The sequence below is a fragment of the Equus przewalskii genome, chromosome 15, assembly GCF_037783145.1.
Source record: "Equus przewalskii isolate Varuska chromosome 15, EquPr2, whole genome shotgun sequence".
Lineage (NCBI taxonomy): Eukaryota > Metazoa > Chordata > Mammalia > Perissodactyla > Equidae > Equus > Equus przewalskii.
In genome coordinates, this window is record NC_091845.1 from 58,808,809 (window position 1) to 59,931,196 (window position 1,122,388).

At 39.5% G+C, this 1,122,388-nt stretch overlaps 4 protein-coding genes and 5 long non-coding RNA genes across 16 annotated transcripts; 4 read left to right on the top strand and 5 right to left on the bottom strand.

Annotated features, from left to right (window-relative positions):
* Positions 1-106,035: 106,035 nt before the first annotated feature.
* OXSM (3-oxoacyl-ACP synthase, mitochondrial) lies at positions 106,036-119,791 on the bottom strand. Of its 3 annotated transcripts, none has more exons than XM_070577435.1 (3): positions 119,664-119,791; positions 111,081-112,194; positions 106,036-109,379 (listed from the first exon to the last, which is right to left on the bottom strand). In XM_070577435.1, exons 2-3 carry the CDS (start codon positions 112,070-112,072, stop codon positions 108,977-108,979), a joined length of 1,395 nt encoding a protein of 464 aa, XP_070433536.1. In that variant the 5' UTR covers positions 112,073-112,194; positions 119,664-119,791; the 3' UTR covers positions 106,036-108,976. The 3 variants fall into 3 exon arrangements, with proteins under 3 accessions (XP_070433536.1, XP_008524520.1, XP_070433535.1); XM_008526298.2 differs by lacking the exon at positions 119,664-119,791 and adding an exon at positions 112,755-112,874; XM_070577434.1 differs by lacking the exon at positions 119,664-119,791 and adding an exon at positions 112,673-112,807.
* Positions 119,792-120,501: 710 nt separating this feature from the next.
* On the top strand, positions 120,502-177,083 carry NGLY1 (N-glycanase 1). Of its 3 annotated transcripts, XM_070577438.1 has the most exons (12): positions 120,502-120,895; positions 127,678-127,792; positions 132,284-132,529; positions 142,777-142,942; positions 157,928-158,150; positions 160,468-160,589; positions 161,555-161,700; positions 163,556-163,666; positions 164,924-165,088; positions 168,470-168,655; positions 175,840-176,017; positions 176,380-177,083. In XM_070577438.1, exons 1-12 carry the CDS (start codon positions 120,765-120,767, stop codon positions 176,553-176,555), a joined length of 1,965 nt encoding a protein of 654 aa, XP_070433539.1. In that variant the 5' UTR covers positions 120,502-120,764; the 3' UTR covers positions 176,556-177,083. The 3 variants fall into 3 exon arrangements, with proteins under 3 accessions (XP_070433539.1, XP_070433541.1, XP_070433540.1); XM_070577440.1 differs by lacking the exon at positions 175,840-176,017 and having other exon boundaries at positions 120,548-120,895; XM_070577439.1 differs by lacking the exon at positions 164,924-165,088 and having other exon boundaries at positions 120,623-120,895.
* A 5,973-nt stretch (positions 177,084-183,056) lies between these two features.
* On the bottom strand, positions 183,057-194,132 carry LOC103549777 (uncharacterized). Its single transcript, XR_544613.2, has 4 exons — positions 193,969-194,132; positions 189,367-189,591; positions 188,254-188,467; positions 183,057-186,602 (listed from the first exon to the last, which is right to left on the bottom strand). It is a non-coding gene; the product is annotated as an uncharacterized lncRNA (long non-coding RNA).
* Positions 194,133-205,523: 11,391 nt separating this feature from the next.
* LOC103549776 (uncharacterized) lies at positions 205,524-220,915 on the bottom strand. Its single transcript, XR_544612.2, has 3 exons — positions 220,662-220,915; positions 215,958-216,083; positions 205,524-208,718 (listed from the first exon to the last, which is right to left on the bottom strand). It is a non-coding gene; the product is annotated as an uncharacterized lncRNA (long non-coding RNA).
* TOP2B (DNA topoisomerase II beta) lies at positions 219,734-279,925 on the top strand. Of its 2 annotated transcripts, none has more exons than XM_070577436.1 (36): positions 219,734-220,017; positions 229,683-229,853; positions 230,707-230,797; positions 232,144-232,207; positions 238,688-238,833; positions 239,708-239,805; positions 240,781-240,993; positions 242,396-242,569; positions 244,550-244,651; positions 244,735-244,872; positions 246,662-246,800; positions 247,130-247,287; positions 247,423-247,548; positions 248,734-248,844; positions 248,932-249,037; positions 250,312-250,421; positions 250,750-250,842; positions 250,940-251,054; positions 252,418-252,539; positions 252,742-252,890; positions 253,436-253,667; positions 255,805-255,939; positions 256,602-256,802; positions 257,835-258,030; positions 258,175-258,266; positions 261,135-261,290; positions 261,436-261,519; positions 266,658-266,852; positions 269,178-269,322; positions 269,764-269,925; positions 271,468-271,669; positions 272,844-272,923; positions 274,110-274,220; positions 276,739-276,861; positions 278,441-278,535; positions 279,429-279,925. In XM_070577436.1, exons 1-36 carry the CDS (start codon positions 219,958-219,960, stop codon positions 279,594-279,596), a joined length of 4,863 nt encoding a protein of 1,620 aa, XP_070433537.1. In that variant the 5' UTR covers positions 219,734-219,957; the 3' UTR covers positions 279,597-279,925. The 2 variants fall into 2 exon arrangements, with proteins under 2 accessions (XP_070433537.1, XP_070433538.1); XM_070577437.1 differs by having other exon boundaries at positions 219,784-220,017; positions 229,698-229,853.
* A 51-nt stretch (positions 279,926-279,976) lies between these two features.
* Positions 279,977-974,586, bottom strand: RARB (retinoic acid receptor beta). Of its 3 annotated transcripts, XM_008518324.2 has the most exons (11): positions 974,458-974,586; positions 944,942-945,020; positions 760,122-760,173; positions 648,771-649,226; positions 416,955-417,103; positions 378,798-378,939; positions 310,591-310,751; positions 297,018-297,194; positions 284,047-284,251; positions 283,064-283,222; positions 279,977-281,478 (listed from the first exon to the last, which is right to left on the bottom strand). In XM_008518324.2, the coding sequence occupies exons 4-11, from the start codon at positions 648,946-648,948 to the stop codon at positions 281,282-281,284; spliced, it is 1,368 nt and encodes a 455-aa protein (XP_008516546.1). In that variant the 5' UTR covers positions 648,949-649,226; positions 760,122-760,173; positions 944,942-945,020; positions 974,458-974,586; the 3' UTR covers positions 279,977-281,281. The 3 variants fall into 3 exon arrangements, with proteins under 3 accessions (XP_008516546.1, XP_008516547.1, XP_070433543.1); XM_008518325.2 differs by lacking the exons at positions 648,771-649,226; positions 760,122-760,173; positions 944,942-945,020; positions 974,458-974,586 and adding an exon at positions 446,017-447,045; XM_070577442.1 differs by lacking the exons at positions 648,771-649,226; positions 760,122-760,173; positions 944,942-945,020; positions 974,458-974,586 and adding an exon at positions 446,374-446,679.
* Positions 289,617-291,172, top strand: LOC139076188 (uncharacterized). The gene is made up of 2 exons (XR_011527539.1): positions 289,617-289,769; positions 290,708-291,172. It is a non-coding gene; the product is annotated as an uncharacterized lncRNA (long non-coding RNA).
* LOC139076189 (uncharacterized) lies at positions 314,858-320,357 on the top strand. Its single transcript, XR_011527540.1, has 2 exons — positions 314,858-315,370; positions 319,902-320,357. It is a non-coding gene; the product is annotated as an uncharacterized lncRNA (long non-coding RNA).
* Positions 974,587-1,092,845: 118,259 nt separating the features above from the next.
* On the bottom strand, positions 1,092,846-1,099,144 carry LOC139076191 (uncharacterized). The gene is made up of 3 exons (XR_011527542.1): positions 1,099,047-1,099,144; positions 1,094,117-1,094,214; positions 1,092,846-1,092,980 (listed from the first exon to the last, which is right to left on the bottom strand). It is a non-coding gene; the product is annotated as an uncharacterized lncRNA (long non-coding RNA).
* Positions 1,099,145-1,122,388: the final 23,244 nt, after the last annotated feature.

Consider the following 1,122,388-nt stretch of genomic DNA (forward strand, 5'->3'; position numbering starts at 1 on the left):
GAAGACAGATGGCCTTGCCTCTCACCCTCTGCTTGTCCACTCCTCTCTGGACTCAACTCAACACAAATAATCCTAATTACCATTGCTGTTTTCAGCTTGAGGACAGATATTCCTTGACTGAGCAGGGTATCCTTGCTGCAAAAAGAAAAGAAAGAAAGAAAACACTTGAAAAATCCCCAAACTTTAAGTCCTTGGCAGTGAGTGCTTCAATTTCATGTCAGGGAGTCTGGACTTGGCCTGAAGGGGAAATGCAACAGAGCATGCCATCAAAATAACTAGGTCAATTTTCAGCTTCGTCTTGGAAGGCTTTCTGCTCCTTCTCTCTCCTCCCTGCTGGGCCCTCAGCCTGTCTGTGCCAGCCACTTTCATTTCAAATAACTGCCTCTCTCAGCCTACATCTCAAAGTCCAAAGGCCCCTGGGATTGAACAAATCGCCCACCCACTTTGAATCAAAGAATGTAGTCCTGCTCCTTCAATTTGGGCATCTGGAATTGGCGACACCTACACTGTGCAAGCACTAGACCACCTGGCGGAGAATGAAATTTTATGTGATGCCTGCTGGCATTCTGGGCTTCGTCCACTGGCTCCATCAGAGCATGCCATTGGACCCCAGGAATTGCTAAGTTTCATGCTGGACCTAGGGACATAGTTTCAGGCTTATGTCAGTAGAAAAGACATGATTTATCAGGCTTGTAAAAAAATCAAATGATAAAACCAAAAATAAGCCCTAAGTGTCAGGTTTAAGGAATCCAAAAGCCCCAGAAAACAAACAGATGTCAGGAAAGATTTTTTTTCAACCAAACCTTCCCAGAACATGGCATCCAGCTTTTAGATAAAATTGTAGGATGAATAAAGACATCTACTACGAAAGTTCCCACAGTTCTTCAACTGTTTGTTTACATATCTCCTTCTACCTCTAACCACCAAACTGTCCAAGAAAAGGAGTTTATTTTATTTTCTTCATCTTACGTACTTAACATGCAGCACCATGCCTCACTCGTAGTAGGTGCTTAGTAAATTCATTGACTCCTCAACCTTTTCTCGCACACTTTTTCTCCAGTACCACCCTCGAACATTCTTCCAAAGTCAGCCATCTCCCACTGTTCAGCACTCTCTGACCCCATAACCTTAGCTACTACATCTAAACCCAGTGCATGTTAAGAGTTGGCTCTTCCTCACTTGGGAATTATTTGTTCCATATCAGCTGGCTACCACTCAGACACTCAGTTGGCTAGTATTACAAACCACGTGGGATTTGTGTCCTAATGAATAAAAAATCCCTCCTTTACTTCTAACTATGACTTTTGGAAGACAATATCTGTCCTTATTGTCTACTCATTGGTTAACATTGCAAGCTGTTGAATTCAACTCTTTCTACCATATTGTCCTATATGTGGTAGATGCTTATAAACACTTGTTGAAAAAATCTTGGCTTCATTAAAGAAACAACCCTCTCTCAACATGATAGAAAGGAGTCACTAATTAAAGGTAACTTTGTGTTATATTTATATATCAAATGAGCACATGATGATTCCCACACAAATTCTTCCCAAGGAGAAAAATAAATAGGTAAAAATAAGGGATACACCATATTGAAAAATCATAACCCCACCATCAACAACAACCTCCAAAAGACAGATGTTTTTGGACTGTAGTAAAATAAATATTTGCTCCTAGTTAAGGGACTTGGCTGTCACTTTCTTACAATAGGGTAAAAATGAAAAAAATAATTCTAACGATGTGCAGTCTGTCAGGGATGACTTCTTGAGTAAATGAGGTTTTAGAGTTTCTTTGTTAGAAGTGAAAGTTCAGCAAAGACTTAAGAAGGTAATTCAAAAGCCTGGAGGATGAGAGAATGGCATGGAATCAAGACAGCAAGGCAGCACAGTGGCTGAACCATTGAAGAAGGTAATGGAGGCAAGATGGAGCAGTGAGTACAGAGAGAGAACAAAGGAATGTCAGAGACAAAGAAGCTGGAGCATGATAAGTAATGTCTATAAAATGGGAAAGTTAGGTAAGGTGGTCTTGAATAGTTTTATCATTCCACAAACACATGGACACTGCTGCCAGCTTCTGCTCTATGCTCTTCTAGTAGGACATGCATCTCTGTTTGCTTGCTACAGAAACATTTGCCAGAAAGTCAAGCTATAATACGGTAGAATATGATCAGGAGTTAGACAACAATCCTTTTGGAGTAAACCTAAAGTTGTCAGAATATACGTTATCAGAAAATTGCTGCTAGAAACCCACAGTAAAAGCTTTAAGACCTAATTTTTAACAGACATGATTATAGTGAAAGATATTATAGAAATGATAAAAACATCATTTTCCTCGAGACAGCTCTACCTAATGAAATTTTTTAATGACTATATGGTACTAAGTAACAACAAAAAGGGATAGAGGATGGAACCAACATTTATTGATTTGTAAGTTATCTCCCACAATCAATGACCAAACCATGACTGTCTTCTTTCATGCCCTTACTTCGTAGCAGGTATACCTGGAGGAAACTGTGCCAGCCATTTTTCTGGATGTTTTATGAGAATATTTAATCTTCCTGAGAGAAGTGTTACCTTCTCTAGTTTACAGCTAAAGAAAGGGAAACCCAAAGAAATTAAGAAATTTCTCAAAGTGTATGGCAGCACCAGGATACGAACTCTATGATTCTTCTAATCCCAAAATCTCATGTCTGGTACTACGTCAGTAGGTCCCAGACTTTGAAATTCCTCAGACCAGTAAAATTTCAGAAACATTTCAGAGATCAACACAAGATTGCCAACTTATTTTTCCAAGTAAGGACATTAAACACACACACACAGACATATACACCTGTCACCGTCATTTCATAAAAATCATTTTAACACCAAAAGAGTGAATAAATTTAGCTTTATAAATAACTTACTATATATCCTTACTTTTATTACCTTGCCTCAAATGGGGAAATTGTAATCAGATGGTGAAAACTTGAGCTCAGCACAGAACTTCGGAGGACCTGCACCTGGGAATCACTATAGAAAACCAGGGATCCTCTTTGTAGTAGGATGGAGGCAAAGTCCCTCTGCCTGGAAATGGGTTAGATCCGCCGGTGAAAACCTAACAGCTCTCAGGGCCTGCTTTGTTGACTTCCAGCCAACCACACGGATCAAGATGTCCAGGAGAACATGGGAAAAGGAAAATCTGTGTGGAGGAGGAGAACATACAGACAACTTCAAACCAAGCTGCGTAGGCTGTTTGTGGCCACTTCCAAGAGCAGATACTGCTATTTGTTTGCCCCTGTCCTCTGTAAATTGTGACTTTGGTGAAAGACATTTCTGGTATTATAAGTAAACATTTCCTGAAGCTGAGGATGAATCAGGAAGCTCCTATGCCTTGCATGGCATTAGGTATTTACATTAAACTATGTAGATTTTGCACAAAATTTGCACCAATTGAGGGGGCACGTAATTTAGTAGAAAAACCACACGGATGGCTCTGGGTTCTCCACCTGGTTCTTTCGCTCACTCACTCTGTGACTGCCAGCAAATCACTAAATGCTTCTTGGCCTCACTTCCTCACTGGGGAAAGGAAGGGACTGAGCACATTGCTCTCCAAGCTTCCCTTCAGCTCCATTAAACTCTACTTGCCGACACCTGAGCTAATGACTTCTTTCCGAAAGACTTACTTTATGTTTATTACTTCACTTTTCTCTTTCGAGTTTTATTAGTGTTTCCTGAGTACTGTCGAAAAGTTGGAACAACGGACACAAAGTCTGAAGAAGAAAAAATAATTAAGAATCTTACCACCCAGAAAGAACAATGCTAACAACATTGTTAATATTTTTCCAAGTATATTTTACATGGTCACATGGTTTGCATCTGTTTTCTCTTGATATTATATTAAGAGTTTTTCCCAGTGTAATCAGACGTTTTTCAGAAATACACCTCTTAAAATGCAACATGTTTTCATTGATTTAAAAGCAATATGTGTTTATTATAGAATGTTTGGAAACTATCAGAAAAACATAACAAAATTTTATATTTCCCGAGGTTTAATTCCTATTACTACTTGGATATAAATATTATAAAATGTTTCCATATTGACTGTTTTTTATCATGTAATCGCTGTGTAGCACTTGATATAGGAAAGTACAAACGTATTTATTCAATTGCTTACTGTTGTTGCATGCTTAGGTTTTTTATCCTGATATTTTAAAATATTGCTATTGCTCTTTTATTAATAAGGCTAGTTTTATTAATGCACATTTTAACATTGTGGATTTAAAGCTTCCAGTTTGCTTAATAATTATAGCAAATATAACTGAGCTATGTGTACCACGCATTGTCCCAAGTATTTTACACATGTTATTCTCTTTAATCCTCATGATAATCCTATGAGGTAGGTACTATTTTATCCCCATTTTATAGATGAGTAAACTCAGGCTTGAGTTAACTTGCCTCAACTTTGGTAAGATTGGTCAGTAACAGAGCCAGGATTAAAAGCTATCAGACATCAGAATCCAGGCTCTGAACCTGGAGACTGTGCCATTTACGCAGTATGCCAGACAGAGGGTAATATTTATTAATTTGTTTATATAAAGTCTCACTTAATCTTCTGAACAACCCTGAGAAGTAGATCTTATTATCTTCATGTAGCGCGTTAAAAAACTGAAGTTTAGTGGAGTTAAATAGTGATGCTAAGAAACTGAAGCTAGCAAATGACAGAAACAGGATGGAATCCCATGCTAGTAACTCAACACGTTTTTTGCACAGAGACTTTAGTACACTTTATTTATTGGTTTAACTGATACATTTGGTTTCTCTTGGTGTGTTTTTCGCTTAACTTTTTAAGCTTTTTTTTTTTTTTTTTTTGCTAAGGAAGATTGGCCCTGAGCTAACCTCTGTTGCCAATCTTCCTCTTTTTTTTCTCACCAAAGCCCCAGTACATAGTTGTATATCCTAGTTGTATGTCATTCTAGTTCTTCTATACAAATGCTGACACAGCATGGCTTGATTAGTGAGTGTAGGTCCATGCCCTGGATCTGAACCTATGAACCCTGGGCAGCCAAAGCAGAACACGCAAATTTAACCACTCGGCCACAGGGCAGGCCCCTTAAGCTCTCCTTATTTCCTTTTTTCTAGTTTGTTATGTTTTCTTTGCTTTTCTATACTCTAGTATAGACAAGGCGTGTGTCCTATTTTTAATTTTGTTAATAGTTATCTTAATTTTTTTTCCAAAATCATCTTTAGACCTACATTCTTCAACTTCTCTGAATCAAGAGTAAAGGGTATCTTTTTAATTTCATCTTTTATAAGGCATGGGGTACTCTTTTACCCCTTGCCAACCACCTGCTCCTTCAGCACTCACTTCTCAATCTTCATTGCTATAATTTAAAAATAAACTCTAATCTATATTGTTATTGCGCTATTTATTAATCTGTGGTTAAATGTATTACTTACTAATAATAAATATACAAATATTAAGTTTATTAGACTAAATTTTAATTTCCATACTACATGTCTTTTCAAACAAGTAATTTAACACAAGTATTCAGTTACATAGAAGATTTACAGTGATGATTTAGATGTGTCTTGTTAAGCTACTTCCAGCTACACACCAGTCATGTTTTGGATAACATCTTCATTCTTGAGCTCTAAGCTTCATCTTTTGAGCAGTCCTATTGCAAATCCAGTTCTAGAGCCATCTAAGTTTTTTACCCTTGTAAATTTCTTTCCTCCTTGGCTGGATGCTTATAAGATTGTTTTCCCTTGTCATTCAGTTCAATATTTTTTTCTGGATAAGTTTGAATATGTATCTCTTTTCCATTATATTTCCGGGATCTTACTGGAATCTTTCAATATGCCTGAACTAGCCTTTTTAACTTATCTATTGCATTTACATTTATTTCCTTTGTTCCAATACTCCTCTCATGAGCACAAATTATCCATCTGTTGAATCTTTCTTCTGTCTTCCATTTATATTATCTTCTTTCTCCTCATTTTTATCAAATTTATCTTTTATTTCTACATTCTGGCAGAGTGTGTCTTCATTGATTTGATTTTCCATAATGATAAATCATTACCTTTTTTTGCCTCTAATGTAGATTTTAATTCTACTATTTAATTTTTAATGTATTTGAAATCCTCTTTAATATTATTCATCTGCCTTTTCATTTCACCCTTCCATCTTTTCATTGGGGCTTTCTTCCCCTTTAAAATTTTTGGCTGCTATTCCATAGAAGCAGTGCCTCCTTTCGCCTGTTAAGAATATCTATTTCTTCATCGCTTATTCTAAATCTACAGTAGATCATTTGCAAACAAGTGTGGTCTTCTTCAAAGACTTCATGAGTCTGTTCTCTTCGCTTATTCTATGTCATTATCCCATTAGCTTCATGTTGGTTGAGGGTTTGATTCTCGCTCTTTCTTCATCCTGGGTGAGGATATATTTCTTGCCCTTGACCCAGCTCTTTGACCACTGAGGTAGAAGTCAAATTCCAGTCCCATTGCAAGTTTCTTGCTCCCACTTGCCTGGAGTAGCCCTTTCTGTTCTAATGAGGTAACGTCTCCTTTCATACCACCTTCCTGGTTCTCTGGTTCTCTAAATCAATGAAGACAAGTTACCATTTACAGAATGCACTGCCAAGTCCTTTCACCTTTCTTCTATCTTGAGCATTTTCTTCCTGGAGTCCATATCTCCCTAGACGCCATTGCCCACTACCAGATACCCGAAACTTCTTTGCAATTAGCTTCTAAGAGTGGCAGTCTCTGACCTTTCAAATAAAGTTGATGCGGGAAGAGGGAGGGCAAAGAGTGATCTGGCTACCCCAAAAATCATTTACCAAGGGGCTGGCTCCATGGCCCAGTGGTTGGGTTCACACGCTCTGCTTCTGTGGCCAGGGGTTCACTGGTTCAGATCCTGGGCACGGACCTACACACCCCTCATCAAGCCAGGCTGTGGTGGCGTCCCCTGTAGAAGAACTAGAATGACTTACAACTATGTACTGGGGCTTTGGAGAGAAAACACAAAAAAATCATTACTAAGGCAGTAGAGCCATGGCTCTGAAATTTTAGGGGCATCAGAATCACCTGCAGTTGATTCTGCCCCCCCCAACCCCCACCCTGAGTTTCTGATTTAATAGATCTGAGACATGAGGCTCAAGAATTTGCATTTCTAACAAGTTCTCAAGTAATGCTAATGGAACCGCACACAGAGACCTACTGCAATAGAGAAAAGTATACCATTTTCTCCTATTGGTAAGATCCCTATGAGTCAAAGCAGACAGTAAGTGAAGAGTGTCTTTTTTTTCACAGGGGGGCTCTATATCACACAGCCAAACAGACTTTCTCTGCTTATAAAAGATTGAAAACTTCTAGCATCAATTTATCGGTTGGTTTCGGCTTTCAGGAGTGGTCATTATGGATATTTTAGTGAGAAAGTGTGTTTTAAGGGCTACTAGTCAGACACCATTTTAAATCAGAAGTTTGTAAACATCATTTTTAAAAACAACATAATACTCCTTCGGGTGGATGTTCCATAATTGCTTCATCATTCTCCTAATGTTGTACTCTTAAGCTATTATAAATTTTTCAGGATTTAAGTAGGTAAAGCCACATTGAACGCCTTTATAAATGAAGTCATTTCTGCACTTTTAGATTATGCCCCTTGAAAAGTTGTGAAAATAATTATATGGGCCCTTTCACGGCTGCAGATACAAATTGCCGAAGTCTCTCCTCAAAAGTATATCAGAGCAACCAACATTGGGTATTTCCACAGGGGGAAGAAACTCCACTATTTTGTTAATTTAATATAGGAAAAGGAATAGTATCTCATTATTGTTTTAGTTTGCTTTTTCTTAGATTTTCTTTTTTGTCAAGGAATGCATCTCTGCATACTCAAACCTTTCCTGGGACCAGGCAAACACCAAAGCTGGGATAACAGAAGGAGTCTTCAGTACATTCTGGCACTGCTTAACAACAGGGATATATTCTGAGAAATGTGTACTTAGGTGATTTTGTCATTGTGTGAACATCGTAAAGTGTGCTCCCACAAACCTAGACGATATAGCCTATTACGCTCCTAAGCTATATGGTACTAACCTTATGGGACCACCACGTATATAGGATCTGTTGTTGACAGAAATGTTGTTACATGGTACATCACTATAATGAAATTCTAGTAGGAAAAGAGACCAGAACCTTCTTCATCATAGTAGTATGCAGAAGACACATTGGCAATAAGCCAATTTTGGCAGTGTGAAAGGCCTTTTTAATACTCGATCTTAAGAGTGGGTCATGCTGAAGGCCTGAGCTTCCCTACCCACTCCAGTCACCCTCAGTATCCAAAGCCCTGTGACACTTCCAGCAGCAGAACCAGATCTGGAGTAATAACCAAAAACTTTCACAAGAGGCTTGACACAAAGAAAAAAGGTAGATCCCTGGGACAGGAGACACAGAATGGGGAGGAGGGGAAGGAAGCAAAGACCTTTTAAGACTGGGAGGAAAGGGGAAGAATCAGAGAGGCCGAGAAGTGGCGAGATCCTCAGGTAACTTTGAAAGGTGAACAGTAGCGTGTCCTCAGAATAGGAAACTCAAACCTCACATCAACCCTTTGGAGGAGCCAGGGATGGGCAAACAGATTATAGACTCTCTGGATTCTTTCCCAAACACACAATCAACCACACTGGATACCATAGACCAGTGATTCTCAACCCTGCCTGCAATTAGAACCATCTAGAGAGTTAAAAAAAAACAAAACAAAAAACTGATTCCAAGAACCACAGTTGGACACCAATATTGTTTAGAAATTCCTCAGGTAATTTTATTGTGAAGTCATGGTTTAAAACTAGTGATAAGAAGTTTGGGAAAGACATTCAAATCCAAAGTCAAGCACTATTTGATTGTTCTTCTGTATAAGTCGCTGACCAGCACATGAAGTTCGTTTGGGAATGACTGTACTACTGCCTTCCACAATAAAGACTGTCGTGTTGTGTTAGGAAGTTAGTTTGAACATTTCTGCATAAGCCATCCCTCAGTCATTTGGATGGTGGATTCATGTCTATCAATCTGGGCAGTCTCTGCTTATGCTCTGAGACCAACAGCTCAGGACTGATTGTTGGTCATTTGTAAAGTGCAATGGAGCATGGCTCCTGGATGAGTTCTAAGTACACTGTTATTGTCTCTCCTGTTCCACCACATGCTGGAGTGTACACTTAATGGTGTGTGTAAACAGAGCAGCTGAAATGTGAATGCAACCTTACAGAAGAAAAATTTCTTTTGTTTTTCTCCTCTCAACACTTATACTTCCACATCTATGATAATAGCAAAGGTTACGCTGATGGATTTAAGATTAGATACTGTACTAATAAAGCTCCTTTGCCATTTTAATTTTTAAATAATCATGATTGCAGAATGCTAGAAGGATTCTCTAAAGGACCCTTAATAATGTCCTAAAACTATCAAAAGACATACATGTAGGATATACAAATAACTTCTTCAAATCAATAAGAAAAAAGAGACAACCCAACAGAAAAAAAATGTACAAATGGTTTGTACATGTAATTTACAGATGTGGTCATCCAAATAACACATGAATAGATACTCAACTTCACTCGTCAGCAGGGAAAGGGAAATTCAAAACACAATGAGATACCTATACACGTCAACAAGAATGACTAACATTGAATATATAGACAATATCAAGTGTTGAGAACCAGACTCATAAACTGCTGCTGGGGATATAAATTGATGCAACCACTTTGGAAAACTGTTAGAAAGCTATATAACGCAGCAATAAGCACCCTTGTGACATAGCAATATGTGACCCCTATACCCCACCAATTTCACTGCTAAGAATTGCTCCAACAGAAAGTTTTGTCCCGACATGAACAAGAATGTTCATAGTAGCACTTTTCATAATCACCAAAATCTGGAAATGACTCAAATATCTATCAAGAGGAAGATAGATGAATGTATTACGTATATTCCTACAATGAAATACTAGCAAGAACAGTAAAGAACTACTTATGAACTACACACAACCACAGAGGTAAATCTTACAAACAGAATAATGAGTGAAAGAAGTCAGATACAGTATCATACTTATTGTGCAATTTCAGTTATATGAAGTTCAAAAACAGGTCAAACTAGTCTACAGTGTTAGAAGCCAGGATAGTTCTTGTCCTTGGGTAACAGGTTGGAAATGGTGACCGCGAGGGAGTAAGGGGCATTTCTGAGAGATGGCAATGTTCAATTTCTTGACCTGAGGGTGGTTGCATTAATGGACTCATTTTGTAATAAATTAGCTGTATACTAATGAGTAATATACTTTATTCTACACATATTATTCTGCAGTGAAAAAGTTTATTTTAAAAAGTAAACTAGGGGCCCGACTGGTGGTGCAGCAGTTAAGTTTGCATGCTCTGCTTCAGCAGCCCAGGGTTCACCGGTTCAGATCCCAGCACGGACCTACACACCGCTCATCAAGCCATGCTGTGGCGGGCATCCCACATATAAGATAGAGGAAGATGGACACAGATGTTAGCTCAGGGCCAATCTTCCTCAGCAAAAAGAGGAGGATTTGTGGTGGTTGGTAGCTCAGGGCTAATCTTCCTCAAAAAGAAAAATAAATAAATAAAAAGTAAACTAAAATTTAGGACAATTTTTTCCCTACGATTGTGAATTATAAAAAGCTGATTTATTTACAGCCAAAGGGTGGGGAAGGGAGGAGATTGCTCCTGATAAATTGAATACTGTGTCAAAGCTTCTTAAACTGAAGTCCTTATTAATTTATTTAACAAAAATTTGTCGATATTAAATATCAATATATTTAGACAAGTCTATAAAGTGGGGACCAGTATTGCCTTTATGTCAGAAATGAGAAACCAAGGACTGGATAGGTAAAATAACTTGCCGAAGGGAATGAGTGGTAGAGTTGGGTTTTAAATCCGGGAGGTCTGGCGTGGGAAGCTCAGTGTGGGACATTATCTTAATCACTTCAGCAATCCTTTTCAAGTGCTTTGGTGAAAACCTCTTTATACTCTTAAAAATTATTAAACACTCTAGGTATGGCCATAGACGAACACTCTAAAGAGTTTTGTTTATGCGGGTTATGTTTATCGATACTTACAATATTAAAATTAAAACAGAAAAAAATTTAATCTCCAAGCACACAATCACACGTTTCATTAGTACTCAAAAGGATGATATTATCACAAATCATTAGCCTCCAGAAAACTCCACTGAGAACATAAGAGAATGAAAAAGTCAAATAACGTTCTGGTACTACTATGAAAATAGTTTTGCTATTACGTACCCTAGGAGAGGGTCCACACTTTGAGAACCACTGCACCGCACTATGCTGCCTCTCTGTAAGAAGAAAGCCAACACCTAAGGATCAGAAAGATTGCATGTGCTGTTTATCATCCCCACAGTTCAGATATTATAATGTAAGAGTAGGCCCAGATTTTTAGGGATGCAAGATAGAATCCGAAAATCTGTATTTGAATTCTGACACCACCACTTGCTAGTCGGGTAGCCGTGGGAAAATTACTTCATCCCTCTGACCCTCTGTTCCTCCAGCTGTACATGTTTAATTCTGACAACAGCTACAGGAGCTAGAATTAAATGGCATACAAATTAAGTGAAAATGCCCGACATGGCATCCAACATACAACAGGAGGTCCATAAATGTTTGTGGAATTTCTACGCGTCATTTTACTCCCATGTGGAATGAACAAAGAAAAATAAAACTGTAAGAAATAAAAAATAAAACTACTTTCCATGACAGCTTAACAATGTTAAATGACTCAAATCTATCTGATTGCAGTTCTGTCAACTTTTATGCCTGGCTTTATGTTCCCTAGAAAATAATAGCTCTGAAAACCTATTTTTTTTTGTTCATCCACCTTTGCTGAAATTTATCCAATACTCTTACTAGAAAACTTAAGTTGCCATCACAGTGTTGGGAACCGCAGGCGTCTCCAGTTCTCTCAAGGGGATCATGGTATTTCCTAAACAAGTTTACTTTATTTTTTCATACATAACTACATGTTTTAAGCATAATTCAAAAGATATATGTATAAGGCAAGGAGATAATACATGATATCACAAAACCAAATAAGCAATGGAAAATCTTGGAAATCACTTATTTAAATCAGGGGTTGGCAAACTTTTTCTATAAAGGACCAGGTAATAAATTTTGTAGGCTTTGCAGGCCATCTCATCGCAACTACTCAACTCTGCCAAAGTACAGAGGTAGCCATAGACAATTTGAAAATAAATGGACAGAGCTGTCTTCTAATAAACTTTTATTTACAGAAAACTATGGTGGCCCACGTTTGGCCCACAAGTTCTAGTTTGCTAACCCCTGATTTAAATGACGAAGCCAAAAGTGAAATGATTTTTTAAAAGAATGATCTGGGTGCCGGCCGGTGGCGCAGCGGTTAGGTTCGCACGTTTTGCTTCTCAGCGGCTCCGGGTTCGCCAGTTTGGATCCCGCGTGGGGACATGGCATTGCTTGGCAAAAGCCATGCTGTGGTAGGCGTCCCACGTATAAAGTAGAGGAAGATGGTCACAGATGTTAGCTCAGGGCCAGGCTTCCTCAGCAAAAAGAGGAGGATCACCAGTAGCTGGCTCAGGGCTAATCTTCCTCCAAAAAAAATAATAATTAAAATTAAATAAAATAAAATAATGATCTGGGGCCAGCCCCGTGGCCAAGTGGTTAAGTTCGCAAGCTCCACTGCAGCAGCCCAGGGTTTCACCAGTTTGGATCCTGGTCAGGGACATGGCACCATTCGTCAGGCCACACTGAGGCGGCATCCCACATGCCACAACTAGAAGGACCCACAACTAAAATATACAACTATGTACTGCGGGGATTTGGGGAGAAAAAGTAGACAGAAAAAAAAAACAGATTGGGAACAGTTGTTGGCTTAGGTGCCAATTTTAAAAAAATAAATAAAAAATAAAATAATGATCTATCTCTCAACTCTTTGGGGCTTGTTTTAAAATGGTCTGGAAAAATAGCCAGACAATTGAATTGAAGCCAACTTGGTCCTCAGATGTTGGAGGGCCTTTCTCCCAGTCCTGAATTAGTTAAGGACTTGTTTCTCTTTGACCTAAACTCATGACAACTCCACAAGGATGAGACACCGTATTTCCATTCATCTTCTAGTTTTGTCACAGCTGTGCCATTCCTGTCAGCAAAACTCTGGGGCTGTCAGCATTTTCATTATAATGCTAGCATCTCAGGAGGTTATAAATCTGCCTAAGATAGGCTGAGCTAAAACTTGGCTTGACAACTTCTCGACCAAGAATTTTCTCAAGGATGAGCAAGCTGGCTCAACAAAAAATAAGTTCATGCTGAAAGCCAGGCCAAAAACTGATCTTTGTAAAGTTCAGAACAAGTTTTGGTTGTGAAAATTCTCACCCAATTCAATTTAACAAGCATTTATTGAGTTTCTGTCTGCGGTAGCCTCTGTTATTTTATCTGCCCACTTCACTTCCCTCAGGGCACTGCCTCTCTCCTTATTCGCATCAGCCTCTAATGAAGCTGTCAATCAAGGGGGCCTGCCTCGCCTTCCCCCAGAGTAGTTCACATGACCCGAGTGAGCCAATTAGATTATTCTACTTCCCCAGGCATAGAATTGAACCAAGGACAGTTTGGGACTGTTTCCCTTTTCAAGGTTGTTATAGCTTCCGGGAAACAAGAGAATCTCTCTGCCTCTTTGCTATTTGTAATATGGCCACATGAACCTGGAGCTTCCATGTGGAATGAATTTGAGGGACCATGGGACATCCTGATGGTGCTATCCAGTAGGTAGTTCGGTCCAGGATGCAGCTTTGGATTTGGGAGTCAATAGCGTGCTTCAAAAAATAGTTTGAAGAAACTTCTGGGATCCTACAGTTCTCTGGAACATAGTTTATGAGTATAAGAACACAACTAGAAAGTAAAAAGTGAAAACAACTACTCAACAGGTACACTGTGCTCCTACTATGTGCTTCATTCTGGGCTAGGTGCTAAGGAGATAAATGTGAGTGAGAATGATGTATAATACTCATAAGGAGATACTAATTCCATGCACTTATCAGCTGGGGACTCCTGGTCCCTTAAGATTTAGGTAATATGGCATTCAGTCCCTATATCACATCCTATGGAAGTCCAAAACGCTCATGAAAGTTTCTGTGACGTCCCAGGGCCTGACATTCTCTAGTTACCAATCTCTCCAGGTTCCTGCTTCAACATAATCCATTTCCATTGAGTAGCAGCCTAGATTACGAATACATTTATGAACAGTAAGAGCACTTATTATTTAGCATGTGCTTGTAGTCTATTAATTTACTTTGCACTTGTGAATATCATGTTTTTTCAATTACACAATGAACTTATTGCAAACAAAGATTACATCAGTAGACCTCAAGCTCTCCAATAGTGATACCAATGTCTTTGTTGATTAAGCTTTATTCCACTCATTCTACCTATACTATACTTGAGAGGACTCACCCTTATTTGTTTGTACACATAACACAGCAGTAGTCTGACCCAATCATTACCCAAGCCTACCCAAGCCAACCCAAGGAAGCAACCATTGAAAATCATGGGATTTTCTCTTGTGGCAGTGCCAATAGAAAAGACAGACAAGCTTGTGTCAGTTCAGAAACATTTGGTGTGTTAGGTTAGGCTAAATTGCTGTGACAAACAGATCCAAAAATGTGAAGTGGTACAAACAAGATTGAAGTTTATTTTTCGTTCACAAAACAGTCCAAGGTAGGTGTTCCCAACTGGCTGTGACTCTCTTCCACATAGTGATTCAGGGACCCAGGCTCCTACTATCTTGTGGCTCTAGAACACCTTAGGACCTCATCATCATCTACATCCAGCTGTAATAAAGAAAAAGAGAGTGTGGAAGAGGCACACACACTTTCTTCAAAGCCCTGGCCCGGAGGTGGCACACATCACATGCATCCCATGGACACATTTACTACAAGGGCAGTTGGGAAATGTAGTCCATCCAATGCCTTGACAAATTCCAATTGCTATATAAGGAGAGAACGGATGTAGGTGGACAGCTAGTAGACTCTACCAAACTTGGTTTATCTACTTTGGTTAAGATCATCCCAGATAAAATAACAGGCAAGAGGCTCCAGGTGTTCTCTTTTATCCCTTTGTATCCATTACTCAGCCCTTTCTCTCATTGTCTCAGGTTTTTCCTCCACATAACCTGCTCCCAAACTCCCCTAATTCTACACTCTCTCCTGTGGTTACAGGAAGGTAAAAATTCAATAATCTCTTCATGTTGATCGTAGCTTTATCCCTAAGAAGTTTACAGTCCAAGTCATGAATGTCCAATTTATTCACTATCTCTACAAACAAAACACAACATGTAGATTATTCCCAATCTTGCACGCCCATACCTAGAAACTCTTAGCAGGCAAATTTTCCAAATATATTCTTTATTCTAACAATTTCTCCCTTTTTCAATACAGCAAACTTCTCTCCTGATGTGAATTGCCAGTCTCATATACATTTCTACATTCCCAGCATCTAGCACTGCAGATGTCACTTTATTAACTGAATTGTCTTCCATGATCCTGGTTATGCTAACCTGAAAAAATATTGTGCACATATTTAGTCAAGAAATAATTATTAAGAGCCTACTACATGCTCAGCAATGGGAAAGATACTGGAGATTTGAGGATGAAGAGAATATACTTGTGGATCTTCAAGGATTTGTTGTCTAATATGGGAGACAGGTTATAAACAAGTGTTTATAGCCCACTCCTCTAATAGAGCTCTGAACTGGTCTTCACAGGACAAGGAAAAAGAAAGCACTGAACTGTGCTCGAAGATGTCCTGGCAGTATTATTCACCGGCACGTATTGAGTCCCCAGTCTGTCCTCAGAGCTGTGATGGGCAGTGCGAAGGCTACAAAAGAAATAAAATGGTCTATCCTTGTCCTTGATGAGAATATGATCTCCATTAATAAAGCAAAAGTGTTCTCTACAAGGCTGTAGAGAGTGTTGTAACTCAATGAAAAGGGATATTAATGATGCCGAAGACGAGGTAAGCTTCCTTGGGGAGGGTAAGTCTTCAGTTAGGCCTTGAAAATTTGTTTTGATTTGGATAGGAGTTTCATGTAAAACAATTGGCTTTTCACACAATGGAAAGAAATAGAGTGAGATAAAACAGGGAAAACTACAGCCAGGGTATGCCGGAAACAGTAAAGAAACTCATCTTTCTGGAGCAAAAGGAGTTAGTGGACAATAACGGAGGAGAGTGTGGGAGCAGCTGCTAGAGTCAAACTTTCTGAGTTGAGAAGATGAGATGAGTTTTAATGCATACAAATTTTTAAATGAAATATTCCATGCAACAACATCACTTGGGAGACAGCCATAATTCCAATTTGATGTGAAACATTGATATTAAGTAATCACAGCACTTCCTCAGGTGGCACAACGTTGGAAATTCCTGATTTTTAGTTTATGGAAGACACAAATAGTTCAGCACTGTTCTTCTTTCCCCAGAAAAGGCAGATTATTTGTATCTGTTAAGAGATATTTTAAACAACTTTGGGAGATATTTTTACTTTTCTCTAGCAACGTTAAAGAAAATCAGAATCCTAGAATTCTAAAAGACATCTTGGAGACTACATATATTAGTTATTCTCTTGTATACTTAAAATTACCAGTCCAAAGCCTCATATCTTCAAATGGCCTTCTTTCAATTAGTTGGCACCCCAAGATCTGTAATTTTATATTTCACTGGAGGCTGGCTTATTTCCCATTCCATTTAGTGATTTTTGAAATATATTGTTCAGATGGTCCCTGAGTAATTATGTTTAAACAAGCATTTTTAAATCAAATGAATTAAATAAAACCTGATGTAATAATACAAAAAAATTTAATGTGTATAAATTAGGGAATTATTGGAGCCTTAGGAAGAGAGAGACTATTTTATAGAAGCAGAGATCCTTGTGTCTGCAGTGGCCTGATACATAAATCCTTGTGAGTTTTTAGCCCGTGCATGTTCTTCACTTTAAGAGTTAGAAAGCGCTGGTGCTGCCATGGCATTCTGTATTGAGTGACACAGTTTTGATGCTCTGGATTCCTGAAGTCAATTCATAAATGAAAATCAGTTGGAGACATCCTAAGAATGGTGCAAGGAAAATCTCCCCACCTTCACGATGCTGTTTTCCCAACTCTTTAATGAGATTTTCATACGAGAATCCATGACAGTCCTCCTGAAATCACTGTGTGTCGCCATTTCCCCTTACTGTTCTCATACGAACAAGCTTGCTAACTCTTTTTTAAAGGAAATTTGACTGGGTTTTATTTTGTTTCAAAAGCTATGTTATTTTTACTCGAAGTTTGATCATCTACTAGATAGATGCAAATTGATTTCTCGGTCCTCTTTAACCTTTCTTGCTGCACATGACAAACTGACACCTCCAGTCAAACGCACTACTTTCACAGGATCTACAACCCTTAAGACTCTAAATGATCTGTTGACAAATTAGATTTTTCTTTTTTACAAGCAAAACTTTACATATAGACTGGAGCCCAAAAAACAAATCCCTCTGGGATGCTGTTTTTTTCTTAGTCTTACCATTTAAGGTAATTCAAGTGAAATGCCTATAGAGGTAAACCAAGTAACACGAACAAATGGAAGATTCTTCATAACATAAAACCAACAAGGCAAACACAATGAGGAATGGCAAATAACTGAGTCCAGTGATGGGAAGAAACTAGGGAACAATGAGGCCTGTGGCAAAATCAATTCACATGCCCCATCCTAATGGAGCAGCTGCTACTGAGAGCAGGCTTATTGTTTCCACGCAAGCATGTCCAGCATTTCCAGAGTTTCTCATTTTTCAAAAGATGATATAATTCAAACTTTTATGTGAAATCTCTCAATGTTTTTAATTTGGCAACCACATCAGGGACACTATTATTGAGGCCCAATAACCGTTCTTGACCCATTTAACCATCTCCTACTTTCCATTGCAAAGGCTGAAAAAGCAAGGTACTACTCACTTTCCTAGACTCCCTGCTTCTAGAAATGGTCATGGGACCCAGTTCTGGCCTTTGAGATATAAAGAAAGATTTTCCAGGGAGACTGTAAAGAAAATTTTTCTAGGAAGATTTAGATTTTTTTCCTTGCCTGATAAAAAAAAGAAGGTTTGAGGAAAAATCATTTTCACTGTCCTGGCTAGCACCCAGATTTTTGCCCTTAGTTAAAGTCACTTATGTGATGTGATGCCTAGAGGTGCAGCAGCTGTTTTGCAACCATGAGGAGAAGGACAAGGGAATCACAGAGATACCAACCTACAGCTGTCTATTAGTCTGCTCGGGCTGTTATTTTGCCATAGCAAAATAATAGACTGAGTAGCTTAGTAGAAATTTATTTCTCACAGTTCTGGAAGCTAGAAAGTCCAAGATCAATGTGCCAGCAAGGTAGGCCTCTTCTCTTGGCTTGAAGGCAGCCGTCATCTTGCTGTGTACTCACATAACTGATTGTTTGTACACATGCTGAGAGGGAGCAAGAACAAGCTCTCTGATGTCTCTTCTTATATGGACACTAATCCCATTATTAGGGCCCCACCCTCATGACCTCATCTAATTCTAATTTCCCCCCAAAAGCCCCATTTCCAAATACCGTCATATTGAGGGTTAGGGCTTCATCATACGAATTTTGGGGAGACACAAACATTCAGTCCAAAACAAGTTCTGACATTGAGCCACTGACAGAACTCTAGAAACACCTACCTCCACTCTTTATGTTACGTAAAACAATAAAATGCATTTATTACTTAAGCCACTATTAAGTAGGTATTTGGTAAACACAGTCAAAAAATATTTCTAACAGACATAAAAAAAAATTTTAGTTAAACATTGTGTAGAATTTGTTTACAATTTATTGTCAACAACAATTGTGAATTCCTAGCTATTAACTAAGATTGTTATAGACTCAAAATCTGACCTCCTGATAAAGCTCTGCCACAGATCACATGAGTCTCTCTTTGTGTCCACCCTTCCATTAAACTTAAGGTCAGTACCATCTGATTAGAACTTTTTTGGTAATTGTGTTATGGGTGGTAATTATAAACTGTTACACAGTGAGTTCCTTTTTGCCAGCTCCCCTGGGAAGGAGCCATGAGTCATAGTGAGTGGAGACTCTTTAATCACAACGTCCAGTTTAAGTGATGGTGCTCTAACTTTGAAGGAGAAGAGAGCATCTCTGTGAGAATCTGATGAAAGATTTGGAATTCCTCTTCAGAAAAACACACTTACATGCACCACACTGTGCTCTGACTATATTTCCATAAGTTTCACAGACCTAAATCATTCCTTAGATGCCCAAATTAAGAACCAATGACTTCAAGGCTGATTTAGAAGGAGATTTGTTGAAGTCAGACCTGGAAAACTGTGGCTGGGGACTGATAACAGAATCAGAAAGGACCAGGGTGGAAATGGAGGATAACCATCTTCTATAAAGAAATGGCCCTGTGGCCACTTGAGATGCGCTCCATGCTAGGTGCTGCTTGCTTGTGGTCTGGAAACGTCAGATCTCCCGTGAGGAGCTGTTCTCTGTCTCTGGGTACAAATGCAGCCTCCAAAAGGCAAACCCTATATGGAGTTATCCTCTTCTCCTTGATTATGAGTATATTACATAGCACAACTGGGCAGAAATAAGCCAACAGGAGATGGCATTCAGCAAGGAGGTGGGGAGAGGGGAGCTCTTGGTCCTACCCACACTGGGCACCAGACTCCTGACATACAATCATCACTGGGCAACAGGTCTAAATGCCTCTATCTGGAAGGAGTCATTAACATGGACTTCTAAGTAAAGTTTTAGTGTTACCAATATGTCAGGACTAGTTTTCTCTCTGATTCTCCAGGCCAAAAATGTGCACTTCTATTTTGATTTGTGTCTTAAGTAAATAGCCAAGAGTTTTACTGCAGCATCAGTACAAGCGAGACGCTGCTCAGTGAAGCCAAGGAATCTGATGGGCAAAGTTCCAAACTCATCTTGGCACAGCTGACCAGCCAAACAGTATGCAACTCTGTGATAATTTGAACGTTTTCCTTTTTGAAACCACATGATTCACAACAGTATTCTTCTCTATCTAGCTTTTATCGCTCTTGAATCTCAAATATCTTTATAAGTAAGGAATATTTTGCAGTCCTATTAATAAATGGGAAAGCGGCTCACCTTAGATCAAAAAATATTAATTTATATTAGTCTTAAAATTTCCTGAAGGAAAAACATATAAATGCAACAATATTTTCAAATATCTGGAGACCACTTCTGCTTGAGTATACCAAATTTTACTCTGAGTATTTTGAGTCTGGCTAGTGATGAGAAATTGTCTTTTTCAGATAAAGCCAATAAAATCTGGATGATGTCACCCGATGAAGGAAAAAGCTTCCTTCAAATTTTTTAAATAGGAAAGAGCCTTGGTTACAGCATTCGCTTTCTGTAGAGAGAAAATAATTTGCTAAGTAAAACAATAAATTTCAAGAAAGAAATTACTACATCAAATTTGCTTAAATCGTTTTTAGACTTGGTATTAAAGACCTTTTGGTGTCACAGATGGGCCAACAAGCACAAGATTAAAAGCTGAGTGAACGAGAGCTAAACTATGCATTTTCATCTTTTACTGATGCCTTTCAGTTGTTTGGAAGCAAAAGATGACTTTTTGAACAATAATTTATTGACATACAATTAATGGGGTATATAAGACATAACAGAAGATTTCCAATAAACTTGTCATAGACCTTGGCCATCCAACAGTAGTGCCCCAAGACTAGTTCAGTCCTCATCTGATTTGCCCTGTGTGTCCATATTTCACAATACCCCAGGACCCACAGAAGTCCTAGAAAAGGAGAGTGGAATCCTGGAGTTTGAGACCCACTGAGCTGGAACAGTAGTTGATGACATTACAAGAGCTTTAACTATGAAAATCACTAAAGAACATGAATCCTCAAAGATTTACCTGTCAATGGATCAGGTAAAGACAACATTGAGAAAAACATCCTTGCAGGGGCTGGCCCCGTGGCCGAGTGGTTAAGTTTGCGCGCTCCGCTGCTGGCAGCCTAGTGTTTCGTGGGTTCGAATCCTGGGCACGGACATGGCGCTGCTCATCAAACCACGCTGAGGCAGCGTCCCACATGCCACAACTAGAAGGACCCACAATGAAGAATATACAACTATGTACCGGGGGGCTTTAGGGAGAAAAAGGAAAAAAATAAAAATCTTAAAAAAAAAAAAAATCCTTGCATACTGGAATTTTGCCCTCTATTCTCATCTCTACTCTGCTAATCATTATTATCCATGCTTGTCATTGTCTCCTAGAACCTAAACAATCAATTTAACATACTGAGTATTGATGGGTTTCTGAAACCCAAAATCAGTTAGATTTTGCTACATAACAAACCACCCAAAATTTAGTGGTTTACAGCAACCCCTTATTATGACTCATGAGTCTACAGTCATCTAGGTGGTTCTACTGATCTGGGCCAGCCTTGACTGGTCTTGGCTAAGCTCTCTCCCAAGTCTAGGCTTTGCTTGGGAAGCTGGGATGACTCCACCCCGGTCTGCATAGGCTCTCATCCTCCATCTGGCTGTCAGGCTTGTTCCCATGATGACTGGCAGTGTTCCAAGCGAAAGAATAGAAGCACACAGGGTCTCTGGCAGCAGGCTCTTAACTCACACACAGCCACTTTGCTACATTCTATTTGCCTAGGAAAATCACAAGGGTTAAGGACTAGGGAAATGGACTTTACCTCTTATGGGAGAAGTTGGAGAGTCTCCCATTGCAAAGGGAAGGGATATAGAGAGGAGTGAAGAATGGTAGCTATTTTTGCAGTCTGACACAAAAACAAGTAACCCTTCTAACTAAAAACGTTTCTTTGTGAGAAGTTTAATTTGGAATGAAGAGAAGAATTCTTGCCAACACCAAAGAGTCTTCATAAGTCTAAGCACATTAACCAGGTAAAGCTAGGCTTCTAGTTTACCGAAATCACCAGTTTTTTCCTCTGAGTTCTGTTTCCAGACACTCCCATTCACATCTTACAATCTTTCAGTTCACACACCACGAAGGAGGGCAGTGTTTGTGGAAAAGTAATTTAGGCAGCCTCTGGCCTGAGATGCATCCACTCAACTGGAAGATTCAGGAGCTACAAAAATAAAACTCTTGATGGACAAATGAATGCTTGGCTCCTTCTAATGGAGGGGGCTGGAGAGCAGAGGAAGTCACAGGAAAGGTCAGTACAAGAGCAAATGCACCAGAGTGCTCACCAAGGTGCCACCAACTCCCAGGGAGGCTCAAATCCCTCGGGGCAAAAGGAGGAGAGGGAAGGGTCCAGACAGAAGGAAGGAAAATAGCCCTGAAAACCAAGATAGAAAACACGAAAAAAAAAAACAAAACAAAAAACCCAGAGGCAATAGAAACCTGGAAGACCAAAAATTAAATGCCTTGAGTTTCAACAAAGTTCAAAACTACCAGACTTTCTGAAAAATGAATCACTAGCTTGCACGCCAATTTCCTGATGGCACGTCTTTAATATTTGGATATACAGCCACAATTATAAATACCTCGTTGATATTTGAAGAGTTTATTCCCAAGCTGTGGATTGTCCAGTCCTCTTGTTTTTCCTCTTTCTATTTCCTTCGGCCTAGGGTACTTTGTCAGGTAAATGGAGATTTACAAAAACACACTAAAGGAAGAAGATAGCTGGAGATAATAAAAATTGACTACTATTTACCAGAAACTTTATAAATGTGGAATGTTTGCATCTTAAAACCCAGAGACGAAGGTATCATTATATCCTTTTGGCAAATTCAAAACTTTAGGATTAGAACAGTAAGCCAACTTTCACAAGCTCTCATGTCTTAGATATCCCACCCACTTCTGCCTGACTTCAAAGCCCAGGCCCTTCACATGGTCCCTTAGAACTCTGAGACCAATTAAAGGCCTTTGTTTGAGCCTTTGGCACCCAACACCAGCATGCTCGCTTGAGTTGCCAGGATTATGTCCTGAGCTAATGACAGATCCTAGGCTTGAACCAGTTCTGCCACCTTCTGGTCCAAGACTCTCCCTCACATCACACTCCTAAGGGGAAAAATCCCATCAGTTAATTTATTCATTCATTCCAAAATTGCGTACGGAGCAGCTGCTATGTTCCAGGTGCTGTGCAGGAGAACACAGCATGAACAATACACAGAGTTCCCAGGCCTCACGGAGTTTAAACCCAACAGCCACAAGACAAATGCTGGATTGGGAAGAAGACTGCAACACAGGGAAAGGAAAATTTGGGGATTCAATTATCTACATCATTCCTCCTTTTGGGGCCTCTCTCCTTCCTTTGATGTTTTGTTCTTCCTTCCCTTAGTCACCCCACTCACAGAGCTTCACAACAGCAGTGCCTCACCCAGGATTACTCAGTGACTCCAAAAGAACCCAGTGAGCCCCTGCGCCCCACATTTGGGACTTTCTTCTATAATTAAAGGATAGGAAAACACTGAAAACAACAGCTCTGAAGCTTTAGAAGTTCTGAGTACATTGACTATCACCACAGCAGTCTCTTAATCCCTCCTGTGTGGTAGTAAAGCCCACTACCAGGAATTGTCCCCATAGGGTGCTTACTGAAATATCTCCTTTTGCAGTAGGTTGGTGTGGTTTTTTTCTTTAGCACTATGCTAAAACGTCTAGAGGAAGTTAGACGAGGGTAATACCTCCAGAAAGCAAACCTTGAGACAAGGGCTGGGGTGCAGATGGTTTTATGGGAGGTGGTCCTGGAAAGCAGAAATGAGGGAGTAGGAAAAGCAAGACAAGAGAAGTGAGAAAAGACAATGAAATTGTGTGTTTATTGGCTGTTACTTCCTTCTGTGGGCTGTTTATTTCTGAGGGCAGCTAGAGCTCACTCCTGCTGAGGAGCCTCTGCTGAACCATGTGGACCGTACCTCAGACTTGTCTCATCAGAGGACAAGAAGCCTCAGACATTTATACACTGACTCCCATCAGCTTTGGGGGCAGGACTTCTCCCATAGGGATTAACCTTCCAGGTCCTGTCTGTATGTGGCTCATCAGCCTTCTGTGGCTTCAGAAAACCCCTCTAAGGCAGCAAAGTAGAGAAACACCACTTCCTACACTTGAGGGATGCTGGTAACTCACAAGGAATTGTCCACCTCAGCGGCACCAAAATCGGGCGGGCCAACAGGATGCAGCTCAGTGCATCATAAGTGTCTGCCAGAAGTAATGTTACTGGTTTCGAAATAGAAATAATTATAGATACTACTTGGTGCCTTGTGATTTACCACATGCTCTTCACATACGTAATTTTATTTAGTTCTCATAGTAGCCATACTATGAGATTGGTGTTATTATTATCACATTTTCCTCATGACGTTCTGAGGATCAGAGAAGTTGAAAACGGTAAGAATATCCCATCTTACTGAGAGTTCTAGTCTGCTTCTTCCAGTTAGAATTGACTTCATCAGAATACACTCATTTAAATAATCAATACACCCTACACCCTTCTGACTCAGAAATGCTAAAGAAGATTTTTAATTTTCAAATTATTTCAGAACCACAAACACCTGGCCTAATAATGCTCCAGAGGACAGCTGAGAACAATTTATATTTTTCTTATCCTCCAATACATAAATCAGAACTATAAAGTCCAAGAAATAATTAACAGGTTCCTAAAAATATCCCCCAGTATAACTCACATGGCAATTCCAGCAATATGAATGCTTATCCTTCATGCGAAAAATCCTCCACGGAAATCTGTTGCAGAAAACATTATATGGCCATGGTCCCATCTGTAGAAATGCTTGTTTTTCTCTGTTCTGTGCCAGAGTACTTAATCCAGTCATCATAATAAATTGCTGTTTTCTCTGCCCTCTTTATAAATTATTAGTGTACATATGTGAAAGAATCTTGAGATCTTAAGAACAGAGAAAACTACCAGAAAAATTATAGAATCTCTCCCACATTTCACTCCTCTGATCTTTGCTTTTTCAAAAAGTAGGCAGCTAAGTATACTTTTTATGAAATGTCATTGTGTATAAAAAAAGATTTCAAATGATATTTATTTTTATCCTTTATCCTATGTGTAGCCAAGTCTTACTCAGCAAATTTTCTGTCTTGGTAACACAACCAACCATAATTTTATTTGCTTTGCCTATGACAGAGAGGCACATTGTATGACACTATGACACATAGAATCATTGCAAATAAAGCAGATGAATTAACCTGTACAATGTGACTTTCTTGCAAAGAACAGTAAAATTACAATAACATTACTGAAAGAAGAGAAACTAGATACAGTCTACAGGTCCACCTACTTGTCATAAAATTAAAAGATAAAATTATTCCTGGTTCTTCTTAATAATAAAACCTATTTGTTCCTATTCCCAACCATTGCTGTCAAATGATACAATTGTGTAAGATCTCCACCAAAAAAGAAATATATCCATACCACAATTTTCAATTTCTTGCTTATAATTATTCTTTTCTATTGCTCCCCTTTGATGTATTTTTCAAACCACATCAGGGCCAAAGAGCCTCCTACCAACTTCCTCTCTCTATTTACAGAAGGGTTCACTGTGTCTCTTTCTTCACCCTTTGATATCGGAAAGGTTCAGTCTATAAAACCAGAAGGATTAAAAGGTTGCTTATTAAGAAATTATTAATAACAAAGTTCTGAGTAACGTCAACACATCAAGTTTGACAGATTTGTACATGTCTCTAATATATTTGCTCAACTACAGGAAATGTTCCACCCAAGCAACCAAGAAAATAACTCATTAAAATGTTCAAAAGGCTAACTGGTTTTCATTTCAGATTAAGCTAATGAGAAACAGTTGTTTTCCCACAGTGTGCATGAAAACTTCAAGCGTCACTTGAAGAAGGCAGATTTGGATCTTCTGGTCTACCTCAAACCCTTCTGGGATAAAGAAGCTTCTAATATCGTTGCTAAGAATCAATTACCTTTCACCAAAAAAAGGTGTGACAAAATTTATTTCTTAATCATTACAAAACAAGGATCTGAAATTGCACTCCAGAAAGTACCGTAATGGGGACACCATACTGTACTCTTCATGTGATCATAAGACATTCTTCTTGACACCGACTATTCCAGTTGGAAATTATATTTTGTACCATCATATTTCTAATACTTTCCAAGACATAAAACTTCCTGTAAAGGGAAAACATATAGAGCTCCATTTATAGTCAAAAATATCCCTATCCAGTGTTTTTGAGTTATCACCCTTCAATAATAGATCACCTCTTATCTCTACTTGCATTCATTTATTCAAATGTAATAAGGACCTACTCTGTACCAGGTGCTCTATGATACACTGGGGATAAGGAAGTGAAGAACACACAGTCTCTGAACTGGGGGTGGGGTGGAGGTAGGATCACTGTCCAACGGTGGAAGATGTAAACAGATGAAGACCAAGTAAAACATGTTCCAATGAAGCTATATAGACTAGATGCTGTGAGAGACCAAAGCATCTATAGCATGCAATAATTCAGCCTCTGCCCAAGGGATTAAGTTTCCCATGGGACGTGATTTTTCTTCTCATTCTTAAATAAAGATGTTCATCAGGACCAGGGTGATGGGGTGGGGTAAGTTGTCATTCAAGGCGTATGTACATGTAAAAACTCATAGAGTCCAATTCAACTGGTTAAAAGAAAAAAAAACCTACAGAAATGTGTTGTCTTACATGGGTAAAATATCCAGGGGTATGTATGTAGATCTAGGCACTCAACAGATTAATATCAGACTAGCATCTCCTCATCTCTCAGCTCCACTTTCCTCTCTGTAGACTCAGCGCTTAGGCAGCCTTCCCCTTCATGGCTCAGGATGACTGGCAGCAGGTCTAGGCTCACATATTAGCTTCTCAATAACCCCAGCAGAAGGAAATGTTGCTTCCTTCCTGGGAGTTCTACAAAATCCCTGAAATTGGTACTCATGTGTCCAACTGAATCACACAATCCTCTGTTACTAGGGTCAAGAGGATGTGACGATCTGATTGGCCAGACTTAGGTTACCAGTCCACTCCTGGAGCCAAAAGTAGAGGCTTCTTCATTCAAACCAAATGGACAGAGAATGGAGAAGGCATGGATCCTAAACAAAAATAAAGATGCAAAAACCAGACCAAAAATGAGTGGGTAAATCTAGAGCATACACAAAACACATGGCCACTCCAAGGGTATTTGGGATCTACAGTGGTTCCACACGGCTAGAGTGAAGCATGCAGGTGGTCCAGGTAGGCAGGAGCTTTGGCTGCAAAGATGGTGGCAGTAGATTGTGAAGAAAGCTTTATGCTACACTGTGTATGTCAGGATACAGAAGATCAGAACTTCTCAGACTATTAATGAGCATCCTAACAGCACGAAAGAATCAACATACTTTCGCCAGAATTTAAGGCTGGAGATTAAAGCAACTTCCTGCTTGGGCCAAATTTTTTTGAAATCTATTGTAACTTTAAAATGCTAATTTATACTCTAGTTTACAAGTTATCCATGTTTGTTTTAACATTTTTTAATGTTTTAATTTCCATTGAGAAATGAATGTTCCAGGAATTGTCAGGGCGGAGGGGCTGGGGAGAGAATGGTTTTCTGCTAGTCATCCTGGGGCTTCACATACCAACAGCGACAAGTATCTACTGAGCCTCTACCATGTGCCAGACACTATTTGGGCTCACACACTACCAGGTGCTCCTATTGAGAAGCTCTATGGGGGTGATGGGCAGCCCTTTAAAGGACTAAGGATGATGTTGCAGGTTGTGTTCTCTGGAAGCAGGTACTGAGACAGAGTTTGGGGTGTAAGATGTTTACGAAGGATCAATACTTGTGAAGCGAAGGGAGAGAGAGGAAGCAAGAATAGATAGAGGGAGAAGTTAACCTAAGATGCAGGCCCAGAAAAGCCTTGGCCAACCAAGTGGGAAGCTCTAGAGCAAGAATAGTCCTTCAGAGTTGTCCTGCCTCGAGCAGAAATTGCCAGGCCTTTATCTCTCCACTTCACTCAGCATTGGATGTAGGCCTCCAAGTGAAGGGTGTGACCTGGGTAGGTTGGAAGGAAGCAGAGGGAAGTGCCGCTCTGCTGAGGCAGATCCTGGTGAGCTGAGTGCTCAGACTGTCTACTGACACACTCCCTGCTGCAGAGGATTAGGTTCTTCCCTGAAGGAGGATCTAGGTGGCATAGCTCCATGGCTACCACAGGTGGAAAATGCTATCAGCAGATTTGCTTTAGAAGGATGACTCCAGGAACTATGGAGGGAAGGGAACTGTTGTAATACTATAGATGAGAGCTGATAAAGTTTGCTATTCCTTCTTTCTTTCTCCTAGGTTTTACTTTTTAGTAGTTGAAATCAGAGAAACTGGGCAGAGGATTATTTTGGAGTGGAGACATGGTATGCCAACTTTGCTCTCAATATTTTGCTCCTGTGTGCCCACACACCCCTTATTAAACTACATTTGCATCATTTTCTATGGTTCGTCTGGCATCGTCATATACATCATCTAATTTGTTTGATCCTCACAGTAAATCTACACAATTAGATTATAATAGAAATAAGCCAAATTGCATTGGCTTACTCCCACCTGCACAAGGCACCCAGAGCACCGTCCAGTCCTCATACATTCACAGTCCCTAAGAGTGGTCTCATGTGTCCTCAGAAATAAGCCCTCCTATCACCTCCTCCACCAGACACCATCTCCCCTTGTAGATCATCACTCCTCTCTTGCTCTTCACTGATCTCTTCCCTTTAAACCTCTAATTCCTATAGCATAAGACAGGTTTGAAGCAAGGAAGTAGACTGGCCCATTTTTCTTGTCTCAAGTACCATTAATGAATATTAATTCATTATCTCCTCGCTAGTCTATTTCTAATACTAGCCAGGAAGATCCAATGACTCTGCAAGAATTGTTTGGATTGACCAGATCTCTTCCAATGTGGAACCACTCTGAACCTCTTCACACCAGGCAACAGTGTCCCCAGAGGGAAATCCTTGGCTTATGAGGCTGTTGTCCCTGAATGTAGCTCTCACCTTGCAGCTTTGAAAGGGCAGGTCTAGGAGACATCACTGGTGGCTACATATAAGTTGACATTCCCTGACAAGATGCTAAGAAGGCCTTCTTTAGACCCTCTGGGAAGTGTCATCAGGCAGGAAATGGGTCCTCTCTCTGTTGTATTAGGACCTCCTACTCCCAAAAGAATCTTTATCTAGATCCAACAAGGTGGTGGGAATGCATAATTGCACCAAGGAATAAGTACCACTAGAGCTATTTAGCACCCAGAACAGAGACCTGTGCCCATCACAGTACAGTATGTTTGACTATTGTCTTAATCAGGATTGTCCAGGGAAACAGAACCAATAGAGCATTGCAGAGAGAAAAAGAGAGATTTATTTTAAGAAATTGGCTCACGTGATTGTGGAAGCTGGCAATTCCAAATTCGACAGGGTAAGCTGGCAGCCTGGAGCCCAGGAGAGAATTGCAGTTCAAGCTCAAAGGCAGTCTGCTGGCAGAATTTCCTCCTCATCAAGGAGGTCAACCTTCTTCTTAAGACCTTCAACCGACCTGGATGAGACCCAATCACACTGTGGAAGGTAATCTGCTTTACTCAAAGTCTACTGATTTAAATATTAAGGAGATTGAAACAGCAATCGAAAACCTCCCAAAAAATAAAAGTCCAGGACCAGATGACTTCCCTGGTGAATTCTACCAAACATTCAAAGAAGACTTAATACCTATCCTTCTCAAACTCTTCCAAAAAATTGAAGAGGAGGAGAGGCTTCCTAACCTATCCTACGAAGCCAAGATTATCCTGATAGCAAAACCAGACAAGGACAAAACAAAAAAAGAAAATTACAGGCCAATATCACTGATGAACATCGATGCAAAAATCCTCAACAAAATACTATCAAATCGAATACAACAATACATTAAAAAGATCATACATCATGATCAAGTGGGTTTCATTCCGGGGATGCAGGGATGGTTCAACATCTGCAAATCTATCAACGTGATACACCACATTAACAAAATGAAGAATAAAAATCACATGATCATCTCAATAGATGCAGAGAAAGCATTTGACAAGATACAGCATCCATTTATGATAAAAACTCTAAATAAAATGGGTATAAAAGGAAAATACCTCAACATAATAAAGACCATATATGACAAACCCACAGCAAATATCATTCTCAGTGGAGAAAAACTGAAAGCTATCCCTCTAAGAACAGGAACCAGACAAGGATGCCCACTGTCACCACTCTTGGAGTGATGGAGGTATCACAAAGCTGGAGGTATCACACTCCCTGATTTCAAAATATACTCCAAACCATAGTAACCAAAATAGCACGGTATTGGCACAAAAACAGACACACAGACCAATAGAACAGAATCAAGAGCCCAGAAATAGACCCACACATTTATGGACAGCTGATATTTGACAAGCGTGCCAAGAGAATATGATGGAGAAAGGAGAGTCTCTTCAACAAACGGTTTTGGGAAAACTGGGCAGCCACATGCAAAAGAATGAAAGTAGACCATTCCCTTACACCATGCACAAAAATCAACTCAAAATGGATTAAAAACTTGAATGTAACACCTGAAACCATGAAACTTCTAGAAGAAAACATAGGCAGTATGCTCTTTGACATCAGTCTGAGCAGCATATTTTCAAGTACTATGTCTGACTGGGCAAGGGAAACAAAAGAAAAAATGAACAAATGGGATCACATCAAACTAAAAAGCTTCTGCACAGCAAAGGAAAGCATCAACAAAACGAAAAGACAACCTCAGAGTTGGGAGAAGATATTTTCAAACCGTATATCAGATAAGGGGTTAATATCCAAAATATACAAAGAACTCATACATCTCAACAACAAAAAAACCAACCAACCAACTAAAAAATGCGCAAACGATCTGAGTAGAGATTTCTCAAAAAAAGATATACGGATGGCCGATAGGGATATGAAAAGATGCTCAACATCATTAGCTATCAGGGAAATGCAAATCAAAACTACAATGAGATATCACCTCACTCTGGTCAGAATGACTGTAATTAACAAGACAGGAAACAACAAGTGTTAGAGAGGATGTGGAGAGAAGGAAACCCTTGTACGCTGCTGGTGGGAGTGCAAACTGGTGCAGCCACTATAGAAGGCAGTATGGAGTACCCTCAGAAAATTAAGAATAGATCTACCATATGATCCAGCTATCCCACTGCTGGGTATTTATCCGAAGAACTTGAAAACGCAAAGGCGTAAAGATACATGCACCCCTATGCTCATTGCAGCATTATTCACAATAGCCAAGACTTGGAAGCAGCCTAGGTACCCATCAAGGGGTGAATGGATAAAGAAGATGTGGTATATATACACAATGGAATACTACTCAGCCATAAGAAATTATGAAATCCAGCCATTTTTGACAACATGGATGGTCCTTGAGGGTATTATGCTGAGTGAAATAAGTCAGAGGGAGAAAGTCAAATACCATATGATCTCACTCATAAGTAGAAGATAAAAACAACAACAAACACATAGCAACGGAGATTGGATTGGTGGTTACCATGTAGGGGGGGAGGGCAAAAGGGGTGATTAGGCTCACACGTGAGGTGATGGACTATAATTAGTTTTTGGGTGGTGAGCATGATGTAATCTACAGAGAATGTAAAATATATCACGATGTACATCTGAAAGCTATATATTGTTGTAATCCAAGGTTACTTCAATTTAAAAAAATTTAAAAGTTAAAAAATTAAATATGAAATAAATAAATAAATATTAATCTTATCTTTAAAAATACTTCCTAGAAACTTCTAGAATAATGTTTGACCAACTATCTGGGTACAGTAGCGTAGTCAACTAGACACATAAAATTAGCCATCACTTCTATTAAGATATGAGGCACTATACCAAAATTGTTCCATTCATACTTTCCATTTTCATAGGATGGAAAGTTAATATAAAAGTTATCATGTTGTTTCCACATGAAGTTTGGTTTTGGTTCTGGTCGTGGTTTTGGTTTTATTTTAGCCATTCATACCAGTTAGAGTTCTTGAACACAAGCAACAGAAATTGACTCTGGTTGTCTTAATCAAAAGATAATTTATTGGAAGAACATGAAAAGACGACAGAATCAACATAAATTTGGAAGACCAGGCCTGCAAAATGGAACAGAAGAAAGATAGCTGCAGAGGTTAGGCCACCGCCACTGTAAGACAGTGCAACTGCCCACCCATAGATGTCACTGCCTCTGTATCACCGGGCACTGTCACCTCTGACAGTTAACATTGAATTATTGAATGTTGATGCCGGTCGTCTTTGTGCTATTCAACAGAGATTTAAAGTCACAGAGGAACGTTAGATTGTCCAAGCCTGAGTCACACGCCTACTCTTCAGCCTCCCCAAGTAGAGAAAATATTGGAACTTTTCGGCTTCCCTGATGTGAGATAATACTCTGCACTCAACAAGATCAACAGCATGATGGATTCCCACAAAAATGAGAAGAATGTTCAGAGTATTGTAGCCAAAGAATAAAAAATAAATATGAAGCCAGAAGTACCAGGTCTACTTAAACAGTCTATTCTCAATTTGTATGTGTCCTCTTTTCTATTCCAAAAAATTTCTGAGGAGAGCACAGGGATTCCAAAGGGCTTCCAGTTGTGTGACTGTGAGCCAGAATGTTTTACTCTCACGTCTGTTCCTTTATCCTTATCCTGAGTCTTGACTATGGTGCAGCCAGAAAATCCACCTAAGAGTATGAGCAGGCTTTGGGCAGCAGCCCTAAAGGAACTAACATGGTCAAACATTTACATCCAGTCTGTATCTCATCTCACAAGGAATTTGGGAGGTATCCCACACAGCTCTGGATACACAAGTTGGTCTCCAAAGGAAGTCATTTGTTTAATACATATTTGTTGAATACCTAGGGTATGCCAGGCACTGTTCTACATGCTGGAAATATAGAGGTGAAAGAAAAAGATAAGATCCCTGCTCTACTAAAATTTACCTTCTAATGGAGGAAGTCAGACAATAAACAAACAAATAAATAAATAAATGTGCCACATGATGCTAAGGGTCATCCAAAAAGCAAAGCAGGAGAGGGGCCGGCCCCGTGGCACAGTGGTTCAGTTTGCATGCTCTGCTTTGGCGGCCTGAGGTTCATAGGTCCAGATCCTGGGGATGGACCTACACACCACTCATCTAGCCATGCGACAGCGGCATCCCACATAAAACAGAGGAATATTGGCACAGATGTTAGCTCAGCGACAATCTGCCTCAAGCAAAAAGAGGAAGATGGGCAATAGACGTTAGCTCAGGGCCAATCTTCCTCACACACACACACAAAAAGCAAGGCCGGAGAAGGTGACAGAAAAGGTAAAAAATGTGCTATTTTACATAGGGTGATAGGGACAAGCTCTCTAAGAAAGTGACAGTTGAACAGATACCTGAATAAAGTGAGCATCTCTTATGTGTAACTGAACATAGAACATTCCAGAAAGCAGATGTGCCAAGTACACAGGCCCTGAGGTGAAAATGTACTTGGCATGTTTAACAAATAACCAGTAGGTATGATCGGAGGACAGTGAAGTATAGGGAGATAGCAGGAGATGAGGTTAGCGGGTAGCAGGGGCAGATCATGCAGGATCTTATAGGTTTTGCTAAGAGGCCAAGAAGTTTGGGTTTTATCCTAAAATGGGAATTTATTAAGGAATTTTTAGCAGATGAGTGGTGAGATATAACTTATTTTTTAAGGGGTTACTTTGGCTGCAATGTTGAGAAGAAAATTCTAGAGACAGAGCAAGAACATAGTGTCCAATTACACTGGTCCAAGTGAGAAATGATGGGCCTTGCCGCAGGCTTTTACAGTAGAAGTAGTGAGAAGTGGTCAAGCTATAGATATGTTTTGAAGGTGGTGCCAACAAGATTTTCCGATAGGATGTGGGACATAAACAAAGATAAAGGACAATGATGACTTCGAGGTTTTTGGCCTGAGCAACAGTAATGATAGAGTTGCCACCAACTGATAGGGGAAGACTGAAAGATAAGGAAATTCAGATAAGGAGTTTTACTTTGGGACGTGTTAAATTTGAGATGTCTCTTAGACATTCAAGTGAAGACGTTAAGATCATAAAGGGAATGGGGATCAGAGAAGTGGGCAAAGAACCAACAGATTGTGGTGTACTGACTGCCAAGAGATGAAAGAGTTTCAAGGAGGAGAGAGTGATGAACCATGTCAAGTAAGATAAGAACCATTGGATTGGACAACATGGAGGTCATTGGTAACCTTGACAGCACAATTTTCGAGGCCAGAGCTTGATTGGACTGGATTCTGGCCAGCGTGGGAGGCAAAGGAGTAGAAAAGGCAATAGACAAGTTTTTGAAGAGTTTGCTCTCAAGGAGAGCAGAGGAATGGAACAATAGCTGAATGAGCAAGTAGAGTTGAAAGTAGGTGAGTTGGTAAATTTGCTGGTGGAAGTATACGAATGTTCTCTTCCGACTGCTTCTAGTTTCTCAGCGAAATAAGTAAGGTCTTAGTGGTAGGCAGAGAGGTGGGGAGGAGATGTTGAAATCTGAGGACAGAAGAAACGTTGGTGGCAAAAATGATTTGCCTAATATCCATTCTCTCCCTCTTCTCTAGGATGAGACTACTACATGTAGCTGGGCCTTTTATTACCCAGAAGAAAGACTGTATTTTCCAAACTTCCTAGCAGGTATTTGTGACCAGTTGACTAAATTCTGAGAAATGAGAAAAGTGTGAAGAAATGTTGCATGAGACTACCAGGAAGACTCCTTCAAGGAAAGTGCCTCAGCTTAGAGGTGCTTCATTTGTTTCTCACCATCCTCCTTTCTGCACTTTGAAACTCAGATGTAATGACTGACATTCCAGCAGCCATCTTGTCACCTTGAGGATGAAAGATGAGCACAAAACATGGCAGAGCAGAAAGAAAGGAGTTTCTTGGGTCCCTGACGACTTTGTGTGACTGTCAAAGAAGCCATGAATGACCTTTTTGTGCTTTATGCAAGAAGATCCATCAGTGGGCAGCTGGATCTAAGCCCAACCGTGCATGAGGTGAAATAGTCATATGAGAGAGTGTCGAAAGGGCAATGCCTTTGGTGTGCCAAGCCAAATAGAGCTGTGAGGTTATATACTTAGAGTAGTCTTAGTCATCATCATTATATTTTTCTCAGTTGCTTGAGTGGAGAGAGAGAGGAGATTTACTAGAGTTGCAGTTTTGCTAAAGATACAACTGGAGAGAGGAACGAAAGCGTTAAGAATGAATGCGGCAGAGTGATTATCATGATGGAAAGTAGGATCTAAACAAAGAAACTACAGACATGGTAGAGCTGAGGGGCAGTGAAACTACCTTAGCATTCTTGCACTGACGGTCCTGATAGGGTTGAAGAATTGTTGAGTATGGGATGCCTGAAATTAAGATTATAAGGACTTGCAGTTGTAGTCAATATCAACATCTATGGTATGCCCATGAAGCTGGGTAGCTGGGATGGGGTGCAGGACAAGAGCACAGTAGTTGAGGAGATAAGATTACACTGAATCCCGTGAAGTGGACCTGGGTCTAGACAAGGGTGCCTTTAGAGATTCACATCTAACTTAGTCACATGAAAATTTTGCTGAGTTTTCTAAATTTCCTTTTGACAGATAGTTGGTTTGATGCTTCATTATTATCACAATCTAATCATAATACTCACCTAGTGCTTACGTGCCTATCTCTTGGGCATGAAGTGATTGTTGGCTTATGATGATCAATTGCTGTTACCACGTCCACTGTGAAAATGGTAAGGATAGATCTTAATACCCTGTTTTTTAAATTAACAACCTGAGACAGAGGATGAATTACTAACTTGGCCAAGAATGCACATGTATAGAGCGAGTAACTTCAATGCTTTCTAAATGGATAAGTCTGGCTTTCTCAGTGGATAAATGCCCCCATCAGAGTAACTTATGAAATAGGAACCCTCTTTCCCTACTAACTTTGTTGCACAGAGTGAAATTCCACCCTCCACTCCAATGGAACTTACACAACCCTGAAACAAAAGAAACGAAAAGAAGTCTCCCCTCTGTTAGCTTGGGGCAGACTCCTGAATCTTTTTAGGCACTTAAGAAAACCTAGAAATACGTCTCTAAACTTGAATCCACACTGGACTCTGACCTGGGGTCCATATAGTACACTGGGTTTTTTGTTCAAAACCTACTTTTTGTGGCCCCTCAGCATAGCAAACATAAAAGTGAGCCTACTTTGCTTAAGGAAAGAATGGGAGCCTGGTTTTCCACTTATTCGTGTGTAGGAGAGGAAAATCTTTCCCTGGACCCTCTTACGGTTCCTGCCTGGGTCTGAAAACAAAACTGACAGAGACAGGTTAACAGGAGAAAAGCATGCAAATTTATTTAATGTTAAATTTTACTTGACACAGGAGCCTTCATAAGGAAATAAAGATCTGAAGAAACAGCTAAACGGGAGGATTTTTATGTTAAGTTGGATGAGGAGTGGACAGTGGTGGAGAAATATGATAGCTCAAGGACTATGAGGCAGGTGTAGTGAACTGGGGCACAAGGTCTGTTTGTTAGGATTCTTCCCAGCATCCCTTTGTCTTCAGAGATAAGGATGCTCCTTTCCCCCGGGTATGTGGAGGGCACCTGTCACATGAGAATCTTATGACCTACTTCAGGGGAAAGCTGGGGTGCGAGGTCAGAGTAACCTTCCTGCTTCTACCATTTTCTCCAACTCCTTCAGCTTAAAATATTCAATATTCCAAAGTGCCATATTTTGGGTAGTGTTTCCTGAACCCCATCACGTTGGTCAGCCATCAAGGACATCCATTCAAGGGACCATAGTTTGAAAATAGGGATCCAGTTCAGTCCCTATTTTGAATGACGACCTGCCTGACAGTTGTGAAGTTTACACATTCAGTTTATGGCATGACAAAAGCCTAAACTAAAACGGTTTTTAAAATACCTATATATTTATATGTATGTATCCATTATGACAAATACTCATTTTGTATTTAATGATGTGCTCAAGAGACAAGGAAATGGAGGAAAGACAGAAAAGTGCAAATCCTCACTGTCCTTGACCTGCTCTTTATCGCTGTTACCTTCTTCTTCATAGAAATCCCTGAAAACCAGAAGGTATTTTAAAAGAAATTAAACTGTAGTTATTAGAGTTTGATGCTGAAAAAAAGATAAGAGTAATTAAAAAGACACTAATAAAATCATACTATAATCTCTGAAATTTTTCACATTCTTCACATTTTTTTTTTCATTTGATTGTACCCACTACTAAAGGCAACCTAGTTAACCAAACCAAGTTTAACCACTGGTGCAAAGGTCTCATGTCACTGATCAGTAGCAGGCCTTAAATTTTAGAATACATAAGAATCATGGTATAATGCAGATTCCTAGGCCATGCTGGCCTGAGAGTCTCATCCACTAGGTTCGAGATAGGGTTCCAGAATCTGCGCTCTTAATAAGCACCTTTGGTAATGGTGGGGCTACGGGAAAGCCACCCCAGAATATCCCATAATAGCATATTGATTATTTTGAATTAAAGTTACTGGAGAAGCAAAAAGGGCTTTCTGACCCTCCTGTCCCTGTTCCCCTGAAAGCAAGGAATAAATCTCCCATGTGAAAGGGCTCTCCCTGCATCCTTATCACCAGAGCCAGAGGGTGCAGGGCCCAGAAGCCTGCAGAAACAAGTCTTGCTCATTTACTCCCTCAAGACTAAACTCTACTTAAATTCCTCACTAACGTTGGTCCTCAAATCTAAGTTTCTTTGTCCTGTCCTCTCTCACAAATTTATGTTTCTTCGTGTAAAAGATACTGGCTGCTTTGTTCACTCACTGAGCATCATTTCTTTATGATCTCCAATACGTACACATTAAACTGGTTTTTTCTCCCGTTAATCTAGTTTTGTGCCAATTTTATTATTAGTCCAGCCATAAGAACACAAGAAGGGAAGACAGGGGATTTCCCCCACCCCGACAGTAAACAAGATGTTTCCCAATATTCTCCTGATGGCCTAATCATGAATATTATCTAAAAGCATATTATCACTACAGGTGGAAATGAAATGACTTTTTCTTTCTGTGTCTAGATAGTCATTTCTATACTATATATACAGAAATAGAAGGATCCATCTTACCAGATGTATTTACTTTTAAAAGTTTTTTTAATTTACAGTATTGAGTGTCCCCCCGTATGCCAGGCATAGTGCTAGAGAGTTTCAAATTCATGGTTTCATAAAAGTGAGTGTCAGTGAACCCGACTTGTTGAGGCTTTTGTAGGACCTCGAGTATTTTCACTGGTTTGAGGCATTATGCCACCATAAAGGGTAACACATCAGCTTTCTAATGGTTTACACAAAATCTCTTCGAATCGTTGCCATCTTGTGGAACATAGAAGGAAACAAGGGATAGATGTGCTTTATTAAAGGGAGGAATAATAGAGCTCACAAAAAATACCAGGAGCTTGGCGCTCCTGAGAAAACCAAAGGAAACGTTCAAGGGAAGCTAAAAAAACGTTGGTCACGTGTTCAGGAATCCCTGGCCTTGAGAGGCCTGACTGGGTGGTTTGCTAATTGATAAAGTTAACAGGATCCCCAGGTTGACCTGACTCCATTCAACCTAGAATCACTCTCTCCCTACACACTTATGACCACTCTATTTCCATTCTCATCTCTCACTCAGAATTTCTATCTATTTTAAGGTCAGAAGAAAAGCAAATTGAATGTATTCTTAATGGAGTCAACTTAATCAAAAGTAAAAGTTTAGAACATGCTTTTATGATATGGTTAGGAAGATGTTCCTTTAGTTTGTGAAAATACAGTGAAAAATATTGCACTTATATCAGCAATATTTTGGATGTTATTCAATTTTTAAATGGGCAAATGTTTGCTTTTGAGATCCAAGAAGAAAAATTTTAAAATGGATTGTTGTTAACATACAAACTGTAGAAATTATGTCACTTCCACTTCTCAAGCAGTTTTCTTTTTAAATTAAGACCAAGGTAAACACATCAGTCTCTAGTCCTTTTTGCTAATGGATTGCTATCATTCAACAAGACCTTATACTCAGTCATGATACAGCTAAGGCTGGCTGTTTTGAATTTTGAATATGATTATTTTATATTCAGAAAACTCAAGATGTAATTAAAAGATTTCTGAGAAAATCTCTCTCTAGATGTGGTGTATTTTAACTTCACTATTTGAACTAATTGGTTTACCTAGAAAAATGTAAGATGATTTATCTAAGCTACAAACTAGCTAAATTGTTGAATAATTTGAGGTTTAAAAGGATCTTATGCCTATTAAATTATGGAGGAAGTTGGGCAAAGCGTGATAATTGCTAACAGTTCTATTTCCTCTGCCATTTAACTGTTTTAAGAAAAAACACTATAATTGCTTTTTGTGTATTGTGTTGCAGAAAAAGTTTTATCCCCAAATCATATGCTTAGCTCCAGGCTAGAGTTAATTGGCAGTGAATGCAGGGATATTGCTTGCTGGAAATTAACTCTCATTTAGATGTTTTTCTGAGTACTCTATGACTTTAGGGACTAAAGGGAGGAACTTCAAAATAGGGCTTCAGAACACTTAACAGTCAAGGAGATTATTTAAGAGCCCACCTGCTTGTACAGCCAAGTGAGAGAAAATCAGAATTTCACTGTTTGCCATGGGGGGACAATGGAGTCCCATAAAATAATCATCAAGATGTTTAAATATTTACTAAGCACAAACAGTATGAAAGAAAGAAAGGAGAAAAGGAGGGAAGGAAGGAAGGAAAGAAAGAGGGGAGGGAGGGAGAGAAGAAGGAAGGAAGAAAGGAAAAAAAGAAAGAAGGAAAAAAATACAGAATTTTCTGAGGAATCTACTAGATTATCTTCAGAGTATTACCTTTGTGCTCCAGTACCCCATCATCAACAAGCATTAGAGCTACAGATGACATGAGCTGAAATACTATAACCACTTGGAAGTCACCTCTTCTTTTAGTATCCCACTTGATTCCAACTGATCTAAGCCAATTTGTCCATTCAACAACTATTCAATACTTCATGGGTAAATACCAATAGCTTTCACATATTAAAGATGGGTGAGGACTTTTTGTTTGCTCTCCCCTAACCTCTCTGCCAGGTAGGAGTTTAAAGTGAAAGTAAGTCTTAGGCTAAATTCTGCCACTCATACGAACATGTGTTAACAAGTAGTAACAACAACAACAAACAAGGGCATGCAACTTGTGGTAGTCATAGCACAATTATGTAAATATTTCCAACTATCTGCCTTCTGGTCACAAGGGAGCATTGCATTGCCAAAACAAGACCCTCCAGAGGGAGCTCCCTTTTTCCTTCCTTGAAGACAATGAACAGTGTCCCAGCTAGTGGCCGCTCTGTCAGACAGTGTCTCAGAGGGATAACAATGCAGAGCAGACTCTCAATGGACATATAGAGTGAGTAAGAAATAACACTTTGTTGCTTTAAGCTACTGAGATTCCATGGGTTATTTGTTACTGCAGCATAAACTAACTATCCTGACTGATACACAGTTGTCATTGTATGCTCAGTGAAGTCTGTACTTTTTTGTCCTTTTTTCATTCCCACAAGTATTTTGAATGAAAGTTTCACTCTGAAGTAATAGTATTATTATAGTAGGATCAACTGGTCTTCTAAACTTGTAGAAGAGTGAATTCTCTATATTCAGTGTGGGGGAGGGTCAGAAGTGAGGATGGGAAAATGCTGTATCTAGGGAACTATTCTGAAGTTAAGCAGCTAAGCAGCTAAGCTCACCACATTTTGACCCACTCATGCAATGACTAGGTGCCCATACATTTTTGCCAACCACGTGTCTCAAAAACCATTCCTCTAATCCATGAAAAATTATTTCTAATATCCCTTATGCTACATAGTGAGCCCTGTTGTGCAGACTCAAATAGCGATCACCTATTGTGAGATTTGGATTTCTGATGAGGGTATCTTCAAATATTAGTTAATTTCCCTTAGGTATAAATTAATCTACATGTACATATATATCACAACCTATACTGAAGCATTATAGTTAAAGATAATTACACACAATAAAATATCAGTAAAATAGCTCAATCCTTCATCTCACTTATTTACAAGAAAATGGCCTCTTCTCTTCTCCAGGGACGTATCTCCCATCATGAGTCTTAAAACTGTCTAGAATGCTTACTCATAACTAAAGGGTTAATTCAGTTGTTCTACCACCTTTTTGGAGGCACTGGAACTCCGGGTGTGCCATCTTGATACTGGAGGATAGGACACCTGCCATAAGAAACAAGTTGCTTTAGAAACAGCTACAAATCTGCCAAACTGTAAAACATGTTGATGAATATGACACCCAGGGCATCTAACGAAAGCCTCCACCTTGTGTTCTAGTCACTGCCACTGTCATTAGCTGACATCCCTTCCAGGTCTCACTGGATCTTCTAGATGGTTCTTTCCTTGACATCCTCCCGCCCCTACCCTAGTCAGCGCTATAATCAGTCATGCTTAATCCTTGCCCAAATTGGCCTGTGCTTCTAGTTTTGCACGCTTAAATTTATTCACCTTATTTTTCAAGGTCCCAACAGATATTTTAAAACAGATAGTTATTGTTTAAAAGAGACTATTTTCAAAAGTATGGGCATGATGCAGGGAAATTTAAGGGGTAATAACAATACTCTAGAGCTAGTAACAGTGGCGAGCTGGTACCACCCCTAGACCTGAATGGCTGGGGAAGGGAGAGGATATGGAAAACCAGGGACAGAACTCTGTGACAGGGTACTTGACAAGAGCTGTGATCTTTGGTTGAAGAATCCAACCAGCCCACAGCAACTCCACAGGGAGGGATCTGGGGGTAGGGAGATACCCCACTTTACCCTTCATTATCCTACTGGTGTGTCCCATCGGCAAACCCAATCGGAAACAAGGGGCAGGGGAGCCCAATGATGTAATCCAGACAGGTCAGCATCCCAAAGCAGGGAAGGGGGACAAGTGCATCCGAAGAGGCAAATGGAAAATATCCAGCACTCACATAGCTACCACACGGGGTACAAACTTGTCCTAGGAGGCTGGGCTAGAACCCACCACCTCATAGATGTAGAGCCACCTTTCCCACTGGCCCTATCTTGTTCTACCTTCATAATAATTTTAGTTCAGGGACTTCCCTCACTTCCCCTATGTTGAGTCCTTAGTCAGGGAGACCCACATTCTCCCCAAAAGGAGTAATTGCATTTCAATAGAAAACTGTACATTGTCTGCATATAGCGCATCCTTTCAGGTTATCAGATGCTAGCCTTTCATTGCTTTGAGCAATTTTGTGACTCTGTAAATTAGTAGACATGCAAACTCTGCCTCCTCCGGTAGTGTTTCTATTGACTTCTCTCCCTTCTGTAGAAAACCAGATTTACCTCCATTTGCAATTCAATTCTTTACTCCATAAATAAATTTGTGCTTTTTGACTTTTTCTTTGAATTGAATATAAGATCTGCCTGGTTCTCTCATATACGAGTAAAATAAAATTTTTAACATATGTTAATTTTTATGTCTGTAGGAGAGTCAGGATTTTACCTTTCTCTGAAAATTATCTTTTAACAGGAGTCTCAGCCCTTTCCCTATCAGAAAACACTTTCTCAAGCAAATAGGCCCTAGCAAACTGTAAATTTAGCATATCAATGATTTACCTCAAAAGATTAAAAAATAGATACCTTGTGATACAATGTTTATAGAAAATAAGCAAGTTGATGGCATGCTAAGGAAATAAAGACTGTGGCTAATTTGTGAAATGTTGAAGTGTTAATCCCTTAATAGTATTTTATAATCTTATCCTTTTGATTCATTTTGTTGATGTGACCATGATTCACAACAATGAGACGCTAAATTTGATAGCAATGGTGTTTGGTTTCACAGTATAATTACTGCGTTATTTTCACCTCTTCTCAAATTTCTGCTGGAGACAGCAGTAAATCAGCTTTACTGGGTACAAAAGCCATTGGGTGGGCATCAGATGGAAAGGTCTGAGTACTTCTAAGAGAATTATAAGTCCATTGGTGTGTTGTGGGAGGAGGTGTGTGCATGTGTCCTACCTTTGGTGAGCAACCAGAGAAAACAAACAAAGTAATCTAAGATGCCAGAAATTGTTGTTTTTAAATTGCCTCCTAGTTGCAGGTTTGAGAAATTATTTACAATTTTATTAATCAATATGTTATCCTTTCAAAATTATGCCTTTCATTATAAAAATGCTGACACCAGCTAAATCTAGTTCCCACCCACTCTTCCTCCCTTAACTCCCACCACATCCAAAGAAAAACTTTCCACAGTGTGAGACATGACTCTTTCTTGGGGCTGAACATTCCTGGGCTCCTCCAGAGACTCACTGTCACTCCCATCAGGCCCCTCCTAAACTGCCAATTCTGAATACTTTTATACTTTTCTACCAACATAAAGGAACTGTTCCTTTAGAGTTAACTCAAATGTCATGAAGTTTTTTCTGACCATTCCAGCTGGAAGTGACTTAACATCTGCACGTCTTTTGACAGTTACAGCTTGTCTGTGCCATCCATTTGGGGGCGCAAGGTGGGCTAACTTAGAGAGAATAAGTGTTGCAGGCACGCTGGATCTGCTGTGAGAAAAAATAACAAGACTACCGATCACATCTCTCCCTTCTGTAGATTCTAAACAATTAAGAAACAGATATAGGCGTTAGGCAGGGATCAAAATCTCAGCTTTATTGTTGGCAAAGCTGGATTAGAAGGCACCGTTTGGACCCGAAGATGAAACGAAGCTTCCTATTACCTCCCCCTGAGCGGGGTCAATTTACCCAGCCAGTATTGGGGTGAAAAAGCCCTACCAGGGCTTGTATACCCACCAATCAGCAGCAGAAATGGAGAGAACAATTCATCTCTTCAACAGGGTGAGCTATACAGCCCAGTAATCTTTCCACCCATGAGGGTAGGAAGCCAAGGGGATAGACCATGGGACAAAAACTATTCATGAATGAGTGGAAATGTCTAATTGATAAGCCTGTAGGAACACGGGATGAACGAGAAAGTCATGAATGCAGGCAACAGGTATAAGTATGTAATTTATGTCTGGGAATAACCGGTTCAACATCTCATCCCCTCTGTAGAATGTTGGCTCCCTCAATAAAACCTGCACAGCCTGCTGATAAGATAAAGCTGAATTTACTGTTCACCATGGTAAAGACAAGAACCGCTTCCGCAGAGGTTTGACATTTTCAAGGTTGGGGCTTGTCAGGGGGAAACAATGTCAGAATTGATTGAGAATTGAAAGTTTGGTTTAAGGAAGATCTTTCACTGTGGAGACTTGATTAGGGTTGGTAAAGATTACACTGCAACAGTCTAGGATTGTTAGAAACAGCAACGGAGGATTTTGAAGTGAGGGATTCAAAGAATCTTAGGCTGCAGACTATCCATTGATGCTTTCCACTGAAGGGCTGATGGGACGTTGGGGAGGGTACTGTAATGAACAATCAAGCCATTTGCTTGGAAAGAAGCTCCCAGTAAAATAAAGTCTTGCTTATTAAGACAGTGGAATAACAAAATCACGTTAATATAGACATTAAGTGGTGGTTTTGGTTCTCAACGTCCAGGCTGAGTGTGGCAGCAAATTATTTGGGTTCTCATTTCATTCTGAGAAGAAAGCTGAGCCTTTCTGGAGCAGGACTTTAGAGACTCAGACCTCAAAACTTTCTTCTTGAAATTTAAAGCATGAAGGTCATCATATACAAAAGAAACTCAAATCTGACTATGGAGTCTTGATATTCCCAAGATAGGTAGGAAGGTAGATAGATAGATAGATAGATAGATAGATAGATAGATAGATAGATAGACAGACAGATAGAGATAGAGATACTGAGAGACAGATTTATTTTAAGGAATTGGCTCACACAATTATGGAGCTGGCAAGTTCAAAATTTGTAGGACAAGATAGCAAGCTGGAAACTCAGGTAGTTTTAAACATGATGCTACAGTCTTGAGGCAGAATATCTTCAGGACACCTTAGTTTTTGCTCTTAAACCCTTCAACTGATTGGATGAGGCCCACCCACATTATTGAGGGTTATCACCTTTACTTAAAGTCAACTGATTGTAGATGATAATCACATCCTTAAAATACCTTCACAGTAATACCTAGATTAGCATTTGATTAAATAACTAGGTGCTATAGCCTAGCCAAATTGACACATACGACTAACCATCACAGCAACTACTTAAAAATTTCTCTTCCTTCTCCTCTGAAGTTCTCTATAAAAATTTTTAGCTGCACTAGCTTGCATCTCTTCTCATTCTTTCTCTCTCTCTCTCCCCTCCCTCTTCCTTCTGCCCTTTCGAACTACATTTCTCTTTCAGAAGCAGCTATATACCTTTTCTGTCTAATTTCTTTAATTACAATTTAACAGTTTTTCTTAGTCCTGTCACAGAGATAAATGGAAGATAAATGACTTGCCAAGCTCGCACAGGCAGACCATTTGCCAGACCTCAGCCTTGACCTTCCTTTATCTTCTGACTTGCATTTGCCTACCTCAGGTGCCTCTGCCTCCACATTTTATGTGTTGTAATGACTCTGATAACACATTTTACAGCAATGGTGTTGTTTTGCATGGCTCTTCTCTACAGAAAATAAACCCAAAATACCTTAGCATCTCCATGCTAAGTAATGCACTGCAATGCACTCTGCAAAAAAATTTCTCATTCTAAAATGGTGATGATGTACATGCCACCCATCTAGTTCTGACAAAAACAGTGAAAAATATATTTAAGCACTAGGAATGTGGTACAGGGTGTCCTTCTTTCCCTTTCTTTTTAAATCTTGTTCAAGGCATTAAATAGACCCATCCTGTAGTCTGGGTTACTGTTCAGGAAGTGTGGAGACTGGAGTGGAGCAATTAAAGCAAAGAACTCTATGGTAGGCAGAATAAGGAACCCGTAAAGATGGCCACCTCCCAACCCCTAGAATCTTATGAATATGTTATTTTACCCGGCAAAAGGGACTTTGCAGATGTGATTAAGTTAAGGATCTTGAGATTGGGAGATTATCTTGGATTATCTGGGTGGGCCCAATGTAATCACAAAGTTCCTTTAAGTGAAAGAGGGAAGTAGAAGGAAAATCAGTGTCAGAGTGACCCAGTTGTGAAAAATATTCGACTTATCATCGCTGGCTTTGAAGATGGAAGAGGCCATAAGCAATGAATGTGGGCAGCATCTAGAACCTGGAGAAGGCAAGAAAATAGATTCTCTCCTACAGCCTCCAGAATGAACGTGGCTCTGCCATCACCTTGATTTTAGCCCCTTGAGACCTGTTTCAGAACTGTAAGATAATAAATTTGTGTGGTTTCAGGCCACCAAGTTTGTGGTAATTTGTTACAACAGCAATAGGAAACTAATACAAGCTCTCACTTCGAAGTCACACAGCTGAGAAGGCCTATGGTAGTTGCTTCAACAACTTCCAAGGAACTTTTGCTGCCTTTTCAGTTAGAATAATTCAAGTCTTTCTGCTTACACCATCCGATATGGCCAGTTCCTTTAGATTGGGGGTAAGACATTCAAACATTGGGACAGTAGGTAATATAAATGAGAGAACTGGATGAGTACAAGAAACGGAGAATTGGTGAAGACTGAGGCGAACCTGATAATGCACGCACCATCTAAAGCTGTGCTGTCCAAGGGATGTTTCTCCAGTGATGGGAGCCTTCTATGTCTGCAATGTCCAATATGATAGCCACACACGTGTTACTAAATACTTGAAAACTGTTGGTGTGAACGAGAAGCTGAATTTTTAGTTATATTTAATATTCATTAATTTAAATATAAACATAAAGTATTCACACATGGTTAGTGGCTATTAGACAACACAGATCTAAAGCATGCAGAAATAAAGGTCCTAATGTGTTCAGATCTGATTTTTCAAGAGGAACCAAAAAAATTTACGTTTCTACGTGAAATATCAGAATTTTACAAAGTGGCTCAAATTTTAACTTTTTTAAAAACAGCTTTATTGAGGTATAACTGATTCAAAAGAATTGCACATATTTACTGTATACAATTTGATGAGTTTAGACATATGCATACACCTGTGAAACCATCACCACGATCAAGGTAATAGACATATCCATCACCTCCAAAAGTTTCCTTGTGTCCCTTTGTTTTTTGTTTTGTAGTAGTAACACTTAACGAAAGATCTACACTCTTCACAAATTTTTAAGCGCATGATACAGTACTGTTGACTGGCGGCAGCTCAAATTTTCTTTTAAGCAATATATAGGCAGAAGATATTGACAGACTGTATCCCACCAGCAGACCAGTGTTCTCTCTGCTCCAGATTTAAACAATCTTTCGTAGTCTCAGACCAGGCTCCATATTCTGCAATTACCTCTGCGAGGCACATTCCCCAGAGAGGGAGAGACCAGAGAGACCATACGGGGGATACAGATGTCCTGTAAGCTCAAGACACAGGCTTCTAACCTTCTTCTCACTGTCATCATCTTCGAAGTTCTTTCATGGTCTCTGATCACAGGATCTACCACAAACCAAGATTTTGAACTCCATGAGACTAGAGACCAAATCTTATACTTTTTTGAAGCTCTCATTAATACCTGGAGTAGTGATTCCATTTTCAAAGACTCTCGATATTTGTTGTTACTGTTTCAGAGAAGGAAATCTTATCATAGGCATGTTCTATTTAGAGCAAAATTAGTGCATAAAATTCCAGATTTACAACAGATAAATCAGTAGGTGATTTTATGTCTACCTAGAGAATTCTTTTAATGGCGGCTTTCTCTACCATATTTAAGATATAATCCTAAAAACAAAAAGTAATACTGTATGCAATTATTTGTGGACATGTCAATTGCACCAAGCAGTGATGCTGTCTGACATAAATTGGTATTCTCAAAACGAGTATCAATGAGACAGAAACATATCTGACAATCAAGCCTTCTATCAGAACCAAAAAAATTTTTCAAATTTTAGGTAAAAAATTAAACTTATTTAACATAACACCATTATTTCCAGACATATTGATCATTTAGTAGCAACATAATTCTACAGAAAGGGAATCCCAAAATACAGTCCAAATCAAGTTAATTAAATCAAGTTAATCAAAAAGTAATAGCCCATTTTAAAAATGGGCAAAGGACTTGAATAGATATTTCTTCAAAGAAGAGATACCACTGGCCAATAAGCACACAAAAGATGCTCAACATCATTAGCCATTAGGGAAATAAAATTAAAACTACAATGAGATACCACTTCACATCCATTAGGAAAATAACAAGTGTTGGCAAAGATGCGGAGAAATGGAACCCTTGTGCATTGCTAGTGCGAATGTGAAACAGTGCAGCCTCTGTGGAAAACAGTTTGGCCGTTCCTCAAAAAGTTAAACATGGAATTACCATACGACCCAGCAATGCCACTGCTAGGTATATGCCCAAAAGAATTAAAAGCAGAGTCTCAAACAGATGTGTACGACAACGTTCGTTGCAGCATATTCACAATAGCCAAAAGGTGGAAACAACCCACGTGTCCATCAACAGATGAATAAATAAACAAAATGTGGTATATACATCCAATAGAATATTATTCAGCCTTAAAAAGGAGTGAAATTCTGATACATGCTACAACATAGATGAACCTTGAAAACATTATGCTAAGTGAAATTAACCAGACACAGAAGAATAAGTATTATGTGATTCCACTTATATGCATATCTTAGTTCAGGCTACTTTAACAAAATACCATAGACTGAGTGACTTTAACACTAATTTATTTCCCATAGTTCTGGAGGTTGGGAACACCGAGATCAGAGTGGCAACATGGTCAGGTTCTGGTGAGAACCCTCTTCCTGGTTGGCAGATTGCTGTTTTCTTGCTTCTTACCATGTCTTCACATGGTGGAAAGAGAGATCGTCTCTCTCGTGTCTCTTCTCATAAGAGCATTAATCCCATTCATGAAGGCTTCATCCTCATGACTGGACTACCTCCTAAAGGCCCCATATCCCAATACTAGCACACTGGGGATCAGGGCTTCAACATATGAATGGGAGGAAGACACAAACATTCAGTCCATAGCACTGTGGTACCTAGAATAATCAAATTCATCAAGACAGAAAGTAGAATAGAGGTTACCAAGAGCTAGGGAGAGAAGGGAGTGAGGAGTTATTGTTAAATGGGTATAGAGTTTCTGATGGGGATAATAAAAAAGTTCTAGAAATGGATAGTAGTGATGGCTGTACACATTGTGAATGTATTTAATGCCACTGAATTGAACACATAAGAATGGTTAAAATGGTAAATTTTGTGTTATGTATATTTTACTATAACAAAAAAAAAACTAACTGCTTCTTTAATTCTCTCGACCACTGTTGCCCATCCACTCCCAATTAATGCTAATAACTGAGAGGTATTGGACACATACAATTAAACAGATTTCTGAGTTCTGAAGTAGCATACAAAGTTGTCATCACAGTAATTACATTATGTTGTCACTGGCATTATAGTGTATGAAAACACAGGATTTAAATAACAAGACAAGTCATGGAAAACTACATTATTCCTTGCATTGGTAAGAGACAGTCAAAATTTTACAAGTCTAAGAAGTAGGAAAGAACGTTATTTAATCATTTAAAGAAAGTCTGCAAATTTGGCCCCAGGAAAACTCATAGGGATTTGAAGCCTGCTTTAAATCTCAGCACAAACCTCAAATATATGACTGAGGTCATGCAACAGTTCATGAATACAATAGCACTTATAGAAACCATGTCCATATTGAAGTCCAACAGAAAAAAAGGTAAATCTTAATCATGCACCACAATTTTGCTTCAAAAAGAGCTCTAAGGAGCAGATGTTTTCATTAAGTTGGTCTATCACAGACCTCTTCCAGAAAACCCTAGCTAAAGAAATGCCAGAAGACCCTCGTTACAAGGCAGTTTCAATACCCAAGGTGGTTCCCCTCTATTGACTGCAAGAGCAGAAGTGTTCTCACAAAGTTCTGGAAGGCTCTACCTGAGTTATGCTGGGTCTAAAAAAACAAAGACAAAAGTCACAATTTCTTTGGATTTATTCCAGCAACTTAAATTTTGATGGGAATAGCCACTTGTTGGATTGGCCTGATCAGAGGAAAACTGATTTTAGTGGGTCAGTGTTCACCCTGCAAGGTCCCTCCCAGTTCTGGCATATTTTAATTCTATTATTGCAAAAATTGCTGAAATAGCCAGCTCTTCCTATCTAAAGACTATTAATTTGGGGACCACAAGTACCCACAGTCTTGAGTTCATGATTATTGCCTACCTTACTGCTTAATAAGACTTTAGCAATTGTCAATTAAGCTTTAATGATAGTATTAAAATGCAAACCAAGATAGTTCATATACTTTTCTATGACTTGGAAACAGAATTTTTGTTCCACAGAACCAAATCTATTAAAACAGACTTCAAGCATTAATGGACTATGGAACAAAATCTATTAAAGCAGTCTTTATGCATAAATCAAAACAGAATAATTTGCATGAAACTGATAATAATTAACTGATACTTGCATAGGGCTTTAAAATTTACAAAGTGTTTGAACAGATATTTCCTTGTTTAATCCTCATTAATCTGTTGTTTTGTGCACTGGAAGCTGAATATTCAAATTTCCCATTATACAATCTAAAACCAAAACATAATGCAAATAGTGGTGGCTCTAAGAGCAAGCTGGAAACTACCTTAAATTTATGAAAGAAACCTTCTCACAATTATTTTTCTTGATAAAACCAGCGACAATTTTCTTGGGACTACAACTATAATGTTTAAAAGCTTCTCGAGTCTAAATTACGTGTCTGAGCCATTCAACACATTACATCATGTGGGCAAGTGAAGTTCAAGCACAAAGATAAAAATTAATAAGTAGCTATAAGACTAGTCAACCCCTTAATCGTCACAGAAAGACAAACAAGACAGCAAGGCTGAAATCTGCTATTCAAAATAAGTGTGAGTTAACCTTAAACTATTTTTAGAAGAATTTTAATTTTTAACATTAGTTTGTTCTTATGTTTACATTTTGAGGACTTCGTGCATTTCAAACATTTGACAGTGATAAATAAAATATTTTAAAGGAATGTTTCAAAATATGGCACATTCAAAAATGAGATAAGCAGCTCCAAGGAGTAAATGGTACAGAAACATTCAATAATGAGCAGGACATCAGAAGGGCCTGTGGTTCTCTGCATACATAAGTAGACAGAAGATTCCAGAAATTTGGCTCCTGTTGGGGAACAGATTGATGTTAGACCCCCACACTCTTGAAAGAAGGGAGAACAGATGCTGCCAACCATTGCCTGTGACTGCTACTGATATGGGTCTCATACCTAAAGATGCAGGTGAACATACATACCCTCTTGCAACAAGAGGCGGAGCTAAACCACCCCCTGACTTGGTGACTCAGTCTATAATAGGCCCATCATCCTGAGGGACAAGAGTCAGGAACCATCAATTTGAGACATGGTTCTGGATCAAAGGTCCAAGGGGTGCCAAGTAGGAGGCAGGTGGGTACAAGCTCAAAACAGCTAAACAGGGAGAAATGAGTACAGAGAAAGAGAGAACCTTCAATACATGATGAGCCTACAAATCCTTAAGACCAAAAGACACAAAAGAAACTATAGTAAGAAAGACAGTCCATAAATCAGAATACGGATTTGTGCTAATCAAATTGCTTGGTACATTCAAAGAGATAAATAAAGGAATAATACCTATAAAAATAAACTAGAAATTCTAAAGCCAAAGCAGTAATAAAATAAGAACAGACAATGGTAAACAAAATTTAGTAAAATTAAACTTAAAAGCATTGAAATTAAAGAACAATAAATTGACAAGATGAAGCCCTAGCTGGACCCAAAGAGAAAAAGGAATTAGTAAATTGGAAGGCAGTCTAAAGAATTCACTCAGAAAGCAGCACAGAGAGACAAAGGAATTTAAAGATATGTATATCTATATAGACAGAATAAGAGAAAGAAACATATAGACAGAATAAGAGAAAGAAACACAGAGAGACAGGGAGAGGCACAAACAAATGCCTAATCCTAGTGCCATAAGAACAGAATAAAGGCAACGATGGTGGGGAAGTAATGTTCTCAAAGAGAACTGCTCAGATTTCTCAGAATTGCAAGGATATAAACAAGAATATGGCAATAAATTTTTAAAGTTAGATAAAAGGGATAATTTTCTAGAACAGTATAAAAATATCAAAATTGGCTCAAGAAAAAATGAAATTCCTAAATAAACAGCCATTAAAAAAAATTGAATTAGGGCCGGCCTGTTGGCGTGGTGTTTAAGTTCATGTACTCCACTTCAGCAGCCCAGGGTTTGGATCCTGGGCAGGGACCCATGTACCACTTATCAAGCTATGCTGTGGCAGGCATCCCACCTATAAAGTAGAAGAAGATGGGCACAGATGGTAGCTCAGGGCCAATCTTCCCCAGCAAAAAGAGGAGGATTGGCAGCAGATGTTAGCTCAGGGCTAATCTTTCTCAAAAAGAAAAAAAAATTGAATTAACTTTTTAAAATCTTACCAAAAGAGGACCCTAATCCTCCACAATTTTACCAACACATTTAGCTCATCTTCAAAGAACAGATAACTTCTCTTATACAAAATGATAAGTTAATATAAAGACTGTTATTAAGCTTTAGTAATTAAAATGGTTTAGTATTCATGTCGGAATGGAAAAATGTACCAATGAAACAAAAAGACCTCAAAAATAGATACATCTGCATATTGAAACTTGGTATACGACACAGATGTCCCTATAAATCAGTAGAGAAAGGGTAGGCTAATTAATAAATGTTCTGGGGTAATAACTATGGAAACAACTAGTTACCCATATGGGGAAAAAAATGAGATCTCTACCTTATATCATACACAACAATACATTTCAGGTGTATTAAACAGCAAAATGGAAAAATAATTTTAAAATCAAAACTTTCAGAAGTGAATACAGGAAAATATTTTTATGATGTTGGATAGAGTACAAATCGTTAGAGGTAAAATTGATTTTAAAAATCCACCAAGTTATAACTTACAGTATCTGTCTCAAACAGCATCATAAAAAAAGTTAAAACATGAGTCATAGACTGGGAGAAGATAACATGTAACCAAAAAGTGATCAATATCCAAAATATCATAGGAAGTCCTCTAAATCAATAAGAAAAAGACAAACGACCCAGCAAAAAAGGATATGAACAGACAACTTACAGAGAATCACATATTTGAAAGGATGCTCAGGCTCACTAGTAGGGAAGGCAATACAAATTAAGACATCAAGGTAAAACCATTTCACACCAACAAACCAGCAGAGAGTAACAAGTCTGAAAATACTAGGTGTTGGAGAGCAAGAAGAACAGGAATTCTCATGCACACTGCTGGTAGAAGGGGAAATAGCAAAATGACTTGACAAGTCATTTGGCAACATCCAGTAAAACTAAAGATGTGATTACCCTTATCAAACATCCCTAGATATATGCACTGAAACTCTAGTACATATGCACAAGAAGAGACAGAAAGATGAGTGAGTAAGCATGCACACACATTTGTACACACACTTTCCAACCCATTCCACACTCGGTCCCTGAAGTTCAGTTGTTCTATACATAGATACATCGACGTTCATTGCAATGTGGCTTGTAAAAGCAAAAAAAATTTAAAGCAAAAAAAAATTTGAGATAGAAACCATCTAAATATCCATACTTGGGGGCCAGCCCCATGGCGGAGTGGTTAAGTTCGTGCACTCTGCTTTGGCGGCCCTGGGTTTCACCAGTTAGGATCCTGGGCACAGACATGGCACCACTCGTTACGTTAGGCCACGCTGAGGCGGCATCCCACATGCCACAACTAGAAGGACCCACAACTAAATATACAACTATGTACTGGGGGATTTAGGGAGAAAAAGCAGAAGTGAAAAAAAAGAAGATTGGCAACAGTAGTTAGTTCAGGTGCCAATCTAAAAAATAAATAAATATCCATACTTCGAAAATGGACAAACGAGTCATTGTTCAGTAATAATGCAGAATACTACAGAGCAGTTTAAATGAATGAGCAAGAACTAAGAGTGTTGTAATACACAAATCTGGAAAATAAAGTTGAGAGAGAAATCTAGTTTCAGAATTTCACATACAGTTTGATTTCATATGTTTAAAAACAGAGAAAACAATAATATTTTGTATGGATACATATATTAGTAATGAAAGTTGCCCAAAAGCAAACAATCAGCTTAAGCAGTGTCTATCTCTGGGAAGTGGGCAGAGAGTAATGAGATTAAGTGGGGGCACAACATCTATTTCTTAAAAGAAAAGAACTAAAGTAAATGTGGAAGATATTGATTAGAATTGAGCTGTTGATACAAGCCTATTTGTTATGTACTTGTAAACGTATTTGAATATTTTCTAATAAAAATCTATTTTCCAATAATTTTTATCAGAAAACTCCAAAAGAAAGCTAATTGACTAAAAGTCACTTGATTGAAAGAAAAGAAAACTCTTAGATTCACAAGTTGTAGCAATAAAAATTGTTAGAACTTTCTGGGCAAGTGCCATTTTTTAAATAAAAATAATAAGATTTTATAATAGATTAATAGAGTCTGTGTTAGTGAAAAATGACTATGGATGACCCTGAGCATCAAACTAGAAAATGCTGAGGTGAGGCACAAAAGAAGATACTATTTTCTTAGAAATGTAATCAATAAATTTGTGCAGCCAGCTATAAAAACTGACAAGTGTCACTACATAATTTCCAGGTTGTATTTTATATTCCTTCAATAGAAATCATTCTTCGTCTTTGAAATGTGTTCCAACATTTATGGGACCACAGAAAGAACACATAACTGGTCCTCCCCAAGCCTAAGCCCTGGATCTGCTGAGTGTCAGTCCCGGTCTTACCTAGTCCCATCCAGGCACAGGGGCTCTTCAAGAGCTGCCCAGTCCTGAGTCAGTTCAAACCAAGGTTTCCAGGGTATTGATAGGCTAAAAACCATCTTCCGATGGGCTCTAAGTTTTATCTTACTGTCCTAAACAATCTGGCTTCCCAGTTCACTCCACACTTTGTCCCTAAAGTTCAGCTCTTCCATATGCACATCCCAACCCCACTCAGTCCAGGAGCAGGAGCTTCACGTGCATGCCGGCACTGGTGGCTATTTTTCCAGCCCTACTCTCCTAACGGCAAAGGCTCCCAGCCTTCTTACTCCAATGGTGATGTTTCTGATTCTCATCCCAATGTTGACACTTACACGGAGGCGCCTCCAGGATTTGCCACTCCTCCCTCTGCATTCCAGTTCTTACTTTTTTGCCTTAGCCTGGTCCTCTGTTTCAGAGACTTCCCATGGTCTTAAGTAAACTTTCCTCTCTTGCCTCCCACCCTTTGGACACTCCTACTCCAATCCTTCCCATGCTGTAGCCCCTCAGCAATACCTCAAGCTGTGGTTACAGTTCATATGGTGCCTGGCAGAGGGCAGCATTGAGGACCTCCCTGTCCACCAAAATTTAGGTGACAGGGACCTGTGACTAACCTCCATTCTGGTTTCCTAATTACCTCTCCAATTTCCTTCTCTGCAGTAAAAGCCCTACACTGCAATAATAATAATAATAGCTACTTATATCTGGCAAGGCTGAGTCAGGAAAACAGAAGCTACTCTCTGTATTCCAGGTAAAAGTATTTTAATACAGGGATTTAGAGGCTTACACGCCTGTTGGAAGAGCCAGGGGAGAGAAGGGTGGGGAAGCCACCACCAACCATCTTGGCCTGAAGCATTGATGTGGTTGATTCTTTAGGGCTCACTGGAAAGCTCTGGGAATCTCTCTGTCCATGATTCCAGCTACAACTGCCTCCAAAGAACAGGTTCTCCTTCTCTTACCTTCCAAATCTCATACAAGTGTTTCTGCAGGAAACACCCTAACCCAGATCTAGAAAGAGAAGGTGAGTGTGGGCAGTCCAGTCCCCAGCTTCTCCTCTGACATGCAGAGACCTTGAAAGGGGGTAGTATCAATGCCGATTTGACAGCAGACAAACCAGCACACTAACCATTTACCGAATGATTGGAATGTACCAGACACTGTGCTAAATTATACCATCTAATTCTCACAGTAAATCTATGACATGTGCACTTTTTCTATTAATAGAAGTAGAAGCAAAATTCAGAAAGGTGAAGGAACGTGCCCAAGGTTACATAGCTAAAAATGGCTCAATTAAGATTTGAACCTGGGTCACCTGACTACAAAATCCCATCACTTAACCACCATGTTATATTTCCCTGAACCCTATCCTTTTGGTTAGAACCCTTCAAATGAACTAATCCTTGTTAGAATCGTCCACCCCTAGTTGGAGACTGACCCTATATCTTCAGCCTCTGGTTGGGATCTGATTTCAAACTGGATAAATCTTCCAGAAACAAGGTGGTACCTCCCAATTGATCCGGTTTTCCTGCTGCCTTAAGTTTTCTAGAACTAAGGCTTTCTGGGACCAAGACATGCAAACCAAGACATGCATTGGCTACCTTCCTTTGGCCACTGAGATCCAGACCATGGGCCCCTTCTCTCAAGGCCAACTCTATTTCCACACTAGCTCCCCTAGACTTGGGCTTTCTCCTTTTCTCACTTCCTACCCTTTCCTCCTAGCCCAAGCTCCCAGCATCCTTCAAGGCCAAACAATACATATTAAAACACTGCAAGATTCCAGTGAGCCAATCCTGTTGCTATACTCTGTCTCTAATTGGAACTCCTGACGCTCCCTACCACAAATGTAGCAATAAACACCCTTCCCAATTGGAGTTAGAAAACAGGCCTAACATGAAACAAAAATTTTCAGTAGCCATTATTGTCTGCAGGAAAATATAGACACTCTCAATTAAGGCATTCAGAGCCATTCCCAAATGCTTCAAACCTATTTCTCTAGTCTTACAGACCATTATTTCCCTAAATATATCTTTTATCCTGTCAAAACTCATCTAGTTACCATTTCTCTAAAAGAAGCTGTGTGGACCTGCCTCTATACCTTTATTCAAGCTGTTCTTCCATTTGGAATGCCCTTTTTACTCCCCAGTCACCCCTGGCAAATTACAGCCTATTTCTCAAGGCACATTTCAGTAGGTACCTAACAAAAATTATACTTCTCAATAACAAACATCACACAGTGCTTGGATCCTGGCTATTTGGGTGAGCATACTGAATCTTCTATTGAACTGAAAATCATTGAGTACAAGGATTATTCATCTTAATGACGTCCCTCGCCCACCTATTTACAGACACCTACAGTGGTCTAAGACATGATAGACAATCAATAAAAAAACTTTCAAATTTTTGACAGTTTTCTCCATGTTCTCAAAACTACAATTCTACCAGTCAGTGTATCCTGACTTTTATTTGGAAAACATGGCTACCTTCTGTATAAAGAGGAAAAGTAGCCCAAGAATAACAGCACTGACTATTAGGGGTTATTTGGTGGCACTGATTAAAGCACGCATGCTGTCAGTACAGCCTTTTGCCAGATATGGGCCTTTAACATGGCTACACAGATCCCTGCCAACACTGCTTCATATTTTACATGCAACACAGGATGGAAATATAAATGGCCTGCAACGCAACTTGCAATTTCTACCTACTAAGAAACTTTGCAGTGGTTACTTCTCCATTAACTAAGATTCCTTAACTCCAGGCAGATGGTTCTAATTCTCTTTCAGTAGAATGTTCCTTGCCTGGTTCTCAACTGACAGCTGGAATTAAACAAAGAATTGAGTTTCATTCCACAGTATGACAATCTTATGGGAACACTAAGAGGTAAATAAAAACTAGTCTACAATCTCTCATATAATGAAATCATAAAAGCATTTGCCAGAATCACATAAGATCCAACAATAGAATACAGAGTGTTGTAAATCAGGGAGCACACAGACTATGCTGAAGATTAAGTAATGCACAAATTAACGTCAGCAGTAATCCTTAAGGAAGACATTTTACTGGGGTAATATCGATCTTAGCAGACACAAGGAGGAGGAGAAGAAACTAAGGCAAAGATCAAGCCAGAATCTCTAGCAAATATTTACAATTTCTAAAATGTAAGGTAAAGGAACACAATATTAGACCTAACCTCTTTTAATTAAATGAAAGTGTGAAGAAATTAAAATTGTCTGTAACTGATAACTAATCAGCTAGAATTGTATGTCAACCCACAAAGACAAATAAAAAACCAAGTGAAGACAGCAGATTATTTGATTTTGACAATAAAGTAAATATAAAATGTTTGAAAAACCTGGAAAAGCCATTTAGAAAATAAGATCCACTGAGGAAAAATTATCAGGAAAATGTCTAGATACATGGTAGATTGAGCTGATATGGGCTACCTTTCCATTACAAACTGTGCAAGTTTGAGACATGGGTGAAAATAATTAGCTCTACCTGACAGTCCAACAGCCTGGGGTGGTATTGGACCCACATATAGGCTCTAGGAGCTGAGTGGCCTAAATGGAGTTCAAGTTGGGGGCAGTGATGCTAGAAGTGGGAACCCTACTGGGAACCAGAAACTAGTCCCAGGCACCGAGTCCATGAAATAGAACCTAGAAAGACTGTCCCCATGGAAGGAAAAATGTCAAGGAAATTTGCCTTCTGGATGGGAAAAAAGAAAGTCTCCTGAAAAAAATTTAAAACTCAGGCTTGCCCTACTTGCAGGGGTAGAGTCCAGAAATAATACCATATGAGAGATAATAATAAATTGTTGTTTTAAGCCACAGCTTTTGGAGTAGCTTGTTATATAGCAATAGATAATCAGTACCTGGAGTTATGGGGATGATTTTGCACTCCCTTCATGGGGTAGGAATTTTGAGCAAAGAAATTATCACAAGAAAACTTGTCTGGAACAGATGAAAGAGCTGAAGCATTGACAGAAGAAAACAAAATACCTTCGGAAGGATGCTGCCGACTCATTGCAACTCATACACTTCAGTGCCTGACACTAAAAAAAAAATCAATCTCTTCTCTTTCAGGGTATCTACAGACAGAAAACAGAACAAAATACACATTTTCATTCAGACAAAAAGAATTTTTGCAAAGATTCACCAAGAAATAAACTCACCCAAACAAGCAAAGTCAAGCAAAAGAAAGGGACTCAAATCCTATTACGGGTTCATTTATTTGAGCCAGTTAAGACTTACCAGAGCACCAGGCTCCAAAAACAGACGTGGATGAGGCAGCCTCACGTGGGAAGCAGCTTCCCTGATAAGATTTTGTGTTAACTCATGGCCACATCCATTTTTTTAAAATTTGTAACAGAAACTCACATTCATTTATAGCAGTGGAAAAATAATAACTAAATCCTTAGTAAACAGGTTTATCACTGAAAAGAGAGAATAAACTTATTGTATTAGAAAATAGGAAATTATTCAAATCTGGACTCTGCCAGGAATAAGTAATATGATATTGAGCCAGACGTTTCACTTCTCTGCTCCTTGGAGTCTTTGTTTGTGATAATAAAAGGAGGCAACCAGATGGTCCCTCGGGTCCATTCCTGCATTCATATTCTAAGAGTTTATGACAATTTGGACTTAAGACAAGGAGCCACTAAAACTTCAAAGTCAAGAAACTAAATTGGAGAAAAACTAGAGACCTATAAAGTCTACCTGCCATGGTAGACTGAAGTTACACAATTTCAGAGAATAGCAAAATCATGCTTGCCTCAAAAATCTCCACTTGAGGGGTTTTGTTGTGGGAACTAATTTCTCACAGATGTAAACAAAAGGAAAATGTTAATTACAGTATTTATATGACGTTTAAGAAAAATTAGCAAATAGCAGCTTCATACATCACACCCCATTCCTTCAAAGTTCTATTTTAACTCTTTGTAAGAGATTATTGAAACAGTAGCCCCCTCCAACCAGTTCAAGTAAAATTTGCAATCTATTAGAAAAACACCTGCAGATCACGTGAAACCCAAGAGCAAGAAATAGAGCCAAGTCTCAGAAGGTGCTGGAACTGGAACATCATGACTTGAGGTTCTTCTTCTTGATCCTCTGGGGCTGTATTAGAGATTATTCTGGAAGTGACTGGTAGACTGCAATTTAATTCTGGCACTAACTTTCTGGAATTAGCACAGACTCCACAAGTTAAGGGCTCAGTCTTTCAGAAGACTACCCTCACCTCAATGCCAGCCAGACATCATGGGTCCCCAGGCCACTTGCACCTCTGACTAGCTAGCTCTAAATTTAGGGGTTCCCACAAATCTCTCAGGCTTGATAACTTGCTAGACTGAATCACAGACCTCAGGAAAGTGCTATACTTATGATTACAATCTTATTGCAAAGTATACAGATCAGGATGAGTCAAATGAAGAGACACAAAGGCCAAGGTCTGGGAGGGTTCTGAATGCAGAGCTTCCATGCCCTCTTCCCGTGGAATCAGGACAGGTGATCCACCTGGCACATTGATGTATTCATCTACCAGGAGGCTCCACTGAGTTTCAGGGTCCAGAGTGTTTTTGGGGTTCCATTACATAGGCATTATTGTGTAAATCATTGGCCATGTGATTGAACTCAATCTCCAACCCTTCTCCTCTTCCTAGAGGTCAGACTGGCTCAAAGTCCCAACTCTCTAAAATTGTAGTTGGTCTTTCTGGTGGCCAGCCCTCATGCTGAAGCTATTTAGAGGCTGACCTTGAGTCATCTCATAGCATAAATTCAGGTGTGATCCACGGGGCTCATGAGTAGCAAAGACACTTCTGTCACTTGGGAAGTCCAAGAGTTTTAGAAGCTTTGTGCCAGGAACCTGGAACAAAGAACAGACAAATCCTTTATTATACAACATAGCTCATTTCAGATTCTCTCTGTGTAGTCTTTTTTAATCTTCTTTCTCTGCACACAGGCATTCCTGGCTTCAAGATGCTGGTAGATCACAGCTGTCCCAGCTGCAGAGCTCCAGTTTGATACGAACATTCAGCTTTAACATCCAACTCCAACTAACTAACACCCCTGGGTTACCATTTTAAATCTCTAGGGGAGAAAAATCCAAATGCACCGGCTTGAGTCAAGAGTCCATTGGTCTAAAAAGCTGTGATCAGAGGGGGGCGAAGTCATAGGCTGCTGCTTCAAGGTAGGCCTGACAATTCTCAGAGAAAAGAACATCGACTTGGAAGGCATCAGATAATATATCTAAATACAAGTTCTATGATTATGAAAAGCACAGGTGTGCAAAGCAAGGGCCTAGGAAATGTGAACAAAGATCTGCACAAAGAGAACCAAATGTAATCAAGCTCCAAGATTGTTGCCTGCCTTCCTACGCTCCCTTTGTAAAACAGGTATAGAAATAGTTCAGTTCAAGTGTATACATGTAGGATGTCATTAAGATGAATATTCACGGGACACAAACCCACATTGGATGTGTTCTTTCTTGTGTACAAATGGTTCTTTTTGGTTTAGAGAATCGTTGTAAATAGAGAGAGTAGTTTGCAGGGAATGGGAGAAAGAGAAATTCCATGTGGGAAGACTTTCAGGAATGAAAAAACGAAAAGCTAATAGAAGACTTATGTATAGGCTAACCAAACAGTACATATCTGAGCTAAAAGACAGAAAGATAAAGGCCTCTTTAGCTGCATGTGGGAAGCTAATTAAAGCTAGATTAAGAAAAATGAGAATGTGTCATAATGATGAAGGGATAACTCATGAACTCAAGTGCAGAAATGCAGTCTGGCCTCCAGATTGAAGGAACTGAGCCCGAGGCCTCAAAAGCCCTCACCGATTCTCTTTGTATGTTTTGCTTTCTCTCTCTCTCCCTATCTCTCTCTCCCACTGTCTCTCCCTCTCTCTCTCTCCCCTTCTCTGGCTTTCTCTCCAGCAATCCCATTTTGCTATTTCTCAGGCCACATAACTGTGCATGATGGCCAACTCACAACCCTAAATTGACTTTCCCTCCATCTGAAAGGCCAGATTAGAGAAAGTTAAACTCCCTTAGTTCTAGTTCTTTGGCTCCAGGAGACATTGTCTGATTGACCCACTCTGGTGGAGTCAGCAATGACTCAGAAGGCAAGGATCATGTAGCACAAACATGGTGCTGGGGCCATCTTTGTTGGTCAAGAAGACAGTTAAGGAGCCATTTGTGAGTTGAGAAGATGCCCCAGAAAGTGGCTCTGATATTACTCCATTTATTTAGTTTAGAGAAAAACAATAACTGCCTGAATAAATGACAACGTCTAAGCAGCATCTCTCCAGGCTACAGGATAGTTTCTCTGTTTAATATTTTTATAAATTATGTGAAGAGTGAATGCTCAAGATAAAAAAAAAAACCTCACATTTGCAGATAAGCAAAGATCTTTGGGGTATAAATAAGCCACTGAGATAGGGATAAAATGCCAACAGATGGACTTTGGTGAGTGTACGGGAAGGTAATAAACTCAGAGCAAAGGAAATACAAATTCTCTAGATCCATTGGTTCCAAGAAATTGAAGGAACATAATCTTGGATGCACTGAAGAGAATTTCCAATAAAGACCTGCAATATTCTTATGACCTAAAAGATTAATGGGAACTTTAACTTACTGAATAACTTCTAGGTCTCAAGTATTATTTACTCATTTACTAATGCAACAGAAGTAGAGAGAGAAAGGAAGGGAAAAGATGAGAGGGAAGGGTGGGGAGGAAGAGAAGGAAAGGAGAGAAAGAGAAAGGAAGACAGAAAGGGAGGAAGGAAAAACACACCTGAATATGTCACGAGTACCTTGTGAGGCAAGTATAAGCAATTTCATTTTTCAGATAAAGAAAGTGTGAGTGAAGATTACATAAATTACCCAAGATCACTAGTTAGTAAGTGGAAGAATTAGGATTCCAGTTCAGATATGTCTATCTGACTCCAAAGTATACGTTCTCTCCACCACATGATTACTCCACATTTTTGAGATTTGGCATGAGATTCTTAACAAAAACGTTAGACAGCATTAAGAAACTTAATGAAAAACCATGGGGTGCTGAATTTTTTTAATACTACATAAAAGTCTGAAGATGAAACAATAATCCATTTGGAATCAGAGTATGATACAAAAAAAGGGCAAGTTTCTCTACCTACCTACATTTGTACCCCCAAAACGCGGCCCTCTTTACTGACTAGGACCTAAAATTTCTAAGAGAAAACTTTGGTCTCGGGCAATATGAAAATATTCAAACCTAAAAATAAAGAAGAAACAATGAAGAAAAGAATGATACACAACATTACAGACAAATTAAAAGCTACTTACAGGCAAATGATACCAAAAATAAAGTTAAACTGGAAACCATGTTTGTAATATACATGACAGTTACTATTCTTAATAGCTACAGTGCTCATACTATAAGAAAAAACTAAATGTCTCAATAGAAAAGGGCAAAGGACAAGAATAAAGGTGCATTTGGCAAATAAACTTAGGAAAAAATGTCCAGCCTTATTAGTAGCCCTACTTTTTGTCTATCCAACTGCAAGTTTTCTCTCTTTTTTAATGAGAATATCCAGGTTTGTGGAAGATACTGTGAAATGTGCTTTCTTAAATAATGCCAGTGAATGTATAGAATGTTAAGCATTGTCTCTAACATAATTAATCAGTACTATCAAAAAATTCCAACATCGGTCTACCCTTGACACTTGCACTTCTAGGAATGTATTCTAAGGCAAAAATTAGACCTCAAAGACTATAAACAGTAACATTTGTATACAAAAGAATCGATAAAAACTGAAAACAACCTAATGTCCAAAAACAGCAATTGCTTCAAGAAAGTTCATCCATCCACAGGTTAAAATTCTTTGCAACTACTACAAAGTATGCTGTAACAGAATAGTAATGTTTTGAACAATTAAGTGAAAAGGCAAATGATGAGATTATTTATTATCTACACAATTTTACAAAAACAAACACTATATATTAAATATAATACGTAATATGCATAAAAACAATTATTATATATAAATTATAGATACACATAATTTTTAAAATACTCATCAGATATACACCAAAATATTAACAGTGGCTCTTTCTGGGTAGTAGGGTTATAGGAGATTTTTATTTTGTATATGTATCTTGTTCTATTTTTCAGTTTCCATAATAAATTAAGTTGCATTATTTTTATCAGAAAACAATATTTTTAAATTAAAATGCAAATTCTTCAAAGAGGGAAGCATGATCTCTGCTCATCTTTTCCATGTGAAGGATGGACTGAAATAGCTTTTAATCCTGTTAGAGGAGGCCACAGAGCTGGCAGCAATCTTGGGTGGCTGCAAGTAGTCTGTTTTGCAAATTTGCAGAGCTTTTTAAAATATTCCTTCCCAAAGCAAAGCACAACAGTACATTTCTAATATGAGCAATTTGCTTTTGATGATGAGTTCCTACCAAAATCATTAAGACATTTTTCAGAATCTTCAAAAGCAATAATACAAACAACAGCGTAAAACTATAAAGTAAAAAGGATAAAATACAAAATCAACAAGGTCATCTCATTAAAAACAAGGAATTAGCGTTGAAAGTGTCTAGGTTCTCATGGGAAGGAACTTATCTTCTGTTATAATAGGTTTGCTTTCAGTAATACCAACACCAAAGTGACTTTATTTTCCTCTCTTAATGGTGCTTTATAATCATGTTTGGATATCTCTGAGAGTGTTCGTGTGGTTGTCTGCTAAGACGAGTGTGATGAGAGAGGAAATATGTTACTTGCAATAGTCAAAAGAAACAAAACAGACTATATGGTTAGCATTAATAAAAATGTATTATTTTTTTTTCTTTCCTAGAATCATGGTATAAGATGAGTTAGGTTTAAGCGAATCTGGCCCCTCTCTCCCTGCTCTTCTCTCCTTTCCAAATATTTCTCCCACTTCATGCCAAAGTGGCCAAAATACGCCAGTATAGAGTCATTCCCTGGGGTCCTGAAGGGGTCCTCTTGTCAAGAGACTTTCACGATTTAAAAGTAAACACTCCCTGAGCTAAATTCAGCTCAGTCCTTGATTACTTGCAGTCATCTGATAGTAAGAAAGTGACCAGAAAGAACATACCAGGTGAGGGGGCTGTGTATCAAGGACATAAGCGAAGATACATGGGAAGTGAAGGGATCATAAAAGCAAGCACTGCTGCTATCCATATACAGATGATGGATGTAATCATCAAGGTCCAGGGGGAAAAAAATTGATGTACATTTAAAATCAAGGAAGCATCCACTTTATCCCATCCTATTAAGGAATAGATGAGCTGCTTCCTCTTCTAACCACTAGGTGGGGCTCTTTTTAGGCTCTCCAAGCTCAGATTCCAGGCTCAGAATCAGAAACAGTGGAGAGCGTGCATTAGAAATCCCATATAAACTATGTTCCTCCAGTCATCAGCTTTAAGTAGAATTTGCTGCTCATGAGCCACTCTGCCCAAGTATAGACTCTGTCCAATGAGAACCCCTCGTCACTGATGCGGCATCTACGTGGTCAAAGTCACCGCCAAATTTCAGCATCGAAAGCCACCGCTTTCTTTCCTGAAGCTGAGCTTTCTGTTCTTGTTGTTCCTCTCCGACTTTCTTCTTTTTATTTCTTAGATCTTGTTATTTTATTTTTGCCTTATGACAAGTAAAGTGAAATATCATGCGACAGCAGGTATGGAGGTATGCCGCCCAGATCATTCTTCAAGAAGGAACTTGCTGCCCAGCTGTGGGGAGCCCAATGACCAGGTAGCATGCAGCTGGCAGCTCCTTTACAGTCTTAGTTACAGAGAGCCACCTGCCTCGAGTTCATGCCCTTCCCAGAGCAGCCTGCATCAGGTGACTGGGGCGTGGGGAGTGGGGGGCAGTAGAGATATGGAGACCCAGCCATTTCAACACAATGTAAGACAACTCTAACAGGCAAGGCTTGTTCTAGAGCCAACTACAGAGGACTCCTTGGACCTGCACTGTTTGTCAGCTTTTTCCTCTGGTTAATGCTGCTTCCAACCCTTTTCCTTTCACAGGTACTAATCGATAATAAATATCTTGCACACCAAACTACATCTCTGTGTCTATTTCTGTAGAACACAACCTGCAACAATGCAAAAATACACTGCTCAGATCATCTGACAATGATTGGCCCTTGCACAATTTGGAACACTTAGCTTTTGCTTTTGTACACTTTTGTACTTCAGGTGTTTTCACTGAATTGCCATTTATTCAATAAATATTTGAGTGCCTCCCATGAGCTAGACACTGTGCTTGGTGAAGGATACATGAAAAATGTTTGGAATGCAGACACAGTACTGGAGGTGAAGTAGCCACCTGGCAACCATGAAAATGAAAGCAACACTCTAAGGGATGGCAGAATGGAGAGTCAGAAAGAGCCTTCATGGAGCAGCAATTACTGCCCTGGATTGCCTACGCCTGGCCTTCTCATTGTGTGAGAAAAGTAACCTCTACTTGAGTTTTCTATTACCTGCCGTGAAACACAAACCCCAGCTGATGGAATCGCTCTACTTGGCACTTACTACCCCTGATGCCTCAGCAATTGTTTGTGAATTTATTGATTGAATAAGTGAGCAAATGAATGATAGCTCCCCTATTATTTTGCCCCACGTTCCTTGGTCAAATCCAGAAAGTCAACCAGTAGGAAGAAAAAAGAGCTGAGGATAGTCTGATCCCTGGCTGCCCAGCCCTTGGCTCAAATCTGCTCACCTTAGTCCTCCTTTTTCATTTCAAAAGCACGTTCATGTTATTCCTTTTATGGCATTGCCACGTGAAAATGAACAGCAAGCACAGCATTTCTCCAGTGAGATAATTTTTGACACTTTTTTCTTCTCTATCTCATATCCAAAGGAGAGGAAAATTTGACACATGGAATGTGCGGCTGTATAAACACACAGCATATTATTTAAATGCTTCAGTTTCAGAGGAGCTGAGAGATAAATGGCATGTCTATAATTATCCCTCCACCATCAATAAGCTTCAAATTACTATCTACTCTCAAAGGTAGAGAAAACTTAGAAGTATTTTTATGAAATTTCAGAAGTTGCATATTTAGTAGTTTGCTATATCATGGAGTCCTAGATGCAGAAAGTGTCTTGAGATTCTATTTACCTGAAGGGAAGTTTTCCATTAATCTAGTTGATTGGGATAGAAGAAGACCACCAAGAAAAGCCTGACCACCAAGCAAATCCAGGCTGTTTGAGGTTCACAAAACTTTCCACCCAAATTGCAAAACACTGATGGTATGACACTCCATTCGGCTTATCTTCCTATCAGTTTCCTTCTTCCCAACATTTCCTATTAGTTTATTGATTAATATATCTTATTCAACAGATACTCATTAAATAGAATTTTGTGCATGCATAGGTGCCAGACACTAGAAAGAAATAAGTCAATGGATCTCAAAAAAAGAATTCACAGACAGAAAAATAAAGACACATGATAAAGCATTTCAATAAAATATCGTGAAGTCCAACAGAGGTGAACATGGGTTGCTTGGGGCAATCACAGAAGAGGGAAACCCAACCTAGCATGGGAAGAAGAGTTCAAGAAGTATTCCCCAGAGAAAACGGCTTCTATGCTATCTTTTTTTTTCTGCTTTTTCTCCCCAAATCCCCCCAGTACATAGCTGCATATTTTACTTGCAGGTCCTTCTATTTGTGGCATGTGGGACGCCGCCTCGGAATGGCCTGATGAGCAGTGCCAGGTCCGCACCTAGGATCTGAACCAGTGAAACCCTGGGTATGCTGAAGCAGAGCGCAGGAACTTAACCACTCGGCCAGGGGGCCAGCCCTAGGTTATCTCAAACAATGAACAGAAGTTACCTCTATTCACTGTAAATAAATTCAAATCCAACTGCTTCTCAGCACATCTATCTTTGCCAGCCTAGTCCATCATCCGTCCATCTAGATCATTCAATAGCCTCCTAACAGGTCTCCCTGCTGCAAACTCTTGCCCCTACAGCAGCCAGAGTGAACCTCTTAAGAGGTAAATCAGACGGTGTTACCCCTCTAATGGTTTGCCTACATTCTTCAAATAAAAGTCTTCGCCATGTCTATAAGAACCTATATGATCTGGTGTAAGGCTCCCTATTGGATCTCATTTCCTATTACTCTTCCCTGGCTGACTGTTTTCCATCTGCACTTGCATCCCTGACATTCCTCAAACACACCAAGAAACCTACTTCAGGGCCTTTGTACTTGCTGTTCTCTCTGCCTAGAAATATTCTAATGGTTTATTCACTTCATTTGGGGCTCTGTTCAAATGTCACCTCCTCAGAGAGGCCCTCCACAACTACACCATTGATAATAATACTCTCTCTTCCCTTATTTGGCTTCATTTTTCTTCCCATCATTTGTCACTATCTAACATGTATTGATCCACTGTCTATTTCCCCCTCTAGAATTTAAATCCTACAAGAGCAAGATTTTATTTAGTTCACGCTGTGTCCCCAGCACCTGCAGCAGTTCCTACACATAGTAGTCACCCAGTAGATATCTGTTGAATAGATAAATCCATCGCATGTCCCCACAAACCAGGAAAAAAGAAGAAATAAAAGGAGAGAGTATTCACAAGTTGTTTACATGGCAGGCCCAGGCTCTTCATTCCCATTCTAATTTAGCTAAATAGTCTGTTCTGGCTAACAACATGAAATCAAACAAAGAAAAGATCAGCTCAAAGTGAGTACAAAGAGAGATTGGCGGGGTGGGGGCGAGGAGTCAGGGTTACTCGTCTGAAAAGCTTGGGAAATAGTATCGTCAAGAATCAGAGCCACGAACTAAAAGCCTTTTTAGATCTTGCAAGTTCTGAGTAACTGCAAGGCCTAGTCCGTTTGAAGACACATGTTCAGCCACCTCAGCTTGACGTCACACTCTGAAGAAAGGATTTTCTGATGGACAAGTGTTCCTGGAGAAACTTTGCTATCCATCCTCAGTGGGAAGCTATGTAAGAATTTCCTACACACAGAGCTAAGAGTTCTTAAAATGGCCACCCAGAGGCCCATTCTGTATTCAGGGATGGGTGGCAGGGGGTGCAGGGCACTACATTGCATTCTTTAAAATTTTAATTAGTTACCTGCATTCAAACATTAGAAGATCTCACATCAAAATCCATATTTTTCTCTTATCTCTTGAAAAGATGAAATATCTAGCAACACACAGTAGTCAGCTGGAGCCTAGTTACAGCCACTCCCTCCCAATGGGGCAAGTACTCTGCAGCTTGCCACCATGCTTACCGTGACCTCTTTATTCCCTCAGGTGGGTTCTCTCATTTATTTGACCTGTCTAGGCCATGTAGGCATTTAAGTTTTGATTTCTGAACTTAAACTTGATTAGTCATTTGTCTCAGAGTCAAGAATATCATAAAAGGAGCAAAAAACACTCATAATGCCACAAAGAATCAACTACTATTAAAATGGCACAAGTCACTGTAGAAATGTAGGGCTGGAAGGGGCCTCAGCAATCATCCATTTGGCTTCCTTATTACAGATGAGAGTACAGAGGTCCATGTGGGTCAAACTTTGAATGGATCTGATTGGATCTTCTGATACCTGCCTTGATTGGCTACCAGAACATGTATTTGCAGGTTAGCAAACATTGCATATCATCCTGGTCAGCATGAGGGCCACTCAGTGGTCCCCATCCCTAATGTTCGGAAACATTTTTTCAAAGTCTGAATGTTAAGAAAAGGTAGCATTTCTAACTATTTAAGGTCAATTGAGAAAAATCTATGGAATAATCTCATGAGCCAGGACAAAATTTGGAGAACTGAGTTGACCTAGATCAAAGGTGAGTAAATCCTCTTTCTAAAAGATCAGATAGTAAATATATTAAGCTTTGTGGACCCTACAGTAACTATGGCAACAACTCAACTCTGCTCTTGTAGCAGAAAAGTGGCCACAGATGATATGTAAATAAACAGGTATCACTGTGTTCCAATAAAACTTTACTTAAGGACGCTGAAAGGGGAATTTCATATAATTTTCACGTGTCGTGAAATAATATTCTTCTTTTTTTTTGAACCACTTAAAAATGTAGAAAGCGGGGCTGGCCCCGTGGCTGAGTGGTTAAGTTTGCGCGCTCCGCTGCAGGCGGCCCAGTGTTTCGTCGGTTCGAATCCTGGGCGCGGACATGGCACTGCTCGTCAGACCACGCTGAGGCAGCGTCCCACATGCCACAACTAGAGGAACCCACAACGAAGAATACACAACTATGTACCGGGGGGCTTTGGGGAGAAAAAGGAAAAAATAAAATCTTTAAAAAAAAAAAAATGTAGAAAGCATTCTTAGCTCATGGACCATACAAGAACAGGTGGCAGGCAGGATTGGCCCCAGGAACCAGAGCCATAGTGTGCTGATCCCTGGGCTAGACAGTGAGAGTGGATAGGAAGAGCATCCAAACCTGCTTGTCCTGGTTTCCCACAGCTTCTTTCAATGTGAATACAAGAGCTCTCCTCCTAACCAGACCAGCCTGATTCTTTAATAGCAGTATTTGAATTGTCTTACAGTTTATCAAGTTCATGCAGTTCACTCATATTCTCTTGTTTGATATTCACAATGATCCTGTGAAGTACCTAGGACAGGTATATATACATGTATATACACATATACATGTGTATATACATGTATATATATGTTGTATTTCAAATTTATTTTTTTGTACAGATTATAATGACAATGATAGAAGAAAAATTCACCCAAAATAACACCACCTCAGGAAAAAATATTTGACATTTCTCTATTCTGTTTTCACACGTATGCAAAATTTTCCTGAATTGGCATCATAATGTGGATAAATGTTATATTCCAGTTTTTCATATAATGGATCTAAGCCTTACACTATATTACTAAATAGACTTCATAATGAATTTTAAGATTCAGGGTAATATATTATTATTTATTTACTCTTCTCTCATTTGTTGGACATTTAGGAAGTTTCCAATTATTTACCATGATAGATAATGCTGCAATGAATGTCTTTATTCACTTTACTTTTATAGGAGTATTTCCTTATGATATTCCCAGAAGTGAGATTACCAGAGTAATGCTCTCTGATTATTAATATGCTTTGGAAAATCTTTCAAAAAAGTTATATCAAAGCAACCAGTAATGTATGGATATACCAAAGCAGAATTTTCATTAATACAGTGTTAAAAGAATGGGACATAGAGCAACTCAGTTCTGTCACTGACTCCTGTGCCATCTTGGGAAAGTCACTTCTACTTTAAGCTTCGATTTCCCCATCTGTCAAGAGAGGAAAATAATCTCTGCTTTCTGTGAAGATTAAAAGAGATAATCTAGGTAAAGGTGACCCATAATAAGCAACTTCCAAATACTAGTGAAGATGCAATGATAGTGACGATGACGATGACAGTGATAGTGATGATGAAGGTAATAATGATGATGATGGTGATGGTCAGCTTCAGTTTATTTACAAAGAACTGAGGTCCAGATTTGTGTCTTGCAAAATGCCACACAATTGGGGAATAGCACTTCAGACTCTAATTCACGCCTTTTGCTGTTTCTCTTTGATGGCACCCAAGGGTCTCCTGGGACTTTGAATACATAAATAGTTCTGATTTCTTGCCTACTTTTAGGGGCATTTCATTTGCAGATGGACTTATAAGTCCCAGAGATCAGCCAATCTGTTCCTTCCAGATCTGAGGACCCTCTTGGTCCATCTCTAACCTGCTACACAAATCCATAGGTGACAATTTCTTCCTTTTTATTTTTTAAATTAAACAAGTAACAAATGAGCATTAGATGACATAATATTTGTGTCTTCCAGCCCTCACATCATTCTAGTCACCAAACTTGCCACAACAGCCTTTCCCTCTGACAGGATTTAGATTGCTATTTAAAGTCGATGTCGACAAGTTCTAACTCTGAGTTCATTTATATTCATAATCTTTTACCCACACTCTGATATTTCAAGGTTAATGAAATCAGTACTCCTGAAACTGAGAATTAATATTCAAGAAGAATTCACATATGAAAAAATTTATTACTTCCTCCTCTTTATTTCTTCTTTTACAAAAACAATATCGCCGAGAAAGATCAAAATTTCAGAGTCAATAACAGTTAACATGAGAATCTTGACAAAACCTATCATCTTTGTCATATTCCATAATCTTATTCTAAATGAAATGCAAAAGTAGAGTCACAAACTTTCTTGGTAGCTTTTGCCAGTCCTTTATCACTCCTCCCAAGATGCTTTTCTGTAAGTCTACTCATTGACACAGTTGCGTTTCTAGGTGTTGGTTGCAGTTGGTAGCAGCTTTGACTTAAAGGATTTGAGGCAAATCTGGTTCTAGGAATTAATGACGCTTGTGGTTGTAGATCGGGGGCATTCGTTGGTCTAGAGCAGGTGTCAGCAAACTTCTTCCTTAAACAGTCAGATAGTAAAGCTTTTAGGCCTTGCAGGCTAAAGGTCTCTGTTGCAACTATTCAGCTCCCCTCCTAGAGCACAAACGCAGCCACGGACAATGTGTAAATGAATAGGTGTGGTTACATTCCAATAAAACTTCATTTACCAAAGCAGATGGTAAGCTTCCAGGCCACAGTTTGCTGACCTCTGGTCTAGAAGCTGATAGAACTTGCACTTCCAGATGTCAGTGACACTAGCAGTATCTTGGCACTTTGTGGCACTTGATAACACTGTAATGTACATATGATTTTGGTGTTTTCTGGCACTTCATGGAACCAGCACATGGTGAAGGCTTCTTGGGACTCAGTGGCACTTATGATTCTAGACCTTGATAGCACTTGAGGTTTTATGTTTAGTGATCCTTGTGGCTGTGAGTGCTGGTGGTATTTACATTTCTAGAAGATGGTCATTTAGTGGCATTAAGGGTCATCTATCAATCCTAATTTCATAGCCCCAAACCCACAGTAAACACTCAGAGAATGTTTGTTGAGTGAATAAATGACCATTTCTTAGGTCTCCAAGGTGCACTAAAAATTACGTATCTAATATTTACAAATTTCTATGGTCCATACTTTGTATTCAACAAAGACTGCCTACTTAATTTGAAAAAAGTGGCAGACTTTAACCAACAGGTGGTTTGGGTCTTCATTAATCCATACTTGTCAGCAAATATTAATTAAGAATCTACTATGTATAGGGTACAGAGCTTCCTCTAATTAATCATTTCAAATGTTGTGTCGAAGTATGTGGGTTCACCAGCTTTGTAAATATCTTTTATTGAAGCTTGGTATATCTTCCAAAGTATTATGGATAAATTTCTGCACTCCCAAAGCAATAGAATGCTACTATATACAGATCTCATTCTAAAATGAATACAGAAGTATATCCCTCTTCTGTACCACTCTGAGAATATGCTACTCTAAATTAGAAAATCCCAAGTTTATAAGTGTAAAATAAGGAGAACTAAGGTCTACCTGTTGACTTAAGAACATGATTAGAAATAAAACATTACTTTAAAAATACAAAAAAAAAAAATCATTTATGCCCAATGAATTTGCTTTTTAAAATAAAGTAACTAAGCCAAGGTGGCAACATTTCTGTAGAAGGAATTTGCAAGCTGGTCTGAAAAGCCGTATTAACTACCAAGGTTTTGGCACCATCATGTGGCCATTCAGATTTATCCATTACAAACTAAAGTTCTGCCATAACCAATGTATTGCTGCAACCCGACACAAATCATAACCAATACCTGGAAATAAAGGGCAAACTCTTTAAAACAATGTTTCAATCAAACCTGTTCTCTGTCTTAGGACAAAAGATTATTTTAATCAAATTATTATCTGACATAAATTTAGCTTTCCTATTTTGGATCCGATTATTGTCAAGCCTCGTGGAACTTACTGGCTAAATGTCTCCTGAATCTTCTCTTCTGTCTTCCCCCACGGCCACCACCCTAGTCCAGGCACTGACACCTGTCTCTCAGCTGATCTATCTCATAGCCTCTTAAACCAGTTTCCCTACACACGCTCTCAATTGCCTCCAATTCATTCTCCACTCTGCTGCCACAGTGATTTGTGTTAATACAAAACTGATCGTGCCACTCCTAAATCCTACCTAAACCCTTCATAACATCCCATTTCTCCTAAGAAAAATGTCCCAATCCTAACATAGCCTGCAAGCCACAAAGCACTCTCCAACATAGTAGCCTCTAGCCACACGTGGTTATTGAGCACTTGAAATGTGGCTTGTGCAAATTAAAGGTGCTGATAGGATAAAATATACCCCAGACTTTGAAGACTTAAAACATAAGAGAGAATGGAAACTATCTCATTAATCATTTTTATAGAGATTACATGTTAAAATGATAATACTTTGGATATGATGGGTTAAATACAGGATATTATTAAAATTATTTTCATCTATTTCTTCTCACTTTTATAATGTGTACTTGGAACCTGGGGATATAGAGAAGCGAATAAGAAAATTTCCTTTCCCCATGAAGCTCACAATCCCACGGTAGAAATGGGAGATAAACAACACATATTGGATAGAGTACATGTAAGACAGTGACACATGCTAAGACGAAGCGGGATATGAGGTACCAGGACAGGCGGTTGAATTTAGGTAAGCAATTTTAGGCAAGGCATCACTAAGTAGGTACTTTTGAGTCCTAGAGAAAGTGAGGGAAGGCACCAGGAGGAAGAGCATCACAGGCAGAGGAAACAACACGGCCAACCGCTGTGAGGCAGGAGCGGACCTTGTTTATTTAAGATAGCAGAGTGTGGCTTAAGCTCAGTGAACACAGGGGAGAAGGGGAGAGGTGGGGTTCAGGGAAATAAGAGCCAGATCACTTAGATCCTTACAAGATGCAGTCAGGACTTAGCAGAGGCAGACAGGAAACTGCTAGAGACTTCACCACATTTATGCTGACTCGGAAATTTTAATCTCCAGCCCCAACTCTCTCCCTGACTCAAACCTGTACTATATCCAACCACTGGGTATCTTCCCTTGGCTGTCCGAAAGCTCTTTCAGATGTTACATATCCAAAACCGATTCCTGATATGCCTCCCCCCACCAAGATCTGCTCCTCCTCCGGAATTCCTTGTCTTACTAAATTGTGTCTACATAAACCTATTCAGCACTTCAATAAAAGTAATTTACAGAAAAGGCTTCTGGCTTCAGCTTTAATATGTAAAAAGATGGGACTGGGTCACCTCCATCTTACAACGAGAAAAAGCTGAACAAACTGAAAATCAATGACTTTTCTTGGACCCATCAGAGAACTGAGCTAGCAGAGCAAATAACACCCTGACATCTAGAGCGACAGGTGCATCCAGACAGTCACGGCCAAGATCTGCTCCCTGGGGCAGAAGCCACTGGAGTCCTAACCTGGAAGCCACAGGTTCCACGTGTTTGCTACAATTAGATCGAGAACTTGACTCAGGCACCTGGCAGATGTCAAAGGCTTTTCTAAGTTAGAAATGAAACCCAGAAGTAAAATGTTTACACAAGCCATGAAACCTAAAAGACAGGTTTGACTACATAAAAATGAAGAACTTTTGTATGAAAAAGAAAAAAGTTAAAAGATAACTAGGAGACTGGAGGAAATTATTTGCAGCATAGATAACAAAAGGTCAACGTCCATAATATATAAATAGCACTTATGAATCATTTTTTAAAGTAAAAAAGACAACCCAACATATTGAAGGGTAAGCAGGCATTTTGGAAAAAAACTACCTTTGAGGGGAGTCTAGCAGATCGAGAAAAAAAATTAAGAGACAGATAATATTCAGCGTTAATGGGGATGTAGAGAAAAAAGCACTGTAAAAGAGCATTGTAGGAGTATATCCTGGTAAACTTTTCTTAGAGGGCAATTTGAGAGTATTTGCCAAAACGTTAAATATGCAGACTTTTTTTTTGAGGAAGATTACCCCTGAGCTAACATCTGCTGCGAATCTCCCTCTTTTTGCTGAGGAAGACTGGCCCTGAGCTAACATCCATGCCCATCTTCCTCTACTTTAATGTAGGACACCTGCCACAGCATGGCTGGACAAGCAGTGCCTAGGTCCACACCGGCAAACCCCAGGCCACCGAAGCAGAACGTGTGAACTTAACCCCTGCACCACCAGGCCAGCCCCTAAATATGCAAACTTTTTGAGCCAGGAATTCCACTTCTAGAAATGTATTAGGTAGATATATAAAAATACATGTATGAGCCAGTTCGTGTAACATTGCTTCCAATACAGAAAAATTGAAAACAATCTAATATTGACCATTAGAAACAGGTACCGGTAGGGTATACCCATTCAGTAATGTTCTAGGCAACTAACAAAAGATTGTTATAACTCTCTACTGTTTTAGAAAAATCTCCATGATTTGTGTTTAAATGACAAAGGTATGATAAATATTGAGAGTCTTATCTCAAAACAAAGTATTTAATTTATTCAAGACTTCTTTTATGGTCTCACAATGGAGTTTCACAGTTTTCTTCCAAAACTTTTTGGAAGTTTTTCATTAAGTTTATTTCTGTATATTTTATGTTTGTGATGCCAATATGAATGGAATATAGTCTTCCATTCTATTTCCTATATAAATTTCTATACAGCTTATATAAAGCTTAATATTTTTATATGAGAAATCTGCTGGTCTAGTATATTCATTTATATTTGGACTCCTTAATGAATTATCTTATTGTTTCTAGAATTTGCTAACTGTACCTACCCATTCTATTTCTTATATTTCCTTCTCTGCACCCAAAGAGGAGCTGTTAAATATGATTGCAGTTCAGGGGAATTTTATTGCTAAACACCTGGGACAAGAAAGTAGGCAACCATAGAATTACATATATTTCAAAATAAAATAGTTTGGAAAAAACAAGCAATTCTGTGGTCCCCACACTAAGGTTCCTAAAGTCATTCTTAGTAGACTAAGGCAGTGGTGTTCATACGCTTTTTAAGCAAGCAGCTTTCTTCAAATGAAACCTTGTGCAAGAGCACAATATCTAAAAATAAGCTTGTTTGATTGACACTACCATAAAAAAATTACTCTTTTTCACAGCATGGGGGCCTTAAGGTAACTTTTGGATACAAACAGATAGGGCATTTGCTCACAGTCCCAATGGAATGTTCCATGATCATCATATTTTGGAATTTGATTTGGCTTTAAGGAAGCAGAAAACAAAATACTGTGCATGGTGACACTTTGCTTTAAAACTTCCTCAACCAATTCTTAAGAATTCCTATCTGTTGACCTTAAAAACAACACAGTGAGTGATTAAAATTCCACTGTTTCCACTGATTTTATGTCTTTGTGAAGGTTATCAGTTTAACACAGGTCTTACTCTGTATGCCCACAGCTGCTTGAGGAAGGAGAGCTTCTCCACAAGTCAGGAAAATCAAATCAAATCAAAAGCAGAAAGGAAGCAAAAACCCTTTAAAACAGTCTAGCCCAAGATAGGGCTTTCAACAGCAGAGCCTTCACCCGAAACTGTGCCTGATACAAACCGTTCTTCAAGTTCATTTACATAATTAGCTAAACTGAGAGGTCTGCTGTCTGGCAAGCGCTCCCTTGTAAATTTGCTTCTCCCAGCCCTATGCTAGGCAGAGCTGGCAGCTGTGCCTGGGGACTTCTCTTACTATCCTGGCACACATCTACGTGCGCTTGCATAAAATTCCACCTGGTAGTATATAGAGTGGTTTTAATTGCAAAACTGTATTTGGCGAGTAGATGAGATAATGCATCAAAAGTTTTCCACGTGATGAAATTGCATCTCCTAGCACTAGACTTTTTGATTAACTGACTAGGCTAGACTACAATGTTTTTGAGCAAAAGCCTTTCTATTGAAATCATGTATTGCGGCAGAAGGTGCTGTCATGCTCTGTGCAATCACACTGACCCGAAAGCTTTCTTTAAAGTAAACTCTGCCAGCTCTTAGAGCCTCTACGGAAAGTACAGTATGGTGCAAGGGCTAAATGAATATTTTTGATAACTGCTCTGCCACAATTAGTATAAAGAGAATAAATACACAGTTGAGAAAAATTGTAGGTATCCAGACTCACATTACTTAATTAGCTTAGCCAAGACTGAATGCACTGATCATTTTCCCCTTAACATGCCCTGTTTTCACTTCTCTTTCTTACAAGTTTATTCCACTCTGAAGCCCAGCCTTAGGCTGAACTCTAGTTTTCTGTCTAGTTTTAAATCTAGACTTATAAGCTGCAGGATGCAATACCTCCTCCCATAGCCCAGTGACGAATACATAAGTTCTTTCCCATTGATTCTAAAATACACTGCACATTTGTGTTATGCATCAAGTATTGCTGATGAAAAGTCTGATATCATTCTGGTTTCCTTTCCTTTGTAGATAATCTGTTTCTTTATCACTGGTATTTTTTAGGATTTCCTTTTTATCCCTAGCGTTTTGAAGTTTCACTACAACGTGCTAATCTTTGCGAAAGGTGTAACATCTGTGTCTAGGTTCATTATTTTGCATATGGTCTTCCACTTGTTCCAGCACCATTTATTCACAGGACTATCCTATTAAATTAAATTGCCTTTGCTCTTTTGTTAAAGATCTGTGAGGGTATATTTCTGAGCTCCTTATTCCATTCCACTGATCTACATCAATGTGTCTATTCCTTCACCAATACCATGTTATCCATTTGCTCTACAAGAAAGGTTTGCCAATATACGCTCTCACCAACCACTGTTTTACATTGACTTTTTCTCCACATCTCCACCAACACTGAATGTTATGTCTTTTTAAAATTTTTTCCAATCTACTAGACTCTCCTCTGCCCCCCAAAAATCTTTCTGTTTTCAAAATGCCTGCTTACCCCTCAATACTGTGTTAATATTTTAATTTGTCGATACTGTTTACATATTATGGACATTGATCTTTTGTTACCGATGTTGCAAATAGTTCCCTGCAGTTTCCTAGTTATCTTTTAACTTGTTTTCCTCTTGTTGTGCAGAAGTTCTTCATTTGTATGCAGCCAAACCTATTTTTTAGGTTTCATAGCTTATGTAAACATTTTACTTCTGGGTTTCATTTCTAACTTAGAAAAGCCTTTGACATCTGCCAGCTGCCTAGGAGTCAGATTCTCAATCTAATTCTAGCAACCATGTGGAACCTGTGGCTTACATATTTTCATTTGAAATTTTTGCTTTCTCATCTCAACATTCTAATTTTCTTAATGTTATCTAATATCTGATTTGGCTAATATATCTAACACTACCTCAATAAATGTTTGTGTCTTACAGGAAATATACTCCCAGAATGAAGTGGGTAAAAATAAAAGTACATCCCAATCCTAGGTGTATACTCAAAAGAATGGAAACCAGGTGTTCAAACACAAACTTGTACACAAATGCTCATAGCAGCACTATTCACAATAGCCAAAGGGTAACAACAACCCAAATGCACATCAAATGAATGGATGAACAAAATGGGATCTATCACTGGAGGGTATTCGGTCATTACTAGGAAGAAAATACTGATACACGCCACAAACCTCATGAACCTCGAAAACATTATGCTGAGTAACAGAAGCTGGCCACAAAGTTCACATATTGTATGATTCCATTTATATAAAATACCAAGAATAGGTAAATCCATAAAGACAGAAAGCAGAGCAGTGGTTGCCAGGAATTGCGGTGAGAGGGTGGTGGAGACTGTAGAATGAGGACGGGGTTTCCTTATGGGATGATGGAAATGTTTTGGAACTAGACAGAGGCAGTAGCTGTACATTTGTTACCATACTAAGTGCCACAGAATTGTACATTTTAAATGGTTACGTTTATGTTATGTGAGTTTTACCTCAGTTTTTTTTTTTTTAAAGATTTTATTTTTTCCTTTTTCTCCCCAAAGCCCCTCCAGTACATAGTTGTATATTCTTCGTTGTGGGTCCTTCTAGTTGTGGCATGTGGGACGCTGCCTCAGCGTGGTTTGACGAGCAGTGCCATGTCCGCGCCCAGGATTCGAATCAACGAAAACACTGGGCCGCCTGCAGCGGAGCGCGCGAACTTAACCACTCGGCCACGGGGCCAGTCCCACAGTTTTTTTTTTAAAGTTCAAATATATCAAGAAACCTTTCTTTCTAAGGTGAGGATCTTAATCCCTACCTACCACAAATGATTGTTACAATGCTTAGCTGATATACAGTAAGTTAAAGCATCGTATAGATAGATCATGATCAAATATATCACCATCATGATTATTTTCCTCTCTGGGACAGGTTTTGCCTTCCTTTCAAAGCCTCTCAGCTGTAGTTCGTCATTTGTAAATCTGTTTGAATGACAAATTGTTCGGTTGTCACCACGGCTCTGTTTGAATTTCAATCTAAGGAAGGTCATGGTTAAAATTCTAGCCCATCTCTGCCCCTGCTCCAATTAGGAGCAGGCAGCTGGTGTTCCTATTAACTGGATTACAAACCGTGGGCCCAAAATAGCACAAAAGGGAGTAACTGTGAGCCCCTTCCCTAAGGGCAGAGTTCACTTCAGTGTTCCCTCCCATCACATAGTGCTGCTATTTCATTTTCTTATTCAAAAATTAAACATTTTTTGAGTATATACTGTGTGCCAGTCACTGTCTCAGGTACTTGGGATGCATCTATCAATAAACCAGTCAAAGACACCAGCCCTTGTGGAGCTTGCTCTGTGTAGAGGAAGAGAGAAAAGTTAATAATAAACAGGGGCCGGCCCCATGGCAGAGTGGTTAAGTTTATGCACTCCACTTCAGCAGCCCAGGGTTTCACCGTTTCAGATCCTGGATGCAGACATGGCACCACTCATCAGGCCACGCTGAGGTGGCGTCCCATGTACCACAACCAGAAGGACCTCCAACTAGAATATACAACTATGTACTGGGGGGCTTTGGGGAGAAGAAGAAAAAAAAAACATTGGCAATAGATGTTAGCTCAGGTGCCACTCTTTAAAAACAAACAAATAAATAAATAAACTTAATAAGGAAGTATACTTTACAATGTGTTAGAAGGTGATGAAGTGCTGTGGGGAAAAGGAAGGGTAAGGAGCATTAGGAGTGGAAGAGGATGACATTTTTAATAGCTGACCAGGCTAAGCCTCTTTGGAAGAGTGGCTCGTGAACAAAGATGATAAGGAAGAAAGAGGTAGACCTCCAAGAATCTAATACTCATCATGGAAGAGTGCGTCAGGCAGAGCCCAGGCAAATATCCGAAGGCAGGAGCATATCAGATCCTCGGCAAGGAGACCAGTGTAGTAGTGGGAAAGGAGTGAGTGATGGGAGAGAAGACAGACATGAGATCAGAGAAGTAAAGAGGGGAACAGATTGCATCACGCCCTTGTGGGCAACTGTAAGGACTTTGGTTCTTACAATGAGTGTAACGGGGGCCAGGGCAAGGTTTTGAACAGAGGTCTTGACCGTGTTCCACTTAACTTATTGTCTCAGGTGGCTTTCCCTCAATGACTGGTTCAGCATGTCACCTCCTGAATCAGATGCTTCTTGTGCACATTTCAGAATCTTCTTAACTCCACCTCTTATTTTAGCCACTGCTGCAGTTACTAATTCTATGTAGGCTTTGACCTCCTTTGTCCCAGGGCAAGTGGATCATAACTTGCCTTAAACTGCACTGCATACCTCTTGCTTTCTGTCCAGGACTTCCTTTGGGGCTAACTCAAGATATCTTGCAATCACTTAGAATTCATGCATTCTTAATCCAGACGTACAGGGGAGTTAACATCAGTGAGCACACCCTCGACCATAGGGGACAGAAATCGATGTGTAAATGCTCCCTTCTTGCATCCCCCACAAGAAAACAGTTTTTACATGCACTTCATAAGGCTCCTCCCAAAGTTTCACTGGATCCAATATGAGATGCCTCTAGCACTGGGCCGACTCAATAATGCACCCTTGTGCCGGCTTCCCCTCCTTTCCTGTTTCATTCCTCCATCTTACACCCCTGCTCCCTGGGATCATATTTACAAACAAACTTATCTCTCAAGTTCTGCTTTAGGAGAAATCCAGCCTAAGTCAGCTCTCTGCACTTTCAAACTGTGCCCTTATTGCTCCAGTGGGGAGCCCCCTAGAACATGGTGCCTGCCTGCAATCTCACAAACGGCCACACTTACCCAGCCTTGATTGACAGCCAGTTCTAACCTGGCTGCCCTGTCAGCTCCTCTAGTTTCCAGTTACTTTCCACTCCTTCCTGGGCTCCTCTGTTCCCCACAGCCAGAAGCAGAACATGAACCTGGAAAATAGGTGGACAACAGATTTTGAAAGGCTGTGGATGCCATGCCCAGAATTTATAAGCAGAAGAGATTCATTGAGTGCTTTTAATCAGGAGAGCAATGTGATCATATTTTAGAAAAATAACCAAAAGCAGCATAGAGGGTAGATGGGAGAAAGGAAGTCTGGAGCCACGAAGATTAGGAATGAAGAAAGTTGAGAAATATCCACTCTGATGATCGCCATTTTCTCTTCAACACTTGTCATCTGCCAATAATGCTGGGCATAAGAATGGAGCCAGGGCCTGAGGGGAGTGGTAGATGTGCCCCTCAATGAGGTCCTCCTGTGTAGGGTTGGGTTGCCCTGGGTTGAGGGCTGACATGGTAGGTACAACGGAAGGATAAATAGATGAGGGAACTTGGTGATGTGAGGAATGTGGTTAAAGGGATGGATCATGGGGCTCAGATTGGATAGGGAAGGAAAGAAGCCAGAAGGCAGAACCGATGGTCTGAAAGATTCAAGACAGTCAAAAAGTGGTGGGTTTGAGAAGGGGGCAGGGGGTAAAACTTTAAAATGTCCATCTTACTCCTTTATTACAATTCCAAGTGGAAGGCTTTGTGTAGAATACATGGATGTTAATCACTCAAATGAGGTTTGGGGATTATCTGTGGATTTCAAGGATAATTGGACTGAATATGCAATGAAATTCAATCTTGCTTAACTTATGGGAACTAATTATCTCATTTCAAAGTCTAAAGTGAGAACACGCAAAAACTTTCTATTAGTTCAGCATAAATATTAATATGGACCCATAGGTGCAGGGCTGGAAAAATGAGGCCAGAGTCAAGGCCCTAAATTTATTTAGAATAACGCTCACTGTGGTCAGAAGCTAAATCGCAGAGCATTCTAAGGGTTGAGGAGACTGATAAAAATATAAGTAAATTAACAATCTTTTAACCCAAGTTTAAAAATAAATTTGGTTTATCAATTTGCTAATTTTCCTTTTTCTTAGTAATTTAACTTTTCCATTTTCTTCCTGTAATTGAACAACTAATTACTCACCCTTTTTTACTACTGAAAAGATTTTCACATATATATGAAAATGAAGCAGCAAAGATACATGCAAAAGGCTAAAATAAGAATGAGATCTAGAAACTACAAAGGAGGTTTTTACTTGTTTGTTTTGTTCTTTTACTCTCATCTAATTATAATGGATGTATATTATCACTTCAGCTAAATTCCATTTATTACCTTGAAAAAATCCAGAAAAATAAATCAAGGCTTTAAAAACTACTAATCAATATATGTATCAATAAAAAAATAAATAGCTAAATTCCACTGTATCTGTTGTCTGCTGCCACGTTAATGCTGTGTAGCAAACAAACACAAATCCTCACTGGCATACAAAAAGAAGCGTTTAGGCTTCACGTATCCATGGGCTGGCTCTGTGGTTCCGCTGATCTTGCTGGGCTCACTCCAGTGCATGTGCGTTGGGTGGGTGGCTCTGATTTAGTCAGAGCTTTATTGAAAGTTTAACTGGGGCAGCTCTGCTTTCCCTGTCCTTCTGGAATCAGCAGGCTAGCTAAGAATGTCCTTCTCATGGCAAGGGCAGAAGTACAATTGCAAAAACGCTTTTCAAGACTGCCTGTATCACTTTTCTCACATCCCATTGGCCAAAGCAAGTCATGTGAGCCTAAGGGTGGGACAGTACATCCTGCTCACAGTGAGACAGTGCTGAAGAGCTACGTGGCAAAGGGCGGGAATACAATGAGGAGGGAAAACATGAGGCCATTGGCACCACTCATCACACCCAATTTTAAGAATTTACCCAAGGAAATATTTTAACAGATAAAAAGCAAAATTATGCACAAGAATGTTCTTCAAAGTACTGATTACAATATGGAAAAATTAGAAACTTAAAGATCCATAAGTAGGGGCCTTTTCAAGTACAACGTGATATAAGAAAATGAAAATGTTTGCAGCTATTCAAATGGATGCAGCTCCTTTTTTTCCTTTAAATGAAAAGCTATCCACTACATATTATAGTGAGGGAAAAAAAGAACTTACAGAGTAGAATAAATGGTCTGAATCCATCCATGTAAAATGTGTTCATATTTCCACATATGCTGCATGCATGAGAAATATCTGAAACATTGTCATCTACAGTTTTCTCTGAATTGTAGAGTTTTAGGTGCTTGTTTCTTTCTCTGTATTTCTTGAATTTTTTATAATGTACGAGTATCTTACAGAAGAAATAAAGTGCTTGAAAAACTAAGTAAATAACTCATCTTTAAGATTAAATATAGGAGAAAATGGGGCCTTTCTTCTTAATTTAATTCTTGATTCACTGCCAAGATTTAGACTGAAAGTCCTAGTTTTTATCCACAGTAGTGACAATAAATATTCATTTAAAAACAAATATCAGGGGCCGGCCTGGTGGCATAGTGATTAAGTTCACATGCTCTGCTTCAGCAGCCCAGGGTTCAGAGGTTCAGATCCCAGGTGCAGACCCACACATTACTCATCAAGCCATGCTGTGGTGGTATCCCACATACAAAACAGAGGAAGATTGGTACAGGTGGTAGCTCAGGGACAATCTTCCTCACTAAAAGAAACCCCACAAATTTCATTTTTTATTAAACTGAATGGGAAGTACAAATGTGTTTATGTTACGGTTTATACACTTTTGTATGTCTTAATTATTTCATAATAAATATTTTTGAAATTTTTTTAAACCAAACTTGTTTTGCTACACAAAATATTTGTATTACAAAAGCAATTTTTTATTAGTTCTGAGTCTCTTAATGTCCAATAATAAAAATTTCAAATTTGACTATTTTTTTTTCCTTTTTCTCCCCAAAGCCCCCCGGTACATAGTTGTGTAGTTTTAGTTGTGGGTTCTTCTAGTTGTGGCATGCAGGACGCCGCCTCAGCATGGCTTGATGAGCGGCGCCATGTCCGCGCCCAGGGTCTGAACCGGCGAAACCCTGGGCTGCCTAAGCGAGTACGTGAACTTAATCACTCGGCCATGCGGCCGGCCCCAAACTTGACTATTTTTAACAATTTGCTGGAAGCCTCTAAAGATAATCATTCATTTAATAAAACAATCATTTACTGAGCTCTTATTAGACACACTGCACTATATATATCAAGGGCTATGGGAGGTTTTTTTTAATGTCGTGACAAAGAGTCTACCCTCAAAGAACCAAAAGCTTTATATTTTGAAGAATATTCTGTAAGTAGAAAATGACATGAAGAATTTCTGCCTCTAAAATTATCTAAATGTCAAAGCTAGATTTCATGGAGAAGATCCATCACATCCATGGGACTCTCATGTTTGACATCAATGGTTTGAAATGACCACATAGTTGTTTGGGGCCTATGTTTGTATTGGCTTGAAACTTGGCTCCAAAAACTGTGGATAATCAATATCCAACTTTAATTATGCCCAATTACAAACATCCTGGTCACAGAGTGTCAAAAGGAATATGTATTAAAGAAAAAGAACAAAAATAGTGATATTAACCAGCAAACCCAGCACAGTGATCCAAAACTGGCCGATGTCCCAAGACTACTTAAAGTTCTTGAGAACAGTCTATTATCAAGAGTCCAGACTATATGTCAGTCTTGGCTTAGCATGACTGTACACAAATTTAGCTGCCACATTTTCAACTCTTTGTCCTACACTTTTTACCGAAAATGGGGATTCCAGTTATCTGTATGTCAACATACACTGCAACAGCTTTGCGTCATTACCAAACAACAGATTGCAGCCAGACTTCCTAGTAGAATACTGAGTTGGTGATACATTCATTTTAGTTCTTGAATACCAAATACCAGCTGGAAGTAATATTTGTTTCTTTACTCTAAACTCCTGTCGTTCATTTTTCTAGTACAATCACACTTATATACTCATTGACATTTAAAGTATTTTCTTTTGGGTCCTGCTTTCCTTCATTGATCGTATATTCCTTAAAGGCAAGAACAGCATCTATGAATCACCAAGGCCCTGGAACACCTACTGCAGCATATGGTAAAGAGCAGGCTCTCAATAAATGGTTTCTAAATAAATGAATAAATTCTAATTCTATTTCTATTCCTGAGCGATAAAAATAAAGCTGATGAGATAAAATTAAAAGAGCACCGGACTTTCAGTGCAGGGATGAGGTAGACACTGTTGGCTACCAACCCCACGTTCACTACCCAAAATTATCATCTTTTATAGCAAAACTTGCCTCCAATGATAGAGACTAAAAATGCTAAACATTTACTTTTCTAGCCTTCCTTGCAACTACGGGTAAAAAATGTAATCAAGTTCTGGCCCATGAGATATATGGAGAAATCTTTGGAGAATTATTTCTTTGAAAGATATACCTCCTTGTTAAAGACAGAGGAGAAGGAAAGAGCATAACAGAGAGGGGAAGAGAGAGAGAGGAAGAGGGAAGTAAAGAGAGGAAGAGGAAGTCAGGGAAGAAAGAGGGACGAGAGGGGAGAGAGAGAGAGAGAGTAAGAGAGACAGGCAGGGAAAGAGGAAAGGAGAGGAAGGGCAAGGGAGAGGGAGAGAGAAAATAAAAGAGAGAGGGAAAGGAGGAAAGGAGAAAAAGAGAGAGGTCTCTTATGTCTCTTCCTGCTTTGGACTGATTCTGTAATGTGAAGATATGATGTTTGGAGCTGCTGAAATCATCCTGTGGCCTTGAGGGGAAAGTCAAGAGAATCAAAGAGACACACCAATCTAGCTCCTTGAACTAACCTGCAACCACTTGCTTCCAGTCTTCTTTTCATGTGAGATTACTAAATGTCTTTCTTGTTTAAGCTAGTCTTAACCAGGTATCCTGCCATATGCAGCCACGAGCATCCATCTGATATAGAAGACATAGGTTTAAGTCCCAGCTCTGCCTTACTCCTGTACGACCTTATAAAAACTTCTTAATATCTCTGATTCTCCCATTTCTCTACTGATCATGGCCTTCCTCACTGGGCTGGTTTATTGAATGGGGAAACATTGAGGACAGTAAATAGCTATGAAAACTAATTTAATTACAAGTTGAAGCTAAAGATATCCTCACATTTTTCAATGATTTTTGACAGGTCATGTCCTCAAATCCCAAAATCAACAAGTAAAGAAAATCATACCATAAAAACAAAATCAAAATCTGCTGATAAACAGAAGCAATTAAATTTCTCATATCTCCAGATTATCTTCCTTTCAAAGAGAACTCCCAGAGCCTCATTTGATCAACTCCAAGAATACTATAACATGATTTTAAATAATGTGGATTTTATTCTTCTTAAAATATGTTGAAAGTCGGCCAAGAAACATTTTTCTGGAACATAGTACAGCAAATATGGACTAATTACAGGATAATCCAAAGGCTATTTTTCTGACAGGTTGCATACTAACTTACTATGGGAAATGGCTTCATCACTTACAGTAGCATGTAATGACTCAGCATTTACAGCTAAGTACTTTCTATGCCAAATGAAACCATGCAAATACTATAGAATAGCCTTTAAGTAGAGCCAATGAGTCAAGAAAAGCATAAGTGTTTTACTTTCAGGTCGCCTGGTCTACGATTCAGGATCATTTGGTCCTCTGAGTTGCATACATTTGTGTGGGCGAACTCCAGCTTGCTTAAACTCAAAGAAGCAGAGGCACAGCTCAACCTGCCCTTCCAGTAAGAAGCTTAGGCTTGAAGACTTCTTTACAGACTTCTTCAGAAGACTTCTTCCTCTGATTATAGTAGACCAGAGTAACTACTATTTTGTCTGCTCAGCATATATACTTTCCTCTTTTCTTTCTTCTGGTAGCAAACTCTTCCCACTAGTCACAGACTTGGGCATGTGACCCAAACAGAACTACCCAAGTGCAACATCCTGCTGATTCCAGTGACTGGTTCAGGAATGTGCATGTGACCCAAGTAGGGTCAATGGGAATCATTCTCTGGGCTTACCATATGAATGTTAAGAAAAATTCCTCTCCAATAAGAGAAAATCAGCTCAGTACATAGAAAGAACTAGTTTCCTTGCTTGGGTTAGGCTTTTAGCTTCTGCCTAACTGGCAGGTTGCCAATCCAAAAGACTTCTGGCAAATATTCACTGGTTAATCCAAGGAAGTGATTCAATTGTTCCTCCAAATAGTAGAAAGGAAAAAGTGGGTGATAAAGTCAGTTGTCATCTGAATTCAGGTAAAATTCAGCAAAGATTGGATTAGCTATGCCACTGGAACGCTGATTAACACAAGAAGCAGAAATAGAGAGTAATCGAGAGTAAAGAATAACATCCAGGGGGCTGGCCCTGTGGCTGAATGGTTAAGTTCCCGCGGTCCGCTTTGGCAGCCCGGGGCTTCACCTGTTCGGATCCTGGGTCAGACATGGCACCACTCGTGAGGCCAAGCTAAGGTGGCGTCCCACATGCTACAACTAAAAGGACCCACAACTAAAACATACAAGTATGTAGTGAGGGGATCTGGGGAGAGAAAAGCAGGGGAAAAAAAGATTGGCAACAGCTGTTAGCTCAGGGGCCAAGCTTAAAAAAAAAAAAAACTGATCCAAAGAAAAGAAGAATCTAGGGCAGCATAATCCAGCAGAAATATCATGTGAGCCACATATGTGATTTAAATTCTCTAGTAGCTACATTTCAAACAGTAAGATAAAAGATGAAAATAATTTTAACAATATATTTTATTTAAACTAATATAGCCAAAATTTTATCACTTCAACATGTAATTGATATATTTAAGTTATTGAGATACTTCACTTTTTTCAGTAGTAAGTCTTGAAATATCATGCTTATTTTATACTGACAGCTCATCTCAATTCAGACTAGCCACATTTCAAGTGCTCAATAGCCACATGTGGCTAGTGGCTACCATATTGGACAGCAAAGGTCTAGAGAATAAAATATCCTGGTTTTTAATTTTTGCTGGAAGCTCCCTAATATCTCCTTGAACTGGGAATCAGAGTGATTCCCTTCGATCCAAAGCCTCTGTTACCAGTACAATAAATCAAACTTCCATCTTGGGTGTTTTAAATGGCAAATTCCAAGATTACATGTGGGTTCACCTAAGCATGTGTGCCAGGAATCTGAAACACCTCTTGTGGACTATTACACCTCCCCAGCAGAAACACAACCATGAATCATCTGTTCTGCACTTGCACCCAGATTGTTGAGCTCTCTGTTGGAGAAAAGTCACATAACGCTGGGCACTGGTACCATTACAAATTCAGGACTTCAAACCTCAACTAGAAACTCAGTATGACTCAGAAATCCTGTCCCTGATCAACTCTCATTGTCCTCAATAGCTATTTCCTTATGCCTCTGTTCACCATTTTCCTTAAGCCCACCTTTGGATACCACCATCATCTGCCATTTTTCCAGGGACAACTCTAATCTTTCTTCATAGAGAAATGGAAACCTTACATAAGAACTCCATTTCCCTAAAGATGTTTCCTCCTTCAAATTCAGACTTCAGCCTTTATCCATCTTTTTTTGCCTCTTGTCTAATTCTAGTCACCTCTCACCTTTTTCAGGGCTTTTCCATCAATTACACCAACCCCTGCATATTCAACCTTTCTTATATGCTTCCTCTTTCTCTTCAGCATATAAATACGTTCAAATGTCTATTATATTGAAAATCATATCTATCCAGTTATTGCTACCGCTTGCTTTCTCTGCATTCTATTGAAGCAATCTACCTTTCTTACTACATTAAAACTGCCCTAAGATTATCAGATACCTCTTCCTGAAAAATCCAACAGAAGCTGTTCTATTTGTATGTTATCATTTCTCAGCAATATTTGACAGAGTTGAACATGCCCCCTGTCTTGGAAATCTTTCCACCGTTCATTCTGTGATCCCAATAACTCTGATTTCCTCCGTTTGGCTACTTTTAGCCAAATTTAGTCATTGGCTACTTTTCACAATCTTTTTGTAGCTTTTTTTTCTTTGCCGGTTATTTATATGTTGTCGTTCCTTAAGTTTCAATCATCGACCTCTTTGGTTATCTAAGTGTAGTCCACAGATCAGCAGCATCACCAACATCTGGGAGTTTGATGGAAATTCAGAATCTTGGGCCTCATCCCAGAAATTGAGTCAGATTCTGCATTTTAGCAAGATTCCCAGGTGACTTATGTGCACATTCAAGTTTGAGAAGGGCTGCTTTACACTTACCTCTTCTCATTCTACACATTCTCCCTGCGTGATTTCATTCATTCTTATGACTTTTATTACCATCCATATACCAAGGACTCGCAAATGTGCACCTCCAGACCAGCTCTCTTGCCAGAGCTCTATCCACATATACAAAATTGCCCCCCAGACATCTCCGCTTGTTTGCACAACAGGCATATCAAATTTAGTATGATCCCACAGGTATATCTGATCCCACATGTTCAGATAAGGAGGAGATCACGAGAGAGGAGTAATTATAAAAAATCTCATGTTGGAGTTGGGGTTGAAATTGACCTGAGCCTACAAGGATTAGGATGTCCAGGATTCGGGTGAAGGGAAGCACAAAGCACATTTATCTTCATAACTGACACGCCACCCTTTCTCCCAAGGCAGTAGTCTCCTGCCAGGGAATCTAGGGAAGAGGTAACTGTCCAGAGTTTCTCCAGCTGGTGTGAGAATGCACCTAGATCTCTTGATCTGTATCCTCTTGTGATTTCTTTTCACTCGTTCAACAAATATTTTTTTTAAGATTTTATTTTTCCTTTTTCTCCCCAAAGACCCCTGGTACATAGTTGTATATATTTTTTAGTTGTGGGTCCTTCTAGTTGTGGCATGTGGGACGCCGCCTCAGAATGGCTTGATGAGCAGTGCCATGTCCATGCCCAGGATCTGAACCACCAGCGAAACCCTGGGCTGCCAAAGTGGAGAGCGCTAACTTAACCACTCATCCACCGGGCTGGCCCCTGAACAAATATTTATTGAATTCCTGCTATGTGTCAGGTGCTACTCTAGATGCCAGAGATAGAACAAAGTACAAAAGTTACTGCACTCAAATTCTTGGTAAAAATGTTTACTTTCTCCCTTTAATGAGTCATTTAAAAAGAGATCCTTAAAGAAATCTAGTCTTTTTGTGATCAACTCTCTGTCAAGCTCCAGGGGTCAGGAAGCATTCCAAAACAACACATGAAATACTTCAAGGCAAAGCCTTGTATTGGTGAAACTTACAAGTAAGGGTCAGTAAGCAAAGAAGGCCTGCAGTCTTCATGTTCCCATTGACCCTACAAAGAGGCTTGCTGGAAGCTGACCCCAGGGAATCCCAAAAGGACTGACGCATTTATTCAGTGTCTATAAATACTAGACCCTGATATCACAAAAAAGAATAACATCTCTGCCCTCTAGCAGGCGCATGAGGTGAAGTGTGACTGGAACAACGCAAATGCACCACCACGTCTGAGAAACTTTTTCCAAGTAGATTAATAGGATTATGAGCGCATAAAGAAACAATACGAAACATTCTGTTATATCTCTTATTTTACACAGATTTCACTTGTGATACATTCCCCATCGCTTTGACAGGCTAATTAAAATGAGAGTTCAACTACAATAGTGCTCCATAAAAAATAAAGTAGTAACACAAGCCCACAAATGTGAAAGTTAGTCTATCAGAGTTCAGTTACGAGCAGAAAAATGTTGATAACAAAACACTAAACCACAGAACATTTACAGTGGAATTATAGATTAACTGCAAAAATGGAGAATTCCCCTGATACTTTCCTAAAGTGATATTTTCCTCAAATCGCAAAGATCATGCCCTTGAATATGTTCAATAATTGTAAAAATTTGAACTGTTAGTCACCATACCTATCTCCTTCCATTTCTCTTTTTACATTGCATATTAGTGCTGATAAAGCAAAATACGAGAGAAGAAAGTAGAGCTTTGATATCAGGCCTCTTATCTTTTTATTTGATTTCAACCCCATTATCACATATTTCCAGAAATACACAACAGTGCCAAATAGCTCTCTATCTTGGGTTGGTTTTCATGTATATTAGCTGTCATTGTAAAATTATTGTACCTCTTACATGGAAACTAAAATTCCAAACAATGATTACTGACAAATTTCTCTATAGTTCACTGATTCCTCAGAGAAAATGGATTTTCTACCCAGCTAAAATTAATTACCATTGTTATAGACATTGGAATGCATCTAACAGCTTGAACAGAAAATACTGTGCTTTGCTTTCCCTTTTATGGTATCAGTAATCACATTCTCCGAAATCAATTTGTATTCTGTAATCTTCCTAAAAAATAGCTACTCACTATATGCTTACTGTGGAAAATTCACAAAAATCTCATGAACTGTGGGGATGCAGATTGGAGGAATGAGAGAGGCATCAAGGGATATTTTATCAGGTGTAGCCTGACCCCAAAATATGCAGGATGTGGGAAAGCGACACTATGGTACAAGGCAGCCCAAGATGAGAAGATGTTTAAGTTAGTACTTCTGCCTAACAAGCTGCTCAAAACAGCAACCATGTATTATTTCTCATACATCTACGGGTCAGCCAGGCAATTTGTTGATCTGAACCCATTTCCGTGTCTGCAGTCAGCTGGCAGGTTGGTTGTGCACTGGCTGATCAGCAATGGCTTCAGCAGGGACACCTCGGAGGTCTCAGCTCTCCTCTGTATGATCTTCTCACCTTTCAGCAAGCTAGGCCAGGCTTATTCTCATGGCAGTGGTAAGGAGAGAACAGAAGCATGCAAAGCCCTTTGATGACTAGGCTTGGAAGTGGCATCCCGTCAATACTGCATGCTATTAGCCAAGGCAAGTCACCAGTCAGCCCAGATTCAAGGGGCAGGGAAATGAACTCTACCTCTTGATAAGAAGATCTTCAAAGTCACCTTGCAAAGGGCTTAAATGTAAGGGTAGAAAATTATTAAAGTGTTATAGCTGTAATTCTAACATCCATGGGAAATTCCTGGATAGCCTCCTTGGGTATTACATTTCTACCTGGCACATCTTTGGGGATTGTGTTCTTGCTGAGTCTTTATCTTACTGTGGCCTATCTTGCAGATGCTGTTACACTCCACAGGGCAAGTCAGAGAAGAGATGGGGCAAGAGGAAAAGAGGAATATATGCCTGTGTCTGCAGGACTTTATTATCTCTCAACTCCCACCAATAATACATCTAAAACCCTTACTATGGCCTCTTGGTGGGAGGAGTAAGCTTTCTGCCCCTCAGCTTTGGGAGAGCCATGTACCTTGCTTTGGCCAATGAGACATGCCACCACCAAAGATTTCAAATCTGCATATGCATTAAACTTATGCTATTGCACTTAGGCTTTTGCCACGAGAAAAACATATCTGGTGTAGATATTGCCCTTTCAGTATGCAGCAAACCAGCCCAGACAACTCACAGGTGCGTGAGTCAAAAACAAATGCTTATAGTTATATGCAACTGAAATTGTGCGGTTGCTACACACAGCAAACGTTGACTAAATTATTGATAAACTGAATTAAAAGAGTAGAAGAAGGCAAGGAGGGGAATGGGAATTCTGAAGACAGGAAACCATCAAAGAGGTGATGGAATCACCATTTTTAACCAGGGTTTATTCAGCCCATGAATTTTCTGGAGAGAAATCATGCAGAGAGTGTTTTTTCTTCACGTAGCATTATAAGCATTGATCCACGAGCACCTTTTCTCTTGTGTGTGTGTGTGTGTGTGTGTGTGTGTGTGTGTGTATTTCTTGTTTAATAGTAGGTGCTGGCTGTGGCCAATGATTAGGGGAGAACTTTGCATTATTTTTGTAAGCGTAACAGGACACATTGGTATTTGATCAAGAACTGTCCCATATTCCCCCATCTGTGAAACGGAGATTAACACGCTAATAAGATGCATCAAAAAGTTTTGTTTTCTTTTTTACAAAGAAAAGCTGTGCTTTTTTTTACAAAAATTAATGGAAAAAATAATTGAAAACATTTAAGAAATACAAAGTGATATCAACACTAAATAATAATTACTTGTGAGAATTGCTTTGCCAAGAATCCTGAGTTAGATTATAGCTCCATTATTTGTGAGGAAAAGCTAATGAGAATCTTCATTAAATTTTCTAATTTTCTACTGACTGACTCTTTACCAGATCAAAATTATTAGCAAATCCATATCAATCACCGTGAAACAGAATGATATTCAGGACAACCAGCTTAGTTCCCTTTTGGGATATAGTTGACCAGGGTTGTCACAAGTCACATAGCCATTGCATAAAGACAAGCCACCTCCAGTTAGAGAGGAAAGCAGTCGGTTCCCCTGGCAGACAAAGCTTCACAAGGATACTAGGCTGGGGCCTCTTGTTGATTAGTTGGAAGGCTAACTGATGTGAAATTTGTACTACTACCATTCCAAAACTTACTGCAGATTTATTTATGCACACTAGTAATAATAATAACAAAAATAATAGCCACTACTTATTGAACAACTGCTATGTGCCAGGCACTTTATATATTTTTATCTTACCCCAACACTTGCTATGTACAGTTCTTTATACATAATAGATGCCAATAAATGCTTAATGAATGATGAATATTTATAAGGTAAGTATTGTTAACTCCTTCTTACAGATAAGAAGAATGGGGCTCAGAGGACTTAAATAACTTGGGTAGTAAATGACAGAGCCAGAGTTAAAGAAACCTTTTCTGAATCCAAAGCCTAATCTCTTCCTGCTATGTCTCTCCAGTGTAAACACAAAGAACAGAATGTAAACTAACAGATTCCTTGCTCTTTAGACACTTCTGGTCTAATCCAGGGTGGAGAAGTTACCTGCTATATCCTGAGTTCAGCTGGGTCCAGCCATTCCATGCAAGGTAAGGTGGAGGGCCAGGGACCAGATCAGGGTGACTTTCTCTATACTCCTCTCTGATTCCCCCGAGGCTATGATCTCTGAAAATCAGTTTGAAGTGAGGTATCCCAGTGCTTCCAAGCAGAGTTCATCCAGGCAGGCTCCCAGCTTCACCCCTTCCCCGGTTCTTCTAGTCGGTTTACGCCCTGCAAAAGTACTGACCTGCCCTTGTACCTCCTGTTCTACAAATATGTCCCTGTTCCCCAGCTCCGGAAAAACACATGGGCACATCAGGGCTTCAGGATCCCTTAATCTTCCTGTCTAATTTTCCTCTTACCTACTTGGCTGCCTCAGAACACTACCCCATCCCACTTAGCTCACCATGTTCCTCTCTACCGTTTGCCGTAGCATCATGAGCATAAAATTTGGAGCCAGAAACCCCAGCTCTGCCACTTACTAACTGACTGTGAAGACGTCTCAAAATCATCCTAACCCCTGGATTTCTCATCTATAAAGTGGGGACGAATCTAAACAGAAAAAAAAAAAGTACTTTAATGCAAGCCTTTCAAATCTCACCAAAAGTATCTTTAATCCAAGTACTTCAAATAGACTATCATGACAAGTTGGGATGGAGGAGAGTGATTTTATATGACGGAGCTTTCTCTATGACCATAAGATCACACCCCGAGGAGACTGCCTGATCCCCCTTTTACATTCGCCCTGAATCACAGCTCTTAAAAGAGGTAGATGCAGTGAAAGCTCAGTGAGGGCAAGGATGTTCTTAGGATTGTTTGAAGGATTAAATGAGATAATAGACGGAAACACTTGGCACAGTGCCTGCCACACAGACTGACTGCTGGAGGAAGACAAGAAAAAAGTATTGAGAGGGGGTGGTCATGTGAGTCAGACGCCTTTTGGTTCATGGAATGCATCTGTGACAGCAATTCAGTCGTTCATTCAGCAAGTATGTTTTAGGCACTTCCTAAATTGATTTAGGCACATGGGATGCTTCAGTGAACAAAACAAAGAATCCTACCATCAGGAAACTTACTTTCTGGTAGGAATAAATAAGCCACAGACAAAATAAATAAATAAGTTAGTTTATGTCAGTTGTCATACTGTGGCGGTGGTTCACATAGAGAACTAAAACTAACAAACTAGGATACACAACCATGCACCAAAGCTTAAAATAAAAAAATAAAAACAGATTAGAAAGAGAAAAGACAGATTTATATTCAGGTACATATACGAGAGTTCCCGGAAAAACATGACTCAAGGAGGTGGTTAGAATTAGAGACTTACATACCATCTTAGTAGGTGAAGAGGAGGGAGGAAAAGGGCACTTATGGGAAAACAAATTACTTTTAGGAAAAATAAATGGACGCTTAGGAGAATAGATGACAGATATAACAGTTTTGTGACAATGTCTGTTTGGAGGTGGTGCCAAATTCTCATCTCTGTGTAAGAGTCAGTCTTCCCTAGTTGTGAAATTACTGGAGAGGAGATTTATGACAACTGAGTTCTTTTTGGAATTCAGATAAAAAGCCTATTCTCAAATGCCTTCAGCTCAAAATAATGTTTATGCCACAGTGGCACATTCTGGACCCCTTCACTGTTTTCCAATAAAACTTTATTTGTAAAACAGACATTGAGCTGTAATTTGCCACCTCTACTTTAGAGATACATACTGGGATATTTATAAATGAAATAATATGCTGTCTGAGATCTGTTTCAAAATAATCAAGTAGGAGTAGGGGAAGTGAATGAGCATTTAGGTAAAACAAGATTGCCCATGAATGGATAATAGGGGTTTATTATACTTCTCTATTTTTGAATATGTTTGCAATTTTTCATCACAAAAAGTAAAGAGGCAAAACAAAATGCAATAATACTTAAGATTTTGAATTACTTGCTATTATTGACATATTATATTCCAGGTACCATGCTAACCACTTAATGTGTATTAACTTTTTAAATCTTCGCAACAGCCCCAAGAGATACTACTACTACTATCCTCATTTTATAGATGAGGAACATGAGGTACAAAGAGGTTAAATAAATCACCAAGACCACAGAGCTCACAAGAGGTCAGAAGCAGTATGTGAACCCAGGCAGGCCGGCTCCAGAGCCCATTCTCCTAAAGTGCTGTATAAGCTGTTCATTAGATACAAGACGCTTATGAATCTTGAGAATTCTGTCTCTGTTCTTTGCTAACAATGACTTTTTTCTAGTTAATATGCTGCTCCAGTAACATCTTGTCTGGGGGGATTACCTCCTGGATCTTTGCATTCTACATTATTATTCATTCATCTTTCTGAACTGCAATATGATAACTAAGCTTAGTTATTAAAATACAATCTAAATCCTTCTGTATCTGAATGCATTTTTTATCAATCTTCTCCCACTTGCTTCAGTCCAAAATGCAACAACAAAAAATCTTCTTGAGGAGAAAAAAGACCCAATGGTTTGTATAAAACATGAGCATTTGAGTCCTGTTAATCTGAAGTATACAATTTTAACCAGGCAGGCACAGATTCAGGTCAGGAGCCAGTATGTTCAACCATCACTGTGTACAAAGGATTTCACATCAGCAGTATTAGCATAATCTTTAAATAGACATCAAAAAACAAAACCACAGGCGACTCAGACCTTGAGAGGTCATCTAATCTCCCCACCTGCTGCTAGGAAGGGGTGGGCCTGAGCCAGTGAGAGAGCTAGCTTTCTAACTTTTCAGCTCTTCAGGAGGAATTTCATAAGCTTCTTTGTTAACCTTTCTATGCCTCACACCGCTTATTTTAGGGGAAATTCCTAAAGTCTAGATATGGTGCTTTTCACCTTGACAAAGCTTTTCTCCATGTAATAATAGGTCACAAGGATGACATAAGAAGAAGAAGAAATACATATACAAATATGAAAATAATAATAAAATCCAAAACCAATCAAATTTTCTGGACTTAGAAACCAAGCTCCTAGAGAATTCATTTATATGGAAAAGACCACACACACCACTTAACATAATAGCCACCCTTTGTACAGAGGATTACACTTAGTGTATTTTTTTTGAAGAAGAAGATTAGCCCTGAGCTAATATCTGCTGCCAATCCTCCTCCTTTTGCCGAGGAAGACTGGCCCTGAGCTAACATCTGTGCCCATCTTCCTCTGCTTTATAAATGGGATGCCTGCCACAGCATGGCTTGTCAAGGGGTGCCATGTCCGCACCCGGGATCCGAACCGGTGAACCCCGGGCCACCAAAGCAGAACGTGCGCACTTAACCGATGCACCCCCAGGCCAGTGCCTACACTTAGTGTATTGATCAACCTTATTTGAGGTTCAAAACCATTGTTACACAGTAGTATTATTGACTCCATTTTCAGAGAAGAAAACTGAGGCCCAGTGACGGTGATTTAAATCTAGAACTATTGAGTCCAAATCTCCCACTTTTCCCACCACATCACTCTGGAAAGCACGGAGATCTCCAGGTGACATTCACCAGGCTATCTTTAACAGAGCTTGGCTGGGGTGGAATCAAGCAGTGAAAAGATAAAGGAAATTTTCATGTGCTGTTTTCTGAAGTTAGGCCAGACCAAAATGGCAACACATACTTCAGTTGCTTTGAAGTTATAAAATGTTATTAGCTAGTGGTGAGGGGTGTGGAGAATGTGGTGACTTTTATTCTTCCGTACTGCTTTAACTTTTAAAAATGAGCACATATCACATACCATCTGATGGTGTGTGGAAAATATACCATCAGTGTTTTTACCTATAAATTAATAAATCCTTCCCTTAAGATGCTCCAATGAATTTTTTTTATTATAAATAAAGATGCACATATATTAAACTTGGAAATAATACAATACTTAGAGAAGGATCGTTTTGGTTTTCAAATTAGGGTTTGGCTTTCAGATTTTTTTTTTCTTTTTTAAGATTGGCACCTGAGCTAACATCTGTTGCCAATCTTCTTTTTTCTTCTTCTTCTTCTTCTTCTTCTCCCCAAAGCCCCTCAGGTACATAGTTGTATATTCTAGTTGTGAGTGTCTCTGGCTGTGCTATGTGGGATGCTGCCTCAGCATGACCTGAGGAGCGGTGCCATGTCTGCGCCCAGGATCCGAACCAGCAAAACCCTGGGCTGCTAAAGCGGAGTGCATGAACTTAACCACTCGGGCAGTGGGCCGGCCCCAAGGCTCTCAGATTTTATACATTCTAATTTAATGTGTCATTGCCTGCAAAAACAAAACAGGTCACATGTTTGTAACCAAGAGTTTTTTCCCAAAGAAACAAAAGGAGATGTTCAATAAACTTCACGTCATTCCTTCTCCCAACTCAGAACAGTGTCCAAAAGAGTAAGCTCTGCCCCTCCCCATAAGATCTCCCTCGGTAGGGAGCCTCATCCCTCGCTCGATGGGCAGGTGGTACAGTAGTCCCCTCTTATCCACCGGGGATACGTTCCAAGACCCCCAGGGGATGCCTAAAACTGCAGATGGTACTGAATCTTATATATGCTATGTTTTTTCCTATACATACAGACCTATGATAAAGTTTAATATATAAATTAGGCATAGTAAGGGATTAACGACAATAATAATAAAATAGAACAATTAGAACAATATACTGTCATAAAAGTTATGTGAATGTGGTCTCTCTCTCTCTCAAAATATCCTATTGTACTGCACTCACCCTTCTTGTGATGATGAGAGATGATACAATGCCTACATGACGAGATGAAGAGAGGTGAATGATGGTGGCATTGTGACATAAAGTTAAGTTACTGTTGATCTGATGACAGGTCAGTAGGAGGATCATCAAGCTATGACAATGTCAATGTTTGGATTTCAGGAGCAGACAATGTTGATAGCTAATTGAACACAAGTACTGTAATCCCATGACAGCCAATCTGATAATCAAGAGGGCTTACTAAGTGACTAACCGGTGGGTAGCATATTCAGACAAAGGGATGAATCACGGCCTGGGCAGGACCACACGAGACTCCATCACACTACTGAGAATGGTGTGCAATTTAAAACTTATAAAATGTTTATTTCTGGAATTTTCCATTTAATACTTTCAGACCATGGTTTACTGTGGGTAACTGAAACCATGGAAAGCGAAACTGCAGATAAGGCAGGACTACTGTATGTTAATGGGGTTATGAGCCTACTCTTTGTAGTCAGAAGACACTCTTAAGTCCCTGCTCTGCCACTTTTTGACTGTGTGACTTTGGACCAGCTTCTTAACTTCACCAAATTTCAGATTTCTTATCCATAAAATGAGGATATCAATATTACCCAAATTACATAGTTGTTGTAAAGATTAAATGAGAAGATATTAAGAAAGGTACTTGAAACAATCCCTGACATATAAGCACTACATAAACATCAGTTGTTGTTATTATAAGTATTGTTATTATTCCAGTACTGAAATCCAGCTTTCTAATCTTATACTGCAAAATTTCTGGATACTCCACTGGCACATAAAAATTAGCCAGCTAAACATTCCAGAGAACGTGCTTCCCTGAAGAGTTAGAGCAGGAGTTGCGAACTACAGCCCATTGGCCAAATCTGCTCCCCGCACCCCCAGCCAAATCCTGCCATGCCCATCTGTTTGTGTATTGTCTATGGCTGCCTTTGCACTACAAGGGCAGAGTTGAGAAGTTGCAGCTGAGACCATATGGCCCACAAAGCCAAAAATATTTACTATCCAGCCCTTTATAGAGAAAATTGGCTGAACCCTGAGTAAAAGGCATTTTTGTTAAAGACAACATATTTAGTCTATTATAATTCAAGATACATTGCTTACAAGCAGTTCTAAAGAAACTACCAAGATAACCATGACCCTTCCTCCTTGGTCTCAAAGATCACAGCTGTCTCAAGTAACTAGACGGAGAAAAAGCATTACAGCCTCCACTAATTATGGCTATGAGGTTCATCCCCAGTACTCACTCTTGACAGTAGTGACAACTCTTGGTTTTCTAAGACCATGGATGAACTGGTCTTCCTTGCTGTATTCCTGAAACAGAGATATTTTCAGTCACTGTTTGGACTAAAATTTTTCTGTTGGTGTTTTTCTGTTTGTGTGTGTACATGTACGTACATCCATGTCAGGATTCTGGGATATGATTTTTATTCTCAAGATCAATAATGTTTCTCTTCCTATAAAGCTGATATTCTAACAGAGGGATTTAAAGAAGCCTAGAAAATATATTTTTAAAAGGAAATCATTTCTGATAGTGATAAGAGATACAAAGAAACAAAACAGGGCTCTGGAGTAGAGAGGGTTTAGTAAGGAAGAGAGGAGCTACCTTAATGGGGTGGCTAGGGAGGGCCTCTCCCAAGAAGAGGCATTTGTGCTGAAACTTTAACAACAAGAGGAAGCCAAGTTGCACATTAACAAAAATTAGTGCTTCAGGACAAGAGAAAAGCAAAGACAAAGGCAGTAGTAAGCTTAGTGTATCTGAGGAAGAGAAAGAATACTAGAAGGGCTTGACTGCGAGTGATATGAGGTGAGACTGCAGATGGACAGTTAGGACCAGACCATGTAGGGACTCACAGGCTTTGGTAAGGTGTTTGAATTCCATCCTATGCCAAATGTGAAGCCATTGGAAGCTATTCAGCAGAGACATGACATGATCTGATTCATTTCATAAAAAGATCAACTTGGCAGCTAAGACAATGCTTCCCGGTGTTTGGGAAACATTGGAGAGTAGAAGCAAGAAGACCAAAAACTTGGCTTTTGTAGTCGTTCAGGGGAGACATGACAATAGAGGTGGAGGTGAAGAGCAGTGACTACTCAGGGCATATTTTGGATATATAATCAGCTGGAATTGCTGAAGGATTGGGTGTGGAAAAGGGAAAAGGGGAGAAATCAAGAATGAGGCTTACTAGTCTTGTGGTCTGAGCTGCCAGGTGGTCGGTGGAGCAATTTTCTGAGATTCACACCTTTGCTCATTCAAAAAATTGAGGACCTACTTTGGGCCAGGTACTACTCTAGGCACCAGGAACTATAGCAGTGAAATAAGCTGCAAAAATCCCTGCTCTGGTGGAATTTATATTCTAGGAGGGGACAGAGAATAGGGAAGATTAAGAGAGAAGCAAAGAATGTGGGGAGAAAGTGGAGGGAATCGTTTACCAGATCCAGCTGATTCTGTCTCCTAAATATTTCTTGTACTAGTTCAAGTTGAAAATGAATGACAGCTGCAGTAAAGCCATACTCAGGGTGCTAAATTAATTAAACAAGGAGGCTATTAGACTGAAGTGGCTCCAATGTCATGGTGGCCTACATAAGCAAAACAAAATCTAAGCCTGCAAATACCTCAAGGTTATTAAATCAAAACCTAAGGACAACTAATCACAAACAGCCAACTAGGTTTTAAGCCATAGCCAGTCAATCATTTCTTGCTTGGTTTCTGCCTTTTCTCTACAAAAGTCTATCCCTGAACGCCTGTCAGTAGAGTGCTCCTAACCACTTCCAGTATGGCACTGGCCAATCTGAATCAATAAATGTTCAAATAAACTCTTAAAATTTTTAATATGCTTCAGTTTATCTGAACAAAGAGTAGACTTGAAAGACACTGATGAGTAAAAATCTTCCCAACAGGCAGCACTGCAAACAATATATCTGTTCATCTACTTTGTACAGAAGAAGTAGCCCAAGAAGTGAGATTCCTGGACAGTGGCCAAAGGTCTGGCCTTTAGTGAGGGTTTTGGAAAGAAAAAGACTGGAAGGTCAGGGATAATATCTGGAGTAGAGGCACGTAGATGAACATACAGACACTTCATGAAGAGTAAAAATTTTTGTATCACACATTTATACCCAGAAAACATCCACCACGGTGGAGGGACTGAACGACAAAGTAGACAAAATGACTCTGCCATTAGCCAACCCAGAACCTGCACAAAAGGCTCATAAATGAAGTAGTCACAATGGCAGAAATGGAGGCTACATATGGGCCCAACATTATGTTCTCCCACTTACCAAGATGGATCTAGCTACTGCTGCCTCTGAATGTCTAACCTAGCTCAAAAAGAAGTACCTGTGAATCATCCTCACAGGTATAGATACCTATTTCAGGTGTGGGTTTGCCTCTCCTGCCCGTAGAGCCTCAGGCAGCATCATCTGCAGGCTTAGGGAATACATGATCCACAGACATGGAATCCCTTACAACACAGCATCTGAGTATTGGCTTGCAAACTAAGGAGCTTCCGAGGTGAAATCTCAAACTGGCTCCCATCCATGAGGGCAAGAAGAGACCAAAGAAAGAAGCAGACCACTCCAGCTTAGTAGGTGGCAGATTTGATAAGCAAGGGAACTTACATACGAGGCTGGTCTTAGGCAGCTGCCGGATGAGTAGATCTCCTCACCCGTCTGCCAGAATCTTAAAAAGTTTGCATAGAGGCCTTAACTGGGTTCAGTCACGTATTCAGTCCAGGTGGTCTCAACAACACATTATTTTCAAGGCTACATCCTTGAAAACAGCTCCCAATGTGGGAATGGTGGGCAAAGCGTACATTCCAAGGGCATGAGAAGGGTGAGGAGCCTCCGATTGTCCAGGTCCGGCTCTGGGGTCAACTGGCAGTCATGTCCTCTTGAAGACCTCCTCCAATACTCTACCCCTCCTGCCTGGCTTTTACAATCTTGCACACTATCATATTCCATAGCGTGCCCTGAGCGGTCAGTGAAGGGTTTCATTAGCACGGAGATGGCGCGTTTGGTGGCTGTCTGGCTGCACTGGAGGCAGATGCCACAGCAACAATATAGGCACATGCAAGAGAAAACACAGACTAAGATAATGATTCCCAAAATAAGAAACAACTTTTTCTACCTAAAGCCCCATGATCCAAACCACTGATTTATTAAGTCCCCTAAGCTAGGGGCCAGATGACTTAGGGTACTCACTTGTGTCCCTGTTTGATTTAATAAAGATGATATATTAGCAGACTCATCAGGTTGGAACTCACAACATCCCATTTGGATCATGCACAGGTGCCTCCTTGCTAGGCAATAATAATGTCCAAGGCCATCCTGTTTTGGAGGACTGCTTTACTTATTAGAGACATTTCAGTGTTCAGTAAAGACAGGCTGTGTTGGCTAACATTTTAAACCTTGTTGGGTGAATTTAGTAAGGGATTCTACATGAGCCATAACGTCCTCCAGGCCAATAGAGGGAATAAAGATGGTTGCCAAATGATTGTACCATTGGAAAACACATCTGGCCTTGAGGAGAGGGAGGTTGGCAGCTTTAGAAACTTGATCTGGTTATATATACCATACATTTTGGCAGGGGTAGGCAGCACTGTCAGGAGTGAGGAGATGGACTTGGGACAGAATATGCCAGACCAGGACTCCCATCTTCTTCTCCTTCAATGGTAAGTGTTCCATTCCAGGTACAGTATGTTTCAACAGGTCCAGCTAGTGTAGCAGGACAATGGGATCCCAATAGAGATTGAGTAGTTCCCCCTCACCCAAGAGTACAAAGTTGCTCACCCAGCACAGTGGGTCGTCCCACTGCAAATTCCAGTAGATACATGCCTTTCCCGGGTGGGATAGGGCTTGGTGTTCTCAGCAGCATAGCATATCAATCCATGGTGAGAGTTGGGGCAATGGCTGTCTCCCATGATTTCCATAACTTTACGATGTTGGGTGTCTTGGCAGGGGTCCCCAATATGGCTTATGGGGCAAGAGGCATTACTGGCTGATCATTTGAATGTCCAAAAGCCTACGATAGTCCCTTAGTACACCTGGCCAAGGTGGTTTTACCTGTTTGTAATTTAATCAGCCACTTTCGCATTTAGGGGAGATGGAACCTCCATTCAACATCATGTTCTTTGCCTAGTCTTGCACATCATGACCTTTGAAATGTGACTCCCAATCACTATTCGATGCAGGTACCCATATGGTACTCAGCTTCTCTAATCCCTTAACGGAAGCTTGGTTTGCACAGTGACAGGAAAAAGCTTGGATTAGGCCAGACACAGTGTCCATACAAACCAAGGTATATTTAAAACTCTTACTAGGAGAGAGGGGCCAGTATAATCAACTTGCCAATCCCTCACCAGTTGGGAACTACGGTGGATGGCCCAGATTCCTTTGGCAGGGGCTTTGGGGGCTGTTTAGAACATACAAGACATGCTATTACTACTGCATTAACCACGTCACTGTATTTCAAGGGATTTCAAGGGCAATCCAGCATCCTTGGTAATACACCATCCCACCTGGGTGCTACAGTGACTGCTCTTCCTATGCATCTAATCTGCTGTATCTAATGAAGGGTCAGTTTCGAGAGCTCGTACTCAAGCCAGGAGGTGTCAGTACCCTATGAGCCAGGACTAAAAGACAGTGAGGACTGCCTCAGGCTCTTGTGGGTAAACCCAAAGGTCCTTCCACATATCCTAACCCCACAAGGGCTTATTCATGATCACCCACCCCTCAGACTTCCCATTGTATGACTCATAGGGTTAATCCCTTCAGAACAGCCCAACTCTCAGTGCAAAAGGTTAATGGTCAGGGGTCAAGAGTGATCACCAGCCAAACCCTCTGAGTTCAGCCTACTGGCTGCTGGTTTGTTTTTGTTACAAGGAGAACATATTCATATTAAACTTACACAAATAACTATATTGCTATGAAAATAAGCATACTCACAAATGGGGCCAGCCCCATGGCCTAGTGGTTAAGTTTGGCATGCTTTACTTCAGCAGCCTGGGTTCAGTTCCTGGGTGTGGCCCTACACCACTCATCAGTGGCTATGCTGTGGTGGCAACTCACATACAAAATAGAGGAAGACAGATATAAAGATCCACACATATACAAACAGACACATATATCCATATATATACCCACCAATATACTATATATCCTTTGAACAAATGTATCCTTGTACATTTGTGATTTTCAGAGGAAGGATTCCTCGCTTTAGAAGCTGTCACAGTTCTAGTAAATTTTTTACATCCTTGTCTGCTGTTCAAAAGGCAGTACATACTCATTTAAAAAATAATAGTGAGACAAAGTAAAATGTTATAAAATAAGAAGAGTAGGGATTAGGGAAAGAGTAAATGACAAGGTTATCTATTCTGATTAAAGAATCTTTAAAAATTGACAATAAAAGAGGAATGAATTACTGAGACAGTCAATAATATGGATAAATCTCAAAAACATTGAGTGAAAGAAGCCAGACACCAAAGAGTATATTCTGTATGACTCCATTTATATAAAATTCTAGAAAAGTCAAATCCTATCCATAGTGACGGAAAGCTCTTCAATGATTGTTTGGGGCTGGGGAAATTGACTGCAAAGGGCATGAGGGAATTCCCACGGTGATGGAAATGTTCTACACTTTGATTGAGGTAGTGGTTTCACGAGGGTATGTATAACTTTTTCAAAGCCCATTTGACTGTACACTTAAAATGGGTGCATTTCATTGTATAGAAATTATGCCTTGGTAAAGTTGATTTAAAAGAAAACAAAACAAAAACATGATTTTCAACTTTGGAAGAACCCTGGGTCAAAATACCCTGCTTCACCCAGGCCACCATCTTTTCTTACCTGGATTTTGCAATACCCTTCACACTAGATTCCCTTATAGGAATCAAGGATCCCTTCAATCTGTTCTTGACTCTGCAGCCAGTGATGTTTCAAAAGAAAATGTGATTCTGTTACTCCCAATAACTCCCATTCTTCTTCACATGTATCAGTGTGGGTTCCATCAGAGAAACAGAACCACCAAGACAGATAGATAGATACAGATGTGGGTACTTGTTCTAGGGATTTGCTCTTAGACTATCATGAGAACTGGTTAAACGGGCTCTGTAAGGCTGTTATGTCAAGCTATTATCTTCTGCTGCTGGATTTTGAAGTCCATAGGGCAGATACTTAGGAACTGAAGATGGATGTAAAGTTCCAATAACAAACTGGAACCCACAACTACAAGAATGTACGGAAACCTGTCAGTTCTTATTGGCCCTGACCTAGCTAGTGGGGGGCAGAAGCTGGGGCCCTTCATTATCACGGAACTAAACACATACCTGGCCCAGGAGTCAGGGAAACTGAAAGAAGAGGCAGGGGAAGATGAAGCACTTGCAGGCTCAGCCACTGCCTCACGTTGAGGCGGTGGTCCCGCAAAGCCACATGCATGAGCTACAGAATGGCTGCTGCTTCACTTCCACCCTCCAAATCTCCCACAAGAATTTCTTACTGCCAGGCCTAACCAAAAACATACAGCAAGAGAATTCTGGGAAATGTAGTTCAGCCTAGACAAGTTGACCCATTACAAAACCATCATAACACCCCAAACCTTAAATGGCTTCCCATTACTCTCACTGCCTTAACAAAACTTACACAGTTCTTTGTCACCTGACTTCCACCAGATTTTCTGGCTTTATCTCCTACCTGCCCCACCTCCACCCCCATCTCAGGCTATGTGTATTTATGTTTAGTACAAACGTTCTAGTTTTTCTAACCTGTTCACACTATTCCTCCTGGCTAAAATACTCTTCCTTGCTTCCCTTTTCCCCCCTTAACCTGGCTGAGAAGTATTCACTCTTATGGCCTCAGCTTCTTTAAGGAAACCTTCCCCGAGCCGTCACTTTATCATTGGTGGCCAGTACAAAACCAGGTCCACAGTTACACCCAGCCAATTTCAATTCAACAAATCAACGTGTGCCAACGAGAATTAAAACCGGCTATAGCTGAAAGAACACGGCAGGAGTCCTAGGCATATAGGGGGTAAAGTGCTATAGTCAAGGTCAGTTTGCAGGCAATATATTCAACCTATTAAAATGTAGGGAACACTACTCACTACTGCAGAAATACACACATCCGTTTATCTACTTATTCACTTTTGATAGACAAAGCCCAATTACAACACAAACTTTCTGTCTTAGTTTGAGTCTCCCAGAAAGGAGAGTACTTTGTTTGGGAGGTGGTTCCTGGGAGCAGAATTAAAAATCAGGGAGGGAGGACAGGGAAGGAAAAGAAGCCAGTAAAGGGGGTCTCATTGAGCTGGTTAAAGCTGTGAGCACTGAAGTTTCCTCTGACTGGAAACCCTCTGAGGAACCAAGGGAACCTGAGATACCGCTCTGAAAGGAGGCTGAGGTGCTCGCCCATCAACTCCCATCCTTCACTGGTTGAGTTTTGCCCTTGGGAACCTGTCCTGCTCCCCCGCCAACGCTTTCAGCTGATGGGGATGAACAAAATCCCTTGGCTTTACAGAAAGCCCCAAGGGGGAAAAGTAGAGGCACCACAAGCACTTCTGATGGGATGTTGGAAGCAAACACAAAACCTATCTACCGCAGCCACAACAATGTTAGAGGGGGGCCCAGGGGATGTGGCTTGAGTCACCAAGAAGTTCTGCTCTACTTCCTAAGACCTTTATCTCCATTAACCACTAAGTGTCACCATACATACAAAAAGAATAAAGTGCCAAACCAATTTCACGTCCTTCCTTCAGAGAACTGATGGCTTGGAAGTTTAGGGAAATTCCACTAATTTACTGAATTTCAGTATAAATAAAATGAAGAAAAGAGAGCTAGATGGGTAAGCGGTAAATAGATCATTGCTGGATGACTGCTTTTTCAATGAATGTTGATCAATGATGCAAACTTCCAGTTATATTTGTATTCCTTCTCTACATATTGTATGGGAATGGTGTGCCTAGAGTTGTACAGGGCAGCAAACCTGCCTACCACACAGGAGTTATTCACCAAATGTTTGTGGAAGGGACAGGAGCAGGCGAAATGTCATAAAGAGTTGTTTGACCTAGAGTGTTAGGAAAACAGATCAGTGGGTTCTCACATGGGGGCTATTTTGTCCCCCAGGAAACATCTGGCAATGTCTAGAGACATTTTTGGTTGTCACAACTGCAGAAAGGGGTGCTATCTGAATTTAGTGGGTAGAGACTAGGATGCCGTTAAGCATCCTACAATGTATAGGACAGGTCCCCTTTCTCCAAAAAAGACTTATCCTGTCCAAAATATCAGCAGTGCCAAGGCTGACAAACTCTGACATAGATAAAGCATATCTGGATATTGATATATAAGAATATACATTTATATAAACATAACATTTCTCCACTTAATATAGTTTGTTTATAACATTAAAAAAAATCTGTTTGATTACACTAATTTGTCCTACATGCCAGCAATACAAAGTGTTGCATTAGTACCACCAAAACCAAAGGAATTGGTGAGTCCAATACATCTTTTCTGAGTTTTCCATTCCTGTGCCTTGAGTGGAACATAATTGAGATCAAATTCTGGTTCAGTACAGTCAAGGTTTAAAGTAGGTGGCAGTTTTCGATAATAACAAGCCAGAGCAGTAAAAGCTGCCTCAAGCGCCCCTGCAGCTCCCAGCAGGTGTCCCGTGGCCCCCTTCGTAGAGGAAACTGCAAGGGCGTGTGCATGGTCTTTGAAAAGATGCTTGATAGCTCTGTTTTCAGCAGCATCTCCCAATGGTGTGGAGGTAGCGTGTGCATTGACATAGGATATCTCCTCAGGTTGCACACTTGCATCTTTCACAGCAGCAGTCATACATCTAATAAAATAAGAAAAGAAACTTATCAGAACGTGGGATTCATAATTTCTATGGCTTATATGAAAGAAATATCCAAGTATACTGGATGAAAAGAATTCTTTGCTTTAATAACAACCCCCTTTTGGATTACCATGTGAATTAGAGTGCCATCTGCACGGGAATAATGAGTCACCCCCGGTATCATGGACTGGTTCATCACCATGAGGTAAACACACAAGCCTATGGATTTCATAATCTCCAATAAAATATATTTCCATTTATCTGAGTTGATTTTTTTCCTTAGGGGAAAAAACCACATTGATTCAAGCCTAAAATAACTTTTCCTTGAGGAATTTTTTATCAGTAGGGTGTATGTGTGTGTAGAGATTTAAAATGTGGAGAAAAATTTTATAACCATGTTTTAATTTTTTCTTTCACATTTAAATATAAAACTTGGCATATTTCCCAATAATCTAAAAATGTCTGAACCATTACTTCCGTGCTTCAAATAACCTTTCAAAATCCTGTTTATTTAGGATGTAAGAATTCTAAATAAATGAAGAAGTACAAATCCAAGCCAAAAAAAAAAAAGCAACAATAAAACATTTCTCTGGCAGAACCTTTAAAAAATCTCATGGATGTCAACAATGTCTTTTTTAGTTACTGATCTCTAGGCTGCATATATTTCCTTAAAAGGCAGCTCAGAGTATAATTTGAAGTGCACTGAAAGGTTTCACCTAAACATAACTATTTCTTCATCTAGCTAGCTACTATGCTTGACATTTCTAGCACAGCAACTACTCACTAAATTCAAAAATGTACTTCAGGGGTTGGTAAACTACGGCCCTGGCCAGATGCCTGTTTTTGTAAATAGTTTCATTAGAACGCAGCCATTTGTTTATGTATTGTTTATGGCTGCTTTCGCACTAGAAGGCAGAGTTGAGCAGTAGTGACAAAGATCCTATGGCCCATAAAGCCGAAAATATTTACTATTTGTCCCTTTACAGAAAAGATTTGCCAACCCCTGGTTAATTTAACTGGTTAAAACATAATACGATCTAAGCAGGCTAAACTATTAGCTAACACATTAACAGAGTTTTTTTGTTTTTTTTTTTTTTTACTTAGCTCACTATCTCTTCTACAATAATAGCAATTTGCTTTTCAAAGTGTGGTCCTCAGACCAGCAGCATCAACATGTCCTGGGAGCTTGTTAGAAATGCAGAATCTCAAGGACCACCCTACACCCACAGAGTCAGAATATGAATTTTAATAAGATTTCTGGGCGATTAAAAGTTGGGAAGTGCTGATTTCATAACAGCAGAACCCTGCTGAAATGGAGCAGAGACTAGACACATCCAGAAAAGAGGGTTGACTTTACTGTCTAAGTCTGATGAAGGGCCAAAGAGGAGGATTACAGGAGGGAGCACTCTGACAGCTGTTAAGCACAATTGGAGGTATGGAAAGTTGGCAAAGACACATATGGTTTTCTTCACAACTTTACTGTCCTTAACTAAAATCCAGTTTTTGTAAAGATGTTCAAATACTTTCAAATATGTCAAACCTGTTGAAGCAAAGAATTCAAAAACAATTTGTTTAGTCTAAAATGGAAAAACAACAGAGATATCGTACACCAGGGCCAGATACTACAGTTTTCCCTAATTTGAGACTCCAATAAAATGTCTTGTTTGAATAAACATTTTGAACGAAACAACCAGTCTTTACCTTAAGGCACCTTCTCCTTCAGGATCGGGGGCGGTTATATGACCAGCATCACCTGAGAGTCCATAGCCCAAAACTTCAGCATAGATCCGGGCCCCTCTTTGAACAGCATGTTCGTGTTCTTCCAGCACCAGCACAGCTGCACCTTCTCCCATGACAAAACCGTCTCTCTTTGGATGAAACGGTCGACATGCCAACTTAGGATCAGAGTTTGTGCTCAGAGCACGGGCTCTGGAAAACCCAGCAAGAGATAAAGGGCTAATGCAAGAATCTGTACCTCCAGCCACCATCACATCAGCATCCCCATGGGCTATAAATCTAAAAGAGTCTCCCACAGCATGAGCTCCTGTGGTACAGGCTGTAGATACTGCATGATTGGGGCCCTTGAGTTTATATCGAATGCTGACCTGGCCTGCTGCCATATTGACCAGAATCTTAGGGACAAAGAATGGGCTGACTTTACTGTAACCTTTCGTCTGAAACATCAAAGCAGTTTCGGAAACAACTTCAAGAGGAATCATTCCCATGCCGATTGCAACACCAGTAGCCACTTGATCAGCTTCTGACTGAGGGTGCCAGCCGGAATCTTTCATGGCTAACTCTGCAGCCCCAATGGCCATAATGGTGGGAGAAGACATGGACTTGACATCTGATTTGGACACAAACTTTTGTTCATTGAACTGACCTTCGTCACAACCTCTTGGCACATAAGCAGCAACACTGCAAGGGATACTCTTATACTCTTCACCAACCAGTGAAACAATTCCACTCTCTCCTCGTATAAGACGATCCCATACTAGCTGAGTTCCAACACCAAGAGGAGTCACCAAGCCAATGCCTGTAATGACAACCCGCCTACGCAATCTGGATGTTGGTACAGTTCCGAAAAACCTCCTTTTACTTCTTATTAATCGCTGGCATGATCTTGAATATAGAAGGTGAGGGTTGGTAATTTTTAGGAAATTTTGCAAGCAGTTTGACAACATGGTTGACATTCAGACGATCAGAAACACATTCCTGTAATAGATCACAACACGGCCAGGAGGTACTCACTGTTGCTTAAACAGCTTAAAGCTCTAAGAAATAGCGAGGTGTTCTTTCATGTGCTTGGTGTCAGCTGTTAATGAGCACAGGGAAAGTAATGTTACACCATTTTAATTTATACTTATCATCAAAACATCTGTTTGGACTTAACTCCCTTTTTAAACCGTAAGTACCCTCAGACATTCCAAGACAAAGAGGTGAAATGATTCATTCAATTTACCAAAACAGAATTATACAATGAAAAATACAAAGGCTTTCCTAGCCCAATATGGGCTGCAGAAAGCATCGTTTTTCAGGATTACCAAGGTCTTATTCTAAATAGTATTTCTAGTGTCAGTGGCACAAAACACATTTCAGGGCCTATTCTTTGAGATGGGGTTAGTGGCCTTTATTGATCTTCGAAGCGCAGAAATAACCACGGTTTCAGAAAAGACGAAGGTCAGGGGCGGGGAGTAAGGGGGTGTGGCCAATTTCCGCACCGCCTCTCAAGCACCACCACACACAAGCGAAGAAAGTAGGGCGAGAGGAAAAGAAACCCGGCCTCAGGTTACCAGAGTCCCGTCTCCCCGATCCAATCCCGACCCGATCAGGCGGCAGAGGGGCGGAAGAAGAAGTGCAGAAAGCACGGTATACCTTTAACCAGCCTCGTGCAGGCTGCGCAGCCGCCGTCCAGGACGACTATGCTCGCGTGCGCACGCGCAGACGCTACTCTGCAATGCGCACGCACACGCACGCGTTGCGTCCGAGCCGGCTTCAGCCGGTTGCCCCTGGTGCGCGTCACCTTAGCAGAGGTCAGGCCGTAAGAGGCGGTAGGGGTCTCGGGTGCGCTTGGAGAAACTTGTTTCCCTATTGCAGTGACCCGAAGGTAATCAAGAACGTGCACATAACGCGATGAGAGGGCATTTTTGCCCATCAAAAAGGGATTTTTTTTTTTGGTAATGATAATGCCCATTCTTCTGTTGTGGGAGAACGGACACCATCATGTGCCACTGGAATCCTGGGAAAGAATTAAGGAAATTACGGCAGCCTCAAAGTTATTACTGTACCTCCCAAAGTTACTTATAACAGTGAAGTAGAACTAACCAAAATGCCCATCAGGAAATGGGTGTGTATTTTGTGGTATATCTAAATGCTGTGCGACCGTTTAAAATAGTTTTATACGTGAAGATTAATGTGGAAAGATGTTGAAACTGTTAGGAGATACAAGTTACAAAACAGTATATTTTTTTAAAAAAAGGTTTTTTGATAAGCTCTGCAAGGAGGTACAGTAATGGTGATGTTCCCACCCCTTATTTTTGCTTAGCTTTATTTGCTGTCTTTTCTACAATAAATAATGCTTTTGTAATAAAGTTATTTTTACTTTTAAAAAATTGTTGCTGGATCTGAGGCAGTGCTTAAAATATCATACCCAATGTGTGAGAAGAATGGAGACATTTATTTCTAAGGGTCTGGAAAATTCAGCAACTTTATTTGCTTAGAACTGGCTGTGAATCTGTTTAAAAAGTAAGAAATCAGCAAGGTGGGTTTATTTAGATGACCATCTAGTGCTCATGTTAGCCCAGCTCTTGACCGTCTGTTGCTCACGTGCAGTGCATCCTTTTTCTTTTCTCATATAAAGGATTTACCATGTAATCTGCGTCTGAACCTCCCAGACATATTTGTTTCTTTCTGAGCAATGTCTTTTAATCAGATTGGTTCCAGGTAGAGTGCTTTGTGTTCTTTGCCAGCTCTAGAGAAGAATTTGAGTCAAGCTTAGTTTTTTCTGGTTAGCACTAGATTTAAATGAGTTTGGAAAAACTGTCTTCAGGGAAGCCCAGTATGCCCTTGAGTCATCCTTGATCCAAGGCATATTCAGTCACTTCTTAGCATGACCTTCATTCAGTGACAATAGTTGCTTTAAGAGGAATTAAATCAAACACGTGGTTATAAAATAACAAACTTGATAAGTGAGAAGTACCCAAACTTGCTCTCTGTTTTCATTGCTATACAATATTTTTAAATAATATGAAAAGACCTACATTTTCTTTGAAGCCAAATTCATGTGCCGTTTTGTTTTTCTTTTGTAATATCACAAAAGAAGTGATAAATCAGTTAAAATCTTGTAGAAAAATAAAACCACCAAAAAGTCATTTCATTTTTATTTCTACCTCTTATCTCCTTTCCTTTGGTTTGGAAGGGGTGGGGAATTTTATGATATTCTAATAGCTGCATGTGATTTAGTACCATATTCCTTGCTACAATACCATGATGTTTCTTGCACCAAAATCTGCAAACGGGCTCAACTTACTGTAGCCGCCTGTTCAGACTTCTTAGGTTTACTTAAATTTTTTCTAATCCGATTCAAAACTGTCCTTCCAGTTATATCTCCTATTCTCTATCAAATAGATTTCTACCCAGCAAAACTGATCTTCTTGCTATCTCTGGATTGACTTTAGCTTTTCTTTTTGCATCTCTCTATCTTTGCTTGTACTTCAGTTTGTTCAGCATTCATTTTCCTCCTACCTTCTGCTAGAAGCTGGCATACAGAAATGAATAGGGCATGGTTCTTGCTTTCAAGAAGTTCATAGTCTAGTCTAGTATGGAAACATAATGTGCAAACTACTGAAACAGGTACTATAATGGAATATACTAGAATTATTATAATAAGACAAAAGGGACAACTAGGTCAATGCTACCTTCCAAAGTTAGGATAGGATTAAAAAAAGTGATCCTTGAACTGCATCCTGAAAGATGAGTAAATGTTAGTCTAGTAACTTGGGTGGGGAAGGGCATCCTGACAGGTGGAGTAGAACAGACCCCTGAGGACGGTATCTTCCACAAACTGCTAGTAGTTCAATATGGTCCATGTTGAATTTGAGGTATGGGACAAAGCAACAGTAAAAGCATGCGAGTGAAGCAGGGGCCAAGCCCCAAAAGTCTGGGTATCATGCTGCAGATTTTGGATTTGACCCTGTAGAGATGGTATGCTGGCAGTCCTGGTCTAATTTGGGGTGCACATTCTTTTACTGAGTCTAAATTCCTCTAGGACAGATACGGTAAAGTCTCATTCCCTTCAGCAGGGTCTCTGCTACTTCTTTTAGTGTTGAACAAAGCCACTTTGTACACTGCAGTTACTTGCGTGGCTCCTCCCACCGTTTGACTTTAGAGTGTGGGCAAGGGGTGGCCAGAGAAAACTTTTTACGGGAAGAATAACATGATCAGATGTGTGCTTTAGAAAGATGACTGTTGCAGCAGCAAGCAAGGATTGGGGGCATGTTGAGGTGGACACGCGAAGAGAGTTAAGACTGGAAAAAGATGATGAGGCCCTGAACTAAGTTATTGGCAGGGTGGAGAGATGCAAGAGATGCGGAGGAGGAAACATTGCTAGGTTGTTGTCCCTGGTTAAATGGGGGGCGTTCTGCCACAGCTTGGAAGTCCTCCCCTTCCTCACCTCCTTAACCTCCAAATTTAAGGGCTCTATTCAAACTCTTCCTCTTCCATGAAACTGCAACCCATAGTGAAATTTTCCTTCCTCTAAATTAGTTCTCAAACTTGAGTGTGCATTAAATCACCTGAAGAGTTGTTATTACATTGCTGGGCCTCACCTTTAAAGATGGGGCTTGAGACTATCTTTCCGACAAGTTCCCTGGTGCTGCTCCTGAGGCTGCTGGCCTAACCCCTGCTGTGAACTCATTGTGACCTCCTTGAAAGTAGGGCCTGTGCTTATCTCCTTCCCTGCTTCATAGTGCCTAGCACAGTGCATGGCATTTAGTAGCCACTTCATAAATATGCGGTGAATGGATGGATTATGAATGAATAAACACATACCCTTTATATTGGCTAGTGTACATGCACTGGTCTGTGCATTTCTTACCAAATGACTTTTGTTGTTCTTTTCACAATACCTTTTTTGTTTCATCAACTACAGGGCTATCTGTATGTAAGTTATTGTTAGTTTTCTCTTTCTTCCTAGATTAAGAGCCTCATGTCATCTAACTCAGACTGCTTTGCACACAACAGGTGCTCAATAAATAGTTGTTGGTTAATCACTTAATGCAATCACACAATAATGAATTCCTGAAGGACTGCAACTGCTCTCCTTGCTGATGGTCTTTATTGAGGTCAACATTTTCTTTTTTACGACAAAATTGATCCTGGGGAAAGTTTAATAGATTAGTTCTTTCTTTCTTTCTTTCTTTTTATTTTTTTTTAAAGATTTTATTTTTTCCTTTTTCTCCCCAAAGCCCCCCGGTACATAGTTGTATATTCTTCGTTGTGGGTCCTTCTAGTTGTGGCATGTGGGACGCTGCCTCAGTGTGGTTTGATGAGCAGTGCCATGTCCGCGCCCAGGATTCGAACCAATGAAACACTGGGCCGCCTGCAGCGGAGCACGCGAACTTAACCACTCGGCCACAGGGCCAGCCCCAAGTTCTTTTTTCAATATTACTTTTAAGAATAGTGCCACCATGTGTCACCCCTAAATATGGTGTGCTTTATACAGCTAGAATTCTGAAAAAAATTCATTGTTTTGGAGCAAAAAAAATCAAGTAAAAGAACAGGAAGTTCAAAGCTGATTTAATACTAGAACATCCTTTTGTTGTTTGAAGAAATGGTTGGGATAAAGAGATTAAGGGTAGCTTAATATCTTCAACTCTTCTAAAGGAAGCAAATATCAAAATATTTTCAAGTTGACTCAAGTGGAAGAAGCAGACAGGGAAAAGAATGAGTCAAAGTCCCTTATTATAATAAATTCCCTTAATAGTTTCATCAATGGTAGTATACAAAAGAGATTGTAGTTACTCAAGAACTTTAACAGAAGTATTGGTAAATTATGATTTGGAAGGATTTAAATTTTAGGTGATTTAAAATAATAACTTACTGAATTACCTGTGAAGTGATGACTTCTTTGATTTATGGACTGTACACTCTATGGAGCTGGTTTTCAAACTGTGGTTGCATGTTCCCCACAAAGGTACCCGAAGGCTATTGTAGGGGAGTAAGACTTTTCCTCTACCTAAGTGTGGGTTTGTGTGGCTGGAGAACAAATTAAATTCACATGAGACAGAATAGCAAGAGAAAATTAAACAAAGCTTTATAAGGAACCATGGCCTGGGGCCTTTCTTCTCGAAGGGAGAAAGGACACTGAAGAAGTGGGGTGCACAGAGTGGTTATTTCACATATGATTGAAATGTCCCTCCCACAATAGTCACAAGATTGCCCTGTCGGCACAGTGCTTGATGGACACAGCAGATAGTGGGTCTGCTATCTCTGTGGGCGTAGCAGGAGGCAAGTCTATTGTCTGGAGCTAGGCAGTCACAGGTGAGTGCAGCAATCAGTTCCTAGCCTAAGGAAAGATGCTTAATCCTTAAAGAAATGCCAATGTTGGGAGGGGGAGGGAAGTCAGTTACCGGTGGTTACCAGACAAGCACAATAAACAAATGCAGATTTAAGTCCTTGCCTTCCCCATTGATTAAGAGTTTCTAGAGACAAGGTCATCTCCTTTCTTCTTCCTGGTACAGAGAGGGAGGCACCTTTTACAGATAGAGATTTACCTTACAAAGGTAAATGTCTCCTAACAAAGGCCAAGCAAGTTCCACTCCTGTCCCAGTTTATCAAAAGCAATCAGCCTCAAATAATCCTCATGCCAAAGAGACATATCTTGGGGTGGCCACTTCCAGTCCCCACACTATTATCTCTGTCAAAGGGAAGGCTGTGCTGATGGCATTCTCTTCCTCCCCTCCCCCCTTCTGCTTCAATTCTAGAGCACCTCCACTTTGGTGTTTTGTATATACCAGGTTTCCTCCTAAGATTTTACTGGGAAAAAAGTTTTCTCTTGCTTTCAAAAAAAATCATAAATACTATATAATATATAATAACCTTAACAATTATTATAAGGATAAATAAACGTGGTAATGGAAAAAAGAAACTCAAATTAAGGGGAATGACAAACAGAAATGGCAAGCAATAGGATATATTGGAGTATATGAGGTAGCCGTTTGGTGAGAACCTAATTCGGCCTGACCTTGTTTTTCCAAAAGGGCCTGACCGTGGCCGTTGAGCATGCATTGTATATCTGCTTTAGACATTCCCTATGGCAAGAACAAAGGCCCTTGAGATAAAGGTGCAACTTCCCTCCCCCTCCCAATGTTGGCATTTCCTTAAAGATTAAGCATCTTTCCTCAGGCTAGGAACTGATTGCTGCACTCACCTGTGACTGCCCAGCTCAAGACAATAGACTTCCTGCTACTCCCACCGAGATAGCAGACCCACTACCTGCTGTGTCCATCAAACACTGTGCCAACAGGGCAATCTTGTGACTATTCTAAGAGGGACATTTCAATCATATGTGAAACATCCTCTTTGAGGGTATATAACCACCCTGTGTACCCCTGCTTCTTTGGAGTGCTCCCTTCCTTTGTGGAAGGACTCTCCCGGGCCATGGTCCTCACATTCTAGCTCAGACTAAACTCCCCCAAATTTTCATTTATAGATAGGTTATGGATTATTTTCATCGACAGGAATATAGTTTGTGGTAGAGACAGCTAGTTATAATAACCCCAGCCCCCTAACCTTCCATCCTTTAGAGTTGTGGGGCCTGTCCAGCTAGGGACTACATTTCCCAGCCTCCCTACCCCCTCCCCCATTTTATCTGGATGGGGCTTCATTTTTGCCAACAATATGACAGAGAAAATGCTGTATGTTATTTCTGGGCCCATGTGGTTAAGAAGCAGGTATGCCTGCTTTCGGCCCAACCGCTAACTAAATGCAGAAGTCTCTGAGGCTCCATAGCAGGAGTTAACAAACTACAGGCGAAATCCAGCAGGCTCTCTGTCTCTGTAAATAAAGTTTCATTGGAACATAGCCATGCCCGTTCATTTTAAAGTATTGTCTATGCACTAAAACTGCGGATGCAGAGTTAAATATTTTAAACAGAGACCTGATGGCTACAAAGCCTTAAACATTTACTATTTGGCTCTTTACAGAAAATGTTTGTTGACCTTTCTCCAGGATGCAAGGATACTGGGTCCCTGAATCATTACATGGAGGCAAGCTGCCCGCTGACTAATGACACCTGCATTATTAAACTGTTAGGTGAACAAGAAAGAAATTTCTCTGTGTTAGGTCAGTGAAAATTCTAGTTACAGCAGCTAGCAGCTGTTGATTAAACACACTATTCTTGGAAGCTGATCCAAAAACCTACATATTAAAAACTTTTCACTTATATCTGGCAGATGAATGGTAATTGAAGTGGATGGCACAGCCCAGGGTCTTGCTAGGAGACACTGAAAGAAAATTTCAAATTTTAAAAGCAAATAAAAGAGAAAGCATTAAGAAAATTTAAAGAAGCTACTTAGGCAAGTAAGTTAGCTTAAAAACATAAGGTCAAGAAAAATATTTGTTGAGAGTTAGAAAGGAATTCAAAGAAGGGAGCCATTGGTAAACTACAAACTTTCAAGGGTGAGGCAGAGTAGATTAAAGAGGTTAGGACTCATGGTCTAAGAGGAATAAAAGACACTGATCACATGATCTGCCTGCAAAACGGAGTCACAAAATAATACTTACCCTTAAGTGGGATGTGTATGTTTACATTCTTTCCTCTCCTTCCCATTCTATTCTAGTTTGTCCTTATTGTGAACGTGTTTTATGCCGGTCACAAGGTAAACTGAGGCCACAACCCACTATGTTGCAACCTGCGGTTTGAAAAACACTTCTTTCAGAGGCATCATTGAGCTCAAGAGATTTTCAATCATTCACCTAATTCTAAAAAGAATCCAACGCAGCAGAGTTTACAGCCACGCGTTTGTTTTTGAACGTTTGTTGCACCTTCCCCTGGGGTGTTTCATCCACACCTATATCCACACCTATCTAGGAAGGCCAGACAATCTGCGAGGAGAAGCTGTAGGACTGTTTTATTTAGGAGAAAGGGGGTGGTTGGTTGGACTTATACGGGTTTTCCCCACCTTCCTGGCTGGATCAATCGAGGCTGGCTCTGGGGCGCGGAGGAACTCGGCTTTCTAAGACGCGTCGGCCCGCACAGGCCAGCACCGGCTGGCCCACCCCTCCTGGCGGGACCCCCAGCTCCTCCCGACCAGCCCTCCCACCCTACTCCCAACCCTGCTCCCGGCCCTGATCACCAGACGCCCCACCAGTCCTGGCCAAACTTCCCCCGACCCAGATAACCTAGCACCTTGCCCCTTCTGGCCGAAGCCCCCGGGCCTTGACAACCAAGCCCCTGACCCTCCTGGTCGAAACACCCGACCTTCCCATCAGCCCCAGACCGCCCAGACGAGGCTCCTGCCCCTCCCCAATGAGCTCCCGCCCCTCCGCCCCTCCCTGCCACCTCCCCCCTCACCCCCGCCGTCCCTCCCGGCCGAGCCCCCCGCCCCTCCCTGCCGAGGCCCCAGCCCCTTTCTGCCGAGCGCCTCCGCTCACTATCCCCCGCCCCTCCCGAACAAGCTCCCTCCCGGCAGAGCCTCCGACCCCTCTCTGCCCAGTGCCCCCCACCCCTCCCGAACAGGGCCCCTCCCAGCCGAGCCCGCCGCCCCTGGCGCAGAACCCCCCCGCCCTCGCGGCCCACGGCGGCGGCGGCGGCGGCGCGCTGAGGCGCCTGCTCAGTGCGGGACGCGGCGCGCTGGGGGCGGCGACGGCGGCGGGCGCTCAAGCATGGCGGCAGCGGCGCTCGGCAGCTCTTCGGGCTCCGCGTCGCCCGCCGTGGCCGAGCTCTGCCAGAACACCCCGGAGACCTTCCTGGAGGCCTCCAAGCTGTTGCTCACCTACGCGGACAACATCCTCAGGTACGGGGCTGCAGGGTGGCGCGGGGGTCCCGGGGCGCGGCGCCGGCTCGGCCGGGGTTGGGGGCGCCCGACCCGAGCCCCTGAGGGCGGTGAGGCCAGGAGGGACGGGGCCCTGGGCCTGGCTCCGGCTCAGTATCCGAGCCCGCCGGCCAGGCCCCACACCCGCCCGAGAAGAGGAAGTTTCTTTGCACTTGGGCCTCGGCACCTGATGGGGTGCTCAGGCGTGAGCTGGAGGTCCCGGGATGGGGCAGGGCGGTGGGGGGGCGTGCCCCAGGGCCTGGCCTCTGAGCCTGGTCTTTAACTGTCCTGCTTGTCGGGACATAGACGGTCACAGCCCGCTGTTCCCACGGCGTGGATTTTACCCTACAGGGTGCTTTCAGTTTCTACATGCTTGTCAGAAGTTAGTCCCTGACAAAGTGTTTACTTCCCAACCGGTTTGTGAACACCTTAATACTAAGTATATTACTGAAGTGATGGGTTTTTACATGTTTATGATATTTTTCTGCCCATTTTTGTTGATTGAAACATTGTTAACCATATTAAAGTTGAAATTTTCATATTAATATCTAGATTCTACTTTGCAAAATGACCCTTTAAGGATTAGTGCAGATCACCTTGGATAAGAGTAATTTATTTTATTCTGTGAGCAACAGTACGCTACTAGATCTCTAAGGGGCCATACAGATTTTGGGAATAAGGAGACAAGTTTGATTATTCATTTTGAATCATTACCACTTCAACTTTGGGTCAAATGATGTGGTGTCGGAAGGAGGGACATGATGTGTGGGGGAGGGAAATGGAACCGAGGTTAAAGGAGCTCCAGGTGCCAGGTACTTTATTGGTGTTACCTCATTTATCAGGTCACCGTGACAGTCTAGGCTCTCTGTTCCCCCTCAGCCCCTTGGTATACTTGTCATGTAAGCGGTCTGGATATTGGCTTGAAGTCTAAAAGGAAACTCCTCTCAGTTTCAGGTTCCAGATTTCATGTGACCTAATTTTAGAGGCATTAGTTACCAGTGCAGTGTTTTAACCTATGGCGGTTATAATGTCTTCATATAGGTAACGTTAATGATTTTACAAGTAAATTGAAGGAAAAACATTGAGCCCTTATTATGCACCAGATGTTATGAAGGATGCAGCATGTGCACTGTACACAGCTACACAATTGTGACCTATGTGGGACCGCCTTCCTCCTCTGTGACACCTCAACTCACCCTCTCTACTCTGAGAGGTCTGACAGCTCTTTAGAGCACAAGGATGCCAGTGGACTCTGCAGGAGTGAATGAACTTGTAGGCTGGGACGTCACACCTGGAAAGCAGCCAAACTATTTAAACCCCACTTCAGAAAAGGGAAGTCATCTTGTAATAAGGATTCACTTTTGCTTTCAATCCGGTGAGACCAAAAATGCTAAGATCAAGGTGTTTTGAGGAAGCAAATCATTTGCGTGCAAGTATTGACTTGGCATCATAATCATCATTATGAATGTTTGCCAAACTCATAGAAGAAGCTTGACATGCTGTCAGTTCATGTTATGTTTGTGGTCTTAAAAAGTTTTTATCTAAAAAGGGATTTAGGAGTCTGGAGCTCATATAATTGGAGGTGGTATGAAAAACTACCTTTTTTAGTTTGTTTTACTAATAGTATTAGTCCTTGCCCTCATATTAGAATTCAAACTCCTTCAGGCTAAAGGGGGAAATAAAACTACCTTTTCTTTACTTTCCAAGTTCAGCCACATGTTAACCTCTTAGCAGAAAAGCTCCAGGTCTCATCTTGCCACGCTACATTACAGATATGCTAATCTAACTTATTTGAGAGTAGAGGAAACCGAGATTTTCAGTTCCTTTTGCTGTTTTGGGAAATCCATTAGCATTAGAGATAAGGGACTATGTAAGGGATGTTGTCTTGATAGCCCTTGCTCCTACCTCAGGCTCTGATAATAGTATTTTATAGAATGAATGCTGAAATGAAAATTTCAATAGCAGTTTTTTGGGTTTTTTTCACAGCAACTCTTGTCACTACACACAAGTGAAAATACTACTTCGGGTTAAGTTTTAAATTTATGCTTCGGATGATGTTTATCCTATTACCCAACTAAGAGTCATAAAGCTAATGAAATTACAGAATAAAATATATGCTAATTTGCATGCACAATATGCTATGCGTTTGAACTTTTTACCTTTTTTTTTAGTTCACTGAGTTCTAGATAAAGATGTGCTGTCCTCAATATTATCTACTTTCTCAAAAATCGGTAATAGTTTCACTGGCATTCCACTTGGATTCCTTAAATAATTTGCTCCATTCGTTCTTACAAAACATACTTGATTTTCCACTAATTTCCTTTGGAAACTATGCACAGTTATTGGTTACGAACCGTCCTGGGTATGATTGGGAAGAACCAAGAATGGAAAGTGGTTTCTTCCTTCAAAGAAAATAAATATGTCTGGGAGAAAGAAACAGGTACAGAAAATAGCCAGAGCATAAAATCTGGAGAACAATTCAGACACTGTTTAAGCACTTATACATTTATGTGAGCGGATAGCAGAGGGACCTAACGTGGAACAGTTTTGAGAACAGAGATTTGATGAGATAGGACCAGTTGATGGAGTAGCAGAGAACATATATTTGATGTGATAGGCAAAGGAAAGTGATTGTACTTTCTTACTTTCTAGACTCAAAGAGAAGCGTAATGAAAGAGTTTCATGTAGAATAATGGTGTAAGAAGACACAAGGCATGGATTTCATTTGTGAAGCTATTGTAGTAATCATAAGCATAACTGCGGATAGAATGGAGAGAGAAGTATTATAGGCAGGGATTGGCAATTCTAGATGACTAAATGCAAGGAATAGAATTGGTAATGGGAGGAGACAAAATAACCGAAATAACTTCAGATTTCTAGTCTAGGTTACTGTTGACACTTGAAGAAATTGAGAGAGCATAGTTAATTGAGGATCGGTGGGTTTGTTGGCATCTTGTATGGTGGATAGTAGGTAAGCTTTGTAATCAGACCAGTGGGTTTAAACCCCAGTCAACTGTCTCCTAAGAGTGTGATGATAGGCAACTTCTGTAAACTCTCTGGGCTTCAGTCTCCTCTTTTTAAGAGGAAAGAAAAATATCTTGTTATAGGATTGTTGCAAAAGATAGGAACAAATAAAGGATCTGGCACCTACGTTAATCTATTGTGTCTGTCACCCGGAATACGTGTACATTACCCTTATCGTCAGCTACAGAGCATGGTAGGGCCAGAGATGGTTCTAAAGGCAGAGAGATGTTTTTGAAAAATTTACGTGTATCTCAGAATAACAGATTTTTCAGAAGGACAAGAAATAATTTTAAAAATGAGCCACAGACCAACTTTTGTGATTAGTAATAAAAATACAAGAGTATTTGATGTACTCATGCACTGCGTTTCCATTTATGTGAACCCTTTCTGAGATTATGCATTCTAAAGAGGAGGAGGGCTAGTAAATGGTCAGATATATTTAATTCTCAGCGTTTCTGAAATTCTTTTTTTCTTAAAGATTGCCACCTGAGCTAACGTCTGTTGCCAGTCTTTTTTTCTTCTTCTCCCCAGAGCTGCCCCGTACATAGTTGTATAGTCTAGTTGTAAGTCCTTGTGGTTGTGCTCTGAAATTCTGAAATAAAAACATTTTAGTTTTTTTTTTTTTCTGAGATGCTATGACCTCAGTCGGAGGCCTATGGTTAACGTGTTTTAAAATCTTAGAAATATGGTAGATTATGACTTTTTAGGTGAAAAGCATGACTTTTTCCTACCATTCAATTGTAAAAACAAAGACTAATTTCCCGTAAGTTAAACATTTTGGTAGATACCTGGGGTTAAGAGAACTCAGAAGACACCAAAACATCTTCAAAGTGATGGTTGCAGGAAATTTTACTGCCCTTTCAAGACCTCATTTGTTCAACATCATCAGTCAAAACCAAAAAAAAAAACCTCAAGTGAAGGTGCAAAATAATTGCTAACAAACAAGATAAATATTACAAGTTGCAGAAATAGTTACTGGTCAGCAGAGGTAGGAGAAAACACATCAAAGAGTTATAGCAAAAAATATTTGAGGAAAGTCTGCAGAGAAAAATAGATTAATGGAAGAAGAAGGTCAAGCAAAAATAAGGCTGGTCCTTAGGGATACTTTAGACACTGCAGGCTAAGGAGGGTGGTAATAAACTCAAGGATCGTGGACACACTGGAATGATGCTGTAATCCTGAAGATGGAGAAGGGGTTTGTATGGCACTTTTCCAAGGGTAGGAAATGGGATCTGATGGATTTGAGGTCTGATGGCCCAGTGGCCAAGTTCTCTAAGCCTTTGAGGGTTTCAGGGCCTGACTTTTGGCATCAGTTTACACTCAAGACTGGCTCGTCTGCTCAGCATATTTAAAAAGAGGAAGATAGGATTTGGGTAACTGGACATTACTGTCATTTTTTGGTTTTTGTTTGCAATATGCTTTTAGTGAGCGAAACAGATAAATGATATGTGAGGTCTATAAATGTTGTAAAAAGAAAATTGGTCACTAGAAACTAAAAAGGAAAATCTAAACTATACAAAGCCTATAGCAAAGGTTTATATCAAGTTACTTTGAAACATATATCAAAATAATAAGCTATATCAGTACAACTAATGTAAATTTTATAAGAATTTTTAAACAGTGGTGAAAGAGAAAAGAAAAACTAGAAAATTAAACCCGGTGAAAGACTTTGGTAATATACAAATCTGGAAGCTGTTGGGAAAAAATAGATTAAAATAGCTCAAGCAGTTTTGCACCGGTAGGATAGATCATTGTGGTGGTATTAATGTGTTTGTTACTCTGTGGAATGTAAGTGTCATGAAAAGATGCCTCATTTATCTATACTTAGCTTGGATAGATGTAGGATTATTTTGTAGTTTAATATTTTTTTGTTTAAGTGGTAAGAAGGGGAGGCACTCTTATGATATAGTGTAGTGTGGAAGCCAGGGATGCTAAACGTTTTGCTGTGCCTAGGGCAGCCCCCCACAACAAAGGCCTGTAATGTCGGTAATGCCGGGGTTGAGAAACCCTGATCTGACACACAGAATAAAAGAGTAGAGCATATATTTTTCTTTGTGTTTCTCAACTATCTGTGATTCTCAAATGACCTTTGGTAAAGAATAGTGTTTTTGTTTTTAATTTCCAATTCTTTGTGGACCTATAACTTTTGTAAAATACAATGAAAATTTGGTTGCAATATCAAATTGCTATAAAAATTACTGAATACTTTCAATTTCTGCAGTTTTTGTGAATAGGTAGCAAAGAGTATGTAGATTGGCACAAATCTCTGGACATTTTGAGTAACGCTTGTAAAGCTTTTGTCTCAGAATATTCCGTAAGAAACTTTTATAATTTTTGAAATTAAGGAAAGGAGTTTTAAATAGACTCATTTATGACAGTTTGGCAACAGAGTTGATTGATGGAAAAAGAAATGTGAAATTTGTTTAAACTTCCACAGTTAAAAGCCTTTTTTTGTTTTGTTTTGTTTTTGTATCACAATGTCTAGAGAACATGTATAGTTAGGACAAAGTTGGTTAATCACTTGCTAGCATTTGCTCCCTGCCCCATTCCATACCCCAGGCAGATGGCCTCAGCACTTCTTCCTATGGGTCCCTGACACAGCCTCAGAATTCTTCTTAGTGCTAATGGAAGCCACTGCCATTTCAAGGGAGTTGGTATCAGATACGAAACCTTCTACTTATCATCCTAAATTATGTTCTGAAGGTCTTTTGAGTATACTATTGTGTTTATCTTACTTAACCTTGTATTTTCTTTCTGATTTTTTTTTTTTTTTTTCCTTTTTCTCCCCAAAGCCCCCCGGTACATAGTTGTGTATTCTTCGTTGTGGGTCCTTCTAGTTGTGGCATGTGGGACGCTGCCTCAGCGTGGTCTGATGAGCAGTGCCATGTCCACGCCCAGGATTCGAACTAACGAAACACTGGGCCGCCTGCAGCGGAGCGCGCGAACTTAACCACTCGGTCACGGGGCCAGCCCCTCTTTCTGATTTTTTTTAACAGCTTTTCTGATTGATCAAGGTTATTAAAAATCTGAAATCAAAGGTTTTCATGTACTGGTCATCCCATGAATACTATTCAAAATCTTAATCACGGTAAAAAAAATTCATGTCTTCATTTTATTTTGGTACCATACTTGCGGTGACAAAAATATATCTTGAACTGAAGCAGAAGTTACAGTAAAAACAAGTGTTTGTCTAGGGAAGAAAGAAAATCAAGTGACTATAAAGGTGTGCCTAGCTTCATGTTTGTCAGGAGTAAAGTCTTTGAGGAACTGTGATCCATTTTAATATAGCTTCTTAGTTTCTTTTATTCATTCACTTCACAAATATTTGTTAACCACCATCTATGCATCAGGCACCATTCTTGATGATTGAGATCCATCAGAACAAAACAGGCCAAACCTTCTGCACCCTTTCTGGAGCTTACATGGATTTTTTTCTTAGCAACCTAAAAACTCATACAGGTATTTGGCTTTAACAGCACAGAATTAAAATGTCACATGGATTTCCCTCTGGCAGCATTAATAATATCAGCTGCAAAGTTAAACAGTGAGGTTGTGGTAAATGTATACTGAGGTAAGCATCACAGAATCAGGCTGCTTCACAGACTGTGCTTCCTGTTACTTTACGGTTGGGATCCATACTACCTTGTAGAGTACAGCCAGTGTAAGATGTGAAAAGGAATGCAAAAACATTGTGAAAAATATAAATTGTTATATATAACCAAACCTCTTTTTTTAATCAGAAACCCTAATGATGAAAAATATAGATCTATCCGGATTGGAAACACAGCATTTTCTACTAGACTCTTGCCCGTCAGAGGAGCTGTTGAATGTTTATTTGAAATGGGCTTTGAAGAGGTAAGTATGTTCAAGGGTTTCTTCTTCCCAATTCATGTACAAAGTATACAAAATTATGGTGTTAATGGATAATTATCTAAATATGATAATTTTTTAATTAATCGATCATTTTGGAAAACTGTGGAACTAATTATTTCTTCACATATTAGACATTTAAAAGTCATAGTAAATATACTTTAAAACCACAGTAAAATACTACTCTCCCACTGGGTAACTTCTTTCTAACAAGTAAGACATGCAACCCAAGGACCAAATTGTGACTCACTTTAGCAAAAATCTGATTTGTGAGCACACCTGAATAGGGTCCAGCCACCTGTCTCCAGTAAGAAATGAAAAGAGTAAACACAGAAAAGCTGAGTTTAGTTGCCACATATAAGGGTTTTCTTCTGTGGCAGGGGAGAATGATCTCAGTGGGTCTTTTTGTTTTTTGGTTAAAAGAAAAGGTTGGTATTTCCATCTTCTGGAGTCTCGTGGCATAGTTTAATTTTATGACACAATGAAAGTAGTTATCAATATTGTGAATTTTCTTTATGGGTATAAGCTTAACCATTTTTAGTGTATAGAATATTGAAAGAAGTTGGACCAGGTTGTGGAGACTCGATAGGCAGTAGCGGTCAGAATTGGCAAGGCTGTAGAAGTTGTTAAAGAGATAGGCTAAGTTGCTCTAGGACTTATTTTCCTTCCTGCCTCTCTGCTTCTCTCCCCAGATTCTGTTCCAGGCCCTGGGGATATAGTAGTGAACTAGGTAGATATAGATCCCGTGTCACATGGAGCTTGCATCCTAATAGGTTACACAGACAGTAGACATGAAAACAAAGACGAGTGCAAAGAAGAAAATAAAGCATGGTAATACAATAAAAAGCAACTGTAGTGACGGGCAGCTGTGTAAGAATGAGTGGTCAAGGAATGCCTCTGAGGAGATAATATTTGAGCTGGAACCTGAGTAACAAGAAGCAGTTCAGGTACCTGAAAGCTCTCAGGTAAGAGTTTTCATGTAGAAGGATTCGCATGTGCAAAGGACATCTAGCAGGAGTAGCACAGAAAGTAGCTACAGAGGCAGGCAGAGGCAAGGGCATGAGTTTTTGAGGACTGTGATAAAGACTTGGATCTTATTCTAAGTGAGATGGGAAGCCATTGGAAGGGGAATGGAAGAATATTTTTAAAGATTACTCTAGCAGTTGTAAAGAGGATATTCTGGATGTTCTGGGATGGGGCAAGGGAAAGCAGGGAGACCTGTTGGAAAGCTTATTATATTAGTCTCAATGAGAAAGGGTAGCGGTTTGTGTAAGTTCCATGAGGGCAGGGATTTTTGCCTATTGTTCTCAGCTTCTGGAATTGTGCTGGTGCATTTAGGCATTAAATACAAACGTGTTGAATTAAAGTCTGTTTGCAGTGGAGACGGAGGAGAAGTTCAGGGATCCAAAATTTCTTTTTGAAGCAGTATACTGGACTTGCTGATGAGTTGGTTGTGGAGTATAAAGGAAAGAAAAGAATCAGGGGTGACTTCTAGTTTTGATTTGAGCAACTAAGTGGATGGGAGTCCTATTAATTGAGAATGAGAACTCTTGGAGAGTAACAAGTGTCAAGATAAATCACTACCTGTCTTTTGGATAATTTTCACTGGTATACTGTTAAATATTCAAGTAGAGGTGTCAGGTAGGCAGTTGGATATATGAGTCTATATCTCAAAAGGAGAGGTCAGGCTGAAGGTATAAATTATGGTGTTGTCTGCTTGTAGTCATGGACATCTGATATAGAGACTTTAAACTATAGAGGGGAAAAATTGAGAGCATTGCTGATTTTGTTCAAGGAAATGCAGATGTTTGAGAGTCAAATGGCAGGAAAATTGAGTAAATGACAACTGGAGACTGTACTAATTTCTCATTGTTGAAGTGTCACAGATTCAGTGGAATCAGATTTGTCTTTCAGTCAGCAAATATTCGAGTGCCAGATAGGGTGACCAACCATGCCAGTTTGCCTGGGATTGGCCTGGTTTTAGCATGGAAAGTCCCACGTCCCAGAAAACCCCTCAGTCTCAGGCAGACCTGAAAGTAACAAGAAAACAAGCCAGATTGAGACTTGCGGTAGTATATGACACAAATGGAGTCACAATTTCAGAAAAAATTAACATGTTTTGATAAGAGTAATTTATACTTAAAGTTCTGGTTGGCTTTGAATGTCACACCTCAGGACCTGTCTGAAGTAAAGGTTTTATCATTGTGGCTAAGTTGCAGGAGACACTAATGGAGCTGAAACTAAACTCTGCCGCCAAAAGGAAACTTGGTAGCCTTTGAGATGAAGTAGGAATCTAAGACCTATCCCAAAATTTTCAACTGTGTATTAAACTCCTGGATGCTTTTGGGCCCACTTGTCTCTGAGGCTGTATTCTCTTTTATCAAAATTCTGAGAAGGAGGTTGAGAAAGACTGGGATCCAAGTAGATATGTCACCCATCAGGCTAGTTTAGTAGAGTGGTTCTCACCAGGAGCCATACCCACCCTCCATCTATACCCCCACCCCCGTCCTGAGGGTGGGGCATTGGAGAAGGGCAGTTTTGATTATCTTGGTGACTGGAAGATATAACCAGCATTAGTGGGCAGGGGCCAGGTTTGCTTAATGTCGCAATGAGAATTGCCTCAGCAAAAATCCATTGAGAAACATAGGTTTGTTAAATACTAGATTTCTCATCGAGTTCTGAAATGTTACTGTATCTAGTACATTAAGCCTGTAACTTTGTCCTTTTATGAAAATACAGTGCTGTTGATTAAAATTTTGGTACAGACTCTTTGACCATAGTCGTATTCTTTTAGGACTGGTCCTGAAAAGGTGGAAGGGAGCAAGGCATGAGCAGCATCTCTGTCTTACCAGGGCCCTCTCTGAGGGGTGGACTGAGGCATAGATCCAGATACCTGTCATGCTATTTTTCCTTCTCTGTCCATGGTGTCATCTACCTTTCTCAGTGCTCCACTAGCAGTATGAGATCAGAAGCTTCCATAGTTGATTTTAAACCAGATGTCTGGTTTTTCTTCCCAGACTCATCCTAGATATAAGGTGGTTCCTTCTAATGTTGGAAAAGTCATCGTGTTCTGATTTGTGCCAATCATCATAACTGTAGAAATGTTCTGGTTTTGCCCAACCCGTCCAACTATTTGCACAAGCTTGTGGTCTTGGGTCTCTGTTCAGTGTAAGATGGAGTCAATGATAGCCTAACAGTTAAGGTCATGCAGTTTGAATCCTTGCTCTGGCAATTCTGTAGCATCAGGCAAGTTATTTAACTTCTCCGAGCCTTATTTTCATATAAAAAGTGAAGATAAACCTAATACGTACCTTTGAGGATGGTTGTGAGAGTTACATAAGATACTGTATGTAAAATGCTTAGCACAGTACCTAGAACACATATAAACATAATAAGTAGTAGTAGTCTTTTTTTGCAGCTATTATGGGTAATATATGGAGCTTGCTGGCTTCTTCCAGCTTTTTTAAAAAGATTCATATGGAATTGATTTTCATGCTATTAATGAGTAATGTTTTGGTCAGTTGATGCCTGTAGGTCTGCCGTCACCAGGAAGTAAGGTCATTCTCAATTGTGGAGTTTAATTTAAATAGTCACAATCTACAAGTCTGTCTGCTGCACATTGTAACAACTGTTTTATCTCATTTGCAGTTAGTGGAATTTACTGTTTTAACATTCTTGCTTCTCAACATCTTGAAACTTGGTTGAATATATTTTCATTTCACTTTTTTCTTGCTTTGTACTTGGCTCCCTATTTTACATGGTGAGCCTTATTGTAATGTTTATTGTATCTCAAAGCACTCTGATTATATTATTGGTATTCATTAAATGAATCACTACATAAAGAATTGGATTTTTACTGTTTGATTTTTTGTTTTGTTTGGATCACCTTTGTATTACTGTTAACAAGACGTAGTTTTCAATTGACCATCAAGGTACACTTTTATTATCTTGGGGGAGAAGTGGTGGATCCCATATATAGACTTCTAATCATGTAACTATTCTTTACAGACTTGTGTTGAGAAAATTCAAAGGTTGTTATATAACTTCTTATCGTTTTTATGTGACCAGTGATCATTTTGTATGGCTGTATCTCTAGTTTCGTTATTATTTCATAGGGAATTTCATAGAGAATAGTAGTATCGTATACTATTGCAGAGAAGATAGGAATATCATTTGTGCAATTCTTATATGGCTTTCTATCTTATTATTCCTAAAAGATAAAATATTTTATTAAAGGTCCTTTGAAATAGGGTAGGCATTATATGCTAACAGGAGACGAATTTTCTTTAATTTTCTGGTTTATGTTAGGCATTACTTTTGACTGTATAAAAAAAGTGCCATAGTGGTAAGAAAACAGAATGATTGTAAAGATACGGTGTATTCTATAGTGTTGGCTTCCTTTTATATATATATATATAAGAATGACTGTCAGTATAAAGCAAAGGTTAAAATTTTTTCTGATTTTATAAATTCCAGGGAGAAACACATCTTATCTTTCCTAAAAAAGCTTCAGTGGAGCAGCTGCAAAAAATCCGTGACCTGATTGCCATAGAGAGAAGTAGCAGATTAGATGGATCAAATAAGAGCCACAAAGTAGAATTACCTCAGCAGCCTGCAGCCAGTATCCAGCTTCCTACAACGCAGTCTTCAAATCCTAATGGGTTAACCCAGCGTGCAGGGAACGGTGAAGGGCAGTCAGCAAATCCACCGTCTGCTCCCATGGTAATGTTGGAATTAAACCTTCCTTAACTGTTCCTTTCAACGTATTGAAGGAGCGAAAGCTCTGAAGTATGTTATGGTTTATTCCTGAATTTATGCCCCAGTTATTCTTGGTTCTTATAATTCAAATACATTTAAATTTTCTCAGCTCTTTATAAAATGTCAAATTTGTAACAAAAGGGAAAATGGCTATCTTTTATTTATACTTTTAAATCTTAACTTGCGGCTTATTGCTTCTGAGGCAGCCTAAGTATCTGTTGCATTAGTACTTAGGTCAGTTATACAAATTAGCATATGTCTTTAACCTAAAACAAAGTAGTGGACTTGCGGGGCAAAGGTATGGCCATTAAATAAGATTTCCTCTACTGCATTGACACTTCTGATCTGAATTTTACCTGCTGCCATTAACCATGGGGATTATTAATTCCAACAACCTAACTGTTAACAATACCTCAATTTAATAAAAAATCAGCTTCTTTAAGGTAAATAATGATGCATTAATTTACTGTTAGTGGTGCGAGCAAATTAGTAAAGTTTTGTTATTAGCATATACAGATATATACTTCTGAAGAATTGAAATCAAACTTTTGATGTCTTATAGGCATTCTTGGTACACCTACATGATCTCATTTAATAGGAAATTATCATGTTTACAAAAGTCCCTTTTGATAAAGGTCCTTAAGTATTCTTCTCCTAAATTTTCACTGTCAGAAAAGTTTTTGTAATTTTTCTGTAGTGGTTTTATCAGTAGCCAGCTTAGACGTATGTCTTCGTTTTAATTTTGGTAAAACACCTTGTCACTGCCCTCCGTGCAGCAGAACTTTATATAGAGTCAGTTTTTAAATCTACTCTTAATTTTCTGCAGCTGAGTAATTCCAGAGCCTTGAACCTTACCTCGCTGGTAGTCAAATAATGGGCAGTCATTCCTCTGCGTAGGCTGCGAAGGCCCAAAGCTTGTCTTTAAAAACTTAAGAATAGAGATGATAGGGGCTGTCAGGGGAAGAGTCAGAGAGTTACTGTCCTTTTATATAATTGTTGTTGAGTGGTTTCTAAACGTTTTTCGTGGAGGATTAACTCTTCTAGAATATATTCCTTTGTGCCTCAGATTGACTTAGGTTAACTTTTAAGTCTTTAAAATATTTTTTTCCTCTCATTAGCTTCATAGCTAATGTCTATTTGTAATAATAAATGCAGCTAGTGTTTATGAATGCTTCTGAGAAACTGTTACTGGATACTGTTGGATCAACTAGTAGTGATGCTAAGTAGCTGTGGGCATCAGATGAGATAGCATCTATGAAAGCTTTGGAAGCTGTAAAGGGCTTATTAAGTGTTTACGCTTGGTAATAATAGTTCTTCCTGTAAAGTGTCTGAGCTGCTTCATTCAGTACAAAGTTATCACACATTAACAGAAAAGTGAGACTACTGAATTTTAATGTGACAGAATACTAACCCGAGTCAGTCTGTTCCTTAGAACAGTGGTGTCCACCCTTTTGATGGTACATCTTACCAGTAATAAAATGTTAAGTACGTGACCCAATAAGTGTCTATTAACTTATAAATTATATGCTTTTATACTGATATGTACCTTATACAATAATCATGTGAAAAATCAAAGGGTGAAGTAAAAGGTAGATCTAAGATACACTCCAGTGGATTCTTGTGTGCCCCTCTCTTGAGCATGTGCATTCCATCTTGGAATACCTGAGGTCTTCATCAGTTTTGCAGTTAAGGTTGATACAGAAGCATATTTAATCTCTTCCTTGGTTTTTACCACCTTTTTGTATCCTTTTTCTATTTAAAGTGTTAGAATATATCTTTTGAGATTCCCTACTTTATCGTTTGTTGAATCTCAGTTTTACAGTGTAAAATGCACAGTATTAACCAGCCTTGTAGAAAGACATATAATGCATGAAAACATTTTATTTTACAAAATAGCTCTTTCCTGAACTAAGTAGTATTTTCTTAGTGTTCTGGCTTAGGAAGTCCATTCACATTTTCTGAGTCTTCTTTAACTTCTTTCCTTTTTTTGATTCTTACTCTGGCAATTCCGATATAGTTTAAGGTATTTAAGATTGTTAATCACCAGAAAGCATCTGTATACTACACTAAAAACAAAATATCATTTTATTGCCAAAGCACATTTAGAGTTTAGAAGAAAATAAACTGTCTTTCTCAAAGACATATGCTCTTAGTAGGCTAGTGTATGTCAACTCTTATTTCTGTAGTCCTTGGGACAAAGTATCTTTTCTGTGTTCTTTAGGAGATTCGGGAGAAATTAGAATGAATCTTGTTTTTTATAGCTAACTCTTGGTTATCCATGGATCACTAGAATATACCTTTTTTTTTGGTGAGCAACACTGGCTCTGAGCTAACGTCTGTAGCCAGTCTTCCTCTTCTGTATCCGTCTTTCTCTATTTTGTATGTGGGCTGCTACCGCAGCATGGCTTGATAAGTGGTGCATAGGTCTGCGGCCAGGATCTGAACCCGCAAACCCCAGGCCACCTAAGCGGGGCACACAGACTTAACCCCTATGCCACTGGGCTGGCCCCTGGAATACACATTTTTAAAAAGTATTTTGTGATTTAAGTTTTTATCACCACTAGTTGCTATACTTGAGAATTTGACGGTTATGTCTTCCTGCCTTGTCTGTTTTGAGTGGGTATACTAATTGAGAATTAAAATGGACCAAAGTCAAGCAGCAGGAGAGAGATTAAAAAAGCATTTAACCTTTGTATAAAGTAGACAAATCCTGAGCACTGGTGAGCTTCATAACTATTATAATATTTTTTGGTTAAAACAATCTTAAGGGCCGGCCCCTTGGCTGAGTGGTTAATTCGTGCGCTCTGCTTCAGCAGCCCAGGGTTTTGCTGGTTCAGATCCTGGGCATGGACATGGCACCGCTTATCGGGCCATGCTGAGGCAGCATCCCACATGTCACAACTAGAGGCACTCACAACTAGAATATACAACTGTGTACTGGGGGGCTTTGGGGAGAAGAAGAAGAAAGAAAGAAAAAAAAGAAGATTGGCAACAGATTTTAGCTTAGGTGCCAATCTTTAAAAAAAACAAAAACAAAACTATATCAAGAAAAATTTTGAAATAGACAAGGTGATAGTCACTGATGTTGACGCTTGCCGTTTGCTTTTCCTTCAAGATATAAAGCACTGAAACGTATTGGTTCTCAATAAGTGATCTTTGTTAGAAACTTATTTTGCTGCCTTTTCTGCTTATTTTATCTAAATGGAATTGTACAATATGTAGTCTTTTGCTTCTCGCTTCTTTTATTTTGTGTGTTTTTGAAATTTATCCATATTATAGGATGTATCAGTATTTTACTCCTTTTTATTGCTGAATCGTATTACCTGATAGGCATTTGGGTTGTTTCCCATGTTTGCCTATTCTGAATAATGCTGCTATGAACGTTCACATATACAAGGCTCTGTGTGGACATATGTTTTCATTTCTCTTGAGTAGATTCCTAGGAGTGGAACCACTGGGTTGTATGGTAAGTTTATCTTTAATGTTTTAAGAAATTGCCAAGCTGTTTTCCAAAGTTGCTGCACCATTTGATATTCTCACCAGCCATGTGTGAAGGTTCCAATTTCTTGGTATCCTTACCCACACTCATTATTGTCTCTTATAGTATAGCCATTTTAGTAGATGTTAATTAAGTAGTATCTCATTGTGGCTTTAATTTGTATTTCCCTAATGACCCAACTGATTTTTAAATTTTCTGGTTATACATGCTGAGTTTTTAGTGTTCCTAGAGAAATAACTTCCTGATAACTCTTTATATTTTTTATACCCTTTGCCTTCTGAAAGCAGATTTGAAACAGCAAAGAGAGTTTTTCAAAGACATAGAACCTCAGAATGTAAGATGCATTATATTTCCAATTTTGCAACTTGATCTAGGTGATTCTGAAGTATGATTTGCTTAAAATAAGCAGTCAGCAGTTATTACACAGCTAGTCTAAATGTATGCTTTTATTTGGTACATGACTACTTTTAGAATGTGTATGAAATTGTTAAGAACTTTTCATCAACTTTTTTATCACTCTAGAAATTATTGCCCATTGTGTATCTGGGTATGTATGTATGTATTTAAAAGTGTTATCATTTGAGATTATTTCATTGCAATTATAAAGATAATATAGTAGTGTTAAATAATGATAAATAATAAAATGAGTTACTTACTTTTTAAACTAATTTAATCTCATAAAACAACCTTAGTCTGGATTTATATGTGATGTTTATAAGAGAAAAAATATCCTATATGGATGTAAGATTTAAATGTCTAGTTTCTTGTTCATGAACCTACCATTCTTAAAGATGAAATATACCTACAAACTTTTCAATAGGAGATTACTTAAATATGACACATCCTTAAATCAGCATTCTTAGCATCCATTAAAAATGATGATGTGGTCTGTTTTGACATGAAAAGAATTATTATGTGGGGAAAAAAGATAAACTGAGAATTCTATAATTAAGCAACATATGTTGTGTGTATGATACTTCAATTTTTCTTATACAAAATGCACATACAAAAATATTTTCATTTTAAAAAGGTCTGGAAAGCTATACACAGATGTCTTAGCCAAAATTTCCTCTGAGTAATGAAGTTATAGCTGATTTTATATTATTTTTACCATTCAGTATTTCCTGAAGGTTTTTTTTGCAACAACATTTAGTACTTTTATAAATAGAAAGACAGGTTTCTTGTAAGAAGTGTTTACTGAAGTCACAAATTGATTAAAACTATTATTAAAAATTTATTAAAAAGAACTTGTGTTTTTAATTTTCTAGGTTCTAAATTTAAAAGCCACAAGAGCAAAAGGTTGCATAAAGGTAGAAAGAGGGCTAGTGGGCTTGGGAAGCTTTGGTTCTTTACTAAAGAAGAGAATTTGCTAATCCAGCTTCCACTGATTATATCACATGATTTGACAAAATGTACACATTGTACTTTTTTCTTATAAAGAGTCTTAGATATATCTCACATTAGAAACTAAAATAGGGGCCATCCCCTTGGCCAAGTGGCTAAGTTCATGAGCTCCGCTTTGGCGGCCCAGTATTTCACTGGTTCAGATCCTGGGCGCGGACACGGCACCGCTCATCAGGCTACGTTGAGGCGGCATCCCACGTGCCACACCTGGAAGGACTCGCAACTAAAAACACACAACTATGTACCAGGGGGCTTTGAGGAGAAAAAGGAAAAAATAAAATCTTAAAAAAAACCCCACAAAAAACCAATTTGGAATCCAAGTATGATTAGTGAAGAAAAAAACTATTTTTGATCTAAAACAGATTTCACATTTTAAACTTCCATTTATACTCCAAATAACTTTAAACTCTCTCAAGCAATTAACTGCTGCCTTATGTACGTGGTTACCCAGCTGCTGTAATCGCCATGCAATCAGCAAACTTCTATTTTTATGATTTAGTTTTCTTGGAGTTGTGCCAATGAATATATAAAGAAATAAGGCAAGAAAATAAACTTTATTGTTCAGGATCATTTGAGTTCCATTAAAAACCACAATGAATGAGGTAATTTCCAGATTAGAAAATATTACAGTGAAAATAAAAATTCTCTGGATGAGTTCTTACCCTCTCAGTAAATGAAAATCTGCATTTAAGAACAAAAAGGATACCACTGTAAGTGCCTCATTTTCATAAGAATTCTTTCAAATAAAAATGGAGACATTTCATGTTTTTATGCTTCACTATCAGTTCTGGTAAGGGAGCATGTTCCTCCCTGTTGTGAATACCTGGATTTCTCATCACCAGATCTTCGTCAGGTTTCTTCGCTCATCTGTTGCACTCATCCGTTCTGCTAATGGAGAAGTGTCTGCTCTTAATAAAGGCCTGTTCCTCCTCTGGGCCTCTGTCTCTTCTCCTCTCACCGTGGGATCTCACATGGACTGTGCCCAGTCTTGAACCTCTTCTTTTCTTGGGGATTGTTCTCAATGGCATTTAAACCTTGCTGTAGGCCCGTTTTCATCTAAGCTTCGACCATTGGCATCAGAATAGCCTGGACATGCAGATTCCTGGACATACTCCAGGCTCAACTGGAAAGGGAGGGGGGACCCTGGGAATCTGCATTTTCCACAAGCAGATTAATGTTTAAGATCCTTTCCTGTAGGCTCTCTTACCTTGGAAACAAGCCAGCACACAAATATCCCTGGATCCTGCATATCTTGTATTTCTCACTCCCTCTTTACAGCAAGTTTCAGGAAGAGTCCCCTGTGCGCGTCACCGTGTTTTTACTTCTCATGTATTTGTCTAGCAGACCTCCATACTTTAATTACGTGCCCTATTAGTAAAATATTTTTGAGCATATCCTCTCGATATGTATTTGTTTATAAATTATATACATGTACTATTATGCCAATATACTATGTATGTTATAAAACAATGTAAAGAGAAGGTTAAAAAAGTAAATATTTTTAACTTTAAAAAATATATTAACAATATGTCATTTAATTAATGTGAATATAAATCTGTGTTTTAAAGAGTCATGATAATTTTGAATTTGAGGGGCTAACTTGTCAGATCTCAGTAGACCGATTTTTTTTCATTAAAATATAACTGTTGAAGGGCTTATACTATAAAAGTAGAAGATATGTTAGCCCTGCCTTTTTCTTCTTGGTCACATATACTTACATTATTAGTATTAGCCTCAGTGCTTAGGGGTCTTTGTAATCTTTTATAAGCTAGGTTAAGGGTTAATTTAGGTAAAACTACATAACATAATCTGTAAATCCACTTAACCAGGCACATTTGAACTGCAAAACTTTGTGACATTGTGAGAGTAGAAGTAGGAGTGAGCCATGCCACTCTTAACCCCTCTACTTTGTGATACTTTCTTCCCTCGAGATAGCTTCTCTAGCCTGAGAGGGAGTCTCTGTTAATCCAAATATTAAATGTTACTATAACTTAATCGCTTTTTGAACAAAAAATAATATAAATAGAAGTTCTAATATGTTCTGTCCACATTCCAGTGGACCATTTTGTACAACTCCTTTGGTGCACTTAGCCCACTTTGGGACACCACTTATACAACTAAGTCTCGTGGGATTTGTTTTCCTTTTTAACACTATTGGAAAACTTCTTACTAAGATCATCAACAATCTCCATGCTGTTAAATTTAATAGACTTTTTTTCAGTTCATTTCTACTTGACCATACATAGTTTTTAGCTCAGTTGATCATTTCCTGGTCTTTTTCCTATAAGTGGTTCAACTATTGACCCGTTTGCTCGTATCAAAAATCTGTGGATCATTCCCACGTATTTTTCTACTTTCCTAAGTGCCCCCTGACTCCACAGTTCAGTCACCAAGACTTGATGATTCTACTTCCTAACTTCTTTTCGGATCCACTCACTTTTCTACAACTACTGTAACCACGCTAGTTCAAGCCACCAGCTTTCTCAGGGTTATGCAGTCGCTGTCGCCCCCCCCCCCCCCCCGCCCCCATTGGGTCTTCTCTGCTTTCTTCACACTATAGCTAGAGTGAGATTCTGAAAACACAAATCTGATCATTTTACTCCCTTGCTTAAGTCTCTTTTAATAGCTTCCCATTACAATGGAAAGAGAGAAGATCTAGCTGCTTACCAAGCCACCGTCATACTTTGCTTTCTGTCTCTACTGTTTTCCCCTTACTTCTCCTTCCTCTAGATACCCTAATCTTCTCTCTCATCCTTCACGGTATACTCAGCATAGCCACATACACACGCACTCCTCAGCTACCTGTATGCTTTTTTGACAGGAATGGTCTTTTTCCTTCCCTGTTTTCTGCCTTCTCATCTTTCGTATTTTACCACAAATACCATTTCTTTTAGGTTCAGAATCCTGTTATACAGTCTTACTATCCTCTATATTTGCTTTATAACTCTTATCATACCGATGAATAGTATAACTTACCACAGTATCCCTAGTACCTAGCAAATAATAAAGGCTCATTAAGTATTCGAGTAAATGAATGTTGTCATATCAGTATTTGTTTCTGTATCAATAGACCACTTACTCTGTGAGGATATTATCCTTGTCTATTTTGGTCTCCATTATTTTTCCAGTATCTAAAACATATACACACACATATAGTCAAGTATCTGTTGACTTAATGTGGTGGTTCTGTCATTCTGTGTTTAAAGCCTTTCCCCCCTTAGAGTGTAAAGTGATCATGTCTCTTGTATCCATCCCTAGTTCTTAATACAGTGCCTGACATTAAAGTATTTGGTAATGGCTCTTATTTTTTTAATTAATTTGACTATCTCTGCCTTTTAATTTACAGTAATTGCTAATATGTTTGAACTTACTTCTGACGTCTTATTTCCTGTGTCTGTGACGTTGCTTTCTTGCTTTTTTCTCTTTTTCCTGTTTTTGGTTTGTGTAGATTGATGAAGTTTTCTTCCATTATTTCCCCTCTAAAAGTTAGGAATTTAAATATCCTCTTTTTAATCTTCTAATTTTTGCCATTAAATTTTTAATGAAAATAATTTCCTTTCATATTTTTCTGCCAGCATCTTATGACAAGGCTGGAATCTCAGATTTTTCTCTTCTTCTGCTCCCTTCCCTGCCACCTTTGTTATGAGAAAATGTTTGAGATTTTGTTTTTCAGTTACGATTATTTATTTATAAGAATAAGAACTTAAGTTTTATTTGTTTGGTGGTTTTTGTTTTTGTGTTTTTTTTAATCTCTCCTCTGCTTCTTTTATCCCAGGTTCTACTCCCTGGTCTTCTGTTTATTTACTTTGCCTGTATTATATTTTGGAGGGACAATAATTTCTCTAATAATTCTTTTAGATTGGATTTGGGAGTGATATACTTTCTGCGTTGTTACATATCAGAAAATGTATTTATTTTGCTCTTTTATGTGATTAGTTTGGCTGGATATGAATGCTGTGTTCCCACTCATTTTCCCTCAGAATTTCAAAGATTTTGCTTTGTTGTTTCCAATGAGATTTCTGGTATTATTGAAGGCTTTTAGAATTTTGTTTTTATCCTTACTGTTATGGAATATCACCCTTGTGTGCAGTTATTTTATTTTTCCATTCATACTGACTCTTAACTCTCAGAAATTTGTTTCCATTATTTCTTTGAGAAGTTTCTTTCTTCCATTTTTTTTTCCTAATCTACTTTCTAGACTTCCTATTAGCTATATTTGGGAACTTTTGCATTTATCCTCAGTGTCTATGTTCTTTTTGTGCTGCATTCTCAGAAAATGTCTTGGCTTAGTCTTCTAATTGGTTGATCACTCTTTAGCTACGTTTACTCTGTTTGACACCATCTGTGCTTTTTTATTTCAGTGTTTAAATTTTTAATTCCCAAGATCCAAAGTTGTCTTTCTGTGAATATAGTATACTCTTGAATCTCTGAAGATAGACTTTTAGTCTTTTTCTGTATTTGCTGCTGTTGCTACAGGATTAGTTCTTCTAATGTTGATTCTAACGCATCTCCTTAACAGTATGGGTTGTTGTAGATAGGTATGAATTTGAGAATTCCTGCTAGCCTATCTGTGGATACTGCATCTGTTTCTAGCATCTGTGGAGAGGGGCAGGACATGCCGTGCCAGAAGCAACCATTCTGAGCTTGGACACTTCTCTTTCCTTTTGAGAATCTAAGTATCCTTCCTCACTGCTCAGAGGCACACTTCTTTGTTGACAATGAGTGGAGGCGGGTAGGGACATGAGGGACACCAAAATGTATAGCTGTTCTGCTGCACAGCCCAGCCAATCTCCCTCATGCCTGCTCCAAGGCCCCTTCCTGCTCTGTGGATCCTGTGGCTCCTCTGCTCTTGGAATTATTTTGAGAACGTTTTTAGTTTTTGTAACCGCTGTCTCCGGAGGGCATAGTGCCATGATTTCTTCCTTTAGTCCATTTGTATCTGCCTTTCCTCTTTAAGAGTACTCTTCCTTTGCTGTATTTACAGGGGTTTGAAGTGGAAAGGGCTGTCAAATGCATTGCTTAGAGCGCTATCTTGATCCAAGTTTGAGGTCAAGAATTCATCATATCCCTGTCTAAATATATTCTCAATAATATGTTATATTTACAGGGAAAAATAGATATATCTTAGACTGTGGCACAGACATGGCTATCTCCTAATAGTAATTTTGTAAAGTTTTTGAGTATAAATTACTATATTTCAGTGAATCCATACATTCCTCTTTATGAAATGAGAACCAGTGTTTTTTTATTATATATTCTTTTTTGTAGCATATGCAGAAAAACTAATTTCAATTTTTTTTTCTATTAGGTTACTGCTGATTCAATCATTCTGAAAGTTCTTCGGTCCAACATTCAGCATGTGCTGGTGTATGAGAACCTTGCTCTCCAGGAGAAAGCATTGGCTTGTATTCCAGTCCAAGAACTAAAAAGGAGATCACAAGAAAAGTTATCTAGAGCTAGAAAATTGGATAAAGGTAGTGGCTTTACATAACCATTCATTACTAAATATACATCATTGCTAAGTAAAGGGAAGGACTAAATGGTGTCTTTTGCTGTATACTTTGTAAATATCTAATTTACTTCTATTTGGATTTTTAAGAAGTACAACGATAGTATAATTTTTTTGCATATACCTCCTGGACACATCTGTTAATTTTTTTAAAAAACTTTTTTTACCTGAAAATGTATTTGCAGTTTAATCATTGGTATGTGAAATTTTTCAGGTATAGTAGAACTTCAGTCCATGGAATATATGATGGCGTTTTTAGTGAATTTTAATGTGAATCTGACAGAAACAGTGTTCAAAGTTAATCGATATGATTAGACAATTGACTCATTTGGTTACTAGAGAGACAGTATTTACTATTTAAGAGTGGATTTTGAAGCCAACTCCCTGGGTATAAATTCAGCTTGCCACTTACTGTGGATCACTGAGCAAGTAATTTAATCTCTATGCCTCAGTTTCTTCATTTGAAAATAGGAATGATAATTTTAACAAATAATGAGATGGTATATGTAAACAGCTTAGAACAATGCCTGCCACATTCATCAACCAAGAATTATATGTTGTTATCATTAATCGTCTTTGGATTTTAAATTATTCCAACTTCATTTTTACTTTGAATTTTTATGTAATTGTTTTTTATCTGTTAAGTCATCTCTTAATACTATGTTTTCTAAGGGATTGTTGAATATTTTTTTGGTGGTTGCCCTAGTTTGCAGTAAACATTTTAAACTAATCTGGATTGTTGAATATCTTTTTGGTGGTTGCCCTAGTTTGCAGTAAACATTTTAAACTAATCTAAGTCCATCTTCAAAAGCACTATACTGCTTCATGTAGTACAGATACCTTTTAACAGAATTGTCCCAATTCTTCCCTCCCATCCCTTATGACACTGCTGTCATTCATTTCATTTATCCATATAGTATAATCACCCGATACATTGCTATTACTTAAACAGTTACTTTTTTGTACCAAGTAAAAATAAGAAAAATAAAACATTTTATTTTACCGTAATTTTCCCTTCTCTGTTGCTCTTCCTTTATGTAGATCCAACTTTCTAACCTATATCATTTTTCTTCTTCCTGAAGAACTTCTTTTAATATTTCTTTTAGGTTAGGTCTCCTAGAGCTAAATTCCCTCAGTTTTTCTTTGCTTGAGAAAGTCTTTGTTTCTCCTTCACTTTTGAAGGATAATATCACTGGGATATAGAATGCTAGGTTGGTGATGTTTTTTCTTTCAAAAACTCTTTAAATGTTTCACTCCACTCTCCTCTTGCCTGCATTATTTGTGGTGAGAAATCTGTTGTAATTTCTCTCCTTATTCCTCTATGGGTAAGGTTTCCTCTACACACAACTCCAGCCCCACCTGCTCTTCCCAGCTTCATTCAAGATTTTCTCTTTTTGTTTTTTTGCAGTTTGAATATAACATGCCTAGGTGTAGGTTTATTTTGTATTCATCCTTGTTGGTGTTTTCTGAGCTTCCTGGATCTGTAGTTTGGTGTCTCATTAATTTTGGAAAATCCTTGGCCGTTATTACTTCAAATATTTCTTCTGTGCCTTTTTCTCTTTCTTTTCCTTCTGGTTTTCCAAAATGAAGGTATGCTTTTTAACCTTCATGTATCTCTGTGCCTCAGTTTTCCACAGTTTTTAAATGTTCTGGTCCATTTTGAAAGTCTCCCCTAGTTCTTAGATTTTTTTTTTTATTCTTTTTTTTTCTCTTTGATTTTTGGTTTGGGAGGTTTCTGTTGACCCATCTTCAAGTTCGCTGATTCTTTCCTTGGCTGTGTCCAGGCTACTGATGAGCCCATGAAAGGCATTCTTCATTTCTGTTACAGTGTTTTTGATTTTTAACATTTCCTTTAAATTTTTTTTAGTTTCCATCACTCTGCTTACATTATCCATCTGTTCTTATGTGTTGTCTACTTTTATCATTAGGGCCCCTAACATATTAATCATAGTTATTTTAAATTCCCTGTCTGTTAATTCCAAAATCTCTGCCATATCTGAGTGGTTTTAATGCTTGTTCTATCTCTTTAGATTGTTTTTTCTTGCCTTTTAGCATGTTGTGTAATTTTTTATTAAAAGTTGGACGTGATGTGTTGGGTAATAGGAACTGAGGTAAACAAGCCTTTTGTGTAAGGTTTTATGTTCCTTAAGTAGGAGTTGGGCGATGTTTAATGTTTGCCATAGGTGTGAGAGGCTTCAGATTCTTCTGGTGTTCTTGTCATCTTCCCTGTTGTCTTTGATCTTCCTTAAGAACTCCTCCTTGGATAGAGTCTGCATCCCCCAAAACTTTGAGTTGTAATCCACAGTTGTTATACTGGAGCCCTGTTGGTATGGTGCTAAGGCATGGAGGAGGGGAAGCAGTTGATAATCTCATGACTAAATCTCAGTGTTTAGAGGGCCTGTATACACTGCAGACCTGTGACCTTCTCAAGTCTTCCTTAGCTGTTTTCCCCCCATAGGTGACATAGGAAGGCTGGAGGGGGCTGGAGTCAGGGAAATGCCCTTTCCCCACTTCAGGTAAGGCTCTGATAAAATCTTTCTCCCTGTGACTAGGCCTTAATTGTGGAGAACATTTTGGGTGTTCTTTACAATTCTTACTCTTCCCCTCTCCTTCCCAGAGCCATGAGGGGATCTTTTTTGGTTCTTCACCATGAGAACCTGGTAGGATTCTTGGAGGCAAAACCCGCAGAAGTGTTAGGGACCCCTCCCAAGATTGCATTTCTCACTCTCAAACTAGTCCATATTCAGCCTCTAGCAGTTTGTCAAAATTACCATTTAAGTGTTTCTACAAGCTTATGGCTCCAGTGGCTTCTGCTCCGTGTAGCAAATCTTGGCTGTGATTCTCTGCATTTGGCTGAAATTCTCTGTATTTGTCTGTTTCTCCTGATTTCAAGGTGGTGTTTTGCCGTGTGAACTCACTTATCTGATGGGTCCAGGAAAAGTCAGTGATTTCTGGTTTGTTCAGCTTTTTATTGTTGGAAGGATGGGAATGACAACTTAAGCTTTTTACATGTCAGAGCTGAAACTGGAAGTCCTTCTGAGGGATTAACTATGTGTCTCTTTTCCTTTTTTAACCATTTAATCAGTTTTCACATGTCATTTAGATATTTTGCTACCCCTTTTGTTTTGGTGGTTTTGTCTTTATTTTAATAATATATGGTGTCATTTCCTCCTATTTGATGACTTATCTGGGCCTGGACTTAATTCAGCTACCGGTTTGTTGTGAGACCTTGAGAGAGTTCTTCATCTTCTTGGATTAACAGGGTTTTTTTATTTGTAAAATAAGAATGCTTGTGAATATGTGTTCACAAAGGCCCTGTCCACTTCAAAGTACTGTGGTCCTTTATATGATGCCTGACGTAAATGCCTGTTCAGCAGGTGCTTACTCAGCGTGTTGTGTGTGTGAGTCATTGGCTGAGCCTGCAGGGGAAACAGTTAGCTATGTCCGCACTGACATTTGCCCTGGCATTTTTTCTCTCTAATTATAAAGGTAATACATGTTTTACATAGAAAGTTTGGAAAATAGGGGAAAGATAAGCTATCCATAACTTCATCACATCAGAAAATGACTTTTAAGATTCATATACACAGTAGTCACCTCTTATCCACAGGGGATGAGTTCCAAGACCCTCAGTGGATGCCTAAAACCACAGATAGTACCAAACCGTATATACATACTATGTTTTTTCCTATATTTACATTCCTATGATAAAGTTTAACTTATAAATTAGGCACAGTAAGAGATTAACAACAGTAACTAATAGTAAGGTTGGCTTTGGGGCCATTAAGTAAAATAGGGGTTACTTGAACACAAGCATGGCAATACCACAACGGTCGATCTAATAACCGAGACTGCTACTAAGTGACTAATGGGCAGGTAGTGTATACAGTGTGGATATGCTGGACAAAGGGATTATGCACGTCCTGGATGGGACGGAGCAGGATGGCGTGAGATTTCATCATGCTACTCAGAATGACGAGCAATTTAAAATTTATGAATTGTTATTTCTGGACTTTTCCATTTAATATTTTCAGACCGCAGTTGAGTGCTGGTAACTGAAACTGTGGAAAGCGAAATTGCAGATAAGGGGAGGACTGCTTTATATGCTTTCACACTTAAAACTCCATTATACTGTTTTTATATTTTTAAGTAGGAAAGAAAGAGCACATCAGGTTGGTAGTATGGTATTGTGAAAATCAGTAAAAGATTGGGCTTTTTTAATGACCATGAAGGATGAGTTGTATTTATAACCTGAGATGCCAAAGGACATATTAAGGCAGAGATCAGGGATTTTCTTCCAAATGTAGTGAACAGCATGTGTGGAGGAAGAAAAATGCAGACTCTATCTGGGGAACAATGAGTAATACAGTCTGGCTATGTGTAGGGTAGCAAGTGGATAAAACAATAGTGAGAGATCAGGTAGGCTGAGACCATATTTTGGTTGATACTGAATTTCAGGCAGAGCAGTGTATACTGAATTTATTTTTATATTTTTAATCTTTCCGAAAAGAATTAGAAGTAAAATGAAACAAAGGATACTTCTAATAAGGTTTTGAAATAGAAAGTAAGGACCAAAGAAATAGAAGGATGCAGATATCTTAGTCATAAGGCTAATGTTATAGTGTTAGTATGATTGAACGTACAGCAAAAATGTTATGTGACCTTATTCATTAGAAAGGAGGAAATAAAATACTCAGGGAAGTCAGCTGTTCTTGATTACTTAATTCAGCAGAGTTAACCATTAACGCTCTAAGTAAGTGAGTAACATCAGAGATGTGCTTAAGGAAGATTAATTTAGCAATAACTGGTAAGATGAACAAGAATCAAGAGAGTGCAAGGAGAGGAGAGTTAAAACACAATGGAAATAGAATTCATGTAAGAGGAATAAGAGGGTGAACAAGGTGTTGTTCTGCAAGGGAGTAGATAGGTGAAAGAGTTGTTGGGGTGATAGAATATATGATATTTGCAGTGATGAGTACAGTTGATATCATGGGGAGTTACATACGCATAAGGAAAATGTCAAAAAAAGACTGCCCAGTTTTGAATCCAGGCAGCTAGAAGATGAGAGGAGTCAATAGGATAGGCTTTGAAGGGAAATGAAGAGTGTGGTTTAAGGTACCTGCTGACATCATCTGGACTGCCAGGTGAAAACGTAGGCCTCGAGCCTCGTTAAGAGGTCAAGCCTTGAAGTACACTTCAGAGTGACAGGTAAAGCTGTGCAAGTAAATGAGATTGCTGAGATTGAAAAGACAAGAGGGAAGGGAGGGATTGCAAAGGTTCTAGAAAACAGGGTAGCGCGAACCACATGTGGGTATTTACATTTAAATTAAATAATTAAAAATTGAGTTCTTTAGTTACACAACACATTTCAAGGACTCAGTCACCACAAGTGGTTAGTGGCAGCCCTATTGGATAGTGGGGATATGAATTATTTCCATATTACTGAAAGTCCTAGCAAAATAGTAGGATAACTGAAAGAGTAGTGTATTAAGTGAAGGAAATTTAAACATAGAGTGAAATAAGTGGCATGGTAGGCATAATCAGTGTATCAGTTAGGGTTAGGTTGGGCTGTGAGTAATGATGATTTGACCCAGTGGCTTAGAGTTTATTTTCTCATGTAAGAAATTATTGAGGTAGGCTGTCTGGTGCTAGTGGTAAATTCTAATACATCAGAGGCCCAGGTGCCTTCTATCCTTGGGCTCTGGCATACATGGTTTCCATCCTCCAGGTTACCTCCTAGTCCAAGATGGCTGTTAGAGCTCCAGCCATTACATCTGCAGACTAGGCATCAGGAAGAAAGAAAGGGAGAAAAAGCAAAAAGGTTTATACCTCTAAGCCAAGCCTGTTCTCTTTCTGAAGCAGCCTTCCTTGGAGTCTCACATAAAGCTTAGTCCTTTGGACTCACTTTGCTGCAAGAGAGGCTGGGACCTGTAGTCTTTTAGCTGGTGCGTTGCCATCCCAAATAAATTGGAATTCTGTAAATAAAGAAATGGCCAATGGATATTTTATGGTAACTAGCAGTCTCCCAGTCACTGTCTGGCACTGAGATAACGACAAGGCATCCTCTGTCCAGGTCAGTGATTTTCTTTCATTCATGCAGTGGAATCTTTTTTCCTCCCCAGACAAAATATTATTCTGGGTTTCTGAACTAGGAAAAGTGTTCTGGTTTGAAGCAGAAGTGGGGACCTTGGAGCCCTCCCCACTGAGACACCTCCAGAATTAGGAATTAGTTGAGGCTCAGAGAAGCATGATTTGATAGCTCTGGCTTGGAAGACTGAAGATTTGTCATGACTCAGTGTTCCAAATACAGATGAAACATCTTCGTGAAAGAAGAGGAACCCTGTCATTTTGGAAAAGTGATAATATTGGCCTACTAAATTGAATATGAAGACCTAGGAAGCAGAATATTGTCTTAAAGGTGTGTCTAAGCATGAGGCTACCTCTACTTAGTTTTTACCGATTTTCTTCTTATTCTGTTTCTTGTACACTGATGCCTGTGGTTTCATAGGGTGGAGTTAAGGCCTGATCCTGTTAATTTTATTTTTGTCACTGAAAAGTTACCAGAAATGTATTTATATGGTTTTTTTGAAGATGCTAAATTTATTAATTTGAAGTCTTGATTATAATTTTAAAATATTCTCCCCATGGTCTAAATATTATCTTCACAGAATTTAGCATTAAGTCAAACCTCCCTTTAACTCCTCATCTCTGAACTTTCTGAGCTCTTATCCTATACAAAGGGGATTCCACTTTCATTTCCCTGAGCCGTAACTAAGGAGATTGCCTAACCAAGGAACTCTTACCCTTAGCTAGGCCTCACTATCTGTGCGATAGTCCTACTTTCAGCTGGAAAGCTGCTGATGTGTACCTGGAATAAATACATATATGTAACACAGAAGTACAAGTGTGCTGTCTTCCTTTCCCTTCTTTTCCCATCTTCATAATGACTATTGGGTGAACAGTATTGAGCCTAAGGAGTAGTATGAGGCTTTCTTGTTTGTTTAGTCCTTCCGTCATCCATTCAAGTATTTACTGAGCACCTGTTGTGCAGCATGCACAGTCCTAGGTCTTGGGGATACAGCAGTGACCAAAACAAAGTCCCTACTATTGTGGGGTTAGACACACACACACAAAACCCAAATACTCAAATGTGGCAGATAGTGATAAGTGCCAGGAAAACACATAAGTTAGGATACCAGAACAGAGAGTGACTAGAAGAATGCTGTTTGCTGTAGGGTTGTCTGGAAAGGCTTCTCTGGAAAGCAGTCATTTTCAGGGAGAGGGCACTGGTACCTGCAGAAGCTCCCTTGGGTGGGAGTGAGCTGGGCATGTTTAAGGGATGGCAGGGAGGGCATTGTGGCTATAGCAGAATGAAGAAAACAGAAAGAGGTCAGAGAGGTAAAGGGGGTATATTAGTTTCTTGTGGCTGCTGTAACAAATTTACACAAACCTAGTGACTTAAAACAACAGAAACTTATTCTCTCACAGTTCTCGAAGCCACAAGTCCATAAGCAGTGTCACTCTGCTGAAATCAAGGTGTCAACTTGGCCACATCCCTCTGGAGACTCTGGGGAGAATCTTTTCCTTGCCTCTTCCAGCTTCTGGTGGCTCTCTGCGGTCTTTGGCTTGTGACGGCATCACTCCAGTTGTCAAGACCGGCATCTGCAAATCTCTTTCTGCTCTGCCTTCACATCACCTTCTCTGTGCATGTAAAATTTCTACTTCCCTCTTTTAAGGATATGTTTGATTGCATTTAGGATCTACCTAGATAATCCAGGATAATCTCCTTGTCTCAAAATCCTTAACTTCATCATGTCTGCAGAGACCCTTTTTTTTTTTTTGGCCACGTATAGTAACATTCAAAGGCTCCAGGGGTTAGAATGTAGGTATCTTGTGGGGGCCCTGTTTCAGCCTTCCATAGGGGGCCAGCTGAAAGAACAAGAGTAGAGACTTTGTACTCTGAGATGGAAACCCATTGGAGGGTTTTGAATGACATAGTCTACCTTGCATGTTTAAAAGGATCCCTCTGGCTGCTCTAGGGACTCAATGGAGAAGAAGGATGGCAGTGCTTGATTTCCAACAGTTCATTTTTAGTCTAGCAGTCATGAATATCTTCTTGATGGAAACTTTCTTGTTAGAAACTTTCTTGTTATACAGAAAAGCTAAATTCCCCCTGCCAATAGTCATCCTCCTCTTCCTTAGGTAACAACTCTTTATTTATTCATTCATTTATTTATTTATTTATTTATTTTGCTTTCTTGAGTTTTTTTTTAACTTTTTATTAAGATTATGATAGTTTACAACCTTGTGAAATTTCTGTTGTACATTATTGTTAGTCATGTTGTAGGTGCACTTCACCTTTGTGCCCTCTCCCCGCCCCCCTTTCCCCTGGTAACCACCAGTCAGTTCTCTTTGTATGTTTAACTTCTACCTATGAGTGGAGTCATACAGAGTTCATCTTCTCTGTCTGGCTTATTTCACTTAACATAATACCCTCAAGGTCCATCCATATTGTTGTGAATGGGACGATTTTATCCTTTTTTTATGGCTGAGTAGTATTCCATTGTATATATATACCATATCTTCTGTATCCATTCATCAGTTGATGGGCACTTAGGTTGCTTCCATGTCTTGGCTATAGTAAATAATGTTGCGATGAACATAGGGGTGCAACGAACTCTTGAGATTTCTGATTTCAGGTTCTTAGGATAGATACCCAGTAATGGGATGGCTGGGTCGTATGGTAGTTCTATTTTTAATGTTTTGAGAAATCTCCATACTGTTTTCCATAGTGGCTGCACCAGTTTGCATTCCCACCAACAGTGCATGAGGGTTCCTTTTTCTCCGCAACCTCTCCAACACTTGTCACTTTTTGTTTTGGTTATTTTTGCCATTCTAACAGATGTAAGGTGATATCTTAGTGTAGTTTTGATTTGCATTTCCCTGATGACTAGTGATGATGAGCATCTTGTCATCTGTCTATTGGCCATTCGTGTATCTTCTTTGGAGAAATGTCTGTTCATGTCCTCTGCCCATTTTTTGATTGTGTTGTTTGATTTTTTGTTGTTGAGCTGTGTGAGTTCTTTATATATTATGGAGGTTAACCCTTTGTCTGTTAAATAACTTGTAAATATTTTTTCCCAACTCATGGGTTGTTTTTTTGTTTCAATCCTGTTTTCCCTTGTCTTGAAGAAGCTCTTTAGTCTGATGAAGTCCCATTTGTTTATTCTTCTTCTGTTTCCCTCGTCTGAGGAGTTATGGTGTCCAAACAGATCCTTTTGATACTGATGTCAAAGAGTGTACTGCCTATATTCTCTTCTAGGAGACTTATTGTTTCAGGTCTAATCTTTAGGTCTTTGATCCATTTTGAGTTTATTTTGGTGAATGGTGAAAAAGAATGGTCAATTTTCATTCTTTTACATGTGGCTGTCCAGTTTTCCCAGCACCATTTGTTGAAGAGACTTTCTTTTCTCCATTGTAGGCCCTCAGCTCCTTTGTCGAAGATTAGCTGTCCATAGATGTGTGGTTTTATTTCTGGGCTTTCAGTTCTGTTCCGTTGATCTGTGCACCTGGTTTTGTACCACTACCATGCTGTTTTGATTACTGTAGCTTTGTAGTATGCTTTGAAGTCAGGGATTGTGATGCCTCCAGCTTTGTTCTTCTTTCTCAGCATTGCTGTAGCAATTTGGGGTCTTTTGTTGCCCCACATGAATTTTAGGATTCTTTGTTCTATTTCTGTAAAGAATGTCATTGGGATTCTGATTGGGATAGTGTTGAATCTGTAGATTGCTTTAGGTAGTATAGACATTTTAACTATGGTTATTCTTCCAATCCATGTGCATGGAATGTCTTTCCATCTCTTTATGTCATCATCAGTTTCTTTCAGGAAAGTCTTGTAGTTTTCCTTGTCTAGGTCTTTCACTTCCTTGGTTAAATTTACCCCAAGGTATTTTATTCTTTTTGTTGTGATTGTGAATGGGATTGAGTTCTTGAGTTCTTTTTTTTTTTTTTTATTAATGTTATGATAGATTACAACCTTGTGAGATTTCAGTTGTACATTTTTGTTAGTCATGTTGTGGGTACACCACTTCCCCCTTTGTGCCCTCCCCCCACCCCCCCTTTTCCCTGGTAACCACCGATCAGATCTCCTTATCAATATACTAACTTCCACCTATGAGTGGAATCATATAGAGTTCGTCTTTCTCTGACTGGCTTATTTCGCTTAACATAATACCCTCGAGGTCCATCCACGTTGCTGTGAATGGGCCAATTTTGTCTTTTTTTATGGCTGAGTAGTATTCCATTGTGTATATATACCACATCTTCTTTATCCAATCATCAGTTTCTGGGCATGTAGGTTGGTTCCACGTCTTGGCTATTGTAAATAATGCTGCGATGAACATAGGGGTGCAACGGACTCTTGAGATTTCTGATTTCAGGTTCTTAGGATAGATACCCAGTAATGGGATGGCTGGGTCATAGGGTATTTCTATTTTTAACTTTTTGAGAAATCTCCATACTGTTTTCCATAGTGGCTGTGCCAGTTTGCATTCCCACCAACAGTGTATGAGGGTTCCTTTTTCTCCACAACCTCTCCAACATTTGTTGCTCTTGGTTTTGGATGTTTTTGCCAATCTAACAGGTATAAGGTGATATCTTAGTGTAGTTTTGATTTGCATTTCCCTGATGATTAGCGATGATGAACATCTTTTCATGTGTCTATTGGCCATATTCATATCTTCTTTTGAGAAATGTCTGTTCATGTCCTCTGCCCATTTTTTGATCGGGTTGTTTGTTTTTTTTGTTGTTAAGCAGTGTGAGTTCTTTGTATATTATGGAGATTAACCCTTTGTCGGATAAGTGGCTTGTAAATATTTTTTCCCAATTAGTGAGCTGTTTTTTTGTTTCAATCCTGTTTTCCCTTGCCTTGAAGAAGCTCTTTAGTCTGATGAAGTCCCATTTGTTTATTCTTCCTATTGTTTCCCTCAACTGAGGAGTTATAGTGTCCGAAAAGATTCTTTTGAAACTGATGTCAAAGAGTGTACTGCCTATATTCTCTTCCAAAAGACTTATTGTCTCAGGCCTAATCTTTAGGTCTTTGATCCATTTTGAGTTTATTTTGGTGTGTGGTGAAAAAGAATGGTCAATTTTCAATCTTTTGCATGTGGCTGTCCAGTTTTCCCAGCACCATTTGTTGAAGAGACTTTCTTTTCTCCATCGTAGGCCCTCTGCTCCTTTGTCGAAGATTAGCTGTCCATAGAAGTGTGGTTTTATTTCTGGGCTTTCACTTCTGTTCCATTGATCTGTGGACCTGTTTTTGTACCAGTACCATGCTGTTTTGATCACTGTAGCTTTGTAGTATGTTTTGAAATCGGGGATTGTGATTCCGCCGGCTTTGTTTTTCTTGCTCAGGATTGCTTTAGCAATTCGCGGTCTTTTGTTGCCCCATATGAATTTTAGGATTGTTTGTTCAATTTCTGTGAAGAATGTTCTTGGGATTCTGATTGGGATAGCATCGAATCTGTAGATTGCTTTAGGTAGTATGGACATTTTAACTATGTTTATTCTTCCAGTCCATGTGCATGGAATGTCTTTCCATCTCTTTATGTCATTGTCAATTTCTTTCAAGAAAGTCTTGTAGTTTTCATTGTATAGATCCTTCACTTCCTTGGTTAAGTTTATCCCAAGGTATTTTATTCTTTTCGTTGCGATTGTGAATGAGATTGAGTTCTTGAGTTCTTTCTCTGTTAGTTCATTGTTAGTGTATAGAAATGCTACTGATTTATGCACGTTAATTTTATACCCTGCTACTTTGCTGTAGTTGTTGATTATTTCTAATAGTTTTTCTATGGATTCTTTGGGGTTTTCTATATATAAGATCATGTCGTCTGCAAACAGCGAGAGTTTTACTTCTTCGTTACCTATTTGGATTCCTTTTATTTCTTTTTCCTGCCGAATTGCTCAGGCCAGCACCTCCAGTACTATGTTGAATAGGAGTGGTGAAAGTGTGCACCCTTGTCTTGTTCCTGTCCTCAGAGGGATGGCTTTCAGTTTTTGTCCATTGAGTATGATGTTGGCTGTGGGTCTGTCATATATGGCCTTTATTATGTTGAGGTACTTTCCTTCTATACCCATTTTATTGAGAGTTTTTATCATAAACGGATGTTGGATCTTGTCGAATGCTTTCTCTGCATCTGTTGAGATGATCATGTGGTTTTTGTTTCTCATTTTGTTAATGTAGTGTATCATGTTGATTGACTTGCAGATGTTGAACCAGTATAAATCCCACTTGATCATGGTGTATAATCTTTTTAATGTATTGCTGTATTCGGTTTGTCAAAATTTTGTTGAGGATTTTTGCATCTATGTTCATCAGTGATATTGGCCTGTAGTTTTCCTTCTTTGTGTTGTCTTTTTTTTTTTTTAAAGAGCACCCAAATATTTCTCCTGCCCTCCCTCAACAGGTAAGTTTTAATTTTTTTTTTTTTTTTTTGTGGGGAAAGATTCACCCTGAGTAATGTCTGTTGTCAGTCTTCCTCCTTTTTTTTCTCCTCCCCAGAGCCCCAGTACCTAATTGTATGTTCTAGTTGTAAGCCCTTCTAGTTCTTCTATGTGAGCCACTGCCACAGCATGGCTACTGACAGATGAGTGGTGTGGTTGGTTCTGCACCTGGGAACCAAACCCAGGCTGCCGAAGTGGTCAGAGTGTTGAACTTTTACCACTAGGCCATTAGGGCTGGCTTCTTAGGTAACAACTTGTATTGTGTGATGTGTTCCTTTTCATATCTTCTCCTCTGTATTTACACCCATAAATAGTTATCTATAAAAATAAATAGTTTAAGTTGTGTGGGTTTACAGAAAATTTAGCATCCCATATATCGTCAGCTCTGGTGGTTTTCATTTATTAATATGTCTTAGCAATCTTAACTCTCCATAGTGCTGTATAGTATACATAGACAACTATTTATACGGTTCCCTAATGAAGGACATTGGGATTGTTTAGCATTTTTCTCTGTTCTACATGCTGCTGCAGTGAAGATTCTTGTAAAGCATGCCTCCTGGTATGCATGCACAGATGTTTCCCTGGGACAGATATACAAGTGTCAAGGTTGTGTGATGCTTTTATGCTGTAATGGATCCTGCCACCAAACAAATTGTCTTCCACTTTATACCAGAAGTGTCTGAGCATATTTGTTTCTGCTGCATGATATTATTGAACTACTTCTATGGACTTTATGAATTTTTCTAATGGGTTTGTTTATATTCTGACTGATTTGTAGAAGTTCTTTATATATTCTGGATACTTTTTCTTTTTAGGATACTTTTTAGGATATAAATTCTGGATACTTTTCTTTTCCTATTTCATTTTTGTTCTCCCAGTATTCTTTGTTTAATTTCATTTAGTGTACCTTTTGAAATTCAAAAGTTAGACATTTTAATAAGAGTATTAAATTTTAAGAAAATTTAATTTTTTCCATTATTGATTTTACAATTTGTGTCTTGCTTAAGAAGTCCTTCCCTACCCCAAAGTCATAAACATTCTCTTGTAACTTCTGTTACTTTCATGGTGTTCCCTCTCTCTATATAATATTTCTTACATACACAAATTTGAATGAATGGAGTAGAGTAGGGATCTGATAGTTTGATGGCTACTTGTCCCAATGTCATTTATTGAACAGTCCATCCTCTTAGAACTACTTTGAAAGGCTAACTTCATTAAGTACTGTGTATCAGTTAGAAATCTGTCTTTCAGGACTCTTTCTTTTGTTTCATTGATTTGTCTATTCTTCACCAATATCACAATATTTTAATTATTAGAATTCTGTAATGTGTTTTGATATGTAGTAAACGAATTTATTTCATGGTTTTTATTCAAAGTTATGTTGACTGTTTTGTGCATTTTCTCTTTCACGTGAATTTTGCAGTTAGGTTATCAAATCTTATAAAGATTATTTTGTAATTTTAATTGGGATTGCATTAAATTACAGATTAATTTGTGGAGAATTAACGTTAGACTATTGAGTTTTTCCATCCAGGAACATAATATGTTTCTGGCCTTTTTATATTCTCTGTAGTTTTTTTCTTCTGTAGTTTTTTTATTTTGAAATATATCAAACATAAATACAAGAGTAGAGTATAATATATCAAACCCTGTGACCAGAATCAAACTTCATTAGATCTTAACATTAAGCCATATATTTCCTTCGATATATATGTTGTATTATCACTTTTTAATAATAAACATTCAAGATAGAGATGAGAGTCCCCTATATATTTCTCCTAGATTATTTTTCCTTCTTTCCAGAGATACCACAGTCTTGAATATGGTCAGGAGAGATCTTTTTATTTGATAAAATGGACATAACATTATATATCATGCTTACTTGCTGGGGTTGTTACATACAATGTAGACATGGTCATGTTTTTATGTCTTTTGTGGTAAGTATCCATGGATGGATTATATTGTATAGTTGAAGCACTGATAGGAAAGCTAATAGGATGATTTTTTAAGTGTCTGGAATTCTGTAATTTCTGTGTGTGATTGTTTCATATTTACTTGTATATGTGCTTGATAATTTAATATAGTATTTTAAAATGTTTTTCAAAATCAGACTTATTTTCTTACCTCCCGTGTGTTTCGGGATCAATTCCAAACTGACCATGGTTCCCTGAGAGCTGATTGTGTTCAGCTCACTTGTTAATGCATCATGTCAGTTAGAGGGTGCAAAGTGGTAAACAGCCTGCTGTCCTCCACGTGTAGTGTGTTGTCATCATACTTCAGCTTGTTCACAGTATACTGACAGTTCTTTCTTGCATCATATTTGTGAAAACCTTTTAGATCATCTAATATTTTCATATATTTCAGCTCCATATTTGAGAATAAAATATGTATGGATATTTTTAGTTTTTGTCAGCTTTAGTTCTTACTTGATTCTCTTTGAACTTCTCAGGTACTAATGTAAGTGAAGAGGATTTTCTTTTGCTCGAGCTTTTACACTGGTTTAAGGAAGAATTTTTTCAATGGGTGAATGACATTTTCTGCAGCAAATGTGGTGGCCAGACTAGGTCTAGAGATGAATCATTATCCCCCAATGATGATGAGCTGAAGTGGGGTGCGAACAGAGTAGAAGATCATTACTGTGATGCATGCCAGCTCAGCAATCGATTCCCAAGGTGGGTATCCACTGGATAATAGAGTCAGAGTAATCTCTTAAAGGACTGGTTAGAATTTTTATTAAACTTTTTATCTTCATTCTAATTATTAGAAATACATTCCTCTAGGACGTGGGTTGGCAAACTATTTTTGTAAATAGTTTTATGGAACACATCCATGCTGATTCATTTACTTATGGTCTATAAATGTTTCCACATTACAATGGCAGAGTTGAATACTGGTGACAGAGACCATATGACCTGCAAAGTCTAAAATATTTACTGTCTTTTTATAGGAAAAGTTAACTCTTGCTTTAGAATATAAATTGAGTGTAGCACTAGCACACTGAACGCTGGAAATCTTGTAGTGTTCTTTTTATACGTGAATTTTAAGGTTTTTTTTGTTTTTTTTTTTTTAAAGATTTTATTATTTCCTTTTTCTCCCCAAAGCCCCCCGGTACATAGTTGTATATTCTTCGCTGTGGGTTCCTCTAGCTGTGGCATGTGGGACGCTGCCTCAGCGTGGTCCGATGAGCAGTGCCATGTCCGCGCCCAGGACTCGAACCAACGAAACACTGGGCTGCCTGCAGCAGAGCGCGCGAACCCAACCACTCGGCCACGGGGCCAGCCCCTGAATTTTAAGTTTTTAACTTTATAATAATACTTGATAGCAAAGAAAAATAATACTAACAACATTAATAATAATACTTATAATTGTGATAGTAAATACAATGCTGTACTTAATCATCAGATGGTAATATGAAAGATAGAAGTATAGTATAGTACCATCATATTGCTTTCTTTTTATAACAATAGAAGTTTGTTTTAATTAGGTGCCTCCTCCACTCAACCTGACCTACCCTCGTATCTCTAAATTTTAAACTAAATAAATTTGAAATTTTTGATTAACTTTTTCCATCTTTTAATTTACAAGCCTCATATTAGGTTTTCTTAATTGGCGATACTTGTAAAGTTTGGTTGTACCATCAGGCAAGAAAAGATACCAAGTTTTTGAAATACCTAATTTTTGGAGCTTAGGGACTCAGCTCTGTCCTAACTAAAAATCAGTCCTATGATATACAGAATATAGGATAAACATATCCAATATCCAATAATTATCTAAAATTAGTGCAAGTTATCTCTTTATTCACTATACATTTGTACAGGCATTTTGCAAAGATTTGAAGATAAGAAATATAAAGTTAAATCCCTCTCCTTTATAAACTCTTTCTAAGCAGTTGGATGTAACTGATAATGCAGAGGGGTATAGGCTAACGATACTTTTTACAAAGTGTTAATCTTTTCCTTTCTAATCGCTTATTTTACTGTTAGCTGTTCTCTGTGTAGGGTTGAGATGATGAACACTTCATTAGAGGCTAAGTTGGTTGTTCAACTTGGCACAAGTAGTATATAGAAGGTGGAGGCATAGGATGCTCTAATTCTGGTGTTATTACTTCTTAATATAAATTTACAAGTTTTTTCAATCATTTAATTACCTGAGTTACAAATTCATTTAACTTAGCTTAAGCAAGAGCATCTGCTTAGGACAAACATGTCATTGCAGAGCCAGTTCATTCATGTAGCTGTTTCCTTCTCAAGCTCATGGCCCACATTTCTGCTCAGCTGGGACACTTTTCCTGCTTAGTTTAGCGTCTCAAATCCTTCGCAGCATGATATGCAAGATTTGGTGTTCTTCAGTTTTATGATGATTTTATAATTGGAATAAGTTTTCAGAAGATTGTTGCAAACATCTTTCAAAAAACTTCCAAAGTAACAAGCACCTTTAAGTAGTTCAGAAGAATAAAATTTCAATCAAAATGACCATTGGGAAGAAAAATAGAATTTTAAGTCAAGTTGAGTTCAACTAAGCTTTAAAATCTTTATTGAGTAATTTAAGTTGTTTACCTTTTAAATACAACGAGCTAATTATACCACTTGTTAGAGTAATATTAATGCTTAAAGCAGATTTCCTAAAGAATCTCTGCTTGTCCAAATCCTGTCTGTCCTTCCAGGCCCACTTCAAACACAAGCTCTCCTCCCCAGCCGCTCTCCCCTAACACTCAATCTGACCTGTCGTGCGGTTTGTATCAGTTCTGCCATGTAGTAAAGTTATTTGTGTTAATTCCTTATCTCTCTTAGGACTGTAAACTCCTTGAAGACTGTACCGCTTTAATCATTTTTCACCCAAGATTCTAACACAATGCCTCATATATTCTAGGCTATTTAAGAATATGAGATTAAGAAATAGCATTTTTTAGCACAGAGGTGATATAAATTCCTTAAAATTCTTTTGATCTTGATAATGAATCAAAGCTTTTTGGTTGTTATTTTAAACCAGGTATAATAACCCCGAGAAGCTTTTGGAAACAAGATGTGGACGGTGTGGCGAGTGGGCCAATTGTTTTACACTGTGCTGCCGAGCCTTAGGGTTCGAAGCCCGCTATATTTGGGATTACACAGGTACAGAACTCAGTGGGAGCAGGGCGTAGTGAGGCTTTGCCGAGGTCAGGATTTGGGTTTACAGTCTGGGCCTTGTCATTTTCTGTTACTTTCTGGCCTTGTCAGTCTGTGCTTCCGTTTGCCATCTGTAAAATAACAGTAATACCAACCTTAAAGATTTTTTGTGGGGATCACAAGATTTTTGTAGTACACCTAGCATTTTGCCTGTTACTTTGTACTATAAATATTCTTTTGTTAATCATTTAACCATGACATTTTTAGTAATGCTGTTTCTGTATATATAAGAACATGTGTAATAATGTGCTGTAGAAATGTTCATTTTTGTATGGATTAGTATGAAAGATTTAATAATTTTAAATCTCAACATAGAAAATATGTCATAAATGTCACGAAATTTATATTGTGCCTATTTAGAAATGACTCATGTTGTTTCCAGGTTAAAAAGTTGTTTTCCTTGTTCTTAGATTTTTACTCATGTTTTTGTTGTTTTTTAAGAATGAAATAAAACCTTCACTTATAAATTATTGCCTTACAATCAAATATAGAACATCAATTGTTAGCCCTCTTGCTGCTTCTGGGTCTCGAAAGTTGAGAGAGACTGCAGTTTCAAAAGTGGCATTAACTCCTTCACATTAGCAACCTAAGCCCTGGTTTTGATGCTGTTGTTCAGTATGTTTACCTTTCTTAGAGTTATAGCTCACATAATTTTTAGTTAAGCCTAAAACTGACTGCATTATAAAGGAGCTAGACCAAAAACATTTTTAAGATTTCAAAGAGAGAAATTAAAACAAGTGTTGTAGAGTATTGTATGCCACAAAATGCTCAATCTTATTAACTAAAATTTAAAATACAATAAATTATTATGTGATTCTTAGGAGTTTGTATATAGTTATTGGAAGTCATTCTGGTTTTATAAACTTAACTTTTCTTTTTTTCTGTTGCTTTCTTGTCTCTCCTTTGAGTAGACCATGTCTGGACAGAAGTCTTTTCTCCTTCTCAGCAGCGGTGGCTGCACTGTGATGCCTGTGAAGATGTCTGTGACAAACCACTCCTTTATGAAATAGGGTGGGGCAAGAAGCTTTCCTATGTCATAGCATTTTCTAAAGATGAGGTAGGACATAAGAAGAAAAAAATTTTTCTAAGGATAATGTATAATTTTTCCCCTTTTTTGACAGCTCTTGAAGGCATAATCGACATGCAATAAGCAGTATGTATTTAAAGTGTACAATTTAATAAATTTTGTCATTTGTATACACCTGTGAAGTCATCTCTGCTCCACTATCCCTGGAAGTTTCCTCATGTCCCCTTGTCATCCCGCCTTCTTGCTCCTCTCCGGGCAACCACGGATCTGCTTTCTGTGACAATAGATTAATCTGTATTTCTGGAGTTTTACATAAATGGAATCATATAATGTGTATTCTTTAGTTTGGGGGGGTCTGGTTTCTTTTACTTAGCATAATTATTTTGAGATTCATCTATTGTTTTCATGTATGAGTAGTTTATTCTTTTTATTTCTGAGTAATATTCCACTGTATGGATGTATCATAGTTTGTTTATCCATTTACCTGTTGATGGACATCTGGGTACTTTCCAGTTTTTTACAGTTTCAAGTAAAGCTGCTATGAACATTCAGGCACAAGTCTTTAAATGGATATGGGTATACGATTTCTCTTCTCTTTGATAAATACCTGAAAGTGGAATGACAGGATCATATGGCAGGTGTATATTTAACTTTTTAAGAAACTGCTAAACTATTTTACATTCTCACCAGCAGTGTATAAGAGTTCCCAGTTTCTCCATATCCTTTTCAATGCGTAGTATGATCTGAGTTTTAAATTTTAGCCCTTTCAATAAATCTATGTGTAGTGGTATCTCATTGTGGTTTTCATTTGCATTTCCCTAATGACAAATAATGCTGAGCGTCGTTTTATGTGTTCGTTTGTTATCCATAGGTCTTTGCCTTTTTTTTTTCAGTTGGGTTGCTCATTTTCTTACTGTTGAGTTTTGAGGGTTCTTTATTGAATATATACTTTACAAAGATTTTCTCCCTGTCTATGGCCTATCTTTTCATTCTCCCTGTGACTTGAAGAGGAGAAATTGATGAAGTCCAGTTTATCAATGTGTTCTTTTACAGATCGTTCTTTTTGATGCTGTACCTAAGAAATTTTTGCCAAGCCCAAGCCACAATGATTTTCTTTTAGAAGTTTTATACTCTTTGTTTTACATTTGGATCTGTGATCCATTTCGAGTGAGTTTTTGTAGATAGTCCAAGGTGTGGATTGAAGTTCATCATATTGCAATGGACTATTATGAATTGTTCTAGCACCATTTATTCAAAAGATTATCCTTTCTCCATTGAATTGTCTTTGCACCTTTGTCAAAAATCAGATCTATAATATAAATTTAATATAATGAAAATCAAAAGAGTTGTTATTTGTTGAATTTTGTGAAATCAGTCTTGTAGATGAGTTTTAAAAAGCTAAATGTGGGGCTGGCCCCGTGGCCGAGTGGTTAAGTTCGCGCACTCTGCTGCCGGCGGCCCAGTGTTTCGTTGGTTCGAATCCTGGGCGCGGACATGGCACTTCTCATCAAACCACGCTGAGGCAGCGTCCCACATGCCACAACTAGAAGGACCCACAACGAAGAGTATACAACTACGTACCGGGGGGCTTTGGGGAGAAAAAGGAAAAAACTGAAATCTTTAAATAAATAAATAAATTAAAATTAAAAAAATAAATAAAAAGCTAAATGTTCTGAAAATTTCATCATCTTATCACAGTCTTTCTTGGAACTATACCTGTTTGAAAATGAATAAAAAGCATATTCTCTTTGATTTTTCCCCACAGTTTTTAAAATTTTAAAGGATAGCATTTTAAAAATACTACTTAAGAATTACGTACATTCTAGTTAGCAAATTAAGGTTGATGGTTGTAATCTTGTTAAATATTTGTATTCTATAATTTGAGGTGGTTGATGTCACTTGGCGATATTCTTGTAAACATGAAGAGGTAATCTCCAGAAGAACTGAGATTAAAGAAGAATTACTTCGAGAAACTATTAATGGACTTAATAAGCAGGTTTGTGATGGGCATTTGTTATTTTTAACAGGACATTTAAATTTTTTATTTAATCAAGAATAGCCAATTTTTAACCCATTGAAATTCTTAAAATAGTAGCATTATTTTGCAAGCAAAAAATATCTTAATATGTTAAATGTCTTTTTGTTCATTGAAAATTTTAAGGACTCATTGTCACGTCCCAAAGTTCAGGTAAATGAAATTTCAATATATGTAATACTTGACATAAAAAGTATGTTATCTTATTTATCAAAGTAATTGTATGTTGACTATAATTACACACACTTGTCTAAGCCTGAAAATTTCTAAAACAATGCACAGGAAATTGTTAACGATGACTACTTCTGACAAGAGGAACTGGAGGTCCAAGAGGGAAGAATCAGTTTTTATTTTATACCCCTTTGGTAGTATTGAAATTTTTTACTATAGGGGGCGTTGCTTTGTTTTTCGTAATTTAAAAAATGGACAACTAATTTTGCTTCTGGCAAGTGATTAGAATAGGATGTATCCCCTTAATCCAGACAGTGATTGAGATTCAAGGTGAGGTTTCAGTCTCTGGAATTTCACCTTACTTCTAACCTGTGGCCCTTCAGAGATCCTGAGCAAGCTGAAAACCTGGAGTATTTACTAGAGCCCCTCACCTTGGGTGGCTCTGAGCTCCAGGTTATTTACACCATACCACTGTGATTCTGCTAAAAATTCCACTTTGTCTGTCAGCACTTTGACATCCATTTCCTACTTGGCTTCTCAGCCTCTCTTCCTCATGCCACTTAATAATTGGCAAATACCTGGAAGGGAGAAGAGGTGCAGTATGTTTGGTTTACCTTAATTCATTTCTTTTCTTGGATCTTACCTGCTTCAGCTCTGGCTACCTTGGTAGCTTTCTGTTGCATTCAAACAGGTGTTTGTATGTGTGTGTGTATTTTCCCCTGCTTTTTTCATCAGGACAGTTGGTCTGACACAAGCTAGTCTATCGTAACCAGAAACAGAAGTTGCTACCTCCATTTTAAATCTAGGACAGTAAAGGTCATGGATAGTTGGGTATGGCTGTTGAATGATTTCTTAACATAAAATTTGTTAAATTATTCTAAGTTTCCAATGTCCTGTTTATTTTCCAAGTAATTATATGTATGAAAAAGGTCGGTTACTTCTTTCAAGATCCCCTTAAAATACAAATGTTTTACTTTTATTCTTACTTAGAGATGGACTTCTACATTCCCCTATTCTTAATGACTTTTTTAAAAATATGAATTACAGAGGCAAATATCTTTGTCAGAAAACAGAAGAAAAGAACTTCTCCAGAGGATAATTGTGGAGCTTGTTGAATTTATATCTCCCAAAACCCCTAAACCTGGAGAATTTGGTGGAAGAATATCTGGGTCAGTGGCTTGGAGAGTAGCCCGAGGTGAAATGGGTCTAGAGGTATTTAATTCATTATAGCATCATCATCTTCTCACTTTCCTGCTTCCTGTACTGTGCTCTTTACTTACAGAAAAATGCATTGGCCATGACCTTTCAATTAACTTTTCAGAGTAATTATTTAAAAATGTAGACATTTGAAGAGAACCAGTGGTTGATTGACATAGTATAATCACATACAAGAGTTAACAAAGGACATTAAAATGGGATTTTTCTATTTTTTACCTTATCTAAATTTTTAGCGCAGTATAACTTTTACTGAAGTACATACAGAAAAATGCACAAATGGTAAGTGTATGGCTTGACAAATTTTTTACAGATTGAGCACCCATGTAGCCACCAACCAGAATAAGAAATAGACTACCAGAACCTCAGAAATAACCATGAGTTCCCTTCCAGTCACTGCCTTCCTCCCCTAAGAGTAACCATTATCCTAGTTTTAACATCATAGATTAGTTTTGCCTGTTATTGTGCTTTATGTAAATGGAATCTCATAATTATACTCTTTTGTAAATGGTTTCTTCCTCTCAACCTTTTTGAAAGTGAGATTCATACTTGTTGCTGCATGTTTATGGTATGTTTATTTTCATTGCTGTATAATATACCATTGAGTGAATATACTGCAATTTATTAGTGTCACTATTGATGGGTATTTGAGTTGTTTCTAGATTTTGGCTGTTAAAAACTGTGCTGCTGTGAACATTCATATACGTGTTTTCGATGAATGTGTTGATGCCTTTCAGATAAGTATATTCCTAGAAGTGAATTGCTAGGTGATACAGTATGAGTATGTTCAGCTTTAGTAGATACTGCCAATTTTCCAAAGTGGTTGGGCCAGTTTACACTTTCACCAACAGTGTATGAGATTTTTTCACATTTTTGCCTACAGTTGGTATTATCTCTCTGTTTCATTTTAGCAGTTCTAATGGTAGATAGTAGTAGTACACTATGATTTTAATTGGCATTTTGGTGATGACTAATGAAGTTGAATGCCTGTTCTTTAAACTTTTGGGTATCCTCTTTTGTGACGTGCCTCTTCATGTCTTTCAAAATAACATTTTAATGCATTTAAAAGAGCTCAGTTGTACCTTTTTTCATTTTTTGTTTTTCCATATTGAACCTTTATAAAGTACAGTGGGAAAAATGATAGAATCTGGGTAATTCAGCTGATGGTATTTATTTCTTGTTATATTCTTGCATACATCTGGTATTGGCTAGAAATTGTTGTTGGTGTGATTACTATTGTCAAACTTATTTTAAGATATTTTCTTTTGATTAACCTCCCAAAATTAAATAATGAACAATGGAAATATAATTTTTATAGTTAGGGGCTGGGTGAAAAGCAATGTGCTCTGTAATGGACGTTAAGAAAGTAGAATAATGGGGCTGGCCCTCTGGCCGAGTGTGTGCGCTCTACTTAAGCGGCCCAGGGTTTCACCGGTTCGGATCCTGGGCCACAGACATAGCACCACTCATCAGGCCGTGCTGAGGTGGCATTCCACATGCCACAACTAGAAGGACCCACCACTAAAAATATACAGCTATGTACCGGGGAGCACTGGGGAGAAAAAGGAAAAATAAAATCTTTAAAAAAAAAACAAACAAAAAAAGAAAGTAAAGTAAACTGTCCCTCGCCCCTCGGGAGTTTACAGTTGACTCACTAGAAAGTATTTGATATAAATGTCTAAGAAGATACGTAATAAAAAATGCTTGAAAGGAAAATAATCCAGCACAGTATCGATATCACACAGTTCCAAATTAAAGTTTTATATCTACTTTTTCTAAATTTCCTGTTGTTGTAACTCATTTCTCTAATAAAGGAATATGTCCAAAAGCAGTGAATTATTCCCAGTAAACTTTATGTTTGCTTTTTAACTTATCTCATCATCTTTAGCAGGCAGTTGGAAGTGTTGGTTCAGCTATAGAGTTACGAGATCTAAATTCAACAAATAATTCAAATCACTGCTGATGCAGTGCAAGTTACAAGTATAAATCTAAATGAAGCCAATTTTAAAGAGCTAATTTAATTCACAGCTGTGTTCAATTTAAAACGTGGATATTATTTAGGTCTTCATTTCTTCTTCTTTATATGGATATATGTGCTTCCTCTTGCATGGCATATAAATTGATTAAACTTTAAAAATATGAATTGGGTCATATGCCCAAATTGTTTTCCCTTGTGAAGATTTTTTAAATTTCTCAATTACTGGAGACCACATTAGGGCCATGGAATTAAAAAAAAATCATTTTTCTCTTTAGAAATACATGTTTGTTTTAAAATTAAATTGAAAAATGTCAGTCCTAAAAAATCACCAAACTGTACCTTAAAAACAGTTGGAAAAAGAAGGTAACATTGGTGGTATCATTCCAGAAAGAAAAGTTTTATCTTAATCTTAGATTAAAAAGATTTTATGAAATATGAATGTTATTCTAGATTGTTCAGTTGCATACATGATATGTTCAGTAGCATATATTTTTTCTTTTCCCTTTGGTAATTAGTTATCTTTTGTAAAATAGTAGATAATGCTACTTTAAAATTTTAATTCCATTTGGTTTATGTCAGTGCTCTGAAATATCTTTGATAAAAAAAGAGAAGAAAAGAATTGAGAAGTACTGTTACATACTTTTTTGAGGTGTAGTATACTGATTCATAACTATAAAATAAATTTCTAAAAATAATAAACTCTGTTCTTACCTTTTTGGCAGTAATGACAGATTCTACTAGGGAATTATCTTCTTGTTTATACATTTATAAATATTTTTCTCTTTCTGTCTCTAAGATGTTTTGCATTCTGCATATTGAGTCTTATACATTATAAGTTTTTACATTGTTTAATATCTAGTACCCAATGTTTAATACACATTGGAGAAGTAGGCAGGGGATAGGCCATATAGAGCCCTGTTAGCCTTGGTAAAGGTTTAGAGCTTAAGTATAGTGGGAAGTCAATGGAGTGAGTTAAACAGGAAAGTGATGTATTCCAGTTTACATTTTTAAAGAATCACTTCCATTACTATCTGGAGCATGGATAGGAGAGGTAAGAGTTAAAGCAGGAGTCAGCTTTGGGAGACAGTTGCAGTAGTCCAATTAGGAGATGGTGCAGGTAGTGGAAATAAAGAAAAATAAATGAATTCAGGTTGAACACAAAATCACAGAAATTTTAGTCAGAGCCATAGTTCATACTTCTTGTTTTCTGTCTAATAATGTTTCGTGCTATATTAGCATCATTCTGATCATATTTAACATATAAAATATTTTTTGAATTTTCCAGTAGCACCAATTTTTCATTTTCAAGTTGAAAGAATGTCTTACCACTAAACTTAACAGTTCCTCTTTGTATTTATATATTTTTTCCCTTGAAAAACTAATTCTGCTTTCTTTTTAAGAGAAAAGAAAACGTATTCATCCCTTCTGAAAATGAGAAGATTTCTAAAGAGCTCCACCTTTGTTATAATATTGTGAAAGATCAATATGTCCGAGTTTCAAATAATAATCAAACCATTTCTGGATGGGAGAGTGGTGTGTGGAAAATGGAATCCATATTCAGAAAAGTTGAAACAGACTGGAACATGGTAACTTAACGCATGAAACTTTAAAACCTTTGTCGTTGTTTAAGCAAATATGGATTGGCTTCATTTTTCAGTTGTGCATAATGTGAACACTGGTAGATCAAAACTGCTTTCAGTAATCCTTAAAGCTATGCAAGAAAATCTTGCTCCCAATGTTTAATCAAAAGTCCATTACAAATTCACGTTTATTTCAAGGAAGTATCCAGTTTCATCAAAGAGGCTGAATTTAATTCTTTTGGGGGGAACAATAGTCAAGTGTATGACCAACCCATGTGACTAGTTTTTGCCTGAATATATAAAATATATTGTTATTTAATTCCTTCACAAGATATGTATTAATTGCCTACTAAATGCAAGGCTGTTGGGAGTATAACAGCTTTAGTCCAAAATCCCAAGAGCTAACCATCTAACATGCTTTCATTTCAAAAGAATGTAGATGATTGAGCAGCGATGCTAATTATTTCTTCTGTGTCCTAAAAAATAAAGAAGGAAATGGATTCTAGGACTATAGTAGTTCACTTGTACCAACTTACACATTGTTGTTACATGTTACCTGTAACAAGCAAGAGCCTTTGCTTTTAAACTGCCATACCCCTTAGACACACACCAAAAATAAACTCAGAGCTGGTCACATGACCTCAACAGATCTAACCATATTATTGATAGATTTTCATAGGAGTCAGTGAACTTCTAGGGAGCTTTTAAAGTTAACTTGCCAAGATGGTTGAGTGGGAAGAGAAATTGTTCACTTGTGAAGTATATAGGATAGATTAAAAACTGAGTCACAGATGAACAGCTGCTAGTGTTTATGAGCATCTTCTACAGCCTTATCACTGTACTAGGCATCAGAGTACAAAAGACTTATAGAGATACGACCTCTGCTTTATTTTTTTTCCCAATCGTTAGTTTTTGTTCTGAACTTACCTTGGCTTGTATCTTGGTGATCTTTTTGTATTAAACCAAGAATAACTTAGAGGATTATTAAAATTGTAGATTTAGGAATTTTCTTTAGTTAAAGAAGGGCATTAAAAATAATTTAAGATGTGTGTATCTATAATTGATTATATAGTTGATGAGAAAGGATGAACTTTTTCTGAAAGTCTGTCCTTAGCCTAAAAATTCCTCTGAACAGAAAGCAGGATAAGACAGACATGTTTTTCATCCAAGGTCTAGTCTTTACTTGCTAAACTGAAGAAGAAAAACATGCCTTTCTTCCTAACTAGCAGTGTTAATGGAGAAAGTAATGACAGAGAAAATAATGATGTGCTGCGAAGATGTGGTGTGCTGAAAAACAGGTCTACTCTAGGGCGCGTTTCTTCTTTGTCTGAGTCACTCGTTTGTTCATCAGCAAACATTTACTGAGTGCCTGTTGTGCCAGGCATTGTTCTCAGCTACATGGATTAAAAAATGAAGACACGGTTTCTGCCCTCCCAGTCTAACAGGGGAAACTGGAGCATAAGCAGCCATCTTAACCACAATGCAGAGTGCTATAATAAGGATATAAACACATTGCTATGGAAACACCAAGGAGGGAGTAATTAGCTCTGGCTGTGGGAGTTGGGCAAAGCTCCACCGAGCAGGCGACATTTGAGCTGACGCTGAAGGGTGAGTAGGTGTTTATAAGGCAAGGGAACAGCAGGGAAAAAGCATGGAGTACATGGCATGTTTTGAGACCTCTAAATAGAACATTGTGGCCAGAGAGGGTCTATTGTATGACAAAGATTTAAATAATGTAAATGAGATGTGAAAGCCATTAAATAAAATCAGGCCCCTACTCAAGTAAAGTGTATACCTTAATATACTTTTACGAAGGGCACTGGTTTTTAAAAGTTGAATGAATCTATTTCCAGTTACAATATTTAGTACCAAATGAAGAAAAACACTAGAATCTTAACTACACTTGTAGAGACTAATAACTCATAAATAATGTATTACCATTAAAACTTGAGTTTTCCACCTAAATCAGTATTTTTAGTTCTGTTAGTACTAGCATGTCCCGAGTTTCTAGATAGTAGAAGCCTATTTCCCCTCACACCTGGAATCGTGACAGATCACATACAGCCTGCTGTCAGATCGTTAGAACAGATTCTTCACCCTCTCGGAGAGGTAGCCTCCCAGGAGCACCGAGACTCACAAAGTTTTACTACTTAGCAAATACATTATCCAGTGATGTCTGGATGGAAAGGAATATGAAAAGCTAAATCAAGAAGACCAGGATGTTTTTTAGGAGGCAAGTGATAACACTTTGACAAAAGTGATATTAATAGCTTCCTAAGTAGTCTCCCTGTGCCTGCCCTGGTCCCTTCAAAGATGTTCTCCGTGCTATAGCCAGGAAAAGGTTTTCAAAACCCCAATCATTACCAAGTGCTCTTAGGATAAGAAACAGTTCAAATCTCTTCCAAGTCTGGGCCTTGCCACCCTCCCTGGCCTTGTCTTGCACCATGCTACTCCCTTCCTCTCTACATTGCAGCTGCACTGCCTTTCTACCCTCTGCACACAACCTCGTTTACTGTCTTGTTTGTTAGATTAACTTATCCATAGAGCTTGGCTTAAGCCTCACTCCCTCCAGTGCTAGTTAACTGGATCCATTTCCCCCTTTATCGACTCTGCACCGTTTACCTCTCCTTTGTGACATTTATTCAACAACTGTGTGTGAGAATAGATTGTCTCTCTCCTACTACATTGTAAACGTTCCCTGGCTGAGACCTTGTCTTTTTCTACCCACTTTTGTACTGTCAGTATTCATTTATCTAGCTTAGTGCCTGATACGTAATAAATGTTTAGTAAAGATCGGTGAATATAAGAAAGAATGAGTGAGTGTATATGACATGAATTCTCCACTCCCCTAGGGCTGTGTAGAGCACCATGGATACTCTGCCTTCGTTCAGACTGTGTCCCTTGGATGTTCTTAAATATTTTTTTATTTTTGAGTAGTTTCATCATTCTCTTTGGCACTGGAGTCATTTTAGCACTTTTTGGTGCATGGCATTATGTCAAGAATTGAATCATTTAAGTCATTCAGTAAACATGCACATTGTCAGACATTGTGCTTTGTACTTAGGATGTAATGGTAAGTGAAGGTGAGCATAGACCAATATAGGAGAAAGACATGTGGCCCAACTATTTAATGAGGTAAGTGCTAGAAGAATATGGGTCTGTAAAGGATACTACGGGAGAGAAGACAGAGGGAAGAGCCACTGTCCCTTCTTGAGTCAGAGGCGGCCTTGCAGAAGTGGTAATATCGGAGCAGGCTTTTGGAGGAGGAGGCAGAGGGAGAGTTTCACAGTGTGGAGACAGGATGTGGAAGGGGAGGGTGTTCTGGGGCATGAGAAATAGCATGTGCAAAAGCTCTGAGATGAGAAACATCGGATATATTCAGGGAAGAGTAAGTAGTAGGGAATGTTGTGGAGGATAATAGTGGGAAGTTTGAAAGGTAAACAGTTGTCAGGTCCCAGGGACTTGCATTACCTTGCAAATATGTAATAGGAAACCATGAAGGAGTTAGGCAAGGGAAGGACAAGATCACACTATGATCCAGAGTAATTCCAGAGGCTGCAAATGGAATAAATCAGCAGCATAGTATAGAAAGATTTAAATTCACTGGGAACTGACAATGATTCATGTTTGATCTCAGTGATAAAAGGGAATAACCAAAAATAAGATTCATGAGCAATACCAGTTTACCAGCATTGAATTAAAATCTCTTGAAATGCAACTACTCTGCTGGATACCTGTAGGAATGCCTGACTGCAAGGTATCTGCTGTATGGTGAACTCAATTAGAGTTAATCTTAGCAGTCTAAGCAGAAGAATAATTTTAAGAATATACTAAAGAATGACTTCAAACAGTGCAGTACAAATTGAACTTCTAAGAAACCACAGCAATGGGCGGACCAGCCTGGCATGTAGTAATCAGAAAATCTTTAAGTGAAGATCTTTTGTAGACTGTGTACATGAAGAAGCTGATATGCTAATTGTTCTCAGTCTTGAAAATAGTGGTTATAGCCACAACCCAAAAGACAAGTTTCAGTGTGTGCATTGTGAATGATATAACTTAGACCTTAAGCCATAGACACTGGTCTTGTTCCCACCCATGGATTGTGGTATGCCTGTGTGTCCTTAGAGATGCCCAAAGAAGGTAAGGGTGGGTCATGACGGGGAGGGTGTGGTGTATAGATTTCAGTCTATAGAAAAAAACTCCATGACTTCTGATTTTACTATCACTAGTGCTAAAGTAGGGTAGCAATACTCATCTCTTAGTAGTCTCACAAATTGCAAAACCAAGCATGTAGGACTGAACAAAATAAATTACAACTATGAATTAAAAAAGCCAACAGGCAAAAATTTGTCTAAGATAACTCAAGAAGTTAGGAACAATCAACAGTTATAAAAGTACTTTTTTCTTTTCATCTAGACCAAACAATTGAATATTTGAGAGGTTATAAAGTATTTTTTTCACTTGAATAAATTATAATTACTGGTTCTGTTGGTACTACACATAGGCAGGACCACAATTGGAGGTTTATATAAATCCTATTGTTTTGGTACATTTCAAATTACCAAAGTGAGTATACATATTCTTGGTAACTTCCTACCACCTTTAAAAATGCTGAGTTAAAGTAAGTTGGTTAAAATAATACAGTCAGAATACATTACGTGGAAAGGATGACATGAATTTTCAATATAAATAGGGTCTGTTTTATTTCCATATATTGTTTCTTTAGCCTAAGAGACCTTTTATTTGCTCACAATATGTTTTTTTTTTAAATATTTGATGTCTAGAAGAAATCCACTTTATTTTATTTATTTTTTTTTTGATGAAGAAGATGATGATTAGCCCTGAGCTAACTACTGCCAATCCTCCTCTTTTTCTGAGCAAGACTGACCATGAGCTAACATCCATGCCCATCGTCCTCTACGTTATATGTGGGACGCCTAACACAGCATGGCTTTTGCCAAGCAGTGCCGTGTCCACACCTGGGATCCGAACCGGCGAACCCTGGGCCACCGAGAAGCGGAACGTGCAAACTTAACCGCTGCACCACCAGGCTGGCCCTCACAATATGTTTGAATGTTTATTTTAAGCATTTAAGAATTCAATGATGAATTCCATCTTATCCTTTAACTTTTTAGACTCTTAAAAGCTGATGTCTTTAGGAATGAAAAATGTGTCTTAAGGACAAGCAGTTCTCTCAGATGGGTTCAACAGCTATTACAAATCTTCTGTGATAGTTAAAACCATGTTCTGTTCCAGACCCATGGTATAATTAAGGCAATTCTTGGGGTAAGCTAGAAATTTGAAGTTAACCTGACTTTAGTCTATCATATTTTATACCCACACTTTTGTGGGGACATTTGAAACTCCTGAGCTCTGAAAATACACAAGACATAGAAGTATGTACAGCAACATAAATTTGAGTGTATTTATTTCTGTCTTAAGATTACTTTTCCCCAGTCCTTTAGTTCTTCCAACCCCCTTTCTTCCAGTAACCCCTCTGTTTGGCTCATCTTTTCCAGATAATCCCTACATGGCTAGTAGTTTAGGATATGTGAAAGTAATGACTCCCGGGGAACACTGGTGCAATCCTGAGCCCCAGGTTCTCCTTACAAATAGCTATAAGAGGAGCATGTGGTGGGAGCACGTGAGCATCAGAGGATGTTATAGTGAGCTTACCCTGAACTTGACTGGAGCAGTCAACAGTCCCATATATCTAGGTTTGTCATCCAGACAACAATAGTTGATTATAGATATCTAGTCTAAGGAATTCAAATCATTTTCCTTGGAGAGTGATTGTTGTTTTATAATCTCCACCGTACTGGTTCTAAAAACTTTCAAATTAAATTAACTGACATATTTAACCTGGAAGAAAAATAACTATAGGTTGCCAAGTAGAACAGAATATCAACAGAATGCCAGCAGTGATTGAGTTTTTCACTTGATGACTAAACACTAGACTAGTACATGGAGTAGAACATTTCCATGGCAGGTGTGTTTTGTACGGTACTTCAACTGTTTGCCACTGAGAAGTAGATGAGATGTTTCTAAAAGAATATGTATGTGTATGTAGATTTTTAATACTTAAATACTATTTATTAAACCCTCCTATGAATCCAGAACATGTGCCTCAGAGAGCTTATGATTTGGTGAAATTAGATCATACAAGTACACTTGATGTTACATTGGGGTAAGGGAGTATTGGCAGTTCACAGTGGGATGAAATTCTGGACGACCGTGAAAGCTAAGAGTTTGGATTTAATTAATGCAAGAGCCAGTTACCTGCTCTACATTCTAGACTAGATACGTAACATGAAGGAAGTGGGATTTTGAAAACATTAATTAGGCAGTTGCAGAAAGATGAGCATAAAGTTATGACTATAGTGTTAAGTGTGGTATAAATGAAGAAAGGGGTTATTTCAAAGAAACACCTGGGTAACTGTGGGAGTTTGGACTTGAGGGATAAATGGTTTAAGAATCAGATTCTTAGGGGTTTGAGCCTAGGTGAATGGAGTTATCTGTGAAAGACCAAGACTAGATGTCAGTTTTCATTCAGCATCTTGAAGAGTGTATGAAACTGTGAGAGGAGATGAGCTGTAAGCAGCCAGCTTGATGCCTTAAATAGTATACATTTAAAGTGGTAAGGGGCATTGATGAAGAAGGAATGGGGAGCGTACTGTTTAGATAGTCAAGCATAGAATTACCTTTTAAGCCATTACTTAGTATTGACTGGGGTATTTTCTCGATTTAGGATATTTGGCCCATCTCATTGTACGAAAGCTTATGTGAAAATCCAGACTTACAAAAGAAGATAAATTAAGGAATAATTGCATTTAAAAGGATTTTTCATTTTTGGCAGGATTCATCATAAAGTTCACTTTAAATAACTAGACTTACTTATTTAAAGAGAGTATGATTTACCAAAATTAGGTTAGCATGCAGCCCTTTAGGGCTGTACTTAATTGAGACACCTGTATTCAAATAATATCTTTCTTCCAGAGCAAAAGTTACTGTAGGAAAAGTTGGCTAATAAAATGAAAAAACATTAGCAGTAAAAATCTTCTCAGTGGGGAAAAATTAGGTTTTTAATACTCATTTGTACATAGTACTCTGTGACAATAAGACTTGGACTATATGTTTTTTATACCATTTTGTTATTTCTGACAAGTCCTTTTTCCCCTCCTACTCTATAGGTGTATTTAGCCCGAAAGGAAGGATCATCTTACGCTTATATTTCCTGGAAGTTTGAGTGTGGGTCAGTTGGCCTCAAAGTAGATGGCATTTCCATTAGAACAAGTAGTCACACCTTTCAGACTGGAACAGTGCAGTGGAAATTGCGATCTGATACAGCACACGTAGAACTCACAGGCGGTAAGCATTTGACTGGAGAATTCATCATGAAGTGTGTATTTAATACTCTGAAGAATAGTATTTATTTGAGATGTGGTTCTGAGTTATTCATTCTATTGCATTAAAAAAATTTTTGAAAATTAAAACCTGTATGACCTCATTGTAATAGAAGGGCTTATGTTTTTAATTGTGAAACACAAATGGAAGGAGAAAAATCATTTCTTTGTTTCAAAGGACACATTTCCTTCATAAAGAATAATTTGTGTTTGTTTTTTAAGAGTTGATTTTTACCTATAAGTCAGGTATATAAAATGAATTCCAAAACTGGCTCTTTATGTTCTTTAAGTTACCAAAAGCAAAGTCTTATTTTTTTTCTCCAACAGATAAAACTCTTCGCTCCTATCATGATTTTTCTGGTGCCAGTGAAGTTATTTTGGAAGCAGAGTTAAGCAGAGGAGATGGTGTTCTTGCTTGGCAACACACCCAACTGTTTAGACAAAGCTTAAATGACCATGAAGATAATTGTTTGGAGATAATTATAAAATTCAGTGACCTTTGAGAACCAAAACAATATGGGAAAGCTGGCGATAATCAAGAACTTACCATGTTCTAAAGTAGTCTGTTGATTCAGTGCATGCTTAGTTGGTAGTTGACTGCCCTCTGCTAGTATTTCTTTTGCTGGCTATCCATCATGTAACCCTCATGACAGTATATCTTTATACTATGGACCATAATGAAACCTGGAATTAAAAGCTCCCTTCCACATGTGACTATAATTTGGAGTAAAGTCTTATTGCCCCAGTATGTGATTTTTGTCTAAGAACAGTAAGTAATAGTTTTAAAAGTAAAATGAAGGTATTCCTGATTAAGTACTATTCATGATTATGATAAAATCTTAACCTAATAATAGTCATTTGACATTTTCTGATCAGCCATTAATTTCTTCATAAGTAATGAATTAGATTTCCTAAGATTTTTAATTTTTAATAAATGTGAAAGTGTAGTATCTATAAGTTATAATGCATGAAAAATTTTATGATTGTAAATATGTAGGCATTTAAGAAATAAAACGAATTATTTTGCCTTATATCTTTTTAGTGGTTACTTAGGCTAAATAAAAATCTTTACTACGTATCCTAAACATTGAAAACCGCTTGAATAGACAAGAGTTATGAAAACATTTAACACTACATAAATTCAAAGATATATTATAAATCCATAATATGTGGATACTTGAGAAAATGCTTTATTTTTGAGTTTACTTTTGAGTATTTTTATCTACCTCTTTGAACAAAGTATCTGTTCTTGTCTTTGAAACTGTAACTATATATTATATAGTATTGATATGCTATATTAAGAGTTTTTATGTCTGTGATAACCTCTCCAATTAAATTTAGTGAACATTTATTAAGTGTTTGTGTACAGAGGCATTGTGATAGCACTGTGAAGGAGGCAATGGTGAAAAAGACACAGCCCCTGTCTTCTAAATGCCTTTGTGATGTTCTGCAAAGTGAGTCTTCAACTCTTCATACAAGAAAAGTACATTCTCAGAGATTCTCACCCTGTGCAATTCAGTAAAACATTTACATGCATTATAAAATATGTACTAAGATCTTGAAACACAGGTCTTATGTTCTCTCTTTAGTTGTAGTCAAACTCTGTTGAGGATCACTTACTTGCTAAAAAGTTAAACTTCAAAAAAAGTAGTTTGTGCGTTTAAAGTTATTAATATGTCTTGAATATTAGAAATTTTTCTGGAATTCTCAGACTCTTGAGTTAATCATAGCATCATATAGAGGCCAAATACATAAAATTGGAGAGACTTGACTCTTAACCTGTCTTGATCTACGTGGTATTGGCACAGTGAGTATTTTGATGATCAAGTGAACCAACCCTCTTAACCTTCATGAGAAAATCTGGAGATCTACAAGAAGTTTCATAAAGATGGTAATAAAAATGAGGGAACTCAACTGGATGCACTTTATCCATGAAAAGGATACATTCTACTCTTTTTTAAGCAGAAAAATGAGTAGAATTGAAATGTCGCATGTTTTTGTAGAGTTGAACTGTTGAAAAGTTAGTTTCACAATTGTCTTAAATGTAGTCCATGAAAGTTTTAGCCCCAAAGGTACTCCATGCATGTTACTAGATATTTTATTATACAGAAAAGTTTGAAGATAGTACAGAAGGTATGGGACAAAACACTTCTCAATAATGTGCAAAGCCTAAGGGACAGTAAACCTATAAGGCAAAAGTAACTTAGGCAAAGAAGGGCTGATAGTGCAGACCCCCTCGGTAAACTGGCGCTAATGTTAGGGTACACTTTGTATAGTAATCCTTTAGGATCTTCTCATTTAGAAGCACGTAGTCTGTTGTGATTAAAGAGTGAATGTGAAATCCCCGAGGGAATAACCAAACCCAGCTCTTCAGACATGCTCGGATTGATTAGCCGTCTACTGCCATTGCTCAAAAATGATTTACATCTTGCTTTCGGGTCAGATCCTGTCATGATGAATTTTATAGTCTGCTTTTTGTTGCAGTGCTTTTTAAAGTAAGTCTTTTCCTGGAAATCACATTCTCAAGATGAACAAGAACTTAATCTGATGCTTTGATCAAATTACAAGCAAAAGAAGCGCTTTAGATGAAGGGAGGTCTAGAGAACACTCTATCATGGACTTTTGGGGTAGGAAGAGTTGTTAGAGATAATTTAACCTAGACTGTTTACTTTTCACTAAGGAAACTCAAACCCAGAGACATTAAATGATCTATAATTCAATGGATTAGTGACATAGGCAAGATTCATTCATATATCTCAATCTTTCCTTCTACCAAGTTGTGGGGTTATAGAATATAGACCTATGTGCGGGTTGCTGTTTTAGTAGGTGTTTCATGAATATAGATATTTTGATAGGAATATTCAAGTTGAGGAGGTATTAAAATTTATATTAGAACCCATGATTTTTCTAACTATAGTTAAGCTTTTCTGGAGAATAAATTTATTGTAATTTGATGATAGATTACTCTAGATATGGTGGGTGCTTTGGTATTTGTGTAATAATTTTTTAAGATTCTTTTTTCCTCTACAACACGATAAATTGTGTTTTGATTTTATAGTCCAAACGAATACATTCTTATATGCCCATCACTCTGATCCAGATGGTACTTTTTCCTTAAATACTCTTGAAGGAATAATAAGAGGAAACCAACACAAGTCATGATTGGGTTTAATCCACTTAGCATGTATCCAGTCACATCCTTTATATTGACCAAAACAGTGCTTTATTTCTGATAAGAGATTTAGAATGGACCTAATCTAAAAATGGCCACATTTGAGTGTTTAACCAGTGCCAATGACTTCAGTGTCTCGTTTGATCCCAGCAGCATTGTATAGTAGGTTGTGTATCTTATCCCCATTTTACAGATGATGAAACAGAGAGGCTCAGTGAGAGCCAGTATTTTAATGCCTGTGTGTCTAACAGCCATTCAGCATCACAAATGAAACAGACTCAGAAGTGGAGACCTTGCTCTCTTTTAATTTTCCAGACTTGCTCTGAGATCACAAAATTGTAGCAGCAACTGGAAATCCATAAGTAAGCCAGAAAGGGCCTCTGAAGAACTAAAATAAAGATAAAGTCTAACCACTAAAGCTCATATTCCTTACTGTAAGAGAGCATTTTGGGTTGTCACTCAAAGTCTGTTACTTACTGATTTTAAATGTTTATTAAAGCCATTTTTGTTAGAAATTCAAACAATATTATAGTGTAAAGTGCTGCCTCCACTGCCCACACTCTTTATCGTTTTCAGAAGTAACTGACAAAATATTTACGTTTGTCTTTCCTGAGCTTTCCTGTAGATTTTCATATTCATACATGTACACACACACACAATCGGTTTTCATGTATTAGATTTTTTTCTTGTTAGGTCAGTAGAAGTATATTTTCTTTCTGCTTGTTTTCTTGGCAGTATATTTTGGAAATCTTGCCATGGTCAGTCACATTCTTTTTAACTGCTCCACAATATTCCTTCATTTATCCATTATTCTCTTCTTTACAGATGTTTAGGTCTTTCCCTTTTTTTATTATTGCAAACACTACTGCAGTGAAAATCCTTATACAGATTTCTTTCACATAGAATATATGCTAAGATATGTACATTTTAACTCTTACTACCTACTGTCATGTCACCCTCTGAATGAGGCACACCAGTTTACACACCCAGCAGTAGTGTTTTAGGCCACTATTTCCTCCCATTCTTGCCAAAACTAAATATTGCAGTTGTGGTAGCCAGCCTCCAATGATCCTCGCCTCTAGCTTTCCTGTCTTTGTGTTGGCCCTTCCACACTGAGTTAGAGCTGGCCTGTGTGTCCAGTATAATATAGTATTTCTGAGGTCAAAACAAGCCTTGTTTTCTTGGACTGCTCTCTCTGGAGGAAGGCAGTTGCATGCCATGAGGCCTCAAGCAGATCTGTGGAGAGGAACACAGGGCTCCCTCTGACCTCCAGCAGCAACGTGCCAGCCATAGAAACGGATCTTCCAGCCCCTGTCAAGCCTTCATTGACTGTGGCTTCATGAGAACGAGACACTCCCAGTTGGAACTGCCCAGCTAAACTGCTGCTAAATTCCTAATGCACAGAAACCATGAAACATAAGAAATGATTTATTTAAAGACACTTTCAGAGTGATTTGATCATACAGCATTAGATTACTCTCAAGGGCTGAGTGTTTCTCCCCAAAATTCCTGTGTTGAAACCCTAACCTCCAATATGATGGTGTTAGGAAGTGGGGCCTTTGGGAGATAATTAGGTCGTGAAGGTGCAGCCCTCATGAGTGGGATTTCTGCCCTTATAAGAAAAGACAAGAAAGATCTTGCTTCTCCTCTCTGCTTTCCGCATTTCAAATACAAGGGCCATCACCAAGAACCCAACCGTGCTGCCATTCTGAGACCAGACTTCCAGCTTCCACAGCTGTGAGAAATAGATGGTTTAAGCCCCCCAGTCTATGGTAATTTGTTGTTGCAGCCCGAACTAAGACAATTACTAAAACAGCAGTGTTATTTTTGCCAATCTGTTGGGTAAAAAATACCTAGTTTTAAATATTTATTTGATTACTTGTGAGATTAAATAATTTCTCATATGTTCATTAGCCATTTTTGTTTTAATTTTCTATGTTTGCCTATTGGGTGAGTTCTTTGTTTTGATAATCATTTTTAATATCCAACCCTTTCTGATTGCTTTCCTTTATATCCGCCTATGCTTGTTTAATGATTGTAATATTCTTTCTAAGATTACTAATGAGAATGTTTCTAGGGATCTCTTTTGTTAAAGAATTATCTCTATTTTCTTCTGGATCATACCACATTGTTCATCTTGGTTTCTCTTTCACGTTACTGGTTTCCCTTAAATGTTTGATTCACTGTATTTGTGATCAAGGACTAGACTGAATACCAGCTAGCTGGCCTGGGTTTTCTCACTCATTGTGTAGGCGTTTCTTCACCAGGCCCCTCCCTTGGTTGGGAGGGCTGACTGCAGAACTGTGAAAGTGGTGGGTGTGGCAGGCCAATAGTGAGCTTCACCATGGGGTGCCTGGACAGCAAGCAGGCAGATGTGCTGGACACTCGCACACCCCATCCCTTCCTGCTCAGTATTCATTTAGATTCATTTGCTTCGGGGATTTTCTTTTTTTCCAGTATGATCTAATTTTATTTTTTCTTAGATAAAACATTTACGGAATTACAAGGTCAAGACTATAGAAAAAGGTGGAGGCACAGAAGTCTTGCTTTGGAAGGCTCCCTCTTCTCTCTCACTTCCCTATTCTCTATTCCCTATTCTTCCACCCACCCCACTTTCACGGGTAACCATATTTATTAGTTTTGGTTTATTCTATTTTTTTCTTTACGAAAATAGAAGCAAAAAAACATTTCTCCCCCTTTCCATCACGATAGACACTAGACTAACCTGCAGACACTGTTTTGCACCTTGTCTTTTTTTACTTAATGTGTCATAGAGATCACTCTGTATCAGTGTTTTAAAAGCTTCCTCAGCCTTTTACAGGTGTGTAATAATCTTTTGAATTCACAGAATTCACGTTTTGGGCTGTCTCCAGTCTTTTGGAGACTGTGGCAACAGTTAAAAATTATGTTAGCAGGTTTAATGTAAAATCTGGATTTCAGCTTATATTGAAACTGGATGATGTGACAGCACTGTGGCCATAATGGCAGCGGTTGACTGAGCCTGACTAGTAACTGTACCTCCTTTAAGAAAGGACCCGTATTCTGCATTATAGGGGTTACAAGGACCTTAAATCCCACACTCCCAGTCCCCAGCTCCCATTCTGAAGCCAGGGGTCAGCCTCCATTTACTGTAATACTTGCACTGCTGTTCTTCTTAGAGAAGGAGTCCTCTGTCCTCATGTCTACCAAGATTAGAAAATCAAAGATAGACTAAAAATGGCATGGTTTTATTTATTATTAATTCATTTTTACCTATAGTCACTTAACTCATAAATGCTATCTGCTTCTACATCTTGGAGTTGGTGACTGCCCCAAGGAATGTACTATTTTATTTGTGCATATTTCAGTCAAGTTTAAAGTAATTGTTTGATGTTACAAGTTGCTTAAAGCAAGACAATTTGACATGTTGAACAGCTTTGGGGCAAGTTGTCTTTGAATTTTTAGCAACTTAGAATCCGTCAATAAGTTAAGATTGTAGGAATCATTTCTGTTATCAAATGCAAAATGTAGGAGACTTAATTTTTATATCTTTTTTTTTTATGATTTGAACCTCTCCCCAACTGCTTTTAATTTTCTGTGAGGCAAATGTACTCGGTTCTTGTAGTTGTCTTGGGATCCTCATACTGAATAATTCTCAGAATGGTTTGTAAATATCACCATTGCACTTTGTGAAACTAGCTCTTCAGAGTGACCAGCCCACCACAGCACTCTCATGGTTTAAAAAGATTGTCACTAGTATGTGTAGTTGTTTTGTTCCAGATATCTCCTGCTATTACTTAACATTTTAGTTTTAAAAATTAAAAAAGTACAAAAAATATGACAAAAACCGGTAAGTGAAATACATTAATGTTTTGTTTTATTTACCTCATTTTCTAATGAAAATCAAAACAGCACTTAGGAAGTTGAAGTCCCCCATGGACCCTCTCTCAGTCCCGTTCCTCCTCCTCCTTTCCCCAGAGGCAACTATAATCAGGAATTTAGAGTTTATTTATTTCATGATTTTTTACTTGTACTATATACACATGTTTAATAATACATAATATTGATTTGTATAGTTTTAAATGTACATAAATAGTATTATAAATAGTGCATAATGTTGTACAATTTGCTTTTCTATCCATGTTGATACATATAGATCTTAGCTATCTGCCTGCTGCATAGAATACATCATTGAACCGTACCACAATTTATTTCTCCCTTACCAGCCTGATGGATATTTGATTTATTCAGTGTTTATTACAAGCACTTATCATTACGCTTACAATCGATGCCGTGTATCTCCTTGTGGATAAGTGCAGTTTCTCTAGGATATATTCCTAGAAATAGGATTGCTGACTCATAGGCTCCGTACATTTTCAAATTCATTGCCGATTGTTCTCCAAGATGTTTAGTGCCGACTTAGTGCTTTTCTACAGCCTGGCCTACATGCAGTATTGTTAAACTTTATGATTTTTGCTACTATCATCTGTGTGAAATTGTATTTTGTTGCTTTACTTTGTATTTTCCTGATTACTGGTGCATATCCTTTCACATTTATTGATCACTTGGGTCGCCTATTCTGTGATTGCCTGTTCAGATATTTTGCCCCCTTTCCTATTGGGTTCTTTATCCTTTTCTTACAGATTTTTAGGTCTTTATGTATTCCAGGTGGTAATCTTTTGCCTGTTATATATTTCTCTCCATATGTGACTGATCTTTTAAATATGTCGATGATCCTTTGTCAGACAGAAATGACACAACACAACAAAAAGCCATCTTCTCTACAACATCTAGTTAGGAAGGTAACGTTTTGACTTAGACCTTTTTATAAGCCCTGAAGTCAGTCTTACTAGGCAGAGGGCTCTGTGGGAAGAAAAGGGACAAAGTGGTATCTGGTGGCAATAAAGAATGTTCTTGAAATATAACACTGAATGAAATTCCATGTGTGATGGCAGCATGCTTATAATTTGGAGAACGTTGCGGCTTAGGGAGAAATAAATGCTTGAAAATGAAGGCATTCTCATGCTGAATTCTTTGGTGGAAAGAAAGACTGTCATCTGAAATGTTATGTCATTCCTTGCAGATGTAAAAGACTAAAAAAAGCAGAGAGAGCCTTTGATCTTCACTTAATAAATGTGGAGCCATCAAAGCTCTTGTACTTCTTGTAAACTTAAATTTGAAACAGATTAAATGGTAAGGGAAAATGGTGGCGGGAGAACTTTGTAAAATGGATCATGAAGTAGTAGAATTGCAAAAAATCCATAGTTGAAGAAATGAGTACTGTAATTTCAATTGTATTCAAATCATCTCACAGAGTAAGGAGTGTTAGCACAGAATGGTCATGCACCCAAGTCACACATCTTTGCCACTAAGGAAAAATACGGTATTTTTATTAATAAAATATTATTAGGCTGGAAATGCCAGGTGACAGAGGAGTTGCCCAGAATATATAGTGCAAACCTAAGTACCGTTTTTTTCTTATCTGGTTGTATGGGGACGTGTGTCTACACTGAGGTGTCGCAAGGTTCCTGTGCTGCCTGAACCACCAGCTGAGGATGGGGTGCTTCACCTCCGGCTCCCCTCACTTCTCTGTAGAGTTCTTCTATCCAGTCCCTGGATGCACACAGGAGCTGCATGAATGCCTTGTTAAGAAATATGCACGTGGGGCCGGCCCCGTGGCTGAGTGGTTAAGTTCGCGCGCTCCGCTTCGGCGGCCCAGGGTTTCCCTGGTTTGGATCCTGGGTGCGGACATGGCATCGCTCATCAAGCCATGTTGAGGCGGCATCCCACATAGCACAACTAGAAGGGGCCACAACTAAAAATATACAACTATGTGACGGGGGCTTTGGGGAGAGAAAGGAAAAATAAAACCTTTAAAAAAATATGCATGCATATTAAATAATCACTACTGCTAAAACATGTTTTCGGGGGAGAATGGAAATATTCTACATTGGATTTCTCAGACTCTACTCTCCACATCAGGATTATGTTATTTTTTGGAAACTTCATTTTGCTTTATAAGTGCGAGTTTATTTTTCTTAGTTTGAATGCAGTGTTGTGTTTAAGCCTCATTTTCTGATAAAAGTATAAATTTTGATTTCACTCACTGCAGGAAGAATTGCATTGGGATTAAATTATACTATTTGTGAAAGATGATACTATTTGTGAAATAATTCCTCCTTTATATGTGAGTGTATTACAATAGGAATACACAAATAGAAACAGGAAGAAAAATTACAAGCTGTGTGTTTAATATTTCTGCTATTCTCCTGTAATGTGATGTCTCACACAGAGCACGGGCTCTTTCAGGCAGTTTTCCCAGAACATGTGACTGTACCACACTGTCGGAGGGGGTCACTTAAAATGCAGATTCCTGAGCCTCATGCAGGAGATTTTACGTCAAAATCTTTAGTTTGAAGCTGGGGAATTCGGTTTATTAACAAGTCCCTGGTTCTTTAATAGACAAACATTTGAGAACTACTGTTCTAACCTAATGCTCTTATTTTCATGATGAGGAAATTGAAGGTCAGAGAGGTTAAGGCACTGTCCCAAGGTCACACAAGTTAGCAATTCCTTGCCCACTGCCTAATTGGAAACCTCTACTATTGCTAAGCTGTCTCCTTGTCATTTTTACCAGGATTTTACCAACGTGTGGTTGTTTTGTTGTTTCCCTTACATCATTACATGCTAGCTGCTTTTTTCCCCCCTTATTTAATGGAAAAGGAGTATAATTTTTTCCTGGTTCTCTCTTCTCAACTCTTAGAGCAGACCAAGCTACCTCCAAAAGGGGAGGAGGAGAGCGGAGAGTGAAAGAAAGAAAAATGGTGTTCTGGATTAACTAAGCCCATTTCTCTGCATCCTAGTTCACTGAGCCCACCACCGTCTGTGTTTTACCTCTCAGTCACTGAAGACACGGGACGGCGAGCCCTTCAATGCCAGGAACCATGGCCTATTCTTTTGTTACTCCTGCTATATGTAGCACAGCAACCAGGAGGGATATAGTGAGAGGCAGCAAAGGATAAGCAGATAAACCACAGAATGAAAGAAACAGAGTGGGCTCCCTGCCTCTCCAGGGCACTACTCCTCTTTTGCGGTGTATTTAGCAGTTTTGCCCCAGGACATAATCTAAAAGTTTTGTACCCACTGTTGTGGATTTTCGTATCAACTTGTGAAGTGTCGGTGAAGGTGACATTCCGAACTCTTCTGTCTGAACTCCTCTGAACTCTCCTTTCTCTTTCTCTTTAAGTAGTAGCCTCAGATTCAGGGGTATCTTTTCATTCTCCTTTAGTCACTGGGACTTGCTCTCTTTCACTCCATATTTGGTTCCTTTTCTGATCTGATCCATCAGCATGATCCCAGTTGGCTCTCTGTTACCCTAATCAGTTCAACACGTGCTTGTCTGTTAAAATTGATATGAATATTAGTTAAAATCTATGGTTAAAATAATCACGGGGATAGTTGGACAGCTGTGCACATACCGCATCTTTTTTAAAACTCTTTTTGTCGTGGTCAGTTCTTACCAATCTTTCAGTTCCCCTTTGCCAAAGCTCCGTTTTGAATCTTCTAATCTTACTATTTCTCTTATGGAACTGAGTGCATCTCATAGTTTCACTGATGAACCTAGGACTAGATGACTCTCGCAGACGGACCTCGTGCTGACGTCTCAGAGATGTCTGAGTTCCGTGTCTCCGGACACTTGAGGTCCCTTTCCACACAGATATCCCATTGCCATTCTCAGAAGCACAGCCCCGTCTCCATGACGGCAAGGTTCTTGTTAACAACTGTGTATGTGCCACCTTGATGTTCATGACATAGCTGATTCAGTCATTCAATATAGATATTGATGAACTAATTTGTGTTAGGAATTCTTTTAGATACAGGGAATACAGCAACAAATAAAATAGACAACACTCCCTGGCCTCATGAAATTTATATTGTACAACAGGAGATGGAGGTTAAGCAAGATACACACATACGTATTTAGATAGTAATAAATTCTGAAGAAAAAATTTTGATTATCGTTTTGCCAAGACACAAAATTAGGCTGATAAGTCAGTAGTGGCTCCCTTAGCTAATGAACCTAGCTGACTGCCCAGCCTCTGAAGCAGGATCACTGGCAATTCACTGTGGCCTTATGGTCTACACTCACCTCTACCTAACAGAGACTGGTTACAAGGAAGACACACTACCTTCCATTACTGTCTCTCACTGTAAGCATTGAATAACTTAGGGTGTGGATTTTGCACAATTCTTTGAGCCTGCTGCAAGCATCCCACTTTCTTTCACACTGGTTGTCTACCACACGTTGTGTCCTCAGGATAAACCCAATGCACGTTTTCTCTATACAAAATACTTCACTCTGCCATCTGTTGTGTTAGGGATGTTAATTGTGGCTCCATCTGTTAGAGGAGGACCAGCCATTGGCCTAGTGTGTTGAACCAAACATTGATTAGGAGGAACAGTGCAGTGACACTCAGTCCTTACCAGCATCTCTCCATCTCTACCTGGACCAAATTTGCTTCCTTGCTTTTGCCTCACAAATATCTTGTCAGCTCTAGTGCAGCCACTTTATTAAATAGTTGTATAGCTTTAAGTAAGTTCCTTCTTAGTCTATGTACGATACATGGGCATAATAATTCCAAGTTTCCAAGAATAGTGAGTATTAGGGATCTGTCATATAACGCATTAGCGTGATGCTTGAATGTAATAGGACACAAGGCATGGTAGTGGTCATTATGATTGATCCCTCACCCTGGAGGGCCCAGACCTGGCCAAACAGTACCTTCTTCCAGAATTTGGCCTTAGCCACTCCTGTTTAGATACCTTTCTCATTCATAATTTTGCTTCACCTTTAGCATCTTTTTGTAAATTTGTAGTACTTATTTTCAAAAATATATCAAGAAAATTGGAGGTGTTGAAATTTAATAGCATGTAGTAATATTTTATTAACTTGCAAGCAATAAAAATTTTGGATTTTTTTCTTATAACTTCTTCTTATACATACACTACAGACAAAATTAAAATACAGATAAGCAAAAATTAAAAATCACCTGTAATCCCATTGCGCAGAAATAACCACTATTCAGGGGCCGGCCTGGTGGCACAGGGGTTAAGTGCACATGTTCCGCTTCCGTGGCCCAGGGGTCGCCGGTCCAGATCCCGGGTGCAGACATGGCACTGCTAGGCACGCCACGCTGTGGTAGGCGTTCCACATATAAAGTAGAGGAAGATGGGCACAGATGTTAGCTCAAGGCCAGTCTTCCTCTGCAAAAAAAGAGGAGGATTGGCAGCAGTTAGCTCAGGGCTAATCTTCCTCAAAAAAAAAAAAGAAAGAACCACTGTTCAGATGTTTGTATTTATCTTTATATAAATAAGGATACTTTTTTTTTTTCTTTTTGGTGAGGAAGATTGTCACTGAGTTAACATCTGTCCCAATCTTCCTCTTTTTTTTATGTGGGATGCTGCCACAGCATGGCTTAATGAGCGGTATATAGGTCCATGCCCAGGATCAGAACCCAGGAATCCCAGGCTGCCAAGGTGGAGCACATGAACTTAACCACTACACCACCAGGCCAGCCCTAGGATATGTATTTTAAAGTTTATATGGCTATTTTTTTTTTTTTTACCAAAAGTAGAATTGCACTATACATAATGTTTTGTAATTATACATGTGAATCATAATCTTCTTTCTTTCTTTCTTCTTTCCTTTTTTTTTTTTCCCCGTGAGGAAGATTGGCCCTGAGCAAACATCTGTTTCCAATCTTCCTCCTTTTGCTCAAGGAAGATTGTTGCTGAGCTAACATCTGTGCCAATCTTCCTCTATTTTGTATGTGGAACACCACCACAGCATGGCTTGATGAGCAGTGTATGAGTCTGCACCTGGGATCTGAACCAGTGAACTCCAGGCCACCAAAGGGGAACATGCACAAACTTTAACCACTATGCCACAGGGCCGGCCCCATAATGTGCTTTTCATTATTTTTTATGATTTTAAAGTAATCAACTATACAGATGCATTGTAATTTGAAGGAAACCAATCTTGTTGGATTTTTAGTGGTCTGATTAGTTTGTTGTTTTGTTTCAGTTTTTGCCAAGTTTTTAATAGGGGTAAATGACAAGAAAAGGTGGCTCTTAGCAAATTTCTTTTTAAAAAATCAAAATACCCATAACATGTTCTGAGATGATAGTGGTTCAATCCAGTTTCCCATACTTGGTTTAGTAACATCTTAGGTCCCCAGTTCATTGTGACCATTGTCAAGGCACTTTGCTCCTTTCTTCCTCCTTCTGTGATTGCCGGATACCTCCTATATGCCAAGGACTGGAGTGGGAACTGAGGATGCCAGTTCAGCCTTCAAAGAGCTACTTGACGACTCAGCACAGGACTCATACTTTAAGGGGAGAAAATATTCAAGTAAGGGTTTTAAAAAGACATTTTTGGTTTACTCTATTATAAATTAAACCTGCCAGATTTTGTGGTACATATATAATTGGTACAGAGATGTTCTTTAAATTTGAATCTCAGATTTATTCACTAGTCTGAACATATAGAACATCAAACATATTTACTAGTCTCCTTTCCTACTTATCACGTGCTTAAAAAAGAATCGAAATCTTACTGCTTATTTTCATGTAACATAAAGATTAACGGACTATGGTGAGAATTGGAAAGGACTTCCGTAATCAGTGGCAGATCTGTTTGGCATTGCAGGATGACAGTAATTTTGAAGAGGAAGTGAGATTAAAATAGAGCCTGATGGCTACGTATAGGCCTGGTGGTCCTGGAGCTGCAGCCTGTTTACCAGAAGGCATAGATGTGGAGGCTCCAATGACTGGAATTCAGAGATCCATGTTATGCTGAATACACTGGGCTCTGTGAGCTGTTTTAAAGATAATGGCAGGCAGTGAATAACTCAGCGTTTTGCAAGACAGGTGCCGCCCCCAGTCTCCTGACAAGTTGCCAACATGGGCAAAGTTTGAACCTGTTGACTGTATATTGATAAGATGTAGACAATGTTCATCATAGAAGAAAGTAAGGTTTCAAAGGTACAGTTAAATCTCAGCTTTCTGCAGTAGATGTTATACCTGACTGTTATTAATTAGCAGAAGGTAAATTAATTAACAAGGGTAAATATACTTATGTAAAAATAGAACTAATAGATTGCTTCTTTCAAAACTAATCACTGCATAAATTATGGTAGGTTTCATTGGGAAGAAATTACACATATTTTTAATTCTTTTAGTTAATTAAATTTATCCAATGACCATTTAGATGAGCCATCATCATCTTAAATTGAAGGTATTCTATCCCAACCCCGAATCGGACTTCTCGTCTCCGAGTGATTCTCTTTCCCATCTTTCCTATTTGTATCAATGATGCCACCTCACGGCAAGAAGCTTTATCAAGTCCTTGTTGATTATTCTTTTAAAATATTTCTGTCTTCCACCTATTCCTTTCCAATCCCACAATATGATCCAAGCCCTTATCCCTTTCTGACTGGTTTCTGTGTCTCTGCTATCTCCCTTTTCCAGATATTCCGCATGTGGTATGTGATCTTCCTAATATGATATGTGATCCTCCTAAAACATTCATTTCATCACTTCAATCCCCAGTTCAAACTCACCCTGGATTCCCCACAAGTTTAATTCCTGGCATATAGTGAATTTTTAGGAAATGTTGAACGCCTGGTGAGCTAACTCACTGATCGGTTTCCAAAATGTGAGGTTTTGGTTTTGTTTTATCCTCAACATGCGATTCACTAAGCTTAAACTCGTAACTGTGTTACCATGTTTCTTTCAGGTTATTTTCACTTACAACTATAAAATGCACTATGGCATTGTAAAATGATTGTTGACAATGAAATAAACTAAGGAGATTAAAGCTTTAAGTACACTTCCATCTTGTGAAATAATTTGGAGTCACAATCTAACTTGTGCTTCATTAAAACTTGAGTCATTCACAATGTGTCTCTTTAAGATGAAGATACTGATTTCCATAATCCTCAATTGCAAATCAGTCTCATTATTTTCTATGTCCCTGTGTATGCTCAACCCTTCTTCCCATTCTTTTATTTTTAGACCCAGCCAACCTGCCAATCATCTGTCTGTGAACTGTCCATGAGCAACACCATTACTAAACAGGATTGTAACATTAGGGATTTTGGCTACTGCATAAATGTTTGTAAATCAGTTGAATATATTAAGCATGTGGAGTTTAATCATTTTATATTCAAGAGAAGTTTTACATGAAATGTTGAATGTTTACATTTGGAGTGGAAGTGCTTTCTCTTCTTCCGCATTCTCCCATTCAGGATTTCCAAAAGTTGTGATAATATAACTTTAAGCAAAGTTTATTAAGAACCTTAGATTAATTGTATGGCCCAGCTCAAAATGATACACATAATCAAAGGACACAAATTGAATAAAACCAGTAAGTTGGTTCAAACAGTTCCTGGGGTGATTCTGGTGTCTCTCAAATATCCCAGTGAATGACCATGGCTATTCTTTACCAGAACTAGGTTTTAGAGCCCTAAATATTAGCTATGAGTTTTCTTTTTCTCTTGGCTTAATTTTTATAAGTACTTTTGAAAGATGTGCAGCTTGCTGATCAGTGACTGAAAATGAGGGAAATGAAGTAGATTAGCCAGATCTATTCTGGCTAATATTTGACAATTCTGGATGATTAACTCCTGAGTAATTGACTGTAATATGCATATTTCTTTGGTTCATAGTTAGAAGCTCTTTTAGCTCTTCTGATTGCATGCTGTAAACTTTCTAATTGTGAACTGACTGTCAAGTTGCTCTTGTTCCAAGCAGACTGGGAAGAAATGTGGGAAGTTCTTATGTCTAAAACTTACTTAACATGTGTACAACTCTTTTAAGCTGGGGTAGACTAATGTAAACTAAGTTTAACATTTCTCTCTGTGTTAGAGTGATGTTGCTACTGTGTGTAAATTGGAGCTTTAGAGAGTAAATATATGTTCAGTGGGCTTCAAGCCAAGTTCTACTAGATGTTTCTCACCAATTTTGCCTCCAGTCAGCATGATAATACTAGCAGGAGTTACTCATTCTTAAACACAAGCAGAATCCGAAAAGACCAAACAGCGACCACTAAACAGGTCATTCCCTGCTGAAGTGGAAATCAGCAGGAACACGTGATGTAATAGATGCAAGATGCAGGGACTTAGTTTGCATGCCTGATGCTGGGCTTTATTTTTTAAATCTTTTAAGGATTATTTTTACGTGGGGAGCATTGTGTTCTGCAGAGGCCTTTTCTAGTTTATTTTAGTTTGATTAAGGTTGTCTGCTTATTTGAACTAGAAAATGTCAAGAACACTTATTGTTGATTTGATGCAATTCGTACCAAACAACGAAGAGTGTTAAATGTGGTAATTTGAGGCATATTTTATAGAGATTTTTGGAAAAGTTACATGTTACAAGGGTTTCTTTTCTTCTCTTTAAAATGAATCTGCTATTCATAAATATAGGCTCTAATTTACCCATAGGTTGTGTTCCAAAAGTCTGTTTTGAAGTCTGTTGTGGAAAGACTAAGGACTTTTAAGTAAGCCAGACCTGGTCAAATCTTGGTTCTATTATTTCTTAGCTGGATTAATCCCTTAACCTTTCAGAGCTTCTTTTTATACGGGCAGAAAAGGAATAATACCTTCCCTACTAAGTTGTTAGAAAGCTTAAAGAGAATGTATATAAACTGCAAAGCATAGGGCTGGGGACACAGTAAGTATTCAACTAACAGCAGTGGTAATAGATTAGCAGTAGCAGACGCAGCTGCACTTGTCAGAATTAACAGCAGGAATGTAAGTTACTACACTATGCATGGAAATGAGTTTTTGTAGAGCAACCTAGAAATACCATCTTATTTAAAAACAAGGTGAATGGGAGTTTTTAAAAAAAAGTTTCAATTCCGAAAAAAAATGTTTCAGACCGAATTTTATAATAAAATTAGCTTTAACCTATGGAGAAGAACATGTAATTTTACAAGCTAAAGAAGCTTTTTGTTTTTGTTTTTGTTTTTTTAAGATTTTTAAATTTTTCCTTTTTCTCCTCAAAGCCCCCCAGGTACATAGTTGTATGTTTTTAGTTGTGAGTCCTTCTAGTTGTGGCATGTGGGATGCCGCCTCAGTGTGGCTTGATGATTGGTGCCATGTCCCCGCCCCGGATCCGAACCTGCAAAACCCTGGGCCGCTGCATCGGAGCGCAAGAACTTAACCACTTGGCGATGGGCACCTCCCCCCCCAAAGAAGCTTTTTGATTAGAGGAAAGTCACTGAGAATACTGGCAGTGATTTTGACACTGTAAATTTAATAATCTGCTGGTATCTAAAGAAGAAAAACAGAGACAACTCTAATTCTTTGTCCTTTCGTGTGCGTAGAGCTTTAGAGTTCATAAATTTATGCATAGGTGTTATCTCAGGAGTCATCCCCACTTTACAGATGGAAAAACTGAAGCTCAAGCAAATTCACTTGCCTGAAGTCACACAATTAGTTAAAGCAAAATGGAAACCAGAATGAGTTCATTTAATTCACAGAAACATTTGCTGAGTGTATGCCAATACTGAGGATATGGAAATCAATACATCTCCCACCCCTCCCCCTCCCGACACCACACAGGATATAGGCCTTCCCTTCCAGGATTTTAACTTTCCTCTCTGCTTGGGCCAAGTATTCCCCCTCCCTGTCTTAGTCCATTCGTTGCTATAACAAAATACCACCAAGTAGATAGCTTATGAACAACAGAAATTTATTGCTCACAGTTCTGGAGGCTGGAAGTCAGTGACGACATGGTCAGATAAGGGCCCTCTTCGGGTTGCACACTTCTCCATCGTACCCTCACATAGCAGAAGTGGTAGGAATCTCTCTGGAGCCTCTTTAATAAGAGCACGATCCCATCCATGAGGGCACCACCCTCTGACTTCACCTCCCAATGGTGCCACCTACTAATACCATCCCATAAGACACTGGGATTTCAACATAGGAATTTTGGGGTGACACAAACATTCAGACTGCAGCACTCCTCCTACCAGTGCACACGTATCCTGGAACATGTCAGAACCAGGGAGATTTCTTGTTACACCAAAGCATAGTGGTGCTGGGAATTCCAGACAGTCTGCATCACTCACATGTGCATACTTCTGTTATTAACTACATGATAGCTGTCCACTGACAACTGTTGGTCTGGTACTTCTCAAAGCGTCAAAAGTTAACATATCTTATTTTCTAGAATTCAGCGACATTTTATGGTTATCATTCTCTTTAAAAAAGCTTTTTAAGTGTTTTAAAAGTTTAAAAAACAAAACAAAACAAGAAAAACTTTGCCTTCCAGTTTTGGAGAGCTCTAGCACAAGGCTGAAACAACATACAGACAGATATCCAGGATGGATGTCTTGGTTAAGAGCAGGAAGTATGGCTTTACTTTTTTCCCCCTTTCTCAGTGTTCACAGCATTTTAAGAACAGAATCCGTGATTAAATAAATTGAGGTTTTGAGGTTTTCAGGATTCAGATCATGAGAGGGTTTTATGGCTTTTCTCCAAAGCATAATATATTACTGGCTTTCTCTTCCCATATCCAGACAGCTAATAGCTTCATCGAACTGTGTTCTTTTCCCCAAAAAGGAAATTCTAATTAACTCAAGCAACTCGATTTAACCTCTGAGCAATTTAAAGACGTGTGTGTGTGCATGTGTGTGCGTCTGTGTTTGTGCTACAGTTGGTCTCAGTTTTTTCTAACGTCCTTTGTTAGCCTCATAAAAACTTCCATGGATATGAATCTTAATAGATTTCAGTTCTGTTCTCTTTTTGCATTCCTGCTTGTCCTGAGGGAGTAGTATAGTTTGGTTATTGTTGGTCTGGCATGCAGCTGGACGAAGAATGCAGAGTTTATGGGAGTAGGGGGCCTCTCTGCAGTTGCTGCTGCCAGAAATGTGTATCTTGCAACTCCCAGGTTTTGTGTAAGATGTGTTATAAAAGGAACCACGCACCTTCATGGGTATAAGTGAGCCAGCAGAGGTTGGACTTCCTTGTGTGTAACCTGTTTTGTCAAGGGAAGGATAGAAAGATTATCCATATTCTGGAATATTTTATCCCCTCTCACCTCCTCCCCTTCTTTTCAAATGGCCTGACTTCCACACTCAGAGAGTTACTTGTTTGGGTTAAGGCACTGTGTTTTGGGGAGTCCTGTTAACGTGTCAATCAGACAGCTTATTTGTCATCTCAAAGAGTAGAGGCTAAAACCTTGGCACAGTTGCACGTGGGATGGACAAATTTTGAGAAGGATGTTAAGTGACAGGTTCAAGGTTACACCGCTAGTAAGTGTTATAACTGCAACCAATCCCTTGACTTCCTTTTCTCCAAGCCTCTCAGCCTGCTCATGGCTTTGCTTCTTTTCCTACTCAGCCTAGACTCTGGGACTGAATCATTTCAGCTTCTGCCTCACTCACTTTAGCAACCCGCATCCCTCAACCGGTCCATTCTCCCCTACAGTATCTGTGATTTGTCAGGCTGCCGGGGAAACCTACGCAGTCAGGCAGATCATCCTGCCTTACAGCTTCTTCCCACTCTGCGTGCTCTTCCCGGGCCAGTGCATTTACCTTCACAGCTTCACCTAGTAGACCTGTGCTGGCATGTTGCAGGCTTTTATCTGCAATTCTGGCCTCTGCCCTGAGTTCCAGGCTCATCTCCTCCCATCAGGGGAGACATTACTTAGATATCCCAGATGGAATTTGTCTACTTCTCTCTCAAATCTGCCTCACCCCCTGTAGTCAGGACCCCAGGACCCTTGGAGGGAAAAAAAAGGCAAGAAATCAAAAGCCAAGAACCTGGAGCCCGTTGCCTCTTCCTCTCATCCAAAGCTAATTAGAGCCTGGTGCATGGAAAGTTAGGGTGGTATTGTCTCACACTCTCATCAGTAACATTATGATCTTAGTCACTGTGTGCAGGAGGAGTTCAGGGTTTCAGGATGGGGCATGTTCATTCATTTATTAGGCGTCATTAGTGATGCCAGATATGGACCTGGGATAAAGAGAGTTATGTAGATAAATAATGCCTGGGTGTGCTATTTTCCTTATATGCACTTGGATATTTTAAACATTTCTTGAATAACCAGTCTCCCTGGGATATGCACATTCCTTCTCAACATCTGTACACTGCCCCCGCCTCCCCCCGCCCCGCACCGTATGAGTAATTTGTATTTAAGGCATTATCCTGAGAGTATATCTTTTGAAAAGGGGGCCACAAAGAGGATGGTTGGATTTCCTTTGGTCTTGACTTGAAATAAACATCATATTGAATAGGGAAAATTCGTCTGCTTCAACCAGGAAAGAGCTATAGGATTAGGTGTGATTACACCTTGCCTGAAGGGCTGAGCTGTTTGACAAGGTTTCCAGTGGCGGGGCAGGCTCCACGTTGTGACTTGACCACCGCGATTGCTGAGACTTATGCTCTTCTTCGAGCAGGGTGCCAGGGGCCTGCGAGCGCGCCTCATCCTCGCCTCCACAATTAACATGTCTTGCCATTCTCTCTGAAAAAGAACAACGTGATGATTTGGTTTTTACTTCTTCAACAAAGATTGTCAAAAAATAAAGGTGCACCTGTTGAGGTTTGGCTTTTCTGTCAGGATGTGTTAAAAGGGAAAAAGCAAGGAGCCAGGAGCCAGTTTAGGTCCCTGCGAGCTGTGTGATCTGAACCCGGTCACCCCCTTTTCCCGCCTGCAGTTTCCTCTTCTGCTAAATGATTTTGTGCTTCATGTCAAAGTCCTCTTGGCTGTGTAAGAGAACACTCAGGAAATTCACTGCTTTGTGATAAATATGTTTTCATAAGACAGAAAGACCAACTATCTTACTTTAAACCTCTGTTATCTTGATTCTAATTCCTGTATGTCTTTTAAAAAAAAAAAAAAACCTTAGATTTGAAGTACTCTTATTTCTTGTGAGATTTGGAAAACAAATTTTTATTTATTTGTTTTTTTAAATAAATTATTCAATTTATTTAAACGAAAACAAAAAAAAGTTCACCCATTTCTCTCACCTCTACCCCCTGCCTCCAGCAACCGCCAGTCTGTGGAAAGTTAATTTTTAAACTATGGGTACGGCCTTACAGTCTGTGAGCTGTTAGCAACCAGGACCCTTATTCAGCAGAGTGGTATAGTTTGAACTGGAGTATTTTATTGGGGGTCCGTGAACCTTAAGAAAGAGAATGGGACTGTAAGAGTCAAGATGATGGGAGGGCCTTTGAGATGGAGGACACGGGGACAGCAGGCTGGGGAGGGTGGAGTCTGGCTGGATGTGAATCAAGTCAGAACATGTCAGTCTCCTCAAAGCTCAAGTGGCTCCTGCTGGACTAGGCGTAAGAGTAAAGTCCTTCCACAGCCTGCTGGACCCTGTACCACCTGGCCCCCTGGTGCCTCTCCAGACTTACGTCCTGCCTCCCTCCCTTTCATCCCTTGCTCCAGCCTGGCTGTTTCTGGGACACCAAGCACTTCTGCCTCTGGGCTTTTGTACTTGCTGTTCCCTCATCCTGGAATTCTCTCCCCTCGTGGCTCATTGCCTCACTCTCTTCAGTTTTCTACTCAAATGCCAGCTTATCAGAGGGGCCTTTCCTGATAAATACAAACAAAAGGACACTCCTTCTCTCACTCCAGCATCCTCTTTCTCCCTTACTTGCCTTTGTTTTTCTCATAGTCTCACTGCAACCCAATGTCTATTTGTTTGTTTCTTGTCTGTATGCACCCCCCTGCCCCACACCATGTAAGCTTCAGATGCTGGGAAGGGGGCATGCGTAATTATTACTGTATCCCCAGCACCTCAAATTGGCTCATGGTAGATGCTGAGTAAACAGTTATAGGATGACCAAATGAAATCAGTTTGGGATATGCTGAATTACAGTTGTCTCAGTGACATCTAAGTGGAGTCACACACAAGCAGTCAAATAATAGTTCCCTTGGATAGGTCTGGGCTATAGGTTGGGAATCATGGGCCTTACATTGTGACAGTGGAAGAGATTAGGCAGTGAAGAATGAGATGAGGGAAAAGCTAAGGATGCATCCCTGGGAACACCAATTGTGAGGTACAGGAAGTAGAATGGATCTATGAAGGAGATTTGGAAGGAGCAGCAAGAGATTGAAAACCAAAACCAGGGGGAGAGGTATCCTGGAAGCAAAATGCAGAGTGGATGCCACTGAGACAATGCCAAACAGTGTCAAATGCTGCAGAGTGAGACTGGGTCCTTTGAGCAGGGTCCCTGGAATGGTGAAACCAGATGGCAATGAGTTGAGGACTGAATCCGAGATGAGATGGTGAGGGTAGAAGCTGGAGATGAAAGAACAGAGTTAGCTAAGGCAGAAACAGAAGCATATTTAAATGAAGACGGCAGACTAAATTTGTTGATGGAGTGAAACTTGGGAGGTGGAGGGAGAAGATGGATTTGAGGATACAGATGAAGACCTAACCACAATCAGTGGGAAAGCCCCCTCTTTTGTTGTTGAGGAGTAGGGGAGAGAGTAAGTGCAGAGGTTAGCAAAACCGTGATGGGATTCAGGCAGTGGGAGCAGCAATGGAGCCTCTCCGCCTGAGGCCTTCTATTTTTTTTTGCAATAAAGGAAGAGGTGATCTATTTGCTGACAAGAGGTGAAAAGTAATGGCTGGATTTCCAAAGAGAGTATCAAGTTTGAAATCAGAGCTTGGGGAATGGGATGACATGCTGCCTAGGGAAACCTGCCTAGAGTGTTCAAAGGTGGCGGAGGCCATGATTCTTGTAGCAACACCAGTGTTTCATGTAGATGCTTGCCTATTTTAATGTGCATAGCAATCACCTGGGGGTCTTATTAAAATGCAGATTCTGATTCAGTGGGCCTGGGGCAGGGCTGAGATTCTGCAGGTCCCATAAACTCCCAGGTGATGTGGATGCTGAGGATCTTTAAGTAGAAGGTGGTTTTTGCAGTTTTCTCCAGCAGCACCCAGCAGCCCTGGAGTCAGAGTGGAGCCAGCGGAGAGTGGGAGCCAGGGCTGGATTTTGCCAGATGTGTTCAATAGAAGGAAAAGGGGGAAAGGGAAGTTGAGGAGGTTCAAAGGAGTCACTGAAGCGAGGGGCTACTGGTCTGATGAGGATGGAGAAGGACTTAGAAGATGGAAGTAGGCATCTGATGGGGTGAAAGTAAAGAACTTACAGAACTGAAGGTAGGTACGAGTTATCAGATGTGGTTGGCAAGACGGATCAAAAACAACTGATGCAGTCTCTAGAGGCTGCGATAGAAATGCAGCTGCCTAATATTGGCATGCATGAAACACTGAAGGAAAAATACCTCCCACAATCTGTTTATAGTACTTTCCACAAACACACAAAGATAAACCGATTGCATTAAAATTCTTAGCCTCTTTCTTTTTAATTAAATGTTACCTTTTTTCGGGTTGTTTTTGCTCTGGATTTTAAATTTCTCCTGGGCAGAGATTTTAGTTTTGGATTATCATTTGTACAGTCCTACATTGCCCAGGCAGCTTGGCTGATCAACATATTCAAACATTTTTCTTCTGGGCAAGTACACGGACACTAATGATCAATGAATCTAATCATTCTTTATCAGGAAAACCTGTTACCATCCTCTTAGGAAAACAGCATAGTACTTCCATTACTTCACCGTTTATTTTCCTTTTCAATAGGGCATCACCCACATTCTTAGAAACACAACTCTGTTCAGTAAAAGACTGGCATGATGTGGCAAGCTCATAGTCTAAGTGTTACACTGTCCAGTTAGACTGTTTTTATAACACACATCTTTTATGGTTGAACGAATCATTAACAATCTTGAGGACATGGTGCTGCGTGATGGCAACACAAAGGGGCATAAGGCTCTGTTCAGAGACCAAGACACATGTGTCTTAGAAAGTCTTACAAACACCAGGCACTGTTCATTAAGTACCAGAATGAGTAAAATGAAGTGTTCGGACTAAAGGCACCTTGAAAGGAAAGGTAAATACAAGTAATTCAAAGCAAAAAGTAGGGACCCGATTTTTTGGCTTTAGATTCAATTTGAAGGCATAATTTCTGATTCGTGTTAATTTGAACTCTGCCTTGAATGCTACATTTCTTTTTCAAAACCTGAAATCAATATTATTAGCAGTTATTACCAACCAATGCTAAAACCGAACAATTTAATTACTGCTTTAAAATCGTTTATCATAGACTATTTCAGGCATAGAAAAAGGCATAAAGAATAATATCACAAATTCAAAATAATTATTCTTTCATGCTCAGCAGTCTTCAGCCTAGTAGGTACTCAGTAAATGTTTGTTGAATGAATAAATGATTCTCATTTATTATTAAATGCCATGTATCCATATTTATAGTATCCTTGGAGCCAAGGACAATGTTTTAAATTTGCCTTCTTTTTTTTTTTTTTTTAAAGATTGGCACCTGGGCTAACATCTGTTGCCAGCTTTTTTTTTTTCTGCTTTATTGCCCCAAATCCCCCCAGCACATAGTTTCATATCTTAGTTGCAGGTCCTTCTAGTTGTGGCACGTGGACGCTGCCTCAACATGGCCTGACGAGCAGTACGATGTTCGCGCCCAGGATCCGAAATAGTGAAACCCTGGGCCGCTGCAGCAGAGCGTGCAAACTTAACGGCTTGGCCACGGGACCGGCCCCTGAATTTGCCTTCTTTTCTGTGTTGCCTGTATAATGATAGTTATGTGGTTGGTGTTCAATAAGGACTTGTGGGTTGGTTGATTATTCAAAGCCTAGCCTTCTTATATTTGTAGCTGCCTTTAAACTTGAACCCTAACACATAATTCTCTTTAACCCAATATTTAGCCTAATTGAAATTATTTTAATAGTAACCCATTATTGATGAAGTACGCCTTTACAACTCTAAATTGAGAAAAATTGAAAATCACTTAAGCTATAGTGTTTACTTAATTTTTATTATTACATCCTAACATCCTTTATTACTACATCCTATTTTTAATGTTTGAATTAAAAATAGGGACTTGTTTAAAGTCCTGATTTCTAATTAGAGTAAGAATAAGTCAAAAGCAGATACTGCAAAAATGGTTAAGCATAGATTTTTCTTTTAAAAAACTGACTAGGCTTCCATTTTAAGAGTCTTCCTGTGACTACTAGCAATTCCATGAAATCCCAGCAATTGTTTCTCCACTGCTGTGTGCATTTGTTTTCGGCTTCTTCCTCTGGTTCACTGTCTTAACATGGAGTTCAGGGACCACTCGCACTGGAATTGTCGGGGGTGCTGGTACAGATTCCTGACCCTCACTTCAGGTCCATCTGTATCCCAACCAGGGTAGTGGAGGTGGCAGCCAGCACCCACATTTTTCAGCTCCCCAGATCCTTCTTAAAGAAGCTAAAGTTGAATAAATTGTTACCTCTGTTGTCTTCTCTCTGATTCTCTCGTTCAACTTTCCCTCTCACATTATCTTTATATTTCTATTCCTGTTCTTTCTCTCCCGCACCGATCCCTTCCAAGTCCATCCCTGCTCCCAATTCTGGCACTTCCCTAATGGGTCTCTTCTCTCTTTCATGCACCCCACGATCAATCAGCCAATCAGGAAACTTTGGAGTAGCCTCTTTTAAAGAATCACTTGCCCTCCTCACTTCAGTCTCGGGAGCCATAGTCACCAAAGACACTGGAAACCATTCTGTTTGATGGCTGAGGTGCTGTAGGTTAGTGCTACTCCAAGGAGCCCGCCTATGAGATAAGAAGCTTGTGCTTGGATAATCAACATGCTACTTCCTTTTTGAGAAAGTCTTGCTACAGTTTGACGTTCTGGTGCAAGATCCTTAACTCTTCATGGACCGACAACGATCAGTTAGTGGCAGGCACTATTCCACTGACCACATTTTGAGTATTTATGCTACCAATTTTTGTTGGGGGGAGCTTTATTGAGATATAATTCATACACCATAAAATTCATTCATTTAAGAACACAAAAAGTATAGCCACAGAGTTGTGCAACCTTGACCATAATCATTTTCATCACCTCCAAAAGAAGCTGAATACTCCTTAGCTGTCACCCACCAGTCCTCCCATTCCACCTTCCCCTAGCCGATCACTACTTTCTGCCACTATATATATTCCTGTTCTGGATATTTCATATAAATGGAATCATAATACATGATCTTTTGTGACTGGCTTCTTTCACTTAGCGTATTATTTTTAAAGTTTATCCATGTTGTAGCATGTATTAGTACTTCATTGCTTTCATGGCCAAATGGTATTCCATTGGATGGATATACCACATTTTGTTTATTCATTCATCAGTTGATGGACACATGGGTAGTTTCCACCTTTTGGATATTATGAATAATGCTGCCACGGAAATTCATGTACAAGCTTCTGTGTGGACATATGTTTTCAGTTCTCTTGGGTATATCCTAGGAGTAGAATTGCCGAGTCAAATGGTAATTCTATGTTTAAATCGTGAGGGACTGTCAGACTGTTTTCCAAAGTAGCTGTCCCATTTTACATTCCTATCAGCAGTGTATGAGGATTCTGATTTCTCCACATTCTGTCAACACTTATTATTATCTGACTTTTGATTATAGCCATCCTAATGGGTGTGAAGTGGTATCTTGTGGTTTTTTTTTTTTTTTGAGGAAGATTAGCCCTGAGCTAACATCCATGACCATCTTCCTCTACTTTATATGTGGGACGCCTACCACAGCATGGCTTTTTGCCAAGTGGTGCCATGCCTGTACCTGGGATCCGAACCAGCAAACCCCAGGTTGCCGAGAAGCGGAATGTGTGAACTTAACTGCTGCACCACTGGGCCAGCCCCTTTGATTTTGATTTGCATTTCTCTGGTGTCTAATGTTGAGCATCTTTTCATATGCTTATTGGTCATTTGCTTACCTTTGGAGAAATGTCAATTCAGATCCTTTGTCCTTTTTAAAATTTTATCCTTTTATTATTAGGAATTGTAAGAGTTCTTTATATATTCTGGAGACAAATCTCTTATTAGATACATGATTTACAAATATTTTCTCCTATACTATGGGTGGTTTTTTCAACTGTCTTGATAGTATCTTTTACAGCACAAAAGTTTTAGATTTTGATGAAGTCCAATTTTTTGATGCTTATGCTTTTGACGTTATATTTATGTTATATTCATTCCAAATCCTAGGACATGAAGATTTATCCCTAAGTTTTTCTCTAAGAGTTTTATAGTTTTGACTCTGCCATTTAGGTCTTTGATCCATTTTTTAGTTAATTTTTGTATGTGGTGTGAAATTAGAGTCCAGTCTTTTGCATGTGCCTGTCCAGTTCCATCACCATTTGTTGACACTATTCTTTCCATATTGAATATTCTTGGTACCCTTGTGGAAAATCAATTGACTATAGATATAAGGATTATTTCTGGACTCTCAACTCTGTTTCATTGATAGTTTTATCCTTTGCCACTTCCACATTATCTTGATTACTGCTACTTTGTAGTAAGTTTTGAAATTTGGGATTTGTGGGTCTTCCAGCTTTGTTCTATTTCAAGATTGTTTTGGCTATTCTGGGTCCCTTGAGCTTCATATGAATTTAGAATCAGCTTGTCAATTTCTACAAAGGAGCCAGCTGGGATCCTGCTAAGGACTGCACTGAATCTATGGATCATTGGGTGTTATTGTTATCTTAACGGTACTACGTCTTCCAGTCCATGAACATGGGATGTCTTTCCATTTATTTAGATCTTGTTTCATTTCTTCAACATTTTATAGTTTTCAGAATATAAGTTTGTGTCTTGTTTGTTAAATTTATTCCAAGTATTTTATTATTTTTTGATGCTACTGTAAATGGAATTGTTTTCATAATTTCATTTTTGGATCATTCATTTATAATTTTGACTCATTAGGGATACATAGAGGAAAATTCAACTATTGCAGTTGCAAGGAAACCTTGGCTAGTAGCCTGTGAGCTAGCATTTCCCAAAGTGAATTCCTTGAGATTCTATGCGGAGAAAAAACTTGTTCTGTGGTCAAATATTTTTGCAAGATGCTCTCCTTCTTAAAGTTCATGATACCTGTAAACATACACAAGGGTCTGAAGAGTCAGGCAGCACCTTAAAGCTTTAAATCCTATAAAAAGTAAAGCCCTGCATTTATTTTGAAGTACTTAATCCTGAATGCAAATGATTTTCAGATCTTTCTTAAGATGTGATAAGATGCAGACTTTATGTTGTTGAAGTCTTGAGAGACAAAGTCAAGCTACTTCATAATTTTGCCTAGAGTAGACGTTAATACTTGGTCATGAGATTTGTTGTAAAATGTACTCCAAGTGTCAGTGGTTCTTTTTGAAGTGATGTTTAAATTTAGTAAAATACTGCCTTTTGAATTTTTTCTTTGGATTAATTATCCTAAATACAGGTTTGCTAACTGTTTATATCAATACTTTATAATGATAAGAGTAGGATATTTAGGACTGGAGAAATGGGGCCTTGGGGAACTATTAGATGAATAAGCATACAGTAACTTTAAGGTTAAGAAGGTAAGGTATAGGGCTGGCCCAGTGGCACAGTGGTTACTGCGCACGTTCCGCTTCGCGGCCTGGGGTTCACTGGTTCAGATCCCCGGTGCGGACATGGCACCGCTTGGCAAGCCATGCTGTGGTAGGCGTCCTACACATAAAGTGGAGGAAGATGGGCATGGATGTTAGCTCAGGGCCAGTCTTCCTCAGCAGAAAGAGGAGGATTGGTAGCAGTTAGTGCAGGGCTAATCTTCCTAAAAAAAAAAAAAAAAAAGGTAAGGTAAGGTATAAAAAAGAAACATGGCCTGAGGTGTTGGACATCCTCATATTTGAATCTTAGCTTTATGTGTATTACTTGAGTGACAGATGACATACCTCATGGCCTCCCAGAATCTCAGTTTCATCACTTTAAAATGGTCTTAATAGCTATATCACTTCATAAAATACATAGCATGGTACATATTTGACTCAAATGTAAAATGGCTTTGTTCCCTAAAGTAAGGATATAGTATTTACTATTCTCCTTTGCGTATGTCTTACCTGTATCCTTCAGATTTGTGTCTGATTGGAAGGAACGATGGAGAGTGAATTCTGGGACCCGTTTAGAGCCTTGCTTAAACAGAGTGGATTCAAGTCTTCCACTCATCTGAACTACGCTCAAAGCTGGCCCCAGGAAAAATTTTGAATCAGGCAATTTATCTTCAGTGTTCCCCCAACTCATCTTCTTTCCCAGTAAGTCATTCCCTTCTTCTCTCTGAAATGGCAGTCTGTCCTGACAAAACCAGCTTTCTGGAAAAATAATGTGTCTTAGTCTGGTTGAGCTGCTATAAGAAAATGCCAGAAACTGAATAACTTAAAAGCAACAGACTTTTATTTATTATAATTTTGGAGGCTGTTAAATCTAGGATGATGGCACCAGCAGATTTGGGCCCTCTTCAGGGTTGCAGAATGCCAGCTTCTTGCTGTGTCCTCACGTGCTGGAAGGGCCTAGGGAGCTCCGTCAGGCCTCTTTGTCTTTTCCATGTTAATTTCCCCCGGCATCTAGTTTATTTCCAAGGAGCATCAGTGCACCTTGGCAAAAACCACCCAATTTCATTGCCTTTGTAGTTATTCTTGTCTTCCATAGTTTGAAATGCTTGATACACTGCACCAATGGATGGCAGGAGGCAATTTGTATGTTGTCTTTCTTTTAACTAATAAACATATCATATTAGTATTATAATTAGTTTTATAGATTGGTCTCTCCAGGTTTGTGATTTCCTCAAGGGCAAGGCCATATCCTATTCAGTTTTTGTCAGGCTTCTTTTATAAGGGCATTAATCTCATTCATGAGGGCTCCACCCTTGGGGTTTAAACAGCTCCCAAAGTCCCCACCTCCTAATACTATCACATTGGCCATTAGGATTTCAACATAAATTTTGAGGGGGACACAAACATTCAAACCATAGCATAGTGTAAAGTAAAATTAAGTCAACAAATTACCTGTAAGAGTGATATTCGTAATTTTTCTGTCTTTTCTAAGTAGGTACTGAAAGGCATTCTTTTTTTTTTAATGCTTTTTTTTTTTTTTTTTTTTGGTGAGGAAGATTGGCCCTGAGCTAACATCAGTTGCCAATCTTCCTCTTTTGTTTTTTCACCCCAAAGCCCCAGTACATATTTGTATATCTTAGTCATAGGTCTTTCCAGCTCTTCTATATGGGATGCTGCCACAGCATGGCTTGATGAGTGGCACATATGTAGGTCTATGCCCAGGATCTGAACTGGTGAACCCGGGCCACCAAAGCAGAGCACAAGAACTTAACCACTCAGCCACAGGGCAGGCTCCTGAAAGGCGTTATTTCTAGTTAAATAAATTTTGGAACTTTGTCATGGAGGGCAAAGAGAAGGTATGGAATTCTATTTTGAATAGATGATCCCTTCCTAATGCTTCTGGTTTTATTACGTTTGCCTGATAATCAATTCCATTACATCTCTTCTACTTGGTTCTAAATCACCAGCTTTCTAGGGGAGGAAAGCATCAATCTTGGGTTTTTGATGCTTTCTTGGCTTCAGGTCTTGTGCTAGGAAATTGGGGTGGGAAGAAGAAAGAGAATAGCTAGCTACAGGGAGACTGAGGAGACAGATGGAAAATACCAATAGAATTCAGGCCCAACAATAAAGCATAACAATGAGGCTGTTAGTCTTTGTTATTACAGTCTCCAAAATGTTTTTTTTTGGTGAGGAACATTGGGCCCGAGTTAACATCTATGCCAGTCTTGCTCTATTTTGTATGTGGGATGCTGTCACAGCATGGCTTGATGAACAGTGCATAGGTCCGCACCCAGGATCTGAACCCATGAACCCAAGGCCGCCAAAGATGAGCACACAAACTTAACCACTACACCACCAGGCTGGCCCCTCCAAAAGGTTTTTATTGTACTAGAGATAATAATTTGCCAAACATATCTGTTGACCTGAACATAGAATTATAGCAAGTTACTGGGGGCTATGACATTTATTTATTTATTCTTGACTTTTCTACAATTTAAGTTTATTAGCAACTGATTTTGTAACTTGTTTTAAGCCAATGATTAAAATTTAGCATAAAAAATCAGTCAAGGTGGGGACCCGCCCCATGGCCAAGTGGTTAAGTTTGCGCTTTCCATGTCGGCAGCCCAGGGTTTCAGTGGTTTGGATCCTGGGCGTGGACATGGCACTGCTTATCAGGCCATGCTGAGGCGGCGTCCCACATAGCACAACCAGAAGGACCTGCAACTAGAATACACAACTATGTACTGGGGGGCTTTGGGGAGAACAAAAAGGAAAAAAAAGAAAGATTGGCAACAGATGTTGGCTCAGGTGCCAATCTTTAAAAAAAAAAAGAAAAATCAGTCAAGGGGTAGAACAAGGGAGCTTCAGAAATGAAAACAAATCAATTCAATAAAAATTCACCCAGTCCATGTGGAGGTCTTTAAGGGATAAGGAAAGTCTAGATGTCTCTTCCTCTGAAGTGAAATGAATGGTAGCTCATTCAGAGCCCCAACAGTCCTAATGGTAAGGCATTTCTTTTGTTGGTACTCAAGCCTCAGCTCTCTCTAGTGGAAAGAGAAGCTGGATGACTGAGATTAGGTGAAACAGCAGTCTTCCAAAAGCATGACTTTTCCCCCCATGATCTTTGAAGAGGACACTCAAATAAAAGGGCAAGATACAAAACACCTTTTTAAACAGCTGCCAATCCTCCTCTTTTTTCTGAGGAAGACTGGCCCTGAGCTAACATCCGTGCCCATCTTCCCCTACCTTATATGTGGGACTCCTACCACAGCATGGCTTGCCAAGCGGTGCCATGTTCACACCTGGGATCTGAATGCCCCAAGGCATTTTTGACATTACCAAAACCAAGCAGAAATGGATCTTGTCACTTGTGTCACTCTCTCCGAATTGTTAAACTAGAATATTTGGTTCTTGAGCCCTGCTGGTAAACAATGGATGCTCTCATTCAGCGCTGTTGAAAGAAGCCTGGCTGTATTCACTCTTTCAAAAGCCAACAGTGTGGGCAAAATATGAAATGTTTGGTATCAAGTTACAGAAAAGAAGGTTCTCTGGAGCTGTGAAGGGGTGAATGCAACTCATTGATCATATTTCTCAAATTACTACTCTTGGATTTGAATAATGAGAAGAGTAAAAATATCATAGAAATATTTAGCTAGAAGGGAGTATCGAAATCCAAATTCCTTACATTTTACAGATGAAGAAACTAGAGACTCGGAGAAATTATACTTTGAAATGAATGACTTAACAAATAAAACCTGTAAAATTGAGGCCAGGGAATTAAACACGGCTTTGAAAAATATCGTTTGAGGTTACTTCCTGGAGACAACTGAACAAACAAGAAATATAATGTGAAAAGTGAAAGTGGGAGGTAGCTTAGTTAAAAGGCAAGAATTGTGCAGTAGGACAAATTCCTGAGAGAAATTCGTGACCAAGGTAATGGCAGAATGGGGTGAGGCAATCATGTGGTTGTCAGAGACCTTATGGGAAGTTTCAGCTCAGCTCTTATGGAGATTACTTCACCTGTAATATAAGAAAGCAGTGAATTTAGGGATAATGTGTTCAAGGAGACAGATTTTAAAATGACAGCCCATAAATGGTCGTTGCTTGGACTTAATATTAGAATCACTGGGAATGTTTTGTTCTGAGAACTCTATTAGCAATCACTATTTATCGTATTATTCTTCATCATTCATCAGAAGAAATATTCTCATTTTACAGGCATGAAAATTAAAGAACAAAATAGAAGCAGCATCAATAGTAACATATCCTCTGTTAAGCTGTTAAGGCCTTGGTTCCTTGTTTAACCAGAGGTCCCATAATCCCCCGTAAGGGGAAATTTTAAGGCCAATGCTATGAAGGAGTCATTACTTGTTAGGAAGACAGAGACAAGAATAACCCTGACTCAACTGATCTTATTTTCTAGTAGCAAAAGAATATATTGTAGTAGGCAAGATAGTTTAATTTCTAAGACTTGGTCTCTGATTTTCTTTCTTTTTTTTTTTCTGGTGAGGAAGAGTGGCCCTGAGCTAACATCTGTTGCCAATCTTCCTCTTTTTTTTCCTCCCCAAAGCCTCAGTACATAGTTGTATATCCTAGTTGTAAGTCCTTCTAGTTCTTCTATGTGGGATGCCATCACAGCATGGCTGATGAGTGGTGTATAAGTCTGTGCCCAGGATCCGAACTGGTGAACCCCGGGCCACCAAAGCAGATCGCACAAGTTTAATCACTCTGCCACTGGGCTGGCCCCCTCTGATTTTCTTTTCTGTAAGGGTGAGATAATAGTAACAATAATAGAGCAAATAGAATAGGAAACTCAAATGTAATCATCACACTCCACTGCTTAAAAATCCTTCAGTGGTTTTCTGTGGATTTTTTAGGAGCATAGATGAAAATCCCTAACATGACCCAATATGCCCTGCGTGATCAGACCCTGGCCATAGTTGTCTTCTCTCACGTCCTCAACTATACCACCGTCTATCCTCAATAGCCTGTGAGTTTCACACACATTATTGCTGGTCTTGAATGTTAATTCATACTCCATCCTCAGAGCTCAACGTAATTTTTTTATGGAAGACTTCCCCATTCCTCTACCTTGTTACATTTTCTCCCATTAATCACAGTTATTTAAACAAATAGTTATTTAATGTCTTTCACATGCTTTTATAGAGGCATGCTCTGTACCTCTAGTTTACTCCTGTATCTCTAGCACCTGGTGCCCCATCTGGCACATAGTAGGGTAGGTGCTTAAATATTTGTGGAATGAAATGAGATAACAGCTGATTTAAATACTTGGTGCATAATAAGTACTCAGTCAATCTTAACAGCCATATCAATTTTGAACTTGTTGCACTTTCCATCTGTTGCTTGATTTGCCTTGTTATCAACTGCTCAGGATTACAAGATGTCTGCTCAACATTGGGGATGAAGTCTGGAGTATGAGGGACTAGTAACGTGCTACTGCACACAATAGGCGCTTGACACAAAGCTGTACTCATTAATGATGATGCTAGCACAGCTGCCTGGCCCATGAAGACCTAGAAGCCTGATTCTGGTCCAGCCTATAAATTAGCTTAGCTCTCAGGGCACTTCAGCATAGTCAAATATATTAATTATGGTGATACTATATTAGCTATCTGTTTTGAAAATTCATAAAGTTGTCTATTTAGTTTAAATGTTTATTATAAATGACTTGTTCTGCTGGGCACCTTTAGAAAGCTGAAAAGCTTTAACTCCTAGTTCTGTCAGAAGAACCTGAAGGATGTTTGTCAGAGCTAAGATATCTTTAATATTTATTTTACTCTCAGCAAGTAGTAATAGTCACTGTTCTGACTGTCTCCTCTAAAGTGGTCTCTAAAACCACCTATTGGGTAGTAAAAGTATAGTAGGATCGGAAAAGATATTAAATTCTGGAGGAAACAGAACTAGGTTCATGTCTCACCTTTACTACTTACAGCAGTGGGACGTTGGGCAGATCAACCTTCCTAGCCTAGTTTTTTCATGTGTAAATGTGATTTGTGGTAAATAATACCAAGACGATCATTGGATCCAGGGGCTAGCCCGGTGGCGCAGTGGTTAAGTGTACACGCTCCACTTCTCAGCGGCCCGGCGTTCGTGGCACTGCTTGGCACGCCATGCTGTGGTAGGTGTCCCACATATAAAAGTAGAGGAAGATGGGGGCTGGCCCCGTGGCCGAGTGGTTAAGTTCGTGGGCTCCGCTGCAGGCGGCCCAGTGTTTCGTTGGTTCGAATCCTGGGCGCGGACATGGCACTGCTCATCAGACCACGCTGAGGCAGCGTCCCACATGCCACAACTAGAAGGACCCACAACGAAGAATATACAACTATGTACCGGGGGGCTTTGGGGAGAAAAAGGAAAAAATAAAATCTTTAAAAAAAAAAAAAAAAGTAGAGGAAGATGGGCACCAATGTTAACTCAGGGCCAGTCTTCCTCAGCAAAAAGAGGAGGACTGGCAGTAGTTAGCTCAGGGCTAATCTTCCTCAAAAAAAATAAATAATAATAATAATACCAAGATGATCATTGAATCCCTTTTACACTGTTGAAAATAACAACAGAAATACCCTTCTACACCATTGGTTCTCCATGCTGGTGGGAGGGAAGGATTTTGTCTCCGAAGGGGCAAAAAGTCTTGAAACATTTTGTTTGTCACAAGGTGGGTTAGTGAGTGGGTGGGTGAGAGGTGGTATGCTACTGGCTTTTAGTGGGTAGTGGCCAGGAATTCTGGTAAACTTCCCACAATGCAAAGGGTCTTTGAAAAACTATACAGTCCAAAAAGTCAGTAGAGCTCCTGGTTGAGTAGCTGTTTATAGTGAAATGGTTAAATACTCACTGAAGTCATTAAAAGAATGAGATAGATCTATGGACTGACATGGGAAAAGATCCAAGAGATACAATTAAAGTAAGTCAAGCAACTCATAGAGTAAGTAAAGCAACTCATAGTATTTATAATATGATCCCAGTAATTACTGACCTCTCTTCTGTGTACATGTGTGTTTCCATATACATTTAAAAGATCAGGAAGGACACATACTATCTTGTTCAGCAGTGACATCTATGGGGAAAAGACATGCCAAGTATTTGCATTTCTTACTGGATGTACTTTTTCTTTTTTTGAGGAAGACTAGCCCTGAGCTAACATCTGCTGCCAATCTTCCTCTTTTTGCTGAGGAAGACTGGCCCTGAGCTCACATCCATGCCCATCTTCTTCCACTTTATATGTGGGACACCTACCACAGCATGGCTTGCCAAGCGGTCCCATGTCCACGCCTGGGATCTGACCTGGTGAACCCCAGGGCGCTGAAGTGGAATGTGCGAACTTAACAGCTGCGCCACTGGGCCGGCCCCTGGACATATGTTTTATTGAGTTTTAACAACCAGAAAGTATCACATTTATAATTTTGAAAGCTTTTGAAAATAAATTCCTAACTCATGCAGTTCCTGTGAGGATTAAAGTAGATAATGCAAGTAAAATGTTAGCACAGTGCCAATATATAATAAGTGCCAATAAATAATAGTTATAATTATTGTTTGTTATTAGAAAAATTCTATACTTTTTCTCCTTGAAAATTGAGGGAGTTCTAGAAGTGAAGGTATGCAGATAAATATGGTAATTAAAAGATTTCATTCATGATTTTTCAGAGCTTCAGATGTGGCAACATTTTTTTTTGCCACGTAAATTTCATTTTGTGCTTATTGAAAGAAATCTTTAATCTTATATCATTTTGTGCACACATAAAAAGGAAAACATCCGTGAAGTAAATTGGTAAGGGTATTCCTACCACTTGACATTCAGAGTACAAATCTTCTAAACCATTGATTAACTCAGAGGCATCAATGATCCCATCTTTCCATATACTCTCATCCTTATTTCTGTCAAGTGTTGGTGATTTTTTATTAAGTAAAGCATAATATTCATATAGAAAAGTAAAAAATTCAAAAGTATACAGCTGGATAAGTTTTGAAAATGAACAAAATCATGTATTCACCATCTAGTTCAAAAAATAGAAATTAAGGGGGCCGGCCCAGGGGCACAGTGGTTAGGTTTGCATGCTCTACTTCGGCGGCCCAGGGTTTACAGGTTTGGATCCCAGGCGCAGACCTGTACACTGCTCATCAAATCATGCTGTAGTGGTGTCCCATATACAAAATAGAGGAAGACTGGCAGAGATGTTAGCTCAGGAACAATTTGCTTTTTCCTCTCAAGCAAAAAGAGGAAGATTGGCAGTGGATGTTAGTTCAGGGCCAATCTTCCTCACAAAAAAAAGAAAGAAAGAAAGAAATTGGGGGCTGGCCCTGTGGCACAGTGATTCCATTCAATGCACTCTGCTTCTGCGGCCCAGGTTAACGGGTTGGATCCTGGATGTAGACCTACACCACTTGGCAGCCATGCTGTGGCAGTGACTCACATATAAGGTGGAGGAAGATTGGCACAGATGTTAGCTCAGGACTAATCTTCCTCATCAAAAAAAAAAAAGGGGGGGAGAAATTACCAGCACCCAGAATCCTCCTCCTACAGTTAACCACATCCTGACTTCTAACATCATAGATTAGTTTTGCCAGTTTCTAAAGTTTATATAAAGGGAATCATATAGTATACGTTCTTTTCTGTTTGACTTCTTTACTTTGACATATTTATGAAATTCATTTATGTTAGGTGTAGCAGAAGACCAGTCATTTTCATTGCTGAACAGTATTCCATTGTATGCATGTACAACATATTCATTCTATCACTGGTACACATTTGGGTTGGTTCTAGTTTGGGGTTACTATGAATAGTGTTGCTATGTACATTTTTGTATGCGTCTTTCGGTACATATAAGCATGCATTTCTATACACCTGGGAGTGGAATTCTTGGTTCCTAGAATATGTGCATGTTCAGTTTTAGTAGATCCTACTAAACAGTTTTCCAAAGTGGTTTTACTAAGCTACATGCTCCCAGGAGTGTATGAGAGTTTCTGTTGTTCCACATCCTCACCAACAGCTGGTATTTTAATTTTAGCCATTCTGGTAGGATAGAACTCACCTTCCCTGTATGACGGAACACTGAATAATTTTTATGTTGTTTTAAGTATCTTCTGTGAATTTGAAGTTATCCAAAATGTGAATCCAAGAGTCCAGTTCCATGGTACTTCTGTATTTTTCTTCCTACAAATTTTCTTCCATTTGAAAGTTAGCTGTTTGAGTATCTTCTATAATTATAACCCAGGATTTAGATTATAAGGTTTAAAGATTGTATAGAGGAGAGATGTCACAGGACCCACAGGATCCTGGGCCTCAGGTTTTCTTCAATCCTTTCTACCTCACAAAGCAAACTATTTTCTGACAAGGTAAGACAAAGCAGACTCAGGCTAGTTTCAAAGACAACTTCTAGCCAGTCATGCAAATTGTAGATACTTGTCACCATAGTTCAGAAATAAAATTTCACAACTAAAGGTTTTTATTGAGGGCCAATGGCCAGAATTATTCACCAGTATTGCCAAGTTCCTAACACATTGCCAAATATACTACATTGCCAAGTGTGTTAGCCAGCTTGGCAGCATGACAAAAGGGTGTGGTTTGGAGTAACAAACTTGGGTTTGCATTTCAGTTCCACCACTTACTCAGCTCTGTGACTTTCTATGACTTTTAATTCCCTTGACTGTGAAATGAGAATGATAATACCTCTCTCTTATGGTTGTTGAAAGTTGATTAAGCTAATATGTATGACAGCACCTGCCCAGTACTATACCAAACAGATAGCAGGGCTCTCAATAAACAACGTTTTCCTTATTAATGAAATGAAGTGTAAGCGTTGGCAAGGCTAGAGCTGATCTGCTTCCATAGCCAGAATGTGTTAACTTTCTCCACTAAGTTTCACACAATTGGATGCTACTGTTATCTATCTGCCCCCTCCCCATTCTTCCTCCTGATACCATAACCTCTCTTCTTTCCATCCTTATACCATTCTGTTTTTCATTCCCAAAGATGAACAAAGCTTTAACCAACTCTTGCTAATCTGTTAACTGATACAGTTTAAGGTACTTTATCCTCTCTCGTATTCAAACAAGAACATTTGAAAAACCAAAAGACTTAAGGATCCCGGCCAAGTTTCACACCATCACACTGGTGGATGAGATGTTTTGCTTGGAGGGACCTCTTGATATGCCTCAAATCCATTCCTGAGCAATTATTTATTGAACACTTACTATGTGCCAGGCACTTTCTAGGATGGGCTAGCACTATCTAATGTACCATTTACCCAACAGGCTGGTCTTGTTCTTTTACTTTTCCCAAACAACATTTAAACCAGAAATATATTCCTTAAAGAGTCAGCATTCTTGGACCTTCTTATGGATCCTTCCACATTCAGACAGCACTCTCAAAGTAAAGAAGAAAGGTGATAGACAAAAATACCAATTATATAAGATATCTGGCTAGTATTATCTAAGATATCCTGTCTAATCTGTGCTTAACTGTTTTGGAAATAGGGAGCAATTGCTTTTTTGTTGTTGTTAATTGGCACACTAAAAGATGGTATGTTTTCCAAGTCCTGATTAATTATCACCTTAGATAACTTACAGGTATCTCTTTTGTTCTATTCTAGAAACCCCTTTAACTTGAAGGCTTTATATCTTAGATTCTTCTGGTGTAGGTATTTCTCATACTTCCTAGGCTCCCTCCCCCATCATTAAATTTTTTAATATAATGCAGAATGAAAGCAACTTGGCAACTCCAGCTTTAGAGTTCCCAGCTCTTCTGAAATGGAAACAGTTGAGTTAGGAAAGCCACTGTTATCGTATTTCTTTAGTTCTCAGTCTTTTAAACTTACTGAGTAATGGAATTAGATGACTCTGGGCAACCAGAAACTTCAAATACAACTTAGCCACACACGCTAGACTTGTATAATATTCTGTTGGTGAAAGTTAGGTGAATAATGGCATCTAATGTCCCCCAAAGCAGGATTTTTCTTAGGACAAAATGCTTTTTCAAAAAGTCCAAACCTAATATTAGGCCCTTTCAAAGGCCAAAAAACAGCTTTTTTAACTAAGGCATATGCTAATTATATTCTCCATATTATATAACTCAGTAGAGTAGGTGAGTCCTGAATTATTGCTGATCAGTATCATCTAAAATAAGTGAAAATGTCCCTTCTGTCTATACAAGTAATTAGAGACATTACCAGAGGATCAACATAGTTTACTTGGCCAAAACCAAAACAAACTCCAAACCAAAATAAGTCAAACAAAACGAACATCCCATACCTACTGTCAGTAGAAATTGAAGACCTTTAGCCTTTGTCTTCCCAGTGGTGATAATACTCAGAAATGTGGTGGCCATTGATGTCTTCAGCCATCCATAGACACTTGTTCCCTCTGGTGCTTAAGTACCTTTTTAAAAGTAAAACCATACTTATAAACTATTTGGAGCTATATTAATTATAGCTAATTATAAAATAATTAGTCTCAAAAATCAGAGTTAGCAATCTATTATAATATCTACTACAGAAATGCTGAAATCCAAAAAGCTACATTGAAAGCAGCTTTCTTCTCCACCGTGAGCTCACTTCTAAAGAAATATAACAAACTAAATTACATTTACAACATTTAATAGTTATTACCTGGACAACCATTTGAATTTACTGTAGGCCAGACATTATGCATTTTTTTTCTTGTTCTTAGCCTAGCAACTTTGTGTATATAAAGGATCCATAAACACTAACATAATGAGAGGGAGAGGTAAAATTGCAGACATTGAATTTTGAATTCAAATATTAATTTATTTAAGTGCTCACTAGATTAAAGATTAGTCCCTGAGTTCCTCAACTGAATCTCAGTGTGAGAAGAATACATGCTGAAGGTAGAAACTCTATTGAAACATTTCCAGGTGCCTAGAAGTACAGTTTTGAGTTACTATCTTCTTACTTAATTTATTTTGTTCTTGGTTAAATTACCTACTGTGTGTAAAGTGTGATGATAGGTATGACTCATCAGGTAAACTGTTTCTCATAGCAAATGAATAAATATAAAATTGCATTTTGATGAAAAGATTAGCTCAAAACTATATAATGCAAGGTGTGAACTCAAGGCAGAGACCACATTGTCATCACCTTTTTGAAGTCCCAGGTCCTGAGTAACTAACACACTGTAGGTATTTAATAGATATTTTTTGATTGCTACAATAGGGAAACATAAGATCTAAAAATAAAAATTCTAAAGTAGTTAGGAAAAGCTCCCATGGAAGCTACTCAAAACACTTGATTAAATAAAGGCCTTTATTTTTACAGTTTATGGAATTTGATTTCTACAATTTTTCATTTTGGCTGGTGTTTGCTAGGGGGTGGAAATTAAGTCTTTAAATGTAATGTACACATATGAATACAGTAGTATTCCAACCAAACAAGACAAACCTGATATAGAAGCTTTTTAATGTGGCAATTATTGCTATAATTACTCTGTAAACGAAAATGATTTCACAAAACCCCAAAAGGGAAAGCTGTGTTAAAGTTGGGTACAATCAACTTTATCATAAAGATTTCTTAAGTCTGTTACACATGGTTAAAAAGACCAACAATTCTTCAGGAGCTGAGATAATTTTGATCTGGATACCTTCTCCCATTCGTCATGAATCTCTGCCTTAGACTGTTGATTTGCATGTATATCCAACAACACTTTTATTTGTGCTCCTTTTAAGTCAGTCAGTATTTTCATAAGAATAAAATAAATTACATTTATTAGAGGGTCTTCATACCGAAGGCTCAAGAACTCAATGCCTCACATATGAGGCAAGTGAAAAGATGAACATGGTTTTCATTAATTAAGCTATTTGACTTCTGAATATATTTCATTTCAAAATTGACCCTGAGGAGCTTTGAAAACTAAAGTTTAAAAAAGGGACGGCTATGTATTTTATAGCTTGGCTTCTACTCAATGCATATACCTTTCTTTAAAAAAGCCCTCACAGCCTTTAAAATTATTTACCCCCTTTCAAATTTATAAACTGTGTACTTTGAGGAAGTAAAGTCACAGTAAGTCCAAGAGCAAAACTCCTGATTTCAACGAGGCGGGAGCAGAGGCTCAGGAAGTTCAATAACAAGGCAGAGACACTTAGTTGGTCAGGTTCAGAGCCCAGATTAGACCTTGGTCTGTCTGACTTACAAGCTTGCACCTCAAGTTCAAGGTAAAGAAAGGCTTCACTGTTCTGAACCAAAGTCCCAAATACGTCAAAATTACATGGCCACTAGGGAGCTAATTAAGAAAAACGGTGTTTAAATTATTTCCATGTTTCAGAGTTCCCCACCTCTCTGGACTGAGAAGGCAGCTGAAAGATGTGACTGGAGACATTTTTGTTTTCCCTTGAGAGGAAATGCACCGTTGGAAGAGAAGCTCACAAAAACACCTTTTCACAAAGCAGCGATACGTTTTTTCATCTTTTTAAAAAGCTCTCTTGTCACAACTATTTGGTAGCATTTCATGCCCTCAGGTACTCATTTTGGTGACAGTGAAGTCCCTTTTTTTAGTCTGTCTCACAAGCCAGATTATAAATGACTTGAAATCAGAGGCCCTGTTTTTATTTTGAACCCACCGCCAAGCCTGGCACAGCGTGGCAGAGCATGTGCCCAATAAATACTTGTTGAATGGAATTACACCGAGGAGCAGGGTGAAGTAAAGCCATATTCCATCTGCCAAAGACTTTGGTGTGGCTCTATGGGTAATTTTCATTCTTAGAAAGCTTTAATGTGTATGAAATTATTCCTTAGTGTGCATTTAAAATTCCACTGAAAGCAGTTTAAAAAATTAAACATGCCCTCTTAGAGGTAGCAGGCATAGTTCTGGACTGATGAGAAAGAAAAGTGACAGTGACATCTCTGCTTTGTTCAGAGAAAAGAGAAAGGTCAACTAACAGTAAAACAGAACCCTCCACCCAACCTGCATTCTTTCTCTGGAACGTTCTCTATGTGTCCCTTATCATTTAAGTTCTTTAAATGCAGCTTTCGTGAAACTGACCGTAACCCTTTTGCGGGTGAGGGGAGGAGAGGGGGGAGGGAGATGGAGGAGGGGAAGGGCTGAGTAGAGGATTCTTTGGAGAGCAGCGTCCACTGGGGGCCTTGGGGAGGCCGGGGTCACGGGGCCCTCCTTGCACCAGTGATCTACAACGTCTTGCCTGTGGTTTACAACCGCTCTTTAAAAATACTTTTCCTTTGGGACGGCCCCCGGCTTCTTCCTGCCCCCCCCCCCCCGCCCCCCCCAGCGGCCCAGGGCAAAGAAATGCCTCGGCTTCGCTGGCACGTCTTGGTGTAAACAGAACGCTCGGAGGATTACAATCGACCCGAGGCCAAGTCGACCCTATCCCTTTGCCGCCCTCAGATGACCCTTGACAGCAGCCCCTGCTCTGCCTTCAAACGGAAAACCCACAGACACACACACAAACAAAAAAGCCCAAGTCTTCCCTTCGGTTGCTACCCGCAATGACGTTTCCCCCTCGGGTCCCGCCCCTCAGGGGGCTTGGAATTTTGGGATTGGCCGAGAGACTGTAGCGACAAGGCCCCGATTGGGCGGCGAGGCGCTGACTGACAGCGGGGGGTGGCCGCCGCGCCCTCGCTCCCCCCTCCCGGGTGTGTGAATGTGTGTGTGCTGTTATGCCGGACAAGAGGGAGGCGACCGCGGCGGCGGCGGCTCTGTGTATTGTCCCTCTCGGTGCTTGGATGTGAGGAAGCCGGGGCTGCAGTGAGGCCGACGAAGGCGGCCTTTGAGGCAGCAGCAGCAGCGGTGACTCCGGCCCCCCGAGCGACCGGCCTTCACGGAGTGTGAGGAAGGACAAGGCGCCTCTGCGTCCCCGCCACGTCCGGACGGTCCGGGCTCCGCGGCCGCGCTCGACGCTCGCGCCTCCGGGCCTCGGCCCCGCTTGAGCGGCGCCCGCGGGCGGGCGAGGAGGCAGCGCCGCCGCCCCGCCGCCCCGCCGCCGCCCCGCCGCCGCCGGCTCCTCCCGCTTCCTCCTCCTCCTCCGCCTTTTCCTCAGCGGCCGCGCTAGGCCCGGGCTCAGCGGCCGCCGCGCCTCGAGTTTGAGGGCGGCGGGCGGCGCGGCCTCCTCGGCAGGCACGGCCGGGCGTCCGCCCCGGGTCTCGGCGATGGGGCGCGGGGGGCGGCGCCGCTAGGAGCACGGCTTGCGGAGCGGTCGGTGCGGAGCAGCGGGGCCCGGCGGCCCGCAGGGAGGCGGGAGCGGCGGCCGCGGCGGGCTCGGGGCCTGTGAGCGGAGGCACCCGCCATGGCCAAGGCGGGCGGCGGCGGCGCGGGAGCCGGCGGCAACGGGGCGCTGACCTGGGTGGTGAGTGGCGGGCGGCTGGGGGCGGGGGTCCCGGCGGCGGCGGCATTGTTCCGGGGCGGCGGGGGAGGAATCCGCGGGCCGACTCGGGTTGGGGTGGGGTGGGGTGGGGGGAAAGGGAAAGCGAGGGAAATCCGGTCCCCCGAGCGGACGCCCCGTCGGGGCTTCTTCCAGCAGAACACCCGCTCCCCGCCCCCTTTTCTTTCTTCTCTTTCCCTCTATGGAGGCTCCAGCTGCAGGAGCCTAACGTGCACTTGGAACTTTGGGGGACAAACCATGAGCATGACATGGAGCCCCCGCTTTTTATTTTCCTCTTCCCCAGACTCCTCCAGGGCGGTCGGGCATGAGATGATGGGGATAGCAATAATGCATGTGCGTCTGTCTGGGTCAGCACTTTCCCCAAATGTGGCTTAAGAAAATCTTGGAGAAAGGGGGGGTGTGTGTCTCTGTGTTGTAAATGAGACCGTTTCCGATGCCCTCATCTCTCAAAGGAGAATGGATTTGGCGGGGAGTATATCTGTAGCAATTGACGCTTCAATTCGCAGAGTCTCATTCGGTTGAAAGCGCGTTCGGGATGGCTGTTTCACCGCAGTTAACATACTGTAGCTCGCCCATCTGTCAGGGTGGGATTATTAAGAGGCGCTTACCTGTGTCAGCATCGCAGGTGAAACGGGGTCGAAGCTGAATGGAGAGTGTTGCAGGGGTGACTGAAGTGATTTGTCCTGGAGTTTAAGGATTTCGGCGCTCAGTTCCTGCTGGGAAGTAGTAGAGAAGGGAAGACCTAGAGAGATCCGATTCCCACGGGGGATCGATAATTCACCGGCATTTCACTGGCTCAGCGTAGAGTTCAGTCCAGGGTCAGTTCCTACACAAGAAAGCCCAGCTCAGCCAACTGGGAATCGAGGAGAAAAATAACAAGTATTACGTTTTCTAAGGACTTTCGGTGGATCCTCCCTTTTTCAAAACACACAAGGAAACTTTCATATTGGCATTTTTATTCCTTAATTCTTCATTTTCTCTCTGCTTGGGTGAGGTTTAGGTGAGTTAAGTAGTTCTGCTCTACTGACAGATTTCCTTGTAAAAAGCACGTTACTGATAGCAGAAATACATTTTAACCGTTTATGTTTGTGTGCCAAGGTGCTTTGCAAAATAACTTGCCAGGCTCTTATTGTTGAATGTCTGCGAATTTCGTATCTTACTCCAATAATGTAGTATGTACAGACCAGAGCTGGAAGAGGTAAAAGGTCAGATGATAACTTAGCGGTCCTTGTGGACATTCTGGGGAGATGCATAAATGCAAAAGAATGATTTTTTAAAATTGATGGCTCTTACCCCTGTTACTAAAATCAAACAACTTCTGAAAATGGAGTTAGTTAGCCAGATGGTTCTCATTCAATATTTGGAAGTGTTGAGGCCTGATCAGTGTTTTCTCTGAGAACCTCTGATTCTATTATGGTAAACATTTTGCTCCAAGATTGAATTGGTTGGCTTTAACATTTGATAGTAATTTTTTAATTTACTGTTACTGAACTTTGTAGATAATTAAATGACCACTTTTTCTTTAAAGCTCAATTGGAAACTTTCATTTACTTAAGAAATTTTTTAAACTTAGAGGGTTTCATTCAATAGCAGAAAAATTTATTTGAAACTAAAGTTGACTTATTGATTAAAGATTTTTTCATTATAAAACTAATGTGGGAAGTATAGTAAAATAAGAAGTAGAAATCACTTAATCTCTTATTTATAGATTATATCCTCATGTTGAATTAGACATTTATTAAAAAGATAATCACCCCGTAAGTCCACTTTAAGATTTGATGGTTGCTTTAAATTTAAGTCACGTTATATGAGGATCTTTATGTCCATAATATACATCATTGATCATAGACTAGTTTAATTTTATGGGAGGTAATATAGTGAGGTGGTTATGAGCATGCACTTTGATGTTAGATTGATGTAGATTCAGATCCTGTCTCCGACACATATAGTCAGTGGGACTTTACACAAGGGACCTAACCTTTCTAAATCCGTTTTCTCATCTGTAGAATAAGGTCGCATTGAGAATTAAATGAGATGATAAATGTTTGTTTTTTATTGGTGAAGTTCAAGAAATGTACGCTCAGAATAATAAAGTTGCTTTTACATAACATTTCTTTAAGCCAGGGTGAAAGCAAATTATTCCTTTGCAAGAAAGGTTCAGGGATTTGTTGCAGTGGTCATCTATTTCTGAAGAGGGGTAACTTTTGAAACTGGTGTTATGTTGCCACCTGCTTGTGGGTAACAGGAAGAAAGAAATGGAATGAGTGAGTCCCTGATGCCATTCTTCTTTTGGAGGTGGAGCGAGGTGGTGGATAGTGCCATGTGTTGCTGGTATTAACTTCTGTTGGGATGCCTGCCAGCATGTAGTGTTAACATTGTCCCTGCAGGAAAGGTTACATTTCAGTATCTGGAACCACAAATCAAATTGGTTTAAGATTGACATGAACTTCTCCTTCTAATAGTATCTGGTTTGTGTTTGGTTTGTAGTATCTTAACTAGATTTTTTAAAATTTAAAAAAAGTGAAAAATATAAATATAGTAAAATTATTTTGACTTAAAATTGATCACAGCTATGAAGTCTTCTCTGAAGCAAGCAGAATTTTTTGAATTAGCTTTCAGTTTGTAAAGCTTTGATTAGTAGACCCTAATAGCCTTTCATTTGGTCAGTCTTTCATCATGTTTAAGTGGTTGTAAAAAATCTGTGGGAATATTAGAATCAGTTAATCACTATGTGAATATTGATCTTTTTTCCCAGTAATGCTCTAATTTGGTAGATAAAAAAATACTGTAATGGAAAGTATTAAACATATAAAAAAGTGGTGGTCAGGCCCAGCCCGTGGCTGAGTGGTTAAGTTCGAGTGCTCCGCTGCAGGCGGCCCAGGGTTTCGTCGGTTCGAATCCTGGGCGCAGACATGGCACTGCTCCTTGAGCCACGCTGCGACGGCGTCCCACATACCACAACTAGAAGGACCCACAACTAAGAATATACAACTATGTGCCTGGGGGCTTTGGGGAGAAAAAGGAAAAAAGTAAAAATCTTTAAAAAAGTGGTGGTCAGAATAGGATAAGTAGCCTCCCTCTATTTATCATCAAGCTTCAGCAATTATCAACTCAAGGTCATCCACCTTTCCCCTTCTCATTATTTTGAAGCAAAGCAAATCCTAGAATTCTGTCACTTCATCTGTAAATATTTCAGTATTCATCTCTAAAACGTGTCTCTTTTTTTTAAACTTTTTATTGAGATCATGATAGTTTACAACCTTGTGAAATATCATTTGTACGTTACTGTTTGTCAGTTGTGTTGTGGGTGCACCACTTCACCCTTCGTGCCCACCCCCCAACTCCCCCTTTCTCCTGGTAACCACTAATCTGTTCTCCTTGTCTACGTGTTTAACTTCCACATGTGAGTGGAGTCATACAGAGATTGTCTTTCTCTATCTGGCTTATTTCACTTAACATAATACCCTCAAGGTCCATCCATGTTGTTGTGAATGGGACGATTTTATCCCGTAAGTCTCTTTTAAAAAATTAAAAAGCCACAATTAACATTGCAGGGTTTTTTTTAAAGATTTTATTTTTCCTTTTTCTCCCAAAGCCCCCTGGTACATAGTTGTGTATTTTTACTTGTGGGTCCTTCTAATTGTGGTATGTGGGATGCTGCCTCAGCCTGGCCTGATGAGTGGTGCCATGTCCGCACCCAGGATTCGAACTGGGGAAACCTTGGGTCACCGAAGCGGAGCTCGAAAACTTAACCACTTGGCCATGGGGCCAGCCCCAACATTGCAGTTTTTTTTTTTTTTAAGTAAACTTCAATGAAATATAAACATACTGTTTTTTGACAGTGAATATTTCTAATTCAGGAAACATGACTATATATTTAAATATTGTGTAAAAATTTGTATTAAGAATCTTGCTTTAGTGGCTCTTTTTTGCAAATCTAAACTTCTCAACCAGAAAGCCAATTCTTTCATAAACCACGTGACTTCCCAATTGAAATTTATTTTGTATAGTCCTCATAGTTAGATTTCTCTCTTTCCTGTCCTCTGCATGTCATGTTTGTTTTTGTCGCTTTGCCTTTGCATGCTTACCTTCCATCAGGAATGCATCTTTCTCTTCTCTTTACCAGTCTAAATCTTAATTACTCCTCAAAGCTAGCTCAGAGTCTAACCAAACTTTTATCCTCCAGTTTATACTCATCTTTTTCTGTTATTCTTGTGGATCATAAAACATAAATGTCTTTCTTTTTGATGTAACTTTCATGAGTGATCCTTTTGTTTTAACAATGATTATAAACTCTTGAAGTCAGAGACCATGTATTTTGCTTGTTTGTATCCTTTGTAATGTTTAGCCAAGAGCTGATACTTAATCCAACCTCAGTTATTGTTAACAAATTGGATAACTGACATACTAACTTCCTGAAAAGTCTTCTACCATTGTTAGGACAAGTGGTCAGAGAGCAATGTTCTTTAGATACATTCTCAAGTAACATAATAGCAGTATTTAGAAACAGTTTTTATAAACTGTGCTAACTTTTCTGAATAGAGGTAAGTGTTCACCTGTAGTTTCAGAGCTGTTAAATACTTAGGTGGTGGCAGCAGTTGCATTTTACTAAGTATGTTTTAAAAAATAAGCCTGTTTTGTGTTTTCAAAAATCTTAATACAAATAGGACCCCATTTTAAAGAAAAGGTGCGATTGGTATAATTATTCCCATTTGCAGAGGAGGAAACAGGGGCTTAGACATTAGGTAAGGCGCATGGCTAAGGCATAGGTGGGATTTAAACCAGGCGTATGTTCTTGACCATCATTTACACCGTCCCCCACTTTAAAAACATTAAAAACCAAGACAACTTGTCTTTTATACACTGATTGGGAGGATAAAAAAGCTGCCTGGGACACCTATGTCTCTTTCTACCAACTATTCTTTTACTTTCACACAAAAAGCTAGAGAATACGTTTCTTTTTTAGGCTGTATGTATTTTGTATAGCAGAATGCTCTTTAAGAGTATGGGGGCTGGGGCTGGCCCTGTGGCCGAGTGGTTGAGTTCGTGTTCTCTGCTTCGGAGGCCCCGGATTTCGCCAGTTTGAATCCTGGGCGCCTACATGGCACTGCTGGTCAAGCCATGCTGAGGCGGCATCCCACATGCCACAACTGGAAGGACCCACAACTAAAAATGCGCAGTTATGTACCGGGGGGCTTTGCGGAGGAAAAGGAAAACTAAAATCTTTTAAGAGTATGGGGGCTGTGAAATCAGATCACCTGGTTTCATAATTCAGCCTCTTCAAGTACTAGCTTTGTTAGTTTGTTAACTTGGAGAGAAAACTTAACTTCTTCAGACCTCAGTTTCCTCGTCTGTAAAAAGGAAATCATAGTAACACTGTCTGCTTCCGGGAGCTCTTATAAGCATTGATTGAGATTATCCATATAATTCCCACAGTACTTGGCACATAGTAAGCTCTCAGATGGCTATACACACACACACACACACTCACACACAGATCTTTCTCTTCTTTTTTAATCCAGTGATAAGTATTTTCATTTCTTTTGTCTTTTGTTTTTATATTGTGAAGTCATCACCACAATAAGTCTGGTTAACATCCATTACCACACACGGTTACATTTTTTTTTTTCTTGTGATGAGAAATTTTAAGATCTATTCTCTTAGCAACTTTCAAATATACGGTGGCAGTATTATTAACTATAGTTACCATGCACTACATTACATCCCCAGGTTTACTTATTTTGTAACTGGAAGTTTGTACCTTTTGACTACCTTCACCCATTTTGCCCCTGCCCACCACCTCTGGCAACCACCAATTTGTTCTCTGTATCTATAAGTTTGGTTTTTTGTTTTGTTTTGTTCTTTTAGATTCCACATATAAGTGAGATCATACAGTATTTGTCTTTCTCTCTGACTTTTTTCACTTAGCATAATGCCCTCAAGGTCTATCCATGTTGTTGCAAATTGCAAGACTTCCTCCTTTTTTATGGCTGAATAATGTTTCATTGTATACATATACCACATTTTCTTTATCCATTCATCCATCAGTGGACGCTTAGGTTGCTTCCGTGTCTTGGCTATTGTAAATAATGCTTTAGTGAACATGGAGGTGCATTTTATCTTTTCAGGTTAGTCTTCATTTTCTTCAGAAGAAGTTGAATTACTAGAACATATGGTAGTTCTGTTTTTAATTTTTTTGAGGAACCTCCATGCTCTTTTCCATAGTGGCTGCACCAATTTACATTCCCATCACCATTACACAAGGGTTCCCTTTTCTCCACATCCTCATCAACACTTACATCCTCATCAACACTTACTTCTTGTCTTTTTTGATAATAGTCATTCTAAAAGGTGTGAGGTGATATCTCATTGTGGTTTTGCTTTGCATTTCCCTGATAATTAGTGATGTCGAGCACCTTTCCATGTGCCTGTTGGCCATCTGCATGTGTTCTTTGGAAAAATGTCTATTCAGATCCTCTGCCCATTTTTTAATTAGACTTTTTGTTTTTTTGCTATTGAATTATACGAGTTCTTTATATATTTTGGATATTAACCCTTTATTAGATGTATGATTTACAGGTATTTTCTCCCATTCTCTAGGTTGCATTTTCATTTTGTTGATGGTTTCCTTTGTTGTGCAGAAGCTTTTAGTTTGGTGTAGTCCCACGTGTTTATTTTTGCTTTTGTTCCCTTTGCTTTTGGTGTCAGATGCAAAAAATCATCACCAAGACCAAGGTTAAGGAGCTTAATGCCCATGTTTCCTAGGAGTTTTGTGGTTTCAGGTCTTACATTCAAGTCTTTAATCCATTTTGAGTTAGTTTTTGTGGATGGTGTAAAATAGGGGTCCAGTTTCATTGTTTTGCATGTGGATGTCCAGTTTTCTCAATACCATTTATTGAAGAGACTGTCCTTTCCCTGTTGTATACTCTTGGCTCCTTTGTTGTAAATTAATTGACCATATATGCGTGGGTTTATTTCTGGGCTCTATTCTGTTCCTTTGATCTATGTGTCTGTTTTTATGCCAGTACTATACTGTTCTGATTACTGTGGGTCTGTAATATAGTTTCAAATTGGGGAGCACGATGCCTCCAGCTTTGTTCTTTTTTCTCATGATTGCTTTGGCTATTGGGAGTATTTTGTGGTTCCATACAAATTTTAAGATTGTTTGTTCTATTCCTGTGAAAAATGCCATTGGAATTTTTATAGGGATTGCATTGAATATGTAGATTGCTTTGGGTAGTATGGACATTTTAACAATATTAATCCTTCCATTCCATGAGCACAGAATATCTTTCTGTTTATTTGTATTGTCTTCAGTTTCTTTCATCACTGTTTTATAATTTTCAGTGTATAGGTCTTTCACCTCCTTCGTTAAATTTATTCCTAGGTATTTTATTATTTTTAATGCAATTGTAAATGGGATTGTTTATTTAATTTCTTTCTGATAGTTTGTTATTAGTGTACTGAAATACAACAGATTTTTATACATTGATTTTGTATCCTGCCAGTTTACTGAATTTATTCTAATAATCTTTTGGTGGAGTCTTTAGGATTTTCTGTATATAATATCATGTCATCTGCAAATAGTGACCATTTTACTTCGTCCTTTCCGATTTGGGTGTGTTTTAGAGAATGTGCATTTTTTATTTTCACAGTGGACATGTAAGTGTTCCTTATGATCATAAGTTCTCTCATCTTCCACTTCTGTCCTTGTCCCTGGGTTTTGGAGGGCACTTCTGGAGGAGCATAGATGAAAGACATATTGTTGGTTTTTCTTTTCATTAATGGTGGATACGTAATATGGCCCTCTGCATTGTTATATAGGTGAAATATGGCTAAAATGAACATTAAAGCATGGTAGCATTGAGGGAGAAAAGAAGGGAGGAGATGTTACAAAGGGTAATGTGAAGTCTGAGAGGGTCGTTTATAGAAGATAGAGGAGGCTTATTGCTAAGCTTTTGCTAGTCCTACTCTTGTTGGCTTCGTGATGGTGAGATTTCTGTGCTGATTATGTGAAGGAGTGGCTCAGTTCCTTTTTAGCACCAACTGGCAAACCATCTCCTTTCCCCTGTTTGGCAGCAATTCATTCTCCCACAGAAAAACAGGAACTCTGGGTGATTGATTGCCACAAGTTGCTATATCTCAGGTGACAACTCTGTGCATGGAAAAATCTTTCTTTTTACAGAATGATCTTGGTACGTACTCATTCTGAAATAAGGAGTTTCTTTTACTGGAATGTTTTTCTTTCTCTTCTGGTAGTTGAGAAGTATTCTTGATAAAGATTGAGTCTTGTATAAGTTTTAAACCTATATTTTATTAGGAGTTAGCAATATTGTAAAAGTACTATAAATTAGATTAATATGTTAAAGTAGATTTTACATATTATTTTGATGTTTTTGTTATAATTAAAAAACCCCAATGATGCATTGTTTAATTTGGCAGCTAGCTTTTGAACTTTAGAAAAAGTCAATTATGGCATCATCAAATTTTAAATGTATAAATCACAAGGAATGGAATTAAAACACCTTTTTTAGATACGTGGAGGAGATTGATCTTAATATAGGATTATTTCACATTTCCATTGTCTTTAGTTTTATGTAGGAATGAAAATGTTGCTCTGATTTCTTAGATACCTGTGTAATTGGGTGCTGGAATTATTTATTAGTATAAATACTTTGGTAAATTATCCACACAAATTAAGACAGTAAAATAAATTACAAATGAACTTAAATCATAAATTTTCAATTTTATCAAACTTTAATGAAAATTTAGTTAGAATGCTTTTGGTGATTGATTATTTTTAAGGGCATATTGTTAATTTTTATTCAATGTAGAATATTTAGTGCAATTACTACAGTACAAGACATCTTATTGCTATGAACATATAAGAATAAGAAAAGGTTACCTTGAGAATTTGAGTTTGGGATTCTTTTATGCAATAGGAATGGTTAGAATTAGGATTACCAACTTCTGCCTCCTTGGAACTGGCAGAGAAACTGGAATCATAGAGTGCCTTAATAGTAAGGCACCTAGTGCTGCTATGTAAGGAATTACTGGCATGATCTGCAAAAGTGTAAACTTTGAGATTTCATAAACAATGCTTAGTATTCTCAGCCATATCAGTGTATACTAACTATGTAGATTACTAGTTTGTGTAGGTTACTCTTGCCCACTTTTTACTATAATCTTCAGTAGCTTAATGGCAGGGAACTTACATCTGGAAGCTTTTGGGAGCCCTGTAGCAAGCCAGGTTCAGTCATTGTGAGCATACAATCTGAACAGAACTCACATTTCTTGGAAAGTTTTGAGGACTACAAAAATTAACTTGATATCTTAAAGAATTGGAAAATGTTTGTATTTCTGGATTGAATAGATATGTAGGCTGTTCTAGCTATTTTGGTGACTATACGTACCTACTTTTTGGGCTCAGTCAGAACTGCAGTTTCACACTATATTATAGAAAGAACTAGACTGTCAATAAATAGACCTGGGTTCTCTTTAGGACTTAGAAATCAGTGAGCCTGAAAGATCATTTTGTTGTTAAAAAGAAAGTCTATGTCATGTGTCCATATACATTTTAGTTTACCCCTTGGTAGGTTATTTAAATTTGATTTTTTGGTTAATTTTAGACTCTTTTTGATCAGAACAATGCTGCAAGAAAAGAAGAGTTAGAAACTGCAAACAAAAATGATCCTTCAAAGAAGTTGTCTGTTGAGAGAGTGTATCAGAAAAAGACACAACTTGAACATATTCTCCTTCGTCCTGATACATACATTGGTTCAGTGGAGCCATTGACACAGGTAATTACTTGTTAAATTTTATTGAAATTAGGAGATGTGTATCTATATCTACTTTTTAATAGAAGTTTTGTGATTATGTGCTTTGTAAGTACATAATTTCATGTCTCTGTCATCATCAGCAAAGTAGGGACAGGGATCTAAGAGAGGTAAAAACCATCAGAGGTAAGAAGTATAGAGTAAAATGGTGCTATGAACTTTTTTAAAGTCCTTATGTTCATGCTGTGGTTTACTTTAAATTCTAGAATTTATACATACACACTAATGACTGTTGTTTAATGCTTACAATGGACTTGGCTTACACACATTATCTTGTTTGATTCTAACAATTTGGGGAAGTAGGTACTGTTATCTGCATGTATAGATGAGGCAACCGAAGTTTAAATAAATTTAAATAACTTGCTTAGATCTCTCAACTTGTAAGAGCTGGGATTCAAATCTAGGTCTCTTTGACTCCAAGTCATGCTGTGTTTATATTATTTTACTCTGTGCTCCTTATACTATAGAAAAATATAAAACATGAAGTAAAAGTAGAAAGCAAATATAAGATATTTTTGGGTTTTTTTCTATTTTAAATACTGTTTTTAACAATTCTTTTGGTGCCTTATATTAAACCTGACTACGTATGAATAAGACTACACATTTGATAAAAAGGAACAATTTCTCAATTTTGAGGCTATGTAAACTGAATGTGAATGCAGAGAGGTTGACTACAACTTAAGTAGTATATGTTTTTTATACTTTGAAGGTCTAATTATTTACAGAGTAAATGACAGATGTGGGTTTATACTATGTAGAACTGATGCTAAACACTTTTTGCTTCCATAAGTCCTTTTGAATTTTTCTCTCAATGCAGCTAATGTGGGTGTATGATGAAGATGTAGGAATGAATTGCAGAGAGGTTACCTTTGTGCCAGGTTTATACAAGATCTTTGATGAGATTTTGGGTGAGTACTTGCTTAAGGTTTAATGTATCTGTTTCTATTGATGTCATTATAATGTCCCTATATATATAAAGGCAGAGTTACAGTATAAATTTTAAAGGCATATCTCTGGCTTTTATACTGAATATAAATGTTCTTCAGAAAATTTATATATCACTTGCTGTAATATTTTCATATCTCTTCACATCCTATCTTTGTGTTTCAGTTTGTTCATCTGTAAAACGAATGTGTTGTATTTGATCAGTAATCCCAAAGTTGGTCTGTGGTCCTGTATGTGCAGTCATCTGAGGTTGCTAGCATCCTAGTCGCCTGGGGGAGGGGGCATGTTAAAAATAGAGATTACAGGATCTGATCCTTGCAGAATTAGTGAGTTTGAGGTGAGACATGTAAAATTGATTTTTCACCAACAAATCAGGTATTTCTGTTGGGCAGCTAAGTTTAACAACCATTGCTCTAAATGATCTCTGTTCTCTTCAAATCACATGATTAATTAAATCACAATGCAGTGCGGATGCCTAATTGGCTCCTAGGGAATGCTTGCACTTGGAAATGTTTTTAGCCAAGGACTTTCTAGAGACTCTGTGCTCTGCCATCTCATCAGTGCCGATTGAGGTTTCCTAGACAGCAGGGTTGTGTGGGTCTCTCTGAGCTTCTTCTGGTTGGTGTTTGGGAAAAGAACAGGAGAATAAAACTGGTTACTTTTACTCTTGCCTCCCAATTATCCACTCAATTTTACTTTTAGGTTACACAGTGTTTATCAGGAACATATTCCTTCTTTGATTAAAGTTCAGTTTGATAGCTAGCTTGTGTTCAAATTTTACTGAAGTAGTGGTTAATGTATGCAAATATATTGTTATCAGTTATAATGCGTAGGATTTAGAATTTTGATTTCTAAGGATTCTAAAGACTTCGCCTTTCTAATTAAAAAATAACTGATTTCAACTCCATCTGTCTATAAAATCACTAGTTTATAAAGGAGATCAAGGGAAAGTAGTTATTTGTTACCAAGATAAAAAATAATTCAACCCAAGTTTTTACTTTTAGATCTGGACTAGGGAGTTGTAAACTGCACGTTTGTTTTGATTTATTTCTTTTTATATATCACAAAATCAACTCCCCCCTCTTGTTTTATGGTAGAAAACATAAAAGTAATTGGTGTAATATAAAATTTAAAAATATTATTTGGAAAATAAGGTTCTGTTTTAGAAGTTAGCAGTAATTCTTTTCATTAACTATTATCATATGTGTAAATGTTGATATTAAGTAGTGATGCACATGCAGTTGTGTCCATGTATTTATTTATATAACTTTATATATTTTATTACTCATTGAAATATTTAATTTTGTAGTTAATGCAGCTGACAATAAACAGAGGGATAAGAACATGACCTGTATTAAAGTTTCTATTGATCCGTAAGTATATTTCAAGTTTAATTTTTTTATGCTAAGTTGTTTTATTATAAGATAGTTCCCAACTTATGAATATTCCTCAAATGAATAATATATACAGTTATTACTCCTTAGTTTCCCTGTTTCTTGAGACCTTGTTATGTTTGCTTCCATTAGCTGGAATACTATACTCTCATAGTTTCTTCTGTCATTCATGATCTTTTTCCCTAAAATATGTCCTTATGGGAGCTCTTGGAGACCATTTTTCTCTTTCTTTGATGCTGTGGACACTGTTTCGGCTGCTCAAGTAATCACTCGATCTTTTCTTTCTTACTTTGTTTTGGGACTCAAAGCTAAGGGCTATTGCTAGTACTATTCCTGTTACGTTGCGGGTTAAATTTACTTTTCATGACCAGCATTTGGACTTTTCCATTATTTACAACATTGTAAATTAGGAATTGCCAGTATTATAGAATATATACCAGCTAATTGAGCTAATTAGATCTCAGTATGGTAATTTTTCTGGAGGACTGAGGGAGAGTGAAAATAATAAAGTTTTAAGTTAGAAATATAGTTGTTACATTTATCATGTTTTTACCAGCATGCCTTTTGTAAAATATTACATTTATCCTTTATAATTTAATAGTAATTTAGCACGAGTTTAAGATTTTTCTCTAACATGAAAATTTAACAATTCAGTCATAGCTTTACTGTCAATAATCTAATTTCAAATGGCATGGTTGAGATTAATGATATAATGAAAATATAATTTATATTTGGTTACATCATGAAGTTAACTGTATCTTATATTAAAATGCTACCACATAAGTATGCTCTTGAAGTTCTGGATTTTTCATTTGGATCCGTTCTATACTGAATACATACTTGAGAATTTATATGGTAAGGTACATAGGACACTTTTAAGTTACCTCTTTTATTTTTTTATTTTATTTTATTTTGTTGCAGTAACATTGCATTATAACATTATATAGCTTTCAGATGTACATCATAATATATTTCAAATTCTGTGTAGATTACATCGTGTTCACCACCCAAAAACTAATTATAGTCCATCACTTCACATCACCCCTTTTGCCCTCCCCCTTTCCCCTCTGGTAACGACCGATCCAACCTCTGTTGCTATGTGTTTGTTTGTTGTTGTTTTTATCTTCTACTTATGAGTGAGATCATATGGTATTTGATTTTCTCCCTCTGACTTATTTCACTTAACATAATACCCTCAACGTCCATCCATGTTGTCACAAATGGTTGGATTTCATAATTTCTTATGGCTGAGTAGTATTCCATCGTGTATATATACCACGTCTTCTTTATCCATTCGTCCCTTGATGGGCACCTAGGTTGCTTCCAAGTCGTGGCTATTGTGAATAATGCTGCAGTGAACATAGGGGTGCATGTATCTTTATGCCTTTGTGTTTTAAAGTTCTTTGGATAAATACCCAGCACTGGGATGGCTGGATCATATGGTAGATCTATTCTTAATTTTCTGAGGGTAGTCCATACTTCTTTCCTTAGTGGCTGCACCAGTTTGCACTCCCACCAGCAGCGTGCAGGGTTCCCTTCTCTCCACATCCTCTCCAACACTTGTTGTTTCCTGTCTTGTAAATTATAGCCATTCTTACCAGAGTGAGATGATACCTCATTGTAGTTTTGATTTGCATTTCCCTCATGGCTGATGATGTTGAGCATCTTTTCGTATGCCTGTTGGCCATCTAAGTTACCTCTTATACAGAAATTTAAGATAGTTTTAAGGAAGTTTTAGCTGTCAAGATTCCTTTTCTTCCCTATTGAGTAAATTTTCAGTTAAAACAATATCATTTATTATGTTTTAGGAGAGCTAGTGAGGAGTAATAGGTGTTGAATGTTTGGTATCTTTAAAATTCAGAATTGAAAGATTCTGATTGAAAATTAAGGAAGAAGGGGCTTTCCTTAAATACTTTTTTTTTTTTAAGATTTTATTTTTCCTTTTTCTCCCCAAAGCCCCCTGGTACATAGTTGTATATTTTAGTTGTGGGTCCTTCTAGTTGTGGCATGTGGGACACCACCTCAACGTAGCCTGACGAGTGGTGCCGTGTCCATGCCCAGGATCTGAACTGGCGAGACCCTGGGCCGCTGTAGCAGAGTGCGTGAACTTAACCACTTGGCCACGAGGCCAGCCCCCATTTTTGATGAACATGATTGCAATTGTTTGATTCTTTTATCCTTATTGTTTTGGTCACGTTAATCCAACAACATGGACTTAAAAAACAGCTTACATAGAATCCCATCATAACAAAATGATTAAGAAGTGAGCTATAAAACAACACTATAGACCAAATAATGGCTCTCGGTGATCTGCTTTACCTTTAAGTTTATTACAGATTCTGGACGAAAAGTCTATGTAACTAGTGCCTTTATTGCTCTCTGACTTTCTTTTCAAAAATCAGCAAAGCTTTTTGTATGGGCATAAGAGTGACATAGAACTACAACTCAGTTTATTTGGTTGTTAGTGACGCTCATATCAGTTGCTTTTTTCTTATTTATCTCTATGTTATTTTAACTACTTCAGCTAGAAAGTTCTTTTATTTCAATATAAAGCAAAAATTCACAGTCATCTACTACAAGGAGGAAAGGGTGAGGGTAGTATATTTTTAACCTCTGTTTCCCTATTTTACTTTTTTTGTTTACAGATCATTGATGAGAGACAATTGAATCTTTCTCTTGCTTTTATTGAAATATGTGTAATGTATATTTAAAATTGACAGTGGATAAGCATTTTGGGAGATGTTGCTGATCCTTATATTTTATTATTTATTTGTATTTTATTTCTGAATTTTAACCGTAGCATTTTATCTTTTGTGAATTTCCTCCCATAAAGTCATTCTTTATTTTTTCTTTAGTACATATATTACAAAATTAATGTTGTTTTTTTAAATGAATTTTATTTCAGATATGTAATTTTTGTGTAAGTTAGATTTCTAATTTAAGAAGCCGTTTTAAAAGCAGAATTCAAATGGGAAAAAGTGCTGTTATGTTGTTTATTCCATTGACCCAGTTTTCTCTCCTGTCCATTTTTGATATCCTTCCAGTTTCATTCTTTTTAACATTTTTGTATAGCAGATTTTTATTTTTCTTTGTGTATATGTGTACACTCTTTGTTTAAAGGGGAGGTTAAGTTTTGATTGTTAATGGGTTAAGGTGTAGAGGATATACAGCATAGCTTAGCTCTTATTCTTTCTTTTTCAAGTGTACTCTGTGATGTGGGGATAAAATATAAGTAAACAGCCATGTTTGTAAAAGGCATAGGAATAGATTAGCAAGGGATGCCATGCAGAATTTGGACAGATTTTTAGAAAGAGAATTTGAAGCAACTTCTTACAGGGGAGCTCAAAACTCATTAAATAATATAATGTTATGGTTAGCATTGAAACAACTTATGCTGTCATCTGTCTGGTTAAAAACAAACAAACGTGGCAAGCACATTGACCAGGGTTCTCACTATTTCTCTGGCTTAAGTATTCTTGCTGATTCAGGGTTGAAACTCTTAAAATTGTAGCTTTCAAAAAATAATACACACATACTAAAATATATATAATATATGTACTATTTAATTAGAGATTATAATATATATACTATTTTATATCTTTCTATTTTTATTCGACATATTATGGACAGTCTTTCTTATTGATTTATATAGATCTACTTAATTCTTTTTAACCATTCCTAAGAATTTTATTATGTCAATATATCATAATTTATGTAACCTCTTTCCAGTTGATGAATATTGGGTATTTAGATTGTTTTCCAGGTTTCTTTTTAGCTTTAATTATTTTGAAACTTTATTTGTAGCTTATTCAAATACAGTATTCTTTTTCCTAATGTTTCTGTGAAGATTATCAATGAAGCAAAAAATAGTTATAGGATTCTGAATCATTGTTTAGAGATTACAGAAATAAATACCAGATCTGGGAAGTGATATAGATTGAAATTTTGTAGTAGAGAGGTGACTTTGATAGAAAGTTCAAATTTCATACTCATATAGGTTTACTGAATGTAGGAGATATCAAGCCTTATTGTTTTTTGAAACTGTGATGAAGATAATGAATTTATAAAATGCCTATCTTAATTATAGTACTATATATGCTAAAAAGAATGAAAAAACTTTTAAAGGTTTTCTCGTGAGTATATTGACTTTTGTGTCATTCTGAGGTGTTTAAGATCTGTAATTTTCCATTCATTGCCTTTCTTTATTTCCTTCAGAATTCTTTTCTATTAGTTTTAAGCTCCATGAAGTTTCTTTAGAAAATATGTACTTAATAAATTATAGGTTTTAAGCCTAAGCTGGGAACTCTTTGGAAGTCTAAAAAAGTAGTGGCCTCTGTTTCTAAGGCCCACTGTTTTTACCTCTAGAGATAAGACACACAAGTGAAAGTACAATAGGCAATTTGAAACTGTTGCATACTTAAATATTCAGCTGTTTATTCTGTAGAGAGTGTTTGCCCACAAGTTAGCTAACCTAATTATCTTCTGAGGTCCCCAGTAAATAATTTAGAATTTTTTGCTAGTCTGAATATAAGGAGGGTTGGAAAACATCATTATAGTCTGGGTAAAAGGCAATGGAGAACTCAAGTCATAAACTGGCCCTTAAAGTTAGAGTAAAATTTGGCTGGACAAAGAGAGGAAAAAGACATCGTAGGCAAGGGAAAGACCAAGAATTGGAAATAAACATGGACAAGTAATGAAACTGACCTGAAGGGAAAATAGGATGCATGTTGCAGAATAGTGGCAATTAAATTTGACTATAAGTAGGAATATGCATAATGGGCCTTAAATATGTAGTAGAGCACTTTTAAGCTTGATTTTATAGAAAATGTGGAACTACTGTGTTCTGGAGCAAGAAATAGTGTTAGGAAAGCTGTAGTAAGTCTCTCATCATCATGCAGGATATATTTAAGGGGAGTGGCTAGCAAGGATACTGTTGCAGTAATCAGTATTTAAAGACATATTAGTCTATCTAGGCTCATATACTGGCATTTGGAATGAAGGAAGGACTGATATTGATATGAAATAAATAGATAGGACAAACTAATAAGTCTTGATGACTGATGACTCTAAAGAATGATCAGTAGATATGAATAAAAACTGATAGCAAAATTTGAGCCTAGGAGATTCGGCGAGTTGAACCTATATTAGAGTGAGGGCAAGAAAAGTTGGTTGCTGATTTGGGAAAAAAAGATGTATCAAAAGTTATTTGCTAGTTTCTCTCTTTTTAGTTTTTTGTTTTAAGTAATTAATTTCCCCCGGGTCTTTGATTTTCATTTTGGCTTTTATAATAGTTTTTTAAGTTCTAGTAACTACTTCTAATAACTCTTAAGAGATTAAGGTATGTATGTCTGAATGAAACAGTGTGTCTAAGAATAATTGTGAATCAGGTTGGCAAATAGTAGCTTTTTAAGCCAATTCTCAGTGTTGGTTATGAAGCTGTGTTTCTTTGCAAATTGATTCTTCAATGGGTAAAGGCATCATAGTATATATTACTCAAAACAGTAGGGTGGGCAAAATTTTCCATCAGGACTGCTGCCTATGTCACGTTGCTATTAGATGTAGGAGCGTATACTCCGTAACATTCAGGGCTGAAATGGATGGTTTTATGATAGAAAAACCTGAGAGACCTAACATAGGTAATATCTACATATTAAAAAACCATTAGGGGCCAGCCCGGTGGTGCAGTGGCGAAGTGCACACGTTCCACTTGGGCGGCCTGGGGTTTGCCGGTTCGGATCCCGGGTGCAGACATGGCACAGCTTGGCAAGCCATGCTGTGGTAGGCGTCCCACATATAAAGTAGAGGAAGATGGGCGCGGATATTAGCTCAGGGCCAGTCTTCCTCAGAAAAAAGAGGAGGATTGGCAGCAGATGTTAGCTCAGGGCTAATCTTAAAAAAAAAAAAAACCAAGAAACCATTAAAATTAGTTTATGACAATGACTGTAACAATACTAACAGCCTCTTAACATTTAGACTGAGAATGGAATACATTTCAGACTGTTTGTCCTTTTCTATCTGTACTGCTGCAGCAGTCATGTAGGAAATGAGAATGGCAACGGCTGCTGCCTCTGCAGAGCTGGTAACTCACAGGTGGTATAGTGATAGAAGGAAGATCATGGCTAATGTATATGAAAAGAAAACAAAGTCTATAGCTGACTTCTTGTAAAAGCTTCACCGTTTTTACTATTTTTCTGAGAGGTTGAGAAGAGTTTCTTTTCCTGAGAAATTTTGCAGTATTACTTGCAGATCTTAATGATCCTAATTTGAGTTATGTCTCGGGGATAGAAAAGTGTGTCCTCAGTAAGTATTTTCTTGAAAGATGAGTGAGTGTCTTCCAGTTGGAAATGGCTGGAGTTTTGCTTATAATCACTCAGGCTTATTCTGGATAACTTTCAACTTTTGGAAATTAATGTATCATTAAACTATTTTAAGCTCTAAACTCTGCTTGTTTGTTTACAGTGAATCTAACATTATAAGCATTTGGAATAATGGGAAAGGCATTCCGGTAGTAGAACACAAAGTAGAGAAAGTTTATGTTCCTGCATTAATTTTTGGACAGCTTTTAACATCCAGTAACTATGACGATGATGAGAAAAAAGTAACAGGTAAAGTCTAAATGGCTGATTAGAATTTTTATTGAAGAATATCGTTCTCCTAAAATAAAGTCTCCTACTATTCCTATATAAAATATTATAGAAAAGGAAAGCTGTGTAGTTTTGTTGTGAGAAAATCCTTTTCAGAATTAATATCTATAAAAAACTGTTGTGTATAAGTATTGTCTTGATTATAGCCTGCAGAGACATTTTAAAAGCTTACCTGTGATAGTACATCTACTTATGCTAGAACTCCTGGAACGCTAACCTGGCTGACAGTGTGAGTGTTGAATTAGAGTACTGGTGAAAGTAAGATGTGTGATTCCTGCATATGAGAATTTGTTCTTACATAAGCACCATGTCTTTTGGTAGCAATTAAATTGCTTTCAACTGTTTTCTTTAAGAAAGTCAAGATTGCAAATCTAGACTGTAAATACAGTTGAAAGTACTTTGACCAAAACCAGGTGTTTTCCTACTTACTTACATTGCCCAAGTAGGTTGATCAGTTTTTTTTGTTTTTTTCCAGAACTGAGGCTCTAGGATTAAGATTTTATAATAGAAAAGTGACTTTGATAGAAAGCTCACATTTCATACTCACATAAACTTACTGGATTATAGGAAATATCAAGCTTAATTCTTTTCAAATTGTGGTGAAGATAATGAATCTACAAAATGTGTATTTTAGTTATGTTACTATATGTGCTAAATCTTAATTGTATTTTTCATTAAATAAAAAAATCTGTACTCTAAAATGTTCAACTGATGATTGTTAAGATTATGCAAATAAGTGGAACTGTGCTGCAAAACCCTGTCCTATGGTAGGTAAGTTAACAAAGTTACCTTAAAATCATTTTCGTTAAACTTTTCATGTTTAATGTTCTTACAGGTGGTCGTAATGGTTATGGTGCAAAACTTTGTAATATTTTCAGTACAAAGTTTACAGTAGAGACTGCTTGCAAAGAATACAAACATAGTTTTAAGCAGGTATGATAGAAATGTCTATTTTTTTTAATCGTATGTTGTTGCTTTGCCAAGATAATAGAACCTTAGGTAAATTGCAATGATACCTATATAACTTTTTCTTTCTAAGCGTTAAGCAAGACATCAGAGTAAAAAGACTTCAGAATGCCTAGGAGATTTTAAATAAGCCTGTCTTTCTCCCATTCCCTTAAAACAAAATGCTTTATTTAACAGATGTTTCCTTTAACCTTGTTAAGCGTTAGTGAAGATGTCCTGAACTTCATAGACTAGTTGAAATGCATCCACTTAACATGTATGAAAAATTCCTCATTGATTCCTCAAATTCATATTTCTTTTTTTTTTTTAAGATTTTTTTTTGAGGAAGATTAGCCCTGAGCTAACTACTGCCAATCCTCCTGTTTTTTCTGAGGAAGACTGGCCCTGAGCTAACATCCATGCTCATCTTCCTCTACTTTATATGTGGGACGCCTACCACAGCATGGCTTGCCAAGCAGTGCCATGTCTGCACCCGGGATCTGAACTGGTGAACCCCGGGCCGCTGAAGCAGAATGTGCGCAGTTAACTGCTGCGCCACTGGGCTGGCCCCTCAAATTCATATTTCAAAATTTTAACTTATTTTACTCTGTAGGCCTTTGAAAATAGTTGGAATTTTACATAAGCTAAAATAATTTTGTCAGGAAGAGCATCATACCTATTTATTTTTGTAAAATTCTGCATGATCATGTTGAAGAATTTGAAAGATATTTTACGAACAGTGCATAAAGTTGTGCAGTTCGTTTTGCTTATTTTCAACGTGAGATTATTATAATAGTATTGAAAATTTTTTCATCTCTAATATTATCAGTTTCAAAGATTTGATTTGTTAAGCTGGAAAATTGATATAGTTGTGGTAAACAAATGTATTTCATGAGCTGAGTCTTTATGTATTATAAAATGTAGAAGCATTATAGAAATATTTGAATATTTTTTCTTTTAAAGACATGGATGAATAATATGATGAAGACTTCTGAAGCCAAAATTAAACATTTTGATGGTGAAGACTACACGTGCATAACATTCCAACCAGATCTGTCCAAATTTAAAATGGAAAAACTTGACAAGGATATTGTAGCCCTTATGACCAGAAGAGCTTATGATTTGGCTGGTTCTTGCAAAGGGGTCAAGGTCATGTTTAATGGAAAGAAATTGCCTGTAAGTGTCTTCTAAAATAGTTAATGCTTTGTTATTTTGTAGACAGTTTATGGTTAGATCTTTCTTTTTAAATCTAATCTCATAATCTCTTTCAACTAGTGTGTTTAGATGATCACATTTAAAGTGACCATTGATATATTTGGATTGAAATTTACCAACTTGCTAGCTATTTTCTATTCATTGTATTTGTTCTTTGTTTCTTTTTTCTCTTATTCTTCCTTCTCTGTTTTTTTTAAGCATTTTTTTATGATTCCATTTTATCTCCTCTGTTTACTTATTATACCTCTTTTTAAGACTTTTTTAGTGGTTGCCCTAAGGTTTATAATATACATTTGTAAATGGTTTGAGTCCACCCTCAAATAATTTATGACTTCATGTGTAGTGAAAAGACTTTATGACAGTATAATCCCCAGGTTGTCCCTCCCATCCCTTGTGTCATTGTCATCATACATTTCACTTTTACATATGCTATAAATACCAGATTCCTGGAGGAAAAGCCTGCAAGAGTAGGAACCCTTTATGATGACAGCCCTCAGGTGCTTCACACACTTACGCTAGTCCACACTTGTCCAATAGCAATTTGTCAACACTTCTGGCTTAGTGTTCCTGCTGGCTTATATGACGTTAGGCAGCTTCTACGCCAGTTAAGCAAAATGCTTAGATTCTATGTCTTCCTACAGGTACCTGTCTCTCTTCAGACTTAGGATGGCCAGCTGTCCTATGATCTCAATTTTTTGAGTGTTCATGAAAAATCAGTTTATTGTCCGAACAGTTGTTTTCTTGTAAGGGCAGAAGCTTCTGGGTTTTTTTCCAGCCTTCCACATGTCTGAACTCAAACTGGAAGTCACTTTGTCATTTTAAAAACTTAAACTTTTGAAAGATTTTCTAATAATTTACCTGTGCAGGTGTCCTTTCATAACCTTTCTTTATCAATACATATGGAAATGAATTCCTTTTTAAAAGGCAAGGATCAAGGAGTAGAATAGGGGAAATCATGAAGGTTTATATCTGCAGAGTAAGAGCTGTTCCTGATACTCTTCTCTTTTACTGGATATGCATGAGAGACCGGAGCAACGCCCTATATCCAGATCTTTCTTTTGTCATTGATGGTGGCTGTCAACATAGACTCTCTGCCTGGGGACCAGCACAATCCTAAGGAACTCAAAAGAACAAAGTTATTGACTTATCACAGCTGGGAGTGGCCATAAAATCTACACAGCATGTATATCTCTTGGAGGGTGCATATCCAGCTTGCAATATGGTTTCTTGTCTACAATATGACTTCCCTTATATCAACCTTGTACTGAGCTGGTATCAGTATGAAAGTACCTGATGGCATTCACCTAGTTGAGCTGCCAATATAAGGTTAATTATTTATTGTTTTTGTTTTTCAAATTAATAGGTAAATGGATTTCGCAGTTATGTAGATCTTTATGTGAAAGATAAATTGGATGAAACTGGAGTGGCCCTGAAAGTTATTCATGAACTTGCAAATGAAAGATGGGATGTTTGTCTCACATTGAGTGAAAAAGGATTCCAGCAAATCAGCTTTGTAAATAGTATTGCAACAACAAAAGTAAGTATGCTAGTTCTTTGTTTCCAACGCAGTGGTGGAACAATGCTTCATTAAAAACAACCAAATAAGGGGCCGGCCCGGTGGCGCAGCGGTTAAGTTCGCACGTTCCGCTTCTCGGCGGCCCGGGGTTCGCTGGTTCGGATCCCGGGTGCGGACATGGCACTGCTTGGCAGCCATGCTGTGGTAGGTGTCCCACGTATGAACTAGAGGAAGATGGGCACGGATGTTAGCTCAGAGCCAGGCTTCCTCAGCAAAAACAGGAGGACTGGCAGTAGTTAGCTGAGGGCTAATCTTCCTCCAAAAAAAAACAAAAACAAAAAACAACCAAATAAACAGCAGTAACAACAAAAAAAACCCAAATCTTGCTTTTGTGAAATCAAAATTGACTTATAAAACTGAAAGCTTATTTTCTATGAAATAGCTGTCTTACAATTTATTTAAATAATCAATTGAGAAATAAGTTTATATGATTAGTGTTTATAGTTGAATATATTTGTATTTATTTTATTATATTTGTTATTTTTTTGGTGAGCAAGATTGGCCCTGAGCTAACATCTTTTGCCAGTCTTCCTCTTTTTGTTTGAGGAAGATTTTCCCTGAGCTAACATCTGTGCCAGTCTTCCTCTATTTTGTATGACTCACCACAGCATGGCTGACAAGTGGTGTAGGTCTGTGCCTAGGATGTGAACCAGTGAACCCAGGCTGCTGAAGCGGAGTGCACCAAACTTAACCACTGGGCCCCACAGTTGTATTTTATGAAATCTAGAATGATAACAAATTCCATATTCTGTGTTCTGAGTTTAAATTGTAAAGTAAAGAATAATAGGATATAAGTCTGTTTGGGGTTCAGATTGTGGAACGTGTTAGCTGTCATTTTAAGGAGTTTGAACCCTCTTTTATAGGCTTTTGGATTTCAAAATCAAATGAAGTTCTTCATATCTAAAAGCATTTATCCATTAATCTTAATAAAGTATTAGACAATATAACATGTATCCTAGAATAATCTAAAGGAGTGATTTGTCACTTTCTCACTCTTGTTCAAGTTTTAACTTATTATTTTTTTTAATGTTCAATGTTTTCTATAACCTGGCATCACTTTCTCTAGTCAACAGAAATCCTACATCAGTTATGATTGCATTTTGTTTTATGTAACAGAAACCTAATATACAGTGGTGTAAACGTGAAGGTTTTATTTTTCATCTTATAATGGGACTGGGGGTTGGCAGTCTTAGTCTGGTTTGTGACTCCACAATGTCATCAGGGACCTATGCTCATTTTGGCTTTCTTTTCTGCCACCCTTAGCATGTGGCTTTCATTCTCATGCCTTTATGATGCCTGCTGCACCTCTTTGCCTCATCTCCAAGTTCTAGGAAGAGAGAATGGGCTTGGGCAAACGCATATGCCAACTAAATCTCTCCCTTTTTGTCAGGAATGCAGTAGTTTTCCTGGAGGCCCCATCCAGGAGACCTCTGCTAACATCTCTGGCTAGAACTGGCTCAAGTGGCTACCTCTGGTTGCAAGGGAGTCTAAATTGGTGAAGCTTTTTAATTGGACATGTTGCCAGTTAAAAATAAATTAATTTTGGATTTATCAATAAAGTAAAAGGGGAGAATGGATATTGGATGGACAACTGGCAATGGCTGCCACAGTCCCTAACTTTAAATTCTGTGAGTGTCATTACCACCACCATATCAATATTCATTTTCACTTCCCTATCTTTTTTATTCCATTGTTTCTACTTTGTATGGAGTTATATGGAGTTGGCTTATTGGCTCTACAGCCAAAAAGACATTATTTTTTAAATGCCAACTCTGCCATTCTGAGACTCATATTACTCCTCTGGAAAATAGGGTTAATAATACTGATTTCACAAAGTTGTTGTGAAGATGAAATGCTCGTTCTAGAAAAAAAAAGAATATGAAAGTATTTTGCTGCCTTAACTATAGAAGATTTTGGATTCTGTTTTTTTTTCCTCTGTAGGGTGGACGACATGTGGATTATGTAGTAGATCAAGTTGTCAGTAAACTGATTGAAGTAGTTAAGAAAAAGAACAAGGCTGGTGTATCCGTGAAACCTTTTCAAGTAAGTGATGCTTTATATATTCTGTTGAATTATTAAGTAATATCAGTTCTGATATTGACCTTCTTTTGCTATGTTTTCAACAGGTGAAAAACCATATATGGGTTTTTATTAACTGCCTTATTGAAAATCCAACTTTTGATTCTCAGACTAAGGAAAACATGACTCTGCAGCCCAAAAGTTTTGGGTCCAAATGCCAACTGTCAGAAAAATTTTTTAAAGCGGTGGGTAAAATTTGTTATTTTTCAGTGTGTTTTTATTGAATTGATAAGTACTTTTCTGGATTTATTCTATTTGTGATTATTTTCTCTCTTATATTAACTTATATAAGGGTATAAGCATACTCATACTACAGGGTAATATGCTTAATTCTGCAAACCTCAAAGGGTGGACTTTGTTTCATAAGACAATTGATTATTTTGCCAAGAATTAAGGTAGGGAATCATGTTACTAATTGTGTTTTGCATTGGGCGTTATAAAGCCAGATTTCCTTCCAACAAATGTACAGGCCCTTATAGAACTCCTGATTGTATCTTTTCTACTCATGTCAACCTCATCTGCTGATTTTTGCCACTATATAGTTTTTTTTGAAATTGCGGTAACATATGTATGATATAAAATCTACCCTATTCTACATATTTTAAAATTTTATATTACTTTGCACATATTATTTAGGCCACCTTAATCTTCCTGAAACAAGCTGAGAGTACAATAAATAATAAATCTTAGATTTATAACTGAGCCGTGCGGCTGCTAGTAGCTTCTCATAATCTGTTGTATAAAAGCAAGATTTGCCTCAGTTCCCTTGTTCAGTAATACCATCAGTAAATATATATTAAATAAGCATATTAGAGTACCTTTAAATATGTTTGCACTGGGAATGTAAAGATTAATAAATCACAGCCCCTCCTCTTTGGAAGGTTATAATTTGGTGGAGGAGTATCGTGTAATTGTGATAAACATATTTATCAAATTCTAGTATTGGAATTTCAAAGGTAGGTTCTCACAAACAAAAACAAAAGTTGTTTTTTAGGTTCTGGCTTAAGGCCTATAGAAATAGTACTTTGAACAGCAAAAAGAGGAGGATTGGCAGTGGTTAGCTCGGGGCTAATCTTCCTCAAAAAAACCCCCAAAAAACTACCTAGAATGATGAAAAATAAATAACTGCAACTTGGAGATGCTTCACTTTTCTTCTTTTTAAAGATTTTATTTTTTCCTTTTTCTCCCCAAAGCCCCCTGGTACATAGTTGTGTATTCTTCGTTGTGGGTTCTTCTAGTTGTGGCATGTGGGACGCTGCCTCAGCGTGGTCTGATGAGCAGTGCCATGTCCGCGCCCAGGATTCGAACTAACGAAACACTGGGCCGCCTGCAGTGGAGCGCGCGAACTTAACCACTCGGCCACGGGGCCAGCCCCCACTTTTCTTCTTTTTGCGTCAGCATCTTGTCAGATGTTGATTCACTGCAGAGTGACACACAATATATAATGTTGAAATCCTCATTACAAACTTTTTAAAGAATAGGATTAGTCTTAAGTTCTTGAGTTTATCCTAATGTTCCCTTCATGTTAAATATTTTTGTCATAGCGAATTCCGGAGTCACATTTTTGTATTGAGAGATAGCAGAAACGTCAGTATCTGGAATTTCCAAGCTAATAAATTCATGGGGGGATCAGCTGTTACTGTGTTATTTTTAATAAAATTAATTTGTGACAAAAGCTATGTATGTTTCTCATGGAGTTTATTATAGTAAAATTTTTTTCATATGTGGGAAAGTTACCCTTTTTTCATGTGTTTATATTTCAGTATAATGGAACATCGTGTATAGCTGCCTGAGTTAGTTTTACTATAGTTAGAGTAAAATTTACCAGCATATATTATTGTTATTATCATCACCATTATTGTTTTGCCTTAAAACTGCACAAGATTCCATTAATACTGCACAAGTATTACATTAATTTTAGCTAAGTGTATGAATTTGTGGCTTGTTTGTACATCATTATTCTTTGATTTTTAGGCCTCTAACTGTGGCATTGTAGAAAGTATCCTGAACTGGGTGAAATTTAAGGCTCAGACTCAGCTGAACAAGAAGTGTTCGTCAGTAAAGTACAGTAAAATCAAAGGTATTCCCAAACTGGATGATGCTAATGATGCTGGTAAGATTCAGATTTCTTTTTTAAGATTTTGATTTAATTTTTTATTTTTCCAGTTATAGAAAATGTTCATTTTTCACATAGAGAGGCTATAGGATTTTACGTTCAGAGTATAATTTTATTTCATTAAAATTGCCACATGCACCACATACTACTAATTTTCAGGGGATAGGAATTCAATAAAATATGCTTAATAATTAAACTGTATTGAGCACAATGTATGATGACTCTAACAGTCTTTCACTATCATCATTGTGATTTTTTCTGGCTTCATTTTTCTCATTGGTAAAATTGAGGAATTTGGAGTATGTATCATTTTTAATTTCTCTTAGGTGGCAAACATTCCCTGGAGTGTACACTGATACTGACGGAGGGAGACTCTGCCAAATCGCTGGCTGTGTCTGGATTAGGTGTGATTGGGCGAGATAGATATGGAGTCTTTCCACTCAGGGGAAAAATTCTTAATGTACGGGAAGCTTCTCATAAACAGGTATATATCTGTCACATGTATATTACATTTTAATACATGACTAAAATTGTTGAATTTTTTTAATGTAAATTCTGACTCACTTTTTGCATATTTCAGCACTTTAAAATACTTTAAATTATTTTCCTTTTTATGCAGATCATGGAAAATGCAGAAATAAACAATATTATTAAAATAGTTGGTCTACAATACAAGAAAAGTTATGATGATGCAGAATCCCTGAAAACTTTACGCTATGGAAAGATTATGATTATGACTGATCAGGTTGGTTTAAAAGTTGCCACAAATTTAAAACTCATCTTTTTAATTTTTTTTTAAAGATTTTATTCTTCCTTTTTCTCCCCAAAGCCCCCCAGTACATAGTTGTATATTCTTCGTTGTGGGTCCTTCTAGTTGTGGCATGTGGGACGCTGCCTCAGCATGGTTTGATGAGCAGTGCCATGTCCACGCCCAGGATTCGAACCAACGAAACACTGGGCCGCCTGCAGTGGAGCGCGCGAACTTAACCACTCGGCCACGGGGCCAGCCCCAAAACTCATCTTTTTTAGAGTGTCCTTTTGATATTTGGTTCATGAGACTTGCTCTAAGATAATACAAATGATTGTACATCAAAGGGGAAAAAAAACAGTGTTTAATGGCACTGCTTGTGTGAAGCACATTTTTACATGATCTAATTTACTGGGTAACCATCTTTTTGGTTAGTTATTTTAAAAATGTTTTTAAGTGCAATAAATATGAGAAGAGGAGAACACACTGTTGTATTACGGGGTTGAAGCTTACCTATAAGTAGGAAGGAAATGATGAAATTTACAAGTGAGAAAGATTAATCAATAGGATAATGGTTAATATTTGTATATGACGGCCTAATTCGGGATGCCCAAAAACTAGGAGGACTTGAATAGTGAAACAGCAGTAATTAGGAAAGAACTTGAAAATTGAAAAGGAAGAATTTCATATGCGTTCAACTGCTAGTCTCTTGTATACTTGAAAAGCATTTGTAGAGAAAATCAACTGAAAAGGCTGCAATTTAGTTTTAAGCAGAAATTTAGCAGTTTTTATGTCGAGAGAAGACTTGTTAATACCTGTACTTCATGGATTTCTTCTTCCATTACCCAGTGAAATGGCATTATAACCATGTTTTATGTATTTCTATCTGTAAATCATTCTCTTGGTGAAATCTGGGTAAACCATAAAACAGATATAATGTTAGTATATTTTGTAGTGACAGGATGATCCAGTCTATCACTAGCCATGTTCTTTATTTGAATTTTAATGAAAAAGTCTTTACTGTGATCATCTAAAGAATAATACCTACTCTTTTGTAAAATGCAGTTGTACAATTTGAGTGGAATTTTGCCTCTTTGCTGCATTCAACATTTTAAAATTTGGTTATATAAGTAATTATATTTCATAAAGTTATTATATCATTCTTTACTAACATTTATTTAGGATCAAGATGGTTCTCACATAAAAGGTCTGCTTATTAATTTCATCCATCACAATTGGCCATCACTTTTGAAGCATGGTTTTCTTGAAGAGTTCATTACTCCTATTGTAAAGGTACTATTTACCTTAATATGTTTTTATACTTTTGTCTTAAAGGATAGCAAAAAAACCTAATTTTTATTTATTTTTTTATTAACTTAGGCTAGCAAAAATAAGCAGGAACTTTCCTTCTACAGTATTCCTGAATTTGATGAGTGGAAGAAACATATAGAAAACCAGAAAGCCTGGAAAATAAAATACTACAAAGGTTTGTATTTTAAAATACTTAAATTTTGTGAAGTTACTGCTGACATAAATTTATTTTTATGAAAGTATTATAAAATATTTTGAAAGTTTGTCACTTTTAGACTTCAAAAACAGCTATTTCTGATATCTAAAGAATTGTCATGGAAAATTTTATAAAAGTAAAGTAGTATAATGGGCTTCCTACCTACTTAAACAATCACCATTTCATGGCCAATCTTGCTTTGTCTAAACTCTTCTCATTGTCACACCATTAGTTTGAAATAACTTCCAGACATTATATATTGCTAAAATAATTTTTTTAAATGTCAATAATACTGTTATAATACCTTTCTTTAATAACCTTAAATATTCAGTCAGTGTTATAATTCTCCTGACTGTATTAAAAGTGTTTATTTTTATAGTGGGGTTTTTTCTTTGAGTCAGGATCCAAACGAGGTCCGCACATTGCATTTGGTTGATGAGTCTCTTAAATCTTAATACATTGTTACCCTTTTCATATTTTTCCCTTGCATTTTATTGAAAAAGTTGATTGTTTGTCCTTTATAATTTCCTACATTCTGGCTTTGCTGATTATAGCTGTAGTTTCATTAAATATGTAGCATGTTTCTCTTATTTTCTGTTAACAGGTAGTTAAATTGGAGGCTCAAACAGATTTGGATTAGATTTATGTGGCAAAAACGTTTAATAGTTGGCATTGTGTACTTATGTCAGGAGGCACGTAATATCTGGTTCTTTCTTTGTCTATTAAAATTGATCAGTTGGTACTGGTCCATCAGCTTTTTACCTAATGATTTTAAACAGCCATTGATGTTCATGATTCACTTAAAAAAATTTTTTTCAGCTGTATTGAAGTATAATTGACAAATAAAATGTATGTATTTGAGGTGTACAACATGAGGATTTGATATACATATACATTGTGAAATGATTACCATAATCAAATTAATTAACACATCTGTCACCTCACATAGTTACCTTTTTTTTTCTGTGGAGAGAGCATTTAAGATCTACTCAGCAATTTTCAAGTATGTAGTATAGTGTTATTAACTGTAGGCACCATGCAGTACATTAGATGCCCAGAACTTATTCATCTTATAACTGAAAGTTTGTACCCTTTGACAGACCCATTTCCCCTACCCCCCAGCCCCTGGCAACCACTGTTCTGCTCTCTCTTTGTGAGTTTGACTTTTTTAGATTCTACATATAGGTGAGATCATCTAGTATTTATCTTTCTCTGGGAGGCTTATTTTCACTTTTATTTTTTAAATTGTGCAGGATTGGGTACCAGTACAGCTAAAGAAGCAAAGGAATACTTTGCTGATATGGAAAGGCACCGCATCTTATTTAGATATGCTGGTCCTGAAGATGATGCTGCCATTACCTTGGTAATAAAATTAATTTTCAAAAATTTTTCCTAATATCCATCCCCTTACCTGCCATACATTTTTTCCTGGTCTTGGTTTTCTGTGATGTCTCTTGAATTCTAATGCCCAAACTAGTTAATCTTAGTGTCTCCCCCAACCCCCTCGATTATGCCCTGCTTTTGTAGTTCTTTAATGAAAGACCTCTGTTCAAGTGTATTTTTAATAAAAGTACATTGGGAAAAACCTTAATTTCCCAGAAATTAATAGTTATTTGCCTTTATAAATTTTAATTTTATAATAAAATTCATTTTATTTTTAATGTATGAAATTGCTACCTGGAATCTTTCAGGCATTCAGTAAGAAGAAGATTGATGACAGAAAAGAATGGTTAACAAATTTTATGGAAGATCGGAGACAGCGTAGGTTACATGGCTTACCAGAGGTTAGTCATAAAGAATGGTGATCTGGGGGAAGAAAGAGAAGGAGACTAAAATTCATGCAGCAATAATGACAGTATTGCTATATAACTTTTTTCTTAGCAATTTTTGTATGGTACAGCAACAAAGCATTTGACTTACAATGATTTCATCAACAAGGAATTGATTCTCTTCTCAAACTCAGACAATGAAAGATCTATACCATCTCTTGTTGATGGTAAGTAGCTTTTCTTTAAAAATCTTTCTCATGTTTGAATGTTATTGAGTATGATTTAATTTCATGTACTTTAAGCCATCCTTATAATAAATTTTAAAATTCTGATGCTGCTTTTGAGATGTTTTGATAGGACTGAAATCTTTTATATTTCTTAATTTGAATCTTTTAAACCCTTTTTGAGTTTTTTAAGGAAAATTAATTTTGGTAAGTTCTAAAATGTTTATCAGAGATTAAATTTTAAAAACACCTTTATACCTCAATACCCAAACCTAATAATTTAATTTATTTAACTTGATGAAAATAATTTAGAAACTGCTATCCAATAGAGCATATTTTGGTCTTCTATCTATAACTTCTTAATTTTCATTTTATAACCTTTAACAAGTTAGTTGATCTTTGTGTTCTTTGGTTTTTCAGCTAATTACAGATGGTTCTACCCATCCATCTAATTCTGGCTTTAAGTTACATCCCTTCTGTGAAATCTTCCCTAACAATTGCAATCTAACTTGGTCTCAGATGCCTAGACTTCTGTGCCAATCATTATGTGCCTCTTATTTTACTTGTGTTAATTTTGCCTCCTCAAATTAGATTATAAAATTCTCAAGGAAAGTGGCCATATTTTATCATCCTCTTGTTTCCACCATGCTCTGGGCCCACAATGATGATGATGATAGCTAGCATATACTGAAAAGTTTATTAGTGTGCTCATTGGCCTAGAGCAAGAAGAGTGATAAGGAAGCAGAGTGCTTTGCTTTCATTATCTAATGTAATCCTTATGATCACCCTATTAGGATTATTAATCACCCTATTGTGATTATTTCTATTACAATGATGAGGACACTGAGACTTACCGGTTTAGTAATTTGTGAAAAGTCACATGGTAAATGGCCGAGTTGAAAAGAGTATCCAGATTGGTGAGATTCTAAAGCCTGCATTCTTAACTGCCATAATATATCTCTTCTTTATAAGGGTTTTTCTGATTTGGAATACTCTTAATAATAGTTTTCAGGCTTGTTGATAGTTTGCTGGTACTTTAGTTACAACTGACGTTTTGGGTATATGAATGTTGGGAAACTCCTGTGAATGGAGTTAGGTGCCACTGAGCAGGTCTTTAAGACCAGAAGGTGGTCTTTCAATTGGTACTTCACTTTTGGAATAGATTGAGATGGTATATAAACTTGTTAGTTTGTACTCATTTTGTTACAGAATCTTAAGTAACAATTTTAGTCATTTATTTTCAAAAGCAAACTATATCTTTGCTTTTTTTCTCTTGACTATATAGAACATTGTTGTTATTAAAAGAAACATTACAACTATATCTTGAGTAATATTTTTAAAGGAGGGATGTTCTTTTTAAAAATAGGCTTTAAACCAGGCCAACGAAAAGTTTTATTTACCTGTTTCAAGAGGAATGATAAACGTGAAGTGAAAGTTGCCCAATTGGCTGGATCTGTTGCGGAGATGTCTGCTTATCATCATGGGGAAGTAAGCATTAAGACTGGAGTCAATTGAGAACTATACTTACTGGCATGAGGAATGATAATTAAGCATAATCATAGTATTTTTCTTTTCATAAGGTCTTTGGATTCATAAGAGAATCCAGAGTTTGGATTTTAATAAAAATTAGGGAATACATATAGAAAATTTAGAATATTAATGTTATATTCTGTCTATTTCTATTCTATAGCAAGCATTGATGATGACTATTGTGAATTTGGCTCAGAACTTTGTGGGAAGTAACAACATTAACTTGCTTCAGCCTATTGGTCAGTTTGGAACTCGGCTTCATGGTGGCAAAGATGCTGCAAGCCCTCGTTATATTTTCACAATGTTAAGGTAACAATTTGCTGGTATAATGGTATAAAGTTCCATTTGAAGTTTATTGAATTAACTAAATGTTTAATAGAATTGTAACTATGGAGAGATATAATTGGACATTCTGTTGAGGGTGAATGATCCATTTATTTGATCACAAATAGAATGAAGTTTGTTGTTCTCAATTTTTATGAATTATTGGTGAAACCAGTCCTAATGAATATAAGGATTTTTTCTGACCCAACTTCACTTTTTACACTGAAGATGGGTTTGTGGTTTAGTCAGGGTAAGAGGAAATCCTTAAAAAGTTACTTGTCAATACTAAGAATTTAGTAAGTACATATGTATATAAGTAAAATAGGGCTGTTTTAGTCTGGCTTTGTGCCTGAGAGAAATATTTTTGGTAGTAAGGTTAGGTAAATTTTATTAAGCACATGTAGTCAAAATTTTAAAAATGCATTCTTCTAAAAAGATTTTTTGAAATGTAAAATCTTTAATTATGTATAAATAAAGTTTTATTTCCGAAAATATGACTTTTTCCATATTTTTATTTTTCCTTTCATTAGCTCTTTAGCAAGACTGCTTTTTCCTGCCGTGGATGACAACCTGCTTAAATTCCTTTATGATGACAATCAACGCGTAGAGCCTGAGTGGTATATTCCCATAATTCCCATGGTTTTAATAAATGGTGCTGAGGGCATTGGTACTGGATGGGCTTGTAAACTACCCAACTATGATGCTAGAGAAATTGTGAACAATGTCAGACGAATGCTAGAAGGCTTGGATCCTCATCCCATGGTAATTATTTAGAACTTATTTCTTGTATTGTTTATTTAACAAGTGATAATGTGTAAACTATAACTTCTAGTCATTTTAGAAAAGTAATAGAACCGTTTTCATTTTAGAACATAGTGTAGGGCCCGCCCTGTGGCCCAGTGGTTAAGTTTGCGCACTCCGCTTCAGGAGCCTGGGGTTCATTGGTTTGGATCACCACTCATCAAGCCATGCTGTGGTAGCATCCCACATAGAAGAGCTAGAATGACCTACAACTAGGATATATAACTATGTACTAGGGCTTTGGGGAGAAAAGAAAAAGGGGGTAAGATCAGCAACAGATGTGCAGGGCCAATCTTACTCAGAAAAAAAAAAGAATATAGTGTAGACAATGAAGCCTTCTTATTAGTGTGTGACTTGATATGTGCCTACAGTAAAGGATATAAGCTTGAGATAAGGTTTATAGGGAGAAACTGTTTATTGAAATTTAAAAAGACTCCTATATTACAGGCTTTGAAATATCTAAATTATATAGAGAATAATGCTTTTATGACAAAATTGTATGTAACTTTGTTTTTGTTCTCAAACTACTAAGTCATATTAGAGTTGTAAGAATCCTTAAAAACTCATTGTATGTATTTTAATGTATCCCCATATTTTTTTATTTTTGCCCTTACATCATTCTCTGTGCTCTGTTCTTCCCCTAAACTCCCTCCAAGAAAAACCTCTCAAAAAAGTGTCCTCCCCTCTTCCGCATTATTTAAAATGATCTGAAAATGTCCCTTTATCATGATACACTTAAATAAAAGTGTAGTTTATTACAAAAATGATAGTAATTATAGAAAATATAAATAAGCAAAGAGAAAACATTATTCATCAACCCACCATGTAGAAATAAACTTAATATTTTTATATGTTGCTCTCCAAGTTTCCATTTTTGTATTTTGTTTTTTTTTAAGTTTTTTTTATTTTTTCCTTGTTCTCCCCAAAGCCCCCCGGTACATAGTTGTATATTCTTTGCTGCGGGTCCTTCCAGTTGTGTCATGTGGGACGCCGCCTCAGCGCGGTTCGATGAGCAGTGCCATGTCCATGCCCAGGATTCGAACCAACGAAACACTGGGCTACCTGCAGCGGAGAGCGCGAACCCAACCACTCGGCCACGGGGCCAGCCCCCTCATTTTTGTATTTTAAAACAGAATATTGCATTATGAATTTTATTTAAAATCTGTTTTCCCCTTAAATACTTCAAAATACTTTAGAATATTTTTAACAGAAGCATCAAATTACCTTTTATGATTATGTTTTAATTCTTTCAGATACGTTTTAGAGTATTAAGTCAATGTATTTGATCAATACATGCTTCTTATGTGATAGATATCTATCTATCTCTCTCTCTCTCTCTCTATCTGATACTATGCTAAGTAGCTAGATAAAGAACTATGATCCTTGTCTTCAAAAAGTTAATCTGTTGTCAAGACAAGACATCAGGGCATGAAGTTTACAGTGACAAAAGATAATAGTTCCTCAGTGTGCCAGAAGAAGTGTCCTATGCTGTATGCCTAACTTCTTAGTGATAATAGCAAATATGAATTTTAGATGAGGGAGAGATTGCTTGTAATTAGGCTGAGAAGGATGAGTAAGATTTATATAGATCAGTGAGGTATGGGGGGCTGAATATATGTCAGGGCTGGTGGGTCGAGTGAGTGAAAGTGAGAATATTCAAAATATCCAATCAAAATATGGAAGAAGAGTAGTAGTCTGGAAGGCAAATCATTGGAGAACAGGTAGAAAGTTAGACTGGGTTCAGACTATGGAAGGCTTTCAATGTACCATCCAAGGAGTTTGAATTTAAAGGATTATTAATTTAGGGGAGAAGGAGGTATGGAGGCAATAGGCTGAAAAAAAAAGTAATGTTCTAGGAAGACTAGGAAAGATGATGCTAAGGTTTTGAGATTGGGGTATGTTGAGATAATATTAACAGAAGCTGTGAATTCAAGATTGAGTTATTATTTGGAGAGGGACTCTTAAAGATGAGGAATTTAGTTTCAGTCATGTTAATCTGTCAGTAGCAGTAGACCATAGACTAAGGGGCACTCAAATGGTGGTACTGGCACTCGAGAGAGAAGTCAGGGCCTTAAGTTATTTTTATTTTTCTCTGCAGCTTCCAAACTACAAAAACTTTAAAGGAACGATCCAAGAACTTGGTCAAAACCAGTATGCAGTCAGTGGTGAAATATTTGTGGTGGATAGAAACACAGTAGAGATTACAGAGCTTCCAGTTAGAACTTGGACACAGGTTAGTTTAAGTATGTGAGCGCCTGTGAGGAGGGCATTGCATTGAGCAATGCTTTCTGGTAAGAATATGATTCCGTCATTGTTTGCCTCAAGTCTGTATAGTGTTTAAAAATTCCTATATACATTTTTGCCCCATTCAGTTGAATTTGGGCTTTGAATATTCAAATAGTAATTAAAACGTTTTTTAACTTATCTAAATGTAGAATGACTTAAGCGTACTTTTTAAGAGACTTATCTTTGTTTATCTTGAAATGAGTAGAATAATATGTAAGAAATAGTGTTTTGAACCCTTATAAATATGGTCAGTTCATGTCAGTGTCAGCTGTTACAAATCTAAAAGTATGAATGTCATCTCTTGTCAGTACTTGTTGATGACATCCTCTCATACTCAGCCTTTTCCTTGCCCTGTGGAGTATGAGCAGATCAGAACCATTACCGTGTGTATCTTCTGTCACCATTGAGATTCCCATATATTGTCTTCTATAGCAACTGGGCAGGAGATGATAGAAATGGAGTTTTCTCCTTTTTTCCCCACTGGAGTTGAAAATTTTTAAAAAATCACATGACTTGTAGTATGAGAACATGAGTATATGTCTTGAAAAGAATTATTTGTTTTTAAATCTTCTATATGAAAAGAATTACTTATTTTTAAATCTTTTATAGGTATATAAAGAACAGGTTTTAGAACCTATGCTAAATGGAACAGATAAAACACCAGCATTAATTTCTGATTATAAAGAATATCATACTGATACAACTGTGAAATTTGTGGTGAAAATGACTGAAGAGAAACTAGCACAAGCAGAAGCTGCTGGACTGCACAAAGTTTTTAAACTTCAAACTACTCTTACTTGTAATTCTATGGTAATTGATTAAATTTACTATTAATTTAACCTTTCTTTTTTTCCATAAGTTGGATTTTTGTAATGGCTTCATGATTGCAGTGGCTGTAGTAAGTCTGAATGCCTTTTCCCCCCCTGTATATTTGCTGAAGAGTCTAGAGGTACATTCCTTTTTCTCTACTATTATCGACTACTCTTAATCCCAACTCTCCATTTGTACATCTCGGCTTGAGCATACAGAATACACATACCCTCACACACACTGACTAAAAGTTATAAGAGTGATTGTTGTAGAATGTTCATGTGCTTTATGCCTGTCTCTATTAGCATTTTAATTGTGGCGTACTTATCTCCTCATAATCTGCTTTATGAAACTTGTATATTTGTGTCTATATATAATTGGAGAGGAAGGTACAAAGTGAATGTGTACGATTATCCTTGTTTCATTTCTTATGAGCTTTTAGATTTAAAAAAGGGTAAAAAGAAAATATCCATTAAAAGCGCAAGGGCTGAGAAAAAGTGCCATAATCTGCCAAGAAGGGCTTATGGGAAAAGGAGAAAAAGGATAGAAAAGAAGTAAAATTTGCCCTCAAATTGAGGAACTTTGTGTGAATTATAGCACAGTTATAAAAAACAAAAAAGAGAGAGGCAAATGCACATCCATTGAGTATATAAGGGAGTGAGAACTTTAACATTTTTAAACTTAGAGATAGAATATGTTTGTTTTTAGTTTGAAAAAAATTTTTCTTAAGTAGTTTTATAGCCTTTTTAAGTAAGAACCTTTTTTTTAAAGGACTTATTTTTATATTTCAAAGTTATTCCTATTTTAAATATTGGCATAGTTTTGAGAATTAAATTTATCAGTTTCTTGGAGTCACCGAAGGACTATTTAATCAGAAATGTGCCCAATAGTTTTGTTCTGTTTAATGGCTTTTAGAGATGATGTGTGTTCATCTAAGTATTATGTTTATTTTAAATACTGTAGATATCATATAAGTTAAAAATACCAATATACAGACTTATGTAATCTTCAAAAACTTTGTGTTTTGCTTAGGTACTCTTTGATCATATGGGATGTCTGAAGAAGTATGAAACTGTGCAAGACATTTTGAAAGAATTCTTTGATTTACGATTAAGTTATTATGGTTTGCGTAAGGAGTGGCTTGTAGGAATGCTGGGAGCAGAATCTACAAAGCTTAACAATCAAGCCCGTTTCATTTTAGAGAAGATACAAGGGAAAATTACTATAGGTAAGACGCAACCTTTAAAAATTTAAACATTAGTTAAAATGGAAAAAAATCTTTATTAATAGAAGACATTTTTATCAGTAGAATATAAACAAATACAAATTGAATCTCTTTTCTTGATCCTAACTTTATTTTTCCCTCACATAGAGAATAGGTCAAAGAAAGATTTGATTCAAATGTTAGTCCAGAGAGGTTATGAATCTGACCCAGTGAAAGCCTGGAAAGAAGCACAAGAAAAGGTAATCATTTGCAGAAAAAGACATTCAGAGAAGCTTATAAAAGCATCTTCCAAAATAAACAAAAACGCAACCCCTAAATTTTAAATTTAGTACTAGTAAAGGTGCTGAGTTGTCTTTGGAGGCTGAAGTCTTCTGTTTATCCACAGAATAGATATAGTACAGGAATTTGCAGTGCACACTCACCACAAAGCACTTTGCTAGTGTGACTCAGCCAGGGCCTGGAGAAATGACTCCAGGTGTGAGAAGGTAGCTCAGTCTCCTTGGCCTTTTTTCTGAGCCCGCCATTATAGAGTGTGAGTTGTGGTGGTGGTTTTTTTTGAGGTACATGTATACTGTCTGGGAACTATAATGTAGCACGTAAATCATTTCACACTGATCAGTGTATGGTCACAATATGATAGCCAGTCACCATTCACTTGAAAGACTAGAGACAAAATGTTCAATATTACAGTATTTATAGAGCACCAAGTATGTGCTTTGCCCTGTGCTTAGATCTTTGGCTGGAGATTTAAATCCTGGAACTTCAGATTAAAAGTCTGATGTTTTATTAATTCAGTTGTCCACTTCAGATCATAAAATACTAAATTAATTCAGTGAATGGAATACTGAAACTTTGATATTCCTCTCAAGAATTAGTTTTTTACTGTTTTGTATAATTAAAAGAAAAATTTTAAAAGGCAATACAATGTTGTGATTGAGAACACAAATGTACAAGGAAGAAAATTGGAAATGATTAATTTTTTGGATACTTAGAATATTGTGTATATGTGCTACTGATAATGTTAGCTTCTTTAAAAAGTACAGTTATGTACAGTTAAAAAGTACAGTTATGATTATGTGACATAACTGAAACTTTGAACTTCCTACATTTATGAGTTCTCAACCATAATCAAACCATATTGAAATGCTGCTTTTGTTTACATTATTTAAGCTTTTTTCAACTTTGAACAATCAATAGAATGCCATATATCAGAGTGATTATAATTAGATTAAATTGTGTGTTTGGCAATTACATATTAAGATAATAGGCTTATTCATCATTTGAGGAAAACGGGGTAGGACAAGAGGGGGAGCGTTCAGAGTGAAGATGATCCAAGCACTTTGCTTTCCTTTCAGTGTGTTTTATTGCATTCTTAAACCCCAAATTATGGTTTATACACTGCTTGCCCTTCCGTATCACTGTAGGTTTAAACTGTATCTTACAAAAAGGAACTAGTAAGCTAATGAATTTAATGCTTAGTTTTAGAAGACAAAGTAGGGTTTGGGAATGCCCTTCTGGTAGAAGTAGACTTCATGGGTAAAATCTAGTGCTTGATTTCAGTAATTTCATTGGCACCATCAAAATTTTCTCAGCATCTTGGCCATATCTTCGCTTTGGGGTTCAGGTAACAAAAGGAGCTGCTCTTACAAGAGTGTCCTATTGTGTAGAGTTGGAGAAAAGAGAATTTATCAAGCAGATAATTGGAAGATTAAAGTTTTTTCAAAAACAGAATTCTGTCTTTGGAACTTGAAAAATTTATTTTTCTTGATTTCTGAAACTATCTAGTCATCTTCATGTTCACAATGGTAGATACACATATTCCTTGAATGCTCATTAACAATACTTTGGGTGTCATCAAAACCTAGAGCAAATAGACTTCTAAAGTGTGAGCCTAACAGGATTTTATGACACCCTAATTTTAATGTGTAACAACCTAAATATTCTATAGCAACACACTGTTTCATGAAGAATTTTTAAAAACTTATAGAATTTATTAATTTGTCAAAAGTTATCTAGGTACTTATTAATCATCTATCAACTCAACAACAGCATTCCTTATTTGGCTAATGTGGCTTAATTGAATTCGTAGTTTTGTTTATGTAATGAAGCACTTTGCTTTGCAATTTTTATTTTTATCCCTTTACTTCTAAAGTAGACTTAAAGTTTACTTCATATGTATACATTATTGTACTGAAAATTTTAAATTAAATTGTAAAGCTATTTTTTTCTTTTTTGATTATCAAAAGTGAACTTTTTTTTTTTATGGAATGTCATGGTTAACTCCATCATTTTTAATTATTTGAGTGCCTTAAACAATTTAGATGCAATTTTATTTAATGGCTGTTGTTATTTTAAAAATTTTAAAGGTGATGTCACCTATAATGACTTCTATTAAATACATTAGATTTTGAATTTTAATATTAGCATAAGAGGACTTTTTATTCCAACTATTTCTAGGGAAAAAGACCTTATGAATAAAATTTTAGAATAGCCCTCACAATTCTTACTCTAACTCACCAGCTCTTAAATTCTTAAGTGAACTTTGTCTAAGTCCTCACATGAATCTTCTTGCTTTAGAGAATTTTTATTAAGAATTCATCCCTAGCAAGTGACTGTAATTTAGCATGTTTATTACAACTATAAAATATTCTTCATAAGTGATATTTATTTTGGGTTTCAAATTGTTCATTCGCTCACTAATATAAAAATCTGACAAGAGACAGTGATAAAACATTATAAAAATCTGACAAGAGACAGTGATAAAACATTAGTTCTACTCTATTAATTTTAAGATGTGGTGTCTTCTCATTTCTTGACTTAGTGCCTGAGCAAAGCAGTTAATTTTTCATCAGATTCCTGCATAAATAGGGACTGAATATACCATTCCTTTTGAAGACTTTATTGAGCATTTTTAGAAAATTTAAACTTTTTATAGGAAATATATTTTTAGAGGCAATGTTGCAGATAATCTAAAATAACCCCATCACCCTGAAGATGTAGCACTAAGAGAATAGCATTTGTGGAATTTTTAACTGAGTATTCAATAAAATTCAATATTGATTTGATACTATACAGGGCGTTAATATAAAGTTTATTATTTTTTACAGGCAGCAGAAGAGGAAGAAACACAAAACCAGCATGATGATAGTTCCTCTGATTCGGGAACTCCTTCAGGCCCTGATTTTAATTATATTTTAAATATGTCTCTGTGGTCTCTTACTAAAGAAAAAGTTGAAGAACTGATTAAACAGAGAGATGCAAAAGTATGAACTTTTGTGGGTTAAATAATTTGAAACTATTTCAGTGTTATTGATATCTTTTTCTTTTTCCAAAAATAAGTATTTTGATTTACCCTTTATACATTTTTAAATTATTGAATGTTTAAATTATACTACTTTCTTATTATAGGGGCGAGAGGTCAATGATCTTAAAAGAAAATCTCCTTCAGATCTTTGGAAAGAAGATTTAGCAGCATTTGTTGAAGAACTGGATGTAGGTTAAGTCTCCATTAAAATATATTTGGAAAAGTAATGTTTATGAAACAAGAATGAAAATTCTTTTTTTTTTTTAATTGAGTTAATGATAGGGTACAATCTTGTGAAATTTCAGTTGTACATTAGTGTTTGTCATTCGTGTTGTAGGTGCACCACTTCGCCCTTTGTGCCCACCCCCCACCCCACCTTTCCCTTGGTATCCACTAAACTGTTCTCTTAGTCCACATTTTTAAATTCCTCATATGGGTGGAGTCATACACAGATTATCCTTCTCTAGCTGGCTTATTTCACTTAACATAATTCCCTCAAGGTTCATCCATGTTATTGCAAATGGAATGATTTTGTTCTGTTTTGCAGCTGAGTAGTATTCCATTGTATATATGTACCACATCTTCTTTATCCATTCATCTGTTGATGGGCACTTAGGTTGCTTCCATGTCTTGGCTATTGTAAATAATGCTGCAATGAACATTGGGGTACATAGGACTTTTGGGATTGCTGACTTCAAGCTCTTTGGATAAATACCCAGTAGTGGGATGACTGGATCGTATGGTAGTTCTATTTTTAATTTTTTGAGGAATCTCCATACTGTTTTCCATAGTGGCTGCACCAGTTTGCATTCCCACCAGCAGTGTATGAGGGTTCCTTTTTCTCCACAACCTCTCCAACATTTGTTACTATTAGTTTTAGATATTTTTGTCATTCTAATGGGTGTAAGGTGATATCTCAGTGTAGTTTTGATTTGCATTTCCCTGATGATCAGTGATGATGAGCATCTTTTCATGTGCCATCCGTATATCTTCTTTGGAGAAATGTCTGTTCATGTCTCCAGCCCATTGTTTGATTGGGTTGTTTGATTTTTTGTTGTTGAGTTGTGAGAGTTCTTTATTTATTTTTTTTTTTTTAAAGATTTTATTTTTTCCTTTTTCTCCCCAAAGCCCCCCGGTACATAGTTGTGTATTCTTCGTTGTCGGTTCTTCTAGTTGTGGCATGTGGGACGCTGCCTCAGCGTGGTCTGATGAGCAGTGCCATGTCCGCGCCCAGGATTCGAACCAACGAAACACTGGGCCGCCTGCAGCAGAGCGCGCGAACTTAACCACTCGGCCACGGGGCCAGCCCCGTGAGAGTTCTTTATATATTATGGATATTAAGCCTTTGTCAGATATATGACTTGCAAATATTTTTTCCCAGTTAGTGGGTTGTTTTTTTGTTTCAATCCTGTTTTTTTCATTTGCCTTGAAGAAGCTCTTTAGTCTGATGAAGTCCCATTTGTTTATTCTTTCTGTTGTTTCCCTTCTCTGAGAAGGCATGGTGTCCGAAAAGATCCTTTTAATACTGATGTCAAAGAGTGTACTGCCTACGTTTTCTTCTAGAAGCCTTATGGTTTCAGGTGTCACCTTTAGGTCTTTGATCCATTTTGAGTTTATTTTGGTGAATGGTGAAAAAGAATGGTCAATTTTCATTCTTTTACATGTGGCTTTCCAGTTTTCCCAGCACCATTTGTTGAAAATACTTTCTTTTCTCCATTGTATGCCCTCAGCTCCTTTGTCGAAGATAAGCTGTCCATAGATGTGTGGTTTTATTTCTGGGCTTTCAATTCTGTTCCATTGATCTGTGCACCTGTTTTTGTACCAGTACCATGCTGTTTTGATTACTGTAGCTTTGTAGTATGTTTTGAAGTCAGGGATTGTGATGCCTCCCGTTTTGTTCTTTTTTCTCAGGATTGCTTTAGAAATTCGGGGTCTTTTGTTGCCCCATATGAATTTTAGGATTCTTTGTTCTAATTCTGTAAAGAATGTCATTGGGATTCTGATTGGGATGGTGTTGAATCTGTAGATTGCTTTAGGTAGAATGGACATTTTAACTATGTTTATTCTTCCAATCCATGTACATGGAATGTCTTTCCATCTCCCTATGTCGTCATCCAATTCTCTCAGAAAGGCCTTGCAATTTTCATTATATAAGTCCTTCACTTCCTTAGTTAAATTTACCCCAAGGTATTTTATTCTTTTTGTTGTGATTGTGAATGGTATTGTGTTCTTGAGTTCTTTTTCTGTTAAATGCTACTGATTTATGCAAATTGATTTTGTACCCTGCAACTTTGCTGTAGTTGTTGATTACTTCTAAGAGTTTTCCAATGGATTCTTTGGGGTTTTCTATATATAAGATCATGTCGTCTGCAAACAGCGAGAGTTTCACTTCTTCCCTCCCTATTTGGATTCCTTTTATTCCTTTTTCTTGCCTGATTGCTCTGGCCAAGACCTCCAGTACTATGTTAAATAAGAGTGGTGATAGAGGGCATCCTTGCCTCATTCCTGTTTTCAGGGGGATGGCATTCAGTTTTTGCCCATTGAGTATGATGTTGGCTATGGGTTTGTCATATATGGCCTTTATTATGTTGAGGTAGTTTCCGTCTATGCCCATTTTGTTCAGAGTTTACAAATTATCTCAGAGTTTATTTTAACTCTGTGAAGGTTAATGTGTTTATAAACTTCATTAGGATTAAGCTGCTAGCTATATGAAATTAGAAAGAAAAGTTAGGTCTTGTGTAGATGAATGTAAAAAGCTATGGAGTTGAAATTTATAATAAATTAAATTCTAATACTTACTATGGGTTAAAATTTCTTAACTGTCTTCAAATTAGCTTGTTGATTCAGCTTAATGCTCCCCAAAGACGTAAGAGCAATATTGGTATGGTTGAATATAGGTACTTTGATTTTTAAAAAGTAGAATGATAGTCTCTTTAGACTTAGAGAAATTTTAATATTTTTTGTTATAACTTAGTTTTCTCCAGGTAGAATGCTAGTTTAAAAATTAAAAGAAAAATATGTAGAGAAAGATAGAAGACGTAAACTTTTTCTAAAATTGCCCAATTTGGAGCTGGCCCCGTGGCCAAGTGGTTAAGTTCATGCCTTCCACTGCAGGCGGCCCAGTGTTTTGTTGGTTCAAATCCTGGGCGCGGACATGGCACTGCTCATCGAGCCATGCTGGGGTGGTGTCCCACGTGCCACAACTAGAAGGACCCACAACTAAGAATATACAACTATGCACCAGGGGGCTTTGGGGAGAAAAAGGAAAAAAATAAAATCTTTAAAATTGCCCAATTTGTTTTTAAGTAATTAACTCACTTAAAATCGTAGAATTAAATTAATAGTAGCAGTATGATCATCTCATTTTGAGTAGCACAAGGTCAGTTACTATTTATTATTACTCATATGATATTATGTAATTTTTTACTTTTTAGTTGTTTTATTGCTTTATTGTCCACATGCTCTAGTTTTATTTTCATGGCCTAAGTCGGAATTAGAACTCTTAAGAATGAGTGTGGTATATTAGTTTCCTAATAGAATTTGTGGAATTCTTTAGTGCTATTGTTCTGGGTTCCCTTAATGATCTTTCAAGTGCCATAGTATAGGTATACCTTGATTTATGCTTTTCTTACATTGTTAATGAATTAGATTTTTTTAAATTTGAGACCTTTTTTCCTGCTGACTTTTACATTTAGAAATTAATATCCATTAAAAATGAAACAAGCGAACATTGAGGAAAATTATTCTTGATTAATGTTAATAATATTCTAATATGGCTTTAAATTTGATCACTGATTATTAACATAGTGAGATAATAGAAAACTTTTTTTGGTTGTGCCTAAAAATTTCCTCCCTATTAAAAAGTCATCACTCAAAACAATTCCAGTGAATGATACTCTTCTTTCACTTTTAATTTATCACCTTTTTCACAAAAATAATTTTATTATTTGATAATTAGCAAAGTAGGTCCAAAAACTTATTTATTCTGGATATAGTGTTTTTTTTTTACATCTAAAAAGATTTAGACTCAAATTTTATCTCTATATCATTTAAAGTCTAATGATACCATTAATTGGATATCTATTGTGTGCTGGCACTGCATTCTTTTTTTTTTTTTGAAGATTTTTTTATTTTTTTCCTTTTTCTCCCCAAAGCCCCCCAGTACATAGTTGTATATTCTTCGTTGTGGGTCCTTCTAGTTGTGGCATGTGGGATGCTGCCTCAGCGTGGTTTGATGAGCAGTGTCATGTCTGCGCCCAGGATTCGAACCAACGAAACACTGGGCTGCCTGCAGCGGAGCACACGAACTTAACCACTCAGCCACGGGGCCAGCCCCCTGGCACTGCATTCTATATAATCCTCAGAATGACTCCCACCACCCCCCTCCCCAAAATGAGAGCGGTTATTGTTAACCTGTTATACAGATGAAGATCCTGAAGCTTGGAGAGAAGTTAAGTAACTTACTCAGAGAGGAATCATATAGTTAACAGCAATTACTCATCCTCTCAGAGTCCCAGTTTCCCATTTCATAAAATGGGGCTCACATGATTTTTAATGCCTAGGACATAGTAGGTGCCCTATAAATTATAATTGTTATTTCCCAAGGATTTATAACTAATAAGTGGAAGTGCTAAGATTGAAATCCATGTGCATCTGATTTTAAAGCTTATGTTTATTAAGCTATTATGCTATAAAGACTTCTTAAATAGCTTTCAAGAGATTAAGATGACATTTTTCCTTCATACTTTTCAAAGCTTGCTAATTATTTGAAGGAATAATTCTGTAAAATGAAGAATCTTTAACATTAATCATGATTATATCCTCATTTATTATTACATAGAACTTCCTAAGTTCAATCTAACTGTATTGTCACTTTTAATTGTCATACTTTCTGAACAATTTTTTTTTCATATTTTCTATTATGGCTAAAGTGATGGTAAAGAATAGCTTCATCCTTGTTAACAGAACTGCCTTTTTGTAGGATTTGCTAGGATTCCAATGATACCGGGTCATCAGAAGTCTTGATTTCATAATACATCGTAGGATTCTAGAAGGGACCATTTAGGTCACTTAGTTACAACCCCGTAGTATTACAAATGAGAAGCTAGTTAGACAGATTTGGGACTATAACTCAGGTCTTCTGACTTAGAATATCTGGGTTTTTTTCCCCATTACTTTATCATAGATTAGATCAGTTGAAAGGAAAGCTTTATTCCTTACTGAGTGAATAAAATTAGTTTTAATTTCTAATGCAGTAGTAATTGTCTTTTCTAATGAGTTATTTACGCACCCACCCTCTCCCCCCTCCTTTATAATTATACTTCAGAAAGTGGAAGCGCAAGAACGAGAAGATATTCTGGCTGGAATGGCTGGGAAAGCAATAAAAGGTAAAGTTGGCAAACCTAAGGTCAAGAAACTTCAATTGGAAGAGACAATGCCCTCACCTTATGGGAGAAGAGTAGTTCCTGAAATTACTGCTATGAAGGCAGATGCCAGCAAAAAGTTGCTGAAGAAGAAAAAGGTATGACATAGCTCTTGTTTTAGCTCATTGGTAGACTCCACCTCCGTAATGATGTATATATGTATTTTAATTTTACTGTGTGCAAATTATGCTTTATTTTGTTTCTAATATATTTCACTGTGATAGCAAATCATTTGTTCTATGAGGGCACTTGGTCCCTAGAAGGAAAATATTAGTCCAGGACCTACTTATATGCAAAGAGCTATTTACTTGATTCCATTTTTAAAATGAGAGATAAAAATAGTCTACATCAGAGCATTCTAAATTGAAATCATAGAACAACAAAAAAAAGTATATCAACTTTAAAATACAAACTTTAGTTCTATATCATGACTGACTAAGGAAGTCTTAAGAGTGAAAAAGGGTCTGTTTAGCTTTCGAGGTAAACTATCATCTTTTATTATTTATTTGTTTTTACCTTTAGTTAAAAAATCATCAGGCACATCCTGTGTCGTTGGCATTGATCGGTGCTATTGAGGATTTAAAAGTCTGAGACTTAACTTTACCATACAGCAGGATGGGCAAGAGTTAGCCAGCAGAAGGAAACACTGAGAAGACTGTTCAGAGCTGAGGAAATGGGAAGCATGATGGTCTGAAAGAGAGAGGCTGATTTTTTTGGGCAGGTTGATTTTAGAACCCAGGGCATGTATAGGTAGATATGTCCAACAGCTAATTAGACCTTAGAAAATGAGCCTAAGAGCTAGAGTAAGAGTTTGGAGTGTTCTCTTTACAGAGCTAATATTTGAAGCATAGGAACATTGTGATACCAGAGAGATCACTCTCTTCTCTTCTGATAAACTGAGGTCTGCTTCCCTCTTACCTGCCTTCCCACCACACACAGGTTCACTTACACATACGTACTTTTTTTCTCCTTAGGAAAATGGCTTCTCTCCTTTTCAGTTGGTGTTTGTCAAGTTCACTTCTCAGCACTCTTCTCTTCACCTTACATAGACTTGAGTAACCTCATTTATGCCCAGAGTTTTTTTTATCGCACTGATGACTCGTAAATCTATGTTCCTAAACTGTAATGTTTTCTGGAGTGCTAGGCTAATATAGCCACCTGAATGCCCAAAGCCCCTCAAACTCAGCATGTCTAAAACTGGACCCATTATCCTGATTTCAAAACCTGCTCTTCTACTTCTGTGCCTTATCTCAGTTACTGTCACTATCAGCCATCACCTAACATAAGCCAAAAACCTGGGAGTTTTCTCATTTAATCAGTAAGTAAATCCTATTGACTGCCTACGAGGCAATTCCAAAATCCACCCCCTTGTCTTGGTCCCCACTGACACTGTCTTAGAATTCCATAAGTTCTCTCTGAGGTAATTTAAAGTGGTCCTCTTAACTAGCCTTCCTGTCTCTAGCTGTCTAATCATGATTTCTGCCTTTCTCCACTTCATTCCTCATAATCTTTTCTCTTACTACCAGAGTGATATTTCCAAAAAGTAAGTGTGATTATTATACAAATGCTTAAAGGTTTTCAGTGACTCCCACTGACTACATACAGATTCCTGGTATACAGTGACTTAGCACCTGCATGCCTCCCTGTGTTTCTACATGGCTACTCTTTCCTCTCACCTTTCCATGAATCTGAGCAGACTATTTGTAATTCTTAACCATAAGGTGACGCTTCATGCCTCTCTCTTTTTTTCTGGGGTGCTCTTCCCTCCTTCCTTCTCCTCACCTGGCAAATGTACATGATTCCTTCAAAACTCAATACGAAAGGCTTCCTCTCTGTGGAGTTTTCCCTGACCCTGTCCTAGGCTGAGTTGCTCACTTCTCCCCATGGGTCACTGTTAGACTTCCCTTTGTATTTATTTGTTTTGTAATGACTTGTCCTGTGTCTTTCTCTCTATCCCACTGCCACCCCATAGTCTTAGGGTCAGGAGACTTTGTCTTATAATGCCTAGCAGTGCCTGACATCTGTTGCTGATTTTCCTTTAATAATCTGAACATTTTTTCTAGCATATAAAGGCCTGAGCTATAGGAACTTACTTTGCAGGTACATTCTGGTGTACTTAGCTGTTGTTCTGGAAGTCCCTTTGATAATCAAAAGCTGCCTTCTATTTTTTAAGTTTGCTTTTAAGTGGCGGTCCCAGAAGATTAGAATGGTAAGCAGTATCATTTGCTACAGATAAATGAAAAAAGTAAAATATGGTCTGTTTAAAGTCATTTGTTAGGATCTCAACAGAATCACATTTTATTTTTTTTTTTACTCATCTGATATGAAGAAGCAATCTATTGGCTGGAAATGTATTTCTAAAATATATGGTGTTATGCGACTTTTATTTTTACTCGTGGTTTGGTTTTCCTTTTAATATGTAGGGTGATCTTGATACCACAGCAGTGAAAGTGGAATTTGATGAAGAATTCAGTGGAACACCAGTAGAAAGTACAGGAGAAGAGGCATTGATCCCACCAACTTCTATAAATAAAGGTCCCAAACCCAAAAGGGAGAAAAAGGAGCCTGGTGAGGAATTGTTACAAAGTTTTTTTGTGAGAAAATCTGTGTGTACAGGGTATTACTATGTTGTTTTGATTGTTTTCTTTTTCTATTAGTTGAAGTGAACATTTGTTATTTTATAATGAACTTTTCTTTTCTTTTCTTTTTTTTTTTTAAAGATTTTTTTTTCCCTTTTTCTCCCCAAAGCCCCTCCAGTACATAGTTGTATATTCTTCGTTGTGGGTCCTTCTAGTTGTGGTATGTGGGATGCTGCCTCAGCGTGGTTTAATGAGCTGTGCCATGTCCGCGCCCAGGATTCGAACCAACGAAACACTGGGCCGCCTGCAGCGGAGCGCGCGAACTTAACCACTCGGCCACGGGGCCAGCCCCTGAACTTTTCATTATAACTTTTATTTTTCCTAATGACATTTGTATAAGTATTGATACATATTTTATTTTCGTTTTTAGGTACCAGGGTGAGAAAAACACCTACATCATCTGGTAAATCCAGCGCAAAGAAAGTGAAGAAACGGAATCCTTGGTCAGATGATGAATCTAAGTCAGAAAGTGACTTGGAGGAAACAGAACCTGTGGTTATTCCGAGAGATTCTTTGCTTAGGAGAGCTGCTGGTATTCTGATACATTTTATATTTCTTTTATTGTATACTATAGTTTGACCATGTTAGTATTACTCATATAAATTGGTGTTATTAGTATTATTTCCTTTGTGAAATAATGTGAATACATTATTAGTATTATCAGTATTATTAAAGTACTAAACCATTAGTATTTCAGAAGTTACAGTTCACAAAGATAAAAAAATTGCTTTACAGAATGATCCTTTCTAGCAAAGTTGGACATAAAACAAATTTCTTTAAAGTGAATCATGTTTTCTTACTGATTTTTATTATAAAATTTGGGTTATATGCCCTCCATAGTTTGAAGATGTTTGGTAAAAAAATGTACCTTGGTAGTATACCAACAGTGATGGATCAATAGATGTGCTTTGTAGTTTTGTTTTCTATCCTTTGTATCATGAAAAATTTCCCCCTACTTTAGGAGTCTGATTCCACGCACAAAGCATAATTTAGATAATTGCAGTGCTAGACTTAGGCTGCAGAATCCCATTTTGCTATTATATACTGCTGTTAAGCATGTGATTTGATCCTTTCTGAATATTTATTAATTTGAAGTCTTCAAATAATTAAAAACTGATGTCCTGTTTTATAGATTCTTCTCAAATTTCGGTAAGTCCTAATTTACGTAAAATGAATGATACATTATGGTTGTTTTACCTCTGGGAGATACTTTTTTAACTATGTGACAGGCCTTAAATTCTTTGGTTCTCTAATCACCAAGTGATTGAATTTCTTTTCCTAATGTGCATAGGTAGTATAATATGGGTGAGTTTTTAACTTGAATATCTTAAGTTATGTGAAAATTGATTAATTAAATTAAATGCTTCAAAATTGTATTTAGCCCTTTTCTATATAGGTAAAATGAAGTGTAAAATTATATAGCATCCAAATGATTTTTAAATTTTATTCCATAGTATATGCTAGGGATTATAATAAAACTTAATTGCATTTACCAATATACCTTTCCCCCTTTTGTGCATTATATTAAATAATTGGTTTGCTAATATATTGAGGTCTTATCTCTATTTTTTCTCATTCATCTGAAAAGTTACTTGCTGTTATTTCATAGTAAAACTACTGTGAAGAAAAGACAGAAGTTTTTATGCAAGAGGTTAAGAGAAAATTTAGCATTTTCTAAAGACCTGTAAAATTTGTCTTTTGTAGTTGCAAAAACAGAAATCTTATATTAGTAGTCACTTTTACAGTGACCATAATGACTACTTTTCTCACTGTTTTTGAGTAATATTTAAGTTGGACAAGCAACATCCTAATAATTAATCTCATCAGTTTATGCTCTCCTAACCTATACAGCATTACCCTATAGCCTCCTGCGATGTACAAGATAGATGTCAACACTAGCAAAATAACTGAGGCCAAAGTTGTTGGCTTTTATTCTGTAAAAGCTTGTCTCTTTTTTTTCCTTTGTGTATTTCTAGAGATAGATGGAATATTTTTCAAATGCATTATTTGTAAGAATATTTCATGTGGCTAAAGCTAGATTGGAGTTTAACTTTCACTTTTATTTTTCTCCTAGCTGAAAGGCCTAAATACACATTTGATTTCTCAGAAGAAGAGGAGGAGGATGCTGATGATGATGACGACAATAATGACTTAGAGGAATTGAAAGTTAAAGCATCTCCCATAACAAATGATGGGGAAGATGAATTTGTTCCTTCAGATGGCCTAGATAAAGATGAATATACATTTTCACCAGGCAAATCAAAAGCCATTCCAGAGTAAGTAATGCAGCAACTGCTGTATGGTGTAGTTAGTTATAGTAAGCTCTAAGAAATTATCCTTCTAGGTAAGGTCCTCCTCATGAAGGAATAAATATTGCAGCTATTTACGTAACTGTTGCTATAGTTTAGAGCATGGTTGGCAAATTTTTTTCCATAAAGTGCTTGATAGTAAATATTTTAGGCTTTGCAGGCCGTATGGTCTCTGTTGCAACTACTCAGTGCTGGCATTCCAGCAAGAAGACAGCTGTAAACAGTATGTAAATGAATGAGTGTAACTGTGTTCCAGTAACTTTGTTTACAAAAGTAGGCAGCAGGCCTATGGGACATAGTTTGACAACCCCTGGTTCAGAGAAAAGTTACTAAATCTTTAGAATTGGGAGGTTTAATTTTCTTCCCCAGCTTTGGCTTTGATTGATTTTTCTTGCCTCTGGTGATTGTGAACACTAACATGTAGGATGTGAATTTTGTGAACTGTTTCAGGTTTTTTTTTTTTTTTTTTTGAGGAAGATTAGCCATGAGCTAACATCTGCTGCCAGTCCTCCTCTTTTTGCTGAGGAAGGCTGGCCCTGAGCTAACATCCCTGCCCATCTTCCTCTACTTTATATGTGGGACGCCTACCACAGCATGGTGTGCCATTCGGTGCCATGTCCGCACCTGGGATCTGAACCGGCGAACCCTGGGCCGCCGAGAAGGAGAAGCAGAACGTGCGAACTTAACCGCTGCGCCACTGGGCCAGCCCATATTTCAGATTTTTTAAGGAAGTATTTTACCACATGCACTCTAGGGATCAGAAATAGGATTATTGCCTACTCTGATGGAGATTCTGACTTTCTCCTTGGATTTTTGCCAGTTATTTACTGATGTTAAATTTTGGAATGGTTCTATCAACCATAAAATTTAATTTAGTGATATTTTGAGTAACTGTAAACCTTCACCCAGTTTCCATTCTCTTATGTTAAATAATTGTTTTGTCTGTCTCTCTGTATGTATGCACACTTGTGCATGAGAGAGAATAAAAGTTTGCTTGCCCTGTCTTTAACAAAGAGAAACAATTGAGACAACTAAAATATTGTTCTGTAGTTATAATCATGCAGTACATATTATATACATTTTATCAAGGTTGGAAACATATTTAAATTATCTTGTGGTGTTTAATTTTTCTTTCTGGTAGAAAATCTTCGCATGACAAAAAAACTCAGGATTTTGGGAATCTCTTCTCATTTCCTTCATATTCTCAGAAGTCAGAAGATGGTATGCTCATTTAGTCTTCATTGGTTGCTTATTGTATTATTGCTATGTATTTTGTTATGAGTAGAAAGCTTACTTTCTTTTTGTATTTCCCTCAATGTAATAAGGTTTATTTACTTTTCCTGAGGTGATTCCCAACTGATTGGTCAAAACAGGTGTTACGGAAGCATTCAGGTGGATAGGCAGATGAAAACCTGTGTGTATGTATGGAGCGTGTGTGGGGGAGTGTGGGTGTAGTGTTTTAAGGAGAGAAAAAAATATAGAAAGAGAAATTTTGGAAGGTCTAAATTTGATTTTCATGGAATGTGAATGTATACGTTACAGTTTTTTTAAAATTCTAAGAGTACCAACAGGCAGATATGTTTTAACTGGACTCTGGTAGCTGAAAGACTAAAACCTTTGTAGAAGCAAATGTAGTCAGGGTGTATATTTTTTATCCCCTATATATTTGTGTGTGGAATTTTTAACGTCAAAACAATTTAGTTAGACTTAACTGATTCACGGTCTTGCATTTTTTTAATACACACACACATATAGACAGACATAGAGCTGGTGCATGTTCTGTCTGTATAGATAGATGTGCATGTTTGACAGCATGTCAGGACAGTTATATAAAACTGTCACTTACATCCAAGCAGCCATTTTAAGAGTCCCTGTTTTTGGTTTGAGGGAGGGAGGAATGGAGGGAGGAATTGATTAATTTAATTTGAATGTAAAAAGGTAAGCCTGCATGACTTTTAAAAGATTAATCTTCAATGCTGTAAAATTGATTTAAAAAGATGAATAGTTACTACTCTTTTAGATTTGAACATTATTACTGATACTCCTGAAATAGTTACTAGCATTAGATGTGTAGATACTAAAATAATCAGTGAGAACTTTTAATATTTTAAAATAAATCAGCATTTATTTTTGAATTGGTCAGTTATGTTTTAAATGATTAGCATTTGGGACTATTAAGAATTGTTACTCTATTCATTTCTATATTGTTTTACAACAGAGTTAACATTTTTGAAATATATTTTTTATTTTGAGTTGTTTGTATGTTGTGGGTTATATGATCACAAAATAGAAACTTACAAGATCAATTATCTAGCTAAAGAGAAATCATCAGTAAAAAGAATCAAAGTTTAACTATTAAGTGGTTCTTATAGAATCTCTCTACTGAAAAAAGCTTTGTAATTTTTAGATTCAGCTAAATTTGACAGTAATGAAGAAGATTCTGCTTCTGTTTTTTCACCATCATTTGGTCTGAAACAAACAGATAAAGTTCCAAGTAAAACAGTAGCTGCTAAAAAGGGTATGTACTTATATTTGATTTTGTTAAGCATTGCATAAGTCAGATAGAGAATGCTGACATTAAAGGAAACAATATAGTTTAAAATTATTTCCACTAGGACTTTACTAGAAAATATTTATAAATGTATATAAGAATCCTTCTTGTTTTCTAACCATGAGGTCATTATTAAAATTTTTGTAAGACCTCATTTTAAACCTGTTGTAGTTATAAAGTAATTCCATGCATTGATGTCTAAAGATAGCTTTCTAGTAAAGCTCTCCTGTAGTTGTTAGATTGTAGATTAAAATTTTTGTCTTGCTAGTAGCCTGATTGTGTTATCAATGTAGGTCATGCCTTAACTCCTCATGTGGGATGATTGCTAAGTTCAGTTGGAGACCTCTTTTTCTTTCTGAGTCATGTAGCTTCTTTCTTTTGTATAGCCTTAGATTGTCCACTAATCTAAGTTGATTTGAGTTGACTCGTGAGTCTGTTACTAGTACTGAGGTACATACCTTGGTGTTTTTGAAGGAGGTCAGTATTAGTGCTTTTTGTTTAAAAGACAATTGCTACTTAACAGCAAATAAACAAACAGTGTGGACCATTCCTTCAAGACCTTACAAATGCACAACAGACAATACCATTGTAGACAAACATGTATTAGATGTAGCAGAACAATAAAAGTCCCTACTTATTCTGAAGGCACTAGGACCATAGTGAGAAATTGGTTGGCTACAGGAGCCTCTCTAGCCAACACATTGCATATTGACCAATGTCTGTTTCTTTGCCTGAGACTTACACTTTGTTGCTATGCTGGAATGTTAACATTTCCCCACCTGCAGCTACCCTTTAGCAGTGATTGAGGAAAGCTGGTCTGTAGATATTTAGTGTCTTGCCCCTCAGATTAGCTAACTCTTGGATATGTGTTGTCCACTGGCTCTCAGATTCCTCATGGGATTAAGCTCCCAGAGTGATGGCAGGCTTGGTACCTTACCCATTACTGGTTGCCCTCACTTCATTGTCTCATCTTTATACTCTCTTTCCTTCACTTCCCAAATGAATACTTGTTCTTGAGTCTTTGTCTTGGGATCAGGTGGGGTCTGCCTCTGGGAAACTCAAACTGAGACAGTCACTGTAATTTCCTTGTAAGCATCTTTTATTTTTATCATCTTCATATGAGAATCTTATAACTAGCCTGAAAATTTTGAACTTATCAACCTCTTTCCCTCATCAAGCTATTCATACCTTTTAACCTAATGAGTTAGAGTTTAGTATTAACTAAAAGGGTAGCATACCACAACCTGTCCTATTTGGTGAGTGGGTGATGCCTGTGTGGTGTGATTTCAGGGGCCCCAGCAAGCCCTCACCTTTCCTCTAGCCTCCTCCAAAAATACAATTCCCACAAAAATATCATTTCATGGAGAGGATGCTGCATGTCCCTCTGTGGGATCATCTATGTTAACTCCAAATTCCATAAATTATTATACAAGGTAAATTCTGTAGCTCCAGTAATTTATAGCAAAAAGGCAGCTCATAATACTCAGATATCTGACCTACATTTGCCCATTAGAGTTAAAAGTGCCACCTACCACTGCAAGCCTGGAAATCCTTCTGAAGCAAAAAGGTGATCCCTAGAGCACCCAGCCATGTCCAGCTTATGCTCCTGCCAGGAGCTGCCCTGTGGCTCTGTGGTCGATTTAGTCATGAGGACTTAGGAGGAAAGCCACAAAATCTGTGGCTGCCACTGCCCTAAGAGCGTGGGCTCCTCCTGCTGTTCTGAGGGGCCTGAGCTCTAGCATCTCAACTCGGACTGGGAATACATTTTCCATAGAATTAGTGTGGGGTTTTATTTAAATAGAAAAGTCTGTAGTTAATTCAATGCATTTTTTTGTTCAAATCAAGTTTTTCTAATCACACAAGTAAAGACTGGTTTATCAATTTTCACGTAGATTGTAAATAAAGCTGAAAAGCAAGGTCTATTTTGAAAACAAAAATCATCAAAACAAAGGCCTTTGGGTCTGTTGTTTACTTATCTAGAATTTTAATATTTCTTTCCACATAAAAATGCCAAGTCTGGATTTCAGCTTTTGAGGGGAGGTGAATCAGTTTGTATTCATGGTGTTTGATGGTCCCATAAATTTTTTTTTTTCCTCCAAAACATTTAAAAGTTAGAACTTAACGTGGTTATACTTGGGTTATAATTAATTTGTCAAATATGTTACTTTTTTGTCATGACTATACTATATTTTTACTACTCCTTTTTAAAAGTTACTGCTTAATTCATTTTAATGGCCCTTGTTTAAAATATCTCACTTGAATTATCAAGAGGCAAATTACACATAATTAAATAAAAAGCATTTTGTCATCTATGAGAAATTATTTGCCTTTGCACTGGCACCAAGTTGAGAGAAACCATTTTATTATTTAAGGCTACTCAATTTCATATCCGCAGTAAGAAATCCCGTTGTTATAGGACTCATTTCAGCTTGGTTTGTTGGTAAGTATATTACATTGATCTATGAAATGGAAATTTGCTTAATAGGAAAACCATCTTCAGATACAACTCCTAAGCCCAAGAGAACCCCCAAAGCGAAGAAAGTAGAGACTGTAAACTCTGACTCAGATTCAGAATTTGGCATTCCAAAGAAGACGACGACACCAAAAGGTGAGGATTATCTTAGTATAACCTTCTAATGTATGCCATGTGGAAAATATTTAGTCTCTTCTACTCACTGAATTTAGAGACTGGGTACCTGTATTATTTTAAATTGCTCTACTCCTCTATAAGCAGTGTGTTTAAGAGTCAGTGCTGAATTAAGAGTCCACAGGAAATACAGCAGTTTAGTCCAGTCACTTTGTTTTACAAATCAAGAAACAGACTCAAAGAGGTTAGGTAAGCAGCTTGCACACTTAAGAATGGTTCAGAGACCCCCTGCAGTGGACTCATGGAAGTCATTATTGAAAAGGCAGATGAGGGCTCCTCACTAACTAAAGGGTGACACTCATTGGAGTAGGCGGAGCTAGGACTGTGAGACCAGGGCTTTTTGCCCATCTAGGAAATGAAATAGGTGTACTCAGGGCCCCACAAGGGCACCAGCACCAGTTCGTCTCCCTGGCACCCCTTCTTTGCCTCCAGAATCTCAAAAGTCCTTAAAGATGCTTTAAAAAAAATGTAATACATGATTTTCTCTAAAGGTAGCTGCTCAATCTTTTATCCAGCTGACAGATATTATCATCGATGTGTTTATTTCTTAAACTGGTGGTTGCAATGAGCAGATGCAGACCTACATAGAAACAAAGAAGAATAGGGGGGTGGAAAAGAAACATAGTGAGTGGGGAGCTCAGTACTTAAGGTGTGCATGGTTTGAAACCTTTATTCAAAAGTGCCATTTCATTGATTCATTTGATCAAATATGACATCCCAAGATCATTTAGGCTATCTTTTCTTACTAGTACAATCTAGTTGGTCATTAGCTCTTAAGGAATTTTTAAAAATTTAGAATTGCAATTTAGTTTCATTTTCTCCTTCACTGGCATCACTGTAGGATGGAGAACATTTGATCACCATTTACCTATTACCTTTTTCCCTTCCTCCTCCAATGATGAGAATAAGAGGTTAGGTAGATGAAAAGAAAGCAAACTAGGCTGCATGTGGTGATTCTAGCTAGGGCTGAGAAGGAATGTGGATTTGACAGATTAATACTGGGGGGTTTATTCTAAGATTATGCTACTTAAATTGGGATCTGCAATTGGTTGTTACTAGTGTGTGATGAGATAAGTAAAATTTAGAGTAAGCATTTAAACCTTTATGATTTGTGTTAAGAAAGTATGTATTACTTTTCTAGTAACTTATTGTATTTTTAAAAGTGTTGTTCTATGACAAATGAGAAACTAAAATTTTTTTCATCACATACAATTTAAAAAGCACTCTTCTAAGAGACTTTCTTTTCATGCCCAAGGACCACATGTGCAAAATGCAAATTCTTTTTTATATATCAGGGGTGTGGTCATTAAAATTTGTCACCAGGACCTTCCAACTAGTTTAAGTGTATTTGTGAAATATTAGTCATGTCAACCCCAGAACTGAGTGATACTGCCAAATCATTTCTACATCATTCATATTAAAAGATTAGGATTGCACTACTGACTGGGGCATGCCAAAGAAGTAAAATATAAAGTTTCGGCATTTATCTTTTTAAATTACACTTAATCCTTTGAGAAAATACCCTTTGTATCATTTTAAGGTAAAGGCCGAGGGGCAAAGAAAAGGAAAGCATCTGGCTCTGAAAATGAAGGTGATTATAACCCTGGCAGGAAAACATCCAAACCAGCAAGCAAGGTAATCAGGAGCATCTTTTTAATGTACAGTTTTGTCTAAGATCATCTGTAACTGGCATGGTTCACTTATTAAGGTGCAGTTTTGTAACGGCTTTAAACCTAGCATCTCTTATCCATAGGGGCCTTGTATATGCTTAAAGAATTACCCAAGTATAAATCCGTATAATCAGGACTATTTCTTGGATAAAAATGTGGCATCAACTAGCCTTCCTAAGAGTATTCCATTTCATCCAATGAGCAGTAGAAGTTATATGCTACCTGTCTGAGATAATATTTTTCAGACCAAATATAGGCTATTTCTTGTTAATTTGGATTTATTTGACCAGGGCTAATTTGATTTTTTTTTATTGTTGTTAACTTGCATTCTTTTGATTGTGGCTAATTTTCCCAATTAGTCTGACCCTTCTCCAGAAGTATACTCTTTTAGGTAAATGAATAACATCAAATATCCCCCTTTTTTCTTTCTTCCTATTAAACTTAAAAGTACAAATATAGGTGATTTTAGCTTTATGCTGCTCTCCACACTGAGCTCCTCCATCTGGTCTTCTTCTACACCTCTGGTCCACCTTGGTAACTCTTCTCTGCATTTTTATAAACACAGTGTGTACTATATAAGTTCAGAAGGAAGGAAGTAATGGTGATAAGTAATGCAAGCTCACCAAGGTGGCAAATTATTACAATCTTGTTTGTTTTTCCCTTCATGAAAATGCTTAGGTAACTGATCTTACACTTAAGTTAGCATTACAGTTCTGATTTTAAAAGCACCATTATTTGTAATATTTCCCAAATATAAGTGAAGAAGTGTAAGGAATAATAATTCTTTTTAACACTAGTCTTTTTTTTTTCTTTTAACTTTGGGGTTTTAAATCTTTTTTTTTTTTTTTAAACATCTAGAAACCGAAGAAAACATCTTTTGATCAGGATTCGGATGTGGATATCTTCCCATCAGACTTCACTTCTGAGCCACCTTCTCTGCCACGGACTGGTCGGGCTAGGAAAGAAGTAAAATATTTTGCGGAGTCTGATGAAGAAGAAGATGTTGATTTTGCAATGTTTAATTAAGTGCCCAAAGAGCACAGAAACATTTTTCAACAGATAACTTGTGTTGTCCTTTTGTCTTTTCTGTCTCAGACTTTTGTACATCTGGCTTATTTTAATGTGATGATGTAATTGATGGTTTTTTATTATTGTGGTAGGCCTTTTAACATTTTGTTCTTACACATACAGTTTTATGCTCTTTTTTACTCATTGAAATGTCATGTACTGTCTGATTGGCTTGTAGAATTGTTATAGACTGCCGTGCGTTAGCACAGATTTTAATTAATTGTCATGGTTGCAGACTACAGACCTGCTTTTTGAAATGAAATTTAAACATTAAAAATGGAACTGTGTTCTTCGTCTCTTTACTGAAGATGAAAGTGTGGTAAAAGCTCCCATACACCTTTAAAATAAATATATTTTATTCTTTGCCAGGAGACTCCATGGAAAAAGGTAAACAGTATATGAACATAGAAAGCATTGTTAAACAATCTCAATGTACAAACAGAGCCAGTGAAAGTACATCACAGACTTGCTAATATATCAAAAAAAAAGAAATTCCACTAGTGCTTAAATGAGAACTAAGAAACTGACACTTGTGTCTGTTAACCACTCTACCACAGCTTTCACTCTGCTTCATAGTGATTGAACAAGGTCAAAGGACGCAGGTTCTCTGCCCATGCCTTTGGGAGTTCATGTTAGCCCCTGGGCATCAAGAAGGCTGGAAAAGACCCCCTATTTCAGGCAGGAATCGGGAAGGACACTAGAGTTACATGGTACAGGTGGTAGACCAGCCTGCTAATTAATTATCCCATGAAATTTCCCTAATGGCTTGTGAATAAGTAAACAAAAACTTATTAACACTGAAAAGTGTTTCTGCCTTGGAGGCTATCATTACTGTAAAAATGTATCTTTTTTTAAAAATTGTGTAGTTATGTCATTAAACAAGTAATAAACCACTTTTAATTTAAAGTGACATTAACAATTGAACAAATGACATTTGATTAACTGAACTGGCAGTTACACTGATACAGAATTCTCTTCTGCTAGTGCAGTGAATTTGTATAACTTTTACTGGGCAACATGAAATAAAATATGCAGTTTGAGAGCATCAAAAAGAGCAAGGACAAGCTTCCATACTAACTAAATTAGAATATCTTTAGCTTTATCTTGTCATACTGTACAATAGTCCCATTTCCTTACCTTGATGTCTTGATTATTCTGTGAAAGCAAGACAGTTATCTTTTTGAACCTTTCTTAGCTGGACTTGTACAGTAGTCTGTTTGATAACCTTGATGTCTTGGTTATTTTGAGTATGCAAGACAAAAGGAAAGCACCAAACATACAGTATAGAAAGAACAGAGCCATACTTCTGTATGTACAAAGTCTTCAGAAACTTAACCAGGGGTAAATCATTTTGACTGGGTCTTTGCCATGCAATCTTGAGTGTTCAAAGAGGAAAATAGAAGCTTTTAACTAGTTTCTGGTTGCATGAAATGGCTGATTTTTAGAATTTAAAAAGTCGTATTTCTAGGTAAGTTAGACAGTGAGGAGTATATATTGATACATATGAAAATTTCTTGGTCCTTCTTGAGTTTTAATATATTTTCAGTCCAAAAACTAAGCAGCAGTAAAAATGTTTTTTTCCTTGCATTTTCAATCCTGGAACTGAAGGTACTGGGGAATGTCTGAAGTAGCTGGAAAGCGTCTCATTGCACCAGTGGTGACTGGCTGACGCCGCTGTTTTCCACTGAACTGGGTGAGATGCTGGGACTGTGCTCTGCTGTGTTCCCACTTGAACTTGGGGTCAAGGGTTCATGTCCTTCAGAATTTTCCAGCATTTCCTGAATGAGAGGTGGCATTGATCCAGGAATTTCCATTTTCAAGGTAATTACACGTTCTGCACCTTTTAAAGAGAGATAATAGAAATATAGTAGAGATAAGGAGTTAAGCTGAATAACTAAGGGTCAACTTTCATCTACTTTCACAAGGGTGAAAACTGCTATCAGTGTCTTCTAGAGGTTATCCTAATTTTACAACATTAAAATATTTTTATTATATCTATAGAAAAGCAGCAGAGATGTGGTGACATGTTTAAATTTGATAATTCCATGCCTCAGTCAGTTTCAGGAAAGAGTATCAGTATATATGTACTTAATTTACAAAGAGAAGTTTCTGATAAAAAATCAGAAATGATATCTTGCAAATGAGACAGTTTAAAGGACCCCCGTTACCACAGATGGAGGAGGTGACGTGAGTAATAAATGTGCGGTGATTATCAACTTGGTGCACCACGCTGTCCGGGGCGGCAGCCACGTGCTACATGTGGTGATTTAAATTTAAATTGGTTAAACTTAATTAGGAAAACAGTGCCTCACCTGCATTAGCCACATGTCACGTGCCTGAGAGCCACAGGTGGCTGGTGGCTACTGTATTGGATAAGGCAGATTACAGACTATTTGCCCATAATCACAGTAAATTTCCTAGCACTGGTCTAGCTAGACATAGGGAATGACTGTCTTAAGTTAAACAGCCTTATTGTTTTAAAGTCAAAGACATCATAATTACAAAGGTCAGCACTGGTATCTGCCGCTTGCTTCTACTCTTAATGCCGTGCTAGGGGTGAACTTGGAATGTCACACTGAAGAAACCCTTAAGAAGGAGCTCAAGAATTGAGACTCCTCGTCAAACAAGTTCACTGGCTTCTAAGCACTTCCTGACATTTCGAGTTTGTTCCTTGGCTTGCCAAGGTTTTCAGGGACAGAGGACGCTAATGGGCAAAGAGCTTGACAAACAAGAGCACGTTTGGTACCAGAGAGAGCTGCTGAGTTTTCTCTCTACACAGAAAACCCTACTCACCCTCAACTGTGATATGGCTCTAGGCACTTCAGTAATTGCTCGAGTTGCCACATAAACTGAAAATCACCAAGCAAAGAATACTTATACTTCTCAGGAAGGCAAGAATTCCTTTGCTTAGAAGTGCGCAGAAGTAAATCTGCCTATACACGAGAGAGCAATGGCTACATTGAGAGAGAAACTTAACCGATAACAATTACCCTAAGTACTATTCATTGTTCTTGAAGCTTGGATGTTCAGGAAAAACGAGTCAAGTTTACATAAACCAGAGCATGTGTGGAAAGCTGGAATGAAATGTATAAAACTCAAAAATTAAAAAGCCTGTCATATAGTACATTCTCTTGAAAACAGTTTTTCTAATTACTGAGTCATATGAATTTTAAAGCTCTCAATCTATTAAGGTCATTGAGTAGGGTAAGATTTGAGCTCTCCTTTTCCTTTTTCTTTTTTTTTTTTAAGGCTGAGTACTATTTAATTTCTTTTGATTTCAATGAGAAATGAATTCCAAAACAACAACAATGAAAAGGCAGCTATTACAAACATCCTGAATTAAAACACAGGGTTTAACAGAGCAATACAACGTGGTAAGGAGCGAAGTCCACTTCATGAATACAGTGTGGACTCGAGAGAATTACCTTTAGCGCTGATGCTGCGGAGATCTGTGATTTTCATTAAGATCTTTGGAAACATGTGAGGCTTGCTGGGTCGTCTCTTTCTGATATAAATTTTTAGTGCTTCCAGCAATGGTTCTTGTAGCTTATCTACTTTTGTTGGTTCCTCAAGATCCTGGCGGTCTAGATACCAGGAATAAAGTATTAAACAATTAGTATCAGGACAGTTACGCACTTTCCAGGAGAGAGGGTTTCTGCCCACTTCCCCTCTTCCTTGTTTCCTTGTTCCTACTATCTTCTGACTTTATTAATACGATGTTTCAATCACATGCAAATTTGAAGATATATGCAACTATTTTAAGCAGTGGTACTTGAAAATTGTCCCTCTTCTTGGTTGAAAACACATCTTGATGGCTGGGTGCTTTTGTCCCAGGGAAAGAATTACTTCTCATGACCAGAAGGTGTCACTACTGAACTGAATTAAAACAAAGCTTGAGCCGGATAGTTATAAAAGCAAGGTAAACTGACCCCCTAATTAAAGCCTTTACTTTTTAACCACTTATGACTCAGCCTCCTTCGAGCCAGGAGGGATCACTACGAAGAAGAAAGCCATATTTTATCCCAGTCGTCCAAGGATTGTAGGGGGGCCAACACAGTTTGTATTCCCAGCCACCAAATTAGCAAACAGCACAAGCAAGTCCCTTGGATAACCATGAAAACGTCCCTAGGCAATTTATTTCACAATAGCCTGATCCCACCTTAAAAAAAATACCTGTGACAACTGGATATGTAGCATTTTGGTATTTCAGAGCAGATGGATCCCAAATACCTTTAATTTATAACAATATGGAAAAATGCAACAAACTCCAAGCATGCATGCCTGGCTTTATTCACATGTCTTTTTCCATGCAAAATAACTCCAAAATGGAGACGAGGAATTTCCCATAAATTACAAGTATAAGTTGTTCTTCATGGAATCTTATGAGGGTTCTCTAGGTAGTTGGTACCTCCACAGATTAAGCAGATGGCACTGAGAAGGCCTGTTTCTGTGTCATCCATTTCCAAAGGCAGGAGCTGGTTGGCAAAGGTGAACACAAGGTCAGTCAGAGGACCAAATCCAGCATTGTGCATCTGAGTTCGATTTAGGGTAAGGCCATCTGAAAAAGTCATGGTGTCTTGTTCTGGGGTATACCTGGTGCAAATTCTAAGAATCTGGAAGAAAAAAAACCATATTTGATGGATCATCAAAGCCAGCCTGTCCTGACAGCATCAATCAGATCTAGGCAGGAAATAACCAGAAGATTTCCAAGGAGCTCTTGCATCGCATCGGGCACCCTGTCCCCATTTTGGATGTTGAATGTCTTCTCCAGCTCTTTCATTAAAAGGCGACAGAAGTCAAAACACAGGCTAAAGTTATTTCGGGAATAATAAATAGGACACAGGAAATTGTGAGAAGTATCTGCTTGTGCTAAAAGTAATTCATTTGACTCAAATAAACATTTACTGAGTACCTACTTATGTCCCAGGCACTGTGCCAGGTGCTGGGGATAAAAAGATGAATAAGATCCTATTTTTTTATTTAAGAGCTTACAGTCTACAAAAAAAAAATCTACCATTTATTAGATGTCTAGTGTATGTCAAGTGTTATGCATGCCCTACATTCAATTTTTCAAACAACTTGGTAAAGTGAATATTACTCTTATTTTACAGATGAGAGACTGAAGGCTCAGAAAGGTTAAGCCGTGTGTCCAACCCAATGTCACAGTTAAAATGTGGCTGAATCTGATTCAAACCCAAGTTAGGGTCCCCCTTCCACGATGCTGATCACACAGTTCCACAAACAACTATAACACAAGGCCCAGGAGTGGAACCAGCAAGGCACTAGGGTGTCAGAAGAAGCCAGGTTCAGACCCAGCAGGAGGAAATCAAGGGCGGATTCATGGAGAAGAGGCAGCATTTCAACTAAGCCCAGAAGTATGGGTGGGATTTCCATAGGCAAGAAGCCTGGTCACGCTGCCACCATCTCCCAATCTCACCTGACATGGCCTTGATAGATACCCCTGCTGGCCACCCTGGGACATTTGCTACCAAAGAATCGCCTGCTCACTGCTCTGGGCCTGGCTCAGAGCATGGTAAACTCCAAAATACCTTGCTTCTGGATGTAGTCAACACCGTCCCGCGTTCCCACTGCCCTACCAATCCTAACGGCTAGTAGGAGCTCCATGTCTTCCCAGCCCTGATCCACCCAGAGCCACATTTCTGCACCAACAACCGCGAAGGGCCTCTCTGCCAACCAGGTGTCTACACTTGACGTTTCCCTCTGAAAAAGCCTCAGAGCTGCTTGCAGCAGAGAGAGAAATTAATCCCGCCTGGACAGAAGTGAAGAGCCCAGCAGGCTGAGGGAGCAGAGAGCTTTTTCCAGATGCTGGTGCTCAGTTTGACTGGGTATGGTTCCCACGCATGTGCACCTTAACGTCAGCCTAGAGGAGGACAGATGTGATCACCATGTTCCTGCTTCATGGCCATGTACAGAGGAGGGTGGTCCTCTGAGAAACGCATAGGACTCCCACCTAAAAGGGAACTCCCCGTATACAGCCCCTTCCTCACTCCCCATATGTCCACCAGGGCTCATAGCACAAGAACGTCTGTCAAACCTTTCATCTTGTCAAAGAAGTGCTGGGGGTTTGGGGTGAGGACACTTCCCGTGGGGAAGACCGTCCTATCTGATTGGCAGTGTGATTGTGAGAGCCTCATATCCACTGGACCACATTTACCGGGCGTGGGGCTATTGCATGGGAGGGTCACATGCTCTTGTGTCCTTGCTTTGGGGTTCTCTGAATCTCTAAGAAGACGGTGAGCTGGAAGCCAGCCCTCCTCCAACATTCTGGACTCCACTGTGGATTTAGACAAAAACATTAGGATACCCTGTAGAATGAAGGTGTGGGATCCCTGTTGATAAAAAAAAAAAAGCCTGGGGGCCGGCCCGGTGGCACAGTGGTTAAGTTTGCACGTTCCACTTCAGTGGCCCAGGGTTTGCTGGTTCGGATCCCGGGTGCGAATATGGCACCGCGTGGCAAGCCATGCTGTGGTAGGCGTCCCACATATAAAGTAGAGGAAGACGGACATGGATGTTAGCTCAGGGCCAGTCTTCCTCAGCAAAAAGAGGAGGATTGGCAGTGGTTAGCTCAGGGCTAATCTTCCTAAAAAAAAATAGTCTGCCTCCAACATCGTCTTGGTTAGAAGAAACCTTTTGGGAGGAGAAGCGTGAGTAATAGCACACCTCACCTCCAGCACAGAATAACAGCTAATTTTTTATTGATCACCGACTACATGCCAGTACCGTGCTAGGTGTTCTAATATTTGGCTTAATTTTTGTATCAACCCATGAGTTAGGTACTAAGGTTACCCTATTTTACAGATGGGAAACAAACTCAAATAGCTTGTTCCAGGTCACGTAACTACTAGGTGGCATGATTTGCTTCAGGCTGTCTCTGAACCTGTGCTCTTAACCTCTGCTCCACAGCCACCTCATTCCTCTTCAGGCCACCATCCGATCCCAGACGCCTCTCTGAGGCAGGATGACCTCGGGCCCAGTGCTGATTTCGACATCAGCCTCACTTGTCTCCTGGGCTAGGTGCCTTGTGACCCACCTGGTATTCAGGAGCACACAGCCTATGGTCTGGAAACAGGAAACTCTACAAACCTTACCTCATACGGGCAGGGGCATGATCTAAATCAGGGCACATCCTCAAATTTTTAATGTTCCTTGCATGATCAAGTGGCACGGTGAGCCGGAAAGCACCCGATGATGAATGCGAGTGGTTAGCAAGACATCACAAAGATTCCTCTTCATTGGATGGGTGGGTATTTTCACCTCTCAGATATTTGCCCAGGGACCTCTCTGAGCCCGGCCATTTCCTCTGAGCCCCTGCTTGGCTGGCCTGTTACCGTTCATCTTGGTAGCTGATGCGATATGAAGCCATTCCCAAAGTCAGAACAACAGAGGAACCCAGAGGTCATGGGGTGTAAGCCTTAGTCCCCCTGAAAGCCCTGGGAGGTGAAGTGCGGCGCCCAAGACCACACAAGTAACGCTGTCTGGGCAGAACACGGGACTCCTGGTCCCGGTGCAATGTTCCTCAACCACCTGGAGAAACACGAGGAAGTGCCGCCTACGCAGGGAGTCATCAGGGGATGGGCAAAGTCAGTGTGCTCAATATTTATGGGCTCGAATTCTCCAGATGCATTTCCAGTTTGGAGTCAAATAGGTACTAAGTCAGTCTTTGCAGCCTGAGTGCGCTGCCAAGATATGAATTCACAAGATCCATCTCTGCAAGAATGAAAGGAACTGGGGATTTGTTGGAAAGGACTAGAAGGCCAGGATTTAGGCGTTTGCAAGCTGTCAACAGCTTACTTAGAAATTCAAGTCCAGGGGCCGGCCCCAAGGCTGAGTGGTTAAGTTCACGTGCTCCACTTGGTGGCCTGGGGTTTCACCATTTCGGATCCTGGGCGTGGACATGGCACCGCTCATCAAGCCATGCTGAGGTGGCATCCCACGTAGCACAACCAGGGGCACTCACAACTAGAACATACAACTATGTACTGGGAGGTTTTGGGGAGAAGAAAAAAAAAAAGATTGGCAACAGTTGTTAGCTCAGGTGCCAATCTTTAAAAAAAAAAAAATTCTAGTCCAAACTACAGTGTACAAACGTCGCTTTTGAACTATCCTATCCTGAAGGGTGTTCCTCCTCAAAAACAGAAAAATTTTGGGGGTGGCCTGGTGGTGTAGTGGTTAAGCTCATGTGCTCCACTTCAGCAGCCTGGGGTTCATGGATTCATATCCTGGGTGTAGACCTACACACCACTCATCAAGCCATCCTGTGGTGGCATCCCATATACAAAATAGAGGAATACTGGCACAGATGTGAGCTCAGGCGAATCTTCCTCAGGAAAAAAAAAAAACCCACAAAAAAAACCAAAACAAAAGTAATACCCATTTTTTTTTTTTTTTTTTTTTTTTTATAAAGATTTTTATTTTTTTCCTTTTTCTCCCCAAAGCCCCCCGGTACACAGCTGTGTATTCTTCGTTGTGGGTTCTTCTAGTTGTGGCATGTGGGACGCTGCCTCAGCGTGGTCTGACGAGCAGTGCCATGTCCGCGCCCAGGATTCGAACTAACGAAACACTGGGCCGCCTGCAGCGGAGCGCGCGAACTTAACCACTCGGCCACGGGGCCAGCCCCAGTAATACCCATTTTTTAAAAAAAGCTGGAAAATTTTTGGATTCTGATGAAGCATTTAGACTATATCCTGCTGCCTCTCTCTCCAGAAAGTTCAAAACCAAAAGCAAGTACAAATGGGCCGTCCAGAGAGAAAGGTGCGTGGCCTCGGATGGAAGAATGGTCAATGTCTTCTTTCATCAGGGGGGCCTCCGCACCCACCCCTGCCCCAGCGGGCCCAGCAGGCAGCAGCGTCCTCCTCATGGCTTCTGGCCAGGCCTGTCTCTCTCGAAAAACATAGGGATTTCATTTTGTCACACTAAAGTCAAATGCCAGTGGCAACCATCAAGAGCTTCTCCAGGATTAAAACACCCTTTGTTTGAAAGGAGGGCATTTTATCTGGGAAGAGGAGCATGCAGGTCCCATGAGATGGGTAAAAATAGCCCAGGCAAGACTGACCCACCGAAGGAGGGCCCTGTGGGATGACACAGAGCTCTGCTGATGGGCGAAGCTGATCTTCTGCAGGGCAGGAAAGATCTCTCTCTCTGCAAGGACAACTGGGTATCTTTCCACTGTGTCCTGGGTGACCTGGGAGCAGATCGCCTGAGGCTGGAACCCTGGAAAGATCTAAGCACATGAGATCCCAGAGGCAGAGCCAGAGACTTGTCCACTTGTCCCTATGACCGCCTAATCCAAGCCAACGCTGCCTTTCCTCCAGTGAGGGCCTCGGAACCCGTCCCTTATTCCCACTCGCACTCCTGCATCCAGAGCACGCTGCTCAAAATGTTCATCAGAGGAGATCTCTCGCTTGCAAAAATCCCTCCAAATGGCTTCTAGTCATCTTCAGATTCATGAAATCCACACTGCTTCCTGCAGCCTCCACGGCCTCCACCTAGCCCGCCACCTTCAACTGCCCCTCCCTTGCTCTCGTCCATCACCTTCTGGCGATACAGGTCTTCTCTCTGAATCTCCAGCAACTCGTCACAGCAAAGCATTTGCACTTGCTGTTCCTTCTGCCTTCGATGCTTTCCCCTGCTCTTCATGCGGCTGATTCTTCCTGTTCAGAGCTTGGCTCAAATGTTACCTCCCCCAAAACCACAGTGAGCACACTGCCTAAAACCCATTATTTTCTATCACATCATCTTACTTTCTTGAAATATGAAAAAAAATTACTTCAAAATTAAGATATAATGTGTGGTGGTTTAAAAACATGCCCACGAATTCTTTGCTTCTACTGCCTTTAAGGAATGAAGCTTCATTCTCCTCCCCTCGAGCGTGGGCCGGACCTAGTGACTTGATTCTAATGGTGGAATACGGTGGAAGAAATGGTGTGTGACTTCGGAGACTAGGTCATAAAGGGCGTCGTGGCCGCCTCCTCTGTTTGCTCTCTTCAGTCTCTTGTTTCCAGAGAAGCCGGGTGACAGGTCATGAGGACGTGCAAGCAGCCCCATGGAGAAGTCCACATGGCAAGGAACTGTGCCCTCCTGTCAGCAACCAGCACCACCTTCCAGGCAAATGTGAGGAGCCACCTTGCAAGCAGCCCTCCAGCCCCTGTCAGCCTTCAGATGGTGCAGCCCCGGCCAACGTCTTGACTGCAACCTCAGGAGAGACACTGAGGCAGCAGCACCCAGCTCAGTCAGTTCCCGACCCCGAGGGACCACGGGAGACAATAACACTTATTGTTTTAAGCTGCTACGTTCTGCGGCAACTTGTTAGGCAGCAGTAGATAATACAACACACTTGCCTCGAGCTGTACGCTCCTATCAAGTGTACAGCTGAATGTATTTCCCTAAGTAGACACCTGTGTAGCCACCACCTAGATCAAGATGCAAACAGTTCTAGCACCTGCAGGCTCCCTTGGCCCCTTCTTGATCAGACTTCCTCCCCAAAGCAACCACTATTTTCATCTCTATTCCTATAGCTTAGTTTTGCCTATTCTTGAACTTTAGATAAATGTAACCACACAGTATATTCTATTATGTGCCTGGTTTTTATTCACCCCATAGCATGTCTGTGAGCTTCCCCATGGTGGTGCATGTAGCAGTAGTTCTTTTTCATTGCTGTGTAGTATTCCACAGTATGATCCATCACTCGGCTTTATTTTCTCCATAGCACTGTCACTCTCTGAGCTTACTGACCCATCACTCCTCTAGAAGATGAGCTTCTAGAAGGAGACTGCTCTTTATCTGTGTTGTTCCCTGCTGTTTCTTTAGCACCTAGGGCAGTGTTGATCACACAAGAAGTGGCTAACAAATATTTGTTCATTTAGTAATGAACTGGATTCTATCATCAGAATTTCTCCCACCTCGTAACCCCCTGAGGGGGGCATTCAGGCATTTCTAAGTTTTTAGGCAAAGGAGAAAGCTCAAATTGCTCACCCATCCCAGTCTCTGCACTAATTGTATTTGGCAACTTGTGGGCAGATCCTGATGTGATTTGACTGTTTCTCCTCCAGTGCTCGTGGGAATGCTGAAGCAGTGATAATCATAACATAATGCAGCCAGAGCTTCGCGCCATCCTCCCCGGCAGTACACAGGACCCACTGCGATGCGCTCATGGGAACAGAATGTTTTCCCCAGTGGACCTGCCACCAGCCCGCCTTTCACGACATGTCAACCAGCTTCCCTCAAAACAAGAGGCTGAAGAGAGCAAACGAGGAGGAGGCCACGATGCCTTTAGTCTCCAAAGTCACACACCATCACTTCCACCTTCTCTTCTTGTCCTTCTCTTCCTGTTACTGCTTCCTAGACCAGCACTCAAGGAGCCATTACTTTAAAATGTGAAGAGAAATATGTGGGCTTAATTTAATAATACATTCTACTTAACCTAACATCCAAAACATTTTCATTTCAATGTGTAATACAAAAAATATCATTAAGGAGATACTTTACATTTTTAAATACTAAGTCTTTGAAATCGACTGTTTATTTTACAATTTATTTTACAATTACAGCATCTCAGTCCAGCCAGACTTCAGGTGCTCAACAGCCACTGATGGCCGGGGCTACTGTATTGAACAGACCAGCTCCAGATAGCATGTGTGTGTGTGTGCATACGTGTGTGTGGGTGTTTGTGTGTGTGTATGTGCATACATACATATAGCAGCTCAGTACTAAACAGATCACAAAGACAATCTGGGCTTTCCCAGTACTGATGATGACGAGACGATGATGCTAATTTAAAGGCACCCTTACTATGTGTCGGGGACCATGCTAAATGTTTCACATGCATTAACTCAATTAATTCTCCCAACAACCTTATTAGGGAAGAGCTACTGATACACCCATGTCACTGATGAGATAACTGAGGCTCAGAGAGGTCTCAGAGCTTCCCTAAGTTCATACAGCTCCTAAAGGCAGGGCTGGGATTTGAACCCGGGGAGTCTGGCTCCAGAGCCCACTCTCTCAGCTACTACACTGCCTGCCTCACAGTGACTTCGGGGACTGCTCGGCTGATGGCTCCACACCCACGGAGGAGTAAGCTGAGACTCGGAGAGTCGCAGGACGTCGTCCTGATGGCACAGATGGCCAGAAGCGATGCTGAGGCCTGAACTCAGGCTGTGGGGCTGGAAGGCCCAAACTCGCTCCTCTCCAGGCTGGGGGCTAGTCCTCTACTGGGTCCCTGGAAGGGGGCAGGCACAGGCTCCTGTGGGAAGGGCCCTCTGTGCCTGTAGAGCTTCATGGTCCCCAAGACCCCAAATCATGTTTTGAAGTCACATGAGGCAGTCCCTTTTGCATCACCAGAAGCAAGGTGCTGCAAGTGGCAGCAAGTGGCAGGGCCCCGGGAAGCCCTGTGGGTGCCACCTCCCACTTGAAGCTTGCTCAGATGCAACACTCAGAATGTAGCACATGTTCTAGAATCCCAATTTTAATCATTAATTCATTTGCTCATCCATCCACCCATCATTCATTCATAAATATTCGTTGACTGTCTCTTTGGTGCCTGGATCTCAGCCACCATGACCAACCCCACTGGAGCCGACAGTCCAGTGCAGAAGGCACTGGTAAACACATTTCCAATTACAACATGTGTTAAGAGCAATGAGACAGACCAGTGGGGACAGAGGGTAAGAATTGAGTGGCCAGTCAGGAAAGACTTTTCTGAGGAGGGGGCATTTAAGCTGAGATGACTAGTTGACCAGGAGGAAAGGGGGGCATGGAGGAAGGGAGGGTATTCCAGATAACAGGAACCTCCTCTCGGGGGAGACCTGTGGGCCTTTGGCTTCCACTTGGGCCTCAGCTGCCTCATCTGCAAAACGTGAATAATAAGAGAATCCCCTGGAGGGTGGAGTGAGGTTTAACAGTAACAATAATAATATGTAAGAGGACCAAGGCCTACAACATTCCATTCTGTTCCAAGCCCTGTACTGCTCATTTCATTCTCTCCAGACCCTGAAAGGAAGCTTCTCCTATCACCTTCATTTTCAGGATGAAGAAACTGAGGCTCAGCAGGGGGAAGTAGTTTTCCTAAGGTCACACAGCAAGTAAACGGCAGAGCCAGATTTTGAAGACAGGCAAGCTGGCTTCAGAGCCCATGTTTACAACCACTATTAACAGCCGGGGCAGCGAGAAGGGGAGCAGGATGGATGTGGAGCCATGCTGGGGCGGGGGTAGGAGACAAGCGCTGTGGTGAAACCGGGGGCAGGCCCAGGCGGGTGGAAGGGCTAGCCTGCTGGTTCCCAGAGGGCGAGGCCTCATCGCCCCTTGCCACCACCGTATCCCGTGTCTGGCACGCACTAGTACTTAAATGTGGGATTTCCCTCTTCAACCGGTATCTATTCATCCCATGTGACTAGACAGAGTAGACATTTAAACAATAGCCAGCCCACGGCTGCCCTGTGGTCAGAACCCATGACTCCTCACGACACCGAGACTGGAAACCCATGTGCCATCGCAAGCCCACTTCCTCTGGTATCTGGCCCTCCTGCCCCCTGCTCCCCTCACTCCTTCCCTTCCAGGTACACTCACTTGCACTGTTCCTCAACTGCCAGGGCCCCCCTTGCCCCGTGGCCTTTGAACTCCACTCTCCTCCTACTTGCACACCTCTCTGACATTTCCTGGTTCCTGATCTTTGCTTGCCTTCCTTCAGGTCTCTGCAAAGGTCACCTGCTTCCCTATCCACGCTACAGACAGGGACCCCTGCACCTCCGCCAGCTCTGTCCCTTGCTTTTGCTTCTGTTTGTCTTTGTGGCACTTAAGATGTTGCCTAATCCATTTGCTGGTTCATTATCTACCTCCTCCCTTGTGATCGTAAAGTAACTCCCCCCACAGCCACCTCGAGCCTGGGCAGCCCATCCTGCATGGACGCTGTGTTCCCACCACGTCACCAGCCCCAGCCAGCGGCCCTGCAGCGAGAGCACATGGCCCAGCTAGTGAGGAGACTACCCACTACATAATGCGCTGGGGGCCATGAATGGGCGGCACTAGGTCGGGGCTGATGACTCTTGGGACAACCTTGACTTTCCTTCCTAGGGGCTGAGAAAAACCGCAGTCCGCGTCCGTCTGTCCATCTTCTGGTCTCTCTGTCTCACTCTCTCCTTACATCAATGGCTTAGATAAGAAGATTCTTCCAAACAGCTCAGCCTGTCGACAGTCTCATCCAAAAGATGCTCTTGGAACTTGTGCATTTTTCAGGATCTTGTGATTGACTGCCTTTGCTACAAATTCCTGGAAAGGAGCTCTTGTCTGGGGCCGCAGAAGTATTCCTTTTGCTTCATCTCATATGACTAGAGGTCTCTGCCCTTCCCCTGCTCGGGCTTTCTCTCCTCTGCCTGTTGCACCCCAGCCCAACCCCTCACCCCCATGAGGCCAGGAATGAGAGGTGAAAGTTTCCTGACTCCTGCCACAGAGGCTAGGATTGCCCCCAGGTGCTTGTGGCAGCTTTGTCCCCACCTTCACCATCACTGACTGAGCACCTACCACACGCTCTGTGTGTAAGCCCATGGAGGAATTACCTAGCCAGCCCTGGTGGCCTCGTGGTTAGGATTCGCTGCCATTGCCTGGGTTCGTTTCCCAGTCAGGGAACCACACCACCTATCTGTCACTTGTCATACTGTGGCAGCTGCGTGTTGCTGCGATGTTGAAAGCTATGCCAGTGGTCTCTCAAATACCAGCAGGGTCACCCATAGTGGACAGGTCAGTGGAGCTTCCAGACTACAACAGACTAGGAAGAAGGACCTGGCCACGCACTTCCGAAAAATTGGCCTTGAAAACCCTATGAATAGCAGTGGAGCATTGTCTGATACAGTGCTGGAAGGCAGGAGGGTGGTGCAAAAAGACCAGGCAGGGTTCCACTCTGCTGTACACAGGGCCGCCAGAGGTCAGAATCCATTTGACTGCACTAACAACAATGGAATTACCTTAGTTAATGCCTTCTTGATTTGTATTCCTATTTTATGGATAGGCAAACGGAGGCTCAGAGAGGTTCAATAGCTTGACTAAGGTCACAGAAATTGTTTCCTGCTCTGGCCGACTCTACCAAGGGGCTCAGGACTGATTCTCAGATCCACAGGCAAACCGGAGTGCTGTGGGGCTCAGTGTAAATCTGAGACGTGGGAAGAGGGCTGCTGGGAGTTGAACAGGGGATGAAGGGGGATCTAGCCCCCTGATCAGTGAGCATGTGGTGTTATGGAAATAGGATGCTTTCCTGGATGATCTCAAAGCATCTCACTCCATCTTTCTCAAAGGGCTGGAGCAGAGGGAATCACAAACTGTCACAACCTGGCAGCTCAACAAAAGGAGGACCAAGAAACAAGCAGAGGGACAAAGTCAGAGCCCAATCATCGGGAAAGCTCTGGGCCCTGCTGGGTGGCTGCATGATGCAGAGGAGCCAGAATTCCACAGCATCCCCTGGAGAAGACACTGACTTGCCTCAAACATCACTCAGCCACTCTAGGCCTTTGGGGCCCCTGTCATCATGTGGCGGTAACTCCACTCTCTACTAACATCCTGGGGGGTTTTGTGAGGCTTAGGTGAAATTCTGTGGAGCACCACACTTGACGCACTGGTGAGGAAAGCATTAAAAAGCTTGGGCTTTGCTGTTCAATATCCTACCAGCTCATTATTAACATCACGATTGATTTGCCCAAGTTGCTTCTATCAATCTCCGGTGGTCTGCCTGGCTCTCCCTGTGGCCCACACCTCTAACACCAGCCCCGTCTATGCTTCTAATCCTCTCATGTCTGCACCGCCTCTCACAGCTTTGGAGTTGAGAGATTTGGGTCTGGAGTTTCGGCCCCAGCACTGGGTGACCCCTCAAGCCTCCAGCTCCTTATCTCGAGGGTTGAATTCCCACCCCCAGGCTCACAGAGTTGTGTGAGGCTCTAAAGAGCTGAGGCTGGAGACTCTGCAGGGTGCAGGTGTGTGACAGGCTATGCTATTCTGGGCTTCAGTTTTTCTGAATGTTCCTAGGTTCATCCCTGACCCTGTGATTTTAGGAGAAGAAAAAATACCATAAATGCTCTCAGGATGCCTCGCGCCTGGCGGTTACTGAGTAACTATGACCACTCCTGCTAAGATCCAACCAGCAAATGGAAAGACACACAGACATTCAAGCTTCTTGCACAACTCCCCTGTCCAGAGTCCTCTCTCCTCTGGGGCAGGATTGCGTGTGTGTGTGTGTGTTTAATTATACTGAGCAACTGTATTTGCTTTGCACAATGGTTTATACCCAAAGCCATGAAGGGTGTAATAAAAAGAAAAATCTATGCTTTTAAATAACCTCAACAGCTAACTTTACTTTCCCTATTTTCTTTTCCTTTTTTTTTTCATGAAGATTAGCCTTGAGCTAACATCTGCTGCCAATCCTCCTCTTTTTGCTGAGGAAGACTGGCCCTAAGCTAACATCCATGCCTATCTTCCTCTACTTTATATGTGGGACGCCTGCCACAGCATGGCTTGACAAGCGGTGCACAGGTCCGCAGCCGGGATCTGAACTGGCAAACCCTGGGGCGGAATGTGTGAACTTAACTGCTGTGCCACTGGGCTGGCCCCTACTTTCCCTATTTTCTGATGCAGGCCCGGGGGACAGCCTTCCCTCCCACTGCCACCAGAGGACTATCAGCATACACACCCCCAGGCAGGACACATCCCTGCTGCCTCTAACAGGAGCTGCTTCTCTGCCTGAGGAAACGGTCCCACTCAGGATTGATCACACCATCCCTGAAGCCTCAATAGGGAGAGAGTAGGTGGATGTCTAGCCAGCAGAGACCCTCCAAGGACAAGGTGTGACAGTGTCCTACCCTCTTTAGGGCTGTAGAAGACACAGTGTGAGAATAGGAGGGAGCAGAGGGGCATCACAGATTCCCTTTTGCACAGTTTGGGAAACTGAGGTCCACAGAAGGAAGGGATTCTCCCAGGGCCACTGATGGAGGTGGTGTGAAGTCAGCGGGTAGAGCAGGGTGCTCTGTGCCACCTCCAGTCGGTTTAGCCTGGAGAATCCTGACGGCCTTTTAAAGTCCTACAGCGCTGGCCCACAGAAGGGGTTAGGGGTCAGCAAGCCATCACCGAAGGCCTGTGACAGACACTGGCTGGGCCCTCCCCCAAGGTCATGTAGAGGGGGTTCCCATACTGGGTAGAGAGGGTAGGAAGGTTCTCTGAGTCTTGGGCAATCAAACTAAGATTCAGGCGGGGAAGATGGGACCCGGGGTGCAGCAGAAACAGCAGGACAAGAGGCTGGTGGAACCGAAGCCTCTGGAGGTCTTCAAGCATCTCAGTCCCCTTGTCCCCACCCCAAGCCCCTGACTGAGAGTTCAGAAGGGCACTTACCAGGATGTCCAGGCAGGCGGCCTTCAGCAGGGTGATTTGGTCTGCGATGGTCAGGCCAGTGAAGCCCGGCAGACGCTTAGCAAACTCCACGATCTTAATAATGCACTTGGTGGCCAGTTCGCTGAATTTGTCCCAGAGGCCCAGGTCCAGTCGGACTCTATGGTCAGCGCTGGAATTCTAAGAGGGAGAGAACACCATCAGGGGCAGTTTCTGAGAAGGCGGGGAACTCAACACGTTTCCTGTTAATGCACTGACACTTCAGTGTGGATCAGTGAGTTTCCTGGTGGGGTGGCTGAGTTTTTAGCTTGAATTTGTCTTTGAAAAATGCTCAAAATTTTATCTGTGTACCACTGAAGGATCAAGTAACAGATGATAAATGAAGGAATGGTGGAAGGAAGAGTCACTGTTTCATAACTGATGAATTAACGGCTCTAGGCATTGTCTATCCGTGGTGGCTAAGATCTTAAAAAGAGGCAGCCTGTCATTTAAGTGTCCTGAGGGAAACCCACACCACCATCTATGAAACAGGCAAACCAGGATCAGAGTGAGCCTTTAGACCTAAGCACAAGAAATCCAGAAGACAGAGGAACACGGTAAACTATACCACGGGGGACCGACTGTCAACATCCAGAACGCGGGAGACCCCATAAAACCAATGAATTGGTTTCTTCCACAAATACATTGAAAGGGGAAAAAAAGAAATGGAAAGAGAAACCTACGGATTAAAAGTGACTCAACCCAGATGCCCATTAAGCGATAAATGGACAAATTGTGCCACAACCAAGCAATGGATGCTGAAGGGCAGTAACAACAAAGGAAACACTGATCGATGACAATGCTGAACAAGGGGGAACCTCGGAAGCATCAGACAACGGGAAAGAAGGCAGACAGACACACAAGCCTACACACAGAACGATGCCATTTACATGACACTCTGGAAACGGCAAATGACAGTGACAGAGAACAGATCAGTGGTGTCCAGGGGCTGGGGGGCGGGGTGGTGGACCACATGGGTGCAGGAGGGGACTTTCTGGAATGATAAAAACATCCTGCATCTCGACTAGGTGGTGGTTACAGGACCGTACACTTTTGTCAAACTCATCAAACTATACCTTTAAAGAAGATAAATTTTATATTACGTAAATTATACCCCAATAAACTTGACTCAGGAAAAAATATTTTTAGGAGACTTATTAACCAATTACAAGGTATAGACCTTATCTGAATTCTGATTCAAATAAATAAACTGAAGAAATTGTGACATATATGAGAAAACTAGAAATTTGAGATACTAAGGGATTTGAGATGTGAATTTTATTTCAGGAGTAACGATAGCATTGCTGTTATGCTTTTGTTTGCAGAAGTTTCTGTCATTGAGAACACATTAAAATATTTAGCGACCAAATGGGATGTTTGTAACTGACTTCCATTTTTCCATATAATACGTGACGGAGAGACCGCGTGTGAGGGCCGATGGATGATGAAACACGACTGGCTGTGGAGTAATCACAGGCGTTCACTACTCCATTCTCTCTGCATTAGCAATTTTTCATAAACATAAAGAAAAGTGACAATGATAGTTAAAAGAAAAAACAAAATGCAACAACAACAAAGTTTAGACTCTCTGGAGGTCCTCAGTGTGGCGGTGGCCACATGCCTGCCTCTCATGACGCCCCTTGTCCCACTGCCAGGCCCAGGCTTTGGCCAGAGAGGCAGGACCAGCCTCCATGGGCATGTCCTGGCAGGAAGCCAAGGGGACCCGTTGTGGGCAGCATGAAGAGGGACTGATCCTGAGGTAACACCTGTTTCTCCTTGTGTTTTCCCAGGAAGGACCAGCCTCCAGTCCCTCAGCAGCTTCTACTCAGGACGCCAAGTCTTGATATTTTTATTTTTTTTGTGAGAAAGATTGGCCCTGAGCTAACATCTGTGCCAATCTTCCTCTGTTTTATATGGGATGCCGTCACAGCATGGCTTGACAATCAGTGCCAGGTTTGTGCCTGGGATCCGAACCTGCAGACCCTGGGCTGCCGAAGCGGAGCGCACAAACTTAACCACTATGCCAGTGGGCCGGTCCCAGGACCCTAAGTCTTTTGACAGCCACAAAATAACTTGAGGGGACCCTTCCTCTCCTCCCTATGAGAAGGTTACCTGATTTCAGTCCAAACCTGGGCCACCTACTGGCTGGGTTCCTCCATCCATTCAAATGAAGAGTCATTTACCTATTCATCTGCCTCCCTCCCTTCGTTCCAGGGATGTTTCCTCACCCACCTCCACGCAGCCAGAGCTGGGTTAACAGCTGAACACACCAGACCCCCCTCCACCCTTAGCAAGCTGCCAGCCTAGCGGGGAAATGGCTGCTGCATTAGGAGACTGCCCACAGCAGGCCTCACCCGCGCCTTCACTCCCCACGTCACTGAACCCCACAGCCACCCAATGAGGAAGGGGCTGTCGGCAGCTTCGCTGTAAGATGTGGAAAGTTCGTCTCAGAGAGGTGAGGTAACTTGCCAAGGAGGGGTGGAAGTGGATCCCAGGTCCATGTGATCCCCAAACCTGGCCTTTTCCCTACTCAGCTGACAGGTTTGACCTCCAGCAAGCGATGGCTTTTCTTCATGCCTCAGTCCCCCTGTCTGTAAAGAGTGATATATATCACCTGCCCTCACAAGCTGCCTGGAGGATTAGCTAGGATCCCAGAGGAAAGGAAGCAAATGGTGCCTGGTGTGTTCGGGGGGTCTGATCAGTGCTGGACCCCTTCTCTCATCACCCCCACTTGCCCACGGACTGCCAGAGGGTTCGGCCCACAGCAGTGGCTGTCCTCCCATGCAGAGGTGACCTGGCCAGCACAGTCCCCATACTGGGCCCCACTCCACTGCCCATGACAAGCCTCCACCCATCTTTCCTCATGTAAGCAGTAAAGAGGATGCTCACAGCACAGACAGGAAATAGAACACCACTAAGAACTTGCCAGAAATTACTGAAGGTCTCAACCTTTGCTAGGCTCACACTCCAACATACCCAAGAAAGTGTTTTTGGATTTTTTTTTCTTTTCTTTCCGTAATCTCTAGAGCAGGATCTCCAGTGTGAAAGGAGTTAAACGGCCACCTTGTGTCTCTGCCTTCCTGCCATCCCCCTCTCCCCTCTGGAGTCATCTGGGGGATGGCTCCTCTCTCCCTCCCGGCTCTTGGGGTTTGAGTGGGGCTCCCTAACTCCCTCAAGAGCAGGGAGGGCACCCGACTCTGGTCTAGTTAATCAGAGCGGTCCCTTCTCCTGGCCACAGTGATTGGTTCGGAGAAGAGCAGGTCACCCAGAGCAGGCCAAGGAGGCTCAGTTCTGAGACTTTGGTTGGAACACTTGGGGAAGCAGAGCTCTCTGTCAGTGAGAGTTGCCAGGAGCGTTCAGGGGCCACCAGGAGAAGAAGGCCTCCCTAAAATTGAAGCCAATGCAGAGGAAAGCTGAGATGAACAACGGAAAGAGAGAGGAAGACGGGTCCTGTCCTGAACATACTGAGCTGCTGGATCCAGCCATGCCTGATCCACAACAGGATTTTTTTTAAATCTAAGTTGATCTCAGTTTGGTTTCTATCACCTGCAACAGGAAGAATTCTGACTATTGTCCAGTTGTAGCTTAAGATGGTTTAGGTCTGAGAGGTTCACACTCTCCCCTCAAAGAACTGTCAAGACTTAAAGGAAAGGTCCTACCTCTACTGCCACCCTCCTGGTCTGAGCCACCATCACCTCCTGCCTGGATTACTGCAACAGCCTCCAGACCGTCTCCCTCATTCCATCCTGGCCTCCTAGCAGTACCTTCTTAGCAAAGGAAAGAGGGATCCTTTTTTTTTTTTTTATTTCCCCAACTGCCCCGATACACAGTTGTATATCTTAGTTGCAGGTCCTTCTAGTTGTGGGATGTGGGACGCCACCTCAACGTGGCCCGACGAGCGGTGCCATGTCCGCGCCCAGGATCCAAACCCTGGGCTGCCGCAGCGGAGCGCACGAACTTAACCACTTGGCCACGGAGCTGGCCCCAAGAGGGATCCTTTTAAAATGCAAGTCAGAGCAAGTCACTGCACCACTCAAAATTTCCGATGCTTTCTCATCTCACTCAGACTAAAGGCCAAAGTCCTTTCATTGGTCTGCAAGGCCCTCCCCGGCCCAGCCCCTGCCCTCTGACCTCGTCTCCTCCCATTCTCCCCTTAGCTCACTCCATCCCAGCTGCACGAGTCTATCTGAACAAGTGGAGCATCCTCTTGCCTCTGGGTCTTTGCCCTGGCTGTTCCCTCCACCCGGATTGCTCTTCCTCCAGAGAGCTACAGGATGGACTCCCTCATTCCTTCGAGAACTGATCAAATGTCACTTTATTTTGAGCCCTCCCTGACTGTTCTATTGAAAATCATGGTCCCCTCCCACCCCGCAGTCCAGCTGCTCCCATCCAGCTCTGTTTACAGCATGACCTCCCCTAAGACCCTCAATCATATCCTCATTTATACAGGGGCTCCTTGTTGGCTTTGTTGTGGCCGTGTTGTCAGCATCCAGAACAGGGCCTGCCACCTAGCAGGGGCTCAGTAAACACTGGCTGAATGAATCAATGAGCGAATGAAGGTCCTGCAAGTCCTTGCTTGTTGAAAATGTCTCGCGACGACTAACATTTTGAGGATGAGTCTCCTGGGCCGTGGCCAAGGCCTGCTCGTGAGGCCTCTGCTGCTTCTGGGGGCAGATCTGAACCATCCAGGCTCCCCAGGCCGCTGACAAATGGAAACAGTTCAGTACCATGTACCACATGTCCCAAACCCAAACCTGTAGTTCCTGGCCTCAGTGAAAACCAGTCCACAGGGTCAATGATATCAAGATTTTGTTTTGAATGTTGGGGAGGAAAACCTGAGAGGAAGTTTAGAAGCCCTAAAAAAAGGTGGTGGCCAACATTGCCTTCTACAACATTCCTTGCGGAAAGCAGGCATGCCTTCTCCAGATTTATTTTATTCCTTCCTCAAGGACCTTGGTGGAATGCAGTACACTCGGGGGGACAAGATCAAGACATGCGGCCGGTTGGGCTGTAATTAAATTTAATGGGCAGTTTATCCAGTTCGGAGGAAGATGACACGGAAGAGGGACAGCGAGGCGAGCGTGTGGCGGGAAGTCGTTTTACAATAGAGTATCCATCTGGAAAAAAAGGCACTGCCCCGACCCAGTGAGTGTGAACGAAATCTTCATCAGCATCTCGGAGGTTACTTCATCATGCACGGGCTGAGGGAGAGAAGCCTGTCGTACCTTCTATTAAAAATAATGCACAGCCGTCTTAACGGCATGTAAATCTCACTCACTATTATGCAAACTGAAGGGAAGAGGCAGTTCATAAAACACAAAATAACCGGGTGTTTTATTATACTGGTGGCCAGATTCAGAGGCAGGAGGTTTAAAATGGCTTATATATTATCTTCCAGCTGTGGCAAATGGAGAGCTCGGCCTGTTTGGGTTGGTAATGAGAGTGGTTATGGGGGGCTCAGGGGGAAGGGTGGGTTTTCAGCAGCCTTTCTGAAGCCAGGGGGAGGGAGGGAGCGGGCAGAGGGAGAACAAGGGGTGGAGGGGAGAGGCCCTTGCCGGCAGCTAGTGGGGAGCACAGGCAAAGCAGAAGGTGAGGGGCAGGGCTTTCTCAAACTCACACACCTTCCTCCTGGCCTCCTCCCTCCATGGCCTCCTCCCAACGTGTGCTCCTCCCTCCATGGCCTCCTCCCTCCATGATCTCCTTCCCCAGCAGCCTCCTCTCGGGTGGAAGCCCATCTCCAGGCAGGAGCCTCAACCTGCCTTCCCAGAATGCTGTGCAGCAGCGGTCCAGATGGAGGGAGACCCGCCTGCGTGGCCCCCGGGCCCATCGTTAGCAGCAAAAAAGCCCAACTCTTCTATGAAATCCAATTAAATGGCCATTTTGGCCACGCAAATGGATCCCTTTCTTTTGCCTACTTTGCTCTCCGCTGCCACGTGCTGCTTTTCTGACTGGCGTTACTTTCAGAGCGAGACCTACAAATGGAGACAGAATCCCAGTATCTTTAAAACCCCATTTGTGGCGGCTCCTGGGTGCTACAATGGTTTAATCAGGGGGTTTGTTGTTCCTTTTCAGCTAAGAAGGAAATGCGAAATTTCTTAAAAGAAATAAAGAGGGGCTGGCCCCGTGGCCGAGTGGTTAAGTTCGCGTGCTCCGGGGCAGGCGGCCCAGTGTTTCATTGGTTCGAATCCTGGGCGCAGACATGGCACTGCTCATCAAACCACGCTGAGGCAGCATCCCCACATGCCACGCTTGCAGTCATCATTCTACTTCCTGGTCTGAATTTTGTCTCCTAAAGCCTGTTCTTGCATTTGTGATCTCCCTTCTGGTTGGAAACTCTGGGTGCTTCCATGAGGTGGCTAAAAGATCCCCAGTACTACTCTGAAGAGAATGTTATGTGCCAGGCCAACATCTCTTCGTAGTCAGCAAACACATATCTAGGCACTAGGGCAACATGGCCTTAGGAACGTCCCAGCTGGCGTATGTTGTCCAGTGGGAGGATGACACATAGAGGCCCTTTAGCACACATGCAGCATTCTCCTCAGAAGTGGAAGCTTCCAACAGGTAGGGAGAAGGCAGCCTGGCAGCCACCCTGAACTACAGGTGGAAAGATAGGCACTGTCTTCATGGCTTGGCACAGCCCATGGGGAGAAAGGGCTCTAAGCAGTGGGCAATGCCAAGGGGGCAGGAGAGAAGGTCTCTACCACTCTACGTGTTTCCTGAAAGTCTAGCTAGAAGCAAGGGTGATGCTGTGTGAGTCCCCTGAAGGCAATGGTTTAGGGGTGCTCCTGACCCCTGCTGGGCTGGGACACCAGCCTGGAGGGGCGCCCTCCTCCCTGGTGGTCTCAGAGATCCAGGGAACTTGGTGGAACGCAGGGGTAGGATGGAGGGTAGAGATCAGAGTTTCAGAGGATGTCCAAGAGAGGCTAGATCGTGGGGCAGTCTCAGCTGCCATGAGGGGCCATTGATGGCTTCTGGAACACAGGGGCATGTCTAAGAAAGAACATAAGCTGTGCCTTCCGGCCAAGCCCAAAGCAGCCAGGGGCCACCCCTCAGAACTGCTTCTCCTGACCGGAAGCCCCCTTGGCTCCCTGTGGCTACTGTTCACACACCTCATTCCAGCATAAGAAGGCCCTGACAGCCAGCCCTCACCTGTCCCCTCACACTTTGCATTCCCCTCCCATCCAGTCCTCTCTACAAAACTCCCGGCCACGCTCACGCTAGTCCCTTGGCTGGGAATGTCTTTTTGTTTTTCTACCACCCAGTAAGATCCTGGGTACTTACTTAGCACAGTGCCTAGAGAAGATTTTTCTTTGAAAGATGAGAACTTAGGATGTGTGTGCCAGAGGTTTCTAAAAGCTCACAAAACACGTGACAACATTTGCTTTTCAGCAGGACTTTACCAAAGAGCCTGTGAGCTTGGGAGGGTAAATGTCTGTGCCTCCGATTCTGGACTCAGTAGGTGTCATGGACTAAATTGTGTCCCCCAAAAAAAATACTGGAGTCCTAACCCCTAGTACTTCAGAACGTGACCTTTTTTTGGAAATAGGGTCTTTACAGAGATAATTGACTTAAAATGAGGTCGTTATGGTGAGCCCTAATTCAATGTGACTGGTGCCCTTATAAAAAGGGGAAATTCGGAGAGAGACATGCACTGAGGGAAGATGGTATGAAGACACACTGGAAGAAGACGGCCACATGAAGACAGGATTGGAGTAATGCACGTACAAGCCAAGGACGCCAAAAGCTGTCTTCCAGCCTCAGAAGCTGTGAGAAGCAAGGAAGATTCGCCGCTAGAGCCATCAGAGGGAGCCTGGCTCTGCCGACACCCTGACTTTGGACTTCTAGCCTCCAGAACGGAGACAACACGGTTCTGTCATCTTATGCCACCCAGTTTGTGGTACTTTGTTACGGCGGCCCTAGGAAACTCACACTGTAGGTATGCAGTGACTGCTGCAAAATGAAAGAAGGGTCTAGGTGGTACAACAGAGCAGGTGTGGCTACTGGCAAGAAACAGGCTCAGAGAAGTCAAGGGCTGGTTCAAGGTCAGACAACTGTGAGGTGGCAGAGCGGGGCTTAGAACTCAGGCCTCTGGACTCCCTGATCTTCCACGCCCGCAGGTGCCTCTCTCCTGGGAGGCTGACCTCCCGAGTTTCAGGTTCTGATTTGCTGGCTGATCACAGTGTTAGCTTTCTACAACAAAAGCCACGTCCACAAATGGCCGCAACTGTCTACAACATCCTTCTTTTTCTAAAGCACCGGTCTCCTGGAAAGTCTTTTGGTGGTTTAATGATCCTGTTGGTGGTCATTTTTCTGAGTAGATTAAGGGCCCCTTAAATCTCCATAGCTCAACTTCATGAGCCCCTCGGAGGGCAGCTTATGTCCCATCAAGCTCTGCAAGGTGATGAAAAGCTGCACGTGGCAGAGCAGCGGGATGCGGGAGCAGACGTGGTGCAGAGCAGACAGCCTAGGCCGGGGCTGTGTCGCCTGGAACCTGCCTCGCCTTCCCACCCACTACATTCCTTTTCCAGAACCTGGGCACGCGGCTCTGAAAAATGACAAGGCACTCCTAACAGGATCAAGAGGAGGAGACTTGCCCATTTTGCACATTTCTGTGCTGGAAAGTGTACAAGGTGCTCTGATATATTTTTCTCATTTAACCTTCTTCCCAGCAACCCCATGAGGTAGGTACTATTCAAATCCCAGGATACAGATGAGGGAGCTGAGGCTCAAAGGATAATTCTAAGGTCACACTTCTAAGTAACAAAGGCAAGATTTGAACCTGGGTCTATGAGGCCCTAAAGCCCAAATGACATAGCCTAGGGTTCGACCTAAGGAAGCAGAGGAAGGATCCTGAGGTCTGGGACGTTTCCTCTGGTTCGCTCCTTCAACCTATTTGGGAGAGCTCATCTATACATAGCCACTCTCCTGCCTTCCACCCTTCCACATGGACCCCCTTGTTTCTTGTGGGGGGTCACTGGAGGGGGGTCATGGGGAGACTAGCTCTGAAGCTCGTAGGTGAGTGTCCTGCCTGGACTTGGGCATGGAGGTGGGTGGGCCATATGTTTCTGCCTCCCTGACCCATTCCTGCTGCCTCCTGGGGCCTGTCCATTTGTTCCAAATGTACCCTAATTAGGGATGAAAAAGAAACCAGTCTTTCAAAGATCTGTAGGTGGGTGGCTAGCTGCCTTTTTAATTCCTCTCTGCCCACTTATTCCAAAGGCATCTGCCAGGGATGCCAGGCTGGTGAAGATGGCAGGAAGTTTCCTTGCAGTGGGAGCAACTGCCTATCTAAAAAAAGCTCTGCATCAAAACGCTCAGCTCGGAATCAAGCGCTTGCAGAGAATGTGTTACGGCTGCTGTTACTTATTTATACCCCACCTACTTCCGGAAAGGACTGGAAGTTGCTTACAACAAAAACAGAGCTAGATTTGTGTACAGAGAGTAGAAATAAAGAGAAGAGCCAGATGAGAGACTCTTAGAGCAGCCTGGACCCCGCGAATGGGCAGTGTGCTCTGGAAGGACGCCTGGTTGCCCCAGAGTTGAGGACCACCCTCTGGAGATGGACCTGTATTTCTATTCTCCCTGCTGGATCAAAAGAGGTGCAGAAAGTCCTCTCAAAGTGCTTAGGACGACAGGCCCCAGTTAGGGACTGATGGTGTCTCGTCCCCAAACAGAGGTGAAGGGAAGGGGCCCCGGAGGCCCTCAGGGAAGCCCCGTTTGGTCCAGAAGCAGACCCTGACACTAGGATTTGAGAGCAAGCAGCTGACTTGGGAAGAGATCCCAGGAAACACGGGAGGAGGAGTGGGGAAGGGGGTCTGGGAAGGGGAGGCTGCCAGTGAAGGTCATCCCGTGGGCACCTGGGGTTCCATCTTGTTGGGGAACTCTGGGAGGTGGTTAGAGACCGCCTAAGAGGTATCCTGCCCCTGGGGCATCACCTATCAGGTTCCACCTGTCACTGGGTGGGGGCTGCTCCCAGGAGTGTCAATGCCCCAGGTGTGAGCCAAGCAGCTCTGGCAGCCACAGAAAGCCTTTGGGCATGGTCACCGGAGCTTGAAGTCTGAGCCATGGGGACAAGGACAGGGTCCTGACAGCCCCCCTTGAATCTTGAAGAGGGCTGGGCAGGCAGCCTCACTGGCCTGGAAGCAGGTGGATTCTGACCTATGGCGTAATGAGAATCCAAAAGGAGAGGCCATCGGATTTCAGAGGGAGCCCGTGGTGAGGCTGACCAGAACCCCTGGCTGGCTTTTGGGGTGGGAAGGAGCTGTGCTGACTGATAGAGGGAGGACTGTCCTGAAGGAGCATTTTGGTTCCCGGCCCTGTAGGAAGCCAGGCCACACCAGGGCGTGTGTTCTAGGAGGGGGCAAATGGTATACTTTGTGTTTGCTCACCCTCTTCCAGACTACAGCGGGCGCCATTCCACCTGGCTGCCATGTAAGTCAGCATCTGGGCGACTGATTAGGCCACACTAAGATACCCCCAGCTGGGGAAGAGGGGAGGGGACCCCTGATGGAGTAGCAAATGATCCCCGGGAGTGTCATATAATGTCTCTCACCTCACGACCCGGCTCAAAAGTTTCCACTTCCAGGAAGCCCTTCCTACTCTGATTGTTCTCTTTTATTCTGTCTTTTTTGGAGCTAAAGGTTTGATTTATTCCTGGATAATAGCCACCTCCTCCTAACGAGATGCCCGATGGCTCCTGCTGCCATTCTACCTTGTCAACCACCCTCTGGATGCATCCTGAGCATGACTTCGTGGTTCAAAGGGCTGCCCCGGAGTCAGAATGTCCAGTCACGGTCCAGTCCCACTTGCTGGCTATGAGACACGGGGAAAGGTATTTAGCACCTCTACACCTCAATTTACTCATAGGAAATATCGGGACAATAATATTCAGCCTCAGTTTACTCATCTATAACATGGGAGCATCAATTCCCACCGCCTAGAGTCCTTGCAAGGAGTGAAAGAACTAACATATTTCGAGTACTTAGCGTGGTCCCCGGTACCTGGTAAATGCTCCATGAATATTAGCTAAAATAATAATGATAACAATAATAAAGACTTCTGATCACAAACTGTTGCGTTCTCTCCATCATTTGCAGACTGAAATGCAAACTCCTCAGTGGGCATTCTCGACTCTGCAAGGCTTTTAAATTCTTACCTCCCACCCGCTCTCAACGCCCCCATTCCAGAGCACCTGTTCCCTCTCCTCTGCTCCTTCTGTCCTTTCCCATGGCCCCTCCTGAGTCCATTTCCTTGTTTCTGGGGTCAGGATGCACTCACCTAGATACTTAACCCGATACAGTGCCTAGAATATCGTTGGCAATCAATCAATATTTCTAAAAGGAGTAAATGATACGCTCCTAGGTTATTAATCATTTTACTTCTCTGCAGTACCAAGAAGTTAAATAACTCGTGCAGAGTCACATGGTTGATCGGTGGCTGAGCAGGATTTAAGCCACATTCATGTAGTTCTAGCGCCCTTGCTCTTGATATGTGGTGTTACTAACCACTGCCTCATGGTTGGTGGGCCTGCTTCACCTTCCAGGTGAAAATGAAGGCTGCCTATGGTGTCCAGCCTGTCCTGCACTGTGTCTGCTCTGGGCTAAGATGGTGCTCCCCAAGCTCAGTGGGTGCTCGCCTGCTAGTTAAGCATCTCCCTCAGCCTGGCAGGCTAGGTCAACAGCTACACAGGTTGGCAGGTGGGGCATGTCAGCATCCCTCCTTCTCCCTGACACCAAGGGCCTGGGTGGGCCCCGGATGGTCGTCCTGGGTCTGGCAACTCAAAGTACAGTTCATGGCCTTTCCTATTCAGAGTGTGTCCTGCAGCCCAGCAGCATCAGCAGCATCTGGGGGCTTGTTGAAATGCCCTGCCCCAGCCCTGCCGAATCAGAACCTGCATTTTAAAAAGATTGCCAGGTGCTTTGTAAGCACATTGAGGTTTGGGAAGCACTGCTCCAGGTTCTCCCTCTGCTTCCTGAGTCAAGGTCTTTGGTTTCGCCCGGGGACCTGCCTGTCCAACTCCAGTGCCAGCCTTCAGAAGCTGGTGCCACCAACCTGTGCAGCCTCAGCAGCCCAGCTGCCTCATGCTCACCTCAGAAGCCACCCTGGCATGTTCCAGTATCAATTTCCACAGCAAACCCTGTGGGCCTACTCCTGGTCACCATTCCTGTTTTACAGATAAAATTGTGACAGCAACACCCAAATGCGTGACAGCGTGCTCCCGAAGAAGTGCTCACCAGCCCTTCATCTCCCTATTCATTTTTCTTTCTGGCATCACCATTTCATCTTTTTATCCTCATGACTTTTCCTACTATTCTGCTTTCTGGCACACCAGTCACCAACCCAGCAAATGCTGCAATATTTGGATTTTTTAAAATGTACATTTACTAGCATCTTAGGCAAGCAACATAAGCCACTGAAAGAGGCCAGAACAACATTCTAGTTATATTCATTTACTCTTCAACAAATATTTATTGAATACCTTATTCTGTGCCACGCACTGGGAATATATATCAGTAAACATAATGCATGCAAAAACCACTTTAAAAAATTAAAATACCTCACGACGTCTCTACTGTCACATCCCAGACCAGCCCCCATATGCTTCCTAGTTTTTGATTCCACTTTTTCTCCCTCCCCTCCTCTCTTTTTTTAGGAAGATTCGCCCTGAGCTAACATCTGCTGCCAATCCTCTTCTTTTTGTTGAGGAAGCCTGGCCCTGAGCTAACATCCGTGCCCATCTTCCTCTACTTTATATGTGGGACGCCTACCACAGCATGGCTTTTGCCAAGTGGTGCCATGTCTGCACCCGGGATCTGAACCGGCGAACCCCAGGCCACCGAAGCCGAATGTGCGCACTTAACCACTGCGCCACCAGGCCGGCCCCATTTATTTCTAACCTCAGTGAAAGCGACGGAGCCGAGGGGGACCACCCACCGACCTAGAGAAGGCTCCCGCCTGCCCTGTGCTTTTCGGGGCCCTGGCTTAGGGGTTTTACACAAACCCTCTCTGAAGCCAGGGGAGGGCCTCCATAATCTTGGTTGGATCTTACAGGTGGATGGGTGTGTTTAAAAGATTGAACACAGGCCCCTCTGGGTTACCTCTGGGTTCCCCCTGGGCTCTGTATGGGGGTCTGTCAAAACCCACGTACCACCTCTCTGTTTTACTTGCCTCCTTCACCCGACCATAAGTCCTGAGAGCAGCAGCCATATCTTGCTCATTCATGTCGCCGGCACCTCACGCGCAGCCTGGCATAGAAGTCTCCCTTGGTGCTTCTTGAGTGAGTGTACGCATGACTGACTCGCAGGAAACACCCACCCTCCTCCGTGACTGTCTGAAGACTGTCACACCTAGGGAGGGGCTGCTCCCGGCCCCACTCAGACCACATGCACGTCCTGGGCTGAGTTTGGGTGGACATCCCTGCCAGGCCCAGGAGAGAGAGAGAATGAGCGCATGAGTGTGAGTGTGGGTATGTGTGAGTGCGTACACGTCAGGGCCTGCACCCATCCTCTCAGCAGCCCCAGGCGGAAGCGTCTCTTACCGTGGTGTATTTACCCAGCTGGCAGAGCGAGGGGAAGGTTTCCTGGTGAGCTTTTCGGATCTTCTCTGTGAGATCATCCAGCTCAGCCGTCATTTCATAGCTTTCCGTGCATTCCTGCTTCGAAGGCTCCTTCTTTTTCTTGTTCCTGTCATTCCTGACAGCTGGAAATGAGAGAGAAGTCAGACCAGGGGTCACTAATGACTGGGCCTGCGCTGCCTGGGCTAGGTGTTTCCATCCCCTGATGCTGCCTTGGACTCAGCTGACACTGGGAACAGAAACAGGGGGAAAAGGTGTTAGAAGCACATCTCCCAAGAAAAGAGGTCTGGCAGCCAGGAGGGCCGGGAAGAGAGGGTGGCTTGTCTTTCTGTGCACGCATGTGCCAACCCACTCTCAAGGAAAGCTTAGGCTCACCCCGAAGGCTGAGAACTTTCTATGTAGTCCGGTTCCTTGAAGAGAGGATTCTTCCAAGCACATTCCCCAATTTCAGGGGGGATGGCCTGAGAGGCGTTACAAGGAAACCACTTTTGCCTGGGAGACACATCCCTGCACAGGGCCCTAGTGGGGTCATAATCAGTGATTCCTAACTAAGCCCTGTTTTTTTGCTTTTTAGTTTTCTGAATGAACTGTCACTTTTGAAGAAATTCATCTTAAAGGTGATGGGATGGGGCAGGCCCCGTGGCCGAGTGGTTAAGTTTGTGCGCTCCGCTTGGTGGTCCAGGGTTTCACTGGTTCGGATCCTGGGGGCGGACACGGCCCTGCTCATCAGGCCATGTTAAGGCCACGTCCCACATAGCACAACCAGAGGCACTCACAACTAGAACACACAACTATGTACTGGGGGGCTTTGGAGAGAAGAAAAAAAAAGAAGACTGGCAACAGTTAGCTCAGGTGCCAATCTTTTTGTTTTTTTTTAAAGATTGGCACCTGAGCTAACAACTGTTGCCAATTTTTTCCTTTTTTTTTCTTTTGCTTTTTCTCCCCAAACCCCCCCAGTACATAGCTGTATATTTTAGTTGCATGTCCTTCTAGTTGTGGCATGTGGGGTGCCGCCTCAGCGTGGCCTGACGAGCGGTACCGTGTCCTCGCCCAGGATCCAAACCAGTGAAACCCTGGGCCACCAAAGTGGAGCGTGCAAACTTAACCACTTGGCCATGGGGCTGGCCCCTCAGGTGCCAATCTTAAAAAAAAAAAGAAAAAAAAAGGTGATGGGATTATGGCTTTTGTCCCTGTTTTTCTCTTCTTAAACTTTCTATATTAATTATGTAGTCTTTTGTTATTTATAAAGTTACTTAAAAATAATAATCCATGCATTATGAATATTCAGCCTGGAACCCAATTCATTCACTCATTTGTTCACTTATTCATCTGCAGCCCTTTGCCCCCACATCTTGTCTGGCCCGCTGGACCCTCAGCAGGTGTGTGTCTGCCCTGGCACCGGGTGATCTGTAAACCCCAGCTTCCTCTCCCGGCACAGACTCCTCAGGTGACTTGCAATCTGAGTGTCACTCAAAGGCCCCGCCTCTGGCTAGGATCTCCTGGGGAAGGAAACTGAAACCCAGGGAGGCCGACAGGTAGAATTAGACCCTGTGCCCTCTTCGGGAGTCCACGTTCCCTGGGGACCCAGGGGCTGCCAGGCTGGACACTCCCTCACTGTGGGTGCCACCACCATGACCTGGGAATCTGTGCTGCAAAATGACCCAGGGCATAATCCGATCCGCCCTAAGAGGATTTGGCCCCCGGAGCCATCTGAGAACTGGCAGTTCCTGGGTCTACAGCGTGAGGCTCTCAAGGCCCTGTCTGGGGCTGGAGCTGAGGGCAGAGTAAAACAGAGGCATGGGGAGAGGAGAAAAGGTGGAAGGAAAGAGATGGGGATGGGAGGGAGGGAGAGAAAAAAAGGCGAGGGAACAATTGGTTCTGAAAAATCCCTGTGTCGGTATAAGCTGCTCCCACCTGACCTGGAGGGAGGGCAGCCGGGTGAAAATTCACGTTTCTTGGGTGTCTTGAGCATTATACTGGGAACTGTGTCCACAGTGGCTCACTTAATCCCCTTATCAGGGAGGCAATTTTAAACCCATTTTACAGATGAAGAAACCGAGACTCAGAGAGGCTAAAGAAGGTACCCAAGGGGCTGGCCCGATGGCACAGTGGTTAAGTGTGCACGTTCCACTTCAGCGGCCTGGGGTTCGCCAGTTCAGATCCCGGGTGTGGACATGGCACCGCTTGGCAAGCCATGCTGTGGTAGGCGTCCCACATATAAAGTAGAGGAAGATGGGCACAGATGTCAGCTCAAGGCCAGTGTTCCTCAACAAAAAGAGGAGAATTGGAGGCAGATGTTAGCTCAGGGCTAATCTTCCTCAAAAAAAAAAAAAAGAATGTGCCCAAGTTTGCACAGCTGACAAGTTCTTTCCTTGCTTGGACTCACTTATTACTAGGGAAGTGGACATGTCTGAGGAGAAATCCTCTCCAGAGGACTTTGAAAGGACACTGTTCTTTGGCTCAGCACGTTTCCAGATCTAGAATGAGTGGGTAAAGGCAGCGTGCGGTAACTCAGCCTCAAACGTGCTCTTTTCCAGGGCAGAGGGCCCAGGCACCCAGACCATCCCAAGAGGTGAGGACGCGGGGGATGGCCGTGTGGTTTCAAGCAGGGAGAATGCCAACGACACGGCCAGCAAAGGAGAGACAAGCAGGGAGGAAGGGGTAGCACAGGGCTGGGACCCCGGGGGGCTGGGAGGGGAGGCTGCGGCCTCTCAGTGCCGGTGGTCAGACCCCTCCTTTCCAGGCCCCTGGCAGGACTCTCTTCTTCAGCTAACATGAAAGTCACGTCTAAGCAACGAGGGTCCTTCCAAATCAGAGCCCTGAGGAAAACAGTCTGGCAGTTCCCCAAAAAGTTAAACATAGAGTTACTGCCCACCCAGCAGCTCCACTCCTAGGTATACACCCAAGAGAATAGGAAATATATGTCCACGCAAAACTTGTCTACCACTGGTTCGTACAATCACCCAAACGTGGAAACGGCTCAATGTCCATCAGCTCGCAAACAGACAAGCAAAATGTGGTAGAGCCATAAATGGAGTACTGTCGGCCATAAAAAGGAATGAAGTACTGACCCATGTGACAACATGGAGAAACCCTGAAAACCTTACTCTCAGTGACAGAAGCCAGTCACAAAAGGCCACAGCATGGACGATTCTATTGATCTGAGATGTTCAGAATAAGCAAATTCATAGACAGAAAGCAGATGAGGGGTGCCAAGGACTGCAGTGGGTGCGGACAGGAAGTGACTGCTCATGGGCACGGGGTTTCCTTCTGGGGAGGTGAGAACGCCCCGGAATTAGACAATGGTAATGGTTGTACAGCCTTATGAATATACTACAAACTACCGAACTGTACACATTTAAATAACGAACATTATGCTACGTGAATTATATCTTAAAACAGTAAGAACAACAACAAAAACCCAGAGCCCTGAGGGAGGCCAGCGTCAGTGAACACTGCAAGCTGCTTTGACTCGAGTCAGACGCCAAGATGGCACCCACGAGCACTAACAGAGCAGTAACAGCCGTACCACTTATTGATTGCCCAGCAAGGGCCAGCCACAGCCTGCAGTAATTTAAGAAGTGTCGCTCCCTAAATCCCACAGTGAACCAGTGAGGTGGGGATTCTGTTCCACTTCTACACCCTAGGAACTTGAGGCCCAAAGTCACCTTGTTTGAAAGGAGTCGAGTCAGGATTTCAGTGGAATATACAGAAAAGCAGAGAGGAAACACACACACAAGAAATTATCCATCATCCCATCCCCAGGCAGGTCTGTGAGACCCGTATCTGTAGTCCTAAGCACTCTGCTTCCTTGTCCCCCACCCACCCAGACCCCTGGAAATTACCTGGAAAACTCAGATGAGTGAACACAGCTCTAGGCAGTTATGGCGGGGGGGCAGCGGGGCAGGAGGGACGCCCTAAGAGCTGCCACCACTAAGCATCTACATGAACCCGGAAAGTGGGAGGTGAGGTCAGGTGGGAAGGGACCCTGGGGAGCTGCAGCAGGACACCACGTTGGGGGCGCTCAGTGGATTGTGCAGTGACAGCACCCACCGTTTGCGAAATGACACTGACAAAGCCAGAGCTCCATCTTCTGTGCTTTGGGGCCCACACTTGGAGCACTCTTAGCAAGTGACCAGTTGCCAGGGGACTAGTGTGCAACCTCATGCTCCCTTCCAGCCTGCTCCTGCCCTCCCAAAGCAAAGCCCCTCCCCCCAATCTCTGTGACTACAGGACTCCCGGCACTATCAGAAACCCCCCAGCAACTGCAAAATGCAATCACCCTCTGGTGATAACGCCCCAATTATGTAAAGGTTCATAAGTTGATAGACAAATCTTCTGCACATGTGGCTTCAGCACTGGCTCTACTCAACGGTTTTAAACTGCTGTGGAATGCAGGCACGGTATCTGGGCCAGGCGTGGGCACGGCTTCCAAGAACCGCCAGAATCAAGGAGATGACGCAGTGCCTGGGACACCACGCAGGCCTTGGGAAGGTGGCTCTGTCCAGCTCCCGGGGAACTCATGGTCAGTAGCTGCTGGGGCGGAGCAGGAGCTCGCCCCCCTGTAGGGCACCAAAGCAGAGCAGGGGGTGACACAGGTGTTGCAGTGGGGCCAGGGGATCCGGTACAAACACCAGCTCCACTGCGTATCAGGCCAGAGGAGTCGGCGCCCCTCAGAGCATCTCACCTCGGACAGAGCAGCACCCTCCTGGAGACGTGTGGATGGTGGGCTAGTTGGGAAAAGGTGAGTCTGTTGTAGGCTAGTCACACAGGAAGAGGAATTTAAGGCTTTTCCATGTGGAAATGGGCAGACCTGAACACCGAGGCCTTGGAGACACGATTGCAGGGTCAGTGGCCACAAGTGGCAATGATGCTTTTGAAGAAGCCGTCTGGCACTGGCACCAAATAGGTGGGTGGACTCACTTGTTCCTTCGTTGTCTGCCCATTCATTCTTCAATAAATATTTTTTGCTCATCTACTATGTGCCATCTGCTGTGGGGATGAAATGGTGAGCCACACAGATGGGTCTTGCTGCCACGGAGCTCACTTATGGTAGAGAGAGACATAAATTATATAATAACAGTGACGGTAATAATAATAATACTGGCATCACTATTATTATATGTATGTGACTCATACTGGAGTGTTATTATAATACTGAAAATGTCAATGACAACCACCACAGTAGCTATGGGGCACTCAGTGAAGCCCTCTATTCATATCAGGTCATTCAGTCTTCACGACAACGTGATAGGGAAGTATCACGATTATGCCCATTTTGCAGATGAGAAAATTGAGGTACAGAAAAGTAACCTGCCCAAGGCCATGCATGCTGTAAGTGATGTAGGGGGGAGTTGAACTCAGAAAACCTGGCTCCAGGGCCCTCCCTCTTAACCACTGTGCTCTGCTGTTTCTGTCACACATGTTAATGATTCTCCGATGTGGTAAGTGCTATGAAGGATACTACAGGAGCTCCGGGTATGTATAACTGGTGTGTGCAGGGGGAGGAGGGCTGGTCCAGGATTGGGAAGCTGATGCTGGGGAAAGGAGAAGGTGAGTTGAGGGCAGGGGTGGGGGGGGTGGGAGGGATGGGATGGTGGGTGGGGCACCCATGATTCTCTTCTCTGACTGACTGTGATGTTTGATGGTTGGTCTCTTCTTTCAGTCCAATTGTCACTGGCTTGCCTGGGCACCAATATACCTGTTACAGACCTGGGGGCTTGACAAAGCGCTTTCGGGCACAGTGTAGGCCTGGGAGGGCATGGGTGACAGGGGGTGGGGCACATATTGTCAGCTCTGCATCAGAGCCCCATCATGGGGTGGGGGACAATTACTGTTGCACATGGCCCTCCCTCCTAGTTTGTGAATATCTGGAAGGCAAGGGCCATGTTTTACTTGTCCCTGTGTCTCCAGGGCTTAATACAGCATCAGCCTAGAGTAGGGGTTCAAACTCGTTTCACGAAGGACCAGCTGAACACGGAAATGTGGAGTTCTGTGAGCTCTAAGGGCTTCTGTGTGGCAGGAGCCTCTTTCTTCCAAAATTTAAAGGTCTCATCACACCTCAGGGCCTGCAGGAGACTCACTAACCGCTGTGCACCCCTCCAGTAGGAGCCAGGAGGTGGATAAAGCAGGTGGGGCATCCAAGTGGTCATGAGCGTGATTTACACACCTGGTAGAACCCAGCCTGATGTCTGCAAAGCGCTTCTTGGATGAAAGGTGCCCCATAAAATATCAAGTATTCTCCTTGTGAGGGCTAAGTGCCACAAATCAGATTTGGTGACATAAAAGTAACATATTTATGATCCACTATCATATTGCAAATGAAATGAATGTAATAAAAGTGTCAGTTATACAAATACCTCTGATGTACGGATCTCGACCTATGAATATGAAAACAGACACCCCAGCACTTTGATTTGAATGTCTAATCATGGAAATAAATGAAGTCATGTTCATTTTAATGTGTGCACTTGTGCATGTATCTGCTATATTGATTTCCATGCACACAATAAAAGTCTAATGCAGGAAATATGCAAAAGATGTGGATTTCACTTGGATTCAGGAAGAGATGAAAACAACGCTTCCCTAAAAATTCTTTCATGGCGAGAAAAAGGAACATATAATTGACAGTGTTTCAGTTTAGTGAAAGGAAGCATAATGGTTTATTAATTTTTATTTATTTATTTGGTGAGGAAGTTTGGCCCTGAGCTAACGTCTGTCCTAACCTTCCTCTATTTTGTATGTGGGATGCCACCACAGCATATCTTGATGAGCGGTGTGTAGGTCCGTGGCCAGGATCTGAACCTGCGAACCCTGGGTGGCCAAAGCAGAACGTGCAAACTTAATCACTATGCCACCAGCCAGGCCCCATAACGGTCTATTTCTTCTTGCTTGAATATTAAAGCCTGGAATTTGCTCATCTTGACTCCTTGCTAACTGTAAGAATAGAGGGCCACAGTTGGGGACTAGATCTATCTGATTGCCTTGAGCAAGAGAGGGTCTATAACATACTGATACACTTAAAAAATACAAAAATATAATTTAATCTTAGTTTAAAAATCATTTTCTGAACTAATTATGTAAAAGAACTACCCACGGTAGGTGGTGGATTGAAGGCAGGTGGATGTGACTAACAGAAACATACTTTTCCAATAATTTCAGGATTTGGGCATTGGTGCTCAAACATTTAACACAGCAGGTCCCACCGTAAAGCTGGGTAGAGTTGGGGTGAGTGAGTGCTCCTTCCAGATTAGAGTCTCCTTGAAGGTGGAAACTGTGTCTTTCTCCTAATACAGCATTGCCATGTAAATGCTAGAAATTTGAACAAATACACAGTGAAAGGAGGTTAGGGAACAAGGCTACAGCTAAGGGTCCCCTGCCACTAATGAGACACTGCCTTTGGAACCAGGCTGAGGGCAGGGCACCCATGAGTGTCTGTTGAATGAATCCAGGCCCATGATTGGACCTTGATTTCAGAGTTCATGAGACAGAAGTCAAAATAGCATCCTCAGAGGACCACTCCAAACCCACAATGTGGCAGCCAGTGCGCAAGGACTTCGAAAGATGACATGATGCCCGACACAAGTGCAAAGTGTGAGGGACGGCCCAGTGTTCATAGTGCCGCGACCAAGCAGGGAGCATACTTAGAATTTTTACAGACTATTAAATATGCAAGTCTTGGGGGAAAGCGTCTGGACATAGCATTCTAAGAGTTTAACAAGGATCTGCCAGCCTAGCTCAGCTTCTTAAAGTTATTCAAAGCACTTATAGAAAATCCCTGAAATATCAGAATGTACAAATGCCAAATACTTCTTTCCAATTAAAGTGGTATATTATACAAACAAAATTTTCAAAACAATTTTAAACACATCTTCCTTTCACTGGTTGCTTTTAGAGATGGAGATTTTACCTTTCCTTGAGTAGACAGTGTTCCCTTTGTCTTACAATTCCAAAGACTATTTTCCTCCCCCATCTGGGCTGGTGTGGGCACCCCTGCTGGGGCTGTTTCTTTCGGGGCAGGCCTGGTGTGGTGGCCATCCTTGCAAGGCAAGAGATTTGGAGTTTGGAGGCTCTGTTATAAGGGACAAATCCTTTTCTTTGGACAAGAGTCTTGTATGAACTATAGGAAATATCCTAAGTTCAACTCCAGAGATGAAGGAAAATAAAATAGTTCTGCCTGACGTATAAAAGCAGGAGCCTGAAAATGAGTAATGGAGAAACTGTGAGTCGCCATCTTCATAATCAGCAGTACTTCTCTGCACATCCCCTCTGGCAGCAATGGGCTACTATCAACGATGGCTTTCCCAACACCTGTCCACAGGAGGCGATGTGTCCTTGGCTTTGTGTTTGTGGCAGAGCTATAGGACAGGATGGGGCTGACATGAAGGTCTTTACTGACGGTATAAAACTGAACCCTAAAAAATGGAAATTTAAGCCACTGAGGCTGGCCCTCTGCTTTTTAATCAGGAGCAAACTCACATACCTATTGGATGATCAGTTCACCTTATTTTTAAAACCTCCAGTTTAGAAAAGGAGAGTTCAGTATCCACTTCCATAAGTCACTTTCAAGGGCAGGAAATTGTTTGTTAAGATCAAGCTGAAGGTCGTTCTGCAGAAGCTCAGCCTGCCCTCGTGTATCTGAAAGACTGTCTAGTGGGTCTTTTTAACTTTGTAAAAACACAGCCAGTCTCAGATTCAGGAAGCAACAGTCTTAAAATAAGGATCCATACATCTAGGGTGAAATAACTGAGCACAGATACAGGCCCATCCCTTTATACTTCTTTCCTGGAGCAGACATGGACCGCCTTTCAAAGCAGTATCTCATTGGGGGAGTGGGGGATGACGAAAATAAATTTCCCAGCAGCAGACTGTTCCAGATAAACCTGTATCCTGCTCTGTGTCACATATATTCTTCACGGCAAGTTAAGGGCTTTCAAATATTAAACAATAATCTCTGTCATGATGAAATCTAATGGCCAAATTTTTCACTCCTACTGTCCTCTAAACCCAATTAATTTTCAGAAAATGAATTGCAGTTCTCCTTGACATTCTTATATTTTCCCTCTTAAAATGCTTTTTAAAATAGAAATGAGGTACTTTACTTTGCTCGGGAAAAGTTCGGAGAGGCAGCCTCGGCGATTCCCCGTGGGAAGTCTGACCCCTTGACAAACCCTGCAGAACTGGAGCAACAGGAGGGGAGCACCAGGAAATGGGGGCTGTGCTCGTGTCGGGGCTCGAGTGCAAAGATGGCCCTAATCCTCCTTGTCTTCCTACAGGCATGCTCTTTGCATTGTGACTTTGCAGCTCTCCCATCAAGAGGTGGAGACTATTCCACAGCCCTGTGTCTGGGTGGACCTGTGACTCCCTTTAACTGATAGAACACAGTGGTAGCAATGGTGCCCCATTTCCCAGTCTAGCCATCCAGAGACCTTACACGCTTCTGCTTGGCCCTCTTGGAATCTTACCACTGTGTGTGAACAAGCCTGGCCAGCCTGCTGGAGAACGAGAGAGCATATGGAGGAGAGTCCACTGAGCTCAGCCAAGACCATCCTAGAGCAACCTAGAGCCAGCCTGGTGCCGAATGTGGGAGAGTGCTCAGGCAAAATCAGCAGAGTTGCCTACCCAATCCACAGCTGCCCACAGGCTCATGAGAGAGCCCAGTGAACCCAGAGGTACCACCCTGCTGATCCATGATTTTGTGAGCGATAATAAATGCCTATTGTTTCAAGCCACTGAGCTTTGGGGCAGTTTGTTATACATCAATAGCTAACTGACACTTACTGTCTGTGTAGAGAGTGGGTTTACACAACAGTAGCACATGCCCACATGCTCTTTTACCCCACAGTTTACACGAATCGACAGTTGCCTTTATTCAGCAAAGGGAAGAATGAAAACAATTTGTCATTCCTTCAACTCAAAGTTAAAGATCCTGCCCACATCTGTTACAACACACAGAAGTGATGGAATTATTCCTCATGGGTCTTAAATAACATGAAAGGTACAGTGGACAAGTAGGATGGACACGGGTAAAATTCCTAAGGCTTGCATTTTAGTCCATCATATACTAACCGTGAAAACTCAGGATAGTCTCATAATGCCTCTGAGCCTCAGTTTGCTCATCTGAAAAATGGGGGCATTAATTTCTTTCCATCACACACAGGATTATTATATATATTTAGATATGTAAATAATTGCAACACAATGTAATATATATTAATATAGTGAGCCCTACACCAATTTCTTATTCACCAAACATTTATTGAATCCTGTAGCTACTGAAGATACTGAGTCACATAAAGCACGGATTCTTCCTCAATAAATGAAATGCACATGATATATAATATAGTCTATAAAGGTTTAATATGCAGGGAATGCTTAGAAATGTGAAATGCTAAGGCAGCGGTGGGGAAAGGAAAGTAGAAAGAAATAAAGTATGGAAGGAAGGAAGGAAGGAAAGGAGGAAGGGAGAGACGGAGCGAGGGAAAAATAAGAAAGGGAGGAAATAATTTTTATCCAAGCAAGATCAGTGCTCCAGCCTGGGGCCATATAACTGGAGATTAAGGGGAAGATGGAACATAGGTAAACTGGACAGTTTTTAAACTTTCAACGGGTTCATCTCTTATGGCAGGACTTTCCAGATGAACTTGGCTTAGTAGACAGATGTGACCATGTTCACCTCCTTGGGATCCAACTTTTTCAGATATTGCTTGACACACTTGATGAATCTCTGCCTGAGCCATCCATGTGTCAATGAGGTGTCCGAGGGAGATAGACAAATGGTCTGCAAGTTTGCCCGATGTTTGCCAAATACTCTATTTAGGATATTACTGTAGAGAAGCTCCTGCATATTGTCAAATCAATTTTGGAAACCCAAATCATCAGAGAAATGGCTGACGTGAATGTGTGGGTATCTATATTACATAGTTTAAATGAAAAACTCTCACTCTCAGGCATTTAAATGATTTACGCCAGCCTGTATACCCCTAAGTGATTCTCATTGGGGTCTTTGAAGCACTAAGGTTTCTAAGGGTTTTCAGAATCACCAAGTAAATATATTGCTCAGTAGAGCTTTTGTTCTAAATGCATTCTATTAATTTTAATTTTTAGAGAATTGACAATCCATGTATGAGATATACGCTAGTCCACTATTCAATATGACTAGTCAATTAAGCATAACCTCCTTTCCCAATAATTACGGATAAATTTAAATTTACTGCTGGTGTTTTTGAAGGATGGCTGAGCTCTCAAAGTTCTTTTAAAAGGAATTCTTACAATGGTTCAGAAGATAACCACTGAAGTCTCTCTTAACTGCAGGGTTTTTTTTCATCCATCCATCCATCCATCTGTCCATCCTTTAATCTATTCATTTGTCCATTCATTCAGCTGTTTATCCATCCATCCATCCATCTCATTTTTTCCTCCACTGATCTGTCTACACATCCATCCATTTGTCCATCTGTTTATCTTTATCCACCCTTCCATCTATTTACCTTTCCATCTACCTGTCCATCCATCCATTCATCCACCCAACCATCTATCCATTCATCCATTTACTTATTTCTCCATCTGTTCAAATAGTTATTGAGTACTTACACTGTGCCTGGCACTGTGATGGATGTTAAAGAAACAAGAGTGAGAGGGTATCATTTCAAGAGATTCACATTCTAGTAAAAGATACAGTCACCTAAACAGATAACTATCATGTAATGAGCTAGATGCCAAAAGGGAGATATTTATTCGCTGATCTAAGCAATAGGAATACAAAATCAAAGAAGTAGGTTGTGAGATGGTACTTAGACCCACAGATGAGGGAGCTGATAGTTCAGTCTATGGGAGTCATGAGAATATCACAGAGGAGAGGAATCTTTAGCTGAGTGCTCTACAGCAGTGTGCTAGGTCTTATTCATTCAGGTACCCCCAGTGCATAGTACATGTCTTTTTCCATAAGGGATAAATGAATAGGGCTTGAGGAGTAGGAAACATCCAGAATGTTTCCTACTCCTCAAGAACAATGTGTGAAAAGGCCTAAGGGTTGGAAACAACATAGATAGCTACAGGAGGGAAGTTAGTTGTAGGATGACCTTTAAAGGACGGATCTAATCGGGGAGGCAGAAAGGGGTGGGAAGAACATTCTGGATGTGGGGGATATGAGGAAATGCTTTCAATAATAATTGCATCATGTTTATAGGGTGGCTGGTGTGATTAGAGGAAAAAGTAGAGACTAGAGATTGGTGGGGAGAAAAGATTAGATTGGTATAACGAGAGAAAGAAAGAGGGATGTATAGGGAGGCACTACAATGAAAAATCTACCCAACCAGGTAATGTGTTGAATATGGGGATGAAGACGACAACTTGGAGGTACAATAAGATTTTAACCCTGGTACTCAGATATTGATGGTATTGCAACAGAGAAGAAAATTGGGAAAGCTAGTGGGGGATAGGGAATTCAGTTTTTGGTAGGAAAATGGTGAGAGCGGCTTGAGGGGAGGTGAGTCGGAAATCCATGTGGAAATTCCAGAGGTTGTTAGAGATACAACATTGTGGATTTGGTGAGAGAACAGACATGAAGTTAGATTATTTAGGAGGCAAAACCTTAGAGATGACTGTTGAAGTCAAGAGAGGGGATGAACAATCTAAGGTGAGAGAGAGGAGAGAAAAAAAGAGGATCAGGAACTGATCCTTGGGAGTTGCCAGTGGTTGGTGGGAAAGGGAAGAGGACACAGTGACGGAAGCAGATGAATAGTGGGAAGGAGAATTGAAATCATAAAAGACCACAGAAACCGATGGAGAAAAGAATTGGAAAAAGCAGCGGCCTGGCCAAGTGTCCAATGTACAGTCAGAAAGAATAAAAAGGGAGCAAAGTTCATTGGTTTTGGCAATGGAGAAAGTGGTGACTTTCTAGAGAACATTTACAGCAGAGCAACGAGGATAGAAGCCAGACTGGGGGTTGGGGAGGGTTAAGAGGAAGCCAGAGAAAGCCCTTCAAAAATCAACCTAGGAAACAAACTGGAGTTCAGGCACTTGAAAACTTGTTTTTCTATAATCAAACCTGTAAGAGAGGCCAGTGAAACCAGCCATGTTTACAAACACAAAAGGCTGTATGAATTTCCCAGAGAATGTGAAACCATTCATTTGAAGAGGCTCACTGGAAGGTCACATGGAGCAGGGAGATCTTGGAAGATGCAGTCACTTAAGATCTGTCTACGCAGAGATCCAAAGCAAGAGGAGGCTTCAGCTCTCCAAAGGCTGGAAGATGGGAGGGCTTTTTGGGCAGAAGACTGAGCGAGTCTGAAGGCCTGGAGCGGAGCAAGAGCAGCTTTGAAGCTTTGCAAGGAATAGGGCTGGGGCTCACGGTTCAGAGTCGAGGCTGGACCACAGCTCTTGTGATCTTGCGAAACTTGCCAAGAAGATTTGGGTTTCAGGTCCATCTGCGGTGGCAGTAGCAGTGATATTATCAGAGTTGCCTTTTAGAAGGGTCGTTTCTGTTGATGGTGAAGAAATGATTGGAGGTAGAGAGATCACTGAGGTGCTTGCTACAAGTTCCAAGTGAGAGAAGAGGGATGTCTGAACTAGGGAGGGAGCGTGAGGCAGGGCCATGGGAGGGATGTGGGTGCCAGGCAGTGGGAAGGGTCAAAGGTGACAAGCTGGCTTCCAGCTTGGACAATGGTGAGGGAACAAAGAAGGAGAAGCAGGATGTATGGAATTCCAGGTGCTGGTGTGCCACCAAGTAGAGTTATCCAGTGTGTGCGGTAGGCAGTCAGCTATCTAGGTCTCAGGCTCAGGAGAAGCGACTGGCTGGAGACAGAGCCTCGGAGAAAGTCCATTATGATGGGAATGGTAGCCATGGAAAGTGATGGCCAAGCCCTTAGCCCCCATGGGTTTTGTTTCTCCCAGCTCTTGACTTCTAGGAATCGACTTAATGTGAAACAGACTCAGCAATTTGAAACTCGATCTACTTATTTATTCATTCTACTGACAGTGACTGAGCTGTACCTATCGGCTCTCGGTATCAGGCACGGATCTAGCACTGGGGGTGCAGCAGGAAACCAATGTGAAGGTCCCCACTTTCATGGAAATAGTTGGGAGGGGGCGCACAATACCACGTGGAAGCAAAGCACACAGGAGGGAAACTTCTTTCAAGTGTACCCTAAAGACCCGCAAACACACAGTGCCGTTGTAAGAAAATGCCTTATGCAAATTCACAGGATGGAGCCATACCACTATTGGCCCACCTTGGATATCCGAAATTGTCTATGAGAAAATATGGACTGCCCCTTGCCCTTGGCTTTGAAATGTAAAGATCGGAGAAATTCCAACCCATCATGGAAATTCAAACTCAAAATATTCCCCTGTCCGAGACCAGCTTCTCAAATCAGGGCTGCAATGTATGACCCGACTTTTTCTTACAGGTCCCTCAGCTGTTTTAAAAGGAAATAGCATAGCCATTGCCAACCCCATCCCTTCATGGGAGGGAGGGCTGCTTCTCTGGGCTGGGCTAAGTGCTCAGCACGTATTACCTCACTTCATTCTCACAGCAACCCTAAGTGGAAATGGTACCATTACTCCTCATATTGCACATGAGGAAACTGAGGCTAAGGGACCTTACATGTCACATAGCCAGTCATCGGCAAGGCCAGAATTTGAACCCAGTTCTAACTCCAAACTGTATAAGGCTCATAAGATAATTCTTAAAACAATTTGCTTTTAAAAAAAGATTAGTGTTAATAACAAAAATGTAACGAGAACTATAATTAAGGAATTTTTCTACTTGGCCTTGGCTACCCTGAATACCATTGAGGGGTCACTTTCAGGCCACAAGTGTGACTCAAAGAAAATGTTAAAAATGAAACAGCAGAAATAAGGCACAGCCCCCAAGTCGGTCTCAGCATGTGAAGTGTTGGCTAGAATTGTAGCCAACTTAGCTTCCCCTGAGTGAACTTATCAGTTTCTCAATATAAATAGATCATCCCAAATTGCCCTCGTCTGTGAAGGATTGCTAAAATCCTATTTAGTTCACAAAAATCCACTTTCTGGCCTACAAGACTTTAATTCTCAGGTATTTATTTCTCCTGAGAGTCATTTGGAAAAGAAATAAAGCCATCTTTACCATTCTCTGCATAGCTCCCAGCCACATACTTGGATGCTTGACACGAACAGAGAACCGAGTTGCTATTCCCGGGAATGCTTCAGCTGAGGGGTCAAAAAGAAGCAAGAAGCCCAAGAAATAACACACAACGTTCCTGCCAGACCTGCACAATTCACTTCCCTCTGCCCTTCCTTTTCCCTTCCTCTGACACCCACACCCACACCCAGAACGTGCTTTTATTTCCTTTTAATCAAAAAGACATCTGCTAATGCCTTCTAAGGCAGAGACAGCCTTCAGGACTCAGGGCAGAGAGGAAAAGCAGTGCCTGGAACAGAAAGCGGTGGAGAATTCTAACCTCCCAGGGGCCACCTATTTATTACCAATCTGTTTCTTGGGCGTGTAAAGTCAGTCCAGACAGAGTTTGGGATCTAGTGGGAAGACAGCTCACGTCCAAGAAACAACGGGATGACAGCCAAGGAAGTCCTGGGCTGCATACAATCAATTCTAAATGTTATCATTAATTAAAAAATATTTACTAGGAGCCCATTATGTTCCAGGCACTGTTCTAGGTGCTGGGGATGTAACAGTGATTAAGCAATGTTCCTGGCTTCTTGGAGTTTATTTTTTCCTTGGGGAAGGCAGGCAATAACAAATACATATGCAATATAGTGTCAGATAATGATAAGTACTATGAAGAAAAATCATGCCGGGGAAGACAGATGGACAGGGGATATTGTGCTATGAAGTATGGGCAGGAAAGGACTCTCTGATGAGGAGGTGTTTGAGAAGACAGGTGAAGGAGCAAGTACTGTGGAGCAAAAAGGACTTCATATACTGTCATGAGTTGCTTAATGATGGAGGACAGGGACACGTTCTGAGAAATTAGTCATTAGGTGATTTTGTCGTTGTGCGAACATCACAAGAGTGTACTTACACAAACCTAAAGGGTATAGCCCACTACAAACCCCAGCCATATGGTACTATCTTATGGGACCACCTTCATATATGCAGTCCATCGTTGACTGAAACGGTGTTATGAGGCCCATGACTGTATTGGGGCAAAAGAGCTTCTCAGAAATTAAAGATACAAGCTAGAGTAGCTATTTGTTAATTTGCTCATTCATTCATTCAATAATTTTACTCAGATATTTATATGGAACCTACACTATGCTGTGCGTGGCACTGTGACAGCTGCTGGCGATGCTACCGGTGAAGGGGGCAGATGTGGCTCCTCATGCAGTCCTAGACTAGGCCAGGGGTGGCAAACTTTTTCCATAAAATGCCAGGTGGGAAATACTAACAGGCTTTGTGGGCCTTACAGTCTCTGTCCAACTACTGTGCCATCATAGGGCAAAAGGAGGCAGGACTACATGGAAACGAAGAGTGTGGCTGGGTTCCAACAGAACTTTCTAGTTCCAAAACAAGCTGCAGGCCATATTTGGTCCACAGGCTGTAGTTTGCCTCTAAAAAATGTCCTTGATTGTTAAGAATCAATAAAGTTAGGGAAAAAAGTGTATTTAACAAAAAAGAAAACACTTAATACCCACTCTTTCCCATGTTTTTTTTTTGGTTTATTTCAGTTATCAGGCAATATAGTAGATGTCAAGTGTTTTCTCTGCCCAGCAACAAAGCCCTGTGCCCACACAGCACCTGCTTCAGGGAAATCCCCCTTCCTCTACTCTAACCATGGCTGCAGGGTTTCCAGACCCCTGCTCGAGAGGTAGACGCAGGCTCTCCACTCCTAACCACACACAGGATAATGGGTTATTACACCCCGAGAGGGGAACAGCAGAACAGAAACAAGGGACATGGGTTTCCTTCCAGAGGCCGAGGGTGGTCAGAGAAAGTCTTCCCAGGAGATGAAACATCTGAGCTGAGCAGCAGTTAACTAGCAAAAGAACATTCTAGGTTGAGAGGAAAGCATGAGCAATATCTTGGGAACATAAAGAGACTAGGGACCTGAGGTGATGGAATTTGAGAGGTGTTCTAGAGATGTGAGGGATGTTTCAACTCTCACAAGACCCCGTAATAAAACTTGGCCTCCAAACCTGCTTGATTACAGTAACATCCGATGACAGTCCTTACAAGTGCATTCAACAAATATGCCTGCCAAATGCCTTTTGAGGGCAGACGCTGTCAGCGCGAGGGAGCATCGACACATAAGGTATTACAAATGGAGTGTACTCCTTGTTCCAAAGGCTTATGAAGCAACACCTCAGATGCTTTTTGGCAGAGGAGATGTGTTCTCCTTCCAAAATTAGAATTCTTCCTTAGTAAGTGCTCGTAGTTTCTCCAAAGTCATTGCATTACCTGCTGTCTTGCGGAAGGCGGCCTAGTCAAAAAGGGAAGCTCACAAATAGCTAAGTCTAATTCACACCACAATGAAGGGAAAAGATGTAAAGATTCTGGGGATTCTCTAAAAAAAAGTTATCCGCTGCCCTGACCATCATTCCTCAGGCAACGTTGAAGAGTGCACCAGGGGGCCAGTGGCAAAGGCCACCCTCCCACAAGCAAGGCTCATCCAGTGAAATGTCAGTTAGAGTCTAAATAGCCAGAAAAGTCTACAGAAAGCAACCAAGAGAGTTCTGTTTTATTGACCCAAGTCTTTCCGGAAAAAAAAATGCAAAAGATGGCAGAAAAATATCATCTCCCCAGAACTAAAATTTAAAAATATTTAAGCTTTTCATGTATTTCATAAAATTCACCAAGTGAATTATACTTTGCACATCTTCCTTTGCAGGGTTTCTGTTTTTCATTTTAGGGCTTCAAAACACAAAATCATGCATTAAAGGGTATGTCATTAATTTTTCCAGTCCTGGCAACTGGTATATGTATTTATAAAACACATCTATTATGGAAAATTTCAAACATACCGAAAACAGAGAAAACGGTATAATGAGGCCCCATTTGCTCAACACCCAGCGTCAATGATCAACTTATGGCCAATCTTATCTCCACTCCCACCTCTCCCTCCAGATTACATTGAATGCTTTCATGCATAAATATTTCAAACTTCTCTCTTTCATAGCTTTTTATCACAACCTTGCTTCATCTTAGAGGGGTGAGATTTTATCTTTTTCATGTAGATTTTAAGTGGGGAGAGAGGTCAAGGGTGAGAACTGATCTTCTAAAAACCTAGGATGGGAAACCAGACTAAAAGAGATGGTGGAGGTGCCCACTTGACCTTGATGTACTCAAAGCAGAGCCAGCTGTCCTAGAAACATCCAGAACATAAGCTGAGAGGTCAAGTTGCCCTAATCAACAACTGAAATGAGGATGCTCCCCCTCTCCTCTTTACCAAGTCTTTTCCATTTAACAGCCAAGTTACTTGCAACAAAAGTTGGCAGCTCCTCCCACCCTCAGCCCTGGCCATCCCCCTACCTCTGCCATTTTCATTATCTTGAGAAACATATGGCATAACTTTGCACACATTTAAGGTTGGCCAGACCTTAAGCTAGAAAGGAATGCTGGACTCTAAAATAATATTTTTCTCATTAATTCCACCGGATCCCCTGCCCAGCCTGTTCCCCCACTTACCCCATAATCTTTTGACTGAATTCAGGAAATTGCACAATGGTTGGTCAGCCCCAGGAACTGCCATTTTCAATCACGTAGACTGTTTTTGCTCCCAGGCACCTTAACTGCAGAGGGGCCCATGGTCTACTCTGATTATCAGCTTCACCTTCTTATCCCAGGGCTCTCACTGATATCCACATTTATTTAAAAACAGGGAAAGGTCAGTCACTGGGTTACGGGACTTTCCTAGGATGCATCCAGACTTTAAAAAATAGCAAGAATTATAAAATATGGTTATTAAAAAGTGCCTTGAGCTAACTAACTTCAAAAAGAGGAATGCTAGTGGATGTGGCCTGGGTTTCCCCTCTCTGAGAACTATTGCTGACTCTTAGATTTATAAAAGGGAGCTTGAGGGCTTGATTGAGAAAGCTAAGAAACACTCAATTTGAGACACCTGCATCCTGGGCTCCCCACAAGGCCCACCTGGCAGCCCACTTAAAGGATTTCCTAAACCCTCACACACTGCTGGTGGGAATGCAAACTGGTGCAGCCAGCATGGAAAACAGTATGGAGATTTCTCAAAAAACTAAAAATAGAAATACCACGTGCCCCAGCTATTCCACCTCCAAGTATTTATCCAAAGAACATGAAAACACTAATTCAAAAAGATATATGCACCCCTATGCTCATTGCAGCATTATTCACAGTAGCCAAGACTTGTAAGCAACCTAAGTGCCCATTGACGGATAAATAGATAAAGAAGATGTGGTACACACACGTACACACACACACACTGGAATACTACTCAGGCATAAAAAAGACAAAATGCTGCCATTTGTGACAACATGGATGGACCTTGAGGGTATTACACTAAGCGAAATAAGTCAGACGGAGAAAGACAAGTGCTCTATGATTTCACTCACATGTGGAAGATAAACAAACAGAGAACAGATTAGCGGTTACCAGAGGGGAAGGGGAAGGGGGTGGGGGGAGGAGGAAAGGGGTAAAGGGGCACATATTTATGGTGATGGATGGAAATTAGACTTTTGGTGGTGAACACGATGCGGTCCATACAGAAGCCGAAATATAATGACGTACGCCTGAAATTTATGTAATGTTATAAACCAATGTGACCTCAATACAATAAAAAAGAAAAGATTCCTTACCTCTGGGAGTATCCTTAGCCTTCTTCTCACTCTTCACGTGTCATGAGATCCATGCCCAAGCCCCCCACTATCAAGCATATGTATCCAGAAGCCTCGACTCCTCATCTCTAGCCTAGACCTTTCCCCTAAGCATCAGATGTGTGTATCCGACCTCCCAGTAGATGTCTCTGGGCCCCTCACACAGATCCTCTCCTAAACGGGACTCTTTAGCGGCCCCAAATGACTCCTTCTCCTTTGGTGCTGCCATCTGAGCAACCAGAACCACAATCCATCCAGGAGCCCAAGTCCCAGTGAGAAAGGCAGACCCATCCTTCTCTCTTCCTCATCCTGTGTATCTACCAAGGTCCACTTGGTCTGCCTGCTACTGCCCAAGTCCATTCTCTCTTTGAATGATGCTTCGCAGACACCAGCTCATCTGTGAGAGGTAGGAAAATACAATATAATGCAACAAAAATAAAAGCAAAAGTAGTATTTTTAGAGCTAAAACAGGCTGTCTGGTTCCACATATGTGTCCTCACTCATTCTCTCTTCTGGGCCCCATATAACATCCTATGCACAGCTCAGATAACCTTAGGTCCTTACCATGAGGACATCATTTAAAGCCTCTCCTTCCCATTCTAAGTACTTTGCTATCAGCCCACCCCTAAAGGCTTCAAAGGTGCTTTTCCTCATTAGTTTTATAGGCCATCTCCTTCTCAACCCCTTTAGATAGACACACACAAACATACACACGCGTGCGTGCACACACACACATTCCCTTTCCTCGAGGCTCCAGGAAATTGCATGGTGGTAAACCAGCCCCAAGAACTGCCATTTTCAACAGTGTAGACAGTCTTCACTGCCAAGTACCTTCACTGCAATGGGGCCTCCACTCTCTCAACCTACATTTATTTAGGCAGTAAACGTTCTCAGACTAACCTCATCCTATTTGGAGTACTATGAGAGTACTTCCCTCCTTAGGCTCAGAATGTTTCCAAGTACCAGGAAATGATTTTGCACACGTGTTCTGGATGGAGACCAATCACCTTTTACAGTTGGAAGGAACCCTAGTGATCATCCAGAATGATCATCCAGAATCAGCCTATGGAGAGTCTCAGTTATGGCATACCACGAGCGATCACAAGTATGATTCTCAGTTATGGGGATTGCAAGAGCTGGGTTTAAATCTCGAGTTTGTGGCTCAGGAGCTGTGTAAATTTGGGCAGTGCACCTGGCCTCTCTCAGTGTCAGCTGCCATGACCATTAAAGCACGGTAATAACCTAATAGAGGTGTTGAAAAGATCCCGCACTCCATAAACGTTAGCAAACTTTGACTTTCTTTTTTGCTTTAGAGCAATTATCTTCTCCAGTATCTGGTTTTCTCCACCCTATGAAGTCCCATTGTGTGCAATTATAACTCATAGATAGCTTGATGATTTCATGCCATCCTGGTCATCCTGCTTTGGATCACGTTCAGTTCTAGATAACTTCTCTCTTAAAGTGAAGTGCTCAGAACAAAAACCAAGAATGTTCCAAGACGTACTCTGACCAGCCACAAGGACAGAGGGTTATCATGGTCTTTTATGATCTGATCAACCAAGGAACTTAGAGGGAAGACATGTGACGACCCTGAGGGGTTCGCAGCAAGCCTGTGGCCATCAGATCCCCAGCTCTGGTCTCCCCCAGCCTGTCCTTCCACTACTGATGTGGCTGGATCTGAATCAGACTTTGATACTCATCTCTATCAAATGGTATGTTGTTTGTACTGGCCCATCAGCTGCTTCTGTTGAGATCTTCCAGAACCTTCAGATGTTCTGAAGTCCTCATTCTATCAGGTTCACAGCTAGGACCAATTTTAGGAGTGAGCCTTCCGCCTAAGGCCCCTCTCTTTAGTCTCTAAATGTTCTGAGCCTGAGAGCTCTATGACCTCCTTTCTTCTGCTTTCTGCACCTTGATGCCCTCACCAAAGGGCACGGCACAAAAGGGGAGGGCCCCCACGGCTCCTGCTCGTGGGCTCACCAGGTCAGCTACCATTGCAGACGCGCCAGGTCAGCAAACCACGCGGCGAGCCGTAAGGGAGGAATTCATAATTACTAACCAGATTTCGACATGACTGGAATTGGTTAGAAGCCACACATATAAAAAGCACAACTTACTTCCCAAAGTGAGTCAGGCCTCTTAAAAACACACACACACACACACAAAGTAAACATAATCAGGTAAGTGTTAGGCTCTAAATATAGAGTCAAACTTCCTCAAAATTAGATAGCCTGTGGCTTACTCTGAAACATCCGTAACGTCAGCTGCTGCTACAATGGACGTTGGAAAAATATTTAGAACTAAAATATGTTATTTCTCCAGGGGACGTATATCAAAAATGGGGAGAAAGCAGCAATTACTACAGAAACTCAATAAATAACTTGGCAACCTGTCACTTTTCTCCAGGTGCACCGATAACATATATTAAAAGGATTCAATCCTTGCTGTTTCCGCCCAAGAAATTTTTTTTAAGTCAAGTTTGGCAAAGTTCCATTCAGATTTACCAGCAAGAAAAAAAAACACCTTATATAATGCAGTCAAAGACTTAGAATGCACCTCACATTTAAAGCAATGGGCACATCTAAGACTTTCCCTTAGCATCGCCTTAAAATCAAGGGAATCTGAATGCAGGTCCTCCTGTATTATTCATTACATAATTGCTGTGTTTTATTAGAAACATGATCTATTATAACCTTGAATAGAGCACATTAAATGACATTGAAAATTAGATTATTCTGATTATTAGAGAAGTGAGAAATGTGCTAAACATTTGTAAGACTGATAATCAATCAGGGTATCCATTTGAGTGTAATAAAAATCAATCTGGAGCCAGTGTGTTTAAATCTAATTTTTTAAGCATGACATTTTCCTGAGAGTTTCTTTCTAAAATGTCACCATCTTCTACAACGGTGATTGATTCTGTCTTTAGGGAGAAGCACTACTCACTTCAATTACTTCACCCACTGCACACAAACCATAGTCCACTTCAAAAAAAAAAAGCCGAATGAATCACAGCCATAATAATGTATTTCGTGGGGTGGGGACACAGATTTACATCGCTCAAGCTAGAAAATCACCCCCACGTTCCTCTCCTGAGCTCAAACAGATAAAACATGCTACTTGGATCATAATGTAGTTCTTTACTTTCTTCCAACAGAAGTAAGGGATTTTCATATTGGGTTTTTATTTCACCTGAGAAAAAAGAGGAAAAGACACTGGCTTATGTAAAAACATTATGCCTCTCTCATCTCTTCAGGGAAAGGAAAAAAAATGTTACAACAACTGTCTTAATTTACCCTTCCCTCCTTCCATCGTCTACCCTCTATCCTTTCTTCCTTTCCTTCCTTCCTTCTACCCATCTGTCCATCTCTTCATCCATTCATTCATCAATAAACAATTGCTGAACTCCAACTGAGGTCACTTAAGAGACTGGCCAGCTTGGGGCAGTTTTTTCTCTTGAGTATATTCAATGTGCACAAGGTAGGAAGGACGGCTAATGAAATTACATCCAAGGGAAATTTACTGAGCTGAGCCTACATTCTGTAGGGGGGTCACCAGGTTGGCACAAATAGGAAGAACTGTCCTTGAGTAATAAGAGCTTGGCCCCTCATATTGGCACATGTGAATACTCACTTTATGGAATTTTGGTGTTTTCTTGGCAATGGTAGGAGAAGAGGGAAGAGGAAATTTATAGAGCATTTCCTATGACCAAGAACTTGACATGCACTTCCCCTTAAATCCTCACTGGTGGGATGGCCCCTCTGCTTCCCCAGCCTTGGGTTTCCATGGGCCGGTCTTTCAGTAGGATGACACTCCTGACCTTTCTCCCTAGCTGTCTGTCTCATTTCCCCAGGGAGGAACAGGGACTTGTGTTGAGGAGTCTGAGGGAAGGCACTTAGAGTTCTGTGTTCAAGACCTTCTGGGCCTTCTCCACATCTGCCCGCCTCCAGGAAAGGGTGCACGGGCCTGTGCCCCAGGATGTGGAGGCTCCTGGGAGTAGGCTGTGCCCTGGGAGGAGGCCTTCAGGCATCAACACTGCTGGTGACAGGGTGGATAAGCTTATCTGATGGGGGGGCGTTTAGGGAGCCCATTAGGGCTGCACATGTAAGCCACATCCCCCAATAAGCAAATGGCTGTGTAAATTAATTCATAATCATAGGAGGGAGCATTATGCTGCCATTAAAAATAATCTTTCAATGGGGGCCAGCCCGGTGGCACAGCAGTTCGGTTCCCATGTTCTACTTCAGTGGCCCAGGGTTCACTGGTTCGGATCCCGGGTGCAGACATGGCACTGCTTGGCACACCATGCTGTGGCAGGCATCCCACATATAAAGTAGAGGAAGATGGGCATGGATGTTAGCTCAGGGCCAGTCTTCCTCAGCAAAAAGAGGAGGATTGGCAGCAGTTAGCGCAGGGCTAATCTTCCTCAAAAAAAAAAAAGATTAAAAAAATAATCTTTCAAAGACTAATAACATGGGGGAATATTCACAGTGTTAAATTTAACTAAAAAATGAGTTCAGAAAAATTGGAATATATGTGCACAGAAAAAAGAGCAGAATAAAATAAATCAAAATATTAATGGGGCTTATATCTGGGACATGGGATTCATTATGATTTATAGTTTCTTCTTTATAAATTTCAGTATTTTCCAAATTATGTGCACTGAGCCTATGTTGCTTCAATTATGTTTAAAAATGCACCTTTTTTGTTTTAAAAGAAAGTAGCTCTTCTGCAGCACTGATGAGCTCTTCAGTTGATAAGGTGACTCTTGGAAACGAGCTGCTGACATCTTGATCTCCTCCTCCACTGGGTCTGAATTGGCGAGGGAAATCCCGCGAGGCCTGAGATGACTGGAAGCGCTCGCCCCACCTCCCTGGTAGCCACCCGGTCAGAAGACAACCTTCACTCACCTGGTGAACTTCTGTGGCGTCCCAACCACTCTCTCTGCTTCTGCTCTTAACTCCCCTGTAGTCTAGTCTCAATATAATAGCCAGCTCGATCCTATTAAAACCCAAATATGTCACCCTTCTTCCCCAAACACCTGACAGCTTCCCATCAAACTTGGAGTAAGAGCCGAAGTCTGTACAAAGCCCCCTGTGGCCTCTTTGATTCCGTCTCCTGTTTGATGCCCATTTGTTTATTCCCCTCTTGACACAACGACTTCCTTGATGGTCCTCAAACATACCAGGGAACATTCCCACCTCAGGACCTTTGCACTGGCTGTTCTCTCTGCCTGGAGTGCTCCCCTCCCAGATATCCCCACGGCTCTCTCCCTCACCCCCTTTAAGTCTTTACTCATACATCCTCTTCTCATGAGGCCTTCCTTAATTACTTCATCAAACACTGCAACCCCTATATCGAAGAATCCCGCTGTCCTTCCCTGTTTTATTTATCTCCTTATTTTATTTGTCTTCTTTATTATCTTTCTCCTCAACTAGAATGTGTAAGCTCCAGGAGGGCAGGAATTTTAGGAATTCTTCATTGGTAACACCAGAGACTTGCCCAGTGCACCGTGGGCCCTGAGAAATCTTTGTTGTTGACAAAGGCTCTGGAAGGGGGGCTGAGCACTGGGCAGGGAGGAGAGAGACCGCTCTTTGTCTGTGGGCCTGTAGCTACCCATGCAGGAGCTGCAGTAGAGGAGCAAGTGGCAGAGAGACATTCTGTCTGATCTTGAGAGCCCTGATCCCAAAGCTGCCTGTTCTCCATCTTCACTAGCTACTCAGAACAACACCAGGTGCGTGCACTGGGCTGTGGAGGCAATGGGGGGGAAGAGCATGCGGAGAATGGTCCCTCCAAGTCACACCGTGTTAACCAATCTTAATCCCGGTTCTTGTGCAGCTTCTGCCTTGGGAGAGGATGACACAAAGGCAAACCACTGCAGGTGAAGAGGCCTGGGCCAGAGAGACACCTGAGCCACTCGGGGCACCTTCACTAGGCGATGGGTACAAAGCAGACAAAAGAAAACTTCATTGTGGTTTAGGAGAGCCCCTCGCTGCCATCTTTCTTAAGAGGAGAGTGCAAAGTGCGCCAGCTGGAAAATGCAGAGAGAATGGAACAAAATTCCCCAGACGCATATCCTATTTCTTGAGACCAACAACTCAGGTGAACTCAGTACAACTATGACAACTACTATAGGTTCTGCCATAGTCTGCTTCTTGGAAAGCTGTCCTCAGTCTAGGACAAAAATCTAAACATTGCAGAGAGAGGCCAAAAAAAGGGCAGCTGGAAATGCTCAGGGAAGGTCGCAACCCCTAGGAGATATTGCCCACAACGTGTACGTGCTGGATCTGCACTTTGGGGATGATCATGCCAATCATCTAACTTCATCTCTTTTCCAAATTCCAGATGGGCAGTTATGCAAGTTACAAGAAGGGGGAGGGGGAGGGGCAGGAGGAGGAGCAGGAGGAAGAGGAGGAAGAGGAGGAGGAGGAGGAGCAGGAGGGTTCTTTGGTATTCAACTAAACATCGGTGTAAGTACGACATAAGGCACGAGATGAATTAACTTAATCTTCCAGGTTAACAACTAGTTTTTGGTGAAGACAGCTACTAAACTAGGCTTTGGGCAGCTAGTTTCCTAGAGTCTCCATACAATATGAGAACCTTATTAGTGCCAGAGAAAAGCAATTTTCTATTGAAAGAAAAAAAAAAGGAACTTTTTAAAAATAGGAACATGGGCTCAGAGCACACGATTTGGAAAACAACAAAATTTGCAAAGAAGAAAATATAAATCATAATTAATCCATGTCCCAGAAAGAAGCCCTGTTAATACTGATTTATTTTATTCTGCCCTTTTTTATGCATTCATATATTTTTTCATTATAGATCACAGAATATCCAAATTTTCTCATCCTGTTTTTCATTTAAACTTAACATTGTGGATATTTCGCCATGTCATGAAAAAATTGCTTTCAACAGCAGCACAATGTTCCTCTCTACAGGTGTGAATTAATTTATATAGCTATTCTTTTCTTGTTAATCCTTTATGTTATTACCTGTTTTATGCTAATATATATAATGCTGTAGTGAACATCTTTGAACGTCATCACTGCATACATTTTTGATTATGTCTTTAAAATAGCTTCCAGGGAGTCCCAGGATTGTAAAGCCTTTTGAAATACAAGGCCAAATCACAGGCAGTTTCTGCTGTCAAGCTTGGGTCTGTCTGCCACAGGCTTGGTTCTTGCCCCTCTTCACAGATCATGGGATACATTTTCTGGACAGAGGTTATTTTCGCTTTTCCAATCTCACTCACCTTTGTGGGGAGCAGCCAAGCTGCACTCCTGTAGAACGGTCCATCTGCTAACCCCCGTTAGCAGGGCTATTACACGGTCTCTCTGGTTAATCCATCGTTCCAAGGAACATTGCTATCGTCCATCTCACTTAGGTCTGCGCTGCTGGCTTAATAGTTCCCCATTGGGCCACAGATGGCCAATGGTCAGATATAGCAACCTAATCTGATTACAGGACAACCGTGACCCCTTTGGCCAGCCTCAGCCTTGCTTTGCAAATAGCCACTGCCCAGAGGGAGTGGATTTGCCAGGCTGCCCCTCCATGCAGAGTTATTGAGACTCTCACAGAGGGCTCATCCCGAAGCATAGGGTTTTACTCAGTTTCACTTCCTGAGCAGACCCATTGGCCTTTTTGTCCTCTTTGCAAGATGTGTGCCAAGGAAGAGTAGAAGATGGAAGGACTTTGGGAAAGATTTCTTTTTGGCAACTCATAGTTAATTAATAGTCGCAGTCAACTCCTACTCACACTGAGCTTCATCTTCGAAGAGCCAATTCATGTGCATATTCAGACTCCAAAGCACTAGTGGCACGTTACGTGGTCACACACCATGTGTCCATGTGTGTACACATCAGAGTTTCTCAACATCGGCATAACTGCCATTTGGGGTCAGATAATTCTTTGCTGAGAGGCCTGTTCTGCACATGGTAGAATGTTTAGCAATATCCCTGGCCTCTACCCACCAGAAGCCAGGAGTACCTCTCCTAGTTGTAATAACCAAAAATGTCTCCAAACATTGCCAGTATTGCTGGGGGCCAAGTCACCCGTGGTTGAGATCCACTGGTGTACACAAACGTTATCAGCTTGAATTAATGAGTGATTAACAGCACAGGTCAGGAATCAGACCTATCACCAGCACTGACTATGTGAGCAAAGCACTTAGCTTTCCTTGCCTCCGATCCTCATCTGCAAACAGGGACAATAATACACACCTCATGGATTATGCAAGAAAATGGATGGAGAGTACCCGGTGGGGCCCTTAGGAAGCACTCCAGAAACGGCAGGTACAAATATAGTGCAGCTTATTTACAGACACAGTCAGGGAAACGCCTATTGTCCATGGGCACAGGTGAGGGCAGAGGGATGATGACCTTTTCAGAAGTGTCCGCACACATAGCTGCAAAGCTCCATTACATCGAATTTTGTAATTTGGCCAGATTTCACCTGTCTTGAGCCATTCTTAGAGGAATCAAGACCGAAGTGAACTGAACAGTGTTTCTCGGTCGTTCAGTAGAAACAGACTCTTGATTGCACCCTGGAGTGGACACGAAGCAGTTGGGGGACAGTTCTTAGTAGTGTCTCCTCCTTGCCATTATCCTAACTTCCTTTGAGGAAATTACCTCTACCCCATCAGGTATAAGTTCGATAGGATGGAAAATCCAGGTACCTGCCCCATTCACTCATTATAGAGGATGAGGAGGCCCAATCATTCCCCCACTCCTCTGTACGGTCAAGGATGCAGGTCCCAATTTCTGCCAATGGGTCATTCTCTTCTGGGACTGAGAACCCTGAAGATGAAATAAGTGATTGGGGGTAACGGTTTTTTTTTTTAAAGATTTTATTTTTTTTCCTTTTTCTCCCCAAAGCCCCCATACATAGTTGTATATTCTTCATTGTGGGTCCTTCTAGTTGTGGTATGTGGGATGCTGCCTCAGCATGGTTTGATGAGCAGTGCCATGTCCGCACCCAGGATTTGAACCAACGAAACACTGGGCCGCCTGCAGCAGAGCTTGCGAACTTAACCACTCGGCCACGGGGCCAGCCCCGGGGGTAACAGTTTTTAATGGTGGCTTTCTGGGCAAACTGTCCACCAGGAGGCCACCTTCCCAGCCTTCCAGAGCCACTGAGTTCCAGATCTTTTCCAAACCTAGTTCTCCAACCTCCAGTCCATTCTGGGAGCCCCCAACAGCCTTCAATTAATTCCTCTTTGCTTACATTGGCCAAGTCAGTTTCTGGTGCTTGCAACCAAACAACCCTGACTGATATATACCCACAGAAAATTCTGGGGTTTACCCAAAAAGCTAGAGAAATAGTCAAGGTGAGAGAGATGTGGACAAACTTTCTGCAGAAACAGGAGAACCCACTCTTAGCTGGTTTAAATGCAAAAAGAATATGAGAGAGGAATAGCGTTAAAAGGAAACTCTTGTTATTGCTATTTTTATATTCCCAAACTCCACACCCATGGAGACAGCCACATGGCCTATTCAGAACAGAGTCACCCCTGTTCTCTCAATGATGATGATGTTTGCTGTCCTTCAAGATCAAGTTCCCAATCAGATGGCAAAAATTTCCAAGATTATATATTTTTTTCTAGGTTCAGTAGCAGAAATATAATGATTTCAGTCGCATCTCTTTGTTCACTCTGTCTTCTCACCATCTCTCTGACTTTCGTCTTGTCCCACCTTCCCTTTGACTCACTCTGTTCCAGCTACACTGGCCTCCTTGCTGTTCCCTGACTACACCAGGGCCTTTGTACTTGCAATTTCTCATGCCTGGAAAGCTCTCCTCTTAGATCTTCATGTGGCTCACTTCCTCACCTCCAGGTCTTTACCCAAATATCACCTGCCCAGGGAGGCCTTCCCTAGCTATCCTATCTAAATAACAAACACTCCTCCTCCAGAGCCAGCTCCTTTTCCCCTTGCTCCTTTTATTTTTCTCATTAGCACTTACCACTAATTAACTTAGTATCTACTCTACTTCTCTAGGTGTTGTCTGTCTCCTCCCACTAGAAGACCAGCTCCAGGAGGGCAGGGATTCTGCCTGTTTTGTTCCTTGCTGTATGCCCAGTGCCTAGAACACTGGGTGGCACACAGTAGGTGTCCAACAAATGCTTGTGGAATGAATGAATGAATGAATGAATCTGGTTGAGTCTGGCTGGAAGTGTTCCTTTTTGTGTTACCTTGCAGAGAGGTAAAGGTAGCATGAGGAAAGCCCTATTCTGACTTCACAGGTACACATTTGGGTTCAGCCCATGTCAAAAGCGAGCATCTACCCTGGCAGCATCAAGGTTCACCCAGCACCAGCTAAAGCTCTCTGGTCTATTTCACTGACCCCAACACGAAACCCCTTCTTCTGGCATTTGATGCCTACATATTCAACGAATGTAGTCTAATTAATAAAGATTATCTGTAACGAGTCAAAGACCACATACATCTTGGGCCATTAGAATATCCTCTATTCCTGTGGCAAAATGCTATTTTGTTACATGCACAAAAGATTAAATTCTGGTAGTTTAGAGGTGAAAGCAGAAGGCTTCAAAAATGCTGCATAAAGGGGGCTGGCCCAGGCACATAGTGGTTAGGTCCTCATGTATGTTTACAGTTGAAGAAAGAGTCAGAATGGAAGATAGAAAAAAGAGTGGTCAGAGACACAAGGAGAGGATAATGAGGCTTCCTTGTCACAGAGAGTGAGGGAAGAAATCATCAAGAAGGGGGATCATGAGAGCCAACGGCAGCCGAGAGGCTAAGGAGAGTGAGAAAGGATTCAGGACAACTGGATGGACCAGACCAATGGATTTATTGACATAGAAGAGTGGTTAGCACACTGATTGTTGTAAAGGACAGAAAGTAAATATTTCAGACTTTGTGGTCCATTCAGTCTCTGTCACAACTAAATTCTGTGGTTGCACTGGGAAAACAGCCGTAGACAATCAGTACAAACAAATAGGCATGGTTGTGCTCCAATAAAACTTTATTTACAAAAACAGGTGACCACCTGGATTTGGCCCACCGGCTGTGGTTTGTTGACCTCTGAATTAGGTTATTAGTAAACTTAAAAAAAGCATTTCTTTGCCCTCTGCAGAGTGGTTGGGGTAGAGGCTAGGATGCAGGGAGCTAGGGAATGAGCGGGTCATGAGTAAGTCAGGCAGCCACTGAGGACGAGGGTCCCACTATGAACTGACCTTGAGCCAACAAGTGAGGACGGGCAATTTCTTTCCTCTCTCTTTAATCTTTTCTATTATTACTTTTCTTAATTACAGAAGTCATACATGCTTATTATAACATGTGAAACGATAATGTTAATGACCTCCCTCCCACTCCTCTTCCATCCCCAGTTCCTTGAGGCAACCCACACAAAATGTCTGGTGTGGTCCGAGGATGCAGTCACCATGCCATCAGAGGCTGGGACGCTGGGTATAATCAGATGTGCCATCTGGATGTTACAGAAACAGATGTCGCAGAGGTCACAGCAAAGAGACCTCTATGATCAGAGATTCTAAAAGGGAAGGAGGATGACGGAGACAGCTAAAACCAGCGGAGGTCTACCTGGAGAGCTCACTGATAAACTCAGATTCTAGACAGTTCAGCAGCTAGTTAACATTTCATTAATTGGCTAACCATACCCTGAAGTATGGACCAAAGAGCTGGTGCCTACCCAGACACTGAGGCTCCGGATCAAATTAAGTGGGAAGATTAAAAGGCTTAAACTGCTTTCCTTCCACTGAGCATGATTTCTTCTGAAAATAAATTATAGGATTAAAGTCCTGAGGCAGATATTACAGAATTCCACTGGTTGGCTGGATGGACAGTTGGCTGGATGGTGGGGAAAGGAAGGAATGGAATCAATCAATGAATAAATTAGTAGGTCAATAAATAGAATAACTAGCCAAATGAAGATGTTCATATTAAAAAGACTTAGCACTTTTATCTTATTATAAGACAGCAATGTGATGTGGCTGCAAAATAAGTAATGCATTATAAGATTGCATTATAAGAAGTAAAGTGTGTGGATTGAGGGAGGTGATCATTTTCCTATAATCTGGACAGACCACCTTTGGAATGTCAGGTTCAGTTCTGAGGGACTCATCCATTTTAAGGTGGACATTGGCTAAAGAGAATGCAGAGAGTGGCTAGGATGGTGAGACTGGGGGTGGGCTACTGAAGCCATGCCACACAAGGAACCACTGAAAAAACTAAAGATATTTGGCTCAGGCTGGAGATAGAAGATTCAGGAGAGGCACCGTGCCTGTGATCAAGTACTCGGCCTTCTTCTCAGTGTCTTGAAAAGGGAGATGTAGGGCCAACAAGTGGGAGTTAGAAAGGCAGGGGTGGGCACGACACGAGCAAGGACTTTGTCCCTGCTGCCCCCGAACAGAATGCTGTCGCCATGGGACACAAGCTGTCCATGTCCAGGTCCGTGCCAGGGGCCTGCATGGGCCCTAGGGTCTCTTCCAAACCTTGAGCTTCTACGCAGTGAGGATCTTTCAACTGCTTTGGAAAACACAGCCAATCTGTTGGGGTCTAAATGGTTTTATAAAGGAGGAGAACTCGAATGTTATCAAAAGGTTTGATCTGTTCATTGGTCCTTCCAGGCCAATAGTACACAGAGATGCCTTCTTAAAAAATCCTTACTCGAGAGTGTCTACTGATGAGCTGGCTTTAACTTGTCTGTGACCAGCAGAGTGACACCTTGGAAAACTGCTGGCTTCAGGTAAGAAGAACTAGATCATGACAACACACATGTGACGGGCCAGCTCTGTTTCCCTCTCTGAGCCTGGGTTTATTTATCTGTAAAATGGGGCTTAAACTGCAATCTCCATCTCCCTCACGAAGCTGTAGGCAGCAGCAAACGAGACGAGGGACGCTGTAAAAACAGTTTTTCTCAAACGACCTGTGGACAAGAACCAGAATTTTTGTTTTTTCGTTTTTAGTTCATTTCTAATCCATATCGACAAATACTTTTACAAAATACAATAAAGATGAATTGCCAGAAAAATGAAATGCTGATGGATGTTGCAGCAATATCAAATCGCTGAAAGTTTCTAAATGCCTATTCTCAATTTCTGCACCTACCTTATGGAGTCTGGTAACAGTTTAGGGACTGGCTCTGATCCACAGACTAGATTTTGAGTAGCTCTGCTTTAAAACATGAAAAGTATTATCATAAAACACCACTACTATAATGTTAAAACATTTAAACATCACAATTATAAGACATCTAAAACCCTATGGAGAAGATAGAATTCCAAATGATGTTTAGCAACCAAAAGAACTCCTTTCGCTTTTGATAACCAGTTTGCGTTTAATGATATTTACTGGGTCAAATTTCAGGAAGAATAAGAAAATTCCATAATTATGAAATGAGTCTAAGCTTCCCGTCTGTCAGGTGCATTCTGATCTGGCTGGACACTGATGTAGTGGCACTGGCAATTTCACTTCAAGTCCTTTTACAATCAAAAAGGCTGAAATGATTTAGTGTCTGACAAAACAGTTAAAAAGACAGTTGGTACCAGGAAACACCATTTCTAAGAAAAGAAGGGTTTTCATTGTTGATTTTAAATCTAAGTGATTACTCAGAGGCCTCTGAAAATTTTCAGAGAAAATGCCCTGGACCCAAGGGACTTTGTTTCTATAAAACAAAGAGGCAGCAGTTTGCACAGAGTTAACTCAATAAAATAACACTTTCTACTTGGATAAACTGACCTAGATTCTCGGACTTCCATGCACAAACAAAATAGGCACGGGCTGAGATCTCGGGCTGAGATCTCGGGAGCCGTCCGTGAGGAGGGCGAAGTGGTAGGAGGAGGTCAGGGTTGGGGGTAGGTCCTGGGTGGAGAGCAGCAAGCTTTTTCCTTTTGGTTTTAGTTAAAACTTTCACCCTCAGCTTTGTGAACCGAAGGGGGTCTGATCCAGGCTTTCAAAAACGGGGTTCATAAGTCAAATGACATCACCATTCAAGGTAAGGTTGAGGGCAGAAATCCTCCTGGTGAAAGAGTTCCGAAATACATACTCAGACGCACATTCTTCTCACGCCACGAGCATCTTCAGGATAGGACAACGTGGGGCTGCCACAGCCAAACAGCCCTGCAAGACCTCAGTGTCTACCTCTGCAATATGGGAACGATATCTGCCATGTTAGATAGTGAGTTGTGAAAACTGAATCAGTCAGTGCATAGTACTGAGAATGTGGACTATAATCAATAAATCACACGTGCACACACACGCACACACACACAAAGAGTTACAGCCCACTCAGAGTCTATTCAAACACACAACTAATCTTGAACCGCAGGGTAAGACATTCTCAGGGGAAGGACTATATACAGTTGAAATAATTTACAAGAACATAAGCTCACATTACTCAATTAGCTTGGCATGAGTTTAAAGCATTCAATGGCCCTTTCCAGATGCTTCTTGTTTTCAGCCACTTTTCTGTTAACAGGCCTCTCTTGACCAACCTCCCTTCTTTTCCACTAGGCCAAACCACACTTTCAACTCTCTCCATCCCTGTGGGTTTGGGGTCTTTTCTCAACCCAGTTCCAAGCCACCCCTTCCAGCCTCCAGCAGCAACAGGCCCCTCCCTCCTCAGCAACCTGCAGCAAGATCCCCTCGGTCAGCGTTTTGATCTGGGTGCTCCCAGGGGGAAGCCTTTGACTAGTTTTTCTTGCGATTCTGGGAATTTAGTCTCTTACTCAATTTCTCTGAACTGGATCCACCATCTTGTTTAGCACATGTGGGTTTCTTTTCTTTCTCAATCCAGAATTTCACTGGAAAACTCCCCAACTTTTTTTTTCTAGGGCTTCCAAAATTCTTGCTTCATGGTACCTCTCCTCCCCTTCCATCAGCTTATAAAACTCCCATGGAGAACTCCCCACCATTTACCTCACAAACCTCACCCTTAGGCTTCCACCAATGGATTTCTGAGATATTATTTCTCAGAAATACCAGCCGCATTTCAGAACAGTAACACACCTGCATTTCATTTTTCACTGCAGTTTAATTTTTTAGCTGTACCAAACTAAATTCCTCATATTCACCAGAGCCCAGAGGAAAAAAATCTTTGATAGTTTGTTTTTGGAATCCACAAATGTTATCTACTTTTACCCTCCATTTTCTGAGGAATGGTTTGACTGGGAAAATTTTTCCCTCCTCTAAGTGTCTCAATTCCATTTTGTCTTTTCTTCCCCCTGTGGGCTTTGCTATAAGCTGGCTGTGCAGTTGAAATGAAATGGTGTAATCTAACTTCCATTTCAGCCTTGAAGGAACTGAACCTGCTAAGTCGGCTCAGGCATTTACACTTTAAAATTCCTTATTCCAGTGGGACTTTGGCAAGGCAGATGTTATTAGCACTAGATTGGAATTTGGCAGACTACAGTTTCTAGGCCTGGCTTTGTCCCTAACTAGCTGCGTGACTTTAGAAAAGTCACTTTACCACTCCTGGCTTGAGATTCCTTAAAATGAGATGAGATGCATTTTCGTGTCTCCATCAACCTCAACACTTGGGTTGTATGGAAGACATTTTCATCGGTGAAACAGCAGATAGGAAATAAAGATAGTCTTGTGCAGTGGGGGGTGAGGGTGGGCGAGGGAGCCTGGTATCACTGCTGTCATCTTCACCAGCCTCCTCACCTTGGCTAACGTTTATTGGATGGCTTCCTGTGTGTCTAGCACTCTCGTAGGCACTTCTATATATTAACTCGTTTCATTTGCACAGCAACATAATGAGGTAGGAATTCCTATTCTCTCTCATTTTAGAGATAAGGACACCGAGGCATGGAGAGATTATTTGCCTGAGGTCACATAGCCAGGAGGTGGTGGATCCAGGAGCCAAAGCTAGGTCATGCTCCTAAATACTGACAATATTGTCCTCTCTGACATGACCCCAACCAAGAGACTTCTGGTTCAGAACTCATCACCACTCATTGATAAGGAGACAAAAAAGGAAATGAGTTCTATAGCTATTGACTCAAAGCCCAGAGAAATTAAGAAACCCACAGAACATTCAGCTGGTCCTGCTAATGGGTGAATTAAAACCAAGCTTGAAATAACCAGGACATAGAAACAGCCTTAGTGTCCTTCAGTGAATGAGTGGCTCAAGAAGAAGTCACACACACACACACAAACACACACACAAAATGGAATACTATTCAGCCATGAGAATAAAGGAAACTCTGCCATTTGCAACATGGAATGGACCTTAAGGACATTATACTATGTGAAATAAGTCGGACATAGAAAGACAAATAATGTATGATATTCCTTATATGTGGAATCTAAAAACATCAAACTAAAAAAACAGAGAGTGGAATGGTAGTTACCAGGGGCTGGGGGTGGGGAGGGGGATGGGAGATGTTGCTCAAGGGTACACACTTGCAACTAGTAGATAAATACATCCTGGAGACCTAAAACACAGTACAGTGACTAGAGACAACAAGACTATACTGTGAACATTAAACTTGCTAAGATTACATCTTACTTGTTCCCACCACTAGAAGAAATGACAATTATGTGACAAGACAGAAGCGTTAGCTCATGCTACAATGGGGATCATACTGCAGTATAAATGTGTCAAATCAGTATGTTGTACACCTTAAACTTACACAATATTATACGCCAAATATATCTCAAAAAACGAAACAAAACAACAACCAAGTTTGCATCCTTGCTTCTTCTCTTCCACTGGGAAACCCAAACCTGATTACTTCCGCCTCCCTCAACTCCATATGGTTAACACGATAACCCAACCTGTTGTTATTTTGTGTCTCCCACAGCCACATCGATATTTTGATCATTTCATTCACATTATTGGCAAGCACACAGAATACAGTTCAGGCTTCAGAGTAACACAGCTGGGCCCTTTTGAAGGAGGAGCGTTTGGAGGGACGGGTTGGGTACGCCCCGACCCCACCCCAGCAGCAGAAGCACAAACTTCTCCAAGTTTTCAGTGCACCGGCAGCCCTGCCTTCATCCGTCCTTTCACTTACAGATGCTCAGCTCTTACGTGCTAATCCCAGAGCCAACACGTAAGGACACTTTACAGAAAACAAAATACAAACTTGGAACGTGGTTAGATGTGGTTATTTATAATGTTTTCTTTGCAAAGAAATAGGGCCTCCGCAAAGAAAAAGTCTGCGTCCAAACAGGTGTGTTCAGCAAACACTGTGCCAGAGGGCCCCGGAAAGCCACTGCTAAGGACACTGGCTGTGGGTTCACACCAGACACTGGATGGAAAGGGGAAAGCGGGAAAAGCACAGGTGACATTCCCATGGGGCCTTCCTCTGCTTTCACTTATGGTATAAAATGAAGTTTAAGAAGCCTGAGTACTCCTCAGATTCAGAAAAGGTAACTGAAGACCCATCATTTAAAAAGTAGTAATATTAGTAATAACTAACATTTATGGAGTACTCACTATGTAACAGGTACATCGCACCTAAGCACTGAATGTGGGTTCTCATCCAACTTTCTCCACCTTTGAGGTAGGTACCATTATTACTCTAATTTTACAAATGCTTTTGGTTATTTGCTCAGGGTTTTATAGCCAGCAAATGGTGAAGCTGGGTTTCCAACTCACATGGATTGATTCCAAAGTCTATACCCCTAATATTCTGGCTTTCCGATGATTGCTTATGAAAGAATAAACTGAATCCTTAACACTGTGAGAAGTTAGAGCTGAGCTGTGCCAAACATAATCTGGGGGTTTGTTCAAGTGGCGCATGGTAAAAGCATTTCTTAAATTTAAATACATGGAAGACAGGAGGAAGGACTTTGCACTCTGAGAAACCCCAGAAGAGTCCTGGGAGATTCAGTGGGAGTCAGTGTCACCGTTCCAAGAGAGAAAACCAGGGATTATTTAAGATTAATTCAGCAGAGTTAAAGTGTTAGGAAATAAGGCATTTAATTTTGCCCAGGTGCTCATATTTCATTAAATCATACTCTCAATTATATAACTCAACAATTTTTTAGTAAGACAGTCCCTGCTTTCAAGTTAAACTTTGTAAATGGCTTTCTTCATTCATTTAGCACTGAGTCCTATGTTACTTTTTTCTCCTTCTATAAGGTCATTTTATGATTTCTGCCAATGATTGAGCAGAATCAAATCAACAAAGTAGAAACCTAGATATACCATTTGCAAAGTAAGTACTTACTTTATTTGCTGCCATATAAAATGCAATCTCCCCTCTCCTTTCTCACCAATAAAACATATCCAAACATTATCCTGCATTCCATATGTCAGTACTGCCTATGGAAAACCAAAAGCACAAGATGTAAAATAATCAACAATTCTATCCTCTTGTGAAATGACAAGCCGCAAGCCAGGCAACTCATTAGACACTAAGTTTGGCCCATTATCTTTATGTTTTAGGTTTAATTTAGTAATGTTTTAGACTTACTTTAGTACTATTATAATAGTTGTATTTTCTATTATTTCCTGATACCAATATATTTATTTTATCTATGGGATTTCTTTTTCAAAGTTAGCAAAACATAACCATATATCCAGAACTTGTTACATCTTTTTGAACTGTCATATAGAGCGTATGTTTACATAAACACAATAACGTTCCCCTCTATAAAACCACATTATAATTATTTTCAATATATTTACTAAACTAGAGTTTTTTGTTAGAGTACATTGACATGGCCTTTACAATGAATGCGTTAGATTTAAAAGTGGAGGTTGCCTCTGTAAGATTTTTAGCAAGCGTTATTCTTTCCTAAAGAATTCTTTTTTGATTCCTCACTACCTTTCAACTTACTAACCGCCCGGAAGGGAACCCTAACTGTGTAAACAGGAATCGGGCATGACGTCCGTATGCCTGCCACCTGGTGTCAGCATCTTGAAATTGCAAGCAGAGGAGGCAGGTTCAGGACCTGTAGGAAAGGCTAGCCTCGAAAGGGAACTTTCAATGTCCTGGAGAGCAATGTCTCTCTTTCCAAAACACTTAATTGCATTCCCTGGGAGGAATTCCCTCATCTTATGGCTCAGTGCCTAGGCCACTCTCCACAAAGAATGAAGTTAAATTCTCACGTTAAAGACAGTTACAGGATGCCTCTTCGGGGCTCCAGCCATTTGGACCATGCTCTTAATTATCAGAGAGCTGGCTCTTCAGCTCCCCTTGCTGGGTCTTAGCCAGAGAACATTTGCTAACCACATCAGTTGGTCAAGCATGTTCACGTAATATATGGCAGATTTCAAACATACGTCGCTCTTGGGAGGCAAAGTGCTACAAAAATAAAATAAATTGTCACCAGAGAAACGACCAAAAGACTCTAAGTACTCTTTCCTCTTTCACTTTGGAAAAACAGTATCATAAATAGAAGACATTTCTTTTAAAATAAAAAATACTATTTGTTTTTTCACATCTCCTCTCTCCTCGTTTCCCCTCCTCTGTTAATAACATCTGATCTTACATTTAAGCAGGAAGAAAATGTAGCCACATGATTTAAAAAGCATGTGTTTATGACTTGCCATGTTTAAGCACTGCTGAATAAATGTATATTGAAAACATATTTCAAGTGAGAAGCCATAATAAGGGGTTTGGAGATATTCAATATTACTCCACTAATTCATAGCACACCATAATTATGGAATATGTAGACTTTCCAGACGTAAATTATAATCCATGACTCAGTGAGAGCCCTTTACAGCTCCCTCCACCCCACAACATTACATTCTTCAGGCAAATTGACACAAAATAGAATAAATTATGTCAAAAGCTATATAGAACCATTATTTCAGCCTTAAACATTTCATTAAAACTAAACAGCTCAAAATCTCCCCTCTCTGCTCCTACCTCCCAGCTGTGTTGAAATGAATAAATCCAAAGATCCTGAACAATGCAGGTTTTTACATTTTTGGGGGTGGAAAGATTATTTTTACCAACAAAACTGAATCCAGATTTCTGTTCTTGTCCCTTCAGCAAAGACCCTGAGGGAAATTGAATCCAACTCTTCTTTACCTCCCTCAAATTCCTACCTGGCAGAAAAGATTCCCGACATACAATTTTTATAATTTGTAGGCCAAGAAAGTGGATTTTTTTTCTTTAAGTGTCTGTATCTTTTCCTTTTCTCAAATAAAATCTATCAACATAGAAAACAGAAAACTGAGGGTTCCTGGTTGAAGTAGGGATGGACTGGGGACTTTCCTGTAAGAAGCCTTGGGACTTCTCTGTAGAATCCTTCAGAAAACAAGTTGGAAAGTTCCTGAACTATCACTACAGGACTCCACTTGGTTAATCAGTACCATGATTTTGCTACATTCAGACTTCCAAATTCCAGTGCAAGCTGTAACAGACAATTGTTGGTGCCCCACATAGACAAGGGTCCCCTTGGCCCTGATTTTTTTCAGTGGATTCTGACCTGATTTCCAACTGCCAACATTTGCATCTCTTGGCTTGAGGGCTTTCTTTGGCCCTGGAGTGCATGTGGTCCACAGGTCCTGGGAATTAAGCTCTCCCAAGAACAGCCCTCAACCAAAAATGAACACTTGTTGGCGGATAACACTGAGGCTCATATTCCCCATTGCCTCTCATCGTTTCCCAGATTAAATTCCACTCGCACACAGGGTTAACTACTTTGATAATACACTCTTTTTTGCTATCCTCTCCCTCTCTCTCTCCACTTCCCATCAGTATTTCTAGGCATTATCTTAAAAAACCCAAAAAACTAAATGAATTCAAATCCTCTTCTCAGGATCTGCTTCTGTGGTGCATGAACTAAGACAGAAGTCTGATGAGATCCTGAAACCAGGAGGAAGCATTTGCTACCTGCTGTCCCACTCTTAAATTTCAGTGAGTAATTTCATCCGTTCTTTACCATATGTGGTAGGCAGAATAGTGCTGCTCTCCATCTCACCCAAACGTGTACATCCTAACCCCCAGAATGTGTGATTATATTAAGTTACCCGGCATGGGGGAATTAAGACTGCCGATGGAATTGAGGTTGCTAATCAGCTGACCTTCAAATGAGATTCGCCTGGATAATCCAGGTGGACCCATGTAATCACAAGAGTCCTTTAAATGTGGAAGAGGAGGGCAGAACAGTTAGAATCAGAGTGATGCGATGTGAGAAAGGCATGGCCAGCCATTGCTGGCTTTGAAGATGGAAAAGAGCCACAAGTCAAGGAACGCAGGCAGCCTCTAGGAGGTGGAAAGACAAGGAAATGGCTTGTCTCCTAGAGCCTCCAGAAAGGAATACCGCCCTGCCGACACCTGGATTTTAGCCCAGGGAGACCCATTTCAGACTTGAGAGCTCCAGAACACTGTTTGAGGGAACTTCATCCCCTACCCATGTCTTTCCATTACTTTTCCTCCAACAGAATCAAAGGGGATGCCTGTATATTGGCAAAATTGCACAAATCTTCGCTGAACTCCTACTATGCAGCAGACCATGTGGGGGAACTGGTGTGATAGGGTAGATGATGCTTAGGTAATTTTCAGTCTAGTGGGAAAGAGAGCAGTGCACAGATGGTTACTGTGCAGCAAGGTCAGCACTGGGACAGGAAAAGGAGAGGCAGTGGGTACAGGGTGGGAGAGCTGAGAGACAGGAGAGACAAGTGGGGATCCAAACCCGAAGGGACCATTGGCCACATTAACGGTTTGATGCTAAATCTGAGGAAATTGGCGAACGACTGAAGGGTTTTAAAAATTGCTTTTTAAAGTAGATCGAGTAGCTATAAAAGAACACAAATTATAGGTAAGGTATAAAAAGCACAATACAATAAACACAACTGTGTGCCTACCATACACTTTTCTTTAACAAGTGTTTTTTCAACTGAGCTATAATTTACATACTACAGAATTCACCCTTTTTGATGTTTAGTTCTATGAGTTTTGACAAAGTGCATATAGTCATGTAAACACTGTCAAGATCAAGACACAGAATAGTTCCTCACCCCAAATTTCCTTCACGTACTTTTAACACAAAGTACACCTTGTCTTTCTTTGAGTCCATTGGGTGCCCCGACCCGTTCCCTTCCCATTTCCTCATCCTTCAGGAAGAACCCTATTCTAAATTTTGTGTTTATCATTTCCTGGGTTTCCTTTTTAATTTTACCACATTTACATCCATTAAAAAAGGTTGTTTTGTTTTGTATGTTTTGAAATTTATATAAATGAAAATATTCATTTTTTTCCTGTGACTTAATCCTATGTTAGGGTGAAACCCAAGATTCATCCACATCCTCTACTATCCAATTTCATTGTTGTATAGTATTTCATTGCTTGAATTTATTGACACACTCACTGCTGTTGAAATTTGAATCGTTTCTAGCATTTTGCTAGTTTGAATAGTGTTGCTAGGAACTTCTTACACACATTTTTCTAAAGAAAAAAAAATATACACACACACACACACACACACACACATCAGGCATATACATACACAGAAAGACAGAATTGCTGGATCACCTGGTATACACACCGTCCACTTTATCAAATAATGCTAAATTTATTTTTCAAATCTGTTGCACTCATTCACCCTCCAACCAGCTGTGAATTAGACTCCGCTTACTCCTCATCTCATTGTCCTCTTAGACAGTTTTCAGCAGTGGAGTCATGATCGGATTTTTTTTGCTCTGAAAGACCACTATGACCAAGAGAAAATATGAGAGAATGACATGAAGGGCGCAAAATTCTAACTTGAAAAAATTAGACCAGATGCATGGAAGGGTTCCTAGTGAGGCAGGTCTTTATGCTTCTATTTTAAAGAAAAAAAGCTGCCTTTTGAAAGGTGGCGGCTCACTCCGGAAGCAGACATGTCGGGCCATTCTCCGTAGAGAGGCTACTGGAACTGTGCAGAAGTGGGAGGAAGAAGCGCCCATGTCCAGCCTCCCTTGCACGGGGAACAGGAAAGCCCCGAGAGAGGAGGTGAGCATTTTCGCCTAGACCTCACAGGCGGGGGAAAGGGAAAGAGACTCTGTGAGGTTCCAGCTTATTGGATCTTATTTCACGGACGGAGGTGGCCGGCACTGAATCACGTGGCAAAAAGCAAGCCCACCCCTCTCCCATTCCTTCTCCAGATAAAACTAGGCCCGAAAGAGGGACACATCTGTGTAGGTGAGCTACCTCAGCTCCACACCGGTGGAGGGCTGGTTCCAGACACAGCATCTGGCTGATGCTGGAATTCCTCCTGACCCATCACCCTGGCTTGGTGCCATTAAAATGCTGTAACAGGGTCTCAGGCTGTTGTGGCATGGAGTTGTCTGGCCTCAAGAGGGCGCACCTGAGACTCCGCTCATATTCCTGCCTCCCCCGTCCTGCAGGCCAACTCCACTGGAACTAACGCTGGAGCCTGGGCACGCTGTCTTTCAGGGGTTTAATTGACCATTTCAAAACTGTTTGACAAACTTCCTTGACCTCCATGTTGCCCAAGCTCTTTCTCCAGAATCCTGATGCTTGGCTTCAAGTCTGTCTGTCTTCCTTCCTGCACATCCACCAGCCTCTTTACTTTCTTTTCTCCTGGTGCCAACTTTCCGGACATTACCAATTAGTCAAACATCAGTGTTTGGCAAGCACTTTCCTAAGGCTTCTGGCACAGCTCGTGGAGCACCTCATCCACAGACCTCCCGCCTGGCTTTGTGAGGGGCCTTGTTGCTGGAGCAAAAGCCCTGCTCATTATGCTTTGAATAGGAGAGACTGAGGTCAAAAATAAACAGCAAGAAATTTGGGGGGAAAGGCTTTTTTTCTGAGGTTTGCAGGGGGAATTGTTTGTTTTTCCTCTTAAGTTCTGTGGAGGCAAAGATAATTACCTACACTTAATTTTTATCTACTCAAGGAGCAATACTTACATTTAGATTTGTTAGCAGAATGCCAAGACCGTCTAGTTTACTGTCAAAAAAACCCTCTTTGCCTTGAGACATAAAGGTATAATAGTTGTCTTTTGTTCCACTTACCCTGTGCTTGGAAGGTTCTAGACTAAATGCTTCATAAACAAGCTAATCCTCTCACAACACACTACTGAGGTCAGCTTAGCCCCATTTCGGTATACTTTTGGGGGTTTTTTGGTGAGGAAGAGTGGCCCTGAGCTAGGATCTGTACCAATCTTCCTCTATTTTTTGTATGTGGGACGCCACCACAGCATGGCTTGATCAGCGGCATGTAGGTCTGTGCCTGGGGTCCCGGCCTGCAAATGTGAACCCCAGGCTGCCAAAGTGGAGTGTGAAAACTTAACCCCTATGCAACCAGGCTGGCCCCGCCATTTTGTACATAAGGAAACTCCAGCTCACAGACAGCTTGGAGTTCTAACTGAACCCACGGCTGACCAACTTCAAAGCCCAGCTTTCTTGACCTCTATCCTAACAGGAATCAGTTTACTTAAAACAGAAAATGACCTTCCACTACCGTTTTCAGTAGTTCTCAATTGAAAGCCCCCGAGCTAGGTCCTCCCTGAGGAGGAAAATGAGTCACAAAGGGCCCACCACTGGGTTTACATTGGCAGGTGTCACTGAGGATTGTCTCACTGAGGATTGATGCTAGAACAGTGAAGATTTAGGGCTGAGGTGCAAAATGGTGGCCACTAAATTACCCAAGAAAACCAGGGCTGGTTAGTTGGAACAGGCATTAGATGTCCTCAACTGCACATCTGGGTCAGGGAAGGAATCATTCCTGCCACTGACCAACTGCGACCTCAAGCAAGTGAGCTGCCTTCTCTAAGCTTTAGGTTCTGCATGTGTACAATGGGCTGGATGGTGTCAACATCACAGGACAGTCCTAAGGATTAATGGAAGCCTATAAAAAACAGGCGGCCCAAGGCAAGCCTCCATAACAGCTGGCTGTCTACACACCCTGTTCCCAAGTAATTACACACACATGACCAACCACCCAGCTGCATGCTTAACCACAAATAAGGTTTTCTGTCAAGATCATTGGTAAAACATGCAATATCTTCACCAGCAGAACTTCATCACTAAAATCATGAGTGAGGAATCATGGGAAACTAGGGACCCACCTGAGGGAGGGGAACACTTCTGGGAACCAGCTTAGATATCACACTGTTCTCTTTAAAGGTGGAGATTGGCCTGCCAGACTTGTATTGAAGGCCAGGGAATTAGTGGCCATCCATCCTTCCACCCACCCACTCATGCATCTATCCATCTGTCTGTCCATCGATCCATCCATTCATCCAAGTCCATCCGATATTCCCCATGTGCCTTTTATGTGCAATGTCATGTTGGTTCTATCTCCAATCTATTTACCAAAATCCATCCACTTCTCCTTATTTTCAAATTGTATTTTTCACTTTTCTTTATCTCCACTGCCACCATCTCAGCCCAAGCCATCATCATCTCTTGCCTGGACTTCTTAGCTGGTTCCCTCACTTTAATTTCATTCCCAGCTCCTTCTCCAACCCATTTCCCAGAGAGTAGACTGAGTAGTTAAAACTGCAAATGTGATCGTGTCACTCAATGGTCATCACTTATTAATGGTGCCACATTACACTGAGAATAAAATCAAACTCCTTCAAGTGGGCTACCAGAGCCTGCTAACCCAGCCTCTGGTTTTTTCTCCAACGGCACATTGGACCACTTCTCCCCTTGCTCACTATGCCCAGCCCCAGTGGTCTTCTTTCATTTGGATTTCTAGAGGACACCAGATTTATTCCAGCCTCAGGATCTTCTCTCATGCTGTTCCCACTGCATGAGATATATATATATATATATATATATATATATATATATATATATATATATATATATTTGCTTCCTAGTTTAAGGTCTACTTGACCTGTAGAATGAAAGCTTCAAGAGCGTGGACCATGATTGTATCTGTTTGATTTACTACTCAATTCTCAGCATATGGCACTGAGCTTTGCCCCTGGTGTTCTCCTGCCTGGAACACTCTTCCCCAGTTATCTACCTGGCTCACTCCTTCACTTCCTTTAGGTCCCTGACCAAATAATACATTTCCAGACAGACCTTCCCTGTCCATCCTTTATAAAATAGCCCCCACTAGCCCTAAATGCTCTACTTTATGTTTTTCTTTATATTTCAAGTGCTCAGCAGCCACATGTATTGGCTACCATATTGTACAGCCCAGTTCTAAGCAGTGATGATCACTTGATGTATTACGTAAAATCACCTATTAATAACATCTGTCTACCCTCTCTCACACCCCAAATAGAAGCTCCATGACATCAGGGACTTTCTTCAGTGTTGACTCTGGCTCCTGGAATAGCATCTGGCATACAGTAGGCACACAATAATTATGTTGTTGTTGAAATAGCCAATACTCAGGAAATACGTGAATAAATGAGTAAACCCATGAAGGCACAGGCCAGAAACTATTTGCTTGGGGGTCTATGAAGACAACGAAGGACCTTGCTCAAGGTCCTCAAGGACCTTCCTATTGAGGACAGGACACGGAGCCAATTTGGTGTCACATAAATATCTCTCCTTAGCCCTCCCATCCACAGCCCTCTGCACTCCTTCCATGCCAGCTCACTCTGCCCCTTCTGTCCTCCGCTCTCCCCTCAGAATGACACCAAGCTTTATATGTATCTTGTTTTTGCCTTCAAGTCAATATTGGGTGTTTACTCCTTGGAATTTTATTTTCATGAAAGAAAGATTTTGGAGTGGGGTTTCCTTTTTTTTTTTTTGGCCATCCGCTTAACACCACAAGCGTGTGGACTTTTTGAACAGCTTTGTGAAAACACTTTATGAGGTTGTGAAATAAACTGAAAGTTGAAAAACTTCTACGTAAAGTCTAATTTCTGGTTGTATTCCCAGAGCCATAAAAGCAAACCTTTTCAAAATGGGGAGGGGGGAGAGGAAGGGTGGGAGAGAGAGAGAGAGAGAAAGAAAAAGAGGGGGAGGGAGAGAGAGTGGGAAGGAGGGAAAAAAGAAAGGAGAGGTAGGGAGGGAGAGGGAGGGAGAGAGAGAGAGAGAGACAGACAGAGAGAGAGAGACAGAGAGAGAGAGAAGCCTTCTTTTGAAAGTGTTTGCTAGTCTGTGGTTTTAATCCTTACCTTCATGAAATGAAAAAGATTTGCACCGAATTACTTAGGAGCCTCATCTTTATTCCAACCAAGATGGAAAGATGGAGAAGACCGTAGTACAGCAGGGCTGCTGGTTTTCAAATCTAACCCTAACTCCTACTGGACAAAGGATCTGAGTAAATTATCCTTTGATCTTCTTTTTCTGGCCAACATCTTGACCAGAGACTTTAGAAGTACTAATGCACTTTACGTTTTGTGCAATCTGATTTTTCAAGGCGTCAGTTTAAAGCGAACTTTTATGCTGGGTGCCGTGGTAACAAAAGTAGGTCACCATGATTTGGTTGCGTGTCTTTCTGACTCCATTAGAACTGTCAGGTGACTATCCAGGCTCGAACTCCTCTGAAAGCAAGTGTTTGCATCAGCCACACAGCGTGCGGAGGGAAAGGCAGCATTCCTTTTAGTCCTGACTTCAAAATGCTTCTTTGCTACCTTCAGAATTCCCTTCACTTTTTAAACAAATTCCCTTCCAGCTGCAATGAGCAACGTATTCTGCATTGAGGGCACAGCAGCAAAACCCCACAGAAAATGAAATGTGCACCAGCCTTAGGCATTGCCCATAGGGTGGAATGCTACAACTTTTTAAGAGACAGTTTTCAAATTGTGCTTTGTATGGGAATGGGAATGAGAGATTTTTTTTTCTTACTTCTATTGCTAAAAATGGCCTATTTAAAAAATGATGCAATGTTACTTATAGGTCCTGTGCAAAAGAAAAAGAGTTTGTAAAAATTACTGCAGGATTTTTATGGCTATTCTTTCCCCCCTTTGATTCTGCAAGTGTGAGTGAGGGCTGTTTCTTTATTACAAAAGCAAAGTGATAGATAAGCTATTTTCTCATCATTCTCAAAAAGCATTTGTTAAGCATTTTTTGAGGGAACTGCATAAAGTGCATGGAGGTGACATGGTCCTTGACTTCTAGATGTTCCTACTATGTAGTTTATTCACCTCAGCTGGTGAAAATGCCCTCCCAAGAACAGGATGCCATTGTAATAAAGGCACTCCCCTCAGAATCAGGACACCACGTTCTATTTCTGGCCCAACTACTATTAGCCATTGACATTGGCCAAGTCACTCATTCTATAAACCTTACACTCCTGAGTCTCTACATAGAATTTTCAGCATCTCCCTCGCTTGCTTCACGTGATACTTGCCAAGATCCATCTACCTGAGGTGATTGCTCATGTTATAAAAGGATCATTCACCTTACAAAAAACGTACCCCACATTTCCTTTAAGCAATGATTGACCCGCCCCCCCCCCCCACCTAGTATCTGAAAAAAAGTCTTCCTATTTATAAGGATTTGATTTATCTTCCAAGAGGCCAGAAATCAAGTAGAAACAAGGGCAGAGAACCATCCCCCAGGGCAGACATCCTTTAATTTCTCATATGTATAGAGATAATGCTTCTGATACATCGATAGAACTTACTGGAAATCTGTGATATTCTCAATACATGCAGGTACATGTTTATTGTTATCCTACTATACACTCAGCACTGGGTTTGTGAGAAAAGTTTTCACCAAATGAAACACTTCCATGTGTAAAATCTGAGTTCTGGTGACCAAGAGAACTTTCTAGACAGCACCATAAAAACGTGGAACATTCAAACCGGATTACAAACATACGTTCATTTGTTCCTTATCCAGTGGCTATTGGGGCCACACCCTGGATGGGAACTTGGAGACCAACCAGCCTGGGTCTCCTGCTCTGTGGACAGAACGTTGAGCCAAGAATCTAAGGCCATAAGCCATAATACCCAAATACACCTCAGAGTCTACCACAGGCATGGTCAAGGAGGGCAAGACAGGGCACCTCAGGCACGGAGATGCCGGGGGCTCTGAGAGGACCCACAGACCCTTCACTCACCCAGGGCTGTGCTTCCAGACTGGAATTTGGGGCCAGACCTTCACAGTGTTCTGTATCTTTGTTTCTCCCCCAAAGCACCCTCAAAACCTTCTTTCTCCTTTCCTCCCTCCTCCAAGTGTGCTTTCAGAAAAGGAGCCAACACTTACGTCCCCTGAAGCGTCAAGAAGGGATTTCGCCTTTCCCTGGGGAACTTCGCTTTTCATGAGACTATAAAGAAAAACCTTACTGCTAAGGGAAGAACCCTTTATTGTTACAGATGGGAAGCCGGCGATGAGTGGGCTTCCCTTGGGACCTGGGGAGTGGGGATGGGTGTATACTGTCACCTCCTCATAAATATGCCCGGCTCCCTGTGCCTACTGCTTATAAACGCCCCATTCTCTTAGTTTCTCCCTTCCCCGCTACAGTCTAGGGACAGTCCAAGGACAGAGCCATTACTAATCTTCTCGGGGATTTTTAAATTACATACTCATGCTAGACCCCCTAGAAACTGTCGAGTGCATAACTACAACTTTATTTCTTTTATTACCAAGCATACAGCTCTTCCTCTCAACCACGTCCCCTTGAAGTATTTAGTTTTATACATTGTCTTGGGCAAGGTAATTAAGCTATTTGCGTCTCAGGTATTTTATCTCTAAAATGGCGATACTCTTGTATAGCACACCAGGACAGGGATGTTTGGAGAGCCTCACCTAAGAAGGTGACATACGAAGAAAAAGCAGTGGGAAAAGTCAATCTTGCCACATCATTATGTTCCAAAACCACTTAACAACTCTGTCTACTTTATTAGGAGCAGAGCACAGTATGAATTAGGTTTCATTGTACTTGCGTCCTGGACGAAAATAAGATTTTCCATGGAGAGGTCTTACGACTCTAATTACAGGGATATTATAGTCTAATGTCTCAGATCGTGTGATGTCTGGAAGAGATCCTACCAATCACTGCATCAATGCCCTTGTTTTACAGACGTGTAGTACCCAGAGAGGTTAAGTGACTTGTGCATGGTCACCCAGCCAGCTAGAGGCATGGCTAGCCTCTAGGTCTCACCTTCAGGATTCTCAGTGTGGTACTTTTTAACAGACTATGACATTAGACTACAGAGAGTATATTCATGCCTATCACACGGATCTCTTCTCCATGTATTAGTGAATTACAGTCCAGCAGAAGCAAAGCTCCAGTGGATCTCAGTTCTTGGTTTTTTTCAGACATCCTAAATACTGTCAGCAGCACCAAGAATAACTTAGAAGCTGTCAGCTCCCTGCAGCAGCAAAGTACACATGTTGATTCACCCTTGAAGCAGGAACCTCTGTGATGAGTTCGCATGCGAGGCAATGTGTGGTGCACCCCCGGTTTTGTATAATTAGATTCTAAGAGGAAACTCTAAGAAAGATGGTTGTATCTTTTAGAGGAGCAAAGTTAGAAAGCTAAGTAGGTCGGGGAAGTTCTACTGAGACACGAGTACGCATGAAGACATTTCTCCACTGGACATGTGCTCTGCTAGGTACGGACAGGAAGTCTTAGGTGATGTGGATTTCAGGAGAAGAGAAATTCCCAGTCCTCGGTCTGATGGGGGTTGGGGGGGGCGTCCCAGACGAAGGTTCCTCTGCAACCTTGGGACAATAAAATTAACCACAACTCTATCTTCTGTTTCTCAAGTATTTTGATTTGTCAAAGCACCTTCACAATTTTTCCAGACTTCTGATATTTTGTTCTCACAATCTCCCATAGCTGTGGAAAGGGTAGGAATGTTTATCTTTATTTTACAAATTACAAAATGGAGGCAGGAGTGGTTCTGCCTTCGAGTCCAACTTTAAAATGGGCCAGGACACCATACTAGTTTACTAACGTGGATTTGTTTTAAGCTCCTCTTTGGTAGTTTATAAAAGACATCAGTGAAGGGTAATAAGTTTGTCACGAGCCGATGTTAATATTAAAGCATTTCACTACATAAATGTATGAGGTTTAATATAACATGTAACCATTCAGACAAAGAGAACTCATCTTGGGATGCTACTTGTTCCACTTCTGGTGCCAATGCTCACAACATTTTTCTCTCTCTTCTAGAACTGCTTTCAGAGCCAATTTCTAGACAAGAAAAGCAGGCACATTTATTTATAGCCACTATTTATTTTATCTAAAAAAGAGTTATCAGTTGGATGTTTAAGTTCTCATCTGTGTGTGTTTTAAAAAGTTACATAGCATTACAGTTAGCTGCATTTCTATACAGAACAAAATCCTTTTACTTTTCCTGCACCTAATATGAAAAGATTTGGGGGTGGTGCTGGGAGAAGATTTGTTTATGAACTTTCAGTCCAAAGTTGAAATTAGATGTGGTCCCTATTGAATTATCAAGACATGACGGTAAGGCACATAACCACTGAGTAGCTGATATGAATTGGATAGAAATGAAGATGCAGTTACAAACGGCACATATGTCTGGCATGGAGCTAAACTCTCATAACCAGGGTTTGAATTAAAACAGGAAATTTAAAGAGAGTGAATGGATTATGGCGGGGGTTGGCAAACTTCTTCTGTAAAAGGCCAGATAGTAAATATTTTAGGCTCTGTGGGCTACACGGTCTCTGTCGCAACGACTCAACTCTGTTATAGCAGGAAAGCAGCCATAGATGATATGTAAATGAATGTAGATGGCTGTGTTCCAATAAAATTTTATTGATAAAAATATGCAGCAGGCCAGATTTGGCTCACGGGCTTAAGTCTGCTGACCCCTGTCTTATGGTCTATTAAATTGAAGTAAATATGGATGTTATCTTTAGATATCAAGATGTCTAAATATATAGAAATGGATTTACTTCTCCCTGGGGAAACCAACAGACAAAGGCAAAAGAATATTGGCATCTACTTTCTCAATAATTTCCTTCTAAAGCATTGTCAATACCCAACGTTACTTAGCCCAAATTTGTTAGACAACAAGGAAAATGGAAGTTCTACCTCGATCAATCTAACAGATAACCTCTTTTTTTAAAATAGCTTTTCTTCTTTTTGTTATCACACAACTAACAAATGAGCGCTAATGTTAAATAAAATAAAAATACAGATAAGCTAAAAAAAGAATGTAACAATAGCTTTGAACATTTTAAGTTGTATCTTCCAAACAAGGTGTTTTTACAAATAGGAGATCAAATTCTGCATAGTTTTGTTTTATATTTTCTAATTAAACAATAGATGGAATTTTGTTAAATTAAAGAGAAATGCAATATCATTAGCCGCCAGGAAAATGCAAAGTAAAACTACAATGAGATATCACTTCATACCCAGTAGGATGTCTAAAATTAAAAAGACTGAAACGGCAAGGTTTGGCAAGGATGTGGAGCAACTGAAATTCTCATACATTGCTGATGGAGTGTGAAATGGTAGGTAAGACCACTTTGGAAAACTGGCCATTTTTTGTAAAATTAAACACACATGTCCTTATGACCTAGCAATTCTAAACTTCAGCATAAACCCAAGAGAAATAAGCATCTATGTCCCCTACAAAGCATGTATAAGGATATTCATAGCAGTTCTATTCATAATAGCCCCAAAATGGAAACAACCCAAACATCCATTAAGGTGAGAATTGCATATCTACAAAATGGAATACTATTTAGCCAAATTAGGAGCAAACAACTGACACATGCAGCAACATGGGAAAATGCTATAAACATAATGATGAATGAAAGACACCAGACGCCAAAGAGTGTAGCCTGTGTGATTCCATGCGCAGGAAGCTCAACAGGCAAAACTAATCTCTGGTGATAGACATCAGAAGAGTTTACCTTAAGTGTAACCACCACCGAAATCAAGATATGGAAGGCTCCAACCCCAGAAGGTTCCTATAGTCTCTTCCTAATATCTTAACTTGGAAGGTGGTTAGGAGGACATATATATTTATCAGAACTTATTAAACAGTACACTTAAGGTCTGTGCCATTAAGACACATAAATTACACCTTAATAAAGAGAAATATGTTCTCAAATATAGTTGAGGTTTGCCTTAAAAGGGAAAATCAAATAGAAACTGAGAAGATATCCAGAAAGGCAGTATTTGAAGGAGAAAGCTTTTAAGTTACAAAACTTGAAATGGAATGAGGAGAGCCAAGCCTTGGTTTGAGGTGACAATCTTTATTGTGCTGTCTTCAATGTCATGGCCATAGTTGTTTCTTTGGGGGATTACGGTCATAAAGATTGTCTTGCTTTCCTATCCCCTTTTTATTCCAATTTAGAAAACAGATGAGATTTAACTACGTGGAGGGATGTCCTAAGGAAGAGCAACGAAAAATGTCAAGGACATCCTAAATGACGACTCCTGGTGCTCCGTTTATAAGGACTCATGGGAGACATTCATCTCCAACATCAGGATCTGGAAAATCTGTGATTCGTCTGACAATGAGGCTGTTTTCATCTCGTGGACTCTGAGAGTCCTGCCACTGACTTGGTCCCTTTTTTGTTCTACCAGGAACACCAGAACCAAATGGGAGCCCTCGTCTAGTGTGTATACACCTCAGTGCGCTAATCTGACTCCCAGGTTTATTTTCCCTTAAGTCAATTAGCCTAACATTTCTTCTCATTCTTTGGTTGTTTTTTTAAAAATTGAGATATAATTCACATACTTTAAAATTCACCTCTTTAACGTGTGTAATTTGGTGGTTTTCAATATATTCACAAAGTTGTAATACCACCACTCCAAGAAGAAACTGATTAGCAGTCCCTCCCCATTCCCCAATCACTCCAGTGTCTGGCAACTACCAATATACTTTCTGTCTCTATGGATTTGCCTGTTCTGGACATTTTATACAGGTGAATTCACACAATGTGTAGCCTTTTGTGTCTAGCTTCTTTCGCTTAGCATAATATTTTCAAGGGTCATCCATGTTTTACCACATATCAGTATTTCATTCCTTTTTATGGCTAAATAATATTCCACTGTACAGATATACCATATTTTATTTGTATCTCCATCAATTAGTGGACATTTGGGTTGTTTACATTTTATAGCTGCTATTAATAATGCTGGTACAAAGATTTCTGTCAAGTTTTTCTGTGAACACGTTTTCATTTCTCCTGGGTACGCACCCAGGAGTAGAATTGATAGGTCATATGGTTAAACTACATGTTTAACTTTTTAAGGAACTACCAAGCTATTTTCCAAAGTGGCTCTTCCATTTTATATTCCCACCAACAGTGTGTGAGGGTTCAAATTTCTGCATATCTTTGCCAACATTTGTTATTGTCTATCTTTTTGATGTGGGTGTAAAGTGGCATCTCATCGTGGTTTTGATTTGCATTTCCCTGATGACTAAAGATGTTGAGCTTCATTTCGTGTGTTTACTGGTCATTTATATAGCTTCTTTGGTGAAATAATGTCTATTCTAATCCATTGCCCAGTTTTTAATTGGGTTGTCTTTTTATTGTAGAGATGTAATCTTTTTAAGAATACTTTTGTAAGCTCTCTTGGATTCTTTGAAGGTAGCATTGAGAGAGAAATATATCTACATAAAAAGGGTCAGAGTTTATTTATATTTACCTTTTTTCAGAAATAAAACTTCCATTAGTTTGATATGTTTAAAGTGATATTCATACCCTATATCAACGTTTTAAAACACCATCCCACCAAACCACAAGTTCTACGTCTTTATGTCTAAATTTCAGACACTGAATAAACTGGTCATATCTTCCTAACTGGTCTTAGAGAAGGATTTGTGCTTTTTACTGCTTTGTCTTCTGCAGTCAATATATATTAAGCACTTTTAACAAGTAATAAAAACGACAAGGAAATTAAAATGATCTTTCTGTAAATCCAGATCTTTTTCTCTAAATGTGAACAGTCTCACAGAGAAATTACTCTGATGGTTGTAAAAAAATGTAGGTTGTCTATTCTACCAGCCAAACTTTCTTGCTAACTTCTCTAAACCAGTGTCAGTTTGGCTACTTACTAATCTAAAGCCCCATGTGCCTTTAACGAATGAATCAAAATGAAAAAATATCTTCTCTCGATGTTTTTTAATTATGGAAAAAAAGGGATAGTCAACTGATTGTTAACCTAGAATCTACACAAGTTCATAAATCACATTTTGATTACATTACATATCTGAGAGGAATTTACTGACACTACTGGTAGCTTCACATTTAAACATAACAATTCTTTTATTATCATTCTTTTTTAAGCTGTTTATTATCTGAGGGCTGAAATAGTTTTCCAAAGCACAACAAGCTGTAAATGGATCCACGGGCTATTAATTTGCAGTGCAGGGCACCACAGGGAAAAGCTCGTTAGGTGGGTTGCTGCAATTACAGGTGTTACATAACCATTCTCAGAGAACTCAGAATAAATCAGGATAACACCCATCTCTGGTACTCCTTCAGCATTCAAAGCTACAAGTGAGAAAAGTCCAAATCAGAGAAAAAGGCAAAAGGCAGAGAGGTCAAAACACCTTCACAGAAATTTAATGTGTTAAAAGGGAGAAGGATTCCTCCAATGAGAGGATATTACACTTCTCATCTGTGATAACGCAATTTCTCTATGCACAGGAAGGAATGGCCATCCATAGCCCTCTCAACACTACTTCCACATTTCAATCTCTTTTTCTTTGTTTGTTTGTTTGTTTGTTTTTGAGGAAGATTAGCCCTGAGCTAACATCTGCTGCCAATCCTCCTCTTTTTTTCTAAGACCGGTTCTGAGCTAACATCGCGCCCATCTTCCTCTACTTTATAGTGTGATGCCTACCATAGCATGGCTTCCCAAGCAGTGCCATGTCCGCATCCGGGATCGGAACCAGCGAATCCCGGGCCACCGAGAAGCGGAACATGCAAACTTAACCGCTGTGCCGCCAGGCCTGCCCCTCTCTTTTTCTTTTTGATTGAGGTGAAACATACATACATAGGTATGTGTCTACCCAACCAAGGTTTACCTTGTCCAGCACTCCTCCTGGCTCCCATGGGCCTCTTCTGAGTCCAGGGGGTACCCACCATGCTCACCTCTATCACACAGATTAGTTTTGCTCATATTCAATCTTTATACAAATGAAACTATATAGAATGTTCTCTTTTCTTCTGAGTTCTTTGATTCAACATTATGTCTATGAGACTCATCCATGCTGTAGTATTTACCAGTAGTTAGTTCCTTTTTTATTGCTATGCATAGTCCATTCTTTGAACATGTCACAATTTACCTACACATTCTACTGCTGATGGACATCTGGGTTGTTTCTAGCTTTTGGCTATAATGATAAAGCTGCTGCAAACATTCTTATAGATATTTTTTGGTAGGCCTATGCACTCATTTCTCTTGAGGATGTTCCCAGGAGCATTACTGGGATACACTGGTATGTTTAGCTTTAGGAAACATTGCCAAACCATTTTCCAAACTTTGGCTCAATTTATATTTCCACCAGCCATGAATGAGAGGCCCCGTCGCTTCACATCTCTTCAATACTTGGTATTGTCAGTCTTTATAATGTCAGTGCTTCTAACGTCAGCCTTTCTGGTAGAGTAAATCACCACATTTCAATTTGATGGGCATAATTCTATTCAGGAACATAAAGTCATGCAAAGGGCACTATTTGTAAAAACAAAATGGGGCTCTGCATTCTGTAGACCTGGATCCCATCATTATCCTGGCAAGTGTGGGGAAGGCCCACATTCCAAGTGCTTGCTCAGTCCCTGGGGCCAGGAGGAAGTCCTGAAGTCTCTCTTCCTGAAAGAACTTCTGGGCCGCATCCATTGGTGGGGTGCCGGGAGTACATTCAGAGCCTGCATATTTTCACATTTCTCAGAGCTCAAAGTCCAAGGGCGCCACAGCCAAGTTTCCATTCAGTTTAAAACTGCTCAAGCGCTTTGTCCCCAGACTTCCAGGACACAAAGCGGGACTCCTTCACTCATTACATTTTGCGTTTGATTCTCTTCCTGTCCTCATTAAATTCCCTGAGTCAACAGAGTTTACTAGAAGCAACTTTTATCTTTCCCTTTGGAAGAGCCATATCACGACTGGCTCCATAAGCAGGTCCACTGTGAAACGCCAGTGAAATTCCTTAGTTCTATTTTAAGATTTAAACAATGTTGCTGAATCAAAATAATGTTTAAAAGTCTGCCCAAGTGATGTTGTAAAACATGCCCCCCCCCCCCAAAAAAAAAACAGGCAGAGAAAAATGGAGGGTTTGCATTCTCCACCATCAAAACGGAAGATTTCTGTCCTAAAACCATTTTGAAAATAAATCAGAAAATTTTTTAAATTGTGAAGATTTTTTATGTTGATGAAATGAAGTGTTGGAACAACCAAGCGTGTCTGTGGGACAAAAACGGTCCTCTTGGGGCTGGCCCCATGGCTGAGTGGTTAAGTTCGCGTGCCCCACTGCAGGCGGCCCAGTGTTTCGTTGGTTCGAATCCTGGGCGCGGACATGGCACTGCTCATCAAACCACGCTGAGGCAGCGTCCCACATGCCCCAACTAGAAGGACCCACAACGAAGAAGATACAACTACGTCCTGGGGGGCTTTGGGGAGAAAAAGGAAAAAAATAAAATCTTTAAAAAAAAAAAAACGGTCCTCTTGAGGAAATAGGGAGGGTATTTACTCTCCTTGGTCCCAGTACTAAAAAGATGCCTGTCTCCATTAATCTAGTTCATCGGATAATTGCTCAACTCTCTGTTCTCCAGCTCTAAAGGGAGAAGGATGAGAGAAATAAGCTAACTGTGATAGTTAATATTTTGCGATGGCAGAGGGAGAAGAGACGGGTTTAAGTGCTCAATGCCACTCCAGGAAGAGCAAATTCCAGACCATCCTCTATGCATGGATTTATTGGGCAATTTAGGTAGCCACCCTCCAGAGAATTGCTGTCACTGGGAGAAGGTACTTAAAGGGCCATGTTCATCGCCCGGGAACACAGGGACCGCGGGAGAATTTCGGGTTGCTATTTTCACGGAGACATTTGTTTCCAAACAAAGGGCTCTCTGCCAGCTATTTTAGAAGCACTTGCATATTTATTCAGCCAACTCTGTGTTGGGGATTGTCTTTGGGCGCTGAGGTTTTATCAATGTCTATTTAAAGCAGAATGAAAAAATAGCTCAAGATGAAAACATAGTGTATTTCCAGGCTAGAACGTGAGATGCTTCCTATTCTTACAGGGCCCATATCTGGTTTCTCCCTCTCTCCCTCTCTGAAACTGCCACCTGTCTCACAATCTTCAGTGTATCTTAGTTTAATTGCTGCTGTTTTCTTTTTAGTGGTGCATAAAATAATAGTGCGCCTTAACAAATTATAGATTTGATGAAATATGGTGTGTCTGTGCGTACAGTTTTGAGAGAAAGCAAATCTCCTCTGTTAGGACCTGTTTATAAGCTCCATCTGGTTACATTCACCACGGAACGAACAACGCTGAGACTTCATGTCATGAAAGGGGTAACGCGCTCCTATTCACATGGTGCAAATTAGGGAAGGAGGCAAAATGGTGACAAAGGTAAAAACAGGCTCATTATATCAATATATTAATTCAAATCTCTAACTCATGGAAAGGTCAGACGAAAGTTCCTGATTCAGAATCTCTACTCCTCAAGTCCTCTTTCCCTCTGGTCCAACTGAGAAATATCTATTAAGTAGAAGGCAATGGGCTTACTGGGTTGAGGACTCAAAAAAGAATGAGATTCCATACCTGCCCTCAAGATGTTCAAAGCCAGTGAGGAGAACATCTCTATGTTCCTCTCTCTCTTTCTCTCTCTCTCTCACACACACACAACCTCCTACCTCCTGGACTCAAAAACAAGTTTGACTTTCAAAGTCATCCAGTAAAGGCGCCACTAACATGTCACACTGGGGTGACCCTCATGTGCTCCCTGCCGTTAGAGAAGTGTGTGTGTGTTTAGGAGGGAGGCAGCTTGAAGCATGAGCAGGAGGGAGAGGAGGGGATGGGCATCACAGGCAGACAGAACAGCATTAGCTCCAAGTGTATCAGCGGGGGCAGAGCCCTGCGCAGCTGGCTCAGCCTGCCCCAACCTGCCCCAGCCTGCCCAGGACACTGACCTCCTGTCATGCTTCCCACAATGCCCCATGCAGTAGCCGCCACTGACCACTGAGCAGGCCCATATCATGTGATGCAGCCTCGGGTGGTGCATGCTGTTCTGTCTGCCTGTGGCAGAGTCAAGTAGCTGCAACAAACACTTGAATGGCCTGCAAAGGGTAAAACATGTACTGTCTGGCTATCTAAGAAACAGTTTGCACACCCCTGAAAATAAATACAATTTAGTCTTAACTAGGTACAGATGCCTGTCCTCTCTCTGTTAAAAAGAGAGACTAGGCACCAGCCCAGTGGTGTAGCAGTTAAGTTCATGTGCTCTGCTTCAGCAGCCTGGGGTTCATAGGTTTGTGTCCCAGGCACAGACCTACACACTGCTCATCAAGCCATGCTGTGGCAGCATCCCACATATAAAAGAGAGGAATATTGGCACAGATGTGAGCTCAGCGACAATCTTCCTCAAGGAAAAAGAGGAAGATTGGCAACAGATGTTAGTTCAGGGCCAATCTTCCTCACCAAAAAGAAAAAGAGGGATTACCAAAGATTCAAGAGCTATTAATTAAGGTCGTTCTGGCATCAAACTGAGATTTTCTCATTGGTAATAAAAAGACTGAATGAATATTGAAAAGGGAATAACTTTATCACTGTATGATTTGATATTATCCCATGCTAAATTCAATACTCCCTAAAATTATGTTTCACACTACTGTGTGCAGAGTTTACACTTGGGGAAAGATTGTATCAAACTAGGACCTATATCAAATCAAATCATACATGTAAATGACAGACTATGTGATTCGGGAGCAAAGATGAGTGAAGATACTGAAAACTCTGTAGCGTTAAATGCACACAGAACTCTACTGTGTCTATATCGAGAATTAGGATCCACAGGTTGAAGCCAGCAGTGTGACTTTAGGCAGGTCTCTTCGCCTCTCTGAACCTCAGGACACTGAGGATCAGAATACTATTCCTGTCCTCCCTGCCCCATGGGATGGTCCGAAGTCTTGGGAGACTCTGTGGTTGATAAAGCACTTTGTGACCATCAGCTCTCGTATTGTCACCACGTCCTCCCAGCCCTCCTCCCCGACGGCTGACCACAAAAGCAGTGCTGGTGAAGAGGCCAAAGGGTGACAAGATTTGGTTAGGATAGGGGAGGAGATGATGGATCCAGGGGAAAGGCAGGTCACAGAGTTCCAAATAAAGGATGAGGAGAGATGGAAGATGCCAAATGGGCAACGAAAGGAGGATGCTGGGAGGGAAGGAGATTTTGCATCCTTGGTGATTCAGCACGGGTTTGGCTCTGCCCAGGAGACCCAGATGGCCTCACCTTGAACTGACTCATGTAGGAGGGAGGCCAGGCATCCTTTCCAACACCCCAGTTCGGTTTTCCCCATGGAGTTGGGTTCCACGATACCAGGATCCTGTCCCATTCTCTGATTACACATGTCCAGTATCTCTGGGCAAATGAGCCATCTGCCTCCTGGTTTACAGTAGCCGAGAAAGGTGGATATTTATTTTGGAAACTATGCCTGCAAGCTTTATTTTGAATGCTGCGACATAATATTTGCGGTTGTACATCTACACTGTGGCGTTATTAACAATTCAGAAGAAACAGAGCCTCTGCCCTTCATATTTCTCCTGAAGAAGGACTAAGGCTGATGTTATTCAAATAAAACCAGCTGTGGCAGCAGCACCAGCAGCACGGAACGGAGCCTGTGTCACCACCCGAGGAAGAACCTGAGAGAACAGCTAGCACTTATTTAGCACCTACTGTGTGCCAAGCACGGTGCTAAATGCATTATCGTTATGAGGTCCAATGCCCAAATCCAGCAAGGTTGCCATGATAATCTCCATGTTGTAGGTCAGCTGGTTCCACCAAAGCGAAATCACACATCTTGCTCAAGATGAGATAGCTAGAGGGTGGGGACGGATCTGAACCCAGCCCAGGCTAATTCCTTTGTTCCTTCCTCTGCCTGGTCCTGCTTGGAATGGAAATTTCTCCTTTTTCTAAGGTGAGAATGTGCTCCAGGAGACAAGCTTTGGGAGAAATGTGTTAGTAAAGCTGAAGGAATTTTAATACTTCCTTTGCAGTCTGAGTGTTAATGGGCTTCAAGTCCCACAGTGGCACTGACGTCACTGGGCAGCCAGTGCCCAAACAGAATTTGTTTTTTATCTCCTGGACAGATGCAGGAAAACATTAACATTTGGCAAGTGGAAAGGGGCAGCAGATTTTATTTTCCAGCTTCCATGACATTTTTAGACAGAAAAATATGAAGTTCCCAGCCTTTCCTTCACTTTTGGGGCGCTCTTTGGGGATTTGTGTGCAGTGGGGTAGCAGGAGAAGGTGGGGGGGGGGTTCATGCTGTATTTCTGTGGAACAGAACAAAATGATCACAGCGAACCCTGGAAACGTGCTAACAGGCGAGGATGTAACATGGGAACAAATGAAGAAATAAACTAAAATTAGAAAGACATTAAGTGCCCTGATGATGATTTTTATGTAATTTTCCAAGTACACAGGGCAACCTACAATATGAATCTCCTCGTTATATTAAGCCAGTAAAATCCAGTCATAGAACCAGTGAGCACATCAATATAATTTGTGCAGCAACAAAAGTGATTTTAACTGAGGTTAAGTGCCTTTAATCCAGAAGGTTTGTTTTAATGTAAGTTTAACACTAAAGGAGAAATGAAAGAAACATAGACTAAAACCTCTCATGGAAGTATCTAAGTGTCTGTACACAACACATTTATTCCATCCAGTCGACCCAGGGGGACGTTCATGTCTAAAGGATAAATCGGAATTTAGAGACTTTATAAAAAGCTGTTTTTAAGCTCAACACGCCCCAAATGAGAAGGTTTCAATGAGTGCTTAGGGACTCTTAAATTCAGAGATTATTCCATTGCTCTATTCTACAAACACACTTATGAAACTGTCATGGAAAAAAATGCTGTGAAATAAACACTAAACAGCATTCTCAAACAAAATCAAAGACATGTTTTGCTTACCACTCAGAAGCACGCACCACATCAACATAAGCTCAAAGAGCAATATAAAGAGGTTCCTTTGTGAATTAATGCCAGTGGTTTTCAGACAGGAAAACAGAATGGGGGTGGTAGCCACAGTACCTTCCCAAGTGTGTTTGTTACAGACACTCAGTGGTGGGGATCCCATCTTGAAGCCCAGAGGCCCACGGGAACCTGGTCAAATGTTAGAAGCATCCAGAGTCCACTACTTTCTCTTCATCACAGCACACATGTCTTGATTCTGGCCTTATTCTCATCTTCTATTTTCCTTTTGGCCTCCTGACCCCAGTGTCTAGCCTATCTGTGGATCCCCTCCTTTTGTCAGTGAGTAACTTGGCAGCCAAGGTTTGGCAAAAGTGAGCCACAAATCCCACCATTTCTCCATTTTAGCCTCTCCAACTTAACTGGGCTTTCGCCATGCACAGCTATAAAAGATGCCTGCTCAGTTCAACCATTTTTGACAGCAAACACATTAGAAGATCTAATGTCTTTCAGGGGAGGGAATTGGTAAGAGGAAGCAGCCGGAAGAAACGCTGTTGTCTAAGCAGAATTAAAAGCATCAGTTCTCACATCATGCCTGGGCTGTCAGTCAATACTAATGATCCTCTTATCCAGGTAGAAAACACAACCCCAAAGAAGTTGAACAACTTGTTCTGGGCAAGCAGCAGATAAGCAAATGACGAACAGTTGAATGGATGCATACCCAGAATTGTTCTGTGTCTGACAACTTTTCAGAAAGTACAGCTAGGGAGATGCTGGATTTGATTGTCTTTGAAGACAGCCACAATTAACCACTTGAGCAATCTAACCTCATTGAGCAGAGCATCACGCTAACTTCTGGGGCTACAAGGTGAGGAAGACAAGATGCTTGCCTTTTAGGAGTTTACAATGAAGCCGGGGAGCCTCACTGGGGTGTGACGAATCACGTTATAATAAAGTTTGTGGTTTATGGAGGTCAGTTCAAAGCACAGGAACACAGGGGGAAGAATGAATAACTGCCTAGAGAGTGGTGTGGCGTTCAAGGGAGGGTTCAAAGAGGAAGTGACATTTCAGCAGGCTCCGCTGAAGGAGAAGAAGGTAGAAACCCAATTCCAGGGCATAGCCACTGCAGAAACATGGAGGTCAGAGGCTGGAGGGTCAGCGTGGTCCAGTATGGCTGGACGCTGGGGTGTCTATTGGTAGGAGATGAGAGTAGGAGCTGGAGATGAGATCACAGAGCAGCCATAAGGGGCATACTTGGCCACTGGGTGAGCCACTGAAACCAGAAGTAGCAAACTATGTCCTTTGGGTCAAACCCAGCCCTTCACTGGTTTTTGTAAATAAAGTTTTATTGGAACACATCCATACTTATTTGTTTGTATATCTCCTATGGTTGCTTTTGTGCTACAGCAGAGTTGAGTGATTGAGACAGAGATCACATGGCCCGTAAAGCCAAAAATACTTTCTATTTGGCTCTTTTAAAAAAGTTTGCTGATCCCTGGCTTAAAGATTTGAACTACTCATTTGAGTTTCCGTAACTGACTCAAAGGCATACGGCCGGGCTTTCTACACTCCTACGGTTTCTCAGCAGCATCGTCTTAAATCTCCTTTCCCATCATGGACAATTAGTTGTTTATCTGCATCATAAGCTTGTCCAGACGTCTCTTTCACAATCCCAAATTTTATGTCTTCATTTATTGTTTCTCTTTTTTATTTCTTGTTTTTATTTTAGGGCTTTGCCGCATACTTTCCTTTGCCGACATTGTTACTAGCCTCCCACCCCACCAGCAGAAGCTCATCACTCAACTTCGAGTCATCTTGCTTCCTTTGCCTCCTTCCCAAGTTCTTCATAAATTTCTCTACCATTTTTAGAATGCTGCTGAAAATCGATTTTTTTCACTCGCTGTTGCTGCTTTCAAATTCCATGCTCTGACAAATAGCTACGCCTCTGCAAAAAGGCTCCCCTACTTGTACAAAGCCCTTGGAAAATATAAGGTATACCCACCAGCATTTACACAACAGAAAAACGAAGAAATAATCTTGCTTTTCTGATGGGCCACACTAAAGGATTTCTTTTACTAGTAAATCTTGTTATACATTGAAAACCAAATTCCATCTATAAAAATTAAATTTGCACATGATTTTCTATGGGGCACATCTCTAATATAGAGCAAGGAGTGTGATCATTGTTTTATTAACCACCGGCAATAAAGTAGAGTGGAAAGGGAACTCAGAGTTTTAAAGCCGCTTTTTATGGCATGCAGTATATTACTAACTACCTGGGTCCAAATCCCAGCAGGTCCCCTTACTGTTACCCTGAGTAAGTTAATCAACCTCTCTGTGCCTCAGCTTCCATATCTGCCCCCTAAAAATGGGGAGACAGAGATTATAACTGACATATCTCATAGGGCTGTTGTGAGGATCAAATGGGATAAAATAGGGGTTAATGTAGTGCCTGGTACGTAGAAAACACCCCGTCTATGATAGCTAATACTATAATATGATTCTTAGGTTTCTTTCTCTCTTTCTTTTCCCCACAGCATGAACAATAAGATGAATGTACTGGAAACAGCACTGTGGGACTTGACCTATCATCGTGGACATAGGTACTTTTGGCCTCCTGTCTTCTGATGCCCTCCTGAGGAACACTTCTTCCCACATTCCTGGTCCATGCAGTTTGGGTGGGGTCAACCTCAATCCTGGCACATGATTCAGACCTAGCCAATCAGAGTGTGCTACCTCCCCTCCAAAAGCAATGTGTTCATAGATGGGGCAAGATCCATGTTAGGCCAGTGTGAATCATTCTCTAGGCACTGATGGAAAGATCGGGGTCTAAGCCTCTCTCTTTTTGCTGGGTAAACTATTGGCCTGGAGCTGTTGGTAGCCATCTTTATTAGCCATAGGGAAAATCTTTCAGGGAACAAAAGCAATGCTTTTGTAAAAAACAGCTGTGAGAGACAAGCAGGAACAATGCCCTGAAAACAAACATGAGTCTTGGATCCAGCTGTGTTCCTCTGGACTGTGCTGATTTTTAGCATATGTCAGTTTGAGCTTCGTTTTCTGTCACTTGCATCCAAAGAGTTGACACATACTAATGAGTTGACATGACCTATGCCTAGAATTGAATGCAAATCTTGCTACCCTTGGTATTACAGAGAAAGCATGGCAAGGAGGGGTGGCAGACTTGAATTGTAATCTTGGTCTTTAGCCAGTTGGGGATTGCTGGGAAGACCGTTTCATCTTTCTGGGTCCTAGTGTACTTGTGTGTCAAATGAGAGAGGTGAGTGAAAATTAATCTCTAAGATCTCTTTTCAGTTCTAACATTCTATGAGTCCCTGTTATTCTTGGGTTCGTTTCAGTTGCGTATACTGGGGTATAATTGGTTACTGATTCTCATATTTTCCTACTTCCTTCTGTTTCAACTTTAAAAATATTCCATTAGACTCCAAGTGTTTATTTCTTCCCCTTCAATTTCCTTCTAAAGAAAATATATTTATTTTTGTATACTTGGGCATAATGATCCTATTTGCTTCCCATTTCTATATTTTTCAATCTAATTAAGGTGATAAGTTCCTTGAGGGTTGAAACTAGAGTTTTCCTGTGGGTGTAAACATTATTTTTTTTAATTGCCAACCAAGCTGCCAGTTTTTACAGAGCAGCAGGATATGGGTTTTAAGTACTGTAAGCAGGAAATGGGTCTCCAGCCCACACAAAATAAATGCAAAAGTACTGATTTTCCCTGAGTCCACATCTGGCTTACTCATTTATAATTCTGGCCTGAACCGAAATTCTCCCTCAGAACTACAGTGTGACATCCACGTCTACGGACTGTCAGCCCAAAAGTGGAGCGTTAGGTGATCACCCTATGAGTCTCACCTATACATCTAAATAATCTGGCTATTTCAGGTCAACATCCTGCTTTTCTCTTCAGTGGTAGGATCTGGGGCCTGAGCTAAGTGAATATTAGCTTCATATCTTCACATTCATTGATTTTAAGTAATTCAATAGGGCTAAAGTTTAGAGGGATCAAAGGGAACTGGCTGAAATGTGGTCAATTGGCCCATCATCTGCAGATATAATGTCCAGAGGAAAAAGACCCTCCCAGAAGGGATGGCACATGCAGGATGCTTCCCTGTCTGATGACCCAGTCCACTCTTGTTCATCAGGACCCTAATTATGAACCAGACCCCAATCCAACTGCCTTAATGGGTACTTCTTGGCAAATATAATAAAAGGATCGGGAGGCAGAGGTTTAGGGTCGGTTGGTTTAGCAATTCAATGATGCCATTCAGGGCCTGATTTCTGTCCATTTTCCACTCTTCTATCCTCAGGGCCTGCTTTGTCCTACAGTTGACTCCCCTTGAGGTTAGAGGCTCACTACCAGGGGTCCTTGGGGCTACTTGCTTCCTGACTCATGTGCATTGGAAGGGAGGGCACTTCTGTCCCAATCGTCTAAGTATGACTCTTTTGTTTTGTTTGGCAATTTTATTTTGATAAAATTTCAAATTTGCTTAAAAGCTGCAAGAAAAGTACAAAGAATTCCTGTATACTCTTCATCAGATTCACAATTCTTAATTTTTTGCCACATTTTCTTTCTCTCTCCCGTTCCACACACACATATATTTTGAACCATGGGGAGCTAGCTGCAGATATAAAGAGCAAGAACGTTCTCTTATATAACAATAGTGCAATGATCAAAGTCAAGAAAGTAAAACTTGATACAATGCTATCTGCTGATCTACAGTCCATAATCAAATTTCACCAACTGTCCCAATAATGTCCTTTATAGCTATTTTCCCTCTGATCCAGGATCCAGTCAGGATTACGCCCTGGATTTAGTTGTCATGTCGCTTTTAATCTGCCGCAGTTCCTCAGCCTACATTTGTCTCTCATAATATTGGCATTTTGGAAGGAGACTGGCTAGTTCTGCTTTTTTTTTTTTTAATTGGGTTATTTGCTTTTTTATTATTGATTTTTCAGAGGTTTTATGCAGTCCAGACACAAGTCCCTTATCAGATATGTGATTTGTAAATATTTTGTCCTAGTCTGTGGCTTGTCTTTTCGTTAACTTCAGTGTCTTTTGAAGAGCAGATGTTTTCAATTTTGATGATGTCTAATTTATCACTTTTTTCTTTTATGGATCATAAGCATGAGTGTTGAATTCATTCTCACTGGACTCGCCTAGGTTACATGTTCACACCATGAACCAACGACTGTGGCTGGGACACTGAATATTCTGATTGGCTTGAGTCAACTGAGTTGATCCCAAACCTGAAGTTCTCCCTGAAGTGTAGAAATCTAAGAGGTGGAAAAGCAAATTAGGCTCTGGGTATAGTTAAGAAAGGAGAAGGCATAGGATGGATGCTGGGCAGGCCACCACAAAACATCCCCGAGTAGTAGCTCCCAGCAGAGAGCCAGTCTGCCAGCTGGATGGCCTCAGACCAATGCTGCTTGGCTATGGGGCTTTCCCTCCTCAGTCTTCCCCACAATGGCCATGTTTCCCAGTTCCAAAACCCAAGAGCCCTTGACCTTAACATAAGTCTTCAAACCCCACTGTAGGATTGTGGTTGAGGTGCCTGGCTTTTCTTAGAGAGCAGTGGCCATGACTCAAGCATCTCCAGAGTCCCTTCATTCACAGCACCTGGCCCAGTGTCCCACTCACAGTTTGACTTCACCAAATCCCGGAGTGATGGGATGAATGAAGAGGTAGCAATCCCATTAAATGCTTCACCTGGCACGCATCCCTACATCTTCCTTAGGCCTGTCTGGGCCAAGCCACTTGCTTGTCACTTTCTCATTCCCAACATTTGAAAGCACCAAAAAGAGAATGTAAGTAAGAAGTTTTTTGTGGTGTATATACTCTGCCTCTATTAAAGCATGTATACTTCGAATCCCCATCAACAGGTGTTAAGGGACCACTAATTTTTAATTCATTAATGTTCTCTTTTGCCTTCATAAAGTGTATAATCGTTTGGAGGAGGGGGTGGCTGGGAGGAAAAAAGCTAAATCAAGTTTGGAAAAAGGCCAACGTACCAAATTTTTAATTGTTTCTTCCACAACAAAAGTTTTATGCTTCCCCTCCTCTAAAAAGGGGCAAATTATCACTACTGTTAATATTCATGTCTCTTGTCTCATTTTATTCTCACCAATATAGGCAAAACTCTTTATTCTCATTGTCAAGATGGGGAAATGGAGTCTCTGAGCAGCTATGCGATATGCTTGAGTTATTCATGTCTCTAAAATACACAGTGAGTTAGTAACTGCTCTGGAATACAAACCCGCCATCCACGACAACCAACTCCTGCCTTTTCACCAAGTGCCACTCAAGTTTTATCTGAAAATCCCACAGTTATTCTATTTTCACGACATCTCTGTTTCCACCTACCCTTGGCAATCTATCATTAGTGTCATGTCTGAATTCCACATGTTGACGTCCTCCACAACTTGATTTTGGAAGCTGAGCAAACCATATTTATAGATAAGGCAAAGGGGAAAAAATTTTTTTCAGACTCCACTTACATTCTTTGGACATTCCCACTTCAAAGCACTTCTGGAGTCGACAGTACTGGCATCGATTCCTGGTGACTTTATTAATAACACAGTTCTTATCTCGGTGACAAGTGTAAATCATGTTCTTCTGAATACTTCTGCGGAAAAACCCCTGCAAGCAAGCAAGAGGATGAGAAAACTAAGTAAAACTACTGAGCTTCATGAGAAATCAAAGCCAACCTTATCAATGCATTGATTGCTCGTTCTGAGTAATGAAGTGACGGCAGCAGCGAAGTTAACTTATTTAAGCCTTAAAAATCCTCGTGAAATATTAATAGTCAGCTCTCCCTTCATGGCAAACCAGAAAGCTCCTGTTAATCAAAACTAGGCATGAGCATTATTATCTTGCTAAAGGAAAATTAATCCCCAGCTGATTCACTTGGAAAACATAATGCAGATTTGGGTTCCCTCCAGATAGGCTTAGCTTCATAAGCAGCTCCCTTGCTGGCCAGACTCTCTGCAGGTGAGTCCACTATCAAGAAACTCATTATAAGAGAAGCCACCTTTGCAAAAGAAATGACTTGATTCATGAAAGAATTAGGTCTTTTCAAAAGAGTCTTCTCTGAATTCTTTTACATATTTAACTCCTGTTACAATAGTTAAAATATGATTTAATTTACCAAGTCTTTAGAAAAAAAAATCCTACCCAGGAAACAAGGCAGAAAAATGACAGGCTGCCCATTTAATGGCATATTCGAGCTGTGCTGTCCAATATAATAGCCACTAATCACATGACTATTTAAATCAAAATTAATTAAAATTAAATAGACGTAAAAATTCAATTCCCCATTTGCACTAACCACATTTCAAACGTTCAATAGCCACATGTGGCCAGTGGCTACCACAATGGACAGCATACATACAGAATATTTTCATCATTCCAGAAAGTTCTACTGGGCAGCGTTGTGCTATAGCATTGACTGACAAGCTTACCTAAGAGTCATCTAACGCTCTTGGGAAACGTAACTTTGAGTTACTATTTACTATTGATTGGACTCAGACTCTGCAAAAATTGTAGAAGACTGGTAAATTACAAATAATATTTGTCTAGTATAGGTGTGCAAAGGATTTCTGCCTGGTTGAAATATAACCCCAAAGATTATTGTTTTATTGCCTTGTAGGACATTAACTAGTTTTGTATTTAACTTTGCAATCTTATTTCAGCATTCTTTTTTCCTTTCACCACATGTATGTACGCATGTGTGTATGTATGTATCTAGCCAGCTACCCACCTACCTACCCACCCACCCATCCATCCTACATACCTACCCATATATTTTTCTCATATCCTCCTTTGAAACAGCTTTGTTACCCTAGTGGTTCCCTCATTAATGAGTTAAATAAGTCTTCAACATGTGCTTACTGAATATTTGAATGAGTTATTGCTTTTTTTAACACTTTGAAAATTATATTTTGACAAAAGAGGCAATTTATCCTGATTTTTGCGAAACACTGGTAAAATAAAGCAGGCTTTAGGTTCCACAAGCACAGTATCCCGACCTTCTCTTTGTCCTCCCCGTTTCTATCACACAGCTTTACAGACAACGGATATTCTAGCGATGCTTGTTAAATACACAGATGAATGAATAGGGAGTGAAGGGTGTACCTGCTGTCTTTTCTCCCTTTTACTGCCCAACAAAAATCTCTATGTTGCTATGAATATTAAAAGCAAGGAGTTTTACATTATCAACTGAGATGTGACTTTTACCTACATTAGAAACAATTCTCTTGAATCTAAGAAACACACGACCAAATGTGTTGAACAGCAAATAAGACTCACCATCTGAGTTCAACTTTCCCTGTAGTACATTAACACTCCAGGAGCCAGAACTAAAAACATGCAAAGCGAAAGCACATTAGCAAAGGAAGCTCATGTAACACACATTGTTTAGGATATTTACGTGGGCACCCTAGGATTTTAATGTCTAAATAAACATATTTTTACTGGCATGATTCAACTGTAAACGCCTGGAAATCTGGTTTAAGGGTGCATCTCCTGTCACATCCCAGACATACACATCTTCTAAGAAAACGCAGTTTATTTTTATACCTCTGGAGCTACAAATATGCTCAGAATCTAAAATAACAGGTTACAAATACTCTTAAGCCCTAACAGAATCTGTGCAGAGTGGTCACCTCAAAATACATCTCTTCCTGCAAAAAACACCTACAGGACACTTTTGGCTGCCAGATGTACAAACTCAATTTACAGAAACTTCATAGCTCTCTTGGCAAAAACCACGGACACGATGGAAGATACAGTCTTTCTCACATGTGTGAAGCAAGGGAGGTATGGACAGAGGTGACCTCCTTGATTTATTAAAAACCGAATATTCAGATCAGCAAATTCTTAGTGAGTGACTGTGGAGGAGAGAAAAACAATCTCATGATGCTCAAATGAAAGAAGAAACCAGAATGACAGAACTTTATATGTCACTAATTATCTAGTCAGTGTGGTTCAGTATCAACGACAGCAGAAACTAAATAGGACTTCTTAGTTTTCCAAATCAGATTTTCAGCTAGATTTCAGGAGAAGGTCTAAGTTTCAGTAAATCATTTCCACCATGGTAGAATACTTGCTGACTAAAACATATGCTGTGAGGTATTTTTATACATGGGTTGGGTAAACAGAAATGCTCTCTGAGGCCAAAGAGAGGTTTATATTGTACAAATCCTCTTTCTCCCCAGTAGATATAGAAAACTTGCTTCCTCATACACCACTGCTTTGAGGACCTAGCGTGTATATGCATGCATGTGCATGTATGTATGTGTGGTGTGTGTGTGTGTGTCTGCGTGTGTGTGTGTGTGAGAGTCTTGCATCATAGGCCCATGCCACCAAAATTTTATTTACTTAATATTTTTATTTAGGTTGACTCTTCCTTTTATTTTTGACATTATTTAAAATGGAAACCTTTCATCTCTGGCTTAATTTGGAAAACTAGCACCACCTGTCAATATTAGAACACATTCACAAAATAAATAAAATGAAAGTCAAACAAAACAATAATCAGATGCTGTTTCACTCTCACTGGATACTGGACCTGCTAAAGGCTTGAAGCCCCAGGCCTCCTCACTCCTTGCTGAAAAGCGAGCTAAGCAAGCGTTGGAGACAGATCAACACTGATTTGAGACTTTCTCTTTGAGGAATTCAGAGAAAAATCAACAAGTTTCTCACTGTGTAATTTAATTGATTTAAAGCCATGAATCTGTCCCACTTAAAATTGGGAGCCTCACACTTTGGGAACAAAACTGTACCCCAAAACTGTCACATGCAAAAATGGGCTTTAGAAGTCCTGAGTTCAAGTGTGACAGTTCCTGAAGCCAGTAGATGGATAGAGACGCATCTGGAGGAGGAAAGACTGAAAAGCTGAGCGCATAGAGGAAGGATTTAGTCCCGTTTGCAGGAGCAAACCCAAGAAGAGGGAGGAGGTAGGAGGCAGTAGAGGAAGAGCCCTGGAGGGGAAGTCAAGGTGCTGAGTGGCAGCGTCTCATTATTACCAAATCACAAACCTAGGAGGCTGCGCTCTCTCAGCTCCTACGTGAGGGGCTGGGTGGCTTATTCCCAAGATCCTTTCCAGCTATAAATTTCCGGGATTCCAAGTGTGTCATCATCGCAGGGAGTGACAGGCTGGGATGGCTTCAGAGTGAGGATGAGGGAGCTTCAGTGAGGAAAGAAAATGGCCTAGGAGGAGGTGGTGTCTGAAGACTGAGGAAGGAGAGACCCTCTGCTTGTAATGGGCAATGACAGTAATTTCTTGGGACGCTCTTGGGGTTTAAATGACACCAACAAGAGGGCTTTCAGATGGCATTTACATTTATCTTGGAACTGAGTCATCACCACCTCTGTGAGGGACCCCAGGCAGATATCTGTGGCTGGATGGAAGCTGGGGTGCTTCAATAACTGGCCCATGGGCTAATGGCTCATGGCTGTACATTTCCTGGTCTGGTTTTCTGACACCAAATCTAGGGTTGCTGACACCATAATTTTACTCTTTCACTTTCCTGGAACATCTTTTTCTCAGTAAACCCAGAAAACTTCCATCAGGTCTTCAAGATGTATGTGACCTCATCAAGAAGCCGCCTTTGACTGACCCAAGCACACATGAATGCTTCCTCTTCTAGGAAACCTGGGTATTTTGCTTTTCCTTCTATATTACACCAATTTAAGTATCATATTTAAAGTATTAAACAATAGCACTGTCCACTCAGAGGTCACATGGGTGACATGGGAATGCCAGCTTGTGGCCAGTGGTCAGAGGCTCAGGGATCTGAATGGGCATGATGGATTTCCAAATTAGGGTGTCACAGTACCACCACCAAGTGTGACATCTTCCTTGCTGGGATCCAGGCCTCTCTGACAAGGGAAAAGGATGGGCATGAGGGCCGGCTCGCCAGAACTAAAGAGGGCAGTTTGGTGGGCTTCAAGGTGGTCTTGAGGCAGTGCTTAACATGGTTTTCCTGGAATCAAGACAGGGGGCTTAGGTAGGGGGAGAGAAAGATTCAAGGCAATGATTACTCAACAGCTGGTAGGAGAGTTTTTCAGTATTCCAACACCTAATAAAACTGTATTGGTACATATCAGCTGAATATCCCCAGGGCTAGGACAGAACCTGGCTCATGGTAGATATTCAATAAATAAATGTTGATTGAATGAATGAATGAATGATGAAGTCCTCAGCTATAGCCAGAGCCAGAGTGATAGTCCTGGATGTTTTAGATCTTAATTCCATAAAATATTCTTCAATAATAAAGTCTTCCTTGAGGATGATATTATTCGTACTTAAGAAACTAAACAACCAGATTTCTCTAAAGTTAGACAATCCACTGATTTGAGCTATAATCAGGTTAGTCGATTAGGACTTCTGTTGGTTAATCATGACTTCTGTTGTTTGTGACAGTCAAAGCCAATAACACAATTAGCACTCTAATTGCCTAGATCGAGAAGATAGATCTGCATCACAAACCAAATCAAGCATTGTCTAACCATGGATTTTTCAACCTTTCTTACCTCATGTTCTTCTATTTTTGCTATCAAAGAACTGGGTTCTTTGGTTGGGGTCCAACCAAAAAGGAAACAAAGCCACTCATATGGTAGAGAAGGCCACACACATCTTAGAGCTGTTTGGTTCCTGTCTTAGCAATAATCATGGAATGCCCGTATCGTCCTCAGATTACTTCTGTTCCCCCTTTGGGATATGAAGTACCATTGTTCTAACTAATCTTCTATTACCTATAGTGCAAAAACAATCCTAAATCAAAAGAAAAGATAACAGTCTCTTTTAAACCATTTTCCTATACCTAAATACCTAAAATTCATAATTCCCTTGGTAGACTAAATCCCAAATCTATAAAGGACATGGAGAACAGTAGCTCATTCCACTCCCTTCTTCAGATTTTGATATGAGAATAAATTGGGCCAATGTCCCACCTTTAATACTCTCCAATCGTTGATGTAATTCTTGTAACTTTTTCCATACATGGATCTTGTTTTACCTTCTAGTTTTTAGAAGTTATCACACATCATATTCTCCACCCTCTCCCAAAGAGGATGATTTTTGTTAGTTGAGATACTGACCTAGTGATTAAGAATTAGGCTTTAGCCTAGGTACATGTGGCTTTGAACTCCATCTCTGACATTTACTATCTAACTATTGAGTGAGTTACGCTAAAGCTTCAGTTTTCTCATCTGTAAAATGGGGATAATAAAAGTATCTACTTCATGGGATTACCAAGTATAGCCAATTAGGAAATCATATGAAGTGTTAGCACAATGCCCAGCACATAGTGAGTGCCCAATGAATGGGAGCTATTGTTATTGACAAAACCTCTTTTTCTCCAAAGCTTCCTTCTGGACAATTTCCAATATACATTTTGTATTTAAAATAAAGATTCCCAAATAGGATACAACACTCTTCTGAATCTCTAAACAATGTAGGCTATTGTGGGTAGACAACGTCATGATTCCAAAGGCCATCTCTATATTCATTCATGTATTGATTCATTCATTCAATGCCAATTAACTAGAGTAGATGTGGCAGGCTCTCTTGGGGCATACAAAGATATACAAGGCATGGTTCCTTTCCTTTCTCAATCTATCAGGAATGGTAAGTCAAATGAACACTATGTAGCAGATGCCACCAAACGGCGTGATGAGAACATTAATGGAAGCAGAAAGCAAAAAAGTGCCCAGTATAGTGCCTGGTAGGTACAGTAGCCACTCATAAAATATTTATTGAGCAAAGGCCGCAGGAACTCAAAGGAGTTGGAAGGGAGTCAGCACTTGATCTCAACTCTAATGACAGGGTAGGATTTGAAATGGCAAGCTTTCCCCCAAGGAATGGCCAGTGGTCCAGGCTGGTAGAGATGGGAGTGATGGGGGTGGACGTGGGGAGGGAGGGTTGTGAGAAAGAGAGAGAGAGAAAGACACAGTTGGAAAAGTGGGTTGATGTTCAGACTGGGGAAGATCTTGAAGGCCGTTCTAGACATTTACTGAGGAGGCACTCACTCTTGGGTGCAGGAGAGGCCTAGAGGGAGAATTATATTCTGCTAAGATTGTTCAGGAAGCTGTGAATCACTGACTTCATCATGCATTTATTTTACACATACTGAAGGAGATAGTGAGCTCTGAGTATCAACACAAATACCTAAAACCCTGAGCCTGCCCTCAGGTCTAGGCAGGAATGCAGCCCAAGAATCCCCGATTTCTGAAATAGCAGTGCAGCCTGCTGACTCATATTTAACCACAAAGTTGCTTGTGAGAATTCACACTGTGGTGTTTTGAATGGAAGTTGCTTTTTAGCCGTAGAGCCTTTTACATCATGTTTAAGATGTGTGGGGTGCATCACGATGGTCTGAAGAAAGGCACTAAGTAAAAACTTTCTTTTTTTTTTTAAAAAGACCACTTGGCACCATATTAGTCATAAGAAGCACCGGATCAGGAGAAATTCACCCAAAAAGTAGTGTGAGAAGCGCATCTGTTTGCACTGGGCTTTTGCAGAGTTAACTTCCATCCCTTGCAAAGTTCAAAAGGGTAATTTCTTCTTCCACAGTAAAGAGAAAGTGAGGTGTGTTACTTAAGTCATTTTTCCTCTGTCATTAGAAGGAAAAGATTTCAACCCCATCTCAATCTAAAAGGAACCAGGTAGTCACTCACCCCAGCCAGCAAGGCTGCGGCATGGCGGAGAGCAGCCCCAGGCCAGCCGAGAGCTGCAATTCCCACTTCCAGCTAGAAGCAACGACGCTGCCAGTGGGAGATGAGTGTGGAATAACTCCATCCCAGCTACTTTGGGAAACATGGTTTTCAGACCAGGAAACACGTTGCCTTAAACAAATAAGAAACAGCCTCCGGAGTAAGTGGAAGTCTATGCGTGACAATGTCTGAAAAGTTATTAATAGCAAGATCTGGGGGGAGAAAGAGAAAAGTGAAGACCTTTTCACCCCACTGAAAGACAATGGGTGAGAGGGAGGGAGAAAGTAGAAAAACAGCCTACTATTTTGATGACAAACAGAGAGTTTCCTCCTAAGCAGGGAGCATGGGTATGAACGAAAGGCAAAGAGCATTGAAGAAGTTAGGGAGGGAGCCACACTCCTGGGCCATGAAAAGGAAAATAGCATGAGATTCATAATCCAAGTGAAAAAGTTCAGCTGTCCCAAGGGGTAGAGCCTTAGAGTTATTTAAAAAAAAAAAAATCCCAGCCAGAATAAGGTCCCAGCGTTGCGCATTTAGTAAAGATGAGTAAATAACAACAGTGAATATAGGAGTGCTCTGATGTTTAAAAGCCATGGCTTCTGGAAGGTCCATTATTCCACAGCACCTCTTGCCTGCTAAGAGGGACCTGACCATGAATTTTAGGCCTTGCTGTCTCCTTTCAACTCCCCAGACCAGAAGCTTCTTTGGCACATCCACTCTTGTCTAGGTTAGAAAGGCAAGCCTATATTTTGAGAGATGCCTAGAAACATGGTTCTAAAGAAGGCAATGACTACAGATTTAGCAAAAACACTGTCTCTGTGAGAACTAATCTTTCTGGAAGAGTGTGATTATGGCATTTTCCTGGATTTTGTCAGGTGAACCCCTGAGAGCTCAACCTCTGTTGGACCCAGAGGCCAATGTTCTCAATCCTTTTAATCCCCAATTAATTAAAACTCCCTGGGAATACAAATGAAACGGCAGCCCATGTTCTTAACTGAGAACCTGAACTCACAACATCAGAGATCAAGGTCTGAACTTCCAAAGTTTTTGATGTCCTAGAAAGGGCAGCAAGCCAATGCATTCCGTTCACAACGTTCTTTATTTTAGAGGAAGATGATCTAGGAAGCAATGCTATTAGGTAATACAAACTGAAAACCAACAACAAGAAAACCAATAGTAAGAAGAGAGTCATCAGTTGGAGAAAACTTTTTTTTTTTTAAGATTTTATTTTTTTTCCCCCCAAAACCCCCAGGTACATAGTTGTATATTCTTCGTTGTGGGTCCTTCTAGTTGTGGCATGTGGGACGCCGCCTCAGCGTGGCCTGATGAGCAGTGCCATGTCCGCGCCCAGGATTCGAACTAACGAAACACTGGGCCGCCTGCAGCGGAGCGCGCGAACCCAACCACTTGGCCACGGGGCCAGCCCCAAGAAAATGTTTTTTAATTTAGGTGAAAAATGTCTTTTTACATTTCCAAAACATGACCTTGGACAAAATGAAAATTTTTTAAAGTGATCAGCTATCATATAGGTCTGATTGATTACTATAACCCCATCCTAATTGGCAGGCAGCTAATCCACCAACTTTTGTGGCCAATAATCTCAAAACAAAATTTTGGGGTAGAAAGTTTCATAAGGCAAGTAAACAACTAGTTAAACTGACTGTTTTCAAAAAATGAAGGGATCTGTTACCAGAAGGGTCAGCTTCACCAGTGTGGGACCTGTGCCACCACACAGGGCCCTGTTCTCAGAAGGGCCTCATGCTTGGTTTATTGCTCCCTGTCACTGTCTTGAAGTTCTGAAACTTTTGAACAAGAGGCATGCATTTTCATTTTGCATTGGCTCCTGCAAATTAAGTAGCCAGTCTTGGCTCCAGAATAGCATCTATAGCAAAGGTTTCCAACCTCTTTCCTTGGTGAGGATGTGGAAGTCTTGGGTAGTCTCTCTTCTTGGGTTGACCTGAAGGCTAGTTTTGAGATTGTAGATCAGACAGAATTAAACAAGTCCACCACAATCACGCTAATCCCCCAGGACTCCCCTGGGATGCTTCTGAGCAATTCCATGACCCCAACAAGTGCCGCAAAGGAAAACCATTCAGGAGCCATTTTATGTTCTACTACTGGGCTTTATTTCTCATATGGATAAGGGACTTTAAAGGGGACTAGGAGGAACAGGAGGAATACAAAGAATTTTTTCAGAACTGGATGATATTTTCTCCCAAATAGCGTAAATATTTAGGTGCAATCTCAGGAGGGTGCCCAGAAGCTCATTCATAAGCCTCCTAGCTATCTCTAACCCCTATTTGGGAGCCACCGAAATAAAGAGCGAATCAGAAAGAAGGTGAAGAATATGAGATCAGGCAGTTAATCTGTTATCCAAAGAATTTCTGTGTAGCAGGTTAAATATTATAAATACAGTATCTTAGGACCACTTCCCCTCTTCTCAAGAATTTGAGTTGAGATATAGTAGGGAGAAAAACTTAAGGCAGGAAAAAACTCTAAAATGGACGATTTCACTGGGCTCCACATAGCTTTCTTGAAATCTGGTCTTGAGAGTTTAAACCAACTAAAGACATCTGTTTTCTAGATTACTCGGGTCAGTTACTTCGTGCCCTTCCACAGTGAAAACCATAGTTACCAATTTATTATCAGGATTACTCTAAATATAACAGGGCAAGAAGCCAATGCATTTTAAGTTTTTTAATTCTCAGTTATTTTACTGAGAAAATGCACCGAAATAGCTCCTAAGTTCCAGCCCAGAAATTAGCAGACTCCAGCTGCTTTGCACATTAATTACTAAATCTCATCTGGACCCAAATTAAAGACCCTCATCTGTACTGAAGAGGGGGAAAAAAAGGTAAGCAGAAGGAGACAAAGCCAAAACATGCTCAAATGCACTCAAATGCTGCAGAGGAGCATGAATTTTGAAATCTCTTTTAAAAGTCTGGTATGTAACATTTCACCAACCACAAAGCCAGGACTTAGCTTTGTCATAACACACTGGTTGATGACAATGTACATCACCATAGCAACTCTGCATATCACATAATTCAAAGGCCTTTCACAGACACCAATAATTATGGTGTACTTCTATTGTTTTATGATGTTAAGAAGGACCTAAATTAGAAAAGAAAAAATGCTTATCCACAATTTGTTGTACTTTTTCCAAGTTCATTTAATTTTCAGGGCCATTCTGGGAAGTTCTCATGGGATTTTTTCTCACTTATTTTGTATGTGGTTACATCCTGAATCTGAAGTGCAGAGGAAGAAATCAGAGGACGTAAGAGGAGGAGAAGAGAAGCCAGTCAGGCACTCGCATTTAAGTCTTCAAGAGTCAGACAACTGTGAAACAATGGGCATTTACTGGATGTAGCCTTCTGCTTCTCCTCACCAAAAACACTGCTCTGACAGCACAAAAATCTCACGAACAGTTTATTGAGAAAATATTGCATAAGGTCCGGCTTTCAAAATGGATTCTGTCCTTGTATGGAAAAGCCATGTGACTCCAGGCTAAGACCTGATACAGAGTGTTATCCCAGAGCCACAACCTCTAAGCACTGAGAGCATCAACAAAATGGTTTAGAGCCCACCCACCCCTCAAAGTTGCACGTGCCTATTGTCCAGTCACACTTATCGAGGCCCCTCAAACCCAGAGTGTTCCCTGTCCTCTGTGCCTTTACACATGCGGTTCCTTGTGACTCAGTAGTCCTTTCCTTGCCTTGTCCTTTGGATCACACCTGCTCATGCTCCAAGATATAGCCCCCCAGAGGGGTCAGGCATCTGCGAATCCCATACTACCATACCAGCATACCCTGTGGTAACATTCATTCTACAACATTGCAATGACTGATCTTTGTGTCTCCTTCCTCTTGAAAACAAGAGTCCTTTGCAGGCAAGGACATATCTTAATCATCTTTGTGATGGCGCATGTGTAAATTTTATAATTAAAAAGTAAATATGCTGTTGTTTTGATTTTTAAATAACACATGGAGATTCTATGTAGAAGGAAAGGGAGGAAACGGAAGATTAGCAACAAAACGTAAATTCAATAAACATGATTACCACCGAAATCCTTTAACCATAAGGAAAAGGAAAAAGGAAGTTCCATTTTCAACAGTAAAACTCCAATATCATAAATTTAGACAGCAATATTAACTTCATGATTTATTCCAATCTCCCTTCTTTCTTATTCCAAATTAGCAAAAAATAAGCTCAAATTTCACCCATAGCTCCTCTTTCTTGATCTTTAAAATTAAAGTTGCTATATTATGTCAGCACAGTGCCAAGATTTGAAATTAAATAGGTCCCTGAGGCAAAAGGTAAAGTTCTTTTAAATAACATGAACTTGACTGCAATTAGCACATGATAGCTTCCACTAAGCTCCAGGCTATATAAAAATACACTCCTGGAGCTACTGTTGTTCTGAGGACCTAAACTTTTATACTTTCTGTACCTATTCTGTACAAAAAAATTTGGCAGGATACACACAATTTTTTGAGTGTTACTTCTCTGTTTTTCCACTTCCTACCTGACTTTAGTTGATAGAAAGAATAGCAGCCTTCGATTACACTGGAGAGAAGGGGGAAATAGTCCCAGTAATAAAAGAGCTACCTGCCAATTAGTTTGATTGTCCTCCAGTTTTCAATTAAAGGCAGCCTAATGGATGTAGGGGGACCTGTTTTATTTTCCCTGACAGAGCCCTTATTTTTAAACTCTTAGCTTCATTTTCCAAAATTGCTGGCTTTAGACAGAAGAAACATATATCTTGAGTGAAAAGCTATGTGCTCTCCTTCTATTTCCTGTATCAAAATTACATTTTTCTCCTCGGTGGCTCTTTCCCATTCGGCTTCACAAACGTCTGCTGCCCAGGACGGGCTTGTAGTAGACGGTGGTCCCTGATGTTATACTCTGTTCTACAAGATGGGGTGTCATCCGGCCCCCTGGCCCAGTAAGGCTCACCTGGGAGCTTTGAGGGTGTTTCACCCTATTTTTGCTCTCTTCAGATGATCATTCTATGAAATGTCATTTACCCTTCTAATTTTCTCCAGAAGGACAAAGCAGATAACTTAGGAGGGTCTGTTTATTTTGAACTCATCTAAAAGAACTTCAGTCTCTCTTAAGCATCTGCCTGTGTATGGAATTTGGGAATTATTTTCCTTAGATCAAACAGGACTGAAAATTTCCTTGGACATGGTTGGTCTCCTACCATGGAACACACACGTTTTCAGGACTGATGCTTTTATCCAGCGTTTTCTCAAATGAGTAATTAGGAGATGTTCAGGGGCAGGTGTAGGAAAAAGAGCTGGGCCCCCACAAATCACAATCAAGCTACATTTAACCACCAAAGGACTGAGCGACTTTTTGTAAACAGTTTAGCAGTTCTGTTTCTGTGGGACAGCACTGTCCCTAGACTTCAGGGATTTGTGGGGGCAATTCCCTTTACCGCCAACATGAGCTCCAGCAGCTGGATAAATCCTTCAGGACTGGACCAACCACCCCCTCAGGGCTGGAAAGGAAGCCGTGAATCACATGATCCTGGTAATCTGAGATTTAACATGTCTATGAGGGGAAGACATAATGCATCACATATTAATTCCCTATTTGTTTTTAATATCACCTAAAGTTTATGTGGTTCAGACCAAAGAGGGCTGCAAGAGACACATGAGGACTGAGCATTACACCTTAGCGACCATTAGAACAGACCTCGTGAAAACACCAGGCAGTGACACAAAAGTAATGCTTTAATCCCGCCAAGAAACGGCAAGGGCTTGAGGAGCCCCTTAGAAGGAGATTCTGAATTAATTTGTAATTTCAGCTTTCCAAACGGCTTTTATGAGCTTGCTTATCCAAAGCATTTCAGAGCATCATTTCTTTTAATTTTTAATTTTTATCTACACTGTGCTCCAAAAGTATACTGATCTGAATCATTGCCCCTCATCTTGTTATCTTAATGGGGGAAGGATAGAGTATCACGCTGGCCACTCTGCATTAGGTGTCCTCATTTACAGATTGAAAAAAAAAGTGCCGGACATAAATTATTTAAAATCTATTGTATCAGCGTGTGTTCTGTAAGCATTCACTACCGGCAAAGCAGACAGATTATTTTTCACTTTTAATTGTGGGGATACCTTATCTGCTTTGTTGAAAGTGGAGAGTGGTATGTGAAACCTCCTCACACGCTGAGGAACAGAGAAGCTATGGGGTCTATTATTTAAAGCCAAAGTAACTCATTTAGTGGACGTACCTTTAACACACCGCTAAGGAAGGGAACACCCGGAGTTGCTATTTACGTTTGTAATGTGTGTCTATTACTGTGTCAAACATGAATGAGGGTAGGACAGAGCCAGGTTCCTTAAAGAAACCCTTAGCCGAGGGCATCAGCGACAGCAGACACTTCACATCCCCCTCCAGGCACAAAGGCAGCCACTGCATGGAAGTGAGAAGGGGGCTCGTCCAGCCTTCCTTCTCCTCTGCCCTCGAAAGCTCGGGTGTGTTGCAAAGCAACAGAAGTCAGATGAGATCATCTCTAGGTATGCTTGAAGACCTTGTCATAATCAAAAGAAAAGATTTAGGGCAATAAAGGTATATTTAGGTAATAAAATTACTAATCTGTGATTGGAATCTGATTGAAATAAAATTATACATAGGATACAGGGATTCATTACTGGAAATTCACAATGAGCCCTAATCACTCTCCTCCCTTTTGACCCCCAAGATCATCATCAAGAAACGCCCACAGGTACTGGATATGTCAGTATGCTGCCCAACATATCTCCCCATTATCGGAACTTAAAGTATCCCTTTCAAACACAGCAACTCAGGAATTCCTTTGGCTGAATTGAGAGATGAGTGGTAGAGTACTGTTCTGATGGTAGAATTGTTCTGATGTAGTTTATCAAGTTGAAGACTGGTCATAAAACTCTTCAACTTTTGTATCCTCAGCACCAAATCCAGCACCTTACTTGGCTTTCAGTAAATATTTGCTCATATGGATGGGTGGAGGGTTGCATGGGGAATGACTCAGTTCGTCATACATCCTCTGCCAGGGCAGTGGGAGAGCTGAAGATAAAAAGCACCAAGTGTAAGTCCAAGAGGCTGTGGGCTAGTTACACTCTGCCTTTCGCTGGTTTTGGGACCCCAGGCAAACTGCTGAACTACTCCTGCAGTTTCATTTCACACTTTTGAGATCATCTCCATGTGCCTTCTAGCACTGATGTTTGAGATTTCCATGCGATTGAACAGGAAACCCGGATTCCCACGTCCCCAGTAAGAGCCTCAGGTCTGCACCTTCTGTGGGACGTGCCTGGCTTGGTAAGATGCAAAGAGACAAAGAGAGCCAAAAGTCTCCCAAATATGGGTCCTCTTCACACTGAGTCAAAATCCAGCAAATGGACAACTCCCACAAAACAGCTTTGTGTCAATACCAAGACACAAAAATGAACTGCATCACATGTGATATTTCTGAGTTTCATTTCCACACTGTGAAATATAATTTGTGGCCACCTACTTCAGTGACAGCCCGAAGTTAGCCAGCACACTATTCTTATTCTCCAAACCCCACCAGCCCAATCCAATGTGAGCTTCGAATTGAACTCCTGACCTTTCCTGCAATTATCCCCGGAATCTAGAGAGCTCCATCATCACCTCAAGTCAGTGTGAGAGAGGAGCAGCAGCCAGGAATGTTCTGCCTCTGTTCCCGAAGGGAGCCAGAGCGAGGGAGAGGCTCCTGCCTTCCTTTCCATCTGGTTTTTCCAATAAAAGGGAAAAAAATAAATGGAAATGAAAAGTATACAATTAAAAAAAATTACATTTAACTTCCTTTTGCTAATGTCTGTAAGATGATTTTTGGCCTGGCAGGAGATTCCAGATGGACCGTATAATGAATATAATTTAATACGAAAAACTGGAGTTCAAAGAAACACATTTTTCCAAGTCAGAAGGTAGTGGGTTGTCTCACACTGTTTAATGCAAAACACTGGGACAAGTCATTGCATTTCTTTTCTTATTGCACATTGGCCTTTAAACCTAATATCAGTGCGGCCAGACCCGAAGCCATCAAAACCAGAAGCTGTCACTCCCTGAGATGGGGCTGGCACCCGTGCAAGCTCACCCAAAGGGGCAGAGACCACTAACCATGCAGTGTGTTTTCCTCTGGGGTCTCAGGATTTATACCACCAATTAAGACCATAATGAGTGCCCCAAGTTGACCTCCTAGGAGCAAGAATTAATTAAGCACAGTATTTCTTTGTAAAGAATGACATTTTTCTAAACGAGTTATAGAAGGTAGCCATATTTCCTGATATTACTGTGCTTCCATGTACGACCCTTAATTGTTAACACAAATAGAACAATCCAGGCTTAGTTTATGTTTTTAATTTGACAATAAAAGAATATCTTTACTTTTATCCTTATTTGGGGGGCAAAGAGAATATTTTGAGCATATTGCATGTGTAAAGCACAAAATTATTTACATTAGTAATATAATATCACTTCTTTTAATGATCAACGTAACTGTAAAAGAAAGAAGCTAGGACTTACACTTAATCTCCTTCCCAGCTTTCGAAAACGAAGAGTTGTGCTTTGAACCTATTTGTTCCCCAACGTTCTTACGGTTCCATAAATTTTGCAATTGAGTTAATAATTAAAAAAAAGGTTAAGGCTTCCTTTTGTAAATTACACCTTGGGGTGTCTAACCCAGGGGTTGGCAGACTCCTTCTGTAAAGGGCCAGATGTAAAGTTTTTAGGCTGTGGACCATACAGGCTCTCTTGCAAATTCTCAACTCTGCCGTGCTAGGGAGACAGCAGCCACCGACAATTCATAAATGAACCGGCATGGCTGTGTTCTGAGAAAACTTTACTCAAAAACACTGAATTGAATTTCATATTAATTTTCATGTGTCATAAAATATTCTATCTTTTGAATATTTTTTCAAGCTTTAAAAACGTGCAAAACAATCCTTAGCTTTCAGATGTACAAAAACAGGTGGCAGACCAGATTTAGCCTGTGGGCCGTAGTTTGGCAACCTCTGGTCTAAAACATGTGTATATTTTTAAGTAATCAGTGAGGTTTGAGAAAACATGATCTCTGACTCTCTCTGTCTCTCGCACACACAGACACACACACAGACAGTCACACACAAATATACCCTAATTATCAACATCGTGATCTCTGAACCCGTCGATGCAGTACAGAAAAAATGTGGCTTCAAGTATGTGCCTTTAGTGCTATGAACCAGAACACGAAGAAAATCTCAGCCTTGAAGAAACATGACGAGGATGGCAGGAAAAAAGGACCTCCTTCCTCCCGCCCTCTCTCGTGAAGAAAATTTCCACTCTAAATTAGAAATCATGTCCTCTCTCCTTTAAGGAGTCCACATAGCCAGCATGGATCTGGAAATCCCTGCAACCTACTTGCCATTAATGTATTTAACTCTTAAGGGCAGGGATTTTTAATTTAGCTCATCCATCACTACCAGAACATTTTGGTAGAAAATATTAGGATTTCCAAATAACTTTATAGCTCTGTAAATTGCCGACATACCATCTGCAATTGAATTAACATTTATAACCAAACTGAAATAATAAATAAAGCAAATTACGCTGCAAATATTCGTGAGTGCCCAATATGCACTTGAGAACGATAATTAGCATTTTATAATCACGCTTCATTTTCTTTATCCAACTCCCTGTCACATTAATGATAAAATATTTTAAACCGTGCTCTATCAGCAAACGGCAGTACAATCTCTAGATTAGCCATTAACTAATACAGAGAATGAAAACAGTTTGTGCTGCTGACATTACGCATCCAGAGAAGTTTTACTCGTAATCACAGCCTCCAGTCTCTCTGGCTCTTATCTCTGTTTTTTTTTTTTTTTTTGCCATGCTTCCAAAACAAAGCCCAGAAAGACAATGCTTCATTTGCACCATCCGAACTTCAAGTTCCATGAGAGCTAAATGCACACATTCTTTCACCAGTTGAAAAAAAAGAAATATGATTTAAAAATTTATTATGCTCCTCTGATCTAGAAAACTGAAAGGGGTCTAGAGGTCAAGAAGCTTAAGTCACTCAAATGGAATAACTCTACTCCTCAAATAATTCTTCGCGAAGTTCTCTCTCATTATGATCTGACATCCTCGACTGTGGTATGTGCAGTTTTTTTTTTCCTAGCTCCAAATAAAGATTAACTTGATTAAATAAATCGGTAAAGAGCAAATATATATATATTTTTTTTCAACTAGACTTTCTACCAATTAGCAAAATTTCCCCAAAGTTTCCCATTATCTTCCTCCAAAAGCACTTCTTTAAAACAATTATATCCAGATGCTTTCTCGCTTCTTTTCTGCCTTGAGCTCCTCCCCCATTTGCACTTGACATTTCAGCCTTTTCTCACTGGGTTGCTTGGCTCCCTGTGTAATTCTCACATCTCTTTGAGCCAGTGCTGTTCTGTCTAATACAGTAGCCACGAGCCATATGTGACACTGGCACTTGAAATGGGGTTGATCCAAACTGAGATGTGTTGTAAAAGTGACTTCAAAGTTTGAACACTAAGTATCAAAAATAATGTTAAGTCTCTCAATAGTTACATAGCAATTAATTGTTGAAATGATAATATTTTGATTGTTGAGTTAGATAAGATACGACTGAAACTTACTTCACTTTTTTCTTTTTACTTTTCAAAAAAATGTGCCTACTAGAAAAATTTAAATTACATATCTAACTTGCATTTGTGGCTAGTATCCTATTTTTATAGGACAGTGCTGGTCTAATGGGTCCTAAATGCAATGATGCCTGAAACTTTTGGTTGAGTACATACTCTGCTATTGACCAAAATGATTATTATTAAAGGTAAAGGGCTGCCCCATGGCCGAGTGGTTAAGTTCGCGTGCTCTGCTTTGGCAGCCCAGGGTTTTGCCAGTTCGGATCCTGGGCGTGAACCTAGCACTCTTCATCAAGCCAAGCTGAGGCAGCATCCCACATAGCACAACCAGAAGGACCTACAACTAGAATACACAACTATGCACTGGGGGGCTTTGGAGAGAAGAAGAAGAAAGAAAAAGAAGATTGGCAACAGATGTTAGCTCAGGGCCAATCTATTAAAAAAAAGTCAAATCAAGTAAAGCTTTGACCAGACAAATCCTGCATGAGTCCCATCAGGCAACAAAATTCTAGACATTTCAAAGAGCAGTGAGCCTTGTCTCACGCTGAGTATAATCATATTTTTATTGAGATAAAGGTTTGATGAGCCAGACATTCACTTGGAGATAGAGGAAGGGTAGAAATGATTCTATGGGCTGCGGTGTACTCAGTCTCCCCACCCATCCAGGTCCTACAGGAAAAATGAGGGGTTTGAAGCCTTACCATAGAGGCAGTCTACATATTGTGAATCTGGGTCCCGCTGCTGGATGGCCTGGGTTCAAGTCCCACCTCTTCCTGTTCTTAACTGTGTGATCTTGGACAAGTCACATAACTTCTCTGTGCCTTATGACCTTATCTTTAAAATGGGGATTGTAGAGGTTGGCCCCGTGGCCGAGTGGTTAAGTTCACATGCTCTGCTTCAGCGGCCCCGGGTTTTACTGGTTTAAATCCTGGGCACGGACCTAGCACTGCTCATCAGGCCATGCTGAGGCAGCGTCCCATGTACCACACCTGGAAGGATCCACAACTGAAAAATATATACAACTATGTACTGGGGGGCTTTGAGGCGAAGAGGGAAAAATAAAATCTTAAAAAAATAATAAAAATATAAAAATAATAAAATGGCGATATTAATAGTTTCCATCTCATGGGGTTGTTATGAAGATTAAATAAACTAATACATGTTAAGTCTAAAATAGCATAAATGCTCAAAAAATATTAGCTCTTATCGTTACTACTAGTTTAGCTTTAAAGATAGACAGTAGCTATCACAATGCAAATGGAAGTGGCAAAAGATGCAAACGACTGGGAAACAAAAAGTAAGACAAGACCAGGAAAGAGAGCAAGCTGGATGCAGGTGAAGAAAAGAGGAAGAAAGTCTGGAAAGTACCAGTGGTACAGTAAGATGGGGATACAAAGAACTGTCGCCCTCAGGGCATCTTTCACACGAGTCATGCCTATCACCAGCCAACAGGCTTCTTCAGCGACCACAACTCACAGGCCGCACATCCCAACCGAGGGAACCGTCTGTTAATTTTAACATTTTATGGACTTCCATTTCAGGTTATAAAAGGAAAGTACATGATGTGGATTTCTAGACTAGTTTTTCTTTCATTCTGCTAAAGTTTTTCATAATATTATTTATTTATTTACTTATTTTGGTGACGAAGATTAGCCCTGAGCTAACATCTGTGCCAGTCTTCTATTTTGTATGTGGGACGCTGCCACAACATGGCTTGACGAGCGTTGTGTAGGTCCGTGGCCAGGATCCGAACCCACGAACCCCGGGCCACCAAAGTAGAGCAGGTGAACTTAACCACTGCGTCACCAGGCCGGCCTCTTTATAATATTTTTAATTGTAGAGAAGATAATCAACAAATTTAGTTCTTTTACTTCCATCCACCACATCTTAGTATCTAGAGCATAGCTTGCAAACTGCTAATCTGCAAGCTGAACTGAGCCAAGAGACATGTTTATTTTGGCTCAGTGGTGGCTGGCACAGTATTTTAAAAAGTTTTAAATTCGTTGCCAGCATCTAAAAAGCAGGAGATTTCAATTACAAAGGAGATTGACTTGATGTTTCTAATATTTTCTTGATTAATCATTGGATGGTCTGAGTGTTTTTTAGTAGTGAAATGTCTGGAGAACCAGAAAAGACCTTGAAAAAGCCGTCGTCCTCAAGTAATAGAGAGATTCACTTGAAATATTGGAAAACCTAGCAATGCTAGTCCCACATTCCCATAGGGCAGTGACTCTCAAAATGTGGTCCCTGGACCAGCACCCTGCATTACCTATGAGCTTGTTAGAAATGCAAATTCTCAGGCTCTACTCCAGAGCCCCTGAATGTGAAACTCTGGGAGTGAGGCCCAGCAGTCTAAGGTTAAACAGCCATCCTGGTGAGTCTGATCCATGCTAAAGCTTGAACTCCATTGATACAGGGTAGCCACCAATGAGAAGATAGCTGCTGTCTTTGTCATACTCCCCACCACTCTCTACTGTCTCAAATTGGTCTGCATCATATACTTACCTCTCGGCCCTCCTGATAAGGCACCCAAATTCTCAACTCCAATAGCAAAACTAACTCCAATAAGAAAAAGTAAATACAACTTTTCAATGGAGCTAATTGTTGCAGAAAATGATCAGGTATCCTTTTCCCCTAAACTCAGTTAAATGGATTGGAATACGAAGCGACTTTTACTTTCCTCACAGAGCTGTGGTGAGGATTAACTCAGTTAAAATATGTGTCCTGCACATAGTAAGTACTAGATAAGTGTTTTTCTCACTAAAGAGACATTGGGTATTCTCTACAGTGTTTATAACACTCAGATGTTATTATCCTCAGTCCACAAAAGATGAAACTAGGTTTCAGTGGTTTGTCCAAGGAAGTGGTGGCGCCAGGATTCGAACCCAGGCCATCAGATTCCCAGTCCAGTGGAAATCACTAGCTCAGGCTGAGGGGATGCAAACCATTAATAGGAAAAGCAGGAACCATACCACGGCAATATTCCATTCGGCCAAGACAGAGCCTGCTATGAAGTATACAAATCTCTCTTTTCCCAAGGAATACAACCAACCTTTTGTTACTCAGGGATAATGGTCAGTTTGTGGGTCATTCAAGTTCTTTTCCAGCTTCCTGGTCACTGCATTGCTGGTAACACATGAAAGGGGGAAGGGAGAGGAAGTCAAATAAGTCTATTTCACTTCCATGTGGCTGTTATCCAAAATATTCAGTAAGGGAGGGGTTGAAACATACAGTGGGATTGACACCACCTGTGGATTCTGTGATCAGTGATATCCAGCCTCCTTGACAAGAGATAGCAGAGGTGTGGGAGGTGGTAAGCTGATGAAATGTGTGAGCCAAGGAAGAGATGTCAAGGAAGAAGACTTCCAAGATCTTCCAATTCTGCCTAACAAGGAACAATCAAAACCACCACCAAAAACACTTCTGTCATTCTACAGATCTCCTTAAAATTCGTGAAATCTCCTTAAAATTCGTGAAATAAGTAAATAATTCATTGCATGAACTTATTTACTCATATGGACTCGAATAAATCAGCACATTTCCCTTGGTTTTGTGCTAAAATTTTAAACAGGAACAAATTAAAAAATAGCCTTTGGGGTTTTATCTAATTTGAAATATAATAAAGAAAAATAAAATTTATAGTCAGAAGGGCATGGATTATATAACACTATGCACACCGAGGTTGAGATTTTTAAAAGGAGCCATTTAAAATATAGTAAAACACTGCTCATCTCATAATATGGCACACCATACTAAAAACCAATGAATGCCCATGATAGAGTCACTGAGTAATTTTTAAGTAAATACCCCTGCATATTTTCTCACTGCCCTTCCCTTGACATGCTGTACTTTACAAAAATTCATGTCCAAGTTCAAAGAGAGGAAAAAAAAAGAAGAAAGACAGACAGCATTTTTTAAACAGGCCAGCCCTGGAAATATGTACAGAATTTATGCATGTTTCAAGTGCTCTTTCTCCTTTGCCAGAGGGTGTAATTAAAGGCCCATAGACAACTTCCAAACTGAGGCCAAAGAGAATTTCGGTGGAAGTCAATGGGAGTTCAGCACCCTGACCATGCACAGGAATAGCTTGCCCAAAAAGGAATAAATAACTATCTTGGCAGGGACATCAGGGAAACACAACGATGAGAGCATCTCACATCAGAACCCACATTTCGTAAAAGTAAAAATTCACTCAGTGGCCTAGAATCAATAAGATAATAACTGTATGATCTGACACAAGCCAGGGGAAGACACGGGGCCTGAACCTGAGGCCCCTGCCTGGGACATCAGCTGGCAGTTTGTTTCTCTGAAGCTGGCAGAGCTGGATCTCACTTTGGCCTGCTGGTTTACCTGCTTCCTCTGTTTCCATAGATACTATACATACCCTAAGTATATTTCAGTTTACTTAGTTACAGTAAAGCCAGATGCCACTCACAGCAGCATAAAAGTAGTGGTAGCCCAATGCCCACCCATTGTTTAACTGGGTGAGTGCACACCCTAAAGCAGGGCAAGATCAGTGGTAGGAACCCATGGTTCCCTGAGTCCCTCTCGGTTCTCACCTGCTTTTCAAAGTGAGCCACAGTCTTCCCAATGCATAAAAATGCATCCTTTTCCTTTAACAGGCTCCTAAGAACAAGCCACCTACTTTTTCTGGCACTAACTGAAGAGCCTCTGGTGCAAAACAAAACCCAGTTTGCAGCAGACTGGATTTTTCAAACATGGCCACAATGATATTGCCCATCCCAGGTGCTCTTCTAAAGTGACCTTGGCTCTAGCCCAGTGAGAGAAGGGTCTGTATCTCCTCTCCTTGAATCTAGGTGAGTTTGTGACAGCTTTAACTAATAGAATTTGACAGAAGGGACACTATGGGACTTCCAAGGCTAGGAAACAAAAGGCCATGTGGCTTCCACCTTGTCTTCTGCCACTCAAGCTTTTGGGCCTCTGAGCCACCACATAATAAATCTGATGACTCTGAAACTGACATTTTGTGAGGAAGCCCAAGCCACATCAAGAAGCTACAAGCAGGAGCTCTCATCAACAGGCAGCATCAACTACCAGATAAGCAAAGACATAAGTGAAGACGTCTCCAAATGACCATACCTCCCAGACATCCAGATACTGCCAGATGTTGAGTCTTCTCAGCTGAGGCATGGAGCATGCCAGACAGCAGGGAGCACGCCAGACAGCAGGGAGCACAGGCAAACCAACCCCACTGTCCTCTGTCTAAATTCTTGACCCACAGCATCTGTTAGTCAAAAGAAGTTGCTTTATGCCTCTAAGGTTATCATGGTTGGTTATGTAGTAAAGGTAACTGGAACACATTGTATGGATTATTAAGGGTCACTTTAACCCTATATAACTTCTACCTCATATACTTATTTTAAATTTAAACACTAAGGAAGAAGGTATTCCATTCTCTCTGTCTTACCTACATAATAAAGTTATTATAAAAAGCAAGGAGATAGTGTATCCGTGAACCCTCAGTAAACTGCAGTATGCCTTGTACTTGTTAGTAATTGTAGGATTTATCATTTCATAATGAAAAGAAGGCATCTGTTATTTCACTGGCGCATATGACGAATGGGGAAAGACCAATATCTGAAATTCAAAACCAGTTCAACTTGAGGCTAAGCAGCGCCTGAATAATTGATAAGAAAATAGTCATCCTTAGCACATACCAACAAGCCATCTCATCAGGTGGCAAACTGAGCCCAAATGTTGTTCTTGCATCATCTATTCCATGCCCAAGAGCAGGGTGGCAAAGGGTAGCAGGGAAGAGATAGCAAGACAGAAGGGGTGGACACCCCTGCACACTTCTGAGTGCTCAGAGGAGAGCTCTCCCACAAATAAGAAAGGAATGGGTCATGATGCCTACTGAAGCTCTCATTCTTCCTCTCCTGTCTGAGAAGACATTCTGAGCCAATATTGTCCTAAACATGTTCTCGTCCACCTGTCCCTTAGCCTTTGCCCTGTGATAACTTGAATCGAACACAATTATTGGGCACAAATGTTCTCTAATGCTATTTGTTTTTTCCCTATTTCTTTCACATATTATTTATTAAAGATTCATTCAACAAACATTTAAGGCGTGCCCACATCATGCCAAGCTTTATTGTAAGTGCTGGAAAGAAAGAAGAGAACAAGACTTACAAAGGCCCTATTCTCATGGTATTTATATACCAGTGGGAGAGAAAACCAGTGAATAAGTAAACAGTGAAATAATTTCAAATAGGAGCAAGGGCTACAAAGGAAGTTCCGTTCCACTACAGGAACCCTGGCACGTCAGGACGGCTGCCGGCACTTCTATTTCAATGAAGACGCGAGAGGCCAGATTGGAGAAAAGATGATTGTACAGAAAAGAACAGCTGTAGGCCCGGCACTGGGTCTCTCACATAAAAACAGGCATAGCAGCTGCCCTTCAACTTCTTGGGGAGTTTACCGAAGAGGTAGGGGAGATGATTGAAAAATAAAATGGGAGAGATGTTATGATCAAATTCAGTTCAGAGGGAGGGAATTTTGGGTGGGACATAATGTTTTTCCTAACTCTATCCTGTGAATTATGCTTAAGGTAAAACTTGTACAAATTTTTGGCAGAGAAAAATGGTATAACAAATAGAAGGCCCAGACAAATAAGAATGTTTTTACCCAAGGGGTTTTACATAAACCCCTTGCTAAGGTCCCAATAGAATTTGATACTAACGGGGAGAGAACTCCTCTTCCACTGCATGTGAATGCAACTGTATGTGCAAGAGGACTGCATCGAGAACCACCCAATTACGGAAAAAGAAACAATCCATGGTGTTTCTTGGAACAGAAGGGGGTAAACATTGGCGATATTGCTCTACTCCATTTGAAGTAGGCAGTGCCACAAGAATTACTTTAGTTAGTGAATTGTTGAGTGGAAGTGACAGAGGCTCCAACAAAAAGAGGGCCTTCATGATAGGGAGAGGAGAAGTGGCTTGTGTTCTGGCAAGGCTTCAAAGCCAAAGATTTACCCATAGCACTTTGCGCTCCCAGACAGCTTGAAGGAAAAGAAGCAAGTGTTACAAAGACATCTAGTTTCAAAAATCGATCTAAATCATTTTTTCTAACCCATTTAAATTCTGTCTTATATGTCATTGTAGGAATTTCAGCTTTATGATTCTAAAGTAAGTTATTAAAATATGAAATACTAACTTAGTATAAATATAAAACTTTAGATAAACTTAAACCTATTTATCTTCAGTTTCCACCTCTGTTACATGAGCATGTCCAGAGTAACTGACAATGGCCCACCCACCCTTCGTAACACAGGCAGAAAGATCAGTTCCGTGGAGGTTGATATCATCAAATCTCGTCCAATGCTCTTATCTCTAACAGTGGACATAGTAGAGAATAGGAATATTATTTCTGAGCCCCAGAGCTCATAAAGGATAAGATGGATGAAACAGAATCAAATAATAAAGGAATACCTGACCTAGACTCACCAGTTAAGAAATATTATTTTAGGTTTCTTAAACCAGGAGCTCCATAACATCAATCCTGTGGACTCTCTCACAGCAAACATCTCACACACAGACACAGCAGAAGAAATGACTTCATTATGAGTTTGGGTTTAAAACCAAGTACAGTTGGTGGTACAATTAGACTCTAGGCTTTTTTATGTAATTCATAATTTTCTGTAGATCCCAGCTGCCACAAATATTGACAGAAATAAATTTGATATCTGTATGTATAATATGAACCTGAGACTCAAATTTTTGGTCAACAGGCAAGAGTTAGCAATAAATATGCACTTAAATACAACATATTTCTCATTTAACTCTTAAAGCAGGAAATGATCCTTTAAGTCCAAAATACATTTGGATAAGGAATTTTCCATTTAATTCCATTTCAGGGAAATAACCAGAATCAGACTCAATTTCTAATACCCTCTCCCATAATTTCTGGCATCGGACTGATAACTTTCATACTTTTTCCATCACAGTTCAACAGAACAAATATAATGAAAGCCATTCAAGCATTTTAGCATAATGTTTTTGATGAAATCATAAACATGATAAATTGTGCATTCAAATGGGATAGATGCCATCCAAAGATATCTTATGGAGTTAGCCATAAATTTGCTAACTTAGGGTACCAACCAGGTGAAGGAGAATCTAATGCAGCAGGACATGTCTCTAGAAACTGATAAATATCAAACATGGTCCCTCTCAAAATTCTATTATTCTGAAACTAATTCCTTATGGCAATGAGGAGTCGTATAAATTAAGACAGCAGCTTTCAAAAGCATTTCTTCGCTAAAAGTATGCTCGCACTTCCAAACTCCCCAGATAGAGTGTAGCTCCTCTACAATTCGAGTATGCCATACAGAAGCAAGATCCAAACAAAAATTCTCATTTCCCTAGGAGCAGTCAGATGATCCCCTCTGGGTTTGACTAATAAGGATAATTTTCATGATTTGGGGGACTTTCCAGGCCCGTATGAATGGTGGTGTTGTGTACTTAGAATGCTGCTATTTTCAGATTCAAAAGCACAGAGGAGAACCAACGTTGCTCGATCGTTCTGGTTTCTACAAATTTAACCATAAAAATCCTTTCTAAAACCAGTGTATTCTCCCCCTCAATGACCCACCTCAGAGTTTTCTACCGCTCATTATTTTAAGGCTCACGGAACCTGAGAAGTACATTTTACATGCTCCAGTTCAGAGCGGTAGCCAATATAAGAGATTTTCATTTCCAGGCACGGAAAAAGCCTCCACAGAAGCAGAACTGAGGGGGTCACTGAAGATTCTGCTTTTCCTTAATGGAATATTTACTTTGCAAATCCACCGATCTCTGTTATAAATGAAGCATTACATGAAATCCTGAGAGAGGAGGGGGCCCACATTAAAACCCGAAGGCTGCCTCAGCAACACTTGAGAACAGGTTAATACGTTAAATTTACTGTCTGTGCCTTCTCGCATTTTGACACTAGTGAATAGGCAGTAGACGCCCTGGCAGACGGGCCACCTTGACTGCCCTGACAAGTTTGATGACAAGCTTTATAAAAACAGTTCTTACCTTGTACACTTATGCAGCCTGCACTCTGCTGCTTTTGAAATAAAACAAAACCAACCCAAACAAAAATGCCCCAGGCGACAGTGCCGGCCACAGAACTGGTGCCAGAAATCCGGGCAGGACGTTGCTAGCAAAGGAATGTCATCTTTTCAATATGGAACAAGGAACAAGGCTCTAATGGAGCAGGCCTGCCAGAACCTCAGCTTTTCCCCCTCACCCCAGACAATGCTGGCATTGTACCGGGGGAGATGCACACAGATTCTTATTCCCTTCTCTAGATTTTTTTCAGGGATGAGTTCTAGGGTCCACAGAACAAAATTTTAGCCCATTCTGGCAATGCTTGTCCCTATGACACATCTAGCTGCCTTTCTGAAGTGGAAAAATACTGAGTCAAAAGAAAAAAAGACAGTCTATAAAGGGCACAAGAGAAATCCCAATCCCAGAGAAACTATTACTGTAAGAGAAGCTCAGAAACAAGGAAATATCTAGAAAGATGTGTGATTTTGATGGCACAAGCACTGTGTTGTGCTAGTATGATTCTTGCACTTGAGGACATGTATTTTTGGTACAACATGAAAATAGAAAACAGCTATTTCATCTGGTGTTCCACAGAAGGGACAGCAATCTGCTTCCAAAGCTGGAAGTAGACCTGGCTTTGTAGGTCTTAATGGGAGACATATGTCAGTCTCCAACAGTTTGCTTCCCAAAGGGGTTTTCTGGGGTCGCTCCAGAGACATGTGATTTTTGCCTTTTGGGCTGACACTGGAATCTACCCCTGATGAAGGTCTATTTCAACTGGGTAAGGCTTTTCCAGCCTCTCAAAATGTCAAAAAAACACATACTAGGAATATGGAGATGTTTAGAATAATAGACTTTGAAGAGATAGTTTGATAAGATTCAAGGACAATTAAGTGCAGAAATGTATTCAAGGAAGTTTGCACAGTAACCATTTCAGTAACAGAATCAGATTATACATAAGTCAAGGAGACAGATGGTAGAACTTGGTCCTGTACGCCATCTTAGTTTCCTCATCTGTGAAACGGAGGAGAAAAAACCGATTCCACCCACTTCTCTGTTATAAGGATCAAATAAAAACCTAAGGCAGAAACTTTGAGCTCCCCACCAAATTCACTATTTCTTTCCACGATAATAGGGCATTCCGTACCTGGGCACGTGGCTGCACTCCATCACTTGCAGTTGATTTTGGTCACGTGACCAGTTGTTGCCAATGATGTATCCAAAAATTCAGGCCCTGGCTTTTAAGAAGCAGGTATGCTGCCTCCTTCATGCTCTCTTTCCCATTCCAGCTGATGCTAAGGACCCAGGGGATGCCCAGCTGTAATAGTGGAGGAAGACTGACTTCCTAAACACGGTGCGGAGGAGAAAAGGCACCAACCAGGAAGACATCCATTGAACTGTTACATGGGAGAGAAAGAAATGCTCTATGAGGCACTGCACACGTTGGAGTTTTGTGGGGTTTTTTCACTGTGGCTAAACTCAGCCTAATTTAATTGCATATGTGAAAGTACTTTAGAAACACTAAGAGGCTATGTAAACCTAAGACATTTTCATTGTTTCTGTGGTTTTATGTAGGTATGCAGGTGGGGAGAGTACCAATCATACAGAGCAATTAGACTAGGGGCTCACGACCTGCCCTCATGAAGAGAAATAAAGGGGCTGATTAAACAGGATGCCCTCCCAGACGACTTCACTTCTTATGACTTCTTTCTGAGAGTTCACCCAGGAGAAGGAAATGTAGAATCGAAAGCTTTCTATTTACCCTCTCTAGTAAAAAGTCCAGAAGGCGAGAAGGCTGCAACACTCACCTCCCAAAAGTAACTAAATTATTACCTATGATGGTATAAATTTTATTTAAACACAAATGATTTTCAGTTATAATTACGTCACTCTCAGGAAACCCCAAAAGTAAACTTTTATTTCTTCGGCAAAAATACATTTTTGTTTTTGTTTGGCGTAACTGTAAAACATTGTTACAATTCATTTTTAGATGGGGTCCCCAGGAACTTTGTAAAGGCAACTTATTTTGCTCCTCACCCCCAATTTGCTTTGAATTAGAAACTAGAGTGTTGATTTGGGGTGATTTTTTTTTAATTGACTGAAACTTCCTGAAACAGACACTTGAGACACCATCGGGATGTAAGCCATCCTCAAATCACCAGCTTCACTAGGAATACTGGGAATTGTCTCCCTACTGGATGACACAGGTGCAACTTTTTACCAAAAATTACAGACCTGTAGCTTGTTTGATTTAACAAAAGCAGCAAATGAACGTATTTGAGATATTTTAAACCAAACACGGAAAGTAAGCATTTAAACAAGCATTCATGAACTTTTAACCACTAAAAAATTTATAGACCACTTAAAACCACCAAATTAAATAAACTATTTTCACCCGGCCAACATGAGAAAAAAAATTCATGGTTGCAGGCTAATTCAGAATTCACCCTCCACTTCCTGTTTATTCATATACTAGAAGGAAATTTTTTAAAAAGACAGATTTTCCTGCTTTTTCAACCCAAAATGACTTCTCAATTTAGAACATTTGTCCAAAAGAGGAAGTGTTTTCTCATTCTATAGGAACTATTACTAGGAAAAGCCGGATTATCATTTCAGCTGTCTCGATGTTTCTAGATATGGAGGCAAATTCTAGACGTTGAGAGTTTTAAAGAGCCCACAGGGTTCTTGGGTTTATCATTCTAGTTGCGAATCCTTAAGAGTTTGCTTAAATACAATATCAAAGAAAACACAGCTTTTGCAGCGAAGGGTTAACCCTGAGGTGGAAGGCAGAAACTACTAAGAAAGTGAGCTGGACTTTGGCCACCAAAGGCCTGTCCTGTTTATAAATTTCACAAGTTTTCATGAACGTATCATCGCAAACCCTACATAATGAGATGCATTTCATTATATAATTAGAACATATAAAATTATACTATGTGCATTATCATATAATTATATCTGCTTTATTACATGTCACTTATCACTCTATTAATTACTATATACCAATTAGATCTAATTTATAATAAAAACACTTACGCATTGAGGTCCTACTACGTGTAGAGCACTGTGCTAGGCATTGGTAAGAAAGCTGCGACCCGCCCCAGCCCTCCTGGAGGCTGACATCCAACAAACAACTCCATAAGTAGTATGTCAATTACAGTTGTGGTAAGTGCTGCCAAGGAGAACAACAGAAAACGTAAAAGAGGGGGACCTAACCTGGGAGTTCCAAAGAAGGCTTCTCTTTTGAGCATCTTTAATGCCTGGCTGATCCCCAGCTGCTTGCACAGGGCTATGCAAAACTAACGTTAACAGAATGGATGCTTCCATTTTTCCACAGGATTCTTCACAGTCTATTCCAAGTTCCCTTGTTCTCAGATTCCTCTTCAAGTTTTGCCTGGAACACTCCCCTCCCCTTCCTCATCTGGAAAATGCTTACATGTCTCTAAAATCGTCTCTTCTACACAGCCTTCCCGGAACGTGTCAGAGGGATGTGAGGCTCCTTCTCTGCACCCATCAAGTCCCCCATCACAAGTGTCCTGGCACATGGCACATGCACTGTCTGTTTCCCTGCCTATTCATTCATCCAGTCACTCAACAAACATGTACTATGCACCCCTTATTTACCAGGCACTGTTCTATGAACTTTCTAAACACTGGGACGCGACACTGGGGACAAAATACATAAAAACCTTTCATTTCTATGCCTAGAGCCCATCTCATAGAAGACGTTTAATGAACATCTGATGAATGAGAGGATAAATAAATTCGCCCTTGTTGGTGGGTTTAATAAGGAGAATAGCTCTTTGGGTCCATGAGGGGACCTGCTAACTCTGTGTGGTTCAAGGACACAATAATGAACTTGATGGCAGGCTTCACAATGCAGTTCTAGCTACTCCAGCATGCAGATATTGTCCTATTTTAGTTTACTGTCTTCAGTAGGTTGTTCTTGGGGCTTGATACTGCAGCAAACTCCTAAACAGAAGCCAGTACCAGGGTGGGCAAAGCCAAAAATGTTCTCCAAACAGAGCATAAAGTTCATGTTTAGCCACGCCAATTAAAAACAAAAACAATGTTGTTTTAATTGGCCTTGCTCAAAATCAGTAAGCACATTTAAAGTATTTAATAGAGGTTCTAAAATTAAGCATACACATCCATCTTCCTGATTGCGAAACTTTTTGTGACTGAACATACGACCTGCTGTCCGCCAGGAAGAAAACAGCCCAGCAGCCCCACACTGTCGTGGAGATGAGGGCCTCCCTTCTTCAGAGACAAGGAAAACAAAGGCAGATGAGAAAATGGACAAAATTAGCCCTGAGGGACCCAGGGAGCTGGTGGAGTTTTAACTCTTAAAGGCTGCTTTAAATAGAAGGCTACCACCACAACCTGGAGCAAGCATTTCCTCTGCGCCCTTGTGGAGAAGGCTCGCCATCATGGCTGCACTGGCCTCACCCTGGGGGCCCTACATGTGGGCTGGACAGTGGCTCCCAAACATGGGCTTCTGGATGGGAAGTTTCCACCCATCCATGGCAAAGCGGAGAGAACAAGGACAAAGCACCATTTGGGAGCATGCCCATGGGTGGGTCCTGTCTGCTAACTGTCCCTTCTTGGGAAAGATTGCCTTGTAAGCTCTTCCTTCTTTTATGTTTTGTTTTAAAAATGTCATTTCTTTTATAAAATGATCAATAGGTTGTTGGGGTTTTTTTGTTTTGTTTTCTTTTTTTGGTGAGGAAAATTGGCCCTGAGCTAACATCTGTTGCCAATCTTCCTCTTTTTGCTAAGGAAGATTAGCCCTGAGCTAACATTGATACCCATCTTCCTCTATTTTGTATATAGGATGCCACCACAGTATGGCTTGATGAGCAATGCATAAGTCTGCATGTGAGATCTGAACATGTGAACCCCAGGTCACCGAAGCAGAGTGCACGAACTTAACCACTATGAAACCAGGCCAGTTCTGCTTGTTTTTCTTTTTAAGTATGCCCCCATCTGTTTTTTGTTTCTTGTTTTTTTTGTGTGTGAGAAAGACTGGCTCTGAGCTAACATCTGCTACCAATCTTTCTCTTTTTGCTTGAGGAAGATTGTTACTGAGCTAACATCTATGCCAATCTTTGTCTATTTTTATGTGGGATACAACCACAGCATGGTTTGATGAGCAGTGCTAGGTCTGCACCCGGGATCCGAACCTCTGAACCCTAAGCCGCCGAAGTGGAAAATGCGAACTTAACCTCTACGCCATGGAGCTGGCCCCAAGCTCCCACCTGCTTTTGTTTTTAATTTGTTGCCCCATGAAACCCCCAAGCTAGACCATAACACACCACTGCTTCCTTTCTTCTGTTTCAATGTGGCTGAAGCAGTGGTGTTTTCCAACAGGCACAGGATTCCAATCCTAGCTCTAGCAAGGCCTAGCTATGTGACCTTGGCCAAGTTCCCTAACCTCTCTGAACTTCAGTTTCCTCATCTGTAAAATGGGGGTCATAAAGCCTACTCTCTACAGGGCTGTCGTGAGAATTAAATGAGATATGGATATAAAATGCCCAAATGCCTGAGGTAGAGAAGGTATCCAACAAGGATAGTCTTTTTCCTTCCCTCTTCTCACCCCTGGACTTGCAAACACCAGGGACTCCCACACCATATGAGCCTTCCCTAACAAGAAATCACTGCAACTGTCAGGTTCACTGTTTTAGTGTTTGTATTTGCCATAGGTGGGTTCAAACTTGTGGATTTGCTTTCATTTTGCAGATTTGCTGAGACTCAGCGAACTTGATGGACACAGCGAAAAGATAAAGAAATGGCCTTAGAATCCAAATCTTCAGTTTCTGACCTGAAATGCCTTCCCCTATTACTGACACGGCTGGTTCCTTGTCAGCCATGAGATCTCACCTGACCCCCTATCAAATCAGGTACCCCTCGGTTATTCTTTCCCAGACCATTCTGTTCACTTTCTTCCAACTTCGAATTATTTACCAGCTGCCCCCTTGTACGAGATAGTAAGTTCCAGAAGGAACTTGTCTGTCGTGTTCATTTTTGTATCTCTAGCACCTGGCACAGGCTGCGAAACTTAGTAGGTCTTCAATAAATACATGCTGAAGGATGATGGAATGGTGAATATAGCTTTCAGAATAGACCCACACATGAAACCAGGAAATAACAGAAGACAGTATATAATCAAATGCCAGCTCTGGTATACTCACCTTTCTGCAAGGTGGCTTTGCCCCCTTCCCCTTAAAAGGTGGAGTCTACTTCTCCACCCATTGAATCTAGTCTTGACCAGGTAACTAGTTTGGTCATTGAGATATTAGCAAGTGTGATGCAACCAGAGGTTTGCACATTGGTTTTTGTCCTCTATTGGATCCGTGGGAACTCATCCACCACAATGTGAACAAGTCCAGGCTAGGCTAATGGATGAGGAGCAACAACACGGGAAGAGGATCAGTCATCCTGCCAAGGTCCCAGTCATGTGAGGTCCCAAGCCAAGCCAGCCCAGACAAGACAAATCTCTCCAAAGCAAGATGCCAAGTGTTTCTGAAAGAGTTCATTTAGAAAGAAATTGTTAATTTCTCTGACTTTGGATAAGGAAGTGAGAGCTGAATGGGAAGGAGGGAGTGGAGGAATACCAGACAGGAAGAGTGGTCTTGAAGCTCCCACCATGGAGTCCTGGGCAAGAGGACATCAACTCTTGTTAAGCAACTCTTCTTGAGCAAGTGGGGGTGGGGAGCAGTAGTCCCAGGCCTGCAGTCCACCAGAACCAGCTGGCCTGCCACCTTTGGCATGAATGCTCTGGGCCATCAGCTTCAGAGTTTCAGAAATGGTAAGAAAGGACATATCAGGTCAGGAGCCTAGGCCCAAGGGCCAAATGAGACCCACTGCTTGTTTTTGTAAATAAAGTTTTATCGGAACACAGTTATGCCCATTCTTTTCTTTTTTCTCATATTGTCTATGACTTCTTTCATGCTACAACGGCAGAATTGCGTAGTTGCAACAGAGACCCTATGACCTTGAAAGCCTAAAATATTTACTATCTGGATCTTGACAGAAACAATTTGCCAACTCCTTTACTAGGGTAATCACGGGAGGTTCCATGGAGTGGTTGGGTCTTAACCTAAGTCTTGAAGGAAAGAGGCAGTGGTTATTTTGGTATAAAGGAATGGGGAATTGCTGAAAGAATACTACAAAAAGGAATACTAAGATTATAACTGATGTTACATCATTGTGTGCAAAAGTCATTATAAGTTAATGAAAATACAAACAATAACTAAGCATATATACCACTTACTATGTCCAGGCGCTATTTTATGTACTTTATAGTAACTCATTTTATCCTCACAACAATATTGTGAGGTAAGTGGTATCATTCCCTCCATTTGTCCAGATGAGAAAAGAGAGACACAAAGAACCAAAGACACTTGCCCAAAGTCACAAAGCTAGCAAGTAGCCTAGCCAGAATTCAGATCCTGCTGTTCTCACTCTAGACTCCATACTCTTTGAAAGCTACAAAAACTGGAAATGTACAATATAATGAAGGCCAAAATTGTGCATAAAGTCTAGCTATGAGCAATGAGACTGTTCCTTAAAGACACATGAAAATCAGTTTTATTACTTTATATTGTCAAACCTTCTTGGCTAACCACACCACATATTCATTTTATGTACTCTTTGTCCCCTGCAAAATATTGCCAGCTGGAAATCCCCTAAACGGGGCATCCCGTGATTACATTGTCATGGTGATGCTGTATAAACACAGCAGCCACTGGCCATTCCCAGAGGTGGACCACAACCTATTCATTAAATTCTGAGGCTGAGACCACCACCTGGTTCCTAGGAGGATAGAAGGTCTCATGAGACCACCACCTGGTTCCTAGGAGGATAGAAGGTTTTCTTCTCCAAACAATAATCAATAAGGTCATCCTCGTCATGACAGGCAGAAGTCACTTCTTTAAGAAGGGGATTACTTCCTAATGATATAAACAGGGTTCTGTTTGGGAGTCCTAATATAGAGCAGAGGCTCCCAGCCCAGAGTAGTGATCTTTGATCTCCAGCCAAAGGATGGGCCAGCCCTCATAGGTCAATCATGGCCCAAGTGCATCTGCTAATGGTGTCATCCACTATAAACAATCAAATTAAATATATGCAGAATTCCAGAAAAGAAGTTGTTTCTTGATTCATTACCTTATTATCACAAGGGAGAGATTGCTAATAGACAGTCTCCAATAAGATTAAGCTTTTATAGACTAACAGAGCTTAAATTGATATACCTCTTCCAGAGGGCATTTTGGCAATTTGTATCAAGAGCCTTAAAAATGTACAAAGCCATTAACCTAGAAATTCTACTTCTACTAATTTATCCTAAGGAAATTATCAGATATATACCTAAAGGCTATACATTAAAGCATTATTTATAATAGAGAAACATTGGAAACATCCTAACGGTACAATAATAGGGGATTAATTAAATAAATTACGATATAATCATAAACCACTACATTAACAGCATAACCATAAAAATTATGCAGTTGTTTAAATTTTGGTTGTGAAAGATTATTAAATTTAAAAAGCAGGTTAAAACCAGTATACAGCATAAAATTCTATTTTTATTAAAAACAAGAAAAGAAAAATAACAATATGCATATACTCATAGAAAAAGAGGTTTAAGAGGAGTTTTCTCCCAGGGTGGAACTATAGTTGTTTTAATTTTCTATTTTTCATACGATAAATTCTGTATTGCACTGATAATTTTGAAAAATGATAAAAGTTATACTGAATTTTTTAAAAGTTACATTTCTTTTTCTTTGGCTCTTACACTATTCTTTTGTCTTCTCATTCTTTTCGTTCTGTGAATCTTGTCACTTTATTTTCCAAGCAAGCCAAAATGCAGATCAGTCTTCCTCAACAACCAGTGAGAAAGGCCATCCACGCTTTCAGAGACCCACCCACAATACAAAAATCCTCAAATTTGACGACTGGCTGGCGAGTTCATCTGACCTTATTGGGCTTATAATTCTATTAAAAAGATATACCGCGGCATGACTCTGAACAGCTTGACCAAGTTTATCAAAGTGGCTTGGGCTGGTGTGGGTTTTGTTTTGTTGGGGTTTTTCCTAAAAAGAGTTAGAATCCCAAATTTAAACAAGAGGTCAGGGAATTAGCTAAGAGCAGATTAAAACAGTTTGTACTGTACAGATTGTGAAACAGCTTAATATGTAGGGCCTGGAATCTGGCACGAGAAGAGACATCCTGGATAATTTCTTTTCCCAGGGCATAACGGGAGCAGGTACGCTGAGATATAACATACCTCATGAAGATTTCTGGACATGAGATGACTTAAAACTTTTTGAAATAAAGGAATGTCTTTTCATTTAACTTTTAAATGAGCACCAGAAAATGATTTGTTTAAATTTTGCACAACAAATGGACAAAGTGAACCGGTATTCCACTGAAGACTTACCAAATCTCAGGATAAATTTAAGTAGGTTCAGCTAGGGGTTACCAATAATAAACTAATAATTAGACACACAAGTGTTTTGCTTTGTATCCAGCTGCCAACTGGCTGCCGTGTTAACTTTCTTGATCACCTTATCTGAAGCTACTGGAGGAAAGGGCATTCCTTTAAAAGAACCAACACAATCCCAGAGGTAGAGAGGTGTTCCTAAGTCTTTAATGAATTTCCTCAAACTGGCCTTACTCTGTAAAATAATACATTTATTCAAATGATTTGAAAAGAAGGGAAAACACACATAATTTCTTTGAGGGGCTGAGTGACATTTATGGGTTTGTTCAACCTACATCGGTAAGCACCCACTGTATGTCAGGCTGTGTGTTAGGTGCTGGGCGATAGAGCTGGGGTCCCTCTCCACTTTGCATTCATAGGCAATTAGACATAAGGCGGCAGACTGAATGCAAAAACGACCCCAATTTTCCTCCCCATGTATTCCTGCCTCTTATAATGTGAGGCAGGAATTTTTTGCAGCTCCTCGCATTAAGAAGTTGAGTGTATGTTTCTACCTCATGAGTATGGACTTGTTCTGGCCAAAAGCATGTATCAGAAGTGACAGTGTGCCACTCTGAGCCTAGGCCTCTGGAGACCTCGTGTGCGCTCCTGTTCTCTATTCGGGAACGCTGCCTGTGCAAACAAGCCAGGGCCAGGCCAAGGGGAATGAGAGACCACATGGACGAGAGCTGAGGGTCCCCCAACAGGCAGCACCCTGAAGCAGAACCAACTAGCTCACCTGCAGCTGACCAGAGACACGCAGCCATTCAGTTTTAGGATGATTTGTTACACAATAGTGCCTAACCAATACACACAGTAATAATAAGTGCTAACTCTGATAAGCCAAATATAAAACGCCATGGAGCACTTGATGGGAGCACCTGTAATATTATTCCAACATGTTTACAGTTACCGATGAATCACACAATTTAGATATATAAACAACAGACCTGAAGAACCATCAGAGAGAACATAAAGGAGCTGTATATCGAAGGAAGGGCTGGCTCAAGACAGCCATAGTTCCTTTGAAAAATTGTCTGTGGACGAGTTGGATTTACCTATGAAGTCATTCTTTGTTTCTTCTCTCTCTTTAAAAAAAATAAGAAGCTCTTTCACTCAATTAAGCCCTGTTGGACTCAATAACGATTGTCTAGCTTGATTCAAAGCAGCCATATCCTCTCTGACACATGTGCAGCCTCCACTACTCTGTAGGCTGGAATTTTAAATCCAGCTCCCCTGAATTTATGACACACACACAGTAGCAAGTCCCTACAGGCTGGAAATCAAACTGTAATTCAAAGGCCACAGGGCTGAGGAAACAGCCAGAAGATAAATCCCAATTTCAACCTTGGATTCTCTGCAAGTTGATTCAGTGGACTGTCAGTCATATTTAAAAATAAAATAAAACTACAAAGACACCAGACAGCATTTTCTAACGAGAAACACGATGATGCTTTTCAGGACTCCTTCAAAAGGCTCTTGTTACCTGAAAAGAACTGTTACGTATTATTTTGAAGGCCCTAGAACATTCGGCCCCAATCAATCATTCGCAGACGTTTCTGAATTTTTAACTAACGAGATATAAGGAAGAAATGAAACTATCAAATACGACGAGCCCACCACACTGATTGCAGGTGATGTCACAGATGTCAAAGCAGCCCATTCCTGGAGCTGGCTGCGTCACCTCCATGGAGCCCGTGGAGAACGAGAGCGCCTGGGCACAGAGGCGTGGGTACTCACCTTACACCCCTCACAGGCGCTGACTCCATAGTGGTACCCCGATGACTTGTCCTGGCAGACGAAGCAGGGTTTGTACACACGAGGGGGAGGAAGTGGAGACGGAGGGCTCGGGACGAGTTCCTCAGAGCTGGTGCTCTGTGTTTCAATAGCTATGATGGAGATGGGGCAGGGGGAGAGAAAAGAGAAAACGCATTTCAGTTCAGTTATTTTTCACCAGTGAATTCATAGGCCTCTGCCCCAGATTCAGCAATAACCCTAGCAGGGACAGACTCACAGAAACAGTTGTCATTGTAGGTACAGCAGAGGGGTATTGACACTGACGTGGGGCTCTACAGTTTACAAAGCACTCCCATCCGTCTCTCTTGTTTGCAGGGCACCACAGCACTGTGAGGGAGAGAAGTTCATCACCACCTTACCCTCAAGAGAAACACAAACTAGGAGGAGGGCAGCCACCTGTCCAAGATCAACAGGGCAGCGGCAGAGTCAAGACACAAAGTCAGATTTTACCCAACCGCAAACCCCAGGCTCCGTCTACTCTTCTATTTCCCCTAGCTTCTGAAGCACTTTGAGTCTCTGAAATGACTTGTTTGATCCTGTTGCTCACTTAACCAGAAGTAAACTTCCTTCAGACAAATGAAGAAAATGCCCAAAGCAACCACTCAACAAGCAGATGCGAGGGCCTTTAGCACGTGGCTGTAACTGATCCTCATTAATAACACCATTGGTAAGACACTTGCTGCCCAAAAACTGCTCTTTGGACCAGCAGCATCAGCATCACTTCAGAGCTTTTTAGAAAACATAGTATCAGGCCCCAGCTCAAGTCTGTGGAAACAGAATCTGCATTTTAACAAAACCCCCAGCTGACCGAATGCACAATTAACGTTTGAGAAGAACTGGGTTACACTAATGATGGCACACAGGCATGTTGCTCTGTATTTTAGAGTTAAAAATACGCGATCCCCCATCTCATTATTTAACCCCTCAAATTCCACAGGAAATAGGAATTCATAGAACTGAAGATCCAAGTCTTCTCCCACCTTTACTCTCCAGATTTATGTTCAAAGTCAAAGCAAGACCCGGCCCAATTCCTATCACAAGCAAAAATGCTCATTAAGGTATGATAGAAATGGGGAAGGGAGTAACTGAAAGTGGTTAAAATAATGTTCTAGAACCTTCCAATCTCCAAACCACTTTACAGTATACAGCATGTTTCCCAGAGTATAAAATTTCCAGTTGTCCCAGATTATAAGTTCTACTGATGGGATTGTCCTATAGCCAAGCTTCCAGCATGTCAGGTCAACTCTACCCCTGAATATGTTGTTAATCCATCCTCATCTCCCAATCCTGCTACCACACAGGCTAGTCATCCACCTCAGTTACAGCCATTGCCTCTTCACTGTGCCTACTCTTCTACCCTAGGTCCATTCTCCAAACAGCAGTCAAGATAATTGTTCGAAAAGTTAAAGTCAATCCCTCTCACTTAGCTGCTTAAAGCCCGCCCACGGTCACCAATTAGCTCAAAGTCCAACTCCTTACTAGGCTCTACAAGGCTATTCATGATATGGACCATTAGCAACATCACCAAATTCAATGATTCTCCTCATTTATTGATTTCTAAACACTTGGCTTTTCTTCTGTCTCTTGAATAGGCCAAGCTCTCATACCAATTTACGGCGATTGCACTAACCATTTCCCCTACCTGGGAATTCTCAGACCTTTACGGGTCTGGTTCCTTTTCATCTCTTAGATCTTAGAGCAAAGGTCACCTCCTCAGAGATGACTTCTCTAAGTAAGATGCCCTTTCCGACTCCTACTCACCCTATCTCATTATTTTATTTTATTTTCTATAAAACCCTAATTAGCGTCTAAATTTAGAAAGTTTGTGCACAATTTTATATTACACCTCTGTTATTCCCCAAGTATGGGTTTCATGAGGCCAAGGAACTTACCTACACTTTTTACAGCTGTGTTCTGGACCTAGACAAGGTCCCGGCACATATGAGGTAGGCGATCAATAACTATTTGTTGAATTAATACGTAAACTTTTTCCTTTTTCTTCTTCATTCCAAGCACTAAATGCCCCTCAAAGTTATTAAGTGATAAAATTGGAAATCAAATGGCTTTAAAGTGCTCATTTGCTTCCTTAAAAAAGTAATTAATTATCCCTTTGGAATAGAATCCACTATAATTACAGCATTTTCATAATTCAGAATAATCTTGGAATGAATGCCTTAAAGTAGTGCAGGTCTACACAGTAGATCAATCTGTTACAGTCTTTACTGGTTAGAACCCAGGTTTCTGGGATGAAGACAGCACTTCCTCTGGATAGCCCGGCACAATCACGGCCAGTGTTCTACAGACAGGTTGGCATCCGCTATCGGATCAGTTCTCAAGCTGTAAATGCAAAAGCATTCTTCCCACTAAGCCAATCAGCTTCTCTGAAAGCAAATGAGTGATGACAACAGCACAGTCATGCGTCGCTTAACGACGGGGACACATTCTGAGAAATGCGTCATTAGGCAATTTCATTGTTGTGCAAACATGATAGAGCGTACTTATACAAACCTAGACAGTATAGCCTACTACACACCTAGGCTATATGGTACTAATCTTATGGGACCACCATCGTATATGCGGTCCATCATTGACTGAAATGTTGTTATGCAGCGCATGACTGTACTTGTTAAAAGTACAAAATTATATATTGCTCTTAGTTAAAATCCAAGAAAACAAACACACTGAATCACCCACAAGCCTTTCACTCAGAGAAAATCACTGTTATCATCTTGGCATATATCCTTGCAGACCATTTTTCTATGCATATAAATGTTTTCGATTTGTTTACTGAAGTGGAATTATAGTGTAGATTCTGTTTGGGACTTTGTTTAACTTGTGTCATGAGTTTATTTCCTTGTCAATAAATATTTTTCCTGCAAAACATTCCATTATGATGAATATCTTTGTAGCTAATCTCAGCACATCTCTGACTATTTCCTTAGGAAAAATTCTCAGAAGTAGAATTATTAGTTCAAAAGGTATGGTTAGCTAAAAGTATCTTGTTAGTTTTTACCTCATATTGATAAACTGCCTTCTGGAAAGGCTGTGTCATTTTACACTCCTAATATCAGTAAATGAGCCCTTTCTTAGATGCCTCCAAGATCTTTTGGATGGCTTTTATTTGTGTGCCTCAACTTCACCCAAGTGTTCCAGCAACGCTGGCAGAGCCCTGCCCCCACCACTGTGATCAATCCTGCACCGTGTTCTCCACAGAAGCAAAGTGTGTGTGTTGGGGGGGTGGGGGTTGTTGTAATGTTCTACTCGCTCATGTAGAACAGCTAATCTGGTTTGTCTAGGAAAGTTGTAAATAGAATTCTGTTAGGGCTGGATTCAGCTGTCACAGCTATGCCCTGAATTTCAAAAGTGGGTGGTAATTTCCATAAATATGCCACTCCAAGTACATGTACTCAAGGCAGTCCAGCCTTTCACCCTTCCGAAGAGAGGAAACAGAACTGTGGGCAATTTAATAGTCGAGAAACTTGGGGCAAAGTACACACAAAGGGGGAGCCCACCAAAATCCCAAAACATTTTACAAAGGTTTTGTAAAAGCCGTTTTCTGTGGATAAGAGTCATTTATAACAAATGAATGAATCCAGAAAGCTTTCCTGAATAGTTGCCATGAATGAAAATATTCTATTGTAAGCAACCACTAGTGCGGGCTCTGGACTTTTATTAAGGCTGTGGTGATTTCACCAGTAATGCTATGAACTCTCTCATGTTTGTACAATGAACATTCATGTGTTCAATCGTTTCTTTTCGCTGAGTGGCTGTAACACGCCAGGCATTATGCTATATGCTCTGGATGATGCATGGTATAATCCCTAAGCCTTGACAAGTTTGGCCTAATAGAGAGGAAACCAACAACTGGAATAAAACACAATAGTTCCCAAACTTGGCTGTACATTAGAACTACCTGGGGAGCTTTCAAACATCCTAATGTGCAGATTATATCCCAGACCCATTACGCCAGAATGTCTGGAAGTGGGAGCCAGGCACCAGTATTTTCTAAAAAATATAGTCCCAGGTGAATCCAAATTGCAGCAGTTTGTGAACTAATGACATAATATAACAACAGAGGTCTACAGACCTCATTCAGCCCAGGAAAAAATCAAGGAAGTCTTCCTGGAGGAAGTGACCAGGCTGTATCTTGAAGGATGAATCGATTCTTTCTATTATAGTTTGTAATTTGAAGCGTACAAATACCATAAATGAATCCCACACAAACAGAAAACCCTTACACACGACAAGAAATAATCATCTTCAGAAAAATTTTCTCACTGGTGGTAAAGAATATTTGACTATCTATATTCAAACATCACCCTCAAAATCAATAACCTATGGTCCTTTGTTTCCTCTGGGTGGCCTATAACATTGAGAACATGCAAAGCAAAAAAAGAAAAAAATCTCGGGGTGTAGTCAGGTTGCCAAAGCTAGCCTTAGGCAAACATATCAAAACAAGTTCTAGAATTACAACCAGGATATGGCATCAATATAAAAGCAGATTCATACTTTAATGCAACCTCTGGCCTTTTTGGTAATGTAGCAAAACACACTTTGGCAAAGTTTATTAGCGGTCCCCTTCGCCTGCTGCCCTCCCTCCCCCAATGAAGACAGTGGGAGATGAGCGAGGGGGACAGCCTGATGGCTCCCCTCTCACTAGTCAGGTTTGGTATTTAAGGCAGCTAGAGTGCCTGGCCATTGATCTGTTCACTGTCATCCTGTTTAAATCAATAATCTATTAGTCCCTCTAAATTAGAGTTAGATTCATCAAATGCCCTTGAGAGGCCTCATTTTGTTCCTTATTCCAGGCAAGCACAATCAGTCTAAGGAATGATAAAATTTTTGCTCGAAAACTCTGCAGGCTCAGCAGACAATGTGTCCCATATTAGCTCATTCAGCGATCTCAAGCAGGCCAAAAAAGCAGTTTTTAGACTTCCCAGGGGAAAAAGAGGCTTGTGTCATTCAATAAAAACTGCACTCCAGCCATCCTGATGCGATTTCAGTTTGGGGAAGCAGTCTTTGTGGAATAATTCGATCTGATTGTTGCCTCCTGCTTTTATTTATTTCCTTGCTTGCTTACTGACTGACTCAGTTCTGTTTCATGGTCCCATCCCCAAAAAGCAGCAGCCTCCAAGGTGGCATCGAAACTGCTAACCCGATAGGCTGCCCTGCTTTGTAAGGGAACGGCCAAGACGAAGTTCTGCTACTCGGGCAAGATGGATGCTTGGCTCCCTGGGTCCCTGCCCAGAGCAGAGTCAGCATGAGGGATGCTGCGGGAGCTTCTCTGGGCTCCACACATGCGAAAGGAGACAGTGAGCCGAACCAAACCTGCAAGAACAGAAGCTTCTAGCCCATAATTTAAACTTCTCCATCCCTGCAACACGGAGATGGCTGTCACTAAGGAAAACACAGCTAGACTCACTTTGTTGTTTAAAAATTCATTGCAAGTCTGGTTTGCCTCTAAATCAGTGCTTCTCAAAGTGTGGTCCTGACCAGACACCAGCAACAGAATTCCTGGTGCTAGGGAGGCTGGCATTTGCTTTAAATTAGTGATTTTTAGACCATCTATGGTAAAGAACCACTTCTTCCTTTTTTCCTCCCCCTAAGCCCTCATGGACTGACAAAATTCAATAAAAAAGAATCCCTAGAAAAAATACATAAATAAAAATGACTCCCTAGAAAAGAGGAAATAAGACAAAAATGTCCAAAACACAAACTACAACTTAGGGGGGAAAAATGATTTAACAGACATGAAATTACTCTGTCAAATTGCTGTAAAAGTTTCTGAATCCTTGCTCTCAGTTTCTGCCCTTATCTCCTCATGGCCAGGCAACAGGCGGCTGAGGAATGGGCACCCGTGGCAGATGGCATTTCGAGATGCGCTGTCTGAAGGACTTCAAACTCAGAGGATGTCTGCAGACACAGCAAAAACAAACTAAGCGAAATCGCCACCGACTGAGATGGTGCCAAAGCAGAAGCCCAGCGCTCTCAAGTGACACAGGTTTCTTAAACACTGCCACAACTCTGGGGGTGAACTCATTCCCAAAATAAAAGCAAAAAAAATTAATGCTGTTGCCTGTTAAGAGGACTTGGCACTTAGGAACTTAACTCTCCTGAGAAAACACAGTATAAATGTCCTTGTTGTTACAACACACCTGAGTGTCATTTAAACACACAGAAAGGCTCCAACAATAGGTCCCTTCACAATTCCTCACATGCTTGGCATTTTTCTAAAGGTTAGATTAGGTAGCAGATAACATTTTTAAGAGAGAGCCCAGTATACTACTTTTTTCTTTGTGAGAACTAATTTACTGCTGGCTAAACCATGTTGACAGATTTCAGGATTTTACGTGGGGCTTGAGTAACGGCAGGCAGGCATCATGCATTATGAAAGCCCTGCCTTTTTACTAGAACCTTCGATGATTAAGACAGTATTTTAACGCACTCTCTGGGCAGCTGAGCCTTAAAAGCAAAAGGAGTTGTAAAGCAAAAGGCATTTCCTGCATGGCCCCAGGAGGATTTGGAGCCCAGAGCTCCGGGACCGGTGGAAGGGAGTAATTTCAGCTAATTAAGGGAGAACAGCAAAGTGTTGCATTTGGTCAAAACGTTCTGTTGGCCTTCATTTGTGTTGGCACCGAAGACAGCCGCTCTGGAGTTTTCCCCCCTTTTTCTGAAGATTCACTGCAGGACTGCAAGGCCCACAGCTCACATACATTCGGGAGAAAGTCAAAGGAAACGCCAAAGTTCAACTAAAGTACAAGTAATTAGAACCAGATCTTCCACTGCGTGCGTGTGCGCATGCGTGTGCGCGGGCGCGTGTAGACATTTTATTAAAATATAATTTACATGCCTCCAAACGTTAGAGTGGGGGAAAAAACCCTCCATCCTGTCGCTCATTTAATTTTCCTGTCGCCTCCTCGGGAGGGGGGTCTGCTTTTAATCATCCTTCAGGAGAAGCGGTTTGTTTCCATACACAAGGGTTTTGCAAATCTGTGAATCGAATTCTGAAATTAGGTAATTGCCAAACAAGAAAAGCTCTGCTTTGAAATGGTCTTGCCTCACTCTGCTGCTGGCTTTGTTATGATTAAGCAGCTCCAAGATTAGTCCCGGGTTTGGGGCAGGCAAGGGAGGGCGGGGGTGGAGAGAGAAGGAAAACATCATCGCGGGGCTGTGGCAGTCTTGACTCAGTAACCTGCCCGTGACCCTGAAGAAGTGTGTGTTTGCCCGGGTCACCCGGGATCCTGGCCGAGGGCTGGAGCTGGGTTATGAGAATCCCCGCTATTCTGACCACACATGCAACAGGTGCTGAACACAGACAGGGGACAAAAGCAGGGGCGCGGGAAGACTTTGATTTTCGAGTCCTTAAAGCAAGCCTAGCTTTTCCAAGCGCGCGCCCTGGCCCGCAGCCTCAGCATCAGCATCACCTGGGAACACGTTTAACGCCAGACTCCAGCTCCACCCCAGGAGTGACTGCCGAATCAAAAGAGGCATTTTAACAAAATCCCCGGATAACTCCTATGCACATTAACAACTTTTGAGACATCCTGACATAAAAATGTCTCGTTACTGTCCTAACCTCCCCAGAATCCCAAACATTTTGCTGAGTCAATTTGGCATTGGAACTCCCTCAGCTTCCCCTTGCACAGGTCCTTGCTAAATCCTCCACCTTGTTAAGTACTTAATATATTAAGATCTTCGGGCTGTGTGTGTGTGTTTATGCTCACCAAATGTCAGAAGCCTTCCTCCTCTCCCACAGAACTTTGGCAGTGGATTTTAGTTGGCAGTGGGTTCAAAGTTGCACCGGAAGAGCCTGAACTAATAGTATCTACTATTTACTGAGCACTTACTGTGTACCAGGGCCTGCACTAAGTGCTTCCTACCATTAACTCATTTACTCCTCCCCAAAACCACGGGAGGAAAGGGACCAGGAACTCTGCACCTTAGAATCAGGAAATTCAAAAACACACCACCAATCGCAGCCTTTACAAGAGATCTAAATGGCTTAATATACATTACTGTTATTTCATGAAAACTCACAGGTTTTTTTTCTCATTTTCCATCTCTCGTTTCCTTTGCTAGAAACATCCCTGGATGTGGTCTGGTCAGATCTATTTACTCGAATCTGAGAACTGCAAAACTGTGTCCCTCCCTTTCTTTTAATTCCTGGCTATAATTTTCCAAACACTGATTTAATTCCAGACGTGGTTAAATTTGACAAGATAGTTTGGGCGCTAAAAAGAGAGAGAGCGAGCTCAGGATCACTAATCACTCTGGGTTGCAGTGACACCTGCCTGGGCTCACGGCCAGCAGCAGAAATTATCCCTGGGACTGACTTTGACCACGGGAAGTGCTGTCATATTTTCATAAGGGACCATGACACGTTCAACACCTACATTTCATTTTTATAATATGCTTTCTTGCTTCAAGGAACATAGTGGAAAATTATCTCATAGGTTGTTTTGGGTGACGTTTTTAACAGACGGTGCTTTATATCACTATTTTCTAGGACATACTAAGATAGCTTATGACAGCGTTCAAATAAATTCTCCCTTAAAATCACTTAACGGGCCGACATATCTAACTACTTATTAATGATCTGAACTGAGAAGAATCAGAAATGGAGCTGCATTAACTGAACAAATGCTACAACCAGTCTCCGGAGTCGTGTGTACATGAAGCTAATTGCATCGCATTAAGGTCCCCCTGAAGAGTTTACCTCGACACCAGCTGATTCACTTCTATGTCCCACTTCTAACCAGGATTCCCATAATTTCTAAAAAGTAATTATTGCACTAATGAATGATATTCTATCGTCTGTTCAAATTTCCTGCACATGAAGTGGATTAAAACAGGAACATTCAAATATATATCATCTCAGATACACAATTCCTCGCTTATGTACTGGAAACATATTTGAAAACCACATTGATACTAGCCTTACAGAAAAGTAAAGGGGGCATCATTTTTGGAATATTTAAGGAAGATGAAATGAGGAGGAAAGTACAATGAAATTGGGCTCTGTCACAGCGGGATCCTTGCCCCTCTTCTGAGATGTGAGAAAGTTCAAGTGAGATTACACCAGAATTTAGCCAAAATCCTCTTTTTCAACAAAATAATGCTCTGCTTACTCGGCCATAAATTTGCTACAAAGATTTTTTGTTTTGTTTTGTTTTGTTTTTTACACGGATACACTCATAACAGTGGCCTCAAAATAACTCTGAAACCAATAGAATCCTCCCTGTGTGGGTTTTCTTGGTTCCTAAAAAGAACTAAAACGCCATGAGCCTGCCGAAAACTGTGTGTAGGAAGCGATGGGAAGGGCCTGGGTTTTGCTGCCAGATGGACCTGGATTTGAATGCCTCTCACTGATTTAATAGCCACACACTTTTCTTTACTCCTCTGAGCCGTGGGATCTGCTTCATGAAAATGCAGACAATCCTAAAATTCCTGTTGGTTAAAGGGACACAATGTTTGCAACCTGCCCGGCACCCAGTAAGTGTGCGATGGCCATCCCACCTCCACCCCCACCACACACACATTTTTCTCTTCTAGCTTCTTTAATCTAGGGCAGCGCTTCTTAACCAACACCGATTTTGCCCCCCTAGAGACACTCTGCAATGTCTGGAGACATTCTGGCCGTCTTAACTCGGGAGTGCTCCTGGCATTGAGTAGGTGGAGGCCAGGGATTCTGCTACACAGCCCACAATGCACAGGAAAGCCCCTTGCCCCCCAAAATGAATTACCTGGTTCAAATTATAAATAGTGGTGAGGATGAAAAACTCTGATCTGGGGTAAGGGTGCTCCTTGTGGGGAGACTTCAGGACAAAGTGGTGGGACTGCAAAGAAAGTAATTTACAGCGGCACCAGAGAAGTAGACATTGCACGGTCCTAGGAGACACAAGGCATAAGCTCAGTTCTTAACTCTGCCTCTTACTAGCAGTCACTGCACCTCCCTGAGCCTCCGTTTCCTAATCTAGAAAATGGAGATGACAAGTAAGCGTACTACATTGCAGGGTTTACACTTTGTAAACTATGAAACTCTATAAAAACACATAAAAATAATAGCTAACGCTTCATTATTAGAGAATTTGGGGAAAGGTGGGTAAGCCATATCTTAATAATGAGACTAATATTGTGACCTTGGAAGATGACAGAAACATCTCTCGAGTCCAGTCATATAATAACATTACAACAATATTAATAGCTCCCATTTACGGAGCATGTACTATGGACGAGCCACGACCCCCATTCTGTTCTAAGCATTTTAGATACATTAATTCATTTGATGCCAATAACGACCCTAGGAGATAGTCTTAGTATTTCTTTTTGACCAGAAGAAACTGGAAGCACAGGGTGGTCAGAACTTGCTCAAGGCCATACAGATGGGAATTGATGAGCAGCGATTTAACCGCAAATGCTCTTTGGTTCAAGAGAATGGGTGTGACCCACTGCTGGGAGAAGACAATGACATCCTCTCTTAGGACTGGGCGGAGCTTTTTGGCAAGAGGCTGGCAAAGTCCCTGGCAGCAAGTTTGAGAGCATACAGACTATAGAGACGTAGGGACCAACAGTAAAAGTGGAAAACTAAAAAAGAAAGAAGCTAAGGGGACAGCAATAATGCCGTTTTTTCTTTCCAGTCAGAGCAATAAAGTAGGAAAGTCCCCCAGAAGCAAACACAGGAATTAGAAGGCACACACACATGCACACACACACCCCCCCACCCACTCCCAAATCTTCCTGCTGAGAAACCACCCCCCAGCAGGCAGAATGGCAGCAACTAAGACCCAGGTTCCAAAGGCCTTTGGCGGTGGTCCAAGGGCGTGTGACTACACACTGTCAGGAGCAGTAACTCAGGCCAAACGTGGCCTGCACACTGCCAGCTTCAGGACTCTGCTGGGGGGATGGGGAGGGCTCTGGGCTCCTCACTCCTAAACTGGTTCTCCTTCTCTTGCCAGTGAGCCATAGACACTCCCTTAACCAAAGTTTATTTGGCACAAGAATGAAACCAACATCCAGAATTCTAAAGTTGTGAGATAGCTCTTCTGTCACCGTCTGCAGATCTGGCTCGCCCCAAATGAGGAGCTAAACTCCTCTTTTCCCAGGAGCAGCGTGTGTGGGAGGCGTGACCAGAAGCAGAGAGAGGGAACATCCTTAGCGAACATTCTAGTTGACTACTATGAAGATTTTATTAGAGCCGGAGATGAGTATAACGTATCAGTTCAAAAGGATAGGCTTAGGGATATTTTATTTTAAAAGATTCTTAAATTTCTATATGGAATTTTTCAGATTATAGAAATGCTGTAACATTATTGATTTTTTTTCAGAACGGTGATTTTTCAATAGTTCTTGATGTGAGAAGTGATGAGGATTTTAGGCTGGTTAAATTTTAAAACTGCAGATGAGAAGCAGGCTCTGAGGACTGAAGTTTGATTGCCCTTTGTTGAGAAACATTTACATTTGTAAGGGAAACCTCCATCTGTAAAGATGCCTCCCTCTCTGTGCCAGCAAGAAGTGGGATGGCCTTATCTCTGGAAACTCTTAATGGGGAAGGCAAGGACTTAAGTTGGTTACTGTCTGGCAACCTCATGTAACTGACCCCCCCAACATCCTCCTTTGTCTTTAGCTGAAGATAGTATTTAGGGTGGTGGCTTCTGGCCTTTACTTAATCCAATTTGATTCTTGTCTAAAAGTTGTGGGACCACCCAATGGCCAGACCCCACCTGCACTGATACCATTTTAACTTTTTTACATGTTCTTTCCTTTGTCTTGTAAAGAGATGGCTCACATACCTATGCCTTAAATTTACCCTTACTCTCCACCCATGTTGGCAGCAGTAGCGGGGGCAGCAGCACCTCCTCCTGCCAGTGGGCCCTGTCCCCACGCAGCAGCTCTGACTGCCCATGGGTCCTGTCCCCATGCTATTCCACACTATTCTCTAAATAAAAGAGCACTACTGCCAGATCTTGAGAGTCCAAGAAATCTTTCTTTCAACTCCTCGGCTCACTGACCCCACATCAAGAAGGATGCGAGTTTCACAGTGTTTTAATTTTAGTTCTTAAAAAAGAAATCGCTAAGGAAAACTTAAAAAAAACAATTCAAAGAAATTTTCACCAATCTTCCAAATGTGAACAGTTTCCAAGGCTCAGGTCTTTTTGGATATTCCTTCCTTCAGGGAATTTTCCATCTTTACAGACAAGTTGAGACATGTGGTTGGAAGTGTGAACTCTGGAACCAGCCTACCTAGGTTCAAATCCTAACCCTCCTACTTACGAGCTGTGTGACTTTGGGCAAGTCACTTAACTTCTCTGAGCCTCAATTTCTCCTTGTATAAAATGATAGTATATCCCTCATTGGATCACTGTGAGCATTAAATGCTAAGTCATTGTAAAGCGCTCGGCTCAACGCCTGTCACAGTGACACAGCAGAGTTATCATCACGAGTGTATCAAGGATCATGCTCACGCTGATGAACCTCAGCATTATTCACCATCTCATCTTTCTCCCACACATCAGCCTCATGGCTTGATTTGCTGGCCTTTACTTCCATTTTCTCTCTCGAAATAGTTGTCCCTCCTGATGTAAGAGATTCTCCACAAGCTAATTTGAGTAAAGCAAGTCATGTCAGCTTTGCCTCCTTACACACTCTCTCAGCTGTCCCTGCCCTCCCAGCCTCTCAAGCATTAATCCAAACCAACACGACGGCCCTCTCACCCCGTGGGTTTTCCTGGCTCATTGCCAATCTACGCACACAGAACCCTTAGAAACAGCCTCCTGACACACCTCCTTACCACAGCCGTCTCTCCTTTGAGAGCCCTCTGTAGCTGCTGAAAACCCAAAGTTACAAACCTCTGGATGGACCACATGGAGAGCCAGGCAGCACAGGGCAGTGATGATCAGCCAACAACATCCAGCTGCTGACCCATATTTATTGAGCACCTGGCAGGGCCAGACACGGTGCTAAATGCTGAGTTATAAAGACGTTAGAAGACACTGTTCTCGGCCCACACAAATGGGCAACTAAAAATACCAGACGGCCAACACAGTCCCAGCTGGAGGAAGGATCCGATGGGTGCCCGAGGCTGCCAGGACGGCGCATATTACTAGCACACACAAAGGCTTCGGCCACCTTGCCTTTAAATACTCACTGCTTATCAGAGTGCCCTGTACACAGCAGGAGCTCCATCAATGTTGGTTGAAAAAAATAAATAAAAGACTGAAATCTGCACAGACATTCTTTTTTTTTTTGAGGAAGATTAGCCCTGAGCTAATATCTGCCACCAATCCTCCTCTTTTTGCTGAGGAAGACTGGCCCTGAGCTAACATCCGTGCCCATCTTCCTCTATTTTATATGTGAGATGCCTACCACAGCGTGGCTTGCCAAGCGGTTCCATGTCCGCGCCTGGGATCTGAACCAGTGAACCCCAGGCCACCGAAGCAGAACGTGCGAACTTAACCACTAGGCCACCAGACCAGCCCCTGCGTAGAAATTCTTATATGCACTATCGGATAAATGATGATCATCTCAGCCAGTTCAGCAGAAGCTGCCAACAGCACACATTACATGGTGGTGGGTAACTGGAGGTGCACCTTCACTCACATTACCCCACTTGCTCCCTCATGGCAAAAGTGTAAAGAAGAGTAGGATTATCATTATCAGGTTTTTAATCTCCATTATTCATAGGAGGAAACAGAAGCTTAGAGAGGTTAAATGACTTGGCCAAGGTCACACAGTTAGGAAACAGCTTGATCCAGAACTGGCCTCCTAAATCTACATACAAGATTATTATAAATGAGAAACAAAGCGCTCATTTCTACTCTAAAAGCCATCTTACTAATTTTTTAATGTTTTAAGACAAGATCAGCACATTTTTCCTGTAAAGGGCCAGATAGTGAGTATTTTAGGCTTCTTGGGCCATATGGTCTCTATCACAGGCATTCAACTCTGCTATTATAGGGGAAAAGCAGCAACAGACAAGATAGAAATGAATAGGTGTGGCATGTTCCAATAAAACTTTATTTACAAAAACAGGCTACAGGCCAGATTTGGCTCAGTTTCCTGACCAGTGTTAAGATAAAGGAAATTAAAACTATTCCTTCTTATAGTGACTGCACATGTTACTATAAAATGCATGCTTTTCTTTGCTTCCAGGGTAAAGACAGCGTATGATAGCCATATGTCATAGAGATGTGGGAAATATTTTAAGGATGCTAACACTACAGTATATATATATTTATACGCACTATAAATGTGTAAGGTCTGCACATTTCCTTCAAAACTAACCTCACGTATACATTTTTATTAGTTAGGGAGGTCAATATGTCTATCATAAATACATTTTAAAATTCCTTCCTACATATTCTGCCTATTGGGATTATTTATCATGCCTTGTTCCCTGGCCTAGAGCCAGGTAGAATATGGGAGTTTTAATACCTTTAATCCATTACATGGATTTTTTTAGAGCTCCATAAGACAAAATAAAATGCACTCTCATGGTCATATATGCAATAAACCTGATATGCCACTTAATATTTCATGTCCCATTTTATATTTCATCTGTGATGGTTTCCAGCTTTCAAAGTGCAAAATGACACAATTTCAGCCATCTTTCTGCTCCAATTTTTTTGTTTAGAGAACTCCTAACAATCCATAAACGATAAATTTCCCTGTGGATCTGGAGGGGTGATTATTATTGCTCCCCGATATTCCGAAGAAGTATTGAAATAATTGTTCACTGACATGCCGCCTAGTTTATGGCAATGTGAATTGATCATGTTTATCCTTATTAGGCCATGTTACCTTGTAGTGAAAAAGGGGCGTACATTTATTTCTACAGCTAGTTAGTATGGTCGGTGGTCTCTGAAGATGGCTGCTCAATGAGCCACACCTCCAGGGTTCCACATGATTGCATAGGTCCTTCTTCCTGAATCTGAACTGCTACTGTGATTTCTTTTTGATCAACAGAATGTGGCAAGAGTAATGCTGTGTTACACACGAGGCTAGATCGTAAGAAGCCTTGCAGCTCACTCCTTGGTTTCTTGGAATGCTTATTCTGAAGGAAGCTGTGGCAAAGAGCCCTGGGACCACCATGCTGTAAGGAAGCCAATGTCACAAGAGGAGGCCATGTGGAGAGAGATGCTCAGGCAGCCTCCAGCTGTTCCAGCAATCTCAGTTGAGGAACTGGACATGTGAACAGAGAAGCTATTTTGAACATGCAGCCTAGTCAAGGCTTTGGCTGAGCCCAGCCCCAGCACCAGCTGATTGCAGCCACATAAAAGACCCCAGGCAAGACAGAACTTTGAAACTTGATTGTGGTTTTGTTTGTTTTTTTTTTTTTTTTTGAGGAAGATTAGCTCTGAGCTAACATCTGCTGCCACTTTTTGCTGAGCAAGGCTGGCCCTGAGCTAACATCCATGCCCATCTTCCTCCAGTTTATATGTGGGATGCCTGCCACAGCATGGCTTGCCAAGCGGTGCCATGTCCGCACCCGGGATCCGAACCGGCGAACCCCGGGCCACCAAAGCGGAATGTACGTACTTAACTGCTGCGCCACCAGGCCAGTCCCTTGATTGTGTTTTAAGCCACCAAGTTTTGGGTTGGTCTGTTACATAGCAACAAACAACTGAAATTAATACTCTAGTTATTATGAATTGAAGACTATTTATGTGGAACCATGAAGAACCTAAGGAAAGGGCCCACCTCAACTCTTTCAGAATCTGGTAGGCAGTCATTTGACATCAGAGGCACTCTCCAAGTTTCGCATGCATTCCTGCCAGTTATTAGAGCAATGGAATAATTCCATCTAAAAATAACTGAGAAATTCTAGATGAAAAGGAGGATGATAACTGCTCAGCTATGAATTCAAAGACTGTAATGATTAAAATATCATAGGATAAAGCTCTTAAAAAATAAAAAAGTCGACCGTAATGCAATGGGTCTCTTTTTTTCTCAGATTGCTTATAAAACTCATTCATATCCACCCGAGCCCACATGTGAACACCACCTGCCTATCACCTGCACACACCCTCTTTTATTTTGAGATGCAGATGTCTGCTTATAGGGTCGTTGTATTTTTATTTGTTCCTCCAGGGGAGAGACTGAATTCTCTTCCTCACACTGGACATTGCAGTTCAAAATAACAGTGAAAGACCTGCAGGTAACAGGCCATAAGACTCACTTGATACCCACTAAAAGAGTTGAGATCACTTGCTCTCTCTTACCTTTCGTGAAACATCTGTTTCACATGAGCCAGCTAAAAGTGCATACATCTGTAAATAATAAGCTTGTGTGTGCACATAATTTAATGAATTAGGACATAAAAAGGAATTGAACAGTAGGGGCACAGCAATTAGAGTAAGTGCCCATTTTGTTAAAAATGTATTGTTTCCAGCTTTCGGTTGGAAACCCTTTTATTATTCTGTGGGTTCTGAGGCTCCCAACCTCCCTCCTTCCCCCTCCCCGCGAAGAAAATAGGAGTTTACTTTGCATAGTTGGCAGAGGGAAGGAAACCCTCATTATGCAAACTAAGATGGGAACTTCCGATTGGCTTTGTCCTACACAAGAGTCCTGAAATGTACCTGACCCCTCTGTGCCTGGGAATTCACTTCTGTAAAACAGAGCAAGAACAGTGCCTTTATCTTCAGGCTGCTTTGACCATTAGGTGACATCATTCGTTTTATGCACTTGGCATAATATGCAGATAACATGCACTTAATAAACATGATGATGATGGTGATTGTTTCATTTTGATAAAAATCAGTCACCAACTTAAAACCATCAGAGAGGGAAGAAAGACAAATCTTGGTTCAAAGGTTTCTCTTGCTTGTTGATTTGGTCGTATTTCTATTTACTTTCTTCACACCGTTTCTAGGGATGGACAGAAAAACAGGGGAGGGAAGAGTGGTAATGTCCTGGTTAACAGGAAGTACCATCAGAAAATTTATTCCTAGGATATCAAAGTCAGTGCCAGAAGCCCAAGGAAATATCCCATTCTCATATTTTCAGGCCAGTTTTCCAGCTAACACATTTAGAAGGGCTTGCCATAACAGCCAACTTGAACCTTTCATTTTCATGGCTCCCTCAAGTTTCTGTCAGGTGTTTTGAGTGACCCAAAAATATACAAATAAATAAAAGCAGAGACCACTTGAGATGCCCTGAATTTCAAGTTCATTTTCACTGAACTAGACTCAGCATATTTCCCGAGCACTCGCTGTGTGCCACGTAGTGAGTTACAAAGCAGAGCACACATATATGAGCAGGAGAAGGCACTCAGGGGAGATAGAGCAAGGCATTTTCTAGAACACACACTGAGGCTTCCAGAGAGTATGGCCTGTTCCTCTCTGCCTCCCTGAAGCTTAAAATGTTTATCTGAGTTGAAAGCAACTCGAAAATGTTGGAAGATACTCTGTGTTTATTTGAAAACCAAATAGACAAAGGTGTGGAGCAAGGGACTAGAAACTGTATTCTACCATGATAGGATTGCTACAATGAATATAATTGAAATCCAGCCACCTGGGATTCTGTGAAAATCTTGGTTGAGCTCGCAAATTAAGTGTTAGCAAAGTAAGCGCTAAGTATTTGCCAGGCCCCAGGAAAAATAGTTCCACCCAGAAGGAAAACAAGTTAACAATGACTGAAATCGCCACCCTACAGTATTCTGTTGACATTCTCCTGCAGTCTATTTACCATCCACATAAAGAGATAATTAGAGCTCCTTAACAGCAATAAGAAAGAAGAATAAAGGCTAAAGGAAAAGGGAAATAAAGAGGATGAACAAATATTGAAAAAATATTAATAGCTAAAGTATTTAGAGCTGTGTTGTTCAAACCATAGCCACTAGCCACATGTGTCTACTGAAAGTTAAATTAACATGAAATAAAATTAAAAATTCAGTTCCTCAGACATATTAGCCACATTTCAAGTGCTACGCATGGCTAGCAACCACCATACTGGACAACACAGAATTACAGATATTTCCATCACTTTAGAAATTCTACTGGAGAGGGCTGATCTCTAGTATAGTAAGGGGTGGTATGCTCGAACATACCCATTGACACCCACAGTTAACTGAATGCTGACTGGGTACTATACTAGCTATACCAACATTGTACTACCACTGGGAAGACAGACGTAAAGGACACAACATCTGATCTCAGGACTTCCCAGGTTAGTAAGGGAACCCAACCAATGAAACCAAGCAAAAACACACACACACTAAGCAGAAATGAGTAGAAACACAGAAAACAAACCCAGTCACTTTAATGGTTAGTGTGATGGTGGGTATCCAGGTGCTTCCTTGTAAAATTCTTTCAACTTTTCTGCATTTAAAAATTTTTCATAATAAAGTATTGAGGGAAACATCTATTTACTGAGTATTATGTGTCAGGTACTTTAAATACACTGTCTTATTTAAGTCTATGATAAGCTTGCAAGGTAAGCATTATGGATCCATTTTACAGATAAAAACAACTGAGGCAGCTTGGAGCTCTAGTTCCCACAGCAGGGGCGGTACACAAAGCGTGCCCAACTCCACTGTATCACACTGCACTGTCCCACACTGTACACACTGTGACACATGGCAGCATCTTATGGACTTCGATCTACTTCCACCTAGAACCCACTACGTGACCTTTAGCAGGTCACTTCAATTCGTCCACCTGCTTCTATTTCCTCAAAATATATCATTCAACAGCAATTAGATTTCAAACAGAAGAAGCAGGTAGAAAGAACATGGCATACAAAAATCCAAAATACAGAACAAGATGTTGCATTTAAAATATATTTGAAATCACTGAAATAAGAGCATTATGCGAGAGGCTAATAACCATTATTACTATTAATGTAAACTTCACTAAAGAGTAACAGTTTTCTTAGGTTTGGGCCCTTCTAAACAAAATGGATACTTAAAATAGGTGGCAAATACTAAAACATCAATTTAACTTCATTATATCTGAGAAAGTTTTCTTCTCTCCCTCCTTTTTTTTAAGCAATGGAAGACACAACAGTGTGGCTTAACGAAGAGGCACCACCAAGTCGAGCCCATCAGTGCCCACATCAGGATGAGGGTTATGAGTGAGCCAGAAAAACATGAAAAACCTTGTTTCTCCTCTGTCACCTTCCTGTGCTTCCTCAGTAAATACAAGACTAATCCTGACCCCAACTCCTGTGAGCTCTAGACTGCGCCTGCGCAGCCTTCAACAAACAGGATGGAAAACAAAAGAACAAAACAGTAAAATAGCCTCAGAGTTTCTTCCATGATTTAAAAGGCTGTGGCTTCTATTAGAAAATAATGTAATCAGAGGAAATTATGTGAGTTCCAGTTCTTTACCCTCTCTTTTCCACATTTCCCCCCAAAACCAAAAGCTTCCATGGTCCTTTCATGTTATTATTAAGACAAAACAATTTTTCAAGAATCCTTCACTCAGCTGGCAGAGATGACAGTCTCACTCCAAAGCGGATGACCTGCAAGTGAGTAACTGCACATGGAGGATGAAAAAAAGAGTTTCCTGGGATTTAAAGCCCTGCTCTACAACGTACTGCCTGTGTGACTTCAGTCGCGTTACTCACCTTCTCTGAGCCTCAATTTCCTCTTCTCTAAAATGAGGATAATCCTGTCTTCCTCACAGAATTATTTGTGAGGATTAACTGATAATAATGTACATACATTCATTAGAGTAGAATTTTGTTAAATATTTAACCAGCCAAAAAAAAGAAGAAAACTAACTAAAATCCCACAATAGTTTCTCAATTTAGCCTCTATTGTCAGAAGACAACATTTGCTTTCTGATTATAGGGCATATCAGTCATGATTGTTATGGTGGACTGACAACGGTTGCACATTCTTTGTCACTTCCCCCTTGAGAGGGAGATTTATTGACACTGGTCTGGCCCTGTGATGCTTAACCAATAAAATATGGTGAAAGTGACTCTCTGCCAGCTCTGGATCCGGCCCTTAAGAAGACTGGGAGCGTGTACTTCCTCCCTCTCAGAATGTTCCCTCTCAGAATATTGCTGCCATGCTGTGAGAAACACGAGACACATGCAGATACTCCAGTCAACTGCCCCAGCTGAGCTCTCTGCCAGCAGCCAACCAACATGGACTGCCCGCCATGTGAGGGAGCCGCCTTGGACTTCCAGCCCCATTGAGCCCTGGATACTGCAGCCTCAGCTGACAGCATGTGGAGCAGAAGATCTGCCCAGCTGAGCCCAGTTCACCCACAGAATAATGAGGTAATAAACTGTTAGGCCACTAGGTTTGGGGGCGGTTTGTTGCACAGCAATCAATCACAGAAACAATCAGAAAGAAATGATTTTTAAAAATCTAATCTAATCAGGCCTAACCCCAAAAGAACATTATTTAACAAACACTCCAGAAACATCCATATGAGAGTCTTCAAGAAGCAATTTTGGAAGGTATCCACTTATTCCATTGCTCAAGATAAGTTTAAAACTCCACTTTGTAAACTACATTTAGAAACTACCTCTGAAGCAGACACATACAAAAACTTCATGCCTACTCCACTGTGACAAAAATGTGTGACCCACTTGATCACCCACCTCATGCGTGAGCTGTGGTTCTCAGTGGTTTCTAGTTCTTTCTATAAGCAATCTCGGATTCAAAGTCCTGAGGAGATCCTTACATTTGTGTTATAAGAGGATTGTGTCACAATGACTTGTGTACACAAGTTTCTCCCATACACTGGGAGTCCAGAGAGAGCAGGGACAGCGTTGGATTCGTCCTGGTGTCCCCACAGAACAGACCAGGGAGCCTGGAACATGGCAGACACCCAAGAGCCATCTGTTGAATGGAATCGGCAAGAGCTAATCCATCAGTGAGTAATAAAAATGAACGGCGCCCCTGACAGCATCTTTGGGCAAAGTGTATTGTGACAACTTTGAAGGTGACAACACTCACTTGTAAAAGTCAATCATCTGTAGTAAATCTGGGGGTTTGGTAAATGGATACAATTGAATCAGGACTACAGTGTTATTCAAACTGTGACAAACAGGAAGAACTGTCACCTAGGTTATGAGCCACAGAGAGAGGAACCGTTTGACTGAGGAAAAGAGATGCCAAATAAAACAAATACCGTTCACTATTAGCAAAGGCATAGAAGCCATAGGTGTCATGTTGAAATCAGAAGGTCTACTCAGTGACTTCTGAATGTTTTCAGGGCAAGAATAGAATCCTCATTTACATTATCTCTAATCTTCCTACAAATCCTGCAATGTAGACATAATTATTCCCATTTCATAGCTGTAGAGATCGATCCTGTGTCAAGTCAGGCTATTTCCATTATCTCAGACCATCAGGCAGTGATGAGGAATGCAGGTGGAAAGATGCATAGGAGGGTAATGGATGTCAGTGGGAGTGTGGACAAGAAGCAGTAAAACTCTCAAAGTGACAACTTTTCACAGCCTCTGCTTTAAAGGCAAGAAAATCATTACACCTTCTTCTCCAGAGAGCTCTCGATGTACTTGCACTGAACTTCTGCCCACTAGAAGCCTGACATGGGCTTCTGGAAACTCTTGCCCAAGTGGCAGACACCTTATTCGTCTGCATCCTCCAACTTTCTCCGCAAATCCAGACCTGTTCATCCTATCTCTGGTTCCTATTGTTTCCTCTGATAAGCAGGGCCCCAGTGAACAATTAAAGCTTTCAATAAATAATCTCTAAGCACATTCATTTGATTGACTGTTATTTGATACAGCAGTTAGTTTCAATGGGGCAGTTAATATTGATCACATAAAGTACTCCAGACAAACATGAAACAGTTCCAGAACTCCATGGATTATTACCCTTTATCTGCCAGTCATCTGGGTTACTTGTAATGGTCACGGAATTTAAAATCAATAATAACAATTAGTGTTCTGTACACCCAAACGGATGAATCATGTGAAATGGGTTTTCATATAAAATCAAAGGTAAAGCGGGCCTATAACATAGAAAAAGGTTCTCTGATTTTCCAGGACACATTTGGCAAAGTACTTTCAGACAAGTCTTCAAAACAGACAGCAAGAGAGAAAGAAAGGTATTTAGAACAGGCAGCCATAAAAACGCATGTGAAACCCCTGACAGTCTTAATCCGGAAAGATGAAGCGTAAAAGATAAAAGTGATCAAAATGCGTGCTAACAAACGTAGTAAAATTAACGGGACTGGCAATTTACTTCCTCTGAGATGCGCTTCTGGCTACCTTTTCGGCTTCCGATTCATAGTGATTTTTTTGTAATAAAATGGCAACAACGGTATTTTAGCTCCACGGCACCACTACTGTAATGTCTGGATAATTAAAATGCAAAGCAACAGAGAAATGTTTCATCATTAAACTGTAACCAGCGCGCTATGTGAAATCATCCATCCCAACGACTTGTTTTTCATCAATTATTTGTTATTTATCTGATGTAAATATAAGAAGAACTAATTAAAATGTATGCCTTTTTATACAGCTTCTTGTCATTAAAGCCAATGAAAGCATTCTGAGGACCATAATGAAATAATTATGTTTGCCTTTAAGAATTCTCTTCAATAACACATGGCAGTACTGAGCTAAATTAAAACATCAGGAACTAAATTTCGCTAGCCTCCATTTCCATTTTAGTTAATTATACCCCCAAGCCTTCCAATAGACCAGACCCTAAAAAATCTTTTGAAGCTGAACCGGCCTTCAGATCATCAGGCTTTTTATAATTATATATAAATTACGTATATATAAATAATTATATATAATTGTATAATTTATAATTTGATGACAAGACAAAGGTACTGTAGCCCTGAATGCTTTCATATTTTTGAGAAAAGGGATTTTCTAGACGAAGTCTTCACTTGCTCTGAAAATCAGAGAAAAATTGGGATAAGCGTGATCCAAATCTTTTTTCCCCAGTTAACTGATGAACTCGTCTTATCTGGTCTTATCTGCATCATTTCTACCATAGTATTTTGAATTCAGCTTTTTTCTTTTTCGATTTGGTAAAATTTTCATCTGTGGCAAACAGTAATTGATCAACAACAACAAAGACAAACATTTCACTAAATCTGAGTCAAACTCGCAGAGTAATTCCCTATTCAATACTAAAACTTAAAAAGAGAAAATAAGGAGCTATCTTTAAGAAAGCAGTAGACTGAGGACACTCTGTGAATTTGAAAAAATAAAATAGGACCCTTCTGAATTTCTCCTCCAAACCTCAAATCAGAGACACTTTCAAAGGCAAAAAAAAAAAATCTGACTTTAAGACAAAAGGAAGACTGAAAGAGGGGAGGAAACACTTCAGGGTTTTTCCTAGGTTTCAGGGCTGGTGGCAAATCAAACAGCTTTAACAATGCTGTCATATGATGCGGATGGGGGTGGGAACTTGGTACTTAGAAAAGTAAATAGGAGTACCAGGGATTAACTCCCACAATGTGAATTCCCTCCCATTTTGTTCTATATGGAGAGTTGGTACGGTTCATGGGTGATAATATTTGGTGACTGCTGGACTGACTTTTATGAGACATCAGAGGGAAACTGTTGACAGCTGGGAAACAAATATCTATTACATGACAACGTAAAATTGCGATTATAATCTCAGAATCTGCTTTTATTAAAATCATTCTCTTCCTCTCCAGTTATTCTTTGTTCTGTTTAGAGAAATCTCCTTTTAGGAATGAGGGACATTATTACCCACTTTCACCCCTGTGAAAATCAGCTTTCTTCTCCCCTCTGAGCTGGTTCATATCATCAGCTGCTGTGGGAGGCCTGGAGACTCCTAGAATCCATGTGCCCTCACTAGAGGAAATGCTTGGCCAGGCTGGGTCGCCTCACTGACGTCAGTTCCTGTTATCCTCGCCTTATCGTGCAGGGGACCAAGAGTCTTATCTGACTGAATGGCCCCTTTTCAGCTCCCCACCCTGCAAGGCCAGAGAAAACGCAAGTCAGCAGTTCCATTGCCTGTTTGAATTCCCATCTAAGAAGCTCTGGAAGCTCAAGATAAATAATATAATACCTGCAGGCTCACCCTCTACGGCTTCCTAGGTAGACAGAACTTCTGTGACTTATTTTTTATTCATTTAAAGGGGTTTGGGGGGCTGGCACGGGACAGGAATCATGCTTCTTAATGATGAAGTAAGGAAGCCGGGAAGGAACAGGGAATTCAATGCAACATACTGACTGATGAGGGTGTGTTATTAGATCTTACAGATGGGGCGGGTTATCTCATCTCCTGTTTAACAAGAGGTTCTTAGGCCAAGCCACTTACAGGATCCTGATAAATCTGAAACCCGAGTTAACTCTGTTCTCCTCTCTCCATCACCCACAATTCCAACTTTTTAAGAAGAAGCTGGCCAAGAACTGATATAGATTTGTGCATAGTAATTCAATTTAATAATTCTACCCCCTCCCCCACTCTCAACACACACACGCACACGTGCTGGAGTCAGAACTACAGTCAGAATACTTAAATCCATTTTGCAAAGGATGCCTTCTATTTACAGATCTACAGTTTGCCACAAAAGGAATTCATGTTCAGCAGAATGACCCAGAAGCACAAGGCGATCTTCAGTCATAATGGAAAAATTAAGCTGTGAGCGCTCTCGTTATATTGACCATAGAATCCAAACAAAGACTTTCTGTGCCCCTCCTGGGTTCAAGGGGCAGCCTAGGAGATGTCGTAATATTGAAATATCTGGCATATTTCAATGATTTATGTGGGAACTGTGGCAGTATATTTGAAAGTGGGTTATTCTAGAAAATCAGAGCTGTATGACTGCCATAACTACCCTGTAATTTGAAAGGCAAGATTCTACATTAATATCTTTTGGAAAGGTTTTCAGCCAAGATTTTTCTGATTAACCTTCATCAAAAACTCCCATTTCTGAAATAATCTCTTTAATTGATAGTTAACTGAATTTACATTAGAACATTTAAAGTATAAAAATGTCATTTAAGGATAAATTTATTGGCACTTATATGTAACTCAAACTTTATAGAAGATTCTTTTTAAGATGGTCTAAAATGAACACTATTATTTATTGTTTAATAAGTCCTGTGCGACTTGAAAAGAGTTTTATGCTTTGCATCTCGATTTTACATGTCCATCTTCCTCCCAGAGAGTAACTTTCTAATTAAAAAATTCCCAGCCTTTTAAAAATAATTTTGATTTTAAAGATTATAAACTCCTTGAGAGCAGAATTTATCATCTTTATCACGTATTTCCCTTCTGAGATAGTTTACTGATGCTTGTGAAACATGTAAAGGAGAAAACGGTAGGGTTTTCTTTCCTTTTCAGTCATCTCAGGGGCTGAACATATGCTGAAGGTAAAGTGTCTGATATTCAGAAGAAATTTCTTTCATGCTTCTGCTTTAAATAAAAGTTCATGACAATACTGACTGGTTATATACGGTCAGGGCCAGGCTTCCAGAAATGAGAAGAAAACTTCTGATTCGGGTCAGCTAGCCTATCAGAAATTGCCATTCTGGTCATTTATCTATTAAGATAAAAAAGGCCTGTTCTAATGCAAGAGCTTTGCATTTGGGCTGGCAAATCAAATTCTAAGCAGAGCTTCCAAGTCATTTCCATAGCTTTAGTTTAAGCAGAGAAATGTCTACCTCTCCTACTGTTTTGTTTTATATTTTGAAATCCACCCTTTTCTGGCAATGCAATTTAAACTCAGGCATTTTTTCTTCTAAGTCGCACATCAGTACCTCCCTACCCAAAGTACCAAGTTATCTGGATATTGACAATATTTTAGTATTTCTTTTTTTCTACAGAGAAGGAAAACTTTGTGAATCTTCCGCTTGTTTTCAAAAAACTCCTGTCCTGCACTCTCTGAGATTTCAGCAAAGTCTCTTTTCTTCTCTTCTTTCTAATGGTATTAGTTACCACCGTCATGTGGCCGAGAAGCAGAAAATTATGTCCTACTTTAGAAAAACAATTGAGCCTTTTCACCGAAATATTTATTCAAAACCCCATTCAATTCATACGGTGGCTGTCAGTCTTTATTTAGTCTCTCTTTCAGAGGGTATCTTTGATTTTGCCACTTTGACCTCAATTTATATCTTACTAGGAGAGGATTTAGATGCTGTTTAATACTTAAAATTCAGGTCCCAGGGCTTTGAGAAGGGGATTTTTCTCTTTCCTTAATCACACGTTGCTCCTGTTTGTTAAAACATTATTTCTCCTCATTACAGGCAAAATACTATTTCAAAAAGAAAATATTTTTTTCTTTTGATGTGTTGAGCAGGGAGAAGACAGGGAAAAAGGGCCAAGAAGTTGTCACCTCATGAATTCACTGAAAGCAACTATATTTAGACCACAAATATTAGGATTTATTCTATGCCCACTGAGCAATTAATGCTGAAAACATCTGGAGCAGCCTAAAACCAAGATAATCCAGAAGGCATCTAAATAGAAACTTGGTGGCTCCGATACCTTCCAGGGGCAGTGTTAAATCGTATTATTTTTACCACATTCCCTTAGTAAACCACTAATCCTGACTTCGCATTTTTATAACAGGCAATTCAAGGCCCTACTCCAACCGGCAGCTGGTGGGCAGATCATTTTTCTGTCTTTAAAATTAAAAAAGAAAACAAAAAGAATATTCTAACACCTTTCAAAGAAAGCTTCTGTTGTGTTTTACGTTCAAACGGTTTACTCTAATGACTGCAAACACGAACACAGACACACACCATACAAAAAATAAGTAGGATCTCAAAGCTGAAAATAGTTTTGGCTGGAATTTAGTACTATTTTTTTTCCCTCCTTGCCCACTGTTTCCTCTGTGTTAAGTGCACAAACAGATCTGCTTCTCGTCAAAACAGTCATTAAGTAGAATGGAAAAGGTTGTGGTTTTTATGTTCTTACACAAACGCAGCCCTCATATGCTTTTATTTCAAAAACCCTAACTAGCGATGCCACCCTGAACCAAACACCGCATGGCAGACATTTGTTAGAATTTTATTTATGCTTAAAACGTAATTGCTTGAACTAAACTGACCAGTTATGAAGTGCTTTATGGAGGATAAAGCAGCTCTGAAGGGGCATAAGCAGTATTTACATTTCTTTCTTTTACCTGAAGTGTGGGATTCAAAGCTTTGTGAAATCGACCACAATAAGCACTAATTGCCCTGCTTACAAAAATAAGACACTGGAATTTCTGAAATCCCTTTGTCAAACGCCTTTATTTACTTTTTCTAATGCAAGTTTCTTTGATTAGCTGAACTTTGCTGTTATCAACACTTCTTGCTTATCGGCTGGCCCTAGGCGAATGACACATTCACCACTCGCTCTCCCTAGATAAGGCGAATTCTTTGTTTAACTTGTTCAAGAACAAACAAAGCTTTTCCCCCTTCTCCTACAACTTAATAGGCATGTTTGGAGGGTTAATTACAAAAGGGAGAATGTCTACTTGTAAAAGCTCTATGAGGTCTAACAGATTTTCGCCAGGGTCCCGAGCATTTTTTTTTCCCTCCGTTAAAAAATATGTTTCATTAGAACTTTCTCTTACCAGAAAAAGTTTTAGAAAGCCCCAGTTCCCTGAGATTCCGAGTGAAATTGTTCAGACTGTTTTAATTGCTACAGAGAGGACAGGTCTTAAAGATCTGTTAGTGAGTTGGAAAATTATTTTGTAACTCTCAATTTCTTTCAGTTCTCTAGAAAGTAAACAGGCAGTAGGGAAAAAAAAGGCATTTGGGGAACAGCTGAAGATTAAGACTTCTTCTAAAAATGATATTCTTTTTGCCGTGGTTATGGCTGTACAAAATATTAGGTCAGACAGCCACACTGTTGGCATCAAATGGTTATTGATTTTTTTTAGCTACAAACCTGTTGATTTCCTGGCCCAAGAAGCAAGTCTTTATCCTGAAGAAAAAGTTTCAGAGAGGGCAATTTAAATCTTGTCATTGTCCCCTCTTTCCTTTTTCTTCTCTCTTTAGATAAGCCACCATGTTATTAGGAAAACTCAATTTCTTCCAGTTAAACTTTGACCTCTTTGAAAACAAAGATTTAAAATGTCATTTTCAGCCTAATGCTCCAATGAATTGTCAAATAAAGTACTAAAAACATTTTGATAGATAGCTGAGCCATTTATCTAAATCACTGTCAGGGCAGCGATGCATCCTGCAGGCTCCCACTACAGCCACCCGAAGGTGGGATTTTCTGGGACTTCTGGTCATTTCTCAAGCCTGCAGCCAGGCTACTGTTGACCAGATGCGTGCCTCGGCACCGTGTCAGCATCAGATAACCAAATAGTCAATATTTTTTTTAAAAACTGGACTACCCCACTTATATTTCCTTTCCTTTAACCAATGTCCAGGTTCCCCGGCTGAATTGCAAGATATGGAAATAATGGATGGCTCAGCCCAAGGGGTGTTCATTGCCAGTAGTTTTCTAGCAAAACAGCAACTTCTTAGAGCAACAAAGTGACTCGGAAAGGTGGCAGCAGGGTCAATGCTAAGAAATATTGCCTTTCCTTAGCAAGGAAAACACTGGAGGCAGCAGCTTTAACTGGTGGTTTATGAACTTCAGGAGCAGCAGCCACCTTAATTAGGCTAAATTCCTTGCAAGGAAGATGTCATATTTTAATTATTTTGGACTGTTGAAACACACAAGGGGGGGATATATACGACTAGTAGCTAACCCAAAGAACAGCAAAGTTAAATTCCCCTCTGCACACACCTTAGTAAAAACTGCACAATGTGTCAAATTGCCTTACTTGAAGAATGTTTCAAAGTCCTGTGGTCACCCTCTACTTTTTTCTCCCTCTCCATGCATATTTTTTAAACTGTTTTCAAGAGACTGTAAGGTTGGTAGAGAGAGGAGCAGGGGTCAGGAGGGGTTGTTTGCGAAGAAAACATCTAACAGGAAATTTTCAGCAGAGGGAATCAATATGCACGCTAGCATATCACACCCTTTCAGCATTAAATCATTAAATCCTTTGTCTTGCTACCAATGCAGTTTGTTTCCATGTCTTTATTGCATGCAAGAGAGACAATTAATTTTTTTTTCTTGGTAGAAGAAGGGAAAAAATAAACCTACATTGAGCAGTGTGCCGATGCTGCCATTCGGTTTGGGTCAATCCACTGAAGCATGCTTTGAGAGCTTTCTCCTGGAGCATGCAGGAAGACGGACTCGCAGTGTAGAAATCCAGGATTTGCCCAGGACTCACTGACAGAACATCCATACAGTCAAACATGATCTCCCCTGCACCAAATGTCTGCAAAAGTGCTTATCCTCTAGGTGTGGAGGCAAATGGCATAGAAAAGTCCACCCAACTCCATCAAACTCTGCCCCTTTTTTGGCACGTAGGCTGTTGGTCTTTTTCCCAGCCCCGAATCATGAATTATGACAGACAAGCCAGCTAAAAGCCTGTAATTGATCCAAATGATCATTTACCATTTTCCAGGCTTGCTCGGCCAATCCAGCCGGGGCGGGGGTTCCCAGAAAGATCCCAAGTTCTCCTTCCAAGGAAAAGCCTGCAAAAAGCCTTCTGAATGCGGTCCGGATCCTACCCCGACGGTGCCCAGACAAACCCTGCCCGGCTCGCTCGCGTCCTCGGCATCCCAGTCCTCAAACAGCTCGCATGGGGGAATTCTGGTCCCCCCTTTGGCAAAGAATAGACCCTCCTGCCTCTGAACAGCTCACTTCCTACTACTTCTGTCACACAGAATGAAAGATTGAATTGCCTAATATATGCGAGTGAACTTTCGGTGAACCCTTCCCGGGCTGCTAACCTTCAAATGACCCAACGAGTCTGACATCACCAACTCCCAGGATTCTCACAGAGCTTAAAAACTCCCAGCAGCCCTGCAAAAGCAGACAGCCAGAGAGGCAGGCAGCGGGCGAGCGCGCAAGCCGGCTCTTTCTTTCCCATTTCTCACCTTAAAAACAATGCAAGAAGTGTTTTTAAAACGAGCAGAGGAGGAGCCAGGACGCCGCTCCCGGCTCACGTTGAGCGCCAACTTCTCTCCCTTTACGCCTTTTTATTTGCAGCGGCTTAGCTTGCAAGCGCGTGTTCCCCCTTGCCCGCTCGCCTCCCGCCCACCGCTCGCCCCCAGCCCACCCTTTAAATTCCTCTGTGCGCCTCTCTGTCTGTTAAATTCCTTGTAACTTATGTATTTTTCCACTCCCGAAAAAGCACCGGCAAGCCCTAAACTGTAGAACAGAGAAGAGTTACCCCTCGGGGAAGCCTTGGGTTGAGAAAGTTTCCATTTCATCGTCTTTTTCTCTTTCTCCCTCTTGAAAGCCCTGGCCGAAGGGATTGCGTTTGCTCTGGAGTAAAAATCCAGCTTTTTGGATTCATTTACTTTTTAAAAATTCTCTCCCGTCTATGTGCAGCATGTGGAGTAGTCGAGAATTCATTACTCCTGCCCCAAACTCACACACACAATCACATAGATATACAGGATTTTAGCTCCTGATCTGAGAGAAAACATAATATAATGAGCAAGAGCATGGATGGGAGAGTCAAACTGAACTAGATTAGAATTCCGCTTCTACCGCTTAGCAGCTGTGTGGTCTGGGACAAGTATGTAACCTTGCTGGACCTCAGTGTCCTCATTTGTAAAATGGGTATGTAAGACTACCCACCTCAGTGGGTTGCAGTGAGGACAAAAAAAAAAAGTAGTGCTTTCAGGGCACTCTACACATCGTGGAGCAAATATTAGCTGTAATGCATCCTCCTATTTTTCAGCTGGGGAGACAGAAGCCCAGGGAGGCTGAGACCTGCCTAAGCTCATGCAGCTCAGAACCATGTCTAGGACCTGCCTCTCTGGAATCTCAGACCCAAGTAAAAGTTACTTTGCTGTTCCCCCAGCCTTGCACCCTGAATAGCATATTGGTGACTTCCCTCATCGCTTTCTCACACACATACTCCACGCGGGCCCTACCGCCCCATCACCACCACCACGTAATTAAACACATATTTTGAGAAACGGTTAAGGGTCAAGGTTTTGTATTTCTAAGGGCCAGTTTTCACCAATACAAGCCCCTGCCCAATCTTGGCTATTTATTAGAATACGGTACTTTTAAGAGAAAGGGGCTGTTTTTCATACCTCCCACACTAACCCAACCTAGATGAAGGAGAAGTGTTTTAGGCAGTCTTAAAACACTCAGAAGGACAGGTGCAATATTGACAAATAAACTCAGGCAGACAGAGAGCTGTAAGAGGGAGACCCCATCCCCCCTGCAGCCATTTTGCACAACTTGCTGAAAGGACCCAACGTGCACCAAAAAGAGTAAACTCTGGGGGGGGAATTCAAACGCCCTACCTCCTCCACTGCCTTACCAGTGTTTACTTGTAATTCTCCCACAAAACAGGGTGCGCTAGAGGTAGGCAGTGAGGGGCAGCTTCCTTGCCCCTTGCAAGGAAGAGCGCTGCTCCAGTCTCTGTTTTGTGAATAGCGTTGGAATGTGCATTGGCATCCAGGCCTTTTAAAAGCCTGTCAGGGGGCACCCCACCCCATGCTGAATGGCTGCTCCGTCTAGCAGAGTTGCTAAGTGGCACTCGTGGTGTAACATGAAAAGTATGCATCACACACACTTACCAAGTCAAAGATCCTTTTATGAAGGTACATTAAAACAATTTTCAGCCCAGCAAGCTCAGTTCTTCCTATTGAAAAGTCCAGGGCGATAAAGGGGTGAGATTTTGCTGAAACTACGCGTTTATTTTCTCTCTCTCTCTTTTTTTATATGGCAATCGTTATGTAACAGAGCTTTATTATAAGAAACCCTTTAACTACAAAGAAAACATACATTTTCAGCAAGGGGCACAGAGGAATTTACAAAACATTTAACACACTGTCATTAAGATAGTTGTAAAGATACACAAAGCACCGCATTATGTGCCAATTTCGACGTGGTCCACGAGACTTACAGCTCCAAATGTTTATTTAAGATCCTCAGAGTTCCTTGGAAACTGGGCTCATTTAAAAGGGAGAAGGGAGGAAGCAGTAATATTTAAAGTACAGCAGGAACTAAGTTAGGTATGAGAAACACGGCACTACTGCCAGGTGTGTGGGTACAGGCATCTGTTACCCAGGGGAGGCTGTAGCACTTCCTTGCTCAACAGCTTTCCAAAGGTAGGGTGCACTGGACACAGGGAAGTGAAGATGGAGATGGTGTCCCCAAAATTCTGTTCGCTCTCATTTCTTCAGCTAAAGAATGAGCTCCATTGAGGAAGGGAAACCACTGCCCCCAAATTTCTTCTCTCAATACTGTGCCATGGCACAAAAACAATAACAAGAAGGTGGGGGGGGGGGGGATAACAGTTGGGAGATTTGGTGTTTTCTTTCTTTGCACATGCAATTTAAAATTTATAATCACCTTGGGGTTCTCTTAACTAAAGAGAAATAAACTGGGGCCTTGAAATGAATGATCAGTATTTTAAATCCTTGTGAACAGAATATCATGGGTTTCTTATAAGGCAACAGTATATTCACCAGTCAATTCATCATTTCTCATTGTGAATTAATTATGCCGATAGCAATTAGAGCTGTTATTTAATCCAAGGATTAATTTATAAAGCAGCCCTCAAATTTAGCCACATGCTTCTTATCATTTCTTCATCAGTAAATCTAATTCTTATACTTCTTGAAAACTTGATTCTTCATCTTAAGTAAAATTAAGTCAAATTATACAAGAATTCTTTAAATACATACCCACACACCATAAAGATTAATGAATAGGTAGAAGGTGACAAATGGTCTAATTAATTAGTTGATAATGAAGTTTAAATTATTGATACCTATTTTAAACATTAGTCAAACAGTTGGAAGAAACCTTTCCCAAATATCCTCTTGGTATGGCATAAAATAACATTCTGATATGTGTCACCTCCTCTATTTTCCTTGTGTTTGATCAATGATAAAAGAAACTCTAATGAAAGTATTTCCAACCACAAACAAAAACCCAAAGTTTGAGACCAAAATCCATTTTGTTTCAGAGTAACTGTGTATTTGTCAGTGTGACACAGCACATTTGAAACCCATAATCATAAAACAAAAATTTATAGCCAGGGTTCAGGGTCTACATCTGTTTCTCTGGTTTTCGTACAGCAATTACCCACTGGACAATCCAGAAAGAAACATCATGAATCACACTCTGCAAACATGTTTGAACTGGAGAGTTTTGTGAAGAAAGAGCAGGCGTCTCTGTGCACCAGTATTGCAGCCGGCTGTGTTCAAAATTGGGCAAATGCCTTGTGATGTCTAAATAAAAGATTCTCACAGGCGCAGACATATCCACCCCAGGCACAAGTCAGGCAAAGTGCAGGCAGACAGGGGGTGGGGCAGAGGGAGGTGGACGTGATTGTTTTTAAAAGACACACCTGCCTCTTTCATGAGTTTTTTTTTGTTTTTATTTTTATTTATTTATTTATTTTTTACTGTTAATCTCATGTAAACCCCTCTTGCCGCAATTCTGCCAGAAAAATAAATGGCTAGTGCTGAGTGATGTCTGTGTTTCAGCAGGCAAGCCAAAGCAGGGATGTGTTGCCAGCATAAGGCAAGAGCTGAGGCTGTTCCCAGGGCTTCCACGTCAGCAGGCAGAGCTGCTTGTGTGTTGGGAGCTGAGAGAAATTCTAACACTAATCAACACAGAGAAACTGCTTCTGGCCCTTCCACCTGAACACCTGCTAAAATACCAGGACTGTCGATGTCCACGGATCTTAGACCAGAAGACACTGAAGCACTTTCCAAATGGAAACTTGCAAGGTGGCTCTACATCTCTGTGGTCTTCTTAGAACCCCGCAAAACATTTGTTCTGCCCCAAAAATGTTTCTCCACCTTGAGTGTTGGCTGCTGTGTCCTTCCTTCTTTTGGCTTCTTTCTCCCCAGATGACGTTTTCCTCCACGAAGTCTTCCCACCGGGTTATTACAAACATCATTTTCCCGGGACAAGGAGCACACTTTTTCCCTTCTATGCTTCTGAGTTGTTTTCTTGAGCACTTCTCTGCTTTTGTGGTGCGTGACTCAGAGAGACACCTCTTCAAGCTCAACAGATTCCACTGGTCCCAACTTGAACTTAAATAAATCCCCTCCTGAATGCCTCAGTGTGGAGCAACGAGCTCCCGACCAGCTCTCAGCTGACTGCCACTGCTGTTGGCATCCTCAAGATCAGCTTGGGGGAGACCTATCTTTGGCAATTTCCTCATGTTTGTTTTTCCCCCTTTTTAATTTAGGGTTTTTTTTAAAAAAAAGTAATACATATTCATAAAAGCTCAGAGAGTCTAGTCTAGAAGATAGAAAGTGAAAAGTCAAAAAACGTGTACATGTATGAGTCCTCCATGCATTCAGTCATCAAATGTTGAGTACCTACCAAATGCCAGGCAGTGGGACAGGGGCTGGGCATGCCTCTGTATGTCCTTTTTGGTGGACTGTTTGTTGCTTTTATACAAATATAATAATAATGCGTGTTGTTCTGCAAAATTTTTCTGTTTAGCAATCCTTCTTTAACATCCCTTTGTAATAAACAGAACTACCTCATTTAAAAAATGAGTACGTGTAGAACTATCTTATTAAAAAAAAAGCTGAATAATATCTCTTTAACATTAATGCACTGTAATTCACTTAACCAGTGCCCAGCTACTGGACATTTAGGTTGTTTCCAGTTTTTTGATGTTATAAGAAGCCCTGTGGGTATGTGTACCCAAACATCTGCTAAAGAAAATTCTATAGCAGAATTGCCAGGTCAAACATGATGTGCATTTTAAAATTCAATGGCCACACAAAATTATATTCTAAAATGGCTGTGCTAATTGTGTTCCCATTTTGTTCTAAAACAGACATCAGTAAACTGTTTTTGTATAGGCCCATAGGAAATATTTTAGGCTCTGCAGGCTATATAGTTTCTGTTGGAACTGTTCAACTCTGCTGTTGTAGTATAAAGGAGCCATAGACCATATATAAATGGATGGACATGGATGTGCTTAATAAAACTTTATTTACAAGTACCAGCAGTGGACTGGGGTTGACCCATGGACAATAGTTTGTCCATCTCTGTTCTAAACCAACACTTAACAAATTCACCAAATTCTGTATTGCCTTGTCTCTATCCCTATAAAACCCAGCTATATACCTTTGGATTTTGTTAACTCTTTAATCTTCCTTCTCCTTGAAAATCTTCACTCAGTTTCAACTTGTGTCCCACGTGAAGAATAATATGGCTCTTTTATTATATTACTTCATCTAGAATCATCTTTCCTTTTCTCTTGGCTCATAATTTCCCACTTTCCTATTTCACTTCTTTCTGTAACAAGGGGTATGAGATTGCCTCTCTCCTTCAGACGAGCCCAGATGCCCCAGGACTTTCATTTCTCCACCACCAAACCCTGCTTTAAAGTCCATTGTTTCCATCAGCCCCCATCCCCAACATATGATGGCAGTATTTGGGAGATGGAAAATTTAACACTAACTCCTGAGAATAAATGCCAATGGCACCACCAAGTTGCAACTTGCCTGTGACGGCCCTGTATTATTCTGCCTGAATTGTTTTTTCTGTCTCGTCTCAGCACATCTTCCAATGAGCTAAGATTAGATGTGCCACCTAGTTGGCAGAGTGCTTAGAAGAACAGCAAGACTCTTTTCAAGGATGGAAAGAAACAAAAAGGATTCTAAGAGTGCTTTGCAATTATTTCATGTTAACATTATTAATAAAGGATAATGTCTATAACTGAGATGCCTACCTTAATTCCTAGTTCAGCACTTCATTCTTTGGAGATCATATGTCTGAACAGAGGCTATTAGTTGGCTCTTAAACTGTGCTGTTTAAATTAATTAAAATTCAATACAATTAAAGACTTAGTTCTTCAGTCACACTAGCCGCATTTCAAGTGCTTAAAAGTGCTCACATGTGTCTAGTGGCTACCGTGTAATGGAACAACAAAGAAATAGAACATTTCCATCATCGCAGAAAGTTCTGTTGGACCATGGTGCTCTAAAAGGTCAGCTTAGTGATCAGAGACGTGGTGTGACATGGTAGGTGGGACTATAGAGTCGGGACATCGAGTGACTGTTTGAAGCCCAGCTTCACCTCTTATTAGCCATGTGACCCTGGGCAAGTTACTCAACCTCTACATACTAATTCTGTCACTTGTCAAATGGAGATATTACCAGTACCTATATTAAAGGGTTGTGAGGTAATATACATAAATAGCACTTTGAACATTGCCTGAGATATAATGTGGTTTAAAAATGTTGTTGGAATGTCTGCAAGGAGAAAAGGAAGTCAAGAACACACAGCTCAAATACTATTCAAACACTACTGCTACCAGGGGCAGAGAATCTTCTGTGAGAGCAGTTATTTTCAACCACGATGCTCATATCAGGCTGTGGGGTCCAGGGATATGCAATTAGGGCAGGTTCCCCAAGAGATTTTGCTGGATATGCCTGATTAGTTACCACTGTATTGAAGCATTTTTATACATGTTGTATAAAGAAGGATAGTTTCTTTTCTTTTACAAAGACACTGAGTCAGAATGGCAATGAAATATTTGATAAGCCTCATCATGCTGCTCCTGTGGGAGGCAGGAAACATATCACATGACTTGCTGTTTTCCGCAGAAATGGTGTTCAGCCTCAGGAGCACAAGACCAATTATGGTTAATTAAGTGGCAAGGATATTATACAAGATGGAAGACATTTTATTTCTCATCTTATCTTTTCTTTCCTTCCTTCCATCCAATCATTCCTCCACCTACTCATTCCTTTATCTCACTCATCCACCCGTTTACCCATCTACCAATCCACCTACCCACTTGTCCCTCTACCCATTTAATTTTATCTATGTATTCATCCATTTACCTGACCCATCTACCCATCTACTCATCCAACTACCCATCTATCCATGCTCTGATCCATCATCTACCCCTGATCTAACTACTAAAGGTAATGAAGAGAGTGTGGCTTTTTGGCAGGTGATATATAGGATAGTGAGGGAGAAAATAAAGCTTCTCAGATTATGCATGTGTCTTTCTTGAGAATCTTTGAAAAGGATTTTCCTGATGAGACGTGGTGGCAGAAATAAGGTCAAAGGCAGTGGCCACTGGAGAGTTCAGTTAAACAGGTTTGATAAATCAGGTTGTGGCTGGGACGCCCCTCAGATCTAAGAGCATCCCAGGATTTGAAATGCTAATGAAGTTGAGTTCTATTAGCAACACAAAAGTTTCTGACTCTGAGGCAAAGCTAAAGGCCCCAAAGGAATTTCCATCAGATTCTATAGGGGAAGGGAATGTAAAAAGTAGTACATACATCAGAGGCTCTTGGAGAGGGAATGGAGTTTAATTTCATCCTGGTGTCTGACAGAGAAAAAGGCAAAAAAAAGCCCAAGGTGACTGAGTGGGAATTGTGAGGGTCACTTAAGGCCAGATAGAAAGCTCTGTGAAATTTCTGTTGGGCAATGTTATGTATAGACATATGTCACATACACACATATACGCATCCTATGAATGCAACATAAATATTTTTGATGAAAGATTGTTTTCTCTCTTCTTTCAAACTGCAGGGTAGAAAGCTCCCTTCTCAACATCTACCTCAGGCCTGGCCCTGTGGTTGAGTGGTTTAAGTTCTGCACTCTGCTTTGGTGACTGGTTTCAGATCCCAGGCATGGACCTACTCCACTCACCAGCCACACTGTGGGGATGTCCCCCATACAAAAAATAAAATAGAGGAGGATGGGCCCGCACAGCTGTTAGCTCCAGGCTAATCTTGCTCAGCAGAAAAAGCGGAGGATTGGCAGGGGATGTTAGCTCATGGTGAATCTTTCTCCACAAAGAAAAACAAAAAAACCATCTACCTCAGTCGTGAGCTTTGAAAACCTCTGTTTGAGAGGATACCCTGATGGCTTCCAAAATTAGTTTTTGACATTTTGTCATTGTTTCCTTTTTGCTTTGAGTTAGAGATGTTTCAAAAAGAGATTAGCAAAGATTTTTCAGAAGGCAATAGTTCCAAAATTTAGTAACATATAAACATGGAAAGGTAAGAAAGCACAAGAATAGACAGAAATACGTAATATCTTCCCTCTCTCTGTTTAGACAAAATGCAATGATAAAATACAAGATGGCCGCAGTGATTCCTAAAGCATGGCAATTCTGTGGCTTCACACTCAGGGCTACATAAGGAAAAGTTCTAGGGTTGGAGCATAGTAATCTGCATTTTAATCAAAGTCCTCAGGTACTTATTCTGCACACTAGTGTCAGACCCTCTGCTCTGAGGGGACATTCCACTTGGTTAACCCCAGGACACAGGCCTTTAGAGGGTACGGTATTGAGAAAGATGAGTCTCTAGGAGTGGAAATGGTAGAGCTCTGAGCGTAGAGTGAAGACTTGGCCCTCTGCTTAGTGGCTGTGTGGCTTTAGGTAATCTCATAATCCTTCTGAGCCTTACTTAGTCTTCATGTACATGAAAATAATATCTACTTCAAATGATAATGTCTACTTCAAAGGGAGAGAATGTTGAAGAATTAAATGAAATACTGTATGAGAAAGATTTTTATAAATCTCTAAAGTATTATGTAATGTTAGGCATTACTATTCACACATTGGGTAACAACAGACAAAAAATACTTTCATCTCTTTTTACAAACTCTGTGGCAAAGTGCTACTCCAGTCTCCCTCATGAGTCATAATCCCCTTTAAAAATCCAAAATAATAGATTTTTAGCTGAGCACACGGCTACCCAGACAGAGACCACATTTCCTAGCCTCCCCTGCAGCCAGGTGTGTCTATGTGACTATGTTCTCACCAACAAAATGTGACCAGAAGTGCTGCGTGCAATTCCACGTCACTTCTTTAAACGGTAATTTCCCATTTTCTACTTGCTCTCTTGCCCACTCTCTGCCAGCTGGCATGCTATGGGGTCCTGCACAGACCGTACAGATGACGGCAGCAGCCCAGGTGAAGGAAGAGCCATAAGCTGGAAGGAACCTGAGTCCCTGAATGTCCAGGGGGAGCAGAGCTGCTCTGCCAGCCTGGACCACTTCTCTCTAGACAATTACACGAGAGAAATAAACGTCCATCTTATTTATGTCATCATAGTTTTGGGTCTCTTTTGAAATCAAGTTTAGTCTATATTCTAATTAATCAACTCTCTTTCGATGTGTTAAACACTCAAAATAAGAAAAAACATAATCTTGGTATTCCTCATGCTATTGCCCAGCCCCGGGGAGGTCCCCTTTGCTCTCTTCCCTAGTTGGGCCAGGGTCTTCTCTCCTTCCTTGCTGGGAGGACTGGTAGGGAAACAAGTGATTTCCACCCCTATCCATGTTCCAGATTCAGAGACAAATGGCAGAGTTTTTCATTTGTTTTTCTATGTAGCATAGACAGAATGTGACAAAGTTCTGTAGAAGCCCTTAGTTCTAACTCCGAACATTACCAGCAACTTCCTAGAAAAGGCTCCCATCCAGGCTTAGGCTGGTTTTAGCCCTGTGGGCCATACTTGAAGAGGAAGGCAGTCCTCAAAGCTCTATTACCATTATATATGTAAAGTAATTTGTGGCAAATCTGGAGAGATAAGGGCAGGCTAGTGTAACAAAACTAAGTTGGGAGGCCAGAGTTCTCACTTTCCACTAACAGCTTGTGAGAACTTGTCTGGTCTACTCAATAACACGAGGAGGCTATGGTGACTCATGGTGGAAAGTACATGGCTGAGTTGCCCCATATGAATCCATGACAGAATTACTAATGTGTATCCCTCTGAAAGATCTGGGGAAGGCTGCCCAACACCATACTAGCCCAGAGGTTGGCAGACTCCAAGGGCCCAATCCAGCCCACCACCTGTCGTTGTAAAATAAAGTTTTATTGGGGCATAGCACACTTGTATTTATTTGTTTACATACTGTCTATGGCTACTTTCACACAATGACAGAGGTGAGTGGTTGCAACAGAAATGATATGTTGTACAAAGCCAAAAATATTTATAATCTAGACCGTTACAGACAAAAATTTGCTGACTGCTGCTGTCGGCATTCATTACCAATCCATTTGAATTGGCTTTCAGGATGAAATCAATCTAACAGCAATCCTGGAACTGGATAACATTGAGGGTTTCTCTTCAGGGTCTAAAATTCTTACTTCAAATACCCTCAAAACTCTCTGCAGCTATTTTTTAAACATGCCAAATACACTTCTTTACTGTATTTGAGTTTATTTTGCTCTGCCTAGAATAGTCTTTGCTTAGATATTAACATGACTTATTCCATTGCTTTCTTCCAGTCTTTTTGAATATGTTGCTTTAATTGAGACACTTCTAAAACCTATTTAAAATAGGACTCCAGTTTACGTCCATCACTGTCTGTTCCTTGGCCCTACATTTTTGAATTTATAAAAAACCCTTATTACTACCTGGCAAACACTTATTTTTTATTGTGTATCTCCCATAATAGAAAGTCATCTCCTCGAGGGCAGCAACTGTATTCACTTCACTGTGATGACCTCAGGCTATATGGTGCTAATCTCATGAGACCACTGTCGTATATGCGGCCTATTGTTGACCAAAATGTCATTATGTGGCAAGTGACTGTATTTTGAAATAATCACTACAATGTCTAGTTAATATCCATCACCATACATAGTTACAAATTTGTTTTTTCTTGTGATGAGAACTTTTAAGATTTATTCTCTTAGCAACTTTCAAATATAGTATTATGATCTATAGTCACCATGCTGTACATTATATCCCCAGGGCTTATTTAGTTTACACTGTAAGTTTGTACCTTTTGATGGCCTTCAGTTATTTCACCCACACATTACCCCCTGCCTCTGGCAACCACCAATCTGTTTTCTTTACCTTTGAGTTCATTTTATTTTTAGATTCCACATATGAGATGATATGGTATTTGTCTTTTATTGTCTGACATCTTTCACTTAGCATAATGCCTTCAAGGTCCATCCATCCTGTCGCAGATAGCAAGATTTCATTTTTTTATGGCTGAATAATATTCCATTGTGTGTGTGTGGATAAATATATTTTCTTTATCCAGTCATCCATCGATGGACACTTAGGTTGTTTCTATGTCTTGCCTATTGTAAATAATGCTTCAGTGAACGTGGAACTGCAGATATCTTTTCAAGTTAGTGTTTTTGTTTCCTTTGGAATAAATACCCAGAAGTGGAATTCTTGAATCATATGGTAGTCCTATTTTTAATTTTTTGAGGAACCTCCGTACTGTTTTCCATAGTGGCTGCACCAATTTACATTCCCACCCACAGCAGCGCACAAGGGTTCCCTTTTCTCCATATCCTCATTAATGCTTGTTATCTGTCTTTCTGATGAGTCATTCTAACTATGTGAGGTCATATCTCATTGTGGTTTTGATTTGCATTTCCCTGATGATTAGTGATGTTGAGCTCCTTTTCATGTACCTGTTGGCCATCTGTTATGTCTTCTTTGGAAAAATGTCTGTTCAGACTTTCTGCCCATTTTTTAACCAGATTGTTTGGTTCTTTTTTGCTATTGAGTTGTATGAGTTATTTATATATTTTGGATATTAATGCCTTATCAGATATATGATGTGCAAATATTTTCTCCCATTTTGTAGGTTGACTTTTCATTTTGTTGACAGTTTCCTTTTCTGTGTATGTTCATTATTTCAATTGTGATGATTTCACAGGTGTATACATATCAGAACATCAGATTTTACACTTTAAATATGTACAGTTTAATGTATGTCAATCATACCTAAATAAACCTGTCATAGAAAATAGTATTTAACAAAATATTTACCAACCGGTATAGTACAGACACTAACCCATGAAGATAACTGCTCCCGATGCCGGTATTTTGCAGCTGAATACCAAGCAGCCTTGGTTGCAAAGGTGCTCAACTTTATCGGTTTTCTGGGAAACCAAATTTAAGACCATATGCAATAGTACTGCATACCCACCAGCATGGCTAAAATTAAAACAAACAAAGAAGCAATGATACCAAGGGTGCATAAAAATATGGAAAAATCTGAATTTTCATACACTGCCAGTGGGAACTGAAATTTGTACAACTATCTTGGAAAACTATTTGTCAATATCTACTGAAATCTGACATACCTCAAACTCTAGGACAAACTCAGAGGACATTGTAATTCTATTCCTATATATATGCTCAAAAGAAATGCATACATATATTCATATAAAAGATACATACAAAAATATGGTCGTGGCAGCACTAATCATAGTAGCCCCAAATGGAAAACTACCCAAATATCCATTAATAATAGAATGAATAAATAAAATTTATATTCACCCAATAGAATACTATCCAGCAATGAGAATGAATGAACTTATATGCAATAGTGTGGATGAATGCATAATATTGAGTGAAAGAAGGCAGAAACACACACAAAAATACAACTCTATGAATTAACCTACATTAAGTTCACAAATAGGCCTAATTAATCTATGCTGTTAGAAGTTAGGATACCTGTTATCCATAGGTCACGATTAGTGACTAGAAGGAGGTACAAAGGGGTTTTTGGTGTTCTAGTTCTTGATTCGGGTGCTGGTTAAATGTGTATGTTCAGTTTTAAAAAAAATCTCAAACTGTATACATATGGTTTGTGTACTTCTTCCTATGTATATTTCAGCAATAGTGTTTACTTAAAAAGAGTGGGTGGGACAGATGATTCACAGATTTTTTTTTTTTTAACTCCTCTCAGTTGGCCCTTGAAAAAGTTTGAGAATGATGACTCCGGTCAATGATCTTGAGAAAGTGAGGCGCTCTTACCTAAGCACATCAAACATTGGGGGGAAGGGCAGATGGGGAGCTTAGGAGTCACTATGGAACTGGCCTTGAATATTTAACTCTAAAGGACAAAGAGCATTTTGATGAAACCTCATGTCAGCATCTACATAACCAGGTCCCTTCTAATGAAGAAACAGCAAAGCCTCAATATATCAGGGTATAATTTCTACCTTCCAAATAAATATTTCAGAAATTAAATGAATGAGAAAGGAGGGAATGAGGGGCAGAGAACAAAAGAAAATAAAATATCCATTTTCCTCTAGATGATTGCCTGGTATCAATTTCCCGTTAAGAAGCACCTTGACCACAAGGGAATAATAGAAGTAAGAGTGGTTAGATAATTTAGAGTCATTTCCAGGGAGTGCCCAGCTCTGTAATGTCCCATAATGACTCTTCTTCATGCCACCTACAATTCCTGGAGGACAATTTATTAAGCAGGATCGGTGATTCCACTTGCAGTTTGCCATTTCTCCAGTGGTAGCTGCTTCCTCACCCAGCCTCCCAGTTCCCAGGCTCCTCCTGCTCTGCCCCTGCTAGAAGGAGTATTTTCTGTACTGTCCCTCTGCCTCAGAGCCCCCAGTTATCCCTGCATCTTGTGGACTTGATGAGAGTTTGGGTAGCTTGGGACCTCCTCTCTGGATGCCCAGGGGTCACTGTCCTTTCAACTAATAAATTCTTCTTTTTGATACCAAGGCATCAAGACAAAGGGGTACAGACCCCCAAGGGCAATTCTTTGGTCTTGATTTAGAGTACTGGTTCTCAACCAAGGCAGTACTGTTCTTAGGCTGCTTTGTGAATCTTTGGGAGAGATTTTTCATTGCCTCTTTGACTGAGGGCACTACTGGCATTCAAGTGGGAGGCATTAGGGTTGTCAGTTGTTCTGTACAATGAAGTACCCACATCCCACATGACTTCAGAATGTCGGTAATACCCACAGGTAAACAACCTGAGCCTAGAAACAAATTCCTTGTTATACATACACACCAACTAGTTTTTGCTTGGTTTTAATATGTATTGGATCTCCCAAGATGCAATTACCTTGTGGGTTGAGGGAAGCGTCTATTTTGTATTGTGTGCAATTTTACCAAGGGTTGTTCATTATTTCAGAAAATCAGGTTGATTCACCAAAGCCTCCCCTGTCAGTCTGCATTGTAGCTGCTGTTTTCATACCGGTTCTATAGAAAAGCATGCACACTTGGCTACTTCGTCTTCTACTGTAGTCATGCTGAAATATTTACATATTAAAATAGAAATTAATGTATTATAACTAACTTTTCTTTCATTTTTCCTTTATATTATCTTTGGGATATTATGCTGATTTTTTAAAAAAAAGTTTTCTGTGGGCAGATCATATTATCTCTGAATTTCATTTCAGAATGGTATAGGATGTTTCATCAACTATTTAGTATGTAAAGGAGATACTGGGTCTCAAAGGGCTGGGATCCACTGATTTAGAGAAACACTCCAATTCCTCTGAAAAATTTTCAAATGCTTTTGTAAGATCTTGACTGTTTACTCCAAATATAGGCTGATCTTTGCCCAGTGGTGTGCTGGTAAATATTTAACAACTGGCTCTCTGTGGGGGAGAAGCCCTGATTTGCAGTGTTTGCTGATTTCCATGGAGTAAATACTCTGACCATGCCAATTTCAAGAATCATCTAAAATGACGTCACTGAACATAAATTTGGGTAAAGATACCAAATATTAGCTTCTGTGAACTTATGCAGGTAAGGGGACCTGAGGACCCATTGATTATCCAATTTTTGCCTAGATACCACCTCAATTTTTTCTAGGTTTTGTCTATCAAGGCTCAGAGGACCAGAGAAGCAAATTAAGAAAAGAATAAATAAATGAAACAAACAAACAAGTCACAACCATATGTGGGTAACACAGATACCACTAGGCTCAGATAGTCCACTGCCCCAAGAGTCAAAGGGAATGAAGACAAGCATGAATTAAATAATTCTTTATAAAGTCAGCTGCTATCAATTAGGATTCCAGGATAAAAAGAACTGCCTTGTTCAGATGAGAACTGAAGAACATGGCAATATGTTTCTAGCATTTACTCTGCTACTGGTTTGAGGGAAAACACTGGAGACACATTTGTGAAACTGCTGAAGGGCAGCACCTGAGAAAGCACCATTTAATTAGCCAGGCCATGGAAACTCAAGGGCGGCAGACTAGTCCTACTTGGTTATATCTTAGCTTGTAAATACCTGTTAAATCAAAGCAAGGGCAGCTATTGTGAGAGACAGGATAACCCACACTCAATTGTTCTGCTATCAGTCATTTTCAGGAGGAGGGGATCGGCACGGTGTGGTTTGGCCAGAGTACAAAAATCTCACCAAGAGAGAATGATGGATGGATTATTGGCTAAGAGAAGGGATGAAAACAAGAACTAGATTGTTGTAAATGGTGCTCAAACATGAAGAAGTGATCAAGATTTACAGCAATGAGAAACTGTCTGATGTAAATATGTGTTGGATTTAGAATCTGTCCAGGACCAAAAATTAGCAATATTTCCATTGTTTCTGCACTCCCTACTAGAAGAATTTCTGGGATGTGAAAGGAAGACCCTATGGTATAAAAGGCATTAAAGTACTTTCTGTACCCAAGGGGACATGAACAGGGAAACTTCTGGAGAGCGGGCATGGGGGAATTGCCCAGCTGGCTTGGACGTGGATCCCAGGTTCTATCGGTTACTTTAAATTCTACATATTCTTAGAGGGGACACCACCACAAAATCCTTTGTAATAAAGGAAGCTAAATTTTGTACAGTATGCATTCTGCAAACATTTTTAGTGCTTTCAATTCTTCAGAAATTTCAAGCATAGTCCCATTTTAGAGATTTAAAAGGGCTAAGATTCTGGGATTTCACATTCTCTATGAATCCTGAATATTCAAGTTGACCAGAGAAGGTCCTCATACCCCATGGCACTAGAGAGTTAACACATTTTTGAATAAAGTCTTGAGTTTATGATGAATGTGTTCCAGACATGCAAAAGTTTACAGTGACTATCAACCAGGAAAATGTGCAACCCCAGCAGATAATGGCATATGGTGTGTGATCTGAAGAGGGAGAAGAAGGTTCGCAGAACCCTCCCTAGCAGATGCTCAATGACAAAAGCAAAGTCAGTTGTGTGGTCTCTCGGGAAAACAAGAAGAAAATGAAGGTGAAACATTTTTCGTTGTGTCAGTAGACGATATTCATGAGCTACACATTTTCCTCTGGTACCAAGGAACAAGGAATAGAAAGCTCATGGCAGTGGGCTTTGGCCATTGTGGCCAGAGACTCCCAGGCCATCAGATAAAATCACAAAGAACCTGCTGCATTCTCTCATTCTTGAGCATTTAATAGCATCATAGTTTTTGTGGTTATATTATATACGCCATAGTGGCATTTACTATGTCATTGTTGCTTTGCCTGCTGCGTGGAGCCAGGCAAGTCTTCCTTTAACAATCTTTTAATGGAAAAATAACTTCTGGTAGCAGTGGGGACACTCCATGAACTGTAACTCCAACTTCCTTGTGGTGACTGTCTGGACTGAGCTCCAGTTGTTTGCAGGAGTTAAGAAGTTACTGAGGAGTCAAGAAGTGAGAGACCGAGCCTGTTCTGTGTAGCTGATGGAAGATGACATGTTATGGTTGTACCTTAGGTTGGGTTCCCCCAGAAACAGATATTGAGAGAAGGTTTTGAGTGCACCCAGTTTATGCGGGGGATCCCAGGAAGCAGTGGTGGGGAAGTGAGATGGTGAAGGGAGAGATAGACACAGGCTGTGTTCTTGAGAAGTTTCCACTGTGGGCAATTGGACTTCAGTCGTGCTGGGGATCTTGGGAGAGAGTGTGGAATACATTTGAGAGTTATCCTCTCAAAAGGGAAAGAAGGCTTGAGGATTTATTCACCAACTTCCCATCTGTCCTTGTGGAAGGTTTTTTAATTTTCTGACACTTCCAGCTTGTACTTCATGAGAACCACGAATGCTCTCATGGCCAGGAAAAAATGCCTTCAGGCAGAGAACTGCAGGTATTCATATAAGCAGGCTTTGGTGTGCAGAGGAGAGAGCGAAAGGATATGAATGGGGCTCAGTTTTCTGCGACAGTGTGCATATGACTGTGTATGCACAGATATAAAAAGAGATGGACCCTGAAGAATGGAACTAAGATAGGCATAACAAGGGGAGCGGTCACAGCCAGCAGGTGGAATAGTGTGTTCAAAGGTGCAGAATCAGGAATGATAATGATTGCACTTTTAACTGAGAACATACCATATTCAAGCAGGCACTTTTTATATATTATGAAGTAATGTCTCCAGCAACAGTCAAGGTAAGTATTATTCTCATATTATAGACGAGGAAACTGAGTTTCAGTTAACATGTCTCAAATGACAATGAGTAATTTGAATTTGAGTCCAAGTCTGTTTCACTCTAAAGACAGTGTTCTTTTGACAACCACACTACCTGGTAAGTCCTCTTGCTCATTTCTAGCGAGGTTTGTAGCAGATATTAGAAAGTTAGGTTCTGTTGAGGAACCCCTTGAATATTGAATGATGGGCAGTGGGGAACCACTGAAGGCATTTTATTTATTTATTTTTGCTGGGAAAGATTCTCCCTGAGCTAACATCTGTTGCCAATCTTCCTCTCTTTTTTTTCTCCCCAAAGACCCAAAGCAAGGCTGTATATTCTAGTTGTAAGTCCTTCTAATTCTTCTATGTGAGCCACCACCACAGCATGGCTACTGACAGATGAGTGGGTGGTTTTACACCTGGGAACCAAACCTGGGTTGCTGAAGTGGAGTGCACCTAACTTTAACTGGTAGGCCATCAGGGCTGGCTCTGAAGGCATTTTAAAGAGCACATGCCAGCACATGATGTGGCTGGTTAAAACAGTCTGAAAAAGATCATAGTGGAGGCAGCCAGTTAGGTAACTGTCAAAAAATGTGGGTGGCAGATCAGTGCACTCTGCTTCAGTGGCCTGGGTTTGGTTCCCAGGTGTGGAACCACACCACTCGTCTGTCAGTAGCCATGCTGTGCTGGCAGCTCACGCAGAAGAACAAGAAGAACTTACAACTATACACAACTATGTACTGGAGCTTTGCGGGGGAAAAAGGAAAAAAAAAGAAGGAAGATTGGGAACAGATGTTAGCTTAGGGTGAAATGTCCCCTGGGGGAAAAAAAAATGGGAGTGGTAGAAATAGAAAAAAGATAGTTGTGAAAGATAGTGTTTACTCCAGAAAAACTTACAGCACTTGATAAATCACTCCACATTAAAGGCAGAGAGAGGGAAGCAAAGATAACTTAGAGGCATCAAAACCAAGAGTTGATGGGGATGATTAGCAACCATCAAGATGCCCTGGCACAAATGCTCGGCAAGATGCCTTGACCAGCTCAGTTTTTATCACCCAGAGTTGAGGCAATGAAAAATATTTGAGCATAAGGGTTTGATGTGATGGTGGTGGCTGTGGCCTCTGTCACCCTTCTTACTGCTGTGGCTCATCTGGCTGCAAGGCAGATGACCCTGTCTTGTTTCATCCCTGTTATGGGCTGAATTGTGCTCTCCCAAAATTCATATGTTGAAATCTAAGCCCTTAGTGCCTCAGAATGTAACCATATTTGGAGACAAGATCTTTAAAGAAGTGACTGGTTCAAATGAAGTTGTTAGGGTGAGGCCCTAATCCAATATGACCAATGTCCTTATAAGAAGAAGAGACACCAGGGGCACATGTACACAGAGGGATGACCACATGAAGCGGCAGCAAGTGGGTGACTGACTGCAAGTCAAGAAGAGAGGCCTCAGAGGAATCCAACCCTGTTGGCACCTTGATCTTGGACTTTTATCCTCAGAACTCCAATAAATTTCTGTTGTTTAAGCCACCCAGTTCATGGTATTGTGTTATAGCAGCCCTAGAAACCAACACACTCCCTGATGAAGGCTGTGTGCTTCCTCAGAGCATATGCCTTCGCACGCAGAGGAGGACAAGTCTTCTGACTCACTGTGATCCCTTTACTGGAACCTCCAAAGAAGGTTTTGGGCACATCCAGCAGGTGGTCATGTGCCTCTGTGACCTGAGTGTGGCAAACCCTGGATATGGAAGGATGCCTAGCCATGTTGGTAAAGGTTAGAGTCAGGGGAATAGATGGCAAACCCATGAAAAAGAGACTATTGAAAAGAAAGAGGGTAGACCAAGGACAGTACTCTTTATGGTTAGGAGGTGAGAGCCAACCAAAGAAGGAAGAGAAGGAATACACCCAGGAGAGTGGCCATGGTATTACTGCTACTAATGCTATCATCAAACATACTTCAACAGTTCCCTTGACTTATGCCATGCCTCTGGAAGGTCTTCCCCTTTCTCATCAATCTCCTGTCCCTCCACCAAGGGCTGTCTCCTACACCACATCTGCCATGAAACCTCCCATGACCAACCTAATGGAAGCGCTTTCTCATCTCGCTCAACTTCTACAGCAGCACTGTCCAGCAGAAGTTTCTACAATGATGGACATAGATCTGTGCTTGTCATACTGTGGCCATTAGCCGCATGTGGATATTGAGTACCTGAAATGCAGCTAATGTGACTGAGGAACAGAATTTTAAATTTTATCTCATTTAATTAAATTGAAATAACCACATGCTGCTAGTAGCTAACATATTTGGCAACACAGATCTAGAGCATTTCCTATGCCACTCCTGGCCTCATTGCCTACTGCCTTGGGTGATATTTCTGCTCAATTCTCAGTTCTACAGCTATACAGTGAGAGCAAGGGTTCTCTCCTAAGTAAGTATGTATTCCCTGTGACACCAAACTCAGTGCCTGATGTATAGCGATGTTTATAACATATTTGTGAGCACATTACTGTTGCCAAAATATGGTGATCATATTTTGTCTTGGATCAATGATATAGTAGATCACTTGTCAATCTAGTCGCTCAAAAGGAAAAACTTTTAGTGAATTTCATAAGTTCCATTAGATGCCAGGTCTCTGCTCCAGTCTCTGAGGATTAAGGGATGGTCTCTAAGGCTCAGGTCTCATGGAGAAATGAATCTAAGTACCCTCTCAGATCTACAAATACCATTTAGCCAGACCGGCAGTCTGCCTTAAGGGAGTTAGGAGTATACTCCTTGTAATTTTTTCTCAGGTCCCATAGAATCAATTTTCTTTTCCAAGGATTGAAAAAATATAGACTAAATGCTGATAGGGTATGAGACTTCTTAAGATCTTTGACACAATGCAGTAAGCAAACTATGTTCTTTGAGAAGCAAACAACGACTGGAAGGTGGGTGTGGAAGAGAAGTGAGGGGTGATCTTTCAGGACAGAAACTTTGAAAAAACTTCACTTGCTTTATGTAACAGTAACATTGATCTACCATCAAAGAAGGTCTTTCTCTTTGTGGGCAAACTTTGAAATATAAAGGCCATGCCTAATTCATCGTGATCCCCTTCCCTCTATTCCATCTTCAGCTCCACCTTCCCACCCCCACTCTGGGGACCTTGCCAATAATAGGTGCTCAAAAAATGTCTGCTAGAGAAGGAAAAGGAGAGAATGTTGAGGAATATTTACGCTTACTTTGTGTACACTGGGTCAATTCTCCACTCCCTAGAACCATATCCTTCATAAAAATGGAGGATATTAAGTCAGCTGTCTGGTCTTCCTTTGCTCTAATAAGCAGTAACTCTTGGAAAAACGAGTGGCTTCAGGGGGTTAAAGGGGGAAAAGCATTAGCAAGTCAACTTTCTACCAGCGAGCATGTTACTGTTGGCTACACAACACTTCAGGCCAGCTAAGCTAACCCTGCTGGAATGTTAAAGGGAGTGCAGCCAACACCTTGTGAATGTGGAAGGAAACCATCAGGGCTTTGCCAGCACTACTCATCAGTGAGAAGAGTCCTCTGGAAAGAATGAAGTAACAAAGATCACCGAAGAAAGTGTAAAACAACCTGAGAATCCAATGACATGTTGACAAATATCACTCCTCCCCACTTTCCTCAAATCAGAATCAAGCCATTTCTAAACAGATAATTTCCATAGTCGAAGAGTGGACTCTTCCTTGCCTTATCAGCAGCCCCTGAAAGGTTCCAGGTGGATGCTGTCCAGGAAAAAAGAAATCCTGAAACATTCAGTAAAAAGTTATTAGGGAGGCTTTGCCCTTCCACTATAAGCTTCTGGAAAACAATCTTTTTTTTTTTAAGGCAAAGATTCACAGCTTGTAAAACTTAGCATCTTTTTTTAAAAAATAAAGATGATGGCTGATTTCATGAAAGAAAAAGAAATGGAAATAAAAGTGCTAAATACCAGCACTCAAATGTCAAAGATGACAAGATTTTCTGGGGAAATATCAGAACTGATGAAAAAAGCTGAAAAAGTTATTAGGATGGCAGTATAGTTTGGGACACAGTCTCTTTTCACTTCAGGGCAAAGTAAAAAATAAAATCATAGAGCTGAAATTTTAATTTTTGCTCTGGTTCTAAAGTTAAGCCAAGGTAACTTTATCCTAGCCAAATCTGCCTAGGTTTACTCTGGTTGAAAGGCAAAGTTGAGGTCAAATTTAACACTAGAGTCTCATCCTCCAGCCTAAATCATGTGAACTTAATGAAGCTTCACATGCTTTTACTTCTAAATCATGAGCAAATCATGTTGGATGAAACTGGCTTTAAGTAATTGGGTTTTATCCAGGATGGGATTCAAATTATGTTCTTTAAGCTGTAGTGATGTTTTCCATTAATTTTGGAAAATTCATAGCCTTTTTCTAAAGGAAAAAAATTGCATCTGTCCCACTCTCTCTTCTCTCCTTCTGAGAATCCAAATATATTTGTTAAAACTTTCCAATGCCTTATGTTTCTTTTCTGTATTTTCCATACATTTAGTTCTATTCTGTGCTTCAGTCTGAATACTTTCTCCTGACGTATCTTATAATTCACTTATCATCTCTTCAGCTGTGTCCAGTCTGATATTAAACTTATCTACTGAGATCTTTGTTTCAGTTTATATATTTCTTATTCCAGAATTTCTACTTGATTCTTTCTTAACAGAATCTAGTTTTCTGGTGAAATTCTCTATCCTACCACTTATTTCTTGAATGTACAAATCACATGTATTTTAAAGAAAAGTACAATATCTGGATCACCTGTGGGTCTGTTTCTATTATCTGTTTCTTCTTGGTCCTATTTTTTAGTATGCCTGGTAAGGTTTGGTAGGATGAGGGACATTGTGTATGAAAATTTTAGAGGCTCTGGATGATGTTATCTTCCTTCAGAGAGGATTTACCCTCTCTGAAGATAATAGTTAAATCTAGATATCTACAGTTGTGGAAGTTTACCTCAATCTAATCAATGGCTCAGCTGACCAGAGAGAAAGTTTCACTTTTCTCAAGCTGGGTCTACTTTGGTTTCATCTATTCCCAGGGTGTTGCCTTCTAGGGGTCCCAAGAGGAGCCTGGGATGTTTATGAGAACATCTTCTCCTGAATTCTAATTTTTGTCTTTCTGGCACCATGAGATTCTAAAGACTCTACTCGGGTTTTTATCAGCTTATCTTTTGCTTGACTTCTTCACCTCTTGCCTTATGCAACTAAGAATGAGAAAACTACTGAGGGGGCAAGAGTTTGGGGCCTTCCTTTCTCAGAGGGCTTGACCCCTCCAGTCTTGGATGCCTTGGCAGGTCTCTGATGCCATCAAACAGATTTTTATTTTAATTTTCTCTGGCTTTTCCAGTTGCTCTTCCTGGGAGCATTGATCTGCTACAAGCTAGTTCATTAGAGCCAGGAGTAGAAGTGTTGAATAACTGTGGTTTTTGCAAAAGCAATATTCCAGAGGCAGAAAACTATCAAAAACCCAACTGGGAAAATTAATTCTATGTGCCAGGAACTGTACTTGTACTGGGATTTTAAAATGAATAAGATAATATCCTTACCCTGGGGGCATTCATGTCCTATCAGACCTCTTCTACAGTATACTTGATTCCATTCTATTCTGATTCTTTTTTTTTGCTCAGTTTTCATATTTAGTTCAAGATCCCCCCAATAAACATTTGTTGAAAGATTCAGGCAAATATTGAGATCTTCTTTCTCTGAAACCTTTTGCTACTTATTATCAGCACCTCACAGAGCAACATGTCACAATTCCTAAGTTGTTTAACACACTGTACCCTACTCCTGCCTCTAACAGATTGTGAGTTATCATGGAGAGAAGAGCTAGGTTTGATACTTATGCTGGAATGTCCAAATAACCCACTATTTATTTTTGGTGCTTTTCTTTCCATCATGATCACTCCCTGGGCAAACTCCCATACTTCTAGTATCTTCTGTATGGGAAAGAATGGGGAGAAAGAAGTAATCTTCTTCATGGGGTCCTGTCTGTGGAAAGGGGAGAATTGCTGGGACTATGTCTCTGGGAGTTAGGTCATTTTGCCTATGCAGAATTAATAATGATGGACCTCTCTTTTTCCAGGTCATAGTAATAATGGGTAGCATTTATATGTGCTTCCAGTATGCCTGGCATTATCCTGAGCACATTACATGTATTATTTCATTAAATCTTTAGAACAATCCTAAGAGGTAAGTTTTATTATCATCCCGATTTTGCAAATAAAGAAACAGAGGCATAGAGTGGCAAAGTTACGAAAACCCAACCATAGGCTTTTCTTCTCTGGAAACATCAGCTGAGATCCTACCTCAAAGCATTCCTGGTGATGAACCCTCATCTCCAGTCAAGGCATTCCTGGTGATGGACCCTCCAGAGGTGAATAGTCGATGACAGGCTTGCTGATTATATAAAATAGCCTCTGCCTGAGAGATAAACCTTCAATTCTCTTCTGGTTCCATCTGATATGTTTGTTATACACTATCAATCAGGACTGAGTTCAGTCATAGCATCTACAATGGCTTAACAAGCGAGGGGCCTATGTTTTCACAGAACAAGAAGTCTGAAGGTAGGCAGTCAGGTCTCAAACAGTGACTCCATAACACCCCAAGGGATCCAGGCTCTACCTTCCTATTCCATTAATTAAATACTTAACTTTCATCCTCATGCTTGCAAGCTGGTTACTACCTCTTCAGCAATGTGTCTGTATTTCAGGCAGGAAGAAAAAGGATAAAGGGGATAAGATAAAGAGTACAGCCATCAGTTCTGTTCCCATTTAAATAGCTTTCCCTGAAGCCCCATGCAGGGACTTTCTTTATATCTAGCTGGCCAGGACTGTGTCAGGCATGGTTACCAAAAGGAGTCTAAGTGACAGAATATTTTAAATGGGTATATTACTACACTGAAGAAAATCAAGATTCTTTTAATAAGGAAGAAAGGACAACAGTAACCCAAAGTATCTGCCATAGTTATTAAAGTCTTAACTGAGTCAGATGAGAGAACTTCCTCAAAGATCAGCAGGCCCAGGAGGCCATAGTTCTCAGGGAGCAGCACAGTGATACCTGGAGCTAGAATAAGAAACCCAAGTCCTTCTGGATCAGGTCTACGCATCTGTCTGTAAGTGATCTGATGTCATATGGCCATGATAATAAGTGAGAAGAGCCCTGAATTTAGAAGCAGAAGAACAGGGATCACATCCTTCTTTTGCCATATATAATCTGAGGGACCTTGGGCAAGATAGTAACTTCACATTCCTTATCAATAAAATGGGCATAAATGGGCATGCTACCCACTTCCCAGAACTGGGGAGATCAAAATAATGAATGTAGAAAAGCTTTGTAATCTACTGACCTGTGCATTTTATTTTTTATGACATATTTAAAAATGGGAAAAAGTATAAATGGAAATCAGCTTATTTTAATAACCTTTTTATAAGTCCATCTAAAATTACATATGTGTATAGTTTATAATATTTTGAATATATAAATTAAATATATATTAATATAGATAATTTTATAGTATTATAGCATGCACACATATATGCGTGTAGTTGTTTGTTTAATGAAATTCTGTGATATCTTTTTATGGGATGCGGCAGAATTTACAACGTTTAATTTTGTACTTAAGCTTCTAGAACCCACCTGGTTGCTTAATCTACTTCTTTGGTTTATCTATATAGGGGGAAAACAGAGGGCTTGGAATTATCAGTGTATCTCAACATTAAAACTGTCATCTCTCCTATTGGAAATATGGCAACTGTGTTGTGTTTTCCAAGATATATGCCAGCAATATTTCAAAATATGATTAACAGTGCCAATACCTTGTAAAGTTGGGCACATCTTTTCTTGTTTTGTCTTAGTGATGCCGTCTATCTTTGTGAAAGCTGATATATTAAATAGCTTTTTAAAAGCCTTATTGTGGCCTTTCTCTCCCCTCGGTGTAGTAGTGTAACTTTTATCGATAATAATGGGAGTTATGTTGGAGCATACAGGGCGGTTATGTGGCTCCTGTAGTTAATGGTGATGGACCAGCCTTGAAACCACGGCCTGGAGTTCAGGAGCCAGTCCCAATTATTTAAACTCTCAGAGGGGAAATGAAGGTGCCTGGCCACATACCTTTTTGCTAGCCCCCAAACTTGGAGCTTTTCTGCCTTTTTATTTTGGCAGAAACTAGTGTGTGGACACATAAATTAAGTGAGATGGGATGACAACAGATTTCATGTAAAACTGTATGATATCCAAAATCCAAAATTAGGTGTTCTTTCACCCAAAAGATTTACTTTGGCAGCAGTCTGAATTTTAGTCAAAGAGTGTATGAAAAGTTATAACCTTCAGTTAAAGTTTATATATATCAGCCCTTGAGACTTATACAAGGAAATGTATTTTTTTCCTAATCAAAAGGGCCCATCCCTTTTCAAAAATCACACAGTTTTTGAGTTGGAAAAGAGCTGTGAAATTAATTCATTTTATAGATGAGGAAAATCAGGCCCCGTGGTTAAATGAATTACCCCAAGTCATACAGTTAATTCTCATCCCTGACCATGGACATAGAAAACATTCTCATAATATGGAACTTGACCACTGAACAAATATATATGCATGCCTGAACAGAAAGGATACTCAATAAATACTTTTTTTTAAAAGATTTTATTTTTTTCCTTTTTCTCCCCAAAGCCCCCCGGTACATAGTTGTATATTCTTGGTTGTGGGTCCTTCTAGTTGTGGCATGTGGGACGCTGCCTCAGCGTGGTTTGATGAGCAGTGTCATGTCCACATCCAGGATTGGAACCAACAAAACACTGGGCCGCCTGCAGCAGAGCGCGCGAAGTTAACCACTTGGCCATGGGGCCAGCCCCGCAGTAAATACTTTTAAATAAAATTCAATATTGGGTTTTTTAAATGCAAAGAACAGAGCTAAACTAACATAAAATTATCAAAATTATTCATGTTTTACTGAAAAGTACTAGGAAAAGTCAAGTTAATATAGTCACACGGGGCTTAGCAGGATGCCCAGCACATAATAAGAGCTGAATAAACATTTGTTGATTGAAGGAAACATGTTAAAATTTACCATACATGTGATAAAACACCCCCAAAGAGTAATTTGTTAGGCTATATTACTTTTTCCTTTGATGACTTTGATTACTGTGAGGCCCAACCTTGATAAATACGATGGGATATGTATTTGGTTACTCTATTTGGAGGAGGTTTCCACTACTTATTTTCAAACCTGTGCTATTTTTTGAAGAGGAACAATGAATTGTGTCTACTAATATTCACACAGGTACCTCTGGCATTTTCACGGCCCTGTCCAAGCCTTCAAACTCATCTCTCATCATCCTTACTTTACCTGTGAGCCACAACCAACTCAGATTTCTAATGGTTCCTTAACAGCTGTCTTGGCACGCTCAGTACCGTCTGCTTCAGTACCTCTGCCCCACCTAGTTTGCCTTTGTTCAAGACTCAAATATCTATTATCTTCTCTTTTAGCCTTTGCAAACTCTCTAAGGGTCTTCTCTCTGTGTCCTCGTGCAAGCCAAACATAAACTATTATTTTAATTATTTCAACGTGTACAATTTTCTTTTCTATTAGATTGTGAATTCTGAGAGGGCACTTGCCCATACGTTCTGTTTAGTTCTGTGTCCATAGCGAATAAGCCCTACTGACAACAGTTGATGGACAACAAATATTTGTAGGATGAATGAATGAAAAAGTCAAGTGCTCCCATAGACCAGACACCAGTTCTCTGCCCTGGTTCTCTCCTCTCCATCCTCAATAGTTCACTTGCTCTCTTCATGTGGAGGGAGCCCTGGCTAGCAGGCATTACCACATTTTATCTTCCCTGCAATACTACCGAGCTGATTCTATTACTGTCTCTCTTTTACTGAAGAGGAAATGTAGACTTAAGAGCTGTTTGGTGACTTTTTTCAAAGTTGCACAGCTAGGCAGAAGGGCTGGCTGTGCTGTGGAAAAACCAGAGAAGAAACGTGAAACAAATAGACCTTGTTGGGTAAAAGCCACAGCAGAAAAGAAAGCAATCCAAACCAATGATGTCACTGAAGAAGCTGCAGAAGAAAAAATCCAAGCTTCTTACCATGTAAAACAAGTAAGGTAGGGGCAGCCAGAGACCTGAGAGGTCTCCCAGTCAACTCCAATACCTGGAATTTGATCAGATGACCAGATTAAGAATTTCTGCCGCTTCCCCCAGGAGCCCCTTCCAGATTCCTTCCATTTGGAAATGTGTCCTTTAGCTAACCTAAATCTGGCATGCTGCACTCTGAGCACAGCTCGCTATGCTGCTTTCACCCTCTTCCCTTTCCTTTCTTCTTGCAGCCTGCCATACATTTCTGTCCCCCAGTGTATTCACAAGGATCCTGTGTTTCTATTCAATGAAACAGATCGGTGGCATTTTCGACCACTAAATCAAAAATCTCTCTAATCCTACAACAAAGAAAAACCTGGCAATATCGAAAACAGTTTCAAGATTTTTTTTAATGCCTAGAAATTCACATGACAAAGGAAATAGGAAAAACCATTCCCCACCTATCCCACACGTTTGCGGATATTTACAACGCCATCATTGTGTATGTTAGTTCTATTCATTTTTGTCAGCAGGCTTCCTCTCTACAGTTTAACTACTTTCTCATGCTAAGCTCTCCGTGAATTGTCACAATGGTTAATGGGAAAGTCGGTATCAAATACTATTTAATTTTAAGGCATTTCTGTCTGTTAATTTATTACCAACTGCAAATTTCATTTGGCCAGGGCAAAAAACAATTTGTTTGTTTCATGTTGAAAATAGTTTTTCAAATAAATTCTGATGGTACACTTATCAAGCCCTCTTATCTATCATTAAACTAATGCTTTCAAGCATAATTAAGAAGAGGCTGGAAAACTGAGTATATTGTAATGCTCTGATATTAAAGAAGACATATCAAAATAAATTTGCAATCATATCATTACATCAATCTCTACTATGACTGCGATAGTATTATAACCATAATTAATTAGCTACAGTACAAATTACTAATAAATCTTTAGAAATTAAATGCCTAATTTTTCAAAACCATATGTCTTTGTAAATTGATTATTTAGAATTTAGGGGCTTTTTAATTAGGAAGAAATTTATGCAATGCTGTATGTAATAATTAGGAATCAGCTTTTCTGCAATACTTTTGAACATCAGCAAAAAATTAAATCTTGGGAAAATAGTCTGGGTTAATTATAGTATTTTACTGTCAAAAATCAACATATAGGTAAAATTTAGAGGTTAATGTGGCCTTTCCATTTCTTTAACTTCCACCTAGCCCTATGTTCTCAGTGCTGGAATCATTAACCGAATCCAAAAATCAATGAGGGGGTGGATAATCTTCGTGGTGATTTATGCCTCTAAGAAAGTTTTTATTTTATCCAATAGTTTCAGCAAACCTCATCAATCCCGGTTAAACATTTAAAACTCTTTTTTTTTCCTATTCCCTGAGGATAAAGCAGGGGTATTTCTGAGTCTAGCCATCATTTTGGGTTAGTGATTATTTTGACATAAGACACAAAAGCTGCTTTGTCAGGAGGGTGGGAACATCATTTGGGATTGAACAAAGGCATTGCTGAAGTGCGACCTCATTATGTGTGTGGTCAAAAGACCCAAAGAGATGGGGAAGAGGACCTGATGGTGAGCCACTTTATACTCACAGGGACCTGCTGTGAGTAGATCTCAAAGCCAAGGCCCTCCTATGTCCAGAAGGCTGGCAGGGAGTTACCCCAGGCTATATCTTGGTCCTGCCTACACTAGGGCCTGCAGGGAAATGCATAGAAGATACCACAAATGAGAGGGGAATTCTATAAAAACCAGAATGATTGCCTACGCAATCCAGAAGCCAATTGTTTTTTTCCTTCTTGCTTCCCCTCCTCCTCACTTCCGTTCTCTTCATATGATCTGGCCAATGTGTTTGCCTCCACAGATGCTATAGGAAGAAGGCCAACCTGGGTGAAGTTCAATTTTGCTCATCTAAGCACTTTCCCTTATGTCTTTCTTTTGAATTTATCTTCCTCGACAGACAGTTGGATGTAGAGTTCTCCCGAAGCCAGTGTCCCCTTGTCTGTCAAGGAAACAGAATTACAGTCATGTGCCACTTAACGATGCTTTGGCCAATGATGGATCACATAGACAGACCATACAGGACAGTGGTCCCATAAGGTTAGTATCATATAGCCTAGGTGCGTGTTAGGCTATACCTTCTAGGTTTGTGTAAGTTCACTCTATCATGTTTGCATCACAATGAAATTGCCTAACGAAGTATTTCTCAGAACATATCCCCTTCATTAAGCGTCGCATGACTGTATTCTTCCCTGCTAGCTCCAAGAGGAGTTAGCCACTGTCTTCTCCTTTTGGGTTTCCGTTGTATATCACCAAGTCATTTCTTCATCTGAAGGTCTTCCGGCAAAACTATTCAAGCTCCTGAGCATATGACTCAAGAGTGACAACTGCTAACAGATACATTTGTACTCTGGCAGAATTGGTCCTTAATTGTTGCTCGTAGGAGAAAGGAAGAGTGACTATAGTACCGCTGTTCACTGTTGCTGGCAGATAACAAACTCGAGATGAAGCCACATTTACAGGGGAAAAATTGCTTACGCCTACAGAATGAAATTTCAGGCTTTGACAGCTGCTAGGTAAGTAAATGAGAATCATTTTATTCTGGGCAAATGCAACACAGCACATCTTGAACAATGAGGAGGAGTTGGTGGCTCGAGGGCAGTGACATCCAGGTTGTACATGTTCAGAAGAGTCTCCTAGAAGGAGAAATACGGAACAAGTGGCCAAACAATTGTCCCCTTATCAAAGCATGGTTCCGTAGAAGGCACAGCTCCCTTTAAAGGGAGCTTCAAGAAAATGGCTTTCATTCCCCAATTTTCAATTCAACAGACAAATATTGCACACCAGCTCAGAGAAAGCGCTATTTGAAAGCCAAAGGCCTCTGTCAGAATTCAGGAGACCTTCATCTCATGCCTGGGTACTTTTGATAGTCTCCACTGGTCTTCTGACTTCAGTCTCCACCCGCCCCCAGAAAAAAAGTCTTCTAAAAGGCTACTACCCCCCTGTTTAAAATCCTTCAAGGGCTTCCACCTGCCATCAGGAAAAGTCCCACTTCTATAGGTTGACTTACAAGGCCCTCCTGCACTGGCCTTCGTTAACTTCCCAAACTCATTTCACACCATGAGCCTCCAGGCCTTTCAGAGGTGGTTCCCTCTTGCCCCCGCCTGTTCCCTTTTCCAGCCAACTCCTACTCATCCTTTAGGTGTCAGCTTAATTGATTCTTTCCCCAGAAGCCTTCTCTGACTCCACCAGTTGGGTTAGGTGCCCTTCTCTCTGTGTTCCCATAGCCCTCTTTGTGCTCCTGGGATAGCTGTATAAGATTGTATTGCCTCTCTACTTTTTGGGTGGCTGGATTTTTCAAGGTTGCAAGGTCCAAAAGCTAAACTCGAATCAGCTTAAGCTAAAAGGGAAATTTATTGGACACTGGCTTAGCTCACAAAATGAGGGAAATGCTGAACAACCAAGCTTGAGGAAAGCCGAAATTGGGGTCCCTCCTAGATCACCAGATTCCACATCAGGGCCTTGAACATTGGTCTTGTTTCTGCTCCCCACCTCTGTCTGCCTCAGTCTCTCTCCCCACTCCTCTGTCAACAATGTGCTGGCTCTCACCAGAAGGGTGGAACCATGTCTGCCAGGGGCTTAGCTTCACATTTTCCTTGGTTTTAACACGAAGGGTCTCAGAGAAGAATTCTGACTACTCCTTCGTGGGTCATGTGTTTGCCCTAGACCAAGAACTGTGGCTCTGGTTTAGGGAGGATATAAGAAGATGGCAATCCCATTCAGACCACAGTTCAAGCTCTTGGGTAGAGGGAATGGCATGGAAGAGGACAGAAGCAGAGTAAGGGTGGGGGCCAGTATATGGATCACCTATCTCTGCAAGACCAACAACCACAAATGTCTCAGTGGCAAAGTACAATAAGCATTTATTTTTTATGCGACTGCAAGTTGGCTGGAGGAAGACTGGTATAGACTGAGTGTGTCTGCTTTAAGCTGCGGGTCTGGCTGAGCCACACTCCTTGTGATGGATTAAACTCAGGCCTGTTCCATTAATGTGCCTCATTCTGGGCCCCAGGCAGAAGGGGAAGCCCTTCTTATGGCAGTAACAGAGGTGCAAGAGAGGAAGTGAAGGCCCATGGTGAATCTTAAGGATCAGGTTTGGAAGTGGAACACTGAATTCTATACTGTTCTCTTGGCTAAAGCAAGTTATGTGGCTGCGCAAGAAGTCAAGGGGTGGGGAAGGATACTGTACGTTAGTGGGCAGGACTGCACAGTCACAAAAAAGCGCACGGATACAGGAGAGATAAAGAGTGGGGGCCAATGATTTCAATTACTGTAGGAAGGATTTTTCAAAGGAAGGGTGATATAATTTCCAGAAGAAGGAACAGATGCTAAGCAGACAAAAACAATAATGCCTATTACATTCTCCCTGGTTACCCTGTAACTTTTGTGCAGCTAGGAAATGTGGCTTATTGACCTGTTTCTGTTGGCTCTATCTAACACAGTGCTTGACACCCAAAAGGCAGTCAAAAATTACATGCTGAATTTAATGTAAGTGATAGAGGGGTTACAGAGAGGACAGACAGCTAAACCATCTCCTCTAAGAACTCAAAATCTAGTTGAGGAGGCCCAAGTTCATGTAAATAACAGTCCCAAACAGAAAGCAGGCTGTGCTCATAGCAGGCAATATGCTATGGGAATGGTGGGGAGGGAGAGATGAATTCCCACTAGGTAAACTTAGGAAGCATCCTTGGAATAGGTGGCATTTAAGCCAAACATTAAAGGGGAAGGAAGCCCCTTTGAGTATGTACTACATGCCAGCCATTCAGCTGAGCGGAGGGCTGTCATCTCACTCTCCTACCGCACAGCTGAGAGGGAGGCAGCATTCTCATGCTTTGCCATGTGAGGTTTATGAAGTTGAATGCCCAAAAAGTTATCCAGCTAAAAGGTGACAGAACCTGATTTGGATCCAGGAACCTAGTCTGTCACCTTTTCGTTGTCTGTGTCTTGCTCAGTGACTGACACTTTGTACAGGTGCTCCAGACATGTGAATTGAATAAATGAGTAAACATATGGAGCCTCTTTCTCTTTCTTCAAAGCTCTGGCAAGTGGAGAAGTCAGGAAAAGGCACTCAAGATAAAGGGAAGAGTCTTGGTCTCCTATAAGAAGAGAGAGGACACATCTGAGAAACACCCAGCAGATGTGAGTGACTAGAATATCAGGTACACGAAGTGTGTGGCAAGCCACGAGTCTAAGGAGGTAAATAGGGGAGTGAAGGATGTATGTTTTATTCTGCCCGTAAGTATCCAGGAGGCCATGGGTACTGCTCAATATATGACCTCATAGGTAAAAGTTTATGACGCCTTAAGGCAAAACATTGTAGATGCGATGCAGTGTATAATAATTTAGAACCACTGCACCTCACAATTTTTTAATATTAGCATGCTGATGTGGGAAAGAAGTACACTTAACCGGGAAAACAATTTATTTCTTATTCCCTTTTAAGTATTCTGAAGGAACATAATTTGACTAGCTGGTCTTCTACCCTTAAAAGCATAAAGAAAGTTGGACTGTCTGAAATTACTCTTTTCTGGAGATTATGTAGACAGCTGAACTAAACTGCAACTCACTGGTGCCGAATATATCACACGTCAGCCCACCTCCTGCCACTGCAAACTCCTAGCAGAGAAAAGAACAGTCTCAGGTGAGGAGGAACATTCCAGAGAAAGGGGAGCCAGTCCTGTGTGTGGGTGTGATTACAGACCTGGGGTTCTGATGCTTTCAAGAAAAAAGAAAAGGGCTGAGGAATAGATGCCTGCCCCAATTTCTAACACTTTGCTATCAAATAATCATGTAGGACCGTCACCATCTATGCTTTTTCACTTTTAAAGGACAAAGTTGAGAGTTTAGTTTATAATTTTTAACACAAGCCCTCTGCCCAACACAGAGAAGTCTTTCATTGTTAGTCTACACTAGCTCTTACCCCACCCTGTTGGCTGATAGGAAATAACAACAATAAATAAAGCTTGCTCTCAGAGAGCCACTGTACTGACTTTTCAGATAACAGCCAGACAATTTAACAACAGCCATGCAGGAATGGGGGCTCTGCTGGGGGCACACGGACCCCAGATCATTCTAAATAGACCGGGTGGATATTTGGGGGAAAAGTGGATTTTGTTTGTTCATTTGCTTGTTTTGAGAAGTTGAGGGGACACAAGTTAAATTATATTTTTGTTTTTTCTTTCTCTAAGTAGAAGCTATCCTACCACCCAACTAAAAAATGATCTTACGTGTGTGGTCTAATATGATAGCAAGCACCTACATGTAGCTATTTAAATTTATATTAATTAAAATGAAATAAAATTAAAAATTTAGTTCCTAATCTAGTGGCTGACATATTACATAGCAAAGATATAAAATGTTACCCTAATCACAACAGTGGTTGGTTCTATTGGACAGCGCTGCTACATGCTAATGGTCGCCATCCTCGCTAACATTGCCAAGCTCCTAGTTCTACCAAGTTGAAGTCTGGGAAAACTATTGGAGGATAGCAGAGGCTATCAATATGGGGGTTGCAAAATCTAGTAAGCAAAACACCTTTTCATTTCTTAGATTCAGAAAGGGGCCTTCCTGTCAAGGACTCATGCTCTTTCCATGCCGAAGGCCTACAGTCTATCTGTGTTGTGCGCAAAGAGAAACCATGTGGCCAAGTGGAAAATGCCCAGGATTGGGATTCAGAGGACATGGGCTCTCATCTCCATTCCATGACTAGTTTTGTGCCTTTGTCATCAAAACCTCTTTGAACCTCAGTTTCTGCATCTATAGAATGGAGATAACCAAACCAACCTGGCTGGTTAAGTGAATAGAAAGGTGTAACCTCCAACCCAAACACAAAAATCTGTACTTGCATAGTGACCACATCAGTAGCACACCTTCAGGAATTACGGCTCTGAGATTGTAGTGCAGACAATGAGCCTTCTAGCCTAGATGATCTTCCTCTGGTTCTTCTGTGAGGGCTTCTGGGAAGTCTGCCTATGGGTGAAGGTTGTGGCCTTTGAGCTACTATTTCTTTGGAGGTGTCTCCAGCAGCAGGTGTCAGCTGTGTTTTCTTGATGCAATTAACAAGAAAGGTGTATGTGACCCTCCCCCATATTCAATAGAGTTTCACAGGTCCTTGTAGATCACCTGGTGCTCACTACGACACAGGCAATGCTACACAGGTCACACTATGGATGGGGCTACATAGTCCACATCCCTGAAAGGCGAAATTCTCCAACCACCAAGGAGCTCTCAAAGGAGAACATGGTGATTTCCTCTAAATAGTATCAACTTTGAAATGTCACAAACATACCACAAAGTGGACAACTTAGAAACTTTAAACAGAGGTCATTGTACATTTATTGTCAGGTGACCTGATTATTTTGCGAGGTGAAAGGCACTAATGTCTACATCTGGACTAACTAGTCTTGTCTACCTATTCCATGAGAATGAAAGGCATCTCTTTGTTTTGATCCACCCTCACGTACTATATGCTCTTGGATTGCTACTCTTTGAACTCAAAGACATAAGCAGTTCACCACTGTGGGCCAAAGAAAGAGACAAGGCTAATATTCCTCTGTTAGAATATTGCTACCCTCACCCATAGCTTGCTACTATTCAAGTTGCTCCAAAGAGTGTGACCATGGACCATCCAAGGCTCACCGTGTTGCTGGCGGTGGTGGGGTGGGGTGGATAGAGTTACATTTTGTGTTCTGGATGCACATTTAAAGTAGAGAGGGCATCCACCACAGGGCCATGGTTTTTAATCTTTAGTATTATCAGAATCACTTGAAGGGCTTGTTAAAACTTGAATTGCCTGGCCCCACTCTCAAAGTCTCTGATTCAGTTTGGCCAGGGGTGGGTCAGGGGTAGGACTTGAGAATTTGCATTTTTAAAAGAGGTTCCTAGAAGCTTCTGCTGCTTCTGGTCCAAGGAGGAAATTTTGAGAATCACTATTTTCAAGCCTTCTCAAACTTGATCCCAGATGGACACATGCAAGAGAAAGGGTATTTCCCCAAATGTGCATTTACTTCTGTCCAATACCAACTCAAGTAATGTAGGCAAATGATGATAATAGTTAATACTTTCATAGCTTTACTTTGTTACAGGCATGGTTCTAATCGCTTGAATTTATTGACTCATTTAATTTTCACAAAAATTGTATAAAAGAGGAATTATCATCTCTATTTGGCAGATGTGGCCTGGAAAAATAACTTTCCTAAGGTTACACAGCTAAAGGGAGAAGTAGAGTTGGGGTGTAAACACAGGAAGTCTGGCACCAGAGGCTATAACCATTACGCACCACTGCCTCCCCCTCTCCTTTCTTTCCCAACTTTGTCCTCATCGCTGGGCAAATGACAACTTTCCTTTAAGAGAACACTCCTTGGGAGCCTCCCCTAAATGGGATGCTAACAGTCTCAAGACTGTCAGATAGCAGCCTTGGTCAAGCTTATTTTTAATATCTCGTAACTATCACAGACCACAGCTTCTCATTTGCCCATACCTTGACATTTCGGGAGTATGCGTGATTCAATAATTATTTTACAAGGGATGTAGAACGACTTGACCAAGAGAAAAACGGAAACCTGAGTGAAGGAAGAGAAATAATAAACAGGAAAGAGAAAATAATAAAGCAATAGGAAAAGGGTAAAAATAACCACATGGAAAGGTCGACGTAGATAAAACGTGGGAAATAAGGATTCTATAGGAGAAAAAAATGCTAAAAACTAAACATGTATGACAGAAAAGTTAAACTCTGGGTAGATGTCACTGAGAAATTAGAAATATAAAATCTAAGAGTAAAACCAGTTAAGAGGAGAGAAAACAGGAAACAAGGAGGAGGGGAAATTAGGAGGGGCAGGGAGACAAATGATGCCATTAATTGGATTTTGAACTCCAGTTATTATAATTGGGCATTTAAGCTATATCAACATTCTTCTTCATCCTTAGAATATTTTGCAATCTTTTAAAATACAGGAAACGCCATTTGATTTTGTCCCAACTCTAGCCACTCAAGTCCTGGTTGCTTGTTTATTTTTTCTTGAGCAAAAGAAGTTTCACTAAAGGTTGGCATGTGGGATAAATCTTTTGTAGAGGAAAGAGAGGAAAATAATTCAACGGGAAGGAAGGATTCATTATGACAAGGGCCGGGTCAGGGAAATGGCCACAGAACTGCATTCCTGAAAGCAAAGGCCTGCGAAAAACTAGACCTGGAGTAAGGCTGTTTGCTCTGCCCTGGGATCGAGTTGGGGTCACTTCAGAGGCCAGTCACAGAGCCCGAGATTCTGAATGTTCTGTTTTAGATTAAGAGTTGGGTTCACCCAAGGGGTACAGCATGGGGAAGAGTATGTATGATATCATCTCTAGTCTGAGGGCCTGCATCCTTCATGGGAGCATCCCATCACTCTGGAAACTTCTAGAAGCTGGTTGTTCCAGTAAATGGGCAACGGATGGTGAGTGGAGAGGAGGGCAGCATTCACTTTTTATTCTACCTCCTCCCATTAGTTGTCAGATTCTTTTCTTTATGTTTCTTTTTTTGATATAATAGGAAGTTCTTGAATTTTAAACTGGAATGCTTGCAAAATTATCTTTGCCCCAAAACTAGTTCCTATCTAGTCCAACATTAGTTTTCCAACCCTTCAGATTACAAAGTTCCTTTTCCTGTGAAGTCTTTCAGAATCTCTCCTCTGGGAATCCATCTCCCTTTTCCCCCAGCTCCCTCAATCCTAGAGGAGAGTTATTTGTGAGGCCATATTACTCTACTTCATCGAGTCTAAGACACCACTGAGTACAACAAAGAGGCATCATTATTTCATGTGCCACTAAGAAGGAAAAAGTCCGCTTATTCAATCATGATATACCACTGGTTATGAGACATATGTCAATTTCAGAGATGTTACAATCTTCAATAAACACCAACTTAGGATTCATGAAATGTGGCTCTCTGCGAGTAGTGACTCTGCCTTAGTCCCTTGCCTCTTAAGCCACCCCCAAGGCAGAATGGCTTTTTGTATTTCCCAAGCTAGTTTGCTAACAACTTGAATTGAGAGAGTCAGACAGAGAGAGAGAGAGAGTTCTTGTGTGTGTGTGTGTGTGTGTGTGTGTGTGTGTTTGGTCACGTGTTTGCATAACACGTTATACGCATTTTGTCCTGAAATTTTCCCAAGACATTCAGGAACCAGGCAGGTATGGAATTTTTTCCGTCTTACAGCTGAGCAGCCTGAGGCCCTGAGATGTGATCTGATATACCCAAGATCACATCACCAGTAAGGGTTGAAACTAGAACCTAAAGCTAGGTCTGAGTCTAGCATTTTTCTATGCTTTCCATGTTCAAGAAATAGTAGGGGCCAGCCAGGCGGTGGTGTGGTTAAGTTCACGCACTCTGCTTCGGTGGCCCAAGGCTCATGGGTTTGATCCTGGGCATGGACCTACCTACCGCTCATCAAGCCATGCTATGGCGGCATCACAGATACAAAGAGTAGAGGAAGATTGGCACAGATATGAGCTCAGGGACAGTCTTCCTCAAGCAAAAAGAGTAAGATTGGTAACAGATGTTTGCTCAGGGCAATCATCCTCACCAAAAAAAAAAAAGAAAAGAAAGAAAGGAAAAAGAAATAGTAGAAAGTAGAAAGATAGAGTTACCTCACTTCCCACTTGAGCTCCTGAGGAAAACCCTTCATTTGATTAGAAGATAAAGAATGTTTCTGTGCCCCTGGATGCTCTGGCATGGGGTACCTTATTTTATCTCTGTGGCAGCTACCTGTCAAAGTATGGCGCCTGGAGCTGATGGCGGGGAGTTTGCACACACCAAGACTATCTAAACAGACCATTAAGTGATAGTAAAGTAACACATGTGAACGACAGGTCAATAAATCCCCAACAACTTATGTTGCCGGTAAGGAGCTGGCTGTTGCTGAGTGTCGTTGTGTTTACATAAAATCAATTTTACAAGCGGTCTTAAATAATTAGGGAAGACACCATCATGCAGGGGACAGTCTACATTTGCAACATTAGCTTTGGCATTCATCTCATTGATCCTTTTTGTTTGATATTATGTGTGGATTTTTTTTTCTCCCAAGTGGCTATCTTCTCTGATAGCTTCTTTATGAGATGCTGAAATGCTACCCTATGAGGAACCAAGACACACATTCTTATCAGTATTTTACAGACTAAAGACCTTGAAGTTACCTATTAGCAGAGTCTTCATGACGTTCAGCTTTATGTGTATTTTCCTTTAATTCTCTAATCTCAGCCGCTTAAAACATTTAAGGGTAGATAAATCAGGGGAGGGGTAGGTACCATACATACTAAACACAAAAGTTGGAGGAAAAATAAAAACTCTGTTGGATTTATGATGATAGCAGAGAACATTTAGACTAATGTGGGTTTCTCTCTTAAACTTCTGGCTTTCTGGTTGATGCTTATTTTTCCTGTATAAAGTTTAAATAAAATGGATCTTTCATTGACATCAAACACCCATTAATGGTCATTGCAGGGGTACAGGATGAAGCAATGGTACCACTGGGGACAAAATTTCCTTTAGGAACGCCTATGCCAATGACTCCCAGGTGAAAGGCATCGCATCATTTTAGCTGCTCCCTCAGGTAGAAGGGAGCCACTCTGGCTTGTGATGGTGGTGCTATAAATTCACATTTACCATGGGATGCCACGGGTTCCATCTGTTCCCTAAAGTGCCTACATAAACTAAGTCTCTGTAAGCCATCTGCAAAGTGCCCTCACGCAGGCATGCCGATGTCTTGTGCTAATACAATGTGGTGATTTTGCAACTTCAAATAAGGTTCATTTTAATTGTCATTGTTAAGTTCAAATGCTTTGCAGCTGTCTCTCTTCTGCAGATGAAAAACATAACTTTGATGGCTGACGTGATGAACTTTCACGTTCTATTTTCTCATTGAAATTGCCACACTTGAGTGCCTATGTCTACTATGCTTAATGAATATTTCTGATTATAAAAAATTGGGAGTTGGAAGAGGTGGTGGGCAACAATGTGGGAAAAATACAAGACTCTCAGGTGAAAAAATACGTTCTGGCTGTTGCTCGGCTACTGATAAACCACATGACCTTGGTCGTGTGACTGACTCCTCTGGGCCTCATTTTCCCCATTTGTAAAATGGGTTTGTTGGATTAAGTGACTCAAAGCTCCCTGCTAGCTCTAAAATGCAGCTTCTGAATTTTCAGCATGTTGCTCTCATGGGTAACTCCAGCCTTGTTCGAATTTTCTGATCTGGGGAACATGACTCAATTTGGAAATTACGTCTCCTCCCTTTCCTTTATTCTACGATCCCACTAAACCTTTCTATAAACCAGCCCAGAGATTTTCAGTTATCATTAATCACCTATTTTAAATGAAACTACATACTATAAAAGATGACTTAATTAACTCTGGCTGGTAATTTTTATCTGCTTAAGAAACCCTATTTCCTATTACCATACTTCAAGTAAAAATAAAAAGGCAATTTATATAAAGAAATATCTGCCCTCCACAGTGCCATGTCTAGCACCTGGGAAGGCTCCTATTCTGTTAGGACTGTTTATATGACCCCCAGATATGCCTCTCTGCACATTCCTCTCTGTTTGCCTTGCAGGGGACAAAAGCAATACACAGCTTAGAGCACTGCTCTGTTCAGTCCTCTTTTCAATATGGTCGGTATTGAGTCTAACAAGAAGAGCAAAGAAAGGACATTAGACAGAGTTCAATAATATCTGTTCTTTTAGTGCTGATAAGCTTCATTGCGTGGGGCATGTCTGAGCGGAATCTGTCATTAACACAGTGTACGATTTGTCCAAACATCTGTAGGTCACATTATTTCTCTACAAGCCAGTGAAAGCAAAAGCAAAACCAACATGGGTTATTAATCACTTACTCAGTATTTCTTAAGCAACACTGAAAAAAAAATGAACTAACATAATGCATTGAAAGAAGATTACACAGAAGAAAAACAAGGCATTTTTCATTATTGTGAAATGAGCCCACCCAGGTCCCACCAAGACCATGTTTTACACATGGTGTACTGGGTAGGCTCTGGGGGCCATGAGGGGTTGAAAATGGGACCGACGTCTAACTAAGGACACCCTGGTAGTTCTCATTTCCTCCAGAAGGAAAAGGAAGTTCAGATTTGCACGTCTTCACTATTTGTGTTGGAATTGCTTCCACCAGGGGTGTGGGAAACCCAAATGGACGCAATGAGCCAAACAATCCTTGGGACAGCCTGATACCATCAAAAACAGGTAGACCTGGGGAGAATAATCAGGTGTCCATTAATGCCAAATGAAAAGGAACAGTGTGGTTTCCTGGCTATCCCCAGCTGTCAAGATGATAGGGAATTGTATACGTAGGTGCATTTTTACCCATCTGTCAGCAAAAGCCTGTTTCCAAATAAAAACATCTATTACTTAGGAACAGCATGTATATTGTTTGACCCTCCCAGGAGGACTTCAGCTGTAGTGTAAGGCACGGATTACAAGGTGACACAGAGGCATGGTTGAATCTGGGGCCAGAAGGACTGGCAATTATTCACAGAGACAAAAATTTCTTTTTCTTCCAGTGTTCTCTACTCTAAGAAAAGATAACATTTTGAGACAAATTGTAATTGTCTCCTATTGGACCACATGTATCTCACAAACATGAATGGAATCCCTATGACGTGCTATACTTTGGCTCTTTTCTGGTTGGTTGATATGGGCTTACAAGGAGGTAGGCAGGGAATATTGTGATGGGTAGGGAAATGGTGAGATATCCAGAGAGGAGTGAGAAAAAGACCATTTTATGTGGCTGATTCTATACAGGTAAATAGTAATAGCTCATCTTTGAGGTTAGCTTAATAAACTGTGTGGTACATTAGATCTGCAATACTACTCTAAGAGCTAACATTTACAGAGTACTCCTTATGAGTCTGGCGTGATTTTAAGCGCTTTACATGGATTAACTCATTTACTCTTCATTAATCCTGGAGAGGTGGATGTAAACTCAGCCCCAGTTCAGAGATGGGGAAATTGAACCACGGTGAGGTTCAGTAATGTCCCTCAAGGCCATATAGCTAGTAAATGGTTGGTAGAAACTTGATTCCTGGGAGTCTGACTTTGGGGTCCATGCTTTTCATCAGTTTTACTCAAAAAACAGTATAGCTAAATGATTTTAGCCGATCACAAACAGAACCTCAATTTTGATCATGGTACATGTGCCCCAGCATACATCTATATGTTTATGCATACATCTACATATTTATGCATACATCTATATGTTTATGCAAAGTCAGAGAATTTGGCGGTAAAGGGCAGATTCTCTCACCCAGTAGGTGATGGTCATCCATTAACTGATAGATAAAATACGGGCCCCCAAAGGATCCAAGTTTTCTTCAAACAAATGTACTCATTATTTAACTGATATGTAATGGCCCCATTTAGTTCCTTTATCTGTCAAAAGTGTAAAATGGTACTTCAATCCCAAGAATTAATCATAAGAGCCAAAGGACCCAAAAAAACCAAATCACCTTGCCTGATTCAACAATCATTGTATTATTGCTGAGCAACTTAGTAAGGTGGTAACCCTTGGTGTTAAAACACCACCACCACCTAAAACGGGAAACTCACAGTTGAGGATTGATGGCTGTGATGTTGCCTACAACACCCATGGTTCTCTAGACATCAAATAGATCATCATTATGAGGTAATTCAGCTCCAGCAACATGGTGGTAGAAATACATCGCTTTCATTGGGAAGGCTTGGCTCACCTACTATGCATAGGGTCCCATATTTATTGCCTTGTTTGAAGCTAATGATTTTTCAGAGATAGAATATGCTGATGGAGGATAATTTTCCAGGCTTTATTTTCTTCCTGGCAGTTATCCTGTAACAGTTTTGGTGCCTAGTACCTCAAAGTAATGATTTTTCATTGTTTTTTGACAACCTGGTTTATTTTTCTCTGCTTTAAGTTTTCAGTAAAGGCTATTTTTAGCCTGGAAGATAATCAGTGCTTCCTGCACTAAATAAAAGGTAGTGGTTTTCAGACAAGATACCGAGGAAAAAAGAAGAGACATAAAATAATCTTAGCGTCTTCCCTGTGGAGTTTTTCTGGATGTGGTTCTTTCCTAGGCAAAGTCAAGGTTAGAACTGCTCAGTGTAGCTAAATTTTGCTCAAATCAGTAACACCTGAAGAAAGACACCTTGTTCTCTGGAAAGAGCAGAACATACTGTTAGGCTGAACTCATGCATGCCAGAGGGAGTCTGTGGGGGATGTCTTCCATTACTTTCCAGATCTACTCTCCACTCTTCTTCCTGTCCCAGGAGGCTAACGTGTACTTTGGCTTCTGCATGGAGATGGATCGGCAGGGAAAAGGAGACTGGGGTTCAGACGCTTACTGCCCCAGCTCCCTCCCAGTCGGGGGCAGCAGGATGGCTGTGTGCTATTACAAAGACACCAGCTGCTGCTGGGTAGACCTCTCCCGCCCTCTCCATAATCTGGTAACTGTTTCTCCCTCTCATCCTTCAGGTCTGGGCACGATAATAGAGCCCTGCTGTTGCTAGTACCAGGATACTACTTCATCTTTTGTTGATCTCCCTTAATCCTATCTACACTTTTAGATTCTCCTCAACTAGCCAGCCTGTTTCTCGCTGGGAACTTACCTGATGCAAAGTCCTGTCCTGGGACAAGTGGTCCTGGGACATGCTCATCTGTTCCCAATCCTCAAACCTTGTTTCCTATTTCCCACTGTTTCCTCGTGCATGGTCTGAGCGTAACATGTGAACACATCTTTATGCCTGACTGTGCTCCCTAGATGCTGACCCCAGTCCCTGGCTTCCACATCCAGCTATGTTCACCTCTGTTCCTATGTTCCTACTCTGACCATTCACCTTGCCCATGCCTCTGCTTGGGCCTCTACAGGCTTAGTAGAATTTCAATTTGTACTTGACTTTGTTTGCCGGAAGCTTGAAATATCAAAACATATCTGAGGATTTAATGTAATCATGAGCTTTTTTTTTTTTTTTAAAGTAATTTAATATATGATGGTTTCCCAACCATGTACTCTATCCAGCCAGGTATCGTGCTGGCTCCTCATCTGTGAGCTACTCTGATTTCTGGCTCATTCTTTTCCTGCCTGGTGTGGGACATCAAACCAAGACAAAGAAAACTTGCTTCTCTATCTGGACATGGTTTGAGTCACTGATGGGTGTTAGCATTGACTCACAAAGTTAGAAGGGACTGTAAGAGGTTGTGGTCCATCCCCTGCTATGGTAGTAGAAGGGAGTCTGCAATCCCCTTTCAATTACCAGAAGAGAAGGATACCCCAAAATGCAGATCTTAAGACTATGAAGCAATCAGTTCTTTAAGTGCTTTAGAACATTGGGCAACTGGCCTAGAGACCAGACTCCATAGCTAAAAATGATCAGAGGAGAAGAAACATTTAGGATCTCTCAACACTAATACGAGTTTTTATTCTAACTTCTGGGAATTCCTTATCATTCCTTGTCTTTCTAGCTCAACCAAAGGCAACATCTTGAAAGTGTAAGGTGTTTCATGTGCCTTTCAATGTCCTTCATTGTTTTTCTGGACCTTCCTTATTCACTGGGCCTCTTTCTTGATTTCTCACGTTGGCTTCTCTTCTGAAAGAACCTTAAGCTCAGTCCTGGGACACCTTCTCTACTCTACTCCTATTCTCTCTCCTCTCATCCTGTCTTGGCCCTCCCTCCTTCAGAAATCTCATCTTGACTATCACATTAAAAACCATCTACATGCCAAAGACTCCAAAAATTATACCTCTAGCCTGACTTCTATCCTGAACCCTAGACTTCCATATCTAACAGCTTACTTGACTTCTTTTCTCCCTTGGATGTCTAATAGATATTTCAAAGAAACACATCTAAATCAGAACACATGACTTTCTTTCCCACTCTGTACCACTCCACACAACCTTGCTTATCCATCATTCTTCTTCATATCAGTAAAAGATGCCACTATTCACCAAATCACTCAGGCCACAAATCTTTGATTCTTCTCTTTCTCTTACATCCACTCTTCTAATCCATCAGTAAATCCTATGATTCTACCTCCAACGCACATTACAAATCTATTTAATTCTCCTCACAGTAGCCAGAGAGTGATTTGTTTAAATCAATGGTTCTTATCTGGAGGTGATTTTGTCCCCCAGGGGACATTTGGCAATGTCTGGAGATATTTTTGGTTGTCACAACTGGGGAGAGTGGGTTCTGCTGGCATCTAGTGTGTAGAAGCCAGGGATGTGACTAAACCTCTCATTATGTACGAGACAGCCCCCAAAACAAAGAATTATCTGGACCAAAATGTCAATAGTGCCAAGGTTAAGAAACCATTATTTAAATGGAAATCACAGCATGTCATGCTCCTGTTTAAAATCCTCCAACGGTTTCTGTTTGTATTTAAAATCTATACTTTCGGGGCTGGCCCCATGGCCTAGTGGTTAAGTTTGGTGCTCTCTGCTTCAGTGGCTAAGGTTCGATTTCTGGGCACAGAGCTACACCACTCATCGGTGGCCATGCTGTGGCGGCAACCCACACCCAAAATAGATGAAGATCGGCATGAATGTTAGTTCAGGGCAAATCTTCCTCAGAAAATAAATAAATTAATTAAATAAAATTCATACTTTTTATCATTGCCTGCGAGGCCTTAAATGATGTGACCCCTAGATGCTTCTTGGGCTTCATCGCTCTCTTTTCCCCATTCTCACTGTCCCTCCAAGAGGCCAGGCTTCTTCCTCAAGTTACTGACAGCAGCTGTGAGCCCAAAATGCCCTTCACCCAGATTCTCCCAGGCTTCCACATCAAATGTCACCTCCTTAGCAAGGCCTTCTCTGACCACCCAATCGCAAATGCCTTTCATAATATTCTTGCTTTCACACCATCATATTTTATTTTATTTTTGCATTTATTGTCCTGCTGTTTTCTGGTTTACATATCGTTTATGTTTTGATTGTTAGCTCATGAGAGCTGGGAACATTTTCACCCTTTATCTACACAGCCATTATTAAAGCTTAATCATCATTTGTTGAATGAATTAACTTTATGTTTGCACAGTAAGACTTCACTGGCTTTGTGTATTTTTGAGTGGCCTAATAAGGAACACCTATATGCAAGAATAATTTTTGCTTCAGGACCAACATTTGTTTGAAAACACTGAATGAGCACCTCCCACAGGACAAGTGTTCTTCACATCTTGGAATGTTTACAATCTTTTCTTTACTGGCTTGCTTGCCAATTTATTCATTATTTATTATAATTAGCAGTATGTCAGAAACCATGGCAAGTGCTTTACTCTTAACAATGACCAAAAAACATCTTCAGTCCTTGAGAAACTCTCAAGCTTGACTTGCCAGCACCACCTTCCAAGAAATCAGATATGATAATATGGGTTCTCTGTTTATGATTTCAGATTTACCCTATCTGCACAATACAATAGTGGGTTGATGGTGCCTCTTGTCTCCCCACCATAAAATTACGTCCACATCCTAACCCTGAGAACCTGTAAATGTGACCTTGTTTGGAAAAAGGGTCTTTACAGACGTAATTAAATTAAGGATCTCTAGATGAAATCATCCTGGATTATCCAGAGGGCCCTAAATCCAATGACTACTGTCCTTATAAGAGAAACACAGGGGAGAGACAGGGAGAGGAGAGGAGAGGTCATGTGAAGATGGAGACAGAGATTGGAATTATACAAGCCAGGAAATGCATGGGGCCCTCAAAAGCTGGGAGAGGTGAGGAAGGATTCTTCCCTAGAGCCCTGGAGGGAGCACAGCCCTGCTGCATTTTGGACTTCTGGCCTCCAGAACTCTGAGAGAATAGATTTCTGTTGTTTTAAGCTGCTGAGTTTCTAGTACTTTGTTATGGCAGCCACAGGAAATTAACATAAGTGCCTTCACAATACACTCCTAGCTCCTCAGCATGTTACTTGAGGTTCTTCTGGATTTGGCCTCTGCCTGCTTTTCCAGTCTCATCTCCAACTACTGTCCCTGCTTTGCACATGCCACACCTCTCAGGCACACAAGCTGCATTTGAGTCCAATGGGATTATCAATAGTCTCCCAAAACTCACACTTCTTTTGTGCTTAAGCTAGACCTTTTGCCTGCCCTGTTCCTCCACTCACTTCCCATCCTAGTTAAGCCAGAAAACTCCTACTTGTATGTTAAGGCCCAATTTATATTTCCCTGGTTCCTCACTCTGCCTTCAGGTACTTCTGTAAGCACCTTACTGCCCTACAGTACCCATTACTCCCCTGTGGAAAGTCCATATCTTTGAGTACATACATTTACTATACACTGATTTTTATGCTACTGTATTTTGGTGATTAATTTTTATTAATTAATTGTAATTATAAAGTATTTCATGAATATAATCTCCTTACTTAAAAAGAACATAGATAAAGCTAAAGCGTCCCTTTAATCACCCCTCCCCAAAACCTGTTTTTCTCCCTGGAAGTATGGCTTGTATTTACCACACTTATCTCTGTACATAAATCTTAGAAAAAGTACAGTATTCTTTTATGTATGTTTTTGAGTACATGAGTTATATGTATGTATTATGTATATACATACATATATCTATATCTATCTATCTAGAGCAAGTGTGTGTGTGTGTGTGTTTTGTTTCGCTCTGTGCATTTTCACTTAGTTCCCCTACTAAAAGATGAACATTTAGGCTGTTTCCAATTTATTATGTGGAAGTGAACATCTTTGAACTTGATTGCTTATATGTCAAGGTGATAGCATTTCTTAAAATACATACAAAGAAGCAGAATCACTGGAATGGGCACACATTTTACATTTTAGCAAATACTGCCAGATCTTCTTTCGCCAGTGGACAGGAACGAGAGCACCCACGTTCTGGTTTTCCCTTGAGTTACCCATAGACTGTAAGCACCGTGCAGATCAGCCCCTTGTTTGTTCCGGTCGCACGCCCAGATCCCTAGAACAGTGCCTGGCACCTAGCGGGCATTTGATGAGTATCTGTAGAATGGATGACGGTTTTTCTATTTTAGTAGAATGTGGGCTTCCTCTGGGCAGAATTAGTCGCTGATTCCTTCTCATATGCCTGATGCCTAAAAATGTCTCATACAAAATAACTGCTCAAAAATACTGATTTATTGTAGAGTTAATGAAAATGTATTCTCAGGACTGTCACTCTCTACCCTGTTTTCCAGTTTTCTGAGATCACCATCTAGGTGCTTATCAAAATCAGAATAAGCAAGAAAAACTGCTATGTAGTTTAATAATAAAACTATGTTCTCAACCTATTCCCCTGCCCAGTTGAAAACAATTAAAATTGGAGATTTCACACATCCAGTCATAAAATGACCCAGTATTTTAAATATGTAATTAAAAAATATACAAGTAGGGCTTTTTCAAGAGCACATAACCATGATGTAGCTCAGCTCCCTTACCTGTATTCCCACAGCGGGGCATGTGAACAGTCGATTCTGCAGTGGGGAATTACTCAGAGGGGTCCAGATGATCCATGAGAATTTACAGGTGAAAAATAGAAGCTAGCAATAGAAAAGGAGCAACGGATCCCACTGGCTGGCCCCAGGGCTAGTGCCACGTAACATCAGGCAGATTTCAGTGAAAATGTAACAAACACACCTGGAAAAGTGCTTGCAATTAGAAAGGGATAATGAACTCATCTATCAAGACCAGGTCTGTTTGTCAGCAGTTCAGGCAGCAGGACCAGCAATACCTTGTGAGGACATGGGTTTTCCATGAAAACACGTGCAATTCCTTGTACACCGATTGCCACCTCCTGCGTTTATATGTAGATATATTTTTAGTCTTTAGCTAAATGAAAGAAAGTGTGTGTGTGTCTGAATAATGTACTACAATGAGCATCTTTGAACTTCTCTGCTTGTGTATAAGTACTGTATACATAATATACATATTAATTATGGCCTGTATGAATGATAAATACTGAATATTTTTGTGTGTGTGAGGAAGACTGGCCCTGAGCTAATGTCTATTGCCAATCTTCTTCACTTTTCACTGCCCAAGGCCCCAGTACATAGTTGTCCATCCTAGTTGTAAGTCATCCTAGCTTTTCTACGTGGGATGCTGCCACAGCATCGTTTGATGAGTGGTGCTAGGTCTGCACCCAGGATCTGACCCTACAAACCCTGGGCAGCCCAAGCAGAGAAAGCAAACTTAACCACTCGGCCACGAGGCTGGCTTCCTAAATATTTTCTCAAATGAGGTAGTGTAGCTGGTTACTAACTTTGTTGCCTATTGTCCTGTTTAGGGAATTCTTTAGTTTCTCTAAAATGCAAGAGAAAATTTCTCCATTGCCTGGCCTACAAGCTCTCAGATCTTCACATTGCATGGAATGATTAAAAGATCAAACCAATAAACAAATTTGGGGTGTGCTCTAGCTTGCCAACTTTTCATTTTCCAAGGAAGGACATTCAAAGAGAAAAACAACTTTATTTATTGCCATCACATTTCATAAAAGGAAAGATTTTTATGCCGCCCTCCACCACCCCCCGAAAAAGGTCAGAAGGACACTCTCAAAATAAAGGGAAGTCTTTTAGCTTGAAGAAATTTAGGTTTATAACAAATTTAGGTTGACAAAAAGATTTCCTAATATTTTCTCATTTCACAGAGGAACACTTAAAACTTGATGGACTGCAAACCCCAAGGCAAGACCCAGTGTTGGGAAATCACCTTTCCAGCCTGGCCACTTCAATATTCCTTTGATGCTTCTGAAATTCTCCTATGAAATCCAGTACAGCCAAAGTTTGGCTGGGTTTGGGGGCTGATACACTTCCACCAGCATTTACTGAGGCCCCACTATGTGCTCAGACATGAGGTAGGTGCTTCGCCAAAGACACAAAAGCAGAAATGCTATCCTGTAAGTTAAGATGTGTTCATTCGTGGCCTCCCTTTTCCCATTTCAGGGGGAGGAGTTCTTGGCAAAAACCAGAATATGGGAAGAAAATTCTTGTGACAAAGTGTGATGGATGCCATTGTGTCAAGGGAGACTACTCAAAAGCTACCATACCTTCGAGCTTTCTGCCAAAATGATGTTCTGTGCCAATGTTGAAAATCCAATTTTCAAGTAAATGCTAATAAGCATGTCTGTCTTTTGCTTTTCCTGGTGGTTATTCCAACCTGAGGAGATGCTGGAGACAGACTTTTCAGATTCACAGTTTCAGATTGACAAGAAGGGAATGAGGGAGCATGAACTCTTGGCTGGGGTAAAGAGAGTACAAGACAGGCTGTCTATCTAAGGGGCCCACTTCCCCTCTCTCAATCCAAATTTCTTCATGACATTCTGTCTGTTGCTACAATCCTGAGGATTCTGCTGCAGAAAAGGCCAAAATGGCTAAGTTTTGGCCTAACTATATGTTTACCACTCTGGGAGTAATCTGCTTAGCTCATGAGGTAAAGTGAGGCCCACAAACTATTCCAAAACTGAGGATAATATTTAGGAAATGTTCTCACTCAAGACCTTTGAAAGCATGCATTCGCTTTGTACCACAGGGAGTTTATTTGCACTCACAGAGACCCAACACGTGCAGACAATACAATAACTCTTAAGAGAGATTAATAGGAACAAGTTCCCCTCAAAAAGGTAAACTTTTGAAAAGAGTGATTGACAGATGTTTAGGAAATATGAGCTATAAGTAATTTGATTGTATCTTGTAAATTATTTGACTCCTATTTAGTTGTCCAGCTCACTCCCTCGACGCCCCCCTTTCAAAGGTCTGGTTCCATGAGTTTTCTAGGAATCTCAGTGCTATCTATATGGATACTACAGCCCCTCCAAACATGGGTTGTTTCTGTTAATATGATCATTTGTTGCACACAATTAGGACTTGATTGTATTTTTGTGCAGGCACTGAATACATGATACCTCCAGTTGTGTTTCACAGCTATAGGGAAAAAATCAGTAGTAAGTAATCTGTCCTACACTTTCCAATAAGGATGATTACGTTTCTAAGAGTGTGGTGTTTAAAACAAAATGGCCACGCTAGTTTTTGACATGTTCCCATAGAGAGGTGGGGTCTCTGTTCCCTCTTCTTGACTGGAGCACGACAGTGTGGCTAGTTTATGGCAGAAGTGTTGCCATGTGATTTCCAAAGTTAGGTCATAAAATGCTCTGCGTCTTTCACCTTGGTCATTGGAACAGCTGCACTGGAGCTACCATAGAGAAAATTTGATTACCCTGAAAGCTCCATGTTGTGAGAAAGCCCAAACCACATGGAAAGTGAGACACTTTAGTCCACAATCCCAGCCTCTGAGCCATGCTAGCCCAGGTGTCACACACGCGAGTGAGTAATCCTCCCTGTAGTTTCAATCTCCAGTCTTCATGTCCCTCCTGGTCTTCAGGTATTTTTAGCTGAGACTCTAGATATCATGGAGCAGAGATAAGCCATCCCTGTTGTACTGTGTCCAAATTTTTAACTCAGAAACTATGAGCAGCATAGATCATTGCTCTATGCCGCTAAGTTTTGGGCTGGTTTGTTACACAGCAATGTAATTGAACATGGAACATTTTTCACTTTGTGGGGAGAGAAAACATGGGTGGCTGTTTATCCTCTTTAAGGTTGAGGACATTCTGGGCAAGGAGCTAGGAACCCAGAAGCTCTCGTTTTGTGTATCCCACATTCAGAGGGGTCTCAGAGTCTTTGAGTGGTGGGAAACTTCTTCCAGATATTAATCAAAACAAAGCACGGGACAGACAATATCAAATTGAAAACTTAGATCCCATTGAATCAAATGATAGCAATAATAATCAGATACAGGGAGAATGATACGCCTAAGACATGTTTTCAGAAATCTAACGGAAGTCAATAAACTAAAATAGTTTCAGTAGGGGCATGGACGCATTTTAATTGTCATGATGATGAAGGACTTATTTATACCTTTTACCAGAACAGGGAGCTTGTAAGAGTCTTTCTGAAATTCTATTAACTTCACTTATTTAAAAAAATGAAGATAGAAGTAAATTGTACAAAGTTTCACAGAATTAGAGGTGAACATAGGGTTAAGTACCTTCCACATTAAACAGAAACAACCCCTACTCTGGCATTCTAGGCTCTATACAATACATTCCAAATTTATCTTCCATTACTCTCCTACTTTGTTACACACTCAAGCCAAATGGTTCTTGCTGAGCCTCTAACACAAGCCACCTATTCCCACCTCTGAGCCTTTGTTGATACTGTTCCTTCTGCTTAGGACACAAGTTCTTAATCTTGGGTTCATGGATGAATCTCAGGGCATGTGCCAGATTCCTGGGAGTGAATGCAAAATTTTGCATAAATTTGCATGTGCGTATCCTTTTGGAAGGAGGTACATAGGATTCACCAGATTTACAAAGGGGGCTGTGATTCAAGGTTGTTCAAAACTACTCAGTATCTCCTTTTTTTCAAAATAACCCAAATCCCCCCATGAGTCTACTTATTCATTTGTCAACAAATGTTTATCAAATGCCCGCTATGTGCCAGGCACTTGGGACACAGCAGTGAACAAAACAGACAAGGATCCTACCCTCTAGGAACTTATATTCTAGCAGGACGTAGACAATAAATCACAGAAGAAAACAACAGAAAAGGACGCTATGTAAATTATGTAGCATGTTAAAAGATAAGTTCTCTGGAAAAAATAAATAGAGCCTATAAGGAGAATCAGAAGTGCTGGTGGGGGAGAATTCAATTTTAAATAGAATGGTCAGGATAGCCCCTATTAAGAAGGTGACATTTGAGCAAAGAGTTGAAGATGCCTAAGTAGCAATCTATGTGGATATCCCAGAGAAGAGCATTTCAGATAAGGAGAAAGTCAGTGCAAAGGCCCTGAGATGGGAATCTGTCTTCCATGTAAGAACGGCAAGGAGGCCAATAAGGCTGAAGCAAAGTCAGGGAAGGAAAGAGTAGTAGATGAGGCTGAGAGGTGCTGCTGATTGTGTAGGACTTTGAGAGAGATGGGGAGCGTAGAGGATTCTGAAAAATGAACAATGAGATGTGATCTGTGTTGTGTTGAGAAGAAGTGGTAACGTATGAAAAGGGTGGAGGTGAGGAGAGCAGCTAGTAAGCTACTTAAAGAATCTAGGTGAGAAACCATGGTGGCTCGGACCAGGATGACAGGAATGGAGACGCTGTCGGATTCTGGATATATTCTGAAGGTAGCGTCAATAGGATTCCCTCATAGATCAGATGTGGTGTGAGAGAGAAAGCGAGGAGACAAAGATGACGCTAAGGTCTGTGGCCTGAACAATTGGAAGGATGGTTGCCATCAAGCAAGATGGGGGAGACAGCAGGAGAGCAGGTTTTTAGGGGCAAGGTTAGGACTTTGGCTTTGGATATACGGAGTGAGATATCCAGGTGGGGATGTTTAGTTGGCAGCTGGATGAGTCAGGAGTTGCAGTGAAAGGTTCAGCTGGGGATAAACATATGGGAGGCATCAGTTACAGATATTAAGTAGAGCCATCCCCAACAGCCAGGCTCCCTTCTCTGATCCCCTAAAACATTGTGCTGTACTTCTCTAGTGAGAATTTTTACATTTTCCCTTGTGTTATAGTTTTCTATATACTTTATTTATTCTCCTTACTGGACAATAAAGTCCTCAAATTGTGTCCTATCCAACTTTGTATCCCTTGTTTTGCTTCCACGAAATACTGGTGTGAGCTTCTCTCCACTAGGCTTTCCTATCTCAGTTGCTGATACCTGTAGATGGACTGAAAGGAATAATTTTGATTTCCTTTCTTCTTACTCGTCAACATTTGTCATAACATTGTCTCATTTTCATTTTCTCTTTAACGTAAATCATTATCGAACCAGTTTTCTCTTCAACTATTTTTAAAACACTAAGAATATTTACTACAAATAAAACAAAAAAAATGTCAAAAGGCAAAATGTAAACTTTAAACAAATTCTCTTCTTAGAGTTTCCTTGAAAATTAGCTTTTGTACTCTGCTCACACTTAGCTGGGGGCAATTAATGAGCTATGTGGGTCTCAAGTTTCTCATCCAAAACATAAAGAAACTGAGCTAGAAGACTCTACAATTCTACAAATACTTCTTTTTGAAAAATGCAGAATGGCTCTGTGAAATAACTAAAATTGCTGGAGATACACCATTTATTCTGCTTAAAATGATGGGATCAGAATAAATATCAGTAAGAAATAGATCTTTCAGTCAGTACTCTTTACTACAACTCTTTTCTACTAACTTGCAAATAAAGAATTTTTTTTTTTTAAATAAGAGGAAATTTCCAAGAATGATACTGAGCATTTTCTATGTAAGGATTAAAAGGAGTCTTTTTCTGAGTTTCTGTTTGCTATTATTTTCTAATTAATAATAGCTAAGTCTATTATAGACGCATGCCATGAAAAATAAGAGACTTAAGCACCAGGAAAACAAAATAATTCTTTGTGTTCTGGCCTAAGTGTATTTCATGAGACTCTAGGATACAATTTGCATGACTAAACTGAATCTTGTGATTCTTACATTAAAACTATTTTAGCTAATTAGGAGGTTTTGAAAAGTATTCACGTCTTGTTTTCCTTTTTGTTCAAGTCTGCCAATAGTGGGTTATACTTAATCACGGACATCATGGTGACTTACAAATGGCTCTTCTCAAAACTGACTTGGGGACGCTGCCTGTAGAACAACGACAATTAAAATACAAAGGTCGGATCAGGCTCAGTGCTTAGGAGTGGAAGTCAACCACAGGTGGAGGGCAGAGACAAAAAAAACAAACAAAAAGTCCCTCCAGCCAAAGAAACTCCTGTCACGAAGAGGCTAAGTGGCTTTGATTGAAGTGCCTCATTGTGTGACAAAGGGGTTAAAACATAGGGATTCCTTCAGATTATCTCAGAACAGAAAGCCAGTGGAGCATGGGGAGGCCAGCCAAGGAAAACCTTGCCCTCAGAAGAGATGGATGGAAAAGATTAAAAAAAAAAAAAACCCACAAAAAACCAACAATAACAACTGGCCCAGTGGTGGTTATCGGCTTCTCAGGCTTGGTCATTGGTGGGATGGTCCCATACAAACTCCACTATTACCCTCTGTAATCAGATTTATTTAAAAAGTACGTATGTAGCACTTTGTATATGTCAGGCGATATTCTAAGAGCTTTGCAAATATTTAGCAAATATTTAATTTTCCTGTAAACCCTGTGAGGTAAGCAGTATTAGCATTTCTGTTCTCTAGACAAGGACTGTAAACACAGAGTGGTCCTATAACTTGCCCGAAGTTGCACAGCTTCTAAGTCATAGAGCTGGGATGCAAACCCAGACATCCTGAATCCAGAGTGTGTACCCATGGTCACTCTGCAGTACTGGAACGAAATGGAAAAAAGACAGTGCAAATGAATTTCTCTGATTCAAAACTCCTGCTTCTCCCACTTCATGGAACTCCTAGGGAGTGTCCTTCGTCCTTCAACAGTTGAGTAGCAGCAGCAAAGCACAGGCTCTTCTTTAAGTAGTAGCATCTCCGTGTTCTCTAAGGATGTACAACTCTGTTATCCATAAATCAAACCCAACGAAGGCAAAACAAAATAACTGCGACATTTGGCTCAGAATAGGCAACCTGGATGCACAGTTCAGTTTACACTGAGTGGCTCAAAGGCAGGTATCAAGGGGAGACCAGCAAGTTCAGCTTCCAATTCTACAACACATGGTGAGGAATAATAATCTGGTTTGCTTGTGCCATGAGACGGTTTTCCATGGCTTATGATAGTTCTTTTTCTCCTTTGTACAAAAGAACATAAAATAAAATAAATTAGTAGCTTACACTTTCGGGTCCAAGAGGATGTTGATACAAGTTTTGGAAAAGAGAAGAACAGACCACCCCCAAGAGGAAATTCCAGAGAGGAAAAACATACTATCAGGGTACACATGATCACAACCTGATTTAGCATCCTTTAAAACCACAGTCTCCTCAAGGATTTTCCTGATTACTGTCTTCAGAAGCATGAAAAAGTTACACGGGATTTTCCTGATTATTGAATGCAAAAGCATGAGAAAGTTCCATGAGTCACACGACAGACTTGTCTAATTTGAAGTCTACCGCCAGGCAGTTTGGAGGGTTACATTTTTATTACTGCTACACAGCAGTTCTGGGAAAAGGAAAATATGTTAGTCATAAGAAATTACATTCTACAAGTGGACCAGAATCTTTCTATCAAGCATTCCTAACCTTTTTTTGGTGGTGGGAATGGGGAGGGTCACGGATCCCTTCGAGAATCTGAGGGAAGCTGGGGAGTGGGGAAAAAACTCCCCAGTAAAATGCATGGGCATATAGTCATAATATACTTCATTTTATTTCACAAGGTTCACAAACCTCTTAACTCCTTGTCCTTAGAAACCAAGTTATATATTCAGGTCCTGTTGGAGTTCCACAGATAGTTTAAGATGATAGTGTAGAACTACTTGAAGCCTGGGCTTATTGCTGCGACCGGATTGAAGATCATTGTGTCTACCTCTGGCAACTCTCTGGTGTCCCCATAACCACTGGGACAACAGAAGAAATTTAAGGGTAAGAAGTATGGAAATACTCAGCCATGATTGGCCACCTTCAATGTTAAGAGTTATCAGAGAGGCAAGGAATATTTGAATTTTGGTTTCAACTACTTTTTTCCCCACAAACGTTACTGAATCTATTTGGGGCAACAGAAAAAAATCTCAGCGGTAGTTTTCCCCAAGAGAATATCAATCTTACAGTTAAGTTTTACAAGTTCAGAGAGAATCAGTTTCCAGTGAAAACTGGAATCAGATAAAACAGGGGGAAAAATAAGACCTTTACAGGAATCCCCATTGACACTGCCAAGCACAGGAAGCAAATTTAAATTGTCCAGGGTAAAATTTCATCGTTCATGATTTATTCATAAATTAATTTCAGCAAGTTTCCATTGAGACCCTCCTATGGGGCAGACTCTATGGTATGGTGACTCCATTGATTCACCAGCTCCTGTCCAGGAGTGACAATAAAGTACTGTGGGAATTCAGAGCCAGGTTTCCTGCCTGCTGATATCAACTGCATCATCACTGATGAGTGAATGAGTCCAAAAGCCAAACTGTGGACACCACGCTATCACGTGTTGATGATGATGATACCAGCTCCAAAGGGCAGGAGGGGCCTCCACTTTATTTCTGTATTCTAAGTGCCTCACCTTACTTGGTGTATGACAGGTGCACAATTCGTGTTTGCTGAGTAGATGAAAGCTTTAGGTTCTCACTTTGTTGTTCAATGACTCCATAATAGGCAGAGTAGTCATGATTAGTCCTATTACACAGATGAGTAAAACTCAGTCTTAAAGAAGGTAAGTGAATGTCCAAAGGTAGCACAGTTCATACACTGCAGATCCATGTCTAGAATTCAAGACTTTTTAGCTCCCAGTCCAATTCCTTCCCATTACACACATAGCCCAACAGGGAGGCGGAAAGTAATGAGTGACGTTTATATACTCCTGAAACGGATACAGGAAATCATGGAAGATGAGGGTTTGTAAAGTCAGACAGTCCTGTTCAGAGCTGCCTGGTAATTTTGTCCTGCTGACATAAAATGGGCTGGTTTTGAGAGAAATGAGCAGTAAGTTAGTTAGTTACTGAACTGGAACCAGATAAAGGGAGGGAAAGAAAAAGACAATAAAGGAAAACATTAAATTCCTTAAAAATTGGGACTGTCTAAACCTGTAAAATACAGACACGAGCAATGCTAAAGACAGATCTGCTTGCCAAAGGTGAGGCGAGAAGATAAATAACAAATGGTTTTAATGTAGCTTCTGGTAGACTTCCATTATCAGAGGCTTCAAAGCTTTTGCCAAACCCAAGAGAATCTGGGATTGTTTTCTTCTCCTAGTTTTAGAGAGCCAGGGGACACATTCACATCAGAAAAGATGGGGATTCAGATGGAAAGAGAGAGAAAGGAAGCTGGGATGATTCCAAAGGGGATTGGGGTTCCCATTCTCTCTTTTGTTGAGGCCTTGCTGTGCCCATGGCCCTGCCTTAGTTTGCTTTCAGGAGCTGAGCTGGACCACTGCAATGCACAATTCCAGATTCACACACTCAAAGCCGTTTCTGGGTAAGTGGCATGGAGTGGTGTTTTCATACATGGTGTAAACTCCACAAGACATTAATGGTCTCGTATTTGGACTTGAAACACACAATTCTGCTCTAGCAATTCTAGGCCAGGGTCTGAAATGCCTTAGAAAACTCTGATGTGCAGCTCTAGCTTGCTTGAAGAACTAGGTGAACGTTATCGTAATCAGAAACAACATTCACATTAGTGCTTTTGAAGACCACTCTCAGCCAGATGCCCTCCTTTTGCAACCCGACTGGGCTGAGGCTCCTGTGGAGAGTCGGCATCCTCTAGTAATAGAAGGAGAGATTGGAATAGGGGTGAGGTGGGGGGTGGAACAGGGAAAACAAAAAGACGTGGAGGAAAATAACCAGGACGCAATCCAAAAGAAACATTTAAAACGCTTTTTCAAAACAATTTCTGAACCTTGTTTGAAAACACACAAATGCCTTGTGGGCTGGTAAAATGGTTGAAAGCCACAGCACTGAGGACTCCTTTGTAAAGAGCCAGGATGAGTGGGTTTCAGATAGACTCCTTAAAGGTTAAGAAATAGACTGGGCAATCGAATGAGAGGCCCACAAATGACAGCTATAGGAGACTTGTAACCAAATCGGACGCAAGCACATAAAATTTGTTAAGGAAATCTGATTTGTTTTTCCATGATCAATAAACAATCAAAATGGCAGACGGACAGGAGGATAAGCACAAACAAGGATTCTAACCAGTAACACCAAATTTTTAAGGGGATGCCACAGAAAACGAGCAAAGAAGGAAAAATATAGATTGATAGAAAGCAAAAAGAGAGAGAGAGAAAGAAAGAAAGGAAGGAAGGAAGAAAGAAAAGAAAAGAAAAGAAAACCCTTCCCTATAACCTAGTGAAAGGCAGAACATAATGAAAAACTATCTGGTTAAGCCTCTTTTTAGGAATGAATAGCTAATACTCACTAACCAGTTTTAGCAAGGATGAGGACATCAAGGTTTAATTGGAAATAATATAGCATTGCACCAAAGGCTGTTCCTTAAAACTAAGGCATTAGATAAGCCAGGTTCATGTTTCTCCCACCTCTGTATTTGGAAACAGGAGCACAAAGCCTAATTGGCCAAATAAAGGAGCTGGAGGCTCCATAGAAAACCCTCTAAATCCATGATTGATGTCCATTGACACCTCCAGACAATGACACCATGGGAACCAGCAGAGGATACACACCATGCTCAACAAGAAGGCACGCAGACCAAGCCTCATAGAGGAGACACAAACCCCAGCCATAGCCCTGCAGCAGAACAACTTTGTTTGGAGTTGTCATGTCTGCCTTATAGGCATATTCTCAAATATGACATTTTTATTTTCATTCATTCAATAAATATTTTTGTAGAGCCTTCTATGTGGCAGGAACTGTTGTTGGTACTGGGCATCCAGCAGAGAACAAAAGAGACTGAGTGCCTTCTCCTTGGAGTTATACATCCAACTAACATTTACACTGGGGGAAGATAGACAATAACCAAGTAAACAAGTACTTAATAAAGTGTTAGGCACTGGTGAGTGCTATGAAGGAAAACAAGACAGCAGGATAAGGGGAGAGAGTAACTAGAGGAATGTTTCAGCCGGAAGTTAAACAGAGATGCCCGTTCAGCAGATGCATGTCCTTGTACTCTGAAAATTTTGTGTCAGACAAAGTCAAAGCCACTTTTCCCTCTTTGAGAGGCACTGATGTCCATCCTGAGATTGGCACTCTGCCCTGGTTCACGCTGATCTTCCTGAGTGCGGTATGGCACCCAAAGAGCTCTCAAGTAGTAGGGAGTAGAAAATCCAGTCACTGTGATTGTGGTAGCCTGTTGCTTTGGTGGCCCCAATGACCCACACTTCCTGGTGCTCATGCCCTGTGTAGACTGTCCTCTTGAGTTTGGGCTGGCCTTGTGACTCCTCTTAACCAACAGAATGTGATGGAAGCTACACTGAGCTGCTTCCAGGCTTAATCCTTAGGAAGGCCTGGTAGTTTCTGCTTTTGCACAGTGTGTCCTATATCCTAAGACCAACCTGCTGTGAGAAGCCAGTCTAGCCATACGGTGAGAACCCAAAGAGGCAAACCCGATCCCAGCATCACCTTGTTAATAGAAGTGGGTGAAGCCAACTTGGAAGTAGATCGTCCTGCCCCGGTTGACCCCCCATGGAGCAGAGACAAGCTGTTCTGCCCAGAACTGCACATGTTGCAGAATCATGAGCAAAGAAATAAAATGGTTGATGTTTTAAGCCGCTAAATTTTGGGGTAGTTTTGTTATTTAGCAATAGTTCACCAAAACAATGACTTTCAATTTCAGATAGTAAACATATAATAACTTTTCATGCACAATTTTGGCTTGGAAAAAAAATTTTTTTTGTTGTTTAAATTTTTCTTGGTTTTGTTGTCTGTGCCTTTGATTTTAAAATACCTCATTTGAGGACATGAATTGTTGGATCTCAAATAGGGGAAAAAATATGTTCTGACTTAAGGCTTAAAAATAGAGATGTCTGCTATTAGGAAGACAAGAATACATTTCTGCTGACCTATTCATCTCACGCAGGCCAAACTTACGTCCTGCCATAATTCTGTAGGTAGGAAGCTGAACTAGAATTGACCTCAGTTAGCATTTCCCAACTCAAGTGACAATACTCCACCCTGGAATTCCTGACAACACTATCAACCTCATACAGCAGCCACTTTCTGGCCGTCCTCGGAAAGTGCTGGCAACAAGGTCTTGTCCAAACAGGGGACAAATCTGCCTGGCTTTATGCAAAGGAAAAGGAAAAGCAAAGCAATTAATTCGCCCTGGGGAAACATGCTGAGGCCATGAATTCACCAGGTAGTGCAAACTGTCAGCTGCTTTCATAGGGAGGATGCGCCATCCTTCCCTTGTCCTCTGGGCCCTTTCCGCCTTCATTGTGGGGGAAGGGCAATGGATGATGTGGCGTGGATGGTAGGGAAATTTAGGACATGAGTAGGTAATATAAACAAGAATATAATGGGAACATCACTTATTGATGGCATTGATCTTAACTACACTTGTGTTATATATATCAAAGGTCTGGGAGAGGATACGACCCAAGGAGTCTTCAAGCTTATCTATTGCACTGGTTCTCAAAGTATGGTCCTGGGACCAGCAGCAGCAGCATCACCGGGGAACTTGTTAGAAATGCAAATTCTTGAGCCCTATCCCAGAGGGACTGAATCAGGAACTCAATGCACCGCCCAATAATCTGTATTTTAACAAGCCTTCCTGTTGATTCTGACGCATACTCAAGTTTGGGAACCGCTAGTATGTTAAAATTCTAGGGAAGAAATTAAAACTTCTATTTATATTTATTTGTAATTTAAAAAGGAAAAACATTAAGCTTCATTAACATTTAAATGCGATTTGCTTGCCTGTTTTCATTTGATCCTCAAGTCTTGTATCATATGGGATACCAAATTCTCACGACCCAAAGGATTTGAGATTATTATGCCTACTTGTTCGTTCACTTTTAGCTTATTTTAAAGTATTACTCTTTACTAATATAATCTACAAATTATATTACCTAGTTTTCATTTCAGTAACCTGTCTCCAAAGGCCAAGTGGCTTAAAGGATTCCTGCAAAGAAACTGCAAAGCTGAAGCAAATAACAAAATGGGCAGAGCTGACAATTTTACAATCTGCTCATACTTTTACAAGCCAGGAGATTGTCCCCACTCTAAATATTATTGAAAATAACACTTTTGTGAGTCCCAAAATAAAATTTTATTTAGTATAATGAAATTTAAAATATTCAAGATATTGTTTATATCATCTCTCAAAGTATTTATTTTTATACGATTTGATAATATAAAAACATTAGTACAGGAGTACATTTATATACATCCTTTACGTATCTCGGGGACTCGGTCTCAAATACCATTTATTGATAGGATATACTGATAGCCTCTATTGTGTTCTTTTAAATAGAATTTCTTGGGGCTGGCCCCGTGGCTGAGTGGTTAAGTTCATGCTCTCTGCTTCAGCGGCCCAGGGTTTCGTTGGTTTGAATCCTGGGCACGGACATGGCATCACTCATCAGGCCACGTTGAGGTGGCGTCCCACATGCCATAACTAGAAGGACCCACAACTAAAAATGCGCAACTATGTACCAGGGGACTTTGGGGAGAAAAAGGAAAAATAAAATCTTTAAAAAAAATAAAAAATAGAATTTCTTGGTGGCATGTGTACACATATGCACAATAAGGTCTGGAGACTGTACAGCCAATTTATGTTTTTTATCCAAGGTGAGTGAAAGATATTGAATAGAATAATTGGAAACTATTTGGGAATGATAACACATGGGGACCTGTATGTACTATATAAGTGTGAAATGCCAAAGATGGTTAAAGTTGACAGACTCGATGTCATAAAATTAGCAGAAATTGCTACAGTGAATTAGTCACACTTAAGATTGAAGATACTTTATATATCAGACATGATTTAGCTTTTATCTATTTCAAATCAGTACTTGATCAATCCCATTTCACAGATGAAGAAACTGAAGCTCAGAGAGGTTACATAAGTTTATTAAAAATCTACAGGATTTAGAGGATTTAAACTCTGGGACATCTGTTGGATCATATTGCTGTCAGGTGACTGACTGCCTAAATGTGGCCTTTTAGCCCACGAAGCCCATGAAGATCACGGTCAGATCTAGTGGGCCACACAAGATTGGAACCACATTGGAGACGTGTGTTAATCAGGGAGCTTGCATGAATTCTGGGAAGACAGGGGTAGACTAGTTGACAGTTAGTCCAGGGAAAGTAGAACTTTCCTGAGAAGGGTCTCCCACAGCAACACCCGTACTGGTCAATGGGATTTGCCATGTGTCTTGTGGGCAATGAACGAACGTGTATGAATGACTGGAGTGGTCATTGTATTAATTTTTCACAACATCACAGAGATTCCCTTCTTCATAAAATATAAATCCTTGAAACTTGGGTGGATTCAAATAGCATGGGCTTTCAGGCCTTTTGCTGATTTTACAGAATGTCTAAATGTGACATTTCCATCACTACTTACCTTTCCACTGCTTTTGGGCTGTGACCTTAGACTCCCTTGCTACTGTGTTCACAAAAATAAGTCTGAACAGAGCGAACTTTAGGAAAAGTAATAATAAATTATATAGAGAAAAGAAAACTTCATTTAAAAATCTAAGTGTGCCTACAACTAGAAGGACCCACAACGAAGAATATACAACTATGTACTGGGGGACTTTGGGGAGAAAAAGCAAAAAAAAAAAAAAAAATCGAAGTGTGCCTAAAGACAATATTCTTCATTACCTATCATTGGTAAGTTTCTTAAAACATCACTATCAAGCATAGTTTTCAGGCGAGTGGCAACGACTGCCTTCAGATGGGATACTCCAGAGATCAGGATGGCCCACTCTTTAGATCTTCACAGGCTCAAGATCACTGGTCAGGCCTGCCACTAGGGGTGGGAAGCCTCATCCATTTTTCAGTTACATTATTGAGCTTGCATTCCACATATCATCATTTCCGAACATGCGTGTGTGTGTGAGAAAGACTGGCCCTGAGCTAACATCTGTTGCCAATCCTCCTCTTTTTGGTTAAGGAAGATTGTCGCTGCCTAACATCTATGCTTATCTTCCTCTATTTTATGTGGGATGCTGCCACAGTGTGGCTTGATGAGCAGTGCTAGGTCTGTATCTGGGATCTGAACCTGTGAATCCTGGACCACTGAAGCAGAGGATGTGAATTTAACCACTGTACCACCAGGCCGGCCCCCCAGAACTCTCTTGTCTATGCTTTAAACTCCCTTGTACCCTGGTAATTTCATCAGATCCAGCTTGCATGAACCTGGCCTTGGATATACCCAATTATCTACTTTCTTTGACTGTGCGTCCGGGCAGCTGAGCCCTGCTGGAGGAAACTTCATAGTAGCTTTATGACATCAGTTTTATCATCTGGTAATCTGGTTTGTTTTCCCGATCAACCCACTCCTTCATTCTTCACCAGCACAATTTTAAACCTTCTTCCCTGTCCTCAAATCTGTGTTTCCAATGCTCTCTCTTCAGAACACTCGTTGCCGCTTGTATTGACCTAGTTGGAAGATTACTAATGAACTATTCTCTTACCAACTCGACTCAAGTCTCTCAAGGACAGAGCTGGCATCAACTTTGCTCACCACAGTGTTCTTTTTGGGGCCTAGCACAGGGTAGATGCTCAAATACACATTTGAATTTACTGTTCCATGAGAGATGAGTGGCTGCTTTCAAGCCTTGACCCTGGGGACAAGTCCCCCTCCCAGATGCCAGCAAGCCTTGTAGAGGGCCTCAGACAGCTTTGTCCAAACAGCTATGTCCAAACATCCTGTGTTGAGGGAGGCTGCCATCAGTCACTTCAAGCTTCCTGATTAATTGATGAGAGACAACTAGGGCGCATTCTGCAGTGGCTGCAGAGTTTGTCAGTGTTGTCCCATGTTAGTCATAGGATGAAGTTTCTAAGGGCAAAATTGCCAGGCCCTGGTGAGCTTCTCTGAGACATACAGGAAACGGGAAGTAGAAATGAAAGGCAATAAATTCAATAAAAATGCTAATTCATTTAGTCATCAATTTTTAATCATTTGACCATCTAATTAATGAATCAGTTAGTTTTGTTTGGACTGTGGCTCCTTCCTGAAAGCATTTGGGGAGGATGACCATAAAAGACACAAGCATAATAACCCTAAAAGTTATTAAAAATAAGTCAGAAAAAAATCTTGGCTTTCTCTCCACTCCCTGTCTCAAGAAAATCTAGGCAACCAGGCTGGAGAATGTTGCCCTTGGGGATGTTCTAATAGGACATAAATTAAAGAAATTACAAAAGGAATTTAGAGGCATAGACAAATTAAAAATAAATGGAAAAAGTATAGAAGTTTTCTCTGGATAAGGATAAGACTGAGAGACCACATAGAGAGAGGCCTTAGCTGTCCTTGCCTTGGCCATCCTAGACCAGACAGTCCACAGCTAACCCAGCAGCTGACCACAGATGCGTGAGTGAACTCAAGTGAGATCAGTCAACCTCAGCCCAGATCGGACAACTCACTCATCTGAGCCCACTCCCAACTGTAGACTTACAGAATCACGGGCTAACTAAACAGTGGTCGTTTTAAACTTACAAGATTTGGAGATGTTCCTTATATGGGAAAAGCTAACGGATAGCTTATTTCACACGCAGCCACTTTTTGAGAAACAAATACTTATTTGCTTCAATCTGCAGTTTTGCCATATGGAAAAATCTTTTTAAGCTTTTCCTGAGCCCATTTAAATTTAGTCCTTGATGAATTTTAGATAGCTTAACCCTATGCCAATAGGTGACTACTGGACATAATATCCATAGGGGAGAAATGAAGTACTATGAATTTCTGCTCAGCAGCTTCAGTGGCATCTTTTTCATGACCTAAAAATACTCCAGAGGTTAAATTTGACTCCTACCACACAGGACAAGTAGCTTTGGTGACTTCTGTTTGTTTTGGTTTTTATGCTCCTGGGGGTATTAATACTATTGAGTTTGAGTTGAGAACACTTTTTCTCTTCGGAAGGGTGAGTCAGGGGCTAACCGAGCAAATCAACACCCCCGGATATTTTTTACAAGGTGGTAAGTCAGACAATCCAAACTTCAGCACGTCTGCTCTCCCGTATAAAGATGGTCTGTGTTTGTAAACCAAACAAACAAGCATAAAGGGAAAAAGAAAGAAAATGGTTGAGAACACAAATGTATATTTTAACTTACAAACACAAACATGCCAAATACTTTTCAGAATTTCTAGAATATGTAGGAGAAGGACAAACAAGTGAAGCCTAAGCCCTAAAAGCTTTCCCCTCTCTCTCGCTCCCACAAGTATACAGAAGGTTAAAGGAACAAGAAAAACATGTTGGGATTAGGATTTGATTCCCAAAAGCTTTTATAGTCATATAGAATGACCAGGAGTTACACTAGCTTCAAAAGACCCACCAAACAAAAACTGATTTTTATCAAATAGCATTAATGCTTTATGGACCAAAGTTGTTTTCACAAAGTATTTACATAATGAGGAGCTGGCCAAGCTGTGTAAATGTTTACGGCTTCAGGCTTCCCATCTTAGAGCTTTCAAATTCAGTCAAAAGAAAAAACCACGCGTTTATTTATTTGAACTTTAAAATTTGTCACCAGATATGAAACTCAACACTTCTGAAATGCGCATAGTAGGCCGGTCCTGACTCAATTTACTACTTTGATGGTCGCCATTATACATACCACACTAGGGCGTGGCAGATGCATTCTGATAAGTTATTCCATTTCTTTGTTAATTGACCCAACAACTTGCAAGTTACTCTGACATAAACATTACTCAGAAATTAATTGTTCTTGATTTGTTAATGTGAAAACTTGCCCAAGATTCTCAGGACCTCAGACAAATATTAATAAACATAACTGTTTTTCACAAAGCACCAAGTCTTTTCAATATATTATTTGACTCTTCTTGAAATAACTCAAAAGTTCTCCATCAACTTAAGCTTTTAACTCATTTCAAATATGAATATGTGAAAGAGGAAATGAAGGGTTTAATTATCCTATTACCACTGAGGCAATCAGTTTAGAGGAGTGATCCAAGTTAGTCAGAGGAAGTTTCTAGAATATACTGCCAGTCTCCTAATTCTTAGCTTAAAACTTCTGCCAACATGCTGTCTTTGATCCCCATGTTAAGCCACACATTTAGAGACTGTCATGGCAGGCATGAAACTGAAACTTTCACGATTTCTGTGTCTTTCTGTCTGCTTGAATATCCTATTTTATGAATTGACCTCTTCTATTTTTTTTTTTTTTTTTTAGGAAGATTAGCCCTGAGCTAACATCTGCTGCCAATCCTCCTCTTTTTGCTGAGGAAGACTGGCCCTGAGCTAACATCCGTGCCCATCTTCCTCTATTTTATATGTGGGACGCCTACCACAGCATGGCTTGCCAAACAGTGCCATGTCCACACCGGGTCCAAACCGGCAAACCCTGGGCTGCTGAAGCGGAACGTGTGCACTTAACAGCTGTGTCACCGGGCTGGCCCCAACTGTCTTCTGTTCTTTTAGCTCCTTCTTCCTATACGATTTTTTATTTTCCTTATTATAAGGCTTAGGGTGTAAAACAGCAGTTCTCAAACTTTGCCAAAAGTGAGCAAATGATTGGGTAATCGTCATTTCATGATTTTTCTTTCCGGTCCTAGAACCCTTTTTGGGTTACGCAGTTAATAGGGTTTTGAAGAGTAGCAAGAAATATGCCTCTTGGAAAGACACAGCACCCACTGGCATATTAAAGGCAGTCACTGTTTAAACTAAAGAATTTATTTATTTTAAGAACTGGATTCTGAGGAATATAATTTGGGAATTTTCCTTTCAAAATATTTTCTTGAATAAAGGTTTTTTTTTTCTTCAGTATTTTCCCTAATTGAGAGCTCCATCTTCTTTTCTCTTCAAAATATAGGCACTACTGCTTGAGATTAAAAAACAGAGAAGAGGGAAAAATATATGAAATTAATCTCCTCCTCCAAACTTTAATTATGTCTCTTCTTTTCACAATTATGCACTTTAAAGTCCAAAGGGCAGAAAACTATGTGTTCAACTGGGAAAATATTGACCGAGAATGTCCTACAGGCATGGTATTCTGCTGGGACTAGAGAAACCAAAAGCAAGGAGACATGACTGGTCTTCATCTCCAAGATCCTCACAGTGCAGTGGAGAAATTAGAAAAGTAGAAGGAAGCAGAAGTACTCTGAGGACTGGATCCACAAAATTGGTAAAGTAGCTGTTTTATGCTGAGGTCTTTCCCTCCATGCAGAGCCTTTAAATTTGCATCTGAAATTCTCATCTTCTAATCACCCACTCACTACCAAAAAAAAAAAAAAAAAAAGGGGGCCTGCAAAATGTAAATGGGAAGTCAGCCAGGTACACGTTGTATCATGAGTATTTGATTTTTCCCTTCTTAAACCATGAGCTCTGGCATCTCTCTTTGTTGGACTCACTATAATGTAGACTGGACTCCCGCCTTCATCTTTCAATGCCATGTTCTCTACAACCTCCTATTCTTTTATGTACTTTTGCTTTAGATGAGATTTAAGCCAAGGCCAAACTGTAACAACTATCATCTCTGTTTCTGCCCTTGCATCATTAAAAAGACCACAGAGAAAGATTAGCTGCCAAGGCAGAAGAATGTATGATCAGGAAGGACTGTGCTCAGCTGCAGATAACAGAAAACCTGACCTCAGCAGCTTAACCGAAGATGGGTTACTTTTCTCATTGAATAATTAGTCCAAACGTAGGCATTGGCTGATGTTGGTTCCAAACAGGAGAAAGAAGGTTGGTGCCTGTTTTGCCTCTCACATTCATGAGGAAAGCAAAGGCTTTTCTAGAACCTCTATCTTAGCAGGTTTCCTTTTTATCCCATTGACCAGAACCGTGTCACAGAGCTGCAAGAGAGAATGACAAAGTGCACCTGAATGGGTATTATGGGAACCAAGGAAGAGTTTTGGCTCCAAGATCAATCCTGGTTCAAGTTCCCAAGATTTTTTTTGTCATGGTTGATATCCAAGTTCCTCTACTGATAAAGAGCTAAAATGCCGAAATACAACGGTAAGTCTATCAATCAAAAGTGTACACATAGAGGAGTTTGAGTATTAGTTCTACCTTCTCTTCACACCATGGATGAACTCATCACTTTCTTGAACTGAAATAGAGGAGAAATCCAAGACCAGCCGACAAACTTGAGATGACTGCTGAAACTACAGCTCTACTCAACAACTTGAGTATCTATTTGCTTATTTTCTAACAGTCATTTGTTGATTCATTCATTTGACAAATATTTATTGAGGTGCTACTATGTACCAGGCATTGTGATAGGTGCTAGGATACAGTGGTGAATGAGATATACACAATTTCTTTTTTCTATGAGGCTTAGTTTTTAATGGAAGAGACAAATATATTTAATTATAATTGTGCTAAAAATACTATAGAGGGAAAGTACAAAGTACGATGAGGATGTTATGGGAAGTTAGCATAGTCTGAGGTATGTCAGGGAAAGCTTCCCCAAGGTCCATTGAAACCATGATTTCTTTTCTTTTTTTTCAGATTGGCCCTGAGCTAACATCTGTTGCCAATATTCCTTTTTTTTTTTTCTCCGCAAAGCCTCAATACATAGCTGTATATCCTAGTTGTACTTCCTGCTAGTTTTTCTGTGTGGGACACGACCTGATCATGGCTTGATGAGCAGTGTATAGGTCCGTGGCCAGGGTCTGAACTGGCGAACCTAGGTTTGCTGAACCTGGGCGTGCAAATTTAACCACTATGCCACTGAACCAGCCATGAAACCATGATTTCTAAGCCTCAGCATTACTGACATTTTGGGTTGCATAATTGTCTGTTGTGGGGCTGTCCTAGGTGTTGTAGGGTGTTTAGCAGCATCCCTGGCCTCTACCCACTAGATGCCAATAGCTTGCCCCTCCCAGTTGTGACAACCAAAAATAGCTCTAGACATTGATAAATATTCCCCAGGGGGCAAAACTGTCCCCAGTTCAGAATCACTGATTTAAACAAAGACTTGAAAGCTGAATAGGAGATTCAACCACACCTACAGGAAGAAGCCATTGATTCATGCTCATCTTTCACCCCACCCTCTTCCCTTGGTAGAGGGTAACTTTTTAAAGCCCTCTTGCTTTCATCCATGAGCTTCAGAACTCAGTTCTTTTAGAAGTGTGTGTCGAATAACTAGAAAGTATGTAGTAAATTCCCTCTGGTCCACATCCTGAATAGACAGTAAGTCCTATGACCTTTTCCCACTCACTATTTCACAAAGCACAGGGTCCCCTTGATGTCTGGAAACACACATAATGTTATTTCACTTTTTCACAGATGGAAGAGGTCCTTGATGACATCATGCATATTCACCTATGTTTCCAGACTTTATGGACACCCTGTGCACTAATTCCTCGCTGTTGACCATTCCATAGATAGGCATGGCAGCCCTGCTCTGTGCCAGACCCTGTCCTAGATGCTACAGCATAAATAGGAACAAGAAAAGAGCTGCGGTCTCCAAGAACTCATCCTCTGGCTTCACTCAGGTACAGTACTGATTGCATCGTGGAGCCAAACGTTTAGCGTTCAATCAGTTATTTCTGCAGTCTGCATGTCCTTTCAGATGAAAACATACTGAGAGGCAAAGGCAATACCTATTTAGCTCACGATTCAGCATCTATGACGTTAGAGAGAAAATATCAGCCGAAGATTTGATTGATGGTAATTCTGATATTAAGTGATTAATGACAGTGATTCTGCACTCACTCAGACAACCAGCAAATGAAGTGGCCATTCCACTAGGTTTGATTCTTCATAATTATTGGCCGAATCAATTGAGGCTTGGTTTTCATTTGCTTCAAGCTCTGTCGATAGCTTCCCCAAAGTGAGCTCTCTCCCCAAAATGCCTTCTAGGCTTTGACCTACCTCTTTCTTATCCCTTCTTCCCAAGACAGAGCCTCCCCATCAAAGCTCTCTTCTTTAGCGCCTGTCTAGCCAAGTCAACTGCCAAGGACAGGAAAGCTGAAGGGAGGCCAAGTATTTCTTCCTGGCTTTGTGGAGCCAGATATTTTAAGTGAAAAAGAAAAAAAGTTCCCTTTTGCTTTCTAAGTAGTGTTCTGTTTTGGTCAGAACCACACATTGATTCACACGTCCAGCCTGCTCATAAAACAAAACCAGAGGCAAGAAGACTGATAAGAACACATCTTTCTATTTCCTTTTTCTACAAAAGGGAGCTGGATGGTGGTTGCTCATCACTCATGTACTAAAGAAGGTACTGGAAATTTTAAAGAAGACAGGGCTCAGAATGGAGGGGTAGTTAAATCTAGGACTCAAGTAATTGGGAGATTGAACTTTATCCCATGGAGATGAAAGCGACTCACCAGGGGAGCTCTCTAAAGGAATGAAAATCACTAAAACTGTGCAATGAGATAAATACAGTAGTACAATGAAGTTCCCCCTTTCCTTCCACTGGCCTTTTAGAATCCTCTGGAAGCAGCCTAGCATAATGAGCGAGATCAGTACCAACCCTCCTCACTCTTCCTCAGAGGAAGGAAAACATCAGCAGGTCTCTGCACGTCTATGTCAATGACATTTGCCCCATGTGTTCTCTCTTGCTTTGCAAGTTGCTAACCAATAGTTAGCAAGCTGAAGGTCTTTTTCATATGCCCATGCAGGGGCCTTTAAACCTACTCAGGACCTTGTGCATGCCTTAAACTCGTGGTCATCTCGACAGTGGGGCTCTTATTAATTATTTCTGAGAAATTGTCTAATCACAGCACAGAAACGGCGGCCAGAGTTATGCAAGATTCAAGCAGTGTTATGTGGAAACTGCTGAGGACAAAGTTTTTTCCAGAAAATGAACAGGTGGCCAAGCATTGCAATATATATTATTAGTTGGACCCAGTCCTCAGACCTTCTCTGGAAGCGCAATGCTATGGAGCCTGGGAATGTAATACAGTTGATTCACAGATCCCAGCCATGGCGGCAAAACAGGAACAGAGAGAGAGATTCTGCCGCGCTCAGGGATGTACATGTTAAGACCAGAACGTCCTTTCTTTGGAAATGCTCTCAAATTAGGCAAAGGGTGTGAAGTTTGTTTTGGTAGGGAAAGGCAACGGAAATAGATCCTGGGAGACTTCTCCTTTAGGATGTTTCAAAACTGTTTAATGTTTTCAGATTATGTGATTTCTATCTCTGTTGAGCGGCGCTTAAATTTGTTCTGAAGTAACGGATATAGAACTTTCAAATGAAAGTTTCATTGCTGTTACTGTCTCAGGCAGGGTGATACTCAAGTGTTTATCATATGGAAGGTCACGGGCCCTGCTACTTAGAATGGATTTCAGCTATTTTCCTCACAGACCTGTTCCCAAAGACTCCTTGCTGTGCCAGGCTATAACCTTTTAGTGGTGACTTTGAGATGGTTTGGTAAGGGGTTCTTATGAGAAAACCCCGGTAACTCTGGTGTTGGGGGCACAGGGTAGTGGCTGTTTCCCAAGTGGTGCACAAGTATTTCAGTATTTTAACAACCACTACAACTGTATTGGTACAAACTTACTTTCCTGGATGAAATTAAATGAATGAATAGATGAATGACGTCCTCTTATGAATAATTAGGTTGTCCTGAGCCCTCTAGAAAATCACAGAAGCTTCTAAGGGGGAGTTCAGTTTGTCTTTTCCAAGGAACTTTCCTATGGATAAGAGGTTGGTGAAGAACTAAGAAAAGGCTGGAAGCTGCCTTTTGGTCATATGTCAAAGTAACTTGAGAGGATAAATGATGCCAGCCAAAGCCATCAATAATTGACAGCAGGTAATTCAGTACACATATTCCCCAGTCACCTTTCTACAGAGGTGGCAAAGGGAATGTCTCTCTGTTTCTCTTCACTCATTCAATTTAGACACTAGCCCGTCCTCAAATAGCGCCACAGATTCCAATCGTGAAAAATAAACAGTGTGGCAATAGCCACGGGACCTTCAGACCAGAGCATTCCCTTGGTAAACAGAGCTTCTAGATGCTATCTCTACCTTTCCCATGGGAGGCCTGCTGCAAAAGAGGCTGAAACTCACAGTTGGGTAGGTTTGAAAATTATGGGTTGTATCATCTGCATGACCAAAATGTAGCACACGGGCCCAAGAAAACCTTTATGTTTTGGTCCTTTGCTTAATTCTGTGTGTGTGTGTGTGTGTGTGTATTGGGGTCCTCAAGAGTGGTGATTTCATTCTGAAGCCTATATTCAGTAAAAGATACAGTGTTAATTCTCTGTTGTGGTAACTTACAATTTTTAGATCTAATTTTCTTGAGCTTTCAACTATTTTCTCTTGGTAAACTCAATTCAATTCAATTCATTCATTTATTCACTCAACAAATATTTAGTGAGTATCTCCTCTGTAGCATTTACTCTTTTAGGCTCTGGGGATGTAGAAGGAAAAAGGACAAATAAGAGATCTATACCCACGGAAGTTACATTCTAGGGAAAAAACCAGGTAAATAAATAAGCAAATAAATATTTGTCTTACAATTTCAGGTAATAGTAAGTACTTGAAATGAAAATATAGCATGGTGAGGGGAGACATCTCAGCACGGTGGTCAGGGAAGGCCTTTGTCATGAGATGACCTCTGAACAAGGAACTGGACAATGTGACAGGGAGAGACCTGTAAATATTTGGCAGAAGACCATTCCAGGCAGAGAGGACAATAAAAGCAAAAGCCTTAAGGTGGGAATGATCCTGGTCTGTTCAAGTCACATCAAGAAACTCAGCGTCTGGAGTGGACTGAACAGGCATGCAAATGGAGATGAGGCCAAATGTTACTCTTGCTAAAGCCCCTCAAGACTCGGCCTTCCTTCAGATTGAGGGAACTTTTCAAATAGATGCTGTAATTTCTCTATGAAAAACTAAATGCTCCCTGAAACAGCTACAATGGTGGTGCTTAGGATACTGAATTGGGGAATCATGTTCCTAGAAAATAAATTCTTTATTATTGTTGGTACATGGAATGATCTCCCATACAATGCTATCGTGAGCATGTTCCAATATTTTCTTTTTTTGGCGGGGGCAGAGCAGGACGGTAGTGATAGCAGTTGACCTATCTAGACTGAAAACTAAAAACAAAATAGAACAAAAAGTGCATTTCTAATTCCGGCCTCTTCAGATTTGGTACACAGCCCCAAAGCTCCCTCTTTTGACACACTCTCATTTTTGAGCCATATCCGATTCCAACAGACTGGGATCTATTGGAGTCTCCCTATTAGAATGTAATTTCCACGAGGGCAGGGGTCTGTCCAGCACTGCATCCAAGGTGATTTGCAAATAATTATTGAATGGATGAACACCCTCTGCCCAGCTTCATTTACTTCCTTGTCATTTCAATTTCCTCCCTTTAGCCTCACCGAGGAGGACACTACTCTGAAAGGAGCACCACAGGACACTCTGGGTCTCCCAAGCCAGCAGATGTACAGTGTTAATAACATCCTTTCATTATGAACATAATGTGCTACAGACCATTTCTTGGAAAAACCCCAATCCTCCTGGTACTGCTCGGCCACATTAACCTTTAGGTAATTGGCACTAAACTTAGGAGTGGTTCAGTGGAGTTCTGGGTAATGAGGGAGGTGGCCATATTTGTCCAAATCGTTCCTGTCACTGTTGTGAATTTGTTCCATGTATCTTAAGTTGTTGGGCAGAGAGGAACATCACACTCCCTCCCTCTCCAAAGCTGGGATATTAGCAAGCACTTGACATCAGGAAATAACTGGGCCAGGCCTCGGTGTTCCAGAGAAGTCTAACACTTGGTTTGCCTGCAAGAAGTTTAAAATCTACTGAGAAAAATGATAATCATAAGATACCATTAAACCAAATACTAAATGAATAAAATAAACTTCATTACCAAAGTGCACTGAAGTCCAAAACGTCTAACATGATATTTGAAAATAATAAGTACTCAAGTATTTATGGAATTAAATTTGTGTTATTTATCTTGAGATTATTACTTCTTATTTCTAAATCATATATTTCTCTCTCATGAGAAAATAATAGACTTCCTAAATAAAAACAAAAAAGGAGTAAGGAAGGAAATAAAACTATTCATAATCTCTGAACCCAGAACGACCTCTCAACATTTTGGTTTATTTCCTTCCAGTTGTCTTTTTTTTTCCTTCTTCTTACATAGATAAGATCATATGGAATACATAATTTTATTTCCTATTTTCCTCTTAAGAGCGTAGCGTACTTCCCATGTTTTTAAAACCTCTGTTTATTGGCTAAATAATCAAATAAATGGTTTATTAATTAGACTTTGAAGGTTTATATATGGCTATGTTACTACATACTCCAACAAAATTTCTATATTTGGATGCTTCATACTGTCTACTGTGCTTTCCTTGGGTCTGTTTCCTGGTCACATAGGGGACAAAAAAATCCGTTTAAGAAAAGAATATAGCAGAAAACATACAGATAAGGCCTTCAGAGGCAGAGACTCAGTATTTGCTTGTCTGTCCCTGCCAAAAGTAAACATGTGGGATTCTGGCTATTTGACTGGGTTATCTGCTCTCCAGCAGGGTCCTCTCAGGAAGTAAACTCTCGGTGGCCTTTCAGTTGACAGCCAGAAGATGGGGTGAATGCTGTTAGGAGTGATGCTGTGGCAGAAACCTGAAGAGGTGACTACACTGATGGAACCAGAGTTGCCAAGAGAAGGTAATGAAGTGCCAAACCTGGCCTGACATGCAAAATATTGGAAACAGAAGCCAAGCAAATACACACTGACACGCTGGGCTTGGGAAGTCTGTCAAACAGTGGATTGTTTTTGCAAGGCTTTTCAGTTCATAATCAGGGCCCTGGAACTAACAATTATTTTTATCAAGGAATTATTTTTTAAAAACCCATGGGCTTTGTTCCTAAGCATTTAGGATGGCTTTCTAACATTGCAGTTAGCATTTCATAAGGTGTCTTATTGACTAAAATATAATAACTGCTGTTCACTGAGCATTCAGTATGTGCTAGGCACTGAAGCTCTCTGGATATGCATCCATTCACTTCGTCCTCCCAACAAACCTACACAATATGCTTGTTCTATTACCATTCCTATATTACAAATGAGGAAACAGGCACAGAGAGGTTGCCCTGAGTCAGCCAGCCAACATGGGTGGAGGTTGGAACTCAGAGCCCACGCTCCTCTCTGCTCCAGTCTCCTTTCTTTCTTTTGCCCTCCCTAAGTAACCCTGACAAGGAACATGGTTATGTCTTGTCTTCACATCTTTCACAACTCACATTCATTTGAAAAAAGGTGACCAACAAATAATATTGGCTTGAATCAAATTAAGCCACGTTGGATATCCTTCTTTTGTTTCCTTTTAATTTGTCAAAGGAAGATACATACATAGTGAAAAAAAATAAAATAGTGACAAAAGAAATATAACAATTAAACTCCCCCTACCCACCCATGCCCCTGAACTTCCACTTCTTTCCCTTAAATTTCCTTTAGTGATTTATTCTGGTCTCCAGATTGCCAAGTGTTTCATGTTGATGTTTCTCAGGACCTAAATTTCGTACTTTGTATGTTGATATCCCTTATGAGACATGAGGATCTAGCTTTTATACCATTCTCTTTACTCCATTTTAAAATGCATACTTTTGGGGCCGGCCCGGTGGCACAGTGGTTAAGTGCACACATTCTGCTTTGGCGGCCCGGGGTTCACAGGTTTGGATCCCAGGTGCAGACATGGCACCCCTTGGCAAGCCATGCTGTGGTGCCTCCACACATAAAGTGGAGGAAAATGGGCATAGATGTTAGCTCAGGGCCAGTCTTCCTCAGAAAGAAGAAGATTGGCAGCAGTTAGCTCAGGGCTAATCTTCTTCTTCTTCAAAAAAAGTATACTTTTAATAATGTATTAGAAATATTTATGACTCCTAATAAAGCTTTTGTTAAATCAACAGTGTTTTAAGTACTGGTATTGTTTACTGCATAGCCAACTAGTGTATTATGACTATTTTTCATTTCCTGTACAAATGAGTTTCTAATTTCTTCTCTTTTAAAATTATTTATTTATTTATTTTAAAGATTTTATTTTTCCTTTTCCTCCCAAAGCCCCCTGGTACATAGTTGTGTATTTTTAGTTGTGGGTCCTTCTAGTTGTGGCATGTGGGATGCTGCCTCAGCATGGCCTGACGAGCTGTGCCATGTCCGCGCCCAGGATCCAAACGGGCAAAACCCCAGGCCACTGAAGCAGAGCGCACGAACTCAACCACTCGGCCACGGGGCCAGCCCCTCTTTTTAAATTATTATCTATCCTTAATTTTCTTTTAAATGTCCCATTATTAGTATTATTTTCCAATAGTCAAATAGACAAGATAATATATCGATTATTTTCCCCCCCTTTGGAGAATTCCTTCCCAGAGTACTTCACTCTCTTGATCTAATCTGGATTCTTTTCTCTCTAGACTTGTGGTACACCTTGTCATCTGAGACTTCACCTTTCCCATCATCTGGATCTTGCTTTACATTTCTGATTTTCTGTGTTGGATACTCTATTTCATGGATCCTTTCTATTTCAGAGTTAATGGCCTCATTTGGCTAAAGCCAAATGTCAAGGATCAGACTAGGAGAGCGTGCAGGGGAGACAAACATTCTGAGACCTTGCCTCTCTGAAGATATCTTTATTTCATGCTCACGCTTGATTGAAAGTTTAGGCAGGTATGGAATTCTAGGTTGAAAACCTTTTCCTCTGAGAATTATAAAAAACACTGCTTTGATGTTTTTCTCTCTTCTAATGTGGCTATTAAAAAGTCTATGTATTTCTGATTCCAATTACTTTGAGTATGACTTCCCCTCCCTTTTCTGAATGCTTTCTGAGTCTTCTTATATTTGTTATTTTGAAATATCCCAGTAGTGTTCCATAGTGGGGATCTTTTTATTTATATTGATTTTTCAATCACTGTACCTAAGTATTTGTTGTGCCCTTTCAGTCTGAAACTTCACGTCCTCCAGATCTTGGAAACATTTTTTTTTTTTCCAATTTCCTTTCATCCATTTTCTCTCATCTTTCTTTCTGGAATTACTGATAGTCAAATGTTAAACCTTCTGGGTTTATCTTTTTTCCCCCCTCTCATTTCGCAATCCCTTTGTCTTTTTACTCTACATTTTTTGAGAGTTTCTGGATATTCTCATTTAGCCTACCTATCAAGTATTTTCATTTCTATAAAAGGATGGTAATTGTGACTTTTCAGATTGCTTCAGAGTTTCAAAAAAAGACTCCAGGGGCTGACCCCAGGAGCTACAAATTCACTGAGAAGATGCTACAGGATGATAAAATCACAAATGTAACTAATTTGTTGAAAAAAGTTGGACTTGTAAGGCTGAAATCAGGAAATTATTTATTTTGTTAATACCTTAGTCTGTCAACTGTATTATTTTGAATATTTTCTTCCTGATTCTGAAAGAAACTTGGGCCACTTCCAGGTGTTAAAAATAGTCTCAATTAAACAATTGTCTCAACAGACAACTGGGGACATCTTGCCTGCCCAAGAGTCCATTTCAGGATGACTCAATTTCTGCTCCTTTCCATAATTTCCATATGTGACCATGGGAAGCACAAAGCTTTGTTCACCCACCCGTGGGATGCAGTATGCTCTCACTGCAGCCCTTTCTCCTTGTTCTACTGTGGGGCAGTTAGGTACCACTCTGTTCCCTTGAATTTTAGGGAGATGTAAGGCAACATATTTGAGTGTTTCTCTAAAAGTTCATTTCTTTTCCCCAGGAGGAAATGAGCAATGAAGAACACACCAGTAACTCTCTCTAAGAAATTCTCACTAGCTGCCTCCCTCCATAAATCTCCTCATCTTCTCTCCTGTATGCTTAAGGTGGGTGATGATAAGAGATGTAAAACATCTCACCCTCTCTTGTGTGGACTAAATAGGTAACCTGGAATTGGTTGATCCTGGATGTAGCTAAAACTGAGACCACAAGAAAATTTGCATTTAACATCTTGTTTCACTTTAGCAATTTTGTTTTTATTTCCAAGAGCTCTTTCTTATTTCTTTTTTCCAGTTTCCTGCTCTCTATTAACATACAATATCTTCACATTTATCTGAGACTACAAATCAGTAATTTTCCTTATTTTCTTCCATTTCCTTCATTATCTGTTTCCATTAGCTTCCTCTTCTATTTTCTTTTGCTGTCTATTTTACAGTGGAAGCCTTCCTCATATGCTCCGTGGTTCTTGATTGTTGTCATTTAAGAGTGAAGTACTGGTGTCTGTCGTGTTTTAGAAGGGACATAAACTTGTAGTTAAACTCATCACATTTAACTGGCAGTTCTCTTGGGTTTGGGGATCATAAATTCACTTTAATTTTTAAGTCTTATTACCATATTAATCCATTTTAGGCCCATAGTTCGCGTGTTTTCTCCTGTTCTTCCTCTTAGTGTGGGCATAAGGTCCAGCATAGAAATGGGTGACTCTTTATTATCCAGAAGAGCATGGATTTTCTGAAGAGTTTCCAAATGAGAGCTTTCCAAGTTATGGGAAAAATATTTTATATCAAAATGGGTGAAATACAATATATCAGCCAAAGTGATGGCATCTACTTTCCCATTCCACGTATACCGTCATAGATCTTATTAGAAAGGATTTTGAATAAGATAAATAATTGGGGGATTTAAATTGAGTAGATTACTATTATAGTGGCTCCTATATTACTTTTGTTGAGGATGACTAGTAGGGCACAAATGGATAAATTCATCTGTTGCCTAAAAGTGGCACATTTTCCGAGAGTCAGACTGTGGTTGATTGATTTCAAAAATGGCCACAGCAATCCCGCCATCCCATATGTCCTTTTGCAGTATGGCTATGCCATCCCTCCCACCGTGAGTTTGTTTCCCTTCATCTTGTATCCGAGTTGGCCCTGTGACTTGCTTTGACCAACAGAATGTGGTGAAAGTGACACTGTATGACTGCCAGGTCCAGGCCTTCAGAGATCATGTGGGTTCTGCTTTTGCTCTAAGCCTCTATGTGGCTAAGCCCAGGGTACTCTGCTGGAGAGAGGCCATATGGAAGAGCACTGAGGTACCCCAGCCCATAGGTACGACCAATGTCTCATTTGTATAAGCTATACTAGTTTGTATAAGATATTTGCAATACATATTTTGATGAGAGCCTAATTTTGTTTTGTGGTCAAATATACCAATATTTTACTTTATAGCTTCTGAATTTCATACCATTCCTAGCAAGTCCCTCACTTCTTTAGCATAAAAGACACCCATAATTTCTTTTAGAATTTTGTGATATCAACTTTTTTTTTTTCCATTACAATCAGTTATCTTTTGATGGTTTATCTAAAGTTTATTTTTGTGGAAGGAAGTAGGTCACTTGCTTTATTTTTTTCCCCAAGATTTATTAAACAGTACATCTTGTCACCATTCATTTGAACGGCCACCTCATAAATTGACTTTTCTTATATATTTGGGATTACTTCTTACACTCAATGCTGCCCCCATTCATTTTGCTACTCCTGTACCAATAGCACACTGTTTTGATTGCTATTGCTTATCACGAATTTTATTATATGGAAAGGAGTTCCTCTCTTCTTTGTTTCTTTTTACAACCTTTTTTCCTTTAACTATTATCACCTTTTAATTTTTCCAGATAAACTTAAGAATCATTACTCAAGTTAGCATCCTTCCTCCAACAGCCTGCCTCCACAAATTCCCCAAATATCTTTTTTAGTTTGGAAGGCATTCACATTGAATGCATAGCTCATTCTGGGGAGAAGTTAAACTTTACAACACTGAGCCAGCCCTCCTACACAAGAACAAGGTACCTTTGCATTTATTTAAGAACTCTAATAGCTGATGGCGCAATTTAAAATTTTGCTTTGTTTGGTCTCTTTTAAGTTTATCTCTACATGCTTTAACTTTCTTGGTCAATAAAATGCAAATATTCAGTTACCTCTGGCTTGGAGGAAGCAGATACAGTAATGCTCTATGCAAGTAAACGCTCATGGCTTTTCCCCATACGTTCCAAAGTCATTTTAATTAAGTGCCCAAAGTCTAAATGTGTCACACATAAATTCTAATGGGTCATTTGTCCTGTTTAGCTCAGGGATAATTGCCCTTGACAGCCTCAATGATTTCCAAACTTGTCCCAGGCTTATCATGCCCAGCACTGAAAGGTTTGCCTGTTAAATTCAGGCAGATTTCCACACAGGCCCCATAACACTTGGAAAAACAGTGCTCTCACAGGGAAACCCAAAGCTCCTTTGATGGGCTTATACAGCTTATAATTTGAAGGAGGGTATAGAGAAAAAAACACTTTTAAATATCAATGTTGAGTGAATACCTCAAAATTCCCCAGGTACAAGCCTCTGTTCTGTAAATCAAAGTGTTTTGAAGGGTTAGGTGATGAACACTGAGGCTTTACCTGCGATCTCACTATCTGCTCCAAGACCGAAAGAAGAAGTAGTTGGATGAATTCACTGGGAAAGAAGCCAAATCATATCACTGGTAAAAATATGTATGTAAATCCTAGGTTTCAGAAAAAGCCCCTTTGGCACTTTTTTGAGAGACTTATGTTAACATCAGTCATTCTACCCACGGACTCACATAAATGGAAGGCTGGATTCTAAATATTATGTTGGTGCTAGAAGTAAGACATAAGAATTTAAAAGAAATAAAGTAGATATTCAACATGATGAACAAGTTCAAACACAAGAATAAGGAGGTAGCACAGCACGAGGAAATGGCAGAAGGGAAAAGATGTTGGAAACACTGGGCAGGGGGTTGCTGAACTGGTAATGGAGTCAGAGCAAGAAGGCCCCTCAACGGCTCAACTTCTGTTTGTGAGTTTTGGCCCTGGTAAGCTTCTTTTCTGTAGTCATAATACTGTGGATCAGTTCCTGAAGGTGATCAGACAGAGATTTAGACTGAAGCTGGCGTGAGAGCATCATGCAGAGAAAACAAGGTCTTATGGGGCAATGGTAAGACCTTATGAACCATTTTAATTTACTACAATATTTTGAGGGAAAACAGTGAAGGAATGAGGAAAAAAGAAAACGCCCTAAAATTCTTTATGAAAATATTCTGACAATCTTTGATGACTGCACAGAATTTATTGTGGAAAAGAGTCCTAGAGTTTAGGAACTGGGGGTGGGCAGGTCATAGAAGTTGGGGGACATTGTGGCAAGAGGTATCTCAGTACCTCTTGCCTTGGCCTTTCCTAGATTGATGTTATCAAGAGATCCAAAAGCAACATACTCATTAGCAAAAAGATAGTCTTTATCACTTTAATTTCAGTTGCTGATTACAGAGAAAATATCCACACTGTTCCAGAAATAGACTGATATACAACAAGCCTTTGACCTCTAAAATTAAGTTAGGATATCAAGATATCTCTAATTACTTTCTGCAATGAATAGTTCCAGGCGATGTCACCTTTTCAAAACAATAATAATTTAAAAAATGGCCCAAGAGTGTATCCTGAATAAATAAAGTTCTGAAATCCACACAGGGCAGAATCCACTGTAAACATTATTTTTCTGTTCTGGAATGTAAAACTTCTTAACTCCACATAATATTCACTTTGTAATCAGATTACTTTCTTATCGTGACCCGTGTCTTTTCAGGCAGTGATGAAATCTGCTATCGAGGAGATTTCTGCCGTGTATGCATGGCATTATGTTGGACTGAATTCTTAGGCCTGTGAGGAAAGGACTCTCAATCACGGGCTTGGGTGGAACTTGACCACTCCTCAGTTTTGGTTGGTCAGATAAACTTGTCTGGGCTGAGGGATGGAGAATGGGTGTAAACTCAGAATGTATTGAGGCGGAGTATGGATAATAGAGTTTATAATATTTCTACCCATAATGCAGCAGTTGGGTTCAAATGACTCAAGTTCCCTCACCCCTGAGAATAGCATGGCCACTCCACAGGAAGAAACTAGTTATCCCTCCCAGGGATGAGATGGATGCTATTAAGATAATCCCATGAGGATTCAGTCACAAGGTGGGAATTGCCTATGTCATCAAACTGTATCCCAGGAGGACCCTAGGCTGTGATGGGAGGATCACAGGATCACAACGATGAGAAGTTCAGAAAACATTCATGTCAATTCCCTAGTCCTCATGTCCCCCACTTTTTGGAAGATAGATTTCACCATTAATTTAAATCATGGAAGAATTTCCTTTCATCTCCCAGGCCTGAGAACACAAATAAATTGGCCCAATATATCACTGAAAACCATCCTTAATATCGTATTTAATAAGAATTAACAGCTAAGTCAGGTCTTCTTAAATCTGCATTAATATTCACTAATCAAACACAAACATGGAGTTCAGGGGAAAGACATAGCATGAATTACTGTACATGCTGGGCAGTGCAAGAGTTAAAATAAAAGGCTGGTGAATGGACACACAGAGAAAAGGACATTAAGAACATTGCCTGAGGACAATGCTGAAAAAAAAAATCAAAACCTTCCTGAAATTCCCCTCCATCTTGTAGGTCAGGAGAGAGTCTCAAGGTGATCATTTTTAAATGTGGGGGCCACTTACAATTCTGCTAAGCACTGTTATAGTTGCCAGGTGGTTGGGTGGAAATCATCCTTTCAGGAAGACCAAAGAACTCTGCATTTTCTCCCAAAGAGTCCCTTCTTTAATAAGGACTTAGCAGATCCCTGTCATTGTTCTACATAACGGATTACCTATACATACATTTTCAAGTGTAATGACACTCTTGCTTATTAAAGACCTCTCAGCTGAAGGGGCAGAATATTATGAACTGGCCGAGCCATTCATTTTCTTGAATATGTTATTCAGTATTTTATGCTAAACCAGCAATACACCATCCATTTTAGTACAATGATCCTTATGTTCAATAAAATTGAAGTGTCGCATCATAAATCATTATAGTCATTTATTTTACATTAGACACATTAGCCACTATATTCCATAATCTATTACAATAAGGTGGATTTAAATGTACCCCAAGGAACTGCAATAATAACTTGAGAACCAAATATAGCAATTTATGGATAAAATATGCTTAACCTAAAACTGCACCAGCTATCATGACGGCTGTGAACTCTGAATGGAATTTAGTGCTGATGGTGACTGAACTCAGCTACACAGAGAGAGAGAGAGAAAGAAAAGGGAAAGAAATGGCAGACTTTCCTTTAGTTTTCTGTTCATTAGTTTAAAAAATGTATAAGGTTAATAATTACACAATTAATCAGTGAGACAGACAAACTTTGCCAGAGGAAAGCATGGTCAAATGAAACTTTTTCTAAGTAATGCATGTCTAAGATCTCTAGTTAACCATTCAACAGGATGCCTATTGTTTCCAATAATAGCAGTGTCCTGGAAAACTTCATCAATTCAAAATAATTCCACTAACTCTAAATTTGTGAAAATTCAGACAGAAGCTGCATAGTGTGAAGAAAAAGGTTTGCACATCTAATAAATAGTGTAAAAGAAGTGCCAGGAGAATGTTCTTATGCCAGAGAATTGTCTAAAAGCATCTTTAAGTTTGTAGGAGGCATCCGTTTACTTATAATTGAGATGATAATTACACAGTCTTATCAATTAATGAAGAGTTTTCCCCAATGATCTCTTCCAGATAGTATTTTATTAGCCTACTCCATTTCCTGTAAGTATCTAAGCACAATAAAATTGTGTTCTATAATTCAGGTTCTTCACTAGTCTGATATCCCTCCACTTAGTGATGGATAGTGATATCTTGTTCGTAACTTTAGGTTAACAATTACTATCCATGCTGTTGACAGCCTTGGGCACCTCTCTTGGCCATTTCAAGGCTACTGACCATGAAAATGAGGCTAGCTTTATTATATTACCTGATATGAAATGCTTGTTGTTCAGGATTATTAAAAACTGTGTTTGTTGCTGAGTTCGATGCGAAATAGCATGGCCCAGAATTGCCAAGGTCAATTCTTCCTCAGGAAATTAGAGAAAGGATTAAATTTCCCCCTGGAAGGTCACTCATCCATCCATTCACCCACCTACCCTTGCTTCTTTCCCTCTTTCCCGCTTACCCTCCTTCCCTTCTTCCTTGTTCCTTCCATTCATCCAGACATCTAATCATCCACCCATCAACCAATGATTCAGCTAATGAATATCCAACATCTATTTAATGCTTCTCTGTGCCAGATACAAGGTAGGCACTAAGGATAAAATGAAGAACAAGACACGGCAGCTACCTTTGTAACAAGATATTTTCAATGATTACATTATTCTTTATACCCACGCAAACATGTTGTATTGTTTTACACCATTTATAATCATTAAATACTCATATGTTTAGTTATGAGCTTTCCCTCAGTCATCCTTTATAGAGTTGTCAGTTGATACACAAGTAAATTTCTAAGGGGAAGAGAACCTTGTTTGGCTAAATGACCTGATATGAATTATTTACTCCATCATTTCTTTATCTGTATGATGAAGGGGTTAACCAGATAGTTTCTGGGATCCCTTCTCAAACTCTAGGATTTGAATAGTTTTCAGTGTCCCTTATAATAATCTGTCCCATTTATGAAAATGTCTCCAATACAAAAAAAGACAAAAATAAAGTACAAAATCTCATCATTGTCATATTAGTTAGTCCTCTGCAATGCAATTTGTAGTATTTTGTCTTTTCTTTTTACCACCTACTACTGACATCAAATTTGCTGTTCTCTCATCAATTTGCAGTCTAGTTTATGCTCTTAAAAAATCATCACCATCTGAACAGTGCTAAAGCCAAATGTGTTGTCACTACTACTTTAATCCTCTTTCAGCATCAGCACGATTCTGGTTTTTTCTTCTACTGATATATCTGAATTATATATTATTTCCCCCAGGCATGCTTTTCCAAGTGAAATAAAATTTCATTTTCTGTTCCTAGTTCTAATCCCACAAGATTCCTTAGCTTAAAATATTTACACATACTACTCTATACAATTTTTTATAATTTGGTCCTATTACGTGTATTATATCTGGTGCTTTTAGAGGATTTTGCATTGTGGTCACCTACAATTAAAGCTTCCTTCTAATACAATATGTCACCTTCCATGTGTCTTCCAATTATGGAGAAAAATGATACTCCCTATCTCTCAATAAATGGATAAATAGAATAGAAATTACATAAATATTTTAAAAGACATATGGATATAATGGTACTCAGATTAACCTGTGGACTCGACTAGGTGCCACATACAGAAAGTTTACTTAAGATAATAGGCATCTATCTATATAAAATATTTAGGTCAAATTCAGAAACATGAAAAAATTTCTAAGCATATTGCTTTAAGTAGAAAAAGGGTATGGATCAGGGTCCAGATAGGAAAACAATTCTAGGTGATCCAGTAGAATGAATTTAATATAGCGACTAGTCACAAATGTTTTGAAAGAGGTACAAATTGAATGGGACGGCGACAGAGATTAAAACAGGCAGGAAGCCACTACCTGCCCTAAGGCTAGAAGGATAAAAGGAAGAGGTGGTGTTAACAAAGGCCAGGAGCCCTCCGAGCCCTTGCCCATGCCTCTTTTTGGCCCAACAGGTTGAAAGAAGTGGATTGAGAGGGTAGGGAGCGAGGCCCAGGCTTAAGGGCCTCTAAGTAGACCCTTTACAAGGCCCCGGGAGGGCCCCAGCAACTTGCGTGCATTGCTATACACATACAATTCGAAAAAGATGCTATTTTAACTCATGGTTATGAGTGCTGTCTCTGTACTCTGACATCCCCTCTATCACATTTCCTCTCGAGTTAGGTGGCATTAGAGTGACCTGGGGCATATTTAGGGGCTGGCTAGGGGAAGTTGATGTAGTTGGCGTCTAATTGGAGATAGGTATGTGGGTCACGGTTATTTCTGTGTAGAGTTAAGTCTGCTTGTGGTTGCCATAAGGATTGAGGGTTGCTAGTACCACAGCACACCGAATCTGGAGAAACCAGACATCCTGTAGACAGCAGACTGTCCCATGCCCCTAAGAATTTTTCCGCATCTTGAATGAATTTTAAATGTCCCATCAGACATTCAGATAGACGAAAAAAGGTTTTTCCCAGAGTCAGATTAGCCTGCAGTAAAACTTGACCACTCATTGGGCCATTTCACCTGATTCATCTCAGATGTCTTAATACGAGGACACTGATGACAAACCAGTTGGTCACAACATACTTAAACTGCCTTAAAGTCCTACAGTCTTCTACAAATGCAGTGTGATAGAGGCTTGCCCGCAACTGACAACAATCCCCCAAATTTACATAACCACATTAATAATGAGTGGAGAATGGAAACTTTTCTAAATTTTCAATAATAAAAGAGTAAACTCCAATCAGCATTCTGAGAAAAGACTGAGTCACATTTCTGCTTTTTCTATAGATTGTCATAGAAAGAGATAGTCAAACAGCATAAAGTCAAAAATTCTAGGAAAAAAGTTTGAGAGATCCTTTAAGAGTTAACGAGTAAAAATATGATCTTATTTTTTCAGCCTTTTATTTTTCATTTGTTCTATTTTTTCTCATTCGAAGCAAATTTTTAAGATTTGTTGTGTTGTTTTTCTTATTAAAAATAAATATTCCATTTTGTATTTATAATTTTAAATTATTTTTATTAAAGAAGGCCCCAAAATGCATAAACTTCAGCCCCTACAAACCTGCTGACACAGGAGCTTGGGAAATGTATTTTGCAGTGGTCACTTTGTGCAACGCAGAGTAGAACAGGAGAGGAGTAAGGAATGGGTCTGAGAGCCAACAGGCAAAAGACAAGCATTACAGGATCTTAAGGAGCTCTCAGTTTCTCTGGGAAGGCCGGAGAACCAGGCTTGGAAGTTATACAACCAGAGATGATGGCTGACATCATACCAGAGGATGGGGGAAGCCAGATGCTTCCTATCCTGAGCACACACATCACAGCTCGCACTGCCATCATACTGATGATGGGTTTTGAATGGTACCACTGACACATCTGCCACAGCTATCCCCAGAAACTTGATGTAATTCTTGCAAGACAAGCCATGTTCATGTATGTTCTTTTGGATCACCAGCTGTCAAATATAAGTCTCGCTCATCTACATTTGTTTGGAGCAGCCAGGGTCACTCACCTGTGCCCTAGATGCTAGGAAGCCTTGGAAAACTTGTGGGTCTCCTTATCCCCGTAAGATGGGAACTTCCAAAGAAAGGAATAATGTTGAAAGAAGAAAAAATTTAAATCTCAAATATTCATTAGAATGCCACCATTATTATCCCTATTTTATGGAATTGAAATAGAAAGGGAGGCTTTAAGAGTGAAAGTAATCTGTCCGTGTTCACAAAGTCAGAAATTGATAGAGCTGGGAGGCTGCCTCCAGACATGGGGACACAAATTCAAATGCCTGCAGAATCCAGAGAGTGATGCAGATGGGTAGGAGAAAAATAATGGCACAGGTCTGATGAGAAATAACTGATCCTTGGTCTTCAGGACTGGGGACAATAGAGAGTGGTGGGGACTGTGGCAAAGACATTAGAGAGCTCATCTCTATCTAAGAGGGCTAACTGCTCCTAAGCACCTGCTGGTGGTGACTACACGGGAACACTGGCCAGTGGGACCAGATACGCTGATTTTCAAAGAGAGGCCAGAAATCTAGATTTTATTGTGAAATGTCCCGTTTTTAAAATGTTGTTAAAACTTGAAAAAAACTTTGTAAATATTGTTTGGGGCATAACTGTGCAAGCTCATCTGCTATAGATTATGACCTCAGGCTTTTATTTGCATCTTCTGCTCTAGAGTGAGCCCTTATCCACTGAATTACATTGCCACACCTCCTCTCTTAAATGGATTGCATTTACAAACCCACTTTTAACTCCTAGGCTTTGCTTTTCCTCTATACTTGACCAGACCAGTGTTAGAAGAGCTGAATTTTTAGTCCTGATTTTACTGCTTATTAACTGTATCATTGCGAATGAGTCCTTTAACTTCTCATAATATTAATTTTTCATCCATAAAATGAAGATTTAAAAACAAAAATCCACTCTGCCTACCTCCCAGGGTTGTTGTGGCAATCAAATGAAATAATGGATCTGAATGTGTTTTGAAAACTATCAAGATCTACAGAAAAGTCTATGTATGATTTTTAATGATAATCTTAATTTTCCAAAAAGTAATTAGCCAAAATTCCCCCTTTCCATTTATAGAAAACAACACATTAATTTTTCTTCCGTCTCTGATTCTACCCCCATCCTCCCTGGCATTTCAAAAATGATTGCCTTGGATTCAATAAGTTCATTAACCACTTCCTCTTACACCACAGGAAATAACTCATCTTCCCCAACTAACTTGCATTTGGAATACAGCATTTATTTTTTCACATATCTTCTTTTTCTTCTTCTTCTTTTTTTAACCAAGTACAACATTAATGAGTTTTGTTTGCGCTTGAACTTTTCCTTGGAGACTGGAAACTAACTAACTTGAAAGAGGAGACGGAGGTCAGCTGAGAGGCAGAAGAGGGCAGCTTGAGTGTGTATCCATATCCCCCACTGTCATGCCTTGCGTTTTTTGAGAGTTTGTGTCATGAGCCTGAACTATCTATGTACCATATGTGCCCTGGGGAAAGCCATTCTCATTGAAAGGCAAAATAAACCCATCACTTACATGAAGAATGGAAACCATTTGGCAATGGTACTCCTTTGCATATTTCCCTTCTCCACACGTCTTATTACAGCCCAAAGACAAGCTTAAGCCTTACCCTGCTTCCCTGCAGGAGCCTTCGATTGACCCACTTATACTGATATGGCAATATCTGCCACCAACACAAGGAATGTCCAGGGAGGTACATCTATATAATTGATACCGTAGCTATTGTTAATTAAATAAGAACTGTAAACAAACAAAGAATCTGTGACAAAAGGAAAAGGCCTAGATTGGCAAAACCCTTTTTTTAACTATGGGAGGCCTTTTTGATTGAAAGGGAAATGAAGATAGCCTTTACTACAGACCTAGATAGTATGGATGGCTGATATTCTCTCTTTCAAAATTGCTATCACTGGACTTTCCCAATAATTGTCCACACAGAGCTGGTCGTCACTCCCATTCTCCACTCCTGTCAGGTGGGGCTCCATTCTGTTTTAACAATACTCCACATTCACCCTCTCTCTCCTCCCTTAGGTTGTTCTTCCTGTCTGATATGCCTCTTCCTGATTCCTCCACTTACCTAGAATCTACAATCCTTTCAAGCTGGGAGCAAGTCTAACACCGTCCATGAAGCCTTCCTTGATTGCCCTCACCCCTACTAAGCTTCCTTTCCCCCTGACGCTGACCATAATTTAGCACCTGGTACCTAGGTGCCAGTCTTATCTGTCTAACTGAACTTGACGCACAGGGCCATTGTGTATTCTTCTCTAATTTCCAGAGTGTCTAGTCCAAGACAGTGCTTGGTACAGAACAGAAACTCGGTAAAAAAATTGATTTACATGCAAATTCTGGCCTGGGGGGTTCCACCGAAAAATGTACTTTGCTATATTTTCAGGCTTCCGGAGCTTGAGAGCTTCAAAGGAAAAAACATTCAAGCAGACATAGGTGCTCAGAGATGTAACTCTGCCTTGGGAAGTGGTGAGCATCCTGTTTCTGAAAGCATGTAAGTAGAGGCTGGAAAACCATTGGCATGAGTGGTAGAGAGTGGAATTAAGCATAAATGGAAAGGGCTATAGGAAACAGTAGCCCAGACAGGTAATGTGGTCAGCCCAAAGTCACATAGTAGGTGAGTGGCAAAATTAGCGCTTAAATCCTGGCCCTTGTACTCCCAGCCTGGACTCTACTGTCTTCACTGATAACCACACATCTGAAGACACTCAGCCTGAATGCGTTACATTCTGTCTACAGCATTGTATTTGGAGGAGTCCAGGTCTGGTGTGGCCGTTACATTAAATGTTCAAATCCTCTATTTTCACCGGGGTAGAGATTTTTGCTTTGTTCACTGTGACAGCCCAAGTGCTCTTCACAGAGCACTAAACAAAGAGTTGCCTAGTGTTGAATGAATGAGTACCTAGAAAATGTGAGTGTCAGTCAGATAGGCTAGGCTATGTTGCAAAAAACAACTCCCAAATCTCAGCCACTTACTAAAACAAAGGATTATATTTCACTCAGGCTCCATGTCCATCCTGATTTAGCAGGGGATTCTGCTCCTTGTCACCTTATTCTGAGACCCATTCTGATAAAACAGCCACCATCTTGAATGTTGCTGGTCACCATGCCAGAGAGAGAGGTCTAAAGGGTTTTAAATTGGCAGTTACATGCTTGGTCTGGAAGTGACACACATCATTTCCACATTCGCAATTCACTGGCCAGATTTCATTGCACGGCCTGCCCAACCATAGGGAGCCAGCAAGGGCAATCCTACCGGGCTGCCAAAAGGAGAAGGTCAAAAATATGTATAGAATGGTGTATGTGACTCCCACGAAGTAGCTTTGCTTTTAGCCCCCTTTCCTTCCATTCAATGTAGGTAAAGTAGGTTGGAGAAGAGTAGATAGTCTAGAAGAAACCACCCTTCACGTGGATGGATGAAAGGAGAAACAATTAGAGGCATTTGTTTTATTCCTTCCCAGTTAAGAAGCAATTATCAGACGTTAAGGAATCAGGCTCCATTGTGAAAACAGGGACACAGTTCAGGCAGGTATGACTGGGGTGTAGAAAAAGGACAAAGGTAGGAAAAACAGCAAGATAATTTTCTGTATATCAGCAAAGGAGTTTTAGTTGATGTTATGGACTGAATGTTTGTGTCCCTCCAAAATTCATAGGGTCAAGCCCTAACTCCCAATGTGACGGTATTTAGAGGTGAGGGCTTTGGAGGCTTTAGGTAAAGTCATGAAGATTGGACCCTCATAATGGGACTAACGTCCTTATAAAAAAAGGAAGACAGAGAGATCTCTCTCTCTTCACGTGTACATACCAAGAAGGGCCACATAAGAACACAATGAAAGGCAGCTGTCTACAAACTGAATCTGCCAGCACCCTGACCTTAGAATTGTCAGGCCCCAGAACTGTGAGAAATATGTGTCCATTGTGTAAGCCACTCAGCGTGTGGCTTTTTGTTATAGCAACCTGAGCAGACTAAGACAGCTGATTTTCATGCACAGTCTGGATCAGCAATGAGATGTGGTCTCCCCGAAGGCAAACTAAATTTTAGTTTACAGTAACAGAAATATTACTTGTAGAATGATGGAGGCGGTGATTTTGCCTAACTCCACATTGGTAGAACCACATCTGGAATATCCCATTAGAACCTAGTGATGGATTCCTGCATCCAGAGGTAAAGGACTCAATACTCTAACATAAAAGGAAGAAAGGAAGTAAACTGGAATATCTAACCTGAAGAAGAAAACACTCAAGGAAAAAAAATAATAGTTTTCAATACCTGAATGATTAGTGCACTGAAGACAGTTCCGACTTGTCTGTATGCCTGCAAAGGAGAGGAATATGACCAATGGAAACAACCTATGGGGAGAGATTTTTACTTGATACAGGGAAGAATTCCTAACGGAACTATCGAAATACAAAATGGCATGTTTGGGGATTTAATCGTTTTCCCAATACTGGAACCGTTATTGAGGGTAATCAAACATCAGTCAGTCGGGGAGTAGGACAGGGTGACTTCAAAGATTCCACCTCACTCAAAAATCTATGATTTTAAATTCATGATTTAACCTACTCTTATGCTTGCTGCCGTGGTACAGCTCTGAAAAGCAGCTGCAACTACTTTTGGCCGCCATGATGTATCAGAGGAGAGGAACACAGTACTCTAAGCCAGGGATTGGCAAATTTTTTCTGTGGAGTGTCAGATAGTAAATATTTTAGGCTTTGCTGGCCATACGGTCTCTATCGCAACTACTCAACTCCACGGCTGTAGTGCAAAACCAGCCATAGGCAATACATAAACAAATGGATGTGGTTGTGTTCCAATAAAACTTTATTTACAAAAGCAGGTGTCAGGTTGGATTTGGTTTGTGGATCTTGCCAAGCTCTGCTGTGGACACTAAGGAGGATTCTAGTTAGAGAAGCTGCTTATCTGAGGAATCTATACTCTCTGAGTACCTCATCCTCCTAGTAATAAAGACACTGAAGCCAAAAAGTGAGAGGACCCACTCATCTCTGTCCAGACAAGGAAACCAAAGAGTGCCTGGCTTAGCAAGAGGTAGAGAGAGTGCTGAAGAAAGCACAAATATTTGTGATAATGGCTTGAAAACACAAAAGAACATAATAAAAGGAAATGGGTTTTCAGGAAAGAGATTTTTGCTTGGCTTTCAAACCTGGCTCATGGCACATCGTAAGAAAACAAAAACTACAGCCAGAGATGCCATCGAGACATTTGTGTGTTGGCTGAGGGCCTTCCGAGATTGGCAGTAACTGTGTAACAAAATCAAGACTATGCCAGGAACTTCTGTGGCTATATTATAGTTCTTAATAACCGGGAGAATACCTAATAGGTACCATCAATGTTTTCTGAATTCTAGTAAGAGCAGACGTAGGTCTCCAACCCCAGTAGAATGTGAAGGAATGTGTCTTACCATTGGTAGCTTAACACGCCCACCTTCACAGGCCTGGACAATGAAAGTGTGTGCATTCACGGCTCTTGCCAAGGATGACGCCAAGACAAGCAGACAATCAAAACAGACAAATGGCTTTTGATTTAGAACTAAGAAAAATGTTCAACCCCTACTATCAGCATGCTTAGCTCATAATCAGGCATTATTATAATGGTATGCAAATTGTAGAAACGGCAGACATTCTTTCCAACTATGTTTTCATTAAAGATTCAGCTTTTTTTCCCCCAGAATAATAGTAAATGACATGCGAACTTCATATGAACTATAGGTCATGAAAGGATTTAGTATTGGCATTTTTAATCTAAAAAGTCTGGTGCCAGAAAATCAATATGTTTCAGTTGCAGCATTCGAATGCAATTTTCCTCACGTAACAGGGTTTCTTTCTTTCCTTCTTTCTCCTCCTTAGTCTTTTTTGTAAAGAATGAATAATTCCTGGTTTTTCTATGAAACAAGCCGCTGTATTATAAGGTAATGACATCAATAACACATTACATGTAAACAGAAAATGAACAAAAAATCATTCAAGGCCCTTTTGAAACTGGAGTGCTTTTCATCAGCACTATTACAGGTTCCATTCACATTATCGGATTGAACCATCCTGCATAACCGAGGTGCTGACAAGTCCTGATTACCCAATAACTCCTGTATCCCTTTCAGGCAGGTTCACACAGAGGACAGGAATACCAGGCCTTCCTGGGGGGCAGCCGGCCTGCCACGGAGACCCAATCAATGAAACCCACGCCCTCTCACTCCCCTTCGCCACAAACGGGGTGCCGCACTTCCTGGTGTGTAATTGGCCTTTTCCTCTGGTGTCTCAACTGTTTCAGATAACAACTGTTTATAAGACAGTCAAGGAAGGGGCCGGCTAAGCCTGCTAAACTCCCCAAATACCTCCAAGACTCCAGTTAGGCCACCTGCTTGTCACTTAAGCAGCAGAATCAACAGAAGAGCTTGGGCACCGGGGTAAGATGGTCATCAGACAGGTTGAATCACTGAAATGTTTGAATATTTCAACCAACCAATCACTTGCCTTTTACTCCTCCCTCTTCAGTTTCACTGCTGCCAGAATATCTGAAGACCCTTCCCCCTCGCAGTTTTTTATACCACTAGGTTACATTTTACTCTCAGCAAATAGGACTCCCCTCTCCTCACAAGGTAGAGAGTGTGGTGGACGCCATCGCTCAGGTGTGGCAAGGATGAAAGCCAATAGCCCGGCTGGCCCGCTTGATGTTTGTGGGCCAAGAGTGATCATTCTAAGGGCGCAGAGCTTCTGGGCTGAGGGGATCTCAGTTCCTTTTCTCCAGACTACTTTTCATCCCTTCCACAGAAACTGCAGCCATTGCTTGTGGTGCAGCTCTGAACTGCAGCCAAGCCAACCTAAAACAGCCTTTAAACAAGCAAACTGTGGTTTTGCCTTTTGGGTGGTATATCACTATATATTTGACGTAATCTTCAGCTTGGGAGAGATCATATTTTTAAAACAAATTTCCTGGCTTCCAGCCTGGCTCGGGGGCATTGCCGTCTGAGGCACTTGGGCTTTCCTAATTAATTCAGACTCCAGCCTTTTTCTCATTTTCCTTCCTTAAAACCTTTCCTCCTACAGTTAAAGTCATACATTCATACATTTGCAAACATAAGAAAACAAACAGTGCTGGGCTCCTTACTGAAACATCTGAAATTAAAATGAGGGTCTGACAGCGTAGGATGCTGCACATGTTAGTGTATCCTGTGCCTAGAGGTAGGGTGGGGCAGTGGTCCTGAGCGTGGACTAGATTCAAATCCCAGGTCACCACTTTCTGGCTGTGAACTTTGTGAAAGTCTCCTAATCTCTTTGTGCCTCAGTTTCCTAACATGTAAAACATGTCAAAAGCTTACAACAGTGCTTCATACAGAATAAATACTCCTTAAGTGCTAAATGCTAGCAATTATTATTAATATGAATAGTAAAACTCCATGGAGAAAGTTTGAACTGCTAGTGTTCTTGGCAGAACTTGGTGGGTTTTGGATTTTATCCTCAGGGTGATGGGAGCCATTGGAGGGCTTTGAATAGGGGAGTGACATGACTAGACAGTCTAAAAGGATCGCTCTGGAAGCCAGTCTGTAAGGGCAGGACTGGAAGTCGGGAGACTTAATGGGTGATTATTACAATAAGTCAGGTGGGATCAAGTGGAGTCTTGGACTTGTGGAGGTGGGAAGCAGAGCTTAGATTCTGGATGACTTTCAAGATGGAGCCCAAAGGACTTGTGGAAGGATTAGATATTGGGAATGAGAAAAGAGTCAAAGATTATTCCAAGGGAGGACTGACCAAGTAGAATTGATCAAGGTCAACGAAAAAGTCCAAAAGAGTGAAGATGAGAGACAAGCTGAACAATGAAGAAACAGACCATCTTAGGCAGTCTAAGAGGGCGAGACTAGAGCACGGCAGTTGTGATGGATGGAGCAGAGAGGTGGGTAGGTTTGGGATCATGGGCAAGTGGAAGGGATTTAAAGGACATTCAAAACAGGAGGAGAGCTTGAACAAAAGTATGTGAATGGAATGAACGTTTAATGTCAAGGAAAGAGAAGATTGGCAGAACAGAATAAAGCAGGAAGCAATGAAAATAAGGCTAGAGGCGCCAGGGGAAGCCAGGTTTTAGGAGGCCTCGACTATCAGCCAGACTTACTCTTGCCCAATAATGGGCTGGGAGTCTGGACACTTGGTTTCTAGGTTCAGCCAAGATCTGTGCAACACGTGAGAGGCCACTTCATTCTGTGAACCCCAGGAAAGTTGTAAAAATACTACCAGAGATACGTTATGAAAACTCACAGCTGTTAAAACCGATATTGGGTCATCCAAAATTTAAAGATGAATCATGCATATGAACACTACTTTGATTCGACATTTGGACAGTGAAACTCATGTTCCGTGCATTTTAATAACCTGAATTCAACTCAATGTGTTCTTTTGGTTATGTAATTAATATAGCAAAATTATATTTTTCATATGTACCATTTACTATACACTCTACATTTCTGGGTGCTTCAAGCATCTACACTTATATTAACTATTCAGGTCTATATATTTAAAGCCACTGATCCCCTACTTCATGGGCAATTTAAAGGATTTTTCAAGAGTAAGTACCTTTTTCTCTTCTCAATTTTTGGCTTAGATATTAGAATCTAAGTCTTGAATAAGACGCAGATTTGCTCCAAGCACTGGTTCAGTCTTAGTTGCACACAGGAATCACCTGGGGAGCTTTCAAAAGTAGAGATGCCTGGGTCCCGCCCCAGAGATTCTGATTTAATTGACCTGGGCTGAGGCCCGGCCATCGGGATTGTTAAAATCTCCTGGGGTGATTCTAACGCGCAGCGGAGTTTGAGAACTGCTTTTATTTTGCTTATTTTAAGGATATTTTATTTTTAAGCTTAGCAAAGGAAAGGTGTGCATGTACCCATATTACTGTGGTCAAGAGTCTTAAGCGTGTCTTCCGTCAGGTCTCCAGGCTCCTGTGGTGCTGGTGAGATGGGCCTAGGAGGAACTACCGTTTTTTGAGTTTTTCTGGCACTTTGGAGCTGTCTGCGTTCTTTTCCATAGCAGGTGCCACTAAGCCTCAGGACTGTACTGGCTATGACCTGGCCGTATTCACCAGCCTTGTTAAACCAGTGGGCCACCCACAGTTACCCTTCATCCTTGAACCCTGGACTGTGCAGTCTGCAATTAAGAAACAAACCAAAACCAAACAAAGTAAAATAAAATAAAAGCATCTGCCAGGCTGGCGGTAGCTCGATGGGGCTCAAAAGTAGCTCTATTGAAATTCTGCCAGTGAGTGCGGTAAGTTGTTATGGTATCCAAGTTTCACAAAGAAGGAAACCTGAGCGTCCAACGAACCCATTTATTGAGAGAGGAGAGACGATGAACACCACTGTGCAGAAAAGAAACCATTTTTACTTGATGAAGGTTCAACCGTGTGGGGGTGCCTGCTGGTATCTGCCCAGCGAAACACATGGAGGATTAGAGAGAAAAGCTCAAGGCAGAGAGAACGTGGGTCTTCATTTTGACATTCACTCAGTCACAGCCTTTTTTTTCACTTACCCTTTGGGCTAGCTCAAAAAAATTAATTGAAGCTCAGCTTGCTATTGTTGTCAAATATTATGTTCTAGTTTCATTGTAGTTATTACCCAACAGAAAGGCCCGTGACAAATTTAGTCAACAGGAGTTCGCTATTAAAAGCACTTGAGAATCAGCTTAAAGGAGGTGAGCACACACATGTGGAGATAAAATCAGCATCAGTTTTCTTTGCTTCTCGGGTCACAGGTTCTCTGAGCTAGTGTTTTCTCATCTGCAAACGGACATAATGATACCTCCCACAGTTCTTCCCAGTGGACGAGGCTTTGGGGCTGGAACTGCTGGGCATGCCAAGAGGCTCTTTGTGGAAAGGACCAAGGAGCCTCCGGGGAAAGAACTCAAGGGAATAAATTCAGGCTCTGAAGGCCCACCGAGGGTTGAGCATCGAGCCTGCCATTCAGATTGTCTGCTAGTCCAGCCCCCTTAGAAACAGAAACCAGGATGTAAAGAAAACTACTAAAAGGCTATTTTTCTCTCTTACATGCACACAAATTTTATGACAAATGGAGAACAGTACTTTAACACCCAAACCACGAAAGTGTGGGATAAGAGGAATTACTCTCACAGGACCAAGTGTGACCTCCACGGGGCACAGCCCAGCTTTGGTGAGGACTCACGTTTTTTCTTAAATAATACTTTGAGCAATAATTCACACAACATAAAATCCACTCTTTCAAAGTGTGCAATTCAGTGGTTGCAAGTATATTTGCAAAGTTGTACAACCACCCCCACTATCTAATTCTGGAACATTTTTATCATCCCCCAAAGAAACCCCACATCAATTAACTGTTCTGTTAATTCCTATTTTGCCCTGTCCCTAGCCCTTGGCAACCCACTAATCTATCTTCTGTCACATTAGTCTATTTTGGACATTTCATCTAAATGGGATCATACAATATGTGGCCTTTTGTAACCGGCTATTTTCACTTAGTGTAATGTTTTCAAGGCTCATCTATGTTACAGCATGTATCAGTGCTTCATTTCTTTTCATGGCTGGATAATATTCCATTCTATGTTTACCCATGCATCCACATTTATTTATCCATTCATCCATTGATGAACATTTGGACTGTTTCCACTTTTTGGCTAAAGAATAATAATGCCTCATAAGCTTGTGTGTAAGTTTTTGTGGGAATGTATTTTTAATTTTCTCAGGTATATCCTGGGAGTGGAATTGCTGGTTCATATTCTTACCCTACGTTTAACCTTTTGTGAACAGCCAGACTATTTTCCAAAGCTGTTGCACCATTTAAAATTCCCACAGAATGTATGAGGGTTTCAATTTCCCCTCATCCTCACTAACACTTGTTATTGTCTGACTTTTTGGTTTTAGCCATCCTAGTGGGTATTAAGTGGTATCTCCTTGTGGTTATGACTCACTTTTATGTATTCAGCTTGGCATCTGTGTAAACTCAACCTGAAGACTCATTTCCTAAAAAAATTTATGGCCACTAATTCTTGTCTTGTTTATGCTTTTCTATTTTCTCTTTTTGCACTATTTATCAGATGGATGTTGGAAGTTCTGGATCTGTCCTCCAGATTTCTTTTCTTGGATACTTCCTATCTCATTATTTATCTCCCAGCTCAGAGATTTACTCTTCACTTGAGTTCAGAATGCTATTCAGCCTACCTGTTGAGTTTTTAACTTTAATGGTCATATTTTCCATTTCTAAGATCTCTGAAGTTTTTTTTTTTTTACAACTCTGTTGTTTTCTCTATGACCTGCTAATCTGATTTTAGGGATGGGATTCCCTCTGTTGGCTCTCTGAGGTTAAGTTTTTCTTTATTTTACAGTCCTTTTAAAATTATTCTAATATTCCTATCTTATCTGGTATTAGTCTTTCCATTTGCTGAGCCTACAGTTTCCTTTCCCTGGGGTTGGTCTCTCTCAGATACCTGAGGACTGTCAGCTTTGTGCTCACCTTCCACAGGACTTCTCCTTTGTGTGGCCTGTGCTGTTATGGCCTGGCAGTGAGGTGACCGTGTGGTGGTGTTGGCCTCAGGCTCTTAGGAGGTGCTGAGTTACTCTTAAGTTTGTGTAGGTGGCGTAAGCATGGCCACCTTCCGCTTATAACCATGAGGTCTTGTCCGCTTCATCCATTTCTACTTAATGGAAAACATACCCTCTTGTTGTTGTGGAATATGGATATATATTTGTTAATTATATTTCTTATTTGTGTGCTTTGTGTGGGAGTGTGTTAGGAGTTGATGTTTGCATGTGTTCTATCTACCATCTTGAACTAGAAATCCAGTGGAGCTTCAGAATGTTCAGGATTCCGGAATATCAGTGGGACTTAAGGTCCTGGTCCTTGAGAACAAGATGCCTGTACTGTCCCCAGCATCTGAGGCTCCTGTGGTGGCAGTCCCTATTACCAATGGCTTCAACCACAGCAGAGGTGGCACCAGTATCAGATTAGAGAAAATATCTTTGGCACAGGTGCCAGCACCATTGATATTAGCCCTGGCATCATGGTGGTGGAGAAACACTCTCCAGGAGCCCCAGAAACAGCAGAGGCCTCAGCCACTGCTGCAATTCAAGGGGGCTGAGCAGAAGAGAAGGAATATGGGCCACATGGGTGAAGCTGGTGAGACACTCACGGGAGATGCCAGGAAACTGTTACGTGAGACTCCTGGAAATAGTTGGCATTAAAGGGGAGAACTAGAATCCTGTACAAGAATTCCAAAAAGGAGGCTGACATCAGAGAAATATCAGCAGGTGTAGCCTGGAGAAATTTGAGGACTAAATGAGACAATGTACATAACAATTGCCTACCATAGAGTCACTCATGTAAAAGGCCCTTTTACTTTCCCTGAATATATATCTAAAAATATAAAGAACTGCTAGCCTGGTCTTCCTGCTCAGGCCTCTGTGCCACTCAGGGCCACCAAGGGGATGTACTGTCAACCCTCACAGGCAGGGATGCTTATAGTCCTGACTTCCCTGAGAAACTATTATGGTCTCTCCTTGTTAAGCCTTTAAAACTCCATTACAGAAAGCTTTGGCTCCCTCTATTCTTCTCAGAGAACCACCATCCACCTACAGGGGGCCCTGCAGGGTCATTTGTACTTTGGGACCTTGACTCCCTGGCCTCCTGAATGGACCCAGGAGGATGTCAGACTTGGACAGTCATATTCTTTCTTCTAGAATTTGGAATGAATGATTCAGAGACTAGATCACCTCTTCTAATGGTCAGACCAAGAGACCATGTGGATCTGGAGCTATGGAGTGACCACGTTTTGCACAAGACCATCTTTCACACTGTGAAAAGTCAGAGTATTGTCCGGCACGCGTTCACCCTCCACAAAACACAATCTAGAAGTTGGCCCACATTTTTCAGCATCTTCATCATTTTTCCACATTCAGGAGTATGCATGTATGCTGAACAAATTATAATGCAAGGACATTTCATAGAAAATAGTGTCATCTTTTGTCATATAAGAGAGTGTTTATCAGACACACTGTGGCAGCAATAAGAGGCGCAAGTTAAATTTAGAGCAGTGGTTCTCAAGTGATTTCATGTGCTATCTTCTACTCCTCAACCGTATCTTACCGAAGGCATAAACTATGAAACTATGAAGACTGCTGAAATGAACAGAGTTTGGTGTTGAAATCAAATCAAATGAACTAAAAATCAATTGGACATACATTTAATGCCATGCATAGTTGTAATTATACTGCATGGCAATTAGACGTAAAAGGCAAACTGTTCAGGTGGATTCATACAATTATTATGACTTTTCCAGAGTCAGTTGCATGTGTGTGGGGGGGTGGGGTGCAAATGATTCTTGAAAAGAAGAGATAAAGGAATGAACATTTCCTAGTCTTTAACTTCCTGCAGCAAAATCTCTTAACATTGTTTTTGTGCCACAGACATTTAGGAGGCTGGTGAGACTTGTGGACTCCTTCTCAGAATAATGTTGCATAAGATGAAATATATAGGATTATAAAGGAAACCAGTTTTATTACAATAGTTAAAAAAAACTTGTGATATAGTAATAGACATTCCTTTTTATTAACTCATTAAATAATATATTAGCGGTAAGTCTTAACAATTAGCATCACTTTGAAACAGTGAGGAGCATGAATAATACTTTGAGATATTGCAACAATTTAAATGTGATATGAAAAAAATCACAGGCGCTGCTAGTAACATTGTGGTTGGTTGCCTCCGTTCATAATCCTAAATTTCAGTTAGGAGTGAGTGATAATGAAGATACAATTTTTTTTTTTCCTGTCAAAGCTGACTGATCCTCTGAATTTATGTTAAGAAGCCTGGCCTGTGAGGAGAGGTCAAAAGCAATTAGCCACCATTCTCTGGTAAGTGCTCACTAAATGTTAGCTATTTATTTTAAAAACAAAACCTGCACATTACGTCTTTTCATATTACCTAAAACTGAACGTCACCTTAATACCATCTGCCAGAAAACTGTTTTAATAACTACCAAAGTCTATGATACCTATGATGTGAATTGGTGTCCCCTTAGATATGCTGCCCTCAAGCAATGCACAGTAGCTCAACTAGACATGGCAGCCTGGATATAAGGCCCCGCATGGCTACAACAGTAGCGACTCACTCAGATTCGCCAGTTGTCTGCTGGCATTTGGAATCAGGACTGACCCCTTTTGTCTGAGTAAACCCCTAGTAGTTCTTGGACAGTTTGGGGGGAGAGTTGAAGGGGCTCCAATCTCCTGATTCAGGTTGTCTACAGCAGTTACTGGAAAGCCCATTGGAATTCTCGGGTTTTCATCCCCAAACCCTCCCAGGGAAGCTGGGAAGTTTGGCTTCTCCTTGGAATCAAGACCCCATGCATCCAGCCTCCTGGGGCACCGAAGTCCAGGACAGGCAAGGAGGACTGCTGACATCCCCAAAGTTGGTGTTATACCTGGGACTAGACATCAGAGACCAGCCAAAACTCCCCACTGCACAAATCACTGTCCTGAGATTTGATTCTTAAACATAGACACATAAGTTGAATTAAAGAAATGTGGGAAGAGCCCATATTGGTTCTTTATCACTGTATCTAAGCCTAGTTTTTAAGGACATACTAGATGACAGGATGACAAGACAAAATTATACAAGTATTTACATAGTGAAAATAGTCCTTTTGTAAGCTGCACAAACAAATATTATCGCCCCCTCCCTCCGAACCTCTGCTTTGAAGAAAGAACTCATGCTTAGCTGTCCTTTGTCCTGTATTACAAAAGAAAAGCCCTTTCTGTGGAATATCTGAATCATCCATTGGCGGTTTCTCAAGGTAAACAGAGTAAATTAAAAATTAATGTTTTTCATATGTACATATACAAACACATATACAAAGCAGTGGCCCATCCGTCATTACAAAAAACCACTAAAAAAGTAGAAATGCTAGGAAAACATCAAAAAATTCTGAAAATAATCTCCTGGATAAAGATAAATGTTCCTTCAGTGAATCGTCTTGTCTAATTAATCCCATACGTGAGACTAGACTGGAGAATGAGGAAAAAAAGAATTGGATCAACTCTTGGTTTTAGTAGGGGAGAAAACAAAAAGAAAAAATAATACTTTATAGCCCTGATATCTTAAAGGAAAGGAAAAAAAACCCCACGAAGAGCTGCTTTTTCCTGCACATGATTATCTTCTCCGCATGAATTAGGTTTTTGATAAAAGCTGTTTCAGATTACAAGAAAACAAACCAACCATGATTCTGATGAGTTCATATTGTATTACATCTCTGTAGAGAAGGCAGGAAAGCCTTTGACCAGTCTAAATCCATAATAAAATGAAAAGTAAACTCTAAGCTGGGAAAAAGCAAAGTGGCTTCTGGGTCCTCAGTTTTTTCAACTGTAATGTCAGGAGAAGGGCGGAGATGGTTGTAGGGTTAACTGAGTTGATTATAAGCTCCCTTCTTTCTCTAATATTCTGTTTTAGTTATTAGTCTGATTATTCTGCCAGTGGGGAATCTAGATTTTAATTTCCCTACTTTTTCCTAAGCCATTTTTTTAACCATTTGAGAATCTCAGAAAAGTAATAAATCCTCAGAAAAGTGTGTACTTACATAGACACACACCATTTTGTATCCCATCACAGAGGCACATGGATATCCAAAAGTCTATATACATCGGACTCTTAAAAGTCCCCGGAGGCCAGATGAAGGGCCTGGATCTTTAGTCATTTTAAACTCCATTTAACTCTTTCTTTAGATCACAGGCACACAGCGAATGACAGCCCTATGCAAAACTCAGTCTCCAGGAACCCTTGGTGCTTGCGCCTCTGGGACCTCCCATGAGACCAAAGGAATATCTCCTTGTCCCTATAAAATATCCTCTCCAGAAGAGCTGGAAAGTAAAGCCCTGCTGGGGATGGCATATTAAGGAGATGGCTGGTTCACCTAAATATACTGAGGATTCAGGCAAGAAAACAAAAGTAATAGCATCTCCAAATTATAATCAGTAATAGTGACATGGAGCACTTGACAGGTCAGGTTGGAAACCCACCCTGAGAATCACTGAATTCAACAGTAAAACGACTGGGCAGGGGATAAGTTGACCCTCTTAGGTAGAATGAGGTTTTTTCCACCATAGTGATCTAGATCGTTCCCATCCTTCTCTTCTTTGAATAATTTACCAGATTGTTAACATCAAATCATTAAAATGATTTAAGAATTTTGAATGTTTACTACTGCCAGGGACTATGGTAAGCACTTTCATGTATAAACTCCTTTTGATCTCACATCACCTTCAAGAGGCAGGTACAGGTAAAAATCAACATTTCACAGTGGGGCTGGCCTGGTGGCACAGCGGTTAAGTTCCCATGTTCCGCTTTGGGGGCCTGGGGTTCGCCAGTTTTGATCCCGGCTACGGACATGGCACCGCTTGCCATGCGCTTTGTTAGGCGTCCCACATATAAAGTAGAGGAAGATGGGCACGGATGTTAGCTCAGGGCCAGTCTTCCTCAGCAGAAAGAGGAGGATTGGCAGTAGTTAGCTCAGTGCTAATCTTCCTCAAAAAAAAAAAAAAGAAAAGAAAAGAAAAAGTCAACATTTCACAGATGATGAAACAGAGGCACAGGGACGTAATTTGCCTGAAGTCTCCAAGCTAGAAAATGGTGAAATTACCTCCAACCCTCCTTTTCCCATGGATATGGCTATCTCAATTTTCCTTTAAGCAGTAGCTTCCAGAAAAACCTTAATTCCCAGCTTCTTTGGGACAGAAAAAGTCTTTTTGGAATACTCTAGGCTGCCTTGCGCCTCAGATGTTCTACTTTGAGTGAGAGGATTTTTCTGTTTCTGGAACATTTCATGATGTGTTCATCTTCTGATCCTTTTCTAAGTTTCGTCTTTCAAGGCTCATCTCAAGTTTTGCCTCTTTTGGTGTCTGGCTGTCCCCAGAGTTTATTACATTATGTTGGATCATGCATCCTTGAATGTACTTTTCTTGGACAGTCAACTCCACTAGACCCTAAGTCCCTCATGTAGAAAGCCATGGATATTTACTGAATTAGTCAACAGCTTTTTGAGAAACATCTTTAATGTGTGAGGGCAAACCTTGTCTTTCTCCAAATCCTCCACATATCCTTGTTGTCCCTCCTGATACTTCTGACTTGTCTTGTGGTTGCTGGTGGTGGGGTTGATGAGTTGAGGAACTTGTTCTCAACATGTTTCTTCCTGCTTTTGATGATCTGGCTCACACTTAGGTGTATCTAAACATCCAGTATATTGGTACCTTAGTCAAAACTAAGGCAGAAAAAGTTCCATTTCATCATCCTACCACAGCAATAAAAGCAGGCCCCTGACACGTTAGAACGTTAGCAGGGCCTGAGAAAATTTTCAGTTAATACTTAGGAGAATGCAGCCCTGCGTCATTAGGCAGAGTAAAAAGAAAAATGCATGAAGTTGGGACTATTCTTAATCTTGCTTTACAGATGTGGAAACTAAGGAACAGAGAAACTAAATTGCCCAACATCACACAGCAGCCACAGGCAGCATTCAAACCCAAGTACTTGAGTTCTTTTTCTTAACCACTATACCACATTGCCTCTCTAGCATAAGAGAGTTACATGGTAAATGGTAACAGAGAAGCCTACCGCTTTGGGTTATACATGATCTTCTGGGGAAAATAAACAGATTAAGACTGTCTTCAGAGGAAAACACATAGAAATACTTTCCGGTATTCCATGAGGTTATAGCACAGGACTGAGCACAGAGCACAGGGTTAACTGGACCATTATTATCTACATATATGCCATGGTACCCTGTGATAAAGAGCAGAGCAGGGAAGGGCAGGGAATAAATCTGAACACAAATCTGCAAAATTTGTTATTTTTCCTCTATTTTTACAGGAGCAGGAGGGGGAAAGACTGGGAAAGCATGAATACATTGCCAACTGGCTTCTAGGAAGTTTCCACGAAGGAGGGCAGAAGAGGGGATAAGGCAGGACATCACTCCCTCTCTCTGTCTGCCTTAGGCGGCTTCTCCTATGTGACTGAATCTTCTCTGGGGTTCTAGCTCCCACTGTCTGCCCCAGCTCTTAGGCTCTGGTAGCACCATCCCTTCCTGTTGTTCCTTCAGCCTCAGCAATGGCAGCAGCTTCCTGTTGAAGCAAACATCGGGGTGGCCCCAACCTCTGAGGTTCCTCTTTCAGCTCTTCTATCAACTGTACAACAAATTCCCTGTATTAAATTCCTTCTGTTAGAAGTAGTTGGAATGGTGGTTATTTTTCATCATTGGATGCTGACTGATGGACAGCTGGATTGAATTCAAGACTAGGACTTGCTTAAACTACACAATAAGTACTAAACTTAAGTTCTTAGGGTTCAAATGTCTCTCTCCCAAACCTAAGCTTTTCCCATTAGAACATGCTGCTCCTTAGTGAGTACCCAATGTTTAAAATCTAATTCTTAACTAAAGACAAAATAACCAAAATACGTTTTTTAAAAAAAATCTCCCTCCTCTTCAGTTTTTTAATTTCATTGATCATTTTGGCAAGTTCTGATTTGTTCACACGATTCCTACAGATGTGGGGTTCTTTCCCGGGAAATAGGCTGCATTTTCCTTAGTGAATCCTTCAGTGACTATCCCTTCTTACCTCCTCTGAAGTTATTGTCTCCTTGATACTTGAGCTGAAGCCGAGGAGGGTTATTGAACGGAACAAAGCCCTCTGCACAAATGAGCAGGGTGAGGACAAATGAGCCCTGATTAGCCACTCCTGGCCATGACACATGTGAAATTAGGCCCCAGCGTTCTCTGCTTGAAATGCAAAAATGCAACTAGGTTGTGACCCTGTGAGACTGGCAAGGGTAGGTGGGGGAAATCAGTTCTTCATTGTGGTGGCAGAGAACATACAGGAGATAGGAGGCAGAGGTGGAGACACACACACACACACACACACACACACACACACACACACACACACAGCCTTTTTGGCCAGAACTCCTGAGCCTGAGATGTTTCCATCAAATAGGATTGTAGGCAAGGATGGAGATACCAGGTGATGATGGTTTTAAACAAATGAGATGAGTTATTGCCATAGACACAAGCTGATTTATATCTCTGGATTTTCTTAATGGAGTAACTCTAGCCTTGGCAAATTATTTTCTTTTTGTCCAGTTTTCTGCAAAACGTCACCTGAACTCGGAAAATGTTATGTTCTATGTTGAGTAACGTGCATTCTTCCTGTAATCCACAATACAATAGGATCCACTACCACAAAAACATTAAAAATGTTAATAGCAACTAACATTTGAGGGCTTCTCACAGGCTGGGCACTGTTCTAAGTGGCTTATTACAACACATTGAATCCTCTTAACAGCTCTATGAAGTAGGTACCATTATAAGTTTATCTTACAAGTGAGGAAACTGAGTACAAGGAGGTGAAGTCACTTGCCCAAAGTGACAGTCGGTAAGCGGCAGAGCTGGGATCTGAACACTGACAATTCAGTGCCCTTGCCCACTGTTTCGACTGTTGTACTGTACTGCCTCCCTGAGAGGTGTCAGACCAGGGGTATAGGCACGTGGTGGAAAATTACACACGAAGTGTCTGATCTGGGTGAGTGGCCACACAGTCAGGCTGTGAATACTAGGATAGCTAACCTTTTGGCTCCATGTGGCAACCAGGCACAGAAAGGAAAACCCAACTCCCTTTGCTGAATGTCCAGGATCTTTCTCTGCTCCTGAGGGCATCTCTCACACACCGAACATATTTTACATTACATTTTGGAGGGCCCTGCAATTCCACAGACCCCAGAGGTATTTTCAGGCTGATGTAAGACAAAAGCTGTTTCTAAGTGACCAGCCCTGAATAACGTGAAACAACTTTTCTCATAACACAGCATTACAACTAAAATAAAGGGCATGTTTAAACATGCACATTTTGAAACCAACCCTTTATTCCCTTCTTGCCAGTGGGGACAGCTGACCATATCAAAGGGAGGGAGCTCCTGAAGAGTCTGGTTTCTGAAGACTTTGGTTTCTGAGGATTTAAGAAAGCTAAGGAGGGAGGCATTAATATAAATCTTTTCTTGTCCATCTCCATCTGTGATATGAAGCTACACAGAGCAATGCAAGCTCCCTCTTGTTTTAGAAGTACTTTTTCATCTCATAATGTAGTTTAAAAAAAAACTACAAAGGTTTGTTTCTATAGGCTTTTCCCCATCTCCTCTCCCTACCTCAAAGGAAGACAGAGCCAAGCATTTGGCTCCCGCCTTGAGAGAAAGCACACCATTTACTTAGTGACGTGACCCTGCCCACATGAAAGGAAGCGCTCAGTGTGTGTCCCCACTTCGCCTTTGTACTCTATGACATTGGGGAGGACTGACTCAATGTGGAGCATTTCTTGGGTCCATTTCCAAATTACATTTTGGTGGGATGGGGGTGTGAGGGAGTCAGCTCACCAACTGATGGCCCGTCTCTTGCTTCATGAAGAAGGGTGAGGAGTACCCCTTGTATTTTTGTTAATTAGCCCAGGTCCCCTCTTAGGGACAAGAGAGCCAACTTCCCTCATCAGCAATCCTTGAAGCAGAGTATTCTCCAAGCAAAGGGCGGGGAGTCTGAGAAACAATTAATCTCCATCAAGGTTTGGCAAAACAATGGGAGGAAGGCTTACGCCCCCCTTCCCACGTATTAGAAACAAAGTCGTATTAAATTGGTAAAATTTTAATGAGAGGAGAGGTTCTGTCGAACCCTGTAAGAGGGGAAAAGTTAAAGTCTTAGGTTAAAGATTAATATTCCAAGTTCAGAACAAAAGGATGCTCTTTTGTGGCTCTGTGCTTATGCCTCTGAATGTAAACATTGTTCTGAGAGCCATTTTTTCTTTGCCAGATCTTTAAAGGGTAATAAATTAGCCCGTGGACAGCCATACAAGCTGCTACTAGATGTGAATGTGAATGTGTCTGAAGAAAAGGCTGACTTTCAATCAAAGTCTATTGAAAGAATGGTTGGATTTTCTAAAGAAGCATGTTGTGCCTATTAACCAACTTACAAAAGGGGCCATTTCCTTGATTTATGTTTGGTTGCTATAGAGATCCCGCAGCCCAGACTGGCAGGTGAAGCTCCCTTCTAACAGTCTCAGAGGTTTTTCTTAGTTATCCTCAGAGGCCAAACTGCGGCACTGGGTAAAAAGCAGTGTGCAAACAAGCTGTGTGTTTAAAAAAAAGAAAAATCAAACATCTGGCTCAAGCATCTTCGCACATCTCTCTTAAATTATGACTTATTACAAGCAAGACTTAGGGCAAGCATTTTTATAGCCCTTAAAAACATGAGCACAAAGAAAAGTTCATTGTTCTTTTTGGGGCCATTAATGACTGGTTTCTGCGAGTGCAGCTTATGGCTGAAATTATTTCACAGAATGCACAGCATTCAATGTTTGAACTCAAACTGATCTTCAAAAATGGCTATGCCTTCATGATCCAAGGGGAGAGAGATATGTGTGTATTTGTGTATATTTTTGTTGAGTGGGTGGGTTAGAATCACCAATGCTGGAGAGACCTGGAAGATAATTTTGCCCTCTACCCTCTAGTTTTTCAGAAGGGGAAACTGAGGCATTACAGAAAGGAGGCAATTTACCCAGTGTGACATAGGTGGTCTGTGGTAGAGCAGAAACTGTCTCTTTACTACCCCTACCTTATGAGCAAGCCGTAGAAAATTCCAGGGTCAGAGGTGAAGACAGGGCTTGGATATTGACGATGGGGTAATTTCACATATAATTCTCAAGGAAAACATTATTACAGGGCCAAAGACAGATCAAAGTTTATGTTCTAGGGGAGAGCTAGTGAAGGGAGAAGGAGAAGGGGAGAAGCAGAGGAGGAAGCAGAAAGCTAAATATACTCTTCACTGTCACAAGCCCTTATAAAGGGAACAATACCCTAGAAAGAGGTCAAGACAGCCCAAGAGGCCGGTTATCAACCGGATAAAGCACAGACTCTTCAAGGAGGTGAACTGCATGAGTAGGGTCACTTCTGACTCCTGAACCTTGTTACCATGTGCCAAACTGGAACCTTCTAATGTCAGGGGTACTCCTTTTAAAGCCTTCTGAATGTTTTTGGGGAGACCATGAAGGAATCTTCTCCTCCAGTCATGAGGGTAAGATGTGTGTGTCCTTTAACATGGTATATTAGTTTGCTAGGGCTGCCATAACAAAATATCACAGACCAGGTGGCTTAAACCACAGTCTGGAGGCTAGAAGTCCAAGATCAAGGTGTTGGTAGGGTTGTTTCTTCTAAGGCCTCTCTCCTTGGCTTGTAGATGGCTGTCTTCCTTGGGTGTCTTCACATGGTCCTTTCCCTGCTTGTGTCTGTGTCCTAAACTCCTCTTCCTATAAGGACACCAGTCCGGTTGGATTAGAGCCCATCCTGATGACTTGACTTAACCTTAATTCTCTCTCTAAAGACCTTATCTCCAAATATAGTCACATTCCTAGGTACAGGGGAAAGGACTTCAACATATGAGTTTTGGGGAGACACGTTTCAGCCCACAACACACAGTTACAAGAGATTTCTATTTGAAGATTCCAAAACTTCGTCAGCCCAGAGAAGAGGGCATCATTCTCCAGGAGGCTCTCTTAAATCCCCCAACCCCAGGCCCCAGAGGGGGATTTCCACAGGCCCTACCAGTACCGACCAGAGCCTTTTCCTGATTTCCAGTAAAACCAGGATTTCTTCACAGCTCAGAGTTGTGGTGACATCCTTTCAGCCACTAGGAATTCCTGGTAGCCTCATTCCCCACAAAGTCTTGGAGCCTTTTGGCTAAGAACTGTTTGCTAGTGACTGAAAAATAAATCCTTTGGTTTAATTCCAAAAATAATTTATGGCTTATTCCATTGCTTTCCAGTACTTCCAAGAAACTGAAGGGAATGGCCCAGACAGAAAAAAAAGAAATCCTTTTCCTCCCTCCCACTCCTTTATTATGCTATAAACATTTGTTAATAGAGCAATTATCTTTTGAGTTGTAAAGGCTAAGTAAGTCTGAGGAAGAAAGGGGTGAAGGAAAAGTGCAATTCTTCAAGCTTAATGAAGTCAAGCGAAATTATTTCAAGTGGACGTGAGTTATAGAGAACAGAATTCTTTTTTGCCAAAGTTTAATAAATGAAAACATGCCATTCTGTTGATCCAGATCCTTGTAGCTCAGTTTTCTCAGACAACATAGACAAATATAAAATAAAGACATCTGTGGACAAACCCTGGCCTTTTGGAAAGGTAACTCTTAGTGTTTGAGAGGTGGTTGGTAGCTGTGGGGAACTGGATCCCTGTCTCTTTGATAGCCCACAGTTCATAAAGCTATCTTCACTGAGCATTTGCCAAGTGCCCACTATTGTGCTCAGGGCTTTACATGCATGTCTCATTTCAACCTCAGAGCATCTCTGTGAGGGAAGTCTTACTTATCATTTTTGGCAAACGAGGAAATAGGGTCAGACACACTAAGGAACCCGATCAGGGTACCATAGCATACGGGAGATGGAGCTGATATTTGAATTCAACTTTGTTTGGCTTTAAACCTGGACTCTAACCTACGACGTGGCACATCTGAAAAGGCTTCTGTGCTAGTCCAAAGAACTGTGTGAACTTTGACATCATGAGGCATTGTCTCAATGGTGGAACAGCATAACTGAGTTAACATCACCTGTGGCTCTTGGGATAATTATTCCAGAAGTTTAGACCTCCAAATACAGGTGAAGTATGAGAATAATTGAGGGTTCTGGTCCTCTGCCTGTTGGAAAGTGGCCAATGGATGGGAACTTGCACAAAGAGAGGGTTAAGGAGAAGGGGAAAGATGGGGTAAAGATCAGTGTCTCGAACTTCTGCAGGGCCAATTGAAGGCAGAAATTTCAATCTTTAGGAGAGAAGGAGAAAGGAGGAAAAGAGCACAGCTCCAAAAGATGACAAATTCTCTTTGAAGATGGCAGCTCTGGGCTGATTTCGCTTGGCTTGCTTTCTTCTTTTACTGTTTCTGTTGCAGGGAATTCTGCTGATGATCAGGAATGGAAGCATCTCCATTCCTGCTGGAGAAAGGTAGTCTGTGGCCAGGTGATCATTCACCAAATGGATACCATGTTGGGTAGAGTCCCGCAAACATGCAAATTGGCCTCCGTCACATCCTGGGCTCCTGGGTTATTTGAATGAATGCAGCTGGGATTTGATTTCAAGTGGCAGCAAAAATACCAAAAATATTCTGCACCAAGTCTTGCACCAAAGAAAATAGCACATTGCCTGTGTCCTCTCTGCTTCAATCAGCTCCAAAAGTCTTACAGTAATTCCCACCACCAGCCTCATGTGATTAGGTGGAGAAGTGGTGATCAACTGCTTTACAGTCTGCTTTTGAACTCAAAGTCTTTCTAGATCATTTATTTTGCTGCTATTTGTTTATTTATTTCCATATTCCAGGACATCTTAGCCATTTCCCTCCTTTCTCTCCAAGCTGGGGCTACAGTATAAACAGAATTGACTGCTAAATACGGTATTGCCTGTAACCCACATGGACAATTCCCTGTAACTGCTTTATAGTTTTTGCAGCTTGAATTTCTTTGACAATGTCCTGCTATATTTGCCACTTACTTTTAACGCTAAATTTGATATTTTTAGCCATATGGGCATACTGTTTAATTTTTATTAAATATGGATTTTATTTTTTAAAAGCCACCAGCTTTGTGGAAAATTTAATAGTGAAAACTTTCTTCCCCCTCCCATTTTTTAATGCACAATGAATGTCTAAGTTTGTGATCCTACACACACTGCCTGAATGTTTGGGATCACAGTCTATCTGCTTTTATCAAGCTCTAAGTGAATATGGGTAACAACAAATGGAAGAGAAATGTTTCTATGACAAGCTACAACAATCATTTCTCAAAATGTCTATTTACATCCTTCCTGGATTTAGTTTTCAAAAGAAACTGAATAGTGAAAACATGAAATACAGAAGACATTGTATTTATGTAGAAGGTTTTGTGATTTATAAAAGGTTTTCCATGCATTTCATTACTTGACAAAGGGAAACATCCTAAAAGGTTTGAACTCATACAAAAGGAGCTGGAATTTGTGAGGTGACTCCTAATGCTGGAGAAGGCTGTTGGCCCCATACTAAGAGAGGCTGAGGGTGTCTATCTACATGTGGACCAGGATGGATGGAAACATTTACCATCCATGCTTCCCCCTTTGCCCTGCTAATGACCTCAGCCCTGGCCTGAGGGACCAACATCCCTTAGAATGAGAGGTTATTTAGCTTTGATATGAGTGCAGCCTTGGGACTCTCTGTAGAGAAATTGCTTATTCCAAAAATTTAGCTTCTTTCTCTTTCTTATAAGTGGAAACATAGGAAGAAATGTGGTTTGGAATACAGAATATATGGAAAAAACAAAGCAGTGTCAGAAATGAATTTAGGGTGGAGAAAGGAGAATACATTTATTGTCTGCTGGAAAGAAGAAGACCAGAATTTCTAGAAGAGCATCATGGGTTGTTAACTTTGTTCAAGATGATGTGCATTTCAACAGTGCATTTCCACCCAAATGTGAGACCTGTGTCACTTGTAGGATGTGAATTAATTTATGTGGTACACAAATACAAATAAGAAAACTGAGTCATACAGTGAGAAACAAATGGCCTCTCCCATTGCTTCTTCCTACAGCCAGGAGAAAGTCTTCACAGCTGCAATGTGTCTTTATCACTTCTCTAATCTCCCCTTAACAAAGAGAAAGAGTATTCCAAGTGATAGGGATTTTTTCATTTGTGGCCGTGATACATAAAGTTTCTTGTAAAATAAATGCACTTAGTGAAAAGATAGGTTTATTTAAAGGGAAGCATTGAAAGTAGTAATACAGATGTCACTCGCTGTGGTGGACGAATCTCTTTGAGCCTCCATTGACTGCTCTGTGAAATGTAAAAATACCAACCTTGCAGGGTTGTTGTGAACACGAGAAAGATCTTTGTCAATTCTTAGGTACTATTCAAATGTTCAAATGGCCAGTTAGATGTGGGTAAAGAGTAAGCCAATTTGGGGGACAAAGAATTATGGAGAATAATAATTAGGGAGTTGCCTCCAGAGGACATAAGAGGCAGAGTAAAGAGGTGGGATTTTAAGAATAGGTAGTGGGGAGGCCTGAAGGTTTTGAACAGGGTGTGTTATGGTGAAACAGGCTGAAGAAAATCAATCCAGCAACACTACAGAGGACATATGGGAGATGAAAGAGGCTGGAGGGGAGGAGAAATACGAAAAGGCTACCACAATAGTGCTAGTGGGGTGGCAGCAGGGAGGGAACAAGAGAATATATTCAAGAGAGATTGTAAGAGAAGGATCAGGAGTTAGTTAATTGAATGAGGTTGGGTGGCTAGAGAATGGCCCTTGATTGAGGTGGAGGGGTTAAAGGAAGCAAAAATAGGGAAGGCAGAAAAAGTGGGTTTAAAAAGTATTTTTGAGTTGGGGTTTGTGTGCGTGCATGCCTATGTGCACCTGCGTCCATGCAGATACCCATGCTGCTGAGCATGCGTAGACGTATTTGTATGTATGTTTTGGTGGTTATATAGGGATGGAGACAGAAGAAAGAGAAAGCCTAGTCTTATGCTCAACTGTCCAAAATGGAACTTAGCATCTATAATCTTGCTTCTTTCTTTGGCTTTGCCATTGACTTTGGGCAAGTTGTCACCCTTTCTAAGCCTCAATGCCTTATCTGTAAGATGGAGATAATCATAGCACCTCCTCTGCATCATCTGCAATTCATCACCCAACGTGTCTACTTCACTGATAAGTCTCTCTCAAAATGCTCTTCAGCGTTCCATCACCAGCCTAGTGTGAGACACCATCCTGTCTCTCCTGGGTTACTGCATGAGCATCTTAAATGGTCTCCCAGGATCAACTCAAGTTCCCCTCCAATTGGTTTTCCACACTGTAGCCAGAGTGACCTTTCCAAAATGCAGATCTGATCACATCACTACCAAGTGCCCTCTTTAAACGGCTTCCTAGTATCATGTTTCCTACAGACCCCTGCACAGCCTGGCACCCACCTACATGTCCCACCTATCTCCTCCTCTCTCTTGAGTGCGTCAAACAAAGAATGGACCTTCCCAACACACAGCCTTTGTAGATACCAGCCCCTTTGACTGGAATGCTTTTCCTTTCCCAATTCACCTAGACAACTCATTCTTCAGTATTCACTACATCACTTCCTCAGCGAAGCCTTCCCTGACCATACCCTGATACAGGTCAATTGCCTCTATTAGGACTATTCATTTACTTAGGGAAACAGCACAGGCTTTAATTATATATTCATAGTTGTGATCATGGAGGCAATGCTGCTCTCACCTATTAAGCTCCATGAGGGCTCCATATATCTAACACAATTCCTGGAGATGCACAGGTGAATAAACGAGGGGAGAAATGAGTGAACACATGAATGAATGAATATCGGGGCGCCTATCTCACAGAGCTGCTCTAAGTACACTTGGTAAACATAATTACTATTCAAACATGAGTCAAGGTTTTGATTTATAATTCTGAATATTCCTGAATGTACAACCAAAGGGTTTTACTAAGCATCTTGGGACCCTCCTCTACCTTTCACCTTACAGGGATTTACGGAGCGCTGAGTACCCATATTTTAGAATGCTGCCTCTCTCTTAGTATTATCTATTGCTGCGTAAAAAATTACTCAGAGCTTAGTGGCTTAAAACAACACCATTTATAATCTCAGTTTCTTTTGGTCAGGAATCTGGGCACAGCTTAGCTGGGCTCTCTATTTCAGGGTCTCTTACTGGCTGCAAGCAAGGTGCTGACTGGTTAGTCATCTTAAGGCCTGAGAGCGGAAAGATCCACTTTCAAGTTCATGTGTAACTTTGCAGGATTCAGCTCCTCATGAGATGTTAGATTGAAGGGATTAGTTCCTTGATGGATATTGGATAAAGGCCGCCCTCTGTTTGTTGCCATATAGGTTCTCCAACATGGCAGCTTGCCTTGTCAAAGCAAGCATGATGATAAGGAGGGGGGTAGGGAGAGAGTGCTAGAAAGACAGGAGTCACAGTCTTTTATAACCTAATCTTGGAAATGACATCCCATCACTTTTGCCATATTCTATTTATTAGAAAAAAGTCACAAGGTCCACTCTGCACACACCAGGGGAGGGGATTATCCAAGGGAGTGAAGACCGGGTGGTGGGGATTATTGGGAGTCATTTTAGAAGGCTGCCTGCCTCACTCACACCAACGCCCAAAAGTAGAGTTACTTAGTGACCATATCCCTAATCCTATTTGGCTGGACCCTAACCCAGTGCCATTCACAAATTGGCCCCTTGGAAATGCCTGGGTTATTCCTGATGATGGAATCATCCTGCTCAGTACAGCAGCCCCATAGCAGATGACCTTATTGATCCACAGCTTAAAATTTCTCTGTTTCTTCGCAAGGTGTGTCAGGGAGAGAAACAGTCAGTTTGACCCAGCAAGGTCAGACTTACTCCATTTCCATTAAATAAATATTCACAGCTCTGGCGAGCCACCTCTAAGGTGTCAGGTATTGCACTTTAATTTCAGCAATTATGTGGCCTCTTGTCAGATTGATGTGACACTAGTGTTGAGATACAGAGAAACCAAAGAGTTTCCACTTGGGGTCAGGCCCAAAATAGAGAGGGAAGTCATTTAATGTTCTTCAACCTAAGTGGACTGGGTATAATAGCAAAGAACCTGCCACAGTAAAGGCCCGTGCTTTGAGTTGCTGTTCTCAGGTCTCTGACTGGTTTCAGAAGACCAGCTCTGCTCTCTGGTCTGGTCCACACTGGCAAAAGTTAGGGGTGACTGCCATAAATTCTAGGAGAGGGCAAAGCCTTTCTGGGGACTTAAACTCTTGATTTTGGTCTTATTAGTACTATTGCTATGAGAAGCCAATAGAGATGATGTGGAGTGAAACAAGGGCTCCAGAATGAGGAGACCCGGCAGGGAAGCCTGGCTCCATGACTGACTTGTTATGAGACCTAGAGCTCATTACACAACCCTGGAGCCTTAGGATGCTCATGCGAAAGCGGGGACAGTGGTCCTCCTCCGTGGGCCATAAGGTCCCATGTCCGTTAGTTGGGTTGGCTACTCCAGCCTCCAATATATCTCCTTCTATTTGGAGAAGTTTGAAACATAAATACTACTTTTGCCAGATTGTCTTCCTTGAGGTTTGAAAGGTAGAAGTGAAGCAGAAGCCATCTTTCTGTGGTAGTGAAGGCTAAGGAGGAAGTTCCCAAAGACGTGAGTCATTGTGGTGGCAACCTGTCCCAGTGGTGCATGGCTGCACAGCAGCAGCAGCTTCCTGAACTATGGATCGGCCATGGTGGTGTGACCTTCAACCCACTAGTCTAGTGGCACTGCCCTGGCTTCCCCTTCACCAGCCCTTCCAGTGATGCTATAGTCTCCTAATTTATCAAACACCATCTACATTCCAGGTACCAATTTAGGCCCTTGGGACTCAGCATTGATCAAGAGACACAGAATCCTGTCTTTGGGCCTTACATTCTACCACGTATATGGGAATAAACAGTAAATGTATTAAGCAAATATTTTAAAAATTATTAAGTGCTATGAAAAACAGAAAAAGTAAAACAGTATAAGTGAAGAAATGATGTGGGCTCGGAGAGCCAAAGAGTCAAAAGAAAGATTTCTTGGACTCTCAAGGTCTGGTAGTAGTGCTCTTTTGTTCAGGGAATAGCATGGGGACAGGACCCATGGGCAGTGAAGAGCTGCAATGTGTTGAGTGTTAGGGCTAAATTTATAAGGCATGGGCACATGACTTATTTTTACCAGACATAGGAAAGATGATGTAAAAAGTCATTAAATGGTATCAGTGCCGGTGGGGTCTAGTTATTGTGTGGTCGTATAACTTTAGATATGTAGTGGGTCATGTAGATCGGCATGTAGGCCAGGACACCTTGGGCTTCTCTGCCTGGGGTAGCTTTGACCCACATCATAAGGTGAATCAGAAATGCTAGAAGTGAGAGTGAGTAGCAATTTAAAATCAGGCAGCCGAGGTAAGCTTCACCGACAAGGGGACATTTGAAGAAAAATTTGAAGGGAGAGGGAGTTGGCCATGTGGTATCTGAGGGAAGAACATTTTAGACAGAGGGAATGATCAGTGCAAAGGCCTCTCAATGGGAGTGTGACTGGGGAACTCAAAGACCAGGAAGGAGTCTAGTGTGGTTAAAGCAGGGCAAGGGAGGGAGAGGGAGAAAGGAGATGAGGTCAGTCAGGTAATGGAAGGCGGAGTCTGGGACTTAATTCCCTATATTAAATCCCTTTCTGCTTGACACACTAGAATGATCTCTCTTTCCTCTACTAAACTGTGACTGATGCATAGCCTTCACACAATTTTATCCTAGCCTTTATCCAACGGCATTGAAATTATGCTTTTGTGTTTGCACCCATTCCAAAAACAATGCCTCATTTATCTCTGTACTCCAAACACCTAGCCCAGGGCCTCACAGAACAGGCACTTGATACATAATTTTTAAGACAACACAGCACAGCTATTTCCTAACCACTGCCTCTACTACACAGAAGACTTCTCTGTGGGAAGATGTAGCCTCCAATATGGCTGGATGTGTGGGGGATAAAGATCTTCCTCACTGAAGTAATACATTTAGTATTCTAACGAAGTAATTATAAAAGTAAGTAATTATTGAAATAACCACATCAACTCTCAGTCATTAAAATCCTCCTAAACAGAGCTGGCATGATGGCTTAGGCTATTAGAAACCTTGGCAACCACCCAACGCCTACAATAGCTTCTAATTAATTGATCTCACCTCTAATCTGCTATTGTTAGCCTAGTGCCATCATTTGTTTGGCCTACAGATCCTATTGCCCCTTCCTTTTGATTGTATTTGTTACTGTACCCTCTCTATCTCTTTCAATTAAGCACAGGTTAAGTGGTTCACCCGAAAGAGAATAGGAGATAATGGCACCAATCAAAGTAATCTCTTTAATTTGCTAAATGGATTACAGGGAAACCCCAGCCAAAGTGAAGTCAGAGCTAGTGGCCTTCACTTGAACTATACACAAAGAGTATCTAATTATTAACCCACCATAAGCCAAACTTCATTGGGGAATAAATGTCTACAAAGTTAGTAAGGTATAAGCAGCTTTCAGTAGAAGAGACGGTGCGCTGTGACTAAATTGTTCCCATGGTAAAATGTCCCCACTGGCTCCTTTCCCAAATTTCTCACTTCCCTTAACTTTCAAGTGCAACACACATCCTCATATACCAATCAAAGTACTGCCCAGCACTCCAGTCAAGAGGGTGGATTTATAATCTCTTTAAGGACACGCTCTAGCTAGTATTCATTTGTCTTATTTGTACTATAAATGCAAATGTAGTTTCATAGGCACGATGGCTTTGGCTTTTGCTGACTCTGAAAAAAATATATATTTGAGAGTAAACAAGTTTGTCCTTAAGCTGGTAAGTGATCTTCCTTCTCTTTGTGACCCTGCTTATTTTCTCCCTTATGCGTGCACACACACACACACACATGCACACACCTGACTGAGACCCAGGGTGGGGTAGAGTGTAGAAAGACCCCACACCACTAGGATTCCAGCTCTGTGCATGTCCTTGGTTTGTCATGTGAGCAAGCAAGCAGAGAATGTTAAATCGAGTCATTTCCCAGTAGAATAAGAACAAGGGGTAACAACAAGAATAAAATGGAAGGTGAAAAAATACCAAATAAAACTCTGTAAACTTCTCAAAGATTGAGGTCCCTGGCTCCTAACTCGAATAAGTCAATAAATATTGATGTAACCTCTATGTTTTCAAGTCCTCCAGCTGTTTGGGTCAGTGCCTTTTTCAGTATCCAACTACGATGATTTGACCCCCAATATCCCCTATTCTGCAGTAAGTCAAGTGACCTTTCCAACCTTTCTGAGCATTCCTGAGGAGGCTGACATCCAGGTTATTTCCACTCAGCACTCCTGCCTGCTCTTGACCCATCTCTCAACCTTCACTTTCTGTCTTGTCTCCTGGGCACTTGACCTTCCTCCTGTCTTTCCTCTTTAGACCAAAGACTGACCTAACCCATCTTTCATTATTTCCTAAAGTACCACTGACATAGGATGTGTGATATAATTTTGCGAAGTTTGAGACACAATTGTCCAGAGGTGTATTATAACACAGAGCAGAACAGGAAATGCCTAATAGTTAATATTAGCCATCGCTAGCACTCTACCATCCTCTCAACAGAGAACTTGTGACTGAGTGTATTTCCCCATGGGCTCTGGCCATCAACCATATTTTCCAGAGCCGCCCTAATCTTCTTTCTCATCTCCTCCCTTTCAGTCCCAACCTTCTTCTCAAGTTGGCAGGAAAAAATACTAACATCTTTTTCCATAGGTCAATAATAATCTGTCTCTTCTCTGGCTTTGTTCTGGGATCTATCTTTGCACAGTCAAAAGATTCTTTAAGATCCATTTTCAATCAAGAATGCCTTTCATTCTCTATAAGCAATTCTGAGCTTCTAAAACAACCTATTTAAACTGCAACCAGCTTGTAAAGAAGCACGTGTTATCCCAAGTACATTACACACTATGTTTAAGATGAAGGAGAGAAACAGAACAAACGCAGGATAAAGTGTACAGCACATCTGCTTTCAGGGCACTTACTGTATGGCAGGGGAGGTGGATACACATCCAAGAGGCTGTGTGGTGAATGGAAGGTGGTTGGAAGGCAGGAGATCCCAGTTTCAGCGTTGGTTTCCTCTACTTGGTAATGCTGTACTCATGGACGAGATGGGTAACCTTTCTGAGTTTCAGTTTTAAGTAAAATAAGGATATGAACGCTCCATTCCCTGCCTCATTTCTAGGGTGGCTGTGAGGATAAAAGGGAACGACTGTGTAGAAGGGTTATGGAAATCATAGAAGTGGTACAAGTGTACAGCATTGCTACGATCACCATGTAAGAAATACCACATAATAATTGGCTATAAGTGCAATTCCCCACTGGTGCACAATCTTTTGGGGTTCAAATGTTAAAAATGTTGGTGTCATGCTTGGTGGGACTAAAGAAACTAAACGCTAAACAAATCAAGAATCGTTACAATGAAACGACAGCCACATACCTGAGTATCTCCCTAAATCTACGAAAGGATTCTTAGCTCTCATCTGTGATCTCCCTCACTAGTGCTTCTGACTGACTAGAATGTCACTGCCCCAACTACATATGTTCATAAGGCCAAGTTCACACATAATCTGGTAAACATGCAGATTTCCTTTGAAGCTTGACTGTTATTTTGCTCTCTCTCTTTCCTTTTACTTAAAGTAAGCTGTATCTTGATTTCTACCTATTTATATGACCTGCTGGGTGTCTCTTTGATAGAGGGTGTTATAACCTAATGGAGTTTCAGCTGTAGTAGAAATAAAATTGATGTATCATCAGATATTTGGCAGGACCCCAGTAGAGATATTGGTGTGCCTGTGTACCTTGGCTTAGGATTGAGAACCACTGCTATACACCTGTGTACTGTATGGGTGGGGCAGGCCTGAGAGTGGTTAGAGAATATTTTAAGAAAGATGTTGGGCTCTTTGATGGGTACAGCAAAATAGGAGAGGGTCTTTCTGAAAGTGGCAACTCTTATATTTGCAACACATTTAAAGTTCACAAAAGTTTCACATACACCATCTCATTTAATCTTTATAACAAACCTATGAAATTGATACTATTGATTTCATTTCCTAGCTTTAGTTAAACAGACGCTTAGGGAGTAACCCTACAGAAACGTGTATATATGTGCCCCAAAGGGCATGTACAAGATATGTAGCAGCTACAAGGTTCACAATGGCTACAAAGTGAACACAACCCGAATGTCCACCCTCAGGATGAAGAAACACGTATGAACATAACATTATATCCTCAGAGCAGTGATAACAAGCCAATTTTAATTATTTGCACAAAAGGAATGAGTCTCTCAAACATGATGTGAGTGAAAGAAGGCAGAAACAAAATAGAAAACACTGCATGATTTATATAAATTACAAAAGCAGGCTGTCAGACCTCGGGAGTGTTATCCTCGGGGTAAGGTGGTGACTGAAAAGGAGAATGGAAGGGTCTTTGGAGGTATAAGACATGTTCTGTTTCTTCATCTAGGTTCTGGTAACATATGTGATCACTTTGTGAAAATTAATCAAACTGTGCACTTATGAGTTATACTTCAATAAAAACCTTACATTAAAAAGGCAGAGGAACCCAAATACAACGGTCAACTTCTACTTTGCTAAAGGCATCAAAGAAAACACAGACCACTAATTACCCTCTATTATCACAACCTAAACATTTTAAGAAAGGACAGAATAGCACTAAAAAGTAGGAAAGACATATAGTCTTTTACATTGCACAAATTCACTTTATGAAAAACTCACCATCCGTTTATTAGCTTTGTTTTGCTCATCTTACTCTAGATTTCTGGACGCTTCCAAGTCCAGAGATCTTCCAAGGCCAGCCCCAGTTCACAAAGTACTATTTGAAAACCATTGCTTTTTGGGATCTGGATAAAAACCAGCTGGGCAGGAACTTTCCTTATTGTTTCTGATTCATAGGAGATTTCATGCATCTCTTTTCCCTTCTCCTGCAAGTGAGCAGCTTATTTTAATAGTGACCCACAAGGGCTCTCTGAGTGAGTAGATTAGGATGACTTTTGGGTGCTGAAAAGGCCCTAGACCCCATGCCTCAGGATGCCCTGCTGGGTGGCCCAACTGGCTCCAATTTGCCCTTTCCCCACTTACACTGGCCTCCACAATATAGTCTGTCAATTCTTTGACAGCTGCCGGGCATTCTTCCTCACCAGCTTCACTTTAAGTTACACCTAGCTGGTTTGAAATTCTGTTTTGCTCCTTGGGCAAGCAGTTAGCTAACTTCTGGAAATCCTCTGGTAATATATGCATGTATGCTTTGCTGTTAGCATTATTGGCCTTAAACAGAAATATCTTTTATTGATTTTATTTCTTTCAAACATTCAAATATTCATTCATTTACGCATTCATTTTTTCCCCCTCTCTTTTCTTTCTCCTTCCCTGTCTAAACTCTTACCAACCAGAAAAGATGACCAGTGCTGGACTAGGACATAAGTTCCAAGTTTATGAGATGTCTACCACACAGTTGGCAGTCAAGATATACTCTAATCATCAAATTCTCTTGATCTCCAGACCTATCAACCGGTTATAGAAGGAGAGACTGATCTGACAAAGTTGGTCTTCACACAGCCATCAGGTTTACTACCAAGGACTCTGCTCTCTTCTAGGCATCTGCAGACGGATTTTGAGCTGACTCTGTTTTTCTCTAGGCCTTTCCCATGCTAAATGTTCAGTCAATCATTTCTATGATCACTCTTTGAAATTAGAGGGGCAATATCTTCTGACACCTTTTCTTTCTCCCAAAACTCTTATAAATAGCAGTTAGTGGTCTGGGCATTACTTTAACTAGTTCCCTAGTTACTAAGACAGGGCAAATGAGGTGTGGAATGAGTCTAATGAAACTTTATTTTATTTCATTTCATTTGAGTTCCTCTATTCCCATTCCACAGATTATGTATTTATCAAGTTTTTATGATGTACATGGATTTTAAGGCTTTTCTATGAATTATCTCATTTAATCCTTACATAATGCCCATGAAGTAAACTTCATATTATAAACCTCATTTTACAGAAGAGGAAACTGAGTGACCTATGGACATCCTAGTTTCATATGAGACCCTCTATATGGCTCTAACCTTGCTGCCCATTTTGGTATAATTTCACTCAATTGAGCAGACACTTCTTAAGAGCCCATCATGTGCCAGTCACTGACTTCAGCATTGAAGAGTCAGCCATGAAGAAGATGGGCCAGTTACTGCCCTCATGGGATTTCCAGGCTATAGGGCATAAAAATATTGAAGATTATGATTCTGAGTGTGGCACATATTATCAAAGGTGGCAGAGCATAGGGTCCTCCTGTGGCAGACAGTATAATGGGGTAGGTTCAAGATGTTTCAGGCTATGAACCAGGTGCTAAAAAATCCAGAACTGAATGACCGAGGACTCAGTTCTTTAGAGTGCAGCATGGAGAGTCTGGGAGTACAAGACAGTAACCGTGGTGATTGAGAAGCGTGCAGGGCCTGAGAGTACAGAGGAGGAGCACATGAGAGCAAGGGCCAGGAGAGGATTTAGGTCTTACTTAAAAAAAAAAAAAGAAAAACATTTTAAAGCTTCCAAGTAAAAATTGACCAGCTAATTATCTTCACATGGTTTACAGGATTGACTATTGGCTCACATGGTGTCCTTCCCTCCCGGCCATCATTGCCATGGTCACTGTGGGTGTGGGGTACTCCCTCCTTCCCCCTGCCTTGCCGTTGGGCTTGGTCTTGACTTGCTTAGGCCAGTGGAATGTGGGTAGAAGTGACAGTGTGCCAGTCTAAGCTTAGGCTGTAAGATGCCTTAAGTGTCTCCTCTCCCCGCCTCTCGCACTTCTGCTATCATCATAGGAAGAATACGTCAAGAGGCAGCTGCCAGTCCCAGAACAAAGAGAGATGAGGAGCAAAGCCAAACCCAGCCTGCAGGTTGGCTATGCCCTGCAAGAGCCAAGCCCTGAAAGGCTCTGCATAGCCCAGATGACCCACAGAAAAAAAAGTCTGTTATAAAGCACTGAGATTCCGGGTTGCTTGTTTCACAGCATTATTACAGCAAATACACACAGGATGTGCGTCAGGTCCCGTTTCCAGACAGCCAGGCTCCAGAAATGTGTACTAGTTTCCCCACTGTCTCAGCTGCCCTGGGAAAGAGAGGCCTTTCTTGATGATCCTTTGTAGGCAGGGACTCTCCCCCTGCCCCAGTCACTCGCTGGTCCTTTCCCTGATTTTTCCTTACACTACAGATGACCATTTTACATATGACATATTTATTTATTTGCTGTCTCCTCCCCAACCCTCCACCCCACCCAGAACCTGGTCAGCTAATATATACTTTGTTGGTGAGTAACTCAGTCTAGAGTGGTTCCCAACCACGGCTGGACACTGGAATCACTTGGGGAGTTAAACACTCCTCTCCCCACCAAATTAAAACCTGGGCCCCAGTAAGATTCTGGTTAAACTGATCTGGAGTGAGGCCTGGTCTTCAGGCTTTTAGAAAACTCCATGGGTGGTTCTAACATAAAGCAAGTGTTGAGAACCACTGAGCAATGCGGGTGCTGAGGTCAGGGATGGCTTCCTAAAGGCAATGCCTGGTCCAACTCTTACAAGATGAGATGGGATACTACCGGTGGGGAGGGTGGGGCGGGGCTAGAACTGCACTGTCCAGGAGGGTAGCCTACAGCCACCAGCCACACTGAGCACTTGAAATGTGTCTAGTCCAAATTGAAATGTGTTATAAGTGTAAAATACACACTAGATTTTGAAGACTTAATATGAAAAAGAGAATGTAAGCTATTTCATTAATAGTTTTTACATTGGCTACACGTTGAAATAATATTTTGAATATGCTGTTAAAGGAAATATATTGTTGAAATGAATTTTACCTTCTTCTTACTTTTTTTTTAATGTAGTGATGAGAAGGTTTAAACTGACATAGGTGGCTCAGAGTATGCGTCTACCGGGTGGCTCTAGGCTACAGGGTTTTCTAGGCCCATGAAATGACATGAGCAAAGCCCAGAGTGAGAAACCTCCCAGGACAGGGGGTGGGTTTCCCCATGCACCTTGATTGGGCCACACAGGGTGAGCAGGGCAGGGGGTGGTAGGCCAGGAGGATTCCTGGAGGGTGGGCTACTGAGGCCTGAATATCACACTTAGGGCTGCAGCCCTATCCTGGACATGTTTGAAAAGGATCTTTCTAAAAGCAGGATGCCCGGACATTGCGCCATCATTCGGTGGTAGATTATAAGAGGAGACTGGCAGACACTGAGGAAGTGAAATATTTGTAATCGTGGAGTCAAGTGCCGGCTAGCAACTGCTTTCCTATTCTAAGGCACTTACAGGTTGATTCATGGGCAATTTGAAACCATAAGCAGTTACAGTGATGAAACATACAGACCAAATGATATCACATTCCTTATCTCTGCCAGTGAGAACACTTTCCCCTCTGCCTGCTGTCACATACACTGTCACCTTGAGAGGTGTGATCCCATCACTGTCTCTGATGGGCTGAGCAGGGAGTTGTCACTTCTAACAGCACCGTGAGATATGGGCCCATTCGAAGACATATTAGGCAGCCTCTAAGAAAGCCAGCCTGCTTTGGCAAAAGGCAAGAGGGAAGAGACTCAAGTCATAACCAGATTAGGATATCATGGAAATATAACTTTCACTTCAGTGCCTATTAGGTGATGATTTGAGAGGCAAGTTGTAAAAACTTCTGGAGAAGGAGATGAAATGATTGCATAAGTGAGCAGCTGGAAAGTCTTGGGATGTAAAAAGCAACATTAGCTTACTGTGCACAACAACTGAGGCCAGTTAGAGCCCCTTTGTTACCCATGCAAACATCAGTGATGATTCTACACTTAATACAACATGTGGATCCACACAGAAGCCACTAAATATTCAGCTGGATTTTGAACGCAGTGTATGGGACTGCTTAGTGTTGGTCACCCTGTTCCCCCCAGGACACTGAGCCAGCTCGGGCTATTTGGGTGAGCTCCTGGCTATTTGAGGTTTGTGTAGCACCAGCTTATAGTCGATATAAAATGCATATGAACTAGTTGGGATGTCAAAAGATAAGATTTCTTCCCATCATTTAATATGAAGAGTTCTATTTGCTCAGATTAAGTAGGAACTGATATTTCATAGGCTGAGAGAATTCGGATATGAGCGAAGATCAACCCTCTCATTAGTGGAAAGATGCTGAGGCCCAGGCAGGACAGTGACATATCCAAGGGTCATACCCAGTCAGCAGGAGGGCTGGACATCAAGCCCAAGTCTCCTGTGTCCTGTTCAGTGCTCTTATAGGACTGGCTCCCTGTGACTGACTCAGGGCCTGAGATGTCTTGGAACAAAATTTCTTGAGATGCTAAAAACAGGTCTTAGGGCAGAGGTTCTCAACCCTGGCCTCATTCCAGAATATCTGGAAGAAATTGTGAAAAATTTCTGGCCACAAACCAGAGGAATTAATTCAGATTCTCTGGGGATAAGGCCTAGACATCTGCATTTTAAAAAGCTCTCCAGGTGTTGTAACCTGTGGTTGAGAATTACTACTTAAACGTAGTAATCTTGGTCACTGGTAGTGATCTTGGAGAAGACCCATCTTTCAAAGGCAGGGAGGGCATCACCCGCCTGAGATGACTGCCATTGCCAGGTCTGTGTAGAGCCCTCTGTTATAGAGGAGGTGGGCATCAAACCAGAAATATTATCTTGACCTCAAGACTTTTTGTTAGCCAGTCAGATACTGGTGAGTTGCAAAGTCACTTTACTGGTGCCTGTAGTAGGAGATCATGGCACATCTGCCAGCCCTGACTAGCTGATGTCAGCTTTGTTCTCAGTTAGTGCCACAATTGATTCTCCCATCCTACCCCTAAGTGACCAGAATGGTACACAACCTAAGATTAACAAGTTTTTAATTTTACTTTATTGAGGTCATATTGGCTTATAACATTGTGTAAATTTGAGGTGTACATTACTATATTTCAGCTTCTGTATAGACTGCATCACGCTCACCACCAATAGTCTCTTTTTAATCCACAACCATTCAAATGTGCCCCTTTATCCCTTTCACCCTCCCCTACCCCCTTCTCCTCTGGTAACCACTAATCTATCCTCCTTATCTATATGTTTGTTTATCTTCCACACATGAGTGAAATCATATGGTGTTTGACTTTCTCTGACTTATTTCACTTAGCATAATACCCTCAAGGTCCATCCATGTTGTCACAAATGGCATGATTTTGTCTTTGTTTATGGCTGAGTAATATTCCATTGTCTATATATACCACATCTTCCTTATCCATTCGTCCACTGATAGGCACTTGGGTTGCTTCTACATCTTGGCTATTGTGCATAATGCTGCGATGAACACAGGAGTGCATAAATATCTTTGAATAGTTGATTTCATGTTCTTTGGATAAATGCACAGTAGTAGGGTAGCTGGGTCATAAGGTATTTCTATTTTTAACTTTCTGAAAAATCTCCATACTGTTTGCCATAGCGGTTGCACCAGTTTGCACTCCCACCAGCAGTGTGTTGGGTAAGATGAGCAAGTTTTTAAAGCAAGCATTCAGCTTTAAAAGGACTATTACACTGTCCATAGAACTTGCTGCAATGATGGAAATGTTCTATATTTGCACTGTCAATACAGTTGCTACTAGCCACATGTGGCTACTGAATATTTGAAATGTTGCAAGTAAAACTAAGAAACTGAATTTTAACTCTTATTTTAATTATTTTATATTTAAATTTAAATAGCCACACATGGTTAGTGACCACTGTATTGGACAATGAAAAGAAAGTCTCAAAACTGTCTCAACCAGGTCTTAAAACTATGTCAACAAGGCCATATAGAACTTGTAGATGGCAAGAGAAATATTTTAATTTTAAACTGTGCTGTTGTTTATTTCTTCTTTACATGTCATTAGCTTGCTCAGCGAGACTGGATATTTAAAAAAAAACCTTACCGGACAGTGGTTTGTGAGAACAAAGGCACAGGTAACATTAATTTTTTTAAAGTGCCTTTCTGTATTTGGGTTCCCTTTATAAGCAAGATTACAAAATAGAACAAAAAACTTCTTGCCTTCTTACATTAAAATATATGAAGAGAATGAGTTTTTGGAATAGCAAGCATCTCATAGCAACTGCCTTGCTCTCAGATGCTTAAGAGTCATGTTGCAGGAATGATGGAGCTATTGTTTCATGTAATGACAACCTTTCCATGGAAATGCTTCCAAAAGCAAGTTATTTGAATGCCAATATCAACTTATTCTCCCAGAAACACAGAAAGAACCAAATTCTTCTAATGGAGAGGACCTTGGCCAAGGAATATGATTAAACTTTTCTGATAACATCTTTCAGTTCAAGAAACAGATACTCTTTTAGACCCTGCATTTAAGATGAGATTCTTGAGATGTTGGGTTTCTTATCCTATGTGACAGTTCAACCGTTAGTTATTTTTGATTAGCATTTTATTTTCTCATATGAAAAACCGTATCATGCCCATGGAAATGCACACTTGCTGCCACCTCAGTCTTGATATTTTATCTTATCCTTAAACACTTGACAGTGTTTCTTGATTTACGCTAATAAAAACTGAGGGCTCATAAATTTAAGCCCTAGTCCATCATACTTGGTAGCTGTAATAACTCTGACAACCTCGTTTTAATCGTAAAATCAGAGGTTATGAGAGACCTGTGATTCTTTGCCAGCTGGAGGATGAGCATTATTTGTATTTCACTGAAAAGTGGAATAGGTGATTCATTTATGGAGTAAAAGAAGATCTGATCAAGGGTATGGTTTAGAGGAGAGGGCACAGGAGTGGGTGCCTGGAGGCTGACGTTTAAGTCCTGATGTCAAACTTAACGGTACTGGAACCTCAGATACGAAGTCATTGACTTTTTCTGAGATCTATTTTCCTTATCTGCACAATAGGAATCAGAACAATATCACCTCAAGGAGGGCTGTGAGAACATCATAAGGTGATGTACATTTACATGTTTCATAAACTAAAAGTCTTCTTGAGGTGTGAATTATTAGGATGGGATAACATGGCTAATTCTTTTCCCAGTAAGTCCCGCATATAACACGCCTTTTTTTAGGTAATGGCGGATTTGAATCAGTATGTACGAATTCCATTTGTGGTAAAATACACATAACATATAATTGACCATTTTAACTTCCTCCCCCCGCCCCCTAAGCCCCAGTGCATAGTTGTATATCCTAGTTGTAGGTCATTCTACTTCTTCTATGTGGGATGCCACCACAGCGTGGCTTAATGAGTGGTGTGTAGGTCTGTGCCCAGGATCTGAACTGGTGAACCCTGGGCTGCTGAAGCAAAGCACGTGAACTTAAACACTAGGCCATGAGGCCAGCCCCATTTTAACCTTTTTTAAGTGTCTAGTTCAATGATATTAAGTACATTCACAATGTTGTGTAACCATCGCCACTAGCCATCTCCAGAATTTTTTCATCTTCCCGAACTAAAACTTTGCATCCATTAAACAATAATTCCACATCCCCACCTACCTTCCCCCATCCTAACTTTCTATCTCGATGAATTTGACTAGTCTACATATCTCATTATAAGTAGAATCATACAATATTTGTCCTTTTGTGTCCAGCTTATTTCACTTAGTATAAGGTCTCAAGGTTCATCCATGTTGTAGCATGTGTCAGAATTTCCTTCCTTTTTAAGACTGAATAATATTTCATTGTATTTATACACCATATTTTGCTTATCCATTCTTCTGTTGATGGACATTTTGGCTTGTTTCCACCTTTTGGCTATTGTGAATAATGCTGCTGTGAACACGTGTGTACAAATATCTGTTTGAGTCCATGCTTTCAATTCCTTGAGTTTATACTCAGAAGGAGAATTGCTGGATCATATGGTAATTCTATTTCTAATTTTTTGAGGAACTGCCACACTGTTTCCACAGTCTCTACACTATTTTACATTCCCACCAGCAATGCATAAAGATCCCAGTTTCTCCACATCCTTACAAAGACTTATTTTCTTCTTCTTCTTTTTTGGGATAATAGCCATCCTAATGGGTATGAGGTGGCACCTCACTTTGGTGTTGATTTGCATTTCCCCAACGGTTAATAATGTTGAACATCTTTTCATATGTTTGTTGCCATTTGTATATCTTCTTTGGAGAAGTTTTTATTCAAGTCCTTTGCCCATTTAAACATGACATTTTTAATGTCAATGAGAGTATACAAATTTCATTAAAAAATGTTTAAGGGGGGCCGGCCCGGTCACATAGTGGTTAAGTTCATATGCTCCACTTTGGTGGCCCAAGGTTTGCAGGTTTGGATCCCGGGCGTGGACCTATGTTCCACTCATCAAGCCATGCTGTGGAGGCGTCCCACATACAAAACAGATGAAGATTATCACAGATGTTAGCTCAGTGACAATCTTCCTCAAGCAAAAAGAGGAAGATTGGCAAAGGTTAGCTGAGGGCCAGTCTTCCTTACCAAGAAAAAAAAAAATTAGGATCTAATAACAAAGTCATAATGTTCCTAAAAGTAACTGTTAAATGATTATTTTGTTATTATTGTTCCTGTTATTTTAATAATTTATCATTCTTACTGCTAGTTAGGCTAAAACTATCGAATACTAGCCACATTCCAGGCACTGTGCTAAATAGTGCACATGTATCAATTTATTGGATCTTCACACTGATTATACAGCAAGTCGTGTTAGTATTCCTATTTTACAGTTGAGGAAACTGAGCCTTAAATGAGCTAAGTAACTTGCCCAAGGTTCATGCAGTTATTAAGTGAAAGAAGTGGGTATTGAACCCAGGCAGCCAGACTCAACCACCACACATTAGTACCTCTCAATGATGGATGCTGCTCAATGATCCACTGACAAACCTTATGGGACATGCATTTTGGAGGAACAATAAATAATACGTTATTGCTCATGATCTTTCATTTCAGGATACTTAAGGAGATTCATGGACTCATTTCTATGACTATTCTATGTTTTTACGAAGTGATCTAGCAATATGGCTATTATTATTATTATTATTATTTAATTTTTTTGAGGAAGATTAGCCTTGAGCTAACATCCGCCACCAATCCAACTCTTTTTTCTGAGGAAGATTCACCCTGAGCTTCCATCGGTGCCCATCTTCCTCTATTTCATATGTGGGACGCCTGCCACAGCGTGGCTTGATAAGCAGTGTGTAGGTCCGCACCCAGGATCCGAACTGGTAAACCCCAGGCTGCCAAAGCAGAAAAAACAAACTTAACCACTACACCACTGGGCTGGCCCCAATCACTTGCTATTATTTAATAGCCAAAGATGAGATATATTTTGGAACATATCTAAAAAATTCTGTTCCACAACAGCATATTGCCTTGGCTTGACAGTTTACTAGAGAGTATTCAGCATTCTTATATTCTACTGGAAGAGAATATTTATTCCACAAATCTTTATTGAGTGCCTATCATGTGCTAGGTACTATTCCAGGTTCCAGGTATACAAACAGATAATGCCTTGCTCTAATGGGTGGTGAGGGGGCTGTGACAGGCAGTGAACATGCAATTGCATAAACATTTCTATATGAAGTAATGGTGGGGACAAGGAAGAAGAATAAAGCAGGAAAGAGAAGAAAGATCTTCTCAGGTGTGGGGAGGGACTGACATTTTAGACAGCGCTCTCAGGGAGGGCGTCTATGATGAGATGACGTTTGAGAGAGACCAGAATGAAATGAGAAAATGAACAATGGGTAAAGAGAACAACCAGTGCAAAGGCCCTGAGAGAAGAGCCTGCAACATTTGTACAACAGCAAGGGAGTTAGGGTGAGTGGAACAGAGTGAATGGGGGTCTGAAATGCATTAACTCTGCTGTTCCTTGAATTCTCCATGGTAAGAATGGAATTTATCAAATGGCAGTGACCTTGTGGGGACCAGGGTTGAAATACACCATATCTAGTATCTCAGTTGGGGGAAATAATATGGAAAACATAGATTTGCTTTTGTAGAGCACATGGCCTCTGGGTTATTTTTCTATTTTCTGGGGGACTGTGAATCAGAAGTGTTGTGAACAAAAAAGAATTAGCCAGTGGGTGAGGCACTTTTTAGTTGGGATAAAGATGCTATGTGCATTTAACTGCACATTCTCACACCCAACAGGAAGTTAAAATTCACTCTTTCTACATCAAATGATGAGCCCTTCACTGTTGAATACATTTGTTCTTTCAAAAAAAATCAGTGATGGTCACCAAATCCTCTCTAATGGAGAAGGGGAAAAGAAATCTACTGTTGAGATTTGTTGAAGGATTAAAAGAGGGTGGGCTGGCCCAGTGGCACAGCGGTTAAGTTTGCACGTTCCACTTCGGTGGCCTGAGGTTTGCTGGTTCGGATCCCAGGTGCAGACACGGCATCGCTTGGCAAGCCATGCTGTGGTAGGCATCCCACATATAAAGTAGAGGAATATGGGCACGGATGTTAGCTCAGGGCCAGTCTCCCTCAGCAAAAAGAGGAGGATTGGCAGCAGATGTTAGCTCAGGGCTAATCTTCCTCAAAAAAAAAATTTTACCATTCAATTACATGTTCCAAGAAATTTGACATTAGAACCACTGATAATTTAAGAAATTTTTTTATCCTTCTAGCATTGGGTAAAAACCTTGAGGAATTATCAAAATTAAGAAAATATATTAGTTTCAGCATTATGTGTATACATTTGCCAATTTTCCATAATGGATTTCTATAGTTAATTCTGAATATCTCAATCCATAAACAATGGAAAATCAGAGTACTTAACTCTGTGCCATTATTATATATAATGGTCCGATTTTTACTGTATATTTAACCAAATACTGGAGTAACCACAAATTATAGCCCTTCAGCTCATATAGAATGAACTCCCACCCAGAGAACTCTCAAATTCAAACAATGTAAATGACAACATTTCAGAATAATACCCAAACATTAAAAATCTCTTTCCAAAAAGTGCCTGTCACATTTGCTACAGAATAAAAATAATCTCAGTCAAGTGTGGAAAAGGAAGGGTTCTGTAGGAGTCAGCCTCCAAACACCACTGTCAAGCACAGAATTTTATTCTTAAAAACAAAAGGATACCAAACAAGAGGCGATAAAATGAAGACAGATCGAAGATGTCGGTGGAAGAGTTAGGAAAATGGTTTAAACTTACAGAGAGAGGCTAAAAATAAAAACAATGAAATCGTCTGGACAGAGAAATGGTAACAGCAGTGTGAGGTGGAAGAGAGGACTCATAAAGGCCATTGTGGGACTGATGGCCGCCATTGGGTCTCTAAAGAGAGGCCTTCACTGCTTGGACAATTAAAAGGCTGTGTTGCCACCATTTCCCACATTGCCCAGTTAGGCATTTCCCCACAATGCCTAATATATTATAGCTGCTTCAAGTTAATATTACATCCTCTGTAAATAAAGTCTCAATAAAATGCAGGTGCTTAATCCAAACAGAATCAGAATGAAATCAGTCCTCCATCTTGAGGTGGGAGTCCAGGAGAATGCCAGTTTCTACCATGACTATATGTTTTTTTGAAGTTTACACTTGAGAAAAATTAACAGTTTTCTATTTTAAAAAAGACCTTTACCTTGGATTGTACTAAAGTAAAATAAAGCAATATGTAATTTTGGCTCCAAAGTAACCAAGAGTAAGTTAGTTGTGAATAAGTTATTCAGTTAGCTCTCTCAGACTTTTTGAAGATGCCAGCAACAGCGAACTGGAAGACCAAATTCACACAGTGTTGTTCAAGGTTTTTGCAGGAAGTTGTGTCTTAGCCTTTCACCCACTTGAGAAAACAACAGAGCTCTTGCCCACATGTCTAGAGAGTGAAGGAAAAGTTTCCCTTTGCACCTCAGGGTTGTGGAAGGTATACTGCGATGATGGTATCCCTTATCCCCTCGAAGTCCTTCAGGCTTTCTTCCTCATCTCCTCAGATTACAAAGCGACCAGGTTACACTTTAGTAAGAGCTTTGAATTCAGTGAAAAATATCATCAGCTTTCTAAATAAAGTTGTTTGCAACACAACAGAATCAATTGGTAAAAAAAATAGTACCCAAACTGACAAATACGTATCATTAGTTCACCCAGCCACTAATTGAACTCCTCATATAAGTGAAGGAGGCGCCCGAAAACGTATGAATTCTGTTGCTGTTGCACAAAACAACCTTCTAATATCCTTTGCCTTTGATGGCTTCTATTACATTCTAGAGCTCTAAGAGAAATAAGCTTGTCAGTACAAAATGCCTTAAAGGGCTCTCCCCCTTCAGAACTGCTGAGAAGACATAGAATTTGTTGACTGAGAGGAGGCGATCAGTGTGTCCCCCAGAGACAGCATCAAAGGCAGACGCTGTAAGCAACCACAGATTTAATGTGCTTCTTCCCTCCATCTTTCCTCCCCGGCACGCTGGCCTTCCCCGGGGACTGACTCTCATCAAACTGACAAAATGATCATGTGTGGACTCACGGTTAGGCCCAAGGATTTTCCCAAAGACCAAGGTGGCTTTGAAAGATAATACACAGCTCATTTTTACACTTGAGGCCCATAGCCTATGTGTCTTAGAAGTTGGCTGGCTGAAAAATCTCAGATGGAACCAGCTAATTCACCCAGTTCTTTCCTTAAACCCATGAGGCTAAAGGCTATTGAGTTTCATGAGAAATAAACAAAACTTCAAATTAACTACAGTGACCTCCCATTTATGTACACTGGTAACAGAAGGGATTGTTTGCGTTGGCAGAACAAAGTGGTTAACTCAGAGTTACTGTGTGCTAAGCCAGGTGATACCAAGCAAGTTATTTAATCTCCCATGCCTCAGTTTCAACATTCAAACAATGGGCAAGAGTAATTGTACTTACCCCAGAAGACTGTTGTAAAAACTAAATAAATTAGCATGGGAAAAGAACTCAAGACAATGTGTGCTACGTAATAAGAGACAAAATGAATGTTAGCTATAGCAATAAAAGTAAGGCAACTTATATTATTCATATCACATATTGGTTGACAATTTTCCAGAAATGGAATTACTAACATGAATAACTGTAATTACTGAACACAAGTTAATCCTTCTTGTGTGATGGTTCTTAAAGAGATTTTAGGTCATCGTTAGGTATTTGAATTATCGACATCGTTTCAAAAACATTTACTGAGGGTCTACTATTTGTCTTTAATATAGGGATTCAAAAAGGGATAAGACCCTAAGAAGGTCAAAGTTAATTTAGGGAGACTGACAAGTATACAAATGCTGAAGGAATGTATAAATGGATCAAATTAACACAATGTCAACTTGCACAACGTTTCATGTTAATTACATCACAATTAAAAAAAACAACTGGAAAACCAATATGATGACAGTATTTATTATGTGGAGTGATGAAGATAAGCATCGAGTTTTATGGCAAGGGACACTGGGGTAGGCAGAATAAGAGCCTGTCCAAAGATAGCCATGTCCTAACCCCCAGAAGCTATGAATATGTTACATACATGTCAAACAGGAATTAAGGTTGCCAAACAGCTGACTTTAAAATAGGGAGATTATTCTGGATTTTCCAGGTTGGTCCAATGTAAACAGAGGGTCCTTAAAAGTGGGAGAGGGAAGCAGAAGAACAAGTCAAAGGGATGTGAGATGACAAGGACTCAACCAGCCATTGCTGGATTGGAAGCTGGAAGAAGAGGACCATGAGCCGAGAAATGCAGGTGACCTATAGAAGCTGAAAAAGGCAAGGAAACTGATCCTATCTGAAGCCTACAGAAAGAGACAAGCCCTGTGGAAGTTTTGATTTTAGTCCAGTGAGACCCATAGCAGACTTCAGACCTACAGAACTGTAAGATAATAAATGTGTGTTATTTTAAAACACTATATTTGTGGCAATTTGTTACAGCAGACATAGAAAATTAATACAGATGTAGAGTTCAACTTGCAAGTGGAAAAGTAGAGGAGTGATGGGCATGAGAGAAGTTTCTGGAAGGGGTCATGGCTGACCTGAGTATTAGAGGATGAAGAGAGGTTATGTAGAGTGAAGGCACTCTGGGCAGAGGTTCTACTTTGGATAAAGACTAAGACATGATAGTTTCATTGATCCAGAGAACAAAGTTTAAAAGGTGGAATGTGTGAAAATGAGGCTGGATAAATTTGCAGGGGTCCAGTCGTAGAGAGCTTGCCATAATATAGAGTCTAGTCTTTAGCCTATAAAAGAGGAGGTCTCAGAGACTTTGAGTTTTGGAAACATTACTAGGGTAGATGGAGGATGGGCTTGAAGAGGGCAGTCCAAGAGGAAGGAGACCACAAAAGAGGTTCTAGTGGGAGGTGGTAGAGTCTGAATTAAGGCAGTGGGAGTCCAAAGAGAAAGGAAGTACCAATCTGGGAAATAGTGGCCAGCAAAATTGATGGGCATTAGTGATGGTTTGGATGTGAGGCATGAGAATGAAGACGGAATCCAGAATGACCTCTGCATTTCTAGCATGGGTGACTAGAGAGATGCAGATGCCCCCAAATGAGATACAGAATGGAGGAGGGGGAGGAGGAGTTGATTTAGGGGGAAGATAATGAGTTTCTTTTTGAATGATTGGGATGACCAGATGGCGACACACAGATGACAGCCAAATCAGTGCATCTAGAACCTACGGGAGCCTAGGCTGATGAGATAGATTTGACATCTGGAATGACAAGTTGCCATCAGCATACAGGGGATAATTTAAACAGCAAGACTAGATGACATTACTCCAGAATGAGAAGAACAGTAGGCTGAGGATAGGACTCTGGGAGACGGCAGCACATTAAGAGGCACTGCAAAAAGGAGATGCTCATGAAAAGGATGGAGGGGAAATGAACAAGAAACAGCCTGCAGAACTAGCAAGTGTGGCATCTCAGAAGCCAAGGAAATCGTTTCAAGAAGAAGGGAAGGAGAGAGAGAGTCAAAGGTAGCAGGATTCAGGAAGATAAGAACTGGATGATGATCACGGTGGTGTCTTGATTGTCATCATCATCTAATTATAATAATAATGACAACAGTAACTAGCACTTCTTGAGCATTCATTATGACACAACTACTGCGATTTATTTAACCAATACAAATATACTACATACTTCCTACCAGAAACTACTCTAAGTGCTGTAGTTTTAACTCATTTAATTCCCATAACAATCCTACTAGGTAGATACTATTACTAGCCTCATTTTACAGGTAAAGAAATAGAAACACAGAGAGGTTCAGTGACTTGCCCAAAATTGCTAAATGATGGAGCCAAGACTCTCTAGAGGCTACTTTCTTAACTACTAAGCTCTGCTATCTCTTGTCCTTTCTCATCTAATTTTTGCCATACATAAGCCAATGAGTAGGTTCTACCATCATCCTAATTAAACAGATAAAGTAACCAAGGATTAGCAAAGTTAACCAACTAGCTTAGGCTCAGCCAGCTCCAGTGGTGGGCCCAGACAGGTGAGATGAGGCTGAATGAACCGGCCTGCATACTGAAACTAATCATTACTAGTGTAACCAGAAGGAAGAGGTTCCAGACGACATGTCTCATAAGACATAGGTTTCCTCTTATCTGGCAGATAAGGCGAGGGGCCAATCCAATCCAATCAAGGATTAAGGTGGGTTGGGGATAGGTGCCAGTTTTTAAGACTTGCTTCAATTCTGCTTTGTTTTTATCCCTTGGGTGGGGCCCCTCGGGCTTTTGGTTGAGAGCCTGGTGTGTCTCCTCTCCTGTGAGATTGTGGGAGATGCCATTTGCCCTTCAGAGGTTGGTTAATTTTTTTCTCACTGAAAAGGAGTATGAACAAATCCCAACTCAGTGAACTTTTTGGTTGTTCGGTTCCTGTATAAATGAGGGTAGGTTAGTATCCGGGACTGTTCTTTAGAATGAGGAATTTCTTTTTTGGCTTAAAACAGAATATGGAGGCTCCCAAAACACATATCTATGTATTTCTTATTCTGCAGAAAATACTGCAGCTTTCTTCTCTATAAACAAAACCTTGCAAAGTGCTGGTGTTTTTGCATTTGCTGTCTTCCAACCAGGCTTAAAGGAATGCATTTGGGGTCCCCTATTCCAGGGAACTCCGACCACCGGGTATCAGAGGCCGATCTCGGAACAGTCAGTACAAACAACAAACAAAGCTGAAACTCAGCTGGGCCTTGTGCCCAAGAAAACCAGCCACACACGAACTCACACCATGGGAGAAGGAGAAAGACAAAAAAGTTCCAAAAACAAACTGAGGGGAGAAAAAGGCAGGCTGAGAAGCTGGCTCCACAGTGACTGGCCCCCACATGAACATGTGGGAGACAAAGCCTGAGAAAGAAAAGCTTCCGGAGACATGCCAGGGAAAGGGGCGCCAATCTCCTGACTTACGTGAAAAGCAAGGACAGAGACCAAGAGCTCTGACTCCACTGAGAAAGGAGATGGCTTTGGATCATGCATAAAATAAAATAGGTTTGTTTAAAAAGAAAACACCAGAAATGCTTTAACATCTTTTATATTATTTATATGTAGAAGTCATCCTAATTAAAACCTTTATTTGGAAATATATGGATTAGTTAAAATAATGATAGCTGCCGTAACAGATAAAGTCATGACAAGAGCTTTTCACATATGGAGGCATATGTGGTAAGTATTCGGCTTCAAAACTGACTTGGCTTGAACAAAAGAAGCCTGATTTATGGCCTATCAAACATATATTGTACATTTGCTTTAACCATTAAAGTAAAGAGTACACTGTCTTAAGATAAGAATGCATAGTTCCCTGCCTACACCAGTATAGTTAGTGCCCTGTATTGGTCCCTTACACCAATGACCATTCTATAGAAAAGAGAGAGAAAGTGAGTTTTGCTTGAGGCAGGGTGAGGATTATCATCTGGGAAGGCAGTTTCCACAAGGGAAGAAAGTGTTCCGGACGAGCACGGTTTCCAGTACAGTCTCCTACATTTTTAGAACAAAGAACATACGTTAAACACAACTAGCATACATATTCATCAAAGTTTCAGAGAGGTATTCAGCTGCAAATCAGCAGGTCAACACGACCCTGATGTCATTTTGGGTGAGAGAGTTCTTTGGTGGCTGGACTGTTTCTCACACTGTACTATGTTCACATCTCTGCCCACTAACACCGAGCACCCAGACACCATGACAACCATATACCATACATTTCCAGATGCCCTCCTCAGAGTTGGTACTGCCACGGCTGAAAAGCACAAATTGTCAGAATTTCAAGATGTTGGCCAATTCTTAACTCTTGCTGAATCAGGTTATCAGAATCATATCACCAAGCAAACTGCCCAATGGCTTCCACTCTAATTACCAGTCCCCTAAGAAGGCATGTATTTTGCCTGCTTTACCATGTCAAATGTGACCGTAAAACACTGTACCTGACTCCATTGCCGACATCACAAAAGAGTGTTATCCAGCCACTTCGTGCAATGAGTTACCATTTCTTTCAATGTTTTTGGAACTCTCCTTTTGTAATCATCTTTGCAGACAGGGCTACACAGAAATATGGAGTCATTGAGCCTGAAAGAACCTCAGAGGTCTCACAGTCCAATTTCTATCTCATGCTCAATCCTTTCTATCATGCCTCAGTTAGCAGTTCTTTAACCTTTATTCATTCAACAGCATGTGTCTGAGATGCTGCCTTGAAGCTGAGGACAATGCAGTGATACATAACAGTCACCAACCTCATAATTTAATGAGAGAGACTGGTATATAGGTGGATCTTTACAATCTAAGTAGGTAAATGCCATAGCTAAGGCAGGAAGGGAGTGCTGTGGAATACAAATGAGGCAGGGACTAAATTAACCTCAAGACTAGACACTTGATTTTGCTTTGAAGGGAAAGGTTGAGTTTTCTAGACTGAGAAGCCAGGGTGGTGGTAGTAGGGGTACCACTAGGCATGGGCTTGGGAAGATGATAGGTATTGTAAGGGACTGGGGGATAAAAGGGGCCTAGAGGGTTTGGGAAAGAACAAGGGGCCTGAGCAAGATAGAAGGGGAATGGATGGATGAATAAAGTTGAACGGAAAAGGGAGGTCTAGGAGGCTCCTGTGAGGCAGGGGGCAGACAGCCTGAGAGAGTGGAGGCAGCAAGCACATTGCCAGACTTGGAGGGACCTGGACACAGGCCTTTGATTTAAACATCTCTAATGAGACAGATTTCCTTATGAAACCAACTTCATATCTGGACAATTTTTGATGTTTTAAAGGACTTTTCAATATTCAGTCTAAACCTGTTCCTACCCTTAGTTTCTACCCTTCTGCCTTGGTTCTACTCTCCTAGACACATAGATTGAGCATATTCATTTTTCCACAGATCAGCCCTTCCAGAATCTGAAGACAGTCATTATGTGTCCATGAGTATCTCCTGTTCTCCACGCTAAATGCTCTCTTCATATGTGATTTTCTGTGAGGAGTTTTAAATCCCCTTTTCATTCTCATCACAGTGTTCTGTGCTGGACATATTCCAGTTGGTCAACATTTCCCTTAAAACATGGTACCCAGACGCAACACACTATTCCTAGTGTGGTTCACCAGCACAATCTTTGAACTGCAGTCGAGCATCAAATGAAGTTACCAAGCAGACATACCACATTACTGAGTCATGCCGAACTTCCTGTGCTGCTGGTAAGCTCATTCTCTATTCCATTTAGGGGCAGATGGTTTTTGAATATGAGTGCATTGATAAATTTATGTTTCCTTTGGTAAGATTTGGTCCATTTTTCCGGGCTGTTTAGAGCTTTTGGAATAGTTCTTCTAGTTTTATGATGTCTTGGGCAAGCATGGCAAGCAAGAAGCCAATGTTGTCTTCCAAGTTCTTGATAATGATGTATAACGAGACATGGCTAAGACAGAACTCCATAAACTGCCGCCCAAGATCTCTCAAAACCAGGCTGTTTTGCCCCTCTTCATCTTCATCCTTGAATATTCTTACATTATCCTACATTTTAACCTCTTCTGTTTTCATACCTAAGTTCATCAGTGAACTCTATAAGCAGCCAAATTAGTTTCTTGAGTTTCCTTTATCTTTTCCGCTCCACTGATTACATAGTCAGAATTTTATTTCTGACACCCTTCTATCCTTTCTAAGAGGACTGTCCTTTGAGTCATTGTTCATAAATTTCTTCTAATGTTTGTACAAATATTTAAAAATTCTGAAGTCGCTGTTATACGTCTGAATATGAGCCACTTCCCAGTACAGTGTTTTGTTCTGTGTGACTTTTTTTTTTTTTTAAAGATTTTATTTTTTCCTTTTTCTCCCCAAAGCCCCCTGGTACATAGTTGTATATTCTTTGTTGTGGGTCCTTCTAGTTGTGGTATGTGGGATGCTGCCTCAGCGTGGTTTGATGAGCAGTGCCATGTCCGCACCCAGGATTCGAACCAACGAAACACTGGGCCGCCTGCAGCGGAGCGCGTGAAGTTAACCACTCGGCCATGGCGCCAGGCCCCTCTGTGTGACTTTTAAGATAACATGGACACCCTTGGGATAGCCCTCTTTAATCAATTACTTCTTAATTTCTTTAATTCCTCCTTAATGATTAAGTAAGTTTTTCTCATTGTTGCTTTTGCATTCTAGGAGATTATGTGAACAAGGGTGGCACAACAAAGGGAAATTTTCTAGAGCAATTTTCTGGACTGAAGGAACAACATGAGAAAAGACAGAAAAGTAAAGATAACAGCATATTCTTCAGATTCTTCATGGGTGTATGTTGAGGCATATTTGCTGGCTGGATTGGCATTTCCTTGATGGCAGGAAGAGACCACTTCTTTTCTACAGAATGCTAGTTTTGCTTCTATCACAGTGTAGTGGCAAGTACATAATAGGGGCTCAATGAATATTTTTGAATGACTAACAACAACACAGTTTGATGATTAAATGCACACAACTTGCACCCTCTGCTTGAAGCAATTAAGGTCTTGGAGATTTGTCCAATGTGTAACACCATTCCTTGTAACATATTTACAAACATACAGACATTTACATGATAGATCAAGAGACAGTCACAAATAAATAGAAGTTTAGAAGGAAAAATTCACCTTTAAGAAATCTCCCTGAGAAATCAGTAAATCAGAATGAAATAAATGTTAGAAATGAATTTACAAACACACACACAAACATTCACATCCCAAGTGGCCACTACTTGCACAGATCAAAGATACAAACGTAACCATTTTTTAATCTATTTTCTTTTTCCAAAGTTATACATTTAAAAGACTAGGTTCTGGTTGACTTTGGACTTTAGCAGCTTAACTAATAAATAAATAAAACTATACTGCATAAACTACTCTAATATGGTATAAAACCTCTCTGCAACCAGAGTCTAAAATTACAGTTTTTTCACCCATATTATCAGCTCTGCGAGAGCCCTACATGGCAAGTACTGACTCTTATTCATCAAGATAAAATATTAGCTTTTATTTTTTTCACTTACAAGGTGCATAATGATCAAGGATTCCGGTTGCCAAGGGTGAAATGCTGTTTCAAACTTCAAGTTCAATTGTTTTGTGAATTTGTAATTGCACCCTTTCTGAGGGATGGGGAAGGCAGAGGAGGAAATTCACAAAAGTGACACAAAGCAGATAATAACAGAGTCCCATGAAGAATTCATAATGATGTTCAAGGTATGAGGGAAAGAAACTGTTTCATCACAAAAAATGATCACCCACCACTAGCTACCACTGAGATGGCTGTAGACCCAAGGACCCACCTCGTGTTCTGACAACAGATTAAACATCCAGGTCCTGATCTCCAGAGAAAAGTCTTATTTGTCTTGATCCACTGTGTCTGTGAAGGTGGGGGAAGGCTGAGAGAACTCACGAGGCACTCACTTGATGCTCATGCCTGGTGACAGAAATGGGTGAGTGCTACCCAAAGTTAAATCCAAATTTAAACCAGTCAGCAAACTTGATCTCTTGACCAACAGTGAGGGCGGTCCCAAGGTTAGACAGAAAGAACTAGAAGGATGCTAATATTTGTTGAGAATATACTTGGTATCAGGCATGGTGCTGGATGTTCCTTAAAAGTTCCATGTCAACTAATTCAAGTAATGACTAATGTGCCCAATTTATAGATGAGATCATTAAACATGATAGAAACATGTAACTTGCCCAAGGTTACAAAGTCAGTTCGTGGCAGAGCCTAGAGTCTTTCCAAATACCATCACGCTGTCATCTTCTTCATCCTAGCTTTTTTGTATTCTTCTTCCTTTTAACCAGATTAGGTGCCAAGTACTTTTAAGATGTGGTTCCCTGGCTGCCCACATCATCGAACACCCTCCCACTTTTCCACACATTCACCCCCAAGGCCTTGCGCTGATATTAAACATTTTAAGCACATTTTTAACGGCTCCCTTTTAGGTGATGCACTGAAGGAAAGCTGTCAGAGAAGGAAAAACCAGCTGGGTGCTAAGGTGAGCCCTCAATGATGATATTGTCTTAGTGTGATTTCCATTATCCTCAATCAGTTTCTCAGCTTTGCAAAAGCAGAAACCAGATGTCATTAGGTCATTCAGAGATCATCAGGCTGTAGGTGACTAACTAATGTTCACCAAACTTGCAAAAAAACCCGATTACTAACACAATTGCCCATTTTTTAAGTTAAGTGGAAAAGCCACCTATGTCTAGAGATGTAAATCTTGTTCTCCACAGAACTGCTTCTCAGTATAGGGTGCCAGAGAAATCAAAGAAGAGAGGAAATAGTCCTGAAATCTATCATCCAGGCTGGAGAAAGGACTGATGAATTATCTCCATTCCACAGTAAATGTATATCTTTGGTTACCTGTACCAGTTACACACATCTCTCTCCTTCTATCATGCTCAGGACACACAGACAATTTTTTAATATTATACTCCTTTCTCTGTGAGTCTTCATATGTCTCGTGACATCGTGCCAACCAACTGAATGGGTTGACATTTTATTTCAGATCATTTCACCACGTCTTCCTTAGAATGCACTATTCTAGCAACACGCTTGCAACTCCTCTCTTAGGCTGTTTGGTCTGGATTGTTTAAGTTCATCCATTATGAAATGGATGACGGGACTACGGGCTATCCACATGCAAAAGAATGAAGTTGGACCAGTACCTTACACCATACACAAAAATTAACTCAAAATGGATCAGATACCTAAATATAAGAGCTTTTTAAAGCTAAAGACCTGTTGGAAGAAAGCATAGCTATAAATTTTTGTGACCTTAGATTAAGCAGTGATTTCTAAGATTGACATCAAAATCACACGCAAAAAAGGAAAAAAAATAGATAAATTGGACTTCATTAAAATTAAAAACTTGTGAGTTTAAAATAACACCATAAAAAAGGAAAAGCAAACCTAAAGAATGGAAGGAAGTATTTGCAAGTCATCTATCTGATAAGTGACTTTTATTCAGGATATATAAAGACCTCTTATAAAACTCATCAACAAGAAGACAACACAATTAAAAAATGGGCAAAGTATTTGAACAGATACTTCTCCAAGGAAGATATGCAAATGACCAATAAGCATATGAAATTATGCACAGCATCATTAGTCAGGAGAGAAATACAAATAAAAACCACGAGATGCCACTTCATACCGGTTAGGATGGCTATAATCACAAAGATGGACGAGAACATGTATTGGAGAGAATGTGGAGAAAGAGGAACCCTCATACATTGCGAGTGGGAATGTAAAACTGTGCAGCTGCTTTGGAAAAGTTTGCCCCTCAAAAAGTTAAACATAGAGGTACCATATGACCCCAAAATTCTGTTCCTAGGTCTATACCCAAGAGAACTGAAAATATATATCCACAAAAAAATTGTATGCAAATATTTATAGCAGTATTATTTAGAGTAGCTAATAAGTCAGAACAATCCAGAGGTCCATCAACTGAAGAATGGATAAACAAAACATTGTAACTACACAATGGAATATTATTTGGCCATAAAAAAGAATGAAGTACTGATACATCCTACAGTATGGATGAACCTTGAATACACTATCATAAGTAAAAGAAGCTAGTCACAAAAGACCACATATTGCATGAGCCGATTAATATGAAAAGTCCGGAAGTGGCAAATCCATAGAGAAAGAAAGCAGAATAGTAGTTCCCAGGAGCTGAGGGCAGGGGAAACGGAGAGTGACTGCTACTGAATATGGGTTTCATTTGAGGGCAATGAAAAGGTTCTGGAATTAGTGGTGATAATCACAAAAGTCTGTGAATATACTAAAATTCACTGTTATTGTACACTTTAAAATGGTGAACTCTATGATATGTGAATTACCTGTTAATAAAGTTGTAATTTTAAAAAAGAGTATATCTGAGTTACTGACCAAAAGCTTATACATCATTATTAAACAAAGATTACCAGCCTATGTAAAACAAAGAACAGTTTAGAGAACACATTTTCCCCCACTCTAAGGTGTAGTAAAATGCCATATAGTACTGGGAATGTGGAAGTGGAAAGAGAAAAGAAATGACAAAAGGGAAAAGAAACTATTTTGAAAGAAATTATTTTATTAAAATAGTATTCTGGTTACTTTAAGATCATTTTTTAATGCTGTTTGGGAAGCTACCCTGAGAGATTGTCTAATAAATGGCACCAACTTATTATGAGATCATTTTAGTTCTTTAGTAACCAAATTCTTTAAATGGATTGCCCAAAGTATACTGAATATTGTTCTATATAGAATCCTTCTGTTGTGAGGTATTAATGCAGGAAAGCTTTTAACTGTTAAAGAAAATCTTTTCAGATAAAAAGAGAACTTTATTAAATGGAAAGATGGCAATTATGATAATAGTGTAAGATATTCTCTTTTAAGCAATAGCGAAAGTACAGAAAATAGCAAATGTGGAAAGTGCACAGTGATTAGCTCAATACCAGAAGACTTATAACGTGTGTTTAGAGTTAGGTAGAGAAACAGAAGAATAAGAGGCAGACAATTAGCAGAATGATGTTATTCTTATAATCTCGGAGGTTTTAAACAAAAATTATAATACTAAAAAAGTATATTAACCAGGGGCTGGCCCCGTGGCCGAGTGGTTAAGTTCGCTCACTCAGCTGTAGGCGGCCCAGTGTTTCATTGGTTCCAATCCTGGGCGCGGACATGGCACTGCTCATCAAACCACGCTGAGGCAGCGTCCCACATGCCACAACTAGAGGGACCCACAACGAAGAATATACAACTATGTACCGGGGGGGCTTTGGGGAGAAAAAGGAAAAAAATAAAATCTTTAAAAAAATAAAATAAAATAAAATAAAGTATATTAACCATAAGAATTGATCTTCCAGATACATAACAATATTTAAATTCAAAAATAGTCCTAGCACTCTTTATAAAAAGTATTGCATGAGGGGGCTGGCCCCGTGGCTGAGCGGTTAAGTTCGCGCGCTCCGCTACAGGCGGCCCAGTGTTTCGTTGGTTCGAATCCTGGGCGCGGACATGACACTGCTCATCAAACCACGCTGAGGCAGCGTCCCACATGCCACAACTAGAAGGACCCACATCGAAGAATATACAACTATGTACCGGGGGGCTTTGGGGAGAAAAAGGAAAAAATAAAATCTTAAAAAAAAAAAAAAAGTATTGCATGAGGAAGAGTTCTGTTCTATTTTCCTTATACCCTCTACCAAATAGCAAATTCAATATGAAACACTAGATCACCAAAATAGCAGAAGAGCATTGATGCAAAATTTAGCCTTTATTTTCTCTATTACACATGTATATATTAATGTTAATAATTTGAAGCATCAGCTCTTTCGGATTTATTAGAGTGCATAGTGAGGGGAAAAAAGAATACTCCTTTTCTTTCTTTCCTCTTCCTTCTTTTCTTTCCTTCTCCTCCTCCTTCACTTGCTCCCGCATTCATTCCTTCCTTCCCATCTCTTTTGTCAGTAACATAATGGCCACGTACATATTGTTCATGGCTTTTGCTTCAAAGGTTCATGACTTTTTAGAAGAGGCCTTTTCAATTTTTAGAAATTCAACAGACCGCATCTTTGGCGATGGAAATGTAAAGCAAGAAATTACTTATCTGTTGTTCTGAGGTAAGACTGAACAGGATATTGTTGTCTTCGAAATTATCTGGAGCTTAAATGTTATTGATGAGTAAAATTAGGTGGGCCTCCCATCTATTCACCCACCTACAGTTTTTATTACTTACTGTTTAATTCTGACAATTAGCATTGTTCTTGGTACAATTAGTATTTGTTGAATGAATGTAGCAGGGCATATGACTATATTTATAAGGTCACTCATAACCACATCACAATACATCAGAAATATGAATATTTGAGGAAAACACAAAGAGGATATCTAGAAAGGCCAAAGAAGACAGAGTTAAAAGTAAGATCCCCTGAAACAATTCACATGTACTCTTTTCTCAGGCTATATAGACTTGAGCTTGATGATCTTATAAGGTATCTAGAGAAGTGTGATTTATACGACCCCAGAGTTGATTTTAATGTAAAAAACAAAAGTGATGAAAGTCTCTAGTATCTGAATAAGTATTGGAGTACTTTCTGGCATTCTTTATTCACAGATACAAGTACTGTCAGGAAAGCCACGAGATTTCTATTTCTATTTTAATGCACAAATAAAAAGTGAATAATAGTCAAAGAAGGGCTTCTGTAACAAAGCGTTTTCACCCCATGTGTATATCTGTGTGTATGTTTCTTCACTCTGCCCTCTTACCTTGTAACCTCACACAAGGGCTGTAATAAGTAATAGAAAAGTAGTTAACCACATGAAACAGCAGACTTGCTTATGACATCTACGGAATGTTTTGTCCGTGATTTAAGTGAGTAAAAAGCTTGATGACTATTACAGACATGGAGGAAAAAGGCCGTTGAACTTCAACCATAAGGAAGAGTGAACATCCATCACCTTTGCTGGGACATTTCCTGAAAATACATTCAGTTTCTTTTCGCGAGGAGAAAGATGCTTCTTTTATAGTTCGGTATCCTAACTCAGCTTAAATGTCTCTAAACTCTTGAATCTATTGTCATTCTAAGGCCAATTTCCAGAACCTCTCTGGCTTTCTAAGTAATATTTTGATTATAATATTTGATGGTGAGAATGTATAGTACTTTCTAAGATGGAGTAAGTCATGTAGAGACTCTCTTTCTATCTATTACAAGCAAAGAGTTCCGACAGAATACAAAAAGCAGCTATCTGAGGATTCTGAAAAGTAAACAATCAACTGCGGGCAGATAATGAAGAAAGTCAAAACTTGAAGAATGACCAGTATCACTGAATTTTCTGGTTAGGGTAGTCCAATAGCTTAAGTCGCAGAACTATGCAACAGGCATGGGCAGCAAATATTGACAGAAACTTCTCTCCTGGTCAGACAACTAGAAAAAGGGGTTCCTATAAGCTAGAAGTTGCAGACGGAATACCCGGGGGTTTCATTTTTTCCCCTCACCTAGCCCTGCTTTGAGGACAGTCCCAGTCTTGAGCTGTATTGATGTGGTAGGGACAGTAACAGTGGCAACAGCAGCACAGGTATATAAAACTCCAAGAGAAAAACCTGCCTCTCTGGCCAGAGGAACCAGAAAAAGAGGTGCCCGAGGTCTGAAGTGTGTGCGAGGAATCCCTGTAATTGATTTCCTTCCTCTTTTCCCTTGTTGCTTCATCCCAATGGCGGATGTAGTCACTAAAATATGCAAGAGTTTAGGGGGAGAAACTCATCTTTCTGGCCAGAGGCACCAGGAAAAGGGATCCCTGTGGAACTAGAGAGTGTGGGAAAATCCCAGGGAGGAGAGGACTGGAGAAGAGGACCCCCTAATTCTATATTATATGCTGATACGAGTGGGAGGCTTACCCCCAAGCCATGCGTGCATGGAAGAGATGCAAATGATGGGGTTCAGAACAAACCACCCCAAAATATGACATCTTGGCATATGGAATATTTTAAGCTGAAGGAATGTGACAACTGACAGATGCAGGAAGGACTTTCTGAACTCCCCTTTCTTCCTTGAAGCAGGTCATAGAAACAGAAGGTGCTGGAAGGATGCTCTGACCTCTCCATTTTCCCCTGAAGCAGATCATGAGACTCTCTTGTGGGTGGAGTCCTCCTTACACCTGGAGGAAAGGAGCATTCTTATCTCTGAAGATGGAGGAGTACAGAGAGGAATCCAAGTGAACAGTCCTTGCTAAGTTTCCCCCAGTTTACTATCCTTAGCTCATACCATTTTGCCCTATCACATTTTTCCACGACTTTTCATTCTTCATCAAACCTAGTATAAAAAGGCTCAGGCTTAACCATTTCTTCAGGTATTCATTTCCTTATGAAGGCTCCCATGTCATGTAAAACTTATATTAAATACATTTGTATGCTTTTCTCTTATTAATCTTTTTGCCAGTTCAATTTACAAGGCCTAGGACGGTAGAAGGAAAAAGATTTTTTTCCTCCCCTACACAAAGAAAAAAAGAAAGAATAATGATAAAAGCAGAATAGAATAAAATTGAAAACAGAAGATCTATAGAGAAAATAAAAACAGAAGCTAGTTCTTTGTAAAGATCAATAAAAATGATAAGTATATAGCCAACAAAAAGAGAGAGGAGACACAAATTACCAATATTAAGAATAAAAGAGGGGATACACTACAGATCCTACAGAACCACATATGATAACTGAGATGAAATGCACCAATTCCTTTAAAGACACAAACTATCAAAGCTTACTCAAGAAGAAATATATAACCTAGTTAGCCTATAGATATTAAAGACATTGAATTCAGAGTCAAAAACCTTCCAACAAAAAAAATTTCAAACCCAGATGGTTTCCCCGGTGAATTCTAACAAATACTTACGGAGGAAATAGTAGCAATTCTACATCATCTCTTTCAGAAAATCAAAGAGGAAGTAATATTTTCCAACTCATGACATGAAGTCAGCATTACGCTGATAGCAAAACCAGATAAAGACATTATAAAAAAACCACAGACCAATATCCCTCATGAACAGACCTAAAAATCCTCAACAAAATATTAGCAAATTGAATATAGAAAAAAATAAAAAGAATAATACATCACAATAAAGTTGGGTTTATCCTAGGCAAACAAGGCTGGCTCAACATTTGAAATCAATTTAATCATCCTATTAACAATTTAAAGAAGAACCATATGATCCTCTTAATAGGTACAGAAAAATCATCTGAAAAAACTCAACATCCATTCATGATAAACATAAAAACTCTCAGCAAACCAGGAATAAAAATAACTGCCCTTACCCAAATAAAGGGCATCAAAAAACCCCCTATAGTTTACATTATATTTTAAAGTGAAAGACTAAATGCTTTTTTCCCTAATATTGAGAGTGGGACAAGTACGTCTTTTCCCACTAGTCTTACTCAACATTGCTCTGGAAGTCTAAGCCAGTGCAATAAAGCAAGTAAAAGAAATAAAAAGGCATACAGATTAGAACAGAAGAAATGAAACTGTCTCTATTCACACAAGAGTAATTGCCTATATGAAAAATTCCAAGGAATTTACAAACACACACATACACACAAACCTTCTAGAATTAATAAGTGAAATTAGCAAGATCACAGGGTACAAGTATTCCTATACATCAATTGTATTCCTATATATCAGCAATGTACAAAATTTTAAGAAGTACTATTTACAATAGCATTGATAAATACTCATACACAAAATCTAAAAAGAATATGGGCAGGATGTGTATGCTGAAATTATAAAACACTGGTCAAAAAAATCAAAGAAAACCTAAACAAATGAAGAGATAGGCTATGTTTATGGATTAAAAGTATTGATATTGTCAGGATGTCAATTCTTCCCAAATAGACCTATAGATTCAACAGAATCACATTGAGAACAAGCTTGTAGACACTAAGAAGATGATTTTAACACTTAGATGGAAACTCAAGGGAACTAAAATTTCAAAAAAATTTTGAAAAAGAACAAAATTGGCAGCAACCATACTACCCAATTTCAAGACTTATGATAGAGCTACAGAAATAAACACAGTATGGTATTGGTAAAAGGATAAACTCATAGATCAATGAAACAGAACAAAGTGAAGAAATAGATCCACACAATATGGTCAATTAATTTTTTACAAAGGTACAAATGAAGCTAAAGGAAGAATTGCTAGTCTTATAACAAATGGTCCTTGGAAAATTTGACATCTATATGCAAAAGAAAAATGAATCTCAAACAATACCTCATAGATCTAAATGTTAAACGTAAAGCTTATATGACTTTTAGAAGAAACATCTTTGTGACCTTCATTGGGCAATGAGATCTCAGATATGTTACCAAAAGAAAAAAAATTGATATATTGGACTTCATCAAAATTAAGAACTATTGCTCTGTGAAAGACAGTGTTAAGAGAATGAAAAGACCAGCCACAGACTGGAAGGAAATATTTGCAAATCACAACTCCAACAAAGAGCTTATAAGCAGAATATATAAAGAGCTCTTAAAATTCAACAATAAGAAAGCAAGCAACCCAATTAAAAAATGCACAAAAGATTTCAACACACCCTTCAAAGAAGATATATAGATGACAAATAAACACATGAAAAGATGCTCAACTTCATCAGTCATTCAGAAGATGCAAATTTAGATCACAATCAGATCTGTTACACACTAGAATGGCTAATATAAAAATAAAAGACATTCCCAAGTGCTGACAAGGTGTAGAACAACTAGAACTCTCACATATTGATAGACATTGATATAGCTTTAACTTCTCAAAGGAATAACGGAAAAGGTCTCAAGACACTGATTTCTTCCTAACAGGGATGCTTGGCTGTGAGGCAGAAAAACTAAAGATCTACAAGCATTTCTGGGTTTGACTTCTGACCAGCTGGAGACCCAGTAATCAAAGGACCTTGCTTTTGGTGCTTCTGAACAAGGAGGACCAATGTGGTTATAAGTTAAGCAAACTAATTCTAAAGAAGACACAAACGCTTCTATGTCCTGGGGCAGCGGGCACTCTTTGCAGTCCTGTCCTAATGAACTGTTTTTTAGCTAAACTTGCCAGAAGTATTGACTATATTTTCACATGGCTGTTTGGAATAACCCTCAAATTGTTAACAGCAAAGTGTAAATTTGTTCTTGAATACTGTGTGTTAAGTATTTGTTTGAAGTGGGGGGCGTATGCCCAGGAGCTGAGAGCCAATGAAACAAACTTATAAGGCAACTTCTGTATTCTGATAAGATTTTCTTATTTTCATATGATTTTAGATACAGGGATTTTAGAGATATCTTAGTTCTTTTCAGTGCATTGGTTATCTATAGCTGCGTAACAGAAAACAAAAAGATGAATTTTATAGACGACCAACTAGATCTGTGTTGTCTTATATGATAGCCCGAAGTGGTGATTTGAAGCTAAAATTAAATTAAAAATTCAGTTTCTCATCACATTAGCCACATTTCAAGCGCTCAATAGCTCCACGTGGCTAGTGCCTACCATATTGGAAAGCACCGCAACAGTGGAATATAAAGACCGTGGGCCCTGGGGTCAGGAAGACATGGTTTCCATCCTAGAATCTTGGACAAACCTCAGCTTTCTGTAAACCGAAGATAGAATGTTTCCTATCTGGGAAGATTAGACCAGATGATGTGTATTAAACGCCTATCAGTGTGCCTGACAGAGAGTAAGTACTAAATAAATATTAACTATAATGATAATTATTGTTAGAAACTGACCCTTAGGCAAATTGACCTAACTGAGGAATTTAACTTGTCTTTGAAATGGTCTACTCCAGATTTGAGTAACAATTTCTGTTGGTGAATAGAACATTATTTTGATTTCTTTCTGGAAGTCTATCTCCCTGGAATCTGGAGATTAGTGAGAGAGAGGGAAAGCATCCATTTTTATTTATAATTCTATGAAATGGGGGAGAACAGCTTGACCACTACCTCACTACATTTTCTATGTATTTCTCTGTGACCAGTGTGTGAAAAGGCATGAGATATGTTGAGTTTTTGGGAAAAAATTGCTATAAGCTTACTGTCCTTAATAATTAAAAAATCTCTCTCCTCCAAATAGTTATTAAGAAACTAAACTGTTTGGAATAGAGTGTTTTTGTACATAAGAGAATGGTAGTAGGACTATAGAAGAGAGAAGGGGGTCTTATTAATTCCAGGGATTCCTGGGCTAAAACTTCAGGACAAGGATACTTTATCCATTATTTGTTTTTATTCCTTTGGTGTCACTAGGCACCATTATTCATAATATATTTACTCAAGATCTTTCCCCACTCCAGAAATATGGTTTACAAGTCTTTGATGATCTGAAAAATGATAGTACACTTCATTACAGAGTATACTTAAAGAGAGGATGAGCTTCACTTGGGGTGACCTGTCACTTCCAGCTCATCCATTACGTCTCTTGTCACAACTGTTTACTTTTTCACACTGTGCTGGAGCCATTAAGAAGAAACACGAAGGTAGGATTGGCTACACGCTGCTCTCCTCTTGACCTGCGGGGGAATTAATCTTGAATGCTCAATTTAATGCTTTCTAACAATGACTGCTGGGGGAAAAAAGCCTGTTGCTTTTTTTTTTAAAAAAAGGCACCCACTTAAAACGCAGAACTTAATGTCACTGACATATACGTCTACTGCTTCATCTTCGATAGGGAAATAGTAGCAAAAGGTCCACACATCTCTTTACCACTACACAACACGGCCAGTGACTACTGGGGTAGGATACTTAGTTACAGATTAAGGTGGACAAATATCAGTAAAAGATACTAATTAGTAAAGTGTCAATGAAAATGATGGTAATTTATGGAGAATTATAATTTCCTACCAGAGATTTGAGAGGGAAATTTAAAAGTTTTTTACATTTATCAAATTCAATTTAGGAATCTTTATATTTTGTACACTTTCAAGAAGTCACAGAAACGTATACAAAAAAGATGATAAAGTAAAGATATGTATATCTTCTTTCCTGAAATTCATGGAAACGAACAAAAGGTGTAAAAAACATAGGGTAGAAAATAGAATTCATAATTAAATTAGAAAACAACTGCAACCACAAAATCACAGACTGTGAAGACAGTTTGCCTAAGACAAACATTTGTTCCAAACGGAGTCTAAAAAATGTCAATAAATCCTTGCAAACTTCTCCAGCAGGGTACAAATTTTTCTGAAGATGAGTTAGTAGGTCCTGCGAGACCCAGGTAATAGTCCCTCCCTTAGAAGAGTGAGGACCGAGCTAGTGGACAGGACTTCAAGGACAAAGAAACATCCTCGCAGACTTCTAGCTCCTTGCAATGCTGAGATACTTACCAGAGACAAGGTAAACAGAGAAGAAATAAGGAAAAATGAAGAGAAACAAATTGCAATTTGGTGAGGAAACTTCACTATGAGTCACCCTAACCTCTGCTTCAGTGATTTGCTCTCAGAAGACAAATACTCTTCTAGAGGAGAAGGTACATTCGTGAGAGAGTTAATCTCAACTTACTCCTCACATGGATGCTTCTGCTCTCCTAGTGGTGAGCAGTCACACATAGAAGAACGTTCCCAACAAGGAGCCAACATGGCATCTGCATAGGTTTACCATTACACTCCCATCTCCCATCCAAAAAAGTCAAAAAGGGATATCGAGAGCAATGAATACATTTCAGGGGATTAACAATGAAGACGACTATCGACAAATACTCATCTATACTCTTAAGAAAGGTAGGTGGGGAGAATATCAAAGAATCAATACAAGAGATGAAAGAAGAGGTGAGATAATTAAAGAGATGAAAGACAATCTGACCACACTTAGGAAAGAAATTAAAGAAAGCAATAAACCATTATTAAGTAAAAGGAAACCACATCAGAAACAGCTAGAAGTAGAATGGATAGTGCTAAAAATAGAAGCAATGACATAGAAGACAAGCATAAGAAAATAACATAAATGTGAAAGAGAACTAAAAACCAATGAAAGTTACATAAATATGGCAGACAAAGAGTAGAGTACCCTTAAAATAGAGAAATGGACATATATACCAAAAAACCTCTCAAAGCCATAATAGAAGGAAAATTTCCTATGAAAAAGGAAGTTCTATATCTGTAGCTCCAATAGCACAGAAGTTTTTCATAAAAAATAGTTACAGAATAATCAGTAACATGATATATTCTGGTGAGGTTTTTGCACTGTAAGGATAAAGAAAGAAATCTGTGGGTGTTGAGATAAGATGTATTAAATCACCTCCAAGATATAAAAATCAGGCTGGCCTCAAACTTCCCAGAGCAATGCTCACTTTCGGAAGGCACGGAAGCATTGTCCACTGAACTTTAAACGAAAAACAAAACTCATATACTTTGCCCACATTTCAGTCACTTTTCAAGACAAAGAAAGTCATTCTAAAAAAACTGAATCATTGGAACAGTCCAAGTGATGATGGAATCCAGCCTATCAAGAAACGAATGAAGATGACATACAGCTGAGGGAGAGGAGACTGTAAAACGAAAGGATGGTCAGTGAGGACCAATCCCACGTAAACGCAGAAGAAACAGTGACGAACCATTAGGAGAATTATGATTATAGAAGAATGTAAATGTTATAAGCATTCACAATGCAACTCTAATAATACAATAAACAAAACGTGGCTGCAATGGGAATAGGAGGAAGTGTAAGTGAGCCACTTTCTTCACCCTCCATAGCAAGATGTCAAAGACTACTTTCTAAAGGTATCTCTATGTATCAGCATGGAAAATATTTGCATTATGAGAAGCGAAAAGAATAGTCACAGACGTACTTTGTGTGGAGGGAGGGAGTAGTATGGACAAGAAACAGAAACTTTTAATTAACGCTTATTAACAGTATGAAATTTCTTCAACGCTTTTATAATTAATGTCAAATAAATCCCCCTTCTGAATGGATAAACGTATCTTTCATGCTTAGTCAAAGTGATGATTTATTTTATTGCATAACTTATTTCTGAGAACATTTCCTTTAACTCAAGGTAAAGTACTCAGACTTGCATTTATTTCTCTTGAGTCCCTTTAATTTTTAAATATCATTTCAGTAGACATATTTACTTGATCAGTAAGCTCATGAGCCTATCATATGACCAACTTTTTTTTTTTTTTAAAGATTTTATTTTTTTCCTTTTTCTCCCCAAAGTCCCCCGGTACATAGTTGTATATTCTTCGTTGTGGGTCCTTCTAGTTGTGGCATGTGGGATGCTGCCTCAGCGTGGTTTGATGAGCAGTGCTATGTCCGCGCCCAGGATTCGAACCAATGAAACACTGGGCTGCCTGCAGGGGAACGCGCGAAATTAACCACTCGGCCATGGGGCCAGCCCCTCAAATGACCAACTTTTAAATTTCACACGTGCTCTCTTAGTTCTGGGAATTTCTTTAAGCAATATCTGTATAGTGTCCAATCATCAACTTCTGGAGTAAAAAAAACTAAAGCTTGAAACAGGAAGTAGACTAATGAGGCTCATCAAGGAAAGCCAAGCACCTAATCAAATCAATCAACAATAATGGTGTGAAGGCTAAATGTCGTGGGCTATCATATATTCAGTCTCTCACAGTGTGACATGTTCTGGATTATGAGAAAGATAAGAATTCCGTCTTCCTGAGGTGCACTCACGGATTAACGTAAGTCCTTCCAAAGTTCCTACGTTCAGCCTTCCTGAACCTGTCACATCCTGATCAGTTTCTAGTGTGTCTCCTTGTGTTTGAGTCACAGAGCAGTTTGCTAAGGAGAGACATGAAGCTTGGGAGAACCTGCCAGAAAAGTGAAGGGAGACACTATTTTTGATTGAGTACCCACTAGCAGTCAGACAGCAGCCAACCTGCTTGAAGACAAGTTGAATGTAAAATCAAATTCATAACCCTTAGCAGATGTTGCCCTAGTTCACCTGTCTTAGATGTAGTAGGCATTATATTAAGACATAAGGATTGGCAGGTTTTCAGGTTTTATTCTAAGAAAACTTGTGTAGAGAGCTCCATAAAATGCTTGAGAAGTTCATCATAAAGATGATTTTAAGTTCCCTTTCAAAAGACACTGGCCATACCACTTTTTCCCTAAGAGAACTATTGCCATGGGGATATTTGGGGGCAAAACTAAATTACCCTGAAGTCAGAACAAGTTCACTACTATTTTAAAGTAACTGTAAATTAGCTCCATTGTTTTTGTCATAAAGGCTCTTGTACTAGCTACTAAAATAAATTTTGATAATGTAATAGAAGTGCCTGATTTTTCTTTATTTTTGGTGATGAAGATTGTCACTGAGCTAACATCTGTGCCAATCTTCCTCTATTCTGTATGAGGGACACCACCACAGCATGGCTTGATGAGTGGTGTGTAGGTCTGTGCCCAGGGTTCCAAACCCACGAACTCTGGGCCTGCTAAAGCAGAGCATGAAAACTTAACCACTATGCTATGGGGCCAGCCCCTACAAGTGCCTGATTTTAGAGAGTAAATATGAAGTTTCATTGAAGATATTTGTAACTCTACGGATTATCTAAGTGAACAAGGGAGATGCAACATTTTCACTTAGGAGAGTGGCTCTCTTTCCCTTACGTATCATATAAAATTGAAGGTTCATATGGACAGTTTGCCTAAACATGCTGCAAGTATCTTGATCAATTATAGTTATCCATGAACATTTAAACAGCCAGGAACTTAAAAATTACTTTTATTATATATATACTTTCTGTTTTCAGGGTTAGTAAATGTGTCCTTATTTGGAAGATGACCCAAAGAATTTTGCAACACAAAAATCTGTAATGGGTGCTAGCTTGTTCAAATATAATTTTTCTTTTTTAAAAGTCCAATAAAAGATATAGTACTATTGAAGCAAATTAACCTATTGATCAAAAATGACTATTGTCAAGATTGACATGGTTCTCTCCATCTTAAATACGTGTGTATATCTATGTCTGTATCATCTATATCCAGTTGTCATCTTGCATGTAAAACTTTCTTATTTTTAATTGAACATTATATCATAAAGTTCTGAGTAATGCTTTTTTTCCTTAAGTCAAATCATGACATTCTGTTCTACAATATCCCATTTTGAGAGATTTCAACATTTTTGTTGTGGTATATTAATTATTGGAAATTTAAGGATTCCAGAAAGTTTAGGGTCTTAAATGATACTGAGTTCCATCTTTTTGGTGTTGAAATATGACCAAAGTCATTTTGGCCTACTGACGTATATCTCCCTTTGAAAGCATTTATATTCTTCCAAAATGAATCCAGGGAGAAGACACCTGCTTATTGCCCTTTTCATAAAATTCCTTTACAGCCCCAGGAATCAACTTCATCATGTTAACCTACGAAAATGCTTCTTTTCACGCAAGGCCCAACTCACAAGCTGCCTTTTCCTGAAGTCTTAATTCCCTTCCCACATTGAAGTCCTTTGTTCTTCCCTTTGCATATTCCTGTTATAGCACTCAAGCACTTGGCAAGCATTTGATAAATAATTTTTGCATTAATGGATGGATGGAGCAAGCCAGTTTTATCTAGCGGGAACGGAACATCTAAAGTACTGGCTTAGCTATCCTCTTGCTGGATTTATAAAACCAAACACATTCAGTTGTATCCTAATAGTTCAGCAGATCTATGAAATCCAGAGTATTGCAGAGGCCTATGTCTAAAAGTTTTTTATCTGCTGAATTCAAATTGTTGTGCATGTTAGATTGTATAGGTAGGGTATAGGACAAGGGCCTAAATTAATCCATTAAGACTTCAGATGAACATTCCCCCTAAAAACCTAATTTCTGGAAGATTTAGTGATTTGGCAGAGAGCATATGTCTTAAAAGCCAAACAAAGGTTTAGTTTAAGGTATATAATTAGTAAGTTTTGCCATCTGCTGAGCTGTCCAATTGAGTTGAGTTTCTATCTACTTCAGAACAGAATTTGGCTTTCTTTTTTCTTCTCTCTCTCTTTTTTTTTTTTTTTTTTTTGCCCTAGCATGGATTCTAATTCAAGCTATGTAGCTTCTCCTTGTGAAAATAATTTTTTCCTTGACATGCTTTATAATACCGCTCAATACAATAGACTGCACACCCCCAATTCTCGAGTGAAGTCTGAATATGAACAAATAAACTAAATCTTGTTTTCAGTTCAATTCTGCAAACTAACTGCTTGCTCATTGGGACCAAGAGACTATTAACAAATTTATCTTCAATTGCACAACTCTTGCCACCAAATGTCGTGTGAATTGGGGCAACTTATTTCTGAGAGTCCAGTTTCCTCCTCTTTTCAAATGATGACATTAGACTAAACCATCTTTAAGTGTTAACATTCTGTGGTGTTCTGTTTCCAAGTGTACAATTCCTTGGTTATACTTTCACATGTTTAGAAACTCTTGGAACTGAAGACAGTGGATGATTCATAAAATTACCAAATATTTAGAAATACTTTTAGGGCAATTAAAAGGACTAAGTAAATGTACTGAGTTGATTATCCTAAAGCCAGGAGTTCAGGATAAAATACAGTGGATCAAAAGGTTTTAAAAATGCACAGGTGACAGAGCTAAAAATAGGTCTGTAAGGAACTGAAATATGTGCAGAGCATGAAGTCGCTTTACAAGCACTTCCATGATAAGTGCTCAATAAGTGGTAACAAATATAACTTTCTCTTTATATTTTACTGTTCCATATTTTGAGGAACTGCTCTCTTCACGTAACTGTTGTATATGGATGTCTTTATTCTATTAATGTCTTCATTCACTCATTTAACAATGATTTATTAAGCACCCAGTAAAAGTAGGCACTGGGTTAGATATTGCACATATAATGGCAAGCTAGAGAACATAGTGCCTGCCATCACTAAGCTTTCAAGCTTGTAAAGTACTAAAAAATATATTGGAATAGAAGACATTAGTTCTCTATTTAAGCAAGAATACATATTGCCACCTCTATGCCTGTTATTAGATTCATATGGATATTCTTTCTAGTAACCACTCTTAATATCCTTTAAGCTTTCTTCTTATGGAAATAAATCCTAATGAAATACTACTCAGCAATAAAAATGAACAAAACATGAATACATACAACAACATAGAATTGAAATAAAAGAAGTCAAACACAAAAGACTACATGTCTATTCCATTTATATGGGATTCTAGAAGAGGCAGCATTATAGTGACAGAAAGAAGATCTAGAGCTGGGAGTCAGGGGATGCAATCCACTGCAAAGGAGCGTGATGGAACTGTTCAGTATCTGCATTGTGGTGATGGTGGCTACATGATTACATACACTTACCAAAATTCATCAAAATATATACTTACAAAGGGCAAATTTCATTCACTGTAAATTATACCTCAATAAAGCTAAAAAACACTATAAATTGTTATCCACCTTCTAAAAAAGGCCAAAGTATATAAGTGATATTAGAGAAAAATAGTAGAAAGAAATGGCCCCACTCATTCCTATAGGTTTTCTCACTCTATTCCCAAAGTCAGTCATATACTTGAAACACATTAGCTTTACTTTTCACAGAAAATGCCTTAAATGGATATGTTCTAATTATAATATATACTTGACTTTATCAAAGGATGAGAATGAGAAATCACTATGAAGAATATTACTGTACTTTCAGTGATATTACCATTGAAGGCCAAGTCTACTAAGTTCCTTAAGGTCCCTTAGATATGGGTCGAAATAAAAAAATTCTTAGAATTTACTATTAGAAAGTAAGTTTCCAAACAAAATAGTTTTCATTTTTCAATCTGTTATCTCATTCTGATTTTGCTGCCAGGAAGCTCAGAAATAAATATAATACTCAACTGAACCAGCTATGTTAGCCTTGATTTTTAGTATCATTATATCTTAACTTCTTTTTATTGGAATGACATCATTGTATGAATCTTTTTTAAAAAAAAGTCTTGGGGCTGGCCCCATGGTGTAATGGTTGGGTTTGGAGTGTTCTGCTTTGGTGGCCCAGGTTTGCGGGTTAGGATTCCTACACCACTCATCACCTGTGCTGTGGCAGCAACCCACCTAAAAAGTGGAGGAAGACTGGCACAGATATTAGCTCAGAGCTAATCTTCCTCAAGCAAAAGCTAGGAAGATTGGCAACAGATGTTGGCTTAGGGCTAATCTTCCTCAGGAAAAAAAACTCTTATCCACTTTAGAATTATGTAGGGTATGAATCACATATAAAGTCCTAGCACTTTCACAATGTCGGCTATGCAACTGAGTTTCCTCAGAAGTTTAACTCTTCAGGAAAGAACCAAGTGGCTCAATCACACACCTAAAGGAATGAAAGTCAGATATCCCCGGATGAGCAAAGGAATCAGGGATTGGTCAGAGAGGAAAAATTAGAAGAGTTTGGGGACAGATGGGCACTGATTTGGGTAGCTTGAAAACAGTCAAACTTCACAGAGTAAGGAGGAGGATGAGGGGGAAATCCATTATATAGAGCCCCTTGGGCTTTAGGCTGCCCTCATCCTACATCTGCCTCTGGATGCTTTCTGTACTGGATGGCCCTAGCTCTGGAGTAACACCTTATTAGTGGGATTCACCCTGTTGACGAATTACACTAATGCATCATTAGAATGACAGGTCACACAGGTGATGGATTGCCCAGTAACTTAATGAGAGCAATAGCTCATTCCGATTACACTCCCATGAAAGGAGGGCTCTGTCTTCAGAAGAGCTCATCTACAAGACGATTCTGCTTAATTACGGGACACAACATACGCTAATAGTAATGTCAAGATGTTCTTTGGCACCAAGTTTTTGGCACTGATCAAAAGATAATTTATGGCTCTACTCTGCACACTTGAAAACATTCAAACAGGAAGCACAGTCTCAAGATGAGAAACAAGACACCTTGGAATCCCTTTGGTTTCTAGGCTAGAAAAACAAACAAATTTCTACCGCAGATCTCTAAATAGATGCCTGAAAAATACATGTTTGATTGCTTGTGTCAATCAAGTTGTCCTGGAAGCTGCATCGCCCTCAAAAGAGATGGGGCAGGGAGGAAGAGAAATAGGGTCACTTCTCTTTAATACTGGTGGAAACCGTGTTATACAAATTGTATCTTTACAATGATAGATTACTTTCACGTGGATTAGACTTAAAAATAAACCCACCAATGTTTTAGGGTTGTACAGAATTTTGATAGTATGACTATCAGCCTAAGAAAGCAATAAAAATGTGATGATGAAGAGGAAGAGGATTATTAATTAAACTTCTAATAATAACCATTACCATTTATTACTGCCTACTTTGTGTCTGGCAAAGTACTAGACGCTTTTCTTGTGCTACCTTTAATCCTTACAGCAAGACCACAAAGCTCACCTTATTATCCCATTGTACAGATAAGGAGACTGAGGGACTGAGAGTTGACAAAACTCAGCTAAGGTCCAACAAATGGATGACTCAGAATTTGAGTTGGGTATGAATCATCCACTAAACAAACCTTCAGTCCCTATGAAGATACTGCTTGGGGCCAGAGAAGATGATGTTGACCATCAACGGTTGGAAACAGAGTTTTAAGACAAAGACCATAATATTTTTGATTCTAGATAACACAAGTTAAGTGAAAAACTGACAAAGAACAATCAGAAGAGGCCTGGAAATGGGTCAGATAGAGACTTGCTATAGGAAGTGGGATTGTTTGCCTGTATAAAAGAAGATAAGGAAGAGTATAACTTTTTCCAAATATTTGAGGGGCGGTCACCCGGAAGAGGGAGCTGGCTTAGCCTCTGTTTTCTCAGCTCCGCAGAACAGGGACAAGTAGGAGAATTGACAAGAGGCAGATTTCAGTTCAGTGTAGGAAGAACTTTGTAACTATCAGATTGGGGAATCAGGCTGCCACCAAAGTCTCAACTTCCCCCAAATGCAAAGAGCTCAGGACAAACAGGGCCGGGTCTGGGGAGGCCACTGTGAAGCAACAATGTAGGAGAAGGAATTTGCATTTTCAGCACATGTTCTGACAAGCTAGACATTACAGAAACTTGCAGCTCTATTGATAAAATAGATCACTGACTGCTTATTTGAAACCATCGTGGCTGGATATGTTTGGGAACTCAGAATTTAGAAAGGTAATTGAGTTTGATGCCATTTGTTATGAATGATCCCCAAGAGGGTCTTGGCAGCACTCTATAACCAAATGCATAAATATTTCTGCTTTTGTTTTAAAATTCCACTTAGTCAAAAGACGATAATAGCCTCACATCAGTTCAGGTCAGGTTACGCTTGAGTTTTAGGTGAGATTTTATCAAGAGTTATGACAAATATTTCCGGATTCTAGAAATTTGGGGGTTTTGGAACTGTACACAAAAGATAGTGGAACTGTAGTAACTATAATGCTTGCTGATTGTCATCTACATGGCAGGTGCTATTCCTCTAATACTTATAGCGACTCTGCAAGTTGGATTTGTTTGTCCCATTTTGCAGATGGATCAGATATACCAAGTGACCTTCCTAAGGCCACTCAGTAAACGCCAAAGCTTGGAAATAAACTCCTGTCTATGTGGCTGTAAAACCAGCCTCTGTCCAATGAAGGACGCAGCCTTTAAGACTTCATGGGCCCATAGGGTGAACTTTCCTCCTCAATTCAAACCTAAGTGTATATTTGAATTTGGTGACAATCAAATTCATTTTTCAATTTCCTAGTGTCACTTCTGAGGTCTAAATATCTCTAAGGGAATCCAGGAAAAAAATTAAAGAGCTATTAATACAACTCACAAGTAGAGTCCTTTCTGGTGTATACAAACCAGACACGGCAGACACATGTGTCCCCTCATGTGATAGAAAGATGTTATGAAAACACATGACAAATTCTTTTCTAAGGACATTTTCCACTTATTCAAAGTGCGGACAGAGCACTAGAAAGATGGCTTTTATTTACTATTTATTAACAATATTCTTTTATTGATAATTTCTATTTATTAACAATATTCTAAAATAGATTTGAGCAAGACTGATTCATAAAGAAATAATCAGTTTTACGTGCAGCAAAAATACTTTACCAAATGAAGCACTTTAGTAACAAAGATCATTCTTTCCTAAAAAAGTATTTGGTAATGATCTATGAAGTCTATTTTCAATAAGATATCGTACAAGGACAAAAAGAGCTCTTTCAATCATGCTGGAAAAACCATGCAAAATGTGTTTTCCCCTTTGTCCTGACTTCTAGGAAGCTTAGGGAATTTTAACATCAATGTTAGTAGTTCCTTCTAATTTCTCTTGCCTTCAAAATCTAGTTGCTGTTCAGATTCTTGTTTGATTGACTCTATTATATCTGTGTCTTGTATCATAAGATACTTCAAAGTTTTTTGGAAGTGGAGCATAAATTACAACTAAAAAAGAATAGGTTTGCAAAGCTGTTGAGTGTTTGCATGTGAGTGAAGTGTAAAAACAAAAACTAAAGAGTAATAATATCTTATGTTATTCATTGCTTTACACTTTTGCAAGTGCTATTTATTCATCTCGCTTAACCTGCATCTGTGACCCCATTAGATAGCCAGGACTTTGGATGACCATCTCCACTTAACCGGTGACTCGTCCAATATCGCATAAGGAATAAGTGGTTGAGTTAGCTTTTGAACCGAGGTCTTGTAACCCCAAGATCAGTTAGTTCTCTTTCTCTTATACACTGCTTTCTCCAAAAGAATCACAGCACTAATCAAAAGGCTTTTAATAACTTAAATACTGGTTAAAAATACAACGGCTAATCTATTGCAAGATGAATTCTCATATACAGAAAAATTGTTATTCTGTTTTTATAAACAGGAGAAAATTATCTATTAGTTGGTGTCTACTGGACCATGTAGTTGGGGAAATACAGCTGCCAAACTGAATGGCTGAGCCAGAGTTACGGTGAAGGAGTGCAAAGGCAGTTCAATTATGATATTTAATCAATGGCTGCATACAAGGGTTTATGACATGTTAAATAGTGGATTTCTTATATAATATGGTACAGATGCATTCTTTAAGATAATCGTATATACCTATTCAATAAAATGAATTCATATCAACACATTTTTCTCAAATGTCTTACTCTGAGCATAGTAATAATAGTTTTGTGTTTTCTTCTTTTGTTGAGAAAGACTGGCCCTGAGCTAACATCCATTGCCAGTCTTCCTCTTTTTGCTTGAGGAAGATTGTTCCTGAGCTAACATCTCTGCCAATCCTCCTCTATTTTATATGTGGGATGCTGCCTCAGCATGGCTTGATGAGCAGTCGTAGGTCCACACCTGGGATCCAAACCCGCAAACCCCGGGCCGCCGAAGCAGAGAGCGCAAACTTCACAACTACGCCACTGGGAGAGTCCCCAGTAATTACAGTTTTTAATTGAGGTATGTAGTGCCACATTATATAGAATTACTTCTAATTTTGATCCAAAATTATTTTTTTCCATTTCAAGGATCATACTTGACTCTCCTGGTATAAATCTAAAAACCTTTACGGAGCTGGCAGGGTGAGCATGTTGGAGCCTGCGTTCCAAAACCATTCAGGAGTATGGTTCTTTGACAAACCTAATGGGACTTCTGGAAGCCTGTAAGTTGTGGTTCATGATCTAACACAACTGTTCAGAAAATACCATTTTTGAAAACAAAAGCAGTGAGTACATGCTATCTTTGAAGATTCTGATAAAATGGGGTTTGGGTTTTGGGTGTGGGGGAGGGCAACATGCCGCCTGTTGGCAAGTGTGACATAACAACAACAAAGGGACAGACCTCCCTGTAGATCCTTGTCTTGGCACCAAGTGATGCATTCGGTTCCATAGAGCCAATTGTTGATTTCAGACCCCAAACAACACATTAATGTTACTTTGAATTGTAAAGACAGAATGGCTCAGCCCCAAGAACAACTCAAAGCTATTAAATGCTTATTCTCCAACTTTGTGCTTGCTCACTATCTTCTTTTTTTATATGATAGTAACCAGAACATGAGAAGAAGTCAGCTTGAGACTTCCTTACTCTTTACTACAAGATGATATAGGGATACACATTGATTTTTTAACCTAGAGGCAATTCTTTTGCCAATTTCTTTTCAAGAGAGAAGATCATTAAAAATCGATTTTAATGGGGGGCCAGCCTGGTGGTGCAGCGGTTAAGCATGCACATTCCGCTTTGGTGGCCCAGGATTCGGATTCTGGGTGTGGACATGACACCGCTTGGCACGCCATGCTGTGGCAGGTGTCCCACATATACAGTAGAGGAAGACGGGCATGGATGTGAGCTCAGGGCCAGTCTTCCTCAGCAAAAAGAGGAGCATTGGCAGCAGATGTTAGCTCAGGGCTAAACTTCCTCAAAAAAAAACTGATTTTAACAGGAAACTTCAGACATAATTGTATCTTAATATATTCTTCCACTTGACTATAAGCTCCTTGAGGGTGCTTGCTTTCTTACTACCAGGGTACAGTGCTTGACACATGGTAGATGCTGAACAAATATTTACAGGTGAATGAATGAACCCCTATATGATGAGTTGACTGAAAGGGAAAGTGATAAGATTCCAGTGCCCACATTAGCTCGAAATTCAAGTGCCAAGGCCAGGAGCTTTCTTACCAGGGGTGCAAGGCTCGTGTGAAGGTAGGAACTCACACTGCCCTCAGATAAGTGGAGCCCCAGTGTGGGATAGCACAGAGACCACTTGACGGGGAGTATGAATAGCTGAGTATTAGTTCCAGCTGTAGCAGCTCTGTGACCCTGAGTCACCTCTCTGAGTCTCAGTTTTCTACCATATAAAATGGGAACAGAAGTGTCTCCTGAGCCTTTCTCAAGATTATTGCAAGGATCACAGGCAAAAGCGCACTTGAACATTTCTGCATAGACCCAGTCAAACCCCACAGCAACGTAAGGCCTTAGCAGATGACTTCCTGCTTCTCTCATGAAAAAACATCAAAGTGTTGATAAAGGTTTGTGTTACCATGGCAGGATGCCCTGGAATCCTCCTTTTCTCCTGGACAGAAAGAGGTCATCCAGCCTGGGTAAACCACTGGCTGGGATCTGCCTCGCTGCATCTGGTTTCAGCCACAGCTTTCCCAGAGGGAAGAGTCGCTTTTCCTTTGAAAATCAATGGCGATTTCTAAGCATGTTCACATTTTATGATGATGCGTTCGCACAAGAGAATGGAAACAACTTGGGAAAATGTAGAACAGCACGTGGGGAATTGAAAAGGGCCTTGTGGGGTACAAAAAAGCCACATCAGAGGGGGTGTGTGTGTGTGTCGCGGGGGAGGGTACAAGGCTGACAACTGTCACAGTATTTCTGAAATGAAGCCAGAGAAAGCTGTCCTTCTGGAAGCTGGAGTCCTTCCAACTAGATAAAAGTGGGGGTGCCTCTCTTCTGCCTGGGAAGGCCGTGGAGCTGGAGCTAAGATCAGCCTTTCCTAACGCTGGAGAAGCTGCCTTGTGTTATAACAAAAGGCTTCTCGGAATCACCGGTTAACCTTCCTCAGAAAACAAAGGGGATGAAAATAAATTTTATTAAATAGCAATAAGGAAGACTTCCTTTAGAGGAAAACAAAAAGGAAGAGAGGGAAGAAAAAAAAGAGAGAACTATATGGACTGATGAACTTAAATCTTTGAAGAACACGTTTCTAAAGGGACGAGCCCCTTCATAAAGTGCTTCCATTTCTCCTAAGCTTGGCTCCGGCTGGGCCTTGAACTCACTGCCTCTTGGACTCGGTGTATCCCCAGAGCTTTGCAGGGAAGGTCAGGAAAGGGAAGGGACTTGTATCAAATCCCTACCATGCGTGTGACACAGGGCTGGGTGCTTTGTGCACATCCGCAATCACACCCCGAGCTAAGGCAAACGCTGTTACTCTCACTTTTACAGACGAGGAAAGGGAGTCTCAGAGAGGGTTAGGGAGAGACATACAGTCACACAGCTAGGAAGAGACACAGCCAGGACTCAAGCCCAGGTCTTCTGTCAGTGACTCTGAAGCCTGGACTCGCTCCACTCTGCCAGCTTCCCTCCCTTGGCTGTATGACTTTCAAGGGTCAGAGAGGAGGGGGTAGAAATTTTCAGGCCCCTTTTGTCTTCCCCCCATGATTCCTGAGGTTATGGCTGTACAGGCATAGTTTTGGCCATTGTGTAGCTATGAAAACCTTCTCCTAATAGAGATTATAAATCACAACCATGATAGATGGAAAGAAACCGAATATGTTTTTATTCATGAGTTCCTAATACAAAAAATTAACCGGCCGCTTTTTGGAAGGATACTAGGGATCTGACACTTTATTTTGAATATTGGTAAATAAAATGAAATACTCAAGCATTTATCCTGCTTTTCTTCTAAAAACTGTATCAACAGTAACCAAATAGTAGATGAGGGGAAGTTTCTCTGTATAGAAATAATTCAACAAATAAATGAAGAAAGAATGATAAAATTGGAATATCACCATGTATTCCTAAAGAATTAAGGATGTAGGCCCTGAGAATCAGTGGCTATTTCCAAGAGGAAAAGAGAGAAATTAGATGGTAAACATCTCCTGATGAAGAATATATCACGCCTAAGAAGACATCGTCCCCCAAACAACCAAATCTGAATGTGACTAAGCCCCTAGATTCAACTACGAACTTGCAGGGAATACAGAGGCTGAAGACAAATGTTAAAGGTGAGAATCACATCCACATTCCAGGCCGAGGCAAACAATACAGAAGAGATGATCTGGTTTCTTCAACAATAAATTGCAATGGAGTAAAAAAGAAATTAAAGGGTAAAACTATAGATTAAAAGAGATCTTAACGATATTAAAAAAATTAAAATAGGCAATGCTAATTCTAATGTTTGGGGTTGTACATTTGGGTGATAAAACTATAAAGAAAAGTGGGGCTGGCCCTGTGGCTGAGTGGTTAAGTTCACACGCTCCGCTGCAGGCGGCCCAGTGTTTCATTGGTTTGAGTCCTGGGCGCGGACATAGCACTGCTCATCAAACCACGCTGAGGCAGCGTTCCACATGCCACAACTAGAAGGACCCACAACGAAGAATATACAACTATGTACTGGGGGGCTTTGGGGAGAAAAAGGAAAAAGAAGTAAAAAATCTTTAAAAAAAAACTATAAAGAAAAGTAACAATAGATTACCGTAAAAGTCAGGAGAGCAGTTCCTCTTGGTGGGGAGAGACAGTTTTTAGGGAGGAGGCAGGTGGAAGGCTCCTGGGGTACTTAGCAAAGTCTAGCTCTTTCCATGGGTGGTAGTTATAAGGGTGTCCACGTTTAATAACTAAGCTACACATTTGTGCTACTTTAACAATAATAGGTTTTTATATATAACTATATGTACGTGTGCGTGTGTGTGTGTGTGTGATTGCTTCTCTCCAACTTGCTTCAAGCACATATTTTCAAGTGGTAGTCGAGGGCTCTGCACTCTAAAAGAGTGAGGCCATGTCCTTGAGTGTGAAGTGCTCTTCTGGGGAGAATTCCTTCTAAAACCCGGCTTATTTAAAATGAAAATTCTAAGGTTCTGTCTTTGGTATAAATTGTCAATTGCAGTTTGGTTTGACAAATACTAGAGGCTCATTCCCAAATATACCAGGAATCACTTGCTTAAATAGCAGAGCTGTTCTCTTTGTGGAATAATCCCGGGGAATAGTCCTGGTTCCGCTGACTCTGAGACCCAGGTGGCCTCTTGTTTTTCCACTTCTATATACCATTGGCTTCTCTTCACTCTAAGTTTTCTTTCCATAACCTGAAGGCCAGAGGGACTGTGATGGCCAGTCACCAGAAAAGGCTGGCTTCAAATCACCACATAAAGAAAACTCTCTCCTTAGGAGCCTTCAACACACCCTGTCTCTCCCTCCTCGGCCACAGCCCCCCGCAAAGGACCAGGTGTCCAATTACTTTCATAAATTGTGTTCTTCTCCGTTTATCTGTTCATTAAAGTGCCATGTGTAGAACAGTTTGCAGTTTGTCAAACCCTTTCACATATATGCTTTCATTTTCGTGCTTTCTTTAAAGTATTACATTCATGATTTAGATTTAATTGCTTAGTTTACGAAGGTATTTAATCTTAATCTGTGGTTCTCAACCCTGGCTGCAGAGAATCAGCTAGGAAGTGTTTCAAATACACTGCTGCTGGGGGCTTCATCCTGGACCCAAAAGAACAGAAACACGGGCACTGGAGCCTCTGCGCCAGCAGATTCTGTGTGCAGCTGGGACTGTCAACCACTGGCTGGATCTTTACACGTTTAAGTGAAATCAATCAGCCCCATTGGGGAGGTGTTTTTCTTTGCAGATTTCCCATTTGGTATTCACCATACATACGTTCCAGCCACCATTCTCTCTTTCCCCAGTCCTTCCTGTTGTGGTTGTGCGTGGTTTACACGTACCCCCAGAAAAGGCCTCTGCCTATCCTTCCTTGAGTTAAGAGTGAGATAACGGCAAGGGCATGGGTAAAGGTCACAGCTCTACCACTTGCCAACTACAGACATTGGGAGAGCAGCTCTGCCTCTCTTAGCCTCTGCTTTTGCACAGTTAAAATGGGAACAACAATGTTGCCCTTTCAAGGTTACTGTGAAGAAGAGAAACATATTCAGAAAGAACCTGGCCCATCCTCAGAGCCCAAAACATGGGAACTACGAATCTTATCATTCCCTTGGGAACCATGTAACTTGCCCCAGACCCACTCCTGCCCTGAAGTCCTTTCAGGCGCATTTTATGACATCTTGTCAAAATGTGCAGGATCCTCACAGCAGGGAAATTTCTTCTGCAGTGTCATGAATTTAATGTGAAAAATACACAAGACTTACACAAATACTTATATATTTATATTTAAATTCATATCTACTTATATATTATTTTAAATGGAAAAAAATCCACTGAAATCCATTCCCTCAGACACAGTCTCCCTGTGTGTGGTTGAAATATGTGTTATAAGCACTAGTACTGTTCAAAGTTAGCAAGGTGCTCCCCAAGAGCGAGGGCCCTCACTGGTGGGAAACGCTCCCACACAGCCCATTCGCTCGTCTCTCTCTAATCCCTCCAGGAGCGCTTCTTCCACCTGGCCAGAGGCTCTCCCTTTGAAGGCAACAAGAGTTCTTCGAGTACAATGAGGGAGACAGCACAGAAGCCAAGAGTAGGGCCCCCTTAGAGAGCTTCCTCCTATGAGTCATGGCATGTGCCTTTAGGCTTGAGTTCTAAACTTTTGAACTTCTGCTAAGCTGGGAGAATTTACTTTACATTTGACCTCAAAAGTGCCATATATCAAGGTTGTCAATCTCAACTATGAGATTATAATCAAAAGTATTGTAACTTCACAGAAATATATGAAACGCTCTCTATGCACAGTTTTGGTGAGTTGGCTCCTCTGGATTGTTAAGAGTCACAATTTTTACTAATACTTCTGTTCTCTGATAAACCACCAATGCGTCTAGAAATAAACGACAGAATTCATCAATTTATTCACCAAAGAAAGAGTGGATCATCCTGGGCAATGAGCAGTTGCAAAAATACTTTCAGATAAGAAAAGTTTATCAATATAGGAGTCAAGACTTTTAAAATGATGGTTACATTACCAAGGGTACCCTCTCTCGCCATTTTAAACAGAAGTGATTGATCATCGCTTGATATTCTTGGTGAGTCAAGGCCAACATAGTTAGAATCAATTATTGCTGCTGTGCCATGGTACAGCAATGCTCCTAGGCTAAACAGCCTCTGTCCTAAGTACTCCTAAATGTTATGCCAGCTCTCATCACTGTTGACATCCACATGCCTGCCTTTAGCAGGACTGACTTCAAATCTGTTGTTTAAAAACAGCTGTGAGCTTCAGGAAACTGTTTGGTAGAAACTATTACAGCTGAGTATATTTATGCCCCATGACTCAGCAATTTCACTCCTAGGTGTACACTCAGGGGTTAGGTGCATATATGGTCACCAAAAGACATGTACTGGGAAGCTAAGAGCAGCCAAATCTGCAATAGCCCAAAAGTGGAAACTTCCCAAAGGCCCATTGACAATAGCATGGATAAATACAATGTGGTATATTCAGCACTCTCACTGCCACGGCCCGGGTTCATTTCCTGGTCAGAGAACCACACCACCTGTCTGTCAGTTGTCATACTGTGGCAGCTGCGTGTTGCTGTGATGCTGAAAGCTATGTCACTGGTATTTCAAATACCAGCAGGGTCACCCACAGTGGACAGGTTTCAGTGGAGCTTTCAGACGAAGACAGACTAACAAGGACTTGGCCACTCACTTCTGAAAAAACTGGCCATGAAAACCCTATGAATAGCAGCAGAGCATTGTCTCATACAGCGCTGGAAGGTGAGACGATGACGCAAAAAGATGGGGCAGGGTTCCGCTCTGCTGTCCACAGGGTTTCTAGGAGCCAAAACTGATTCAGCACTAACAACAAGTATTCACACAATGGAATGCCACATGGAGATGAAAAAGAACAAACAATAGCTACATGCGACAATATAGATGAATCTCACAAACACAATATTGAGTGAAAGAAGCCAGATACGAAACAGTGTAGACTGCATGGATATAGTACGTGGAGTAAAGAACAGGCCACACAAATTTATGCTGTAAGAAGTCAGCACACTGTGACTCTTGGGGGCAGGGTGGAAAGGCAGGAAAGGGGTGCTGGGGGGCTGGTAATCTGTTTTTTGACCTGGGTATTGTGAATTCATTGAACTGTTTACTTACAATATACATATTTTTCTGTATGTGTATCATGCTTCAGTAAAAAGTTAAAAATAAAAAGCTCTGATGAGGAAGGAAAAAGAAAGCAAAGAAGCCCATTTAAAGGAAGACTACGTTAACTCCGAGGAAAGCCTGAGAGATTTGCTTATGAGCTAAGAACAAGAACATTAGTTATCATGATGCTCAGGGACATCCCTGACTTCCTTTCTGCACCCTACTTTGAGTTCTCAAGTAAATAATCTCTGGTAATTAAGATTTTACTATACAGAGCTTTACCTGGAGTTTCCTTAGTTAAATTGCTTTGGTCTTTTGGTTCATGTGGACATGGATTTCAAGCTAATAATCAGAGGTTTTTAATTTTTCTTTCACATTCATAAAAGAGTAGGAAATAAAATAATTGGCATATTCATGGAAATAGCACCAGACTAGGATATAATTTGATAGAAGATATGAAGATTTAGTAAAAATCTTCTCGATAGCACTCTGTCTCATATTTATCAAGATACTTATTGCTTTAGAAATGAAATCAGCATCTCGAAGAGATATCAGCACTCTCATGTTCATTGCAGCACTATTCACAACAGCCAAGATATGGAAACAACCTAAAGGTCTGCGACAGATGAAGGAACGTGTGTGCACACACACACACTGGAATATTATTCAGCCTTCAAAAAGAAGGAAATCCAGGGAGTGGAAGAAATGGGGAGATGTTGGCCAAAGGCACAAAGATTCAGTTATGTAGGATGAATAAGTTATACAGATCTAATACATAGCATAGTAGTGACAGTTAACATTGGACTGTATGCTTGAAATTTTCTAAGAGGACAGATTTTAAATTAAATCTCACCACACACACACACACACACACACACACACACACAAAGGGTAACTATGTAGAGGTGATGGATAGGTCATTTAGTTTGATTGTGATCTTTTCAAGATATATATAAAAACATCAAGTTGTACACCTTAAATATATACAATTTCTTTATGTCAAAGATATCTCAACAAAGTCATTTAAAAAAGGACACACATTCCTTTATATAACAGGTAATGTTAAAAAACAGCAAGATGTTGGAATTATTGACACTCGACTGAGCATAAGCAGTCCATATTATTGAATTAACTTCTGCATTGGGCATATTTACTTAGGTAACTTACCCATTTTTTTTTCAGTTTCATTCTAAAAATATGAGAATAAGGAACAGAGTTTAGATCAACTTTTTAACCTTAGTTCCTTGGTTCTTTGTCCATTAGTGTTTGATATTGTCATTTCAACTTAGAAGAAAATGGCAATACTCACCCCCTCCCCTCAACTAAATAGAAATACTTGACAAAAGAAACTGAAATTTAAGTAGCACAATATATCTCTTTTTCTTCAGGTAGACCTTATATTTCTGGCAAATGGGAATATTTTAATTGGAGAAATAATGTTGTATACACAAGAACAGAAGAGTGACAGAGAGTAGAAGGAAAGAAAAAAAAAATATGATTTGTAATTGTGTAATCACGGGTTTGAAAATTATGGCCCTTGGGGCAAATTTGGCCCACCACTTGTTTTTATAAATAAAGTTTTATTGGAACACAGCAATGCTCACTCATTTACATATTGTTTATGACTATTTTTGTGCTACACCAGCAGAGCTGAATAGTGCAACAGAGACTATATAACACCCAAAGCCAAAAATATTTACTATCTGGCCCTCTAGAGAAAAAGCTCACCACCCCCTGGTTTAAATGACAAAATTTGCATTTAGATGTCAAATTTGAAGCATGGAGAGAAGAACTAGGCTGCTGTACCTCTTGATGCTTGAGCTCTCATGCTATGGGAAAATCCATATTTCTTTTCCTCTACCTTATTGATCATTATTAATAAATTTCTATAAACCATAATGGCATCTGCAACATATTGCAAAATATACTCTATGCAGGGCACTATGCCTTCCAATGCTTTTGTAATTAATTTCCGAGGCACTGTGATGATATATATTCAGAAAATCTTTGTTGTGGTTTTGGAGAAATGGTTCAAACCTAGGCTAAACAAGGAGAAAGCTGAAAAAGTTCCTCTCCTCTGCTCAGCATCCACCCTGTTGTCAGGTAGCTTTTAGAATCCCGTCCTGTTTCATGTTCATTTCATGCTGAAATAAAATAATACAATCAAGTGCCTTGAACATGTCTTAGTCTTTGGTAACAAGGCCATATCCTCAGCATCAATAAAATCAATTGATCTGATGAATAGGGGCTAACATTTGCTGAGTGCTTACTATGTCCCAGGCATAGCTCTGAGTGCTTTACATTTGTTAGCTAAATTAATCATTACAGCTACATCAGATAGGTACTGCTATGTCCATTTTAACAAGATGAGGAAACTGTAGTGCAAAAGGTAATTTACCTAAAGTTATGCAGCTAATTAGTGTCTGGGCCAGAAACTGAATTCGTATTAATATTAAACAATAGTATTTATTGAGTGGACTTTTATGTGATAGATGTGGAGCAAGAGTCAGTAAGCTTTTTCCTATGAAGGGCCAGATAGTAAATGTCTTAGGCTTTGTGAGTCGGATGAAGTCTCCTTGCAACTTCTGACCTTGTAGTGAGAAAGCAGTCATAGACAATATAGAAGACAATGGGCATGGCTGTGTTCCCATAAAAGCTGTTTACAAAATCAGGCTACAGACTACATTTGGCCCACAGCTGCAATTTGCCAACCCTTGGTCTAGATGATCCCACTAACCTACAAATTTTATTACTCTCCATGTCTAGCACTGCGCTGGGTGTGCTGGATGGGAATGAGGAAAGGTGAGAGGATGATTCTCTCTAGAATCAACTAACACCGTGTAGATGTAATTGAGAATCCATCCTCAGCCTTCTCACTTCACAAATTTTACCTGATAGCTAGTATCTAATTCTATTCTTTGGCTTAAACTGATAACTCGAGAAGTTACGGAGCCTGTTCTGAAACCTCATCTCTAGAAAGGAGAACCAGCCCTTGAGGAACACGTTGGTGAAAGATACCTGAGAGCCTTTGGGTTAATCTCAGGATGTTGGCTACAATAATATGCCATAAGTGGGATTATCAAAATTACCTTATTTATTGCAGTGACTGTTTTTTAACTTTGAAATCAAAGTTGAATGTGGGAATATGGCAGATGAGAGCTTCCTGGCAGTATTTTTGGTCACATTGCAGGGCAGATGGGCACATAAGGTCGAAAAACTCATTCTGAAAACAAACTAACCTGCTTCCAACACGAGGGAGGGAGGGAGGGAGATGTTGTTTTCAGTGACTTTTTAGGTTGTTTTGAATAGGACTGTATTATAAGTCTCAGAACTCAGACTTATAATGTTTTTAGATTTTTAAAGTGATGCTATGGGGAACAGGGGAGCTAGGGATGGAGGAAAGAAGAAAAATCCAGGTCCACTCTGCACAATTGTACATGTTGCTCCCAGCAGAGCTAGTGGTCCAGCTAAAGGGATGAGGAGGGGCTGAAAGGCGCTCGGTGAGTATGCCTCCCTCCAGGGCATTTCCTTTCTCAGTTCTCATAAAGTCATCCTATGGTTTATCCACAGTCCTGTAAAAAATTGACTTGGGCAAATCTTTGGGTTAATTATGACTGCATGGACATGAAATATGGCCTCATCCTAGCCCATATGATTACAGGTCCTCATCACATCTATATACGTTTCTCTTAGGAATAAACTTGAAAGTGTCTTCAACACCCACTCATGGAAATGGCTGTGTACGTAAGAAGACACTCCTGCTTCCAGGGAAGTTAAATGAAGTAATAGTAAGCCAGAAACAACAAAAAGAGGAGTCAATAACTTTGTCTGGTCTCCAGCGATCTTTGCATAACTAATCTGACACTACCGCCTGCAAATGGAGCTCCAGCTGACTGATGAAGGGGTCAAGTGGTTAGGACACACAGAAATGAGAAGGCAAGGGTGGGGGGGCGCTAAACTGGTCTGTGGACTCACATATATTGGTGGCCACTTGTTACAATGACACATCCTCAGCCTTCTGTTTCCCTTTTAACTCAAAGCCTACACCTCAACACAGGGAGCCACGCTTCATGTTTGTTTTCAAACATTAGATGGAACCCAGGGTTCTTCACTACTTATGTACTCTTTGTGGGGCATTTTATTAAGTGAAGAGGTCCTTGATAAGAGGGAAGACCTTTTCATGAACTCCAAGGATAATGAAGTAGATGGGGGCTTCCCAGGAGGATACCTGGCCCTGTGTCCAGGTCACCTTCCGCTGCTGGTTAAGAGAAGGTACAAGTGCAGCAGCTTGGGGAATTGGCAGCCAAATGTGAGAGGCGCAGTGTGATCCCACTGCTTTGTTTAAAAAAGGAAATACATTTATTCTGTAAAACAAATGAAGAAAAGAAGATAAAAATGTCAGGTCAGAGGGCTAGATCAAATGCATGGTGCAGTGGGACATTTTGTCTCTTTTCTAAGAAAAAAGAAGAGCAAAACAAATAAAAAGAATGGGAGGGAATAATGTATTTCAAGACAAGATTGTACAGACAGCAAAGGAAACCCTCAACAAAATGAAAATGCAACTGATGGAATAGGAGAAAATATTTGCAAATCATATCTGATAAGGGTTAACATCCAAAATATACAAAGAACTCACACAACTTAAAAAAAAAAGCCAAATAACACAATTTCACTTTAAAAAATGGGCAGAGGATCTGAATAGACATCTTTCCAATGAAGACAATACAGATGGCCAAAAGGTACAGGACAAAGCGTTCAATATCACTACTCATCAGGGAAATGCAAATCAAAACCACAGAGATATCATCTCACATCTACTAAAAAGGCTATCATCAAAACAAGAAATAACAAGCATTGGTAAGGATGTGGAGATAAGGGAAGACTAGTGTACTGTTGGTGGAAATGTAAGTTGGTACAGCGACTATGGAAACAGTATGGAGGTTCCTCAAAACATTAAAAATAGAAATACCATATGATCCAGCCATTCCACTTCTGATTATTTATCCAAAGGAAACAAAATCACTATCTTGAAAAGATATCTGTACCCCCATGTTCCTTGCAGCGCTATTTATAATAGCCAAGACATGGGAACAATCTAAGTCTCCATTGATGGATGAATGGATAAAGAAAATGTGATACACTTACTCTCATACACACCACACACACACACTGGAACATTATTCAGCCATAAAAAAAGAAGGAAATCCTGCTATTTGCACAACATGGATGGACTTGAGGGCATTATGTTAAGTGAAATAAATCAGATAGAGAAAGACAAATACTGTATGATCTCACTTATAAATGGAATTTAAAAGAAAACAAACAGAACTCAGAGAAATAGAGAAGAGATTGGTGGTTACCAGAGGCAGGGGGTGGGAAGTAGGTGAAAAGGGTGAAGACAGTCAAAAGGCACAAACTTCTAGTTACAAGATAAATAAGTTTTGGGGATATAGTGTATAACATAGTGACTTAAAAAAATAAAGACAGAATGGTGCTGATATTTAGGATGAGACCATTTCCCAGATTTGGAGGAGAAACTCCTAAGGTGGACCTTATTTGTATAATTTTTAAATATAGAAAAGAAATGTAAAATGAGAGGAAATGACTTGTCTGAGAAGTCAATAGTGGAAATCCAACTGAATTACTGGAATAAAGCTGAGCAATCAGTATTTAACTGTCAGTATGTGCATAAGCCTTTTGATGAATCATGATTTCCAAAGGGAATTTATTCTGATATTCCGATAATTCAGATTCTTCAGAATATTAGAATAGGAGCTTACTCCTACTCTAAAATTAACTTCCTCTGATAGAAACATGGCTCTTTGGGGCCTCCTGGTCTAACTCAAAACAATAAAATAAACTATCCCAATGAAGAGTCTGGACTGCATTCATTCACTCATTCAACAAATATTTACTGAGCACCTTGATGCTCTTTTAAGCACTTGGAGTACCTTGTGGAAGAAAATAGACAGAAATCCTTATTCTTTTAGAGTTTTCATTCTAGTAGAGAAAGAGAGACTGAGTAAGTAACGATTTGGTATACTGAAAAGTTTCAGTAGTATAGGAAAAAAAGCAGCAGGAGGAAAGAGGAATATTGGCATTTTTATTTATTTTTGTTTTGTAATTTTACTAGTGACCACTACTTGTCAAAAATGAATAGTTGCTTTTCTTATGCATGTGATATGTGCTTTGCCTAGTATGCAGAATATATAAGAACATTGAACTAGGAAAGAGGAAATGTGAGTGAGTGTCCCAGATCTGCTGTGTTTCCTTCAGCAAAGCACATGATCTCTCTCAATCTCAAATTCCTCATCCTTAGGAGAAGGGCACTGGACTTGATAATGTATTTTAAAGGTTCTTTTTCATCTTGACCTTATGGTTCTGTGATTCTAAAAATGAAATAGAACTTTACTCAGAAAGAAGTAAACAGCCATGAAAAGAAATGTGTCAGGTGCAAAATCCCCTCCTTTGATGAAATTCACATGGTTGATTAGCTATGAGTGCAAGACCTATCCCATGGCACGTGGCTGGGATTGACTCCAGGAAAGTCACTAAAAACTGATTCCAATACTCAGGGTTGCTGTCAATCTAGGTAAACTGCAAATGTGGGTTATGAAAAGTAGAGCTAGGGTTAGGGGAATCTCCTGGAAGTGATCAGGCATGATTGGGCATCCGTGGCACACTAGCACTGCGTAGTACTCACCCTAACATATTTTGTTCAGGAAGAATAATTGAAGTAGTTCTAGGGTACCTCCAATTTACAGCTAATCCCAGCATAATTTTTGTGTGCCTCCTTGAGCTACTGTGCTGCATCCAAACACTATTAACTTGGTAATCTACTCTATTTTAAATGGTTTCTGAAATACACATGAAGCTTAGAAAAGAAAAGTTATCTGGAGTGGGTAGATGGGCAAGGGGGATGACCCCTAGAGATTTCTTCACTTAAGACTCAAAATGAACACATATTTAATAGACCTGAGCTGAAACTATGTCCCCAGGCAAATGATCCCATTATATGTCCTGACCAACAAGAAAATCTCCAACGTCAAGCATTAGCAATTTACACATTTTTACCTGAATGTTAAAATGTGACCTGAATGATAAAGGAGTAAAAACTTGAGTGGGCAATAGAGATTTCCTCTTTAGAATTAGAGATTTCTCTTGGAGAAGCCTTAACATATCAACTTAACAAAGAAAGAACACCAGCAATCTAAATTCTAGGGTGGGGGTCTTATATATTGTGTGGGCAAACAGAACCAGGGATGGGGGTCATCCAAGATGGAATATTTCCAGGGCTGGTAAATTGGAGTTGGGCAAACACTTAGCTATAATATTAGCATCCATAGTATATAGATATTTGGGCAATTAGATACACTAGAAAAGGCCCTGAAGGTAGGTAGTATCCATCCTGTTCTAAAAATATTTCTGGTGAGTTGATTGTTCATGTTACAGGAAAAGATGATGAAAATGCTAGGTGGCTACGAATTAGTAACTACTGTAGCAGATGCCATCACTGGGGGAGACCCACCCATGTCCCCTGGGCACTGATCCTTTCAGCGCATCCCAACTGCCAGTACTTGTTTCTCTTTGCAAGAGGGCTTTCTCTGACCACCCGAGGCCACTCCCACTGTGGGTGTGGTAGCAGGAAGTGCTGGGCAATTAGCATCCCTCCTCAAGAACCCAGTCAGTGGGTTGGTGGATAAATAACCAAGCCGCTTGCCCTTTGGGTTGGGTAATACAAAGATGAAGGTTTTACATTGTCTTGTCTCCCTGAGTCCTCCTATGGGATCAAGTGCCAGTTGCCCATATGGTAATTAGCACGATAATGCATACTTTCTTGGCTTCCTTCTCTAACCTATTTTACTCTCTATTCCTCTAATTTCCTGCACCTCCTGATATAACTACTTGCACTCAAATCTTTGTTTCAGAGTCTGTTTCTAAGGGAACCCAAACTAAGAAACTGGCAGATGTATCTGGAATGCTTATTTTTTTCTGGCCAGTAATAGCTCCCCTTGAGTGATATAATAATAGTAAGGCATAAGAATGTCCCACGTAAAAGGCAGGTGCCATGGAGAAAATTTCATCTACAGATATAAGAGATTTTGAAAATTTGAAGTTCTATTAATGGCACACCTGATAACCCACTCTATAGGTAGATGCTGCCCATGATGAAGAATTTTTAAATGACTTGAAGCAAACAGGAGAACAAAGCAAATATAACCACAAAACTCCCCAATACCCTTGTTTGCACTAGTTTACTAATGAAATAATTGATTTAAAATAGAGTCTCAAACACTGATTCTAGGACATTTACAGATTGTATAGACTTCAGATACATATAGCCTTGAGTATTCCACCAAAGTTGTTTACATTTTGATATTATGTCACTACCAATGCTTTATCAAAATATTATGGTTTTTCCTTTAAACATGTGATTGGATTCACAAAATTTTTACATGTAATTTTAATTTGGACTTTACACCCCTTTTTTTCATTCTGGGAATGAAGCTATCATTTCACAGTAAGTCAATGGTAAAATACAATCTGCTGAACTGAAATTCACTATTAAGTTAAAATTTTAATGCACTTTTGTTCCATAAAAAGCATTTTAAATTCAAGGAACTTCATAAGGTGCTAAGAAAATGCTTGGGAATTCAGTAACAACAGAGAGAGTAGTAAGAGGAATGAAATTTGATAGATTTATCTGAAATAAACTCAGAAATTGAATATGATATTAGAGATAACCAAGCTAAGCCAAAAAGCACTTTTTTTGAATGTTTGAATCATATTAAGAAATATTACTTTAGCATGTTACTACTGAAACCTACTAACCAAATCCAATGACATTAAAAATCTATTTCCTTTGCCCATAAATAACTATCAGGAAGCTTTTTACCAGTTATAGTGTTAGAAATTGAGTATATAAGATATTTAAAGTGATATGTTTAAGTGATCTGATTTCAAGAATAAGACCTGCACCGAGGAGGAATTGGTAGGCTCTCAAGAAATAAATATCTGCTGGTGAAGCTGTTTGGAAAAGAAATTCTCATATCAAGACCTACAGGAAGAAGAGGAAACAGTTTGTGTGGTGTGATTTTAGTGGTACCATAAAGACCAAGAAATAACCCTCATCTCCCAAATACTGACTGATGTCAAACACACACTTTTAGAGTCACATTTTAATATTTTTGGTTAAAACTTGTGTTTCTGTTCAAATAAAATATCCATGGGAGGTGTAAGATAGTAAGCCATATTAGTCATTTGCCCTTTAGTATAATTTAGTATAATTTTCCACCACATTCCTTTAAGCATGCCTTAATGAGAAGTCAGGAGAAGAGGAGAGCCCCACTGAGTGTTCAAAAAGGTTCAGACCAGAGCAACCATCATAACAATTTGAAACTGAGATTCACAGATGTCAACAATATCCTACAGACCAATCTTAATACACAAATGTTTTCATCTAAATTGCATAGATAATAATCTTTTTACTAATTGGTTAATCATATAAAGACTTTAAATATTTGTTGATGTATATTTCAAAACTGAGTACAAACATATAGTGTGTAAATATGTCATATAAATATATAAAATGTACACATTGCACATTATATAGTCTCTCCATTTCCCTTTTGCCTTTTCCATCTGATCATTTTCTTTCTTACTCTGAAAAGCAATAACCTACCTATATAACTGAAAGAAAATTAGAGAGGAAATTGTTAAAATATCTCCCTATAAAACATGGCACAACAGCTGCTAACAAAAGAATATGTTCCAAAGTAGCAGGCACAGATAAGGGGAACAAACACTAAAATGATGAACAATGAAATTTGATTATTTCTCCTCTTTTTTATGACAAATTTATTGCTTAGAATAAAATGCTGACAAGCAATTACAACTGAGTTAATTGAAACATATAAAACAATAAAAAGCACAATCAGATTGCAGTTTGATGGAAGAGAAAAGTGATTTCTGAACTTTTTAGGGTCTTAATGTTTTAATGTTCTTATCTTTCTACTCCAGTGCAAACAGATTTATTTTTTGCTTCACAGCTAATTTTTTAAAGACTTCTTTCTACACTGGAACAATCTTTGAGGTATCTAAACACCCAGGAGAAGTTGGCTCCCATTCCATGAGAAATTAATTTTCTTTGGATTAGGCAGAATGTAAAATCAAGGGTTTGGGAGAAGTTGGGATCAAGGGAAAAGGGAGACGCACAACTAAGCCAAAAGGGTCAAGATCAAAAGCAGTGTTGATGGAACAATGATGTAATGCTTTTCCATTGCTTGGAATGTCAGTTACCATTTGAGGCCCCCAACCCTGTAACTCAAAGTTTCCTTTTGCCTATTTATTTGGCTATGTGGTGAAGAAAGTTTTACATATTACTTTTTCCACCTACATGGCCCAAAGCAACATTTATCAAAAGCCTCCTGCTAGAATGCAAGTTTCACGAAGGACTCTTTGTTTCACTCACAGATGTACATTCTAAGTGCCTACAAGAGTTCCTGGCACACAGGGGGTGCTCACTAAGTGTTGGTCTATAATGGAGCAGGCACCAAGTCAATCACCTGCTCCCCATGTTCAGTAAGACCAGGTCTATAGACACTTGTGTTTCTCAGTGGGGGGCTACTGGCATTTTGAGCACAACAATTTTTGTGTGTGTGTGGCACAGAATTGTCTGGTGCAATACAGATGTTCAACATCCTTGGCTGGCGCCCATCAGTTGCCAGTGGCAGCCCTCAGTTGTAAATGACAAACCAAAAAATTCCCATATATTTCCAAATGCTTTCTAGGGGACAGTTCCAGCTCTCAGTTGAGAAGCACTGATGGCAAGCATAGATGGGTAAAGAGAGCTACTGAATGCTAACTTACTAAAGAGCATGATGGCTTCTTTATTGACAAGTTTCAATTCTTATATCTTATTTATTTATTCTTATATCTTATTATTGTATAAAAAGATTTAATTCTTATATCATTTAATTCTTATTAAAAGATCGCTTTTGGTATCTAAGTAGTATTTTATTGAGTAGATGTCTCTTATTCTCAATAATTTCCCTTTCATTAAACAAAGAGGATGTTTACATTGTGTTCAGACTTTGGAAGCCCAGTTTCATTTTGGCCTAACTCTGCATAAAAGTGATATATTCACTGAGCAGACCGGAATATGAAGTTCCAATTACTTCTTGTGAGAAATACATTTTCAGTAATAATTATACCCTTTAGTCTACCTGTAAATATAGATTTGCCCTGGATTAATCGTCCTTCCTACCTTCAAAACAGAGCAAAATTGGATTGAGATTGGTTGTTAGCATAAAACTTTTGAACAAGTCATTTCATTCTTGAAAATTTATCCAAAGAAAACAATTTTTTAAAAATGAGGGGAAAGAAAAAACTTGTATGCTAAGGTTATTATTTTCTGCACCAGCAGAAAAAAATAGAAATCACATAAATACTAAAGATGCACACAATGGTTTACCTCTCCTCTAGAGAATTTTATACAGAAATTAAAATAATTATAAACCACACATTACAATAATAAAAAAAATTTCTTGTGAAAAGAATTTGAAATACTTTGTGTAATATACATAACACTGGTTGAAGCAAGCAGACTTGGATGAGGAAAGAAAAGGTAATGCATGAAGGGAGGTAAGTGTGGAAAATGTTCATCATAAACCTTGTATTTAAAGCAGGCTACAAAGATGACTCTAAGCCTTCTAGGAAGCAATGCAGAAAGGGGGATGTGATCATCAGATGAGACTCAGCGGCCATAAGATAAAAAATTTTTTTTTTGCTCACTAGAAACATGATTATTTGTGGTATAAAAATCAGAAAAGATCTTTCCCATATAATGGCTCGTAAAGAGAACACTGTGGAATGTAGGAAGCGCTATCTTCAACAACAGCCAACAATGGAACAAACAACAGCATGCATTTGTGATAGAAAAACAGAAACCACAATTAAAATTGTCTGCTTTATGACCACAATGACATAAAATTGTGTATGCATATGGATCAACACCAAACTGAAAGTGAGGAAAACAAATCTAGTTCAATTTTCTAGAGTTATATTTTAGATAAATTACATTCTGATACATTCTGATGTCTCAATATTGGGACACGTGCTATTTCTATTCAATAAACACCTGCATTAAAATAAATTGCAGGCTATAGTATCTAATAATAAACATGAGAAAATAATGTAAGTTGTAGTGGCTAATATCTAACTATCTTTACTGTAAATTTAGTTCCTGAAAACATAGCTAACTCCACAAAATGATTGACCAATAGTTTTAAAACTATTGCATTGATTTCTTCCAATCAAAATCTTTTAAAAGGCCAGCAAGAAATGGAGAATAATTAACTTATGAGGGTCCCCAGGAGGCCTCAGTGCTTCACTCTGTTTGATCCATAAATTATTTAACTATGAGAGGTTATTTAGCTGTGCTTAAAGAATCAACCAAAAACGTTTCTGATTCCTATTTTGATATTTACAAAGTCACTGGGCAAAGATACTACCTTAATGTCCTATAAGACCCAAAGTTAAAGAATTACATAAATATTAGATTTTGGACATTCAAATCTCTTCGTCATTGTTGCACTTCTGCAAAGTTGTTTAAATTAGTGCTTCCAGAATAACTGCTGTGACTCTGTATTATGTCAACACTCAGTCTCTTCCCCTAAGAGCCTTGACATCCCCACCCCCTACACCGCTTTCTCTACATCCCCTCTTCCTTGCCTGTGTTACATTAAAGGAAAACCTACACATCAGCAAATTCACAGGATTCCTTGACTATGTAATCAGAGACAACACGGGAAACTCTTTTCCCCAAGACTGAATTTGTCATCAAAGCACACTACTATGCCTTGTTACAGTGGATTATAGATATTTTAATCCCCATCGAGAGACTGTAATTTAGGAACCTAGAATTCCCGGTTTTGGAGGTACCATTTCAAGTCCTCGCATAGATGGTATAAACCAAGTTAAATTCTTCACTCAATGCAAGTTGCTTAGTTACTGCTGGCTTAGTTACTGTAACACAATCCAGCAAAGTGGTTTAGAATCTCAATATGGATCTTTTCATTTATTCCCCCATGTGCTTTGGAATGAAAATTCATAGTCATCCAGTTTTGGATTCTTTCCTTCACTCAAGAAAATTAGTGAGCCTCTTCCTGACGGAAGTCTTCCTCCTAAGTGAACTTAGAAATCACGGGAGACTTAACCTCAATGAGTTGACAATTTCATGGAAGGCATACACGTTTAAATCACTGACCACATTATAACGTGGAATAACCAAAATTCTTTACTAGAGATATAAAACTCATGTGGTGAAAGTCCAGAGGAAGTCATGATGAATTCTGAGGGGAACTTTCATTGAAAAGGGGAGAGTATTATCCCACAAGCAAGGTCTGAGTATTTATGCAATGTTGGTGCCAGCATAGTGAGTGACAGACAGTGTCTATATGAGAAAGATGATTGGGGCTTTTCAAACTTTCCTCTCCCACTCTTTTCATTGGACTAAAATGTGCTTTTAACATGTAAGAGAAACATAAAAGTTGTGCTACGGTCCCTAATATATGCCGACAACCTCCCGGAACTTTGTATTTACAGAATTCTTTTTATCTTCTACCCACTGGAACACGGGGATAAGGAGAAGAGGAAGAAGATGGGTGAGGCCCCCAACATAAATCCACACAAACCAACCAGTAGCCTTCAGGGAATTAATTGACTCTGACTCGATTTATCACAAGTTTCTGAACCGGATGATTTTTTTTGATGGTACATCTGGCAACATCATAAAAACTCCAAGTCCCAAGTGATTAGACAGGAATTACTTCTGTAAATCATTTATGACTATTACTGATGTGAGCTCATTCTGAGCAGCAAGCGACAGGAGTAGCCAAGGACAAAGAAAAGAAATCTGGGGGTGGGGGCAGAAGATCCTTTCTCTTCCAGATGCCTTTTAGAAAGGGCCACCATTTATCATTCGAAACTAGAAAATTGCCATCATTAATAGATTGGAATTAATTAAGCATACCTCAAGGAATCACCCAGCAGTCTCTTTTTCATTTGCCTGTTAAAGAAACGCATTCTTTAGTTGAGCAGTTGAAGCTTTCCATGAAAAAATGTGGCACATTGTGACCTCAGAGAGAACTTGCCAGTTAAACATCTCCTGCTGTGCTCTGTAATGCAAGACCCACAATAAGATAAGGGAACACTTCATATTTTCCCCCAAATAACAACAACATATTGCTGCATATATCAGTACCTTAATGACCACACAAAAGAAGGTATCATAATTTGGAAACATAAACCATCTCCTCCCATTAGTGCTTTTGTTGAATGTGTGTTTCTGGGGGTGGGGCTGGGAGGGGAGGGTGAGTGGCCATGAGAGCACATCACTGACTGGTCCTTCCAGTGTGCAAAGATAATTAATCCGATTGTGGAAAATGCACCCTGGAATCCATTTGCTTCTGCTGAGGTAGTTTTCTTTCCATGAGAAAGAGTTCTACAGATTATTCTTTTTTCATTTCCACTCAGTCTTCAAGTTCTTTCCGTTCCTCCTCTTGCCCCAACTACTTCCCTCAACTTCTTCCCCCCTTATCAATAAATGGATCCATGCTAAGAGATAAATTGGACCTACTTGAGGCTCTGTGCAAAGCACCTCCTAAGCATTCTTTGATTCACTCCTAATGCTGGCCCTGCTTCCGGGCAGAGAAAACTTGGGCACTGCAATCCCAAGATGACAGTGATTTATCCCAGGGTCACAGAGCTGGGTCACAAGGGAGGTTGTCTATGCTTCTAAACCTGCTGCTCTACATTTTCCATGACCTGGTGTCTGTTGGAGCTGATTCAAAATTGTTCTGTGAGGGAAAACCCTGTTCCTAGGGGTAGGGCGGGCCTTCTGTTCCTCAGGTCCTTGTCAAGGGAGTATAACCTCAAATTCATGGCTCCTCAACGCTCACCAAAAGCCTTGGCTGAGGAAAATAGTCTTTATGGAGAATTGCCTGAAGGCTATGAAGACCATTTATTTATCTTGACACTCTAATATTTATTTTTGGATTAAGTTCGGATCGTGAGAGAGCTATGTACCTGGAGACATTGTTTGGGACCCCCACAGGGACTTGCTTTCACCGGCTGAGCTTTGGAATGGTTAATTTGGCCCATATTGAAGGATGTTATTAAAAACACAAACATACACACAGAATCAGATTTACTATATCACTAGGATGGGCTGCATGAGACAGACACCTATGCTTCTCTGGGTGGGGGGGTGACTTCATTTTGTGAACTCTATCAGCCATACGATTGTGTTGACCCTCTTCTTGGGACAGGCCTTTAGGTGGTCTGAGCAACATTTATTAGCTACCTCATAGGATGTGTTTTAACGTACCGACCTCAATTTGGTTTCAATTCATTTGCCCTATACTTATTTTCTCTTTCTTCAAATGTACTCCTTTACAATTTTTAAAAGTTGTGCATATATCTTTTCATATGTTGTCATAACATGTTTTCTTTTCCCCAAATAAAATAGGATATACATAAATAAGATAATTAAAAAAATACTCACTTCACATTTGTTGTGGGAAAAAATGAGACAATGTATATAGTTTCTCATATAGGTGGTAATTATGATTTTTATAGGCAGTAATGCTAATAACATTTATAATCTATATGGAGTCTATTAAAACAGAAGAGGCCTTGGGCATGGATGGAGTACATGGGAACCATATGGTACAATCTTTGAAGAAGGTGGTAGAATTAACTTTCCTACTCTAAAATATCTCCTTGGAAATCCTACCACTGAAGAGTCAGGACCCTAGCTGAAAAGTTACTATTTCAAAATGTAAATGTCCCCCTGAAGGGTTAATTGCTTGGAAATGGAATCAGGCATGAATACCTGTAATGGTGACGCTTAGCTCTTAGAAGACGAGGATTCTGATTTAGGTAGGATATTTCTTTCAGTTGAATACAACTGAATTAGCTCAATAAAAGGTCTCCCTTCTTTTATTTTAACTAATTCCACAAGTTATTAGTTAATGCATTCATTCATACAACACACATTTAGTGAGTACCTACTATGAGCCAAGCACTAAAAGCAGTGAGGATGCCATGGTGAGCCAGTCATGACCCCTCAATAAGGATGAAACCATCACAGATAATACCATGACCCAGAAATACTATTAACATGCTCCCTAGATTTTATCCTAAAACTATATAAACACCCCCAAACATATGCAATATATATTTGTTTTTTAAAAAAAGGTATTAAGTATTCTTAAAACTTAAATTTAATTCTATTTATTCTGTAACTTGCTTATCCCATTGAACAATTTCATGTCAATATATTCATTTCTCCACCAAAATTATAAAAGACTGCTTATTATTTTCATTCTCTCTATATTCTAATTAATCACTTTTTATTAGCTAGGAAGATTGTCTCCAGTTTTTTTTTTTTTTAATTATAAACAAGTCTGTGCTAATATCTCTGTTCTCCCAAGCATAAAACACTTATTTTTTACGAATAAATTCATAGAAGCAAAAGAACAAAGCCATCAGTATGAATATTTTCAGGCTCTTGTCGTTCTCTGAAAATTATTCTAAAGAAAGAATATATCCATTTCCATTCTCCCCGTCAAGGTTGTATATGAATGTTCATTTCTCTATAGCATGAATAACAATAGGACCTTTCTTTTAAATTTTTGCCTTCTCACAAGCAAGAAGTAAAATCTTAATTTGCATTTCATTTTTAAATTTGCATTTGTACAATTACTTTTAAGACTAAAATTTAAAAATATTTTTATTGGCTATTTGCCTTTTTTTTAACATGTGAATTTTCTGTTCAAGGCTATTGCTATTTTTTCCCACTTTTCCCTTCTCCTGGCTATTTCTAACACATGAAGGATATAATCATAGTTTTCCTTATCTTTTTAATATAAATAACCACAAAAAATAAATGTAACATAAATGTGCGTATGGTATAAAAGCATATTAATAAAGTGAATATTTAAGAATTAGAGCTCCCTCACTTCTACTGCATCCACCCATGTGTTCCTTCCCTATTCCATCCCCTTGCCTATCCTATTTAACTCCTAGGAGATATCTAGTACCTTGAATTTGGTCTTATTATTCCCTTGATTTTTTTTTCCCTTGTTCTCCCCAAAGCCCCCCAGTACATAGTTGTATATTCTAGTTGTAGGTCCTCCTAGTTCTGCCATGCGGGACACCGCCTCAGCGTGGTTTGATGAGTGGTGCTAGGTCCACACCCAGTATCGGAACCAGTGAAACCCTGGGCCGCCAGGTTTTACTCAACATTATGTTTTACTCAACATTATGTTTCTATGATCTATCCACATTGTTGTCTATAACTTCATTTTCATTGATGAATACTATTGAATTTAGTGAATATGCCACTATTTATTTTTGCAGTTGTCTGCTCATAGATATTTGCATGGTATCTAATTTTTTACAATTTTTTTTGCCTATCATGAGCATTCTTAAACATGACTCCTAGTACTCATATTAAAGAGTAAAGACTAGGATAGTGACACATTTCACAATTCACCACGAAATAATGGCAACATAACTTACTGCTGTCATCAGTGCCCACGGGGTCACAGATAACCACTGTCCTCGTCCCTAGAATACCCTACAAATTTTATTCTGTCCAGATGTTTGCAAAGCTTATGGGCATTTGCTTTGTCATAGGAAATCTGAATATTCAACATTATAGGATAGTGCTAAGGCATTTTCAAGAGGATTATAGTAATTTAGACTCTCAATGGCAATTTGTCTCAGCATATCCCTTGATGGACATTCTCTCCAACACTTGGTATTCTTACCACACTTAATTTTTGCAAGTTTAATGGATATCAAATGGCATTGCATGGTAGTCTTTGGTTTGCATTTCCTTAATTACTAATGTGAGGTTGATATGAGACATTTGAATTTTTTTTTAAGTAAAATGAAGTCTATTGCCAATTTTTGGTTTGGATTATTTGTCTTTAGTTCTGGAATAAGATTTCTTGTGGAAGAAGAAAGAAATCCTGAAATTGCCTACAAGAGGTCAAGGTGAAGTATGGTGTGAAGGTTACTTCATGTCTCAGAGATTCTACCAGAACCCACAAAATCCCAGTTTTGTCAACTATCCCATCAAGCCATCCCGATAAAAGAGGTTTACTAAGTATGCTGAAGGGTAGCTTTCTTTTTAACCAGGTGGTCATCATTAAAGCGCTATTTACTTGTGTGAAATGTCAAGACTAATTTTTTTCTTTAAGTGTCTTTTTTTGGATAGGCCAACTTCTTAACCATTAAGCAATTAACATTAGAGTAGCTTGGTATTAATAGAAGCAAAACCATAATGTTTGAGAAATGTACATTATAATATTATAGACATCACTGAAATTAAATCAAGCATTATTAGAGATGGTTTATAGAGACAAAGTGAGCCGCAGGGCCTGCAGGCCCTGGAAGGAAAGGAAGGGAAGCTCCTTGACTCTGGAGGAAGTTCATCTGCAAAAGACGACCTCGAATACACATGTGTTTCTTGGATGTGAACTCTTTGTGATAAAAACAAAATTGTTCACCAGGCCGCAGTTACTCATGAAAAAGAATCCTTTCCGATACCCAAATTCAAGATTACTTCCTGGAGAATTTTGAAGTTTCAAGGAAAATCTTGGCAGGGTATAAACACTATGAAGTGAAAACTTCCATATGTCTAATACAGACTTTTGAGAAATATGGAAAAGTACATGTGCATGGAGAACAATCTTTACATTTTGGAAGCAACTGTTAATGAACAGTTGATGAAATGACAGGCCTGTGACAACAAAGCTTTTTCCTTGTGAGTGGACAGATTCTGATTGCAGAGCATAGATAAGAATAACAATGGCTGCCAGTATTTATTGAGTTTTTACTGGGATAGTACTGTTGTTATAAGCAGTTTCCATGTATCAGTTGACAATAATCCGTCACAACCCTTTGAAGGTACCGTTATTACCCTTATTTTACAGGCGAGGAAGCTCAAGCACAGAGAGGTTAAAAAACGTGTGCAAGGACACAGGTTGGGGTCTGGAAGTAGCAACCTCTCTTGCCCCATTTCTAACCTCCTACCTTCCTGCAGCATCCCCAGCAAATTATCTGCATTAATGCCATTTTTGGTTCGACAAGATGAACCTTTCCTAATTAGCAGTTTTGTCTTTGACTGTAACCTCCCCGAGGTTAGGGGCAGTCTCTGCATAGTACCTCTCACAGTGACACATTTCACAATTCACCACAAAATAATGGCAACATAACTTACTGCTGTCATCAGTGCCCACGGGGTCACAGATAACCACTGTCCTCGTCCCTAGAATACCCTACAAATTTTATTCTGTCCAGATGTTTGCAAAGCTTACGGGCATTTGGCAAAATATCTCAGCACTAAATTAACATACATTCTGATTGGGAACTAGTCATTTTCATCAGTACAATGGCTTTTTTGACATTTTGGCAACAAACTGTAAAAAAGTAACTTTACATTTAATGCAGATTTTCATATTATCAAATTTGCTTCAACTTATTACATAAGAGGACAGTGGCCAGGCACCCATTTCACTGATGGCAAAGTTAACCAGGGAAGGGTTTATGAGGCCCAGAATCCTTAAGTAGTTTACATGTGGTAAATCCATAGGTGGTCTCAAAAAAATTTCAAAGGTTTTTGGCCCTAAGAAACTAAAAGATCCCAAATGAGGAGAACTCATGGGGGTAGATATAAAGACCAGGACACAAACAGAATATAGAACTAATTGTATGACAAAACTAGCTCTAAGTATAAAGGAGAGGAAGCAACTATGTAAGGAAAGGTGCCAGGGGCTGACAGGGAAGTTGTTCAAATTTGCCTGTTCAAAGACGGAGAATCACCAGGAATTCTAGAAGGCTAGACAAAGTCAATTAAATTCATAGCTCACAAATCCTGAAGAGATACTGCCAGATAAGCCACAAAGCGATATTCAAGATAATAAACAATCAATGATTATAATGATAAGATCATTGCCACCAGTAACCCTTCAGCGTCTGGTACTTGAAATATGAACTTGTAATACCAATGACTCTTCTGGAGAATCTCACAGGCTCCAATATGACAGTGATGGGTAACCTTGCAGAATTTTGAGGCAAAGGCTTTAAAATTAAGGGCAAAAGAGATATTAAAGAAGATATGTGGAGGTCAAGAAAGAGGGTGGGAGTTTAGGATCTAAGGATAGAACCAAAAGAAAGCCAGTGGAATAGAAATTCATTTAAAAAAATGGCAAACATTGTGACTCATGACCATAAATTTGTAGCCACCAGAATCAAGAGATATTGGCTACAAAGGAAAAAAATAACGTCCTGAAATATTATTCATTAGTTCAAGCCAAAGAAGCCACACAATGCAGGAAAAGAAAGTCATTGCCGAGGATAAAATTATGAGAAAATAGCCAAATCACTAGATACTTTTCGAGGGGAAAAAGATCAGAAGCATAGTTTTTCCTTCTTCAGTGGCAGGAAGGTATAGCCCCTAGTTATAGCCCCTGTTAGTTTCCTAGGACTGCTATAACAAAGTACTACAAACAATTCTGGAGGCCAGAAGGCCAAGATCAAGGTGGCAGCAGGGTTGTTTCTTTCTGAAGACCGTGAGGGAGAATCTGTTCCATGCCTCTCCCCTAGTTTCTGGTGGTTTGCTGGCAATCTTTGGCATTCCTTTCTTATGGCAGCATAACTCCAACTTTCACATGGCATTCTCCCTCTATCTTTCTCTCTGCATCCAAAATCCCCACCCCACCACTTTTTTTTTCTTTTTGCTGAGGAAGATTCACCCTGAGCTAATATCCGTTGCCTATCTTCTTCTTTTTGCTTGAGGAAGATCATCCCTGAGCTAATATCTGTGCCAATCTTCTTCTATTTTGTATGTGGGTCACCGCCACAGCATGGCTGCTGATGAGTCGTGTAGGTCTGCACCTGGGCACTGAACTCAGCCGCTGAAGCAGAGCATGCCAAATTTAACCGCTAGGCCATGGGGCTGGCCCCCAAATTTGCCCTTTTTATAAGGACACAGTCTTAATGGGTTGGGGCCCACTCTAATGACTTCATCTTAATGTGATCATCTGAGAAGACCCTATTTCCAAGTAAATTTACATTCATAGATACTGAGGGTTGGGACTTCAACATCTTTTTGGGAGACATGATTCAACTCAAAGCTCCCATATGTTTTTCCTAATACTAAAATGACATGTTATTGAAGGTAGAATCTGACATGACACACAGGTGAGAACCAATCACTCTTATAGATTTACCCAGCAAACCATCAGAGAGACTCTAAGATGCTTACTGCGATACCTAACATACATGTGTTAAATGAATATTGGAAGAGTGGATTCATGAATAACAATACATTTGATTCCCTCTTGTACCCCTTGGGGACACTAGTTACACTCAAGAAATGGAGGCCAGCGCTGGATGGTTCCTTGGTAACCCCACATGCCTTTTAAGATGGGAAACTTAAAACACTTTCCTACTTTCCATGGGTCTTCTGCATATGGCTTTTCCTAGAGCCATGCCACTGTTCCATGCCTGCTATAATCATTGGACTTAGTTCTGCAAACCTTTTCCTGTGTACTTCACTTATAAACTTTCTTCCTCTCCTCTTAACAGCTAGAAGATTTATTTCTAAGCAGCTTATTTGACACTGTTAGTTATTTTTCACTGATTCATTCATGTATTCATCCATCCATCCATTCATTCTAGTAATCTTCAACATTTTGGATGCAATCTTCTTTTAGTAATATATTTAATAACACCTGCTTTACTATTCAAAATGAAAGCCATAGATAATATAGGCCACCTAAAAATATAATTTCAAAGAACTTAATATAATGCCCAGACTGCAATATCAAGGATGAATTCAAAGAAAGTAATTTATAATAAAATAATAGTTATTTCAATGTGTAAATGCTCAGGCATAAAGAAGTGGTAAGATGCTTGCCCCTATATGCATAATTACAGTGAATCTTTTACCTACAAATGCAGATGATAAAAATGTATGGTACTGGTGACAAATACCAAGAATATCACTGCCATCAGTAACACGATTTTCTGAAATGGCGAATGACTGTTAGATACGTTCCAAACAAAACAACGATCAGCCTGTCCTCGATTTACACAGCAATTATAGTCCTAAATAATCCAAGGTATAATAAAAACTTACCACAATATTTTGCATTTATATGTAAAATGGAGTTATGGTTTAGGGTCAGTTAATCATAACTTATTTTTGGGGGGGAGTCTTAATATGAATGTCTAGTGAGACACTGAGAAGTCAGGAGGATGTAAGAAATTCTTTGCAACTACTGTGCACAGTGCAGGCCCGTCAGCCTCTTAGTCCCTGCTCACTAAACGTCTATAAGTGCTGCCAATCATTGTGACATCCAAAAGCACATCCATAAATTTCTAAAATCTCCCACACCAGCAAGAACCACTGATTCAGTCACTCCACAGACTTTAAATGAGTTTCCACTGTGTGCCAAGCATCAGGTTAACAGATGAGCAGAGCAGGAAGAGTTACAGCAACAACTAAAGACAGCAAAATAGGACATGTATAGTAAATCTAAGTATGCACAGTGGGTACATGGGTGGGAAGGGATGTTACAAGCTTTACAAAATCGAGGCCTTAGAGGGTAGAGAATAATCAGAGTTTTAGATCTGAATGGTTTTAGGCGATTACGACTTCCCAACAGGAGTCCAAGATCCTTGAAGACAATGCAATGTTTTAAAAATCTTTGCAGCACCTCATTATCCACAGCTGACATGGAGTTGTGAAAAGAAGACTGGCTTTGGTCAGAACACGAAGAGTTCAAACCTAGTCCCACCATTTTGATCGGAGCAACTGTAGGAAAGTTGGTTATTTGGGTCTTTCTTTCTCTATTTCTCTTTTCTAGCTGGCAGATAGAGGTAATGCACATAGCATACTAAATAAATGGTAATGATTTTTACTACATAGTCTCATGGAAAAGTTAAAAAAAAAACAACCACCGATCAAGAGAGCTGATGATATCAACTGACCATTGGTGGGTCTGGAAGGCTCAAGTTCTTGGAGGTGGCCTGGAGCTCAAATAACAGGGTTAAGTAGATGTTCTGTCTTTCTCATGTCTCCCTCTCTCTTTCTCTCTTTTGCTCCCTCACTCTCTCTCTGTCCACCCTTTCTTTCCAGTTTGAATTACCAAGATTCATTCAAATCTCAGAGGGAGCCAAAGCAGAAAAACAGAGAAGCAAAAACAGACTAGGGAGCTGCATCTTGAATGACACAGCATAAATTGCCAGGGCCTCTGGGGGACTATCTGGGATACATCCCAAAGATGGCCTGGAGGGTGGCTACTTGGTGGCAATTCCACCTGTCCTCATGTCCACCTACCTGTGTGGAGATTACTCTCCCCTCTTTCAAGGACATCTGAATGGATTTTTCATCCTTGGGACCAAAATAGCACATCTGAAATATACAGGAGCTGTAGATTGATGAATTAAGGCAGAAATTTGGAAGACAAGGGAGGTCTCATATCTCATAGTCTACTTGGAGCTATTGTGGTGATTCCAATTTTCAGAGGTTCAATTTTCATAAGGTCAAAAATGCTCTTTTTAAATGTCTGTCTAATAAATAGAGTATCTAAAGGAATTCTAATATGAATTGTAAGCCATTACTCTCTCTCTTTTCTCCATTCTTGGTCTCTTTTTGGTATACATTCTTCCAAACACGCTCTCCCTGGGAAGAATCATTGGCAGGAGTAACTTAGAGGTAAATCCATTCCTGCTTTTATGATCGCCTCCATGGACTAAAGCGTATTTCTATTCAAGAACACATTTCCAGAGCTGAGATTCTCCTTTGGGCGTTGCAGTTAATTTGATGAAACTGAACAATAATCTGTGTTTCTAATTCATGTTCACATATTCTTGATCCCTTTGGGGGAAAGTTCAACAAACAGAATGAACTCAGTTCCTCATTAGAATTATTCAAAGGATTACATGTTGTACTCAACCAGAGGCTGGGGAAATTGTAGAGACATCAAGAAGAGGACACAAAGATTCTTTCATTATTGAGGAATAGAGGCCCTGCACTCAAGTAATCAATACCTGTCCACTTTTAAGGAAGGGGCTCCTACATCATACACATGTGCCTCTAGGCCTATGCAAGACTGCTAAACCCGTTCAATCATGCCGAAAGCATAAACTCTATTTCTAAAACATTCAGGTAAAAGCCTTTGATGTCCCTAAGCCTCAGAACTTCAGAGATATCCAATGACCAAAGGCAGATGAAATGGGAAAAATTGTTATTACTGAGTTTACTCAAATTCCTAAGAAGTTTCTTTCTTTTTTTTTTTTAGGAAGATTAGTTCTGAGCTAACATGTGCTGTCAATCCTCATCTTTTTTTTGTTGAGGAAGATTGGTCCTGAGCTAACATCCATGCCCATCTTCCTCTATTTTATATGTGGGACACTTGCCACAGTATGGCTTGATAAGCAGTGCGGAGGTCTGCACCTGGGATTTAAACCAGTGAACTCCGGGCCACCGAAGTGGAGCAAGCAAACTTAACTGCTGTGCCACTAGGTTAGCCCTTCTTTTACTTTATTTTACCATATTTCATTTGTCAAAAAAATGTGAAGGATACATATCTATATGGACCATACTATTATGTTTGGCATTCACTAAATACCAACAATATACTAAGTTCCTGGTATCTTAAAATTAGATGAGATCCGTGTCCAGTGGGATCATTGTGTATGACAAATATCACTCATAGTAGAAAGAAGACAAGACTACAGAGCAAAGGGTGATGGATAACAGGAATTAACGAGTTGGTCTTAGTTACCATCAATCTGCATGCATTTAAAACAGGATCAACACCTCTGGGCCAATTGTCCTCCACATGTAATAAGGAATTCCAATCTGGCTGAACATCCTGCTTCAGACAAATTAGGTAACAAGGCTCCTTTTAGTTTAAGACAATATATAGAAATAAGATTCATTGTTTGTCCTGTGGTTGGTAATTTTGATACTCTCAGTCTGTCTCTGCAGAAAGTTGGGAGTTTTTATAGCTAATATCCTATTTTGTGATTTTGACAGGAAGGTACTTTCTGATCGTTAAAGAAGCAAGGAAAAAGAACTCTCATTTTAAGATGCTGGAGTTAAACTGAGATCATTTTGCAAAAGGCTCTGAAGCCAAAACTTTTAACAATATTTTCCAGCTTACAACAACCTATAAAAAAGCACATGTGAGGCAATAAAACAGAACAATCAGCCATGAAAAGAACATAAAGAGAGACAGACAGACAGTTGTCCAGCTTTCACAGAGAGCTCTGGAGCATTAAATTTTGAGTGTTCCCTGGCATAGCATTTCAGGCTCTCCTCCCACTGGAAGTCATGCTTGCTTGGAGATGACAAGCTCTCTAGATATAGGACAGAGCTGAGCAGAGGCATTTCTGGTGATTCCCTGACTATGGGATCTACCCTCAACTCCCCATTTTGATGAAAAATGATAGCTACTCCACAGTAGTTGGTGAAACTAAAGAGGTTGTGAGGTCTTTTAAATGTTCTTCGTCTCCAAGGACTCTGAAGCATCGTGGGAAAGAGATACTCATGGTGGAGCTGAGAGATTTAAGGGTTAAATTGACCTCATTTCCCAACACATTGGCAATGATTTGGGCTTGGAACTTGGGTCTAACATTAGCTAGCTGTGTAAGCCCTTTACTTTCTCTGAGTCTCATGATCTTCATCTGTAAAATGGCACTGCTGCTAATGGCCTGGCAACAATATTAGGAGGGTATTGAAAAACATTAAGAATGGCATAAACTAAACGCTCAGTGGATTTGCCAGAAGATTCTCTATACATAGCAGTTTTCCTTAGTATTTATTTTAACTTCCTCTTTTCTTATATGTTTCTTGATTTCTAAGCTTACAGAGACTCCATCATGAAAGAATTAAATCAGAACGCAAAGACTAGGACATGCACACATAGAAGATGCTTTAAGTTCACTTCTCTCCTACAAACAAATAAATATAGATATTTTGTATATATATATATAATTTTATTTTTTTCTTTAGAGTTGAAGGTTCTGGAGAGTAGAATTTCTGAAAAGTGGCCACGTCTTTCCCTCTGAATTCTGAGTGATCACAAAAGGCCATGCCAATAGCCAAGCAGTCCACGCTGCGGAAGAACAGGGGCCAGCACTGGCACAAACCAAGAAAAGATGGATTTCCTGCAAATGACATGGGGACCAGGAGAAAATCGGAGCTATAATATATAGAATTATCATCCCCTAGAGTTGCAAAGGCCTTGGAGATGATCCAGTTTCATTCCTTCGTAGAACAACTTTTCTTTCTAATATATACTCCACCTTTATCCTTAAAAGATTTGAATGTGATTATTACAAAAGACTAGTCTTTCAATAAGAATGTTTTATAGTTGATGGGAGAGAAATTTAGAGAGGTTAAATGATTGTCAATAAGTGGCTGGGTCAAGGACATCTTTCCATGTGGGAATGGGGACATGGGTACTGTAGGAAGAGAGAGGTTAAATAGATAGAATTCAGATTCTGGTCTAGCAGAACAGGCTGACCAGAGATCACCAGAAGGGAATGGAGGGAAATAAGGAGTGGATGTAACATCAGTAGCTGCTATGGAAATCGCTTTCACTTCCTTTTGAGGTAGAAGTTTCTTGAGCCTCTATAATTACACGGTGCTGAAAGAACCTTGTTACAGGGGCAGGAGAATTTATTCTTTCTGGCTGAGCTGCAGAATCTAGATACGTACAGATTATGAAAGAAACATCAGCAAATCCCATAGTTCAATGACATGACCCTCTTTATGGGGTCATTCCTCAACATGTTTGTTTCCTCTGCCTTCCAGACTCCTGGCTTTTTCACCCAAGCACGTGTTTTGCTAGTTATTGAGACTTTGTAGAATTCAGCTACCTCTCTAACTAATCTCAGTACATGAATAAAACTTTATGTTTTTAGCCAAGAGAAAGTCTGTGTGTAACTTTTAAGACCTTACTCTTGGTCCCCGGTCTTTCTAAACCACAGGCTATAAAAAAGACGACTTCCTAGTCAAGGGCCAACTAACAGACTGCATATTAACAGTGGCTTCTTTTAATGATTTTCATCTGAGCAGCTTTCATGTGCTTTGTCTGCAGCAAGAAATAATAAAACAAGGTATTAGCCAATGGTGTGAAGTCAGCCAATTTTGAAGTTTCCAGCCTGAACTTTCTGTACCTTGTCCTTCTTCTGTCCCTTCTCCAGCCACCTTCCAAGGGGCAGTTACCAGAACCCTCTCCCCAAGCCACTCATAAAAAACTGTAATCAGTTGTTTATTCCCTTTTTGTTAAACTGCAAAGCCTCTGCTTCTAAAGGTAGAATCATATGAAATTGCCAATATTTGACCAATTTTCTCTAAAAAATGGCAATTGCATTACAGTTCAACTTAGTAGCGATGGTATCTTGTGCTTTATTAGTAACTGTGAGATGAAAAGAATAGCCTTGTAGTTAGAGGTGAAGGGAGACTTAGATATGATAGAGGCCAGCTCATTCAGGGTACAGGCTGAGCCCATGAGACTCAGTTTGGGGGAAAGAATTAGAAGAGCCAACATCACCAGTTAGAGACAGAGACTGGTTAGGTTCGAGATAATTTGACTCCTGTCCTCATGCTCTTATCTCCATAGTAGGGATCGGCAAACTTTTCCTGTAAAGAGCAAGATAGTAAATATTTCTGGATTTGTGGGCTATATGGTCTCTACCATTGTAGCAAGAAAGCGGCTATAGACAATACGTAAACAAATGAGTGTGGCTGTGTTCCAATAAAACTTTATTTACAAAAACAGATGGTGGGCTACAGGCTGTAGTTTGCCAAGCGCTGCTCTATAGAATTTTTAGAACTAAAAATATCTGCAAACAGATGGGTGAGGGATTTGTATTCTGAGAGTCTGTTCAAGTGTTCAGGGATGCTAATCCAGCAAAAAGCTCTTACCCACCCTTTCATTTACTGTGCTCTGTATTTTCCTTAAAATCAGTAGTTAAAGAAGCCCAAAGTTGCTGATGGGCACCCAGGCGCTGCAACTGCCTAAGAGTTTGCCTTCTGCAAGATTAGATTACCCGGGATGGGAACAATACTTAGGTCTTAACGCATTGGCTACAACTACAAAATATTCTTCCAATCTGAGGAAGAAAGTGCTGTCCATTAGGCTGCTTGAGCTGTGGAATTAGATACAGAAGCTCTTGGGTGACATTTTAACAGCTTTAGCAATCATTTAGTCAGATCCCTTCATGTGTTAACTAAAGTAACTCCATTATATCATGTGCATGTTGGGTGAACAGGGTTTGAATGCATACCTGGTTTGGCAAGATATTTTGAATATAGGTACTCTTTCCATCTCTCCATATAGCCAAGAAGCTACTTCAGCTACATCCACTTTCAATTTGAACTTGAGAAGCATGGGAGAATGTTATTAAGCAATTTAAAAGACTTTACTGGCCACATGCTCTGGCCAGAAATCCAAAACACAGAAGGGAAGAATTATAATCAGGTCATTTCAAGAAGAAAAATAAGCCAGTATGTATCAGGCATGACGAAACTGTGATTGTAACTGACATCCCTGCAGTGAGAGTCTGTTCAGCCACTCATGCATCTATCCAAACACTCAGACATCTAAACGTCCTACTATTTTTGAAGGCACTGTACCATTTGTTGAGGGATCCCAGTTAGGTGGAGCACGCTCCTGCTCCCAGTGTGCTAAAGATGCAGTAGGAGGAAGAAGTTAAGGCACAAAGGCCACAATACAGAAAAAATTAAGGCAGTACTTCAAAAGAAAAACTTCAAAGTGCCAAGCCAATATTTGGAGGAACTCCTTAAAGAGCAGCGAAATGTAAAATAATCACCAGGAAGAGCTCTGAAGAGCTCCTGTTAAGCTATGAACCTGAAAGAACTTGGAGAAGGTTCTGTGGATGCCTAACAGAGCACAGTTGAATCAACATGCTTTTTCACCTCCAGATGCCAAACCAGGCAACCTGTTTCCAAAAGATGGAAGAGCTCACTGGCTACTACAGCTTGACCTTAGACAGAACTTTTAAAAAAATCATATAGTATGGATGCTTTCCATGAATATCAATTTTGAAGAATTCTAACTCTGACTATTTTTATCTTCCAGTACTTTATAACCAACATTTTAGAGAAGACCGGAGGTAAGAAACCGCTTAGTACAGAGTTAAAAGAGGTCAAGGACATTTAAAAAGCTTATGTGACATCAATTGGTGGCAAAGGTCCTTGGGAAGTTGAGAAGAATTACAGATTTTATCTGCACCAGGAAATGAGTAAGAGATTCAAAGGAGATCACACATCTAAAATCAATGTTAAATTCAGGATTATCATTAGCAATTTTTATGGTATCATCTCTTAATTCACTGTTATTATTTATCAAGTGGTCAATTTCTTCAGGTATATTGGTTACATCTGCTGATTACTTCTTGCGTTTATATTTTATGAAATAGAGCAAAAATATCAATGTGATTTTGAATGGACCGAATTCTAAAATTCACCATTTATCTGGTTTCAAATTATATTTCTGCTGATAGATAAAGGTACAATTCTAGACCAAGAGAAACCAACGCCAACAAAATGAGAACTCACCCTGGATAGGAACCATCCTGTTTCCTCAGGTCCATTAAGCCAATTGACCAAGAGAAAAAGAGCAAAGTCCAGTGGTACTTACTTGCAGGTGATGGGGTGCTGCATCCACTTGGAGGAGGGTGGCCGTGAAGCCCATGGAGGGGAGGCAGGGAAAGTCCTCCAATGACCGGTGGGAAGAGTAATGGGTAAGGTGCGGCCGGATAGTGGGTCATGTGTCCATTCACTGCCGGGACGGGACATGTGTGGCTACTGGTGGTCATGTTTCAGGCCTCACAAAATGGAAGGTGCTCTGGGAAAGGAACACATCACTCTAGGTCTTGACTCAAAGTTGGGGAGGTAAATTCAGAGCGAGAGTTGAGTCTGAGTCGTGTTCTTGGCCAAAGGCAAGATGGTTCAACAGATGACCTTGTGTCTTCCCAGTGTGCTTTCTCCACCTCTCATTTTGCTATACTGATTACAGGAAGGATGCCTTTTTTGTTCAGTTTCTCAGTTTAAGGCTGGGAAATATTATCACTTTAAAAGTCCACAGCTGCTACTCCTGTAGGAAAAAAAAATATACATATATCTCACAAGTCAAAAATATTTTCTTCTCTATCAAGTTAATATGCAAAAAATCTCCATTCTTAATCTAGGACTCCTAATTCCCAGTTGTTACCCTACACTCAATACATTAGTTTTCTTCAATTCTCACATTCCAACATAGAATAAAACTGACACAATTTCAAAATAACCCTGACTATCTGACATTAAATAGCACCCCTCTCCCCAGTCATTCCCTGTATTCCTCAGCCTGCTGAAGTTCTCCTCATGGCACTTAAACAACTCAATCCACTACATGTGGGAGTGTTTTTGTCTCTCTCTCCCATTAGAATACACTCTCCAGGAGGGCAGAGTTTTCTCTGTTTTGTTAAGTTATATTTTAAGCTCCTATGAGAGTACCTAATAGGAAACAGGTGCTCAATAAATATTTGTTGAATGAATGAATGAATGAAAATTTTTTCCTTGCTTATTTTAGAAAAGTTGACTATTTAATGTTATCCTTACCTATGTGCTTCTAAGATTTTACATATTTTATATGAAATTTGGACTTTGAGGCAGATAAATATAATTGTGGGAGAAAACTATAACCTAATGAAAGGTAAGTTAGAGATACAGCCACTAAATATCAGTGAAATATTTTACATTAGTTTCTTATTGTCAAACAGTATATACCTTTATTTCAGTAAGAACATTATCCATCCATCCATTGTTTCATACAACCATCATCCATGTGTCCATCTGTTCAATCATCCATCTGTCAATCAAATCCTAACTTATTATTACGTGCCAGGTGCCGATGTAGGCACTAGAGATGGACAGCATGGAACAACGCTAATGTGGTTCCTGCCCTCATGGATCTATAGTTTTAACAACTTCTTATTTCGGTCATGTTGTTAAGGAGGGTTAAATTGCCCTGTTGCCACAAAGGACATTCCAGGGATGCTCGGCACCTAGAATTCCTTGAGACTGGGAATGGGAGAAGCCTGAAATAGATTCTAGCGTGGGCTGACTATGGACTTCACAGGGTCACTTTGGCCCTGATGACCAATATTCAGCAAAAGTCCCAAACTCTGGAGCCCACCGAATGGCAAGCCCTGAATGTAAACCATCTGGCACAAACCAGGAACAATCTCTGACGGCCAGCATAGAGGAGTCGTTAAGAGCACTATTCCAGGGCCAGACCACGTGGGTACTAATCATGGCTCCACCCCTTGGACAATTATCTTACATCTCAATATGCCAGTTTCTACTGTAAAATGGGAATAATAAGAGAATTTACTTCAGAGGGCTGTTGTGAGGATTAAATGAGGTAGTACAGAGGGAAGAACAGTGCCGGGTGCAGAGTAAACACCAGGTGAAAGTTCATCAATGTATGCATTGTCTCACCAAATGACGTCCTTCTAAGAACAAGCTAGCTGGAATGGACAAGAGGCTTTGGGGTCAGAGTGAGGAAGAGACCACATCACAATAGTCCTAGGAAAAGGATGTTAGGACTAAAACTTTTGTAATGGAAGCAAAGAAGAAAAGGTGGGGGCTGGGTAAATTTAAGAACAAGGACTCATCAAGGTGTAGTGATTTCTCAGTTTGTGAACTAGCCAGTTTGGTTATTACAAACCCTAAAATCTTCTAGTCAATAATAACTTCCATTCATGTGTTTACCATGTGTCAGGTGCTTCACTTATGAGCTCTAAGGTCTAGTTCTTGGAACGGTCCTATAAGGCAGTTATTATTCTCCTTGTTTTCCAGATGAGCAAACTAAGTCTCAATGAGTTTAAATGATTTACCCCCAATGTCACAGAGTCAGCCAGAATTTGCACCTAGATCTGACTGGTTCTACCATCTCTGATCTTTCCCCTCTGCCATGCTGGGCTTATGTATACTGAGTGCCTGCATCATCCTAGCCGTGCCCTATAGAGGAAAAAGGCCATGAGCAGTTGTAAGTGGCTGTCCTCACTTGGATGATATTTTCCTTAGGGCCTTGAATCCCCGGCCTATTAATATTAAAAATGAACATCATCAAGAGTGAGACTGTGGTCCCAGGTCCCCTCGAACTCCACAGAACCTTACAAAACAGATCACATTCCCAGTTGGCTTATGTAACACATTTAACCCCAAAAGTGATGTCCCACCCAAAATATCCATGTCCTTTTCCAACTTTCAAACTGCAACTTGTTTCGCTGATGAAAAGAAAGGAAATGGACTATTTGAGGTGAATGTTTTCAGTCCTTTCTCTTCTAAAAATCACACACCATCTAATATGTTTAACACTTTTATTTTGTAGTTTGTAGCAAATTAATTAGAAAATAAACAAGACCATTTAGTATTGGCTGCATTTCCACTCAATTTGATTTTTAAGTCACACACACAAAGCCCAGCATTGTTATAAATGGTCTTTTCTATCTCCATTAGACAGACTACCTCATTAACTGGTGGAGCTGACAGTTCAGCAAACCCACCCCCGCAGGGCACAATTCTTAGATTTTTAAAGCTGTTTATTTGTTTTTACCAACCAGGGACTATTCCTACTCTCCATAATCCTTCATTTCTCTTTGCTTTCAAACACTGCAGATTTTTAGCATCCAGCCTGCCTGGTTGAAAGGTCTGGTATCACAGCTAGGATCTTTAAAAAACAACAAACAGAACTACTTATGCTGATAATAGGCAAAAGAAAAAAAAAAATCAATGTGTCGAGAAAATCCTGTTACGTTGGTGGAAAATTGTCTGAACAGTCACTGGGTCTATGTTCACATATGTGACTGATTAAGGCTGTTCCTGGAAGCAGAGAATTTTCTTTGTTTGAGGCTTTTAGAAAAAAAGATCGTCACTGGTCTTAGCACTGCTTTTTTTCTTCATGCCCGATTTGAGTTTGGGCTCATTCGGGGCTTTTTCTCTCACCACCTGAGGCAAAGCAAACAGGAGCCAGGGTGGAAGAGGGGAAGGAAGCGGGGCCTGGGTCAGGGGGTCCTGGATCCACAACCCATGAGATGCCTGGGTATTGGTTTCGTCATCTGTGAAAGGGGCCAACGGGAGAGGAGAAGGTTTTAAATCAAATTTCTTTTTTCTTTTTCTGCTTTTTTCCCCCAAGTCCCCCCAGTACATAGTTGTATATTTTACTTATGAGTCCTTCTAGTTGTGGCATGTGAGATGCTGCCTCAGCGTGGCCTGACAAGTGGTGCCATGTCCACACCCAGGATCCAAACCAGGGAAACCCTGGGCCGCCGAAGCAGAGCAGAGAACTTAACCGCTCAGCCACGGGGCTGGTCCCTAAATCAAATTTCTTAAACTGTGCTGTCTAGGAAACAAGTGTTTTACAGTAAGCTATTAAATGAAAAAGAAAATGCTAAAAATAATATTTTAGAGGAGAAAATAAAAAAGAAAGGGATTTTTAAATAAATCTTTGCATAGTCGTTATTATGCAATAATCTATCCTCAATAAACAGTGGAATGACAGGGAGTAGTATGACAGGTCCAACCGCCAACCACTTGGATGATGTGTGCCCATGTATTGGCAGAGGTCTCGGAAATTGTTGACATGTATGCCTGTATCTGGAAGATCTTATTATTAATAAAATGGTATATTTGCTCCAGTTTAATTTGTTGATGTTTCTGTTACATTAAAGTTTTTAGAAAATTACATTTTAATCATTTCTTGTCACATTCGATTCTTTGCATTGTTTTTGTATTTATTTTCACCTCAATTTGCATACAAGCTTCCAAGCTTATACCTTTTTTTTTTTTTTGAGGAAGATTAGCCCTGAGCTAACATCTGCTGCCAATCTCCCTCTTTTTCCAGAGGAAGACTGGCCCTGAGCTAAACCCCTTCCCCATTTTCCTCTACTTTTTTTTTTAATACATGGGACACCTACCACAGCATGGCTTGCCAAGTGGTGCCATGTCTGCACCCGGGATCCGAACCGGTGAACCCAAGGCCATCAGAGTGGAATGTGCGAATTTAACTGCTGTGCCACTGGGCCGGCCCTGGTTATACTTTTAAACATTTAAAATTTATTTTATAAACACGATACTTATATATATATTTTTTGAAAGTCAGAAAGCTCCTTTAGACCAGTGGTTCTCAAAGCAGAGGCCCTGAACCAGCAGTATCAACATCGCCTGGAAACTTGTCAGAAATGCAGTGTCCAGGCCCCACCTGAGATCTACGGAATGAGAAAGTCTGAGCTGGGCCCGCAATCCGTGTTCTAAGCGGCCCTCCAGACATTCCAATGCAACTAAAATTTGAGACCCACTGCTCCACACACGGGGTCGGCAATTTCTTGTGTAAAGAAAGTAGATATTTTAGATTGCAGGCCATGCAGTCGCTGTCACGACCACTCAACTCTGCTTTTGTACCAACTTCTTGTGGCACAAAAGCAGCCACAGACAATCCATGAATGAGTGGGCTTGGCTGTGTTCCAATATAACATTATTTATTTGGTTCATGTGACATGACTTGCTGACCCTTGCTTTAGATTAGTTAAAAAACCTAGCAGTCTGTTTTTCCCATCCTTAAATTCTCCTCCCTACAAGCAACTACCTGAAAGTATTTTAGCTGGGCTTTTTTCTCTTACTTATAGTTCTAGATAATGTACTTAAACTATTTTTTTCATAAATCTGTGAAATTTTTACTGTCTATTGGCTTCTACTATAAATGATTTATTTCTCTCAGATTATTGCCCATACACACAAAACTCTCCTTTTCCTCATACTCCCAACATAATTTCATCATATATATATATTTTTTGGTGAGGAATATTGGCCCTGAGCTAACATCTGTGCCAATCTTCCTCCATTTTGTATGTGGGACGCTGCCACAACGTGGCTTGATGAATGGTATGTAGGTCTGTGCCCAGGATTCGAACTGGCGAACCCTGGGCTACTGAAGCGGAGCACGTGAACTCAACCACTATGCCACCAGGACTGCCCCTCATCATAATTTTTAAATGAAAATCATTTACATTATGTTTACATAATTATGACTAGATAAATATTGTTACAGCTGAGCCATCTGATGTACTATATTTACAGTTCTTTTCTTATAGAATTTTTTGGTGTTCCTGGAGTTAATAATTGCTTTGTTTATATAATTTGAATACTTTTCTTTGTATCTATGAATAATTCTTTCCAAATTCTCTGATAATTTTGCCAGACATGTCATGTGACACATCAGTTCCACAATCGGGGACATCCCTCCTGCTCCAGGGCTTCTTGGCTGCTTTCTTAGACTCAAACATCCATGACAAACTGGAACTTTGTATTATTGTTTCTCTCTTTTTATGGAACTCTTGTTTCCTGGACCTCAAGTCTTCCTCTTTCTTCACGTTGGTGGCTTTTTTCCTAAGATCTTTATGAGAAATGGGAGGTAAATTTTTTGAGATTTTGTGTGTATGAAAATTTGTTTGTGTTTTTTTTTTTTTTGAGGAAGACTAGCCCTGAGCTAACTGCTGCCAGTCCTCCTCTTTTTGTTGAGGAAGACTGGCCCTGAGCTAACATCCATGCCCATCTTCCTCTACTTTATATGTGGGACGCCTACCACAGCATGGCGTGCCAGCAGTGCCATGTCCGCACCCGGGATCCGAACCGGCGAACCCCCGGCCGCCAAAGTGGAACGTGTGCACTTAACTGCTGTACCACTGGGCTAGCCCCTGTATTAAAATATTTTTATGCTACACTTAACACTTGTTTGATAGTTTGGCTGGGTATAAAATTGTGGATTAAAAATAACTTTAGAATTTTAAGTATATTGCATCACTTTTTCAAGCTTTCTAGATTGCTTTGGAAATTTCTAATACTGTTCTGATTTAGGATCCTTTGTGTGTGGCATTCTTCCTTTTTCGCAAGCCTTTATAATCTTTTCTTTATCCCCTGTGGATCTTTTTTCCTACATTGTGCTAGGCACTCAGTAGAGGTCTTTGATCTGATGACTCATGTCCTTCTGTTTGGGAAAATTTTATTTTCTACTTCCTTTGATAATATCTTTCTTAACATGTATTTCATATTTTCCTTTTGGAAATATTATGTTAGGTAGTGGCCCTTCTGGATTGGTCCTCTAATTTTATTATATCTTCTCTCATATTCTACTTCATCCATTTATTCTACTTTCTGTGAGATAGCCTCACTTTTAACTTCTAATTACTCTATTGAATTTTATATTCATGCTACTATATTTTTAACATTCAAGAGTTTTTCTTATTTTTTCTTCTTTATTTATACATTCTGCTTTTTGTCATGAATGCCTTATCCTTTCTGAATACCTTCTAGGGTATTAAAAATAGTTCTCTTTAATATCTTATTCTGCTCTTTACATTGATTATTTCTCTTCATTTTTTTTTCTGTTGTTTTATTTCCTTTAATGTTACATGCATTTCTCAATTGTACTGTCTGCTCAGTTCTAGCCCTGTCCATCTATATCTAAAAGGGAAAATGTACTCAAATTCTGGATTCATGAGAACACCTTGTCAAATGGGTGAGTTTCATGAAAAAGTGATTTAACTGGGATATTTCTTTGTGGGAATCCCCAAATGTTAGATGTATTGGCTTTTATTTGGGACTTGAAAGTTACTAGAATATGCTACCCCAAAATATGACTGTAGGACATTAGGACATGCCACCCCAAAATATCCTGCTTTGGTATATTGATTATTTTGAGCTATAGGCACTTGAAAAACAGTAAAAGCAGGAGGAGGCTTTCTCTGAACTCTCCTTATCTGCTGAAAGACAGATCTTCCAAAAAGAACACAGTTGGCATAAATCCCCTCCCTGGACATTTCATCAACTAGCGAAGATTGACTCTTATCCTAGGAGAGGAGACTAGAAATTAATGCCACACCCAGATAAACTTGTCACAAACTATCATACCTCCCATCTGTTCTTCTTAGGGCCTACCCATCTTTCTTAAAAATTACTCTCCCCTCAGAGGCTACATTCCCCTTCCCCTTTCCTTATTAAGATCATATTTAATCCTGAATTCTAAGCCACCTTGGGGAGTTACTCATTTTTCTCTGGGTATCTCCCCTGTATACACAAGGTATAAATGTTAGTAAAGTTTTATTGTTTTTCTCTAGTTAATCTGTCTTTTATCACAGGGGTTCTCAGCCAAGAACTCAAAAGAGCAGAGGGAAAATTATTTTTTGACCCCTACAGGCTCTCTGGTAACTTCATTGAGAAATCCTCCAAGTTTCAGCCCAGGATGGGGAGGAAAGAAAAAGCCTGACTGAAAAGACTTCTGGTAGCTGAATGGAGAAATGAGGTTGGGGCTGCTGGTGGGCTTACTATGAAGTCAGTAATCATCATGATGTAACAGGTGGGGCACCAGATTTAACTGCTCCTTGTTCATAACTTCAACCAACCTTCCTATCTCAATCATCACTCCACCTTTCAGGACAACTGGTGCCTCTACTCTCCGGGACTATCCAAAATCCTACAGCTGTATCTCCTTGCTTCTCCTTTGCCTCTCCTCATTGAGGTGCTTAGCAATTTGCTTTCTGTATTTTGCTAATTTATTCATTACTGCCCATCTACTTTCCATCTTCAAAAAAAGTTGTTGCCATTTCTTGTCTGCAAGTAGTACCACTCGTTCTTATTAACTTTAATGATTCATGCTTTTTACATCCCTTTGCTGTCATTTTAGTAAGTATTTGGGAGGGGATAGGGAAACATGCATTTGTTAATCTACTATATTTCACTAGAAAGTCATTAAATAAAAAAAATGCATTGGAAGATTTAACGTAGTTAAAATGTCCATATTTCTTAAAGCAATCTACACATTCACTGCAATCCCTATCAAACACCCAATGACATTTTTCATAGAAATAGAACAAAAAATCCTAAAATTTATATGAAACAACAAAAGATTCTGAATAGCCAAAGCAATCCTAAGAAAAAAGGACAAAGCTGAAGGTATCACACTCCATGATTTCAAAATACACTATACAGCTATAGTAATCAAAGCAGTATGGTACTGGCAGAAAAACAGACATACAGATCAGTGGAAGAGAACTGAGAGCCCAGAAATAAAACCACATATCCATGGACAGCTAATTTTCAACAAGGGAGCCAAGAACATACAGTGGAGAAAAGAAAATCTTTTCAATAAATGGTGTTGGGAAAACTGGACAGCCATGGGAAAAAAAATGAAAGTAGACCATTATCTCACACCATACACAAAAATTAACTCAAAATGGATTAAAGACTTGCATGTAAGACACGAAACCATAAAACTCCTAGAAGAAAACATAGGCAGTACACCCTTTGACATTGGTCTTAGGAGTGCTTTTTGAATACCATGTCTCACCAGGCAAGGGAAACGAAAGAAAAAATAAACAAATGGGACCACATCAAACTAAAAAGCTTCTGCAAGGCAAAGGAAACCACCCACAAAATGAAAAGACAACCTGATAATTAGGAGAAGATATTTTCAAATCATATATCTGATAATGGGTTAATATCCAAAATACATAAAGAACTAATACAACTCAACAAGAACAAAAAAAACCTCAATTAATAAATGGACAAAGGATCTGAATAGACATTTTTTGAAAGACGATATACAGATGGCCAAGATGCACATGAAATGATGTTCAACATCACTAATTATTAGGGATATGCAAGTCAAAACTACAAAGAGATATCATCTCATATCAGTCAGAATGTCTATTATTAAAAAGACAAGAAATAACAAGTGTTGGAGGGGATATGGAGAAAAAGGAGCCCTTGTACACTGCTGGTGGGAATGTAAATTGGTGCAGCCACTGTGGAAAATAGTATGGAGTTTCCTCAAAAAATTAAAAGTAGAACTACCATATGATCTACTATCCTATTTCTGGGTATTTATCCAAAGAACACAAAAACACTAATGTGAAAAGATATTTCCATCCATATGTTCATTGCAGCATTATTCACCATAGCCAAGATTTGGAAACAACCTAAATGCTCATAAATGGATGAATGGATAAAGAACATGTAGTATATATACACAATGGAATACTACTCAGCCATAAAAAAGATGGAATCTTGCCATTTGTGACAACGTGGATGGACCTTGAGGGTATTATGCTAAGTGAAATACTGTATGATCTCACTCATAGATAAAAGATAAAAACAACAACAACACAAAGATAAAAAGATTAGATTGGTGATTACCAGAGGGGAAGCGGGCAGGGAGGGAGGAGAAAGGGGTTACAGGGCACCCCCTGTACGGTGATGGATGGTAATTAGTCTTTAGGTGGTAAACATGATACAGTCTACACAGAAACTGAAACATAACGACCTACACCTGAAATTCATATAACATTATAAACCAATGTTACCTCAATTAAAATAAAAGTAACCTGTGGCTAAATAAGTTTGAGAAAGCTAAACTGGATTATTCCTATTCTTTACAGCTTTAAATTCCTTCTGTGAAGGGAGAAGTTAAAGAATAACCTGTGATGAAAAGGTTCACTCGAGACCCCAGCTGAGACAAGCTTAACTCAATGTCTATCCCTGTGTGGCAAGGGAAAGACAGTAATGATTCTAATCTGAAATTGAACAACAAAAGCGAGATTTGACCTGCCACTGTGGACATGCCGTGGGCCTGTGTCAAATGTCTTCTACAAATAAATAAATAAAATAAAGATAGGATTTGACCAGCCTTAGCCATGCACCTACAGGCATATTGGATAATTAGAAATGCCATTTAATGCACTGATGACTCAGTATGTGCCTTCTGAGGACCGCAAGTTGGAGAGAGGACTTTTGTTCGAGTCTGCCTCAGGACACAGGAGCCAAACACTTTAACAGGGTGAGAAGTGTTAATTTTACACTGTAGTGCCTTCAAGTGTAATCCAAGCAACAAAACAGACAAGAGTTTTTGAGAAAACACTGTATTCATTTCCTTCTATTGCAATTTAATGCACCATGGCTGATGTGGGTAACAAAAAAACAGGCAGAGGTAAACAAAAGATAGATTTTTTAAAAACATCTTGTGATGAAGCACAGAAACTCTCCTGTATTTCTTCAGCTGATTTAGAATTTGTTGTGGAAAAATCTTCGGTTCAACAGACACTACATGCATATTTCTCTTTTCCCAGTATATTTGAGCTCAAACCTCCCTATTTATTTAAGGCATTGGTTCCAGGTAATGCCACTTAAAATTTTTTCAGATGCATTCAGCCAAATACCTGTTTTCAGCAAAAATGCCAAACTCAGCATAAATCCTGTCAGTTGCTCGCGCTGCTGTTCTTGAAAGAAAAGAAACATGGCTGTAAAGAAGCCAGTTTGCATGCCTCGTAGTTTCGCAGTCTTTTTTATATCCACCACCTTCATCACAAATATCACTGATAAAATTATGTTCAACTTAAACCAATGGGAAAGCACAATGAGGAACTTGAATTTGGTCAAGAAGAGATATTTTTTACCTCCTTTGAATTTAATTTGGGAATGAAAGAGATATAAGAGAGTGATTTAGAGAGAATAATGTAGTCAAAGGAGTCCCTTAGACCACCAAGTGAGCAGAGAGTGAAATCTGAATTACTCCTCTGCAGCAGGAGGAGGTCACTTGGCATATTAAAGACTTATTTTTAAAAGCATATTCAAAATGTTCCTGTGTTCCTTTTTAGGCCATTTTTTATAAAATTCCATCTGTTAAAGAAATACGTGAAAATATGACTTTCAGAAAATAACAAGCAGAAATCTACATACACCAGAATGCATAAAACTCTAAGATTTAAATTTCAGACATTATGGGAGTAGTAATGTCAATGCACGATTTTAGAGAGTCAACACTCAGCCCAAATTTGCTGTGTATGCTAGCACTGCACACATCTCGAAGAGTCAGCTTTCGCCTAAGGTCTTTTCACATAGATTCCAAAATATAATGTGTAGAGTATACATTCGACCAAATGTCTACTGGTACCATTGCTTGTTTTTGAGAAAAGCAGCAGTAGGCATCTCCTTGTACAATAGTTTCCATGCTCTGTATCAGGGAATCCTGCCAAGCCAAGCAGAATGACTGGACTAGCATTTAGCTTTCAAGGGAAAGTCAGCCAACTATAGGCTAGTTAGTGGCCTATGAGCCTAGAAGAAGCAGTCTTCCCAATGGGAATCTCTGCATTGGATGGTGACCCGTCTATCCTAACAGAGTCTTACCACTGATTGGTTTTGAATGCTCTTCACACAAACCAAGATATAGAGAGAAAATTGGCATACAAATGGGAAGAAATACAGAAAAGTAAGTTGGCAGAAGTTGTGAGGCTAGAGAAACCATGAGTGAGCAAGAGACATGAAATAGAGAGAAGCATAGAACCAAGGTCCTGGTAAAAAGAAATAAAATGACTCACAATAGCTACAATTGTGCTTCTAAAGTTGGCTTTAGTATCAATACCAGCATTTTAAATTTTATGAGGCGTGAATCCTCAAAGGTTCAACTGTTCTGAATTTTTCCTTACTTATCTCACCTTTACAACAAACTCCCAAATTATATCTCTAGGCCTTAGATCCCATAAGAACCTAACTAGTTCAGTACTTAATTCTGCCCTGTTTGGAAGGATAAAGTGACCAGTCTTCAGTTGACTGTGATAATAGATCACTGATGAAATGTCAATTTGCATGTTGAGATTCAGACTGGTATAATCTTATCAAGCAGGATTTGTAAGTGTTCACTCATGAATGGCATAGTGCTGGAAAAGAGCTAAAGAGACACATTTGAGGTCCCTGGACCTTTGTAGTTTAGAAATTAATACAGGGGTTATAAAAACACACATAGTGTATCTTGCTAAGTCAAACTCTAGGTATGCATATCCATTGTTACTTGAAAATAAATTCATGGTATGTTTCTTCATTCATTTTGTAAAAGTAAAGTTCCTATAATAGAAGTCATATTGGGTCCCCAAAGCAGTGAATTTATGTAATAAGTATTTAATATTCATTAATATTTAAATATTACAACACACTTGTAACTTTTGAGAGGATATCTACTTTAGAAAGTGACGTCTAGCTGTAAATGTATTTTTAACAAATTTACATGCTTGCCTTTACAAAATTAAAACAACAAAAGAGCAACAATTTTCAAGGCACGTTTGGGTTATTTGGGTTGGTCAAATAAATGAAATAGTCACATGCTTTTCACCTTAATAAGGAATTGGGATTCCTTATTAATTCTGTCAGAGCTGCCATAGAACATCTGGGCACTGTACACATAGGTTACTCGTGTCCATTCTAAGTCTACTCAGGTTCCCCACTTATACGAACCAGGTTAAGGGCACCTTAGGCACTTCTTGTGATGGCAAGCAGGGTCTTGAAGTACTCTTGCTGCCGAATATCCAGTGAACTATGGGTAATATTTAGATACCCTCATTTGCAACAGTTTCTTAATTGGGACAGGATCCCTGTTGCTTGATCAACTCCCCCCGTATTGCCCAGCATGTTGTGGCTGAGGTCAAGATACTATACCTAGCTCTTGCCAGCTGCTTTCTCCCTAATGGAGAATTTGGAGTGATGTTCTTTGAAAGTGGAGGAGGGAGCCAAGAGCCAAGGAATACAGTCAGCCACCAGAAGGTGAAAAAGGCAAGGAAACAAATTCCTCAGAACCAGAAGGAATTAACCCTGCTGACACCTTGACTTCAGCCCAGTGAAACTGATTTTGGACTTCTGACTTCCAGAACTATAAGAAGATAAATCTGTGTAGTTTTAAACCACTGTTTGTGGTCATTTGTTACAGCAGCAACAGGACACTAATACACCAGCCCACTCTGAGCCTTAAAGGGTTTAGCCAAGAACAGGAACCACAAACACTGACTTATTACTTATCCTGGAATCAGTAGCAAGTTTTGTCAAAACAGAATTTTTTCCTCCAGGGGGAAGAACTCAATGTGTGGTATTGGTCAGGGAGAGAAGCTTGAAGATGCTCACTACTGGCTCCTAAAATTTCCTACAACACGGAAGCAGAGATGAAGCCCAACAATATCAGTTCTAGAGAAGATATGGGCTCTCTAGAAGAGGTCAGGGGTCAGAGAAATGCCTTCAAGAGAAGAGGCACGAGTATGGTATCTTTGTTGGGAAGGTACAAACATTCTTGAACAAGTGTTTAAAATGTTTATTTGACTATTTTGCCTTTCCGCTATGTCATGTAAAAATTGGGCAAGGTCATTAATTTATCTGCAGCCTCACAGCTTTCCTGAAAATTGCCAGAGTCTAGACATACGTGATAGAGCTACTTAACCTGAAATGGATATGATGGAGGCACTCAAAGGAAACAATGAGAGGATTTGTGCATGCATATATGTTTGCAGAGAGAATCTAGAAGAAAAATGGCAAATTTCAGTGTTTTTGTTTGTAATTAAGAATTTCCTTCACTGTCTTAATTATCCTATCTGTGGTTCTCAAGAGACTTAGAAGTAGAAGAAAGAAAAGATGGCAACCTTCTTTCTGCAAATGAAGATCAAAAGAAATATCCCCTCTTACTCCTATTGGGGAGGAAAAAAAGAGAGAAGACCAGAAGAAAAGTGAAACATTTAACCTCACTTGAACACTAATATTTGGTCCCCCACATTAGGGAATGGCTTATTTTCTTTTTAAGTCATCCCAATGCTTTCTTTTCCCTAAGGTTGTCAGTTTTGCTGTGTGACCCCCAATCCCGTCATAGGGCCCCCTCTCTGCCTCTCCATCTTTGTCAGAAAGCCCTCTAAAAGATGGATGGCAGATTAAAGATGATGAATCTTAAAACTGCTTTGCTTACCTCATCTGAATGGAATCACGTATGCAACATGGATAAAATGTAAAATCAATAGAAGAAATCTACCAGAATCTACTTCCAAGTGGTACTTTTCCTTCAAGGCAGTCATTGTAAGTGGCTCAATGACTTATTCAGATTATGCTGATATTACTCAAGACACTTTTGGAACACCCTTTTGGGAGAAACCACCACTAGAGGTAATGTGGCAGAGACATTGCTATCGAAGGGGTTCAGAACAAGACTTCCCAAAATGTGCCATTTTATCATGTGGATTATTTTGGGCTAAAGGCAATCAAGACCCAGCAGACTCCAGAAAAACTCCTCTTAACTCTCCCTTAACTACCTAAAAGAATTTAGATGAGGGCCTGGCCCAGAAAGCAAGCTATTACCAGAGATAACTTTTATCTGAAAGACCTATTTGTATGGCAGAGCAGGAATCTAATTACTAAACATCTACTTTTCTTATCGTCCTGTGAATTACCTTCCTCTCCTTTGAAGCCCCAGGCCCCTATTCCATTCCTTAGCTCAAAATGACATATAAGCCTCAACTGTCCAACTTGTCCTTGGGTCTCATTGTCTTTGCGGGGCTCCCGTACACACTTACTTCATTTTGTTTTTCTTCTGTTAATCTGTCTTATGTCAATTTTTTACTATACCAGCCAAAAAAACTAGACAGGTAGAGAAAAATTTTTCCTCTCCTACACTATCTTCTTGCCAAATCCCATTTCCTTTCCCTTTCAGCCACACAGCCAGACTATATTTCCCAACTGCCCCTGCAATTAGGTGGGAACATGAGACTGAGCTGGGGGCGGTGCATTGTGGGTGGATATGATGTGTGCCACCTCTGGGCCTGGTTCCGCAAAGCTCCTCTGGAATCCTCCTTGGTCACTGTTTTCTCTCAATTGCTGGCTGGATGCATATGGTCCAGTACAGAACTCTTACAACCTAAGAGATAGCAGAGCCATCACATGGCAGGAACTTGGGGCCCTGAATGGCTTTGTGGAGCAGACCTATTGACATGCACTGAATTGTGACATTAGCAAGAAAAAATTGGTATTGTATTAAGGCACTAAAATTTGGAAATGTATGTTATAGCTAGACTGACTAGCAAGTCATTGATTGTATAAAAATAATAACTTCATGACTTTATAGTTGCACTTCCATTTTTGATTCCCAAATCTTCCACACCTCTATTGACTAGATTTTCTTCTGAAATTATATTTTGAAAGCAAATTTATCCCACAGATAAAAACTGGCCACCTGGGGCTGGCCCCGTGGCCGAGTGGTTAAGTTCGCGCGCTCCGCTGCAGGCGGCCCAGTGTTTCGTTGGTTCGAATCCTGGGTGTGGAGATGGCACTGCTCATCAAACCACGCTGAGGCAGCATCCCACATGCCACAACGAGAAGGACCAACAACGAAGAAGATACAACTATGTACCGGGGGGCTTTGGGGAGAAAAAGGAAAAAAATAAAATCTTAGAAAAAAAAAAAAATGGCCACCTAAATAAACTAATGTTTGTTACAAAGGCAATTAAAAAGAATTCCAGGGGCTGGCCCAGTGGCGTAGTGGTTAAGTTCACATGCTCTACTTCAGTGGCCCAGGGTTTCGCTAGTTCGGATCCTGGGCGTGGACCTATGCACCACTCATCAGGCCATGCTGTGGCCGCATCCCACATAGAAGAACTAGAATGACCTACAACTAGGATACAACTATGTACTGGAGCTTTGTGGAGAAAAAAAAAAAAGAGGAAGAATGGCAACAGATGTGAGCTCAGGATCCATCTTCTCAGCAAAAAAAAAAAAAAATTATTCCAAAGACACTTTAATTACTAGTAGCTCTATTGGAATAGGTCTATAGCTTCTTCAAGGATCATCTTTGAAACCAACAGTAGTCTTGTGAATATATAACAGAGTTTACAAGGGATTATAATATAGTAAGAATTCAAACCATAGGATTATTATCAAAGAATATTTTAAAATAATTATCATTTTAATAATCACAGCATTCTAATAATTGAAGCATTGCTTGGTTTTCTGTATGCTGTAGAGTAATGGTGTGAACACCAGGGGAAACTACGGAAGCCCGGGCCCCAGGATAAAGATGGGAGAAGGAAAGTCTATAAGAAAATACAGCAGTATTATCTTGACAGTTTGGCTGGTAATGCATGAGCTGTAATGTTTCTTAGTTGTTCATGTGTTTGGCCAAGAAATTATGTTTCAAGTATTTAATTTGAGTTGTGCAGATATCTTATTAGGGGGTAAAATGCCACGTATCAATTGTAACATTCCTTGGAAAAGTTATTAACTCAGAATGTGTCAAATTACAGACATTCTGGATAAATAAAAGTCTACTGCATTAGGTGTGACGTGTTTGATTAAAGCTGGTAGGCGCATTGCTTTGTGAATTCACACCTCACAGATGAGTGAATCGTATTCCAGGAATCAAGTGATAACAAAGCAAATGTTAGGGGCAAAGGATGAAGCTGCAATTTCATTGAGTCTCAGTTTCCTGATCTATAAAATGGGGATAATAACTGTACGGAACTCACAAATTTGTGACAAGGATCAAACTAATTGATGTATGTAAAGTACTGAGAACTGTACCTGGAACCCAGAAAGCACTAGTTGTCCTTAAAATTGCTGAGTCCATGAAAATGCGTGATAACCTTAAGCATATTTGATTGATTAAGCCAAAACAGAACACTTTTTCTCCATATTTATTTTTTGGAAATAGTCTATTATCTCCTATAATATTTATCCATCCATCTATTTATGCCAGATGTATGTTTAAATACATACACATATATTCTTTTTTAAAAGTCAAATTTCTTGACTTAAAAAATCAATGTAGGAAATTTCTTAAGGAAATGACAAATGTATGAAAATGGCCATTATTTCCTACTGACTGATTTTACAAGCTCCTGCAACACTCTGTAGCCAGACTGGCTCCAGCTAGCCAGGAGTTCAACTGAAAGGCCTGCCACATTCTTAACTATTGTGTCACTCTAGCAATCTGTAAAAGACAGCATCCCTTTTACTCTTGTTCTCATTAATACTCATCCTGTTTCTCTACTGCTTAAACTATATTTTCAGGAGGAAAAAAAATTCAGCCTAAAAATTCCTCTGGGCCAAAACACAGCCTTGGGCATCTTATGCTAAGAAGGGCTCAAAAAGTCTGGCTGAGGCATTTTTTGAATCTGTTGTAGAGATAAGAGCATCTCCATTTAAAGCCTGTGTGTATTTTTACAACTGTTTCATTCTTTGTGGACAAGCACTTAAATATCCGAATAAAAAATTAAGTGAAAACTCCAGAAGTCTTTTTTTGTTTGTTTTGTTTTTTACAATTCATGCAAGAATCTGTGTGATTGGAGTCACTTAAAATGAAGGGAAATTAATAGTGAGAAAGCTCTCACTGGTGATGTGAATGAATGGCCACATTTCCGTGACATTTTACTGCAGACACTCAAACAGATGGGATTCCAGGCCTAACTGGCCTCTGTTGAGATGAATGAGATTCCACAACTATTAGCACACTGGCATAGAAATGGCCGGATTCGGTTGCAGAGGCATTCTTACAGAAACAAAGACGATCACAAAGCTATCCTCTCCCCATGCCCATCAATGCAGACCCATTAGTTATCAAATCCCATTCATTCAAGCTAAAGCTACATTCACTATCAGATGACACTCTTCAGGCATCGCATGGAAATCCTGAGGATTTGATCAGCTATTAACTACTATTGATGCTGATGTGGCTGGTTTGGCTACTGAAGACCAAACAGCACTCTCACAAGTGGTGACACAAGTCAAAAAAGCACCAGGCAAAAATCAAACACGCAGACAAAAAGCAGACTCACTGATAAGTAAATGGACGAAGGCCTCCTGTGTTGGCAAAGGTCATCCAAGACATTGAAATTCAATGAAGGGGGTTTTAAGCTAAGGAAAACAGGCAAGCACCAGGGAACCTATCATATAAAAAGGCTGGGGACCAGTGCCCCCTCTCCTATAGAAATGAGCCAGCATGGGGTATGCTTTGCAGATGGACTCGGGTAGCACACAGGCTGCAGAGCACATCTGGCACACAGGTGTATGGCCTTGTATTCCTGAACAAGCCATCAACAGTCATGTGCAAAGAGTCCTATTGCTATTTGGGGTGGAAAGCAAGAGGAATTGTAGCTGAGAGATCATAATTGCTTTTCAAAAAAAAAAAAGAGTGTATGGGTCCCTGCCAAAACATTCTTCCTCTAGCAGATTATATTTTTAATCCACCTACTTAATTAACTAGCTCCTCAGTGGATCAAATGATATTAGTGAGTTAGAGTAATACTGCCACTGGAGCGGCCATTTAATTCTGGCAACTCTAAAGCAAATTATTTCATAAATGGATAGTTTATTCAATTCAGTTCAGTTCCAATTCAATTCTGAGCCCCTTCTATGACCAAAGCACTGAGCTAGACCCGTGGGGGAACAGAGCGAGGGAAGAACAATCCTGGCCCAGAATCTAACCAGGGAATGGTGACCACTACACGAATTAGAGTAATACAATGCAAATAAAGTATATGTGTGCTGGGGGCGTGGTGGGAGGAGAGAGAACTGTTCAAAGAAGGGAGGGTTTACTTTCATGTGTAGGAAAGCACGAAAGACTTGATGAAGCAGAGAGCATGGAAGATGAATACTGAAAGATACAAAAAGGAATTTAGCAGATAGAGATGAAGGATTACAGATATATTTGGAGAGTAGCAATAGTCAAGTTTAGATGGAATATAAAACATATAGAGAGAGAATAGAGTGGTATAAATCTAAATGAGAAGATGGCAGTGAAAATGGACAGGAGGGGAATGGATGCAAGAATAATATAATTTAACAAGTGATTGGATGAATTGGGAAAGTTCTATGAATGATTGCTGTGTGTTAGGTCCTACACTGGATGCTTGGATACAAAAATAAAAGACATACTCACACCATACACACCCCCGAAGTAGCTCACAGCTTAGTGAGGAAAAGACAACACATTGGGGTTTGTTCCATACTCTGATAGAGGTATGTGCCCAATATTATGAGAGCACAGAGGGTAGGCACCTAAAGCCAACCAAGGGCTTGGGGAAGAAAGGTGGTAACTCAACTACAGGAAGGGCCTTCTGCATAGAATGGAGAAAATGCAGGCTATCAGCTACGGTATAGTGCTAGATGAGACTGGAAAGGAAAGACCTAGATGGAGAAGGCCCTGCATGCATTCTTATGGAGACTAGACTGTTCTCCTAAAGACAATGGCCAGTGAGTTATTAGTGGGTTTGAAGTAGGGGAGTGACATTATCAGGTTTGCGTTTTATGAAGGCCACTGTGGCAGCTGTGTGGAGAGTGAGATGGATTGGTGGCAAAGACTGGGGGCTGAACAACCAGACATGAGATGGTTGCAATAGTCCTGCTGAGAGGGGCTGAGACTTTAGTCCATGGCTGTGATGAATCCAAAGGATATGAATGGGGTAGCATGGATAGAACAAGACATGGATTGGACACAGGGCATTAAAGGAGAGTAAGGAATCAAGGCTCACTTCAGAAGTCTGGTTGTAGAAACTAAGCAAATGATGGTGCCCTTCATCATCATGGGGAGCAGAAAAGGAGCAACAGGTTTCAAGGAAGGACGAATGCAGTTTGGGATGAGTTAATTTGAAGTGCCCGTGGAGCATACTAGCAGAAGGTATTCATTAGCACAAATGGATGTTGAAACAAGTCAAAATCATGTAGAAAAAGGAAAAAACAAGCTATCTCTAATTGTGCACCCCAACATAGCTGGCTCCTTAAAAACCAGCATGATTATGGAACAGAGTAATTTAGAATGAATATAACAAAAGTGAAAAGCATAGAAAGATAAAGGCTCAAATGCAAAAGGCTTCCACGGAGTGTGGATTCTCTGCTTTCTTTTATGTATCTCTTTAGAGACAATGGTCTTCAGAAGGCTCAGTAAACGCCAACAGGTTCTGAGCTCTAATTTGCGTAGCCACTTGATGCAATAAGCACTTAGTCAGTAGCTGCTGTGTAAAACATACAGTACTGGGTAAAATAAGGAATACCAAAATGGACATGGTCATCACCCTAACAGCAAGATGTTACCCATGTGGTTGATAAGACATGGATGCAAACCACCGTAACACACAATGAAACCTACTTGGAGATGAGGAATGAAGAAAGTGCTTTGGGAGTTTAGAGCAAGGTGGGCACGAGAGAAAGTCAAAGAGAACAGTGGGTGACAAGACTGAGCTGATGCTTAGTCAATTTTTGGGATTTTTCATTGTGGATTTTTTGCATTAATTTTGATTTTTTAAAAATTTTGCATTAAAGCATTAGCTTGACTGCTGAGTTTTTTGGTGCCTCCCCTTAAACTGTGTATCTGAGGCGAGCACCCTCCTCGTCTCATCCCAACTCTGACTCAGGAAAAGCTATCCATAATTCAGACGAGGCAGACAAACAATCAGGGGTCATCAAATCATATCCTCCCCTTCCTAAATTACTCCAGTATCTGGATTATTCTTCGCCCCTCTCAGGAACAGAGCTGCCTCCTCGAAACAATTTAACCAATAGCTATGATTAGAGCTTTCCTTTGGGGCAAATCCTCTACAGTGAATTACCAGGAGAAAGATGATATTCTTAGCTCAGATTTTATGTTTTGCTTCTTCTAAGGGTAATTTCCAATTTAACGTAAGTATATATTTTGCTTTTCATTAAGATTCTTCCTTCCCTCCAGCCCCCCATAGGTCTACGTATTTCAGAACCCAACAAAAATATTTTGAGCAGACCAAGAAATTGGAGTTTGCTGACTTCTCCCTTAGATCCTATCCTCCCTGGGGATAAGAATTCTTTCCAGCAGGTGCTCTGCTGTATCCTCAGTGCCTAGGACTATATCCAGACCAGAGTGGCTACATAATATACACTTGCCTGAGTGTTGAAAAATAGGAGATAATTAACAACTACAGCACCAAGCACTTGTCAAAACAAGTTAGAAGACATTCACTATGTTTAATTATAGCTATACATCCTTATTACTGTTTTATATCAGGCTAATATCCGCAAAAATTCAAGGCATGACATTCCAACCCTAACTGCATTGAACTGTCCGTTTCTGATTAGTCCTTTGTAACAGCAGAAGTTGCACAAATGGACTCAAGTCAGGTACTTTATACCAATAACTCAATGAAGAAATTATCTCCGCATATTCTTAGGAGGGAATGAAATTTTGAGGCACATTTTGACAGACACTGTATTAGTGACATCTTGACGACAAATCTGATTTGGAAATTTCTTGTGAAGAGTCTGGGAATGACGTGACAAAACATTTCTCTGTTTACAGCTCTGTGTGTAATTGCCGTACATATTTCCTGGGGAAGGGAAATCTGGACACCTCTGCTGTACTGAAAACACACACACACACACACACACACACACAGACATACACACTTTGTGTCCATTACTTGGATGGTTTGGATTATAAATGGTGGATAAGAAATGAAGAGTTCCATGGAAGTAGTAATGAATGGCGCCTATCAACAGACTCAAAATTCTTCTGTGCTTTTCCCTTGAGGAATTTCACTTCTCCTCTCCCCTCAAATGGTTTGTCATGGTTCCACTCAAAAGCGTGTGTAGAGAAAGCATCTACTACTCTAACACACGTATGTTTAGAGGCTTTGGATATTCTTGGGAAGTGTCATCCAGCTAGGGGCCCCACCTGACCTTGTTTCATTTAAAAATTCTGATGAGCACATAAGTCATAGTATCACTGCCCTAAGTAGCATTTTAAATGATTTTAATATACTCCCATAACAAGTTAGCTGCCAAGACTTAGATTTGTAGACTCCAGAATATAGGGACTATGTAGAATCTTTCAATATCACAAGTAGTTTTAATGTACCAGGTTGGTTGGTATTACTGTGTGTGTATGTATACAAACACTATAATGTATGGAATACGTGTTTGGAATAATGCGTTTGCTTCCTTCCCTAGGTGTAGTGTTTAATTCTACCTAATAAATTGGAGTTTACATCTTCCCACTTTTAGTTGCATATAAATAAAAGAAAAAGTTAACGATTATTTTTCCTTTAGTTGTTTTATCCTTGTAACAAAATAAAATCTCTTCGGATGTAAGAAGAACAAAAGGTACCAATTACTAATCTACTTTACAACACAATATTTTGCACCAACTTAAAAATATGTTAACCAGGTTTACTGTGGAAAAGGGTAAGACCTTTAATGAAGTGGTCCTAAAATAAAAAGATAAGTGAGCTAAAAGCACAGCAATTCGAAATCAGAGAGAAAACCAACTCTAGAGACATCTACACGTCTAGAGAGTATTTAAACTATTTCACTTTATAAACTCCAACGGGGGATGTGATTTCTGGTGTTCTGGCTTATAGAATCACTTGGGAATGAATAATTCATAGGCTTTTTACCAAGTCTCGAGCGTAAATCAGTCAAATATAGCAACATGATATTCATGCTGAATTTCTAAGCACTTAAAACATTTAGATGGAAACTTTCTTTTCAAGAAAGCAGGAGGAAGAATGTCATTTTCCCTCTGCTCACGTTGCCCAGGCACATTTGTATTACATACTTTAAAAAAATCTATACAACGGGATTTAATTAAACAAGAAACCAGTAATAGTCACAGAAGTGAAGAAAAGCAACAAAAAACTTTCTCAGCGTTATGTTTTCTTTATTAACATACTGATGTGAAACTAAACAGAAAAAGCAATCTAATAACAAACATTCCTTTGAGACATGTTCAGGGAGCAAAAGGACATCCACTTATTGTTCCGCCCATCCGATTGGTCCATATATGGCAATAAAGGTACAATAGACGGAAACAGGAAACAGACTGGCACATCTGTAGTATCTTATTAGCAGCTAATGGATATCAGAGAAGAACACGCATAGAATGCTGAATCGTCTGGACCAATCTCCTAAGCAATTACTCTTAATTAGTGGGTTCTGTTTATAGATTCAACTTAGTGTACCCTTATGTATCAAAGAGATGAAGGCAGCTGGAGAAAAAGAAATGAGGCTCTTAAAGGAAAAGTATTACAAGATGTTGGAGGATTTCTTTTTGGTGAAGTGAAACTTAATTTCTTTCCCTTCCCTGTCTTGCATAAGGGAGTTTTCTCCTTTGTGAAGGATTAAAGAACAGATAGAAAAAAATTTCCAAAGCTGGCTAGGTGTTGAAGGAATTCTTGTCACTTGTCTTAGAAGCACGTAAAGAAAGTCAGTAAAAAACTAAGTCGTTGTGAAGGCCAAAAATACTCCCTCCAACTGTAACTCTGGGCATTTCAGGAGGTGCCATCCTCCACCCCCAACCCAGTGTAGCTCTTCAATTCGGAGAGGCGGCACCTGCATTTCGTGTCTGCCAAATTGAAAGCCATGGGGCAAAACGGGCGGTGTGACCAGCTGTATCGCCATAAAAGAGAAAACACAAAATGGTTTTTCCAGGCCAATCTAGTCAAAAGAGATCTGAGCATATACACAGAGCCACTGAGCCAATCGCCCACTGTCTGTAAATGGAAAAATACTATGTAGATCAGTCCTGTCCTCCATCCAACACATACCGCATGCAAGCTTTTTTTAAAAGAAAGGAAATTCTTTTCGGGTAGTGGATGCTCAGTTTGTACATTACTTGTTCCTGTGTAGACAGCTCTCTAGGAATCTTTTTTAGAGCCACCATTGAGGTCTTGCCTCTTGGGTTACTCTTAAACTACTAAAAGGCTCTATTCTTTAAGCATTTCTGGTTCTTTTTGCAGCACACAGTTCTACTGTCTTGTACATCAGAGAACTTCTTTCTTGGTCTTGTGTAATCCTGTTTAAAAAGATCATTTTGAATGTACAACCAGCTCATGAACATATAACCTGCGACTGTTCTTCTAAATGATTGTACTCTGTGTACATGTAAGAAATTTGGGCTGGGTAGCTTAGGAGAGTCAAGGTGAAAGGTTTTATTTGTACATAGTTGACCACAAGTCAGGACAGACATGATTTCTTGGCATCTGTCTTTCTGAATGCCCACGAATCTGTACATGATCCCCTCCCTACCTAAAGCATCTGAACCAGGAGAAACCAAAAAATTGGCCTTTTCCACGGTCTTGAGCATCCAGAGAACAGGCTGAGTGGGGCCAGCTCCAGGCTTGGGTCTCTAGCCAAGGGGCTCTGGGAGTCAGTGCTAGAATGCAGCTGCTGCGAACACAGGCTGTTCTTTCCCGGGGAGCCCCTCATTTTCCTGAAATCAGCTCCAGATCTGCTCTTCCTCCTGTCACATGAACCAGCCTCTTTGCTGAGCACTTGCTGTTTTATAGCGCTACACATTTGATTTTTTAAAGTTTAAGATTCTTTATGAATAGTTCTGATGCTTATAAATATGAACAAAGTCGTAAAACTTTCATTAAGTTTAAAAACAGCATTCTTCTGCTGACCTACTCTTTTGAGGCATATGACAGAGCCATAGGCAAAGAATGACATACACAAATGGAGACTTTCTCCATTAGAGAGAGAGAAACTGCATGGTATATGCATTAATTCAAGCGCAGTTAAACTATATGGACTGTGGATGTGGGAGCAAAGTGGGAGACAGAAACAATCAATCTGCCTACTAGATGGTGATTCTTTCTTCCCTCTTTTTGAGTTTGTGTTCTAGCACGAAATGGGGGCCTTGAATGTGAGTGTCTTCAACTGGCCTATTTTCCTGGGCAGCCCTCATGTTGTGTGTACGAGCATCACTCCACTCAGCAGATAATGGAAGTGGCTCAGAGAAGTAACTTGCCCACAATCACGTTTTCTGGTAAAACTGTGGCTGGCATATGTGTTCTTTATTATATACTATACATTATTCTATAGGTTATACATTTATATACATGCAATACTGCGAAGAATTGAAGATGCCAAACCACACATGAATGGTCCTTTTTATGAGTGATTTAACTTCCCAGAGAAATTTTGATAATACTCAATTGTGAATAGACACATTTTTTGCAGACCTAAATCCTACTCCTGTGGAAGATTCACTGTAATGCTACTATATATACACTTCCTACAGACTAAATCATCCTCCCTGCCCCTCCCCCAACTCCCTCTTCTCTCCCAAATGTATATATGTGGTAATTAATTTTTATTTCTTGCTGAAGAGTGTTGTTTCTGGATGAAGTTCAGAGAGAGGTGATTGGAGGGCCATGTCGCTAGATGGTATTCAGTCCATCTCCACAGCATATCGGAATAAAACTACTTCTTTATTCTTATCTTGTGTGTTTCTACTGCTCAAAGGCTGGGAAGATAGACCAGAAACAGACAGGAATGTTTGAAGTGAGCTAAGATGACAGAGATAAAATGGAAATGAAAGTAGATGGAGCCTCTCACAGCCTCTTATTATCAGAGGCTCGCTGTCCAAGAGTAGGCACCCAAGCCCTGGCTGTAAAAAGGGAAAAGGAATATTTGGCAACTACTTCCTAGGGAAAAGGTATTATGATCAGCATTGCTGCATATAAAACTATGGTCCATTCACTTCAGTAATGCTGACAGATCATGAATTATTATCCACACTTTACACAGGAGGAAACTGAGGCACAGAGAAACTAGATAATATGCTCAAGTTCACAGAGGCAGAAAATTTTTAAGCAGGGTCTGAACCTGCATCTTCCACTGCACCAGCTGCTTCCATTAAAGAACAGCTATAGCTATACTTAGTAATTAGTGACCATCTCAGAAAATATTATAGGAATGGCCCTTGCAAAGTCAAACTAAAGACGATCCAGTACAAAGAACCATAAAAATCTTTGGAAGAGCCATTTCAGCGATCCAACCTCACTGATTCAGTGGAATCTACTGACCCAATGATTTGTAACACATCAAGGTTATTTGTAAGAGCATTTAAAAACTGTTTTTGTAAAGTAGCTGCCATGTTGGTTGACAATTACATTTTCTTTGAAAATTTCTGCCCACATTTAATGGAAGAAATCCTGCCTCTAGCCAGTGGGTAGAACAGGTTGTGATTTTTAAACCTGTCAGCAAAGGGCCTTCCTGGCTGGCTCATTCAGAAGACTCACATCAATATACTAGGGGGTTAACATCTCTTAACCATTGTACGCTCTGCAACAGAGAAAGATGTAGCTTACACAGTCCAGTTAGGAATTCTTTTGGTTGCATGTAACAGAATTTCTGAGTGGTTTAAGCAGGAAAAGTGTTTGAGTACGTCACAAAAACAGCAGTCTGGAGACAAGGCAAACCAGAAAAGGCGGGTAGTTCAAAAAAGAAATTATCAAAGACCTCAGATCCCCTTATTGCCTTTCTACTTTTATTAACATGTTGGCTTTCTGCCTCATGGTAACAGATGGTCTCTGCAGCCACCGCAGGAAGAAGGGCAAGGGGGTGTGAAAGGATATGTACACTTTTTTTTTTTTTTTTTAAGATTTTATTTTTTTCCTTTTTCTCCCCAATGCCCCCCGGTACATAGTTGTGTATTCTTCGTTGTGGGTTCTTCTAGTTGTGGCATGTGGGACGCTGCCTCAGCGTGGTCTGATGAGCAGTGCCATGTCCGCGCCCAGGATTCGAACCAACGAAACACTGAGCCGCCTGCAGCGGAGTGCGCGAACTTAACCACTTGGCCACGGGGCCAGCCCCGGATATGTACACCTTTTACTAGCACAACCAAAGCTTCCCAAAAGCCTCAGCAGACTTCTGCTTAAGTGTCAATGGCCAGAACTGTATCAGACGACCAGCCCATGCTGCAGGGGAAGCTGCGAAAGTGAATTGCTTTTCTAGCCTCCTCCATGGAAGCAGGTATGGGAGAAGAGGGTTGATATGGCTGTTGATAATCAGCAGCATCTGCCTCACTGATGTACTGACTGCGAAGAAGGATTCTGTTTCAGACTGTTAATGTCACAAAATTATTTTGGTACCAGATTTCAACATACATATCAGGCTCCTTATTTCTATTGTCTAAGAATGTTCAAAGCCTGATATGAGTTTCATCTATCCTCCTTTCATTATTTTTTTTTAAACTGTGGATGAGAAGCAAGAGATAACCAAACAGTGCTGATTTCATACTAACAGCACTTTCCAGCGACTCCCTTTGCCACTTATAGTATGCTTGGGTATTCCTCAAACAGTTTATGGCTACTATTATTTATAAACAAACTTTAGGTCTTGTATAATTTCTATTTATCCTCCACACCCGACAAGAAAATGCAAAGCCTTTTTGGCTCCAAACTATGTCCCCACTTGGTACAGTAACCATTTTTCTTAAATATAAAACTGGGACTCTTATAATAGAAATAAGACATATTACTTCAACTCAATCATCTAGGAAAATCCATCTCCCATCGTTGCCATACTCTCTAGACTGGAACAAACCTCAAAATTCCTACTCTAGAAGTAAGTCCTTTGGCCAGTATGTGGCTTCCCCAGAAATGTGGCCAAAGCCCATTAGAACAACGGGCCACCCTGGCATGGGTCTCCTAGTCCACGTCTTGGGAAGCACATGCAGGGAAAGTAATATTTAATGGTGGGGGTAGGGAAGGGAGGGCAGGTTTCCTAAACATGCCTGAAGATAAGAATCAATCGGAGTGCTTGTTAAAAATAAAGATTCCTGGGCCCAAACCCAGAGTTGACTCAAAATTTGCAGACAGTGATAGGGAGATCTGTTTTCTTTTTTTAACAAGAGCCCCAATAAATTTTATCATCAGTGGTTCTCAAACCTGGCTGCTCACCAGAATCATCCAGGGAGCTTGTATAAAACACCAGTAACTGGAGCCTCACCCTCAACCAAAACATCAGAGCGCGCAGTCCAGCATTAGTATCTTTAAAAACATCTCCGACGATTCTACTGTGCAGATGTGACAAAGGCAGGGGATCTGGCACAGAGGCCACTATGTGTGATAGCTTAGATAAAGAGTTGAAGCAGCCAAAAGAATTCATTCAGAAGTCAGTTCACTATGGCCTACAGGCCAAATCCTGTGTTCTGCTGGTTTTGTAAATAAAGTTTTATTGGAACACAGCCATGCCCATTTTTTTTACATATTTTCTGTGGCTGCTTTCTGCCTAACCATGGACCATAGCAGAGCTGAACAGCTGCGACAGATATCATATATGGCCCACAAAGCCCCAAATATTTACTATCTGGCTCTTTCCAGAAAAAGTTTACCAATCCCTGAACTAAGTGAACGTCTGAATGAAAGGTAGTTAATAAATTACAACAATAACAATAAGCTCTGATCATATACAAAACGTAGTTCTGAGTGCTGTGCGTCTATTAACTCCTTAATTCTCATTTTACCAATAAGGAAAGAGAAGATCTGAGAGGTTGAGAAACTCATCTGAGGTCACAGAGCTGGCAAAGGACAAGGCCAGGATTTCAATGCAGGCTTTCTGACTCTAGGACCTCTGTATGTCCCCTTGTAATTTAATTAGTACATCACTTAGCCATGACTTCTGTGACAAGGTGTAAGAAGAGCCACAGTGAGTCAGGAGGACAGACAGATGTCTGAACAATCTCCGCCATCACTTGTCTCTTTCCTTGTGCCGAATGTCCAGTGGATAGGTCCGACTGCAGAAGATTCATTCTTTTATGAAGCTTGAAAAATGCTAAGTGCTGAACTGTACAATTTCTTTGTTCTTTTTTTTGAAATTTACAATGTTCAATATGACTAACTCTATAAGCTGGAGCTCTAAGAATCACTCAAGGCTCCCAGACATAAGGCATTATGATCACTTCCTTGGCTGCATTAAGCTTCACACCCTTAATTTGTTCCATGATATATTCAATATGTTCCTAGTTTTCCACAGGGTCAGCAGGATAGACAGTTTGCTGGTAAAGATTAGACATTATTCTGGAATCCCTGTTTGCTGTGGCTGTTTGTCAGGGGAACAGCAAAGCAGTTGGAAGAGAAGAACATGCAGCCATTAAATGCAGGGGAACAAAGACCATGCAGTGGTTGGTAAGACAAAAATAGCAATTTTATTGTCAATATTTTGCTTTACAGGGAGCCAAATAAAGCAATGGAAATATATAAATTATATGCTGAGATAACCTAGCCCACAAAGGGGCCTTGGGGGTAGCTTCCAGCTCATTTGCCACTAACAGTAGAGCCCACATCATCTTAGGTGCAAAGACAAAAGCCACAAAAGGTCTGTGTGTTTCTCGAATCAATTTGTATTCCAAAATTTTATATTCCCCAAAGTTAGGCACACTATGTGCCAAAGTGCTAATCAGAGAAGCTAAAGGAAGGGGAGCAGAGTCCTGAGTCATACCACCCCACCAAAATCCCTCTAAATCTCTCCATTGGTTTGGTTTATTGTTCATTGACCCGTATAGCCTTAAGATGTCTGGCCACATGCTCATACTGGCCAGGAATCACATTCTAGCTTTATTTGTTACCAATGCCTTCCAGACATTTAAAATACAAGGCCATTGGTAAGGCTTACAATGGTGTCATTCACCAATGGCAGAGCTGAACTAGGTCTACCTAACGTTCCCATCAGTTAAGACAAACCTATTTAGCTTCTGGCCCTCTGCCAGGTACCCAGGTATTATTTGAAGAGCATTCAATTTAGTCAATGAAACTTTTCCTTTTTTGGTCTTGCTATATCACGTTGCTGCTTTTTCTTTCTGTAATGTTTAAAGCAGATCTGTTCTGAATTCTTTAACCAGAGAAATTTGGTCTCTGATTCCTTGGTGACCTTCTCCTCCCTCGCCACTCTTTCACTCTGGGAACAGCTCTCCTTGCAGTGCCCACCACTAGCCCCATGCTAGAACCTCTTCCACGATGCTTCTTTCTCTCAGGTTTCCAGGAAAGGACTATTGACCTCTCTTCACTGAGAGGGTGGCAACCTCTCTTCTACATTCCAAGGGAGAAACCTTCAATCATCTGAATGGTTTCCAAGCGAAGTCACAAGTGTAGATAGTAATCAAGGACCTGAGACTTTAGAGCTGTTGTTACAATCTTAGGAAGTCTAGATTTGGACAATGATGGAGGCTGGAGAGGAAAGGAACGGGATGTCCCAAAGCTTGGGTTGCCGTTTCTCATAGCACCACAGAGCCCCAGAAAGGCCAAGAAGCAAAGCAGAAGATTCCCCGACTTTTAAAGATACATTCAAATCTTGCCCTATATTTAGCAGACTCCCTTTCCCAGTCAAACGGAAAAACTAAACTGGGCTAACTAGATGCTTTCCAGACAGCTTCCTTTTCCTTCTTGCCAACTAACCCTGGCTTGCCTCATTTATTTCATTGGAAAACCCTTCCCAATTTCAGCTGGTTGAAATCCTAACACACCATTCAGTTCCCAGTTCAAATACCATTTTCTTCAAGAAGCCTCTTTTGCTGATTCTAAATCTACTCTGTACTGGGTCTGTACCATTTTTAAGCCCCTTGCCATATTCTGCTTTATATTAGCTTTCTAGGAACTTACGTTAAATCACTCCCGCAAGTAATCTAATCTTTGAGACTAGAAACATTGCATAAGTAGTTGCTCAAGTTCTGCTGAATGTGTGAACCAAAGGTTGTCAGGGACAGGTGATTCTACCCCAGTAGATAGAGAGGAAGGAAAATTTGTTCCTACAGTAAAAATTCCTGTTTTGGGATCCTTGGCTGCTGCAAGTTTATGAATATCTTTCACAGAAGGTGAACTAGTGTGATTTCTACCATTCAGAGCTGGAGGAAAAGGAAATGAACATTTCTAGGTTGACTGCTGGGCTTTAGGCACTGGCCTTTTTCCCTCTTAAAAAAAGTCTGTGTACCAGGCACCTTATATGTATTACCTCAATTCTCACAACAACCCATTTAATAGATCGGGAAATTGAGGACCCAAAGAAGTTGAGCTACATGCTTAAACTCATGTAATTCCAAGGGCCAGGGCAGCATGTCAATCCAGGCAGTCTAATCCCCAAGTGAGCATATGAATCCACTGAATTATACTGCTTCTGGGTCTGAACGTAGGACACTTCTGGGTCACTCAGTTCAATGTTGTAATGGAGGGAACGGTAAAGAAAGACTCAGAGAGGCTAACAAGGCATTCTGTGGGCAACCCTGGGCAACCCTTGACCCTCCTGGGAGGGACAAGGAGCACAGTGCCCTGGTTAGGATGGTGAAATGCTCAGGTGACCTGGTTTATGAGACATACCCCTTTGGGAGCCTCCCCATGGAGCCTGTATTATTATGGATTAAATTAGTTGGGTTTGAAGTAAATCTAGGCCAAACTAAATTACACAGATTGGTTAAATTGCATACTAGAGGGGTTTTATAAATGTTAAAGAAAAAAAGGCATACAAATGGTAAATCTAGTTGGGATTTACACAGGAAATCCAATTCTTAAAGTGCCTCAGCAACTCACCTTCCCTCATCATCCCTCACTGTCAGAGAAGCTTAGCAGCTGCCTCTTTCAATTTGCCTCAATGTGTCAGCAGCTGCTAGCTAAATTATAACCTCTAAGAGCCTGCTAGGTGAGGCAGGAGAGTGTGTCTAAGTACAGACTCCAGAATGGCAAAGTGAGCAAAGAATTCATTGGCAAGAGACAATTTACCTAATATCAGTGGATACTCCAGGCTAACTTCTACTCAGAATAAATGCCCCTCAGCTAAAAGCTCAACATATTTGTCTGCCCCAGCATTCAATTCTTCTTTCAGAAACAGTCCAGAAGATTCATAACACTGGTATGACACTTTTGTAAAAATCCATGCATATTTCAGGTATATATCATTATCTCTGAGGTTGGATCCACCCATGCAGCAAAGGTCTAGACATAGAGATAACTCTGGCTTTGTTTACTAAGCAGCCATAATTCCTCAGTGGCCCCATTTTCTCCCTTGACCATAGGTACTAGGGTAAAGCAAAAGACAGCCAGCTACGGACTGCAGCCTGCTGGCTTACTGTCATGCTCTGCTCTTGGGTCTCGTAGGCTCTCTGGGAGGCAGCATTCCCTCTTCAGAAAGCAGAAATATCATCTGCCTGTTAACCCAAAGTTACCTTTCTCCAAAGCTAATGATGATGGCAAATGGCCATGTACTTAGACATGCCATCAATGGGCTATTTAAAAAAATACTGGCAGTGGTTTCCTGCATTGGAAGAGAATTCTAATGAGGAGAGCAAGGGCATAGAGATTGTAGCTTTTCCTCATAGTATAACTGTGAGGGATAAATGAGCTGGTTTGGGGCATACTTTATAAAGCTATAGGGCAGAACTTCTCAAACTTTAATGCTCATGCCAGCCACTTGGGGATCTTGTTAAAATGCAGATTCTGATCGAGGCCTTCTAGGGCCAGAGATTCTGAGTTTCTCACAGGCTCCCAGGTGAGGCCAATGCTGCTGGTCCTCAGTCTACACTTGGAGTAGAAAGACTGAAAGAACTCCTTATGTGGGCGTCGTCAGAAACATCACTATTTCCAGTGCCCAGTCTTGCAAGCCACACGTCTGTCACACACATATACCACACTCACCCGATTTTCATGTCACTGCTGTGAAGGTGAGGGAGACACTTCATTTACTGTAGAAGCTGCTTCATTTTATAAAAATCTGGATTCGTCAAACTGGCTTTATACCTCTTAAAAAAGAACTCACTTCAGGATTCCTGGAAATAGAAAGCTCCCCCATTAGGAAAATAATGGTTTATTTTTAAAAGTCTCACTTTGAATAGAGAAGTATAGGAAATCATGCATGATTAAACCGCTAAATATCTAAATTAGGATATGGTGGAAAGAAGTTACCACCACAGGATTGAAATGACAGCCCTTTGACTTTCCATATGAATGGATAAATCTGTCATAGTCCTAAGGCTTTTAGCTACTCCCAGACAATGGGCAGCAGGATTTCAATGGATGCTGCCCCTCCAAAGAGTGTCTGAAATTGGCAGATCATTCTACCTATGAGTGGCCACCTGGGAAGTGAATGAATTGGGTCAGTACAAATAGGTCAGGTGATTCTTCGAAAACCACTAGAGATATAAGAGTAAGCTAAAAGGAAGCCAAAGGAACCTAGGGTTGATTTTCTTTGTACCACCCTTACACATCTAATATATTAAATTCAGACAGTGGCAGAATGTGTATTTGTCAGCATCAAAAGTTATCCAGGGAAAGGCAGATATCTTTTGAGAACATTTATCAGTTTCCTGGTACTATGGATTTCATCCCACAGTTTTTGAACCCTCTCTTAAAGAATCATATCTTATACAAGATCATATGATAAAAGAGACAAATTTTTTGAGTACAGAATTCTCATTAATTAGTAATTCTAATGCTAATTTAGTTAAGTTAAAACTAATGCTTTTTTTGCTTATATGTGGCCTCAGTTAAAAACAGTGATCTACACAGAAACATGAACTATGTTGACAATTTCCCAACAGATAACTAATAATAACTATAATAACAAAATAATCTGGAACATCCACTTTGATATTCTTTTGTTAGAAACTAGTATTGTTTTTAAATGTCCCCTCATGCTCAAATCTATCAAGAATGAGGACTCACATTGCTAATTAGATCACTGGGCTTAAAGGTTAAATAGAAACAGTAAGAAGTAATGCAAGTTGAATATTTATCTGCTTTGCATTATCCTGTACACCTTGGTACAACAAACCAGACATAGGGACTGAATGAGCACTTCTATTTGAACCAATGTTCAACCTAGAAAATGGAAGAACTTTCCTTTTTTTTTTAATATCTCAATTATGGTGCTGCTTTTCAAAGGATGTATCATAGCCTGGGGTCAAGATATAAACAGCTAACTTTCAGTAATTTCTTCACGGATATGTCTGCTTTCATCTATGCACAACTGTAATTTGAGCATTCCCTGACAGTCTCCAATCACCTCCTGACTCTTGGCCATGCCAGATGTTGGTGAATTGCTTGAAAGGCAGGCTTGTGGCTCCCTGAAGACTGGAATTCCCTATAACCCTAAGGTATATCATCTGAAGTCAAAACAAAGCCTCCTTGACTTGTGTTCTGCTAGAGTCTTTTATCTCCTCAGTTGCCTGACCAAGCCTCCTCTGAATGAGATCTCAAATTTGATCTTAGGTGAAAAGGATGTTTTGAGTACCTTTAATTCTATGTAGACAATAGCTATTTCAGAGGGTTCTAGTCTTTCAAAAGCAGAGGCTTCTTTTAACCTCAACTAACCCTTGCTTTGGGCCTTACAAAATGGTTCCGCCTCTCAATCATGGCTGAGGGCTGAAAAGACAGGGGTAATTGGGGATTAGAAGGCAGGACTCTTTGGTCAACATTCTTTAAAAAATGCCAGTAGGACCTTAACACGAGTATATGGCTTCTCTTTACACAGTCATTTAAATGGCAATAAACAAAGCTGCAGCCAAGAGGCACTCACAGGTCTGGTAAATCTTGCTGTAAGGTATTAATTTCTGCTGCAAATACAGAATCACAGTCAAATTCAATAAGAATGTGTTTACAATTTATAAACCTCTTCTTACTTCAACATCCTCATGGAAAATGAAAAAATTTTCTACTGAAACTAAAACTTCTTTGCTTTCTTCATATCTGACCAAACGGATTTCACTGTTTTCTTCTATAAATCACTGCGAAATAAGCAAACAAACAAAAATAAAACCAAAGCCCCATTGTAAACATGACCCAGTATTCCTGAATTTTATCATTACCAAGCTTTTTAAAGGTAAGGAGAAGGGGACGGATATCACATTCTTTACTGAAGTTTCATTTCACTGTTGAAACAGAAAACATAGCTTACAATATCAAGCTATATCCTATGTAAGAAATGAGAAATTATAAGCATTCCAGCTGCATTAAAAATTCCTTGAATTTTAAGTTCTTAAAGCTTGTTTTCTTTGGCTATATGAGCCCATTCTTGTAAATACTATTCGGTCATAGTGAAAAGTCTTTCAAAATGGTAGAAATATTCAGTGTTTGGAGAAAAGAATAGGTCTTTTGGTCTACATTAGAAAGCCTGAGTCTAATGTACCTTCATCTGAAAGCAGTGTTTGAGCACCTCAGTAATTAACACAGTTCTAAATCCATCTGCTGTTCCTTGCTTAACACTTTTTCTTTTTCAACCTTTGAGGTGCAATGAAATCGCTGGCTCTTTTGTGCTCTCAACATCGGTATTCAATGCCATTAACAATTTCAGCCCAACTTAACTCACCGAATATACATCCCTCTACTTCCCCCGTGAACAACCTTCTAAGGACACCACCAACCCCTCCCCTCATATTCCCTGAACCCAACTTCTAAGCCTTTGAAGGTTCTTCCAAGGCCCTCTCTCGTCAGCCCCGAACTCTCCCCGCCCCCAGGACTGAAGTCCAGTCCCACCACATCCATTAGGCCATCTTCTCTTCCCAGTTCAGCACATTGCCCTTTATATGTACTACTGATTGGACGTATGAGGCACGTATTATATTCAGCTTTGTGTTAGTTCTGTTGTGGCCATTTCACTACGGCCATTTCAATCACTGTCATGTAATTAGTCATGCATTATATTTTCACACAATAATCTAATCATCTAGAAATCCAGCTATTTATGAAATAAGCCAATCCAACACACTCCATGGGTTATGTTTACCAAAATATAAAATACATGGCCTGATTAAGATTAAACACAAAGTTTCCACAATGAGCCATAAACCCATTCAAAGAGGGACCACATATGAATTTTTATACAACCATCTCTTAATTGAAAACTAAGGGAATTTCTTTTTTTTATAAAAACAGATATACAGACAACAGCTTATTCACATGTGTTCTGACCTCAACTTTTGGTAAGACTCAATCATGCAGTTCAATTAACACCTATTATCTTCAATAGAGCCTTCAACAAGCCTTTTAGATAAAGCTTCCTGTCACTGACAAATGCCTGTCAAGGTTCAGTCTATTCTCCTGGCATGCTGAGGGACCAGTGGGCCAAAAATACTTTATATTCTGCAGTTTTTAGACTGCATGTTACTCTCATATTCTAAGAGGAGCCAGAAACGAAGATCACTGAATCCAAGAAGGTTGGTTTAGGTAAAGACTGCTTCCACATGTGAATGTTGCTTATCCTTCTAAATGCCAAGACTTTTCTTAAACAATTTTTATAAAACATTTAAAATTTTTTACTTTACTGTCTTTACAAAAGGAATTTCTCAAAGATAAGTTTTTTCTTGATGAGTTAGTTTCAACATTATTAATGTTCTCCATGATACTGTGACATTCTCTGGAATTTGCCCTAAATTGAGCTTTTCCCCTCGGTAAATGGCCCAAGACAGATAAGCCCTTACAGTTCTACGGTCTACCTTTAAAATTTTATTTCATTTTTATTTGTGCATCACACACTGCTGCCTGTTCCCCAAAAAATGACAATGCAGTACTTGCTTTTAAAAAAGTCTTTGCTCTTTTTTCTCCCTACCATTTAGCTATATCTTCTCACTGACATCAATGTGTTTCTGGCTTTCCTTGCAGTCGTCTTCTTATTATTCTTATTTTTTTGCTGAGGAAGATTAGCCCTGAGCCAACATCTGTGCCAATCTTCCTGTATTTTGTATGTGGGTCACTGCCACAGCACAGCTGACAAGTGGTGTAGGTCTGCACCTGGGATCCAAACCTGTGAACCCAGGCCACTCAAGTGGAGTGTGCCAACCTCAACCAATAAGCCACAGGGCCAGGCCCCCATGCGGTCTTATTTTATGCACAGTTGTTTAGGTGAGAGTCCCAACATGACTCAACCTAGTCTCAAAGTGTTGAGTACAGCAGTTTGAACACCAAGAATCATTTGCAGCATAGGCCAATATTTGTCATTCTAGGCTTTTCCAATTACCCCTGGTTTTGCAGCTAGCAAACGGATGTTTACTTTTCTTAAAAATCAAATGTCTGGATAAGTGGGCTTATTTCTGTGATTCCCAAGAAAATAGTAATGATGTGAAGAAGAATGCTTTAGAACTGTGCTGTCCACTATGGTAGTCACTAGCCAAGTACATCTATTTAATTAAAATCAATAAAAATAAAAAATTCATTTCTTCAGTTGCACTAGCTATATTTTGAGTGCTCAGTTGGTACATGGAAAGTTTTGCCAGACAGTGCTGCCTTAGAGGAGTGGGAGAAGCATGTTTCCAGATCTATAAAACAGACTACTAAAAGGAAGGAAATGATGGGTTTCAAAGGATCTTTATCTCGCCTGTCCCAAATTCTCATTACCTTATTTTTAAACAATAGCATCATAAAGTAGACTTTAATCTTCATATAGTATCAGCAACTTTAAAGGTCATAGGGTAATAATCCACTTATGGAGAAGAAGTCTGTGTAACAGCAAGAAATCTTCAGATGTGATGGTGGTTTTATGATTCAGAGTCAGGGAAAGGCAGTGACGGTTAAGGTTGAATCCATTCCCTAGCTACACTCTGCTTCTTCTACGATGGATATGATGACTGAACAAATGCATAAATCCAATTAAAAAGAAATCATTCAATTCTAGTCTAATGTGAATCTCACAGTGGTTCCTTTTGCCCCTAAAGTAGAATATTCTGTTATAGGGAGGAGCATAGAATCAAGTCTTCAGTTACAGGGAAGAGCATAGAATCAAGTTTTCAAGGAAACAAAATAAAACAAAAATAAAATAAAATATTGGCAAAGAATAACCACATATATTACTGCATTATCATACTAGCTAATACCTTTGAGTGATTCCTATGTGCCAGCACTTTACATGTATTAGCTCATTTAATTCTTACAACAAAGCTGTTAGGAAGGCACTTAGACTACCCTTGAAGAACAGAGGCACAGAAAAGATAAGAAAGTAACCCAAGTGAGAAGCAGCAAAACCTGGACTGAAACAGGTGGGCTGACTCTAGAACCCGTATCTTCACCATTTCCATCTACATTACTATGTCTGATGTAACCCGGATGAACTTTTGAACTGCTGACCTGTTAAAAGGTTTCATAATATACAGTTCTAAAATTCTACTAAGTATCATTTAATATTTCTTCACTGGCTCAGAAAACAGTTCAGATGTTACCAGATCTCCTGATTTTCATTATGAGCAACAGTTTTTACTAAACTAATGATTTGTACAGTATTGGTGACCAAAGAGGTTTGGGTAACAAAATCTTAGACAACTGGTTTACTCCTCTACCTTTGCAACTAGACAGAAAATATAAAAATAAGGAATAAAAAGCTGGATTTACAGGAATTGCTGCAAGAAAGGAATGCTCTTTTAAATAATGGTAAAATGTCTCTTTTTCTTTTTTTAACAAAAACAGTACTCCCTAGGAAATCTCAGTTTTTGTTTTTGTTCAACCAGGGCTGTAATATTTAATTAACTTCACAGCTGGATCAACACATTGATGACATTTTGTACTCATTTTTCTTAGATGTTTCAGTGGAAATGATCTTTCCCCCAATCCTTTCCCCATTCCTCTCAACTCACACACGTTTCTTTTCCATCAGTGCTGATCAACTTTTTATTTGGAACTGTGTGTGTATATATCTTTGCCCCAGACTCTCCTGATCATATCTTCATGATGCCTTTCTTTGAATCCTTAAAAAGGTGCTGTGTAGAAAAAGCCCCGTGAATTAAGTGTAGTTACAGAAAACAAAATCTTAACTAATAGCTGTAATTTAAAAAAAGAAAGGCTGGCTTTTATGATTAGAGTGAAATTTTTGGATAACTTAAGAGACATAATAGATACTTAGGATTTATTCTCAGATCTGCCTTAAACCAAGGAGGCAGCAAATCACAGGCCATTGATTCTAAACCACGTATTTGTTCCCTTTTTAATATTTCTGCTCACAATTCCTGTCGTCAGGGGTGCTGTTGTGATGTGGCCACCACTGTCTATGTGTGCACCTCAAAACTTGCAGAGTGGGTACCAGAGGCTTGGAAAAAACCCTGATGAAGACAGCAGAGCACTCTTTTAAGATATGCTGTATCACCAATGTTCTTGACAACACAAAGTATGATGTCCTTGGGGAGATAATTGGTGATTCTGAGTCAAAAAGTAACTGAGATGAGTCGGTCTGTAAGTGTGGAGACATTTAGGAACATCTTAACCAATTCATTTCACTTATACTTTCCCTTTTACGTATGGTTAAGAGTGATATATGAAAAAACTAAGTCTAAATTAAGTCTAAAAGAAGTTTTTCAGTAAGTTATAAACAAAAATTCTAAGTGATAAGAAAGCACAGTGCCATGGTTTAATTGCCAGTATTTTTCCTTTCTGAGTGGTACATAAAATCACGATGTGTCTGACAGTGATACCACCTTAGATTTGATGAAACCCTGTAACACAGGCGCTTAGAACATCAGTCAGACAAACCTGAGATAAGTCCTCAGCCTTCTACTTCTTATTGCCTGTGAGTCCTTGGATAGATTACTTTACACCCCTGGTTTTTAATTTCATCATCTTTTAAATGAAGATATAAAAGTACTAATAGTACCTTTGTGAGGATGACATGGAACAATTGAGGGAGAGCACCTTTGCACAATCCGCAGCACAAAGCTCCTGCTATTACTATATGAGTTAATATAGGCAAGTCACAAAATTCTTGGATGCTGAGTTTTTTTTAATTGTCGAGTCTAAAACTTTCTATCAGATCTCATAGGGCTATTGTAATGTTCAAATGCAATAATACTTATGAAAGCATGAAATGGTAAACTGCCAAACAAATATGTTATTATTGTTTATAATTATAGTTGCAATTGGTGCTATTTAGGGAACAAAGATACTGTGTCCCACGGTTAGGAGTGCCTTGATACAGAAAGTATTTGCTACCTGGGGTCAAGTAGAGGTTGAAAGCAGGAAGAGATTGAAACTTTTCTCTTTTCTGGGGAGAAGAGGAGAACACGAGATTAGATCATCTCTAAGATCCCTTCCACTTGTAAGATTTTTTGAAATTGGGTGTCAACAAGGTGTAATGTGTTAAGATAGTGTAGTGTGTCAAGATGGAGGAATGTATGAAACTGAGGAATGGGTAGCAGGCAAGTACTTGACTCTTGATGGAGTCACAGCCATTAGACCCCTGCTTTTTACTTTCTTGGCTTCAATCCCTCTGCTTTCTCCAACCTCACCATCTTTTGCACCCCTAATCCCACATCCTATCCTTTCTCCCAGGAGCCCACAATTTCCTCTGGCTTTCTCTGTCCCAAATACATCTAGTGCTGGTAATGGTGAGCAACTTCTCAGCTCCAAAGTTTGTTTCCCTGAATTTTGGGGAGGGGTGGAGAGTGGGAATGGGAAGAAGTGTTGATCTTGGCACTCATTCTCAAATTAGAATTGTAAAGAGTTTTAGGCCTTGTCTGCTCTCCCACTGGCCAGCCTGGCAACAGGTTCTACCCTCTACCTCCCTTGAAATATTTCCTATGGTGAATAGGATCCATCATAGACTTTTGATTCTTGAAATCTGAAACCTTTATAAATATATTTTTCTTAGCAGATGAAGAACTTTGAAAAATTATAGCATGCCAGACGGGTTTAAACAATTCATCTGGTATGTTGAAGCTAATTAGACATGCAACATAAACACTGCCATGATAAAATGTACAGAAAAGGCATTTCACAAACAGTATGACTATAAAACCCTACATCTGATCAAAAATGTTTAAAAAGAAACAAGGCTGTGCCAAGATTATTTTCCAAAGTCCATTATTTTTAGTGTGATATCTGCAGAAGGAGCCAAGTTACTGAAGAGCTTGATGTTAAAGAGTGAGGATTCAAGCTAAACACAAAATGATTAGGAGCTCAGGGGGAAGGCATGAGCCCTCACTGGTTCTTGTTGTCCTTGGCGCTAAGCTTGTGAACTTTTCTCGAAACTTGGCCTATTCCTTAGGCACCTCACCTTGTATAACTTTTGGGTCCAATTTCTGTGCATGTCCTAAGATCACAACTGACTTTCCCTTTAGGCTTGCTTTTCTGAAAACAAAGAAGTTGATTTCACATAAATAGAGAGACTTGGAAGAATTCATGATAAATATTTCCAAGTCTGTTAGGACACATTGATATGTTACATGAGGTGGAAGCAGAGATGGACCATTTGATCACTCAAAATTTCCAGATCAAGCAGTTTCTACATGCAAAGATGGCACTGTGGGAGACAAGATGAGTAAGAGAGGACTCTGGCCTCTTAGAATTACTTCAAGAAAATCAAGATATTTATAACAGTAACTATAATAGGTGACAATGTTCAGTGTTGATTTTGAGCAGGAAAAGCAAATCCCCCTCTTACTTATTTTTTGTTTTTAAATATGCTAAGGCTTAATAGGAGACGTAATCCCAGGGCAGCAAGAGGGAGAGAGAGAGAAAGTGCAGTGAGGAAGGAAGCAAGGAGAAAAGATACAAAGTGGTACATTTCTAATCTGGCCAAAATTTTATAAAAAAGTATTAGAACATGCTCAGTCTTGCTGGAAGAGTTGTGCAGGAACACACCACCTTAGGACAATTCTTTAACCTTTAATTGTCAAAGTTAGTTGCAGAAGGTGTTATTCACCTAACACAACATGTTTTCTAATAGGAGTTCAGCTGAAAGGATCCAGGGAAGGTGGCATGTTGTAGGTGATGCTTTAGCTGAGCCTTAAAAGATTAGTAGGGTTCTGGTAGGTTCTAGTGGGGGAGGGCATTCCAAGACAGTGAAAGTGCTCAGCAAAAACTGGTGCGACTGAAGGCACAGTTGTTTTGCTCCTCTAGCTAGCTAAGAACAAAATAGATCAGAGACTCAATAGGCCTGTCATGTGCCTGTTCTTCCTAATGCCATAGTCACATCCTGGGTGGGAACAACATTTTTGCCAGCAGTTTTTCATTCTTGGGTAGTAAAGTCTCAACAAGGCCTTTAATAGGGTCTTCCCACAGAGGTTCCAAGTTGGGTTTTCAAATCCAAAGATTTGGTTATGGGGACTGAAGAGGGTTCAGTGAATGAAAGTCTATATAAAGGAGAACTTCTGAAATAAAACCGTGTAAAATCAATTTTGAATAGGCAGGAAGTATTGCTAAACAATTTCTAATCACTTTCTCCCTCTATCACTCTGCGCCAAAAGAGTATGTAACTAACACCAAAAACGATGACCATAAAATTTAGAAAGATAGCAAATCCAACCAGATGTAAAAACATGCTTTGATTTAAAATATTTTTCTTTTAATCAATCTTCCTGAGATTTGAAATTAATTTATAGTAGTCATTAGTTCAGTCATTCAACAAGTATTTATTAAATATCCACTATATGCTAAGGATTAGTCATAGCTCTGGTGACAGTAAGTTTAAATGTAAAGACTAGGGCTAGTGCATCTACTTCATTTTGGTCTTGAGATAAGTTATTTTAATACAAACAGAACCTACATAATTTGATTCTAAAAGTGCCTGTTATTTATTTGGACTCCAAGACTTTGTTTTCAACAAATGGAAGCTCAGAAACCTGAAACCATTTCTCCACAAGAAGACACACTGTACTGAGGCTTTAAAACATATATGGAAGATGATTTTAAAAAATCCATCTTTGTATGAAAACTCAAAAATAGAAATCATAGGTTCTAATATTTACACACAGGAACAAATTTGATTAAAAAATGTGGAATAATCGGTATAATCCTTTTTCACTAAACTTGTCTGCTGTTTTAACAGTTTATTCCCTACAACAAATAAAACAGCATGGACTACATCCAGTGCAATGCTAAAAGCAGAGGAAAGTTTTTTTTACCAAAACACCAACTTCTAATTCACTAGATTCATGTGATGGATTAAACACTATTTTTTCCCCTCAAATATTGCTTCTTCCTCACTAGAACCCACATTTGACATTCTCATCCTGTCATCCATGTCTTTTAATTTGTTTTGTATTCCATCATTTTGCCTTCCTCAGCTAATTATGTAATTTCTTACTATCTAGCTTCTAGTTAACTGATTCTCTCTTCAGCAGGTTCCACTCTGCTGATTACCTCATCCATCGAGTTTTTATTTTTAATTATTAGAATTTTTAATTTGATATATATATTTTTTACTAATTCTCTCTTAAAATTTCTTGTAGCCCCTTATTGTTTTTTCAGTGATTGACTTAGAGCTCTCCAGGCATATTTAGCTACTTTCAATGGGAGGATTGCTCTGGGTGCCTAGTTCACCAGGGCCTGCCTCCCTGTGTAACTCCAGCGCAATCATTTATATCGCATCCCATGTAAATTATATCCCTACATTGCTGTGCCTACGAACCATTTACATAGATAAAATGTAAATGGTCATGCTATTTACATGGATTGCAAAATAAAGGCTGCCTCTTGGAATTACACAGTCCCCAGAAATATGAGCCTAGGTATTTTACATAAATGGCTTTAAACCTCACCACAACAGATCCTTATTTTCATGTTACAGGTGAGAATGGGGAGGCTCGGAAAGGTTCCGGAACTTTCTCAGTCATATGACTAAGAAGCATTGAGCCCAGATTTGAATGTTGACTTGCTAGACTCCAAAGTGCACATTCTCTGAACCAACAGACATGGACTCGGTTACTCTGGGTGGGTGATTCCAGCTCTCTTGGTCTTGGGTTGTCAGCTGCTTAGAGCACTCTGCTAAGGCCAAGGGCAGGGATTAAACAGAAAAGTGAGCCAGCGCCCTTCATTTTGCCCCATGGCCACAGACTATCCCAGCCTGGGTTGACCATTTAGCAAATGTTTGCTCTGTGTCTGCACACAGCAGGCCTAGCGCTCTGTCAGCACAAATGCATTATCCACAGTGGAGAAACTTCATTAGGAGTCTCATTCTATGTAAATTTCCCCAAATGGTGCCTTTTTTTCAACTCGTTTGAGTTTCTGGAAATAAAAGTTAATGATGTTACTAAAACTCAGCATAGAAATGAAAAACCCTTTGTAAAAATATATTTTTAAATCTTTAAATTATACATGGTAATTCCTGTTTCTCTTTCCTAGAACACGAGAGAAGGATCATTTCTAACAGTACTCAGTATCAAACCGAAAAGTGGGGAAAGTTTTGATCAAAAGTATTAAAATTGTTTCCCTTCCTCCCCTCTCTCTTTCCTCCATCACCCTCACCACCACCCCAGCCACCTAAGAAATGCCAGACCCTCCAGGCGCTTACATTCCACGTGGTGGTGAGCCAGAAAATAAACAAGTTAACAGAGATACAAAAAAAGGATACTTTTAGACAGAGATAAGGGATAAAAATAAAGTAAAGCAGGCAAATGAAGTACAGAGAAATGGGGCACGGCACTTTTAAGTAGGGCCTTGAGGGACTGCCACTCGGAGGAGGTAACCTGAAGAACCAGAAGGCACTGGTGCCATAGGAAAAGGCTTTCAGATAGAGAGAAGTGCCAGTGCAAAGCTCAGAGGTAGGAAGGTTGGAGTGCTGTGTTCATGGAGTAGATAGAAGGCTGTGGGCTGGAGTGAGGTTCAACGGGCAGAGGGGCCTGAGACAAGGTGAGGGATATTTGTGGGGTTAGATCAGGTCGCTCTTGTATGCCATGGTCATGATTTGGGTTTTATTCTGAGTCCATGGGAAGCTGTTGGAGGATTTAAGCAGTGAGTGACATACTTTGATTTACACTCTTCAAAGATCACCTAGCTTGCTGTAGGGCCAGAAGCAGGGAGATGAGTTAGGGGACTCTCTTAGAGCCCAGGTGAGAGCAGTTGGTGGATCTGACTGGAAGGTGTGGCGGAGGTGGAGACAACAGGATGGATACTGGTGTATTTTGAAGGTTCAGCTGAAAGGACATGTAGACGCACTGAATGTGGTGTGTGTAAAGGAGAGGGAATCAAAGACGACTAAAGGTTTGCCTTCCCTTTGAGTTGTCTTTAAGACTAATTCTCAGATGAAAGAAGCAACGGCTAAGTAACTCAACTGAGCGATCTTGGCAAGTTGTCCAAGACACTGTCCCAGGACATGGAGAAAACTAGCCAGGTTGTAAACACAAAGCTAGCGTTCGAATGACCAATGATGTAGTTTACCTTTCAGAGATGCAAATTATCTCTTAGGGCTTTGCTATTTGAAGTGTGGTCTGGGGACAGAGCACTGAATGACCTGGTTGGAAATGCAGAGTCTTCCTTCCCCTCTCCAGACCTACTGAATCAGAACCCCAGGGGATTCGCGTGCACGCTAAGGTTGGAGACGCAGTGGCACAGAGAGGATCTAGCTGATTGAAGGCCTCGTCCTTTGTTTTAAGAGATATAGAAAGGCACCATGCTTACAAATGAGAAGTTGCTTTCACCGGAACAACAACAACAAAAAATACGAAAACAAAACATAAAACCTAGCTCCTAGAAGCTTGTTTCAAATCACCTTACTTACCAGCTTTCTTTCCCTTTCTGATGGTCTTCTTTCCCGTCAGTTTAGTAATTGCACACAAGAGAATGGAAATCTGCACAAATCTGGTTAGCAGACTTCGGGGTCTCGTGGCCAGGAATACTGCTCTCCAGTAATATTTTAAAGGAAACATTACTTTCTTCAATTATAAATAGAGGTCACAGCAATTTCTGCACAGACCCCTAAATGTTTTATGATGTTTTTAATGAAAAAAAGGCAACGGATCCAATGCTTCAATATATCACATACGCCAGAGCAGCAAAAAATTATAATAAAAATCTATGTACTCAACTACATTTTCAAACGGCAGTGAATCTACTGAGAATGAAACCATTTATATATAGCTCATTTCTTACTGGAGTTCTGGGAACCTCACTGAGAAGGGTATTTCCCTCAAAATCTGGGTTTCCTTCCTGGACAAGTCACCTCAAAACTGAATGCAAAAGCCATCTGTTTAAAAACCAAATCAAGATGTTTTCCAGAGCGGTGGTGCTGAGCTCTCTGTGTTGGCATGCACAGAGGTTCTTAATCAAAGTTTGGAGAGAATCAAAGTTCAATTCAAGTCAACAAGTATTTATCGAACACCTACAGCACTTAGACTTTTTTGAAGTATGTGCACATAGAGCTACAGAAAGTTGCTGATTGAGAAGTTCCACATTGACAATTTCAAAGATGAAAGGAGTGAACTTTCCCTAATCCACTCACAACTATGGAGATTCGGTCTCAGTTTTGGAGTATTAAATTTACTGTCTTCTTTTCCCCTTGTTTTTAAATATCAGGCTTTAGCAATATTGCTTAAATGTCCCTTCCTCAGAGGGATCTTTTCTGCTGACCCAATCGAACGTGAATTTTTGCTCTTGTTATCCTCTCATATAACCTAGTTCTTTCCTTTCATAGCACTTAGTACACGCTCTAATTGTATTTTGTGGTCTTTATTTGCTTTTTCTCTGTCTTCCCATTAGATCACTTCTCATGAGAACAGGAGCTTGTCTGATTTGCTCTCCAGTGAATACCAACTGCCCAGTGGCATACCCTTTCAGGGAAATAACAAGTATTTGTTGAGTGAATACACGAAAGAGCTAGCCAAATGTCAAAATCTCTTCTCTTCTCCACTGATTACCTCCTTCTCATTTCTGATGCCCCGATTAAAACTCATCTTTCTTTAAATTTCTTATTCATCTGCTTATTCATTTAAGAATACAATGTGCATCTGGGTAGAGTATATTTGTCTAGAAGAGAATAGACATGTATTTTATGAGGCTTCTGACCCTAAACCCCAGCTGTCTCAATCATTCAACAATCATAGAATGTTCAATCTTTTTATGGCTTTACTTAACTTTTGATTTTTCTCATTTAAATCTATATGTGGAAGCTAATAGTAAACTATATGATCTTACTCAATCAAAGATTTTTATCAGTTACTAAAAGCTAAACAACAAAGTCCAACATGCAAGTCATTAATACCAAGATTCCCATTAAAATCATTTGGTTTTTTACTATATTAACCAAATATAGTTATTTGTTTCAAATATAATTTCAAAAGAGAAATCTGAAAAGATTCATTTATTTGGAAAATACATAAGGAACATAGACAAAGGTGACCCAGTGGGAGGGTGCCCAGTTTGTACATGGACCACAGACAGCTGCAGCTAGGCTGATGACAAACAGGAGGCAAATAAAACCGATGGTCCACAAATCAGGAAAATCAATCAAATGGAAAAAAGAAAGCAAGTATCTCAATCTAAAGTTGTCTGTAGGTCAGACAAAGCTGCATTTCAGTGGATATGTTTAACACGGTCACAGGGAGCAAGACAGATAATCTGGGAGAAATACTTAGAAAAGTTTCTTTCAAAGGCAAAATAAATTCTGTAACAGTTGACTTGAATCCCTAAGTCTATTACGCCTGTAAAGGTCATGAAGAGGGACTCTCACATACATTCCAAAAAATTCCCAGTACAGGAACAAATATCTATTAATTTGCTAAGTGTACTGTTTCATTAAAAACATAATAAAGACCATTAAAGAAAACTTGGGAACCAGAAAAATAAAGGGTACCATCCACAACTGCTAACATCACCAGAGGCCACTGATTAACTCATATGGTAAAAATGGGCAGCAAAATAAAGTTTGACTTCTATTCATCAGTTTAATATCCTTGCCTGCCAAGATTATTGGAAGGAGCTTGGGGCACTGATTTTGAGAGGGGGGCACCGAACACATTCAAAATAAAAAGGAAAGCTTAACTATAGTTATTTATATTCTCTAGCTTTCTACAAATTTCATTGCTAAATAATCAGAGGTCTGGGGCTGGGGAAGACTTTGAAAGTCCATTTAGCCCATTACCCTGACTCTTCTAGGACTCCTGCACCCCTCTCAAGTCTCATTTGCAGTGGACAGCGTAATGTACTTAGGTTCTTAACATTCATCCCACTCCTCCCTGATTGAACATTGGTTACATAGTTTGAAGAATTCACCTCTACTACAGGGGTGGGGTGTATCCAATTATTCACAAGTTATTCTTGGTATTGATTGGGTCAAGACTGACATACTGTGGCCAATAAGATATGAGATAATGTTTGTTATTGGCTTTTTAGAAAGTTCTAGAGAAAGCCATAGGAAGTGGGCCTCTCGCATAGCCATGTGGGGAAGCAACCTTAAAAGTAAATCAACATCACGGATGGTAAATGAGTGAGATGAAAAAAAATCCTAAATGACATGGTTGAATACACGGATCCACAAACACTAAGCCTGTACTTATAAGAGGAATGGTTTAAAAGAGCCAGAATATTAGTCTGTGTTGGCTGCTCCTTGCTACTTTTCATGAGATGTTACAAGAAAGTGATGAGCTCAGACAAGAAGTTACTAGTTTGCAAGCAGAGATATGAAGGAATGAAGGTAGTCCAGCAGCTGAGTACTGGACTTATGTGATTAGAAAAGGTGATACAGATGTTGCCTTCTCTTCAAAGTCTAATGTTCTAAGTGGCTCAGAAGAGACATCATTAATGTGAAAGAGAGACATGGTTAGAGCAAGGAAAGAGACATGATTAAAGTAGGGGAAATATAGCTAGCAAAGGACATTGGGTGTAGTTACTGGCACAAGAAAGTGATTGGATACAAATAGATGAGAAGCCTATTATGATTCTGAGGAAGTCATATTGCCAAAGAAACCATAGGACTAGTCTGAAAAAAACCTGTGGCTATTCAAGCCCTAAATGGACTCTCATTCCCCTATAGAGACACCAGCAGAAACTGGATTGTGAAACAGATGTTCCAATGTTTCTCTCAGATAAAACAATGGAGGAGAAGGGCAAGAAAGGACCTGTCAATGGATGGAGCCAGAGGGCACAGAAAATCCTGGGCAAGAAACTTTTACCCAGAAAGCAGAAACAAAGCAATCAAGAAACTCCTCTTGCCAACCTCCCCATCACCAGGTCAAAGCATATTCCCAAGGCCTGTGCAGCAGAATTGCACTATTGCTATGGACCAATCCTTTCTTTAGCTAAATGGCAGGTTTTTTAACGCTGTTATACCATCCTTGCATTACTATTGAGTTTGTATGTATGTGTTGTGTGTGGCGGGGGGTGGGGGGAATGGGGGATGTAGATAACTTGTCTTTTATTATATAGATACCCAGACCAGTTGGAGCCAACTTCAGACCTGCTGGAAAGAATTGGGCATCACCAGAGATCCTGGATTTCAGCTTGATGCAGTAACTGGTTGGGGACTTTTGGTTTTCTCCTCTGGGAAAGGGGGGAGTGTTCCATATATAGCTAGAGGAGTGAACAGTACAGAGACCCAGCTGTCCACCAAAATTCATTCTCCCCTTGTCTGTAGCTGCCTGGACCATGATTGGCTAGCTACATTACATTTCCTAGCTACAGATGCCATTACTTTTGAGTGTTTAAAATCTCACTAATAGAGTATGAGTTAGTGATATGAGAGGGGTGGGGACCTTCAAGAGAGTGGATTTGCCTTTCTCATACTATCCTTTCTTTTGTCATAAGCTTGGGAATGGATGTACCTACAACCCAGCTTTAACCATGCATTCTGCACACAAGAATGCCCCAGGGCTGAGGTTCTCAAACTTCCCCTGTTCATGGTGCCAGTATGTCTAAGTAATCTTTTCACAGTACTCCTATGCCAAAAGAAATATCTAATGATTCCACTTAAAAGTAGTTAGGTTCAAAACCCTTAAATATGTATGTCCTAATGATCTGGTAGCCATTTGAAAAAATATAAGTTGAAAGAGAAATATTCTTACTCTTATATAATCATAATTAACTAAGGAAGTTTGTCCATCTGTTGAGCTTTGCCCAACTTCTCAAATACCACAACCTCATTTCCTATTCAACACTGATTTTTGCACAATACTTGCTTTTTAAAATCACAATTTCTGAAAAACCAGCTTCACAAAGACATGACGTCATCTAAAGGAATGTAGTGTGAGATTTAATGCTGAAAACTGATCTCTTATTTGCATTTTGGGTTTCTTTGCTGCAACAGTTAGCATTACCCTACCTAATATATTGATTAAATGCTTGGATGGCCTTCAAAGAAACTTAAGAAAACGTCATGCTCAATCAGAATGTCATGCTTGGGCTCACCCAGCACACCACTGCCTTCCTTAGGGCTGAACAAAAACGTACGAGGAAGAACATGGAAGAACGTGGCAAGTACTTTCTGGGACGTAACTTTCCAAAGAGCACAATGAGCCTCCAGATGGTTCCAAATACTTCAAGTGCAATCATCTCTGGACCTCTTAGTGAATGATAATTCCGGAATGTTTCAAGATAAATCTTGAATGAGTAGGAATTAAATAAATATAAATTATTTTGAAGAGCTTATTTATTAATTCAGTAAGTATTTACTAAGCACTTACCATGTATACATTACTGCTGGATATTAAAATAAATATAAAGCACACAGCACCACTACACATGGAATAAACTCTTTGCAAACTATTCTTAGGAAGAACAAAGCCACAGTCCTTTGACAGATGGGATTCTAATACCTCCCAAAGCCAAAAATCAAACGGGCACTGTTTTCAACATCACTTCCTGAGAAAAAATACTGGATTGGTGTGCTCAGACATCTTTCATACGGACCATTTTCATTGTCCATCTTTACTTGGTAGTTCACACATTGATTAGCTGTGTTTTGTTATTTTTCAACTATTAAAGTTGAGTCAAAGGAGCTATTCTTTAAATAAACTTAAATATGGCCCTAGAGATTCCTAGAGCTGAAAGGGAGGTGAGCAAAATCCTTTCTTGCTTCCCTGACTTATTCCTGAGGGTGTGAAGCCCTCTTTGCCTCCTCTCTTCCACAAGCTTAAATCATCAGCTGCGATCCAAACATGTCACGCCTGAGAGTTCTCCCTTCTCCACCTGGGGAACTCTGCCTTGTCCTTCAAGACTTAAGTTAAATATTACCTTTTCAGTAAAGCCTTCCACACTGCCTCCCAGAAGTAACAGCCCCTCCCTCCATCAGGCTCTCCCAGCACTTTATACACACGCACAGGAATTCATAATACTCACTTCTGTTATAGTACTTTTCAAATTATATAATCATTTTTGGTTGACGTGTTTATTTAGATCAGGAGTTGGCCAACTTTTTCTGTACGGGGTCTGATAACATGTTTTATGCTTTGTGGGCCAAAGGGTCTGTTAGCAACTACTCAATTCTGCCATTGCCATGGGAAAGCAGCCAGAGTCAATATGCTAATGAATGGGTGTGGTTAAGTTTCAGTCAAACTGGTTGTAGGCCAAATGTGGTCAAAGGGTAATAGTTTGATGATCTCTGATCCAAATCGTCAAGACAGAAAGCCCCATGTTGTTTATGAAGTCTCCTAGGTCATTTATCTTCATGGAATATGCTGGGTCCTCTTTAGTCATTTCTCAAAATTCTTTGGGAATACCTGAACAATAGGATTTATTATTGACTGAAAAATTTTGGAAAGGATTTTAGTTAACAGTATATAATTCACATCCAATATTTACTGGGTGAACTACATGTTCAGGAAATCACACTCAATTGGGCATATGGGTATGTTTTCTCTGACCTATAACATTGACCCATACAATGTCTTATATTTCAATTGGTTATTATTTTTTATTTTTTTTTAAAGATTGGCACCTGAGCCAATAATTGTTGCCAATCTTCTTTTTTTCTGCTTTTTCTCTCTAAATCCCCCCAGTTCGTAGTTGTATATTTAGTTGTGAGTCCTTCTAGCTGTGGCATGTGGGATGCTGCCTCAGTGCGGGCCTGACGAGTGGTGCCATGTCCATGCCCAGGATCCAAACCAGTGAAACCCTGGGCCGCCAAAGCAGAGCATGCGAATGTAACCACTCGGCCACAGGGCTGGCCCCTGTTTGTTAATATTTTAAAATAGAGATATTGAAAAATTTAAAAGACTGTTTCTTGTTTTTCCTGACAACTTGGAAGACACGGCCATACTCCGTCTACCTTCCCTCACAGTGATAGTTGGATCAGAGTACTAACTGCTACCTTTTAAAAGGAGTGTGTAATCTCCAGTTCTCTACAGTAACCACCACTCTCTATTACTCTCCAACATTGACTCTGAGTGTCACTTGCCATTTACCATCTTACATCTGCCCAGCCTCTTTCTTTACATTACCTGTCTGGTCCCTGTCATCATTTGAGTTGGCAACTCCTAAAATAGGTATTAAGAATTCCTGGGAGATTTCAGACCACAAGTCCTTCACTTTCCTTGCACCTGTTCATGTTTCATTCCTTTCCTGTATACCCAAGGTAGGCATACCAGCTTTTGGATGAATGAATTTTATAATTGCATGCCTTGAAGCTGGGAGGGGCCTGAAATTCTTTTTGCTTTGTACCCATCAAATCATATCTTCTCCTTTCCTCCAGCCCTAGTTCTGCTTTCTGATTGTCCGTAGTCTCACATGGCGTCTCCTTTAACTGATCTACTTATCAGATTCTTCTTTTAAAAAAATGCAAATAATCATTTGCTTGTCAATGTAAAATACAGGTGCCAGCTAATAAGCATCTTAAACTAATAGAAGGTCCATCTGAATGTTTACAGTAGCCACTTACTATACCTGAGTGAATAAGCAGGACTTCAAATATGAAGATAACTCCTTTACTACTGACAGGAGAACAGGAGTCCTCATGATGGCTGCTCACTAGTGGAGTTGGGCTGAGTTATACCCATTTGTCTGGCCTGCCCCGTGTCCTACAGCCCCGTGGATGGACCGTGTTAGTACATATAGTTTAAATAAGACCAGTAGCAGCAGCCAATGCCTGCTGAGCATTGTCTGCACCCAAGACTATCCTAAGGATCTCTTACATGGATGATCTGACTTAATCCTCATAATATACCCATGGAGTATATAATATTATTACATTCAATTTATGGCTGAGGAAACTACGGCACAAAGAGTTTGCAATTTGTCAAGATCTAATAGATGAGCAGAGATTCAAACCCAGGAAATCTGATTTCAAAGCATATTCTCCTGACCCCCAGAGCCCTGTCCCTCACTCTTAGTAGATGATCATACAGCAGAGCCGAGCCTCTTGTCCAAACAAGTTCAAACCCAACGTAATGCTAGCGATCTACAGATTCAGCTATCATACTAACAATATTACTATATATAACATACCAACTAATATACATACTATGTTAATATAACATACTAACATGTTAATATAACATATTATAACATATTATACATATTATAACATATTATAACATAATATAACATGTTAGTATGTTAATATAACATACTAACAATATCATACTAACTAGCAATATCATACTAACTAATAATACCGCATTTCAGAACTACCAATATTCTTGTTTGGTAATAAAAAGAATAATACAGATTTACTATCCCTAGGCTTAAAAACCTGGGATATTGGTAAAAATTTTAATGAAAACCTTAAAAAAATGGCATTATATGTTTTTTCAGCCTATACTGGGAATGACACTGCTCAAAGCTTGATGTTCTATGGAAACTCTATTTGCTGAGATTTTCATTTTTTATGACCAAAGTGGGCATTTGGTTACAGCTGCTTTAAAATTTTTCTGAGATAAAGATTAAAGTTGTACCTTAAAACAGGGAACTCTGGGACCTCCATTTCTCATCTGTGTTATAATGGACTCAAAATGACTTTCTGGGGAGGATCTTGGGTTGCCTGGGACTATTCCTATGACTCACAGCTAAGCAAAACCGGGTACCCTTCCACTGAAGCACATCTCATTGCTAAACACCCCAACTTCCACCACAGGATATTAACTCTACCCCCAGGTTGGCTGAAAAAGCACACGGCTTAGCACTTCCTGACAAAAGAGAGCAGCTGTCCTCCATGCCCTTCTCCAGGAATATAACCTTAAACTAGCTATTGATCCAGCAATATCTTTAAAAAATTTGGCTGACAGAAGATATACTTATGGAGAATTCTCCCAAAGCTACACCTCTTCCTCAGAAACAGTGAGGAAATCAGGTTCTTTCCGATTTTGACATTTAAAAAAATACACACAATATAGGCATACCCATTCTTCTTTATGAACGTTCAGGGACCTCACAGACACAAGGTAAGGAAAAGATACTCGACATCCCACCCAGGGATTGATGGCAGGCCAGCAGAAAGTGACAATCTGGACCACGTGAGGTCGAATCTGATGCAAACACTCCTTTCTTTCACAGAATTGACTTTCAATTAATTTTGCCATGGCAGATGCACCCATCCATGTTGAGAGACTGTACAGGAAAGAGCTGATGAAGGTTCTCACTGTGTTTCCAAAGAGGGTGTTGTTTGTGACATTATACCGTGTCTTTCTAGAAAGACTTATTGGAGAAATTTCTCTTTAGTCTCAATATAAGGCAGGATGGGGCTTCTCCAAGCAACTGGTTTCATTTCACTTATGAACACTATGAATCACGTTTGCCTCCTCTCTTGGGCTGCTGAAACACTCAGCGTCAAATGTATGGCCCTTCTCCACAAAGGAGGTCAGACTTCAGTGATGTGCTAGTCTTATTCCTGACTCTATCTCATCCTTCAATCATCATGTTTTTTCATCTATTTATTTTATTTTCTCTTCTTATACTGAAGAGATTTTGGTAACACATTTTAGTACGATTTTTTGCACAAACAAGGATGTAAATGAGTAATTATTTTCTTTGGTGTTTTTGCCCCCACTTCTAAAACCCAGTGACTGGTTCCATTAATGATCCAGCTGCTACCACTACAACCCTGAAAGCCGTTCTTGACTCTTCCTTTTCCCTCATGCCCACAGTTGATTCTCATTCAAATTCATCCACTTATAACTCCACTACCACTACCCTAGTCCAGGCCGACAGTATCTCTCTTCTGGGCCACCACAATAACTTAAATGATCTTACTCCCTCATGTCTAAACTATTTCCCTATCCAACCTATTCTCTGAACTTCAGCCATGCTGGAAACCCTATACTGGCTTCCCTTTGGCCTTGGGATCTGGTCCAAACTCCCTGGAAGACCTTTCCAATCCCTGGAAAATCTGGAATGAGCACTTTTTGATCTAATTCATGGATCATTTCTTACTTCCTCAAAAGTACGATGCTCCCTCCCTCTTTGGACATTTGCACACGCTGTTCGCTTTGCCTGGAAGACTCTTATTCCACACTCCTGGCTCACTTTTACTCAGTTCTCAATTTAAATGTTCCTTCTTTTGGGGGAGGCCTTCCTGGCCTTTTAGGTTTGGTTACATATTCCTTTTACAGGTTCCAGGAGCAGTTATTATTTGAGAAGTACAGCTTACTGTATTTGATAGCAGTTATTGATCAGATAGTCTATTTCCCCTATCTATCGGATAGATAGACGGGGACATGTCTATCTTGTTCACTGCTCTAGCTCCAGTGCCTGGCACATCATAGGCCCTCAATAAATATTGGTTGGTTGATTGACTGAATGAGATAACTCACCATTACAGCACTAGAAATAAGGAAAGGCCAATTTAAGATTCCTGGCTAGTATATCTTTAGCGGACCCGCAAATTTAATGAAACAACCTGCAGAGTTGTTTTACTTTTATGTAAAAAAAAACTCCTTACATTTGCTTACTCATTTTCTATCTAAACAGAAAAGTAGGATAGAGAAAAGGATAATAAAGAAGAGGAGAATTCACACAAGCATATCACTCCTGGGTTGATTCCTCATTTAGTTGCTATAAATCACTGAGAGTAACACAGCAGCAAAAAAGGGAATCTTCAGAGATCTTTCCACTTATCAAGGGATACTCTGTTATTTAGACTTAAAGGAAGGCTTTGGTCGTCTGTGTAAGAGAAAACAAAGAAGAAAAATAATGTAGAGTAATTAGTAATTTATAGATATCGTTTACTTACCAGAGTCCCCGGTGGCCTCACACGGCCCTTGCACAGCCAGTGCAAGGCAACCTACTTGTGACATCAAGAGTTTCTACCTTTTTGTTAAAATAAATTGTGCTGTTACATTTTCTGCACATACTACAAGGCCAGACAGTATCATAGATCCCCCCACTCTCGGGCTGAAAGTATATAAGTGGACCTAGGATGGACCAACAGATACTTGGCTTCACTTTCTTTATTTCCTGCATTCTTGACTCTTGCTGATTCATAAATTCTAATGAAATGTTCCTATTTGATACATACGAGGGTCACGTAGCTTATAACTTCCATAAAATTCAGACAAAATGATCACTCTTACTTCTGCTAAAACAAACATTTTAACTCAAGGATGGCTGCTGAACATTTCCAAACTAGTTAAAACTCTGTCACTTGCAAGTGGAGCAGAGAATTCTGGGTCGTTACTCTACTCAATTTCTCAGACTCAGCTGCATCTCAGGCCCTGCGTTCTGTGCTCTTCTATAGTGATTTCTGTTACTTGCAACCAAAGAATCTGAATTAGGAGAGCAAGGAAGCTCAGACAATGAGATATCAAACACATGGGTAGTCTGAGGTACGGGCTATTACAGAGAAAGCAGAGAGAATCACTTCTTGAAATTATCTCTGTGGGAGAGAATCAGGGCTCTCCTGAAAGAGAAATGAAGATTATCTTCAAAAATAAAAAACTGAAGAATACTAAGCATAATTAGAAATGCTGACTACTTCTGCATATAGGTTCAGCGCAGTTAAGCAATCATCTTTACACATGCACACATACTCACCAAGGTATTATCTGCCTCTTTCTAACTACTGAATTTTATGGACTTAAAAGGCCATTAACAGTACAGCACATTGTTTTTTATGTACTACTAAAAAAAACACAAAAATACTGCCAATTAAATGGTGATACAAGACTTTCTTACCCCTTATTTTTTATTTTATACTTCTTGAAATGGCTCTTTTAGATTTAGGTAGACAGATTTTTAGTACATATCATTCGTATGCATTAAAGGGGAAATCTGAGCTAAATATTTTGCTTAAGGTACTCCTAAAACATCTTTATACTCAGAGTCCAACCCTTTCACATCACTTTTCAATTCAGTCTTTGATAACTATGCATTTCCTAAAAGAGTATCATTTCTTAAAAGGTGCTCCACTATCGTAGCTGCCAACCATCATTTGGCAAGTGTTCATGCTTGAGCTTTCATGATTTTTCCAGAAGGTGTCAACAGAACGTGGTCAGACAATAACCTCATCTTCCTTTCTCAAATGGTCCTTAAATGGCTGTCTTAAATGTCAAGAAGTTATGGTTGTCTAGTCATGCAACTAGAAATAACAACCATGTTCACACATGCAAAGAATGGCAATTATGTCCTGGCTGCTGCCAACAACACTTGCAAGATGCCATAAACTGTAAACTGTTTCCTGATTTTAGAGATACTAAAATGTGTGTATATGTGTGTGGGGGACACACATATCCTAGAATCAAAGAAATACAATTTGTATACAATACATTGAATACAATGAAATACATTGTATAGAGACTCAGACCAAAATACAAAGTAAAAATCCCTATAAGAGAAGCTGGATCACTTTTACTGCTGCTAAACAAGTGTTGTAACTCAAGGATATTTTTAAGCCTTTTCTCAACTAGTTAAAACTTTCAGTTCCTTGCAATTAGAGTAGCTCACTGGTAGAATAAAGCCACAACTATTGCAACTGGCTCTTTTGGACACATGGATCCTCTTTAGTAAAAGGAATTTTACTGCAAGCTGTCCTGATCCAGAGGAGGCAGAAGTTTCATGAAGGATAATCCTTTCTACTTCTCTCAGCTACCTAGAGATTGAGTGGGTGGAATAGAACAGACTTGAAACACAACTGGCTCAAACACATCATTGCCCCACTCCACGCTTCACCTCTCTTTACAAATAATGATGATACAAGTTTCAGTCATTTGAAACACCCAAGAAACAGACTAGTTAAATAGGTGTGTAGGTTGACAAAATATGTTTTATACACCATCTTTGAATCTCTCAGACGTTTTGGGTTAATTCACAAATCGTTCAAACATAAATTCTAGGAATGATACCAATAATTCCAGGGGAACATGACAGCTCTTTCTATCCTGAGAAGTCCCTTACACACACGCTCTTGGCTTCTGCCCTCCCAGGGAGAAAGGGTGTTCTTTACAATTTTCCACTCAGCGTCCTTTCTTCCTGCCACAGTGGCCACTGCTTGTTGCTGGGGAATTTTCTGGCTAGAATTCCACTTACCTTTTAATTCGAGATTCTTTCCTAAATCCATTGTCTACATCCCAGCTGGGTGGCAGGACTGTCTGTGAAACCCTGGGTCAGTCTCTAGTTGGGAAGTTTCCAAGGACCTGAAACTAGCACTTGGTGGAGATTATCAGGATGTGACAAAGCTAATGCATTGGGAAATCAAGTGGCAGCCCAATTATTAGCAGGAAGTTATACAGAAAAGAATAATAACGCAAGTTAGTCTCTTTCTACTAAATAATGCAATGGTGTTTTTCTTAGCTCTTGTATTTGGAAGATGACTTTATTCTTCAAATAAGAAAACAAACAAGCCAAAAACATTTCCACTGTACGTTTATTGTTAAATTAAGAAAGGCTTGGTCTTAGGGTTGTCAAAATAAACGGGATATGAATATTTAGACTTTTAGGAAATTTACAGTGACGCTGAAATGTATGTATGTACCCAGCAGTAATTTAATTTCCTTATCAGCCTCTCCCGAGACAAACTAGGAACAGAATGTGCCCAAGTCCAAGAAGAAGTCCTGAAAAGAATGCAGAAAAGCAGCTAATCTCTAATTGCAACAATTGGTACCAGACGGCCTCAGCTCAGATAATACAAATACAAAGGGGAAAAGCAAGGAAATACTCAGTGAGAAATGAGAACAACAATAAAAAGATCGGAACAAAAATAAACCAAACGACAGATCACTTTATAACGTGATGTGTTTTAAAATAAATGGCAAGTCAGGACAAAATCACACACAAAAAATTGGCTCTCTGTTTTGCTGAATATCTATCAAGAACACCACAAAAAATAGATATTTACCAGATAAAAAGAAAAATACTCTAATATTCAAAAAAAAATTGAGATTGTATCAAAGAAAGAACACAGAAGACTTTACAGTCCCTATAAATCTTATAGCATTAGGCTCACATGACTCTGAATAACAAATAGTATATTGAATATTAATTTCCTATACACCAGGGTTAGAAAAAACATCAGTTTTAATAAGAAAGTGGGTTCTCTTTGAGGAAGAGTACCCCTGAGCTAACATCTGCTGCCAATCCTCCTCTTTTTGCTGAGGCAGACTGGCCCTGAGCTAATATCTGCACCCTACTTTATATGTGGGATGCTGCCACAGCATGGCTTGATAAGCAGTGCATAGGTCTGTGCTGGGGATCCAAACCGGCGAACCCAAGGCCATGGAACCAGAGCACATGAACTCAACCGCTACGCCACTGGGCTGGCTCCAAGAAAGCGTTATTTCTTAATACTTCACAATATAGTTAGGAAAACTAGTACATCAGGCAAAGAAAGTCTCTTTTTAATTTTTATATCACATTTTAAATGAAGATTTAAGTTATAAGATTTTGAGAAATTTTGTTAGTGCTGTAGCATAATAGTTCAAGGGGATTATGTTTTAATCCAAGGAGGGTTACATGATGCTGATAGTAGGAAACTATAAATATCACTAAAATGCTTCCAGGCTTCATCAGTGCCTCCCAAATTTTGCAGGGTACACGAATCACCTAAGGATCATGTAAATGCAGAGTCTGACTCAGGAGATCTGACCTGAGGCCCGACGATCGGCATTTTTAACAAGCTTCTGGTGATGCTGAGGCTGCTGTTCTGTGGGCCATGATTTCAGAAGCAAGGTTCACTATGTGGTCTCTCTTTTTGGGGGTTCTTTCACTAGTGATATATGGACCGAAAGGATGTTCAACTTCTCGCTCCAAACCATGTCTGGTGTCAATTATAGATTTTGATCTAAGGTCACCTATGTCCAAATAACTGTTAAATTCTATACAAGTCTGCTCTCTCATTTATTTAAAATCATGATCATAGTCAAAACACTGAACTGTTGCCTAGTATCTCCGACATGGCAGGTTAGATTATAAACAGAAATACAGGCTCCTGCCTCCTAACAGTTTAAAATATAACACAAAAACATTGATGTTGGTGTGCATGTGACATTCCAAGGAAGAATAACAACACCAAAGTGGCTGCACTTCTTCAAATCACACCTAAAGCAAAGGTTTAATTTCTTTTCTTAGTGTAAGAAAAACGAATATAAAATTTGGTGGAAATTGAGACGATTTAGCTTAGAAAACTTAAATTGCAATATGTGTTATAGAGCTGTCAGTTTTTTTTTTGGACAATTCCTATGAAAGGGCATGATGTTTCAGAAACGATGAGAAAAGCAGTTTGCTAGGCTGCAGGGGAAAGAGCATTTCCACTCACACAGCAACAAATCTGGCTGCAGGTGTCAATAGCATTCTTGGTGGCAAAAACAGATACTTACTAGTAGTGGTCAGAAAAATGCAAATCAAAACCACAATGAGATATCGCTTCACACCTATTAGGATGGTTATTATCAAAACAACAAAAGACAAGTGTTGGCAAGAATGTGGAGAAAAGAGAACCCTTGTATACTGTTGATGGAAACGTAAATTGGTATAGGCATTATGGAAAACAGTATGGAAGTTCCCCAAAAAACTAAAAACAGAACTAACATGTAAGCCAGCAATCCTTCTTCTGAGCATATATTTGAAGGAAATGAAATCAGTACCTTGAACAGGTATCTGTGCTCCATCTTCATTGGCATTATTCACAATAGCTAAGATATGGGAACAACCATCCATCAATGGATGAATAAATAAAGAAACTGTGGTGTATATATATATATATATGCACAATGGAATATTACTCAGCTTTAAAAAAGAAGGAGATCCTGCCATTTGCAACAAGACGAATGAACCTGGAGGACGTGATGCCAAGTGAAATTAGCCAGACGCAGAAAGAAAAAAAACTGCATGATCTCACTTACATGTGGAATCCAAACAAGTGGAATGCATAGAGGCAGAGAATAGAATGGTGGTTACCAAGGTGAGGAGAAATGGAAAAGAGGGGAAATGGAGAGATGTTGGTCAAAGGGTACAAAGTTATAGTTATGTAGGATGAATAAGTCTAGAGACCTCATGTGCAGCATGATGAATCCTGTTAATGATACTGCATTGAATACTGGAAATCTGATAAGAGTAGATTTCAGTTGCTTTCACCTCACACACACACACACACACACACACACACAAAACCGTGTGAGGAGATGATAATGTTAATTAGCTTGACTGCAGGAATCATTTCACTAGGGATATGTATTAATCATTATGTTATATACCTTAACCATATACAATTCTTCTTTTAAAAAAGATGGTAGAGAACTTAAGAAAAGCTGATGGTAATTACCTAAAATTAAATATAGCTTTGACTCTCAAATATAATTGAAGCACTTCCTAAAATTATGCCACTAACTTTTCCTCCAAAAGCTTTATAAAAATATCTCTTACTAAATGAAATCAAAACAGTATTAGAATTGATTACTTGCATCTGAAAAAACAAGATGGATTTGTTATGAATTCTAGACTTCCTTGCTGCCATGGCCATACCAGTGTTTAACTGGTAAGAAAATAATCCTACCAAGCTTTAGCAAGACTCAAGAGGCTGGAAAGAGAGCCAAGATGTTAGAAATACCTCCCCATTCCCACTGTTCTCCTTTTGGTCAAACTCATAAAAATGTACATAATCCATACACATTTGTAAAAGTACACTCTATTTATGTCAAAGTAAACTTAAGTTTGGAGCTTAATGTGTCTTTCACATAATGCAGCTCATTGTTTCCCTGAGAAAGAAGGATGAGATATTTTGATACCTGGGGCAATGCTGAGATTATTCAATTTGAGTTGGGTAATTAAGAACAGACCCTTACTACTAATGCCTGATCAGCTTAAACTGTAACAATACAGAAAATACTCCTTCTTCCTGAGATTTTGAAATTGAATATCTTTTGAAATGAGAAAAGTCAAAAATTATTTATCTTCCAGAATAAGACATAATTACAGCCTTCTGAGGCTGAAGCTACACGACTAAACAAAGCCAATTTATTAGATTATCTTTCCCCTTTACCACATCAAGTGATATTGCATTCTCTCATTGGAAGAAGTCTTAATATTTAAAACAAAATTTGCTCTCAGTGAAACAATGGGTACTTTTAAAACATTCCAAAAAGGTAGCTTTGGTTTAGAGGAAAAAGCGTTGAATTAAAATACCTGAATTTGAGTCCTTGGCTTTCCCACTTACTAACTCAGTGATTCCAAGCATCTCAGAGGTTGAGTTTCCTCATTTTAAAGTTCCTCAGAGACACGAAGCAAGGATTAAGTAAAATAACACATATGAAAGCCCTTTGAAAACTACAGAATGCTAAAAATATGTTAGCTTTATGTTATTTTAGGTAACAATAGCAACCATAAACAAAGCCATAAAATAAGACATGTTGTCATACGTTTAGCTTAGACATGGTAAATTGTCAATTTATGAGCATAGTCGTCCCCAAATCCCATTTTTAGGAGTTTGCTTCTGGGACCACTCCTGGCACGAATTTCTGAATCAGTCAGGGGACAAAAATGATACCAGGTTGTCTAACAGACAGCATTTAATGTCAAGAATTGTTTACCAGATATTGGAGAACTGAAAAGGCAAAAAGGGGACACGAGTATTATAAGGTAACATTGCAGGAAACAGCTCTCACTCACAGGCTGGGGAAACAAAGGGATGAAGTTGGAATTGTCACAAGTTAAGGCTCAAAGGAGAGACCCAGAGCTCTGAGGAGGGGACTCCACCTGGCAGGGGCTAGTGGTGCAGAAATGGATTCTGGGAGTGTTGGAAAACCTACAAACTGGAATCAACTTCAGCTACTGAAGGCAACTGTCACTGCTGGAGTGATAAAGCATGGCTGAGGTACTGCTCACAGGAAGGGAAACAATTCTGCTTGCTCCTCCTTGACCTACCGCCCAGTCACCCTCTAGGCTCTCCATTGGAAGAAAACAGGGATCCAGCTGGAAATGATGAAATGCGGTTGCATGGTCCCAGGGTCAGCATCACAAAGCAGAGAGTAGAAGGATGCACTTGACCCTGAGAAACACCATCTTAATAACCAGAATATCCAATGTTCAAATATATTCTGCTTTTCAGGGAAGTGTTTTAAAAGACATTTTAATTTGAGTATTTTTGTACTGAGCACACATTCACCACTTAACCACAGTTCCTACCAATCTCTTGATCACATTTGAGTTTAACTCCCCAGATCATAGTTCCAAACGTCACTGATTCTTCTGAAGATTCTAGACACCATGCTCCAAACGTATTCTCCTCAGGAAATAAAATAAAAAATCACAGGATTCACCCTTTATCAGGTGTTGCAACACAAAGAATGCAAAGGTTAAGTTGATTAATATCTTCAATCATATCCATACAGAAATATCATCAGCATTATATTACTAATACACTTGTATATATTTATATACATAATATAAATTACTATAATATTTTAATAAATTATTACTAGGTTACTATACCTACCATTTGAATGCTTATCAGGGCAAACACTGAGCTAGGTGATTTATATATGTTATATTATTATTACTTTACTATTTTTCAGAGCTATTAGTATTGTCATTTTACAGAAGAAATGACAACTTCAAAAGGCTAAGCATCATATCTAAGATTCTACCAATGCAGGGATAAAATTTGGTCTGGATGATGTGAAAGCCCACAATCTTTACTCTATATGCCACAGTTTCCATATGAAGATTAATTTTGTGTTAAGCGGCCTGCTTGGAAACTGTCAGAGAATATTTGCATAAATAAAAATCAGCCTCACCTGGTCAGCAGTATGTCTGTATTTTTTTAAAGTGGTACCAGTTTTAGCAAAGTAAGTTTAAAATGTAGCTTGATTGTAAAAAAATATTTTAAAGTTAATGCATAGTTGTAATTTTAAAACCTTGTACAATTTGAACATAGCAAAATTTGCAGAGAAGGAAAAAAATGGGTTCAGAATAGTCAAAATGAATGTTACAAAACCTCCATACCAAAAAAAATACTGTAGCCAACTGATATCCATCCATCAAAATCCATTCTCCTCCTCTTCCTGGGCACTGAAGTAGACTACATTACCCAGGCTCCCTTGCAGTCAGGTGTGTCTACATAAGTGAGTTCTAGCTCCTAGGACTGCAAGTGGAAGGGATGTGTAGTACCTCCTGATCTGGTCCACAAAACCTCCCACCATCATGCCTTGATTTCTTTTCTCTCCGTCTGGGTGGATGCAAATGACATCAGGACTCTAGGAGACGGAAGAAACTCAAGTCAGAGGATACCTGGATAGGTGAATCATCTCATGGAAGATAACTACCTATGACTCTGACCCCTATCCTGGGCTTTTATGCAGTGAGAAAAAAATTCTATTCTGACCGAGCCATTTCATGTTTGAGTGTATGTGTCTTCACTATGCAATTTACCATTAACTAATACACACATGACTTTTCATAATTATATTAATAACCATACTAAAAATAATATCAGCTAATATTTAAGCTCTTATTAAAGTGTTAGGAACTGGTCTCAATATATTACACATATTTATTTATTTATGAAAGACCTTGCCAGGCCTTTGCTCAGAATCTCTCTATACAATGCACATGCCATAAACAAGCTTAATTAGATGTTCTTACATTCCAAATTACACTAGAGGAAGAAAACTAGAAAACACAGAAAAAGATCTGTAAATAAGATCACTGATAGAAGAACTGACAGCGGAGAGTTCAATGGCAAAGGAAGAGGCAGAAGGAACACATCAACCATGTTAGAAAAAATGCAGTCTGGGGCCATTTGGTGTAGGGCCATAGTCCACCAACCCTTAAAGCCTTTGAGCTTTTGGAAGATAATTACTCCTTTCAATAGTTGATGTTTATAATGATGACTAAGTTACCAAAAAGTTAGGTCATGTTCCCTAAGCTCTTTTTAGGAAAGTAGGAAAGTCTTACAATATGCCTATGAATATTTTCCAACTGACATGATCAACATTTAAAAAAAAAAAATCCTGCTGCCTTAGGGAGGTGCTTTAGTTAGCTGGAAAATTTACTTATATGGAAGAGCAAATTTCTAAATGGTGGTACATTACTGTGCATTTGTTTATCTGAGAAACCATTCTTTGAAACATCCCAACTATAACTCCTTTAGGAAACTCAGATGGGGCTTAGATTTGATAAAACGCAGAGTATCAAGAACAGTCTCCATTTTTTAATGCTTTCCCATTTTATGGGCAACAACCACCTCTTCTGCTGATGCGAATCACAAGAGTGCATTGTCACCGTTGTTGCCGAGGCTCACATTCCGTATTTGTTGGTTATCTTTCCACGGCTGTCATTCGGGGCAGATAGTGTAAACGGTGTAACTGATCTGTGCTGCTTTCCTGCAGGGATCAGTAATAGCCACGCTACCAATATTACCGTGCAATCGACCTGGCGGTTGCATTTAGATTACATTTGATTTCCATTCTTGGGAAACGCATGCTTTAATTTTCCTCTTACATTAAAATTGATAATGCATAGAAAAAAGATATCCGTTGATGACACTGACTTGATAAAGGGGGTATGATTTGCTTCATATCAGCAATGCTTGTACCACCAAATGTGCATTTATGATTTAGACCAGCCAGCCCATGGAAAAAAAGAGACTAACAAGTACAAACACTGGGAATGGAAAACAATCCAAGCTGCCAGGCAGATAACAGAAGCTGCTTCCACCTACATAGTAGGGAAATTTCAAGAAAGTGCAAATTTGGTGATCGTGTTCCTCCAATTCCTCCCTCCACCAATTCCTCCCTCCAAATGCACAGAGACCTATAAACAGGCGAATCCATTATTCACAAGATAAAGGCCAAGGATGGAGCTAAGACTATTATATCAGAAGCAGTGCAGTCTTACTTGGCAAGACATATGACTGATGCCCTTTACGGCACCACAAATCTTTTTTTTTGTTTTTTGTTTTTGCACATGTATACACTAAACAGCTGTCACTTCTTTTTATACCTGTTATGAATTTTTTAAAAGTGCTATCAAAGCACTTGTTTTACTATCTTTTTACTGTCTTTCCATTTTTTTTTCTTTTACAGTAGGTCTCAGAGAGGCCTGGATGTGCATCCTCAGGCTCATTAGGTAGGGGAGGAATAATGTCCAGCCATGTGGAGATTCTCTGCAGGGACTCACGATATTTGTATGCGGTGTAAACTGTAGGGAGCCAAAATACAAATTCTCTAACACCGAAAATAAGATAATTATGAAAATATTTTACCTTTAGAGTAAAAATGCTTGAATTAGAATAACTCTATCTTCATCAAGAATTTTAAAAATACTTTAACCTTTTGGTAAACTATACATACTTATAGAAAAGTGCAATGAGTTTTCACCAAGTGCACGTGTGACCACCGTTCAGATTAAGAAACAGAACATGACCAACAAATAGAAGCTCCCCTTGCAGGCATTACCTCCACTCCCCCAGGAAAACTCCTCCTCAAACTTTAATCCTGGAGATTAGCTTTGCATCTGTGTATTTACACACTGGAATCAAGCAATATGTACCATAACATACATGAGAGTCATCCATCCTGTTGTATGCAGTTGCACTTTGTTCATTCTCATTGATGTATGATATTCCATTTTTGTGGATATACCCTAATTTATTTATCCATTCTAATGTTGACGGGCCTTTGGGTATTTTCCAGTGCTGAGCTATTAGGAAAAGTACTAGTGTGAGCTTTTTGTACATGTGTTTTGCTGAACATATGCTACTGTTTTCATTAGGTTAACGCCTAGGTATAGAACCAATGGGTCATAAGATATGTGCATGTTCAGGTTTAGTAGATACTGACAGTTTTTCAAAGTGGTTGTACCAATTTATATTCTTACCAGCAACGTATGGGAGTTCTGGTTGCTCCATGTCCTCACTAAAACTTGGTATTATCTGTGTTTTTTATTTTAGTCATTCAGGTAGGTGTGTGGTATAATCACATTATGATTTTAATTTGCATTTTCCTGCTGACTAATGATGTTAGACAGAATGAGACTTTTTGATATGTTTTCAAATAAATGTGCATTTTACAGAATCCTGAGACAGTACAGGATCTCAAAGATGACCCAGTCAGGGACAACAAATGTATGGCACATTTGCCCCCACTAAACCCCACACCACTACTGCCTGCCTCTTTGGAATACACTGCTAATTGATCAACGGACCTGGCTTCGGCCTCAGAATCCTTCCTGATACAATTTATCACACAGTCATTTCCAAGAAAACAGAATAAATTCACAAGAGGAATCTTATTGACTAGATGAAATTTATCAAAAGCAAAAAGGTAGGAATAGCGGAAGGCTAAGGTAGACTGCCCCAGGTTTAAATTTCAGATCTGCCACTCCCCACAGGAGAAGAGAAGAGAAGATCTCTGTTTCTGACACTGATGTTATCAAGTGGGCATTACTTGCTTTATAGTAGCTATGTTCAATTCACTGAGCTGAGTGACACTGGCAAGTTACTTCTCTCTCGAAAGTGTTACTGTGAGGATTAACCAAAGAAAGATTTGTATTGTTTTCAGCTCTATTCTCCTTCCCCTCGCTCAAGGACAGCTTTCTTTCTCCCAGGGACTAATTTTTCATGATTTCTGCAAACCTATCTGTTTTTAAATTAGTAGTCTTCTTAAAAGCCTGTTGAAGATGGCAAGAGTTTAGGCAATGACTATGAGTCATTAAGAGAATAAGGTCTTTCTCGTTTTCTGTCTCAAGACACTTACATTTGGGTCATTTAAGCCTCATATATAACCATGAAAAAGGAGGCAGGGAGATTCAATGATGGATTACGAGAAGAAGCAGGTCATTTCCCCCAATACTCACAATGGCGCACATCACCTCGGATGTCTCGTGAAGTACTCATTTACTCATCCCGTCCTTAGCACAGCCCCTCAAACTGTTTCATGATGAACAATGAGGTCAAACACTGGCCAGTGGTGCAAAGGCGCTCCTACCCAAAGAAAACTACAGAAACAAGGGAAACAATCAGACTGTCTTGGCAACTTTCTTCAGCTCCCTTTGTGTGCTTCCAGTATCCTCAGCTTCCCCTCACAGGCAGTTAAGAGGGTTCTACCTCTGTACTCTCTACTCATCCTAGATGGGCCTACTCATGCAACTGTTCTTTACAGAAGCTCATAATATCTTAATTGCAATTCTGAAATCCAAATAGCTCTGAATCCCCAAATTTAGTTTTTGTAACTCATTTGGAGGCAAAACCTTATCTGATCCACACTTATTTCATGGAAAAACTTTTCCTGAACTGATGTGAGGAAAGTTCACATCACTGCAGCCCACTAAAGTGGGGACAGTTATACACTTTGCTGCAGAAGTATTGGCATGCTTGCTTAGGGAGTGCTAGCCCAGACTGGGTTGTGACTGGTACCTAATTTATGGTATCTATACATATAAATGTTCAAAATCTAAAATGATTTGAATTTTGAAATAATTCTGGCCCCAAGAGGGTTGGGTAAAGGACTTTATACCTTTACCGGGCTCACAGTAGACCTCTCTCTCAAACTCCACGTCCTCTGAGTATTTACCTTTTCATCGGAATTATTTTGAAAAGATGCAGATCAAAACAAAGAGACACAGGCTTTCACCTAATAGAGTGGCCAAAATACAAAAATTTGTAAGTACCCGGGGTGGAAGAGAATATGGGGAAGGAAGGACCCTCCTACACTATCAGTGGAAATGTATATTGGTGCAAACCTTTTGAGAAGCCATTTGAATTTTCTTTGAGAATTTGAAATGCATATGCATTTTGATTCAGCAATCCCACTGCAAAGTATCCTGTGGAAAAAGTCAAAAGAGTATGCCAAGGACCTGCCATATTGAATATAATGGAAAAATATAAAATACAAATAAATGTTTATCAATAAAAGACCAGTTAAAAAAATTGTGGTATAACTTCACAAAATAATACAATGCAGCCTTTAAAAAACAGAAATCAGGCAGAACTGCAGGTGGCTATATGGAAAGGTCTCCAAGATAAATCTTTAAGTAAACCAAGAAATTTGCAGAACGGTATATACAATATAGAAAAGATACGTATATAACATTATATGTGATTTTTACAATTTCCAAGGCTATACTTCTATTTTAGATAAGATAATTTTTCTCTTACATATATTTTTATGAAAAATGACAGTGGCAGTTGTTGGGATGGGAACAAGGGAAGTGGGCTTTCACCTTTCATTGTATATGTTTGTTACTGTTTTCCTTCTCATTTGCACATTCTGCTCTTATTATTGGTTCCCAGGAAGCTTGAGGAATTCTCACAGGCTGAGATACAGCACAGGTCATCAAGCACCTTTCCTGAAACTGCAAGTGCCATGAAAAGAAGCCTATAGCCACCAAAGATCCTTGTCAACTTCTGGTTAAGCTTAATCTCCATTGACCCTCAATACAGACTCAAGACCTGCCATTACCAAGAAACTCTCTAGATGATGTCAAGAAATTCCAGAGATGACCTTCTACTAAATAAATCCAATGATCACCTCCAACTATCCCTTAAATGTGTCCTATGTGAATCACATTAACTCTATTTTTGCCTTTCTAATCCACTTGCTTGATCTGTGCTCTAGCTCTGGGTGTGGTACTAAGAGCTAACTGGAGTCTGTGATTGATGCATGGAATTTAATCTCAACTTGAGTGTAATGATCCAAGTTCTCCCACTTCCCATATCCCAACCTCACCCAGTAGGTGGGAGATGGCTTACATTTTGGTATATAATGACCTGTGTGGTGTTCTCTCCAACACTTCCTGAATGGTGACCGGAATCTCCCAGTTTAATTGGAACAGTAATCATAGGATGAAATGTCTACAGATCCCTTCAAATTCATTCTAAAAATCTGACTCTGCTCTAAATTTACTTGGCATTGCAACTGGATTAGAAAGAAGATAATGAACAGCAGAATCACCTTTCATGCCAGACTATACATATTATGTTTAATACAACCCCTTCTGTCCAGTTTTGAAACATATAAAAGAAAACAATTTGGTTGGTCATGCTACTGACAGATACATATATTCTTAAGAATCAGATGCCTGATTACGCTTCAGGCTTTATTTTTCCGAGTTTAGTTTTCTGTGCTTTTCCTAAACCATTCATTTTCAAACATTTTTAAAAAAAATCTACGTACACACCAGGCTCCAGCTAAATCTTGCATGTAGAACACTCTTCTCTGCCTGATCTTTGCGTGGTTGACTCCCTCTTGTTGTCTAGATCACAGCTTAAATGGCACCTAGATTTGTTCCTCCAATCAAGCACTGTCACATTAAATTCTCTGTATATTACTTATCACTTATTTTTCCTTTACTTGCTATTTATTCAATGAGTGTTGGCTTATTCCCCACCCCAAGAATATAAATGTAAAAACAGAACTGTTGTCTGTTTTGATTGTCAGTGTGTTCTCTGGCATATGGTAAGTATTTGGTAACCATTTGACGGAGGAATGAGTGAATGAATGAATACTGTCATGATCTCTTATTCCCTAGAAGGGTAGCCAGATGTTTTGGTGGTGAAAAAAGCAAAGCAGATATTGCTTTTATTTAGTAGGAAAAAGTCCAGGTAAAACCAGGAAATGATATTTTAAATTGAATCAAGACGAAAGGCCAAGGAGCCAAGGTGGTCCCTACGGAAAAGCATCTACTAACAGCCTCTAACGTCTTCCCGCAGCTCTCCTGCACATCCGAGTTGCGACTCCACTCATAAATGAAGGAAAGTAACACAGGGCAGAGGTACACCAAGCTCTCTAGAAGTACTTCTGAGATGCACCATGTTCAGATCTGTCCATGACTACTGACCACCGGAGAGCTGAAACAAAGACAGGAAAGGCCAAAATGGACTCCAATGGCCTTCCACGGACAGACTTGAACCAATAAAACCTTTACACAAATGTTTAGGCATCAGCTACTGCATAATGAAAGCCTTTTTTTTTAAATTCTGAAAACGCTCATGAGAAAGTTAGAGGAAAATTGACAGTAATGGAAAAATGTTAATAGTATAATAATATCTAAGAAGATGTAATTTGATTCAATGATACATATGCATCTTAATCTTTGTATTTTTCAGATGAACTTTTTCCCCCAGTAAGTTTTTCTTTTCTAAGGCATTATAAATGAAATGCTTCATGTAGCACGTTCATATTCTGTTACATTAATATTTTTCCTTTGAAAGCTTACCCTGGCCATCTATCCTCCTCTTTACCCAATGCCACATAAGAAAACCTACTGTCAGCAATAGGTCCATGTCTCCCTTGAAGCAAGGACGGACAGGCAACATTGGCCTTCGGACAAGGAGGCAGAAAATGTGAGCGGAGTAGGGGCCATTTTCCTTGGGTGCCAGACAATTGAACTGCTTTCTTTAAAGGTGTTTGAGGAGTGCCTACCTGTTCTGCCTTCATTTTACACTCACCAGCTCTAGGCATGACCGCTTAATCACTGCACCCCACAGAGTCATTCTTGCATGCCTGTGTGCTAGACACAGAGCCAAGCACTGAGGTTGCAGCACTAAGTGGACCCAAACCCCTGCTTTCATGGGGCTGACATTCTAGCCGCTCAAAGTAGGGATGCCACAGGGTTGTAGCATCTTCAGTATCTCAGGAGAAAACATTTTTAAGAATTCCTTTAACAATAAGTCTAAAATTAAGAGCATTAATAATTTAAGTTGGAAGCAGGGGTAGGGCATTGGTGTTGAGGAGGAGCATAATATATTAGGTATTAAAAAATAGATTTACCCAGGATTAACAACAACAATATTAAACTCATGCTAAATGTACAGGTCAGACCTAAATGTAAAGGGCAAGATTGTAAATATTTTAGGCTTTGTGGGCAGATAGTCTCTGTTGCGACTACTCAACTTTTCCATGATGGCACAAAATTAGCCATCAACAACGTGTAAATACATGACTATGTCTGTGTTCCAATAAAACTTTATTTGTGAAAACAGGTAGCAGCTGGATTTGGCCGATAGGCCACAGTTTGCCAATCCTGATCTAGGTTCATCTTTTCCCAGCAATCCTTTATGATGAAGGAACTGAACCTTGGATGGCTAGACTCCTTTCCCCAAGGCTACAGAGGTAGGAAGTGCTCTAACTCATCCTGCTCCCTGACCTCACCTCGTTGGTGAATAAAGACAAACATGGAAAAAAACAAGCTTGGGAGACACTACATGTTAGAGGTCTCTGATTTCTAATTTATGTGCTATAATTTGGGTAACTAGCGTGATTAAGAGAAGGTGATCAGTGAGAGCGGGAGTAGTTATGGAAATCCTGGGCTGGAAGAATTCCTGACCCGGAACAACCACCCTTTCTTCCTCTACCTACGTTTACTGCCTCTAAATAACTAGTCGCTCTTCAGGTCTCACCTACAGCTTCACCTCCTGTGGGGAGCCTCCCCAGAGTCCTCAAGCACAGTCTGATGCCCCCTCCACAGGGTCCCCATTGCATCTGGTGGAAGCCCACAGCACTATGTGTGTGTTTTTCTGCGTGTACATTATATTCTATCAAAAGTAAAACAAATGAAAACTGACAGTACTTATCACACGGTGCTGTGGACCAGCTATTTCCATGTCTGAATCTCCAAAGGACAGCAAGCAACTCAAGGGCAGGCACTGTTGTTTTATCTCTTAGTCTCGAATCTAGCCCAGTGTTGGCAGGCAGTATATGCACAGAGTTCATGAGTTGAATTCATGAATAGAGGTAAGATTTGGATGAGCATAAAAGGAGGTGAAAAATACATTCCCTAGAAGGAGAATCATTTATGACCTGAGACAGACATGAAAGTGAGCCTAAAGAGGTGACAGCAGTAAGTCGGTGAGCTCAGCTAGAGTTGAGACTTGGTTAGGGGAATGCCCAGGAGTCTATTATCACTTTGCTGGTGGCACTGCCCCTGTGAGGTAACTGGTTTTTCATTAACAGAGAGGAAAGTATTTTTGATTGCAGATATTTTCATATGCAACGTTAGTGAAATCAACTCCCCCCCCTCCCCTAAGCCCTATCTTATAAAAACATTGAAATACTACTCTAAATGTTTCCATGTTACCCTTTTTTGTAGGGCATGGGGAGATCCTCCGGCTAGATTTCTATTTTAACTTGTGCTTCATTTTGTTCTTTCATTTTTAGCTTCTCTTTCCGTTTCTCTGCTTTAAATTGCTGAGTGCAGTCACCAAACAGTCTTTGGTTTCTCTCCATGAAGAGCCTCAGCGCACTGTTTATCAAGCTAGGCTTTTGTCTTGGTACAGTGGGTCTGAGGTATGCTACAAAGACGGAAACATCACGGGCAGAATCTTTACTGCATCATCACTAATTGTTTTCTCCTCTTCTACACTTCGAATCACTTGTACCCTTTTAGCTAAATCACTACAAAGAACTAGAAGAAACGACTCATAAAGCAGGGTTAAAAGACGTGCTGAGATACCTTTTATTCTCGGCTGCTAGTAATCAAGGCTTTTCTGGTGGCCCTCCTTATTCAGTCCCACAAGTTGGGGAAGTCTTTATCCAAGAGGTTTCAGACAACTTGACATGAAACATCATTTTATATCCCATATCACTTCTTAGCTGATGAAGTAGTTACCAAGCCATTTTCCTACTGAGGGACCTATTCTCTTTTGACAATATTTCATCTATGAATAGATTAGTCTTCCCAGGAGCCTCAGCTGACAGATGATTAATATGCAGGGTCCACCCCCGGATTAATCATCTTGAGATACTAGGAGGTGAACCACCCACCCAACCCAGGTAAAAGCGGCTAAGCTGCCCTCTTCCCACCCTTCCTTGCCTCCTTTCCTCAATGTTTTCTCTACATTTTCAACATAGTTTCCACACTACATGATGGAAACAGAAAAAGTCAAATGGTGTCAAAGTAACAACTCAAAGTCAGTTATTGGTTGAAAAATGGTACAACTAAAAATAATAAATAATTTACTAAATTATAGGAGAATATTTTGCATATATTATAAAGCATCTTAGAATTGGTGACTAACGACTAAGGTCAAACAGCTGGATTTTTTGACTCTGCACAATAAATTTAGATAAGATTTTCCCCAACTCTTCCCCAATGCCTCCAGTGGTATCCAGCCTTGTATAAATGTTTCCCTTCCCTCTCCCCACTCCAGGGGCTTCATACAGGTTCTCAGTTTAAATAATTATATCCAATTAACACTTCCCTCACACCGATATGCTGGGCTCTTAATTCTTTCACAAACCATTCTCATAAGAACCAATAAAACCTAACCCAAGTAGCTACTGAGTGAAGTCCAGTAGGGAACACTTGAAAAATATGACAAAAACCAGCCACATTGAATGAACACGCAACAAAGGGCATTAGGGAAATTGGCTAATATACTGAGTTACTTAAAATTATAATGTTGAAAAAAAATAATTGTGGGAGCAGGGAAATGATGCCAATTAAGTAGCCCAGTAATGGGAAAGAGGCAGGGGAGAAGTCACTTTGCCATCCATAACCCAGCCCTTCACTTTTCAGGCAGGGAGCGCCTGCTTTCTGCCATAAGCACAGAAATATTTGGAAGATGTAGATTTCAACCACACTGAGATTTTCAGGAGAAAACAGAAGGTGCCAGTTAAGAAGACATCACCATTAACTTCAAAGCACAGGAAGGAAGGACTGTAAATGACTAAAGTGAAGTCAGATGACAATACTTATTGCTTTCATTTTTCTCCAGAGGCCGATTTCTTCCTTTTCCTTTTTTGCTTTTTGATGGTGCAGTACTCTGACCACCCCCAGAAAGATTCCAAAATCCTCCCTCAGTTTTTTATTCCTGCAGTTGGCAACCTACACCACCAGGAAATCCATCTTTAATATAAATCTGAATGCCTTGTACTGTCATTTGGGTTTAAATATATTTCCCCTGAGCTCTGGCCTCAGTAAAAATAGCAGACAGCTGGTCACCATGTTCCACACCATAAACCTGTTGGGAGGAAGTATGGCCAAGGGGGTTGGCTTGCATCGGAATCGCTTGGAAAGCTTGTTGAAACAGATTTCTGGACTCCACCTCCAGAGTTTCTGATATATAGGTCTAGTGTAGAATACACAAATTTGCATTTGTAATAAGTTCCCAAGTGGTACTGATGCTGCTGGTCCAGGAACCACACTTTAAGACCCACTGCTCTAAACCAATCCCAAACCTACTATCTCAAAAGCCATGGCAGTGGTTCCCAAGCCCTGTTGCATCTCAGAATCTCCTGGAGAGCTTTGAAAATTCCAATGCATTTTATACCAAGGAAATCAGAAAGTCTATGCAGGCATCTGTATTTTTCAAAGATCTCCAGGTGACTGCAAAAGAGAGCCAAGTTTAGGAATAAGTGAACTTTGGGATGAGACCTGGAGACAAAGGAGAAGAACACTAGACCAGAGGCCAGAAAAAGGAGGAAGAGCAGTCCTCATTAACTTTGACCTTGGTAGGATCCTTCTTTTTCTCTAGTCTCTCTTTTCCCATCCATCAAACGAGATGACTGTCCCTTTACTTTCCTCTCAACCATCAGTAGCAAGAAAAATACATCAAAAATGTAACATGGTTTTGAAAATTAGGAAGCAGCCTAGAGACATAGGGCATACCAAGGAAGGCAGCGTTGCCAAGGGTAAATGCAAAGGCTTTAACGTCAGGAAGACCTGGGTCAGCACCTTGATTGTGACTCACTCTGTGACCTGGCAGCAAGTTAATTTAACAGCTCTGGCTGGCAGTTTCCTCCTTTTGTAAAAAGAGAATGGCATTATCTTCCTCATGGGGTTCCTCCAGTACAATTTTGCTGTTTGCCTAGAACATAATGGATGCTCAAGAAATGGCTGTTAAAGAATATTTGTTGGGTGTACACTTATGCACCACATGTTGACATTTCAGTCAATGGTGAACTGCATGTATGATGGTGGTCCCATAAGATGAGAGCCCTACAGCCTAGATGTGTAGTAAGGCTATACCATCCAGGTTTGTGTGAGTACACTCTGTGATGTTCACACAACGATGAAATTGCCTAATGACGCATTTCTCAGAATGTATCCCCGTTGATAAGAAACACATGAATGTATTTACTCCAGATGGCATCATCCCTTGATATGGAGAAGGCACCCCCTTAGGAAGAATTGCTAACAGGTGAGCGAAATTAACAGTGGAAAGGCTGGAAAATAGCATCACATAGATCTCCCATAAGGAGACAATAGATAATTGTGGGTGCGTGAAGATTCAACTCAGTTTAAGCAACTCGATGGCTGGATCTTAAGGCAGCAGGGTCCTTAGAATTATGGAGCTCCACCAACCTTTCCTCCTGTGTCTGGACAACACCCACCGACAAGCTGGTTTGCTCCTCAGACACTGTGTGTATTGGTGATTAGTCTGAATTTAGGGGTAACTTCAGATCTTGTACCTGATATTTTGTTTTGTGTATATAAGCTTCTCTCCTGAACTAGACTGTAAACTCCTTGATTTCACATAGTTCATACTTTCCTAGAGCACTCAAGGGCTGACAGTTCTGGGTGCTTAGCAGCATCAATTTCTCATCTATTTCCACAAGGCCCCCCTTTTTTCTTTCTTTTTTTCTGCTTTTTTCCCTCCCCAAATCCCCCCAGTACATAGTTGTATATTCTTTAGTTGTGGCTCCTTCTATTTGTGGCATGTGGGACACCGCCTCAATATGGCATTGTGAGCGGTGCCATGTTCGTGCCCAGGATCCAAACTGGTGAAACCCTGGGCCACTGAAGCAGAGCGCATGAACTTAACCACTTGGCCATGGGGCACAAGGTCCCTTTTAATTTACCCTCCACAAAGCTTCCAGAATTATCTTTCAAAAACCCAAATACCATCTCTCTACTTAAAAGTCTTCCAAGGTTTTCCATTGCTCACAGGGTCCAGTTTAACCTCCTTAGTGCAGTTTATGAGGATCTTTGCCATCTGGCCTCTGCTGACTTCCCCAAACTTGGCAGAGGAGGCAATAGCCAGGGCTTTGATGGCACCGAGATTTAGGCTTGAAATCCAGCCCAGCCTCTGACAAGCTGTGTTCTGTAATCTCCTTGAACCTCAGCTTCTCTATCTACAAAATGGGAAAAATATTACCTCTTTCCAGGTTTACTGTAAGACTAGAATTAATAAATCTGAAATGCCTGGCATATGACAGGCATTATTTTTACAAATATGAACTGCATTTCCTGATCCTCTCACATGTGCAGGCCCTGCCCCAGGAAGCGTGAGCTCCCTCAAACACTCTATGTGACATCGGGCTTCTTGACCTTTGAACGAGCACTTTCCTATCTCATTAGCTTGGAAATCCCTCACCCTTCAAGACCCAGATGAACAAGGTCACTTCTGTGATGCCTCCTTGACCCACGCATGCAAAGCTTCTTCCTCCCCTTGATGCCACTGCCATCTTGGTACAGAGCTCTATCTGTCACACTCTAATACAATGAATGGTTTATATGCCTGTCTCTCAAACCGGGTAGAGGGTACAGTAAAGATCAGGGACCATCCCACGATCATTTAGCATAGCATGTGACTTACCCGTAATAAGTGATCAAGGTTAGCTAAATGTCTCCCTCCTCAGTGTGTACTCTGTTATGTGCACAGGGTCACATATAACCTGAAATGGTGTAAATTCAGAGGGTGTCCTATACTATTGCTACCAACAGACCAGGAGCATTGACATCACTTGGGTGCTTTTCAGGACTGAAGAACCTCAGGTTTCCTGCATCAGAATCTGCATTTTAACAAGACCACTGGTGATCTGAATGTGGATTAGAGTTTAGGAAGAGCTGTTCTAAAGATCTCTGCGCCCCCAAAAGAGGCAGATAGTAGGTAATTGATGAATGAATGAGAGTATGTATGATTCATCATGCATTGGCAAGGGAGAGAAAAGCGCTCTGAAGATATTTCAATCCCAGCATAATGCTGGTCATAGGAAGTGCACTATATTTTAGTTTCTGTGACACAGTGGTGATGGTTTACAAGCTTCACACTCACGGGAGGTCCTGAGAGGTATCACTCCTTACTTTCACTGATAAAAATTAAAGCAAAAACAACAACGAAAAAATCTATCCAGATACTCGTATAAAAGGAGAAAAATCAGAGCTGTAAGTAGGGCTGGATCATATAACTAAAAAGCAAACAACTAAAAGCTAATCTCCTACTGGAGAAAGTAGCAATTGTCATGAAGAATAACGTGTCCACAGTGAGCAAGAGAATTCTAATTTACCACCTACATCAGAGCATGACATGAGACTAATCCAGAGTCAATACTATTGCGAGCACCAATAAGTGAGGACAGAGCGCCATTTAGTTGAACATGGCAACTGGAATATTGTAATCTAAGATCCTCTTCCTCCAACAACTCTGTAACACTGTAGGAAATGTCTTAGTTGATCTGAGCTGTAGGCTCAGTCCTCTCTCCTTACTTCTTAAGTTAACAGCAGACACTGAATAAGGGCACAAGGAAAAATGACCTTTGCATCAAACATCCTCCCTCATACCTGGAACTCACATTCAGGTGGCACTATCATTTGGGAAGCCATTCAGTGGAAAAATGTCCTGATAGCAAACAGCAATTACGTAGCAGGATGACAAACTTCTCAGAGGGGTATTTTATAAAAAATAAAGTATCCATAAAACTTCTGCACAGTTGTAAACATTGTCTTACGTTTTTCTAGAAAAAAAGGAGTAAGCATGTACTTTGAGTCGAAGATGACAATTTCCAGGAACAACCTCCTTTCGGTGGCATGGGGATGAGGCTGGAGGGTACAGAGACGGTATTTCTTCTCCCTACACTGGGAAAAGTGGTATCAGAAATGACAGCAAAAATAAAAGCGAGAGACAACTTTTTACTCCAATTTTCTCTAAATTCTGGAGGAACGCTTGTCTACAAATTAGCAGAATAGAGACACTTTATTCGGGAACAGAGCCTCATTATTTTTTTTTTAAGGTCTTGGGCAAACATCTGAATAAACAAAAAGTCCTACATGAAACTACAAGAAAAAGGCATTTGGAGTATTTGCTGTGCCCTCCTGTTCTCAAAAGAGCTCAAACATCACAATAGTTTGCAACCTTTTTGGTTGGATCCTTTTTTTGCCATCACTTAACAGATGGGAGAGATTTTGTGAACTTTTCTAAGCAACCAAAGGGACCGCCTCCTCTCTCCTAAGAGCCTCGTCAGCAGATTCCTGTAGCCTTGCTGTAAAAGCACTTGTTTCCACTTTTTCCCCATCTCCAAAAGATGCCTCTTAAGCTATAGTGAGGCAGAGCATAGCCATTCAATTATCCAAATACTAGAAGCCTAGAAAAGAACACTGTGCTGCACTTGGTTTCTTAATTTGAGGGCAAAAGCATGCCCAAACACATCCCCAGATCCTGAAAAGAAATCTCCACACAACGTCTTCTGATTCAATCATGTTACAGGATGCATTTTTATCAATTCTGATATAATTTGCAGAATATGCAGGCCACACCAATAGGATCACAGCATCACAGAGGGAAAAATAAACCCCAAATTAGATCTTTTTACATGGCTATTGATAGTAGCAACAACCGATTATATTTTTTGCCTTTTTTTATACAGATGTTCAGATTTCAATTTCCAGAATGCTTTTAAATATATTTGACTGTTTTATTGTGACAAATGCCTTTCAGTGCCCACTCCACAAATATTCCAGTCATATTTAGCAGCGTGCATTTATGTTGATGACCACTCAGAGAGTCAGTAGGAAAAAAACCTACTCCAACTGAAACCAACTGAAAGATAATTGGGAAGTCTATAAAATTTACATCTACCCCATGTGAAACAGATGGTGAATTTTGTGGAAGGCATAAAGCCACGAGCTGTCCAGTTTAAGGTTTGAGTTGGTAGCAGCTGTTTCCTAGAAACGAAGGGCAAGTTACAATTTCTGTACACTTTTCCTGTTCTCCAAGGACTTACCTGTGCCTAGAAAGAGGGCGGTAGCTTGAGAAGTCATTGTCCTAAGGAAATCACGAAATCCCATGGACAGGCTGAGTTCAGCTTCCAACCTTTGCCACGAGGAGACAGCGGACCCTCAACCTCAGAAAGCATCCAGATAGCACAGTGCACATTCAGTTCTCTGTATATCTTGCAAAAAAACTACCTCTCACTCACTTGTGCGGATCTCTTTATTGCAGTTGACATGGGCTTGCCCAGGGGACCGACTTGTTGTTCCATAAAGATCCTTAAATAGGCACTACTGATGAAACATTTAATCCAAGCCTCAGGATCAAATGGCTGCTACTGCCAGGGACAGTGATAGAAAAATCTATTCCCCAATTAAATAATTGCACACAAAGCTATGACTGTTCATTATGTCCTTTAACCTAGTTCAGCTTTCTTGGAACACAGCCAATAGGCTTCATATTTTAATAATATATCTGTAGTACTTTTGAGATCATGGATTATTTTAAACATTTCTTGAAGGAAACCAGCACTTTCCCCGACATGAAAAATGGAGTGTGAATTTGAACAAGAGACGCTTGTTATGATACACCATACAGCAATGACTCATTTAAGGGCATATTGGCTGTTTCTGAAATTATTCTTTGCTTATGGTTAAAATGTTACACTTTATTTGGGGGTCATTTTAATATCCTTAGTATTGCGAATATTCTATTTTTGTCTAATCTAAACTGTTTATGCAGGAAGCGAGAAGAGATTGGTCGACTCTATATTAAGGGGCTATATCCAAAAGCCTAATAAAAAATCTGTCCCCCAAGGCAACAACATCCACATTATATGACAGCATCAGACAATAGGAAAGTGGTTCAATGGAAAACGTTCAGAATGATATTTTGTTCTGAAGCTGAAACTTCTTAAGAGAGGAGAGGATTGTGAGTGAAATGAAGGGATTTTTTTTTTTTTTAAGGGAGGGAAGTTACACAGTGAACATAGGTAGCGAAATAGTTCTTAAGATTAGAACATTTGTGCAAAATGAGTTAATATTGGTTTTGAAACTCAAAGCTGTTAGAATGAAGAACAAATGTCAGAAGTTTGGAGAGGCTTAAAAATATCCTATATTGGAATCTTTCCTCCGATACGTACTTTTCCCCAGAAAGAACTAAAAACACTATGGTGTGTGTTTCTCATCTCTACAGGGGGTTTATTTTGAACGAAGTTCCTTCTGATAATATGCAAAGGCGCCAAGTTCTTTCTGATGATAAGCTAGCTCAGAGTTCGTGTCCGGCCTCTTTCAAGGAAATGGATTTTTAATTCTTCAAAGTTGTCCCACATCTGTGTTATTTTGTGCTTTCATTCAGATTAACTATGGATTTTAATTACTGCTTTCTGTCATCTGGTTAATGAATATTTGTCTGATAAGACACATCAGTAGACCTGGACTGAAGTTACATCCCACATCAGGTCAACGTTAAGAGATTGTTCTCCGTGGCCCATTGATTCTTGTGTCATTGAGTGGAGACTCCGAGTGCTAACATACAAACATCTGGGAACTGTCTTTCTCCTAATTTCAAAGGATTCTGATTTTAAAAGGAATACAATCTAGGAAAAGCACTATTTCCACTTTGACTTTAGCATCATTCACTTGGGAACTATTTATCAGTTAAACTCCTTTAAAGAGGAGGAAATGAATTGAAAATGTTCTTGGCTTCTCTTCCAAGGAAAGGCTTGCTGCTATTGCTGAATCTCACTGAGATAAAACAATGCAAAATAAAACATAATTTTAAATAATGCCTATATCAATAGGTGCATGAAAAAAAGAACTACAACATGCTTACCTCAGACCACTTCAAGTACTACTTCAATGGTAAGAGCTGTTTACTCAGTAAATAGAGTGAACTGATATTAAGCAGTATATCAACATAGTTCTTGTCATAATTTGGGATATTTTTGTGGGATATGATCCAATCTCCATCAGTGCTTACAACTGTCTTTGATTTTCATTGTACTTCCTTTATTTATCCCTGCTGGATCAACATTCACAAATACTAAAATACTTGGTGTAAACCACCTAAAATTTACTGTACCTAGTGATGTATTACTCTAATTTTGGCATTAAAATTCATTTGCAAAAATATCTGTAATTTTTTTTTTCTGAGTAGGCTATTGAAATATCATGAAATATCTTTAGCTAGCAAGGACATTTTTAGGGAGGAAAACCAAAATAAACCAAAAATAAATTATGAAGTCTGATATTTCCACCATGAATATTAAAAAAAAAAATTTGGCTCACTCTACTCTTTCCAACCCTTGAGAAGAACCTTTAATTACTTTCATAAATTTACTATCCATCTTTGCACCCTAAAGAAATGCACGACTTAGAGTTTCACTGACTCTTTTCGAATTAGTAAAACCCAAAGGGGACAGGGCGAGGAGAACATGGCCTTACATTCAGCAAATACTAGAATGACAGGTACCACAAGCTACTTTGCGATGAAGCTGCCAAAAAAAATTCTGTATTTTCCTTCCTTTTTCATTATTAGAAAAAAGAAATGTGTGCCATTTAAAAGGAGCTTTCAACTGCTCCCCAGTCAACAACTGAGCAACTCGTCAGAGACTCTGGAGTGGCTTTTCAATATTAATAATTTGAAGTACTGATGTCAAGTTTTACTTTTGGAGAAGCAAATCTATCTGTTTCACCAAATAGCTCAGCTTTTCTTTATAAATGCCCCACAATGAATACATTAGCTTAACATCAATTCTTTGGATAAGCCATCTTGAGGTGGTCTGACTTTCGTTTTCTTTACTTTCACAAACACGCTCCTCACCATGATTAATGGCCTCCCATTGGGTATATGGAAAATTTCCCAGCTCGGTTCCCTTGAGAATGCTCCCCTACATGGATTTCTAGGCAAAGCTAGATTAAAAGAGGAGGAGCATGAGCTATAGTCCTCCTACCCCACAGCCATTAATTACATACAGTTATAAATCAAAGTTTTCAGCCCAAACAAAGGCCAATGTGGCAAGCAAACAAGGGCGTTCACGGCAAATTGTTTTGAAGCCGAATAAAACTCTTGACAGAAAACAATGGAGTCGGCAAAGCCACTGTCAATATCACTCTAAAGTTTTGCTGATTTATGAAGAATTAGACATGGTGTATCAAGCCTCTGGAGGATTGATTGAGAAAACAACAAGGAAAAGTGTGAATAAGCTAATATAAAACCAAATGAAGCTCTTCCTTGATCACAAAATGTTTAGCCAAATAATGTTTTTATCCATATGAATTTGACCCCTGTTCTTAGAATCCTTCTGTGAAATCTCTAATTGTCAAACACGCTCTCCCTCCCTACTTATTTTTGGCATCTTTGCTGACAAAATTATTGGCCTTCACAACCTTTCTGCGAACCATGGTTTCAGGCTCATACCTTCCTTTCTATTTTGATCCTACACTTGGGAGAATTTAATTTCACTTGTTTCAGATACTGTTTACATGCCCCACATAAAAATCTATTTTAAAAGGAGAAACAGGAAAATATTGACTTTTGTGAAAACAAATAGAAATACCATCAGGAGGCAAAGCAAGCGCAGAAGGCATGAAATTAAATAAATAATGCTATAGTTTTCTAGTGTTTTTTTTTATCCTTGAGATCTAATATTTGTCAAGAGCTTTTTCTTTTAGAGCCAAAAATTGCTCACACCTGTAAAACATGTATGTACTTGAGTTAGAGAATGAATAATTCTAATAACAATCACAATTATTATTGTAATTAACATTTATTGAACATTTACTATGTCCCAGGTATTCTTCAAAGTTATTGTTCAGAAAAAACCTATAAAGTATTTACTGTTATCCTCTCCATTTTATGGTGGAAGAAGCTGATGCATCAAGAGGCAAACTTGCCTGAGGTTGCATGGTTAAAAAGTTACACAACATAAATGCATAAAGTTACACGCACCCCTATGCTCACTGCAGCATTGTTCATTATAGCCAAGACTTGGAAACAACCTACGTGTCCATCAATGAATGAATGGATAAAGAAGATGTGGTAAACATACACAATGGAAGACTATAAAAAAAGATGAAATCTCACCATTCGCGACAACATGGACTGACCTTGAGGGTATTATGCTAAGTGAAATAAGTCAGACAGAGAGAGTCAAACAGCATATGATTTCACTCAAAAGTAAAAGATAAAAACAACAACAACAACAACAAACATACACATAGATTCAGACATTAGACTGGTGGTTACCAGAGGGGAAGAGGGTAGGGAGGAGGGCAAAAGGGGTTGTAGCGCACATGTGTATGGTGATGGATGGTAATTGGTCTTTGGGTGTTGAACATGATGTAGTCTACACAGAAATCAAAATATAATTATGTACACCTGAAATTATATAATGTTATAAACTAATGTTACCTCATCACCACCACCACCACCAACAAAAAAGAATAGAAGTTACACAAGTAAGACACGGTGGATCCTGGCCTTGAATCCAGTAAGTATGACTTCTCAAGTACATGATCTTAACCACTACACCTAACTTCCCATTTAGGATAAAAATAAAAAATGTATCTTCCTTAAGTCACTCAAAATTGATTCAAAATTTTCATAAGGTAAACAATATCCAGAGGAAAGATATTCCAACTTGCTCCAATCATCTTCTTACCTTAGCAGGTTGTGAGAATCATATCAAATGATATAGTATACAAATATGGAAGGGAAATCTTTTACGAGGTATGGAACATGTGAAGTTATCTTGCCCATCACTTTCTTTGTCTTAATCACAGAACTGCTCCTTCCTGTGGATAGCCCGTTACATGTTCTTCTGGTAGGAACCAGACAAGTAGTGGACATAGGATTCAGGCCTAATTAGAATTCATCACTTCCACAGTCAGAGTGTAATATGAGGTGGATATAATGTGGGCCATTTCTGGGTCCAGACCATTAAGAGGTGAGTGACCCCCCTTTTACGTTCTCTTTTCTACCAAGAGACCTGGATGTGGTAAATTCATCTTGACCATGCTGACTCATCAAGGGTGTAGGGAATGGAAAAGTCACAGGATGGAAGAAGCCTGAGTCCCTGAATCATTACATGGAAGAGGGCTGCTTCCAAATAAACACTCATTGTGGGTTGTTAAATAAATAAGAAATAAACTTCCATCAGTTTTAAGCATTACATATTTTGGTCTATTGTAACAGCAGTTTAGCCTACCTTGATTAATACAATAACAATGCAAATTAAATTCAGCTACACTTTAGGTTATTTCATTACATTAGTCAGAATGAAGACCATGGGAATAAATTTGGACAATTATAGAGGGGCTGGTTAGGAACAAGTAAGATAGAAAGAAGATGATGAAGCCAAGTATTTCTAATTTCATAATTTGGGTTGAAGTGGGTCCTGATCAAGACTAAAGAAGTATATATATTTTTTATTGGCAGCATCTATCTTTAGTTTTGTGTGCAGGAAAGAAGAAAGCCAATTAACTTAATGCATAAGTGTGTAATGAAAATCTGGCAGGGGACAGATGAGAAGTCAGAATAAGGAAAATATAGAAAGGAAGAAGTAAGAGAGAGAAGACAGAAATGTGAGAGTGGTAAAAAAAAAAAAAAAAAAAAAATTAAACCAATAATCCCCTCAAACGTGCTTCCTATTAAAATCTAGAAAATCCTTTTAGAACAACTTATTTGGATTTTCCCCATCCCATGACACGATGGATAAAATTAGATCCATTATTTAAAAAAGAACAAAACCTCAAAACAAGTTAACTGAGAATGATTACCTCATGCTTCTTGGTAGGATGCCTAACAAGTCTGTTTTCTATGGCTTTTGCTGCATTTGTTAAGGAAATTCTGCTTTATTTTCATACTTCAAATAGAGAACATTGTTGTTTGCCAAAGATAAATCCCAAATGATAAAAGAATCCAGTATTTTTGAACTTCAGGTGGGACCTTTATAGTCATCACCTCTTGGTATTCTGCTTCTGGTACGATGCATGCTTTACTCCACCTTCAAAATAATGGATTCTATTAATTTGAGGCTTATCCAACTAAAAGAGCTTCAGGCTTTGCCTTATTTAGTATTTAAAGGACAGTACACAAATGATCTGTTTGTCAGGATTCTTGCATAAAAATGTATTGTAGCATTCAGTGAAATGGTGGCAAAAATGCTGATATTTAGGAGTTTAAACTCATTTATAGTGAGGTCTATACAATTTGGCAAATGTTATTTTAAAAAAATGTACTCAAAATAAATTGACTTTAAAATCTAATTAAAAATTTAGATTAAAATAAATGTACATATTAAAAATAGAAATAAAATCCAAAGATCTAAAAACAAATGCTTAAAAACCTACACAGATGGAATATAAAAAATACAAGAGCAATATAATTGAAGCCAGAGAAATAATAGGAAAAATGTCCCCTTGCATTTTCTGATGAATCCTAAAAGAACACCTCACATGTCCCTTTTTAAATAGTATTTCATAAGCCCCTTCCCAAATGCCAATAATTTTCTAGTCATAAAAATATCTGAGAATAGTTTGTTCTATAGAAAGATTAATTAGTGAATCATTAGCTAAATACTAAAATACCCATCCAGAGGGTGAGATTCTCTGTCAGAGAATAGCTATTGAGGTTAAAGAGATGAATGAAAATTCCAAAGGTCACACAGTACTAGAAGAAATTTTAATTTTGTTCAAAGTGGATAGACAGTGGAATACCCAGAGTATCAAGGTGAAACTTTATAAACGCCATGCTTTAGAAGTATGGCAATTCCAGCCCTACATTAAGAGCTACTCCAGATTTTCCCCAACAAAGCCTCAAACCAACCTGAAACTATAGCTACTTAATAGTCTACCAGAACAAAACTCAGCCATCTTCAAAGGATAATAATATAATCCAGAACCCCAACAACAGATCATCACCATGTCTAGCATACTTTCAGTAATTACTAGACAATAAAAGAAGCAGGAACATATGGCCATGAGAGTTAAAACAGAATATAGAAACATAGACATGACATAGACATTAGAATTAGCAAATAAAGATTTTAAGAGCTCTTACGAATAATTTCAATGATTTAAATAAAAGATGGACATAATAAGTGAACAAGTGGCAAATCCTAACAGAGATATGCAAACTATAAAAGAACCAAATGGAAATTTCAGAACTGAAAAACACAGTGTCTTAAAAGAAAAAAAAATTCACTGGATGAGATCAATAGCAGATTGGAAATGGCAAAACAAAAGACCAGTGAACTTGAAGAAAGATCACTAGAAACTGTCTAAAAGTGAAGTACAGAGGAGATTAAAAGAAAAAAAATGAATAGAGCCTTAATACCTATGGAATAACATAAAATGGTTTATCATAGCTATAACTAGAGTCTCCAAAAGAGAGAAGAGACAGATTGGGACAGAATAAATATATTTGAGCAAAAATGGTTAATAATGTTCCATATTATTATTCCAAAATACTATTTAACTATCAAGTTCCAGGAGCTTAATGAATCTCACACAAAAGACTTACAAGGAAAACCAGACCTAAGCACATCATATTAAAAATGCTGAAAACAAAAGATACAGAGAAAAGTCTAAAAAGTAGCCAGAGGGGAAAAAGACACATTATATAAAGACACAATGATAAGAATAACAGCTGTCTTTATCAGAAACAGTGCGATCCAGAAGGCAATGGAAAATCTTTAAAGTACTGAAATTAGCAAAAGAAAACTCCTTAAAAGCTAGAATTCTGTATCTAACAAAAATATTATTCAAAAACACAGGTGATACAGAAACATTTTCAGATTAACAAAAGTGTAGACTTCAGCAGCAGGAGACTTACATTATACTAATGTCACGGTTTACAGGTTGAAGTGAAATGCTATCAGGGAAATTCACGTCTACATGAAGAAATAAAGAGCTCTTGAAAAGATGAATACACAAGTAAATATAATCAATATTTTTTCTTGTTTCTTAATTTGTTAAAAGACGACTGCTTAAAGAAAAAAATAATAACATGGTACTTTGTGGTTCATAAAATGTGTAAAAGATACAAGAGCAGTAATACAAGGGACAGGAGGGGCAAATAGAAAGATATCACTGTAAGGCTTTCAACATTATACTTGGAGAGATATAACATTAAAACAAAGCAGAGAAGCATTAAAGACACATATTCTAGTCCCTAAAACAAGCACAAAAATATAAAAGAAAGAATTATAGCTAGCAAACAGATAGAGGGGATAAAACAGAATACAAAAAAAAAAAAAACCCCAAACCAACTCTATCTAAAAAAAGGCAGGGAGGAGAAGAAATAAAGACAAAATGGGAGAAACATGATACAAATGGCAAGAAGCTATACATAAATCCACCCACATCAAAATACATTAACTATAAGTGGACTAAATACTTAATTAAAAAGAATAAATTGTCTGGATTTAGAAAAAAAGGAAGTCCCACTTCTACACACTTTACAAGTGACATATTTTAAATATAAAGACGGGTTAAAAAAAGATTAAAAGTATCTCATGGAAACAGGTATCTTAAGAAAGCTGGAGTGGTTGTATAAGCATCTGCAGAGTAAACTTCAAGACAAAGAGTATTATCAGAGAGGGACAATGATAAAGATAACAATAAAGAGTAAATTCATCAGGAAGACGTAAAAATCCTAAATGCGTTATGCACCTAATAACAGAGTTTCAAAATAAATGAAGCAAATACTAGCAAAATTAAAAGGAGAAATAGACACAAACAATAGCTAGAACAAGTAAACAAAAATAAGTATGTAGGATATTTGGACAGCACTATCAATCAATTTGACCCAAGTGATATTTGAAGAACACAACACATGCAAAAGAACAAAACTGGACCACTATCTTACACCATACACAAAAATTAACTCAAATGGATTAAAAACTTGAATGTAAGACCTGAAATCATAAATCTCCCGGAAGAAACATAGGGGTAAGCCCCTTGACGTTGGTCTTGGCAATGATTTTTTGGGTTTAACACCAAAAGAAAGGCAACAAAAGCAAAAATAAACAAGTGGGACAACATCACACTAAAAACCTTTTATGCAGCAAAGGAAACTATCAACAAAATGAAAAGCCAACCTATTGAGAGGGAGAAAATATTTGCAAATCATATATCTGATAAGCAGTTAATATCCAAAATATACAAAGAACTCATATAGCTCAATAGTAAGAAAACAAACAATCTGATTACAAATGGGCAGAGGATCCGAACACATATTTTTCCAGAGAAGACATACAACAGCCAATAGCTACATGAGAAGGTACTCAACATCACTAATCATCAGGGAAATGCAAATTAAAACCATGAGATATCACCTCACACCTGTTAGAATGGCTATTATCAAAAAGACAAGAGATAAGCGCTGGTAAGGATATGGAGAAAAGGAAAACCTTGTGCACTGTTGATGGGAACGTAAATTGGTGCAGCCACTATGAAAAACAGTATAGAGATTCCTGAAAAAATTAAAAATAGAACTATCATAGGATCCAGCAATTCCACTTCCGGGTATTTATCCAAAAGAAATGAAAACACTAACTTGAAAAGATATATGCACCCCCACGTTCATTGCAGCATTATTTACAGCAGCCAAGACATGGAAGAAATCTAAGTATCCACTGATGAATGATTGTAAAGAAAAATGTGCTATGAACATGCACAATGGAATATTATTCAGTCATAAAAAAATCTTATTGTGATAAAATGGATGGACGTTGGGGCCATTAGAAGTAAGTCAGATAGAGAAAGACAAATACCATATGATAACACTTACATGTGGAACCTAAATTAAAAAAAAAACCCTCCCATAAAACTGAACTCATAAATACAGAGAACAGATTGGTGGTTGCCAGAGGTGGGGGAGTGGGGAAAGGTTGGGTGAAATGGATGAAGGTGGTCGAAAGGTACAAACTTCCAGTTATAAAATGACTAAGTCCTGGAGATGTAACGTACAGCATGGTGACTATAGTTAATAACACTGTATTGTGTATTTGAAAGGTGCTAAGACAGTAAATCTTAAAATTTTCACCACAAGAAAAAAAATTCTATGTTTGTGTGGTGATGGATGGCAACTAGACTTATTGTATTGATCATTTTACAATATATAAAAATACTGAATCACTATGTTGTACATCTGAAACCAACATAATGCTATACGTCAATTATATCTTACTAAAAGTAAAGAAAATAATGAATAAAACTGAGGTGATAAACATTAAAAAATAAAGCACTATACCCCTCAACTATACAATATATATTCTTTTCAAAAGTGCATGGAATATTCACCATGAGATATTATATGCTGGGCCATAAAACAAACTCTTTGTAAATTCTGAATGTCAAATATTATATAGAGTATATTCTCTGAACATAAATTAATTCAATAAGAAATCAACAACAAAAAGATACTTGGAAACCACAGATATTTGGAAATTGAATAATGTATTTATCAATAACTCATGAATCAAAGGGAAAACAGAAAATTTAAAAATATTTTGAAATGAATTACAATATAATATATCAAAACTTGTGAGATGCAGCTAAGGCAGTACTCAGATGAAAATTGGTCTAATGACCTAAGCTCCCACCATAAGAAGCTAGGAAAAGAAGAGCAAATTAAATCTACAGTAAGTAGAAGGAAGGAAATAATAAAGATAAGGAAGATGAAATCAGAAATCAGTGAATTAGATGACAAACAAAATACAGAAGCATCAACAAAATCAAAAGCCTAACCAATCCCCCAAACTCAATAAAACTGAATAGCACCAAGAATGAGCAACTGACTTCATCAAAATTAAAATTTTTGTGCATTAAAAGACATTATCAATAAAGCGAAAAAATAACCTAGAAAATATTTTCAGATCATCCATCTGCTAAGGGTTTAATATACAGAATATGTAAAAAGAACTACAAATCAACAACAAAGATACAAACAGGCCAATTCAAAAGTGGACAAATAGCTGAATAGATAGCTCTCCAAAGAAAGCATACAAATTGCTAATAAGTGCATGTAAAGATGTTCAACATCATTAGCCAGTAGGAAAATGCAAATCAAAACCACAATGCGATATGAGCGTATACCTACTAGGATGGATACATTAAAACCACAAAAAATAGCAAGTGTTGGTGAGGATGTGAAGCAAGTGGAACTCTCATACTTTGCTAGTGGGTATGTAAAACGGTGCAGTCGTTATGGAAAACAGTTTGGAAGGTCCTCAAAAGGCTAAACATAAAATTACCATATAACCCAGCATTTCCACTTCTGGGTAGATACCCAAAAGAACTGAAAGCAAGGACATGAACAGATATTTCTATACTCATGTTCACTGGACCGTTATTCACAATAGCCAAAAAGTAGAAACATCTCAAGTATTCATTAACGGATGAATGGATAAACAAATGTGGTATGTACATACAATAGACTATTATCCATCAATGAAAAAGAATGAACTTATGATACATACTACAATATGAATGAACCTTGAAAACATTATGCTAAGTGAAATAAACTAGACAGAAAAGGACAGATCTTCATTGACTTAAAATGGGGTTATGTCTCAATTACCCCCTCATAAGTTGAAAATATCATAAGTCAAAAATGCATTTAAAACACCTAACCTACCCAACATCGTAGCTTAGCCCAGCCTAGCCTATTTAAATGTCTCAGAACACTAGCGTTAGCCTAGGGCTGGGCAAAATCACCTAACACAAATACTATTTTATAATTAAGTGTTAAATATCTTACGTAATTTATTAAATGCTGTACTGAAAGTGAAAAATAGAATGGTTGTCTGGGTACAGAATGGTTGCAAGTGTATCAGTTGTTCACCCCATGATCACCAGGCTGACTGCAAGCTGCAGCTTGCTGCCACTGTCCAGCAATATAAGAGTATTGTACTGCATATTGCTAATCTGGGAATAGAACTAAATTCAAAATTCAAAGTATGGTTTCTACTGAATGGATATCACTTGTGTACTATTGTAAAGTTGAAAAATTGTAAGTCAAATCATTGTAAGTTGGGGATTGTCTGTACAAATATCGTATGATTCCACTTATATGAAATATCTAGAACTCAACAAAAAGAAAGTACATTTGTGATTACCAGGGTTTGCGGGGAGGCAAGGGTGGGAAGTCATTACTTAATGGTTACAGAATTTCCGTTTGGGGTGATGAAGGAGAATTGGAAATAGATAATGGTGATAGTTGCACAACATTGTGCATTTTACAACTCATATAAATCCAAGATAATCCTTTAAGAAAACTAAACAAGGATATTACAAGAAAAGACATTTAAAGACAATATCAGTCATGAATATAGTCATGCAAATTCTTAAAAAAACTTTAGCAAACTGAGTCCAGCAATACATAAAAGGTTCCACATCATGATTAATTTTGATTTTATCCTGGAATAAAGCTTAGGAATATATGAAAAAATCAGTCAATCAATGTAATTCAATTAACCAAATAAAGGAGAAGAAATAAATGATCATCTCAGTAGGTAGAGAGAAAACATTTGCCAAAATTCAATGCACATTTTTGATAGAAAATCTCGTAGAGTAGGAATTGAGGGTAATTTTTTATACTGGATAAAGGGAATCTATGACAAACAGCAGTTAGCATAATACTTAGTGATAAATGACTAAGTGCTTTCCCTCCAAGACTGCAAAAAAGGTAAGAACGTCTCCTTTCAGTACTTTATTCCACACTGTCTTAGAGATCCTACCTGGCACAATAAAGCATTAAAAAGAAACAAGCATACAGTTTGAAAAGGAAGGAGTAAACAGTCTTTATTCAAAGACAACACAAAAACTCTGTCTTAGAAAATCCTAAGATATTTATAAAAAAAAATTATTAGTGAATTTAGCAAGGTGGAAGGATACAATATACAAAAATCAAACTTATTTCCAACTATTAGGAATGAATAATTAGAAATTGAGATAAAAATGGGGCTGACCCCATAGCATAGAGAGTAAGTTCTGCATGCTCCACTTCAGCAGCCTGAGTTCATGGTTTTGGATCCTGGGCATGGACCTACACCACTCATCAGTCATGCTGTGGCAGTGACCCACATATAAAGTGGAGGAAGATTGGCACAGATGCTAGCTTAGGGCTAATCTTCCTCAACAACAACAACAATATATATATATAATACCATTAACAATAATATAAAAAACATGATACACAAAGATAAATTTAATGAAATATGTATACGATCTGTAGACTGAAAACTGCAAAGTATTGTGAGACAAGTTTTAAAAAATTTAAATAAATATAGAGATATACCATGTTAATGGATCAGAAAACTCAATATTGTCAAGACATCAGGTCTCTCCAAATTGATCTATGAATTCAACACAATTCTAATCAAAATCCCATCATGGATTTTATTGAGTTTGACAAACGGGTTCTAAACTTTAGGTGGAAAAGCAAAGGATATAGAATAACCAAATAATCATGCAAAAGAAACACAAAGTTGTAAGACTTGCACTACTTGATTTTACTTTAAATTTATACTAATCAAGACAACGTGCTATTGTCATAAAAATGGACAAATACATCAATAAAGAATAGAAAATTTAGAAAAAGAACCACACTTAAATGGTCAATTGATTTCTTACTAAAAAGCCAAAATAATCCAATGGGGGAAAGGACAGTCTATTCATCAAATAGTGTTATAAAAAATAAATATTTATAAGATTAATAATGAACCGAGGATCTCATTTTCACACACTATGCAAAAATTAAAGGTGAATTGAAGAATCTAATATAAAACATAAAATCTTATAGGTTCTAGAAAAATAACACAAGAGAATATATTTATAACCTTTGAGTAAGCAAAGATTTCTTTGAATATAGAAAGCATTAACCACTAAAGAAAAAATCAAACTGGACTTCATTAAATTTAAAAACTTCTTCCCATCTAAATAGTCAAGAAAATGAGTAAGAAATCAACAGACAATGTATTTGATATATGTATGTATAATGTATATATACATATATAATATGTATATATATAATATTTGTAACAATATATCAAGAAACTCAATAACAAAAGTCAAACAATGTAATTTTTAAAAGGCCATACACTTGACCTTTTCAAATTTCACAGAGGAAGAAATATGAATGAATAAGCACATGAAAAAATAGTCAACTTCATTAGTTGTCAAGGATATTCAAATTAAAATTACAATGAGATATTGTTTTATATCCAAAACATAGCTACAATTTAAAAGACTGAGAATACCATACAATGGTGAGAATATGGAGCAACTAAAGCTCTCATTGCCAGTAGTATTGTAAAATGGTAAAACCATTAGGTAAAAATGTTGGGCAATCTCTTATAAAGTTAAATATACGTATGTTCTATGATCCAGCAATTCCACTCTTAGATATTCACTCAACAGAGACAGAAAGATGCGTCTACAAAATTTTGCATAAAAATGTTCATAGCAGTTTTATTAATAAAGCCTCAAACTGTTAATAAGCAAATGTCCATTTACCAAAGAAGAAAAGATAAACAAATTGAGATATATTCATGCAATGACATATTCCTTAGCGGCAAAAAGGAACAAACTACTGAAACACAGGACAACATGGATGAATCTAAAAAACATTATATTAAGATAGATACAAAATGGTAGATTGTTTTCTACAAAGTTTTAAAACAAAATTGACCTATGATAATAGAAACCAAAACACAGGTTCACTTGGAATAGGGAGGGGAAGAAAGTGATCAAACTGAGAACACTTCCTGGAGGGATGGAAACATATCTTGATAGGGACATTGCTTGCATACATGTATGTATATGTCAAAACTCACTGAATCCTATATCTAAGATCTGTCTGTGCATTTTACTATGTGTACCTTATACCTTGATTAATGGAACTATAAAAATTTGGTTTACAAGGAATAGTTTAAGACAGAAAAACACATTCTATTGGAGAAGCATGTTAATTATCAATATTGGGATTGATCATATGGGGAAGGCCAAAGCAGAGCTCACTCAATTTAGATAACACACGGCAAATGACTCCAAGAGAAACTGCTCTTTTTCCATACAAAGATCTAAAAGACTAGGAAAAACAAAGAAAAGACCTAATGCCCTCGGTTACCGTGATGTCCATCTATGGCTCCTATCATACTGGACCAGATTTTTCTTGAAAATCCCACCCTCAAACCCTTTGTTCGACAGGAGGCAGTGTGGTTCATAACGTAACTTCATGTTTCTCAAAGTAGATTGGGGATTTCTTGTTTTTCTACATAGTAATTGATCTGAGTTGAACAAAGACTTCAGTGGTTAAGAAGGTTTTAGAAACACTGTTCTACAAAAAGCAAATTAAAAAAACATTAAAAGTTTTAATTTACTGTAAGATCTTCTCAAAATCTTTAATATGCAAATGTTTAGGGTGAATCCTAAAATGGAACTACAATGAGAAAACTTTTCAAACCGACTTCAGCATGGTGTCATCTATTCATTAAAGATCTCAGCAGAGAGGAGTTTCATGGAAAACACACTTGGGACATTTTAGGACAGAGGAAAGTTTGGTGTTCACTTCAGGGCTCAAGGAAAGAAAACAAAATGTGGGCAATTCATATCTAAAACAGTCACAAACACTAGTTAATTGCCATTCAAATTAAAAAATTAACTGCTTCTGTGGATACTACTGAGTGTTCAATTTATGAGTTTGTTAATTTAATTGAGGGCTTAAACCCTGAAATAGACTCATCCTAATAAAGTTTGTTGAGAACACAAAGCAATAAACTATATCTGAGTTAATTTTTAAAAATTTACTTTGATGACCAGATGTTGACTGAGTTTTCCAGCACCCCTTTTCAGACATCTAATGGCACAATCAGATAAACAACTCAAAGTGTCAAGAGAGGTAATTCATAAATTTGTGGATTGCTTGTGGTTACCAGTCAGTGGACAGACCTGAAATTATTATTATTTTGCATACCAGCTCCTCTAGAGGAAGCTCCCAAGTTCATACTTTCTCTCCCCTGCCAAATAACTCCAAAACAGTGTGTTGATATAATGTCATATCAGGGGATTCTGCAACAAATGTCATAGTTATTTGCTTTTCCACTTGTTTTTATTTGAGGACAATTCTCTCACTAAATGATTGCCACTCTCTATCCCCATCGTCTTTTAGAGGGATCTTAGCAATTAGCTGAGTTCCAGTAAAAATATTTTTTCCCTAGCTATAATGCAATAATGACCAAGAGAAATTGGGGCAAACATTTTTCCTATCTACTTTAATAAGTGCACATTCAAGTAGGGACATGCAGGGTGTCTGCTCAGGCATGCCCCAGGCTCAGCATCCATCTTTCTGCTGCTTTACCACTTCCAGACTGACAGCTAAATTACTGCACAGAAAAGCTTTCTGTGGGCTGTAACCATAATGCTGCCACTGAAACTAGTTTGTTGGCTAAAGGATAAACAGAGATTGAAGGACAATTTTCATTAACAGAGAAAGATGCGGTACAGGAGAGGAGAGCTGGATCTGCATGGGAAAACAAGCTCAGCAAACTCGAGGACAAGACACGAGTAGACACACACTAATTGAGTTGTAATTTTCTTGTCAAGTGGCAGGCACTTGCTGAATCCTTGCAAGAACCCCACATCTGCATCTTAGACTGTGTTATACACTCTCTGTGCCCTATGGCTAAGAACAGAGGAGGTTTTTACCTATAAATGGAATTGAAATTGGAGCAATAAAGAGACGGATTCTACAGTGTTTCAAAATGGAATGGGCATATCATTTTCAGGAAAACGAACCTTCTGGTGAAGCATCATCGAACTATAGGATTGGGGGCTAAGATGGAGGATTATGGGGGAAATCAAGCCCATATTTAGTAAACTATTTAGCAAATATGTACAAGCCACTGCATTCCATATACATGAGATGGGATCCTAGACTCAATTATCCTATAGCTTAAATTAAGCAGAAGAAAGACATATTCAAATATATACCGGGCTGCAAGTGTCAGGCTGACAAGTGTCATGTTTACCTTGGTGTGCATTTCATCTCCAATCATCAGTAGTACAGTAGAGACAAATTGAATAAATTATTGAATTAATATTTCTTATATAAGGGAGAAAGCAATAACAGCCATGAGAAAGTTATAGATATGGGTGGTGGGCTTCAAAGGGAGAAGAGTTTACTTGTAGTCAAAAGGGTCATCAAAGATGACTTCATAGAGATGCAGCATGTGATCTGGGCTTCAATATTTATGAATATTTGGAGCTTCAGAATGACACTGAGGAAGAACAAAGAACAGTAATTCCTAGGGAGTAACAAGAGATAGCAGTGGTGTTCCTAATCTTCAGTAGCAATTGTCCAGACTAAAATGAACAAATGCCTATCATTCTGATTTTCAGCATCTGATGGGGAAGTAAATACTGTTTTTAGCTACCTATGTAACTACAAACCAAGTCAGGTTATATTATGAGTTGGTAAATGGCTGTGGACCAAGCTACTCCTTTTCAAAATGTCAGAAAACCACTTATGGAAAGGAAACACTATTCCTTTTTGTGTTAGCAGTTTTCCATTGTGATAAGTTATCAACTGAAAACATACACTTTAATTTGATCCCTGGGTTTAGGTTAGAACTGGCATTAGCTAGACCAGTAATTTAATTCCAGACTCTATTCAGTGCATGGCCTGTAACCTGGCACATAGTAGGTTCGTGAAAAATATTTGTTGAATGAATATTGGAAGTCAAGATTTTGTCATGTACTGAGGAGATTATTTTATAGAATAGGCTTCCCTTATCATCTCTAGTTTCACTCCTAATTTAAAACTAGAAAATCCAAACACTCAATGAATAATAAGCAAGTCTAATTCACAATGTTGCTGATTAAAAAAAAAATTAGATTGTTTTCCACTTCTACTCCATACATTGAAATCATGGTTTCTAACTTGTCAAGGTCAATTACAGGCATCCTTATTTCAGTCAGGCTATTTGTTTATTTTCAACATCTACTGTTCCCCTTGGATTTTCACTTACAGGAATTACACTCATATTATTTATTGCAAAGTAAATTACTGCATGGTCTTCCAAAGTACTTTGATGAAGTATCCACAGAAAGGGGGTCCAAGGGTCAGATGAGTTTGGAAAATGCTTTGTACTCTGAGCTTACTCTTGGAGGTTCACTTTGTAAGTAACACAGTTAAGGTTCTGAGAAGCCCTGAGGTAAAGAAACCCAATTAACTCTGTTTAACCCAGTGTTTTCCAAACTCATGACCACGGAACCTACTTTGAGTGGCTTCCCCTCTCTGTCAGAACTAGTCGTCTGAGGTGCAACCTTGGGACAAACTTCTAAGGTGGAGATCACAACCTCATGACCTGCTTGGTATTTTAAACTTGAGCCATCACGCACAGAAGAGAGAGAAATGTCAGCACGTTCTGGCAACGCTGGCCCACATTCTCACCGAGCATCAGTTCCGCTAACCCTTTATAATGGGCATATTTTCTCTGCTTCATTATGGCTCTGGCATTCCCTTCGTATTACTCCCAGATCCTTTCAGGCTTATCTAGCACTTGCCTGGTTCCTGTAGATATTGGACTTTGGAATTCTTATCCTGGAGTATTTTAATCATTCAGTTGTCCCTACTATTCTTTTAGGAGAAAGGGATGCCAGTGTTCAAATGGCAGGAAAAAGAAAGGTCAGTACAAAATGAAACCCCTTTTTTAGCTACTAGAAGCAATTTCTATGCCTGCTGATCTTCAAGGAAACAAGAAGAAGGTGCCCATGTCAGCATCTTGGCCTCCAAATGGCATTTGCCCCATTCTCTGCATCTGCAAATCTATAATCCTCTTAAAATAATATGGGAATCTTGGGATGTTACAGAACATTATCACTATGAAGTGGTTCACTTGTGCTCTCCAGAAATAGATCCTTATTTCTGAATATTTCGTATTTTGGATCCTTTTAGGCTTACATTCCAATGACTGGCTGTTCTGCAGGTCCATGGGTTCCATATTGAACTCTCTCATTTACCAGAAAATATCACTGGGTCTACATAGCAGATGGCCTTCATAAGGAAACTCTTGGTTCTCCAGAATGGGTCCTTATTTCCCCTTTTCAAAAATAGCATGCTTATTCTTCTGAGGTGATGTGCTAAACTGCCCAGTTATGTGATTAAAAATTTCTTAGTTATAGAAAATAACTTTTGCTAAATTTAAAAATTAAAAATATTCTAGTTTGCAGAGTTTTGAGGCAATGGGGGGCATTGGAAAAGATCAGCAAACCACAAGGGACATTTGGCAAACAACCATCAGGCAGACTTCTAGCAGGAAAGGTCAACACAGAAACAAGAGTTTTTCAAGAGGACAGCATCTACAGAGAAAAGATAAGAAATAGTTCTATTCACGCTTCACTGGTGTTTTCCAAATAGTACATGTCACTCATAGCATGATTTACCTTGAAAAGAGGAGATTCCAAAAGCATTCGAGACATCATGTTGATGGCTCCCAAGCATCTTCAGGAAGTTTTTTTGTTTTTGTTTTTTTAGCAAAAATGTCCCACCATTTACTTTATTCTTCATCACCTTAGGGTAAAAAGTGAATTTCAGCAATGCCTCTCCTTACACTGTAAGATCAGAATTTCTTCTCTAAATATTTTCCAATTTGCACCATTTACTTTCTTAATCATGTCAGACGTCAGCATCTCGTAATTCATTATTATCATCTCTCTAAGTCAACTGATTCTATTGTCACCAAAAAGGATGTAACCTTATGGTATTGATGGGAAGTGAAAGAACTAAACCTGCAAAGAAGGAGCTTCCTGTTTATGTTTTCCTCCTTTGGCATGAGGGAATTTCAAGCAAGAATGCCCCCAAGCAAACCACCCACTCAGGTCAGACAAGGCATCTGGATCAGTAGGTGTTCCTTTAGGTGTAGAGGGCAAGGCATATGGCTTGACTTTCTACTGTGGTTTTTTTCACTAAAGTCTCAAATCAGTGTACCCAAAGTAGCATGATAGTCTTAATTTTATAGCCCAAATATATTGTTTGTGACTACCCAAAGCCAGTAACAGCCTCTGTTTTCCCTGGCATGATGAAAGCTTCAGGTCTGAATTATCTGCTAGTTATTGTCATGCATTTATTCTACAAATATTTATTGATCACCTCCTAATGGGCTGGCTACTCTTTTGGGTACTGCAGAAATAGCAATGAACAGATAAAAATTCTAGCTGGTGTGGAGCTTACTCTCAAATGGTCATAATTCTTGCGTTTCAGTGACTCCATTTTGCACTGGTTTCTGTCAGTGGCACTCAAGACTTCATACAAACATGGTGGACTCAGTCTGGCAAATGTCAACTCAGCAGCCCAGGGGAAAAGGAAAATCTTAAGTGAAATCCATTCCAGCTATGTTTTAAGTGCTAAAACCCTCTGGTGCGTCTTCTCAAAACTACAGCAACAAGGCAACGGAGACAACAGTGCTAGTGCCTTGGACGTGTAATGCAGGAAACAACCACGGAGTTCATTTTCTTTCATTCCACAGGTGAAACAACTCAGGCCCACAGGAACTAGAAAATACAAACCTCAAAGATGTAAGTCTCCTAAGAAGAGGGCGTGACCTGCCTTGTACTTACCACATAAGACTGTCGTGAGGGTTAAATGAATATAAAGCACTTAGAATTGTGCCTGGCAAATACTGTTGTGCTATATAAATGTTACATACTACTATTACTAATCACTATTGTATCCTGTATGTCGTAAATACTAAAATTTTTATACAATTATATCTGTATCTGAAAGATCTCTCATAATGGGATACTATTGTATTTGGGTACCTGTAGGTAGCTGGAGGGTGTGTGTGGGGGGGTCTTATTCTGATCATCTTCTGTAACTCAGACAGCACCAAGCAGAGTCTTTGATAGCAATGATTTCTAGGTAAGCGTGTATTGAACTGAATTAGAAAAGTGTCTTTAAGTCTACTCAATGAAGACTTCAGACAAACATTTCCTACTGTTACAGGTTAAATTGTTTCCCTATCCTTCAAAAAAAAAAGATTTTGAAGTCCTCCTCCCAAATGTGACTTTATTTGGAAAAAGGGTTGTAATTCTTTAAATTGACGTCATAGTGGAATGGGATGGGCCCCTAATCCAGTATGACTGATGTTTTATAAGAAGACAGCCATGTGAAAATAGAGACACAGGGAGAACAGCATGTGATGGTCAAGACAGAGACTGGAGTTATGTGGCTGCATGCCAAGGAATGCCAAAGTTGGCCAGGAAGCCACCAGAAGCTAGGAAGAGGCAAGGAAGGACCTCCCCTACAGGTTTCAGCACGGCCCTGCTAACTCCTTGATTTCAGACTTCCAGACTCCACAACTGTGAGATGATAAATTTCTGTTGTTTTAAGCCACTCAGTTTGTAAAACTTTGGTCCAGCCCTCCAAAACTATGGTCACACTTCTGCCTCGCCAGGTCATTCATATCAGTAGTTGGGTGGCATGGGCTTCCTAAATGGAGGCCACACTACATTACGTTCATTCATTTTGTGGTTCAATATTTATCTATGAAATGCTTGCCCCTAAATGGTCAAAACAGACTCAGTTGTCCTGGCAAAATGATGCCTCATTCATCTAAATTTCCCTCCTTACACCTTTATGCAAATATTTCAGATGTTCTTAAAATCTGCCAGATAAAACTTTATGACAGCATGTGCACAGGGAGCCTCAGGGGAGAGACCTAGGGTGTCACAGAACAATCCCACTGAAATTTAGAATGCCCTCACCAGTTAGATCCAGACAGTAGGGAGTGAGACATGCAGGGACTTGAGGCAGACAGGCAGACTTCAGAAGTGAGATCACTCTGGGAAGTTTCCAGAGTTCTCTTGGTTCCCTAAGAACTCCATTCAATATAAAATCATTCCTTGCTTGGTGGAAAGATGCAGCACATAAATTTGGTGCAATATATGCCAGTTAATTCAACAAAATGTCAAACTGTCTGAGAAAACCCTTAGAAAAGGTTTACTTTCTGTGTCACCAGGGAACTGAGTGATAGGAATGAAAGCTCATGAAAATGAGATTTTCTCTAACTTCTGCCTACAGTGAATAAATCAATGGGATTTTTCAAGTCCCCTCAATATCAATGAGTTTATCTCATAAGCAGACAAGTATTTACAGACTCCAAAAAAAATCTCACTCCAGTCTTTTTCCCCCTTCTCACTCTAGCCTAATTGCTCGTTTTCATTTCTCTCTTTCTACCATTTTTCCCCTCCTTCCTTGCCCTTATTACTTTCTTTTTCACAGCTATAGGGGGAAAGATTTGTCTGACAATGCTATCTCCTATCTCTTAGCTTCTAAAAGCCATGATGAGTGTAGGAGTCTTCACTTCTGTTTTTTATTTGTTTGTTTGTTTAAAGAAGATTTAGTCTCCCTGCCCTGAACTAGGTTTAGGGTAATTGTGTATCTGCTTGAGGGCTGAATGCAATCTCCAGCCTTTTTCATAAAGTTTATGGCCCTGGTGCCCCTTTAAAAGTCTCATGTGGCTGATTGATAGGCTCATTTCTGATACTAACCATAAAGAATTGGCCATCCTGAAGATAAGCCGCTCCTCCCCTGAGCATTACAGGAAGTAAAGGCGGGCCGCCTTTATAGATGGCACTTCTTGCCTCAATCAGATTCATCCTTCAGCAGCCCAGGCAGAGCTCTGTGCTGAGGGACTGCACCACAGGACATATAAACTCAGTTAAGTCCTTTTCCTTTATGGGCATCCAAGGACTAAAACATCATCATGGACAAAACGAAGAAAGCAACATCTAATATCCCATTTTCTATCTTGTTAATTTTACCTTGGTGTCATTAACCAAAGAGAAGTTGACAGACTCACAGAATATCCATCCTTCAGTAATTTGAGCCTTTTTATTTAAGCTAAGTATTCCTTAGATTTTACCCCTTCAATATTTGTTCTTAGTTTTCATGTCAATTTATTTTTTCTCCTCAAGTTATCTTTCATGGGACAAAAGTGGTGGTTAGTGATTCTTCCCTACTTCTACAACTTGTACGTTCTGGGTTAAAATGTCACTCGAATTCTTAGAAAAAGGAAAAGATGGGAGAAAGGATAGGGAGGGAGGAAGTGGAGTTACGAGGGACTGTGGGGAGCGAGGAGAGACACACGCTCTCGCAGAGGGAGACGGGGCCGGGGGGCAGGGAGGGATGTTATGAATGTTAAACTTTAATTCTTAAGTGAAGATTTAATTTCCCGGAGGAAGAGGAGTTAATTTGTCCCTAGCCAAACATTTTGACACAGAGAGATGTTGCACAAGAAATGATATAACCTGGCAACCTATCAAATGCCGGAAGCAAGGAGAAGGAAGGAATCGAAGACCAGAAGGAAACAGAAGTGGACACATAGGAGGAGAAGTATGTTTGTGAAGGAACATTTACTCATCACTCAAATATTTAGTGAACACTTTTTATAGGGTAGGTATGGTGCTATGACTAGGGTTATCAGAGGGAAGATATCATCAATGCACATCAGGAACCCACATTTTAAATAGTGGAAACATCAGAGTTATACATCAAATAATTACATTAAATGTTAAAATGTGATAAAAGATATTTAGAGATGTTGCCAAAACTTTTGCATCCACTTCTCTCTGGTTTCCGTCCCACATCATATCATAAAACAGCTCTTACAAGTGTCACCAATAACATTTATGTTGCTAAACCTAATGAATATCTTCAGATCTTATTATTAACAAATAGCATTTGACCTAATGGACCGCTTCCCCCATCTTAAAACATTTTCTGCTTGTGCCTACTGCATACCACATTCTCTGGTTTTCCAACCACTTCTGTTACTTTTCAGTGTCTTTTGCAAGCTTCTCTCCTCTGGATAATCATTAAATGTCAGGATTTCTCCAAGGTTTGATCCTGTGTTCACTTCTCTTCTCCAAACTCTTAGGCAATATCAACCTCTGGCTTCAGTTACGTTTAACACACCAAGAATACTCAAATTCTCTCTCTAGGCAGCCTTCTCTCTCTACAATCTATGTGGAATGTTTGCCTCTCCCAGGTGCCTGTTCAGGGTTAACCACACTCTTGCTGGGGCACTTCCTTATTGAATACATGTCTGTCTTTATCTGCCAGTTAGCACCTGTGTATTATTCAGCTGTATGTCTTCAGTGTTTACATGATGCCTGGCATGTGGTAGGTGTTCACTGTCTGCTCAGCTGTTGACTGGAGTTGGGGCAGGGCTTGGGGACAGGTGCCTGGCATCCCTCCACATCCCGGGGTGCAGGGTCACTTTGCCTCAACACAGTGAATACATGACTGGATAGGCGAGCTAAGACAGTTACTTAATAGAACAACTTTTCAGATGATAATCTCTTAATTATGAAAGGTGTAAATAAAAAAAGTACAAAGAAGTACACATAGCATTTAACAGAGATGATTTTTCTGGGGTTTTTTTGGTATTAGAATTTTCTACAATGTATATACACTACTTTTATAGTTGGGGGTTTTTAAAAATTAAAGTTTTTTCAGGTCTGCTTTATGTACTGATAGGGCAAGAGAGAAAGCAAACACACACGTGCACGCGCACACACACAGAGTCAGAGCAGTGAAATGAAAAAAAAGGAACATGCACTCCTAGCAGGAATTCTAGGAGTTGGAATTCCAAGAGTTAGAGAACACATTTTTCTTCAATGAAAAATAAAAGTATTGCCCAAAATGCCTTTGTTTCTAAGTAAATTTTAGAGAGGAATAGGGCAAAGAGAAATTATTTACTCAAATGGCCTATCACTCCTGATATTCAAGAATTAACACAGAAAAGTATTTGTAAATAATAAATTTGATAGTAACATATGCTGTCCTGAATTACAACTCAGACTACAATCTTTACTGATGAGTACTAGACGCTGACATCCTAGTCAACCAATTCAAGTCATCAAAATAAACAACCCCTTATGAAAATGAAAATTAAATATTACATTGGAGAAATTGAAAGCATGTTTTATCAAAGGCAATTTGTCTATTATCTGAAAGCCTTGGGAAACAACAGGAAAATTACATCTCTCATGTTAAAATGAAAAGGCAGCAGCTTCTTTAGACATCACAGTAATAAGGGAACCTTGGGTCATCCAGAAAAAATGTGTTTATTTTATATGCTGGCACTGTCCGACTTCATCTCCCTTGCATTCTGCTTGGGGTTGGGGGTCTGTGGGAAAGGCACATTTCTGTACTAGTTAATGGACCACGGAGGAAAATAGAATCAATTTTTTCCTTTTTACAAGAGTGATTCTACAGAGCAATCTCAAGGGCAAAAGTGCTGAAACCATGAGGTGTGCCAGAAAACAGTGGCTTCCTCCTCCTCCAGGGTCAGAGCCAATGGCCATCAGTGCCTTACATCCATGACTCAGCCCTTTGACATTACTCTTCATATGTTTGGCCCATGTAAGCTGGCTTAGTGTAGGGCATTCACATCCTAGATTCTCCAATGTGGTACCAAATATCATTGAACTACACATTTATTTGAGGGGCTTTTAGTCTCTGCCCAGTGTGATAAGAAAAGCAGCCATGAATTCTGGCCATGCTTTGGGTGGAACAATCATGTTCATATCTATATCTTGGTTAGGGTTGTTAAATAATCATGAGTATAGCAACAGAAAACTTAACTAGAATATGTGACACATTTAGTGAAAATACTTCCATGATGCTTAAATCAGTATAACACTATTAACTCTGTTTATAGCTAGTGCTGCTTGTGTACTTGAAAGATTCATTTATTTTATTGCAATAGTTTAACATCATTCTCTGAATACCAAAATATTTTTACCTTTCTTTTTAAATGGATCATCTAGGGGAAAAGCATATTTAACCCAATAGCTAGTTTTTTAATACCAATATTTCAGAAAGCCCAAGTTTCAGTAAAGCACTAGTTGATGTAGAAATTATATGTGAACCAAGTCAATCTCAGTTTCTTTGCAAGGGGCTTTAATAACTAAAATAATAAAGACTTCACAATAAAATAGGAATGACTCCAGAAACTGGAAAAAAAAAATGAACTTCTAGAATAGTACTTAAAATCAAGTGTACTTAACCAACTTATGTTTTCCTTATGTTCTTTTACTAAACCAACCTGACTACTCATGACATTTGATCACTACCTTTGCAACTAACAGTCTCAGTGGGTGAAACACTTCTGAGGCCTGGGCAGGCTGACCCATATGGAAGTGCCATGCCACTTTCTAGCTATGTGGTCTCAGAACCTCAGTTTCCTAAAATACAATTTGGGAAAACTTCTTCTAGTACAGATCAATATAATTTGGGGAAATTTCTTCTAGTATAAGAAATACTAATATATTAAAGTGTTAGTTCCCTTCTGATATTCCTTAGCTACATTTTAGATTACCACTGGGTAAAGTTGCCTCCTTTCACTGATGCTTTATTTTTTTCCCCTCTTGCAACAATTAGCCACATTAACCATAAATATCCCTTGCTAATACTATAAGGATGTTTCAGTGAGCACTAAGCAGGAACCCTTTTTGGGATAATCTACAACTTCCTGTGAAAAAAATGTAAAAATAATGCCATTTTTGAGTGCTGATGTCATGGACACAGGCAAGAATATTGAAGCTGTACATCAAAAAGATATTTTGGGGATAAGTCAGCATAAGAATAAAACAGAGCTCTTGAGCTCTCATGAAATTGAGAGATCTCTTTTGTATCAAAGTATATTTATGAGATAATATTTCAACAGAAATGGAGAAAAAATGGAAATCCACTGCTATTATATTACTATTTTGTTGAAATGGCAATCTTATAATGAAATCTAAAATTCCAGCTCTCATATCCTAAAGTGGATGCCTGCTTGCTTTAATCTTGGTTATCGTTATATCGCTAAAGCCATTGTTGAAATTAGCTTTGGCGTTTACAAAAAAGGCAAGATAGGTCTACCCTTCTTCCCCTCCTGCCTTTTCATAAGCCCCTCTGTCTAGCTCTGTGGCTGCCCCTGACAAAAGTTCAAGAACACCCAACTGCCACCCCAAATGGGGAGATGATTGCAATTTGGCATTTGGTAATCACAGTCTTCCTTAATTGAATCTTGCTAAGTCACAGAGGAGTTGTTCATTCTGGTTCAGCTCACCCAAACCACACCTTCTGAAACCTCTTCTTAGGGATGTGGGCTATACAGTGTTACCAAGGCTTCCCTCATCTTAAAGCTGAGTCTGAAAAGGCGACCCTGTGCAAGGCCCAACCCCCCAAACAGAATAAATGTTTCCTTATTTATAAAACAAGCGTCTTGAGCTAAGTGGTCTTCTGATCCCTTTAAGCTCCAAGATTTTATGACTCTGTAGTCTTTAGGTTGTTCCTTAAACTTGAGTTATTCAGATTCCTTCAGCATGAATTTTGCCTTGGTGGAAAATAACTCCCATTCTTATTATTTTTATTTAGGTAAGCGCACTTTTTTGTTTTCTACTTGAATAAATAAATGTGTTTAAGACAGACAAGTTTTAACACTCCAAAAGGGATGTCAGCTTCATTTACCTCAAATAGAAGATAAATTGTAAAAATGAAAAGGATGGAAACAACAATGTAATTGGGTCCTGGTTAGGTGGCACGGCCTAAAGATAGCTCTGAATCTCAGGACTGATCTCTCTTCCTTCAAAAGGGTTATAGAAGACATAAGACCATCAATAGCCTCTCTCACCAAGAGAACCAGAAGTTTTGGAGGAGAATTCAAAGTGAATAAAATAATTTCTTCACTACAGGATTTTAATATGAATTAAGTCATCACTGGAACACCACCGGCGTAGATCCCATTTTCCGGGAAAACTTTTGTGACTAATAAAAGAGTGTGTTAAATTTTCAGACTCAACCATCTTTATTACTCCTTGTCTCTAAGAAATGATCTCAGGAATTGTCCTAATTTACACAGCTCTTGTCTTGTTATTGTCTGAGAAGCCAAAGGAAAGTTCCATGGACTCCATGAGTTGCACATCCTAAGTTTTCTCATTTCTAGTTTTGAAAGCATGTATTTTTAAATATCTTTATTAAGATATAATTCACATACCATAAAATTCTTCTATTTAAAGTGTACAATTCAATGGTTCTAGTATATTCACAGAGTTGTGCAACATCACTATGATCTAATTTTAGAACACTTTCATCTCCCCAAAAAGGAATCCCATACTCATTAACTCCCCCAAAAGGAGCCCATACCAGTAACTCCCTATCCTACCCCCCTCCCAACCTCAACCCTAGGCAACCAACAATCTACTTTTTGTCTCTACATTTACATATTCTAGACATTTCATATAAATGGAATTATATAGTATATATTTTTTTTTTTGGTGACTGGCTTGTTTCACTTAACATGGTGTTTTCAAGATTTACCTAGGTTATAGCATGTTTTGGCACTTCGGTTTTTTTTTTTTTTATTACAATAGTATTACATTGCATGGATGTACCACATTTTATTTATCCATTCATCAGTGGGTGGACATCTGACTTGTTTCAATTTTTTGGCTATTAGGAATCATGCTGCTATAAACATGCACACACACGTTTTGTGTGGACATATATTTTCATTTTTCTTGGGTATATACCTAGGAGTGGATTTTCTTGAAGATGGGCATTTTTGATGAATATTTTATTTTGAAGTTATATATCAAAATGTAATTTTGCAGTCAGGTAGCTCAAGAATAAAATAGATCCCTGTGTCTATTATTTTTACTATTCTACTTTCACTCTTCTGTTATTTTTCCATATTTACATGTTGAATTATATATTTCATTTGAAAGATATAAAGAAGTAAAACACCTATAATCAGAATATTAAAAATAACAGAAAACAAAATAGGTGACCCACACAGTCCTCCTATTCCATACCCAGAGAGAGACCGGTATTGTTAAAACTGTAGTGTTTGAACAAAAACAAGATTATGCCATGCACAGAAATTGCATTTCTCACTTACCATTAACATGTTTCCATGTCATCTGACATATATTCAGGGCATTTTAACAAAAACTATAGATTGTTTCATTATATCAAGGTACCATGATTTATTTCTCCACTCTTGTTTTTTTCTATTACAAACAAATCAAAATGAACATCTTGAACATATATCCTATGAACTTAAGTAATCTCATATTTTCTGAGAAGTTAGGAAGTTGGGTCATAGGATTCCCATAATTGGAATTTTAATAGATATTGGCCAATTTTATGCCAAGAAAAGTTATTTCACTTCACTCCCCCAACTACAATGTAGGAGACTACAGATTTCCTTATGGTTTCACCATTGCTGGATGTTGTCAAGCCTACACTTAAACACTTTTTTCATTTTGTTTATTGGCCATTGATGTTTCTTTTGAGAATATCCAGTACATATCAATTGTTTATTTTCCCACTGAATTGTTTATGCTAGTCTCATGGATGTGTATACATGTACACGTTCCATTTTTTGTTTACAAAAATGCTTTGCTATGTCTGTCTTTTGCCATAAAGACATTTTATGTTTTTTGTCCTTTTTTCTCTTTGCTGCTTCTTGATTCTAACATTATTTTCCTATTAAGTTGAAATGCCACTTTTATCCTATATTAAACCCCTGTATTTAGATTTCCTTCTAGACTATCTATTCTCTTTTACTGATCTCTTTCCTTAATCATAAACCAGTGCCAAAATGTTTTAATTAGTTAAGGTTTATTAGAATATGTACTGACACATCAAGTTGGGCAAGTTCTTCAATTTCAAAAATGTCTCAACTATATTCACATACTTATTTTCACAAAGGAACATCATTATCAACTTGAATCACTTTACTTTTTTTTCTCTAAATTGTATGCCATACTCATTATTAATACTTACTTAGTATAAAATGCTTTGCTCTCCACAATACAAAATTAAAGTGATCAATACATTGGTGTTAAACTGTAACAGTAAATTAACAGAATTATTCCAGTTTACATTTAAATTTGAAGGAAAGAAGCTAGCTCTGAATTAAGAAAAAGCAGCAACAAAAAAGAAAGTTGTATTCAAATCTTAAAGTATTCAACTGAATGTATAACTACACCATGCAGAGGAGAAAACAAAGTTATCGTCATAAAAAATACATTAAATTCCAAATGAATTAGACAAAACAATAAAGTTATTTGGAACTGTTACAGGAATTCTGTTTCAAAATAACCAATTGAACTTACCCAATAGGTTCACTTGAAGATTAAATTCAAATATGATTATAATATGAGAAATTTATTGTTAAGTAGCATTACATTAATTCCTTATTTTTTCCTAGTACACTTTAATATGTTTTTCTTTGCTATTCCTTGTACATACTTATCTTCCCAGTAAAAAATAATGAATAATGAAGGAAATGATGGGTAAATGAAATTTTATTTTCACTGTAATTAGATTTCCCCTCTCAAAAATCTTCCATCTTCTTAAATCACTATGAATTAAACTATAGTGTTTCCTTTATTGCAGAAGTCCCATGCCAAGCATGTTAAATCTTTCTTAGAAAAATCTCAGGACCATTCTGGTATAGCCAGTTTACCCAATCTTTGCCAAGAGTTTGAAAACATGACCTTTAAGGGGATCTACATGATACATGCTGAGATAACAGTAAATTTGGCCAGTCCTTCCTTGTCCAAATGCTTCATCTACGTGAGTACAAAAATTCTGCATTTATCCCCATCATGAGGGAAAGAGAATTTTCTCATATAGTAACAGATGAATTAGATAAATTGTTTCATTTAGTTTTCAAAACAACCCTGCAATCTAGGTATTAGTACCCACACTTCACTCAAGAGGCCAATGAGCCTACCTGGCTTACCCAAGGTCACATCTAAAAACGGAAACTCAAACCCAGTTCCCTTCTCTCTAGACCCAGGATATCCATCATGCTTCCTCCTCAAACATCAAGATTTTCTAAAACAACTTAACATTTTATTCCTTCTGTATTCTTGAAATTAGCAAACTATAACCTGTGGCACAAATATTGCCTACTGCCTGTTTTTACAGATAAAGTTTTATTGGAACACAGTCATACCCACCTATTGACACATTGTTTGCGGCTGCTTTTGTGCTAGAAGAGTAAAGCTATGACAGAGACTGTAGGGTCCACAAAGCCTAAGATGTTTATTACCTGGCCTCTTACAGAAAAGGTTTGCCAGCCTCTGCTCTATTCCACCTACATGTTAACTAAGGGAAAATGAGACTATCTATATGAGATAAATGTTAAAGAACAATTTGTAGAATAATTTTTATATATGGTATGATTCCATTTTTTGAAAAATGTTAACATTTGCTTATATATATATATAAACTTTCTAAGTTCATATGCCAAACTGTGGTTCTGTCTGAGGCATTAGATTATAGAAAACTATGATATTTTAAATATTTTAATATTTGTCTAGATATTTAACAATTTAATATTTTAATATTTGCTTTTTGTTCAGATTTCTTTATTTCTTCTTTCTTTACTCACCAGATGCGGGTCCATGGGTAAGTCACTTCATCTCTGCAGTGTTCTACTTTATCTGTAAAATGAGGAGCTGAGTTAGACAATCTTTCAAACTCCTTTTAATTCTAACACTCTGCCACTGCGACTCACACAAGCACTCAATTTCCTAGGATCATTTAATTTTGATAACTACCAGTCACAGGGAAAGATGTTTGGAAGGGAGCCTACAATTTAAAATTTTCCATTTACTGTTTCAAGAGAATCATAGGAATTCTAAGATATCACCATATTTCCATAGCTCAATCTAAAAATAAATTTCTCATCAGAGATTACAGCAAACTCTGATTCTTGAGGACAGAGATTCTCTATGCTGATTTCAAGTTTGTTTTCTCTAAACAGGACTTCTTTCGTTGTTCCCATTAGATTACTTATGTCCTCATTTTGTAAAGGGCATCACCTTGAACTTTGTTTTCAGAATGCTCATATCCTAGAAGTTCCCATTTCCTCTAAATTTGATTTAGTCTCTAGTTTTATTTTTAAAGCAACATTACAAACCTTAAAACATCATTAAATATAAATTTAAATTTCACATCAAAGATAAAGTATAGAATACTTTTTCATAGTCATGTTGTGACTGCTGAAATGACAAAAGTTAAAAATTAAAACGAGTACCTACTAAAAGTGACAGATGGGGAGAGTGGACATGTTTCTAGCTAGTGGAAGTATACACCAGTGTGGGCTTTCTGGGGGATATTTTTAATCACATATCCAAAGTCTCAGGAGTTTAACCAAGCAATTCCACTTTTAGGAGTATGCCCTGAGGAAATAATTAAAAATAAGGAAAAAGACAGGAATCCCACTATTTATAAAAGTGAAAAATTAGAAGCAACTTAAATGTACATAAATAGCAGCTTGCTTAATGCAACTGAGACCCAACAACGTAATTCAGTACTATGCAGCCATTAAAATTATAATGTAAAACATTGTAAAAAATCATGGGGAAATGCTCATTCTAAAAAGTAGAAAATGGCTGTAAAATAAGTTACATAGTAGGATACGCATATGTATAAATATTTATACATAGAAAGTGACTGGAGGACATCTGCCAAGATGTTAACACTGGTTACCTCTTCGAGAAAGAATTACAGTGGTCTCCCCATAACCACAGGTTTGCTCTCTGTGGTTTCAGTTACCCGCGGTCAACCGTGCTACAGAAGCAAATGATCCTCCTTCTGACATATTGTCAGAAGATCAGTAGTAGCCTAACACTATATCACAATGCCTATATCATTCACCTCACTTCACCTCATCACGGAGGCATTGTATCATCTCACATCACCACAAGAAGAAGGGTGAGCACAGTACAATAGGATACATTGAGAGAAAGACCACAATTCACATAATTTTATTACACCATATTGTTATAATTGTTCTATTTTATTATTGCTATTAATTTCTTACTGTGCCTAATTTATAAATTAAACTTTATCATAGGCTTGTATGTATCTATAGGAAAAACCACAGTGTATATGTATAGGGTGCAGTAGTAACAGGCATCCATCGGGAGTCTTGGAACACGTGCCCCATGGATAAGCAGGACTACTGTATAGATAAATTTTTGGGATCTTTTGGTAACTTGCAAGTTTTATGCATTTGACCACATATTATATTATCAGAATTATTATTTAGGAACAGTAAATTAAAGTTATAAAAATAATTTTTAAGTGTCTAGGTTATGACTACTCATCTATTCAGATCTGTATGCAAGCAATCATTTCAATGATTTGGGAAGCATATCATTTTAATTGAATCTAAGTAAATAGTTTTGATCTATTGCCTAATCGATTGCTGATTTTTTTCTTTGTATTGAAGAAGATTAAAATTAGCAATAGCGAGCAATAAAAAAATAAGAGAATAAAATCATTTAGACCTTCGTGTTCCTCTCATTCTCCATCTTAGGACACTACGTCTTTAATTTCCAAGCTTTTTTTTTTACAAATTGTAATCATTGTGCTTATTCGCTTTTTCCCTGGTTTTGATGGGCCCACTCACTCAGCTGCAAGTGCTATGAGGGCAGCGGTTGTATCTTTTTGCTTCATTTAGCACACATCTCATTAAATAGTTCAATGAGACTAAATAAAAGAACAAAAGTACCTAAGCTTTATAACATCTTAAAATCAAAAGTCAGCCTATCAGTCAGTTGGTTCCTGTGACCTATCATGACCCAAGGTTGGCAAAATGTTCCCTGAACTTAACCACTTGGAGCTTACACAACCTAACCACACACAAGCAGAGTGTACTACATCATCATCCAGCATGTTTATAAAAACAAAACCATCAATCTTAGTGATTTAGGGAAATTTAATCTTCTTTACTTGTACTACCCATTATTTAATTTTATGCCTTTAAAAATTACATCTGATAGGGGCTGACCCCATGGCCGAGTGGTTAAGTTCACGCACTCCGCTGCAGGCGACCCAGTGTTTCGTTGGTTCGAATCCTGGGCGCGGACATGGCACTGCTCATCAAACCACACTGAGGCAGCATCCCACATGCCACAACTAGAAGGACCCACAACAAAGAATATACAACTATGTACTGGGGGGCTTTGGGGAGAAAAAGGAAAAAAAAAATCTTTTAAAAAAAAGTCAATTAAAAAAATTACATCTGATAAATGAGTCATAATCAAAACTTTGAACTCCAAATATAATTAATCAAATAGCACCCCAGTGTCATTTAGGTGAAAGTTAATGGGCAGAAAGTTCATTCTTTACAACCTGAGCAAACTGGAAGTGCATTTTGGTTTGGACAGTGTCAAGAAAGGACTAGTTTAATTTAGAAATAAAAATATAAAATGCTAATTGTTCAGAAGTGTGTCTTTATACAAAGACAGGCTTCCAAAGCAAATTAGCAGTGTAAGCAATATGCCTTTTAAACAACTCTCTATAAATCTTATCTAAGCAATAATTCAGTTTCCCTAAGACCTTTTCTAAAGGACTTTATTGGTGAAGCTCTGAATATGTTGTCCTTAGTAAAAATATTCCATTTCTTTCAAAGGAATTGGTAGTTTAGCTTTCTCCATCATTTAGACTAGTTTTCCTCCAGCAAATCTGAATGAGCAAAAGTTCCTCATCTCCTTAAAATATAAAAGCAAGCACAAATATAATTCAAAGGCCAAGAAACTAAAACAAAAGAAGTCCTTCTCATTTTTCCTTTGAAGCTGCTTTCATCCCATAGGGTCCACAAATGAGTAAGCCTTTCCTATGCCAAGTCTTCAAAGTAAAAACTGAAGTGGAAATTTACTCAATTATCTGGCAAATTCCATTAGTGAGGCAAGCCAATCTAGATTAATGGAGGCTTTATTTTAGTGCCTATTTTTGCTTATGACTTTTCAAGAGATTAGGGATTTAAAATTCAGTCTCTCGCATAAGTATTTTTGTTTTAAATTTTAAGTAGGGAAAAATAACTAGGATATCAAAACCCAATTCCTATTCTCAAATATAATTTGAAAAGTTATGGAGGTAAGCACAAACCTCTTAACAACAGAATGTCTTACTTTAAGTCATAATTGGTATGCAAGAGTCCTAAAATGTCTATTCCCTACTGGTTTATAACTGCCAATAGGAGTCTGTTTGCATGGTGAATGCAACAGGCATGGAAATTTCCAGCAGAAACACTTATAATGCTTAATTGTAGCAGTGGGACCATTCAGACTCAGCCCATAAGCCTCAAGGTTAGAAGCTAACATTTCAATGATCTGCCTGATCATTGATGGTGAATCACCATGGAAACTGCAAAGATGTCCTGGTATATGGGCTAAATACTGGAGAGCGCCACTATGACATACAACTTTGTGAAGAGCCAACAAAGGCTAATCTGCTAATGGGATGGTTTACTTTAAGGCTTAGTAATTAATGTTACTTTCAGTCAGTTTACATGGACTTTAGTGGGTTATTGGTCATTAAGGAGATTTTTCCCGAAAGATTCTGAGGAGGGGCAAAGGAAGCATTGCACTGAGACAGTATGTTATTTTGTATTGAGACAAATAGCATTATATTTTGTTGAATAATTAAAAGAATTCTATCCTCCCCAAATGCTGATGGCAAAACTCTCAGCCAAAATAAGGGTTTAATTTGTTTTCCCTGAGGTACATACAAGTATTAAACCAATTAACAGGCATTAGATATATACTGAAGATTTCATTACAATGGAACCTGTTGCTAAGAGCATCTAGGGCTCTGAGACAGAGTCCCAACTTTTAAACAGGTGGCAAAAATCTAGTGGGTTCATCATTCTTCTCCCTTTATTCCTGCTTTCTATATTCTAAAAAGTTTTCTATTGCTTCTCCGCCTTTTGGCTAAGATCAAGTGTGAAAAGTTTTCTATCAATGTCCAAATCATATTGATGTGCATATTAAGGTCGTTTATTTTAGACATTCAGTGTTTCGAACTGGTGAGCTACAGGCCAAATTGTGTGCACAAATATATTTTTGACCCAGTCTTCTTTAAGACTGAATTTCGATACTTTTAGATGGGCGTGCCTCTTTGGCTTTTCAGAAGCTCCCTTCTTCCCTACCACCTTACAGCCAGCTATTTGGAAGTTTTCTCATAATGACATTATCTATCTTGCCTCTCCTGGTTTGTTTTCCTAACTTAGTAGCGTGCCTAGCATGTGTCAATCCGCTGCCACCAGCCTGTTGCCAGCAGGAAATTGATCTCTTGGCCTCTTTGAAACATCTCCCTACATCTTGGCCTCTGAATCAAGAAGAATGCCAAGAGTTGGGCACGTTTCCCAGGAGGATGATAGTGAGGTCTTTACTATCTCCATGGATTGGCAAGACTAAACTCTTTCCACACAGCATTTAATGATACTCACGGAATATTTGACATGGCCAGTGTGGAACATGCTGTCGGGACTCTGCTCACATCCCCTCACATCCCTTTCCTGTCTTTGCACACACCAGCTCCCCATTTGCTTTCACTCCCAACAGCCAGCACCTGTGACTCTTTGTGGGCTGATCATCAGATACAGGAGGTATACATATGCCGCCATTGCCCTTTGTTGCAATGACTCTGGGCTATGTCCTACACCAACTCCAGAGTTCCCCAGCAGGATAGGACCTAAGTTACTCTCCAGAGGACTTTTCTTGTCACTCCCCTTTGTTAACCTCCTTCTCTTTCCAGTCTCTCCCTTCTCCAACTCTCCCTAATTACTTTCCCCCAAATGTCATCATAAGTTCTGCTTCTGGGAAGGAATAAAGATAATGGGTGACCAACTTTTCTAGAAATCCTGTAGTGTTCCCATAAAACGAAATGACTCAAGTTGGGACTTGTGAGTTACAATATACGCACCATCTCTGTACACTTTAATTCTTAAGGGCCCTCAGTACATAAATCAGTTACACAAGGATACTTGAGGTTGACAGCAGAATCATTCATCAAATGTGTGCATAGTACTTGGCAAGAGGTACTCCATGACAATGCCAAATTTGCAATAACATGCAAAAATTCCTCTTGCTATCAAGGAACTATGGGACACCTTACAAGTTCAGGTTCTTTTTTTTTAATTTACCAAATGACAGAATTAATTTATAAACTGAAATCCCAAACCTCAACATGGCTGTAAATTTTAAATTTGGAATAATATTTCCGAAACTTTGACTTTTAATTTGCTACCCTTGAGAATCACTTTCTGGCAAAAGCAGAATGAATAAATGCTAATGATGCAGAGGACCCGGGTTCAGAGACGGTGTTACAATTTTCTAATACATGAAGTATTTAAAGACTGATGAGACAGTACATTATATCTGCATGGTAATTTAGTTCAGAAGTTCACAATTATTTTATTTTCAGTATTAATTGCTTTTGTCTCTCAATAAATGACTCTGTAGGAAGTGGAATTCAATTTCATTCATTTTCAATAATCGAGATTGCTTTGAACTGGCTCAATAACTCTCAGCTCCTCCTGGCCTCCGATGTATTGCTGGTGGTAGCACATAAATAATCTCAGTTTTCTTTTCAGATTCCTAAGCAGAGCTTGCCTTTAGCAAAAGAGCTAAGGTAAACACGGTCGGCTCTCCAATCTCCCAGCCCTTTTGCCATGCCTCTTCAGCATCCATAGTTCTCCTGATTCTCAGGTTTCTCTTGCTGCTATCACCCTGCCTGCGCCCCCCCCCCCCCCAGGGGCAAGCAATAGGAGAGAGTTATTCACACACCTGAGATTTCTAGACTCCTTGCCTTTGCTCATGCTGTGCCCTCTGCCTGAAGTAGCCATCTGCCTGCAGATCCAAATACACCAAGAAATGAGCTCAGGGCTCATGTCAAAGCCCACCATCTCCACAGAGCCTCTGCAGATCTCTCCATGTAGAAGAGAGCATGAGGCTCCCCCTGGACTTCTCTGTAGCTCCCCCAGGCTCCTTCATCTCCTTATGCTGATTTAGAGCTATTTACATGCCTCTCTCCTCTACTAGACAATCAGCTTCTCAAGGTTACAAATGACAAGCCATTCATCTAAATATTTCATGTAGTTCTTAGCTATGGTACTTGTCAAAAAAAAGTCTGAATGGGGGGCCAGCACCCCTCACTTAACCACAGCCAAATGGTTAAGTTAGTGCGCTCTGCTTTGGCTGCCCAAGGTTTGCAGTTCAGATCTTGGGCACGGACATGGCACTGCTTATCAAGCCATGCTGTGGCAGCATCCCACATAGAAGAACTAGAATGACCTACAACTAGGATATATAACTATGTACTGGGGCTTTGGGAAGAAAAACAAAAGAGGAAGGTTGGCAATAGATGTTAGCTCAGGGCCAATCTTCCTTACCTGAAAAAGGTTGGCTTAAAAAAAAGTCTGCATGAATAAATAAACCAATGGATTAATGAATGAATGACCATTTGGGTTAAGAGAGGCTTGTCTATGTTTTAGCCACATGAAACCACTTTTGTTCCTCCAACACAAGTTTCACTAACTCACCTCAGAGCCTTTGTCTATCCATAGATTCTAGCCCTGATTAAGTTTTACCACTACTGTGTCCACATGGACCCCACCCAGCCCTGACTAGAGAATTCCTCAAGGGCAAGGACAATGGCGTGTGCCAGGCCCAGAGCAGGACCTCAAGCCATGTCTATGGAGTGAAGAGGATCATGGCTCCCTGTGACTTCATTAGTTTTCCTTTCCCAAGTTCACATTTCAAAAGAGGATTACTGCCAGGCTGCTTTATGGACCACTGTATTAGAGGTCACATTTTAGGTCAGTGAGGGAAGAGAGATAGTAGCCTTATCCATAAGCATTGACCTTGCCCAGTCCCCTTTTAGATTTAGGTACCCTATAGAAGCTTTGAAAATTTTTACCTACTGTCCGAATCCAGGTGACTTCCAAACCCACTAACCTATCAGCCCTCCATCAACCTTTATGGAATACGTGGGCTATATTTATTGGCACATGATTTCTTTTTATTTGTTTGCAATTCATTTTCCAGAGTGCTGTAATTGTTTCCCTCCACAGATTACAGATTCCTAAGGGAAAGGACATTTGACTTTTCTTAAGTGGGCTCCCAGCTGGAATGTTGGCACAATGCTCTGCATTTGGGTCTTGGGGACTGCTGCCAACGATTTGATTCAATTGAATTCAATTCAATTCAGATAGCATTTACTGTGGACCTGCTAAGCAAAGGAAGCTGCATTTGGATTAAGGATGAGGCCCCATCCTCACCCCCAGAAAGCTTACAACCTGTGAGGGAAAGACGGGTAGGTAACTATGTTTGAAACAAGGCAGGGGAGAGTGGGGGGAGTTGTAGCAGCTTTTCTTAAGAATAAGATACTCTGTGTGATAGTGTGAAGGGATTGAGTTTAATTTCATAATTTATTATACATTCAAAGAGCTGGAAAGAGTTTTACTAGATGTCTAGTCTCTTTCCCTATAACCAATGGAATGCCCAGGAGTTAGGCTCAAAAGTGTATTATCTGACCTTGTCCTTAAGTTCTTAAGTGTGTGTGTGTGTTTGTGTGTGTGTCAGGGGTGGGGGGGCCTCCATAATGTTTATGCAGGTTTATCACCATTAAACCTTGTCATAAACCACACTCCCATGTGGCCCAAGGTTGCTGCTATTTACTGGGTTATATGTGCCTTCATTTGCTTAAAAACTACAGTATCTCCCCTCAGCCTACTCCAGTTCTTTTTGCTTTTCCTCATTAGGGATAGTTCTTAATTTTAACTCCTTTTGATGTTCTCCTCTGAACTCACAGCCCAATTAAGTAAGAATGCCCCCAAACTATAAACAGTAAACAAGCAAATAAAAGTTGAGTTTAGGCAACTTAGAAGCAGGACAATCTCATTGCTTCTGCCCAGTCTTCTCCCCCAGCACCTCCAAGTTCTACAATCTTTTCTTTTCTTTTTAAAAAAATGACTGTTTCACATCTTACTTGTGACCCTACTCTTACTACCCTTGGCTTCTCTTTTTTTGTCATACCCAAGAAGCCACTGATTCATATTTTTCTCAGGATGAAGAGCATGAAACTACCCCTGGCTTGAGGGAAGGATGCTTTAGCACAATGGTAAGAGAGACTATCATTGTTGCTTTGCAATCACCTTCACTATTTATCCCTGAAGGAACTTGCTGCTAACTTTCAGGAAAATACTTGCAATTATAATCTAACCAACTTCTCTCTATTGTTGTACGCTTGTCCATCCAAAAGAGTTAAGATATTTCCTACTCTATTTTAGACCTGTAAGGCTCTCCCTGTAGGGATGCCACACATCAGGGAAGGACATTCAGTTAAATCTGAATTCCAGATAAATAACAATAACTGAATATAAGCATGTCCCAAATATCGCATGCAATATACTTATGCTAAAAAAGTATTTATCTGAAATTCAAATTTACCTTGGTGCTCAAGATTTTTAATTTGATAAATCTGGCAACTGTACTTCTTTATCTCACAATTGAGTTTCAATGCCTATAAGAGAATTTTGGAGACAGATTAGAGTGATGGTCAAGAGTGGAGGTTCCAGAATCAGACAGAAAATAATTTGTATCCTGCATTTGTCACATATTGTGATAGTAATTAGGGCTTTTTACAAGCACTCTGATGCTCCCCTTCTCAGAATAAGATACAATTCCACTTCTCTCCAGTTTAGGCTAGATGTGGCCAATTAGCTTTGGCCAATGAACTTCATGTGGAAGCTCCTTCCCTTTTTCCTCAGTGAACATGGAGGCATATGCTAAGGTGAAGCCTCCACTAGTTTGGGTTCCTGAGTATCTACAATAAGCAGAATATCTTACAATGGGCATATAGCATGAGTGACATATATTTTTGGGGACTAAATTACTGAGATTTGTAGGATAACTAAGGTTTTGTTGGAAAGGACACTGAATTTGAAATCACAAGACCTACACTTAAATCTTACTAACTTTCTACTTGTTGGCTTTGTGATGTCTGGGAAATTGCTCCACAGGTCCAAGCACCAGTAGAAAAGTGGTGCTGCTGATCCTCTAGCAACCTAAGATTCCCTACAGTGAGCATTTCCTGAGTATTTGCTGTATGCCCAATGTGATAATACTGTGAGAAATACAAAAATCAGTAAGATACCATCACCTCACCACCAACAAAAGCTAAACAAAAACATATTAAGAGTCACAACAATTTTATTGGACTTACCACATGCCAGACACTGTCCTAAGTACTTTACAAATATTAACTCAGTAGGGGCACATATGTATGGTGACAGACAGAAACTAGACTTTTTGTGGTGAACACGATGCAGTCTACAGGGAAGCTGAAATATAATGATGTACACCTGAAATTTATATAATGTTATCAACCAGTGTGACCTCAATAAAATAATATGCAAGCCCTATGTTAAAAAAATATATTAACTCATCTAATTCTCACAACAACCCATTGGGATAGGTGCTATAATTATCCCCATTTTATCCAGGAGGAGACAGCACAAGGAAATTAAGTGGCTTACCTCCATTAATTGGCAGTGTCCATTATAAAGGTTTGGGATTAGCATCAGAGCTACCAAAAAGGGATAGTTGATGATAAGATAGGGAGCATCAGTCACAATGTAAATCAACACAGCACTTCCCTCACTGATAAAGTTTTAAATTTGGGAGGTGAGCGGTCAACTGAGTTTAACAGGGGACTTCATAATTTACTGAAGCTCCTTACTTTCATTGCAGACCCTCTTTCCTTTAGTCCTGATGTTGTTTTTTTAAGTTGAATCCACATTTCCAATATTCTGTTGGACATTTTTCTACAGTTTGATGACTTAAACTCGTTATGTTCACAAACGACTCATTTCCTATCTAGTTTCTGCTGCTAATACCTTCTCCATTTCTGTGAGTGGACTCATCATTAATCTAGTTGTCCAAATTTGAACCACTGACCTTTGAGTCCTTCTGCTCCCCTCTGCCACTGTCCTAGAGCGTGTTTTTCTATGCCTTTCCTCATCTTTGTCTCATCTTTCCACATTTGCTGCCAATATGCTGCTTTAGATTTTTCCTCCCTCTTATTTCTACTCCTGTTATCACAGCATCCCACTTTCTTGCCCTACCTCTATTTCCATCGTGTTCTAAAACATTTTACCTAGAGATGCCTGGTTTTTCTTCCTAAAGGGCAGTCCTACCCTGGCATCCTACTCCAAAGTTCATAGTGGCTCTCCATGCTCTACTGAACTACACACAAATCCTTCAACCTGGCAATCAAGGCTGTTGGTGGTTGGTGGAGATACATAACTCTTAATTCTCTGCATCACATTTCTATAGAGAGAATTTTACTTTCAGTCCCTCTCTCAAGAGAGAGCAGCACTGGGGAGAACATTCATTTTTGCCAAGCCTGGTAAGACCGGGATAAACATGGTTGTGTATGTGCGATGAGGTTGAGCTTTGGCTGACTTCTTTGGAAGTAGTCTGTTATGAGATGTCCCTAGTCTCCTCTTTTCCACCGACTCCACCCTTGGGTCTAGAGGCTTGTGATTGTCTATATGCTCTGTTGGGACCAAGCAGACAAAATTTAGAAAGCCTTATACTAAGTTTCTGTTCCAAACTACATCCACCATGCTAGCTTTATTGGCAATTCTACTGGTAATTTAACCTGTTTCGTTCCTATGTCTTTATGTGAAAATGTTTAGAACCCATAGGTGAAGGAATATGACAATGCCTCAAAATCCTAATAAGAGCCCTCTGTAATTTGGTATCAATTTATCTCATGAGTCTCTTAATCAACTCTTTCCAAATATTGACCTGAAGGTTCTTACCCAAATTCACTGTTGGTTGTCCTCCAAGTGCATCAAGCAAGGCCTCCCATGCCTTTATGTCATTGTACATTCTGTCTCTTCACAGAGAATCCATTTCTCACCATTACTTTTCCTGGAAAATCCTATTTCAGAGTCCACTTAGGACGTTAAATATCCTTCAAGCATAAAAGTAGTTTCTCATCTGCATCAATTACTTTCTCTGCCTCCCCTGCCCCTGTACTTAAGTTAGTTCATCTTGCATTATTTTATTTATACTCTTGTCTCATTGTCTTTTCTGAACTGTAACTTTCTTTAAGTATCTGTTGTCTGATAGCTCACAATTCCTAAAAAATGAGTAATAGTATCCTTAAAAATATTGATTGAATTCAATGTATGGTCTTACTTTTAAACAGTAAGTGACAGAACAAAGCTCTATGCACAATAAAAGTCTTTCCTTTATTAATTCAAAGATTTACAACTTGATTTTTGCAAGTACCGTTATTCTCCTCTCATATTTCTATGCACTTAAGGTTCAAAGAGGCTGGACTCTATTTTGGTTTTTAGGCATGAAGCATCTTTAGACAGTTCTTTGGAAGTATTTGCAAGCTTCCTTTTTTCTTTCCTTATTATCCTCAGGCCAAGACCTGTCTTATTGCTGCAAACACTCTGTCTCTCCTACGTTTACAAACAGAATGTTCATAAGGACAATTACACCTTTCTAGTCCTCCTCCATACATGTACTTTGTCTGTGTTTCTTAATATACCTGACAAGTAGTTTAAACTCTGCTCTGTCTCAACACCTGCTTTTCCTCTGTGATGATTAAACATTTTCACTTAAAATTCTACTCCCTCCTTTTCTGTGGCCCCACATAGAAAGCCCTATTCTACTTTTGTTAAACATGGCATAGCAAAGATACACATTTATCTCTACCTCCTCTCCAAAGGCATAAATCCACAAGGTTAAAGAGGATGGGAGAGGAGACAACAGCAGATGAAAGATATCAACAAAATTTTAGTAGCTGGAAAGCGTATAGAAAACTTAGCAGACCAGAGAGAATTTAAATGTTCAATTGTGGGTTGAGTCAAAGAGGAGTGGATGGTCAACAAGACCAAGCCAATTTATATGACAGAAGGAAATGTAATTGTAGTATGTGACATCTTCATCTGTGAGCAATATTTGCACAATTGTAATAGTGCATAGTTATTAAATTCAAATTGTGAGATAACTATATTGGCAAATGGGGGTTGGAAACTGAGTACATGAATATAATTTGAAAGGGTTAAATCTTTATTTTCTATAATTAGATGTCAGTAAATGGTTTCTACAGTTGAATAATAATAATAATAATGTATGAACAAGTAAGTCAGAAATATTAGAGTAGAATAAAAAAAAGTGCTGAAAAGTTAAAAATTGTTGCCTCCAGGAAGCAGGAGTCACTGCTGGAAAATGCTGGAGCATGGAATCGCTGTTTTGTTATAAGCCTTGTAGAACTGCCTGACTTCTTGAGCTGAATACATGTGATACTTGTCCTCTACAATGAAACCACTTCACTCAAGTGTAACAGGACATAATTTTAATATTTCTGAAATTAGGAGCCTTTTGAGAAGTAAAACTTTATTTAAAAAGTATTAGCCAAAGGTTCTCATCTTCAGGATTAATCCTTGTGTAAAACACTGACTATTTTATGATGACCTTGGTCATAAGGTAACAAAATGTGTCTCACGTGCTCCAAGAAAGCTAACCCTATGAGAGTGAACATCCGGTCTGGTAGATCCCTTTCCACACCCACAGTCGGAGTGGGTGGAGCAGAGCTTTCTAGGCTTGATTCTTCACAGCCATCCCAACATACCATCTAACTGTTGTCACATGAAACTCTGGGTCTAGAAACTTGCCACGTTTATATAAGTTTGGCTTATGCTTTTTCATCTCTCCGAAATGTCTTTCTTCACCTCCCTAGAAAACTCTTAATTAGCTTTAAAACTCCAGGGTGAATGTTCCTTTTTCTATGCTAGTTCCCCTCCCCTAATAGTTAATGGTGTCCTCTTTCTGTTTGCCTGATTATATTACCACAAGGCTCACAACGAATTACCTCTCTCTGTGTCTTTCCCTTTAGTAAACTTTGAAGTCTTCGAGAAACAGAACTGTATCTTACTTCTTTTATTCACAGTGCCAAAATTATTTATCAAATAAATAAATAGTTTCAGAAAATTAGGCAGCTCCTATCAAATACCTGAAATGTTCATCAATTTTACAAAGAATTACCCATAACCCATCATCCACTTCTATCTAAAAGTCCAACTGATGCGAGGACGCTGAGCTAATATGCTTTAAGTCTTAACACTAAGTAAGAGGCATGCTGCACAAATATGTCTGCCGAGCTAAAATGTTCAGAGTATGCTCTCTTGCCTTTATGACTCTCACAGCCTGTCCCAGAACTCTCCCATCTTTTTCATCACAAGCTTCTCAACTGGAAAAAGAAAAGTCAGAGTGGTGGAAATAAGCAAGGAAAAATTGCTAGTCTGAATCAGACATATTCCAAAGTCAGTGCTGAAATTCTTCAAACTCTAAGTCAATATTTGGCAGACCTTTGACAAGTCTGAGTCAAATCGCATGAATGCTAGAGTCTGTAGTGAAAGAAGACAGATTTGTCTAAAATTGGTAGAGCGACATGTCTCTTGATGAGCCTCAGCCTGCCCTTCCAAATCTATTTCCTTTCTTATAGTTCCTGGGGTCTCAGTTCTTCAACAGATAACCCTAAAGAGTCCCACTGCTTTTTTTAAGCTATTCAAGCTGGCCTGATCCACAAGACTTCTCCAGATAAGCTGAAAACTATGCTTGATTGTATTTCCATACCAGGGACAATTATATCATTACTGAACTAAAGAGAGAAGAAGTGGCCTTACTTTCTCTCTCTACAGATATATCTTTTCATCTCCTAAAACTAGTGAAAACATGGCTGGATGAAGCAAAACAAACAGATGAAGAGTAGAGAAATCTGAGAGTAAGTGTCTTGGGCCAGAGAATCCACTAGTTTTCTGCCTCCATAGTGATTAATCAACACATACAGAACGTCTCTGAAATGTCGACACAATTATAAACTTTTTTAACAACTTGAGTGAATATGTGTAAGCAAAACTTGTACAATGAAATAATCCCTTTGACATAATAAAACATTCCTTCAAAATATCAACATTCTGCTTGTACTGACGTGTGTTAACATGGGAAAGTTGGATGCATTTCATTGGGATATTATCCATTGCCGGTGCTGCTTTGTACAAAGTATTCTGCAAGGTATATAGATCTTCAGATCAACCCTGGAGGAAATCCAGACTGGTAATTTAGATGACCCAAATCACCAAGTTTACTATTTTTCACTCCAATGTTTTTCACTGTGTACGCAACATTCATACCAAGTGAAGAGACGAAATGAGTAACGATCCTGCTAATTTATGCAAGCAGAACAACCTGCATAATTCAGTACAGTAATGCTGGTAGGCAGCATGGTGCAATGGGAAGAGCAGGTCTTAGAACCCAAAAGTCCTCGGCTCAAATTCTTTGAGCCTTTCAGTTTACTATTTGCAGAAATAGGGAAAACACAACAAGAGCCACTATACTGAGTGACTGGAAGAAAGCATCTAGCATAGGCTTAATAAATAGTGATTACTCCAAAATATACCATAGCCCTTCATATATTTTACCCATGTACACACGGCCTCAAGTTCCTAAGGAACACCGCATTCCTTAAGGTTTGCTATGGCATCCTGTATAGAAGGTGTAGAGTCTGGGAGAATCTTTTAAAAACTCCTTTTTCTTCTTCCGCCAGGTTCTTTTACATAAACATTTTTTTAATGAATCCCCCCAGTCTTTGCTTATGGATTGCACCCCCGACCTAATTACATAAGTACCTGATGGGCTGGAACGCTTCCAAAAGGGCCTCTTAGGAAAAACAATCTGAAGGGTTTTCTTCCCCTTCTTTTGTAATTACATAATTACTCAGCTGACTAATATGAGTCACTGTGTGCCATTCTAATCTCCCAGGCACAAAATAGTTTTATTATTTTCCTTGGAACTACCTAATTACCCAATGGATAGCAATAATTCCTAGGCTCTTTTCAGTAACTAATCTGTAAAGCTCAAGGCTGAAATTTCTCCAGAAGTCTTTGAAAATGGAGGACTTAGAATAATATTATCATTCACTACACAAGACGTTGGAGCTCTTGGTGACAAAGGTGGTCTGATGATACACCACAAATAAATTTGGAGAAACACTGTAAGACTCTGGGCATGGGATTAGTTAATGAGGCAGATTCTCCCTGGTAGGACCTAGGAAATAAGTGTTCCTGAGCCAGAACAGCAGTGGTTGAGTGCGCATCTCATCAGTTAAAAAAGAAATTAGCAAGAATTCCTAATATATGTGTATTTATTAATAAATTATATGCATCTGCATATAATATATGGTTGACCCATATATTAATTAAAAGCAAGGCTTAATTAATATTTTGATAAAACCTAAATGCCAATAAAAATTATATTTTTCCATATCCCAATGGAGGCCTAGTGTATTGTTTTGGAGAATTTTGCCTTCCAGAATACTCAAGTCTCCAACTTGTTGTAGAATTGGTCCACGATTGACCTATAGTTGCTCAGTCTCTATTCATTTATAGGATAGATTAAGAGACTGCTCATATTGATTCTTTTCTCCCTTTTAAAAAGGAAAATGTAAGGAAGTCATGCAAACCCATCAGTCTATCCCAGGGTATTTTTCTAGGGGATGCTCAGAAACCAGCAGGCACAACCATCTTTCCCGACCTTCTTCTTCCCCTAACTTCCCATCCAGCCCCAAGAATGGTGGGCTTATGAAAGTTCTCTTTCTGGTCTAGAGTCTAAAGGGTTGGGCAGACTACATGATTTACAAAGCCAACATGTTGGTCTATGCCCTGAGTATGATAGATTTCTAGTAAAAAGAAACACATATTTATCTAAGCTATTGAACAGCTAGGTCAAATCGATATTAAATCTGATCAAGCCATTTTCCAACGTATAATAAAATACGAAGTCATGTTCATAATTCAACTGTATTTAGAATTGTCTTCTATAGTTCATATTCATTAAAACTTTTTAAGAAAATGGCTACATTAAATTTTATTTTAGAATTAATAAAAATGTTGAACCTAAAGAACTTCTGAAACTTCACTAGTACAGCTGAACCTCGTAATATGCTTGTAATTTACCAAAGTGATTATTGATTCAAGTCCATGACAATGAATTTTATATTCCAGAGAGTCACAGCTCACATTTTTTGTTGTTGTTGTTGAGGAAGATTAGCCCTAAGCTAACATCTGCTGCCAATCCTCCTCTTTTTGCTGAGGAAGACTGGGCCTGAGCTAAGATCCGTGCCCATCTTCCTCTACTTTATATGTGGGACGCCTACCACAGCATGGTGTGCCAAGTGGTGCCGTATCCGAACCAGGGATCCGAACCGGTGAACCCTGGGCCGCCAAAGGGGAATGTGCGAACTTAACCACTGCGCCACTGGGCTGGCCCCCACGGCTCACATTATTTTTAAAGTTTCACAGATGTTAGAAAAAATAAATCTGAAACACCGTTCAGTCAAGTCTGATTCTTCTGGTACATAAACCAAATCACACACTGTAGAGGGAGTAGCCCCACTGAAGTCGTTTTGACAGTTGAACACAAACAGAGGCCCCAAACGATGAACACACAGAAACAGTACACTCCCCTGGAGGGAGGCAGCTCTGGCTTTGAATGTCTGGAAGGGAGCCAACAGGCTGTCCATTAACTCAAACCTCTCAGATAACAACAGTCACCTTGCTCTGTCTTGGAAGGGCCTCCTGATTAACACCTTCCTGCCCCATCTTGGACCCCCAACTTGCTCAACTCTGATAAACTAGGGGAGAGAATCAAAAGAGAGGGAAGCCAGGAAGCTTACTGACTTATCTGTAAATGTACAACATCCCACTCTCTCTTCCTAGCTTTGAAGTTAAAGACTCTTCTTTCTCCATCCAACAGCTGGGAAAGTTGCTTTTTCAAAGAGGCACTCTATCCATGTTCATCCAAGTTTTTAGACCAGTGATTTCCTAGAAACAGATCTATTATCTTTACTCCTCTCTTCTTAGACCTCTTGGTACGACCAAACTAGACTTTACACATTCTTTTTTTAAAAGACTTTATTTTTTCCTTTTTCTCCCCAAAGCACCCTGGTACATAGTTGTATATTCTTAGTTGTGCGTCCTTCTAGTGGTGGCATGTGGGACGCCGCCTCAGTGTGGTTTGATGAGCAGTGCCATGTCCGCGCCCAGGATTCGAATCAACAAAACACTGGGCCGCCCGCAGCGGAGCGCGCAAACTTAACCACTCAGCCTCGGGGCCAGCCCCTAGACTTTACACATTTTTGAACTTTGTCTTTCAGAAGTCATTGGTTATAGTCTATTCCTCCAACCAGAACAAAAATGCTTGGAGGATTTTGATTATAAGATTGACGACTCCCCTTCAAGCCGTAAACAGTCAGATACAAACAGAACATTACTGAGAATGACGGAAATGAATAAAGAGAGCTAGGACTGCTGTCTCGTGGAAGGAATGGTGCAAAGATTCCAGGACTGGCCAGATACAGTCGGTTGACTATTGCTTCCTACAGATCCCATTGTTACTAGAAAGAAGTTTTACACAGTTGTAGAATGTTCCAGCAACATTAGAAAGACACTTACCTCAATATACTATTCATTCAGTGTATAAAAAATTGAGAACCTACTATTTTCCAGATACTATGTATAAGGAACTAGAGAGACATGATTCATTCATTTGCATTTTGAGTACATATTGATTATAAGCCAGGCAAGTGCTGGCCACACACCATGGGTCCTAGCATATGGAACCATGATGTACCAGTTCTAGGCTCTGATTACTCTAGTAGGGCCTGATAAGAGAGAACTCAAGGATTATTTGGAGCCCTAGAATCTAAAAATTGCCTGCCTGCCTGCCTGCCTGCCTCCCTCCTTCTCATCCATCATTCTAATAAGTATTAATGAAGGGTCTATATATGTTCCGTAGATTGCTGGGCACTGAGGATACAAGAGTAGGCAGACCCAGCTATGGTTCCTGCCTGACTCTTAGAAAACTTGACACAAGTCAAATTTCTTGTGTTTTGCCCAATTGGAGAATAAGACAACGTGAGAATCACACAAACATCTAAAACTGCAATGGTCATTCATCCTTGGTATATCTTTTTTTTTTAAGATTATGATAGATTACAACCTTGTGAGATTTCAGTTGTACATTATTGTTGGTAATGTTGTGGGCACACCACTTCACCCTTTGTGCCCTCCCCCCATCCCCCCTTTTCCCTGGTAACCACCGATCAGTTCTCCATGTCTATATGTTAACTTCCACCTATCAGTGGGGTCATATAGAGTTCGTCTTTCTCTGTCTGGCTTATTTCGCTTAACATAATACCCTCCAGGTCCATCCATGTTGATGCGAATGGAACAATTTGGTCCTTTTTTATGGCTGAGTAGTATTCCATTGTGTATATATACCATATCTTTATCCAGTCATCAGGTTCTGGGCATTTAGGTTGGTTCCACGTCTTGGCTATTGTAAATAGTGCTGCGATGAACATAGGGGTGCATGTGATTCTTGGGATTGCTGATTTCAGATTCTTAGGGTAGATACCCAATAGTGGGATGGCTGGCTTGGGATATCTTTTTTACTCCAACTTTATTGAGGTATGATTGACAAGTAAAAATTGCAGAAATTTAGGTTTTGCAATGTGATTATTTTTCCCCTGAGGAAGATTCTCCCTGAGATAACATCTAGGCCAATCTTCCTCTATTTTGTATGTGGGTTGCTGCCACAGCACGGTCACCAATGAGTGGTGTAAGTCTGTGCCTGGGAACCAAACCCAGGCCAACAAAGCAGAGTGCGCCAAACTTAATACCAGGTCACAGGGCTGGCATCACAATGTGATTTTTTTTAAGGTGTATAATGTAATGATTTAATATTGTGAAATGATTATCATAATCAAGTTACTCCATCACTTCACATACTTAGCATTTTTTTTGTGTGTGGTAAAAACTTTTAAGATCTACTCTCTCAGAAAATTCATGTATACAATACAGTATCATGAACTATAGTCACCATGCTGTATATTAGATCCCCAGAACTTACTCACCTTATAAAGTTTGGACCGTTTGATCAACACCTCCCCATTTCCCCCACCTCCCAGCCCTTGGCAACCACTGTTGTAAAATCTGGTTCTATGAGTTTGACTTTTTAAGATTCCACACATAGATGAGATTGTAACCGTCATTAGTCCTTCAAGGTGAGGTAGAGGAGGCTGTGATACGTTAAAGAGAAGAAGTTTGGTCAAAGAAAAGGGAAGAGTCTGTTAAGAATTGACTGAGAAGGGGCCAGTCTGGTGGTGTAGTGGTTAAGTTCGCATGCTCTGCTTTGGTGGCCTGGGGTTCACAGGTTCAGATCCCGGGCATGGACCTACACATTGTTCATCAAGCCATGCGGAGGCAGCGTCCCACATATTAAAAATGGAGGAAGACTGGCACAGATGTTAGCTCAGGGCCAGTATTCCTCAAGCAAAAAGAGGAAGATTGGCAACGGATGTTCACTCAGAGCCAATCTTCCTCATCAAAAAAAAAAAAAAAAAAGACTGAGAAGGTCTTGTTGTTTAAAATTCTTCCCTGAACTCGTTTACCTTCTGCTGATTCATTTTCCTTTATTTTAAAGGACTTCTCTTGACTGAAACTCTAATTAAAAAAAGAAATAGGAAAGTCTGAGGCCTGAGAGGTCTGCAGAGCATCAGTTCCCCAGTCCGGATGGCTTATACTCCAAGTCCTTACACTCACACACGGTTTCTATTAAAACCATTGAGAAGTACTCTGAGCAGCGTCAACCACACATTTCCTCAGTAAGCCACAAAATAAAGTGCTATTAATTCTCACCAATAGTCATGAAATGATTGCCTTTTATTGCATAGGTCTGACCTCTTACCATTGTCTCGAGGTTTCCTATAATTTTTTGACCCATGGGTGAACCTCTTTGCATCTTAGGGAGCATACCAAGTGGTCATAAAAACGTTCAAGGCTGCCTTCACTTACGAGGTCTAATATGCTATTCAGATAGAAATCATATTAATGTAATTATAAATAGTCTTTTTTAAAAAAGGAAAGATCTGTAACACCTACTTCTTCCCTCTCGCTGAACTCCACGGTAGGAATAAGCTTTCTTTCTGGAGAAAGACATTCTTTCTGAATCTATTAATACATCACTCCAAATTTTCCTTTTCTTTTTTTGATTCACTTCCAAGTCCTGTTGAAAGTGGTTAAAAAAAAGTTATTTAAAAAAACACATTATATTTTACATCTACTCTGACCGTTCTCAGGTTACAAGTCTCTGAAGTGCGCTTGGCCTGTGGCCGGGTGTATTTATTACCGTTAATAAATGAGTTGCTGGTGTAAGAATGCAAATTTTATGTGGCCCACGTATAAATGAGTCTGTTAAGAATGACCAGATACACATTTTATGTGACTGCTAAATAATTATGTCATAGAAATACAGCTTGTGAATTCAACATTAAAGAAAGAAATGGATTCGAATAATGTTAGAGTATTTGTCAAAACACGGTTTTGGTGAGTTAAGGCCATAAAAAAAGGACAAAAGAAAACGTTCGGGTTATAGGGAAGAGAATGTGGAAGCTTAAGCTTACCACAATGGGCTCTGATGGCCACTTGCTTACCTTCATGTCATTAAATTATGAAGGCACATACAATTCACAAAACAGCTCTTATGTTTTCAACATTTTTGCCTGTGAAGACAGGCACTGGCTGAGGGACATATGGAGCTGCATCTATAGACAGTGAAAAAATTGACATCAGAATTGAGAAAATGCTATCAGGTAGTGGGCATTTGGTAGCGAAGGAGACAGATAGAATCTTGGACCTCACATTCTAGGAGGGCAGGGACATTCAATGACTAATCATAAAGTACATTATAGTGTTATAATTGTGTTAAGTATTATTTGTTGTCCATCAAGTGGCACAAACCAGAGTTCTCCAAAATGACATTTCCAAATCAAGCTGTCCCACCCAATCAGAAGTCTGGGTGTTAGCTTTACGTCATGTCGCTAGTCTGAGCATTGAGCAGCAGCTTCAGATAATGAGGGAGGCCTCAGATCAACTGGCCAAGGGGAGAATCAAGAGCAGGCATGAAGGCATTCTGCAAAGCAAAGGACTATGGAGCCAAGAACTACTGGGCATTAAAACACCGATACCATTCTAGAACACTTGAGTGTGATAGTAGTTACTGAGTCTTGGTCTGGACACAGTTTCAGAACTTAATCTACATTCCCAATGCCTTCACCAAATATTGTAGTATCATCTCTTTAATTAGTTATATCTGTTGGTAAACAAGTAGGGCTTGGGAGGGTTTCTTTGGCCACGCAATGTTTTGAACGTATTAGAAATCACTGCCAACACTTAAAAAATCAAATTTTAGGGAGCAGCCCAGTGGCGCAGCAGTTGAGTTCACACGTACCACTTTGGTGGCCCAGCGTTCACAGGTTCGGATCCCGGATGTGGACCTACGCACCACTTGTCAAGCCATCCTGTGGCAGGCATCCCACATATAAAGCAGAGGAAGACGGGCATGGATGCTAGCTCAGGGCCAGTCTTCCTCAGCAAAAAGAGGAGGATTGGCAGCAGATATTAGCTCAGGGCTAATCTTCCTCAAAAAAAAAATCAGGTTTTACACAAACAACTACATATCTAGTTTTTTTATTTTTTTAAAATGGAAAGGTCTGGCAATATTCCCACATGAGTATCAATCAGCAGGAACACAGTGGTGTTGGCTTCCCTCTAACATGGGGATGTGCCATCTACTTTACCACAGGCTCTTCCACTCTTGCGGGTCTTACACCTTGGGGGATGGAGGAAGTTGGTTTCCCTCACTGACTTTACACGCCCTGACTTTGAGGCAGCTGCTTTGTCAACTCCAAGCTTTAATTGCATCATTAATTCAGACAGTCTCGGCTTTTCAGTATTTTGCCTTCCTCTGTTCTGTGGATGCTATATTCTCACCTCCTGTTTACTTAACACCTTTTCATTAATTCTGCATTTCTGCAGCAGTTCCAACTCCACGCTAAACTATTTATACAATGATTTATTCAATAGATATTTACCTATTAACTTATACTAATTGGTTGTTTGTTATTAGTGCTGTTGAGTCGATTCTGATTCCTAGTAACACTGGGTGCAGCAGAGCAGAACCCTGCCCGGTCTGTTGCACCATCCTCTCACCTTCTAGCGCTGTATCAGACAATGCTCCATGGCTATTCATACGGTTTTCATGGCCAGTTTTTCGGAAGTGAGTGGCCAGGTCCTTCTTCCTAGTCTGTCTTAGTCTGGAAGCTCTGTTAAAACCTGTCCACCATGGTGACCCTGCTGGTGTTTGACACACTGGTGGCATAGCTTTCAGCATTGCAGCAACACTTAGCCACCACAGTATGACAATCAACAGATGGGTGGTGTGGTTTCCTGAGAGAGAAACGAACCCAGGCCTAGGTGGTGAGAGCACCTAATCTTAACCACTAGACCACCAACTGGGGTTGGCGGTGGGCAAACAGATGCCTAAGACATAATCTCTGTCCTCCAGAACTCCAAAATCTAAAAGAGGAATTTAGAGTTGAGGAGATTAGCAGGGATTTAAAAGAATTCTGAGCTGGAGAGCCATGTGTCAGACCATAAATTTTGATCTTCTACATTTTGTAGGAGGACAAGGCTGAGACCTTTTATTTTGTTATTTGGCCTTCCTCTCAACTATATTCTGTCTCCCCCGACCCCTTTAAGGATATTAGGCAAGTTATTTGAGTTAGGGGGCAAAGAACAGAATATATATTTGAGAGCCAGATCCATGGACCTTGCTCTGCAAACTTTTCAAATGCAAGGTCTTAATGATGGTGTCAAAGGATTTAAATATTTAAACTTTAATTGGCCATCTTGAAAAAACACTTGTGGAGAAAATTTATCAGTAGAAAAATTGATCCAGCATGGAATGTTAGAGCTGGAAGAGCAGCTTCATTTTACAGGTGGGGAACTTAGGGCTGGGTAAGCAATATCTCTCAGGCCTTAGAGACAATTAGTAATAGGCAGATCTCAATCTCAGATTTAAACATACTCAGATATTTTTAGTTTTTAAACATCAAATAGCAATACACACCATCTGATAATCCCAGTGCCTACCACCCCATCCTCTTTTAACTTCTAAGGGGCAAGCGAAATTCATAACAAAACTTTAATTATTCAATAAATTCAACAGAAATTTATTGAGTTCTTTCTCTATGCCAGGTACTGTCCTGGGTGCTGGTGATACAGCATGAACCAAACAGCCAAACATTCCTGCCCTTGAAGAGCTCACATTCCAATGATGAGCTGTCTTTGAACCCAATCCAGGCTTACAAGACACTAGAGAGACCTTAAGACCCACAGCCTATTGACCTCCTAAGACCATTGTATCTAACTAGTGAGACAACGGCCAGGAAAAATGCTTTGTAAAATCAAAGGGTTCTACAGACTTTTTTTTTTTTTTTTTTTTTTTACAAATTCTAACATGTCAATGACTGGTTCAGCTCATCTGGCCAGTCATGATATAGTAGAAACCATAGTAATTGATTCCATCCTCCTACAAACCACAGAGTATTTCCATTGGTTTCACCTTAACCCAAACCTGATGCAAGTCTTTTGAAAGAATGGTGACTCTACTGGATGGATAAAAAAAGGCCAGAGAACTGAATATCATGTCTTAATTCCATCACCACAGAAACATCCAAACTGAACAATTTGCTCCCCAAAGAACTCCACTTTTTTCCACTTCATTTTGTCTGTTGACAGAATTTTTTTTTCACTGAGTCCACATTTCAGACCAGAAGATAAAAATGTACATGCAACCCACATTACCATAAATGCCCCTGGCCTGGCCAGCAGGGCTCACCTTCACGACATCAGGAGAATGTCACCGTTAAGTTGACTTTCTCCGGTTAACATCTCTTTCTCTTTTCTCAGCCAAATAAAACTCTCCTGTGAGCAGTTGCCTCCCCTTCACTTTCTATCCCAATATACAAGACCATTTTGTCTTCCATCCAGCTAAAAATGCTATAGAATTAAGTTGCCCAGCAGCCACATCTAATTTTCTGCAAAATATCTGCAATGATTCTCCACTTTCCCCACTTTTCTCCAAAGACTTCTCTACGTCCATACCTGCCACTTCTTTAGATGGGAAATGTCTAATAAGGACAAGACTCAGGAAGCCAAAATCATCTGCAGCATCCATAGTTCTCCCTCCAAATGAATCACAAGGAAGGAAGCAAAGAAAACAGCTTCTTATCCTTTAGGTCTCAGCTTTCAACTTCAAATGGTTTCTTAGCTTCCCATAACTTTCAATAAAGCATGAAACAATTATAACAATATAATTATTTAACATCCATGTCCACCTAGAATGTGAGTTCCAAGATCTTTCCTGTCTCCTCACTACTGTGTCTCCATGGCCTAATTCTTGCCACATTGGAGGCACTTACTAAGTACTTGTAGAATTAAAAGAATTAATAAATTAGGGAAGGCATCATTTGATCCATAAACTCCCTTTGAACAGGCTTACACAGAACAACAGAATAAAAAGCTTTAGTGAGCTGCCCATCCTCTGACTTATTTAATTCACAGCCCATTTTCCACCAAGGTTTGGTCTCAACGCCAACCATTTCCTGCTGCTCCAACGGGACCGAACTTTCTTAGTTTCTTGCTCTCCCCTGCCTCCCCCTGCTTTGTCTCATATGTGTCCCTCTAATCAAATGCAGAGCGCATGAAATATGAGATGTGGTCACATCAGCACAGCTTTATTTTGATGTATTTTTGTCAAGCCTGTACAGACAAGTGGAAAGAGATCTGAAACAGAAGCTGGGAAAATACTGCCAGAAATTATGTCAACAAATAACTTCAGAGTTTACCTTCCTATTAGTTCTAAACCTTTTAAGCAAAGTAGCTGCTCCTTTGTCTCTAGGTCAAAGCCTGAACCCGAGCTAGGGGGGAAAAAGGCAAAGCAAATCCCTAGCAGAACATTTTTCATCCTATGGTCTCAGAGATTAGATTTCTTTCTATTTTTACTTAAAACAACAGAGGTTTATGCCTCCTTGTCTTTCCAAATCATACCCAGAGGTTGGCAAGAACGCTCCAGTTGGTAGTTAATATATCTCAAGTAATGTATCGATCACTCTTCATGCTTTTCTCTATTGTTCTTAAAACATAAGAACTGTCTCATTATGTTAAGAAAAAAAGGACAAGTTTCCACACTTAAATGCCAACCAAGGAAAGAAATCCCTGGGAAGCTAATAATGAAACAAAGGTGGTTTTCTTCAGCAGAACTGTGTGCGCTAAATTGCACTTTTATGTGATTTTTAAGGCAATTTGCCACTTTCTTGGCACCACTTCATCACTTTCCTTCAGCAACAAAAAGAAAAAGAAGGACCACAATGACCTATATATTATAGCTCTAACAACGTGCGGGGGTCCATCTCGCCAAGTGTATGAGTCTGATTCAGTAACGGATAGTTCATTTTCTTACTGTAGTTAGAGAAACTCAAGAGCACATCCTCATTTCCCCAAGGATTTTGCTTCTCCTCCCAGTTTGTCCATCAGAGATTTTTCATCTGTAAATGCTATGAACAGCAGTGTTTCCATTGCATCCATTATATATGATTTCTAAGATGCCTTGACTTCCTAGGAAGTTCAAATCACAGAGCCTTCATTGGATTCCCTATCACAAACATTGGGAAACTGAGGCCCAGAGATGTAATGTGACTTGCCTTCCCCGATGCAGACCATCAGTGCTGAAGGATTAAATGGCTGTCAAGGTAGGTTATGCTTTAAAGTGGGGATGACTCAGTTAATAGCTGAGTGAAGCTGGAGAGGTTTATAGCCAACCTGAGCCTCATTTTTCCCATGTCTAAACGAGAAAATACCTACCTTGCTGGGTTGTTGTCCCTTACCATCTCTAGGAGTTTGAAAATGAAAACTACCCCCCTACCCCCGCCTGGAATGCTATTCCTTTTCTCTCCTTGACTTGCTTTCCCAGTTAAGAACTACCCTTCCCTGTCTTGTGTCAAATTTCACATCTTTCCTGGAAGACATCTGCGATCCTTCCCACTAAGTGAGCTGCACAGGCACCCAGGACACCCTGTACTCCTCCATCGTAATTTAACCACAGAGGTAATTAAATCATACGCAGGGAATTTGCTATCCACTGTCTTCCTGCTTCACCACAATACAAGCTTCACAAAGGCAGCACGTCTGTCTTCATCTCTGCTCCCCCTTCTTCCGCCTAGCCCATAGGAGGTGCTCCATCAGTACTTGCTAAATAAACACCACGGTACACACTCAATAAACGAAAGTCAGGGTTGGTGCTTCTTCCCGGCCCTTCTGGTTGTCGAGCCAAGTAACACATACTTGGTTATTTTCAACTCTCCTAGGCCAATCCATTTTTCTCTTAAAAAATGACTTAGTCCATGGTTTCTGTGTAGTGATAGCAGCTTCCTGGTGTCTGACGTTTTCTCTCTCATTTCAGCGTGAACAAAACAATCGAGAAAAAGTCACCTCTGTGTTTAGCTCTTTTGGCAAAACAAACCTCCCTCCTCCCTTCTCCCCCCACCCAGCATTTGCCCTGAATTTGACTTCACCACAGCCTACATTAAGAACAGCAGCTAAACCTTCTTTGAAACTTTATTCACCATGGCCAACAGAAAGAAAAAAAAAAAGAGCTGGTTAAATTCCTTTAAAACGCGCTTTAATCTAGCTGGAATGCCATAAATTGCTTCCAGATGTGCATGATACAAAAGTCAATCAAAGCTATTTATACTGACACTCTACAGTCCAAACAATCTGAAGCCAAATGCCATGTCTCCGCTTCAACGAAGCTATAAATGTCAGTTTTGTTGAATTTGGAGAGGTGTTGAAGAGTTCATGCAAGTTTGAGTTCTTGCCTCTTTTAGAGCCAGCAGTAATTTTGAAAGGGGGAAATAAAACCATGACACACACAAACTTTTGTAAATCCCCATCCTCACAGAGCATCCCTGACACCTCTCATATATGACCTTGAAAGGACCACAGGTTAGAAGACAATACTCAGTTTTATAAGACAGAAGAATGTAGCTCTTGGATGAGACGCCAAAGAAGCCTAAAGAATCTGGCCAGATCCCCATACCCTACCCCGAGCACAAATAAGCACACTTGGGAGTCTGCTGGCTGCTGGCTTCTAACGATGCCTTTTTGACATTCTAGCAATCCCATTGCTCTCCAAGCCAGCCCTCTGCACAAAAAGAGTTCATGCTGTTGGCCCCACACTCAGGTACCGATGAGAGCACAGAGCCTGCGGTCCAGATGGCTGGCTGACGAGTTTTGTCACTCACAGACTTTTGCTGTCTCTTTCCTCAGAAATGTAATTGCCAGGCTTCTGTTTCTGCCTTATTCAGCATCACATTCCCAGTGTCTGGCACACAGTAGGCCCCATAAATAATGTTGAAAGAATTCATATTTAAAGGAAAAGATGACGTATGGGTCTAGTTGCTTCTTTTCAGGGATTATACTTAATATATGTGAATTCACAATAGAAATTCCAGATATTTACACAGTAAAATGGAGACAGCATGGGCTTTGGGGCCATAGATATATGGCTTCAAATTCTACCTTGTGGATTGGTGAGTGGTCTGACCTTGTACATGTTTCATAACCTTCAGGTCTCTGAACGTCAATTCTCTCCACAGTCTCTCAAGCAACTGCTGCAAGGATGTTGTTCTTGTTTCATAGGAGGCCTTTGGTGTTCATTCCTCTCTTTATGTCCCCATGGCATTTTCAGTGTTTGAAGAGCAAAAGGAACCAGGAGCAACTCAAATTTGGAACCAGAAATAATAAAGACTTCACGAGTAAACACTAGTCAATTTTCATCCACAGATTGGCATAGCACTGGGGGTGAATATAATGAAACTTCCAGTTTTGCAAACAGCAATTTCATATGGTTGCCCCTACTAGGAAGGATCACGTGGAAGCCTGCATTACAATATCCATTGCCCTTCCTGGTGGTTTGCTATTCAGTTACTGAATGAATAACCACCCTTCGTTGTTACAGTCACTGAGGCTCACAGGCTCTGGGTGTAGAACAGCGATCACAAACTATAGCACATAGACCAAATCCAGCCACTGCCTGCTTTTATAAATAAAGTTTTATTTGAACACAGCCACATTCATTCCTTTCTGTATTGTCTATAGCTACTTTCACACTGCAAGGGCAGAACTGAGTCACTGCAACAGAGACTGTAGGACCGCAAAGCTGAAATTAAATTAGTTACTATCTAGTTCTTTCCTGGTGACTCGGTTTATGAACCTAGGCTATCAAGTTAGATTCTGTTTTCCTATACCAAATGCTGGTGGCATCACTTCCTTTGATTTAATTCAGGGAAGTTCTTTAACTTGCATAATCCCAGTTTCTCATCCATAAGATGGAAATAGCTACCTTGTAAGGCTGAGAAAATTCAATTAAAAAATTTGATGTTAAAGTGTTTTGCACAGTACCTGGCACACAAGGGTTAAATAAATTGTAGCAGCTTTATCATTATCACCTACCAGTATTTCTTTACTTACAAGAAATATCATATCACATATGGAATGATCAATGGCAAAAGGCATGCAGCCTTTGTGTCGGGGACAGTTCAAAGTGGTGGGGGGCATGGCAATTGAGAGAGCACTTTGTCTAAAAGGGGCAGCTGCCACTGAACTTCAGCCACAGATGTCAGACGAGTGTTTCTGGGTCTTCTGGATTTCCAAGAGACACATGCCAAATGTCCCATTTTTAAATGCTGGCAACTGATTAAAAATGGTTAAAATCACTCTGTGAGCCAAAAACAAGCCATGTAGTCTTGTTTTTGTTTCTATTATTGATGTTTGGCTAGATAAAAGAGAGTAGAAGGAAGAAAGGGGAAGGACTTTTGGGCTAGGCATAGAAGTTGGCAAATGTTTGTGTTGGAGTTGACCTAGAATACCTTTGATCCACCATAAAAAACTGTTTTGGTGAAGGTTTCCTCTTTGAGCATCTACTTTTGTGATATTGAACAAAAACTTGCATCCATCTTTCTCTGCCTACAGATATAGTCCATACATTTGTTTCAGCTACCCACACTCATTCAAGTATTTATTTTATACTTACCATGTGAAAGACACTGCATTTTTAAGCTAAGTTGCAGAACATCCTTTAAACCACAATGCTCTGGTCCTCCTGACATATACCTAAGAGAATGATATATTCAAGTACCATCCTTGGCCCCCATGGTGAGCACATGAGAGAGACTAAAAAACACCCTTTGGGCAACACAAGTTCTGCTGAGGGCGACTGCATCTTACAGCCTCACCACAGCATGAAGATTTTAACAATCAGTAATCTGGAGACTCACCTCTTACCAACATTTAAATTGTCTACTCTTCACTTCTTTATGAGATGAGGTTTGGGAGAGACCTCCATATATTTTTTTTTTGAGTTTTTCAGTAATGTGAGATAGAAAGCTAAAGCTAACAAATATTTATTGTGGTATTTTGTATTGAGCCAACTTGGCTAAGCTGAAATTTGTTTCCCAGAACCCCTTTTCTCTGAATAGGTTCAAGTTATAGTTGGTCGAGAGTAATTTGCTTGAGATCTGGAAGGCAGAAATGAAGCAGCGGCCACAACTTTCTCAAGTCCTGGTGTTTAGATGCGGTTCTGACTCGTCCTTACTCTCCTCCAGGGCCAGCTCTTCTTGACTGTTGACCTGGTTGTTCAACAATGTCCTCAGGCTCCTCACTGATGCTTGACAGTGAATCCACAAGGTGGTAGCTGCACAGACACAGCCTCCTTTAGCCCTCCCCCACAATTCCCTTTGCAGTCCCATTTTGGGGACTGGAGGTGCTTGTGTCTCTGATTTACTGGTTGGTGACTTCCCTGATTCACCATCTCTCCCTTTCAGATTTTTACTTCTCATCACCTCTCACAATTAAGATCTAACTCCTATGATAAATCCCTTATCCCAAGACTCATAGTGGGCTCTGCTTCCCTGACTGAGCTCTGATTGATATAGCTCTCTTCTATAATAGATGAGTGATAGCTACTTTGTCTCCAGCCCACTGCCTGCAAGTTCCTGGGAGGCCAGGACTCCCTTATTCCTTCTTAAGGTTCCAGCTTCCTAATACTGTCTGCTCAAGAAACATTGATTGAATAAGAGAAATAGAAACATTACTATGATCTGCATCATTAAACCATCTCTCCATTTTAAAAACAGAAGCACAAATTTTATTAGTAGCAAACACCTAGGTGAATGCCCGGCAATTGGAAGACATTTAATAACTATTTGAGTAAATGAGTAGAAGAATGACTTAAGCTGATGTGTAATGAGTGACTTTTCAATTCAACTTAATAGGTTGCATTGAATACCCACAGGTTGCAAAATACTACGTGCATTACATGAGGTAATATATTCTCCTATCATTGACAACTGAGTTGTTTTATTTTGTATGATTATAAGTACTGCAACCACAACACAACCTTACACTTACATCTTTGTGAACTTTTGTGAGAAGATTTGTAAGATAAATTGTCAGAAGTTGAGTTGCTAGAATAAAGGGTAGGTTTAGCTGTAATTCCTGCCCTGGGCACCCCACCTCCCCGCCCCCTGCTAAAACACCCTCCATCTACGTTTTACCAATTTACACTTCCACCACGAGGTATGAAAGTGCCTGTTTCCCACACATCCCGACCAGTGCTATATATGATCAAACTTTTCTACCTCTGCCAATCTGATAGGGAAATAATGGCATGTCAATGTTGTTTAAAGTGAACCTTGCTTTTGAATACGCAATAGTGCCTGAAGTTCTCACCTCTGCTTCACTTCGGATCCACATAATCAATCAATAAACCAGTCTCACCCTGGGATGGGATTAACTTTATAAACCAACGGGATTGTTAGCATTTATGTAGCACTTGAACTAATGACTAGAACCAGCTTTGAGAAAAAGTGTTCCTGCTAATTATCATAGCCCATAGGGACGTTAGTTTTTACTGTCTTTGTTTTACTATTCTTATATGAGGTAAGTGGAAGGTGGGGAAAGGCAGGCTCCATTATCCAGACTATGGGTTAATTAAGATAAATAAGACAGTTCATTGATTGCGGATGTCTTTTACAATGCAATCTCGATGGCGGCTATTGTCTCCAACATTGGCTAGTGTTAGTAGCAGAGAAAAACAATTAGTACATTTGTGAATTATGGCTCTATTAATAGTTTTTCTGGGAAGAAAATAATTTTAGCTTAATTGATGCTTTGCCTTGATTACAGGGTTAGTAAATGGGTGTGGATGTTTAGGGAAAAAAATTCTTCTAATGGCTTTAATCAGGACAAAATCTCCCAGAAATAATAAATTATCAACCATAACAATAGAATGTGAAGAAAAGTCAAACATTAATTTGCTGATCGTACTTTTCCTGATGTGGATTCTATTCAGGCCAGGCTTAGATTTTTTTGGTTTATTTTTAGGTTTTTTAGCACTGACATTAATCCCCTGACTGGAGTCAGAGCTTGGAACAAGTCTATAAAGACAGAATTATTAACAACAGCCCTTTTTAGCTGTCCTTACTTCGTACAGTGGTAAGACATATGTTTGACAGTCTCAGGTGTGGCTAATGGAAACAAGTCTGGTTAGCAACAGTTCCCTTCCTGGTTACTACCCCAAGTGCCTGCTACCTAGCAGGGGAGGTGAGAGACAGTCCACAAAGTAAGAGAAAGCTGGAGGTCAACAGAGTAGGGAACCACCAATGAACCTATTTAGTCTCTACGGCATTCCCTTTGCCATCATATCTTCTCCCTTCCCAAATTCCCTGCACTCCAGATATCAGCAAACTGTTTGTATTTACATGTGGTGGGGGGCACACTTACCTTTTCATTAAAACTACCAGCTCTCTTCCCTTGGGAATTTGTAGGAAAAGCTTACTGCCCAGGAAGAGGACAATGAACCTAGCTGAGGGCCTGGCCTGTGTGTTTGTTTCCTAACAGTTTCATGGTGAGAACTGACCTGTGTGTTTTAAGCGACATTGTACTGGCCCAGTGGTTCTCAATGTAGGTTTAGGGGGAGAGGAGGAAGCAATTCTGGCCCCCAGGGGACATTTGGCAATGTCTAGGCACGTTTTGGTTGTCCCAACTTGGTGGGAGGGGTGTTAATGGCACCTAGTGAGCAGAGGTCAGGATTGCTGCTAAACATCCTATAATGCCCAGGAAAACCCTTGAACAGAATTTATCATGCCCAAAATGCCAATAGTGCTGAATCAAGAAACTCTATTGTAGGGGCCGGCCCGGTGGCATAGTGGTTAAGTTCGCACCTTCCACTTCACAGCGGCCTGGGGTTCGCTGGTTCGGATCCCGGGTGCGGACATGGCACCACTTGGCAAAAAGCCATGCTGTGGCAGCATCCCATATACAAAATAGTGGAAGATGGGCACCAGTGTTAGCTCAGGGCTGATCTTCCTCAGCAAAAAGAGGAAGATTGGCAATGGATGTTAGCTCAGGGCCAATCTTCCCTACCAAAAAACAAAACAAAACAAAACAAAAGCACTGAGGATAAACTAGGAAAAATACTGCAGACCCGTTGCTCTTGAAGAACTTATATTTAAGGTTACAAGACCCAGACAGACACATTTGGTAAATTCAAGAGAGCTCCAGAACATGACATAAGTAAAACTCAGCTCTTCAGCAGGGCCTGATATTCTCCACAGCTTTTCCAGAAAGCTTCAGGAGTTCCTCAAGGATATGTGACAAAACATCATATGTTCCTTTAGGCACCCCAATTGCAAAAAGCTGAATTTTCTAGGCCCAAATTGACTTATTTTAATTGTTGCCAGGAGGAGGCTTAAGAGCATTATAAACTTTTACTAAATTAAACCTCCAGACTGTTTTCCTTACTCAAAAATTTGTTAAACATCTTTGACATCTTTGTGATTAAATGGCCAGAGATATAAAATTTTTAACCAAAACCAAATCTATGGAAGAATACAGAATTAAATATTGATATGTCCAATACCCTGATTATAAATTTCAGGATCACATTCCCAACCTAGCTTAATGCTCACAGAAAAAGGCAGAAGAAATTACTCCAGGGTGATGATTTTAAAAATAATACAATGTAATCTTCGGCTAGCATTGCTGGCTTTAACATGTGTAGGGGCAGAATATAAAATACAAGTTGAACAATGCAATATTTTTCTTCCCCTTGATCTCTCTCAATCTCGCACAGGCTCGAGCAGAAGATAATAATTATTTTCCAGTAACATAATAATAGAAAAGGTATTGACCAGCAATACAATCTACTTGATCACCCTGCACGACTCCATTCTTAGCACTGAAAGCTCAATTTGATGGCATGAGATATCTGTCTCTCAGAGGAATAAAGGGCTTTCTAACTGCACTATAACTGAAGGATGTGATTTGTCTTGCCTGACACTATATTCCATGCGTCCCCAAATTCAGTGGTCCTGCCTCATCTATCATCAAGCAGATATTTTCACTCTGGTGTAGTTTCTTGGACCTAGTGTCTATGGCAGCTAAATGCAACGAAAAGATTTCTGCCTTTTACTCTATCCCATGTTAATTTCCTTTTCCCATTTGGATGAAATAGTAGCATGACCCTTATTGCCCATGCCCAAGATGAAAAGCAGCACCGCTGTGCCACACGTGACTTATTCACGGGTTTATGGACCCAGATCTCTCAAAGGATTATCTTTAATATACAAGGTATCTTGGAGTGCTAAATGGTGCTTCAGGGTGTCAGTGAAGTGGTTGAGAAATGGGTCAGAATCACATGGAGAAAAGGAAACCCCACTGGCCACACATCTTAAAAAGCTAGGAAGGCTCATCAGTGAAGACCAAGGAAAAGGCTCCCGTGGGCCATTTATCCGTAAATGGAACTTGGAAATACTTTCCACTTGGAATTTATTCCCAGGTCACTAGTTTTGAAGCAGTTATGCAAATCGGAGTTGGGCCAAACTCAAGAGCAGTTGATTTAATTTATTTCTTATCCTTGGAGTTTATGTTTTTTTTTTTTTTTTTTTTTGCCTGGGGACTTCTGCTTTCTAAGAAGAGGAAAGGTATCAGTCATTTGACTCTTGGGTTCTTCAACACTGACCTATAGTTTTATGGGAATTGGGAACATACTAGTGGGAAAAGTCCTACAGGACAGAAGAGTTATATTTTAGACTCAAATTTCAGATTGAGCGATCTTTCTCCAAGGCACTTTCCTCTTCTGTAAAATACCTTCTGTTTAAGTATAGAGCCTGTCAGAGCCCACGCCAGCTCCATCTGACTTAAAAAGGTCCTAAAGTGAGGTTGAAGTTAGACTATCGACATGGCAGTCAGGATTTTGCCACAGGTCCTGTCCAAGGATGTGCCTGTCTGTGCTTTACTTTGAAGAATGAGAATTCTGCCCTGCCCCTAGGATGGTGGTGAGAACATGTCTGGGCCCTTCTGTGCCAGTGACAGGCACTGGCCTAGAGCCGGAAAAGAAAGAGTGGGGGCGGGGTGCAGCGGGGGATGGTGGGTCAGGATGGGGTGGGACAGCCAACCTTTCTACTTCCTCCTGAATGGCTATCCTCTTAAACTAGATATCCTCTCTCCCACCTACCCTTTATCCTAACATATTTGAAACCACAGAATCATTCTTTCTCACTGCTCCTCCTTCCTCTTCTAAATCTACTGTCTCCAAAACTGACGTATTTTTACCAGGCTAATGTTTGCCTCTCCCCAATCCCAATGGAGCTACCCAAATCCATTATTTTAAATTACACTTTCGCAATAACTCTCCCTCTTGCTGAACCCCATCTCTCAAATTCTTAATGCAATACATCTGATTGAGGTCCAGGGATTTGCATTTCTAGCAAGTTCCCAAGTGATGCTGATACTGTTAGTTCAGGGACCTCACTTTAAGAACCATTGGCCTAAAGAGATGAAAAATGTGATGAACAAATGAGAGAGAACTCGACCCCCTACAGTTTTCTATAGTCGAGTGTCCCATTAATTAGCCTTGGAATCACTCTGAGGACTTACGAAAACACAAATGCTGGGCTCCATTCTCATAGACTCTCATTCATTAGGTCTCAGGGCCTGGAAATTGGCATTTCTAACAAGTTTTCAAGTGATGCTGATTCTGCTGGTCTAGGGAACACATTTTTAAAAATACGGGAGTAAGAATCACATCACAAAATGAAGGAGGTGGGGTGATCAACATATTGTAAGCTGATGTCATTACTTACAAGACAGTTTTGAAATGGTTATAAAGGCATATCTGCGGAAGAGTTTGAAAATTATGAGCCAATGTAGACCTCTTCTTTCAGAGAAGTTCTGAAGTGCATAAAATCCCCGTTTTTCTTTCAAGACAGCTTTTTCAAGAGTAGAGCAATGAGGCACCCTGCTGTGATGTAGTCAAAACATAAAACATATACTGAAGCTTAACTACTGAACTGAAAGTAGAATCCCTCTGGGGTTGCCTGCATTTCTGATATGGTTCACATACCTGTTCTTCTGAGCCAGACGCTTTGAAAGGGGTTACTTATAATTGCCTCTGAGGATCATAAGGAAAAAAAGTCTTTTGAAAAAATCTTTCTGATAAAAATCTTGCTAACTATTACACGATAGAATTGTGTTTTTCTTTCCATAAAAATCTATCTTCTGGGGTGACTGAGTCATATGTAAGGGACAGACACATACCTGACGTTTGGATTTCTTCTTAAAAAACTGGCTTGTAGAGACACAGAAATGAAAAGGACTCAGCAATTATATAGCTAAGTGGTAGGACCCCAGAATTTGAGTTGAGAGGCTCCTGAGAAATCAACACAGGGGGAGAGATCTTAGAGAGCTCAGAGAGGAAACAGACTCAAGGAGGCTGTTCTTTCCCAGATCACCCAGCATGTTTAGGGAGGAAAAGGATAGGAATTCAGGTCACTTGACCCCAGGGCTGGCTCTTCCCATCATGTTCCACTAATTCATTGCCCCATTTAAACTAGCTCTCCCCTCCAGATTCCATTTCTATTTTCATTCATTCATTTTGGATTTTTCCTGCTGATTCTCAACCATATCCAGTCAGTCATCATGTCCAACAGATTGTCTCTTTTTTAATTTCAGAAAAAGCTTTGCTACTTTCCATTCCTAATGACAGAATTCTACTTAAGAGCGACATGACTCAGTGGTGTGCTGGAGCCGGTTTGTACTGGCTCTTGAGAACCCATTGTGAAATTTTCAGTAATTTGCTGGCTGATTGTTAAATAAACATAGCCAGTAGTAAAAATTTATATAAACTTACAAAAAAATGAATGATATTAATAACAAAGATAAGACTGAAACCTCATCTCTTCCTAATCATTTTACTACACTTTACTATTATCTGTGGTCTTGAGGTTATTTATGTCTATTCTGTGTGGATGGTGGAATTGCTATGGGGTGGTGTGCTAGTGCACGTGCTGTTCCAAGTCCATATTTAGTGACATCATGTCAGTAACTTGAAATCAGTCATGGTGGGAGGACTCATAACACAGAAATTTGCAGATGCCAGAACTAAGGATTTTTATCCCTAGAGAGATATCTGTTAAAAATTTACCACTGGACCAGTTGTTACAGGCTGAATTGTGCTTGGTTCCCCACTCCCCAGATTTGCATGTTGAAGCCCTAATTCCCAGGACCTCACATTGAGACTGTGTTTGGAGATAGGGCCTTTAAGAGGTAATTAAGGTTAAAAGAAGTCAGATTTGTGGGCTCTAATTCAATCTGACTAGTGCTCTTATAAGAGGAGGAAATTTGGACACAAAAAAGGGCACCAGAGGCATGCACACAGAAAAAGGCCATATGAGGACAGAAAGAGAAGACAGCCACTTGCAAGCCAAGGAGAGAGGCCTCCAGAGAAATCAAACTTGCCGACACCTTGATCTTGGACTTGTAGCCTCCAAACTGTGAGAAAAGAATTTCTGTCATTTAAGACAGCCAGTCCGTGGTGCCTTGTTATGGCAGCCGCAACAAACCAACAAACCGCTGAATGTGGTCCTGCTCACACATAGGTCCTGGACTTCTAGGTTTTTGAACTCCCATTTCCTCATATCTCACAACTTTATGCAAAAGTGCAGGTATCTAAGAAGTCAAAATTTTTAACAAATTTATTAGGGAAGGGAGAGTGGGAGTGGTTACCCATAAGAATTTAAAACTCACTTTGTGTTTTTCTTCTATTTTATTTAACTTGCACGTCAGTTCTGACAGCACAGACTAGCAGTCTCAATACTTCGGAATTGTAAACCATTAGCTTGAATCATAGGAAACTGCTGATATTTGACCATTATTCGAGCTATAAAAATGGTAGCATCCTCTGGTTCAATTTAATAGAAATTTACTACGTGGTTTCTCCTTCAAATTTCTTATAGCTTGGATTCTCCTTCAAATTTCTTATACTTAAAATGGCTTCAGCAAACTCAAGATTATGGATGAGATTCATATGATCCACAGACAAATATTTGTTCTAAAACATGTTTATTTGCAATTTTAATTAGCCCTCAAACATTTAAAAATTGAGCAAGTGCCCCAAGAACTTTGAGATTCTGGATTTTCTTGAAACACGGAAGATTAGGCAACCCTGTGCCCCTGTGCCCATGTCCCTCCTGGCAGCTGATCCCTCAAAATGAAGCACTCTCCAGATTGTCCCTATCCCTTACTCAAGCCTTGTTGCCTATTTGTAACTCCTGCCTGGCCTTAAGCATATCTGTGTTGGTAACTCTGAAACGTATAGTTCCTACATTAACTTTCTACCTCCTTACCTGGCTCGCATCTCATCAATCAGCTATATATATACAAAGTGAGATAACAAACTACCCAGGGTCAAGGGTGCAAGCCTGGAAAGGTAGGTTCCCTAGGACTTATCACAACCCTACAGGGTCAAGTTTGACATGTACAAACATTACTTCACATTTGCACCCAAGTCAAAAAGAGAAAGGCTCTGAGACCCAAAACCAACTGGGATCAAAGCTATTAATGAAATAATTTGCTCACAACTCCCATGAGCATTTGCTACCATCTGAATACAATTAAATGACACTTAAAAGTTCATCTTGTAAGTGCTATGTAGATGAAAATGTCATAATTAATATATTTCAGAAGGAGAACATCAAAGGAGGAATATCAAATCTTTATTCATATGAATGCTTAGAACTTTTATCGGCTGATGCAGTTTTCTCTAACCAATTTTTCTTTTTTTTAATCTCAAGATTTCATTTAATTTTTTATCTTGCTGCAGTTGAAATCACTGTCTCAGGCTTTCTAGCGTGTTAAATTACTTCTCCTAAAATTTAGGGACTACTTTAGGTTGCTTTATTGACAAGAAAAGAGGCCTAAGAGAAATTTCTTAGCTGCAAAGAAGATAAATAGAAATTGATCTCAAAGGCACAATTTGTTGCTTAATTAATGTTTATGATAGTCTCTCTAATTACTCTCAAATGTTATTACATTTTATGTCAATTTATATGGATTAAAAAGTACAACAAAACGTATCTCCATAGTCTCAGAGTTAGGGCAATAACTCTCAGAAATATTTCCAAACTATTCTCTGATAATTTTAATGACTAATAGTTAATAAATAATATCAACCAAATTGTTGCATTTTGGCTGTATCCACTAAATCATGCAATCCTTTCAAAAACTAATGAGAAAAGATAGAACTATCTGGGTTTTCTTGGGGCTGCAAAGAAAAATCTACAAAAATCTTATGCATTTCTACATGTCTTAACCATCCTAATTTTCTAATTTGAGTGTAAAGGAGAAGGCTGTTATGGAGGGCTCACTGGAGAGCATGCTATTATGACTGATTAATAATGGAAGACTCCGACATTAGAGCTTGATTGTCCTTATTTCTCAGATGCAGAAACCAATGTCCAGAGAGAGGCAGTGAATTGTTCAACAATGGAGAGTTAATGGTAAACCTCAGTCCATGATAACACACACATACATGCATACACACACAGAATCATTCTCACGTATATCCTCTATCTATCCCCCAAACACCCTCATCTACAAAGATTTCTGCATATTACTTTTTAATTTACTCTAAATTAATTTCTCTAGATCATTATGTTGTCATTTTAATGACTGTTTAGATAGCTATTCCAATCTACTGAGATTTCACTAGATAAGCTCTCATAAAGAACTTCCACATCCTTTCACTGTTGTATTATACATAAACATCTATGAATCACATTTATAAATTCCACACTCTCATGACTAATCAGTGGCAAAAATTTATCTCAAGTCCCTAATAATTGTGACCTAGAACCTACAAATCCAGACTCTGGTTTTGATTGGTACACAAGAAGGATAAGCTCCCTTCATCACAAAGCCATGTCACCTGCATCTCCTTTATTTTGGAGCAAACCTCGGCAGCATTGGTATATCCTGTGAGTGGTCATAAACACACACTGAGCCATTAGTGCCAGGGCTTGGTTCAATCAATAAAAAGGCAAAGCCACCTTTCATCTCAACTTCAGTAAATGAAGACAAGACACTGGAGCCCATCATTTTAACTGCGTTAGTCAATTAATTAATCTCCCACTCAGGTGCTTGGAAGAAGACTTCTAGCCCCAAACAAGCCATGGAGTCACAGAAAGGAGCCTCTTGTCTCAAGACTGGAGTTGTCATCCTTGGATACTAAAGTAGCCTCCTCTCCATACCCATCTCCCTCCCTCCACCCATCTGCTCCCTCTAATTTGTTTTCCACGAAGCAGCTAGAATGATCTGAGCAAAGCTGATCACCTCATCTCCTCTGCTTAGAGTCTTATGATGACTTTCCATTACCCTGAGTATAAAGGTAAACCTCCATGGTTCTGCTCGAACAGACCACTCCTGACATGTCCCCCGTCATCTCATCTGATTGCCCACTCCTGCTGCTCCAGCCACACCTGCTTCCTTCACCAGCTCTCCCTTACTATGCTGCCTCCTGCCACCAGATCTTTGCACAATGCTGTTCCCTCTTCCTGGAATGTTCTTCATTCCCCTCCTCTCCTGGTTAACTATAGATCATGATTTCAAGCCTCGGCTCAATTGTCAGTTCTTCAGGGTAGGCTCTCCTGTCCTCTCTTTTTAGAGACACAATTAAAACTACAACGTGATACCACTATATACTCAACAGAACGGTTAAAATGAAAAAGACTGACAATATCAAGGGCTAGGGAGGATGTAGGGGAACTGGAACGCTCTTACATTGCTGTGAGAAATACAAAATGGTACAGCCACTTTGGAAAACAGTGTGGCAGTATCTACTAATGATGAACATGTATACACTTTGATCCGGTAATTCTATTCGTGCCAATTCCATATACCCACCAAAAATGTGCTCATTATTTTCACTAAAAGGCATGGACTAGAATGTTCACAGAAGCACTCTTTACAATAGACAAAACTTGGAAACTATTCCTATCACCCTTTAATAGCAGAAGGGATAAATTGAAGTATATACACCGAATGGAATACTACACAACTTATACACAACAATATGGGTGATTCTCACAAAGGTAGTGTTGAGCAAGGAAAGCTGATACAAGAAAATACAAGAAATGTGGTTCCTTTTATATAAAGTTCACAAATATAAAAAATATACCATGGCTTTAGAAGTCAGGATATTGGTTATCCTTGCAGTAAGTAGTGACAAAAGTGGCACAAATGAGACTTTTGAGATGCTGGTCATCTTCTGGTTCTCTGTGAAAATTCACTGAGCTGTACATTTATGATTTGTTAACTTTCTACATGTATATTGAACTTTGATAAAAACTTTCAAAAACTCTCTATTTAGGTTCCACCAATAACACATACTTATTCTATATAGCACTTGTCTCCGAATTTTACCAGTGATTCGTGTCATTACTCGATGAATGCTTCTCAGCAGTCAGGGATATCAGTTTTTAATAATCATTATTTTCCAGTGCCTAATTAAATATTTATAAAATCTTTGCTAAATTATAAATAAAAAATGCAGCAATGCACATTTTCACATCTAGATGTAAATCTGATTATTTGGATTGCACAGTCCTGCTTCAGTAATCTAGTCATGAAACCAAGAAGCCTAAGACCTAGGCACCAGAACTCATCTGGCAAGACCAGCACATATTCGGCCGAGGGAAGGAGTGACTTGTATCTCTCTGGCTCTCAGCACAGTATCTGGAACATTACAGGTCCTCAGTTTTCTGTGTTTCTTTTGTTGAATAAATGGAAGACTGACTGCACATTAAATTGGATTAAGCATCTTTCCACTGTACAATATCCTCAAGGAAACAAAAAAACCAAGGTGAATCAATCCATCTTATTTCCCTGGTTGCAATAACCTAAGTATATATGCCCATTGCTAAAGTCTTAAGTCCACAACCCTGCCAGGCTCTACTTCCATTTCTCATCACCTCTTGGGCCAGATCCCATTAGCATCTGGTCGTTCTGGAGAGTTTACACCTTGTGAGGTAGGTTCTTAGCTCACTTACCAAAAGACACTTTAGGGCACTTTTGAACTAATTGGAGAAATAGGTAATAAACTATGGCTTCCAAATGACAAAACCAAAATAAGTCAATCTTCTATTTTCCCAGTCTGGTAATACTAGAAAAGATTCTTGATCCACTTGAACACAGAAACTTTTAGGGATAGAGATTAAATGATTAAATATAGATTTAGGATTTTAATTTCTTATTTGAGAATGTAAAATTATATTACACTAGTAATATACTACTTTCAGAAATATTACTCCTCATTGTTTCAAGCAATTATTGAAACTCTACATGCATTTTAAAAAAATTTCTTCACCATCAAGAGAACCATACTTTCATCATCTAAGAATTTTCCAGAGTATCATTTTATTTCCATTTGAGATGCTGACTTTTTGAGTCCATGTAAAATGATGCCACTGGAAAATTTTAGTCAAGCCTTAAGCACTCATTTGTAAAACCTTAAGATTGTTTATTCATCCTGTAATTTCTGATCTCCACAACATAAGCACTTACTCTGTGGCTTTTGAAAGTGATCTTCAAAAGCCTTTTAGTCAATGAAATCCAACTCCAAGTTAAATTTGTCTCTTTTAAAACAGCGATTATTTTCACGTGGCTCCCACAGATATTCAAAACCAACATTGATGGAGGATATATTACACTAATCTGTTTTCTCCAAACAGGATTCTTGGTTGTTCAAAATAAAGTGACTGTGATACTGTCCCATATAAGAAGTGCTTTCTAAAGACTCCAGTATAATCCATTCCTTTTATTCTGAGGGCTTATTTCGGCTAGAATCCCCAATTCACATTCAGCCGTGTATAAAAAGTTACATGCTTTATGGAAGTGGGAAGAGGTCACCAGTGGGACACTTACACAAGAACAATGTGATCTGTTCTGAAGGGGTTAGAGTGTGAAAGTTGGGTGGAGAGATGGGTGGCCAGCTTCTCTGGGGTAGCTTTCTCAGAATCTACAGTGACCTAGAGCCTCTAATCTCTCAATCCTAGTTCTAAATTCTGCCCTGCTGTCTATGAAGCAAGGTTCCGCATGCAATGCTTCACAACTCAGAGCCAACTAAAGCTCTGGCCTTCAGCATGGGTCAGCCTCAGCTGGATAGCACTACTTTCCAAAATATCCCGTCATTCTCCTTGAGTTCCTTGCTGGGTATCTTCCTAAGAAACAAGGGAACAATCCTGTTATGCCTCAGCTTCTTCCACCCTCCCCCTGCAGCAAAAGGAATGGAAATGAACGCCCTACCTGTCTGTCTTTTGAGAGAGTTACAAGGTTTGGTTATTGTCTGCACTTTTCTCTCAGAGGCACAGATAAAAAGCTCTGATACTCACATTCACAGCACATCACATATTAATGCAAATTAAGCTTCCTGAACTTTGAGGTACAAAGAATTATTTTTAGAAGCTTATAAACCTATGAAGAAAAAAAGTGAAGGGAATTTGGCATCACTGGCACCCTCATATATACAAACTAGATTTCACATGCCAACCCATACCTGGCCCCATCCACAACTACATGGCTTAGTTCCCTCTATGTTATCCTTCATGTACTTTATCATACTCTCTATTTTTTTCTTTTGGGTTTCTCTAACAATTTTGCTGGGGTTTTTTGCCTTATTTTTATTTCATGAATTTCTATTACAGTCAAATATAGTTCTAAATTTGATTCAACATTTTTAGGGCATTTTTAAAAATAATCATTCAACAATAGTAGGCATAAATTTCTCTCTGCCCAGTACCGCTCAGTGGATGCTACAGTGAAATGTTCAAATGAGGTATGACACGGGAACTCCATGGCTATAATGAAAAGGTGATTTTCCAAGAGCTATGTCTCAGTTGAAGCTATTTAACTTTACAACTAGCTCGGTATTTGAACAAGTTCTGCTTTTCCTTCTATTCATGGTTTAAGTAGGCTGAACTTTTAAGCCAATCATAAATGGAAACATGTTTGATTTGAAGTCTTTAGCTTTTTAAATGGGTTTACACCATCAGCTCTTGGGCTAGGATGGTAAGAGGAAAAAGGACTGAAACAAAAGAGTTTAAAAATATGTACTCCCAGAGCTAGAGCTGGTAAAAGTCTCTGATAACATCAATCACCAAGAAAACTTGCTCATTTAGAGCAATTTAACAGGGGTAGAACTCAAGAGCTGGGAGGAATCATGGAGTTTTATATATTAGCAAACTTCAGCTTGCAGGATAGGAGCTTACCCAGGGTGAGTGAGGCACAGACTTGTAAAGCCAGGCTTTCCAAATTTTCTGACTTCACATACAATGACTTTTCTAACTACATGGAAGAGCATCATCTTAACTTTTAAAACGAATGTGATTTGCTCATATGTCCCAGGTTTCAAGATACAGAAGTCGATGTCTTTTAACAATTGTTTATTGTTAGTGACAGTCTTCAAACAGAAACAGTTGTGATAAAGGAGATATCCTTCAATTACCAAGACTTTGAGGCATATTGTCAAGAGACTAAAGCTCTTGATAATTTCCTAAAATAATCTTTCTAAACTGACTTGTCTTTCTTCTCATCTGCTACCATATTTGATTCCAGTCTATGATAACCAGTTCAACAAACGGAATTCCAGTTTGTGAGAGATCAGAATGGGAAGAATTACTATACTTCCTATTTTTTATAACAGTGTACCTACCTACCTATCATGGCCCACAGTTGCAGGAAATATGATTACACTGTATGTGTTATCCTGCGCGCACAGTATGTTTGTTCTACTGCAACACATCTGTGCTTGTGGTAACTATTCCAGTTAAACATGGAAAAAGAGGGCTTCTAAAACTTCAAATCTACCTACATTTTAAGGGTTCAGACTATTCTTTGTGTTCTTCCATTTAAAAAGGAAGTGATTGGCCCTGATTCGGAGGCACTAAGTTTAGTATACTTATTAAAAGTGCCTTTTATTCTACCTTAAGAGAAAAAGAATTATAGTTGACACAGTATTAACAAGCTGTCTTCCTGTTTCTTTCTTATCTCCTGTCATATAGATATTCATCTTTAAACACAAAGGTACCTGATCAATCAAATAGCTGAAGTCAAGATAGTTATCGGGTGTACTGCTTTCTTAGAACATTATATGAAAGTGCACCAGAGAAGCCAATGCTCTAGGGGAACCCTGACCTTCAGATTCCTTTTAAATTTTATATTTGAATTAATGTTGATGGTAGATTCATCAAAATGGCAGAATTTTTCTTTTCTTTCATCTCTTTTTTTTACATGATGAATGACTTGTTTAAACTTTGGGAAGACATAGCCTGGGATATGTGGGGTCTATGTGGAAACAAGAAATTTTCATTAATAGTAAGAAGAGAAATTAGTCATAATTGAGGTTAACTCTCATTTTAGAAATTTGGGAGTTTAGGTCCTGAAAGGGCAGGAAAAATCAGTCAACTGGTGAATGACAGGGTTGGCATCCAAACATGCTTGTGGCAAGTTGAATTTTCCAGTGATGCAACATCTCTTCATCCCACGTGCTCTTCTGCAAGGCGACCATGACACTCTCCAGCAAGACTTGGGGTCTAACTCTCCTCTCCTTCAACACTGCGCTGGCTTTAGTGACTCACTTGTAACCAGTAAAATGCAGGGAAAGTGATGCAGTGCGACTTCTAAGGCTAGATCAGAGAATCCTTGCAACTTCTGCCTTGGTCTTTTCAAATAGACGCTCTTTCTCAGAACCCAGAGATGTTAGGGGATCTAATGAGATAATGTAAATAAAATGATAGTGTCTGGCTAGCTCTTATCAATATTTATTACTAGTAAGTGCCATCAAAAAGAATAGGGGTGACACAAAATAGGAGTTCTAACAGAGATAATTTGGCACATAAGACAAAATGTCAAAAGGGAGGGAGGGATAGGGAAAGGGTGGAGGTTGAAAGAGGAGGAAGAAGAAGAGAAGGGAGAGGGAGGAGGTTAAGGGGGGGAGAAGGAGGGAAGAGGGAAGAGGAGAAAAAATTGAGGCACAAGAAATCATATAGATCAGACTTAAGGCATCATTCAAGAGAGTAGAGATAGTAAGTTACCAAAGACACTTGCTATGGAAACTGTTTACAAAGTGAAAACAACCCAGTGTAGACCAAAAAAAAAAAAAAAAAAAAAAAAAAAAATCACAGAGTATGATGACAGTCCATCTTTAACCAAAAGATGCTCGTAAGACAAAAATGGCCCTTAATTGTGGCCATCTTAGACAAAATTCACCTTTATCCCAACTTTCCCAGTTGTTTAGATAGCCTGTGGAATTTCCCATCTCTCAAGATGGTGTAGGAGCAGCAGCAAGACTTCCTTGTGTCGAGGAATAGCACAGAAGTAGCAGAGAGAGCAGCCAGATCTTGAGGAGACTTGAGGATAGGGGAGAGGAATGATTTAGCACTGACCATGGACCACTGGCTGAGGTCCAGATGGAATGATGGACATCTCAAAGGATTACCAGTATAGTCAAATGATGCTAGAACTCCACCCCTGATTCCTGGGCACTACGTTCCTGAGGCTTGGTATGTTCTGAAAAAAAGAAATACTGCATTGACCCTGATTAAATTTCTGCCACTCCAGTGGAATGGGGGGCTCCAGGGAATATCATAATAGAAATTAAGTAAAATTCCCCCCAAAATAAAGTTTTATTTCCAGTGCACCTCAGTCTGGGGTCACATGACTGGGCCCACTGCACTTTCTTCTGAGTCCAGCCTTGTAGGATAAATGATGATTTTTTTTATTGATGTTCTAATTAGAATATTTCATGACAGGTGTTTGAAAACCACAAGTGTGGTATCTGTGAATATTTCAAACCAATGGTTCTCACCTTGGGATGATTCCTCTCACCCACCTTGCCTCAGAACTTGGCCAATGTCCAAAAACATTATTGCTTGTCACAATTGTGAGAGGAGAGTGTTACTGGGATTTTGTGGGTGAAAGATCAGAGATGCTGCTAAACCTCCTACAATCCACAGGGCAGCCTCCCACAACAAAGAACTATCCAGTCTAAAATGTCAATACTACTGAGGTTGAGAAACACTGTTCTAACCCAAATGCCCCAATAGCTTTCCTTGGACATGAGTCAGTGTAAGAGACCTATATGCACAAATAAAAATGTTCACAAAATATCCTAATCCCAGACTCCTTTCTCATGTCTTTCACATCCAAATTTGTATGTACAGTGTGCTCTACATGTTATATAACAATACTAGCACTTCCAAAAATTGTTAAAAACTACAGGTAGGTGACTTCTGTCTCACCTAGACTGAATTTTCCCTTGCCCAACCCCAAACACTTCTCCACTTATTCATTCAACCAACAAATAGCATGCACCTATCTTTCTACCAAAGATCTGACAATCTTATGAGAAAATCATTTAAGAAATTAATACATTCCAAGTTTCTGTAGAATGCTTTTCTATAAATAGAGTTAAAGCAAAAATCTGAAAGAATAATCCACTGGGGTCACTTGAGCTGTGGTGGGAGGAGTCAAAGAAGCTTGAGCTGGTCAATATTTATAATATTTACAATCTGCTGTTTGTTCTCATTTATGTGATGGTCCACTGACTTCTTGAAATATCTTGCAGAAATATCTTGAAATATTCATGTACATTTAGTCTAAAAGTACTAAATCTATTTCACCTATGACCAGAAAGAGAAAATACATCTCACCTTGAAATAACTAACAGTGTGTAGAGGAATAAATGGCTTTTAGAAATTTTAGACTGCATCAAGAGAGAGACTACAGGAACCAGGTTCATTTTGTTGGTAATGTCTAAACATTATAGTAGATCAATTCTTCATATCAATTTGCACTTATTGACAGATCCTATTAAGGAGTTTCTCATTATGCCTAGCTCAGGGAAAAAAAAATCTCCTACACATAAATGAGGGAGGTTGTCAACCAGCCTTCCACTCTGAAGACAAAAAAAAAAAATTCAGTTTATTTCACAGTTGCTTTAACAAGTTGTAAAGATAATATTCTCTCCCCATGAAAGATTCAGTTTCTGGGAAGTACAAAGTATTTCTCACACCTCTCCATGAAACAAACTGTAATAAGAAATTTAGAATAAACTAAAAAAACCCACAAATGTTAAATTATTTGTGTTTAACAGATCCTAACCTATTAACATTTTTCATTACCTTCTATGCATTTTGATTTAATGTAAGTACTGTGGTCAACATGAATGGATAATTTTTAGGTAAAGTCACATTATAATAGGGTTTTTTTTCCTGCAGAACTTCAGTTCTTCAGCATGCTCTGTACATAAAGCCATCTGCTTATATGCACACTCTCAAGCCAGATTTTTCAAGACAACAGAACACAAAATGTGGAAAGGTCCTGATTATAAGCACTTTAAATCTGTTTGTATATAAACAATGCTCTTTCCCCAAATGTGTTTCACTCATAGAGAAATTCAAAAAAAGAAACAGAGATGGTCTTTTTCTTTAGAGGCTCCATAAAGACAAATAGAAACAGTAGTATAGACAGTTAGGGAAATATAACCAAAGTAGATGGGGAGGTGAACATCTGAGGGGTTTGTCTGCATAATTATTCCTATGATAACAGCCTAGATTCTCTTGGGGCCACAAAGCCTCTACTCTCAGTCCATATGTTTCTAGTAAGGTTGATCTCATCCTCCACCTCCAGGAATGAGTACAAAACTATTCCAGTCTGACATCAAAAACGTAAAACATGGGGGAGAGTGGAGAGCAAAAATGTAGAATTTTAGGATTTCTTCAAACATAAGTTATCAATATAAAAGTTATATGCAAGCCTTATGGTAACCACAAAGCAAAAACCTATAGTAGATGCACAAAAGATAATGAAAAAGGAATCTAAGCATAACACTAAAGAAAGTCATCAAACCACAATGGAAGAGAGCAAGAGATGAAAGGAACAGAGAGGAATTACAAAACAGTCAGAAAACAACAAAATGGCAATAAGTACATATCTACCAAATTATTTTAATGTAAATGGACTAAATTATATGATCAAAAGGCATAGAGTGGATAAATGTTAAAAAAAAAAACACCCATCTATGTGCCATCTACAAGAAACTCACTTCAGATGTAAGGACACACCAGACTGTAAGGGATTAAAAAAGACGTTCCATGCAATGGAAACCAAAAGAAAGCCAGGGTAGCCTTACTTATATCAGACAAAATTGACTTTAAAACAAGACTGTAATAAAAGACAAGGAAGCACATTACAATGATAAAGGGGTCAACCCAACAAGAAGATACAAAATTTTTAAATATTTATGCAACCAACGTAGGAGAACCTAAATACATAAAGCAAATATTGACTGACCTAAAGTGAGAGATAGACGGCAATACAATAACAGTAGGGGATTTTAATATGCCACTTACATCAATAGATAGATCATCCAGACAGAAAATCAATAAGGAATCATCAGCCTTAAATGACACATTAGACCAGATGGACTTGATATATACAGAAGATTCCATTGAAAAATAGCAGAACACATGTTGATCTCAAGTGCACATGGAACATTCTCCATGACAGATCATAGGTTGGGTCACAAAACAAGTCTTAATAAATTTAAGAAAATTGAAATCGTATGAAGCATCTTTTCTGAGTACAAACTAGTAATCAATTAAAAGAATAAAACTGAAAAAATCATAAACATGTGGAGATTAAACAAAAAGCAACTGAATAACCAATAGCTCAATGAAGAAGCCAAAGGAGAAATTTAAAAAAATACCTTGAGACAAATGAAAATGGAAATACAACACACCAAAATTTGTGGGATGCAGCAAAAGTTTTAAGAGGGAAGTTCATAGTGATACAGGTCTACCTCAAGAAATAAGAAAAATCTTGAGACAAACTATCTAACTTTACACCTCAAGGAACTGACAAAAGGAGAACAACCAAAGCCCAAGGTTAGTAGAAGGAAGGAAATAACAAAGATCAGAGCAAAAATAAATGAAATAGAGACTAAAAAGACAATAGAGAAGATCAACGAAACTAAGAACTGGTTGTCTGAAAAGATAAACAAAATTATTGACAAACCTTTACCTAGACTCATCAAGAAAAAGAGAGGGCTCAAATAAATAAAATCATAAATGAAAGAGAAGACTTTATAACTAACACCACAGAAATATAAAGAATCATAAGAGACTACTATAAACAATTATACACTAAAAATTGGACAACCTAGAAGAAATGAGTAAGTTCCTAGAATTACACAACCTTCCAAGACTGAATCATGAAGAAATAGAAAATCTGAATAGACTAGTTACTAGTAAGGAGATTTAATCAGTCATCAAATACCTCCCAACAAACAAAAAGCAAAGACCAGATGGCTTCACTGGTGAATTCTACCAAACATTCAAAGAAAAATTAAGACCAATGCTTCTCAAACTCTTCCAAAAAATTGAAGAGGAAGGAACACTTTCCAAACTCATTTTACCAGGCCAGTATTTTCCTGATACCCAAATTAGAAAAGAATACCACAAGAAAAGAAAATTAAAGGCCAGTCTCCCTGACGAAGATAGATGCAAAAATCGTCAACAAAATATTAAAAATATGAATTGAAAATACATTAAAAGGATCAGATGCCATGATCAATCAGGATTTATTTCAGTGTTGCAAGGATGGCTCAACATATGCAAATCGATCAACATGATGCACCACATTAACAAAATGCAGGATAAAAATCATATGATCATCTCAATGATGCAGAAAAAACATTTTCCAAAATTCAACATCCATTTACAATAAAAACTCTCAACTAAGTGGATATAGAAGGAACATAACTCAACATAATAAAGGCTATCTATGACAAGCCCACAGCTAAGATCATACTCTACAGTGAAAAGCTGAAAGCTTTTTCTTTAAGATTTGGAACAAGACAAGGATGTCCACCCTCACCACTTTTATTCAGCACAGTATTGGAAGTTCTAGCCAGAACAGTAAGGCAAGAAAAAGAAATAAAAAGTATCCAAATTGGAAAGGAAAAAGTAAACTTTCACTATTTGTGCATGACATAATTTTATATATAGAAAATCCTAAAGACTCCACCTAAAAACTGTTAGAACTAATAAACAAATACAGTAAAGTTGCTGGATACAAAATAAATATACAAACACCTATTGCATTTCTATACACTAACAATAAACTAGCAGAAAAAGAAATTAAGAAAACAATCCCATTTACAACTGCATCAAAAAGAATAAAATACCTAGGAATAAATTTAACCAAGGAGGTGACAGATCTACACACTGAACACTATAAGACATTGGTGAAAGAAATTGAAGAAGTCACAAGTAAGTGAAAAGATACTCTGAGCTCATGGACTGGAAGAATTAACGTTGTTAAAATGTCTATACTACCGAAAGCAAACTACAGATTCAATGCAATCTCTATCAGAATTCCAACGGATTTTTTTCACAGAAATAGAGGAAACAATCCTCAAATTTGTATGGAACTACAAGACTCCAAATAGGCAAAGCAATCCTGAGAAAGAAGAACAAAAGAGTTCACATGCTCTGCTTCAGCAGCCCAAGGTTCACTGGTTTGGATCCTGGGTGCAGACCCAGCATGGCATAGAAGAACTACAAGGACCTACAACTAGCATATACACTTCTGTACTTGGGGGTTTTAGAGGAGAAAAAAGAAAGGGAAAAAAGGAGGAAGGCTGGCAACAGATGTTATCAGGGCCAATCTTCCTCTCCAAAAACATAAGCATACCTTAAAAAAAAAAAATGGGGCTGGCCCCATGGCCAAGTAACCACTTGCGCCCTCTGCTGCAGGTGGCCCAGGGTTTCGTTGGTTCAAATCCTGGGCGAGGACATGGCACTGCTCATCAAACCAAGCTGAGGCAGCATCCCACATGCCACAACTAGAAGGACCCACAACAAAGAATATACAACTATGTACTGGGGGGCTTTTGGAAGAAAAAGGAAAAAAATAAAATCTTTAAAAAAAAAAAAAAGAAAGAAGAACAAAACTGGAGGCATCATGCTCCCTGATTTGAAACTATGTTACAAAGCTACGGTAGTCAAAACAGTAGGGTATTAGCATAAAAACAGACACATAGATCAATGGAACAGAATAGAGAGTACAGAAACAGAACTAATTGACCATATATGCTTGGGTTATGACAAAGAAGGCAAGAATATACAATGGGGAAAGGACAGTTTCTTCAATAAATAGTGCTGGGAAAACTAGACAGCCATATGCAAAAGAATGAAATTAGACTACTATCTTATACTGTACAAAAAAATTAACTCCAAAAGGATTAAAGATTTGAATGTAAGACCTGAAACCATAAATCTCCTAGGAGAAAACATAGGTGGTCACCTCCTTGATATTGGTCTTAGCAATGATTTTTTGGATCTGACTCCAAAAGCAAAGGCAACAAAAGTTAAAACAAAAAAGCACTACATCTAACTAAAAAGCTTCTGCACAGCAAAGGAAACCATCAACAAAATAAAAAGGTAACCTATTGAATGGGAGAAAATATTTGCAAATCATATATCCAAAGTATAGGAAGAACTCAATAGCAATAAAACCCCACAATCTAGTTAAAAAATGGGTATAGGACTTGAATAGACATTTTTTCAAAGAGGATGTACAGATGGCCAACAGACACATGAGAAGATGCTCAACATCACTAATCATCAGGAAAATGCAAATCAAAACCACAGTGTGATATCACGTCACACATCAAAAAGACTAGAAATAATTGTTCATGAGGGTGTGGAGAAAAGGGAACCTTCATGCACTGTTGGTGGGAATGTGAACCGGTGCAGCCACTATGGAAAACAGTATAGAAGTTCCTCAAAAAATTGAAAATAGAACTACCACAGGTTCAGCAATTCCACTTCTGGGTACTTATCTGAAGAAAATGAAAACATTAATTCCAAAAGATATGTGCAACTTCATGTTCATTGCAGAATTATTCATAATAGCCAAGATATGGAAACAACTTAAGTGTCCATCAATGGATGAAGGATAAAGAAGATGCGGTAAATGTATACAAAAGAATATTACTCAGCCATGAAAAATAATGGGATCTTGCCATTTGCAACAACATGGTAGGACCTTGAGGGTATTATTCTAGGTAAAATGAGTCAGGCAGAGAAGAACAAATACTATATGATTTCACTTATGTGGAATCTAAAAAAACTAAAACAAACATATGAAAACAAAACAAAAACAAACAAAAAAGCCAAGCTCATAGATATACAGAACAGATTGATGGTTTCCAGAGGAGAGGTGGGTGGAGGGTGGGCTAAATGGGTGAAGGGAGTCAAAAGATAGAAGCTTCAAGTTATAAAATGAGTCATGGGTCTGTAATGGACAGCATGATGACTATAGTTAATAATACTGTACTGCATATTTGAAAGTTACTGAGAGAATAAATTTTAAAAGTTCTCATCACAATAGAAAAAATATTGTAAGTATGTATGGTGACAAATGGTAACTAAACTTATTTTGGTGAGCTTTTTCCAGTGTATACAAATATGAAATCCTTGTGTTATATACCTGAAACTGATATATTGTTATATGTCAATTATAACTCCAATTTAAAAATAACTTAAAAAAATAGGGGCCGGCTCCATGGCCGAGTGGTTAAGTTCGCGCGCTCCGCTGTGGCGGCCCAGGGTTCGGATCCTGGGCGCGGACATGGCACCGCTCGTCAGGCCACGTTGAGGCGGTGTCCCACATCCCACAACTAGAAGGACCTGCAACTAAGATATACAACTATGTACCGGGAGGGTTTGGGAAATAAAGCAGAAAAAAAAAAAAAAGATTGGCAACAGTTGTTAGCCTAGATGCCAATCGTAAAAAAAAAAAAAAAATTTAAGATACTATTCCAGTCTTCTATTACTGGATAACAAACTATCCCTCAACTTAGCAACTTAAATTGATAACTATTTTATTGCTCACAAGTCTGTGGACCAGGAATTTGGGAAGGCCTCAGTGAGGTTGGACCATCTCCACTCCCTGTGGCATTGGCTGGACTTGCTCATTCAGCTGCATGCTGGCATCTGAGCTCAACTAGAAGGTCAAAAATAGACTCCCTCGCATAAGTAGGGCCTTTGTGCTGGCTGTCAGCTTGGGAAGCTCAGTTTTCCTCCCTGAGACCATTCTGTTCACATTCTCTCATCCTCCAGGGCCTCTCCCTCTGGGTGGCCTCTTTTTCTACATGAAGAGCCTTAATTTACTTACATGGTGGTTCAAGAAAGAAAAAGAATGAAAGCAGAAAGCTTCCAAGACTCTTGAGAACTGATGCAGCACAACTCTGGCACATTCTGTTGTTGCAAACAAGTAAAAAGACCAACCTTGTCTCCAGGGGTGGGGAATTAGACTCTATTTCTTGATGGAGGAAGGGACAACGTTACATTGCAAATGAGCATGTGGAATCAGAGGCTATTTTGGGTGGGAAAATACGCAATACAAAGACCTATGCTATGTAAGACCCAGGAAAAAAGTGTTTTGTTTTTGCTTGATAAGGGAATAAAATATAAGTCTAGAGTTGCTGTCTGCCATCTTGTTACATGAATAGAGAATCTGCCTGAGAACAGAGTCAACCCAGCGCTGAGAGAAGGAGAAAGCTTGACAAAGTCCCAAGGACACTATTTAAGCACCTGAAAACAACCATTCCTGAATATAACACTATCCTGGATTTTTCAATTTTTTGAGTTAAAACATTCCCTTTTATGTTTAAGCCAGTTTTAGTTGTGTTCTTACCACGTGTAATCTAAACAATCCTGAATGACACAGACGGGCTGAGAGGAAGAACTAACTCAGTTCCCCCGACCTGAACAATGAAGCCCTGAGGAAGAGAGAAAGCTGTTTGGCCAGCACTTGGCCCTCTTTTCCCCAGGGCTTCTCTATTAGCACCATTTAGCAAGGCTATTTCAGGTTGTATTGTGCCTGATTATCCTAGCCTAGAACTGGATGAGTGTTTGTTTACTGAGAATGGTTGATTCCGATACTGTCAATGAGATGAGGACAAATCATGGTCAAGGGCCCAAGTCAGAGGTCAGGGCTCAGGAAGCAGCACCAAGCATGGAGCTCTTCATGGCGGGGCAAGGATAGAAACAGTGAAACTAATCACAAAGTCAGAAGATGAGATGATCAGGAATAATGAGGAAAATAGAACACGTTAGCACAATGGTTCAGCACGAATTCAGTGAAGCCAAAAGCAGGTACGGGAGACCTATGTGATGGCAGCAGACATGGCCAAGGCACGTGCCAGCTAGGTTAAAGGGACTACATAGGACCAAACGCATCTATCATCTGGGCCATTCTAGAGAAACAAAAGCTTTTCCCAGGGTGACCTAAGTTGCTGAGATAGATCTGAGATTCTCACACCAAACTTCACTTTGGCCTTCCTGCTGAAGTTTTTCTTAGACCCTGACTTGACTCCTGATCCAATGTAACCTCTTGGTCATTTCCTCAAGGCAATACCGTTTGCAACACACTGCCTACATCTATGTTGATTCAAGGGGATGAGGACTTGAGCCAAACTAATCAGGTTTGAAGTAGGAAAATGGTCTGTACCAGATGAAATAGCTTGCTGAGACTCTTCACACACGCCCAGCCTTCCTTCCTCAACATACACCAATTCTTTGGTATGTCCAGTCCAATCCGGTTTCAACTTTAGGAGGATATCAAGGAGATTCTTAAATAATAATGACAGCTATTATTATTATTTAGGAGTCCTAACTATGTGCCAGGAACTATACCAGGTAGTTTACAATCAATCTATTATTTGATCTATGGAATTGGCCTTATTAATATTCTTCTTTTTCCAGGATGCCTACCGTATTGTTTATGTACAATAAAGCCCAAAATAATCAAATGATTCCATTTTATTAGCACAGACTTTCTACATCACTTTATTTGTGTAGATTACTTTTCCCCTCAAAATAAGATGAAGTGTCTCATTTTCCCCACTACCCTAAATCTCCTTAAATAACAGTGAGAAGCTCACTCATTAGAGAGTCAAAATGTGCTAACCTGCAGAAGCAGTGATACAGGACATTTTCCTTTTCAGACCTTTTATGTATAATAAGGCGGTTAAAACTGAAATCAGGATATCATTCAAGTTTCTAACATGTAGATGTAAGCAGCCAACATTTCTGCGCAATGCTGAGCTCTCCATTGCAGCGCATTTCTGAACCTGGCTGATTATCTGAATTCATGTGGAGCTTGTTAAAAGTACTCATTTTGTTGCCCTACTCAAGACCTTCTGAATCAAAACATCTGGGTACGGGACCAAAGAATAGCTTTTTAAATGCCTCCCAGGTGATTCGGCTTGTCAGATCTGTGAACCACCTTCCTATCAACAAGAAACTGCTTTAAAAATCAAAGTGGATTTCCTACATATTAATAATATTGTAGGATGTTAATAATAACTTGGAATATTTGACGTATGCATCAAGACACTGTTGGAGTGCCTTTGATTTCATGTTCAGTGTTTAGCTGGGCAGATTTAATCCAGAAACATGGAGACATAGACATTTACTTTGTCCAAATCAGGAGTTAAATGAAGCTAAATTACTATCTTCCTCACTGATGTTAAATGTATATGTCATATTGGGAGTATTTGTCACTATTTCTCAGCATGGGATTTCCAATCCAGCTTAGATGATGTCAGTCCTCCCTGCCCTATTAGCATCATAGCCTCCTGTGGCTTCTGCTTGGAATGAATGACCTTCTCTCCCTCCAAATGGTGCCTCTTTTCTCTAGGTACTGAATCAAGACTCAGCACTCTGACCAGCTCCATGCCTTAGTGATTATACTCTGAATGTGAATTCATACTGTTGCTTATATTTTGCCTTAGACACACCTGATTCCTAGGTATGGTACTGGTGTTCTATGTGGATTACAAAACCCACTAAGGACATGCCAGTTTCTTTGACAATTGTCTTCAAGCTTGAGGCAATCAACTCAAGAACAAGTGTAAGATAAGAGCTTGCTGATAAGTGGTTGGATAAATGGAAGACTGACCTGGATCTTAATGCTCTACTGGATTTTCAGTAAACTACTAAGATGTCATTGGTCAATCTAAGGCCAAGTAAAGAAAGTTGTACACTTGCCCTGAGTCTCAGTTTCCTCACCTATCAAATGGAGAAAGAAGAGGAAGGACAAGATAATTCCTAAGGTCTCTTCTAGTCTAATATTAACAAAATATAGCTACAACTAGAAGGAGAAATGTCCCAAACTTTGGCTTTATCATTTAAAAAAATGTTTTAAATTCATATTAACAACAAAAAAAAGTCAATGATATACATACAGGGTCTACTCCCTCACTCCTTCAGGTTTTGTTCATATTTTACCTTCTCAATGAGATCTTCTCTGACCACTCCATTTAAAACTGCAACCTCTCCCTAACTTTTTCCTTACGTTCATGATTTTTCTCCATAGCACTATCACCATCTGATACCATATACAGTCATGCATTGCTTAATGCTGGAGATACGTTCTGAGAAATGCATTATTAGGTGATTTCATTGTAGTGTGAACATCATAGAGTGTAGTTACACAAACCTAGATAGTAAAGCCTACTACACACCTCGGCTATACGATACGAATCTTATAGGACTACTGTTGTACACGCAGTCTCCTTTGTTGACCAAACTGTCCATTATATGGCGCTTGACTGTAATTTACTTATTTATTCTTACAAGTTTATTGCTTGTTTCGCCTTCACTAGAATATAAGTTCCATGAAGACAGGAATTTACCTGGTTTCTTTACCTCTATATACCTGGCACCTAGCCATGCACATTATAAGCATTCAGTGGATACATGCTGAATGAAGGAATCAACAAAACACTGGAATAGATATAGACTAACCTGATTCAATTCAAAAAACAGTCACGATTTTAAACAGGTATGATGCATGCTGGGCATCATGGAGGAAGCAAAAAGGATACAAAGCCTTGCCCTTGATGGTCACACATGAAGAAAAAGAGAAGTCTGGAGAGACAGACATGGTTTAGAAAGACAATATAAGGAAGAACCGCACAAATGTCAAGCAGAGCCGCAAGCACTATTTTGCGTGAATTTAAAGGAAGGAGTGATTTAATTCTGACCAGAGAAGGATCAGAGAAGTTTCATGAAGGGTGTCATAGGAGTAGGCCCGAGAAGAATTGCGACTCTGGATAAATCACAGAACCCTGAGTACTATTTTGTTGTTCTGGAAGAATACAACATGATAAACTTCCCTCACAGAGAAACTGTAAGGGTTAAATGAAGATGCTCACCCCAATACAACCAGACGGAAGACTCTGCAATGGTAGCTGAGCCTGAATCCCTACAATAATTTGTTGCTCCAAAAACAAAGATGTCACATACAGTAGTGACGTAGATTTAAAATGGTGGAAATATTATGTTATATAATTAAAAGTTTGCATGCAAAGTAAAAGATCACACTTTCAAGCCAGATATACTTACATATCAGGTTCATTGTACAATTATACAGATAGTTTTCAAAATCTTGCACATGCATGATTACAAAACTGTCACAGTAATTCTTTAAATTCTGATTTAATTAATTTAGAAAATTCTTATCATTTGCGTTAGTTTAAACAGGGCAGAGAAAGGAATGTTTAAGTTTGGGGAAGGCATGGAATCATGGTAGAAGAGGATGTTATTTAAGATATGAAATCTGACAGAGTAAGGATGTAAAAGTAATCAGATGTGATTCTTAAGGTTTTCTTTGCTTCCTCTGTCCTTTGGCCCTCAGTATTGGAACCCTATCTTATAAGAGAAAGAAAGGGGTAAGTAACCCTAGGAAAACATCTACCCGAACTAAGGTTATAGAAAACAATCTGCTCAAGGGTCATGACCCAGCACTTTGGACTGGCGAAGGTAAGAGGGGCTACTTGAATCAGACAGCCTGGCTTTTATAAAATAAGAAACAGCTTTGACGTCAGTGCTGTCCCTGAACTGAACTGCTTAAAGGTTCAAATTGGGTTCAGTTAAATTATCCTTTCCTTCCTGCTTGTCTCCGTTCCACTGCTTCCCCTAACCCTGACACCACAGTCATTCCACTCTGACCTTTTCCAGGCAGAACAAGGCAAACCAGCACATTTCCCCTCTCCCTTCTAAGTCTTCTAGTAGAAGGCTTATCCCAACTCGCAATCTGAGAAGCTAGCAAGAAAGACGTAGGGAAGGAAGGTCAGCCGTGGCGGGGCTGGGGTAGGGACCCCTTGGAGCCTCAAGCTGTGGAATGCCTAACAGTTCTAGGGTGTTGCCAGCAATGAACCCGCGGAAAAAGTGAAGGGAGAACTCCCTCCTGTCAATCAAGAGACTCCTATTGCAGAGGGAATGATCAGAAACTAGAGATCTTAAAATCACGCTCTGAACTTAGAGCTGCTTACTAGTCACAGTATTTGAATTTTGATGCTGTTAACAATTATCCATTTTTATTTATGAAGAGGATTATAGGGTAAGGGGAGACTTAAAGTTGTGATTATTTTCAGTAGGACTATAGACGTAGCAAATTAGTGGAATATTTTCATTGTGAAAAAATGAAATACATCATTATTTTAAAAGAGAAAACTGCTCCATTAACTCAGTCATCAACTTATGGACTCAAGTACATAAGCATCTTCTGTCGGTCTTTTTATCCCTCACGCCCACACTCACGGTCTTTCTCTTATTAGAGTCATAGAATTTTAGAGAGATTATTGTGTAGTTAGCCAAACATATCCAGAGTTAAATGATTTGCTCAAGACCACCAACAGATTGTGGTACAGCCTATGTTTGGTCTCCTGATGCCTATATCAGGGAATTCCTAGTACGTCACATTTCTTCCGTGTGCAAGTAGATGTCGTTTCATTGCTTTTAACTCTGAAGCAAATTTAAGATTACTAGAAATATCAGATCTTGAGAAATTAAAACCAATAAAGATGATACTACTGGCTATAATTAGGATTCCACTGTAATATTTTTTTCCTAATAAAAGTTCCATATAATGAAAACCTGGAATTGATGAATTCAGAATTTGGAAAGCATACAAAGGAGAAGGCTATTGTTCACATGACCAAACTATTTACCATTGGCTACATTAAATTGGGAGTGCCCGTATCAAATGCCTTGAGGGTCAGGCTGGTAAGAAATGTGTGAATCAGACAGGGTTAAAGAGACAGACAGGGCTGCTTCTGGAAATGGTGGACTTATTTAGAGAAAACCAAGTTTTTTACTGACAAGGTCTCAAAAAGCTGGATAAAATAGTGATGATGATCATCATCCTCTGTTTCACGGGATTAGACAAGTACCAAGGAGGCCAACACTTGAGGAACCAAGAAAGAATTTCACTGAGGTAAGCCCAATATTCTACACCAATTTCCGTCTCAAGACATTCAAAGACTCTTAAGCAGTGCCCTTGAGGAGCTAGAAAAGATGAGAAGGCAGCAGCTACTCAGAGACACAACCTAAGGAGAGCTTTCACCATTCTCACAAGATCAACCAGAGTTCAGAGCGGCTAAGACAGCTAGGACTTGAGAGGGCAAGCTCCTGCAGCAAAGCAGGCAAATGAACCCACAGTGATACAACTCAGAGAAGTGGTGATCTCTGGGTAGGAGGAAATGGATAGGGTCAGGGAGGTACAAGGTGGGCTTCTGCCCCCAAATTACAAAATTATGGAGGATGATAGGGCTTGCTACAAACTGTTAAGTTGTGCATGGCCTGCCCAAAGGCATTCAAATTCACACTTCTTAAAAACTCTGTACTAGCCATATAAGGTGACCGTGTATAGACTATCTATTACAAGAGCTAAAAATACAACTTTCTAAGCATAAGGTTTCAAGATTAAAGTAAAATGTGAATATAGAGCATTTTATGTGCCAAAAGCTGTGCTAAAGCCTCACACACATTTTCTCATTTTAACAAATCCATGAAAACCTTGTGGGTTAGGCACAGGACGGTCAGCATGGTACAACTGCTCAGGTCCTGTAATGCACCCAAGGGTACACCTGGGTGTATGGCAGGGCATGAAATCAAACTATGATCATCTAACTCCAAATTCAGACCACTCTCTACTACAAAGGTACAACACAGATTACAGAAGATCACAGAGCTTAAAGTGTTAGAATCAGAAATGAAGAGAGAGCATCTTTCAGTCCTAAACCAAAGAGAAAATGTGACTTTTGAGAATCTCATTTATTGGGCAGTGGGCACTTGAGACTTACTAAATCAGTACTTACTGGAACTTTTTAAAGTTTTCTTCTCTGTTCCCCCTATTTTTGTTTTCTAACAAATGCATGCGTTACTTTCAGAAAAACACCAGTATGGTTTTTGTAACTAGCATTGGGTCCCACATTTCGAATAGCATCCTTTATTAATTAGGTACCCCTCAGTGACTTCCACTGACTTGGGTAAGATCAAAGGGCAAATGTTGCAATTTCCTCTGCCTCCTATTTGCAGTAATCAGAAGATTCAAGTCCTGTGCCCTTTTGCTTTATTGCAGTTTTCTTAAGCATCATTTCATTTGCCTTATATCTTTTGAGCTTGGCAGATGCTAAAAGTTTGAACTATAAATCAAACTCCAGGTTGAAAGTCATAGTTCCTTTCAGGATTCTTTGCAATATTCATGCTTATTCTTATTCAGAAGACGTGAAAAATCAAAAGTAGTATATAAATACTACAGATTATTGCTAGATACTACATTGGAGGCCATTAAATTACTTACGTTCCCCTTCAACATAAGGAGTCCAGGGCATAAAAACATGTGGTTTAGTTGATGAAAAGTTTTCACAACTTAGTGCACTTATAAATCAAGTAAGTATTTCAAACAGAAAAACTCAAAACAGAATTCTAAGGCGTAATGCCTGACTCTGGAGTAAGAGTTGTCTCAAGTAGAGGAAGATAGAGAAGAACAAAAATCTATGTTCAAAACCTATTATGTTTTTACCTCATTGCCTGAGATTAATGTACAAGTCTTTCTGTAATGGGTCTTGACTAAACCAGAAGTAATCAAACACCGAATCCTTTTTTATAATTACTTGTTTCTGTCTCACCATTTTAAAGATTTTTTTTTGGAGCAGTTTTAGGTTCACAGAAAAATTGAGAGGAACACACAGAGATTTCCATACACTTTCTGCCACTATACTTTATAGGCTCCCCCATCAACAGCATTCCCCACTAGAGTGGTGTGTTGGTTACAACTGATGAACTTACACTAATACATCATAATCACACAGAGTTTATAGTTTCCCTTAGGGTTCACTCTTGGTATCATGTGTTCTGTGGTTTTGGACAAATATTTAATGACATGTATTCATCACTGTAGTATCATACTCAGTATTTTCACTGCCCTGAAAACCCTCGGTGCTCTTCCTGTTCATCCCTGCCCCGCTCCCATCCCCCAGCAACCACTGATGTTTTCCCTGTCTCCATAGTTTTGCCTTTTTCAGAATATCACATAGTTTGTATGTATGTAGTACTTTCAGATTGGCTTCTTTCACTTAGCGATATGCATTTAAGGTTCCTTGATGTCTTCTCATGCTTGATAGCTCTCATTTCTTTTAAGTGCTGAATAATATTCCATTGTCTGGATGTGCCACAGTTTATTTATCCATTCATTTACTGAAGGACATCTTGGTTGTTTCTAAGTTTTGGCAATTATGAATGAAGCTGCTATAAACATCTGTGTGCAGGTTTGTGAACGGATGTAAGTTTTCAACTCCTTTAGGTAGACAACAAGGAGTATAATTGCTGGGTTGTGTAGTAGAAGTATATTTAGTTTCATAAGATACTGTCAAACTGTCTTCCAAAATGGCTGTGCCATTTTGCATTCCCACCAGCAATGAATGAGAGTTCCTCTTGCTATATATCCTTGCCAGAATTTGGTGCTAGCAGTGTTCTGGATTTTGGCCACTCTAATAGGTGTATAGTGCTGTCTTGTTTTGTTTTGAACTTCTCTGAAGACATAGAATGTGGAGCATCTTTTCATTTGCTTATCTGCCATATGTATACCTTCCTTGGTGAGGGGTCTGTTAAGGGCTTTGGTCCATTTTTTTTAACTGAGTTGTTTGTTTTCTGACTGATGAGTTTTAAGAGTTCTTAGTGTATTTTGTTTAACAGTTCTTTATCAGATGTGTCTTTTGCAAATATTTTCTCCCAGTCTGTGGCTTGTCTTATTCTCTCGACATTGCCTTTGGCAGAGAAGTTTTTAATATTAATGAAGTCCAGCTTATCAATTAGTTCCTTCATGGTTTATACCTTTGGTGTTGTATTTAAATGGTCATCGCCATACTCAAAGTCATCGAGATTTTCTCTCATGTTGTCTTCTAGGAGTTTTATAGTTCTGGGTTTTATGTTTAAAGTCTATGATTGATCTTGAATGAATTTTTGTGAGGGGTATAAAGTCTGTGTCTGGATTCATTCTTTTGTATGTGGATGCCCAGTTGTTCCAGCACCACTTTTTCAAAAGACGATCTTTGCTCCATTGTACTGCCTTTCTTCCTTGTTAAAGATCAGTTGACTATACTTAGATGGGTCTATTTCTGGGCTACCTATTCTATCCCATTGATTGATTTGTCTATTTTTTCACCAATACCACAATCTTGATTGCTGTAGCTTTATAGTAGGTCTTGAAGTTGAATAGTATCAGTCATCCAACTTTGTTCTTCTCTTTCAATATTGTGTTAGCTATTCTGAGTCTTCTGCCCCTCCATATAAACTTTAGAATCAGTGTTTTGATCCCAAAATAACTTCCTGGAATCTTGATTAGGACTACATTGAATGTATAGAACAACTTGGGAAGAACTGACATCTTGACAAAATTGAGTCTCTCTATCCATGAACATGGAACCTCTTTCCATTTATTTAGTTCTTTTCTTAAATTTCATTCAGAGTTTCATAGCTTTCCTCATACTGATCTTATACATGTTTTGTTAGATTTATACCTAAGTATTTCTTTTTTGGGTAGTGCCAATACAAATGGTATGGTGTTTTTAATTTCAATTTCCACTTGTTCATTGGTGTATAGGAAAGAAGTTGACTTTTGTATATTAACCTTATATCTCTCATCATTTTAAAAATAGAAACAAGGCATCAAATTTACTTCCAAATATGCAATTTTAAAAGTCTTATGCAATATACACTCTAGTGTTTCCAAACTAGAAACCAGAAGAGAATGCCAAAAAGGTGCTTTTTAAAGTTTTCTTTTTAAACAACAATACCACTAAAGAAGTTGGAGTTCCATAGCCATTCATTCGCAAAATTTGTGGTTTTCCTTATTTGGGGACTAGTTCATAAGGTGGTCAGGAAAATCCTTTATGATAATACGACATTGGAGTAGAGCCAAAAGGAAATGAGAAAGTGAACAGTTTCGTTGTCTGGAGGAAGACTATTTCAGGTAAAGGGAAAAGAGAGTGCAAAGGTCCTGAGGTGGGATTGCCATTTTCCCATTCTAGGAACAACAAGGAAGCCAGTGTGGCCAGAGTATATGAGAAAAGGCAACACAGTGGGAGACGAAATCAAGGGACCTACATAATGTGGGACCTTGACTTTTATGCTGAAGGAAATGGGTAATCATCAAAAAGTTTTAATCTTATTTATATATTTAAAAAGGCTGCTATGACTGCTGGGTAGACAATAGAACATAGGGACTGTAGTGACCAGCCTCCAAGATGGCCCCAAGGTTTCTTGCCTCAAGTACTCACACTCTTGCTAGTCCCCTCTCACAATGAATTGGGCCAACCCATGTAAGCAACAGGATATTATGGAGATGATGGTGTGTCACTTCCAAGGCTAGGTCATAACAGACACTGTGGCTTTCATCTTACTCTCTCTTGGGTCACTTGCTCTGGGGTACCAGTCATCATGTTGTGAGGACACTTAGGCAGCTTTTAGAGAGGCCCATGTAGCCAGGAACTCTCTCAGCCAGCACTAACTCACCAGCAGTTTAAGTGAGTCATCTGGGAAGCCAATCCTCCAGTCACAGATACGGCTTACAGTCCCAGTCTATCACTAGACGGTGACCTCATGAGACCCTGCAAGCAGAGCCACCAGCTATCTGCTCTCGAATTCCTGATCCACAGAAATAGTCGGATGACAAAGGTTCATTTTAAAGCATTAAGTTTGGGGATAATTTCTTTCTTCTTTCTTTTTTCTTAAGGTATGCTTTTTGGTGAGTAAGATTGGCCCTGAGCTAACATCTGTTGCCAATCTTCCTTGTTTTTTTTTTTTTCCCCTCCCCGGAGCCCAAGTACATAGTTGTATATTTTAACTGCAAGTCCCTCTAGTTCTTCTATGTGGGATGCCACCACAGCACAGCTTGATGAGCGGTGTGGTGTATAATTCTGGGCCCAGGATCCTAACTAGCAATCCCCAGGCTGCCAAAGCAGAGCACACGAACTTGACCACTATGGCACCAGGCTGGCCCCCTGGGATAATTTCTTACACAGTAATAAATAACTGATAGAGGAATGGGTAGGAACAGCAAGGCAAGGGTGGAGGCAGAGAGATAGGAGACTATTTCAGTAAGGCAAGAGATCTATCCTTCTAGACTAATTGGAACCAGTAGAGGCAGTGAGAAGTGGTTTGATGCTGAACATACTACAAAAGTAGGGCCAACACCATTTGCTTAGAGATTTGATATAGCATATGAGACAAAAGGAAGGAGTCAGGGATGTCTCCAAGATTTTGACCTGAATGAATAGCCGAATGGAATTTCCATTGGCTGAATATGGAAAGCTGCTGAAAAGAACAGAAACGGGGAATTAGAATTCAAAATAATCGACTCAAAGAATCATAGTGAGAGAATTATATTTTTCAAAACTCAAAAATACTGCTCAATAGTTGATTTTCACGGCTAGTAAGTATCATAAAATTGCTACTTAAATTAAACTTTTCAGTTGTCTCATCCCCTACATCTCAAAATTTGAGAAAGCTAACCATTGGGAGCGAGTGGAAGCTGGATAGTTTCACGCAAATCTAAATGTCATGCCGTGGAAATGACAACACTGTGTTTTCACTAAATTCCATTTAATTGTCTGGTTTTGGACATACAGGAAGAAAATATTTTCCAGGGTCTCATGCTATTAGGATATGGCAAATGACTGCATTCTGGCCAACAAAATACAGCTGTCAAGGATGTCATCTTACTGGGTACTGAACTTAAAAACATCACAGGCAACCTTCATCCTCTCTCTTCCCTTACTGCTGTAATTTGTTGAAATAGTGGCATCACAAGACAGAGAAAGCTTAAATCTCTGACACTCCGTGTGAAGGACTTACATTAGACTTTGTGCGAGAAAGAAAACTTTTTAGAGGCTCAGCTACTGAGATTTGTGGTTTATTTGTCATCACAGCAAAGCCTATCTTATGCTACCACACATGATCTCCAGGCTCAGAGGAGGCCAATCTGATTTCTCAGGTTAATTTCGTGGCCAGAAGGCAGCCTGAAGCTGCTGCCAAACTATACACCCTACAAACTATACGGTCCCAGGAGTATGGATCCCACCAACGAAAATGGGAGGTAACTTTCATGAGCCTTTTATCTATATAAACTTCCATATCTTCCCCCAGGCAAGGAGTGGATTCTTACTCCCTTATCCCATAAAACTTTGTACAGTAAATACCCTTATTCTAGTACAGATCATATTTTATTATAACTAATTATGAGCCCTTAAAGGAAAGATCTTGTCTTCATTTTCTGCTTCTATGAGTGCCTAACACACAGACAGTACCAAATAAATGCCAGTCCTATTAATGAGGCTGGAAGTGTATCCATTAAAACGGTTAGCTGTACTATTTCTGCCATAATATGAAATATCTGTGGAGCTGACAAAAATGTACTTCAGTGCTAATATATACCTGATAAAAGTAGAGACAAGAGGGAAGACCATCTCATCATTACCAGTGTTATTTTTGACTTAATAGGAGCCTTCAATTTGTAATTTCAGTGCTAGTAATAACCTGCCTTTGGTCTCGGGTCCAGTCTGATATGCTGAGCTTTCCTTGCCAAGCTGGCCTGACTATATCTCATGTCTGTTCTGCTCTTCCTTCCTAAATGAAACATCCTATAAATATTCCTAATGAACTTCATTTCAATAGTATGTTTTTATTTTTCTTGCATTAAAGTCCTTTATCCTTAGAAGAATAATTCAAGTAAGAGTTACAAAACAAAGAGGAACAAAGCTAAGCAAAGGCTGTGAGGAGTGAGGTCAAGGATCACCATCGCAGCATTACATATAATATAGAAAAATCAGAAATAATTGAATGTCCAACAATTGAATAGTTAAATTATATCAATTCAAAGACTACTGCACAACCGTAAGTTTATATACAAGGATCTTTTACTGCTATAAAGTAATCATAAGTATAATCATAGCAAATACTTATAAAACATTGACTAGGTACCAGATACTTTTCTAAGCATTTTATATATAAACTCAATTGATCTTTCTGACAACAGATATTCTCATTATCCCTATATTATAGATGGCACTAAGAGGTTAAGTTACTTGTCCAATGGTAAGTTGATAAATTGAGGACCAGTATACAAAACAAAAATGTAGACTACCCACTCTCAATCAATCTCTCTTTCTATTTATATATATATTACACACACAGTAGAATTGTCTCTAATGCATGTGTACTATATACACAGATACATATACGTATACATATTTTATATATGCATACATATACCTATTTATATTTACATACACTTGCAAATATATATGGAGCATAGAAAAAACTGATAGGGAAAAAAGCCAAAATATTACTGACTTTCTGCTTTTTTGTTTTTTTTTAAATATTCTATTTTCTGTGGTAAGCTTTATAATCTAGAAAAATAAAGTTAATATTTAACCTAAAAATAAAATAAGATGGCCAGACTCTAGACCTCATAAATTACACTCTACAAAGCATCTCCCTCTGAACAATGCCCAGTGCGTGGTTGCGTGATTGTCATTAATTCATTCACTCCTTCTCTCACGAGTCCCTCCCTTGCGTCAGGTACTGCTCTAAACTCTGGGGAGACCATGTGTCAATATTTCATGATGGCAAGGTTCTGTTTCACAGCAACTGCAAATTATCTTGTGTGTCTCCCAAAGCAGACAGGAAGCCTGCTGAAGGTGGGAACTACGCTTTTTCCTCAGTGTCTTCACACTCTGCCACAACCATCAAGAGATGACGTCCAAGAAACATTGAGTGGACTCTCTATTATGCATGAAGCAGGTTTTACATTTCAACTTGAGAAGCCACAGATTGAACCAAAATTCCCTCCTTAAATTTACCGCCCCACGAATCCCGCATTTGGACGGTTGTGATAGGATCCAGGGAATACACTTCCATGATCAAAAGAGCTACAAGTAAAAAAGGTATATGAGATAGGAAAAAAATTGTCCAAATTAGTTGCATTTACCACAGATGAGATAGAGCAATACTTAACAATGTTTCTCAAGTCAGACACCATTCTTATCAGTAGAACAGTGGTGAAAGAACAAGCAAGCTGGGATATAAGCGGAGACACGTGGCTCACAGCTGATCTTTCTGCTTAATTCTGAGGAGGTGGGGCCTGCAGTCAATCACTGAGGCACTTGCCAACTTTGATGTAGAAAAGAGATCTCTTCAACCACTCCCATTTTTCTCCCCCTGAAGGAGAGGGGACGGTTGAGAATAAAGGCAAAAATATCCACATTACTCTTCTGTTGAGTGGTTTGGGAACATATTGAAACCTCTCATGAAAGACTTTTGTTTCTTTGAACAAATGAGAACTCTAGATGGAATGTCTCCACATTCTTGAAACATGGCCACTACTAAAAAGTTCTAATGCTCAGCAAGTGTTTTTCTTTAGAAATAAAAACCACAGCTGGTTTTGTATTATGTATTTTGGTTAGAAACATTTTAAGACTTGCCTTTATTTATTTTTAGCAGTGTTAGTAGAAAAGCTGACATCTACTTAAGATGATTAATTTGTCCCTTATTCACCTCCTTCCCTCCCCATTCTCACAGATTTCTAAACATAAGACAAGGCATTAAGTACATTGGTACTGAAAACTTAGAAACTGTTTGCAAACATTAATTTTTTAATAGCTCAAATCCGTGTTTTGAGGGAGCTACTCTTCCAAGTTCTGCTCATTTCAAAATCAAGTCTATCAACTTCTATGTGAAAACTACACAGAACTGAAACAATTTCTCCTTGCCGAAAAAATTTAAATCTTTTTAAATCCTTTGAACCAACAGAGCCATATATATCTATAATCTATAACACTGGTATACTTTTAAAAACAGGTAGAAACTCAATATTTATAAGAATAGAATTATTGCTGACAGGTTTTTAAACTTTTATGTTCTCAACTTTTCTCAGAGGAGACATTCTTCTCAGAATCAGCCCTCTGGTGATGCATGACAAAAAAGGTATTAACACACATATGTGACATTCGGTATGCACGTCTGCGATACACATATGTACACACTCAATAGATTTTTCTTACAGACCAGGGGGCTAGAATAAATCACATGCATCAGATAAAAAACAAAAGACTTTTTTTTAAAGCCAGAGTAATTTGACTTTTTGACTTTATCTCTTTAGTTTTACATTCACAGAAAAATTGAGAGGACAGTACAGAGATTTCTCATACATCTCCTGCCCCCGCATATGCAGAGCCTTCCCTGTTTCAATGTCTGCCACTATAGGGGCAGATTTGCTACAAATGATGAACCTACATTGACACATCATAATCATCCAAAGCCAAGAGTTTAATGTGACAGCTCGCTCTTGGTGTTGTACATGTTGTACCCATTCTATGGGTTTGGACAAATGTATAATGACATGTATCCATCATCATGGCATCATACAGAGTATTTTCACTGCCCTAAAAATCCTCCGTGCTCCTCCTATTCATTTCTTCACTCCCTGGTAAATGCTAATGTTTTTACTATCTCCAGAGTTTTCTCTTTTCTAGAATGTCATATAGTTGGAATCATATAGTATTGTAGCCCTTTCAGATCAGCTTCTTTCATGTAGTAATATTTAAATTTCCTCCATGTCTTTTCATGGCTTAATAGCTCACTTCTTTTTAGCACTGAATAAGGATGTGTCACAGTTTATTTGTCCATTCACCTACTGAAGGGCATCTTGGTTGCTTCCAAGTTTGGCAATTATGAATAAAGCTGCTACAAACATCCGTATGCAGCTTTTGTGTAGACATGAGTTTTCATCCCTTTGAGTAGAAAACAAAGAATGTGATTGCTTGACTGTATGATAAGAGTATATTTAGTCTTGTAAAAAACCTGCCCAACTGTCTTCCAAAGCGGCTGTACTATTTTGCATTCCCACCAACAATGAGTGAGAGTTCCCGTTTTTCCACATCCTTCTCAGTGTTTGGTATCATCAGTGTTCTGGATTTTGGCCATTCTAATAGGTGTGTAGTGGTAGCACATTATGTTTTAATTTGCATCTCCTGATGACATAAGATGTGCAGTATTTTTTCATGTGATTATTTGCTATCTATATATCTTCTTCAGTAAGGTGTTTACCAAGGTATTTATCTCATTCTTTAATTGAATTGTTCATTTTCTTATTGTTGACTTATTGTTCTTTGTATATTTTGAGTAGAAGTTCTTTATCAAATGTGTCTTTTGCAAATATTTGCCCCCAGTTTGTGGCTTGTCTTCTCATTCTCTTGACATTGCCTTTCATGAGCAGAAGTTTTTAATTTTAATGAAATCCAGGGGTATAGGATAAATTACATTCACCAGTTAAAAAACAAAACCAAAAGATCCTTTTTTAAAATCAGGGGCAATTTGATTTTTAAAAAGCAACCTTGTAGGTCAAGGGACTACTTAAGATTTCCATGGCAAGAAAAAAAAAAATCCAAAACCAGATAAAGGAAACTGCAAAGAGCATTTCTCTCTTTAAATAAAGTAAGAGAAATGAGCAAAAATAACTGTGGTCCATAATTACTTGAGTACAAAAAGATATCTGGATTGTGCCCGTGGTATTTTTGGACCTGTCGCTTTATTTTTTTTCCCCGATTTTGCAAGGTCTATGAAATACTTATGTTTCTTTCTATTGAGATTAATGAGGTCAGTCTAAAACTTACATTCTAGAAATAAGCACCAGTACCTTACATTTCTGAAACTACCAGAATCCCTAAATCATTGCAACCATGTGAAAGTAGAAATTTTGTAGTTGACATTTGTTGTTTTGACTTCTCAGCATCCTGTGTCTCTTCTGGAAATATAACACCTTTTTTCCTTATATAAATTGTCTGTCATGCTAGTATTTGAATCCTGATCTCCATTACTATTGAACTGGGTGTGTGACCCTGAATAGCAAATGTAGCTTTAGTCACAGTAGAATGCCTTTCTCTCACTCCATCTTTTGCCTCTCTTGTGGGAATTTTAATTTCAGGGACATTGTCTCTACAAGTAGCAAAGATGGCCCTAGACAGTTCCAGGATTACTTCTGCTTTATAAATTTTGCAAGAAAAAAAGAGAAGGAGAGACAGGGACAGACCTCCTTGTCCCCCAACTTGTCCCACATTAATGCAAGAAAATATTTTGACTAGCTATGCTTGAATCTTGAACTCACTCCTGAGATCTGTGACTAGGGGGAAGAGGCTACAGTGGCTCGTCAAGGTCACACACCCCGTTGAATGGCAAAGGAGATCAGGCTTCCAGTACTAGAATGACAGACAGGTAATACCATCACACTAGGGGTGAGGATTTCAACATGTGAATTGCAGGGGGGACATAAACATTTAGTCTAGAACAATATAATTGTCAATTTAGAAATTCAAGGATATTGTCAGGTGGACTATTAGAAATAAGATAATTCAGCAAGGCTACCATTTACATGACCAATATATAGCCAATAACATACCTATACCGTAGAAACTGCCAATTAGAAAAAATTTTTAAATAACCCCATTCACAATAGCAACAAAAGCCATGGAGTAGTTAGGAATCAGTCTAACAAAAACGCCAAAGACCTCTATAGAGCAAATTTTAAAACTCTGCAGAACTATTAAAAAAAATTCCAAATACATGGGATCTAAATCTGTGTTATAGATGAAAGGATTTGATATTTAAAGATGTAAATTTATCTTAAATTGGCCTATAATTCAATGCAGTTTCAAACTAAAATCCTATTAAGGACTTTTTGGATGCTTGTCAAATTAATTTGAAATTCACATAGAAGACTAAAGGGTCAAGAAAAAGTAAGAAAACTTTGAAGAAGGGCAAAAAAGAGGTGGGACTAAACTGAATGAAGAGCAAGATGTAGGGGCAATAATAATTGAGACAGGATGCTACTGATACAAAGCTAGACAAATAGATGAAATGGAACAGAATACAGGAAGCATAAGAGACCTATATACGCATTTAAACTTGGCTTATTAGAGAAATGCAAAAAGATGGCAAATCAGATCCCTTTCTGACATTATTTAAAACTTCCAGATGGATTAAAAAACATAAAAACAAAACTTTATAATTTTAGAAGTACGTTTATGATGTTGGATTATTTTAAAACAAGATAGAAAAAATTCAACTATATTAAAATGCAAAACGCATACAACAAGTAACACAATAAAAGTTGAAAATCAAACTGTGGACTGGGCAAGTTATATTTATTTTTCATGTGGTATATAAGGAACTAGTATTCAACACAATAATAAAATAACTAAAACCTAAACAGAAAAAGAACAAATAATATGAATAAGTAATTCACAGATGGGACAATTTGAATGGTTAGTAAATATGAAACGATGTTCAACCTCACTGATAATCAGAAAAATGTGTATTAAACATCAAGGAGAGTTGATATTTCAAACCCACCAGCAGATAAACACTAAAATATCTTGTACTATCAAGAACTGATGAGGATTTTAGGGAAGTAAGGACTGTAATATATTCCTGGTGGGAGTGAATTGATACTACAATGCTGGAGAGCAATTTCTAATTGAGTAGTTGAGTGTTTTCCTACGAGGCAACAATTCCCACTTCTAACTCTTCACCAGAGAAGAACTCTAGAGCACTGGAATATCATCCACTCCTGTTGTTCAGTATCCCATTCTGATGGGCTGGCACTCATGCTGTACAGATTGTTCAATATTTTGATTATCACTGCAGTAACACCTTCATACAAGAGATAAATAGAAGAAAATGTGCTGCAAAATTATATCAAAACAGTGGGGACAATATAAGTGACCATCCATAGCATGGATAAATTGTAGTCGTCGCATGATAGACCACTATTGTACAGCAATTAAACTGATGAATTAGGTCTACATCTCCCAATAGTTTGATATTATTGAGTACATAATACCAAACTTTCAAAAGTCAAGTTGTGAAAGGAAAGTACAACGTGATAGTATTAAGATAAAATGTCCAAACAGAAGAACCAAAACTATATTTTTTAAGGAAACAAGCATATGTTATCAAAGAACACACGAATATATGAGTCAGAAACACATTCTCCAATTTCAGGGTTGTGATTACCCATCTGCAGAGCAAAGGAAGGAAATGGGATTGGAGAAATCTTCAACTACACATGGAACGTTTAATTTTAATGTTTTCAGTTAATGTTTATTAAGTCTGATAGAAAGGAACATGATGTTCAGTTTCTTGATGTTTTCTAGTGTGTTTGAAACATTTTATAATTTAAAAAACATGGTGCATGGATATTTTTTACCTTGATCGGAAGAGAGAGATCCATTCCAGGGCCTCTATGTGCACACCTACTCACATCTCCTTAGCTCAAAGAACGACTTTGACTTTAAATTCAATCATCCCAAATGGGAAACAAATAGAAATTTAATCAGAGTGTTAAAATATAGCAACACACATATAATACATGGTAACCATGGAAGATACCATGACATGAGTGATCAGAGATTAGGATCACGTTTAAAATGTCCTAGTTAAGGGTTTCATGTGGAACAATTACATGTAGCATCTCAACCAAGATCATTCCAAAGTAAAGAATTCCTCAAGTTCTCTAATATTTACTGAAAACATGGAGCATAAGGTCTTAAAATTAATGTTAAAAAGAGAGAAGTCAAGGGCTATATTTCTTTTGGTTATTTGTATTTTGTTTTGGTTTGTTTGCATGTGTGTGCACACCTGTGTGAGTTTGACTTTGTGTGTGTGTAATTGTTTTGTGTGGTAACTGTTTTGAGGGCAGGAAGGCTCAAGATAGGGGGCCTGAAGAGAGCTGGGTAGCAAAAACTCAAATCCATTACCTATTTTCAACTTACCCATTTAAAAGCATGTGGAGTCAAATTGGGAAATTCTTTGCCATTGTCCACCAGAATTTAATCCTTAATAATCTCTCCATATATTTTTCTCTCAAAACCTGGCCTTTAGCTGTGCAGTACATTCCCTCAGGAGGGATATAAGTCTCCTGTCTTAGAAATGGAATAGATTTCTTATGTTGCCCCAAGGCAAGTGAATAGTATAACAGTTTCGCATCAGAGGAACCCTCTCTTTCTTTCTCTGACCCCCTCTGCAGTGTGTATTTAAGATAAAGATTCCATCTGTCCCTCTGGGGTCGTCATTTTTCACACTGCATCACTTTTCCTTCTTAAGGCCTTTCTTCTGTGCTGGTCTCCTTTCCACAGGCACTAAAAGACTTTCTGGTGAGATTTCTATTCTGTTGACCCTTCCATATGCTTTAGTTGGTATGAGTCTTTACCTTGAAACGTTTTAATAGAAAATCGGGGAGAGGGACCAAAGAGGGACCAAAGAAATAGACGTTGATTTGGAGACACAGGTTCCAGCACAACAGAAACAGCAGATTGCTGGAAGTTTATTTTCCTTAGTAAGTAAGTTCTTCTGAATTTTGTGCTACAAATATACACTCCACTCACTGCCCAAAGACTAAGTCAAGTACCTTCCTGAAGGCTAATAAGATTTAAAGCACTAAAAGCTGGGTGGTTAATTTGGAATTTTCTTGGGAGAGAAACACTGCGTTTTCAAACCTGCATTTTTTCTAAATGAAAATCAGATTTCTGAAAATGGGAAGATGACCAAAGTTGAATTCTAGATGATCTTAAGTCATGAGATTTTGATAGTCTACCTTTGGTTTCTTTTGCTGAGCTGAAGTATAACGCCCCACAGAGGTAAAATTGTTGAGGTTTGCTTTTCCACTGTTTTGGCAAAGGGGCAGGAGTGCACCGCACAGCTATCGGGAGCTAACGGGGGAGGGCTGCCACGTGAATTCACCACGCTGATTTCCAGTGAAGTTACAGTACTGCTTCGCTTCTCCGAAATAACATCTGTTATTTGAACCATAAAACACACACGCTGCAATCTCCCAGAAATTGACTACAAATTGTTTTTATTCTCTTGTTTAATGATCTTTATGAATCAATTAGAACAAAAAATAGCAGTATGCAAGCAGAATCCAGAGAAGACAAATTAAATTTCAGCGACACAACATTAACTACTATTAATATTTCTTTAACTAAAACCACAAAACCCATTTGGACATTAATCCCAAAGTAATCAACAAACAGCCAAGACTAATTTTGGAAAAAGTAAAACTCTGGCAAGAATTAACTGCAGAACTGGGATTTTTTTTTGTATTTCTAAAATAATTTTCATATTCTGGATCTTTGATCTTTATCTGTATGATCGAGATTTTTCTCTCGAAGTACGTAGATGGGTATATGGTTAGTAATATTAAATAATTACACATGCACATAATATAATTAGCATTATTACTATGCTGGAAATATTAGAAATGAATATATTCTATATACTTTTTAAGTTCTACCTTATTCACCTCCGTATTTCCAGCCCCAACATAGGGCAGGAACACACAGACATCGAGTAAACAGTTCCGGAGTCAATGAACTGTACCGCACAGTGTTCAGAATCTAACAATTTATAGTTTAGCACTTAAAACCAGCTTGTCACCACTCTAGGTGATCTTATCCATGGTTCTTAGAATTATATTCAAATATTCTGAGGCCAGGAGAAAAGTGTGCTCATATTTAATGCCATAAATATTTTATGGTATATTTAATGTGGACACAGATGAGAGCTAAGTCTCTGTTCTTAGTTTATTATTTTCCTCTTTGCAGTCTGCCCGTCCTCTCTGTTAGTCTGTGACTGTGACTGCAGCAGGATACTGCCATGCGTGCAGGTTCCTGGCTGCCAACGTGGCAGCAGGCATCGGCCTCAGCCCTGTGACATATCTATTTAATTAACACAGCTGCTCTAGCTCCTGTGCGAAGTAAAGAAGAGCGGAGCTGCTCTGGAAAAGGCATGGCTCATAAAAGGGAAAAAATGAATAAAATTTCTGGAAACAAAAGACCCACCTCTCCGCTTTCTCAAAAAGGCAAACATTGATTCTTTATGTTTTGCCAGTCTAGAGGTTCAAACCAAAGGGCACTTGGCACGTATTTTGTATTTCTTGAATCCTGATCCTTGTTTAAATTCTTCCCATAAGGAAAACTCATAAGGTAAAATCACTTTGTGTAAAATTACCCATTAACTAAGCTATTGTACCAAAGGTTTGTCTGTTTGTTTGTTTATCCCTTGCAGGTTTATCAGAGAAGTCACATAAACTGTCTCCTTAGCTTAACCCAAATACTATATCGTTCAGTTGGGAAATATTCTCATCAAAAATAACCACAAGCAAAATGCCATGGCAGTGATGGAAACAGCATAAGCCCAGTTGTTGCTTTTAGGGTTTCAAGATGTTCATATGCAATCTCCATTCATATGCCCCATTAAATTTCATGGTGAGGAAGGGAAATTCTGATGATCTATTACAATATGCAATATACGCTAACTACTAATTTAGAATGTGAACAAGTAAAAGTCTATGAATTGAAGGACATATTAACTGCTAATATTTTGAAAAGAACCCCTCAGCATTTCTCATTTCTACTAGCAGTATTAGTGATTAACTGGATATGATAGTTTACGATATGAAGAAGAAGAGAGAATCAAATATATATCTAGGCATTTACAGAATTGACGAATGAAATGATCCCTTTGAATTCTGCAAGTCCAACTCCCCACTTTACAGATGAGAAAACTGAGCCTCAGAAGGGATAAGTGACTTGTCCAGTGCCACTCAGGTGGTTAGCAGTAGATTTTAAATCAGGACGTTATAAGTTATTGCTTTTTGAATTTACAGTTTACTCAGCTAAAGATGTTATGTGAATTTAAAAATACACACCCTCCAACACGCATTATTTTCCATCCTTTCTCCCATCCATCTCCTCTAATACTCCCAGCACCTAATATAATGCTTCTCATTAGTATGTACTAAATAAATATTAGTTAAATGAATGAATGAACAAACGAGTGAAACCACGAACATATTTCTACGGTACATATAATTCTTTTATGCCTCTTCCCATGTTGTTATTGCTTTATATTTATTAACATTTCCACCAGTTCTTTGCTACTTGGGTTACTTTACACTGCAATGAACACCTTCATTTGTTTGGTTTATTTCTTCTCTTTTGCTTGGCTTAGCTTAAATTTTCAGGAAAGAATTACCAGATCAATAGGAATGCACATGGTAATGACTCTGGATTATATAGCCAAATTGCTTTCCCAAATAATTTTATTAATCTATAATGATACTAACAGAGTAGTGGCAGAACAGTTCCATCACAACCTAAATTGGAATTAGTGAGAATCATGAGAAATGAAAACTAAATAGAAATTAATCGGAAATTGCTTGCGCTTTTCATTTGGTTTATTTTATTGCATTGTCTATTTCTACATGTCTTTCTTCGTAATTGTATTTATTCTGTTTTAAATTATATTTTATGTTCTTTAGTATTTTATTTTAAGACTTCGGTGAAACCCTCCTCCTTCTCTCCATATTTTATAAGCTAATCACTTTCTTCCACACATTATGATTTAGCCATGAGGCTGAGGTCATGGAGGAGAAGGAGGACAGACTGAAGGCACTCTTTTTCTTTTAACATTTATAAAATATCCTGAAATAAAACTCATAGAAAATATACCTTACTTACAAAAAATTTTTAAAAATCTATAATAGTTCTCAATCAGTAAGATAAGGGATAAACAAAAGGAAAGTAAATAATAAAGGTGTAATGCATATTTTTCTATGGAAGTGCTCAGGTACAATTCCACTAGAAGATATGATGAGCTTGGCAGATGTGTACAGCTATATGCAATATCATCAGGAATGTGACAGCCACAAATTCTGCCTGGCATATATATGTTTTATTGGCAACTGAAGTATCAGGAGTGGCACTGCTATCAGTGATATGTTCAAATTTACAAACAAAATAAAGAAAGATTCTCTTTCAATTTATTTGGTTGTATAGATTCTTGCAAAATTCAATGTATGTATTTAGTCTATGTGTGTATGTGTGGGAAGGAGTTATAATACAGGCTCTGAGAACTTTAAACAGGCTTCCTATCTATGTCAATTTCTGGAAGGACATTTGAAGGTCATGCAGACACAGGACATATGCATTGCTGGATGGGACTCTAACGCTTTGAAGGATGTTTGGCATCCCTGGACTAAATACGCATAAAGTTCCCCAATCACGATGATACCCCAACCACAAAATACTCCAACACATTTCTAAACCCTTCCCTGGGGATGGTGTAACTATAATTAAGAGCCACTGACAGAGGAGAAGTTGGAGCTGAGCAGAGGGGGAGAGTTGAAAAACAAAAAACAAAAAAACCAACAACTCTAGGGAATTATGGGAAGAGGAGAAAAGGGAGTGGGTTTAGACATTTGTGCTCTGATGCCTCTTATATTCTCTTCTGCCCAGAGGACAAAGTATTATATATATAGAAAGGAAAGCCAAAGTTGGAGGGAAGCAGCAGACCCAGGACTCTGAAAGGAGATGGTCTCCCAGACCTCCTCATCCCAACCTCAGTTGGAGAATAACCGCATCAAAGCTAACTGAGGGTTCAGAGTGGGCAGGCAGAGGGAGAGCCCCAGTTTAGCTTTCCTAAACCAACCCCTCTAGGGTTCTTCTGTGGTTTGGAAGGCAGCCTGAAAACTCCCACACACTCCAAGAGGGGATGTAGAAATTAGTCAAGATTCTGGATAAGAATTAGGCTGGAAGGAGTTACCGTAAGGAAGACAAAGAGGGCCTGTGCAGAGAGCTGCAGGGTGGCCCACCTAGGTCAGAGTCACAGCCGATCTCAGGGAGGTTGGAGAACCAGGGAAAGCAGAGGTGGAGCCAAGTCAGCAGAAAGAGCAGCTGGGCCCTGAACAAGCTGAGAGTGTGCCCAGGCCACCAGTCCCACCAGCTGCAGATGTCATCTGACCACATGTGCCAGCAGGTCATGCAGGGACTAGGCAGGCATGAGGCATCACTGCCACAGAGGTCAGCTAGGGCCCAGAGAACAGCACGAGGATGCTGATGGCACAGTCAAGACTCCCTACTTCTTCCGACTACTTATCCAGACACTCAGGTACCATCTAAGAGAACTTAGGAGCAAAAGGACAGAAGTAAGAGACTCTGAGCATTTTTACGTAAAAAACTCAGTTTAAGTTATCCCGACCCCTCAAAACTTCAAATTATTGCACTGGACTCAGACAAACTTGCTGGATAGAACCAAATTAAATATTTAAATTCTTCCTTTCCCCAATCCTGTGGGACAAGAGGGACATAAGATCAAATGACAGAAAAATTAAACGTACACATTCTCTTTGCATATCTCAGTGTAGCATGAACAAATTTCTGTCTCATTAATCATCTAGTTAGAACTTAATTCAATAATAATTCACTGGAAATGTAAGCTCGATGAAGGCAGGGATTTTCTCTGATTTCTTCTCTGTTGCATTCCCAATACCAAGAACAGTGCCTGGCTTATAGTAGTAGGCACTCAAAACATTTCTTGAATATATAATATTAATTTTAGTTATAACAATACTAGTAATTATAATAATAGCAACTATCATTTATTAAGCAACTGAAATTAAAGGTATAGAATTGGAATTATCAGTCCATGCCACCTCTCAGCCTAAAAGCCAGGTTTGTAACTTCAATGGCTCAGCTGATTTTCGTCAGATTCTAACCCAAAATCCTTATGCTATTCACTATGAATGGAGTACAAGTGCATCCTCAATTCACTTCAGGAATTCATTTCAATTCAGTTGATTAATTAAAATTAAATAAAATTTAATATTCCCTTCCTCAGTCACACTAGCCACATTTTAAGCAGCCATTCAATAGCCATGTATGACTTGTGGCTCCCATATTGGGCAGTGCAGCTCTAGAAGCTAAGCAAACATTATAGAACATTTCCATCATTGTAAAAACTTCCATTGGACAGTGCTGACTAGAGTGTGAACACGGCTTCTAGCCATTTCCTCTCCAAAGCTTTCCTCCTCTTTGAAATACTGATGGTTGAGATAAAGTGTTCCTTTCACATCTTTCAATGGCTGAAAAAATCTTTAAGTTTTACATTTGCTGATACACGTTTGTGATTTCTTATTGTATTTCTTTCTATATCAAAACTTAGAGACATTGTACATTTGTTTATGCATATGTTAACTTGCCCGGATCAGGAGCCTAATGACTCTATAGACAGTCTTATTGGGAGGGAACACCATTATTTAATTGAGATGATTGAAGTGATGGTGAAGAAAATAAGGAGAAGTCTCTTAACTTACCTTCAGAGGCCTATCAGGTTAGGTAATTTCATCAAGATATCATTATTGTGACATCTGTAAAACTGGGACCAAGGAGATGTGAAAAAAGAATGAATAGAATAGCTACTGTGCTAAATTTTTACTCTCCACGTGGACTTCTTTTTCAAGGGCAGGACTTCTAAAAGTTAATATTTATTTGTGATATTGAAAATACTTCAATGCTTGACATGAAATTACCAAAATTATTTTTGGTCTTCTGGATATAGAAGGTTTATAGGGGAAAGTAATGTATTTTGCACACCAAATAGCCAAACCATAGCAAGCCCAAGTTATGCTATTTTTAAAAGTTCATTGAAAGTCGGAAGACTCTTAGCCTTAGTTCTTCACATGTTGAAGCCACTGCCCTGACCTCATGTTCACCTCCTTCATGGATACTTCCTTAGATAGGTGTGTGCTATCTCTTTTAGAAAGACAGCTTTCTAAAACAGCACTTCAAAGTTTTTTATTTTAAGTTTTGGCACTTAAAGAGCAAGCTTTAATTATCTAGAAATATCACTTACAAGAAACACTCCACAATATCAGATGCATAAGCAATTACTGAAATTGGTACATTTCTGATTTAAAACACTAATGTTATTCTAAATCTATAATTAGAATTATATATGTGTTCAAAAACTAAGGATGATTATCATCCAAAACACTATTTATGTCCAAGATTTAGTTAGTTACATTTTTTCCCCCCAGATAATGGCAAACTAGAGTCCAAACAATGAGCCCAAGGAAAAATAAATAATTAAGGATTTAATGACTAACCTCCTAACTTCAGGTTCCTCATCTGTTGAGTAAGATTAATAATTGCATCCACCTCATAGATTTGTTGTGAAAAATAAATGACATGAGGCATGAAGACAACTGGCCTGGTATCTAGCCCATCATAAGCCTTCAATAGCTGTCAGTAATGATGTCACTGACATGATCTCATCTGTTAGGTTCCGATTGTTGGATTACTGTTGCCATCTTTGAAATGCTATCCAGGTCTCCTCCTGCACTGGGCATGACCAAATAATAGAGCACAGCGGTGGATTAGAATGACGATACTGAGAGCACTAAGGTGGAGAACTGGTAAGCAACCGAAAGCATCCAGCTCTGTGCTGAGTCACACCATTGAGGGTCACATCCCAGCTGTGGGCTGCTGGCGAACAGAAGCCGTAGTCACCAAAGAAACATACTTGGTGTCAGAGGTGTGGGTTCAAATCCCAGCTTAGACTGATTAGTTACATGAAGTTAGGAAATTCCTCCGAGGCTCTGAGCCTCAGTTTCCTCACATATCAATTAGTTTAATGAATGCCTAGCTCACAGGATTTTTAAGAAGATTCAGAGGCCTCAAAGCAACCAGCGTTAGTTGAAAGAAAAGGGTGATATTCGTGCACATCGTAAGTAAGAAGGTGACTCATTAGAGAAAACAGTTTGGGCATCCAGTGGAAAAGTTATCCAGTTGGCATTAAAGTCACCAAGCTCCTGAGAAGTCTTCATATTCTGATATGGAAAATAGAGTAGGTGAAATAGCAGTCTTGATCAAACTGTCTGAAATATAAGCTTATAAACTAGAGATGCTCCATGACAAAGTATTTACAAGCAATGAGGAAATATAGACATTTTACACAATGCTCTATTTTTCCAACTCAAAGGACTATCCTTTAAGTCCTGTCCACTCTGCCTACTAAAATGAAATGCCTTTTTTATAGGTGTTAGACTAAATGGTGGCAAAGAGCGTGTGCATGTGTATGTTTAAATGACTTTAACCAGGATTTATTTTTATCAGAAACTGCATTGGTCCAACTTCTTTTTTTTTTTAAAGATTGGCACCTGAGCTAACAACTGTTGATAATCTTTTTTTTTCTCCCCAAATCCCCCCAGTGCATAGTTGCATATTTTAGTTGTATATCCTTCTAGTTGTGGCACATGGGTTGCCGCCTCAGCGAGGCCTGACGAGTGGTGCCATGTCCATGCCCAGGATCCGAACCAGGAAACCCGGGACTGCCGAAGTGGAGCACGTGAACTTAACCATTTGGCCACGGGGCCAGCCCCCAACATATTCTTTTTTATTTATATGTACTGGTCTGTGAAATCCACAAATCCACCTAAATACATAATTATCCATATGTATCCCCAAATGTAAAAGACACACAAAGATAACGTCCCAAAATGGAATCACTATAAAGAAAACAGAATCATCTCCTTGCTTGGTTATCTTAAATGCTTATGGATGACACCACACTCCTGAAGGAAGCAGGGGCATTGGGGGTGGTTTTAGTTCTTACCACCTCAAACAATTATACATCTATCTGAGACTTTCTCAGAAAACAGATGCTCTTTTTCTCTCTGTTAATTGCTTTAACGATTTAGAATTCCTTCTAGGTCAACGGTGGGTTAACAACAGGCACGGGCCAAACGTGGCTCACTGTTGTTTGGTATAGAAGTTTTATTGGAACATAGCTACGCCCATTTACCTATTGTCTGTGGCTGCTTTTGCTACAAAAGCAGATTTGAGTAGTTGCAACAGAGACTTTATAGCATACACAGCCTAGAATATTTACTATCTGGCCCTTTGCAGAAGAAGTTTGCTGACTCTCGTTTTGGGTAATAGTTTTATTTTTTCCTTTAAACTTAGGTCATGGTATACAACGTCCTGTCCAATATAAGATTTACTGAACTCTGTGAGCATTGTGTAGTAGATGAGCTTGGCAGCTACATATAAGGTTTGGATGGGAAGGATATGCATAGCTAAAACTATATTTAACAGTGAAACAGTAATGCTCCAAATGGACACACCGCTCTCTGAGGAAACATCTTCTCCACGTCTCCTATTATCCAAAGCTCTGAAGCAGAACTTCGTGCCTCATCACAGTCACTGGGAATTACACAGAGGCCGCAGTGAGGAAACAGTAATTGAAATTCAACATATTTTCTCTCTCTCTCTCTTCTCCTTAAAACAAAATTAGTTGGAAATTTGATGTATTGAGAAAGACATAATGAGTATCTAAGCTCCAGTATGGTGAAATAAAATGACAAATAAATAAAAGAGAGCCAGGGAAAACTTATACACAATTATGCAAAGATTGAGTCTCACATCTGAAAGTGGACAAGTTACGCAAAACAATGGCTGGTCTAGACAGACAGATTTGTGGCTTTTGCATGAGCAAAATCTCACTTCTTGGAAGATGCTGTAACCAACATTATTGCCACTATTTAACAATAACAGCAGCAGAAGCAGCAATGCATCATTGCCGTTCCATACTGTTACCTCAAAGATAACGCTGAGAGAGCGCTTACTATGTGTTGGGCACTATGTTAAGCTTTTAATTTGGTCTTCATAACAGCCCTATGGGGAAGATGCTTTTGCCATATTCTTTTTATGGGTGGGAAATTGAGGATGAGAGGGAACTAAACATGCAGAAAAATGTGACAAATATTTTCACCTTTGTATAATATTCACTTACACAGATTTATACAACTTTAGAAGACTTACCATTTATACATTATTTTGTACATCATTCAAAATGAATATTGTATCAGAATTACAAATCAGTTTGTCCCCTCCCTGTGCCTATATAGGTAATTCATTGATTATAGGAAATCTTATTTAAAAAAAAATAATAAAGGATGGTCAAATATATTTAAAATTACCCAGTAACATGTTTAGCACATAAGAGGTAATTCACATTCAATAAATGGGAATTGACATAAATCTGAAAAATCATTATGGTGGCTAGTCAGAGTAATGGCCTTTCATTTGTTCATGCCTCCCTGCATCTGTGACATTGGGTATTCTACTTCCATACTGACTCTGGGCTTAGTCACGTGACTTGCTTTGGCCAGTTGTTCAACAACAACAGCGAGGCAGAACTAACATGTGCTTGCACACCGGCACTTGCCCTCTCTTGCTGCTCTTAGAACCCCATGAACACCATGCAAACAAGCCCAGACTACCCTGCTGGGGAATGGAAGGTATGTAACCCATGCCCAAGCCAATAGCCAGTCAATCATCAGATATATAAGTGAGGCCACGGGGAACTAGCTGGCCCCTCACCTCACCTGTCAGTTGACCATAGAAGTAGGAGGCAGCCCAGGCAAAATCAGCCAGATTCAACCCAGCCCAGAAGAACTGTCCAGCAGAATCATGAACTAAATGAATGGGTGTTATTTTAAGCCATTAAGTTCTAAGGTGGTTTACTACATGGCAAAGTTAACTTATTCTTTACCGATAAAAGGAAGGTATGTTATTTTCGTCATGGGAAACATGAGGACTTAGAGTCTTAGCAAAAGAATAAAGATCTTTTACCCAGTCATTACAGGGAAATTGCTTCAGGGAACCCTTTTAAACTGATTTATGTGGTAGGTATATAAAGACAACTACTCAAATTGGACAATGTGGCAGATGGTATTGGATTTATGCATATTTATGTAGCACATGTTTAATTATCTACTTTGCCGTCCATCTTTTGCCCCTCGAATAGATGGTTATTTATAATAATTGTGATTCTTTAACTGGCTGACACTCCAAACACAGCTTCTTCCTTTGAAGACACTAGGAAAAAAACCAAACCAAACAAAAAAAGCCACCAAAGCTCCAAAGAGCTATTATAATTGTTTTACAGTTTCATTAGAAAACATCCTGTCTGTTATGCTCGCTTCCGGAAACTCTAATGATAATAGTGTTTGTTGCTACTGCTTAATTCCCCCTTAGGGTGTCTGCCTTTTACAGTTACAATTACAATTGGAAAGTCGTTCAACCACATGTTCACATCAATTTACCCATTAATTTATTTGACCTGTTAATCCATTAGTTACTCTCCCGGTAATCCATTAAACTACTTAAAATAATATTTGCAGTCTCTAGTGTGGGATGCCTTTGGGTCAAAGATGACAAATCCAAATTATTAATGATGAAGCTATTTTATTCATTTTGGAAACTTTGATAGTGCTATAAAGCAAACTGCGAATGCCTTCTTAATTACATGACTGCAGAGGAGCTCATAAAGGCCAGTGATAGGGTAATAACTCATTCCTGGGCTCTTACTATCATTCAACCAGTCCATTCTGTATCCAGGAAAATATGCTGAAAGACACACGTATGTGGGAGAAACACTGTACTTAGTACTATCAGAGATGAAGCAGGAAAGGACTGGATTCTGCTCTTAAATGTTGACCATGTGAATTGATGAAACACATTTACAAAGCAACTCATTACAAATCAAAGAAAGAAATCAAATGCTACTCTAACAGTTTGCTAAGGAAAACACAGACGCTTGAGCCAACCCAGGAAGCACTGAGGAATGATCTGGCTTCTACTCCAAGGTCAAAAGCCCAAACATGAGAGGAAAGAGACACTTTAAGGGACTGAATCTAGCCAAGGGAAAGAAAAGGAAACGGGAGTGGTGGTAACCATGACCAACTAGAGAGTGTACACCCTCTCAAAGGTGACAGCCACTATGTAGTTCTGGCCACTGCTATGAAGGATCATAGGCTCAGAGTTGCCAGATCTTCTGAATTTGCAAGATAATATGGAAATCCATAACTTTGTATGAAATCATTTACTTCTGAAGTATTTGCAACTAACTCTAATTTTAAAAAACTACACAAATCAAATGAACCACATCAACAGATTTACTTTTGAAGCTAGGCAGCTGGTTTGTGACTTTCAGGATAAAAAGCATTGTGGGATGAGCAAATATGGAAGAATAAAAATGTGTGGTGAATTCAGGGATGAGCATAAGTCAATATAGTTAAGGGCGCAGGGTGTTAATTAATATATGTAATGACCATCTGAACTATACTAACACATTAAGGTCATCTATGGAATATTTTAAGCTTTATAACCAAAAAGGTAAAAGCTGAGTCTGAATTTTGTTGTTATCATTCTGCAAAGTGAGTTAGCCATTACTTCAGACATCCTTGGTTTGTTAAACATCTGCCCCCTATCTTGACTGCTCTGCTTCTTGTTAAGGACTTCAGAGAAGAGAGACGAGTGTAAACCAAGGTCAGACACAGACGATGGTAAAGTGACCCTTGACATTCCCATACTTAATCAGACCAAGGAGTGTGCTAAGGAAAACACACACTGAGGTGTGGAAACCAAAAAATATCACTAGGGAAATGAGAGAGAGGGTTTGGTTAGAAATGCAAGCCACCTGCTGATACTGGACAAATGATACAGAGACAAATATGAATAGAAATCCCCACATCTTAAACCAACATCCATCTCTCTTCTTTCATTTTCCAAAACTGTTTCTCCTAAGTGATTAGGTACTACTTTCCCTCAGCTTCCCACCTCAGTCATCTTCAATCTTACTCCTGGCTGACCTAACACACTCTCTCTCTCTTTCTGACCTCCCCAAATTCAATCATAGATATATGTCCACTCTCCTTTGGAATGCCTCTGCAATTAAGTATTAAACATGCCAAAGGTCAGTGTCAAAGAAAAATAATTTAATGACAATCTAAAATAACAAAGTATTCAAAAATAAAGGTGTTACTTTAGCTGTATTTTTAACTTTTCTGAGTAAGTTTCCCAACTCATTTATGATAATGAAGCTAACCAGGCCTAAGGGTCTTGCAATGTTAAGCTGCATAATTTTTCTAATAAATACCACATTGCTTTTCTTCAGTGCTCTGTAACTACAGATCCTTTCACAATTATCTTCCTTAATCTTCCCAAGAAGATTATAAGGTGGTATGATTATGGGGGGGAGGCGGGAGAGGAGAATGAAGAAAATGGGAATCAGCTATAGTGACAACTCCATTAAAAGTGACAAAACCAGATAATGGTCACAGCAACAAAAAGGAAGTGAAGTTTTACTATGTAGCAGGCACCTTCCAAGCATTTTACATGTATTATTTCAATTAATCCTTACAACCCAATGAGGCAGGTACTAAATTTTCGTATATTTCACAGATGACAAAAACGAGGTACAGAGAAGTAAAGTAACTGGGTCCAGGTCATTGAGGGATCTTTGGGGAAGTGCTGGAATTCAAATAAACCATCTGGCCCAGAGCCTATGCTCCTCATGGCCATAAAATATTGCCTCTCCACAATGCAAACCCTGGTTTCCTGATTCCAAATCTATTATTCTTTTAATTCTGCCCCAAGTGTTTCACTACTAAACCTCAAAGACAAAGTCGACTACTTTTTCCATAGATTAAGAGAGGATGGATAGGTCATTAGGTTTCCTCGAAATGACTTCAGTAAAAGTATTTCTGGTTTCAAATATTTTGACCATTTTGGTTATGCTTGGGCATGACAGTTCTCCTCCAGGATTTGGGATTTCTGTGTTTATGTTTATACTCTCCTGGGCGCTCAAAAGGATACCAAATACCTGACAAAAATACATTCAGTACAGAAAAGTGAAAAAAAAAATGCAGAGAGCACACATGTTGATGTCATGAGATTCTGTACCCTTACTGGAGAAGAGTCTAGTAAATGTGGCTGTGAAATTTCCAGCAACCAACATGGAAAGAAGGATAATTCATTACATGAGACATGGGTTCCGTAAGTTCAGAATTTAGTTCCAGTTCTGTCTTTGGAATCAAAGTGACTCACCTTCACATTATCTTTAGTTGGTAATACTTCCTATCACTACGAAGAGCTCATAAGTGAGAACAGTACAAATGAGCACCCACCTATGTGACGTTAACTAAGGAAGCTGCCCACAAATAGCTCCCCCACCAGGCTAAAAGTGCACAAAGCAGTTGTTATTAGATAACTTGAAGGAGAACACCAACGGAGGGCGTTACCTGTGGAGGACTTCAATTATGGTGTGCAGAAAGCATGGCATAAAGAAGATTGCTAAGGTGCCCTCTCTACACATCTCTACATTTGCACTGAAGAATTCATCAGATTAGCCAAAGGTCACTTTCAACTTCACCAGCTTGTGGGCAGGGCCGGGTGAGCATCAACATACTTGCCCTCCTTCTGAATCTATTCCCCTTTACACGTTCAGAATAGCTGTGTTCCAGCCCTCACCGTCTTAGGTGTTATTTTAGAAGCTAAAGTTTTCTGAATGTTAAAAAGGATTAGGATATAAAATCGGGAGTAAAGAGCAGTGGCTTGATAAAATAAGTTCTTTTTGGCTGCCAGGTACTGAAAGGAAGATTCAAGAACAGTTGCTAGAGGCAAATATTCATAGTATTCCAAAGCTAACGCTTCATGCGATGTATGCAGAAAAAAAGAGGATATTTCTCTTAATGAGGGTTAGCAATAAAGAGATTCTCTTGAATCCGTTTTATTTGTACATTCCCATAAAATATCACTCACTCTAGGCACAGCCTTTATCTAACCCAACAAGCAGAAAACACACCTACAATTCCAACCTTACTTTTTATAAACAGAAGAGGCCTGATGCTGCCCTATGCAATATGTGTATATGTGTGTATGTGTGTGTGTGGGGGGGTGGATCAATGTTCTAGTTTAGTAAAAATTCAACTTGAAAGGACTATTAGTGATAAAAACAGGAGAAAAAAACAAGGAAAAAGAAAAACAACGTTAAAGTATTAAGACATTTCCTCGCTCCCTTTTGTTCTGTCCAGGCATCATTTGTCAGGTATGGAAGCCCTCTGCTGGTCAAGATTGTATACAATATGATTCATTAGAATTCTGCAACTTTAAAGAGAAGATTTTTTTCCCCCAAAATTGCAGTTGGTCTTGTCCATGAAATTTCTTTTAAAGATTAATTAAATATTGATTGAACCTAAATGAGTTGTTTTCTGAAGGGAAGAGAGTCATTCATTCTAGGTTCCTAATTTTGTTGGACATTTTCTCACAGCACATTCTTCTGACTGAGAGCACGAGCTAACTCCAGTGGGGACACTCTGCCGCACTGACTAGCTCCTCTCCACAGAGCGCTTCGGAAATGTGCCTTGTTGTTGTGACAAGAGCACTGGGTGAGCTTTACCCAGGTTGCTTGAATTCTCCAAGGCAACTACGTTTTTCAGGATTTGGAGCATTTCATTCTAAAAGTTACTCTGCTTCCTGAATTTCGTTCATTAAGCAAATAATAGTCATAATATAATGGAAAATAATCTTATTCTCAGAGGAGGCTAAAGTAAGGCAAAGCAAGCACAAGAAAGCAAACTAGATCAAGAAGCCATGAGCGTGACAACAGGAGGGGAAGCCATTAGGCCCTAATGCTTTGGATACAGCACAGCTGACTGAGGAAGAAAATAGATGAGTTCCCAGTGTTTTGCCCCTTTGAGAGCCTCTTTAATTAATTCACTGGCATTTATATTAACGTACTTCGGTGCTTGATGTTGCAAAGGAGACTGCCTAGAGCTCACCCCATTTCAAACAGCCAAGTGGTCAAGGAAAGATGCACCATGCCTTGTGGAACAAGACACAACTTCCCTTTATTTAAAGAAAATAGGAAGAACATCAAAAACAAATTTTAAGGTATTTAGAAGAGAAGTTCACAAGGTGTGAAAATGCATGGTTCCTTATGTAGAACAAAAAAGAATAAATAGTTAAGATTGTATGACTCTGCAGCCAGACCAAAAGCAATTAAATTATAGTTGGGTGATTTCTGGAAGTTACTTAACCTTTCTGTGTATCAGTTCCTCATCTGTAAATGGGGATGATAATTTACTTTATAAAGTATGTACGACAATTAATGAGTTAACACATATAAAGAGCTTAGGAAGAGTGCCTGACACAAGATAATAATCATTTATATCATTTAGTATGCTATACAAGGTAGTGGTTTTTAACTTAGGGTGATTTTATCCCCAGGAGATAGTTGGTAATGTCTACAGACATTTTTGATTGTCATGACTGGGGTTGCTACTGGCATATAGTAGGTAGAGGCAAGGAATGTTGTTCGATATCCTATAATGCACAAGACAGCCTCCTAAAATAAACAATTATCCGGCTCAAACCATTAATAGTGCCAAGGTCAGGAAACTCTGATTTAAGGACATACAGCTATGCACCACATAACAATGTTTTGGTCAATGACGAACCCCATATACAATAGTGGTCCCATAAAATTAATCCTATATAGCCTATGTGTATAGTAGGCTATACTATCTTGGTTTGTGTAAGTACTTTCTATGATGTTCACACAACAAAATAGCCTAATCATGCATTTCTCAGAATGTATCCCTGTTGTTAAGCAATGCATTACTGTACTTTAAAGGCCACTCTACACGGAACACAAAATCTAGTAGGTCTTCCACACACACGCTCTTTTAGAAAACCGAAATGCTTTATTTTTATAAGCATTAAGTACCTAGTGTTCTCAAAACTAGATTAAAAGTAGATAACTCAAATAAACCCAATGTGGTCATATGCTTTGATAGGGGTCAAATGGCCTCTTGGAGCCCCCATTTCCTGACCACCCCAGTCATCCCATTTTGAGTTGGTCCTTCATTTCTAACACTGAGACACCTTGATCATCATCAGACTTCCATGCCTCACCCTCCTTCTCACAATGTGGCGAGCTTCACTGAATTCATCTCTCCAAATGACTTGAAGAGACCCAGATAATTTGTCCCACAGAAATCATGAGTTATTATCTTTATTAGCAGAGGACTGCTTGATCTAAAAACATTAATTCTGCTTTTACAAACTCTCTCAGATATAGAAAACGGCCAATTGTAATGTGATTTATCAATTTCATCATCAGTTAATACCTACAAAGCTGAGCGACGAAGGCATTAGTCTGTTAGGACTATTTTACCGAGGATGTGAATACGTTATTTCCAGTTATTCATGGCACAATATTTGTTTTGGGGCTGGAAAAAGAAGGGAAATTAGAGCTTTGTATAACTACCCTAGCAGGGTGCCTAGCACAGTAGATGCTCAATAAATATTTACTTATTGAACAGCAGACCCTAAGCTTCCCGTTTATCATTAATATTTATAATAGTAAAGTAGCTTACAAAGATAGAATAGAGCCTTGCAGTTTTCAAAAATGCTTTTTCAGGTCTCCTCTCATTTAATAGTATTAACAAGACAGATTGCATTAATGAAATTTGACAAAGAAACAGACTTAAATCCTACTTCCTTTCCTGCCCACTCCCCTCCCCGACCCCCGGTCCCACCAGTAGTCACTGTCAAGACTCCGTAATCTGCTCTCATCTGCCTGTCCAAGTCATTGTTCCCAACCCCTTCAAACGTATTTTATGTTCATGTGAAGAGACACTTTGTTATGATCATAAATTTTATTCCAAATTTTATTAAAAAGAGGAAAATAGAGTCAGATTGGTAAGCATTTTATACTATTAGCCCTCAGATACGCAGAAATAAGGAGTATTATGTGACACACGAAAATGGGGAAAAAAAATCCAAAGACTCGATTCACAACTGGCAGCTGCAATTTTCTATTCTTTTACACAATCTACGAGTGTAGCTACATTGTCAGAAATTATTTCACCCACAGCATTTTATTTTGGTTTTGTTTTCATCAGGAGCAATAGGTTTCACATTCAAACTTGGCACACAAAGAAGTCTGCCATGATTTTCCATTTTCCATATTGTCTCCTGCCAACACTCCCTCTGACTTGCTCTACCCCTGAGCTCACGTATGCACATAAAAGCACATGGGTTCACAAGCACACACTTACACAAACTGGCAGGATGTCTGGTCAATTTAAAAGAAAGAATGGAGCTCCTCATAGGTGGGGAGAAAACCTTTTCAATGAGAATTTTTTTTCTGGAAGTCCAACTAATATCCCAGGAACACATCTCAACATTTCCAAAAGCCATTGTGATGCAGAACTTACTTTAGCAGATTGTACTACACTGACATAGTCCTAGAATATATCCATTTCATAAGATGCATCTAAATAACATTTTGAAGGCAATCTTCTGATATTCAGAGATCCATGCACTAAAAACTACAATTTAAGTATTAGATGAGTTTTCCCCCTGAAAATAGGAGGCCATGATGCCATTATAAGTATCAGGAGATATTCAGGTTCAGAACCTGAAAGGGAAAAACAGTGAATGACAAATTAGAGGATCACATGTTCAGTAGCATCTTTTCTCTCAATTTATTGATCATTCAGCATGTGAACCATTTCTTTTAAGGATTAGCCACTGTCTTGGGCTCTATGGATAGACTGGACCCAAACCCTAAATCCAATTATCAGCTGACAGGTCTTGATTAAGTCCCTAACTTCCTTGAATACCTATGTTTTTCAATTGTAAAAGTGAAGATAACAAAGCTGACTTTACAGGGTCCTTTGGTGATGAGATAAGATGAATAGAAATCAAGGGTTTGGAACATAGTAGGTGCTTTCTTCTCTCTGCCTCATTCCCCTTGTTCCTTGCTTATATCCTCCTTTTTGATGAGCAGAAATCAAAGAGCTCACTGCCAAATTATTGGGTTATTTTAAACCCAGCTGCCTTTTTGATTTAAAATACTCCTAGAAAAGATACGAAAAATCTCAAATGCAAACCCTAGTATAAGTCCAAGAGAGTGACTAGATGGTCTTCATGGCCAAAAGACCTAACCCCATCAGGCACCAAGAAATATCTTATGAACAAATCTCAATTTTATGAACTCCAGGACTCTATAAATTCTTAACTTAAACATGCCTTGGTGTCTGTGGATCCCAGGATGGCAGTCTTGAGGAGGTTTACCCCTCATTGTGTAATGCAAACCAGCCCTGCCTATGGTCATTCTAAAAGTAATGACAGGGAAACTTCCAACCAATGGAAAAGAAAACCTAGAGAGCAGCATGCATTTCTAAAAATCAGGGTGTGAGAGAATTTTAATGACTCTTTGTTTTCTGTTTAATTAAATTGCCTTTATGGTCGCTTTGGCAGCCATCTGGGAACCAAATGACTAATTAAGAACAGAAAGAGCAGTTTTCTCTGTGCCTTTATTAGAGGGCATATAAGGAGAATGAGTTTTGAGTAAACTGCTAATTCTTAAGTTGACTGAGTGTTGGCTGAGGAAACCTTCTAACTGGCTGGGGAAGGTGCAAGTCTTCACATTCTGTAGTGTGTTTAATGTCCAACACTAGAGTTCAAAAATCTTCGCTGTGAACACTAGAGTTAAATGTCTGACTATCAACAGCTATTGACTGAGAGCTCCTGGAGTCCTGTTGGTGGTGTGGTGAAGTTGGCTTGTCCCAGCTCAGGAGAGGTGGATATTAAATTTTCAGGGATTCTTGGTGAGCCAGTTGTTAAACATGAGCACCAATAAAAATTATACAAACTTACAATCAAATTATATGAAGACAAAGGTAATAAATTCTCAAAACTCATCACTCACTAATCTTTTTGTTACGTTTTATCATCTTGCTTTTATTTACACCTATTTTATCTGTATGGTGTGAACATATATGGTGGAATAAGGACTCCTATGATTATGTGGGGGACAAGAATCACTTTTTGCCCCATCTACCCACTCTTTTCTAAGGGCGTCTACTCTGCCCACATCATGGGTTGCCTGGGCACCCACATTTTGTTTTTCTGGACTGGACCCTCATACAGACAGCTGCTTGGACTTCAGATGAGCACCTGACCCAAGAGTGGCCAATCCACTGACCGGCCACCAACCTGAGCCATGCTAATGGCATAGCATGAAAGATTCCCAGAGCTGCCTTGGGTCCAGAACCATCCTCTGCTTCGTCCTCTCTTAGTCTGCAATGCACAATGGCTCTTATTCTGGGGGCCCTGTCTTCCCCACATCCCCCCATGTACTCCTAAGATTAAACACTGTTTATTTGAGATAACTTGAGTGGCTTCCCTTTTCATACAACCAGATACAAATTGAAGCAGTGACTGTAAAGATTTGGAGGGGAAAATAGACCTAACAAAATCATCCAGAGAGTAAATTTTTAAATTATATTAAATTCTAGAATGAGCCAAATAGGGAATTATTTTGATAGATTATTCTTTCTGCAGGGCGCAGAAGGAAAAAATAACTTGCATCTATAGCTCTCAGAACCGTACGCATTTAATTAACCTGATCACAAAATAATTTTTAGCTTATATTTCATTTGACTGAGGAATTCATATTGTTTTATAATTAAAAGTCAAATTTCTCTGTCTTTAAGGAGCTAAAAGCATCACGTATAACATTCTCATCCACTAAAAGTCTTAGCTAATAACACTTTCTGGACACATATTAAGTGGTAAACCCTGTTCTAGACACTGTAAATATAGAAGAAAGGACAATAGTTATTTCCCTTCTATTTGGAGATAAAGACATGTACATAAACCATCATATTTCTTAAACAATTTGAATGTCTTGACAGATATATGAAAGTACAGACAGGGCCAGCAATGTGGTAGGGAAGGAACATGGGCTGGGGGACATCAGAGGAGCATTTCATGCTGGAGGTGATGTTTAAGCTGAGTCTTAGGCAATGAATAGTTGTTTGCCTGGGGATGAAATGCACGTCTCACTGTGGAAGACGTCATGGGATGATTAAGGAAACAGTTTAGGGTGAATGGAGAAGGAGTCAATGAGAGCAGGAAAAATCTAATGAAGCAGATAAAGTTCAGATCAAGGAGAGCCTTCTTTGACATTCACAGGGATCTTAAATTTATCCCGGGATATTAAAAGGGAAAAAATAAAGGATTTGTTTGAGGTCGTTCTTACACTGGTGGTATTGAAGATCGTTGGAGGGGGCCAACCCAGGTATAGGGATTTCCGTATTCTTGTAACTAGGTTAAGAGACAATTGGATCCCGAGTAAGGCAGTGGAAGTGGAAATTACGAAAAAGACACAAATGAGGTATTTAGAAGATAAAACGGGCAGTTTTGGTGACATAGTAAATATACAAGCTATAAGAGAAGAATAAGTTTAATGTGATTCCCACATTTCTGTCTTTGGCAAGTTAGTGAAAGATGGTGGTATTTTCTCCAAATTGTACTTTTTTAATGGTTTCAGCAAGTATTTACTGCTAGGCATGGGCAGCAGCAGGAGCGAAGAGTAGACAGGGAGGAGGAACGGGAGGGGTTTAGCTCTTTTTCAGCCACGTTCAGTTGAGTTTTCTGAGAGAGTGGCTATTAGGCAAATCAATCACCCATGGGAAAAAATGTTAACTATTAATAATGTTTCTGGTAAAATTATTTGGTCTCAAGAGCAGGGTTAAGGTTGAATTATCCGAATTGTCTTTGGAGATCAACAAGAGTTTATACAGGCTTTAACTCATCCATACTAAAGGCTTTACCTTAATTTCACTTTGCTCATCCAGTGGAGGAATGTGTTGGGCTAAGTCCATAAAACTGACATGGAAATTTCTACACAAAGATGTGGAGACTAGACTTCACACAAAGAACTGCTCAGAGTATATAAACTCTTGGTGAATATGTGAGAAGAATATGGCTTAGTTTGAAGCTAGAATACTACAGCAGGAGTCTTAAATCTATGTGTATGAAATGAGGCCACATTTGAATAAATTGTCTGGAAATTCTACCAATCAACAAACAACTTGGCTTGAAACCTCCAAATAATCAAGATAAAAGATTAGCTTTATGTCTTACAGTATCTGGAGAGCAAGTTTGTTTTCTCAAATTCCATGAGTAATCATATCCACTCCTTCTTCTTCTTCTTGACAATTCTGATTGTATACACTGGACGTTTTTCTTTTCCATTTGGTTACCCTCCCAATAGAATGCTGAAGCAAATGGGGAGTGATGTGTTCTCTCCAGTTCCATAGACTGATAGCTCTGATGGGCCCATTTTCAGTCAAAGATTCCAATTAATCTCTTCAATGATATTTATAAAATGATTTTTTAAAAAGCTTGAAGGAGATCTGATCTTAGACTTAAGGAAAGACAAATGATACTTTTCTTTGGGTTCCAAGGGCCCTTAGTCCTTTTCCTGGGACTCACGGTACCCTGAGAAGAACAAGCCAACACTCTCCAAGCTGTTTGAATCTCTTTAGAAGATAGCTTGGGCTTCTGTGTTGGGTTCTGTAGTGCTCTGTCCAGATCCCACTTCAGAAGCTAGGCACTCATTACTGCTGCTGCCTGCAGTGCTGGCTCTTGGCTGAGGCCCTCTGGCAATTTCTCTCAGAAGACAACGTCACTCCTCCTTTACAAAGGCAGCCAGCATCTAATGGCTGATTGGTGGGGAGTACAAAGATTCAGCCCTCAGCCTCAATTCTGGGTAATTCAAAAGAATCATCCCAACTTGATAACTTGTCCAGGGATTGGTTGAGAACCACATTAGCTGTTTCCACCGTACTGAATTCCTACTTCCACTTGATCTGGTTTTCCTCATTCTCTCACAGGTATAGATCCCAAGAGCACTTTCCAGTGTGCAAATATTCACCTGACAGTCAGCTTCCTGGGGACGCAGACTAAGTCTACTTCCTAAACCTTTTTATGACCTATGACCATGGTCGCTACAATGTTAAGAAGATCCAATATATCAGCCTTCATCAATTTGAGACCATGTTACAGATATTTTCATGCATGTGGCACCAGTTAATCATTTTTGACAAACAGTTGTCCTGTTTGCATGTTACCTTCCCTGGATACAGTTGCAAGCCGCCAATTGTGGCTGGGATTACAGCGACAAGAAGCAAACAGCTTGAGGCCAGGTTTCAGAGCTAGTTAAAACTAGTTTTCACTTCAATAACCTCCAATATGTTTAAAACCAGCCCCAGCAACCCCACACTATCAACACAAGTGTCAGCTATTCTTGATACAAGGGTGGTTAAAAAGAAAGTTCAGTCACAAATCCAAAACAACAATAGTCACTATTTGTTGAGTGCTTTCTGTATCTTAAGCCCTTTAAAATTTTCTCATTGAATCAAGACAACAGACTTATGATGCAAATATTATCTGCATTTGACAAATGAGAAAACTGAGATCCAGACACATTACTAATTATCTTCATTATCCCTCCTCTTCTCCCATCTTACTCAGAATAAACATGAGTGTCTCTTTTAAAAATATTGCCTTTCTCCACTTTCCCTCAGCTTGGAGGAGACCCCAAAATTCCACTACATTAGTAGTTATGACTTCTCTCACTCTCTATTCTCTCTCACACACCATTCTGTAATGGGGTGGGCTGAAAAAGTCACTTGATCACATCCCAGAACCCCCAGGTGCTAGATTCTTGAAATTGTCATAGTTAGAAAACTTTGGGCAAATCACAAGCTCTCCGTACGCTGATTTTTTTTTTTTTTTTTTTTTTACTCTGTAAAAGAATTGAATTTGTTCTGCGATTTTCTACAGCTGCCCTATGGAGCACATCTTAACTTCTGATTTCTTCACGATTTCCTGTGGCTTCTAGCACAATTCAGGACTCAGTTGCTATTTAATGGCCCATAAAATAGGGTCTGATTTTTCAGGCTGTCAGAGGTTACACTGCAGAGGAAATAATAGCACTGAGCCAACATTCTTACCTATTTATTCTAAAAAGTCCTTTCTAGGATCCAGACCAGTGAGCACAGGCCAAATTTTAAGTTGAGCTTTTCAAAGTGTTAGCTCACTATCATTTTATAAAACGTGTAGATCTATATGCTGAAACTGATCATTGTCATTTTAAGAATCAAATGGACTGATAATGTGTTAGAATATTTGGAATTAGAAAAATACACAGAGGCACCCATAAAAAGAGCAGGGACAGAAAACAGTGAGGCAGGAAGGTCCGACGGACATAGGCAAGGGAACAAGAGATGGGGGGAAGGGACTGGAAAATAAGGATAAAGAAAGGGAGAAACAAGTAAAAAGTAAGGAAGAAAAGACAGGGAAAAAACTGGTCTGAGAACAAAAAAGGACAAAATAAGAAGAAATGAAATTCCTACTTACTATACAATAAAGAAACCTTAGTGGTCAGCTGTCTACCCTCTTGCCCCCTAGCACTGGTAGTACATTCAACCCTCTGAAGAAGTTAATCTCCTAGACAAGAAGTCAAGCAGGAATTGAATGGGCGTAACACATCACAAATGTGATAAGAAAAAAGCTTTGGAAGAGTAGGGGAATGCATATAGAGTGGGAGTAAAGCAAAGAGAGTTCTATTTTTGATTTTGACAGAAGAATTGTTTTTGAAAAAAAATCTGTAATTTCCTAGGCACAAAGGCCTCTTCTGACACATGAGATCGTTTATCTACCATCTATTCAGCGTCTATCTATCATCTAGCTATCTATCATCCAGTTATCTCTATGGCAACGATCTCCATTGCACGTAGGTGTTTTGACACTCCAGAACCAAGCTTCCAGTTCATGGGATCTGTCGCCTGAGGTGAACACAATGCAAAGAAAGTGTTCTTGGGTCCTTTCTTAAATGCACTGGTATTTCAAAGGTAGTGCTTCCAGAAGACTGCATTGCTTAGTGGTACAAAGTGAGGCCCTGGCCCTTTAAAGCAATTGTAACCAAGAAGTTTCCATTTACTTTAGAAAATAAATCAGGTATAGATTGCTTTTTCAGGGTTTTGCTTCCTAATTTTCTCTTTTTTTTTAATCTCCTTTTGAATATGCATTTCTTCCTCCCACAGTGCCTGCTGGCAAACATCCAAGGATTTTTTATCAAATGTTCTAGGGACTGAATTACTCATTTTAGGTTATTTAAATGAAAGAGATGCATAATACGACTTCACATTCAAATTTCATGAAACCCTGCCCATGAACTCTTTTATCTACATGCATCTATATGCCCCTAAACCCCCGATCACACTTCCCATTAGCCTCCCTCTGGAAGGGGCTACAACTACATGGAGTCCATTTGACATTAAACAACTGAAAAGATTTTTCTTTTTTGCCACAATGAGTAGTTTCAATAGGATATACTATGCCTTCTTTCATAATTAATGAGCATTGTGAGCTATGTCTCTAAATTACACAGCTTCTGATGCAAAGAAAAATTAGTTTTACTGTGGGGCTTTGTTACCTTTTAACATAATCAATGAGTTGCATAAACAGTTTAGAGAAATTGAGGACTGTGTTTAATGTCTTTGTAACGAATCCATTAGGGGGGCTGGGGGAAGAGGGAACGAGGAGATAATGGGAGACAGAACTGCTTCAAAAAGCAGGTACACAGAGCAGTTTCAGTAGCAATTAATTGGTTTAACGAATGTTTATTGAGCACCTACCGTGCCAGGCACCACGCAGGAGGCTGAGAGAGAGCCAAGCCCACACGGTCTTGTCCTCATGGGACTTTGTGGGGAGCTGACTTGAAGCCCATACAAGGCAAAGTAGTGGTAAGTAGTTAGCACAGTGGCGGAGAACAGAATGCATTTTAGAAAAGGAAAACCTAGAAAAGAACTCTAGAGAGGGTCAAGGACAAGTTTAAAATCTCAGGAAACGTGTGTGCATTTAGCTCTGTAGAGTTTGGGAAAAACTCATTTAATTAACGTAAAATGAAAATATTATTTACAATACATTTCCCTAATCATTGTTTAAATTAAACCACTGAGAGAAGCAAATGTTACTTTTTTAAAAAGGAAAGTCATGGACAAGGCTGAATTAGTTGTTTCTGTCTGGTAAACAGATGGTAAAATAATTTGATAATCACCCTTAAATACAGGGTTAATAACAATGCATTACATACAGCAAAAATATATTACTATGTTTCCCATAATCCAAATTTTCAGAAACTGTTCTCTGAAAGAATGCCAACATGAGTCTTTGCTTGATCTCTAAGGTGAAGTGATAAATTGTTTATCCTGAATAGTTTCAAGAACGTGAAAAGGAGGACTGAACGCCCTAAGGAGTAGCATCTCTCTTCTTGCATCTTCTGCTTCTTTTGGGGGTGGATGGCGCTGGTTTCCTAGTGGCTAGATGATTTTCATTCTTCCAAGTATCTATAGACACTTCCTTTTGGGCCAGATCAAAGTCAGGGGTTCCAGAGTCAGTGTATCAGAGATGGGCCCCACAGCTCCATAATAAGCACCTACTAGGGGATTGTAAGAAATTATTGATCCTATTTACCATGGGGCCCAAAACTCTATCCCTCAGAACACTACTATCACAAAACTTCAAAGAGCATTTTATTTCACTTACTTAATTCTCACAAGACCCAAATATCATCATTTTCTTCCTTGGGTGTCCAATGATGCCTAAGCCTTGTACACACGGCCTTGTCTCTGGCAATGATCCCCTCATCCTTTTATGCTCTGGATGCCCTGATACCCACCCAGTCCCCCAGGGCACCATGTTTTCCCCCCTCTGCACAGGCTGTTTCTTCCACCTGGATCCTCCTTTTGGCTGCCCCTCCTAAAGGTCTCGCCTGTACCATGAACTTGTACATGGCCTAGTCAATGACATTAAGAGACGCGTCCTGCCATCACTGAGTGGTGAGGGCAAGCACATAACCTCACCCTTGGACAAGATTCTCTCCAGGCCTTTCACATGGTTCCTTCAACTATCTTAACTGTGTCATGACATCTGTTACCTTAGAAGTCACTGAAAAGGTGCTGCTTTCAAATCATTTGCTCTGGAGGGAATAACCACTCCCATATATCTCTACTAGCTGTGCTCTGCTCTTCATCTACGTGTCCTTCAGGTCTCTGACTCTCCCCCTCCTGCAACTGGGCTTGGTGTCCCTCCTGTATACATGCATAGCATCTCAAATACTCAGCACACTGTACTGAAGCTGCTAGAACGCTCTAGCAGACTGGTAGCTCTCAAACTGAAGTGCACGTTAGAATCACTTGGAGGGCTTGTTAAGACAGATCCCCATCATTTATGATTCAGAATGGAGATGGGGCTAGGGCCCCAGTATATGCATTTCTAATAAGTTTCCAGGTGATGCAGATGGTCCAGGGAACACACTTAAAAACGACTGCTCTACACTTTGCTTCCTTTGTCTTAGTTGTCTGTGGTGTGTTCAACCTCTACATTTATATAATATAATCCCTTTTTTCTTCTTTTTGCCTAATCATCTACTTTTTTTTTTTTTAATTTGTATTTTTCTTTCTCTGCTTCCTCCTCTCCTGCCTTTGCCTCAGGTCCTCTAGCAACCCTGCTGGGCTTTGTTTAGCTCTGCTCATTGCAAACAGGACAACAATGGTTCCCATCTCTGGCTCCATTATGTTCACCTCTAAAATATCAGATGTAGCTGCACATTCTGCCAGGCAAACTAATCTGTGATATTTCAAATGCATTTCATGCACCAGAATAAACTAGCATATTCGAGCAAAGCCGTGTTCCGGGTAGATTAAAGTGTAAAAGCTGGCATGAAAATCAGGTCTCATGTAAACAGGAGATTATTATTACTTAGAATCCTATAATGTGCCCATCATATGGATCTCTAGGGCATTTGCAAACCCATTTTTACATAATTATGTGAAGAACATGTATTTTATATGAGATGGTGAAATTAAATACAAAATAGGGCATTTTGAAATGGCTGTAATGTTTTAAATGAAGAAATGAAACTGTTTCGAGACATATGTAGGAGAGAAAATTTATAGACAGTAGTTTTTAAGAGGCTCTATTAATTCCAAAGAAAACACAGGATGAAAATGAAATACCCAAAGAATAAAATAAGAGGTCTCCCATAAAAATCAGTCTACGTGATTCAAGTGGTTAGGCTTGCCTTCTAACAATGTGAATTTTACAACGTGATGCTCAACCCACATTAGCATTTCAATGGCACAATATTTTTGTTACACACTGTTGCAACTGCTGCAATCTGCCCCTTTGCTCTTCCCTCTGATCTTGGGCGCGTTCCAAAGGTACGAAAATATGGCTGGCTGGTGAATCTTGTATCAATCAGTTTTCTACACCTGTGCCAACCTAGGCTAGTATTTTCTACCCAGTTGCTGGATACTGAAGCAAAAATTAAAGGAACAAATCAACTTCATCCTGTGTCCATTCAGAAAACATCCAGTTTATACACTAGCTTTTGGAATCGAAGAGTACTTTATCTCAGAGACTAGAGTGTAACGTCCTGCTTAGAGGGAAATCCCAGGGATGCTTACAAAGATTGAAATAAATTTTAGATCAAACCAAAAGATTCAAGAAGTATATATTCTTACTTATAATTTAATAGTGACTTTAAAAAAAATTTTTAATGGAATATGTGTCCTTATAGAGAGCATAAAACATGTGAAATCACTGTATGAACTCTTAAGTTTCTATACATTTTGACAACTTGCCTTTCATCCAATTTGATCCTCAGTTTCACTGTGCACCCTCACCCACTGAGGTGATTTGGGGCTCCACCTATTTGCAGAATCTGCTCTGGGGGGGAAGAATTATATTTTTTCCATATCCTAGAGGAGGTTCTTGGGGTGGCCACATCAGCTGTGACTAGGAAAAGTGTTTGTTCTGTGACACTTCCCTTCGGTGGCACCATGTGCAACATAGCTTCGAGAGAATTCTGGCTGTCCCCTCTCAGAGAGCTAAACCCTCTGCTGCCTGAGGTTGCCAGAAGGGAATAGCTCCACTTCCCTCCTATGGTGGGAGTTATTCTGTTGCTTTCACATTGGAAAGCTATAGTTCTAAGAGAAAAGGAGAAGGAAGTGGAGTGAGGTTTCCCAAGTTGGTAGGCAGCTGATGACATGAACCAAAAAGTAACCAGGGCTGGGAAGATCCCAGTCCTTCAGCGGGATCTAGGTGTATCCTTTGACTTTGCTCTAAAGATACGACAACTAAGAACTATTTTCCCATAGGCAATAGGTAGGGGCCATGATTATAGGGGTTATATGGATGGGACATTAAATAACACTGCATCACAGCATGAGAGTATTTTTCCCTCTTAAATTTTCTTTCAGCATTGAATTAAGCAAATAGCAAAGAAGCCCTAGAGGTTACCTAGCCTAAGATAAAGGGACCCAGTGGTAAGGATGGGCAGAAACAAACATCTTTTCCGCTTCTATTCATCCACACCCTGGATGTCATCCACACCTTGCAGAGGAAGAAAGCAACGACACCCAGCTAGAAAGGGAGGAGCTAGGATTTCAACCCAGAATTTTGGTCATATCTGCATTTTTCTCTGTCTCCCTCTGACTCCCCTCTGCCTGGACTTTCTATCACTGTGGGCAGAGAAGTCTGCTCCTATGCCTGGTGCTACTCCAATGGGCGTGTCAAGACTGAGTCCAAGAGGGCGCCAGCGCCCCCTTCCCAAAGACCCTTTCAACTGTCTTCAGTAATCTGGCATGACCCCTCAGGCCAGCTGGCCTGAAAGATGAGTGTTGAGTTATGATCTGAAGGAGGCACATGGGTTTTATTTGGTCTATGGTAAAGACATCATCGAGTGGACACTTGTTATTCTAGATGGAGCAAAGAGTAGTGCTAAGGACCTGTGTTACTTACATAGTCACCCTTTGAAAAAATAACTTGTAACCTATTGCTATGGTTAAGGACCATGCTTTATAGGTTAGGGAAACCAGCCATGCTACTCTAATCCTACCAGACGACGTGGAGAACCTTTGCCACAAACCACTGTCACTGCAGTTATCTGTATATGTGAGCCTTCCTTGCGGCCATAAAGATACCATAAATAAAGATGTACATGTTTCCATGGAGTAGAGGAGATGTCAGCTTATAGCCTGAGGCTCCCTTAGCCTGACTTCATGATTTACAGGTTTTCTATTTCTCCATATGAAGCAATATTCCTCTTCAAACAAAAAAATGTCCAAGAGTCAATCAGGTGAATTATCCTTCCAATATCCTGATAAACTCAGTCTGTTTTGCTACAAAATGTACATCCATAACACAAATTAGCACTATGGGATTGGTAAATGGAGAAATGACGTCATCTTAAGAAAGAAGTTATGTAGGTTCATAGATGACTTTTCCCAGCAAATTAATATTTTTTAGTGAAAAAGAGCAGTTAAACACAAGATATTCTAGAACAGAAAGTCGTGGAAGAATATTGTACTATACACAAGTCACCCATGTTTCTCCTCTTGGTTTAATTTGGCCACATGCCTTGTCTTGGAAAGGTAATCATACGGTTCTTCCCATTTGATCTGAGCTCCATAACTCGGCAGTCTCAACCCTACCATCAAGTTACTTTCATTTTTTTAAAAAGGTAAAGTTCCATATATGCAAAGCACTTCTTTCTGAGGAATTTAGCCTGTCTTTTCAATGGCATTAGTAATTTTTAATTAGGTTTATTCATGCTGAGACTACAAAGTTGCTGATCTTTTGAGTGGTCTGTTCTAATACTATTTTCCCGTGAGCCTGGGCATTATTAATGTGTCACTTTTTCAGAACTCCAGGTTTATCCACGATTGCATACAATGTAATATAGTAGAAACATTTGCATTCGAGTTAGCTTGGTAACCTTATTTGCGATAACATTCTGCAAACAAAGCACAGTACTTACTCTTCACTATGTGCTGACTGTCTCCAATTTTCCACTCCCTCTTAGTTTATAAAGGCAATAGTTTAGGTTATGTAATTATCACTCTGAACTGGCTGAGTTTTAGTAAAAACAACATTCAACTCTGGCAAAGATATTGTCCACTAACTATACGACCATGCTTGAATTACATGAATTACAACCACGCTTAAGTAATACATTATAGGGTTCTCAGGATGGCTTGAGACATTAGAGTCTGTGAGTTCCAGAGAACAGTGGCAGATAAACTTCCGAGGATGAATTAGTGTCAGTTTGAAAGCAGAATATTAGCTACTATAAACTGGTCCCATTGCTTCCCATTCCTAAGCCCCATGGCCGCCTGGCTGACTTCAGACAGAAGTGAAGCTGCAGGGAATTGTGGAAGGTGTCAAGGAGAACAAGAAATACATCTCTGTTCAAATTTGCAGGCTGGTGGCTAGAGGCCAGCACATAAAGATATGGCAGTGACCAAGTATGCCAAGGAAATTCCCTTTTAATTCTTGGCAAAGGAGTGTCACCAAGAATAAGATTTTGGAAATATACTGGTTCAAAGAATACATCTTTCTTTGGTACAATAGGAATTGAATAAACAAGACATCCAGAGAAAAAACCATACGGGAAAGGAGAGCTGCTTCAGGAATTGGTCATGTATCAAATCTAAATAGTTGGGCCCCAGGAGATGCTCATCAACCATCGCCCCCAAACTTCCACTTCCACCACTTGTATTTCATGGATATTAGCGCGTGTGCATAGCTGTGTGTGTGTGTGTGGGGGGGCTCACGTGAACACCTCCTACTGTTATCTTGATCAATCCCTGGGGATCATATGATGCCCAAAGGCTGGTGTAGGCACTCTCACCTGAAAGAGTATACAGATCCCTTTGAAAGAAAAACAAAAGAAAATTATGGCTCCCCCTCCAATCTTCACAGATTCATTTTATTATTACATAAATATATACAAACATGAAATTGTAAACTCCTTATGCCTGAAGTGCTCTATAGCCATAAAACCAAAAGAAATTTACAAAGAAAAACAAACACATAAGATTATAAAAGAAATTAACCACGTATCTTCAAAAAGATGGATAATATTCATTTATTGAAACTATGTCACTGTTCTCCATGTGAATGTGGCTGAACAGGAATGGCACAGTTTCTATGGTGTTGTCACATCACCACTGCTTTATGCTCTGTGGAAATTAATTTCTTCCACTCCAGTTCTCTATTTGAACCACTCCAAAACCTTTAATGTTACTGAGCCTTCATTGGCACAGACACATTATATTATCTCCACATTTAGTCTGCCTCTGTTCCTCCCTGAATAATGTTCTACAATTAAAGTAAAACTAGTTGGCACTAATGTGATAGTAAAGACCATCACAATATGGTCATCCAGATGATCAAGAATATACTCAAAGTCATTCTACTTAGATTACCACTGCAATAAAAATAAACAGAATACAGAACAACTCACCCAAAGAAACTCACCAACCCTCAAGAATATACCCAGAGCCCCAGATTTGAGGACAAGCAACTTAGCACACGAGTATCTAAAAGATAGAGTCCATACCTTAAAAGACCAAGTGACAGACACAGGTTCAGATATTCCTAGTTTCTAATTCCATCTCTATCATTTTTATTTGTGTGACTTTTAGGCAAGCTGTTTCATCTCCCTTAGCCTTAGTTTCCTTGTCTGCAAAACCACAAGAAAAACCACAGTCTAGGGACACATTAGTAGGGATTAAATGAGAATACTAGTCAAATATTTACTACAAAGTAAGTCCTCAATAAATGTTAGCTAGTTCTGATTTCAGCAACATTCATTCAGCACATAGTTATTACATGTCAAACACTGGACTTTGGGCTGAGGACTCAGAAAGAAAAGGCAGCATTTACATCCTTAAGGGGATCAAAGTCTGCAAAGAACATATGAGAAGACAGGACAGTGGGATACAAGTACCATGCTAGAGGAGATGCTCCAAATATGCTTATTGATGGGGGACTGTTGCCAAACAGCTGTTTTTTTGGCCACTTTTAAACTACAATATAATACAATACAATAAACAAGTCTGTGAGTGAGAGAAATAAGGACATAAGTTAGTCAACCATGGGCTCTGAACCAGGCAGTTATTGACATGTGCAAGACTTCATGATTTCCAGGCAAAGGAGATAAGCCGGAGTTCCATCTTATCACAATTAGGGTCTCAAAGCTCCCCTCACCACTTCAATCAGTATATATACCATTGCACTATCTTCCTTAATTGTTATATACAGAGAGAAAGGGTTAGATAGTCACAATATTGTTATTCACTTCTGCTTTGAATCAGAACCATTCTTCTTCTCCCTTCTCATTTCATTTTCAAAATTAAATTTCAGGAATGCTTGATATTGAAATGAAACGTCCTTCTAGAAGTCTCCATCTGCATGCCATAATGACCATGGCAATTGACCCCAATGAACGCTAAGTTTTCAAACTCACTGCAGGACTGCAGATCCTAGCCTTTGAAATTCTGTCATTCCATTCTGCTTATTCAGAAAATGGATCCATCTGTAGGTGCAAAATGCAATTTTCAGGAAAATGGCACCTTAAAATATTCTGACACAATGTTCCATCAGCAGTCCTTATAGTTAGACAAATAAAGATAATGAAGAGGCATGCAGACCTGTTAACATCTGCTCAAAACCTGCACCCGCATTTCCTTGCCTCTGCTAGCACTAACTCAAGCTAGAATTCATTTAGATAATTCCTTAAGCTCAGAATGCTTAGCATGTCACATTTCTACCAAGTCTCATTTATATAATTAGTGCTAACATATGGCCCACAATCAACATTGGAGATTTGGAATCATTTTTAGCATGCCGTTAGACCTAAAGGGGTATGGATTCAATATGGAGGGAAGAGAATTAGGCATGTAAATTCCACTTGTGATAACAAGAGCGTAGCAATGGAAATTTACCCCCAAAAGGTTTGGCTGCTAATCACATAGCAAGCAGAAAGAATTACATTCTTAATAACCTTCACCAAGTGCAATAAAAGGAAATAGAAGTTTGTTTTATGTGATGCTTTTGGTTACTATCTCTCCTCCTAAACTCAGAAGTATTTTACAAACTGGTGCTAACCACTAAGATTACCCCAACAGAATTTTCTCTGCGTGGTCTGATTTAGGTATCCAAGTCAAGAAACCCTCTTGATATCATTCACTAAGTATTTATAGTCAACACTGTAAAATCTACAGTGACTACTTTTTCCCTGGATTGCAGTAGAAGATTCCTACTCATCTTTCATTGAATCCTTGTTCCATATGTTGGCCTTTCCAGAACTTGGTTGCCAGAATCTATGGTTGTTCCCCTAAACTTTTTTCAATTGGAAAACTTTGAGATACATGGAGGATAAAAGAAATAAAAAGGCCAATTGATGGAGCCAGGTCCTAGAGGTTTCATAAATCAAAAATCAAATCCATAGTTGATGGATAAAGAATTCCCCTGAACCAACATACCACAATTTTTTTTTCTCATAAATCAATACCACTAACGCTCTTGGTGATAATACTCACTGTGTACTTACTATGTCCCAAGCAATGTAATGCACATTAAACAAATAATACCACTTGAACCTCACAAACCCCTAAAATTGAAATTATCTTGATTTCACAAATGAATAAACTGAGGTCACACCATCTGACCTAGGTCCCTTAGGTGGTAAGGGCAGAGAACTCCAAAGTCTATGCTTTTAATTACTACGCTATTCTGCTCCCAAGTTAATTCCGTATGTATCTTTGACTTCTCTATCTTTCGGCCTCCGTGGTTAATTAGCCATCAAGCCTTCTTGACTCTTAACATCCAAATTACTCATATCTGTTGGTTCATCCCAACCTACTACATTAGATTAGGGCCTCGTTATCTCAAATATGAATTAGAGTAAATAAACCCTGAGGTCCATTTCAAATTTAAGGCTTGATACACCAATAATTATTACTTTCTGGATGGTATCTTCCCAGTCCCAGCAATTACGAACATAGCCACAGAAGTGTTCGGCTTATGATTTCTCAGCACCTAGTGCAATGGTGGCACCTAGGAGGTGTCAGAAAGGATAAACGTCTAGATGAACTGGGAGTCATGAAAACTGGGTTCAATCTCAATCTTGTTTTTACCACAAAATAGCTGTGTGATCTTGAATATTGCTCTTCTAAACTTAAATAAAAACATCTATAAAACAAGGGACTAGGACCCAAAAATCTAAGAAAGCTTCCACATCAATATGGCCAAATCATTCCTGAGCTGTGGAACCTTTGTCTTTCCTTTGGGAAAACAACCTAAATTCTTCAGCGTGGGATCCTGATTGGCCACCCTTTTCCCCCCGGGGGAAAGTTTGATGAGACACAAAGAGAACCACAAATCCAAAACCCGGAATTAGTCCTAAGGTTGGGGCCTCCCGATCATGTAACTTGGCCAGCTACTTTATGTAAATATCAGTCTCCTCAGCTTTAAAAGAAGGAATTGGAATCTAGATTCAGGATTCTCAAATGCTGGTCCAGGAATGAAGTGCTCAGCAGTCCACAGGAAATGAGGCAAAGATAGGGACAACGTAGTGAAGTTTTCATAAAGCTATATTTATTCACTTTAAATACTTTCTTTTATTCTATGAATGTTTATTGCCTATTTTGCATTAAAATATCCTTTTCAAAAAAGAATCTTTTTGGAAAATATCTTTTGATATAATAAAATTTGGCTGGGGCTGGGCCGGTGGCGCAGCAATTGGATGCACGCGTTCCGCTTCAGATCCCGGGTGCGGACATGGCACCGCTTGGCAAGCCACGCTGTGGTAGGCATCCCACATATAAAGTCAGGGAAGATAGACACTGATGTGAGCTCAGGGCCAGTCTTCCTCAGCAAAAAGAGGAGGATTGGCAGATGTTAGCTCAGGGCTAATCTTCCTCAAAAAAAAAAAAAATTGGCAATCCGTTGTTAGCCCAATATCTCCAAAAATGCTCAGGAAGGCTGCATTTCCCCTAATAATCACTTACTTTAGCTTTCTGTTTCTGATGACTTCCCAATCCACCCTATGTCCTTCACCTATGAATGTTCTTTTCTCTCTGCAGGCTCTACTGTTCAGGAGTGGAACCCCCTTTAACTCATCCTCATTCTAAAATATTGGAAAGAATTTCCTTTTTCTACAAGCTGTTAGTAACGGAAAGAGGATTCCATTACAGCATGAGATAATAAACTACTTAAAATTTAATGCTGCCTGGACTTGCTCTTAAAAGTACCTTGGGCAACTCCATCTCATATAATTCCTCCCTGACCTTCTTCTCTCCCTGGGTCCTAATTCTCATTTTCTCCTTAAATTCCTATATTTCCCACCAAGAACATACCAGATGAGGAAACTTAACGTTCGAGGAAGTTAGCTGACTTCTCAAGTTGACAGAGTCAGTAAGGAATAGAATCAGACCCCAAACCCAGAGCCCTGTAACTCCAGAGTCCGTGCTTTCCCCACGTCTCATTGCTGTCAAGTGGCAGAATGAACTCCTATGGTTCATGCCTTTCCCCCAGTATGTGATAAGTTAGATTGGTTGGTTAGGGTGGGAACACTCATGGACATGAACTCGATTTGGTCCAGCTAAAGGAGGGTGCCCGGGGGGTGTTGCCATAGAGATGTAGGACAAGCAAAAAACATACAAAAGGAATTAGATCGAGAGAAAATCTGAATTGTTGCTTAGCCAGGTAGTTCACCTGAATGATCATGTTGAATAGTAAAATGGTATAAAGTTCTTCCTATCTGCTTATCCTACAGTAAAAAGAGGGAGGAAATGGAATTAATTTAGATCTTTAAAGAAAACATACAGCTCTTCCTTTTCCACATTGAATCTCCTCTCTAAACTGTCAACATCACAAACCTGTATCTTAGTCCTGAGACATTTTTGAGCCAATGAAGAAATTCCCACCCACTGAGCTGCTCCTATTATTTCCATGGCTGAATAGAAAGGACTATTTGGTATGAAATTGTCAAATGAAACTCCTTTTGTACTATGAAAAGATGAAACGATGCCCTACACCTTTGATTGCAGATACAGACCACTGCCACCATTTAAAGGAGATGTCATGATTATATCCAACAATGACTTTTTTTTCTACTGAAGTCAATAGTGAAGGGTTTCAGAGCTCACTTTCACTCTACACAACCATCCTCAGGGCTTATTTACATAAAAACATCAAAGTGTACTTAAATGAGTGAGAAAATTGTTTTGATGAGAATCATAAAATTTATCTAAATGAGTGGCATTTGCTTATAAGGAAAAGTATGGCACAAACTTATTTGTGTGTATTGACTGTATTGTGTAACTTATTCCTCAGTTTCTGTGTGCCTGTGTATCAATATCATTCTCAAGATACATGTGTTCATGTATGATTACATAAAGGCATTTTTGTAGCACGTGTTTTAATGTGCTAACAAATTAACTTCCAGCATTAGAAGGATGGGAGCTCAAAGGAGGTAACCTTGTTAGTTTTGCAAACAATAGGCTCATCAGCTGTGATGCTTTTCATAGCAGAATTTAAATTTTAAAAATCACTATCGGAACAGTTAATCTGAAACCAAAAAGTGATGCAGATGGGCTTGAAAAATGGAAATAGTATTGATCAAAATTTGACCTGATAAATCTGTCTTTGATTAGAATATCTAGGAAGAATTTGCCTTTTCTCTGATTCAATAAATATTTTCTATGGCAAAAGAAAGAAGAGCCTGGCTTTATTGTAACATAAAGGTGAGTCAGCACCTGGAGTTAAAAGGACTGCTTAAGGCAGTTTGCATTTGTCCCCTTTCTAAAACTATGTAACAGTGTGGCACTTCCTCAAACAGCTAAACATAGAATTAACATATGATCCAGCAATTCCATTTCTAGGTATATACCCCAAAGAATTGAAACCAAATATGTCCATCAACAGATAAATGGATGAACAAAATGTGATATATACATACAATGGAATATTATTCATCCTCAAAAAGAAATAAAATTTTGATACATGCCCTGAAAACATTATGCTAAGCAAAATAAGCCAGGCACAAAAGGAAAAATATTGTATGATTCCACTTGTATGAGGTACCTAGAACAAGCAAATTCATAGAGATAGAAAGTAGAATGGAGGCTACCAGGGGCTGGGGAAGGGGAGAATGGGGAATAATTATTTAATTGGTACAGAATTTATTTGGGATGATAGAAAAGTTCTGGAAATTGATAGTGGTGATGGTTGCACAACATTGTGAATGTACTTAATGCTACTCAACTGTACACCTAAAAACGGTTAAAATGGTAAATTTTATGTTATATATATTTTACCACAAGGAGTATATATAATAATCTTTCTGGGTTCAGAGTTATTGAAACTAAGCATCACAAGGTAGTGAGTCTGTCTGTAAATTATTACTTTTTTTTTTTTTTTTTGAATTGGAGCGAAACAGTATCTACTGGGTTAAAAATAAAAAATAAATCTATGGTAGAACAAGGGGGTCAGTTCCCTAAAACGGGAGCATGAGACACTGAAGTTCTAGGGGTCTAAAGAAAAATATAGCGTTCTCTAACAAATCTCATGGGGCAATGAAAACTCTAAGTGGAAATTTTTAAAAGGCGGGGGAGGGTGGATTGTAGATATGAAATTGCCAATATCTGATTGTTTTTGAATTATAAAGTGTCGATTTGATACAGTTCCACTCAACACCTGGAAGCCTTCCTTGCCACTCTCCCTACCCTCATCTTAATATTGGCCCATCCAAGGTTAATGTGATCACCTCTCAAGTTCCCTTTCTCTCCCTTCAAAACATAACCACTAACTGGCAAGTCATTAACTGTGTATGTGTACAGTGTGAGGGGAAAGAGGAGGAGAGAGGATGCAAACTGCAGTCCACACAGGGGCCAGGCAGTTTGTGACAGTTTAGGCAGATCATAAGTAAATGTGGCCACTCTTGTCATCTCCCATCTGCTCAGGTTTAGTTTAGAGAACACAGATGAGTGTTGCCAAGCTTCCGATTTTTCAAAAGAAGCCAGAAATCTGGATTGGGATTGAAGTCTCTTAGTTTTTAAAACACTGGATCAATTTTTTAAAATATCTATTAATGCCAAATAAAACACCCGTAGTCCCAACTCCCTTCACTTGGCTGCCAGTGTATATCCTCTGCTGTATACAGATGACCCAACTGCAGTGAGCAATAGTCTTAATAAATGGGTTGATGCAGCCCCTGGGACAGTTCCAGATTTTCCTTTCTACATCAAACCACAAAGGAATGAGAGTCTTCCTCATCCTCTACATTAATCCCTCCTTCCTTTCTCCCTTCTCTCCCTTCCTTCCTTCCTCTTTAGTTGGTTCAATGATTTACCTTGGGATCCATCTTGGAATGGAAACAAGTTCCATATCATCTGGAGCATATGTCCATTGGGTGGGGAGGTGCTGTTAGGGGAGAGTAGTAAGGAGGAAAATAGGATAAAGTGGGACAGAGTCTCAACTTACCCTCGGAGTCAGACCAAGTTGTGGCACCTGGGTAGGCTCTTTGGACAAGAGAGCTGCTTGTGTTGATAGCCTCTCTCCACCTGACTGCACTGCACATAGAAGTGGATTCTCAAACATATAGTGAATCAAACTGAGTGGTGACTAGTTGTTTCTGGCCGAGAACAGAGAATTCTAATGGGGAAGATAAAAGGGCAAAAATAAAGAAAGGAAGGAAGACAAGAATTTAATTTTTGTTTCCATATGATTTATCTGTTTTACCAGTTATTAAAAACCGGGGCATGCCTCCAATGAGACAATTACTTTTTGAAGCGATATCCTTAAATTATACAAAAAGATGAATCTTACATTCTTTCACAGACAATAGTCCAGAAAGATTCATTTTTACTTCTCCTGACAGCTTCAACAGTCATGGAAGACGAGCACTGAAGACTTATCTAGGCTCCTCACAGACATTTAACCCAGGGATGGCCTTTTCCCTTGGAATTTTGGCAAAGCACACCCTACACACTCCACAGCATTTAATTAACCGGAGACCATTCTCAAGTACACTTAATTATAGGTCAGTATTCTGACTATATAAATCATGGAAAAGGAAAGGAAATGACACAAAAGCCCTAGACTAATATAATTTATAGCTATCTGAACTAACACAAGGAAAGAAGGGTACTGTGCTATAATTAAAGACTATGTTAGTGCCAAAAATCATAATTTTCTGCTTGGCTTTAAAAGCAAATGTCATGCTAATGACAGTTAACTTTTGATTACGCAGAGATGATTATATATAGTTTGTGGATTATCTATGCCCTCATTTTCTTTCCTTCTTCCTCATGTTGCTTTATTGCTAATTAATCCCTCTATCAGAATTCTGATTAAGGAAAGAAAGAGAAGTAGAAAATCAAATTAGTCATTTGGGCTGATTGTTAGCTGCCTCGGTTAAGACTCTTAGTTAAGTTGATGTGAAAACCGCCTTTCTGGATTTCAATTCTCTATGTTACTCCCTGACTTTTTCTTTTGAGGTCACATTGGTTATAACCTTACATAAATTGCAAGGGTACATCATTATATTTCAGCTTCTGTATAGACTGCGTTGCACTCACCACCGAAAGTCCAGTTTCCATCCATCACCGTACACGTGTCCCCTTTCCCCCTTTTGTCCTCCCCTCCCTCTTCCCCATTCTGTGACTTTTTAACTAAGATTATCTGGAGTTGAGTATCCTAAGAAGGTATAAAATTAGGTTACAGATTACAGTCTTGGAATATTTTTATTTTATTGTATGACCTGAGGTCCTAACACATGAAATGCAGAAAATTTCTTTATTCAGTATGTTAATTTGTAAAACAAATAGAATCTCAGGGATAATTCCGTAAAACAAATAGAATCCCCTGTCACCATCACACAACTCAAAATTACGATGCTATCTATGAACATTTGCCCCTATGTCATATTCCATACAAACATGGATACATTGAAACCATTGACAATATGAAAACAAATTTAGAGAAACGTCTCTAGAACATAATTTTGAGACCCAAAGAGAACTTCTTTTAAAGGTACATTTTGGCTCCTCAGCAGCTACGCTGTTTCCAAACAGATGAGTTCTAGAAGACATCCAGATCCTCTCAAATTACTTTTTAAATTTGTACATTCTCCAAAAATATCATGAAACAAAATTCACCTACTTCATTCCAATTCATCAGTGGTGAAATTGAGGAAAGATTAAAAATGAGTAGAAACAATGAACAATCAGACAGAGCTGCCAACAGGCCTGCAGTAAAAATAAGCCTGCAGGCTCCCATGTTGTCGCAATTCAGTTATGATTATGCCATCTTCGAGTCATCATGTAAGAAAGTGCAAACAAACACCCAATTTTTTAATCTAAAACGATTCCCTTATCCTGCCAGGCCTGCTTCCTAACACTCCACCGATTTCCCCTCAAACATCATCTCGTCCTACCACACGGCAGCTTCTTCCACGTCCCGAGGATCGTGAAAAGCCAGCGCAAAACTAGGTTTCCAATATCTGCCTAAAGAATTAGAGGTGTGAATGTTTCACAACATTAATAACAGAGTTTTAAAATTAAATTCACTTCTGTGAGATCAGAACAGGCTACAACACAAGCAAGGGTTGAAGCGATAAAAAAGTCTGAGAGAGAAAGTATCACTTTCAACAGGATAGGTTACCAGGCTGTCATATACTGCCCTGGTTTTTGCTTTTTGTTTTCTAAAGGCATGACAATTTTTGTTTGTTTTCTTTGGAGGTCGTATACCTATTGCTTAGCAGAGAGAGAAAGGAATTAAGTACTACTTTCTTTTTTTTAACTATTGGAGCTCAGAGGGATATATACAAACAGAATGACATAATGCCTTTGTTCCATACCTAAACGTAACAAAGCAATCTGACTTCTGTTTAAAACCTGCAAGAGAATATGAAAGTGCTTTATGGATTAAATTAGCCAGCTACAGCCCATTACTGAGCTTTATGAAGAAAATGACAAAACATTAATAAACAGCCGCCTTTCAAAAATACCCACCTCTGGAAAACATAAGTTAATGCAATCACAGTCCAAAAGGAATGTAAACCAATATTATAATACCACATGATATGGTTCGTTAAACACTTCAAGTCTTTAGGGTGCTTTTTGGAATTGCAAAATATTTCTGTCATCTCCCCACTGTAATTTGGTACTCCAAAATACCATTAACTTTTAAATGTACCAATTTACTTTTTGCTGCTTGATAAATCCTATTTGTCATTCATAGGCTCTAAATTCATTTTATGCTTTATGATAGCTCACTCAAAAACTTTTTCCAGTGCAGCAAATTCCTCAATAAAAAACTTGGAAGTGAAATGGTATTTGGTCCTAACAATATAGGAATACAGTCAAGCATTTTCTTCTTTGACATTAAAATTGATATAATTATTTACGACAGGAAAAATTATTCATATTTTGATTATGAAAGCAACCAAAACACTTACTAAAATTAAGTATAACTGTAGCATAAGAGGTGTGAAATTACTAGTTTCATGCATTAGACTACCAAAGGACAGAACTTTCTATCAACGGAGACTTCAGGCTTACTTATATATAATTTATAGACCAAGACTAAACCCAACTTAATAAAAGTAAGAAACTCCTAGTGTATTGTATGATCCCTCTGCAGATGTGTAAGTAAGAAAGACAAGAGCAATTTAAGTCTTCAAAGACTTCATTCAAACAATACATTAAAAAGAGCTATGCTTACCAGAAAGATCTGCTAGAATACGTCTGGATTACACTGATTCGGACTGAGACGTGCCGGTAACTTTTCCACTCATCAGCCAGAACGGGATGCAAGCAGTTATCAGACTAACAAGCATTATTCACTCCAGAGAAGAGCCACAATGGAGTGGCTTTGCTTTTTCCCTCCTCTGGCTAGCTAGGACCAAGGACACAGCTGAATTTCACAAGTCACGATGAACACAAAAACTCAGACAATACCTTTTGGCATTGTAACAATTGAAATGGCTCCATTATTTATCATTATGCTCTTCAAAGGAAACTTCATTGAGAAGCTGGGAAGTCTGCTTAACAAAACAAAACAAAAACGTCGTTCTTTAAAGGTTCCAAAGATACTAAGAAAGGTTTCTATTCTCTTATTAGAATGTATGCTGTTTACTACCTTATTGGAAAATACAAAGAAATATAAATGCATATATATTTTTGTGTACTTGAGGTTATAATGCTAATATTTTTTGTTCTTTTAATATTTTGTCTGATGCTTTCTTATTACATCTTATACACTACAACATAAAGATAAAGGGATTGTGGATAAAAGTGATCATAAAAACCCCTATTTATTGATATTTAGTTTTACTTCTCAAGTAAATTGTTTTATAAATTGTTAAACTGGCCATTTTATGAAGAATAAGGTTTCTGGCCTTCAGGAGTGTTTGTTCCTCTGAGCGTTCTAATCATTTCTGCTCTTGACGAGCTCAGCTGTGGTGTCTAGGCCCAGTTCACAGTAACCACCAGGCCATACTGCCTCTCCTGTCTGGAGACCATGCTCTGAACAGGTAAAACTCCTCAAGGACAAGACTGAAAGGTGAGAGTCACTAAAGACCCTAACAAAACTAACAAGTTTGAAAACTCAATTTTCCTTGAACTAGCTTCTTAAAAAAAAATTCCATATCAGTATTCAAAAATGACATTTACGGAAATTTTTTAAAGAGGCTTAGAAAAACAATGTAAAATATTCTTTCCTAATAGACTTATGTTTCAAACATTATTTTCATAAAGATCTGTAAAGAAAATTTAAAGTGAGATACTAATGTTATTAGTCTTTTTTCTCAACGCAAAAGTTAACTGAAAAGATGTAGAGAATTATTTGAAAGAATGTTTTGCAGGATTTGTACATTTTACCACTGCTTTTTAAAAAACTAGATTCATATATGGGGAAATAACCTTAAATTGTTTTTTCTGTTCAATTATGCCTCTCCCTTCTTTCTAGAAAATTATTCTTCCCTTATTTATGACATTATAGCCACAGACTGAAATGTCACAAATCTGAATCATATTTTATTTAATTTTTCTGGAAGAAGACTGATTTCTTCTGCTACTTAAATGAATCCACTACTTCCCACGCTTAAGGATATTTTATTGGTAAACAAACTGTATAGGTTTCCTCTCTTTCCTAATGGTTAATTACTCTCTGAGCAGGGAGAAAAAATAAAAATGGAAGAGAGATTAGCACCTCCACGAATTCTGCCAGTCAGTGGTAGTTTTCTCAACTGAAGTAGCAATGAATTATGATTTAATCCTACTGGATGTTTCTTGCTTAATTAATAAATATTTTCCTGGCCACATATCAAAACCTCTATTAATGAACAGTCTCTCTCAATAATTTGAATACTATTTTTCTCCACATCATTTTTTTAAGTTACTAAAAATATCAAATTAGATAAATCTGATAAACTTAGTCCATGATAAACATACAGAAGATTTGAAGTCGCTGAAAAATTACAACAGAAATATTGAACATATGGATACATCTGTATGCATAAATGTGTGCATATATATGCACTTAGAGCACATTAAAAATACATGTTTAATAAGCTCTTTAGAGTTGCTATTGAATATGAATTGTCAATTAAAATGATAAAAGAAAACATATATATTAGCAACATCAACAATTCTAACAGGTAGAAGTCACTACACAAATGAGAACTACTGCAACTATCCATGCCAGATCTTTCCATGCCCCTCATTCCGGTGCTGGGGCTTTGAGAGGCCCGGTTCAGTTTCAGAATTGTGTTTGAGACGCTGCTGGGAATCACTGCCTTCCTTCCCTTTTTCTCTGCTTGTCATGTTGATCAAGGAATTGACTTCAATCATCCTGGGTGAAAGGGCCAAACTCTGAGGCCCATCCCTTCTTTCTCATCAGAGCACATGGTGCAAAAAATAGGTAAAAAGATCAAAAAGCTTTTCTTTCAAGCAGGTTCCAACACTGGGAATTTGTGTATTGTGAAAAATCAAAGGTATCCAAAGATATAGCTTGGCATTCAGTTGCAATCACTTCAATTTTTCTACCAAATAAAGTTTTGTGGACAGAGATATGAATTTAGAAACTTAAATCTAGAAATAGAATGAATGGTCAATACTTTCCAGACAACTAATAGAAAGAGCCAGACTGGATACTCTCTGGCCTTGTGAAAGCAAATAAGTGCCTAACTTATTCTGTAAAACCTTACTGAGTCCCTACTACTTACCAGCAGGAATGCCCTGTACTGTTGTGCCAGTCTGCACTGCCCAAACCCAGGAGTCACCATTCACTTCGTAGACTACGGGAATGCCATAGACAGATGTGTGGGAAGGTGTGTGTAAAGACACCTACAAAGACACATGTGAAGCCCTACAGGAGCTATTCGGTGCACACTTTAATGACTGTAACCATCATGGTGTTGTACCAAACATGGTGCTAGTCTCTGAGTCATATACACAAATTAAACAACTCCCTACAAACGTCACAGAACAGATGACATTCAATCTGGCCTGGACAGATCTGTAGAGCTGGGGTTGGGCAAAGGGAAGTCAATATCATTGAAATATAAAAACAAATAACCTGTTCAGGCCACTGGGATATTTTATGCTTCATGTGCTCTAGCCATAGGGGAAGTGCAGAGAAATAAAGTGGAAAATAAGGTAAGTCTTAAATGACATGCTAAGTATAAGCCCTTTGTTATATAGGAGGGCAGGCAGGAGAGAGAAATAATTGGATACATGCTTAAAAATATAAGTATGGAGTATAGAATATGAATCAGTGGCTCTCCCCAAATTATATTCAATCCACTGAGGCATAGTTGAGTAGTTAAAAGCATGGACTGTGAAGCCAGACTGCCTGGGTTTGAATGCCAGCATCTCCACTGCTTACAAGTTGTGTGATCTTGAGCAAATTACTCAACTCTCTGATATTTAAGTTCCCTCACCTTTATGGGGATGCATATCTCATAGTTTGCTATAAGGGTTAAGTAGTTAATATTTGAAAAGCATTTAGAACAGTGTCTGGGACATGGTAGTATGTAAGTGTTTGATAGATAAACAAGTACTAACTGAACTCCTATCATGTACCAGGCACTGGGGATGTAAGGTTAAGAAGACAGACAACCACCTGCTCTGACAGAATTTCTAGCAAAACAGCATTCAATGCCCTATCAAATGGCTTTCATTGGTTTTCTTTAATGGTTGTGAATTAAAATTACTTGGGTTTAGGGAATTTTGTTGAGATTAAGACTGTAAGTACGACCATATTTTGCAATTCCAGCGGGACTCATAGATACAAAGTTAATGGTGGTAAAGCTTCTGCCCCAGATGCATTCCACCTCTTCTCCACTCCCCCTTCATTCAGAAACATAAAAGGCTAGGACCCCAAGCACACAGCCCTCAAAGGAGAGCTCTCTGCACTCCACCTAGATTCAGACAGCTGTTGTGTTATAATTTTACTTTATACTTCCTCTTGTCATTAATTCTATTTTAATAGACCAGTTTCTGTTTTCAGCGTGTTAGAATGTTCTTTGACAGTATGACCTATAAAAAAGAAAGAAACTTGTCATTGTTATTTTTCCATCCAAATTAAAATATTCTGTATCAAAACAGATTCTAGAATGCTGTCAATATCCCTTTTTAAAAATATCTGGACGTGTAACTTATTGAGCTACCAAACTGTCTGCCAGATTATTATTAACAGTGAGAAATGAAAAGAAGACCTATTAAAATAGGTAGAATGAGATATACATTGTTTCATAATTATTAAAAAGCATTCTTCATAGTTACTTCTTCATAGTGATCATTTTTCATAAGTAAGAAAACGTTTCTTAATGAATTAAAGCAAAGCAGCAGCGTTGGCTTATGGACAGCACTTCCCAGGCATTACAGGTGGGCCATATTGACAGCATAGATATTGGCATCAGGGAGAGTTTGGAAATTCTGTTTCCTCTAGAAGTGCTAAGGAGCAGATCTTCCCAATGGGATAAAAAGGAGAGAGGGAGGGATAAGAATTTAGCAATCTAGCTGCTAGAAATGAGCCAGAAATTATTATTATTTTTTTAACCCTACAGCTTCAGATTCTAGCATGGTGTTTACGGTTATGTAAGGGGATTCAACTATTATTTGTTTAACAAATGAATAACGACAAGTATTTTGTTGGCTTTCTTGCCTAAAATCATATTCTTGAACAGTGGAGTAAAACTGCTCTTCTTGGCTCTTTCGTAAGTGATAGTTCCAAACCACCATATTATAAACTACAGCTCAGGACATCTTTTCCCCTAAAATGCATTTTTATTGAAGATCATCGGTCACTTTTCTGCTTACTCTAAGAGTATGGTGAGATCTTCCTATAATGTATCCACAAGAATAGCTAGTATAATGTGCAAACGCAGAGATTCCACTATGCACTCTAACTTCCAAATCATTTATTAAAATACTAAGTAAGTCTAGCATCCAGGTTCATCTCTAAGGCGATTCCATTAGTAACCTGTTGTCCTCACACTGTTTTCTTTTGAAATATTTGAAAATAATTTCTATTTATAAATGTGTTTGCTAATTAAATATCTTATTTTCAAGGGATATTATAAATTAGGCAGGATATTAGTTGGAAAAATACTCGTATCATTGATTTTACATCATGTCTCTTCTAAAGCCCTTTTTCTAAACAAAAATAGGCAATTCAATGTATACAAAAAAGACTAGGAGAAAACACGATCAATATACTAATAGTGATCATTTCCGGGTGGTAAGATTCATTTTTCTGTTTCAAGATTCACTGTATCTGAGTTACACAGATGGTTTCCTAAAACCAACCCAATTTCTAGGAATTACTAATGCAAAATAAGGATGATTTATTATACCAGATTATTTAGAATCACTGCATGTGGTATAAGAAACAAGAAATCATATCTAAATGCAAGAAAGATGCTCCTATAGTTGGAGGGACTCTGAATGAGAATTTGGGGGCTAAGAATGTGAATCAAGCACCAGTACCCACCTGTGGAGGGACAGGTAGACCTTACTTGGCTGTCTGAAAGACCTCAAAAAGCACAAGCAGAAAGTGAGATTACACTTTTTGCTGAGAAGGAAACTTAGCACTGAAAAAACAGAACCACAAAACAAGAACTTTAAGAGATTGAGTCTAAATTAAAAATGGTTAAGACTATAGGAAGGGAAGAAACAAACAGTGAGTTGAAAGAAAAATCCTTTAGAACTGAAAAAGATTCTTTTAGTTACAAAAACATTTCAAAAGTTAAGGACTATCTTGACCCTCAGGTCTTTTCAGCTTTGTTTCTGATGATGCTCTGAAAGTTAAGGTGTAGTTACTTAATAGATGGGTTATACTTCGGTACAAGTACGGATTGTACTGTTGGTATGTAACAGATGGATCAGACTTTTGGTACAGAAAGCATTTGATATTTCAAATCCCGTCCACTAAGACCAGGGACACTTTTGTAAGGGGTTAATTAACTCCTTCATTTATAACATTGTATAAGCAATGGACATGTTGACAATTGATATTGACTCTTCTTTACTCCCTGACTTCCAAAAGCATAAACCCCATGTATACCTCAAAATTTCACTATGAGGCGAGTTTTGCTTTTGCAAATTGTTTTTCTAGTCTCAATAGAGATGAACTTTGACTTAAAATTCTCTATTCAAAAATATTTATAAACCCCAAGTCTTTCCTTTCCCTAGTAGACCCAGCAATAAAGCAATCGTTTTACACAAAGTTGGTGAGAATCCGGTAGGAGAATGCACCTACACTATAGAAAACAAAGTCATCCTTCAGATATGTTTGTCACTGTTGCTGCAGAGCACAGTATATTTTATCTTATTCTCTGCAGGGTAGCATTAGTGTGTATTGAAAATATGCAAAATTTCTAGTACCTACTCACACCAACTCATTTGAATGCATACCAAAATCAGCCTAAGGGATACACTTTTAAGAAATAAACTTAAACAAGATTAGAATGTTGAGGAAAAAAATAGATTGATGAGTCTGTATCGTATTATACAGATCAATCGTGGGTAACAGTATTTCTTAGCATGTGTTCACGGAGTAAACGGTTCTTGGCTACAGAAACTTTCAAAGCCACAGGTTCCTTTGCATGTTCCTGAGCTCTGACCATACATCTTCAGCAAATATGAGAACTCCTGCAGTCACTCAAGTGTTTAAGTCCTGATAAATAAGCAGATGTTACATAGAGCTTTCAACCTAACACATCCCTAACCAAAGACAAAGATCATGGTCACTGCAACCCACTGCTGTGTAGAAACCACATGGGCTGCGGGATTGCCTCACAGAAACACGCCCACCAAATGCAATTATTTTTTATTATCCTTTTAGGGTCAAGGGAGTATGTACTTACCCGGGGACTCGAAACTGAGGAACTCAGAACAAGTTAAGGGATTCCTATATTGATAAATAAATTTAATGACAATTAAGTTCCTTCATGGAAATTTCCAGGTTTCAATTTTTTCTATACATTCAAAAGTCTAGTTAAATATCATAGACATTGGAGGAAGTATTTGATTTAGTACTATAAGGACAAAAATGGTTCTGCAAGAAAAGTGTAATTTGAGGATGGGGATGGTTAGGGTAACAACATTACTGGATCAATCTACCCTCTGGGGCAGTAATGAGAGGATGACAGGAGTCCATTCTTCTCATATGTGAGAGGCGTGTGTGTACTCTGTAAAGTAATGAAATCAACCTTAGATGGCTCTTGTTTGGAAGTTCAGCTGAGTTATGGCAAGAAACCATCAAGACAGGCCTTTTCACTAAGTTTCTTAAGCCAAACACGTTTGGTTTGAGAATAGGGTAGTGATGGGAGTATCATATTAAGCCTCATTTGGGTAATTTATCCTGATCTAACAATACGACTATTTGAACAGTATAATTTGTTCTTACAGCAGCCTAGAATGTAGCACCCAGGGGATTTGGTTTTCAAGAGCATACTGTCTATTTACTTATGCATGCCCTGTTGTCTTCTCCATCCTGATATATCCAAAACCAAACTCCTTAGTCTTACCACAAAAATAATTCTTAATCTCCCCCTCTTTCTTTGGCAACCCCACTTTCTCAATCAGGCTCAAACACTTTGAAGCCATCACGAATTCATACTTCTTGAATATCGTACTTCTATGATACATTCATAGCTGTATCATAACTCATCAAGTCCTGGTGACTGGCTTACATTTCCAGTGATATTTTAGCACCATCCACAGATAATTGTTTCATTCCTCAATTCAGATATGTTTGTGGGTAGGTGTTATCTCACCAGATGAACCTGTTTTTGAGGACAAGGACTTTGTCATTTGTATTCAAAGCACCGAAGAATTTACCAAGTCATAGAGAATCAATTAGTTGCTGTGAATAATGCTTTGATTCCCATCTCTTAGGGTAACCTGTACTACAAAAACAAGGCTTCAATTTCATATGCTCTTCACTACAATCTGGTTCAATGTCACTATTATCCTCCTTTCTGCCTAATTCCTTATACGCTAATGTCCTACTGCTTTTGCCTCATTCTTTCATTCAAAGACTCAACATTATTGGGATTCCACAGTACATGAAAATGCAAACCTTTTTATTGATAACTTGTTGCATTCCCAAAAGAGTGGAGGGGGCTTTTGAAACAATACGTCATCAAGAGATTTCTTCTAAAGGAGATATCTAAAAGAAATACTGCAAAACATTGACAATCTGTAAACCTAGTTATAGTGTTTTTACATGGTTACTAGTATTTTACAACTCAAAATAAGTGAGAATGATACATTCTTGCATTTCGGTAATATTTGAAGGCCTTGGGCACGCCAGGTAGAGTGCAGGGTTGTAGGGGTATCATTTTTGTTTTATTAATTAATGAATATCAGAGGGCTGGGGAAAGAAAGGTGAGAATGACAAGATTAGACCCTTGTTATTATGTACTCACCTGTGCCAAAAGGATATTGGTGCCGGGGTGTGGGAGACAGTGGTAGTGTTCAGGCAAGGAACAGGATTAAGGAGTTGCATTGTCTGCAAAGAATTTTAAAACAATTTAAAAAATCACCAAATAGGGGCCAGCTCAGTGGCTGAATGGTTAAGTTCGTACACTCTGCTGCAGCAGTCCAGGGTTTTGCTGGTTCGGATCCTGGGTGCGGACCTGACACCGCTCATCAAGCCATGCTGAGACAGCATCCCACATAGCACAACTAGAAGGACCTACAACTAAAATACACGACTATGTACTGGGGTGCTTTGGGGAGAAGAACAAGAAAAACAAAACAAAGTCTGTCTGCATTCTATTATCTCTGTGCTTCAGCAATTCTAAACAATTTCAGTGATAAAATATATTCCTTGCCAGTGGGGCTGACTACTGCCACTGTCCCCTCTTCTCAGTACATTGCTAGTCTATGCAATTAAATGCCATAATTCTTTTTTTTAAAAGACTCAGAAAGCCATATCTGAGTTGCCAAAATCAAGGAGCAGTGTTTACCACCATAGATTTCTCCTAGGTAGCATTCACCACCATCAGCACCTTGCTTGTGCCAGGCACTGTCCTAAGTAGTTCACATCTACTAACTCCTCTACTCTTCACCCCATTCCTGCAGGGAAAGGATATTGCTCTGCAAGAAGTAAGACACTGGCCTAAATCACACCCAGCTGCTAGAGCTAGGTTCCGAACCCAGGCTCTGCAGATCATGTCCTATAAAGCACAATGTTATGCTCCTCCCAAAATACAGGTTTGGGCCTAAAACACTGACATATTCAAATGCAATGATAATATTCTTAACATCAGAGGCTTATCATGTGGCTTTATATATTGACTGAGCAGAAATATTTAGAGCTGTATTGCCCAATATGGTATCCATCAGCCACATTTCTAGTGTTCAGTAGCCATATATGGCCAGTGGCAACAATATTGGACAGTGCCATTATAGAACATGTTTATTATCATAGAAAGTTCTATTGGAATATCTTGTTCTAGAGTCTAAGGCTTTCTCACCCATGATTCCTTCGCTGAGTCAAAGAATGCAGAAATTCATTAGAATGACTATTTTCACAATTTTCTCAAAGATGGTACATGGTCACTACCATTCTACATGCAGAGATGCCTTCAGACACTAGGCTTCTCTCTAGGAACCCCTGTTGAAAAGGACTGATTCTAAACTGCTACAAAAATGGGGAGCTTATACCTAGAAAACTATGGTTGCTGGAGTATAAACAATTGGAACCTAGACCTGGCTGGGCCACCAGATTTTGCACTTGAACAAGCCATACAACCTCAGTGGGCCTCTGTTATTAGTATGTAAAATGATATAATTTGGCCCGTTGATTTCTAAGATCTCAATCTGCTGAAATTTTTAAAAATCTACAATCACAGAAACTACCCTCCTCACCTCTTCCTAGTTCCAAATTGTTCATACTTTTAAGAAAAATTAAACATTCGCCACAATCTAGGAATGGAAATTTCTAGGTATTCCCTCCTGTTCTACCAGTCTTTAAGCTTCACAAGCTATTAAACGCTGGATCTATTCAGCCCCATTTATTTTCTCAAGCCTTCCCGATAATTCCACGTGATCTGGCCAGCTGTCTTCAGGATTAAACAGTCTTCTTTAAGGCAATTCTTACACCTTGCCCTAAGCAAAGGGCCTCTAAGGTTAGTGCTAAATCTACCCGGGTTTATTCTTGACACCTTTGCCCAGTATCTCAAAAGGCAAATTGTCAGAGCTGAGACTTTGCCTCTCCATGCTGCGGATTCAAAATAGAAAGAGAAAAAAAAAGAAAAGAAAGAAAGGAATGCCTATATAAGGTTTTAAAATAACGATTCTATAATTATTCGGTAGATCTCAATGGATTTAGTACATCACTAATTATACTGCATTACTGTCAAATGAATTCTTTTAGCATGATTAATGTTATTATGCCAAATCCCAAATTAATTCACAATGAGTATCTTAAAGTCTCAGCAATGCTTTAAAAGGAGGGAAAAAAAGATGACAAATTAAGCTGGGCCATTACAGTGAAATAGGGAGAGGTTCGCTATCTAAGCACTTCAAATATATTGCTAGAATTAACCTATACATTTATGAAGCACCTTTCTGATCTTAGTTCAGTGTTGCAGTAGATTTCCAAGCCGGGAAAATAACGTGCTAAATGAATAGCTCAAATACTCAGTCTCTTGACCTTTTGCCCTTGTCTGAACATTTCTATTGTTTGTGTCTTTTGTTGTAACCTGCTGCAAGTCATCATTTTGGAAGTCGGCAGGATATAAATAAAGAATCCAAGAACAAAGGAAAAATATAGTCTCTTTGTCAGTTAAATTTATTTATAATTACTCCATTATTTTTCTGATACATTTCATCTTCTCTGGTTGTCCCAGGATTTGACTATCTCTGGACAAGTTGACCATAGAGACCCTAAGAGTTTATACCTTGAGACAGCCTCCTCCCCTGATGCCTCTTTTAGGAGGAGATGCTCAGCAGCGCTGGAAGCAGTCAGCTGTAAGCAATGAGCATTCTGTCTTTCCGCTCTGAAATGCAAGGCTCTGTATTTCAGACTCAAATATGACCCACCTGCTATACATCTTTTCTTTCCGCCATTCAGAAGGCAGTCTAACGCAGGGGTGAAAAGAGTAGATTTGGAGGTAGACTCCTTGTTGCATATCCTGGCTCTCCCAAGCTGTTTGTGACTTTGAACAAGATAGCTAACTTCTATCAAACTCAGTTTCCTCATCTGTGAAATGGGAATTCTAAATACCTCCTATAAATACCTACAATAAGATTGTTGTGAGGATTGAATGATTTCATAATGCTTGGCACGGTACCTAGAAAAGTGTAAGTGCCCGATAGAGGTTCGATTTCATTATCTGTCCCCTGCAGATGAAGCATACAGTTAGTAGCAAAAACCCTATATTGCCAACATCATCAGTTTCATCTCCCCTAATACAGAGTTCTGTGTGCCAAGTGTTGTGTTAAGCACTTAGCAAACTATTGCCTTTAACCATGTGTATCTTCATTTCACAGGCTTACACAGACAGCAATGGCAGAACCAGAATTTGAGCCAAGGTTGTTGAACTCTAGAGTCTATGTTCTTAATCTTTGACACAGAAGTTCTTCTATAAAACTCTTTCCTGTAATAAACAAGGTAGTGATGGCCTCATTTTTCATAAGGACATGGCACCTTGGCAAAAATAACTTGCCTTAGCTCATAGGATCATAGTATGCAGGATCTGGGATTCAACTGCATCTCCTGATCCCAGGGATACATTCCACAGGATAAGACTGTCTGCTGAGATCTATGAGGAAAGAAGCAACGGTGGGCAGGTAACAGAAGGCTACATCAAATTTGAAATCTCCAAGTCAGCAAATGCATGAATCAATACCAGAATCAAGGCATCTGAGATGTATCGTTTCTTAGAATTATTGCATCATCTAAGAATTGCTGCACTGGGTCACTAATTGCAGAGCTATTCTATACAAATTAATTCTATTCCTATTTTTACTTCTTGGTATAGGTTCAGAAACATTTCGGTAAATCTCAGCATCAGCAAAAGGCAAGATTAGTTAACACAAAATTCAAACCACAACAACCCACTCCTAAATACCTTTCAAAAATATCTGTGGTAGAGCATCTTAGACCAGAGTGGTAGAGCATGAGGATGAATTGGAGGGGGCAGTGGTTGGCATTGTTGAAGACAAGAGGACTAGTGTCGTTCTTTGGGGAGAGAGAATGCAGTCTGCACTAGACTATACGGAAGGAGGGTGAAGAAGAGATGAGGAGCTCCAGGGACTTAAGAGAGAGCTACAGGGATCTCCTCACTATTGCCTGCTGGGATAAGGAAGAGGTAGGAACAAAGGTTGAGCTGAAGAGCAAGGTAGGAAACTCACTGGTAAACATGGGCACATGGTCAGCAGCACCAGAGGTGGAAGTTTGGATGAAAGGTCAACCTAAATGCTGGTCACAGGAATGCTTCATTTTCATCTAACCAAAGATGAAATGTGCTCCAGAGTCTGGGGCAAGGGTGAACGTAGGTAAAGATGGAAGAAAAGAGGGATGGATGGTACAGACTTCCAGTAACTCCCAGCTTCAGGGAGCAAAGGGACGCAGAGAAGTTCATTACACTGGGGAAATCAGCGTTTTTTTCATTGGTTATAGAATAAAAGTATGTAGCACAGTGCTGGACACAGAACAGGATCTTAATACATATATTCAGAAAAAATAATGAACCTCAAGTAGAAGTCACAAAGTGATAAGCTCATGGGCTATATTCACAAATTTTAGGACTACTATTTTAAAAAACAGGAATTACCTTCCAGCATACATTAATTGGGAGACTTGACATAGAAACCTGGACCTATCATTTCTTTTCAAAAACAGGGCAATCTGGCAACTCCATCACTCTCCTGGAGCTGAGTAGCAGCCACTTCCTATAGAACAGGTAGGTGCCATCTTGACCCGTTTTCATTAGGTGTTGTAGGCAGCTGCACTAGCAAGCCTTGACCTAAAGGCATGGCTATAATAGTGAGAATTATAGGTCACAGGAGGGGAAGTGATGCCATGGAAGGTTTAAGAGAGCTAATTAGGAGTGAAAGGGACTTTGATTTGCTGCTCAAATCCTATCACCCAAGCAGGACTGACTGTCTCACTCTGCTTCTGTTAGGGATGAGCCATAAAGGCAGCACCCAGTTAAAGATGATTGACAAAGGTGAGCAAGACTAATGGTGACTGATAAAAGCTGAGCCACGGACATAAAACTGGCCCTCTGAAGGAGTTTACGACCCATGGAGCTGAAGACAGATGGAAACAGGTAGTGGTATTACCAGAAATAGAACTCAACACAACATACTGAACAGAAAACGAAACAGAGTCAGGAAAGAAGAATTCCTGTCCAGTGCCCCTGCCAACAAGTGCTGCGACCTTGCCTAAGGTCACATCACCTTCTTAGCTCTTTATCTGGAAAATGAGAGAATTGGAATAGGTTATTTTAACTTCCAGTTTTAATTTAATTTCATAAGGTTATGGAAACAGCTGAAGATGAAATGTTTGAGACCTGGAAAATCACCAGTGACTAGAGGTATGGGAAAGATTATCATTTTTAATACAATAGATTCATTGATTCCAAGTTTTCCCATTTTAAATCTCTGATTATCCCTCCTGAGCTGGGTAAGGGAATCTTTCTATTGTATACTTGGGAAATATTTGCTCCACAGATTAATAGGATTAAGATTTCTTTTGGATGTTGACCTTAATTGAGGGTGAGGATAGAGTGTTTAAGGACTCGCACATTCTTTATTTGTATGTAAATGAGTCTGCTAAGTGCCAAATTAAAAGAAGTCCCAGCAGGACCTCTTCAGGAAAACACTTGGTTAACAGCTAGTTCACATTGTTAGTGTTCCCAAAAAGTAATAAAATTGCTTTTTATTTTCAAATAATCTTAAATTCAGTCTCTTCAGTTTTTATGACTGGCATTCTCCCAACTAATGTAAATAGAAATTTAACACTTACCCTCTTCCCACACACACCAACCCCCAACAAAGTTTAACAATACCCTGTTTTTTTTCTTAGCTGAGGATTCTCTCTCAACTCATATCAGCCAAAAATTACATTACAAAAAATAAGCATATGAGTATCTAACAAAGGCATCAGAAAATGAGTGTATTAAAACCCATGAATTTACTTGTCCTTGTAGGTGAAGACCTCAGATCCTCATTTAGCTGTTTTGGATTTCTCTTTCATGCAGAGTTGTATCAAGGCTGATCAGAGTTAAGCAGCACCACAGGAGGCTGCAGATGGGGAGGAACAGGAAGCTGCTAGAGATAGCACTCTGAAAGGTCTGATGAGAAGAAACTAAAGGCACCACGGCTAAGAGAGAGAGGAAAATTTGAAGTTAGATAAAGAACTAGAAAAGCATACCATTCTAGGCTCTTTCAGGAAGGATTTCTACAAAAGCCATTACCAAATCTTGGGAGCAAATACATTTACTCAAGACTAAGATCTTTGAGCCAAAAAGAAACAGTGAAATTATAGCCAATTCCCCTACATCATCATTATCACAGTAATAAGAGCTGACATTTATGAAGGTCTCAATGTGCTAAACGCTGCACTAAAGTACTGTTTATCTAATCTAATTTTCTTGACATTAGTATGAGGTAGGTACTATTATTATTCCTATTTTATAGGGTAAAATAAATCATAGAGAGGTTAACTTCCAGAAGTCACACAGTAAGGATGAAGGAAATCATATACCAGATTCCATTCTCAGAACCAAAAAACTCTACCACTTTCCAGAATCCGATTTTTTAGGTTCTATCACTCTCTTCATTTCATATGCTTTTCTTGACAGCTTTGAGATATTAACATACCATTCACCTGTTTTAAGGGTACAATTCAGTGATTTTTAGTAAGTTTACACAAGTGTGCTACCATTGCTGCAATCCAGCTTCAGGAGATTTCCACGATCCCCAAAAAGACCCCTCTTGCTTATTTGCAGTCAATCCTTGTTCCCTCCTACGAAAACATTTACATATTTTCTATCTCTACAGATTTTCCTTTTCTAGACATTTCCTGTAAATGAAAACTTACAATATGAGGTCTTTTTGTATCTAGCCTCCTTTACTTAGTGAGATCTTTCTGAGGTTCAACCAGGTCATAGCATGTATTAGTAACCTGCTCCTTTTATTGCTGAATAATATTCCATTATATGGACGTACCCGATTTTGTTGAGCTCTGCACCAGTTGGACATTGGGATTGTTTCCAGTTTTTGCTACCATGAATAATGCTACTCTGAACATTCCATTTCAAGTCTTCGCACGGACCTGTGGTTTCATTTCTCTTGCATAACACCCCACATGTGGACTTGCTGAATTGCATGGTAAATTTACATTCAGCCTTTTAGAAAACTAGCAGACTGTTTTCCAAAGTAGCTGCACTCCTTTATCTTCCCACCAGCAATGTATGCGGGTACTGGATTCTCCATATCCTCACCAATACTTGCTTTGTCTTTTTTATTATTACCATTCTAGTGGGTGTGGACTGTGGTTTTCCCTAAAGACTAATTTTCGTGTACTTCTTCAGTGAAGTGACTGTCCAAATCTTTTGCCCATATTTAATTGGGTTGTCTTATTATTGAGTTCTAAGGTGCTTTACATATTCTGGACACAAGTACTTTACCAAATATATGATTTGGAAATATTTTCTCCTAATCTGTGACTTGTCGTCACTTTTTCCAGGTTTTTTGAAGCATAAAAGTTTTAAATTTGTTGATGTTATCAATTTTTTTCTATGAATAGTTTGGTGTCATATTTAAAGCTTCTACTTAACCAGAGGACATGATAATATCCTTTTTTTCCTACAAGTTGTATAGCATTAGCTCTTATATGGAGCCGTGATCCATTTTAAATTAATTTTTGTGAATGGTATGGGGTAACAGTCTAAAGTAATTTGTTCCCACTGAAGTACCAGAGTTTACAAATAATTTCATTTCTCTCTCCCCCCCTAAGATTTTATGGAAATTTCCAAACTACAGAAAGGTTGAAAAATTGGACAGTGAACACCTAGAGATCCATCACTTAGATTCTATAATTGTTAACATTCAATGTGTTCACTTTATCACAGACCTATCCACTTACCAGTTCATCTTACTTTTTGATACATTTCAAAGTAAATTTATATTATTAGAGTTCAAAATTGTTTTCAATTCTCTATTTTTAAGGTAAAAATTTATACATAGTGAAATGCACAAATTTTAGGTATACCATTTGTACAATTCACATACTGTTTTAGCCCAGATCTTATCAAGATCTAAAAGGTATTTATTACCACCCAAAGTTTCCTCATATTCCTTCCCAGCCTATTCCTCCCAACTCCAATAACCTTTGCTGATTTTTTGTAACCATTAATTAGTTCTGCCTCTTCAACTTCATAAGAACGTGATACAAATGGAATTATGTAGTATGTACTCTTGTGTAATGCTGCTTTCACTCAGCAAAGTGGTGTCCACATTCATGAATGCTGCTGCTGAGCAGTATTTTATCATACGATGTACTGTAGTTTGTCTATGCATTCTCCTGCTGACGGACACCTGGGCTGTTTCCCATTTTGGAGTAGTACAAATATCCTGCTACGTACCTTCTCATACAAGTTTTTTTGGACAGCAAACACTCAGGAAAGAGCCTGGTGGGTCATAAAACAGATGCGTATTTATTTTTATGAGAAAGTGCAAGACTTTTTTCCAAAGTGGTCCTATCACTTTACACTCTCACCAGCAACATAGGAGATTTCCAATTGTTCCACATCACCGCCAACATATTTTCTGGGAACACCACTCTCTGGGAGTGTATATTACTCACTAGAACATCAGACATCATGGGTGTCACGGAATGTAAAAAAAGAGTTCTAGGGGCTGGCCCAGTGGCACAGTGCTTAAGTTCATGTGCTCTTCTTCAGCAGCCCAGCGTTTGTGGGTTCGAGTCCAGGGCATAGACCCACACACTGCTCATCAAGTCATGCTGTGGCGGTGTCCCACAAACAAAATAGAGGAAAGTTGGCACAGATGTTAGCTCAGGGCTAATCTTCCTCACCAAAAAAAAAAAACAAAACCAGTTCTATTATATATCTAAAGTGGGCAATTGAACCAATCCAGGCTTCTATTTAACAAACAAGAGATCAGGACCTGCTCCTCAGGTGCTCTAAGGGACACCAAAACTCAGCAGAAAACACTGTGGATTTAAAACATCAATAATCAAGAGATGTGAGCTTATGCTACCGTTGCTCTCTGATTGCCTTCCTGTGGGGCCTTAGGAAAATCAGGGGTAGAAGAGAAACAAGGTTGGTTGTCCTTATGGTTCTCTCCAACTTTCCCTTTTTGTTCTTTGCACCTATTACTGGAGTGGAGAAGAATGTTATACCACCCTCCAAATCATAAAGGGGGCTCTCCTTTTCACTGTGTCCTACTGTTTTCTGTAAAAAGTACCTTTTCTTTTCTTTTTGTTTTTAGCTCAGAGATAAATACAGGCATCTCTGCTTGTGCTCTCATTACACAGAAGTAAACTGATATTGACAGGCTTGTTTTTTATTAATTCTCCATGTCCACTAGAGTCAACAAACTGCCTTAAGGCTTCTGAATGCTTTCTACTTCTGAAGAGCTGTAACACTCTGCTCCAGCCTCATGTGTCACTGCCTCTCTGCCCTACTCCTCCTCTGAGCCTGCTTCTGTGCAGCCTCTCTCTCGATGCACAAGGACGTCCTTGTCCAGCTTGGTCATGAGCGCTGCGTTTTTTAGCTTCGGAAATCCCATTCTTTCTACTGGATGATGTCTATACTGATTGATCATTCAGTTTAATGCTGTAACTCCTTACCTATGTTTGTACACAACCCAGGGCCAACTGATTACATTTCCAGAAGAATACTGTTTGGGGAGCTCGCCATGGCTGAGAAAGTCACCTTCTCTCACGTGTCAGTTGGAGCAGAGTCAAAGTCACATATCACACACATTGCTGCATGGCAAATACATACATAATGCTTCAAAATGTTTTCCCCTTTCTGAGGGGCTTAAGAAGCTCCTTCAGGAAACAAAACTTGGGCACTTACTCTCTCCAGTCAGAAAGTGCTCCAATGGATCCACCATGATTTCACAGCAATTTAAGAGCATGACTGTCCATATGACAGCCCCTGGTCACATGCGGTTATCAAGCAGGAGGAATGTGGTCCTCAGAACTGAGATGTGCTGTATATGGTCAACGCACACTGGATTTTAAAGACTTAGTCCAAAAAATGTAAAGAATGCCAATTTTTAAAAATACTATTTGCATGTTGAAATATTTTTGGATATTCTAAGTTAAATAAAATTAAAATTAATTTCACCTGTGTTTTTACTCATCTCAAAGTGATTGAAAATTACATAGATTTCTTCACCTTTCTATTGGGCAGCGTGGGTCCAGAGGATTCTAAAAGAAAGCCTCTCCTTCAAAATAGTTTGTCCTTCTTTACTTCAACTTTAGCATCTCTCATCTAAAGCCAACAGAACAAGTGCTTCCGAAATGCCTTTTATACAAAGTTTTTTCCTCCTCCCCTAAGTGCACAGTTTTAAATGGCCACTTCTATCTTTCAAGTTAGTTTTTTGAAGCCAAACAATAAGGATCTCTATAGTGCTACACACAGTAGCTGAGTCTCCCACGCAAAGCCAAGATGTTAGATCTACTTTAATAAGCAGGACAACAAATCTGAAGTGTCATAGAAATGAATCACAGTGAAGTATATTTCAAACATGTGTGTGGTTAAGACAGGCTAGAAGCATTCCTGTGAATACTGAGATTGCCACATCATCTGGCCATTGTAGTTTAAACATAATTGGCATAAGGTGTTGTATGTGCCAAATCCAGAGGGCTGACTTGCCTCTTCCCATGAGCAGGGTAAGGCCCACCTGAGAAGACAGAATACCGTCCTGCCCTGCCTCCAATAATCCTGTAGCATCCTCTCCCACCTTTAAAAGCTATGAAGCTCCAGTGAATGGCAATATTCCAGGAATCCAAGATCCTCTCATCATGGAGATGCCACAGGAAAGCCCTGGAAAATGTTACTGGTCAAGAGACCTGAGCACGTATGCATCCTTCCTGTGCCACTAAGGGATGTTAGAAAGATCACTTAAGCATTCCGTGCCTTAGATCCCCAAGTCAGCATGTTGGGGCATACAGAGGGTGGAGTGGTATAGGATTTGGGATGATAGTATCTTAGATCCCTTCTCTTTCTAACATTGTACAACTAGTGTCACAGACTGCACAATTCCATGTGTGGTTGGCGATGTCTTGGCCATGCCCATCTACCTCCCCATGGCTGTAGCTACCTTCCACATCTGGCTAACCTGTGCCTATTTCCATTGCATAGAAACAGACAAGCTGGCTTTACAAAGCTAGCTTAATGTCCAAAAGGAATTATTCTAAGAAATAGTGAGTAAACCCAGAATGTTAGTGGATAGTGCAGGAGTACTGTTTTAGACTGGACATCCACTATTCTTATGTTGCTACTAGGCTTATTTATGAATGTATAATTATTGACCTGATCTTAAAATTCACCTTGATACTTTCTTCAGGAAAGTTGGAAATACGGAACTATAAAGACCAATGTCCATGACGGTCTTAGTTTGTTTTTGTTTTTTTTTCGAGGAAGATTAGCCCTGAGCTAACATCTGCCAATCCTCCTCTTTTTTGCTGAGGAAGACTGGCCCTGAGCTAACATCCATGCCCATCTTCCTCTACTTTATATGTGGGATGCCTACCACAGCATGGTTTGCCATGCAGTGCCATGTCCACACCCGGGATCTGAACTGGCAAGCCCCGGGCCACCAAAGCAGAATGTGCGCACTTAACCGCTGTACCACCAGGTCGGCCCCAACAGTCCATTAATTGTGATAGATACAAGTAGTAAGGCACTTTTTGTAAGTAATACTTTGTTTTCTTAAAGATTGGCACCTGAACTAACATCTGTTGCCAATCTTTTCTTTTTCTTCCTCTTTTCCTTCTCCCAAAAGCCCCCCCAGTGCATACTTGTATCTTCTAGTTGTAAGTCCTTCTAGTTGTGCTATGTGGGCCACCACCTCAGCATGGCTCGATGAGCGGTGCCAGGTCCACGCCCAGGATCAGAACCGGAGAAACCCCAGGCCACTGAAGCAGAGCACGCGAACCTAACCACTCGGCCACGGGGCCAGCCCCTAAGTACTATTTTCTAATATAGTATTTCATTTAATTTCAAACTTGCAATTTATGAAATTAATGCATAAATTCTTTCTGAAAGTGTATTTTTCACACTGCCTTTAAGAGACATGTGTTAAGTATATATCTGTATTCACTGCTATAGATGATCTCTGACAGAACAAAAAAAGAAGGAATACACCACATCATACATTTACTGTGTCCCCAAAAATTCTTATGTGTGTACTATAATTTCAGATCTTCATGCATCAAACTTTCTTTAAAAAAGACATACCTCTATGAGATAATTTTTCTATCTTCTAATCTCTTGGTGGAGTTGAGAAATTCAATGAGTTACTCTTTGAAAATGTGTTTTTCATAGAGAGAGAGAGAGACACCATCAAAACTGTCATCAGATTCAAGTTCTTTCTTTCTACCTTATCTAGAGGGTAGTTATTTAAAACACTGATGGTATACTAACTTTAGAAGGAATGTCAGATGCAACTTAGTTTAATCATATAGAAAGATTTTCTCTTCCCCTGAGAAGTAGGGGCTTCTTCTATTTAAATACTCTTGGTGATAGAGCTCATTGCCTTGTGCCCTGGTTCTATTTTTATCCAATTCTATAATTATTAGCAGATACTCTATGTTAAGCTGAACTGTGCCTTCCTATAACTTGGTTTCCACACACCCTGCAGGGCCACCCTAATTCATCTTATACCTGCCAGATAAAATGTTTAAAGACACTGAATATTAACTACCACTTACTGAGATTTTTTTACTGTGTATTAGGCACTGTATTAAGTATATTATGTGTATTATTAATTAACTCTTCATAACAATGCAAAGAAATAGATACATTAGTCCTCCTTTTATAGAAGAACAACCGGAGGTTTGGAGAGGCTCCCTAACCCAGCCAAGATGACATAGATGATCAATGGAAGTGGACTTGGAATCCTTGTGTGCCTGATCCCAACTGTGAGCTCTTGGACACTATAGAGCCATGTTTCCTCCCAACCTCATTTCCCTCATTCTCAAGTTTCCAGCAACTTTCCCTTCATCCATTAGGATATTTAAGCACAGCACGAAGCATGGAAAAGGCACTCAAGTAATATTTGTTTGATGAATACGTGCATGAGTAAATATTACTAAAAATGGTTGTAAGGTCCCACGTTCATGCCTTTTAGCATTCTGGAATATCTTCTAGGCCTGCAGACTTGAACTTCTTTGATGTAATCATATGCTCTGTGTTTTCGCCAATCTTAAGATTCAAGTCTTCTGCTTTGACAATGTAACGAAAGCTATAGGCTCTCTTCCCAGGAAAATATATTCCAAAGACACACATTTTAACCCCTAGTTTTGTATATTCATACTTCCTCTGATGCCATCCATGGAGGAACTATAGGATCCAAGTCTATTCACATTTTTACAGTGTTATGATACTACTTTATACAAAAACAAAAAATAAAAATAAGCAACTCTTTGTTTGACATTAATTAACACTTATGCTTGATCCCAATCCATGAAATTATTCCTCTTCCATCTTTCTTCAAATATGAATCAGACATTGGTTGTTTCTAGAGTTTTCTTTCAGACATGTCAGCTCATTCAAGGGTTAGCATTCCCAAAGTTAATCTTAAAAGTTCATACCACTCATTTCTATGGCATCTTAGTAAAAAGCTCTTTATATTTTATACAAGTTCTTTTCTTTTCCAATCAAACTGAATAATCCCATCAATGTCACTTATTGAAAGGTCTGTTCGTTCGTTTCTTAAGAATTCTAATTCTCTTACACTGAACACTGCAGCTGTGAACAAAGCCAAATAGATTTCCTCCAAGAGAAAATATGGCTTTATCCTAGAGATACTTTTAATTATTAAGCAGTCTAACTTAATTCATCATTAGCGCCCATAATGAAACGCAATAAGGCAATTTAGAAGGAATGGAGCAGAGGTGCTATAAAATAAAACATAAAGTCATAACATTTATCACAGCTTGCCGTAGAGAAATTTATTCTTCTGGAAGCCATAGTTTTAGACGTAAAACTTGAGCTGTTAAAGAACTTATGTCGACCCTGTGGCAGAAACTGCCTAGCTGCCTAGCTGTTCACAAAATGACATTTTCCTTTTCCTTTTGGGCACACAGTTAGACTCCATTTCTTGCGGTTAGAAGTAGCCACATGACTGAGTTCTCGCCAGTGTAATGGAGATGCAGTATATGTGCCATCGTGGGGTGTCCATGTAAAATCCTCCTTCATAACTCTCCATTGTCTTTTCTGCTTCTGGTTGACTGTAATGGAGATGATCTCCAGGACAGTCTGAGACTCATACACTAAAAATTCCAGGGTTACAAAAGGGAAGGACATGGAAGCTCTGAATTTAAGCTTGGAGAAGAGCTGCCAGACTGGGAGCACCCAACTTGGATGGTTAGGTGAGTGACCAATCTTCCTTACATCAAGTCTCTGAGATTTGAGGGGGTGAGAGGTGTATACATCATAGCAGCTAGGATGGTAAGAGCTCCCCTTCACAAGCACAGATATCCATGGGTCCTAACAAATTGCAAAGCTTATTATATTTACACTATTCTTCCCATTTATCATTACATGTCATCTAGTTATTCTTGTGCTTATCTTTGGACGTTTCTGCTAAGGAGTTTCATTATTAGAGGGTTTGGGTAAAAAGAGTTGGACATTAGTGTTAGAGGGACTGGACCTGAGGGTAAAACCTGTAAAACTTACTAGAAAGTCTTTGAAGGGCTGGTAGAAAAGCAAATATTTTAAGTTTTTTGCCAGCATCCCACTTCCAGTTTCTATGGTTAGGTAGAACAAATTTTAAAATATGAAATTCAATATTTAGCTTTTAAAAAAGTGGAAACATGGAGTGAAAAAAGAAGTTTAAGAGTCAACTGCCCTAGGTTCAAATCCTTTGCCAAAAATGGGGATAGAAAGACACATTTACATTTGCTGTGAGAATAAAATAAAATAATAGAGTACCCAGCACATAATGGCTTTTCCATACTCCCTAGCTAGAGCAACTGAAGGCCTACATTCTTTTTTACTTTTCTGACATGAATATTTCAGGGAAAGATATATGGAAGTTAGATACTTTATGGTAGGAAATACATATACACACAGACACATACACACACGCTGATTAGTTCCTCAGCAAATATAGGCCTTTATGTGGACATACAACATATACATAATTAAAATCCATATACCCTGCAAAATTACACAGTAAAAATCAGAGGGGATGGAGCAAAAATAGGTCAGGGGAGACCATTCAAAATGTATGGACCTTGCAACCAGAGCACAAACAAAATAACAATCCTAATAAAAATACTGGCCCAGTTAAAAGACATGATGAATCCCTAGTAAATAAAACTATAGTATATAAAAGGACTCTAATTTACAAACAAAAATAAAAGGTGGGAATAGCTTAATGGTTTTTAACCTTCTCTTAAACCTACTTCCAAGTCTTGGAGACAGGATAAAAGCTCAAAAAGATGAAGACTAGCATTAAAATGCTTCCACGACAGAAGGCATAGCCACATTCACGGGAAGCAGAATGTAGGAAATGGGCACGGTGCACACGGCCCCATTCCCTCACAGCTTGTTGCATTCAGCTGTGTTAGTGAACTTTTAATGTGTTAAACATTAATGTGCTGGGAAAAACCAAGATGACTGCCATGTTTTATTGACATCACTACCCTATTTACCAATTGTGTATGTACTAATTCACACTATGGAAACATGCGTTATAGCAGAATATATTAGGGGCTCAATAAATAATTGTTGAATGAATAAATGGAGAAATAAGTGCCATAGTAGTTCAGTGAAGAAAAAGACAAGTAATAAAGGATAGATTATAAAATTTGTCACATGAAGCCTGACTTGGGTCCAAGCCTAAAACTTATCGGCATTTAACCTCCTGGAGACATGGTTTCTTCTCCCATAAACAGGCCATCATGATAATAGCTTGCTTCTCAGGGTTATCAAGAATAATAAAAAGGATAATTTTTGTAAAAATGCTTTGACATTTCAAATGTATTATACAAAGGATAGCTGTCAGTATTAATAGCATGCATTTCTGTTGAAGTCCTCAGCAAATAAACACTTCATGGAAAAATTAGGATTTAGCTAGATTATGATGGGGGATTGCCCATGGACAGTTGAAGGATCTTAGGAAGGCAGAGTGTGAGTCAAGGCCTAGAAGTTGGAAAAAAAGTAAATTTACATTTTACTCATTTGTGAGTCGATTAGATATGCTAAAATTGATGGTTTACAGGACTAGAAACATAAGATGGAGTTAGTCTACTAAGGGCCAGTACAGGTCAATGCATTTCCTTTTTCATTTTTTTTCCCCTAGATCTTCTGTACAATGTGAATTAGCCTTCACAGTAGCCAAAAAAATGCAGAACCAGTTACTTCTCAGGAATTATGGAATTTCAGAGCTAGACAAGGTTTTATGTTTACCTAGTCAATTTATCCTCCTCCCACTAAGGTCCTTGACTTGACCTTATTTCTGCTCTTCAAGTAAGCATTCCCAAACCAAAGAGCTGAATTTTGTTCATTATGTTGAAGTAAGAGGCATACAAGTATTAGTCTTATCAATGAGAAGATCCCAATTATTAAGGTTCCAGCTTCATTGATTTTCCTTGACTCAAGCTGCATGTGCATTGGCTTTCAATGTACAGAGCATAAGGTGACTACAGTCTCTTCTAGTATACATTCTCCTGCTACATTTTCTTTTTTATTTGGAGGAAGATTAGCCTTGAACTAACATCCTCCTCCTTTTGCTGAGGAATATTGGCCCTGCACTAACATCTGTACCTATCTTCCTCTATTTTATATGTGGGACACCTGCCACAGCATGGCTTGATAAGTGATGCATAGGTCCACACCTGGGATCCAACCTGCAAACCCCAGGCCACTAAAGCAAAGCTCATGAACTTAACTGCTGCGCCACTGGGCCAGCCCCTGCTACATATTTGAAAGAAAAGACATGTTTGCCAAAAAAGTAACACTAAAATATACAGCAACTGTACAGTACACAATGGTTATCTTTAACTTTAGACAATTTTTTAAAGAAAGTATTTAAGAGAGCAAATGCCTTGAATTAATCACTCTGATGATAAAAATTCAAGTATACCTCCAAGAGAGCAGATACCTGGACATAAATCAGTACTTTTCCTACAAGTTGTCTATCATCCAAAGATTTGGAATATGCTGTAACACTCTATAGGTAGGACGCTTGTACCTATGACTTAAGCATAGTCCCAGTTTCAGAAATGGAATCTCACTCAAATCCCAAGCTTTTACAGGAGGTTGATAAAGATATGAGACTTCCCTCCCCACTGACCCCCATAAACCATGGTCAGGCTTAGAACTGCAGAGAAACCATTTCCAGAGGACGTCCTTGGACTACTTGTCCCTGTGGCAGTCGTACAGAAAATTACTTCTTTGTCAAATAATTTTGAGAAACATTGCCAATAGAGGAATCCAGTAAGCAATGTGCAAAGTTCATTTGCATACTAAAGGCATGGAGAAGTGTTGCTAAAAATAAACCTATTTAGCTTTACTTCAGCCAGTGTTTAGCAAATATTCACCCACAGAAACTTTCTTTTCCAATACAGTTTATTTACCCTACCCAAAGTTCTTCGGGTAAAGACTGTTCTGTTTATTTAGGAGAGAAGCACATTTCTTAAGTTGACTATATACATCATCTCATATCCTTACTCCTCACATTCCTCTAATCATACTACTCATCCTGCTTCTGCTTAGCTTCTTTTGCCCATTTCGCTAAATCTAGGGGATGTTTTTGATTTAGTTTGACTTCTCAGCAACACTTAACAGATATACCTAATGCTTCCTTTTCAAAACTTTCATCTTGGCTTCTCACATATCCCTTTAGCTCTTCCTGCTCAGTCTCTCATAGCCAACTTTCTTTTCTAGTCTAATACTAAGAGTGCGGCCCTAGACCAGAAACATCAGCATCGTAACTTGGCAGATTGTTCAAAATGCAGAATCTCAGCCCTTACTTCAGACCTGCTGCATCCAATGGCGGAGATGGGGGGCGGGGGGGAGCAGAAACTTGTTTTTAACAAGCCCTCCAGGTGATCGCAATGCTAAAGTTTGAGAACTACCACTCTAGCCCTTCCATATTCTAGTTCTTCCAAGGCTTGCCCATGGACATTTTCTCCTGGCTTCAACTACCATCAACACCCCAGTGCTTCACACAACACCTATCACATGGTCGGTGCTCCATTAATATTGGCTGGTTAAATGAACAAATAATTCCAATTGTACATCTCCAGCTCAGCCCCAAATACTCCAACTGAATATCTATATTTGACTATCTCTTGGACTCTCAAATTCACCCTATACAAAACTGACCTCATTCTCTTCCTTCGCTTAACCCGATCCAACAATAATAATTAACACTAAACATTATTTCTATGCTCCAAGCTTCATGTGAATTGTCTCATTTAGTTCTCTTAATACAACGCTGTGAGGTATTTATGATTACTGTAGCATTACAGGTAAGGCATCTTGAGGATTAGAGAGTTAACCTTGCCAAGCTCATGAAGCTTATAAAGGGCAGAACTCCAATTCACACTCACGTATTTTTGATCCAACAATCTGAACTATAATGCCTTTAGTGGTGCTCCCTGACTTGGTTATGTTATATCATTTTTGTCTAAGCCAAAAATCTATGAACCATCGCATATTTCCATTCTGCCTCCATCTTTTACATCCAGTTAACCCAAACACTAGGACCCATCCACTCCTCTCCAAACCCACTGCCATTGTTCTCAACTCAAACTCCAGTACCTCTCCCTGGAATCCGACAAAATCTTCCCTACTAGACCCCTTCCTATTGCCCAAGTACTGATTAAACTTTGCCCAGCTACTAGCCATACAAAGCTTTCTCAAACACAAACATGGCCACAACACCCCCTCCTCCATCCCATCCCTGCACAACACTCCTCAACACTCACCACTGCCATGAAATAAGGTCCAAACTCTTCCTCCTTGGCTTCAAGGTCCCTTTTTCCTGTTCCTCTTCATCACTTTCCACTGTATTCTTTTAACTCTACCCACTGGCTATACTAAGTCTCTTTCAGTTCTTTAAACACAGTATGCTCCTTCTGGCTTCCAGAACTTTACATATCACCTCACCACGATCACTCCCTCTCTCTGCCTGGCTTTTTTTTATACTCGGGTATCCCTGACCCCCTCCCTACCTAGATTAGATCCTCATGGTAGAGGCTGTCTCAACACTCACTCCTTTGGTCTAATTTTTTTGTTGAGTTGTAGGTATTTTCTGCAAGGGACTGGGGCCTCACATCTATATCCTAGGGCTTAGTTCAATGCTTTGAGCATAGTAAACTGTAGAAAAAAAGAGAGTTCACTGTCTTGTCTAGGCTAGACAGAAACACGAACAACTGAAACACCAACTCTTAAATTTCAATAGGTGAAATACAACTACAGTGAAATAGTCCAGATTGCATTAGTGACAGAAAATCTGACAAAATCATATAAATAGATGTTAATCAAATTCATATAAGAAGTGTGACAAGAGGCATCCTTGGCTGGTGCAACTACTCAGTGATGCTTTCAAGGTTCCAGGCTCTCGCAGTGTCTATAATTTACCATCCTTATGTTGTGATATTGTTCCTCACTCAAGTTGACTGCTGCTTCTCCAGGTTTCAAGTGGGAAGAAGGAAAGAAGAACAGGGGACAAAATGCTCGCCTGCTCAAACTATCCATTTTTTAATTGGAAAAGAGAGAGCTTGTCCAAAAGCCCCACCCCAGTAATCTCCCTCTTGTTAGTCTCGCTGGCCAGAATGGTGTCACTTGGCCATCTTCAGAGAGTAGGAGGCTGTGGATAGGAGTGCATCAGCCCATCCAAGCTGACTACCATCGCCACTATCACTGGAGCAGAAAGACGAGCAGAGTGAGAACAGATGTGTTCAGAAGCATAAAGTAAGCAGAAGGACTTTCATTTGCCCTAAAAGGTTGTATTTAGCCCTAAGACAATGAGAAAAACAAGAGATATAATTGGGTTTGGATTCTAGAAAATTCATTTTTACTACCAGTCTAATCATATCTGAAACTATTGAGTCAGGAACCCCCAAGGGCCCAGTGGAATGAAGAGATGGCTTTTCACTCTACCATCTGTGAAACGAAGGAATGACTGATCTACCATTCTGTAAAGTAGCCCTGTGGTAGGGGCTTTGGTTAGTTTTTTTTTTTTTTTTAATGGAATAAAAGGAAATACAGCTTAAGAAAGAAACTAAACTGAAGCCATGGAAGAATAAGCCATGACTGTAAGGGTGTAAAAAGCAATGCAAACTGGAGCAGTGTACTTGCTCTATGCCAGACATCTTCACATGTGGCAGCCACGAGAATGCACCTCACAGACCTCCAACTACTGGAACCGTCTTGTCCAAGGGCCCCCGCTATTGTGCTGAGCTTTCCTCAGACTGCACAGAAGTCCAAATGCTTCCCCAGCTTTCTTCCCTTTATCCTTCCCTTGGGGTCTGACTTATATCCTTGCAGTCTCTGGCCCTCCTCGTCTTCCCTCCCCATTGTCTTTCACAGGCATTTCCCCTAATAACATCCTTGCACATTTAATCGCATCTTGGCATCTGCTTCTCAGAGGGCTCAGACTAACACACGTTACATCAGCTAATCCTCAAAACAGTCCCGTAAGATCGATGCTATCTTTCCCACTTTAGAGATGAGGAAACTTAAAAAACTGCTCAACCAAGGTCTCTGGTTTAGTAAGAGCCAGAGTAAAGAGTACAACTATTTTCTCTTTTTTTGGAATTAATATTTGTTTATCCTCCATCTTAAGGAAAAAGACTGATCCCACTAGACAAACGTGGAGACTGAGGCCAACTTTATAGTCAGACTTCAAATACGACCTGGGAAAACCAACTACAGAGTGGTAGCAATCTTTCAGAAATACGTTTCTTATTTTTAGGACTTGTGACTTTCTTACCAAGATGACTTCAAAATATGACTTATCTCATTAAAACTATTTTACATTACAGCGGTATTAATGTTCGTTTTTTCCCAATAAAGTTCAAAGCTTCTTTTAAAATATATGGTGACTATATTTAAGTTCCTCCATGGTACCAGACACAAAATATTTATCTTTCTCAAAATATGCTCCCTTTGTTGGTCTTGACCTGAAAATTTACCAGAAACTTGATATATTCCTCTTGAGCATTAAGGTCCTGAAGATAGAGATTTACTATAGGATTCTCTCGAGTTGCATCATCATGATTTTATTAATATATTGACTTTTTTTTCCAAGTGTGCTATTATTGGTAATTTTCATGTTTACTTAATCTATGCCATTAAAAAAGTCTGTTTAGGTCCATTTTCTCCCTTTCTTCTTTTGTTTTAAAAAGCAAACTTATTTTGGCTCGGAGAAGGATTGGAAGAGTTTGAGCCTTTGCTTCCGGTCCTGGGCTCAGACGCAGGGCAAGCTACTCTGCTCAGTCAGGACAGTCCTGGACCTCAGTGGCCCCTCCTGCAAAACTATGGTAACGTCACCTGCCCAGAAGTGTCTGAGAGATTTTGAACAAAGATGAAGCATATATGTCAAATCATCTGAATGCTTCTAGAGATACTTGTCATTTACATAAAACACTGAGTATTTGAGACAAGCTCTCGCTCACGGGACCAGGGTTACTGTGCTCCTGTGACCTATCTCACATAGAATTTTGTTTTAATATATTTTTATGCTTATGGTCTCATCCTACTTCTCTGTCACAATACATCATTTTAATTTTATTTCTTATGGTCAAAAGGCTGTCCTACTGTGAAAAGTAAAAATTCTTTGGATTGAATCATTATACTTATCCTGTTTTAAAAATTAAATATTAAAAATTCTTATAGCTATTAAACATAAGGATATATTGTATTAGAAATTTTAGTGATATGGAGCTTTAAGTTTTTCAGTAAACTTTGGAAGTATCTCAAACAGTTTTTCTAAGACTTATCAAATGACAATTATGCCTCTTACTCTTCTGCTTAGAGGCACTTGTTTACTTCAAGATACTTGGAGAAATTAGCTATTAATTTAAAAACACCTTTATCAATATAAAGATTTTCAAATATTTCATGTTATCATGTGCTTTGTATTTGAGCTAAAACCTTTAAACTACAGATTTAGTATATATAATTTGTATAAAATATCCTCTATATAACCAGATTGGCAAAGCCAGTCCTCATTATCAAACCAATCAGTTCAGACTTACTTTAGCAGAAAAGGTAAGACTTCATTTTTTATCTCAAATAAACATGTCAACAAACACTCCTATGATGACCATATTCTCTATTTCTGAGACAGAGAGCCTGAGAGCCCAAGTTAAGCATCCTTTGACGTGTCAGGAGATAAAAGGGGGAGGTCGTTGAACAGTCTCATCATCCTCAGTTGACTCTATGATACATTTTAATCGAAATTCTCAACACAAGTCAAATTACCAATTTCTATCATCTCGGATTGTCCTCAACAGAATATGTCTAAATCTCAAAGCCTACCAATGAGCCCCAGCAGGACTCAGAAGGGTGAGAGGTGTTCCTTTCTTTTGTAAAGTGGGCAAAAGTTGGAAAAGAAGAATGGTTTTGACTGAGGGTGGATGTGAGGCTCTCAAAGTCATTCCCTGGAACTCGTACTCTCTCAATTCCACTGATTCACCTTCTCCTGAGGGTTTACAGGTTAGGTAGGGAGGCACAACACGTACATAAAAACCTAACAGGGGCCGGCCCGGTGGTGCAGTGGTTAAGTTCGCACCTTCCGCTTCTCGGCGGCCCGGGGTTCTCCGGTTCAGATCCCAGGTGCAGACATGGCACTGCTTGGCAAGCCATGCTGTGGTAGGCGCTCCACATACAAAGAAGAAAAAAAGTCCCCCAAAAAGTGAGGGACACTGTTTTCCCTCTCCTTTTATTTTCTTTGAAGAAATTGTTAATTTCATTGGTTTGTGGCCACCCACAATACTCCTGGGCTTAATTAATGATCCCATCACACACTGGCAATCGTAGTCCCTAGCTTCCCCAGGAGAGGACACAACCTTTGAAGACGTTCTGTGGACAACAAGTGCAGCCATCCTTTGATCATGTTCTTTCCTTTTTCATGCCCCCTGCCAGCAATTCACACCAAGATTTTTACCCAATTTACAGAGTCATATACCTAATATATTTAATAGAGCATAGTGAAATTCCTACTGGTAGGGGGAAAAAAACATCAAAAGATGAGACTTGAACATATTTTAAGCTTGGAGTATATGAAACCTATCATATTGTCTTCCAATATTGGATCAATGAACCTTGTGCAAATGCATGCCAAATTATGTAAATAGGTTATTCAAAAACACGTCATATTATTTGTTTCATATTCTTTTCTGTTACAAGCACCCAACTTTTCCTTTTAACCTTATTATATCATCACTTTCACGATATCACTGCTCAAACTGAACATGCTACTTCACTCAAATTAGACACGCTTAGCAATATTTTTAAGAATGAAAATTATGCTTAAGCGCATTTACTTCAGCCCTCTCATCCCATCTTTAGAGAAATAGGCAAACAACTCTATTGTGCCAGTTTTCAAAAAACAGTTTTTAGAGCAAGCTTTGGCAAATTAGATAATTATTAAGCAAAACAATACAGTGCCCAACATGATGCATTAACAGTTTCTAATGTTATTGAACCGAACGACAAGAGAGGCACTTTGTTCTTACTTACTTGGCAGACAATTATTCTTTGCTCCAGCAATACTTCATGTGCATACTTCCAAGGAAGACTCATGAATGCAAAGGTTCATTAAGGGAATGAGAGAATCGATTGTAAAATGGAAAAGGCCGGGTGAGGTCATATTTCAAAGAGATGAATATGGTACACTCCATTATGTTGTAATCAGCCTCTCTCTTTCATTCCACAAACTGTAATAGTTTATCCTCATTTTTAAAAAAGGAAAAAACAATTCTTGCATCCTTCTGACCACCTTCATCCTAAAGCCAGGGAAGGACATATGCTGCAGGCATTTTTCCATTTACCACAGTCCTTGGAGTCCACCAAACCAATGTTACTGACCATTTTTCTCCTTAATAAGAAAAACATTCAAATGCTACTATTATTGCTGCCCTGGCAAACCACACTTAATAGATGGGACTTGCCCTGTACATGACACTTAGAACATCAATCAAGGCTGAATTTTATTTCAATTTATTATGGTTGCTGTCCAAATGAAAAAATGCTTATATCGTAAAAATGTCCTGCAATATAAATGTGCCAATGATGTAATCACAGATTTCAGGCAAAAAAATCCTGATTTGGGTTAGACATTTGCCCATCCTTTCTCCTAAATTTTTCATTGAAGTTAAACATAACAAAATAATGGAGCCATTAAGAAGTGATGTTGGTACAAAGCAGAAGTCATATGTTAAATATTTTATATCTTTATGAGGCAGCTTTATTATATTTTCCTTCTTTAAGAAGAGAGTTGATATTTCCAAATGATCTGGGATAAATGACTTTAATTTCACTTTCATTGAAGGCTCATCTGCAATTTTTTTTTTTACCCCTTGAAACGACTATTCATCAGGGGAGCAACACTACCCAGCTTATTAGTCTGGAATTTATCCTTGGCCACAGCTGTTGGCCGGCAGAAGCTCCTCTGGGTCCTACCCAGTTCCCACTGGGCTTTTGCCCCCAGTGAAGGGGAGAGGCAGATGTCAAAAGATGCTCTTCACCAAAGGCAAAAAAAAAATCATATAACTTTCTGCCTCTCACATGACTGACCAGTGACTGAATCTTTCTACAAACAGCCCAGCAGATTTCTCAAGGGGCTGGAAGGTCTGGGAAATAATTAGATACCAATGCTAGGCTGCCGATCCACTCCTTCAGTGGTTCTCAAACCTGAGCATGCCTCAGAATCACCTGGAAAGCTTGTTACTCTTGAGATTACAGAAAGTAGGGTCAGCGTCATGGGCATGTGACCTTTGCCACTGCCCAGGCCCTTGTGTTTGGTTTAAAGCTCTGCTGTTGTCTTAAAATTTAATTTTTGAGCTGGGAGTTCCATATTTTCATTTTGCACTGAGGCCTACCAATTAACTAGCTGGTCCTGACAGAAGGTCAGGGGTACAGCAGGAAAACTTGCATTTCTAAAAAGCTCCCAGGTGATGCTGATGCTGCTGGCCTAGGTACCACACTTTGAGAAATATCTGCTAGAAGTCAGAATGCCAAATACTTGATTTTCTAGGCCACCTCAAGCAAGCAGTGGTCATGAAATACAATTTTGGCCAATGAATTGTGAATAGAATTTTACTGAAAAGGGCCTCCCTTCCCAAATTGGCACAACCCTTTCCCCTGTTCTTCCTGCCTAGAATGCAGTTGTGGGGCCTGTGGCACAGCAGTCATCTTGCAATAAGGAGGACAAAAGCAAAATGCTGAACATGTCGGAGCAGAAAGCTAAAGATAGCCACCACAGTGTGGGTTTCTACCACAGGGGAAGGAGGAATTGCTAGGAAATAGAGTTGATCAGAAAAAGAAATCTGTATACTACAATTATTATATAAAACTTAAAAGTATTCACCCCAAACCCTTACCAAAACAAAACACTGCTAACATTTGGGCTTTATGCCTTCCAATATTATTTGTTCTATACATAGGGTTATTTTTAGACATTGCTGTGATCATACAATGTAATCATACTGCACATAAAATTTTGTATCTAGACGTAATTATACAAATAGTAAATACTAAAGCTGTTGTCTAGTTGTACTTATTATTCTCATGGTAAAAATGCTCTGCAATTGTTTCTGCTTCACAATTTTCAAGGCTATTTCACAAGTATTATCTTGCTTGCTGGCAATAATCTTGTGAGTCAGGTACGGCCGGGAGCAAAGCCACAATCCAGTGATGAAGCACAGAGTTAAAGAAATGTCCCAGGGTACCCAGCTAACCAACTAAAAAAGCAGGGACTAAAACTCTGGGCTTGATTCCTAACCCCATGCCTTTCCACTCCAAAGTGAGAAATAATCTATTTTCAAGGTCAAAGAATGACAAATAAACCATGAGGTCTAAAGTCTTTACTTCCTCCATTTGTCCAGTGAAGGAAGTTGAACAAACTTTCTCAAAGTTCATTTTGCTTTCCTCTAAGAGATGCCTTCGGGAAACTGAAGTTCCATAATGAGCAAATTTTGGAAGACTGAATTCTGTGAATTTCTTCTTGGCAATTCACAATGCAAATTAGAAAGCAAAGATTCTTAAAAGTGCTGTAGTTTTGTGTTTTTTTAAAGTTTTGTTTAAACCAGAACTTGTCAAAGTTATTTGATGTAACAATACTTGCTTCAAAGACAAAAACTCATCAACATCTCTCAGAACACTGTGTTGTATGGGAAACACTGCAGTATTTTCTGGATAAAAGTCCATTCTGGTTTTAATATTTTGAGTAAAAGCAATGGAAGACTCAGAAAAATAAGGACAGCCACATCAAGTTATTAAGTATTAATCTTGCACCCAATAAGATTTGGCTTAATAAATTTATCATATACTTATAGTTTTAAAATATATTTTTACAGTATATAATTAGGACATTTGTGAGGATTAAAGAACTTGGTCACTTCAACGTGGTGAAATTTTTGTTAAAATAGAAGTGAGATATTATATTCAGGAATAATCTTCCCCTTTACAAAAGCATAAGTCAGACAGTAGAAATTTCTTTTGAGAAATATCATGATTGAGAACTACACATGCTGCCCAAAATAAATAGCCCCAACTTGAGTTGCAGAAATCACCCTGAGCGGTTTACTCCATATCTTCATTTTACTATTAGGTTTTTCAACAAAGTTCACTTTGGTCACATTTAATTGAGTTAAACAGCTATGCCTAAGGTTAGAAATTATGAAATGATGGATACGGACAACCACCCCAAATGGCAATGCTCCGCTTTATGGAGGAGGACAGACAGGGCATGATGCTGGCTTTACACGTTTATTTAATTAGCAGCAGTCTAATTTAGACATAAGTGTCAGAGACAGACATCAGGGATGCCAAATCAGACAGCCTCTGACTGCCAGCCATTTTCTACGAGCTCCTCTTACGCACAATGGCTTCCCATTCAGACAAATTGAGACGTGTTATTTTCCTGGAAGCCTAGCCAGTGGTTGGAGGTGAAGGTTTAACTTCTGGGCAAGCTCAACGTGTGCATTATTTTTTTTAGGTCAGTTTCCATATTTGTTATGAGACATGTCTAAGATGGAGGTTTGCTTTTCCGCTGCAGGAGTAAATACTGCCCCACTCTGAGTTTATCAGTCATTCAAACAAGACTGCACCATTCTAAGCAAGTTTTGGAGAAATACTGAGATGAGCAAGAGAAAAGCTATGTGCAATACTCTTTACAGTCTTTTTTTTATTGTAAGTAAAACACACATAACAAAATTTACAATTTTAATGATTTTTAGGTGCTCAGTCCAGTGACATTAAGCACATTCAAAATGTAGTACAACCATCACCACTACCTATCTCCAGAACTTTATCATCCTAAACTGAAATCTATACCTGTTAAATTGTAACTCCCTATTCTCTCCTTCCCCGAGTCCCTGGTCTACCTCTCTATGAATTGGATTATCCTAGGTACCTCATATAAGCGAAATCATGCAATATTTGTCCTTTAGTGTCTGGCACATTTAATTTAGCATAACATCCTCAAGTTTCATCCATGGCGTAGCATGTATCAGAATTTTATTCCCATTTAAGGCTGAATAATACTCCATTGTACGTATGTAACACCTTTGGTCTTTCACTGCAGGGGCATCATTTTACATTCCCATCAGCAAGGTACAAAGACTCCAATTTCTCTACATCCTCACTAACATTTGCTACTTTCTGTGTATTTAACAATAGCCATCCTAAAGGGTTCAGTTTCCTTGAAAAGGCCTAATTGTCGGGAGCAAATGGGACACAGATAATTAGAATAGGGAAAGAGAAAAATGTGTAAATTTTGCATTAATCCATGAGTGCATTTTAAACATTAACACTTAGATAAATAAGCCTTCTTTAATATATGGCATTGGTTCTCAAAGCGTAGTCTGTGGATCCAAATTCTAGGGTTCCACCAGACCTACTAAATCAGAAGCTCTGGGAGGTGGGAACAAGTAGTCTGTTTCAATGAGTGCTCCAGGCGATTCTGATGCATACAAAAGTTTGAAAACCACTAATCCAGAGCTCAGGATTGATAAGCAGCAGTTTTTGAAAAATGCAATCCCAAATCTAACTGGGAACTGCCTATAATCTAAATGGGTTGATCAATCTACCTTTACTCCACCTATTTAATGACTTAGCCATGTAATATTAGACAGTCCACGAAATTCTGAGCTTCAGTTCCTTTATCTTACATGGCTGAGTAAATCAAATAATTCTTATGAGAGCACTTAGCGTATCACCTGGAAATCAGTAGTAAGCTTTACTTTCCTAAGTGTTGTAAAGGGAATTAAAACCTAGATGATTTGGTTTTATCTTACATAACATAGTAAAGCAAGTAGATAAATTAAGTACATCTCCCTGGCTGAAGGAAAGAAGAAAGCAAGCCTCTCCATATATGTTCTTCAATTCAGTTTAAATGACACTCCTTTGACAAGCCTGACTCTCCTCTTATCTCATACATTTGGCTCAAACCTCTGTTACAACTTGTACCATACTCTTTTTGTTCTCATTGGATCCTGGCCTCCATAAGGCAATCACTGCATCTTCCTTATCTTTGTTTCTCTGGCACCTACCACATACTTGATATACTGTAGTTACTCTACAAATACGCTAAGTAATTGAATTCTCCTTCCTATTGATATGATTTCATCATTGCTAACCAAAAGTACACTGACTAGCTAAGTCATAGAACTTTCTAAATAAGTATCATCGAAAAGCAAAGGCTTACATTAAGTAGACTAAAACTACAATTGTTCTTGACCTTTTCAAGTCACTGGTTGTTCAAAAAGTAAATGAACGTGTTATAAATATTCCTCCTAGAAAATGCACATGACTACGTACATAAAAGCAATTTTGTATATGCAGGTATTTTTATTTTGCTAGAGTAAGATCTTTGGGGTCAAAAGCCCTATCTTATTCATCTCTGTCTCATAGTATGTTGCCGAGTACGCATTCAAAAAATTAAAGCTATGAATAATGTCTTGAACATTTAAATGAATTTTAGATAATCAAAGGTTCCTTTTATTCCTCTATGTTGAGATTGTGTTTACTTAATCTGGGCAACCAGACACAAATATTGTCCTTCTTAAAAATCTCTTCCAGGGACCACTATTTTGTCAAGGTCAAGACAACAAATGGGTTAACACAATCTCACAACGTGGTTCAGGTGCAAATTTATCCCTTGTGTTTGGTGATAGACTTTGTAAAGCTGTTATTAAGCAGGTGTTCCACCATCATTGGGGCTCGAAGGATCACCAGTTAGACAGATATGTAAGGGACTCTGGCCCCTGATAACTAAATGTCACCATGGTATTATATATTATACATGTCTGGAATAGAAAAGACACAGAATTCTCTTGAATGAGCTACTCTGAATGTGGCCACTCTGAAGACTAACTAGAGAATCCCATTCTGAATGAAAAGCAATTGCCACAAGATCACCTGCAACACCAAATCCTAGAGAAAGCATCAGCTCTCTAATATCTGTCACCACGTTACACTAGAGCATCAACTGAATTTAACATTATGCTTGAGTGTACATCTTTTATATTTCTTTAATGACATATGTTTTACATGAATGCATGCTGAAAAAAAATACAGAGGTAACCACTAGCCCTTGCCTTTTATAGATAAGAAAGCACTCTTAGGAATTTTCTTGGTAAATCGTTGGCAAAATCATAATTCCTTGATTTTGGGTGTCACTGACTCCTTTGAAAAGGAAAAGAAAGTTTTGCTCATTCTCCCTGGAAAATGTTCACAGAAAAATTCATAAAAGCCACATATTCTGCCTATTGATAGAGGTTGCAAAATTTAATTTACAATATAGGTTGAAAATGAACATTCCCTTTATTTTGTCTCAATTAATCTGGCCTCCTCTGTAAGTTTCCTCCATCTGGTTGGTGGAAGGAAATAATTGGCCAGTTTATACCACCAATTAGCCTAAGCTTTAACCAGTCTCTAGGGATAGTATTTGGCTCCCCCGGATAAAAAGGTACCATCTCTCAGAGAGCCCTCAGTCTTCTACCTCCAATCTATTTTCTCCCTAAGAGAATATCAGGTGCAGAGTTCGGGAAGGCCACCCACGTTCCTCTGTTTTCCTCAGATGGCATTCAAGTGACCTGGAGAAGGCTTGTCACTTTCTGTCTTAGGGCGGATGAGTCAGGCTTCTTGGGGACCATGTCATGGTCTACCTGGCTACATCTAGCCCTGAGACATCCCCTGCTGATATGCAGGGATGGCTTGCCCCACCATCTGTCTCCCCACATTTCTTACTCCCACACCTTGGCTCCCTCAGAGGTCTAGCTGGGCTGCCACTGGACTTGGGACCAAGGCTTCTCAGCACACCATATACCACCTCTAGCATGACTGACACATAGCCTAGCTTTGAGGACAACCTAAATGGCAGAAACATGTGCAGATGGAGACTTCAAAGGCAAAGTGTCAGGTGATATCAGGAAAAATTGAAATTTACAGTCCTTGGTAGGATTACTTTTTTACACTCGTACTTCATCTGCTTAAAATCAAATTTTATGGGCTATATTGGTCACAACTTTGCAGACAGATTTAAATGCACTGAGCTTCTCCACATGCGTTTTAACCTTGAAGCTACTTTACTCGCAAATGTTAAGCCACAGTTTACTGAGGCTGCTGCTAGGCATTTATCCAATAATACCCTTTATTATCCCCATTTTACAGATCAAGAAATGGAAGCTTAGCAGGGTGAAGTCATCTATCCAAGGTCACACAGTTGGTAAGTGAACTCAAACTCAAACCACATTTATCTGACTCCAGAGCCCCCGTGATATATCATGAAATATTACTGAGGCTTTTAGGAAGCACCTACACAAACAACTCTTTGCCCAGGAAAATACAGAACAGAGATCTCTCTATTCAAGAATTGATGTAAGCCCAGATATTCTTTAGATCTTCCCATTTTTCTGTTCAGCCAGGTTTCCCTATATCCTATGGTGGTCTACAGATCAAGATATAGTCATGCGGAAACATGGCAAAGTCACATTTCTCCATGGTGCTGTCCAAGAAATGCAAGTCCAAATTCTCAGAGAGCCTGAGATGTGATCAATGGGAAAGTAGGTCTAGAGTTTCCTGGAATCTCCCCCATCAGTAACTGAGAGACAATAGTCTAAGAAACTTCAACACCAACCATGGCCAGGGACTTGCCAAGTTAGAAACACATGTGAGTTGAGGCTTAGCACCAATTAGGAAGAGAGAAGAATCCCCACAGTTCTCACTGGACCACTCTAGACAGTACCAGCAAGGCAACTGTGGGGGACTAGTGCTTTAGATGACACAAAAATGATAACCTCCAGGAAAAGAATGAGAAGAGCACACCTCTGTTAAGATGAATAGAAGTAAACTATAGTCACACCTCGGTTGCCCTAATTCTACGCTATTTTCATCTAGTAATGCAGAGTTATAAACGTAATTACTGTGTGTACAACTGATCACGTAGTAATGAATGTGTTACACAAACATTCATTATTAAAGTTTTCTTTCATGGCAATCCAAGAAACTCTTTTGAATTGAGATTTTTTTGTTTATACTCTTACTCTTAGCTTCTTTGAATGGTCTGCCAAAATTCTCAACAACTCTTTTAATATTACGAAACTTTTCCTATTTCCAGAACCCTTTTCACATCTTGGACCACATATTAAAAATAAACCTCTAAAACTTATAATTTCTGTCCTTACTGCAGATAACTTTAAAATGTGTGTTTGTGTGTGTATATACTTCAAAGACGCACACACACATATATAAACAAAGTAACTATATACATTTGGAGAGGGGAGGGAGGAAGGGAGACATTACCCAAACACTAGTAGTAGAAATCGAAAATTTAAGGATATCCTAAGCAAATGTTTGCTATGAAGACTATTTCAGGAGCACTAAATTGCCAACCACTTGTACCATATCATTTCATCAACATAAAAGTTTCCTTATAAATAGTAAAACGATTTGCTCCTGTTATTTCCTGAGCTGATTTTTACCCCTTTAACAAATATAAGGTAATTAAACATATAAACAATGCAGTAACTGGAGGTTGCAAAAACATGGTTTTTCCCAAAGTCAAGATTCTTCTTTCCAGTTTTGGATCACCAATGAAAAGTGTAGATTTGAATGCATGAAGTTGACTATCTTATTAGTGAAATTCAGCTGCCCAAGGATGAATGAGTCAAGGAAAGCAAAACTACAAAAAGAGGTGATGATGTTTCGTGGTGCTAGCACTCACATCAGTAGTGAAAGGAAAGGAAGTGAAAACAAAGGAAAAGAGATGGCAGTTCTGTGGATCTTGATGAAACCACACATTTTGTGGCTTGGATTGTGTGCAGAGAGCTCTTACATAGCCCAGCCCATTCCGATCACTTCCTGTCCTCAGCTGATCATCCCGTTTTCTATTTGCAAAATTCTCAATTCTATTATCCCATTAGAGAAGGAAATACACAATATTATCAAGAGGAAATTAGTCTGACAGTTGCTGTTTTCCAGTTAAATAAGATCCAGAACTGTCAGCTATAAAGTGACGTGAACTTGCTAAAAATGAAGGAAGTTGAACCGCGGGCCTGAGACAAAGTTTCTCTACACACCCCTGCTATAGTGACCCTCTGGAGTGGATTAAATTACATATTTCAAAACAAGAGTACAGGTACATCTCCCCTCCCCTGTGCCACAATCCCTCCCCCATGCGTGCCCATAAAACATGATACACATCAGATAGTTTTATATCCATCAATTGAGAACCACTCTCTTTCCATCATTATAAATAATACTAACATTTCCTGAGCACTTACTATATGCCAGAGATGTCACAATTGCCAAAACGTTAGAGTAGATTCTATTACTGTCCTCATTTAAGTTAGGTATCAGATTGCCAGCGCTTAAACCCAACTTTGGCTGAATACAGGGCCTTAGCTTTTAGCCACTATGCATGGTTAGGAAAAAAAGCTGTGATTGCCTGGGTTCAGATCTCAGCTCCACCACTAGTATTTGTGCAAGTTACTTTAGTTTTCTGGCCTCAATTTTCATAGAGTTGTGGTAAGTGTTTATCAATATATGAAATATTTGCTTAGCAGGCACCAAGAACCACCCAAGTGTTTGATCCTTGTTACTATTATTATGCTTTAAAAAAGAATTTCATCTCCTATGGAGAACAGCCTATCTTTTGGGTTTTCAGGATGTGTGGAAAACGTCCTATCTGGCTAGTCTAGTATTTCCATGTAACAAAGGTAGGTTTCTTATTCCTAAAAATGAAGACCCATGGTAGTTCAGTCACTAACAGAGTCATGTAATCCTAAGTGTCCAACACGTGCCTGTATGCTGTGCGCACTCAAAACACTGCTGCCGGACCAGCTAGTCACTGAGCATATATGAGCCAAGATCCAGATAAAACCCAGTGGAGGCACGCTGCCTTGATCTCCACTGCACTGCCCTCTCCCCCGAGGTTGTCAGCTTTCTCCTCTCACATGCCAGGAATGCTAGGCAAAACCCTAACGTGCCCGAGTTGCTGCAAGTCAGCGGTGTCCTCCTCCCAACTGGCCAACAGCAGGAGTATGTCACAAGGTGAAGATGGAAAGGAAAAAAATAGCATAAGCCTAAGAGGTCACAACATATGCTCAAACTATAATACTGAGCATCATTTCTAGAAGTAGCCGCTGTGCCAGTCGTTAGATTATTCTAGAAAGAATTATTCTTTATTAAGAATAAACTGGCATATAGTAAGTGCTCAGGAAATGTTAGTATTATTTATAATGATGGAAAGAGAGTGGTTCTCAATTGATGGATATAAAACTATCTGATGTGTATCATGTTTTATGGGCACGCATGGGGGAGGGATAATATAATGAATTATTCTTTCTAGAATAATCTAACTGCCCTCTAGATTATATTCTTTCATTATTTAAGTGAAAACAATCTGTTGTTCAATTACTGCTCTGTCTTTTAGTTAAGAACTTACAGGCCAATTAGTTTTATACATAAGCATAACCATGATATCCTCTCATCATAAAATACTGCTAAATTTCAAAGAAGATACAATTACTTATCTAACACTTAAGGAGCAATGGAACTTAAAGAAGTGAGCTTCAACACACACATTCATGAAGGACTGTTCAGCGTTAATACACTACGGAGATGTGCTATAATAAATTGGCCTCAGCCAAAACTTACTTCCAATATATTACAGATGCTAATCTTACACTGAGATGATAGCTTGTAAAAAAAATATTTTCCATTGTATTAAAAGTATTCTTTTGTCTCTTTCCCCCTTGAAAGTTTTCTCCATACATCATGTTTTCTCATGCACACTAGTCAACAGAAGAAATCTAACTGCAAATCTTCTCTCGATCCCATTATTCACAGACTATTTTGTAATTGATGGTCCTTACTTATGAAATCTGAATTTGCAGTCTTCAGAATACACCAATTTTCATGCCTCCATGGCATTAATTTGAAAAAACAGGAATTAGAGAAGTAGAAGTCTACAGTTCTTATGGGATAAATACTTTTCAAACTATTAATACTGTATTTTATGTAAAATATGAATCTCAAGTATGAATTCATATATATGAAATCAGCCGTATGTATGCAAAATTCCCAAAGGGAGAGAGCACATTTAAAAAATAATTAGAAACCTTTTTTGAGCACATGGTCTGTACACCGTGGACATTAAAGCTTAATATAGGAAATCAGCCTAAAATTAATTTAACAAACAGAACGTCTCCTGCACATTACTGCCTTTTATAGACATCTTTTGCTTTTCTATGTGGATCAGGCTGCCATAAGAAGAACGAGATTCATCTACAGATACTTTTGCTTGGGAGGTCAGGTATCACGAGGCTCCTGGAAGCCCCTCTTCTCAACTAAGGATCAGGTGAGCCCAGCTCAACTGAACAGTCATCCACGGGGCGCATGACACTCCAGAAGCCTCCAAAGAGATGAGTGACTCAGTCCCTCTAGCAAGGGTGTGCAGTCCAGTCAGAGAGGCCAGATGTACCTGAACTACAAATGGAAGACAGTAAAGACAGGCCTATTTCAATGCCCAAATTCACCCTGTGGACAAGAAGTGCCACCAGAGGCTAAGGTCAGGTTGCCCAGCCCTAGCCATGGCTAGCAGGGAAGGTTTCACAGAGAACATGGGGCTTGAGCTGACCTGGACAAACAAGAGGTTGTCAGACAGATAGAAGTCGGGAGCACCCTAGTGTGTGAGTTCAGATCTATGTCAGCAAATAAGGCTCAAATTACAAAGTCAAGACTACCTTTGCAGATCCCTTAAGTCACTCTATAAAGTGACATAATATATAAAATAGGTAGTATATAATGCATACAAATATAGAGGACAGTTTTATAGCACTATGTCTATAGAGCTCAAATTGCTTAGATTAAACGTACATAGGATCCAACTTCACTACACAGTTCAGGCGGGCTACTTTATTTGAAACATTCTGGCTTCTCAAAAATTCAGTTGAAGGACAGTCTAGGGATGGCAGACCCTGCTTCAAAGGGTTTTTTTTTTTCATGTTCCAAGGTCTCCAATATATACATCCATTTTTTAATCTTACTCAATTCTAGTTTAGCAGTCCTAACCTTAGGCCCTGCACCCCAAAATTAGGATCCTGAGGTTTCTGCCTAGCTCATTCTTGATCAAAATTGATGTTCATTCTGATGTCAGTGATTTAGAGCTACACTACAGCCATGCTAGAGTGCACTCATTCTAGAATACCATCCTATGAAAGGATCTTAAAACAACTTGACTAAGAACGTCCAGCTCTCCATGGGACTTCATTCAAAATTTAGAACCACAGATTCTCAAGGTTTGCAACAATGTTTAAGTTCATTTGGTCTAATCATAAGTCTGATGCTCAAATCCCCACTAAAATCTCATTGTCAGATGGCCTCACATTCTCATTGGAGCAACTCTATTGACTAATTGGAAATTCCTAAAGGCACGCATCCATTTCAGACACTGAACAGTTCCTTACAAATTCCTTCCTTATACAGTAATCCAACCTGTCTCTTTCTCTCATTGATCCTACACGAACCCTTTGAGACCAGCAGCCAAGCTCCTCTTTAAGATTAGGATGACCACACAGTCCATTTGCCCAGTACAGTCCTTGTACATAATGGTTGTCCCTTATTCTTAAAGCTGCCCCCTTTGGAAAATAAATTTTATGGTCATCCTAATATAAGAGATCTTCACCAGCTGGTAGACTACCTGAGTCTAAGTCTTCTTTACTCCCAGCTAAAATTTTCCAGATCCCTCAACTATTCTTCATCTGGCATAATTTAAGTTCTGTAACCACCCTGTTTTCCTCTTTTGAGTACACAGTAATTGGTCTCTACGTGGGTTTGGGGAAAAGATGTCAGGTCCCAAGTTCCCTATACTCAGTAAATATGCTGTTTTACACTTGATAGTCACTTCGCATCTTGTATTTAGCTCATAATATTTTCTTTCTTGTGAGTAATAGCTTCTATTTCTGGCTATTATTTACAGTCACCATTTGGATTTCATCTATTCTTCAAAATGAGGTTTGTACAAAGAGGAAATTAGCTTGTACTTGGGGTCAAGACAGCAATAGGTCCCACTCAGTGGTATTTAACCATTTGATAACAGTTACAACATTATTGGGATAACTTCCCCAACAGGTTCATAAAGAAATCTAGAATTAAAAAGGAAAGCACAATAGAACTGAGGCAGAATGCAATTAGTAAATGAAATATGAGGAAATAGCACTAAAACAGGTAAAAATCAAGCCCAAATCAACCAACACTATGTCACTGCTATTTCGTCTTCCATCCTTGGAAAAGAATTGTGCTATGCTATATAACTTTGAGAAAGTTTGGCGATGCCCTTTTGAAAGCTGTGTCCTCAGTATTTCCACCTCTGTACCATGCACGGTTTTAAAAAGAAAATCACGTACTTTCCCCTCAGACTAGCCCTTCATAAAATGCACGAGTAGAGCCCCTAATGGCTTTCATATTTCAGTCTAACAGATAACATGGGATTGCCCTTCCAACCTCCTTTGCTGGAGAATCACAGTTTCAGAGACACATTTTCCTTTCAGCCAGACCCCATATGTGGTATTCACAGGACACTGGCATTAACATTTAATAGAGTTTGTAAGCATAAAACACTTTTATGGACACCTGCTAGAGAGCTTTATTTTTCTTAAAAGTTTTATTAGAGTGGCTACATTTTTCTGCAGTGTTTTATGTGACTTGCTGTAAATGATTATTGTATTACATTAAACACAACAAAATCATGAGTGTCAGACAACTAAAACACTATGTGACCAGATGCCTGTCACTTATTGAGAACAAGGGAGAAACAAATCTCCAATTACACAAAACAACTTGGTTTTGCTGGAGAGGATAATGTAAATCAAATAACCACCTAGGGCCCAAAATGAGAAATTTGATATGATACATAGATACAAATGAAATGTAAAAATACTAGCAACTTACACAAAAATCATTGATTTTTTTCCTCTCTGATTACCATTTCAGTGATCAGAGTATATTAGGTACTTGTTGGCTTGCGATGTGTTTTATTAATGCTCTGTATCTGGCACCCAATTTGGAAATCAATGCTTATTTCATCATTTTTCTCTGAGGGGTTCTATTATTTACAATTGATTTAACAGGAATGAAAGGCTTACCATTAACAAGACCCAGCTGCTGACACTTCGCAGATGAATTATTGAACTTCAAAAAGTGAATTAACTTAACCATCGCCAAAACTGATGGTTTGATGATTTTTTGCACCAAGTCTAATGTATTTATAATTAGAATGTCAAAACAATAGCGTTCCTGCTTTGCCCTCTTTCTTGATTCCTTCACTTTATAGTATTTAAAAGTTTGTTTGCTCCATAGACCACCACTCCTTTAAGTTTAAAAGTCTTCCTTTAATGGCTTAAAAAAATACCACATACTGACTGTTGAAAGTCTGACTTCAAACAAGTAAATGTGTATTTTCTCCCCTGAGTATCAAAGGACTGATGCATATAAAAGGGTGTAATTATTACAGGTCAATATAGCTATAAAGTGCAACTTATTTTTGGAAAAATATAAATTAAAGTGACTTCTGTTGGAATTTTTAAAAATCCAGATTCAATTGACTTAAATAAAGAGATTTATAAAATCTAGGTTAAAAAAAAATCTGGAGTTAGTTTCTAGGGTTGGATAATTTACAGGCTCCACAATGTCATAAGGACCCAATTCTTACTCTTTCTGCTCTGCATCCTTAACTTCAGCTCCTCTCAGTGCTGCATGCTGTTCCAGGAATCGTATCCAACCTTAACACCCTTCATCAGATGAGAAAACTATCTTATCCGACATATTTTTGTAAATAGGAAACCTTTGCCAGACACTCTACCACCACCATCACCAGTGAAGACTCCTTTAGATCTAATTGGTCAGGATTCTGTCACATCTGCATTTGTCAACAAATCACTGGTCAGGAGAGTGGGATTGCCAGCATTGGTTGGGCACACATGCCCAAGGTGGAAGGTGGTGTTTCCACACAAAAAGGACATTCTGCCAAGAAAAAAACATGGAGAAAGTCTCCTGACTAGGTGACTGTTAGGCCTTCTATACCGACTTGAATGTGTTGGGGTGGTAGAACTCTGGAAAATGTAAGCAACTCTGTTCTTCTCTAGTAAGACTCCACAAAATATTAAATTTGGTTTAATGTTGTTCCAAGAAGAGAAAATATTTAAGTTGAAATGGAAGTGGTTATGCCCCCATAAATTACAATAAAACTGTCAGTTATGTAAACACTTTCAACTCTTCTTCAGCTATTTCTTCTGCTCTTTCCTTTCATAAATCTTTTCTAAAAATTGTATTGCCATTGGGTTTCCATTTCTGAATGTTATTTACTAACTTCCTAACGCCTGCCTGGCATTCTACCTATTATCCCCTCACATACTTTTCTCTCATCATTCTCCAAATATAATTCATTATTTGAAAATTTTTCATTTGATCAATATTCAGATTTTAATTATGATCATAAATATTATTTATTGCTGAGCCACGTGGCACATGATTACAAATCTTTTTTCATAAAACTTTCTTTCCCCTAGAGCTAAAAATTGAACCAATATTTTTGGTTTAGTTTTGTTAATCTAATTTTAATAATTTATCCATAAACTCTGCTGAAGTACAACTCAATTCAAATAGCTCAGAAAACTGATCCATTTCATCTTTTTCTGCAGTCACCACTCCTGGGACCCTATTTTCCCCCTCTCTGCACAGCAGGTCCTTGGGCTTGCTGCCAGCCATCATTATGCTCTCCTCCTGACTTTCTTAGGGTGGAACCTCCATTTTCCTTCAAAATTTTAAAGGTATTACTCCATTGTCTTCTGGCTTCCAGTTTTGCTTTTGGAAAGATCAATGCCATTATGAGTCTCAGATATTTACATGTAATCTGGGTTTTTATTTTATGAAAACGTTCATAATTTTCCCTTTGTCCCTTGAATTTTGAAATACCATAATATATTCTGTACCCAAATTAATCTATTTTTGCTAAGCACTCTACAAATCCTCTCAATCTAGAAACTCCTCTCCAACACTCTCAAGAAGTTCTGAATTGTTTGAGAAATTCCTCTTTATCCATTTTATCTTTCCTCAAGTCCTATTTGCCAGATGTTGGACTCCCTGAGCTATCTAATTCAGAAATTATCAAACATTTGGATCTCAGACTGTACATTCCTAAAATTGAGGATTGCAAAGGGTTTCTGTTTATGGGAGCTATATCTATAGGTCTTTATCATAACAGAAATTAAAACAGAAAATCTAAATATGTATTAACTTAAAATAAACTCATTGTATGTTAACAAGTGTTTTAATAAAAATGTAACTGTTTTCAAAAACAATAAAATTTGTGAGAAGAATATAATTTTACATTTTCGCAAATTCTTGAGTGTCTGGTTTAATATGGAAGACAACTGTATTCTCATATCTGCTTTTGCATTCAGTTTGTTGGAATATGTTATTTTCACTGGAGAATGAAGAAAATTGAGCTTTGTACAGATATGTAGGTGGGAAAAGGGGGGACCCCATTAAACCCCTTCTATGATCTTAGGGACCCTCAGGGTTACTCACACTCCTCTTTGAGAACCATGAGTCTAATTCTCTAATACTTTTCTCCCGTTTTCTATCTTTTTACCTATTTATTCTACTTAATGATAACACATCTTCAGCTACCTCTCCATAACTTCTATTTGAACATTTCATTTACACAATTATACATTTAAAATCCAAGCATTCTTTCTATACTTTGAAAATTTCACGTTTATAGCTTCATATTATTATTCATGGAGACACCTTTTACGTCACCAAGGACATTAATTATAGATTTGGGTTGTGTTTTCTTCCCCCTGAGGTTTTCCTCTCTTTCTTCCCTGCATTATTTTAAGTTCTCCAAAGATCCCTTTTTCTATTCGTTTCTTTTGGTCTCTGTGTCTCATGCTATATGTGTTCCTCAAATGTCTAGTAGCCTTAAATGCCTACTCATTTGTTAGAGAAAAAAAATGGAGTTTCCATTTTGGGTGGCATGGCAGACCAGAATGCATGATTAAATCTCCCGTTGAAAACAACTAAAAATTCTAAGGTATTTTCAAAAATTCATTATTTATAAACTTGCAAGGAATACTAAAAGCAAAAGTAAATATCAGAGGCACCAGCCCGGTGACACAGTGGTTAAGTTCAGCGCGCTCCCCTTTTGCGGTCCAGGGTTCATGGGTTCAGATCCCGGTTACCGACCTACAACCACTCATTGAAAGCCAGGCTGCAGTGGCAAACCACATAAAAACAGAAGAAGATTGGCACAGATGTTAGCTCAGGGCCAATTTTCCTCAAGCAAAGAGAGGAAGAATGGTAACAGGTGTTAGCTCAGAGCAAACCTTCCTCACCAAAACAAAAAAATAAATAAATAAGTATCAGAAATATATAGGTAAGTGAAGCATCTTATCTGGTTTATGTCTTAGAGCATTTACTGAATTAGGTACCCTTGAGCTTCTATTTTCATAGCTTTGGAGGATTCAGAAGGCAGGAGACGAAGCTCAAGGACTTTGAAAGATGGGATTCAAGCAGGATAAAACCCCCTGAATAAATAACGGTACCCAAAATCTATACCCTTAGTGCAACTGAACTAGAAACAGACCCATCTGGGGCCTACAAGGAAAACCACCTGTCTTAAATCTTGGTGACATGTTAAAGAGAAACATCTCTCCATGGTGAACTGGTAAATCCAAGCAGGACCTCACATAGGTTTATAGCATAAATTAGCCCCTACAAAGGTGATCCTAAACCCCTTATGTTAAGAATTTAAAGCTATGAATTGGTAGCCCTCCCAGGTTTAAAAAAAAAAAAATAGAGCAGGTCCTCTCTAGAGGAACCCAATTTTACCTCAGGCCTTAAAGATTCCCACAGATAAAATTCCAAGAAACAGGTTCACTGTGGGAAAAAAACTATGTAACACAGAAGAAAACAAGGCTACAAGTATGAAAGCCAATGAATATATCAGACTGACAGTAACTTCAGATATTGAAATTTTAGACGTACAATTAGATATACAATTGGTGTTTTTATTATTTTTTAAATGACAGGAAGTAAAAATTAGAGTAAGAGATTAGAAGATGAACAAATAGGTTTGAAAAATAATCAAATAAAACACAAATCATTTTCAACCAGATCTTTATCTTGCAGGCCGGAGATAGGTTGGTTTTCTCCTGGAAAATTTTATCAGTCCAAGAGGAACCACAAAATCTCTGACACCAGGGGCTCCCCAACAAATGGCACACACAGATCATCTTACAGCAGGGGTTCTCAACCAGGCAGATTTTGCACTCTACCCACTAATCCAGGGAACGTTTAACATTGATTGGAGATATTTCTGGTTATCACAAATAGGGGCTGCTAATAGCATTTAATGGGTAGAGGCCAAGGATGCTGCTAAACATCCTATAATACACAGGACAGCCCCTGACAATGAAGAACTATCTGGCCCCCAGTGTCAACTGTGCTGGCACAGAGAATTTCTGCATTACAGCAATTCTCACCATTGCTATGTCCCAAAGACCCTTTCAGAGCTTTCAGTTGTCTCGTTTCCCATTCTGAATCATACATAGTCAACTAAAGCTTTTACCAGGTGTCTGAGGAAAGCACTTAAAATGGAAGATAGAGAAGAAAGGAAAGAGACAAAACAAAACAAAACAAAACCTATTTGAATAAACTATGCCAAACAGGAACAAGAAAACTAAGAAAAAAATCCAACTGTGTGCTACGTATGAGGGACACACCTTAAAGCACAGAAAGTTTTAAAAAAATAGTGGGAGAAGACATACCAGGAAACTACCAAGACAAAGAAAATTGGACAAGCTATATTCATGTAGACAGAAGAGACTTTAGGACAAAAGTTGACTAAAGGACAGTTATCATGTAACGATACAAGACATCAATCACCAAGGCAAAACAATTCTAACCATGTATTCAGCTAACAACATAGCCCCAAAACACTCATTTGTGACTTTCTTTGCTGTTCTCATTTTGGAACCTTGGATATATACCACTTTTATTTTCCCTTTATGTCAGTAAGGGGCTAACTAAGTGGTAAAATGAGCCATTTTTTCTCTCATTCTAATTCCCTATCTGTTGTAAAAATATCTAGTAACTGATATTTTTTGAAAATTAATAAAAAGGAAAATCTGAGAACGTCTTTAAAAGCAGATTAGGGAGTCCACACGCACGTTGGAGGGCTGTAGACAGGCATATCTCCCATTAACAGGCCCTCCATCACTAGCTACATGTCTGTCCTTCCCCTCACAAGAGACCTTCAACATCCCCTCTGACAGGTACAAGTCAGCCTGCCACTGTTCTCAGAGGTCAGCGGAAGATGGGACATGGAGCTCTCGCTGTCCGGCATGTAGATTTTCAGTGAAACTCCCTGCCTTGAGGAGGGTGTTTGAACCCTAGCAGTACTTAGTATCTTAGCTGTGGTCTTTTTGGATCAACATCTTCACAAGTCAACCTTTACAATTTTGCAGGGGAGGTTGAGGTCACTAGAATTGTTTATTTTACAGACTTTCAAATAGCCACTCATTTTTAGCCACACCTGCAGTTCATTTTTAAAGATTCCTGGCACTGTCTTTTCCCAAGTCTTTCTCAAGTTTTAGAAAAACCATGTGAATTTATATCTAGTTTTAAAAAGTAAAGTTACTTTCTTTAAAAAAAATCACTGCATAAAATTTATTTGACTAATTTTTCAGATGTGCAAGGAAATGAAAACTTTGAGTTTACTGCATTTATCCTTTTTCGAGAACTACATTTAAATGGTTAAAAAAGAGTTGCTATCGAAGAATCACTGTATGGCTAAGGAATGCTTCCATTTAAACTGAAGCAAACAGTTTTCAAGAAAATTATATAGGCACTACGTTTACATAGTACATCTAACCATTAAATTAAATATTCTTCCAATTTAGGGCACTGCCAACAAACACTTGAGGAAATATACATGATAGAACAAATACATTTGCATTTAGTAGAGACATATTGTCGTTTCAATTTGCACTATTAGCTCTCAGTCCTAAATATTCTTATTAATATTCCAAGATAGCCCCAGGGTTAATAAAATGGTATTTCTCTTGCTACTATTTTATGATAAATTTATGTAAATTTTGCTTCTGAATATGCTTATGGCTGGGAATGAGATTACATATTATAATTCTTTCATCAATCCATAGTAATAAATACTTGATAAATAAAATGCCACTGTCTGGATTCTATTTTTCTAATTGGCACCATGTTTCTATACATGAGAAAAGGCTGTTTTCTATACATGAGAAAGTGTCTCATGTCTCATATGTTTTCGTATAACATAAGTGGTATACTTTCCCAAAGCTAACAATTTCCAGCAATGAATATATTGTGGATCCTTAAAGACACATATTTATAAAATTGCAGTAGAAGTAAGACTGGTTTATACTACATGAGATTTGAGAAATAAGACCTGTGTAGTTCAAGATACTTAGATTTATTTCCAGTGCATTATGGGTTACATGCTTGCTCAGTAATATGTTCACATACTCAAACATTTCAGATTTGATTAACGTGAATATACTTCATGATTCTGAGCTATCTGTCTGTGGTTCTCTCTATATCACTCACGCCATTACTATAACTTATTTTTATTGGATTAACCCAATAATAATTGAATTAAATAAATGAGGAAGAAGGGACAGTTCTTAAAGAAAAAAATTTGAATTACTAAATATAGAATAAATGAGGGAAATAGAAAATCACCATTAAGTAAACATTCTAGTATTGATTGTTTCAGGGACGATCCACCAACGGATGCTAAAATTAGTGGTTGAAAGTTTGAGGAGAAACAGGATACTTACATAGTTCCAAAGTATTTCTTCCAAGGTATTTATTAATCACAAAGGAAAAGAATGTAACTTTACAGTGCAGAAACCCAGCAGAGACCATCTTAACTAAGTGATTATCGGTAATAAGTAAGAAGACAAATTGACATCATGGACCCCGGTATGAGGCACTTAAAAGGGCATATCACTTGTGTGTTATTCTAGTCAAAATACACAACCTCAATCCAATCTTAAAAAATCATTAGACAGATCCCAATTGAAGGACATTCTAAAACATAACTGACGGGTATTCTCCAAAAGTGTGAAGGCCTTGAAGGTCAAGGGAAGACTGAGGACCTGTCACAGATGGGAGAAGGTTAAGAATACACGCCAACTAAATGTAACGTGGGATCCTGTACCGTATGCTGGAACGGGAAAAGGGCATTAGCGGGAAAACTGAGGAAATCTGATTAAGGTGTGTAATTTAGTTCATAGTATTGTATTAATGCTATTTTCTTGATTTTGATCATCGTACCATGGTTACGTAAGGTATTAAATCAGGGCAAGCTGGGTAAGATACATGGGAACTCCTTGAAGATCTTTGCAACCTTCCTGTGATTAGACGGTTATTTCACAATAAAACATTTAAAAGTTGTAACATAAACAAACTAATACTATGAACATAATAGCTTACACTTGACTGCTTACATTAGCCGAGGGTTAGTGACCTAAGCACTTTGACATCAACTTATTCAATTCTAACAATTAACCTATGAGTGGATACTGTAATTATCCCATTGTCTAGACAAAATAACCGAGGTTTAAGGTATGTAAGGAACTTGCCCAAGATCACACATTTGCCGTGTGATCCTAGGAAGGCCCATAGGTCGCACGCTGAATCACTGTACACAGCACGTCACTTACAGATGGCCTAAGCTTGGATGATAATCAGCGGCTTGCCAATCTCTGGAGTGATTTGACCCTAAACACAGAAGTTTCCTAAATATAAAACCAACTTGGGCACAAGAGACAATTCACTAGAGATCTGCAAAAGAATTTACTTCAAGAAGGAAACGATTCCAAAAGGAAGTCTAAAGTGGAAGAAGGAAGGACTCAGGTGTACTTAAATTAAAAAAAAACAAAAAAACAAACGAAGTGGAATCATGATGTTAAATTTGTGAGATTAGAAAAAGTAAGCTAGCACTAAAATCCTATATAACAGAAGCATAGAAAGCATTTCTAAGGCAACCCCTAGAAGGAGAGAAATGGGTATATCTTCTAGCATAGTAAAAAAGAAATGCAATGAAGAGACATTTTAACAAAATACAGACAAAAAAAGAAAAACAAAGATCAAGACAAATATAAAATGCAAAATATTCTAGAAATAAATTTTGAAATAGTAATTTTCAAGTAAAGATTTGTCATAACAAAAAAACCAAATCCACTTATATGACATTTAACCATAAAAACATCTAATATAAAGAGGCAAAATAAGTTAAAAAGTATAAAGGTAGAAAAAGAAATGAGTCAAAAGAAGGAAAGAATAATAGGAGAAAGTGATAAATTAGAAAAACATACCATGGAGAGCACCAGCAAAATCTCTTTGGTCCTCTAAAAAGACTAAAAAAGAAAAAAAGGAAACTCTCTGACAAAAATAAAGAAAACAAAAGAGAAGAAATAAATTAATAATATGTACAATAAAATAAGACATGACTAGAGGTAAAGAGATTAAAAAGAGATAAGTATGAAGAATAAAATTGACTCAGGAAGAACTGGAATACATGAATGGTCCTAAAACCACTAATGAAATTGAATAAAAAAAAAATTCCACAAAGAAAATGCCAGGCCTAGATGGTTTTATAAGCTAATAATTCATGTAAGAGATAACATCAACCTTAGAAAAAGACAAAGGTAATAAATTAAATGTAGAATAAGTTTCAATAAATAATGGTGCATGGGCCAAATTTGGCTTGCCATCTGTTTTTGTAAATGAAGTTTTATTGGACCACAGCCACACATGTTCCTTTTTTAACATGTTGTCTACACTATGATGGCTTTCATGCTATAATGGCAGAGTTGAGTAGCGTGACAGAGACCATACAGTCCACAAAGCTGAAAATTTTCATCTGGCCCTTAGAAAAAGTTTGCTGACCCCTGAGAGAAAACACTAGAAAATAAGTGCTGTGGCAAAAGGTAGAGCACGGTAAATGAGAGTAAGAGTGCAGAGGAGGGTAAGGAATGGGCATAGTTTGTAATATTCACAAGGGTAGTTAGAGCTGTCTTTACAGACAAGGTGAGGTTTGAGCCAGGATTTGAAGGAGATGAGGGCATTAGTTAAGTGGATACCTGGTTGGAAGAGCATTCTAGGTAAAAGAAAGAGCTAAAAAGAAGGCTGCGAGGCAGGAGTGTGAACTTTTGTGTTCAAGGCATGCAAGGAGGCAATGAGGCTGGGACAGAGGGCAAGGCAGATAATGGTAATAGCACAGGAGGTCAGAGAAGTAAGGTGTATGTTCTGAGGAGGTGGGGTGGAATAGAAAGTCCATGTAGGTCCTTGTAGGCCACTGTAAGGATTACAGCTTTTACCTAAGTGAAATGGGGAAACATTCCAGGACTCTGAGAAGATGAATGTCATGACCTACCTTACTCTCTGAAAGGAACATTATTGATTATGTTGAAAATAGTTGTTGAGAAGCAAGGGTACAAAGCAGAGACCAGTTGGGAGGTAAGAGACAACAGTGGATCAGAGCGGAGTGATAGCAGTGCAGGTAGTGAGAAGTGGTGAGGTTCTGCATATATTGTGTAGGAAGAGCTAACAGGATTTCCAGACTTATTAGAAGTGAGGTATGAGAGAAAGGAAGGAATATAGAATAATTCCAAGGTTTTGGTCTGATTGTTTCAAGGAGTAAAGTCACCAATAGTAGAAATGAAGAAGCCATGTGTGGGGCAGGTCTGGTGGGTGTGGGGTTGAGAGCTCAGGAGTTCAGTTTCAGACTTGTTAGATTTGAGATACCTGCAAGGCATCCAGGTAGAGATACTGTCACAGTTGTACATCCAAGTCTGGCCTTTGGGATAGGGGGTGGGCAGGGAATATAAATTTGAAGATGTAGGCATAGAAACCTAGAGATAACCCAGAAAATAAATGTTGGTAAAGGAGAGAAGTCTAAGAACTGAGCCCTGAGACTCAAACATATCGAGATCAAAGAGAAGAAGACCGAGAATGGTACCTGAGGAAGAGGAAACCCAGGATGGAGGGGGTAGTGAGGGGAAGTCCTAAAAGCCAAATGAAAAAAGTTTATCACGAAAGAGGGACTGAGCAACTTAGAGGCGCGATTGGTGAAACAAGGCGAAGGGTGAAAATTGACCACTCAGTTCAACATCAAAAGATTTAAAAAGACAACTATGTTATTGTAGATTAAAAAAAGAGAGACATTAAATAAAAAGCAGGTACCATACTAAAAATTCTTAGGAAAATCATGAATATAAGTGAATATTCTTAATCTAATAAGAAGTTACTATATAAAAAGCTTCAAATTCACTGATTAAAAATATTCCTTTAAAAATTAGGAACAAGTAGGGTTGGCCACCATCACAAATTCTATTAAAAGTCGCACTAGAAGGTCTGAGCCAGTGCAGTAAGATGCACTCACGCCTCCAGCCTCCCCACCTCCTCTAACATACACATACAGGGTAAAATGATTGAAAAAGGAGAACAAGCATCACAGATAATACAATCCCAATGAAGCTACAAACAAATTATTAAAATGAATGTTCCTAAAGTTTTCTGGATATAAAAATTAACCATAGTTATGCTATGAGCAAGCATAAAATGTGACTTTTCAAAAGCTATCATTTACAATATTAAAAAAATAACGTCTACAATAAGCCAAGCAGAATTTGTCACTTTCATGTAGAAAAATATAAAAGATTTTGAAATACATAAAGAAGTCAAATAAATGAGTAGTAATACCATATTCATGAATTGATAGATTCAGTATTATAAAGATATGTCTGCCTAGATTGATCCATATAGGCAAAATTATTCCAGCAAAATCTCTACAGAGTTTTTTGTGGAACTTGACATGCTGATTCTGAAAATTATTAGGAAAAGCAAAGAAAAAGAGAAACCAAAACACTTCCAAAGAAGCACAAGGTAGAAGGCTTCTTAGTGTAAAGAAATAGTAATTAAACAAAGCTGTATTAATATAAAGTAAACTTACAAAGAGTGAGAAAGAACTAAAAGCCCAGAAAGACACACACAGACACGGAAACTTGATTTGTGATAGAAAAGAGAATTATCACTGAGGTAGGATGAACAAAAAAAAATAAACAGTGGTAGAACAATCGGTTTTCATATTAGGGGAAAAAAAGATCCCCACTTAACACCAGTTACAGAAATCAATTCCAAATGAATGATGTGAAAGGCAAAACTAAGATGTTTATAAGAAAATAGAATACTCTTATTTTCTTGATAGGTCATAAAAGAATATTAGAATTCATTAAAATTAATAAGGTGTGTTCATCAAAAGACACCATAAAGATAGTAAGATTTGCTTCAAACTGAGAGTATATATTTGCAAAACATAACTAATAAGGAAATTAGTCTCCAGTATATACAAACAACTTCTGGAAATCAACAGAAAAATATCACAGGTATTTCATAAAAGATAAAGCACATATGTTCATTGAACATGAAAAGATGTACAACCTCATTAGTAAATTAGGTAAATGCTAACTAAACCCACAATAAGATATTTTTCCACACCAACCAAGTGTTGAAAAATAAAGACAGTTAGCAATACAAAGTATTGGTGAATATATATAACAACTAGAATACTCATATATACAATATATTATTCCGACATACACACAAATGACAGAATCATAAACAAGGGAATAATTAACACAAAACAGAGCCTTAGTACTCTCTTGAGTTAGGAAAAGAGACAGCAATAGTAAAAAGGTACACGGGGACCTTCAAAGGTAATGATAACATTCTGGTTCTTAAATGGTGTGGAATATGGGGGTTTTGTTTTATCTATTTGATTATTTTATTACTGATTATTTCTTTAATTGCTATTATTTTACTATTATTTTGTTTATGATTGTTTATTACTTTATTCTTTATTTCATTATTTTGTCATTGACATTTATATTTCTATAAGAAATATTTTATCTATTTTCAAGTATTTTATTCATTATTTTATTATCTGTTATATACATTCTTCCATATATACAAAGTTTTATAGCTATAAATTATCCTGAACAATGAAAATTTAATCTACAAAGCAGAATGAAAATCTTAGATAAAACTCTTTATTACTTCAAAGCAATTAAAGAACAAATGACCCCTCTGAAACAAGAGTACAAAGATGAGATCCAAGATTTTAAAGAAACATAGATGAAAGTTTACCTAGCCTAGCTCAGAAAAGAATGGAAATGAAAAACTAAACTGTTACAGAAATGAAATCACACTAAATCAACCCAACAAGCATAGTAAAAATACTAAGCAACTTGAAAAACGGGCTGGAAGAAACAGAGCAAAATGAAATTTAGATGTTAAAATGGAGAAAAAGATTACTAAGTCAGACCAAGGTTACACAAGAAATGCATACATTATAACCTAAATAAGGAAGAGAAAAAATATTCAAAGAAATTTTTTTCTGAAATAAAGTCTGAACCAACAAATGAAAAGAGTATAGCATGTCCTAGTGTGTGGGGGATAAGTAATCAACATGAAGGCATATCTTGGTAAAGTCACCAAGTTTTGAAGACAAAATATACAGGCAATCATAGAGATAAATAGAAAGACCAGTCTATTCTGGGTTGGAAAAGTTTAACACTGCACTGATGACAATTCTCCCTGAAATATAATTATAATTCAAATTTGAATCAAATCTTCAAGTGAGAAAAAAATAGGCAGGTAGGAATAGCCAGGAAAATTTTGAAAACAACAAAAAGAGTAAGAGAGGGGTTGACTCTCAATTATTAAAGATTATAAAGTTATTGTAATTCATGAATCAACAGATGCATCTATGGTACCAAATAGAAAAACTAGAAACACACAAATGACAAACTATCTCACAGCAATAGGCAAATCCATGTGAATGAAGTTCCTTTTTTGACTTAGTGATCTAGTGGTTCCATTAAAAGCCACCCTAAAGGAATAATCAGGACAAACATATATGATTATGTTTGTTGCTTATTTATAAAATACAAAATTAGAAATATTTTAGTATCTATGAAAAGGAATGGTTAATATAGGCTACCATTCATCCATATGATCGACTACTATCAAGACATTTCAAAAATCACAATTTCAAATAATATTTAATGACAGGAAACCTGTTATTGCTTAGAGAACTGTTGACTTATAGTATGATTCTAATTTAGAGGAGAAAATACATTAACATGTATGTGTACACTTTAGAAAGCTGGAATGCTTTGCGAATGATTCATCATCTTTATAATTTTTCTCTATTTTCCAAATGTCTTTAGTACAGTTTTAGATTTATAGAATAATTGAGAAAACAGCACATATAGTTCCATACACCATTCTGGCCGCACCTCCGCCCCAGCACATAGTTTCCCCTATTATTAATATCTTGCATTAGTGTAGTACATTTGTTACAATTAACCAATATTGACACATTATTATTAATTACAGTCTACAGTTTACAGTAAGGTTAATTCTTTGTGTTGCACATTTTATGGGTTTTGACAAATGCATAACGATATATATCCACCATGACAGTTTCATATAGAACAGTTTCATCTGTGCTTCAGCAATTCATCCTTCCTCTCCCAAATTTAACATTGAGCGTGTTATCATTTAAGCAAAAGAAAAGTGTTAAACTAAATTTTCTAAAGATCGTGAAGCACAATTTTAGTTGGTTTAAGTAAGTTTCATATTTGTGCAAGTCATAGGTTCTAACCTCTAAACATACACTCTGCGCCTCCTGTAAAATCTTTTTCCACTGTATCAAATTATAGCACACAAATGATACAGTTGACTAGATTTATGAATCAACTTATGAAAAATCTTACATATGCAACCAATCACAATTAGCAATTTTAATGGTACATTCAATGTAAGATATTTAAAACAACATGTACATAAGTGAATAAGGGACTATACTTTATTAAGAATTATTCAGAGTTTCTTGGACAAAAGGGAGATATGAAAAGTGTTGATTTCTTGCTTCACAGAAATAAAAACAAACAGTAGCCACAAATGGAGATAACATATGAAGTACTTTGACAATGATTCAGTTTTTAAAGTCTTATCAGCCTCATAAATGGATTAAACACTAAGTTTGGTATTATTTTTTATAGATGTGTTTCTAAAGTGTCTTCTATTCTTGTTGTGTATTAAATGAATTATTCTGATCTCAAAAACCTAGATTTTCCCATGCAGACAATATCATAAGGATACATATATATATTTTTTAAGATTTTATTTTTCCTTTTTCTCCCAAAGCCCCCCAGTACATAGTTCTGTATTTTTAGTTGTGAGTCCTTCTAGTTGTGGCATGTGGGATGCCACCTCAGCATGGCTTGATGAGCAGTGCCATGTCCGCGCCCAGGATTTCGAACTGGCAAAACCCTGGGCCACTGAAGCTGAGTGCGCAAACTTAACCACTCGACCACTGGGCCGGCCCCAGGATATATTTTAAAAGAAGCTAACACTCACATGTAACACATGCATTTTACACTGTTTTATTGAATCAGCCCTGAAAAGATTGAATTTTGAGTGCTAACATGGCCCAGCAAAATTGTAATTTGATAGTTTTTACAATGTAGATATCAAGCTCCATTTTCTCTGCAACCCATCTGGAGATACAGAACCACAGTTTTCCCAGTAGGGATGAATTGTCTCAACACTAACCACTTCAACGGGTACCTGTAATTTTATAGCGAGTAGTCTTATCTCAACGGGGAATCCTTATTTGACAGTTGACTTAGAAATCGGCGTGATGATCCACTTGATCTCAGTGGCAGTCAATGGAAATTTCCCAAGTCTCTACTCATTCCCCTGTTATTTTTGTAGATTTTTCTTAAGAGAATTCCCAAAGTCGATTTTTCAACTTAATGAAACACTAAAGATCTAGCAGGATCTGAACACTTAGAGGGTAGAAGAATGAGCAAGCATATTTGAAAATGACCCTAGGTCTAATTCTGAGTTGCACGGACATTGGGCCAGCTCCCCCTTTTGCCAGGAAGGGGACTGAACCCAAAGGTGGCTTCCAGTGGGACCAACGACCTAACCTCATCAGGCTCCGTCCCCGACCCCCAGGAGGGATAAACAAATTCCCCTGGGCTTTAAGGTAGCCAGGTGCTGGGCAGCTGGCCTTCCAAGACAACTCTATGAAAAGTTCCTTCTCCAAAATCCAGTCTGCCTGGTGTCAAGCTTGTCTGATTGTTCTCCACTGAGAAGGTTGCTCCCTCAAGCGTTCCTTGGAAAAGGAAGTGCAATAGGGGAAGAAGGTTCTGTATTTGGGACATAAACCCACACTGTGAAGCAGCAGGCACTGACCCAGCAGCACATCTTTGTGGGTGGGGGGAGGTTGGGAGATCCACACCTTGCCCTTCTCTTGCTGATTCCGGGTCTGTAAGTTTTTCCTTTCTCCAAGAAGCCTATTTCTTAAACCATGCTGCATGACACTCTGGAATTCATCTTGAACCATGGTGCATGTGAGGAGGCAGCTCACAAAGGTCTTGCCTTGCATCAAGGTGAATCATTAGCTTGTTTCCCTAGGCTCGTGTCAGTTTGATGTTTTATGAGGTGTCTGTGCTAAAGCAGGATTTTAAAGGAATAGGAGTTGAGAGCAGAGTGGATTTGAGGGGTGGACTTGAGGATTGGAAGAGTTGTTCAGAGGAAAAGTTTGTACAAGGGCCTAAAGAAATGAAACAGTTCATCGAGTACCTGGACACACAGGCAGTTTAGTATTGAAATGTATGAGAAAGTAGCAGGAGACGGAAAGAGAAGAAGTAGATGGGGATCTGGTGTGAAGGGCCTCGAACATCAGCATAGGAGTTAGACTTCATCCTGGGGGACAATGTTCCTCAGGTTGAGGTCTGCTAACCACCCGAAAAATCCAGAATCCCTGTGGGATTCAAGACCAGTGTTTTTCTTTTGATCATGTTGGTGACAAGTTATACTATCTAGAAACAGTTTAATGAGGGGAAAAGAAGTCAACTAAATATTTGTATGGAAATTGGTGTAAAAATGGTTTCACAGGAGTTTGAAAAAGAAATGTAATAACAGATATAACATACCTCAGGTTACAGTTAGATCGAACTCACAAGAACCCCACTATTGCAAACCAATACCAGATCATGTTACCAAAGACAGTTTAATATTCAGTAAAACGTTCAGAATCATGGGTCATGCCAATTTAACGTTAACTTTAGATTTTACTGGAATTGTGTCTTTGTATTCACTTTGATTTGGTTTTATAGTTGTACAGGAACTAGTGGCACAGGAGAAATATATTTAACTTTACAATTGTACATATTAAGGTAACATATAACAAAAATAAAATCAACGCAGGGGAGAGTGGGGGGAGGGCACAAGGGACTCAGTATAGCTCAGGCTCTCGAGCCAGACTACTTCAAATTCCGATTCTACCACCTTCCTGCTGTGTGACACTGTCATGGAAACTCAGTTTCCTCCTCTGGAAAATGGGAATAATAAAAGCTCCTACCACACTGGGTCATTGTGAGACTTCAATGAGTTAGTGAAAGTAAAGGCCTTGCGGCAAAATAAAAATAGATCACGCTCATGCCATGGTGATCCACATCTTTTTCCTTTTATTGGGATCCATAACTTACTCAAGTTGATGAAATATACCTATAGGTAAGGGTAAGACTCTGAGAACTTGTCATGTTATAGATAGACATATATTTCTGAAAAATCTTCATTGAATAGATTTGATGGAGAGGAGAGAGATGTAAAACGTATTTAGGAGATAGAAGTGAATGACAACGTGATTGAGAGCACTGTTCTTAGAGTCTGTTCAAAGGGTGGCTCCTGGACCAGAATTGCCTGGGAACTTGTTAGAAATGCAAATTCTTAGGTCCCTGAATCAAAAACTCTGGAGGTAGTACCCAGTGATGTGTTTTTCACAAGCCCCTCAAATGATTTTGCTGCTCTGGGACAGGAGTTGGCAAACCCATTCTGGAAAAGGTAAGATAGTACATATTTTAGGTTTCATAGGTGATGTGGTAGGTCCTTTTCAAGGGACATTAAAAGAGGGCATGGCTGTATTCCAATCAATCATCATTTACAAAATCACGTGCAGGCTGGATTTTACCACCTGGCCATACTCGTGGACCTCTGCTCTGGGATGCAGATGCCAGCAGCTGAGACTAGCAATAAAGAAGGAAAAAGCTTGAAGGGTAAACTAAGTCTCACTTTGAGATGGTGAGTTGGAGGTAGTTATGGTCAATTTTCAGTTGAATACCTGGTTCTGGAGCTTAAAGAAAACAGCAGGGCTGACGGTATAGATGTAAAAGCCAGGGTAAGATGATTATTAAAAAGGTTGGTGCAAATGACACTGCACATGGGGCATGAGCAAGGAAGATGGCCATGGATGGAATCCAGAGGACCGCCAGTACTGGACAGCAAAGGAAGAGAAACCAGAAAGAAGGATGGCGTGTCTGACCTTAGAGGAGAGAATGTGGCTATGATCAGTTCTAGCCTCCGCAGTATTAAGCATTGAGTAGCGAGCACCACTTCTGCAGCCAGGGCATCACTGGTGACTGTGTGTGTACTCACTTAAGGGTGGGAGTGAAACGAGTACATTCAAAGTGACAACAGGAAAAGGACAAGAGGGTATCAGAAGTTCATGAAACTTTTCTACCTTTCTAAGTGAGGGCAAAAAAATCCATGAGCAGAGACAGGTTGAAGAGAATAGGAAAAAAGGCGGCAACTTGAAAGATTGAGGTCCCTGAGGAATTGGGAAAATGTGGCACCAAGAACCTAAGGTGGGGGACTAGCCTTAAACTGGAGGAAGCATGTCCCTTCCCCATATGCCAGCAGGAAGAGCAGAGACACAGAAGTTTCAGGGTGGGCATGAAGTTCAGCTTATTTTTGATAACCTCAATTTTATCAACAAAGTAGGAAGGCAGGCTATCAAATGAGATTACAAAGGTAATAGTCTGGGGATATGAGAAAAGTGGAGATGATAATAAAGCAGCAGTTCTTTAAAAATAAGTCAAACTTTTCAGCAATTCAGAGTTTATTTCCCCCCAATTAGTGGGAATTAGTGGTGTTCCCCAATTACATGGGATTTATGAACAAGCTAGGCATACAAGAGATTTTATTCCCTGTTCTCTCTTTTGGCACTCACTTCTCGATGCTCTCCTTCACCTAACCCAAGTTCCGCTGACATGATCTTTGACTTCCCATGGAGAAGTGTTCATTTTAACTGGCAGGCAAATGATATTACACTCTGAAGGCCCATCATGCTAAATGACCATTAAACCATCACACTTAAGAACTGCCTCTCAAGATAGACATTCCAAGTGCTTCACACACTATCACTGTGTAACTATCAGCATTTTACGGACAGGGAAATGTCATCACCAAGCTCACATGAATTCCTCTGGTTATAAACAAAACATCTGTGGCTGGTTAACTCTGTCAGTTCATCCGTGAAGTTAAATGACCAAAATCTTGGGTGGAACCCTCGTAAAGCTTGGTCAGCGTGGCTCTGTTTGTAAGTCATTTACCCGCAACCCCAGTTAGATGAGATGTCTCACACAGGGAGGCTCTGATTTGGAGAGGATGTGGCTGCCATCACCCCATCAATCAGCCTCCTCTCTTACTCCTCAACATGGACCCTCCATGTTCACGAGGCTCTTCTCCTCTCTGGCCACCCTGCCTCTGTGCCTTTCTCCAAGTTTCCTTCCATTATTCTGCCCATTCCCTCCCTGTTCTTCAAAGTCAGCCCCAAGTCCACTAAAGTCCCAGTATTTTTCTCAGCTGACTCCAGCCTTCATGAGTCTCTATATAGCTGAATTACCACCTGGGACCTCTATTCTATGATTTAGTTCACAATTATATTCCGTTTGAGACTCTAAGCTGCCTGAGGGCAGGTAACACGGGTAAAGCACAGTGTAATGTAAAAAGGAGATCTTTTTTCTATTTCAAGCGCAGTACTTCCTAGCTGGGTAATGCATTGAACCTCCTTGGACATTCATTTTCTGATTTGAAAGATGAAGATCCATACAAGTGTAATTATCTGCCTTAAAGTTTTTAGTCACTTCAGCCTTTAGCAGCACTTAATCAACACTTGACAACTGATGGAGTCAAATTCTATGAATAAACACAAATCTATAACCAGAGTGCAAAAACAAAATGAAAGAAACAACACACACACCACAAAGACCCCCGAGCCTTATGGGCAAGGTGGGTCACCAGCAACAGATCTTTTCCTTCTCTTATTTTCAGCCATACCTTTTTAAGCTATAAAGAGCAGTGTATTCATACAGAGGTAATGGTGCTAAATTTGCAATATTTGCTTACATTTTTAAAAGTATTCAGCTGACATCCATCTTTAGGCCACAATTTCAAAAAGGCAATTACAATGAGAAGTTTGTGCCTGGTCAACAGGACAGGTGATCAAGTTCTACTGAAGGAAGCTGAAATTCCTTTTTCTTGGAGTACAGCTGTATCAGAGCATCTCATTCTAATCTAGCAAGTTCTGGCAGGGCCCTACAGGACATCCATGAAATCACCACTAATCTATAATAATACTGAGACATCACTTGCCTTTTTGACTCGCATACTCAGGTACGTGTACACGGCAGTTTTCCAGAGCCTATGATGACACACAACATCACAACAGTATGAATGCCGAAGCAGAGATACAAATCTAGCTATCTTCTCTTAAGCTAGCCACTAGAGAGACTTACAAAAATATGGGAAATGCTATGCTTCTCACTAACCTTTCAGCCTTGGGAAATTATTTTTCATAAAAAATGTTATTTATGTCAACAGGTAATAGGCTTATTTTAAATAAAGCAATAAGCAAATTTCTCAGTTTTAATTTCCAATATGGTAAATGTCAATAGCTGTAACCCACATACGAAAGATCTTTGAGGTCCTCAATGACTTTTAAGTGTATAAAAGGGCCTTTAGACTAAAACATTTGGGAACTGCCTCTCTTTGTCAATATGGGTATGACATAAGCATTTGCCAAATGTGAGAAATAAGTTTAACTCTATGAACTCTCGCCAAGACAGATGAAAAATACACTCACAACAGAATATGACTATCTTTAATTGATATCTGGAACACTGAGCATTTTCTCCAAAGGATGGCAGTAAGGTTCACAAATTCCAATGACCTCTGCTTTCAAATCCAGCCCCACCAAACACTCCTGACTACGAGTAAGTGGAGCAGGGAGTAGGCAGGGAACAATGCTCAGGCTATTAACTCTGCTCCATACAGTCAGTTCAGGGATGTTTCCCCTACCATATCCCTTATAATACTGTGTATATTAGTTTGCTAAGGCTGTCATAACAAAATACCACAGACTGGGTGACTTAAAGAGATTTAACTCTCACAGTTCTAGTGGCTAGACCATCAAGGTGTTGACATTTGGGTTTCTCCTGAGGCCTCTCTCCTTGGCTTGAGGATAGCTTTCTTCTTGCTGTGTCTTCACATGGCCTTTTCCTGGTGCCAGAGCATCTCCAAGGTCTCTTTCTCTTCTTATAAGGACGCCATTTCTATTGAATTATGGCCCCATCCTACTGGCCTCATTTAACTAAGTCACCTCTTGGAAGCCCCTATCTCCAAATACAGACCCCTGGATTAGGGCCCACCCATAAGACCTCATTTAACCCTGACTGCCTCATTACAAGCCCTATCTCCAAATATGGTCACATTTTGAGGTACTAAGGGGTTGGGACTTCACATGAATTTTGCAGTAACACAATTCAGTCCATAACACCAAGGTAAGAAAATCATGCTCTTCCACTTGGTGATTTCTAAAGGCTTATCTACCTCACTACACTCCATACTACACGATCTTATCTAAGTCAAGTGTACACAGGAAGCCCTTTGAGTTCACACAGCTCAAGTTCCTCATCATACTAAACTCAGGTACAGAGAGGTAAAGTATGTCATCTAAGATCACACAGGACATTATTAGCTAACACAAGAAAGCTTTGCTTTTAATTTTTAGTCTTATTTTCAAAATATTAAGGGAGTATATTAGAGAAAGCTTGCAATGATTTTAAGAGATTATTTAAGGACTGTTTTCAAATATTTTTTTTGTGAAGAATTTTTTCCCAACGATCATGCCCCAACTTATTTGTGCATTCATTTAGGTATGTGTAGAGATTAAGGGTGGGGGTGCATGGGTTTGTTCGTTTCTTATACTTGGGTTTGCTTACATTAAGGCATATATATGTTCAAACAATCCTTGCCAAGTGTTTGAAATGAAACCCTTTAATCACAGAAAAGCAATAAAAACAGAATATAAAGAACCCTTCTGCCATATGACCTGTTAAAAAGAGGCTGCCAACCTTACAGCTCCCTCAAGTCTGGCTAACTAGTTAAAGAGCTAAGAGAAGGTAGACGCAGGTGAAAGGCCACTGGCTGGGAATGTAGAATGGCCCAGATGCAAAACGTCTGTTCCAAGATCACACAGAATCAACACACAAGATGCTGCAGGTGTCTTCAATATTTGACACTCCTTCCTTCTACCAAAATGTAAAGCTGAAGATATGTTGTCTGACCCCATGAGACCCCAACTCCCCGGACTTGGGAGTTCTCATGGGCCCATGACTTTGGAAAACCATTACTATAACATGAGTGCAATATAAGGTCTCTGCAACATTAACACAGACGAATGAAGCGGAGGGTCAAGGGAGGACTTGCCTTGTTTCACTGATCTAACGCAAAGCCCAGCAAACCACAACCTGCAGGCCAAAGCCAGCACTGTCCTTGTTTTATCTTTTTATTGCCAGCCTTTGAGCTTGGAAAATAAAAGACGAAAAAGAATATTTCATGACACATGAAAACATAAACTTCAGATTTCAGTGACCATAAAGTTTTACCGGAACAGGCCACACTCATTCACTTACATATTGTCTAGGGCTGCTTTACTCCGACAACCGCAAAATTGAGTAGTTGTGGACAAACTGTATGGCCCACAAAGCCCAAAATATTTACTATCTAGTCCTTTACAGAAGAAGTTTGCAAACACCTGACCTAAACTTACGAATCTCCACCAACCCAGATTATGTAAAGAACATGCTGCAGATTTTATCTTTGCATATTTCACCCAGGGAAACCTTAATGATTTAGCACAGCATGCTGATATCAGTTGAATTTAAGATTTTGTAGGACATGTAAAACCAGAAAGATTTAGAATTCTAAATCCCATTTAGAATTGCCAGAACACAGTCATTTGAGACCAAAATCCTCTAAAGCGAGAGACCAGCTTTAGAACATTCTGTTTAACTTCCAAGTGAGTATAATAACAGGACACCTGAATTCTTTCTAATGTTTAATATAATTGCATAAGAGAAGGAAAAACACTCAGTTTGTATTTTATTACACAGCTCTAAGACGAAATTACACCCCCCAGTATCCACCCTTACTTTACCAGTAGCAACCCACTTCCTCAACTTAAATAGGCCCAAACCTGTCAAACACGCAGAACCACCTAATTTCAGGAGATGCTTCGATATAAAGCAGGACAGCAACATCAATTCTTTTCTCTGAGCTCTTCCTGGCAAGAAACTATTGCCATAGATCAAACCGATTATTGAGAATAAATATTCCAAAACCCAGATAGGGCCGATTACAAAGGGAATTGCTCAACATAGCTTCTAATAAGAATATTAAGGAGCTTAAAAGATGTAAATCTGAACGTACCTCCTGTCTGCAGATCCTGAGAATAATTCTCTAGATGAGAAGGCTGGGCGACAGTCTCTTCATGGTGAAATTCAGGATTCTGCAATAGAATTTATCTTCATTTAGCAGTCTTAAACAGCACAATGCAGGAAAAGAAAGTAAATCTGATTATTCAGAGTCTTTGCCTGCTTCTTCACAATACTTCCTTTCTGTGATGTGACATGTTTATCCCTCTCACAATTAGGAGGAACCACTGAGCTCCTTCCCTAAATCTTAAACCAGCCTGGAACATCTCCACGGAAGCTGTGATCGTTGAAAGGAAGGAAACCAAGTGATAGAGCGCAGCCCTCTCTGCTAAGTCCTATAGTAAACTGGGCTCAGGTGTGAGCTGAGGTACGCGAGTCTGCAAAAGAACTCACACAGGTGGCAAACATCAGTTATAATGGTGCACCTCCCACCAGAAATGGACCTTTGACCCAATAGCAAATTGAAAGTTGGTTGATAGAAGTTCCGCTATAATCCAGACCCATGAATATTTAAAAGAAAAATGAGACATGTTGTGATCTTCTTGATTTCCTCAATTTTTACAGGATAAAATAAGTTCTAGGGTCTACTGAGAAACACCTCTAATTACTGCCTCGGCCATCTTAGGGGAATAGGACAATGGCTTCTAATCCTAGCTTTTCCTCAAAAAATAAAGCTGTAGGTTCTAAATTGTCTTTTATTCAGAGAATATTATTCAGTTTTCTTAACGTCCATCCGGGAGGGAAGTTAAATAACTTGTCTCCAGGATTCTCTTAGATTGAGGTTTGATGATCGCAACTGAAGTCGAATAGCATCGGTCCAAAGAGAAGCAACTAAGGTCCCCAGATTTAACAAATAAAAACACGGAACGCCCAGTTAAATTTGAATTTCAGATATACAAATATATTTTAACATAATTATGTCCCACATATACGTATTCCCAAATAGTGCATGGAATATAAGTATACTAAAAATGTATTTGTTGATTATCTGAAATTCAAATTTCACTGGGCACCCTTTATTTTTTCCGACAATTCTAGGAGCAACTTTAATTCAGAATGCTTCTTGGTAGACAAGTAGTGGGGAAAACGTTTGGTGCCAGTGTTGTGCCTAATCCTAGAAGGTAAAAGTTCTTAAAAGCTTTGGAACAGACCCAAATACCTTGAATCTTCAGTTCTCCAACCTGTGAATTGTGAGGTGCGCTATCGAAATGTTGTGTGGGTCTGAAAGGAGAAATTATTAAAAGAAATGATAGTCCATTACGATATAAGATAAACTGCAACATCCTTGATTTTTTAACTTCCTTAAATTGCTTGTGTATATCTCTTACTGACTAGCGTAATTAATTGTTAATACTTATAATGTGTAAGTAAATTAAGTGAACAACTCTTTAGGTGCATTCAGTTCCACTCTTGGCAGTCACCATGAACTCTCAGGTATAGCTCAGCAACTAAATAACGAGAAGGCATTTTCTCTTCAGCTTTGATGCATTTTTCTCTACCAAATAAATCAAGTGAAACTCATCTTGACACTCCCCCACCGCATCATTTTAATGTGGAAAAAAATAATGGAAGGAGATTCAAACCAGCTAATCCAATTGCTTTCTCAAGACACAGACTCCTTAAGTGTTGCCTCAGACTATGTCTGACCTCTTGAACTCACAGAGGGGAAATTAAGGCAGAAAAACCTAGCAGTTCAAATGGCTGCAGCTTCAAGACGTGGTAAGATTTAATCTCTGAGGTTCCCTAAGGCAGATAAGGTTGAGCAAAATAACCAGAGAGTAACATGCTGAAGAATGGTTTATTTTTAAGGACTGAAAATGGCCCCAAACACTAAGCATTTAGGAGGGACAATGCTATAGAAGTTCAAGGTTATCATATTAAGTTATTAAAGCATAATGACATAGACAGGTAACTCATCAGGGAGAGGTGAGTAGAGTGCAAAGCAAAAAACAACAAGGACTCTTTCACCTTAGATGACTTTAACGTACCTCAAGGACATCATGGTGGACATAACACCTTATCTACCTCAGACTTACTTTCATCGCATAGTGGATCGGGGAGCTTTTCTATTTCTTAATATTATTGATTGGCTTGAACAAACCAAAAAGGAATTAGTTCCCCTGAGTAGTCTCCCGAATGTGCCACCCAGGAAGCCTTACCACGAAGTTAAAAGCCCCTCAGCATAATCCCCCGTGCATACCACGGCAGGTCTAAAACCTGGCTTCTCCTCGAGAAAGCCTTGGAACCTCATGTTAATTTTCACAGCTGGAATATTCCACCGCTAGGGTATTTCAAATAATTAAATGGTAACTAGGATATAAATACGTGAGAAAGATAAAGATTCTCAAAATATTGTACGTATTCAAGAATCACGTGGGGGAATGTGGTATAAAGTGCAGATTACCAATGTCCATCCATCACAGACATTCTGATAAGGTACGTCTACATTTTTCTGGATTTTGTTTTGTTTTGTCTTTCATCATGCACATAATATTTACTGATAATGTAGTGTGAGCAATGTAACCTGCTAAGCACTGGAAGTTCAGAATCATAAATTATACTATTTCCTCTCAAAAGTTTACTGTCACTTGAGCATGTTATTTCTCAGAGCAGACCTATAGGGGACAGGTATTAACCCTGCTTTACAGAAAAGAAAGTGAGGTCCAAAAAGACCAGAGAATATACCCAAAGACACATAGCTAGTATGTGCAGAAGTCAAGTTCACAAACACGTTAGTTGGTTCATTCATTCACTCATTATGTCTCTCACCTCTTTTGTAACTACTTTCCTCCGAGACCCATTCACTCTCTCACTCTGGGCTACTTAGTGTCCTCTGAACCTACTAGACACATACCCGCCCCAGGACCTTTGCTTTTTCTATGCCTGAAGCATTCTTCCCTATTATCTCTCTACTCATTCCTTCCCTTCCTTCAGTCTTTAATCAAGTTTCACCTTCACAATAAGACCTGTGACCATATTATTTAAAATTGCAAGCTTCCTCTCACCTGGAATGCCCTGTCCTCCTTCCCTACTTTTCTGAAGTGTGATGTTTAATGGATGGATGAAGACACTCCATCTAACAAATATGTGCACAGGACAGCCTGCACAACAAAGAGTTATCCAGCCCCAAATCTCAATAGCGCTGAGGCTGAGAGGCCCTGCCCTAGAAGAACGCTTCTCAAAGACCTCCATGAATCAACACCTAGAAGGCTTGTTAAAATTTGTATTGTTGGAATGCACCCCCAAAGTTTCTGATTTGTCAGGTAGGTCCAGTGTAGGGCCTAGAAAATTTACATTTCTACTAAGTCTCCAAGTAAAGGAGATGCTGTTGGTCCAGGGCCTACAGTTGGAGAACAATTTAGTAGAACAAATGCTCCATAAAGCAGGGATTTTGGTCTCTTTTACTCATTGCTGTTTCCCCAGCAAGAGAGCGTGGCATACTGTAGTTACTCAAGTTTCTAATTTTTTAATAACAGACCCACCCCTCCTGCCTCCGACAAGGTGATTCTGACACCACTGATCTTTGCAGTATACACTGAGAAACAAGAGTTGTTTTTGTTTGTTGTTATTTTGGCAGCAACTTTTAGACCCCTTCTATTCCTGTTGACTCTTCAGCTCATTTACTACCAACAAAAGAAGTCTGATGAGAGTTGATGCATTAGCCCAGATGCACCCAACTGTCTGCCTGGGGGATGCTCAGATTACATCTCCACGGCGAGATCCCTACAAAACAAACACACTGCCAAACACAAGCGCCCGCGTTTTCTGTTTTTTTTTTCTTAAGATTTTTTTTATTTTTTCCTTTTTCTCCCCAAAGCCCCCCGGTACATAGTTGTGTATTCTTCGTTGTGGGTTCTTCTAGTTGTGGCATGTGGGACGCCGCCTCAGCGTGGTCTGATGAGCAGTGCCATGTCCGCACCCAGGATTCGAACTAACGAAACACTGGGCCGCCTGCAGCGGAGCACGGGAACTTAACCACTTGGCCACGGGGCCAGCCCCCGCGTTTTCTGTTTTTTTATGATGGAACTACATGGTCCTATAACCACCTGTCAAGCAATTCCCGTTTTCAAAAAGTAAGGACAGAGAATTCACACACGTGCGCACACATGAACACACATATACTTAGTTTTTAAATCTGATGCTTGAGTGAGGTACCTAGCATTTTAACACAACAGGACTTGGTGTGTATTCTTGAATTTACTTGTGCTTCCATAACCACACCTATGGCAGTTGTTTGCTCACAGATAGTGTCTTCCAGGTACTGCCAATGATTTCTCCTTACATCATTTTCTGGGGGAATATTAAGTTCAGTTCTTTTTATCTTGTGCCCAAGGCCAAGAATGAAACGGTTGGTCTCCATAATTCAAATATGTCTGATATCTTAGATTCAATTGCTCTGTTTAAGACAGGTATTTAATGAAGAACTGGTGAATGAGAAGTTTAATGGCTAAAGTGAAGACACTTCATCTTACAAATCTCTTTTTACTCATGTGGAATCATCAGCCAGTGTTATTGATTTGCATTTACTGACTGAACTTTCTATTGTTTTCAGATGTTAGTATCCTCAGCTGGTACCTGCAGGCTATTAGTTTCAGGGTTAAGCTTGCTGTCCTGAAAAACCAAAGCTTTCCCTATTGAATTGAGAAAGCTAAAACATCCATGATAGCCTGGAGGATCCAACACATTTCAGAGAATGAAAAACTATTTCACTGATTGCCTTCATCTTACAACAATGAGAATCTACATAGAAATAATCAAAATCTTAAAAAATGAACACAGTTCACTTTTTTTAAAAGAAAACATTATTGAGTTATAATTTACATACTATGGAATTCACCTGTTTAAGTGTAGAATGCAATGGGTTTTGGTAAATTTACAGAGATGTGGGGCTATCACCACTCTCTAATTATAGACCATTTCCATCATCCCAAATGGAAATCCCAAAGCCATTTGTAGTTACCCACTCCCAGCCCCAGTCAACTCCTAATCTACCTGCTATCTCTATCGACTTGCCTTTTATGGGAATTCCATATAAATGGAATCATACAATATGTGGTCTTTTCTGCCTGACTTCTTTCACTTAGCATATTGTTTTTGAGGTTCAGCTATGCTGTAGCATATATCAGTACTTCATTCCTTCTTTTTGCCAAACAGTATGCATCACATAGATATATTATAATTTGTTTATCCATTCGCCAGCGGATGGACACTTGTTTTGTTTTGTTGTAGCTATTGTGAACAATGCTGCTGTGAACATTTGTGTATAAGCCTTTATGTGGACATATTTTCATTTCCCTTGGGTAGATTCCTAGAAGTAGAAGTTCTGGGTCATATGGTAAATATACGCTCAACATTTTAAGAAAATGCCAAACTGTTTTCCAAAGCAGCTGCACCATATTGCAATCCTACCAGCAACCTATGAGGGTTCCACTTTCTCCAGATCCTCTCCAACACTCGTTATTGCCTATCTTTTTTTACTATAGCCATACATGGTTCACTCTAAATGTTGAAATGAGTGATTTTAAATTTGTACCACAAATATAAAAATACACAACATTCATTGAGGGTCTACTCTGTGTAACGTTCTTTAAATTATTACTGTTAACCCATCATTAACAATGAGATAACCTCCATAGTTTACAAAAAAAGAAGGCTCAGAAAGGTTAGACATTTGCCCATGGACTCCTAGCAGCAGGTGGCAGAATCTGGATTCATTGCCGGATGTGTGTGACACAAAACTTAAATACAAGATTTATTCATGTAGAAGTCAAAACATATTTGAAATATATGCATAGACTTCATTTTACTAATCTTGGCCAAGATACTTCTGCTAATGTCATTAAAAAGAGGCATCAACAAACAATAAATTCAACACTTTCTAACACCTATAGATTTTCTACTAAAGTTCTAGAGAACAATTTCAGCTCAAAATTTTCTCTGCAAATGTCAAATCCCATAGTTGTAGTTTTGATTCAGCATTTAACTAGAAAGATATTTATGACAATCAAAACTCAAATGAAACACACTTCATAGCAATGAAATTGCTGAATGGTTTTTATTAACTGTACTGAATCATTTGCTACTATCTAAAGATGTGAAATCTGACACCTACTGTTCATGTTTGAGTACTCAAAAAACATTTATTGCCAGTTTCTGAAGTCCTGTCTTGGTTGAAGAGTAGTGATGTTTCATCTGGCTCACATTCCATTACAAATAGGCTGTTGGCAGAATGGTGATGGCCAAAGTCACTGGATGGAACTGCTCTAGCTCAAAATCTTTAACTCACTCTTCTCTGTCCACACCTCTTGATCTAGGCACTCTCCTACCACCAATCATGATTCCATCTGATTTGTTCATTGTCATTCAAAATGTCATCCTATTCTCTCAAAGCATTGTTCTCTCCTTGAAGATGCTCTGAACGCTAACTAGAAATGCTCAATGTTTCAGAACAGATATTTTATTCCCTTTGGATTCATCATTTGATCTGTTTGACCCATATGGTTTGCTAATGAATACTTGTTTCTCTGTTTTGTTTTAGAATATCTGCTGATATAGATCGTTGCATCTCCAAGTATGGTCCATAGACCAGCAGCATCAGTATCCACTGGGAATTTGTTAGAAATGCAGAATTTCAAGCCTCATCCCTAACCTACTGATCAGAATCTGCCTTTTAACAATCTCCCCAGGGGATTCCTGTGCGCTAGATGGTTAACTTTAGGTAACTCCCAGGTGTAACCCACAGACCCAGAACCTCACATTACCCAGCTGAAAATCTGCCCCCACTAGGAGTAACATCGAGGGACATTTATCATTCAGAAAGCACTTCCTTCTCTCTGCATAGATTTCTTCCCTCTGCCTCTGTTTAAACATGCTAAAGCCACTCTCCTTTAAACAACAACAAAAATCTCTTGACCTTGTTACCCCTGTGAGGAAGAGTGCACTATTGTTCACATTTATCTGCTTCCTCTCTCTGTAGGAGTATTAAACAGTCCCATCCTGTTGAACCCAGGTTTGCCTATATGAATTGCTTTGGCCAATGAAATGTAAGCAAGGGTGATATGTGTCCTTTCCAAGCAGAAGCTTTAAGAGTCAGTTGATGCCTTGTTCTCTCTCTCTTTCTCTCTCTCTCTCTCTCTCTCCACTATCACAAGACTGGCAGTGGCCCAGATGGAGAAAGCTTTGTCAACCTGAGTCCAGAGAGAAGACAACATGAGCAGAACCAAAGGTGACCTAGGGAAGGCAAGTAGATTTGCTGTTGAAAGCCACACAGATTTGGGGTCCATTTGTTGTAGAATACTTTAGCATAAGCTGACTGATATACCTTGAGTCACTATTGTTTTTCCCCTTTTCAATTAAAGAAAATATAGAGGAAAAAAAGGTGCCTAGAGAGAGGAATCTTACTGCGAGGCACACTTACATCTGAATTCTCTAGAACTTAGGTTGTTCTCTGCCAACTCTGCCAGATTTTTTTAAGCGTTATCATTCTTCTTATTTCCAAATTCCTCCCAGTCTGCATAAATATTTTTTATTTCCTTACAGCAGGGATAGCAAATTTATTCTATAAATGTCCAGATAGTAAACATTTCTGGTTTTGTAGGCTACATGGTCTCTCTCATAATTACTCAAATCTACCGTGGGATCATGAAAACATCCTTAGAAACTACATAAATGAACTGGTGTGGCTGTACTCCAAAAACAATTCCCTAGTCCAAGGTTCAAAACTTATGGGTTATTCTTAACTTGTCCCACACTCTAATGCCCTCTAAACTAAGCCAAGCATTAAGTACACACAAAACCACAGAAATTTCACCTGAAGAGGTAATAGACATCTTTCAACCCTATAATTTATAAAGAAATTGTTACCCAAATAAATTTAAAAGGCATGTCAAAAACAGAAGTCTACTTAATGTTCTGCATGCTGAAGTATCGAAGTATTTACTTTGAAATGCATAAAAAAATAAAATGGATTGATGAATGGGTAAACAGATAGAGAGGCATGTAATAAAGCAAGGATAGTAAAATGTTAATTGTAGAATACGGATGGTGGATATCTGGATATTCACTGTAAAAGTCTTCTAACCCTTCTATATACTTGAAATTTTTCATAATAAAATGTTGGGGGAGGGGAAGTATGTCAAAGCTAAAGTCTATAAATCTTACATATAATCAATTGATTTGTGAAGTATAATTCCACTTGATAAATATCCCATGGAAATTTATCAAGCAGAGTTTGAAAAACTCATTTAAATAAGGCCTTGAGACGTCAGCTCAAATACTTCCATGTTCATTCAATAAATACTTCTTGAGCCCCCAGTATATGCTAGGTTCTGGGGCACCTGGTAAAAGGACAGATGTGAAACTTACAGTCTAAAGGGAGATAAAAACCAGCCAACCCTTGGTGGTTTTGAATTCTCTAACATCTTTTGTCTGTACCATTCATTAGGCGTTTAATGTTTACCATGTTATATTTGAGCCTCCTTTTTCATGGAGTTGCTCCTTGAAACACAGAGATCTGTGCACTGGCCTCAGTGTCTTGTACATCATACCCAACAAATGCCTGCTGCCATGTTTGTTCATAAAATGAAAACTCTGGATGCTGTATTTGAGAACATATAGCCTAGATAATGCTGTAGCTTCATTTACATAAAAGACAGACCTCTACCAACATGGTTCCAGCATTTGTTCAATGGCTGAAGGCAAATACCTTCACCTTACTAGGTGAGAGTAGAGTCAATAAATTCTCATCCTTGCACCATCTAAAGAGAGCCAGATATCAAGAGTATGGTTATATAATAATGAACAGTCAATCTTCATTATTCCTGGAGTTCCTATTTATGAACTTTCCTACTCACTAAAATTTACTTGTAACCCCCAAATCAATACTTGTGGTACTTTCAAGGTCATTTGTGAACATGCACAAAATCATGAAAAATTTGAGTCACCCTGTGTGCACAGAAGCTGAGGGTGAACAAGGCGATACTCTGCCCTCTCGTCTCAGCCCTCATTCCATAAAGAGATGTCCCCAACGGTCTTTTTAGTGCCACAATTTTCACATTTTTTGTGCTTTTTGCTGATTTCACTGTTTAAAGTGGTTTGCAAGCATGTGGTAAAGGGCTGTCTAGTGGTCCTTTGTGCGAGAAGGCTTGATGCACCTTACATAGAAGACACATGTATCAGATAAGCTTTATTACATGCGTAACGAGTTACAGTGAGGCATGAGTTACAATGCTGTTGGCCATGAGGTCAATGCTAATGAATGAACAATACATGTTAAATAAGGTGTCTTTAAGCAGAAACAATCATAAAACAAGGTTATGTATTGATCAGTTGACGAAAATGCTTTGACCAGAAGACCAGGAACCTAATCCTATATTTCCCTTAGGGGTAATTGTTCAGTATTTGCTAATTCAGGGTTCCAGGTGTCTATAGACCATAACTATCATGAATAATGACAGTTGAATATACATCAAAACAACTTAATACATTATAAGGAACTCCTATGACAGGCAGCTTCTTGAGAGCCATTGCTAAGCTCTGCCACAGGCACAACCACTCTTACCTCGTCCATGAGCAGATAAGACATATAGCCAGGAAGACTGCATAGGGGGGATATAAGCAGAACGAAGTAGAGGTCACCAGGCAACAAAGCTCAGTGCTGCCTGAGTGGGGAGTAAGGAGAAATCACATAATCAACATCAAATAATTATTTCTTGTGATTTGGGTGGTCATAAGGTGTAAACTGGTATACCTAAATACAAACACAATTTATGATGATCTTAAAGGTCACACTGAAGCCTGATTTTTTTTTTTGTAAGTAACTCTCTAGCACACCCTGAAGTAAAAGACAATCAATCATGGAAACAGATGGGATACAGAATGCGCTGCTGTGTTGCAATTAGTAAAGGGGGATATGAATAAAGCAAAACTCATTATGCTGAAAAGCAGAAGCACTGCAAACAGCAAAGGACCCTGTGGTCGACCACAGCTGTAAACCAAAAAACGAATGCACCATTCGTGAGGCAGAGACAAGACCCAAAATGACAGATACACCATCCCAGGTCATTTGCAGATGCTCAGTCCAAACAAGGAAAAGTATTAAGCCCTACTCAAACATGAACCGAGAAATCAATAGGCTTGAGAATGTTCTATTCACTGCTCAACAGCAGTCGCCTGTCCTTATAAAGAACAGTTTTTTAAAGAGTATTTGGGTTTGATGAGTTAAAGACCTACAGCCTGGAAGGGTAGAGATTTATTGATACTATGCATTTGAAGGCAAAACCCACAATCTGAAATGACCCTGAAATTCTCCCTGGATTTGTCAGGGCTGAGGAGCCCATCTGTGGTGTAAATGGCTATGGGACATCCCTGCTTTATCTGCACACAGGCCAGCTCTGTATCCCAAGGGTGACATACTGCCTTGCTACTCAAAGTGTAGCCCACGGACCAGCAGCCAGACGTCACCTGGGGGCTTGTTGGAAATGCAGACTCTCCAGCTCCAACCCAGAAGTACTGAATCAGAGTTTGCATTTTAACAACATCTCCAGATGACTCCTCCTTTAAAGATGGAAAAGCAATGGCCTGCAATTAGGGTGACCAACCACCCAGGGCCTGGTGTAAGCACTGAAAGTCCCGTTCTCTGAGAAACCTCTCAGACTGAGGCAAATCTGGACAGTTGGTCACCCTATTTATCCCAATAACACAACCAAAGGAAGTTCTCAGTAGGAAGACTTGAGACCTCCAGCCGCTTAGGGATCAGTGCATCCTGAAACAATTTCCCAGGCTTTATTTTGGAGGCACACTTGGTTTGCATGGTCCTCCCACAAGGAAAGCAAAATAAAGGGAGAAAGATTCATGTGAAAAGCTGAAACTTTGAAGAACAATCTTCCTCCACATCCAATCCTTTTACTCTAGGAGATAGCAGCCTAAGGAATCCAGTTTGAAACTGAGCAGAAAGAGACCAGGAGGCATGCTCCAGGAGCCTAGCACCATTCTAGTGGATTGGTTACGTCATCACCAGACCTTTCAAAGCCAGGGTCAGCTGCTCTAGTGCAATGGTTCTCAAACTTTAGCAGCATCAGGATCACTTGCAGGGCTGGTACACCGAGGCTGCTGGATCCCATCCTCCAACTGCCTGATTGAGGAGGTCTGGGGCTGGGCCCGACATTTTGCATTCCTAACATGTTGCCAGGTGATGCATACGCTAACCTGCTGGGATCAAACTTAGTGAACCACTGCTCTAAAAGCCTCAGCTTCTCCATTCTGGGGAGAGGGGACAGCAAACAGCTGCCTTATTCCATGCCCTGTTCTCCAAAAAACAAAGCAAAACAAAACCCCAACAATGGAGCAATGTGGTATTGTGCTACTCGAAGTGTGGTCCCAGACCAGCACCAGCCAAATCACATAGGAGCTTGTCAGAAATGCAGACTCTCAGGCCCCCATGCAGACCTGCCGTGTCAGGATCCATATTTATCTAGAGCCCCTAGTGACCTGCTTGCACAGTAAAGTCTGAGGAACAATAGAGGGACTGTGCAGAGGTTGTTAAATCTGCCTCCTGTGTATAAAACAACTGCTTTATCTCTCTGGGCCCATTGCTATTCTATGCCCTTCTCTTCCTTTCTTCTTTCTTTCTGCTTTTTCTCCCCAAATCCCCCCAGTACATAGTTGTATATTTTAGTTGTGGGTCCTTCTAGTTGTGGCACATGGGATGCTCCCTCAGCGTGGCCTGACGAGCGGTGCCATGTCTGAGCCCAGGATCCGAAGCAGTGAAACCCCGGGCTGCTGAAGTGGAGCGTGTGAACTTAACCACTTGGCCACAGGGCTGGCCCCCCTTTTTTTTTTCTTTAATTTTAATCATAGAAGAAGAAAGTTCATTGCTTCACAGCTACACAGATTCATTGGGCAGAATGGATAAAACAACCTACTATCTATTGCTGACAGTGAAGGAGCATTTGCACTGGCTAGAGGAACATACGGTCTGCTCTTTCCAGGGAAGCAGCTGCTCAGGGGAAGCCACCACAGTCCGCTAGGGACATCTGGACACAGCCAGCACTCACAGCTAGACCTCAAAATCTCTGCCCTTTGCGACAGTTCCTGCAGCCTGCAGATGAGGGGCAGCATCTACCGGCTGCAGCTCATAGGAAGGTTTGATTCCTACCTGTTTAACTTACTAAAAAGCAGCGTATTCCCTTCTGCCAACAGGTTATGCTGCTGTCACATTTTTCTACCTCCACTTCACTTTTGCCACTAACATAAGGCCACACATCCTGTAATTTCTTCTTTGGATTCCCTGAACTAGATACCAATTCTCCTGGAATTTAAAAAAAAAAAAAATACTAATGGCTAATATTTACAACACATGTTATGCTCCAGATATTGTCTTAAACACTTAATATCCATTATCTTATTTACTCCACACAACAACCCAGGAGGTTGCTACTATGATTAGTCTCATTTTACAGATTAGGGAATCTGAGACACAGAGTGGCTAACTAACTTGCCCAAAGTCACCCAGCAGGCAGATTCCAGAGCCAGCACACTAATAAGATGTTAAACCTTCATTTTTGTCTTATCTTTTCTTTCTATAAAAGTCTAGCTTTTTAAAAATTATAATAATGGAAAGAGTGTTGCATGCAGAAGGGATCTTGTTGCACTAGATAGAATCTGTCTTTCAAACTGTGTGCAACTCAGCTTCCTCCTGCGGTAGGTAGGTAGGATCAGAGAAAGCACTCTGCTTGTCACCGAGGGATTGTGTGTGTCTGTGCCTGCACCAGGTAAGCTGCAAAAGCACAGGATGAAGACAATGATCAAGGGGATGATAATCACCAAAAATAATTCATTAATTCTCACAACATCCTTGTGAAATACAGGAAATTGAGTCTGGATTCATTGTGGGCAGCCATCAAAATGTGGCATGCCAAAATTCTATTCTTGCTCTTCAGGTGGGTGGAGGGGGACCTTCTGCTGCGCAGAAGTGACTCTCAAGAGTGGGAGGGAAGGCAAATCTCTCTGAGGAGTTACAGGAGAAAGACAAAAAATGTAACAGGGCAGTTCCTACATGTTCAGCAGCCATGATGAATGGATGATCACCAAAACTGGCACCCAGCTAGGTTGCATTTCCCAGCCTCCTTCGCAGTAAGGCATGGCTGTGTGATTCAGTTTTTGATAACGGAAGGGGAGCACAAGTCATGCATATCCTCCTCCAGTTCCACCCCATAAATACCTCCCACGCATAGTCCTCTCTCATGTCCCATCTGCCAAGTGGATGTCAATACCCAGGGCAACCTAGGAAACCATGCATGGAAGATGGCAGAGCGTTTGTCGGCCTGGGTCCCTGAGTGACTGCACAGAGCAATTGTTCTCACCAACTGCTCCTCATCAGCCCATATATGCCATCATTACGCTGTTATCTACGTATTACATAAAATTTAATTGTATTAAGCCATTGAAATATGGGGATTTGTTTGTTACTATAGCTGGTATTAGCCAAACTAGTATACTCACCAATGTCCCTTTTACCCAAAAATCTCATGGATTCTACTTTAAATGTTACTCCAATTGTTGTAGACTCCCATGAACAAAGATTCCATCTAAGTTAGAATGGAAAGATATCCTTAAAAGGATAAGGGGGATTTTACTCTAATATGTGTGTTAATCTTCCTGACTTCCATCTGGATCAGCCATGCTGGATAAATGAGAGTTTTGATTATTGGATAGAAGAATAGGAAGAGAGATTTTGCAGCAAGAATGGAGGAGGAGTTTGCTGAAGAGGAAGATGTTGGTCATTCTGAGTTCACCAGATTTCTGAGACTAAAGCAGAGCCAGAAATTGAGGTGGGATGGCTCTAAAAAGAAGTCTGCTGACTTGACAGTTTTGCTAGGACTGGCCTCAGGAGATGGGAGAAAGAAGAGTGTTAGGAGTGCTAACTCACTGGGGAGGCAGGTTCCAGATCTCAAGGGTCCAGGGACCTCGGTGTGAGCTTCACTGATACACACTCTGGTTATAGGTTGATAAAACTTGATCTAAATACATTTATCACAATTTTACAGATTAGAAAGTGCCATCTTTGATTTGCCCAAGATCCTGCACTATGATTCATCTCCCAAACCTTCAAGAGCCTAGTTTCCTGCTCTCACAGTGCTCAAGGCAGCAAGCCCTCTCCAGCCATTCCATCTTTCTCTGGGTAATATCAGCTCCCCAGCCTCCCCCTACTGAAACCATACCCTATGCCAGCCTGTGTACCAGCAACTTTGAAATTGGAAACCAAAAGAGAAATTTTGAGACATGCCAGTTAGTCACAGATGTGGGAAAATATGACCCTGGTGCACTGCCATTGTATCTACTCCTTTGTCCCTTCTGAGCAAGAAAGACTATCACCAAAAGCAAACTGCTCCCAAAGCATTGTGACACTAGCCTTGCCAGGCAGGGAAAAGAAAGAAGAAGGGAAGCTCCCTGTCCTTTGTTCTGGCTGCACACATCTGACAGGCTTTCAGAACCTCAGCAGATCTCCTGGCAAGAACAGCGGTGAGTGAACCCCTCCTCCCCATTGGGCACGGTAATGCCTCCTGGCAAAGACCTCAAGCACATTCATCTCTCTCCAGGCCCTTCTAGGGCTGCTGTGCGTCTGCAGAACAGATGGGAGAGTCTGCTTGTCTGACTGTTGGCTGTTTTATTTCACTCAATAAACATTTATTGAGGCTCTACTTGTGCCAGGCCCTATGCTGAGGGATGTTCCATTGACATGTGTGGAAGCGAGCGTGCACTGATCTGCCCCAAGGTACAGGTGCTGACAGAATACCTGTGCATGTGTCTATCCCCCCAAACATCACCAAGACAACAGGTGAAGGGTGAAAAGGAAGGAACAACCAACCAATAGCACAGTGAAGCAACTTTGTCAGGGGAGAAATGTCCTGGTCAAGCTCAGTGTTTCTCAAACTTTGCTGTGCATGCAATCACCTGGGGACCTTGTTAAAATGCAGGTTCTCATTCAGCAGGTCTGGGGTTGGGCCCAAGATTCTGCATTTCTAACAAGCTCCCAGGTGATGCTGATGCTGCTTATTTGAGGATCATACTTGAGTAGTAAAAGGCTTATCGAACTTTCATGCTGATATCTTAGTTGGCCGTTGTGTAGTCAGGCAGGTGGTATATATTTGATTCAAATCTATGCATGCCCTTGGAGGGAATGCATATATGGAACACACCTTATAATGAGTCTGTAAGGTGCCAGGTACTTTGCCTATGTAAAAATCAACAAATTCTCACAGGTAGGTGGTGTTACATTTCTTTTACAGGAAAGAAAATAAATTCAGACAATGAAGTAACTTGTCTGTGGTCACACAGCTAGTAAGTAGTAAAGGTAAGATTTGAAAGAAAGTCACCCCACCTTTTAAAATCCATTTTTACCGACTCTTCTATCGGTCCCCTCATCCATTTAGACCGACTCCTGTCTGGAAATAGTCTTTGAAATGCCAAAGATTTAGAAATGGGAGCTGCCTCCACGTGGCCCTTGAAACTCAGTAAAATCTAATATGTGATTCTCTGCTCAGCAGCATTGCCCAGTTAATTCGATGTTTAAAAACACAGCTATCATTAAAACCTCTTGGTGGATGTTATAAAAAAAACCACCACCAAATTAGCTGGCTTTCCCCTCCTGGCAATGACCTGACAGCAACGAACAGGTATCAACATCTGGAAGGTGATGGATTTTTGTCATGTCAGAGCAAAACAATAATAATAAAGGCCAAGGGCAAAATTCCTTCCACTGTAGGAGAAATACTGTGAGGACTATTTACCAGGAGACCTTTGGCACAGACCAGCAGTCTCCGGAGAACGAACGTATGACGATTGCTATGGCAGCCCAGCCAAGTATTCAAAATATATTGGGTTTCATGCTTAAAGAATTATGTTTATTGTTTCCTCTAATCAATTTTACTTCACAAAATAAAGAGTGATATATCACTCTTAAGTTCTCGGAAGAAAGGAGTGTCAGAAACCTTACAAATAAAGTATGTGTTAAAGAAAATGGGTATAGAGTGGGTTCTTAACTGAAGAGAGGATGTATGGCCTACTCTTTGAGCTCATAGGAAATCATGACCTCGAAAAAGCACCCATGATTTCTCAAGAGAACTATTACTTAACAAAATCTCCACAATAACAATGAATAACGGTCTGCCAAAGAATATAAATAGAAAAGGATTTAATATATATCCCATAGTCATGAGAATATTGGCCAACGGAGTCTGGTGCTAATAAGATCACTCTCTCAACCCCCAAATCAAATTTCTCACACAATAATATTCATATTACTAACTCATATAAGGAGTAAAGATAATCTGCTATAATTTGTAGCCCGATTGGCATTTATTTTTCTATAAGGGAAATAAAGAACTCAAAATGATAAAATAATTCCATTTTGAAGTAGTTTTTAATATGCTTATCTAACTATAGCTTTGAATTTATAATGGGATAGTTTCCATGTTTTATATCTAACTACAATGAATCTCTGATAAGAACTAAAAATGGAAATAACCTGAATTATTTCCCATCATTTGCTTATTTCCATAACTGTTGCCAGTCTTGGGCAGTTCTCAATCTTTTCCCTTCCTACTTCATTCTATTACTCTCAAGAATGTTGCTCAATAGAAAATTGAACCAAGAAAAAGGGAGGATTCTTAATGCATCATTAGGCCTTTGAAGCACGAAAATAGACTACATTAATTAAAAACGAGGGTCCAGGAAAATATTTCCTGTCTTCTGATTAGTAAAACTAAAAAGGTGCCATTTTTCAATAGGTTCTTTCATGTAAAATTTTATGTATTACCTCCATGTAATAATATAAAAGACAATGGATATAAAATTCACAAAATGCATGCATTAATAAAGGCATTGAAAATAATTTCTAAAATTTTTATATTTTATACTTTCTAAACTTACTGCATTTCCATTATCATTAATAGATACAAAACTCCTATTTACAATTATAAAATGTTTGCCAATGATTTCACTATAATAATAAATCAATTTTTTAGTTGTTCTTCGTTATATAAAAAAAGACTACTAAGATTAGAATTATGTAATTGTCTTCTCTTGGTCTAATTTTTCTACTCATCTAAAATATGAGATGGAAATAATAGCATTCAATTTTGATTTTCGGGGTTATTATAAATTTGGTTTAACTTTTTTTCCTTGAAATCTAGCTCTAAGCTTGACCTTACTAAAATACTATATGGTATTTCACAGTCATGAGAACTGCAACACACCTTCTGGAATATCCTCAATTCAGTGAGGACTTTCTAATTCACTGCAGCAGTTTGAGAAGGTTATGGTAACCCTCATCCAAGCAGCAATTCTGACCAGTTACAAGTACATGGCCACATGCCATGACCGAAGAACAGGGTTTGTGTACACATTTTTATATACAATCTATGTTGATGTTATCACTAGAGTTATGGCAGATAAATTCCATTTTTTCAAATTGTATTTTAAAGTCTTACATAATATTTTTAGAAATATAATCTTAGGAGGAAAAATTAGAAAAACTTCCAAGGAGTTGTTCAGTTGCATGTACAAGAACCAAAGTTCAAGAAAGCACATGGTTGGGGGTTGGGAGCTGGCTTGGCGGCACAGCGGTTAAGTGCCCACGTTCCACTTTGGTGGCCCAGGGTTCGCTGTTTGGAATCCCAGGTGCGGACATGGCACCACTTGGCAAGCCACGCTGTGGTAGGCGTCCCACATATAAAGTAGAGGAAGATGGGCATGGATGTTAGCTCAGGGCCAGTCTTCCTCAGCAAAAAGAGGAGGATTGGCAGCAGTTAGCTTAGGGCTAATCTTCCTCAAAAAAAAAAAGAAAAGAAAAGAAAGAAAGCACATAGGTAACTATTTGTTTTTGTTTGGTTGATTATCTTTGTCTTTTAGAGCGTCACCCAGATACTGGGTCTCCAGCTAAAAAATACCGTCATGATGCTTCTATTTAAGATCTTCGTGGATTCTCTCGCCACACCACTGCCATACTGCTCTCCAAAATACTTTGCAGGAACCTGAATCAGTGTGTGTACCACAGTGTATTATGGTGTTTATCTTCCTAGCTAGAAGCTGACTTCCAAGAGGAAAGGCACTGTGTCACTGTTTGTTTTGCTTTTATTTCTCGCACCTAGCATATCTGATAAATTGATAAATATCAATAAATATTTATTAAATGATTCGGTAGTGGCTGTGCTGAATGTCATCTTCACATTGTTCCTTCCTCTTACTCATGCCAGACCAAAGAAAATGGCCCAGTAGGGATAGTAGCAAATACTAATCATTAGATTCCAAATCTATAAAGAGTATACACTCTGCCTCAAGGAATCCTTTCAAGCCCATGGTGAGCTAGAGAACTTGGCTTTTGTTTCATACAAAGGGAATCTAAAGCTCAGAGAACTTGTGTGCATTTCCCATATTCATATGGCTTGGCTGGAATGTCGTAAAAGCAGTACTTGCATCCAGGTCCTTAGGCACCAAATGCAAAAGCATTGCTCTAAAACCACAGCAACATCCATACTGAGGATTTCTGGGAAAGAGGAAACCCTCATCAACCTCAACTAAGGCAACAATGGGCTCAGAAGAGATGAAGCACCAACCCAGGATTCAGATTCTAACTATACCATTCCTTTACAGCCTCATCACTTCATTTAATAAGGGACAGATAAACATTGGTCCTTTCCAGGAAGTTACACAGTTACACAGTTATCCAGGCAGTTTTAAATCCACAGCATGAGCACTGACGGCAATTGATAAAAGGCTGGGTGCCCCAGTCTAGAATCATGGAATAAGAAGGCAAGTGCTTTCAATGCCTCCATCCATTTAATCTGCACAACCACCTCTGAGTTAGGTGCTAATGACCCCATTTTGGAGGTGAGGAAACTAGTCTCAGAAGTGAAATAATCCTGCCAAGCTTGCACGTATCTGGTGAGTGGTAGAACCCTAATTTAAAGTCCAATTAGTTGGACTCGTAGAACTCTGCTCTCAACTATTACACCATCCTATTGCCCCCTACTCCAACACACTTGGAGATATTTACAAAAACCTTATGAACCTCAAACTCAATCTGTAGAACAAATCTTCTGGGCCTCTTCATGCACTTTGACACAGTGTAAAAGAAATTCCTCTTTTAAATCAGTATTTTTAAAGGATATTCTCACTATCTCTAAAGACAAGTGTAATTTTCTGCAGACTGGGATCCATATTTGAATTATCCAAACTGTGCCTTCACATTCTTTCAAATTCAGTGGATAATTCATCACACTCTTTCCTGATCCCCTTTGCTTATGCAAACCTGAGGAGCATAAACCAAGAAAAAGCAGTATTCCAAATACTCACACAAGGTTAAACACTAGGGAAACAGCATTTTAGCATTAATTATCTTCCTTGCTTTTTTTTTCTTTTTATCATAGTGTAACAAAAGTGGACCACAATGTCACATCTGGAAGCTGAAGCCAAAAACTTCCTAGTCTTTCTATGTTGGAGCACTTTAATGTCTTTGTCAATGCCAATTCCTAAATTGAGTATTTTCTGTCATACTGAACACTTTTTTCCCCAAATATGTACTTTACTTAGTATGAGGAAAACCATAAATCACTAACTGGCCGTCCACAAGCCAAATTTATTCCCCAAATATATTAAGTTTTGGTGCTCCTGTTATTTTTAATTTTGATTTAGTTAGCATTTCAAAAAACTCTGGAGATTTCACACAGATTTCCAGATTCACACAAAAACTCAGATTTCTAAACCCTCATTTCAAGTCAGACATTTGTCATTACCAGGCTGAAATTGCTCCAGAGCAAAGCAAGTACCTGATGCTGAGTAAGGCTACCCTCTCTCACGTGCTTAATCCCGATGGCTATTGCCACACATCCTGGCTGCCTCCCTTCTTGATTCCTGACCCCAGAAGGCATTTGAATGTTCTACCCCAGGACATGAAAATTTTCTTCTTTATTTAAGCTTGCTTTTTGGAGGCCATGTCTTGCAAAATTAAATAATTGAGTTTCGTTTTGTTTAATACTGTAGGCGTCTTTAATCTGCAGTGGCTCTATTACAGGATATACTAAAAGAAAACCACTTTCTCCTTCACCAAAGTTTATAGGTTTTTCAATCAATCTAGTTGTCATGTCATCTAGTCTGACTCAGTTGACAAGGATATTCCCAAAGGTGGATCTCATAGACCCTGTGGTAGGCAAAATTTTGGCCCCCATATCTTTTACTCTCTGATGTCATTCCCGTGAATATGTTATCTTATTTGCCAAAAAAGACTTTGCAGATGTAATTAAGATTTCTGATCAGTTGACCTTAAAATAGGGAAATTATCCTGGATTATCTGGGTGGGTCCAATCTAATCACATGAGCCCTTATGAAGCAGAGAACTTTCTCTGGCTGAAGGTAGAAGAGATGTGGGAAAAGAAGTCAGGGAGATTTGAAGCACAAGAAGGATCCAACCCACTGTTGCTGGTTTTGAAGATGGAAGGGTCCACGAGCCAAGAATGCCTCTAGAAGTTGAGAATGATCCCAAGCTGACAGCCAGCAAAGAAATGGGGACCTCCGTCCTATAAACACATGGAACTGAATTCTGTCCACAACGTGAATGAGCCTGGAAGCAAATTCTTTCCCAGAACTTCCAGATAAAAACTCAGGCTGGCCAATGATTTTTGGCCTGTGAGATCCAAGCAGAGTATCCAGCCAAGTCTGCCTGGACTTCTCACCTACAGAAACTATGAGATAATAAACTTGTGATGTTTTAAGCCACCAAGTTTGTGTTAATTTGTTAAGGCAGTAATAGAAAACTAATACATGCCCATGGTCACTAGTGACCCCCGTGGGTAGTGTCAGAAAGGCTCCGAATGCTTCATCCACAGCAATCAGTATTTCATTGTTGGTGTGACTTTGTCATTAATCATTTATGTTTCTAAGCCAATCATATTGATTTGGAGCCTGTATTCATTTTCTATCACTGACGTAACAAATTAACACAAACCACAAAATAAAGGGGCCAGAATTGTGCACTGAGAACATTAAGTAATATATAAATCACATGGAAACTGAACCTCTTCCATTTAAATTTTTCAGAATTATCTCTTTTAACTATAATGTTGAATGCATAGATGTGTGATGCAAGAAAAAGCTCTCTTCTCTAAGTCTGACTTCTTTATTAAATTATCAAAAGAATACTACAATTGCCGTTGTATCAGGGAAATATTTGCTACAGTTTTAAAATTAAATACAGAGCACATTCACAGAAGCCATCAATATGGGAGCTTCTGTTGTCAAACTTTGTTTTTCAAATAACATTTTAAAAGTAAGTTTATTCTACTAGTGGAAAAATCTTAAGGAAGACAAGACAACATATTCACTCAGTGCAAGACTGTTTAACCTGTACTCATTCCTGAGATCAGTACCATTTTCAGCACAGGAGAGAGGGGACAGATGACCACATTACTCAGCTTTTAAAACCAGGAAGGTGTGGGATCTGCAATTAAACCTATCTTCCCCCAACTCTATGCTAAAGTTTTTTTATAGGATACATTGCTACCTGAAGTTATAGTTTTATTCTTCTACTTTATTGTAATAAATGTCTCCTAATAGAATGTCAGCCACAAGGGGCCAGTGACTTTGCCTTCTTGTTCATTGATGAACATCCAGCCTTTAGACTGAGGCCTGGTACATAGTACATTCTCAATAAATACTTGTTAAATGACTGAACAAATAAATGATGAAAACTCTAGGTCAGCATCTAGCAGTTCTGATATACTACTTTTATCCTATTCATCCACAATAGAAATTGGTCTTATGCCTTTCATTTCTAACCTTCATTTCTCCAGTGTCTCCATTAAAACAGTAAGTCTCTCCTTTATTTATTCAACAAACACTATTGAGCTCCTTGGTTATTTTCTGGTTCACTCAAAAGTCATCATTCACTCAACAAAAGAGGCCAATGGATGATGTCAGAAGGATAACAGGGAGCCAGGTCATGAAGAGCCTCCTAGGCCACTGGAAGGTCTTAGGCTTTTACTAAGAGTGAGAGGGGGGAAGCCACTGGAGGACCCTTGCACAGTTAAGTGTTACATTCTGATTAACATTTGAATAAAGCTAATCTAGCTACTATGTGAGGCAACAATAGAAACAAGGTCACCAGTCAGGAAGCTATTGGAATACTCATGTTTTTTGACTGCCAGTGCTCTCACGTATTTCAAACTAGGTTCTGGAATGAACTTTGTTAGAACACAGGATTCATTTCAGGGGCCCTTGTAATACACTCAGAACCAACTGCCAACTGTTGTCTCCTTTATTCCCAGTCCTTCCACAGGCATAGCATCACGGGGCATTGCTTCTGCACAGAATCAAAGAGACTACCCAATTGCAATTGCCTCAGTTCACAGAAGAGGGTCCATTTTGCTCATTCCTTGCTCAAGGCTCATTTCACCTACACAATGCCACCTTATTTCTCCTCTGCTCAAACCTAGTGTTTTATACCATTCACTCGCACTAAAGACAAACTATGGTATGTTTATCCAAAAATTAAAAAGCGTATTTCCTTGAGAGAGGAAGAAGAGCAGGGAACCACTTAAGTCACCTAAGTCTCTTCAAAGCATATGATGCTTAGGTCATCCCACCCTGAAAATCCCACTACTTTCAGGCTTCTGCGGTAACTACACTGGAGAGAGACACTACAATGAGCTGCCTTGACCATGCTTTCCTAGGAATCTAACCTTAAGATTTACCCAACTGACCTCCAACACAACTTGGGCCCACGGTACCAATGAATGTCATTCTCCCCACCCATTGTTTCTTCCTAGTGTGTCCACATTAAACCAGACACTGGGGGCCGGCCCGGTGGTGCATCGGTTAGGTGTGCACGTTCTGCTTCTCAGCGGCCCTGGGTTCACTGGTTTGGATCCTGGGTGCTGACATGGCACCACTAGGCAAAAGCCATGCTGTGGTAGGCGTCCCACATATAAAGTAGAGAAAGATGGGCATAGATGTTAGCTCAGGGCCAGTCTTCCTCAGCAAAAAGAGGAGGATTGGCAGTAGTTAGCTCAGGGATAACCTTCCTCAAAAAAAAAGAATATTAAACCAGACACTGTGGTTTCAGGGCATTCCTGCAGCTCACTATCAATACAAATGATCAATAGATATAGAAGTCAGGTCCTGCTGAGGAAGGGCCTCTTCAGCAGGATAGAGCACAGCAGCTAAGAAGATCTGAGTTGCCCTCCCATACTTTCAGTCCTGCATCCTTTGCTTAAGTAATTTAACCTTGCTTAGTCTGTTTCCTCACCTATAATATGGGCCTACTGGGAATGAGGAGTAAATAAAAGAATATGTATCGGCATTTAGCACAGAATCTGGCACATAGGAAGCATTCAATAAATATTACTTATCATCATTATTTTAGTTGTCGTCATCACTGTGAAGATGGACATGCATCTTCCTAAATGCTATTTGAGCTCAGGAAGCATGCGTGATACCTTTTATCACCTGGTGGTAAAGACCACCTATTGGGAAAAGGTCATACTAGAGCACGGTAGTATGGATCCACAAAGCAAATTTACCTATCCTTTTCTCCCACCTGTTATATGTCTATTTGTTGACATAGGGAAAACTGAGCTGAGAATTTTATGGTTCTTGAGACAAGTTTGAAGTGATGGATGCAAAGACCACAAGTAGATAAGGCAGGGGCAATGTGGCAGATTAAATCCTATACTGGTGGTAACAGCCAGGGCACAATCTCATGTAGATTTTTCTGTCTTGTTTGTTTCTGCTTATACAAGAAGGTTGAAGAAAGACAATAAAAAGTATGAGGGACAGAAGAAGGGGAGAAAGAAAGGAAAGGAATAAGAGAAAGTGAAGAAGTAAACAGGAAGAACTGAAGAAGAGGAAGGAAGAACTAAATAGTGGAAGAGAAGGAAGAAGGAAGAGAGGTAAAAGGAGAAAGGAAGATTAGTAGAAGACGGAGTCCACAGCCCAATGTAATCCAAGGTAAAAGCCAGATTCAGTCCCATAAGACTAACAGAGAATAAAAAGTGCATTTACAGCCGAACCAATTCTTACATTCCTGTGCCTGTTTTGTGATTGAAAATGATTCTATCTGTAGAAGATTGAAGCATAGACTTTTCTTGATCTTTGAGTTCCAACAACATCACTGAGAGAGCACTTGAGTCTTGTTTACATGGTTACACGGACGTCATCGCTACCCTGTTGAAATAAAATCTTGCAATTCACAAATGCAGTGAACACAAAGTCAAGTGTACTCAAGAATGCCCATTTTTCTAAGAACACCAGCCTCTTAGCAAAAGAGTGGAAGACAGGAATAGCAAAAAATTCTGGAGTTGACAATGATGATACATCCCACTCTAGTTATTTCGCTTACATTTTACCATTTGTCAAAAAATCTGTACTCCAACATTTTATGTGCTTGATAATCACTCTTAATTCTATTTCTAGATTAGCTTTTTGATTAAACATACTCTGCTGGCCAAGAGAAAAAATGAGCCATTCAAGATTATGATTAAACTTACTATCTTTAGAGGTAGAACTTAGTATCTGACTTCACTTTCCTAAATTTAAATGCAGGCATAGTATTCCAAATTTGACAAAGAGTTGACAACCTGAAATTCCATAGTCTGTTGTTTTAGTGTAGAAGTCAACCAAGCTTATTTCCCCACCCATAAAAGTCTTCCTCCTTACAATGTATCTATCCTCCTAGTATTAAATTGGTGGGATATCTTGCAAGGTAGATGCCTTTCTTTATTGATATCCAACTTTCTAGTACTAAATTGTGTGAAACGGATTTCACATAATATGTAAAATGCAAGTCAGTTTAGCTTTAAATAGTGATACTAATTATTTACAAACAAATCTACCATATCTGAACAAAAATAATAGGTGAGAGGTGATGTGGGCCTGGATTCTGGGGATTGCAATGGAAATGGACAGATGCAGATAGAGACAAGCAGGGGTAACAGTAAAAGATATTTATCAGTTGGTATGGACAGAGCACTGGCCAATCAGAACAGAGGCAGACTATAAACCACCAAAACAGGCAGGCCTACCTGTGTGTATCAGGTGAACACCCACCCAGAACACAAAGTACATGATGAAGAATTAAGAAATATGTTGGTGGTAAAAGGTAAAGTTTCTGCACAATTGGGTACGGTATGGTAGTGCCACTTCCCAAAATGACAAAGACTGAAGGGAGAACAAATTTAGTATGTTGGTGGCATTGGTAAAATAGACTTTAATTTCTAATGTAAGTTATAGTTGCTTATGAAACATCCAAGTGGGGAAGTTAAGGAGACAGTTGAATAGGTGTTTCTGTAGCTCAGAGGCCGGGTGTGGACTGGAGACATAAATTGAGATAAAATTTAAAACCATGAGAATGGAAAAAATTACTTAAGGAGAGAGGGGGAAGGCAGGAGTAGGGGGTCGGGGGGCAGAGAAGGAGATATGAGAGGGCCAAGGATGGAGACCCAAGGTTGGAAAGATCCAACCTTCATTTAGAGATAGAGTAATGAAGGAGGAGCCAGATAAGAAATAATAAAAGCCTAATGAGGAAAACTTGAGATCTACAGTGTCACAGAAGCCACTGAAGTCACTGATGCCAAGAGAAGATGACTTATGAGGAAAAGGGACCATTCAACTCTTTCAAATGCTGCAAGAAGTTGAGTAAGATTGTAGCTCACTGGATCTAACCATATAGGGGTCGCCGATGATCTCAAAAGAAGTTGTTTCCATAAGAGGTGGAGACAGAAGCCACATTGAAGTAGGATGGATAGTACAAGAGAGAGGAAGTGAAGATAGCATATACAGACAAGCCTCACCAGAAATTTGACAGTGACGTGGAACAGAGAAATGAAGTGAGGGATGCTGAGAATTATGGGATCCAGGGTTTCTAAGATGGAAGATGTTAAAATATGCTGACATGTAGTCTTCCCAACTCTGTGATCCAGAGAGAGATTACTTCCCTCATTTACCAGATAAGAAAACTGAGGCTCAGAGAAGTTAAGAAACTTGATCAAGGTCTCAAAACTAGTAAGAGGTAAAGCTGAAAGTTGAGCCCAGTCTATCCCATTCCAGATCCCTAGGATAGACTACCACTTCTTACATATTATTATATTTATTTATCCACATAACTGTCTCCCTCACTTTCTAAATACAGGGACTGAGTCTAACTCATCCTTGAATCTCTAGCACCTAGTACAATATCTGGTAGTTAATAATAGGTACTTGGTAAATGTATGTCGCAGAAATAAATGAACTAGCAAAAGTCAGATTTTAGCCTTTAAAACAAGAAAAAACGCAGAACATCTCTACAGAACAATGATATAAAGAACAATAGAAATACAGAGAAATTGGGCAGTCTTTGAAATATTTGGACTATAAAAGTGATAACACAGAGAACTAGTGACTTTCTTTAAGGGTGAATATAACAATTAAACCTGCATTCAAAATCTACTTTGTTCACATGGTTGCATTTCTCAAGTTTGTAACTTGCAAAACTATAAGAACTTGTCCTAATCTTACACAATCTTCACTATAATGAACAGCTTGCCTGTCACTTCTTCTTTTCTCCCCCTACCCTTAAAATACGTACAAGGTCCTTATTCCCCACATGGAATCCATTCTCAGGTAATACTGATTTCATTGTGCTGTTCCACACTAGACCAGTATATTTGTATGAACCGGAAAAGGTGCATTCAATCATTGTGATATTCTGTGTGCCTGGCAAGAATAAATAGATTTTTTTAAACATTCATGTGATTGACTGATTCCTCCCAACCACTACACATTTTGCTCAGCTGTTTTGCTGGCATGTTACTTCAGATCCCTTTTAATACAGTTATTAGTTGTTCCCTTTATTGTATGAGTAAGGCAGTTCTAGCAAAGATCCTAAGGTCAAAATAATTCACAATAGTTTTATAACGTGTGAACTCTGATGTTTCTCTTAAAATGTTAATAACAAGTTTCTGCTGAAAGAATTTTGTTTTCAGCTTTCTCCAATAAACTCCTTCCTTTTCAATTTCAGAAAATTTACCCTTTGAAAGTCTAGATAGAAAAAAAGAGTTTTTCAGGTTAGCAAAATTGCTTCATGATGTAAGGTAGAGTACTTTCGTTTGGTTTGATTTGGCTAAGATTAGAAAACAAGTTTAAAGTCTGCTCATCAACTAATTACATACGTATTGTTAAAAACTACTTGAACCAAGTTAAATAAAATAAGGATGCCTAAAGTAGGCTGAATTTGCATTCTGATTATTTCCAGATGGCTTCTAATCCCAGAAAGTTTTTTTTAAAAATCTTTTTCATGCTTAGTGTAAGGATTACCTACTAGTTTCCTCACCAGTATAAGCATCAAGTATTTTTTTTTCCACAAAAGGGAAATACTATACAGTTTAGCTATTCATTTATGCAAATGATAGTAAACAGAATTATAAAGACAGATAATAAACAGCAAATGAGGTTATTTTGTTTCACACTTTATGTTGTCAGAGTTCTGAGCATGGTTTAGTGTTTTCTATTCATGACTTTATATTACCAAATTACTCCCTGATGGTGTCTCAGATGTGCTTTTGTCTGCAAATGAGAAGGAATAAAATACCAGGACATTAACGTTAAATTACAATCGTTAATGGCGTAAATACGAAAATAATTACTGCATCATACCATCAATTGTTATGTGTTCATTACTGAAGTTCTTGTAAAGCCTTCATTTTCTTGTTACAATTATTTTTTCCTTTATTTTTGTCTGGCTATTTGATAGCGCTGACAGTACTTAGCAACATTCAGCAGTTACACAAGCCATTTAACCCTGCTCAAAGCTTCATTTAAACTTCATTTTAGCTGCATTTTATTTGTGTATATATGGCTTTTACTTCTTTCTGACAGTCAAAAGGTGCTTCCAGAGTAGGTGCTGGAAGGACGTGTCAAAGGAGATTATCTAAAACCAGCAATAAACTTCGGCGAAGATTTCAGACTTACTTAACATCGCTCACTAAAATACCTTTATTTATTAAACTTACTGAGCCCCCATCCTCTAAAATGTTAGCTGCAGAATCCCCCCCATCTCTTTTTAAAATTAACTTAGAATTTTACAGCCAATCAGGCAAGATGCTTTTAAATCTCTGCTCTCATCTTCCTCCCGTTCTGTTTCTTCTCCTGCTCCTACCTCATCCCTCTGCTAGCAGTATTTTCTCCCTAGCTGGCAGGAAAGGAATCCTCTACAAACACACACACAGAGGCCACCTCGCCTTCAGAGCGTTGTCCAAGTGCACCCTTTTGTCTGCTCCACTCCGCGACCATCACTTCGCCTCGCGCCTGCCAGCCTCAGGCGGGGAGTGGCAGGGAAACTCACACCGCTGTCGCGAGCTGGAAGCGGCCGGGGGGGTGGCGGGGGGCGCGTGGAGGCTCGGCGGGCGGTCCAGCATCCCTCGCCGCTGCTCACACACACAAACACACACACAGACACACTACAAAGTCTTCTGTCACCTGTTCGCTTTCAAAGCCAGCTCTAACTCTGGGTAGAACTTATCCCTCCCCCCATCTCCGCCTCCACCTCCGGGGGTTCGGGTACAAAAAGGCATCCTGAGTGCATAGTTCTAAAATATCGGGGGGGGGGGGGGGGGGCGGGGAGTGCACACGGAGTACACCGCAATTACATATATCCCTAGTATCTCTCTCTTTTTCGCCCATCTTCTCGGCAATCACTCACAGCCTTTCCTGCAAACGCGCGCACACAACAAGCACCCCATCTCCGCTGACAGTCCAGGCTTGGAACCTCTGACTCCAGGGTTCTGTCTCTGTCCGAGTCCCCTTGCCCGGCGCCAAGCCCCCAGCACTCTCTCCAACTCCTGCCATGTGCAGCCCGGCGAGATCGGCTCCCTAGCCCCAGCCGAGGTTCTAAACTTTTTCTCGTCCTTTCACCGGCCGCAAATCACGCGCATCCCAGAGGTTTGACGCCCTAGTCCCAATCCCAGACCACAGTGGGGAATGGGGCGAGGACCCCTGGCCCCGTGGGCTCCGGGTTTCGCGGTGCCCAACCGTACTGTGCACAGGACCGCGCTGGACCTGGCAGGAACGCAAAGGAAGGCTGAGCGGATGCGGCTGGCAGGTGCAACTCGCCAGCGACTCCCAGGTTCACGCCCTAGGGGACCGCGGGTTTGGCCTGATGAGAACAAAGCTGGAGTCCGGGGAGACTGTCAGACGGGAGGCGTTAAGACAATAGCAATAAAGGAAACTTGGAAGAGGACCGCTGCGCAAAGTTGTCTCAGAGTCCAGATGTCCTGGGATGTCCGCAGGCTTCCGCTGCAGACCCCCGAACCCCCGCCCGGGGCCCCGCCGCGGTACACAAAACCCTAGCTCAGCAGCCGGTCCCTGGATGCTGTGCAAATGACCTGGGCGCCCAGACGCAGCTTGGGGCGCCGGGGACGCTCCGGGACTTGAACAGCAGCTGCCCGGCAGGCAGGAAGACCCGCCAGCGCGCTCTCCTGGATTTACCTTTCGGCGGGCTGCCTGGGAGTCCGCGGCGCGCCGCCCGCTGGCTGTGCCCTCAGCCGGTGCCGCCGCCGCCGAGAGCAGACAGCCCGAGTCCTGCTCGCTGGGCCCCGCCCCCGGGCGCCAAGCCCCTCCCTCAGGCGCCAAGCCCCGCCTCTCCACGCAGGCAGACAACCTCGCGGAGCCCGGTGGACCTAGCGCGGTTTGCGCGCGCGGTGCAGCCACCGCGGAGGCGGTGGCGGCTGCTGCTCCTGCTGCTTCCTCTGCTGCTACCACTGCTACCATCACCGCTGCTGCTGATGCATCCCGTAGGCCAGGATCCCCCAAATTGTCAAGATGTACCCCCTCAACAAACGAGACTATTGGAAATGACCTCTAGAACAGGGCGAGTATGGTCCATCCACCTGCAGCAGCATCATCACCTGAGAGCTTGCTACAAATGCAAATTTCTGGACCCCACCGCAGATCAAATGAATCAGAATCTCGGGATGAGGCCTAGAAATGAGTACTTTAACAGGCTCCTGGGGTAATTCGAAGCTCATTAAAGTTGGAGAAAGACTGCTCTTTTACTTGAGAACTCAGGGGCTGCTCAGATGCAGTTCTAATACCCAGGAGCCCACCCGGGCCGCGGGTTTAACTTGGCAGTGTTTGCAAAGCCAGAGAGTACAGTTGTCTGCGCCCTGGATGTCATTCATCTTGCTTTATTGACTGCGAAGTCTTTAGAGATAAACAGAGGAGGGAACACATTTACTTCTGATCTGACAGCTCCAATGAGCTCAAGGAAGAATTATGTAAACATTATTAAGTGTAATAAACACGTGTCGGCATCAGGCAATCTTCTCTGGAGAAGAGTTGGCAAAAGCCAGGAAGAGCCAACGTTTTATTCATAATGTCTTTTTAACTTTATGTTGCCTGTGTAATAGGCCTTTGGCTTTGCTGTTGCCCAGACGGAAAATCATTACCCCAGTAATGGATGAGCTGGTTCAAAAGGAGAGCCACTGGGATGCTGAGCACTTTCATTCATAAATGCTATGTATCAGAGACAGGGGGAACCATCTCCTGCCAATGTAGCCATTTTAATTATCCCACTGTTGTCCAGGTTTCTTGTTTCAACTTCCTGAGGCATCACTTGGCTCAAACTCTAAAAACCAAACAAGTTAGTCATTCAGTCATTTTACCATTTTCTTGGTAGTGAGTCCCACACCCTTCTTTCTACACTGCTTTCCAGAGCTTCAGGCATTATTCAGCACTGGAGGAAATGATGATTGTTTGCCAGGGGGAGTTCATGAGGGGCCTGCTTTGGCTTCTACTGCTAGCTCCAGAAATTGATTCTGGCTTTGAACTCTTCTTTTGGGTAGATGTGGAAGCTAGAATTTCAGGTCCTCAAGGAAGCCTCATCAATGGTATCCAGAGCAAGTGGGCCTTCAAGAAACCTCTTCTCTACCCCCTTCGTGTTCCTTTTTCATGAATGCTGTGAGAGAAAGGACTAGAAATCTGGCATCACAGGGTTTATTCTAGTTGGGAGATAGCATAGGAAGGACAAAGAAAGAATCAAGGTAGAAAAGAAAGGAAGAAAGGGAGGAGAAGAGGAAGGAAGGGAGGGGGGAATGAAGGAAGGATGGAAGGGAAAAAGGGAGGGAGGCAAGAAGGAAGGATAGAAACATTACTGCTACTCAGGCCTTAGAAGTTAATCAAAAAGAAAATTGGAAAGAGATGGCGGAGTAAAGGTGGGATGTGTATGAAGTCAGGGTTCTCCAGAGACACAGAACCAATAGGAGATATATAGAGACATAGATATATAGAAAGAGATTTATTGTAAGGTATTGACTCACATGATTATGGAGGCTAAGTCCCACCATCTCCCATCTCCAACCTGGAGACCTGGGAAAGCCAGTAATGTAGTTCGAAGGCCTGAGAGCTGGTGAACTGATGGTGTAGATTCTAGTCAGAGTCTGAAGTTCTGAGAACTAGGGACACTGAAGGCAGGATGTTGATGTCCCGACTCAAGCAGTTAGGCAGAGAGAGGCTGAGTTCTCTGTTCCTCCACCTTTTTGTCCTAGTCAGGCTCTCAAGGGATGGAATGATGCCACTCATGCTGGGGAAGGCCATGTGCTCTGCTCAGTCCACCTATTCTAATTCGATTGATTCTAATTTGATAAATTCAATGTTAATCGCTTCCAGAAGAACCTTCACAGACACACCTAGAAATAGTTTTTAACCAGAAATCTGGGCATCTAGTGATTCAGTGTAGTTGACACATAAAATTAACTATCACAGGGGCAATGGTGGCAGAGCTCCATTCTTATCCAACTGCATGTCAAGGATAGATTTCTTAGGTCAGGTTCCCAAGGAGCAGGCCCTGAGGGAGGGTTTATGTGCAAGTGATTTATTAAGAAAGTGCTCCCAGGGGAAACCACTAAGGGAATAGGATAGAGCAGAATAGGAAAGAGGAGGAAGCCAAACAAGGTCCCCAAAGTTCCACAATGAGCAGGACTTGGCCTGACTCTGCAGGAAAGCTCTGGAGTTTAAGCCTCCAAATTGTCCTAAACTGAGTTAAGAGAGCTGGGCATTCATATTCCTTTGCTGGACAGTTTATTGGTTAACAAGCTCCCAGGGGAAATAAACTCCTTGGCACTTTGGTAGGCTTCAGTAGCTTGAGGGCAGTCCCTCAAAGAAAAGTCAAGGTTGCTAGCTGTAGAAAGCAACGGAACTCAGAAATGTGGAGGAGATGGGATGCCATACGGAAATAGTAAAAAGGATTTGAGAGTATCTGAGCTGAGCGATGACTTCATATGCTTCAATATCTGAGTTTCCCATTTGGGCCCCAGGCAGGAGCTGAGTGGCTGAAATCCTACCAAAAAGGGTCAACCGTGGGAAAGAGAAGCTCAGCAGCAAGCAGCTATGGGATGTTCCGTGGGGTTGGGTGGTGGGGGAGGGCAGTGAGGAGACTGGGACAACCTCAAGTCATGTCAGGGAGCTGAGCTGTAGGTCGACTTGCAGTGTCGTCTTAACACTGCTGCCTGTGAAAGCCATCATTTGAATGCTCAGCCTGAGAACGTACGGATGACCAGCCCATCTTAGCCAGAGAAGCTGTGACAACCCACATAAGGCAGTTAGATGTTGAGAATTTGCCCTTCCTCTCCCCCTCCAAGCCCTTAAGACCAGAGAAGGGATTACACCTTGAAAAATGAAAGGAAAAGAGAGATCCCAAAACCAATCATTGGCTCTCCTCAAATCCTGGGTGCTGCCTTAAGAAGAGAAATAAGCACAAGCCATGCCCCCTCCCAGTGAAGGCTCCTTAGACCCTAGACTGGCCTGTGATCAGAAAGAGAGAGCTCTGAACTGGAGATAAAACTGGAAATTTAAACTTGATGGATTTTCAGTAAGTGACAGTGAATAATGGAAAGCGAGCCAGAAGTTGTGGAACCTGTTCAAGATCTTGTTAAGGGGTTTTCTCTCTGGTGAGGAAGAGAGATTTGACGTATGCGCATGGAACCAGTGGTTTGAGAAAAATGTAATAGTTTCATGTTTACACTTCAGTTTGTACAATAAATTGGTTATATTTGGAATTGCTTCCTTCTCCTGGCTGCCTCCCATAATGTGTCCTCAAGTAACTTCCTCTACCTTAGGTGAGGCTCCATGCTAGTGTTTACGGGCGTGGCTGTGGCCGGGCAGAGTTCGTCCACTGCCAGAAGACACGTCGTGCCTGATTATCATATGCCCTGAATTGTTGGAAATATTGACCAGGCAAGGCACAAAGGAAAAGCTATAATATGATTATATACGGTTAAACACCATGTGTAGGTCTAATTCTGTTGCTTTCTTTTAAGGAAAAGCACTAGCTTAGAAATATGCACAGGATGGTTTCCTCTCCTTTTCATTTGTAATTTCCTTTAAAATATCTATAAAAATAGTTTGTTTTTATTTTGGTTAGAATGTTTGGCTCTGGTTATATGTACGTGGGTTCAACACTTGGGGAAATTGTTATGACTATCAGTTGGAACTGATTCAGAGGATAATTTTGAAGCTGGGAAGATCTGGTTTTGCAGACACTGTCATTTTGCCACCATGCAGATGGCAGGAGCCCACTGTTAGTTTTCACCAGCATTTGGAATGCTCTGCATGGTCCCAGCAGGAGGGTTCAACTCAAGTGTTCTCTCTCTTCCTCCTTCCTGTCTGGAGCTCCGTAACTTGCCTTCTAGTCTGATTCTATTCGCAGACCTCACTTGCTCCATTTCCCACTTGGACCATGACTCTAAGATAAGATACACAGTATGTGCTGTGCTGAAACACAGTGTGATAAATATTATTCCTTAAACACAGTGGGCATCAATATCAGGTCAGAATAGAAAAATACAGCATAATGAATGGTCTACACTTTGAGATTCAAGAAAGCATAGTCATCCCATGGAGGGTTTTCAGTCGCATCATCAATCATGGAAGTGAAAGTGGAGTGGTTTGTGGTATGACTAGAATGTCATGAAGATAGCTGTTTTCCTCTTCTGTCTCACTTCCCCAGTAACCCTTACCTGCTTTCCTTAAGGATGGGAAGATCAGTCCACTACCTGTGAGCAACCCACAATTACCCTTCTCCTCCATTGATATAAGTTTTTAGGGTGTCAATTAGTGTCATATTATTATCCAAGAAAAGCTTTCCAAGAATAATTTAGGTCGCCAAAGTTTATTCATTGACCAGACCCTTAGACTTCAACATCTCACAAAGAGGTTCAGTTACTAATCTCCCAAAGATTAGAATTTTTTTTGAAAGGAAATCCTAAGATCTAGCTCACATTGTCCACTTGAAAAAAAATCTTTCCTGACATTTCAAACAATTTTTTTAAAGGCTCAGTTTTCAGGGAATCAATAATAGTGATGAGGGAAAATGAGAATCTACTGAAAAAATCAGTATTTATGAAGGGTCTACTATGCCTCTAATATAATTGACACATGGAAATTTGTATGCAAAAATTTCCTTTTTTTGTTTAATTTAGCTGGATTGAATAGTTGTTTTGAAAGAGCAACTTTGAGCTACATGCAATACAAATTAACTCATTTTTTTCATCTGCAAATGAGCAATACAAAACTCATTCCAAGAAATATTTGCTAAGTGCCTACCATGGGCAATGCAATATGCCAGGCGCTATAAGGAGTTCAGAAATAAATCCTTCCCTCAAAAACTTCAAGTGTGTTTTACTTCTTATAAAATAGCATTAAAACATTAAAAAATTATGGAAGGAAAAGGAAGACACTGCATAATCCCATCTTCCTAATAACAGTCATTTTACTTTAACTTTTAATTCATGCCCATGCATATCTGAGTGTAATACAATCTTATATTCATGGAACACAGTCAGATTGTAGGCATTTTTCTATGGTACTAAATAATCTTAAATATGGTTCTGTGGTTTAGAGTACAGACATCCCAGCTGCCTTTTTTTGCCAAAATTGACAAGCTGATCCTAAAATTAATCTGGAAATGCAAGGGACCCAGAATAGTCAACACAATCTTGAACGAGAAGAACAAGTTAGGGGACTCCCATTTCCCTATTTCAAAGCTATATTACAAAGCTACAATAGTCAAGGCTATGTAGTGCCAGCATAAGGCTAGACATCTGGATTAATGTATTGGAAAACAGAGTCCAGAAATAAATCCGTACATTTATGGTCAATTGATTTTTGACAAGAGTGCCAAGACCACTCAATGAGGAAAGAATAATTTTTTCAACAAATTGTACAACTGGATATCCACATGCAAAAGAATGAGGTTAGACCCCTACCACACACCGTATACAAAATTTAACTCAAAATGGATCAAAGATCTAAATATAAGTGCTAAAACCATAAAGCTGTTTAGAAGAAAACTCAGAAGTAAATATTTTTCACTTTTGATTGAGCAATGGTTTCTTAAATATGATATTAAAAGCACAGGTGACAAAAGAATAAACGGATAAATTGGACTTCGTCAAAACTGAATACTTTCAAGCATCAAAGGACACTATCAAAAATTGAAAAGATAACCCATAGAACGAGAAACAATATTTTCAATCATTTTTCTGATAAGGTTTTGTATCTAGAAGATATAAATAACTCTTACAACGCAACAGAAAAAAGATGAATAATCAAATTTAAAAATTGGCAAAAGATTTCAGTAGATGTTTTTCCAAAGAAGATATGCAAATGGCCAATAAAAACATAAAAAGATGCTCAATGTCATTAGTCATCAGGGAAATGCAAATCAAAACCACAATGAGATACCACTTTAACATCCACTAGGATGACTATAAAAAGAACTTTTAAAAGACGGACAACAGCAAGTGTTGATGAGGATGTGGAGAAACTGGAAGCCTCAGGTACTGTTGATGAGGACGTACAATGGTGCATCCACTGTGAAAAACAGTTTGAAAGTTCCTTAAAATGTTAACACTGAGTTACCAAATGAGTCAGCAATTCCATCCCCAGATAGGTACCCAAGAGAACACAAAACATATGCTCACACAAACATGTGTACATGAGTTTTTTGGGAAGCATTATTCATAATAGCGAAAAAGTGGAAACAAATCCAAATGTCCATAAACTGAGGAATGGATCAACAAAATGTAGTATTTCCATACAATAAAACAATATACAGCCATGAAAGGAAATAAACTAGTAATACATGCTATAACACGGATGAACTTTCAAAACATTATGCTAAATTAACCAAAAAAGATACCAAGGGCTCATACTGTACAGTTCAGTTTATGTGAAAGGCCCAGAAGAGACAAATACAGGAAGACTGAAAGTAAATTATTGGTTACCAGTGACTGCTGGTCACAGAGAGTGACTGGTGAGTGATTGCTAATAGGTACAGGATTTCTTTTTCTTTTCTTTTTTTTAAATAGACTATTTTTTAGAGCAATTTTAGGCTCACAGCAAAATTGAGCAAAAGCTACAGAGATTTCCCATATACCTCTTGCCCCCACATATGCACAGCCTCCCCAACTATCAAAATCCCCCAACAGAGTAGTACATTTGTTACAATTGATGACCCTACACTGACACGTTATTGTCACTCAAAGTCCATATTTTACATTGAGGTTCATTACCTTCTGACTGGTGTACGTTCTCTGGGTTTGGGCAAATGTATAATGACATGTATCCGTCATTATGGTATGATACAGAGCAGTTTCACTGCCCTAAAAATCTTTTATGCTCCCTCTCACCCCTCTAACCTCTGGCAACCATCAGTCCTTTCATTTTCTCCATAATTTTACCTTTTCCAGGATGTCATATAGTTAGAATCATACAATATAAAGCCTTTTCAGATTGGCTTCTTTCATTTAGTAATATGCATTTAAGGTTCCTCCGTGTCTTTTTATGGCTTGATAGTTCATTTCTTTTTAGCTCTGATTAATATGCCGTTGTCTGGATGAAACACAGTTTACTTATCCATTCACCTACTGAGGGACATCTTGATTGCTTCCAAGTTGTGACAATTATGAAAAAAACTGCTATAAATGTCCAGTACAGGTTTTTGTATGGACTATGTTTTCATCTCCTTTGGGTAAATACCAAGTAGCAAGATTGTTGGATCATATCTTAAGAGTATGTTTCGTTTTGTAAGAAACTGCCAAACTGTCCTCTTAAGTGGCTGTACCACCTTGCATTCCCACCAGCAGTGAATGAGACCCCCTTTTGCTCCACATCCTCACCCAGATTTGGTGCTGTCAGGGTTCTGGATTTTGGACATTCTGATAAGTGTGTAGTGGTATCCCATTGTTTTAATTTGCATTTCCCTGATGATGTAAGGCGTATAGCATCTTTTCACATACTTATTTGTCATCTGTATATCTTCTTTGGTGAGATGTCTGTTCAGGTCTTTTGCCCACTTTTTAATCAGGTTGTTTGGTTTCTTATCCTTGAGTTTTAAGAGTTCTCCATATTTTGAATATCAGGTATATCTTTTGGAAATGTTTCCTTCCGGTCTGTGGCTTGTCTTTTTACTCTCTTGACAGTGTCTTTCACAGAGCAAAAGTTTTCCAAGGTTTCTTTTTCTGAGTGATGAAAATATTCTAAAGTTAGATGGTAGTGATAGTTGGCACACAGTATGTCACTTCCATGATTAGGTTATAAAATGCTGTGGTTTCCGTCTTGGGCTCCCTTTCTTCCTCTCCGTGGTAGAAGTGAGTTGCTGTGTCATGAGCAGCCTTTTGGAGAGCCCCATGTGCTGAGGAGCAGAGGCCTCTGGCTGACAGACAGTGAGGAAGTGAGGCCTGGCTACAACCACCTGACTAAACTTGGAAATGGGGTCTCCAGCCCCGGCCCTTTTGAGATGACCGTGGCTTTGGCTGCAGCCTGAGCCAGTCCTACCTGTCTACCCCAGATTCTCGACCCTCAGAAATGCTGTGAAATACTAAATTTTTGTTATATCTAATAAAGAAGTAATTTTTTTTTCCTGGCTATCCTTATATTAACTATCAATCAAAACTGAGGGCATAATATTTATTTGGAACTAGATTTTTTTCTTTTTGCTTTATAGGATGTTAAACAAGTGATGAAGTAATTAGGCCTATTGATTAAATAGTGATATCAATGTTAATTTCTTGATTTTGATAATTGTACTGTAGTTATGAAAGAGATTGTCCTTGCTTTAGGAAATACATGCTCAGCATTTAGGGATAGTGCATCTTACTCTCGAATGTTGATATGAGTATATGTATATGTGTGTGTGTTTATGTAAAATGATAAAAAAAAAGTAGTGAAATATTAACTATGGAGAATCTGAGTGTATAAAGAATTGTTTTGTACTATGACAACTTTTCTGTAAATCTAAAATTATTTCAAAATTTTAAAACTACCAAGTAAAAAAAGAGAAATTATTGAGATGACTATACTTTAGATAAGGTTGTCAGGGATGACTTCTCTGAGGGGGTGACATTTATGCTGGGACATGAAATTTGGGAAAGAGCTAGATACAGAAAAAGCCAGTGTTTCTCAAGCTTTAACATGTGTCAAAATTGCCTGGAAAGTTTGTTAAAATACAAACACATGGGCCCCACCCCAGAGTCTCTGATACAGTAGATTTAGGGTAAGTCCTAATAGTTTGCATTTCCCTAAAAGTACCAGATGATGCTGATGCTGCTGGTCCACGGATCATACTTTGAGTAGCGCTGTCTTAGTCGGAGGGAATAGCAAACACAATGATGATGGAGGAAGTTTGAAGATGATAAAACTATAATTTTTCAGAAAATAATTAATCAGATATACTTTCAGGCAATCATTTACACTGAGAAAATCTGATTGACTTTAAAGTGTATAATAATAGTGTTCATGAAAGTTTTGGACAGATTGAGAACAAATATTCCACAACATGTTAAAAAGTGAAAATACAAGATATAACACAAATTTACAAAGATAAAAGATGTAATACAAATTTTCAAATGTAAACTCACATTACAACTATACATAAATTATTAAGCTCAATTAAAAAATATATACATAATATCCCAAAGTGGAGGTACTGCCGCATATTAAAATTGTGTATGTATATGTGTAAAACATCCCAAGATTTAGTTAGCACAAAAAAAGTTCTTAGTCTGGGGCTGGCCCCGTGGCAGAGTGGTTAAGTTCACGCGCTCCACTGCAGGCAGCCCAGTGTTTCGTTGGTTCAAATCCTGGGCACAGACATAGCACTGCTCATCAAACCACACTGAGGCAGCGTCCCACATGCCACAACTAGAAGGACCCACAACAAAGAATATACAACTATGTACAGGGGGCTTTCGGGAGAAAAAGGAAAATAAATAAAATCTTTTAAAAAAAGTTCTTAGTCTATTCTTTTTAGCTTTTAAGAAAAGGGTGAAATTAATTTCGATTAATACAAAAAGAGGTATCTTAAAATATTCGTCTGTCAAATTTCTACAAATTACATACCCATTATGTAACTGGTTTCTATTACAATACAGAGGTGATTTAACTTTAGTTTTATAAGACCATATTCAAATCCTTCAACTTTAAGTATCTTTTTCCTTTTTTTCTTCTCTGCTTCCCAGACATCTGCCTACAACCAAATTAAGTCTCTTTGTGAAGTATTTAATAATTTGTAAAACCAACACATAAACACATTTAAGGTATTCACTAATTTAAAGGGTCTCAGCAGTAAATTCTGTTTTAATGTTAGAATCACTTCTAAGTTATAAACACTTTTCTGTTTGGATTTTAAAATGGAATAAGATTCCACCACAAATCTCTAGTGATTCTAAACTATATATATATATATATATATATATATATATATATATATTGCAACATGTATATCCACAATGACAATTATCTTGATTTTTACATAAAGCTATGATTAAGTCATACGCCTTTGCTTAAATTAGAGTGAAGGAAGGTCATCTTCAGTTTATGTTCTGTATGATGACTGTTACCACAAAGACGAGAAAAAGATGGCCCTCCCTGCTCACTGTGGATTTAGAATCCCAGATTGTATAAACTCTTACATGGTTGAAGGTGGCACTCCTTCATAATTGGCATATTTCAAAATGATATATATTTTATCTTTACATTCACAGTTTTAATGAGTTTTTCTTTTAGATGAACGTTAAAATTATAGCTGTAAATTGCCAAAAAAAATCCTTTGGCAATTTTAATTGAAATTTTATATATTAATTTGTTACAAAGACAGTTTCAGTATTTAAATCTTGTTTTAATTTTTAAAACTGCTCTTCTTCATTAAAAGGATTGAGTATTTCCCCCCTCTTTCTCTCTAGGGATTTGGAAGTAATAACGATCAATTTTTATTGTATGCTATTAAATGAAATGTTAACCTGTAGTTCATTATTTTTATCAGAAATTAAACATCCTTATTAATGAGAGAGGTGATAACTTGTACACCTTTACTATCTTCCTACCCCCAAAGTATCCCAAATAGGAACAAAAAAAAAATACAGACATGTAAGATTCAGATATATATTATTATTACTTTTTGAATTCTGTATGTTCTTCTAAGAAGTCCACTTAACATCTGTATCAAGTTTCAAAAACATATTAATGGGGTACAGGTTAACAATTCTGACACTGCTAGCATGAATACTGGATTAAACAATTAAAGCGAATAGATGGCAGATCGTGACAACCAATTTTCTCTCTGTTGGAGTGGGAGGTTACAGATAAGCAAGGAGAGGAGGCTTGAATGATTCATGAAGTAATGGATTAGAGTTGGAGACATCAGTATAAACTCAAATTCAGCTTAACGTATATACAGATGGCTACATATAGAAATATATATAGAAATGTTAATATACACTAGTTAGTATACACACGTATATCTTCCTGCTTTATCAGCTGAGTGGGCCTGGAAGCAAAGATACCCCAGTAGCAATGAGAACACTAGCACCCAAATCTTGGTTTCTAATTCTATTCTCCAATAAACAGAACCAGGGCTCCTTGGAGAAATGAACGATTCTAGGATTAAGGCAGAAAATATAGAATATGAGCCGGGGGTACAGGGTTGGGGATATGTCAAAGGGACACAGAAACTAGCTAAAAGAGCTCCCAATGGCCAAAGCTAGAACAATTTGCATAACAAAATAAAGTATTATTGGATTATAACTCAAAATAAATATCCAAAATAATATATCCACACGAATATAAATGTGATTGAATTAGTAAGTCAATGGAAGAAAAGACAAATCTCTCATGTAGAAGAATTCTAAATAATTTATGTAGATACTCTGTCCTCAAGAAGGATGAATGTAAGTCTCCACTCTAAAAGGTGGGCTATTCATAGTGACTTCCTTCCAAAGAGTATAGTATGGGAAGGAGTTAAAAAAAGAGTAACTGTACAATGGAGAGGCCTCAAAAGCACAAGCTCAGTCAGGTGATCAAGGTTAACACTAATAGTGATAAATCATGTTGGTAGTTGTTGATTTGCAAACTGGTTCCCATACACAGAGGGCAAGGAGAGACTGAAGAAACAGGCAGGTCACTCCAGATTGGTAGTTGGTAGTTTTAATAAGCAAGAGAACTCACTTACCAGGCTTGTCTTGGGCAGCTTCAAGGGGATCGCCACACCTGCCCACCAGAATGTTAAAATTGGTCTAGAGGTCTTAACTGGCTTCAGTCGTGTATACTGTCCAGATGGCCTCAACAACACCTTACTCTCTCAAGGCTATGCTCTTGGAATAGCTCCCACTGTGAAAATGGTGGGCAGAACTGTACATTCCAAGGACAGGGGTGGGGTGAGGAGCCTCTAGTTGCCTGGGTTCAGCTCACCAGTCAGCTGGAGCTTACATCCTCTTAATGAACTCCTCCAATAATAGATATACCGTCAATATAACGTGATGAGAGTGCCGCTTTGCCTCTTTGGATTTCCTCCCCAAAACTCATAGCCCCAGTCTAATCATGACAAAAATATCAGACAAAATCCAGTCAAGAGGCTTTCTACAAAATACCTGACCAGCCCCCCTCAAAACTGTCAAAGTCTTCAAAACAAGGAAAGTCTGAGTAACTGTCACAGCCAAGAGACACTAATGAGAATGACAGCTAAATGCAAGGTGGTATCCTCGATGGCATCTTGGAACAGAAAAAGGACATTAGGTAAAAACTAAGGAAATCTGAATAAAGTATAGACTTTAGTTAATAACAAGGTATCAATATTGGATCGTTAATTGTAACAAACATTTCACACTAATATAAGATGTTTATAACAGGGGAAACTGGGTGCCATATTTATGGGAACTCTCTGTACTATGTTCATAATTTTTCTGTAAATCTAAAGCTGTTCTAAAAACTAAAGTTGATTTTAAAAATCATATTAGCAACAATTATTAGAATAACTAATATTTATAGAGTCACTCCTTGTTCCTGGAAAGCACTGAGTCTAAATTTTAAATTTTGCAACTCAATGCTATTTTGAATACAACTCCTTCCCAGTTGTTGAGTCTTTTGTTGATTTACTCCTTCATGACTAGAAAACCAGGAACATCCTTTTCAGGCATTTTTTTTCAGTAAGGTTCTTGGGTAACATTTATTAGTCTATGCATGCCTGACAGTATCTTTTTGTTGCCCCATGCCATAAACAATAGCCTAACCAGGCATAGATACGATTAGAAGCAAAGAGAATTTCCACTAGAAATTCTGTAGGGGTTCCTCCTTCTTTTCTAGCATTTGGATTCTGATATGACCTGGTGGTGTTTCCTTTTTGGGTAAAATGGCATTTACCGGCTGGATATTAAATTTTTTCAATTAAAAAGATACATTAGGAAATGCTTGGGTATGGCCCATTTTTGGTAATGTTGATTACTACTCTGAGTACTTTCATCCCAAGGCTCAAGATTTTTAGGGAAATTTTTTATATTTTTAAATTTGTAGCAGACAACATTCACACTTCTTCCTCCTATGTAACAGAACCTCAAATTTATTCAGTTATCTGCATTCCTTCCCTCACCTTTGTTTCAGGGGAGGTGAGAGGGTAAAACGTAATTGGTCTAAGTCAATTATAGTGGCCCCTTTCCTGCACTAGAGACATGAGTATGGGACACAATTTCAGTCAATGAGCCAAGAGGAAAAGTCTGGTGTATCTATGTGTGTAAGCACAGGGAAAAAGGTTCTCTTCACTAATAAAAAGAAATACACTATTTTGTGACAACCGTCCTACAACAACCAGATAATAAAATATGATGAAAAATGCATAGTGGAAAGATGACAAAATCTTGACGAAATTGTTGGGCCCCTATATTAATCTAACCTAGAGCCATCCTATTTCCAGATTTCTTGTTTTCTAAGTCAATACAAGTTATTGTTTCAATTATTTTGAATTATTTTATTCTACTTATAGACAAAAGCATTATAATACATTTTGAATGCTCTTTTATCTATTCTCCTTTTTATTCTGCTCCTAATCATTTATCTAGAACCTTCTGGATATATTTAAAAATTTTTTATTATGAAAAATAACATTTTCAGAAGATGATATAAAACATGAATGTAGAGCATAATGAATTTTTATGAAATAAACACCACAAATACCACAAAGTGCTATTTACAAATACCACTTTGGTCGAGGAATAAAACATGGCCTGCTGCCCAGGAGCCTCAGCATATCACTCTCTGATTACAACGCTTGTCCTTCCCTTTGGCAGTAACCACTGTCCTGACTGCTATGATACTCACTCTTTCGCTTTTTTCTATAGTTTTTCCACTTACGCGTGCATCCTTAAATAATGTAGTTTGATTTAACTCTTTTGAATTTTATGCGATTGCAAATATACAAGTATTTTTTAAGACTGCTTTATTTCACGCACTACAATATTTGTGAGATTTATCCATGTTATTTTGAGTAGTAGCAGTTAATTTTTTCCTGCTTTTTAGTACAGTATTCCAATGTATGAATATAACACAAGTTCCTTATCTATTATGCTGTGGATAGATAATAAATTGTTCCTAAGTTTTGCCTGTTGCAAACAACGCTGCTGTGACTGTTCTCGTCTATGTGTCCTGATGTTGAGATCCACCACTTTGCCAAGCGTATGTACTTTAAGTGGATTTGCAAGGTCACGGGATACGTATGTGGTCAACTTTACTAAAAAACTGACCAATCATTTTCCAAAGTGATTATACCAACTTGCACTCCCCACTGAAGCGTATGAGAGTTTTCTGGTGCTCCAGATCTTCGTCAATATTTGACATGGTCAAACTTTTAAAACATTTTTGCCAATCTGTTGGGCAGACGATACCTCTTTGTAGTTTTACTTTGTACTTCCCTGGTTATTGATGGGAATGTTTAAAACATTGCACTTTTCATAAGTTTATTGGCCTAATGTATTTCCTTGTTTGTTAAATGCCTGTTCTAGTCTTCTCTGTGTTTCAGCAGGGCATTTATCAGAGGAAATTCTGATTTAAAAACCTTAACATTGACAACATGGAGCCTTTAAAAGGACTTGGTGAAGTTAAAATGAATATAACTCATCACTCCCGATGCACTTAAAAATCATTTCACTTGGACCTTGAACCCCTTTTAACATCTCACTGCCAAACCAAGCCAGTAATAAATTGTAAATTCTAGAAGAAAATTAATACACTTAAATTCATTAATGTGTCTACATCTGGAAGATGAATTGTGCAAAGCTCTTAGCTACAGTCTGTAAAATATATTGTAAATACTTTTGAAACCCCTTCAGATGATGTTCTGATCTAAATTTTAGTTTAAATATCTGAGATGCCACATTCTGTCTTTTTGATAAGGTCTAAATTTTCACTAGATTGTTACAATATTATAAAAACACAGAAAGCTTAATGGCAGAATTATTTATTGAGTTTTTCTCCACTGAGAGTAAAGGTCCTGGTGGAAATTGGTTTGTTAAGTTGAACCCTGTCTTTAAGAGACAAAGGTCTCTACCTGAATTAAGCATAATTTGTAGACTCTATGCAGAGGTGATTTGCAGAAATATCAAAATAATTGAGTTCTTCTTCCCTAAAGAAAGATATTAATATTTAAAATACAATGCTTAGTAAAGCACATAAATGTAAATATGTAGGGTTCCCATGACATATTTCTATCTTTGTATATTTATAAATACAAAATATTGACATTAATCAAATTGTGAAGCAATTTGTAAGTTAACCTAGTTTTATTAAAATATATTTAATCCATGTTATACAAAAATTCTGAAAGAGTTCTCTATTTGGATAATGTATATGGCATATGTATGTGTACTGTGGATTATTAGGTTTTCTTTGTTTATTTGAAGCATTATTTAAAACATCCTAACATGCTACCTGATTTTACTGTTAAGTCCAGAAATGTTGCAGCAAACTGGTTTAAAATATCCATTTGAAAGCAACTTCAGCTTTTAACCATGGCAAAGTGATTGGTACTAGACATACCCTCTTGCCAAAAAGAACTAGAAAAATATATGAAGTCTTTGTTTCAGAAACTGAAGAAAGGGCTGGACAAGACTGTGCTCTTTGAAAGAAGAGAAATATGACATGAGCTTTGTGATGACCCCACAATCACTTCAGCTTTCCCAATGGCAGGAGAGTAGAGCTAACAGGATTGGTGGTCTCACTGATCTGAGGAAGAGATTGGTGGCCCAGGCTGCTGAAACATCTGGCATTTACAGGGTATCTTACCTGAGAAAAAGAGCCATAATGATGGAAGTCCCAGCAGTGTGTGTGCACATTGATTCTGGGTTCCTAGCCAAGGGCTGGGCTGCATATGTGCAGAGTGAGACTTCACAAGGCCAAGCAAAAAGATTGTGGTTTTGGGCTGAGAACTTAATAGTAGTACTAGAGGGCATATAGGGCTGGAATTCACTGGGATCCCAGCCCAGCCTAAGTGAAAAGACATCACGCATCATTCTGTTGAGACTTTAGAGAAATGACTTCTTAAGCATGAGGACCATGCTCTAGAGTACGGACATGCCCTAGGATGAAGTTAAAAACTAAATATAAATGAAGCTCTAATAAAGAATAAATCCAAGCCTGACAAGAACAAAAGTTTCCACCAGTGATTTATCTGTCACCCATAAAAAGTCAACATTGTTTAAGGAAGACCTCATAATCCAGATTCCCTTTAATTTATGATCCATAATGTCCAGTATATAACCAAAATTTACTGGAAATAAGAAAACAGACTATGAACCATATTGAGAGAAAAAGCAGTCTATATAAATCAATACCAAGTATCCAGGTGTTGGAATTAGCAGATAGGGACTTTAAAGCAGGTTTTATAAATATTTTAAAGGACAATATGATCATGATGAATGAACAGACAGAGTATTTCAGAATAGAAATGGAAACTATAAATATGGATCAAATGGAAGTTGTAGAATTGAAAAGTATAATACTTGAAAAAAAATATTCACCTGTTAACTTTAATCATAGATTGGTGACATAAGAATGATCATCAAGCTCAATAGAAGTTCAGTATGCAATTATGCAATTTGAAGAACAGAGAAAAAATAAGATTAAAAGAAAGTGTAGAACTTGTAGCACAATATCAAAAATTATAATACAAACATAATTGGAGTTTGAAAAGGAATGGAGAGGAGAAGGCAGGAAAGAAGGAGGAGGAGAGAGAATAATGCCGTAAAGAATATTTAGAGAACAATGGCCAAAATTTTCCTGAGTTTGGTGAAGCACAGCTCACACCACTGTTTTACACATACCAAACAAAATCATTTGATTTAAAATAATGATCATGCATTTTCTTTGCATGTGGATTTCTTTTACTCCTTGAATTTTTCATCAATTTATACAAATAAGTAAAGAAGAAAAAACTATCATCAGAGACTCATGAGAGTAATATGCCAAAGTTCAGTATATCCAAGGTTGTAAATCTGAAATAACCACTTGTGTGGATAAATCAACATAACTATTCAACAATTAAATCTACAATGAATATATTTTTTAATTACCAAGCATTTAGTTTCATTTTTACAAGCTTACATTTGCATTCTTTATAGCTGATGATCATATAATTCTTTATAAAAAATATATGATAAAGAATGCTGCATAATCTTAGAATATTCATCAAGAGACATACGTATCAGTGGTAAGTCACTTTGACTTGTACAATGCCAGTTGATGAAGTGAAATATTTTAGCTGTGTAGGTACAGGAAACACTTATTTTAAAAAATAAAATAAAATTCACAGTAGACCAAGACATCGAATTAAAATTTTTCAGACAAAAAAAGGAAAAAATTATTTTCCTTATCTTGGTTTAAGTTGATAATAATTTATACTGTTTCAAAACTGTGCTCTTTAATAACTAGCAATTGAAACTGACTTTAGCAGAATGGAGTTGAGGAGGAGCTTATAGAATCATAGGGAAGACTGAAGGAGATCAAAAAAGTGGAAAGAAGAAAAGAAACTTCAGAGAGTCTTAGTAGCATGGGTTAGTCTAGAACTTTGTTAGCTATCTGTTACTGTTTAACAGATTACCCCCAAATGTCATAGCTCAAAATGACAATATACATTGTTATATCTTATAGTTTCTTGAGGATTTCTGGCTTAGGGTCTCTCACGAGGTTGCTGTCAAGATGGCGGCCACAGCTGCAGTCATCCAAAGGCTAACCAGAGCTAGAGGATCCAATTCCAAGGTAATTCACTCGTCTGATTATCAAGCTGGTGATGGCTTTTAGCAGGAGCCTCAGCTCTTCAATGTGGACTCTTCCAGGTCTGCTTGAGTGTCTTCATACCATGGTGGCTGATTGCCCTTGGAAGGAAAGAAGAGAATAGAGAGAGAAAGAGAACCTGGTGAAACCTGTATCCTTTTTATTACCTGTCTTTGGGAATTACATAGAGATTATATATTCTATTCATTAGAGAAAATGCATACATTCTATTCATCATTAAGTTTGGCCCAAATTCACTGAGAAAGGAATGAGATCCTGCCTTTGAAGAGAGGCATGTCAAAGGATTTGAAGACATATATTGAAACCACCACAACAGCACTGCCAGGGTTGCCACTGGAATGAATCAGCTCCAAATATTTTATTCTGGTTTTACATCACTCTGGTGAAAATTAAAAGCAAAGGGAAATGAGATTGTCATATTTTGTTCATGGATCTACTCTTTGGTGAGGGAGTGGCAAGACATCCTGGTCTGCATTTCAACTAAAACTGCACATAATAGAAATGAATAATTTCCTAAAAGGAATTAAGGGTTTTATTATTTTGATTTGTGTAATACCAGTGGTTTGGATAATAGGCATCACCCAAATAGTAAAAGTTTGCATTAGGAAATTTGAAAATCACTCATATAAAATGAAAATTAAGTGTATTAAATACTTACATACCAAATATAGCTCCATATCATGTTCCATCTTCTTTGGCTAGCACAGTACTAACAACAGTGTTCACAAGATTTAAGACCTCCTGTATTTCTTTTCAATCCAATATTTCAAGCACAGTTAGATTTTCCATCTTACACAACTATGGATTTCCATTCTTCAATACTTTCTCTGAGCATACGGCGTAACTGCTCATTAAATTGCTTCCTCTTCCAACTGTATTTCAATTAGTGGTAACACTTTCTTGTTGCAAACTCTTGAAATGAATTCTACTACCAATAAAACCTTTCTTACTTTAGAGATGAATAAAATCTTCTTAAAATTCTTTCTGAACTGACGCTGTTAACCCCTCAGGATATAAGAAGTTTTCATTGCTTTCCTTGTTATACATGCAATCTAAAACCAGTTTCAACCTGGTCCTCTCTCCCTCACTTCTCCTCTCCTCAGATAACATTTTCATGTACAGAGAACTCAAGGTTCTTAAACAACATTCTAGTTGCTTTTCTACTGGACTCAGGTGACTATGATGTATTTTCTATTTTTCTAAGACAGTTTTTCTAACCATGCTCCTTGGAGTCCCTATGTACCTTGGGGTTCTTCGAGAACAGACAAAACCAGGGTGGAGAAGCTGGATCTGAGCCCTCCAACCGCATCATGTTCTACCTGAAAAGAACTACCCTAATTATGTCTTTTACACGTGGAATTTATAGATAAGATGCCAAGTGAAGAAAGGACTTCACAGCTGAAAACAAGTTCGAAGACCACTAATCTAAGGCAATGCCAAAAACAAAACAAACAAACAAAACAGACCATTGACTGTCGGAGTAGAATAAATGAAGGAAAGCAACCTATGCTAGAGTTGGCCTCTATGGCAAATTCTGCTTCTGAGAAAGTCAAGCATGCTCCACCACAAGCTCCCAAAAGACACTCACCATTTCCCTGTGCACTCCTAACATGATAGTGGATTCTAGGACACAATGAGTTTTCCAGAAAATAGATGAAGCTCTTTCTCCATCTCCTTGTCTTTGGCCTCACTGGCCTTGTAACTTTCTGTTATCCTTGTTATAGTCTCTGCCATTACCACCTATGCTTCTCAAGGCCTTCCATTGGCTATCTCAATCCAGGCATCACTCCGAGCTTTGAAATCCTATTTTCTTTCCTTCTTCCTTATCAAAACTTACCTGTCTTGCAGCCCAATTTCTCATTTGTATGTGACTTATTAGTTAATCTAGTAACCTATTTGGCCCGAAGTGATAATGGCTTAATAACTAACCAACTATTCATTTAATCACTTGCATAATCACTGACTAACCCAGTCAACAAATATTTATCAGGCTTTGTAGTCCCAGAAAAATTGTAATAATTGAAGTAATTATGTTTGGTCAGTGGAGTGATATATTCAGTCAGGAAAACTTTACATGGTACCCCATTAATCTCTGCTACTGGCCTAAATAAAGAATTTATGAGAGTTTGTGGCATTATGATGCTTGTTTGTATGTTGGTGGCGGGCAGAGTGGGAGGAAGGAGTGTTTCTGGGAAAATTAAAGTCTCACTCTTAAACTACTTGGGCTATTTCAAGTAAGTTGCTTCAACTGCCTGATCTCAGTTTTCTCACCTGGAAAATGAGTGAAAAAGAGCCAATTATCTTTAGGCCTCTTTATAAATCTTTCTTCAGACTTGGGATTGTCATTCTCCACGAGCGATATTGTCTTTTGCTGTCTCCTTCCATGACATACTTACCACTATTACAAGATGTCCCTTCATCTACTATCCTCAAAAGAAACAAGTAATAAAAACTCAGGAATATGTGTTTTTTAAAGGATAGTTTTTATAAACAATTCCATTTATTTAAGACATATTTATTGAGTTCTGTCTATGGACCAGGCAGTCAAGACAGACATAGCTCTTACCCACCAGGAACATATTATCTAGAAAAAGTAATAAAAAAAAGCAATGTGTCATATACCGTTATTAGACATTTATTGCCAGGAACCCATAGTGGATGCTGTTCAAACAGAGATGCCCTTAACTTGTTACAGTCCTCTACCTATCAAAATGCCTGGCTTACACTACTACCTTGTCTCTTATTTTGTTTAGGGACTACCCCAGTTCAATATTTTCATAAGTATATAGACAACTTAATGAAAATAGGGTTCTTTTCCCTCAAAATTCCATTATGAGAATTTTCAAATGTGTGAAAGATGAAAGAATAATATATTGATCACCTGTATGGGTACTCCCTGGATTCTGCAAATAATGTCTTGCTACGTTACATTAGTATTCATCCATCTCTCTACCTATTAATTCAGAAGGTGGGGATCTTAGTAAGCAATATTATAAATAGGATCAAATTAACAAACCTGATAATAAATTGTTTGGAAAGATTCATAGTTTATCTTTTGCCACTATACATCCAAATAAGAAGAATTAGAACACTGTTTTGCTCACTGTATTTTGTGTTCTAGTTAAATTACACAGGAAAATTGACAGTACAGTGTGAAAATATCAGTAATTCTACATGTCTGAGGATATATTTTCAAATTCCTTAAATAGAGGATAGAATATGGTTTTTTTTAAAGATAGTTTTTTTTAAACAATTCCATTTACTTAAAACATATTTATTGAGTTCCTCCTGTGTGGCAGGCAGTCAAGACAGACACAGCTCCTACCTACCAGGAACATATTATCTAGAAAAAGCAATAAATTAAAGCAATGTGTCATATACAGTTATTATACATTTATCATTAGGAACCCATAGTGGACTCTGTGGTACACAGCCCATTCCCCTTCAGGATTGTGACACTCATTTTCCCAACTGCTAGGAGTTTTGGTGACTGAAGGCTCTCAGCTGAGTATGTCTCTAGGGCTTACCCTCAGCAGCAGAGAACTACCTTGCCCAAGGGCAGGCCCCATCTAGAGGGCAGCTCACATTCAAATCTGGTTGATGCAGGCGTATAAAGGACCAGCTCCGTTGCCTCAATAGGGACTTCACTGAAGGGTCATCTGAGTTCCAGGGCTCCCTCTGAGACCAGCTGAAGTCTTTATTGAGACTGTGTCAGAGCTCAACTTTACCCAATCCTACTTCCTTCATTCTCCTGTCAGTGTGGACTCCAAGTGACTGCCTAATACACTTTCTGCAGGCAAACCTCCACCTTAGACTCTGTGTTTCAGGGAATCTAACCGAACCAAAAATCCGTTACACTAGAATGAGTTCTCTTTCTGGTATTGTTTAATTATAACAATAAGAATTTTCATTTGTATAGCTTCTACAAAGTCATAACTAATGTATTAATTGCTTTATATACATTATGAATTGCATAATCTTAGTTAGTCCCCCAATAACCTTATACAGCAGGAACTATTACTGTCCCCATTTCACAGATGTATCAATGGAAGCTAAAGGGTTTAGTTACTTGACCTTAAACATACAGTTTGCAAGTGGCAAGGCCAAGGTTTGAACCTAACCCTTGCTGGTGGTTCATGCCACTCTGCCTTCTTTATTCTTGCTAACATAAAAGATTATGGAGTTAAGCTAATAATTTTTGTCTTAGTCGTCTTATCCATTATCATTATTCAGATTTATTCACAGATTTACTTTAAATTACATATAGCCAACTACCCCCTGATGTCCCAGGCTTCAGGCAGGCCCCCATGGACTCAGGACTCCTGGCCCACCCCAGTGTCAGGCTGGCCCCTGCAGAACCAACCTGCAGGCTGGCCTGTAAGGTGCATGTTACAGACTGATTCCCATGGTCCCAGGCTCCAGGTTTGCCCTAGCACCAGGTCAGCCCTTGTGGCCCCAGTCTCCAGTCCAACTCCCTTGAAATCAGGCTCCCAGACCATCTGAGCATAGGCTAGGCCCCACAGACCCAGACACTGGACCCACTTCAGTGGTCTCTGGCACCTGGTCAGCCCCTGTGGACCCAGAATCCAAGTCCATCCATGCAGACCCAGGTTCCAGGCCCATCACTGTAGACTCAAGCAGCAGGCCTGCCCCAGTGAACCAAAGCGCCAGGCCCACCCCCACCAACCCAGGCACCAGAGTGGTCCCTGTGGACCAAGCACCAGGCCTGCCCCCGGCTGACTTGGGCACCAGATCTGCTCACTGAAAGACTCCAGTAGCAAGCCTGCCTACAGACACCATCAGATGGCCCACCCAAAATCTCAGGAAGGGCTGACCAGTGAAGGGCTCTGCTTGCTGAAGCTAATCTGTAAAGACTAGAAGAGATGCGTACTTCCTCAAATGAGCAGATACCCAAACAAGACCATAGGATCATGAATAATCAAGAAAACATAATGCCACCAAAAAAAACTAATAAAGCTCCAGTGACTGACCCTAAAGAAATGGAGATCTATGAACTGCCTGACAAAGAATTCAGAATAATCCCTTTAAAGAAATTCAGAAAGAATTTAACTACAAGAAAACACAGATAGACAAATGAATGAAATTAAGAAAACAGTGCATGAACAAAATGAAAAGTTTAGCAAAAAATAGAGACCATTAAAAAAAAACCAGATATCTCTGAATTGAAGAATGCAATGACTAAACTGAAGAATTCAACAGATATCTTCAACAACAGACCCAACAAAGCAGAAGAAAGAATTAGTGAATTAGAAGACAGGTAATTGGAAACCATCCAGTCAGAGAAGGAACAAGAAAAAGAATGAAAAAGAGTGAAGAAAACCTATGTGAATTATGAGATACCATTGAAAGAAACAATTTGTTCATTATAGCAGTCTCAGGAGGAGAAGAGAGGGAGAATGGAGCAGGAAGCTTATTTAAACAAATAATGGCTGAGAACATCCCAAATCTGGGGAGAGATTTGGAGATTGAAGTTCATGAAGCTAATGGATCACCTCAAAATTTCAACTGAAAATGATATGTCCAAGACTCGTTTAATCAAACTGTCTAAAATCAAAGACAAAGAGAAAAGTTTAAAAGCAGCAAGAGGAAAAAAATTCTACACATATAAGTGGACCCTCATAAGATTATCAGTAGATTTCTCAGTGGAAACCTTGCAGGCCAGGGGAGAGTGGGATGATATATTCAAAGAGTCAAAAGAAAAAAACTATCAACCAAGAATACTTTACCTGGCAAAGTCATCTTTCAGAAATGAAGGAGAGATTGAATGAATGAAGACGTTTCGAACAAACAAAAACCAGAGGAGTTCATCACCACTAGAACTGCCTTACAAGATACGCTGAAAGGAATTCTTCAAGCTGAAATGAAAGGATGATAACTAGTAAGATGAAAACATAAAACATAAAACATACTGGTAAAGGTAAGTATATAGTCAAATTCAGAATACTCTTATGTTGTTTGTTAATAATATTGGTGGTTTGTTAATGACAACTTTAGTATAAAGGTTAAAGAACAAAAGTATTAAAAGTAACTTGTAGCTAAAATAATTTTCCAATGGATACACATTATAAAAAGAGGTAAATTGTAACATCAAAACATAAAATATGAGGAAAGGAGTGAAGGTTAGAGTTTTGTGGGTGATTAAACTTAAGTTGTCATCAGCTTAAAATAGACTCTATTATGTACATATGTTTTATATAAGCCTCATGGTAATCACAAAGCAAAAACCTACAGTAGATACACAAAAGATAAAGAAAAGGGAATCAAAGCATGCCACTATGAAAAATCATCAATTCCAAAAGGAAGACAGCAAAAAAGGAAGAAAGGAGCAATGGAACTGTCAAACAGACAGAAAACAATAAGATGGCATTAATAAGTCCTTACCTATCAATAATTACTTTAAATGGATTAAATTCTCCACTCAAAAGGCATAGAGTGGCTGAATAGATTTAAAAATAAGACCCAACTATATGCTACTACAAAGACTCACTTCAGCTTTAGGGATGGAAATAGGTTCAAAGTAAAGGGATAGAAAAAGATATTCTATGTAAATGGAAAGCAAGAGAGCAAGAGTAACTATACTTATATCAGACAAAATAAACTTTAAGCCAGAAACAGAAACAAGAGACAAAGATAAGTCGTTATGTAATGATAAGGGGGTCAATTCAACTAGAGGATGTAACAATTGTAAAAGTAAATGCACCCAACATTGAAGCACCTAAATATGTTAAGCTAATATTAACAGCTCTGAAGAGAGAAATAGACAACAATACAATAAAGTAGGAGACTTCAATACCCTGCTTTCAACAATGGATAGATCATCAAGACAGACAATCAATAAGGAAACATTGGACTTGAAATATACCTTAGAGCAAATGGACCTAAGAGACATATACAGTACATTCCACCCAACAGTAGAATACACATTCTTCTCAAGAGCATGTGGAACATTCTCCATAATAGGTCATACATTAGGTCACAAAACAAGCTTTAGCAAATGTAAGAAGACTGAAATCATACCAAGTATTATTTTCTGACCAAAATGGTATGAAATTAGAAATCAATAACAAGAGGTAAACTGGAAAATTCACATATGTGTGGAAATTAAACAACGCACTCCTGAATAACCAATGGGTCGAAGAAGACAGCAAAAGGGAAATCAAAAAAGTATCTTGAAACAAATGAAAAAGGAAAAACAAGATACCTAAATTTATGGGATGCAGCAAAACTAGTTCTAAGAGGGAAGTTTATGCAATAAACATCTACATTAAGAAAAAAGAAAGATTGCAAATAAACAATTTAACACCGCAGGGAACTGGCAAAAGAAAAGCAAACTAAGCCCAAAGTTAGCAGAAGGAAGGAAATAACAACAATCAGAGTAGAAATAAACTAGAGACCAGAAAAACAATAGCAAAGATCAACAAAAGTAAGAGCTGTTTTTTCTAAAAGATAAACAAAATTGACAAACCCTTAGCTAGACTAAGAAAAAAAGAGAGAAATTCAAAGAAATAAAATCAGAAACGAAAGAAGAGACATTACAACTGACAGCAGAGAAATTCAAAGGATCATTAGAGATTACTATAAACAATTATACACCAACCAATTGGATAACCTAGAAGAAAACGGATAAATTCTTAGAAAGATATAACCCACCAATACTGAATCATAAAGAACCAGGAGATCCAAACCAACCACTCACAAGTAAGGAGATTGAAGCAGAAATCAAAAACCTCCCAACAAAGAAAAGCCCAGGACCAGATGGTTTCACTGGGAAATTCTAGCAAACATTTAAAGAATTAACACCAATTCTTCTCAAACTTCTCCAAAAAGTTGAAGAGGAGGGAACACTCCCAAACCCATTTTATGAGGCGAGCATTACTCTCATACCAAAGCCAGAAAAGGATCCCACAAGGAAAGAAAACTAGAGGCCATATACATGTAAAAATTCTCAACAAAATACTAGCAAACTGAATTCAACAGCACATTAAAAAGATCATACACCATGATCAAGTAGGATTTATCCCTGGGATGCAAGGATGGCTCAACAAACACAAATCAATAAATGTGATACATCACATTAACAGAATGAAAGATAAAAACCATATGATCATCTCAACAGACACAGAAAAAGTATTTAACACAATGCAACATCCTTTCATGATAAAAATGCTCAACAAATTGGGTATAAAAGAAACGTAGCTCAAAATAACAAAGGCCATATATGAAAAGCCCACAGCTGACATCATAATCAATGGTGAAAGGTTGAAAGCTTTTCCTCGAATATAAGAAGAAGACAAGGCTGCCCACCCTTACCACTCCTATACATCATAGGACCAGAAGACCTAGCAAGAGCAGTTAGGCAAGAGAAAGGAAAAAATAAAACAAAAAGCATCCAAATTGGAAAGGAAGAAGTAAAATTTTCTTTTTGCAGATGATAAGATCTTATATATAGAAAATTCTAAAGAATCTACAAAAAAACCTGTTAGAATTAATCAACAAATTCAGTCAAGTTTCAGGTTGCAAAATCGATATACAGAAATCAGTTGCATTTCTATACACTAAAATTAGCTATCTGAAAAAGAAATAAAGTAAACAATTCTATTTAAAATATCATCAAAAATAATAAAATACTTAGGAATAAATTTAACCAAGGAGGTGAAAGATCTGTACACCGAAAATTACAATATATTGATGAAAGAAATTGAAAAAGACACAAATAAATGGAAAGATAACCCACGTTCACAAATCGGAAGAATTAACATTGTTAAAATGTCCATATTACCCAAAGCCATCTATAGATTTAACGCAATCCCTATCAAAATTCCAATGGAATTTTTCACAGAAGTAGAAAAAACATTCATAAAATTCGTATGGAACCAAAAAATACCCAAAAAGCAATTGCCAAAGCAATCCTGAGAAAGAAGAACAAATCTGGAGGCATCACACTTCCTAATGTCAATCTTTATTACAAAGCTATAGTAATCAAAACAATTTGGTGGTGACGTAAAAACAGACATATAGACTAATGGAATAGAATAGAGAGGCCAGAAATAAATCCACACATATATGGTCAAGTAACATTTGACAAGGGAGCCAAGGAAACGCAATGGTGAAAGGATAGTCTCTTCAATAAATGATGCTGGGAAAACTGGATATTCACAGGTAAAAAAATGAAATTGGGCTCCTATCTTACACCACTCACAAAAATTAACTCAAAATGGATCAAAGACTTAAATGTAAGACCCCAAACCATAAAACTCCTAGTAGAAAACATCTGGGAAAAACTGTGACTTTGGTCTGGGTAATGAATTTTTGGATATGACATCAAAAGCACAAGCAACAAAAGCAAAAATAAACAGTGGGAGTACATTAAACTAAAAAGCTTCTGCACAGGAAAAGTGCAATCAACAAAATGAAAAGGCAACCTACAGAATGAGAGAAAATATTTGCAAACCATCTATCTGATAAGGAGTTAATATCCAAAATATATAAGGAACTCATACAACTCAGTAGCAAAAAAACACAAATAATTCAATTTAAAAATGGGCAGAGGAGGGGCTGGCCCCGTGGCCGAGTGGTTGGGTTCGTGCGCTCCGCTGTAGGCGGCCCAGTGTTTCGTTGGTTCGAATCCTGGGCGCGGACATGATACTGCTCATCAAAACCACGCTGGGGCAGCGTCCCACATGCCACAACTAGAATGACCCACAACGAAGAATATACAACTATGTACTGGGGGCTTTGGGGAGAAAAAAGGAAATAAAATCTTAAAAAAAAAAAAAATGGGCAGAGGAATTGAATAGACACTTGTGTGTGTGTGTGTAGTGCGGAAGCTTGGCTCTGAGCTAACATCTGTTGCCAATCTTCTCTTTGCTGGAGGAAGATGTTGCTGAGCTAACATCTGTGCCAATCTTCTTCTATTTTATGTGGGATGCTGCCACAGCGTGGCTTGATGAGTGGTGCTAGGTCTACACCCAGGATCCAAACCTGTGAAGCCAGGGCCACTGAAGTGGAGTGCCAAACTTAACTGCTATGCCATCGGGCTGGCCACTGAATAGACACTTTTTCAAAGAAGACATGCAAATGGCCAACAGGTTCATGAAGAGATGCTCAATATCATTGATTAGGGAAATGCAAATCAAAACCAGATGAGATATCACCTCACACCTGTTAGAATGGCTACTATCAAAAAGACAAAAAATAGAGGCTGGCCTTGTGGCCAAGTGGTTATGTTTGCACGCTCTGCTTCAGTGGCCCAGGGTTCGCTGGCTCAGATCCTGGGCGTGGACCTACACACCGCTCATCAAGCCATGCTGTGGCAGCATCCCATATAGAGGAACTAGAATAACCTACAACTAGGATATATAACTGTACTGGGGCTTTGCGGAGAAAAAAAGAGGAAGATTGGCAACTGATGTTAGCTCAGGGCTAATCTTCCTCACCAAAAAGCATTAAAAAACACACACACACAAATAACAAGTGTTAGTGAGGACGAGGAGAAAAGGCAACCTTCATGCATGGTTAGTGGGAATGTAAATTGGTACAGCCACTATGAAAAACAGTATGGAGGTTCCTCAAAAAGTTAAAAATAGAACTACCATATAATCCAGCAATTCCATTTCTGGGTGTTTATCCCCAGGAAGTGAAATGACTACCTTGAAGAGATATTTATGCATCCATGTTCATTGCAGCATTATTCACAATAGCCAAGACATGGAAACAAACTAAGTGTCCATCAATGGAAGAATGGATAAAGAAACTGTGGTACACACACACACACACACACACACACACACACACAATGGAGTATTATTTAGCCATAAAAAAGAAGGAAATTTTGATTTATGTGACAACATGGGTGGAACTTGAGGGCATTATGCTAAGTGAAATAAATTGGACAAAAAAAGAGAAATAACGTTCGTTCACTATCACATGTGAAATCTATAAAGCCAAATTCATGTAAATAGGGAATAGAAATGTGGTTGCCAGGGGTTAGGGATTGAGGGGAACAGGGAGATGTTGGTCAAAAGGAACGAATTTCCAGTTAGAAGATGAATAAGTTCTGGGGATCTAGTGTACAGCATGGTGACTATACTGAACAGTACTGTATTATATACTTGCAAGTTGCTAAGAGAGTAGATCTTAAATGTTATCACCACACAAAAAAATTGGTAATTATGTGAGGTGACAGATGAGATGTATTAACTAATTTTATTGTGTTAATCATTTTGCAATATATATGTGTATCAAATCATCACGCTATACACCTTAAACTTATACATGTTATATGTCAATTATATCTTAGTAATGCTGGGAAAAAAAGATTAAGGAGTCAACCTAACAATCCGTGTCTTGGTCATCCTATACATTATCATCCTTTAGATTTATTCAGGGGGTAGGTAACTTTACATTACACTTGTCAAACTGGAGATAACTTCAAGATCAAAGGCATGAAGAAGCATGGTTGCTTACCCCTGTGCTGATTTCACAGCTTCACCCATGAAATGTTGAAATGTTGAAAATGTTGCAGACCGAAGCAGCTGGGAACAATTCTAGCTAGCCTTTTGTAAAGGAAAGCTATTTTGCCATTCTGTGGCAGTTCAGTAATTTAAATATGAATGCAAGTAAGCAGTAAAGAGAAGGAAAGGAAAAGAGAAAACAGGGAGAGAAATCAAGGTGAAACTAAAAGAAAATTAAGACAATGTCTGATTTAAATAGCATGTTGCAACTCAGGGCAAAATATGTCAAGAAGCTTTAGGGCAGTCAGGATATAGTAAATGGTGTGAGTAATAATTGAAGGTGACAATTTCACCAAACCAAACTTCCATGGAATAACAGGCAGTCTTTTGAACTAATGCTGCATATTTAACGGCATTCCTCGGCACATAGGAGAAATCAGGTGCATGTATTCCTTTAAAAAATACTCAAGGGGCTGGCCCAGTTGCCCAGCAGTTAAGTTCGCACATTCTGCTGCTCGGCGGCCCAGGGTTTGCCGGTTCGGATCCCGGGTGCAGACATGGCACTGCTTGGCAGGCCATGCTGTGGTAGGCGTCTCACATATAAAGTAGAGGAAGATAGGCATGGATGTTAGCTCAGGGCCAGTATTCCTCAGCAAAAAGAGGAGGATTGGCAGTAGTTAGCTCAGGGTTAATCTTCCTCAAAAAAAAAAAAAAAAATACTCAAACAGCAATTCCTGGAACTACTCACTAGGTGTGGTAGGTATGATAAGGGGAAGGACACTAGCTGATAGAGAGCTTTTACAGGGCTCCAGGTGCTGTACTGGACTCAACTTTGTCACCTGTTATTTCATTTTGTCCTCATCAAATGATGAGATCATTACAAATATACATGTCTGTCCTCAGGAACTTTCATAATATTTGGGGAGTGGGGATTGAAAAAGCTAAAAAAAAAAAAAAAAAAAAAAAATCAATAGCAAATGCAGATAAAGCAGTTGTATTTGTGAGGGATTTATGTTCTTTTTAGTTTTCAATTCACTTAATCCTCAAAACACCTCTATGGATGGATAACTATTACGGGCATCCTAAATCAAGAGAGCGGAAGTAACGCGCCAAAGCTCAGGTGGCTGGGAGCTGCGGTGAGGATTTCCATCCAAGCAATTTTCACCACCTCTTTTTATTTTTCAGGAACAAACATAATTCGTCAGTGGAAGAGCTGTTGCTTTTGGGGTCTGAGTGACTGTTGCCTTTGCAATAACAGCAGCAGCCACAGAAATATTTATGGAGCACTTACTGTGTGTCAAGTCTGTGTGAAGCACTTTACATGATTTCCGTCATTTAACAGAGCCCAAGATTTCTTTAAAAATTAAGGGAAATGAACGTACCTGACATATGCGACATAGGAGAAGAAATTAATATGGTCTAAAGTGAGGGTGAGAGCTAGGGAGTGGTCTTGACAGCTAAGGTGGAATTTATTCTCAATCCAAAGGAATAAACAGAGAAGACAAATTAGGATTCATTAAGCACTGTATGCCAGACTCTTTACTGGACTACTTTATAAGCATGATCTCATTCAGCATTATTAATCATTATTATTTCCATCTTATAGATGAGAAATTTGAGGTCCAGCCAAGTCGAGTAACTTGTTCAAGGTCCAACGGCAGGGGTGGTCAGGATCAGGCCTGTTCTATTTGACCCCAAGCTTCCAGCATTCTGCTGCTCATAAGATTTGAATTGGCTGAACAATAACAGAGACGTCCTCAGTGGGGGCTCAGGGACAGAAATGGGCGTGACGTGACCAGATGAGAGCACATGGGACATCTTATCAAAGCAAAATGTTAATGTAGGGCTTATAAAGGGAAGTACACGTAGAAAGTTAAACTGAGGTACTTTGTGGCTGGCCAGGTTTCAAAGTTTAAATATTTTATTCTAGATCTTACAGAGCCGCTGAAATTCTTGAGCAGTAGTATAGCATGATGAGTATGGTATTTTAGAAAGATATAAGAAAGCAAATAAGCATCTGAAAAATACATATATTTAATAATTCTTAACGAAAATATTAAGCTAGCCCATTATACCTGTTTTTTTTTTTGTTATGCACATGTAAATATTCTGCCACTTCTAAACACCATGTACTTATTGCTTTTCTTTCTCAAAGGAGAGGGACAATATAAAGTCCATCTCTTGGTCACATTCAGGCTTTTGAGGACGGCAGCATCATTTTCTTCCTCTTTATACCACCAGATCTTAAACTGGACAGACACTCCTAAGATCCTTTAGCCTGAGTCAGGATCCTTAAAACTTATTTTGAAACATGCCTTTAAATATTAATATGTGTGTGTAGCATGTTTGTGCAAACTTTTTATGTATAGGAGGTTAAGAAGTTCTAATTAATCTTTACTTTTTACTTTGCTATTTGTCTCTGAATCCCTGAGCCCAATTATTAAAACCAATTACCTATCATTTGGTAAGATATAAAAGCTAAAGGCTTTCAGTAGCAGCATCAGTCACTTTTTTTTTTTTTTTTTGGTGAGGAAGATTGGCCCTGAGCTAACATCTACTGCCAATCTTCCTATTTTTTTTTTGCTTGAAGAAGATTGTCCCTGAGCTAATATCTGTGGCATTCTTCCGCTATTTTGTATGTGGGGCACTGCCACAACATGGCTTGATGAGCAGTATGTAGATCGGTGCCCAGGCTCTGAACCCAAGAACCCTGGGCTGCCAAAGTGGAGTGTGTGAACTTAACCACTATACCACCAGGCTGACCCCTGGAGTCCCTTTTGTTTAACATGTGAGCAGAGAGTTGGGCAGGTGGAAACACAGTGGCAGGTTCTGAGAATGCCCAAGTGGTGCCAGGTATTCCAGCACCCAGTTCTCGTACCACGTGTGAGTTAGTACAGCACACACGCAGAGACACAAGAATAAAATCTTCCATTTCACCACTGTAATGAGACCTTTATTGTCAAGACAGGGCAGGAGCAAACCAGGGAAGACAGGTGGTGAGGAAGGGGCAGAAGGCTCAGGACGGTCAGAGGTGTTTTTGGTGTGACAGATCCTTGTTTCCCTAACATATATGAAAGTTTCAGCGACTGCCAAGAAGGTGAGACTAAAACCAATTCTTTTACTCCCAAAACATGCTGTGCATTTTAGCCTCTGTTTTGAAAGTGGGAAGCCTCTTTTTCTGTTATTGATAAGTGTCTCTTGGGGACTGCCCCATGGCATAGTGGTTAAGATTGGCATGCTCCACTTTGGTGGCCCAGGTCACGGGGTCGGATCCCGGGCACAGACCTATACCTTGTCAGCCATGCTGTGGCGGTGACCCACAAATAAAGTGGAGGAAAATTGTCATGGATGTTAGCTCAGGGAAAATCTTCCTTAAGCAATAAAAGAGAGGGATTGGCAACAGATGTTAGCTCAGGGCCAATCTTCCTCAGCAAAAAAAAAAAAAAAAAAAAGGTAAGTATTTCTCTTACCAATAACTTGCATATACCTCTTAGAGCAGGAAAATACACGCACATCTCTCATGCTATTGCAGCTGTTGACCACTCCTCTCTGTAGGCCTTCCAGAATCTCATCCCAGGGCCCTACCAGTGGACACCAGGCCAAGCTTTGATCAGCTTTCTCTCTCCAGGATCAAGCAAGCAGACAAGTTCTGTGAAAAAGACTCACTCACTGAGAAAGATAGATACAGTTCACCCTATTACACATTTTATAAATTATGCAAATATTCTTTAAAGAAGTCTTCAAAAGTGCAAACAACATGAGATGTAGGGCTATCTAGTTATCTGAACCCTGAATGAAAGATACAAAGAGATGCATTACCTGGTATAAGACTTTTTCCCTCAATTCAGACTAATCCAAACTATGGACAAATTCCATGATGCCAAATCACATGCCAGCATTTCAAGAGTGAAAAAAAGCCCTAGTAGATTTGTCATGTCCATGTTCTCCATCTTATTTGAAGTGTATGAGCTAATCCACAAGTGTCCTTATGTGGTATCCTCACCACTAGGGTACAGAGTATTTGGAACTCTACCTCTGCCGAGTGACTAGATTGAAGCAGCAGCAGCATCTCCTTGCACAGAAGTAGTGCTCTTAACACACCGTGAGCACCTAGGAGATAGTGAGCACTTATAATGATTGGCTTGAATGGGACTGGTGTCACACGTTCCCACAGGCACACTTGTTAAATCACATCTTTAATGGCATCAGGTGCTAAAGAAAACTGAATTTCCACCCCTTCCCACCCCCACACTTGCCTCTAAAAGAAGAAAATCTTCCAAACTTTTCCTCAGTTTGAAATCCCTAATGGAAGAAGATTGCAATAAAGGAAATATGAACAGTTGGATCATTAGTCTCCAGTGCTTCCGAAGCTATAGACATAAAGAATGATGCAATTATTACATACTTGCCTGACATCCCTGAGAGAACAGGGACTTGAGAAAATGTAATCACAAAGACCAGGAATGACTAATTTAAATAAAACACTGTCACTGTGACTTCATCCTGGATTATAGCCATTAAGTAGGTTTTGCTAAATAAGATATGTACTAAGCAAAAAAGTCGGTTTTTTGAGAGATTTCCCATCTCCAAATTTGTTTGCATTTAATTTTAAAACTATTTATATGTTATTCTGTTCTTTACCCAGTGTTAAAATCTCTGAGCAACGTACTGATGCTTTGGAGAGACTTACCATTGTTTGCCGTCAGCAATAAGAAGACTACCAGAAGATGGCGCTGTAACTCAGACAGTCCTGACTGCTCTAGCAGTTAAGAGAGAAATGAGATTCTTTATTCAGCACCCGTTCCTAGAGTGTGTTAGACAGTCGGCTTCCTGGTGGGGCTGCTTTATATAGTGGATAGAGAGTTTGTGTGTTAGAGTCACACACACACGTGGGTTACAACCAGCCTCTATATTTTATTCTTTGGATGACTTCAGCCAAGCACGTTAATCAAGAGAGGCAGTCTCTTAGGCAAGCTTCTAAGAGATTAATTCTCCTGCAGATAACAACTACAAACTCTGAACAAAATTCAAATCAATTGCTTCAGCCTCTGGAGAGCGGGAAAAAAAAAAAAAAACATTTTAAAGCAGCGTTTGGAGGGGAAATGAAACTTGGAAGAAGCACTCGCATGGGATAAATATCTCATTTTTATAGATTTTGTCTGAGAGCAGACGTGAGTTAAGATGTGACCTGGGGCAATTAAGACTCTAGCAGGAACGCTACTACCTTCCTGTCCCCAAGAATCAAACAGAATCAGAGACAACAGCCATTGGAAAGTGAGGAGGGAATCCTCGAAAGGAGAATACCAGAACAAAGAACCCCAAATCCTGAACACAGACTTTGTCCTAGTCTCTGGCTGACCACCAAACCAAGTATTTGTGGGAGAGACTCCATGCAGATTGTGGCTGAGGCTACAAAGACCGAATTGAGATTTGATCTGCTACCCATCATAAACAAGACAGAGTTTTCAGTTTGAGTCTAACCAAGTTAATTGATCTCTAAAACACAAACATCAACACTCTTTGGAAGAATATAACAAAATTTAGAGTCTTTCAACATAATGTTCACAATGTTCAGGATATAATCCAAAAACATTCAAAATATACTAAACTAAGAAAATGTAACACATTCTCAAGAAAAAATACAATCAAAAGAGGAAAATCTCAACATAACTCAAACGTTGGGATTACTAAATAATGAGTTCAAAACAGTTATCACAATTATAAGTAAAGGAATAAGATGTAACAGGAAATATAATGATTAAAAAGACAGGACATCTACCATAGAAAAAGAAAATATAACAAAAAATAAAGTAGAAATTCTAGAACTGAAAAATACAATATCTGGAACAGGAAACAGTAGAATTGAAATGACTTAGCAGAATTAAGATAACTGAGGAAAGAGTCAATGAACTTGACTTTTGCTCTTCAAAATATGCTAATAAGAAAATTAAAAGACAAGCCATAGAAGGGAAAATTTTATATATATCATAGACAAAATATATATAACATATATTCTATAATGTAAATATTGTATATATGTAATCTGACAAAAGCTTCATATTCTGAATATATGAAGAACTCTTACAACTCAGAGGACAAATAAGAATAGGCTATTTCAATGTAGACTTTACAAGAAAAGACATACAAATGGCTACTAAGCACGTAAAATAATGTTCAACATAATTAATCAAGGAAATGCTAATTAAAGCCACAATGAGATATACAATCCTAAAACTAAAAAGACTGACATTACCAAGTGTTGGCAATGGCAAAGCAACTAGACCTCTCACATATTGCTAATGGGAATGCGAAATGGTGCAAACTCTTTGGAAATTTGTTTGGCAGTTCCTTCTAAAGTTAAACATGAACCCACAATATTCCATTGTACATTCTACATTTTACATTCTACAGCTTTTCCATTTCTAGCTCTTCACCCAAAAGATATAAAAACATATGACCACACAGGACTTATGTACAAGTGTTCACCGTGTATCTATTCACAACAGCCCAAAGCTAGACAGAATCTAAATGCCCATCAACAGGTAAATGGAGAAACAAATGCAGTAAACATATGGTGGAATACAACTCAGCATTAAAAGGAATGGACTTTGCTTTGCCCAACAACAGATATAAACATCAAAATAGTTATACTGAAAGAAAGAAGCCAGACACAAGAGTACATACTCTGTGATTCTATTATATATAATTCTAGAAAATGAAAACTAATCTATATTAACAAAAAGATTAGTGGTTGTCTGAGGTTGAGGGTAGAGAAGAGGTGGTCAGCAAAGAGGTACAAGGACATTTTTATGGATTATGAAAATATTCCGTATCTTGATTATGGCCGTGGTTTTATGAGTACATTTTTAAAACGTCAAATTGGACACTTTAAATGGATACAGTTTATTGTATGTACATTATTCCTTACTAATGTTGATAACAAAGACAATGGTGAATCTATAGAAAATATTTATCACGAAAATACTGCATAATGTTCCATTTCTTAATTTTTCAAGAGTTTCTACAACTGAATAAGAAAAATGTGACTCAAAAGGCAAATGAGCAAAATATATGTAGGATGGTTTATAGAAAATATAAATGGTACTTTTAAGTGCTCTTTTCCACTCATAAATTTAAAAATGCAGATCAAAGCTATGAGATACCACATTACATCCATTAAATTGGCAAAAATTAAAGGTTGCCGATGGTCCAGCGAGTGGGAGAACCAGTCTCCTACACTGCATACCATAAATCAGTGCAGCCATTCTGAATGGCGATTCGGCAGCAGCTGTGCAAATCGAAAATGCACAGAGCCTTTAATTCAGCAGTTCTACATCTGGGGATACACTTCTTAAAATTTACTCTTATACATTTACGAAGATGTTCACTGAAGAGTTGCTTGTACCACCACAAATTGGAAACAACATAAATATGAGTTAATGAGAGATTAGTTATATACAGTACGACACATTGAGTGATGGAGTACTATTTAGTCATAAAAAGGATGCGGTTCACCAATATGTATTAACATGAGAAGATTACTAAACCATGTTATTAAGGAAAAAACCAAAACAAAAAACAAGGCCCCCAAAATACATATAGTATGATATAATTTGAATAAATTAAAAAATGTGTATATATGGGAGAAGTGTGGGTACAAGTGTATGTATACATGTACAAATATATTTTATGGATAGGAAAATCTTCTAGAAACATACACACGCATGCAGGCAAACCATTGTTGTGGTCACTTTGGCATAGATATATGAGAATAGAAGAGGATTTTAGTTTAAGAAATTCACCTTTTCTCCAAGTCTCAAAGTTTTTCTCCTAAATTGTCTTCAAACAACTGAAGTATTTATTTTAAATGTTTAACCCACATGTGATTTATTACTGTATATGGTAGCAAGTAGCGATTCGGTTTTACGTGGATAACTATATTCAGAGATATTATAGTTTTTTGTCATTCAAAACCTCTACTAAGTTTTAACTTTTTAAAAATTTCTTCAATCTATCTTTTTAATTTCTAGAAGCTCTCTCTTGACTTTTAAAGATAATACTATTCTCCTTTTACGGATGCACTACCTTATTAAATGTTCTTTGAGAAGACGAATAAAATTATAAAAATGTTTTCTGGGGCCAGGTTGTCAGTCTCTTTATTCTGGTCTTTTCTCTTCCATGATCCAGGCTTTCCTCAAATGTTCAGTGGCCTTGGGAATCCAAACGTGGGTAGGAATGATGGAAGCCTGGTTGGAGCCGTGTGGGCCTGGGTGAGCTTGTCGATGGCAGGCTTCTCAGAGGAAGAGGTAGGGAGGCATCTGTTATGACTCTGGTGCCCATCCCATAGGCCAGAGTGGAAAGAGCTTTAATCTAAGGTACTTCCACTTATTCACATTGCCCATGTTTAGGGTTCATTCTGATTTTTTTTTAAATAAAACATTCCCCTGATCTTTTGATCTGAGGCTGCTGCTAGGATACCTATGCTCCACCTCTGCAGGTTGTAGAGGGAGGTGGGAGTTGCCTGTTCAGACTTTTAATTATTTACCCTCATTTTAGCCATATATCTCAGTTCTGCTCTATATGGTGAATCTTCTCTGGGATTCTGCCCCACTTTGGAGCTCCTCAGTGTGCTTTCTAGGCTGTGGCTTCCTCCACTGAGTTTCATTTGTCATTCTTGCACCCATTTTTAAATTACAGGAATGTATAGATGTTTTTATCTGCTATTGCATTCCTTCCATTCTCTTCTGTCAGTTTTCTCAGTTTTATACGTTTACTGTGACTTTAATGTGAAGGGATGGGAAGTAAACACACTTCTTAATTAATCACCTTTACCTGGAAGCCCAAGAACTAATTTTTGAGCAAAGAAAAGTTGACTGTCATCTTAGATGGGATCATTATGTGGTGGTGGAAGGCACTGAGGAGGAAATATTGGAACGGTTTTTTGAAATAAGGGACTGGAGCAAAAGAGAAAAATGTCATTGCATTGGGACTGTCACTGGAAACCCATGGAAGAACAGTTGGCATTGATAGGAGGAGAAGCCAAACTGTGAGGTTGTGAGAAGTTTATAGTGTCTACCCATGAGTGGCAATGTTAAGCTATCACCCGTGTCCCTAAAGATCAACCAACACTCTTTATTAAAAACTTTACTTCTGACCACTGTCTTTGAACCATTTCCAGAACTTACTTCTGTCCTTCTGGAGACCACCCAGATATTGATCTTAAGCTTATTTTCCTGTTTTCATTTTTGCTCAGCATACAGACAAATGCATCCTATTCCCGGTTTCTATTTTATTTACTACTGCATTAGGGTAAGCCTATTTGACACAGCACAGGACCCATTGGCCTTTGCCTTCCCCTGAGACTCCCCTCCACACCCAAGCTAAGCGGGAAGATATTCTGACCCATCTTGTTCTGGCCCCATAAGAGAGAACTGAGGAAAGAGTGAAGCAGTGGAGAAAGAGCAAGTATAGGGGTAAACATATCAGAACAATGATGTGATTGTAATCTCCTTAATGGCATTGAGTGGGTCTTGCCTTTCTTCACACCCCTAAGAACTTAGCAAATGCAATAAGCACGAATTAAGCAGAATTCGATTAAGCAGAACATTTCTAACTCAGTAGTACTTAAAAGCACCAACTAAAGAATTCTCTTGGCAAACTTACGAAGCAGGCAATTATAAATACTCCTCATCCCAGAGAGTAAAAAGGCAGAACACACTCTCCGATATTCTGAGGTTATCTCATACATCCTGATCCTGTTTTTAGCCAATAATGTTAAATATAACTGTTGCTCCATTTTTATTCGTTTCTTCAACAGATGTTTATGAAATATCCATCATGAGCCAACCACTGCTCTAGGCACTGAGGATACAGAAGTGACTTATCAGTGACTAATCCCTGCCCTGCGGGACCTGCCGTGGGTTTGGATATAGGTGATCCACAAGATCCCCAAATGGTGGCTTGTTTTTTAAGTCAAATTATTTAGATTCTTCTACTTTGGAGGGAAAGGGATTTATTGATCCCTGGACAGAGAAGAATCCGTGAAGCTATAAGTGCCTCTTACTCGTGATCACAAATTATGAGGCTTTCCACTCAAAGCTGCCATGGCTGGTGAATTGGGCCAAGCAGAGACACCAACCCTGCTTAGGTGGGCACCAAATCAGCACCCTCAGAGAAAGGCAAAAGGCTGAAAGAGGCCAGCCATGTTTATGGGCTTCCTCCTTCAGGGGTGCTCATGGTGTTTAGTAGGAAATCAACCCATTCATATACCTTTTGTGGATGTCTACATGCTAGAACAAATGGAAAGTCATCATTGACTTAGTGTTGCTGAGCTGATGACCTGGCTCTCCACATAGCCCAATACACAACCTTATTTTGGAGTACTGTGATTCAAAGTCATTGTAAGACCACAAAGAATAGCTCAAATTTTTATTTTATCCTACCAAAGTTTCTTTGATTTTGTCTCTTCCTTGCAACTTTACAAAGATTGTCAATAATCCAATAACAGGCACAAGGTAGACACAGCTACTATACTATGCAAATTAAATCAAAATTGCTCAACAAACCAGCCTTGCTCATGCTGCCTATCTTACACACCTCCTACTCCTCAGAAATGTTCAGATTTAAAGAGACCCAATTACATGTAACCAGAAATAGACATTTAAAAGAATCTATGTTTTTCCTCCATATTGTTTTAATCTGTGCCAGTCATAATATACCCTCAAACAATTAACTCTTAAAATATAGTGGCTCTACAGATTACACCAGGTCACTTTCATCTTTACTTTTATTAGGTTTACTTTAAAAAATATGAAAGCCTAAATGAAAAATAGAGTTATCTCACTAAAACCAAGTGTCATCCTCTTCATTTGGTTCCAAATCATGGCACCAATAAAGAAGCAGAAAAGAAGAAAGATGAATCAGATCTACATAGTGTGGTACATTCACTTTTTCAATTTGTTTTACCGAGTCAACTCCTGCCCTGCAAAAATGTTGCTATTAAATTGTAAGGAAGAATATCTGTCAATACAATCTTGGAGGCAACTCCAAACAAATTTAATCAACTTAGAACAAGGGTGACTAATAAACTCCAATGAGAGTTAAGAAGCTGTTCAAAAAGCAGAACAAACATTGATGTATTGTTTAAAAATATGACTATCATTTCCCTGAAATTCTATTCATATCGCGCTCTTGAGATGTCTGGATTTTGGCAGCAGCTCCTGGAAACCAAGTAAAGGTAATCACACAAGTAGAACATATTAATTCCATCACCCATGGTGGAGGGGAGGCAGGGCTTGGGGACTGGCATTACACATACAGCAGACAAAGAACAAGAAACAGAAGAGAACAAGGGCTATTGAGGACATGTCCTCTCATTTCTGTTTGCTCGCTGGTACACAACCATCTGTTTCTTGTCTACAGGGAATGACTAGCACAATTAGAATGAGGATTAAGGTGGGTAAAGGGAATAGCTCATGTGTTCTAATGTGATCGTGGTAAAACAAGCTTCATGCTATCTTTAAATGCTGGAAGGCGGGATTCTCTTCTATCATGGCATATCCAGAAGCATTCAATCGTATCTCCAGACACCTAGATAGGTCTACATGAGGTTCAAGGACCTATAAAAGAGACCATGGACTAGTGCCAAATTGGGGTCAGACAATCTCATGGAATGGGATTTCCCAAACATGCCATATCAACAACAGAGACATTGTGATCACCGAAAAAAATCACCAAAATGAAGAAAAAACTGGCAGAATGGACCAATCTAAGGGTCAAGGCAGAATTTATAAGGAAGCGATGATTCCAAGTACAGTGTAAGACTGTGACTCCCATCCCACCATCTCTCTTCTCCCTCCTAGAAAATAGGGCTATGCTTTGGGCAAGAGAGAGAGGTGGTATAGAGCAGCATTTCTCAAACTCTAGGGAATGTAAGAATCAACTGGGGCTCTTGTTAAAATGCAGATTCTGATTCAATAGGCTGGGGTTGGATGGAGTGGGACTAAGAGTCAGCATTTTTAACACCTCCCAGGTGGTGCTAATGTCCACGGACTCCACTTTGAGTAGCAAGGGTCAAGAGGATTGCAGGGTCATTTAGGATAACAGCTCTACTGTGTGAAAAGGCTGTTCATAAAAAGCAAAAGGGACTTTCTTTGGTCTGGATGGGAGAAGATCAACTGTGATCACCAAAGCAGAGGACCGACGCAATGTCAAGGCAGCTGGGAGGCATAAAGGCTAATTAACTGAAGGTCTGTAGAAAGAAAAATGGTTAAGAGCTCAAGATTTAGTATGATACTGACCTGAGTAAGAGTCCATCTGCCATCTTCCCAGCTATGTAAGCTTAGGGTAGCTCTTCAACATCTTGGAGGCTGTTTCTTCATCTATAAAATGTGGATAATAACTGTACCTACATTCAGTAGTTGTTGAGAGGGTTAAATGAGATAACGTAGATATAGTAGTCCTGGTACCTACTTAGTGCCCAAGAAACGTAAATGTTGGTTATTTGCCTTTTGACTCTCAGCTCAATTTTCAACCTGCCTACTTCAAAGCAATATTACCCAGACTCCCCTGCCAGCTAATTTCTGATTTGCCTCTGCTACTCATTGGGAGATAGTGGTGGAGGAGTAAAAGGCAGAACGGAAGATAAGCCATTTTCCTTCTGTGGCTTCTGTCTCTGGAAGTGGCAGCAACAGAATCCCAAAAGCCTCAGAAACACGGTCTCATTGACTCTGATTGTAGCAGCTGCAGCAGCAGTGACAACGGCAAGCAACTTTAGGTGGCTGCCAGGTGCTGCATTAGTGGCATGGTTATGACAGCTGTAGCAACAGAAACAAACAACTATGGGCTCCAGAAGTCTCAGCAGTAATTCCAATAGCATCAGCAAGACTGGGCTCCAGGGCTCCTGCAGAGTCAGCAGGAGTGCAGGCTCTTGGCTTCCTGTAGAACAACAGTGGTGGTGATTTGATAACAGCTATGATACTAATGACACTGCAGCACAGCCCATGTGGGGTCCATGAAATACCATGTGGGTTCCCTTTTCTTCCTCCAGCTCTAGGGGTGTACTAAGCTAGATATCGCTACCTCTCAGGTACTGATCTCTGAATAACATCTTATCCTTTTCCTTCTTGATTCCTCGGTCCTTCCAAAAGTTTTATAAATAATTCCTTTTGTTAAATTCTCTCTGTGTGAAATAACTAGAGAGTTTTTTCATCTTCCTGACTAGACTGACAGGTAATATTGATATTATTATTATTATTATTGACAGTACCAATTTTGGGGGTCCGAGGGTGAGATGAGAAAGTAGCAGTGGCTGCTGAGTCTTTGTCCATAGGCAGCATGTACCTAAAAACCATATTTTTGTCCTTTCCACTTCAGTAACCCTCCCCTAAAACCCACACATATTTAAATGTTATAATTCCAGGACTTCTAGTTATAATGATGAGTTTTAAAAATAAATATATGCTATCAGATTTAAAACAACATAAAAAGATTGGCAAATAGAGTTGAGGAATTGTCCCATATAATTTAATAAAAGAAAGATGAAAATTAAAAAAATAAAGGAAATTTGAGAACTAGTCAGGAGTTCAAACATCTAGATCATGAGAGTTTTAGGGAGAGAGAAAAAGAAAACAAAGGGAGGAAATTATAAAGAAGTAATATAAGAAAAATTTGCAGATCTAAAGGACAGGAGTTTCTGGTTTGTAGGAGTTCCTTGAGAGTCCAGAACAATTAATGAAGAAAGAATCATATAAACAACACCAAGGCACATAATCATTAAATCGTAGGACACAATTAAAACACTATGGTTGGCATAGAAACAGACACATAGGTCAGTGGAACAGAATAGAGAGCCCAGAAATAAACCCATACATATATGGTCAATTAATTTATGACAAAGGAGCCAAAAATATGCAGTGGGGAAAGGACAGTCTCTTCAATAAATGGTGTTAGGAAAATTGGACAGCAACATGCAAAAGAATGAAACTGGCCACTATGTTACACCATACACAAAAATTAACTCAAAATGTATTAAGGACTTGAATGTAAGACCTGAAACTATAAAACTCCTAGAAGAAAACATAGGTGGTAAGCTCTTTGACTTAGGTCTTGGCAACGATTTTTTGAATATGACATCAAAAGCAAAAGCAACAAAACCAAAAAGAAATAAGTGGGACTACATCAAACTAAAAAGCTCCTGCACAGCAGGAGAAACCATCAACAAAATAAAAAGGCAACCTACTAAATGGGAGAAAATATTTACAAATCATGTATCTGATAAGGGTTATCCAATACCCAAAATATATAAGGAACTCACACAACTCAATAACAAAAAACCCAAACAACCCAATTAAAAAATGGGCAGAAGATCTGAATAGACATTTTTACAAAGAAGACATACGGATGGCCAATGGGTATATGGAAATATGCTCTACATCACTAATCATCAGAGAAACGCAAATCAAAACCACAATGAGATATCACCTCACACCTGTTAGAATGGCTATTATCAAAAAGACAAGAAATAACAAGTGTTGGCAAGGTTGTGGAGAAAAGGGAACATTTGTGCACTGTTGGTGGGAATGTAAATTGGTGCAGCCACTGTGGAAAACAGTATGGAGTTTGCTCAAAAATTAAAAGTAGAACTACCATAGGATCCTGCAAGTTCATTTCTGGGTATTTTGTAAAGAAAACAAAATCACTAACTTGAAAACATATATGCACTCCCATGTTCATTGCAGCATTATTTATGATAGCTAAGATAGGGATGCAACCTAAGAGTTCATCAGTGGATGAACGGATAAAGAAATTGTAGTATTTATATACAATGGAATATTATTCATCCATTAAAAAAATCAAATCCGGCCATTTGCAACAATATGGATGGACCTCAAGGGCATTATTTTAAGTGAAATAAGTCAGACAGAGGAAGACAAATACCATATGATTTATATGTGGAATCTAAAAATAAATGTCAAGTTCATAGATACAAAGAACAGATTGGTGGTTGCCAGAGGTTGGGGGTAGGGATGGGAGAAATGGGTGAACTGTTTTTGTTTTTGCTTTTGTTTTAGTTTAAATAAATTGAATTGTTCTTTATTTTTTTAAAAAAAGGAAACAGGAATTATTACCATTTGTCAGTAGTATTGCCATAAGACAGAAAGTCTGTTGAACCAAAATCACGTTTATGTAATTGCTCCCCAGTTTACAAAATGATCTTATGTAAATACCTTGCATGTGTTTATCTCGTTTCCTCAAATTCTGTGGCTGTCAGTATTTCTAACCCTCATCTTAAAGCCAAGAAAACTAAGATTTGGAAAACCTAAGTGACTTGTCCAAAATCACACAGACCCTTTTATTTCAAATTCTGTAAGTTCTTGTTTATAACAAGTTGGTTGTCATAATTTTAAAGACCTGCTTAACACGCATTTTACATTACTTCTTTGTTTTTTAGGAAGATTGGCCCTGAGCTAACATCTGCTGCCAATCCTCCTCTTTTTGCTGAGGAAGACTGGGCCTGAGCTAACATCTGTGCCCATCTTCCTCTACTTTATATGTGGGACACCTGCCACAGTATGGCTTGCCAAGCAGTGCCATGTCCGAACCTGGGATCCGAACCCATGAACCCCAGGCCACCGAAGCAGAACGTGCACACTTAACCTCTGCGCCACTGGGATGGCCCCATACATTACTTCTATATTTGTTGGAACCTACTCACACTGTCTGCCACTTGCAATTGATTAGTGGAAGATATTTTGTAATAAAATAAATAAATAAGTAAATTGTAGGAAAATTAGTTAAAAAGAAGATTCTGAAATCTTCCAGATAGAGAATAGATCACATACAAAAAATGAGGGTAGATAGTGACATTGAACTTCTCAGGAACAACACTAGAAGCTGAAAGACAATGGAGTAATACATTTGAAAGTTGAAAGGGACAGAATTTTAGAAATTATTATAATTTTATATAATAATTACTATGTATAATATATTATCATTTCATGCATATAGATAAATTATGAAACTAATGTGAAGGCTATTTTTTGGCACACAAGATCTCATAATTTGTTCCTTCTGTTGATCCTTTCTAGAAAGTTACTAGTGGTTGTACTCCAATAAATCAAGAGAGTAAACCAAGAGAAGGAGACGCGGGATCTAGGGGAAAATGTCTTATCTTAGTTTATATTGTCCGGAAGCTGACTGAGATAGGGATTTGAGGGCTGGTAGGGGAACCGAGGAAGTGAGACAGGGAAGAAAAGGTAACTGATGAAGAGCATGTTATGAAGCAAGGGGCCACTGTGGGCAATCAGAGCCTAATCTTCTTGGGGAAATTCTGGGACTCTGTATAAATCACATGGCTCAGAGTTATCCCACTTGAGGGATGGGGCAGATGGGTTTATATCTGTCTCGTTAATCACTTGTTTAGAGCTTTTTCCAGGGAATGTTAATTCCCAGGCACTTCCAACCTGCTTGTGTCAGTGGGCAACCAGGCCCTGGAGGACAAAGTCTTCAGGAAAAGAAATGCAAGTGCTGGCAGTGGGAAGTTGGACAGATGTGTACTTAAGTGCAAGGGGTTCCAGCAGCAACACACATCATTTCCAATCACATTCCATTGGTGAGAACTAACCATATGGTCCCATCTGGATGCAAAGGAGGCTGGGATATGTAGTCCCTGGATGGGGAGCCATTTTCACCTGACAACTTCACATCACAACTGATGGGGGGTGGGAGGAGGGAAAATGTAAATCATTGGTGAAATCCTACCTTCTGTCAAAAGTGACTTCTGCTTTTATCTCCTGAGAGCCACCAAAAAGAACAAGTGCCACTAGGAGGTTCGTGATGTCATCCTTGCCATTAATTTTTTTGCTTCTAAATTGATTCTTCCATCAGGAGATATAACTAATGACACGGTACTTCTTATCACTCTTAGGTTCTAGTTAGCCCCAAGAAAAATATATATGAATGCCAGAAACCATTTCAATTTAATTCAATTCAACAAACATTTATTGAGTTCCTTTTATGCTATAGACCCTAGAAATTATAAATAGAATACTCTGTCATCTTCTAAATTCTAAATGCTGGGAACTAATATTGCCAAGTGACATCTGACACTGCTGTCATACCATATTTAGCTTCGTGTGTCTCAGTACATTTTGTCCAATATAGGTGATTACTAACAATCAAAACAGTACCTCAATTTTCTGCAAAGCATCTAAAATTTCCCATATAGGAAAACTACTCATCTGTCAATAGCCAGATCAAATGTCATCTCTTGGGTGAATCTGATCTGAGAAATTCCAAATGCAATTACTGACTCCTTTCTGAGAGTTTCCATGGTATTCTGTAGAGAAGTATAGAAAAGGAATTCTGGATTGTATTTTAGTTGTAATTTTGTTTCAAAATTTTCTCCAAAAAAATGTAAGCTCCTCCAAGGCAGGAACTTACTGTTCTTCATTGTATCCCAAGCATCTAGCTTGAAGTGTACATAAAGTATGTTCTCATATGGGTTATGAATGATTGAAGTAGGATTCGCCAGTTTCTTCAATTCTTATAACATCTGGAATCAACTAGTGACTACAGTTAGAAATTAACCTAGATCTCAGTTCTGGACATTTTCTTAGAAAGAGTTGTATTTTTAAAGGTTTTCTGTAGGTGCCTGTAAAGAATGTCCTTTGTAAGCCATTTTACTTAGTTGCTAAGATCATTGATCTGTGGATATTTGATGGTAATTGGTGATGAATGACAGATGACGGATAATGATGATGATTATTATATGGGGCACTTTTGGTTTATCAATCTAATAGGTATGTAGAGAAAATCCACTCCATAAAAGTTAGTGATGTACAGGGAAAAGCATAGGATCTCATGCTGGAGATTGTGGGCTCTTACCCAGCTCTACCACTTAGTGGTTGTTTGCCCTTGACGAGCCATTTAACTCACTTCAGCCTCTATTTCTCCTTCCATAGAATGTAGAAGATAACACTTTATTAGATATGGTAAGAACTGCAAAACTGTAAATACTCTATAATTATGCAACAACTGCTCAAATGTGTTTACCTCCTGTGCTGAGAGTTAAACCAAGAAATATCTGACAAGATCTCTCTTAAACAGCTTATAGTTCTATTATAAATCAACATAAGAAAGACAAATAGCTCTTTAGAGAAGCATGCAAATAGTATGAGCATTCAGGTTGTAGGAAAAGAAATGTAAATGGCCAAAGCATATGAAAAGACACACAATCTCACTCAAAATTAAAAATTGCAAATCTAAACAATGAAATCTATTTTTTACCAGGTAGATTGGAAAAACATTAACAATTTTATAATACCTAAATGTCCTTGAAGATGTGAAGAAGGAAGCTTGCTCAAATACTATTGAGGGACACAAATAATTTGAAGGAAAAGTTAGCATAGCTGCCAAAGTACCAAAGTTTTTAAAGTACGTCCCCTTGATCCACAATTCTACTGCTTGGAATTTAACCTGTGGAGATACTCAGAAGTGAAGGAATGTGTACAAGATTATTCATGACACTATGAACAGCAAACACTGTGGGGCCAGCCTGGTGGCGTAGTGGTTAAGCTCACACATTCCGCTTCGGTAGCCTGGAGGTTCACAGGTTCAAATCCCAGGCATGGACATACACACCACTCATCAAGCCATGCTGAGGCACTGTCCCACATACAAAATAGAGGAAGATTGGCAGAGACGTTAGCTCAGCAACAATGTTCCTCAAGCGAAAAGAGGAAGATTGGCAACAGATGTTGGCTCAGGGCCAATCTTCCTCACCTCCCCCCAAAAAATAAATATTAAACACCACTATCAATTTAAATGCATATCAACAAAGGATAGCTTAAAAGAATAAAGATTCTCATAAACAATGAACTATATTCTCCCTACACATTAAAAACTATCACTTCTCTCTGCTTGTGTGTATAGGCTTGTGATAACAGTAACTGCTGACACTGATCCCAGAATTTCAGTGTCTTAGCATAATGAAATTGGTTTCTTGATCATGTTATAGCCCAATACAGGTGCTCTGGGTCGGGGCGGGGGGCAGGGGGTGAGGGATATGTGTTCCTTGCAGTCCTTCAGACATCCAGGCTGATGAAGCCTCTGCTATCTTCTACACCTGGCTTCCATGGTTGCCCTGGTCATGAACATCTAGCTGGCAGATAGGATGCAGGGAGAGGATTATGCATGAATATTTTTATGGACGAGATACGGAAGTGACACATATCACTTTAACTCTCATTCTACTGAACTCACTCAGTTGGCCACACCTAACTGCTAGGAAGTGTTGGAAATGCAATCTGGCTGTGAACCCAGGAAGGAGAGAGGATGGGTTTGTTGATAGAAACCAACTCACAAGATCTGCCATGACGATTTAATGTCAGTCAACTTCCAAAATAGGGAGTTAAGGCAAAAATGCGATGTACAGAACAGTGTCTGCATGTGTGCATATGTGTATGTGTCTGTGTGCATTACATGTGTGTGTGTGGATCCCATTTCTTTAGATTTTTAAAAATATTTTTAGAAAAGCATATACCAATATGTTTTTCTAAATATGTACTCAAAAAATAATAAGTGATGATTTTGATGAGGGAGACAAAGGTTGTGGTGTGGAAAGAGGATTTACTCTTTGTGTTGCACATTTCTTTTTGGTTTAATTTTTTAAAATTATCTGTGTATGGTTTGTGCTTTTAAAATTGACTAAGCAATGAAAAAAATATCCAATTGTAGATACATTACTACTATATGTCTTAATTACAACATGATTCAATGATAAACTGCAGCCGTGTTTAACCCATAGAAAGTGCTCCATAAATATTGAATTAATGAAAGAATGAATTCATGAACATACTATATAAATAATATGAAGGTAATAGGAACTCAGCTAAAGAAAGAATCAGTAGGTGTTGGAGTTGCCATGGGAGCCCTCTTGAAGGATGCAGGATACCAACTGGGTCTTGAAGGACGTCTTAATTTGGAACAATTAACTTTTGTGTGTATACCAGAGCAGAGTGGTGGACAGCAAGAATATTCAAATCTTAGATTACAAAACAAAAAGGCACGGGCAGCCTCTTATATTTCTAGAACCATTTTGTGTTCACCAAGTTTAAACCGGCTATTACTTGGTTTCCTCTTTCACGTATTTTAGGACATTACATCCCGCTGTGTTGTTTTATTTTCTTGACTTTCAATATGACCAAGATTTTTCATTCTTGTTCTGTTTTCTGGGTACCTGCTCATTTGTTATTTCTCAAGATCCCCTGGGTCTCTACTACCTCTTATAGGAGGCTTTTTGCCTTTATGGGCATCATCTTTCTGTGGCCCATTACCAAGAAAGGGGCGTTGGGACTTCCACCTTCACTGCTTTCTCTTACCTGCAACTCTCCTGCTTGTAATCATGTGAGTAATGCAATTCTACTGATGGAGGTATATTTTCCTTCACTCCAGAAACCTTTGTTTTGTGTACCATAGTTAAAAAATATGTACAGAGTTATGACTATTATATTTTATCAGCCAGAAGTAAGAACATTATATGGGGGGGAACGGGTGGCTTATAAAAGATATTATACTGCTTTCTGCTTTTGCTCTATATCCTGCAGGTAAACTGACTGATATTTTAATTTCCTCAGACTGTTTTGAAAGCTCTCTAAATGAATGTTCTGAAGAAAATATATAACTTTGGTTATCATACTTTATGGTTATTACTGTGTACACATTAAATGTGAATTAATGCAATAAAACAGTGCATTTCACATAAAAATACTATGAATTTCACTGCTGCCACTGACATAGCACATGTATCAATGTAATTATGGGTTACAAATCTTTGCCAAGAGAGGAAGGAACATTTATTTGATATTTACTTATTGTAAGAATTCAAAACAAGTAGTGCACTTTGATACCACACTTGTACCTGATCTGTTCCCCTTACCTGAGGTTCCTTTTAGAAAATAAGCCTTTGCTTTAGACTTAGCTTTAATTTGATAACAGGTGGTGGAATTAGAGATATTTAGCAAAGACCGGAGCCAGTGAAAATCTCCTTGCCACTAAACACGGATGAGTAATTCCCACCACCGAAATTTTGGGAGATTCTGCTGTCTTCTCCAGATGTCATCAATTTCAACAAAGTATTTTACAGTCTTAATATTACACTAGATAGATAAGATAATATGTACGTTATTGCAAATGGCTAGATGTTAGCTATTCTCTACTACAGGCACTAATAATTAGTAAACACATTCACGGAGGTTCAATTTGGAAATTTTGTATATACATCTGTTAATTCCACTTTAAATTAACTAGTGAAACTTCGTTAAAAATCAATAATGTTTATCAGCAAATGAATTTACACATTTTGAAAGAAGAAAAAAGAGCTCAGGCAATATTTAGATCCATCAACTATAAGATCACATTGAAAGCTCATTCTCCAGAGTCAAACCCTAACCATGAAAGAATTTCTCCATATTTCCTACAGCACCTAGGACAAAAAAGATGTGTTAATTAGTGCTAACGATCATGATTTCTCAGACTTCCTTATTCTCACTCTCTGCTACAGCTATTATTCACTATCCAAACTTAGCCACGTGGGTCTGAGTATGAGGCTGCGTATGTATGCATGTCTCACAATGAAAGGACTAGAACATATTTATACCAGAAGCTGTTTGCCCTGATGACATAAGTCATCCCCATATCCTTCATCCTCACCAAGAGAACACCCCTTAATGTTCAGGAATTAGGTAGAGAAGACAATTTCAGGGAAGGTGGACCCAGCCCTTGGTTTAGGGACGGGCATGAGCCCAGTTCTGGACAATGTGTTATAGGAGGTATCTTCTGAGAAAAAATTTTGCTCTCTGATAAGAGAAGGGTCATATAAGGAGAAGTGTTCTTTGCAATACTACCTCCTGTGTCTGGTCTGTAAGTCTGTGTCAAGTGGAGCTGTGGTGCCTGAAACTGCTGCTGCCATCTTTAAACTGTGTTGGAAAGAACTAGAGACATCAGCCTAGCATCTGAGTATGTAATTAGCCTGAAGCTGTCTGCCTCTGGATTTCTTAGTATAAGAGAAAAATATGACTCTTTTTATACATATTGATAGTTTTTCTGTTACTTTTTGTTATTTGAGTGTCTATTTGAAGTTTATGATCATAACCCCATAAATTGAATCCAGTTCTGTGAGTTGTGTGATAATTTTCTCAGGAGTGTTCAGATGAGTCAGTTTAGATGTGAGGAATGGGGAAGCTTGTGTTCAACAAGGGCTGAGGTTTTACCAGGTAAGTTCGGAAAAGAGAGAAGGGAACAAGGGAGCTCAGGGTGTTTAAAAAAAAGATTATAAAGAGAATCATGGAATCTAAGCTGGGAAGGAACATGGGAAGGAGGTCATATAGGGTCATATTAGGTCTTATTCACGTCAGAGAACCCTTGCAGTGGGCATGCTGGAGAAAATGGATTGGAAATATAGGAAGAGGTGGTTAAATACTGAAACACTTCAAATTGAAATAAGAAGTGTGGGCTTTACTGATGATGATAAGTCTTTGGATACAACTCTAGGAATGGTGGCTAAGTGAGGCAGAGTAAAAGACTTTGGAAATGTGGTGGTTAAATCCCAGAGAGATCAAGTTGACATCAAAGAGAAAGACTACACACACATGCAAACACATACACGAACATGCACATATGTGACTCATTCACGTATTGATAATGCATATTTGAACATCCATTTGCTATGCTCCCTCATGTCTATTTTCCACCATTCTCTGCCTTGTCTGTTCCCCGTGGAGGTTGATATCTATGGACTACATCACTCAGGTTCCCTAGATCTGTGACTTTCAGTTGGGTTTGACCAAGGGAAAGTGGAAGGGAAACGAAGTTGGGGTATTTATCCCCGTTCCCCATCCTTTCCTTACTGTGGTTCCGGCAGTGGCTGAGCAGCAGGGTTACAACTCCTCTTGGAGGGGGATGCCTCTCTTTCACAGCTCCAAGTTCTCTCCAGGTTCCTATGATACTTCTTCCTCATCATTGCTCCTTCTAGCCTAGGGGTAGTAGTGGCTTCATGCAGGGTTCTCCATCGTCCCCCATTTGTTCCTTTAACTCAGCTCACACCCCTTAAAATATTTCCTTCATTTAGCTTTCTTCACTTTTTAAGTGGGCTACGGATCTTCTCCCAGGACCTAGACTGTTTCGGTCAGTTTCACAACCTATATTTACAGAAGAATGAACAATACCAAAAAAAATATAAAGAAAGTGTCAAATATTTTGATATCTAATATCAAATAACAAGATATTAAACGATATTTTGGATTTTACTTGAACTGCAGAGTTTTGAAAACTAGAACTGTTCTTAAAAATCAAAGCCCAATCTAAATGCTTCATGTTGCAGATATTTTCTTTTCAATACAGAGAGGTTAAATGACTTACCCTTTGGGACATTTTGCATCATGGAGACAAAGCCCTATTTTAATGTGCTCAGATGGCCCTGTGAAACATGAGATCTCACGACCTTCTTGTTCCAACCTAATTTTGTCAGGAGAAATGAACTATACTAAATGTAAAGTAGAACTTATAAAACGTAAAATTTTGCTCCAGGAAGATACACTGAAACTGTTTATCTTTCAACTCATCCAATTTCTAGCAATTTCCCCTTTCCTTTGATATATTTCTGACATTCCTAGACTCATATTTAAAGATGATCTAAAAATTTCTATCATTTATCATTTCATGAAAATAAAACTTTCTACGGATGAGTTTATAAAGGCAATGCCATATCATTCAAGGCCTACAGGAAGACATAAGTACCAATGATCCCATGCGACTATTTTATTCTTTTTAATTAAAAAATTTTTTCTTTGTCACTCTAGTGTAAGAAGTATATTTCATTATTATTTCTGATGTTGACCACAATCACAAAAATTTACCTTACCAGCAGTTAAAATCTCCATTCTAGGTTATTATATCTCTATAAGAGATACTTCTATAAAGATAAAGCTCTGACAGTAATGTTCACATATACTAGGAGACAAAAGAATAAATACCACGAACTTTATCTTTCCTATTTGTACAAGCAGCAGAAAATATTTGACGACAAACATTCTTATTTCCCTTTGTCACACAATGCTTTTAACAACATATTATCATCAACTCATATGCCAAGAGGTTGCCATTGATGTTATGTGTCACAAAGATGCTTTTCTGATGACCTTTAAATACCACAATCCCAAGTGATGATGCAGAATGACCTTGTTTCATCCCAAGACCTTCTTTAAAAAATTCAAATGCTTTGGGGCATGTCATTGGGCCAATGATGCAGTGTTACATCTTTTGCAAGATATTAGAGGAAGGAAAGACTGTTAAACCTAGAATGTCAATCATTACCTTTTACTAGTTTTACACAAGGCTATTTTTACCTTTTGTTTTTGTAACATTTTTCTTCTAAAGAGCACAAATGACTTTGTACAAAAGAGTATAAAGGACCCCCAATACTTCAAACTGTTGAAAGCAGGTTGGATTTGGGGGGCAGCTGTACATCACTGTAAAAATTTTTGAAAGCAAATCATCTCCTATGGTGATGAAAATGAGGACAAATTTTAAACCAGACTGTCCCATCTGTCAGATGCCATGCTTCATGGATGAATCTATGACACTCACCAAACCCTCACAGAAAGAAGAGGTCTGTACATTCCCCAAAGATGACCTTGATATTGAGCCAGCTGTCACTCTATGCATACCATGTGAGAGAAAATATTTCCTTTTCCTTCACTTCACTTGTGTAAGCCAGATCCCTTGGGATAATAGAAGCCAAGTTTCTTTCTTCTAAAATCCCTATTTTTTGGCAAGTATTTGTAATAATATGGATAAAATTATTTCCCAGAATTCCTTTTGGGGTAAATACTGTGTGTATTTGGAAAAGATCCTTCATTAAGTCACTTAAGGTTGAGAGAAGAACCAAAAGAATACTAGGGGCAATATATGGTCAACAAGACATCTTCTAAGAAGTGGGGACAGGGGTCTTATGACTAAGGAGCATTTTGATTGTCGAGCACTGTGGTTGGTGGGGCTCACACATATGAGAGCAGAACAGAATTGTTACACTTAACAGAGAGTATCTTAAGCATTGTTTCAAGAAAATGCAGGAAACAAGAGGGACGATGAAAGACAGCTGTCTAATGGGACTTGTGAAGACTATGAACAATGTACTGTAAATGTAAGTATAATGTGCAGTGAAAACTCTCTCTTTCTCCCCTATGAAATCAACATGAAATTTTACATTACTCAATAATAATTCTGATGTGATTGGATCATCCAAGGAGAATGTAAATAATAGTGCGTGAAAGGCAAAACCAGAGACATTTCAACATTTGACGTCTTTTTTAGATAGAGAGGAATTCATTTCTTCAAGGACTTTTTCTCTGCTTTCCTGTGCTAAGTAAAAGTGTTGATTAGTCTTACTGTCTCCTCTTTTCATGATGGTGCAGTGGAATATGTATTATAACCTTTTCTATTTGAAGGATAAAAGAACACTTGCCTGTGGAGAAACTTCATCATGTATTTTTAAGTACAGCAGTAGCCTTAATCTTCTAGCTCTGTAGAACCTAATTCTCCAACTGCTGAAAATGCTATCTTCCAAGTGGCCCTACCTTTCCCAATATCAACCTAATTTTAGAAATTATCTCAAAAGAGTCAAGAAAATTCTAATTTCCATTTGGGATGTAGAAATCTGGGAAGAGCTGTGCTCCCAAGCTTGTAATAACCACAATTTTAAAAAGCCAAACAGACTGCAAGTTCATGAATTTTCTTGAACACCTCAGAACGCTGACATTGCTGGAAACCAATCAGCTGAAATCTAACGAGAGACAGATGCATATGGGGAGAGATGGGACTTGAGTACTTGCTTACCTCAGGCAGACGCAGCTGGATGCTGGTAAGAAAAATTCAGCTAGAACAGTTAATGGATTGGTGGAGGCTGAGTAGGGCTGGTGGGAGATTTAGAGTCATAGAAGATAAAGATATAGAGGAGTTCCTACCCTTTTCAAGTTTTCCTCCAGAGACTCCATCATGCTCTCATAAAAATGACTAGTGAGAGTCCCGAGAAAGTACGCCTCATGGTGCAGGGCTAGGAGAGGAAAACAGTAGCCACTGTGGGAGAAGCACATGTCCAGGATGAATCATCACCCCTGTCTCTTCTATGGGAAAAAAGCTATAATCTACGAGGTGAAGGACAATCAACAGTCTCCCTTGGAGGGCAATGGTGAAAACCCATTTTAGCCTGGGAAGGGAACAGAAAATAAAACCCTCTGCTCTTTGGGAAAGATCGGGAATGTGTGCCGGACTTAGAACTACAGCTGAGAGATGGAAAGGAATATCGGGAGGTTACACCTAAGACCAACAGACACAGCGCTTGTTTATGACTAAGACTAAACCAGAACAACAGGCTAAGAATTAGCATAAATTGAAAAAGTAATGATAGAATACTTCTAGAATATTTGAAAGAGTATGGAAACAGATACTGTCTGAGGCACAGCGCAAAGGGAAGACCTGAAGCCTAGGATAAAGCAGATAGTAAATAAAACCTACTGGCAAACCAGCCCCCATCTAAAATACAAGTTATCATCAGAGGAATTTGAAGACTGTGGAGCACTGATGGTAACTATAGTGACAACAAACCTAAAATACATTCCAACTCCTGGCTGGAGTAACTTAAACATGTGCATTAAAGGACTAGCATGGGCTGTGGGTGGGGGTTGTCTAGTAGAAGGAAAGGCATCATGTCCATTTGTAGGCATAAAAGCTATTTACCTCAGTCTCTCTTGTTTACCACAGATGTCCCATTTTCAACAAAAATCATGAGACATACAAAAAAGCAAGACAAAACAACAAGCTGCCAAGAGATAAAGAGATCAACATAACTAGACTTAGATATGACACTGATGTTGGAACTGAGAGCTAATTTAAATGTTATATGTCAAATAATATGACTAGTATTAATTAGATTAATATGTTGAAGGCTTTAATGGAACAGGGGGAAAACATGCATGATCAGACAGGAAATTTCAGAAGAGACTAAAAAACTATAAGAAATAATTAAATGAAAATACTAGAAATGAAAAGCACAGTAACAGAGATGAAAAAGACCAACAGCAGGTTCATAAGTAGATGACATAGACTAAGAAAGAATCAGTAAAGTGGAAGACAAGTCATTAGAAGTTATCCAAACTGAAACTTAAAGAAAAGTATGACAGTAAAAACAGAAAAGCATTCAAAAGCTGTGCAAATATATCAAACAGTCCAATAGTTAAACAAAGATAAGACAGAGAAAATGTAGCAAAAGAAATATTCGAAAAAATAATGACTTTGAATTTAATTAATGACATTAAACAACAAATCAAAGAGGATCACAGAATACAAGTAAGATAAATATCAAAAAATCATACATAGGAATAGCAGTCAAACTGCTGAAGACAAAAGACAAAGAGAAGATCTTGAAGCAGCCAAAGAACAAAAAACATTACATATGTGAGAACACAGATAAGGATTAGAGCCATCTTCTTTCCAGAAACCATACACGCCAGAATATAATGGAGGGACATTTTTAAAGTGCTGAAAGAATGATTTACTTGTAAAAAAAAAAAAAAAAACTTACCCAGGATCTATATCCAGTGAAAATATTTTGCAAAGTAGAAAAAGAGAAAGGAGAAATTCTTTCTCAGACAAACAAAAACTGAGAATTCATTGCTAGCAAACCTACACTAAAAGAAATGGTAAAGGAAATTCTCCAGGAAGAAAGAATATGATATCAAATAGAATCTTGAATCTACACAGAGAAATAAATAGCACTAGAAATAGAATAATTGAAAGTAAAATATAATTAATTTTCTCTTATTTTTAATGGCTCTAAAAGATAAATCATTGTCTAAATCAAATATGGTGGAAATGCATTGTGCATTTATAGCAAAGATAAATCCAAAATGTATGGTATCAATTGCACAAAGTTTGGGAGGGAGGAATTGGGAATTAGCTGTTTAAGGTTTATAAATTCCTTGACTAAATATCAGGTAGTATTATAGTATTTGAAGGTAGACTCTGATTACTTAAAATTATATATTATAAATCATACTGCAACTCCTAAAAAATTTAACAAGAAATATAAATAATAAGTCAAGATGGGGTAAAATAGAACAATAATAAATGCCAAACTAATCCTGGAGAAGGCAGGAAAACAGGAAAAAAGAAACAAAGAACAGATGGAGCAAATCAATAACAGATAACAAGAGGATAGATTTTAAACTGATCATATGAATGATTACCTTAAATGTGAATGGTTTAAATGTACAAATTAAATACAAGAGATTGCCAGATTGGGTAAAAAAGCAGGTTCCAACTACATATTGTCTACAAGAAATATACTTTGAATATAAAGATATAGATAGGTTAAAAGTAAAATGGTGGTAAAAAATAAATCATGCAAACACTATTTAAAATGAAAGCTGGAGTGGCCGTTTTAATATCAGATGAAGTAGACTCCAGAATAAGGAAGACTATTGGGAACAAATATTACAGAATGATAAAAAGGTCAATTAGCGCATGTAACTAACAATAGAGTTTCAAAATGCATGAAGCAAAAATTCTTGGATTTGAAAGTAGAAATATGCAAACTCACAATAATAATTAGATACTGTAACACTCTTCTCTTAGTAATTGATGGAACAAGTAGACAGGAGATCAATAAGACACAGAAGAGCTGAATAACACTACAAACCAATTTGATCTACTTGATATTTATAGAGCACTCCAGCCAACAACAGCAGAATGTACATTATTTTCAAGTGCATGAGGAACATTCATCAAGATAGACCATATTTTATGTCATAGACAAGCCTTAAAAAAATTAAAAGAATAGAAATCATACAAAATTAAGTTCTTTGACAATAAAGGAATTATTCTAGGAATGAATAACAGAAAACTATCTGAAAAATACCTAAATATTTGTAAATTTAATGAAGATAATTCTTAACTCATAGGTCAAAGAGGATATTTCAGGGAAAATTTAAAATATTTTTAACTTAATAAAAATAAAAATTAAACATATCAAAGTTTGTGGGATAAAGCTGAAGCGATGCTTAGAGAGTTGTTTATAGCACAAAATTTTTATATTAAAAAAAAAAGAAGAGGGGCTGGCCCCATGGCTGAGTGGTTAAGTTCTCGTACTCTGCTTTGGCTGCCCAGGGTTTCGCTGGTTCGCATCCTGGGCATGGACATGGCACTGCTCATCAAGCCATGCTGAGGCAGCGTCCCACATGCCACAACTAGAAGGACCAACAACTAAAAATATACAACTACGTACCAGGGCGTTTTGGGGAGAAAAAGGAAAAATAAAATCTTTAAAAAAAGAAGAAACGTGATAAATAAGTAATCTAAGCTTCCTCTTCAAGAGACTAGAAAAGATCAAATTAAACTCAAAGTGAGTAAAAGGAAGAAAATAATAAAAGCAGAGATCAGTGAAATCGAAGATAGAAAAATTATAAAGAAAATCAGTGAAACTAAAAGCTGTTTCCTTTAAAAAGATCAAAAAAATTAATAAACCTCTAGACAGACTAACCAAGAAACAAAGAGAGAAGAAACAAATTACTAATATCAGAAGTGAAAGATGGAAGGGATATTATACAGCTCTGCCATAGAAATGAAAAGAATAATAAGGGAAATATCTATAAACAACTCTATGCCCATGAATTCAAATACCTAAATGAAATGAACTAATCCCTTGAAAGACAGGAAGTGTCATTATTTGCCCAAGATATAAGTAGATAAGTGGAATAGTCAATATCCATAAAAAAATTAAATTCATAGTGTAAAATCTTCCAACAAAGAAAACTCTTGACCCGGATGATTTCACAGGTGAGTGCTACCAAACCTTTAAGAAAGAAATGATACTAATTCTATGAAATCTCTTCCAGAAAAGAGCAGAGGAGGGAACACTTCCAAACTCCTCTTATGAAGTCAGCATTACCGCAATACCAAGACTAGACAAAGTCACTATATGAAGAGAAAACTAATGAACAATATTCCTCTTGAAGAAAGATACAAATACCTCCTAAAAAATATTAGCTAATCAAACACAGTAAAACATAAAAAGAATAATATATGACTAACAAGTGAGTTTATCCTAGGAATGCAAGGCTGCTTCCACATTCAAAAACCAATCAATGTAATTTACCATTTTAACAGACTAAAGAAAAAAATACAAATGATTATTTTAACAGATGCAGAAACAGCATTTGATAAATTTCAACACGAATTCACGATAAAAATTTTCAGCAAAGTCGGAATAGAAGGGAACTTTGTTAACCTGATAAAAGGCATCTACACAAAACCTGTAGCTAATATTACTCAGTGAAAAACTGAAGGCTTTCTCCCTAAAATTGATAAGAAGATGGATATCCTGGCTCAGTACATTATTCAACATCTTGCTGGAAGACCTAGCCAGTGCAGTAAGACAAGAAAAAGAAATAAAAGGCATAATAACAGGAAAAGAAATAATAAAACTCCCCATTTACAGACAACATGATTGGTCACATAGGAAATTCAAACAAAGTTACAAAACTAGAACTAATAATTGAGTTTAACACAGTTGCAGGATACAAGATCAGTAATAAAAAATCACTTGTTTTTTTACATACTAGCAATGAACAATGGAATTAGAAATTTTTTAAAAATACCACTTACGGGGCCAGCCTGGTGGTATATTAGTTAAATTTGTGTGCTCTACTTCGGTGGCCTGGGGTTCATGGGTTCGGATCCCGGGCACGGGCCTACACACCACTCATCAAGCCATGCTGTAGCAGTGTCCCACATATAAAAGAGAGGAATATTGTCACAGCTGTTAGCTCAGGGACAAGCATCCTCAACAAAAAAAAAAAACCCCAAAAAACACAATAGCAACAAAAAATGATATATTTAGCTATAAACCTAAAAAACTAGGTAGGATCACTATTTTGAAAATGACAAAACACTGATGAAATAAACTAAAGGAGACAAAACACATGGAGAAATATATTATGTCTGTGGATTAGAAGACTCAATAGTATTAAAAGGTTGATACTACCCAAATTGATCTAAAGATTCATCACAATCCTAATCTAAACCTAACAAGTTTTTGTAGATGTTGAAAAGTCAATTCTAAAATTTGTGTGGAAAGCAAGAAAAGGAAGTAAAATAGTCAAAACAATTCCGAAAAAGGAAATTTGGAGAACTCACACCATCTGATTTCAAGACGTACTGTAAATCTACGATAATCAAGACAGTGTGGTATTGGCCAGGAGATAGATGCGAGATCAAGATAACAGAACAGAGAACCCGGAAGTAAATCCACACAAATACAGCCAACTGATTTTTCACAAAAGTGAAAATTCAATGGAGAGCAAATGATCTTTCCAATAAATGTTATTGGAACAACTGGGTACACATACGCAAAGAAACGAACCTCTACCCATACCTTAATAAAAATCAACTCAAAATGGATTATAGGTCTAAACGTAAAATTATAAAAATTCTCAAAGAAAACATGGAAGAAAATAGTATGACATTCATTAAGCGAAGAGTTCTTTAGATACAGTATCAAAAGTTTTTAAAAACCTGATAAATTGTGCTTACTAATATTAAAATTTTTTGCTAAGCAAAAGGCACTCTGTAAAGAGAAGAAAGAGACAAACCATGGGTAAGGAGAAAATATTTTCAAACCAAACCACATTCCTGACAAAGAACTTGTATCTAGAATATATTTTTTAAAAGTCTCAAAACTCAACAATAAGAAATCAAGCAACCCTTGGGGCCGGCTCCGTGGCCGAGTGGTTAAGTTCACGCGCTCCGCTGTGGCGGCCCAGGGTTTGGATCCTGGGCGGGGACATGGCACCGCTCGTCAGGCCATGTTGAGGTGGCGTCCCACATCCCACAACTAGAAGGACCTGCAACTAAGATATGCAACTGAGTACGGGGCGGGGCGGGGTGGGGCGGGGCGGGGGGCGGGGTGCGGTTTGGGGAGATAAAGCAGAAAAAAAAAAAGATTGGCAACAGTTGTTAGCCCAGGTGCCAATCTTTAAAAAAAAAAAAAAGAAATCAAGCAACTCATTTAAAAACGAGCAAAAGATCTGGACAGACTTCAGCAAAGAAGCTATACAAATAGCATATAAACACACGAAAAGATCCTCAACATCATTACTTATGGTAGGGAAGTGCAAATTAAAATCACAATGAGATTTTGATGCAATTAAAATTATATCACGTTATTAAACATCAGAGAATATTAAAATACAAAATTATTAAAAAATTAAAATATATTAATTTAATATAATTTGAAATGAAATATTATTTTTTAACATTGTTTAAAATATATAGAATTTTAAAAGACTATAATACCAAGTCCTAGTGAGAATATAGATCAATTCAAACTCTGATGCACTGCTAATGGGAAAGAAAAATGGTATAGCCATTGTGGGAAACAGTTTGGCAATCTCTCAAAAAGTTAAACATATACTTACCACATGGTCCAGAAACTCACTCCTATGAATTTCCCCCAAAAATGAAAATGTACATTCACATAAAAACTTACATGTGAATGTTTGTGGCAGCTTTATTGATAATTGCCATTGAGTAGAAACAACTCAGATATCCTTCAGCACATAAATGGATAAACAGAATGGTACATCCATATAATGGAATACTACCCAACAATAAGAGGTAATAAATTATTGATATGTGAAATAACCTGGATGAATCTTGAATACATTTTGCTAAGTGAAAGAAGCCAGACCAGATGGTATAAGGTAAAATACAAAAGGAACTGGATACTATTACTGTATCTGAGGTAGTACTTTTTTTTTCTGACAAGGGTATGGGTTGGGAATTCTGAAACTATTTTATGAATATATCAGAGTTGAACAGATAAGAATATACTGTAAGTTCCTCACTTACAGAAAGAAGTTAAAATTAAGAACAGGGAAAATCTATAACGAACCGTATGTTGTTGGATTGGAATAGGCAGTATCAATCTGAATTTGTTTATTATTATCATTGCATATGCAGATAGGTACTGAAATTATATAGATGTGTGTATTCATGGATTAGTATATATACACTACATCATATATATATATATATATTCATTCTAGTTCTGTCCACTGAGAGTATCTAGAACCAGCTATACCTCAGTAGTAATGAACATATTCAGCTCCCAGATCTTGGTTTCTAAATAAAAAGATCCAAAGGACCTTAGTATCTGCTTGATTCCAGGTCTAGGGCTCGGAAAACACAAGGTGAGCCTGGAGCGTCTTATGGTGTCAGAAATTACAGAAGAGCTCACAGAAGGATAGTGCATGTACAAAGGGCACAGGAAAAAGCAGAGAGGAATTCCCAAAGGCCAAAGCAGCAACAATTTAAACGAAAAAATAAATAATGATAGTATTGTAATATAACCTATAGAATAAATAAATATTCATGAGGCCATACTGACATAAGGAAGGAAGGAAATAAATCAGTAAATAAATAAAATAGCTCTTCTTTACGGAAGAATTCCTACTAGTGTTTAGAAGGAATGAGAAAAACAGAAAATTTTGGAACATCACAATAATAATTGTTATAGACGAGATCCACTGGTGAATGCCAAAATAAATGGGTAAACATTTGAGTAGAAACAGGGTATTTCCATAATCTCAACGTTATCTTCACCGGAATAGTTATTAATGACAAAGGGAAAAATAGGAAGTTTCAATAGAGAAACCCAGCAGACACTACTTTAATCCCAATGATGAAGGCTCCCATCACCAGTAATAAAATATACTGACATCATGCATTTCCTTATATGATGCACTGGGAAGAGCATATCATCTCTGTGATATTCTTGTCAAAAGAGTCAATCTACTTTTTTATCCTTCATTGATTCCTGGGAAACTTTTAGTTTTTCTAACCCATAATTTTATGCCCATATTATTGCCCTTTTCTCATAATTTTTCTTTGTCTCAAACACATACTTTTCAACTTTCTTAAGTTTGTCCAAGTTTTTCCATTCTTGATAGTAAATAAAAGGTGAGGATTAAGAAATTCTCTGTTCTTGGGGCCAACCTGTGGCCGAGTGATTAAGTTCCTGTGCTCCGCTTCGGTAGCCCAGGGCTTCACTGGTTCAGATCCTGCTCATGGACCTAGCCCCACTCATCAGGCCATGCTGAGGTGGCGTCCCACAGAGCAGAACCAGAGGGACCTACAACTAGAAGATACAACTATGTACTGAGGGGCTTTGGGGAGAAGAAGGAAGATCATCTATGACCACTGCCAATTCAGTTATAAGTTAGGAAAAATAACTTCAAATGGCTATTGCGTTGACCCTCAGCCTCGGGATGTCTGTCTCTCTCTTTCTTCCCTGCTTTCTCCGTGTCAATGTCTGTCTCTAACTTTCTGTATCTCTTTCTTCTCTTTTTTCCCCATATCTTCCTTTGGAGAAGCCATGTATCACAGTGGTTAAGAGCAAAGCTCTAGCGCCCTCTGCCTGGGGTCAAACAGCTCTGCCACCAAGCTGCAACGTGATCTTGCAGGAACACTGAACTCTGGCCTTCCATTTCCTCCCCGGTAAGATGGAGATAATAACAGTGCCTACTTCACAGAGTCCTGTGAAGATTAAATGAAATAATACAATTAAGGCACTTAGAAAGAAGAAGGTCTTGAGCACAGCCAGTTCTTAGTAACTCTTATTACTGACTTTATACCTAGGTTCAGAGAATTAAACTTCATCATCATCAATATGGATAAATCCACTCTCTCATTGACTCCCGCCTTTGATACTCAACATGCCCTCATCATTCTCCGCTCCTCTCTGACAATAACTCTACCCTATTTAATATATGTTTTGGATATACATATATTTTGGAAGCACATACTTTATATATACATATATATATTTGTGTATGTGTGTCCTTGATTTATATATACCCTGGTTTGTTACATTTTTAAAGAATTTTAAATATATAAGATAAATTTCAATTTTTTAAATATGTATGCACATTGCTGTATGCTCACCTTACTCATGGTCTTCAACTCTGAAATCACCTGGGGAGCTTTCAAATAAAATCAATCCCCACCCTAGACCAATTAATTCAGGTGCAGGGCCTTAGGCATGAATAATTTTCCTCAGGTGAGCACCAGGGTGAGCGTCCCCGATCTAGTTCATTGCTTCTAATTGCTCCATAGCATGCCTCCACTGTCATTCATTCATTCGTTCATTCCTTCCTTCGTGGTAGATGGCTCACTTTCTTCCTGTTCTCTATTACTATATGCAATGTTTTAATAAGCATCCTCATACGTGTTCTTTTATGGGCCTGGAGAAGATGTTTTCTGTATTATATGTGCAGAGTGAAATTATTGGGTTGTTGACTCTGCACATCTGACTAAATAATCCCAGGCCCTCTCCAGGATGTGTGTGCTAGTTGATTCTTCTACAAGAATGAATGATGAGTCTGCTGTCCTCACATCGCAGATCCAGGATGGCTTCATGGGTGTGTAACTTCTGTGGTAGAGAAAAGCTGTACACTTGCTTTAATGATCTCCTGTCGCCATCTTGAAATTCTTAATAATTTTGTCTGTGAACCCGTGTTCTGTAAGCGAAGTCAGATGGGAGCATGCCTGTGAGCAGAGGAGATACAACCAACAACAGTGGAGGCATTCCGCTGTGGTCCAGCAGCAGCCCACACAAGTGTTCTCTCAGGCCCATGTCCATGGCATACATATAGCAGTTTGCTTGGGGTAGTTCAGGGTGTGACAGAGGCCCAAGAGTCAGCTGGGCCCAGATTGGTGGCAACAATGGTAGCAACAGAGTGGCAGTAGTTTGGCAGGTGCTCTAGACCCAGGAGAGAGAAGAAAGTCTGCATGGGAGCCCTGCCCCATAGCGAGGCAAACGTTGATTTACTTTCTGTCACTGTAAATGAATTTGCATTTTCTAGAATTTTATACAAATGAAGTTATACAATATGTTCTCTTTTTTGCATGACTTTTTTCACTTAGCATAATTATTTTGAGATCCATCCATATTGTTATAGGTTTTAATAGTTTATTCCTTTCTATTGCTAAATAATATTCCATTGTGTGAATAAACTACAACTGGAGTATGCATTCACTTCTTGGTAGACATTTGAGTTTCCTCCAGGTTTTGGCTATTACAAATAAAGCTGCTGTGAACATTCATGTACAAGTCTTTGTATGGACATTTGTTTTCATTTCTCTTGGGTAAATAACCAGGAGTGGAATGCCTGGGTCTAATGGTGGATAATAACTTTAACTTTTTCAGAAACTGCCAAACTATTTTCCAAAGCAGATGTGCCAGTTTCCATCCCCAGCAGCAGTGTATAACGGTTCCAGTTGCTCCACATCCTCACTGACACTGGGGATGGTCACCTAGATTCTAATGGCTGTTGAGGGGTATCACATCACAGGTTTAATCCTCATTTCTGTAATGACAAATGACGTTGGATATCTTTTCATGTGCTGTTTGATATCTGTATCTTCTTTGGTGAACTGTCTGTTCAAGCCTTTTGCCTCTTTTTTACTAGGTTGATTGTTTTCTTATGATTAAATTCTGACAATTCTTTATATATTCTGGATACAAGTCTTTTATCTGATATGTGCTTGGCAAATATTTTCTCCTAGTTTGTGGCTTGTCTTTTCATTGGATTTTTACTCTGAATCAGATAGAATGCCTTTTGAGGGTTTGAGTAGAGGGGTGACTGATCTAACTTCCATTTAAAAGCTCACTCGGGCTGCTGTGTTAAGAGTAGACGAGCGAGAGGGGGCAGGCTTCAGCGGTGAGTCCATTTATAACCTTATGAGACAATTGCAATAATCCAGGTAAGAAATGATAGTTTCCTGGACCAAGCTGGTAGCAGCAGGGGTGCAGAAAAGTTGGACTCTGGATATAATTTGTACTGGCATTCCAAGAGTGGTGTGGTGGAAGCCATCTGCTCCAGGTACAGACAATAAGGTGGGGAATTGTCTGTAGAAAATTCAAAAACAACATTAAAACTGACTAAAAGTCAGTCTGCTTTTTATTGTCCCCAGGAACCTGCAATTTTAAACAATGCCAGTGATAAAATACTCCTCTGAGAAGAAAATCTTTTATTATCCTAAGTTCTAAATAATTGCTGTAGTTCCTGTGGAGTTTAATAATATACGAGTGAGCTTCTATTGAGCACATTTTTATTTCTTATCCTTTAATAAACATTGTATGCCAGATGGAAGTTATTTCAGACAACCCTCCTTACACAGCAGCCTTCGACACACATGGATGGCCTCAGCTGCCTACAATGGTTTTGAAAGAATGTTTGTGCAGTGTTTGGGAATCCCTGTGCTCACTTAGGAGCACTTTCTGTCTTCACCTCAAGATGGGAGGAGCACTTCCTGTCTCCACCTCGAGATGGGGGCAGGTAACCCTCATCCCTGCAGTTAAACAGATTCAAAAGTAACAATAGCTCAGTGATCGTAAAGATGAAGAAACAGATCTTAAATTACTTCAGTTCTGTCATTCATTGTGAACACTGGAAGTTTTTACGTTTAAAATTTCTGTATTTTATTGTGGAATGGGATTTTATCTCTAAGACTTTTGTGACCATTTGTGTATTTGTGAATTCATGTAATTTAAGTTTATAAAGTGTTCTTTGAACCAACTACGAAGGAAGATTGACAAATCTGACTGTATTAAACACAAATATATGACTGAAATCAATTTTGTTGAAGTCAGTGACAAGCGTACAGAAGTTGAGACTCAAAAACTTCATTAATGCAAAAAATAAATATATAGGTATAAGTTCTTTGTCTTTTTTAATAAAAATAGTAATTCAAGTAGTAGTAATCCATTACTTTTTTCCTTTTTGTACTGTAATTTTTATTTGTAGAGGAGGGGTTGTTAAAAAGTAAAAACAAATCCTCTTTGATTGTCAAACTCTGGTATGTCATTGATAATTTGAAGTTAGGGCCAGCATCAGTGCACCGTGTGCATAGGGTAAAGAAGTTTTCATTTGTTTGTTTCTCTGTTTTATTTTCTTTTGCTTTTTGCCTGAGCAACAGGAAGGATGGCATTGTCATTTACAAGCTGTGGGAGAAAAGCAGATGTTTAATTTGGGGACATGTCAAGTTCAAGACATTCATTAGAAAAATAAGCGCAGATATTAAATCAGCTGCAAATGCAGTCAGCCTTCCATATCCATGGATTCGGTACACATGGATTCCACCAACTGTGGATCAAAAGGCCTTCCATGGTTGCACTTGTACTGAACATGTACAGACTTTTTTCTCTTGTCATTACTCCCTAAACAATACAGTATAACAACTATTTACATAGCATTTACATTGTATTAGGTATTATAAGTTATCTAAAGATGATTAAAAGTACAAGAGGATGTGCGTAGGTTATATGTAAATACTACTCCTTTTTATATAAGGGACTTGAGCATCCAAGGATTTTGGTATCTGTAGGTGGTCCTGGACCAATTCCTTGTGATACTGAGGGGCAACTGTATACAAATCTGGAATTTAGGAGAGAGACCCCAGCTGCACGGTACATGGCTGGAATTTAAAGACAAAGAGAACTAGATGAAGTGACACGGGAGAGGATCATACACAAAGGAGGAGGTGATCTGGGATGAGTCCTGAGCTATGCCAGCATTTAAAGATCAATCCTTTGTGGCCTAGCATGCAGCCACATTTTTAGATAAATATTCAATGTGTACTCGAAAAAGAATGCACATTCTCTTTTCATTGTACATGCGTGTGTTGGTTAATATCTGTCAGCTTGATCTATCAGTTCCTTGAATGTGTTAAAATTTCCAGAGTAAATTTTTGACTTAGTTGCTTCTCCCAGTAATCCTGTCATTTGTTGCTCTCGCTAATAGACTTTATGTTTTAGAAACAGCTTTAGATGTACAGAAAAATTGAGAAGATAGTACAGAGAGCTCCCATATACTGCTGCACATGGTCTCCCCTACATTAAGATAAGTTAATGTATATCTTACATTAGAATATTATTACAATTAATGAACCAATATCGATACATTATTATAAACCAAATAGTGTATTCAGCCTTCCTTAGATTTTACCTAATGTCTCGTTTTCTGTTCCGGGATGGGATCTGATCCTGGATGGGATACCATATTACCTTTATTCTCATGCCTCCTTAGGCTCTTCTAAACTGTGACAGTTTCTCAGACTTTCCTTGTTTTGATGACCTTGACAGTTTTGAGGAGTAAATGGTCAGGTGTATTGTAGGCTGTCCCTCTACTGGAATTTGCCTCGTTAGTCAGGGGTTATGGGTTTTTTGAAGGAAGATCACAGAGTAAAGTGACATTTTCATCACATGGTATCAACATGGTGCATGACAGTTGATATTGACCTTGATCACCTGGCTGGAGCAGTGTTTTTCAGGCTTCTTCACTGCACACTCTTTTTCCCTCCTCTTCCCATACCGCATTCTTTGGAAGAAAGTCACTAGGTGCAGCTCACACTTAGGGAGTGGGGAGCTATGCTCTCCCTCCTTTAAGGCAGAATTTCTACATAAATTATTTGGAATTGTTCTGCATAGAAGATGCGTTTCTTCTCCTTCTTTTATTAATTTATTCAATCATTTCTTTATATCAGTATGGATTCATGGATATTAATTTTATACTTTGAATAATAATCCAGTATTACTTTATTTTTGTTGCTCAAGCAGTTCCAGGGTTTGCCATTGGATGCTCTTTCAGGTGGCTCCTAGGTCCCTTGACAAACCCACATGAATGTGGGTGGATTTTTTTGTTTCTTTGTTTGTTTGGAAGATTTTTTCTTTCTTTCTTTTCTTGTGAGGAAGATTGGCCCTGAGCCAATCTGTGGCCAATCTTCCTTTTTATGCTTGAGGAAGATTGTCACTGGGCTAACATCTGTGCCAATCTACCTCTATTTTATGTGGGATGCTGCCACAGAGTGGCTTGACGAGCAGTGCTAGGTCTGCACCTGGGATCCAAACCTGCAAACCCAGGGCTGCTGAAGCAGAGCAAACGAACTTAACCACTAGGCCACCAGGCTGGCCCCTATGAGACCGGAGGATTTATTTTTTTTAGCACTTTTTAATTTTCCGGCACTACAAGATGCTCCAGCCTCATTGTGTATATTTCCTGCCCCATTCCTAGAATAAATCATTTTTATAAGGTCCTGGTTCCTTTTATTGGAGAATAGTATTAGAAACCAAAATCTGAGCATTAGGTGTGGTTATTACTCGGCTGTACGATTTGTTGCTTTTTGTATTACAAGGCCAGAGTTGAGTTTATGTATGCTCATGACGATTGTTGTAACTTCTTTATTTTTAATTTGTTGTGATAGGAGGGCTTAATATGAGATCTACCATCCTAACAGATTTTTAAGTGTATAATACAATATTGTTAACTAGAGGCTCAGTGTTGTACAGCTCTTTAGAGCTGATTTATCTTGCATTACTGAAACTTTATACCCTGTTGATTAACAGCTCTCCATTCTCCCTCCCCTGCCCCTGGCAATCACTGTTCTGCTCTCTGCTTCTATTAGCTTGACAATTTTAGATGCCTAATAGAAATGGAATCATGCCGTATTTGTCTGTGACCGCCTTATTTCACTTAGCATAACGTCCTCAAGTTTTATCCACGTTGTCACATATTGCAGCATTTCTTTTATTTAAGGTTGAATAATAGTCCATGTATGCATATGTCACATTTTCTTTATCCATTCATCTGTCGTTGGACATTTAGGTTGTTTTCACATTTTGGTTATTGTGAATAGTTCTGCAATGAACATGGGAGTACTAATATCTCTCCAAGATCCTAATTTCAAATCTTTTGGATAAATACTCAGGGTGGGAGTGCTGAATTATATGGTAGTTCTATTTTAATTTTTTAAGGAACTTCCACATGGTTATCCATTCCATATCAGCTGCATCATTTTACATTCCCACCAAGAGTGTACAAACTCCACATCCTCACAAACACTTGTCTTTTTTTTTTTTTTTATAATAGCCATCCTAACAAGTGTGAGGCCATATCTATACAAGTCCTTTGCCCATTTTAAAGATCAGATTTTTAGTATTTTTCCTTTTGAATTGTAGGAATTTCTGCATATTCTGGAAATTAACCCTCTCTCCAATATATGGTTTGCAAATATTTCCTCCCATTCTGTAGATTGCCTTTCACTCGGTTGATTGTTTTCTTTGCTGAGCAGAAGTGTTTTAATTTGTCAGAGTCCCGTTTGTCTATTTTTGCTTTTGCTGCCTCTGCTTTTGGTGTTATAGCCGCTAATCCATTGCCAAGACCAATGGTATGAAGCTTTTCCCGTATGCTTTCTTCTAGGAGTTTTAGTTTCTGGTCTTATGTTTCAGTCTTAAACCATTTTGGGTTGATTTTTGCATACGGTTTAAGGTAAGGCTTCAGTTTTATTCTTTTGCAGGTGGATATCCAGTTTTCCCAGCACCGTTTGTTGAAGAGCCTATCCTCTCTCCGTTGTAATTATTGCCACCAGTTGTAACTTTTTGATCTACTGCGGTTTTTTTCCTCTTCATATCCCTCTTTTACTTATATTATTTTAATCAAATCCTATATTGTCTGATATTAAAATTGCTATGCCAGTTTACTTTAGATTTGTATTCATCTAGCATTCTCTATTACTTTATTTTCAAATCTTCTGAACATTACTGTTTTAAATGTCTCATCAGACACATATTGGTGAATTTTTTTAATGTAGTCTAAAAATTTCTCTCTTCAAATGGTGGGTTTAAACTTTATATTCATAATAATTTATTATATTCATAATAACTCAACATTTGGGGACTTTTTTGACAGTCTACTTAATCTTTTCTATTTACCGTGCTTTCTTCTTCATCTTCCTTTTTTTTTTTTGAGGAAGATTAGCCCTGAGCTAACATCTGCTGCCAACCCTCCTCTTTTTGCAGAGGAAGACTGGCCTTGAGCTAACATCTTTGCCCATCTTCCACTACTTTATGCATGGGACGCCTACCACAGCATGGCTTGCCAAGCCGTGCCATGTGCACACCCAGGATCTGAACCAGCAAACCCCAGGCCACCGAGAAACGGAAGGTGCCCACTTAACCGCAGCGCCACTGGGCTGGCCCCTTCATCTTCTTTGTTTATCTTCTAGATAAGTTGATCGAATTTTCACCTGCTGGTTTAAAAGTTATGCATTCTGGTTTCAGTCTTCATCTGTTTACCCCTAACTATTAAGATATACACTTACATTTTATTATTTCCTATCAATTTCTTAATCTTATTAGATTCTAATATTTCTTCTAAACCAGATGGGTACATTCGTGTGTTCTCAGCTCTCTCTGGTCTCTCATATCCTGACCCTCTCTATTCATCCCGACCTCACTAAGTGGACATCATCTAAGAACTACACTGCTTAGTATAGTAGCCATTAGCTGCATGTGGCTATTTAAATTTAAATTTAAATTAGTTAAAATTAAGTGAGTGAACATTTCAGTTTCCAGTCACACTAATCACTCTTCAAGTGTTCAATAGCCGCATGTGGCACAGATGTAGGGCATTTTCTCACAAAGAGAAATCTACAGTTGGACAATGCTGATCTGGATTTTTATTCTACATTGTTTTGAACGTATTTTTGGTTGGTTGCTTACTCTTTAGAAAACAGTAAACGTTGCTGAGCTATTTTCTTATTCTTACTTTGCATATATTTGATAGGATCTGCCTGAATCTTTTTCTGTATTTTCTGGAAAGCCTCCTCCAACAGTACTTCAGTGGAGGTCTTTGTGGGGAAAACCCTGTGAGGCATTTTACAAATGAGTAGATCTTTATTTTGACTTTGTATTTAAATGATTAATCATCTGGTTATAAACTCTAAGGTAAAATGTTCCTCCTTTGTCATTCTGGTAATTTATCCTTTTTTCTTTTTTTTATCTAGTAGCGCCGCAGAGAACTCTGTGCTAGCCTAACACTTACTCCCTGTAGATGCTGTTTTCTCTTTCTCTTTTTTTCTTTTTGGTTATGCTTTAGTAACACCATAATGGGTCTCATCCTTTCGTTTGCTTGTTTTTAATTTTTCCTGTGAGTTCTGTTAATTTCTGCCCAGCATCTTTTTTCACTTTTTGGTAATTTTCAATAATTTTGTTTCATGTATTTCTCCCTCTTTATTTCTTTTCTCTATTTGGGGGATCTCTATCATAGTTAATTTGGCATTTTATTGTTCTCTTGTTTACTTGGCTCTGAATGAGCTTTTGATCTGATCTTTCAGTCCAGTAATGCTTTCTTTGACTGTACTCTTTTACTATTTATCTCATCCATTGGGATCATTATTTCATATCTTCAATTGGTTCTTCTCTACTGGCTAATTTTTGTTTCATGTTTCCAATATCCTCTCACATTTTTTTGAGCTTTATTATACTTGTTTTAAATTCTTGTTCTGTCTGTTCTTTGTTTTATCTTTTCTGGTGTGTTTAATTTATTCTTCTTTTATAATGCTGTGCTCCTTGAATGTCTCAATCACCCTGTGAGCTTATATTCCATTTAGTATCTATTCACTTGACTAGTAATGCACATCCAGGGAGGGACTGAGTTCCAGGCACTGAGCTCCAGCTTATAGGGTCTGGTCCCAATCTCCCTGGTTGAGAGAGTGAGGAGGATGTTCCTCAGGTCAGGGAGGACCTTTTTGGTGGAGGTTGAGACGGCAGAAAAATTTTCTGTCTGGGATATTTTAACCCACACATCCTATTGATATGTTTTCTATAAAATCATTACCTTGATGTTTTTCATAAATGTATCATACTATATCAGTTATCATTTGCTGCTTTACAAACCACTACAATACATAATGGTTTAGAACAACAATTTATTATTAACTATTACAATTCGTTATTAACTATTACAGTTCTATGTGTTGCCTTGTCTCAGCTAGGAAGCTCTCATGAAATTGCCATCAGATGGAGACTGAGCAGGACTGCAGGGCTGAACTAGACTGGACAGTCATTGTGGCTCCCTCACGTGGCTGGCAGTTGATGTTGGCTGTTGACTGAGATTATCAAGCAGGGAGGAAGCTGTCATGTGGTTTCTCTATGTGTCTCAGGTTTCTCACAGATTGGCAACTGGGTTCTGAGAGGAAGTATTCCAAGGGTCAACTTTTCAAAGGACCCAGGAGGAAGCTAACAGGCTTACTATGATGTAGCCTGGCAAGTCCCAGAATGTCACTCCTACTTCATTCAACTGGTCAAGCAAATCACTAAGACCAGCCCAGATTCAAGGAGAAGAGCAGCGTGCACATACAGGGAAGGAAGGAATTGGTGGGAGCCATCACTAGAAACTAATTTCCGCATCCACTTTACTTTGGAATTGTATCCCTGTTCTCTGACATACATCAATATAGAATAACTCTCTCTGTGAGCTCCATAAATGAAAACTACTGATTAATCTTTTTCCAAAGCAAAGGAAATGAGTTTTGCCTTTGCCCATTAGCTTAATTTTTGGCTATTAAAAATAAAAATCTGGGGGCCAGCCTGGTGGTGTAGTGGTTAAGTTTGCATGCTCCGCTTTGGTGGCCCATGGTTTGCATCCCAGACATGGACCTACACACCACTCGTCAGGCCACACCGTGGTGGCATCCCACATACAAAATAGAGGAAAATTGGCACAGATGTTAGCTCAGGGCCAATCTTCCTCACCTCAATAAATAAAGAAAACAAAACAAAAAAATCACCATTGTATCTGTAGGGATCTGTATGCATTTTTATCTTGGAGCAGTGCATTCTATATAGTGTGTGTGTGTGTGCGCGCACATATGTTTACATACATGGTCCCTCCTTTCTCCTATGCCACATTCACACAGACACACACACTCTCATTGCAAATATTCTGTAATTGCTAGATATTTCAATCTCAGTCTCTTTTTCAGAATTGTCTAGCTATAAAGCTACTTACACTAACAAGCCATTCATCTTCATAAGTCAGTTACGATTTTAAAGAAAGCACTTTCTTCTCAATCACAGGCATCTATCATCTGGAAGTAAGTGTCTCATTCAATTATACTACATCGTGCCAAATAAAAATCACATGAACCCTAAAGCATGTTTGAGCTTAAGAACAAAGAAGGAAAGCTCAAACCATGTGACATACTATAAGTAACTTTAAATTCCTTGTTTGGTTGAAAGTTGACATAATTTGTTATAATTTCAGAGAATTAGAAACATTTGCCTTTAAGATACAAAATCTTAAGATGTTTTTCTTTCATAAAAGTATTTATTTACTCTTTATCTTGTGATTTCCACTGTCATAGGTACTTGATTATATTTTAAAATCATAAAACACATAGAAGATACTATGCCACACGCTCAGGGAATTCTGCGTGTCCTATTACATGACAGGCTGCACTGGTGGGAGTATAAACTCTGATTGGAATATTCATACCAGAATAACACAAACAAGGATATAGCCAATTTAGTCAAGAATTTCAGCAAAAGTCTATTTTGAAAAATAAATGAAGGATGTGAAGAGAATTCACAAAAGATAAGTACAAGTAGCCAATGAACATAGGAAAAAAAAGTTCAACCTCACAATTTATTTAAAAAATGCAGATTAAAACAAAACCAGACTATTTTTTCCCCCACAAATTGGCAAATTTCAATGAAATAATATTAAATGTTGTCAGTTTATAGAGGAATAACTGAGCAATTGGGGTTGTCCCCAAAAGTCAAAATATCTATATGACAAAATTTCATATTTTGCAAATTGGAGCAAATCTACTTAAATAGAAAAAATAATAATAACAGTTGAAAAGACTCCTGAAAGCATAGAGCCAAATAATCAAAGTGAAGTGGACATTTTCTCCTAAAACGCGTTAGTATTTTTCTCAACAATTTGGCCTTCTAGTTTAAGAAGATCCCAGTAAATAAAACCATTATTGCTGTTTATTAAGTAAATAGGATTATCTTTGAAGAACTACAACTTGGAATAGCATATTCTTCTGCGAATGGCCACATAGTAAATGCTTCAGTCTTTGAGGACCGTAAAGTCTCAACTGCAACTAGTCAACTGTTACTGTGCAGTGAAAGCAGCCATAGACAATGCATAAATGAATGGGTGTGGCTGTGTTCCAATAAAACTTTATTTACAAAAACAGTCAGCAGGCCATATTGGGCCTGTGGGCTGTAGTTTCCTGACCCCTGCTTTAGAATATGCCTATATATTGTCCCACAATCACAGTATATAGTGGATCTGAGGAAGAAGCTAGAAAATCTGAGGGGAAGGGAGGATCTGAAGGCCACACTTAACCAAACATAAGCATAGAAAGAATGACAACCTACTAGAATAATCTATAAGTTATTACACTGGCCATATCTTGAAAATATCTAAATACTTGGGTATAAACCAAGGAAAACACTTAATTCCGGTAGTAATTATACTCAATTCTTTGAGAAACTTTTTGGTCAGTAATGAAACTGCCAGATCTCTATTAGATGAGCAGCTGAATATAGAGTTTGAACTGAGAAAAAATACCGGGGGTTGAGGGGTATAGCAGAGAAGAGAAATCAGAGAAAGTAATCTCCTAACTTTTCTTGAAAAAGAAAACAAGATTGGAAGTTTAAAATAGAGTGTTAGAGAAGAATGCACTCAAACAGTGTTGATGATAGCCACTGAAGTTCCTGCTGTGAAAATAGCCTTCACGGAAGTAGGAAAAAACCCACCCTCTGATAACATAGCTGTGGTGGGGGTCAGCATTTTTCCTGCCCCTTGTCCCCCTCGTTTCCTTTTTTCCCTCCTGAAGCTGCACTGACCTCCCATCTTCCACTTTGGGGATGATGATTAAGTCGATGGGAGCACCCCAATCAGAAGTCCCTGACCGTTGAGTCCCGTCCTTGGTTATTTAACTGTGATGGGTATTTCTGAGAAGGTCATCATTTCTTTCCATCACGATGAGTGATCGACTCAACAAGGAGTTCATATTGCACCAAACACTTTCAAAAATGATTCATGTTAATGGCATGTCTCGGGGGATTGATGCTAAATAGAAGCTACAACTAAAGCTTAAAAAATGATTTAGCAATATGAAATCCCACAGACGACGGCACACATAGGCACAGTTGATGGTAAACATCAAAGAATAAATACAACTAAAAGTCATAAAATTGGATAGACAATAAATCTGACAGTTCAAGACCTTTTGGGGCTTGAATCATAAAAAATAAAATGACTTACTCAGGCATTCCTGGCTTTATTTATTTATTTATTTTTTGCCACTCATCTTTTACAGGGCAGTGAGCTGAAGACAGTTTCATATTTCTGACATGTTAGTGCGGTTTACAAAGGTAGTTGCCTCACAAAATAAAATCAAATGGACATATTGAAGAAATACCCCCCTTTTGTCCATAATACTGATCACTCCTTGAGGGAGGAGGTTGTTGGAAATTTATCCACCAAAATCAGACTTGAAGCTTTTATAGTCTTCCCACAGCAGCCACAAAAATGTAGCAAAAAAGAGAACTGATATATCCAACTCATTTTAGTTTTTAAAAAAAATCTCCCTATAGTCCTCTTATCTTTTAAGGTGGTTGTAATTGGGTTTTTCGAATCTATTTTATTTTTAAAAAATGGAAAAGAATGGTAATGTGTTAGATGAACTGAGGGGAGAAAAGAAAGCTATGAACATAATGTACTAATATAAAATGCTTTTTTTGGAAAAGCTTCTCTTACAAGATCTACATATAGATAATTCTCAACGTATCTCTAAATAAATGCAAAAGAAAAGAAAAAACTAAGCAGATTTATGCCTCTCTTTCAAGACTTATTTTCTATCTTAACTATTAGCTCATAATTCAAATATTCAGCCACCATTTAGAAGACGTTGTGTTAAGACCTGTGTGGCATTTAATAATGAACAAGACAAGGTTGCATCCTCAAGCTTTTGTCTGGAAAGCTCCTCAAGAGAAGCATTAAATCTCTACTAAGCAAAGGAAAATGACCTTGGCTGTCTCAATTCCTCTTGCTAGTCCTCATACGCAACTCTAAATAAGCTCATGAATACTTTCATTTTTACATGTCTTATCCTCATTTCCCTATCAGACATTAAAATTCTTATTAATATCTTCAAGAAATGTTGATTTCCTATCTTGTGTCTGAATCCATCCAACAAAGACTAAGACAGACATGCTCCTGCCGCTACAGAGCTTGCAATCGAGCAAGAAAGATACTGGACAATAATTATATGATGAATTATTTAATTAATTTTATTTATAATGAAGACTACAATGAACATTGCCTAGTAGGTTAATCTTATACGTATTGTTTGTACCCACATTGTCTGAGACATTCTTTTATAAAGACAGTGAATAAAGTCATTGGTTACCCGGCAAAATGAATTTTAGGGTTTTTCTTAGGTTGCATAGTCTATGCCATGTACTTTTAATGGAGGCAATATTGCCCCCAAGGGGGTGAAAATTAGTTTTGATGTGGACACAAAAAATCCTACTCTTCTAATGTATAAAGCACAGATATATATATATATATATATACAGCACATAAACAGATATGTAGTATATCTGAGATACTAAATTTTCATGGGGGAGCAATTAGATTAAAAAGTCTAAAAAGACTCCTTAGGGGGAGGGCAGCAATGAAAAAAAGATTGGGAAACACTGGTGTGGGCAGTGCTTACTAATAATCTATCTGTGTGTACCCATTGCATACAGCGTTCTCCCACACTTTCTCCTCAGTCGTGTGAAGCGCTATCATCGGACACCCTTGCCAGCCAACTCTCTTCCCCTTTGGACCCTGCTTTGCCAGATCCTGGGTGTAGGACTCATAGGAGATGAAGGCTACAGTTTAAGATAAATTTAAGTTGTTGGGGTTCTGGGTTTAAGAGGGCTCAGTGGTCTCATCAGTGTCATAGTATAAATCTTCAATAGGTATAAATAATAAAAGCTGCATTTATTGGGCGTTTGTTATGTCGTTAGACTCTGTGCTGAGCACTCTAGGTACATTATCTCACGGAGTCCTTAAAACTTTGTCATGAGTACTATCACCGTCCCTTTTGTACAGGTGATAAAGCTGGGACTTGGACTGGTCAGCTAACTTGCTCAAATGCAACTGGAGATTCAAATCCTGACTATCTGATGTCAAAGCCTCTTCTCAGACCCTTTTCATGTCCCACTCTTCATAGAAAAACTATATTTCTAAATATCATTTGCAAAATGGTTTCTTTGGAAAATGTGCTCTGAATTTGTAACACTGACCCAAAAAAAGAATTATCAAAACACGTATGTTTACAACAAATTTAGAACGATTTACACTCCTTAGCACCGTTGGTGAATTAAAGATAGCTACAAATTCTTTGTTTCTGTACTGCCAAGAGGTGGAGTCCATTTTTTCACTCTCTTGACTGTGGGCTTGGCCCTGTGACTGTTTGGACTGATAGAATATAGTGAAAGTGATGCTTGTCAGTTTTGGGCCTAGACTTTGGGAGGACTGGCAGCTTCCGCTTTTTGGCTCTTGGATTCTAGCTTCCATGCTGAGAAGCTTAAGCAGCTACGTGAAGAAGCCAACATGGAGGAGAATCAAGGCCACAAACTAACATCCCAGTTGAGCCCTCCGTTGACAACCATCACCAACTTGCCAACCACATGAATGAGGCCACCTTGGAAGTGGATTTTCCAGACCTAGGTGATCTGTTTAAGCTTATACCATGTTAGGCAGGGATAAGCTGTCTCTGCTGAGCCCTATTCAAATAGCAAAATCCTGAGTGAAAAGAAATGATTAATGTTGTCTTAAACCATTGAGTGTGGGGCAATAGAGAATCAAGACAGCACTCCAATACAAAGTGGAATCATTAAAAAATGAATAATGACTCTCACAAATAAAACTGGGCAAATTCTCCTGACGCCATATGCTGACGCTTAAATTTCCAAAGAGGAGAGTTTGACCACCCTTTATCTCTTGACCCAGAGGGAAAGATTATAGGTAGACTCTTTCAACAGTAATCCTTTCTAGAACCCCAAGCAGGTGGTTTTTGTTGTCAAGGCACCCATTACGCGGTAGTGCCTGCCTGGACATCACCATAGTGAGCAGAAGTTAGGCTTGCTTAGGTCAAGACACTACAACTTTTGATGTGGCCTTTAAAGAGCTTTTTAATGGAAACTTTTGAAACAAAGCAATAATTTCAGAATAATTTATACTATAGGTAAAAAGAAACCATTTTACTGAAAAATTACATTTAAACTAATCTTAGGTATTCTATGGAGCTGTTCATGTGAATTTAAGTACTACCCTCTCCTTTCTAAGGAGGTGTTTCTATTTCTCCAACTTCAAATGAGCAGGCCAGAGCTCAGTTCCATTCTTTCTTACTGGTGCATTCATGACTTGTCTACTTCTGTCATTTTCATATAGAAAATTGTGTCCTATGGACTGAACTTTTTGTCCTCCCACACACAAAATTCATATATTGAAGTCCTAAACCCCAATGTGATTATGTTTGGAGATAGGGCCTTTCAGAAAGTAATTAAGGTTAAACGAAGTCATAAGGGTGGAGTCTGACCAGATAGGAGTAGTCTCCTTATGAGAGGAGACACCAGAGAGCTGGCTTTCTCTTTTCACGTGCACACACTAAGGAAAGACCCAGTGAGGACACAATAAGAAAGTGGCTGTCTACAAGCCACAAAGAGAGTGCTCACCAGAAGCCAAATGGCCAGCACCTTGATACTGGACTTTCCAGCCTCCAAAACTATGAGAAAATAAATTTCTGTTGTTTAAGCCATGCAGTCTGTGGTGTTTGTTACGGCAGCCCTAGCAAACTAATTCTCTATGTTCATAAGATTTTCAATGGAAAGGAATTTAGAGGTGATCAATCCCTCCATATCTATTCTCCTCTTCTTACACAGTAATAGAATTTTCAGTTGGGCACATGGCCACCCAAAAAAAAGTGTATTTCCCAGTCTTTTTTGTAGATCATGGCCAGTTATAAAGTTGAGCTAGTAGGACCTGAATGGAGGTGAACGTTCCATGGTCAGTTTGTGCCCTTTAAGAGAAGGGCGTGCCTTCTGTGTCCCCTTTCCCCTTCCTGATGGCTGGAATGCAGAAGTGATAATAAAGAGCTGGAGTAGCCATCTTGGCCTGTGAGTGAGAAGTCATTGTGGAAGATGGCAGAGTAATGGGCTCCTTTGTAAAGGGGAGCTACCCTACCAGCTCAGACTTCCACTTGAGTGAGGAATAACCTCTACGTAGGCATACTTCATTTTATTGCACTTCACTTTATTGCATGTCACAAAACTGTGTTTTTTACAAATTGAGGGTTTGTTGCAACCCTCTGTCAAGCAAGTCTATCAACCCCATTATTTCTAACAGCGTTTGCTCACTTCGTGTCTCTGTGTCATATTCTGGTAATTATTGCAAAATTTCAAATTTTTCCATTATTATTATGTTTGCTATGGTGATCTGTGATCACTGATCTTTGATGTCACTGTTGTAATTCTTTGGGGGTGCCATGAATGGTGCCCATATAAGACGGCGAACTTAACCGATAAATGTGCTTTCTGACTATTCCACTGACCAGTTGTTCCCCCATCTCTCTTCCTCTCCTTGGGCCTCCCTATTCCACGAGACACAGCAATACTGAAATTAGGCCAATTAATAACCTACAATGGCCTCTAAGTGTTCAAGTGAGAGGAAGAGTCCCACGTCTTTCACATTAAGTCAAAAGCTAGAGATGATTAAGCTTAGCAAGGAAGGCATGTCAAAAACTGAGCTAGACCAAAAGCTAGGCCTGCTGCACCAAACAGTCAGCCAAGTTGTGAATGCAAAGGAAACGTTCTTGAAGGAAATTAGAAGTGCTACTCCAGTGAGCACACGAATGTTAAGAAAGTACAACAGCCTTATTGCTGATATAGAGAAAGTTTAGTGGTCTGAATAGAAGATCAAACCAGCCACAACATTCCCTTAAGCCAAAGCCTAATCTGGAGCAAGGCCCTAACTCTCTTCAAGTCTTTGAAGGTTGAGAGAGGTGAGGAAGCTGCAGAAGACAAGTTTGAAGCTAGCAGAGGTTGGTTCATGAGGATTTTTAAGGAAAGAAACCGTCTCAATAACGTAACAGTGGAAGGTGAAACAGCAAGCATAGACGTAGAAACTGCAGTAAGTTGTCCAGAACATATAGCTAAGGTGAATAATGAAGGTAGCTACACTAAACAACAGATTTTCAATGTAGATGAAATAACCTTATATTGGAAGAAGATGCCATCTAGGACTTTCACAGCTAGAGGGGAGAAAATGCCTGGCTTCAAAGCTTCAAAAGACAGGCAAACTCTCTTGTTAGGGGCTAATGCAGCCAGTGACTAAGTTGAAGCCAATGTTCATTTACCATTCTAGAAACTGTAGGGCCAAGGCTGGCCCCGTGGTGGAGTGGTTAAATTCGCACGCTCCGCTTCAGAGGCCCAGGGTTTCACCAGTTCGCATGCTTGGTGCAGACATGGCATTGCTCATCAGGCCATGCTGAGGCGGCGTCCCACATAGCACAACCAGAAGGATCTGCAACTAGAATATACAACTATGTACTGGGGGGGCTTCCGGGAAGAGAAGGAAAAAAAAAAAAAAAAGGATTGGTGAGCGATGTTAACTCAGGTGCCAATCTTTAAGAAAAAAAAAAAGAAATTGTAGGGCCTTTAAGAATTATGCTAAATTTACTCTGCCTGTGCTCTATAAATGAAAAAAGCAAAGCCTGAATGACAACACGTCTGTTTACAACACAGTTTACTAAATATTTTAAGCCCACTCTTGATAGCTACTGCTCGAAAAAAAAAGATTCCTTTCAAAATATTACCGCTCATTAACAATGCACCTGGTCACCCAAGAACTCTGGTGGAGATGGACGATGAGGTTAACGTTTTCACGCCTGCTAACACAACAGCCATTCTGCAGCCTATGGATCAACGAGTAGTTTTGACTTTCAAGTCTTATCACTTAAGAAATATATTTCAAAAGATTATAGCTGCCATAGGTAGTGATTCCCCTCATGGAGATGGGCACAGTCACTTGAAAACCTTTTGGAAAGGATTTACCGTTCTAGATGCTAGGAAGAACATTTGTGATTCCCAGGAAGAGGTCAAATCCAACATTAGCAGGACTTAGGAAGAAGTTGCTTCTAACCCTCACGGATGACTTTGAGGGTTCAAGACTTCAGTAGCAGAAGTAACCGCAGATGTGGGGGAAATAGCAAGAGAACTAGAGTTAGAAGTGGGGCCTGAAGATGTGACTGAATTGCTGCAACCTCATGATAAACGTTAACCGATGAGGAATTACTTCTTACCAATGGGCAAAGATAGTGGTTTCCTGAGATGGAAATCACTCCTGGCCAAGATGCTGCGAAGATTGTTGAAATGACAAGAAAGGGTTTAGGATGTGACATAAACTTCTTTGATAAAGCAGCAGCAGGGCTTGAGAGGATTGACTCCAATGTTGAAAGAAGTTCTACTGTGGGTAAAATGCTATCAAACAGCATCTCGTGCTACAGAGAAATCGTTTGTGAAAGGAAGAGCCAATTGATGCGGCAAACTTCATTGTTGTCTTATTTTAAGAAATTGCCATAACCACCCCAACCTTCAGCAACCACCATCCTGATCAGTCAGCAGCCATCAACATAGAGGCAAGACCCTCTACCAGCAAAAAGATTATGACTCGCTGAAGGCTCAGATGATGGCTAGCATTTTTTAGCAATAAAGTTCTTTTTTTTTTTTTGAGGAAGATTAGTCCTCAGCTAACATCTGCTGCCAATCCTCCTCTTTTTTGCTGAGGAATACTGGCCCTAAGCTAACATCCATGTCCATCTTCCTCTACTTTATATATGAGATGCCTGCCACAGCATGGCTTGACAAGTGGTGCATGGGTCCCCACCCGAGATCTGAACTGGCAAACCCTGGGCCGCCAAAGCAGAACGTGCAAACTTAACTGCTGCACCACCAGGCTGGCCCCAGCAATAAGGTATTTTTAATTAAGGTATATACATTGCTTTTTCAGACATAATGCTATTGCATACTTAATAGACTACAGTATAGTGTAAATGTAACTTTTATGTGTGTGCATAAGGAAGATTGGCTGTGAGCTAACATCTGTTGCCAATCTTCCTCTTTTTGTTTGAGGAAGATGTCACTGAGCTAACATCTGTGCCAATCTTCCTCTATTTTCTGTAGGATTCTGCCACAGCATGGCTTGATGAGCAGGGCTAGGTCCACACCCAGGATCTGAACCTGTGAACCCAGGGCCGCCAAAGCAGAATATGCGAACTTAACCACTATGCCACCAAGCTGGCCCCTAGACGTAACTTTTCTATGCACTGGGAGATCAAAAAAATTTGTGTGACTTGCTTTTTTGCAATATTCGCTTTATTACGACAGTCTGGAACCGAACTTGCAGTATCTCTGAGGCATGCCTGCATTTTCTTAGCCATTGTTAATTTTTGTCCCACTTTTACAGACACACAACTGATATTCTCACTAATTCATATAATAATCCACTGCAGGGAGTGTCATTCATTATCTGTAAATGACCAGATAATAAATATTTTAGGCTTTACGAGCCACATATTCTCTGTTGCGACTACTCAACTTTGTCATTGTAGCATGAAAGCAGCCATAGACATTATAAAAATGAATGAGCAGTATGGCCGCATTCCAGTAAAATTTTATTCATAAAAATAGGTGGCAGACTGTATTTAGCTCCTGGACTGTAGCTGCTGATCCCTGACCTATTGTGACTAATTCCTTTATCTTATGAGTGATGAAACTGATATATACAGAGTTCAAACTAGGTTCACACACAGCAAAGGCAACACAAATACCAACGTGGTTCCCTACATTCCCAGGTCAATATTCTATGCATTCACCTCATTCTCTATCACAGTGGTTCACAGATATCTCTGTGCAGTTGTTCAATGCTTGCTTATTATAATACAAGAATTTTACTCATAAAAATTTCTTTACATCTTTTTCTCTGTCTCTCTCCTATCTTCAATGCATTTTTCTTTTTCTTTTTGTTCCTTTTTCAGTCCAAAATGTGTGCTTTTTATTCTATGCCCATATCCCCTGCTCTTATGGGTCACTTGTATTACGTATTAGACATTAAATTTTATTGGGCCAAAGATAGCCAGACATCTTTGATCTTTGATCTTTACTACTATCAACTGCTTTGACTGTTTCTTAGAAGCAGGGTTTTGAACAACTCCATTTATAATCACAACAAAGATATAACGTTATTTGTAAGAACAAATGGAAAGCCCTGTGTATGTGCAATCCTAAGTAGAAACCAGAACACTGTACTTTCTCCAGGCTCATTTTTGTACCACCACCAAAAATTATTTAGGTGCAATTACAAACTTCCTGATCCTTCCCCACTCAGGCATCTGAGGATTAAAAAAATAAGTTACTTTCTTATAACAGGGTGGGTTTTCTACTTTTTTACAGGACTATAATTGACCTTGACCATTTATACAAAGCCCTCCTTGAACTTAAGACAGGAAAATATTTGTTTCCAACAAATGAATAGTCCTTTTCTTAAACAATACAAAATGTGTAATTCAACATACTTTCTATTTTTTCCTGTGTTACCAGGAAATTTAAAGCTCCTCAAAGCTCATCTTTCCTAACTAGGCATCCAGGTCTCCAGGTAAGAGCTACTCCCTTTCAGCTGGTTTTTATTCTTTATGTAAACCATTTTATTGTCCCATTGCATACTGCACTTGATATTGCTAATCTATTCAATCACACTTTGGAGTTGCTTGGGATCTCCATCAGTTGTATAAACAGCAACGTGCAGAAGCTCTCAGGTGACCAACTGGAGGGGGTCACATATCCACTGCAACACCTCAACAATAGATGTTTCAGCAGTCCCCTTCAACTTGCCTTAATTCTCACAGAAGGAGGGTCAAATCAAATAATAGTACAGAAAAGTGCAAAGGAGGGCAAATGGTTGTCTATATAGACAGGCTATTTGGGGCACCCTTCATTTAACTCACTTCCAGGGTCTTCCATCTCCTGTGGCAGTATTTCTCAAAACATGGTCCCTGGGTTGTTTTTTAAAATGCAGGTTCTTAATCCCATCCCAGGTCTCCTGAATCCAAATGTCAAGGAGTAGGGCCCAGTAATCTGCAGTTCCACCATTTCCCCAGGTAAGAATGCCTGGAGAAAGCATGAGGCCATCACCCTTTGGAGTAAAGCCAGATCCCTTAATGTTCAATGCCTGCCACATCCAGGCATTGCCTTCTGCCATAACTCCCACCCCACTAACATCATGTTCCAACCCTATGGAATCTCCTGAAGGTCTCTGGATTGCTTCTGCTGCCTCAAACAGCAAAGCTCCCTGCACTCTCTGCTGGGCAGTTCTTCCCTGTCCTTGCCCATAGAAGACTCTACAACTTGTCCTTTAAGGAATAGTTCGCACATTCCTTCCTCAGACAAATTTTTACCTGATTTTGCCACAGCCATACTCCCGAGGCCCACAGCCAAGACCTTTTTCTCTGTGCTCCATGGTTCTCTGCTTCTTCTGCCACAAAGCACTTAGCATACTATTATCATGAGCCTGTGTTTGCAGGCCTTCCACATTAAACTAGAAATTCTTAAAGGCCTGCCATGTTATTTACTCACGTTCCCCCCTTGTATGTAACTTGAGCTAAAAAAATATGTTGAATGAATAAATGAATAAACAAATAAATGAAGGGCTGGTGGCCTCTCATTACACTCTGAAGTCAAATTGAAAGTCAAATTCTGCCTGACTGGTCCTCCACTCCTCTATAGTCATGAGCATAACAATAAGTTAGCAAACTAGTGCATCACATTCTTTGCTTGGCATTTATGCCCTCTCCTTGAAACAACAGCACCTCGAATTTATGAACTGCCACTTTGAACTAACTCCTATTTCAGTTCAAATGACTCAACAGTTATTTGAATAGCTCTATAAGAGTTCAAGCCTTTTTAAAAAATGATGCCGTATCTCATAAAACTATGGCTGATATGGTTATAAATTTCAGGAATGAGACCTAGGCTCTTTGTGCAACCACATTTGGGTTCAGGGAACATTCCAGGCATGGCTTCTCATTCCTCAGAGGAGGTGAAGGCCCCCACTCTACGCTAATTATCAGGCCACATTAGAATCTCTTTCTCTGATGATAAAAGCTTTGGCAGCCTTTGAATAAGGCACTTCAAAGTCTCCCCTTCATAAGATTTTTGAAATCTCAGCCCATTGAGACTGTCACAACTTGACATGCTTGTGCATTTGTCATACTTTCTGGAAGCCTGCCTCCACCCCTGGACCTAGGATAAGCTGAAAATTCTTGTACTGATAACCCTTTCTTAATAGAAAAACAAAGACAGTACAATGTCATAAAATAAGGAAAAATCACTCAATTTGGTGCAAGAATTTTAAATGTGGAGGTGATTCCGTGATATCAGAAGGAAAAAATTATGGCCATCTGAGAGGTTTCTCTGGGCAATGCAGTACCAGGCCCCAAAAAGAAAACAGATTGGTTGATGTACATCAGTGTCCTGGCAGGAAACAATGGGATATTTGAGAAGAATTTAAGTAAAATTTACAATTTACAAAGGTATACAGAGGATTTAGGGAAACCAGGTTGGATGGTGTAGAAGCATGGTACTCCCTGCAGTGGGGGAGCCATTAGCATCTCAGACCTGAAAGGATAAGGAAATGTAGTGCTTACAGAAACCCAGAGAGGTGGTTAAATGGAACTGACCACCGAACAGTAGCTACGGCCTTCCATCGAGGGACAAAATCAACCCGCAGCCACTCAACAAGGAGGCACTTAGGGAAAGAAATATTCCAGCCTCACCCTCTCTCACTGTCCCAAATCCTGCATGTGTTTCCCATTGACTGAACTTGTAGCCAGAGGCAAGGGAATTGGTTGGTGCTGTCCATGTGGGCCAGCCTCGAAGGTCACAATGCAGGATGGAGGAGGCAGAGATTGACTTCATGGGGCACACAGAAGACATCTAGCCTAGGGGGTTACATGGAGGATTGAAGTGAGCTTGGAACAGTGAAATTTCCTTTGTTTCTGTTGAAGGAAGGGACATCAGCCTTACTGGGTACATGTATAAGTGTAATAAAGATTTACTGGCTCTAAGGACTCCAGTAACTTGTAACTTCCCTGCTTTAGGTTCTATTAAGGTTTTGAGAATCTGAATCAATGACAGTATGTGGATGCCGTGAATGAATTTTTAAAAAACGACATGCTGAAAAGTAGCAATAATAAATGCTTAATTTGACAATTATCTGAGAATGGACAGTATCAATATATAGGCCAATTATGCAAAGAAAATTTTAAAATGTATGCAAAAACGATAGCCCCTCTACCTCAAATACATCTAGATATGGTTATGGTAGGGACTGCTGAACTCAGGACCAGCTCCAGCCATAAGCAAAATCAATGACCACCTATACAGTGTGACTCAAATAAGGACTGAGAATTTCCAGTGCTAATTGTCCCCAATCTTCCCCAAAGCCAGTCTCTCTGGTCTGGGATTGCCATCATAGAAGCATCTTTGCATTTTAGATGCCCTGGAGTTCCAGGTACCTTTCTTAAAATTTATGCCCTCCTAAAGGAATATAAGATTAGTTCTTGACATGTTAATTCAATTAGTAGCAGTAGTAGAAATTTAGATTATTAGCCCCATTTAACCCAACAACTATCTACAGTTTTTAAAAGGAAGAAAGTGGACTTGTTGCACAGGCCACTGTCTAAAGAAGGTGAGATTAGATGAGATGTCGCCAGATAGTGAGACAATCTCTGGGTAGTGAGGGGACACCAGGTGGTAGTTGGAAGTCAGGGTCAGAGAAATGGTAGAGAAAGAAACCTAAAGGGAAGGAAACGTCAGATAGATTCAATAGATTGTATTTGTTATATGCCATATATTTTGTGCAAGGCATCACGCTAAGCTGTTTATATGCATTATCTCCTGAAATCTTTATGTCAACCCTGTGAAGCACGTCCAATTAGCTCCCATTTGTCCAAATGAGAAAAATGAGGTTTAAGGAGGCTTAGTAACTTGCCCAAGATCACAGAGAGAGTAAATGATGAGAGAGAATGAAGATTCTAAAGCCTGTGCTCATAGAAGACATGTTCATGTCCTCTCTTGCCCTCTCTGCAAAAGACTCAAAGAAGGGTACATTAAAACTGTGGTGGATAAAAAAAAAAAGAACTAGAAAATTCCTGAGTGCAAAACACATGCACGCTGTCTCCAAAAGAGACATCCAGTCATCAATTCATTGTCCAACAAACTTTTATTGAATGTTTATAATAGTCTAGGCTTATACTAAGTTCAGCGTTTACAAAGGTGAGGAAATATTCTCCTACTTCATAAGCCAGCAGTGCAATGAAGACTTTAATCCAAGTCTGTACTTTCAGAACACAATGGCACAGTTTATTGGGCTGTTAGAGACCAGAGAGAAAGAATTTAGGTATATGCAGACTTCCTAGGTAAGTATTCAGTGCTGGGATAAGATGAGGGAGAAGAGGAAGCTCTTATTTTAGTTAGTATATTCTAGGCTATGCTGCAATAACAACAAAAATCTCAGCAGCTTTACAAGGCGAAGATTTATTTTTCACTCATTCAAAGTCCTCTGTGGGTTGGGTCTGGATGACTCCCTAGGAAAGCCATTCTCCAAATGATGACTCAAGGATCAAGGCAGCTTCCTCTTTTTTTGTGGGCAGGAAGGGATTTTCATTATCCCAACACAAGGCCTCCTTTACCATTACCAGAGCAGGGGAAGAGTGAGATGAGAATAATATACAGGATTGTTACTGACTCAGCCAGGAAATGAGATGCATCACTTCTGCTAATATTTCACTGGTCAGAAATAGTTACATGGCCCCATCCACCTAGAAGAACACTGAGAAGAAGAGATCCATATATTGGGGAACCCTGGTAATGTCTACTGCAGTCTTTAACAGAAAATGCATACTGACTCTTTCTGATAATATAGTCTTCTGTAGTGCAGAGGCCATTATTTGTGATACCTCTTATTTTGATGTGGAGGAACCACTCTTTAGGGTGCCCAAGAAAACCAGGTAGGAAAGTAGACCAGATGCTGATAAGAAGGGCATGATCGTGGCCTAGTCCGGTCTCTATCCCAGCTAGACAACAGGGCTCTTCTTAAGAACTGACTCTGGTAGACAAAAAAACAGGGAGGAATATGCATTCATTTTGCTTCCTAGCTGCCATCAGAAATCTGTGGGACCTCCCTTGGCAGCAAAGGACTTTATCTTTGAGCATAGCATTTTAGACGATGGTTTAGCTTTGGTCAAATTACATAGAAAAAGAAAAACCCCAGAAGTTGCCATTCACAAATCAGACACATTAAAGACTTGAACACACTAATTAGTTCGTAGTCAATACACTATAATGCTACCCTGAAATTATGGCTAAATTACATCAAAAGAAACATGCTTGGAACTGAGGGTGGAAATTGAGAATTTGGGAAATTAAACTCATTACTCTATATACTTCTGTTATGACTCAATTCTTTTTCATTGCCCCTTTTTGAACCTTTTCTGTGTCTGTGGTGCTACTGAGCTGAGTAATGGAATTTAATATTAGGTTCCTTTTTTTCCAATTGCAGGTGCTATTTGGTCTTTCACGAGAACAGCAGGACGTTTAACAATCCACACAAAGGGGCTTAGACAATATACAAGAAACTGCTCCTTACTAGCGTGCTGGGGTAGAGTTGTTCCAAAGGACGACAGTAAAAGGGCTTTGAAATTTTGACAGTGGGATGAAGCAATGGAGCAATGGACAGAGAGGCAAAGTGGGAATGGAAAGAGCACTGAACTAGGAGTCTGGAGACTGGGTTGAAATCCCAGCTGTTCTGCCAAACAATATGTGACCTTGGGCAAGTCACCTCATATGGTGGATGCTGTGACGTGCTACCCAGATTCTCCCTCCAGGACTGGACGACTCATCCCCTCAGTTTCTGGAGGGTAATCCTGGCAGATAGCCTCAGCTGTCAACTCTTTCAAGGATTGCCTCAGTTGAAGATCACTGCTTTATCCAGGGAAGTCCACATCCAATGACCGGTCAATGAAGAAGCCTGGCTGGCCCTCTTGCCCCAACTTGGAACAACTCACAAAGGCCATTTCACCTCTCGAGGTCTCCACGGGGTCAGCTGTGGCCTTTGTTAAGAATGCATTGCAGCTCAACTTCTCCCTTTGCGCAGTTATGCTTCCTTCCTCTCCCCCACACAGGTATTGATCCCCAGAGCACTCCCGGATAAACATCCTGCTCACTGGTCTCCTCCTCAAAGTCTCCTTCCTGAGAAATCCAATCTGCAATTAGACATCCAAATTGTGTCTACCACTCTAGGACTCAGTTTCCTCTCTCAATCAGAAAACAAACCCTAAGAAAGTTGTGGGTTCTTAATATGAGGCCTGTGTATAGACATGAGGACTACAGACAACCTGAAATTATACAGGAATTACATTGTGTCTAAGCGTCCAAGAGAGCTTTCCTAGGAAAATGTGTTGATCTCAACATATTGTCCCAAATGTTTTTCACCCCAACAGGTTGAGGAGTCGTAGATACAAGATGATCTCTTGCAAGTGCATTAATTGCAATATTCTAGGATTTCACAAGGCACAGGGTGGTATCTTCAAAAGGCTGCATTCTGTGCCCCTAACATGCCGCTATGAAAGTCAATTCATACTTATGTGTTAATGACAGAGGTCTACCCTCAGAAAGACTGTGTTCGTTTCAACAGTGTTCTAGAAGTAATTCTCTAGCCTTAAGTGTTACACCTTTGAAAGGGATAAGGACAGACATTTCAAGAATGGAAAAGTAAATCTAAACAGGCTAGTGAGGGAGACAATTTGCAGAAGGCTTGCAATCCTTGTTCCCACAATTCTAAAACCAATCTAGAACCAATGTTAATAACAAAGTGCCCTCCCACCCCAACCCCAGCCCACCACTGTGGGAAACAGATTTCCTCCTAAAGAGAATAGCAGTAGCTATCACTCATTGTGTGCCTGCTATATGCCAAGTTCTCTGTATACTGATTTTATTTAAGGCTCAGGCCAACAGGTATGCAAAAATTATTATCTCCATTTTACACATAAGCAAACTGATACTCAAGAAAAAATTTGTCCAAGGTCATAAAACTAGCAGAACTGATTTTGGATTTAAACTCAAATTTGTCTTGGGTTTCAAATTTGTCCTGTCTGGCTCCAAAGTCAGGGCATATTCTGGTATACCACCTTATCTGCTTAGTCTAAGTCAGACTCACATTCTAAGTTTCTGGCGGGAAACAGCATCTCAAAGTAAAAACTGGCAATGTATGGAGAGAGCAGCCATGACACTGAATCATCATCTACTGAAGTCTCTGCCTTTGTCTACCTGATACCAAATGAGTTCACGAAAGATGTCTGCTAAAACAGCAGTTGGTCACTGGCAGAAAAAGCAATGTAGGGGGCCAGCCCAAACTGCAAAGAACCCCATGTTAGCCCCCTAGCTGTATTTCCACATTGTAGCCAGAGTGGTCATTTTAAAATATGTGTCAGATCATATCATTTCCCTGCCCTCAACCCTTCAGTGACTTGCCATCACACTGAAACACAGATCCTAAGTCCTTTGTCTGGCCTAAAAGATCCTACAGGATCTGGCCCCTGCCCACTTTCCTGACTCCATCTTCCCGTTCTCTTCATTGCGCACTCACCTCTAACTTCCTAGTTCTTGAACCAATAAACAGGCTCCTTCCTATGCTTTTGCCTCTGCTCTTCTCTCTCTCCTGATAGTCCCAAGAATCACGTACTCCCAGGAAAGACTTCCCTTACTATCCTGGCTGAAAAATCATCCCATCATTCTCTATTCTTTGACCTTGGCTTATGTTGTTTGTAGCTCTTATAAGTACTTAAAATTATATATGTGTTTGTTTATTTTCATATTTGTTTCATATTCATTATTCAAATCTTTTAAATTGTTTCTCCCCCTAGAATATGAACTCCACAAAGGCAGGAACTTTCTGTCTTTTTCACCGCTAGATCCCCAGTGCCTAGCACAGTGCCAGACTTACAGTCCGTGCTCAGTAAATATTTGCTGAATTTTGAGTGAATGAGGAAGTCTTACTGAAAGTGTCAGTTAAGTAGTTGAGATTGCCAAGAGAGGATTATAATTTTCACGTTTGCTGCAGTCAGCATTTCCCTTCGCTTTAACTGGAAAAGTCTTTATGAAACACGTGATGTATTATAAGGCTTTTATGAGCAAAGCTCCCATCCTGGCTCCACCACTTACAAGTATGAGAGTTTCAATGACTTGTTTAACCTTTCCCTTGTTCTTAGCCTAGATTTACTCATCTGTAAAATGGGCATAATTTTAGCTGTTGTGGGACTTAATAAATTACATGTAAAAAGCAGGCACAGTGTCTGATATGTGACAAATGATGAATGAATGTTTGCCAATAGAGTTACGATAATTATAAAGAAGAATTACAAACATAGACAGTCATTCCATTTCTTTAGTTTCTCATTCACCATCCATGTATTAATAAGCTGGGAACTGGAGAAGCAGAAAAGAATGAGATTCACTCCACATTTTAGGAAGGGCTGGGACTGATGAGGGAAAGAGAGAAAGTACATTATCACTCTTCTCCCCTGCACTACCAGAAACTTCTACCATTTGCATATGTATAAAGCATTCAGTGAGAGAATTTCCAAGAATAAATCACTAATTCGTGCATTCATAAACATTCACTGAACGATTTTCTCATTTAATCCTCAAACACCATCGAAGACATAGCCAAGGAGAAACAGAGAGAGATTCTGACCTCAAGAAATCTGAGGCCACTCAGACACTGACTCTGCCTGAGGCCCTGGTTTGTGTGGCCCGGACTGTGTGATTATGATGACAGAGTCTTAAACTCTCACACTTTGAATAAGATCTTACCTAAAAATCCTGACTCTAAACTTCTCTTGCAAGGTCTGATGTTCCAGCAACACTGGGCCTGCATTTCCTTCTGGCAACCAAACTCGGAAGCTGAATAGTGGTTGTCCGTTTAAGTTAATTCTCAATATTTAAAAAGATCTCTACAGTTTGTCTATATCTTTACAAATTCCTTCTAGCCTGTTTCCAATAGGCAGGAGTTAAAATCTCCCACAATGATTGCAATTTTTTTCATTTTCTCCATGTAACCATTTCATTCTTTGCTTTACATATGTCGAGGCTGTGTTGTTAGGTTCATATATATGACTATAATACATTTTTGGTGGATTGCTCTTTTTATTATGATTTGTGTTGCTTTTTATATATAGCAATTGTTTTGCTTTAAAATCTATTTTTGTCTGAGTTAGTATTGCTACACTGGTGTTCTTTTGATTATTAATTGCCTGCTATGTTCTTTTCCATTCTCTTATTTTCCTTATTCCTCACCTCCATTCCAGCCTTACTCTTCCCACTAACAGTTTTGAAAATCTCTTCACCTGTACCCTCAGACCCAAAGAACCAGATCTTACATCGGCATCTTGGGTGACTATCTGAGAGGTTACTGGGGATTCTGAAGACCCAGTTACACTGCCAGCAGGCAGCACGGCCAGGCACCGGGGCTAAGGCTGGGTCTGGTTCCTATAGCTTCCCAAGTTATTTGTCTTCATATGTATCTGGCTATGATTTTCTCTTTTTTAAATTTTCTCTTTAAAAAATACTTATTTGTCATTACTACGCATGGACTTTGAGGTGGTTGTGGCTATTTTTCAAGGCACAAATCTACAAAACATATAGACTGGACATCCAGGATATGTGATAAAGATTGTGACAGATAATAGAGACAGTTTATAGCTCTGTGAGGAGGGGGGGTATAAGATCTTAAGAAGCTTCCTCAGCAAAACCAGTGAGGCTGGTTTCCTAGAATGCAGATTCCATGAGCAGCTCCTTCTTGTATTCTTCATAGCTGGAGAGCAGGCACTAGAATACAAGCATTATTCCAAGGGTCATAATAAAATTTAAGGATAAATGTCTAAATAAGTTGTATATATCAGTTTAGGGGCTATGTAAGCACATTTGATGATTATAGCCCTAGCCTCAACAGTATATCTCAGATACTTCATCAACATCATTAATATATTATTTTATTAATTAATAATGGAATGATACTAGAGAAAGAGAAACATAGAAAGCAGAGACTAAGGTAAAAGAAGAGCTGGTGAACAGGAAAAAATAATTTACCATTAATTTTTTTAAATGTGCATGTAGTGTGGGAGCCTAAATTCAAACAACTCAATGCTTCTACACACTGAAAATCAGCCTGTCCTGCTATGTCCATTCAAATTTCTCTAATCTAAACACTTCAATTTATTGTTCACTAATTAGATAGAATTGTTGTCCAGAATAAAGAAATCGCTGCCCAGTAATTACTTCACTGTAAAACGTAATGAGCAACCAAACACTGACACATACTGTAAGAATCACAGCACAATAAATAGAACACTGTTTTCCAACAATAACCCAGCAGTGAATTCTGCTAGTGTATTTCTTCGTGAAACATGTTTATGTGATAGTCTTCCAATTTTATGGTGGAAGTTTATCACCATAAGGTGCATTTCATGACAGCCGAATAACTACATTCAGTTAGGCTTGTCACCATGTGCCTTCCGTATCAAGACACATGCTGATTGTATCAAATACTGTTGACTGTCTTAGTGCCACGAGTAGAAAAGATGATTACACTGTTCTGTGCAGATATGATGCAATATTATTCACACTGCAAGAAATTGAAGGTCAAGGTTGTCTAACAACATTAGAAAGATTGGGTATTGAAAGCTTCTTAATGCAGTGATGATTCACTAATGGACAGACGACAGGTGTAACAATGTGTGGCTGGTTCTTTACTTAAATGGATGGGATAGAGGTACGTGCATATCAAATCACTGTGAGTGTGTGTGTCTCATTGGGTGGGGATACGAGTTATTAATTTATCTTTTTGAAAATAAAGCAAAGCAATGCTTTAAGCACTCCTCTTAAAAATGCATGTCTTTAATCTCAAAGGATTGTACTAGAAGACAAGGGATCTGAAATTTTGCCTCTTTCCTTCACAGAAGCATTCTATGATGACATTGGCAAATAATCAGTTTGCCCCACACCTTGGTATTCACCTGCATTTCTGGTTTTATCATAGGTACTGTTGACTTTTACTCTCATGTAGTATATTCTGCAAAGTGTATCTTCATTAGGCTAGACAATCAGGTTGATGTCTCTAAAATATCAAAGATTATTAGCAAGTTAATCAAATTTGAAATTTATTTTCACTCCATTGTCAAATAGCTGTTATGGTCTGATCCAAGCTTGGCAACTGATACAAAGTATATGACCCTAGAAGTTTAACTTCTCAAAATCTCATTTTGAGATTGGATACGTACTAACCTGTGATCTTGTCTGGGTCTTACAGTTCTTTTATAATCATGTTGTATAGCTCAAAAAAAGAAAAGATATTCACTAGGATAATCTTTACAATAATATATTTTCCATCAATTCTCCCTTCATATCCACATATTCATGAACTAATTTAAAACATCATAAAATTGTGAAGTCAATAAGTTACCAGATCAACTCACCATTAATTTAAGAAATTGAGCGACCATCCAGATTGAATTCAATCCCAGAATAAATGCTATTGGAATGTCAGTTGACATAACAGCTATGTCATGGGACTTTATTGACTTTCAAATGATAAAAGTTAGTTTGGTGTAATTAACAACAAACATGTGTTTACCATTTAATCATAGCACATTAAAGGATATTTGCAATGCTCTAATTCATGGCCTTTCTAGCGTGATCCACAGAGTGTCCTGGCAAGAGCCTGTTAGCTGTAGCCAAATAAGCAAAATGAGAGCCCACCTTGATCTGTAATTAGGACAGAATAGACGCTGGATGAAGGCCCAGCTGGAAGAAGTGGAAGAAAGTATACAGGAAGATCAGTCATGGGGAGTAGAAAATTCAGTACTGTCCATTAGATGGTAATTGCAAATAGTGTCTTTAAAGAGTTCAGGGAGAAATAACACTGGACAGTGCTCGGGATCTAAGAGAGTGATATAATTGCAGTCCCAGGCTCCTGACTAGTTGCCATTGCTACAGACTGTTCTAGGCATTAAGGTCTCAACTAGTGCTACAGTCCCTGGGCAAAAGGATGAAGAAATCACAAGAAAGAGATAAACTACATGTGTGACAGTCCTATGGACTGGGTGGGACAATGACGTGCATTACTGCAGGGGAGAGGCCCGAGGGAGCTGGGGCAGGGAAGAAGGTGGTGAAAAGAGCCAAGGAAATCATCTCTGTTCCAGCAAGAAAAAATATGGTTGGGCTTTAGAAGAGTAAGAATACATAGACTGACACTCAAGGAATGAGTCATGGCCCACAGTTCAAAGTTGGGGCTATGTACCAGAGCAGGTTCCCCTTTCCCCAATGTCTCACCTAGATGTTTCTGGAGTGGGCTATTTGGCTGAGTGGAATCAGTCAGCTGAACTTACGTAAAGAATCAGCTACTTATTTCATCTGTCTTCACAACTCAGTTTCTCAGTCATTTGGTGATTTAATAAATCTTGCCCATCTAACCAGTATGTCAATTATAATGAATCTAATTAACACAAAAAAATAGTAATAGTCAGTGCAATAAAGATGCAATAAACATGATAACCGTATTTGGTTATTGTGGGGTCTTTGAGAGCAGACGATCTGGGACTTTACAGAAAATTTACTGTGAACTTTGTGAGGGGAGGTGTCTCCTCATTATTCATAAACCAGAAATGCCTGACTTAATCCAATAATTCAAGAATTATTTCTTGTTTGATTGATGCTATTGTGGTAACTGCATTTCTATACGTTTCAAAACAAATGTAAACTTTACTTTGTAGGGAACACTACTCTGGATAGTTGCTAGAAAATAAATCTTTAGTTAATGAATTCACAGTCTCTAAAGGCTCAATTAAGAAGCATAATTTACTTTCTGGGTAAGACCACTCTACACTTTTAGAGAGTTCAGCGAAGTCTAATTTAGAAATGATATTCACAATTTAAAATGAGTAATTCAAAAGAGGTTTATTGCAAGCTTAAAAGATACATTTAAATTACTGTTTTCTGTAGCAACTGGATTTTCCATCACTCAATCTAGAATATGTTCTTCCAATGGAGGTTGTCAATCCAGATATTTCTGTGATGTAATGTGGGTGTCTCTATTGTTTTTCCAAGGATTAAAAACATCAGTGTTTTGCATATTTGCTCAGTGAAGTAGCCAGAGCTTGATGTGGGAAAAGAAGTCACTGGGATGCTTGAGATAAAAGATCACCTGTCTTGGCCACTACCCACGTTGAGTCAGGAACAAGACAGATTACCTTCATCATTACCATCCCCGAAAATGACTAACCTCAGTGAGAAGTGTCAAAAACATGAAAGTGTTGGCTAAGCCTGGCTCCCTGGTATGACATTGAAATACACTTGTGAATTATATAAATCTTTTAATCATTTTTAAACACCTGCTATCTTTTGGAACTTCAATTTCTTCATTTTTAAAAATCAGAGTTCTTTGAAGTCTGGTATTTTATAAATTTTGCTATAACGTATGGAAGAATCTGTCAAATATTTAGATATGGGAATAGATTTCTGACAAGAAATACAACAGATTGTTCTATTTAACATTTATTCCCATAGTAACTAGCTTTGGGTCGTTAACTGGTATACAAGGATTGACGATTCTCCACCTTGCCTTAGTGAAATAAGTCCAAAGCTGTGGAGTATATGTTCCCAGAACATGAGGATTCATTGGGGAATGCTGTGGGGAAAGAACTTTGTGTAGAGAGTAGAGCGGCAAAATTCTCAGCAACAAAAAAAACAGAAACTTCTTAACCATTGCCTGAGGAATGACTGTTTGAAGGGAAAAGAAAGAAAAATAGGGAGGAAGGAAGGAAAGGAAGACAAGACAGGCAGAAGGATAGAAAGAGGAGACTTCAAAGTGAATCGATGACAAGCTATCAAGGAGCTTGCAATCTGTCAAGGGCAACACAATAGCTGAACTTGAGTAGAGAGTGAACTCCAAGAGGCCACTGCCCATTGACACAGGCCTGACGATTCGACCCTCCAGATTTTCATTAAAACCCAGGTATCTGTCACGTCTCTGACTTTCAGAAGCTCAAAAGCACTATTTCTGCTCTCTAGTTTCATGGCCCCCAGATAATTCAAGGTGGGGCGGGGGGGGAGGAGTTGCTGCCCAGAGGAAAAATGCTACCAGGAAAATCAGAGCATATGGCTTCACTTCTCTAAGATATCACAATTTATTCTCTCATTTATCATTAGTAGCTTGCAGTTAGCGGCAGCCAGAAAACAGACTTAAGACACAAATATAAGAAAAGAAAGCTACTGTTTCCAACCTCATTTCCTCTTCCTCCCTTGTGCTAGCCCTTCCCTAAAGTCAATGCAAGGGGTTCAAGAGCTGGAGCAGAGGACAGCTTGGTTTCACCGTGAGAACATACCCAGACCAGCAAGCTGGAGGATGAACACGTTTGTGCAGGATTGAGTTGTCCCCCTCCAGGCCATCCCTGATGGCTGACTCCCCTCCATGTGACAGCTCAGCCAAGATCAACAAAACCATTAGCCAACGAGTACATGAATGGCACCAGAACCACTCAGCTGGCCTGCAGGTCATTATTTTAAATAAATGCACATTATTTTGAGCCACTGAGTTTTGGCTGATACACCGATATATATACACCACCTCATGCTATCACTTGCATTGTCAACCGGTGTTTTTATACAACTTTTGAACTGATTCTTGGAGAATTATATAACAATAGCAACAATACCTTATATTTATTGAATGCTTTCTCTGTGCCAGACACAGCGAGTGGTTTTTATTCATTCATTCATTCATTCATTCAACAGACGCATATACAACACTGCTGTGTACCAAGCACGGTGTCACATGTTAGGGATGCAGTCATGAGAAAAACAGACAGAAGGCCAGCCATTATAAGTTTAGTCTAGTTGGGAAAAAATGTGCATTAAATCATCTCACAAATTTATAAAAACTATGATAAGGGCTATGAAGAAAAATTATAGGGAGTTAGCAGAGCTTGGGGGATTTATCCAACCTGGATATCAGGAAAGGAAGATTTTCCTGTAAATGCAATATTTGAGAGGAAAAGGGAAGAGTGTTGCAGGCAGATGAAATCATGGAAACAAAGGCCTTGAGGCAAGAGGGAGCAGGGCTCCTTCAAAGAAGTGAAGGGCTGGTGTGGCTGGAATGTGCAGGGTATTGAGATAAGTGGAGATGCTGGCAGGAGCTGGAGTGTGGTCCAGTGAGGCTTCTTGGTGTTTATTCTTATGCAATAGAGCCCTTAAAGGAGTTTCTCACTCAATACTCACTGCTCGCCTAGCAAGCAGGTAATGTTATGATGTCCCTTTTACAGATCAGGAAACTGAGACTTAGGGAAGATGAGTAACTTGGCCAAATTCATCATTTAATAAATCACACTCCAGAGCCTGCACATGCACACTCAGCTATACATCTCTTTTTCCTGATACTTTCGTTAACATCTTGAGAACAAGCTCTACGTCATATTTTGTTGTTTTGACTCTTCCGGTCCTTAACAGAAGCCTGGTAGGGCAAATAGCATAGGCCTGAGAGTGGGGCTGATGTGGGTTCAAAGGCTGACCTTGCCGCTGGGTAACGTTGAGCAAACAATTTAATTTTCCTAAACCTCTGTGATTTTATTTTTTCTAGTTAAAAAAGGGATAATGATACCTCTTTTCAGGCAGGGGCATGGGGACACATAACTAACGGACTTGGAATATAGTGGATACTCAGTAAATGCTGGCTATTATTACAATTACCAGAGATTCAGTAATAGAATGTGGGTCTAATGTTTACGCATTATCATTATCATCAAAAGGCAACCAGCCTTATGACACTCATAAGTCCAAAAATGACACTGACATTGAACTTCACCAGGGATTAAATGGGTCAATTAGTAAGAAGCCCTGCTAATTTCCCAATCCACATCCAGCTCTGGAAACGGCCTCAGGTCTTGCGCCTATGGTCTTAATGATTTGCACATGAGCCCCATCCAGCTGACCCCTTTAACATGCTCTGCTGGGGAGGGTGGCCTGGAGGACCCTTCGAAGCTCTCTCCCCAGGAGAAGCATCAGTTTCAAGGTGACTCGAGGAAAATACAAGCTCCTGACCTCCTTCTCATATCCTCCATTTCTCTACAAGCCTTGCTTCCTAACCACTGTCTCCCTGGTCTGAGATGAAAAGCCTAAATTTACCTGCTGTGTAATGCCATGGGGAAAAGCACACAGCAGGATGTATACCACCTAAGGAACATACACTAACTAACCGACAGAATGAAAAACCAACATCACCCAGTTGAAATCAATACAACAGACTCATTCCAGCATCTAACACAGTGTTGGGTCCACAGAAGAGGTCATTTCGTGTTTATTGGGTCAAGGCTGCCTTTGGATATCTGTACGGCATAATGGTGATGAGCAGGCCTCTGGGTTCAGACAGATAGCACCCTTCTACTTATGAGCTGTGTGACCCTGGGCAAGTTACTGAACCCCTCGGAGCCTGCTTTGCCTGTAAAGTGGGGGTAAATAACCATTGATGGGGCTTTTGTAAGGGACGAGCAAGATCATGTATGTAACATTCTTAATAGAGTGTCAGGCACTCCCTGTGGGCTCCATACACACGGTAGTTACTGTTACCGTGAATATTGTTGAGGTCTCTCAGGGAGGCCCCCAGCAGTCAGCGTGTTTATTTGCTCAGTTTGGGGAATGCAGCATAGAGTAAAGAAGTTTCAAATTAGTATAAAAAGGGCTTCCTTTCCCAGGTTCTTACTCCCAGGGAAAAGGCTGCTGGCCCCTCACCCCCCAGCCACTGCTTCACGTTCCCCTTAGACTATTACTGGCCCTTGAAGACACATAAATCCTTCACTACTTTTTCCCAGGGAGTGGATCAAAAAAAATTTTTTTTAACTTAAGTTCTCTATAATGAAATTTATAGTATGCTAAAAATACTATGAGGAAACTATGAAATTGCTATTTTCGTAGGTCAATATTTGGCTGTTTCTGAGCTAATAAAATAATCCAAAGGAGCCCTGTGGCTAACCAGACCAGGGAAGTCAGCATAAGGCAGGAAAAGTTTGTTATTTTTAAGTTATTTGTTTTAATGGTCCTCTTTCATAAGCTCCTTTTGTATTAGCCATGAACTGAAGGAGCCTGGATTTCCCTAAGACCCACTTCATTCCTCGAGACCTCCCTCAAGCCAGCTCTCCTGGCTGTCACGTTTCCCTTCTGTTATCACAGTCCTTTCAGAGAATCAAAGAGCCACAGGGGAGGAAAGACCTCAGCAGGCAAGCCCCTCCTCCAAACACAAACCATCCCCAGCGTGTGCCCCCCACTCTGTGTCCCTAAAAGTCCACAAAGCCGGTCTGGCCTTGCTGGGACCATTCCTTCCAGGGCTCCACGAGCTGATCAGGGTACAGGGTTTGTACAGATGCCTTCTCCATCACAGCCTAGTGTCTAGGGTAATTCTCAAGCCACAGCCTGGACTCCAGGAATCGACTCCGCTGCTTTTCAGCATGGCGACCCTCACTTGGTTGGGAATCCCTGGGAAACTCAGGTCCCCTCTCTGAGAAACTGGAATAATGACACATGCTGTACTCTCCTCCCTGCAGAGCTGCAATGAGGTTCAAATCTCACCTGACAGGCGAAACGTTTGGGAAAACTGTCAATCGTCCTGAAAATTTTATTATTACCCATACCTGGGCAAGAAATAAGGTATTAGGAACAACCTGTGCCCTCACTCACTTGATCCAAACTGGCTTTGAGACCTAATTTATTTTGAGCATGCCAATGTAAGAGTCTTGAACATGTGAAGCAGGTGAGCACAGAAACAGGACTAGAAGACAGCGTAACACACATTTGATGGGTTGCAGGTGCTACCCGGGTTCTGGCGGTCAGAGACAAGACTGGAAGTCAGGATGCCCAGTCTCAGCTAGTTAGCCTTTCTGTTGCTATGTTGTTTGGCATTGTGAAACTGTCAGGAAAAACAAAAAAGAAACAGGGGCCAGCCCGCTGGCACAGCAGTTAAGTTCGCACGTTCCGCTTCTCGGTGGCCTGGGGTTCACTGGTTCGGATCCCGGGTGCAGACATGGCACCGCTTGGCAAAAAGCCATGCTGCGGTAGGAGTCCCACGTATAACGTAGAGGAAGATGGGCACAGATGTTAGCTCAGGGCTAGTCTTCCTCAGCAAAAAGAGGAGAGTTGGCAATAGTTAGCTCAGGGCTATAATCTTCCTCAAAAAAAAAATAATAATAAAATAAAATAAAGCACAAACACCCAGGGAAATCTGTATCTCTGTGACATTCACTCATTTGTTCACTCATTCTTTGATTCAACAAATATTTATTGAGTGTCTGCTATGAGTCAGGCACAGGCTTCAGGTGCTGGGGATAAGCTGTGAACAAAACAGCAATGTGTGAGTTCAAACCATGTCTAGTCATTTAAATGATCAGGACAAGGAATTTAATGTGAAATAAGCTCCTAGCTAACCCTGTAAGTCTCCAACACTCTGTAAGGAATCACGGAATTTTGCATCTGTCTGCATTTCTTCTGCAAATAAGATGTGGTATAAGAGAAAGGATACAAGAGTCACATTAGAAGCCCTGTGTACCACGCCTGGCCTTGCCACAAGCTCACAGTATGGCTGATTGGATCCCCTCCCCTTCTCTGAGCCTCAGTTTCCCCATCCATGAAATGAAGGTATTGTCCACTTTAGATGCCTATAAGTCTCTGACTCTGTGACTGTTCAATTCAGCTGCTAACTGGCAGCCTGGGAGCCACCTCCACAATTCTGTGGGGCCAGAATCAGACGACTCTATTTTTTGCTGTTCTTGTTCTGTTTTTAATTTGATTCGTTTACACATATAAAAATTGAGATACTTAATTTAATAATCTGAATGTCCAACTTCTCTTGATGAACAACAAGATCTGGCTTCCCAGGTACACTTAGGACTGTGGAGCTGTCACCCTCTTTAGATGTCGCCTGGGCTCTCCAGTTTGCAGCAGTCTCTATTGCTCCCCGCTGCCTCCCAAGACAGATGCTCAGGATCCATTTTCCTTATTCCCGGCACTCCTCACTCATTTGTTACCTGCCAGGCCCAGGTGTAGTACTTCCCACGCAGCCCCTCAGACTTGGGCATTTCCAATCCAGCTGTCTTCCTGAGGACCCTTGAGCTGATTCGGAATGAAATAAACCACTGCTTCTCACTTTGCTGCACACTGGAACCACTTACAGAGATTTAAAAAGCACCTATTCCCTGGACCCTACCCCCAGAGATTTAATTAGTGTAAGGTGGGGTCCACGTGGCATCAATATTTTTTAAGAGCTCCCCTGTGATTCTAATGTGCAGCTGAAAGCCGCGCCACTGCTTCTCGTTAATAGAAGTGGTGTAATGCTCTTGCTTTCTTTGACTCCACGGGACGTCTCCATCTTCAGCATGTCCTAGAGCTCAGAGTTCTAGACTTACCGTGAGGGCTGGCTTCAGGACCATGTGACCTGGGCCATCACACAGGGCCCCATGCTTAGAAGGGCCCTATACTTGGTTTAATCCTCTCTTGTCACCTTCTTGAAAATTTTAATAATTTTGAGCAAGGGGAACCCCCAAATTATGTCTTCCGTCGTGCTTGCCACCATTCTGGGGCTGGACTTTCCCCAAAGCTGTCAGATCCTTGCGTCTGGGCCTCTAGTGTGGAATGTGGCGCTGACTTTCCTACCATTCTGAAAAAAGATATGCTGCCCCTAGAGGGCGAACTATTTCCTCCCTCTTTCCCTGGGCTCCTGCCTTCTCCATAGCATATAAACATCCGTCCTCTTGGAAGAACGTTCCCACCAGCTCACTCATTCCTCCCAAGAGAGGAGGAGCGACCTATCTCATTGGTGAGATTAGAGAAGGGTCTTCAAGCAGCTGCACAGGCCCTTATCCAGACCCTCTCACACTGCTCAGCATCCCTCAACCAGCTCAGCTGGGGAAGGAGTTTCTCCTCACCAGCTGCTTTGCCTGCTTGAGACCAGGGTAGTAGTAAGACTGGCTGCAAATGCCGAGTCGGCCGCATAAGAGCTGTTCTCCTTGGGCACCCAACTCAACCTGTGCCTCAGCAAAATAAAATAAAATGAGGATCATAATAGTACCTACCTCAAAGGCTTTGCTGTGAGAATTAAGTGAGTTTCTAATCTATATCAAGGGCTTAGAAGATATATTAAGTGCTGAGCACTAGATATTACTAACTTGAGGGGTACAAATCAGACGTGCAAGGGGTAGGAAGCCCATTTGAGCCTCAGGTCCAAGCCAGATTTTCCAGTCCAAGGTTCCCATAATTAGGTCGACCCTTTGATCCCTGGCTCCTGCATCTATTTCTCATGTGGTTTAGAATCCGTAACAGGCAAGTGCATGATTAATAGCCCCCTTATACCACAACATAGGCCAGATGTAAAGCTTTATTTTTCCTCTTCTCCAATCCCCTTCCCATTGTGTGCATGGGTTATCACCAGTGCCAGGAAGCTCCATTTCTCAGGCCCACAATCTCGAGATGCCATCCATGGGCCTGGCATTCTAGAGTCAGATAAGCTTTTAGAAGTAGAAGGAACTAGCAGCCATCTTTTCGATGAGAAGACTAGGCAGACAAGTCCAAGGCTGCCCAGGTTGTCAGTAGCAAATGAAGAAGGGGAATGAAGGCAGTTGCCCCTCCCCACCAAGCCATGCTGCTCAGCATTGTGGTAAATTCTCCCACCTCATGTGTGGGGATGGAACACATGTCAGTGTGTGGCCATCCCTCTTACTCCAATGGTTGCTGCAAAATGGTGACTTTTGGGGACTAAGTCATTCCATGATCTTACATGTGTTGAATGTTGAAAAGGACAAACTAATACTCTGATTTAGCAAGGTGAAATGAGGAAGGAAAAGGAGCACAGAGAAGGAAAAGAAAAGAATAAACAGTCCTTCCCTTGTTTGAAACAATGCTTTCAAGTCTCGGCTGTGAGGGAGACCTCGAACAGGCAGTGTAGTGAAGAAGGCAGGTCACACAGAGGTCTTCCCTCCAGGAAATAACCTTCAGCAGCATTGTTTTCTAATATGGAGGATAATGAACAACACTGTTGATCCAATTTGCTCTTTTTCTCAGCGTAGAAGTTTCCTCGATGCTGTCAGCCCGTTGGATTTATTGATACTATAGGGAGTTTGGAGAAATATAGACATTACTTTGGCTTTTGGGCTCTTTGTTTGAAAAGAAATGTTTGAATTGTCCTATTTGACAAAAATAAAAGGAAAAAAAAGAAAATAGTCTTGGCGGTCGGAATGGCTATTTCTTACACTGAAAGGAAGGAAAAGGAAAGATGAAGGAGGAAATCAAATCGGTTTTCATTCTATGGCTTTTCAATTAATGAAATAGAATGCCAATGATTTTGGTAGGAAAAGTATTACACAATAAACAAAAACCCCACACCTAATAATGGAACCATCTTTGTTATTAGCTTGATAGCCTTGCCCTGCAAATATCATCAGAGCAGCTGGCCGGAGTAATACTGGAATTTATTAAAAATATATATATCCCTATCACTGATAGTGCAGAAAAACTCAGGTCAGGCCCCATTACTGAACACACCTAATATTGTTTTCTAAATTTTCAACACCTATTCAAATAGAAGCCCGGAAAGAAAAATTGCCTCTCACTCCAAAGCTTTAAAACACACAAAAAGGCACCATATTGCCACTTTAGGGACACATTTGTTCCCTGCTGTTGCTATTTTATATGTCATTTCAGTCCTGCAGTTAGCTATAAAGCAAATCTTTTCTTTTTCCGGAGAGGAATAAGAGCTGCCTGAAGGGAAACAAGAATGGGAAGCATCCTTAAAATGACTGATTTACAATTGGCAAGGAGATACAATATGAAAATTATAGCTTTCTCATTTTGAACGTGGGAGCCTCAGCTCTTACTCTAAAAGCACCCCCTCGGGGCCCCCTATTGGCACAAGAGAGAGGCTGTCATGGAGGAGCTGTTTGGGTTTTCAGAAGATATGGGGAATGGGTGAGATGTGTGTGTGTGTTTGTGTGTGGTAAGTATGTCTGTTTGTGTGTGCTGTGTTTGAAGTGTGTGTATGTGATTGGGGGTGGTGGTGTGTATCGTGGTGGTAGGGGGATGAATTCAGAAGGGGTTAGGTAGAATTAAACTGAAATTCAGGGAAGTTAGCACATGCCACAACTTATTATGCACCACAGGTGGTCCAGTCTAAACATCAGCATAGAATTCAGATACTTTGAGTTGTAATCCCTATTCTGACAGTGACATATGGTGTACCCTTGGGCAATTCCCCTGACTGTGTTTTGACCCTAACTTATCATCTGTAATAAGGAAAATAACACCCACGAAAGATGGATGTTGTTGAAATTTACATTACCAAAGAGCATGGAGGACCATGGGTGAAAGGTTGAAGATGAGTCAAAGACTCTTTGCCTGTCAACAACTCATGTATAGCTCATATGTGGTTCCCCATGTATTTAACCTTCTCTTTACGACCTTCCTGAACCGCCTCTGAGGTACAGCCAAGTGAAAAAGACTCTTTCTTCTCTCAAAGAATAAGGAGAGGATTCACATGGCATGGTATGATAACAGGCCTCCAAGATGGCTCCATTGACCCTCACCTCCTTGTAGTCTTTCCCTTGTGTTGTTCTCTCCCACACTGAACCATAGCTAGCTTATTTACCCAATAGAATATGGCAAAAGTGTGTGCCTTCCAAGGCTAGGTTATAGAAGGCATTGCAGTTTCTACTTTGGCCTCTTGGATTGCTCATTCTGGGGGAAGTCAGCTACCATGTGGTTAGGATGGTCAAGAAGCCCCAGGAAGAGGCCCAAGTGGAGAGGAACCAACTTACCACCACCAACTTGCCAGCAACGTGAGTGAGCCTCCTGGGAAATGTATCCTTCAGCCACAGTCAAACCTTCAGATGACAGCAGCCCCAGTCAACATCTGACTGCAACCTCATGAGAAACCTCAGCTGGACCTGCCCAACCAAGTGACTCATGAACTCTTGACTCACAGAAACTGCAAGATAATGAATTGTTATTGTTGTTTTAAGCTACTAAGTTATGGAGTTGTTACATGTAAATAGATAACTAATACACCTATAGTGGACTGGGCTGGGGTAATACAGGAAGAATCTACCTTCCAGCTACTCGTATCTTTTTTTGTTGTTGTTGAGGAAGATTCTCCCTGAGCTAATGTCTTTGCCAATCTTCCTCTATTTCGTATGTGGATGACCACCACAGTATGGTTGCCGATGAGTGGCATAGGTGCTTACCCAGGAATCGAACCTGGGCTGCCAAAGCAGAGCATACTGAACTTAACCACCAGGGCACAGGGCCAGCCCCAAGCTACTCTTATCTTCGAGAGACTAGTTAGATGAGATATTATGAATGTTCTCAGAATGAGTCTACTGATGATTCATTCATTTATTCATTCATCCATCCTTTAATTTGCCAAATATTTATTAAGCATCTGCTGGACCCTAGACTCTGCAATAGATCATGGGAGAATACAAGTCAGTTATGCATATTCCCTTAAGAGATCTCACCTAGTGTACTGGTAGAGACAAATAAATAAACAGACAATCAAACATAGTGTGGCAAAAAATTATGACAGGGAGTTACATAGAGGAAATTGTGGGAGCCCTTGCTTCAGAGAGAAGCTAACTCAATCTTGAAGAATCAGGAAGAACTGCTCTGAGGAAGGGACATTTAAGGACATACTGAAAGGTCAGGCAGAAGTTATCAAAGTGAAATGGAGAAAAGGCAGGAGGGGCTGCAGTATGAAGAAGAATGAACAGCATTTGAAAAGACAGATTGAGCTGCAGTGTGTAAATCAGTGTGTAGGCCCCAAGTGCACGAACAGTGGCTTTCATGAAAAAGACTTTTTTCCCTTGATTTACACCTTAGGTAAATGACCCTTTTCTAACATAATTACCTTTTCTCCTGGAAAGTCAAAGACATGTTCAACGAACACAAGCTCTAGGACAAGCAATGAAACAGAAAGCCTTCACTTCTATATCCAGATACCTTTTAATTCTTTCACCTCTTCTGGGACTCATGTGATCTTCATTCTCTTTCACAGCTAGTGCAGGAGAGTCATTTACACCTCAGTAAAAGTGCTTCGTGCACTGTTGTCATTAATGAAATAAGTTCGTGCAAGGTGATGTTACCTCCTCTAAGAGAACTTCTCTGAGTCTTCCAAAGAAATTTAGGCTTCTTAGGCCCTGAGGAGACCTCATTCATGAGGGTTAGCATGGGACCTACCAAACTGGGATGTCAGTCATTAATTTCAGCTATTGTTTCCCCAGTTAGACTGAAAAACCAGTGTCTCCGTCTTGAACGGCACCTCTATTATTTCAGTGTCTGGCATACTCACAACAGGCCCACAGATATGACAATGACCTCCTTCACTTTCTCTCATACTACCCTGTTCTTCTCCTTTACATTCTTATCATTATTTGAAAGTATTCATGGACATATAGTTATTTTATTCGATTTTATTTGGTTCATTTATTCAATATTTCTCACCCCCACCTATCCCACACTAGATAATTGAAGTTCTATGATAATTAAGCCCTTGCATGCTTGTCTCCCACTATTTAAAAGCCTACCACAGCACCTGGCAGTTAGTTGGTTCTCAAATTTATCTGGACTAAAGAAACAATTTAATTTAGTGATTGCTATTGAATAAAAAAAAACCAATGTGGTTCTACATTCTTGCACATTTGTGAATCTTTCTTCTGGATTTCTTAGAAAATTAATCTTAGATACTAAAAATATAGACACCATTTCTCAGTGAAATATAGTGAGTTTTAATTTGGCTCAATAAATTAGCTTTTAGTAGGCTCATTATCTACCAGCCCAATTTTTGAAAAAGCATACACAGAGCCTCATAAATACAAAAAACCAGTCTGTCTCTTTCTATGAATTAGGACATTAGACATATTATATATTTTTAATAATCAATTACTATCTAAGTGTAGGATTAACGCTTAACTAAACAGCAATGAAGTGGCAAGTGAGATAGCAAAATGCCCCAGCATTTGTACAAGCCATTGTGTTTTCACACTATATCTAACTAACACAAATAATGCCTTTGACACAGATCTAATGCTATTAGCCTTAAATTTCTTTCTGCAAGCTAGGGGTGTGAAAGCAAAGCTGCAGGTTGTTTCCTTAGGAAGGAATGTGTTTGTTTGTGACTGGCAGCAAAATGGTGTCAGCTGGGACCCAATCAGACATCCCCTCTTCACACTACTGATTGGCAGGTGGAGGTGAGAAAACAAACAGCTGGCATTCCTGAGGCACTGAGGAGGGCCAGAGACAAAGAGGTGAGGAGCTTGTGTCACAAAGCCTGGGGAAAGAGAGTCCTTACTGATGGAACAAGGGGTGAAACGTTGGCCATTAGCCTCAAGGAACCCAACTCAAGTGTGACTGGCTCTTCTTAAAAGAAGAGAGCAATGGAGAAATGAGAGAAGCTTCAGCCTTGACCAAAATGATGCCCTCCTGCAGCCTTTCTGGGCAGTTACTCAAAGGTCACAGCTAAATAGGTGGTGGTGGGCTGAGCACTAAAAGCAGATTCCAGGACACCCAGATATGCTGGGGATAGATCAATCAAAAGCTGAAATTTAGTATTTCTTAAGATCTTCCTCAAAAAAGAAATTTGTACGTGGGATCACTTCAATGTCCAGATAGAAAGGCCAAGGTGGAGTTATTTGCTTATTTATTTTGAATAAATCACATATTTCCCTTTGTAAGTATACCCCTATAGTTAGTAAAGTGACATTTTGGTTCAGATTATAAACCATAAACCTACAGGATACAGAAAGCAGCTGAACTGATGGCTGGAAATTTGGTTTTGTTATTATAAGGTGAGGGTGATGAGAACAAAATTATAATCTTGTATGTTACAAAGAGATGAGAAAAAAGAAAGCTCGTAATTGGATAGCATCCTGGTTAGTCATCACTGGCACAAATAATGCCAGTGGATCTTTTCGCCAGAGAGGAAGAAGAGAGGCCCACCTGTGTCCACAGAGCTTGACCATTAGATGAAACGCTATACACTCCTACTAAGATGGAGGGTGGGAGTTGGGGAAATGCAGAAAAGTTCTTCTGATTTTAAGACTCCAGGAGTTTTAAACCTTTCACTGATTGTCTTATAAATACAACATATTAATTCATTTATGGCAAGGAGAATAGTCAAGATTTCCCCTAAAACAGGCATTTTCCAACATTAAGGTGGTGTAGCGAAAAGAAAAAACCACATAGAGTAGGAAATGCTATGGCTTGGCTTTCAAAGATGACACCAACATTCCAAGTTTAAGGGTTTCATTATGATCCATTTTGGTTCTTCATTATTTAGCTTACTGTGATGGTTAATTTTGCATGTCAAGTTGGCTAGACTTTGGTTTAGTCAAGCATCAGTCTATTTGTTGCTGGGAAGGTATATTTAAAGACGTGATGAACACTGAAATCAGTAGACTTTGAGTAAAGCAGATTACCCTCCATAATGTGGGTGGGCCTCATCCAGTCAGTCGCAGGCTTTAAGAGAAAGGACTGAGGTCCCCCCAAAAACAAAGAATTTTGCCTCTAGATTGCCTTTGGTGACTGCAACATCAACTCCTGCTGGAATTGCCAGCCTGCCAGCCTGCCATGTAAATTCCAGACTTGCCAACTCTTAAAATCACATGCACCAATTCCTTAAGATCTCTCTCTCCCTCAATCTCTCCCCCTTATACATATAGCGGGAGAGGGATACATTCCGTTTCTCTGAAGATCCTTGACAAATGAACTTACTAACCAGCCTTTGTACTAACTTCAACTGATTATTTTCAGCCTTTCTAAAGTTACGTGTTCCAGACTGTTTAGATAAATGGAGATTTTCACAAAAGGTGGCAGCTGAAGTACCACATGAACATTGGTGCATCCTTTGCAAAACCTAAGTCTGAGATTCAATAAGCTAAAATTGATTGAATTTCCTTCAAAGCAGAAGGTTCAGAACAGCTTTTCTGATGGATTTAAATAAATATCAACCAAAGTTCATTTTACTTGTTTTGCTTTCAACCAGTTTCATACACTAAGTTGCACATGATATCCTTGAACTTAAGTGACCTACTGAAGTATGTCATTTGCATAGAAGCAGTATTTTCTTTCATTTTAATGCATTTACATCCACATCCTGATATATATTTTTTGAAATCTGGATAATTCTCTTTTAGCCAGAGCAACCATTGGAATAATTGGCTTTAAAACACTTGTTGATTCTCCCTAGAGGAACAGCAGAGCTTATCATACTCATGATATGCCTATATGAGAGTATTTTGGCTTTTTATTTTCTGAGGAAGATTAACTCTGAGCTGACATCTCTGCCAACCTTCCTCCACTTTATGTATGGGTCACCACCACAGCACGGCTGACAAGTGGTGTAGGTCTGTGCCTGAGCTCCAAACCTGTGAACCTGGGCCACCAAAGTGGAGTGCACCAAACTTAACCACTGCACCATGGGGCTGGCCCCTCTAAGAGAGTATTTCGACAGGTGAGATATCAAGATCTGGTTTGGTTTTCTTTTCAACTCTAATGTGAATCATATAATCTCGAGCAGTATTCTCAAACTTGTGGCTTATGAACCTACATCAGAATTACGAAAATACTTCTTAAAAATGCAAGTTCATAATGATGGGACCTTGAATCTGCATTTTCTACATGTGGCCCAGGTGATTCAATGTACACTGAAGTCTGAGGACAATTAAGCTAAAAAAAAAGAATAGCTGGGCTAAATGTTTTTTAGGATAGAGACTTTTTTTAACCTACTCTCTAATTAACTAGGTAAGATCTCTTGGGATTTAAAAAGTACAGAAACTCAGAGATCTTCCACTTAAAACTTTTTGGAAATTCCAGTATTTACAATTTCTATGACATAAGCACTAAATAAAATTCTGTCACTAGATCACAGGGCCTGATCTCTGGGGGAGATAATCAGAAGCCCTATTAGTAACAAAGGAATGTGTGTGGGAGATGCAACTTCAGAAAAGTCTCCAACAGAACCAAATATGAAATTCATGGATAGCAGAACCCAAATAAACATATCATTTTGTAAAATTTAATAAAATGCCCTAAGTTTAATAGAAATAAAAGTAATTTATAATAAACCGAAATGGATTTCCAATCTTAAAATGATGGCCCCGGGAATTACACTGTAGTCACATCCCTGGAAACATGGATATACTATTTTAAAACCATGAAAAAGTGCCATTTATGCTTTAGAGTTAATTTTTAGGTTCAGATAATTTTCCAGAGTTTTTTCACTTGAACGAATGCCCAGCAGGACATTCAAAAGTTGCATGGAATGTGGCACAGTTGTTCGTTGTGGGGGCCTTCCACACAGTGCAAGATGTCTAAAGAAAACTGGCCCCTGCCCATTAAATACCAGCACCCATCATTATGGGGATGCTAAAAAGGTCCTGTATCCTTTGACGACTGCTACATTACCCCTTCCTTCTAAAGTCCCTTTCATCAGGTCCCGTAAGAGTTATACACGCTCCAGCAGGAAAGGGACCACAAAGTCCATTTTATCCCATTTAGCGCTTGAATCTCTTCTGCAACATCTCCACCAAGTGGTTGTCCAACCTAGTGTCCTAAAGTTGGCTCCTCACATACCACCATCACAATATCTAAACAGTCCAATCCCCTACTTTTCTTGTATCCCTGAAAAGTATGTGATGGTGACTGTGGAAGTTCAATTTACACAAGTCCACGCTAACAGTCCATATCATCTGTACTATCTCTATTACAGATGGTTTTTGTGGCAATTTCAGTTATCAAAGTCTTGAAATAATTCTGGACATGCTTGAACACATCATCTATAGTTCTTGCTATTTGGAGAAGTGGATTGCCACCTGTGAAATCATGAGTTTGATGTACCAATTATTTATTTTCTATATATTTTAGTAAATGCAAATATATACAAAATTAAAAGACCTGTGTACCACCTAAAATATCTTGCAGTCCACACTTTGGGTAATACTGGTCTATTCCATCCTTGAACATTAATGATGTGGTTTTTGTGTTAACTTACAAAAACTTCCCGAAGTGTTAACCCAAATTAAGTACTTTAATTCTGTTTACAACACACTGAGGCTGAGTTCACGCCCAGACCTGAGCTTGAAGTCCTGGTGCTAACGTGAGCCTTCTGCCCAGCCCAATAGCACTTGTCTGTACAGCGTTTTACCTCCTGAATCTCTTGTCATAAATAGAGAGTATCTCCTCCCCAGGCCTGTTTTGTAGAGTTCTAGCCTCCTTTTCAAGGCTCTCTCCTCTAGAAACCAGCTAGCTTATGTCTGATCAGCCATTCTTATGAATAACAGGGGCTTTCTTTGCCCTCTCGGTTCTGGGAAACTTCAACTTTTTCCCCCATCACAAGGGTAAAGATGGAGAAACATGACCTGAATTACCACACAAAAAATCATTTTTTTGTTTACCCCTGAGGCCGCACTGTCAGACTGCTTGGATACGAGTGAAAGTTTAGCATTCTTGGGGGCCAGCTCCGTGGCCGAATGGTTAAGTTCACGCACTCCACTGTGGTGGCCCAGGGTTCGGATCCTGGGCGCGAACATGGCATCACTCATCAGGCAACGCTGAGGCCGTGTCCCACATCCCACAACTAGAAGGACCTGCAACTAGGGTATACAACTATGTACTGGGGGGGGCGGGGGTGGGGGTGGGGGTGGGGGTGGTGTTTGGGGAGATAAAGCAGAAAAAAAAAAAGATTGGCAACAGTTGTTAGCTCAGGTGCCAATCTTTAAAAAAAGAAAAAAAAAAGAAAGTTTAGCATTCTTTTAGTACCCACGGCCTTTCCACATGGTCAAGGAGTGAGAATTAAGAGAAACAAAATCTTCCAAGTATTTAGCAGGCTCGAGATTAAGCAATAAGCTTTTCAGTGATAATCCAGTTCTAACTGAGATTATTGGTTGAGGAAATGGTAGAGGTTAGTTTGAGAACAGACCTCTCTTTAAAATGCTTCCACCATTAGTAAGAACAGATCCCTTTATTGTGTCTGCGTCCGTTCCAGCAGCTACAACAGAATATCATAGATTGAGTGGCTTATCAAGAACAGAAATTTATTTCTCACAGTTCTAGAGGCTGGGAAGTCCAAGACGAAGGCATTGGCAGATTCAGTGTCTAAGAGCCCACTTCCTCATAGAAGGCCATTATTCTCACAGCAACCTCACGTGATAGAAGGGGCTAGGGAGCTCTCTAGAGTCTTTTTTGTAAGGGCACTAATCCCATTTAGTAGGGCTCTACCCTCATGATCTAATCAGCTCTCAAAGGCCCCAACTCCTAATAACGTCACCTTGAGGGCTAGGATTTCAACATATCAATTTTGGGAGGACATGAGCATTCAATCTATAGCAAAGGAGTGTGTACAAGTCCATATCCAAGAGAGTCCCTTCCCAGATTGTCCAAGAAATTCTCTCCATCTGCCCCCAATTACCAAAACTGCTTCTACCATAATCAAGCATTTTGCATCACCAGGCAATATTTATTGAGTGCCTACTACATACACCTTACAGCAATGCCAGTTGCTGCTTTGAGAAAAGCAAAGCAGTAAGAAGTTGAAGAAAATGTTTTTCACCCAAATTATTTGCTGGATATTGGCTGTCCCTGCAGACATCTAAGGAGAGTGGAAAAGACCCAAAATACTAGAAAGAGAAGAATCTGGAACTCTGGATGGGCACTCTGCTAAGGGCAGCGTGGAGGGCAGCAAGATACAGAGAGAAGGAGGTGGGGAGCCAGTGTGTCCTCTGCAATGTGACCTCTCACAATCAGCCATCCCCAAAACTATGTGTAAATTTTCTGAAACTCATGAAATGTTTGTTTTAAATGAATCTCTTAAGGGAATCATAAAGGCATCTGAGCTTTGCACCTGGAGCGATATGGGGTGAAATAGAGACAATACTTACGGGCTCAGGAGTCAGAGGCACAGGGAGGCATGAGTTGACCCATGGACTGCAAAAGAGTTCTTGCCTTAAAAGAGCTTAAAATCTAGTGAAGGGGAAAGGTACACACTCATAAGCTTAAAGAGATGATGAAATACATAAGCACCGAAAGGGAGGTAGGGAAATTGTAGGCGTTCAGTCAGTCTTCAGTGGAGGGAGAGAATCCTTGTGAGCTGACTGGTGAAGAAAACTATTATTTTGAGATAATTGATCTGGCCCTAGGATTACTTTTTTACTTTGGAAATCAATGGTTCCACAAAAATGCATTGGTCGAATGGGGGAGAGGGCTTACAGTGATTACTAGAATAAACGCTAGGACTAGAATTATTTCATGAGTAAATCGTTTCTGTGAATGTTAGTTGATTTTAATCTGGAACATCCGTATGTTCATCACAAACGCTAAGACGTGATCTATGAGTAAATTACAGAAAGGAACTTCTCTGAGGAGAGAGCAGGAATATTTCCATTTCTTGAGGATTTCAATACATCAAAAAATTTGAAGAAACTCCCCGTCAGGTTTATAAAAATTGCAGTATATTTTAAGTGCTTACAATTTACAAGTGACTACTTTTACTATAACACAAATAACAATAGCCAATGTTTATTGTTTCTAGTGCTTAAAAGGTGTATTCTCATTGAACCCTCAACGACTCCATAAGGCATTCGTTATTATCCCTATTACACAGATAGGAACACTGGGTCCCAGGAATATTGTGTGAGTTGCCTAAAGTTACACAGTGTGGACAGGTGGAGCCAGACATGGAAAGCAGGCAGTCTGACTCTAAAACACACAGTTTCAACTATTATACCACAAAAATATCTGTCTATCCTCATTCGGAGACAATGTCAAAGTTTAAATTTAAGTTCTTTCAAGAATATGACACCCCCCCACACACACTTTCTGTAATAGGCTCTAAAGAGACGTGCAAACAAACAGCTGGATGTAGGAAAGCATCAAAAGAAAAGTTTCCCAGATCTGGAGAGCAACAGTTAATGCCTAAACTCCTGTCCTGAGCTCTCTCCCTCAGGCATCAAATTCTACATCCACACAAGCATGGGATGAAAATACACCGACTAATTGTGTTCTGCAGCTCTGAGTAGGTTACCACAAGTGCAAAGGGACAGGGTTTCTGATAATTAAGTCTCAAAATTAACTCCTCATTAAGACAAATGAAGAAAGTGCATTCCTTCCAGTGACATCGTTTTAGTCTGGTTGCTGATCCAGCAAAATTAGCAGACATTAATTTACATTCTCAAGAAAGGGAGGTGGGGGGACATGGAAATGCCTTACGGAAAAGAAGGCAAATCTAGGTCACGGTTCAAGACCTCAACCAAATGGACCAAAGGATAGTTTATTTGTGTCTGTTAACTCCCAATTGCTTGGCATCTGACCTCAGCATGACAGGCTTAGAAGCAGGAAACCTAGGCTCGAGTCCAGTTCCTGCCACTTACTGGCACCATAACCCTGGAAAAGGCATCTGACCCTCTGAATTTCATTTTTATCACCATAAAAATGAGGATCATATGCCAACCTCACTGCACTTGGTGGGGGAGGGAGCTGTCCTCGTGGCCATAACGTGTGCACAAGTTCTCTGGGGACTCCATAGGCCACAAGTGATATATCTTTGTTTATTTCATCATTAATGTGAACAGGGCCAACTATTTTGTATGACTATAGTCCTTCCACCAGAATAATTCAGTTCAAATGACAAATTTTACAAACAGCTCAAGCCAAGAGTTGAGGATCAGGGTCACTTGGTTCTTATCGCCACAGTACTTCCAAGCCAAAATTGCTAGAACCAGTGGTTCTACTCTTAAAACAGGGCCCTCTAATCTTTCATTATCTGAACGAAAATGGGTTTATTAATTTAGAAACACAAGTGAGTCCATTCCTGACCAACCAAATTCATACTTCTCTAACGATTGAGAAGAATTAACTCATCTAGTTAAGAGCATTAAACATCAAGCTGATCTCAAAATGTTAGTAAAACAAGCTAAATTGTTCAGAAATGCAGGGAATGCTATTATGTGGTTGCAAAGAGGAAAAACAAGATAACATTGAAATATTGCATTAATCAAGCACTAACTCTGGCTTGCTTGGGGAATGGAAGAAGAGACTCGTCTTCTTTTATCACTAGAAGGAAGCATGCCAACATGGCAAACATAAGCAACTCCAAGTGCAAAGAAGAAACCATCCCAATGAAGGGACAGGTATAGGCTCTTCTGAAAATGGATTATTTCTGTCTCCTTAAGCTCACATGTAGTACATAGAACAATCTAGCCTGCCTGGAACTTTTATTAAAAAATTGATGATTGAACTTAAAAAAAGAGTTGTTTGAAAGAGAATCATCTTTTTAACACCCCATTCTTCTGTACATCCATCTCCACTGCTCTTAAATTCCCATTTTCCTTTCATCATATCCCCATGTCTTCCTCAACTTTTATTCTAATGTCTTTTTGTAAAAATTTCATATTTTTTTAATGAAGTTCCTCCGAAAGTTCTTTCATAACTGATGGATATAAATATTTAAATGTGTATGTTTATTATATAAATATTATAACAAGAATCAGTTCACAGTTCTTAAATTAGAACCAACTGTCTACAATTCCATGTTGTCACTCCAAAAATTATTTTCCAGGGGCTGGCCCCGTGGCCGAGTGGTTAAGTTCGCGCGCTCCGCTGCAGGCGGCCCAGTGTTTCGTTGGTTCGAATCCTGGGCGCGGACATGGCACTGCTCATCGGACCACGCTGGGGCGGCGTCCCACATGCCACAACTAGAAGAATCCACAACGAAGGATACACAACTATGTACCGGGGGGCGTTGGGGAGAAAAAGGAAAAACCAAAAATTATTTTCCAAACCATATATTTATATAAAAATAGTTGCAATCTAGTTTCAGTACAATTTGGAGTTCATTTGTATATGTAACACTGTATTACAAATATTTCCATGTAAATTTCTTCCAGTAAAAATTATTGATGGTCATATCTTAAGCTCAAATCAGTAGATTAATTGATTAACAAGCTTTCTGGAATATTTAGATTAACTAGCTTTTTGAGTATTTAGGCTACTTTCTGCTTCTAAAAATATTGTTTTAAGAAATAGATCAACATTAATAATAATAATGACAGTGATAACAGTGGCTCGCAGTCAGAGCTGCCACATATGGTTGTATAGATTGAATGTGGTGCAACTCTAGACCCCTTTGCTGCACTTTTAGTCAGCATGGATGTATGCTTTTCTTATGCCCATACTCTGACAGAGGGCAGGGAAGTATTTGAATAAGGACTAGCTTAATCTAACTCACAGGATTGGGCTAACGGTGAGCTGCTTATTTACTAAACCTGTACCATGTTCCAGGCTCTGTCTAATGATCTTTTCCCACATTATCTCATATAGATCAACAATCCTTTGAGGGTTAACACTATTATTGTCAGCCCCATTTTACAGATGAGGAAACTGATACCTTAGTTTACTCAGCAAGTAGTAGGGTGAGATATGATCTAAGTTATTTCTGACTCCAGAGTCTAAGTTCACTCAACTGTTAAACTCTATGTTATACCAACTTTTAATGAATATCAATGATATCTGCATAACCACACATTATCTACATGCTAAGTACTGATTTTCTTCTCTTAGAGTCTTTCTTAACAGGTGGAATTACAGGGCCAAAGAATAGATCCATTTTTAGGATCATATCAATCGACTTTGCCACCAATAATATAGTTAACTTCCACCACATCTTTTCATCTTTCATTCGGAAAATATTTACCGATCAACTACTACTGTTCTAAGAGTTGGAGAAAGAGCAGTGGGCAAACAGACCACTTTCTTGTCTTGAAGAAGCTTAAAATTAAGTGGGAAGTTGACGAACCAGCATTGTATGCTGTTATTCTTTGTTCTGTTTCCCAATTTGATCTGTATAAAATGTTAACCTCACCATTCAGATTTTACATTTTTAATTAATGGTAGTGGTCAACATGGATTCCAGTGAACTCTAGTGATTCTTGCTCTGATGTGTATGGAGGACTGGTGGAACTGAAAGAGAAAAGACAAAAGGTGGTTAGGAATGATTTCCTCCTTCTGAACACTTGTGTAGCACTTTGTTTATACAATAGCGTCATGCTTCATGACTTAGTTACCTGTGTGAGTGTCATATCTAGAATTCTTTCAGGCAGGAGTCATACTACATAAAACTTAAAAAAAAAAATACTGTTCTTTGTGGGCAGTCAATACATAGCTGTTAAATGAATGAAAACACTACATGAATGACCAGTAATATCAAAGAACTGAATAAAATAGGAGGATTAGTAATTTATTTTGTATACACACACACAAAGACATGCAGACATATACACTATTGGGTGTCCAAATTTTCTTCTTGTTTTTTATTTTTGGCGAGAAAGATTGGTACTGAATTAACATCTGTTGCCAATCTTCCTCTCTTCTTTTTTCTCCCCAAAGCCCCAGTACATAGTTGTATATCCTAGTTGCAAGTCATTCTAATTCTTCTATGGGGGATGATATGCGGTGCGTAGGTCTGTGCCCGAGATCTGAACTGGTGAACTCTGGTCCGCCAAAGTGGAGCATGTGAACTTCACTATGCCACAGGGCCAGCCCCCAAGTCATCTTTTTTCTAAAGGAAGCCTTGGAAACCATGACTCCACACATATAATTTGTTTGAGCACACCAAATATACAATTATTTGTAATACTCTTTTGCACTGTTTCCAAATCTTGCCTGATCATACAAATCAGTTTTGAAAAATAGTCATTCCTGGGTTCCTCCTCGTAGCATATGATCTGGTTGGACTAGGAATTTATTTTTAAAAAAGTTTGCAGGTGATTCTTATAATTAGGCAAAATTTGCAAAAACTACTGTCAAAAGATATGTGACATGTCAGACCTTGCATTGCATTAAAAATATGAAAAATAGAGAGTTCTGGATAGGTAAGCACAATTTCTAGTACCTTACTTAATGCTGGTATAACAGATAAGATTTGGGGATTACTTATATGCCTGTTAGAAAAGGCTTAGATGCTCTCTGTTACGTTGCCAATCTCAGTATTAAAAATGGGCTCATAAAGTGTCCATATATAGAAGAATTAGTAAAGTTCCTTAACAAGATAAATGCTAGATATAATAGAAATGCTATAATTAGACTAGTAGAAGGGGTTACTATATTAGAAAATTCTCTCCTGAAAATAGAATTTGAGTTAAATGATGCCCACACACATGCTATGGGAGGAGGCATAGTGCCCGTTTCAAGCAAGCCTCTATGAGTCGTACCCAACCAATTCTACTCCTAAACATACAAACTTCAAGAAAGCTCTATGAAACACAGCAATTTAATTCCTATGTATAACCTAGCAGAATGTCTTTATATATTCCCAGACATGTCTAAGAATGCAAGAACATACACACACAAGAATGTTCATAATGGCGCCAACCTAGAAGCAACTCAAATGTCCATGAACTGTAAAATTGTGAAATAAACTGGAGTATATTCAGACAAGGGAATATTTATAGCAATGGCAATACACAAATTATTGCTACAAACAACATGAATGAATCTCACAAACATAATATTTGTGCAGAAGAAGCCAGGCATGACAGAGTACATTTTGCACAATTTCATTTATATGAAGTACAAAACCAGGCTAATCTATAGGATTAGATATCAGAAGAGTGATTATCTGGAGTGGCTGCTCAGTGAGAGGGGGCGCAAGAGGGCTTCTGGTGGTAGTTTTTGATCTAGATGCTCGTCAAATGAGTATGTTAATTTTGTGAAAATGTATTGGGTTGTACATTTATAATTTTTACACATTTCTAAATGTATGTCATTCACTAATATACCATTTACTTAGGAAAAAACAGCTAAATATGTTTCTCTTCAAATTCTGTGGTTGTTTCCAGGGTAGGGAAACTGCTGCTGGTTATCTTCACTGATACAGTCTCCTGTCCTACAGAGAAGAGCTACAGAGAGTTTATATAGGAAATGCATGATGATCTTCAAATGCAAAGATTGTGCCTCTTATCTACTTCCAGTCTATTATTTACTTTGAATGTGTTTTCCAATAATGACCCTATATTTGTGCTGATTCATCCTCTTGACCCTGTCAGATCCCTTCTATGAAGATAGAACAGAGAGAAGAATCCATAACTCATCCAGGTTAGTGGTTCTAATGAAGTCTGTGAAAGAATAGACAAGGGCTCAGCTCTCCAAGGGTGCCCTCTGTCAGCCATCGCGAACAGCCATTCCTTCCAGGTCAGAGGACCCCGTGGGTGAGTGTGTTAACAGTGCATGTGTATCTCTATGGCTGGAGTAACAGGTCACTGAGTCAGGAGCACTATTGCAGATGAGGACAGCGAGGTTGGAGCTGGGAATGAGCTGAGGGGCTTTTGAAAGATCAGGATTGGAAAACGGCCTCTCTAGTGGATAATGTGAGGGTTGCCCCAAGATCTCCATCAATCTCTTTGTACTATTTTGGGGCACCTCCCCTCAACCCTTTGGCGTGCTCTCCTATCCAACAGCCAGCATGTATAGTTCTTTCTCAAGGATTTTGGAGGCTCCTAGAGTTGCTTCACCAACATTTGCTGAGAGCTGAAAGTCTGGAAATATACATCTCCTTGGGGTAGCCCTTGGTGACAGCTCCAGCTCCTTCACCTCGGCTTAGGAGACTCCTGAAGCAGGAAGGACCAGGCCAAGGGTAAGGTGAGGGAGGAACACAATTAAAGGGGGCACCAAAAAAACTCAGTAATCAAGATAATATTTCAGTGCAATATTTTTAAAAATCAGAATAAATGTAAAAGTCAATGATGATCCAGGAGGCCCAGTGGCATAGTAGTTAAGTTCATGTGCTCCACTTTGATGGCCTGGGGTTCATGGGTTCAGATCCTGGGCATGGACTAACACACTGCTTGTCAAGCCATGCTATGGTGGAGTCCCACATACAAAATAGAGGAAGATTGATATAGATGTTAGCTCAGGGCCACTCTCTCTCAAGCAAAAAGAGGAAGATTGGCAACAGATGTTAGCTCAGGGCCAATCTTCCTTACCACAAAAAAAATTCATGATGATCAAAATATCAAAATCATAAATAAAGAGGATCCTCATTGTTGAGTTTTCCTTTTGCTTCAGGTTCCAATATGGTTCCACATGGCACTATTCTGAGGTGACTCCTGCTCCAGAGCTCCCCTCTAGAGGTTTCCCCACACTTTGATGGCTGGGGGCCCTGGAGGAAGGGGTTGAGTGTCCTTTTGATTTGGGGGTTTTCTTTTGCCTCACAGAATTTAAATCCCTCCCCTGGCCCACAGCCCATCTTGTTTTCCCATCTCCAACCAGTCTCCAAAGGGCACCTCTCTTCAAAGAGTCACCTCAGGTTGGCCTTCCAAGGCCCATGCTCACTCTGAGCCCCTTTGCTTTTGTCAGTGTGCTGATCCGCCGAGGCTTTTTCATGATTGTTGCACTTCCAGGTCTTTCCTTCTTCTGGTGATGATTTTGGCTCAATATCTTTTTTTTCTTTCACACAGTGGGACCCTCACTGTCCACCCCACTCTGACCCAGCTTGAGGGAAAGTTTCTGTGGAAAGCCATATTTATTGTTCTACACAAAGGTGATGTGGAGTTCGTTCCATCAAAGGCACTGGATTTGTATCATCTTATTTTTCTTGCTGATCTGTGTAATTCTGAGGATGTTTGAAGAGATTTAGTTCTAGTCAGCTGCCGTTATCTTGAGCCCCCAGAAGCGCCCCCAGTTCTTGACCCCTTATGGAGAGTCTGCTGAATCCAGACCCCTCGCCCACTCAGCTGCCTCATTTTGACTTTTTCCTGAAGGTTCTCTCCTATCCTCAGGCTGACAACATCAGAAGTGGAAAATGTGAAGCAAAGAAGAGTACACAGACCTCAACAGAGTATAATATCCCTTTCACAGAAAATAATAACCTTCCCTAAAAATATTTTACAGTTCATGAAGCTCTATTATGAAAATCAAAACCCTGGCACGTAAAAGCTCTAACTACACATGTAAACAACTACATACTCTAAGTGGAATGTAATGTTGGATTCATGTCTTTAAATTCATTTCATTACTAGCTATATTGCAGCAAATGAAATGCTGCGAAGCTAGAATGAGAAGTGACTGCACCAGTTTCCTGGTGCGTGAGTTTCATAACGTACATCTAAGGTGCCATCTCCTGGCGAGAGCTTTTCTGTGCCTCTAAACCAGAGCATCTTTGATTGTAAGCTGAAATAGGCTGTAATAATGGCATCTGGCCCATTTATTTTTAAAATAAATATCAAAGTTAAAAAGCCCTTGGTTATTATTTAATCAATTAAAAATAAGTCTTCTGAATAAGCTCTGAGGATTATAACAATGTCAATTTCCTGGATTTGATATTATACTATAGTGATGCCAGATGTTAACATCGGGGGAGGCCGGGTGATGGGTGCAAGAGGCCTGCATGTACATTTTTTTGCAATTTCCTGTGTATCTATAATTATTTCAAAATAAGCATTCTAAAAGTTAAAAAGAAAATTAAGTTAAAAAAAAAAAAAAGGAATGCTGGCGGGTACTAGAGTCTGGAAGAGGCAAGGAATAGATTTTCCTCTAGAGCCTGTGGAGAGAGCATGGCCCCATGGACACCGTGACTTCTGCCCAGTAAGAAGGAATTTGGAATTCTAGCCTGTAGAACTCTAAGAAGATATATTTCTGTTGGTTCAAGCCACCACATTCGGGATAATTTTTTACAGCAGCCAAAGGAATCTAAAACGCCATGATGGGAGGAAGTTTGCTGTGCTGATCCTGAACGTGAAGAGGGGACCCTGTGGACACTGTGGAAGCAACAGTAGATAGGGAGTAAACAGGCTTACCTTCTTGTCGACAGCTGAGGTCTCTTCTCACACAGAGATACTACTATATTACCAAACTCTTCTTCTCTTGTAACTTCTATGTGCAATGAAAAAAATGAGTCTTATCAAATTAAGTCTTTTCTATCTTATATTGCAATAGGCACATTCAAATGCTAATTAAAGTCCATCACTTTATCCTACCCTATCCTGAGTATGTAATCTAATTAGTTCTAAACCCGCCTCCCCATTTCTCATTGAGTTGACATGATGTCTTCTAGAATGTTGCAACTCAAAATGCAATTCATGGGCCAGCAGCGTCAGTGTCACCTGGGAATGGTTAGAAGTGCAGAATCTCGGGCCTCCCCCCAGATCGGCTGAATCAGAACCTGCATTTTAGCAGAACCTCAGGCGATTGTATTGTGCACGTTAAAGTTTGAGAAGCTCTACTCTAGGATTCAGGAAGTCAGCAACATCTTGAAATGGCCTCACACCGCTGAGCTTATGTGTAAATCCTTGGCCGTAGGTATTAGCCTACCAGTAAATCTCATTGCTTTAAAGAATGTCTGCTCCATATAGCATCTACTTTTTGCATTGGCTAGCAGGAGATGGTTTTGACATAATACATACCATTAGGAACATTGTAAACATGGTAGTTTCTTTAAGAAATAAAGACTATGTTTTTCCCCAGCACTTGCTCAAATACAGCTTTTATTTGTGGCTCTCTGACTGCCAGGCTTCATGTTGTTTTCTTCAAGCAATGTCATTTTGGTGCCAGCTGAGAAGGGCAAGCTCAGCCTGGCTGGGGTTTTTCCTTTCCTATTGTCACTTGCTCAGAAGTTAGCAGCCTTGCCTTCTCTGGTCCCCACTTTGAGAGCTCCGTGGGTGTTCTCAGCCTTGTAATTGCATGGAGTTTGTTTGGGAAGAGTAATGTTTCCATAGTTCCAATTGCTCTGCTTGTCTGGCTCCCCATTACCAATGTTTTCAGTCTCACTGAGGCATGTAAGGCAAACTTGTTTGTGTTGGTTCCCGTTTGCAACAATGCAGCCTTGTGACCTGATTTCACAAAAACACACAGTGCATCTCTTCCCATCTTGCCCTAATTCCTTAGATTAAAACGTTTAGAGTTTGCCCTCTTTTATCAGAATTAAGGCAAAAGTTGTATTCAATCTTTTAGCTATTCCAACACACATTTCATTGACAAGAAAAGGGCATTCTTGAAACTGATAACACGTGGACACACTCATTTTTTTCCTATTTGTTTTTAGTGAAAATAATTCTCTGGTCTATATTTGTTCCCTGGAAAACAGTTCAGTGGTCAAGAAAAAAGAAACCAAAAGAATAGCTAATTACTCAGAGAAACTCTTTGCTAATGACTTATTGAGCAAGAGAAACACAAACCTCACATTGAACTGACTTCAATCCTAGCCCCCTCTGAAACAAAGCCTCCTGAGGCTACGGACTATGCCTTCAAAGCCACAAACAGAAAATAATCCAAGAAATCGCCAGGGCCAGAGGATAAATATGAGCGAGTCAAGTTCAATTCTCCTCTCTTGGCAAGGAAAAGCAGTTACAGGAAAAATGGGAATGGATTCAAATGCTACCCATTCTTCCAACCAAATATTTGTTTAAAATAACCATATGGCCAAAAATAAATATTTCATTGATTTGATATTTGTCTTTCCTTTCTACTTCCTCCTAAGCAAACTGAGAAATGAACAGCTATGTTTTTAAACAGGATAAAGTGACTTTAAATGAAAACTATATAACAAAGTCAGATTTATTTGGATGGGAGAATCACATGAGAGCCAATGAGGGCATTATTTTTGCTCAAGAGGGAAGCTTTTCTAGTAGCCAATACCTCTGAAATTGCTATTTTCCGATGAATATTTCTTCTGTTGGCATGATATTTCATATCGTATATGGCTAGACACAGATTCTAACTCAAAATTAATGTCGATTTTATTAGTCATTGGGTAAGTAGCCATCCTAAAAGTGAAAATGTGTTTATTGTTGCAGACGGATATTTCTTTCAAAAACTATCCATGAAATGAAGAATGATGTCAAAAGAGTGTGAGTATTTCCAGAGAACTGTATAAAACAGTGTTACGGATTCTGCAGTACCCACTTGAGATAAGGAGGAAGGAATTATCAGGTCGACGTTGGCAAGGCTGTGTAACCTTGGGCCAAACAACCATTCTGAGACCCCATTTCCTGCAGGGTTAAAGGTATTGTTATGCCAGACAGATGGCGTGAAGATTAATGAGATCCCCCAAACTGAGCACCCAGCACTCTGTCTGGCCAACGGTAGATCAGTTCCTAGCTTGTTGCTCTTGTTGTCTGAAACTACATTTCAAGGGCTTTTCCTTTGGTGTATAAATTCTATACCAATGTAAAGCAAAAGGCTCCCTATAACCTGATCCATTTCTGTTCCATAATACTCTCACACAACCCCAATCCTCATGGGGCTAGAGCAAATTTGTCCTTGAGTGTGACTGAGATTATTCCCTTTTCTCACCATCCTCAGGTTTGACCCAGTCGAGGATATTGATCCTTCTGGTTCCCATCTGTGAAGAGGAAATAAGCTCCATTTAGCCTTAAACAGAGGTCCTGCAGTTCCAGCCTTGATCAGGACACAAGGACTCTGATAGCCTCCCCTGTAACAGTGTCTTCTGACAGTGTGAGGTCCCACGGAAAGATAGAGCAGCTCTGAGGCCCGCCCATGGGTTGCACTGCTTGTCAATGGACACGGTTAAGAACGTGTCACAATATATACTTGTTAATTGAGTCAGTAAATGTAAATTGTTGGGTCATATAAATAAGTTGCATTTATGCCTTCTTTTTAGTTTGCATTAGCTTCTTAAGTATCTTTAGGAACAGGATGTTATATTTGTATATCACTAAAAGTAAGAGCAACAGAAAATACTATATACTGCCCTTAAACAATGTATGTTTTCCTACGCCAAATAACAGTTTGATCAGTCCACGCATGTTACATGTACATATCCTAAACTCTGATTTTTTATAACTATTGGACTCAACTTTTTTTCATTTGAAAACTAGGAATAATAATACCTTCTTCAGGGCCAACCCCAGTGGCCCAACGGGTAAGTTTGGTGTGCTCTGCTTCAGCAGCCCACGTTTGGTTTCCAGGTGCAAACTTACATTGCTGCTTGGTGGCCATGTTGTGGTGGTGGCCCACATACAAAACAGAGGAAGATTTGCCACAGATGTTAGCTCAGGGCAAATCTTCATCAAGCAAAAAATAATAATAATACCTTCCTCACAGGGATCTTAGAAATATTAAAATAAGAGAGAGAAAGTACCTTACATAGAGCGGTGTTTGAATGTTATTTCTCTTTTATTTACTCAGTTAACAAATATTTATTGAGACACTATTATGTATTGTTTAGGTTTGGGGTTACTGGGGCCAACAGGGAGCTTACTTTGTAGTGGTAGAGTCTAACAAATGAAAAAATATATGAGATAATTTCAGATAGTCATAAGAACTATAAAGTGGTGAATATATGTTAGCTATTACTGTGTAACAAATTATAACAAAATTCAGTGGCTTAAAACAATAAGCATTTATTATTACTACAGACCAGCTAGATAGTTCTTCTTGACTCAGCCAATCTCACTCATTTATCAGTGGTCAGCTGCATGTTGACTCAATGGCTCTATTGATCTTGGCTTTTATTCTCTTACATGTGTAGGAATCAGCTGATCTATACTGAGACAACTTGGGTCTCTTGCACATGAGCTGTCATACTCCAGCAGGACATGCTTGCTCTCATGTCACTTCATTTTCATTCTATTGCCCAGATTAAATCTACAAGATTCCACCTCTTGATGGAAAGAGCTGGAAAGTTAAGAGGTATGGATACAGAGAGGGATGAAAAGTTGCTTCCATTATGGACTCAATCTATCCCAGTAAGCTTATGGCCACTTTAAGGATAGTAGTCAGAGAAGTTTCTTTGAGTAAGTGACCCTTGCGTTAAGAATGAGATGGCCATGTGAAGGCTTAAGAGCCTACCAGGCAGAGAGAACAGCTCATGCAAAGTCCCTCAGGTGAGAACTATGACCTTAGTATTTTCAAAGAATGGACAAAAGGCCAGTGTGTCTGTCCTGTTCTCCTCCATAGTGTAGGATCCACTTCCACAGATTATATGTTTGGTGGATAAGATCAGGATGACGACCTTAAGAGCACAAGTGGAAGAGCCAAAGACATAATATTCTAGGGTTCACAACTGAGTTTACCCTTTTGCTATGATCAAAAGCAATGTCATTGCTTCCAGAAAGAATTCTCGGCCTTGTAAAGGCTTCCCACCTCTAAAATCTATCAAGGCATTCAGGTTGAATTTCCTGATGTAATACACGACACAGCATCAGCTATTGCAGAAAACATTAAGCTGTATTTCTAAAGTAGATCACTTGAATCTCTACCCCAAATACCATGGGGTCTTTCTTTCTAGGGCAGGACTGTAGAATTTTTAGAAGAAGTTTTATTTTATTATGTTTTGGCTCTATCCTCACAAATATTTTCCTTCCAGTAACTCAAAGCAGAGAAAACTCTAATTCATTGCAAAAGGCACAATGAAAATGGAAATAGGAACCACAAGAGGCAGAATGGTGGGTCAAGGCAAAGTCAAACTTTTGGCCCATGTCCCCATAATATCCCCACAGACAGTAGTCTATTAGTTGCTTTAATAGGTAAGAAATGGAATCTCTAAACTTGGAGCCAGAAAGCTTGGGTTCTAGGCCTGGATCCAAGCCAAAGAACAACGTCTACGTCTTGTTCATTTTTATGTGATTAGCTCTATTGAGGAAGCATTAATTTAATACTACACAGATAGATGGCTGAATACTAGCTGTTTGGCTCACTGGGGCTGGCTGGCTGGCTGGATAAATGAATGAGACTAAAGGGAGGAAAAGGAACACAGGCCCAAGCAAGATTGCCCAAAGCCAGGTCTTTTAAGAGACTGCCAATGGATGATTAGTTTTCTCTTAGTTGGCCATAGATAGGAAAATAGACATTAATTCACTTTCAACCAAGTACTCATACCATCCCATAAAGATCAGAATCAGGCATGTGACTTTGAACAAGTCTATCAACTCCCTTGGCATCCACATTCTCATCTCTAAAATGGAACAGGCGGACTAGGTGACTTCTAGTTTCTTTCCATCTCTAACACCCTAGGGTCCTAGGATATTTACTTCTAAGTACAAAAATTTCCTTGATGATGAGGAATACATTTCAGAAGCTAAGTCTAAGTGCAGTGGCTCTTTCTGACATTTTATTTTTCAACTTGGAAAAAATGCTTGGAAAACTTGACTCTAATATCATCAAAAATATTGAATTAGAGGGGCCAGCCCCAGTGGCCTAGTGGTTAATTTCGACATACTCTGCTTCATTGGCCTAAGTTCAGCTCCCAGGCCTGGACCTATGCTGCTCATCTATCAGTGGCCATACTGTGGTGGCAACTCACATACAAAATAGAGGAAGATTGGCACAGATGTTAGCTCAGGGAGAATATTCCCCAAGAAAAAAAAAATTTAATTAGGCATTTTAAGCACATGGAATAATTATAATGAGAGGGAAAAGAAACACAGAATCCCTGTTTTCTGTGAAGTTCTTGATTTTATAATTCATCTTGTTCTATGGCCAAAGAATCTCTTTGTCAAGGGACTAATTCCACCTCACATCCCACCCCTCAAAATTCTCCATCTGATATATCTGCTGATTAGTTGGAATTCCATTCCTAGTTTAAAACACCTCTTCCCACTTCTTCCTCAGGCAATTTCCTTTTCTCATTTCATGTGGTCCTGATGGTTGAGGGAGGGGGCTTTCAAGCATATTACCGAGGTGTATCACCAGACAAGAGTGGGCACATGACCAGAGGTGGCCAATCACATTCTACTTTATAAGATTAGTTCTCAGACGGAGACACCCAGAGACAGAAATCGGTTAGAGATGACTCATCCAAGGACAGCCCTAGAGAGGTAGCTGATGATGTTTTGGTTCTAAGATTCCAATGGTTCTGCAAATCACCTGAGTTTACGACAGAATCACCTGGATGGCTTGTTATAACAAAGAGCACTGGACTCCCTCCTTAGTTCCTGATTCAGTAGGTTTGATAAGAATTTGCAGTTCTAACAAGTGCCAAAGTAATATTGATATTGCTGTTTTAGGGACCACACTTTGAGAACTATTACTTCCAGATCCACCCTGGATCCTTTCTTTCAATGAGGTCTGGTTTTCTAACACGTTCCTCATCTGAAACTATCCAGCATCCTTCTAACAAATCCAATTTTCTTGTTTAAGTTACTATAAGTCACTAGGTCAGATTCTATAACTTGCAATAGAAGTTTAGAAACATGGATTCTCGGAAGCATGGGATACTGTGGTACAATGGCTCAAGTTCTCTTGGCCAATCTAATGCTTATATTTGCTAAGGTCCACAGAAGTGTGGATGAACCCTGCCATTCACTCTTCCCTCCCTGACTTCCCACCTATCCTGGCTTAGACTTGGCAGTTATTCCTGGTCTTCAGACTCCCACATGATCTCTGCCTGAATTTCCCTGCCCCAAATACCTTCTACTTGAGCCAGCTCCTGGGTTCATAATCGCTCACACTGGGTCCCATCCATCTGGACAAGAGCCTTGGCTAAACTCATTGTCCAGGAAGTTTCATGTTTTCTTACTTCTTCTTTGGAAATATATCTCACTTTGCTTATTTATTTAAATCTTTATTTTAACATCCAAAATAAGACTTAGTTCAGCTGTTAAGTTATAATGGTGGTCTTAAAAATTTCCTTTGCATGGTGTTCCCAAAATGAATACTTATACCAAGGACACTTTCCTACTCTGCTGGGAGTAGTTTTCCAAAATTTTGACAGAATGCTTCAGCCAGCTTCCCAATTTCTCTTTGCAATCCAACAGCCCTCAAGCTAGGCTGAAAGATGTCTAATCTTTGCTTGTTTTTTATAAGATGATAAACTGATAAACTTCAAGTTCAGGTAGCCTGTGGACACAGACTTAGAGGAGTACGCCCTTTTATCTAACTCCTACCATCCCTTTGAGGTCTCAGTATAGATGTCATCTCCTCCAGGAAGTTACTTCCTGCCTCAAGACTGGTGTTGCTGCCCTGCTGTAGTTTCCATAGCAACTTCTTCTGCTCCTATTACAGACTGTTTAATAGAAATAAAATCACCTGTCTACTTTCTGTGTTCTCTTCTCCCTCCACTGAACTCGAAGCTTCTTGAAGATTGTCATTTTTGCAGGGAATAAAGTACCTAGGACAATGCCTTATCTGCTGTAGGTATTTGAAATATTTATGGGGCATTGTCTAGATATAAAATTTATCATACTCTCTGTATCAGGTGGTATGCTAAGCAATCAGGTATAGCTTGTTTTGCCTACCCAGCATCCATTTCTCCATTCTTCTAGCAAATTCATCCTGGTATTCCTTTGGTGAAATCACTTCAACTGCACCCTTGATTAGTGTGCTTTGAATAGGGCAGACCCACTCTAGGCTCCTAGGAGTGGAGTATGAAAAAAGTCTGGTATTTGAAGCATCTTTGACCAAGATTTGAAGTAAATTTTCTGCCCAGCTCTAATTAATGAAATTCTTCTCTCATAAAGTAGTGAAGTGAGCAATCAGAACTTTGAAATAGCTCAAAGGGGTTTTTCAACATAAGTCCTTTAAATTTCTGCTCAAGAAGAATTGTAACATTGCATGAGTCTGAAGACCCTCTTTGGAGTGCATATAAACCAAATTTTCTAAGTCTCCTGGCACATCTAGCAAATTGTCAAACTCCATTCTTCAAACCACAGTGAGTAGCTCAGGAATGGAAATGAGATGCAAGGCAGGACATTAAGAAGCCTACCTGAGATTTTAGCTGGGACCCTTGGCAAAGAAGCTCCCTCTTACCGCTGAGTTGACTAAGCCTGGAGCTGCTGCTGGCCCCTTCTGCCTCCTCCTGAGAAGAACGTGCCTAAGAATTAAGAGTGAAGAAGCAGACCTGAAACAGGGAGGAGAAAGATGTTGACCAACCCGCTTTGTGCACCTGGATCTATCTACACTTGAAGTGAGACTGGTCTTAGACTTTTAATTTATAAGAGGCAATCAAATCTTTTTTTTGCCTAAGCTAATTTGAGTTCAACTTCTGCCATTTTTAACTGGAGAGTCCTAACGAATGCAATGTGCAATATATTTAATTAACATCTTTAGATAGCAGTTATTAACTTTCTCCTTTAAAGGTTTAGCAACTGGCACATAAGGACTGTCTCTCACTACGTGAACTCTCCCAAGGTCACACAATTAGTAAGTGATGGAATCAAGAGCTAGAATTTGGTTCCTTATGGCTACAAATGCTGGGTTCTAACCACTAGACACACCGCCACCTACATGGGGGAAGAAATACAACAGAAAGGCAAATAAATCCATGAAAATTGTCAGGACATACAGCTTATTAAGAGAACTCTTAATCTCTGGATTCATACAGTTCCACATGCAATATGTAATGGGATGGAGATGGAGAAGGAAATCTGGTATGTTTCCTTACTTGCAAAAGCAACATGTTACAGACATTCGTTGACAGTGAACCATGAATATTGACTTGCCTTAACACAGCTCCCCTCTTAGTAACTTTTCATCCTACTTGATATTTCACAGAATCAGGGATTTCTTGGAGGTTTTTAGAGATTATTTGCTTATCCAGTCACCTCATATGCCATTAGGGGACCTAGAGAAGGAAAACTAATTGGCTTTAGAGGCTACCATGTAGAGAAAAAAGAGAGCCAGGTTTGGAATTCTCCACCTTCTCTGACCAGCAGCCTAGGGCTGTTTCTACTATATCTCAAGATCCCTGTTGACTGGGCTGGTTTGGCTGATATCTGACTGAGAATTGCTAACCAATCTCTATTATTCATTGAGTGCCAGAACTACAACAGACACACTTAGTTACAAGTCCTCTCTGCCTTATACCCACTCCTCCCAATGCAACTCTCACTACACTCTGGCTTCAGTGAGACAGCTGGCATAAATTTAGCATCCATCAAGTTCAGTGGTTTCCAAATCTTTAAGACAAATCTCGTGGGAAGTTCATTTGGGGGTTGGGTCTGCAGGGGGAAGGAGGAAAGCAGGTCCACATAGAAGGTCTCAGCTGGTTTGGCCCCGACTTGGCCCTGGAAGCATCTAATTACTTCTGCCAAAGCACCACGGTGTAAAGCAGATGAATACTTAAGCACTGAAGTCTGTCAGGCTCAGGTACAAATCCTTGCTGTGTGACCTTGGGCAAGTTACTTCACCTCTCTAAGCTTCAATTTCCTCCTCTATAAAATGAAGATAAGAAAGGCACCTGCCTCGGGGATTGTTGCAAAGATTAAATAAGTTTTTGGCACCGAGTAAGGACTCAGTACAGATTAGCCATTACATGTAAGTGTACTTACTACACATGCATTTTGACTAAGAGGAGACAAAAGGAGTGTCTGAGTTATTGGTACCCAAGAGGCCACTGTTCCCTGAAATGTCTGGAAGTTTAGTAATACTCTATATTTTGACCTTCTTTGCAAGAGACTTTGCCTGTGTGGATCCAATCTCCAAGATCCCTCAATAATTCTTTTTATGCTTACTTTATCCTTTCTTTGATGTTCAGGCACATATCAATTGCAGTGGCTGCTTTAAGGCCTCACTTAACACAAACATGGTTACGTGTGGAACTGGCCTCAGATGAACATGAATGTTGGTTAGACATTACCTGTCTGCCTTCCTCCATTCTGCACAAATTTAAAACCTTCCCTATGTTCTTCTAGATATCTTCTTTCACAAGCTAACGCTTGTGAATCTTTATGATACTCCCTCATACCTAAGATGGTCTAATTTTCAGGAAGACCTGCCTATCCCCAATTCCTTCTTCATCTTTTGTGTGATATTGTGATTTATAATAAGAAATATATATTTGGTCTTCATCTGTTTTTGAGAACAAAAAAGGTGTCTTTTCTTATGTTAGTGAGGTGACTTTCAGACCACCCCTAAGGACGGGGGCTGGTTGCCAGGAGAACCAACCATGTGATTAGAGAGTTGGAATTTTCAGTCCCACCCCTTGACCTCCAGGGAGGGGAGGGGGCTGCACGTTGAATTAATTGCCAATGGCCAATGGTTCAATCAATCATGCCTATGTCATGAAGCCTCCATAAAAACCTGAGAGGACAGGGTTCAGAGAGCTTCCAGGTTGGTGAGCAAGTGGAGATTCGGGGAGAGTGGCACACATGGAGAGGGCATGGAAGCTCTGCACCTTTCCCGATACCTTGCCCTGGGCATCTCTTCTGTCTGGTTGTTCCTGAGTTATACTCTTTTTTTTTTTTTTGAGGAAGACTAGTCCTGAGCTATCATCTGTCACCAATCCTCCTCTTTTTGCTGAGGAAGACTGGCCCTGAGCTAACATCTATGCCCATCTTCCTCTACTTTATATGTGGGATGATTACCACAGCATGGCTTGACAAGCAGTGCCATGTCCACACCTGGGATCCGAACCGGTGAACCCTGGGCCGCCAAAGTGGAACGTGTGAACCTAACCTCTGCGCCACCGGGCTGGCCCATAAACTCTTTTATAATAAACTGATAGTCTAGTAAGTAAATGTGTCTCTGAGTTCTGCGAGCCACTCTATCAAATTAATGAAACCCAAGGAAGGCATCATTGGAATCTCTAATGTATAGCCAGTTGGTCAGAAGCACAGGTGACAACCTGGGCTTTCTACTGGCATCTGAAGTGGGGATGGTATGGCAGGAGGTAGTCTTGTGGGACTGACCCCGTAACCTGAAGGATCTGAGGCTATCTCTGGGTAGATAGTGTCAGAATTCAGTTGAATTGTAGGACACCAAGCTGGTGTCTGAGAGGAGCCTGTTGGTGTGGGAACCACTTCCCACCATCAGAATTGGGTACAGAACCCTTTACTTTGGCTTTGGCTTAATACAAATACCTTACTGTCAGGTAATACATTACATCACTTATCAGGCGCTGCCTCTTTGGTGCAAATCGTAGGTTAAATAGGGATCTGAAAACATCATTTGACACATTGGTGTAGGAGAATGCTTAAGACCATGGGATATCAGTGAAACTTCTATAAAGCAGGAAGGAAAACAGCCAGAAATGGAAAGCCAGAGCTTCCAAAGACATACTGCTGGCCCTGATTATGAGTGACCAATCTTATTTAAATGACTTTGGTGCAGTTAGATAATGATGATGGAGTTTAAGCCTCTGCAAATACTAAGAAATATTGGTGATATATAGCTCAATTCTCCCCTACTCATTATTACCCCACTTCCTTTTGCTGACACTTTTATAAGTTGTGTCTCTTCTATGTTTTTGATTCTGTATTATAAAACTCTTCTCTTGTGACCGCTACACGATACTTGTTATTCTCTCAAAAAATTGTACAATTTCATTACAACTAGAAAGGGCTATTGGAGTGTTACCAAGCTGGCAATATTCATCTGGCAATAGATCTTGGCCTGAATAGGACAGGATTGGATTGACTTAAAGGGCTAAACCTTCTGAGTGAACGACCCAAAACTTTTGGAGGAATAGCAAAAGTGTTCGCCAAACTGAAACAGATACTTGTGGGTACAGGCAGGTGAAAGATCCTTTTACTCTGTTCACTTTTAATGGTACATTATTTATTTCACTTGGAGCCTAATAAAATGGTTTCTTGAAATGGTTATTACTTAACTTCAGAAATTTCAAAACCATGATATGTCCTCTTACCCAATAGAATGCTTGCTTTTGAAAATTACAATACTTACTTATCTTAACATATAGTTAAAACTCAAAGTGTTTTCTGTCTGATATTTGCTGAGCCCTTAGAGCAGTAATTCTCAACTGGGAGCAATTTTGCCCCTAGAGGACATCTGGAAACATTTTTTGGTTGTCACAACTGGGAGTGGGTTCTATTGGCATCCACTGGGTAGAGGCCAGGGAAGCTGCTAAAAATCCTTCACAGGACATCCCCCCACCACAAGAATTATCTGGCCCAAAAGGTTAATAGTGTTGAGGTTAAGAACACTAGATCTGCTCTAGACCATGTAGGATCCTGAAGGTACAAGAGCCTATTCTTACCTTGGAGTTCCTTAAGATCAAGTTGAATAAAACAATCCTCCCGAACTGCTGCAAGTGTGTGATGTATAGAATTATATGTCTGTCTATCCAGCTGAGTTGTAAACTGTTCGAGGCAAGGGCTATACTTAGCTATTTCTTTGTCAGACAGTGATGGTTGGTTAGCTGTTCTCTGGGCTTGGGGGGAACAGAGCAAAAGTATCACAGTCAACCTTCAAATACTCACATAAAAAGGGCTGAAAGAAGTAGAAGATCCAAAATCATGGTTGAAAATATGAGTCAAAGTGTGCTCCGATGGACTTTATGTAAACATAGGTAAAGTTATATCCAGTAATTTAAAATGTACTTACCATCCTAATATGCACATATAATAAAAGTAATCAATAGCATGTAATAATTGACACACTGAATATAAATTACTTGATGAAAAAATTTCCCAAAAATTATTATATATTAAAATAGCATGTTATTGCTTATTTCTTAGGTGGTCATATCAACCCCATCTCACTCCAAAATATTAAAAAGGAACCAGAAATGGGTTAGAGATGCAATCCCAAGTATTTGCTCCTTTCCTTCCTCAGCTAATTCCTCCATTGCCTGATGGAGCCATAGCTCTGATGCCATAGGAATGTAATACTTAGCATATTCCTCTTCCTTGCCTCTCTAGCTGGCTGGCCTCTGCTTTGGTCCTGGGAGGAGCTATGGTCAAAAAAGGAAATGATATTCTGCTTTCTTGTGGAGAAGGAGGCACATTTCCAAATTATAGTGAATACCTTGTCACATTGGTTACTCTGAAGTTCCAAACTACTGGTATTTTGCAACATGGAATTTTAATTTCTTACTGATTTATAACAATATTAATGTTTTCCCAGGGTACTGCCTATTTAAAAATAAAACCTAGGCTGGCTCTGTGGCCTAGTGGTTAAGTTCAGTGTGCTCCATTTCAGCAGCCTGGGTTCAGTTCCTAGGCACAGACCTATACCACTCATCAGCAGCCATGCTGTGGCAGCAACCCACATACAAAATAGAGGAAGATTAACACAGATGTTAGCTCAGGACTAATTTTCCTCAAGAAAAAAGAGGAAGATTGGCAACAGATGTTAGCTCAGGGTAAGTCTTCCTCAGCAAATTGTTTTTTTTTAATTTGAAAAAAATAAGTAAAATAAAACCTATGTTAAGTTGCAAATATACATCTTTCCCATATCATCAGAAGTTGATATTTGTCATCTTTGGGGCAAAATAGATTTAATTTTTATGTAAAAAAACTAACTAGCTGAGGATAAACTGTTAAATCCTGAGAAAAACATCCTAAAAATTACTGATGAGTAATATTTGCTTTAAAAAAATTCAATAAACTCAGTTAGGTTTATATTTGTCTGCACAGTTTGATATTGAAGAGCTAGGATGATACAGGAATGCCTTACAGTTCCAAAATTCTATGAATCACTCTGTGGTCACTTTATACAATAATACCACCAAAAACCTCATGGTACTGCAGTCCACACATGCTGTTGATTTATTTACCCTTGAGCATAAATGGAAATATTACATCAAAATAAGATAACATTGTCTTATGAAGAGGAGGTAAAATATTAAATACTCCAGCTCCTTAAAAAAAGAGATAGTAGAATTTCCTCTGGTCTGAGAGGCTTTCACCTAGTTGTATGAATGAGTTAACCAACAAAAGTGTTGTCTAAACCCACTACTGGTTTCAGATCACACCTGTTTAATCTCCCAGTAATGACTCCTGGTAACATATCTGCCTACACACGAAGATTCCCAAGAGAACTCAAAATCTTATAGTCACATGGAAAACATCCAAAGGTAAGGTAACTGCTTGTGAAGAAGACAAGAAATCCCTTTAAAAGAATTGAAAATATGCATAAAAATAGATATTATAGTCACTTGGTTTACAAGGCTTGAGAACTTTAACTCTTGGAAAGAAAATTAAGAAACCGAATTGAATAATGACTCAAATTTCAACATTTTAGATCATATTAAAATAAAGGAACAAATTTTTTTAATTAAATTTCAGGACTATGAGCCAGATATGTAGTTTCTTATAGTTGGAGCCCAAAGGAGAGGAGATAGAGAACGGAGTAGAAAAAAATATAGTTGAAGAAATAATGGCCAAAATGTTTCCAAATTTGATGAAACACATAAATATATGGATTCAAAAAGTTTACCAAGGTCATATAAGATAAATATAAAGAAAACCACACCAAGGTACATCTTGGTCAAACCGTTAAATTCTAAAGATAAAGAAAAAAAATCTTAAAACCAGCCAGAGAAAAGTGGCATTACATATGAGGAAAAATTTGAAATTGCCGCCTTTTTATCAAAAATAATTGAAGTCAGAAGAGAGGGAAATAAAACCTTCAAGAGCTAAAAGAAAATACAAACTGTCAATCCAGAATCCTATATCCAGCAAAAATATCCTTCAAGAATGAATGCAAAATATAGATGTTTCCAGATGAAAGAAAACTAAGAGGTTTTATCACCAGCAGACCTGACCTACAATAAATGCTAAAGCAAGACTTCAGGCTGAATGCAATGACACCAAATAGAAATGCAAATTTTCAGAAAAGAATGAAGAGTACTGGAAATAGCAAATGTATGAGTAACTTTAAAAACAATTCCCTCTCAGTAATTTTAAATTCATATGAGATTTTAAAGCAAAAAGTATCTGTATAGTAGGCTTTTAACATAATTTTATGTAATACATATGAAAACCACACCGTAAATGATGGGGGAAGGGGTAAATGGACATAAGTGGTTACAAGATTTTTAGCATTTTACATAAACTGGTGTAATATCAACACTAAATTGACTGTGATAAGTTAAAGATGTTTATTCAAATGCCTAGAACAACTAATAAAATAAAATTCAGATACTTATAGCTACAAAATGAATGCCTAAATTACAAAGAAATTATAAAAATGTTCAGTTAATCCAAAGGAAAGCATAAAAGGAGAAACAGGAACAAAACACAGAGGAGATAAAAAAATTGTTATAAAATAGTAGACAAATTTAGCCGTGTCAATAGTTAGTTTTAAATATTAATGAAATAAACACTCTGATTTAAAGGAAGAATATTCAAATAAATTTTAAAAGGATGACACAACTATGTGCCCTCTATAAAACGAGTAGAAAGTAAATAGGTAGAAAAATATATACCACGAAAACAGTAAGCTTAAGAAGGTTGAAAAAGGGGCCGGGTCCTTGGCCAAGTGGTTAAGTTCACACACTCCATTTTGGTGGCCCAGGATTTGGCCCGTTTGGATCCTGGGCATGGACATGGTACTGCTCATCAGGTCATGCTGAGGTGGCATCCCACGTAGCACTAACAGAAAGACCTACAGCTAGAATATACAACTATGTACTGGGGGGCTTTGGGAAGAAGAAAAAGAAGATTAGCAACAGATGTTAGCTCAGGTGCCAATCTGTAAAAAAAAAAAAAAAAAAAGAAAAAAGAAGAAGGTTGAAATGACCATGGTAATATCAGATAAATGAAATTTCAGGACAAAGAAGAGAAATGATGATGAGAGGTTCAATTCCTTAGAAAGACACGACAATCAGAAATATGAATGTCCCCAATAGCATATTTTCAAAATCCCTGAAGAAAAATTGTTAAAATTAAAGTAAGAAATAGATAATTTCATCATCATAATTGGAGATTATAACATCCCCCTCAGCAATTAATAGAACTAGACAAAAATATCAGGAAAAACATAGACAATCTGAACATTATTAACCACTTTGTCCTAACTGGTATTGATAGAACACTGCATCCAAAAATTGTAGAAGCCACACATTCTTTACAAATGTACATGGTGTATTTACCAAGATAGACCATCTTCTAGACTACTGAAAAAACTCTATAGGGGCTGGCCCCGTGGCTGAGTGGTTGAGTTCGCGCGCTCAGCTGCAGGCAGCCCAGTGTTTCGTTGGTTCGAGTCCTGGGCGCGGACATGGCACTGCTCATCAAACCACGCTGAGGCAGCATCCCACATGCCACAACTGGAAGGACCCGCAATGAAGAATATGCAACTATGTACTGGGGGGCTTTGGGGAGAAAAAGGAAAAAAATTAAAAAATCTTTAACAAAAAAAAGAATAATGTTCAGCATTTCCTTTAAAAAAAACAACTCTATAAACTTCAAAGGACTAAAATCATAATGATTATGTTCTGTGACAATAATAACATTAAACTAGAAATAAACAACAAGAAGATATCTAGAAAAACCCCAAATATTTGCAAATTAAACCACATGTTTCTAAATAATCCTTGGGTCAAAGGAAAAAATTACAAGGGAAATTAGAAATATTTCCAATTGAATATAACTAAAATACAACATATCAAATATGAGGAATGCATTTCAGTGCTTAGAATGAATTTTACAGCAGTAAATGTTTATACCAGAAATGAAGACAGATCTCAAATCAATGATGTGACATTCTGTCTTAAAAAGCTAGAAAAAAGGCCATCTTGTGGGAGCGAAACCAATGCCTGGCTCGGAGCAGCAGCAGCGCGGCAGCCGCCGAGGGCAAGAAGAGATGGCGCCGTGAGTAGTCCTCTTTGTCTCTCGCCCTTCGAGTCTACAATTATTTGGACACTTATCGCTTGACAAAGGATATCCAGACAGCATCTCAGGACGTCTGAGACACCCACGCGACTCTACATCGGAAGGCGGACGGACTTTCCTCCGGGAGGATGTGGAAATAGGTGAAAACTCTCTGACCCCGACGGGCAGCCTAGTACCCGCAAGCGGCTTTCTTCCAACGGACGCCCCCAGAGGATCCACACACATCTAGGGCAGGAGCGAGAACACAACAGAGGAGCGACGGTGGAAACAGGTGACCAGAACCCTACTTAAACCCCCCGCAATTACTCCTAAACGCAGAGGGAAACTTTGGAGTTGCACACCTGAGCCCGCGGGGAGAGTCTCTCCCCGCCATTGGCGGGGAGACCCAGCCTGGTGCTCGGGGCGCCCGGAGGGTCCCAGAGAGAGACACGGAGGGCACGGAGGTCTCCCAGCTGCCGTTGCCCGCCCCGTGGGACTAGGGATTGCCGGAGATCTCAGAGAGGACCGGGGCAGGGGAACTTTCAAAGGCCGGTTCGGCGACCCGGAGGGGAAGTGCCGGAGCTCCGCCAGGCAGCAGACAAAACTCTCTGTCTGCCATTAGCAGAGGGGCCACGCCCAGCATTCAGGGCTCCCGGCAGAGGCCCGGACAGAAGCCCAGAGGGCGGGGCGACCCCCAGCTGCCGTTGCCCGCCCCGTGGGACTAGGGATTGCCGGAGATCTCGGAGAGGACCGGGGCAGGGGAACTTTCAAAGGCCGGTTCGGTGACCCGGAGGGGAAGCGCCGGAGCTCCGCCAGGCAGCAGACAAAACTCTCTGTCTGCCGGTAGCAGAGGGGCCACGCCCAGCATTCAGGGCTCCCGGCAGAGGCCCGGACAGAAGCCCAGAGGGGGGCAGGCTCCGCCAGGCAGCAGACAAAACTCTCTGTCTGCCGGTAGCAGAGGGGCCACGCCCAGCATTCAGGGCTCCCGGCAGAGGCCCGGACAGAAGCCCAGAGGGCGGGGCGACCCCCAGCTGCCGTTGCCCGCCCGGGGAGGCTAGGGATTGCCGGAGATCTCGGAGAGGACTGGGGCTGGAGAGAGTTCCAGAGACCCAGCTTAGTAGCCTACGGGGAAACCCTACAGGCTCACAGAAGCCTTAGGGAAAGCCTCTGCACAGCACCAGTAGAAGGCACCCAGCCGCCAACCACAAGGCTGGAAGACCCCAGGGCAAAAGCAGCATAGCTAGGTGTACTAACCACAGACTGTAGAAGATGCCAATAGCTCTCCTGCGACCCATAGAGGACAAGTGAGATTTGGTGGGTGCCGACAGCAACGGAGCGACAAATATAAGTGATCCCACCCCTGGCCGCTGGAAAAGCCCATAACACCGTTGCAGACCCCAAGGAGAGAGCGCATCTAGGTGGGCAACAACAGTAGGCACCTGCAGCCTGAAGCCCCCCGTGACGGCCCCCACAGCAGAGGAGGGAATCCAAAGGGCCACTGTGGCTACGAAGAGGGGCCCAGGCCCAGTTAGCAACTACGGACAGGGTTCCTGGTTGGTGAAGTATAAACAGCTGCTCCCCCCACCGCAGCAGCTGAAACAAGTGAAAGGAGCAACTAAACTCTATCTCCATGCGGAGGCACAAATCAACATCATCAAGCAATATGAAAAAATACATTAAATCTCCAGAACAGAAAGAAAGTAACAAATACACAGAAAACAATCCCAAAGAAAATGAGATATATAACCTAAATGATGATGACTTCAAAACAGCCATCATTAAAATACTCACTGAGTTAAGAGAGAATTCTGACTGACAACTCAACGAGTTCAGGAGCTATGTCACAAAAGAGTTTGATACGATAAAGAAGAACCAAACAGAAATATTGGAAATGAAGAACACAATAGAGGAGATTAAGAAAAATCTAGATGCTCTGAACAGTAGGGCCGATAATATGGAGGAAAGAATTAGCAATTTGGAAGATGGCAATATAGAATTGTTGCAGGCAGAGGAGGAGAGAGAAGCAAGACTTAAAAGAAATGAAGAAACTCTCCGAGAATTATCAGACACAATTAGGAGATGCAACGTAAGGATTATAGGTATACCAGAGGGAGAAGAGAAGGAGAAAGGGGCGGAAAACCTATTCAAAGAAATAATGGCTGAGAACTTCCCAAATCTGGTGAGGGAGATGGATCTTCAGGTGACAGAAGCCAATAGATCTCCAAACTTTATCAATGCAAGAAGACCAACTCCACGGCATATAGTAGTGAAGCTAGCAAAAGTCAACGACAAGGAGAAAATATTAAGGACAGCCAGGCAAAAGAAACTAACCTACAAAGGAACCCCCATCAGGCTATCAGCAGATTTCTCAGCAGAAACTTTACAGGCTAGAAGAGAGTGGAATGATATATTCAAAAATCTGAAGGACAAAAACCTACAGCCGAGAATTCTCTACCCAGCGAAAATATCCTTCAGATACGATGGAGAAATAAAAACTTTCCCAGATAAACAAAAATTAAGGGAGTTCATTGTCACAAAACCTCCTCTTCAGGAAATCCTCAGGAAAACCCTCATTCCTGAAAAATCCAAAAAAGGAAAGGGGCTACAAAACCAAGAGCAGAGGAGATAAGTAGAAGGACAACAACAGAGAGTAGCAGCTCTACATCAGAACTGATTAAACCATGGGACGAGAAACAAAGGAAACTGAAGAAAACCGGAAAACAAGACACAAAATGGTAGTGGTAGGCCCCCACGTCTCAATAATCACTCTAAATGTAAATGGATTGAACTCCCCAATCAAAAGACACAGAGTGGCAGGATGGATCAAAGAACAAGATCCAACAATATGCTGCCTCCAGGAAACACACCTCAGCCCCAAAGACAAACACAGACTCAGAGTGAAGGGATGGAGAACAATACTCCAAGCTAATAATGAACAAAAGAAAGCAGGTGTCGCTATACTAATATCAGACAAGGTAGATTTCAAAGCAAAACAGATAAAGAAAGACAAAGAGGGACAGTATATAATGATAAAAGGGACTCTCCACCAAGAAGACATAACACTTATAAATATATACACACCCAACACAGGAGCACCAAAATTTGTAAAGCAACTCTTAATAGAACTAAAAGAAGACATCAACAACAATACAATAATAGTAGGGGACCTCAACACACCATTAACACCAATGGACAGAACATCCAGACAGAAAATCAACAAGGAAATAATAGAATTAAATGAAAAATTAGACCAGATGGACTTAATAGATATATATAGAACACTTCATCCAAAAACAGCAGGTTACACATTCTTCTCAAGTGCACATGGAACATTCTCAAGGATTGACCATATTTTGGGAACCAAAGCAAACATCAATAAATACAAGAGAGTTGAAATAATATCAAGCATCTTTTCTGATCATAACGCTATTAAACTAGAAATCAACTACAAGAAAAAAGCAGAGAAAGGTGCAAAAATGTGGAGACTAAACAACACGCTTCTCAACAAACAATGGATCATTGAAGAAATTAAAGAAGAAATCAAATATTATCTGGAGACAAATGAAAATGAGAACACGACATACCAAATCATTTGGGATGCAGCAAAAGCAGTCCTAAGAGGGAAATTCATCGCAATACAGGCTCACCTCACTAAACAAGAAAAAGCTCACATAAGCAACCTCAAACGACACCTAACAGAACTAGAAAAAGAAGAACAAACAAGGCCCAGAGTCAGTAGAAGGAGGGAAATAATAAAAATAAGAGCAGAAATAAACGATATTGAAACAAAAAAGACAATAGAAAGGATCAATGAAACAAAGAGTTGGTTCTTCGAAAGAATTAACAAAATTGACAAACCCCTAGCCAGACTCACCAAGAAAAGAAGAGAGAAATCGCAAATTAATAAAATCAGGAATGACAGAGGAGAAATCACAACAGATACCAATGAAATACAAGAGATCATAAGAGAATACTATGAAAAACTATATGCCAACAAATTGAACAACCTGGAAGAAATGGACAAATTCCTAGACTCCTACAACCTCCCCAAACTGAATCAGGAAGAAATGGAGAATCTGAATAGACCAATCACAAGTAAGGAAATAGAAACGGTAATCAAAAACCTCCCCAAAAACAAGAGTCCAGGACCAGACGGCTTCTCTGGAGAATTCTACCAAACATTCAAAGAAGACTTAATACCTATTCTCCTCAAACTGTTCCAGAAAATTGAGAAAGATGGAGAACTCCCTAACACATTCTATGAAGCCAACATCACTCTGATCCCCAAACCTGACAAGGACAACACAAAGAAGGAGAACTACAGGCCGATATCACTGATGAACATAGATGCAAAAATCCTCAGCAAAATTTTGGCAAACCGATTACAGCAATACATCAAAAAGATTATACACCATGATCAAGTGGGATTTATACCAGGGACACAGGGATGGTTCAACATCCGCAAGTCAATCAACGTGATACACTACATCAACAAAATGAAAACCAAAAACCACATGATCATCTCAATAGATGCAGAGAAAGCATTCGACAAGATCCAACACCCATTTATGATAAAAACCCTCAGTAAAATGGGTATAGAAGGAAAGTACCTCAACATAATAAAGGCCATATATGATAGACCCACAGCCAACATCATACTCAATGGACAAAAGCTGAAAGCCATCCCTCTGAGGACAGGAACAAGACAAGGGTGCCCACTTTCACCACTCCTATTCAACATAGTTCTGGAGGTGCTGGCCAGAGCAATTCGGCAGGAAAAAGAAATAAAAGGAATCCAAATAGGTAACGAAGAAGTAAAACTCTCGTTGTTTGCAGACGACATGATCTTATACATAGAAAACCCCAAAGAATCCACAGAAAAACTATTAGAAATAATCAACAACTACAGCAAAGTAGCAGGGTATAAAATTAACGTGCATAAATCAGTAGCATTTCTATACACTAACAATAAACTAACAGAAAAAGAACTCAAGAACTCTATCCCATTCACAATCGCAACGAAAAGAATAAAATACCTTGGGATAAACTTAACCAAGGAAGTGAAGGATCTATACAATGAAAACTACAAGACTTTCTTGAAAGAAATAGGCGATGACATAAAGAGATGGAAAAACATTCCTTGCACATGGATTGGAAGAATAAACATAGTTAAAATGTCCATACTACCTAAAGCAATATACAGATTCAATGCTATCCCAATCAGAATCCCAAGAACATTCTTCACAGAAATTGAACAAACAATCCTAAAATTCATATGGGGCAACAAAAGACCGCGAATTGCTAAAGCAATCCTGAGCAAGAAAAACAAAGCCGGCGGAATCACAATCCCCGATTTCAAAACATACTACAAAGCTACAGTGATCAAAACAGCATGGTACTGGTACAAAAACAGGTCCACAGATCAATGGAACAGAATTGAAAGCCCAGAGATAAAACCACACATCTATGGACAGCTAATCTTCGACAAAGGAGCAGAGGGCCTACAATGGAGAAAAGAAAGTCTCTTCAACAAATGGTGCTGGGAAAACTGGACAGCCACATGCAAAAGATTGAAAATTGACCATTCTTTTTCACCACACACCAAAATAAACTCAAAATGGATCAAAGACCTAAAGATTAGGCCTGAGACAATAAGTCTTTTGGAAGAGAATATAGGCAGTACACTCTTTGACATCAGTTTCAAAAGAATCTTTTCGGACACTGTAACTCCTCAGTTGAGGGAAACAATAGAAAGAATAAACAAATGGGACTTCATCAGACTAAAGAGCTTCTTCAAGGCAAGGGAAAACAGGATTGAAACAAAAAAACAGCTCACTAATTGGGAAAAAATATTTACAAGCCACTTATCCGACAAAGGGTTAATCTCCATAATATACAAAGAACTCACACTGCTTAACAACATAAAAACAAACAACCCGATCAAAAAATGGGCAGAGGACATGAACAGACATTTCTCAAAAGAAGATATGAATATGGCCAATAGACACATGAAAAGATGTTCATCATCGCTAATCATCAGGGAAATGCAAATCAAAACTACACTAAGATATCACCTTACCCCCGTTAGATTGGCAAAAACATCCAAAACCAAGAACGACAAATGTTGGAGAGGTTGTGGAGAAAGAGGAACCCTCATACACTGTTGGTGGGAATGCAAACTGGTACAGCCACTATGGAAAACAGTATGGAGATTTCTCAAAAAGTTAAAAATAGAAATACCCTATGACCCAGCCATCCCATTACTGGGTATCTATCCTAAGAACCTGATATCAGATATCTCAAGAGTCCGTTGCACCCCTATGTTCATCGCAGCATTATTTACAATAGCCAAGACGTGGAACCAGCCTACATGCCCAGAAACTGATGATTGGATAAAGAAGATGTGGTATATATACACAATGGAATACTACTCAGCCATAAAAAAAGACGAAATTGGCCCATTCACAACAATGTGGATGGACCTCGAGGGCATTATGTTAAGCGAAATAAGTCAGGCAGAGAAAGACGAACTCTATATGACTCCACTCATAGGTGGAAATTAGTATATTGAGAAGGAGATCTGATCGGTGGTTACCAGGGAAAAGGGGGGGTGGGGGGAGGGTACGGAGGGGGAAGTGGTGTACCCACAACATGACTAACAAAAATGTACAACTGAAATCTCACAA

Coding starts and splice junctions, on each gene's coding strand:
- OXSM (XM_070577435.1), bottom strand. CDS start 112,072: ATGTCAACCATGTTGTCAAACTGCTTGCAAAATTTCCTAAAAATTACC. Junction 109,380..111,080: donor GAAGGAGAAGGTGCCTTAAG/GTAAAGACTGGT, acceptor TTATTTTATTAG/ATGTATGACTGCTGCTGTGA.
- NGLY1 (XM_070577438.1), top strand. CDS start 120,765: ATGGCGGCAGCGGCGCTCGGCAGCTCTTCGGGCTCCGCGTCGCCCGCC. Junction 161,701..163,555: donor TAGCATTTTCTAAAGATGAG/GTAGGACATAAG, acceptor CTATAATTTGAG/GTGGTTGATGTCACTTGGCG. Junction 165,089..168,469: donor GAGGTGAAATGGGTCTAGAG/GTATTTAATTCA, acceptor TTTCTTTTTAAG/AGAAAAGAAAACGTATTCAT.
- TOP2B (XM_070577436.1), top strand. CDS start 219,958: ATGGCCAAGGCGGGCGGCGGCGGCGCGGGAGCCGGCGGCAACGGGGCG. Junction 252,540..252,741: donor CTGCTTATCATCATGGGGAA/GTAAGCATTAAG, acceptor TCTATTCTATAG/CAAGCATTGATGATGACTAT. Junction 278,536..279,428: donor CATCCAAACCAGCAAGCAAG/GTAATCAGGAGC, acceptor TTAAACATCTAG/AAACCGAAGAAAACATCTTT.
- RARB (XM_008518324.2), bottom strand. CDS start 648,948: ATGACCACCAGTAGCCACACATGTCCCGTCCCGGCAGTGAATGGACAC. Junction 378,940..416,954: donor GCGCCTGTGAGGGGTGTAAG/GTGAGTACCCAC, acceptor GCTTGCTTGCAG/GGGTTTTTCCGCAGAAGTAT. Junction 310,752..378,797: donor AGTGGGAATGTCCAAAGAAT/GTAAGTGGAGTC, acceptor TCTCATTTCCAG/CTGTCAGGAATGACAGGAAC.